The 996,102-nt window shown below is 45.0% G+C and overlaps 8 protein-coding genes, 1 long non-coding RNA gene, 1 other non-coding gene and 2 pseudogenes across 45 annotated transcripts; 4 read left to right on the top strand and 8 right to left on the bottom strand.

The window, feature by feature from the left end:
- Positions 1 to 66,637: 66,637 nt before the first annotated feature.
- On the bottom strand, positions 66,638 to 70,657 carry LOC118620497. The gene is made up of 4 exons (XR_004957413.1): positions 70,561 to 70,657; positions 70,045 to 70,179; positions 67,689 to 67,859; positions 66,638 to 66,724 (listed from the first exon to the last, which is right to left on the bottom strand). It is a non-coding gene; the product is annotated as an uncharacterized LOC118620497 (long non-coding RNA).
- Positions 70,658 to 77,615: 6,958 nt separating this feature from the next.
- LSM5 (LSM5 homolog, U6 small nuclear RNA and mRNA degradation associated) lies at positions 77,616 to 82,610 on the bottom strand. Its single transcript, XM_036247620.1, has 5 exons — positions 82,534 to 82,610; positions 79,957 to 80,052; positions 79,626 to 79,653; positions 78,808 to 78,880; positions 77,616 to 78,460 (listed from the first exon to the last, which is right to left on the bottom strand). The coding sequence occupies exons 1-5, from the start codon at positions 82,577 to 82,579 to the stop codon at positions 78,428 to 78,430; spliced, it is 276 nt and encodes a 91-aa protein (XP_036103513.1). The 5' UTR covers positions 82,580 to 82,610; the 3' UTR covers positions 77,616 to 78,427.
- Positions 82,611 to 90,504: 7,894 nt separating this feature from the next.
- Positions 90,505 to 130,229, top strand: AVL9 (AVL9 cell migration associated). Of its 12 annotated transcripts, none has more exons than XM_036246710.1 (17): positions 90,655 to 90,749; positions 96,958 to 97,078; positions 98,092 to 98,177; positions 100,269 to 100,340; positions 103,015 to 103,104; positions 103,771 to 103,837; positions 105,725 to 105,765; positions 106,534 to 106,572; positions 108,184 to 108,253; positions 108,563 to 109,098; positions 118,816 to 118,950; positions 120,386 to 120,459; positions 121,414 to 121,457; positions 122,590 to 122,707; positions 125,107 to 125,160; positions 125,651 to 125,739; positions 128,561 to 130,229. In XM_036246710.1, the coding sequence occupies exons 1-17, from the start codon at positions 90,657 to 90,659 to the stop codon at positions 128,674 to 128,676; spliced, it is 1,845 nt and encodes a 614-aa protein (XP_036102603.1). In that variant the 5' UTR covers positions 90,655 to 90,656; the 3' UTR covers positions 128,677 to 130,229. The 12 variants fall into 12 exon arrangements, 9 of the variants coding, with proteins under 9 accessions (XP_036102599.1, XP_036102603.1, XP_036102602.1 ...); XM_036246709.1 differs by having other exon boundaries at positions 121,414 to 121,472; XM_036246708.1 differs by lacking the exons at positions 90,655 to 90,749; positions 121,414 to 121,457 and adding exons at positions 91,492 to 91,733; positions 92,581 to 92,664 and having other exon boundaries at positions 120,386 to 120,605; positions 128,561 to 130,228.
- Positions 130,230 to 146,565: 16,336 nt separating this feature from the next.
- KBTBD2 (kelch repeat and BTB domain containing 2) lies at positions 146,566 to 155,180 on the bottom strand. Its single transcript, XM_036247254.1, has 3 exons — positions 154,636 to 155,180; positions 152,393 to 152,558; positions 146,566 to 149,263 (listed from the first exon to the last, which is right to left on the bottom strand). Exons 1-3 carry the CDS (start codon positions 154,803 to 154,805, stop codon positions 147,728 to 147,730), a joined length of 1,872 nt encoding a protein of 623 aa, XP_036103147.1. The 5' UTR covers positions 154,806 to 155,180; the 3' UTR covers positions 146,566 to 147,727.
- Positions 155,181 to 196,564: 41,384 nt separating this feature from the next.
- Positions 196,565 to 211,549, bottom strand: LOC118620261 (retinitis pigmentosa 9 protein). The gene is made up of 6 exons (XM_036247367.1): positions 211,398 to 211,549; positions 206,630 to 206,660; positions 204,467 to 204,596; positions 199,063 to 199,154; positions 198,198 to 198,259; positions 196,565 to 197,118 (listed from the first exon to the last, which is right to left on the bottom strand). Exons 1-6 carry the CDS (start codon positions 211,547 to 211,549, stop codon positions 196,920 to 196,922), a joined length of 666 nt encoding a protein of 221 aa, XP_036103260.1. The 3' UTR covers positions 196,565 to 196,919.
- On the bottom strand, positions 197,023 to 364,780 carry RP9 (RP9 pre-mRNA splicing factor). 11 transcript variants are annotated; one of them, XR_004957388.1, is made up of 8 exons: positions 364,627 to 364,780; positions 357,831 to 357,861; positions 356,600 to 356,729; positions 352,551 to 352,642; positions 350,601 to 350,662; positions 348,744 to 349,306; positions 198,198 to 198,259; positions 197,090 to 197,118 (listed from the first exon to the last, which is right to left on the bottom strand). XR_004957388.1 is itself a non-coding variant. In XM_036247363.1 (8 exons), the coding sequence occupies exons 1-6, from the start codon at positions 364,776 to 364,778 to the stop codon at positions 349,108 to 349,110; spliced, it is 666 nt and encodes a 221-aa protein (XP_036103256.1). In that variant the 5' UTR covers positions 364,779 to 364,780; the 3' UTR covers positions 204,552 to 204,596; positions 206,630 to 206,660; positions 349,093 to 349,107. The 11 variants fall into 11 exon arrangements, 3 of the variants coding, with proteins under 3 accessions (XP_036103259.1, XP_036103257.1, XP_036103256.1); XM_036247363.1 differs by lacking the exons at positions 197,090 to 197,118; positions 198,198 to 198,259 and adding exons at positions 204,552 to 204,596; positions 206,630 to 206,660 and having other exon boundaries at positions 349,093 to 349,306; XR_004957391.1 differs by lacking the exon at positions 198,198 to 198,259 and having other exon boundaries at positions 197,023 to 197,118; positions 348,988 to 349,306.
- FKBP9 (FKBP prolyl isomerase 9) lies at positions 215,718 to 251,741 on the top strand. Its single transcript, XM_036247357.1, has 10 exons — positions 215,718 to 216,080; positions 225,303 to 225,448; positions 226,224 to 226,413; positions 227,057 to 227,202; positions 230,586 to 230,775; positions 237,229 to 237,374; positions 241,852 to 242,038; positions 245,929 to 246,074; positions 248,960 to 249,123; positions 251,051 to 251,741. Exons 1-10 carry the CDS (start codon positions 215,848 to 215,850, stop codon positions 251,225 to 251,227), a joined length of 1,725 nt encoding a protein of 574 aa, XP_036103250.1. The 5' UTR covers positions 215,718 to 215,847; the 3' UTR covers positions 251,228 to 251,741.
- Positions 255,204 to 279,008, bottom strand: NT5C3A (5'-nucleotidase, cytosolic IIIA). Of its 5 annotated transcripts, none has more exons than XM_036247359.1 (12): positions 278,878 to 279,008; positions 278,090 to 278,180; positions 274,393 to 274,447; positions 272,707 to 272,799; positions 267,940 to 268,038; positions 266,443 to 266,512; positions 263,948 to 263,994; positions 261,153 to 261,238; positions 258,857 to 258,946; positions 257,870 to 258,032; positions 256,361 to 256,561; positions 255,204 to 255,813 (listed from the first exon to the last, which is right to left on the bottom strand). In XM_036247359.1, the coding sequence occupies exons 4-12, from the start codon at positions 272,707 to 272,709 to the stop codon at positions 255,706 to 255,708; spliced, it is 867 nt and encodes a 288-aa protein (XP_036103252.1). In that variant the 5' UTR covers positions 272,710 to 272,799; positions 274,393 to 274,447; positions 278,090 to 278,180; positions 278,878 to 279,008; the 3' UTR covers positions 255,204 to 255,705. The 5 variants fall into 5 exon arrangements, with proteins under 5 accessions (XP_036103252.1, XP_036103253.1, XP_036103251.1 ...); XM_036247360.1 differs by having other exon boundaries at positions 274,393 to 274,444; XM_036247358.1 differs by lacking the exon at positions 272,707 to 272,799.
- Positions 307,726 to 307,858, bottom strand: LOC118620577. Its single transcript, XR_004957481.1, has one exon. It is a non-coding gene; the product is annotated as a U8 small nucleolar RNA (small nucleolar RNA).
- LOC118620335 lies at positions 316,717 to 319,942 on the top strand (annotated as a pseudogene).
- LOC118620566 lies at positions 337,441 to 337,541 on the bottom strand (annotated as a pseudogene).
- Positions 364,781 to 367,570: 2,790 nt separating the features above from the next.
- On the top strand, positions 367,571 to 746,564 carry BBS9 (Bardet-Biedl syndrome 9). 11 transcript variants are annotated; one of them, XM_036246695.1, is made up of 23 exons: positions 367,571 to 368,025; positions 375,883 to 376,005; positions 378,448 to 378,598; positions 381,959 to 382,023; positions 393,853 to 393,966; positions 454,763 to 454,937; positions 469,339 to 469,423; positions 472,755 to 472,938; positions 473,582 to 473,711; positions 524,285 to 524,466; positions 528,853 to 528,929; positions 533,540 to 533,593; positions 537,972 to 538,074; positions 539,545 to 539,649; positions 542,522 to 542,536; positions 547,643 to 547,783; positions 551,738 to 551,833; positions 563,473 to 563,645; positions 568,643 to 568,795; positions 669,922 to 670,104; positions 686,166 to 686,388; positions 691,045 to 691,094; positions 692,505 to 692,741. In XM_036246695.1, the coding sequence occupies exons 2-23, from the start codon at positions 375,894 to 375,896 to the stop codon at positions 692,709 to 692,711; spliced, it is 2,778 nt and encodes a 925-aa protein (XP_036102588.1). In that variant the 5' UTR covers positions 367,571 to 368,025; positions 375,883 to 375,893; the 3' UTR covers positions 692,712 to 692,741. The 11 variants fall into 11 exon arrangements, with proteins under 11 accessions (XP_036102588.1, XP_036102589.1, XP_036102590.1 ...); XM_036246696.1 differs by lacking the exons at positions 691,045 to 691,094; positions 692,505 to 692,741 and adding exons at positions 745,801 to 745,911; positions 746,115 to 746,564 and having other exon boundaries at positions 367,572 to 368,025; XM_036246697.1 differs by lacking the exons at positions 691,045 to 691,094; positions 692,505 to 692,741 and adding an exon at positions 690,536 to 690,627 and having other exon boundaries at positions 367,573 to 368,025.
- The last annotated feature ends 249,538 nt before the right edge of the window (positions 746,565 to 996,102 follow it).

Raw genomic sequence — 996,102 nt, 5'->3', positions numbered from 1 at the left:
AGGTGCGCACACGTGCGTGCTCTGGGGGCCGGTGGGTGGGAGCGATTCCCCGGCTCCTCCACCCGCGTCCCCGGGGCCGCGGAGACCTGCGCTGCAGGCGCGTCTGCGCTCTCTCCCGGCGGCGCCTGCCCCTCTCTGGAGGCTGGTGGGGTTTGGGGACCCAAGGGAATGGCTCCGGTTTGCGTCGTGCTTCTAGATGTTTTCTCTGGCAGGCAGGAGAGCTCCCAAAAAGCACATCAACAGAGTTTGGAAAAGCAAACATCGAAGCCGGGCAGATGCTGCCAAAGTTTACTCCAAACAAGGAAGTCAGGAAAGTCCCCACGCCCACTTCCTCCCAGCAGCTGTCCCCAGAACCAGCCCGGAGCCCGGAGGAGATCCTGCTCACAGCCCCGGCTGGCCGGGGATAATCATCCAAGCCCAGTAGCCGGCATCGGCGGCCAAGCGCGTCTGTGCGCACAGGCTCCCCGCTGCGCGGTTCACGCCCCACTTCCAGCCCGTGTCAAACGCCCGCCCCAGCTCTTTCCCACTTGGGTTCGCCAGATATGAGACTCCTGGAACTGTGGAGGTGGGCGAGATTTTACCAACCCCCTAGCTAACAAAAGAGGAAACTGAGGCGAGAGAGGTTTGACTAAGGTCCCACCGCTAGAAAATGGCTGCGTTTGGACGCAGGTGTCTCATTTTATGACACCAATCATTGATTCTTCCAGGACCTTAAATGACTGTGTTAGGCGAGGTTTATGCAGGGGAAATCATCCCCTCCGACCTACGAGCAGTTACTACACATTTACAGTTGCACTGTGGCGCCGTGTTGGGGGCTGGGGGCTTGTGAAGAACCAGAGCCCAGCCAATCCCTTGGTGGAGCCCACAGTGTCACTGCAGTGCTAGCCGTGCGCAGGCTACTGCGGGACAATTAACTGAACCTCATATGTTGTGATGGAATTTGGCACAATTAACAAACACTTGTCAATATTAAGAGAGACAATTAGGTTTCTTCCTAACCGGTTCCAATTGAGTTTAATGAGCAGTGGGTCCAGAATCCAATAAAATTAGAAACCCTCTCCCAAAGACGGCACATGTGCACACATGTGCAGTATTATACATAAAATTTCAGGGGACCCATAAAACCCTGAAGCCCACTGCAACTCAGGTTAATGAATGTTTCTGGAATGGAATCTTCTTCAAATGACCATATATTTTTAGAGAAATAAGTATTGTTTAACGTCAGATGTCGTTGGAACTTTAGCTATAAATTCTCTCAGGGAAGATCTAGAACCACACTTATAGTGACAGTTTGCTTAGGTCAATGGCAAGATTAATTGACCCAAAGGCAGCCATGGCGCCTCTCAGCTTGGGAGTCAGGGGGTGCTCACTCCCCGAGGTGCTCCTTGAGACTGGAGATGGTTACAGCGAGGAAGCATGAATGGGGCTCTATGGACAGACAGACCTGAAATCTGACTCGCCACTTATCAGCTGGGTGACTTGAGCAAGGTGGCAGACATCCCTGAATCTTGCTTTCCTCGTGGCTCAGTGAGGATGGAGAGGAAATGTGAGGCACAGGCTGGCACTGGGCCTTTGGCTATTACAACCATCGGGTCACTCCCAACTTTGTTAGGTGAACACTGCGGGAAATTCTTCTCCATGACGATAATATAATTTAGTTATTGTTATCACCATTGATTTTATGAGAAAATTTCATATATAATATATTACATATCATATTACATATTTCAAGATAGTAGCCACCAAGACTTTCTTACAGTTCCCATTTCCCTGTATTTCTTCCGCTTCCCCAAACCTTCAACAGAAGCACGTGCCTCCGTGCAATGAGGCGCCCGAAAGCCCTGAGTTATAGTCCTTCTATAGTAAATCATCATGAAAGAAATACCCTAATGCAATGGAAATTCTGCCTTGAGTGAGTGAAACTAAAACTTGATATTTAATTGCTCTTAGCAGAAAAGCTTTTTGAAATATAATCTATAAAAATAATAATAACAATGTGATCCTTTCTCTGTCCCGTAAGGACTGGTAAAAATAACTTGCCTGAACAATTAGAACTGTTTTTAAACTGCTTCTCCCCCCAGAATCATCCTCTCTCTCCTGGTTTTCAAGATTGCACACCTACATAACCACTCAATGCATTGCTTCAAGTGCAAAGTCTTAAAGCAGCCTTCTCAGTGTGGGGCTCTTAAACCAAACCAAGTGAAGCTGAATGCTAGCGTTACGTAAGCTGAGAAAGAACGAGTTCAAGACTAAGGTCTGAAGTGGTGCTCGTGAAATAAGGAAAGCAAACCAAGACAGCCACCCTGGCCAGTTTGCTCAGCGGTTAGAGCATCAGCCCGCGGTCCAGAGCGGGTGGCAGCCAGTCAGTGTGTCTCTCTCACATCAATGTTTCTCTCTCTCTCTCTCTCTCTCTCTCTCTCTCTCTTCCCTCCTCTCTCCCTCCCGCTCTATCTGAAGATGAATGCAAAGGTGTCCTCGGGTGAGAATTAAAAAAATAAAAAATAAACCAAGACAGCCAGGCAGATGTGTGGACCCTGTGTTCATGTCGTCAGAACAGGGGTCAGCACACAAAAAGGGAATATGGTCTGTGGTACTAGGTCATCTAATGGAATATGGGAGGAGCTGACTTTCAGATACTGGGTGGAACGGTTGCGTCTTTGAGCTAAGAATGGGTTTCACGTTTTTAAGGGTTTGAAAAAATTCAAAAGAAGAACATGTCATGTGACATGTTGAAACTACAAAATTCAAGTGTCAGTGTCCACAAGGAAAGCTTTGTTGGAACATAGCTGTGCTCATTTATTTCCATATTGTCTGTGGCTGCTTTGAAACCAAAGAGCAGAGTTGGGTAGCTGGGCTGAGATGGGACGGCCTGCAAAGCCAAAATACTCACCACCTGACCCCGTACAGAAAATGTTTGCTGACTCCCAGATGATAGTAAATGTCTTACACCTGTCTGGACCTGGATAATGTCTGGTTTTATTAAATTTCCTTTAAAAGTAAGTTTGGAAAGGAATTTATCTTTTTTTAACTACTGGAATGGATTCTAACAAGTAAGGCACACTAACAAATGTTTGTTGGAGGAAGGAAAGAAACAATATATATAGTAATAGTTTCACCCAGTCATCACCCGGGATTAATTACATGGAGATTACTTTCTCCCAAAATGTAATATATGACCCTGGCTTCATCCCAAAAAATTAGAGTAGGAACTGAGCTCAGTGAAGTTTCTGAGCTGCAAGCTTGCTCCTTTGGCAATAATTGGTAGGATCCAGAGAGGGCTAACTGAGTATCTTTGCTGGAAATAGGAATTGTGACAGGTGATGGGAAAGTTCTAGTACATTCCACACTCGGTTCCACCCAGTATCTGAAAGTCAGGTCCTCCCATATTTCATTAGATGACCTAGTACCATAGACCATATTCCCTTTTTGTGTGTGACCCAGCATAAGGGAGTTTCTGTTGCTTGCAATCAAGAGTCTTAACTCATCCACCAAACATATGCCCTTCAAGGAGGGACATCGAGGGGGAAGAAATCAACAGAGAAAGAATAACTAAACTAGCATTATTAATGAGTACCAACCATGCGTTAGGCATTGTGCGGATGAAGAGACAGTTCCTGTCTTGGGGTCTATGGCAGAAGAGGAATCCCCAGAACAATCTGAGGAACTAGGGGTCCGAAAGAGAGAGAGTCTTGGAAAGCCTGTGTCTGCGGCTGCAATTCCTCGTCAGCTATCGCTAACGCTCTTCTCTGTTTCATTTTGCTTCTACCTTGTTGCTTTCTTTGTTTTTCATATTTATTAGGCCGAGGGGTGGCAGAAACCATCTACAAAAACAGGGAGAGTGAAAAGCCAGGTGCCCAGGCAGCTGAGGGTCCGAGAAGGCTGCCGGAAAGATGCCGGAGGTCCTGCTGGAGAACACAGAACTCTATTGCACAACGAGGCCAGTTTTCTTGGTGATGGGGATGGCCTCCTATCTATTCTTCCGCTTGTTGTTTCTAACTTTGCATGTTATTAGTGCATCTGTGAATGTGACTGTTTTTCAGCATCTACCTTCAGGGTCTCAAAAATATATTAACCAGACCAAATCCTTCCCCATATTATTAAGTAGCAAATTAGAGTCCATTACATTTCTTTTTTTTTTTTTTTTTTCACTCTCTCTAAAATAAAATCAATGAAAAAATATTCTTGGGTGAGGATTAACAACAACAACAAAAAAAAACGGAGAGAGAGAAAGAGCCTGGAGAAGATGGGAAATGGGTGAAAGTGTCCGGTAAGCATCCTGAGAGGACCCGGGAGCCAGAGAATCTGCAGGGACTACACATACTGCAGGGGAGGATTGAATGCCAACCAGTCTGAGAGAGGCCGTATGAGCTTGAGATCCCCGGGCACAGTGACAGTCTGTGGTGAGATCTCTCTGGGCTCAGAGAGCATTTCTCACCACTGGTCTAATCGTGCCTCTTGACCCAAGCCACCTCCACACACTTGATGATTAAAATAGTCTTGAGCAGCAGAAAAAGACAAATACCACATGATCTCACTTATATACGGAATATAATGAACATAACAGTCTGAGGAATACAGTAGACCCAGACACATGGAAGTAGGGCACAGACTGACATCCCTCAGAAGAGGGGATGGGGGGTGGGGGGGTGGGAAGAGATAAACCACAGAACTTAAATGCATGTATGCATGACCAATGGACATGGACAACTAAGCCGGGGACAGGGTGGGGGGGGGTGCCAATGGGGTAAAAAGGTAAAATATCTGTAACAAAAAAATAAATAAAAATTCATTTAAAAAAATAAATAAATAAATAAAATAAAATAGTCTTGAGCTCGGCCAGTGTGGCTCAGTTGACTGAGCATCGTCCCATGGACTGAGAGGTCCCAGTTCCATTCCTGGTCAGGGCACATGCCAGGGTTGCGGGCTCAATCCCCAGTAGGGGGCGTGCTGGAGGCAGCTGATTGATGTTTCTCATGTTGATGTTTCTCACTTTCTCTCCCTTCCTCTCCCTAAAAAATCTGTAATTCACACGTGCGCCTTCCTTGCAGAGAGGCCCTCCCTGGCTGGTCAGGAAGGGAATCGGCCTGGCCAGCACCTTTCTCCCCTCCACCTCCCTGCAGCCACTGGCTCTTCTCCCTGGGAGGCCACTGCCAAAGCCCCCTGAGCCCGAGTCAGAGCCCCGGGGGCAATACAGGTGCTTCCAGATGTGTTAACTCAGGCAAGTTGTATCATTGCTGAGTCTCACTTTCTTCTGTAAAATGGGCATAATCTGGCTCCCTCGCAGGGCCTTATAAATACACACGCTACAAGTGAAATTCCTTCACAGAGATCTTTGAAGGTAGGGGCTATGTTTCATTCTCTTGCTTGGCACCTTGCATGATGCCTGACGTGAAAACCAGCAGTAGAAGTTGATGAACGAGCGAATGAGCGGATGACCGAAGGAGAATGCGCAGCAGTCCCAGGCCAGGAAGACCTCCAACGGTACCAGGAGCTTCTCACAGAAGAAACGTCAAACTGAGCTCTTCCTCAGCGTAGCCTTCCGGCCTCCCACTTTAGACTGATACTTTTGGCAATTTTAATACAATGGCACAGAATTTGGTAAGCTTTCCCAAAATCATAGCAGGCATGTAAGCTCAGTTTAAACCTGACCTCTGTTCCACTTGCCCAACCGTCTGAGGTGAACCCGTTTACCAGCGATCGCTGCCAGTGTGCCCGGCCAGCCACAGTGGCCATTAACCCCACACTGCTCCAGCTCTGCACAAAGCCAGCCTCAGAGACATGAAGTGCCACCATCTCCCAAGAGCGCAGAAGCTCAGGAAACCAGGGCAGGGGGCTGCGGCTCCAGAACTCTGGGATGTTCCCCTGACCAGACACCCGGAGCACAGAGCACAACACTCAGAGGCACTGTGACAACGCCGCCGGCTGACCTTCCACACCCCTGCAGGAGAAACGGTCCTGTATTTGAGCCACAATTTCCCGGGCTGCAGCCATCTCGATCTTTATTTCCTGTGCCATAACATCACTCAGGACCTCTGGGTCGCCCCAGTGTGCCTCACACTAGTACCCGCAGCTCAGTCAGGGGGAGACACAGATACCTTGATGCTGTTTACAACAGTGGTTCCCAACACCTGCCCGCTGCGACCAGCTCCGGGAGCCGTCAATCACACAGATATCACACTCAGCCAAACAGATTCCAATCGCTGGTCTTGGGTGGGGGCTGGGGTGGGGGCGGTCTAAGCATTGGTACTTTTTAAAGCTCTCCTGATGATCCTAGTGAGAAACCAGGGATGAGAGCAACTACAATAACTTAGCAACATGTATCACAAACACTCCTGGTCTATTGCCTGTTTCCATCACGATGTGTCTGTCTGGCTCCTGACTCCGGGCCAGGTCTTCTGCTGCAAACCCACCATGTGCAATGTATTGGGTCTCCCTGCTTCACTCCTGACTTGCAGGCTTTGCTTAGACGTGCCCATCAACCCTCCTCACTTCAAACTCCCCTGAGAGGCTTCTGGCATTCTGTGCTTCCTGGGGACCAAAACAAAAAACAAAAACACTAATATTTATTAAACAACTTATCAGTTTGCATAGCTGACCTCTGTAACAAGCATCCTCAGCCTCAGTGGCCTACCACCACAGTAAAGGGTTATTTCCTGCTCATTACAAAGCCCAAGATAAACTGGGGGCTGGGTTTTGTTCTGTGGAGTTATTTAGGGACCCAGGCTCCTTCCATCAAGTTTCTCCACCATCCTCCAGGTTCCCAGTGTCCTCCAGTGGACACTCTGCATCTGCCTGGGACATGAAGGAAGAGAAAAATGTGGAGGACCATGAAGAAGGATTTCAGGAACCAGGCCTGGAAGAAACCCGTAGCCCTTCTCCCCCATTCCACCAGGCAGGAGTGAGCCGTAGAGCCCCACCAAACCGCAAGAGGGGGTCTGGGAAGTGAAATTAGGAAACAAACGAGAGTTTGGTAAACACAGGTCCTTTGAAACCCTATCCTCTCCACTGTTTTGACCAAATCTGACCTCCAGGTCACCCGGTGTGGACACGGTTTACACCAGTGCAGCAAGAGCCCAGGGGAAACACCTGCCCCAGCTCGGAGCTGTGATCCCTCCACCGTAAGTCCAAGCACAGGCGAAGCGCCCACGCCCACCACCGGGATATCAATTCAAGCTTTGCCCCAGAAAGAACCTTTTTCATGTGGTCTGATGTCGGTATGATCACTTACAGAAGATTTAAGGGAATAAACAATTCTAATATTATATAATAGCTCCAGCTTTAGAAAGCAAACCAAAAGAATTCATTTAGTAGTTGAAAATTGCATCTTGGGACAAATGATTTTGTTTCTTTCTGTAACTAGAAGACAAACTTACAGAAACACAAAAATCCCAGTGTGTTAAGAGGCAAGGGGAAGAGCAGAGAAACGGGGTGAATGGTCTTTTCTAGGCCAGCAAAACTTGCCACATCGGAGATGCTTGCCGAGGACCTGGGAACAGGGGACCAGCGTAAATACAGAGCATCCAGGTTACACTCTGCACGGCAACAGGTCCCAGGCGGATGGTCCATTACAGGTGGGGTCAGCTCACACCTGCACCTGGACATGGGAAAGGGAGGTTAGGGGTCTAACATGGGTCTGGACACCAGGCGCCAGGCACTCTGCTAAGCATTTTACACAGGAGTCTATCTCGTTTCAGCCTCCAGTAAATAACAAAGAATATGATTATGGAGTTAGAGTCGTACTGTGGATCCGAAATCCCTGGAGAAGGTAACTGCTCTCAGAGGCAACCTTGACAACAGAGTGATCAGGAGCGCCGGCACCAGAGGGCAGACAGGCAGCCCCAAAGGGGCTTTCTGACACCAGAGTGGATCCGACTATTTGGCGAAATGACTTGTAATAGAGAGATTCTCCTCCATCTGTTGTCCACAGCCAATCGGTTTATCAAGGACTTCCTTCCGGCTTAATGAAACACCTCAAAGACAGCAGACATGTCCTCCTCATCGCAAACATGCACCCACACAGATGCACACAGCTGGCTATACACACACATGCACACACGCACACACACACACCACCTTTGTGTCCTGGATGTGGCCTCCGCTGCTGATGATAGTGAGAAGACGCTGGTGTTTTGGAGAAAATGTCACAGAACAACACAGGTAGTGAGAGACAAGAGAAACTATGTTTCAGAGAAAAGCAAACAACAACGCAGGATACGATGCGGTCGTCATTATGTAAAAACGTACTTCAGAGAGACGGGAAAGAGCACACAGAATGGTCACTGCCATCAAGAGGTGACGCGGGTTCAGGGAGCCAGCGAGGTTAGGCTTGTCCTGACTCCCACGGACACAGACTGGCTGCACCCGGTGGCCTCCCACCCAAGGACCTTGGGGGAATTTAGTTTCTTCTTTCACATGGTCTCCAAATTTTCTACTATGACTATCATTTTTTTAAAAGAGAAATATTTTAAAAGTCAGTTGTCTATACAGAAACGAGTATTGAAATTATATTCTGTATCTTTCATGTTTAAAACATTTTATAATTTAATCCCTGGCTGGTTTGGCTCAGCGGTTAGAGTGTCAGCCTGCGGTCCAGAGAGACCCGGGTTTGGTTCCCGATAAGGGCACGTACCTTGGTTATAGTTTATCCCCGGCCCTGGTTGGGTCGTGCGGTGGCAGCCACTCGATGTGTGTTTCACATCGATGTTTCTCTCTCTCTTCCTCTCTTTCCCTTCCACCCTATCTGAACAAAAAATGGAAAAATGTCCTCAGGTGAGAATAAAAAAAAAATTTATAATTTAAAATATACATGAAAATGATTACCGTGAGCCAGATCAAGGACTCATCCCTAGACGGCAAGCTTCGTGAGGGCTACGGGGTTCTAGTACCCACACCAGAACCATGCCAGGCACGCATGGGCAATGGTTGAATGAATACGTGAATAGCCTGGTTCTGGCAGGAGCTTTAAGAAGAAACATGGAGCCCTGGCCGGTTTGGCTCAGCAGTTGGAGCATCAGCCCGCAGTCCAGAGAGACCCGGGTTCGGTTCCTGCTAAGGGCACGTACCTCGGTTGCAGTTTGTTCCCAGCCCCGGTTGGGATCATGTGGGTGGCAGCCACTTGATGTGTCTCTCTCACATCAATGTTTCTCTCTCTCTCTTCCTCCCTCTCTCCCTCCCGCTCTATCTGAAGATACAAGCAAAAATGTCCTCAGGTGAGGATTAAAAGAAGAAGAAGAAACATGGAAACTAACCCGTCAGCCTTCTGAGTCAGGGATGAGCCTTAACCATGTTCCAGGAGACAGGGTCACATGGTCTGTCTCTACCGCTGACTGAGGAAAGAAGAATACATATCCATCACCTAAAAACTCCTGGCTCCTCTTTTCAGAAGGGATTTGATCCCCCATCAAACCAGGACAGAGCGACAGGCCTGCTCCCACATCACCAGCCCTGTGGCCCCATCGGTCAGCTCGTGATGAAACACGAGGCATGGTCGCCACCCTAGTTGAGCAGGTGCCCACAAGCAGGTAACAGACCCGTGTGGCTGGGGTTCTCAGTGCCCGTGGTGAGCTCTGAAGATCTCCATGGTGAGAAAAGTTCATCCTGAATCGACAGGGTGACTGACGTCTCAGAACCACAAGCAAATTTTCCCAGATGTTGATCACGCTGCTGCCAAAACAACTCTCCCTGAGAACCAGACAGTCTGTATTATCATGACAAAGAAAGCACTTCGACTTGGCAGCAGGTGGGAGGACCATGATCTCATGCTGAAATGCTTTTGTCAGGTATTTGCGTGTGTTTTTCTTTGTTCATTGTGATAAATTCTTGCACATATATTTGGCAACTGAGTTTTTAACAAAATGCCTCTGAAACCAACAAAGCGCATTTGGGAGAACGAAGGCGATTTGGTTTCCTCTTTTCCCGTGAGTGGCCTCTTGTCTGATTCATTCTCCCCCGACTTTGAAGTTATCCTTCAGACGGCGGAGCGTCCATCTGTCCGTCTCCACTGACCCTCGGTCTGCCCTCAGCAAACACCTGTGGGATTTATCTAGGACTTCTTGACTCTGAACGTGACAATAGAGGCAAATCACAAGGAGAACTGAACTGCTGCTGTGTGGAAATAATAGTGGAAAAGGGTAAAAATGAGGCTTTGATTCACTGATTACATCGAAAGAAGTAAGAGAAAAACGGGCGGGTCCTCTGGGGAGTTTTCTTCATTGTTACGCACCTGTGCAGCTGCCCACTGTGGCCCCGCCCGCCAGACTCTCCCACCCGCAGCATCGCCTTCAGCCCTCACAACAAAGCCCCGTTCCCACGTGGAGAAACCGACGCTGGCTACAGCCGGTGGGGGGAGACCCAAAGGGGGGCCTCTGACTCCTCGCCAGGCTGCCTCTCCTCACCTTCTGAAAGGTGTCATTTCTGGCCCTCACTCTTACTGTCCCAACCTCTTCCTTTTTGGATAAAGTTCACAGAAATCAATACGCAAAGGGGAGACGGGTGCTTGTTAGATCCCACAAGCTAGGCCCTACTTCTGTCCCATCCTGCACCTGGAATACAGAACTGTGCCCCTGACATTTACTGCCCTTGACCTGCCCTTGAGGTTGCAATCCCAGAAGAGGGAGCCCCGAGGCCCTCCCCCTCCCGCCCCCTCGCAGGGACCTTGTGGGCATGGCTCCCATCCACAGCACTGACCACCTTTGGGCTTCTTGCCGCACAGGAGACGAGAAAACCCGAGTGTCACGAAGGTGACTCACACTGAAGTCAGCAGCCCCTTTGAGGACCAGAGAACTGCTTCCCTGATACTCAGATGAACCCTCGAAACCTCTCAACAGAGACTCCCCTAGGAGGATGGGAAGAGATCCAGCTGCCTCGCAGGAGTAGGAGGGAAGAGAGGGAGGAGAAAACGCCAACACTACCCGGAGATCCAGCGTCCAAGTCCACAGTCAGCCGCTGAGGCCAGGTTCTGGGTCCCTGTCCCTGCCTGCAGGCTGCTCACAGTGAATAGATAATCATCTTGCCCTGGCCGGTTTGGCTCAGCAGTTAGAGCATCAGCCTGTGGACCAAGAGTGGCGGGTTCGATTCTGGTCAAGGGCACGAACCTCAGTTTCATTTTGGTTCCCAGCCCTGGTTCAGGTGGTGTGGGAGGCAACCAACTGTTATGTCTCTCTCACATCAGTGTTTCTCTCTCTCTCTCTCTCTCTCTCTCTCTCTCTCTCTTCCCTTCCCACTCTACCTGAAGATAAATGGGAAAGTAACCTTGGATGAGGATTTAAAAAACAATAATAATAATAATCTAACATAGTGCAAACAGACAGCGGGGGATGGGGCAGATGCCGGGGTGGGGGGGGCAGCATGGGGGCCATCAGTCCAGCCCACGGTTTCCTTTTCCGCAGCAGATAACATTCACGCTAGTCTCGGTCTAAGATGGGAGGGGTAAAAGGGCAGCGGCAGAAGGGGCAGGTGTGTTCACTTACACTGCTCGTGCCACCTTCATGCTGACCACCCTCGCACCATCCCCATCGCGGGCACAGGCATGTTCTCTGCAGCCAAAGCCCGGCGTGGCCCCTGTGGGCTGCAGGACCTCGGGCTCGGCCTCGGTCCCCTCGTAAGGCTGTGTGAGGACTGAATGACTCGCACGTACCGTGCTCAGAGCAGGGTCCCGCGTGTAGTAACCCCTCAATAAACACCAGCTGCCGCTATGAGTGTCCTTGTCACTGGTTCACACCTCGTGCATTTCAGTGCCCTTTGACAGGGCGACCTGTGCAGGGCGGGAAGTCACAGGCAAAGGTTCGGGGTCAGAGAGGGGGACGCATGGACCAGAACTAGGCAGTACGGTCTGGCACCAGAACTTCTGACGGTCCGTGTTACTCCCAACGCTTCACGGCACTCTAAACACTTGTTTTAAAACCGTGAACTCCGCGAAGAAAGTTCCTCGGAAGCCCTAGTAGTGCCTGTGCTCCTGTCACATACACAAGGAGGGAAATGACACAGGGAGGCAGTGTGTCCCGGCCGAGGACACCTCGGGCTAACGGGGATACTTAGAATCCGGACAGAATCTCCTCCTGAGTGGGATAAAAACCCGCCACACTCCAAAGTCTCACAGGGTCCCTCTGCCCCACAGTCCCAAACTGCCACAGCCCACAGCGCCAGGAAACCCCTTCAGAACACAGCCTCTTCCTCCCCCTCAGGGCCCTGGGGCCCAGTCCAGCCAGCTGTGCGTACCGCCTGCACCAGTAGGGGGCGCCGGTGTGCTGGGAGGGTTCCAAGGGCCTTCTTCAGCCTCCCGGCGGTCTCTTCTCACCAGGACCCACCCCCTATCTGGCAGCCGTGACCAGGATGAAGGGCAGTGGGAGCATTGGCAGGAGTGAAGGCAAGAAATCATGAAATGATTAGCCACGAGGGCGGTAAGACGGACCACATCTGCCAGGATATTTTCCCGCAGAGACGGCGAGGACAGCGTGGGGTCCTGCTGCCAGGCCTCCAGGTGGCCCGGATCCCTGCACCAAGTGCTGGCTGCGGCTACTTTGGAACTGGGCACACTTAGGAAACTCCCAAAAGACAAGGCCGGTCCAGGGCAAAGGGCTCGGGACCGAGGCTCAGAAGAGCTAGATTCAGATCCCAGTTCCACTAGGGCTGGCAAACGCGTCAGCACTGGGCCGTGGTGTCTCCATCATTTCCGAGGAACTCACAGTGCTGCCTGTGTGCGTCCTTCAGCTCTGCGGGCAGAGGACACAAGAGTGTTCGGAGGACGTCCAGCCAAGTCGGCTGCACACAGAAGGGCTTACCTTGCTCTCCTGCACCCTCGAGCTTCTCCACGGCTTCCTCGGGGATGTCCAGCCCCTCTGCAGCCTCCGTCCTCCTGGCTCCTGCCTCTGTCCGCAGAGAAGAGAAACATGGCCTCAGTGTCCAGACATCTGAACACCACCAGGGGAAGCGCGTCCTCAGTGGCCCCCTGGGGTGTCCGTTGTAGCTGACAGGTTGCTGTCTTGACTTTTGACGTGGGCTGGTCCTGCCCTCCCATGCCCAGCTCCTTCCTGGCCGGCCTTCTGCCCTCCCCGTGGCCCTTAAATACTGGTGTTCCCCAGGGTTCGGTTACAAGTCTCTTTTCTTGCTCAATGGTATCCGTCCCTGTGGGTGCTGTTGACTTCTATCCCTCCAGCCAGCACATGAAGGGACCGAGCCATCGAGCAATTGATGAGCCATCATTGAAAGTGGAAGGAGCCGCCTCCAGACCCCTGGAATAATCCCAGGGCAAGTATTCCTGGCCCAGAGGAGGCAGGAACGGAAAGGTGGGCCAAACTCTGCTACAGAAGGCCATCTGCCACAACTCTGTGAGCAGTCATGATGATTCCCATTTTCAAGTGGAAAATAAACTCAGAGAGGTTAAGTAAAAGCTCCTAAGTGACAGTCAGGATTTGAGCATGGGTCCTCAACAGGTGCAGGGCACGTTTGTCCTCCCCACAGCCACCCCTCTGGCTATGAAGGATGTGTTTTGTTTTGTTTTCGTTGATTTTTAGAGAGAGAGAAAGGAAAAAGAGGGAGAGAAACATCAATGTGAGAGAGAAACATTGATCCGTTGCCTCCTGTATGAGCCCTGACCAGGATCAAATCCACAAACTTCTGATGCATGAGATGACGCTCCAACCAAGTCACCCAGCCAGGGCAAGAAATGGAATTTTGATAGTAGGTCTGCTACTAACTTGAAATGAAATCAGCTTGCTGCTAATTATTTCTCCCATTCCGTTTCTCTAGGTACCAAATGGCCTAACTTTTGGAGAGCAGGGTTCTTTCTCTGAGAGCCTGCTGAAGCAACCATTAACCTTCCCCACCCATCCACACCCTCCCCCCTTCACATCCTGTTTCAGATCCCATCTGTTGTCAAACGCCCCAGCTCCAGCCCCCAAGGATCGGCATCTTCTCTATCTCTGTGTGCACTTTTGCTCATGTAATGAGCACTTCGTATACATATTAAATGTGCAAAATATGCACCACGTGACATGTGCCAAACAATGTGATGGCAATTGAAGACAAAATAAGTACTAACAGTGGCTGAACTCACTGAGTGCTTCCTAAGGGCAGATGCTGTTCTAGGTGCTTTGTGCATAGTAAATGATTTCACCCTTGCCCTCCAGGAGAAATGTCCTATTTCCCCAAGTCTACAGAGGAAGTAAACTGGGTTCCTTTGTAACTTGCTCAGGGTGACTCAGATCATAAGTGATGGAACCAGAATTCAGACCCAGGCAGCCTGGCCCTGGCATCCTGGCAACGAATCACTACCCTGCAGCTGCCTCTCCCGGCTCACCCTCAAAGAGCTCATCATTGAATAAAAGACAGGCCCAGGACCAGAAGATGATGGAAGTGTGACAGAGTTGAGCACACTGAAGGAGGGTGACCAACACGGACTGAGAGCGTTTAGTGGGACTTTGTCAGGAAGATAGAGAATGAGGAGATATTCCAGGCATTTTGGGCAGTTTAGTAATTGCCACCAAACTCCAAATTTCTCCTGGCTCTGCCATTCTATAAACCAATGAGTAGCCTTGTGTCATACTCTAAACATTACTTCGCCTGAGCTTGCAGACCTGTTGTGCTGGTAAACCAGTTGTCCAGGGCAGAAATAGCCAAGGGGGAAGAGCTTTGATTTGTATTTGCAGATTTCCTTGGCCGATTTCTGTGGTGTAAATACTCCCACCCCACAAAGTCCGGTATCAGCCAGACATCACTTAGGGAGACTATAAAAGAGCAACCAGTGAGAAATCTAGAGAATGCTGTGTCCTAAAAACCAAGTGGAGAAGGAAAGAGTGGCCAGCCAAGTCCAACGCCTACGACAGGTCAAATAAAGAGAAGGACTAATGGAGTTAGCAACATTCAGGTCATTGGTTACCTTCACTAGAGCAGTTTCGGGGAAGACAGAGGCTAAACCTTTGTTCAGGTGGGTTTTAAAGAAAATGGGGGAGAGCCCTGGCCAGTTTGGCTCAGTGATTGGAGCGTCAGCCTGCGGTCCCGAGAGACCCGGGTTCGGTTATCGCTAAGGGCACGTACCTCAGTTGCAGTTTGTCCCCAGCCCTGGTTGGGTCGTGCAGGTGGCAACTACTCGATGTGTCCCTTTCACATCTCTCTCTCTCTCTGTGTGTGTCTCTCTCTCTCTCTCTCTCTCTCTCTCTCTCTCTCTCCCTCCCACTCTATCTGAACAAAATATCAAAAAATGTCCTCGAGTGGGGGTAAAAAAAAAAAAAAAATGGGGGAGAGAAATTAGAGACAGGGTGTAGAAAGTTGTTTGGAGGTGTTTTGCTGCCCACAGATACAGAGTGATGGGGTGGTAGCTAGTGGGTATGAGGCATCAAGAGGTTTTTTTTTAAGGTGGCAGGAATAACAGCATGTTTACATGCTGATGGGGATGATACAATCTCAAGGGGGAATGAATGACGCAGAGAGTGGAAAGGGAGAATCACTGGAGAGATGTGCCTGATGATAGGGACTGGGAACTAGTACTAAATTACATGTCCCACAAATGGCACCATAATCCTCCTAACAACGTGGGCAGAACTGAGTGTCATGCTTCTCCCCTAATTACCTAACCACACACACACACACACACACACCCCTAATCCACCAGTAATCTTCATTGGACCTACTGCCAAAATCTAACCACTTCTGACTGCCTCCACTACTTTCATCCTGACCCGAGTCAAATTTATTTTGCTATGGGCTACACAGTTGTCTTCACATTCCTTTTTGGTTTTTTTATCCTCACCCAAGGACATTTTTCGATATTTTGTTCAGATAGAGCAGGAGGGAGAGAGAGAGAGAGAAAGAAACATCAACGTGAAAGGGACACATCGAGTGGTTGCCACCCGCACGACCCAACCAGGGCCGGGGACAAACGGCAACCGAGGTACGTGCCCTTAGCGGGGACCGAACCCGGGTCTCTCTGGACCACAGGCCGACGCTCTAACTGCTGAGCCAGACCGGCCAGGGCCACATTTCTTTTTTAAGGGAAACTTTTGACTGAAATATAACACGCTTATCGAAAAGTCCCAAAAAAATAAGTACACAACTTGGTCAGCGTCCACAAAGTGAACACACGGTATCAAGGGGAACCACGGCCTAGATCAAGGAACAGGACCTTCTCAGCATCCCCAGAAGCCTCTCCCATGCTCCTTCCCAGGCACTCATCACCATCCCGAGGTCTGGACTGCTATCAACACTGATTAGTCTGTTCTTAAATGTGTTTAAATGGAATCATACAGGGTAGCTTTTTTTCTTTCTTGTTTGTTTCGCTCAAAATTATATTCGCGAGATCTATCCATGATGTTTGTATGTAGAGCTAGTTCATGCTTTCTCTTTGCTGCATTGTATTCCTTTGGACGAATATGCCATGGTTCATAAAGGTCTGGATGGTGTCAGGAACAGTCTGTTACGGGTATTTCCCGTCACGTCTCTTGCTACACATTTCTGTCCAGCGCATCCTCGCGAGTGGGGTTGCTGGCTCCTCCCTGATGTCTGCACACACCAGCTTCAGCGGATACTGCCAAGCGGCTTTCCAGAACGGTCATCCCCTCTCACTGTCTCGTCACAGCAGAGAAGAGTCCCCTTGCTCGCATCCCTGCCAACACTTGATATTATGCTAGTGTTTCACGTTAGCCATTCCAGTGTTATGTGGCGCTGTCTCGTTGTGGTTCTAGTTAAAGAGCCTTTTAATGAGTCTCCCTGCTTCCACATCTGCTTCCCTCCAATCCTCTCTCCAAATTAAAACCAGAAAAATGTTTTTCAGACACAAATAAGAACATCCATTCCCTTTCTTATGACCCCCCAGCGGCTCCCACTGCACTCGGAATGAACCCAAATCATAGCCACAGCCTCCCAGTCCCTGCGTGACCTGGCTTCTACCCATCTGTACAACCTCATCTCCCACCAAGCACACTCCCTGCCTTTCCCTGTGCCCGGGCACACCAGCCCCCCTTCTCTCCTTTGAGCAAGCCCAGCCTCCTCCCACTGCCTGCAACACAACCCGGCACCACATCCCCCACCCCAACTTCTTGCATGCCTCACCGCTATTAATCCTTCAGGTCCCAACATACAAATCTCATCCTCAGGTCAAAACTCTTACCTGACCTCCTATCAAGAGTTCACTTTCTCTGCATCACCCACCCGTTTACATACATCTTACTTCTTCACTTACTGGTTCACATCCTACCTTCTCCACTAGCTTATGACACCCTTGAAGGCAGGGACATAATTCTCTTGGTCCCTTTGGCATAGCCAGTACTTGGCACATCACAGGGGCTCAACAAATTTTTATCAGCTGATTGATTTGATAAATAGTATCCCTGTCTGGGGATATCTAAGCTAAACAACCTTTCTTACTGTGGAAAATAAAATAAAATGTTTTGAGCTGTTCAGAGGAAAAGCATCATGGATTGATCACGTTTACTGAGCAGCTGCTACAAAGGGGCTAAGCCCCAGCTACTCCGTGTCAGAACCCACATCAGTGCTTCCTCTCAATGGCCCCCGAGCTTTGCATCTAGTCTTGATGACCTTGAGGTGCCCTGGGCCTCCTGCTCCTTGCTTTTGACCAGTTACATGGTCTCATCTTTACTGCAGAGGTGCAGCAGCATGTAAATAAGTTCTCACGGTGTTTAAATTCAGAAAGTTGGCCTGGAAGGTCTGATAATAATGCTAGTAAAGTATCACTTACAAAATGTGGACATTGATAAGGGGGAAACAACGGCCACCCCTAACTCTGCTGCCCAGGAGAAACCGGGGGGTCCCCTCCGAGTCTTTGCTCGGTCTCTTTCCTCCGTTGTCAGTGCTGTTCACAGGCACAGGAGCAGACGTGTCTGCACCTGCAGAGCAGGGCGTCTGGGGAGTCTAACTACTCAGGGCTAGCTGGCAGCTATGGGCTGGGAATGAACTGGAGAGAGAGCAGTTAACGCTTCAGAGTTGGGACCTGTTTCTAGCTCACTTGCTCAAATCACCTTCCACGCTTGGCCTCTGTGTCCCATCAGGGCTGCCAAGGGGCCTGGCATTACCGACCGCAATTGGGCAAATACAGTCCTGGAATCCAGAGTAAATCTAGCATCTCCCAGAACAACCAGATAAATTCAGAAGCCACGTTTGGCCGCTCTTCTCAGAAGACGGGGGACTGGAAAGGCAACCGTCCCGTTCAGGGAGCCACAGCGCTGGACACCTTCCATAACTCGCTTCATCTTCCAGGGGCCCGCAGGTAAGTAGTACTGCCATGTGCATAGCAGGACGTTAAGGCTCAGTGAGGTGACCTGTTCAGTGTCCCACGTGGTAAGTGGCTGGATTGAGATCTCTCGGCTCCAAGGCCTGGTCCAGCTACACTGGTCGATCTCACCCTGGCCGCGAGGTGGGGACGCGCGAGGAAGAGCAGAGGAACGGAGGAGGACCCTTCCTGCGCTGGATGTAGAATGGCTCGTGAACCCACAGTGCTGCGCGCGGACTACCTAAAGGGGCTAGGGGCACATCACACTAATTGGGATCAGCACAGGGTTCGATTACTACTTAACAGACTAGCTGCCCCCTGGGACACGGCCTCCATACCGCCAGAATTGCAAAGCGCAGTCTCCTCTCTTCCCGGGGATGCGCTTGGGGTGTCAGGCTGCCGGCCACCATCTCTGAAGCGTGTGTGTTAAATGATCCACATTTGGGGAAGGAGCTGGGTGACCCAGAGATGGGCGAGGCCGGCTCCGGAGCTCCAGGCTGAGATTCGTTCCACCGTGGACCTCAGTTCCAGACGCAGAGGTCAGAGGCAGGGCGTGGGAACAGGATCGAGCCCACGAGCTTATCTTGTCCCCAGAACAGAAGTGCTCAGAGTTCCCGAGGAGTGCGGTGGGGGAGGGAAGTGAAAGCCAAAGAGCTGGGAACTAACTGCACCTGCTACGCAAGGGGCCTTTTCCAACTCAAACAACTACGGACTCGGTGCCTTGGGAAGCCGGCCCGGTTTTCAGTCCTGCCGAGGCCCTGCCTTCCTCGGTCTACACGCTTTGCCTCCTCTCTGAACACTGAAGTTCTGTGTGTTGCTTTCCTTTCAAACACAGGATAAGTGGCCGTAGGGGTAGCGAGAGCTCCGTCCCTTGAAATAGCTGGAAAAGGCTGGATGACCACGTGAAGGGGGCCTCGGGGACTGGATCCCGTGGGCAGGAGGCATTAATCCAACCACTCGTTCAGATTCTACCACCATCTATTGAGCTGCCCTGGTGCACCAGGTCAATCTGCTCCCTTGTGCAGCTGGCAGGTCAGTGGGGAAGACACACAGAAAGTGCACAGAGGCAGAAAGAAACAGCAATGACCACTGTGATGAGAGCTGCAAAGGAAAGAACGGGGACCATGAGGGCTAATGACCCGGAGGATGAAGAACTTTGGGGGCGTTTGGAAGCCTTCTCATTGGCCTGGGGAAGAGCCGATGGGCCTGGAGCCAGGGGCTGGTGGCACAGGTGGACAAAGTGACCCGCCTAGATGCATATTTTGGACAAAGGATCGACAGGACTTGGTGGGACTGAGATGTGAGAGCTTGGAGGAGAGGTGAAGAAAAAGCACACAACTCCCCAGTTTGGGACAAAAGCATCTGAAATTGTGGATTAGAAGACTGTTTAGCTCCCCAGACTATGGGCTTCAACACCCAGATCAACAGGCCAGTCTCCCCTTTGGTGAAGCACAGAGCCCCTGGGGACATAAAGCCACGGCTACCCCATCCTTCCCATGTCCGTGGAAGGAGAAGAAAGCGAGGTTTAACTCGGGCACCCCAACCTCCCATTCTGTTGTGTCTCCCTCTGTACCACACCTTTCAGAATCCCAGGACTCTCCTGCCTTCACCACAACATTATCTGAGACATCCATCTATAGACAGGACCCCCACAATCAAGAAGGAAAACATTGCCCTGGCCGGTTTGGCTCAGCGATTGGAGCGTCAGCCTGCAGTCCAGAGAGACCCGGGTTCGGTTCCCGCTAAGGGCATGTACCTCGGTTGCAGTTTGTCCCCGGCCCTGGTTGGTCGTGCGGGTGGCAGCCACTCGATGTGTCCCTTTCACGTCGATGTTTCTCTCTCTCTCTCTTCCTCTCTCTCCCTCCCGCTCTATCTGAACAAAAAATGGAAAAATGTCCTCGGGTGAGGATAAAAAAAAAAAAGGAAAACATAGACAACCCAGTAGGAAATGGGCAAAAGATCTGAACAGGCACTGCACAGAATAGGATATCCAAATTGCCAGTGAACATGAAAAGTCGTTAGAGAAACACAAAATAAAGCCATCACAGCTACCACGGCACCCCACCAAGTGGCTCAAGTGCAAAAGATTAACAATACCAAGTGTTGGCAAAGATTCAGAGCAACTAAATCTCTCAAATCATACAACCACTCTGAAGACACGTGTTTGGCAATCAGCTACTAAAGCTGAACATATACACAGCCAACGGCCCGAGAACCCACTCGCAGACATTCACCCCGTGGAAATATGTACGTATTTGTGCCAGGAGATATGTCTCAGAATCACTACTCATAATAGTCAAAAGGGGGAACGTAAATGTCTGTCCCCAGAGGACGGATACAGTGCCGGTGGCACAGTCACACGAAGGAATGCTGTACGCAAACGAGAGTGAAGACATAAAGGCACGTGCAAGAACGTGGGGACGCTCACAAACATAATGTTAAAAAAATGAAACCAAAAGCAAAATAGTATATTTTCTGAATCAATTTCTTTAACCCTCACCTGAGGATATTTTTTTCATTTATCTGCAAATAAAGTGGAAGGGGGGAGAGAGAAACATCCATGGGAGAGAGATACATCGACTGGTTGCCTCCTGCACGACCCCGACCAGGGCCAGGGACTGAACCGCAACCGAGGTCCGTGCCCTTGACCAGAATCCAACCTGCGACTCTTTGGTCCACGGGCCGACGCTCTACTGCTGAGCCAAACCGGCCAGGGAATTTTCTGAATCAATTTATATGAAGTTCAAAAGTAGGCAAAATGAATCTGTCCTGATGAAAGTCGGGACAGTGGAAACTTGGGGAGGGGGTGGTGTTGCTCAGACTGGCTCTGAGGGTGTGTCTCTCATGCTGGTATGGTCTTTTCCTTAATCTGGGCGTGAGCTGCACAGGTGAGTCCTCTCCCTGAAAATCCATCAACCTGTACCTAGTGTGGTGTCTACACTTAAACATATTTGTTATATGTCAACAAAAATGTTACTCTGAAAACATCCAGGAAGAGTTCTTGCCTACGGCGGCCAGGGACAATACAGCTGCAATAAATAACCAAAATCATAGGCAAGGCAAACCAAGGTCATGCAGGTCATAACCAATCCGCACCGAGCATCAAGAGTGAGGATTTTAAAAATACTAAATAGTAAAATCATTGTATTTTCAAATATTCATTTTCTGCCAACTTTTGTTTTGACCACAGATCTGGCTCTTATTTGGAGGTTTACAAAGGCATCCCTTTTGCTGTAGTCTTCGTACCTGTACACATGAACACACCCATCTACCCACAAGGATGTGTACTGTACACAATATAAGTGTGTGCCTGGGAAACAATGAGAACGATTCCCGTAACCACCCACAGAGCCCGCCTGACTGTGTTATCATCACGCCTGGTCTCAGTGTACATGCTCCCGGCCACCTGATGCTCATTTAAAAAGTGCAGAAACTCTGAGGAATTTGTCTTCACAAACTTGTGCAGTAAATGACAAAGCACGTGCCCTGTGTGCCCCTGGACAAGCAATTTGGCCTCTCTCACTCAGTTTCTGCTCATATAACAGGAAGAGTATTTCCTAACCCTGAAATTGTGGGGCTAGAGTGAGAGTTAAATTGTATCATTTACAGGAAAGTTCCTGTCACACACTAAGCTCTAAGCCCTTGACGAATGCTGAGCAGTTGTAGTAATACACAGCGGACGTTTTATCTTGCAATTCTCCCCATTTATTAAACTATGTTTTTATTGATTTTAGAGAAAGGAAGGGAGAGAGAGAGAGAAACATCGATGAGAGAGAATCATCAATCAACCGCCTCTTGCATGCCCCCTACTGGGGATCGAGCCCGAAACCCAGGCAAGTGCCCCGATGGTGCGCGGGACGATGCTCCACCCACTGAGACACACCGGCTGGGCAGATTCTCCCCATTTTAAAGCAAACACATTAACATTCTCTATTTCCTTCATAATTTAAGGACAAAAGGTCAGTTCTTTGGAACTTGCTTCATAGACTGGACAGTTTCCAAAGGTGTTTAAAAATATGCCAGGCCCTGTCTTTTCAGAAAGAAAAGCAGACAGAGATAAGGAGGTCAACAATGCATTGGAACCTTACGTTTGAATCATGGAACAGACACCTTTTCAGGTACATACACGAAAGTGAAAATAAAATGAACCACAAATTAATGATTCAATGAAAAGAAGGTCCAAAAAATTCATCATAACAACTTTTATTTTATTGCATTTAATATTTTAATCAAATTTTTTCCAATAAAACTAGACTCTTTCCAGTGACAATACATAATTGCTAAGAAGGAATAATGTCAATTGCTATTGTCTAAAGAAAGATCCTTACTATTTCAGTAACTAAATTATGTTCTTTAAAATGTTTTTCCCTTGTCCTGGCCGGTTTGGCTCAGCGGTTAGAGCCCTGGCCTGTGGTCCTGAGAGACCCGGGTTCGGTTCCCGCTAAGGGCACATACCTCAGTTACAGTTTGTCCCCGGCCCCAGTTGGAGTCGCGTGGGTGGCAGCCACTCAATGTGTCTCTCTCAAATTGATGTTTCTCTCTCTCTCTCTCTTCCTCTCTCTCCCTCCCACTCTATCTGAACAAAAAAATGTCCTCTAGTGAGGATAAAAATAAAAATAATAATAATAATAAAAATTTTAAAAAATGTTTTTCCCAAAATATATTTTTAACACAATTCCATTAACATTTTGTTCACATTTCTTATTAGAAAATGAGCTTAGGTATTAATTAAGTAATATGGAACATTTATATTATAGACAGTAAAAGGTAACTATAAAAGTTGTATTTTCAAAGAATATTTGATTTGGGGAAATGTCCAAGGAATATTTCAAAATGGCAAAAACAGAGGCTATGAAATAGTATAGATACAGAGCAATTATGCTTTTGTGATCTGTACATTTTTACACCATAAATATCTATTATTTTTATAATGAGATAAGAAAATATTCTCCTTTTAAAAAGTTATCTGTAATTGACTTTTTTTTTAATGTTTTTACATCTTGGCAGAAATCAATGGGTGATTTATAAAATCTTCCCTTTGTCTTGGCCGGTTGCTCGGTGGTTAGAGCATCGGCCAACAGACCAACAAGTCGCGGGTTCGATTCTGGTCAAGGACATATACCTTAGTTGCGGCTTGTCCTCGGCCCTGATTGGGATCGTGCAGGAGGCAACCAGTCGATGTGTCCCTCTCATGTCAATGTTTCTCTCTCTTGCTTTCTTTCTCTGTCTCCATCCCACTCTATCTGAACAAAAATGGAAAAATATCCTCAGGTGAGAATTTAAAAAAAAAAAAGAACTGTAAAATCTTCCCTCCCCCCTCACTCTGTCTCCCTTACAACCTCTTCACTGTGGCCATCCATGGGCCACACTGATGAGCTTTACCACGTACTCCAAAGACGAAGACATCTGTCTGCCAGTGGTCACAGGGCTGCACTCGAGATTTTAGGTGGGGAGCAGCACTTTCTCAAGCAGAGTACACAACGTGCATGTCCGAATTTCTTAAAAGGACCACACGGTGAACAGTGACCTCAGGTGGCAGCCTGGCCTCTACCTGGGTGTGTGACCTGGATGAGTCACCTCTCAGAGCCTCTGCCCCTCACCTGGGCCCTCCCGGGGCAGCCTGTCCACCCCGAAGGCCCGAGAGCCCCGAGAGGCTGCGAGGGGGCCATGGGTCTCAGGAAGGCCGGTGGTGTTTGGTCAGGAGTCTGCGATCCTCCGCCAGGGCTACCGTAGCAAAGAACCACCGACTGCGCCGCTCCAAGGCCTGGCATGTGTTTTCTCCCTGTTCCGGACGCTGGAGTCCTAGGTCAAGGGGTCAGCAGTGTGGTTTCTTCCAAGGCCTCTCCTTGACCTGTAGGCGGCCCTCTCCGCCCTGTGTCCTCACGGGGTCTTCCTTCTGGAGTTGTCTGTGTCTGAATCTCTTCTCCTTATGAGTCAGACCTGTTGGGTTGGGGCCCATCTATACGACCTCATTTTACCAGGATCGCCTCTCTAAAGGCCTTACCTCCAAACACAGCCACACTGGGAGGTACAAGGGGTTAGGACCCAACATATAAATTCTGGGGGCCGGTGCACAACCCAGCCCCGAACAAGTTCCTATCAACGAAATGAACACCGTGGGCGGAAGGAGCGGGTCAGGTAGAAACAGGAGCGTCCAGTTAAAGATACTGTGTGGATCTACCTGCAAATTTCCCAAAGGATAAGTTCCGTTTTCCTCACACCCCTGTGCAGCGGGCTCTGGCGTGGGAGACCTTCCGCAGATCAGCCCACCAGGAGCCGGTTCAGCTCTCCCTGCGCTGCCGGCTCCCGGCTCCGTGTTAGCCGCACCCCTCGATCCATGAAAGAGAGAGTATTTATACACATAGTTTAATATCTTACTGCATTTTGCCCTTATTATGTCAAAAATGTGTAGAAAATAGCAAACTGAGAGGTGGGAATGTGTGATTAGAAACATAAGTCTTAAAACCTTACTACAATTGACACAAAAATGGGAATTATTCTGAGGGCTTGAATCAGAGACTCTCCCAGCGGGGAGCTCACTGAACGGCAGCTGCTGTGCGTACATTAGTGAAGAAAAAGAAAAAGGCCAGGTTTCAAAACCAGATGAAAGATTGGGCCTGAAAGACGAGATGCAACTTGGAACCCGAAAATGTGTTTCAGCTCTGGGAGAGCAGTTTCCCTTGCAACATCCAAATACCTTACACAGCCGGCTTACACTGGGCATCTGCACACCTCTTCAAGCACTGCCAGTAGGACACTTTCCACAGGAGAGAGAAGTCTCTGCAGGAAGCAGGGGACTGCCTGGGACAGCTCTTTGCTCACAGTGCTCCGCTCAATTCTTTTAAACAACTGCAGTGAGCACGGTGTGACCAGCCCCGGCCACAGGCTAAAGCCCACTTTTGCACAGTTCCTGAGTCCGATTATACCCCTCCCTCCCCGTCCCCAGACATCCATATGCCATAAATTTGGCTTTCATGGTTCTTAAGTAGATCTCTCTCTTTTCCCCCTTATTTTGCTCTCTCTCACCCCGAAAGGATTAGCTACGATTATAATGCAGGAATGTTCCACCAGAGTCTTTGCACGTTATTTATTTTGAGTTTACTTATTTGTAGGCCAAACTTAGAGTTCAAGTAATTCGATTAAACTCTGAACTCTGCATCACTAGCAAAACGCTAGATTGTCCAAGAGATGCATTGGTGCGGGCATGTCTCATCACGTAAGGGCTGTTAGAAAATGTTAGCTCCCGGGTGTTGTCGGTCGCTAGTCAGCTGCTCAAAGCTGCCACCAGATGGCGCCAACGAGAGGCTTCTGACAAAGCTGTGCCGAGGTGAACATGGGGAAAGGCAGAAACGGTCAGTTCCCACCAGAAGTGCTTCTGGAACTACCCCAACCTGCCTGAAGCAGGGATTTTTTGTTGACACGCAAAGGTTGAATTTCAGCAATGGAGGACCCCCCGGCTTGGAGAACTTTCTGATTTAAATGACTGATAATATTTCTTTGAGTTTGAAGACACGTACCCCACACCTTTTGCTAAGGATCATATTGCCACTTGACTTGTAGAGCTCGTGACAAGTCTCTTTCTTCCTCAGATGTCTGAGTTGGGTTCACCAACCGCCAATGGTGGGCTCAGCTGACTGCCTAAGGAGAGTTAGTTAGTGTGCTCAGTCTGCACCTCCCTTCCCCCAGGGCACGGGAGATGCTCTAAATACCGCCCACATCACCCCATATTACTCAGGGACACGCAAAAGTGTCATTGTGTGTGCACCTTATTCGTATGTAGTATTTGCATAGTTGATGAGTCGCTTTTAAAGTCTGTCTTCGGCCCTGGCCGGTCTGGCTCAGCGGTTAGAGCTTTGGTCCGCGGACCAGAGAGGCCCGGGTTCGGCTCCTGCTAAAGGCACGTACCTCGGTTGCAGTTTGTCTCCGCCCCAGATGGGGTCATGGGTGGCGACCACTCGATGTGAGAGAGACACATGGATCTTTCTCTCTCTCTCTTCTTCCCTCTCTCCTCCCTCCGGTTCCATCTGAAGATAAATACTGTCCTCGAATGAGGATATAATAAATAAATAACCCTGTCTTCATGCAGTCCTTCATGAATAGCCTGCTTTGTTATAAAGTGACTCTTGCAATTTCCCAGTCTCTGTTTCTAATTAATCCATTTCAAAACTGTTTCGAAGAAAATAGATACATTTTTTTCGTATTTAGATTTTATTCATTTGACGTAGGCCAGCCTTTTCACCCTTCTTGGTAGCTCTATAATAACATTTTAGTTTGTTACCATTTCTTATTCACACAGTTAGCATCTGCCATTTTTTTAAAGTTAATTATTATTTGACTACACACTGAATTCCTTGTATTGATCAAAAAGTCATCTGAGAAAAATGTAACTACTACACACCTGAATGGAATCGATATTTAGATGTTACGGTTGCACAAAAGTTGTTCTCATTGACTATATATTAAAGTTCAAGTCTCAGTGGTTTATGAGGCTGAGCCTTCTAGCCCTGTTTCCTCTCTGCTTTCTGATTCACTCTTCGCTCATCCGACCCTGACCTCCGCGCCAGCCCTTGGACACCCCCCCTCTCCGCCCCCCGCTCCCCGCTCCCCGCACCTCGTCCCCTGCAGGCTTCTGCACTGGCTGGGACTCTTCCCTTGTTGGTCTTTCTCCAGATATCTCTTCCCCACCTCAAACACTGCCCACTAGGTGAGTTCTCCCCTGATCACCTATTATGGTATGAAATAGACCCAGCATCCCTGATCCCCCGCTCCCTGCTGGGTTTCCCCATAACACTGCTCACTTCTATCACACTGTATCCTTTTCCTTACTGTTTACATGTCTGTCTCCCCTCCTGGAGTGGAAGCTCCACGGGACCAGGATTTCTGTCTGCTTTGTCCTATTTAGGTGCCTGGGGCCTAGAACTGCGCCTGGCACATAACAAGTGTTCAGTAAATATTTTTAACTAGCATAAAGGTATTAATAACATAAAAATGTCCTGAGTCATCTCTTCGTCGTTTATTGTGAGGATTGCGTCTATCATCCCATTTGCAGTTGTTGCTAAAACTGAGGTTGGTGCTAGTCACGAACCTTGCATGGCACTTAGACTCCGAAGCGAAGAACAACTGAAGCACCAGCCTCGATTCACTCCCCTTCTAGCGTGATCCTGAGGTCGGATTTTCCAGAAAAAACCCTCATCCAGGCCCCGAGGACCCTCCATTCCTGCAATGTCCACGGGATGTTTTCCTTTCCACATGCAGAGTGGAGACGGGAGGCTACGGCTCTTCCCCACCACCCCTGAGCCTCCCTGGGTCTCTCCCCAGACACACGCACTGCGTGTCTGCACTAGGGGAGGGCAGGGGCGTCTTCCTTTCCCCTGTCTGTGTCTATAATACAGTCTGTCCCTCGATGCCCCAAATCAAGTTAGACAGTGGTGATTGTCACCCTGGCTCCCAATTTCTTCCCCGAGGAGAGTAATAAAAAGAATCTGATGATACCCAAAATAGGAACCATTAAAAACTGATAAATTAGCCCTGGCTGGTTTTGCTCAGTGGTTAGAGTGCCGGCCCGCAGACCAATGACTCACAGGTTTGATTCCAGCCAAAAGCATGTTCCTGGGTTGTGGTTCGTCCCCAGCCCTGGTCAGGGTCATGCGGGAGGCAGCCAGTCAATGTGTCTCTGTCACATGGATGTTTCTCTCTCTCTCTCTCTCTCTCTATCTCTCTCTCTCTCTCTCCCCCCCCCCCTCCCTCCCACTCTATCTGAAAATACATGGAAAAATATCCTTGGGTGGGGATTCAAACAAATAAAAATAAAAATTGATAAATTAGACTTTGTTAAAATGAAAAATGTTTGCTCTTTAAAAGACACGACTCAGAAACCGGAAAGACAAGTGACAGTGCAGGAGAAGATATTTGCAGATCACGTTAACTGAAATGACTTGTATCCAGAACATATTTTTAAGTCTTACAACTTAATAATGAGACAAACAGTTTATAAACAAGTGGGCCAGAGATTTAAATAGATACTTCACCAAAGAAAAAGATATGGATAACAATAAACACATGAAAAGATGCTGAGTATTACAGGTCATTGAGAAAATGCAGATCAAGCCCAGCCGGTGTGGCTCTGTGGATTGAACATCATCCCATGGACTGAGAGGTCCTGGTTCAAATCCCAGTCAGGGCACAGGCCCAGGTTTCAGGCTCGATCCCCAATAGGGGGCGTGCAGGAGGCAGCCAATCGATGTTTTTCACATCAATGTTTCTATCTCTCTCTCCCTTCTTATCTCTCTAAAAAGTCAATAAAAACATTTTAAAAAGAAAGACAGAAAATGCCGATCAAAACCATAGTGAGATGCCACCACACCCCCCGCAAAAAGGCTATAATCAAAAAGGGAGATAATGCCCTGGTCAGTTTGGCTCAGAGCGTTGGCCTGCGGACAGGAGAGTCCCGGGTTCGGTTCCCGCTAAGGGCATGTACCTTGGTTGAAGTTTGTCCCCGGCCCCAGTTGGGGTTGTGTGGGTGGCAGCCACTCGATGTGTCTCTCTCACATTGATGTTTCTCTCTCTCTTCCCCCCTCTCTCCTTCCCGCTCTCTCTGAAGATAAATGGGGAAAAAAAATGTCCTCGGGTGAGAATTAACAAACAGAAAAAGGCAGATAGCAAGTGTTGGTGAGGATGTGACGAACCCTTGGACTCTGCTAGTGGAAATGTAAAATGGCACAGCCACTTTGGAAAGCAGTTTGCCAGTTTCGTCACACGCAGGTGAGCTCGCCCATTCTGGCCACCCCTGTATTAAAGACCAGTAAGTGACCAAAAGCTCTCAGTTGCAGCTTAAACTTAAGACACATGACTCGAAAGCCTCTCCTGCACAGCTATGAATAAGACAGCTTCTTGAGGAAGCTCTTCTGGCAGAGAACCACCAGGGGGCGACATGCTATAAAAGAAAAGATCCATGAACTGTTTCCTGGAAGGGAATCACTTCAAATCATTCTCAAATGTCAAGCATTCTTCCCAAGTCCCTCCACAGAGGGAGCCCTCAAGGTGACCTGTGGCCTCCCAGGAGTTCTCTAGATATGGCAGAAAGTTCACAGACGGGACCAAATGTTATACGATTCAATTCACTTCATCTCTATTGAGCCCCACAGCACTGCAGGCCCTGGGCTGTGGATTGGGGACAGGGAGCCGGACAGGGCATATCTTGGCTCTTAAAAAACTCGGGCCACTAGGGCAGACCATGACACAGGACACTGTTTGTCATCCCTCTCCCACTACACCTGAAATGCCATGAGTGCCGGAAATTTGTCTGGTTTTTTTGGCCTTTCTATCTTCTATGCCTGTAACAGTGCCTAGCACATAGTAAGTGTTCAGTTAACATGCATTGGATGGATGGATGGATGGATGGATGGATGGATGGATGGATGGATGGATGAATCTAGCTCCAAAGCTTGCACTCAACCACTGTGTTATACTACCTCTCTATGAATGGCTGTTCTATTAAAATGTAAAATGTATAAATGTAAGGAACTGTTATTAAATGTTTTATTTTGGGCCCAAATTATTGTGTTCCATTCTGCTCCATTCAGCTCCCCTTCCTCACTGTCCCCAGCATAACTGTCATTCCCTTTGCAGCCTTAGCTCGTGCAGTCCCTTCGACCTGGAATACCTTCCTTCCTCCACAGCACCCAAAAAATCCCATCCATCCCTCACAGTCAACTCAAACCCCCACCTGCTCCAGGAAGTCGCCTCCAAGCCTCCAGCCCACACACATCCCTCTCTCCCTCAAATTCCCCTGGAAATGCTGCAAAACTTCCTGCAATGCCCAGGAGGGCCCCCACAATGAGGAACCCAGCCCAGAACATCAGTAGTGCCCAGGCTGAGGAACTGCTCCAAGACCTTCTCAGGAAAGTCCTGGTGTGGGGGTCATGCAACCTGGCTTCCAGCCCTGCTCTGCTGTGAACCCCTTCGTGGCCTGGGCCAGTGACACAGCTTCCCTGGGTCTCTTCACACCAGTCAGATTAGGACCATGATAATACAGAACCGTGTAAACCTGTCTTTTCATGTAAAGACTGCGTCCTTGAAGATTTGACATAATTTACACCTTGAACAATTCAACACCGATCCTCACGAGTTGTGGCAGGTGGTTCTGTCTACCTGCTGAACCTGTGCAGCCATGTGACCTGCGTAAACACCGCTGGAAATCCCACCTGCCAGCCAGCTCTGAAATCGAGTGAGTCCTGGTGGATTGTTACACTTGGACGAATCGTATTAATTGCATGCCTAAAGTAAGATTTCATTCTTATTTTGTATCATGCTTTTTCAAATCCTCACAAAATGCAGTGCCTCTGCCGGTGCCCTCCCCGCCCGCTGGGCTGTTGGGCGGTCAGGCGAGCTCTTCAGCCACAGAGCTGCACGCCCAGAAGCAGTGGTTTCTGCCCCTGATGGAGCCACCATGCTAGGGACTCCTCTGTCCTCTCCCCCCCGACCTCGGGGCGTCTCTTTTCCGTGGAGCCTCCTCCGCAGCAGCTGATCTAACAGACTAAGTCAGCATTTGCTCGAGCTTCCTAGGCCCGTGTCTCTTGGTATAAACGTGAAAATGTAATGACTTCCCGGTTCCAAAGACCCTGTAAGCCAGTCGCCTCCGGTGGCACCTCCTCGTGGACCCCGGTAGGAAACCTGTGTCTCTGATGCAGCCATCTCTCCCCTACCTGTCCACTCTCCAGCCAGTCTAGACAATGAAGCAGAAAGGATCAGACAATGACCCTAGGACATTCCGCGTAGCTCAGCAAAGTGGAGGCTGCCCAGAGGTGGTCCGACCAGTCACGAGCGTGCAAGGCAGGGCTCGGGAAAGGGGTTGGGAGCCTGATGACCCTCCTCCCCCAGCCCCGGCCCTCCCACCAAAAGCACTGACACCTCCATTTTCCCGAAGCACTTTGTTCGTACCATCATTATAACCACAGGGCATCGCAATACAGCCCGCGACGTCGCCTTAAATACAAGTGCACTTTCTATTAGCTATTTTAAAAGAGTCTAGGGGCCCCATCACCGCCTCTTTGGTACCCCAGTTGGGAAGGACTGTTTTGGTGGGCCTCTTTGTCATTGCTTCGTCGTTGGGAAGTACTTCATCCTTGCCCTCCCATCCGCAAATGTTTCGAGTCACCAATAATAATAGCAAAGATGTATGAGACCCTACTATGGCCAAGCCCTGTTCTAAGTACTTTGCCGGTATTATTTCATTTAATCTTCACAAATAACATAGGTTACTATTATTATCCTCATTTTAGAGACGGGGAAATTGAGGCACAGGAGGGTTAGGTAACTTGCCCAGACTCACTAGTAAGTGGCGAAGCTGGGATTCAAACCCAGGCAGTCTAGTTTCCAAATGCGTGCTCCCTGCCACGGGACCGACTGCCTCACCAGCCAACACCAAAGAGCCACAGAGGAAGGTGAGCTGAAACCGCAAGTGTGTTCCCTCTTTCATTTTGTCTCAATGGCCCGTAGACTGGGGTTGTGATTTCTGGGGCAAAAGAATCTGCAGAGAGACAACCCCTCCCCCCAGGCTCTGGGAACAGATCATGTTTCTGGGAGAGGCAGCAGCAGTTAAAGCCGCCGCTGCTAACCCCATGAGTTTGGGCGAGCAAGGGGTTTGCATGAAGACTGAAAGACTCTTTTTTGTGCCAGTTATTTCAGGGGCATCGTGTCCTGACACTGAGCCGGGAGTCTTGCCACGGAGTGCATTCCTCTTTCCAGACGATGCCCTCACACCCCTCTGCCACCTCCCTGGCTCAGGCAGATGCACGGAGAAGACCCTCTAAGTCTTTATTGAGCGCTGCCATATGCCAAGCACGGACTGGAGTGTTTTACTTTTTTCATATTTTTTCTTTATTGATTTGAGAGAGAGAGAGATAGAAACATCGATTGGCCGCCTCCTGCATGCCCCCCACTGGGGATCAGGCCCACAGCCTGGGCACGTGCCCTGACTGGGAATCGAACCAGCACCCTGTTGGTGCAGGGTTGACGCTCAACCACTGAGCCACACCTGCCGGGCTGATTAGAGTGTTTTAAGTAAACGAACTCCTTTAACCCTCCAAAGAGCCTTAAGGAAGGTGATGTCTAATCACTCCCAGGTCACATTAGTTGAGAGGTGCTGCATTTTGCCCCAAACCACTGAGCTGCTAGATGGCAAAGCCAGGGTTTGAAGCCAGGCAGTCTGACCCCAGCACGTCTCTCCAGCGACCACAGGTGGGCATCTAACCTGGAGGAACTGAGGATGCTCCATCCTGGCTGACTCACCGCCCAGCCCCTGGGCCTGGCTCTGACCTGGGCCTGGCTCTGCTCCGACGGCTCCGCCCTGCTGAGTGCTGGGCAGCTGGGCCTCGAATCGATAGCTGCGTCTCCACTTCACTCGTTGGTAAGAGTCCTGAGTCTCTGTCTTGGCTCACCTGCCCAGCATCCTGACCACACGGGGTCCTCAGAGCCCTGCCAGAGACATGGAGGCTAAGAGGCCTCGGATGCTGACCATGTCCCTGTCTGGACAGAGCCTGTCCCAGGAGCACCCTGCCCGTGGCGGTCGGCTGGGTCACTGCCTCCGAACCTGGCCGGGGCGCAGCCTGTCCGCAGCCCCTAACGGAGCCTCACCAGTGCCTAGTCTCGGGCCACGTGTCCTTCCCAGGTCACGCGCGGTGTTCCGGGAGCTGTGCACAACGCTTCTCGCACACTGTCTCGTAGAATCCCGTGAGGCAGGTATTATCAAGCCCACCTGACGAATTTAAAGCTTTAGAAACTTGGCAAAGGTCAAGGTAGGAACATGAACCCAGTCTGACTCCAGTGCGCTCCCCGCCCCCTCCCTCTCCTTCTCCTCCCTGTCACCAGGGGGACCTTCCTAGTCGGTGGGCACATCCCTTGGCTCCTCCTGCATCTCCAAGAAACAGGGGGTAGAAAATTCTGCGGGAGTGTTACAGTCAGAGAGAGAATCATGAGGCAAGGCCTCCACCAGCGGACGTCTCTGTTCAAAATGAACAGACAGCTGCACGGGGGCATCTCAGGACTCTCCACATGTACATTTAATAATAGCCAACAAGGTATTATCTTTGACACTAATTGCAGGAATTTGAACAGATGATCATAGCTCAAGTCGTGAACTTCTCCTCTGCTTACTAAAAGTCACAAGGGACGTGCCTGTGACGGGGCCTGAGTCATGACTCCCACTGCTAGCGACACCCCAAGACCCGCAACGGTGTCTCCTGAATACCTGCGGCACACGAGGTGGCAAAGTCCAGGGGACACAGCTCTGAGCTGACTACTCAGGGGTCCAGGTCGGAGCCCCAGGTCTGCCCCTTATTTGCTGTGAGACCTTGGATAAGTCGCTCTGCGTCTCTGAGCCTTGGTGAAAAGAGAGAATAGAACCAACGGGCATCTAACAAGGTCTCCTCTAGATTTGACATTCCATGGAGAGGCAGAGGCTTCAGGTCCCACAGACCAGGAGTTGAAGGCAACCATCTCTAACAGAAGGAAGTGTCTCTTGGGAGTCCGTGGTCCATGGAAGGACCAGGAAGGACTGTTCTGTTAGAGATGGTTGTCCTTTTGAATGTGAAATGCCTAAAATACCAAAATAATAATCAGAGCAATGATGGATGCTGCATGCATGCATGCATGCATGCATGCATGCATAGATGTCAGAAATAACTAGCCAGCCTGACCTTTACTCAGGTCCAGGCTGGACATGTCCCCAGCTGTGGAGTCACACACTCTGAAGTGCCAGCCCCAGCTCCTACCATCAGTGTAACTGTTGGCAAGTTGCTTAACATCTCTGAATCTCCATTTCTGCATCTTTGAAACGAGATCATGGTTCCACTGCCATCCTTCCCCCGTCTCCAGAACACTAACAATAGACCTGCTGGAGCACATTCCAATTCAAGAGAGTGAAGCTCTACCTGTCACACAGCCATCGGAGAAGCGGGTCCACTCACAAGACTGCTCAAAAGCCAAAATGAGCCCCTTGAGGCACCAGATACATCCTTCACACCCCATCCTCCCCATCAGCAGCTGGAGTTTCTCAGCCGCTCAACAGATTTGTGCTGAGTGCCACTGTGTGCCCAGGGAAGTGCCAGGCTGGGTCTAAGGATTCACAAGCGAATGCAGAAATGTGGTTTTCCCCCACGAGCAGACAGCTGCTGTATAAATATTATTGGAGAAAGTTACCAAAAAAGAAGAATTAATTAGCAAGATAAGAAACATCCAGAGAACCACGAGAGCGCATAGAAGGGAAACCAAAATCAGCCAAGGAAGGTCCCAGGGCTTCCTTGAAGCAGCAATGTTTCGAGAAAGAATATTCCAGGCAGAGGGAAGGAAGGACACAGAGCTCAGCCTGTCACAGGACCCAGAGCAGCTCAGGGGCTGGTACTCAGAGGTCACAAGCGGGAGACAAGAGACAAACGGGCGGAGACGAGATCTTAAAGGTCACTATGGGGTCATTCAAGGAGGGTTGACGGTCCTGTGGGCAGTTGGATGCCTTTACAGGCTTTTAAGAGGTAGAGGCACCATTAGATATTTATCTTAGAGCTTTGTTTCTCAATTCTGAATGTACTTAGGTATTACCTGAGGGTTTTGTTAAATGCAGACTCTCATTGAGTAGGTCTGGGGTGGGGCCCAGGATTCTGCATTTTTAATGAGCAGCCTCTGAAGTACTCCCAGTGTGACAGGGCAGGGAGCAGGGGCTCCGTGGCACACGCCACCTGGAGCCTGGCCACTGCCTCCCGAGGTCCCACGAGCAAGCGTGATGGGGATGCAGTAGGGAGGAGAGTGCTCCCGCACAGGAGCTGCCTGGAAGCTCAGCCTAGGACTTCGTTTCCTTGTGTTTTTTTTATCCTCACCCAAGGACATTTTTTGCATTTAACTTCAGATAGAGAGGTAGGGAGAGAGGGAGGAAGAGAGAGAGAGAAACATCGACGTGAGAGAGACACATTGAGTGGTTGCCACCCACACGACCCCAACTGGGGCCAGAGACAAACTGCAACCAAGGTACGTGCCCTTAGCGGGAACCGAACCCAGGACTCTCTGGACCGCAGGCCGACGCTCTAACCGCTGAGCCAAACCAGCCAGGGCAGAACTTTGTTCCTAAGTCAATCTCTTTATAGAGAGTTTAAGATGAGAAAATGAGAGAAGGTTCTGAAGCGTGTCTGGCACAATTCTGACAAAGAGTAGAGAGAGGGAGTTAGGAGATAGTCCATGCAGCCCTGTGCCCACGGGCACCAGCAGCGACCTGGCAGGACTTAAGTCCCAGACGGCCAGATAAGCCCAGACAGGGGCAGGCATGGGAAACAAGCAACACAAGGAACATTTGACAGGAGAGCCAAGAGTACTCGATGGGGAAAGAGAAGTCTTTTCAACAGTGGTGTTGGGAAAACTGGATAGCCACAAACAGAAAAGTGAAACTGGACCTCTGTCCTGCACCACTCACAAAAATTAACTGAAGACCTGATACCATGAAATTCCTAGAAGAAAATATCAGGGAAGAAGTTCCTTGACACCAGCCTTGGCAATTATTTTTTTCAATAGAACAGTTAGCTCTGGCCAGTTTTGCTCAGTGGTTAGAGGGTTAGCCCATGGACCAAAGAGTTGAGGGTTTGATTCTGGTCAAGGGCATGTACCTCAGTTGTGGTTTGGTCCTGGACCTGGTCGGGATCATGCGGAGGCAGCCAATCAATGTGTCTCTCTCACATCGATTTCTCTCTCTCTCTCTCTCTCTCTCTCTCTCTCTCTCTCTCTCTCTCTCCCCCCACCCCCACTCTATCTGAAGATAAATGGAAAAATATCCTAGGGTGAGGATATTTTTTAAAAAATAAATAAGACAGTTAAATCACAGCAACCAAAACAAAAATCAACAAGTGAGATTACATCAAACTAAAAACCTCTACACAGCAAAAGGAACAATCAACAAAATGGAAAGGCAACTTACATAATGGAAGAGAAGTTGTGTAAACCATATATCAGATACGGGGTTAGTAGCAAAAACAGATGTACTCATACAACTCAATAGCAACATCAACAACAACAGTACGTTTTTTTAAAAATGAGCAAATGAACTAAATAGACATTTTCCAAAGAAAACATCCAAATAGCCAACAGGTACATGAAAAGAAGCGCAAGATTACTAATCCTCAGGGAATAGAAATCAAAGCCACAGTGAGATATCACCTCACCTGTTATCAGCTGTCATCAAGAAGACATGAGTTAAGTGTGGAAAAAAAGAAACCCTTATGCACTATTGGTGGAAATGCAAATTGGTTCAACCACTATGGAAAACAGTGTGGAGGTTCCTCAAAAAAATTAAAAATACAGTCACCATAAACGCCAGCCCTCCCACTGTTAGTTATAGAGCCAAAGGAAATGAGAAAAGGACATCAAGGTGTTTACCAGGGACTTCCGGTCAGGATGGCGGGTAGGTAAACCCCGTCTCACCTCCTCCCACAACCACATCAAAGTTACACCTAAACTACAGAACAACCATCCTTCAGAACCGCCTGACATCGAGCTGAATGGAAGTCCTACAACTACGGAATTAAAGCAGCGGCCACATCCAGACTGGGAGGAGGGCGGAGGGGACGGGCTGGTCCCACACCCACGTGTGGCGGATAAAAATCAGGGGGACACCTCGGCTGGGAAGATCCTCCCTGAGGACTGAGGGGTCCCCGTCCCACACCAGGCGCCCTGCTCAGGGTTCCAGTGCCAGGAAGAGAATCCCCATCACTTCTGGCTGGAAAACCAGCGGGAACTGAGGCTCAGGGAGGCTGAGGCGGCTGGAGCCCCAGGCAGCTCCTTAAAGGGCCCGCGCACGGACTTATCGGACTCTCTCCCTCTGAGCTTGGAGGGGAGGCAGCTCGAGGGGCGCCAGAGACACCAGGAAGAACTGAGCTGTTTGGGACTGGAGCGAGGGCTGGAGAGGGGGCTTTCTCCGGGACAGATGTGCTACCAGAGGCCTTTGTTCCTTTGGTGAGCCCTTCCCGGGGGCAGCAGACAGTTGCCATATCTGGGACTCCAGCAACCTGGCTCACACTGGTTGCCCCGCCCTGGTGACTCCCTGAGGCCCCGCCCCACCCAACTTTCAGGCCCACCCAAGCTGTTGCCACTTGCTTAACCATAGGATTGGCCTGTCTTGGATCCTGCTTCAGGTTTTTCCTAAATTCTTTCAAACGAGCAGCATCTGGTCTCAGCTAGCCCCATACCTCTCGTTAAGTAATACACAGAAACAAACACAGGGAGGCAGCCAAAATGAGGAGACAAAGAAACAGGTCCCAAATAAAAGAACAGAACAAAACTCCAGGAAAAGAACTAAGTGAAATAGAGATAAGCAACCTAACACTGCTTATAAGGATGCTCGGTGAACTTAGTGAGAACCTCAGCGAACTTAGTGAGGGCCTCAAGAGCATAAAAAAGGACCAGTCAGAAATGATGGATACACAGTCAGAAATGAAGGAGGCATTAACTGAAATAAAGAATAATTTACACAGATTTAATACTAGAGTACGTAAATCCAAGAAGCAAACCATCAATTTGGAATATAAGGAAGCAAAAACCGCCCAATCAGAACAGCAAAAAGAAAAAAGAATCCAAAAAAATGAGGATAGTGTAAGGAGCCTCTGGGACAACTTCAAGCGTGCCAACATTCGCATCTTGGGGGTGCCAGAAGGAGAAGAGCGAGAACAAGAAATTGAAAACCTGTTTGAAACAATAATGGCAGAAAACTTCCCTAACTTGGTGAAGGAAACAGACATACAAGTCCAGGAAGCACAGAGAGTCCCAAACAAGATGAACTCCAAGAGGCCCACACCAAGACACATCATCATCAAAATGCAAAAGTTTCAAGACAAAGAAAGAATCTTAAAAGCAGCAAGAGAAAGGCAGCTAGTTACCTACAAGGGAGTTCCCATAAGGCCGTCAGCTGATTTCTCAAAAGAAACTTTGCAGGCCAGAAGGTAGTGGCAAGAAATATTCAGAGTGATGAAAACCAAGAACCTACAACCAAGATGACTCTATCCTGCAAAGCTGTCATTTAGAATCGATGGCCATATAAAGACTTTCCCAGACAAGAAAAAGTTAAAGGAGTTCATCACCACCAAACCATTATTATATGAAATGATGAAGGGTCTTTTTGAAGAAAAAGATAAAATATATGAACAAACAAAATGGCAATGAATACATATCTGTCAACAATGGAATCTACAAACAAAATGAACAGGCAGAACAGAAACATTCTCATAGATATAGAGAACATTTTGTTGGTTGCCAGATAGGAGGGGGGTTGGGGGAATGGGTGAAAAAGGTGAAGGGATTAAGAAGTACAAATTCATTGCTAGACTGACAAACCTCAAAGGGAAAGGGGTTGGGGGTGGGAAGAAATAAAACAAAGAACTTATATGCATAACCAATGGACACAGACAATAGTGTGGGAAAAGGCGGGAGGGGGGTGGGAGTGGGGAGGAGGGGGTCAATGGGGGAAAAAGGAGGAACATCTGTAATACATTCTACATTCAACAATAAAGATTAAAAGAAATAAAAAAAAATAAAAAAAAACATCACCTTATACCACTTGAATTTATTTATTAATTTATTTGTTTGTTCATTTATTTTTATCCTCACCCGAGGACATTTTTACTTTTCTTTTTTTCTTTTTTGTTGTTCAGACAGAGTGGGAGGGAGGGAGAGAGAGAGAGAGAGAGAGAAACATCAACGTAAGAGAGACACATCAAGTGGCTGCCACCCGCACAAACCAACTAGGGCCGGGGACAAACTGCAACTGAGGTACGTGGCCTTAGCGGGAACCAAACCCGGGTCTCTCTGAACAGTAGGTTGACGCTCCAACCACTGAGCCAAACCGGCCAGGGCTATACCACTTGAACTTAGAGGCCTCTTCATATTTCATGTCACGTTTTTTGCCTGAATTTCTACAAATAACTCAAATCACATATTTGGTCTTATTGTTACGAGGTCATGAACACTCACCCGTTTCATATCATCCCTTAACTACGTTTATGAGACATTTTCCCAGTGCCACGCACCGTTCAGCACTGATGGGCGATGTAGACCTGTCGTGCTGTACTTAAGAGCGATGAACAAAAGCACAGGTGACTGATGAGTCGGAAATGGCGCTGGATAGAGCTGTCACTGCACAAGGCTGTGGGAAGAGGAACTGCAGAGAAGTCGGTACGAATAAAGCTTCGGAGTGATCTGACCCTCGTGGGGACCCTGCAGTTTGGGGATTAAAGTGCATGGGAAACTCTGCCAAGTCTCTCGGGTAAATGTTCCTTCCAACAGTGAGGGCTCATCTAGAAAGCAAGTCCCAGCGGGAACTGAGGGAGAGCAAAGGGCCGCGGGCACAGCCGGGGCCTGCAGCTGTGCGAACGTGTGCTCAGCGCCAGCGCGCAGGCTCCGGAGATGCCCAGCCTCGGGGAGGCAGAGGGGGGCTGCCCAGGCTCCGCGCCGAGCACATGAGCTCTGCTAGCCTTTCTGGGAGAACCTGCGGCATTTCAGCAGACTGAGGGAGAACAGAGGCTACACCTTGACCGGGGCCTGGGTTCAAATTCTGCTTTTCTCAACTAGCTGTCATGAGACTGAGCACATATTTTTAAGCACGAATAGTATCTCCCATTTAATAGGGATCACAGGGGTGTGGGCAGTCTGCTAAGCACTTTGATACGCACTAGCTATTTGTTGTTATGTCTGTCGTGCCATGAAGGTGGCAGTGTCCACACTTAGTAACTCAGGGAAACCAAAAGCAAAAGCCATGTCTATCTGAGTCCAAATTCCTGACTCCTGACCGCCACACTCGGCCCCTCACTCCCCCTCTGGAGCCTCTGCTGTACCTGTGAGATGGACAGACACAGGACAGGTGGGATGGGAGCGCAGCAAGTGTGTCGGCAGTTGTTGGTGAGCCCCAGGTGTGTCTCCGAAAAGGTACCAAAGGTGAGTCATCAGGATAAGAGTACAAAGAAAGTGAATCGCCTGACCGGTGTGGCTCAGTGGTCGTTCATCGACCCATGCACCGAGAAGTTGCCAGTTTGATTCCTGGTCAGGGCTTATGCCCAGGTATGAGCCCAATCCCCAGTGAAGGGCATGCAGGAGGCGGCCAGTCGATGTTCTCGCTCATCGATGTTTCTCTCTCCCCCTTCCTCTCTCTCTAAAATCAATAAATAAAAACATTTTTAAAAAATAAAGACAGTGAATCGTGTTGGGCCCTGTCTGACAAAAGAAGGTGCTAAGAGAAGAGGGTGGCAGCCCTGGCCGGTTTGGCTCAGCGGTTAGAGCGTCGGCCTGCGGTCCGGAGAGACCCGGGTTCGGTTCCCGCTAAGGGCACGTACTTTGGTTGCAGTTTGTCCCCGGCCCTGGTTGGTCGTGCGGGTGGCAGCCACTCGATGTGTCCCTTCACGTCGATGTTTCTCTCTCTCTCTCTCTCCCTCCCACTCTATCTGTACAAAAAATGGAAAAATACCCTCGGGTGAGGATAAAAAAAAAAAAAAAAAAAAAGAGGAGAAGAGGGTGGCAGGGAGCCCCGAGGAGGGCGAGAATGCGTGGGTACGTGCCCTGCCCTGCCCTGCCCTGCCCTGCCACTGTGCCTCGGCAGTGTCAGGCCTGTGGGGAAGCCACACCTGAACGGAGGTGGGGGCCTGGGGGCATCACCGCTGCCTGCCTCCCAGCTTAACCTCACTTACCTCTACTCTGACCCTACAGTCATCAGGCAAATTTCTGAAAGCATTTCCGTTCTCTCTGGAGGAAGGAACTCACTGGTCATTAATGTTCTATAGCAGGGCAGCTAAATTAATAATTGACATTTTTAAAACTCCAAGATGTAGGAGAAAGATCACAGGCCTGAAGACCTGGATCCGTGCTCCCCGGACAGCTCCTGACCTCATCCACTCCCGCTCTCTCCAGCGCAGACCCCTTCCCACAGCTTCCAGCCCCCCTGTGCCCTTCCCTGAGTTCTGCCCCCGCCGCACCGACATTTCAACCCACCCTCATGAAATTACCCGTGTGCGGCCCCAGCAGTGAGAGCCGCCGGTGTACTCCAAGGCTTGAAGACACTCAGGAGGAAGGAGCCGTGTCATAAATGTAAACTAGCACTGGAGTCCCTTGTCACTCTGATCCTGAAAGGCGACCTGGGGTCCAGCAACGCCAAGGGTTCGGCCGTCACACGCTCGTCCCTGACTCTGTAGAGACGCTGGTTCGATTTGCCTTCTCGGTTTGCCGTTGATTCATTTGCAATCAAGGTGAAAGCACTCCGGGATTCGATCTGATTCCGTTCCCTAAACACCTCTCACGCCCGACACCTCCGCAGGCAGCGCCCTCGGCCACGTGTTATGCTGCCGGATTCGGCAGTGCCTGCGGTGACTTCCTACTGAGTGTCGGTCACTGTTCTTACTGACAGGGCTGCAAAGGATGGCAGCTGCCCTTTCGCCGATTTCTTCTCTTATTTTAATTTTAAGAGTAGCAAAGTTAAGGAAAGACAAACTTTCATTGATAATTCCAAACTTACCCGGCCACCGCCCCCAACACAAAGCCGGTCACTGTTGCATCAAATCCCCCCTGTGTGTGCACCCATATTAGCCCCAGGACTGAGCAGGCACCTGGGCTGGGGAATGAAGGCTGTGTCTGAATCCTGGCTGCCCCAGTGGGGAGGTGGGCCTGAGACCCTGGACAATTCTCTGTGCCTCCCTTTTCTCGTGAGTGAAATGGGAAATACAATGGTGGTCTCGACTGCATGGGGTTGTCATGAGGGCTAGAGGAGGTAGTTGTGCATGTAAAGCATTTCAAACATGCCTGTCATGCCCTGGCCAGTGTGGCTCAGTTGGCTGGAGCGTTGTCCCCTGCACCAAAGGGTCATAGGTTCGATTCCCAGTCAGGCGCATACAGAGACAATCAATCTCTCTCTCCCTCTCTCTCTCTCATTGATGTTTCTCTCTGTCTCCTTCTCCCTTCTTTTCTCTCTCTAAAATCAATGGAAACATATTGTCAGGTGAGGATTTTTTTCTAAAAAGTGTTTGCCACATAACAAGCATTAAATAAGCTGTTCATTGTGGCATCCACACTAGTGTTGACCTTCGTTTGCAGTAGCTGATGTTTGTTCACTGGCACTGATGATGCTACATATTCTTTGTGTTCCATATGCAAAGGGCAGGGGTGCTCCTTGAGCTGTTTGGCTCAGAAGGGAAGCAGAGGCACACACCCTCCAGTGAGGACCCTGCACAGGGTGAGGTGGCGTGGGTGGGCTAGGGAAGGGAGAGACCAGGACTGGGGACCCCTCTTTTCCAGTTCTACTTGCCCCCATGTCTCTTTCTGTTACATCTCCCTCCAGATCACCCATGTTAACAACTGATGTATATGCTGTACTTGGTTTGTGTCCATCCAATCAGATGCAAGCTTACAGAGAGAGGGGTGAATGTGAGCACGTGTGTGAGTATTTATTCTCTTAAAAATGGGATCATAGCCTGGCTCAGTGGTTGAGCATCGACCCTTACACCAGGAGGTTGCTGGTCGGATTCCTGGTCAGGGCACATGCCCAGGTTGCAGGCCGATGATCCCCAGTGGGGGGCATGCAGGAGGCAGCCAACTGATGTTCTCTCTCATCGATGTTTCTCTCTCTCTCTCTCTCTCTCTCTCTCTCTCCCTTCCTCTCTCTATAACATCAATGAAGAAAAATATTTTAATGGGATCATAAATAATACATTTCTATGCATCTTACTTTTCTCGTTTAAAATGCCTCAGCTGAAGGGGGCTTGTTTCCCTGGAAGTTTGCAGGTGCAATTCTGGGTGGAGTGGTTGTTTCAGCAAGACTATCCGTGGGAGCCCGTGGGAGCCCGTGGGAGCCTGTGGGAGCCCGTGGGAGCCCGTGGGGCCAGGGCTGAGGCTCTTTCTCTCCAGCAACTGTCCACCTTCCCTTTGCTTGGAGCCCAGGGCACTACCAACCCAGGTCCACTTCATGTTGTGCATTCTTGTATATTACACGAAAGTATATATTTATATACTGCACATATTGAACATCTGCAGAGATAAAGGCCTAAAAGAGACTTTTTATCTCTCCACCCAAACCCAGGATAAAATAGATAAATAACATGTTATCTTTTTCTTATTGTTGGTAGGCAAAACCTCTTTTTGTTCATTCATTCACAAGGGTCCTGGTTTCATGCAGGGGGTTTTGTTCCAGTTCCCAAGAGGTCCCTTTAATTTCCTGCAAGTTCAGCTCTGCATTTAGAAAATGTGTGCTGCCCGGCTGATGTGGCTCAGTGGTTGAGCATCGACCCATGCACCAGGAGGTCACCGGTTTGATTCCTGGTCAGGGCACATGCCCAGGTTGTGGGCCCAATTCCTGGTGGGGGGCATGCAGGAGGCAGCCAATCGATGTTTTCTCTCATTGATGTTTCTATCTCTCTCTCCCTCTCCCTTCCTCTCTCTCTGAAATCAATAAAGAAAAAAAGTTTTTTTTAAGATGTGTGCTGTGCTTTATCAACTTCTCTAGGAATCTGTAAGCAGAGTTTCTCAGGATACCTACTCTGCTGCAAAGATCGGATGAAAGTCAGAAGCCTATTTGTCTTTATTTATTTTTAGCGAGAGAGAGGAAGGAAGAGGGAGAGAGAGACAGAAACATTGATAAGAAAGGACATTGATTGGTCACCTCCTGCACGCCCCCCACCGGGGATTTGGCCCACAACCTGGGCATGTGCCCTGACCGGGAATCGAACTGGTGACTTCTTGGTGCATGGGTCGATGCTCAACCACTGAGCCACACCGGCCGGGCCCGGAAGCTATTTGTAGAGCTGTGTATCCATTAGACACACACCCGTCCCCTGTGCACTAGATCAGTGTCAACACACTGCATAGCTCCGTCTACTTTTCAAAGTGTCCATTATATTCTTTGGTAAACTCATGACCTCCATGAGGTAGACAGTACATGTATCATTATCTTTAGTTTATCAAAAAGGACGAGATGCCCAGAGAAGCTAAGTGCCTTACCCCACAGAGGCCAAAATGCACATTGGAGGCAAGCCCAGGAGTAGCACCCTGGCCTCCCACCCTGGCCTCCCCGGCACCAGGCCCCTTTCATAGTAATACACTGATTTAGTCCCTGGTTTCCCCTGTGCCTTCTTCCACCACACTTCCTCAGCTACCAGCAGCCAGGAGCAGGCACTGGGATTGAAAAAACAAAGAAAAGAGCCCTGGCCGGTTTGGCTCAGCGGTTACAGCATCAGCCCGCGCACCAGAGAGTCCCAGGTTCAGTTCCCGCTAAGGGCACATACCTTGGTTGCAGTTTGTCCCCAGCCCCCAGTTGAGGTTGTGTGGGTGGCAGCCAGTCAATGTCTCTCTCACATCAATGTTTCTCTCTCTCTCTCTCTCCATCTCTCCCTCCCGCTCTATCTCAAGATAAATGCAAAACTGTTCTCGGGTGAGGATAAAAACAATAAAAACAAAGACAAGACAGTTCTTCCCAGGGGGTTCTAGGTTAGCAGGGGGAATAAGTAAAATCCTCAAATACAGTACACTCGGGTACAAACCGTAGAGAGAACCGTAGGAGGAGAAAACCACTGATGGCCTCTCTGTCTAGTACCTGCGGGAGAAAAGGGGCTCATCAGAGTTGGTTGCCGACGTCCTGTCATTAGCAAGACGTATTGATGTTTACAATACAGCCCATCCATAATGCAAAAAGTGGAGTCCAGAAAACCCCGTCGCAGGAGACGCTGAAGTGGCATTCCCGCGAGGGGCTGACGAGCCGTATTTTCCAGCAGGGTTTCCAGCTGCTGCATGACATGTGTGCACGTGGGGCTGCGGGGCTCCTGGGAGCTGCTCGGTGGCTGACACGGGGAGACACCTGCACGTGGGGGGTGCAGCCTGGGTGGGAAGAAGGGAAAAGCCAGGGTTGCGCAGGGCTCAGACTCTGCGCCTGGCCAGCGAGTGTAGCGGGCTGTGGCCTCCTCCCTGGAAGGCAGACCAGATGAAAGTCAGGAATGCTTTCCATCCAACCGAGGATGCCCCGCAATGTCTCCGAGGAGTCACTGCCTCGCCCACCACACTCCACAAGTGACTGGAGTTGAAACTCTAGCTGGGCAGAAGGAGGGAGAACATATTCGTTGTGTTATATCCGAATTTCATCATCCAAGGGCACCCTTATGCTGGATGTTATGGGAAGTGATGAGCTCCAGCAAATTAACTGGAGGAGGGAAAGAGGACCGGAAACGCCCCCACAGTAAATGAGAAGCCTTCTGGGTGGGGAAGGTGGCACCAGACAGGGGCCAGGAAAGGACAGAGCAACAGGAGGCCGGCCAGAGGCGACAAAGAAAAACCAGCGGGGCTCACCTGGGTGCGTAAGCTGTTTGCTGTGCTGAGCCCAACGTTACCTGTCTCCTCCGTCCCTAAAACTTCCATAAATGGCCCGGCCAGTGTGGCTTGGTGGACTGAGTGTCGCCCTGTTTGGATTCCCAGTGAGGACACATGCCCGGGTTGGTATCCATCCCCAGTAGGGGGCGTGCAGGAGGCAGCCAATGGATGTTTCTCTCTCCCCCTCGCTTTCTAAAAAACCAATAACGTTTTTTTTTAAAGCCCTTAAATGGCTACAGACACGATCTTGAGTCAGTGGTACTTCGGGGAGTGAGGGAACAGAGCGGCTGCAGTGGGGTGATGTGCAGACGCCAGGAGGGGAGACATGGACAATACCGCAGAACATGAGCGTGGGAGATTGGGGAGCCCCGGCAGTGTGCTCAGCCCTCTGATTGCCAGGGGAGCTCCAGCCTGTCCTGCTTCAACATGAAACAACATTCTAAGAGACTCCTCAACCCCAAATAGATACACTTTAAAAGCTGAACGAAATAGATGATTTTCTAGAAAAATATATTTGGCCTAAATATTCCTCCGAAGAAATAAAAAATCTAACTAGCCAGTTTCTGGGGGAGAAAGAGAACATTGCCCTCCCCCCCCCCCCCGAAAAAGGCCCAAGGCCCAAGGTTTCCTGGCAGAAGTATACAGACTTTGAAAGAGCAGGGAATTTCAATGGTATTTAAACTTGTCTATAATATAGAAAGAACAACTTCTAAATTATTTTTGTAAAGAGAAGTGCTGCATTGAAGCCAAAACCTGATAAATATTTCACACACAGTGAAAACTAAAGACAAATCTCAATGTCAATGTACAAATCCTAAATAAAATATTAACCAACCGAAGGCAACAGCCTGTGAAACCAGTATGTCACATCCTAGTAAAGCTCATTCCGGCAAAGCAGAGGTGGTTCAACATTAGGAAAACTATTGGCTATTCTTATTGATGTAAGGAGAAAAGCCACACTGATTCCTTACAGGTTGAAAGGGCATTTGACAAACAACCCCTATTCTTGATTTTTTTTTTTTTTTGCATCTAAATAAAATCAGAATCTTTAAATAATTCCATGTGTTGGCTGGCGGAGTGGCACAGAAGGGTTGCCGGTTCGATTCCCAGTCAGAGCACATGTCTCGGTTACAAGTTTGACCCTATCGATGTTTCTCTCTCACACTGATGTTTCTCCCTCTCTCTCTCTCTCTCTTTCTCCCTTTCTCTCTCTATGTATGTCCTCTAGTGAAGATTAAAAAAATAATAATAATAATATAAATAATCCATTTATATGTATGTATATATATTTATATATGTACACAGACATATAACCTTAACATGATATGTTTCTTAATATGTATTCTCTTCCACATATATGTATATGTATGTGTATAATATATTTTATATATATATGGGTATAAACACACACACACTTAAAGACAGCATTCTAGTAAAGTCAGAAACAAGAAGACTCACTCTCACTATTATAATTTAACCTGGTCCTAGAGGTAATATAAAAGTGATTATGACTGTAACTAGACAATAGAAATAAATGAGAAGCATAAATACTGGAAGTAATAAAACGATTACTATGATATGGTTATATATCTGGAAACCCCAAGAGAATTGACCGATAAACTACTACAAAATTCAGGAAGATACAGAAGTACAAAATCCATATAAAGTGGTTTTTAAAAACAAACGGCTTTTTCTTACACCAACCAAACCAGTTGTATATATGAGAAGGAAAGATCCCATTAAAACAGCAACCATAAAAAATGCCAAAGAATAAACTTAAAGAAAAGGGTATAAGACCCAGAAAACTATAAGCACCACTGAAGCGTGCATGCGCACTCACGTAAAACACTTGAACAAATGTGAGATGTGCGTAGGAAGGACACTGGCATCATCAAGAGGCCAATTTTCTTCTGGGTTAATACATAAATCTACCTTCATCCAAACACATGTATCAACCAATTGGATATTATTTCTGTTTCATTTTTAACTAGACAAATTGATTCTAATAGTCACATGGAAAATTAAACAAGCAAGTACAGCCAGAAACTCTCCGAAGAGGGAAACAATGAGCTGGAACTGGTCTAACTGAAACCCAGTAATTAGAACAACGTGGTCCCGGCATGGAACATGCCGCTTCTTCTCCACTTGTCATACCCACTCACCATCTGCCTTTCTCTGCCCTGCCCTGTGTCCCGGGGGCTTCGGCTGACCTTGCCCTCTGGTTCCGCGGGTTCAGCCAATGGGAGGCCATGGGAGGAGATCAGAGAGTGAGAACAGAGAGCAGGGTGCTTCTCGCTGCTCCCTGATACTGTCCAGGCAGTGGCTCTGCTCTCTCAATACTACAGTCCCTCCTGCACCGCTGGGCCCTCACAGGACCCCGAGAGCAGTTCCTCTCCTTGCTCCTTCAGGCCTTAGGCATAACGGCTTGCTAGTCTCTGGAAGCTTCAACACCCCATGTCGGTTCCCCGAACTCTGACTACACCTCCTTTCAAGGCCCTTCATTGTAACCATTTGAGTGAAATTCTGTTTCCTACCAAGAGCTTGGCCTATATATAGACTAATGAAACAGAATAGACAATCCAGAAACAGATTTGAATGTATACAGGGAAGTTAGTGTATAAAAAGTTAGCATCTCGCCCTGGCCAGTTTGGCTCAGCGGTTAGAGCGTCGGCCTGCGGTCTGGAGAGACCCGGGTTCGGTTCCCGCTAAGGGCATGTACTTCGGTTGCAGTTTGTCCCCGGCCCTGGTTGGTCGTGCGGGTGGCAGCCACTCGATGTGTCCCTTCACGTCGATGTTTCTCTCTCTCTCTCCCTCCCACTCTATCTGTACAAAAAATGGAAAAATATCCTCGGGTGAGGATAAAAAAAAAAAAAAAAAAAAAAAAGTTAGCATCTCAAATCAAAGGAGTAATGGTGGACTTTTTTTTAAAAAAAAAATGTCTTTATTAACTTTTCAGAGAGAAAGGAAGGGAGAGAGAGAGAGAGATAGAAACATCAATGAGAGAGAAGCAACCATCAGCTGCCTCCCACATGCCCCCTACTGGGTATCGAGCCCACAACCCAGGCATGTGCCCTGACAGGGAATCAAACCAGCAACCTCTTGGTGTATGGGAGAACACTCAACCATTGAGCCACACCAGCCTGGCATGATGAACATTTTAATAAATACTGTTGAGACAAATGGATAGCCATCTAGAAAAATATAAAGTATATTTATATTTAAACTAAGATAACTCCAAATCAAATGAAACAAAAACAAAATAAAACCATAAAAAGATTAGAGGTGGACAAACTATAGCATAGTCATACAATGGAATATCACTTACTAGAAAGACATGTGTCACAGGCATACCCTAGAGATGCTGCAGTTTCAGTTCCAAATCTCCCAGATAAAGTCAGTATCACAACAAAATGAGTCAGAAATGATTTTAGTTTCCCAGTGCATAAAAAAGTTATATTTACACCATATTGTCTGTAGTCTATGAAGTGTGTAATAGCATTACATCTAAAAAAAAAAAATGTACGTACCTTCATTAAAGATTGTTTATTGCTTTAAAAAAAATGCTACCATCATCTGAGCCTTTAGCAAGTTGTAATCTTTTTGCTGGTGAAGGTCATGCCCTAGTAACATCCCAGACCGCTGATCTCAGACCACCGTAACATGTTCATCATGGAAACGCTTGAAATATTGCCAAGATTGAATGTGACACAGAGACACGAAGTGAGCAAATGTTGTTAGAAAAATAGTGCAGACTTGCTTAAAGCAGGGTTGCCACAAACCTTCAATTTTTGTAAAACAAACAAACAAACAAAAAACAATATCTGGGAAGCACAATAAGGCAGAGTGCGATGAAATGCGGTTTGCCTGTGCTGATACACATCAACAGAGGTGAATCGCAAAAGCATGTAGACTAACAGGAGTTCACTCAGCAGAATGTGTGCTGTCTGATTTATTCCACTCACAGGAAATCGTGGAAAGTAAACTAATCCAGAGAGGAGAAACATCAGAACAGTGCATTTGTAAGTGGGAATGGGGTGGAGATTGACTGGAGCATGAGGGAATCTTCTGGGGTGATGGTAGATTCAGGATCTGGATAGAGGTTTGGGTCACACAGGCTTCTCAAAACAGTAAACGTACCCCAATGATTTTTTACATTTTGTTGTATATAGGTTTTACCACAAAACAAAAAGATCGTTAGCAAATATCAAACTCTAGCTAGTGGTATGCACGTGAATTATTTAGGAGAGAGTGTACTAATAATTGCAGATGTAATTTAATTTTAAAGGCACCAAAGGTAAGATAAATAAAGGAAAAATAGAGGGATGGATAGATAAATAGATATATAATACTGCAAGTATAAAAATATGAATGGTAATATCTAGGTGCTGGATGCTATAAAATTCTTTCAACTTTGCTATATACTTTAAATGTTTAATTATAAAATGTTTTCTTAAAATACTAAAAGAAAAAATTCTGAGCCATGCTACAACACAAATGAACCTTGAAGGTTTTATGCTAAGTGACATGAGCCAGTCACAAAAGAACAAATACCATATGATTCTACTTACATGTGGTACCTGAAGTCTTCAAATACACAAACACTGAAGTTATGAAGTCTTCCCTCTCTAGCAGGTTAGAACTCAGACTTCACAAGAAGGGGAGGAGAGAGGACTCTGAATGTAGAGGTAGAATAGTGGATGCCCCGTGACAGGGGGTCAACGATGGAGAATTGGGCAAGATGAGAAAAGCTCTGTGGATGGCCCTGGCCGGGTAGTTCAGTTGGGCAGAGCGTCGTCCCAATACACCAAGGTTGTGAGTTTGATCCCTGGTCAGGGCACATACAGGAGGCAGCCAATGGTGCCAAAACAAGTGGGACACTAAATCTATGTCTCTCTCTCTTTCTCTCCCTTCTCTCTCTAAAAAATCAATCAATAAATAAAAATGTTAAAGTTCTGTAGATGGCCCACCCAGTGTGGCTCGGTGGTTGAGCGTCGACCCATAAACCAAGAGGTTGCTGGCTCAATTCCCGGTGAGGGCACGTGGCCAGGTTTCGGACTGGATCCCCGTTGGGGGGCGTGTAGGAGGCAGCTTAAGAAGTGGTGTGGAGCCCTGGCCGGTTTGGCTCAGCGGTTAGAGCGTCGGCCTGCAGTCCGGAGAGACCCGGGTTCGATTCCCGCTAAGGGCACATAACTCAGTTGCAGTTTGTCCCCGACCCTGGTTGGTCGTGTGGGTGGCAGCCACTCGATGTGTCCCTTTCACATCGATGTTTCTCTCTCTCTCTCTCTGTTCCTCTCTCTCCCTCCCACTCTACCTGAACAAAAAAAAAAAAAAGGAAAAATGTCCTCGGGTGAGGATAAAAAAATTAAAAAAAAGAAGTGGTGTGGAGTGCAGGCAGAGGTCTGGACCCCTACTCACTGGACACCCTTACCCCCTCTCCCTTCCCCTACCAGATGGAGCAGGATTTCCAGGACTGATGACAACAAAGCAAAAGGCTGGAGGCTGGAGACGGGCCAGGGCACAGAGCACAAGCCTCCTTTCCTTCTCCCTGGGGAGCCCACAGTTCGCACGGCTTGGAAAAAGTCACAGAATGGAAAAGCAAAAACTCTCGCCGGACATCCCTGGTGGGAATCCCTGAAGGGCAGTTTTCCCCTGCGCTGGGCAGGCGCTGGTTCTTAGGGAGGAACATGATGGGACCTGGGGTGAGCTGTGCTGGGAGTGGCCGGGACAGACTGAGGGGCAACTGATCACCTGTGTGAGTCTACAGAGCCCAGAGAACGGCAGCCAGAGCTAGCCTTACCCACCCCATGCCTCGCTCTCCCAGCGGACACTCTGCCCGGCGCAGGAGGATGGCAGTAGAGGCTCTGGACCTATAATAAACTACAAGCACCACTGGGAGCAAAGCCCTGAAGCCTGACGTTCATTAGGGCCTTTGTGGTGCCTGCCCTGAGTTGAGACCGCCTTTGGAAACAAAGACTCCAGTGACTGCCAGGAAAGGGAATCAAAGGAAGTCTTCTCAGCCTTCAGAGGCCACTGGGACCCAGCTTGCCTCCCTGGGGGCAAGGCAGTAGGGTGGGGGGTTAGTTCCTGGAGGTGATGCCAAATCCACGGGGTCCAGCACTCGCCTGTCACATGTCCACTCTCATCAGTATTGCCTGCCACTCATCTAAGCTTTTGGAAGGCTGCTTGTGTCTGTTTACATCAACTCGGAACAGGGAGCTGCTGTGGGTGCTGGAGAGTAAGACCCTGACGGCATCGCCACTTTGCCCATCCACTCTCTGGTCTTTAAAATAATGAGAGTTTTATTCACATTAATCAGTCCTTTTTTTTTTTTTTTTTTAATCCTCACCCAAGGACATTTTTGCATTTATCTTTAGATAGAGGGGGAAGGAGAGAGGGAGGAAGAGAGAGAGAGAAACATTCACATGAGAGAGACACATCCACCAGTTGCCACCCACATGACCCCAACCGGGGCCGGGTACAAACTGCAACTGAGGTACATGCCCTTAGCGGGAACCAAACCTGGGACTGTCTAGTCTGCGGGCCGACACTCTAACCGCTAAGCCAAACCGGCCAGGGCTAATCAGTCCTTTTTAAAAGAATATGTTTTTATTGATTTTAGAGAGAGAGGAGGGGAGAGGGAGAGAGAGATAGAAACATCACTGAGAGAGAAACATCCATCGGCAGCCTCCTACACGCCCCCTACTGGGGATCAAGCCCAAAACCCAGGCATGTACCTTTGACCAGGAATCGAACCAGCTACCTCTTGGTGCACAGGATGACACTCAACCAACTGAGCCACACAAGCCAGGGCTAATCAGTCCTTTTTAATTCAGCCAAAAGTTTTCAAAGAATTTAATCCCAAATGAAAAGCATCACTGGTAAAGAATCACAATTACCCTGACAGTTTAGAAATTGTCAAAAGAGTGGTCTTCAAGGGCTGGGCAGGTGAAGCAGAGAGAAGGGTCAATGGACACTGCCTTCAATCCAGAGCCTCTCTCCTCCACAGCCTCCAGCAAAATCCCGAGTCAGGAACTCAACAACGGCTAACACAACACATCTAAGAACAGTGTCCCTTCCAGCTAGTTTCCATGCAGTGACGAGTGGTTTCCAAAGTGTGAGCCATCCCTTGACCAGCAGCAGCACCTGGGAACTTCTTAGGAATGCAGAATTTCAGGTTGCTTGCCACGCTGACCAATCAGAAACTCTGGGGGTGGGGCTCAGGTTTCTGTTTGGCAAGATTCCAGGTGAGTTTGGAAGTAACAGAATCACCTGGGAAATGTGGTTAAAATCCTAAGACCCCTGGCCCCATTCCATATCCACAAGCCTAGGAATTTGCTCTCCAAGGAATTACAAAAAACACCAAAATTTGAAAACCACTGATCCTAATATTTGAGAGGACTGCATGAGAGGCAAATAGTGGTGAAGTGATTAACAACCCGCCAAGGTGGTATAAAATTTACTTTAAATTGAAAACATGTAATCAACAGCAACAACAAGAAATGTCATCTAAACGTAAGCAAAGCCTCCCCAAAATACATCTGCTATGGACACTCCCCTCTAGGGAGTTTCCAGACTGGGAAAAATTAACCCTTAAGCCTGGGAAATGCATAATTTCAGCCAATGGAAGCATCAAATAGTGGGATAGGACCTACTTCCTCATTGAAGCCCTACAGCGCCCCTCGTTTTTTTGTTAAGCTGGTCTATAAACTTAACCTCTGGCTATTCAACAAATTACTCATTATTACTAAGTACTCCCTCAGGTGAGCGCTTAAATAAGTCTTGTCTTTTCTCCTATTAAATTGTCTATTATTAGTTCATTTGCAGATCTAACCATGACTCTAAGTAGGTAAAGGAAAAGGTTCTCTCTCAACAATGGTAACCTTATCAGAAGTCACAAAAGACTTCAATGGAAACCAAGAAGCAGACAATGAAATTCAGCAAGACAATGTTCCAAGACCACCACTGGACAAATACTGATGGCACTTTGAAACTAGCTCGATGCAGGACACAACTTTTCCAAATGTTAATATGGCAAAACAATAACAAAACAAAAAAATGAAAGGGATAACAACTGAAAATTAAAAGAACCCCAATAATTTTAATGCACAGATTATTAATCAAAAATCACTTCAATCAATAATGTCAAAATCTCTCCCCCTCCAAAGGAATTTCTAAGAAATTTTGGGAGCCTCCAACAAGCTACTGCAGATTATTACACAACGGACAGATGGCTGTAGAAGGTGTTCTGTTTTACTTAGTTATCTGTTTATTCTGAGATACCTTTTTATTGAAATGGATCAACCTGTTCCTTCCTTTCTGCCAGTGAGCAGGGCCCCAAAGCTCTGGAAAGAAACAAATATACAAAACACCCATATTTAATGTGTGCCAGGTCCCCACTCAGGTGTTGACACCATATCTCATTTAATCTTCACAACAATATGATGAGAGAGCGGTAGGGAGCCATCGCCATCCTTAATAAAACAAACCTCAGAGGCTCAAACATTTAAATTTAAATGAGGAGAGACAGCTGGCCTCGCTGGCCTGACTCTGACCCTGAGTTTTACTTTCTCCTCCAAGGTCTCTGGCTTTAATTACCAGCAAGGTGATAGTTTCTTAATACTCTGACACCTCCTTTTCGGGACTAATGCACTTTCCTTTGGTCCCCCTAATCAGAGATGGGACAAGAACAGAAGAAATTAATTCTTGTTCAATCAAAATGTTAAAGTTAATAGTATTTCCGCCGTGGCCAGTTTGGTTCAATGATTAGAACATCGGCCCAAGGACTGAAGGGTCTCGGGTTCAATTCCCAGTCAAGGGCACGTACCTGGGTTGCAGGTTCAATACCTGGCCCAGGGTCCGGGTTGTGTGGGAGGCAACCAATCGATCTCTCTCTCTCACATCTATGTCTCTGTCTCTCTCTTTCTCTCTCTCTCCCCCTCCCTCCCTTCCTTCCACTCTATCTAAAAATCAATGAAAAAATATCCTCAGGTGAGAATTAACAACAAAAGTATTTCCAAGGTGTAGCCATCAAATCCAGAACAGAAATTAATTCAGTACAAATTCCTAGAGATCTGTTTTCAGGCATTATAAATTGCAGAATCCAAATCTTCCATCTACATTACCAAAAGTTGAAAAAAATATATGATAATAGTTTTCCAGTGATACATATATTTATAATTTAACTGATCTCTCTCTCTCTCACACATGCATGCACACACACACAATAATACTGAAGAGTTTCACAAATAATGTCCATGTTTCATCCATTGTAACTTGATAGACCATGATAAGATTATATAAAAATCTAAATTTACATACTACACATTAGAAAATATTAAACCTCCAGAGAGTACTTTAATAATGCCTTACAGCCCTGGCCAGTTTGGCGCAGCATTGGAGCATCCACCTGCGCACCAGAGAGTACCAGGTTTGGTTCCTACTAAGGGCACGTACCTCAGTTGCGGTTTGTCCCCAGCCTCGGTTGGGGTCATGTGGGTGGCAACGAGTTGATGTGTCTCTCTCACATCAATGTTTCTCTCTCTCACTTCATCCCTCTCTCCCTCCCACTCTATCTGAAGATAAATGCAAAAATGTCCTCAGGTGAGGAATATATATATATATATATATATATATATATATATATATATTCCATTAATACCAAAAAGACATGACCTATGAATGGAAAAAGACTAACTTATTTTATAATGACAAATCCCCCAATGCAAGGAAAATTTGCATGTATCTTTTAATTTTTAATTTTTGTTTTAAAAGATTGTTTGAATAAAATAAGAGCAAATAAAAGCTAATGGATAAACACTATATATATAATATATATACTATATACATATATAGACTTTTTTTTATCCTCATCCGAGGACATTTTTGCATTCATCTTCAGATAGAGCAGGAAGGAGACAGGGAAGACGAGAGAGAGAGAAACATCGATGTGAGAGAGACACATCGACTGGTCACCACCCACACAATCCCAACCAGGGCCGGGGACAAACCACAACTGACGTACATGCCCTTAGCGGGAACCAAACCCATGCTCTCTGGTTCATAGTCTGACACTCTTAACTGCAGAGCCAAACCAGCCAGGGCCACACAATATTTTTTAAAGAAAATTCTCAAGGGAATAAGGATGTATGCATTCTTATCTCTTATGAGTCAAAGTGTAAGTCAATCCCCATGTCTACTAACCTCATATTTTTCTCTTTAGAGGAACCGATTTTGCCCACTAAAGCTACTGAATCCTTCTTGAAAACTTAATAATAGACAACAGAAGTAAGTATCACAACCTTGCTTGGAATGAAGTAGAGATTCATGTATCAGACCACCTCACTGGAAACAATGTCAAGGACAGTGGGCTATGTTGGACCCACAACTGTCCTATGCCAGTGAATCTTCTGACTTGTCTCTGCTTTAAATACCAGTGTGCTGGGCACTGAATGAGGAGGGCAGGAGGTTGGGTTCCAAGCCAGCTGAGAAATCCCTATCACGTATTCCAATCTTGGATTTGCTGTGTACTGCACACTTGTCCTGCTTCATAAGTTATATATTACATATATTACTATATGTAATAACTAAGGGTATTTCCCCCACTTACACAAAACAGGACCTGCCCTACAAAATGGAGCCTTTTAATACATCAAATTAAATTTTGAAAAGTTTCACTAACCCCTTCAGTTTCAGCTGAAGAGGTTCAGAGACCTGACTCAGGCATAATCTTGAATATTTGCATAGCACTTTATAGTTTCAAAGTACTTCTACATACACTGCGTGTGGTTAGACTTTCCATCTACATAGTGAGATACTATCATCCCTGTGTCGAAGAAGAGAAAAGTGAAGTGCTAGGAGAGTATCCTGCCCAAGATCACAATGAAAACAGCAGATGGAGTCTCAGATCCACTTCTGACTCCAAAGCTTGTGTTTCCACGTCTCCCTTGTAACCTATCCTAAAAACGTCTTCCCCAGCCACACGCCCACAAGTGCCCTCAGAAAAGACTATTTCCAATACCGGCTTCCTTCTTCACACGTGGCACTAAATCTTGGACAAGCAGGAATCTCCAGCCCCTTTCCCAGTTCCCCTGGGAGGAGACAGGACAGTGTGCCTGAGACCACAAGGAGGACTCCCCCCCTGGTGCCGGCGCCAGAAGAAAGCTGGGGAAAGGGATCCTTAAGGTGCCTTGCCGGCTACTGTTTAAACCGCTGTGAAAGATGGTCCTTCTGAAATAGCCCGTTATTGAACCAGAAATTAGTTTTAATTCGTAAAAGAAGTTTTGGGCAAGAGACCAAGAAATGCAAAATCCTCTTGGTAGACAGAGCCTTCATTTCCCCCCCTCTAAGGTAGAAAGCGTCCCCCAACCCTCGACTCCAGGTCCCCAGACAGCAGCTCCCCGCGATCCTTACGCTTGGAGAGCGGACTTACCCGCGGCGCGGCGGCTTCCGGGAAAGTCGGGCTGGGACATGCTCTCCGCGCGCTTCAGCACCGGGGACAGCTCCGGGCTCGCCAACTTCGCGCGCGCTCCTGGGCTTCCCGCCGCGGGCTGAGCCTCCCAGGCTGCGGGCGGGGCGGGCGTCTCTCTCCGCCCGGGTCCAAGCCTCCGGGTCCTGGGGAGCGCGAATGGATCTCTGCGAGCAGTGGGAACAGCCGGCGGCGCCTCGGGCTGCGGTGGCGACGAGCCCAACTGCACCACGGCGTTGCGGGACCGCGCCAGTGCGGAGGAGACGGAGCCCATCTCTGCGGGCTGGGCTGGCCCCAAGTGAGCCGCCACCACTCCCCGTGGGACCCACACCCCTTGCCTGCCAAAGGCTTACTCTCCGCAGCCCCCGAGCCTCTGCCCCGCCTCTGCCTCCGCGGGCTGCAGCCCCTTCTCGGCGAAGGAGGAAAAGTAGGAGGCTGCAGGCAGGGCTGCGCGCCCACCCCGGCGAACGAAGGATAACCCGGGCGGTTTCCACGCCTGTCTGACAGTCCGGGGTGGGGTGGGGACTCTCGGAGGGATTCGTGTGCACAGATAGTCCGGAGACTTTACTGGGGGAGGAGGGGGAGAGAGAAAGGGACGTGGCATTAAGTGAGGGATACTTTTTTCTCTACTTTCTGCACTTGATTCACCTGGGGCCCAAGCCCCGCACGTTCTTCCTGTTCCTCCCAACAGAGCTGGGCCGCCTCTGTCCCCCAGGAGAATGGAGAGTTCGGCACGCGGAGAGGAGGAGCCTACATGTGTTTTCCTCTCTATGACTTTCTTTAGAGCCAATATCACTACTCTTCCAGGCTGTGCGTTCCGGGGGAGTCCTGCTCACTACTGTCCCTGGGAAAGGCTTGGTAATCTCCCTCCCTAGAGAGCCTCCTACCCCTTGTGGGCACCACGATTGTCCATCGCTTCTGTGCGGTGTTGAGGCCAGAGGGCAGCGGAGGTGCCAGAGGAGCCAGCGAGTCTGGTTCTCTGCAGGAAAGCAGGGAGTCAGGCGCCAGTCGGTCCCGGGAGCTCTAATGACAGGAAGCCGCAGCAGCCAGGGACCCAATTCACAGGCCTGCCCTTCGCTGCATCCCTTCTCTGACTGCAATGGAAAGGTGGTCATGCCTAACACAGGGCCAGAAGCAAGAGCGCAGCCTGGACTTAGGTTCCTCCTACAGTCCCATTACCCAGACATGTCTTGCCCAAAATCATACGGCCGATTAGTTAGTGGTGGGGCCGAGTCTTGTGCCTAGGACTCCTCTTTCTTGATCCAATGTCCTATCCACACTGCTCCACATTCCAAAGGTTTTCAGGCACTGAATTATGAAGCAGGACAAGTGTGCAGTTCACAGCAAATCCAAGATTGGAATACGTGATAGGGATTTCTCAGCTGGCCTGGAACCCAGCCTCCTGCCCTCCTCATTCAGTGCCCAGCACACTGATATTTAAAGCAGAGACAAGTCAGAAGATTCACTGGCATAGGACAGTTGTGGGTCCAACATAGCCCACTGTCCTTGACATTGTTTCCTGTGAGGTGGGCAGAAGCTGAAATCCTAGGCCCTGAGCTAACATTACACGAAGGTCCCACCACCATTTAGGAGAATACACCCTATAATTCCCACACCATGCAAGGACCATGGGGGGGGGGGGTCCTCATGCAACCATCTTTTCAGGGTAGGCAAAAGGAATAAACGGGGTCTGTATGGCTATATTAATTTTTTAAATTGTCCTGGCCGCTAGAGTATCGGCCCACAGACAAAAGAGTCTCGGGTTCAATTTCAGTCAAGGGCATGTACTTTGGTGGTAGTTCATCCCCGGCCCTGGTCGGGGTCGTGTGGGAGGCAACCAGTCGATGTGTCTCTCTGGCATCGATGTTTCTCTTTTTTTTTCCTTATTGATTTTAAAAAGAGAATAAAGGAGAGGGAGAGATGGAACATCAGTGACAGAGAACATTGACTGGCCCCTCCTGCATGCCCCCCACTGGAGATCAGGCCCACAACCTGGGCATGTGCCCTGGCTGGGAACCGAACCGGTGACCTCTTGGTGCAGGGTCAATGCTCAACCACTGAGCCACACCGGCTGGGCACATCGATGTTTGTTTCTCTCTCTCTCTCTCTCCCTCCCTCCCTCCCATTCTATCTGATGATGAATAGAAAAAAATATCCTCTGGTGAGGATAAATAATAATGATAATAATAATAATAATTTTCATCATTTTTTATTCTTTCCATGCTCACCTGATAGACATGTAAGTAAAAAAAAAAAAAAGAAAAAATCACTTTGGGCAAATGACCTTTTAGAAAGGGAGCTCCCTCCGCAGACATTTCCTATTCTTGCACCTTGACTTGATTTTCCCGCAAACCTGACATGGGCTTCATTAGCAATAATACAAAGGTGGGCACGAAAGGAGATGAGATATCCTGGACCTACCCTAAGTGACATCGTCTACGTGGCTGTACCTACTGGGAAAACACAAAAACATACTTCTTACTGGTAAAGAGTTGCTACCCTAAGCCCCTAGAGTCCCTGCGACACACAGGCTAACCCTGGCCTGTCCCCAGAACACACATGCACACCCTCCTCCAGGAGGGAGGCTCAGCTCACCTGAGTCTGGTTGTTGACACTGCTGCTGATAATCAGCCTCTCCCCGTTCTCTTGCCAGTGGGAAGAGATGAGCCTGGGAAACTGCAGCAGTCTTCCCTGTCTCTTTTTCTCCTTGTATTTTTTAAGTGGGGTTGTGTATGGTCAGCTAGAGCTCGCGTAGAGGAAGCAGTCAGACTTGCCAGCTGGGGGTGATCTCAGCATCTTGCCTTTCCTCTTCCAGGCCTCTGACCTTATCCTTCAAGGGCAAGAGAGCTCCCTCCAAATTTCCACCAGTGGATGCTCAGCAGAGTGTGTGCTGAGGGCCACTGGAAAGATGTGACTCACCCATCAACATCCTGTGAAGATGTCACCAATTAGTGACTTTGGATCCTGAAGGTTTACCATTGACAGTGTTGAGTTTTTCTGAGCGCTATGCTACTGGAAAACAGTGAAGGTGGAGAAAGTCCCACCCTTTCATGTTCAAGAAAACAGCTTGCAAAAAAAACAAACAAAACAAAAACCCTTCCCAAAAGACTTAGAGAAGGCTTAAGGATGCCCCTGTGCTGACCTATAACCCATGACCTAGACGCTGACCCTCCAAATTCCCATGCTTTGCCTCATAGATAATTAACTGAACTATTTCATCCCCACTGATCAATTGGGCAAAATGCTTGTCAACTAAACTTTGGTTAAGCCTCTCTCCTTCCTTCAGGCCTCTGAACTCAGCCCACTCTCAGCCTGAGCCATCAGACAGCCCCTGAGAACAGGCTGGCCTGGGGTAAAATATTCTCTGACTACTATCCTGTCATGCTACCTTTCGCCTCACGTCCCCACATCCAGTGCCTTCTAGGCCTGTTTCCTCCTCTGTGAAAGAAACCCACTTTCACCTGACTCTTCACACACGTGCATTCTCCTCGGTCACGGGCACGCCACCTTTGCAACAGTACCTTCGAATCAAGTCATTCCTTGCTGGGTCTGGATTTGTTTTATTCGGCACTGTCTTTAAGAGTCTCCTTTGTAGATGCCCTGGCCGGTTTTGCTCAGTGGTTAGAGCGTCAGCCCACGGACCAGAGAGTCCCAGGTTTGGTTCCCGCTAGAAGTACGTACCTCAGTTGCAGTTTGTCCCCAGCCGGGTTGGAGTCGTGTGGGTGGCAACCAGTCGATGTTCTCTCTCACGTCAATGTTTCTCTCTCTCTCTTCCTCCTTCCTTCCCACTCTACCTGAAGATAAATGCAAAAAAAAAAAGTCCTTGGGTGAGGATAAAAATAAAAGTTTCCTTGTAGAATACCAGTATCCCTGACAAGGCACCTAAGCCACGGTTAGCTAATGCTTTCTATGTAAATTAATTTGTCCCCGTTTGAGCAAAAGGAAAGGGGGCAGGCAAGAGTAGCTTGAGAGCTCACTGGGCACTAGACACAGCCCTAGATATTATGTATACTTTATCTCATGTAATCCTTGTAACAATCTTATGCTATAAATATTATCCTCATTTTACAGATGCGAACATGGAGGCTCAGAGGCGTGAAATGATTTCCTTAAGGCCCCATAGAAGCCAGACTGGAACCTTGGTCATTAACTTGGAATCAGGTTCTGTACAGACAATCGCCCCCACAGGAACCTTGAAGATCCCAGAGTCCAGCGCCCTCTGTGGTCAGGTTGGAGAAACTAGAACCAACCAGCATGTTAGTGGCTGCAGAGCCGAGAGTAGGGTCGGAACCTCACGACCCGGGTCTCCACGTCCTTCCAGCACAATCACAGTGAGTTTCCACCAGCTTCACAGCTATCTCATCGCCGGCCTATTCCACTGCCTCTGCTGAAGAGGTCTTAATCATTCCCAAGGAAGTTCAGAGGGCTCTGGAGAGGGTCCTGAACCCACGTAATCAAATGACTTCAAGACAAGTCACAGCACACAGGAGCAGAGAAACAACTCAGCTGGGCTTCTTTAACATTCAATGCTTATCAACAGCTTTTTATGGTCAACCAAACACAGAATTAGACATAGCCCCTGCTGGACGCCTGAGCTGTACCCTAGGCATTGGTAAATAAAAGGAAGAAATGCATGTAACTCAGCCTTGAAAGGTCAAGGATGACCTGCTCCAGGGAAATCTCAGAGCCAGAGAGGGTTGGGGTATAGAGCCCTGGCATCATGACGTCATTGCTAAGCCTCTGGGTACAGTACAGGAATAAATTATTGTTCTTAAAAACAATGACACTCGGAATGTTTTCCCGCTAAATGTTCCATTGTTTCATTTGTTTTTGCAGTATCCTGGTAAATTAGAAAGGTTAACGGTATAGCCACCCTCCTTCTATATGCGAGCAACACAAAGGCTTAAAAGCGAAAATGTGTTGCCCAAACCGGTGGTGAGTAGGGAGAGAGACAAATCCAATTCAAGCTCTCAGGTCTTCTGCCTCCAACCAATGTTCTGTCTACTGTCAAAATCAAAGAGAAAACTGAAGTTGGATCTTTGGGCCATCTATCTATTCCAATTTTCCACCCAATGAAAGACTTCCTTCTATAGGGCGCTGACAATTAAAAAAGTAAAATTAAACCTACAGCCCCTAATTAATGTCTGAGTAATGGAGAGTTCATTACTTTTTATAATATGTTCTTTTCCTAATTAAAGAGATACACATTTTAGGATAAAATTTGGAAACTACATAAAAGCATAAAGAATATAATTTAAATCACTCAATCCCACCACACTGACATATCTTTTATTTCCCCCTTGCTGTTAAAATACAAATACAAATATGTTGAGTTTTAACATTTTAAAGGGCCTTGAGATATTTATCTTCTTTCAAAAGGCTCATGGGTTCCCACAGGTTAGAAACACTCCCCGCCACAATGACCCGTCACCTCACACCCGTTAGGATGGCTGCCATAAAAACAAAAACAGAAAATAACAAGTATTAGAGAGAATGTGAAGAAACTGGTCCCTTGTACACCCTTGGAAGGAATGTATCATGTAAAATGGTGCAGCTGCTATGGAAACAGTATGGCAGTTCCTCAAAAACTTAAACAGAGAATTACCATATTGCTCAGCAACACTTCTGGGTGTGCACCCAAAATGTTCACAGCAGCATTATTCATAGTAGCCCAAAGGTAGAAGCAACTCAAATGTCCATCAACGGGTGACTAGATAAAGAAAGTATGGTCTGTCCACACAGTGGAATACTATTCAGCCTTAAAAAGGAAATGCTGACACATGCTACAACAGGAAGAACCTTGGGACACCGTGCTCAGTGAACAGGTCAGTGAGAAAAACACAAACACGGTGTAACTTCACTCACAGAAGCACCTAGAACAGTCGCCTCCCAGAAACAGGAAGAACAGTCGTTGCCGGGAGCTGAAGGGACGGAGAGTGGGGAGCTGTTCACGGGTACAGACTTCCAGTTTTGAAAAGTGAAAAGTTCTGGAGATTGGATGCATGTGTGAATATATTAAACACCGCTGGATTGTACTCTTACAAGTGATTAAGATAGTACATTTTATGCCCAGTGTATCTTACCACAATTTTTTAACCCAGTTACTGAGAAGAAAGAAACAAAGACTTGGCAGAGCAACACCAAATCAACCTGCGTCTTCTCCTGGGAGATAAAATTGTAAATATATGAAGACAGCCCTTGTGTTCCCGTCTGCCTTTTCAAGCTTCATCAGCTTTTCTCCATAGACAGGCTGTTCAGACCCTTTGGTCTCCCTTGTGCTCTTCTTAACACTCTCGTTGTTGTTTTTATTGTTAATGTTTTTCTTAAAACTGAATTCCCAGACCAGAGACCATGACCCAGATGGTCTAAGGGCATAGAATACTTTGGGACTGTTCTTCCTATAATCCGGCTGACCCGGGACTCCCAGCTCTGTGTCCTGAGAATATCATCAACTGGAACCCAGGCCCCTTTTGTGGAAGATGCTTCCCCCACTTGGTACATGGACCTTGGAACCTAAATGCAGAATTTTTAATATTCCTAGCCTACTTAATTTCATGTTTTGCCTCAGCTGTATTAAATTAAATGAAACTGAGTCACTTCCAAGAATCAAAAAATAAATAAATAAAACACTGGCTTTCATGGTCTAAATGAAAAAAAGACCAAATCTGAAAGACACATGAGTCCCCCTTCCCAGTTTCTTCAACTCTTCACATGATAAATTTTAACATCTGAACTTTTGTTAGATCAAGACTGAGAAAAAGCACAACAGATGTGGCCAATCCGTGCCATTCGGCGGGCCTGCCCGATTGGCAGTGGTGCCTGCAGCCTGTGATTGGCAGCGATCAGGCAGCGCAGGGAAGGAGCAGTGATCGATTCACGATGTCTGTCACAGCAGAGGCGAGGAGACGGCACGTGTGCCTTGGAGAGCCAGCCGGGCGCCACGGGTTTCGCCGTGGCTCAGTTCTGCCAAAGTCCTGTGATTGAAATCCAAAGGCTATTAGCAGGAGTCTTCCGATTGTTCTTAATTGCCCTGACCCCGTAGTAGGAATTAAAGCCAGAAAAGGAAACCTAATGTCTGTAATTCTCTGACTTGAAGGACATCTGCATGTGCCAAGCTGACTGTTCTGCTTCGTCCCGCCCACCCAGTTCTGAGCCAGAATCTAAATCAGAAACGGGAGGCACTATGCTAAAGGCAACCAAAGGATAGAGAAGGCATTATAAAGTTATTTTTAATTATGCATACTATTATATGAAACATATATATGTGAAAATATTATTTTAATTTTATATGAAATGTGTGTATGTGAGTGTGTTGTATGAATGAATCCCTACCAAGATAGAAGGACAGAGACCTTACACTATAGGCCATATAAAGACATAAAATCATAGCACAAATACATAGGAAAAGCAATAATTAATCTCATTATCTCTGTATTCCCAGCTGTCAGCTGTCAAATTCAAAGAAATTCAGTGTGTTTTTATGTTATAAGGCAAACAATGACCCAGAGTCAAATCTGCCTGTTGCCTGTTTCAATATGGCCTGTGGACTAAGAATGTTTTTTTATAGTTTTTAAATGGTTGGGGGGAAAGTAAAAAAGATTCGCCCTGGCTGGTTTGGCTTAGCGGTTAGAGCGTCGGCCTGCGGTCCTGAGAGACCCGGGTTCGGTTCCCCCTAAGGGCACGTACCTCGGTTGCAGTTTGTCCCCGGCCCTGGTCGGTCATGCGGGTGGCAGCCACACGATGTGTTCCTTTCACATCGATGTTTCTCTCTCTCTCTGTTCCTCTCTCTCCCTCCCACTCTATCTGAACAAAAAATGGAAAAATGTCCTAGGGTGAGGATAAAAAAAAAAAAAAGATTCTTTTATGGCATGTGAAAGTATATGGTATCCAAATTTCAGGGTCCAGAAATAAAGTTTTCTTAGAACAAAACAATGCCCATCCATCATTATCTACAGTCACTTCTGCACTGCAAGGCGGACATGAGTCATTTTGACAGACTGTATGGCCCACAGAGCCACAGATATTCACTATCTGCCATTCACAAGAAAAGCATACAGAGAAGTTCTAAGGGACAGTGACCATGACACAACAGCCTCCAGGTGGGGCACCTGATTTAGCAAATAAAAATACAGGAGCCCTGCCCTGGACAGTTTGGCTCAGCGGTTACAGCACTGGCCTGCAGACCGAAGGGTCGCAGGTTCTATTCCCAGTCAAGGGCACATACCTGGGATGCACATTCAATCCCCAGCTCAGGTGAGGGTTGGGGTCATGCGGGAGGCAACCAGTCAAAATTGATGTTTCTTTTTCTCTCTCTCTCTCCTCCCCACCCCCCATCCACTCTGTCTAAAAAAAGTCAAAGGAAAAATATCCTCAGGTGAGGATTAACAAAATAATAAAAATAAAATAAAAAATAAAAATACAGAAGCCCAGGTGAATTTAAATTTCAGATAAACAACAAATACTTTTTTAGTATATGTATGCCCCAAACATCACCTAAGACAAACTTACACTGAAAAAGTATTTGTTTACTGAAATTCAAATTTAACTGGGCTTCCTGCCTCTCCTCTGGCAACCCTACATCCCAGGGCACAGAGCGGGTGAAGGAGGGTGGGGGTGGGTCAGGAGGGGCAAAAGGAGACAATCCAGCACAGCGCCTGTTCCTCTTGTTAATATCCCAGTCGCCCTTTTCCTTTTCTCTTTATAGGTTCTGATCCTTTGAAGCCAGCTTTTATTTCTCTTAGTGCTAACTAATGAAACCTACAGTCATGACCCTGAAAAACAAATGCCCTCCCACCAACTGGTGAAAGAAATCTCCACAAGATCTGCCCCCTACCCCACCTCCACCCCGCCCCAGCTGCAGAAAAGCAACGAGGCGTCTGTGCCACAAAATTGTCTTTGCAAATGATTTTTCTAACAAAGGATTTTCTGAAACAGCCAGACTGTGAAAGTAAGCTTTTACCTTAGTCTATTATTCTACTTGTCTTCTTTCTTAATAATGTATTGCCCTGGTAATGATATTTAAATTGATATCTTTGTTTGCTGGAAGGTATAAATATTTGTAAAAAAAATGTTATGCACAGAAAGAGATTTACTTTAAGGATATGGCTCACACCATTGTGGGGGCTGGGAAGTCTGAAAGCTGCAGGGTTGGTCACACGCTGGAGACCCAGAGGAGAGATGATGTTGCAGTCTTGGGTCCGTAGGCAATCTGGGGGCACAGTTCCTTCTTCCTTTGGAGACCTGTCTCTTCTCCTGTGGCCTTCAACTGATTAGAGGAGGCCCACCCACATTAGGAGGTGATCTGCCTCACGCGAGGTCTACTTATGCTGATCCGTTCTAGGTCTTCCTGAGGTTTCTAGTCAATTCTCCTTCCTACATTTTCTAACTCTATGTATTTGTCAGGTTCAAGTAGGCTATGCTTCAGTAACAAAGACCATTTTTATGGTTTAACCCAACCAATATTTATTTCTTGCTCATGTAAAGATGAATACAGATCAGGCAACTTTGCTGTCCTCCATGGGGTGACTCAAGGATCCAGGAGGTTTATACCTTAGGCCCATTCTGTTTCATCCTGTGGCCTGCAGTCATCACCAGTGCTGAGTGGTGGTGGAAGTCCTCTTCTGGACAGAGGCCCCTACTCCTGCCACATGCAGCGCAGCAGCCTGGCCCAGCCTGTACATTTTCTTTAAACCAGAAAAAGATTAACGGCACTTTCCTTTTCTCCCACAAGCACAAGCTAAAATAAAACCTATGAGTCTAGCTAGATTTTTTTTATTTATTTAAACAAAGAGTTTGAAGGTCTATATTAAGATTAGAATTAATAATAGTATCTACCTCGTTGTGAAAAGTAAATGGGCTAGTGCCTGGGAGGTAGTTAAAAATTACACATAATAAACTCACTTATCAGAGACTGGCTATCAAAATCTGAAACTAAGATGTCTGCACTGTGCACCCTGGCCGGTTTGGCTCAGTGATTCGTGTCGGCCCGCGGACCAAAGAGTCTTGGGTTCGATTCTGACCAAGGGCATGTACCTTGGTTGCAGCTCATCCCTGGCCCTGATCAGGGTCATGTGGGAGGCAACCAATCAATGTCTCTCTCTCACATCAATGTCTCTCTCTCTCTCTCTCTCTCTCTCTCTCTCTCTATATATATATATATATATATATATGAAGATAAATGGAAAAATATCCTCGGATGAGGATTAAAAAAAAAAAGATTTTTGCACTGTGCATTAGAACAGAAACTCAGAAAGTGGGACAAACAAAACTAGGAGGGTCATTACACATGTCTGGGGGAGGGGGGAGCCCAGTGACCAGCCCTGGGAGAGAACAGCCAGGCAAAGGACCCTATTACCCTGGGCCTGTTTAAGAGGCTCCATCAAGGGCCTGAGTAGGGCCCGGCAAGAAGGCAAAAAACGGTGACTGGGAGGCTATGAAAAGGTGACTTACCTGAGGACAAGCAGGCAGAGCTCCTCAGTGTGCCTAAAGCAATGTATCAATTCCAAGTTATGTTATAATCTAAAACTAATTTTTAACGCATCTCTATTTTTGCATCTGCTAGCTCATATTAATGTATCCTCTTTGGGGCATTTTAAGGAATGCTAAACAAATTTATCTAGTGCTACTTCACACTTAATGTTTACTTACAAACAGTAATAATCCGAGCTGGTCTTCCCAAAGCGCCTCCTGTGTGCTGGGGTGTTCAGTGTAGCAGAGCGGGCTTCGGGTGACGGACAGCCTCCACTCAAAGCCCAGCTCCACAATCTGCTAGCTGTGTGATGTTGGGGATTATCTCCCCTCTCTACCCTTCAGGTTCTTCTGTGAAATGGGGGAGATAATAAGAAGCTTGCCATTGAAACTTCTACATAAAATGCTGGCCCATAGTAACAGTAATACGTTAACGTACCTCGTCTCATGTCCTCACTACAAAACAGTGAGGTCAGTACAGCATTAATCCCATTTACAGACAAGAAAACAGGTTCTGGGAGCTGAAGCTACCTGTCCAAGTTCATACAAATTCAAATCTAGGTCTTTCTGACTCAGCCCCACTTATGTTCTTAATCACCGTGTTATGGCAAACTCCCACCATTTATCAAATCTGCAGCATTTTGAAAATGACAGAATTATTTTGGATCTGTGTGCATTTATTCTACTTTTTAACTTTTGAAGAACTTTTTGCCACTTTGTTTAAAGGACCACTCATTCAGAATGGAGCTAGGGCCTGAAAACCCAGGACGAGTCAGCGGTGCCAGGTGAGGAGGAGGGGGCTCTGTCTCAGCCACCAGGGAGCCCAGTGGCAACCGAACTTGAACAAGAGGTCAGGGCAGGAGAAGCAACTTCCTCTGGCCTCCATTATAACAATCAAATATGGGTGTAATTCTCCAGCGGTGTGAAAAGTGCAACCTGGTAACTTGTCCTCTAGGCGACGGCCACAGCCAGGCCGTGACCTGGAGCTTCCGGTGCGGGTGAGGAGTGATGATGCTGGCTGAAATGGCACACACTGAGGCTTCTGTTTGGACATCCTGTCTGAGAGGTTTCAGAAGGGAAGTTCCCACTACCTAGGTGGTTTGAAATTCTCCTTCGTAAGAATTGGCGTTTCAGGAGTGGTTTCTAAATAAGGGCCTGGGAGGTGATCCCTCTCGGCTTTGCTCTGCTCTGATTTACGTTACTGAAGAGCAAGACCCAAAGGGATCCTAGCACAGAATCTAGAAACCAGGTCCCCTGAGAATGAGCCACTGCCCTCACCTTACTAATTAGACCCCAGGAAGACTCTACCGTGGAGACAGCTCCCTCCTATCACGGAGGAGGCAGAGCAACAAATTACTGAAGCAGCTTTCCCGGGCCTCCCCCCAAACCCACCACTCCCACCCCCAGAGGAAGAATCAACCACTTGGAACAGATGAGTGGAGGTTGTAGGTTTGCTTTCGGTCCTAAAGAGGGAAAAACAACTTCACTGTCTCTCCTCCAGACAGCATCCTAATCTGTCTCCACTTAGCCACACAGCTCAGAACAAGAGCTTTTGAAATTAATGGTGCTTTCTGAAGAGCAATTGCTTCTGCTCTAATCATATGCTATTTCTTGCTACCTGCAGGGCTCAGCATTCAGACTGCCTAAGGGAATCAGCAAATGCCTGGAAGGCACTGCTCGCAAGCCTCCAGGTAGCTTAATAAATGATGAGTCATCTAAGCCAGGTAGTCACCTCTCATCCTTTATAACACTTGACTATGCTTAAGAGGCAAATCAGAATGTGGGGCTGGGAAAGGTAGGGCCTCAGATTTTTTTTAAAACTTCCCAGCTGGTTTTTTTTTGTTTTGTTTTTTTTAATTGAAGTGAAATTTACATAACATACAATTGACCATTTTAAAGTGTATACTTCAGCCCTGGCCGGGTAGCTCAGTTGCTTAGAGCATCATCCCAATACACCAAGGTTGTGAGTTCGAGGAAAGATGGGACCCAATATGTACTGAGTACCTACCACAGGCCACATTCTGCACAAAAACTATCTCAGGGTAACGCTCAAAACAGCCCTACAATGTACGTGATACCCTTGCAATTCTACGTAAGTATGTATCATATACATATGGAAACAGACCTGGAGAGGGAGGCAGCTTGCTCCATCTTGAATAGCGAGGAAGTGACACCGTCGGACTCAGACCAGGCGAGGCCAAACCCTCACGCCCTTTCCTCCTAACACAAGGAGAGTGGCCAGTGCCTCCCCACCTCTCAGAAGTAACATTTCCCTTAAACCCGATTTTTAAAAATTCCTGGGAACTTCAGAAAGTACCAGTCCTCCCAGAGTGTAGGGGGAAATCAACCTGATTGTCTGCGAGAGTACCTTTTACTAATTCTGCAACAGCCCTGAAGCCTGCCTACACGGACCACCCCTCAATACACACCCACTTAGCACGAACCCCTCTGCAGGGGGCTCGCTCTTCTTGCTGCTTGGAGTTTGTATGAGGGATTGATGTGGGACAAGCCACAGGGCAGAAACGTACACACGTACCTCCTCCAAGGGACACTTTCCAGGGCCGGGGACTACAGGAACCGAGAGCCTGTTGGGTGGAAAGATGTTGCCTACAGGAGGAGCAAGTTGCAGAGTCCAGGTGACTGAGTGGCAGTGTTCCAGCCTGGGAGAGTGCTGCACAGGATTGGATAATTTTAGCAAGTTCACCAGCAGATGACTTCCCCAGTGAGTCTCCGGGGAAGACTCCTCCCTCCCTCTCCAGGGCAACAGGAGCTGGGATTATTCTTTCATCTCCTGGAAGATACCAGATCCCACATAAAATCCTTTGCCCTGCCAAGCTCTCACCAACGATCATCTTGGTTTCCTGTTACACCACTGGGCAATTCCCTTGGTTCTAGGCATTTGAACCATAGATGGGTGTCTACACTACTCCAGGCTCCGTGAAAAGTATTGAGGAAACTAACATGAGCAAAGAACGTCAAGTGATGGGCCCCGCGTTTTCTGAGTGTTAAGTGGGACAACGGGTATGCAGATGCTGCTCTGTCTGGCACATACAGGTGTCCAGTCAGTTTCGCTTCCTCTTCTTTCTTTTGATGTTCTTCCAAACGCTTTTGTGGGAATTGTCTGGTTGATTTCTCAGAGCCTCCTCGCATCCAATTTGCAATGGGACACAATAAATGCACATAGCCGAGTACAGGAATCTGAATAGGAAGAGGCGGGCTTTGTTAGCCTCATCTGTACTGGAGGGGGTTGCAGCCGGTTCGGCCACAGAGCAGCACCGTGGTGAAGGGCACTGTGGGTTGGAATGCTGACTCTGCCACATCCCAGCCCACATGCTGGGCATTCTTCACTGGGAAAACACATCTCTAGGATACCCATGAGGAAGTGCAGGTGATCAGAGGAGAGTTATTTTATCCAGGGTAACCCAACCATCACTGCTCATCATGAATGCAAAGTAGCACAGCCAAGGGCTCTGAACCAGGTCCCAGTGATCTGAGCACTGGTTCCTGCTCGGTTCCCGAGTCCCTCAGTGAGGGCCCCTCTCTGGACCCAGGTATCCTCATCTACAAAGAGCAGGACGGGGCCTACGGGTGCTGTAAGCTCCTTCCCAACTCGGCACACCCTGGGCCCTGTGATGAGGCCACAGATCTCAGGGCACGCCTGGGCTTGCTCAAGCACCTGTCACTAGGTCAGCAGGAGGCCAGGCTTCCTGGGACGAGGTCCTTCCTCACCTCTCGGGAGCTCATCATTCATTTTCCTAAACAAATGTCAGGTAGAATAGAAGAACTAATTGTCCATGCAGACTCTTTTGTGATTCCCATTCCTTAGGCATCTGCAAACTGCACTGTGGTGATGTGAGCACCCGATCAAGAGGTAGGAGGGAACCTGGGCCACCTGCCCCCGTGGGCCTGTGGTTTCTCCCCCAGCCTTCTCTCCCCCTCTTGCTGGCACAGGCTGCCTCTAGCCTGACTCGACTTTCTCCACTAATTAAATGTCACACTTCCAGCTGCAGTAACCAAGAGAGATGCTCTCCAGGTGATTCAGTGGAGGGAAAAATAAGGTCCCTCCCTTTTCTTACTATCCTCATGAGACACTGACCTTGAAGCTGGCTAAAACCAATGACAAATAACAAGGTTGCTATAAGGAAGTGTTAATGGGGCCCATCTCCCAAGGGCAGCAATTATGGGACAAAAGACAACTTCCTACTTTATTGTCATCACTTAATTCAACAGATGGCATTTGAGCCCCCGTGCCCTGCATGTGCTTTGCAATAGAAGATTCAAAGATGACTAGGGGCGCAAACCTTGGGGGGAAAGTTATGGATTCAGTGACAGGTAGCTTGAGTCATTGGACTGGAATTGCTATCAGAAAAAAACAAAAATAAGCTGATTTGGAGGCTCTTTAAATAATAGTATTACCATTTATTTACTGAGTACTTACTATGACAGAAACTATACATTATCTTTGTTGATTTTTACAATCCTGGAGGTGGTTATTTTCCCCAATTTACAAATGAGAGAATTAAGGCCAGAGACATTAAGTAGCCACCTGCACTCACAGCTAATGAATGACTGATTGGGATTAGAGTCCATGTAAGTCTGACTCGAGAGCCCATGTTTTCATCCACATTACACTTAGACAACTTTTCACAACAGAAGGCACCTCGTATGGAAGAAATGAAAGATTCCTTTTCCAAAAAGCAGTGTAAAATAGTATAGAGTCAACAACCCCTTACCTGCCCTTGTGGTGTGACCCAATAGTTAGTATAACAAAGTGGAAGACCAGAAACTTGAGTTTGAATGCAGGATTGTTGGTTCAAAATAAAACCTTGGAGCTTGCCAGATGCAATCTGAAACTGGCCCCCATGTATGGAGGGCAAGGAGAGGCTGAATAGAGGCAGAGCCCTCGACGTTAGCAAGCGGCAGGTGGGATAAGCCAGAGAACTAACTTACAAAGCTTGTCTTGGGCGACCTCAAAACAAGTAGATCCACACCCACCCGCCTGAATCGTAAACGTTTACAGGGCGGCCTCCATGCAGGTGGTCTCAGCCTCCTAGAAACAGTCCCTGCTGTGTTCCTACATGGGCAGAACTACATTTCAAGGATGGGGGCGGGGGAGAAGCCTCCGATTGCTCCGGTCCAGCTCTCTGGTCAACCAACAGTCACTATCCTCTTGAACTCCAACAAAGTTCTGAGGAAAACTAAAAAGCCTTGGCTTCAGCAACTAGCTGCCTGTTCCACAGAGCCCTCTGGAAACCAGCTGATGTCATACATTACTTTTCTTACTAAATTCATGAAATGTCTATCCTAAGCGAAACAAGCCAAGCAGAGAAAGACAAATATCACATGATCTCACTTATTTGTGGAAAATAATGAACATTACAGTCTGAGGAACAGGGTAGACCCAGAGACGTGGAAGTAGGGTACAGACTGACAACCCTCAGAAGAGGGGGTGGAGAGAGATAAACCACAGAACTTATATGTATGTACGCATAACCCATGGACATGGACAACAAAGCTGGAGACGGGAAGGGATGGGAAGGAGGGTGTCAATGGAGAAAAAAGGAGAAACATCTGTAACAAACATATATTAATTAAAGAATAAAGTGTTTAATAACCAAAGATTCAGCCAGGCTCAACCTTGGATAACGTAGACTGTTTCCCAGTCCTCCTCTGCTCCATCCTCATGCCTGCTGACCTCACACTCTTCATGACTGGAGTAATCAAAGCGTGACTTGGGGATCGGGCTGGGCTGAGATCATGTGTTAGCTACACCACTTAGAAGTGTCAACGAGTGGGACCCTGCTGAAGCCTGGAGGCTCTGCCTCATCCTCCCGCTACAGCCAGAGCCCCACCTCACCACAGCACTGAGGGTCAGTCAACCATGCCAGCCAGACTCTTAAGACATTCAGGTAACCACCTAATCACCATTAATCCTTGCTTTCCACATTTCACTGATTCAGTATTTAGGGTTTTTTCCTTAGTATGTATAAATTTTATCTTTACAAAGAAAAAACTCAATCTTGAGCCTGACCCAGAACAATAAAATTCCTAATCAGAATCTTTATGACCTTAGTCAGAGAGATGAAACCTTTATCCATTTACTTTTTAATGGGCATCAGGGTTTTCTTTTCTTTTCTTTTTTATCCTCACCTGAGGACATTTTTCCATCTTTTGTTCAGGTAGAGTGGGAGGGAGAGAGAGGAACAGAGAGAGAGAGAGAGAGAAACATCGACGTGAAAGGGACACATCGAGTGGCTGCCACCTGCACAACCGACCAGGGCCGGGGACAAACTGCAACCGAGGTACATGCCCTTAGCGGGAACCGAACCGGGGTCTCTCAGGACCGCAGGCCGACGCTCTAACGGCTGAGCCAAACCGGCCAGGGCGGCATCAGGGTTTTCAATGCTTATACTCTGCCTCACCACACATGTTCATAGTTGAACAATGCTTTATTTTTAATTTATCTTTTATCCTCACCTGAGGACTTTCTATTTTTATTCAGATAGAGTGAGAGGGAGAGAAAGGAAGAGAGAGAAACATCGATGTGAAAGGGACACATCGAGTGGCTGCCACCCGCACGACCCAACCAGGGCCGGGAACAAACTGCAACAGAGGTACATGCCCTTAGCGGGAACCGAACCCGGGTCTCTCTGGACCGCAGGCCGACGCTCTAACCGCTGAGCCAAACCGGCCAGGGCGCTTCGCTGTCCTTTATACATTCATTTATATTTAACAGTTCTATTGTTATCCCATTAATAACAATTCTACATCTATAAAATCAGTGTGAGAATATGATCTTTGTTTATTCCTAACATCTCTCTGTAGAAACAGTTTCAATAGAGGGAATAGACTAATAGAGTTCCACATCGGACCTCAGAGTTTCATCATCCATGACTCGTTTGCACCCAGTCTTCGCCAATCGTCCATATCTGGGTCTCTTTCTGTTCATTTCTACATTTGTGTCGATTAAATCATTAATTCATTGATTATAATTTAAAATACGTGGTTCACAAAAACTCTACAAGATCCTTGAATATCCCTAAGGTCACTTTATAAAAAGAAAATTTTTTTAAAGATATTCAGACGATGGTGATGCTGGTTGTGTTAGTGGCGGCTCAGAATCTATCATTTCTGCTCCAACAGTGTAACAGAATTTGTTTCCCTTGAAACCAGGACTTTGCATGGCATGAACTGCTTGAGGATTGTTCAAGACAGTATAATACAAAATCCGAAACCCATGACCGACTACCATGTATAAGCACTGAGAAGTGGGGGAAGAGTAGGGAACCTTTTAGGACTTCCTGGAGGAAGTGACACTCGAGGAGAAGTAAATCAAATAAAGAAGTTTAAAGGCAAGGGTATTCCGACAGGAGTCAAAAGTCCAAAGAGAGGAAACAGTCAGCATTACATACTCTGTGTTACTAAGGCAAGACCTGGATGTGGTTGACAAGGTCAACGTTTCCCTCATGGCCTCCCGTTAGGGAACTTGGGCTTTTGTTGGACAGAGGTAAGTTACTGAAAGGTTTGAAAGCCGAAGTGTCACATGACTGTATTCTGTATTTTAGATAAGTCACTCAAATGTTCAAATGGCACAGAGGACAGAGGTGTGGGGGTAACAGGAGGCAATCAGGAAAAGAAAAGGGTTGTATATCAGTATAGCAGAGACTTGGGAGGACCAGTAATCAGCACCTCTCTTCCACAATTGAGTTCTGAACCAAACGAGAACAAAAGGCAGTGGTAAACAAACAGGGGTCAAAATATCATTTTTATTACTGACAGACGCTAGATGATGTAGCTTGTATCTGTGGGCTGCAGTTAACTTTTTAGTATGGAACTCCCAAATTATTCAGATGTACCCACAAAACCACAGGCATGCTGGACTACCCCAGACTCCATGTCTTCATGCAGACCCCTATAAGTTACAGCAAAAAGCAGGAGCATAATGTATGTTCCCTGAGGGCAACTCAACCCCAAGAGGAAAAAGGAGTTGAGCAAGCATGCCGTTTCCCTCTTCCCACACTGTCCAGGATAAATCACCCTGGTCTCCTGGCAGAGGGAGCAGGGGTTAGAGAAGCCAGGTGCATTATCACACCACTCAGTCCCACTCCGCGAGGACAAACACCCGGAGTGGAAAAGAAGCACTCCCCCCTTTCATTCCCATTCTTTCTCTTCACCCACTGGTCTTAACCGTTAAAACCGTGGCTAACCAGAGCTCTGTCTATCATGAAGCCACCACCCTCAAGTACCACCCAATCTGAGGGGAGCAGGAAAGAGAGGAAGCTACTGGCATCTAGTGGGCAGAAGCCAAACCTGCAGTGCACAGGACAGCCCACAGGACAGCCCACTCGACTGAGTATCCAGACAAGTGTCAACAGCGCCAAGGGTAAGAAATCCTTATTCAGAATAGTACCTACTTTAACGAATTTCAATATAAAAGCATAAGCAGATGGGAGAATCATACCCTCATCTTTATTACTGTTAAAGACTAGATTAAGAGACACAGTTTATCTGTAGGCAAGTGAACTTCCTATTACTGAACCCCAGAAGTCACATCGGCCACCTGGCCACAGAAGAGACAACCACAGGCCTTCCTAAGTGAGCTCAGGCTCCTCTGACACTCACATGTTGTCCTGCAGACACCAAAATCCTAGGAGGAAAAAAGTAAGAGCTGAGCAGGACCACAGCGTAGGAGAGAGTAACAGGGTGGTAAGAGGATGGTATTACGTCATTTAAACTCCCTCCGAAAGGAAAGAAACAGGAGAACAGCATCAGCAGTTCTCTCATGGTCTCCCTGTTGATTCCCCAACAAGCGTCTGAAGCAGTGGCGCCTGAGAACCAGCTGTTCAACTTTTGGGAAGTTTGCAAGCCAGCCGTTAAACCCTGGGCAGCTTGAAATCAGCCGTTAAACCCTGGGCAGCTTGAAATCAGCCACTGCAGGAGTATTTACACCATGAAAATAAAAATAAAAAAATGCCAAAGCCCTGCCCAGTTTGGCTCAGCAGTTAGAGTGTTGGTCCGCGGACCAAGGGGACCTGGGTTTGATTCCAGTCAAGGGCATGTACCTCGGTTGCAGTTCGTCCCCAGCCCCAGGTTGGGGTTGTGTGGGTGGCAACCAGTCGATGTTTCAGGTTTCAGCCCTGGCCGGTTTGGCTCTGCGGTTGGAGCACTGGCCTGCGGACCAGAGTCCCGGGTTCGGTTCCCGCTAGGGGCACATACCGGGGGGGGGGGGGGGGTTCTCTCTCTCTCTCCTGCTCTCCCCCACTCTGTCCGAAGATAAATGTAAAAAACAATAATAATAATAATAAAATTCCACAAATCAGTGCTTCGCTTTTAGAAAATAAAGTTGGGTCCCTTTCCCATGTGGAAACACTAAAACTGAACATGGTTTCAAGACTTAAATGAAACAAGGAAAATATCAAGTTAAAAAAAAAAAAAAATAGCCCTGGCCGGTTTGGCTCAGCGGTTAGAGCATCGGCCTGCGCTCCGGAGAGACCCGGGTTCGGTTCCCGCTAAGGGCATGTACCTCGGTTGCAGTTGGTCCCCGGCCCTGGTTGGTCGTGCGGGTGGCAGCCACTCGATGTGTCCCTTTCACGTCGATGTTTCTCTCTCTCTCTCTCTCTCCCTCCCACTCTATCTGTGCAAAAAATGGAAAAATGTCCTCGGTTGAGGATAAAATAAATAAATAAATAACTGCACAAAAGAAGTTTTTCTAATCTATGTGTACCGTAGACAAAAACCATAAAGGACAAGACCAACATATGACTACATAAAATATTTTTTTATTTATGTCAAGAAAATGTACCCCTAACAGGCAAATTGTAAACTGGGGGGTTTGCCTGCAAAATACATAACTAAGAGTAACCTGTTAAGAACTCTTGCAAATTAGTAAGAAACAACACAAGCATCTCAATGGCAAAAGTCTCATAGAATTCACAAAATACAAAATTAATAAAGAAAATTTTAAACATACCAGGTTTTGCCTATCACAATGATAGAGAGGAGAAAGAACATAGCCAATGGTGGTTAAGTATGTAAAATATGAAAAAATGCTGATGTTTTATTGGCAACATGACAATGTATACCTTTTGATCTTACACAGTTCTGACCTTCTTCTAAGAAAAACAAAAGTGTATAAAGATTTAGTTAGATTAACATGGCCAATAATAATAGGCTAAATAAATTATGGTAAATCCATTTAATGAAATACTGTGCACACCTTAATGTTGCTGAAATACCTGACGGGAAAAGATGTTCACCACTTAAACTTTTAAAAAGTCTTAAATGGAGGCTACAAACAGCATAATCAGGGTGAAATAGTGTTTGTAAATATAAAACGTGTACTGAGAAGGTCTAAGAGGCTAGACAGCAAAGAACGACGAATATTTTCCTTTTTATTTGTCTGCACTTCTGTAATGTGCACAGATTACCTGTGTATTTTTGCTTGTTTGTTTTTAACAAAAGTTAATGGGAATTGAGTTCAGTAGAAAAATCCTAATTTCAAAGTATCACAGTTTGAATCAAATTGAATCATTTCAGGTTAAATGAACCTGCTCAAAACCAATGTTCGTCACCTTGTTTGGAACCATTTCTGAGACTCAAGTGGTCATATAAATAAGGAAGCAAACACATAAAATGACAAGAGCAATTGACAAGATGACTACAAGCTTTGTTCCAATGGCTACTGCAGTGTAATAAAGACAATTAAACAAAAACACCTTTATTTTAGTCTTTGATGTTCTTTTTCCCCCCAAGATAAACATGATTAACTTAAAAATGGCATTTACAATGCCTCTTCAAAGCATTCCCCTTTAACGGGAAACTTGGCTTCACAGAATCCAGACATTGAAAGGTTTAAAAAAAATTATAGTTGTCATCAGAAGACAAACCAGAATCTGGCGTGGGAAATCAAGGGAGTCCATTCACACTTCAGGCCCCTCTCCTCCAGGAACCAGCTGCAAAGGAGGACAGAGTTCAATACCACCACCACCACCACACCATCTACACACCTCCGGAGGGCTCCTCCTCCGCCAAAGCCACTTGTGTCTCTGCCCCTCCCTCACATTCCCATTTTCTCCATGGCAGCATCACAATTAATATTCAGTAAAATAAAAGATTAAAAAGCACAAGCAAATTCATCTGCAGGCTAAATGTCATCTTCAACAGCTCAGCTTTAGAATCCTGACCACCAGAGATCCCTTTCCCATTTAAAGTACTATGGGCGAGTCAAGCAAGTTAGTTCTGTAATCTCTTCCCCACAAAAATGGTCTAACATCGAAATAAAACAGTTTTACTGTCTTACCATTGTTATATTATTTCCATTTAGCAAAATCTGGTCTAATTTAGTAATCCTTCTTCCTTCTGGTGTGATTTCACTAAATGAATAGATTTTAAAAAACAGAGTCAAGATAAACAGAGATAGTCAAAGCCAACATTTTGATGCCTAAAATGGTAATAATTCTATATAAATGAACATGAGGTCAGACAATTGTATCAACAGTTTTCAGAGACAAAGGTTATCCACTGGGTGATGTACATTCTTCCCGAAAGGCAACAGAGTGGACAGATTGGCCTAAGACCCACATCCACTGGGGCTGATCTTCATAAAAGAAGCTGAAACTTGCCAAGGAGCTCAAATATGAAATAAAATGTTTACTATCCTCACTCTTTTTATTATTATTTACTACTAATTCCTATCTATTAAACCAATCTGAAATCGATTCAATTCCAAAAGTAGAGATACTGGTTTCGATCTTTATAATTTATATGAGCTATCATTTACATTTTATTTTATACATAAATTTGAGCAATTAATTTACTTAAGAGCACTAAATGCTCTTATTATCAATTCCTTGATTTGCCCTGAGCCCTGTTTTTATTATCTTTTTCCTTAAAGCTTTGTCTCCACTAATTTCCTAACAATCTAGTAGCATTGCATTAAGGTAATAACCCTCAGATCCAAATTTACTAGCATAGTGTCAGCAGATAAAATTTCTATCTTTAAGGTAATTCCAACAGGCAATGTTTTCTCATACATCATTTTACTCAGTACTAAAATTGCCTTAAATTTACAAGACCCCCTCCCCACTGCCCAATTCTTTAATTTTTAACACTACTCACAACTCAGTGACATCTTCCAGTACCATATCTGAAATTTGGTGTTAAGAAAAGAAATATATAAGGTTGAATTTACTCTGGTTTTCTGTCTTACTTCAGTTTCGATTGTAACATTTAACACAATGGCTCAAATTCAGAAAGTTTGTGATTGGTAAAAACTTTATCTTCTCTCAGTTACACATCCACTTAAAATACTATCACAGCTTCCCTGAGAATGCTGATTTTTATTATAGTTACCAGTAAGTAGACTGTCTATAGCTCTTATGTTCTTAAATGTTGAAGAAGGAAAAAAAAAAAAACCCCATACCACCACCATCATATTTTAAAAGGATACTGACAAAGTCATCAAATCCTAGAAGTGTGCCAACAATTTCCTTATCACTCTTCATCACGATGTGAATTCTTGATCCTATACACTTGTCCACAAGCTCTATGTATTTTTTAAGGAAGAGGGAAAGGATTATTCACCAAGTCATTACTTCAACAATATTTGCGGCCTGAGAGGGACTATACACTGTCATCCTGCCTGCACCAACGGCTGTCAAGGTCAACGGCATCCCAATCTGGCTGCACTATTCCTGGCTGAAGGCAGAAAAAGCAGAATAGACGGTCCAGGCCTCTCCAGATCCCTTAAAAATAAGACTCTTGCATTTATCAGGACTCTGATCTTTCTGATTATGACTGTACAGGGGAATCTTTAGAGATCTAGGCCCCAGTGGAACTGGGAACTTAAAAATAGGATATTGGGGGAGGACTTAAGAAATGTCACCATAAAGAGGACAGAAAAACCTGTTTTCAGTCTTGACCTACGTGACCTCATGAGAGGCACCATAGGCACAGATGGTATTACTGAAGATTGATGTCATATAGAAGGACCCCTACCCTGGGGTTGTGGGACACCTATGGGGAAATGGGGACTACATGGGATAGGAATCTATATATGACCAGGGAGCAGTACAGTCACCACAAGTTACTTAAAAGCAAATGAATACTTTTGTCCATCTTAGGGTTGTAAAACCACATTTACTACTACTAAGAGCTGTCTAAGAAGCAGGGACCAGGCCAAGTTAACTTTGGGGGATATTCAGGGGCAAGGGACTTGCACACTCCCACCTAAGTATAAACTCCAGCAATACAAAACAGACAAGGTTTAGATCTCCTCGTCCTCAAGCAGGGAGGACTCTGTGTAGCACTAGGTGAAACCTGCTGTTTCTATGCCAATAATTCAGGAATAATACAGGGACAGAGTTAGTATCCTTAGTGAGAAAAAAAAGGTCAATGATTTGACTTGTACATAAAACCAGTGGGGATGTAATAACTCCATTCTGACCCTCAGTTACTGCACGTACACACCCTGGCAGTTTCTTTTTTGTAAACATAAGGGGCTTGAGAAATCCAAAGAAAACTATAAAGATAAGGGGTTAATGAAGGCCTTGGGAAACTCAGAGAAACCATGAGAAAAAAAGAGAATAATGGTTGCCCTACCCTCTAACAGCTGCTCTCATCCCCCTTCTATCAGTTCCCCTTCCCTTAAGGGTACCAAAAGCAGCACCAAGAATGTAGTTTTCTCTGTAGTTTGTGTCTATGTAAGGGGGCAACAAAGAACGCTCAGGGTTGTCGATTTGGGGAGAGCCCCCCTTCAGCGTAATAAAGTAATAAAGTGCTCCTTTACAATTCGGCTGTGCATCTCTGGTTATCTCGCTGACACGTTATAACACTAGAAGTGTGCCAACAATGTCCTTATCACTCTTCATCACGATGTGAATCCTTGATCCTATACACCTGTCCACAAGCTCTGTATTTTTTAAGGGAGAGGGAAATGATTACTCAACAAGTCATTACTTCAACAAATATTTGCGTGTCTACTGGCACGTACTACTTGCACATGGTGAAAGATAAACCAGGAAAAGTATTCATTTTCAAAACTTTAAGTTTTCAACTACGTATCTCTGTTCAATCACTACATTAACAGAAAAGCTTTCCCTGGTTTCCACTCACCTCTTCGTAGCAATTTATCCTGGTTGTGGTTTTATATCAGATTGTTTAACCCCCCTCTAGCACTCAGCTCCATGACAGCTGAAACAGGGTGTTTTCTCTGACCACTGTGTCCCCAGTGGACAGTGCCTGGCATATGCCGAGTATTCCAAAAGAGTTTGTCATTTAATAAAGTAACAACACATCTTTGTTAAAGTTTGTCTGAAGGGAAGAACTTCGGTTACAGCCACAGCCGCTCACTCAATCACTCTCTGCTACAAAATATTAGGGAGAGAGGCCTAACTGTCCTCACCAGAGATTGATTCCTCCCTCGCCCCCAAAAGTCTATCCTCTGTACTCGATTCGCAGCCTGAACATCTCTTGGGCCGGCCTGGCCCTGTTTGGTACCGTTATTTGTCCAGTGTCCTATCTCCCCACTGGTGTGTGTGCTAATTAAAGGCGGCAATGGCCGTGGTGGGCGCCACGGGGTGGGCGCTGATGCTCCATAACTGATTGTTGAATGAATGAATGAATGAATGAATGAATGAATGAATGAATGAATGACTAATAGGACTAAGTCCCAGTTTCCTCTTTTAAGGCTCATCCCGGAGCCCGGTGCTTCTCTCAACAGACGGCCGGATGCGTGCCGGGGTCTAATCCGCGCAGCTTCGACGCCAGGCTGGGGAGGGGCGCTGCTACGAAGAGGCTGGCGACGCACTCACTAAGTGTGGGGAGTCGCGAGTCCTGCCTGAGGGACCCCACCGCGCTGAAGAGACAAGGGCGGCCTGGGACCGCGGAGACTCGGAGGCTGGACACAAGCCGCGGAAGGGACAGCCGTTGGTCCGATCCATTTTCCTAACACTCCGACCCGCAGCCCCCTGGCCCCCAATCCTAAGCTTCCGCTCCGCGCCCCCGTTTCCCGCAGGGCAACCATTACCTAGAGGTAGCAGCTGCGACGGATTAGTGGTAGCGTTAGCCGCCATGGCGACGCCGGAAGTGCTCTGCGTCCATCGACGTCCGGACGGCGAGTTTGAAAGAGCGCGCTTCCGCTCCCATAACCCCACCCCCACGCAGCCCGGGCAGACGCGACCAATCTAAGGCCGAGCGTGCGATCGGGCCATCCACGTGGATCCCGCCTGGTCCTTTCTTTCGCCGGCAGTGAGATCCTGGGAAGTATTTCTGTTCAGGACCATTTTGTAGTCTCGACAGGGACTCACTCGCCCTTCGAAGTTTCCGAGAGACATTAAAAATATCCTACCTTGTGAATACATTCATGGAAGACTAATTAAGGAAACCCACAATCCGCATTTTTGGGAGGGGATTTGAATGTTTTCTTTTTCTACTGTATTTAGTTCATTGTTCTTAACCTTGTTATATCGAGGAACCTAATTTTTAGACTTTTTGTATTCACTCTTTCTGAAACGCATTGTCTAACGGGCAACCACCAGATGGCACTCTATGTTAATGTCATTGCTCTTCGGAAACCTTGATGCTTTTGCACTTGTGTTTTGAATGGAAAGCCAACAAATTATCTGCCTTAGTCTATTTTGCATTTGTATCCTAGGAACTTAAAGTTAGAGTCTAAACAAGAGAGGCCGAAAGAACATTATTCATTTATACAACACATGGTTGGAAGTCATCCATCTTCTATTCATTGAATACTATGTATTAGTTGCACACTGTCTGGCATTTTGCTGAGTATAAAACAGTGTACAGAACAGAACTATAACGTCTTCTGCCCTTGTAGGAGATTAAGGATGTATGGGGGAGAGAGACAACTAACAGACACATGTACAAGGCATGTGAAATGTAACATAAAGCAAAGAAAAAAACCTCTCTTAATAAAATAAAAATAAAAATTAAAAAAAAAAAAAACCTCTCTTAGCTTCAATATTTCTAGATAAGTAGCTATGACAAGGCTTGAGTTCAATGCCCTGTAGGATTCAACCTCCTTAGAAATCCCAAGCCAATCCTGGCTTTGTTGCATTTTATAAATATTAAGCACTTACTGTGTGCCAGGAAAGATAACAAATACACTTACTCCTAATCTTTATGACTTAACCTTTGAGACAGAAGTTAGGATGAAGTTCCTCATACTCAGAGAAGCTAAATAATTTTCCTACTGACCACACAGTCTGGGAGGCTTCAGAGGAATCGACAAGAGTCTAGTCATGGAGGATGAATAAGCAGATAAGCAGAAAAGGGCAGGAGCAGCATTCCAAGTAGAGAGAATACTGTGTGCATTGGGCATGTGCCCACCTCCAAACATCTCTTGCTGCACTTTAAATCTTACATACTTCCTCTAAGTTTGGCATTAAACCCTTTCCTTCCCAAATGTTGCCCTTAATAGCTCCAGTCCTGAGTGATTTTTATTTTTTTGCACTTAAGATGCTCTGCCCCCAAGGTCTGAGGAATCCTGTTCATACTTCAAGGCCCTACTCAGATGTGACTCTCTGGGAAGCTTCTCTGACTTGCAGACTTGATGGGCTGTCTCATTATCTATCCTGCAACAATATAATAGCTCTCAGAAAGCTCTGAATGTATTCTCTTATAATTATCCAAGAGGTTATCACCCCCCCCCCCAAATGTGAGTTCCTCAAAGTCAAGAATTTGAGGAAGCAGTATGGTGATTTTTTTTTTTTTTTTTAAAGTCTTGACATATTTATTTATTTACTTTTTTTTTTTTTTTTTAATCATCCTCACCCGAGGACATCTTTCCATTCTTTGTTCGGGTAGAGTGGGAGGGAGAGAGGGGAACAGAGAGAGAGAGAAACATCGACGTGAAAGGGACACATCGAGTGGCTGCCACCCGCACGACCAACCAGGGCCGGGGACAAACTGCAACCGAGGTACATGCCCTTAGCGGGAACCGAACCCGGGTCTCTCCAGACCGCAGGCCGACGCTCCAACCGCTGAGCCAAACCAGCCAGGGCAGCAGTATGGTGATTAAATCCACTGATTCTCAAGTCCAATTACTTTGGTTCAAATCTTGTCTCCACCACAATTCCTTCTAATTACTTTACCTTGGGCCATTATTCCTTTGTAAGTCTCAATTTACCTATTAGAAAAAATGAGGATAATAGTATCTACTTATAGAATTGTTTGAAGGTTAAATGAGATAATCCATCAAAAATGGTTAACAGAGGACTGGCACATTAGTGATTATTTATTAAATGTGAGCTATTATTGCTTATTTATCTTCATTTCCTAATACTTAACATGATGCTTGGCTTAGAGTGGGTGCTATAAAAACTAGCATTACGCCCTGGCCGGTTTGGCTCAGCGGTTAGAGCGTCGGCCTGTGGTCCTGAGAGACCCGGGTTCGGTTCCCGCTAAGGGCGCGTACTTCGGTTGCAGTTTGTCCCCGGCCCTGGTTGGTCGTGCGGGTGGCAGCCACTCGATGTGTCCCTTCACGTCGATGTTTCTCTCTCTCTCTCTGTTCCTCTCTCTCCCTCCCGCTCTACCTGAACAAAAAAAAAATGGAAAAATGTCCTCGGGTGAGGATAAAAAAAAAAAAAACTAGCATTACTAACTTGTTTCACATTCATCTTCTTTTTTACAGCTAGACATAAGCCACTTTATAGCAGCAATTTCTTTTATTTTTATGCACTGTACTTACTACACGCAGTTCCAGGTGTACTTTATGGTCTAATGAATGTTTTTTAAATTGCTTCTCATGCCTTGCTGGTGTGGCTCAGTGGTTGAGTGTTGACCCATGCACCAAGAGGTCGCTGGTTCAATCTCTGGTCAGGACACATACCCAGGTTGTGGGCCTGGTCCCCAGTGGGGGTGTGCAGGAGGCAGCCAGTTGATGTTTTTGTTCATCAAAGTTTCTTTTTCTCCTTTCCTCTCTCTCTAAAATCAACACAGAAAAAATATTTTTTTTAAAAGATAAATGTCAAATTTGTTTGTGAAGCCATTTTCTTTTCTATCTCTATTCTTGTTTTATTTTCACCATACCATAATGAGAGCAGAGACCAAATTCAACTCAGTGTCACTACTTGATAAAATTCTGAAAAATATGATTTACAAAAGTCAATATTTTGTTTTCGATTACAGTAATAAAATGAACATTAGCAATTTTTGATACTATAGATAAAGAATAAAGAAAACCTCTTTAGCCCTAGCCGGTTTGGCTCAGTGGTTAGAGCGTCGGCCTGCGGTCCCGAGAGACCCGGGTTCGGTTCCTGCTAAGGGCATGTACCTCAGTTGCAGTTTGTCCCCAACCCTGGTTGGGTTGTGCGGGTGGCAACTACTCGATGTGTCCCTTTCACATCGATGTCTCTCTCTCTCTCTCTCTCCCCCACTCTATCTGAACAAAATATTGAAAAAAAATGTCCTCGGGTGAGGATAAAAAAAAAGAAAACCTCTTTATACAGTAATTCTTGCTTATCTGTGGTTTTGTTTTCCATGGTTTCAGTTATGCTCGGTCAACTATGGTCTGAAAATATTAAATGGAAAATTCCAGAAATAACAACTCATAACTTTTTTTTATTATTATTTTTTCCCCTTTATTGATTTTAGAGAGAGAGGAAGTGAGAGGAAGAGATAGAAACATCGATGAGAGAGGACACCTCCTGCATGCCCCCCACCGGGGATTGGGCCCACAACCTGGGCATGTGTCCTGACTGGGAATCGAACCAGCGACTTCTTGGTGTATGGGTCAATGCTCAACCAGTGAGCCACACCGGCTGGACACAACTCATAACTTTTAAATGGCACACCATGCCCTGGCCAGTTTGGCTCAGCGGTTAGAGCGTCGGCCTGCGGTCCGGAGAGACCCGGGTTCGGTTCCCGCTAAGGGCACGTACTTCGGTTGCAGTTTGTCCCTGGCCCTGGTTGGTCTTGCGGGTGGCAGCCACTCGATGTGTCCCTTCACATCAATGTTTCTCTCTCTCTCTCCCTTCCACTCTATCTGTACAAAAACGGAAAAATATCCTCGGGTGAGGATAAAAAAATAAATGGCACACCATTCTGAGTAGTGATGAAATCTCCCATCACCCCTTTCATCCACTGTGAAAGTGATTCATCCCTTTGCCCAGCGTCTCCAGGCTGTATGTACACGCTCCCTGCCCGTCAGTCACTTAGTAGTCGTTTTGCTGATCAGATTGACCGTTGTGGTATCTCAGCGCTCATATCACCCTTATTTGACCTAATAACAGTCCCAGGGCGCAAGAGTAGGAAAGCTGGCAATTCTGATTTGCCAAAGAGAGGCCAGAAACTTGCTTCCTTTTTTTAAAAAACATTTTTTCTTTCTTGATTTTAGAGAGGAAGGGATGTAAAGGACAAACACATGACCTTGCCCCTGGTGTTTAAGGGAATGGCAAGAACTATCTGCTAACAGATAACCACTGCATTGTGTAGATAACCATTGCTTTGTGTACACCGAAACTGATTGTTCCCTCAGGCACAACAGCTAACTGCAAATATCTGCTTCTGTACGTGCTTGCTTGCTCGCATACCCTTAATCCAAATTCCTTAACAGGGGCTAAAACAACTATATAAGCAACCCTCCCCCTGAGTTCGGGGCTGCTCTCTCCTCTGAGTAGGATGGGACAGTCGCCGCGGCTAATAAAGCTCTCTTAATTTGAACCCAGTTCAGAGTCTGAGTCTGGTCTGTCTCGTTGGTCTAAAACAGGGAGAGGGAGAGAGAGAGATAGAAACACGGATGAGAAAGAACATCAACTGGCCACCTCCTGCACATCCCCCACCAGGGATCAGGCCCACAATCTGGGCTTGTGCCCCGACCCAGGCATGTGCCCTGAACCGGCGACCCCTGGTGCATGGGTCCACTCTCAACCACTGAGCCACACCGGCCAGCTGGGTGGAAAGTGCTTCCTTTAAGTGAAAAGGTGAAAGATCTCAACTTAATAAGGCAGGAAAAGAACACAGTACGCTTATGCCCTGCAGGTAAAGTGGGACTACTGTAATCGGAAATAGGAGACAGAGTTTGTTTACACTGTAGAGTTCATGAAGGTCACAGGGTGTGGCTTTATTTTACTGTATTGTTTCCTGAGGCAAGATAGAGAAGAAACAACAGGCCAATTCCAGATGGAGAGTTCATTTTAATGAACCTGAAAACACGTCCTAGCTCTGTGGCTCCAGGATTTTTCTCCCTTTGGCTCTTACAGAGCAGTCATAAAATAGAATTTATATCCATCATAAAATATATGTAACTAGAAGAGGCTCTTCAATGTATTGTGTGCTCAGAAAAGCATTTCTAACTTTTTCCCTGGAGATAAATATCATAAAAATACAAACAAGTTTCTTTTCATAACAATGTTCAGAAAGTATTCCTTTATCTCAAATTATTTCCAATCTTGATACCCTCCTTCCAACACTTTTTATAATAAAGGATACATTTCTGTGTTTTTTTTCCTCAATACATATTTGTCCTTATAGATGTCTTGTTAATGAATTTATTATATTAATACAACTCATAAAAATTAATGTAAAAGTTGTTATTCTAAATATCTGTATATTTAGAGATGGAAAAAACTCTGGAAATTCCCTTTCTCTCCCAATTTTCCCCATAATGTAGCTTCTTTGCTTATAGAATATTTTAAATGATATACTTTTTAAACATTTAAGCAATAAAATAGTTATGAGCAAATTATTTAATCATAATTAGAAGCTCTAGGATGCAAAGTGACACAGATTTTTATAAAGTCATTATTGGGTCTCCTGCACAATGAATTAAACAGTTGAGGTTCACTGTACATATGGAGTTCTAAAATAACCTACCCTTACATCTTTTTTTGTTTTATTTTTTATTAATCCTCACCCAAGGTTTTTTTTCCATTGATTTTTTTTCACAGAGTGTAAGGGAGGAAGGGGGAGAAACATCGATTTGAGAGAGACACATCGATTGGTTGCCTTCTCAGCACTTGCTCCGACCAGGGCTGGAGACCAAACCTGCAACCTAGATACATGCCCTCGACTGGGAATCAAACCCAAGACCCTTCGGTTCATGAGTCTACTTTCTAACCACTGGGCCACACCAAGCCAGAGCTTCAACTTTTTTAAAAGATGCTCAATCAGACCTTAATTTTAGCTATTCCAATTGTGGAAAATGTCAAATCAGATGGAAGAAAACAGTAACATATTCTGCATACAGGGAATAATATAGTTTTGCACAGTTCTGAGCCAGCACTAAGAATTTTGTAATACCGAAAAGAAATGATAGCAACAGCTTGAAATTTTTCTACAGAATTTTTATTAGCATCAAAACAGGTCTACTGAATCATAGAAATTAAACTTGGTCATTGGAAGCCTCCTGTTTTTCTCAGCTACACTTAAGACTAGAATGCAGGTGCTTAAATGTCAAGGCCACGGGTGGAAAATACCAGCTGCTACAGTTGTTTAAACTAAGGGAGGTGCAACTATAATGATAAAGTTCACAGCCAGTCACTGTAGTGATCTCAAGTTCTATCTGAAGCACACACCTATCTTTAGTTTACTCCCACACTGTCCTGGATAAGACTTGTTAAATCTGTTAGTATTCCCATATTCGCTTTAAATTGACATAGGATGACATTAAATGCTTTTAAAAAAATAGAAGTAGTACAACAGCAAGGACCTGGTGACAACAGATCCCATATATTTTATGCTGACCAGAATGCTGAACCCAGAAACAAGAAAGAATGAAAATAATAGCTTTTAATAGAAGGACTAGAATAATCATATTATAGGTTTCCCTGTAAACTTCCTTTATTGTCAAGGATATTCTGCTTCAGGGTGTAGTTGCTTCCAAATTCCCATAGGCAATATTTAAATAGGAAGAAAAATAAAAACATAGAATGCCGCGAGAAGCACTGGGCAAGCATTTAAATATTGAATACACGGAAGCAGAGCCACCAATATGCCTCCTTGTCACCCGTGATTTAAGAGTAAAGGGCGTAACTATGGAAAACATTATGGTGTTACCTCAAAAAATTAAAAATTGAACTGCCATTTGACCCAGTGATTCCACTTTTAGAAATATACCCTAAGAAGCCTGAAGCACCAATCAGAAAGAATATATGTACCCCATGTTCATAGCAGCACTATTTACAATAGCTAAGATCTGGAAACAGCCCAAGTGTCCATCAGTAGATGAATGGATAAAAAAGCTATGGTACATATACACAATGGAGTACTATGCAGCGGTAAGAAAGAAAGATCTCTTATCCTTTGAGACGACATGGAGGGACCTGGAAAGTATTATCCTAAGCGAAACAAGCCAAGCAGAGAAAGACAAATACCACATGATCTCATTTGTGGAATATAATGAACATATCTAAGGAACAGGGTAGACCCAGAGATGTGGAAGTGGGGTACAGACAGACAGCCCTCCGAAGGGGGGGGCGGGAAGAGATAAACACAGAATACGCATATACGCATAAGATGGACACGGACAACAAAGCCGGGGGCGGTGGGGTGGGGAGGAGGGTGTCAATGGGGAAAAAAAGGAGAAACATCTGTAACAAAAATGAAATTAAAACAAAAAAAGAAAGAAAAGAGTAAAGGGCGAAGAGACCCTAAGCCAGAGAGTGCAGAGAAAGGAAGGGAAGGGACTGCGCACTCGGAATGAACAGAAAAGATGTTTAAAAGGACGTAAGGCTGAGGACAGAGCAGGGGCGGCGGCGAATTTGAGGAGGACGACACGGAGCAGGGAGAGGACGCCAGTGGACAGAGGGCGGGGCCAGGTGTGCGGGAGTCCCCGCCCGGCCGCCGCGCGCACTCCGACCCCTCCCGGCGCCCGTCCCTTCGGGCCCCGCCCCGCCCCGCCCTAGGGCCCCGCCCCGCCCTCAGGCCCCGCCCCGGCCGGCCGGCGGCGGCCGCGTCAGGTGACAGCCCGGAAGCAGCCGAGGCGGGTGATCGCAGCGCGGCGGCGGCCCGGGGGCGGGGCGGAGCTGCAGGAGCCTCGGCCTCCTCCAGGCCCCCTGCGCGGCCCTCATGCGGCGCCCCGGCTGACACCTGGAGTCCGCCGGTCGCCGTCCTCCTGGGGACCGCCGAGTCACCTGGCCCGCCGCCGTTGGCGGTTGAAGTCGTGGTCGTGCGGGCCCGCGGCGGCTGCCCATGGAGAAGGCCGGGCGGGGCTGCGATGGCGCCCCGCGGGGGCCCGTGCTGCACATCGTGGTGGTCGGCTTTCATCACAAGAAGGGCTGCCAGGTGAGCAAGGGGCCGCCCCGCCCCCGCCGTCCTCTCGCCGGCGACGCCCACCCCCCGCCGCTCGGTGCTCCCTGCAGCGCCCTCGGTCCTTCGCCTCTGCGCTCGTCCCCTCCCGCCCGCGCCTCCCGCGCGCCCCACCTGCCCTGAACATTGCGTTTCGCAGCGGAGGAGCTGCGTGTTGGTGTGTTGGGGTCCGCAGGAGTTCAGGTTCCCAGGGGGGTGGGAGGAAGGAGTCGCAGCCCCTCCCCGCTCTCTTCCCCCGTCCTTCTCCGTCTCCCCTGCCTTCTGGCCGCCCCCCTGTGATGGGAGCCTTCGGACAGATTCAGCACTTGGACTGCGTTTTAAAGGTAGCGAGCTCGGTGGGCTGCCACACCTGTGCCTCGTGTTGGTTGAAGCACTAGCGGAGAGGTGGCACATCCACTTCCTTTGTTTATCTTGGAAGCCCCAGAACGGGTCGCCTTAGGGTGGTGAAGTGACTCCGCCCCCCCTTCCCATTGGGCCTTGGTTTTGCTATTTGATCTAGTCCTGATCTTGCCTTTCAGTGAGAGATTGACCTCTCCAGTTCAATTGCAATAAAACAAAGTGTATTTACCTTGCAAAGAAATGTGCAAATACAAAGTCATTTGTAAGCTTTTTTCACTTAATGGTGAAGGGAACAATGGCACATTTGCAGCCAATGTATTGAAGGCAAGGAAACAGAATAGAAACCGGGTTATTTAATGAGCACAAACACTGGAAGGCAGTGATGTCACAATGTGTGGTGAACAGGAAATTGAAATGTTTAAAATATTAAAAATACTGATTGCTACCACTAGGTAATGTAGCATTTCCTTTCTTGTATTTCACAGGAATGTAACATTTTAGAAGACTTCTATTGGCAAAATTTAAGTTCGATAGAGGATAACAGAAAAGTGATGAAGGAAATGAGAAGATGGTTGTGTTTGTGTTTTAAAGACTGCTTGCTTGCTGTTCCGTGTCCCTCAGGTAGAAATGGCATTGAAAGATACCAAGGAGGAAGTGGCATTATTCAGTGTGGTATTTAAAAAATTCCAAGCAGCCGTAGATTATAAGGTTTTTAATTGTGCCCTATATTTAGAGGTAAGAGAATAGATATTTGAGTTTGCATCATGGCATGCAAACAAAGTGTTCATCATCATTCGATTTTTAATACTTTAAAACTTCACATCTGTCATCTTAATTGTCACTTTATAATTTCCTTTGGAGATGGATGAAGTAACTGAAGCTTGAGGAAGTAAAATGATCTGCTGAGGTCACACTTCAGAACCACCCAGGAGTCAGACAGAATCGCACTGGCACGGCATGTGTTCATTCTGCAGAGCCAGGTGGCATTTGGGAGTCTTTTAGGGTCAAATAAGAGTAGGGGTCTCACTTCTGAACCAAACTAATTTGAAGACAAAAAAGAAGGAACTATCGGGAGACAGAATAAGATCTTTTAATTTTTGCTATCATCTAAAGTCAAGATTAATTGTTATGTTTTATATCTTTTATTGGCAAAAGTAATGTAATTTTTATTTCCAGAGAGGAAAATTTATTTTATTTTAGAAAACAAAATGTAATGCTGCTTGCTGCTTAGAGAGTAAAGAAAACTCAGCAACAGATTGTAAGATGAAAGAGCCACTTGGGGCTGAAGTAGCACCCTGGCATTTCTCTGAATTTGTCTGGGTTTTGGTTTCAGCACTGAGGTTCGTAACTTTTGTAAAATGAACACTATGCTGGGAGTTGGGAGACCTGGATGACGTCCTGGCCTCATAGCCCCCAGACCTCCAGCAAGTCCAAATTGCTTAATTTCTTGGTATCTTATTTCTTCTAGGAATTTTAGAGCTGTTGTGGATCCCCAGAGATCATCTACTCCATCTCTCTAAATTTACAGATGAGTAAACTGAAACCCAGAAAGGTTAAGTGACTTAAGCATACTTACAACTAATTTGGTGCTATCAGGAAAAAAAAAAAAAAAACAGTAGTTAAAGCAGTAAAACCAGATTTTATTCAGAAAAGCTATTGCAGGAGGGAAGAGACCTCAGTATAGAACTGGGCTCAATTCTGAATACAACAAGAAAAAGTGGAAATTTATAGCCAAGGAGAAGAGTTGGGGTCAGTGAAAGGAAATTTACTATATCAGGGGTAAAAGGGGGTTTCTGGCTAAATTAAACAGGATTCTTGCTAAAACTGGACAGTGCAGAGTCAAAATCAGTATATCAGGTGTTTCAGAGGGTGGAATACATCCCTCTGGATATATTAATCAACTACCTTATTCTCCATTTTTAAGACTTTCCTTCCAGGTGCGAAGGACTGAGAGTGCATGGCTCATTGAATTTGACTCTGACTTCAAATCATTTTCAGTTGCGGGAGGGTGCTCTGTTCCACTGGCCTTCCCAGTATTCCAGATGCTGCGGGTTGTGTTGATCACCAGTTCTTTCCATGCTCTGAGATTATTCATAGCGAAAATTCCCATACTTGATTGTCATTTGTCATTTTTAGATCCAAGGGAACTGAAGTGAAACTTTTGCCTTAAAGGAATGCCTTACAGCAGTCTGCAGGGTCAAGCATGATAGCTTTGCGCAGGGCAATGTAGAATGTACTAAATGTTCAAAGAGCCCAGTCGGTGTGGCTCAGTGGATTGAGCATCGTCCCGTGGACTGAGAGATTCTGGTTCGATTCCCAGTCGGCACATGCCATTGTTTCAGGTTAGAACCCCAGTAGTAGGGGGCATGCAGGAAGCAGCCCATCAGTGTTTCTTTCTCACATCGATGTTTCTATTTCTCTCTCTCTTCCTCTCTGAAAAATCAATAAAAACATTTAAATGTTCATGGACACCTCTGTTACAAAGCTGCTCTATAAGGACTGCATGATAAAGAAGTCAGGTCGATTCCCAGGGACCACAAGATTAAAGTCGCCTGCTAATGCAGCTTTGTTGAAGATGTTCCATCATCTTGTTTCCTACTTTTTTTTTCACCTTTGAGGCCTTCAGATGTATCTTAATGAAAAATTCCTTCATTTGAATTGAAACGAACATCTAATCACTTTACCACTTGGTCATTTTTTCACATATATTGGGGTAATTTGTGGGAATGAATTCTTGTGTAGATAACATGTTAATTTCTAGTGGTGATAATTCCAGTTGATGGATATACTTGACATTTAGAACTTTTTTTTTTTCAGTGAGTGAAAGTACTACCATGACATCTAAAATAGTTTTAAGGTATTAATCCATTTCAACTCTTTTCCTAAAATTAAAAAAATGCAGCATTTAACAAAGGATCCTTCTTTCTTAAAAACCCACCTGCATTAGATTTTTTGACACGAGATAATTTATGAACACCTCCTTTGTAGTAGTTTGCTTGTTATAGATTGTGTATTCCAGAGTTTTGTTTGTTCCTTATTTGCTCTGTGGCACTAAATATATAAACCGTATGTGTCAGATTAGTGGGGGTTGGCAAAATAATATAAGCAAACATATCAATTAAACTTCTTGGTTCTTTCATAGATTGGAAATTTTTTTAACATTTTTTTTTTCTTTATTGATTTTAGAGAGAGAGGAAGGGAAAGGGAGAGAGAGATAGAAACATCATTGAGAGAGAACATCGATTGGCCCCTCCTGCATGCCCATCACTGGGGATTTGGTCCACAACCTGGGCATGTGCCCTGACTGGGAATTGAATCAGCGACCTTTTGGTGTATGGGTCGATGCTCAACCACTGAGCCACACCAGCTGGACTTGGAATTTTTTTTAAACACACAAATTAATAGGAACTAGTTATTCTCCAAAATTATTCCAAAAAGTTGGAATTATTACTTGATTTTTGACCACTGTTCTGATTTTGTTCTGTTTGTGGTTTTGTATATATAGCTGGAAATATTAATTCTTGAATAAACTGGTTTTACTAGACTGTACTTTTTTAAAATAGAACTATGGAAGAACTAGAGCTCATGTTTATACTATTTCCAACGACAAGTAAAGCAAGTAGAATGAGGGAGGGGACAGTATATTTTCTATTGTTCTGAGTGGTCCCATCCTGGGAACATCTCCTTGGGTAGCAGGATGTTGTGTTGCAAATTCAGGGGTGGGTTGAGGAGATTGGGAGTGGGAGTTGGTTTATGTTAGAGTGATAGTGACAAGCCCTGAGCCATTCAGGTTTTGGTGACAGATGGCTGGCTGATGCATGGAGTTTTGGCACCTGCTGTTGATAGACTCCTGTGGTGACAATGATGAAACATTGAGGAGATATTGTTTGTGATTCTTGTTGGAATAAGTAGGACTTTGGAACAGAAAGAACAAACTTTGGAGAGCTAGAGGTTAGGGAAGAATAATGTCTAGATTTTTTTTTAGCTGCTCAGAGAAACTTGTGAAACAAGATTGCATTTCCTGGCCCTCCACAGCAATTTTATTTCTTGAACTTGACTATTTTGGTGGAGGTATTTTCCTGATGTTCTCCATGCTTTTCATGTGCCGAAATGGTGAGCATGCCTGGCTTCGCAGGGCTGCGATACCAAGTCTTCACCTAGTTAAATGCGAATGCATGATGGGTAACCCTCTCGTAGTATTATGATCCTTTGTGGAGCTCAGATTTAGTTAGATGAGGGAGAACTGCAGAAGGGCCCTGGTCTACTAGGGATGGGCACTACAGAGGGGGATGAAGACATAAAGAGAGAGGAGTCTTTACCTACTGAATAATTTTGAGAAAGACTGGTCTAATATATTTTGGTTAAGATACCATCAGGTTAAAAACTTGATTTCTTCCTAGGAAATTTGTTATTATAATTGGTATTTTCAAACAATTTTTAAGTCACATTCTAGCAGTTTTAAAAAATAACATTTCTTATGATCAAAAGTAATATGTATTCACTGTAGTAGAAAAGTGAGAAAATACAGAGAAGAAAAAGAAAACTAGCACTTAAAATCCTAGAGAAATCTGCTCTTAACAACTTGATGAATATCCTTCCAGTTTTTTGTTTTCATTTTGAGAGTACATTTATTAAAGCTGGGGACAGTGAAACAAGAATGGCTTAGGGTAGAAGAAGCAACAGGAGAAAGACTAGGCGGGGCTGCTTTGGCTCCTGGAGACTTTATGGGCAAGAAGTGAGCCGAGTGGGGCTGCCATCACTCACTGGAGAGTCAGAGAAAAGGGGCCTTGAGGACAGGTTCAGGGGTTAGTCTGGGACGAGCTGCTGCTGCCCATTGCTCCCCTAGTTGCAAGTCTCGTGGGGTCCCTTAGAGTTTAGGAGCTGTATGCCTGTGGGGAAGGAGAGGGGGAAGGGAAAGGTGCTGGCATGCTCCCTGGAGGGGCAGCTCACTCCAGTTATTTTTTATGAATATACATAGCTTTTTCCAAAAACATATACTGTGATCATATTATATAAGTGTATATTATGTAATCATAATAACATACTGCCTTTTATGTAATAATATACCATTAATATCTTTCCATATTAATAAGTATTGAATTATAACATTTTGAAAAAATCAACTAAAATTTTTTTTGCCTTCCTCTCCAAAAGTCTCATTGAAATAACAAAAAGAATTAGGAGCTCAGAGAAAATGCTAATAAACCTGAGAATGCCAGAAATTGGGGGCATACACTAAAAACTTTGTTCTTTCTACAAGACACAGTGTTGGACAGACTTCTTTGAACTTTCATTGATCAATAATGAAAAATAATAATAGCCTGAAATGTTGCTTAATGCCCCCTTATGCCCCGCCAACCTCCCATCAAAACCATAAACCTGAAGCTCTTAACTATTGAGAACAAAGGAACCAACTGATGGGAAGCAAACCTAGATCTTGGCTCCCTTCTCAGGCTCCTTTGTTGGACCTCCTCCACGCAGTTCAATAGGGCGCTGGATTTCCTTAGGGCTCCAGGGCTCCCTGGTGTCAATTACTGGCTAGTTGATGACAGCTCCCAAATGTATGTCTCTATAATGTCTATATCACTACCCTCTAATGCACATTAAAATTTAGCAACCTGTTAAATCAGAAAGGAGGAAAAGCTTACAAATCTTTCTTCCTTTTACTCCTTTTTTCTTTGTCCCCTCCTATCCCATAGGATTCCTGGGAATGTCAAATGACATCAACAAGCGTGGTTTACCCTTACCACTGTCTTTCAGAGTTTAAAAGCATTTTTGCCTTTCAAGATAAAATTCTCCCTTTACTCAGCAACCTTTTGGCTGACAACCTTCCTTTCCATTTTAGGTGGAGTTCTCTTACCCGCCCCTGATTCCAGGAGATGGACACGACAGTCCCACTATACCTGAAGAATGGAAATATTTGCCCTTCCTTGCCTTACCAGATGGCGCACACAACTACCAGGAAGGTATGTAAACAGAGAGTGGATCAAATAATGAGTGTCATTTTTTAATTTGACAAGTCATCTTAGATTCTAAATACTTTGCAAGTGGAAGGCCTTTGGTTCATTGTGACTATAAAATATGTAAATGCTTGTGTGGAGATGAGTGGTCATGCAGTAGAGGATCTCCAGGAGAGCACCAGACTTATGTCGGTGACGACTGGTGAATCTTAGCCACTCTTGCCAGCATCCAGGCCAAAGTAAGTGATAGGCCACATTAGGATGGTCACCGCCAGTAGCACTTCCTGCATTTATACTTCCGACTCCTCTCAGAGGCAAACTAAAGGCTTTGACTGACAATGAAGGACTACATTTTATCATGGAATTAGAGGCTCTACCAAAATACTAGGTTGAACTTGTATTCAAGTTGGATTACCTAAATATACAGAGAAGTTGAAAGAACAGTGTTGCAAATATTCCACCAATGTTCATTGTATTTGGGTTTGTGCACAGTTTTGCCCGTACTATTTGAAAGTCGGTGTAAATATCATGACACTTTAGCTCTGATTACTTCAGCACGCCTCTCCTAACAATAAGGTCATTTCCATAACTTTCAGTATCATTATCATAGCTAAGATTTGTCAGTAATTCCATAATACCACCTAATACCCAGTCTATGTTCAAATTTCCCCATTCGTCTAAGAATTGCTTGGATCTGTTCAAGATTCATGTATTGCCTTTGGTTTTTCTATTCTCTATTTTGTTTTCATCTAGAATAACCATAGGTAAATTGTTTTCTGAGATAAATTATCATAGTCTTGATTTAACCTGTTAAGATTCAGTCTTCTGTGCTCTTGCGATGAGTGTGTACCATGAGCGGGATTCTCACAACCAGTGGTTGTGATGCTAGAAATAAGTGTGGCATGGGTTCCTTGTTGTAGTCTTGTTTGTAATGGCTACATTATAATAACTTCAAGTGGCATCGTTTACTCATATGGGCAATTCACTTTAGTATTGACCTTTTTCTGTGTATCTCTTAGATACTGTGTTTTTTCACTTACCACCCAGAAATGGAGGTGGAGCCACTGTGTATGGAATCTCTTGCTATCGACAAATTGAAGCCAAGGTACGATAGTTAAGATGAGCAACAAAAAAGCACTTGAAAATTCTTCCTTAAGTATTGCCACTTAAAATGTAAAATTTGGAGAAATACATAGTCTTTTTTTTTAATATGGTGCCTGTCATATTGTTTTAAATTTTTATAAACAGTTTGTAGCTATTTGCCCAATAGTAACAATTTATTCACATACATGATTTTATAAGTTGGTATTGGTGATTATAATTATATTTGCGCCATGAATATTTTGCACATTGTTTTCAGGTAGTGATACCCAACTTAGTCATTTGTCTTCAAAAGATCGTATTTATATGTCATGGTGTCCTTGAATTTTCTATTTCTAGTGTTTGGTATATAAGTTAGAAACATGGAGTGGTAATAGGTGTCTTTTTGTTTTTTTGTTGTTGTTGTTTTGTTTTTGTTTTTAATTCTCACCCCGGGATATTTTTTTTCATTTATCTTCAGATAGAGAGGGAGGGAGGGAGGGAGGAAGGGAGGGAGGGAGGGAGACGAAGATAGAGAAACATTGATGTGAGAGAGAGACACAGCGACTGGTTGCCTCCTGCACGACCCTGACCAGGGCCAGAGACCAAAACACAACTGAGGTACGTGCCCTTGACCAGAATTGAACCCGCAACTTTGGTCTACGGGCTGATGCTCTAACCACTGAGCAAAACCAGCTAGGGCTGTCTTTTTGTTTTTTTAAAGCAGCATTTTAGAAGTAATGGAAAGTACTTACAGTAGGTGCAAACCACTTGCAAGCTATCTTAATTACCTACAACTAAGACTTTGATCATTCTTAATCTACCTGCCAGCTTAATGCCCGACTTACAGTACTAGCTCTAATTAATAAATTCAAATAAGCCACGGTGGGTGGCTTCCCCTTTTATGGTTTGCTTCTGAGCATCACTGGTTTGGGTTTTTTGTTGTTTTTGCTTTGTTTGGGTTGTTCTTGTTTTTTGCGGTGAGGGTACTCTGTATGGTAGCTTTGTGCATTTGATTTGTTCATATGCTGTTACCCTTACATGCTTTTATATGACATGGATAGAGCTGTCCTTTCTTGGCAATCAGGTTTTTTTACTGCCTCTTATCCCCTACAGGCACTCAAGCACTAGGAAAATGAATTCTGCAAAGCTGTTGGCATGCACAGCAGTTCTCATGCTCTGCATGACCTTTAAATGGTATTTCATACCGCCTGTCTCCCTCACCCCCAGGTCTGACCCACCCCAGAGTATACTGGAGTTGCCCTTTCTCCAAGTTTTTCTAGCCTCATCTGATAACATGACATATAAACCAGATATCAGAGGGACCCAGAGCCTAGGAGAAGGACTTGAACTCCTTCTGAACAAGGTAGAGAGGTAGAAAACAGATGCAAGAAAGGCTCTACTTGACTTAATTTAACAACTGGTCAGTCATCAGTCAGTTGAAGTCACTGAGACCTCTTGATCCTCAGGACAGATCCAAGGAGATGTCAGGCAGAACACTGGAAAGGGAAGTGTATTCTTACCTCCCTCAGCCTCATCTGAGATTGATCTAATCAAGGCTTATTTTCCACTAGCAGAGAACGGTGCAAATCTCACATGGTCATCCTCGGAATCCTGGAGGCAGGTGCTAAGGCTCGGGGCTGGGCTATAATACTAGTCTGCCAGAATAGACCCCAGGTAGCCTAGAACGACCACCTAACAACACTACTGACGGTTCTCCATCTCTGGAGGAACAAGCTATTCTGTCTGCTCTTAAACCGTCTCCTCTCACCAAAACAATGGGCCCTGAAAGGGCGGCTCATTTTACAAGCAGAACCAGGGATGGTTGCTGTGCATCGAGTGTGGCAGCTTACACAAAGTATTCTGATCAGACTGCAAGTGCCTTGGGAATAAGATTGTCTTTCACGTTCTGTTCCCAGATTCCAGCACACAGTGCCCTGGCCAACTGATACTTACTCATTCAATTAATATTTTCTGAGAGTCTCAGTAAATACTTTTAGAATTTAATTAACCAAATGCAGGAAATGTTTTTCATCTAATTGCCATTTTTATGTTGAAAGATAATGAATCTTAAGTATTTCTGAGAAACATTTCTAATAGTGACTGTTTGTAATAGGCACTGAAAGTCCGGCACGCCGACGTCACCAGAGAGACTGTGCAGAAAAGCGTCTGTGTTCTAAGCAAGCTGGTAAGAGACCCGAGCACTCCCTGTTAACGTGTTTGTTCAACGCTAATGACAGATTTTTACTTGAGGATCAGGCATTATTAGAATAAGGAGAGATTTAGGAAAACAGTAATATATTAAAATTCGATGTTTATGCTCCCGCAGCTCCCCTCTCCCTGCCTTTCTGCAGTTGCACACTTATTTGCTCTCCACCCAAAACAAGATCGGAGAAGGAGCTCTAAGAGATACATAGCTTGTGGGGAAGGAGGGTGACACTTGACCAAAGTGAGGTAGTTGGTACATTTCATTTTTCCATTTTGGTTTTATTCTCAAGACTTTGGATAAATAATATTTTACTAAAATTCGAAATACTATAATTATATTCAGACTATTGGTGACTGTGAGGAAGTGCATGACTCTTACGATGGAGGCGTTATAGCCTTACCTGCTCTTTAAAAACGGCAAATGTTAGAGGAAGGGAAGCAACATGATCAGTTGCACTATAGCAGTACTTTTATTTTAATTATTTTTTGTATGTTTTTATTGATTTTTTTTTAGAGAGGTAGAAACCTTGATGTGAGAGAGATACATCGATTGGCTGCCTCCTGCACGCCCCCCACTGGCTATTGATCCTGCAACCCCAGTATGTGCCCTGACTGGGAATCAAACTGGGACCTCTCAGTCCATGGGACAGTGTTCAATCCACAGAGCCACATAGGCCGGCCTATAGCAATACTTTAAACTCTTTCTTCTGTGTACAAGTTGATCACATGCAAGTATATCATCATTTTAACCTTATTTTTTAAGGAATATATAACATTTCTTATTTTTCATAGCTCTCTTTGTTAAATCATTTGTGATGTTCCACTTTTATTACTAATAACACCTTTACCAATAATGCCGAATACCTAATCCTACATATGTAGTATATAGTACCCAAATCCCCTTTGTGAGGGAAAATCCGGATCTCTGTCATGTTAATTACCTTACATCTATATGATTACTGAATACAAATGTTTCTGCAGTTAACCTAAACCAGAAGTTGAGAATATTTTATTAGACTAGTCACCAAATGTGTGTAGTTTTTTAAATTATTCTGCAATAGTCCAATTTCTTATATCCACAGACAATTGAAATGTAGTTTGCTTGATACAAGTTGAGTTTCGCAAGAGAGAATTTGTTTCGGCTTTTATTACTAAGTTTAAAAACAAAACAAAGAAAATCTTTGAATAATAATAATTTAATACCCTGGGCCTTAATAATGAGATTTTGAGGATCAGGGTATTTCTTCCAAGACAGTAATTTTAAGTATAGGGCAAGAATAGTCTCCTAGAAAAGGAATGGTTATAAAAGATCCCAATATCAGCAAATTGGTAGATGGCTAATCTGATCCGTATACAGTTTCTGGAAGGGCAGCCTGACAAATTTACATCAGTGAATTACTTTTTTATATTGGGCCAGATGAGCATAGAAGTAGTAGGTATTAAAGTAAATGCAACATTTGAAAAGCTTATATCTCAAAGAACAATTATAATGACAGTAAATGGCATTTATCAAGTGCCTACATGTCAGGTATTAATTGTATACCACTTTTGTAGGCACTTTTTAGATATAGTTGTTATTTCAATCCTCATAACAACTGTGAGATATAAGTATTTACTGTTCTCATTTTACAAATAAAGATATACTTCAGAGAAAACCATGTCTCTCTAGACATATAACTCCTAAGTGGTAAGATTGGGGTGAAAATCCAGCCTTATCTGTCTCTAAACAGGCCTAGGGGTTGGGGAAGCTAGCTCACACAAAGGGGGTTGGTGGTTCATAGTGCGTTGTAGTCTATATACTAAAATCTACTGATTTTATGCTCAGATGGTAATAGTGATATAGTAACAAAGTACTGGGGGGGTATTCCAGTATTACCTGTCTTAACTAGAATATACACACAGCATTGGCCTGTGCATCCTGAAAATGACATAGAAATCAGAAAACATCCAGAAAAGAACACTAAAAGTAAAAGAATAGAGATGGTAAAAAAAAAAAAGGAGGGAGGGCGTCTTAAATAGGAAAATTACAAACGAAAGAATAACTTTGTTCAAGTATATAAAAGAATGTTATGATAGAGGACACAGACAAGTTGTAAGCCTCCATAGAGGACAGAAAAGGTAAATAAACTTAAATTTAATTGTGAATATTCAGCTAGTTTTAAGAACTGGCTGCTATAAGGATGCTTAAATGTCTCTGCAAGCCAGAGAACGGTGAGCAGAATTGGACTGTGGTTGGCATTATGATGATAATAGCCAGCATGTCAGTGCTTTCTGGGTGCCCGATACTGACTGAGCGTTTTCCCCCGGCGGTTTAATTCTGAAACAACTCCGTGAGATGTTGTCTTTCATGTGCCCGTGTCTGCGTGAGCAAGCAGGTGTGCAGAGAGGACGTGCCCGGTCATGCAGCTGGGTATTGGGGGCTGCCCAGGCGGTTGGTGCCCGTGCTCGCCCACTGCACTCCGAGGGGTGGGCACTTCTCACTGCAGCCGAGGGGCTGGCACAGCACCTACCACTCTCAGCTGTGAATCGCAGGGTGCTGACGTGGAGAGTTACTGACTTTTTTCTTTGTATTCTCTTCAAGTGAAAAGGCTGTGGGGTGTTTGTTTTTTTACTATTATCAAACTGATGGCAATTTTCTTTGTTTTTTCCTTAAGCCTCTCTATGGCTTACTTCAAGCAAAACTTCAGCTCATTACGCATGCATATTTTGAAGAGAAGGATTTTTCCCAAATTTCCATTCTAAAGGTAACTTGATACCCCTCGATAGACAGATTTATGAATCAAGTAAATCTTGTCAGTAATATTGTGAAAGATAATCACTTATTACCTCAAGAAAGACATTCTTCTTTGAAAGTCACATTGAAGGGGCAGGGATCTGCCGAAAATGTACAGTTCATACTTATGACATTGAACCAAACTGTCTTTTATTAGGAAATAATGCAAATGACTATAACTAACATAAATGTTTCTGTTACTAAAGGGTAATTTTGCTATGGAATTGTTTCTTCTCATCTGCTTATGTCATTGATTCACTTCTGGTTCCTGACCCCACAGGAAAACTGCATGACTTTCACTGAAAGGGATAACATGCTTTCCCAAGGCTGCCGTGGGGGTAGAACATGGGTCCCTCCTGGATTCCACCGAGAGTAGGGCAGTTCGGTATTTAGCAAGGAGGAGAGGGAATTTATCCAGGAGTCCGCCACGCGAATGACTCGAGCTCTAAAACGCAGAGGAAGAGACAGGAGTGCTGGGAACTGGGAGGTTTTCCCAGAGACCTTAGCTGTTTCTACATTTGGAGCCTGACAAAACAAACTGCCTCAGTTAAAGAACCAACTTTTCCCTGATCCTCATATTTCTAATTCAGTGTCCAAAGTGATACTGAAATGTCTATATTGAACCTGTATTTTATAGGAACTCTACGAACATATGAATAGCTCCTTGGGAGGAACATCATTGGAAGGATCCCAAGTACATCTTGGTAAGTAGCTTTTTTACAAGTCGGAAGAAATGCCCTTACTTCTTTCCGTTTGGCACATCGAGTTAGTTGATCAGAATCACGTTTCTGTATGGGATTTCACTTCTTCCAGTTTGATGCTGCTGCTTCCTTAAATATCTTCCTAGCCAGTATCTATATTGACAAAGGTTATAACATACTTTTTTTTTACTTTATTGTCGACACTATTACAGATGTCCCCATTTCCCCCACTTTGCGCATCTCCGCCCAGCACCCACCTACCCCTCCCTCTGTCCATCACCACTCTGTGGTCTGTGTCCATGGGTGTGCATATATGTTCTTTAGCTAATCCCTTCCCCTTCTCACACCAGTCTCCCTCCCACTCTTCCCCTCCGACAGCTCTCAGTCTGGTCCATGCATCCATGCCTCTGTTTATATTTTTTTTGTTAGTTTATTTTGTTCATTTGTATAACGTATTAGTACCAATATCCGTAAGTATTCTAGTATAAGGGACATGTCTGCTTTTCAGAATAGTAATGGAAGTTTTTTTCTTCTCCTTACATTTATGGTCAGTTCCCTGGTGTTAACAGAGAGGGAGGACAAAAGAGAGATCTGCTTAGCGCTTTTCTACTTGAAGAGTTTTCAAGTTGGGAGTTTTGTTTAATTTACACTATTTGACCACCCAGAATATTCATTGGTGTCCAAAGTATTCAGTAGGTACTCAGTATTTTCATGATTAAAACAAAAGTTTTTTTTGTGTGTTTTTTTTTTTAATTTTTTTTTTCTTTGTTGATTTTAGAGAGAGAGGAAAGGAGAGGGAGAGAGAGACAGAAACATCAATGAGATTGAACATCGATGGGCCGCCTCCTGCATGCCCCCCACTGGGGATGTGCCCTGAGCACAACCTGAGCATGTGCCCTGACCAGGAATCGAACTGGCAACCTCTCGGTGCATGGGTCAACACTCAGCCACTGAGCCACATCAGCCAGGCAAAACAAAAGTTTTAATCACACAGTGATTTATACCCAATTCCTGTTTCAGCATGAAGTAGCCAAAGAGGTAGTCCACTTTTGCAATACTGTGTGTTACAAAAGCTTGTTACAAAACTCCTATTCTGAGAACATGTTTTTCTCTAAATTATTTTCTCTTGTCTTCTGGCAAATGATCAGAGAAGACTCTGATTCAGAAATAATAGCCTATGGAGGATAGTGACCAAACACGCTGTTTAAATGATTGACTGCCACCATAGTACATACTTCATCACTTCTAAGTTTGTGTCAAGCCCTGGTCAGTTTTGCTCTGTGGTTAGAGCATCAGCCTGTGGTCCAGAGAGACCTGGGTTCAGTTCCTGCTAAGGGCACGTACCTTGGTTGCAGTTTGTCCCCGGCCCTGGTTGGTCGTGCAGGTAGCAGCCACTAGATGTGTCCCTTCATGTCGATGTCTGTCTCTCTCTCTCCCTCCCGCTCTATCTGAACAAAAAATGGAAGAGTGTCCTCGGGTAAGGATAAAAAAATTAAATAAAGTTAAAAAGTCAGTTTGTCAGTGGCACTTGCCACATTTCAAGGGCTCAATGACCACCAGATTGGACAACCGAGATTTGGGATATGTCCATCACAGAAAGTTCTACATTTTCCTTAATGCATGCTGTGTTTAACTATTAATGATTTAATGATGATTTAATAAATTCTGAGTACATGTATATGCAATCAAATACTACATAATATTTTAATATTTACGTATTCCTACTTTTTTAATCTTTATTGTTGAAGTATTACAGATGTCCCCTCTTTTTCCCCCACTGCCCCCCCACACACTCTTTTTGTTTACCTGCCTTTTCTTTGAGGGCAAAAATAGTTTTTGACAAAAACAGTAGGTTGTTGTTACAGATTAGCTTTTTTGTTATCATTGTAGGTCTGTCTCCTCGAGACCTTGTACTTCATTTTCGACACAAGGTATGTATAATATTATATTTAACTTCTGGTGCACTAAACTTGTGTTCATCTAACTGGGCAAATTCCATGTGCTGCATGGTCACACGCAGTTGTGGCATAACCATGTTTTAGTTCTTCTAAGTCATCTCTCATAATGGCGCAGAGCTGAAAGTACTGGTAATACTTGTATGAGAGAAATTTCTAAACACATACAAATACCGTCTTTATTTTAATGCAGGATAGAATACTGTTTTCTATTGTCTTTTAAATTTCAGGTATCATGAAATTAGAGTGGGAATATGTGTTTTAACTTTGCAAAATATTTTATATGTTTCCTTAAGAATGAAACATTTTCCAGTAAAATATTTATTCTTATTTCCTCTGATTTTCAGTACTAAAGCTTGTGTTGAATAGGACTTGAAAACATTGCTCATTCATTTAACAAGAATTTACGGAGTATCTGCAACGTGAATGCTCTGGGACATATTCAGAAATAAATAACTAGTTCCTGCCCTTCAATGAGCTTGCAGTATTTCAAGCAAAAATTACACAGCTCCTTCCAAAAAGCACAATTTGTTAGAGATTTAAGTGGTTCTCTCATATTTTAGAGGACACAGATAATACTTAATTTCTTAGTATAAGTTCATAATTTCCAAAGTAATTTTTAAAACACTGTACCTTTTTAATATTATTGATTAAATGGTATATGATATGTTTGAGGAGGGGAAAAGGCAAATAAATAATAGGCTTACGTTTCTTATTTTAATGTAGTATTTCTTTTTTGTTCAGGTCTTAATTCTGTTTAAATTAATTCTTCTTGAAAAAAAGGTGAGATTTGAGGGGATGGAATATTTAACATTTATTGACATTTCTTAAATACTATATAAAATTAAAACTAATGACAAAGTGTAAATTAACTATTTTGTGTGTCACATTGTGGTGAGCTGAAGTGCATACCCTTGTGCATTATCCTAGAAGTATAACTCATGCCGTCTTTTCTGGGGGCTGTTTGCCCATGTTCAGTTCTGTTTCAGTTCTTTGGGGTATATGTCCAGAAGGGGTATTGCTGGATCATATGATAGTTTCTTTTTTTGTTGTTTTGTTTTGTTTTTTTGTTTTGTTAATCCTCACCCAAGGATATTTTTCCATTGATTTTTTTTTTTCTTTTTAGATAAACTGAAGGGAGGGAGGGAGAGAGAGACAGAGAGGAGACTAGTTGTCTCCTGCATGACCCCGACCTGGGCTGGGGATCGAACCTGCAACCCAGGTACATGCCCTTGACCAGGAATTGAACTAGAGACCCTTTGGTATACAAACCAACGCTCTAACCACCAAGCCAAACCAGCCAGTGCGGTGGTTCGGTTTTATTTTTGAAAAACTACTATACTGGTTTCCATAACAGCTACACCATTTTACATTCTTATCAACAGAGCACAAGGGTTCTGATTTCTCCACATCTTCATCAATATTTGTTATTTTCTGTTTTTTTATACTAACCATGCATGATACTGCTTTATATATGTTCATTCCCACCCCCCGAATCAAAATAATTTTAAAGTAATTTGTAGACATCATGGTATCCCTGAATACGAATACTTGAGGATATATTTCTTCAGAATAAGGGCATATGCCTACATAACCAAAATACCATTTTCACATTCAAGAAACTTAACAAGAATACAGTAAATGACACCTGATATCAAAGTCCATTTTTAAATTTCCCTATGTCATAATAATGTCTTATAATTTTTAAAATATGGGGACGAAGGTGGTGGTGTGTCCACATCAAGAGGCCTATAACTACTGTTATTGGTGATGTGAAGTGTTTTTGTTTGTTTTTTTTTATCCTCTCCCGAGGACATTTTTCCATTTTTTGTTCAGGTAGAGTGGGAGGGAGAGAGAGGAACAGAGAGAGAGAGAGAGAAACATCGACGTGAAAGGGACACATCGAGCGGCTGCCACCCGCATGACCAACCAGGGCCGGGACAAACTGCAACCGAGGTACGCGCCCTTGGCGGGAACCGAACTCGGGTCTCTCGGGACCGCAGGCCGATACTCTAACCGCTGAGCCAAACCGGCCAGGGCGATAATGTGAAGTTTAATTGTTTGATTAAGATGGTGGTTGCCAGAGTTATTCATATTGAGGTACTTGGTTTTCCCTTGTAATTAACAGGTTATCTGTGGGGTGACACATTCGCATCTGTGTGACTATCCACTTGCCCAGCAACCCATCATAATAGTTTTAGCATCCACTGGTAATTTTTACCTGAATTATGATGGATACTTGGTGATTTTCTAATTCTTTCATTAATTCTATGCTTATCTGTTATTCTTCTGTAAAGAAGAGTTTTTCCCTCTTCCCCTCTTTTTCTTGTTTTTTTTTTTAAGTATCATTGTGGACTCGGATTTTCTAATTTGATTTTCATTGACTCCATTCAGGTCCTCTTCTATGTTTCCCCCGTGAGTAAGTTGGTGGGTGCCCTGATGACCGTGTTATCCCTTTTTCCAGGTAAGAGGGTAGCAGTATCTACTCTTTCTTTTTTTTAACTTATGCTGGGAATTTCCATGATAAAAGTGTTCAAGGATAAACTTATTAGGGTTAACATTTCTATTTTAATATGACATTTTTGTTTTGGTGATAGGTTTTTTGTTTTTCATTTTGTCTTTGAGCTTTTCATTATGTTTCATGGGAATGTATGCAAGCATAGCTTATTAACACTTTAATAGGAGAGTTCTGCTATTTAGAACAGAATATACAACTCCTGTTTTCTTCCACTTCATTATAAACCAAGCTGTCGTCTACTATCTTTTGTTTTAGGCATGATCGAACATGGTCTCAGTGACTGTTCTCAGTACAGACCCCGAAAAAGTATGTCTGAAGAGGCTGGGCTTCAGGAAAATAACCCTCCTGCAGATAATTTTGTTTCTGTGTCTGCTCCTAACATTTCACATACCAACTTGGAAACTGTCAAGAAAATCATGGCAGGAAACCATGGAGGAGATGCTGCCATCAAGACTGAAGAACCTTTGTTCCCAGCAGAAGACAGCAGCAAAAGACAGGAACTCGGTGACACCAACCCCTATTTGAAACCTCCTTCTCGTCCATCTCCAGAGTCTTCAGAAAGTGACTGGGAGACCTTGGATCCTGGTGTCTTAGAGGACCCCACCTCGAAAGAAAGGGAGCAGGTGGGGTCAGAACAGACAAACTCTTTTCCAAAGGAGTCAGTGCCCTCGGACAGTCCTCCAATTACTGTGCAACCTCAAGCTAACGTGGGCCAGGTGGTCCTGATCCCAGGGCTCATTTCCGGTCTGGAAGAGGACCAGTATGGCATGCCCCTGGCCATCTTCACAAAGGTAAAATGTATTGTCCTTAAAGAATCTGACAGCTGTTAGTGTTGCACACATTTTCAGATCTGCAAATTTTCCTTGAAAAGTGAAATACATACCAAATGTGTAGTGTAAGACTATAGGGAATTAATTCAGGTGGTTTTGATTAGAAAGAATTTGGAAACTTACATGGAGTCAGCCGTCACTGAATTGGGTCTGCTTTTAATCATTCAGGTTTATCTTCGCAAAAAAGATGAAATTCTGAACAGTCTTGATTACACTTAATATATATCAAATATTACAATTCCAAAAGCTATAATTTTATAAGGAAAAACTGCATAGATGGCTAACATAAACATTAGTATACCTCATAGATATAATACGGTATTTTGGTTATTTGCCCGTAAAACTATTTTTTAATTTTTTTTTATGAAAAACCATTCAAAATGTATTTGTAATTTTTAAAACTTATTTTTTTATTTTTTTTTATTTTTTTTATTCTCACCCGAGGACATTTTTTGTTCAGGTAGAGTGGGAGGGAGAGAGAAGAAGTGAGAGAAACATCGATGTGAAAGGGACACATCGAGTGGCTGCCACCCGCACAACCGACCAGGGCCGGGGACAAACTGCAACCGAGGTACGCGCCCTTAGCGGGCACCGAACCTGGGTCTCTCGGGACCGCAGGCTGATGCTCTAACTGCTGAGCCAAACCGGCCAGGGCTAAAATTTATTTTTATAATTTTTAAATAACTAGCCCTGGCCGGTTTGGCTCAGCGTTTAGAGCATCAGCCTGTGGACCAGATAGTCCCAGGTTCGGTGCCCGCTAAGGGCACGTACCTCGGTTGCAGTTTGTCCCCAGCCCTGGTTGGGATCGTGTGGGAGGCAGCCAGTTGATGTGTCTCTCTCACGTCAATGTTTCTCTCTCTCTCCTCTTCTCTCCCTCCTGCTCCATCTGAAGATAAATGCAAAAATGTCCTCGGGTGAAGATAAAAAAAATAAACACAACATAGTACGTCCGATTCGATCTTTGATTCAAGATCTAATGTTCCAGGATATCATTTCTTAACGTCAATAATACATTAAGATCCTGGAATCTCCATTTGGATTTTTTTGTTGTTTGTTTTGTTTTGTTTTGTACAGAAAGAACTATTTTATTGCCATTCTTGAATTATTTTTCAAACTGGAGCAGAAAAAAAGTAATTCATTTAATTTCTTAGCCAACAAGTATTTATTGCCTTCCTTTGCATCAGGCACCCTCCTAGGTTCTAAATCCTTTCATCCATGATCTTGTCGTCTACCACGAAAGGACAGATACATCTTTTCAGTAACTAGAGGGAGGAAGGACGGATACTGTAGACTTGGACTTGTATTTCTTCCTCTATCATACTCTACCATAAATCTTTCCTGTGTTTATCCAGCCTTACAAATAGGTACTTGTCCCGAGTCAGTATTGCCGAATAGTTAACAGAGAATGCCGTCTTTGTTCATTCTGTGGCCTGGTGGAGGACCCTGAAATTATCTTGATTGGTTTCATAATTAAACTGATGCAGTTTCTTACAAGTAGGATTTAGGAACCTGGGGGGAAAACTCCGCGCTCTCAGTGACTGGGAATAGTCAGCAGCCACGGATGTGGGTTTTCTGAGCGCACGTGTGGGAGTCCCGACTGCCTGTCCTCTGCGGAGCCCTTGCTCCACCTGCCCAGCTCTCACTGTAGTCACCGTGGGGATATCAAGAGGGAGATTAACAGGGGAGGGACTTTGTTTCTGTCTGTGAGGTTGCTGGGTGGAACAGAGCATCGTAAACATGCATTGTGTGCACTCAGTGAACCGCGGTTCCGGAATGTTCTATTTGTATGCATTGTACCACTTGCCTCCATCATTATGGTGAAGAAAACTGTCTTCATTTTGGTTTTATGTTTTATTATGTACTGATTAAAATCTAATTTGCTCTGGAGTCACATTTTTAAATACAAATGCTGATTCTTTAATGGTAAGTTTGGAATAGTTTGGAAAATGAAATACTCTTTTTTTGTTTTATTTTTTCTTTTTTCTTTATTTTTTCTTTATTGATTTTAGATAGAGAGGAAGATGGAAACATCGATGAGAGAGAACATCAATTGGCCATGTCCTGTATACCTGCCTGGGGACCAGGCTCACAACCTGGGCATGTGCTCTGACCAGGAATTGAACCGGCAGCCTCTTGGTGCATGGGTTGACGCTCAACCACTGAGCCACACCGGCTGGGCTATTTTTTGTTTTTTATTAATCCTCATCTGAGGATACTTTTCCACTGATTTTTAGAGAGCGAGAGAGAGACATTGATTGGTTGCCTCCCACATGATCCCAACCAGGGCTGGAGATCGAACCTGCAACCCAGGTACATGCCCTTGACCTCGGGAATCAAACCTGCAACCCTTCTGTCCTCAGGTACCACTAAACAAAACAGGCCAGGGCTGAAATGTTCTTAAAAATGACTTGTCTTGCCCTGGCCGGTTTGGCTCAGCGGTTAGAGCGTCGGCCTGTGGTCCAGAGAGACCTGGGTTTGGTTCCCGCTAAGGACACGTACCTCAGTTGCAATTTGTCCCCGCCCTGGTTGGTCGTGCGGGTGGGAGCCACTCGATGTGTCCCTTTCACATCGATATTTCTCTCTCTCTCTCTCTCCCTCCCACTCTGTCTGAACAAAAAATGTCCTCGGGTGAGGATAAAAAAAAAAGTGACTTGTTTTCAGGCTCTTTTTCTCTTGAAGATCTTATAATCTTGTACCAAACAATTAGGTTAGTGAAACATCTTGAAAAGTAATTTCAAAAATAGCCGGAGAGCAGCTTGGCCGCCTGGGGAGTATCGCTGAAGTAGGATGGTGAGCTTTGAAAAGAAGAAGCTGACTGGCCTCCTGGCTCAGCACATGAGTATAGGGAAAGAAATTTCTACATAATGAAACAGTTTTGTCCGTCCCTGCGGCTCCCTGGCACTTGAGATCGCCTGAGGATGATGCCTTTGGCGGGTCTTAGAGATTGGGCTTACTGTATAAATGCAGAGAGCCGGTTCTGAAATGTGCTCGAGCCGTCCCCGACAGCTGCTTTAGGAAGTGTGAGGAAGATGTGGGTGCCGAGGGAGAGGAGGTGGCCTGGAGGCAGCTTTCAGGGTTTCTACAGTGGCTGTGACAATTTCCATTCCCACAGCCCTGTGTCAGAGTTCCCCGGGCTCCCCATTCTCACCAGCACCTGGCACTGCCCGTGTTTCGCCAATCTGATGGGCTCGTTAGCTCCTAGTCTGTGTTTTTTTCAGTGGTCACGCTGAAGTAGCGTCTTCTCCTATTCTGGCTACACTGGACTTCCCTCTGTATAGTATTTGTTCAAAGCCCTGGACTGTCTCCCTGATCACTGGACTGTCATCACTGATTTGTGGCACATCATGTATTCTAGGCACCTTCTCTGTTTATCAGTTGTTTATTTTATGGTTAGTGCTTTCGGGTCTTATTTAAGAAATAGTCCCCTACCTCAAGATCATAAAAACAATCTCCTAAATTATCTTTATAGTTTTGACTTTCATGCTTTGGCTTTTACCTACCTGGAATTAATTTTTCTGTATGGCCGAGAAAGGGAGTCTGTTTCTGGACTTTCTGTTGTCCCACTGGTGTGTTTGTCTACCCTGGGGCGGTCCCACACTGTTCACTACCGTGTGTGTCATTTCAGGTGGAGAAAAGGCTTCCCCTCTTGTTCTTCAACAGTTTCTTAGCTCTACAGTCAGAGAAAGACAAACACCATATGATTTCACTTCCATGTGGAATCTCATGAACAAAACAAACCAACAAACAAAATAGAAACAGATTCATAGATACAAAGAACAGACTGACAACTGTCAGAGGGGAGGGGGTTGGGGGCTGAGTGAAAAGATGAAAGGATTGAGCAAAAAGAAACCTCACAGACACAAACAATGGTATGGTGATGACCAGAGGAGAGGGGAGTGGAGGGCTGGTAGAAGAGGAAAGTGGGGGTAAATGGTGACGGAAGAAGACTCGACTTGGGGTGGTGAACACACAAAATCAATATACAGATGGTATATTATAGAATTGTATACCTGAAACCTATATAAGTTTAACCAATGTCACTCCAATAAAGTCAATAAAAATTTTTACATAGTTAGCTGGCGTGGCTTACTGATCGAGCGTCGACCCATGCACCAACAGGTCGCCTGTTCGATTCCTGGTCAGGGCACATGCCCAGGTTGTGGGCCCGATTCCCCCCCCCCCCCCGCCCCCGCCTTTTTCCACTCTTGTCTGTGTCCATTGGTTATGCATATAAGTTCTTTGGTTTATTTCCTCCCACCTCCCAACCCCCTTCTCTTTGAGGTTTGTCATTCTAGCAACCAATTTGTTCTTCTTAATCCCTTCAACTTTTTCGCACATTCCCCCCAACCCCCCTCCCATCTGGCAACCAACAAAATATTCTCTGTATCTATGAGATTGTTTCTGTTCTGCCTGTTCATTTTCTTTGTAGATTCAATTGTCGATAGATATGTATTCATTGCCATTTTGTTTGTTCATATATTTTATCTTTTTCTTCAAAAAGACCCTTCAACATTTCATATAGTAACGGTTTAGTGGTGAACTCCTTTAGCTTTTTCTTGTCTGGGAAAGTCTTTATATGTCCATCGATTCTAAATGACAGCTTTGCAGGATAGAGTAATCTTGGTTGTAGGGTCTTGCTTTTCATCACTCTATTTCTTGCCATTCCCTTCTGGCCTGCAGTTTCTTTTGAGAAATCAGCTGACAGTCTTATGGGAACTCCCTTGTAGGTAATTAACTGCTTTTCTCTTGCTGCTTTTAAGATTCTCTCTTTGTCTTGAACCTTTTGCATTTTGATGATGATGTGTCTCGGTGTGGACCTCTTGGGGTTCATCTTGTTTGGGACTCTCTGTGCTTCCTGGACTTGTATGTCTTTTTCCTTCACCAAGTTAGGGAAGTTTTCTGCCATTATTGTTTCAAAGAGGTTTTCGATTTCTTGTTCCCTCTCTTCTCCTTCTGGCACCCCCAAGATGCGAATGTTGGCACGCTTGAAGTTGTCCCAGAGGCTCCTTACACTATCCTCTTTTTTTTTTTTGGACTCTTTTCTCTTTTTGCTGTTCTGATGGGTGTTTTTTGCTTCCTTATATTCCAAATCGATGGTTTGCTTCTTGGCTTTACCTTCTCTACTATTGAATCTGTGTAAATTATTCTTTATTTCAGTTAGTGCCTCCTTCAATTCTGACTGTGTATCCATGATTTCTGACTGGTCCTTTTTTATGCTCTTGAGGCCCTCACTAAGTTCGCTGAGGTTCTCACTAAGTTCATTGAGCATCCTTATAAGCAGTATTTTGAACTCAGCATCTGTTAGGTTGCTTATCTCCATTTCACTTAGTTCTTTTCTTGGGGTTTTGTTCTGTTCTTTCATTTGGGACCTGTTTCTTTGTCTCCTCATTTTGGCTGCCTCCCTGTGTTTGTTTCTGTGTATTACTTAACGAGAGGTATGGGGCTAGCTGAGACCAGATGCTGCTTTTTTGAAAGAATTTAGAAAAAACCTGAAGCAGGATCCAAGACAGGCCAATCCTATAGGTAAAGCAAGTGGCAACAGCTTGGGTGGGCCTGAAAGTTGGGCGGGGCGGGGCCTCAGGGAGTCACCAGGGCGGGGCTCCCAGTGTGAGCCAGGTTGCTGGAGTCCCGGATATGGCTTCTGTCTGCCGCCCCAGGGAAGGGCTCACCAAGGGAACAAAGGCCTCTGACAGCACGTCTGTCCCGGAGAAAGCCCCCTCTCCAGCCCTCGCTCCAGTGCCAAACAGCTCAGTTCTTCCCTGTATGTCTCTGGTGCCCCTCGAGCTGCCGCCCCTCTAGCTGCCTCCCCTCCAAGCTCAGAGGGAGAGAGTCCGATAAGTCCGTGTGCGGGCCCTTTAAGGAGCTGCCTGGGGCTCCAGCCGCCTCAGCCTCCCTGAGCCTCAGTTCCCGCTGGTTTTCCAGTCAGAAGTGATGGGGATTCTCTTCCTGGCACTGGAACCTTGAGCGGGGCACCTGGTGTGGGACAGGGACCCCTCAGTCCTCAGGGAGGACCTTCCCAGCCGCCGGAGCCTCCTGATTTTTATCCGCCACACGTGGGTGTGGGACCAGCCCGTCCCCTCCACCCCTCCTACCAGTCTGGATGTGGCCGCTGCTTTAATTCCGTAGTTGTAGGACTTCCGTTCAGCTCGATGTCAGGCGGTTCTGAAGGATGGTTGTTCTGTAGTTTAGTTGTAACTTTGATGTGGTTGTGGGAGGACAGATACCACGTTTACCTCCCCGCCATCCTGACCGGAAGTCATCAAAAATTTTTAATAAAATTATACTAACAAAAAGTGTTTCTTAGCTCTTAGCATTTGATTAAATTGATCAGTTTTTGGATCAACTTGAGTTCTCACACAGGTTGAGATTTTGATAGGGATTGCCTTTAAACTCTAGATAAATTTTGGGGAGAACGGGCATCCCTGTAATACAGAGGCTTTTGATTCAAGAGCTCACTTATCATCGTCCCTGACCAGAGACGAGATGAGAAATGGCTTTGGCCCTAATGAGATTGTAGCCCTTTCTAAGTCACAGGGGGAAGGAGGGCACATGCGTCTTTGCAGACCAGCCCTCGGCAGTCCTCCCCGGTTTGCCAAGCTGGAGTGTGTGTGTCTGGTGAGGGGTGGAGGAAGAGGTTGTTCATCTGTGTTTTTAATTATGGTAAAAAAAACACAGACTTCTTTGTCTTTACTGTTTTTAGTTTACAGTTCACTGGTGTTAAGTTATGGTCACATTGTTGTGCTACAGATCTCCAGAACTTTTTCATCTTGCAAAACTGAAAGTCTATACCCATTAAACACCAACTCCCATTCTCTCCTCACCCCCGCCTCTGGCAACCCCCTTCTTTCTGTCTCTGTAAATTTGACTTCTTTAACCTTATATAAGTGGGATCATAGAAAATTTATCTTTTCGTGACTCCTTTATTTCCTTCCTTTTTAAGGCTGAATCATATTCCATTGAATGTGTATATCACATTTTATCCATTTATCCTGTGATGGACATTTGGACACTCTGTGCTTTGGCTATTGTGAATATTGCTGCTATAAACATGGGTGTGCAAATATCTTTTCAACTTTCTTTTTATCATTATATATTGCAGCTCCAAGCCTGGAAGTTAAAGAACCCTAGAAAATGGAGAACTGGGTGGGATGGGCTTGGCCAAAGAGGCTGCATTATGTGAAAGGACCCGTGTTCTTACTGCCACTGTGTGAGAGATTTTGGCTCATTTGATCATCATTAAAAAAATAAGTAATGCTGGCAAAAATGTGAAGCTATTTTGAACTAGTATTTTAAATAATTTTATAAATATATAATATTTTGCCCTGGCCAGTTTGGCTCAGCGGTTAGAGCGTCGGCCTGCGGTCCAGAGAGACCCGGGTTCGGTTCCCGCTAAGGGCACGTACTTCGGTTGCAGTTTGTCCCCGGCCCTGGTTGGTCGTGCGGGTGGCAGCCACTCGATGTGTCCCTTCACGTCGATGTTTCTCACTCTCTCTCCCTTCCTCTCTCTCCCTTCCACTCTATCTGTACAAAAAATGGAAAAAATATCCTCGGGTGAGGATAAAAAATATATATATATATATATATATATATATATATAAAATATTTTTACATGGTTCAATATGCAAATAGTTCCAAACATCTGTAATAAGTCTCCCTGTCATTCCGTCATCCCCTTGCTCCTCTGCCCTCTCCAGTGGCAGCCAACATTATCAGTGTGTTCTCTTTCTTTCTAGGGGTGTTTTAGGCATAAATAAATGCATAGATATTTTTCCTTTCGTTCTTACAGAATTGAAGCAGACTAGACCTATTTTTATGCACCTTATTCTTTTTCACAAAATATCCATTGGAAATGAACTCCATCGCTACTTATTGTTGCAGGTGTCTCATGATAGATGACATGTGAAATGATTGGTTAGGATTCCAGGCTTCTGTTGTAATAAACAATGATGCAATAAATAACTTTTTACAAATCTCACACATGAGCAGGTGTATCAGTAGGATAAATTACAAGAAGTAGAATGCTAAATCAAAGAGTATGAATATGTATTTTGTTGTTGTTGCTGTTGGTTCTTTTTTCCCTTGTTTATTTTGACTATGTGTTTTTATGGAATGTATTTTTTCATAGTCTTAAAAAGGTTTGAACTGTTGATTTTTTAAAAACATTCCTCTGAGTTTTCATGAGTTTATAGACTTAGCCAAGACTCCATTGTTGACAATAGACTTTTATTCTCTTACAGTAGAAATTATGAATGTAATACTAAGAGCAATTCTTTTATTACTGTTTTACAATATAAATCTTTTGTAATAATTGACAGTTCTGAGAGTGCCTTTATCAAGGATTCTCAGTTCTAGTGGGGTAGTGACTATTCTGTTTGAAAGCGCATTCAATATTTTAATATTTATGTTTAGAAACAGGTAGTTGCGGGGAGAGGGGAAGCTGTTGTTTTAAAATACGTGTCACATGGAGTAAAGCATGAACCCAGAGCCCTGAACCAGCTCTTGACTGCTTCTGAATGAGGAGCAAGAGTCCTTCCAGCCTTTAGCCACAAGAGGGTGTGGGTGAGAAGCACGTGCCGAGTATCCCTAATACATAGACATGGGCTTCTTTCTGCAGCTATTAGCATTGTATTGAGCAGAAGAAGACACTGTCAAGACTCAGAATGAAACCAAGTTACTAGACCTATATTCCAACTTTTGGAAGCCTTCTCTCCTGTACTAGGCATTTCAGCAACCACCTGTTAGATAGGAGGGGCATCCGAGCTGCCATGAGGAACATGAAGTAGCAAAAGGGACAGCTCCTGCCCTCAGTCTCATCTTGTGACATTAACAAGTCAGCATCCAGGTGACAGTCGTTCTGTGTTTTTGGAACAGTGCTGAGAACACCGTCACAGAACTCGAGCATGAAAACAAGTGCAGGGTTTCGGCAAGCCTGCCCTCCTGGCTTCAGACAGCTCGCCGCCTGCCGAAATCTATCTTGAGTTAGAATTTTTCGGCAAAAATTCCTTGTCCTGCAGCGCACCATTCCAGTGTTAACACCGTCATTCCCAGGAAATACACGTACTCGCCCGCTGTGGTTTGGCAGTTCAGCTCGAATTTTCAGGGCAGTGGTATTTTCAGATACGATGGAAATTAATTAAATGTTCAAGTACTGCCAAGTGTCATTTTTGCTTTAAGCATTTATGAGCGAATATCTTGAAATATTTTTGCATAATTTTTAGCAAGAGGACAAGAAAACATGCTAATGAGTGCCGGGTGTTTCTCATAATAATACACTGGAGGTTGTGTGCAGATGCGGGTGTTGTAAAATTTTACTGGAAGAACTAACAGCTTTCTACTAAACAGCATCCTCTTCAATGGGCTTAATATTTCAGTTCCTAAATGAAAAAGTCCAGCTTGTTAGTTACCGTGAGGGCTTTTAAGTTGAAGCGAGAACAAAGCGAGACGGGGCTGTCCTTCCTGTTAGACTTCCTTGCCGAGGTTGACCATCCATGGAGAAGCCCCGCCCCGAGGGCCCCGGGAATGTTGTGGCAGTGAGTCCACAACCAGCGGGTTCCGGGTGGCGTGCAGGTGGGAAAAAATCGGGAGTTTCTCTCCCTGCGATGAGCTCTCCGGGCTTGAAGGGAGAGGCGATTACTCCACTCCTTTTCTAACGTTCTGTGTCACTCTTGTGATTCTCAGGGATATCTGTGTTTGCCGTACATGGCGTTGCAACAGCATCACCTGCTCTCTGATGTCACCGTTCGGGGATTTGTCGCTGGAGCTACCAACATCCTTTTTCGACAACAGAAACACCTCAGTGATGCCATTGTGGAAGTAGGTTTATGTGTGAGTGCCTGTTCTTGACGCTGCTGGTCCCTGTTTCCCTGTCTGGAATGCAGTTAGGGGGCTCAGTAATAGCACGAATAATTGTGGGAGCTGCTCCCTGCGCCGGGCACTCTAAGCGCCTTAGGTATACTAATTGATCTAATTCGCAAGACAGCCTGTGCAAGAGGCACCATTACTCTCCCTGGTTGATACCTGGGGGGCAAAGGGACAGAGAGATCAAACAGCAAGGATAGAGGGTAAGCCAGGACCCCAACCCGGGCAGACTGGTCCTACTACATACAGTCTCACAATTAAAATGGGCTTATTGTGTAAATGACAAGTATTTCTAGCTTGTTTAATATGCTTCTGATCTTTAGAGCAAGGAGCTAGAGATAAATATTTGACATCTTTTTAGTATATAAGAAATTTAAAGCCCTGGCCAGTTTGGCTCAGTGGTTAGAGCGTCGACCTGCGGTCCTGAGAGACCCGGGTTCGGTTCCCGCTAAGGGCGCGTACCTCGGTTGCAGTTTGTTCCCAGCCCTGGTCGTTCATGCGGGTGGCAGCCACTCGATGCGTTCCTTTCACATCGATGTTTCTCTCTCTCTCTCTCTGTTCCTCTCTCTCCCTCCCACTCTACCTGAACAAAAAAAAAAAAGGGAAATTGTCCTCGGGTGAGGATAAAAAAAAAAAAGAAAGAAATTTAAATCATTTGTTCAACTTTATAATTGAAGTAATTTGAAAGGGGGCAGGGGAGGAGTTCAGCTACCCTAAGGTTGTTAGAAAGTATGGAAACATGCTTCCTGGGAAATGTTTATAATACGTAAATGAAAAATCTGGGGTTCAAAGCTTTAGGTAGTATGATCCCTATTTTGAGGAGGAAAAATATATACAGACCTTCCAAGGCAGAAGGATACAGATGGGAGGACCACAGAGTCTCTGCAACAGTACTGGTTACATTGTAGTTCTGAAGTCCGGTGGCAGATACATAGGTATTTGTTTTATAATGCTTGCAAGCTATCTCCTAAGTTACATATGCTTCTTTGCATTTCAAATATCACGTAATAAAAATATTACAGCATATCTGTGCACTCAATGGACAAAAATTTAGGAACTCTCCTTAATTGTATTCATTTCTGGCTGTGTGTTAAAGGTGATACTATATATATTTCTATATTTTCCAAAATATGTGCAATAAACATGAGTTACTTTTATAATTCAAAATTAAATACTTATACGTATATTTTCTGAAAATAGAAAACAAGTGTTTTTTAAATAAAGAAAAACCCTTGAGTGGAAACACTGTCTCTTTCTTAGACTCACCTTTTGAGAATGCCGTTATTCACATTTTTACTTCCAGCTCCAACTTCCCAGTAGGTACTCGTTAAAGTGTGGCATGGATACCTGCTGAATGGCCAGATGCTGACTTGTCCCTGGTACCCTCTAGGTAGAAGAAGCTCTGGTCCAGATCCATGATCCAGAACTCAGGAAGCTGCTCAGCCCCACCACTGCAGACCTCAGGTTCGCAGACTACCTGGTGAAGCACGTGACTGAGAACCGGGACGATGTCTTCCTGGATGGCACGGGCTGGGAGGGGGGTGACGAATGGATCCGAGCCCAGTTTGCAGTCTACATCCATGCACTGCTGGCCGCCACGCTGCAGTTAGGTAAGGTGCATGCAGCCACTTCGTTGTGTAATCATTGTAACATTTTCATTACGGAAAAATGGTTAAAGTGGAGCAGGTAAGCACTGTATAAAAACTATCTCATTCCCCATAGAAAAAGTGTAAAAGACAAAGTGAAGCTCTTTAATGAGCTCTTGTACCAGGGACACCTGCCACCTGGACATTCGGCAGATAGTTGATAGATTTGGTGCCGTGGTTGTTCAAAGAGTGTTGAGCTTTTGTGTTTTCTCCCTCCCCCACCCCAATGATTTCTACCACTGCTTGGGGTTTTTTTTGTGATGCACACGTAACCTAAAGTTTACCATCTTCACCATTTCTAAGTGATAGTTCCACAGGGGCACAGGGTATATTCACACTGTTGTGTCAGCAGGTTTTTTAAATCGACTCACCCCTACCACCTGCCAGGTTAGTTCTTCACGAGTGTATGGAGCTTACACCCAGGCTCGGCGTGTACTTCATTGGTACAGGAAGGCTACAGAGCAAATTCTTTGTCAGTGGGATGTTTTTACATGTCTGCCTCTTCTACAGATGTAACAGCTGAAACACCAAAATCCAGTCCTGTCCCCCAGAATCAAGCAGTCATCTCGTTAGAAAACCCCAGTTCCCACCAGTCACGTAGCTTCAGGAGTGATTCGTTTACCTTCAAAAAAGGGTTTGCCCAGGTAGCTGTAAGAACTGAGTGATAGTAGTTTTTTTTGTTGTTGTTTTTTTGGTAGGGGAGCACATTTAGTGTGTGCAGGGACCTGTTTTGAGCATCTCACATCTGCTAACCCGCGTCATCCTCACACAGTCCTGGAGGTAGATACCTCGCCACCTCCTTTCACAGAAGGAAAAGTAAGACACAGAAAGGTGATTTAACAGCGTGCTCATCCCCTGAGCTGGTGTTTAAGCCCACAGAGTCCGGCTCAGTTCTGTGCTGCTGCAGGAGATTCAGCTCGAGGCCCTGTTTGGGGAATATGTTCTTTTTTTTTTTTTTTTTTTTTTTTATCCTCACCCGAGGATATTTTTCCATTTTTTGTACAGATAGAGGGGGAGGGAGAGAGAGAGAGAGAGTGAGAAACATCGACGTGAAGGGACACATCGAGTGGCTGCCACCCGCACGACCAACCAGGGCCGGGGACAAACTGCAACCGAAGTACGTGCCCTTAGCGGGAACCGAACCCGGGTCTCTCCGGACCGCAGGCCGACGCTCTAACCACTGAGCCAAACTGGCCAGGGCGGGGAATATGTTCTTAAAAGAACTTCCCTGTGCAGCACGTGGAACCATGTGTGTCCTTCTGTTCCTTCCCCAGCAACAAACGGCCCCTTTCACCTTCAGAGCCAGGGACTTGCGATTGGATAGGAAGCAGCAGCTGCTGGGGTCAGTTCTCCAGCCCCCTCTGTTCTTCCAAGTGGAAGAAACACCTCATCGAAACTTCCCCATGATACTGATACAGCCGGAAAGTGCATAGAAACTCTAGAGTGAGTTTCAGCAAATAGTGAGACTCCAAGAAGAGAAAATAGTGGCTAAAAGAACCAATTCCTATATTCATTGTAATGTTTTTCTTAGGAAAAATGACATCTGTGAAAAGATGAAAGATGCCTTACTTGCCTACTCCCTATGTAAGCATCAGAACATTGTCTCGCTGCCCAGCCTGTCGTTTGGTCTCATAAACAATACTGTGCCTCCTAACGGTGAGGAGCACGTGGCCGGGTCTTGGAGTGTAAGGAGCCTTGAACAGTCTCTGGGTGCACGCTTTTCTTTTCCAGTTGGGAAAATGAAGTTCTCAGTGATTAAATGACTTGCCAAAGGCCACGTAGCTTCTTAACGGGACATTTGTAGCGAGGTCCAACATCTGGCAGACCACCTCCCCCCAGAAAGCAGAGGGGCGGAAGGGTTGAAACGATTCTTACCCTTCTTGGTTGTTCATCCTCACACCCTTGACTGGCTACAGTCCAGCTCAACTTTCAAATATTTACTTGACAGATAATGAGAAGATCCTCTCGGACTATGGGACAACCTTTGTCACAGCGTGGAAGAACACTCACAACTACAGGGTCTGGAACAGCAACAAGCGCCCGGCGCTCGCGGAGATAAATCCGAAGTAAGCACATGCCCCGAAGACCCAGGGACAGGGTAAAAATGGTTCTTCCCTCCTGTGCCCAATACAACGAAAGTCCTCTCCTAACTTGGATGATATTGTGCATACCTTCAAGAATCTCCTAAAGTAGATGATAAAAGGCCCCCAAATACGTAGAGGCAGCTGAAAACTGTTCCCCATTCACACTTCTTACACAAAAAACACAAAGCATCTTTAGAAGCCTGAACATGTCTCCCAGCCCTCGGGGGGATTCAGACAGGAAGTGCTGGCCACGCGGGCTCAGGGCGGCTGGGCCTTCTCCCCTCCCCCTGGGCCTGCCCTGTAGCAGATGGTCAGACAAGGTGGCAGTGACCACGGGTTCGACTGAGAGGGTAATTTTATAGCACAAAAAACTAACATTGACATTTGAACTTCTAGATGTGCGGCCAAACCTAGCTTCCACACCAGATTCTAAAACCCAACAAAATGGGATTCCATCTAAGCCCCACTCCTGACTGCTGACTGGACAGACGGGCATAGACATTCGAACGTGCTGTGGAGGCGCCGGGGGAAGAGCCGGCTGTGTGAAGGGGGCGGCGCAGTCAGGAGATGAGCTCACACAGTGTGTGCAGCTGGGCCTTACTGTTTCTCAATTAAAAGTCCAAAACGAGGGGGGGTTATGATACAAGCACACACAGAATGTGTTCACTTGCATTTTAAACTTGCACTTCTTGGTGGGAATCGGACAGAGACCGACTTTTGTACTGGCTCCCGTGTAGTTTGGAAGCTGGACGGGGGTGTGGTGATGCCACTGAAGAGGACAGTCCCTCCCACAGAGAACCCAGGTGCTCACGTCATAGACCTTGGGAGCATCTACAAGAGTGAGGTGGTGGGGCGGGGCTGTGGAGAGCATGTCTGTTATCCTCTATATCATCTAACAACAGAAATGAGGTTCAGCACCGGTTTGGGTGAATTCAGTCATCCTGCCGGCCTATAGCAGAAACCTATATTGCCATTTGAATGTGGTGAAAACAGAATTAAAGGGCAAAAACATGTTAATAGCATTAAATGAGAGGGCTAAGAGTTCAAAGTCTTCTCCCTCACTAACCACAAGGTCTGTATTCTAAAGAGTGAGGAAGAGAAACAGATGTGAGTCTGTCTGCCGATGGCATTTCTGTGGCAGTGTTGGGGGGAGGGTGGGTCCGCACGATCAACCATGGTGCAGCGTGGGGGACCATCCCATCTCTTCCCCGTGGCCCCCGTAACCTGCTCGATCTTTATCCAGCCACCTCTGCTGCGGTGCCTTTAACTTCAACCAGCCCTACAGATTTTGTCTCAAGTCCATGAGAGGCTTAGCTGGAATCAGTTTTTAAAGATTATAAATTATTACTTTCTAAAATCTAAATAAGCTGAGGCTCTTTAGACTGAGAGAGCCCTGAAAAGGCCCCTGAAATATACATGTAGGGAATTTATGCAGATGAGACAGCAAGTTTCCGTATTTGCCCCAAATTTAAAACAAGAAATGATAGCTTTCATTGTTATCAGGGTGTATACTTTAGAAATACTCCACACTAATCATAAGATCTGAGTTCTGCAGAAGCCTTTCTTCAGTTCCAGATCAGAGGAGGCAGCCCTCCGACCTCCCTTAATAAGCATCCTTAAACATGGCTTTTCCAGGAAAACCCAGAATAATGAAGTAAGCTGTCCGTTCTTTCAGCCTGTGATCCAGGAACCCAGAGACAAAGAGAAGTTATGCATATGCTTCATATACACAATAAAAAAAATTGCCATCTGAAAAGCCGTAACTGGCATTTGGATGTTTTCCTAATTTGCTATAGATTTGTCCAGGGTCTTTGTTAGACATTGGCAGAGAGACCCCTGAGAGTAAGATGAGAATTGGGATATTTATTGACTCCTTTCAAAGTGCAACTGTGTTTGAGTTGCCTGATTTTGCATATATATAATTTTTGCCTTTTGTTTATTTTTAAGATCTGCATTTTGAGTTGCTTTTCTAACAGAAAGTGCAGATTATACGGATCTGCCTACAGATCTTTAAAGTGTCTATAGGAAGTCAGAATCAGGTACAGCCATGGCCATGGCCTAGGTCACGGGCTCTAACCTTGAGTGTCCTAGGAGCTTTTTTAAAAAAGCTGATGCTTGAGCCCCACCCCAAGCATCAACATTAACTCAAACCCCACACACACACATACCCTAAGAAAAACACCTATTTCACAGGGGAGGTAACAAGCTCAGAAAGGCTCCCCTAACTGCAAGTGGGGAGCTGGGAGCAAAGCCCAGTGGACCGTATTTTCAGGAGCCCCCCAGCCTGCGAGCCCCCCCTCGGAGTTCACTGATGCTCCCGTGGTAACTGCTTTGCGGCCTCGCTGGTGACACGCAGTCTAAGCTCCAGCTCTGTTTTGCAGCCACCCTTTTCAAGGCCAGTACTCGGTGTCGGACATGAAGCTGCGATTCTCCCAGTGAGTATTTCGAGAAAATACTAGGGAAATGCTTGCGTCTGAATTCATGCCATGTGTTCCGCTGCTAATTGGGGATTGTTGTACTGCACTTGGTAGACTTGAGCTTCAGAGAGCAACCAAACATGTGCATGGCAGCCTCGAGCTCAGCCGTGGGCAGGTTTCAAAGCGCAAACACTGCCGTTTCCTGAAGAGTGGTGTGAACTAATAGCAGGATTTGCCATTTTTATTCTGGTGAAGTGACTTCAGCAAATCATGACTGTAGGGAGAGTGTATCCTTATGTCTGTACCTCTTGGTTCATCTGCATGTTCTTTTAGTATTTGAAAATTCACATGCTTAAAAGGTTAGTACATGAACTGATACATAACAAACAATGAATAATTTAGCTTCTTTTCTCAATAGTTCTCTTTTGGGGGATGGTTATAGAGTGGAGTGTGTGTGTGAGAGAGAAATTTTTTCAAATTGTATTTAACACTTCTTTCCTTTACTCAGTTCTGTTCAAAACAGTGAACGTGGCAAAAAAATTGGAAACGTCATGGTCACAACCAGCCGGAATGTTGTCCAAACAGGAAAAGCTGTTGGTAAGGCACACCTTTAGCCAAGAACACATTGGACTCGTAACACATCTCCTCTGTATTCTTAGTATGCCACTGATAAAAATGTAAAGTTGTAGAGGTCTGTGTACAGCATAATAATACAAATAAGTCCTATAGTTGAATATAGGGGTTTGTTTGTTGTTATTATTGTTTTAAATGTTGTCTTATTTGCTTTTTTTAAAATGTGGCAACAAATAATATCACGGTTGAGCAAACTTTGCCACATCTCATGGGGAGTGACAGATCTTCTGATGAGTTCACTGTTCTGCCAGGTTTCACACTTCACTGGGGTTCCCCCATTTCCTGATCAGGCCGTAGTTCTTCATAAATAGTAGAGAGGGGACATCACTGTAATCTTACGGAAATTAAAAGGACAATAGGGAATATTATGAATAACTTTATGCCAGGTTTTTTTGTTGTTTTTTAATCCTCACCTGAGGATATTTTTCTATTTATCTTCAGATAGAGCAGGAGGGAGAGAGAGGGAGAGAGAGAGAGGGAGAGAGAGAGAAGCATCAGTGTGAGAGGAACACGCCGATTGGCTGCCTCTTGCCCAACCCGCCCAGGGCTGAGGACCAAACTGCAGCCGAGGTCCGTGCCCTTGACTGGAATTGAACCCACAGCTTTGGTCTGAGGGCCAACGCTCTAACCTCTGAGCCAAACTGGCCAGGGCTTTGTGCCAGTTTTTTGACAACTTAGAAGAAATACACAAATTCTTTGGAAGACTCAATTGCCAAAATGGACTCAATAAGAAACAGAAAATCTGAATAGCCCTATTATCCATTAAATAAATTGAATTAAATATTAAAAACCTTGCCCCAAGGCTTTTAATGTAATCCAAGCCCAGATGGCTTTACCTATGAATTTTATCCGGTGTTTATACAAGTCTTCCGCAAAGTGGTAGATGAGGTCATACTCCCTGGCTCATCCAGTGAGGCCGCTGTGCCCTGCCACCGAAGCCAGACACGCGGTACGCTCACTGTACACGCTTCTGCTCCTGTAGCTTTTTTTTTTAATGTTTTCATTTGTATTTTAGAGAGAGAGGGAGAAACATCGATGAGCAAGAACATCGATTGGCCCCCCGCTGCCTGCCCCCCACTGGGGGTCGGGCCCACAACCTGGGCATGTGCCCTGACCAGGAATCGAACCAGCGATCTCTTGGTGCCTGGGTTGCTGCTCAGCCACTGAGCCACACCGGCCGGGCTCCTGAAGCTTTTTTTACTTAAACTTTTTGAAGATTGTTTCATGTCCATTCTAAGAAATTTCTTGTTCCTTTTCTATATTTTTACCTTTTTATTTTTATATAATTTCAAACTTACAAAAGAGTACACCTGTATACAAGGAACTCCTAACTATCTCAGATTCACCAGTTATTTACGTTTGCTTTCTCACATCAGTATGTATAAAAATAGGGCCCATCTCCTTGCTTAGCTCCTGAGACAGGGTGACTCACCCTTACTGAGTTAATTCAGGTCCAGCCAGTGTGGCTCAGTGGCTGAGCGTCGACCCATGCACCAAGAGGTCGCCGGTTTGATTCCCACTCAGGGCACATGCCCAGGTTGTGGGCCCGATACCCAGTGCGGGGCATACAGGAGGCAGCCAGTCGATGTTCTCTCTCATCGATGTTTTTCTCTCTCCTTCTGACTTCCTCTCTCTGTGTAAAATCAATAAGGGGAAAAAAAGATAAACATAATTCAGTAGCCCCAGATGACCCCTGTGCGGGGGTCCTCGCAGCTCCGACCTCTGGACACCTACAGATAGGCAGGTCTGGGGAGCTCCCTGGAGACTCAGAAGACAGGAGCGTGGAGCCTCTCACCTGGGTCACTGGTACCAGGGAGTGGAATTTGATACGTTAGCATTTTCTTCCATACAACATTATGTCTGACTTATTTTTAATTCTTATTCTTTTTTTATCCTCACTCGAGGACATTTTTCCATTTTTTGTTCAGATAGAGCGGGAGGGAGAGAGAGGAAGAGAGAGAGAGGGAAACATCGATGTGAAAGGGACACATCGAGTGGCTGCCACCCGCACGACCAACCAGGGCCGGGGACAAACTGCAACCGAGGTACGTGCCCTTAGCGGGAACCGAACCTGGGTCTCTCCAGACCGCAGGCGGACGCTCTAACCGCTGAGCCAAACCGGCCAGGGCAATTCTTATTCTTTAATAGAAAAATTCTACTTATGATAGGTATATGATTCAGTTGTCACTTAACTTTCCATGGTGCTGCAGCTGCTGGTACATTCTCAGCGCGGTTCCCTTCGGCATACCCCTCCGAGAACACTGAGTGGGAGCAGGTTCGCTCAGCACCAACCTTTGAGGTGACGCTACACCAAACAGACCTGAGCAGATGAGCTCTGTGCGTCCTCATTTAATGCAACACCGTCTTCGATGACAAGCAGATTGCCCTAAAGCAGCCCCACCGCTGCTATGTGGTTATCAGTTATCAGCTTGGACTTGGAGTACAGAGAGCATGCCAGACTTTTTCAGCTCCCCAAGTGGGTCTGATACACAGCCAGGGCTGGGAGCCCCTGGCCAAGCACGGTGGGTATTAAGGAGAGAGTCTGCTGAGTACCTGCAGAATGCTTGGAGCTGCTAGGCTCTTACACCCAGAAACTGTCCCGTTTCCTACTAGACATTCCCATGGAAAGGGATTGAAACTGGAGATTTAAATGGCATTTCTGTAACTATAAACATATTGCTATGTTACTGTAAATTAACATTTATTCATTAGCGTTGGGCTTTTGCTGTCTCTTACGGAAAGTGAAGGCATTTTTCCTTTTGTTTTTTCCCTCCTCTCCTCCCAGGCCAGTCCGTTGGAGGAGCTCTTTCCAGCGCAAAGACGGCTATGTCTTCATGGCTGTCCACCTTCACCAGCTCCCCGGCCCAGAGTCTCACCGAGCCGCCCAGCGGGAAGCCCTGAGCAGGGGTCAAGAGGCTGCTGTCGCTTTCTTAGGCTGACGTGTCTCCTGTCTGCCTGCTGCTCCCAGACTGTTCCTCCTCATTGGCCACAGGTCCACAGCAGGGACCGACACGTCGAACTGTTTACATGGACGGTCACCCTCTGTCTAAATGAATGTCACAGGACGCTGGAAAGATGAAATCACAACCGTAGCAGGGATGGCTTTCCAGGTCGGGGTTTAAGTTGACTACTTTTATTCAGTCTGAGCCTGATTAAAACAGTGTCCCTTTTAATGATTTTCAAGTTCTGACAGTGTACACTTGTTTACTTTAGGAAAGTTTTGACTTAATGTATATTTTGCTCCCTTTTGCTGTTTAACTAGCTGGACAGTCACTATAATGTATAGTGCTAAAGTTGTTATACCTGTATTTCAGTTTCTCTAAAGTTGGGCCTGAAATGTGCTTATAAAGTTAAGGGGCTGTCCAATCCAGCCCTCTGTTATTATTTTGCTGAGTTACACGATGATTTTTGTTGCTTGGTTTTCTACCTACAAACTGTCGATTCACTTCCTCCGGAAATGTGGGAGTTCTGAGGATGCAGTGTTTTGTTTCCTGTTTAGTTTGTTCCTTCCCAACCCTAAGCACTTGCTGAGGCCTCGAGCAGTGTCGAGTGCTGTCCCTCTCGTTGTCCAGGTAGGGTGCAGAGGACCAGCGGGCTGCCGGCTGCCGGCGCCGGAGCGTTTGGACTGGAACTCGCCTTTAGGGCAGGACTTTGGAAGACCTCGGTGTCGGTTCCGTCCACTCTAGTCGTGTTGCAATCTTTTACAAGCATTGTAAACCCAGCGTGTGTGCCTTGTATTTCTCTTCCATTGGGAGTTTACAGACCTACAGGTTTCCTCTTAGTCTTACTCTCTGTCAGCTTTTCAAGGCGCTTGGCTTTCCCATTTCCCTGATGGAAAATCTTGTCATCAGTCCTGTCTGAAAGTATTTTTAAAAGGAACGCAAGATGATCTGTAAATATTAAATAGAAATCTCCTCTTAGCTCACATTTAGGAAAGCAAGGAGCAAGGACAAGAAAACTACAGCCATGACATCAGTCATGTTTCCTAAAGAGCATCTGGTTTCATTTTAGACACGTGCACAGGTGTGCTGTCTGTGCAGATTTTCCACACCTGCACTCGTGTGTCTGCCATGCTCAGCTGTCATTTGCTTTCCATGGGGACCTGGGATGGGTGTTCTCAGGGAGTGTTTACAGGGGCAGACTGTGCTTTCGGAGAATACGTGGCATAAGCTACCTATGATGTGAAGAGTATTGGGAGGTAAGGGACCTAGTTGAGGAAGACACTTGGTTATATTTGACTTATCCCTTAGGAAATGTTTATGTACATAAATCCTTCTAGGGCATGTGAAATGGTCATAGAACGTAATCTAAACATCCCTAAATTTTCCACTTGTGTTTCAACACAAGCCCCGGAAATCTAAAAGCATAATTCCATTTGACTCGGGGTGGTGAACACACAATACAATATACAGGTGATGGATTATAGAACTGTATATCTGAAACCTAGATAATTTTATTAACCAATGTCACCCCAATAAATTCAATAAAAATTTTAAAAATAAAAGTAAATCAGTAAATAAAGTGTTTTATTATTAAAATAAATAATCCAGTGATGATCAATTAAAGGGCTTATTGTGAAAACTCCATTAATTCCACTTCTGCTGGGAAAGTTGACCTTCTCAGGAACTATTACTTGAAGAGAAGTAAAACCAAACAAATCCTTAAAAGGTACTTGAATCAGAGTTGCACTGAGACTGTGAAGAATCCCTCCTCACGTCTTGTCTCATGAGGCCCCCTCACTGGTCGGAGTGACTGTATTAGCGCGATCGTCCGCTCCCGGCAGGCAGGAGCTCGGGTCCCAGCCGCTGGCTCACCCTCTGGCTCGCAGGGCTGGTGTGATGGGGTCCGCTCCCACCTGTCGCCCGTCCAAAGCAGCCGGTCTGCCTTTGCAGTCGCACGGAAGTGAAGCTAGTTCCTGAGAGCTGACTGCTTTAGCATAACATGTCCCCCTGATGAGTGTAACAATATCCCCCTGAAACGAACTCTCTTTTCATGTTTCTAGTTGAGAGTTCAAAGTAGTCATTTAACTGGCTGGCAGCAGAAAAAGAACATTTCAGAAGATAGAACTTTTGTCACAGAAATGATCAAAAGACCATAGCTCTCTTCCTGCAGGTTCTGGGAGGCGTGGGGTGTTCGGGGAGCAGAGGCTGTGTCGCCAGGCCGGGGGCAGCCGGCACAGCTCAGGCAGGAAGCCTGGCCGCTCGTCCCGTGAGCCTTCGGGCTCGGGTTCCAGGCTCCAGCTGAGGGGCCTCCCTCAGTAGCCTCCCGTCAGTGCCGGGTCGTCTTTGGGCATGTCACTGGTCAAGGGGTGTGTTGCGGTTGGCCATGCTCGCTCTAGTCGTGTGTCTAAGGACCGAGTATCTGTAGGTAGGCCTGGGGGAGCCAGGGTCAGCCAGGCCCTTTCACGGTGCGCCAAGCGCACAGGCTGCGTCTGTGGCTTGCTGGTGACCTCCGTTTGTCTAGGTGACTTAAAAGTCTTGTTTGGGAAAAGTCCCTGGCATACTTTAATTCCTGCTAGGCACTGTAATGCCAGTGACGTAGGTCAGGGAAAAACCAGTTGAAGCTGTGTCTTGGTCTGGGGACTAGAAAAGTTGCATGTCAGAGTAAGGCCGAGTCACTTTACATTTGCATGTGGTTCGTATAACCATTGTGAATAGTCTGTCCCCAAATCCATTAGTCATCTGTTAGCCCCCGAGCCTTAAACAGTCCGGTCTTCTCTTTGCTTTAAGAAACATGGCAGCAATATCCTTGGGCCGCAAACCAGACCTTACGACCTGGTTTCCGTGGCCTCCTCTGGCTTTCCGAGCTCTAGATTAAGCCTTGAGTTGATTTTAGAATAATTTCGTTTGGAAAGGCAAGGAGAAAGCAAAATAGGAAGAGAAGGGAGAAGTGAGAAGCCGCGGAAAGGCCGAGGAGCAAGGTACTTGAAAATCTGGAGGTATTTCGAGAGCAGTATTTACTGTGCTAATGGTCATAAGAATTCTTTTACAAAGAAGTTAACACCTTCATCTGGTAGTGACAAGTTTTAAAGGAAGCCGTGGCATTGTCTTCCTGGCAGGCAGGTTTGGCGTTGATTTGGTGTTCTGTGGACGTTGCAGCCAGCGGTTCTTTTCCCTCCGGGCCTGGTGATGAGTCGGGAACCTTCAGCTCTAAGAGGCCATTGGTCGGATCCGGAACCTCGTGGACTTGTACCTGCGGTTTAGGAAAGTAGCCTGTTCGGACGCTAGCTGCTAAATGTTGCCTGTTATTTTGTCAGGGATTTGGTTGGGGCTCTTGAAAATGGCATCAACATGTGCCCACTCTAGTTCAGTTCTTCTGCCAGCAGTTGATGGGCATGCGTGGCCTTTCCCCCAGATCCGCCGTCCGACAAGACAGATCGCAGCCCTGGTTTCCGGAAATGACCTTCATTCCATGGGGTGCCATGTGCCACCAGGAGTTTTTCATTCCAAGTCTTTGAACTTCACAACACTGAAACTGTCTTTTCATAATTCCCAACATTCCATAAATAGTTGTCAAGGACAAAGAAAAAGAATGTGGATCTTGATTCTTTCCATGTAAATAATTTTGTACACCTGACTTCCTGCTTTCATATGAAGGAAAGAAACGAGCTCCCTTGTGTAACTCCAGAATTACAAGACTGTGCACGTATAAGGGGTTGACTCTATTTTGTAAAACTAATGCATTTGTATTTCTGTGCTGTTCTAAAGTTTACCTTTTTACTTATATTAAAGATATAGAAACTATATATTTAAATCATGTAAATGGGACACAATTTAGGGTTTTTTCCAATCTTTTCATCAGCTTCTCACTCACACACGCAGTATGCTGCTCAAATTTTGTGTGTGTGTGTGTGTGTGCAATATAAACATTTGAACATTTCAGTCAGGTACTGAGCTGGAAAAGGTAATTGAAGTTTTTAGAAAGCTTCTGTGCTTAGGAAATACATTGTTTTCTTGAAACATTAATAATTTATAGCTGGAAAAGTAGGATCAAGTCTTAGTGGTTTCAGAGCACTTGGTCATTGGTTCCTAAATATAGGAAGCATTTGATGAGCAGGTTGGTGAAGGCATTCAGAGGTACAAAGATGGTGTAAGGAGGAGATTCCAGGCTTTTCCACGAAACCCTGTCTGGGGACGTTTAGCTGAGAACCTTAGAAAGTTTTCTAAGGGAGTTTAGCTGCGGCACGTGTTTGATCTAAAAGGTAGTCTCTCTTCACTCCAGTAAGTTTTATCATTTGTACCAGTTCTTTGTTCCTGTCGTCATTTGTTTAAATAGAATGTTAAAATTATAAAGCGCGTCTAATCATACTGAATTGTGAAACTCCTACTGTATCTTTATTTTAAAGAAAAATGAGAATAAAATTATCCTGTTTGTCCTGCAAGGTCGTCCTCGACCCGTCTTTCGAGAGCGTGCCCTTCGTGTTGTCAGGGGTGTCTGGCCTGCTGCCCTGTCCGACAGTAGCACCAGCCTCCTAGGCAAGTAGAAGGCAGACCGACCACGTTTCCACATCGCTCCTGCTGGTGCCTCTGGGATTCAGCTGCGGTCCCTGCAGGGACAGCTCCCTCCTTTCTGTGCAATGCGGAGTGCAGGGGGCTGCTTGTGCGATCCCACCTGGAAACACGCTCCCTGGCAGAAGCCCCGGGGGTGGGACCCCGTGGAGCAGCCCTAGGCTCCTGAGCCTTGCAGCCCGACACGGCCTTGGCAGCCAGCACGCTCCGTGTACTGTGCTCTTCTGCAGAACAGGAGCTCGGGAGCTGCTTCCCAGAAGCAGACAGACCTCCGTCCCCTGGGGAGTGTGCTTCCTTGAGTCCAGGGTGAAGTTCTCCGACATGGACAGTTAACGGCCGGGAGCCGAGGTGATGAAGGGGCAGAAGAGCTCGACCCTGTGGGCACCCCCTTTCCAGAGGACTGATATTTATTAGTCACTCACTTACCTCTGCTTACTCGGTAACTTGTGTCAGTGCCCCCCGTCTCTGTCTGTCGTGTCCGTCGTTCCCAGTGTACTGTGCCTGACCTTCACTGGTCTCCCTGCTTGCCACCCATCCTCCCCGCTACACCCACATTCATCTCCCTGAAACACGAGGCTATTTTTAATTGTAGCTTCACAGTAGCCCTCAGAGTCCACAGTCGTCTGCAGGACACGACCCAGATTCCTAAATCAGGCACTCGGGTTTGCCAAAAAGCAGCCATGTCTGGTCAGTGTCTGCGGGTGCTTGGCCTCTGCAAGGCCCCGGCCACCTGAAACCTGTGTGGTGACTCTGCCTTCCCAGAACCTCTGGTTCTTGGACAAGCATTTTAAAAAATATATTTATTGATTTTTAGAGAGACAAACACTGAGTGGCTGCCTCCAGCATGCCCGCTACCAGGGATCAAGCCCACAACCCAGACATGTGCTCTGGCCCGGAATTGAACCGGCGAACTTTCCGTGCACGGGAGGACGCCCAGCCGACCGAGCCACACCAGCCAGGGCCAGACAAGCATTGTTGAGAACCCGTAACAGACACTAATCACGACCCAGCTCCAGCCTCTCAGGAAGGGCTCCCCCAGGGCTGCTTTGAGTCCTTCCTAAAGCACTTGCGCTAGGCATAGACTGAGCGAAGCATACGTAGGTGCTGCCCAGTCGGGGAGATCTGCACTTAATTAAAAAAATGGGGGTGGGCAACTTAGGGGTGAAAAACACATACAGAAAAGAGCAAGAAACGAGCATTGAAGATAATGCCAAGTACCCATTCCTGCAACCACGACCCAGGTAAGATGGCATGTTGCCAGCACCTCAGGTTCCTGTGTCTCTCCCGGGTCCTAACTCTTCCTGCTCCAGAAGTATCTGGACTCTGACTTTTGAAATAATCATTTATTTATAATTTTACTTCTCCCGCTTATGTTTGTAGTCTAAACAGCACAGTTGATTTTATCTCTGTTTTTGACTTTGTATAAATGGAATCACGCCCAGCCGGTGCGGCTCAGTGGTTGAGCATCGATTCGTGCACCAAGAGGTCACTGATTCGATTCCCGGTCAGGACACATGCCCGGGTTGTGGGCCAAATCCCCAGTGAGGGGCATGCAGGAAGAGGCCAATTGATGTTCTCTCTCATTGATGTTTCTATCTTTCCTCCTCTCTTCCTCAAAAAAAAATAAAGAAAAAAAAATTTAAAAATAAAGAAATAAATAAATGGAATCATACCATTTGTATGGTCTTCTCTGGTTCATTTTGGTTTCTAGGCGACCCTTTTCTTCCATTGTGCGTGCTGCATCGTTTATCCAGTCTGCTGTCGGTGGCCGTGCTGGAGGGCGTATCCCAGGCACCTGTGTACGTTTCTCTGGGGTATACACCTGGGAATATGTACATCTCAGACCTTTCAGTTAACGGCAACTTGTTTTTCGAAGTGGTGCTACCATCGTACCCTCCCACCAGCATGGCATCAGGATGGCATCGCTCCACATGCCTCCAACACTGTGGTATCACCAGGGAAGTAAGTGTGACAATCTCGTGAGTGTGAAGTGGTATCTCTTTGGGGCTTTTAATTTGTATTTCCCTGAGTATTATTAAAGTTGAGTACTTTTTTGTTTATTTATTAACCATTTAGATTTCCACTTTTGTGAAATGCCTGTTCAAGTCTTTTACCCATTTTTCTATTGGGCTGTTTCTTGGTTGTTTCCATGTTTATTGTATGTGTATCTATGTGTGTGTATACACACACATACATACACATATGCTATATATACATATACTATACATATACATATATATATATATAAATATATATATACACACACAAACACTTTTTCTTGGATATGATTTCTTTGTCAATTATGTGTGTTGCAAATATCTCATTCAGTGACATCTTCATTCTTTTTTTTTTATCCTCACCCGAAGACATTTTTTCATTTTTTGTTCAGAAAGAATGGTAGGGAGAGAGAGAAAGAGAAACATCGACATGAAAGGGACACATTGAGTGGCTGCCACCCGCACAACTCAGCCAGGGCCGGGGACAAACTGCGACCGAGATACATGCCCTCAGCGGGAACCGAACCCGGGTCTCTCTGGACCGCAAGCCGACGCTCTAACCACGGAACAAAACGGCCAGGGTGACATCTTCATTCTTTTTTTTGTTTTGTTTTGTTTTTTTTGTTTTAAATCTTTATTGTTGAATGTAGAATGTATTACAGATGTTCCACATTTTTCCCCCATTGACCCCCTCCTCCCCACTCCCGCCCTCCTCCCGCCTTTTCCCACAAAATTGTCTGTGTCCATTGGTTATGCATATAAGTTCTTTGGTTTATTTCTTCCCACCCACCCCCCCAACCCCTTTCCCTTTGAGGTTTGTCAGTCTAGCAATGAATTTGTACTTCTTAATCTCTTCACCTTTTTCACCCATTCCCTCAACCCCCCTCCCAACTGGCAACCAACAAAATGTTCTCTGTATCTATGAGAATGTTTCTGTTCTACCTGTTCATTTTGTTTGTAGATTCCATTGTTCATATATTTTACCTTTTTCTTCAAAAAGACCCTTCAACATTTCGTATAATAACGGTTTGGTGGTGATGAACTCCTTTAACTTTTTCTTGTCTGGGAAAGTCTTTATATGGCCATCAATTCTAAATGACAGCTTTGCAGGATAGAGTAATCTTGGTTGTAGGTTCTTGCTTTTCATCACTTTGAATATTTCTTGCCACTCCCTTCTGGCCTGCAAAGTTTCTTTTGAGAAATCAGCTGACAGCCCTATGGGAACTCCCTTGTAGGTAACTAGCTGCCTTTCTCTTGCTGCTTTTAAGATTCTCTCTTTGTCTTGAATCTTTTGCATTTTGATGATGATGTGTCTTGGTGTGGGCCTCTTGGGGTTCATCTTGTTTGGGACTCTCTGTGCTTCCTGGACTTGTATGTCTCTTTCCTTCACCAAGTTAGGGAAGTTTTCTGCCATTATTGTTTCAAAGAGGTTTTCGATTTCTTGTTCTCGCTCTTCTTCCGGCACCCCCAAGATGCGAATGTTGGCATGCTTGAAGTTGTCCCAGAGGCTCCTTACACTATCCTTATTTTTTTTGGATTCTTTTTTCTTTTTGCTGTTCTGATTGGGCATTTTTGCTTCCTTATATTTCAACTCGATGGTTTGCTTCTTGGATTTACGTACTCTACTATTGAATCTTTGTAAATTATTCTTTATTTCAGTTAAAGCCTCCTTCGTTTCTAACTGTGCATCCATCATTTCTGACTGGTCCTTTTTTATGCTCTTGAGGCCCTCACTAAGCTCACTGAGGTTCTCACTAAGTTCATTGAGCTTCCTTATAAGCAGTATTTTGAACTCAGCATCTGTTAGGTTACTTATCTCCATTTCGCTTAGTTCTTTTCTTGGGGTTTTGTTCTGTTCTTTCATTTGGGACCTGTTTCTTTGTCTCCTCATTTTGGCTGCCTCCCTGTGTTTGTTTCAGTGTATTACTTAACGAGAGGTATGGGGCTAGCTGAGACCAGATGCTGCTCATTTGAAAGAATTTAGGAAAAACCTGAAGCAGGATCCAAGACAGGCCAATCCTATGGTTAAGCAAGTGGCAACAGCTTGGGTGGGCCTGAAAGTTGGGTGGGGTGGGGCGGGGCCTCAGGGAATCAGTAGGGCGGGGCTACCAGTGGGAGCCAGGTTGCTGGAGTCCCAGATATAGCTTCTGTCTGCCGCCCCAGGGAAGGGCTCACCAAAGTAACAAAGACCTTCGACAGCTCATTTGTCCCGGAGAAAGCCCCCTCTCCAGCCCTCGCTCCAGTGCCAAACAGCTCAGTTCTTCCCTGTATGTCTCTGGTGCCCCTCGAGCTGCCTCCCCTCCAAGCTCAGAGGGAGAGAGTCCGATAAGTCCGTGCGCGGGCCCTTTAAGGAGCTGCCTGGGGCTCCAGCCGCCTCAGCCTCCCTGAGCCTCAGTTCCCGCTGGTTTTCCAGCCAGAAGTGATGGGGATTGTCTTCCTGGCACTGGAACCCTGAGCGGGGCACCTGGTGTGGGACAGGGACCCCTCAGTCCTCAGGGAGGACCTTCCCAGCCGAGGTGTCCTCCTGATTTTATCCGCCACACGTGGGTGTGGGACCAGCCCGTCCCCTCCGCCCTCCTACCAGTCTGGATGTGGCTGCTGCTTTAATTCCGTAGTTGTAGGACTTCCATTCAGCTCGATTTCAGGCGGTTTTGGGGTGTTATTTTTATTTTTTGGTATGTGCCCCTAGCGGGAACTGAACCTGGGACTCTCTGGTCCGCAGGCCGACACTCCAACCACTGAGCCAAACCGGCCAGGGCCAGGCGGTTTTGAATGATGGTTATTCTGTAGTTTAGTTGTAACTTGGATGTGGTTGTGGGAGGACGGATACCGCTTACCTACCCGCCTTCTTGACCGGAAGTCCGACATCTTCATTCTTGATGGTGTTTTTTGATGAGTAAAGTTCTTAATGTAGTCAAATTTACCTTTCCTCTCATAGTTAGGAGAAATATCTCTGTGGCTTAATTAAGAAAACCTTTTCGCCCTGGCCGGTTTGGCTCAGCGGTTAGAGCATCAGCCTGTGGTCCAGAGAGACCCGGGTTCGGTTCCCGCTAAGGGCACGTACCTCGGTTGCAGTTTGTTCCCGGCCCTGGCTGGGTTGTGCGGGTGGCAGCCACTCGATGTGTCCCTTTCACATTGATGTTTCTCTCTCTCTCTTCCTCTCTCTCCCTCCCACTCTATCTGAACAAGGTCATGAGGATATTCTCTAATCTAGAAGTTTCTCAGTTTGCCTTTCACATTTAGGACTTGACCTGCCTGGAATTTCTTTTTTAGGATGGTGTGGTATAGGGGTCCAATTCCAGCCCCCTGCCCTGAAATACAACTGGGAAATTTGAGCACTTCCTACAAAGACATTTTAATACCAAAATGTGGGAAGAGCATAGGATCAGGGTAAAGGAGAATCCTCTTAACCACATCGATGTGAAAGGGACACATTGAGCGGCTGCCACCCGCATGACCCAACCAGGGCCGGGGACAAACTGCAACTGAGGTACATGCCCTTAGTGGGAACCGAACCCAGGTCTCTCTGGACCGCAGGCCGACGCTCTAACCGCTGAGCCAAACTGGCCAGGGCTGTGGTCAACTTCTTTTAGACAAGGACAAGTAGATGTCTCTTTTCCTGGAGCCTACGTTGAGATCAGAGTCTAAGCGGTAGTTTTAGGGGTGAAGTGGGGTGTGGAAGCGTCTGTGAGAGAGGAAGGCCTTCAGGACCTAGGAGAGCAGCACAGGCCAACTTGGAATCAGTGCGTGTTCTCCGGTGGGGCGGAACCTAAATGGCAAGGAGGCAAGGGCTAGAGAAGAGGCTGGAAAAGAAGGCCAGGTTAGGACGGGGAACCCCTGTCAGCCTGGCCAGGAGGTGTGGACTTGACCCAACAGGCCAGAGAAGCCCTCGGAGGGCTTCCCCGCCGGGAGGTGGCCGCTGGGTGCTGCGTTTCAGGAAGTGCGTTCTGGGTTGGGCCCACTGCACTCGCGTGGCCCCACGTTGTCATTCAGTGATGTCTCTCTGAACCCGACCACGCTCCCACTGCCCTTCCTCCAGGGCCCAGTCTCAGCTCTCCACGACTTTGAATCACTCTTACCGGAAACGAAACCCAGCGCACAGTCAAACCCAACTACCTCGAGAACGTTTTCCTTGGGTTTAACCAGAGGTTCGATTAGCGGGGCTGGTCCATGACAAGCAGCTACAGTGTGACTGTGGACGATGCTGGGTAGCCCAGAGGACACTTTGCCATCTAACTTGCTCTTCCTGGCAAAGTAGAGACCCAAGAGAGCATGCCAGCAGGGCTGTGTGGGTGTCTAAATGGGTCAAACTCACTTTTCTTCATGTCTTTCACAAGCAGGAAGGCAGTGGTCTGTATATTCAAGACGTCCACCGGCCGCTGACAGCCGGGTTTTCATTTATATTTCATCTAATCCATGGGTTTTTCTTCCTGATAAACTTTACCAGAGGAACTATGTGTGGTTAGCTCTGGGGACTGACGAGGTCCAAGTAGGCCAGTGGAGAAGTTGAAAAGCAGCCTCTCCAGCTGCCCCTCCTGGCTGTGCCCTAGAAAACAGTCACCAGGCAGCACTTCCTAGAAACCGCGGAGACAGGAGGGAAACCGTCCCGTCCTGGCCGCAGTGGTCCTGAATGGCCTCTTTGTGCAAGACCATCCAGCGGACACCGAAGCCTCTGGGCTCCACGGCCGTGCACTCACTCCCCGCACGCCTCCGAGTGGAAACCCCCAGGGAGGACGGGAGTATGTCCTTGTGTCCCTACATGACGGTCATCTAAAAGCACCAGGCCAGGGGGACAGGAATGTTTAGATCGTACATGTTTTACAAACTTTAAAGGTTTATTTTTAGTGACAGATCGTCATTTTGAGACTCGAGGTTTGAAAGATTTTTATTTTGAATGCCATTAATTCCACTCCTTTGAGCATCTGGGATTAATGAATCCTTAGAAGTTTTCGGGGGGGGGGGGGCTTGTTGGAAATGAAGATTAGTCACTACTCCTCTGGTTGGAAAATATGTTTATTGTTTCTGTCTAAGTGATCGGGTTAAGGCTGTATTTCCTAAGTTTCTAGTACAATTCCTAGGGAACACAGAATGGGTTCCCCACATGGACAATGTTATTGGTGTGAGCTGTGTCTCAGTTCATAAAAGCCTGCACATCGGAGGGCCAGGGTACGCATGAGATGCAGGGAAAAGGTGCTAGAGAATGGAAGATCTGTACAACAGACCAAAAGATGTGTCACCTGACAACCTGACAGCTACACCGGCCCCTCAGCTGCCCTGCCGCGGGAGGAAGTCAGCGTTCACGGTCCCAAAACCACTTACTGGGGATGAGCCGCTCGCTGCGCCAGAAGAGACCTGCTCAAAGTGTGATGTAAAGAGAGTGATGAGTCCCGGCCGGTGTGGCTCAGTGTTGAGCGTCGACCCTGCACCAAGAGGTCATCAGTTCAATTCCCGGTCAGGGCACATGCCCAGGTTGTGGGCCCGATCCCCAGTGGGGGACATGCAGGAGGTGGCCAGTCGATGTTCTCTCTCATCAATGTTTCTATCTCTGTCTCCCTCTCCCTTCCTCTCTCTCTAAAATCAATAAAGAAAAAAAATTTGAAAAAAAAGAAAGTGATGAGTGTTGTGAGAGGTCCTGGAGTCCTTTGAGCCGGAACAATCAGAAAGGCTTCCTGGAGGAGGTGGCATTTGCACTGCTCCTGGAGTGAAGATGGTAAGGGTTTGAAAAGGTGGAGGAGAGCAGATTTCAGTCCACCCTAGGGTGGGGGCATGGCCTGTGAGGCAGGAGAGGAGTGGGTCAGAGTGAGTGCAGCTCTAGCAACATAAGGAGTGATGACAGCAGGGAACGAAGGAAGGAAGTAGTGTCTGGGGACACTGACGCCCGAAGGAACCTGGGAAGTGTAGACCAGAGATTACTCTTGGTCAGAGTACCAGGATTAAAGGAAGGAGAGTGAGGAAGGCGAAAGCCCCTGAGGCAAACACAGGAAAGAAAAGTACCTCGCCTGGCCCGTGTGCTCAGTGGACTGAGCGTTGTCCCATGGGCTGAGAGGTTGGGTTCAATTCCCACTCAGGGCACATGCCCAGGTTGCAGGCTCGATCCCCAGTGGGTGGCATTTGGGAGGCAGCTGGTTGATGTTTCCTTCTCACAATGATGTTTCTCTCTCTCTCCCTTTCTCTCTAAAAAAAACCAATAAAAACATATTTTTTTAAAAAGAAAAGAAGTGGTAACCTAGAAAAGGTTATGTGTGTGTGGAAGACTTGGTCAGACAAGATGACTCCTTTCCAGGGTCAGGAGCACAAAATACCTCCACCAGTTCAGCTGGGAAGTTTTGGAAAGTGCCGTGAACTCTGTATCAACTTCACAAACCATTTGAAAAAAACATCAATCTGTTTTCTTTGGGGACCAAAAGATGTTTTACCCACTTTCAAGTTGACAGATTTCAAGGTCAAGGAGTATGGATTAAGTCAACGATTTCACTTGATTTAGGTGGTAACACAGGTGTACACATACTTAAAATCAAGTTGCACATGTAAGATGTATTTTAAAAATTGGATCTTAAAAAAAGAAAACCCAACCACTTCAAAACGTAATTTATTTCTGGAGTTAGGTAGACACGGCCAAGGGAAGGAATATGCTTTATGTTTTTCAGGCACATTTTTCAAGAAAATGGCAAACCCGGAAGACTGGTGTCTCTGGTGAGTGACAACTACACAAAGGCTCCTGCATTCTCATTTTGCTAGACTTCGGCAATCTGAAAGGCCCTTTGCCTTTGCCCGGGGCTTTATAACTTACAATGTAGGCCCCCATACACTGGAGGTAGGCACCCCTGGATTTGAAACCCAGAACCCACACTCAGTCTTGTCCCCCAACATCTCGGACCCTTGGGTTTTCCTTGGGTGCGGTGGGCTATGATGAACATGTTGTAGATCCATGTGTTCATTGGCCACCCTCCCCCACAGAAGGTGAAGAGGGGTATTTGTTTGATTTATTCACTGCCCTGGCGTCAGGGACGAGAACGGTGCCCGGCACATGGCAACCACACATACTGGACGAATGAGCAGATGATTCTGATTTGTAACTGGGGGAGAAGGGAGAAGTTTCATGTAACTGGAAGACAAAGGGTCACAATCCACAGGCAGAACAAAGGAGAATAAAGAAAATGGTTTGAGTCCAGGGGGTCTAGGAGAGGGGACCAGGAATGAAGGACAAAATTGGATATAAAAAGGAAGTGGGAACTTACCCACACTCAGACTGGCATTGTATCTGACGATGCTTAGCTCTGAATACACACTTGCTATTACTATTGTTTTTAATTATTTATATTACCGAGATTCAAACAAATTTTTATCAAATGTGTATAAAGGATAACAATACAATGAACACTCAGCACAGCCTTGGGATGGGGTTTTCACTCCTCCAGGTTGGGAACAAGGACAGGGAGGGACGAGATGCGCAGAGAGCGCACATCCGACTCCTCCAGTCCACTTGGGCTTCAGTCCCCTCACCACCTGTTTCCCTCGTCTACTAGGTTTCTCTGTACAGAGAACCCCAAAAGGTGAAGGCAGAATACAGCCCTTCAATTGCTGTGTGACCTTGAGCAGGTAAAATAAAAGCCTCTCGGAGCCTATGTTCTGAATTAGATAAGGGCAGGCGAAGTAGAGGTTCTGAAATGCCCTCATTAGATGGGAAACTGCTCAAACCAAATCCTGTCCCAGATGAACGAGGGCAGCTTCTCTCGGGAGAGGAATGCCCCAGCCCTTGACTACTGGTTGGTTCCCTCCTTGTGTAGGTCCCTGTGACTTCCTGTGCTTGTCAAGCTCCCAACACTCCCACGGATCCTTCTTGAACGTCTGAATGTTGGGCTAACACTCGTTCCAGAGCTTCGAGATGCGCAGCTCAGCAGCAGTCAGTGAGGCAGGAGTGAACATTGGCACGGCCCTTACCTTAGTCAGGAGAGCACGGGACGCACTTCAGTGGACTTTACCCCGTCCTGGGCCCGGCCCGCATTCCATTCCTCAGAATTAGTATCAAGAACAGAATCTAAGAGGAGGAACAATGCTCCAGGCATGGAGTTCTTTGCCGTGGCATTTTTTATTATACTACAGACTGAAAAACTGGGACCGACCCCAGACAAGGGCTGTTATGAAACTCCTGTGTGACACTAGTGTGACGCTCTCTGCAGTGTCAGGCAGTTACGTAACAATCCCCGTGAAAACTGGGGCAAGGTGGAGGAGAGGAAAACAGAACACAAATCCTGCAAAGGGAGGGCAGGAGTCCAGCTCGCCTCCCTCGGCATTTCTTCTTCCTCCTTCCTGTCTTTTAGTTTCTCCCATGTTGCTATGGGAACATGAAAAAATGAGTTGATTAATGAAGTCAATGACACTATGGTGATTTCCTTCTGCTTCTGCTGCTGTGCTGGGGAGGGGACAGAATCAAAGCACAGATACAGAAGACACTGCACGTGAGGAATGCCGCTGGCCTGGAGCTGGGCCAGTGCCCGCCCCTCCCCATAGGCCCTGGATGTACCTGCACCACCACCCGCCCTTACACTTCTGGGATATGACGGGGAGGCTGGCACACGGCAGGCGCTTGATGACTCTTGTGACACGAACAAAACCTCCTTCCCAACACGTCTCCATGCCTGTGGCTTTCTAAGGAGCACAGTGGGACTGACGTACTGAAACGTCAAAGACAGCAGTGCTTTCAGCTATTTGTTTTACAAAGTGTGGGGGGAGACTGTAAAGGGATATTTAGTACCACAAAAAGTAGGCCAAGGGTAAGAAAAACTCTCCATACCCAAGAGAGTTCAGCTGACCAAACTGAGTCCGATCCAGAACAAAGAGTTCTCGTGTGGCAATCTGGGGCTCGGAAAGTGCTGCCCAAGGGTAGGAAGGGCCCCAGTGCCGCCCGCATCATCATGTGACCCCTTAGGAGGGAAGAAGCGCCAGGTGCGGGAAAAGCAAACGACAAAGTCGCAGTTCTCGGGACTCCAAGAAGAGGACTTTGTTACTGAAGAGAAACCAGGCTCGTGTGCCCTTTCCCACGAACTTGACCAACCTGTCTTCCCTGTGCTCACCCAGCATCCAAGGCCTGAAACAAGGTCTCTATGACCAAACCTCCAACAGAAGTAACTTTCAGAGAGTCATATAAAGGGCACTGCACTAGGAAGGAATTCATTCGAAATGAAACTGAAGCTTAGCTGTTACGAACTGGTCCAGACCATTCACACTCACCTAAGATTCAGGTTGTCAGTTATAAAACAGTTAAGGCAAAGGAATTGAGGGTATTGCTAAGAGGGGCAGAAGTGTTGTTAACATATCTGAGATGGATGGAGAGGTAAGGGTGGGGGTACAGTGACTAATTAAACTCCTAATGAGAAGGAAGAATTTATGTTGGGTATGACTTTTTATCACCAACTATGCTACAGTGTAGGGGGATTCAGCCCTATATAAGATAGTCCCTACTCTCAAAAACATCAATTACTGTAGAAAAGTATTCAATAATAGTAAGTTATTGGTACAGTGAACCTATCGGGGTACAATGAACCTATCGGGGTACAAGGCACTGGGGATATGAGAAAGGACTCTTTTCAGCACAGGGCGGTTATCAGGAAAGCATTCATTTAAAAATTACCTTACATGGTGGATAGATGTTGATTGGAAACAATAAAGGGGGGAAATAAATAAAAATCACCTTAAACAAATCTGGGGCTAGTACAGAGACAGCCACAGGCAGGTTTGGGATGGAAAGACCATCCTGAATAGAGCAAGCAGTGGAGGCAAAAGCAGGAAAGTATAGCAAAAGCCCAATTCAAGTTAAGGTTTGTGGGTAAACAATGTAACGCAAGGCTGTACAGGTTACAAGACAGCCTGAAACGTGCTGAAGAATTCTGATTTCACTCTCCACCAGTGGCTATCTGAAAGCCAGGAAGAGAGTGTTCACCAGAAACCAACACTATCAGACTTTGGTTTGGAACTTCTAGCCTCCAGAACTTCCTGGAGGTGGGAAGTCCAAGATCAAGATGCTGGCAGGTCTGGTTCCTGGCGAGATGACGCATTCAGAGAAAGGACACCGTGTGAACATGCAGATAGCCGTCTAGAAGCCAAGGGAGGAGAAGCCTGCAACAGCCCCTTCTCTCACAACCCTCCGAAGAAACCAATCCTGCCAGCAACTTGATTTCGGATTTCTAGCCTCTAGAGCTGCTTGTAATAAACTTTCTTAAATAAAAGAACACTGATGACATTTGATTATGGAATTATGCTGTTATGATTCAAGGATTCTTCCATCAAATGATTTTTCCAGAGTCATTCCCCACGTTTAATTCTCTCCAGTTTCCCTTTACAGCTCTTACGGCAAAGTTCCCATTTTTCTACCAATTTCCCTGCTTCCTTTTACGCTATCTACCAGAAAATGTGCAAATCCATTAGGATCAGAGGTACATCTCTTACCTTCATTCTTTTATCACTAGATTATGGTGCTAGTCTAGACCAAAACCACCTCAATTTCTGGTAAGCTAAGATAAAGTTCTGCAGAATAATTTGCCTCAAATAGAAAAATTGTGTTTACTTATTAAATGGGTCTTTCAACATTAAAATCACGTTTACAGATTGACATCTGAAAAAAAAATTGCTTCATACTATCATGGACTGAAATTTCTTGAATGTTTTTTAAAAAGAAAAAAAGGATTTGGACTTCAGTAGGCAGAAGGCATCAGTTAAAGTCAAGTCTGGACACACAATCCAGGATGTGCTCTAAGAAGACTAATAACCTAGAATGAAACCCTTATCACGCACCCTCGTTCCACTACACTTCACAGATGTCGTGTGTCCACAAACTGACAGTAAGACCTCCACCAGCAAGATTACAACTTGCTTTTAGCAGTGGTTTGGAACTGAGCCCGCAGTACCTCTGAGGCACCTCTGTATTTAAAGCCTAACCCAATGGCTCTCAATGGGACTGCAAAAAAGTTATCACCTGTAGTTGCTCTCAAAGATACAGTTGCTAGGTCCACCCAACAGACTGTAGTTCATTTTGTTTGGGATGAGGTCCAGGCACTATCCCCAGCTTTTAAAAGCACCTCAGATGATTTTAATAGGCAACCAGGGCTGAAAGGCATGTTGCTTTTTATCTGTAGTTCATGTTGATACATTAAGGCTCAAATCTATCGACCTACCTACCTATCCTCAAAATCCTGAAGAAATCACATGTAACAAGCTAAACTGACCCAGTAAAATTAAAACTAAAAGCACACCATTAAACCATTCATACCACAAAAGAAAAACAAGTATTGAATATATACAATTTATTTAATAAATTAATGTCATTCAAAATACAGTGCCAGAACAGTATGCAGTTGAACATGCTAGTAATGTGTGTCGTGAAGCACCTGTGCTCATGTTAGATGGGCGGCGCCCGCTACTGCTAGTGGTTCCTGGGTGAGTGCCAGAGGGCACTCGTTACCTGCTCATCTGCACAGCTGGTGCAGAGAATTCCTGAACAGTTCACCTTTCTAATCCTACCCCACGCACACAACAGGTTAAAAAAAACACACCCTGACGGCTAACAGGTATCTACACACAATCACTCTACAGTAATGCTTGTTATTAAATTAAGATGTAATGACCTGGTTGACCCACTCTAAATCTTTAAGATGGAGAAATACAACAGCAGCAGGTAGTTATATGCATGAGCCAATGTTAATGTAATACAGAAAGTGGAGGCATTTCCTGACGAAAGCTCCACCCAGACCCGCACAATGAGGGACTAGCAATCTTTATTGCAAGCCCAGCAACTTAAGTCCACACCTGGTAAATGACCAGCTGATTGGAAGACCTGTATTCTAGAGACAAGTATAAGTTAGTGAAAAGAGAATACATGCACCTAATAGTATAATTAGACTGATCCTGCAGTCACAGCTCTCCCTGTGCAATACCACAAAATGGAAGATCTCCCTCAACTAGAGTACAGGATTTAGACATTTCTATTCCAACAGGGGTGTTAGTGTTAAGTGCAGCTGAACGAATTACACTGAAAAACTGTATTCCAGGACTTCAGAACAGAAGCACAGGAATGCAATACATATACTAAAATAACCTCAGCACAATTTGTGATATACCACACTAGGAACAGGAAACGAGTTTAATAAGTGAACTTTTTGAACTGTACATACACAGGGCTAACAATGTTAGATAATCCAGATTCTATGCTCTCATGATACACATAAAAGTTTCTCAATTATTGGATAATCTATTTCATATTATGGAAGCATATTTTTCTGCAAGACTCACTGATATATATTATACTGATGCAAATATTAAGTAGGGCATAAAAATAAAATTTATCAAAGATAGATTTTTATGTACTCATATTTAGTCCTTTCATAGCCTCTCTTGTTTAGCAAAAAAAATGACAAAGCACATAAATCAGGCGGGCAGCTCCTGAATCCCCAACTATACAGGTGGTAGTGCAACCATTTCTCCATCCAGGTCAAATTCCTCTGTCCCGTCCGGTGAAAAAAGATAGGTTGGTGGTTTCCATGGAGATTCCTCAAGGCAGGATGGATAAAGTTTCCCCACAGTGCATCGAAAGTCTCTCCCTAAGTCCCATAGTACACGTTCAGATATATGCTGCCGCAGAGACCATCGGTCGAGTTCCAGATCATACTGGTAAGTGACATATTTAGCTCTTTCGTTTAAGTGAGTTTCTCGCATAAACACACACAGAGAATTGGAGATCACAACAGCTCGAACACAGGGGTCTGAGTACCTCTTGGCAGGGATGTTGGCGGCCATTTTCCACTCATTTTTATTCACATCATAAATTTCAACGGTTACTGAAGACCCATCTATAGTGCCGGAGGGGAGTCTTATGCCAGAATTGGTAGCAATATGTAACCCTCCAATATAGAAAATTTTATCACCAAAAGCTGCAGCTGAAGCGAAAGACCTGCTAGTCTGTCTCATGGCCATTTCTACCCATGAATCAGATCTTGGAAAGTAACAGTACATGAGGTTCAGCGTCATCACATAAATACAGTCATGAACCACAACTGCTGCACTCCACTGCCAAGCACAAGGCAAAGGGCTCACCATTGTCCACTCATCCTTCTCAGTGTCGTATCTTTCTACGGTCCTCCGATTAAGTTCTCCACCTACACTATCTCCTCCAATTGCATAGATATAGCCTTCACAGCAAACCAAGGATGGCTTTACGCGGACAAAAAGCATTGGCGTCTTTGGAAACCATGTATTTTGCTGTGCATCAAACCAATAAAAGCAATTCACAGTTCTGAAGGCAGTCTGAAGTTTGCTTGTCTTACTGTGATTTGTTTTTGTGTTTTTCAAAGGAATTTGACCACCTGCTATATAGATGTCATTATCAGGAGTTACAACTGTCCCAACTTTATGCAAATCAGCTGGTGGGCTGCATAGCTTGTAAACTTTTTCTGCTTGGGGACTGTAACAGACAGAAGAGTAAAGACTACAAGAATTTTCTGAAGATGCTTCAATAAAAATCATCATCTCCTCTTTAGTCATCCCAAGTCTTGGTTTGAAAAACTTGGGCATGGATTTATATAGACCTTGAACCACTACAGACTTATCATTGGGTGGCAGACCTTGAAACCAAGCTCTCTGTGTTACTTCTGAAAGTGCATCAATTCTGATTTGGCTAAGAACTGAAGACAAATACTGGGATCGTGATTCTGTGTTGTACTCTAGCCACAGCATGGCAGCTTCTCGAACTGTCTCCTCCTTTTCTACGTTTAAATTGTCACTACTGAGAATGTCTATCAGTAGGTCATGTGACAGCTGCATGAACGCTTCCTGGTGACACACAGCAGTGAACTTGTGCTCCACCATTCTTTTAGCACTTTGTTTCAATTCCTCACAACTGAACAGATCAGCAAAGCTCAACAATCGCACACAATTCTCTGCATTAATTTTTTTAATTAAATATTCTCGACAACGTTGAAGCACATCTTCTACCTAAAATGGGGGGAAAAACAGTTGATAAAGGCAAAATAGACATTTTATTTTTGTGTAGACACTAGTATATTAATCAGATCCCTATATTGTAGTTTTTATTTTTGATACATATTTTGGGCTAAGAGATATTTTCTGTAATAATAAAGTTAGGAGACCATACATATAGCTTTTCATCTTTTCTACCTGTCCAGTGGCCTACTTAACTGCCCTATTTAAGAGCCAGTAGTATGACAGTAAACAGGCTCTTAAAAAACTAAAGGGAAAAGTAAGGAAATTCATGTGTAAGTTATACACTTTTCTAGGCTTTTAAAAATATATAATTGAGAGAACCAAATAAAAACAATGTACATAAATCATAGTACAAAAAATGATTACTGTCGAGTATCTGGAATCTGACTTTATCAATATGGACAAGATAGTCAAATAAAACCACAAAATCATGCACAATGACTAATAGTTATATATGCCTTTCTTATCTAGAGAGCTAAGATAACCAATCAAAGGAATAATACATTTCTGTGTAGTTGTAAATTATCTACATTTAGATGACCTATCTTAGCCACTCTAAGTTTTCTAGTTATGTTTCTTCTTAAGAAGGAAAAGTAGTATCAGATGAATGGGAAGTGCTACCTACTATACATACTCAACATTACAATGGTTAAAGAAAAAAATCTCAGCCCTGGCCGGTTTGGCTCAGCGGTTAGAGCGTCGGCCTGCGGTCTGGAGAGACCCGGGTTCGGTTCCCGCTAAGGGCATGTACCTTGGTTGCAGTTTGTCCCCGGCCCTGGTTGGTCGTGCGGGTGGCAGCCACTCGATGTGTCCCTTCACGTCGATGTTTCTCACTCTCTCTCCCTTCCTCTCTCTCCCTCCCATTCTATCTGTACCAAAAATGGAAAAAATATCCTCGGGTGAGGATTAAAAAAAAAAAAAAAAGAAAAAAAATCTCAGTGGTTAACTAGAAGCAATTTATGGAGAGAAGTATGGTTAGTTACTTGGATTAAAAACTTGGGTTGGCCAATCAGTAATCAGACAAGTAGCTATTTCTCTAAGCCTCAACTGTATAAAATGGGGAAATCTTCAGAAATGATTATTGTGAGAATTAGCACAACATAGTACCTCGCATGTAAGAACATTACCATTTTATGTGATCAATAGTGAAAGTCATAAAACGACCTATCCGGGCTTGCCAGGGTAACCCAGTCCAAGAGGCAGAGTCCTATTTTGCATTTGGGCAAGCATAAGCACATGGGTTTCATTAACATGATTGGGAAAAAATGCTAAGAACAGTGTCACTATTTACAGTAACACAGTGCTCTGATTTCAAATTTCTTAAAATTCCTCAACTTATAAGCAATTCTAAAAAACACCTGCTTTTACTCCTGGCTTTTAAAAAGTTAGTGAAAACTTGAAAGTTGTAGAAAGATAGCACTTCCTTGTTTCACGTTTGGATTTAGGATGTCAATGCCTTTGACTTTAAAGTACCAAGAAGCTACCCAACATGGCCTCAGTTTCCAGTTATAGGTACAATAGGTACCTATACTACACGTAGGAGTATTTTAGTTTAGTTTAAATATTTCTTAATAGCTCAATGTTGGTCATACGGCTATTGATCTATTAAATTTGATAATTTCCATAAGAATCTTAAAATTTTATGTGTAAAGTAATACCATCGAAAATCAGTACATCGGGGAAAAAAAATTAGTACATCGGCCCAGCCGGTGTGGCTCAGTGGCATCAAGAGGTTAGCTTCAATTCCCGGTCAAGGCACATGCCCAGGTTGTGAGCCAAGTCCCCAGTGGGTGGCATGCAGGAGGCAGATAATCGATGTTATCTCTCATTGATGTCTCGATGTCTCTCTCTCTCTCTCCCCCTAAAGTCAGTAAAGAAAAAAAAATTTTTTTTAAATTAATATATCGCCCTGATACCCTACGGTTGTGGGTTTAATCCCTGGTCAGGGCACATACAAGAAGTAACCAATGAATGAATGCATAAATAAGTGGAACAAGAAATCGGTGTTTCTCTCAGAGTCTCTCTCTGTCTTTAAAATAAATAAAAAATTTAAAATATATAAAATAAATAAAATTTAAAATATATATAATAAATAAAAATAAATGAATAAATAGATAAATAAGTATATCTAGCCCTGGCCATGTGGTTTGGTTGGTTGAGCGTGGTCCCATGCACCAAATGGTCACCAGTTTGATTCCTGATCAAGGCACATGCCCGGGTTTTGGGCTGGATCCTCAGTAGGGGCCCTGTAGGAAGCAGCAGATAGATGTTTCTCTCTCTCTCTCCCCCTCTCCCTTCCTCTCTTTCTAAAATCAGTAAAAACACATTTTAAAAAATTAGTACATCTAAGCTTTAGGGAAAAAAACTGAAGCACTTAAAAATAATAAATACTGTTAAAAATTACTTTTACTTGAAATCTAAACTCTCAAGTACATTAGGCAGAAGTATATTTTTCACTTATCTTTTTAATTAAGTTCCCACCATAAAACTAAAGTTTACTCGATGATCAAATACTATTGTTTTTCCCTTACACATTTTTTTTTTTTTAATCCTCACCTGAGGATATTTTTCCATTTTTTGTACAGATAGAGTGGGAGGGAGAGAGAGGAAGGGAGAGAGAGAGAGAAACATCGACGTGAAGGGACACATCGAGTGGCTGCCACCCGCACGACCAACCAGGGCCGGGGACAAACTGCAACCGAAGTACGTGCCCTTAGCGGGAACCGAACCCAGGTCTCTCCGGACCGCAGGTGGACGCTCTAACCGCTGAGCCAAACTGGCCAGGGCTCCCTTACACATTTTTAAAAGGGAAAAAACTTTTACCTTCTAAAATCTTCAACAAGAAAATTACATAGATATATTACCGATGAAACAATGTTTCTTAAAAAAACAAACCACAAAGCCCTAGCCAGATAGCTCAGTTGGTTAGTGCATTGTCCCCATACCCCAACGCTGCAGGTTTGATCCCTGATCAGGGCACATACAAGCAGCAACCAATGACTGCATGAATAAGTGCAACAACAAACTCGATGTTTTGCTCTCTCTAAAAGCAATCAACAAAAACATTTTTAAAAAGGAAAAAGAAACTACTTAATGTATATAACAGAAAAAACTGCTTACCTGCAGGAAGCAAGCTGTTTCATAAAGCTGTTCCACAGTGCTATCATTTATTGCCAAGTTACCCGTGTATGCGTAAGTTATTATTATCTGTAAGGTGGCTGCATCCACATTCCTCAGGTGTACATGTGTCTGTTTGCTTTCACTTAGTCCACTCATGAACATGGCTCTGCAGCAGAGAGAAAAAACAAACCTTTGGGTTTAGTGTAAAACAAATGTAGACCTAAAAAGACAAGCTACACAACATGGGATGTTTATTTAAGGCATTTGCTGATGGACAACTTATTGGGAAATCATTTGAGGGAGATCACAGAAAAGTATAATCCAGTGTCAAAGATATACCAAATGCCCGGCAGGTGTGGCTCAGTGGTTGAGCATTGACCCATGCACCAGGAGGTCGCCAGTTCAATTCCCAGTCAGGGCACATGCCCAGGTTGTGGGTCCAATCCCCAGTGGGGGACACGCAGGAGGCAGCCGATCGATGTTCTCTCTCATCGGTGCTTCTCTCTCTCTCCCTCTCCCTTTCTCTCTCTCTAAAATCAATAAAGAAAATATATTAAAAAAAAAAAAAAAAGATACACCAAAATATTCCACTATGTCATTCTGAGTGACAAGATCAAGTTATTTACAGACAAATCTGGTTTTATTGCATTTCACCTTACGGGACTTTGCAGATACTGTGTCTTTTACAAATTGAAGGTAAGACCTTCCACTAGCAGAAAGATTACAATTTGCTGAAGGCTCAGATAACAGTGAGCATTTTTTAGCAAGAGTCTTTTTAAATTAAGGTATGTACATTGTTTTCTTTAGACGTAATGCTACCCCACACTACTAGACTACAGAATAAACATAACTTTTATATGCACTGGGAAACCAAAAAATCATATGACTTGCTTCATTGTGATATTTGTTTTATTGTAGTAGTCTGGAACTAAATCCACAATATCTCCAAGGTCTGCCACAGAATACTATTGGGCAATAAAAAGGAACTAAGTATTAATATGTATTATAACACCAATGGGGACAATGTGGCTCCGTTGGCTGAGCATCATCCCACACACCAGGAGGGTAGTTGGTTCAGTTCCAGGTCAGGACACTGCTATCCTCAGTGGGGTGGGTGCAGGAAGCAGCCCACTGATGTTTCTCTCTCATATTGGTGTTTTCTCCCCACCCCGCCTTCTCTCTAAAAGCAATAAAAACAGCCCTGGCCGGTTTGGCTCAGCGGTTGGAGCGTCGGCCTGCGGTACAGAGAGACCCGGGTTCGGTTCCCGCTAAGGGCATGTACCTCGGTTGCAGTTTGTCCCCGGCCCTGGTTGGTCGTGCGGGTGGCAGCCACTCGATGTGTCCCTTCACATCGATGTTTCTCTCTCTCTCTCTTCCTCTCTCTCCCTCCCGCTCTATCTGAACAAAAAATGGAAAAATGTCCTCGGGTGAGGACTAAAAAAATAAATAAATAAATAAATAAATAAATAAATAAATAAATAAAAGCAATAAAAACATATCCTCGGGTGAAGATTAAGAAAAATAGAAAAGTAATCCACTTTAAAAAGATTTAAAGTTACAAAAGATCATAAAAATGGAAAGTGAAGCTTTACTTATTTGTAATTAGCAAGCATATATCTAAATCAACTTCTAAATTCTGAGTCATAGAGAACACCAACAATGTTATTAATTATTAAATATTTAAATCTGGCAAAGAGTCTGGTAAAGCTAAAGGATATCACAAATAACAATAATCAAGAGTGAGAAAAAGAAATGCATTTTCGCAAAGAAAACTGAAAGTCCTTAACATGTCTAAATAGCACCAATTATCCTCTAAGTTATTGTTAAGCCTACTGTACTCTTTAATTTATAAACGATGACCAATGTTTTCTAAATTTATTTTAAAATCTCAAGAAATGAAAATTACCCCATATTTTAAAATACTGTATTATCTCTAAGTACAAAGACTTTTTTGTGTGTGTGAAAAAATAACATTCTGAATCTTTTTGCCTCCCCATCATTAAAATTTTTCCTTAATTTCAACAATTTTTTTGTAGTCAGACCTTTGTAACAAACTTCTTTCACTGTCCTTACACAGGTGAGGAAGTGATCTGGAAAGCTCTACATCCTCTGAACAGGAAATGCAGACAAAACATTAAGACACCATTTTTTAAAAAATTTAATAATGCTTAAAAGAATTCCTATTAAAATAAGTTACCATTCTGCTTTTGAAATGACAAACTAATCAAGATTATAGTACTTACCTAAAATAAGAGCTACATGTTGCAAGAACCATCTTATGACAAGGGAACTCAGTGCCCTCAACAATTAACACTATGTCAGTAAACAACTGCTGTTCATAAAACAGTTTTAACTGTTCCAACAAGGACACAGCATATTCAGTATTGATCTGCCTCTCGTCTTGAGTGGACATGACTATATTCCATTAATGTCTCCCAGAGCAGATTAGAAAAGTCAGTCTTGCTGATGGAAGGTCAAGTGAATGTCTCAGAAATAAAGAAAGGAGAAACTCTGCTTGCTGTTATCTGCAGCATTCAGAACCAAGACTGACACATTCACTAATGAATAGTATCTTGTTATAGACTTAAAATCACTCCTAGGTCATCCTGTGCTTATTAGGTTCTTCAGAGTTTTTCAACACAGTCTGCAGACATCTTGCTCAAATTTGCAATTGTTGTACAGCTTATAAGTGAAAGACAGTAACACACGAGGTAGATTTCGTGGCAACATCCTATATTCTGTGGATCTTCTGGAGTAACACTAAAAGGAAAAAAAGTTCAGTTAGCCAGGCCAGCACATTTAAGAATAAAATTTTTAAATGGTAGACTTAAATATAAATTATATTCATCTGAAGTTTAATTTCAGACATTACCATAAAAATAAAACATGAGAAAAGGAACATTTTTTAAAAGTCTATTACATTTAAAATATAAATTGAAGAAAATTAACATTTGTGTTTTAAATTAATTTTGAGCTCTATACAAAATATAAACATTCTAGAAAACAAGAAACACATAATAAGTATACATTTTTAAAGTTACTTAAAAATAAAGAATTTGAGCCCTAGCCAGTTTGGCTCAGCGGTTAGAGCATCTGCTTGCGGACCAGAGAGTCCCAGGTTCAGTTCCCACTAGGGGCACGCACATACCAAAAAAAAAAAAGAATTTGAATCACATAGCCAGATCCCCTAGTTATTTGTTTAGTGGCAATAAATGACCATAACTTAAAAGAAGAAAAGACCTTTTTTTCTTAAAGAGAATCTCATTTGAGGGGTATATTTTAAATGCATTGAACAAAAGCTTTATATTTAATTTACATTATTAAATTATTTGATAAACAGACTCAATTTATTTGCAAAATATAAACTATGTATTTTTTAATCTGCAGTTCAATTCTACAAGGGAAGTATATGTAATCTTAATCTTCATACACTGTTTCTTTCCTATAAATCTTATTTATTTATTTATTTATCTTAATCCTCACCCGAGGACATTTTTGCATTTATCTTCAGACAGAGCAGGAGGGAGAGAGGGGGAAAGAGAGAGAGAAACATCGATGTGATAGAGACACATCGAGCGGTTGCCACCCACACGACCCCAACCGGGCTGGGGACAAACTGCAACCGAGGTACGTGCCCTTAGCGGGAACCGAAGCTGGGCCTCTCTGGTCTGCGGGCCGATGCTCTAACCGCTAAGCAAAACCGGCCAGGGCCTATAAGTCTTTTTTAAAATTAATTTTATTCCTTCCTTTAAATCTTTACACGAGCATACAATTTAACTGTGTAGGGGGGAACAAAAACACAAAACAAGGCAAAACAGATATGCTTTCTTATATGGAAGACTCCATATTATACAAATACTAATGTCCTACAAATTAATGTGTAAATTTAATACAAACCTAATCTAAACCCTATGTGTGGAGGATTCACCCATCTGGAAGAATGCACAAAAGTTGCCAAGATATTCTGGGGACAATGAGGGCAGGTCTGTCCTCATGACTTACTTCACGTTATGAAGTGTGGTTTATTTCAGCAACGCTGGAATCACTGGCTATCCTCTCAAGGAAACAAAACCTAACTTAGTCATACCACATACCAGTCAACAAAAGAAATTCTAGCTGAATTAAAGTTTAACTTTATTTCTAAATCAGCATTTACAACATATGACAAAGAAATTACAAATAAGGAAAAGAAGAGGAAAAGTCCACCCAGAAAGCTAGTAATAGTTTTAAAAAACTACCTCTTTTCTAATTAGATGACTCTTAGTTTCCATAATCAGAGAATCAAGTGGTTGACACAAAACCTGTAAATATGAGTATCACTGGATCCACTAACACTCACAAAATCATCCATATGTCAAAGACATCACACTGCACTTCCTGCTCAACTATATACTATTACACAAACGGCTAACTTGATATATAAACTGTCAAATTTCCAGCCAAGTTAACTGTGGAAGTAACTAAAACAGGTACGAAGGCAGAGTGTGCCCTTTGGACAGTTAAGGTAATGACTTGGCTCTTCAAGATCTGAAAGTTACACTATAAATCTAAGTCCTACTAATTCCTACAACCTCTAACTAATAATACCTAAAATCACTAGCTATTTTCACATATTAATAATGCAGCAGCCCTGGTCGGTTTGGCTCCGTGGTTAGAGCGTAGGTCTGCGATCTGGAGAGACCCAGGTTCGGTTCCCGCTAAGGGCACGTACCTCAGTTGTAGTTTGTCCCTGGCCCTGGTTGGGTCATGTGGGTGGCAACCACTTGATGTGTCCCTTTGACGTCGATGTTTCTCTGTCTCTCTCCCTCCCTCCCACTCTATCTGAACAAAATATCAAAAAATGTCCTCCAGTGAGGATAAAAAAAAAAAAAATGCAGCAGCCCCCAGGCCGGTTTGGCTCAGCGGTTGGAATGTTGCCCTGCAGTCCAGAGTCCCGGGTTTGGTTCCCGCTAGGGGCACGTACCAAAAAAAAAAAAAAAAGATTTAATAATTCAGCAGAGCCTAGTATTAGTGAGGATGTGGGAAAACAAGCATTCTTATACAGGACTGTTAAGTCGATACCTACAAGGCCTTATCCAGAACTCTTGGAGCTAGATATATTCTGGAATTTAGACATTTTCAAATTTTACATAGGTAATGTGATACATATATCGTGTTAGAAGGCTCTCTCAGAGTCTAGGGAAGCACCCCATAATCGAACATATTACTATCCATATTGCAGGAAACAGAAACAGTGAAAAGTAATACTATACACAGCTTCATGTTACTTCAGGTCAGGTTTTGCAGGCAAAGTTTTACTAAAAACTTGATTTTTAGAGCTTTTCGTATTTCAGAATTGCAAGTGAAGTATTAAATAGATATAGTATTTGGCATTGTAAACAGTTAATAACTTCAATCTATCAATTCTACCTCCAGACATTTATCTTACAGAAATGCATGCATTAATGAACCAAACGTCCTAACCCCAACTGCAGGGCCCAAAATCATCCCCATCCACATTTAAACCAGGTGACAGGAACTGGTGACTAGAGTCACGATGGATTTGGATAGCACTGCTAGCCCCCAGAATTCCTTGCAGGCTAGCTGTACAGGATTACTCTGGTAATTTCTTTAACCTCCTGCTAAGACCTGATTTTTTTTGCAGTGACTTTTTTGGGCCCCACTTAATTTTTTATGTCTGGATTTTACTGGATTTGATTATTTAAATCATATGTGAAACTTATTAGAACTGAAGCCTGCTTTTAGAATATCACAGTTAGCCAACTTTATGTAATCCTCATTTTCACTGATTTATACACCCCAATTTCCCACCCTTCTTCTGTAATTTAGGGTAAATTTCTTCCTGGTAAGATAACTTTTATTCAGGATACTTTAATATTAAAATAGGCAGACTTCAAAATGCATTAACTAAAAATGTAAAAAGTTGCAAAGTTTGGGGGGAAAGAGGTTGGTGGAGGTGGAAGAGGGTATATATAGGGGGTAAGTAGTGATGAATAAAAAATAATAATAATAATAAAAATAGTTGCAAAATTTAAGATGACCAACCAACAGCATTCAAATGCCTGTAATAGGAACATTTTCTATAACAAGATTCCTTCTCTCCTAAAAACAAAACTTGAAATAAATATCCTAAATGCTCTGAAACATTTCAGTTTGTACTATGTTACTTAACTACCATCTGACATATTTTACAAATTTTCCTTTTAATATACTGTCATATTCTGTATTATATCTAAAATTAGCTTCAGAATAAGTGATACATCCTATTTGTAGAAGTTAGCATCCCCATACTGAATAATTTTCAGGTATCAAGGAAACTGTTTACTTAATTTTCTATTATAAATGAATATCTACTGAAGTCTAACAACCAATATTTATTGAGTATTTACTAAGCGTTGGTCATTGTACTCTAAGTACTCAGGCTGAGTTGCCAACCACTATAGTGCCAAAACATTAAGTGCATTTACTCTTCGTATAGACTACAGACAAAAACATGACTATCACTTAAAAACAGGGTGCTTTAAAACCAAACTAGACAAACTCAATAACCACAATTGAGCAAATGAGTGAAGCAAATTGGGTATAAGAAATAGTTTTCTTGAAATCTAGCTGTCTTGATCTTTCATTTCCAAACTTTTGATAATAGAGACTTCAATAATTTTTTCCTTCCTCTAGTGTGAAACAGTGTTAGTGGTTACTGAAGTCCTATGGAATTTATGAACATGTGCAATGATTATCTAATGTATGTATGTATGTGTGTATGTATTTTTCTTTATTGATTTTACAGAGAGAGGGAGAGGGAGGGAGATAGAAACATCAATGAGAGAGAACATCGACCAGCCGCCTTCTGCATGCCCCCCACTGGGGACTGGGCCCAGAACCCGGGCATGTGCCTGACTGGGAATAGAACCGGTGACCTCTTGGTGCATGCATGGGGTCAATGCTCAACCGCTGAACCACACGGGCACCACACCGGCCCCGCATGATTATCTAATTTAAAAACAAAACAAAACAAAAACCCACAAACTTTCAAAAAGTACACTACTCTCTCTCCTCATCACAAAGGCAAATATTTTAGGCTTTGTAAGCCATAAAGTATCTGTCCCAAATACTTAACCCTGTTGTTGTAGCCTGCAAGCAACAAGACAGTATGTAAACAAATGGACATGATTGTTTCAATAAAACTTTATTTACAAAACAGGCTGTAGGGCACATGTATCAATCTCCACATCGGCCTGTTTCTTGATCAAATATCAAAAATCAGCAAGCCCACCCTGGCCAGTCTGGCTCAGCAGTAGAGCATCAGCCCTCGGACCGATGAGTCATGGGTTCAATTCTGGCCAAGGGCACATACCTCAGTTGCGGTTTGTCCCCAGCCCTGGTCTGGTTGTGCTTCTCTCTCTCTCTCTCTGGCTCAGGGGTCAGAGCGTCAGCCTGTGGACCCAAGGGTCACAGGTTCAATTGCCTGTCCCGTCATGGTCATGCAGGAGGTAGCCAATCATGTCTCTCTCACATTTCATGTTTATCTCTATCTCTCCTTCTCTCCCTCCCTTCCACTCTATCTGAAAATCAATGGAAAAATATCCTTGGGTGAGGATTAACAACAACAACAAAAAACCAGCAAGAACCAGTTACCTGACCTCTATTTTGTCCATTGCTCAGGTTTATTATTCCTGTTGTCTAAACTGTCCCTCACCCCAAAATGGTGTGACATATGCTTATATTAAAATGAATTCGTCTTTATATTTGATTTTCATTTTCAACACTGCCAAAGTGCTTAAAGTAACAAAAATTAGAAAAAATAAAATTAGGGAGGGGGAGGGTAATTAGTGGGGGAAAAGAAGAAACATCTGTAACAAAAATAAATAATTAAAAGAAAAAAATTATTTAAAAGCAATGAAAATTGAATTAAATATAATTCTTTATCTAATCTGTATATATTCCACTTTTTCTTTTTTAATTTTTTTTTTTCTTAGAGAAAGAGAAAGGGAGAGGGGGAGAGAGAGATAGAAATATCGATGAGAGAACACTGGCCACCTCCTGCATGCCCCCCACTGGGGACTGGGCCCAAAACCTGGGCATGTGCCCTGACTGGGAATTGAACCAGCTGACCTCTTGGTGCAGGGGTCGACGCTCAACCACTGAACCACACCCGTGGGCACCGCTTTTCTTTTCTCACGGAAATATTTTAACATCTCACACCTAATCACACAACTGCTTTCCCCACCTATTGCAGGCTCAGTAGAATGTGAAATACTTTATCTAGTATGAGTACGCTTTTTTTTTTTTTTATCCTCACCCGAGGACATTTTTCCATTTTTTGTACAGATAGAGTGGGAGGGAGAGAGAGGAAGGGAGAGAGAGAAACATCGACGTGAAGGGACACATCGAGTGGCTGCCACCCGCACGACCAACCAGGGCCGGGGACAAACTGCAACCGAAGTACGTGCCCATAGCGGGAACCGAACCCGGGTCTCTCCGGACCGCAGGCCGACGCTCTAACAGCTGAGCCAAACCGGCCAGGGCTAGTATGAGCACTCTTTATTAAAAGTTTTAAAAAAGAGATATTCCTCACAAAGATAATCTGTTGAAAAAACCCAGAATAAGAAAAAAACTATTATAGTTAGAAACTCTTAAATTACTTTTCATTTTTATCAACTACAATATCTATATACATCTGAAAAAGAGAAGATGGCCCTGGCCGGTTTGGCTCAGCGGTTGGAGCGTCGGCCTGCGGTACAGAGAGACCCGGGTTCGGTTCCCGCTAAGGGCGCGTACCTTGGTTGCAGTTTGTCCCCAGCCCTGGTTGGTCGTGCGGGTGGCAACCACTCGATGTGTCTCTTCACATCGATGTTTCTCTCTCTCTCTCTTCCTCTCTCTCCCTCCCGCTCTGTCTGAACAAAAAATGCAGAAATGTCCTCGGGTGAGGGAAAAAAAAAAAAAAAAATGAAAAAGAGAAGATGTATACAAGACAATACATATATAAAGACATTTAGTGGATACATGGATTCATTAGATGAACCAAGGGGCAAAGATTGGGAAATCACTGTTACATGCTACAATTCCTGGTACCAGGTACTTCAAGATTAATAGGCAAGTCCTATTTTAGAGCAGGTTATTACAACATATTGCATAGTAAAAAATGCCAACTAGAATAAGAAATAGGAGTCATACAAACATGATATAATGAAATTCAGAATCTAATAAAGCTCAATGTACTTTGACATAAAAGTTGGGTTCTAATATATTTTGTGTAGAATACCCAAGCCTCCAAGGTTCTAATGAGTAAATTCCACCATACAAAATAATTTCAAGACATTCTGTTATTAAATGATGATTAAGATTAAATCAGTCAGCAATCCATACTAATATATATATAATTCCACTTAAACATCTGAAACACATCTTATGAAAAATTATTGTAACTGGTTCTCTTTCCTTAAATAATCAACGAGCCTGATCAGCAGGTAACTGATCTGTATATGTTAAAAGATGAGAAGGGTGCAAACAAGGATTGCACAGCAATTACACAGCAGGGATCAAATAGTGTTGGAGAGGAATGGCAATGGGCTACAGGTCATCATCTGTATGAAGCATCTTCAAGTTGTGTATTACTAACCTAGGCGGTGCTGCATCTTCCAATGTCAATATAGAAGACTGAAAACTTCTGTTGGAAAGGATCCAAGGCTTTCTGAATGTTAAATATTGCCAAAAAATTAAGAGCATAAACTGTGGAGCCAAATTACTTGGACTGAAAGCCCAATTGGCAACTTACTAGTTGTGTGACCTTTTTTAAGTTATTTACTTTCTGTGCTGTAAAATGGGGGATAAAAATAAACTCTTCTCAAAGGATTAAGGATTAAATTAGTTTTATAAAGAGGTTGGAAGAGTGCCTGACACATAGCACTACTATATAGATATGTGCAGTTCATTTGTATTGATGCATCACTGGTGAAACTTTTTGTAGCACTTTCCCAACTCCTGAATCTCCACACCATACCAGGTTTAGGGGGGTCCCAATTACAAGGTCTCAGCACTTAAAACACAAGTTCTCTTTTCATCCTGGATGAATGGTATTTTAGATAAGAGAAGTTTGTTCAAAGTTTCCAGGGAGTATTTGGATGGTGCAAATCATGAAACAAACTAATTCAACAAAGACTAATCCTGAAAAGGCTGATGCCAGCACAGAGGAATTAAATGGGGGCCAGGAAGGCACCCATTATAAAACAAGCCTTTCTTCACTTCAATGAGGAGACAGGCCTCTCCTTAGGGAGAACAAAAGATGGGTACCAAAAATAGTTTGCTTTCAAGTTATGAAAACAACCCCGACAGTTGAGAATGTTCGGAAGACTTGGTCTTTAGACTGTCAACCACTATACAGAGTTTTTTGGAGCTGTGACAAACACCAATTAAAAACAAACACCTTGCCTTCTGAAGAATTTATCAAGTTTGATCAATTTCAGTATAGTGGCCCCTACTCTGATAAAATTCAGAGCTCAGCTCTATTGCCCTGTGTCCCTCCTTCCCAACCACACTGAAAAGACCACACAGCTCCATCAAGTAAACTATGCTCAGTACCCTAATTCAAGTCACAAGTTTAATAAGCTACCTCACTTAAAAAAAATTAAAGAACAAAGGAGATGCCATCTATGACAGAATCATTATGAATGTAGTATGTCCTTTTTTATTTTGGATATCACTTTTTTTTCCTCTCACCTCTGCACAGTGACTTAAGAAAACTTTAGCTAAAATTCACAACAGCGAAATTGATCCTAACTTTTCCACTGGGATTTCATTTTCCACCAAGTCAATGATTTTTTTTCAGTCACATAAGCAGAAGAAAATACTTCCCAGATAGTCAAACATACTCATGAGGTCATTAAGGGCATAGACACTTAACAACGATTATAACTACTGTTTCTCAGTTTAAAAAATAAAATAAAAGGTAAACTGAGGAATACTCAGAACGTTCTGCCTACCAAGGAAGCTACTACAAGCCACCACTTGTCAGAGGTATGGGAGTGGAGCAGAGAAAGAGAAAATATTTTAAAGCACCTCTTATCAAATGATTATATCTTCTCCAAATCTCCTACAATAGTCCCTTCTTCCCATACTGACTAATCCAGGCACTGCAAATTCCTGGCAAGGGAACCGGGAGTAACCTTCTGCACTTAAAAAATTACTTGAAATCAACCTGTCATTTCTAATATTGAGTTATTCAAATATTAGTTGCCCTATTCAAACCCCACAGAACTGAAAACGATAAGACTGAGATATAATGAAGGACTTTGACATTTTCATTTATGGCAGCAGGGTCGATCCTTTTTCCCAGTCTTAGAAATGTGGGCAAGATGAAAACAACTCTTTTCTATGTGTGAAATAAAGCTGCATTCCTGCTTCCAGGAACTGACTGACCATCCACCTTAAACACATTCGATGTTCAATGCCTGGATCCTGTGAAATACCTCATTATTTCCATTAACCAGGAAGAAAGAAAATCGAGGAGTGTAAACCTAAGTAACTAGGTCACCTCTCTATTCCCACCCTCTCTTTACAGGCCCTGTACATAACTCAAGTTCAGAGCAAAAAGGGGAGAAGAGTTACAGCTTGTGAAACGCCTACAAAGCAGCCCCGCGTGGGAAAGCGTGGACCAGAAAGCACGTTCAACAGCACTGCCACCGCCCGGAGAGTTTACTGACAGCCACGACCTCTTGAGGATTTCAGGGCACAACGGGCCGGAAGGGTCTTCAATAAACCAGACCAACAAAAGATCAAAGTGAAGGAATTAAGTTTAACACCAGTCAGCGGCCAGATGGAAAGAATAACAAAACTCCACATCAGCAAGACTGGAAAACAACGGACTGGTTTTACTTTTCAATTCATTTTAGGTCCTTCTGAAAAAAAGAAAAGCCCTTCTGAAAAAAAAAAAAAAGTTAGGGGAAGAAGTCCTCACCAAAGGTTAACTGAAGTCAAGTCCCTCACAACGGCGAGAGACCTGTAGTCCACACTGCTCGAACTCAGGCAAAAACAATCACAACTCAGGGACAGGGGGAGAAAGAAAAAAAGAAAAAAGAAAAACCCACGCTGCTAATTAGAAGAAAATGTCATCTGGCCGGACGACGCGTTGTTTCCGGAGGCCGGAGCGCTCCGAGCCAGACGTACACGTGCCCGCAGGAGCGCACGTGACCGCCCGTCCTTCCCGCGGGTCCGCGGCCGAGCGACCTCGAGGACAGTTATCCCACACGCGCACCCTCGGAGTTAGTTTCACATTCTGGATTCTCTCCCTGTTCTCACTTGCCGATCCCAGACCTGCGGCCGGAGGGGGTGCACTCCTCTCCCGCCCCGGGGGCTCCCCGAGACCTGGGAGGGCTACACGCACAACTCCCAACCACCGCTCATCCAACTGAAGGGCAGCCTCGGGCCACGGGCTCTCAGTTCCCGGGACAGGGCGGTGGTCGAGCTCAGGGGAGTCACCGATTTCTGCCTAAAGTAAACAGGTACACGCTTTTCCGTTTCAAAGGGCAGCTTCTCGGCTTTCTTTTTAGAAAATCACTAGCAGCCCACAAGGGGACCGCAGTTGTCTGGACATCTTTCAGCTACTCCTTCGGATGCACCGAGAGAGAGAAACTGCAAGAAGGGCTGGCGCTCCCCCGGCCCACCACGGCGCGAACACGCGCGAGTCGTGAGGGAAACGGCTGTGTTTTGGCAAAGGCGGGCGCGGGCCGGGGCGCCGCCGGGAGACCCGGGCCGAAGGCCGGGCCGGAAACGCCCCCCGCCGGCGCTGGGCTGCCGAGGGGCCGCGGAGGGCGGCGGGCGGCGCCGGCCCCCTCGCCCCTCCCCCGCCCGCGGCGGAAACGTCTGGGGTTTGAAAGATGCCGCCGCCGTCCCCCGCCCGCCACAAAGGGCCGAGCCCCATCCCCAGCAGCCCTCCTCCCCCAGTCCCTCCAGAGGTCGCGCGGGCTCCCGCTACCCGTCCCCTCTCCCCTGGCGCCGGCGACGCCTGCTCACCCGTGTCCGCCTGCTCACCCGCGTCCCTCGGTCCCGACGGCGGGATCCGCTGTGGCGGGCGGCCCCGAAGACACTGGGCCCCAAAGGCGCGATGGCGGGGGCGTGGCCCTCCCGCTGCGGCCCAGGCCGGGGTCTCGCCTGCGCCTCCCGCCGAGGAAGGCTGGGGCCGCCGCCACCTCTTCCTTCCGGTTTCCTCACGCGCCCTCCCTTGGTCGGCCGTCCTGCGCGGAAATCAGCGTCCTCTGCGGGCGCCTCCGCACGCTCCTCGCGCCGAACACCGCCAGGCTCCTCCCCCGAGAGCCGCACCGCGTGCCCGCGCGGCTCCGCTCCCGCCCCGCCCCTGCGGCGCGCGGCCCCGAGGCGGGCCCCTCACGCCGCCGCCTGGGAACCGGGCAGCGGGCCGGGGGCCGGGACCCGCCCTCGCCAGCTTCCCTTTTCCCTCCTCGCGCGCGCGCCTAGCGGACCCCGCGGCAACTTCGCAGCTTCCCGGGTTCTCGAGCCCCCCGCCCCCGCCCTCAGCCCAGCGCCCCCTCCCCTTTCCTCCGCTGGAGCCTACCGGAAAGCCAAAACAATCGGATCCGCGCAGGCGCCGAAAAGGAAGCGGAAATAGCAGGAAGGGCGGGGGTGGCGCGAGGTGACGGGGAAGCGCTATTGAAGGGGTTTCCCGGGGAAGGTCAGCGGAGGGCGCGTGCGCAGCGGAGGGTTGGCCGCCCCCGCACTCCCGCCCCCAGACGCGCGGGGCTGGGTTCGCCCGTGGATTCCGGCGGCAGGCGCTTTAGGCTTAACCCTGGTTGAGAGAGAGGCCCCGGAGCTTTACTGCCAGGACATCCGGGAAGCAGCGCGCCAAAGTTTCTGCCGCGGGCCGTGTTCTCCCGCTCGAAATACAGGGATCTGCTGGGTGGTCCCTGCTGGGGAATGGGACTGCGGACCAGACAACACCAGGCCCGGGGAGTCGGGAGACGTTGGGCGGCTGGCCCCGTGGGCTTTGTCTCTTCAGCCCCTTCTCTCCAAAGCACGCCCTCCACTTTCCAGAGCGTGTTCGTGTGTCCCGATTTCATCCCGAAGGGCTTCGTGTCCTTGTCGCTCAAGGCCAAGGCACAACTCAGCAGCACTGAAAGGGCCTGCGGTTCTGGCCAGGGAACCGTCGGGGTGCGGAGGGGCGTCTCTCTGCACGTGAAGCTTTCAGTTTTGTGCCGCAATGCGGGCTGCTACCTGCTCACCCCCACCCCTTAGTCCTGAGGGAGCACCTTCAGCTTCACAAAGCCCAGTCTTAGTAGCAGCCGAAGACTGTGGTCCACGCTGGGTTGGTGAACTTGGCACAGTTTACTGTCGCATTGGATGAATGTTACTTATGGATCTGAAATTGTCAGAAATGCCCACACGGCCGTCACCCACTTTAGTAACTTCACTCCTGGCACAAGCCCTATTTGCAAAATGTACACGACAAATTATATGCTAAAAGCATATATGTATGTTACTGAAGAGTCTCTTCCAGTGACTAGATCAACTGAATGCACACCAAGAAATGTGTTTTCAGGACTACTACTGATAAAGGGTTTTCTGGTAGGATTCAGAACCGATATTCATTACCAAATCTTTATTGGGTGCCCAATGTGCTATCCCTTTGCTTATTCTGAATAAACGTTAAAATGTTTGGATATTAAACAACAAAGAAGTCATGCAAAATAGTCAGTCATTTAACAAAGGTTTGAGAACCTGCTCTATGCCAGACTGCACCCTGGAGATGCAAAGTCTAAAGAGGAAGGAGGAAACAAACAATACCTATGGTAAGAGTATGCTTCATCCTGCAGATCAGAAGAACCATTTAAGGGTTTGGTTTTTTGTTTTTTGGGTTTTTTTTTTTTTTTTGCATTTATCTTCAGATGGGGAAGAGAGAGAGAAACATGGATGTGAGACAGACACATTGACTGGTCGCCACCCACAAACTGCAACTGAGGTACATGCCCTTAGTGGGAACTGAACCCGGGACTCTCTGGTCCCTGGGCCGTCACTCTAACCACCGAGCAAAACTGGCCAAGGCGCATTTAAGATTTTTAAGGAGGAGAATATCTTGATAAGACTTAAGAAATTCTGAAGCATGATGAATTTCCGACTGGAAGCTCGGATGCTAGTTAGGTGGCTGTTAAAATAGTCCAGACAGGAGATGGAGAGTCTAAACTCATTCAGTGGCAGTGAAGATTATGAAGGATGGATATGAAACTAGAAGATGAGGGAGAATAGAGTGATTAGGTAGTAAAAGCAATAATTATATAAAGAGAAGCTAACTGTGAGGGTGAAAGCGAGGACTAAAAGGCTATCATTTTGATAGCTGTACAGTTAGAAATGCACTTGGCTGCAAGTTTAAAAAAAAAAAAAAAGATTTTGTTGCAGTGGCTTGAACAGATAAGGGTCTGATTGGTCATCTAACCAGTCTGCAGGTTGGCAGTTACCCTTTTTAATTCAATAGATTAACAACAGCAGAGCCAGGATTTTTGTGATTCTCTTGACATTTCCCTCATGGTTGCAGCATTTTAGCCTTCACACTAGAAGATGGAGAAAGGAATGGCTTCAGCCACCTATGTTTATGGTTTTTTTTTAAGGAAAGTAAAAGTGTTTTTAACATCAATTTTAAGTAGTTCTAGATAATCTAATGCAAACTGCTTTAGAGAACAGAAAAAGATGGCAAGTTACCTAATTGATAATATGAGGCTAACTGGTTATATGAAACTAAGACAAGACAATATGGGTATTGAAAATTACAAAACAGCCCTGGTCAGTTTGGCTCAGCAGTTAGAGCCTACGGTCCAGAGAGTCCCGGGTTTGGTTCCTGCTAAGGACATGTACCTCGGTTGCAATTTTTCCCCGGCCCTGGCTGGTCGTGCGGGTGGCAGCCACTTGATGTATCCTTTTCACGTTGATGTTTTTTTCTCTCTCTCTCTCTCTATTCTTCTCTCTACGCCCCACTCTATCTGAACAAAAAAATGTCCTCGGGTGAGGATAAAAAAAAAATAAAAATAAAAAAGAAAATTATAAAACAACTCCATTTATAATCTTAGATTCCAAAAATTTAAATGAAATACCAGCAAATGGAATCCTGCAATATATATTAAAGTATAATCAAAACCGAGTTCAGTGTATCCCAAGGATATAAGAATTGTTTAATGAGAGAAAAATCTACTAAGGGGATCTGCTCTATTATAAGGTGAAGACGGAAAAAATATAATTACTTCAATAGATTCAGGAAAACCATATGCTAAAATGCAATATTCATTCAAAAATTGTAAACTTCAAAAAAGAGACTCTAGTAACTTGATAAAAGATATCTGGAGCCCAGCCAGTGTAACTTAGTGGTTGAGCATCAACCCATGCACCAAGAGGTCACCGGATTGATTCCCAGACATGGTACATGCCCAGGTTGTAGGCCAAATCCCCAGTGCGGGGCATGCAGGAGGCAGCCAATCAATATTCTCTCTCGTTGATGTTTCTGTCTCTCCCTCTCCTTTCCTCTCTCTCTAAAATCAATAAAGAAGAAAAAAAAGCCCTGGTTGGTTTGGCTCAGTGGTTAGAGCGTCGGCCTGCGGTCCAGAGAGTCCTGGGTTCGGTTCCCGCTAAGGGCACGTACCTCGGTTGCAGTTTGTCCCCGGCCATGGTTGGTTGTGCGGGTGGCAGCCACTCGATGTGTCCCTTTCACGTCGATGTTTCTCTCTCTCTCTCTCTGTTCCTCTCTCTCCCTCCCATTCTACCTGAACAAAAAATGGAAAAATGTCCTCGAATGAGGATAAAAAAAAAAGAAGAAAAAAAAGGTATTGGGAAAATAACCTACAATAATTCTTCATGATGAATCATTGGAATTAAGTATAATACAATGGTATCTGCTATCATTTTTTTACATTAAGTATTGTGTTGTTGGTCTTAGAAGCTTAAGAGAAATGAGAAGATAGTCATTGAAAAAGAAACAAAATTGTCACTATTTGTAGATGACTTGAGTGTCCACATTAAAAAAAAATCTAGTCAAATCTAACAAAAATGTAAACTATTGAGAGTTTAGCAAGGTTGCTGGAACAAAAAAAGTCAATATATAAATGTCAATAGTATTTCTGTACACCACCAACACAGAAACGGTTATTTAAATAAATCATTTTCAAGCATGAGAAATAATATAACTCTAGCCCTGGCTTGTCTGGCTTGGCGGCTAGAGCATTGGCTCACAGACCGAAGGGTCACAGGTACAATTCCCAGTCAAGGGCATGTACCAGGGTTTCAGGTTCGATCTCCATCCCCTGCTTGGGGTTGTGCAGGTGGCAACCAATCCATGTGTCTCATCAATGTTTCTCTCTTTCCTCTCTCTCTCTCTCTCTCTCCCCCGTTCAACTCTATCTAAAAAAAAACACACACACAAAAAAAAACACAAAAAAAAACAAGAGAGAAAGAAAAAAAAACTATAAAAGACCAGGGATTCCCAAATGGTGGCAGAGTGAATGGAAGCTACACAGGCCATCTCCCTGGACCGAACTGGAATTACAGTTAAAATAAAGACAAATTATGAGGAAAAAGCAACAGAAAAGCAGCTTGCAAGGACCATATAACCAGGGACACTGAACTGATCCTGGTAGGATTGTGAAGGTGCAAGAGGGGGGCAGGAAGCCCACAGATAGCAGTGGCCTTAGCTGTGAGCATTGCCCTTGGGTTAAACTCCCAAGTGGCACCACAGCACAGAGCCGGGACAGAACCTAAAATAACCACAGCCACTCACCTTGGGCTCCGACAGAGGGAGGGCACCTGGACAGGAACTGTGTGTGGGACACTCGGGATTTGCAGAACACTCAGAGCTTTTGCTGAGTTGCAGACACACAGGACGTTGGCCATCTTACCCCTTCCCAGAGCTCTGGGGAGAGGCAGTGGCCCCTTCCTAGGAGATTCAGCCCCACCAAGGTGGGTCATTGAAATGCAAATTGAGGCCCATTAACAACCAACATCTGCCCCACCCTGGGGAAATACCCTTACCCTGAACACCTGAGGGAGATTTTCATTCAACTGAGGACCCAAGGCTCTTCAAATAACCTCTACTAATAGCCTCCAGACAAAAAACTAGAGGATAACTGAACCATTCCTGGGCTTGCAACTCTGCCCAGGAAAGTAAGACTTGACAGTGGCATTTAACGTGGGCCTCCCTTGCTCACTCAAACCCAGTAGAGGAAGCCACAAACAGCAGAACATCAACACCCACAGGGAAAATTTGTCAGGCTCCAAAACCAACTGATATAGCTAAAATGGTAAAACAAAGAAACAAAACCTAAATGAAAGAACAAGAGACCTCTACTGAAGATGAGATAAATGAAATGCAGTTAAGCAAGTTAACAGAGCTAGAATTCAGAGCCATGATCTTGAAGAAGCTCAACAGCATGAGTAAGGACATCAACACCATGAGTAAAGACATAGAAATGTTGAAAAGTAACCAACGGGAAATTAAAAACCACCAAGAAGAAATGAAGAAAGACATCAGAAATAAAGAACACATTGGAAGGTCTAAACAGCAGAGTAGAGGAAGCTGAGGACCGAATCAGTGAATTAGAAGACAGGGTAGAAAAAATCAACCAATCAGAAAAACAAAAGGAAAAAACAATTAAAAAACAGGAAGACAGCTTAAGAGAACTGTGGGACAACTGGAAACGTAATAATATTCGCATCATAGGAGTCCCCGAAGAAGAAGAAAATGAGCAAGGGTTAGAGAATATATTTGAAGAAATAATGACAGAAAACTTCCCTAATTTGGTGAAGGAAGAAGGCATTCAAGTTCAAGAAGCACAGAGAGCCCCAAATAAGAAGAACTCAAACAAGCCCACACCAAGACACATAGTAATTAAAACCCAAAATTTAAAGACAAAGACAGAATCCTAAAGGCAGCAAGAGATAAGCAACAGGTTACCTACAAAGGAACCCCCATAAGGCTCTCAGCTGACTTCTCAACAGAAACACTACAGGCCAGGAGGGAATGGCATGAAGTAATCAAGGTCATGAAAAACAAGGATCTGAATCCAAGACTACTCTACCCAGCAAGGCTATCATTCAAAATAGAAGGTCAAATAAAGAGCTTCCCAGACAAAAAAAGGCTAAGGGAATACATTAGCACCAAACTAGCACTGCAAGAAATGTTAAAAGGATTGCTATAATTAGCAGGAGAAATGGGAAGAAAAACATAACCACACTAAACAAAAATGGCAATAAATAAGTACATATCAATAATCACCTTAAATGTAAATGGACTGAATGCTCCGATAAAAAGACACAGAGTAGCTGATTGGATAAGAAAGCATGACTCATGTATATGTTGTTTACAAGAGACCCACTTCACAACAAAAGATTCATATAGGTTGAAAGTGAAGGGATGGAAAAAAATCTTCCAAGCAAACGGAAAGGAAAAAGAAGCTGGGGTAGCAATACTCATATCTGATCAAATAGATTTCAAAATGAAGGTCACAACTAGAGACAAAGAAGGCCACTACATAATATTGAAAGGATCTATCCAATAGGAAGATATAACCTTGGTAAACATATATGCACCCAATATAGGAACACCAAAATATATTAAAAATCTTCTGGAGGACTTCAAAGGAGAAATTGACAGCAATACAACCATAGCAGGGGACTTCAACACCCCGCTGACATCCCTGGATAGATCCTCTAGACAGAAAATTACCAAGAAAACAGACACTCTAAATGAAGCACTAAACCAAATGGATTTCATAGATATCTACAGTGAATTACACCCTAAAACTAGAGAATTCACATTCTCCTCAAGTGCACATTGGACAGTCTCAAAGATAGACCACACGTTAGGACATAAACTAAGTCTCTACAAATTCAAGAAGATTGAAATTGTATCAAGCATCTTCTCAAATTATAATGGCATAAAACTAGACATCAATTGCAACAACAACATGCAAAGACACTGGAACACACCCTCACCAGTTTTGCTCAGTGGTTAGAGTGTCAACCCACAAACCAGAGAGTCTCAGGTTCAGTTCCCGCTAAGGGCACACACATACCTTGGTTGCGGTTTGTCTCCGGTCCAGATTGGGGTCATGTGAGTGGCAACCACTCAATCAGTCTCTCTCACGTCGATGTTTTTCTCCTTCTCTCTCTTCCACCTTCTCTCCCTCCCGCTCTATCTGAAGATAAATGCAAAAATGTCCTCGTGTGAGGATTTAAAAAAAAAAAAGACATTGGAAAACATGGAGGCTAAATAGCATGTTATTAAACAATGAATGGGTTATCGAGGACATCAAGGAAGAAACTAAAAGTTTTCTGGAAACCAATGAAAATGAACACACAACAGCACAAAATCTTTGGGATGCAGCGAAAGCACTCTGAGAGGGAAGTTCATAGCACTACAGGCCTAACTCAAGAAACAAGAATAATTTCTAATACACTATCTCACCTCACAACTTAAAGAACTAGAAAACAAACAAAAAGAAAACCCCAGAGCAAGTAGAAGGAAGGAAATAGTAAAGACCACAGCAGAAATAAATGACATAGAGACCAAAAAAACAATTCAAAGGATCAATGAAACACCAAGCTGGTTTTTTGAAAAGATAAACAAGATTGATGAACCCTTAGCTAGACACACCAAGAAACAAAGAGAGAAAACCCAAATGCACAAAATCAGAAATGAAACAAGAGAAGTAACAACTGACACCCCAGAGATACAAAGGATCGTTAACAACTACAATGAACAATTATATGGCAACAAATTCAACAATCTAAGCGAATAGGACAAATTTCTAGAAACACAGTCTCCCAAAACTGGACCAGGAAGAGATAGAAAACTTGAAGAGATCAATAACAACTAAGGAAATTGAAGAGATAATCAAGACTCCCAGCAAACAAAAGCCCAGGCCTGGATGGCTTTAAATGGGAGTTTTACCGAACATTCAAAAAAGAATTAACACCCATTCTCCTCAAAATATTTCAAAAAATTCAAGAAGAAGGAAGCCTTCCAAACTCCTTTTATGAGGCCAGCATAATTCTAATTCCAAAACCAGAAAAAGACACTACAAAGAAAGAAAACTACAGGCTAATATCCCTGATGAACATAGACACCAAAATCCTAAACAAAAGACTAGCAAATCAGATCCAGCAATACATCAAAAAAATTATTCACCATGACCAAGTGGGATTCATCCCAGGGATGCAAGGCTGGTACAATATTCGCAAATCAATAAATGTGATGCACCACATAAACAAAATGAAGAATAAAAACCACATGATCATATCAATAGATGCTGATAAAGAATTCCGACAAAATCCAGCATCCATTTCTAATAAAAAGCTCAGCAATGTGGGAATAGAGGAATCATATCTTGACATAATAAAGGCCATATATGAAAGACCTACAGCCGACATCATATTCAATGGTCAAAAACTAAAAGCATTTCCCTTAAGAACAGGAACAAGCCCTGGCCGGTTTGGCTCAGCAGTTGGAGTGTTGGCCTGCGGTCTAGGGAGTCCCAGATTGGGTTCCCGATAAGGGCATGTACTTTGGTTGCAGTTTGTCCCCGGCCCTGGTTGGGTCGTGCGGGTGGCAGCCACTCGATGTGTCCCTTTTACGTAGATGTTTCTCTCTCTCTCGCTACCTCTCTCTCTCTCTCTCCTGCTCTGTCTGAATAAAAATGGAAAGGTGTCCTTGGGTGAGGATAAAAAAAAAATTAAAAAAAAAAAAAGAACAGGAACAAGACAGGGATGCCCACTTTTGCCACCCTTATTTAACATAGTAATGGAACTCTTAGCCACAGCAATCAGACATGAAGAAAAAATAAAAGGGATCCAAATTGGAAAGGAGGAAGTGAAACTCATTATTTGCAGATGACATATTATACATAGAAAACCCTAAAGACTCCATCAAAAATCTACTAGACTTAACAAATGAATTTGGCAAAGTAACAGGATACAAAATTCATGTCAAGAAACCGACGGCATTCTTATACAGCAATGATGACATAGAAAGAGAAACTAAAAATCCCATTTGCCATGGCAAAAAAAATTAAGATACCTAGGAATAAACTTAACCAAAGAAGTAAAGGACCTATTTTCAGAAAACTACAGGACATTGAAATAAGAAATAGAGGAAGATATAAAAAAGTGGAAGCACATACCTTGTTCATGGATTGGAAGAATTAACATCATTAAAATGTCCATATTACCCAAAGCAATCTATAGATTCAATGCAATCCCCATCAAAATACCAATGATGTATTTCACAGAACTAGAACAAATACTTCAAAAGTTCATATGGAACTAAAAAAGACCCTGAATAGCCACAGCAATCTTGAAAAAGAAGGACAAAGTAGGTGGGATCACAATACCGGATATCAAGTTATACTACAAAGCTATTGTAATCAAAACAGTTTGGTACTGGCACAAGAACAGGCATATAGACCAGTGGAACAGAACAGAGAACCCAGAAATTGACCCAAGACATTATGCTCAATTAATATTTGACAAAGGAGGCAATAGCATACAGTGGAGTAAAAACAGCCTCTTTAATAAATGGTGCAGGGAAAATTGGACAGCTACATGCAAAAAATTGAAACTAGACCATCAACTTACACCATACACAAGAATAAACTCAAAATGAATAAAAGACTTAAATGTGACTCATGAATCCATAAAAAACTTAGAAGAAAATGTAGGCAACAAAATTTTGGACATCATACGCAGCAGAATTTTCACTGATACATCACCTAAGGCAACAGAAACAAAGGGAAAAATTAACACATGAGACTACATCAAAATAAAAAGCTTCTGCATAGCAAAAGATACAATCATCAAAATGGAAAGGCAACCCACTGTATGGGAAAGCATAATTGCTAATGATACATCAGATAAGGGGTTAATTTCCAAAATATATAGAGTACTCATACAACTCAACAAAAGGAAGACAAAGAACCCAATTAAAAAATGGGCAGAGGAACTAAATAGACACCTCTCCAAACAGGACATACAAAGGGCCAAGAGACATATGAAGAAATGCTCAACATCACTAATCACCAGAGAGATGCAAATTAAAACCACTATGAGGTATCATCTCACACCTGGCAGAATGGCCGCCATCAACAAATCATCAAACAATAAGTGTTGGTGAGGGTGTGGAGAAAAGGGGACTCTAGTACACTGCTGGTGGGAATGCAGACTGGTGTAGCCACTATGGAAAACACTATGGTGTTACCTCAAAAAATTAAAAATTGAATTGCTATTTGATCCAGTGATTCCACTTCTAGGAATATACCCTAAGAAACCTGAAACACCAATCAGAAAGAATATATGTACCCCCATGTTTGTAGCAGCACTATTTACAATAGCTAAGGTCTGGAAACAGCCCAAGTGTCCATCAGTAGATGAATGTATAAAAAAGCAGTGGTACATATACACAATGGAGTACTATGCAGCTGTAAGAAAGAAAGATCTCTTATCCTTTGAGACAACATGGAGGGATCTGGAAAGTATTATCCTAAGTGAAACAAGCCAAGCAGAGAAAGACAAATATCACATGATATCACTTATTTGTAGAATATAATGAACATAACATTCTGAGGAATAGGGTAGACCCAGATACGTGGAAGTAGGGTACAGACTGACAACCCTCAGAAGAGGGATGGTGGGAGGAGGGAAGAGATAAACCACAGAACTTATACGCATGTATGCATAATCGATGGACACGGACAACAAAGCTGGGTATGGGGTTGGGGGGATGGGGAGGAGGGTGTGAATGGGGAAAAAAAGGAGAAACATCTGTAACAAAAATAAATTAACAAAAAATATTTTTAAAGGTTTGAAAAGATAAGAAAAACTATAAAATACCTTTATAATAATTATAAATTATATGTTAGAACCTTGTCTTTAAGATTTATCTATGGAGACAGATGTGATTCTAGTTCATTCAATTCCATATTATATCCCTATAATATGGGATATTATAGTAATATCCCATAATCTATACTGTAATTTATTTATCCATTCTCTTGTTTCATGAACATTTACGTGGTTTTCAGTTTTTTAATATTATGAGCAATGCTGCTGCAATAAACGTTTTAAATAAATGTCTCCTTGTATATATATGCAAATTTTATTCTAGGATATTTCTAGAAGTAGAATTGCTAGTTCATGGAGTATGACGCATTTTCAACTTTTTAAAGATACTGCCAGCTTGCTCTCTAAAGTGATTTTACCAATTTACACTCTCACCAGCAGTATATGCATGTTCTTGTCACTCCATATTCTCCTTAACCCTTGATGTTGTCAGACGTGTTGCATTCCCCCGCCCCAAACTGGTAGTTACAAATGACATCTCATTGCAAATCCCAGCAAATATAAGCTCCTTAGGAGTTATAATTGCTTCCCTACTGTTTCCTTAGGGCTAGAGTTGTGCTGGTCCCATTGTTGGGACTCAAATATTTATGGAGACAATGAGTGAATGAAGGATCACTAGTGAGGCTGAGCATCCATGATGTGTTTATTACTGACCAGTATAAATGGTAAAGATGAGGCTCAAGGTGTGAAAACATAGACTGTCTTTACACTTGAGTTTAAAATGTCAATGTGAAATCACGGTGTCAACTGAGGGGAAAGTCAAAATCACTCCATTTTAATGAGAGACATGGACTGTCAAATTTTCGAAATGAGGGTGACACTGACCACCCAAGCACTAGAAAATGCACTGTGCCTGGGAATCCAAAGATCTCAGCCAATCCGCTTCCAACTAGTAGGATTGCAACTTCAATCTATATGGGCAGATTACTTAACCTCCTTGAATCTCACTTGTCTTCATCTTAAAATAGAGATGATGATGATTATACCCATTTGGAATCCTGAGCAGAGAACAGTTTACCAGCTGACCTTAACACCAAAATAGCAGCCACCATCTCACCTCAGATACCCCACCGCATACAATGCCACAGTTTCACAAAAACCTCTTACATAGGAGTCAATTGGAATCTACAGACCAGGTCGTACCACTCTTTGATCCTTGACATCTTCCAGCTCTGCCTCCAGCCCAAACCCGTCAGCTGGCATTTCTGGGACATTCGCACTCCACTCCTGCTCCCTGGTGATCTACCTGCCAACCCTCTCAACTATCCCACCTGGAAGCCCTGTTTAGCTACACATGAGCCACCACATCCCTCGACCTAGTCACTGAATAGTCCCTGAAATGTGATCCCTCCCAAGGACTCGCCCAAGGAGCGAAGTTTTATGAGGACAGAATATTATAAAATTTAAGGGACTCTCTTTAAGAAAGCATTATAAAGTTATGAATATGAACATCTTGTAATGTTTCTGTCTCTCACTTTGCTAGACACTCTACCACATTCATTGAAGACCTGGGATCCTGTAAATGACTATAGTATGAAGGAGGGGTGACTCATCCAAAACCTCAGCTTTCCGATCTTTTCCTTCCTCAGCACCAATGACCTTCACTCCCTAGCGCTTCAGCGAACCATTACCATGTTATAATTTGCAACTGTTCCAACTCAAATCATACACTTCAAATTTCCATTCTCTGACCACAACCCCTCCCTCTAGCTCTTTGACTGTCATGTAGAAGACCTCCATTACTTTTCTCCATTTGACCAGCTCCTGTCTGTCATTATTTACTTTCTCTTTCTGGCAAGAAGCTAGGTCACTAAGCAGGGTGCAAGATTCAAGGAGGCACTTGCTTAAACTGGCTTAAAATTATTTTTTATTGAAAAAGTAACAGATTCATGTGGTTAAGAATTAAAGTAGTATAGCCCTGGCCATTTTTGCTTAGCGGTTAGAGCATCGGCCTGCGGACTGAAGAGTCGCGGGTTCAATTTGGGTCCGGGCACGTACCTTGGTTATGGTTTAGTCCCCAGCCCTGACCGGGGTTGTGCGGGAGGCAACCAATTGATGTGTCTCTCTCATGTCAATGTTTCTCTCTCTCTCCCCACCTCCCACTCTATCTAAAGATAAATGGGAAAATATCCTTGGGTGAGGATTAAAAAATTAAAATTAAAATAGTATACAAGCATGGCATGAAGTCTTGCCTTCACAATCCCTTTTCACAGCCCATTCCCCTGAGGCAGAAACGGATGCCAGTTATGTGGGTATTTGTCCAGATATATTCTATGCATATTCAATGACCGCTATCTCTCTTTAGTAGGCTCTATATTTTAGAGCAGTTTAAGGTCCATAGCAAAATATTGCTTTGATAGAAGTTCGCTTTCCCATATACTTTCAGCTATGCATAGCCTCCCCCATTGTCAACATCCCTCACCAGAGTGGTACATTTGTTACAATCAGTGAACCTACAGTGACAATAATCACACGTTATCAGCCAAGGCCATAGTTAACATTAGGGTTCACTCTTTGTGTTGTACCGTCTATGGTTTTGGATAAATGCATCATAGCAAGTATCCACCATTATTGTATTCTTTTTTTTTTTTAATTTTTAATTTTAGAGAAGAGAAAGAGAGAGAGAGAGAGAAATATCAGTGTGAGAGAGAAACATCAATTGGTTGCCTCCCACACACTACCTGACCAGGGATTGAACCGATAATCTGGGTATGTGCCCTGACCAGGAATCAAAACCCCCACCTTTCAGTATATGGGATGACATTCCAACCAACTGAGACACACCTGCTAGGGCCACTGTTATTGTCTTCTCCTTTTTAAAAAATTTTTTATCCTCACCCGAGGATATTTTTTCATTTTTTTGTTCAGATAGGGTGGAAGGGAAAGAGAGGAAGAGAGAGAAAGAAACATCGATGTGAAAGGGTGAAGAGATTATCTTAGGTTGCAGGGCACCAGGAGAAGTGTGACCTGAAAGGTTTTACAAAGGGAGAGGGGACAGTTTATAGGAGCTGTGGGAACATGGGTGTTGGGAGGAGAGGAAGATGGGAAGCTGAGAGCACCCAGCACTGTCTTTTTTTTTTATCCTCACCTGAGGACATTTTTTCATTTTTTTGTTCAGATAGTATGGAAGGGAAAGAGAGGAAGAGAGAGAGAGAAACATCGACGTGAAAGGGACACATCGAGTAGCTGCCACCCGCACGACCCAACCAGGGCCGGGGACAAACTGCAACCGAGGTACGTGCCCTTAGTGGGAACCGAACCCGGGTCTCTCGGGACTGCAGGCCCACGCTCTACCCGCTGAGCCAAACCGGCTGGGGCCATTATTGTCTTCTATTGATTGGTTTCACTGCCCTAAAACCCTCTGCTCTGTCTAGTCATGTCTCCATCCTTATGAACCCCCGGCAACCACTAATCTTTTTATTGTCTCCATAGCTTTGCCTGTTTCAGAAGGTTCTATCATTGGAATTGTATAGTATGTAGCTTTTTCAGATCAGCTTCTTTCATGTATTAAAGTTCCCTCATGTCTTTTCATAACGTTATAACTCATTTGTTTTTACTGCTGAATAATATTCCATTGTCCGAATGTATTACACTTATATATCCACTCACTGAAGGCTGTCATAGTGACTTCTGGATTTTGACAAGCGTATGTTTTAAGTTTTGTAAGAAACTACAAAACTGTTGTCCAAAGCAGCTGTACCATTTTACATTCCCACCAGCAATGACTAGGAGTTCTCATTGATCCACATCCTCACCAGCTTTTGATGTTGGTGTTCAGGATTTTGGCCGTTCTAGTACATGTGTAGTGATAGCTCATTGCTTCAGTTTGCATTTCCCTGACGATAAATGATGTGGGGCATCTTTTCACGTGTATTTGCTATCCATATGTCCTCTTTTATTTTTTTATCCTCACCTGAGGGCATTTTTCCATTTTTTGTTCAGATAGAGTGGGGGGGAGAGAGAGAGAGAAACATCAACGTGAAAGGGACACATCGAGTGGCTGCCTCCCACAGGACCCAACCAGGGCCAGGAACAAACTGCAACCAAGGTACGTGCCCTTAGCAGGAACCAAACCCTGGTCTCTCTGTACCGCAGGTCAACGCTCTAACCACTGAGCCAAACTGACCAGGGCTCCATATATCCTCTTTGATGAGGTATCTGTTAATGTCTTTGACCTCTTTTTTTTTAACTTATGGATGATTATTTTATTTATTTGTTTGTTAATCCTCACTAGAGGATATTTTTCCATTGATTTTTTATATAGAGTGGAAAGAAGGGAGGAGGGAAGGGAGAGAAAGAGAAACATTGATGTGAGAGACACATTGATTGGTTGCCTCCCAAGTGACCCTGACCAGGGAGGGGGATTGAGCCTGAAGTGCAGGTGTGTGCCTTTGACCGAGAATTGAACCCAGGACCCTTTGGTCCATGGGCCGACACTATAACCATTGAGCCAAACCAGCCATGGCTGACCTCTTTTTTTTATCTATACCCAAGGACATTTCTGCATTTATCTTCAGATAGAGCAGGAGGGAGAGAGGGAAGAAGAGAGAGAAACATCAATGTGAGAGACACATCGACTGGTTACCACCCACAACTGCAACTGAGGTACGTGCCCTTAGCGTAAACCAAACCCAGGTCTCTCTGGTCTGCGGGTCGACGCTCTAACCACTAAGCCAAACCAGCCAGGGCTGACCTCTTTTTTTATCTATACCCAAGGACATTTCTGCATTTATCTTCAGATAGAGCAGGAGGGAGAGAGGGAAGAAGAGAGAGAAACATCAATGTAAGAGACACATCGACTGGTTACCACCCACAACTGCAACCGAGGTACGTGCCCTTAGCGTAAACCAAACCCAGGTCTCTCTGGTCTGCGGGTCGACGCTCTAACCACTAAGCCAAACCAGCCAGGGCCTGACCTCTTTTTTTTTTTTTTTATCCTAACCCGAGGACATTTTTTTCATTTTTTGTTCAGATAGAGTGGGAGGGAGAGAGAGAGAAACATCAATGTGAAAGGGACACGTTGAGTGGTTGCCACCCACACGACCCAGCCAGGGCCGGGGACAAACTGCAGCCGAGGTACATGCCCTTAGCAGGAACCGAACCCAGGTCTCTTGGGACCACAGGCCGACACTCTAACCACTGAGCCAAACTGGCCAGGGCCTGACCTCTTTTTAAATCGGGTTGTCTCTTACTGTTTCAAGAGTTCTTTGTATATTTTGGATAATAGTCCTTCATTGGATATGTCTTTTGCAAATATTTTCTCCCAGTCTGGCTAGTCTTTTCATTCTCTTGACAGTGTCTTTTGCAGTTTTTAATTTTACTGAGGTCCAGCTTATCAGTTCCAACGTGGATTGTGCCATTGGTGTTGCATCTATAAAGTCATCACCACGGGTTGGCTTTTGCTCAAGTAGTTACTTCATCATGGCAGACATTAAAGTCATCACCATACCGAAGGTCATCTAGGTTTTGTCTTGTGTTATCTATCTTTGCTCCACTGTACTACTGCCTTTAATAGTTTGTCAAAGGTCAGTTGACCGTATTGATATGGGTTTGTTTGTGGGTTCTCTGTTTTGTTCCATTGCTCTATTTATAATTGCTTAAATGTTTGTTAGAGTGCACTAGTGAGCCCTCTGGGTCCAATGCCTTCTATGTGGGGAGGTTATTAGTTACTGATGCAATTTCTTCGATATAGCCTACTCAAATTGCCCATTTCTACTTATGTGAGTTTTGGCAAATTTTGCCTTTCAAGAAATTGCCCCCCCCCCCAAAAAAAAGAAATTGGCCCATTCTATCTAGGTTATTAAATTTGTAGGAATAGAGTTTATGGTATTCCTGTATCTTTTTTTTTTATTTTTATTTATTTATTTTTTATCCTCACCCGAGGATATTTTTCCATTTTTTTTTTTTTGTACAGATAGAGTGGGAGGGAGAGAGAGGAAGGGAGAGAGAGAGAGAGAGAAACATCGACGTGAAGGGACACATCGAGTGGCTGCCACCCGCACGACCAACCAGGGCCGGGGACAAACTGCAACCGAAGTACGTGCCCTTAGCGGGAACCGAACCCGGGTCTCTCCGGACCGCAGGCCAACGCTCTAACCACTGAGCCAAACTGGCCAGGGCTCCTGTATCTTTTTTAATGTCTGTGGGATCAGTGGTGATGTGCCCTCTTTCATTTCTGATATTAGTAATTTGTGTCTTCTTTTCTTACTTAGCCTGGCTGGAGGTTTCTCAACCTTCTAAATCTTTTCAATGAACCTGCTTCTGGTATTGGTTTCTCTACTGAGTTCCTGTTTTCAGTTCCATTGATTCTGCTCTCATTTTTCTTTCTTTTCTTTTTTTGGATTTAGTTTACTCTTCATTTTTCTAGTTTCTTAAGTTAGAAGCTAGATGGTTATTTTTAGATCATTTCTAATACATGTATTCAGGCTGTACATTTCCCTCTAAGTACTGCTTTTTATGCCATCAAACATCAGATTTTGACAAGTTGTATTTTCATTTAGCTGAAAATATTTTTCAATTTCTCCTCATTCACTCATGTGTTATTTAGTACTGTGTCTAATCTCTACGTTTGGGATTTCCCAGCTATCTTTTTGTTCTCTACGTTAATTCAGTTGTGGTCTAAGAGCAGACATTATATAATTATACTGTTTAATTTTTAAAAGTGTGTTTTATGGTCCACAATGTGGTCTTGTCTTGGTGAATGTTTCAAGTGAGCATGAGAAGGTGTGTTCTTCTGTTGGATGAGGTAGTTCGTAGATACCAGTTATAGTCAATTGGTTGATGTTGCTCTTGAGTTCAATTGTCCTCATTTAATTTATTTTTTTACCTCCTGCCTCTGTCCACTTGGATATAGGATGCTAGTTCTCCAACTAGTGAGTTCTTCTGCTTCTCCCTGCAGTTTCATCACTTTTAGTCTCACGTAGTTTCACCCTCTGTTAAGAGCATACACATGAGGGATTGTTATGTTTCAATGAACAACTGACTTTTAGTTAATTGCCCCTCTTATTCCCTGATGACTTTTCTTGCTCTGAAGTCTGCTCTGTCTAAATTAAATACAACCTGGCTGGTGTGGCTCAGTGGTTGAGCATCGACCCATGCATCAAGAGGTCACCAGTTCAATTGCTGGTCAGGGCACATGCCCAGGTTGTGGGCCCGATCCCCAGTGAGGGGCATGCAGGAGGCAGCCAATCAATGTTCTCTCTCATCAATGTTTCTCTCTCTCTTTCCCTTCCTCTCTCTCTAAAATCAATAAAGAAAACAAAAATTTTTTAATGAAATTTATCTTCTCCCACTTTCTTTTGATTACAGTTAGCATGGTATGTCTTTCTACATATACTTACATTTAAATCACTGTCCATATATATGAAGTGAGTTTTTTGTAGACAAAGTTTTTGCCTTTTAGGATGCCTTGTAGTGCTTTCTTGATTGCCAGGCATTGTGTGCTGGGTAAAAGGAACTGCTCTGACTAGGCCGTTAGTAATGTGGTAAGTGATTGGAAGTGGGGAAGGGATCATAGTTTCATGGTTATCAAAGGACTCTGGTTAGGTCTGTCTTTTAGTAAAATTATGTCTTTGGACTATGCTTTAGCCTTCTCCCTCCTGTTGAGATGGGAAAGGGGGCTGGTGTGGGCCAAAGATAGTATTTCCCTTCCCCCGGGTCAGTTTGGTTCTGAACTAGCTTCTCCTGAGGACCCATCTCGTTAGAAGAGTAGACGACATCTGGTGTACGCAACAGCGTTCTCTTCTGCTTTCCCTGTGGGAAGCACAGGGGATTTGTCTCCTAGTTGTGACGTGAGAAACTGGTTGAGCTACTGCAGGTAAAACTCAAAAAAGAATGAGGGTCCCCCTGAAGTTTTTAACTCTCAGACTTGTTGAACCTGAGCATGCAATTTGTCAATAACAGTTCAGGATTCCCTCCCCCACCACTAGTTCCCATGGAGTTTTTGTGTCTTGGGTTTGTGCTCCTATAAGTTGTGATTGTATTCACATCTCTCCAATTAGGGGGAGCAGTTTGCCTTGTAACCTCACTCCTGTGATAGATCTAAGAAGGTTCTTCATTTTTAAAATCAGTTTTTTACTTTGTTAACACTGACTTTCTTTCTTTTTTAGAGAAAGAGAGAAACATTGATGTGAGAAAGAGCATCAATCAGTTGCCTCCTGCACACCCCCTACTGGGGATCGAACTGGCAACTCAGGCATGTGCCCTGACTGGGATTTGAACCAGCAATCTTTCAATGCACAGGACAGTGCACAGCCAACTGAGCCACACTGACCAGGGCAAGACTGACTTTCAAGCTTCTTTGAAATATCCAGAATCAGGAATTCTACCAACTTTTAAATATTGGACAAGCAATACACAGGGCTATACAGTTGAAAATAGGGCTGAATTTATGTTCTTATAAATGGGCTAGTTTAAAATAAATATTAAATTCTCTTTGTCTCAGTTTCCTCTTTTGTGTTTTTGTTTTGTTTTCAGAGCAAGAGGAAGGGAGAGAGAGATCGAAACATGGATGTGAGAGAGAAACATCGACCAGCTGCCTCCTGCACACGCCCCACTGGGGATTGAGTCCGCAACCTGGGCACGTGCCCTGACCGGGAATCGAGCCGGGACCTCTCAGTCCATGGGATGATGTTCAGACCACTGAGCCACACTGGCTGGGCTCAGTTTCCTCTTTTGTATAGGAAGGTGACTTAGGCTTCTTTCCATCGGCTAACATCTCCCCATTCCCTCCACCACCCAGACCCTGGCAACCACCATTCAGTTCCTTTTCCATGAGTTCATCTTTTCTAGATTTTACATAGAAGTGAGATTTTACAGCAGTTGTCTTTCTCTGTCCAAATGATTTCTCTTAGCAAATGCCCTCAAGGAGCATTTGAGATCTTGCTTCCCAGAAATGTTATCTGTTTGGCTCAAATAAACTCATTTAAAAAATGCCCCCAAATGTACCTTGGTTGCAAGTTTGATCCCCGGCCCTGGTAGGGGTCATGCAGGAGGCCACCAGTCAATGTGTCTCTCTCACATCGATGTTTCTCTCTCCCTCCTGCTCTATAAATAAATAAATAAATAAATAAATAAATAAATAAATAAATATTTTAAAAGTCTCCTTGGTTTCATCTTTTTTTTTTTCCTTCCTTTATTGGTTTGAGAGAGAGAGGGAGAGAGAGAAACATTGATGAGAGAGAACATCGACTGGCCACCTCCTGCATGCCCCCCACTGGGGATTTGGCCCACAACCTGGGCCTGTGTCCTGACCGGGAGTTGAACTGGTGACCTCTTTGTGCATGGGTCAAAGCTCAACCACTGAGCCACACCAGCCAAGCTCATTTTTTTTTTTTTTTTTTAATGAGGCAGGTTTTGGTAGCAGTTGGAAGGGAGTAGGAAAGTCTGTCCCAGAAAAGGGAGAAGTGGGCGTTGTGGGGGAACCCACATATGGGTAGAGCCTATGCTGTTAGTGGAGCGTAATGAGATGAGATGACACAGTGAGACACCACATAATGAGGGACTTCGTGCCATCCTAAGGAATTTGGTCATTTTTTTGGTCATTGTGACCCCTTTCCTGGCAGGTCAAATACTGTAACTGGAGCAAGTGGATCAGAAAGATTACTCTGGCAGCAGTATGGATTACAGACTGGGGGATGGGTCGAGAAAAGTACTAGTTATTCAGGTAGAAACTTGGAGAGGACTTGAAGTCCTTTGTATTGGTAACAGAATAGAGAAGGCATTAAAAAGAGTAGACTGATAGCTTTGGCCAATTAGTGAGGGAGAAAAAAATAACACCTGTGTTTGCTCTGGGTGACTGGATAGTGGTGCCGTGGTGGTCTCTAGTGGCAGGGACATGCCGTTACAGTATTTTGTTGTAGTTTCTTCTACAGTACAAGGTGTATGGTCAGACTTTTATTGGGGAAGTTATCTGTCTCTGTAGTTACACAAACACCATTCTGTTGGAGTTTAATTCCTTAAACTTTGAAAGACAGTGTTAAACCTCCAGGTGAGATTTTGCCCCTTTCTTTCAATAAAGAAAAACAAACCACAATGCTTGTACGACTATATTACGCCAGGTACAAGAGGCACTTTGGTACATTCCTCAACCATAAAATTGAGCTCATAAGACCAGCCTCACAATATAGACTAAATCACCTCATGAACACTGATTTGAATATAACTTGCTTCCTTTATATACTTAGAGGTTTTGTCTTTTTTTTTTTTTTTTTTTTGTGGTATATGCCCCTAGTGGGAACTGAACCCGGGACTCTCTGGTCCGCAGACCAATGCTCCAACCACTGAGCCAAACCGGCTACGGCTAGAGGTTTTGTCTTAACTTCAGTTGTCAGTTATATAAATCTGTCTTGCAAAATCAAATGCCTTTGCCGAGAATGTATTTGTGTGAGAAAAATGTGTCTGGTGTCAATCCACACCATTGCAGTGATCACCCCTGAAATGAGGGAAGGGGTGTATGTGTGAATAGTGCTGAATAAGTAGGGTTAGAAAGGCTTTACAATCCAAAGAACGTTTGTTCTCCTTCACTTTGTAAGGCCTGACATGAATTCTTCTGAAGCCAGGACAGTCCTGACTTATATTCAGTGTGTGCTTGGTCTCTCTCCTTTTATTTTTTTTCTTAGTCTTACACATTTTCTTCCCTTCCCTAAATGACCACATCACTGATAACACCACTAACAGGTTTGTGTTATTTGCATATACTTCTGCCATGCATCCTGTCTTATCATCTGCACAGGCCTTTAGATAAGGTGAAAGGGATGGTGGAGTTGAGGACAGAAGAAATAGATGCAGGATTCTCCGTAAACAGGACTTCCCCTCAGGATAGAGACTAAGCCTTGCTCATTTTTATAGATGGAGAGACCAGGCAACATCATAGGCCCCTGATAATAACAGACAGATGTGCCCAGGGGTGGGTTCTGTTACCATATATTCTTCCAACCAGTGTGCACTCCTAGAAACAAAGGAAGATTAAGCAAACAAAAGTTCTTTATATCAGAACCTGGGACCTAGATGGTCAATTTATAGAACCAATCTTCTTCCCATAAATTGTACAGGCTAAGTCTGGCAAGGTGCCAACATGTTTATATGTGGTTTATATTGAAGTCTCTCCCAATGTTGTTTGAAAGAACAGGCCAGGTGTGGGAGAGCACGGGGGTGCCTTGTGGGAGACGGGGTGATAATATGGACAGTATGGGGATGCATACAGACTGGTCCACCAATGTTGCCTCTAAGTTACCCTGTGGTGAAAATGTCCTATTTTTTTTAACTCTCTATAGTACCCAAATACCTCTCAAGATGGTGTAAGTAGATGGTACAAAGTAACAGCAATGCATTTTTTTCAGATAAGCTGCAAAAAGGCAAACAAAAGTACTGTTTTCAAGGTTGGTCTGAATGAGGTCTATGACTTTTCCTAATCCCTACTTCAAGATTTGGTTTAGATACTCCAGGAAAACACCTTTGACCCATATCCTGACCCAGGGCTGGACTATGGGACTCTCCTATGTGTTCCAGTATCACTTGTATTTTCACTTTCATCGCCCATTTCAGGACATAACACATGAGACTGTCACATTCACCCTCCTCGAGGAGACCATCTATTCCTCGGAGCAGCATCCACTGCAGGTGTCCATGGAACGGGATACAGCCTGACACACAGGCGCCCAAGTGCTTGTGAACGGATGGCTTGGTGTCAGTTTAGGTGAACAGAGTCTGCCCTGTGGCCACTGTTCCCACAATTCCTTAGCCCAGCAGAACACATGGGAGGTGGAAAGGCTGAGAACGGAATGCACTGGCTGGAGTAACTGAATAGGGAAGACTTGAGTCCAGATGACCCAACTTCCTTGCTTTTATGGGAACCAGGAAGGCATTCCACTGCCCTACCTCCCACCAGAAATTCCAGCAATCTGATTCATTCCCCTATAAATTTCCACGAGAAAATACAAGGGATAGGCTTGTCGTTAGTATGTTACCATGACTGAGTCGAATCTGATTGCCTTTCTGACACGTGTGAAAAAGGAGTTTGAAGTGTGGGTGAACTAATTGAAGGCACTGGAAGGTGCCCCTACCAGGCGGGGAAATGTTAATGCCAGTATGTGGAAGAGGAAGCACAAAAAGAGGAGAGTGGTACCAATGAGCAGTTCCCCGATTTGTAATCCTTCCCAGAGCCTCCCCTTCATCCTAGAGGCTAGATGAAAACTCAAGCATCTGTTTGGAAAATGGAGTCCAAAATGTAAGGTAATTCCTGACACCTACCTAGTTTGAGAATCACTGATCTTCTTCTTCCATATTGTAAGAGAATGTGTTTAACATAAATGGCATACCAGCAGGATAGAGAAAATTCCTGGAAAGAGAATTTTCTGCTCCATGCTGAGCTAGGATGCCCAGGGTAAGTGTTGGCTGAATTAACTGGCCTTGGGGTTTTCAGAAGTAACAAGCCCCGGCCATTCCAATCTGGGCCAATTGTGTCACTGAGATAAACTTTCTAAGGCCAAGTCTAGGAGCAGTTACTGAAGAGTTGGGGAAGGAGCCAACCTGGCCTGCATTGGTCATTCTTTTAAAAACACGGGAATCTAACCCGCAGGGAAGGAAGGGGCAGGACGAGGGAATGGTGACTTCCTGGGACCCTGAGAGATGAAAGCAGCCACAGACCCTGGCAGTGAGGGATACACTTGCCCCGGAGCAAGATCTGGCTCCACTTTTGCTCATTGATGAAAAACACTCTCCCCCAGCTGCAGACACCACCCCAACCTGCTGAGCTGTCCTGGCTGTGCACAAAGCCGGAAGTTTCCAGGTGGGCTGTGCTTAGCCAACAGGACAGTGAATTTTGGGATGTGGGTGGTTAACCCAGTACATTAATCTCTACATCCTTATAATTTTTCTAAATCAATTATTCTGAACATTAATAATTATGGGACAATGGCAATAAGATCTAAGCAAGTTAAACACATGATTTTTCATTGTTATTATAGGATATACAACTCACCCCCTAAAACACTCAACTGCTTCTACCATGGTTTTATAAACACAGGCTTTTGAGGATTCCCAAATGGTGGCAGAGTGAATAATCCTCAAAAGCCTGTGTTTATGAAGCTACACAGACCATTTCCCAGGATCAAACTGGAATTAAAACTAAAATAGACAAATCGTCGGGAAAAAGCAACAAAAAAGCAGCTTGCGAGGACCATATAACCAGGGACCCTGACTTGATCCTGGTAGGATTGCAGAGGCGAGAGAGGGGGGCTGGCAGCCCATGGTCGGCAGCTCAGCAGAGGCCTTAGCACTGAGCGGCGCCCTCGGGTTACACGCCCAAGCGGTTCCACAGTCTAGAGCCGGGACAGAGGCTAAAATAGCCACCGCCACTCACCTGGGCTCCGGCAGATGGAGGGCACCTGGACTGGAATTGTGTGGGACACTCGGATTTGGAGGGTGCTCAGAGCTTTTGCTGACTTGCAGCCACACAGGACTGTGGTCATCTTACTCCTTCCCAGGGCTCTGGGGAGAGGCAGCGGCCCCTCCCTCAGAGATCCAGCCCCACCAAGGTGGGCCATTGAAATGCAAATTGAGGCCCATTAACAACCAGCATCAGCCCCACCCTGGGAAAATCCCCTTACCCTGAACACCTGAGGGAGTTTTTCATTCAACTGAGGACCCAAGGCTTTCAAGTAACCTCTACTAATAGCCTCCTGGCAAAAAACTAGAAGATAACTGAACCATTCCTGGGCTTGCAACTCTGCCCAGGAAAGTAAGACTTGACAGTGGTGTTTAACATGCATCCTCCTTCACTCATCCAAACACAGGAGAGGGAGCCACAAATAGCAGAACACCTACACACACAGGGAAAATTTGTCAGGCTCCAAAGCCCACTGTGATAGCCAAAATGGTGAAACAAAGAAACAAATCCCAAATAAAAAAACAAGAGACCTATACTGAAGATGAGATAAATGAAATACAGTTAAGCAAGTTAACAGAGGTAGAATTCAGAACCATGATCTTGAGGAAGCTCAACAGCATGAGTAAGGACATCAACACCATGAGTAAAGACATAGAAATGTTGAAAAGTAACCAACGGGAAATTAAAAACCACCAAGAAGAAATGAAGAAAGACATCAGAAATAAAGAACACATTGGAAGGTCTAAACAGCAGAGTAGAGGAAGCTGAGGACCGAATCAGTGAATTAGAAGACAGGGTAGAAAAAATCAACCAATCAGAAAAACAAAAGGAAAAAACAATTAAAAAACAGGAAGACAGCTTAAGAGAACTGTGGGACAACTGGAAACGTAATAATATTCGCATCATAGGAGTCCCCGAAGAAGAAAATAAGCAAGGGTTAGAGAATATATTTGAAGAAATAGTGACAGAAAACTTCCCTAATTTGGTGAAGGAAGAAGGCATTCAAGTTCAAGAAGCACAGAGAGCCCCAAGTAAGAAGAACCCAAACAAGCCCACACCAAGACACATAGTAATTAAAACCCAAAATTTAAAGACAAAGAGAGAGTCCTAAAGGCAGCAAGAGATAAGCAACAGGTTACCTACAAAGGAACCCCCCATAAGGCTCTCAGCTGACTTCTCAACAGAAACACTACAGGGCAGGAGGGAATGGCATGAAGTAATCAAGGTCATGAAAAACAAGGATCTGAATCCAAGACTACTCTACCCAGCAAGGCTATCATTCAAAATAGAAGGTCAAATAAAGAGCTTCCCAGACCAAAAAAAGGCTAAGGGAATACATTAGCACCAAACCAGCACTGCAAGAAATGTTAAAAGGGGTGCTGCAATTAGCAGGAGAAATGGGAAGAAAAACATAACCACACTAAACAAAAATGGCAATAAATAAGTACATATCAATAATCACCTTAAATGAAAATGGACTGAATGCTCCGATAAAAAGACACAGAGTAGCTGATTGGATAAGAAAGCATGACTCATGTATATGTTGTTTACAAGAGACCCACTTCACAACAAAAGATTCATATAGGTTGAAAGTGAAGGGATGGAAAAAAATCTTCCAAGCAAATGGAAAGGAAAAAAAGTTGGGGTGGCAATATTCATATCTGATAAAATAGATATCAAAATGAAGGTCACAACTAGAGACAAAGAAAGCCACTACATAATATTAAAAGGATCTATCCAACAGGAAGATATAACCTTGGTAAACATATATGTACCCAATATAGGAGCACCAAAATATATTAAAAATCTTCTGGATGACTTCAAAGGAGAAATTGACAGTAATTCAATCATAGCAGGGGATTTCAACACCCCGCTGACATCACTGGATAGATCCTCTAGACAAAAAATTAGCAAGGAAACAGACTCTAAATGCAGCACTAGACCAAATGGATTTAATACATATCTACAGAGAATTATACCCCAAAACTAGAGAATTCACATTCTTCTTAAGTGCACATGGGATATCCTCAAAGATAGACCACATGTTAGGACACAAACTAAGTCTCTACAAGTTCAAGAAGACTGAAATCCTATCAAGCATCTTCTCAGATTATAATGGCATGAAACTAGATATCAATTGCAACAAGAACATGCAAAGACATTTGAACACATGGAGACTAAATAGCATGTTATTAAACAATGAATGGGTTACCGAGGAGATCAAGAAAGAAATTAAAAACTTCCTGGAAACCAATGAAAATGAACACACAACAGCACAAAATCTATGGGATGCAGCGAAAGCACCCTGAGAGGGACGTTCATAGCACTACCGGCCTAACTCAAGAAACAAAAAAATTTTCTAATAGACTATCTTACCTCACAACTTAAAGAACTAGAAAGCAAACAAAAAGAAAACCCCAGAGCAAGTAGAAGGAAGGAAATAGTAAAGATCAGAGTAGAAATAAATGACATAGAGACCAAGAAACAATTCAAAGGATCAATGAAACAAAGAGCTGGTTTTTCGAAAAGATAAACAAGATTGATGGACCCTTAGCTAGACTCACCAAGAAACAAAGAGAGAGAACCCAAATACACAAAATCAGAAATGAAAGAGAAGTAACAACTGACACCACAGAAATACCAAGGATCGTTAACAACTACTATGAACAATTATATGGCAACGAATTCGACAATCTAAGCGAAATGGACAAATTTCTAGAAACACAGTCTCCCAAAACTGGACCAGGAAGAGATAGAAAACTTGAACTAACCAATAACAATTAAGGAAATTGAAGAGGTAATCAAGACTCTCCCAGCAAACAAAAGCCCAGGCCAAATGGGAGTTTACTGAACATTCAAAAAAGAACTAACACCCATTCTCCTCAAAATATTTCAAAAAATTCAAGAAGAAGGAAGCCTTCCAAACTCATTTTATGAGGCCAACATAATTCTAATTCCAAAATCAGAAAAGGTCACTACAAAGAAAGAAAACTACAGGCCAATATCCCTGATAAACATAGACACCAAAATCATGAACAAAATACTAGCAGATCAGATCTAGCAATACATCAAAAAAATTATTCACCATGACCAAGTGGGATTCAGCCCAGGGATGCAAGGCTGGTACAATATTCGCAAATCAATAAATGTGATGCACCACATAAACAAAATGAAAAATAAAAACCATATGATAGATGCTGATAAAGAATTCCGACAAAATCCAGCATCCATTTCTAATAAAGAGCTTAGCAATGTGGGAATAGAGGGATCATATCTCGACATAATAAAGGCCATATATGAAAGACCTACAGCCGACATCATACTCAATGAGCAAAAACTAAAAGCATTTCCCTTAAGATCAGGAACAAGCCCTGGCCGGTTTGGCTCAGCGGTTGGAGTGTTGGCCTGCAGCCCAGAGAGTCCCGGGTTTGGTTCCAACTAAGGGCATGTACTTTGGTTGCAGTTTGTCCCTGGTCCTGGTTAGGTCGTGTGGGTGGCAGCCCTCAATGTGTCCCTTTCATGTTGATGTTTCTCTCTCTCTCTCTAGTTCTCTCTCCCTCCTGCTCTGTCTGAATAAAAAATAGAAAAATGTCCTAGCGTAAGGATGAAAAAAAACAATTAAAAAAAAAAAAGAACAGGAACAAGACAGGGATGCCCACTTTTGCCACACTTATTTAACATAGTAATGGAAGTCTTAGCCACAGCAATCAGACATGAAGAAAAAATAAAAGTGATCCAAATTGGAAAGGAGGAAGTGAAACTCATTATTTGCAGATGACATATTATACATAGAAAACTCTAGACTCCATCAAATATCTACTAGACTTAACAAATGAATTTGGCAAAGTAACAGGATACAAAATTAATGTCAAGAAACCGATGGCATTCTTATACACCAATGATGAACTCACAGAAAGAGAAACTAGCCCTGGCTGGTTTGGCTCAGCGGTTAGAGCGTCGGCCTGCGGTCCGAAGAGACCCGGGTTCAGTTCCCGCTAAGGGCGCGTACCTCGGTTGCAGTTTGTCCCTGGCCCTGGTTGGTCGTGCGGGTGGCAGCCACTCAACGTGTCCCTTTCATGTCGATGTTTCTCTCTCTCTCTCCCTCCCACTCTATCTGAACAGAAAAAAAAAGTGAAAAAATGTCCTCGGGTGAGGAAAAAAAAGAAGAGAGAGAGAAAAGCTGAAAAATTAATCCTATTTATCATCATGGCAAAATATTAAAATACCTAGGAATAAACATAACCAAAGAAATAAAGGACCTATTTTCAGAAAACTACAGGATATTAAAAAAGAAATAGAGGAAGATATAAAAAAGTGGAAGCACATACCTTGTTCACGGATTGGAAGAATTAACATCATTAAAATGTCCATATTACCCAAAGCAATCTATAGATTCAATGCAATCTCCATCAAAATATCAATGATGTATTTCACAAAACTAGAACAAATACTTCAAAAGTTCATATGGAACCAAAAAAGACCCCAAATAGCCACAGCAATTTTGAAAAAGAAGGACAAAGTAGGTGGAATCACAATACCGGATATTAGGTTATACTACAAAGCTACTGTAATCAAAACAGCCTGGTACTGGCACAAGAAGCGGCATATAGACCAGTGGAACAGAACAGAGAACCCAGAAATGGACCCAAGATATTATACTCAATTAATATTTGACAAAGAAGGCAAGAGCATACAATGGAGTAAAGACAGTCTCTTTAATAAATGGTGTTGGTGCTCTGGCCAGTTTGGCTTAGTGGTTGGAGCGTCGGCCTGTGGTCCGAAGAGACTTGGGCTCGGTTCCCGCTAAGGCGTGTACCTCGGTTGCTGTTTGTCCGTGGCCCTGGTTGGGTCGTGCAGGTGGCAACCACTCGATGTGTCCCTTTCACATCGATGTTTCTCTCTCTCTCTTTCCCTTCCACTCTATCTGAACAAAAAATGGAAAAATGTCCTCGGGTGAGGATTAAATAAATAAATAAATAAATAAATGGTGTTGGGAAAATTGGACAGCTACATGCAAAAAATTGAAACTAGACCATCAACTTACACCATACACAAGAATAAACTCAAAATGGATAAAAGACTTAAATGTGAGCCATGAATCCATAAAAATCCTAGAAGAAAATGTAGGCAACAAAATTTCGGACATCATACACAGCAGAATTTTCACTGATCCATCATCTAAGGCAACAGAAACAAAGGAAAAAATGAACACATGGTACTATATTAAACTAAAAAGTTCCTCACAGCAAAAGAAACAACCATCAAAATGGAAAGGCAACCCACTGTATGGGAAAGCATCATTGCCAATTATACATCAGATAAGGGGTAATTTCTAAAATACATAGAGTGCTCATACAACTCAACCAAAGGAAGACAAAGAACCCAATTAAAAAATGGGCAGAGGAGCTGAATGGACACCTCTCCAAACAGGACACACAAATGGCCAAGAGACATATGAAGAAATGCTCAACATCGCTAATCATTAGACAGATGCAAATTAAAACCACTATGAGGTATCACCTCACACCTGGCAGAATGGCCGCCATCAACAAATCATCAAACAATAAGTGTTGGCAAGGGTGTGGAGAAAACGGGACTCTAGTACACTGCTGGTGGGAATGCAGACTGGTGCAGCCACTATGGAAAACACTATGGTGTTACCTCAAAAAATTAAAAATTGAATTGCTATTTGATCCAGTGATCCTACTTCTAGGAATATACCCTAAGAAGCCTGAATCACCAATCAGAAAGAATATATGTACCCCCATTTTTATAGCAGCACTATTTACAATAGCTAAGATCTGGAAACAGCCGAAGTGTCCATCAGTAGATGAATGGATAAAAAAGCTGTGGTACATATACACAATGGAGTACTATGCAGCTGTAAGAAAGAAAGATCTCTTATCCTTTGAGACGACATGGAAGGACCTAGAAAGTATTATCCTAAGCGAAACAAGCCAAGCAGAGAAAGACAAATATCACATGATCTCACTTATTTGTATAATATAATGAATATAACAGTCTGAGGATTAGGGTAGATCCAGAGATGTGGAAGTAGGGTACAGACTGACAACCCTCAGAAGAGGGTTGGTGGAGGGAGGGAATAGATAAACCACAGAACTTATACACATGTACGCATAACCGATGGACACAGACAACAAAGCCGGGTATGGGGTTGGGGGGATTGGGAGGAGGGTGTCAATGGGGAAAAAAAGCAGAAACATCTGTAACAAAACAAACCAAACAGGCTTTTCATGAGCAGCAAGGTCCAACATACTTTACATTGTTGATTTAAAAAATGAAAATCAGCCCTGGCCGGTCTGGCTCAGCGGTTAGAGTGTCGGCCTGCGGTCCAGAGAGACCCGGGTTCGGTTCCCGCTAAGGGCGCGTATCTCGGTTGCAGTTTGTTACCGGCCCTGGTTGGTCGTGCGGGTGGCAGCCACTCGATGTGTCCCTTTCATGTCGATGTTTCTCTCTCTCTCTTCCTCTCTCTCCCTCCCACTCTGTCTGAACAAAAAATGGAAAAATGTCCTCGGGTGAGGATTAAAAAAAAAGAAAATCGTGCCAACAAATGTGGATAGCATGCTAGCATTTATGTTGAAAGAAGGAAGGAAGGAAGGAAGGGAGGGAGGGAGGGAGGGAGGGAGGGAGGAAGAGGAAGAAAACCCACATTTGCTTATGATGCATGAAATATTTCTGGATGGCTTCACAAAACTCTGGCAACATTGTTAGCCATTGGCGAAGGGAAGTGAATAGTCCGGGGAGAGGGTGGTTTTTCATAATAAAACCTTAGGTACCTTTTACATTTTGAATACATGAATGTACTATTCAGAAATAAAAATAAAGAGATTTGAAAAATAAATAATGAGCTTTTATTATCTTCAACAACAGAGAAGTCAACCTGAAGTCTGGGAATGAAGCAGCCTCGCTGTGGAGGTGACAGCACCTGGAGGAGTGTCCTCAGAGCTCCCTTAGTCCGGCCACCCCGGCATTTCTAGGGCATCACAACCCCAGTGAGCAGTAGCAGCAGGACACCGGGAAGAGCTTTCCTGCTGGACGTCGGCCACTGTCCAGAGCTGGCACCTGGGAAGACACACCCCTCTCTGGTGGTCACACCGTCACTGGAAGGCAGGTGAGAAGTCACACCTGTGACAGCAGATCTCCTCCTTGCTGTGGCCTCTCAGGTCCTCTCCAATCCCACAGTCCTCTGCTCGTTGGCCACAGTGTTTGAGTTGAGACGGGAACACTGACCAAGCCGAGCTCCTGTCAGTCCGAGTCCGAGCTCTCGTTTGATTTGGAAGACTTATGCTTTCGTTTCTTCTTCTTTTTCTTCTCTTTCTTCTTTTTCTTATGCTTTTCTTTCTTCTTCCTTTTCTTGTGTCTCTCCTTACATTCTGAGGCACTGGAGCTGCTCCCGTCGTCGTCGGAGGTGGAATCCTCCAGTAACTGCTTTAACTGTTGTATCCTGAACAGATAAGATCGGGCACAGAGCCACACGCCATCACTTAGCTTTAAAACATTGTTTTAGATAGACGCTTAGTAGTGAGGGTAAAAAGAGTCACACACGATCACCTCAGTCAGCATAGCACTTATTTTTCCTTTTGCATGTGGCCCCCATGCCTGTCCACATCCACGCCTACTATGCAGGATTGTACCCAGTGTACAACCATTGTGTATCCTTTTCATTGTCCTAAATACTTCTGTATGTTTTATTTTATCTTTTTTTTAATATTGAGAGAACATTTATTAAAGCGGGGGACAGTGAAACAGGGAAGGGCCCAGGATAGCAGCACCGGGAGAGTCCGGGTGGGCTGCTTCGGCTCTAGGAGCCCGACAGGGAAGAAGTGAGCCCGGGTGGGGCTGCTCCAGCTCACTGCAGAGTCGGAGGAAAGGGGCCTTGGAGACAGGCTAGGGGTCAGCCCAGGACGAGCTGCTGCTGCCCACTGTTCCCCTGGCTGCAAGTCTCGTGAGGTCCCTTAGAGTTTAGGAGAAATAAAATTCACTCAGAAAGGAGATTCGAGTGGGCATACCCCAAGGAGGGGGTGTGCCTGCATGTTCTGTAGTCCCTACTATTATAACTTGTAATAGATCCACATTGAGTAATCTATCTCCTCAACAATTATAACCCAAGACCACTAATTTGAAAAAATAAAAACCTGTTGTTTCACTCTGTCTCTATTCATGTCTAAGAATAATTTTTAACAATAGCTCAGATCCCTAACACATTGGAGAAGATAAACTAAATCATATGAAAGAGAACCAATCATACAGTAGAACCAGACACCACGGCGTGGGCTGCCGACATCAACCAGGGCGGTGTGAGCTGGCCAGGCCACACCCACTGCTCTCGGTGAACCCGGGGGGAACAGGGGGACCTGCTCAGTCCCGCACACCGGCCTTTTCAGTGATCACTCACTCCTGTCCTCCAAGTATTGCACAACTGAGGCACCATATTTATTAAAGTGCTTCTCTAGTGATGGAGTGGTTTCCAACTTAACATAACTTAAAACTAAGGGGGCATTATTATCATCAGGACAACCTCACCTTATATCCTTTTCATGTCTTTTATTCTCTCGTATGATGTCATACATGGGATCTTCATGTGCCTGGAGGGTTAGAGAAGGTTAACACTGGGTTAGACTCCATGGACCATTAGTGAAGTAAATACCACCTCTCTCTGTTACTAAAACTGGTTTCCAGTTTGGTTTTTGTTTAACATGTTCTAATTCTTCCTAAGGGTCAACATCACTGCAAACTCACTGAGGCTGTGAGAGGATTTTCCAATTAGAAAATAATATAAGATTGAAAAGTATATACACAGGATATAATTTAAATATCCTTTATAAGGAAATAAACCCTGGCAGAATCATAAAATACTATTCAAAGTAGAAATATTAAGGTAATTCTCCTTGTTCCATATGGATAGGTGAGATAATATTTAATAAAATAAAATAAAACCTGGCCAGTGTGGCTCAGCTGGTTAGAGCATTGTCCTGTGCACCAAAGGGTCATGGGGTCCATTCCTAGTCAGAGCACATACTCAGGTTTAGGGTTTGAGGATAGGAGGCAACAGATCCATGTTTCTCCCCCCTCCCCCACTCTTTCTCTCTCTCAGAACCAAACATTAAAAAAGAGAGAGAATTGAATAAATTACAATATCTGCTTCAGAAAAAGCAGCATTATTCTCAATGTATATGCAAGTACCACTTTAATAAGAAGTTAGCTTTTTGTTAATGCATTAATCTGTCATACAAATGTAATTCAACGGAGATGTAGTTAACACGAGAACTTTGGCCGAAATTTCTGGGGCTGTACTTTATGAGAATCTCCAGGGCACCCATCACTGCCTGTTTCACTGATGGTCACTATCTCTAATAAATGGAAATTCACATGGTGGGGTTCTACTTACTACTCTGAACTGCTCTAACTTTTGGTTGCCTTTGATAAAAAAAGGGCATTCTTTGTCGCCTGTTCGGTGACCATACCGTTTACAGCGCCAACCTAAAAATAAAGAAAAAAGGAAATATTTTTGTAAGATAACAATTTCACTTAATGAAGATAATCAGTAGATCGCATTAAGGTTTTTCTTCATTAAACTCCAATTCTAAAAGCAAATACAATCAGTGAATGAACGATTAAGATCCTAGAAAATTGACAACAAGTGAGATTGTTAGAAATGCAGCTTGGCTGGTGTGGCTCAGTGGACCGAAAGTCCTCCCATGGACTGAGAGGTCCCAGTTCGATTCTGGGTCAGGACACATGCCCAGGTTACAGGCTCGATCCCCAGAAGGGAGCATGCAGGAGGCAGCTGATCGATCACATTGACGTTTCTCTCTCCCCCTTCCTCTCTGTCTAAAAAAAATCAATAAAAACATACTTTAAAAAGTAATAAATGCACCCTGGCTGGTTTGGCTCAGCGGTTGGAGCGTCGACCTGCGGTCCAGAGAGACTGGGGTACGGTTCCCGCTAAGGGCATGTACCTCGGTTGCAGTTTGTCCCCGGCCCTGGTTGGTCGTGCGGGTGGCAGCCACTCGATGTGTCCCTTTCATGTCGATGTTTCTCTCTCTCTCTCTCCCCCACTCCCACTCTATCTGAACAAAAAACGAAAAAATATCTCCTCGGGTGAGGATTAAAAAATAAATAAATAAATGCATACTAGTAGGCTTCCTCCATAAATACTGGCACACACTTGCATTTCAGAAGATTTATTGGTGATTTGTATACATATTAAAGTTTAAAAACTACTGTTCTAGATAACATTACAACCAATAAAATGAATGAAAGTATGTATAGTATACATGTTTTTTATCATGTCTGAGCTGAGGTCAAGTTCTGTGGGGCCTGGGAGGCAGGGGGCTCTATAGGAAAAAAAATACCTTGCCTTGGCAAATGTTACACAATCACATGACCATTTCAGCACTGAAGCACAACTGAGGTGCCCTGAAGCGTAAACTTCATTTACACTTGGTAAAACTGGCTCTGGTCCCGACCCAAACAATCTCATTTTCCAAGTCAGTGCAAATGACTATAAAATGATAAGTAAAATGCAACTAACCACCTCATCAAACAGAGTCATGATTTTCAAACTTGAAAAAAAAAGGCTGTAGCAGTAGCTCAGTTGGTTAGAGCTTTGTCCTGATACACCAAGGTTGTGGGTTTGATCCCCGGTCAGGACACATACAAGAATCAACCAACAAATAAGTGGAAGAAGCAGACCTCGGAGGTCTTGTGGGTTCGGTTCCAGACCTTCACAATGAAGTGGGTACTGATAAAGCAAGCCGTAATCTTTTTGCTGGTGGAGGGTCTTGCCTTCAATATGTAACACAACATTTGTGATGCATAATAAAGCAAGTGCCAATAAAACAAGGTATGTCCGTACACACAAAATTTACCATCACCACCATCCATCTCCACGACTCTTCCTAACTGGCACTCTGTAGTCTCATCAAACAATAATTCCCCGTTGCCCACCCCACCCCAGTGAATAGGCAGCAATCACTATTCTATTTTCTATCTCTATGACTGTGATTACCCGAAATACCTCACATAAGTGAAATCATACAGTATTTGTCTTTTTTGTGAATGACACTCAGCATACTATCCTCAGGGTTCATCCATGTGATAGCATATCAGAATTTTCTTCCTTTTTAAGGCTACATAATATTTCATGGCATGTCTATTCTATATTTTGTTTATCCATTCATCCATTGATGGACACAGGCTGCTTCTACGTTTTGGCTACTGTGAATAAGGTTGCTATGAACATGGCGTCCAAATAGCTCCATAAGACCCTACTTTCAATTGCTTTGGTATCTACCCAGAAGCAGAGTTGCTGGATCACATGGTCATTTTATTTTTAATTTTTTGAAGAACCACAATACTTTTTCCTTTAGCAGCTGCACCAGTTTACATTCCCGCCAACAGTGCACAAAGGTTCCAATTCTTCCACATCCTTGCCATCATTTATTTATTTTTATTTTTTAATCCACTGATTTTTAGAGAGAGAGAGAGAAACACTGATGTGAGAGAGACACATCAATTGGTTGCCTCCTGTAAAACCCCAGCCAGGTCTGGGGATCGAACTGCAACCCAGGTACAAGCCCTTGACCAGAATCGAACCTGAAACCTTTTTGGTCCTCAGGCCAACACTCTAACTGCTGAGCCAAACCGGCCAGGGCTATTTATTTTCTTATACTAGCCATCCTAATGGGTATGAGGAAGTATCTCATTGTGGATTTGATTTGCATTTCCCTAATAATTAGTAATGTTGAGCATGTTTCCACAGGCTTATTGGTCATTTGTATACATATCTTCTTTGGAAAAATGTCTATTCAAGTCCTATGCCAAATTTTAATTGGGTTGTTTCCTTGTTGAGTTAGGAGTTCCCTCTGCATTCTGGATATAGTTCTTTATCTGATATATGATTTGGAAATATTTTCTCCCGTTCTGTTGGTTGCCTTTTTATGCTATTGATAATATCTTTTATTCACAAAATTTTTAATTTTTCAGAAGTCATATTTGTCTATTTTTACTTTTGGTTCCTGTGCCTTTGGTGTTTTATCCAAGAAGTCATTGCCAAATCCAGGTTTGTATAGATTTGCTCTAGGTTTTCTTCTATGAGTTTTATAGTTTTAGGTCTTAAATACATTTAAGTCTTGGATCCATTTAGAGTTAGTTTTTGTATATATTAGATAAGGTCCAACTTCATTCTTTTGCATATGGATATCCAGTTTTCCCTGCACTGCTTGTCAGTAAGTCTGTCCTGTTCCCACTGTATGGTCTTGGCACTCTTGTGAAAAATCATTTGACCATACCAGTAGGGCGATGTTTCTGTGCTCTCCAGTCTGTCCCATTGGTCTATATGTCTGTTTTATACCAGCACCTCATTGTTTTGATTACTGTAAATTTGTAGTAAATTCTGAGTCCTCCAGCTTTGTTCTTTTTCCCAAGATTCTTTGGGCTATTTGGGGTCCCTTGAGATTCCATATGAATTTTAGGATGGGGTTTTCCATTTCTGCAAAAAATGACATTGGGATTTTCATAGTAATTATGAAATCTGGAGATCACTTTGGGTAGTACTGACATCTTAGCAATATTAAGTCTTCCAATCCATGAACATGTGTGTGTTGCCATTTATTTACGTTGTTTTTAATTAGTTTCAGCAATGCTTTGTAGTTTTCACTGTGTAAGTTTCTCATCTCCGTGATTAATTCCTAAGTATTTTTTATGTTCTTGTAAATGAAATCGTTTTTATAGGTTCCTTTTCAGATTGCTCACTGTCAGTGTATAGAAATGCAACTGACTGTTGTGCGTTGACTTTGTATCCTGCTACTGTACCAAATTCACTTATCAGTTCCAAAAAAAATTTTTTTTGTAGCATCATTAGGTTTTTCTACGTATAAAATCATATCAGGAACACTCATTTTTAACCTAGCATTCTATACCCTGGCAAATGAAAACATCTGTAAAGTAAAGATGTTTCCAGTAAATTAAGGTCTTGAAAGATGTATCTCCTACAAACCCGTGCGGAAGGAAGCTGCGGGAGGATCTGCCGCCGTCGCGAGAGACTACAACAACAAGGGGGACTCGGCACGCAGGAAACAGGACGAGGCTGAGGGAAGCTGCAGGACGACACCTCTGAGTCTGCTCGGGCTCCACAGTCATTTTCTCACAGTGCTGGAGGTGGGCGTCCACGGGCTGAGTGTCAGCTCTACTGCTTTCCTCCTGGCTGGCGGACAGCTGTGTCCTCACAGTGGAGACAGGGAGCATGCTCTCTGGTTTTGCTTTTTTTTTTTTATCCTCACCGAGGACATTTTTTCCATTTTTTGTTCAGATAGAGCGGGAGGGAGAGAGAGGAAGAGAGAGAGAGAAACATCGATGTGAAGGGACACATCGAGTGGCTGCCACCCGCACGACCAACCAGGGCCGGGGACAAACTGCAACCGAGGTACGTGCCCTTAGCGGGAACCGAACCAGGGTCTCTCTGTACCGCAGGCCGACGCTCCAACCACTGAGCCAAACCGGCCAGGTCAGTTTTGCTTCTTTTAAAAGAAACTAATCACATCAGGAGAGCCACCCTTATTACTTCAACTAATCTGAATTATTTCTCAAACACCCCGTCTCCAAGTACCATCCCACTGAGAGTCAGGGGGCACATAAACATTCAATGTGTAGCACACGGTGAAGGGAGAGCCCAGGACGATCCGCATGGTAGCAACCATTTTCAGAAAGATGAAGCTGACACAATACTCCAAGCATTTGAAGGTCTTAGGATTCAAGCTTGGGAACAATTTCAGGTAGAAACAGAAATCAGTAAATGGAAATAAAACAACAGTAATAACAGTAGCAAATGAACAAACACACACACCATAAACAAAACAAAAAAACAAGGTAACTATTAATTCTGAGGGAGCTGAGAGTATTAATCAGAACGCATGGAAGGAAAGTAATCAGTTTACTATATGACTCAGCTCTGAATATAATAATAAGAAAACAAATACCAAAGACTTATCAAACCAAAATTATAATAAAACGATTCTCGGGCAGATGAGATATAATATGATAAGGGCGCATGTGTAGTGAGAGCTAAATTCTCACCTCCTTTTGTACAATGTCAACAGATAATGCCTAAACCTAAAAATCAATACAATACAAGCATAATCTTTAGGGAGAAGATGATGAATGCCAAAATAACCAACAAAAGGGCTTCAGGTGGGAATGGAGGAAAAGAGGCTGGAGGGCAGTTATTTTAATTATATACATGAAGACTCTTTGTACAAACAAATGTTTTTAAAAGACTGCGGTACCCTGTCCTCAAATGCCACCTTGTGCTGCCCTGAGCGGGGAGATGGGGGGCGGGGCATGCAGAGTTCTACAGGACCCAGACCACCCCTGTGGCCTGCAGCTCCTCTCGGCTACATGGACAAAACCTCCCACCGCTGATGGAGGGTGACTGACCCAGGCGAGACCAAAGGGACCTGCCTCCAACGCATCCCGCCCTCCAGGGCATTTCCATCATGGGAGGTCCTTTCTGTTGCAGGAATATCACCAAGACTGTACTCCCCAGGCGGCCACTGTCCTGTGGAAAGGCCACTGCACTCGGAGGCAGAAGCCCTGGAGTCACACCTCTGCTCCACCTCGAACCCGGGACCACGTCCTGACACTGCAAGCTGGTTTCCGCATCTACGCAGCACAGATCGGGCCGCGCCCCCAGCCTCCCTGTGCCGGGACGAGCCCAGTGCGGGAGAGGAGCCCGCCCGCCTGTGACCCTGTGTGACCGGACGTGGTCAGGCGCCTGACGCACTTGCACTCACACTGCATCACTTTGACCTCCTTCCCCAGGGGCATCCAGAGTCCTTTCGTTGGCGCGTGGGCCAGGAACTCCCTGGCATGTTCGTTGCCTGGTACATCTGGTATACAGTCTTCCGGCTTAGTCTCATCTTCCTAGAAAGGGGAACAGCGTGTAAACACTGCGGCAGGAAAGCACTGTGTTCTCTCCACCTGCCTCAGAACTCGGCCGCCTGGCTCTCTGGGGGGGCCCAAGGCCTCATGAGTTCCCCTCTGCAGAACCGGAGGGATAAGTGAGCCCTGACGGAAACATGGAAATAAATGGACCAGCACAACTGGATCGCAACACGAAGTGGCTGTTTCTGGAGAAAAGTTACTAGTGAAGCAGCACAGAAATCTGTCCTTCACACAGGAATGATCTGAGCTTTAAATTACAATGTGTACTAGATTCTAAGATTATAAAAAAAGGGGGGGGGTTTACTCCTCAATTTCTTTGTGGAATGAGGCAAGGAATAAGAATTAAACAAGGCACCCCCAATACGCCAAAGTTGCAGGTTGGATCTCCGGTCAGAGCACATACAAGAATCAACCGATGAATGCATAAATAAGTAGAGCAACAAATCAATCTCTCTCTCTTTCAAATCAATAAATGAAAGTTAAAAAAAAAAATTAAACAAGGCTATCTGGAATTTTTTTTTTTTTTTTATCCTCACCCGAGGACATTTTTCCATTTTTTGTACAGAGTGGGAGGGAGAGAGAGGAACAGAGAGAGAGAGAGAAACATCGATGTGAAAGGGACACATCGAGTGGCTGCCACCCGCACGACCAACCAGGGCCGGGGACAAACTGCAACCGAGGTACATGCCCTTAGCGGAAACCGAACCCGGGTCTCTCCGGACCGCAGGCGGACGCTCTAACCGCTGAGCCAAACCGGCCAGGGTGGCTATCTGGAATTTAAAAAATGGTATGTTGCAATAAAATAGCTTATTATGCCTCGAAGGCCATGTTTTCTAGTTACACACATGCTATATCTCTGATATGCAGTTACTGAGTAACTACAGTTATAATTAGGGACCCTTCCCCCACAGTTTCCACAAATATTAAATTTACATAACCTTGTTCTAAAATTGAAAGTTTAAATCTTTCAATGGAAAAGACTGTCCCTGGCTAGTGTGGCTCAGTTGCTCGAGCATCATCCTGGGCACCAAAAGGTCGCTGGTTCAATTCCCAGTCAGGGCACATGCCCAGGTTGTAGGCTTGATCCCCGGGGGAGGGCGTGCAGGAGGCAGCCAATTGATGTTTCTCTCTCACAGAGATGTTTCCACCTCTCTCTCTAAAAAAAAAACTCAATAAAAACTTTTTTGGGGGGGGGTGGTACATGCCCCTAGCGGGAACCGAACCTGGGACTCTCTGGTCCGCAGGCCAACGCTCCAACTGCTGAGCCAAACTGGCCAGGGCAATAAAAACATATTTTAAAAAAATAAATGGAAAAGGATGCTTTGACCTTTAAGCACGCCTAAGTCTCACTCCCCCAGAGAAAGAGACACTGGCCGGGGGCTGGAGGGGCTCCTGCACCAGGGAACACAGGCTGGATGGTCTCCAGGTCTCCCCAGAGATCCCTGTTCTCTGAGCTGATGACATCCAAGGAACCAGCACCAGAGACGGAGTCAGCACCGGGCAGCAAAGAGCTTTCGGGGAGCGAGAGAAGGGAGAGAGGGCTGAGGAGCACGCGTGGGCCCGCCTCGGTTTCCCAGGGGACAGACACCGGCTGCTGACATTTCTGCAAAGGCACAGGCTGTGCCAAGGCCCGAAGTGTCTGACTGGCACCCGCGGGAAGAAGAGGGTGATCACCAAAGGAGGTTCGACACCTCATGCAGCCCGGCTGGTGTGGCCCAGTGGTTGAGCATCGACCCTGCACCAAGAGGTCTCTGGTTTGATTCCCGGTCAAGGCACATGCCCAGGTTGTGGCCCCGATCCCCAGTGGGAGGCATGCAGGAGGTGGCCCATCGATGTTCTCTCTCATTGATGTTTCTGTTTCTCTCTCCCTCTCCCTTTCTCTCTCTGAAATCAACAAAGAAAAACAAAAAACAAACCAAAAAATACCCTCATGCAGCTGTTTTCCACAAGTTACCGAGCACTGACTCAGAAGTGTCTAAGAGAACAATGGAAAGGGCAAACTTCACACTGACCTTGATGAGCCCAGGAGGAGGTTTTTCATAACTAGAAAAGGAAAGAAAACCAACAACCCATCATCAACAATGTCAACAACAACATAACATTTTAATGAGCAAAAAGCAATTGTCGGCTAAAATAGAAAGGACATTTTTTATAAAAACCTAAAAGTACGTTATATCTAAAATAGTTAATACAGCAAGCCCATCACTCAAGGGATCACATACAAATACTGCGTCCTGCTGAGATGTAGAACTTAAATCCAATGAAACTGTAACTCCCTTGGTGTCTTAGAACAAGAATTTTATTTTATTTTTGGAAGAAGGGAAAGCAAGAGACGACAGGGAAAATGTGAAGTAAGAAGACCCGTGAGTTAATTATGGTTCCAAACCGTGGTTATAGTCAGGTTGTTTTCCTAGCATGACTTCACTACTCAGTGTTGAAGAGCCGCAGAGGCTCAGGGTGGGGTAGGGCTGAGTGAGTGCTCTAAGCGGCTGGGGTCGGGGAAGCAGAGGGGATGGCCTGGAGGGGAAGGAGTGAAGGTGCTGGGTCCCAGAGGCTCCCCCTCCCTTTCCACAGGACACAAGCCACATCTCTGTTCCCAAGGCATCTGAACTTTCCGGAACTCTGCGGGAGTAGCGTGAACGACTTCTGGGTTCCAAATCTAGAGAATCTGTTCTGAACGCTTGTGTTCATTTTAAATTATTTAGTCACTATTGGCTATTAAACACACAGTGTGGGTGTTTGGCTTAATTGTGAATACGTAAAGGGCAAAAGGTACACACACACACATATATGAATGAAAGAATACAGGAAACCAAACATCTCAGGCCCATTCAGTGCAATTTCACTGAGGACACCTTCAATGCAATTTTACTGAGGACACCTGGGCACTGCGGCTGGGTTCAAGTTGTATCTTGACTCCAGAAACATGGAAATATGGGAGCAACTATGCGGTGAGAGCAGGGATAATTTTCCAGGTTTTCTATCATGAAATGTGTTAATTTTATCACTAGCAAAACATTAATAAATGTTAAAAGAGTGAATCAGATATTGATATGGGACAAGGTCCATGAAAGTTTTTTTTTTTTAAAAAGGAGAAAGTAGAGAGCAAAACAAAACAGTGTATTTTGTTTGCTTTTATTGGTGTATATGGGAAAGAAGACTACATGGTCGTTTACACACACTGTACATACATAGTAGACAGAGAGCCTATCTCTGGAAGGATCCTAAGAAACTGGTTACATGCTTGCCTCTAGGGAGGGGAACTAAGGATCATAAATGGGGGAGACCTTTACTTTTCATTCTATTCACATTTATATGCACATGAACTTCCTTGCAGAAGGAGCAAGTCAACAATGTTTGCGCCAAGCACGGTGCTAGGTACCAGAAGGGTGTACCAAAGATATAAACATAGGGAATATAGTCAGTAACGTTGTAGTAACTAGATATAAGGTCAGATGGGTGCTAGACTTATCGGGGATCACCTTGTAAGGCATACAAATGTTTACTCACTGTGCTGTACACCTGAAATTAACATCATATGTCAACTATAATTAAAAAATAAAAGAAAACGTCCAGCTGGTGTGGCTCAGTGGTTAAGCATCAACCCATGTACCAAGAGTCTCTGGTTCAATTCCTGGTCAGGGCACAAGCCCAGGTTGTGGGCCTGATCCCCAGTGGACGGCATGTGGGAGGCGGCCAATTGATGTTCTCTCTCATCCATGTTTCTATCTCTCCCTCCTCCCTTCCTTTCTCTCTAAAATCAATGAAGGAGAAAAAAAAAATTTTAAGAAAAGAAAACAGAGTGAGAGATGTCAGAAATGTAGGTGCATGGTGTGGGTCTAGATTTATATAAATACAATAAAAAAAAACACAATAAGAAATTCCTAGTTATATCCCCCCACCCCCCAAAATGCCACATAAAATAAAAGCTGCTCTCATGCCCGGCTGGCTGGCTGGCGAGCATCGCCCAAGGACTGAGAGGTCCCAGTTAGATTCCCGGTCAGGGCACATGCGGGGCTGCAGGCTCAATCACCAGTAGGGGGCGAGCGGGAGGCAGCCGACTGATGTTTCTTTTGCGCATCCATGTTCTCTCTCCCTTCCGCTCTCTAAAAAAACCAACAACCAAAAATGCTATTCTCAGAAGTGACAATGTAACTTTTTATAACTGTCCCAATAAAAGGAGATGTTGTTTTCTGGGAGTAAAAGACCCCCAATTCCCCCAAGAGTATTTTACAGTCCTAAATCAATGTGAATGGGAAGCAGGGCAGAGTGGAAACCCCATGGGTTTTGGAGATTAAAAACTCTTCGTTGAGCCCGGCTGTTGTTGCTCTGTGGTTGACTATGCACCTAGAGGTCACTGGTTCGATTCCTGGTCAGGGCACATGCCCAGGTTGTGGGCCTGACCCCCAGTGGGGGGCATGCAGGAGGCAGCCGGTAGATGTTCACTCTCATGGATGTTTCTCTCTCTCTCTCCCTCTCCCTTCCCCTCTCTCTAAAAAAAAAAACAAAAAAACCTTGGTTGAATTCTGACATTCTCACTGCTGTGCACTTCAGGCAAGTTATTTAACCCCTGAGGCTCAATCTCCTCGGGCGTAAATATTTCACAGCATTAAAAAGTTTTCCACAGCACACATGGGAAAGGCACTCCACAATGCTGGCTTCGGCCCCGTCTACTGAAGACAAGTTGATGTTCTCAGCAGCCTCATGAGGCAGCTCAAGACTGGACCACTAGGATCACAAAAATCAAACCCTGCATCCAAAGGAGGTGGGAGAAACAGCTCGTTGGGTGGTAAAGGACAAATGCCAGAGTGTTTCTAAGCAGACAGAGGAGGATCTGCCCCATGAGTGTTATACAGTGAACGACTGGGCCTGAACAGACTTAGCTTCCTAGCTGTGGTACAGTGCTTTTCCAAATCAAATGCTTACAATATTCTCTAACACAAAGTGGTGGCATGATTTACTCAGCAATCACACTGACTCAGCTTTGGAAATCTGCATAAATTGGGAAAATGTTTCACCTACAACCATTCATTAGAAACATGAATGGGACGCCTTATGCACAGAGACCAAAGGGAGTCTGGTAGTAGTTATAAACCCAACAATCCATCCTTTGAGCCACAGGAATTATACAAACAACAACATATGGCCAATCACATTAAAATCCAAATTCCTGAAAACTATGTAACTGTTGTTGCCAAGATGAAAAGAAGTGTGATGGAACCACACATTTGAAATCTATGATTAGCAATGGCATTGCCTGAAAAGTCCTTTTCACAAATTTAAAGGAAGGTAGTTGATGGTTTTTCCTAGGGCTAAACAATTCATTAATTTAACATTTAAAAAAAGGTAATTCTCAAAGGTTAAAGTAATATTTGACTAGTAAATAGAACAGATTTGGAAATGGGAGTATGGTAGCGTTCGGTTGGCTTCTGCCCTCTGACACTCAACAAGTCTACATGTATCTTTGCAGTTAATTCTTAATAATAAAAAAAGTTGGTGGAGGCTCATTATTTTGTACCATCTGTGAAGCCAAATGTTAATTCATTCAGACTGTAATCACTGGCTCTGTGTAGTAAGAAGACTAAATTTGTGGAAGAAGGGAGAAATATTATCTTCTTACAGGGCAAGAAATCTTTAATTTGGCAGACGCAGCACAGAGAGCCCCTCGAGGGCCAGGACTGTGGATGCCAGCAATGCAAGGCCCCTGTCCGCAGCCACTGCCCTACCCAGGTGACATTCAGCTCAAGGGCCACACTGAAGAGAGCAGGCCAGGCTCCAACAAGGAACCGCATTTTGTGTCAAAGCTCCCAAGGGGTTAATTAGGAGGCATTTTAACCTTTGAACACCTTTCCTTACATGATTATCTTAGCACCTGAAACAGAAACGATTTCTTAAATAGCTCAGTGAACACCAGCCTTTTAAAATTAAGTTTGCCTTCTAAAGCTAATTACAGAATGGTAGAAGGACAGAAAAGTGGAAGGTCATTAATCCAACATCCCACCTGAGGTTGTAATCTCCTCTACAACCTACCCTCCTCCCAGTGGTTACCTGGACTCTCCTGGAGCCCTCTGGAGCTGGGGGAAGCACAGTGCCTCCTAAATCAGGCCAAACTCACCTGCAAGAATTTATGTCTCTGGTCCTAATTCTTTCCGTTGAGCTGGAATCAGCCTCTTTGTAGCTTCCACCCTTAATCCTGGTAGAAGTCCTCAGGACTAGAGAGCAAGTCTTCACTCCCTGCTACCTGACAGCCACCTTCCCAATAGTTAGGGACAAGTCCCTCACCCCAGGGTTTATTCTCTTTCCGCACTAACCTTACAGGACTACGTTTTCTCTTCCCTTCGTAACAGAAGATGAAAAGATTGTATCCGGTTCACAGTGGGCCCTGGACCTGAACACCCTGAAAGGACAGGGACCAGAGCGCACTTCTCGTGCATTTAGTCCCCAAATCCAGAGTGAGCGCCGGACAGAGCCCTCAGCCGAACTCCCGGCGCGGCACGTGGGCAGCCGCAGCTCAGCGCGGGGCAGCGCCCCCCACGCCCCGTCCCCGCGAGCGCCCCGCACCCTGGGGGCGGGGCCTGCGCTCCTTCCTGGCCCAGGCGGCCCCGGGGCGCCGCGCACTGACCTCCCTCCCGCCGAGGGGCGGCTGCAAGGCGAGTGCGCGCCGCCCGGGATCGGTACCGGCCGCCGGGCCGCCTGCCCCCTCGCGGGTCGCCGAGGACCCCGCCTGACGCGCCCACGCGGCGCCCATTCCTCGCAGGAGCCCGGGCGGCGGGGACTCACAAGGACTCCAGGTGCTTGAGCTGCTGCAGCTGCTGCGCGTCGTGTCGCCGCCGCTTCTGCTCCCGGCGCCGCTGCAGCTCCTGCTCGGGCGGCTCCCGCGCCCGCCTCGCGCCCCCGGCCCCCGGGTCGCCGCGCCCCGGCCGGGACGACATCGCGGCCCGCGGGGCTCAGGCGGCGGCGAAGACGACACTTCTCCGCGCCGCGCCCGCCCGGTCCCGCAGCGCCCCCTCCCGCCGCCGCCCGCAGCCCGCCGGCTGAGCCCGGTGCCCCTGCCGAGGCCGCGATCCCCGCCTCCCCGCGGCGCGGCCTACTGTCCTGGCTCCGAGCGCCGCAGCCCGGCCGCTGGGTGCGGGAGATCGGAGCGCGCCCCCTGGCGACGGCCGAGGGCTGCGACAGCCGGCGGTTGGGTGACCTTTCCTGCTGCCCCGGGACCTCTAGAGCGTGCGATCCATCCCTGGTTAAAACAGTTTTTATTAAATGTAAACAAGCTTCGAGAGCAGAAAATGAAGAGCTAATACACACTGAGTGCCCTTATGTGCTGGTCATTGAGCTAAGCCCTTAATAAGAACTGAGTTAATCTCTAAAAACATAAATTCTCTTACTACCTTTATGTATTAAAGCTAATTTTGTAGATAGGAGGAGCCCAGAGAGTTAAGTGACATGCTCAAGGATGCAAAACTAGTAAATCGTGGAGCCAGAATGCAGAAGTGTTAGATGCTTAACTAGATTGTATTTTAAAAGTGTTACCTGATGTGTGAAGTTGTAATAATTATTTTAGCTTTAACATGATGGAATAAACCACAAAGAAAGTAAAAATAATAGCATAGGAGATATTTCCCTCCAATGTGGCATTCAATATAATTGATACTTTAAATATCTGGGGAGCTCTTTCGTATTTATTACAGGAAATCCAAATAAACACACAAAAGACTATGAACAGACATACAAGGATTTTTCACGAATGTGTCCCAGGATTTGGAAATCAGGTTTTCCTTTGAGAGAAAAGAATCGGTGTATGAACCAATCCAGTTGTTGATGCAAGTTCCCGGGGCCAATAAGTGGCCCATAAATACCTTGCAAGACATTCCCATCTAGTCAAGAAGAAGACAATCTCAAGAGGATGTTTGAGAAGCAAAGAAAATGCAACTTAGAAGGAAGAGGGTCTACAGAATCTAGAAAGGGAGAACCAAGGAAAAGTAGTCAGGCAGTGTTTGCTCAGTATTGTCCACTAAAAACACAAACTCTGAACATACATGAGTGTTCTGGGGTGGCTGCAGAAAAATATGCACCATTTGGAATAAGGTGCAAAATTGACCAAACTTGGTACCATCTTAAAGGAAACAGTATTCAGGACTAGTCAAGCCCCTGTGCTGTTTCCATTGCCACCCAGCTGGGAGAGTACCATGTCAGATCCTAATATGAGGAGAAGGGTGTTTAGTGAGATCTGAGTATTGGGGACAGTGGAAAGGTATGTCTCCTACTATAAATCAGCAACTTGACATTGTGATTTAAAATTTAATATCTTATGACTTTGGTTGTTGTGGCAAATTGTGTTATACAGGTTGGCTGCAATAATCCCTCCCATCTCACTTGTTTTTGGCAAATGACCTTGACACTCCTCCCATGGAGAGGTGAGGTGCAGGCCCCTTCCCTTGACTGTAGACCAACCCTTGTGATATGCTTGTAACCAGTAGATAGTGGGGAAGGGATGCCTTATCATTTTTGAGATTAGGTCAGAAAGGGTCATTTGGATTCTACTTGGTCTTTCGAAATATTCCCTCCTGAGGCCTTCAGAGATGTAAACTATTCAACTGCCCTGAGGCCACCGAGTTGTGAGGAGGCCCAAGCTAACTCACGGAGAAAGAGGTCACATGAAGAGCCCCTGAAAAACACGCAACAATAAAAAGGATCACTTAAAAAAAAAAAGAAAGAAAGAGGCCCTGATACTCAATAAAGAGAGGGATATCAGGGCACATCCCACTGCCTAAACACCTCCCACCCTGGTCAGATACTCCATGGTGCATACCAGAGATAAATTTAAGTTGCTCACTTCAACCAAGCTGGACTGGAACAGTTTCTCCCCTCCTGGGAAGACTTTATTGCTGGTCAAGATATGCCCCTAGAGGAAAAGATACAGAGAAAAGATACCAAACATTCTTCAACCACAGCTAGTAACCCTATAGCAAGCAAGCAAACTTTAGGATATATTCTTGAAGAAACCAATTGAGTTGTTCTTCTCACACTTGCTATTGTGAGTCTTGACTGATTCAAATATTTGCTTAACTCGACGATTTGATCTCTCAGCAAGAAGACCCAGGGATTGATAGTTCCATTTTAGCAAGTATTAGTCAAGACTTTTCTGAAAACAACAGACCAAAATCCAAATCAAACTGTTTTAAGAGAGAGAAAAAAGGAATTTATTGTCTCACATATGTGATATGTTATAGGGTAGTACTTCAGGAATGGCTGGATCTAGGTGCTGAAATTTTACAGTCAGCAATTTCTCTTTCTCTCAGCTTCATTTTCCTTTGTACACTTTCATCCTCATGTAGTTCTCCCATTGTCGGGGCAAAGGTGGCCAACAGCTTAGCAGCCCCAGCTGGAAGATAACCTTTCTCAGTTCCAATAGGAGTTCCATGTGTTACACTCATTGGCTTAGCAAGGGTCGTGTAGCTGTCATGGAAACAATCACTATGGTCAGGGAGAAGGAGTACTCTGGCCAAGCCTGTGTCACATGCCCACCCTAATTCCCAGGGGTGGGATCAGCTTTACCCAAGCCATGTAGACTAACTGTTGATAGGATGATGTATATTAATAGGTTTTGTATTTCGGTTAAATAAGCTCTAATAGGAACAATGAACGTTTCTTTAATGCTGCATGAAGTCTCTCATTAGATCCTGGGAATAAGATCTATGATAATCTTATAATTATCATGTTTTATCTTTATCTTACAGAGGATACTGCTAATAACTTGCCTAAGGGCACTTAGGTAGTCCACACATTAATATGTGTTATTCCTTTAATAAATTGTTGAATTCAATTTGCTCATTTTACTTAGTATTTTTGCATTTGTATTTATACATTAGATTGGTGCCCAGTTTCTCTCTTTCAGTATCTTTGCCACATTTTGGTATCAGGATTCTTTGCTTCTGTGGGCCCTAAAAAAAGAAGATACTTACTGAGTAGGGCTCCTACTAGCTAACTGAGCTCAAATTTAAAAACCAGGGCCTAACAGCTGTTTCTACTCGGGAGCTTCTCAGCAAACTGAATTTCAGGGAGAAGCCTGAGTGGAACTGCTTGCCTGCACTGTGTTCCTGCCACCTGAGCCAGGTCTGGGGCAGAGCAAAGGGGAGCAGGGCAGAGTGGAGAGGACTGGAGCAGAGTGTCTAGCTGCAGAGGGGCCTCGCCAAGGGCTGCTGGCCCCACGGAGGGTGTCTCTCAGCCCTGCTGTTTCATAATTGAACTATATAACACTATTAAGCTGTTCCCACAGCCACACTGTATCACAATTGAACTGTTTGCACTGAATGAAGTCTCCTTTTTCACTGCACTTCACATAGGGAATTCCTATTGGCGTTGAATTGGCGCTAACAATCACTGGTTGGCATTTCCAAAATGAATTGAGAACCCTTTAGTGATTTGCTTTCATTAGTGCTGTTTTAATAAGTAAAGACAACCGATCTTAAGCTAAATGCATTTAACTACTCCCATGAATTTCTTGCCCCATCTGAGTCCCTATTGTGAAGTCCTACCTGGCTTAGTCACGTGTTTGAGACTGTGCTCTCGGGGAACACTCATAGTTAGCAACTTAAAAACTTTGGTTTGTGCTAACTGTGGAGTCTGGCAACACATGCCTCTCCCTTCTCTAGCCCTGAAGAAGGGTTTGTCTTCTTCAATGGAGACTCCATCCTGGTAACTATTTTTGTTTTGTTTTGTTTTGTTTTAATCTAAGTTTCTCTCCCTCTCCAAAGCAGCAAGGGGTAATTGGATCCCCCGCCACGTAGGAGCCTCTCGTGATTCTAAATCCGGAGTCTCCAGGGACAGGAGATCAGCGGGTCTGCTTGGGCAGTAAACGCTTTTCTCTCCCAACTTTGGGCCAAAGCCCAGTCCCGAAGAGTGCACAGTTTCTCCCTCGGGGACGGGTCCCCTCGGTTGCTGCTAGCCCTCTTCCCAGGGTGGGCCCGAGGGCTCGGAGGGCCGCCCGGTGGCGGCGCAGGGCGCAGCGGACCCGCCCCGCGCGCGGCCCCAGCTCCTCCCCTCGCTCGGATGTGGCCGGGGGCGGGGGACGAGGACGAGGGGGTGGTGGCTACGGCCTGGGGAGGGGTGGTGGCTGCGGCCTGGGGAGGGCCGGCGTCTATTCCACGTTTGCAAACGCGGCTGTTCCTAGGCCCGACCGGTGCGCTGCCCGAGCTCCACGCGCCCTCGCCGGCTCCTCTCTTCGTCGCCCTCGATGGCGTTCAGGGCCAGAGGCTGGCGGCCCCCGCCGCCGCCGCTGCTCCTGCTGCTGCTCTGGGTGACCGGGCAGGCGGCGCCCGTGGCCGGCCTGGGCCTGGGCTCCGACAGCGAGCTGCAGATGGAGCGGCGCTTCGTGCCTGACGAGTGCCCGCGCACCGTGCGCAGCGGCGACTTCGTGCGCTACCACTACGTGGGGACATTCCCCGACGGCCAGAAGTTCGACTCCAGGTACCGCGCCCGAGCTCTCCCGCTTCCCTCTCTCCGGACAGGCCTTTCCCTCCCGACGGACCTCCCCCGGCCCCGCCCCGCCGAGCCGCGCTCCTCCCTCTCCCGCCTCCAACCCCGGAGCTCCCGGACCCTAAACCCTCCGCCCGGGGCGAGCCTCCCGGCTTCGTGCTGCCCCGTCCTGTCACCCAGGACTGGACCTCGGAGAAGACTGCGCAGCGGAGCTGGAGCAATCCACGCCCCCTCCCGCCCCGTGCTCACGGGAAATCCTTGTGAAACCGTCACCCGCGGGTCGACCCCGGGATCGACGTGGCTGTGCGCCTGCCGCCCCCTTCACGGTCCCTTCCCGCAGGCCCCTTACCAGGCAGACGGTGCTGCTGGTGCTCAAGCTGATGATAGCGGCCGCTAACGTTTATGGAAAGATTACAGCGTGCCAGGGTAGTTCTAAGTGCTTTCCGTAGAGTGAACCCATTGAATCTTACAACAGTTCTCAGGTTGGTGCTGTTATTACCCTCCTTGGGCAAGCGAAGTCACTTGAGACCATTAAGGCTAAGAAATTGTTTAAGTGGAGTCAGATTGAAACCTGGACAACCCAAGCCCAGAGTCCATGCAGGTTAACTACCATGGCCCTCCGTTCGGCCTTACAAAAACCTCCCTTGAGCGGGCGGTAGGAGGTGGTCCAGATTCCCTCCACCTAGCCCTGGGGCCGGCACCCTGCCCACCACTCCTTCCCTTCACTCTCCCCACTTCACTCCAGTTTAGCTGTAGTGTTAACAGGCCTCTTTGGCTCCAGCGCCAAGCCCTCCCCCCCAAGGCTTTGTTACCAACCCAGGTCTGTTCTGGCACATGTAGGTGAATCACCAGACTAGCAAAGAGAACTGTTGAGCATCCGCTCTGGGCCCTAGGCTGGGCTGTGGGCTGGGCGAGGCTCCTTACTGAAGTTATTTTTTTAAAAAGACTCTCACCTCCTCTTTCCTTTTTTGAAATTACAGACAATGAGGGAATCTACAAAAGCTGTTTAGCAGACTGTGAGACACCTAGCACATGTCTCATTCTTACTGTTAGAAGTGCTCATTCTTACTATTGTTTCAATAGCTTCTTTTTCTTTGAGATATAATTCACATCATACAGTTTACCCATTTATAATGAACAATCCAGTGGTTTTTAGTACATTCACAGAGTTGTGCAACCATCACAACCATTTAATTGTAGAACGTTTTCATCACTCCAGAAGGGAAAAGCTAGACCCATAGCAGTCACTCCCTCCCCCACCAGCCCGAGGTGAAAACCGCTAATTTACTCCTCGTCTCTTAAAGGAATCTTACAATTTGTGGTGCTTTGTTTCTGGCTTCTTTCACTTAATGGTTTCAAGGTTTATCCATGCTGTGGCATATATCAGCACTTCATTCATTTTTATGGCTCTATACTATTTCATTGCATATCCATTTTGTTTATCCATTTATCAGTAGATGGGTATTTTGGCTATTATGATAATGATGTGTGAACATTCATGTGCAAGGTTTTGTGTGGATATATGTTTTCACTTCTTTTGGATATATGCCTAGGAGTGCGGTTGCTGGGTCTTATGGTAACTATATTTAACTTTTGGGGGAACTGCCAAACTGTTTTCCAGCGTGGCTGCACCATTTTACATTCCCACCAGCAATGCAAGGGGGTTCTCGTTGCTCCACATTCTCCGGGCCCTTGTAATTGTCTTTATAATTATAGCCGTCCGAGGTGGGTGTGAAATGGTGTCTCGTTGTGGTTTGAAGTTATATTTCCCTAATGGCTAAAGATGCTGAGCATCTTCTCACGTGTTTATTGACCATCTGTGTGTCTTCTTTCATTTGCTTCTTTAGTTAGAAACAGGGAAGAACTTGCTGCTTGTGCTGATGGTATTTGATAGTTCCCACTAGAACAAGTTGTCTGATCCTTTCTACCCTGTAGGCATGGCGGCCACTTTGGGATGGTGGGGACAGTGTGGGACAGTGGAAAGAGCACAGCGGAGCTGCCATCCATTCAGCAAACTTGTATGCTGTGTCTGCCCCTGAAGGGACTGTCCCCTCCCTGCCCCTCCCACTAACAGTTCAGCAATTACATAGTGTGACAACTGCAGAAGGAACTGCACACACTTCTGTTTCTCACATAGAGTTCATGTATAGTTTTTACCACGTGCCTTTACGTACATTAATTCATTTAACCTACATGACAGGGAGGTAGGTGTCTCATTATGAATGAAGAAACTGAGGCCCAGAAGTTCAAGTAATTTCCCCAAGGCAGCCAGCTATTAAGTGATAGAGTGGGGCTTTGAACAAAGGCGTTTTAGGTCCAGAGTCTCTGGTCTACCTTATATATGATGGAATAAAAGCAAGGAGATGGGGAAGCACACAGAAGGCTTAACTGTACGTTGGGTTGGGGTGGTGGTGGCAAGGATGGAGTCCTGGGATGGCAGGGTAAGACCTGAGGAGGGTTACAATTTACAGGGAGATGCTGAGGGGTCAGGGTGTGGGGAGAAGAGGGCGTGGCCGGTAGAGGGAAGAGCATAGCTGAGGCCTGGAGGAGGGAGCATTGTGTTGGGGGCCATCGAAGCTGTTCGTGGTGGCCTGGGCTTGGAGTGGGAGTCTGGGAGTGACGGCCGGGAGAGGCGAGAGGAGGCCAGAAGGAAGGCTGGCCAGCTTTAGAGGGACGCTGCCTACCTGAGTATGGCGTTTGGGCTTCGTCGAAGGACAGTGGGAACCCACTGAAGGGTTTTAATCAGGGGAGTGAGGGGTCAGGTGTGATTTTTTCAAAGGTCCCATGGCTGCAGTGTGGACAGTGGAGTGGAAGGGGCAGGGCACACAGTAGGTGGCCTACTAATGAGAGTTTTGTCTAGGACCCGAATTCCTTTGGGAATTTCTGAATATCAGGGCATGACTTTGCTAGTCCTGCTCAAAGCTCTTGAGGGAAGAGAACTCTCAGGTGATTTGGGCTTTGGCTGCTGATGCGGAGATTTCGCCCAGAAGAAAACGATGACTGTCTCCCTGTCCGGAGTCATAAACCACAAAGGGCCTTTCTTTCCACAGGGTTTTCTTCTTGCATCTCTGCCTGGTGCTTGGGAGCAGTTGGTGTCATTTGAGCTTATGGGCATTTGCAGTTGCCAGGAGGCCCAGCCCTTCAGCCCTTGGCCACTGGCTTGGACCTGGTTTGGTTTTATTCGGAGCTGCCGTGGGCTTGTTAATATGCTCCTGTGGCTGCTGCTGCATGACCCAAGGACACGACACAAGCCTCCGCCTGCAGGTGTCCGTGGGGCTCCTGCTCTCACGCTCCAGGTCTTGGGAGCACCTCGTCGGCCAGCCCTGATTCAGCTTTAAGGATTTTTGTAGCATTTCTAGCACACCCCCCTAGAGGGGGACGATCTCTTTTTTTTGCTCTGATTTCCTTCTGGGATTGAAGTTTAACAGTTTCTGTTATCTCTAGCAGGCAAAATAAGCATCTGGTCGTTTCATTCACAGCCTCCAGGCCTGTCTGCAGGTCCTTAGCGTCCAGACATTCAGTAAATATTATTGTGTGCCTGCTACTTGCCCTGTTGGGTGGGATGCTCTAACACATGGTGTTCAAACCGTGCATGCACCAGAATCACCTGGAGAGCTACACAGTCCTGCTTCAGTCGGTCTGGGTAAGACCGGAGAGTTTGCATCCCTAACAAGTTCCCGGGTGATGCTGATGCTGCTGGTCTGAGGACCACACTTTGAGACCCACTGCTCTAAAAGAATCATAGACTCGTTGACAGAGGTCAACTGTATTTTATATATTCATTCAACAGCTATTTATTGAATACCTACTGTTCTAGGTGCTGCAATATAGCAGAAAATAAAACAGACGAAAATTCCTGCTCTTCAGTGAAACTACTATGTGTGCTACTACAATGTCATGCATGTGTCCGAACCCATAGAGTGTAATGTAAACACTAATGTAAACGGTGGACCGTGAGTGGTAATGCTGTGTCATTGTGGGTCAGTGTAACAAATGGACTGCTGTGGTGTGTTGATAATGGAGCAAGCTATGTATGTGGAGGAACAGGGGTATGTATAAGGGAGATCTCTGTACCTTCTGCTCAATTTTGCCATGAACCTAAAACTTCTTTGAAAAATAAGGTCTGTCTAAAATAAAATCCCTGCTCTCCGGTTGGGGAAGGGGAGGACACAGAAACCTATTAGTTGGCTTTAGCAGAAAGGGAGGGAATTTATTGGAAGGATCTGATTCCTCCTGAGAGTCATGAACTGAGGTGACTCTGCACCCCCCGAGGGTTGTATAGGGGCTTGCTTCTCTCCCTCCCTGAAAGGAGAGCTCCTACAGGCTTTCACGCTCGTACACAGCCTCTTGGGTCTAGCAACGCTAACTGGAATCTGTCTCAATGCTGCACTCCCCGGACAGAGTCTAATTGATTCGTCTGGGTCAGGTGACCACCCTGGTGGGTGTTAGGTGAAGGGGGGTTAAGGCTCATGCTTCTGTAGGACTGGCTCTCAGAGAAGAGCCAAAAGCCAGTGGGCAGGGCAGCACCCGGATGGTGTTGGGTGGGCTGGAGGGGTTAAGTGGTGGCAGGGTAAATTTTAAGCGTTCTCACTACAACAAAGAGAGAACATGACGATTATGTGAAATGATGGATATGTTGTTAATTAGCTTGATTGTGGCGATAATCTCACACACACTATACATATGTATGTATGTATGCATGTATATATGTATAGATACATATATATCAAAACATCAATTGTACACCTTAGATACATACAATTTTTATTTGTCAATTATACTTCAATACAGATGGGGGATAATGCATTCAGTGTTTATTTGTCCAAAGTGAGTTTAAAACTGGCATTTAGAGCGAGCTGACTTTTCCTCTCAGCGCCCTCCGGACTTCAGTTCCAGCCTCAGGGCAGTTTTTGCTCCCCTGTGTAATGGCCATTTTTTTGTTCTTTCTGGATCTGACAGCAGAATAACCTCAGCAACAAGCAGTATACTTGTATGTCAGTTTTTGCATAAAGTTTAAAAACTTTAGTTTAAAAAGTAATACAGATGGTAATTAAAAACTGGCTAAATAATTCCATAAAGCTTAAAATTATAGTCACCAAGCTGCTAGGCGTGGGGATGGGGCTTGGGATGGGGCTTGGGGTGGGGTGTGGCTGTTTTGAATGCAGACTTTGAAGCTCCAGACTTCCTCGGCCCTGCCGCCGCTCTGGGAGGCACAGGGCACCCACCCTAGCCACATCCCCTTCGCACACATCCAGGTTCTGCTTCTGCCCTTCTAGGTCAGTTTCTGCTCCTCCACTCCCCTTCCAGCCTCCCAAATGTTGTTGCCATTTCTTGACAGCAACAGCCTCCTTTCTGGTTTTCTAAGTCCTTGTTTAAAAAGAGGAGCTTAGGAGCTTGGGGAAGGAATGCGCTTTGGGGGCTGAGAGAGGGAGTGTGTTCAATTTGCTTTATGTTCTTCTTAAGGCTCATCCTCATTGCAGGTTGAAACTTACCCTAGACATAGAGCCACAGTATTTATGCTTGAAGAATACAACCAGGGATAGTCATTCATCCTAAGAACATGCTTCAAGGTGGTGCATGCTTGTGTGTAGCCAGTTCATACGATGGTTTTGCATGATGTCTTCAGTCTTGGTGGGTTTGGGGCTCAAAGTCGTGAAGAGCATCAGTGGAGGGTACCTCAGCCACCTCCCATCACCCACCCCCCCCACCCCCCCGGGCAGAGGAAGGGGCAGGGGAAGGTAGAAGTGTCAGGGGCAGCAATGGAAGGGCCTGCAGCAGAGAATGAGTGGGGGAGAAAAATAAGCGGGTGGAGAGGAAAGAGGAGTGTTGGAGGTGCTGGGTGATTTCCACCTGTCTTTTTGGTCCATTTTCCCTGTTCTAGTGATACAAGGGGATTATATCAGTGACCCGCTTGTCATCCGACTTCTGGTTGGGTTCAGCCAATGGGGCATCTGCAGAACAGACTTAGGGTGGTGAATAAAGTGGAGATGTTTATTCCCCAGGCTCCCTGTCTGTGAAGTCACGGTGGGCGGTGTCCCTAAACCAAAGGTCCTAGTTTAGCTTCTGTCAGGTACCCTGAGCTACCCTCTCTGTCCCTGAATCCTTCAGGCCCAGCCATGACAAACAGCACACTCTACTGGTCCCCAGAGATGCTGCACGTCCTGGTCTTTTCTCTGCACCCTGCACACACACACTTTTGCACACAGCCCCTTTCACTAAGCTTTCCTGGAACTTCCTAGTTTGGATGTATCATCTGTTTCCTGCAGGATCCGGCCTGGGATGTCTGCAAAAGGTGTCAGTCAGATACCGGAACAGTTGGATAACTGCTCATTCCTGAGCTTCATTTTCACGACCAGTGCTGGGTTTGACGTTGCAGAGGGATGTCTACCAGCACAAGTTGTACTGATCAGCGCAGATTTGCTCAGAACAACTTCATTTTTCCAGATGGTCAGAGTCTTCAGCAGTAGATAAGATTAGTCTTGCATTATTAATCTCTCATGGATGTAAATGACATTTTCTTTTAGAAGGGTGTTTTTGTTTTTAGCACTTTGTTTAGGGAGTAATCAGATGAAGTTAATAATGTGAGGCGGTAACAGTTTTTATAGTTGTCCAGGGAGGCTCTGTGCCTGGAGGGTGGGAGTTTGCTTCGGCTCCTGACGTGATAAACACTCTCTACATAGTAGTTATTAGAAATTCTCAGTAAATTTGGGAACTATATTCAGATGCTGTGGATGAAAAACAGTGATGAGTAGTTTTCAGCCTGTGCATTGTTGCCGTTTGTGCGTATTCTGTGCCTGGGGAGTCTTTGAAGCCTTGAGTTCTGGTCCATTATTAACATAAACCCTCCCAATTTGATGGTGGCTCATGGCATGGCCACCCGGCCACGTGGAATTCAAGAGCTGGCATTAGAAGGGGTGGGCGTTGGTCCTCCAGGGATTGAGGGTGGAGGTGTAAAGCCCTCTAGGGCACAAAGCTGACCATGTTCTTTTGTCCTCTGGCTTGTTGGCCTGAACTTGGAATCTTGTTTTCTGTTCAGTGACCTTGGAGAAAGGAAGGCTATTAAAATGGGCCATAAAACTGGGAGGACAAAGGGAAGGGCGGGCTGGGCCTGAGGAAGCTGCGCTGGCTTGTGGTGAGGGGTACTGTGCTGTTTTCCTGAGCTTTTTAAAGCGAAAATGAAGAAACGGTGGAAGTAATTTACCAGATGAAGGGCAGTGCATCGTACTGAGATAAATTCCAACAGTTCTTAACATTTTAATACACAAATATTGCATGATCATTTTGAAAATTAAGAGAGAATTAAAGAGAAAACGAATCACCCCTAATCTCCCACCCATAGATTATCATTGATAATAGTTTCATGTATTGCTTTGTGGATTTTTTCATGTGCATCTATATATGTAAATTCAAAATGGAATTATTTTATACCATGGCTTTGTAGCCTGCATTTTTCTCTTAATGAGTGTATCCTGCCAATGAATAGAATTTTTTTTTTTTTTTTTTTATCCTCACCCGAGGACATTTTTCCATTTTTTGTTCAGGTAGAGTGGGAGGGAGAGAGAGGAACAGAGAGAGAGAGAAACATCGACGTGAAAGGAACACATCGAGTGGCTGCCACCCGCACGACCGACCAGGGCCGGGGACAAACTGCAACTGAGGTACGTGCCCTTAGCGGGAACCGAACCCGGGTCTCTCTGGACCGCCGGCCGACGCTCTAACCGCTGAGCCAGACTGGCCAGGGCTAGAATTTTTTTTTAATTTTCAAATTTTTAATTGAGATATAATTGACATATAACGTATTAGTTTTGGGTGTACAACATAATGATTTGATATTCAGATGTATTGCAAAAATGATCATCACAATAAAATAGTTAATATCTGTCACCACACCTAGTCACAAAAATGTTTTTCCTGTAATGGGAATTTCTGTTTTTTTAGAGAGAGGAAGTGAGAGAGAGAGATAGAAACATCAATCGGTTGCTTCCTGCACGCCACCTACTGGGGACTGAGCCGCAACCCAGGCATGTGTCCTGACTGGGAATTGAACTGGGACCTCTCAGTCCATGGGAGGATGCTCCATCCACTGAGCCACATCAGCTGGGCTTGTGATGGGAATTTTTCCTTTTTCTTTTTTTTTCTTTATTAATTTTAGAGGGAGAGGGAGAGAGAGATGGAAACATCGATGAGAGAGAACATTGATTGGCCACCTCCTGCGCGCCCCCCACCGGGGATTTGGCCCACAACCTGGGCATGTGTTCTGACCAGGAACCGAACCGGCAGGCGACCTCTTGGTGCATGGGTCGACGCTCAACCACGGAGCCAAACTGGCCGGGGCTGTGATGGGAATTTTTAAGATCTACTCTCTTAGCAACTTACAAATATGAAATGTAATATACAAAATAATTGTAGACCACATGCTGTATATTACATTCCCATAACAGAAGTCTGTTATTTTTATTTTTTATTGTTGAAAGTATTACAGATGTCCCCCTTTTTTCCCCTTTGACCCCCCACCTCCCTACTCCCACCTACCTCCTGCTTTCCCCAAACTATTGTCTGTCCATTGGTTGTGCATATATGCATATAAGTTCTTTGGTTTACCTCTCCCTAACCCTTCTACCCCCTTCTCTCTGAGGTTTGTCAGTCTGTTCCCTACTTCCATGTCTCTGAATCTATTTTGATCGACAGCTTATTTTGTTTATGATATTCCATAAATAAGTAAGATCACATGGTACTTGTTTTTCTCTGACTGGCTTATTTCGCTCAGCAGTATACTCTCCAGGTCCCTCCAGGTCCACTCAGAGGGTAGGAGTTTAGGCGCCCTCCACGACCCACCATGCTGCCTCTAGTTACCATGTCGACTCAAAAGACTAGAAACCTATTTGAACTCGGGTATTAGTACCTAGGATGTTGCTTTTAGGTACCAATCCCACGGAAATGGAGTAAACTGTGATTTTAGTGGAGTAGTTGGTAGCTATTTTGATTATTTTGGGGGGTGAATTATGCTGATGCGCTCTAACTCGATTTGCTGGCAATATTCACAGTATTAAAAATCCCAGCCCTACCAGAACTGTTGGTGCGGCACTAATGCCTCCTCAGACTTTTTGCTTTGCAGACCTCACTCTGTCCGTGGGGACATTTCCGCAGGTTGGCTTCGCTAAGGGAAACCTTATTCATGCTTTTCTTTCTCTCGCCCTACCTTTTGGGTCTTAGCTACGACAGAGACTCCACTTTCAACGTGTTCGTGGGGAAAGGACAGCTGATTGCAGGGATGGACCAGGCTCTGGTCGGCATGTGCGTGAACGAGCGGCGTTTTGTGAAGATCCCCCCAAAGCTCGCTTACGGGAGCGAAGGCGTCTGTGAGTGTCTCTTCGTGTTTGTCAACACATCTGCAGAAACAGCCAGAACGCCGGCAGGCTGTTTGGTCAGGCCGACCGGAGAATCCTTGCAAGCTGTAGGCTGGGGAGGTTAAGAAGCAGTGAGCACACACACGCGTGCACACGCACACATGCACATACACACACATGCACAGACACACATGTACACACACGCACACACAGACACAGCTAACATGTCTATCTTAGGTTTATTTCTTCTAGATGTGAAAGAAGGTATTGTTAACACAGGTGCAGTGAATGTTACCTGCGTCGAGAGGGAAATGTTGGTTTTTCTCTTTGCTTTCTCTTTCACTTGGAGGAAAGGGGAGGTGTGGCTCATGTGGGAACTGGTTGCCTGGTCCCCTCGAGCACCCTGCAGCAGCCTGGGTGTTCATCGGTCCCCTCGAGCACCCTGCGGCAGCCTGGGTGTTCATCGGTCCCCTCGAGCACCCTGCGGCAGCCTGGGTGTTCATCGGTCCCCTCGAGCACCCTGCAGAAGCCTGGGTGTTCATCGGTCCCCTCGAGCACCCTGCAGCAGCCTGGGTGTTCATCGGTCCCCTCGAGCACCCTGCAGCAGCCTGGGTGTTCATCGGTCCCCTCGAGCACCCTGCAGAAGCCTGGGTGTTCATCGGTCCCCTCGAGCACCCTGCAGCAGCCTGGGTGTTCATCGGTCCCCTCGAGCACCCTGCAGCAGCCTGGGTGTTCATTGGGACTGACAGGCAGCAGCTTGTCAGTGTAAACTCTGTTTTATTTCTAGCTGGTGTGATCCCCCCCAACTCAGTCCTTCACTTTGACGTGCTTCTGATGGACATCTGGAACTCTGAAGACCAGATTCAGGTTCACACTTACTTCAAGCCCCCGAGTTGCCCTCGGGCCATCCAGGTGTCTGATTTCGTTAGGTACCACTACAACGGGACGTTCTTGGATGGGACGCTGTTTGATTCGAGGTAAGTCCCACAGTCATGCTCGTATCAGTGAAATGCCCGAGTTCCTCTGCCTCACCTGCTTTTTATGCCCATGGAAAAACCAGAACACGGGCCCTTCAGCTTTCACCAGCATCAACTTCTTCACATAAGGCTTTTGGGTAATATTTCCCGTTCCATAGTGCCAGAGTGAAAATCGTAAAACATCTTAGAAAAGCCTAAGAATGATGTTGATCAAGATTAACAGTGTTTTCAGATCTCATTAAGTGAAGGGCCCTATGACCACATAGTTCATGCTTTTGTTTGGTTCATTGTTATAGCTTTTCCATGGAAGGTGGAAGGGAGGGCTGAGTGTGTGTGAAGCTTGGAGAAGTGTGAGTGTAAGGTGCTAAGTGCGGAAGTGAACCCTTCCTCTCATTCCAGTGTATGTTTCGTTAGACAGAAGAACAAGCTTATTTCTGTGCATCGCTGTGGCCTAATTACATGCTTTTCATACATTCTAGGCCGCGTGCTCTGTGGTTGGGAGCCAAGACGCTCATGTGCTTGTCCCCAGGGATGGGCATGGGGTCATTGTTCAGCGAGATGTGTGTAACAGACACCCTGTGGAGGGATGAGTTAGAAATGTCCCAATGGTATGGAACTTCTTCCCTTTCTCCTTGGTTTTCAGTCACAATCGCATGAAGACATATGACACCTATGTGGGAATTGGCTGGCTGATTCCAGGAATGGATAAAGGGCTGCTGGGGATGTGTGTGGGGGAGAAACGCATCATCACCATCCCTCCTTTCCTGGCCTACGGAGAAGACGGAGACGGTGAGTCCTTCCCACTCTCAGCCACTCTCCTCCGATCCTATTTCTGTTGCAGTGATTAGTGCAACTTGCTACGTGGAAACCCTTTGGCCTAGACTTGCGCCGCGCAGCATGGTAGCCATTAGCTGCCGATGGCTGTTTCCATTGCTGAGGGCCACTGTGCTGGACGGTGCAGGCACAGCGTTTCCATCTCTGCAGAGCGCTGGGTGGGACAGTGCTGCCTGGCTCGTCTGCTGTCTGACGACTGAGCGGCGGAAATCTCCACTTACTTACGGTCACTGGCATTCATATGTAAGCCGCCTGCCACCTCCTCCTAAGCTACAGCCTTGGACGCCAACCTCTCCGGCCTGTGTTTTTCCCATCTGTGAAGTGAGATTTGAACTAGACAGTCTAAAGATTGTAGGCATCAAAGTAGAAATTTAGCACTGAATACCAGAATTGCCATTTCCCTGCCCCCCCGGATTTGTACCTCCGTGATGGGTTTTACCTGTGGCATTAGCTCCAGGGGGACAAAGGCAAAGCACACTGTTAAGGGAAAAAAACATTAATTTTAATTCATTGAATTGTTATACTTGTTTTATGGTGAGGGGAAAACAGAATATAGGCATAAATAGAATTTCTCAGTTGCTCATATTTTGAATTTCAGGCACATTTATTGATACCGATAGTCTGATACAACAGAGAGACACCTGGGCGTTTGAGCAAGCAGATTTTATATATATATATATATAAATATAAATGAAAATGTGGTGCTGTTTAAGGAGTTTATGGACAATGCTACCCAACTTATAGTCAACCCCCTAATGTAATGTTTTCCAAGATACAGAGCTGGAGGGGAACCCAAGGTAATGAGGCTCAGACTTCTCCTCTGTCCTCCTGCCCTTTTATATATTATACATGCTGGGGACCTGCAGAGAGTTCCTTTAAGAAGCTGGGTGGGAGCCTGGCTGGTGTGGCTCACTGGGTGAGCATCGACCCTTGCACCAAGAGGTCGCCAGTTTGATTCCTGGTTAGGGCACATGCCCAGGTTATAGGCCCAATCCCCAGTGGGGGCATGCAGGAGGCGGCCAATCGATGTTTCTGGCTCTCTCTCCCTCTCCATTCCTCTTTCTAAAATCAATAAAGGAAAAAAAAAGAAAGAAAGAAAGAAAGAAAGAAAGAAAGAAAGAAAGAAAGAAAGAAAGAAAGAAAGAAAGAAAGAAAGAAATTGGATGCTAAAAGAAACATTTAGGAACAATTTCCACAAATGTGTCTTAATTCTCCCTTCCTGAGATACGTTGTTATTTTTATTGATGCTCTAATTGTCTGGTCCTTAACCAGTTGGACAGTCATTCACCTTGTCTACCAAAGTCTTTTGACATCATCCACATGCGCCTGACATACATAATAAAACCAGATGCCTAGCCTAATGTGAGGACCATTATTTATTTTAAATAATTAATAATATGAATATTTAAAATAAATAGTTTAGCCTGGCTGGTGTGGCTCAGTGGTTGAGCACTGACCTATGCACCAAGAGGTCACCAGTTCAATTCCTGGTCAGGGCACATGCCCAGGTTGTGGGCCTGATCCCCAGTGGGGAGTATGCAGGAGGCAGCCAGTCAATATTCTTTCTCATCGATGTTTCTCTCTCTCTCTCCCTCTCCCTTCCTCTCTCTCTAAAATCAATAAAGAAAAAATATTTAAAATAGCTTATTTAAAACAGTAACTTTTTATTTATTTTTATTTTTTATTATTATTTTTTTTAATCCTTACCCGAGGACATTTTTCCATTTTTTGTTCAGGTAGAGTGGGAGGGAGAGAGAGGAACAGAGAGAGAGAGAGAAACATCGATGCGAAAGGAACACATCGAGTGGCTGCCACCCGCACGACCCAACCAGAGCCGGGTACAAACTGCAACCGAGGTACGCGCCCTTAGCGGGAACCGAACTGGGTCTCTCAGGACCGCAGGCCGAGGCTCTAACCGCTGAGCCAAACCGGCCAGGGCTAAAACAGTAACTTTTTAAATGCTTTATACTTAATACTAAGCTCAGCTATCTAGGTATCACTTTGAATAGGTGAATTGTATGGTATGGGAATTATATCTCAAAAAGTTGTTAAAAAAACACACACACGCAGTCAATTAGTACATGATAATACTAGAAAAATTTAAACCCTGGGGTGACTTTTAAGGTTGTTTTTTTTTCTCTTAAATTAAAAGATACAGAAAAGTACAAAAGATGAATATTCTGCTACACACCCTCCCACAAGCATGTGCGCGCGCGCGCACACACACACACACACACACACACACACACACAGTCACATTTCAGGACGAACCACACCTTGCATTCCAGAGGCTGACTCAGCAGCCTGGTTTCAGCAGATTTCCTTAGAGGTCAGTGGTTTGTTGACTTCCTTTTCTCCAGAAGTACTGGATTTAGAGTTATTTGTTGGTTGATGCTGATCTTTGCAGGAAGAGCTAGTGCCCAATAATCTCACCATGTGGATTATTATGTTGCTGACGATTCAGTGAATCCTCACTATGAGGAACATCCAAGAGAGGCGGAAGTGAGGTAGAAATGATTTGAGGAGCCCTGGCCTGTTTGGCTCAGTGGTTTAGTGTTGGTCTCTGGATTGAAGGGTTGAGGTTCAATTCCTGGTCAAGGGCACATACTTAGGTGGCAGGTTTGATTTCCAGCTCCAGTTGGGGTCCTGTGGGAAGCAACCAATGGATGTGTCTTTCTCACACTGATGTTTCTCCCTCTCCCTCTCTCCCTTCCCTCTCCCTCTCCCTCTCCCTCTCCCTCTCCCTCTCCCTCTCCCTCTCCCTCTCCCTCTCCCTCTCTCCCTCTCCCTCTCCCTCTCCCCCTCCCTCCCTCCCTCCCTCCCTCCCTCCCTCCCTCCCTCCCTCCCTCTCTTCCTCCCCTTCTTCCTTCTCTTTACTGTATCTAAACATTAATGGAAAAATATCCTTGGGTGAGGCTTAACAACAATGACTAAATAAATAAATAAATAATGTGGTTTGCATTTCTACACAAGCAAACCCACAGAGGTATGCGTTGAGGTTTGCACGTGGGTGCACCCACTTAGAGCCTTGATTTGCCAGCACGAGCATAGAAAATATGGTCACAGTGGCTGCTCGTGTCAATAGTATCACTTTGCTCCTTTTTCTGTCAATAGTATCACTTTGCTCCTTTTTCTGAGGGAGTCAGGCTTCAAATTATCCCTGCCAGCCTATGATGAGACACCAGGGGGAACCACCCAAGACAAGGAAGAACGTTTGTTTGCTCGGCTTGAGAACTTCAAGGAATGAGTTACACTAACACAGAGGGTATCGCGTTGCAGTTGAAGTGCTTCCTACATCTTGTGTCCTGATTTCACCACCTTCCTCCGTTGCACTCCAGGGAAGGACATTCCTGGGCAGGCTTCCCTGGTATTTGATGTTGCATTGCTGGACCTTCACAACCCCAAGGATGGCATTTCTGTTGAGAATAAGCTGGTCCCTGAAAACTGTGAGCGACGAAGCCAGAGCGGGGACTTTCTCAGGTATCATTACAATGGCACGCTTCTGGACGGCACCTTCTTTGACTCCAGGTGAGGACCAGGCTCCGAATGCTCACTCGGAGTTAGTATTTTCATCTCCAGCCAGGTTGCTGTTTGCTGATACTGGATTCCTTCAGAGGCTGTTAGAACGGTCCCCTGGGCCTGTGGGAACGTGACTCGGCAGGAAAACAGGAAAGGCTCCCCCTAGACACCCACCGTCCCCCTCTCCTGTGCTCAGGCATCCCAGTAGAAACTCAACTAGGGGCCACAAGGGCGGTCCAGGCGGTAGCATGGGAAGGGAACAGACTTGGTGCCCGGAGACCTTGTCCCAGGCCCTGTGCATGGTGCCCTAACTGTGTGACTTTGGACAGCTTTTGGGCTCGCTAAGCTTCAGGGTTTTGTTGTTTTGTTTTATTTTTGTTGTTGTTGTTTTTTTACCTGTCATTAGCTCCTTTCTCAAAGAAATGGTTAAAGACATAAGGGAGGTGAAAGTGCTTTCCTAAATTTAAAGGCTGTTTTACACGGGGGTCTGGTTGGATGCATTCAGCTTCCTTCCTACTGTCCCAAAGTTTAATTACCAAGCCTCTGTTATTCAAAGTGTTTTGTTTATAAGGTGCAGCCTACAGGTGTGCGGGTGGCTGGGGCATGCCTGGTACTTGATGTGTCTTGCTCCTGCAAGTGGCAAGTGCTGTTTAAAAACCACACCTGCAGAGCAAACAGGCTGTGACAGCAGCCTGCTCATGTCTCCAAGGCAGTGGACGTGGAGTTTATTGTCATCCAGAAACATGACCAAAGAATTGCTATGTAGTATTATTTTATTTGACTAATTCTTCCTTCTCCTAGGATCTCTTCTTCTCAATTTTTAATTTGATTTTTTTTTTTTTTGGAAAAAGTGATAGTCACGGTTCAAAATTAAAGCCAAGTACGCCTTAAGAAATGTTGTACCGCCTGGCCCTGCCTACCTCACATCCCCCTCTACAAGCTTACCGCTTTTCTTAAGTCCCTTTTTATTCTTTTAGTGTGTGGATTATTATTTTTTCTAATGCAGATACAAATGTTATCTTATTTTCTCCCCTTTATAGTGTATAGCATATAGAATATGGTATAAAGTATTGTTAGCGGCGAAACGGCACCAGAAAGTTACCGGCAATTGGACCTCGGTTCAGCAACCTCGGTACTTGAGTTCTGGCTAGGAAAGAATTCAGAGCCAAGACTCAAATACAAGCACAAATTTGTTTAGAAAGTCACAGAGGTAGAAGACGTGAGCCACGGAAGAAGTGAGCCAGTTGGGCTGCGTGAGCTCAGGAAACGAGTTACAGAGTCAAAAGAAGGGCTCTTGGAACTTAGGAGAAAGAAGCAAAGGTATGAGCCTGGAGGAAGGAGCGGGGAAGGCGCAGGCTCCCCCAGAGAGAGCGCCCTGGGAAAGGGGGGGGGGATGGGCCTGCTCAGGGGAGAGAAGGAGCAAGTGCCCCGGGTCTTCTATCCTGAGGGCTTTTCTCTGCCCTTTAAAGGTGGGATCTTAGGGGAGGTCCCAGGGGAGGATCTCAATAGAATATTCATCAGTTTTGATGAGTGTGTCCTTTCAGGGTCTGGTCTCTACTGACTGGTTGGCACTAGGGAAGGGGGTCATTGGTCATTGCGTCTGGACCTGACGTCAGCCATGGCGTCACTTTTTCTAGTTTTGCTGCTTTTCTGGGCCTGGAGCTGAAACACAACTGAGGCCTAGATGTTATCTCTGGTTTGACCAAAACTCTGACTCTGTGGTCAACAGACTGGAGGCTTTGTTCCTAAGATTATCTGATGCAGGTCAGAACCTCAGTGTCCTGAGGGCTAATGCTTAAGGGAGTGGTTGAGCAAGAACTTGTATGGGAGTGTTAGGAGGCTGTTCTCCAGCTCCCTTGTTCTCTTCCAAGGCCATGCCAGGGGAGGGTCTGAACTGCATGACCAGCCATGTGAAAGGTCAGGGTGTCTAAATCGCATGTAGGGGGTTTAAACCTAGGGGAGCTAGCAGTACGCCAAGGGAGGAAAGGTCACCCTGTGGGGGAGGTCCTACCTTATAATTGTCCATTGCTAGGCACCCAGGGCCCTGGGTGACCTTCCATGCCTGGCCTATGGTCCTTACTCTGCTCATGCCTGTCTAACGGCCCACCACAGCATGTCTACCGTACATTCTGCTCCTTGCTTTTTTTCACCGTGGGATTTTTCCATATTAATATATAGAGAGAAATCATTTTATTTATTTACTTATTTTCTTTATTGATTTTTAGAGAGAGAGGAAGGGAGAGGGAGAGATAGAAACATCTATTGGCTGCCTCCTGCATGCCCCCCACTGGCGATTTGGCCCATAACCTGGGCATGTGCCCTGACTGGGAATCGAACCAGTGACCTCTTGGTGCATGGGTTGACACTCAACCACTGAGCCACACCGGCCGGGCAAATCATTATTTTTTATGTCTGCCTAATGTTTCACTGATGAATGTACCATATTTATTTAACCATTCCTCTGTTGATGAACATTTGAGTTGTTTTTATTCTTAATTCTATTACAAAAAAAATCTCCAATGTGTGTGTGTATATATTATTACTTATCACATAAGAACTTGGTTCTGTCCTTTATCCTGGGAATTATATTTCATTTGAAAGACCATTTTTTCTTGTGGATGCCAGATTTCTTTCCATATTAATGGAATCAGTTTTCTTAGGTTTCAAACAGGTTGTCATTTGAGCACATGAGGATCTAGCCTATCCTAACCACTAAATAATATTTCATTGTATCCATTTGTCTTATTTGGGTAATCAGCCCCTATTGTTTTCTACATTTTGACATGTTAGGTAGGGCCCAGTAATTTTTAGTGGCTCAGTCTTGAAGTATATGATAAATTGTTTCCTTGGGATACATTTCGAGAAGAATCTCTGGATTTCAGGTTATGTGTATTTTTAGAGCATTTGGTAAACACTGCCAGGCTGTCCTCAAGGATGGTTTCATCGCTGCCTGAGAATGTCCCATTCCCTGTGAACGTAGTAACACTGGGTGTCCTTTTCAACTCATCTTTGCCCATTTGTAGAAGAAAAAGGGAATCTTATAGCTTTGACCTGAATTTCTTTGATTGCTATTGCTATTAAGGTTGAAATTCTTTCCAATGTTTATTGACTATTCTGGTATCTTCTTTTGTGATTTACCTGTTTATTTCTTTTGCCTGGTTTTATATTGAGGGTATTGCTGTTTGTCTTTTTCTAATTGATTCAAAGACTCTGCACATTAAAGATATTACTGTACCCCTTTTATGGTTGTATATTGTTGAAAACATATTGTCTGCTTATTTGCATTTTAATTTTGGTTATTGTGATTTTTGACTTATTTAAATGTAAACTTTTTTGTTGTTAAAAAATTCCACTTCTCCTTTATGGCTTTCTTTATTCTTATATACATTCTTACATATTCTGTCTTCAGTGACTTGCTAAAAAGTCTGTCTCCCCCCTTAGAGTATATAAATATTTGCCTGCATTTTTCTCATGCTTTGTTAATGGTTTTATTTTTTTTATCCTGTAAAATATTCTTTATTAGAATTTTTTTTTTCATCCTCACCTGAGGACATTTTTCATTTTTTGGTTAAGATAGAGTGGCAAGGAGAGAGAGGATGAGAGAGAGAAACATTGATGTGAAAGGGACACATCAAGTGGCTGCCTCCCGCAGGGCCCAACCAGGGCCAGGGACAAACTGCAACCGAGTTATGTGCCCTTAGCGGGAACCGAACCCGGGTCTCTCTGGACCGCAGGCCGATGCTCTAACCGCTGAGCCAAACTGGCCAGGGCTATTAGAATTTTTATTTTCCAAAGTTTATGTTCTTATTATAGAAGTTTAACAATGCAAAGCTATATAAAAAAATGCAATGATTTTCCATCAACCTCTCTAGTCTCACTACTCAGGGTAAATATTAATAACCTTCCACAGTCTCTCTCCATGCTTATAAATGCTTTCATGTTTAAATCTTCAATCCATCTGGAATTTGTTGTGGTATTCAGTGTGACTGTAAGGATCTAAGTAGTTTTTTCCAGATGGTTACCTAGTGTTTCCAACACCATTTATTGAATAACTCTGTTTTTTTCCCTCACTCATCAAAAATCTGACTTTTATTATGTACCAAATTCTTTAATATATTTTTGGGTCTTTGTCTAGAATTTTTATCCTTTTCCACTGGTCTAACTCTTCCTGGGCCAGTGTCATACCTTAAACTATTGTAGCTTTTCAATTTGTATGAGAGTGTATTCTTTTTCTTTTCTTTTCTTTTTTTAAATCTTCACCCAAAGATATTTTTCGATATTTTGTTCAGATAGAGTGGGAGGGGGAAAGAGAGAGAGAAACATCGACGTGAAAGGGACACATTGAGTGGCTGCCACCCACACGACCCAACCAGGGTCGGGGACAAACTGCAACCGAGGTACGTGCCCTTAGCGGGAACCGAACCAGGGTCTCTCTGGACCACAGGCCAACGCTCTACCGCTGAGCCAAATCGGCCAGGGCCCAAATAGCATTCTTGATTATTTCTTTTTCCAAATGAAATTTAGGATCTGTTTCCTCCCCCATACACACCACTCCAATTTTGATTGGAATTGTTATAAAATTCATACATTAGTTTTGGGGAGCATTGGTAACAATTCTCAGCTTTCTCATTGGGGGACATGATGGTTTTCCATTTATTTCAGTCTTATTTTAAAGTTATTTAAAATTCTCTATACTTCAAGCCCACCCTGCTCCTCTTCTCTCTTCTGCAGCTCTTTCCTGCTCCTAGGCCTCGGCCTCCCTGTTACCCACAAGCCAGTCCTTGTATCCTCAGGGTCACCTTCTCCCCAAACCCATGGCACCTTTGCTGATTATTCCAACTGGTGGTTTTTCTCGGCTCTGAGGCACCTGCCACCGGCTCCCACACCTGGTGTCTATAAGTGATCCTATCTCACTGGTACCCTCCTCTTTCCTGAATGGCTATCAGCTGCTCTTTGCTGATGATCACTAAACACCTGCTGGAGAGGCCATCCCCTGGGGCAGTTGAGAGGGTGGAGAGCTGAGCCTGGTCCTGGCCAGTTTGGCTCAGCGGTTAGAGCGTCGGCCTGCGGTCTGGAGAGACCCGGGTTCAGTTCCCGCTAAGGGCACGTACTCCGGTTGCAGGGGCCATGGGATGGTCTCCCTCCTGCAGGGGCCATGGGATGGTCTCCCTCCTGCAGGGGCCATGGGATGGTCTCCCTCCTGCAGGGGCCATGGGATGGTCTCCCTCCTGCAGGGGCCATGGGATGGTCTCCCTCCTGCAGGGGCCATGGGATGGTCTCCCTCCTGCAGGGGCCATGGGATGGTCTCCCTCCTGCAGGGACCATGGGATGGTCTGCCTCCTGCAGGGGCCATGGGATGGTCTGCCTCCTGCAGGGGCCATGGGATGGTCTGCCTCCTGCAGGGGCCATGGGATAGTCTCCCTCCTGCAGGGGCCATGGGATAGTCTCCCTCCTGCAGGGGCCATGGGATAGTCTCCCTCCTGCAGGGGCCATGGGATGGTCTGCCTCCTGCAGAGGCCATGGGATGGTCTGCCTCCTGGGGAGGAGAAGCCTCTGCCACCATTTCTTCACGCCCCTTGGCTTTGCGGTCTGTGAGGGTGTTGAGAAGGAAGACCCCGCCCCACCTTCTCTGAGGTCGTGGGGAGTGTGTGTGATGAAGGACTGACCGGGCCCGCTGGCTCTTTCGGGACAGGCTTCATGCCTCATCTGCCCCAGGTGCCGGAGGGGCGTGGATACGGATCGCGATGGTTCAGAGTTGGGTAGTAGACGTGGCAGATGAAGTTTTCTCACTGTATTCTGGAATCATCAGGCTTTGGGGAACTGCTGCTGCTTCTCACCGAAGTCATGATACTTGACCTCAGTTGGCAGTTCCCCGCGCCTGGCTCTCTCCGCCGGCCGGGCGGGAGCTGGGGCGCCTGCCATTGGCACCGGGGAAGCTCCGTCCTCGCCAGAGGTAGTGTGGGCGCAGCAGGGAGAGTTCACCAGGCGCCGGCGGAGGCTGCAGAATTCGGTTGCTCCCAGAGCACATGCCGCTTTGCTGGCGACCTGGGCATTCGCGTCCACCTGTGCAGACATTCTCATCAGAGGCTGGAGACCTTGTCCTCCACACACTCTTAGTTTCTGATAAGGGCTCCCTTGGCTTTTTATTATTAGCTTGACATGGTTGCCAAGCGTGCAGTCCAGTTTACATTAGCTACATTGCTGGGGACGCCCCTCGTCACTGCGTCCTATTCAGAGGCTGGCCAGAGGGCTGGAGGGCTTGTTTCTGGGGTGCCCCGTCCACCGCCGCCTCGCCGCTGGGTGTGGACACAGGAGCCTTTTCCTGGCTGTATCCTCCGACTGTCAGGCTCACTGTGTCCTGGGGGCTGGCGGCCTCTGTGTCCTGCTGCTCGCTGTGCTGACGAATGTCACAGCTGCTGTGGTGTCCCTTGTGAGGAACCTCTGTCTTTCCTTCTTTTCCAGCTACTCGCGGAACCGCACCTTTGACACGTACATTGGGCAGGGCTACGTGATCGCCGGGATGGACGAAGGCTTGCTGGGTGTTTGCATCGGAGAGAAGCGGAGGATCGTGGTCCCCCCTCACCTGGGGTACGGGGAGGAGGGGAGAGGTGAGCGCGGCTGCCTTCTGCAGGTCCCACCAAGCGCACTGACGCTGGCAGGCTGGTCCTGGAGCAAGGCGTCCACACCGAAGTCCAGCTTACGGCTTGACAGCTCAGAGGTGCTCTGTTGTTCCCTGTCCGCTTTCCTCGGCCTTCTGGAACTTTACACCTGCACCAAAGTTGAAAGGCTGTGCAGCGAAGCCTTTCTTCCCCCACTGTAACATCCTGCTGTCTTCTCTCTCTCCTCTATAAATTATGTTTTTGTTGTTGACCCATTTGAAAGTAAGTTGCAAAACCCCCTTTTTTCTTTTTTTTTTTTATCCTCACCCGAGGATATTTTTCCATTTTTTTTGTACAGATAGAGTGGGAGGGAGAGAGAGGAAGGGAGAGAGAGACAGAAACATCGATGTGAAGGGACACATCAAGTGGCTGCCACCCGCACGACCAACCAGGGCCGGGGACAAACTGCAACTGAAGTACATGCCCTTAGCGGGAACTGAACCCGGGTCTCTCCAGACCGCAGGCTGACGCTCTAACCGCTGAGCCAAACCGGCCAGGGCCCCCTTTTTGCTTTTTAACAGCTTTTTTTTTTTTTGGTATAATTTAATGTATATGCTGTAACATCCACCTGTTTTAAGGATACAGCTCAATGCCTTTTAGTAAATGTAGTGAATTGTGCGGCTATCACTCCACTCCAGGTTTAGAACAGTTAAAAAAATTTTTTTTCCTTTATTGATTTTTTTTTTTTTTTTTTAGAGAGAGAGGAAGGGAAAGGGAGAGAGAAATAGAAACATCAACGAGAGAGTACGTTGATCGGCTGCCTCCTGCATGCCCCCTGCATGCCCCCACTGGGGATTGGGCCCACGAGCTGGGTATGTGCCCTGACCGGGAATTGAACCGGCGACCTTTTGGTGCACTGAGCCACACTGGCCAGGCAGGGATAGAATAGTTTTGTCACTCCATCCACAAACTCCCTTTTAAAAATGATACAAATAATACATGTTTATTTTAGAAACAGAAAATACAGATGAACAAAATAAAAATCTCCCCTAATCCCACAGCCTAGGAATAAACATTGTGATGTGGTAAGCAAAAGAGTGTCCCTGGGCCCTGGCTTAGCAGGTAGAGCATCAGCCCTCAGATGAAGGGTCTTGAGTTCAATTCCTGGTCAAGGGCATGTAACTGGGTGGCACATTTGATCCCTAGCCCTGTTTGGGGTTGTGCAGGAGGCAACCAATAGATGCGTCTCTCTCACATCAATGTTTCTCTCCCTTCCTTCTTCCCTTTCACTCTCTCTAAAAATCAATGGAAAAATACCTTTGGTTGAGGATTAACAAACAAACAAACAAACAAACAAAAAAATAGAAAAAGAGCAACCCTATGTCCGCTCCACAGAAACTGTGAACCTTTCATGGCAAAAGGGACTTTGCGAATATGATGAAGGTAAAAATCCTGAAATGGGGAGATTATCCCAGGTCATCCAGGCAGCCATGATGTATTTACAAGTCTTTGCAGCCCTGGCCGGTATGGCTCAGCGGTTAGAGCGTCGGCCTGCGGTCCAGAGAGACCCGGGTTCGGTTCCCGCTAGGGGTATATACCAAAAAAAAAAAATTAAATTAAAAAAAGGAGTCTTTGTAAAAGAGAAACAGGAGGTCAGAGTAGAAAACACCAAGCTGCTGACTTAGCAGATGGAAGAAGGGGCCACAAGTCAAGGGACGAGGGTGACCTTGAGAAGCTGGAAAAGGCGAGGACATCACATCACCAAGTCAGTAGTGATTTGTCATAGCAGCAGTAGGAGACTAATACAGCCAGGAAGTAAACACTCTTTTACATGTTTCTTTTATTGAATTTATTGGGGTGACGTTGGTTAATAAGATTATGTAGTTTTCAGATGTACATTTAAAAAAAATTTTTTTCCTTTATTGATTTTTAGAAAGAGAGGAAGGGACAGGGAGAGACAGAAACATCGATGAGAGAGAACATCGATTGGCCACCTGCTGCATGCCCCTCACTAGGGACTGGGCCCACAACCTGGGCATGCGCCCTGACCAAGAATCAAACCAGCAGCCTCTTGGTGCATGGGTCGATGCTCAACCACTGAGCCACACCGTCCGGGCTCAGATGTACAGTTCTATAATACATCGTCTGTATAGTGTACTGTGTGCTCACCACCCCAAATTACTCTTCTGTACTTTTGACTATATGTGAATCTATGTAGATAACAGGAAACACATCCACCTTTGCAAGTACTAACAAAAATGGGATCATCTACAAAGATAACTTTGTCATTTCTCTCTCCACCTAATTTGTTTTGAAAAGTCTCCATGCCAACATTATTTTTAATGAGTGCATAGTATTTCAAGCCATATTTTCTTTCTTTCTTTTTTTTTTTTTATCCTCACCCGAGGATATTTTTCCATTTTTTGTACAGATAGAGTGGGAGGGAGAGAGAGGAAGAGAGAGAGAGAGAGAAACATCGACGTGAAGGGACACATCGAGTGGCTGCCACCCGCACGACCAACCAGGGCCGGGGACAAACTGCAACCGAAGTACGTGCCCTTAGCGGGAACCAAACCCGGGTCTCTCCGGACTGCAGGCCAACGCTCTAACCGCTGAGCCAAACTGGCCAGGGCCATATTTTCTTTCTTAATTATGTTCTTTCTCATATACCTTTTTTTTTTTTTTTGCTAGCTTGCTTAGAAATAGTTGATGCAGTATTTATTTTGCTTTTGTTTTCTTTTTGCTGATGGGATCCTGGCTGGCCTGGCAGGCTGTACACATTCATTCTGTTAATCCTTTCTGACTACTGCCAGTATGGCATGTGGATGCTGGGAATTTTCCCAGCAGGGTATGTCCAGAGTTATCTAAGAAACACCAGGTTGATTGTACCGTGGAGAAGCGCATTCTTTTTCTCCCTGATTTAAATTTCTGATTTATGAAGCCACCACAGATCACAGCTTAAGACATGTTGAACAGGCCTTGCTTCATGTCCCGTTTGTGTCTGGTGCCTTGACGCTTGGTTGTTTTGTATCATGTAAACTTCTACTTCTAGCCAAATACACACAGAAATAGAAAACTGCTTTCTGAGTATTTATGTTTGTATAATTATGCCCTCAGGACTAATCCTTCCTTTCTCTCCAAATAATATATTGATGGGAAACATTTGCTTAAATTATTTTTCTCCTTTTGGCTTGCTGTCAACTATGAGACAGAACTCTGCAGAGAATTATCTGAGGTTCTGGGAAGCATCAGAAGGCTCCTAATTGTTCTGGGCTTGAGGCTGCTTCATCCTGAGTCATGTATTGCTGTGGAGGAGGGGCACCCTGATGTGTAACACCCAGGTGCTTTTGTTCAGGGGTCCCCTCTGTCCTGTTTTGATTGGCACCTAATGCGAATCCCTGAGAGACCAGCCTCAGAAGGGTGTCAAGACATAGAGGACATTTGTGGTTTCCTCACCACCGTCCACAGGGCCAGGCACATCGTACACGGTCAGTAAATGTCTGTGGAGCGGACGCACCGCTGGGCTGTCCGTGGGGTTCGCAGGCTCATCCCTGGCGTTGCATTTTTTTTTTTTTATCCTCACCCGAGGACATTTTTCCATTTTTTGTACAGAGTGGGAGGGAGAGAGAGGAAGACAGAGAGAGGGAAACATCGATGTGAAAGGGACACATCGGGTGACTGCCACCCGCACGACCAACCAGGGCCGGGGACAAACTGCAACCGAGGCACATGCCCTTATCAGGAACCGAACCCAGGTCTCTCCGGACCGCAGGCGGATGCTCTAACCGCTGAGCCAAACTGGCCAGGGCCCTGGCGTTGCATTTTATCACAGCTGGTTTCCCCTCCGGGTTGCTGCACAGATTGGATGAGAGAATGTATATGAAAAGCACTTCTGTAAATGAAAACATGATTCAGAGGTAATGCTCTCAGAAGTGGAGATAATGGAAGAGAAAGCTGTCTTTACGATTTTGTGCAGAAAAAACAAGTGGGAGGTGTCGTGAAGGTACTTGGGGACATCGGGCTGCAGGCTGCTCCTCATGCGCTTCTGTTGAATTGCTTCGTCTTGCGCAGTGACTGTCACTACAGCCGATTTCCTCGTCTCACCTCGTCCTTCTGGGAGGAGCGGGCGAGCCTTAGTGTGGCTGAGCCTTACTCTCATCTGTGCTGAACTCAGCTGGAAATCCTTCAGGCTCACCGATCCCATGGGGCAGGGGCTCATCATCTTGAATTGTAGTACAAAGTGTGCCCCTAACTGGCTGCGTGACCCTGGGCAGGCCTGTGCCTCAGTTTCCCCATCTATGGAGTGAGGGTTGGGTTACTTCTAATGGCCTTTCTAGCTTCATTCTTTCATTCTTCCGGCATTCCCTAGGATTTCGTGCCGAGTCCGGTGTTCCTCGCTGGACACCTGTGAGGACCTGTGTGGTGGTGGGGCGGCCCATGACCTGCTGCTGCGGGTTCCCTCACCGATTTCCCGTCTGTCCTCTAGGGAATATCCCCGGCTCGGCCGTGCTGGTGTTTGACATCCACGTGATCGACTTCCACAACCCTTCAGACTCCATCAGCATCACGTCCCACTACAAGCCCCCCGACTGCTCGGTGCTGAGTAAGAAGGGGGATTACCTCAAGTATCACTACAACGCCTCGCTTCTGGACGGGACCCTGCTGGATTCCACGTAAGGGCCCCCGGAAGTGTGGGAGCGGGCTGAGCTGGGGGGACTCGCCTTTTCGTTCCTCAGGTACTGGTGAGAACTGTTGTCTCCCGGGTTCCCACCTGCGTAGCTCAAGCCCACGTCACTGCTCAGATGCACCCTTCTAAGAGCTCCCCATGAGGGGGCTCCCCTGCTCCCGTTATATTGTCTTTCTGAAAAATAGATCTTGTCCTATAACTGCTGTCTTTAAAAAGTAACCTACAGATGAAATCCAAACTGTGGAGTTTGCACACCAGGCTGTCTCTCTCCACTTTGGCTTCAGGTGACAGTGTGGCTGGGGGGAGCCAGGCCTGGAGAGAGAGCCCTCAGGACAGACTGGCCACCCCCTTCTCTCTGCTGCTATGAGGTCCTGTGTCCGAATGCAGTTAGCATATGCGAGCACATCCACAATGTGTTGATTATAAAAGAAGCATCACTGGATGTATTTCTAAGAAAGTAGAAATGCTTTTGCCCCGGCCGGCATGGCTCAGTTGACTGGGCACTGTCCCAGGCACCGAAGGGTCGCCGGTTTGATTCCCGGTCGGGGCACCTGCCCGGGTTGTGGGCTCGATCTCCGGTAGGGGGGTCTGTGGGAGATAGCCAATCGATGTTGTGTTCTCACATCAATGCTTCTCTCTTTCTAAAAATCAATAAAAATATTTTTTTAAAAAAAGAAAGTAAAAATGCTTCCCCAAAAGAATAACATGCTGCCCGTTGTAACGTGTATCTCAATGACAGAGATGTTAAAACGTGAACAAATGCGCATTACAGAGTCCATGAAACAGGTACTAGCTTCTGGGGTGCAGACTGACGTGGGCCCAGCTCAAAACAAACCTGCACTAGTGTTAGGAGCCGCGGAGGGCAGCGGGAGGAAGCGCGGCTTGTGGTTGTTTGGGGGTGAGTTTATGCATGTCAGCGGGGTCCCTGAGGTTAGAACAGCCTGCAAGGTCAGTGGCTGCTGCCATTCCTCTTGCTAATGTTCACTTCTTTGTCTGGTGCCCCTACGGCCACGGACAGGGGACGTATGGGTGGGAAATGGGCAAAGGAATTCCATCTCAGTGGGCTCGGTGTGTGCTTCTCACGTGGGGTGGGGAGAATCAGCCTCCCGGCCTTCTGATGTGCGTTTGGTGGGTTCACAACCTTCTTACAGGGCGTCTGGAGCCGCATGACCTCCTTCCTCTTATCAGAGACCCCACTGTGAACCCCGAGGGCTCTTGGTGTTATGTTCACATCCACGCAGAAGGGCAGCCTCCCTGCTGGCCTGTCCTGGGCGTTGGCTTCAGAAGAAGGAGATCATGGGGAGTGTGGGAGGTGCCCGCACACCTGAGTGTGGGAAAGGAGCCCGGTCTGGAAGGGGGGGCCTGGCCCCGCCCAGCCCTGGGAAGGCTGCAGAGAGGGTGCAGGGGCTTGTGGGTGGAGAGCCGGCAGGACAGGGGCAGGAAGCCTCGCTGAAGCCGGAATGCACGGGGGGAACGAGGGGACTGTCTGGGAGAGACTGGTGGAAAATGAAGAGGGAGCGGAAAGGATGACCCGAGGGAAAAGAATGAGTGGCATTTTCAGACGTGACACATGAAAACAACTTGTTTGCTTGGAGGGTTTTTCTCATGTGCGTTGAAACTGGCCTCAGAGAGGAATGAGGATTCGTTATTTGATAACCGAGTTCTTGAATATTCTATAAGACTCTGAAACCCAGTTGTCCCATGGGAGGTCCCTGATGGTCCCCGGAGAGACGCAGTATGAAGGCGCCTCTGTGCTGCTGACAAAGGAGGGATTGTGTGGGGGGCGGGGCGGGGGACGCCCCTCCCGCAGGCTCGGCCAGGCAGCCTGTGCCAATTGGCTGTCTCTCCGTTGCGTCCCAGGTAGAACAGATGCAAACCCTCCTTTGGCTTCCTGGCCCCCGAGAACCAGCCGGGCCCTGGGATCCAGGTTCAGGAGGGAAAGAGCCAGCAGCCCGGTGCTCAGGGGAGGCTGGGAGCCTGAAAAGGGGACGTGACCCAGAGGGACTGACCCTTCCATGTTGTCATCACCTGGTGAGGGGCACTCGGGGGCCTCTAAGATACCGGGAGGTATCTCCTGAGCACTGAAGAACATGCCCACGCTCTGCTTTAGGAGGCGGTGGAAATGCCATAGGTTTGGAAATCCTTTTTTTTTTTTCAGTAGTGATTGAGGTGAGAGAGCCAACTTTTATTTATCTGGATTACCCAGGGACCATGGACATCAAAGATCATTAAAACCATGGCCCAGCCCCAGCTCAGTCGGTTGAGCATCGTCCCTTGCACCGAGTTCACCAGTTCAATTCCCAGCGAAGGCACATGCCTGGGTTGTGGGTTTGACCTGCAGGAGGCAGCCGATCGATGCTTCTCTCTCACATCGACGTTTCTCTCTCTCTTTCCCTTCCTCTTCCTAAAAATCAATTAAAATATTTTTTAAAATTAAAAACCTGGCCCAAATTAAACTCTCAGTTATTTTTCTGGAGTCAAAGACAGTCACAGACCCAAGCACTTGACACCCTCAAGGCCATCTGTTTACTGAGTGCTTTGTCCTTCCTCTCCGCTGTGCCAGGCATAATACACTGTTTCCTATTCAGAACATCCCTGTGCAACAGCTGTAATTATCTCTACCTTGTAGATGAGGAAACTGAGATCACATTTTCCAGGGTCAAATTAACTGGCTGAACCAGGATTCAAACTCAGGCCTTGCCTTGAATCTACGACCCAGGGTTTTTTGTCTTTTGTGGTACGTGCCCCTAGCAGGAACCGAACCCAGGATTCTCTGGTCCGCAGGCTGACGCTCAGCTGCTGAGCCAAACCGGCCAGGGACCCAGGGTTTTAACTACATTACCTTTTTAAAATTCCCATGAAAATGTCTGACTAGAACATTGACTGAAACGTTTAAAAAAAGGCAAGAGCTGTGGAAAGAACTCTTCCTCCCTGAACCACTGGAGAGTAGGCTGCCACCCGAATGTACCTCACCTCTGAGTACTTGAGGGTGCTTTTCCTAAAACCAGAGACCTTCTCCTGCTTAACCCTACATATATTAAAATCAGGAAGTTAACATTGACAATTACCACCTTTTAATTTTCAGACCCCACGTAAGTTTTGCTAAATGTTCCCACAAGGTGTTTGGTAGCCGAAGGACCCCATTTCAATATGTTCTAACACCAAACAGTTCCTCACTTTTCCTCTTTTTCTAATAAATTTTCTTTATTGATTGTAGAGAGAGAGGGGAAGGGTCCCGGGCCTGTTTGGCTCAGCGGTTAGAGCCTCGGCTGGCAGACCAGAGAGTCCCGGGTTCGGTTCCCGCTAAGGGCATGTTACCTCGGTTGCAGTTTGTCCCCGGCCCTGGTTGGGGTCGTGTGGGTGGCAACCAGTCGATGTGTCTCTCTCACGTCAATGTTTCTCTCTCTCTTCCCCCCTCTCTACCTCCCGCTCTATCTGAAGGATAAAAAATTTAAAAAAAGAGAGAGAGAAAAGGAGAAAGGGAGAGAGAGAGAAACAGAAACTTGATGAGAGAGAACATTGATTGGCTGCCTCCTGCATGCCCCGCATTGGGGATTGGGGCCCACAACCTGGGCATGTGTCCTGACAGGGAATTGAACCGGCGACGTCTTGGTGCATGGGTGACGTTCAACCACTGAGCCACAGCAACCAGGGTTGATTTTCATCTTGACACTTTTCAAGATTATAGGTTTTTTGTGTTTGTTTTTGTGGCAAAGTGCCCCTCAATGCGGGTTTGTCTGTTTCCTTGTGACCAGACGGTTCTGTGTCTTTGGCGGTGAGGTGATGTGCTGGAGAAGTGGTACGTTCTTTCCATGAGAACACTCAAGGACCAATGGGTTGATGACCTAACCAGGGACCCTTCTGTTTCGTTTCCAGGTGGAATTTAGGCAAAACGTATAATATTGTTCTGGGCTCTGGCCAGGTCGTGCTGGGAATGGATATGGGTCTCCGAGAGATGTGCGTTGGCGAGAAGCGGACAGTGATCATTCCGCCCCACCTGGGCTATGGGGAGGCTGGCGTGGGTAAGTGGCACTATTAAAGCATGGGGCACATTCCGGGGCCAAATTCTGTGCTTTCTGGGGTACACATAGAACCACAATATGCTTCTTCCATTTTGTTTCTTTGGGGGGGTTGCATTTTTTATATTTTTCAATGACAGTTTACATTCAGTGTTATTTTGTATTGGTTTCAGGTGTACAGCATAGTGGTTAGACAACCGCATACTTTACAAAGTTCCCCTCGATATTTCCAGAACCCACCTGGCACCATACAGAGTTATCACAATACAGGAGTGGGCAAAAGTAGGCTTACAGTTGTTTGTATGGAAAATAATACAGATGTTAATAAATAATAATAATACAAAAATAAACTCTGTTCCACATACTCACACCTGTGTAAGCCTACCTTTGCCCACCCCTGTATTACTGACTATTCCCCAAGCTGTACTTGCCATCCTCATGACTGTTCTGTAACTACCCATCTGTACTCTCAGTCCCTCCCCCTTTTTCATCCTGTCCCCCAACCCTGTTTCTTCTGTTTTGAACCCAAAGAGTCTGTTGGGCTTTTTTTTTTTTCTTCAGTATTTAGCATTTTTGTTTAAGGACCCCTGGGAAGTCAGTGTTGATGCCTGCTAATGCCCCATGCCCTCTTGAGAAAGCGGGCCCTGGACAGTTTTGCTCAGTGGTTAGAGCGTTGGCCCGCGGACCAAAGAGACCCGGGTTCAGTTCCCGCTGAGGGCACGTACCTCGGTTGCAGCTTGTCCCCAGCCCCAGTTGGGTCGTGCGGGTGGCAGCCACTCGATGTGTCCCTTTCACGTCGATGTTTCTCTCTCTTCCTCCCTCTCTCCCTCCTGCTATATCTGAAGATGAATGCAAAAATGTCCTCAGGGGAGGATAAAAATAAATAAGTAAAATTAACCCACGGACCAGAGAAAACGGGAGTTTCATGAAATGCATGTTGGACCCCCACACCCACGGGTGGGAAATGTCCCTGAAGAGCTTTTCAGAGAGTTTCTCGTGGGCAAGGCAAGGGCTCCTTCCGGAGCTGTTTGCTGGGGTCAGGGGACGCCACAGACCTCTGCGGTCACTTCCCCGGAGCTGTCCGAGGCGGTTCCTTCTGTAAGAGATGAACTTCGGGTTCTCGCAGTGCTGGCTGGTCCTGGCCCGCCCCGCTGCTGTGGCTCATGGGCTCGGTGGGCTCGGCCAGACTGAGTCCGCGGGGCCTCGGGAGCCCTTCTGCTCCAGCGTGTGACTACACCTGCTCTTCGGAGGCAGGGAGGTGGACAGTGCCAGCTCGTTCCAGTGACGGCCACTTCTTTGGATGGCCTTCTCTTTTGGACAGTTTTTAAGTAATTGTAAAAACACTCCCTGCTACTCCTCCCTGATCTAAAAGAAATACAAAAATAGGTTGTGTGCCCCATAAATACCATGCTCCTGTGATTATATATTAGATAATTATAACATAATCTATAATAATAATATTTTAAATAATAAGTGTTACATTTGTGTGTGTGTGTGTGTGTGTGTACTTATATAACTTCCTTTGGGCCCATATCATATACACCATTCTTGAATTTGTTTATAGTCGTATCTTGGATCATGATCATGATTTTAAGGCATACTTTATCGTTCTTACAATTCTGCTGTCAGATTTATTCAAAAGTTCTCCCACTGTAGTCTCTGCTGGAGGCTTTCAGACTTTTTCCACCAAGACACACGGTAAGGAGTACATTTTGTCTCCTAATCTGTGTTACCAGTAAATATACTATTTATATATACGTATATACATGTACATTTAGTTTTATATATAAAATTGAAAGTCAAGTTTCATAAAATGACACTTATCCTTTCTGCATGCAAGGTACCCTGGTCAGTTTTATTCTGTTCTTTCATTTAAAACAACAGTGTAGCCCTGGCCGGTTTGGCTCAGCGGTTAGAGCGTCGGCCTGCGGTCCGGAGAGACCCGGGTTCGGTTCCTGCTAAGGGCACGTATCTCGGTTGCAGTTTGTCCCCGGCCCTGGTCGGTCGTGCGGGTGGCAGCCACTCGATGTGTTCCTTTCACGTCGATGTTTCTCTCTCTCTCTCTGTTCCTCTCTCTCCCTCCCACTCTACCTGAACAAAAAATGGAAAAATGTCCTCGGGTGAGGATAAAAAATAAATAAAATAAAATAAAATATAAAACAACAGTGCAGCCCTGGCCGGTCTGGCTCAGTGGTTAGAGCATCGGCCTGCGGTCCAGAGAGACCCAGGTTCGGTTCCCGCTAAGGGCACGTACCTCGGTTGCAGTTTGTTCCCGGCCCTGGTTGGGTTTTGCGAGTGGCAGCCAATCGATGTGTCCCTTTCATGTCGATGTTTCTCTCTCTCTCTGTTCCTCTCTCTCCCTCCCACTCTATCTGAACAAAACATGGAAAAATGTCCTCAGGTGAGGATTATAAATAAATAAATAAATAAATAAATAAATAAATAAATAAATAAATAAAACAGTTCATGCCCGGACAGTTTGGCTCAGTGGATTGAGCGTTGTCTCATGAACTGAGAGGTCCCAGTTCAATTCCCAGTCAGGGCACATGCCTGGGTTTCGGGCCTTATCCCCAGTAGGGGGCGTGCAGGAGGCAGTGATCGATGTTTCTCTTTCACATCAGTATTTCTATCTCTCCCTTTGTCTCTCTCTAAAAAAATCAATAAAAACATATTTAAAAAATAAATAAAAGAACAGTGCTGGTCACCATCCTCTGAACTGAGCTGGAGACTCACTAACAGTCACTACCTACCGTTTGGAAAAGCTGGCGCCGATGCTGAACTTTCTTGCTTTTGGTGAGGTGGCTGGAGCCCCGGTGCGGCGGGGGGCCCAGGGAGCCTGTCTGCTGCCCTACAGCACTAACCCTGCCCCCTCCCTGTCCGTGTGGCAGATGGAGAAGTGCCCGGCAGTGCCGTGTTGGTGTTTGACATCGAGCTGCTGGAGCTGGTGGCCGGCCTGCCCGAGGGGTACATGTTCATATGGAATGACGAGGTGTCACCCAACCTCTTTGAAGAAATCGACAAGGATGGCGATGGAGAAGTCCTCCTGGAAGAGGTAACTGACCTTTGCAGACAGGTGGGACCCAAGGCGCTCAGGAAGCCTTACTGGGTCCGGGGACCCATTCTGCTGGCAGAGCCGTCCGGGGGGGGACACTTGTGCTTACGTCTGGTGCTGGTGAGAACCTGCACACTCACGCACCGGGCACTTTCACACGTGCTCTCTAAGTTGATGCTCTTTGAAGAAACTGAGGCCTGAGAGGTACAGGCACTGATTCCAGGCCTCACTGATGTGGATCATTTCCAGTTCCTGGGTGCTCGCAGCGCACCTGCTGAGGGCTAAGTGTTTTCACACCTGTTGTCTTGCTTGGCCCTCATGGCAGCCATGTCACCGTCTCTGTGTTTCAGAAGCAGCAGCTGTGCACAGAGAAGGTAAATGACTTGCCCAAGGTCACACAGCACCCCAGTGGTTTGAGCCAGGTTCCACACCCCTGTGTGAGCATGTAGATCCTGTGATGTTTCTCCTGTACCAGACGCCCCTTGGTGGCGCTGGGCGGTCGAGTCCTCTGTCCTGTCACCTCCCTGCTGAAGTCCAGCTCCCACCTACTCCGGGCCCGCTTACCCAGGGACGCCGCTCCAGCCTGCTTCCCTTTCTCTCCGCCACCAGCGTTCCCCGGCCGCTGGCTTGCTCTCGTCAGCACTGAGCCTGGTCTTGCCGAGGGGACCAGTGCCTTTGATATCGCTGAGTCCAGGGGTCGGCCCTCACTCTCTTCCTTCAACACAGCTGCCTTCTTTGCATGACACCTTCTTTCCCCAGCTTCCAGAACCCCACACGTGCTTGGGTTTCTTCCACCTCACTGGTAGCTCCTCAGGCGTCTTCTGATCTAAAGCACGAGTCGGACCACGGCCCGCTCCAACTCAGATCCCTGCAGAAGCCCTCCTGCTTCCAGAGTCCTCCCAGAGGCCCTAAGGCCTTGCTGGGACCTTCACCACCTGCTCACTGTGGCCTCCTCTGCCCTCCTCCCCCCTGCTGGTCTGTGGACAAACCCGGCGGGGTTCACCCGGGCCTTGCACCAGCCCTTCTCTGCCCGGAAGACTCTTGCCCTCCCTCACCCCTCCAAGCCTCTGCGCAGGTCTGCCTTTATCCCCGGCCCTCGCCCGACCCCCGAATTGATCCTGCAGGCCCCTTGCCCACTTGTCCTTTCCATCTTCCTGACTTGGCTCTACCTTTTAGTTTTTCTAGAGCATTTCACTTTCTCACTTAATGTGCAACTTATTTTTCTGTGTTCGTTTCTTTTTTTTTTTTTTTTTTTCTATTTTTTTTTTTTTTTATAAAAACCCGAGGACATTTTTCCATTTTTTGTTCAGGTAGAGTGGGAGGGAGAGAGAGGAAGAGAGAGAGAGGGAAACATCGACGTGAAGGGACACATCGAGTGGCTGCCACCCGCACGACCAACCAGGGCCGGGGACAAACTGCAACCGAGGTACGTGCCCTTAGCGGGAACCGAACCCGGGTCTCTCCGGACCGCAGGCCGACGCTCTAACCGCTGAGCCAAACCGGCCAGGGCCTGTGTTCGTTTCTAATTGTGTGCCTTTCCTATCAGAAAGATGCTAGAATTCCGAGGGCAGGAGGTTTCGTGTGTGTACCGATGAGGCTGTGGGACGGTGCTCGGCACACCGTGGCTGGGACGTTTTTCTGGTGCGAAGGCAGGAATGCCGGCAGCGATGTTCTCAGGCCGGGCGTCGGGGCAGCCTTCGGGGAAGAACTGAGGGTCGGCTGAGGGAGAACGGGAGCTCCAGCAGCTGCCGTGGGTTGCAGGAGTCGTCCAGTCAGGGGATTTTAACCTGCATCTGGGGGAAACCCCGGCTGTGCAGCTCGTGGGATTCGGTCCTTTCGCGAGCTCAGACTCAAAGCCCATTCTGTTCGGGCCTGGGCTCTGCGCTCTCACTGCCGTGACTCAGGGTCTGTCCTGTCCCCCCTCCAGTTCTCAGAGTACATTCATGCCCAGGTGGCCTCTGGCAAAGGGAAGCTCGCTCCCGGTTTCGACGCTGAGATGATTGTGAAGAACATGTTCACCAACCAGGACCGCAACGGGGACGGCAAGGTCACGGCCGAGGAATTCAAACTCAAAGACCAGGAGGCCAAACACGACGAACTCTGAACCCGACACAAGCCACCTGTGTGACGCCAAGCCCGTCGTGGCAGATGGCGCCGTCAGGGCACGAGGGCCTCCCAGAAGGTGAACTGTCAGCAAGCGGAAGTGGGTCACACATCCAGGCTGGGTCGATACACATGGTGAGAATTTTAGGCTGAATGCCAGTGATATTAGACAAAATCGGCGCGAGGTGCCTTAGCATGGGCTGTGTAGGATATTGGAAAGGCCACACTGTCAACCATTGCTCTGTGGCCTTCTGGGTAGTTTTGTTATTAAAGGAAAATAGTGTCATACAGAAGTTATAACTATCCTGGAGGGAGAAGAAGAAGAATCAAGGATTAAGACTTCTTTTTTTTTTTACCTGGCTGATGTTTCATAAGCCTTGTGCAGATAAACCAAAGGGCCTACCCCAGCAGGGTTCCCAGAAAGCCCCAGAAAACTCAGTGGCCTGTACAGTCCCTTCTGGTGAGGCCCAGCCTCCACCTTCCCCTACACACACACACACACACACACACACACACACACATGCACACACGCGCGCACACACATGCACACGCATGTGCTTTTTTAGTTAGTCACGCCCCATACTGTTGTGGTCCTGTGATTGGCTGGGTAGCTTGGAGGTTAAAAAAAAAATCTGGACCAAACAAAAGGCATCGAGGACCACGGGTAGAGACCGTGATGCTGCGTTTGTCACGTGAGAGTACCTGCTTCACCCCATCACTCTCCCGTAGCACGGAAGCCTTTGAGCAGACAGATACGTCCAGAGCCGGCGGCTGAGCCGAGCTCAGAGCCTCTCACTGTGGCCGAGGTGGGCGTGTGGTTCCAGCAGATGAGCACAGACAAGGTGACCTATTTCTGCTGCTCGTCTGTGTCCTGTGCCCTGAAGCCCAGGGAAACAAGGACGCCACCTGCCCGCCGGTCCGTGTTAAGCAGTAACCACCTTGCTGCCTTATGTCCTCCACCGGTGGTGGCGCTTACCCTGAAGTAATCCACGATTTTCCTTCTGAAACTGCTTTACTAATTTAAACGATTTTGTACTGATGTAGCTCTGAGGTAGTCCATGAAAATGCCGTGCACTCGTCCAGTTGAATGTTGGAAAACCAATCTTTTCGTATATAAAATGTTGAATTCTATCACCAGGCTTTGTGGCGTCTTATTTGACGGCTGGGTCCCGTGGGGATATACCGTGCAGTCAGGGACCTCGCTGTGCTGAATGGGGAACATAGCAGGTATAGGGTCGGGGTTCTGGTGGGAAACACCCTTCTAGACACTTTTGCAGGGAAGATAGTGGAAGGACTGTTTACAGAGGTGTGGGCAGGACTCAGGGACCCAGTAACAATGTCAAGTACCCAGGACAGCTGGTGGCCGACAACAGCAGAAGGCTGATCCTCCCTGGGCCTGAAGGGTTGAGGGGAACCCAGGCAGGGCTGTCTGTTGGGAGTCTTGCAGGGCCTGAGCCATCCTGGGAACTGTGGCTGGGACTGAAGCAGGCAGGCATGTCTGACCTGCCGCTGGCTTCCAGTAGTTGAACCCAGTTCGAACCAGAGGAGCTCAGGGGCTGGTGTGGCCTGGGTGGGAGCAAATGGAGAATAATTGGCACGTGGGAGAAAATACATGTATGTTTTAATTTTTTTTAATGTGTTTTTATTTATTTGAGAGAGAGAGAGAGTGAGAGAAACATTGATTGGCTGCCTCCAGCACACCCCTTACTGGGGATTGAGCCCACAAGCTGGGCATGTGTCCTGACTGGGAATCAACTGGTGATCTTTCTGTGCACGGGATCATGTTCAGCCCACCGACCACACTGGCCAGGGCACAAGTATGTTTTCAAAAAGCAAATGTTATTGTTTACTTTTTGCAGAAGCAACCTCAGGGACTCCGTGTGCTTTTGGGAGGCAGAGGAGATGTGCACGGCCTTCCTGGCTACTGCCGCCATGGTTACTAATGTCCCTTAGCTCTCTTCTCGCTGGTTCAGTCAGTTCTCATTCGGCAGGGTTCCTTATGTGCCCTAGACAGGGTAGTAACAGTGCCCAACGGCACTGCCCTTGGATGCATCCGGCCTCAAGTATCTTCCTGGAGATAAAAGTCTTGTGCTGATTCTCTGTTGCATTTTCAGTTGGTCCTGCCTGAATTTCTTCACCAGTGGAGACAGGTTGTCTGAATGAAGTTGTTTCTCTGGGGCAAATGAAGGACTGCAGACCTTTTTTTTTTTAAATCCTCACCGGATGATATTCTTCCATTTATCTTCAGATGGAGGGAGGGATAGAGAAAGAGAGAGAGAGAGAGAGAGAAACATGGACGCAAGAGGGACACATCAACAAGCTGCCTCCCGCATAACCCCGACCAGGACCGGGGACAAACCGCAACCGAGGTATGTGCCCCTGACCAGAATCAGGCCTGCAACTCATTGGTCTGCGGGCCAACACTCTAACCACTGAGCCAAACTGCCAGGGCCTGCAGGCCTTTTAAAACTCTGCCCGCCTGACTAATAAGTTGGAACACTGGTCTTTTCTGGGCTTCAGACTCAGAACCCAAATATTGGTTCTTCTGGGGTCTCCAGCCTGTCGGTTTTATTTTTTCTTCTTCAGATTTATTGAGGTATAATTAACCGAAACAAATGGTAAGATTATTTAAAGTATACAAATTAGCGCAGGCCACTTATGTTTGCAGAGTAGCCTCGTGGTTTCAAGCACGAGGTCCTGAGCACATGCAGACGTCACGTTCTCCGAGGTACTCTCATCGCCCACTAGGTGTGGATGGTTTGACATATATCGTGAAAGGATTCCCTGTCGAGTTCAACATATCCATCAGCTCACATACTTACCTTTTTCATTTTGGGGGTGAGAACATTTAAGTTCTCTTAGCAAATTTCAACTATACAGTACAGGTATTAACTGTAGTCACCTTGTTTGTTAGATATCAGATGCTCAGCAGACTTACCTATCACTGGACGTTGGTCACCTTTTACCAACCTCTCTAGTTCCCCCAACCTCCGGTAACCATTTTTTTTTACTGTTTTTTATGACTCCAACTTTTCTTATTCCACTCATAAGTGATACCATGCGTTTGTTTATCTAAAGCTTTGCTTTGTTGTCGAGTGCTGCCTGGCACGTCCATCTTCTCGTTGCTAAGGAGGGCGTTACGTTTGTGATCTACCACGGGCTTTGATCTCTGGAAGGGCAGGCTGCTTCGCTGGCCTCGCTTTGTGATGCTGCTGCAACCCTGGCTTCTATTTGCATTATGATTATGGGTTACACTCTGCCAGCAAGGCTGTGAGTACTAATTAAGGGCCAAACTGAGGGTGGAGGTGCCACACAGTATTTTTCTTCACCACATTTTGCACTCCATTTCTGTGTTGCCTCTTGAGGCAGCTTGGACCCCCTGATGGAACAGCGTCCAGTCCCTGCATTTGGACCCCCTAACTGATGACATGCAGGGTTTGAACTTTGGGTCTGAAAGATGAATTAAGTCATTGATGCTAATGGAGGATTAGAGCATCACAGAGAACATGGCATCTGAGTATGCGTGTGACCTGTGTGTTTGAAACACCACAAGGCACCCTGGCTGGGTAGTCAAGTGGTTAGAGCGTCATCCTGCTACACCAAGGTTGTGGGTTCAGTCTCTGGTCAGGGCACATACAAGAAGCAACCAATAGATGCATAAATAAGTGGAACAACAAATTGATGTTTCTCTCCCTTCTTCTCTCAAAATAAACAAACCACAAGGCTACTTTGCAAGCGTAAGCTGTCTGCACTATTTTGTTAAAACCTAGTGAGTTTGATCTTTGATTACTTAGGACTTTACACAGCTTTTCAAAATTACTACTTAAGAGAGAAAAATATTTTTTGTTTTGGCAGGGGAGTTGGTCTGACTACAAGGTTATCACATACATAAAAGATAAACCTGGCAGGTGCTTAATACATATTTCTTGAATGAATGAATGAATGAATAATAAATAGTCTTGCAGTAGAATTCAAAAGGCTTTTCATTTCATGTTTATTATCAGTGCATCAACACAGAACATTTTATAATGATTAGTGACATGTGGATACCAAGTTTTTTCAAACACCAAGTGCTAGTGTGTTCTGGTAAATTTCAACACCCCCCCCCCCAGCAAACAATGAACACAATTTCAAGAGAGGGTGATACCATCAGCATAATTCACTCAAATTACAAAAATGTCAATACTTCTAATCACACACATGTAAAAAGACTCCTCAAAAACTTCACAATATCAAACTATAAAATTCACTCTGGAAATGTAGGCAGTCATTTTTCAAATTTTCACTTGCAGATTTTTTTTTTTAATGTTAAAAAATACGGTGAGGAGTGTGCTGAGAGAGGCGGAGAAAAAGGGGTTCCTGGTCGAGGGATTGGACAAGGCTGGGCAAGGACAAGTTATAAATAAGTCTCGCAGCTGGACACACGCGGAGGGTCTCGCGTCCACGCAGGCGCAGGGAGGACGTCCCCCGGAAGAGGGCTCATTTGTAGAGGATCTTCTGCAGGATGGAGTTGGCCACCTCCAAGGACTCCTCCTTCACCAGGACAATATCGTAAGAGTCCATGTACTTGTCTAGAAGCTCATCCACCTGATCATCAACAACAAAACCGCAAAGATTATCACGCAGAACAGAAAGCACGTCGTTCCGGTGCGAGCCCCACTCCTACGCTAGGTCTGTGGGCAAAGAAGGGACCTGAGTAACACAGTAAACTCACTTCCATCAAGTGTTTGAAATGAAGCAATGCTCTTAAGTGTTTGAATTCTTAAGGCTCATGGACAGAAATATTCCCACTTGGGGGCTTTTCTCCAAAATGGATTCTCTAGTCCAGTGGCTCCCAAATGGAGACGCGGAGCCAAGGAACATTGGGCTGGATTTTATTCTCATGGCCGGAGCGCGCCTGGCATGGAGTGGGGAGAGGCCAGCGAGGCCTGTTATACCGCACACCCCCCCTTCTCCACACCGACAGCAGGAGCCTGAGCTGCCAGCCCGTCGTTCCTTGGCAAAGGAAAGGGGTGAAGAGCAACCCAGACGGCTCCAAAGTGACTCCTTTCTCAGGAACCTCGGGCAGCAAGTGCCTGTCAAGTTACACCTTGCGGTTTTCTCAAAAGGGCGTTAGATGAATTTGTGGACTTACTCTATCATTCAGATATCCAATTTTCAGAATGTGTTCAACATTGGCTATTCCATCCGCCATTCTTAAGTCTCCTTGGGAGTCTCCCAGCAGGATGATGTTGCTGTTGTCTTTCAGTTGATTGAAATACTCTGTGTTTTTCAAGGCCCCGTCATGTTTGTTAAACACATGAATTAGATCTCCTTTAAATCCTTTGAGCACCCCCTATTCAAAATATATAAATCCTTTGAAATAACAGGTTTTACAGATTTTATGTGTTGTAGTTTCACGTTCATGATAGGTAAGAAGGACTCGCAGATGTACAGGCCTTTCCAGAGATACTTTAAATGTTAAACTCAAGTTGAAAGTCCAATTTGTACTTTTCATTTAGTTCCTAACCAAAAGGTACCATTTTATGTATCTTATAATGCACTGTATTGATCAGAAGAACTTGTTCAAATTACATTAGTGCTAATTCACTTCCTTGTTTCCACCCATGGATGTTAATTCTGTAGAGTTCTTGCATTAAGTAACATTAAGAAAAGTTATACTAGCCTGGCCGGTGTGGCTTAGTGGATTGAGCGACGACCCATGGATCGAGAGGTCCTGCTTCAATTCCCGGTCAGGGCACAGCCTGGGTTGTGGGCTCAATCTCCAGTAGGGGGCGTGCAAGAGGCAGCTGATGTTTCCCTCTCACGTCAATGTTTTCTTCTTTCTCTCCCTTCCTCTCTCTCTAAAGAATCAATGAAAAAACATTTTTTTTTAAAAAAGAAAAGAAGCCCTGGCCAGTTTGGCTCAGCGGTTAGAGCGTCGGCCTGCGGTCCAGGTAGACTCGGGTTCGGTTCCCACTAGGGGCGCATACCTCGGTTGCATTTTGTCCCTGGCCCTGGTTGGTCGTGCAGGTGGCAGCCACTCGATGTGTCCCTTTCACATCGATGTCTCTCTCTCTCTCTCTCTCTCTCTCTGAACAAAAAAAAAAAAAAAAAAAAGGGAAAAAAATGTCCTCAGGTGAGGATAAAAATAAATAAATAAAAAAGAAAAGTTCTGCTAATTTTAACATTGGTCTATAGCTCAGGGAACAAAAGTTTAAAAATTATTATTTTAAATATGGAGTCTTTGCCAATTTTTTTAAAATATGTTTTTCTTGATTTTAGAGAAAAAAGGGAGAGGGAGGGGGAGAGGGAGAGGGAGAGAGGGAAGGAGGGAGAGAGAGAGAGAAACATAAATGAGAGAGAAATATCAATCGGCTGCCTCCTGCACACGCCCTACTGGGGATCAAGCCTGAAATCCTGGCATGTGCCCTGACAGGGAACTGAACTGGAGACCTCTTTGTGCATGGGATGATGCTCAACTAACCGAGCCACACAGGCTGGGATATGGCTCTAACACTGGGCGAGTTGGGACTCCCATAGTAGGCCCATCAACTTCGCCTAATTTACTAAGTACACATGAAATAATCACTAACAAATGCATTGACATTAGAACATTTTCAGATTTTAAAAGTAGTTATAAAAAATGACTTGGTATGCTTACATTGTCATCAAAATCCATGAAGTTGGACACTACTTTGATATTTGAATAATAAACACCAGCTTGGCGGATGATTTCCTCCAGCACATCTCCGATTCCAGCCGAAAATATGAACACAGGGATATCGTGTTCTTGGAGCTTACCAAAGAAATGCTCATACCCTTCCCTGTGAGATGAAGGCACAAGCGGATTGGCAAAGCGAGGACCTCTCTTTTTTCACCTAGATGTTTAAAAAGCTACATGTTTCTACCTAATTCATTGGCTCACTTAGTTCTCATTTCAAAATACTGACCAAGGGAACAGTTACTGATGTCAGACACTAGCAGTTTTTCAAACAACAGTTAACTTTTTACCTTCCTTTTAATTAGTTGTACTAGTAAAAATAAGATGATTTTATATCTTTGAAAAATACTTTGCTAAAAAAATTTCAAAATGGTCTTGGTTTCGTAACTTTGTAAGTTAGTCTTGAATTTTTTAATTTGGAGAAAGGAAATGTAAATTAGCACTTCAAGCTCATAGGCTTTCATTCCCTACACCAGGGGTGGGGACTGTATAAGACCCACGAAATCAATATCAGCTGACATCACACGTCTCACCAAATTAGCCTGACCAAATAGAGCAGGCTAATTTTTAAGTTGATAATTTTGTATGGCCTGAGAACGATGTTATAAATATCCAAATGGCCTTTAGCAGAAAAAAAGTTCCCCATGCCTACACCAGGATCTAAAGTGTCATTCTCAGTTCCTGATCTCACCACTTTTATTATGTGACATGTTCTGGATCTATTTTTATATAGGATATTCTTTGTTTCTTTTCTTTTAAAAATTTTTTCATAAGAGTTTATTTAAGCCAAAGTGATAATATTGCCAAAAAACAAGATCTCAAATGCTCTCTATATGGGATGTTCTTATAAATTATTTCAATAAAAACACACACTTGAATACGACAGGTAACAACAGTTCCAGTCTAGACAAATAACAAGAAACTTACTTGAGCATAACGTCAGATTCTTCCACAATTTCTTTAAGTTTAGCTTTCGGTAAAGCCTGTTCAATGAGCAAGCGATGCGATTGAGTGTACCTGGAGTTTATGACCAAAGAAAAAGGCTATCAATTAAAGCTATTATCTTTATTACAGAGCATTCTTCAGTATGAGAAAATACAGTATTTCATTCATGATATTTTAGATTTATTGATTGATTTAATCGTCACTTAAGGATATTTTTCCATTAATTTTTAGATAGAGTAGGGGGAACAGAGGAAGGAGAGAGACATCAATTGGCTGCCTCCTGCACAACCCTGACCAGGGCCAGGTATGTATATGGCCCTTGACCGGGAATCAAACCCTGGGCTCACCAGTCCAAGGGCTGATGCTCTAACGACTGAGCCAAACCGACCAGGGCTGGATTTAAGTTTCAGATCTTTAAGTTCATTACAATGAATGTATACCACATGTCTCAGATGCAGTCCATACTGCATTTCCCAGTTCTCCCAAACTGTAGCTGATATTCGATGTCTTCTTAAGACTAAAAGGTACTAGGTGTACACCTTTCCTCGGCCAACGAATAAGGGATCCAACCTTGGGAGGCATAATCGTGTCTTTGATTCCAAGAGCGAAGCTCTTGTTCACCTGTTTGTAGTCTGACTTTTCATGAAATGCCTAAACACTGAAGATACTGCCTAGTGAGCAAGAGAGAGGATCCTTGCTATGCAAAGTTTTATATGGGGCGGACAGTTGTTCGCATGGAAAAATATATAATACAAGAAAAAACAATAATACAGAAATAAACTCTGTTTTGTATGCTCACAACTGTAAACCTAACTTTGCCCACCCCTGTATGCCAGTGCGTTACAATGGCATAAAAACATCTGTAATCCCACCATCTCAGTGCAACAGGTCTTTAGGACCTCTCCTCCCGACCCCTGAAGGCCCCTATACTATTCCTCAGTGAAACTCCCTCCCTGGGGGCTCCCATCCTGTCACTGAGCGCATTCTCCAGGGAACCTTATACTGTTGCGAGAAAATTCTAATTGCTAGACAGTCCTTTCGTGGTGCCAAGTCAGTGTTGTAGAGCCTTCCAGTCGGGTTCCAATTCTGCACGTTGAGTAAGTCCAACCTCTTTCAACACTTCGTACTGTAAGCACAGATTACGTGTGCAAAGTACTCCGGTGATGGGATAATGAATATAAATAACATCCTTTCTGCTCTCTTAAGATTCTAAGACCAGAGCCCTGGCCGGTTTGGCTCAGCAGTTAGAGCGTCGGCCTGCGGTCCAGAGAGACCCGGGTTCGGTTCCCGCTTAGGGCACGTACCTGGGTTGCAGTTTGTCCCCAGCCCTGGTTTGGTCGTGCGGGTGGCAGCCACTCGATGTGTCCCTTCACATCAGTCTCTCTCTCTCTCTCTCTCACTCCCTCCCTCCTTCCTTCTCTTCCTCTCTCTTCTTCTCACTCTATCTGAGCAAAATGTGGAAAAATGTCCTCGGGTGAGGATTAAAAATAAATAAATAAATAAATAAATAAAAATAAAAGATTCTAAAACCACCCAATGCTGCTCTCAAATCAAAACTCTCTATTCCTGCCCCCACCTGTGTGGCTCAGTTGATTGAGCAACATCCAGTGCACGGAGGTTGCTGGTTTGATTCCTAGTGAGAGCACATGCCCAGGTGTGGACTTGTTTTCTCTCAAATCAATAAAAACAGTAAAAAAAAAAAAATGTGTTTGCTATTTTAAAAAAATTCTCTATTCCTCAAAATATTCCTCTACCGGAGTGGCTCCAGCCCTGGGGCATCGTAGCGGGCCCCTCTGACACCGAGTCTGTCCGCATTTCTCTCCACGGCCTCCTCCCAGGGTGCAAGACAGTGCCGGCGGCGCACCCCGGTGCACGCGACCCCCGGCAGACGGCCAGTCCCTGGGACTGTCCCCGCGGGAGCCAGCTCAGCTCAGAGCCCATCTAAGTCCTAACATGTTTTCTCTACATACTAAGCCACGTCTTGTCCACATGCCTTAAAGAAAAAAAATTTCTTGTTCTGAGTTTAAAGCTTAAATGCAGAATTTAAAATTTATTCCTATTGATCTTCATCATCAAACAAACAAATTCTACACTATAAGAGTGATTAGAGAGTTAGAGTTTGTTTTATAATATTTAATCACCGCTCTAACTCATTGGACAATTTATTAATCTATTTACACATGATACAGGGGGAAAATACACCATTAGTTAGAACTGTTACATAATTGTATTTAATTGTATTATATTTTAACTCGCCCATTGCCCAATACACACTTACCATTCTACCATATGAGGGAACTTCTCTTGTATTGTAAGAACAGGATCAATTTCAATAGCATAGTATTTTTCCTTTAATTTCAGTAACTAGAAATAAACAAATACCTTAATCATGAAGAATGCAGAGTTGTCATTAAGCTGCTTAGTTTTATAGAAAGCAAAATATAAACAAGTGTTTACCATAAACTGCTTTAAATGGTAAAGATTAGATCATGAATATCTAATACATATAGCAAATGAAAAGATTGTTGTTGATTTTAGTTTACATGTAACTAAATATAGGTATATTTAGTTAAAAGCTTCCTTATTTTTTTTTCTTTTTACTTTTTTTAAATCTTAATTGTTGAATGTATTACAGATGTTCCTCATTTTTACCCCATTGACCCCCTCCACCCCACTCCTGTCTCCCTCCTGCCTTTTCCTACTGTTGTCTGTGTCCATAAGTTATGCATAAGTTCTTTGGTTTATTTCTTCCCACCCCTGACCCCCCATCTATTTGAGGTTTGTCAGTCTAGCAACCAATTTGTACTTCTTAATCCTTTCACCTTTTTCACCCATTTTCCCAACCCCCCTCCCATCTGGCAACCAACAAAATGTTCTCTGTATCTATGAGAATGTTTCTGTTCTACCTGTTCATTTTGTTTGTAGATTCCATTGTCGATAGATATGCATTCATTGCCATTTTGTTTGTTCATATATTTTATCTTTTTCTTCAAAAAGACCCTTCATCATTTCATATAATAACAATTTGGTGGTGATGAGCTCCTTTAACTTTTTCTTGTCTGGGAAAGTCTTTATATGGCCATCAATTCTAAATGACAGCTTTGCAGGATAGAGTAATCTTGGTTGTAGGTTCTTGCTTTTCATCACTCTGAATATTTCTTGCCACTCCCTTCTGGCCCCCAAAGTTTCTTTTGAGAAATCAGCTGACAGTCTTATGGGTAATCCCTTGTAGGTAACTAACTGCTTTTCTCTTGCTGCTTTTAAGATTCTCTTCTGTCTTGAACCTTTTACATTTTGATGATGATGTGTCTTGGTGTGGGCCTCTTGGGGTTCATCTTGTTTGGGACTCTCTGTGCTTCCTGGACTTGTATGTCTCTTTCCTTCACCAAGTTAGGGAATTTTTCTGCCATTATTGTTTCAAATAGGTTTTCGATTTCTTGTTCTCTCTCTTCTCCTTCTGGCACCCCCAAGATGCAAATGTTGGCACGCTTGAAGTTGTCCCAGAGGCTCCTTACACTATCCTCATTTTTTTGGATTCTTTTTACTTTTTGCTGTTCTGATTGGGTGTTTTTTGCTTCCTTATAGTCCAAATTGATGGTTTGCTTCTTGGCTTTACCTTCTCTACTACTGAATCTGTGTAAATTATTCTTTATTTCAGTTAGTGTCACCTTCATTTCTGACTGGTCCTTTTTTATGCTCTTGAGGCCCTCCCTAAGTTCGCTGATGTTCTCACTAAGTTCACTGAGCATCCTTATAAGCAGTATTTTGAACTCAGCATCTGTTAGGTTGCTTATCTCCATTTCGCTTAGTTCTTTTCTTGGGGTTTTGTTCTGTTCTTTCATTTGGGACCTGTTTCTTTGTCTCCTCATTTTGGCTGCCTCCCTGTGTTTGTTTCTGTGTATTACTTAACGAGAGGTATGGGGCTAGCTGAGACCAGATGCTGCTCGTTTGAAAAAATTTAGGAAAAACCTGAAGCAGGATCCAAGACAGGCTAATCCTATGGTTAAGCAAGTGGCAACAGCTTGGGTGGGCCTGAAAGTTGGGCGGGGCGGGGCCTCAGGGAGTCACCAGGGCGGGGCTACCAGTGTGAGTCAGGTTGCTGGAGTCCCAGATATGGCTTCTGTCTGCCGCCCCAGGGAAGGGCTCACCAAAGGAACAAAGGCCTCTGACAGCACCTCTGTCCCGGAGAAAGCCCCTTCTCCAGCCCTCGCTCCAGTGCCAAACAGCTCAGTTCTTCCCTGTGTGTCTCTGGCGCCCCTCGAGCTGCCTCCCCTCCAAGCTCAGAGGGAGAGAGTCCGATAAGTCCGGGCGCGGGCCCTTTAAGGAGCTGCCTGGGGCTCCAGCCGCCTCAGCCTCCCTGAGCCTCAGTTCCCGCTGGTTTTCCAGCCAGAAGTGATGGGGATTCTCTTCCTGGCACTGGAACCCTGAGCAGGGTGCCTGGTGTGGGACGAGGACCCCTCAGTCCTCAGGGAGGACCTTCCCAGCCGAGGTGTCCTCCTGATTTTATCCGCCACACGTGGGTGTGGCTTCTTCAATTCGTAGTTGTAGGACTTCCATTCAGCTTGATTTCAGGTGGTTTTGAATGATAGTTTGGTTGTAACTTTGATGTGGTTGTGGGAGGAGCGAGACCGCTTTTACCTATGCTGCCATCTTGACTTTCTTATTTTTTTAAAAGTACTTTCAAGCCTGGACAGTGTGGCTCAGTGTTTGAGTGTCGACCCATGCACCAAGAGGCCACCGGTTCAATTCCCAGTTGGGGCACAGCCCAGGTTGTGGGCCCGATCCCCAGTGGGGGGAATGCAGGAGGCCAGTCGATGTTCTTTCTCATCGATGTTTCTATCTCTCCCTCCCCTCCTCTCTCTCTAAAATGAATAAAGAAAAATTATTTTTTAAAAAATATGTTGAGTGCAATAATCCATAGAATAAACCTAAGTTACTGAGTGTTTACTATGTGCCAGGGATGGCTATAAGCACTTTGCATTCATTCTTGTTTGTATGAATGAACCTGAAGAAATTCTCAGGCAAAAAGGATAATGAAGTTTTCAGTAACTGGATTACTGTTAGTGCTTTTACCTTTTTTCGACATTCATCTGAAACCAGCTTACAGTTATCAATGACATCTAAAAAGAAAAAGCAAACAGGCATGAAAAGAAATACTCTCATTGATGAATAACTTAATACTTTTCTTTTAAATTTAAATGCCAAGTCAACTAGCATGGTTATGACAACCGCTGGTGTAGTGCTATAATCCATGTGGCACTGCTAGAGAATCTAATGGTTGGAAAATCCATGATTTAGTGATTGCTCATATACACCACTCGGCTAGATCATTCAAAGTCTTCAAACACTGTGAACTGTATATTGACCGGTCCCTTTAACAGCATTCTTTTTAATTAAATAGAAGTAGGGAATACATCTCTGAAACAGACTTTTTTCTTAATAAAATGTTAAATGGAAAATCTGGAAAATCGAGATTGTAAAGAAAATAGAAGTTATAGTTTTTTGTGTGTTTTTTTGCATTTATCTTCAGATAGAACAGGAGGGAGACAGGGAGGAAGAGAGAGAGAGAAACATCGACGTGAGAGAGACACATCAACTGGTTGCCACCCACACGACTCCAACCAGGGCCAGGGACAAACTGCAACCGAGGTACATGCCCTTAGCGGGAACTGAACCCGGGACTCTTGGGTCCTTGGGCTGATGTGTTAACCACTGAGTAAACTGGCCAGGGCAGAAGTTACAGTTTTTACCATTTAATAATAAATTACTAAAATTTTAGTGCATATCCTTTCAGTCTTAAAGTTTTATGCATTATCAATTCAGTAAGAGATTAAACCAGATCCACACTTTTTTTTTTTATCCTCACCCAAGGACATTTTTTCCATCTTTTGTTCAGATAGAGTGGGAGGGAGAGAGAGGAAGAGAGAGAGAGAAAGAGAGAAACATCGACGTGAAAGGGACACATTGAGCGGCTGCCACCCGCACGACCCAACCAGGGCCGGGGACAAACTGCAATGGAGGTATATGCCCCTAGCGGGAACCGAACCCAGGTCTCTCTGGACCACAGGCCAACGCTCCAACCACTGAGCAAAACTGGCCAGGGCCAGATCCATACTTTTGAATTCTTCTTTTTCACTTCACGGTGTAGTCTTTTTCATATGATTAAAAGCTCTCCACAAACATCATTCCTGATAGCTGGGTAGTCTCTGTTATGTGGGCATGATATCATTGATACTATTTCTACAGTGTTAAAATTTTTAGGTTGTTTCCAAGCTTTTGCAATTACAAATAATTTTAGGTTGAACTTACGTTTCCATGATTTCTGTGAATACAATCTTTTGTCCTTAATTCCTTACTTTCAGGATTACTTGATTGGGAATTACTGGGCCAAAGGGTATGATTTTTAGAGGTTTTTATGTAACTGATCAAGGTGATATCTCAATCGCACATGGGCCAACAGTAAGCGAGGGGGCCTACATCACTGCTTCTTTGTCAGGTTGAAGGGTATTATTTTATTTATTTATTTTTTTTATCCTCACCCGAGGACACTTTTTCATTCTTTGTTCAGATAGAGCAGGAGGGAGAGAGAGAGAGAGAGAAACATCGATGTGAAAGGGACACATCGAGTGGCTGCCACCCGCACGACCAACCAGGGCCGCGGACAAACTGCAACCGAGGTACATGCCCTTAGCGGGAACCGAACCCGGGTCTCTCCGGACCGCAGGCCGATGCTTTAACCGCTGAGCCAAACCGGCCAGGGCGAAGGGTATTATTTTAAAAACTCACTGCCAAGTTTGGAAAACAAAACAGGCGTCTTATCTTAGCAAAACATTTTAACCTGATAGTCATTTAAGAGCTTATTCTTTAAATTTACATTTAAATAACACAAAAATTTAGTAGCATTCCTAGAAAATGTTACTCATTGATAAATGCTGTTTCTGTAGGTTAATCCAAAATTTTAAATCTATTTAAATATTGCTTGAATAATGATCAGACCACATTTGGAGAAAAATTTCAGAAGTCTTTATTCCCCTTGCAACGAAAAACATTGAGAAAATAGCCATTTATCTAACACGGCGGGGGGGATCCTCAAAATATAATGAGAAAAAGTAGGTCTACAGCCATACTACCCTGCATGTGCCCAATCTTGTCTGATTTTAGGAAAAAGGTAGGTCCCCTCACTTTTTTTTTTTTTTTTTTTTTATCCTCACCCGAGGACATTTTTCATTTATATTCAGATAGAGTGGGAGGGAGAGAGGGAGGAGAGAGAGAGAGACAAGAGACATCAATGTGAGAGAGACACATCGACTGGCTGCCACCCACACGACCCCAACCCGGGACAGGGACAAACTGCAACCGAGGTACATGCCCTTAGTGTGAACCGAACTCGGGACTCTGGTCCACGGGCCAACGCTTAAACTGCTGAGCCCAACCGGCCAGGGCGGTCCCCTCACTTTTAATCTCCAAAAAGACGAAAGGAACCCCAGTCTTATAGTTCATATGATAAGCGGAAAAGGATCTTAAAATAATGATTGCTTTCATGAATTTGTCATGAGCACCACACTTACTATGACATGTTGGACATCTTTTCCCTCTGTAGGAAAATCTACTCAGTGTCATATCAAAGTCTGTTATTACCTGTAAGAAAAGGGGAAAAGGCACTATGAAAACACAACCGTAGGCCAGACACGTACCTCAAGCTTCCTAGAGGCACAGGGCTTGCCCGGTACCTGGCTCCTAAACTCTCCTACGCTGAGTTTTGTAGTGCAGTTCATATAAAAAGTCCTGAGAATTCCCTGAACTACATGGTAATGCCTTACATTGTTACCACATAAAATTGGATTAATCAGTATAGGAATCTGCAATTGCAGGTAATGTGGTTACAGTTGTTCATTGAGATAAAACACTGCACAATTTCAACCTCCTTGGTCAATGTACAAAAATGCTGTGAAAGCAATTAAACTATACGAAGCTCTTAGTTATTGACACTGTGCCATTCTAGAGGTAACCTGTTGATATAGATAAATAAACTATACCAGTCAATGAATGATACTGGTAACAGTTTGCCAGCTCTTGCAATTTAGGAGATTGGGTTAAATACTTTTTCAAAATGTTTAAAGAAATAAATGATTTACTTTGACTGGATATCCAGATTATTGATATAGTTTGCATTTAAAACAGCCCTTTAAAAAAAAATCAGTTATCCCTAATAGTGACATGTTAATTTGAACTATGATTTATTTAATTAAAAAATGGAAGAGTGTGCCCTGGCCAGTTTGGCTCAGCGGTTAGAGCGTCAGCCTGCGGTCCAGAGAGACCCGGGTTCGGTTCCCGCTAAGGGCACGTACTTCGGTTGCAGTTTGTCCCCGGCCCTGGTTGGTCGTGCGGGTGGCAGCCACTCGATGTGTCCCTTCACATCGATGTTTCTCGCTCTCTCTCCCTCCCTCTCTCTCCCTCCCACTCTATCTGTACAAAAAATGGAAAAATATCCTCGGGTGAGGATAAAAAAAAAAAAAAATGGAAGAGTGACTTGAAACCATACATATTTAATATTATTCTTTTTTCTTTATCCTCACCCGAGGACATTTTTGCATTTATCTTCAGACAGAGCGGGAGGGGGGAGGGTGAAGAGAGCGACTGGCTGCCCCCACACGGCCCCATCCAGGCCGGGGACAAACTGACCAATGTACGTGCTCTTAGCAGGAACCGAACCCAGGACTCTCTGGTCCGCAGGCTGACACTCTAAATGTTGAGCCAAACCGGCAAGGGCAATATTATTCTTAAAATAGTTTAGTACTTATGCACAGTATTAGTTAACTTAATACTTAATATTAAAGTAAAGCTAAATTTATTTCACAGCTATTAATTGTTTTCCCCAACAGGGTGTTCTAGGTATTTTTGACCAACTCGAGGTATATCTTGCAGATTTTACATTCTGAAAGGACAGGAAAACTTATTTATCTAAACTTTCTTTGCTCAGATTTCAGCAAAACATGAGATGAATGTGTCTACTTGAACATTCAAAATAACGGTTTAGCAATACAGGCTTCTTGACAATTATTCACCTGAAGTTTCATAGCTCCTCCTTTGATAAGACCACAGATAATTTCTTCTACTCTTTTAGGGTTCTTGATACGAACGGAACTCTTCTGGAATTCTGGCATCTAAAAATAAAAGGAAATTAACTGAATATTTTAAATTCTTCTTTTCTCAGGTTCCTTTGATAGCAAACAGAGGCTTATATTGTTTAAAAGTTTTTAAATTTTGAGGCATTGTATAAAAACAAGCAAGCTACTGTATCACTTTACCATTTATACACATAACTTTTAAAAGCATATCAGTAGTTTCCATTTAGAAGATTATTAAGACAAAACTACATTTGTAATAAATATATTACCAGAACGAATCGTTTTTCTAATTATAAACGTCATGCATGCTTATTACTGAAATTACAGAAAAAAAGAAATTACCTAGAATTCTGTTACCCCAAGAAAAACAATCATTTCATTTTTCATTATTTTCATTTCTCTTATTATAAACATGCATGTATATGAACATAGTTTATCTCATTCTCATAATATACTTTTGCATCTGGCTTTCTGAAATTAATACTATTACATATACAGTTATAAGAAAATGAACAGAATTCATTAACCAAAATGGAATGCAAGAAATTGAATGGAGAATATTTGAACCTTGTGATAAAGAATTTTCTTGGAAGAATTTTTCTGCTTAAGATTTAGTTTGTATTCATATTTACATTTTCAAAAATTTCTAGCCAGCAAGGAAACAAATGTGATTATTCCTCACAAATTTATCTCTGTACAGATCATTCAAATATATTTAATATATTTAATTTGAAAAGTTGCTTCAAGATGTTTGCTCCTTTATTGTACCATCTCCCAAATAACTTAACCATCTCCCCCCAAATTTTTAGCATACATTTTACAACAGATTTATTTCAAGTGAGGACAACTACTACAAAGTATAAGACCAGCGGGGCTTAGGCTGCTACAAGGATGATGCCATGCAGCCTCCAGTGGTTCTCAACAATTTAATGTTTTTCCCCTGCCCTACCGCACCCAGAATGAACAGCTCAGAGAAAATTCAGCACAAGCACAGTGCTCTTACGGCACGTGTACACGTAGACCGAGAGGAGGAGATTATGGCCCACTTCACAGTCAGCTGCACTGCATGAAAAGACAATAACAGAACCTCAACTCAAGGTTCTATGTTGGTTTGAACCCGACAATCTTTATTCATTTCCTATGCAGTCATTCTGGGTATGTTCTCACCAATATTAACATATTCACCTGTGTAATAGACACAGTTATGAAATATTCCCTAGACCTTATACCTTTGCTACAAGAGAACCTGACCAGGTAAGTCTATCAGATCCCATGCTCTCTACATAACGGACAAAATTAGAAAAATCAGAAAAGGGCTAACCTGTTTTCCAGACTGGAAGATGGGTACAGAAGTGTATAAGAAAGAGAAATGCTAACATTAAAAGTTTCTCCATGAATGAAAGACCTGGAACCATAATACATTTAAAAAAAAAAATCCTCACCTGAGGATATTTTTCTATTTATATCCAGACAGAGTGGGAGGGAGGGGGAGAGAGAGAAACATTGACATGAGAGGGACTCATCGATGTGAGAGGGATGGGGACTGAACCGCAACCGAGGTACGTGCCCTTGACCAGAACCGAACCCACAACTCTTTGGTTTGCCGGCAGCCGATGCTCCAACCACTGAGCTGGCCAGTAATACACTTTTACTTATTTATTTATCCTCACCCGAGGAGATTTTTCCATTTTTTGTTCAGATAGAATGGGAGGGAGAGAAGGAAAAAGAGAGAGAGAGAGAGAGAGAGAGGCAGGCAAACGAGGTACCTACCTGCCCTTAGTGGGAACCGAACCCGGGTCTCTCTGGACCGCAGGCCGACGCTCTAACTGCTGAGCCAAACAGGCCAGGGCCACAATACACTTTTAAAGAGCAGTATTTAAGTAGGATAAGATAACTTGCAAGGCAACTAACCTTCATACAGTGATCCTTTTTATTTTTTATTTATTTATTTTTTTGGTACATGCCCTCAGGGGGAACCGATCCCGGGACTCTCTGGTCCAAAGGCCAATGCTCCAACCACTGAGCCAAACCGGCCAGGGCATACAGTGATCCTTTTAATTTAACTGGACTTGAAAGGGTTTCCATGATTAAAGAAGTTTATCTAAATATTTATAGTAATTTTTCAATAGATTAGACAAGCAAATAGGCACTTGTTTCTAGATTCCCTTTCTCATTCATTAATCCATTCATTTGCTTAACAAAGACTGACCATGTGCGCCCTCTGTGTCAGACATTCTTACTGGAGGCTAGGATATGATGATGAGGACCACTTAACACAGGTCTCCTGTTGAGTTTTAGGAACCACTGCTGTTTTGGAATATTGATTCTGTAGCACCCTTACAAACACCTCAGCTAGTAAGTTCATCTCCTAGCAGCTGCATCCTGCTCTAACCTCTGCCTTAAGTGACAGATACAGTCATCAGCATACGCTTGATTCAATAACTAACTCATCATTGAAAGCGACAGGTATATATTCACCAAGGAAAGGAAACATTTTGTTTCAGCGTATCTGTACTGAGGAGGACATCCTGCCTCAGCAAGCCGCATCTTCCATTGCAGATAATGGATAGGAGAACAGCACCAGGACTACTTCCAAGTAGGCTGGTTTCTGCTCAGCTAACAACTTCTAGATGGGCTATTCCAAATAACTGGGGTCCGAAAGGGAATCAGGGGCTAGGGGCATTGGTGTCCCTGCTTCTGCACAACGTACCACCATTCACTTTCAGATACAAAGTAGTGGATACCCAGATACCACTGGGCTGAAATAACAGTGATGAAAACAGATGAAAACGCAGCTACTTTCTCCAGAGAACACAAGGGGGTGGAGGACACAGGTGTAAGAAACATAAGAACCATAATTATATCTGCCTTGGTTTATATGGTAACACTACCTCCCCAACCCCCTACAGTACACATACAGTATGACTAAATACTCCTCAGATACCGGGCATCTTACTCAAATATTTTAGAACAGGCCTAAGAAATATAACTTACATATGAAATATGCCGAGGATTACCAGAATATCAGGACATGAAGAAGCACACGCAAGAGCATGCATCTCATCCTGCTGTTCGTTCCTCCTCAAATCCCTTCTCCCACATTCTTCTTGGACAAAACATACCTGCTTGGTGGCACACAGTCGCGATGCTTTGCATTTGAAGGAAAAGTTACTGTGAATTGTCCAAAGACTTTTCAGTTTGATTATGATACAATTTCATGGAAAACAAACAAGAGGCTAAACACGCCCTCCTTTGTGAACGAAAGGAAACGGGTTCATCTGTAAGGCCACAAGGCCACAGGCTGGGGAAGGAGCGGGGCTTTCCTGACAAGACTCAGGATATGCTGATTGACTGGGCCCTGATCTGAATCAACCCTAAAGATGACTAAAAAGAATCCAACACACGTTTATTCTGGCTGATCTTTAAAATACTGTATTTGGCCCTGGCTGGTGTGGCTCAGCGGTTAGAACGTTGGCCTTCCGACCACAGGGTTGCAGGTTCGATCCTCTGCCCCAGTTGGGGTGCGTGTGGGAGGCAACCAGTCAATGTCTCGCTGTCTCTCCCCCCTCCCTCTCCCCCTCCCTCCCACTCTCTCTAAAAAGCAATGGAAAAAATATCTTGGGTGAGGATTAACAACAAAAAAAGACAAATAAAATATTGTATGTGTACAGATAAACAAACTCCTATTAGTCTACTTCCATATTAAAAAAGCAGTGATTTCTAAAGAAGGTGATTTCCAAGATACACAAGTTTACTGAAAACTCTATCTCAATATTAGATAATTTGATATTATTTTACAGATACATTCATTGAGATATCAATGAGTAGCTGCATGGTATAGTCACAAAATTGTCCTAGTGATGTTTACCTGTATTTTTCTTAAAATAGCCTACATAAAAATGAGTTTAAATTACTTGAGAATTTCTGTCAAAAGCTCTCAGAGGATGTATTTTTTTCTTTGTTTTCTAATGTTAACATTTGGTATAAGCAAAAGACTTCATGACTGCATTGGTACAAAGGAGTGGGCACTACAGTTTCTATGTAAGTACGTAAAAAGTATAGATTCAAAGGCACCTGTTCAGACTGGTACACTGACTCACATACACAGAGGGTTCTATGATGTGCTGGGAGAGTATGCATTACTGCATGTTAGTGATAATCTCCCCCTGCTTCCCGCATGTTTGTCCTGTCTCCATATTAAGGTCATGTAGATCATATTCTTTCATTTGTTCATTCTCCATATAGTCATTAAGTATAAGGCACTCTGTTAAGCAGGTCTGAGCGATACAGAAGTTTTACTAAGATATACTTCTCACTCAACATACATCTTCCATATAAGATGGATTATAATAACTACTGCCTTGCCAAGACATCCAGATAAAATACAGTGGAACAGAGACACTGAGGTGGTTTACTCCAGGCAGGATTTGGGTATGCCGAGACTGGTGAGGAATCCAAGTACGTGGTTAATGGGGAGAAAGAGAAATAGCTGTTTGTCTAAAACCCAGGTGTGCATGGAAAGGAGTGTGTGTGTGTGTGTGAAAAGTCTAGAAGGAGAGACCTGGAACCAAGCCATGGAGAGTTAGGCTAACATCCTAAGGAGCTTTCCACCTACAAGATGTATCAACGTTTTTAGAAAATCAAACCCAAGGCAAAAAGTGTGTAAATTAATGCAGTGATAATAAAAAATATGTATGTATATACCATCTTTGGCTTCTTTTCTTTCTATAGCCTTTCGTGGGCTGACTACATGGTTCCTTGCTTCGAAAAGAGTCACGTGTTAGAGGGTTCCAGGACCTGAGTAATACAAAAGTATGTGGTAGGGCATTCCTACATCACTTGTATTCATTTTGATTAAAAACAAACACATAAAATGACTCAAGCAAGAAAATACATTTATAGTGACTTGATTCTACATGATCAGAGACACAAGCTCAATACCAATGCATCAAATAGTAATGCAACGGAGGCAAAGTTCACATCCGTGTATCAGGCTGAACCATAGGAAATTGCCAACACTGGACTATGTTTGACATATAAAAACGGCAGTTGCAGATGTTTCATCGTAACAGCAATAAGGACGCGGACAATAACCAGTTCTTGAGTCAGCTTCCCCTCCCATCATACACTGGGTGGAACGTTAGACTGAACCAGAGGTTTAGTAACTGCACGCAAAGTCATCTGCATGCTAAGTCATGTTCTGGTTTACAGGCTCAAACCAGAAAAAGAAAGCTAGAAAGTTGTAACCAGGATAAAAACAATAGGGAAGGGGAAGAACAGGGGGAAAGAACAGAAAGAGGAAATAAGAGAGATCATGGGGAGAATGGTGGATTTTAGGATTTCATCATTGCGCATATGGAGAATGGATATAATTTTTTCCACGTGTACAAATAAAGATGACACTTACATAGTTCCAACACTCACTAACATAATACAGGAGATTGACAGTTAAGAGTGCTTACAATGTGCTAGTAGGCACTTCACATACTGTTTCATTAAGTACAAATAAGAATATTTCAGTTATAAAACAAGGTCAGAGGACCTAATATATAACATGGTGACTATAGTTTATAACTATAAACTATTATATAGTTGAAATTTATATTTGTGTATAATTGAAATGTGCTGAAAGAGTAGAACATAATGCTCTCCCTCTCTCTCCCTCTCTCATACACACACACACACACACACACACACAAGTGAACATGTGAAAAGTAGTGGTGTGTTAGGTAGACAGAGGAACCCTTTCCCAGTGCATACATGTACCAAATCCTGCAGTGTACACTTCGAATATCTCCCAGTTTTATTTGTCAATTATACCTCAATAAAGATGGGGGAAGAATGTGAATAAGAACATGAAGTCGGTGGCTTCGTCCCTGTTTCTTAAAGCTGAGGTTGTTGCCCTCACATAAGCGCATGACAGCTATCAAGGACTGGGGTAAGACCTGAAGCCAGTTCTGACTCCAAGAACAGTATTTTTCCTACCTCATCCCAATGTCTATAATACAATGAACTCTACTGCTGTCCAAGGAGTTTTTCTTTCATGTAAATGCTTGGAATTTTTAATTCAGAGGCTTATGATAAAATATCTCATGCTGTATGATTTACGTGTGTTGTTGAGCAAAGAGAATTTAACACAAAAAGGAATGGGGTAGCCATCTTACATGCTGAGAAACACTCTAATGCACACTGTATTTCAAGCAAGAAAATGTCAAAGGTAAGTTGAAATTCAATGTGACGTATATTTGAGGTTCTCCTGTGTGTCAAACACTGTGAAGAAAGATCTGTGTAAAGTCATAGTCCCATAACGAATGATCTGGTTAGAGGCAGAGGTAAAGGTGGTGAAGAGTCACCATTAATAAATGGAACTGGAGATATTTAAATACCCACCATTTTCACATGTACAGCAGAATCTTGATTACTCGTATCTTGGTTATCCAATCTTCTGGATTTTCCCAGGTGATGTCACAGTAAAAGAGAGAGAAAAAAGGTACACGTGACACACATACATTTTAGGCTCTTCCTGTATGTTAATGACATACTAAGGTGGTACTTTTGGATTGATTTAAATACCAAGTTACTAAAGTCATCCTTTTCCATCCTTAAGAAAAAAGTAAAGCCCTGTACTCAGTAAAGCCCTAGCCAGTGTGGCTCAGTTGGTTGAACATTGACCCAGGCACCGAAAGGTCACCGGTTCAATTCCCAGTCAGAATACATGTTAGGGTTGTGGGTTTGGTCCCTAGCTGGTGTTTGTATAGGAGGCAACTGACTGATGTTTCTCTCTCTCACCCCACTCCTCGCTCTAAAACCAATAAAAACATTTTTTTTTTTTTTAAATAAAAAGAAGCTCAGTAAGGATTTTAGTCTATATCTCAAAGTTTGGGGTTAAAAGTTTTATAAGGAGCCCTGGTTGATTTGGCTCAGTGATCAGAGCACTGGTCCGTGGACCGGAGAGTCCCGGGTTCGGTTCCTGCTAAGAGCATGTACCTCGCTTGCAGGTTGTCCCTGGCCCCGGTTGGGGTCGTGTGGATGGCAACCACTAGATGTGTCTCTCTCTCTCTTCCTCCCTCTCTCCCTCCTGCTCTATCTGAAGATAAATGCAAAAATGTCCTGAGGTGAGGATAAAAAAAAAAGTTTTATATGGAGAATTTGCAGCTCTTCTATAAAAACTTCTGTAGTGTTAATAAGATCTGAACAGAGTTAAACCGAAGCAGATATTTGCAAAAAAGTGCTTAATTACAAGAACATTCGATTAACATTTCCTCTACATGTAAGGATGAAGCTTGTGGGAAAATTATACATCACAATTACTACACCAGTGCTGGAATATAGAAAAAGAATATAAGAGGAAACATAATATATAGTCACACTTATTCTTTAATTTTCTCATATTAAAATCTTTAGTTTTATGAAATGGTGTGACTGCGTCCTGAGTTGTTTGAATCTAACATCGTATCTAGCACAAAGCAGATATGTGATAGTGGTTGTTAAATGAATGATCATTGTAGGGATTTGGGTGAAATTTATATATAACTAGTTTTTAAAATGAAATAAGCAATTTAAAAAAAAATCTTAATTTTATTTTCTTTTTTGCAGTATAAATCTGAAGAAAAAGTAGTTATTTTCTTGATGGCACTCAATGACTTTAGTTTATTTTAGATAGTAAAATGTTATAATAAAAGTGCTATTTTAAATGGGCAATTTAGTTGAAAGATAAAAATATCAGATTTTTTTCTTAAGTTCTAGTAATAGAAGTTGGACAATAGTCTGTGTTCTTACAATTAAAATGTGTTGTAGGAGATAAATAAAAAGTCCTTATATTCTGAAATCCATTCCCCCACCTTCCATTTTAAGTGCATAAAACTGGAAAATGTCTTATAAAAAAGTATTCTCCATCTCAGAAAGGCTATTAGTAAGTTGATGATCTTTAATTGATGGTATTTTAGTTTAGAGATAGACAAACAGAACCATCCATGTGAGAAACAGTGATCGGCTGCCTCCTGCACGCCCCCTACTGGGGATCGAGATCACAACTCGGGCATGTGCCCTGACCGGGGATCAAACCGGGACCTCTCAGTCCATGGGAGGATGCTCAATCCACTGAGCCACACCGCTGGGCTATTTATTTATAAAACCAAAGCACAGACTACTAAGTGCTTATGGTTTTTCTTTGATGTTTAATATCTGAAAAGGAGCCTGGATTTCTAGAAGGAGCTACTTAAATAAAACCGTTTTATTCGCTTGAAAAAGAGGAAGGAGAATGTGGAAAAGTACAATGGAGTTGACAAAAACACCACATACTCTGTGAAGCAATGGAAAAGCCCAATGCAAACAGAATTCAAGCAGTGAAGGATACATTTTAGTATCTGGGAATCTAAGCTCCTTTTATTACACATGTCCAAGCACCCAATTTCTCTCACCCCCAACCCCCAAGTGTGGCTCTTTCTGGAATGTTCATGCTTAGTTAAAAAAGAAAATAAAAAGCAGTGTTAGTAGGTGAAAGAGTAATCAGCTTTCTCGTGGTCTCTTCAAATTTTATTTTGAAAAACAAAACCAACCCCTCCCACACACACACACACAAACAGAGTAATCAGAAATGTGCAACTGCTAAATTTCCAACTTTAGTAAATTATTCTGGATAATTAGGGCATTCCCTTTATAATTTGGATACTGTGCCAATTCCAACTGCAGATCTTTCATTCTTCCCAATCCTCACCAGCAATCTGACCCAAATTTATCCTTGCTCAAAAATAATCTCACATACAGTGATACTGGGGTCCTAGGACAAGAATCAGCCCATGGTCACTATCAGTATAAAAGTGTAAAGACGGAGGCATAAATGTCAGCGTTCTGGCACAATTCTGAGAAGACAGAAAATGAGGGCAGGGTATTTTTAAACCAATAGGCTTGTAAACCTATACTTGGTATATAAAGTTCTGGCTTCCTTTGCCAACAGTCATCTGTCGCAAATGCTTCAGGAGCAAGAGTTGCTGGAAAAACACATCAAGTGTAGGAGACACGTTCAAAAATAGAAAATACCAGGCTTGAACTATGAACTCTCTTCAAAGGAAGTTTTAAGTCTCTGGAATCTTGAAATGTGGACGGGCTGATGTGGAAGGTGGAGAAGAATTGCTCTGGCTGCTTTCTGGGGGAGCTCGGACCTGTACTGTAACAGTGTTCATTACGAGGAATATGTAGGGCAAGGCTAAGGACTGAAGCAGAGGTACCGGGAACTGCACTGCATAGCACAAGCTTGGCAACTGAAGTCTCAGCTACCCTGGTCTTTCATTCTGAGATGATTAACTTGACCTTGAAAATATATTGATGAATCAATGACTGAAAAGCTCTATGTCAACATGAAAAATAGTTATTTGCCTTTATATAAATATCTGAATGAAAGTTGAATACTACTAAAGGCCCATGAGCTTCTGTCTTATGCAAAAATGAAAAAGATTAAGTTCTTTTGTATAATTAGCTTGAAAAGTTATGATCCTGCTTTAATTTTGATACATGAAGAATGATTTAAACTACACACCAATAAGGTGATGAAATCTTCAATGGCAAACTGTATTCTAGTTACACAGGAAAGCATGCATCACTACAGTGAATCCAAAATCGAACTGTAAGTTTATTATTTCCATAGCATTAGAAATCAGCTTCTTGAGGCATTTAAATAATTCTCCCTAATTAAAATTTCAAAGCAGCAGTAAAAAAAAAAAACAACAAACAACAAAAAAAAAAACCCTAAGGAGATACATAAACTGGAAAGTGAAACTTTCTCATTACAGATATAAAACAAACATGAAACTGAAGAACAAAAGCTGGGAGAAGAGAAGGTAGAAGGAAAGAGGAAAAATACTTTCCAAAGGCTAGTTTTTTAAAAATTGGCAATGTATACCAATTTTCTTAAACAGTAAAACTTTGCTTCCTGGTCAGAATTTAACGGACACTAATTAAAATACATAATTTCAGAGCTTAGAATTCATTCACACATCCTCCCCACCTGCACTACCCTAATATCTAATAGCATTTTTTCAAGATGAGAGAAACCAAGGCAAACAGAAATTAAGTAGTTTAGACTGATTACCCTTAAGGCACTCTGAGTTCTTCTGTCCTTGAATTTGTCCTAGAACAACAGCACAGGTGGTAAGCAATATCCAGAGATGCTTGGATATAGGCTGCCAATAAAAACCAAGTAAACGGCTTTAAGAAATTGTCTGCTATATTATTAACTTTTCCTGATTAAAAACAAACTATAAAAAAAATAAGGTAAATTCAGTTATTTATATCTGATTTAGTCATAATGCTCTCCCTTTTATGGTAATATATATGTTTGAATCGTAATTTACAATATACAGTTTGTTATAAACCTTAGAGATTCATCAATTCGTGAAATACCAGTATAATCTATCCCATGCTATCCTGGATAAGGCTCAGCAGCACAAAATAAAACTTAATTATCTTTATTACTAGCCATAATAAATAGGTCCTAATTCTAGAGACACAAAGCATGTGGCTATCAGCAAAACTGAGTTACATGGCAACTGAATGAACAACAAAATCAGATCTTATACTTTTTTCCCCCTCAGAAAGAAGTTTCTGAGGGTACTTGGCTTTTTCTTAACATCTATATGTCAAAAAAGAAGCTCTTAAAATTAGATCCTATAAATTTCTGAGACCTCGAGACACTACAATGTTTTACATATTCAGACCTTTGCAAATTACAATTTTGCATTACACTGGGTCATTCTATTTTCAGTTTCTTAACTTATGTTTTTAAATGCCTACAATTTCAATCAGATACTAAACCAAATAAGAAACAGATCAAGTTCGACAAGAGAAGCTCATTTGCCCACATGAACTGTACACACTTACCCTGAAGGTAACCGGACCAGATACACCAGCGAAAGAAAATTCTTCCTGTCTGAGAAGTCCTAATATAGCACAAGGTGCAACAGAGGGGCGGTTCCAGCAGCCTCAGCTAAGCCCTCTGCAAAAAACGGGCCTGTGACTCATTACTACACAGTGCCTTATTATGCTCTGGGTGACAGGCTGGCTAGCTCATCAGTCTTCAGAACACCCTCGATCGAAATAATGTGTCAGTTCAGAGAAGGCAAATCTCTACTATCAGAGCACCAGCAACTTGCTGTGCATAGAAAAAAGGAACTTCGATATTAACACAAATACTTCCTTCCTCATGGTGGTTTTATTTTTAGCCGTCAATGTACTTGTGGTATGTGAGTTCTGTGTGAATATTATATTTCAATGCAAAGTAAAAAAAGATGTGGTGGTGGTAGGCAGGGTTAGGGCAGGGGCAATGGGCATTGCTCAGTGAATCCAGAGTTTGCACTGGGAAGGTGGAAGGTCTTCCAGAGATGGATGGTGCTGGTGTTTGCACAACTAGTGAGAATGGTAAATGTTTATGTATATTTTACAATTTTTAAAAGATTAGCTCTAATTTAAGACATGTGGGGAAAAAAAGACATGGCGCAGGTAGTCTTTACTGCAGGGTGGTGGGATTTAAAGGGATTTTAAAGGTTTTTCTTGACATTTTCCTATGTAGTGTGAAAATTTTACCACCACCATGCATGGAATTTGCTAAAAAAAAAAAAAAAAAAAAAAAAAGCCCTGGCCGGTTTGGCTCAGCGGTTAGAGCGTCGGCCTGCGGTCCGGAGAGACCCGGGTTCGGTTCCCACTCAGGGCGCGTACCTCGGTTGCAGTTTGTCCCCGGCCCTGGTCGGCTGTGCGGGTGGCAGCCACTCGATGTGTTCCTTTCGCATCGATGTTTCTCTCTCTGTTCTTTTCTCCCTCCCACTCTACCTGAACAAAAAATGGAAAAATGTCCTCGGGTGAGGATTAAAAAACAAAAAAATCTCAACACAAATAGTGGGAACTAATTTTTATGATTAAAAAAATTGAAAAAAGTTCCTTTCCTGCTGGAAATAAAAGCAATCAAACTCTTGTGAAGAAAAAAAAAATTAGCTTTTATTTATTTATTTTTTCAGTAATATTTTAACTGTTCGAACTGGTCTTGCTTTCGGCCTGCGCAGTGGGATCGCCGTGTGCTTACACCATGTGTCAAGGCCTGATAAGCACCTTTATCAGTAGCAACAGGGCTGAGGGACACTTCTGTAAATAAATTCTCGTATCAGTCTTCTCTCTTCCATGCGCGAGAGAAATCAAACCCACGCAACATTTCAGTAATAAAACTCTGTGAAATAGCATTGTTAAAAACACCCTCCCCAACAAAAACCCCCAATTTTTTTAATTGCTTTATAAAAAGGCCACTAACAAATTATCCAAACTTGGTCTCTACCAAATGTTAAAAATTTGGCACTGCTATCTTATGTTAGTAAGAAGACGAGATTCACAACAAAATACTCCTCTAAGAAGAAATCTTTTATACCTTAGCAATGGGGGTTCAAGAGCAACGAGGTGATTCATTTTGGAAATCCTTCTGTATTAATGGGCGAATATGATGATTTAACTCTCCTCATGTATTAACATAGTTAGCAAGGATGAGAATTTTAGAGATATTACTTTGAAAGGTGACTTCAGATAAATCATTCTCAACAACGAAAAAGAACCCGGGAGTGAGAGTTGTACACCCTTTTTGGAGGGCTAGTAAGAAATACGATGAAAAGATTTAGAAGTATGCATTCCCCCTGGACAAACCAACGTTGTGTCCTAAGGAAATACCGCAGGGTACACAGATACTTAGTTGCAAAGATGTATATTGTAGAGTTGTTTTATATTACTGGGAAACTGGAAACAATCTAAATGACCAATATTGAAATGTTCATTAATACAGGAGATGCGAGTAGACTGCAGTTCTACACATAAAATATAAAATTATACAGTTCTTAAAAATAACTATAATGAAGAGCTAAAAGGTACTGTACATTTATGATGTGTCCGATACTTCTTAAGCACCTGATATTCCTCATCTCATGTAAGGCTCATAAGCCTAGAAGGTCTGTGCTATTATTATCCTCATCTTACAGGTGAATAACTTAAGGCTTGTAGCTGGCTGGTCGCAGACATGAATTCAAACTCAGGTCACTCTGGCTTCAGAGCCTGTGCTTGAAAACCCCTGGACAGAAGGCAGGAGGGAAGTGGGAGCGGGGAGGGAGGGTCAATGGGGGAAAAGGGGAGACATCTGTAATAATTCCCACAATAAAAAATAATTAATTAATTAAAAATAAATAAATAAACCACTCGAAAGTACTGCTCTGTGACAGCAATAGTTATAGATGTACTGATATGTACCTGATCTACTAATTAAAAAATGTTATGAGTATCTATAGCAAGAGTCCAATTTGGGGGATCAATCTTTATATTAGATTAGGAAGTCTAAAATAGAACACATAAAACAATACAGATGATGGGATTATTTTCTGAGCTTTATAAAATAAATGAGTTCCTTGGGGGGGAAAAGCCTTTTTAAAAATGTTACAGTAGTAGCATCAATCATGTCCATAATTTAAAGAGAAAGTTAAAATAAAAACTTCAGAATCATATGGATAGATTAAACAATGTTTCTAAAATGGAGACAGAAGCAAGAAAGTCAGCCAGTTTGCTCTGAAACAAAACAATGCTTTATAGCATGAAAAGAGAGATGGCCACTGATCAAGGGGGCTGTTCTGGTCTCTGCGGCAGGAGATGGCTTTGGCTTTGGCTTTGCTGGTGCTCCGCCCGCCAGTCAAAGGAGAGCCTGAGCAGAGGAAATAGGAGCTGCCTCCAGCCTATAGGGGGTAGTGGGGGGTGTGATGGTGTGTCTGGTGGACTGTCCTTCCAGGGGGAACTAATTCTTCTAGCACTTTCTTACCCTGTGTGTCACAGTCCCAGAAGCATGTAACAGCCCTTTATATGTATATTAATTTATTTTAATGAGTATAGCCTTAACAGAAAGATAATGACCCCCCTCTCCCACACCACCTTTTGACAGATAAGGAATCTAAGATTTGGAGAGGTAAAGTTTTACAAGAGCTGTACCCCTTTTTCCTACTATAGCATGCTGTTTCCAGGCACAATATGCACATAACAATTACACGAGAGGCTAGAGAGAACTATACATGAGAATGTTTTGAAACTGTGCCACTTTTGAAACTGTGCACAGAAAAGGATCCAAGCAAAACACTAACTAAAAGAAAGTGAATTTTGCTTCAAACAGCTGTTGGGGACTTCACTGATTTATTTATTTATTTTTTTTAATTTTTTTTTTTTTTATCCTCACCCGAGGACACTTTTTCATTCTTTGTTCAGATAGAGCAGGAGGGAGAGAGAGAGAGAAACATCGATGTGAAAGGGACACATCGAGTGGCTGCCACCCGCACGACCAACCAGGGCCGGGGACAAACTGCAACCGAGGTACATGCCCTTAGCGGGAACCGAACCCGGGTCTCTCCGGACCGCAGGCCGATGCTCTAACCGCTGAGCCAAACCGGCCAGGGCTGATTTATTTTTTGAGAGGGGCTATAAAAGATCTAGAAGTAAGAAGTCATTAAAGGCTATTAGCACAATGGACTTTCATCTCTGGACAATGACTGGGCCCTGTTGCCTTGGAGTTTCTTTACTCATTGTCATGAAAACAGAAACCACTCATACACCACTCCCAATGCAAACTCGACACCTGACCTCGGTGCCCAAGAGCAGAGGGCTTCTCATCCAGGTCTCTAAGTGTTGGAAGGTCTTCTCCCCTAGTAATACCAAAGCTGTCTGTTTTCATCAGTGGAGAAAAGGACATCCATCTGTACTTCTCAGTAACTAGTTGCAACTTTTTAGACACTGTCAACTATTCAGTCAACTTCAAAACAATATTCACTTCATATTTTGCCATCAAACAGTTTAACTTTTTTTTTTTATCCTCACCCGAGGACATTTTTCCATTTTTTGTACAGATAGAGTGGGAGGGAGAGAGAGGAAGGGAGAGAAAGAGAGAGAGAGAAACATCGATGTGAAGGGACACATCGAGTGGCTGCCACCCGCACGACCAACCAGGGCCGGGGACAAACTGCAACCGAAGTACGTGCCCTTAGCGGGAACTGAACCCGGGTCTCTCTGTACCGCAGGCCGACGCTCCAACCGCTGAGCCAAACCGGCCAGGGCAAAAAAGTTTCTTAACTTTTAGAAAATACATGAAAACAAAAAAGCCCATAGAGAATCAAACCTATCAATTTAAACCTTAATTACTTATTAATTGCTTGATTCATTTTGCCTTTAATCTTGGTAAAGGGAAGTAAAAGGAATAAAGGTATTACATTAATTAATAGTTGCGTGTTAAAGAAATCACTTCATAATTCCCCATAAAACCTGCATTATTTCTCAATAATCCTATCTAAGATTTAACCACCAACTCAGCTTACCATAATCCGATCATCATTAGATCATTCAATATATTTTTAAACTTTACTATGAACTTGACTGACACCCTAGAAAATTATTCCAAACAAAACAATAAAGCCATATAAGGAAGACAATTCAGTAGGAGGCGAGATGCAATACTCTGTATATTGACTCTTGCAAAACTTGATCCTGCTAATTGCTGCATGATGTAAACAGAAAGATTTTTTTAAATATGCAAAACAGTCTAGGTATTTCACTTCTCTTCAAACTCTTCTGAGCCCGGCCGGTGTGGCTGAGAGGACTGAGCATCATCCCACGGACTGAGAGGTCTGGGTTCCATTCCAGGTCAGGGCACACGGCTGGGTTTCGGGCTCCATCCCCAGTAAGGGGCGTGCAGGAGGCAGCCAATCCATGTTCTCGCTCATTGATGTTTCTATCTCTCTCCCCTTCTCCCTTTCTCTCTGACTAAAAAAATCAATGAAAAATAGATTTTAAAAATCAATATAAATATATTTTAAAAAATCAATATAAATGTATTTTAAAAAATCAATGAAAACATATTTAAAAAACAAAACAAAAAAAAACCTTCTGAGAATAGTCAACTAGCTTCACCATTGTGACTGCTCCAAACAAAATAAAAACAAACTGCTACAGATGTTTATTTGAATGTGGTTTAAAATGTAAGGAGCAAAATCAAAGATAAAACAATAAATTATAACATTTTGGGAAAATGAACAGCAAGTAGAGATTTTCTCAGAAGTTTTTCTCACTCCAAAAACATATTCTGTTTAGGTGACTGTCGGTGAAGATGATTGCCGCAGTTATGAATTTACACACGTGTGCAAACTGAGGAAAACCTATGGTTCTAATCTCAATGCATTTCTTAAAAATTCTACACAAAGACATTAGGCTGAGTAACCTAATTTTCAGAAACTCAAAGTTCTTTTTTTTCCAAGTAAACTTCTTGAATGTAGTTTATATAAGTTTTACTTCCTTACAGGTCAAGTTCAAGGAAACTGGATATAAAACAGTACAATAAATGAAGGGAGTCTTTCTTAGCTCTCCTTTTCAAAAGCACTATGTTCTAATATTTCAAGATGCTTAGTACTGAAATTGTTTCCATTTTTATCTTAATCTCTGTGCCTGAAATGGAACAAGATGAAAAACTTTGTTTTAATTTTGGACTCTTTCCACATCACACAGTTGGTAGTCTGTCTGTTGAAAAGAAATAGCATTGTTTAGGACTGCTATTTTGGTATGGGCTATATTAAAAATGGCAAAAGGTTATTCTATTTAGGATTTTATTTTACTATTGGTATGTTATATCCAACAAATTTAAGACTACAAAGACTCAACTTACTACACCCTTTTTGCTGTGCCAGATAAACTCATTTTAAAAAATAGTAAGGTAAGGAAATAATGAAGAAAATTATAGCAAAGAATTATTAGAAATTATATGGAAGAGCTATGGGTGATAAACTGAGTTACAAAAGTATATAAGGTTTTGAAAATGCTCATAGGTTTGAAACAATCCTAAAGCATATACTTTATTTATTTATTTATTTAATCCTCACCTGAGGACATTTTTGCATTTATCTTCAGACAGAGGCGGGAGGGAGAGAGGAAGAGCGAAAGAAACATTGATGTCAGAGAGACACATCCACTAGCTACCACCCACATGACCCCAACCGGGGCTGGGGACAAACTAAAACCAAGGTACGTGCCCTTAGCGGGAACTGAACCCGGATCTCTCTGGACCGCAGGCCAGCGCTCCAGCCACTGAGCCAAACCGCCAGGGCTAAAGCACATACTTTTGTTTGTTTGTATTGTTTTTATCATCCTCACCCGAGGACATTTTTCCATCTTTTGTTCAGGTAGAGTGGGAGGGAGAGAGGAACAGAGAGAGAGAGAAACATCGATGTGAAAGGGACACATCGAGTGGCTGCCACCCGCACAACCCAACCAGGGCTGGGAACAAACTGCAACCGAGGTACGTGCCCTTAGCGGGAACTGAACCCGAGTCTCTACGGACCACAGGCCGACGCTCTAACCGCTGAGCCAAACCAGCCAGGGCTAAAGCACATACTTTTAAATATCAAATAAATTCTAAGAATCAACAGTCATCACAGAGAAATGATAGGATCACAGGTAACTGCATTTTCTTTTTCACATTCTTTAATATTTTCTTTTTCCATCCTCACCGGAGGACATTTTTCCATTTTTTGTTCAGATAGAGTGGGAGGGAGAGAGAGGAAGAGACAGAGAGAGAAACATCGACGTGAAAGGGACACATCAAGTGGCTGCCACCCGCACGACCAACCAGGGCCGAGGACAAACTGCGACCGAGGTACGTGCCCTTAGCGGGAACCGAACCCGGGTCTCTCTGGCCCGCAGGCCGACGCTCTAACGGCTGAGCCAAACCGGCCAGGGCTCATTCTTTGGTATTTTCTAAATTTTCTGTAATGAATATATTTTACCCAGAGGAAAATAAAGTTTCTTTTTTAAATTAAAGTTACATGTGCCGCCGTGGCCAGTGTGGTTCAGCTGGCTGAGCATTGTTCTGTGCACCTAAGTTTCGTGGTTTTATTTCTGGTCAGGGCACACACCTAGGTTGTGAGTTCGATCCTCGGTTGGGGCGAGTATGGGAGGCAACTGATTGATGTCTCTCCCCCTCTCCCTTCCTCTCTCTCTCAAATCAATTTTTAAAAAAGTTACATGTTCTAAAAGATAAGGTGACAGTCTATAATGCTACTACATCTTTGGAAGAAATAAATATGGCATATTTGTTAAGTCATGCTTATGAAGGTAAAATAAAAATTACCTACTGTGGCAAAATTATACCAGCCTGTTTTTTTCTATAGTAGTTTTCCTCATTCTATGGCTGGGAGGGTAAATGAATGAGTAAGATACACAAACTATTCAAACAACGTGCTCTATTCTCCTCCCATCCTGGCTATAGAATTACGTCCTACTGTGTAAACAAGGAGTCAAATGTAAATTATGGTCTGTTAAACACTGTGAAGGTGCCACGTGAAAGTTGTTTTTTTTTTTAATCCTCATCTGAGGACATATTTTTCCATTTTTTGTTCAGATAGAGTGGGAAGGAGAGAGAGGAAGAGAGAGAGAGAAACACCGACGTGAAAGGGACACACCCAGTGGTTGCCACACACGACCCAACCAGGGCTGGGGACAAACTGCAACACAGGTACGTGCCCTTGAGCGGGAACCGAACCCGGGTCTCTCTGGACCACGGGCCGACATTCTAACCGCTGAGCCAAACCGGCCAGGGCATGTGAAGGTTTGAAAAGGAGGGTCACATTCAGATTGCTCAAAGCTGGCAGTAAAAAAAAAAGTGGAAAAATACATTTAACATACTCTCATGGATAAAATAATTTTATAAAGAGCTTTTGCCAATCAAAAAAAAAAAAGAAGTCATATGATTCAGAAAAGAAGAAAATAAATGGTGAATTATTTTTTAAAGTTCAACTTCTAAAGTAATAGAAATACTTGAAAATAACTATCACTTGGAAAGATGAGAAGAAATGATACTTCCACAGGAAAACAGGGAGCTAGGTGCCGAAGCCCGGCTGGGGAACTGTGAACCGGTGCGCCTTCCAGCCGGTGGCCCAGCAGCACCTCCAGACCTTGGATCTGCGCATGCCCCCGACCCCGCACTTCCATGCAAGCAAACGGCCTTGGACATGCACAGGGTCTGGTCACCGACCCACTGTCTATCATAATGCAAAACAGGAACATCTACGAGTTCAGTAACGAAGAACCTGCTAAATAAATGATATCTGTATGTAGTATAATAACCTAAAGTAATAAAATAATTATTGAAATAGTATAAATTTATTAGTAAGAAATAAATTGATAAGTGAATAATCTTGTTGAAAACAATGTTAGAGTATGATCTCCTTTTGGGGAAAATTATATTTAATATTTATATGCACAGGGGACAAAAAGGAGTACACATTAAAATATGGAGGGTTTTTAGGTGGTGAAGTTACAGATTGCCTCTTTTTCCTTATCTAGATTTATTTATTTTTATATCAGAAACATAAAGAGAAGCAAGGGGGAGATGGAGCTTAAAATACATAAATAATTAAAATGGATAAATTCCTTACAAAAAGCTGGATCTTAACTCAGGTACTCAGGAGTCCTTAATTATTACAACTTCCCTACAGCTGAGTCACTGGATTGGAAATCCGTGTGTGTGGACCCCATAAGTTAATGTTGGGAAATCTACAGTGAACCACGTGATCGGTTTTTGCTGCAAGTGTATTAGAAGGGATTCAAAAGTGAGTCAAACACATATAGAAGCTTCAGCCTTTACCGCGCTCCATTTTTTTCCACATAATTGTAGTCAAATTTCAGTAACTGGAAACAATATAATAATACCTGCCAAGGTGCAAGAGTGCTACCCGGGTCAGTTTATCCGTCTGCAATGAGGACAGCGGCATGCGGGTGTCGGCCCTGCTTCCCAGGCTCGATGGTCAGGTTAAAAACTGTTGTTCAGCCCTGGCCGGTTTGGCTCAGCGGTTAGAGCGTCGGCCTGCGGTCCAGAGAGACCCGGGTTCGGTTTCCGCTAAGGGCATGTACCTCGGTTGCAGTTTGTCCCCGGCCCTGGTTGGGTCATGTGGGTGGCAGCCACTTGATGTGTCCCTTTCACGTCGATGTTTCTCTTTCTCTCTCTCTCTCTCTCTCTCTCTCTGTCTCTCTCTCTCCCTCCCTCCCTCCCTCCTGCTCTATCTGAACAAAAAAATGGAAAAATGTCCTCAGGTGAGGATTAAAAAAAACTGTTGTTCAAAATTTAGCATAATAATTGACATCTCCCTATGCCCAATCTTTAAATTTAAGAAAGATTGTGCTATCACTAGACCTTCTGCATTTATTTCCCAACCGGAGGGCTCAAAGACAATACTGTTTACAGATCATTTTCAATTTAACCTGTGGTAGAAGAGCCATGTCTGAAAGAAAGTTGGGAAAAGAACAGCTTTGTTTATTGACAGAAAGGAGAAGAGAATTAGTATTTATTGAATAACTACTATGTAGTAAACACTGTTTGGCATTCAATATCATCTCCGTTTTAATCTTAATAAGAATCCAGGTACATATTAAGATAGTACACTGTTGGAATTGTCCCAAAGTGTAATTATTTACACCACCATATGCAATAAAAATATAACACAAAGACAGAACATATTCTTGATTTTTAAAAAATGTTTTTATTGATTTTTTTTTTAGAGAGAGAGGAAGAAACATCAATTGAGAAAGCTATATCGACCGGCTGCCTCCTGCACGCCCCCTCCTGGGGATCAAGACTGAAACCTGGGCATGTGCCCTGACTGGGAATTGAACAATGCTCAATCCACTGAGCCACACTGACTGGGCAGAACATACTCTTAATATACACCCTGAAGGAATCAAGGGGCCAGGAGAGTTTTGGGGTGAACCCTCTCCAATCTGGAGACTTGGAAGTAGAGGCTTAGAAAAGTGAAGTAACTTGTCTGAGGCTAAACCATTATTGGAATGTGGCAGCACCGAGATATGAACCAAACACACACTAAACTCTCGAACATGATGTACTACACAACCCTAGTCCCTCACAAGATGGCCTAGTGTTCAAATCACAGACTATGTAACTTGTTATAAGAAAGAAAACACTGTGTATCTTTACTGGATAAGCCACAATACTTAAATATCGAGAATAACAGAACAAGGATTATGAAACACTAGAGAGGTCTTCCGATCCTACCAAAACTAGGAATGAATGTGATAAAATCATATACATAGTACACAGTTATGCACAAAAGACAAAATAGAATAAAGTATTCGTTCAGCTTAGAAAGATGAAATTTTTAAAGATCGGCAACACAAAAACACTTTGGTAAAGTAACACTCATCCCAACTGGAAAGCATGCTTTACCCAAGCTTCAGAGAGCTAGGAGATAATGCTAGCTCTGCTGCCTTCTGGCCAGTTCCTCGGCAACTTAGTAGAAAATGCCAATACCTACCAGCCGGGCTGTGTTTTAAGGGTTAAATGCGGTAAACATGTGTTCCTGGCCGAAATTTTTAGTTCTTTTTCCTGGTTACTGGGTAATAGGGCATGGCCAAATTAACCCAAATGGAATCCATTTCTAATTGTTTTCTAGTCCTAGCCCCAGTGTGGTCCTATTCTTAAGATAACTCAGTGGGTTTCCATTTTATAACTTTTCCTTATTCTATAACGCTTAGGTTCTCAATCTTTTCCTGTCTCCCTCTATCCGAATCAATCCAGGGTCTCATTCCCTTAGCACTCTAATGGGTTGACAAAGACATCTGGATAAAATGACAAATTGTTCATGGGGAAACACTGTATAAGAATATGATGAGCCCTGGCCGGTATGACTCAGTGGTGAGAGTGTTGCTGTGGACCGAAGAGTCGCGGGCTTGATTCTGGCCAAGGGCACGTACCTTAGTTGTGGTTTGTCCCCGGCCCCAGTTGGGATTGTGTGGGTGGCAACCAATTGATGTGACTCTCTCACATCGATGTTTCTCTCTCTCTCCTTCCAGCTCTATCTGAAGATTAATGTAAAAATACCCTAGGGTGAGTATTAAAACAAAAAAGTAATATGATGATTTTTTTAGTGACAATACTCTGAACTTAAACCCTGAATGGGACAGTTGGTGTGAGACAAACGAGAGGGCTGTGCCACGCATGACAAGTCCTCAGAGCAGATAAAATGGGGGCAGGAAGGACGGGAACCCGCAACATGTGACTATATCTACTTCCACCTACTTATCATCAGGAACTTGCCAAACAACTTAAGCAATCCTCCAATTAATTACTAAACAATCTTGTCATCTACTAGGACCTTGAAAATGAGGAAGACAATTACATCTATGATAGCAAAAGACTGTCATACTTGTGTTAAGCATTTTAACTTCCATGGCTGAAAGTCTTTTTAAAAGACAGGGTTTGCCCTGGCCGGTTTGGCTCAGTGGTTAGAGCGTTGGCCTGCGGTCCAGAGAGACCCGGGTTCGGTTCCTGCTAAGGGCACGTACCTCGGTTGCAGTTTGTCCCTGGCCCTGGTTGGGTTGTGCGGGTAGCAGCCACTCGATGTGTCCCTTTCATGTTGATGTTTCTCTCTCGCTCTCTCTCTCTCTTCCTCTCTCTCCCTCCCACTCTATCTGAACAAAAAAATGGAAAAATGTCCTCAGGTGAGGATTAAAAAAAAAAAAAAGACAGGGTTTTTCAGGCCATAGCTATCAAGAAAAAGAAGACAGGTCCTGGGGCATGGTGTCTACATCACCAGCGGCATGACTACATGGGAAATGCAAGAATATCCGCCACCCTGGAGCTGGCAAGAGTCTTTACACAACACATAGGTTGTTCTGAAATAATTTACATGAGCTGTAGACCAAAGGCGGGGGAGAAGGTGAAGCACAGGCGGGCTAGTTCTGGGGCAGGCGCACACACTCGTAAGGAAGAAGTGCTGCTCCTCTGGGCTAGCTGTGGGCAGCGGACTGGAAAACTGGAGAAGCAGAGGCTCCTGGGCTTTGATAGCACCTAGCTCTTTTCTCTTTTAGACAATCATGAAATAGCCACCTGAAAATTCATCCGAAATTCCGATTTACACTCAGGAGTGTGGGCAGTCTTTTGTTGGTTTTGCCCTGTAGTTGTTAACTGATAATCCTTTTTTGTCTCTTCCTTCCACCCTCTGGCCTGCTGTCATTTAATTTAGGACATCTTAGGGCTGTCTTCATGTCAGATGGTTTAAATTGTAACGATGTGTTTAAGCAACACCAAGAGAGTAAACAAAAGTGCACAAGCAAGAAAGGTAACTTCTAAATGTAGACCTGTGCACAGCAAAGAGAGAAGTCTGCCACCTGCTGGCAAAACACAGAATTGTAGAGATTTCCCTGATGGCCATTTCAAGGGGCGAAAACCTACCGTGGTAAGGTTCATGATGTTAGATTTCAGATTAATTATTATATCGAAGATATACATTGCAACCTCTAATTTAAAAGAGAATATGGGTTAAAATAGGATTCAAGATTATTGACATCTGTAATACTGCCAACAATGAAGAAAAAATCATTTATACGCTTCCTAATTCAATAACTACATATTATGATGCCTGAATCATTTTATTTATTTTATATTTATTTATTTTTTTAATCCTCACCCGGGAACATTTTTCCATTTTTTGTTCAGATACAGTGGGAGGGAGAAATAAAGAGAGAAACATTGACACGAAAGGGACACATCGAGTGGCCGCCACCCGTACGACCAACCAGGGCCGGCGACAAACTGCAACAGAGGCACACGCCCTTAGCGGGAACCGAACCCGGGTCTCTCTGGACCGCAGGTCGATGCTCTAACCGCTGAGCCAAACCGGTCAGGGGGCCTGAATCATTTTAAAAGCAAACAAAAGAGGGCTATATGGAAATGACTCAACATATCAGTGGAGAAGCGCCGACTTAAATCTGCATTTAGACTGTACTCACTTCACCATACTTTTCGTCCTCCCTGACCCCAAACCGGCCAGGGCCAAAGCACAAGTTTTTAACTTTGATGCAGTCCAGTGTCTCTCTTTTCTTTTGTTGCCTGTGCATTTGGTTCCACAGTCACGAAATCACTGCCAACTCGAGAGTCATGAAGCTTCCCCTGTATTTTCTTCCAAGAGTTTTACAGCTTTAGCTCTTATGTTTCGGCCTGCGATCCATTTTGAGAAAATTTTTGTATACAGTGTAAAGGGTCCAACCTCTTCTTTGGTTGATACCCTTCTTAGGTCCATACCCTTCTCTCCTATCTGAGCTGTAGACGGTATAATGCTAATACACGCAGGCGAGTTACTCATTTTCCCCCAGGTATCTCCCATGTATATGTAGACAAACAAAGGGGGTGGGGGTTCTACGGGAAGTCACCTCACAGTGATGTGACCATAAATTCATAATCGGGCAGGTACAGTGGGTAGTCATGACTCAGACCTAACCCTCCTACTAGAAGGTTTGTCTTTGCCTTAAGCAAGCCCTGTCCCTTGTTCTCGTGTATCCAGGTTAACACATCTTTGCAATAAGCTTGAGCAACCTCAAGAAAGCACATGATCTTGTTAACGCTCCTGTGATCTCATCCTCAACTGGCCTTTCCCCACACACGTGTAATCTTGCTCCCTCCTTAATTCAGTTTTGGCTCAAATAAACTCACAAATTCTTTACATGTTTGGGTGTAGTATCCTTCCTATAATATCCTTCTTTTTTTAAATCCTCACCTGACAATATGTTTATTGATTTTAGAGAGAGAGGAAGGAGGATATGTTTATTGATTTTAGAGAGAGAGGAAGGGAGAGAGAAACATTGATGTGAGAGTGAAACATCGACTGGGTATGCACCCCAACCAGGGACTAAACCTGCAGCCTAGGTATGTACCCTGACTGGGAATCGTACCTGCCACCAAGGGCTAAAATCCTTCCACTTTGTACAATCCCTCAGATGGCCCTTCTATTCGCTAAAGTCATGAATCACTTACTAAAGCCAATCAGATCTTCAAATTTACTCAGGTAAATTTTTTTAAAAATAGTTTTTCTCTTGTTAGTCTGTCTTTTGTTATAGTATTCCCAGGGGAGAATTTAGAAAGGTAGAGAAAGTTATTTTTCCTCACTTCCTGATTCTAGAAATGCCATTTTCAGTGTACTTCAGTTACTGGATTAATCATACTAAAATGCATCCCAGGCTGCCATCACTTACTTAAAAAGCAGAGTATCTTTAAGAATTAATTACACTTTATACTGATAATAAAGATGTTTCTGTAATGTGGTCCCAACACACTTTAAAAAATGTTTTCAATGAACTATTTTTAAGAAATATATAAAATATATGCTCATATTTCAAACTGTATGAAACATTAAGGCCAAAAAGTTAGTCTCTCTTCTTCACGCTCATCCTCCCAAGTTGCACCATCACCAGTAACAACTATAAAGAACATCTTGTGTGGTTTCCCCCAAATTTCCAAGGACACAACAAGCATATACTAGTGTATCTCTTTTGGGACCACAATTCTTCAATTTGCTTACTATCTTTTGAACTTTTAAAAACGTTAATTTATGCAGATTTACTCTTTGGTTTTAACAGCTGCACAATACCTTACTGTACAACAGCTGATGCATACCACCTGCAACCGAGGAAACGAAATACCCATTTTCTACACCCTCATCTGCTTTCTCTCTTTACACAGTAATTGTGTGGCAGACCCAATTTGGACTATTTGTGAGCAATTAATTTGTGCTTTGTAAATTTGTAATTTTGCTGGAGGGAAGGATTTGAGTCAGCTTTGGATCCAGTAAATCTGGGGTGGAGCTGGAGAATCCCACAAGATGCTGATGCTGGCTCGGAACACTGAGATCCATTGGTGTGCTTCATTACTAGCACAGGGGCATTTATACTTCAATAGAAGCTTTGCCCATCTTCGTCCTGGTTTACAAAGTCAGCACTTAGGAAACTAAAAAATCACCCTACTGGCGGGGCGGGGTGTGTGTGTGTGTGTGTGTGTGTGTGTGTGTGTGTGAGAGATTCTGCTCTTCCCCTCCAATCAGTGGCTATTTTTGGTAATGCAAATTAAATCAAAGGATCTAAGGCTATTCAGGCTTTTAGCCAAAAAAGAGAATTTTTGATAAATTAAAAATACTAATGTCCAGTTCAAGCATGGCTCCACCTGTTATGTAAGTGAATTCACAACAAACAGTAAGCAATTCTTAAAACTGTAGGAAAAGTATATAAATGGAACCCTTTACAATGGAGCTGGAGCCCAGCCGGTGTGGCTCAGTGGACTGAGCGTCATCCCATGGAATGTGAGGTCCTGGTTCAATTCCCAGTCATGGCACATGCCCGGGGTTGCAGGCTTGATCCCCAGTAGGGGGCGTGCAGGAGACAGCCAATAAGATGTTTCTCTTTCACATTGATGTTTCTCTCTCTCTAAAAAATCAATAAAAACATATTTAAAAAATAAATAAATAAAATGGAGCTGAAGTTGCCATCCCAGAGGGACTGCCCTGCAAGTCTTACTTCTCAAACCTTTGGAACGTTCAAACAGGCAAAATAAGCTTTGGGAGGGGCCTCAAGCAACATTATGCCCCAAAGCAATGTGAGCAAAGATAACAAGAAAGCAGATACTACGACTTACCTGATGGCTATGGAACTGAAAATTAAAAACATTATACGTAGAATTGGTGTCACTATGTTAGCTTATCTACACAAACAGAAATGTCTTTCTTCTATTGATGTCATTGAACCCCTTCCCTTTCTCATAACTACCTCTTGCCTTTGTCTCCTAACCCAGCGCGACTAGGGCTTCTGCCTGGAACACTGCTTTACGAATGAGCAATTCTTCTACATCTCAAATAAATTCTCCTGGCCTCTTTTTTTTGCCTTTTATTTTCAGGTTAACACACCTAAAACTGTTTCAGCTAACCTAAAAATAGCTTACCAGAAAAGAAACCAAACTTTTCATGTGGTTAACTTACTGTATGAGAACAATAAACAGGAAACATGACAACTGACTTCAAAGGATCAAGTCATATACTTGGTGTAAATATTTTCATACTTGCAGACCTGGAGATTCACGATGATCTTGGATCTATTCTTTGCCAGTGTTAAGACAGTGTTAATGTGTTTCCCTTATTTTACAAAACATTTTATTCCAACTGAATCAATCATGATTGTTACCCTTCAAATGCCACCACCTCCATCAAACATTACCCGATGTCGTCTTCTGTTCATCTGAAATCCACGCAGCCTTTTACTGATATTAACATTCACTCATTCTAAAGTACTGTTAGAACTCCACCTGCTAAGCTAGTTGTGACACCTTACTTGGGAGACCAGCCTCTATGTCTCATTAGCATGAATGAAAGCAGTGAGTGGCCATGTCTCAAGAACGATTTAAAATCTAGATAATTTGGGTGTGAATGGACAAATCTTTACTCTTGAGGTGGCTAGAATAGCAAAGCCATTTGGAGTTTGTGTTCTTCACTGCTGTAGTACCAACTCCTAGGACCAGCTGGAATGCCTTGTTTTTCTACCAGCAAACTGACCACCAGTAATATTAGAGTATATACATGTGTTTTCCGTTGATCAAATATTAAGCCAGCCCAGCCGGTGTGGTTCAGTGGTTGAGCATCAACCCATGTACCAAGAGGTCACTAGTTCGATTCCCGGTCAGGGCACATGCCCAGGTTGTGGGCCCAATCCCCAGTGGGGGACATGTAGGAGGCAGCCAGTCGATGTTCTCTCTCATCGATGTTTCTACCCCCCTCTCCTTCTCCATTCTTTTCTCCCTTCCTAAAATCAATAAAGAAAAATAAAATAAAATATAAAAAAATTATTAAGCCCATATTTACTGAATGGTAACTGGTACGGAAAAAGAACAGGCATAAGGCATAGTGCGGCAGACTGCTAACTACCTAATTACTCTCTCCTGCTTTCTTACTGACGGAATCTGTTTTGTCAGAGGGTAGCAATCTACTCAACAACAAACCTCAGCTTCCCTTACAAGTGCGGTGGTCATGTGACACTGTTGTCTCCAATGACATGGAAGGAGAAAGTTCTGCTTTACTTGAAATAGGTTTCCTCCTTCTTTCTGCTGCCTACAAAGTAGGTATGTTGGTTAGGGCTGCACAGCCATCTCATGACCATAAGAAAAGCTAAGAAAATGTCAGAGACTTCTGCCCTGATACCCTTGCACCCTTAACACCAACAACTGCCTGTTTTTTGGACTTCTTGTTTAACTACAAAAATAAAATATGTATTGCTTGTTCAAGCCACTGTTTTTTTTTGGGGGTCTCTTTCTCTTAGTCAAGTGAAATTAACAAAACAGAAAGACCAAGAGCTATGTAGAACTATGTGCCCATTCGGACTCTTAAAGAACACATACGCCCGGCCAGTGTGGCTCAGTGGTTGAGCGTCGACCCATGCACCAAGAGGTCGCTGGTTCGATTCCTGGTCAGGGTGCATGCCCAGGTTGGGGCCAAATCCCCCATGAAGGGGCATGCAGGAGGCACCAATCGATGTTCTCTATCTCTCCCTCCCTCCCTCTCTCTCTAAAATCAATAAAGGAAATTTTTTAATAAATTTAAAAAACAACACATACAATAGTAAACGATATAAGACAGTATATAAATTACTAAATTTTGAGGAATCATCAGGAAATGCCATAGGAGTTCAGGGAATATGCTTTGTAAAACAAATCAAGAATTCAGCACAGGTCCTAAAAGGTCATAAATCTGAGTACTGGTCTGAATTACATGAAAGTTGAGCTACAGAGATAGTTTAAAAGCCCAAGTGACAGAGAGAGTATCACTCCACTAAAGCAGTTGTTCAAGTCTTGGTCCCCAGCCCCCTTCCTTTCTAAGTATAGACTCAATATTTCCCACTTACTTTAAATAGAAAAAAGGAGGAAGTCGATAGACGTGTACCACCAGGAAGGAAACACTTATACTAAAGTTTCAAAAACAGCACCAGCTATTTAAGGAATAACACTCCTTCACAAGGAAGCCATAAATAGCTGAGATGTGTTTAAATTAGAAATGACCATTTTAACTGGTTGGGGAGCTTCTAGAGACAGTTCCGTCTCCCCTCTCCTGCTGTCCAAATACTCCCCACTATCCTTGTTGCTCTTTAACACTACACATTTGGACTTCGGTCAAGGTGGCGGGGAGGTAAATGCAGTATCGCGTCCTCCCACACCACATCCAAGTTACAACTAAACTACAGAACAACCATCCTTCAGAACCGCCTGACATCATCCTGAATGGAAGTCCTACAACGACGGAATTAAAGCAGCTGCATTGAGACTGGTAGGAGGGGCAGCAGCGAGACAAGCTGGGCCCACACCCACGTGTGGCGGATAAAATCAGGAGGACACCTCGGCTGGGAAGGTCCTCCCTGAGGACTGAGGGGTCCCTGTCCCACACCAGGTGTCCCGCTCAGGGTTCCAGTGCCAGGAAGAGAATCCCCATCACTTCTGGCTGGAAAACCAGCGGGAACTGAGCTCAGGGAGGCTGAGGCGGCTGGAGCCCCAGGCAGCTCCTTAAAGGGCCCGCGCACGGACTTATCGGACTCTCTCCCTCTGAGCTCGGAGGGGAGGCAGCTCGAGGGGCGCCAGAGACACACAGGGAAGAACTGAGCTGTTTGGCACTGGAGCGAGGGCTGGAGAGGGGGCTTTCTCCGGGACAAACTTGCTGTCAGAGGCCTTTGTTCCTTTGGTGAGCCCTTCCCTGGGGCGCAGACAGCCGCCATATCTGGGACTCCAGCAACCTGACTCCCGCCCTGGTGACTCCCTGAGGCCCCGCCCCACCCAACTTTCAGGCCCACCCAAGCTGTTGCCACTTGCTTAACCATAGGATTGGCCTGTCTTGGATCCTGCTTCAGGTTTTTCCTAAATTTTTTCAAAGGAGCAGCATCTGGTCTCAGCTAGCCCCATACCTCTCGTTAAGTAATACACAGAAACAAACACAGGGAGGCAGCCAAAATGAGGAGACAAAGAAACAGGTCCCAAATGAAAGAACAGAACAAAACCCCAAGAAAAGAATGAAGCAAAATGGAGATAAGCAACCTAACAGATGCTGAGTTCAAAATACTACTTATAAGGATGCTCAATGAACTCAGTGAGGGCCTCAAGAGCATAAAAAAGGACCAGTCAGAAATGATCGATGCACAGTTAAAAACGAAGGAGGCTTTAACTGAAATAAAGAATAATTTACACAGATTCAGTAGTAGAGTAGGTAAATCCAAGAAGCAAACCATCGATTTGAAATATAAGGAAGAAAAAAACACCCATCAGAACAGCAAAAAGTAAAAAAGAATCCAAAAAAAATGAGGATAGTGTAAGGAGCCTCTGGGACAACTTCAAGCGTGCCAACATTCGCATCTTGGGGGTGCCAGAAGGAGAAGAGCGAGAACAAGTAATCGAAAACTTGTTTGAAACAATAATGGCAGAAAACTTTCCTAACTTGGTGAAGGAAACTGACATACTAGTCCAGGAAGCACAGAGAGTCGCAAACAAGATGAACCCCAAGAGGCCCACACCAAGACACATCATCATCAAAATGCAAAAGGTTCAAGACAAAGAGAGAATCTTAAAAGCAGCAAGAGAAAGGCAGCTAGTTACCTACAAGGGAGTTCCCATAAGGCTGTCAGCTGATTTCTCAAAAGAAACATTGGGCGCCAGAAGGGAGTGGCAAGAAATATTCAGAGTGATGAAAAGCAAGAACCTACAACCAAGATGACTCTATCCTGCAAAGCTGTCATTTAGAATCGATGGCCATATAAAGACTTTCCCAGACAAGAAAAAGTTAAAGGAGCTCATCACCACCAAACTGTTATTATATGAAATGATGAAGGGTCTTTTTGAAGAAAAAGATAAAATATATGAACAAACAAAATGGCAATGAATACATATCTATCGACAATGGAATCTACAAACAAAATGAACAGGTAGAACAGAATTATTCTCATAAATACAGAGAACATTTTGGTGGTTGCCAGATGGGAGGGGTGTTGGGGGAATGGGTGAAAAGGTGAAGAGATTAAGAAGTACAAATTCTTCTCTCTCTCTCTCTCTGTTCCTCTCTCTCCCTCCCACTCTACCTGAACAAAAAATGGAAAAATGTCCTCGGGTGAGGATAAAAAAAAAAAAAAAAAAAAAAGAAGTACAAATTCATTGCTAGACTGACAAACCTCAAAGGGAAAGGGGTTGTGGGGGTGGGAAGAAATAAACCAAAGAACTTATATGCATAACCAATGGACACAGACAATAGTGTGGGAAAAGGCAGGAGGGGGGCGGGAGTGGGGAGGAGGGGTCAGTGGGGGAAAAATGTGGAACATCTGTAATACATTCTCATTGAACAATAAAGATTAAAAAAAAAAAAAGACTACATATTTGTTCTGGTTAGGGGCTTGCATTTTATTTCATTTGATAGGTACCTGTTGAAAGGGTTAGTAACATTTCAAAGGGTAAAGGTAAAAGTTTGCAAAAGCGGAAACTGTGGAAAATGTGTAGCTTGCATGACCTTTGCTCAGCCTTCTGTTGAGTGAGGATTATCGGGTTATCTGCAAGACAATGAATCACCCAGCAGATGCAGAACGAGATACCAGACCAGTCCAACTGCAAAGTGGACAATGGGCCTGGTAGAGGATGTCAGCAGGCACTGCTGGAAGCTAAAAGTAGAGTATATAACCTACACCCCAACTGTTATTTGGGGCTGACCCCTTCTCAGCTCAGCCCAGCTGTACCCAGGCGCATGCAATAAACCCATTTTGCTCTACACTGGCCTTGTGTTGTGGATGTGATCTGCCACAGGCTCAGACCTTTTACTTCTACTTTGGGAGAATTTAATAAAGGATATGAGAATTTAATAAAGGAATAAACCATTTCATCTTTTAAAAAGAGATTAATTTCCTATTACAGAAAAATAAGTAATTTTCTGGTAAAAATGGAATTAGAATATATTCTAGTAAAGCAGGAGAAATTAGTGTGGGTGTTCAGAACAAGTCACCCCAAGATGTGTGTCTGTATATGCAGACTGGGCAACTTTAGCCAGAGGGTTCAAGGGAAACTTCTGCCCTTCCTTTTTTTAAATCCTCACCAGAGGATATTTTCCCATATTTTGTTCAGATAGAGTGGGAGGGAGAGAAAGAGAAACATCGACGTGAAAGGGACACATCGAGTGGTTGCCACCTGCATGGCCCAACCAGGGCCGGGGGACAAACTGCAACCAAGGTACATGCCTTTAGTGGGAACCGAACCCAGGTCTCTCTGGACCGCTGGCCACCACTCTAACCACTGAGCCAAACCGGCCAGGGCTCTGGCCTTCCTTGACTACCAAGGTGAACTCGAGTTGGGGACCCCGCCCATTAGAAGAGATTATCAGAGATAACCTCTTTGACCTATCTACAGGGCAGGGCATACTTGTATTTACTTAACATCTGCTCGTATCATCCTGCAATGAAGTCCCCTGTGAGGAAGCACCTCACCTTGCCCCTGGCTCAGAACGCCTCATCCACCCATTTCCATTAATCTCTGAACCTCTCTGCGCAAGGGGGCTCTGACTGTCTCATATATTGGAGATCCCATACATAGATACGTATTAACTTTGGTTATTTTCTCTTGCAATCTTCTCATCTCTATTTGATTAGACCAGCCAGAGAACCTTGAGGGTAAAGAAAAGTGTCTCCTTCCCACATTAGAAAAGCAGTTGGTATGTAAAATTAGAAAAAAAGGAGCAATTTATTATTATTTTTTAAATGCTAGTAGCTGTTATTTTTTTAAATGTTTTTATTTATTTATTTATTTTAGAGAGAGAGGAAGGGAAAGAGATAGATAAAAACATTGACCAGATGTCTCCTGCACACCAGCCACTGGGGATCAAGCCCATAATCCAGGCATGTGCCTTGACCAGGAATGGAACCGGGACCTGTCAGTCCATAGGCCAATGCTCAACCCACTGAGCCATGTTGGCCAGGTGGAAAAAGGAGCAATTTAACAGGAGAAATTAGGCCAACTGGATACAAATACAGAATGAAGTAGGTAGAGGCATATATGTGAGGCTGAAAACAGAAAGATATAATGTAAATAAAAATATGCAGGAATAAGCAGCTGTAAGTCAATGTGCATACCCTTGTTCCGAGACGGGGAATTCCCTTTCTCCTGCCAGGAAGCATCTGTGCACCTGTGTTCTCTGTCCCCTGCCTTCCCGTCTCCTCTGCGACTTGGCTTCATTGATTCCCTCTTCTCTCTTACATCTTTTTATTTTTCACTTTTTATTGATTGATTTTAAAGAGAAAGGAAAGGAGAGAAACAATGATTTGTTGTTCCACTTATTTATGCATTTATTGGTCGATTCTTGTTTGCCCTAATCAGGGATCAAACCTGCAACCTTGGTGTATCGGGATGATGCTCTAACCAACTGAGCTACCTAGCCAGGGCCCTCTCTTACTTCTTTAATCACTTGCCTTTCACTGCCCTTCTGCCATGTGCCAACCATTCAAAAACAAAACAAACACACGCCCCTAGCCCAAGTATTCCTTATAATTAACAATCACTTTGTGGTTTTCTTCATTGTCTCTCCAGTTGCTGCGCAAGCCCACGCCACCATAGCCTTTCAGTCCAATGTGACCTCTTCAGTCTGATACTGCGGGTCCTGCCCCTATTTTTGGCAACACTTCCTGTTATTCCACCTCTGACGGCTGTTTTTCTACTGAACACCCTTTACATGGCACAATGCTCAAGCTTTCTCTTTTCTTCTAGCTCTAACGTTATGGATAAAAAACCATCTCCATTTCCACGCTCAGTTTCTAGATGTCCTAAGCTGACTGTTCTATTTCTGTAATATGAAGCAAAACGTGGATATGCCAAATCTCAGCTTTTTTGGCCACTTCTGAAACAAACGGTAGGGGAAGCTCTTCCCAAAACATCACTGTCATCTCAGGTACCATGAGAGGAATACCACAGGCCAATTGAAAATAAATATTCCATTCACTCATAGCAAAAGTCAGTAGGGAAAACTAGTCTAAAATGACGCCAGAAGCATTATCCTAAAAGTATTATGTGCTTTTGTGATGTGTTCTTAAAAATAAATTTGTGTGAATGGTGGGTAATTTAAGCATTTTTGACCTTTTCTTTGGGGAAAAAAGAATACCCCTTTGCTTAATTCTGGTTTTCTCTGATTATCACCCCTTTCCCTTTTACAAAGAGTTCTCAAAAGGAGTGGTGTAAAAAAAAAAAAAAGGAGTGGTGTACCTTGACCACCCTACTACTTACTACTCAGTCACTATGTTCCTCTTGCCACTGTGTGATTATTCTTTTTCTTAAATTATTTACTTCCCCTTTGGCTTTGGTAAAGCTACCCAATATCTTGAAACTCCTAAAACCATGGTGCTCCTTTTAATTTTTTTCTCCAACTACTTATCTGAGCATTTTCTGCAAAACTCAGTCCACGGGCTTTAGCTCTTTTCTCCTTCTCAGAACACATCCTGGACTGTTTCAGTTTTAACTCCTATGTAAGCGACTCCCCAAACACTCTCTATTTCTCCTAGCATAGCCCTGGCCTCACAAGGCCTGATGGACATTTCCACTCCTATGTCATGCTGTCACCTTAAAATCAACATGTCTGGAAACACGGTCCTTGTACCTGAAACCTGCCCTCCTGCCTCATCTGTTTGTCCACTGCATCCTGTTACTCAAGACTCGAGGAAGAGACATTTTGGAATCATCTTTGATCCTCATTCTGTCGTCTCCACATCCAGTCAAGTAGAATTTATATAATGCTACTTTCATTGAGCAACCCATTATCTAGAAGAAAAATTTAAAGCATAGTATCAAAAGCTCTCTGAAACTGACTCTAACTTGCTTTCAGACCCTGTCCCCTACTACCCCTTAACTCTTACCAAGCACTGTTCAGGCCGGATCGGTCCACTCACTGTTCCCTTCGTTATCTGCTCTGGCTGTAGGCTTCACCAAGGTGGACGCTCTCTCGTATCCTTTCTTTCTTGGAATTCCATTGAACCTCTGGCGCAGCTCAAGTCCTACTACTTCTTCCAACTTTCCTTTCTCGGACCACCCCAACCCCAGCACCCACCAGGACAGGGATTTTTTTTTTTTAATCATCACCCAAGGATATTCTTCCATTTATCTTCAGACAGAGTGGGGGAGAGAGAGAGGGAAACATTGATGTGAGAGGGATACATCAACTAGTTGCCTCCCACAGGACCCCAACCAGGGCCGGGGATGAACTGCAACTGAGGTACTGCCCTTTGGCTGGAATTGAACCTGTGACTCATTGTTCCGTGGGCCATGATCTACTGCTGAGCCAAACCTGCCAGGGTGGATTTTTGAGTTTTCTTAACTGATACACTCAAATGGCTAGAACAGTGGCTGGACACATATTTCAACAGAGCTTGTGTTACATACATTCTCACATTTACATATGCCTTATCTCCTTCAAACTCAAGGGCTTAAAATTCCTCCTAGTGTTTAAGTTTTTTCTGGTTGTTACTGTGAGCAGAACTCTTTTTCTACTGCATTTTACAATTCACTTCTGCTGGCATATCAGACTTTTGGGCGTCAATCTTGTTTCTGGTCACCTTAATGAATTATTATTTCTAACAGGGTTCACTAGGATTTTCAAAGTAGACAATTACTTTGTCTTTAACTGGGGAGTTTAGTCTCTTCCTTTCAAATATGTATACTTTAAAAAAAATGTGTTTTTATTGATTTTAAGAAAGGGACAGGGAGAGGGAGAAACAATGATTGGCTGCCTCCTTCCTGTATGCCCTGTACCTGGGATCAAGCCTAAACCGTGGGCATGTGCCCAGACTGGGAATTGAACCCGCAACCTTCCGGTTAGGAGGACGCCCAACCAACTGAACCACACTGGCCAGGGCTTTTTGAGTATTTTATGAGAGTTTACTTGAGCCAAGCTGATGACACACTGGGAAGAAAGATCCTAAATGTTCAGCTACTTTTTTCTTTTTGATTAATGTATTGGCTAGATTAATCTTTCATTTACTTACTTACTTACTTACTTACTTACTTACTTATTTATTTATTTATTTATTTATTTATTTATTTATTTCTATCCTCACCCGAGGACTGTTTTTTGCATTTATCCTCAGAGTGGGAGGGAAGGGGGGAGAGAAAGAGAAACATCGATTTGAGAGACACATCGACTGGTTGCTTCCCACATGACCCCAACCGGGCTGGGGACAAACTGCGACCGAGGTACGTGCCCTTAGCGGGAACTGAACCCAGGCCTCCCTGGTCCGCGGGCCAACGCTCTAACCGCTGAGCCAAACCGGCCAGGGCTATTTATTTTTTACATCTCAGAAGACATAAGCAAGGTGTTACTCCTATATTCCTATACAGCAGCAGTCCTTACACAAAGCTGCACATGAGAATCTGACATGCGCATTTTAAAATAAAGTCAAGTGCCTGGCCCGTGTGGCTCATGGATCGAGTATCAGTCCCAAGGACTGAGAGGTCCCAGTTCGGTTCCCAATTGGGGCACATGCCCAGTAGGGGCTGTGCAGGAGGCAGCCAGTCAATGTTTCTCCCTCACATTGGTGTTTCTAGCTCTCTCTCTAGAAAATCAATGAAAGCATATTTTAAAAAATAAAATAAACTCAAGTGATGTCACACCCCTTTTTGAAATTCAGTGACATGGAGGGTTTTCAGAAAATGAAATACTTGATAGTTTTCGTTTTCTTTGAGGTGGAACTCGGTTTCTTCTATTACGGATAAGACATCTCACTTTCTGAAGGTTGAGTGATTACAAAAAGGAGAGCTGCTTTGCTACGCATGCCATGACAAAACGCCAGACGGGGTGGCTTCGGCAACTGAAATTAATTTTGTCACAGTTCTGGAAGCTGGAAGTCCAAGATTAGATGTTGGCGGGGTTGGTTTCCTCCGAGGCCTCTCTCCTTGGCTTGCAGCTGGCCACCCTCTTGCTGCCTCCTCCCACAGTTCACCCCTTTGTGCACAAATGCCCTGCTGTTTCTTCCTCCTCTTATATGGACAAAGGAATACTGGATTAGGTTCCCCCAACAACCTCATTTTAAGCTCATCATCTCTTTAAAAACCTTATCTCCAAATGGGATTACAATATGATGGGGGGTGGGGGGGTTAGGACTTCAACATTTGAATTTTGGGGGATACAATTCAGCCCCTAAGAAAGGATGACACCTAGCCTTGGCCAGTTTTGCTCAGTGGTTAGAGCGTCCGCCTTTGAACCATAGAGTCTTGGATTCAATTCCTGGTCAAGGACGCGTACCTCGGCTGCAGGTTCGATCCCTGTACCTAGTCAGGATCGTGCGGGAGGCAAGCAATCGATGTGTCTCTCTCTCGTGGATGTTTCTCTCTCTCTCTCTGCCCCTCTATCTGAAAAAAATCAATGGAAAAATATCCTCAGGTGAGGTGAGGATTAAAAAAAAAAAGATGATGTCTAAGAAAACTTTCATAGAACATTAGACTATAAGAGCATAGACTATAAGAGCATGTTAAATTCTGAATCTTCCTGTTTAGGGTTTAATTCAGGAACCAATTTGATAGGTGTCATACTTAAGGTGAGGGGAGGAAGCCCCCCCGCACACTTTTAGCAAGGAAACAGAGAGAACTAGTTTTACAACTCCAGGGCCTCACTCACTTAAACAATAAAAAAGAGTGAAAAAAGTGAAGGAAGCCCTGGCGGGTGTGGTTCTGTCGTAATGGGCCCATGTTCCTAGAGTTTGTCAGAGCTAGAGGTGAGTGAATGTTCTCTACAGACTGGTCGGGGCCACACAAGAGAGAACCAGCCAGGAACCTATTTATGTTCAGCCCCAAAGAGCCACCCGAGAGGAGGGACTTCCACAGCAAAAGCAGATCACTTAAAACATATCCTCCAGTGAGGATTAAAAAAAAAAGGGCAAATATCTTGCAGTCCCAGAGAACACAAACCTACCCAGTCAAAGGAGAACTTTCCTTTCTTTCCTTCCTAAATGCTGCCCCATTCCTCCTACCCTCCGATGCAAACATCTGAAGCAAAGGCTGGAGGGAACTGATTATGACCTTCTCTCCTATCCTAGATTAAGGGCCACCATTAACTAGGGCGGAAAGAAGCAGTAAGCCATAGCTTGGGGGTGATGGAAAAGTCTGTATTAGTCAGGATAGATCACGGTGTAGTAACACAAAAATCTCAGTTCCTTAACAACAAAAAAGTTTATTTTTCATTCGCACAAAGTCCAGCATGGGTCCAGATGCCTCCCGGGCAGCTGTCCTCCATGTAATGACATGATATTCCAGGCTGCTTTGACACTGTGTCATCTCCATCTCAACGTGATGCTTCGGGGTTGGCCCAGCAGGAGGAGAGAATATGGATAATGGGGCACCTGTGTGTCACCACTGGCCCAGAGTGACCATTTTATCTCCGGACAGTTTATTGGCCCGAGTGGTGAAAGCTTGCCCAACCGCAAGAAGGAGAGACCAACTGAGAATACTGTGAGCACTAGTAATGTCCACCTAGAAGTCTCACCTGAAAATTCATAAATAGTAAAATCATGAATAATAGATAAGACTGAACACATTTATTGGCAGAAATGAGACTGACTTCTTGTGATATGAAAATACTGTCATTTACCTGAGAGTGATAAAAAAAAGTCATGGGCCTATCAGTTTTCACCAGGAGGCAGAAACACTGAACAAATTTTAAAAGGACCACTAGAGAGAAAATCAAGTTGTATTTAATTTACATCCCTTGCATCATGTCTATTCAACATGGGAATCACAAAGAAGAGCTCTTAGAGGTCATCTAATTTAACTCTAGTTTTTGATAATAAAACCTTTTATCTCTCTTCTTTATAGATTATAATTCCATTTCCCTCAGAGAATATGTGAGGCTGGAAATGTTTGTTCTCATCAGCTAGCTCTTTCTGTTTACTGGATAGTCTATCAAAGGAAGCCATTTTTTCCCTTGAATGTGATTTAGTTTGCGATCCCTCATATTTTAGCTTTTAAACTCTTACAGAGAAAGGTCTGTATCCAACTTACTTTAACAGCAAACAGAATGAGATATCTGGATGGGCCTTAAAAGTGTTTTTTTCTTTTGGTGCCCCATTCCTGAAGTACTGTAGGTCAACGTGCGGCGTGGCCAGAGCAAGCTCCTATTCCACCTCCCTGCTCCAAAAATCCACTTAATATGTTGTCCTTGGATAGATGTTAAAACGACAAGAACAGCCCTGCCTGGTAGCTCAGTAAGTTAGAGCATCATCCCCATACACCAATGTTGCAGGTTTGATCCCCCGTCAGAGCACATACAAGCGTTAGCCAATGAATGCATAAATAAGTGGAACAACAAATAGATGTTTCTCACTCTCTCTGACAAATATAACATATATATATTTTTAAAAACAACGAGCCGGCTGGTGTGGCTCAGTGGTTGAGTGTCGACTCATGCACCAAGAGGTCACTGGTTTGATTTCCGGTCAGGGCACATGCCCAGGTTGTGGGCCAGGTCCCCAGTAGGGGGCATGCAGGAGGTAGCCAGTCCATGTTCTCTCTCATCTATGTTTCTATCTCTCTCTCCTTCTCCCTTTCTCTCTCTCTAAAAGAAATAAATAAAAAATAAAAAACAACAACAATAAGAACAGACATCTATGCTTGATTTTAGCCAAAAGGCCAAGAGGTGATAGATGAGCCTTAAATTTAAAAGTCAGTTTTAGAGTTTTCTTTTAACACTTTGAATTTAAAAAAAAAAAACAAAAAACCTCAGCTTTCTAAAACAGCTTGAAAAGCAAATGGAATTTTAAATAACAGGAAAAGCTAGTTGGTAAATTTGCTATTGCTACATTAAAGACATTACATTTTTAAAAATCTGATAAGAGCAATCAGGGTGTTGTAAATCCTGATAATGCAGATTCAATCACTAATCATGTGACCCCCAATCATCATGTTCCAATCTGCCCTCCAGAATGAGGAGCAGGCAAGGCTTATCCTGCCTGAAGATGAGATTACATTTTCTGTCCTATATGACACTAAATTTTCCATATTAGTATCTGGAATAAATACAATGGAACACCAAATTTTAAGTTATTTTACTGAGAGATCAAAGTAGATTTAGGTAGCCAAATGCAAAATTTAACAAAATCCACACTTTTGTATAACCTATCTAACAAGAATAATAACTAAACAGAGTGGTGGAAAGTGAGATTCTTGAAGCTGTAGGAAAATGCAGCTCTCTGAAGAGTGTAGGACAGGAAAGATGTCATTCATTCATCACAAAAATGACTGTTAAAAACCCTTGCAAGAATTCTACCACCAGAATTCAGAAATAGAGTTCTTACAAACAGCATGTGTGTATGAACACACCACACCCACACAAAGTAAATGTTTTATTTAAAATAAATGTTTTTACTTTGAAATAATTTCCTCTTAAAAGTGACTGCTTCTTGCCCTGGCCGGTTTGGCTCAGCGGTTAGAGCGTCGGCCTGCAGTCCAGAGAGACCCAGGTTTGGTTCCCGCCAAGGGCACGTACCTTGGTTGCAGTTTATACCTGGCCCTGGTTGGTCGTGAAGGTAGCAACCGCTCGATGTGTCCCTTTCACGTCGATGTTTCTCTCTTTTTCTCTCTCTCTCTCTCCCTCCCTCCCACTCTATCTGAACAAAATATGAAAAAATGTCCTTGGGTGAGGATAAAAACAAAAAAGTGACTGCTTCTTATCCAGAAAATAGGAGTTATCTGTGCTGTCCTGATGACTAATTACTTCTTTTTTTTTTTAAATCTTCACCTGAGAATATTTTTCATTTATCTTCAGATAGAGTGGGAGGAAGGGAGGAATGAAGAGAGAAACATCAACATGAGAGAGACTGGTTGCCTCCCACACCAGGGCCAGAAACAAACAGCAACCCAGGTACATGCCCTTGGCCAGAATTGAACCCAAGACTCTTTGGTCCGTGGGCCAATGCTCTAACCACTGACCAAAACCAGTCAGGGCTTGACTTTTTTCCTTTTAATAGCTACTAGCAGTCTGCCCATATATTACTATTTGAATATAACAGTATGTATACATATGTATATGTAAAGATGGACTGATTTCTATAGTACAAATAAGTAAAGCTGGTCTGCCTAATGGGCCTTCATTATTTTTCAAAAAGATGGCAAACTGTTCATAATGATATCACTGTGGAATTTTGCAAGAGCATTCACATTTAGCTCTTTTGGTTTAGAGGAGAAGCAATGTAAGGAACAAACCAAACCCACAGTATCAATAAACAGAGGATGGCGTGGCATTCAGTTCTTTCCATAAGTGTATTATACATTTTTTTAACAAAATTAATTTTTGCATATAAAGATATTCCTGAATACATTTTTGGGTTTTGGACCAAAGGAAGCCACCAAAGTTCTCTAAACAGGACAGCACTGTAAACAAAATGAAATGTCTGAACTAAAAACTTGTTGCTGTGGGTATACAAGTAGAGAAAAGAAGTAATAACACAAGAATAGTTTAATTCCAGCAATAAACAAAACCTAGAAATATTATTGGCATATTAGACATGTGGGAGTTAACTTACTTAACATTTTATTTTATTTTTTCTTTATTGACTTTAGAGAGAGAGAAAGGGAGAGGGAGAGACAGATGGAAACATGGATGAGAGAGAACACTGACCGGCCACCTCTTCCACGCCCCCGACTGGGGATCCGGCCCACAACCTGGGCATGTGCCCTGACCAGGTATCGAACCAGCAACCTATTGGTGCATGGGTCGATGCTCAACCACTGAGCCACACTGGCCTGGCAGGGCACTTTTTCTACTGTTAGTAATGAAAAATATTTCTGCCCTGGCCGTTTTGGCTCCGCAGTTAGCGCATGGGCTTGCGGACTGGTTAGGTTCCCAGTAGTAAGGGCACGTCCCTAGGTTGCAGTTTGCTCCCGGCCGGTTGGGGTCGTGTGGGTGGCAACCACTTGATGTATCTCTCACATTGATGTTTCTCTCTTCCTCCCGCTTTATCTGAAGATAAATGTAAAAATGTCCCCAAGTGAGGATAAAAAAAAAAAAAAGAAAAAATTTTCTGGATTCAACCTGGGCCCAATAACCACCAAATAGTTTCTTTGCTCCATCAGAACATATCACAGAAGCTGAAACAGTCTTAGTACATGAACCTAAAATGATAGTACTTAGTCGAGTCTAGACTGCCCACTGATTTGTCATAAACATTTGAGCCCAGATGCTTCATGTGTGTAGCATATGATCGGGAGTATACCTGGGGTATACACTCCAGTAAATACATCAGAACGCAACGCGCTAGAAACCTGTCTTGATGAATGAACTCTAATTAAAGAAAGAAAAGTCCTGGCCAGTTTGGCTCAGCGGTTGGAGCGTTGGCCTGTGGACCAGAGAGTCCTGGGTTCGGTTCCCGCTAGGGGCATGTACCAAAAATAAAAAAATAAAAAAAAAAAGAAAGAAAAAAAAACTCCGACTTTGGAGCAAACACGGCTTATAATATACCTCAAATAAGATACCTGAGACACTGTATGACAATAAAATTGTAAATAGATACCTAAAATGTTATGCACGAGGTTTGGAGAAAAAAATGAACACCAAGATACTTTCTGGTGGTTTAAGACCAGAGGAAATAATATTCAAGTACAAAATAAACAATCCGGAGCTCTAACAGGATAGTGGCCGCTGAGCGGTCACCCCTAGTCACGATCTAAGGAACAAGCCCGCTGTTAGAGGCGGCGGGGCTGCCAGGGTCTGCAGGGTGTGCGGGAAGGAGGGAGAAACCTGTCCAGACGTCGGTTTCTCTCTGCGAGGGGTCGCCTCTTTCCTTATCACCTGCTCACTTTCCTTATCACCTCCTTCTGCTTGCAAAGGAGACACAACAAAGCCCGGAGCGCCGTCGTGAGGGTCCAAACGGGAGCCCCGGGCGCCCCGAGCATCCCAGCGGCTGAGCGCCCGCGGGTCCTCACGCCCTCCGCGTCCGCGCACCGCGCACTCACCATCTCGATGATCTTGGTCTTGCGCCCCGTCTTCCTCTTCAAGGTGAATATGTACTGGGCCAGCACCACCCCCGCCACCAGGGCGCACACGCTGGCGCTCGCCACCGCTCCCATCCGCGCCACGGCCGCCCGGTCCATGGACAGAGCCCCGTGCGCCTCCCCGGCGGAAGAGAGCAGATCGCTGGGTCGCTGGGGGCTAAGCAGCCAAGCCCGCGAAGAGGCCCGGACGCGAGCCCCGCCCCCGCGGGAAGCCCCACCCACGAGCGCCGAGGGGCGGGGCCGGGGAAAAGGCGGGAGGGCGCGGTCTGCGTCGGAGGCTGAGGCAGCAGGTGGGCCTACCACAGAGCCTGGATCCCGGAGCTGTCCAAGCCCTTTGAAGGGAACTGTATTCATACCTACCACACCTGTCTGCCTCTGCTAATGAGGACCGGGCAGTGGTTCATTCCAGCCCCGCCCAATAGAAATCCCATTTCAACCAGGGCCGTTCGGAAAGAAATCCTCCAAGGTCATCCCCCTTGGTTCTGGACTACAACCCCCAGAATGCCGCGCGGCGCCGCCTCCCAACTTGCGCAGTAGCAGGAAGAGGGAGCGACGAGCCGCGGCGCAGGAAGGGCAGGCGCGGAGTCAAAAGGCGGCCGCGGGTATGGGGAAAGTACTTTCCAACCACGTGTTTGGTAAGGGTTCGTTACATTTATCGTACAGCAGGAGTACAAATCAAAGTGAAAAGATGATGAATCTCATCACCAAATTTCGTTTCTGTTTCTCTGGTAACTCAAACGTACCCCGGTAATACTTTTTTTTAGCTCACTCATGTTTATGCAACAGTTTCCATCATTTTTTATAATTAAAATAAAGGGGGGGGGGAATACTATGTAAAGAACTCCAGTAACTCAACGAAAGCAAATAACCCAATTAAAAAATGGGCAATAGACTTAGCTAGAGAAATGGCCAACAAGCTTATGAAAACATGCTCAACCTCGTAAATCGTCAGGAAATGCAAATCAAAACCCCAAAGAAATGTCATTTCACACAGTTGAGATGACTGTTATAAAAACACGGCAGCCCGGCCGTGGGGCTCAGTGGCTGTGCCTGGACCCATGCACCAAGAGGTCGCTGGTTGATTCCGGGTCAGAGCACATGCCCAGGTTGTGGGCCCCATCTCAGTGGGGGGCATGCAAGTGGTCAGTCGATGTTCTCTCTCATCCATGTGTCCATCTCTATCTCCCTTTCCCTTCCTCTCTCTCTAAAAAATCAATAAAGAAAAAACAACAACAAAAAACAGCAACAAAACCCAGGAAACAAGAAGCATTGGTGAGGAAACCTCCGTCACTCTCCGTAAAAATGTGAATTGGTGCAGCTACTGTGGAAACCAGTGTGGATGTACCTCAAAAAATTAAAACTGGAACTACCATAGGACACAGCAATTCCTCCTCTGGGTATCTATCCAAAAGAATCCAACCAATACTCAAATATCAGCATTCCTGTGTTCACTGCAGCACTATTCATAGTAGCAAAGATGTGGAAACAACCTGAATGTCCATCTCCATCCACAGATGAGTGGATAAAGAAAATGTGGCATATACTTCAAATGGAATACTATACAGCCTTTAAAAAGAAGGAAAATCTGCACGTTTGACAATTAGGATGAACCTTGAGAACATGATGCTGCATGAAATAAGCCAGTCACAAAAAGACAAGTACAGCCTGGCTGGTATGGCTCAGTGGATTGAGTGTCATCCCATGGACTGAGAGAAGTCCTGGTTGGATTCCCCGACAGGGCACATGTCAAGGTTTCGAAGAGATCCCCGGTAGGGGGCATGTAAAAGGCAGCTGATCGATTTTTCTCTCTCTCTCTCCCTCCTTCTCTCTCTAAATATCAGTAAACACACACACACACATATATATATATATATATATAAAGGACAAGTACATCCCTCATTCTACTGATATGAGGTAATCTAACTATTGAAAACAGAAAGTAGAATGGTGGTTGAGGGGCTGCGGGAAGAGGAAAAAGGGAAGTTGTTGAACTCAGTAATGAGTTTTGTTTTGCAAGATGAAAAAGTTCTAGAGGTCTGCTCAGAAAGTTTGTGCATATAACACTATAGTTAGGTTGGGCCCTGGCTGGTTTGGCTCAGCGGTTAGAGTGTTGGCCTGCGGTCCAGAGAGACGCCGGTTTGCTTTTCGCTAACGGCACGTACCTTGGTTGTAGTTTGTCCCTGGCCCTGGTTGGGTTGTGTGCAGTCACTCGATATGTCCCTTTCACGTTGATGTTTTTCTCTCTCTCCTTCTCACTCTATCTGAACAAAAAAAAGGAAAAATGTCCTCGGGTGAGGATTAAAAAAAAAAAAAATGGTTAAGTTGGTAAATTTTGTGTTATGTGTTTTATACCACAATTTTTTAGAAGTGCTATGACAACAAAGCAAAGATGGCTGACGTGAGTAGGTGTCCCTTTTGCTGTGGCTGTCTTGTTTCTGCCATACCCCAATGACCCCCTTTTCCATCTTTCCTCTTTGTGAGCAGCAGAACTCGTTCTCACCTGTCTGGTCCCTTCCAGGGAATTGATACAGTGTTCCCTTTTTATTTTGGGGAGTGACAAAGAAGGGATGCAGGGTTTCTTGGATGACCCCTCTAACTCTGTGCTACCTGGTAAGGCTCTCTCTTTGCCTGGGATATGGAATAAGTTGGAGCAGGAGAACGTGGGAAATTTGTGCAAAGAGTGTTCTTAGAAAGGTGGGGCAGGCACACCCAACCATCTATCTGGAAAGGAAACAAGTCTGGCATTAACCATCAGGTTCACGAATGGCCTTCCTGTGTTTGTTTTGTGGGCAAGATTGCTCAAAGCCCTCCAATGGCCCCAATACACTCATAATAAAAGTTGAAATCCTGACAGTGAGCTGCAAGACTACTAATTCTATCCCTGGTTAAGCTCTCTTCCATGCGTTACTACCCTCCTCTTTATTCTGTTTGTTCCAGTCACCATGGTCCCCTTGATATTTTGTTAATGTGTCAGGTATAATACCACATCAGAGTTTGTATTGCTGTTTCCTCCGCTCAGAAAGTTCTTTTCTTGGGTATTCCTATATTCTTCTTTTAAAAACATTTTTTTTCTTTATTGATTTTTAGAGAGAGGGAGAGGGAGAGGGAGAAAGAGAGAGAGAAACATTGATGAGAGAGGACATTGATTGGCCTCCTCCTGCATGCCACCCACTGGGGATCGGGCCCACAACCTGGGTATGACCAGGAATCGAACCATCTACCTCTTGGTGCATGGGTCAATGCTCAGCCACTGAGCCACACCGGCCGGACTTCTTTTTCTTTTTTTACTCCTCACTGGAGGATATTTTTCTATTTATTTTCAGATAGAGTGGGAAGGAGGGAGAGAGAGAGAGAAACATCAATATGAGAGGTACACATTGACTGGCTCCGCCTCCTGCAGGTCCCCGACCAGGGCTGGGAAGAACCACAACCGAGGTACATGCCCTTGACCAGAATTGAACCTGTCACTCATTGGTCCGTAGGCCAGTGCTTTAGTTGCTGAACCAAACTGGCCAGGGCTCCTTTATTCTTCTTAATCTTCTTCAAATATGTACTCAAAAGTTGCCTTCTCAGTGGGCCTTTCCCTGACCACCCTGTATTCAATTCTTCCAGCTCTGACAGTTCTGATCCCCTTCACTCTTTTTTTTTTTTTTTTTTTTTTATCATCCTCACCCAAGGACATTTTTCCATTTTTTGTTCAGGTATAGTGGGAGGGAAAGAGAGGAACAGAGAGAGAGAGAAACATCAACGTGAGAGAGACACATTGAGTGGCTGCCACCCGCACGACCCAACCAGGGCCGGGGACAGACTGCAACCGAGGTACGTGTCCTTAGCGGGAACCGAACCCGGGTCTCTCTGGACCACAGGCTGACGCTCTAACCGCTGAGCCAAACCGGCCAGGGCTGATCCCCTTCACTCTTACACAGCACTTACCACTAACAGACTACATACTATATTCATTTGTTATTTTTATTTTGTCTCTCTCCCTGCTAGAATAACCTCCTTAATGGCAGAGGCTATTGTTTTCTGATATATTTTCAGCTTTTAGAACTGTGCTTAGAAAAAGAAGGAAATTCTGTCAATATAACCACATGGACAAACCTGAGGGACATTATGCTAAGTGAAACAAGCCAGTCACAGAAGGGCAAATGCTGCATGATTTCATTTATAGGAGGTGTCTAAAATAGTCAAACTCAATGAAGCAGAGAGTAGAATGGTGGCTGCCAGGGCCTGGGAAGAGAGGAATGGGGAGTTACTGTGCAATGGGTATAAACTTCCAGTTATGTAAGATAAGCAAGTTCTAGAGATCCGCTGTGCAACATTGTGACTACAGTTATTTTATTTTATTTTTGTTGAGTTTAGAGACAGAAAGGGGGGAGGGAGAAACATCGATGTGAGAAACATTAATGGGTTGCCTTCTGTACATTATCTAATCAGGGACTGAACCCGCAACCTAGGTATGTGACCTGACCAGGAATCGAACCCGCCACTCTTTGGTGTATGGGACGATAATCCAAGCAACTGAGTCACACCAGCCAGGACCTGAGTACAACTAGAAATACTATATTGTATACTTTAACATTTTGTTCAGCGAGTAGATTTCATGTTAAGTATCCTAACACACACATTTTTAAATGTGGTAGTGTGTATAGTTCTAGTATTCAATAAATTTCCAAGTAAGTATGCATCAGTTGCTTTGTATCTTAAACCCTCATGATCAAGATTCTAAATTTTAAAAGTTGCCACACATAGGAGGGGCAAAGGCGTTAATGGGCTGGTCCCACATTCGTGTGTGGCAGATAAAAATCAGGAGGGACACTCCGGCTGTGCAGTTCCTTCCTGAGGAGCAAGGGGTCCTCAGGCACCTACATCAGGTACCCCATCTCAGGGTTCCACTGCCAGGAAGAGAAGTCCTCATAACTTCTGGCTGAAAAAACCAGCTGGAACTAAGGCTGCTGGAGCCCCAGGCAGTTCCTCTCAAAGGTCCCAAGCAGGGACTTACTCAAACTCAGTCCCTCTGAGATCCAGCACAGAGGGGTGGCAGCTTGAAAGGCACCAGAGACATACGGGGAAGAACTGAGTTATTTGGCACGGAGGCAAGAGCTGGAGAGGCAGCGCTCTACCGGGACAGATGTGTTGGAAGCCATTGTTCCTTTGGTGAGCCCTTCCCCAGGTCTGCAGATGGGCACCATATTTGGGACTCCAGAAACCTGGGTCACACTGTTTGCCCCACCCTGGTGGTTCCCTGAGGCCCTGCCCCACCCAACTTTTGGGCCCACCCAAGCTGTTTCCAGTGGCTTTACCATCGGATTGGCCTGTTTTGGCTCCTGCTTCAGATTTTCCTAAATTCTCTCAAACAAGCAGCATCTGGCTATAGTGAGCCCTATACCTCTTGCTAAGTGGCCCCAGGCCTGGCACTACAAGCATCCAGCCTTGGTCCACAGCTTGGCTTTCCTGGGCACCTCCAAGCACAGCACAAGAAGCAGCCATTAGCTGATTGCTCTGTAGGTTATGCCTAGTGGCCTCGGGTAGAACACAGGCAGTGGCTGACCTTGCCTCAGTGCACAGCTTCAGAACACTGTGAAGCACCACCACCCAACCACCTCCACAAGTGACACACTAAAGGAATGGACTCAGGGGGTACCAGAGCCCTGCTGAAGTAAGTCTTGCTCTCTGTGGTGGGCCCCTGCACAGCTGATCTTCCAAGGTAGTCAAGAGGTTGGTGGTCAGTGGGCACAGCCAGTCCTTGCAGCTTATCAGACTGAGTAAACTCTCCCATTGATGTGCTAAATGACTCAATTACAACAGAAGGGTATAAAGTCCACATGAGGTGTGCACTTCGAGGGCCCAGCTGGGGTGACCAGGGAGGCTGTGCCCCTGGACCCTACAAGACACCTACTACAATAGGCCACCCTAGAAAGCCTAGGAGACATAGCAACTCTACCTAATACATAGAAACAAACACAGGGAGGCAGCCAAAATGAGGAGACAAAGAAACATGAAAGAGCAGAACAAAGCTCCAGGAAAAGAACTAAAGAAAGTGGAGATAAGCAATCTAACAGTTGCAGAGTTCAAAACAATGCCTATAAGGATGCTCAATGAACTTAGAATTTCAAGGAACTTAGTGAGGACCTCAAGAGCATAAATAAAGGACCAGTCAGCCCTGGTCGGTTTGGCTCAGCGGTTAGAGCGTCGGCCTGTGGTCCTGAGAGACCCAGGTTTGCTTCCCGCTAAGGGCACGTACCTCGGTTGCAGTTTGTCCCCGGCCCTAGTAGGGCGTGCGGGTGGCAGCCACTCGATGTGTTCCTTTCACATCGATGTTTCTCTCTCACTCTGTTCCTCTCTCTCCCTCCCACTCTATCTGAACAAAAAATGGAAAAATGTCCTCAGGTGAGGATAAAAAAATAAATAAATAAAGGACCAGTCAGAAATGAAGGCTGCACTAACTGAAATGAATAATTTATAGGGAATCAAAAGTAGTGTAGGTGAAACTAAGAAGTAAACCATCGATTTGGAATATAAGGAAGCAAAAACTACCCAATCAGAACAGCAAAAAGAAAAAAGAATAAAAAAAACTGAGGATAGCCCAACTGATGTGGCTCAGTGATTGAGTGTTGACCCACGCACCAGGAGGTCACTGGTTCGATTCCTGGTCAGGTCACATGCCCAGTTTGTGGGCTCAATCCCCAGTAGGGGGTGTGCAGGAGGTAGCCAATCGATTATCGCTCTCATCAATGTTTCTATCTCTCTCTCCCTTCCTCTTTCTCAATAAAGAAAAAATGGTTTTTAAAAAGTGAGGATAGTATAGGGAGCCTGTGGGACAACTTCAAGCATACCAACATTCGCATCATGGGAGTGCCAGGAGAAGAGAGAGAGCAAGAAATTGAAAACCTATTTGAAACAATAATGACAAAAAACTTCCCTTCCTTGGTGAAGAAAATAGATATACAAATCCAGGAAGCACAGAGAGTTCCAAACAAAATGAACCCAAAGAGGTCCACACCAAATCACATCATCATCAAAATGCAAAAAGTTAAAGACAAAGAGAGAATCTTAAAAGCAGTTAGTTACTTACAAGGGAGCTCCCATAAGACTGTCAGCTGATTTCTCAGCAGATACTTTGCAGGCCAGGAGGGAGTGGCAAAAAGTATTTAAAGTGATGAAAAGCAAGGACCTGCAACCAAGATTACTCTATCCTGAAAAGTTATTATTTAGAATCAATGGCCATATAAAGAGTTTCCCAGACAGGAAAAAACTAAAGGAGTTCATCACCACCAAACCAGTAATATATGAAATGTTGATGGGTCTTCTTGAAGAAGAAGAAGAGGATAAAAAAATATGAACAATAAAATGGCAATAAATACATATCTATCAACAATTGAATCTACAAACAAAATGAACAAGCAGAACAGAAACAGACTCATAGATACAGGGAACTTTTTGTTACTTGCCAGATGGGAGGGGGTCAGGGGGATGGGTGAAAAAGATGAAGGGATTAAGAAGTACAAATTAATTGTTAGACTGATGAACCTCAAAGGGAAGGGGGAGGTGGGGTGGGAAGAGAGAACCCAAAGAACTTATATGCATAACCAATAAACACAGACAATAGTGTGGGAAAGGCAGGAGGGGGCTGGGAGTGGGGAGTAGGGAATCAAGGGGAAAAAAAGGAAGGACATTTATAAATCATTCAACAATAAAGATAAGTGTAAAGAGATAAATAAATAAATAAATAAATAAATAAATAAATAAATGTTGCCACACATACACACAAAGAATTGTGCTTGGTACATAGTGGGTGCTCAATAAATATTTATCCAATGATCACTTCCGGTCAAGATGGGGGCATAGGTAAACACGATATCTCATCCTCCCACAACCACATTAAAGTTACAACTAAACTACAGAACAACCAACATTCAAACCGCCTGAAATCAAGCTGAATGGAAGTCCTACAACTACGAAATTAAAGAAGCATCTGCATCAAGACTGGAATCACTTTGAACCCTTCTAATCCTAGTGGAAATGCTTTTCTTAAAATAAACCCAGATCATATTGGGTTTTATCGTGTAAATTATGAAGTGCCAACTTGGCACCTGATAGTTGCCCTACTTTCCTCCAACCACAAGGACTTTTCTTCTGCTGACCGTGCAAGTCTTATCGATGATGCTTTTGCCTTGGCAAGAGCTTAACTTCTAGATTATAAGGTGGCTCTGAACTTGACCAAGTATCTCAAAGTGGAAAAGGACTTTTTACCATGGCAGTGAGTCATTTCAGCTGTAACCTGTATCATTAGCATGTTTGAAGATGATAAAGAGCTATATCCTGTGATTGAGGAGTATTTCCGAGATCAAGTGAAGCCAGTTGCAGATGATCTGGCGTGGGAAAATACTGGAGACCACCTCACAAAGTTGCTCCGCGCCTCTGTGTTAGGGTTTGCGTGCAAGATGGGCGACAGAGAGGCCCTGGGCAATGCCTCGCAGTTATTTCAGCAGTGGCTCACGGGGCTGTCCAGATTCCTGTAAATCTCAGGCTTCTGGTATATCGGTATGGAATACAGGACTCTGGCAATGAGACCGATGGAACTACACTCTTATAAATATCAGACCACTCCATTAGCTTAAGAAAAAGGGAAGCTCCTGTATGCATTAACATCCATAAAGAATATTACTCTTTTGTCAAGGTATTTGGATTTGCTCAAGGACTCAAACCTTATTGAAAGTCTGGATGTGTTTACAGTCATCTGATATATCTCATATAAGAGCTATGGGAAGAACATGGCCTGGAATTGGATACAGCTCAACTGGGAATATGTAGTCAACAGATTCATGCTCAATGACAGATACCTCAGCCGGGTTTTCACTATAGCAGAGCTGTTCAACACTGAACTCCAACTGGCAGATGGAGAGTTTTTTCAAAAAATATCTGGAAGATGGAGCAGGAGAAAAACTTAGGGAGTAAGTGCTAGAAATGGTGAAAAACAATATTGAATGGCTAAAACAAAATAGGAAGAGTATAAGAGAATGGTTTTTGGAATTACCTAGGAACGGTTAATGTGTTCAAATATCATTTGAATTTTGTGAATCTGATGTTTCTACTATTAATCATTTGTTGACCTAATTTATTTATTTATTTAAATCTTTATTGTTGAATGTAAAATGTATTACAGATGTTCAACAGTTTTCCCCCATTGACCCCCTCCTCCCCACTCCTGCCCTCCTCCTGCCTTTTCCCACACTATTGTCTGTGTCCATTGGTTATGCATATAAGTTCTTTGGTTTACCCCCCCCCCCAATCCCTTTCCCTTTGAGGTTTGTCAGTCTAGCAATGAATTTGTATTTCTTAATCTCTTCACCTTTTTCACCTCTCATCTGGCAACCAACAAAATATTCTCTGTATCTATGAGAATGTTTCTGTTCTACCTGTCCATTTTGTTTGTAGATTCCATTGTCGATAGATATGTATTCACTGCCATTTCTTTTTGTTCATATATTTTATCTTTTTCTTCAAAAAGACCATTCAACATTTCATACAATAATGGTTTGGTGGTGATGAACTCCTTTAACTTTTTCTTGTCTGAGAAAGTCTTTATATGGCCATCGATTCTAAATGACAGCTTTGCAGGATAGAGTAATCTTGGTTGTAGGTTCTTGCTTTTCATCACTCTGAATATTTCTTGCCACTCCCTTCTGGCCTGCAAAGTTTCTTTTGAGAAATCAACTGACAGCGTTATGGGAACTCCCTTGTAGGTAACTAGCTGCCTTTCTCTTGCTGCTTTTAAGATTCTCTCTGTGTCTTGAACCTTTTGCATTTTGATGATGATGTGTCTCGGTGTGGGCCTCTTGGGGTTCATCTTGTTTGAGACTCGCTGTGCTTCCTGGACTTGTATGTCTCTTTCCTTCACCAAGTTAGGAAAGTTTTCTGCCATTATTGTTTCAAACAGGTTTTCGATTACTTGTTCTCGCTCTTCTCCTTCTGGCACCCCCAAGATGAGAATGTTGGCACGCTTGAAGTTGTCCCAGAGGCTCCTTACACTATCCTCATTTTTTTGGATTCTTTTTTCTTTTTGCTGTTCTGATTGGGTGTTTTTTGCTTCCTTATATTCCAAATCGATGGTTTGCTTCTTGGCTTTACCTACTCTACTACTGAATCTGTGTAAATTATTCTTTATTTCAGTTAATGCCTCCTTCAATTCTGACTGTGCATCCACAATTTCTGACTGGTCCTTTTTTATGCTCTTGAGGCCCTCACTGAGTTCATTGAGCATCCTTATAAGCAGTATTTTGAACTCAGCATCTGTTAGGTTGCTTATCTCCATTTCGCTTAGTTCTTTTCTTGGGGTTTTGTTCTGTTCTTTCATTTGGGACCTGTTTCTTTGTGTCCTCATTTTGGCTGCCTCCCTGTGTTTGTTTCTGTGTATTACTTAATGAGAGGTATGGGGCTAGCTGAGACCAGATGCTGTTTGTTTGAAAGAATTTAGGAACACCTGAAGCAGGATCCAAGACAGGCCAATCCTATCGTAAAGCAAGTGGCAACAGCTTGGGTGGGCCTGAAGGTTGGGTGGGGCGGGGCCTCAGGGAGTCACCAGGGCGGGGCTACCAGTGGGAGCCAGGTTGCTGGAGTCCCAGATATGGCTTCTGTCTGCTGCCCCAGGGAAGGGCTCTCCAAAGGAACAAAGGCCTCTGACAGCACGTTTGTCCCGGAGAAAGCCCCCTCTCCAGCCCTCGCTCCAGTTCTGAGCCAAACAGCTCAGTTCTTCTCTGTATGTCTCTGGCGCCCGTGGAGCTGCCTCCCCTCCAAGCTTAGAGGGAGAGAGTCCAATAAGTCCGTGCGCGGGCCCTTTAAGGAGCTGCCTGGGGCTCCAGCCGCCTCAGCCTCCCTGAGCCTCAGTTCCCGCTGGTTTTCCAGCCAGAAGTGATGGGGATTCTCTTCCTGGCACTGGAACCCTGAGCGGGGCGCCTGGTGTGGGACAGGGACCCCTCAGTCCTCAGGGAGGACCTTCCCAGCCGAGGTGTCCTCCTGATTTTTATCTGCCACACGTGGGTGTGGGCCCAGCCCATTCCCTCCGCCCCTCCTACCAGTCTCGATGAGGCTGCTGCTTTAATTCCGTAGTTGTAGGACTTCCATTCAGCACGATGTCAGGTGGTTTTGAATAATGGTTGTTCTGTAGTTTAGTTGTAACTTTGATGTGGTTGTGGGAGGACGTGACACCGCGTTTACTTATGCCCCCTTCTTGACCGGAAGTCGACCTAATTTATTTTTATCTTTATTTTTTTTATCCTCACTCGAGGACATTTTTCTGTTTTTTGTTCAGATAGTGTGGGAGGAAGAGAGAGGAAGAGAGAGAGAGAGAAACATCGACATGAAAGGGACACATCGAGAGGTTGCCACCAGCACGACCAACCAGTGCTGGGGACAAACTGCAACCAAGGTACATGCCCTTAGCGGGAACCAAACCCGGGTCTCTCTGGACCACAGGCTGACGTTCTAACCACTAAGGCAAACAGGCCGGGACTGTTGACATAATTTACAAGCACTGTGGAGGGAACCTTATACACAGATACTGCTATTGCTAAGTATTATGTTTTATGTTTTGCAAAGCTTTAAATTGTCTGTCTTTGTTTATGAAGGAAGATACTAATAGAGTAGTTAATGTACTCAGGGATTTCTTCTAAGTGTACTTCATAGGAGATTCTTTACAAACTGAAGAGAATTTAATAGCCATTTTTAATGTCTTTAAATATCATTCTTTGTATCTTAAATCTGTGAAAATAGAAGAATTTTGTTTTAGCTTTACATTTTTAGTACAAAAGAAACACCACTAATCTTTTTTCTTGATTGATTTTTAAAGTTTGAATACCAGCACTTGAGGGACTAATATTACCATCTTAATCTTTATTTTATGATTCAGAATTATACAGATCTAATACATTTTATTTACGTATGTCTTATTCCTTTAAATCCTACCAAAGTAACGGGGCTTAAATTGTACTCAAGGATTGCATGATTTAGCCAAAGAATTGGCTGACTGTTTCCTTTGCTCTTATAAATCAAGAGAACTCTCCTTTCCTTTTTAAAATAAATCTGAATGATTACCTTGAAAAAAAATTTATCCAATGAATAAAGAGGGATTAGGTCTGTATGGATGGGGAAAGGTAGGGATTATGCTCTCACTCATCTTTCTTCTGAATACAGATTACCACTGTTGTCTTTTATTGGTTTAGAGAATTAGTTTCTTGTACCTGAATGAAATTCAAAGTAATTCAGTAGTACACCAAAACAGGAATTTGGTAACCTGATGGCATGTGGACACAAATATAAGTAGGACCAATAGGCAGGTTGACATATATTGCTCATTTCTGCCTTGTCTAATTTACTTTGTCTAATGTGTTTATGATTTATAATCTATGTCTATCTACCCTTGCTAATGTCGTGAAATACATTTGGTCTGGGAGCCTGTTTGCTGCAAGATTCTTGAACGTTGGTTGGAATGAATTTGGTAATTTTGTTCTAGTTTCAAGCTTAAAGAGCCCAGGTGGTTTGAGGCAGGTCCAGGGGAAACATGAGAATATCTACATTGATTCTGGGTCATCAGAGGATTCAGAGTGACTTAGGTGATATTTCAGGCTGGGAAGTGAGGGAATATTTAGATCTGGGCTGCAACAGAGTGATATATCTATGTTTGGTGGTCCAATAATATGGCTTATTACAATATTTCTATGCATCTGGAGTACATAAAGGAGAATATATGGCATTTATTAAGTACTGTTACTTCCCTGTTATATTTTTTAAATCAACCAAAAAACAAAAGAAAGTTAAATTTTAAAGTCAACAGAAGCATAATAAAAGGGTTTGTTTTATTTATATATATATATTTTTTTAATCCTCGCCAGAGGACATTTTTCGATATTTTGTTCAGATAGAGTAGGAGGGAGAGAGAGAGATAGAAACATCGATGTGAAAGGAACATATCGAGTTGTTGCCACGCGCACAACCCAACCAGGGCTGGGGACCAACCTCAACCAAAGTACGCGCCCTTAGCGGGAACTGAACCCCGGTCTCTCTGGACTGCAGGCCGATGCTCTAACCACTGAACCAAACCAGCCAGGGCCGGTTTGTTATATTTGTTTAAGGCTTGCCGCTAGCCCAGCCACTGTGGCTCAGTGGTTGAGCATCGACCCATGCACCAAGAGGTCGCCAGTTTGATTCCTGGTCAGGGTACATGCCCAGGTTGTGGGCCAAATTCCCAGTGTGGGGCTCACCAGAGGTGGCTAATTGATGTTCTCTCTCATCAATGTTTCCATCTCTGTCTCCCTCTCCCTTCTTCTTTCTAGAAACAGTAAAGAAAAAACAAAACAAAACTTGCTGCCAGAGTTGAAGTTTAATCATATGCTGATTTGTATGGTTATATAATGCAATTACCAATAAGGAGCAATGCAAATATTTTCCAGAAACTCTTCCACATGTTAATAGTCATTATAAATTTATTTATCTGATATGTATTTTTCTTCCATTCTACCAAATATATTTTAATCTAATTTTATTCTTCCTAGAATAAAAAGAGGACATTGGTTGGAAGTATCTCTTTTTTCTTCCTCCCTTTCTTCCTTCTCTTCTTTCCTTCCTTCTCTCCTTTTTATATTTTCTTTCGTTTCCAGTGTTTTTTAAAATTTTCACCTTGAAATAATTTTAGACTCCCACAGATGTTGCAAAAATATTACAGAGAATTTCCTTGTACCTTTCATACAGTTTATGCCAGTGATACCATCTTACAGCTGTATCTTATAACTATGGCACAGTTTATCAAAACAAGCTGACATTGGTACAATATAGAAACCCAACTACGCATCTTACTTGAGTAATTTCAGAAATTTTCACAAGCACTGTTATTGTTGTTGGTATATAATTCTAAGAAGTTTTGTGCTTTACTTTTTTTTCTTTTATTGATTTTTAGAGAGAGAAGAAGGGAGAAGGGGAGAGAGAGAGATAGAAACATCGATGAGAAAGACATAGCGATTGGTTGCCTCCCGCACTACCTCACCAAAGTACCTGCCCTTGGCCGGGACTCTGTTCCAGGGCAGCTGCCCTAACCGCTGAGCCAAACAAGCTAGAGCAGAAGGTCTGTGCTTTATAAACACCCTCATCTCGAACCTAATCCCCTGAAAACCACTGATCTGTTCAGCATAATGCCCTTGGCAGCCATGTCAATTGGATCAAGACCCATTTATAGTTTCCTGTGGCTAGTTGCATCAGTCTGACTTACCAGCCAGACAGGCAGTCTGCCACATAGCTGTCTCAGTCTCTGTCTCTCGGTTAGCAAACAGCACAATTCTGTTGACATTTTATACTTCAGAAGGTACAGAGGAATTTATCTACATCGAGCCCATCTCTACATTGCTACAGTTCCTCCAGTATCTATTCCTTTCATTGACCCAGGTGGCCTCTTCAAGCAACCACACAAAAATATCCACTTGTTAGCTCCAATCACTTTCAGAACCTGGAAACTGGTTTCTTGGTTTTGCCCTCCCCCAGTGCACTATTTTCTTGGTGACCAGAGGTTTTAGAGGTACTTCCTGTTGTCCCAGCATAATTATTCCCTTTGGTCCAGCATCAAGGTTCAGTCCAGCTCTCTTTTAATTTAATTTCAGCTATTATAGGTGACAATAACCAAAAGGATTGTATCTTTTACTTTTTTTCTTATTGGTATGCATTTCCTTAAGCATCAAATGAACCAACTCTCAACTCATCTCTAAGTTACAATGGTAACTGTTAGTTCAGCAGGACTAACTAAGGTGCTCCATACTAAAGTTGCTGCTCCATACTAAGGTGACCATGCAGTCAAGCAGGAATAAAACATTCTTTATTAACACCCCTCCCCTCTTCATCCATGTTTTCCCAAACCATAGGTTAACCAGAGCTAGGGAAGTTCTAGCAAATCCCATATGTTTTCTAATACCAAATATGTCTTTTCTAAACAACAGCTGATTCTCAGGCAACAACCAGGTGTCCAACAATTCAATTCAATTCTTGCACCAGTACTTCAGATACCAGCCTCAAATGGGGTGCCCAGGCAACCAATTTGGGGGTTCCCATGGCCTGTTCAGGTTTATAAATTCCCTAGAACAGCTCACAGAACTCAGGAAAGCGCTTTACTCATATTTACCAGTTTATTATAACGGCCACTGCCAAGTGGAAGAGATAAGGCAAGGGTTTGGGGAGTGGCACAGAGCTTCAATGTCTCCTCTCATTGCATCTCCTTCCCATCACATCAATGTACATACAAATAACCTATTTTTATTCATCTCATTCCTCTTGACTATTACAGTGGAATCTGCTGGAGAAAGCATTCAAAGCATTCACCAACCTGAAGCTCTCCAAACGTCCTTGTTCAAGTTTTTTTCTTTCTTTTTTTTTTTGGTATGTGCCCCTAGCGGGAACCGAACCCAGGACTCTGGTCCGCAGGCCAACGCTCCAACCACTGAGCCACACTGGCCAGGGCCTTGTTCAAGTTTTAATTGAACTCAGTTTTCAGCACCTTTCCTTTCTGGGAGGTGGAGGGAAAGACTGAAAACTCAAACTCTCTTATCTTGTTTGGTCTTTCTGGTGAGTACCCTCCACCCTGTCCTTTTCTAGGGACTTCACCCAGTGTCTTCATTAACATAACCTGAAGTATTATAAAAAGGGCTTGTTATGAAAACAAAAGAGGCTTCTCTATTATTCAGGAAATTCCAAGTGTTTTAGGAGCTCTTCCTCTTATTCTCATCTTCTTTTAAGGCCATCAATTATACTGAATTAGGGCCCACCCTTATGACCTCATTTGACCTTAATTACCTCTCTCCAAATACAGTCACATTCTGAGGTCCTGGGGGCTTGACTTCAACAGATGACTTCTGAGGGCATACAATTCAGCCTTAACACCCTCTTTGCATCTTTGTATTTTAAAATTGATCTTTAAAATTTTTAGTTCTCTATCATTACTATTTAAAATTTGTATTTGAGCCCTGGCCAGTTTGGCTCAGCGGTTGAGCCTTGGCCTGAGGACCAGAGAGTCCCGGGTTCGGTTCCCGCTAGGGGCACATACCACACACACACACACACACACACACACACACACACACACACAAAATCCCTAAAATTTGTATTTGCTTTTATTTACTTACGGGCATAATCTTTTTTTTTTTTTTTTTTTTTTTTTTAGTTCTTTGGTCTCTAAAAAAGGAAACATTATGAGAACTCTATTGCTCAATGTATATACAGATAGTAAATTTTTCTCCCCTATTTCTCTTGCCTATAATGAAGAAATAGGGAGAAAGGGAAAAAAGAAAATCATATATAGAAAAAAGAGTAAGAGATATTAAACTGCACTAAACACTAAATACATTATTTCGAAGGAAAAATTGGGCCTTGACTCTCACCAAGAAAGGTTGAAAGGCCTTCTATTCAGAGGAAGTACGTCAGGTTTCTCATGATTGTGCATCCTGCCCCCCCAGACCTAATGATTGCTAAACCTTATGATTCCTCAACTGCTGGGCAACATAAAGTAGTTATAGTTCAAAAATACTGTCAGAGACAACAATTGCAAGCCTACGACAGCTCTATGTACTCAGCTGGGTTGGAAACTATACTTATTGTTTAAATAACATATTGCCCAAACATACATGTCTAATAGCGCTTCCCAATAGGTATACCACCAGTAGAGGTTAACAGTATGATGGAATGTTCCTTCCCCCTCCAAGATGTGTACATATCTCATCATTTGTGCATGTCCTAACAGCCGAAGTCTTCTGTCGAGTTAGCAATATCTAGTAGATAGAATGGAGATGGAGATTTAGGAGTGAGCAGTGTGCTGGCTGCATCTGAAGCCCTAAGGATGGGTGAAAATGTAAAGGTGATACGTATCAGAAAGAAGAAACCTTAGGACTATAACCCGGAGAATGCAAACATTAAAGAGAGAAATTTGATAAGAGAAGCCATTAAAATGGACTTTAATGCCCTGGCTGGTCTGGCTCAGCGGTAGAGTGTTGGCCCGAAGATCGATGAGTTTTGGGTTCAATTCCAGCCAAGGGAACACACCTCAAGGGCCTGGGTCGGGGTTGTACAGGAGGCAACCAGTCGATGTGTCCCTCTCACATAGATGTTTCTCTCTCTCTCTTTCTCTCCCCCTCTCTCCTTCCCATCCTATCTGAAGATAAATAGAAAAATATCCTCAGATGAGATTAAAAAAAAAAAAAAAAAAGACTTTAAGAAGAGCAAGCAAAGAGGCAGGAGAACCATTTGGGCAAAGTTCCCATGCCAGTTAGCAGCAAGTGGTCCTCTAGTGTCTTTGGTGAGGGTGGATGAGTGGGCACAATGGTGTCCAAATCTAGATTTGCATTTCATATGCGAAGAAGTAGGAGGTGGAGAAGACTAAGTGTTTATGGCCCTTTATAAAGAAACTTATGTGAAGGAATGGGAAGATGTTGACTGGGGACAAGATAAAGGAAATGGAAGGGGGGAAACACTGCTTCTTTCATTCCCCGAAGCAGTACAGCAGGCATTGTTAGTTACCCACCTAATTAATATCTGCTCTCCCCTCTTCCTTGGTGATAGTGTCCCAGTCTGTTCAGAGTGGCGACGTTCCCAGCTAAGCTCCCCCACATCCTTTCAGCTATGGGGAACGAGTGAGGTGTAATCCCAAGTTGCATGGGTTTTCTAGTATAACTCCTTCAGAACACGACTGAGGACAGAACAAAGTTGCTGTGTGCCCTTGTGCTTTTTCTTTTACCCATTTCCTTCTCTTCTCCCTGCTTAATGCTTGGAACAGGCATCTTAGATCATCAGGCGAGTTGAAGATGAAAGCCAGTGTTAAGGATGTTGGAGTAGAAAGACACAAAGGTTGGGCCCTTTGTGATACCAAAATGCCACCAGATCAACCCTCAGGCAGTCTACCTGAGGAGTTCTTTATCTGAAAGAATACCTTTATTCTGTTTCACCCACTGCAATTTATGGTCAAACATAGTTTCCACCCATTAATGACATCAATACATTCCAAACTTGTAATGTTCCCTGCAAGTACTAATTCTGCCCCTCTTGACTGAAAAACAAACAGAAAAGGGCATCAGATGCTAATGCATTTAAATTCCGGCCTTCAAGGCTCACTTTTTCTCTGTATCAAAGTCAAAGACTTTCTTCTGTCCAAGGAAAAGCATTGCAAACCTACTCTCCTTTTTTCCTCCTCAGGACATCCAATGAGCCCTGGCCGGTTTGGCTCAGCAGTTAGAGCGTCCACCTGCGGTCCAGAGAGACTGGGGTTTGGTTCCCGCTAAGGGCATGTACCTTGGTTACAGTTTATCCCTGGCCCTGGTTGGGGTTGTGTGGGTGGTGACCACTCGATGTGTCTCTCTCACATTGATGTTTCTCTCTCTTCCTCCCTCTCTCCCTCGGGTCTGTAGGAAGATAAATACAAAAAAAAAAAAAAAAAAAAAAGAACATCCAACAAACATCCATTCTCTCTACATGGTCTGTAACATCTCCCTGTTTCCCCATTCAGGAAATTAAAAATGCCTAAAAACAAACAAACACCAAAACCAAAAAGTCCACAATCCTTATAACCCCAAGACTCCTGTTAACTATTATTCTATCTATGTCTTTCCTGTCTCACGTGCAAATGAATAGTCCATCTGTCACCCAAAAATGACATGCTGTGCTTTTCTGTCCCACCACTTTTCTCAACCAGTGCGTCCTAATTGCCAAAGTCTCTTCTCCCCCACTTTTAGTCCTCGCAGCAGTAAGCATACGTGGGCACCCCTCCTGCGTGTCTGTCTCCCCTCAGGCCTGTACTCTCTCGGGGTTGGCCTCCTCCCTCCTGCGTGTCTGTCTCCCCTCAGGCCTGTACTCTCTCGGGGTTGGCCTCCTCCCTCCTGCGTGTCTGTCTCCCCTCAGGCCTGTACTCTCTCGGGGTTGGCCTCCTCCTTCCTCTCTCTTGCTCCTCGGTCAGTTCCTTTTGCTGAAGTGTCAGTGGCTTTAGGCCCAGGGAGGGAAGGAGCCCAGGAGCCCAGAGAAGCAGCAATAAACTGTCCTAACTAAACATTTATTTTTTATCCTCACCAGAGGATATTTTTCCATTTTTTTTGTACAGATAGAGTGGGAGGGAGAGAGAGAGAGAAACATCGACGTGAAGGGACACATCGAGTAGCTGCCACCCGCACGACCGACCAGGGCCGGGGACAAACCGCAACCGAGGTACATGCCCTTAGTGGGAACCGAACCCGGGTCTCTCCGGACCGCAGGCCGACGCTCTAACCGCTGAACCAAACCGGCCAGGGCCTAACTAAACATTTAAATAGAGGGAACAGTGAGGGGAACAAGAACTGTCCAGTTCTGGGAAAGAGGCAACACCAGGGCGTCTACACGCGAGAGGGAGGTCTAAAAGGAAGGATTACGGTTTCACCCCGCGGGGATGATGCAGAACACTGCTCTGTTCCTGCACAGGTACGCCCAGGTGCGGCTCCCCCCACCCCCGGCCTGGGGGGAGGGGTGGCAGCGCCTGCGCGCGACGCACAGCACGTGCCCGCCCTGTGGCTATATAAGGCGGGCGCCAGCGCACAGCCACCGAGCCCTCCGCCTTGGAGACCATAGCCGAGTGCCGGCCGGAAGGAGCTCGGCGTCGGGGACTTCGAAGCAGAGCAGGTCGGTGTGCCCAGGGCAGAGCAGAGGCCCTGCGGACGGAGTGGGGTGAGCGGGAAAACACTGGCTTGCAGGGGAGCTTTTGGGGTGTGGGTGGCGTCAGGTGAGCCGTGGGTAAAAAGCCGCTGCGCCCAGGTGGTGGACCCCTGGACCGAAGAAGGGCCCGGCGTGCAGTGGGTGCTGGCTGGGCACGTTGGAAGGGCCGAGGACAAGAACGGTGCAGGCCGGGCCGAAGCCGGCGCCCTGGAGGGCAGCCCCTGGGGTTCCGCTCCCGCACCTCCCAGGCTTCAAAGCCTTCCAGGGTGCTGCACAGGGAGCCTAGGCTTGAGTGTCACAACCTGGGGCCCGGACTTTGGGCAGCACTCCTAAGTGCAACGCAGCCCTCTGTGTCCCTGACGCCAGGGGAGTGGGAAGAAGTGGTAAGGAACCTGCCCCAGTCTCGGAGTTATGAAGGGTCTAGAATGACTCCTCTCCTTTCACCGCGCTTACCGGGCAGCGAGGGATGGTCTGCTCCTAAACGTGAACATGTTTCTAGCCTAGAAGATGAACTCTTCCAGAGCAAACACCCGGTCTGAAGAAAACAACCCCACACTGTATGGCATGGCCCTGAATTCTGTCTATAATCCATCCTCTGTTTATTGCACAGGTAAGGACTCTGCATAGAGGCCCAATGGGATTAGGGACCCTCCCTGCATGTAAACCGATGACTGAAGGTTTTCTGGTACTTTTCTCCAATGCCTGAAGGGTTTTTGAAATGGTTCTTCTCTCTTACCCCCCTTTCTTCACCCAGTCCTGACACACATCTGATTGTGGCAGCTCAGAGGGGCAGTGTTATGAAGTTCACATTAAGCGGAGACATTTGGCCCTGGCCGGTTTGGCTCAGTGGCAGGGAATCGGCTGGTGGACAAATGAGTCGCGGTTCGATTGGGCCCAAGGGCAGGTACCTCAGTTGCGGTTGTCCCCAGCCCTGGTCAGGGTTATGCAGGAGGCAACCAGTTGGTGTGTCTCTCTCACATGATGTTTCTGTCTCTCTCTATCTCCCTCTCCCTCCCACAGTATCTGAAGGTAAATAGAAAGATATCCTTGGGTGAGGATTTAAAAAATAGGGAGAAATTTGAATCTAGCTATATGCCAGGGACTCTGCTGAATACTAGGAATGATTCTCATTCCAACTCTCAACAAACTTATGAGCTAAGCATTATTGCTGTCCTTGTTTCACAAATAAGGGAACTGAGGCTCGGACAGTCAGTGACTTGCCCAGGGTCACACAGTAATCCAACCAAAAGCTTATGTTCTGAGACCAGTCTGGTTGGACGGGTTACCTCCGAGCTCCTAATCCCCATTATTGTTTCAATTTTTACAGCCTACAGACTGTAAAACTCTTACCTTGAAGGCAAAATTACTCTGGGGGAAGAACCACAAGCAAGTGGTTTAAAGGGAAAGGGGTTTTCCCTGACAGGTGTGGCTGCTTGGTTGGCCCAGTCCTGTGCACTGAAGCGTTGAGGGTTTGATTCCCAATCAGGGCACATACCTAGATTTCGGGTGTGATCCCCAGTTGGGGTGCGTCCCGGAGGCAAATGAATATTTCCCTTTCACATTGACGGTCTCTCCCTCTTCATTCCTCTCTTTAAAAATATCAATGAAAGGGAAGAGGTTTCAGCAGGGCAGGAAGCAGGCTGCCGGAAGCAGAGCTGTGGAGGGAGCTAGACTGGGTGGGTCTGAAAGCTGAGTACAAGGAGTGGTTGGTTCTATCTCCAGGAGCAAAGAGTGTTCAAGTCTCAGGGGACTTACCCCTTCTGTAGATATGTAGCCTGTTGTGTACACTAAACTTTCTTCCAAGTAGAAATCAGTTACTGCTCTGGCTGGTATGGCTCAGCGGTTGGACCAGAGAGTCCCCGGTTTGGTTCCCGCTAGGGGCATGTACCGAAAAAAAAAAGGAAAGAAAACAGTTACTACTCCCAGCTGGGCAGTAGGAGCAGTTGATGGCAGCAATTTTCAAAGTTGCAGTCCATGCAAGAAGGAATTCTATCAGTATGTGGCCCAAGGACATCAACTGTATCTCTGGCGTGACTCCTACCTGGCAGACTTTGAAGCCAATTCCTTAAAGAAATTTTTCTGTCTATGTAACTGTCCCCTTGGCTCTTTCTGGAGCACACTAACTAATTGGGATGTTGAAATGCTATTTTGAAATTGTGCAGAGGAACAAACCATGTAAGGAAAACTGTTTGTTATTACCTATGCTGCTTTGTTAAAGACCAGTTGACGGTATTGATGTGGTCTATTTGTGAGTTCTCTGTTCCATTGATCTAGTTTTAATTTTTTTCCTTAAATGTGAGTCTGTTAGATCTGATGCTTTTTATTTTATTTTATTTTTTTTTATTTTTTTTTATTTTTTTTTTAAATCCTCACCCGAGGACATTTTTCCATTTTTTGTACAGATAGAGTGGGAGGGAGAGAGAGGAACAGAGAGAGGGAAACATCGATGTGAAAGGGACACATCGAGTGGCTGCCACCCGCACGACCGACCAGGGCCGGGGACAAACTGCAACCGAGGTACATGCCCTTAGCGGGAACCGAACCCGGGTCTCTCCGGACCACAGGCCGACGCTCTAACCGCTGAGCCAAACCGGCCAGGGCGATGCTTTTTATTTTAGAAGGTTATTTGGTATTTATTCAAATTCTTGAATAAATATAGACCTACTCAGATAATCCTTTCTAGTTGGGTGTTGGCAAATAATGTCTTTAAAGGAATTGTTCCAGCCCTGACCAGTTTGGCTCAGGGGTTGAGCGTTGGCCTGAGGACAGAGTCCCGGGTTCGGTTCCCCCTAGGGGCACGTACCACAAAAAATAAATAAATGAAAATAAAGGAATTGTTCTATTTTTATCTAGGTTATGAAATTTGTGTGAATAGTATTTAAAGTGAAGATAAATGTCCAGGGGATTAGCAGCTATGTACTCTCATTTTTGATATTAGTAATTAGTAGTTCGTCTTATAAATTAGCTTGGCTAGAGGCTCATCAATTCTGCTCTTTTTAGTATACCAGCTTTTGCTATTGATTCCCCTATTGAGTTCCTGTTTTCAGTTTCATTTATTCTGCTGTAATTTTTATTTCTTTGGATTTAATTTACTCTTTATTTTTCTAGAGTCCTAAGTTAGGAGCTAGATCATTTAAATTTATTAAAAATTAAAAATTTTTTTTTTAGAGAGAGGAAGGGAGAGATAGAAACATCGATATGAGAGACAAACATCAATCGGCTGCCTCCTGCACGTCCCCCACTGGGGATCAAGCCCGAAACCTGGGCATGTGACCTGATCTGGAATTGAACCAGGACCTCTCAATCCATGGAAGGATGCTTAATCCACCGAGCCACACCGGCCAGGCTGTTATTTTTTTTTTTTTTTTTTTTTTTTTTAATCCTCACCCGAGGACACTTTACCATTTTTTGTACAGATAGAGTGGGAGGGAGAGGGAGAGAGAGAGAGAGAAACATCGACGTGAAGGGACACATCGAGTGGCTGCCACCCGCACGACCAACCAGGGCCGGGGACAAACTGCAACCGAGGTACATGCCCTTAGCGGGAACCGAACCCGGGTCTCTCCGGACCGCAGGCTGATGCTCTAACCACTGAGCCAAACCGGCCAGGGCCAGGCTGTTATTTTTTAAATCCTCACCCCAGGATATGTTTATTGATTTGAAAGAGAGAGAGAAAAAACATAGATGTGAGAAACGTTAATGGGTTGCTTTCCATATGTGCCCGACCAGGGGTCGAACCCACAACGTAGGTATGTGCACTGACCAGCTGACCCGCATCAAACCCACAATTGTTTTGGTGTACTGGATGACGCTCCAGTCAGCTGAGCCACCCGGCCAGGGCATAGAAGCTAGACAATTTTTAGATCTTTTCTAATGTATGCATTCAATGGTATAAATATCCCTGTTTTTATGCAAAGAAATTTTGACAAGTTCTATTTTCATTTTGTTCAAAATATTTAATTTCTCTTGAGATTTCTTCATTCACTAATGTGTTTAATCTAAAATATTTTGGGATTTTCCAGCTATCTTATTCTACATTAATTCAGTTGTGGTCTAAGAACAGACCTTGTCATAGGCTTTTTTGCAAAAGTGTATTTTATGGCCCACAATGTGGTCTATGTTGAATGTTCTATGTGAGAAGCTGTATTCTTTTTTTCTTCTTCTTTTTTTTTAAATCCTCACCCGAGGACATTTTTCCATTTTTTGTTCAGATAGAATGGGAGGGAGAGAAAAAGAGAGAAACATTGACATGAAAGGGACACATTGAGTGGTTGCCACCCGCACGACCCAACCAGGGCTGGGGACAAACTGCAACCAAGGTACGTGCCCTTAGCGGGAATCAAACCCGGGTCTCTCTGGAATGCAGGCCAATGCTCTAACTGCTGGGCCAAATCGGCCAGGGCATAAGCTGTATTCTTTTGGATGAAATCTCTTCCTACTTGGAGTTTTGGAATTTTATCATTTTTTGCCTCATGTAGTTTCACCCTCTGTTAAGGGCATACATACCCAGGAGGGATTGTGTCTCAATGAACAATTGACTTTTAGGTAATTGCCCCTTTTATTCATTCTTGCTTTGAAGTCTGCTCTGTCTAAAATGAAATACAACTTCTCCCACTTTCTTGTGATTTCTGTTAGCATGGTACATCCTTCGCCATCTACTTACATTATTTATTTATTTATTTTTTTTATCCTCACCCGAGGATATTTTTCCATTTTTTGTACAGATAGAATGGGAGGGAGAGAAAGGAAGGGAGAGAGAGTGAGAAACATCGACGTGAAGGGACACATCAAGTGGCTGCCACCCGCATGACCAACCAGGGCCGGGGACAAACTGCAACCGAAGTACGTGCCCTTAGCGGGAACCGAACCCGGGTCTCTCCGGACCGCAGGCCGACACTCTAACCGCTGAGCCAAACTGGCCAGGGCTACTTACATTATTTAAAGTGAGTTTTTTTGTAGACAAAGTTTTTGCCTTTTAGGATGCCTTGTAGTGCTTTCATGCTTGCCAGGCATCATGTGCTGGGTAAAAGGAACTGTTCTGACCAGGCCGTTAGTAATGTGGTAAGTGATTGGAAGTGGGGAAGGGATCATAGTTTCATGGTTATCAAAGGACTGTGATTAAGTCTGCCTTTTAGGGAGGTTATGTCTTTGGACTATGAACTATACTTGCCTTCCCTTCCCACTGAAATGGGAAAGGTGGCTAGTGTAGGCTGGAGATAAGTATTTCCCTTCCCCAGGTCAGTTTGGCTCTGAACTAGCTTCTGAAGGACCTGTCTAGAATACATCTGGTGTGTGTGAGAGTGGTTCATTTCCCCTCCTTGTGGGATCACTGGGGACTTTTCTCCTAGATGAACCTTGAGAAACTGGTGGAGTTACTGCAGGTGAAACTAAAAAAAGAGTGCCCCCTACCCCGAAGATTTAAATTCAGACTTAAGTCTGCGGTTTAGATTTCCCTCCCACAATACAACTTTCCATGTATTTTTTAATATGTTGCATTTATGCTTCTGTAAGTTGTGATTATATTCACATATCTTTAATATTACCTGTAGCCCTATAACTTCACTTCTGTGATATTCTTGATTTTTCAGTTCAGATTTTTATTTTGCTAGGACTGACTTTCAAGTTTATCAAGAAGTCTACCACAAAAGCAGTGCTATACGTCTGAAATGAACACTGAAATTTATGTTCCTATAAATTCTTTTTTCCTTTATTGATTTGAGAGAGAGGAAGTGAGAGGTAGAGAGATAGAAGCATTGATGAGAGAGAACATCGATTGGCCGCTCCTTCATGCCCCATCACTGGGAATCAGGCCCAAAATCTGGTCATGTGCCCTGACCAGGAATCGAACCTGCGACCTCTTGGTTCATGGGTTGATACTCAACCACTGAGCCACACTGGCCGGGCAACTTAGTCAGTCTTTTTTTCTACCCTGGCAACCACCATTCTATTCTTTTTTCTATGAGTTAATCTTTTCTAGATTTTACATTTCAGCAAGATTATATAGCAGTTGTCTTTCTCTATCCAAATGATTTCTCTTAGCAAAATGCCCCCAAGGTCCATCTGTTGTCACAAACACTCTCTCTCTCTCTCTTTTTTTAAAGAACTAGGTTTTGGTAGCAATTTGAAGGGAGTTGGGAAAATGTCCCAGAAACGGGAAGAGAAGTTGGTGTCATGGAAGAACCAACTATGGCTAGACCCTGTGGTGTTAGTGAGGAGTAATGATGATAGTGAGAAACCCGATAATGAGGGACTTGATGCCATCCTAAGGAATTTGGTCATTGTTCCCCATTTCCTGACAGGCAGTGATAAGACATTCAAACTGTAATGGGAGTGAGTGGGTCAAGGTGGCTCAGAAGATGACTCTGGCAGCGGTATGGATACAGACCTGGGGGATGGGTCAAAAAGTTACTGCTTATTCATGTAAAAGCTTGGAGAGGACTTCGTATTGGTAACAGAAGAGGGAAGGCTTTCTTCTCCTTTTCAGTGAAGAAAAAAGCCAAATGCTCATAGAAATAAACATTATGCCAAGTATGGGAGGCACTTTGGTGCATTCCTCAACTGTGAAATTGAGTTCACATGACCAGCCTCACAATGTTAAGTCACCTCATGAACACTGATTCGAACATTACTGTGGCTTCCTTTATATACTAGAAGTTTTATCTTTACTTCATTTGTCAGTTACATACATCTGCCTTGCCTTTCCCGAGAATGTGCTTATGAGAAACGTTTGCCTAGTGTTTCTGACACAGTCGCCCTGAAGAGTGGACATGGGGGAAGGTGTGTGTTTGTGTGAATGGAGAGTGCTGGAATAAGTAGGTCCAGAAAGGTTTTTCTTGTTTGTTTTCTTTTAAAAAAAGAAAATTCGCGTCACGAATCTGCGCGTCCTCATTGCGCAGGGGCCGTGCTAATCTCCGTAGCGCCCCGATTTTAGCGTATGTGCTGAAGCGAGCACAGGTCTAGAAAGGGTGTGAGCTTCACTCTGTAAAGCCTGACATGCGTTATTCTGCAGCCAGGACAGATCTGAATTATGCTTAGTGTGCCCTTGGTCTCTCTCTTTTTTTTCTTAGTCTGTTTGTTTGTTTATTTATTTATTATTTTTTAATTTAATTTTTGTTACAGATGTTTCTTCTTTTTTACCCCATTGGCATCCTCCTCCCCATCCCCCCCGCCCCGTCCCCGGCTTTGTTGTCCACGTCCATCGATTATGCGTACATGCATATAAGTTCTGTGGTTTATCTCTTCCCTCCCCCACCCCCTCTTCTGAGTCTTAGTCTCTTTAGAACATCATTACGAGTGACATTCATACTGTGCTGGAAGCAGTGTGGCCTGGGAGCCTGCCAGTCAGAACAGATACCCACTGTGGTGCTGAAGAAGGGTGTGAGGGCCCCAGTTTCAGTCATTGCTCCTTCATTTGCTGAATCCTGGGATGTCCAGGGAGGAACTGGGGGGCCATTAATGACTGATCGGCAACTGTATGTAGCCACACAGGTGCACACTGGCTGTATGTTGTGACTGGCTGTAGGAGACAAAATAACTGTTCTGTTTCCTTTCTAGGATTCAGAAATGGAAAGCAGCTTTCTCCGTGTTCAGTGGTGCCCAGTGAGTGTCCGGGCCACCCCGTACCCCAGTCCCCTTTGCCCACTATACCTAACCGAAGATTTGATTTCCCTATGAGTTGTTACCGGAAACATCTCTGGCAGTACCATGGCTATGAGGAAGAAAGAAATACCCAAGGCACTCCGACTGAACTCCAGCCCAGCAGGATTTCACAGAGTTCCTGCGGAAGGAGAGGTGTGCTCAGTGACCCTCGTGAGGGTGAAGACCCCGCCCCGGACAAAATGTGTGATAAGGAAGTGGGAGGGAGGGGCAGCTGCTCCCAGGGGAGTGTTCCCTCCACTGCCCAGTTGGCCCAGTCTAACAAGGTTAATGAAGTCACCCAGTGTGATGTGAGCTCGGAGGATGCAGACCTGGAGGTTTCCCCTGAGACATCCCCAGAAGGGGGAAAGGGAACAGGGGAGGAGTCAGTGCTGGGCAGGGACCTGAATGGACAGAAGGTGGGAAAGAGGGGCCGTTATAACAAGATTGATAAAGCCATCCAGTGTGATATGAGCTTGGAGGATGCAGACCTGGAGAATTCCTTTGAGTCATCACCAGAAGGGGGAAAGGGAACAGGGGAAGAGTCAGTGCTGGGCAGGGACCTGGATGGAGAGGAGGTGGGAGAGAGGGACAGCTACAACAGGATTGAAGCCACCCATTGTGATGTGAGCTTGGAGGGTGCAGACCTAGAGAGATCCCCTGAGTCATCACCAGAAGGGGGAAAGGGAACAGGGGAAGAGTCAGTGCTGGGCAGGGACCTGGATGGAGAGGAGGTGGGAGAGAGGGACAGCTACAACAGGATTGAAGCCACCCAGTGTGATGTGAGCTTGGAGGGTGCAGACCTAGAGAGATCCCCTGAGTCATCACCAGAAGGGGGAAAGGGAACAGGGGAAGAGTCAGTGCTGGGCAGGGACCTGGATGGAGAGGAGGTGGGAGAGAGGGACAGCTACAACAGGATCGAAGCCACCCAGTGTGATGTGAGCTTGGAGGGTGCAGACCTAGAGAGATCCCCTGAGTCATCACCAGAAGGGGGAAAGGGAACAGGGGAAGAGTCAGTGCTGGGCAGGGACCTGGATGGAGAGAAGGTGGGAGAGAGGGACAGCTACAACAGGATCGAAGCCACCCAGTGTGATGTGAGCTTGGAGGATGCAGACCTAGAGAGATCCCCTGAGTCATCACCAGAAGGGGGAAAGGGAACAGGGGAAGAGTCAGTGCTGGGCAGGGACCTGGATGGAGAGGAGGTGGGAGAGAGGGACAGCTACAACAGGATCGAAGCCACCCAGTGTGATGTGAGCTTGGAGGGTGCAGACCTAGAGAGATCCCCTGAGTCATCACCAGAAGGGGGAAAGGGAACAGGGGAAGAGTCAGTGCTGGGCAGGGACCTGGATGGAGAGGAGGTGGGAGAGAGGGACAGCTACAACAGGATCGAAGCCACCCAGTGTGATGTGAGCTTGGAGGGTGCAGACCTAGAGAGATCCCCTGAGTCATCACCAGAAGGGGGAAAGGGAACAGGGGAAGAGTCAGTGCTGGGCAGGGACCTGGATGGAGAGGAGGTGGGAGAGAGGGACAGCTACAACAGGATCGAAGCCACCCAGTGTGATGTGAGCTTGGAGGATGCAGACCTAGAGATTTCCCCTGAGCAAATGGGATATTTGAACAGAGATGCTTCCTGGGACATTGTACTTCTCAATGACTGTGAGTTGGAAGACGAAGCCAGTGGGGTAGAATGGGTCTCTGAAGAAGTTAGAGGTCCGAGTTCTCAAGAAGCTAGTGGTCCCAGTTTTATAGAAAGGTTTTATCACGAGGCATGTAGGGCAACTAGGTTGTTGGCGAGCTCTTTCTATCCCCAACTTGTTTGGCCCAGCAGCAATAAGACTGACGACAATAAGTATGCTGCTGATGAAAACATCCCTCCAGTTAGCATGTTGGCAAGAAAGCAGGACAGTGAAATCAATTGTAGCAAGTTTGAAACAGAAGGCATGACTGCCCAGGAGGGATTGGAGCCTATGACATCGTCTCTGGAATCATTGGAATGGAATGTAAGTGACTAATGAATGGGCTCAACCTCTTTGGTTGTCTCGTGGTTTCACTTTGGGTCCTGGACACAAAGGCAGTGGGATCAAAGAGGATCCCAAGTTAGAGTTGATGAAGCCATAGTAGATGACGGCTGGGGGGTGATGGTCAAAAAGAGCTGGGTTGAATAGTCAGAACGGAGAGAGGGCCATAGATTTAACATGGCTTTTGGGCACGTGAAACTTGGCAGCATTCTAAATGGGTAGCAGGCATACCTCTAGACCCTAGGTTACATACAAATAGATGGGAGCCAAAGCTTGCTTTCCTGTCCTGTGGAATGTTGTTTTTGTGCTGGTTTTCCACATTTAATTCCTGATGCTGCTAATGATGGTAAACTGTGGTTTATGGGATTTTACAAGTATTCCTTTTTTTTGCTTCACTCTTAGTAGTGTCCCAGTTTAGAGCTTTGTACTGGAAGGTTAGTATTTTCCTTAAGGACAGGTTTTCCTTTACACTGAATCTTGGCAATGAGTATCCCTGCCATGCCTCCAGCATCTGGTCCTGGGGTGTCAGGGTTCAGTTGTTTGACAGCCATTTAAAGGCTATTCTTTCCCTGCAGTGATCATAAAGGAAAGATTGATAACTAAGCACAGACAAAATGTCAAAAGCTTTAGCTTTGCCCTAAAGGTAGAAGCAAAAAGTGAGTAATGATTCTCTGTATTTCACTTTCTTAGGAAACACATTACTGAGTTCCAGCTACAAAGAAGACCTCATGTTGCGTCATCATGATGGGCTAGAACATGTCATGTCTTGATTTGAACCTGTAAAACTTAAAAAAAAGAAGTTAAGCCTTTGGGATGAATTATAAGTTGTAAAAGTAAACTGAATTGCATGTGTGTGATTATTAAGCATTTTCTTTCCCTCCCCAAAGCCACATCACTGATAGCACCACCTACAGATTTAGGTCATTCATGAGTGCTTCTGTCTTATAATTTCCAGGGACCCTTAGATAAGGTGGGAAGGATGTAGAGTTGACAGAATAGATTCTCTGAACAGAGTCTTCCCTGGGGATAGACTGTCTTGCTCATTTCAGTAAATGGAGAGCAGGCACACAGCAGGTTCTGGATAATAGCACTGTCCAAGGGTGGGTTCTAGTACCATATGGATTCCTCCCAGTGTATGCTCCTAGAAAGGAAGCTTTAGGTAAATGATCTTTATATATATACCACATTGATGGTCATTTGGTCAATTTATAGGTCCAACCTTCCAATAAGTGTCTTGATTAGATGCCAAAGTGGTTTGTTTACCTGCAGATGTGTGGGGTGTGTGGATGCGATTACCCATTGTTGCGTACACTAACATTCCACAGGTTAAGGGCTCAGTCCCACAAGACTGCCCACCCCCCTTCAGATGTCCCTCACAAGCCCCGGTTATCACCTGTGTGTCTGGCAGACTGGCTGTAAATTGATGTTCCAGTTTTATTTTGGTTTTGCTTTTGCTGAAGCAGCTTATAGTACTCAAATGGTTTATTAGACAAGGATACGATTCTGGCTTAGCCAGGTGGAACAGGTCCTCCCGGCAGGTGCGGGGAAGGGTGCAGAGCTTCCCTGGCCGCTCCAGGCACACAGCTCTTCCAGCTCCTGCACACATCGCCAGACCGGAAGCTCTCTAATGGATGCGAACCGACAAAGGCATCACTGATTAAGTTCAACCTCCAGTTCCTCGGCTAAATGTGCAGTTCAACTGAAAGTTCCAACCTTCCATTCGTGGTTGGTTCCCCTGGCAACCAGCTCCCATCCTTGGGTGCTTTCCCAAAGTGGCCCTCATTAACAAACCCAGCTGTGGTGGAAAGGGGCTTGTCATGCATAAGATCTGTTTCACCTCATGGCCCTCACGTGATTTCAGGTAGTAAGGATGAGAGACCAAATGCAATGAAAGGTGTTCCCATTGCTTTTATTGCTCATGAAATTCCCAAGGTTTTTGAGAAATGGACTAAGTCTAAATATGAGAAGCATATTTAGGCCATCTGACCAAATATTTTTTGTAAATCACATCACGGAAGGACAAAGGAAACAACCGAATTGTGCTAGAAGAATGGTTAAATGAATCAGCACACACAAACCAGAGTTTTTTGGCCATTTAAAGCTTGTAGTAAGCAAAAAGATTGCCAAAGTACAGAAAGTGAAAGGAAGTTGTAGGGCAATATTCCTCCCTAAAAAATCAATAAAGTTTTTCTTCTTCCTCTTCATCTTCCTCTCCTCCTCCTCCTTCTTCCTCTCTCTCTCCCTCTAAAAAGCAAAAAAAAAAAAAAAAATCAATAAAGAAATTAGAACAACAACAACAAAAAATCAACATGCCCAGCCAGTGTGGCTCTGGATTGAGCATTGTCCCATGGACTGAGAGGTCCCAGTTTGATTACTGGTCGGGGCGCATGCCCGGGTTTTAGGCCTGGCTTGTTTCTTTTAAATATTTGTATTGATTTTTAGAGAGGAAAGTAGAGGGAGAGAGAGAAACATCCATAGGCTGCCTCCTGCTCGCCCCCTACTGGGGATAGAGCCTGTAACCTGGGCATGTGCCCTGACCTGGAATTGAACCAGCGACCTTTAGGTGCACAGGATGACGCCTAACCAACTGAGCCACATTGGCCAGGGCTCATTGGTTGATTCTTGTTTGTGCTCTGATTGGGGATCAACCTATAATCTTGGTGCATCGGGATAATGCTCTGTCCTATTGAGCTACCCGACCAGGGTGAAACCTATATAATTTTATTAATCACTATCACCTCAATAAATTCAACAAAATAAAAAAGGACCACAGGTCAAGTATGATGACAGGCTTAAGTGATGGAATCTGGAATCTAGGTCAGAAACAGAACACAGAGAAAACCAGCTGAGTGTAGGGACAGTAGTTAACTTACAGGGGCTGCAGGGCTGTCTAGGTTCCAGTTAGAGCAAAAAGCAGAGGAAGACTTCAGTTAGAGGTTCAAGATTAGAGCAGTGGCTCTCCAAGTGTAGTCCCCAGACCAACAGCTTTACCATCCTTTGGGGACTTGTTAGAAAGGAAAGTTCCTAGATCCACCCCAGACCTACTGAGTCAGGACTTCTGGGAGGACAAAAATTTGTGTTTTAATGAGCACTCTAGTTGATTTTGGTGCCCCAAGGGTTTGAGAGTCAATGATGCAGACTTTTTCATATTTTTAAGAATACTTTGACTTCTGGTCAAGACGGCGGGTAGGTAAGCAGTATCCGTCCTCCCACAACCACATCAAAGTTACAACTAAACTACAGAACAACCATCATTCAAAACCACCTGAAATCAAGCTGAATGGAAGTCCTACAACTACGGAATTAAAGCAGCAGCCACATCCAGACTGGTAGGGACAGAGGCTGACGAGCTGGGCCCACACCCACGTGTGGCGGATAAAATCAGGAGGACACCTCGGCTGGGAAGGTCCTCCCTGAGGACAGAGGGGTCCCCGTCCCACACCAGGAGCCCCGCTCAGGGTTCCAGTGCCAGGAAGAGAATCCCCATCACTTCTGGCTGGAAAACCAGCGGGAACTGAGGCTCAGGGAGGCTGAGGCGGGTGGAGCCCCAGGCAGCTCCTTAAAGGGCCTGCGCATGGACTTATCGGACTCTCTCCCTCTGAGCTTGGAGGGGAGGCAGCTCGAGGGGCGCCAGAGACACACAGGGAAGAACTGAGCTGTTTGGCACTGGAGCGAGGGCTGGAGAGGGGGCTTTCTCCAGGACAAACGTGCTGTCAGAGGCCTTTGTTCCTTTGGTGAGCCCTTCCCTGGGGCAGCAGACAGCCACCATATCTGGGACTCCAGCAACCTGGCTCACACTGGGAGCCCCGCCCTGGTGACTCCCTGAGGCCCCGCCCCACCCAACCTTCAGGCCCACCCAAGCTGTTGCCACTTGCTTAACCATAGGATTGGCCTGTCTTGGATCCTGCTTCAGGTGTTCCTAAATTTTTTCAAAAGAGCAGCATCTGGTCTCAGCTAGCCCCAAAGCTCTCGTTAAGTAATACATAGAAACAAAAAAGAAACAGGTCCCAAATGAAAGAAAAGAACAAATCTCCAGGAAAAGAACTAAGCGAAATGGAGATAAGCAACCTAACAGATACTGAGTTCAAAATACTGCTTATAAGGATGCTCAATGAACTTACGGCCTCAAGAGCATAAAAAAGGACCAGTCAGAAATGAAGGAAGCACAGTCGGAAATGAAGAAGGCACTAACTGAAATAAAGAATAATTTACACAGATTCAGTAGTAGAGTAGGTAAAGCCAAGAAGCAAACCAGCGATTTGGAATATAAGGAAGCAAAAAACACCCAATCAGAACAGCAAAAAGAAAAAAGAATCCAAAAAAATGAGGATAGTGTAAGGAGCCTCTGGGACAACTTCAAGCGTGCCAACATTCGCATCTTGGGGGTGCCAGAAGGAGAAGAGAGAGAACAAGAAATCGAAAACCCATGTGAAACAATAATGGCAGAAAACTTCCCTAACCTGGTGAAGGAAACAGACATACTAGTCCAGGAAGCACAGAGAGTCACAAACAAGATGAACCCCAAGAGGCCCACACCAAGACACATCATCATCAAAATGCAAAAGGTTCAAGACAGAGAGAGAATCTTAAAAGCAGCAAGAGAAAGGCAGCTAGTTACCTACAAGGGAGTTCCCATAAGGCTGTCAGCTGATTTCTCAACAGAAACTTGCAGGCCAGAAGGGAGTGGCAAGAAATATTTAGAGTGATGAAAAGCAAGAACCTACAACCAAGATTACTCTATTCTGCAAAGCTGTCATTTGGAATCGATGGCCATATAAAGACTTTCCTAGACAAGAAAAAGTTAAAGGAGTTCATCACCACCAAACCATTATTGTATGAAATGTTGAAGGGTCTTTTTAAAGAAAAAGATAAAATATATGAACAAAAAAATGGCAATGAATACATATCTATTGACAATTGAATCTACAAACAAAATGAACAGGCATAACAGAAACAATCCCATAGATACAGAGAACATTTTGTTGGTTGCCTGATGGGAGGGGGTTTGGGGGGAATGGGTGAAAAATGTGAAGGGATTAAGAACAAATTGGTTGCTAGACTGACACACCTCAAAGAGAAGGGAGTTGGGGGGTGGGAGGAAATAAACTTATATGCATAACCAATGAACACAGACAACAGTGTGGGAAAAGGCAGAAGGGGGATGGGAGTGGGGAGGAGGGGGTCAATGGGGGGAAAATGAAGAACATCTGTAATACATTCAACAATAAAGATAAAAATAAAAAGTGGAAAAATATCCTCAGCTGAGGATTTAAAAAAACAGTATATGCATAGAAAGTATGTGGAGAAATATAACCTATATTGTTCATATAAGTATGGAGGTAAAAATATGGAGGAATTTTACTCTCTTCAAAGATTGTGGGGGATGCCCTGGCCGGTTTGGTTCAGCGGTTAGAGCGTCGGCCTGCGGTCCTGAGAGACCCGGGTTCGGTTTCCGCTAAGGGCGCGTACCTCGGTTGCGGTTTGTCCCCGGTCCTGGTTGGTTGTGCGGGTGGCAGCCACTCGATGTGTTCCTTTCACATCGATGTTTCTCTGTCTCTCTCTGTTCTTCTCTCTCCCTCCCACTCTACCTGAACAAAAGATGTAAAAATGTCCTCGGGTGAGGATAAAAAAAAAAAAAGATTGTGGGGGATATACTTTCTACAATATATATTTCTGTAATGTTTAAATTTTTAAAACAATGAATATGTATCATCTTTGTAAACAGAAGAAAACAAGAAATGTAAAAGTTAGATAAAACTGAAAAAATTCTTGTCTCCTAAAAATACCTTTATCAAAAAAGAGATCAAAGAGAAATAATATTTAGCAATCTTTTTTTTTTTTTATCCTCACCCGAGGATATTTTTTTCATTTTTTGTACAGATAGAGTGGGAGGGAGAGAGAGAGAGAAACATCAATGTGAAGGGACACATCGAGTGGCTGCCACCCGCACGACAAACTGCAACCGAAGTACGTGCCCTTAGCGGGAACCGAACCCGGGTCTCTCCGGACCGCAGGCCGACGCTCTAACCGCTGAGCCAAACTGGCCAGGGCATATTTAGCAATCTTAAAAAAAAAAAAAAAAAAAGAATACTTTGATCATGAATGGCATTCCAGGACAGAAGAGGCTGGAACAGGGTAGGAAACACTGGGACACACAGGGGTGGACAAATGGCCCACGAGCTGCATGCTGAGCTAGATTGTCAAGGATAAGTGTAAATCGTGCCTGAATTAAGTGACCTCAGGTTTCCTAGAATTGCAGTCTTATTTGAAGGCCAAGACCAGGAGCATTTATTGATTAGCAACTGGGATGAGTACATTCTGTGCTTGGATTGGCTGCTCTTTAAAGGGGGGGAGGTCTAACACCTGGGGAAAGACATCAGAAATGGGAGTAGAGAGTTCCTGATACCCTGATAACAGCAACAGATGCTGCTGGACAGGGAGGGACACTTGACCTGTGAGCAAAATTGAGCTCCACTGTAGCTCAGCAAAGACAAGATGGACTTGCCCATAGCTGCAGGCACTACCCTGACAGCTGAGCTGCTTCTGTGGGGCCCGGGTGGGCTGTGGTTAACCAGGAAGAGGAAGGACATGAGGGGTGTATTTTGGGGTGTGTGTAGCTGACTCTACAGTAATTCCCTTTTATTCTTTCTTTATAAAAAACTTAAAATATTTAAATTGGTTTTAGAGAGAGAGCAGGGGAGGGGGGGGGGAGAGAGAGAGAGAGGAACATGGATGAGAGAGAAACATGTCTCCTGCATGTCCCTACTGTGGACGAGGCCCACAGCCCAGGCATGTGCCCTGACGGGGAACTGAACTGGCAACCTCATGGTTCATGGGAAGACACTCAACCAACGAGGCACACCGGCCAGGGCAGTTCCCTTATATTCTTAACAATTTTCTGAGTCAATTACACTGGGAAAGTGTTGGGGTTTGGGCAGTAAGATCCAATCAAGTTAAAAATGATGTAGCCAGGCCAGATTTTTCATTGTGATAGGAGCCCCTTCTTCTCAAACAACAAATCATCTCAGGTGATTATAAACACACAACTTTTGGTGCAGCAATACCAAATGTACTTGACACTAAAATAATTAGTTTCATACTGTTAAGTTAAAACAACAACATGCAGGTGAATGTCTATAACATTTGTGTAAAAAATAACCCTATATTTGCTTATGATATATAAAATATATTTGGAAGACTTCACAAGAAACTGATAAAATTGGTAGTCATTGGGCAACGGAATTGGGAAGCCGGGGGAGAGAGGAAGAAGAAAGAGTTTTCATAAATAAACCTTATATACCTTTTAAATTTGGAACACATGTAAGTGTTATTCAGAAATTTAAAAAATACATTTGAAAAATACATTAACGGCCCGGCTGGTATGACTCAGTGGACTGAGTGTTGTCCCATGGACCGAGAGGTCCCGGTTCGATTCTCCGTCAGGGCACGTGCCTGGGTTACGAGTCTGATCACCAGAGGAGATGTGAAGGAGGTAGCCAATCAATGTTTCTCTCTCACAGCAATGTCTCTCTCTCTCTCTCCCTTCCTCTCTCTTTTTTCCCAAATCAGAGCTGTTTATTAGACGGCTGGCGTCTGATTCCAAATACCCCTGTGACAGCATCTTCGGAATAAGCCTCCTCTCTCTTTTTAAAAAATTATTTTAAAATTAATTTTTAGAGAGAGAGAAAGAGAGGAGGAGAGGGAGAGAGAGATAGAAACATCGATGAGCAGTGGCTGGTTTGGCTCAGCGGTTAGAGCGTCGGCCTGCGGTCCTGAGAGACCCGGGTTCGGTTCCCGCTAAGGGCATGTACCTCGGTTGCAGTTTGTCCCCGGCCCGGTCGGTTGGGCGGGTGGCAGCCACTCGATGTGTTCCTTTCACATTGATGTTTCTCTCTCTCTCTCTCTGTTCCTCTCTCTCCCTCCTACTCTATCTGAACAACAACAACAAAAAGAAACATCGATGAGAGAGAACATCAGTTGGTTGCCTCCTGCAGGCCCACACACTGGGGATTTGGTCCACAACCTGGGCATGTGCCCTGGCCAGAAATCGAACCAGTGACCTCTTGGTGCATGGGTCGACGCTCAACCACTGAGCTGCACTGGCCAGGGCATCTCTTACTCTCTCTCTAAAAAATTAATAAAGACATTAGCCCTGGCCGGTTTGGCTCAGCGGTTAGAGCGTCGGCCTGCGGTACAGAGAGACCCGGGTTCGGTTCCCGCTAAGGGCACGTACCTCGGTTGCAGTTTGTCCCCGGCCCTGGTTGGTCGTGTGGGTGGCAGCCACTCGATGTGTCCCTTCACATCGATGTTTCTCTCTCTCTCTCTCTCTCTTCCTCTCTCTCCCTCCCGCTCTATCTGAACAAAAAATGGAAAAATGTCCTCGGGTGAGGATAAAAAAAAAAAAAAAAAAAAAATAAAAAATAAAAAATTAATAAAGACATTAAAAGAGAAAGAAAAATAAATAATGAGCTTTTATTATCTTCAACAACAGAGAAGTCAACCTGAAGTCTGGGATGAAGCAGCCTCGCTGTGTAGGTGGCAGCACCTGGAGGAGTGTCCTCGGAGCTCCCTTAGTCCGGCCACCCCGGCATTGCTAGGGCATCGCAACCCCAGTGAGCAGCAGCAGCAGGACACCGGGAAGAGCTCTCCTGCTGGACGTCGGCCGCTGTCCAGAGCTGGCACCTGGGAAGACACACCCCTCTCTGGTGGTCACACCGTCACTGGAAGGCAGGTGAGAAGTCACACCTGTGACAGCAGATCTCCTCCTTGCTGTGGCCTCTCAGGTCCTCTCCGATCCCACAGTCCTCTGCTCGTTGTCCACAGTGTTTGAGTTGAGATGGGAACACTGACCAAGCCGAGCTCCTGTCAGTCCGAGTCCGAGCTCTCGTTTGATTTGGAAGACTTATGCTTTCGTTTCTTCTTCTTTTTCTTCTCTTTCTTCTTTTTCTTATGCTTTTCTTTCTTCTTCCTTTTCTTGTGTCTCTCCTTACATTCTGAGGCACTGGAGCTGCTCCCGTCGTCGTCGGAGGTGGAATCCTCCAGTAGCTGCTTTAACTGTTGTATCCTGAACAGATAAGATCGGGCACAGAGCCACACACCATCACTTAGCTTTAAAACATTGTTTTAGATAGAAGCTTAGTAGTGAGGGTAAAAAAGTCAAATAACCACCTCATTAAGCATAGTACCTATTTTTATTTTTTCATGTTTTTTCCCATTCTTGTACACACCCATGCCTACTTTACAGGATTGAAACCAGTGTACAATCATTCTGCATTGTCCTAGATATATCCGAATGTGACTGGCTGGTGTGGCTCAGTGGATTGAGCATCGTCCTATGCACTGAGAGGTCCTGGTTCGATTCCTGGTCAGGGCACATGCCCAGGCTGTAGGCTTAATCCCTAATGGGGAGGGGGGTGCAGGAGGCAGCCGATTGATGTTTCCCTTTCACGTTGAGGTTGCTATGTCCCTCTCCCTCTCTCTCTAAAAAATCAATTAAAAAAATATATCCGAATGTGTCTACAGTTCCTATTATTATAACTTCTAACAGATACTTATTTTCCTAAGTCATCCCCTCACTGCTCAAGTTCATACTAGGTAATCTACCTCTTCAACAATATAACTCAAGACCACCAATTTGAAAAAAGAAGATTGTGGGATTGAGCCCACAACCTGGGCATGCGCCCTGACTGGGAATCGAACCCGGACCTCTCAGTCCATAGGATGATGCTCAATCCACTGAGCCACACTAGCCAGGGCTCTAAGAATAATTTTTAACAATAGCCCAGATCCCTAAAGACATTGGAGAAGATAAACTAAATCATATAAAAGAGAATCAATCATACAGTAGAACCAGACACCACTGCGTGGGCTGCCAACATCAACCAGGGTGGTGTGAGCAGGCTGGGCCACACCCACTGCTCTCGGTGAACCCGGGGGAGGGGGGGGGAGGGGGGGCGCGCACGGGGGGGACAGGGGGACCTGCTCAGTCCCGCACACTGGCCTTTTCTGAAGCACCATATTTATTAAAGTGCTTCTCGAGTGATGGAATGGTTGTTTCCAACTTAATATAACTTAGTTTTTTTAATCCTCACCCACTTCCATTCCCTGCTCAGGTAGAGTGGGAGGGACAGAGAGGAACAGAGAGAGAAAGAGAAACATCGACGTGAAAGGGACACATCGAGTGGCCCGCACGACCAACCAGGGCCGGGGACAAACTGCAACTGAGGTACGTGCCTTTAGCGGGAACCGACCCTGGGTCCCTCTGGCCCGCAGGCCGATGCTCTAACCGCTGGGCCGAACCGGCCAGGGCTGTAAGTTAGAACTTTAAGAGGGCATTATTATCATCAGGACAACCTCACCTTATATCCTTTTCATGTCTTTTATTCTCTCGTATGATGTCATACATGGGATCTTCATGTGCCTGGAGGGTCAGAGAAGGTTAAGGTTTGGTTAAGCTTAATAGATTGTTAGTTAAATTAAAATTAAATCCCTGTTTCACTGAAATGAGTTTTTTTCTCCTCCCTTGTTTGGTGTAATTTTATATTCTATATGTTCTAATCCTTCCTGAGGGTCACCATTACTTAAAATGTAACAGAGGCTATTAGAAAGATTTTTAAATTATACAAGATTATAATTTCAGTATCCTCTATAAAAAAATAAACCATGCAGAATCATTAATAAACACGAATATTCAAGTTAGAAATACTGAGGTACTTCTCTTTGTTCTATGTGGATAGATGACAAAGATATTAAGCAAAACAAGTGATTTGGAAAATGATATGTAAGAATGATTCACTTACAGGTACAAAAAAACATGTGCCAAAAAGTTTGGAAGTATACTCATCCAGCTGCTTATGTTAATTCCCCTTTGGGGACAGGCAAGATTGGACTTGAAAAATCATTTTGGAATACCTCACTGTTTTCATTTTGTTAAAGGAAGGCAAACATATTCCTATAATATTTGGATAATTTAAAATCACTTAAAGTACTTAAAAATATGAATACACATAGAGTGAATTTTATGGCATGTGAATTATCTTTGAAAAGATATTTTTGTAAAATTTTTACATATTAAATAAGGAGATAAAGTTAAAAATATCTATTATCTTTCCACCTGGGTATCTAACATATTAATGTGGTTCCTCCAATCACTATCCAGTTTACAAAAATTTACAATCATATTGTATATAACTCTCTAATCTCTTTTTCATTTATGTTTTCATGAGCATCTTCCCATGACATGATACCTCTGTCTAAAACGTAATTCTTTAAAGCTGTATGGTTTCTAGCTTATAGTGAGTTATGTTGGTATGTTGGCCATTGAAGATGTTGCCTATTTTCCTTTAGTCTCTATTTTTTTTTTAAAGGGAGAGGGACACATGGACTGGTTGCCTCCCGCACGACTCTGACCAGGGACTCATCAGGCCAATGCTCTAACGCTGCGCCAAACCGGCCAGGTCTTAGTCTCTATTTTTTAACCATATAAATAATTCTGAAAGTTATCCTTCTACATTCATAAAAAATTGTGTATGTTGATGTTTTGTTATATCCTTAGGATCATTTCTTAGAATTTAGGTTTCTGAGTTTCAAAAATATTGAATATGTTTAAGTTTTTGAGATTTATCACCAAAAATCGACATTTGAGCTATCAATGATTTATGCAGAATATCTTCTTCAAATTATTAAAATGAAAGCACAATATTTTCAATGTCTTAAGATCCCTGGAGAATGTGGACCTCAGTGTGATATATGCTGGTAATCCCAATATCCCCGATAAGAGCGTAGCGGAACTGACCGAAACCGTTAGTGGACAGTGGACTAGCGGTCACTGCAGGTGATTAACAGCCTGGGAGGTGACTGTTAAAAGAAAGTGAGGAAATGATACACCTCGTTTACTCTCATGTAATGAGGTTGTGTCACTTACGCACATTTCTAGTTTATAACAGAAAGATATCTAATCTCTAGTCAAGAACTGGGAAACGAGATTCCTAATTTTTGTCATGAAACAAGATTTTAAAAATATAATAAGTAAAAAGTGGATAACAATGTCTGCTTCAGAAAAAACAACCAGTGTTCCCAAAGTATAAGCAAAGAACACTTTAAATAAGAAGTTGGTTTTTTGTTAATGTAGCTAATCTGTCACACAAACTCGATTTAACAGAGATGTATGTAGTTAACACGAGACACTTTGGCCAAAAGGTCTCTGGAAATATATTTTATGAGAACCTCCAGTTCACCCATTCCTGCCTGATTCATGGATATTCACCATCTTAGGTAAACAAAAATTGACACTCTGGGGTTTTACTTACTACTCTGAACTGCTCTAACTTTTGGTTGCCTTTGATAAAGAAAGGGCATTCTTTGTCGCCCGTTCGGTGACCATACCGTTTACAGCGCCAACCTAAAAACAAAGAAAAAGGGGATATATTTCTGTAAGATAACGTATTTTTACTTAATCAAGATAAAGCATCAGTAGGTCATATTAAAGTTATTCTTCATTAGATTCCAATTTTAAAAGCAAAAGTAATCAGTGGAAGAGAGAAGTGAGATCCCAGAAAATAGAGGGAAACTAACTGCATCCTTAAGAGTCCTTCAATCTTGGAGGTTTAGAAACGAACCAGATACTTACTAAGCAATCCTATGCAGAAAGCAAAGTGTGCTTTTCTTTTCTTAAACTGTGTTATGGGTTGAACTGTGTCATCCATCTCACTCCCTCCTCTCCCGTTATGTTGCACTGTCCTTACCCCTGCTACTTCAGAATGTGACCTGATGGAGAGGCAGGGTCTTTAGAGAGGCCCTCAGAAGGAACCGCTGCTGACACCTAGATTTCAGAATTTCAGCCTCCAGAACCATCACACAATAATTTCTCTTGTTCAAGTCACCCATTTGTGGTACCTGGGTACAGCAGCCCTAGCAAACGGCAGAGGCATCGATTCTAACCAAGGAGCCAGGAAGGGATTGTAGCTAAGATCAGTCGGTTTTGCTCCATGCTGGCTGCTACTGAAAATATTTCTGAGTTGGTAGTAGGAAACCATTAGGAACACTGAAGTTCAGGGACTCCTGATCGCTGCTGACCTGCCTCAGACCTAACCTCCCCACTATTTTTTAAAAAAAGATTTTTTTAAATTGATTTTTAGAGGGGGAGGAAGGGAGTGGGAGAGAAACATTGTTATGATAGTGAAACATCAATCATCTGCCTCCTGCACGCCCCCTACTGGGGATCGAGCCCACAACCTGGGCATGTGCCGACCGGGAATCAAACCAGTGACCTTTCGGTGCATGGGATGGGATGATGCTTAACAAACTGAGCCACCATGGCCAGGGCTTATCTGCCCACTGTTTTGATTTTTTTTTTTTTTTTTTATCCTCACCCGAGGACATTTTTCCATTTTCTGTTCAGACAGAGCGGGAGGGAGAGAGAGGAAGAGAGAGAGAGAGAAACATCGATGTGAAGGGACACATCGAGTGGCTGCCACCCGCACGACCAACCAGGGCCGGGGACAAACTGCAACCGAGGTACGTGCCCTTAGCGGGAACCGAACCCGGGTCTCTCTGGACCGCAGGCCGACGCTCCAACCGCTGAGCCAAACCGGCCAGGGCTGATTTTTAACCTTAAGAAGAAAAAAAGCGCAACAGACTTATGGGTAAAGATGAAAGATTAAAACAATCATTTATTTTCATCCCCTTCTTGACAGCCCATAAAAACAACAGAGAGAATACTTTAAAAAAGGCATGAACCTCCCTGGCCCGTTTGGCTCAGCGGTTAGAGTGTCGGCCTGCAGTCCAGAGAGATCCGGGTTCGGTTCCTGCTAAGGGCACATATCTCAGTTGCAGTTTGTCCCTGGCCCTGGTTGGTCGTGCGGGTGGCAGCCACTCGATATGTACCTTTCATGTCGTTTACCTCTTTCTCTCTCTCTCTTTCTTCCTCTCTCTCCTTCCCACTCTATCTGAACAAAAAATGGAAAAATGTCCTTGGGTGAGGATTAAAAAAAAAAATTGGCATGAACCACAAGGACAGGGAAAATAGGAAAGGAGACAACAGTAAAAAAAATATTGGAAGTCATAATGTAGGTAAGAGTGTGCAAAATGGATAGCAGACCCCAGAAAACTGAATTCTAAGCCGGCAGAAGAGAGAACTGAGCACCAACTCAAGTTCACCTGGTGGAGCCCCAGCAGCTCGGGAACAGCAGCGTGCTCCTCGCAGCGGAGGCGAAGGGGTGGCTGGAACAGGGGCATTGGCTGGAAGACCACACGCCTCTCTCCCCAGCCCTGAACAGGAGGTTCATTCTCTGGAGGAGGTGAAAGGAGGGTCCCTGTCCCACTGGAAGACCAGGTGCCACACTGAACACAGGAAAGGATGCGGATGACTGAAGATTGGATGATGACACCTCCCAGCCTTGTTCCCCAGTCAGTTCCCAGAATGCAAGAACCTTCGCCTTTGGCGGGAAGCAACTCTTCTGTGAAACACTAATCAACCTATGGGGAAAGACTTGGACATACTGATCTCAGCGTTTACTGTTTACAACAACAAAGTAAATATTCTGGTATCTGTTAAGCAGGCCAGACACATCATCCTACAGTGAGATCCAGTTACCAATCTCTACTCAAAAGTGAACTCGGCTTTTTTATTTATTTATTTTCTTTATTGATCTTAGACAGACAGGAAGGGAGAGGGAGAGAGAGATAGAAACACTGATGAGAGAGAACATCAACTGGCCACCTCCTGCATGCCCCCTGCTGGGGACTTGGCCTACAACCTGGGCATGTGCCCTGACCAGGAATCGAACTGGCTACCACTTGGTGCGTGGGTCGAGGCTCAACCACTGAGCTACACCGGCTGGGCAGTTTATTCTTATATTATTAATTTGTATTACAATAGTAAACCTGTATAATCATGTTATTTAGATATGTGGAGCTAAACTTAAAAAAAAAAACCTTAAAAGGTTTAGTTGGTTACCTTTATGGTGAGAGGCATGGGGAAATGGAGCGGGAAAAAGCTATTTTAATTATGTGCATGAAGAGTCTTTGTCCAAAAAAAGGTCTTGAAAAGGCTGCAGTACCCTTTCTTCAAAAGCCATCTTTTTAAAAAAATCCTCACCGAGGATATTTTTTCATATACCTTCAGATATAGCAAGAGAGAGAGAGAGAGAGAGAGAAATATTGATTTGACAGAGACACATCGATTGGCTGCCTCCTGCATGATCCCGACCAGGGCCGGGGATGAACTGCAATCGAGGTACGTGCCCTTGACTGGAGTCAAACCCGCGACTGATCTGTGTGCCGACGCTCTAACCGCTGAACCAAACCAGTCAGGGCAACTTTTTTTTTTATCCTCACCTGAGGACATTTCTCCATTTTTTGTTCAGATAGAGTGGGACGGAGAGAGAGGAAAAGAGAGAGAGAGAGAGAAACATCGACGTGAAAGGGACACATTGAGTGGCTGCCACCTGCATGACCAACCAGGGCCAGGGACAGACTGCAACCAAGGTACATGCCCTTAGCGGGAACTGAACCCGGGTCTCTCTGGACCGCAGGCCGACACTCTAACTGCTGAGCCAAACCAGCCAGGGCCAGGGCAACATTTTTTTTTGTGTGACTCCAAACCGAAGGATATTTTTCCATTGATTTTTTTTTTCCCAGATAGAGAAGAAAGGGAGGGTGATACAGAGAAAGAAATATGGATGTGAAAGAGACACATCAATTGGTTGCCTCACACATGACCCTAACTAGGGCCCGGGATTGAACTTGCAACCCAAGTTCGTGCCCTTGACTGGAAATTGAACCTGTGACCCTTCAGTCTGCAGGCCAACGCTCTAACCACCGAGCAAAACCAGTCAGGACTCAAATGCCGTCTTGTGCTAAATGAAGGTGCTGCTGCCCTGGCGGGGGGCTACGCAGAGTTCTACAGGACCCAGACCACCCTCTGTGGCCTGCAGCTCCTCTCGGCTACATGGACAAAACCTCCCACCGCTGATGGAGGGTGACTGACCCAGGCAAGACCAAAGGGACCTGCCTCCAACGCATCCCGTCCTCCAGGGCATTTCCACCATGGGAGGTCCTTTCTGTTGCAGGAATATCACCAAGACTGTACTCCCCAGGCGGCCACTGTCCTGTGGAAAGGCCACTGCACTCGGAGGCAGAAGCCCTGGAGTCACACCTCTGCTCCACCTCGAACCCGGGACCACGTCCTGACGTGTGCAAGCTGGTTTCCGCATCTACGCAGCACAGATCGGGCCGCGCCCCCAGCCTCCCTGTGCCGGGGACGAGCCCAGTGCGGGAGAGGAGCCCGCCTGTGACCCTGTGTGACCGGATGGTGTGTGACCGGACGTGGTCAGGCGCCTGACGCACTTGCACTCACACTGCATCACTTTGACCTCCTTCCCCAGGGGCATCCAGAGTCCTCTCGTTGGCGCGTGGGCCAGAAACTCCCTGGCATGTTCGTTGCCTGGTACATCTGGTATACAGTCTTCCGGCTTAGTCTCATCTTCCTAGAAAGGGGAACAGCGTGTAAACACCGCGGCAGGAAAGCACCGCGTTCTCTCCACCTGCCTCAGAACTCGGCCGCCTGGCTCTCGGGGGGGGGGGGGGGGGGGCAAGGCCTCATGAGTTCCCCTCTGCAGAACCGGAGGGATAAGTGAGACCAGACGGAAACATGGAAATAAACGGACCAGCACAACTGGATCGCAAAAACAAAGTAGCTGTCTTTAGAGAAATGTTTCTAGTGTTGTTCACAAAGAAATGATTTGTGAGCTCCAGTTTCTGATTCTTTTTTTTTTTATCCTCACCCGAGGACATTTTTCCATTTTTTGTTCAGATAGAGCGGGAGGGAGAGAGAGGAAGAGAGAGAGAGAGAAACATCGACGTGAAAGGGACACATCGAGTGGCTGCCACGCGCACGACCAACCAGGGCCGGGGACAAACTGCAACCGAGGTACATGCCCTTGGCGGGAACCGAACCCGGGTCTCTCTGGACCGCAGGCCGACACTCCAACTGCTGAGCCAAACCGGCCAGGGCCAGTTTCTGATTCTAAGATTACAACAGTTTTCTGGTAACTTAAAAGCTGTGTGGAAGGAGGCTAAGTATAGGGTTAAATAAGTAACATTTTCTGGAATAATAACAATGCCACGTTAAGTTAAAATGGATTAGTATACCTTGAAGGCCACGTGCTGTATTTATGAAATATATTTTCACCACCAAATAACTGCATTACACAATTAAGATTCTTTTTGTTAATCCTTTTGATTTTTTTTTCAATTTTCCATGAATATTTATAATAAAAAGTTTTTAAAATGTCTTTTTTAAATGGAAAGTGAGCGGCCTTTAACCACTGCTCTACGTCTCCCTCCCCCCGAGACTCTGACACTGGCCGGGGTGCAGAGAAGGGAGCGAGGGCTGAGGAGCACGCGTGGGCCCGCCTCGGTTTCCCGGGGGACAGACACAGGCTGCTGACATTTCTGCCTGGCACCCGCGGGAAGAAGAGGGTGATCACCAAGGAGGTTCAACACGGCGTGAGCTGTTCCCACAAGTTGCCGAGTGTGAGCACAGATGTGTCTAGGAGAACAGCCGAGAGGACGCACTGCACACTGACCTTGATGAGCCCAGGAGGAGGTTTTTCATAACTAGAAAGGGAAAAAACACAAAAACCCATCATCAACCGTGTCGACAATAATATATCACATTTTAGTGAGCAAAAAGCAACTGTAGGCTAAAATAAAAAGGATATATATATTTTTTTATCCTCACCCAAGGACATTTTTGCATTTATCTTCAGATAGAGTAGGAGGGAGAGAGGAAGAGAGAGAGAGAGAAATATCCACGTGAGAGACACACTGAGTGGTTGCCACCCACACGACCCCAACTGGGGCCGGGTGCAAATTGCAACTGAGGTACGTGCCCTTAGCGGGAACCCAACCTGGGAATCTCTGGTCCGTGGGCTGACTCTCTAACTGCTGAGCCAAACTGGCCAGGGCTTAAAAGGATATTTTTAATAAAAACCTAAAACTATGTTGTATCTAAACAGTTAATCAAATCTGCCCAACACTCAAGAGATCACATACAAATAAACCAATGCTCTACTGGGTCCTGCTGAGATGTAGAACTTAAATGCACTAAAACTGTAACTCCCTTGGTGCTTAGCACAATGATTTTATTTTATTTTTGGAAGAAGGGAAAGCAAGAGACGACAGGGAAAATGTGAGGTTAGAAGACCCGTGAGTTAATTATGGTTCCAAACCGTCGTTATCATTGTCAGGTTGTTTACCTAGCATGACTTCCACTTAGGTTGAATAGGGTAGCTCCCAAAACCTTTGTAACTGCCAGGCCGGTGTGGCTCAGTGGATTAAGCGTCATCCCAGAGACTGAGAGGTCCCGATTGGATTTCTAGTCAGGGAACATGCCCGGCGTTTCAGGCTTGATCCCCAGGAGAGGGCGTGCAGGAGGCAGCTGATCAATGTTTCTCTCTCACATTGATGTTTCTCTCTCTCTCCCTTCCTCTCTCTCTAAAAAACCCAACAAAAACATAAAAAACAACAAAAACCCTTGTAACTTAATGATTTAGTGTTTTCTTCATTCTGAGCATTTTCTTATGTACCATCTTTAAAGACCATTCAAAACAGAGGAGCCCTGGCTAGGTAGCTCAGTTGGTTAGAGCATCATTCAGATACACCACGGTTACAGGTTCAATCACCGGCTAAGGAACATTCAATAATCAACCAGTGAATGCCTAAATAAGTGGAACAACAAATATGTGTGTGTGTGTGTCTGTCTGTCTATCTATCTATCTATCTACCTACCTACCTACCTACCTACCTACCTTTCCCTTCCCCTGTCTCTTTAAAATCAATTTTAAAAAGAAACGGAGTATGGGGTGTGTGGTTAGCAAAACTGAGTAAGGGAAAAGTGAAATGCTTCTGTCCTCTAAGATATGAAAGGAAACCACTTTTTTTTTTTTTGTTGTTGTTCAGATAGAGTGGGGGGGGGGGGCAGAAACATCGACGTGAAAGGGACACATCGAGTGGTTGCCACCCGCACAACCCAACCAGGGCCGGGGACAAACTGCAACCGAGGTACGTGCCCTTGGCGGGAACGGAACCTGGGTCTCTCTGGACTGCAGGCCGACACTCTAACCTCTGAGCCAAACCAGCCAGGGCGGGAAACCACTTTTGACGATGGGATACTGTGACTTATAAGAAATATATATGTGGTCTTCATCCACTGCTTCTGGCACATAGTACATTTCTTTTTTGTTTAATGTTTCATTTATTGATTTTTAGAGAGAGGAAGGGAGAGACGGAGGGAAGGAGAGAGAGAGAGATTTGTTCCACTTATTTATGCAATTCATTGGTTGATTATTGTATGTTCCCTGAATGGGGATCAAATCTGCAACCTTGGCATATCAGGACAATACTCTAACCAACTGAGCTATGTGGCCAGGGCCTATAATTTATTATATAAGAGCCATAACACTGAGTTTTGGTCCCAATTCCTGAAAGGGACCCATAGCTATATAGGTGAAAAAAGTCTCAAGGTAACTGAGTTTATATTAATGAGGTGACTTTTGGGAAGCCCCTGAGGATGTGGGCTGTTTGCCAGGACAACCTACCAGGTGATTAGAGGGTTGGGCCTTTAGTCCCACCTCTAGGGAGGCTGAATTAGTCACCAATGCCAAAGATTAATCAATCATGCCTATGTAATGAAGCCTCTATAAAATTCCAAAGGATGGGGTTCAGAGATCTTCAGGGTTGGTGAACATGTGGAGGTGTGGCACCCCCGAGAACGCATGGAAGGAAGCTCCATGCCCCTCGCCCAGACCTCGCCCTGACCTCGCCCTAGCTATCTTTTCCATCTGGCCATCTCTGAGTTATATCCTTTTATAATGAACCAGTAATCTAGTGAGTGAAATGTTTTCTTGAGTTCTTTTGGCCATTTTAGCAAAGTAACCAAATGGAGGAGGGGGTTGTGGGAACCTCCCAGTTATAGCTGGTTAGTCAGAAACACAGGTGACAACCTGGATTTGGGATTGGCACCTAAAGTGTGTGTAACTGGGGCAGTCTTGTGAGGCCGATCCCTTCATTTATGGGTTGTGACATTATCTCCAGGTAGACATATGGCAGGGTAAAAAGCTAAGAAAGTCCCTGGGCAAGTGGAATGGAGAAATTGAGATAAGGAAATTAAACAAGGCCAAACAGTTCAGGCAGCTTGCAGGCAGCCTTTGAATCACAAGCCCCTATCTTCCCCAGCCAAGGACACTTAAGAGCAAACGATTTATACCTGTCTTCCCTAACCAGAGAACACATAACTTAAATCACCCTGGCCTTGGATAATAGAGAACAAAGACCCAATTAATGCAATGTGTGCTAGCAAAACCCAAGGACAGATAAAGTCTGGGGGACAAACAACAAAACCCCAAATTCATTTGGATGGTATCACTTGGGGTATATTTGCAGGAAAAATAACTAAGATAACTGCTAGGGCAGGAAAGAAAGGAAGGAGGAAAAAAGGGGAGTTTATCTCACCCACTAAACAAAGAAGTCAGCTGTCTTAGGACTTGCCAAACAAGATCACCAGATATATGTACAAATGTTCTGAGATAACCCACAACAATGTAGAAGGGTACTTTGAAACCTACTCTGCCATCCAAGATATCCAGCAGGGGAGCTTTGAAACCTATGGGGGGGTCGAGGGGGGGGGGTGCTGGCTGATTTGGCTCAGCTGTTGGAGTGTTGGCCTGTGGACTGGAGAGTCTCGGGTTTGATTCCTGCTGGGGGCACGTACCTCAGTTGCAGTTTGTCCCCAGCCCCTGTTGGGGTCGTGTGGGTGGCAACCACTTGATATGTCTCTCTCACATCGATGTTTCTCTCTCTCTCTCCCTCCCGCTCTATTAAAAAAAAAAAAAAAAAAGAAACCTATAGGGAGGAAAAGTATAAAATCCTTGAACCCCTTCACCAGGCAGGGCGCTCAGACTAGCTGAGCTGCCCATTTGTGCTTTATGGCAAGTGTATTCTTAATAAATTCACTTGCTTTGCTTCAACACTGCTCTCACTCATCTGAATCCTTCTCCCAAGCTGACAAGAGCTGAGGAGGGGCAGCCCTCCACTTCCGACTCAGGGGGTGTCTGGTAACAGACAGTGTCAGAATTAAGATATATTTGTAAGACAGCTACTGGGTGTCCCCTGAGAATAGGACAACTGCTTGGTGATGTTGGAAAATCCCACACAGCCGGAGTACAGAAGAGTGTTGTAAGTGTAGTTTGAGTGTAGAGAAGGAACACAGGAGTGTTTTTTCCTTTACAGTGGGTGATGGATGAGAAATGCCATGAAAAACTACGGCAAGAAAAACTTCCCTTTGGCCCTGGCTGGTTTGGCTCGGCGGTTAGAGCATTGGCCTGCTGTCCAAGGAAACCCGGGTTTGGTTCCCACTAAGGGCACATACCTTGGTTGCGGTTTGTCTCTGGCCCTGGTTGGGTCATGCGGGATGCAGCCACTCGATGTGTCCCTTTAGCATCGATGTTTCTCTCTCTCTTCCTCTCTCTCCCTCCCACTCTATCTGAACAAAAAATGGAAAGGTGTCCTCGGGTGAGGATAAAAAAAAACAACAAAAAATTCCCTTTGGCTTCCTCTAGATAGACCTTCCCAAATAAGGATTGTGATGGAGGCTTCGCTGAGCTTGTTCTCACCATCAATGATCTAGAGCTTTTCTGATGGGACAGAGGAGGAATTATTCCCTAAAGATTAGGTAATAAACAACTGGGTATACGCAGAACTAGCTTTTTTTAAAAATCAGCACCTGAGGATATTTTTTCAAATATCTTCAGATGGGGTGGGGGGGGAGGGGGGCATTGATGTGAGAGAGACACATTGATTGGCTGCCTCCCACAGGACCCTGACCAGGGCTGAGGACGAATCATAACCAAAGTACGCGCCCTTGGCTGGAATCGAACCCGCCAGTCTTGGGTCCTCCAGCTAATGCTCTGACTGCTAAGCCAAACCTGCCAGGGCAGAACTAGCTTCTTATGTATGCTATTTCTAATACTTTTTCCAGGGGAAAGCTGTGGCATGTCTTAGGCCCAGACTTTCCTTCACAACAACAGTTTGCACAAGTTGGGAAGGTGACACAGTTCACCAGCAGCCACTCATCAGAAACAATGCCGTGCTATATGCAAGGGAGTTTGGAAGGGAAGTGGTCAAGTCTGTGTAAATATCCGGTAACCCAATGATAAAGTCTAAGGAAAACTTGAAGCAAACGGAATAAGTGGGGCGGGTCTATGGGAGGAGCCAGGGTTTATGGAAACTCTGGCACTCTTCCAAATTACAAAGACACTATGGGTGAGAACCGACAGAGAGAACTATGTTTATAATAAAGCTCTGCGGTTCTAACTTCCCTTTCCCTTAATTCCATCTTCTCGTATGTAAAGACCCCTGCTCCTGGCACGCAGGCCAGAGTGCGCACGTGGATGCCATGTAAATCCTTTTTGGTGACGAAACACCTAGCTGATATTTTTAGTCGACAACAAAAGTACTTTCTTTTTGCCATAGGAGCTGTACAAATAACATATGGCCAAACAAGCTAAGATCCAAACTCCTTATGTAAGTATGTATGTAAATGTTTTTTCCTAGATGGAAAAGCAACGTGATGGAACTGCATTATTTTGAAATCTATTATTATTAGCAATGGCCTTCCCTAAAAAGTGCATTTTTCAACTGTTTTTTTCTTTTTTCTTTTAATCCTCACCCGAGGATATTTTCCCAGTTTTGTTCAGATAGAGTGGGAGGCAGAGAGAGGAAGGGAGACAGAGAGAGAAACACTGATGTGAGAGGGACACATCCAGTGGTTGCCATTGCAACTGAGGTACTATTGTTGACCTGGAATTGAACCTGCGACTCATTGGTCCACGGCCGATGCTGTTACCACTGAACCACATTTTCCAACTGTTTCCACAAATTTAAAGGCACGTGGTTCATGTTTTTTTCCTAGGGCTGAACAATTTCTTAGTTTATGTAGCACATTAAAAAAATATATTTCTCAAATATTAAGGGAATATTTAACTATTAAAAATAACAGATTTGGCCTGGCTCAGTTGGTTGCAGTGTTATCCCGTACATCAAAAGGTCGAAGATTTGATTCCCAGTCAGGGCACATTCCTAAGTTTCAAGTTCGATCCCCCACTGGGGTGTGTACCAGAGGCAACCAGGAGGTAACTGATCAATGTTTCTCTCATTTAATGATACAAATCATTAAATGTATCCTCAGGTGAGGATACAAGAAATGAATTGGAAATGGGAATAGGAGTGTATTTACTATGTAGTTGGCTTCTGCGATATCACAGATGAAATGTCTGTATTATTTTGTACTTAATCCTCAGAAAATAAAGAAAGGTTGTTGGAGGCCCATTACTTTGTACCATCTGTGATACCTTACGACTTGATCATTCAGATTGGAATAAGTTGCTGTGAGCTGTATGAAGACTAAATTTGGATGAGAAGGAAAAATTATCTTTCCAAGTGGGCATGGGGAAGAAATCTTTATTTTGCCAAGTACTTAAAAATACACTTTGGATTTTTGAATGCTGGGGTGGGATTTCTTTGGGAAGAGTCCTCAAGTAAGTATACTCCAGTCCAACTGTTTCTGCAGCTGGCCCCTATGGGGCTGGAAGGCAGGGATGAAGCTGCCACATATACACGGCCCCCTCCCCCCATTCTGTTATCCTGGCAGCCCAGGAACACTGGGGTGACAGAACCGGAGCATGGGATGGGGCACAGGGTGGAGGGATCGTCCTCTTTGTAGCGTCCACCCTTAATCCTGGTAAAAGTCCTCAGGACTAGAGAGCAAGTCTTCACTCCCTGCTACCTGACACCACCTTCCCGGTAGTTAGGGACAAGTCCCTCACCAGGGTTTATTCTCTTTCCGCACCAACCTTACAGGACTACGTTTTCTCTTCCCTTCGTAACAGAAGATGAAAAGATTGTATCCGGTCCATAGTGGGCCCTGTGACCTGAACACCCTGAAAGGGCAGGGACCAAAGCGCACTTCTCGTGCATTTAGTCCCCAAATCCAGAGTGAGCGCGGGACAGAGCTCTCAGCCGAACTCCCAGCGCGGCACGTGGGCAGCCGCAGCTCAGCGCCCCCCACGCCCCCACCCCGGGAGCGCCCCACACCCTGGGGGCGGGGCCTGCGCTCCTTCCTGGCCCAGGCGGCCCCAGGGCGCCGCGCACTGACCTCCCTCCCGCCGAGGGGCGGCTGCAGGGGCGGCTGCAAGGCGAGTGCGCGCCGCCCGGGATCGGTACCGGCAGCCGGGCCGCCTGCACCCTCGCGGGTCTCCGAGGACCCCGCCTGACGCGCCCACGCGGCGCCCATTCCTCGCAGGAGCCCGGGTGGCGGGGACTCACAAGGACTCCAGGTGCTTGAGCTGCTGCAGCTGCTGCGCGTCGTGTCGCCGCCGCTTCTGCTCCCGGTGCCGCTGCAGCTCCTGCTCGGGCGGCTCCCGCGCCCGCCTCGCGCCCCCGGCCCCCGGGTCGCCGCGCCCCGGCCGGGACGACATCGCGGCCCGCGGGGCTCAGGCGGCGGCGAAGACGACACTTCCTCCGCGCCGCGCCCGCCCGGTCCCGCAGCGCCCCCTCCCGCCGCCGCCCGCAGCCTCGCTCCGGGCGCGGCCCTGAGTCCTTGCTGGAGCACCCGGCCGGGACGCCTGGCCGCTGGGTGCGGGTTTCGGAGCGCGCCCCCTGGCGGCGGCCTAGTGCTGAGGGTGCCGCCGGTACCACCGGGGAGCCCTTCCCTGCCGCCCGAGGACCTCGAGTGCTGGCGCCTCCCCTCGCCGCGTCAGGGACCCTGTGCAGGTCGTCTTTGTATCTCCGAGGGGCTAGACAGACACGAGCTGCTCGTACAAGTTACAGGATTCATCCAGTTTTGAAGAAAGGAAGTTTCTTCATAGGAATTCTCTAGAGCAGGGGGTTCCTGGTTGAAACAAAGTCAGTGTTTATTATACTTAGACAAGGTTTGGGTACTGGACATGAAAAGCTAATATACATGGAGTGCTTTTTATGTGCGCGTCATGGAGTTAAGCCCTTAATAAGAGTTGTTTTAATTTTTAAAAACTTAAGTACTGTTACTGCCCTTACGTATCATTCTAATTTTATTTAAAAAATTTGTATTGAATTATTGGGGTAACGAGTTCATTATTCCTATTTTACAATTAAGGAGAAGCAGATCCACTTAATAATAGTGACTATAAATATTTTTGTGAAAATTCCGTCCAGTATTTTTCCATATTTTTTTCTTACAAGAATTATATCAAATAGTATGTTTTTAAAGACTTTTTCTTGTCGATATTTTGAACTTTATTCAAGTCGAAATATTTCAATAACTTGAATTTTAACTGGGGAATAGTTTTTATAATTTGCCTAAACTTTTATTATTGGCAGTTCAAATAATTTACATTTTCATATTTTATATTCAATGTTGTGATGGTTTAATAATATGAAAGTATTAAAAATTAATGCTTTTCATTAAATTCTTTTATCTTTAAGAAAAGTAATACTTGCCCACCTGGTGTGGCTCCGTGGATTGAGCGTGGTCCCATGGACTGAGAGGTCTCAGTTAGATTCCTGGTTGGGGCACATGCATGGGTTTCTGGCTTGATCCCCAGTGTGTGTGTGTGTGTGTGGGGGGGGCGTGCAGGAGGCAGCAGATCATGTTTTCTGTCTCTCTCTAAATTATAATAATAATTATAAAAACATATTAAATAAAGAAAAGTAATACTTTAGAATCACATTTTCTAGCGGTAATGTGAATTGGTAGTGAAAAACAGGTATTTTAAAGTGTAAGCTAAAATCCAGTGAAAAAAACAAAAACAAAAGTTTGAAGGTATATACCTACAATGACTTTGAAAGCAAAGATGTGTGGACCCTGAGAAAGAAGACACTTACTAAGAAAGAGCTCCTGGTGGCTAACTGGATTCAAAAACAAAAACGAAAACAACAGCAAAAAAAACCAGAAACAAGAACAGAGCCTAGCAGCTGTTTCTAATAGGGGCCGATCTCTCAGGCCAGCCAACTTCAGACAGAAGCCTGCAATGAATCTGCCTTCATCACTGAGCTGACTGCCTACACTGTGCTCCTGCCATCTGAACCAGCCTTTATAAAGGAGTTCTTGGAATCCTAGTTCAACCCATAGGGCTGAGACACTCCCTGCTTAATCAGAGCTCTGCAGCTATATCCCTGACCATTCAGAGCTCTATTTTAACCAATCAGAACAGTTCTTTTTGGACCAAACTGTCAGAATTTGGAGTCCTCAGTTGCGTCAGGATGGGCAAACCAAGGAGAAGCGGGACTTCTATGTAAATCAGCTCCTCTCTGGATTGGAGACGCACTTTTCCCCTTTCCCCAGAAGGCTGTATTTCCTGTGCTGAAGCTGAAGCCATCTCTGGAGCATCTCCCAGGGCTGGCTGCCTCTGTGCTGCAGCTGTGCGACTTCATAGTTGAGTTGTAACACCATCGCGCTGTTCTACAGCTGTGCTGTATCACAATTGCCTGCTTGCCCTGAATAAAGTTTCCTGCTTCACCACACCCCTATTGGGGATTCTGTTGGTGTTGAATTGACAATCGACAATCAGTTGAAAGATGGAAAAAAGTTTGAAAAATTCGCGTTATCGTTGTGTTCAATTATAAAGTTCAACATTTTCATACTTATATACCAGGAAATCCAGTCCAACGTATATACTAAAGAGAATATTTAGCACATGTAGTCAGCAGCCACGTACATATAACTTTATAGCGGCACCAGTTCCAGTAGGGAAAAACAAGCACCCATTGCCCCAGTCTCCATGATCTTGGTTTTCCTCCCTGGGGTCTTCCAGCACCACCCCTACGCCCATCCGGGCCACTTTGCCCAGTCTATGCACCCAGCCACGTGGGCTACGGCTGGAAAAGATGTGGCCACCCCAAAGCCCAGAACCCCATCCCCGCAGAAAGCCCCACCCACGAGCGTCGCGGGGCGCGGTCAGAGAAGGAGCGGGAAGGCGGGAGGGCGTGGCCTGAGTCCCTAGTGGTGGCTAGTGGCGGGTCTTCCTCCCAGCACCGTTCCAGGAACTGTCCAAAGACTGAAAAAGAAATTTAATTAATGATCTTTCTCTGCCAATGAGCAACGGGCAGTGGTTCATTTCAGCCCCGCCCACTAGAAATCTGATTCCAAGCACCGCCTACTCAGAAAAAGACCCTTATTCCCGTCCTCCTTAGCCACCCTGGACTACAACCCCCAGAAGGCACCGGGGCTTAACCTTCTGACTTGCGCAGTAGCGTTCGTTGTAAAGTGCTATGACAACAGGGCGAAGAAGGCTTGGAGTTAGGCACGAGTGGGGAGGTGTCCCTTCAGCCGCTGCTGTCCTTTTTCTGCTACATCTCCCTCACTGCCTTCTTCATCATTTCCTCCTCTTCGTGAGCAGCAGGACCTGCCGTTCTTGCCTGCCTGGTCTCTTCCAAGGGATTGATGCCGTGTCCCCTGCTTGTCTTCGGGGGTGACAGAGAAGGGATGCAGAGAGGCTCCTTGGGGTGATTCCTCCAACTCTGTGGAGCTGGTGGTGCCACCTGGTGAGGCTCTCTCCTTGCCCGGGACGTGGAAGAAGTTGGAGCAGGAGAACGAGAGGGAGTAGTGCGGTAAGGGTTGCTTTTCTCTGCACCCTCCGCTCTTGCTCTCGTCGTTCGAGCCCTGGGACCCGGCAGGCATTCTTAAAGGGAAATCTGCGGAAAGAGTTCGAAGCGAGGTAGGGCAGGACCCACCTGATTCGGCATCAGGTAAGAAGGGATGTCTGGTATGAAACATCGGATGCATGAATACCCTTCCTGATTTTTATTTTGTGGGCAAGATTGACCCTTGGATGCCATGTAATGGTTTGCGGGGATATAGGGTGATAGGTTTCTCAAGAAGGATGTTTGCGTTGAAAACAGAACAAAACACAAGTACCACCACAGTATGTGTGAGATCCTGTGAACATTTTTCGAGAAAGGGTGGTAAGAATTTTTAGATTCCGTTCAGGAATGTCACGTGGTACACGAGCATCCTCCTCCTGTGACACTTCAACAGGTCTTGTGAGCACATGGGCAAAGCAGTTCTCAGCCTATGAGTGAAGTGGGATGCATGTACTAATACCCCCTAATTCCTTCTTGCAATAGGATTATTGCTTCGCCTTCTCTCTTTACTTTGCAGACCACAGCAGTTTCAGTGAACTGACCTGACTAGCAGCTCCCTTCCCCAATCAAGTCCTGCAGCTGACTCAGATTTTCTGGAGAAATTCAGTGGGGGATTTTTTTTTCCTATCTCACTTTTACCTAAAAAAATAAAACCATATCACACACATGCACAATGTGGAACTATGGGTCTTAACTAAAGTCTGCCAGCTTTCAGAGAGGGAGAGATTTTCTTTTCTTTTTTTTAAAATCCTCATTCGAGGACATTTTTCCCATTTTTTGGTCAGATAGAGTGGGAGGGAGAGAGAGAGAAACATCGACGTGAAAGGGACACATCGAGTGGCTGCCTCCCGCACGACCCACCCAGGGCCGGGGACAAACTGCAACCGAGGTACGTGCCCTTAGCGGGAACTGAACCTGGGTCTATCTGGACTGCAGGCTGACGCTCTAACCGCTGAGCCAAACCGGCAAGAGTGAGGGAGAGATTTTCTCAATAGAAATATGTAGAGAATAATTGGTGGTAGGTGTGTGTGTGTGTGTGTGTGTGTATGTGTGTGAATAGACTGAACCATTTTTTAGAAGAATTAAAAAACTTTTAAAGATTTGCAAATAATTTATAAGGAATTAATGAGAATTTAAGGGATTTTTCATGTCATGTAATGTCCTTAAATTATAATTACACTTATGTTCATGGTATAACTTACTTTATTTTATTTTTGTTAATCCTCACTGGAGGATACTTTTCCATTGATTTTTAGAGAGAGTGGGAGGGAGGGAAGAAGAGAGAGAGAGAAAAAGAAATGAAAAAGATAAACATCGATGCAAGAGAGATACATTGATTTTTTTGCCTCCCTCATAGCCCTCACCAGGGCCAGGGATCAAACCTGCAACCCAGGTACATGCCCTTGACCGTGAATCGAACCCAAAACTCTTCGGTTTGTGAGCCGATGCTCTAACTACTGAGCAAAACTGGCCAGGGATATGGTACAACTTATTGATAGAAACATTCACTGAAGGGGAAAAAATCAATTTCAATAGTATATAGTAATTTAAAAAGTTTCACACTTTTTTTTTCTTTATTGATTTTAGAGCGAGAGCGAGTGAGAGGGAGAGAGAGAGAGAAACATCAATGAGAGAGAACATCGATTTGCCACCTCCTGCATGCTCCCCACTGGGGATTTGGCCCACAACCTGGGCATGTGTCCTGACGGGGAATGGAACTGGCTACCTCTTGGTGCATGGGTCGATGCTCAACCACTGAGCCACACCGGCGGGGCATGGAATACTTTTTGTTTTTGTAATGGAAAAGTGAGGTTTCATGATTGAAAAATGCCGTTAATATTTTTCTTTCTTTAAAAAAATATTTTTTCTTTATTGATTTTAGAGAGAGATAGAAACATTGATGAGAGAGAATATTGATTGGCTGTCCCCTGCATGCCCCCTACTGGTGACTGGGCCCACAACCTGGGCATGTGCTCTGACCAGGAATCAAACTAGCGACCTCTTGGTGCATGGGTTGATGCTCAACTAGTGAGCCACATTGGCCGGGTAATATTTTTCTTTATCTTCCTTCTTCCTAATCTATAAGTAACTGACTTCCTCTACCCACTGCTTACCTTACTACCCTGAAGTCAAGGCCTGTATCTTTCTGAGCTTGGAAAATGAATTAGCATTTTATTTATGGCTAGTTTTTCTTTTTCTCAATGTGGTGGGTTGTTCTTCTAGGAGGGAGGGTAGAATTTATTTTGCTGACCATCTCAATTTAATGTGCTAACCTATTTTCTTCTGTTACAATGGGAAATATGGCCCAAATACCCTTAATAAAAAAAAGTAAAACTTGCCCTTGCTGGTTTGGCTCAGCAGTTAGAGCATCAGCCTGCGGACCAGAGAGTCCTGGGTTTGGTTCCCACTAAGTCAAGTACCTTGATTGCAGTTTGTTCCTGGCCCTGGTTGGGTTCGTGTGGGTGGCAACAGGTCGATGTGTCTCTCCCACATTGATGTTTCTCTCTCTCTTTTTCTCCCTCCTTGCCTCCTGCTCTATCTGAAGATAAATGCAAAAATGTCCTTGGGTGAGGATTAAAAAAAAAAAAGTGAAACTTGCTCTGGCTGGTTTGGCTCAGTGGTTTGAGCATCGACCTGCAGACCAAGGAGTCATGGATTTGATTCCAGTCAAGGGCATGTATCTTGGTTGCAGTTTGGTCCCCAGCCCTGGTTGGGTCGTGCGGGAGGCAACTAGTCATATGTCTCTCTCACATCCATGTTTCTCTCTCTCTCCTTCTCTCTCTATCCCTCCCTCCCTCTGTGTCTGAAAAAAAAAAAAAAAGGAAATCTATCCTTGGGTGTTGATTAAAAAAATGGTGAAACTTAATTTTATTATTTTTTTTATGGGAACATTAAAAATATGTTTTTATTGATTTTAGAGAGAGAGAGAGAAAAGGAAGGAGAGGTAGAGAGAGAAACATCGATGTGAGAGAAAAACATTCATGAGCTGCCTCCTGCATGCCCCCTACTGGGCATTGAGCCTGCAACTAGAACATGTGCCATGACTGAGAATCGAACGGGCTACCTCTTGGTGCATGGGATGACACCCAACCAACTGAGCTACATTGGCCAAGGAGGCCATTATGGGAAATTTTAAACATAAACAAAAGCCTAAAGAAAGGTAAAACAACCTCTTGTGTATCCAACACTATTCTTTTAAAAATAACAGCCTTATTGAAATGTAATTCATACACCATACAATTCACCCATTTAATATGTACAATTCAGTGGGTTTTTTGTTTTTTTTTGGTATGGTCTCAGATATGTGCAATTGCAATTTTTGAATATTTTCATCACTCAAAAGGAAAGCTTCACTCTTCACCTCCTGTGCTCTCATCCGCATCAGACCTAAGCAACCATTAATTTACTTTCTGTCTCTATAGATTTGCCTAGTCGGTACACTTTGTATAAATGGAATCATAAAATATGTGGTCTTTGGTGACTGGCTTCTTTCTCTTAGTGCAATGTTTTCAAGGTCCATCCACGCTGTGGCGTGTGGCAGCACTTCATTCAAACAGGGTACCTAGCAACCTGAGTTGTTCAGACTGCCATCAAACCCATCTTTGAGGCCAAAGTGGAAAGGATCTCCCCTTTAACATCCATTGCCTTGCAGCTAAGTTGTCATTTTAAAATTCACCAATTTTTGGAAAGGAAATGAATGATATGCCAACTTAGCACAGATGAGCGTTGTGATTTCTCAATCTTTTGGGAGTGGGCTGTGCGCCTTCCTTTGCTTCTGTTTCTGAAATCAGGGGGAGGCAGTTCGGAAACAAGTACTAGATACTGACCATCAGCCCCAGTTGTTGCTTTTCCTGTTGTTCACTAACTTTTTAAAGATGTAAGTCCTTATCTAATAAATTATTGTTGCCCTGGTCGGGTTGCTCCGTTGGTTGGAGCGTTGTTCCAATATGCCAAGGGGGTGGGTTTGATCCCCAGTCTGGAGGGCACATACAAGAAGCAACCAATGAATACATGAATAAGTGGAAGAACAAATCAGTGTTTCTCTCTCTCTCTCCTCAATTAAAAAAACATTATTGCCCACAGTGGTACACTGTACCATCTGGAACATGGGGGAACCAATATGCAGGATTTGGATGTAATGTAATTTACACAGATTTGCTATGCATTACCTGTGCTTTGCCCTGGGATGAAAGTCAATTGGTTTGAAGTAAGGTAGCTGTGGTCTTGTGAGGACGAGCATTTGTTGGACCTAGGTTTCAGTTAGCACTGTTCCCACCTTCTTTTTTAATCCTCACCTGAGGATATTTTTCTATTTATCTTCAGATAGAGTGGGAGGGAGGGAGAGAGAGGAAGGTGCATGGGTCGATGCTCAACCACTGAGCCACACTGGCGGGGCTTATTCTTTATGATGTATCAACAGCATTCCATAATGCTGGTCACTCCCTTTTTCTAGATATACTTTTTCTCATTTCCCTCCAGATAGCAATCCTGGTTTTCCTTTGATCTCATTGGGTGCCCCTGTTTAGTTTCCTGGCTGACTCCTCTCTTCTCCCTTACCTCTGACCTAGAGCCCAGTCCTTCCAGCTGGGAAGCTTGTGCTTGGTTTCCTCCAGATGACGCCCCTCTCCCCACCCCGTGCACCTTTTCCCTTTCCTGATTATGCTTTGTATCCTTTCTCTGAGATAAATCATAGCCCCAATGCTGACTATATGCTGAGTGCTGTGAGTCCGCCTAGTGAATCACTGAGGGGTGTTGAATTTGAGTAATATCCTGTTCTGGGCTGCAAGAGAATGATGTATCTTCATCCCGGTAGTCCAATAAGTATGGCATTTTATGAATCTCCGATGTATCTGGAGTACATGCTGAGAATATATGGCAGTTATTAAATACTGTTACTTCCTTCTCAAATAAAAACTTCAATGAAAGTGTAATAAAAGTGTTCATTACATTTTTTGAATACTTGTTGCCAGATTTGAGGTTTAGTTATCCAGCAACCTGTGTGGTTAGATGGCTCCATTAGTAATAATGAGCGGTGCACATGTTTTTCAGAAGCCCTCGCATGTATATTAAAACTCATCAAGTTTTCTGCTTTGTATTTTTTTCACTTTTATCATGGCCTGGGATGGAGTTTTTCTTCTTTTTTCTAATCCTCACCCGAGGACATTTTCCCGATATTTTGTTCAGATAGAGTGGGAGGGAGAGAGAGAGAGAAACATCGACGTGAAAGGGACACATCGAGTGGTTGCCACCCACACGACCCAACCAGGGCCGGGGACAAACTGCAACCGAGGTACGTGCCCTTAGCGGGAACTGAACCCGGGTCTCTCTGGACCGCAGGCTGATGCTCTAACCACTGAGCAAAACCAGCCAGGGCCCTTTATTCTTTTTTAAAGTAGTTTGTTTCTTTAAACTTGTCATTTTGAAATAATTTTATACTCACATAGAAGTTGCAATAATAGTGGCTTCCCAATGATAACAATGATCAAAACCATTAAATTTGTATTCGTACAATAGTATACAGATCTTACTTCAATTTCACCAGGTTTTACATCCCATACATTTTTATTTTCGGCATATAGTTCTGAGAAATTAAAATTATCCCCTGAAACCATCACCAATGTCAGATTACAGAGCTTTTCATCATCTCAAAGAAATTTCCTTGCTCTAGCCTGTGAAAGCCACACCCTCTCCTGGCCCTGCAACCAGTAATCTATCTGTTCCCCATCAGTTCAGTTTTATCATTTTGAAAATGTTATAGAAATGGATTGTTTAAACCCTGTCTGGTTTGGCTCAGCGGTTAGAGCATTGGTGTGAGGGCTGAAGGGTTTCGGGTTCAGTTCCTGGTCAAGGGCACCTACCTGGGTTGCAGGTTCCATACCTGGGTCTTGGGGCAGGCAACCAATTGATGTGTCTCTTTCTCACATCAGTGTTTCTCTCACTCTCTCCCTTTCACTCTATTTAAAATCAATGGAAAAATATCCTTGGGTGAGGATTAACAACAGCTAAAAAGAAACGGAGTTGTTCAGTAGGTGACCTTTTGGGATTGGGTGTGTTATTTCACTCAGCCCTTTAGAGCCATCCAAGTTGTTATTTTGTTTTTAAAAATTGCTGAGTTTTATTCCGTGGTATGAATGTGTCACAGTTTTTTTTCTTTTTTTAAATCCTCACCCGAGGACATTTTTCCACTTTTTGTTCAGGTAGAGTGGGAGGGAGAGAGAGGAAGAGAGAGAGAGAAACATCGACATGAAAGGGACATATCGAGTGGCTGCCACCTGCACGACCAACCAGGGCCGGGGAGAAACTGCAACCAAGGTACATGCCCTTAGCGGGAACCAAACCCAGGTCTCTCTGGACCTCAGGCCGATGCTCTAACTGCTGAGCCAAACCGGCCAGGGCTTGTTTTGTTTTTTTAGCTATTTACACATTGAAAGACTTTTTGTTTTTTTTTCTTCATTTTAGGTTTAAGAAATCATGAAAAGTGTAAAAACCATACCAAAGGCTAACATTTATTGAGCGCTTACTATGTGCTAAGTATTGTGTTAATGTACTAATATATTCCCTTTTTTAACTAAAAGTTTTAATTAATTTTTTTATCCTCACCTGAGGACTTTTTTCCATTTTTGTTCAGATAGAGTGGGAGGGAGATAGAGGAAGAGAGACAGAGAGAGAAACATGGACATGAAAGGGACACATAGAGGGGCTGCCTCTGCATGACCCCAACCAGGGCCTGGGACGAATCGCAACCAGTACGTGCCCTTGGCTGGAACCGAACCCGCAACTCGTTGGTCCACAGGCCAGCACTCTAACTGCTGAGCCCAACCGGCCAGGGCTAAAAGTTTTTATTTTTAATCGTGGTGAAATACAGATAAATTTTACCATCTTAACCATTTTTAAGCATACAGTCCAGTAGTGTTGAGTACATTAACAGTTGTGTACAACGCATGTCCAAGATTCTTCATCCTGCAAAACTGAAACTGTACTAATCCCCGTTTCCTCCTCCTCCCAGCCCTGGCAGCCACCATTCTTCTCCCTGTGAGCCTGACTACCCTCGGCCTGTTTCACTTAGCATGATGTCCAGGAGGCTCATCCACGCTAGCGTGTTTTAGAGTTTCCTTACTTTTTAAGGCCGATAGTATTCCATTGTACGTCTCTGCCACATTTTGTTTATCTAACTCATTCGTCCATGGCCACTTGGGTTGCTTCTGCCTTTTGGCTATTGTGAAAGTCCAGTGGGCTTTCACAAACACCACCTCAGTAACTCAGGGGTAGGTATGGCTGGTATATCCTTGTTCTACATGAGGAATCAAAGCCCAGAGAGGGGTGTGGGTTGCTCGAGGTCACCACAGGTAGGTGATGGTATAAATGCATCTATAACCTAGTTTTCCTGCTGCTTTTTTGGTGTGGATTTCCCTTTTTTCATCGGGCCTTTGTACAGTTATACTGGGGGAGGGGAGGGAGTGCCCTTTGAGTACTGTAATATACCAGTTCCGGTGTTAGTCATTTGCGGCATCGATCTCATTGGCTCTTCTCAGCAACTCATTGTGGCAGGAGGTGCTGCAGCCTTCCCAGTGGCCACACTGAAGAGACATTAGGTCTTGTGCTAAGGAATTATGTGCTAACTAGTGATGCTAGAATTTCAACCTTGATCTTCCAAAGAATATTTTTTTGTTACTTTGTGCAGTTGTCTACGAAATCTCACAGAAGAGAGAAGTGGTCCAACATAAATGTGTAATTTTTCAGCCTGACTTTCCAAGGTCCTTGCAAAATATCTGATTAATGCTTCCTCCCATTTGGATTTGTGGTTCCACATAGGTCCACCAAATACAAAAAAATAAATAAAGTTAATACAGGAATGTTTTTCTCAATGTTGTCCAAGTTTAATTTGTTTGCCTTAACAGGTAATTAATTCATAATTCATGGTGTGAAATGGATTTTTACTATAAATACATGTTTTCTTTTTAGAGTGAACGAAAATGTCTTTATTTAAAGCCCGTGATTGGTGGTCTACTGTTCTGGGAGAAAAAGAAGAATTTGATCAAGGCTGTTTGTGTTTGGCTGATGTTGATAATACTGGAAATGGAGAAGGTAAGTAGCTTATGACTCTGTATCTCGGAGTAAAGCATTATAGAGACGACATAAAAACAACTTCCTTTTAAAATATGTACTTGATAGAACCTCAGTGACCTGTCATAATTATGCCCTCATTTTGAAGTTATTCTTTTTTTTTTTTTTTTATTATCCTCACCTGAGGACACCTTTCCATTTTTTATTCAGATAAAGTGGAAGGGAGAGAGAGGAAGAGAGAGAGAGTGAAACATCGACGTGAAAGAGACACATCGAGTGGCTGCCACCCGCATGACCCAACCAGGGCTGGGGACAAACTGCAGCCGAGGCACGCGTCCTTAGCGGGAACCGAACCTGGGTCTCTCTGGACCGCAGGCTGATGCTCTAACTGCTGAGCCATACCAGCCAGGGCTGAAGTTATTCTTATAAGTGATCTTTAGGTAGCAGGATGATAAATACAATTCGTCTGTTTAGCAGTTTGTGTCTTTCTGGTTTCGTTGATTCTGTCATGCTCTTTGCTGGAACTCAGAAAAAAATGATAAAATATCGTTTAATTTGTTTTCATTTGTTGCAAAATTAGAACTAGTAAAATACTTTGAATTTTGAAAAAGTTTCTTTTTTAGAAATTATTTGAAAGAAAAATTACGTTCTTTTTATTTATTAATTTATCCGCAAGATTTTATTGTCACATAATAAAACAAAATATGAAGCTTAGAACTGGATCACTTGGCCCTTTCTCTTCTTTTTAATTGTTATTTTTTATTGTTTTAGAGAGAGAGAGGGAGGAAGGATGGGGGGAGAGAGAAACCAATTTGTTATTCCACTTACTTCTGCATTCACTGGTATATGCCCTGACCAGTGATCAAACCATAACCTTAGTGTATCAGGATGATGCTCTAACCAATTGAGCTACCAGGTAGCCATGGCCCTTTCTCGTATCTCCTCCCAGTTCGACATGCTGCACTCTCTTAATAGCCAGCATTCTCTTAGACCTGCAGTTGGACTCTTCAAGCCTCAGCACAATCTTTGTAGTTTTAGCCGTTTTGTGGAAAATCGGCTTAGTCTGCCCACCATAGCCACCCAGCTTCCTGTCATAATGTGCCGTCCCTGCAAATATAGAGCATCCTTGCTGTTCTTGTACTGTGTTCCTTTGTGGGGCTGATGCTTGCCACACTTCTTATAGAAAGTCCAGCAGGTTTGCCCTGGCCAGTGTGGCTCAGTAGGTTATTGTCCTGTTCACTGGAAGGTTGCTGGTTGGATTCCTGGTCAGGGCACACGCCCAGGTTGCAGGCTCAATCCCCAGTAGGAGGTGCGCAGGAGGCAGCCCATTGATGTTTTGCTCTCACATCCTTGTTTTTCTCTTTCTCTCTCCCTCTCCCTTACTCTCTCTCTCAAAATCAATAAAAAACAAAAAGGAAGTTCCAGTGGGTTTAAGGAATGTTTACTATGTTTGCAAGAGTGCTCTCTGCACAGGAAGCAAATTACATTCTTTTCAAATTGAATCTGAAAGCCATTCATACAAGAATGGAGAAATTATGTAAGCTCTATTAGTTTGTAGAAAACAACTGTTAAATCATTGTTTTCATTTTCATATTATCATACTAGAAACAACATTCTATTTTATTCTTATATTAGGTACTCCTGTTTGCATCTTCATATTTTTATTTATTTATTTATTTATTTTTATCCTCACCCGAGGACATTTTTCCATTTTTTGTTCAGGTAGAGTGGGAGGGAGAGAGAGGAACAGAGAGAGAGAAACATCGATGCGAAAGGAACACATCGAGTGGCTGCCACCCGCACGACCAACCAGGGCCGGGGACAAACTGCAACCGAGGTACGTGCCCTTAGCGGGAACCGAACCCTGGTCTCTCCAGACCCCAGGCCGACGCTCTAACCGCTGAGCCAAACCGGCCAGGGCTGCATCTTCATATTTTTAAGGTGGTCTTTAAAACATTTTAGTTCTCTATCATTATTTGAAATTTGTATTTGCTTTTTAATGATTTATAGAGATGAGTTTTTTTTTTTTTTAATCTGGATAGTCATTGACCTCTTAAAAATAATGCTTATTGCCCTGGCTGGTTTGGCGCAGAGGTTAGTTAGAGTGTCGGCCCGCAGACCAGAGAGCCCTTGGTTTGGTTTCTGCTAAGGGCATGTACCTTGGTTGCAGTTTGTCCCTGGCCTCGGTTGGGGTCGTGTGGGTGGTAACCAGTCGATGTGTCTCTCTCACATCAATGTTTCTCTCTCTCTCTTCCTCCCACTCTCCCTCCTGCTCTATCTGAGGATGGGTACAAAAATGTCCTCGGATGAGGATAAAAAACAACAACAAAAAAAACCCCACGAAAAACACCTCATGATTCCCCTGCTATTTGGCAACTTAAAAGAGTCATTACCATTACAAAGTTTATTTCCAAAGAAATTTTGTCACTATTTCTTCCTGATTTTCTTTAAATCTCTCTACAGATAAAATAATTGTGGGTAGCTTTATGGGATACCTACGAATCTTTAGCCCCCATCCTGTAAAAACAGGAGATGGAGCTCAAGCTGAAGATTTGCTTCTAGAAGTTCATCTACGAGATCCAATACTGCAAGTAGAAGTAGGAAAGTTTGTTTCGTAAGTACGGCCCACAGATTCTGGCATTTTATTTTACTTGGAGTGTATCGTTCTCTTCAATCTCTTACCGTGTCACATTTGTGGATTCGATATATTTTCTGCATATTGTCACCTAGGTATTCCTTGTGTACTGATTTTTTTTTTTTTTTTAACATGGAAGCCTATACATTTAAGATAAAATCATTTAGGACATTTTTAAAAAGTAGTAACAGATCTAAGATGCCTGATGGATCAGAAACTTAACGGAAAAGAGATAAACTTTTGCAAATAACCAGATATAGAAATAGAAAGTATTCACTTACTTAAACACTAAATGTTCAGGTTGTGTAAATGTCTCTTTAAATAATTAGATAAAGTAGCAGTTATGCCAATATAACTTTGAAGCTTTAAAATGAATTACTTGTTTGGGGTAGAGAGGTCCTTAGTTTCTTTCTTTTTTTTTTTTTTTATCCTCACCCGAGGACATTTTTCGATATTTCGTTCAGATAGAGTGGGAGGGAGAGAGAGAGAGAGAAACATCGACGTGAAAGCGACACATCGAGTGGTTGCCACCCACACGACCCAACCAAGGCCGGGGACAAACTGCAACCGAGGTACGTGCCCTTAGCGGGAACTGAACCCGGGTCTCTCCGGACCGCAGGCCGATGCTCTAACCGCTGAGCCAAACCGGCCAGGGCGAGAGGTCCTTAGTTTCTTAAAAGAAGCCAGATCAACCAATGAAGTTAAGTCTTCCCTTACAGGAGCTTTGTTTCAACGTACTTTATACTTTTAAACCTAATTTATTTTAGAAAACTGTTTATTAGTTTACATTTTGTTTACTATGTCTGCTTTTTATTTACTGATGATATTGCTGATTTTATCTTATTTTCATACATGAATTTTCTTAAAATAAGCCTGTATTTCTTTTTCTTAAATTAAATTTATCGAGGGACATTGGTTAATAATTATATAGGTTTCAAGTGTACCTTTCTGTGATACATCATCTGTACATGGTGTTGTGTACAGAACACCACCCGAAGTCCTGTCTCCGTCTCTTACCATATATCTGACCCCTTATTCTTTTTATTCTTTTCTTTTCCCCTTTTCTTTTGGTAACCACCATACTATTGTCCGTGCCTATGAACTTACTTGTTTTGCTTGTTTGTTTATTGCTTTCTGTTTTATATCCCACATAGGAGTGAAATCATATGGTTCTTGTCCTTTTCCATTTGACTTACATTGCTTAGCATGATACTCTCAGGATCCACCCATGTTGTCACAAACGGCAGTACTCAGCCTTAAGCCTGTGTTTATCACTTAGGAAAGTATCCATTGTGAGAAGTTACGTAGGCAGCGGTGGTCTCGTTCTCCCCTGCCTCTTCTTTTGGACCCCTCTTTTGGCTTCTTGAGTCCCAGAGTGCCCTGAGCTCTGGATTTTGGCTCCCCTCATCTTATCTGCTCATCATAACTTATTGGCCCCAGCTTCCATTTATTCAGGGCCCCGAGTCCTGCTGGAGAAACCTGAACAACCGCTCCTGCCCCGTACCCCTCTCCTGATGGGCAGCTGCTTCGTGGATGGCTAGGCCAGGGCTTTTGTGCACGGTGACAGGGTGCATCAGGGAGATGTGACTGCTGTGGTCGGTGACTTCTCCATCTACAGGCTGGTGCGATCAGGTGCCATTGTGTGCTTAGCACATACTATATACACAGTGAGGGGCGAAAAGGATGCTGACCTTTTTGTCTTTTTAAAAAGTGAAATGTGCCCTGGCCAGTTTGGCTCAGCGGTTGAGCATCTGCCTGTGGGCCAGAGAGTCCCGGGTTTGGTTCCTGCTAGGGGCAGGTACCACCAAAAAAAAAAAAAGTGAAATGCTATGACAGTCATTTTATCCAGCAGTCCTAAGTGTGGACTTCATCTATGTGATCACTTGTTGGAAGGGAGGAGGTTAACATTAGTGAGTGGATACTGTACTAGTATTAATGAACTAGTACCATCTCATCACTCTTGTCTCTGAGATGTGATCTGCATTCAGAGATAAGGAAACTAGCTGGAGCTCAGAGCTGGAGGTCACCCAGGGGGTTCAGACCCAGGCCTGCCGGACTCCACTCTCTACTATCTTTTCCTGTGCACAATGGAAAACTTGTTTTGAGTGTTCAGGGCACATATAAAAATGTCTGAAGGCAATATCAAATAATGATGGTTGTGTGGATTTGCATCCTCTCGTAGTAGAGCAAGTGGTGGGTATTTATGTATTCATTGTAACAATGTTTTGCAAGTTTCAGGAAATATAATTCTTATTTTCTAAGTGAGAGACTAACCCTCTGAAAGACTGAATGATCACACAAATATCAAGGTACTGAGTCAGGGTCTGAACCAGGTCCTAAGATGTCAACTCTCATCCCTGCAGTTTAGAACAGTGTAGAACGCAGTTCCGACCTTGGAGGCCTGCTGGCAGGTGTGTCTGAGATGGAAGGGACTTGCCAACATTTGAGAACAGGAAAAGGTCTTGCTTCCCAGCATATGAAGTCAGTTGGCTCAAATAAACTCATATGTATATACACCCACACACACCCCACATGCACACACATATATATGGAGCAGGAGATTTTGCATACATTCTGGCTTTTCTTGGGGAAAAAAAGTGTGGAGATCTGGCCACAAGCCCAGAACTGAGTAGCAATGGCCTTTAGTCCATCCCCCCCCACCACCCCATGTCCAGTGACTACAACCATTTACACCTTTACTCATTTATACCCACTGGCTTGACCCTTGCAGACTTTGAATTTCGGATTTCTAGACTCTGCCTTCCTTGTCCCTCAAAACCACTTGACAGGCTGGGCAGTGAGTGGTAGCAGTGGCTAAGCTGAAATATTTTCAGTACCTTTCATAATGTTTCAGAGCTAGACGTGATGAGCGTCATTTAAAATCATTACTATTGTTTAATCATGGTTAGCACTCTATGGTGCTTTTAGTTTACAAGGTGCTGTCACATGATTTTATTTCATTCAATGGAAACCTCTTATTTTCCAGAAGGGAGAACAGGCCCAGAGAGATTAAGGGACTTGCCCAAGGTCACAGGTGAATTGGCTGGAGAGCCAGGACGTGTGGGTCTCTGTGCTGTGGGACAGCACTCAGAAGAGCCTTCCACAGGACTTTCTGGGAGGGAGGGTCCCTCGGCCGCTCCGTAAGGCCCAGCCCTGGGCTCCCAGGACTGTCAAACCGGCTGTTTGTTGTTACCTTTATTTTTCAGCTTAGAATGTTATCTGGTGACTTAGTTTACCATGGCAGACTGTGGTTATAATCACTTTTAAAATTTATTCTACAGCCTTTTGGTTGCATCGGAAACTAATATTTAAACTTTTAAAACTTTCCCCATTTTTCAGAGGTACTGAAACGCTTCATCTGGCTGTGCTGCATTCCAGAAAACTCTGTGTCTACTCTGTCTCAGGTAAGAACTTTTTTCCTAATGAAGAATCTGTATTAAAAACTAGGCTTTTTAATATTATGAAAGAATAGATATTCTCTAATGTTGACTTGGTAGAGAACACAAAACATTCATTTGAAGGTTTTCTTCTTTTTTCTTCTTTTTTAATCTTTATTGTTGAATGTATTACAGATGTTCCTCATTTTCCCCCCATTGACCCCCTCCTCCCCGCTCATGCCCCCCTCCTGCCTTTCCCCACACTGTTGTCTGTGTCCATTGGTTATGCATATAAGTTCTTTATTTATTTCTTCCCAACCCCCAACCCCCTTCTCTTTGAGGTTTGTCATTCTAGCAACCAATTTGTACTTCTTAATCCCTTCACTGTTTAACCCATTCCCTCAACTCCCCTCCCATCTGGCAACCAACAAAATGTTCTCTGTATCTATGAGACTGTTTCTGTTCTGCCTGTTCATTTTGTTTGTGGATTCCATTGTCGATAGATATGTATTCATTGCCATTTTGTTTGTTCATATATTTTATCTTTTTCTTCAAAAAGACCCTTCAACATTTCATATAATAACGGTTTGGTGGTGATGAACTCCTTTAACTTTTTCTTGTCTGGGAAAATCTTTTTATGGCCATCGATTCTAAATGACAACTTTGCAGGATAGAGTAATCTTGGTTGTAGGTTCTTGCTTTTCATCACTCTAAATATTTCTTGCCTCTCCCTTCTGGCCTGCAAAGTTTCTTTTGACAAATAAGCTGACAGTCTTATGGGAACTCCCTTGTAGGTAACTAACTGCTTTTCTCTTGCTGCTTTTAATATTCTTTGTCTTGAACCTTTTGTATTTTGATGATAATGTGTCTTGATGTGGGCCTCTTGGGGTTCATCTTGTTTGCGACTCTCTGTGCTTCGTGGACTAGTATGTCTGTTTCCTTCACCAAGTTAGGGAAGTTTTCTGCCATTCTTGTTTCAAATGGGTTTTTGAGTTCTTGTTCTCTCTCTTCTCCTTCTGGCACCCCCAAGATGCAAATGTTGGCACGCTTGAAGTTGTCCCAGAGGTTCCTTACACTGTCCTCACTTTTTTGGATTCTTCTTTGTTTTTGCTATTCTGATTGGGTGTTTTTTGCTTCCTTTTATTCCAAATCGCTGGTTTGCTTCTTGGCTTTACCTACTCTACTACTGAATCTGTGTAAATTATTCTTTATTTCAGTTAGTGCCTCCTTCATTTCTGACTGTGCATCCTTCATTTCTGACTGGTTCTTTTTTATGCTCTTGAGGCCCTCACTAAATTCGCTGAGGTTCTCACTAAGTTCATTGAGCATCCTTATAAGCAGTATTATGAACTCAGCATCTGTGAGGTTGCTTATCTCCATTTCGCATAGTTCTTTTCCTGGGGTGTTGTTCTGTTCTTTCATTTGGGACCTGTTTCTTTGTCTCCTCATTTTGGCTGCCTCCCTGTGTTTGTTTCTATGTATTACTTAACAAGAGATATGGCGCTAGCTGAGACCAGATGCTGCTTGTTTGAAAGAATTTAAGAAAACCTGAAGCAGGATCCAAAACAGGTCAATCCTATGGTAAAGCAACTGGCAACAGCTTGGGTGGGCCTGAAAGTTGGGTGGGGCAGGGCGGGGCCTCAGGGAGTCACGAGGGCGGGGCTACCAGTGAGAGCCAGGTTGCTGGAGCCCCAGATATGGCAGCTGTGTGCCACCCCAGGGAAGGGCTCACCAAAGGACCAAAGGCCTCTGACAGCACATTTGTCCCAGGGAAAGCCCCCTCTCCAGCCCTCGCTCCAGTGCCAAACAGCTCAGTTCTTCCCTGTATGTCTCTGGCGCCCCTCGAGCTGCCTCCCCTCCGAGCTCAGAGGGAGAGAGTCCGATAAGTCCGTGCGCGGGCCCTTTAAGGAGCTGCCTGGGGCTCCAGCCGCCTCAGCCTCCCTGAGCTCAGTTCCCGCTGGTTTTCCAGCCAGAAGTGATGGGGATTCTCTTCCTGGCACTGGAACCCTGAGCGGGGCACCTGGTGTGGGACGGGGATCCCTCAGTCCTCAGGGAGGACCTTCCCAGCCGAGGTGTCCTCCTGATTTTTGTTTTTTATCCTCACCAGAGAACATTTTTCCATTTTCTGTTCAGGTAGAGTGGGAGGGAGAGAGAGAGAGAGAGAAACATCGACGTGAAAGAGACACATCGAGTGGCTGCCACCCTCACGACCCAACCAGGGCTGGGGACAAACTGCAGCCGAGGTACGTGCCCTTAGCGGGAACCGAACTGGGTCTCTCTGGACCGCAGGCTGATGCTCTAACCGCTTAGCCAAACCGGCCAGGGCTGGCCAGGTTTTCTTAACCTAATAAGCATTTCCCCCTTGTTCATTTATTCTTTCGGGTACTTAGGCTGTTATATTTTCTTGGTCTGCTATTTCCATGCTTACTGAAATTTCTAGTAGAGGGCTCCTTGTAACTCCTTCCTCTCAGGAATTGTGTCCAGGATTGCCTGTGACTAATAGAGACCAGTTCTGGGTACTTAGGACACTTGAGTCTTAAGAAATATGCAATAACAGTAACAAAATTCATTAGATGCTGAATCATAGTGGTTTTTTCTGTCTCTTTCTGAGTCATAGTGGTTTACAGTACATTTTCTTTGGTGAACCTCAAGTGTTTTTTCTTTACAGTTCCAATTTCTTGGCCTTTGGTTGTCTTCGCCGAACCAGACCTCAGGGCACATATTTGAGACTTAATCAGATTTCAATCCTGACACTGTTCTATGGGTACAAGTAGGTTAGTTAACAGTGGTTTCGTTTAAGCGTTTTGGGCCTTACTAAAAATATAAAAAGTAACCCCAAAATCGTTTCACTTATGAAATAACTTTTAGTTCAAGTTGAAAGAGTTAGTTTTATGGTTATCAATACTAGGAAGTTTTTTTTGGGTGCAGTAAAGCGAAGAGTCTGTGGGCCTCTTCCTTATTCAAATGATACTCACCTTTGGAGTCTGCTGTAAATGTTCGCTTTCAGGATTTGGATTTCTCACATTCATTCTCTTTATTTTATTTTATTTTATTTTTTCCATCACCATTTGTCTCCTCTATGCCCTCTTCTACCTCCACCCCCTCTTCTCCCCCAGCTGCAGTCACCCGCGGTTGTCCATGTCCCTGAAGTCTCTCTCTCACGCTCATTCTGTTGGTTTGGGCTTTCTTTGTATTTTGCTTTCAATTTGAATGCCGATTTGTTTTTGCTGTCACTGAGCTGGATGGTCCTAGGCAGTCTCTTTCTGGGGTGCAGTCTGTTGGATTCCTGAGGCAGGCTTCAGTGATTGGCATAGGGCATGTGGTTGGTATATTTGTTGAATGAATGAATGAACTAATTTCTGGGTATGCTGAGGTGATTGGTAGTGGCTCATTCTTATTTTCTTTTTTAAAAACTCATCTTTATTGTTGAATGTATTATAGATGGTCCCCCTCTTTTTTCCCCATTGACCCCCTCCTCCCCAATCCTGCCCCCCTCCTGCCTTCCCCGCACTATTGTTGGTGTCCATTGGTTATGCATCTATGCATAGAAGTTCTTTGGTTTATCTCATCCCACCTTCTCTTCCCCCTTTCCTTTGAGGTTCACCAGTCTAAAAACCAATTTGTGCTTCTTAATTCCTTCATCTTTTTCACCCATCCCTCCAGCCCCCATCCATCTGGCAAGCAATCAAAAGTTCTCTGTATCTATGAGTCTGTTTCTGTTCTGCTTGCTCATTTTGTTTGTAGATTCAATTGTTGATAGGTATGTATTTACTGCCATTTTATTGTTCATGTTTTTGTTCTCCTTCTCCTTCAAGAAGACCCTTCAACATTTCATATAATACTGGTTTGGTGGTGATGAACTCCTTTAGCTTTTTCTTGTCTGGGAAACACTTGATATGTCCATTGATTCTAAATGATAGCTTTGCAGGATAGAGTAATCTTGGTTGTAGGTCATTGCTTTTCACCACCTTGAATATCTTTTGCCACTCCTTTCTGGCCTGCAAAGTTTCTTTTGAGAAATCAGCTGACAGTCTTATGGGAGCTCCTTTGTAGGCAATGGACTGCTTTTCTCTTGCTGCTTTTAAGATTCTCTCTGTGTATGTATGTATGTATGTATGTATTTATTTATTTATCCTCACCTGAGGACATTTTTTCATTTTTTGTTCAGATAGAGCGGGTGGGAGAGAGAGGAAGAAAGAGAGAGAAACATCGACGTGAAAGGTAAACATCAAGTGGCTGCCACCCGCACGACCCATCCAGGGCTGGGGACAAACTGCAACCGAGGTACTTGCCCTTAGCGGGAACCGAACCCGGGTCTCTCTGTACGACAGGCCGACGCTCTAACCGCTGAGCCAAACCGGCCAGGGCTCTCTCTTTGTATTTAACCTTTGGCATTTTGATGATGATGTGTCTTGGTGTGGACCTCTTTGGGTTCAACTTGTTTGGGACTCTCTGTGCTTCCTGGACTTGTATGTCTCTTTCCTTCACCAAGTTAGGGAAGTTTTCTGTCATTATTTTTTCAAATAGGTTTTTGATTTCTTGTTCTCTCTCTTCTCCTTCTGGCACCCCTATGATGCAAATGTTGGTATGCTTGAATTTGTCCCAGAGGCTCCTCACACTATCCTCATTTTTTTTGGATTCTTTTTTCTTTTTACTGTTTTGATTGGGTTGTTTTTGCTTAATTATATTCCAAATCGCTGGTTTGCTTCTTGGCTTTACCTACTCTACTATTGATTCCCTGTAAATTATTCTTTATTTCAGTTAGCGCATCCTTCATTTCTGACTGGTCCTTTTTGATGTTGTTGATGTTCTCACTAAGTTCCTTGGAGGTCTCCTTAAGTTCCTGAAAGGTCTCACTAAGTCCCTTGAATGTCTCACCAAGTTTCTTGAGCAACCTTATGACTTGTGTTTCGAACTCTGCATCTGAGTGACTGTTTATCTCCATTTTGTTTAGTTCTTTTCCTGGAGTTTTGTTCTTTTCTTTCATTTAGGACATGTTTCTTTGTCTCCTCATTTTGGCTGCTTCTCTGTGATTGTTTCTGTGTATTAGGTAGAGTTGCTGTGTCTCCTAGGCTTCGTAGGGTGGCCTATTGTTGTAGGTGACCTGTAGGATCTAGTGGCACAGCCTCCCTGTTCACGCCAGCTGGGCCCTCAAGGCGCACCTCTAGTGTGGACTGTACACCCTTCTGTTGTAATTGAGTCTTGATTGCTGTTGGCATATCAATGGGAGGGATTTACTCAGGCTGATCAGTTGCAAAGACTGGCTGTGCCCACTGTCCACCGACCTCTGACTCCCTTGGATGATCAGCTGTGCAGGGGCCTACCACACATAGCAAGACTTACTTCATCAGGGCTCTGGTACCCACTGAGTCCACTCACTGGGTGTGTCACTTGTGGAGGTGGTTGGGTGGTGGTGTTTCGATGTGGTCTGAAGCTGTCCACTGGGTGTGCTGGCTCTGGGGCAAGGTCAGCCACTGCTGGTGTTCTATGTAGGGTGAGCTGGCATAAGCTACAAAGTGATTTGCAGATGGCTGTTTCTTGTGGTGGTCTTGGAGGTGTCCAGGAAAAGCCAAGTTGTGAACCAAAGCTGGCTACTTCTAGTGCCAGGCCTGGGGCCACTTAACAAGAGGTATGGGGCTTGCTGAGAACAGATGCTGCTTGTTTGAAAGAATTTAAGAAAACCTGAAGCAGGATCCAAGATAGGCCAATCCTATGGTAAAGCCTTTGGAAACAGCTTGGGTGGGCTTACAAGTCAGGTGGGGCAGAGCCTCAGGGAATCACCAGGGTGGGGCTACCAGTGTGAGCCAGGTTGCTGGAGTCCCACATATGGCGGCTGCCTGCCTTCCCAGGGAAGGGCTCACCAAAGGAACATCAGCCTCCGCCAGCACCTCTGTCCAGGAGAAAGCTGTCACTCCAGCCTTTGTCCCAAGGCCAAACAGCTCAGTTCTTTCCTGTATGTCTCTGGCACCCCTCAACCTGCCTCCCCTCTGAGCTCAGAGGGAGAGAGTCCGATAAGTCCGTGCGCGGGCCCTTTAAGGAGCTGCCTGGGGCTCCAGCCGCCTCAGCCTCCCTGAGCCTCAGTTCCCGCTGGTTTTCCAGCCAGAAGTGATGGGGATTCTCTTCCTGGCACTGGAACCCTGAGCGGGGCGCCTGGTGTGGGATGGGGACCCCTCAGTCCTCAGGGAGGACCTTCCCAGCCGAGGTGTCCCCCTGATTTTTATCTGCCACACATGGGTGTGGGACCAGCCCGTCCGTTCGCCCTCTTGGATGTGGCTGCTGCTTTAATTCCGTAGTTGTAGGACTTCCGTTCAGCTCGATGTCAGGAGGTTCTGAAGGATGGTTGTTCTGTAGTTTAGTTATAACTTTGATGTGGTTGTGGGAGGATGGATACCGTGTTTACCAACGCCGCCAGCTTGCCGAAAGTTATTTTCTTTTTAAATATATTTTTTTCTTTATGGATTTTAGAGAGAGAGGAAAAGAGAGAGACATAGAAACATTGATGAGAGAGAACATTGATTGGCCGCCTCCTGCATGCCCCCTACTGGGGATGGGCCCACAACCTGGGCATGTGTCCTGACTGGGAATCAAACTGGTGACCTCCTGGTGCATGGGTCGATGCTCAACCACTGAGCCGCACTGGCGGGGCTCTTGGTATTATTCTTTTTCTCCCTTCTTTTCTTTCTCTGTTACCATGATCATTTCCTTTTCCACTCTCTTTACAACAGAGGCCCTATGCAGTACCTCTCACTGTCCTGTGAAACCTTCCCGTTGTTGCCCCTCCTAGTAGGGGCAAATGTTCAGTGTTCCAGAGTAGGTGGAGAAGGCATGCCATAGGCTACTTTATTGCACGAATCTATCTCATTGCTCTTCGTTTTCCATCGGAAGGCTGTTAACTTCGAGTGCTATTTTATTAACTGGGTTACGCAGGCCATGGAAGAGGAAGTCTTGCTCCCGTCACTGCTGAATCCTTCTTCGGGAATTGGTCCCTTCTGGGGGTTCCATGGGGGCTCTAGAGGGCAGGAGAGGGAAGCATGCTAGACACTAGAAAAGAGGTTAGACTCTCGGCCTTCCCTGGTCCTGTTTGAATGATGGCCCAGAAAGACAGAATAGAGTTGCCCTTGGGCACTGAGCATAGACCAGAGGTACAATGTATGTTTATCAAAAACGCTTACTGAGCCCGACTGGTGTGGCTCAGTGGTTGAGCGTTGACCCATGCACCAAGGGGTCGCTGGTTCGATTCCCAGTCACGGCACATGCCCAGGTTGTGAGCCCATCCCCAGTAGGGGACACGTAGGAGGTGGCCAATCGATGATCTTTCTCATCGCAGTTTCTCTCTCTCTCTCCCTCTCCTTTCCTCTCACTCTAAAGTCAATAAAGAAAAAAATTGTAAAAACAAACAAACAAACAAAAGCCTACTGAAAGAAAGCGGCATGTTTACTCCCAGCTTGTTTATGGGACGTGGGTGTTGAAAATGAGAGTAGTTGGTCACGGGAATGTGATTTTTCTCGCGCTTTTACTCCTTGTATTGGTTTACAAGCCCTGTGTTCCCTGGGGATGAGGCGTTGTCCAGCCTGTGCTCCCTTCTGGCCCACCTCCCTTCCCTCTTGGGCTCTTGTTTCTGCAGACTCTCCCAATATCCGTAGGCTGACAATCGGTCTGTTTTTCCTGGCTCGGCTTAAATTGAGAAGCAGGGGACTTCATGTTTTTGTTCTCTCGGAAATGTTTCTTGAGGTTCCTGACTGAACTTTCCCCTGGCTTTCACTGTAACAGGGGAAGCGTAAACATTTTCTAGTTGAAGTAAAAACGCTAGTGTCAGCAGGTGACAGTGTTGTTGAAATTGACATCTTTACCCCCAACCGTCTCCTCCCCAATTATTTCTTGTCTTCTTTTGTATGCTGTGTGTGGCTAGGAAAAGATTTGAGGCAAACTAGAGGAGACACCACCTGGACACACCAAACACCCCTTAATAGTTAGAGGCTACTGTGCTGACTTCTTTTTGGTGGGTGCTGCGTCCTCAGACGCATGCTTAGTGCAGTCAGCAGGCCCTTGCTGACCTGAAGTCCGCCCACCTTATCAGACTTGGCAGAGAGCAAGCAGCCCTGGCATCTCCGATTCCTTCCTGATGGGTCTCAGTCCTGAGTAAGTGGTTGCAGATGTGTGAGCTTAAGCCATACTGATTAAGTTCACTCTCTCTTTTTTTAATGGAATTTATCGGGGTTACATTGGTTAGAAAATTATATAGGTTTTGTGTACAATTCTTTAAAAGATTGTTTTTATCTTTTTGTTAATCCTCACCAGAGGATATTTTTTCCATTGATTTTTAGAGAGAGTGGAATGGAGGGGGTGAGGGGGGTAGAGAGAGGGAGAGAGAGACACATCTGTTGGTTGTGGCCTGCACGTGCCCTGACCAGGCTGATGGAACCTGCAACCCAGGCACGTGCCCTTGACCAAGACTTGAACCCTCGGTCCTCTGGTGCTCAGGCCGATGCACTAACCACTCAGGCCAGGGCTGATTACCTTCTCTTAAATGGTCTTTTCTGAAAACCGTGCTTCTCAGCAAGCATTGGCTAAGCATTTGGCATTTTTATGGAAGTTTAATGTTTGCCATGAGAGGGCAGAAACATGGTTCCTTACTTTTGACAGATTTATGTAATCTAATTAGGTTATTTAACACAGCAAGCCTTTTAATTTACTCTGTGAAGGCTTTTATTTCATTTAACATCATTAGATTTCTCTGCAGTTGTCTAAAATGGCACCAAAAACTGTTGTCAAAGTGACCTTTGATTTTTCATAGAACATTTTTTTTGTTTAAATAAGATATTGTTTAAATAAGGCCAACAGCACAAAGGTTCTAGTATGCATTTATTTTCTTTAAAAAAAGTTTATTGATTTTTAGAGAAAGAGGAAGGGAGAGAGAAAGAGAGAGAGAGAGAGAGAGAGAGAGAGAGATTGACGTGAAAGGGACACATCGAGTGGTTGCCACCCACACAACCCAACCAGGGCCGGGGACAAACCGCAACCGAGGTACATGCCCTTAGCGGGAACCGAACCTGGGTCTCTCCGGACCGCAGGCCGACGCTCTAACCGCTGAGCCAAACTGGCCAGGGCCAGGGCCACTTACTTTCTAAGTGATGAAACTTCATAGTGACTTTAACTATGGGTCAATTATAATCGTAGGTATATACTGACTATATTCAGTCTGTGTATCCACAGGCAAAACCTGTGTGATTTTAATCTTATATCATTGATGCTTCTCTAGGAAAAAAATTTACATTTTCAGACACTACCTTTATTTTAAAGTAGTATCTGTGGATATTGCCTATTGTTTCATAGTTACACTACCAAGTTTATTTTTTTTAAAATATGTTTTTATTGGTTTTTTAGAGAGAGAGAGAGGAGGGGATAGGGAGATAGAAACATCAGTTTGAGAGAGCAACATCGATTGGCTGCCTCCTGCACGCCCCCCACTGAGGATGGAGCCTGCAACCTGGGCATGTGCCCTGATCGGGAATCGAACCGGACCTCTCAGTCTGCGGGAGGATCAATCTACTGAGCCACACCGGCTGTGCTACATTGCTAAGTTTTAAAGTGTTATCACCTGAAATGTAAAAAATGACCAGTGTGTGTGGAGCTTGTTCAGAACACAAGCCCCCGTGTTAGTTCATGCCAAGTTTGCTTAAATATTGACTGCTCGGCCTGTGCCCTCCGGCCTCTCGGCTGGCAGGCAAGTGTAAGTGCATCCCTTCCTCAGGCGCCTTGATCTGGTTTCGGGGAAGGAGATTTGCGATTTCTGTAGGGACAAACCAAATGTGTCTTGGAACTTCTTTTCCTGGAACTCTTCTAGGTTAATGCTGTACGTTATTTGGGTAGTGGCTTTCCTTTTCTTCTTTTGCCCACGTGGCCAGTATGGTTGTAATTACCCCTCAGTTTCCCTGGACCTTACTGGCTTTACTACCATTTGGCCCCAGACAGATTTCATCTCCTATCACGGTTGGCTGGCAAATTTGAGTCTTTTTCTTTTTCTATTCTATTGGCACGCGAGGTCTGTTATTACCATTTTTAGAGACATAGATCTGAATAGAGTGATTCTCCCCCCAGAAATCGTCCCCTGTTAGTTTTTCTCTTTCAGCACTGCCCCTTCCAACCGAGGAGGAGAAGACCAGAAAGGTGGGGGTGCAAGTGGCATGTTTTTGCTGCTGCTCTTTTGGGAAATTGCCACTGGCTCACCAAGGCCCCTGAAAGTTGTTCAGAGAGGGACAACCAGGTGGCAGGATGTATGGTGCTGGATCTGGACACCTGGTCGGAACACTGTCCTTTAGCAGCTGTGTGATTTGGCGGGAAATTTCTTAACATTTTTTTAACGTATGGTGCCCCAATTCTAACGTGGAAAGAGAAATATTTCTATTCTTGCAACCTCAGGCTACATTGGTGAATCCTCCTGGACAAAAAAACAAATAAATGCTCATGTATACATTTATATCAGTCTGTGTGTATGTGTATAACATACATACACTGTCCTTAGATTGTTTTAGTGATCTAACACGGTACAGTTTGGGAACTATTTTTTTTGCTTTATAATATTAAAACATTTTTTTAACGTTTGCATTTTTGAATGAATGACAAAGATTCTTCTTTTTTTTTTTATCCTCAGCTGAGGACATTTTTTTGTTTTTTGTTCAGATAGGGTGGGAGGGAGAGAGAGAGAGAGAGAAACATCAACATGAAATGGACACACTGAGTGGCTGCCACCCGCAGAACCCAACCAGGGCCGGGGACAAACTGCAACCGAGGCACATGCCCCTAGCGGGAACCGAACCCAGGTCTGGACCACAGGCCGACACCCTAACTGCTGAGCCAAACCGGCCAGGGCCAAAGGTTCTTCTTTATGGAAAAAGCCATATTCTTAATCCCTTTTCTTTTGAACACCTCTTTTAACCGTAATGTTCTTGCCTGATCATTGGGATATAGCTTCAACTGTAAGTACTCTAGAAAGCCTAAAGCAGAAAGTAAAATACGCTTAAAGAATCTTCTTTTTTAATTAAAAAACATTTATTGACTATTAGAGAGAGAGAGAAAAAAAAACATCGATTTGTTGTTCCGTTTATTCATGCATTTGTTGGTTGATTCTTGTATGTGCCCTGGCCAGGGATCGAATACCTTGGCATAATGGAATGAAGCTCTAACCAATTGAGCTATCTGGCCAGGACTAAATAATATTTTCTTATTTGGAAAGAACTAGGAAGTGATTATAGCACATATGATTCGTTAAATGCAGAGAAAGTATTTTTCTTTGTTTTTAAGGAGATTCTTCCTGGCAGACTTCAAATAAGACATCCTTGTCCTATTTATTTGCTGAGGGAAGCCTTAGAAGACCTCTCCATCACATTAGGATGTAACGCACGAGGACTTGAGTATTTTGAGACTTGGGACAGAAAACGGAATTGCTGGAACGTGTGGGGGATTTTTTTCTTAGACACTTTGAGTCATGTCTTTGTAATTGTTTCTAAGTGCAAGGAACTTAATCTCATTTATTTCAGAACTGAAATGGGAGGGTTTTGTTGTTATTCAAATAACTACACTGTACTCAGACATAATGAAAATAGGTGATAAAATGTCACTCAGGGTAGCATTTCATCTGAGGGCGTGGGCTGGCTGAGGCTAACTTGTTGAAGTGTGCTGGTGTTCTGGCCATCCGCATGCTGATTGTCGACAATACACGACGTTTTACTGCCCTGTCCTGTTAAGTTTTACTGAAATTGAATTACTTAGAATCCATGTAGAGGATGAGAAGAAATTACTATTTTTTTAAAATGTAAATAATACAAAACAATAAAAGGATTTTTTCCTGTCCTTTAGGAACCTTGGGTAATGTGGAACACGGGAACCAATATCAGATCAAGTTGATGTATGAACATAATCTTCAGAGAACAGCCTGCAATATGACTTATGGATCATTTGGTGGCGTAAAAGGTAATTTGCATTTATTCCTGAATGTGTTATTGCAAGTACCAGATTTAGAACGCAGCAGGTCCTCCAATAATGTCATTTGTTCACTATTGCTTCATTGTGACGTTGATGAGACATTGTAGATACTTAACTCTTGTTTATATCAGTTAGCCTCTGGTAAAACTGGTTCCGTTAAGTCGTTTAGCTCAAAGTTGAAGAACCTGTGATGCTAAGTGAGGACATACTTTGCCATATAAAAATAGACAATTATTTGGTATGAATCTGAGTTAAACATGTTTTACCAAAAGATTTATATTCAAATACCCAAGCAAAATAATAAGAAAGGAAAACTTTAAGCATTAATGTGTTTGATTTTCATGTAGCCAGAGTATTTTTATGGTCTACAGAGACGTTTCTATAACTGTCTTTTCTTCAAGTTTTATCTTTTATACGTGAGCTGAGTGTAATTGAGGTTTTTCATGCTGGAGCTGTGTGCCTGCCTCTCAGCGGGAAGAAAGGGGTTGATCTTACTGGTGGGGGTCCGTGTTCTGCCTGCTATGGTCTGGCTGAAGCTGCGGACCTCTGTCCACCCACCCGTCTCCAGGGCCATCTACACAAGGGAACCTGGACCGGGCAGGGTGGGGCCAGTAGAGACTGAAGGCAGAACTGCTCCTGCCGGTCAGGCCGTGCCCTGGCCTGGAATAACGCCTGGAGGAAGGCTGCCTTTTCTGAATGTCACAAAGCATCACCTTGACCAAGTAGTGGCTCGGTGAGGCTGAGGTCCTCTCACCGTGGGTACATTTTGCTAATTAGCACACGGGCCACCTGCAGTGCGCACACCCCAGTCCCAGAGCTTCCAGGGTGACCAGGGTTTGGTGCTTGCTTGTGTACTGTTGGCGTGGAGGGATTTTATGTAGAAGCTACCCCCTTTCCCTCCTCCGTGCTAGAGAAGCTGCTGGTGCTCAGCTGAGGACAGAAGCTCATGTTTTAGGAGTTGTTTAGCCATTGTATCAAAAAGGAGCTGACCCAGTGGCTGAGCATCGACCTGTGCACCAAGAGATCGCCGGTTTGACGGTCAGGACACATGCCCAGGTTGTGGACCTGATCCCCAATGGGATGCAGGAGGTGGCCAGTGGATGTTCTCTCTCATCGATGTTTCTGTTTCTCTCTCCCTCTCATTTCCTCTCTCTCTCAAATCAATAAAGAAAAAAAAACATAGGAGCTGACCTACATTAGGTTTTTTCTTTGGTGATAGGGAAAAATGACTTTATTTTGGAAGTATCTGAAAGGGTCAGTAATGTTTTAAAGGGTCAAGGCAAAAGTTTGCAAAAGGCAGAAACTGTGGAAATTGTGTTGCTTGCATGACCTTTGCTCAGCCTTCTGTTGAGCACGGATAAGGATTATCTGGATTATCCGCAAGGCAATGGATAACCCAGCAGATGCCAGACAAGATACCAGAACAGCCCTACTGCAAAGTGGACAGTGGGCCAGATAAAGTACATCAGCAGGAACTGCCGGAAGCTAAAATTAGGGTATATAACCGACACCCCAACCCTGATTCGCTGCTGAACCGTTCTCAGCTGAGCCCGCCTGCACCCAGGTGTACGCAATAAAGCCATTTTGCTCTACCTTGGTCTTGCGTTGTGGATGTGATCTCTGCCGGCTCAGACCTTTTAGTATCTTTTATTCATGTGAACTCAGTTTTTTTCCTACATAAAGGTACAGGCAAGGAATATGTGAATCAGAGCACACCAGTCAGCAGTCAGGGGTATTTTGGGTGTGATGTGCAAATAAACATCTTGCGTAGTAAACATGATAGGATACAAAACACCAGCTGGATTGCCTAATAGCTTAACTTGAATAACAGGAATGTTTGAATTATTTGAGGAATGTGGGAGATGTCCAGGGGCAGGTGAAGAGAGGAGAGAAAGAGCTAAAATTTGATAAGGTAACTTATGTCACTGAAGTATCCCCTCCCAGCCTCAGCTGTTCGGACAAAGTACTACTGGACTTTTAATTTTATTATCAGATAAAGTTAATAAACAAAATGAAGTTTTAAGTTAATTAAATGAAAATAAATTCTGTTGCTTAAAACATGTCCGACATGATTGGGAGGCCTAGGTCTCTCTTGTTTAATTAACTTTTCAATTCTTTTTTTCCTACTAAATCCCTAAAGGCAAATTGCTAGATTTTATGTATCTGGAGTCCAAAAAATTATGATATGAGACAAAAAAAGCTTTGGCTAAATGAAAGTAAGGCTTTATTTTTTTTTGTAGCATCAGGAAGACAATTCTTTAGATCTAGTGTTAAGTGTTATCTTTCATAGATTGCACTGTATTTTTAATTTTATTATCAGATCAAGTTAATAAAATAAAGTTTTACATTAATTAAATAAAAATAAATTCTTTGATTTTTGTGTGACACTTCTGCTGGATTTAATAATTGACTTCCAAAGTAATAGAGCTGCTACCAGTTTTGTAAAGAACAGATAACTTTGTATTTATATGATACCTCATTTTGTTCTTAAATTATGCTTTACATTTCAAAAGTTCCCTCTGAAAAAACAAGAGGATTATGATATGTTTTACTTTCCTGTGGTTGAGCAGAATATTTTAATTTGAAACAGAGAAATAGCTGAGTAGCAGAAGGACTTTTTCCATTTCATGAGTTTGAAACACTTATTGAAATATCTACAAGAAAACATGACTAAATAGTGGGGTGGTAAATTAGTAACAATTAGTCATAGTAGGGAGTTGCTGCTGATGGAATGGGGAGTTACTGCTGATGGGTTTCTTTTTGGGATGCTGAAAATGTTCCCTAGTTAGATTGTGGTGATGGTTGCATAGCCTGTCAATACACTAAAACTGAGTTATGTACTTTATTTATTTATTCAAAAAACTTTTTTTTCCTTCTTGATTTTAGAGAGAGACAAAGAGAGAGGGAGAGAGAGATAAAAACATCGATGAGAGAGAACATCGATTGGCTGCCTCCTGCATGTCCCCCCACTTGGGATTTGGCCCACAACCTGGGCATGTACCTTGACTGGGAATTGAACTAGTGACCTCTTGGTGCATGGGTCGATGCTCAACCACTGAGCCACACCGGCCATATACTTTATTTTTTAATTTTTTTTAAAGGGTAAAGTTATGTACTTTAAAAGGGTGTATGTAAATTATATCTCAGTAAAATCCCCAAATTAGCCATTTCATAAAAACTAATGCTAGAGAGGTGATGATAGTCTTTATATGCTACGTTGCTCATGACCATGTGAAATGATACAACAGTCTTATAAAGCAGTTTGGCTATTAAGAACCATGAACATGTTCTTGGATGCTGAAATGTGACTTCTGGGAAATTATGTTAGCAAATGATTCGAAATATGGAAAAGTCATATCAAGTTGCCATACATTAATTTATTTATTCCCTCTTTCTGTCCTCCTTCCCTTCCTTTTGTATATACATATATGTATTTGTTTGTAATATAGAAAAGCTAGACATGATCAAAACGAGTAATAGTGGAGAATGACTGCTTTGGCGCATGGATTCAGTGGGTTATTATGAAGCTCTTAAGTGTTGTTTGCCGTGGCCGGTTTGGCTCAGTGGTTAGAGCGTTGGCACGAGGATCAAAGAATCTAGGGTTCAGTTCCGGTCGAGGTTGAGGTTTGTCCCTGACCCTGATTGATTCGTGCAGGAGGCAGCCAGTCGATGTGTCTCTCTCAGATCGGATTTCTCTCTCTTTCTCTTTCCCTCCTTCCCACTCTATCTGAAGATAAATGGAAAAAAATATCCTCGGGTGAGGATTAAAAAAAAAAAGATTAAGTGGTGTTTGCTGGAATGAACACCTTTGAACCTAATCTTTGTCTGCATTTCTGATTATTTCCCTAGGACAGACAGTAGGAGTGGAGTTATTGAGTCAGAAGGTTATAAATATTTTTTTCTCAATTTGAAAGCTCCCCACCTCCAAATACCATGTGACTAAATTATAAAAAGTACAGAATTTAGGAAGAAGAAAACAAGTCACCCCAAGATACGCATTGCCGAAAGAAAGCCCATTTCTGAGCCTGTCTCTAGTGTTGGTCTCATGTGTACCTGTCTGGGTCTGAGCAGATCATTCTTTTAATTTGAAAACTTCCCTACACTTGATTTGAGTTTAAAAATGGTCACTACAGCCCTGGCCGGTTTGGTTCAGCAGTTAGAGCGTTGGCTGCGGTCCCGAGAGACCCGGGTTCGGTTCCCGCTAAGGGCACGTACCTCGGTTGCAGTTTGTCCCCGGCCCTGGTTGGTCGTCCAGGTGGCAGCCACTCGATGTGTCCCTTCACATCGATGTTTCTCTCTCTCTCTCTGTTCCTCTCTCTCCCTCCCACTCTACCTGAACAAAAAATGGAAAAATGTCCTCGGGTGAGGATAAAAAATAAAAAATAAAAATGGACACTACAAATCTTGGTCTTTTACCTTCCTTGGTATTTATGATGCCTTTTTATGGAATAATTAAGTTGGGTAACTATGTCAGTAGTTGTCAGGAAAGGAATTAAGCAAAAAGAAAACCTGGTTCTATTTTAAACAAATGTAGTTTGTTTTTATTTTTATTTTTTAGGTTTTTGTTGATTTTAGAGAGAGAGGAAGGAAGAGAGAGAGAGAGAAACACTGATGTGAGAATGGAACATTGATTGGCTGCCTCCTGCACGCCCCCTGCTGGGGATTGAGCCTGTAACCCAAGCATGCTCTGACCGGGAATCTAACCAGTGACTTCTTGGTGCATGAGACGATGCTCAGCCAACTGAGCCACACTGGGCAGGGCACAAATGTAGTTAGTTTTTAAAATACTGGGAGCAGGGTCGTTTTTTGGTATGTGCATCAGAATAAACCACCACTAGATGGCAGTCCTCTACAATCTTGGGCTTCATTGGTACAGCTTTTGAGTATAAGTAAGGTAAAAAAATAAAAAATGGAGGAATTTTGATCCCAACTAATACTTTGCCTTTACTAAAAATAAATGCATCTTATTCAAGCTGCAAAAATGTAAGAGTGGTTTTTAAAAAATTGTAATAGGTAATGTCTCTGAATATAATGTGAAAGTACCTTCCAGCTGTGATTTTCAAACTTTAATTTGCATTCGAATCATAATGGGATCTTGATAAAAATGCAGGTTCTGATTTTGGAAGTTCGGAATTGCATCTGGGAGTCTGAATTTCTGACAGCCTCCCAGGGGATTCCAAGTCACAGTGATCTAGAGGCAAGCTGCTGCCCTGCACCCACCCGCTGATTCTGGCGGCAGCCTGTTCTCAGTGCTGTACAAGTTGAGACACTTACTCAAGGTATCTGTAGTAAATGGGAGCGGAGTGGTTCCAATCCAGCCTCCGCTTCCAGAAGTGCTGTTCATCATACTAAACTGCTTCCCATCTGGGCTGTGAGTACATCTGGGTTCTTCCTAATTCAGGAAAAATCTTTCCTATTAGAAAGGGGGATGCCTTGGTTTGACCACAGTTAGTGCCTAATTTTGCTTCTTCATAGACTATGGAAAACCTGTTGGGTGACTTCTGGGTCAGATGTTTTCTGTATCAATTTCAGTTTTTGGATTGGGGCTTTGGTTTATAAGACAGTACCCTCCTCCAACAATCAGAGAGGATATGGGAGAATAATATAGGATTTGAAACTAGCAAAATAGTAAAGACTGGGTTTATATTTATTTTTATTTTATTTTTTTCTTTATTGTTAAAAGTATTACAGATGTCCAATTACTGGATTTTTAAACATTTTTTTGTTTGTTTGTTTGCTTGTCTGTTAAAAAAAATCTTTTGAAAGCACCTTTTATATATTTGCAATAATTCAAAGGCACATTTATTTGATGTGGTGAGTTTTGGTGTTATGTGTGCCCTGTGCAATGTTTATTAGTGAGAAAGAAGTGATGAGGAGTCCTGGCCGAGGACTCAGTTGGTTAGAGCATTGTCCCGCTACACCAAGGCTGTGGGTTTGATCTCTGGTCAGTGCACGTACAAGAGTGAACCAGTGGGTGCATAAGTGAGCGAAGCCACCAAACAGTCTCTCTCTCTCTCTCTCTCTCTCCGTAAAATCAATCAATCAAAAACAATAAAAAAGAAGTGATAAATAAATAGGAAATCTAGCTTTATGAACTAGTTGAAGAATATTTGCCTAATATCTTTCATTGTTCAGACTACTACCTACCATTCCAGAATTTAAATTACATTTTTCCATATTATACTTTTGAGAGGGAAATAACTGCAATGTTCAATATTAATGGCTGTATTGGGTTTTTTTTTTTTTAGTACAGGGGGTGGAGGGTGATGTCTTGAAGTTAAAAAATGTTTGTAGTTTTTTTGATTGAAACCTAAGCTACCTTTTTTTAAAGGAACATGTGACTGGGTTTTTATAAAAATGTTAGTTTAGCTTTGCTTCTTATGCTACAGACAGATTGATGCATGTAAAATTCAATGGGTGGCATAAGCATGGACGATCAAATTACTGTTTGGAAATACACGGAATCAATTTTGAAAAGGTGGATTGGAATTGATTTTAAAATATGTTAGTAAAATTGATGGTTTATTTAGCTTGGTAATTTGAACCCTACTTGTTTTTGCAAAAAGGAACAAATGATATTTCTGCCCAATCTTTCTGTGATTGTGTTTCCCTGTGTCACTGCAACTTCCAGTGGCTGTGGACATGGCACTTTACCAAGTTAAGATAAGCTTGTCATTTTAAAACAGTATTTGGAAAAGGAGGGTATTGTTATTGACTGACAGAAAGCCAGTGGTGGAGTGAAGAAAGAATGTTATGGTTTTAAGGCAGCGTTTCTCAACCTGTGGGTCACGACCCCTTTGGGGGTCAAACGACCCTTTCACAGGGGTCGCCTAAGACATAACAGTAGCAAAATCACAGTTATGAAGTAGCAACAAAAATAATTTGATAGTTGGGGGTCACCACAACATGAGGAACTGTATTAAAGGGTTGCGGCATTAGGAAGGTTGAGAACCACAACTTCTTATACTTAGCTCAGTAGAATAAGATGCTTTATGTAGTCTGTGTAATGTATCTTGCTACCATCAAGATATCTAAGCTAGAATTTCCTTTGCTCATGATCTGACTCCGAGACCCTATAGTTAGATATATCCTTGGTTATACAAAGTTTGCCCTGTAGGACTGTGACGGGTTGATACACCTTATAACGTATAGGAATCTTTCAAGTGTGCAACAGAGACACTGAGATGAAATTGTTGATTTGTTGATGTGTGGGAATTTTCAGGGACTGAAGCAAGTCTGGTGTTAGTCCTTCCTTGCATCATCTCCCCCTCTATGTCTGTCTATCCATCCATCCATGCATCCATCCATCCATCCATCCATCCAGTGCACATTTACTGAGTCTTCTGAGTGCCCAGGCACTGTACTAGTTTCTTGGAGTAAAAAGATGAATAAAAGACACTTTATGTTCTCAAGAAGCTTATAGCTGGCCGGGGGCGGGGTGTGTGTGTGTGCAATAAAGAGTAAGAACTAACTATAATATAACAAAGTAAGTCATAATGGAGATGGATAGTATGAAGTTAGGCTAGAACCCTGAGGATAGAGCGGCTTCCTCAGGCTGTGTGTGTGTGTGTGAGAGGAGGGGAGAGGGAGAGGGTGGGGGCGTGCTGTTGCCGTTTTCATTCCAGCTCTTCATTTTTTATCCACTTTCATCTGGAGGTCACGATCCTAGTTTTCTGTGAATGAGCAGTTTTATGGCCGTCAGTAGAAAGCGTTCAGTGCCCAGAGGGTGAGCCGTTCGCATTGCTTCTGGGATACTTTGTTCCTCTCGGGAAGTTTATTTTTCAGACTTTGGAGCACTTTTAAAATTCACTTTGCTTTAAAAACCTTGGTATTTTCAGGCTACTGAATTGATTTTTTACGGATAGCTTAAAGCCCTAGTAAGGCAAAACTGTCTCCTTAACTCCTAGCTGGTCTCGAATGGAGAAAGATACGGTACTCTACAGATAGAGCACAGGGGCTGTTGAGCATGACACATTTACGGGTAGAGCTAGGAAGGGGAACTAACACAAGAGATACTCATTAGGAGAGAAAATGGAGAAACCGGATAAGGGGAGGGAAGAGAGTTTCTAGAGCTAGAAAAGGAGTCAGGAGTATCAGAGGTCAAGCAGCCAGAGTACTGAAAGGAAAACATTGGATTTTGCCATCGGGAGGTCCTTGGTGATCATGAGAAGAATAGTTTTAACAGAAGGACAGGAGTTTCAGTCCAGTTGCCCAAAATGAGGAATCTATAGAGAAGAAATGGTCAGCCCTCCTCTCCCCCCTGAGGTAACAGTGGGGAGAAGGTCTGCAGTGGAAGGTGAGTGCACAGTTAACAGTGGTGAGTTGGAGGATTTTGGAGGTGATCAAGGAAAGCTGTTTTGTGAAGATGTTTGGCCCTGAAGGGTGAGAGAAAGATAAGGCCATAGCTGGAGGGGCCAGGTTTTTTTTTTTAATCCTCACCTGAGGATGTTTTTCTATTTATCATCAGATAGCGTGGGAGGGAGGGAGGGAGGGAGGGAGGGAGGAGAGAGAGAGAGAGAGAGAGAGAGAGAGAGAGAGAGAGATCTATGTGAGAGAGACACATCAACTGGCTGCCTCCTGCATGACCCGACCAGGGCCAGGGATGAACTGCAACCAAGGTACGTGCCCTTGACCAGAATTGAACCGAAAACTCTTTGGTCCATGGGCCAACACTCTAACCGCTGAGCAAAACCGGCCAGGGCAGGTCACATGTTTTATAAGGAGGATGAAGACACAAGGTGACATCTTGATCTGATGAGCAAAATGCCTTCCATAGTATTTTGTTGAAAAGATGAATACATTTTTATTTGAAAAATCATGCTGTTCGCATTATGAAGGCGGATTTTGGTCCTTAAGATTTTATTTCTTATCACATAATTTGTGCTTTATGGTCATGTTGAATTGCTTTCTTTTCATAATGAATTTGTGGTTTATGGAATAACGCTTTTAAGTACTTCATTAGAGATTATTACCGTCATATGGTTCTTTCTTCGATATTTACCCATCTCTAACATTTTTTGCTTTGCTTTAATTTAGTTTTATTTATTTATTTAATCCATCTATCTTTCTATATTGTCTATCTGTCTACTATAATTTTGCTATCGTAAGAACACAACTTGAGATCTCTCTTAATGGATCTTAAATAGAATACACTGTTGTAATCTGTAGGCAGCTCAAATTTTTATTTTTATTTTAAAAAAATATTTTTTTCTCTCACCTGAGGACACTTTTTCCATTTTTCTGTTCAGATAACGTGGGAGGGAGAGAGAGAAACATCGACATGAAAGGGACACATTGAGTGGCTGCCTCCTGCACAACCCCAATCAGGGCCGGGGATGAATCACAACCAAGGTACGTGCCCTTGACTGGATCGAACCGAACCGGCCAGGCGGCAGCTCAAATTTTTAAAATTAGTTTTCTTCATCATACATTTTTGTTTTACATGAGGATATTTATATTTTGAGCTTAACTATAACAGCCAACTCAAGTCTTAGAGGACTATTGCCTCAAACCCTGAACCTCCCAGATTCTGCGAAGGCCACAGTTTTGCTCTTCCACTGGGTGTGTTTCTGGTCTCATTCTGACCTCACCTTTGCTAAACTGAGGCGTCTTTTGAGGACACTTGACAGTCGGCTTGAGCAAGAGTACGAAGTTTGCTGGTTATCATCATTTGGGCCTCCGTGCGATCAGATCTGGTTTCTCTTGTCGTCTCTTGCTTCCTTTTCCTTGGACAGGCTACTTCCTCCTGGCCACAGGATGGCTGCAGCATCTCTAAGTCTTACTTCTCAGGTTCTCATCCATGTGAAAAAGTGCCTGCCTCCCTCCTAGGAGGCTCAGCAAAGTCTTTTTCCCACTCGTTGGCTCTGGCTGACCATCTCTCAACCAATCACTCTCCACCGGAGCAAGTGTGGACCCGAAATCCATGTGCAGAGGTGGTCAGCCCTCCTCTGACCACCAGGATAAGGGCGGGGAGGGGCGGATCCTCAGTGGAACATCAGTGAATGATCACAGTGGTGAGTTGGAGGGTTTTGGAGCTGATCAAGGAAAAGACGTGCCGGGGGGCTGGCAGTAGCTCACACTCAGCTTTATTTGGGTGCTGCTTTGACAGGAGTGCACGTGTGGGAAGACCCTCACAGCAGGACACCTTCCAGAGGCAGCGCCACCCCACCCAGAAGGGGAAGAGGGCAAGGAACCCCCGGGGAGGGGAGCCCGAGTGCGGCTGTGTCTGGGTGATGGATGGGCTCGGATGCAGGACGCGGTCTCGGTCCAGGAGCTGAGAAGGGCAGCGGTGACTCAGAGTCCCACGGCCCCAGCACTTGTCTTCTGCGTGCCTAGCAGGTACGGGGTGCAGCTTTGCAGCGTAGACAGACACGCCGAACGGCTAGCGGTACGCTGATTGGGGCTCTATTAAAGCAATGGGAGGTCTAAAAATTTGAGTTCGGCATCTGTGGGCTTTGAGTTAAGGGTCAGGTGGCTGTGAAGAAGTAGAGGGGCCTCCTTTAGCCCAGTTGTCTGGCAGTAGCAGAGAGCCGAGTAGGTGCTGGGCGGTCCACGTGCCAGTGCTCATCTGGCTCTGGTTCCGTCGTCTCTCCTGGAAGCTCCCTGGCGCTGCGGTAGGGCGGGCGGCCGGCGGATGGCGCGGTGTGCGCATGTGCGCTCTGGAGCGAGCGGGGGAGGGGCTGTGTTCTGCTCTGGGCTGCAGCAGCCTCGTCTGCCTACATTGTGGGGTAGCTGTGGGAGGGAAACACTGCTCCAAAGGTGTTTTTGTATTTATACATTTGTGATTCAACGTAACTGAATGCTTTGCAAGGCCATTTGTCATGTTTTAAGTCCTGGTGTGCCTAGATATGGCAGGCATGTCCCCAAATTCTTTAAAAAATTTTTTTTCTTTTTCTTTATTGATTTCAGAGAGAGAGGAAGGGAGAGAGAGAGAGATAGAAACATCGATGAGAGAGAACATCGATTGGCTGCCTCCTGCATGTCCCCCACTGGGGATCAGGCCCACAACCTGAGCATGTGCTCTGACCAGAAATAGAACTGGTGACCTCTTGGTGCAAGGGTTGACGCCCAACCACTGAGCCACACTGGCTGGGTCCCCAAATATTTTATAGATAGATTAAAACCCACAATAAGTCCCGGCTGTGTGGCTCAGTTGGTTGGAGCATTGTCTTGTGCACCATAAGGTGGCAGGTTTGATTTCCAGTCAGGATACATATCCATTCAATCCCGGTCAGGGCACATGCTAGAGGCAACTGATCAACTGATTGATGTTTCTCTCTCACATCGATGTTTCTCTCTCTCTCCCTTCCTTCTCTCTCTAAGACAAATAAAAAAACTTGCGGGCCGGCCAGTGTGGCTCAGTGGTTGAGCATCGACCCTTGCACTAAGAGGTCGCTGTTTCGATTCCTGGTCAGGGCACATGCCCAGGTTGTGGGCCAGATCCCCAGTGGGGGACATGCAGGAGGCAGTCAATCGATGTTCTCTCTCATTGTTGTTTCTGTCTCTCTCTCCCTCTCCCTTCCTCTCTCTCTGAAATCAATGAGGAAAGAAAAAATGAAAAAACAAAAAACAATTTGCAGTAATTTGGCCATGAATTTTACTTCATCTTCTCTTTCCATTCAATACTCACAAAAACAAAATGTGTATTCTTCGGTTAAAAAAGTAATCATGTTCACAAAGGAATATTTTAAACATATGGACCCACTGAAAAGAGAAAAACAAATGACTTAGGGTCCTCTCCCAAACACAACTACTGATAGCACATCAGGGAACAATAGACTGAAACCCACAATGTTCTGAGCTCACCCAGGGTAGTTTTACATCGCTGCAATTCAGCTATCTTACCATCAGAGGGGCACAATTACTGAAAATGAATATTTATCATGTAAGGTCTCTTGCTGTATTATATGGGATGTAAGCAAGTTATGGAAATAAACATGTTAAATAGATATATTCTTAGAGAAGTTTCTATTTCATATGACTATATCTTGAAGTCAGTTGAATAATTTATTAAATATTTATCCTCATTGTGTTTCAATTGTAAACACATGGATTTACTAGCAAACAGAAAAAAAAGACACATTACTTAGGTTATCCACAAACAGCAGAAATAGCATGTTATGTGATATTCCTAAATATTTGGTGATAGATATATTTTACCTGTCAATTCTTACATTCCAAATCAAACTTGCCTTTTCTTTAAAATGGCAAAAATAATTTGTATGGCGATTTAAAAACTATGCACATTTTGTATTTCAGGAAAGCTCTCTTGAGCTACATATACTGTGTGTCCAAATCACATCTAAGGATTTCTGGTAACAGTGTCTGCAGGTGGGTGGAAAGTACTTCATGCCAGCACTCTGGGACCAGTGGGGGGGTACCTGTGCCAGTACTCCGGGACCGGCGGGGGTACTGTGTCAGTACTCCGGGACCGGCGGGGGTACCTGTGTCGGTACTCCGGGACGGGCGGGGGTACTGTGCCGGTACTCCGGGACGGGCGGGGGTACCTGTGCCGGTACTCCGGGACGGGCGGGGGTGCCCTGTGCCGGTACTCCGGGACCGGCGGGGGTGCCCTGTGCCGGTACTCCGGGACCGGTGGGGAGTGTGTGCTTGGGTACCTCTGACAGCCAGCGCCTTCTGCTGTTCTGTGACTTTGCCTTGTCAGGTTCCTCTTTCAGCCTATACACTTGGAACAGGGCTTGTGACTGACTTGTTTCGTGAAATTTGAGATTTACTGGCATGAAGCGGTCTCTGAGAATTTTTCTGGGTCTGTTCTGTTGTGCCCTGTCCATGTTCTGCGGGTCACCCACAGATCACTTGGGATGGGGTACATGGTACCACAACCGTGTCAGCAAAGTGTCCCTCCGCTCTGTCTCCTCTTTCTGTGTCTCGTGAAAGCTCATTTTCTGTGCACTCTTCCAGTTCTTTTCTTCTCTTTTGATTTTTTTTCCAGTCAAACAGAGCTTCAGAAAAGTAGAATTTTCATCAAGGAAAGTTCAATGTAAGAGTGTAGACATAATCTGGGCCTGGTGTGGATTATAAAGGTCTGACCGCCCACTGGCCTCACATCTGTGAGGGAGGTGGAGGGAATACTATATACAAAAGGTTCAGTGTGTTTGGAATATAATTGTCAGCAACGGAGATGAACAGGTTTTACTAATAATATATATGGCGTAGTATTTTTTAAATTATAAAATGACTTCTGTAAGCTTGTATGGGATTATATTGTCACATAAATAAAAATTCATGAATTTTTTGGGAATAAAAAGCCCACGAACGAAAACAGTGAACTAAAGAAGTGTGCCTTTGGCCTCATCGTGAGGAGGCGACCCTAGATAGCAGATCCTTAGCCTTCCAATGACTTGGGATTGTTCAAGCCGAAGCCGGCTTCTTGTCCGCCAAGGAAATGAGTTGGTGGCCGCGGGCAGCTGCTGACAGGGTGTGCTTCCCCAGCCGCGTGGACGCTCGCCACTCCCAGCGAACGGTGATGCTCATCTGGGAGAACGAGCAGCCAGAACACAGCCCTGCTCTGTCTATTTTGTTTCAACAAAAGAGAAACTTTTTTGAGGCCCAGGGTCACAGGGTTCAGGTAGAAGGCTTCCCTGTGTGCTGAGGAGGTGGTGGAGAGGCCCTATTTATTTAATTATTATTAAAATTTTTTAAAATTTCTTTACTGATTTGAGAGAGAGAGAGAGAGAGAGAGAAACATTGATGAGCAAGAACATTGATTAGTCGCCTCCTGCATGCCCCCACCAGGGATCAGGCCCACAACCTGGGCATGTGCCCTGACCGGGAATCAAACCAGTGACCTCTTGTGCACTGAGCCACACCGACTGAGCTGTTAGTGGCAAATCCTGATGCTGCTGGTCAGGCAGGAGGCCCTCCCTGTCCTGGGTTTTAGCGCTGACTTCCTCAGTGGTGTCACTGGTGAGGGTCTTAGCAGTCAGGTCTTCACAAAGATCTGCATGTCCGCGTCTGCTGGGGAGTCTGCTCCGCGCCTTGTTGAGAAACAGTGCAGCCTGGCTCGTTTGCATGGGGATGTCAGCGCTAATGAAAGAGGACGCCATTGCCTTCTAGGGCATCAGCAGGTGAGGTTCGCCAGCCCTGTCAACCAGTGAACCGAGCGGCCCCGTTTGTGAGTGGATGCGGTTGCAAAGCCGGAGAGGGCGGTTGGAGCTGGGCTCCCGCTGCGCGCTGGCTCCTGCCCCTTGCCTGAGCCTTAGCGGAGGTGTTTTATGGTGCTGGAGCACTTCCCTCATTTGTTTTTAAGATCATTTATGGAAGATCAAGTCGGAAGATCAAGGGGATAATAGGATTGATTTTCATCCTGTGCTGGTTTTTCTCGTATATATGGTATTCATTTACAAACTCTCTGGTCCAAGACCCATAAAACTGTGTTACTTTCAAATAGTGTCTTCCTGTATGTTATGTTGTATAAAACCTGTAGTTCCTGGGGGAAGGTTATAAAGAGGGTTCCCTGTCGTCTGCAAATTCGTTTTTTACGTGATCATGTAACGTTGTTACTTTTCCTAAAAGGTGAGTTCTGATGACTTCTATACATACGTTATAGGAATTTTGTGGCTAAATACTTCATTGCCTACAATGGCTGTTTGAAGTTTCTTGGTGTTTTTGAGAAAAATAGTAGTTTCTTTCCTGGTGGCTGAATGCCAATACTGGAAAAGTGTTACGGGAACGTCTGTGGTCAGGACTGCTTTGATGGGAGGGTGGGCGAACCTGAGAGGAGTCGGCAGCCATTTCCGGTCTCTGTACATCATGGCCCTCTTCGCAAGAGTGGAGTAACTGAGCTATTAAATCTCTTACTCAACTGAGAAGGAAAATGACTACCATGAAACTACTTTATTCAAATGACACGGCGCTATAATAAAGGTCTCCAACAGTTTCAAAATTCATCTATGCAGCACATTGCCATGGGAAATGAACAGTCTCCCCCCCCCCCAGTTTCTCTTGAATTTTGATTTAATAACCTTTCTCCATTCTACATGGAAACTCTTGCTTGTGGATTTAAATTCTAAAACACAAGGGAGAGATATATGCTAATGCTTCATCTGAAGACAAGTGTTTGTATTGACCACACCACTGAGCCACACCAGCCGGGCTCCTTATATAATTCTTTATGTGGACAGTACAAACATAAAAGTGTCATACAAATGCAGGATGACTTTAAAATTATACAGCTAGAAGTATTTCCAATTCTTTTCGCTATTATACCATTTAAGACACTCAAGATTATCAAGACTAGAGTTCTAATTTGCATCTTCAGTATTTCCTATAGTACATAATTTAAGTCACTTCTGGCTAATTTAGAATATCAGAAATGATTAAGCTGGACATATCAGAACAAGTCTCCCCATATTACATTAATACTTACCTGTATTTCTGCCTAAGTTAAAAATAAGCAGTGTTTTAAACCTGAATTTCCTTGCATTGAAATTTGTGAATAAGAACATTTCAAAGCAGTATTTCTTGATCTTTGCTCAAGTAAGACAGTGCTATTTAATATGGAAACAATAACCGAGAAGTATTGCTAAATCTAATTTGGAAAGTTACATTCATGATTTTAGGGGACTGTGAACATAACATGTGTGAGTGGAAAATTAAGATTTCATATGGCTTTTTGAAGCTGGTTGATTAAGTCCTAAGTTCATTGTCCTAAAGATGAAATTTGTACAAGGCTTTGGAAGGCAGGAGATGTATGTTAAAAGTGCATGTTTCCAAGGTCGTACAAACTGGTTTTAACAATCTATCATCTTTCATTTACCAAAGGAAATATGTAAAAAGGAAAAGGAAAATGTTCAGGGGGAACAAAACATTGAGATGATGAAAAGCTACAAGGAGAGAAAAAAGACTTTAGAAAGACTACTAAAAAGAAACTAGCCTTTTTCCTCAACAACCTGTCTGAATTCATTTTGCTTTCATTATATATCTAGCCTGGAGGCAAAGTATGTTGAGTATTACAACAAAGAGGGTGTTATAAGGAGGACTTTTTTTTTTTTTCAATAATAAAGTATAACATATGTGTAAACTATGCAACTTTGTAACAGGAAACTTTATAATAAGGGAGGACTGTGCTTAGCTTTTCCACAATTTTGGAAGAATGAGTTTTATTAGGTGTTAGACAAAGAAATTATCAACTGACTTTTATGTTGTAAGGTTGAAAGATTTGTTATGACCATTTCTAGACTTTAGCAGTGGTTTTAATGTGGGTCCTGATATATTAGGAACAGTACCTAGCACTGTTAATATGTCTACTGTTGCTAGTCCTCTTAAGGAATATGATGTTTAACTTTTGCCTTTCAATGAAAGATTATTCAAAAATCCTGTTATTCTGTGGTTTTCTCAGCAGTATTAGGCTGTTCTTGAATTGATCAACACATAATATAATTTGGGAACCCAATCAATGGTCCTTTTCTTTTTGAAAGATGGTGACAAATTCTTTTGAAACTTGGGAAATTGGTTCCATCATTCATCCTTCACTCTTTCTTTGCTTCTGCTGCCCAACTTCCTGAAAACCATATTGTTTTGATGGCAATATGTAGAATAGATTATCTGTTGGGAATTCAGTATGTATTAATTATATTGGAATAAATGTAAATTGGACAAATGATATAGGTTAGTGGGCGCTGGGCTTAATTGGTTATTTGGTTAATGAGGATGCTAAAATTAGGGATGTCTAATATACCTGAACCATATTTCTTGTAAATTTTCTCCAGTTTTGAGATTAACTGGCAATAGCTATGTTTGTCTGGCTTTTAAAGGCTAATGAATTATGGTAGAGGTTTAGGATTTATACAGTGCTTATTATAGAATAGTTGCACTCTTCATATATGAAGTGAGCTAGAAGGATAGAAGTCAGTCTTCTACCTTTTGACTTTTCAATGATCATTTTTTTGAAATCATTATACCTATTTACTCTCTTCCCTCTTCCACTTAAAAATGATTACATAACATGCACATTTATGCACTATTTAATTTTTTTTTTTTTGCTAATTCTCACCTGAGGATATTTTTTCCATTGATTTTTAGAGAAAGTGGAAGGAAGGGGGTGGGGAGAGAAACATTGATGTGAGAGAGACACATGGATTGGTTGCCTGCTGTGCACGCTCCCACCGGGGCTGGGGTTTGAACCTGCAAGCCAGGTACATGCCCTTGATTGGGAACTGATCCCTCAGGGACAGGCCAATGCTCTAACCATGGAGAAACACTGGCCAGGGCTATGCACTCTTTTAAATGCAAGGTGAGGGAATTTGATGATACCCTTTCATATGGTTCAATCCACTTCAGGGCTGTTGGGAAATCAGGGATGAAGTACCAGGCTTAGGAGAGAGAAGGTAGAAGTATGTTAGCCAGATATATTATTGCATCTTTTAAAAATAGACCATTAGCAAAAATAAAATAAAATAAAATAAAAGTAACTATTAGCTTTAAACTTTGCAAGATCACAGAAGCTTTCAAAAAACATAACTATGTGTAGTTAATTTGATAAAAACAAAAAGTCAGATGGTAGAGACAAGCTGATGGAGACCTCAGTGCCCCCAGTCCCCTCCTCTCCGACACGATTCACGCCTGCCTTTATTTCTTCTGATGATTAACTCCTTATTTTCTAAATAATATGAGTGTGCTGTTATTTTGGAATTCATCATATAGTGTTTAGATTTTGTCTGTTGCTCTACCACCGTGATAAGGGTTTCGATTAACCACACACCTTTCTTCTGACCCTTTTTCCTGTTATGCCACTGTCCTCATTTCTGCTGCCGCTCACTTCCACACTGAAAAACAAGGTTCCTAAACTTCTGGTTCTTGTTCCATTAGCTTTCACCCCCTTGACTGTATGCTTTGTAAAATGAGCACATTAATCATCTTATCTTCACCATCGTTTTCTTCTACCTGAAGTCTCTTAACTTCTGTCAGCTCCACCTTTGTTCTGCTTTGTCAGGGTTAATAACATTTGCTTACTGGGCTGTAATAACAACCGAGTCTTCGGTGACTCCTCTACGGATGTGTCAAAGCCTAGGCGTACGTCAGCTGACTTGTGTAAACATCGCGCACTGCGGTGAACCAGCATGCCGTCACACTCTTTACGAGCAGTGTCCTGTGCCACTAAAGGAAAATGCTCCCGTGGAATCTTTAAAAACATACATTTCTTTACAGAGCCTTACAGTTCCTCAAGGTTTCCTAGGCTTCCTGTCATACTGTTTTTTTTCAGAGTTCAGCTTTTTACTGAACGTGTGACATCATCAGACTCCTCAGATTCCCTGTCTTTGCTTCTACTTTCCTGTCCTCAGCTGGGCAGCAGTTGAGATGGAAGAGATGCACCGGGCCAGGTATGGGGAGAGGGTGCGGAGACTCCTTGCCTCTCTGGGTGCACCACCCTCCCAGCGCCTCCATGTGTTTACCAACCCAGGAGTTCTCTGAACCTCATTCTTTTGGGTTTTTATGGGCAGGGACAGGACCTGCTGCTGGTGCAGTGCCAGCTGCCGGGGCAGGTGCACGGCCCCTACAGAGCTGATGCGTCTCCCGAGGTTCACATTGGCCAGAGCCTTTGCAGACAAGCCTGGCCAGAAAGGTGCTACATTCACACCAGCCACGTGAATGAAGGTGTTGCTCTCATCCTCCGTCACCATCACCGCTTCGTCGTTCAGGATGAGGGCCGAGTAGATGCAGGCGACCTCTGAGTCTGGGGCCTTGAGCCAGATGAAGTGAGGGCCTCACCCCAACTCGGCCTTAGCTTCCTCTGAAGGACCGAGCACCTGCCCGCCAGCTGGGGAAGAGTTGGTCCTACTACTGAATCTGTCACTTCCCTCTAGTTCCTGGGGACCTTCCTGTCTTCCTGGAGGGATGGGATCTTTCCCACCTAATTTTTTACTTTTTGAATGATCTCATTTTTTCGGAAATAATTTTTGTTTTGTTCTTTGGTTTTTCTTGGGCGTTTCCTATTCCAGGCTTTCCTCGAATGTCTGGTTGTCAGTTTTTATCTGAGGATGAATCAATAGAAAGACTAAGTACTGTGAAAGCGGGTTGGGCCTTTGACCAGCTGGCCTGGCTTTAAAGCGAGTGGATGGGGAGGGAGCTTACATGGAGGGTCTCCAAACGTCAGGACAGGAAGGGAGGGCTGTGCTCACAGAACTAGCGTCTGTACTAGTAACTGGGTTCTTCCCAGACAGGCCAGCATTTAAGAGAGAAGAATCCCCCCTTTTTCTTTTTTGTTTTGGGCACGAAGGGCAGTAAATACCTGGCTATTGAATGTATGATGAGTGAGAAGAGGGAAGGGGAGCGGATGGTTGGCTCTCTGTCTTTGCTGGCTCTCCATCTGTCTACGTATTTGTCCATCTGTTTACCTAATCTTTCCTTTAAAACATTTTTATTGAGATATGTCACCTATACAATTTACCTATTAAAAGCAGACAGCTCAGTGGTTTTTGGTACACTCACAGAGCATGGCAGCCATCACCACAATGATTTTAGAACATTTGCACCACTCCAAAATAAACCTGTTACCCATTAAAATGGTTTGGAGAATCAATTTCCAGTGGGTGGAGGGGGTGGTACCCACATAGCACCAAGCGATTCTAACTGACCAGCTGGTTCCCACGACCTCCTCCTCGGCTCAAAGAACTTGAAAGAGTAGCTCTCAGGGCTTAGAAACCAGTTTGCTCACCAGGTTACTGGTTTACTAGGAAAGGATATAACTTAGGAACAGCCAGATGGAAGAGACGCACAGGGCCAGGTATGGGGCGAGGGTGCGGAGACCCCATGCCTCTCTGGGTACACCACCCTCCAGCACCTCCATGTGTTTACCAACCCAGGAGTTCTCCGAACCTCATTCTTTTGGACTTTTATGGAGGCTTCATTCCATAAGCGTGAGCGATGAATTTTTTTGACCATTGGTGATCCATTCAATCTCCAGCCCCTCCTCTCTCCCCAGAGGTCAGAAGGTGCGACTGAAAGTTCCAGCCCTCCGATCACATGGTTGGTTCACCACATCTTTAGGTGACCTTCAAGAGCCACCTCATTAACATAACAAAAACACATTCAGTAGTCTCAGCACTTAATAAATTCCAAGGGTTTTAGGAGCTGTAAGTCAGGAATTGTGGATAAAGACCAAATATATATGAGAAGGGATGTGAGGGCCATCTGGCCATGACATCTGTCACCCATTGAGTGCCAGTCTTGATCTGGCTGATCGGGATGGCTGGGCGGTGCCCCTCCTCCCTCCTGAAGCTGCGCGCGGGGTCAGAGAGGAGGACCTGCCCCCAGAGGAGAGACCCGGTCTTTGGGCAAGGCCAGGGGTATATGAGTAGCTGTGCTCCTTTGCCAGAACCTCCAACAAACTCTCACATATATAGGAGAAGTATATTTTGGTTATTTGAATGACCACATATATATTTTTATAAATCATAATATTACACCCGTTAGTAGCTCCTCGGTCCCTAGGCCATTACTGAACCACTTCTGTCTCTGTAGATTTGCACATTCTGGACATTTCATATAAATGCAATCCTACAATTTGAGATCTTTCGTGATGGCTTCTTTCACTTATCATGACGACTTCAAGGTTTATCCTGTGGCATGTACCAGCACTTTATGCTTTTTATTGCAGGATAGTGTTCGATTGTATGGAGAGACCACATTATATTTGTCCAATCATCAGTTGATGGATATTTAGATTTTCTACTTTATGGCTATTGTGAATAATGTTATGACCACTCATACACAAGTTCTTGTGTGGACATAAGTTTTCATTTCTCTTGGGTATATACCGAGGAGTGGAATTGCTGGGTCTTACGGTAACTCTGTGTTTAACCTTTTGAGGAATTGCCAAACTGTTTTCCAAATCGCTGCACTGATTTTAATTCCTCCCAGCAATGCACAAGTGTTCCACCCCAGGAGGAAGTTCTCCACAGCCTTGTCAGCACTGTCATTGTCCATCTTTTGGTTTATAGCAACCCTAGTGGGTGTGTGGTGGTATCTCACTGTGGTGGTTCATGGCATTGAACCTCTTTTCATTTGCTTTTGGCTACTCATTTATATTTAACAGGAAAGCAATAAAGGCTGACTTTAGGCTGTGTGTCCCTGGGGCCAGGGCCCAGGGCTTGTCAACTGGTAGGCTTCACTTTAGGACACTTAGGGAACTACCTGGCTGTTTTATTGGGGACACATATATTTGCAGCTGTAGGTCATTTCACTTGAGGTGTGTTTTTTTCTCTTCAGAGGTTTCTTTTTCTTTTTTTTTTATCCTCACCTGAGGACATTTTTCCATATTTTGTTCAGATGTAGTGGGAGGAAGAGAGAGAGAGAGAGAGAGAGAGAGAAACATTGACGTGAAAGGGACACATCCAGTGGTTGCCACCCGCATGACCCAACCAGGGCTGGGGACAAACTGCAACCGAGGTATGTGCCCTTAGCGGGAACCAAACCTGGGTCTCTCTGGACCACAGGCCGACGCTCTAACCGCTGAGCCAAACCGGCCAGGGCCAGAGATTTCTTTAATTCCTGCCTGGGGAGCATGAGCCTGGTCCCATGCATTCTGGACCTGGGTGGGGAAGGGATCGGAGGATTGACTATCCAGGATGTGGACTTCTTCACTCACGTCTTCTCAGGAGCTCGCCCTATTCCTGTGCTACTCCACACCTGCTGGCCCCTCGTCTGCAGTCCCTTGTTAAGTTCAGCTTCTCCACGATTATTCTTTCTGTTTCCTTTGGAGGTCTGGGATCTGTTACTTACACAGACTTCAGTAACTCCTCTGTCTTCAGATCACACATCTCCCCCTTTCTGTGGTACCTGGTGCTTTTACTTCCTGAGCCTTTCCAGAATTTTATAGGTGAATAAGTATATTCCTCCTTAGGCAGTTAGATCTGACCTTGCTCTGCTCTTCTGTATTGTTTCTCTGATCCCTTTCCATCTATTTATTATTATTATTGTTATTATTATTATTGTTATCTTTGTGTGTGTGTGTGTGTGGAGAGGGGACATAAAAATGTCTAATTCACTATCTTAAAATACAAAGTCATATTTGTTCTTTTGACATAGCGCTTCTATAAAATGTCGGGGAGAAACTTGTTCTCAGAGTCCTAGTCAGGTAAAAGGAAATGTGAATGCTCTCTCCACAGACTCTTAACTCGGCCCTGAGCGAATTAGTAATAAAGGGGTCAGAATGGTTGCCAGGTCATGATTACAGAAGCTTGGCTGTAAGTCATGGGCCAAAAGCTTGGTTGTTGGCCCCCAGAGTTGAGTGAGTTATTTCACCTCTGGGACCCAGTGAATGTTCAGACAGTTGAGTAATCCCACCTTCAGGCACATGGTTGGCAGCAGGGCAAATAATATCTGAGTACTTGGCATGATAATTAATGGGGGGGTGGAAGGGGAGTGTAAACGTTTGATAGGACTCTGTCTCTCAGTTTCCTACGGTTTCATTTTCACTGCAGGCAATGGGATTAGTTTTGCTCAGAAAACGGAGCACTTTTGGTGGAGACTAGGGTTACTATCATTGTCATGTGGTTTCTGGAGGGAGAGGAGATGACTACTGTGTGGCCACGATCTACTGTCAGAGCCTTTAACCCCGTTTTTAAAAAGAGAGTCTAACAATCCCAGGTTCCAGTTTTTTATTTCCTGTTAGGAAGCCTGGTTCTGTCTTATGACCACAGCACATAGTCACTGAACCTGGTTCTCCCACCGTCACCCAACACTTCCGGCATCTGAAAGAGTCAGGGTCTGAGATGATGTCTGTGAAGCACTTAGCCCTGTGCTTGGGGCCACTTACCCATCGTCAGATTCTAGTGCAGAAAGTAAGAGTTGCTCCTGATGACTCTAACCAGCCAAGACCTGGCCAGGACGTTGAGTGGCTCAGGTTGGATCATGTGCTCATTCTCGCGCACACACTGAGGTCAGAGGGCGCTAAGCTCTTATGGGGAAGGTCTCGGTTAAGTTCTCAGCTCTTTGGTAGGTGGTGTGGGTTGGGAAGGTAGTTAGTCCTATTTGGAGCACGTAGAATTTTGGAACAGATGCTGTCTGACAAAAACCATATGTTTGCTATACAGAGAAAAGACAGACATCTAGAACAGTGGCCGTCAAACGTTAATGTCCCCAGAATCACCTGGAAGGCCATTGAAACAGATTGCTGGGACCCACTCTGATTTCCTGACTCAGTGGGTCGGGGGTGGGGCCCAGAGTTTGCATTTCTAACAGATTCCCAGGTGATGCTGATACTGCTGGTCTGGGGAACCACACTTTGAGAACTGCTGTTTTTTAACAATAAGCCCAGTTGACATTTGTGACCATACATACAGAACTTTTTTTTCTTGTGATGAGACTTTTTAAGATCTACTCTCTTAGCAACTTTCAGATATGCAGCACAGTATTATTAACTCTGGTCACCATGTTATACATTATATCCCCAGGACTTATTTATTTTAGAACTGGAAGTTTGTACCTCTGACCCCTTCACCCATTTTGCCCACCCCACCCTGCCTCTGGCAACTGCCGATCCGTTCTCTAAGAGCTTTTTGGTTTAGATCTGTTGTTGGTATTTTTATCTCATTTGCTTTATTGTTTTTCTTTCTGATGTGCTCACTCTCCTCATGTATACACAATTTTTTTCTGAACTACTTGAGAGTATGGACATTACATGTATCATGGCCTTTTATCCCTGAACACTTTAGTGTATATTTCCTAAACTAGGAGTATTCTTACATAGCCACAGTACGGTTATTAATTTTATCATATCTCATTAATATAATACTTTATTCTAATATCCAGGTTCTGATTTTCCCAGTTGATCTAGTAACGTAATGATGTGCTGATAGCACCCCCACCATCACAGCGTGTAGTCCAGGGGCCGGCCCTTCATTCAGCCGCATGTATTGTGAGCCTCCTTTGAGCTGGAAAATGTCCATAACCTTTGTCTTTTATGACATAGACCTTTTCAAAGAATATAGTTTCCCCCACCATTTAGAAAAACAAAACAGTCCCCGTTTTGTTTGTCAATTGTTTTCTTGTGATTACATGGAGATTATACATCCTTGGTCACTATACTGCCAAGAATGGGTGATACTGTATTCTTCTCCCAATATCATGTAGAGTCTTCATTGATGATTGATTTTTTTTTTTTCCCTGCTGGTCAAGATGTTATCTGGTGTGTCTGCTTATAATTAGTTTTCCCTTTTGCTATTAGTAAGTAGTACAACGATCCTGCTTTTCATCAGAATTTCTCCTAAATTTACCATTCATTGATGATTCTTGCCTGATGAAAATTTTTACTGAGATGACTGCAAAATGACTTTACTAGCTCAGCACTTCCTTCCCATGTGCCAGTTGGCCCTCGGTGTTCTGCTGTAGTCATTAGATACCCCTTGTCTCTCATTTATTTGTCTATTTATTAGTGTGGACTCATGCGTTTCTGCTTTCCCTAATAGCTTATAATTCAATACTGAACTTAATAATTCTCGTGCTTAAATTGTCCCAGATGTGGCCAGTGGAAGCCTCTAGAAGCTGGCTCCAGTGTCCTTGTGGTATGCCTGCCTCTTATTTTTGAGCACTTCTTTATTTTCTAGCATAGCAAGATGTTCCAGGATCATCCTCTACCTTTGCTGCTCCAGCCACAGAATTAAGCTATTTCCGCGAGGAACCCGGTTCCTTTTAGTAGGAAATAGTGTTGGAGACTAAGATCTGAGTGCTAGGTGTGCTCGTTACGTGGTGTCTTCGCTCGTAGGCCGTTTCAGAGGGCAGAGCTAGGCAATATGTGCATACACACACACACATATACAAATACACACAAACACATCTGCACATACGTGCATATGTGTACGTAAACACACTTTTACATGTACATAGACATTATTTAGGTATCACAAGTTCACACCAGCATGTATCTTCGATTTCAATCTATCCCTACGTGATCTGTTTTTCCTGCAATATATTTTATTAAAAATTTTTTTTCTTTCATTTTTTATTATTTTTGTTACAGATGTTTCTCTTTTTATGTGATCTTTCTTGCCTTCCCCATTCCATGTTTATGTATCCCTTCTTCCAAAGTGGATCCCTGATTCCCAACAACCTTAACACGTGTTTACTTGCTCATTCCTATAATACACCTAAAGTAGTTCTAGCATTTCTTTCACCTATATCACGACAGTGAACAAACCTCCATCTCTGTCCTTCTTTCTAGCGAACTTGCCCCGGGATGAAGTGCGTCCCTCAGGCTGCAGCTCTCAACCCTGCACATTGTTCAGGCTCCTTCCCTCTATCGAGAGCCATGAGCACCTTGGTCCCAACCTGTGCTGACTCTTTTTGCATTTATTGTTTTGCTTTTTCTTTTGATCTTGCCTGTGCTTTCCCTAAGATCTCTGTGTTTTGTTTTGTTTTTAAAATATGTTTTATTGATTCTTTTTTTAGAGAGAGAGGAAGGGAGATAGAAACATCGATGTGAGAGATAAACATCCATTGGCTGCCTCTTGCCCTCCCCCTACTGCACAACCCTGCATGTGCCCCGAACTGGGACCTCTCAGTTCGTGGGACGATGCTCAATCCACTGAGCCACACTGGCCGGGCTCCCTCTGTTCTTTTCCCTAGAATCCTATCAACCATACAGGTTTTGAGTGTACACTCAACAAAACATCAGCCTTCTTTTCCTTGCCTTCTGTAACCTCAGGTTTACTCCTGATCACCTTGAACTTGTGCTGGCCTGATTTAGGATAGATCTGTGGCTATTCCATGGTATTTCCTGAACCCTTTTGACTTGGGATGTCTCATTCCCAAACTCTCTCCTTCCTGTGGACCTTGTTAGGGCTTGGTTTAAGGCTTTGCTAGGTGGGTCTAGAGCAGGCCTTTCTTAGGGTGTTTAAAAGGTGTTAATGAAGCCTCTTTGTATTATCTGGGCTAGATCTTTAATGTCCCCTGCACTGCTCAACCTCTGGTACCTGTTTCATTTTGACCCCTGTAGCAGTCATCCTGTGAAAACTACTGCACAGTCTCTACGTATGTGCTCAGGCTCAATCAGGGAGTCTCAGGGCACTGTCTCCCAGCTTTCTGCTTCTCCCCACAAGACCCCCTTCTCTCTGGTGCCCTGCCCCACAGATTTCCGCTTCCTCAGCTGCCCCCAGTTCTGATTTCTGTCTCCTGAGCTTATTGGGGCCACTGTGCTGTGCTTGAACTCCAGCTTGCTGGGCTGCAGTTGGAAATGGTCTCTCGACAGAGAGCTCATCAGTGATGGGACTCAGCGCAGAGTCTCTCTGCTTGGCTTAGGCTTGTGCTGCCTGTTGACAGTGCCTGTTGCCGGTGGCCTGATCTGTTTTGTCCAGATTATAGTGGCTGATAGTGGGAGGGCTAGTTATTCTGTTTTAGCCTCAAATCTAAATCCCCCAGGAGAATCCAGACTTCTGAATACTTGGAAAAGAAGGTTGTTCAGTCCAGCCGGTGTGGCTCAGTGGTTGAGCTTTGACCCATGTACCAAGAGGTTGACCCATGTACTGGTTCGATTCCCAGTCAGGGCACATGTCCAGGTTGTGGGCTGAATCCCCAGTAGGGGGCGTACAGGAGACAGTCAATTGATGTTCTCATTGATGTTTCTCTCTCTCCCTCTCCCTTCTTCTGTCTCTAAAATTAATAAAGAAAAAAAAAAAAAAGAAAGAAAAGAAGGTTGTTCATGATTTCCTGAGAGAGAATAGAAGAGCTATAAGATCTGCCTTAGATTCACCCAGGAGCAGGGAAGAATGATTCTACAGAGCAGCTTCAAAGGGACAATGAGGAGAAAGAATGAAATTGTTTTGTGCTTGTACTGTGTCGAGTTCAGGAAGGAAGGGAACTTTACCTTTTCATTTGTTATTCTTCTGACTATTTAGTTTTATTAGTTGTATAATGGTAAAAATAAACCAAGTTTATCAAGAAGAAGAAATGTCTGACAATAGCCACCCAGAATCTCAAATGTCATATGATAGGCTTCCGTGATTTCAAAGGTGGTTTTAAGCTATCCCACTGATAAGCACAAATATCATGTTTCTAAGTATTACATAGCTTTGACAATGACAAAAGATAATAATTGATTTTTTATTTTTGCTATCCTGAATAATTAGACTTCTAGTAATCTTACTCAGATAATTTCTTTCCAAGAAGTAACCTACTTGTTAATGAAAATGGAAACCTATGCTGTACTAACCAAGAATACATGAATAAGAATGTTAGACTTCATAGGCTTATAGATGTCTTTCATCATTGAATTTTTTTTTTTTTTTTATCCTCACCCGAGGACATTTTTCCATTTTTTGTTCAGGTAGAGTGGGAGAGAGAGAGAGAGGAACAGAGAGAGAGAAACATCGATGTGAAGGGACACATCGAGTGGTTGCCACCCACACAACCGACCAGGGCCGGGGACAAACTGCAACCGAGGTACGTGCCCTTAGCGGGAACTGAACCCGGGTCTCTCAGGACCGCAGGCCGACGCTCTAACCGCTTAGCCAAACCGGCCAGGGCATTTCATCATTGAATTTTAACTTGAATGTGACTAGTAGCTATTGTTGAGTACTGTTTCAGATACTGTGCCAGGTGCTTTGCATTTCAGATGACATATATCTTAAGAAAAAAGTACCTATAAGAAGTAGGTGGTACTTTACCTCAATTTTTCTTTCTTTTTTTTTCCATATTGAATGTATTGGGCTGATATTGGTTCACAAAACCATACAGGTTTTGAGTGTACACTCAACAAAACATCATCTGCGCACGGCATCGTGCACCCATTACTCCAAGCAAAGTGTCTTCCCATTCCCATCTGCCCCCTTTGCCCACCTCCTTTACCCCCACCTCCTTTCCCTCTGCCTATGACTACACTGTTGTCTGTGTTTGTGTTATATATATATGTTTAATTTTATTTTTCAGTTATAGTCCAATTTTTTTATATGAGGAAATTCAGAGAGCTTAAGTAATCTATTCCACATTGCCAAGTTAGTAAATGGCAGAGCTGAGATATGAACTTGAGTTGACTCCAAAGTCTTGCTCTGGGCCCCTGAGTGGTGCTGGGAAGGGAATGGTAATTCTTCCATTGCAGGTAGGAAAAAGTGATACGGGGAATTCAGGTGCTGTGTACCTGCATTGGGTTAGGGGGTCAGGGTAGGTTTCCCAGAAGGTGACCTCAAAACTGGCACTTGAAGAAAAGGTGAAAGGAGGTAGGGAAGAGGACAAGGGTGAACGGGGAGGGGGAGATGGGGTGCTGTAGCTGAAAGGGTACACATCGTCAGTTATAAGAAGAATAGATTCTTCTAATGCGCAGCATGATGACTAACAGTATATTACATACTTGAAAGTTGCTGAGAATAGATATTAAGCGCACGCGCTCTCTCTCTCTTTCACACACACACACACACACACATACACACAAATAGTTAACTATGTGAAATGATAGATGTGTTAGTTATCTTGATCTTGGTAATCATTTCATAATATATATGTATATAAAATCATCACATTGTATGCTTAAAAAATATACTATTATATATATCAGATATTCCTCAATAAAGTTCTAAAAAAAGAAACAAAAGGAGAAGAATAGCAGTGCTAATGTCATGAGCCAAGACAGCCTGTTTCTTAGGGAAGGAATGATTTTTCAAAAGCTTGACTTCAGTTGGTTTGTCTAAAGCAGAGCTTCTCAGTGTACATCCAGCGGCCTGGTGATTATACAGTGTGGAAATCGGTGTTCCTCTTTGCCAAGTAAGTCTGGAAAATGCTGGGTTTACCAGTTATACAGCACTCCTTAGAGCCGTTAGTCTGCTCCGATGTGCAGCTGTGCCTCGGAGGGCTGCAGGATGTACGATTTTCCACCTCTTGGTGGACACGGAACTCTTACTTTTCACTGAGCTTTTAATGAGACCAGTGTTCCAAAGTGGAAATTTGGGAGAAAGCTGGTAAAAAAAATTTGATCTTCCCTGTATATCAGGCCAATATGTCAATAGAATATTATATGTAATAATTGAAATTTTTATGTGGAATGATTTAAAGCTCCTGCGTTCATAGTAACTCCTTAATTATGATGGAGTTACAGTCGTGTCCAAAAATTCAGTCCTTCATTCCTGTTTTGGCACATGGGTGTGTTCCCACAGCCATGCTACTAATGGTGATCAGGTTCCAGCAGAGTCCATTTCATCTGTGATGGACATGGCGTCTACTACCATTCGATGTGTGTATAACCAGTGTTGATGACATGGTTTCTGAAAGGACGTGTATCCTGAATTGTTCCTGGGAATTCCTGGAGCACAAGCATAAAACACCAGAGAGCCAAGTTTCTGTTGGGAGGGGAGATGATGTATTGTTTCCCGGGTTCTCTTAAATAGCTAATTGGAAGCATTTATATAAATAAAGTTCTCTTCACAAATATGCTATAAGATTAATACTTCTTTCAGTCATGCTTTCCTGCCTCTGTGGAATGGAGAACAAATATTAATTCCCTCCAAGAAGACCTGGGTTTCTGGTCTCAGGATTAATTATGTATTTGCGCACTCTACTTAAATAAGGGCATGCTTATATTTATTTTATTTTGTGCTATTTATAGTGCTTTTATTTGGAAGGAAAATAAAGAACAAATTTTAACATTTATTCAGACCACAGATAGTCTCTAGCTCTTAAGATATCAGGAAACAAATAAAAACATTATTAAATGGGTACATTACCACTATTCCATATAGGATAAATTTAAGATGAAAATAATATCAGAATTGCAAAATAAAATATGTATTCTTTGATCATTTTGATAAATCACTTTCCTCTCCAAGTAATTATGCATGTATTTAGAAAGATAATTTTTTGGAGACGTTGCATTAATGGTAGATTGTCTAACACACAGCTTTTAAAATTATATATTTACTAATTGCCCCTCCTCCCCATTTTCCCATTCCTTGGCTTCCCTAGCTTTTTCTTTTCTCTGATATGTTTTCTTCTAAAATTTTATCGACTGATATGTGTACAGATGCTAAGGGATGCCAAATGGTAAGGATGCTTTGTACGAGGAAATAAAGCTGCTTTGAGAGTCTGGGGTCCCCGTTCAAGTAGTACCAACAAAGCTACCCCTGCAGGTTTGACCCCGTCACTGACTAATTAACGGAACCTGTCCAACCTCTGCACCCATTTTTTCCATTTGGGGATTAAGTAAAGCACTGTGGTTGTTTCCATAGAAACATATTCTTTTGGCCAGAAAACAGCTCAGAATGCATTTGTACTGACTGGATCCATATTCTCATATTCCTATGTGAACGGAGGTACCTCTTCTCATATAAGAGGCCTAAAGCACCCCAATTTGCCTCCTGCTCCCACTTCTATTTGATAAGAGGAATGAACTTTGTGTATTTTTATCACACTTGTTGGAGTCAACATGGTGAAGCAATAGAGACAGTAGAAGCTTGATGAGAAGAGACGCTCTAGAACCATTATTTAATTAGATTAAATATATGTAAATATCAATTATGAGATTCTTTCTCTCTGATTTGCATCCTGTCCCTTTTTGTTGAATTTTCTTTCTAGAAAAAGTCCTAGTTTAGGAAAGTAACGTAAAAGGGAAGATCTGAGTGCTGATTCCTACATTAGACAGAGAAAGGGTGGTGATCGCCATCTGTAACTCATTGTTATTAGTTCCCTCCTTCTGGCCCATTTGAGGATCAAAGGCGTTGTTTAATGTCACTGAACTCTGATCCCTTGCAAGGCAGCGTGTACGTCTGTGTTCTTGTTAAATACACATCGTCATAATGCGCACGCTGTTCTTTTGGTTAGTATAATGACATCTACACTTCTGCTTTTAATAAGAATAAGAATAACCCCTTTCTGCGTACTGCCATTAAAAATAGAATGGTTCTTCCATTAGTAGTGGAAGTTCTTGACTGATGAATGACACACTTTTTTGGTTCCCAAACCTAGGCCTCAGTCCTATCCTTGCAAAAAACTAAGCTTCCCTTTATGTTTTCTGTTTACCAAGGCAAGAGTGTCCCTCTATACAAAGACAATTAATTATTTTTCATACAAGCATGGGTTCTATATTCCATTCAAGGTAACAAACCACTGGAGTAAAAAATAATTGCCTTTTAATAATGAATACAATTCCTGATCTTTTGGAAAAAAAGAAGTCTAAGGGGAGTCTAAAGCCCACCAGGTAATAACCCTATTGCAAATCAGTTTCAGTGTCTGCAAGAAGTTTCCTGTGCTTGGCTTCTTCCCATGGTCGTAGTTTGCAGGAGAACTTGCACCGTATTGATGCAGTGGATGCCGGTGTTTGCCCAGCTTATTGGTATTGTACGAAGGCAACGGTCTCTTGGATGGATCAAACTGCCTTTTGTTTTCTTAATTATTTTGTAAAATTGGGATTGCCTTTCTCAAATAGTTAACCAACTAAAAATTCAACCTTTGAAAAACAATGAATATATTTGGTGGCATTTGACATTTCATTTTTAATAACTGAAAAATTTTCACATTGATATATTTATGGTAGTTTTTCCTAAAAAAGGCTGTATGTTAATCATCATTTGTTATGTAATAGAAAAGAGAACACAAAATTATTTGCAGTTCCTAATTTTTTAACACTAAAGGTGCTTTCTTTTACATTTAGCATTTCTGTTTACATGAGTCATTATTATATCTGTACAGTGTTTTGGGCTTAAAGGAACTTTGAAAACAGAGGAAATGATTAAAATGAAAAAAATGTTAGCTCTCCAAACACTACCTGCTAGTCACTTAAATTTTATATTGACTTCATACAATGCTTATAATGAAAATATATTCTTTTTTTCTCTTTATTGATTTTTGAGAGAGAGAGGAAGTGAGAGGGAGAGAGAGAGAGAAACATCGATGAGAGAGAACATCGATTGGCCGCCTCCCCTGCACGCCCCCCCACTGGGGATTTGAACCACAACCTGGGCATGTGTCCTGACCTGGAAATGAACCGGCGACCTCTTGGTGCATGGGTCGATGCTCAACCACCGAGCCACACTGGCCAGACTGAAAGTATATTCTAATTATGTTTTAATACAGAATAACATTTATAATTCGCAGACTGCACATGTACTCCAACCTCATGGATGTAGATAACACCAGTGCTCAGACAGCAGTAGCTGGTCTGATGTTTAGAAGACACCCTTGCTAGCTTAAAGGCATTCCTCGTAAGGCATGGACTGCAACCATGCTGAGTGTGCTAAGTGATTCCATCTGACCTACAGAGAATCTCTATGGGTTCTATTTTCACTTTGCACATATGTCACTGACAAAGCCAACTGGCTGGAGAAAGCCTTCTGAAATGGACATTTCTGGCTGAGCTTTTGGAAGACTGCATTTTAAAAATGTGAAACATAAAAAAGCTCACTATTCACTGGTTGCACATTAAAAGCAAATGGCCAAAAGGAAACAAGATGAACTATAAAAAGCTCATAGGATGAAAACATTAAATTATGTGTACAATTTTAATTTATTCTATTTGTAGTACGTTTAAAATAATTGTACTTAATATAATAAACCAACCTCCCTAAAAAAGCAAAAGATGTAGAATGAACCTCAGATGTTACAGAGGATACATTGGTATAGCTTAATAAAGAAAAGATTTTGACATTGTGCCTTCTATAAATGTTTAATCACAACTGTATATAGATTTCATACTTACTAGTGAAGACTTGGAAAACGATGTGAATCAATGAACTTTTGTACTTGAAGGAAATGCAATCTGGGCTGGAAAAAAACTTTTCAATTCCAGGCAAAAATTTCTGAGTTTGAGAACTTGTTTTGCCATTGACTGACTTTGTGGTATAAAACACATCCTCTTTTAGCCTTGGGTTTCCCTCAAAATATGGTTGTATATTTTTCTTATCCTGTCATTGTTAGTAATGAGCTGTTATTTAGAAGTGGCTTAAGCTCTTAGTAAGAAAGCCATTTTTGCAAATGCAGGGTATTATTTTTATAGTGTGCAGTCACTGACCCGGTGAAGCCAGAGCTTATGAACCACACGTGGCGCAGAGAGCCTGTTGAGTGAGTTTTCAGAAGTAGCTACACAAGCCTTTTTAGTTGGTTAGGATTTACCTTAGGCTTCTTTTGTGAAGCTCTTCTCTGGATACTGCTAGAGTTATAATATAAATAAATACTAGTGCCCCAGCCCTAAGAAAGGAAAGAAACCTATATAAAGATTCACGAGTTACCCACTGACTGGTGCCAAGTTCTCCGCTGGTGATTGACAGACCACATGTATTCGCCTATATCAGCTGAAGGCCGCACAGCAGCATTTATTAAGTACATTCTATATACCAGGTGTTTTGTTGAGAGTCGTATAACCGCAGTTTGTTTCACAGAAGAGCAAACTAAGGCTTACGGAATTGTCTAAGGGCGTAGAGCTGATAGGTAGCAGAGTGCACATTCCACACCTATACTGCTTCACGTTTGGGGGCCACATATCTTTGAACAAGAAGAGTTTTTAAGTTAGGTATCATGACGAAAAAAACATTTCTATGTTGAGCGGTGATCAGAGCGGATGTGACCGATACTTTCTGATTGACCCTCTGTTGCCGAATGTGAGAAGCTCGCTGGGGGTGGGACGGTGGGGCTATTCCCAATTGATCTCCACTTGGGATTTGCTTTGATGCTTGCCAGAGCCCTGTGGTAGTTAGACTGAGTCATCACCATTGTGGTGATCCCTATTACATATAAAACTACTTTGTACACAACTGTATCCATAAACATAAGGGCTCAGTTGAAGCAGTTTGAGCACCATCATGTTTATGAAATGTGAAGATAATTGTTTCTCAGGCCGGCACCCTGTGATTTTATTGGCCAAGAAATGAATTCTAGTGATACCTTCTTTTGGACATGTGTTATTTGCCTATTAAGTTATCCAACGCACGTGTCCACCAGTTTACATCCAATCTTATACTGACTAATACTAAGCAAATGCCGACACCCTTCTTAATTCTGAAATTAGCGTGGAAGAACAATAATAAGAGGAAACACACCAAGCCCACCTTTTAAATGCAAGTTATAAAACTTCACTTGGCTAAGGATAAGGGGAAAGAAACGATGTTACATGGTTTTGGTTTAGATGATTTACAGCTATAGAATTAAAGCCGTGTACCCTTTCTACAGTGTAAGGGCAGAACCTACAGCCTCTCAGGTTTGGCGAGCTTTCTGCACACGCAGTTTCTCCTGGCCTGATGGCAGTTACCTGGCCTGACCTGGTGGCTCATCAACAGCAGCCAGCGCCTACTCGGAGCCCAGCTCTGCTGTGACACTTTCTCCACGAAGCCCTCCTGGACTGGCCTGCTGCATTGGTTGTGTCTGCTGACTTATTTCTACAGAATTTGTTTATACTTTGCCTTTATTATTTTATGTATTAATAATAATTAATTTGTTTTAATATTTCTTGACCCCAGTATTTCTTTCTTGAGATCAAGGACTATATTTTGGTCATGTTTTTAGTCTTCAGTACATGGCCCAATTCCAGACATACAGCGCGTAATTAATGTCTGGAATGAATGACTTATGCTAATTATATTTTGATTTAAAAAATATGTATAAGATTGAAATCGAGTACAGTGAACTCCACGCAAGCAGTATTTATTTTAAAACAGCTCAGTTTGGAATTGAAATGTCTTCTTTTGGTCATTTAATTTTAACAAGAAGAAAAAAATTGGGGAAACTGCTTTCTACTGTGGGAGGTTATGTCCTTGATTAAATACTTCCCTTGCATGTATGTATGTATGTATGTATTTATTTATTTATCGTGACAGTATTACAGATGTTCTCCGTGGCCCCCCCCCCCCCATGTTGGCCCCACTTTCCCCAGCCCCTGCCCCACCACAGGCCTTCACCGCACTCTTGTCTGTGCCCACGGCTACGCATATGTGTATATAAGTTCTTTGGTTATTATCTTACCATGTCTCCCACCCACCTCCCCTCTGAGATCTGTCAGTCTGTTCCAAACGTCTATGCCTCTGGACCTGTTTTGTTCATTGGTTTATTTTGTTCATTAGATTCTACATATACGTGAGATAATGTGATATTTGTCTTTCTCTGACTGGCTTATTTAGCTTCCCTTGCTTTTAAATTACCTACTTTGTTGCTAGACAGAAATTGTAGATCCTTGTAATTTTGGAATAAATCTAGAGTGTTTCAGGCAATTTCTGTAACTGAAGATAAAGATTTTTGTACTGTTCATATGCTAGAAGGAATTTTTAATTGCTTTAAAATATGTTCATAGGTTCAAATCAGATTCTTCCTCTCCCTTTTCTCTCTCCTTCTCCTCTTCTCTCCTCTGCAACTTATTTGTTGAGTAGATTGAATCATTTGCCCTATTCCCACAGTCTGGTTTGCTCATTGCATCCCCATGGTGTCCTGTGGATGTCTTCTTCTGTCCTTCAAATTTGTAAATTTGTAGTGAGATATAGAAGTTCATCAGATCCTGGTTTGATTTTTTGGCAGGACGACTTCATAGCTGTCATTGCACACTTGGCAGGACGACTTCATAGCTGTCATTGCACACTTCTGTGGGGGGCATGTGATGCCTGGTGGTTCCTTCTTCTGTTTTGTTCGTGGTCGTTGATAATAACTGCCTAGATCATTGTTTGATTAGAGATTCAAATGGTTGTATTTTGATTTTATCATTCCTTTATCACGTATAACCTAAAATATATTAAAAGAACAAGTCTCTAATAAATTATCAACTAATTGGTTACCCAGAGGTACATTTCATATAGGCAAGGCAGGGTAAGTACTTGGTTCTCCCTTTGTTTTGTTCTTTTTTAAATATGATTTTATTGATTTTAGAGAAAGAGGAAGGGAGAGAGAAACAGAATCATCGATGTGAGAGAGAAACATCTATCAGCCGCCTCCTGCACGCCCTCTCCTGGGGATTGAGCCTGCAACCCAGGCAGGTGCCCTGACTGGGAATCGAACCAGTGACCTCTTGGTGTATGGGACAATGCTCAACCAACTGAGCCACACCGGTTGGGCTCCCTTTGTTTTCAAAATACAGAGTTGGTTCCCTAGAATCATCCAAAGATGACAGATTAGTTGTTATTTTTGTCATTTGTACATTATTATGAATTCATGGATTTAAATATTTGATGTATTTCAATTTTTAAAAGTTACTGTTTTTATTAATGCTAAAAATGATCCCATCTTTGGCCAACAGAGGTTTTTCAAGTTGGCCCTTGAGCCCCTTTGACACAGTTCCAGTAGTCTTTGTCACTTTCTTGCTTTCTATTATGGGATGGCCTAGCCTCACCTTGTATATGTCCTCTTCTACAACAAGAATCAGTCATTTTTTAAAGGAGCCTGTTTCTCTTTTTGATGGGAAAGACATTTACAATCTGGGTGTAGTGGTTCTCATCGCTTCTGGTTGGTTATTGCTTCTGAACCTTTTTGGTGGATAGAGGTAGGAAATATGTATAAATAATTTTAAAAAATAAAATATACTATGGGTTTAATTCATATTCAGCACTGCAGTACTATCTTCATTGATCTTACCTATGGACACACATGTCGCTCTAGACCACTTTGGGAAATGCTGTTCTTGTCCTTGCTTTGCAGACCTTTTTCTTTCCCCAAATGCTCAGCAATACAGAGGACTTAAGAGCCATACAAAATACAGTAAGTCCTCACTTAACACTGTCGATGGGTTCTGGGACTTTAAGTGAAATGATGTTTCACAAAACCAGTTTTACTGTAGGCTAAATGATATAAACAAGAATTAAGTTCCTATGTCATCTCATCAATGTTATAATGAAAGGACGTTGAATGAAATGATGTTATTTAAGGACCTGCTGTATATTTGCATTCTCAAGAGTGAACGAAGACTCACAAAGATAAAAAATTCAATATTGAATTATCATATGATTCAACAATTCCACTTCTGGGTATATACTCAAAAGAAGTAAAAACAGGGACTGGATCAGATATCTGCACACCCATGTTCACAGCTGCATTATTCATAGTAGCCAAAACGTGGAAGGAACGGAAGTATCCAGTGACAGTTGAATGGATAAACAAAATGTGCTGTATAGGTGCAATGGAATATTTTTCATTCATAAAAGAGAATGAAGTGTTGATATATGCCACTACATGGATGCATCTTGGAGACATAATGCTAAGTGAAATAAGCCAGTTATTTCAATAAGCCAGTTATTTTGTATTTCATACAAAAGGACAAATATTGTATGATTTTTTTTTTTTATATGAAGTTTCTAGAGTAGTGAGATTCAGAGACAGAAAGTAGAATGGTGAGTGCCAGGGGCTGGAGGGAGGAGGGAATTAGGAATTAGTGTTTGATGGGTATAGAATTCCAGTTGGGAAAGATGAAAAAGTTCTGCAGGTAGATGGTGGTGATAATTGTGCCACAGCGTGGAGGTACCTAATGCCACAGAAGCACATTTAGAAATGGTTAAAATGGAGATTTTTATTTTATGTATATTTTTTACCACAATTAAAATGAGTGGATGAAATACATTTCAAAAAGCTATGGTAAGAGTGATGATACAGTATGTAGTTTAAGTCCTTAAAGCCTCCAATCTTTATTTAGTTGAAGCAATTAAAAATAAAATACTAATTTGAAATAAAAGTTTTCACAGCTGGATTCAATGATCTTTCTCCAAATTCAGAAACCATTCACATCCCTTATTCCAGAAGGTATCCACACTAAAGGAAGGGGGCGAACTTCCTGCACTGTGTAACTTTAGGTCTCTTGATAAGAAGTTGTACTTGGGTCAGGGTGTGCAGGGGGAGGTGAGGCGAGACGATGAAAATTGAAAATGAAACAAGAGTTAAGCTTTAATTTTTAAATTATTTTGTAAATATGTTTTTATTGATTTTTTAGAGAGAGGAAGGGAGAGGAGAGAGAAACGATGTGAGAGAGAAACATCTATCGGCTGCTTTCTGCACGCCCCCTACTGGGGATTGAACCCGAAACCCTGGCATGTGCCCTGGCTGGAATCTAACTGGGACCTCTCAGTCTATGGGATGATGCTCAGCCACATCAGCCTGGCTTAACTATTTTACTTTTATTTATTTATTTTTTAATATATTTATTTCTTTATTGATTTTAGAGAGAGAGGAAAGGAGAGGGAAAGTGAGATAGAAACATTGATGAGAGCCCTGGCCAGTTTGGCTCAGCGGTTAGAGCGTCGGCCTGCGGGCCGGAGAGACCCAGGTTCGGTTCCCGCTAAGGGCACGTACCTCGGTTGCAGTTTGTCCCCGGCCCTGGTTGGTCGTGCGGGTGGCAACCACTCGATGTGTCCCTTTCACATCGATGTTTCCCTCTCTCTCTCTTCCTCTCTCTCCCTCCCACTCTATCTGTACAAAAAATGGAAAAATGTCCTCGGGTGAGGATAAAAAAAAAAAAAAAAAAGAAACATTGATGAGAGAGAACATGGATTGGCTGCCTCCTGTATGCCCCCCACTGGGGATCAGGCCCACAACCTGGGCATGTGTCCTGACCGGGAATCGAACCGGCGACCTTTTGGTGCATGGATCAGTGCTCAACCGTTGAGCCACACTGGCCCAGCTTAAAACTATTTTAAAGTTTAGCTATTGTGTAGTTTAGCTTGAAAGATTTGAATTAGCGTGTCCTTCAAAAGAAACAGATAGGAATGACTTTTAAAATTAGAATTAATGATCATTATCGTTAGGATTTTGATTTGTAATTTAATCATAGGAGGTTTATTTTTTCTGCATCGGGTCTTTTATGCCCGGCACTATTGACATTTGGGCTGGATAACTTTTTATGGTGGACGCTGTCCTGTCCTGTGCCTTGTAGGATGTTTAGCAGCATTTCTGGTTTCCACTCAACTGATGCCAGTTACACCCCCTTCCTCACCCAGTGTGACCACCACCGGGGACACAACTGCCCCCACTGATCTGTATATAGGGTTAATATTAACAAAATTAAGCAGTGCATTTTAGGTATAACTTATACCCTTCTTTTCTTCTCCTATCATAACTGTTAGGTCTGAATTAGAATTTAATATATGTCCCTTTTGAACAAATCATGAGAAGTCATAAATTCATAGATTAGCCCTTGGGTACTACATTTTTTATTAAAATCTGACTTTTAGTGAGAAAGGAAGGAAGAGGGAGAGAGGAACATCGGTGTGAGAGTGGAACATTGATGGGCTGCCTCCCACACGACCTCCACCAGGGATCAAGCCCACAACCCGGGCCTGTGCCCTGACCAGGAATCGAACCAGCAACTCTTTCATGCTTAGGATGACGCTTAACCAATGAGCCACACCAGCCAGGGCGATATTACACATTTTTTTTTTTTTTTGAGGGAGTGACCAATATCAAGTTTTCTGATTTCTATTTCATACTCAAATGTTTCAATTATCGCTTTATAATAACTTCTTTTTAAATTATCAAAGCCATATATAATTTGTAGAAAATTTGGAAAAATACAGAAAATTATTAAGAAGAAAATTTAAATCACTTTTAATCCTAAAATTTAGACATGAAAATACACGTATTTGTAAATCAAGTATTAATAAAAAGTTGTGGGATTTTGGTGAGCACTTGGAGACACTCTAGAATCCTCCCTTTCTGAGTTAGAAACAGCAAATAGTGACTATAAACACTTCTTATGTAAAAAAAATAAAGGTGGTAGAGCTTATCAGTATTCTCACTTAACTTGGTTCTGACTGAACTGTATAAATAATTGTGATAGCATGTACAAGAACATCTGTGAGATTAAAAGTCTTGTTGATGAATGAATTATCCGTTTGAAAGATTAACATTAATTTTCTCGTGTGTGTAAAGTACCATCTTATATAATACATTAAACCTTGCAACTGTTTCTATATAATATATAGCCTAGGTGTATATGTGTGTACATATATTTATATATATTTGTATCTGTTTCTAATTTTATAAACAATAAAATCTAGGTTTGAACAGAAGCCATAGTCTTTGCGATACAATTGGAAACACATGTGTTTCCATGTAGGCAAACCTAAGGAAAGCGGTAACTCTCAAACAGTTCGTGTGTTTAGAAAATGCTTTCAGGACTGTACATGTTAAACCCATAATTCTATTATAATTATTGAATTTTGTAATGAGAAGCATTTGTTCATTGACTTAAGCTTTTAACAGAATTGAACAATGAGAAATTTCCCAGAACAATCCATGCCACGTCTACTGGGGAAGGAGGGGGGACTGAGAAATGAGACTTTGTCCTGAACACTGAAATAACTGTCCAGGTTAAATCCGAGTCTTGGCATTGACAGTTCAGGTAGCTATTGATGATGCCGAAATGTTCACTTATTTTTGTTTTTATTATTTTCTCTTAGAATGTACCATAGCAGTTGTGACTGATTTCAAGTAGTTGATAAAATGTTACCAGGTCATAAATACATTTTTAGAAATTATAAATAATGTGTTCAGAATCTTATTTATCTTACCTAGGAGAGGGGGAGTTTTCATCATTACCATTTTGTTGTCTCTTTCTGGAGTCATTAGAGACTTATTGACTAATGGTTTATTTCATGGCATATTAAAGGATATGGGCTTTCTTTTTATAAATATTTTTCTTTATTGATTTTAGAGAGAGAGGAGGGAGAGGGAGAGAGATAGAAACATTGATGAGAGAGTATATCAGTTGGTCGCCTCCTGCATGTCCCCCACTGGGGATCGGGCCCACAACCTGGGCATGTGTCCTGACTGGGAATTGAACTGGCGGCCTCTTGGTGCATGGTTGACGCTCAACCACTGAGCCACACCGGCCAGGCAAGGATGTGGACTTTCTGTAAGGAAGAACAACATTGCGTTTCATACATTAATTTATGTTTTTACTGGACCAACCGTATTTTTAAAAAAATGAAAGCTACTGGGTTATATAACTGGCATCTCAGAATGTGAAGTCAGTGAAGACCTATTAACATTTCTTTGATGCAGAGTATATTTGAGTTAAGAAGGAAAAAATGGGATAGCCACAGATGTTATTTCTTTGTCTTGTGTTAGTGGTACCTTTTAATAAAGACGTTTAACTTGGAAATTTCTATTGTCCTTCCAAAGGCTAAGAAAAACAAACATTTCTTGGGACTGCAGGGCATGGTTCTGTGTCTTATACTCTGCCAGGTGCCCTCACATGCTCCCTTTTGATTCTTAAAAAACCCGGGAAGTAGGTGTCATTTCCATTCTACAGGGGAGGAAAACAGCAGGCAGAATTCTGTACAGTTATGTATATTTGTGTATATATAGGTATATATGTGTGTATACACACACAGAGATACATATATACACATACATGCATGTATATTAAAAATTTGAAAATTTCAGGGTTTAAATATCATAACAGCAATCTCAAAGGAACAGAGGAAAAACAAGTTCTTGGAAAATACTTTTTTTTTTTAAACATTGATTGTATCATTAGAAGAATTTGTATACGATACTAAAAGTAGTGGTTTTAAAATGTACTCTCATTTTTTTTCTCCTTGGAATTGTCATTGCTGATATATTCTGATTTTGAATTTGACATGTGACAAGTATATTTCAATATTTTATTAGAGGAGTGCCATCAGGTAAGGGGTTTTGATGAACAGAAGAACAGTGTTTTACTTTTCGGGGACTGAGAATTTTGCGTTTGGTAGCATGAATCCTTTAAGTCCTCACTGACCTTTCCACCCGAGAATACGTATTGTTTCCGATTCCCCTGCCCTCTTTCTTTCTTTAAGTAGGACAGGATTCAGCTCTGAGGTCTTTTGAAAATCCACTTGGGGTAGGTCGTTGAAGGACTTGACTTTCTCTTCAGCAGGAGGTTCTTAGCACATTTACTTGTAATTAAAACCAGAACTAAATGTTCACTAGGGAATTTATTATTACTTTTAAGCAATGAGAATTTGGAACTTGGGAGTGGAGTTTTCTCTTATAAATCTTATAGTGCATTTGGGCCCCAGGATCTAGAAAACCTGCGGGCTGCCTATTGTGCGTTAAAAAGGGTCAAAGTCATCGTTTCACATAGTCGAGGGGCGTTCTCTTTCAACACAAGGCTTGTTGTATGGTTTTCATAAAGGTGCGTACAAGCAGCAGCTTCCGCTGGAACGATGTTAAATTAAGATCTCGACTTTACTGGCAACATTTTTGTCCTTGATAAAACTGATTGGACTTGTAAAGTCACACACGACTGACGGTGGAAATGTTTGTGCACTGGATGTATGCAAGGTAACTGAGGTTATGTGTACACACACAGGAGGTGACGTGGAAAGCGGAGGTGCTTACCTGGATAATTCAGACTCAGTGAGCTTTGCTTGGCTGTTCTCTCTCTCTCGTATCTACACACACACACACGTACGGGGTGGGCAAAAGTAGGTTTGCACAATGCAAATAAGTAATACAATAATAAATAATAATACCAGAATAAACTCTTTTATGTACTCACAATGTAAAGCTACTTTTTCCCACCCCAGTATATATGACATTTAAAATTTATTATATTTTTCACTTACTTTGTGTGGCTAGAAACTATATGAACAATGATTTATTCATGAACTTGAGATAGCTCTTTTTTTGTGTGTAATTAAATGGCTTTAAGGAGTATTTTTTCCTTATAACACTACTACTCTGTTGTTTGTTTATAAATTAGAGCATACATTTAAGTGAATAAAAACAATTATATAAGTGGGTTATTGTTTAGTTTTATAACTAATTGTGATTATTAATTCACTTTTATATATTAATTTTTACATGCATACATAGTTTAAACAAAATGGGTTGTACTGTTCATTATTGGCTTTTTTGCCTTATAAATTGTGACTATCTTTTCATGTCAATAAATATAGATCTACTTTATTTTGAATGGTATAGCATTTGTGGTTTGTGCATGCATCTGTCATAATTAATTTCTGTTGATATATCTAATGCTTTTAATATTTTTCTTTACTTCATACCCCATGGCAGAGTCAATCATTGGTAGAATCTGAGCTTTAGAAGTGGTGGGAAGTTTAATGGATTCCTCCCCTCTTCCCCCCCAAAAAAGTTTTTTTTCCTTTCTAAATTTAAATCATATGTTCATTGTAAAATACTTTGGATGAGGTTTATATGAGAAGGGAAATAAAATACTCTCTACTCTTGCCACTGAGAACTAACTAGTCATTATGACAATTTTAGAGTATTTTGTCTTTTTACTCTGAGTTTTTATGCTGTAAAACTGAATGCATATCGTATTTACTCTTTTAAGGTCTTTTTCTCACTTGACAGTATCATGAGAATTTACCAAATCAATAAATATTCTACTGCAATATAATTCTAAATGGCTGTAGAGAATTCTATGATAGCCCCTGTTGGTAGAATTGCTTCTAATAGTTTGCTCTTAAAAATTCTGTGGCCAGCCCTGGCCGGTTTGGCTCAGTGGGTAGAGTGTCGGTTCGTGGACCAAAGAGTCTCAGGTTCGATTCTGGTCAGGTGCATATACCTCGGTTGCGGTTTGGTCCCCGGCCATAGTTGGGGTCGTTTGGGAGGCAACCAGTCGATGCGTTTCTCTCACATTGATGTTTCTCTCTCTCTCCCCCCCTCCCACTCTATCTGAAGATAAATGGAAAAAAGTATCCTCAGGTGAGGATTAAAAAAAAAAAACTTCCATGGTCATTCTACAATTTGTATGGAACCACAAAAGATCTTACAGAGATAAAACAATCTTGAGAAAGAAGAACAAAGCTAGAGGCATCACACTTTGTGATTTCAAACTATATCTATAGTAATCAAAACAACGTGGTATTGGCATAAAAATAGACACATGGATCAATGGAACAGGATAGAGAACCCAGAAATTAATTTATGACCAAGGAGCCAAGACTATATAATGGGGAAAGGATAGCCTTTTCAAAAAATGGTATTGGAAAAAATGGATGGTCACATTCAAAAGAGTGACATTTGGATCCTTATGTTACACCATACACAAAAATCAACTCCAAAGTCATTAGAGACTTGAATGTAAGACCTGAAACCATAAAACTCTTAGAAGAAAATGAGGGGGAGTAGGAGGGGGAGGGATAAGTTCCTTGACATTGGCCTTGGCAATACTTTTTTTTTGATTTGACACCAAAAGCAAAGGCAACAAAACCAAAAACGAATGTGGTACACCATACTGTAAAAGTTTAAGATGTACAGCCCAAAGGATCTGACTTGCATATATTGTGAAATGATAACCACAATAACTTTGGTTAACATCCATCATCTCATATAGATACTGAATAAAAAAGATAAAAGGAAAAAATATTTTTTCTAATGATGAAACTCTTAGGATATATACTCTTCTAACTACTTTCAAATATTGTACCTCATTAAAACTGGAAAGGAAAAAAGTATCATTTAACACTCTAAAAATCAAAAGGGGAATAGAAATATTAGAAATTTTATATTAAAAGCAAAGTTGCCTGATGATCAAAAGTGAGCATAATAAGAGTAGCAAGGAGTAACTAGTATACATTTCTTTTTCTTTTTTTTGCTTAATCTTCACCCGAGGATTTTTTTCCATTGATTGTTAGAGAGAGTGAAGGGAGTGGGGGAGAGAGGAACAGAGAGAGAGAAAGAGAACAGGGGAGAGAGACAGAGATGTGAGAGAGACATATTGATTGGTTACCTCCTGCACATGCCCTGATTAGGGGCCAGGGATTGAGCCTGCAAACCAAGTACATGCCCTTGACTGGGAATCCAACCTGAGATGCTTCAGTGACAAGCCAAAACTCTAACTGCTGAGCCACACCAACCAGGGCTACATTTTTCTTATTGAGCAAAGGATGACCATCCAGATTTATTATTTCTGTTAGATTTTTGTTTAACTTTTTGGATAGAAAAGGGGACCTTTTTTGGTATCATTACAATATTATAGCAAAAATGTATTCATGCCCTGGCCGGTTTGGCTCAGCGGTTGGAGCATTGGCCTGCGGTCTGGAGAGACCCGGGTTCGGTTCCCGCTAGGGGCACGTATCTCGGTTGTAGTTTGTCCCCAGCCCTGGTTGGGTCGTGTGGGTGGCAACCACTCGGTGTGTCCCTTTCACATCGATGTTTCTCTCTCTCTCTCTCCCTCCTACTCTATCTGAACAAAATGTCAAAAAAATGTCCTCGGGTGAGGATATAAAAAAAAAAAATGTATTCATGAGATTACTTATGAATTAAAAAAGTAAATAATCACTGCTCAAAAAAAGGAAAAAACCAAGTGGGACTGCATTCAAACTTAAAAGCTTCTGGCCCGGCCAGTGTGGCTCAGTGGATTGAGCATTGTCCCATGGACTGAGAGGTCCCAGTTCAATTCCTGGTCAGGGCACATGCCCTGGTTGGGGGTTCGATCCCTAGTAGGGGACATGCAGGAGGCAGTCAATTGATGTTTTGCTCTCACATCAATGTTTCTATCTCTCTCTCTTTCTTCCTCTCTCTCTAAAAAAAAAAAAAAATCAATAAAAACATTAAAAAAAAAGCTTCTGTGCAGCAAAGGAAATCATCAACAAAATGAAAAAGCACCCTATGGAATGGGAGAAAATATTTGCACATCACATATCTGATAAGGGTTTAATATTCAAAGTTTATTAAGAACCCATATAATTCAATGGAAAAAACCCTAAACAATCAGATTAAAAAGTGGGCAGAGGAACTGAATAGACTTTTCTCAAAAGAAGACGTACAAATGGCAAACAGGTATATGAAAATATGCTCAAGATCACTAATCATCAGGGAAATGCAAATCAAAATCACAACTGAGATACTACTTCACACCTGTTAGAATGACTATTATCAAAAAGATAAGAGATAACAAGTGTAGTTGAGGATGTGGAGAAAGGGGAACCCCGCTGTTGGTGGGCATGTAAATTAGTGCAGCCACCAGGGAAAACAGGATGGAGGGTCCTCAAAAAAAAAATAGAGCTACCATGTGATCCAACAATTTCACTTCTGGGCACCTATCCAAAGGATATGAAAACCAGTTTGGAGAGATAGCTGCATTCCTATGTTCATTGCGGAATTATTCACAATAGCCAAGATGTGGAACAGTCTGTGTGTCCATCAGCGGATGAATGGATAAAGAAGATGTGGTAGATACATGCTATGGAATATTATTCAGCCACACGAAAGGCGATTCTGCTATTTGCAGCAACGTGGCTGAACCTCGAGGGCATTTTGGTCACTGAAAAAAGCCGGACAGAGAAAGACAAATACTGCAATGATATTACTTATGTGGAATAAAAAAGAAGTCAAACCCATAGCAACAGAAAGTAGATAATCATAACAATAGGTATAAAGCCACAGTGCTATGAAGGGGAAAAAAAAGGCATATTAATGAGGGTATATTTTAGGGATATATTGCTTAATTTGGCCTTCCTAAGGAAGTCAGGATCTGAAATTTGAGTTAGAGTCAGTGTGTTAGGAACCTAATTGCTTTGGTTGCGATTGTGAATAGAATCTTTGTTTTATTACATTAAAATTATTTTGGGGAGGGGTGGGAGGAAAGGTGGTATATATACAGTGCTATTTGGACAGTTGTTTTTCCTGCTACACAAAAAGATAACGTTCTGCTTCCATTGGTGTGTAGAATTCATCTTTTGGTCTAGCTCTTACTCTATTGCTAGTTCATGTTTTTCTCTCTATTCTTTGGTGTTCTGCAGTTTCTCTGTTGGGTATCTAATGGTTTAAAACCGAAGCTTAGAATTGGAACCTTTCAACAATTCTGGAAAATATTCAGCCATTATTTCTTTGAATATTGCCTCTTCCATATTTTCCAAATAAAAGTCCAGTTAGATCTATGTTAGACCATCTTACCCTGTTGTTTATGTCTCTTACCTTCATTTGTATTTTCTCTCTCTCTGTTTCTTATGAATGCATTCTAGATTATTCCTTAAGTGTAGTTTCGTTTCCTAAGTCACTGCTTTTTACAAAGCACTTTCTATTGAAACAACTCTTGGAGTTTTGTTAACTTGGTTAAGTCTTGGTTTATTTTTAATTTCTCGAAATTTATTTGGTTCTTTGAAAAATCTGCTTGGTCATTGATAAAACCTCTTGATCATGTTTTTAACACCAGTTTTTATTTCATTAAACATAAAATGTGGTATTTTTGTATTCTCTGTTGCTAATTTCAGTATATGAAGTCTTTGCAGTTCCGATTCTGCTCTGTATTATTTTTGCCATTTCTTATTCCTGTTGCCTTTAATTCCTTGTATATTGTGATTTTGCCCGAGGTCATATTCCTTGGAACTTTATCCTTGGGGGCGGTTGATGCGCTCCTTCAAAGATTTGCATTTTCTTTTGTCAGGTGCTTTATGGGGTTTCCAACCCAGAATCTCTTTACAGTAAATTCACAGATCGAGTCTTCTTGGGCAAGCCAATAGGGTGAATTTGGTCTGAAAAACCACGTTAAGATCAGCCTGGGGTTTATGAATTCTTAGGAGAGATTTTTTCCCCCTTCATCTCGTTCCAAGTTTTGAGATGTGCATTTTAATTTGCTTTCTCTTGGGCTTGAAGGGGAATGCTGTTTCTAAGTTCTCCTTACATTGAGGGTAAAGCTCGTTTTGGTCTTAGCTTTAGACGGGGAGGAAGAAAATAATGTACAGGATCAATCAGATTCCCCACACAGAGTGGGCCCCAAGGTTTTCCTCCTTTATCATAGGTCATTTGAGACGTGAAAACTGAGGCTGGTTACCTGGTTTAGGGAAATGCCCCGCAGGCTGTTTACCTTAGCAGGTTCCCACTTTCTCTTAGTATTTGGTTTCTGAACTTTATTTCTTCTTCTTTTTTGGCAAAATATTGATGTACTTAACAATTCTGCTTTTAACCAACATTTTGCTTAATCATTTTAGTGGGAGGATCAGGGTTTTATTTGCCATTCTCCTCATCTCCTTATTTTATAATTTGTTTAATTTTATTCGTCTTTGTCAGCAGTGCTTTTGGAAAGAAGGTAAGAATAAATAAATAAATTTCAACAAAGAATTCAGCAAGCAGCGCTATCAAGTTTTGTCTGCCCAAGTGAAACATTTAACATTTTATATTTATTATTTATTTTTTGTTAAGATAGAGTGAGTGAGAGGGAGAGAGAGGAAAAGAGAGAGAGAAACATTGACATGAAAGGGACACATCGAGTGGCTGCCACCAACCAGGGCTGGGGACAAACTGCAACCGAGGTACATGCCCTTAGCAGGAATTGAACCCCGGGTCTCTCTGGACTGCAGACCGGTGCTCTAACCACTGAGCCAAACCGGCCAGGGCTAACATTTTATATTTAAATCTGATGTTATCTACAAACATACAAAATGCAGTTGTATGGTCAGCCATGTTGCATTTGAAAAGAGAACAGGATTTAGAGGTATGTCATTGGGGACCTACTCTACACACGCTTTTCAGTTGGAGAACGGACTGGAGATGAGGGCCGAGTTCTGGTCTTGCTACCTAACCGATCGTGTGTCCTTGTGAAACCATCAACCTTTCGCTGAGCTGAGCTTTCTCCACATTTGCATGAGAACAGTAGTTCCTGACCTTTCCAAGTTACAGAAGGATTGCTAGTTGGCTGTGCTAATAAGGCGTGGGCCCGTGCTTGCAAACTGGTTAATTTCGAAGTCTGTAATTTGCTCCTCTTAATCTCAGGAGACGTCTCTGAGCGGTCATCAATGCGTTCATCGATCGCTACCTTTGTTCCACGTAATCTCTTGAAACCTACGTCAATTTTTTAGCCTTCTTTAATTTCCTCTTCCTATGACCTTGTAGCTCAGTTAACCTTTAGAGCACAGAGCAGAAACCAAGAAATTTGAAATCTGCTTTAGGAAGATGCATTGAATTACACTAGGAGTGTTACCATGTTCTATGTGTCTTTCACATTAGTATCAGGTGGAGCTATATTCCAGTGTTTTAGGGCATGAAGTAAAACTTAGTCTTTGATAGAGAATGGCAAGAGCACAGGTAATATCCAGTCAGTATTGTGAAAACATTTTAAATGTCAGTTGCCTTTTGATGGGATTAGAGGCTTTTTCTACTGGCCAGCAGGGGGAGCCTTTGCTTTACTTTTGGTTTCAGAAGTCTGGTGAATTGGTAAAGGGCCCGAATGTTTATTATGGAACATGCTCGTTCCTCACCTAGGCCTGAAAAGGTTTTGGAACCAGTTTTTCCTTTGTTCCTATAAAGAAAAAAATGTCTTGTCTAAGTTCTTTATAACAGTGGTTCTTAAGTGCTGATTGGGGAGTTCTTTAAAAGTAGCTGATGTTGGGATGAAATCATGGTTCTCAAATGCCGTCCCTGTTTAAGTTTTGAATGTTCTTAAGGGAATAAAAATAAAATTAGCTAATGTACTGAATTTTTCCTGAAGCTAAATTTTGTTCAATTAAAGGGTTGTACTTAGTGCTAACATTTTCTACTTTCTACTTGTGTGTGTTATATATTGTCTTTGTAGAAAATGTTGGTGATAATAGTCTGTTTTTTAAAAAAAATTCCTTCCCTGACCATGTGGCTTGGTTGGTTGGGACGACGCCCCATACACAAGAAGGTTGCAGATTCAGTTCCTGGTCAGGGCGTATACCCAGGTTGTGGGTTTGATCCCAGTTGGGGAGAGTGCAGGAGGCAGCCGACCGATGTCTGTCTGTCTGTCTGTCTGTCTCTCTTCCTCTCTGTCTAAAATCAATAAAAACATATCCTTGGATGAGGATTAAAATAAATTCCTGATTGGGCAGTTCACAAGGCTGACAATCCTTTGATACTCCCCAAGAATTTCTGAAATTTTATACGTCAGTGACATCCAAGAGCCTGGGAATCTCTACTTTAGCAAATACTTGAGCAAATAAAGACTAATTTCTGAACTGAACCATTTCTAACTTCCTGGTCACTTTTTGTTCTAACTTTCCCCTGAGATGTCTCCTACCCTTTTATACCTGAGGAGTGAAATTTAATGACTAAATTTTCTGCTACCCAAGATATAGATAAGTGTAGGCACTAGGGATTGTTTATCTTAAAAGTGCTAAATTTGAGATTAGGATTGGCATACAGTTCTGTCATGTTTCAGGTACTAAACTTCATAGTTTGCATGTATTACTTTCTTTAATCTTCACAGCAACCCAGTGGGGTACAGAAGTTGTGATAAGGTTTATTTTGCCTTTGAAGAAACAGACTGCATGATATTAAACAAAGTAGCCAAAGTCACACATCTAGGGTGTGTCAGAGCCAGGTTTTAAAAGCTTATCATCTTGTCTCTCTGATTCAAAATCATTGCTCTTTCCATTATATATTATTAATACTTAAAAAATAAAATAAAATTGTCACCTGAGGATATATTGAGAGAGAGAGAGAGAGAGAGAGAGAGACATCAAAATGAGAAAGAAACATCGATTGGTTGCCCCTTGTATTCACCCTGACCAGTGAGCGAACCCACAACCTTTTGGTGTACTAGACAAGCTCCAACCAGCTGAGCCACCTGACTACATATTAATACTTTAATCGACATTTACTCCGTTTGTTCTTTTATGATATACCATCTTCTCTGGGAATAGGGAGCAGTCAGAGAGTATCCTATGCAGTACCCTTTTTGGGGTACTTTTCCTGCTGGTAATAAATAATCCCTTGTTTCATATCATCCAGAGAACAATTATTGTAGCCAGGGCTCTAATAATTACTAAAGCTTTAAAGTTTATTCTGTGTGTGTTTTTGAAGGTGGAGTTTTATGTAATACTGATGGGTCTAAAAATCAGTTACTCCTTTGGTATCCTCTTCTGGCTTCCATAGTTTATTCTTTTAAAAAAACATAATTTTCCTTTATTGATTGTAAAGAGAGAAATAGAGACATCTATGAGAGAGAACATAGATTGACTGGCTCTTGCATGCTCCCCATTGGGGATTGGACCCACAACCTGGGCATGTGCCCTGACTGGGAATAGAACTGGCGACCTCTTGGTGCATGGGTTGATGCCCAACCACGGAGCCACACTGGCTGGGCCATAGTTTATTCTTTATGGCTCAGTGGTTTCCCCTCATTTATATATTTTCCTTTTGGGATCCTCCTGCATCTCACCTTGATTTCCTGTCTTTCCATTAGGCTTTATCTTTCTTAATAGCAGAGTTATCCTGAATCTTTCCTCTCTCTTCTTAATATTTCTTAGTGTAGCTAACGTTGGACATACGATGAGTACCTTGTCTTTTGCCATAGTACCAAAATAATGTAGACTTCCAGTTTCTTAATTGTCACAGATTAAACAAATTACTTTAGGGCCTTTACTGTACCATTTGTACTTTGATGCTATTCATTCATTCAAGAAATATTTTTTGAGCTCCTGGGGACAGTTGCAGGTATGGCAACGTGGTGAATAAAGTGTACTGCCAGACCTCAAGGGGTTTCCATGTCAATCTGGTGATATTGTCAAACACCTCGGCCCCCTTCCTGACTGTTGGCGTCTTAGTACTACAGTTTAACATGATTTTTTACTTTTATGGGGGTTCAGTTGACTTGAACAGATATTTTTGGATCACCAACCTACAAGGGACTGTAGGAAAGAAAGTAGATTTATCTTCAAAGAATTTATGCTTGAATTATGGGCGTGGGGGAGGGGAGAGAGATGCCACATGTCGCTGTAGCATGAGGAAAAATGTCAGAAAGAAGGGGTGTGATGCGGGATGTACTAAGAAAGAACAGGAGAGGGTTGTGTGTGTCTAAAGGGGACGGGAGAAGGGTTCAGAGCGGCGGGATTGGATCCTGGGGACTGAGGATGAGCGGAAGGACTTGTGAGGCTGAGACGGGGCAATGGCACCTGAGGTGAATTGAACTAGACTAACACGCTCAAAGGCCTTCAGGGTGTATGTCACTAGGAGTGCGAGGTGGTGGGGACTAGCTGAGGGGAGGGGTCCAAGTCAACTCTGCGTTTCCCACCAGCTCTAGCCGCCGAGCCAAACCGGCCAGGGCCCTTGGAGGTTTTGAGCGTGTTCATAACACGACTGCATCCATATAGTGATGTTTACTTTGTTCTGTTTGTTTTTATGACTTTTATGAAAGGTATGGGATTTTAACCGCTTCTTTGAGAAGAATCCAAGGACTTTTAATAGACACAACAATGGTTAAACAGCACATTGACCTTTGTGATAAGTATCAGGTTGAGGAAGCTTGAAATCACCTTTGTCATTTTCCTTGACTTCTGATTTGCCTTTTAAAATTATATGAGTTGGATAAAGTTGAACCTCATCTGAGGTTTTTCTGACTTTAGTTATTTTTTCACAACCTAAGTAAATTGGTTATAGTGAGTCCAGTGTTTTTTCTTGTTCTTTCTTTTGATAAACTGATGATTTTAGGATTAAGAGAATTAACAGAAAATAAAAAGCAAATATTTAGCTTTTGGAGTTCTTGCTTTATGGGACTGCTAATATTGCAAATAAGGAATATTTGTGTACCATGAAAAGGTATTTAAACATTTCTCTGTTTTTTAATATTTCTGGGGTGGGGTTTGTCTTGGTTTCTTATCTCAATGGGTTATTATGTGGAAAAACATAGCTCACTTTGAAACTAGTTATTTAAAAACAAAATTATACACCGGCATTATATTCACCCTTTCAGACTTTTTCTTTTGGATGCGATGGAAGAAAGGAAGGCTAATGAGTAAGGGCTCTTCTGTATGACATGTGTCTTGTCTTCCTATGTCACTCAGGGACATCCTGCAAAGATCATCACTAGGAGAGAGGCTGGGGAAGAACATGGGTGTGTGTGTGGGGGGCGGGTGCGGGGCAGAGACAGCTCATTCCTGGGAGGGCTCTCTGGCTCACTCACTACACGGAGAGACACTTCTTTAGAGAATCCGGGAGTTATCACATCGGGGAAAAGGTTGTTTTGAGGAAAGTGAACTTAAAGTGGGCAGAAAATCATCTCGAATAGCCAGCTGTTTACACAGACCTACGTTTTGAGAGATTTTTAAAAATAGTTCTCACCGTCTTAAAAACCTGTTGCTTTGCAAAAAGGGTGAATTTCTGATTGTGTCTGTGCTTCTTCTCACATGAAATTTTATCTTTTTTACTTGGAAGGATGTTTCCCCCTCCATTTTAGGTTTTTCATGTAATTTGGTCTGTAGGGAATAGGCAGTCCAGGGAGATCTTTTACTTCTCATTTACTGAGTGCTTACCGGCCGGCAGGCAGCATGCCGTGCTTTCGGCGCATTTTATCCGGCAGGATCGCGCAGTTTATCCAGCAGGATTGTGCATTTTATCCCGGCAGGATTGTGCATTTTATCCTGGCAGGATCGTGCATTTTATCCAAGCAGGATCGTGCATTTTATCCTGGCAGGATCGTGCATTTTATCCTGGCAGGATCGTGCATTTTATCCAGCAGGATCGTGCATTTTATCCAAGCAGGATCGTGCATTTTATCCTGGCAGGATCGTGCATTTTATCCAGCAGGATCGTGCATTTTATCCAAGCAGGATCGTGCATTTTATCCCGGCAGGATCGTGCATTTTATCCCGGCAGGATCGTGCATTTTATCCTGGCAGGATCGTGCATTTTATCCTGGCAGGATCGTGCAACCTCCTCGGACCACTGCTTTACCGTTGAGGAAGCTGTTGGTTGCTCAGGACCAGTGTAAGAATGTGGCAGATCTGGCCTCAAATTGCGGCTTTGCCGTCAGCGCAGAGGAGCACAATCCTCTTCATGAGGCGTGTCTCGCTTACCTACCCCACCCTCATAGTTCGCTGACCTCACTCCTTTCTCGATGCAGCTCCCCTGTAACCCATGCCTCTGTGCATAGTATGCCCTCTGCTTCTGCTTCTCTGAATATCCGGCCAACTCTTTCTCAATCTGCAAGACCCAAGTGTTTTATCTATGTGCTTGATTCTTCCAGACACTGTTAACCATGCTCCCTAGCCTGTTAAATTATTTGGATATGCCTCTGTTCTTACATTGTTGCAGCATTGAATTGATGAACGCTCATGGCCATGAAAATTTCTGAGGGTAGCGACTGTGTCTCTTCCAGCCCATACTAGGCGTTCAGTGAACGTTGGTGGAATTTGCTGAATGAACGTGAGATCCCAAGAAAGTTATCAAGCCTTTCATGATATTCACATCTGTCTGACAAAGTAACTTATTCACTGTTTTGTGGGTGCAAGTGATAATATAACGTTCAGGGCCTTCTCTTTTTAACTGAACCTTGCATGCATATTGAATCCATCACATATAATGCTAATTTAATGAATGGCTGTAATTTCTTTATAATATGTTATTAACCTTGTTCACAGTTTAGGGGGAAAACTGTGATAAATAGCTTGGTGGGATACACACTAGAGGTCTTTGTAGGGCTATTAAAGTTCCTATGAAAATGAGACACATTAAAATGTCAAAAGGCAAGTTCATAGGAAGAGTTAGTAGGTAGACCCAATTTTTATTTTCTTGAGTTTTAAAGTAATTAGTTTCATGAAGTTATTTATTGGGGTAACACTTGAATAATAGTTGAAAATTTGTGTAATTTTTCCCTGGTAGTATTTTAAAATAATAGCTATTTAGCTCAACACATGTATTCTATTTATTGATTTACTCTGTTTGCTTTGGGCTTTAAATTTTATTTATTTATTTATTTATTTATTTATTTATTACTAAGGTTTTAGACTGAGAGTCTACTTGAATACTACATTATTATCAGGCACGGGTTATTCAAATAAAATAGAATATGAGGAAGAGAATCATAAAGAAGCTAGCTATTTCTTATTCAGTTAATTACCAATTATTAATTATTATTATTATTATTATTTTTATCCTCGCCCGAGGACATTTTTCCATTTTTTTTTTGTTCAGATAGAGCGGGGGAGAGAGAGAGAGAGAGAGAGAGAGAAACATCGACGTGAAGGGACACATCGAGTGGCTGCCACCCGCACGACCAACCAGGGCCGGGGACAAACTGCAACCGAATTATGTGCCCTTAGCGGGAACCGAACCCGGGTCTCTCCGGACCGCAGGCCGACGCTCTAACCACTGAGCCAAACTGGCCAGGGCCCAATTATTAATTATTAAGCATAATACAATTGCATCATGAATCTCAAAACAATGGTGGTTGTTTCATTTGCATGATGAATGAGTGAAAAAGTGCAAAAATGATACTTAATGACAAATTCCCAATCCTGCAAGCTCAAGAAATCCATCTACCATTTGTTTTTAAGTGTGTGTTGAAATTCTGCTCTGAACATTTTTATGTCCTTGCTCATAGCAAACACGTTGTGTCATTTTTGAGTTAGATTTGCAATAAAGATTAATGAGTTAGTGTTTCAGTTTTTATGTAACAACAACAACAGAAATGTTTCCGAGCCTGTGTAAAACCAGCGGAAGTACCACAGACTTTTGGACTCTTCTGTTCCTATGTATCAGTCTCTTGATGCTTCCTGTCTGCCTTTTTGACTACCTATACAGCTGTTTTTCATGTGTTTTTCAGACTTGGAGGAAGACCAAGTATTTTTGACAGCTGCACACTGAACTGCAATATATGCTTGGCCACAGGTCACGTTTGCATTTCTTCACTTGTATTTGTGCTCATTGTGTAAAAGAAATACGAGCGCAGAGGGATTCAGAAAACATGCGGTGTGCTGAGTAATGGTGATCTTCTCTTATGTGTGCCTGCCGCTCCACCTACTCTGCCGCATCGATTCCACAGGAGGAAGAAGACAGCAGACAAATGGAGGAAATGGTATTCAGGACCAAACCTCCATGGGGCCCTCGTTACTATAATCATGAATGATGGAAGATGCTCTGGATCATGCATGGGAGAAAGGACTGGGCAGGCTCACAGGCACACTGCTCTCTACCATGTTAGTGAAGAGACTCCGGTTCAGTGGAGAAAACTGTTACTCTAGCAGCCAGTTCAATATGTGATTGATTTCCAGTTCATGCATATGCATCAGGATAAAGCTTTGACTGCATGATATTTTAACACCAGGAAATGAGACACTGTTTAATAAATATTCATTTCATGAGGCTACCATAATGGAACTTTCCTGCCTTCACCCCCCGGTCCCACAGGCATCAACAATTTTCTTTGCCTTTGAAAATGAAAAATACCGATTTCCAAAATCCTTTCAAACCTGTTTTGGTAGATTTTTCTCCAATTGTTCCTAGAACTTACAAATCAAATGGTTATTTTTTTCTCTCGTCATGGTCTTAACCAATTGGATAAACATCCAGATTTAAAATTCTGATGAAATCTTCCTAATTATTTCAACGTTAAAAGATATTTTTTGTCTGTATAGTTTACACATACATTTTGAAGAAGCATCATTAAGATATTGTCATCTTTTTGATCAGTTGCTTTTACTTTTCAGGCCCTGTTGGTAAAACTTGATCCATTCACTGGATCAAGTCTAACTGCCTCCGCATGTTTTTCTATGTTCCTTTTCTCTCCCAGAAAATTCCTCTACTTTTACCTTTGACTCCTATTCATTCCACCTACCCTTCTCAGTCTCAGTACGTCCTACCTTTATCAGGAAACCTTTCCCACGAAGTTCACTGTCATTAAGCTCTTTGATTTTCTGTAGTACTTAGTCTGTTTCACCTCATTTAGATTGTCTGTTAATTTGTGTTATTTTAAAAAATGGATTTTGTGTGGTATAACAGAGCCTCCTGGAGACCATGCATGGCATAATGGAGCCAGATGGTGTCCGATTTGAGTATAGCATCGTCATTTTCTAACTTTTTGGCATTCGGCAAATTATTTAAACTTTGTGGGTTTCAGTCTTCTTAAGTGTAGAATGGTACAATTGTCCACCTGCTGGAGTTATTAGGAGATCATAGCTAATAGGCTAGATAAATGTTTATTTTAGCTCAAAGGCAGGAATATAACAGGTGCTCAGTAAATGGCATTAGCAGTGACTATTGCTGTTGGTCTGTGTTTCTTACAGCTCCCAAGGTAATCTTGGAGCTGAGCACGTGGGAAGGTAGCACTGGGTGTGGTTCACGGCTGGGTCACTGAAATAGCTCCTGAAATCCCATCACTTTTATGGAGGCTTTTCATGGCTTCTCTGGACTGTTCTTTCTGTCCCCATTATCTGTGAGGGGAGCCTCTGGTATGTGTTCTGAAGTGGCTTCCAAAACAGTGATTTGAAAGATTTATTTATTTATTTTTGAGTAATGTTTTGGCTTGATCCCTGCATTTTTCTAAACGTCAGCAGCCAGGATCGTAATAAATAAAGCACTTACTTCCAATGCAGTGTGTGAAACCCACAGAACCAACTCTCAGCCCATCGAGCTGAGATGAATAAATTATTTTACCTAGCTTCAGCTCAACACACATTTATCAGTGTATCTCCTGGGTGCCGGGCATTTCGTCATTGTAGGATTTACCGAGATGAACAAAATCGGCTCCAGCCTGTGAACGAGAGATGTGAAAACTGATCATTTCAATTGATAATTAGTTGTAAGGTGGAGGTCTGGAAGGGGTCACAGATGGAGGGTGGTTGAGGGGAAAGAGAAGGCTTCTAGGAAGACATGATCCTCAGCCTGTGATGTCTCTCGGAGGACAAAAGGGATGATCCACTTGACGCAGGGACAGAGACCCAACTCAAAGAAGCTTCAATGTCTATGGGGATTTGTTGCCTGCAAAGTTCACAGGTAGGATCGACTCCAAGTGGGCCTGACACACTGGTCAAACCAGGTCTTCCGTGGCCTGTTTCAACTGTGCCCGTGTAAAAGTCAAGTGGCCTCCGTGATTCCATACCTGACCCTCCTCACACGCTTTTCCCCGAGGGGGAAGAGGAGGTTTTCCTCTATTCAGCTCAGTCTAAGGATTTAGTTTCTCCATTGGCTATAAATTATACCAGTCCCTGAGCCAATCACTGGCTAGATAAACTTATTGGTTTCCATAAGTCAGGACCTACCCTCAAGCTGAGAATAAAGTGAGTCTCAGTCAAACCTCATGGTTACAGCTGAGTGAAGAGGGGGATGGGTGACCAGGAGGCAGCCAGCAAATGTTTCCTAGACGAGCGGAAGAAAAATGAAAGTGTCCTTCAGGGAAAGGTAATGACATAAGCAACAGCAGGGAAGCGTGCCCCGTCACAGTGCGTGTGGGAGACAGCGAGCAGTTCAACACTAATTCAACATGTCATATGAGACTTAGACAATAATTATAGAATAATAAGGATGGTTTATGTAGCACCTGTTGGATCTAGTTTAGTACCTTATTTCATTCGATTCTCACAACTAAGGTAGGTATGCCCTCTTGTCGGTAAAGAAATTTGAGCCCAAGCTCACAGCTAATAATTGGTGGAGCTGAACTCCAACCCACATGGACGGTATATTAAGTACTCTCCTCTGTATTGCCAGAGTTTCAGAAACAAGACCTCATATACCATGCTAAGGAGCCAAGTTTTCTCTGGGGCTCCAGTGTTCTACTTGAGCATGCATCCAATAGCCTCTAGGGCTTGTTAAAAACTGCAGTTGCTGGGTCCTAACACCAGATGTTCTGGCTCAGTAGATCTGGAGTGGGACTCTAGAATCTTCATTTCTTCGAAGTTTCTAAAGGAAGCTGATAGCTGGTGGTCTGGGAGCCCCACTTCGAGGACCACTTGTTTGAGGTCTTTGGGAGACTGAAGATTTGTGATTGAATGATATTCGACATATTGAAATGCTGCTTGGAAATACACATGGTCTCACCTCACATCCTTTAATAATGCAGATATCAAGAGTATATTTGGTTTCAGTAATATCCGTCTTCAAAGGTCAAGGTCATTGCATAAGTGTTTCATTGATTGAATTTCTTTCGTGTCTCTGATTCTTGACTTATTAAAACTGGATTTATCACTCTCCTTCTAGATCTTGCTCAGCTCGTTAATGCTCAGTTCCCCCTGGAGTGTTAAGAAAGAACATTTGTATACAAAAGACATATATTTAAACACTTTATTTTATTGGGCTACATTTTTAGTATGAAAAAATTTAAATATCAGGAAAAGTAACATGGACACTCATTTCCACCATCTAGTCAACAGTTGTGAATGTATGTACATGTGTAGACACATATTTTTTTGATGAGCCATTTTAAGATAAGTTACAGATCTGGTGCCACTTCACCATAAATATCACAGTGCGCACCGCCCAGGAGGAGCGTTCTCTTAGGTAATCACAGTCCCCTGAGCACGCTTGTGGAAGTTAACGGTTCTTAGTGTTATCCAACACGTAGTCATATTCCAGTTCCTGTATCTGCTGGTTTTTTTTGTTTTTTCTTTGGTACCAGGATTCAATCAGGTGAAACTAAATCCTAAAATTTAGCATTGCTAGATGGACCTTTAGGCTCAGATAAATTCTGCTATTTAAATAACAGGTTTGATTGCTTTAATAAAGACCCAACTGAATGATGGCTTAAGTAAGGAAGATGTTTATTTCTGTCCTATTTAACCACCTGGACATCAAGTGGTCCAGGGCTGGTGGGTGAGCTCTGTTGTACGCAGTACGTGGCTCCCGTTGCTAAGGCCTAGATAGCTGCTCCAGCCCTGCCACAGTGCTGGGGAGAGGGGACAGGGGTGCACGCTCGGTCCTTTTAAGGGCATGTTTAGAGGTTGTACATGTCACCTTTGCTCCCATCTATCGGTGAGAACATAATCATGTGATGTGCCTGTATTAGAGGCCTGGAAGAGAAGCTTTTGTTCTGGATGGCCACGGGTCTAGTGATAATTCAGGCATCGAAAGAAAGGGTGACAGCTGGGGCAGCAGGTAGCATCTCTGCCACAAGCTCTGCTTTTTAAGGACTGAGCTATTCAAAACAATATTAATCACTGCAAGTACATTGAGTGATATAGGTCTAGTAATTGCTCCTGCGCTGAGCCCAGAATGTTCCTTTCAAAAAATTATTTTGCAGATGTTCTGTCTTCTTTTTTGCTCAGGTGTAGCTGTCATTGTTGACAGCTGTCTGTCTTCACACTTTTCTAATTTGCTGTTTTCTCTGAGCTGGGGAAGCAGGTAACAATAATCGTCGTCATAAAGCTGTGGCGTATTGTGCGTTCTGTCCAGGTGGAGACTTGTACATCTTATCTCTGACTCTGGAACTCTTGTACAGAAACAGTTGTTTTACAAATGGGGAGGCTGAAGCCCCTGGGATATCAGTAACCTGATTCTGAGAACTACATTGTTAGAACCATAATATATATTAGTGAAAAATACTAATCAATGATTACCCTGAACTATAGACTGGTTTTGAAGTGTCTTCTACTACCGGTCTACGAGTATTTACTATGAAGTCCACTGTTTTTAAGATATATTGAGATGAAAATGGTGGTATTTTCTGTGATACTATAGTATCCCTAACCCAAGAAAGATCTAGTTGTGATAACTTTCCATGTTCTGCTAGTGTGATTATATAGGGAAGAAATGTCAGAGAACAATCAAGCTACTCATTAAAGGAATAATAAAAGGCCAGTCCCCTAATTAATTTGTCATCTCCAATCCATACTTACCATCTATGGTAAGTCCTGTAATAACAATTCCATATTACCTTGGGTGTCGATGCTGATATAGTACACTTAAAGTATGAAGAAAATTGGCCTTATGCAGATCAGTTGTTCTATTTCTGATTTTGGGGAAAATGATATCTTGCAAAGAGTCATGACTGTTCTTAGGGATTATCTTCAGCTAAAGATTTTAGCACACAGTTAATGAAAATAAATGTATTTAAAATTATAGGCATCTGAATCCTTTAAAAATTAGGAAACGTGTGTATATATGCTGATATATGATGATCCGATAGCTTCATCAGTTTGTAATTTAAAGTTTGAATTGCTCATTTTGCCCCCTGGGGTAAACAATGAACTATGACATATTTGTGGCGGGTAGTGATGATTATAACCATTATATTTAAGAATAGGACACCCAATTTTCTCTCATTCTTCTTTAGGTCGAGATTTAATTTGTATCCAGTCCATGGATGGGATGCTGATGGTGTTTGAGCAGGAAAGCTACGCTTTTGGGAGGTTCCTCCCGGGCTCTCTTCTGCCCGGCCCTCTCGCCTACAGTGCGCGGACCGACTCCTTCATCACAGTCTCCTCCTGCCGACAAGTGGAAAGTTACAAGTACGTTTGGACGTCCAGTCTTTGAAATCACGGCTTTTGCTGTGTATGTTGCTGAGTCATTCTTTTCTACAAAGAGCTTGAATATCACAAATGAAGAAGAGCCTTTTCTTTTTTTTTATAAAACGTAATTGTGGTGAGTTAGAGCAGCGATTTTCAACCTGTTTGCCGGGGCACACTTGGTGAGCCCCATGAATTTTTAAAACAGGAGAACCGACCTCTTTCCCCTTAGATTGCCAAATAAAAAAATGACAACAGTCAACACAACAGTAGCCATCCGATGTGAATGAATCAAAATTATACCTATTTTTTTTTGTCAGATCAGCAAAAAATATATTTTTTGGTGTGCTGCAGAATTCTAGTGATTATTTTATATGTGCTAGGGACGAAAAGGCTGAGACTCACTGACCTAGGGGTGCTGTTTGCATGTGGTAGAATATTTGGGGGGCAGTCGAGTGCAGAGGCCGAGAGGAGGGCTGTGCAGCGAGGCAGACCTGGACTGGAATCATGGCTTTGCTGCTCACAGCTGTTTCATCGTCATTGTCCTTGTCCTGGCTGTAAAGGCATAATAGTGGTTATTTGAAAGAGAAAGAACTCATGCACACCCATGACACTTTGGTGACTGTGTGGGGGAGGGGGGAGGCTGAAGAGGGTATATGGGGGATAAATGGGGGGAAAAATAATGCCCTGTTTGGTTTGGCTCAACGGTTAAAGTGTCAACCCTTGGACCAAAGGGTCAAGGGTTCGATTTCTGGTCAAGGGCATGTGCCTGGGTTGCAGGTTGGATCCCTGCCCCAGTTGGGGTTCTGTGGGAGGCAACCAATCGATGTATTTCCTTCCACTCTATCTGAAAATCAATGGAAAAATATCCTCAGGTGAGTATTAACAACAACAACAAAATAAAATAAAGGGGAAAAAACCCATACAATAAAAACAATGGCTATTTGACAAGTTTTTTTTCAAGGATTAAATGTATGTCAAGTTGCCATAGCAAATGTTCAATAACTGTTGGGACTGTTCCCTGAATTATAAATAATAAAACACAGTGTCAGTGAAAAAGACCTGATACAATGATGCATATATGGAATTATTTTGTGACAAACAAAGAACGTGTATGCACATAGGAAGAATACTGGCAAGAAATAGAAGTGTTGTTATGAGTGTTTATGAAAGAACAATTCATAAGTGAAGTATGAAAATGACCCTGTGAGAGTAGTTTATACTTTTTGTAGAAATCCTTATTGATTTTGTTGACTTTGGTTTAGAGAGACCTTTTTGTCCTCTACCAGCTACATTTCGATAAAAATTAAGGCTTTGAGTTTCGGAGGGTGTGTTTTTTGTCGGAAGGGAGAATGTTGAAAAGAAAATCCATTCTAGGAAAAGGAATGGACTTGGAGACTTACAGTAACTTCAGTCACTTTTTTGTTGTTATCTTACTGATGGCATCAGTTAGAACTTCAAGTGTCTAAGCAACACTTCATTGTAGTTTTTCGGTATTATTTTTGGCTGCCCGTTTTCCCCAAGGCCGGAAGAAAATATAAATTAATCAGACAACAAGCTGTAAATTCTTGCCTCCAAGTTTCAATACCGTGTATGTAGCAAGGTAATGCAGAACTCTGAGAAAAGGCAAATGTTTGTGACTAAGCAGAAGTGAGCTGAAGGAGGCAGTCTGTCATTATGTCACATTCCTCCTGTAACTCCTGTGGCTCTCGTCCAAAGGAGATGGACGAACTGTGGCATTGCTACTGGTAATAAATAAAATATAGTTATCTTGAGAGGTTGAGAAAAGTATCTGTATAATACATTCAAGCCTGTCAAAACTTAAGCAATATTGAGATCTGCTTTTCAGCTTTCCGCCCAGGCCTGTGTCTCAACTCTTGCCAAGCAGTGATGCTGGCAGTACTACCCAGGGGTCACAGCACGGGGATTTGAACGCTCCATGACTTACTCGTTGAAATATGTGCATAGGAATCGATTTGGTAATAACTCCAGGAGTCATTGGACGAGGGAGCAATGTGTAGGTTTCCTTAATGTGTAAATTTAATCCCAGAAGCTCACACTGTTTTAACTGTGGTGATTCAACATACCAATCTATTAAATTCATCTCCATCTAGGACTGAAAAATACACACTTTTTATGTGGGTCTTTTATAATGGTAAACATGCATGGGATAGGTGATTATTGTGAAATGATGATGATCAAGAGGGCTTATAACATTAAATAGCATGTTGTATTTATATGTGCTTTCAAGTTTAATAGATAAAATTAAATGATAATCACAGGTGCAATTTAGGATGGGAAAAGCATGAAAACTGCAGATTCTTTTGAGACTTCACTAAATATACTTATAACCAGTTAATAGAATGTAATCAGTTAGTATAAAAAGCTTTAAAGACAGAATTCATTTTTTTTCTGAGTTTAATCTTCAAACTTTAATGAAAATGGAAAAAAGTTAAATTAGATCTGACAAAGAAAAATAAAAATGATCAAGGTTTAGAAGAGATAAGAAAACATGGTAGATATTTAAGAAACAGTTTCACTTATAAAAATTAACTAAGAATCCAGCCGGTGTGGCTCAGTGGTTGAGCATTGACCCATGCACCAAGAGGTTGCTGGTTCAATTCCTGGTCAGGACACATGCCCAGGTTGTGGGCCTGATCTCCAGTAGGGGGCATGCAGGAGGTGGCCAATTGATGTTCTCTCTCATCAATGTTTCTATCTCTCTCTCCCTCTCACTTCCTCTCTCTCTAAAATCAATAAAGGAAAAAAAATTAAAAAAAAAACAACTAAGAATTTTGACAAAATGTTTCTAACAAGAAAGTTTGTAGGAAAATCGTTTTAAATCATAGGGGAAAACAATTAAAAACAACCCAAGGAGTCAAAATAGGAGATCAGATAGTTAAACATTTATATATCATTTTTATTTTTGATACTGATGTTTAATTACTTGACAACAAGTAATTAGTCTGTGGGTCTCAGACTTCAGTGTGCATAGAATCACCTGGGAAGCTTGTTATAAAATGCACATTTTCAGATTCCCAATCCCTAATACTCTAGATTTTGATTTAGTAATTTTGGGAACAGTCCCAGAAATTGTCATTGCAAATACACACTCCAGGTAGGATTCTAATTCAGAGACACATGTTGAGTGTTGCTTTTCTTTGGAAGTGAGAGAATTGTTTGCCTTTTTTGGAGAAGGTAGCTTAGATACCATTATTCTCTTGGCCATATTTATTAAGACCTTGAATCATTTTTAATTCTCTTTTTCTTGTCAAAATTATTTAGTTAGTAAATTCTGATCTTTCTCCTTTTTTCTCTCTCTCTCATTCGTCCCTTGCTTCTGTTCCCACTGGCGTTGAGGCCTCGGTCTTTTCGCTTGGATTTTTGGTCTTCTTACCTCTAGATTTTAGGGTCCTTCTTATAACCATCTTTTTAAAACACAATTTTAAAATTCTTTAAGCCAGAATTTTTGTTTCCCATTAAAAACTCCAAAATTTTATTTTAAAAAAGGGGAATTTATTGGGGTAATATTGGTTAATAAAACTATATAGGTTTCAGGGGTGCAATTCTATAATACATCATCTGAATATTATATTGTGTGTTCATCACCTCCAGTCCAAACTTTCTTATATTGACTTTTAGTGCCCTTTATAACCCAGTCCCATTTTACCGCTTTTATGTTGACTTTCAGATTTGGAAGGGACGTTTAAAGTTAACTGGTTCAACTAGCCTCCTTTTTTCACCTCCTAGATACATTTTTGCCGGGAACACCGATTTTTGCACAATATCATATATTGCCTTCTTGTATTGTGCTGAGATGTTCCAGAGGATGTCTTGCATTTTCAGGTTCCTGAGAGCAGAATCTGTCTTAAATATCTGGTCACTGATGGAATAATTTGGTTTACTGGTTCAATCATTCATTCAGAAAACATTTTTCAAGAGGCTTCTATTTGCCTCAGACTGTGCAAAGTACAGGAAATGCAAAGTCAAATAAGACCTGTCTCTTGTCCTCAAGCAGTATGTAAGCAAGTGTGGGAGGTAGCAAATCAATTGACTGTTTCAGTTCATTGTGGTACAGGGTATAGGAGAACTGGGCACAGCTACTGAGGAGGCCTACAGGTGAGACCTTTAAAAAAAAGTGTTGAATGTAGGGAGAGGCTCCCTGAAGAAGTATATGTATTTGTCATACGTTTTATTTTTCTCTCCTCTATGCTCTACACTTCCCTGCGCTCCTACAGTGGCCCCTAGTCCACTGTAAGGAGATAATAAACTTTGTCTCCTCTCTTACTCAGGTTGTACTCTATCTGAAATATTCTTCCTTCCTTCTGTGCACATGAAATCACATCTGGAAGCCTCCCTGCTCCCCTCTATTTTTTCTGTGACTTGGCTTTAAGTAACATCTCCTTCTTCTCAATTTAGAGTAGGTTTTCACAAGGACTGTTCATGCTTTCATTGCTATTACGTATTTGCTTGTTTATCTTCTTGACTGGGCTAGGTGATCTTTGATGGCAGGGATTTTGTATCCTCTGAAGTGCCCAGCACTGTACCTTGTTGAAAGGACGTGTTTAAGAAGAACTTGAAGGAGGAGTGAATGTTTGTAAAGAATGTTTCTATTTTGTTACCGGCTTCTTTTGATGAAAATGATTCTCTCTGGCACAATCAAGAATGTTTAGCTGCAGCTGAAAAGGAACAATGTACGGCTCTGTATCCTCGAGCTTTCCATTTCTAGCCGAGTTCTCCGAGTTAAATATCAAGGTTCCAAAATCTCTTGTTATCCTTTGAGGTGCCAACAATGTTTCATTGGAAAATAAATGATTTTGGAGGGTTTACTTTTGTGCTCTGTGACACCTCCATCCATATTTTAGTTACTTGCTGCTGTTTTTACGATGTGATACAGAAGAGCACTAAATTATGTGGTTGAGTTTGTCATTGGTGCTCCACAGGACCCATTAAGCATTTGTGGCTTTTTGGGCCAAAAAGCACCACTGTTCACCTGAACGTGCTGTATTTGTGATTATTGCCTCTCTGTTCTGAGAAACATGTATGATACTCTTTCATGGAATCTTATTACATTGAGCCAGCTTATTCTTCAGCAGTCTCAACAAGGGAATCTTATTCTTTAGCTTATATCACTGAATACTTGAATGGTAAGAAAAAATTCAAGTGTTTTCTTTATTTCAGAATTTCCAAGTCTGCTTGGAATTCTTTGGTTTTGGAAATAAATTTCCATGTACATTATTGGTCACAGTTAAGAAGATTTAAGGAAGAACCATAAAATAGATGCTATCATAAGTTTGTCATCATCTAAATTTACTGTCAGCTACATTTAGTAATAAAATACTCTTCTAAGTCATCTTCCAGGAAGAGAAATGATCTGGATTTGGAAATCAGGAGTCAATTTTGGCCGTGTCTCTGCCTGTGTTTTGATGTTAATGAGGCCACTTTAGGGGCTCACTTATTCCTCAAATGAAATAATAACTCTTTGTAGTTATATGGGAAACTTCAAATGGCTCAGAAGCTTTGGATTTTTGCAATAACCTCATTAATATCTATTATCATCCTCTGGTAGGTTGGTGTCTGCAGGAAACTAAGCACCTATATAACCGATTGTCTAAGGTTAGATCCATAGCAGGACCAGCTCTGAACTCCTGGTCTAGTCACCAGTGCTCACTGTTTCTGTTACCATGAACTGGGGAGTGTAATGCAATCCTATTTGGAGGTTGGAATGTGAGGTCTAATTATTTGGCACTTTTGGAGACGTAGGCGGTTTGAAAGTTAGTCTCAGCTGGTATGGAGACATTTGCTGCAGCTGCTGATGGGCTTTTTTTAGCATGGTTTTACAAGGTTGAGATCTTCACCCTCCTACCTATTTTGTCTCATTTCCCATGACTCAGTCTTCCCTGCCATGCATCTCTCCTAAACTCCTGTCGAGGCCTTTCATGTCTCTCTTACCGCTGCATGCCTTTGCATGTGCTGTTTGCTTTGCCATAGGCTTTCACCTCTTTCCTGGCATGATGAGTTCTTTAAAATGTGGCTTTCTCCTCCCGAAACTATACCAAGAACATATCTATTCTTCCACTTCAGTTTCTGGTTCTGCCACCGTGTTCCCCTGGTATACCTTCTGTTAGTACAGGGCGTTCTAAGCTGTACTCATTTGTTTGTATATGAATATTCACTACTTTGGGAGGTCCCAATGGATAATAGACTATGAGTTGTTTTTCCCATTGTCAATGCTTGTATTAGACCCCTGCTATATGTTTATTGAATGAGTGAAATTCATACACATTAAGTTTTCATATGAACTATAAGACTGATCTCTATGAATGCCTCACCATAATTTTATTTATTTTTTATTTTATTGTTGATAGTATTATAGATGTCCCCCAATTGTCCCCCTTACCCCCCTCCTTCCACTCCCCCCCCCAGGCCTTCACCACACTATTATCTGTGCCCATTGGTTATGAATATATGTATATGAGTTCTTTGGTTAACCTATTCCCATCCACCCCTACCCTGAGATACATCAGTCTGTTCCATGCTCAAATCTATCTTAATTTATAGTCATTCTGCCTCCAACTGGAATTGGAGGCTTGTTACAAATGAAATATTTCTGATTTAGTAGGATGGTTTAAGAGCTGGTATATGATATTGGAATACCAGTGTACATCTCATGCTTATGTAGATATCACACATGGCCTTCATTCAGGTCCTAGATGTTCATACAATCAGACATCTTTCTCTTAGACAACATGAAGTGTCTGAATATATATTTTCCTCTTAGCTATGGAAGAACAATGCAAGGAGTTTTGATTCAATAGGAAGGAAAAGAATATATGAGTCTGACATTTCTTCATTTAGAGTAGGATTACTACTCTAATATACTATTAGTTAATAGGAAACCAGAAAATTTAAACTTTCTTGGCTAAATTAATCATTACTAGATTGAATAATATTGACAATCCATTTTAAAGACTGATTTGAGAGGAGATTCCAAAATAGCGGCAGAGGGAACGGAAGCTGCACAGACCGTCTCCCAGAACCAAACTGGAATTACAACTAAAACACAGACAAATTGACAGGAAAACGCAACGGAAAAGCAGCTTGCGAGGACCATATAACCAGGGACACTGACTAGATCCCGGTAGGCTTGCGAAGGTGCGAGATGGGGGCTGGGAGCCCACGGTCGGCAGCTCGGCAGCGGCCTTAGCTGGGAGCAGCGCCCTCGGGTCACACTCCCAGGCGGCTCCACAGCGCAGCCGGGACAGAGGCTGAAACAGCCACAGCCACTCACCTTGGGCTCCGGCAGAGGGAGGGCAGACTGGACTGGAACTGTGTGGGGACGCTCGGGATTTGGAGGGCGCTCAGAGCTTTTGCTGAGTTGCGGCCACACAGGATGGTGGCCATATTGCTCCTTCCCAGGGCTCTGAGGACAGGTAGCAGCCCCTCTCTCGGTGATCCAACCCCACCCTGTGCCCACTGAAATGGAAATTGAGGTTCACGAACAACCAGCATCTGACCCACCCTCAGGAAATCTCCTTACGCTGAGCACCTGAGGGAGTTTTTCAATCAACTGACAACCCAAAACTCTTAAAGTAACCTGGACTGCTAGCCTCTAGGCAAAAAGCTAGAGGATAATAGTACCATTCCTGGGCGAGCAACTCTAACCAGGAAAGTAAGACTTGAGAGTGGTGTTTAACGTGGATCCTCCCTCGCTCATCTAAACCCAGGAGAGGGAGCCACAAACAGCAGAACACCAATATCCACAGGGAAAACTTGACAGGCTCCAAAGCCTACTGTGATAGCCAAAATGGTGAAACACAGAAACTAAAGCCAAATGAAAGAACAAGAGACCTCCACCAAATATGATATCAATGTGGAGCAGTTAGGCAAGTTAACAGAGCTAGAATTCAGAGCCATGATCTTGAGGAAGCTCAACAGCATGAGTAAGAACATAGAGATGCTGAAAATAAACCAATTGTAAATTAAAAACCACTAAGAAGAGATCAAGAGCGACATATCAAAAATAAAGAACACATTGGAAGATCTAACGAGCAGAGTAGAGGAAACTGAAGACCGGATCAGTGAATTAGAAGACAGGGTAGAAAAAATCAACCAATCAGAAAACCAAAAAGAAAACACAATTAAAAAACAGGAAGACAGCTTAAGAGAACTGTGGGACAACTGGAAACGTAATAATATTCGCATCATAGGAGTCCCTGAAAAAGAAGAAAATGAGCAAGCTTAGAGAATATATTCAAAGAAATAAGAAATAGTGAGAGAAAACTTCCCTAATTTGGTGAAGGAAGAAGGCATTCAAGTTCAAGAAGCACAGAGAGCCCGAAGTAAGAAGAACCCAAACAGGCTCACACCAAGACACAGAGTAATCAAAATGCCAAAAATTAAAGACAAAGAGAGAATCCTAAAAGCAGCAAGAGATTAGCAACAGGTAACCTACAAAGGAACCCCCATAAGGCTCTCAGCTGACTTTTCACAAGAAACACTACAGGCCAGAAGGGAATGGCATGAAGTAATCAAGGTCATGAAAAACAAGGATCTGAATCTAAGACTATTCTACCCAGCAAGACTGTCATTGAAAATAGAAGGTCAAATAAAGAGCTTCCCAGACAAAAAAAAGGCTAAGAGAATACATTTGCACCAAACCAGCACTATAAGAAATGTTAAAAGAACTGCTGTAATTAGTAGAAGAAATAGGAAGAAAAATATAACCAAACTAAACAAAAATGGCAATAAATAAGTACATATCAATAATCACCTTAAATGTAAATGGATTGAATGCTCTGATAAAAAGACACAGAGTAGCTGATTGGATAAGAAAGCATGACTCATTTATATGTTGTTTACAAGAGACCCACCTCACAACAAAAGACTCACATAGGTTGAAAGTGAAGGGATGGAAAAAAATCTTCCAAGCAAACAAAGGAAAAAGAAGCTGGGGTAGCAATACTCATATCTGATAAAATAGATTTCAAAATGAAGGCCACAACTAGAGACAAAGAAGGCCACTACATAATATTGAAAGGATCTATCCAACAGGAAGATATAACCTTGATAAACATATATGCACCCAATACAGGAGCACCAACATATATTAAAAATTTTCTGGAGGACTTCAAAGAAGATTTTGACAGTAATACAATCATAGCAGGGAACTTCAACACCCTGTTGACACCACTGGATAGATCCTCTAGACAAAAAATCGGCAAGGAAACAGAGACTCTAAATGAAGCACTAGACCAAATGGATTTAATAGATATCTACAGAGAATTACACCCCCAAACTACAGAATTCACATTCTTCTCAAGTGCACATGGGACATTCTCAAAGATAGACCACATGATAGGACACAAACTAAATATAAGTTCAAGAAGATTGAAATCATATCAAGCATCTTCTCAGATCACAATGGCATGAAACTAGAAATCAATTGCAACAAAAACATGCAAAGACATTTGAACACATGGAGGCTAAATAGCATGTTATTACACAATGAATGGGTTACCGAGGAGATCAAGGAAGAAATTAAAAACTTCCTGGAAACCAATGAAAATGAACACACAACAACATAAAATCTATAGGATGCAGCAAAAGCAGTTCTGAGAGGGAAGTTCATAGCACTACAGGCCTACCTCAAGAAACAAGAAAAATTTCTAATCGACTGTCTAACCTCACAACTTAAAGAATTAGAAAGCAAACAAAAAGAAAACCCCAGAGCAAGTACAAGGAAGGAAATAGTAAAGATCAGAGCAGAAATAAATGACATAGAGACCAAGAAAACAATTCAAAGGATCAATGAAACAAAGAGTTGGTTTTTTGATAAGATAAACAAGATTGATGGACCCTTAGCTAGACTCACCAACAAAGAGAGAGAACCCAAATGCACAAAATCAGAAATGAAAGAGGAGAAGTAACAACTGACACCACAGAAATACAAAAAGATCGTTAACAGCTACTATGAACAAATATATGGCAACAAATTCAACAATCTAAGCAAAATGGACAAATTTCTAGAAACACAGTCTCCCAAAACTGGACCGGGAAGAGATAGAAAACTTGAAGAGACCAATAACAACTAAGGAAATTGAAGAGGTAATCAAGACTCTCCCAGCAAACAAAAGCCCAGGCCCAGATGGCTTCATGGGGGAATTTTACTGAACATTCAAAAAAGAACTAACACCCGTTCTCCTCAAACTATTTCAAAAAATTCAAGAAGAAGGAAGACTTCCAAACTCCTTTTATGAGGCCAGCATAATTCTAATTCCAAAACCAGAAAAGGACACTACAAAGAAAGAAAACTACAGGCCAATATCCCTGATGAACACAGATGCCAAAATCCTGAACAAAATAATAGCAAATCGGATCCAGCAATACATAAAAAAAATTATTCACCATGACCAAGTGAGATTCATCCCAGGGATGCAAGACTGGTACAATATTTGCAAATCAAGAAGTGTGATACACCACATAAACAAAATGAAGAATAAAAACCACATGATCTTATCAATAGACACTGAAAAAGCATTTGACAAAATTCAGCATCTATTTCTGATAAAAACGCTCAGCAATGTGGCAATAGAGGGCTCATATCTCGACAGAATAAAGGCCATATATGAAAGATCTACAGCCAACATCATACTCAATGGGCAGAAAGTAAAAACATTTCCCTGAAGAACAGGAATAAGACAGGGATGTCCACGTTTGCCACTCTTATTTAACATTGTACTGGAAGTCTTAGCCACAGCAATCAGACAGGAAGAAAAAATAAAAAGGATTCAAATTGGAAAGGAGGAAGTGAAACTGTCATTAAAAGCAGATGACATGATATTATACATAGAAAACCCTAAAGACTTCATCAAAAATTTACTAGACTTAATAAATGAATTTGGCAAAGTAGCAGGATACAAAATTAACGCCAAGAAATCGACGGCATTCTTATACACCAATGATGAACTCACAGAAAGAAACTGAAAAAACAATCCCATTTACCATCATGGCAAAAAAATTAAGATACCTAGGAATAAACTTAACCAAAGGAATAAAGGACCTATGTACAGAAAACGACAGGATATTGAAAAAAGAAATAGAGGAAGATATAAAAAAGTGGAAGCACATACCTTGTTCATGGATTGGAAGAATTAACATCATTAAAATGTTCATATTATCCAAAGCAATCTATGGATTCAATGCAATCCCCATCAAAATACCAACAACATATTTCACAAAACTAGAACAAATACTTCAAAAGTTCATATGGAACCAAAAAGACCCCAAATAGCCACCGCAATTTTGAAAAAGAAGGACAAAGTAGGTGGGATCACAATACCAGATATCAGGTATAGTGCAGTGACTGTAATCAAAACAGCCTGGTACTGGCACAAGAACAAGCATATAGACTAGTGGAACAGAATAGAGAACCCAGAAATGGTCCCAAGGCAATATGCTCAATTAATATTTGACAAAGGTGGCAAGAGCATACAGTGGAATAAATACAGCCTCTTTAATAAATGTTGTTGGGAAAATTGGACAGCTACATGAAAAATATGAAACTAGACCATCAACTTACACCATACACAAAAATAAACTCAAAATGGATAAAAGACTTAAATGTGACCCGTGAATCCATAAAAATTCTACAAGAAAATGTAGGCAACCAAATTTCGGACATCATGCACAGCAGAATTTTCACTGATACATCACCTAAGGCAACAGAAACAAAGGAGAAAATGAACACACGGGACTACATCAAACTAAAAAGCTTCTGCACAGCAAAAGATACAACCATCAAAATGGAAAGGCAACCCACTCAATGGGAGAACATCATTTTCAATGATACATCAGATAAGGGGGAATTTCCAAAATATATAGAGTACTCATACAGCTCAACAAAAGAAAGACAAAGAACCCAATTAAAAAATGGGCAGAGGAGCTGAATAGACACCTCTCCAAACAGGACATACAAATGACCAAGAGACATATGAAGAAATGCTCAACATCACTAATCATTAGAGAGATGCAAATTGAAACAACAATGAGGTATCACATCACACCTGTCAGAATGGCCGCCATCAACAAATCATCAAACAACAAGTGCTGGCGAGGGTGTGGAGAAAAGGGGACTCTAGTGCACTGCTGGTGGGAATGCAGACTGGTGCAGCCACTATGGAAAATAATATGGTGTTTCCTCAAAAAATTAAAAATTGAACTTCCATTTGACCCAGTGATCCCGCTTCTAGGAATATACCCTAAGTAGCCTGAAACCCCAATCAGAAAGAATATATGTACCCCCATTTTCTTTTCTTTTTTTTTAAATCCTCACCCGAGGACATTTTTCCATTTTTTGTTCAGATAGAGTGGGAGGGAGAGAGAGGTAGAGAAAGAGAGAGAAACATCGATGTGAAGGGACACATCGGAGTGGCTGCCACCCGCACGACCAACCAAGGCCGGGGACAAACTGCATCCGAGGTACGTGCCCTTAGCGGAAACTGAACCCGGGTCTCTCTGTACCACAGGCCGACGTTCCAACCACTGAGCCAAACCGGCCAGGGCTGTACCCCCATTTTCATAGCAGCACTATTTACAGTAGCTAAGATCTGGAAACAGCCCAAGTGTCCATCAGTAAACGAATGGATTAAAAAGCAGTGGTACATATACACAATGGAGTACTATGCAGCTGTAAGAAAGAAAGATCTCTTATCCTTTGAGATGACATGGAGGGATCTGGAAAGTATTATCCTAACTATAACAAGCCAAGCAGAAAAAGACAAATACCACATGATCTCACTTACATATGGAATATAATGAATATAACAGTCTGAGGAATAGGGTTGACCCAGAAACATGGAAGTAGGGTACAGACTGACAACCCTCAGAAGAGGGTGTGGTGGGGGGTGGGAATAGATCAACCACAGAACTTATATGTATGTATGCGTAGCCAACGGACATGGACAACAAAGCCGGGGATGGGGCGAGGGTATGGGGAGGAGGGTGTCAATGGGGTAAAAAAGGAGAAACATCTATAACAAAAACAAAATAAAAAAATAAAGAAATAAAAAAATAAAGACTGATTTGAGCTAAATGTTACTATTGATTTTTTTTTTTTTTTTTTTTTATCCTCACCCGAGGACATTTTTCCATTTTTTGTTCAGGTAGAGTGGGAGGGAGAGAGAGGAACAGAGAGAGAGAGAGAGAAACATCGATGTGAAGGGACACATCGAGTGGCTGCCACCCGCACGACTGACCAGAGCCGGGGACAAACTGCAACCGAGGTACATGCCCTTAGCGGGAACCGAACCCGGGTCTCTCAGGACCGCAGGCTGGCGCTCTAACTGCTGAGCCAAACCGGCCAGGGCTAAATGTTACTATTGAAATAAAAGGTGTAAAATACTTATATAAAGTAATAATGTTCATTATTAAGAACTTATTACAGCCCTGGCCAGTTTGGCTCAGCGGTTAGAGCATCAGCCTGCGGTCCTGAGAGACCCGGGTTCGGTTCCCGCTAAGGGCACGTACCTCGGTTGCAGTTTGTCCCTGGCCCTGGTTGGGTTGTGCGGGTGGCAGCCACTCGGTGTGTTCCTTTCACATCGATGTTTCTCTATCTCTATCTGTTCCTCTCTCTCCCTCCCACTCTACCTGAACAAAAAATGGAAAAATGTCCTCCGGTGAGGATTAAAAAAAAAAAGAACTTATTACATACCAGATAAACTACTAGATTATTGATCTCTGTCTTTATATAAAACTTTATATGTCTGTTACTCTATCAATGAATGTTTGAGTACCTAATGTATACCAGATACTGTACTAGACACTTTATTATTTTAAGTTCCTTTAACAATGCTTGACTTGGAGATTATTATTCCCATTTTCTACATGGGGGAGATAAGATGCAGAGTGTTTAATTTGCCAAAACTTACCTGACTAGTAAGTGATTTAGCTGGGGCTTAGACTCAGTTCTCCTGGGTTCCATAGATTATGTGTCAATAATTTCTGCTACATCTGGCTGTTTTGCATTATTTACATTTTTTTCCTATTTGGTGTTTTGGTGCTAGATCTTTCTTGAATATTATTATTAGTCACATACAATTTTAATGGAATTGCTTTGATAGGTGGCAGAGCTATTTTCCCAATATTGAATTTTGGGACATATGGTTATCATTTCTTGATCATGACATTTTATATAGTCTTATGTCACAGTATCATTCAGTAAGAATTTAATCCTAAATTTTACAGTTTTTAAGACCAAAGGAAAAGTGGTTCATAAGGTTTTAGGTTATGAACTTTATTTCTTTTCTCGATCAGCTTTATTGAGATTATGTGCTTTTTAAAGTTTAAAATAATTTCTACTTTTGAACTCTGAAGTCGCTTACAATTATTTTATTTGTGTAAACAGGTACCAAGTACTTGCTTTCGCAACAGATGCGGATAAAAGACAGGAGTCCGAACAGCAAAAACTTGGTTCTGGAAAAAGACTCGTCGTAAGGCCATTGTTTTAATGTATCAAAGTTTTAGCAATGTTACATTTATTTTATTATTGATTTATTATTTTTTCTTATTTTTCAGTTATAGTTGATATTCAATATTATTTTATATTAGTTCCAGCTGCACAACATAGTGGTTAGACATTTATATAGTTTACAAAGTGATCCCTCGATGAGTCTAGTACCCACCTGGAACCATACATAGTTATTACAGTGCTATTGACTATATTTCCTGTGCTATACCTGGCATCCTGTGACTATTTTGTAACTACCAATTTGTACTTCTTAATCTCTTCACCATTTCCACTCGGTCCCTCACCCCCCTCCCGTCTGGCAACCATTAGTATCTATGAGTCTGTTTGTTTGTTTACTTTATTCTTTAGATCCCACATAGACGTGAAATCATATAATATTTGTCTTTCTCTGTCTGACTTATTTCACTTAGCACAATACCTCTCCTCTCCTCCGGGGACTGATTACACATACATTAGTCTTCTGAAAGTGTCACAGCTCCCAGATTTTATTTTAATTTTATAAAAGTTCTTTTTTCTCTCTATTTCATTTTAGGTAATTTCTACTGCTATGTTTTCAAGGTCACTAATATGTTATTTACTATTTCTCATATTCATTCCCATCTGCTATGGTTTTCATCTCTCCACGTTCAGGTTGGGTGTTTTTTAAATATCTTCTATGTCTCCACTAATCTTTTTGAAGACATAGAATATAGTTATAATAATTGTTTTAATGTCCTTGTTTTCTAATTGTAACATCTGTATCAGTTTTGAGTCAATTTTATTTTATTTATTTATCTCCACATTGTGGGTCTCATTTTCCTGTTTCTTTACATGCTGGTATTTTTTTTTTTTTTTTTTTTTAGGTGCCAGATATAGTCAATTTTACTTTGTTGGGTGCTAGATATTTTTGTATTCCTGTAACTATTCTTGAGCTTCGGCCTGGGAAACTTAGTTCACTTACTTGGAAGAGCTTTGATCTTTTTGAGTCTTGCTTTTAAGTCTTGTCAGGTGAGACCAGAGTAGTGCTCCTTTTGGGGTTGCTTATTCCCCACTCCTTAGGCAGGGTCCTTCTGAGTGCCTTCCCCAGCTCCTGTCGAGTTATCAGGTGTTCCAATCTGCCTGTGGGTAGGCAGTATTCTAGGTCCAGTAATCCTTTCTGGTGATTATTCCCTGGCCTTGGGTAGTTTTCTTACAGGATGTGCTGATAAGTACTCAACTGAATATTCGAGAGCAGTCTCTCCTCTTTGGCATGCTGTCTTATGGATTCTAGCTGTCTTGGTTTCTCTGAACTCTCAGCATTGATCTCCTCAGCCCAGGGAGTCTGCTGGGCTTTGTCTGGGTTCTCCCTCCCTGTGCCAAGTCCTGAAAACTCTCGCACACCTGGAGCAACCATATCACTCCCTGATTTGTTTTCTTTCATTAAGGATTGCTGTCCCTGGTCTAATATCCAGTGCTTTGCAAACTCTTGTTTCATGTGTTTTGTCCATTTTGTGGTTGTTTTAGGTGGGATTCTTTTTTCCTATTGCTCCATCTTGGCTGGAAATAGAAGAATTTTTAAATTATTGTTCATAGTAAATCTCTGTGTTTTTTGAGACTTATTAATTTAGAATGTAGTGAATTTTCCTAAGAGAGTAGCACTTGGTATGTAGTGAATTGAAAGTATTTAATGGCTGGGTCTCAGCCTGCAACCTCAGAGACCTGATTCGCCCGTCCATTCTGAACGAGACGTCCTTCCTCAGAGTCAGGAACGCATCACCCTGAATTACAGACATGATATGTAATGCTAGAATGCCAGCCTATTAAAGTGTACTGAGAAATGTAGCTGCCGTGTGACTGGCATTCATGTCTTATGTCCAGTGGGATATTTTTCATATAGGTAAGCTACACTTGACCCAAAGGTTAATCAAATGATTTCTTGGTGGTCAATCTTTTCTAAATCAGGTTATTTGTTTTCTAGCTGTCAAGCTGTCTGAGTTCCTTATGTATTTTTGGAAAGTAACCCCTTATTGGATACATGGTTTGTAAATATTTTCTCCCGTTCCATAGATTATCCCTTCACTCTGATTGTTTCCTTTGTGTGCAGGAGCTTTTTAGTTTGATGCAATTTCATTTTTTCACCTGTGCTTTTGGAGTCATATCCAGAAGTCATCACCCAGACCAAGGTCAGGAAGCTTTCTCCTATGTTTTCTTTGAATAGTTTTACAGTTTTAGTTCTCATATTTAAGACTTCAATCCTTTTTGAGTTGATTTTTATATATGGTGTGAGATAGGGGTTCAGTTTATCCCTCTGCATATGGATACCAAGTTTTTCCAAAACAATTTATTGAAGAGACAGTCCTTTTCCTACAGTGCATTCTTGATACCTTTGTGGAAGATCAATTGACTGTAAATGCCTGGATTTATTTCTGGGCTTTATTCTGTTCCACTGGTAGGTGTTAGGTTTTCATACCAGTACATACTGGGCTGCTTTGGCTAGCATAGCTTTGTAGTATATTTTGAAGTCAAGTAGTGTGATGCCTTTAGCTTTGTTCCTTTTGCTCAAGATTGCTTTGGCTATTTGGAGTCTTTTCCAGGTCTATCTGAATTTTAGCATTTTTTTCTATATCTTTGAAAAATGTCATTTGATAGGGATTTGAATCTGTAGATCACTTTGGGTAGTATGGGCATTTTAATAATAATTTGTCTAATTTGTGAACACAGCCTGTCTTTCCATTTACTTGTGTTCTTCAGTTTCTTTCATCAGTGTTTTATATTTTTCAATGCACATATCTTTTACCTCTTTGTTTAAATTTATATGAGAATTTTTGAACCACTGAGTAGCTAATACCATCGGCAAAAGATGGAGCAAAACGACTACTGTCTATGAAATATCAGAAATTTGGTCATAGCAAAAACTAGTGAATGAAGATTAGCCTATCTTTAGGTCTATTTTGTTATGAAATTTCTTTTTGTTTTTGTTTTCTTGGTTAATCCTCGCCCAAGGATATTCTTCCCTTTTTTTTTTTTTTGAGAGGGAGTGGAAGGCAGGGAGGTGGGGAGAGAGAGGGAAAAAAACAAAGAAAGAGAAATGTAAGAGAGACACATCAATTGGGTGCCTCCCTCACGACCCCAGTGGGGGCCAGGGATTGAACCTACAACCCAGGTACATGCCCTTGACTGAAATGGAACCCAAGACCCTTTGGTCCACGGGCTGATGCTCTTAACTGCTGTGCCAAAGTATCCAGGACAAGACATTTCTTAATGGTATTGATATGAAAGTAACTGAAATGTTCTGCTTTTAGTAAACTAAACTGATCTTAGGTTTTTCTTTACAGGTGGATTGGACTCTAAATATTGGAGAGCAAGCCCTTGATATATGTATTATATCTTTCAATCAGTCAGCATCTTCTGTTTTTGTTCTTGGTGAACGAAACTTTTTTTGCCTGAAGGATAATGGGCAGATTCAATTCATGAAGAAACTTGATTGTAGCCCAAGTTGTTTTCTTCCATACTGCTCAGGTGTGTAGAAAGATTTCCTTTTATCTTTTCCATATGTCAAGGCTATGTTATATACATCAGGAAAAGCCAAACTCACACACATATATTTTAAACATCTAGGAAAATAGTTATATACTGAATATGTAATGGAAATTTTAACTTTGAAAGTTTGAATAGAAGCTTGATATGAAGCACACATTTGGGTTTGTCCGTCATTTTACTTTGTACGAAATGACTTGTAGAATTGGCCGCAGGCATACATCGCTGCTTTCCAAAATGAGGCTGTTCAGGGTGCTTCCAAGAGCACATCAGGCTCTTGTGTAAGCAGAATGGCACAGAGTAATGCCTAACAGAATGACTTTTTTTTTGTAGTGAATGCCCAGTAAATCATTAGCTTAAATGTGTTAAATATTAATGAAATTCATGCTTTCTAGATGAAATGCAAAAATGTTGGCCACTATCTGGTTATAGTTTCCAACTCTATGGTTTTTTTCTTTTAGATATTGGTAAGCTTGAAAAATCACATTTTATTACCTAAAACTCTTTGCACATTACCATCAAGATATTATAATTAGTTGGTATCATACATCCCCTAAAAGGGATATAATATACTGTTGCAAAGGGCAATTTTCTGATTATCCTTTTTTCTATTTTCAAACTACAGTTTCTGAAGGAACAGTAAATACTTTGATTGGAAACCACAACAGCATGTTGCATATTTACCAGGACGTGACGCTGAAGTGGGCCTCTCAGCTGCCCTGCGTGCCCGTGGCGGTGCGAGTGGGCTCTCTGCAGTAAGTCGCTCGCGTCAGCCATGTCTCCACTCAGAGTCCTGGTCAGGGAACCCTCAAAAGTGTTACGAAATAATGGAAGTGGTTTTACTAAAAAGTGAATTTTACTAAAAAAGTGGCATTGTAGTGTTCAACAATGGAAATAATTTTATTTGTTTTTTATTTTTGGCAGTTTATTTATTTATTTTATTTTTTTATTAATTTATCTTTGTAACAGATGTTTCTCCTTTTTCCCCCATTGACACCCTCCTCCCCTCCCCCACCCCTCCCCCACAGCATTGTCCGTGTCCATTGGTTATGCGTACATGCATATAAGTTCTTCGGTTTATCGCTTCTCTCCCCTGGCCCCCCACCCTCTGAGCTTTGTCAGTCAGAACCCTGCTTCTATATCTCTGCCCCTATTTTGCTCATCAGCTTATTTTGTTCATTATATTCTATAAATAACTGAGATCATGTGGTATTTGTCTTTCTCTGATTGGCTTATTTCACTTAGCATAATACTCTCCAGGTCTCTCCATGTTGTCTCAAAGGATAAGAGATCTTTCTTCCTTACAGCTGCATAGTACTTCATTGTGTATATATACCACAGCTTTTTTATCCACTCATCTATTGATGGATACTTGGGCTGTTTCCAGATCTTAACGATTGTAAATGGACATGGTGCTGCTTAGTGTTGCTATGAACATGGGGGTGCATATAGTCTTTCCGATTGGTGTTTCAGGTTTCTTAACATATATCCCTAGAAGTGGGAACACTGGGTCAAATGGCAGTTCAATTTTTAATTTTTTGAGGTAACACCATAGTGTTTTCCATAGTGGCTGCACCAGTCTGCATTCCCACCAGCAGTGTACTAGAGTCCCCTTTTCTCCACACCCTCACCAACACTTGTTTGATGATTTGTTGATGGCGGCCATTCTGACAGGTGTGAGGTGATACCTCAGAGTCATTTTAATTTGCATCTCTCTGTTGATTATTGACATTGAGCATTTTTTCATATGTCTCTTGGCCAACAATGGAAATAATTTTAAATATAACTTTTATTGGAAAAGAAGTATATAAAAATTCTTAATTAGAACCATTAATCATTTTTATTTGGTATTTCTAGTGAGATATCCTTTGTAAATGAAAGCGTTCAAGAAAATGTTTTGCCTGAGATTATTATTATTATTATTTTTAAAATCCTCACCCAAGGATATATTTTTCATTGATTTTAGAGACAGGAAGGGGGAGAGAGAGAGAGAGAGAGAGAGAGAGAGAGAGAGAGAGAGAGAAACATTGACATGAGAGAGAAAGGTCAACTGGTTGCTTCCCATATGTACCCCAACTGGGGATGGAACCCTGATACCTGGGTATGTGCTCTGACTGGAATCGAACCTGCAAACTTTCATTTTATGGGACAATGCTCCAACCAACTGAGCCACACCAGCTAGGGCTATATTTTATTTATTTATTTATTTATTTATTATTGATTTTAGAGAGAGAGAGAGGGAGGGGCAGAGAGAGAGAGATTGATGTGAGAGAGAAACATCGATCAGTTACCTCCTGTACTTGACCTGACTGGGGTTTGAACCCACAACTTAACTAAGTGCCCTGACTGGGAATTGAACTAGAAACCTTTTGGTGTGCAGGATGACACTCCAACCAACTGAGCCACCCTGCCGGAGGTAGATTATTATTTTTTAAATAAAAAAGGATTTTTTAAAAGCATTTGGTGGGTTTCATTTAGGGGTGACTTACTGTTGGACTGAGAATAATATACTTCAAAACTTGTTTCAGACCTTATGTCCAATGGTGCAGAATTGGTAATGATTATGTGTTTAAGACAGTTTAGATTTTAAATAGGGCCACTTTGCATTTAAAATGAAAGATAAAATTTGTATCTTTTTTTTTTATCCTCACCTGAGGACACTTTTCTATTTTTTGTTCAGGTAGAGTGGGAGGGGGAGAGAGGAAGAGAGAGAGAAACATCGATGTGAAAGGGACACATCGAGTGGCTGCCACCCGCACAACCAACCAGGGCCGGGGACAAACTGCAACCGATGTACATGCCCCCAGCGGGAACCGAACCCGGGTCTCTCGGGACCGCAGTCCGACGCTCTAACCGCTGAGCCAAACCGGCCAGGGCTAAAATTTGTATCTTAATATTAAATTCACAAAATGTATAAAAAATGAGAGAAAGGAGATATCAAAATTGTAATTTTTTTAGATTCTCAGTATAAAAGGCAACATGTCAGATTATGTTTAGGAATTGAAAATCTTGGTAAATGTATAGAAACACACTTTCTATAGTGTCATAGGTTCCCAGATCTATTCAGTTCTGCTTATTATATCATTTTATTGAACTTTAAAAAACCATATGTAGAATTCTTCAATGACATCCATAGTCATTGAAGAATTTCAATGGAGACTGATCAGTATGACTAGTCTCCAAATGAAGAGGTTGAATGTTACGCACCACATCAAGACCCTTTGGCCAACAATAGTGGTCCCATAAGATTATGATGGAGCTGAAAAAATTGTATAGCCTGTTGACTTCGCAGCTCTCGTGATATTTAGTACAACACACTACTTACATGTTTGTGGTGATGCTGCAATAAACAAAGCTACTGACCTGTCAGTCGTATAAGAATATAGTTGACACCATTATGTACAGTACCGAATACTTTGACAATGATCATAAATGAGTATGTTACTGGGTTATGTATTCTTTTTTTTTTCTATCCTCACCCGAGGACATTTTTTCATTTTTTGTTCAAATAGAGTGGGAGGGAGGGAGGGAGAGAGAGAGAGAGAGAGAGAAAGAGAGAGAAACATCGACATGTAAGGGACACATCGAGTGGTTGCCACCTGCACTACCCAACCAGGGCCGGGGACAAACTGCAACCAAGGTACGTGCCCTTAGTGGGAACTGAACCCCGGGCCTCTCTGGACCCCAGGCCGACGCTCTAACTGCTGAGCCAAACTGGCCAGAGCTGGGTTATGTATTCTTTATATTACACTTTTTACTGTTATTTTAGAGTACTCTTTCTACTTACAAAAGACAGTGAGATGTTTAGCAGACTTCAGCAAGCTCCTTAGAAAATTTGAAAACATGGACCCCAACACCAAAAGGTTTTCATTAATAGAGAGGGATGCTTGTGGTGTGTTATCTGCTTTCAAGCAAATCTGTGATGAAAGCAGGAAGCAAACCACCGCGGATGTATTTATGAAAAGAATGACACCTTCTCAAGAAGGACCTCAGGCAGGTCCTTCAGGAGGTTCCAGAAGAGGCGTTGTTACCGCAGGAGCTGCCGGCTCCCGTTGTCACCCCTAAAGCCCTTCAGTGGGACGAGAGTGGAAGTGGAAGACAATGATGCTAATGATCCGACCCTGTGGAGGCTTAGGCTAATGCGTGTGTTTGTGTCTTAGATTTCAACAAAACAGTTTAAAAAGTTAAAAAATAATTAGAAAAAGGCTTATGGAATAAGGATATAAATAAAAAGTATTTTTTACAGCCATATAGAGTATTTGTGTTTTAAGTGTTATTACAAAAGAGTTGAAAATGAAAAAAATTGAAAACTTTATAAAGCAAAAAAGTTACAGTAAGCTAAGGTAAATTTATTATTAAAGGAAGAAAACGATTTTAAAGTACATTTAGCGTGGCCCAAGTGTACAGTGTTACAAAGTCCGCAGCGGTGCACAGTGAAGTCCTGGGCCTTCTCACACACTCACCTCTCACCCCTGACTCCCCCAGAGCCCCTGCCAGGCCTGCAGCTCCATTCACGTAGGTGCTCTTTACAGGTATACCAGTTCTCTTTCATGCTGGGCCTTCTCACACACTCACCTCTCACCCCTGACTCCCCCAGAGCCCCTGCCAGGCCTGCAGCTCCATTCACGTAGGTGCTCTTTACAGGTATACCAGTTCTCTTTCATACCGTACTTTTACTCTACACCTTCGACGCTTAGATACACAAATACTTACCATTGTGTACAACTGCCTACAGTATTCTGTATTCTGCACAGTAACATGCTGTACAGGTGTGTGGCCTCTGAGCGGTAGGCAGACCGTATCACCTAGGCGAGCAGTAGGCTGCACCATCAAGATCCGTGTAAGCGATCTCTATGATGTTCCCACAACGACAGCATTTCCTAATGACTCAGAGTGTATCCCCGTCATTGAGCAGCACAGGACTGTATTATTGTTGAAGCTCAATTAAGGGCATTCATCTTTGCATTAAACTTGAATATTGGAAAAATAGAAACTTTTGAAAACATTGAATATTTTAAAAGAAGTTGCTTTTTCATGTTTTAGAATTGCTATGCAGTTGACACAAATAGTGGTTACGTTGTATTTGAAGAAAAATTTAAAATTCTGAGGTTGGCATCTGCAGTGCCCATGAAATGGTCTTTTAAGTTCAACCAAATGCTCAGACTTACCAGACATTTTACATCGGATTTACTTAGAAGGATTTAGAACAGGAAAACCTCTTGCCAGCAGGGCAGCGTCCGTATTTCTCTCCCGGGAGAGTAAGTCTCGCGGCAGTGCACACGTCCACACGAGGGTTGTTCTCTTGGGCCCCAGCGACAGCTCGGGTGCCAGAAGACGACCCACAATGGCGGGCATGGCGCACAGTCTCCGTGCCCCGTGGGAGCCAACATCTTTAAGTACTAAAAAGTCATTGTGGTTTTTGCATGTTTGTGGAGCATGGGAAAGTGATATACAGAAAAGGACTTTATTGAGACCATTTAGTTGAAATACCTATTTTACACACATATTATTTATAGGGAACGTGTCTATGTCAAGAGTCACGGTACTCAGGAGCTCAAAGATATGGCTTCTCAGCAGATATTCATGGTTAATTTATAGTTTCTGGTCCAGATGCAACATATAAGTCAAGGGTCCAATAGTAACTGACATTATTATGAGTAAAAAACCAAATTTCCATACAGTGTGTGTCAAGAAGCTTATATTAAAAAATAGCCTGTAGCCCTGGCTGGTTAGAGTATCGGCCCAAGGACCAAAGGGTCATGGGTTCGATTTCTGGTCAAGGGAACCTGGATTACAGGTTTGATCCCTGACCCCAGTTGGGGTGGTGCAGAGGCAACTGATTGATGTGTCTCTCTCACATCGACGTGTTTCTCCCTGTCTCTCCCTCCCTCCCTTTCTTCCACTCTATCTTAAAAAAAAAAAAAAAAAAAAAGAATCAATGGAAAAGTATCCTCAGGTGAGGATTAACCAATAAAGAAATAAAATAAATAAAAAATAAAAAATAGACTGTCACATCTAAACTTAGGTACTCCAGAGTCAAGCTTCTATTTCTCATAGCTTTTTTGGTGTTTTAATATTAAACAATTAAGTGTAAATATTGTCATTAATGATTCCCATAGTTAATATACAGCAATAACTCAATGGAAGATTTTTCTTATTTTTATATACTTTAACATAAAAGCATAGAGTTAGAGTATTTGAAAGGATTTCACTGTAATTTTTTGAAAAATTTTAAACGTGATTACTACTGACTTAGCTATAGCATATTTCTATTTAGAAGTTATTATTTGAAATTAGAAACACTGAAATAACTTCGCTCCTGCTTTTGATTATCTTTAGGGTTAAACTTTTTTTTGGTAGACGCTTCTTTGGCTGAATGTGTTTATTTGTAAAGGAAATTGCTGCTATTTTAATATGTTTCTTTTTAGTGAATAAGAAATATTGGATTTGGATCAAGTAGATGCAATTATACTTAATAACAGCGTTTTGCTCCGAAACTAAGATGCTTTGTTTCCTCCCACCCCCACCTCCTTGGCTCGTCCTCCCCACCTTGTTTATTACAAACCGACTCCAAACTCGTCTACGCTTCCTCCTCTTTTCAGGGTAAACAGCATTCTTGATTAGATAGAGCTCTTTTCGTTTAATTATTTTAATTTTTGTGGGTTAGACTATGGGAATGTGAAATAAGCATACAATTTACAGAGTCAGAAGAGCCCCAAAGGGATCATGTTCTTTAAACTCTGGGTTCTTATTGTTTCCCACTGATGTGGAAGCCGGGCCAGGTATCTTATCCCTGCTGTGGTCAGCTTCCCAAATGGCAAATAGAGACCATCATTTATCGGTGAGTTCTTCCCTCGAGGGATATGAATACAATTAAAAGTGGACGTGTGTTTGGGTGAACGTTCAGAGTGATGGCTCCCTTTCCAAACTCTTGCCGGTGGCCACAGCCACAGCCGCTGCTCTAAAATCTTGTCGCAGCTCACTTTATAGCATGAACGATTTGTTCAAGTACTCAGTGTTTTTCTTCTGAGGCTGTATCCACAACAGCCACGTATGTCCGTGTTTGCCATTCATTTTTTAGCCTTCACTGAAACAGTATTCTTGACCAGAATGGTTTCCCCATTTCTTCTCTGGATTTTCAAATTTCTTCCATCTGCGAGTCCTAACTCAAGTCAGATAAATAAGCCTTCCCCATCTACCCTGGTCTCCTCTGAATTTCTGTAATATTTATACTAAGTTGGTGACTGCTGTTTGATTTGCCGAACTTCCCCCCTCGGTCATACGCTTCTTGAATGTAGGGACCTTGTCTGCCTTTGCACATTACTGAATCATCAGCGGAAAGCTGAACACACGGTGCGTGCTCGTCGGTTTGGAAATGCGTAGAAGTCACTGTGGTTTGTGGGTGTCAGGCTGCGGGGTGGCTGGAAAGACCTTACAGGAGCTTTACATTGAAGAACTTTTTTTATATACGAAAAATTGAGACTTATAGACCAAAGGATATTATTTCTGAGTTTTTAAATTTCAAAGTGACTTTTTTCTTTTTTGGGTTAACTTTTGCTGTTGTCATCGTGTGTGTGTGTGTGTGTGTGTGTGTGTGTGTGCTTTGTAGAAGTGGGTTCTGTTCTGTGATTGGCCAGTTACTTTATAGAATTTGTTACTCTGTATGGATGTAGATAGATACTGTTGGAGGGGCAAAGAGAAGTAGTAGAAGAGAGAAAGGTTCAGATGGGTAGGAATAAAATATGTGCTTCCATCATGGGTCAGATTCAAGTAGTAAAAAGTGTCTGCCAAGTTTTATGGTTTATGTAGAACCTGGGTTCTGACCAGATGGGGGCAGGGTTAGATTTCGGGGAGAAGAATGAAACATCTTCCCACCTTTGCTCAGGTGGTCTCCATGAAGTGGAGCTGGGTGTGTTATGAGCTGAAGCTGTGCTTTTGGCTTCATCTACCTGATAGTTGGAATTTGTTTTAGGTTCTAGATTTATGAATTATGGTTTTTCCCCCCTCTTCTCACCCATTTCTCCCCATTTCCACTGATTTTTGTGCCTCTGTCTCTTTTTAGTCTGACATGGCTGTTTTAGTTAGCCACCGGTGAGGCGGCATTGGGCGCTGCTGCCACATTGAACTGAGCACTTCAGAAGAGCCTGTGGATCGTATTATTCAAGTGCAGAGAAGAATCTGGTCGAGAATGGAATAGCACTGAATCTAGGGACTCTTTTGGAGAAATTGGCTTTTTTCCAGTGATAACTACCTTTTAATTTCTAAAGATAATTCCTGTTCAAGCTAGAGATTGAGCAGTATGGTGCTTTATTTTGGAAAAAAAATTAAAAATAAAGTGTTAATCTTTTTAGAAGATATGGTCACTGAATGGTGGCTGAGCTCTTGATTTTACACAGAAAATATTAGTCCTTAGTAATCGGATATTCCACTGTCCTGCCTGCTTAGTTAATATTTGGTCTTATTTTGTACAGTGTTCATTACAGCTGAATTATAGTTTAATGGAAGAATTTGCATACCTTCATGGAATTTGACATAGTGGGTTTTGACATTAGTATGATTATTTTCCTAACTTCCCTTTCTCTCCATTATAATGTCCTACTTACAGTCTTTTGGTGATTTTTAGAAAATTTATTTTTGGTTATTAATGATGTGTTTGGCATTGTAAGTAAATTAAGTTGAACTTAGCTCATTTTGATGTGTTAAAGCTTACAGAGTTTCAGTGTTTTCACCATTATTTTTCCCAGCTCTCTCCCCCACTTTTTTGTTTGTTTGTTTGATTTCCTTTTTCTTTTTCATTCCATTTGGGAAATAAAAAAATTGTTGTTTTTTTTTTTTCTGCATGAATAGTTATAAATCCATTTTAAAGAAACCCACATGAGTTAAGTGGCACAAGACTATAATTGGGACTTTAACCAGCAATGTTAAATAGGGTGTGAGAACCTCTATCAGAAAAGGGGGACTCCGGACATAAGAGATTATAACTCGATATAAGGAGTTGTGGGGGAGGGCTAACAGAATTGATCACATTTGGTATGTATATTTTTTCTTGTTTTATTGTTCACTCAGTGACCATGATTTGGACACATTGTTTCTGTCAATTCTATTGGCACAGTTTGGAGGTAAAATGAGTGTATTATTTCTGATGTCATTACTTGCACGCACATATTTCCGTTGTGCAAGGTCAAGGTCTTTAATGAAGCAATCTCTAGATTTCATATTGATTGAATTTTCTATTGATTGAGCAAGAATTGTGCTTCTAATGTCCTTAGAGCCACGTGGCTAAGCCAGCCTGTCATGCGGTAAACTACTTTTATAAACTTCCTCATTGCCACTTCGGTAGTTTTATTCACATGAAAAAGACTTGCGGTAATCTTATAAATAAACTAGGAAACCATATCTTTCTTGTTATTTGTCAGTTGGAGTTATAACCCTCAGAGAAACTCTCCTTATGAAAGTTAGAAAAATCTTCTACTTGGTCTCATGTTTTCATTGTCATGTTATTTTTTATGTAATAATGTAAAACACAGCATCCTCCATTCTCATGAAAAATTTATTAGTAATTACAGTTCCAGATTGTTTGACTTTGAACCATTTCATAGTAAATCTGTTTAATTTTCCTGCCAGAGGTTTTAGAAATACTGTATAGCCAAGGATAAGGAGTTGCATTTAGAATGCTAGTTGGGTTTATACTTTTCTGTTTTATAAATTAAATGTTTTAATGGTAGAATTCTTATTACCGTGTATTTCCACTGCAAAATTTCTCTAGACATATTGTCACTGAGACTGTGAACTTCTTAAAAAATGGATTTCAGTCTAAATGGAAAAGTGTTCTGGTGTTTTGGACTTGAATCTCTAGCCATTAACAGGTATGGGAGTTAATTTGATAATGGATACAGGGTGGGGATGCGGATGGAGGAGTCAATTGTTTAAGAGAATTGTGGCCAGCAGGAAAGTGTGGCTTTTTACTAGTAATGGTGGGTTTTACCTTTTATTTTATTTTATTTTTATTTTTATTTATTTTTTGTTAATCCTCACCTGGATATTTTCCCACTGATTTTTAGATAGAGTGGGAGGAAGGGAGAAAGAGAGAAACATTGATGTGAGAGAGACACATTGATTGTCTCCCACATGGTCCCAACTAGGGCCCGGGATCGAACCTGCAACCCAGGTATGTGCCCTTAACCAGGAATCGAACCCAAGACCCTTCGGTCCTTACTTTTAGTAGTAAGGACATACATACCTCCTTGACTTGTTGGGTTCTAGAGATCATTTGTACCAGGTTGGTGACTTGCTTTCATCTTTCTTGGAAATACACGCCATTGTACATCTTTTCTCCTCATTTTAGCTACTCTGGTTTCAAAGATAGAATGAGTTTTTATTTTTTTAATATCTCTGTGTTCTAGAGGAAAACACTTTCATTTTCTAAGTTGCTTACTGGAGAATATAAACATGAAACAAAGTGATTTTTTGGGGCAACATTAGGTTTATATGCTGCTAAGAACTTTGGAACTTCAGGTGGACTTAGTTCCTTTACTATACTCACCAGTAATGGCCTATATTTCAGAGAGCAAATCTGGGTTATTGCCGAAATAAAAAAGTGTTTGTAAATGTGTAAATCCTACTGTACAGGCTAAAGTTGAATGGGTTAAAATTAAAATCAATTGTTGCCCGAAAAGAAATGCCAGAACTACAGCAGCATTACTGCCCGCTGGGCACTGGCATCTGGCATCACTGCATCTATGTTCTAATAAGAACTACATCAGTAGCTCATTCAAAACTTTCAGTGTTCAAGTATCAGGCTTCATAGAAACTGTTACTGACTCCCTACATCTTTTTAAAAATAAATATATGTTAATAATATGTTTCTGTTGATTTTTTTAGAGTGAGAGAAACGGGGAGAGAGAGAGAAACATTGATTGGCTGCCTCTTATATGTTCACCACTGGGGATCGAGCCTGCAACCCCGGGCATGTTCCCTGATTGGGGATTGAACTAGGCCCTCTCAGTCTATGGGATGACGCTCAATCCACTGAGCCACACTGGCCGGGCAACTCTCTACATCTTCTTTTTTTAAAATCCTCTATTGAGGATTATTTTTTTCCATTTATCTTCAGATAGTGTGGGAGGGAGAAAGAGGAGGAGGGAGGGAGGGGGGGGAGAGAGAGACAGAGAGAGAGAGACAGAGACAGAGAGAGAGAGTCAGAGAGAGACAGAGACATTGATGTGAGAGAGACACATTGAATGGTTGCCTCCCACATGACCCTGACCAGGGCGGGGGACCGAACTGCAACTGAGGTATGTACCCTTGACCAGAATTGAACCCTCCACTCTTTGGTTCATGGGCTGATGTGCTAACTGCTGAGCAAACCGGCCAGGGCTACATCTATAAAAAACAGATCTGGGAGAATGATGGTACCTTTCTTCATTTTAAGAGAAGATAACATTAATTAAAATTACTAAACATGGGGTTGAAAATATAATATAGTCAATGACCAAATATAATATAGTCAATGTCATGATTTAAGTCCTCTTTATAACTTGAACTTGAAACTTGGAAATAAATCCAATCTCACCTGGTAAAATAGGGCTTTAATGCTCAATTATCCGACCTCTGTGATCTGTAGAATCGGCCTGTGAACGGATAGGGGGGTTCACAGGTATTCGGAAAAGGAGATCTGTATTCACTGGGTTCTGTGCCTCTAGATCAGGAAAATCTGACATGTGTTCACTGAACTACAGTTTATTATTTAAGATAAATGTAAAACAAAAACAGAGTTATTACCTGCTTTTTTTGATGTGCTAGAAAAAAAAAAAAGATGAATACCCATATACTTTGTTTTGAGTGAATAATATTTGAAAACCACAGAAGAAAACTGTACTAATTCAATGTTAGAATGTTTTTGTTTTAATTAAATAGCAGATGACAGAATGCCATTATTAAACATTAATTCACTCACATAGAACCTATATTCTAATGAGAACTTCTGTTAAATGGAATTGTACACCTGAAACCTATATGATTTTGTTAACCAGTGTTACCCTAATAAATTTTAAAAAAAGAAGTTATGTTTAAATTTTGATCAACTGTGGCTACATAAAGACTTTGATTAGTATAGAAAGAAAAATTTATTCTTTTTTTCTTGGAGTTCACAAAACAATCATCTTTAGTTTTCAAATGTTTTTAGATTGAGAATATTTTAATATCTGTAGATAGCATGCACTACTTACTATGAAAATGTTTTAGAACATGCACTAACAGTAATGTGTTCTTCCATTGTAACACTGTTCCAAGAATCCAAATAATGATTATAATAGCTAATATTCATTTCACTTGCTATGCACCAGGCAGTATTCTAAGTGCTTTGCACATATTAATTTATTTAATTCTTCAAGAACATTTACTATGATTATTATTACCATCCCAATTTCATAAATAATGAGACGGAGTCACAGAAAGATCAAGTAACATACCTGAGCTCATAATCAAACATGTGAACAACTAATTGTAGTGTAAGTGGGTTAGTGTTATATTACAGAAATGTGGAAAGCGACAGGCCCTTTAGTGTTTAGCTCCTCGTGGAGCTAGAAGTAGACATCCCAACTCTGTTCCTGCAGGAAACCTCTCACACCTTTTCTTCATTGGAAACAATTGCTTCCCTTTCAGACTAGTGTTACTTTATGGTCAATCTAATGAGAAGTATATTGTTGGTGGTTATAATGGTAAACAGCTGAAAAATCAAAATACAGAAGCCTAAAACAAAAATGGTTACCTTTGGAGTGTGGGACTGAGGGGGAGGGAGAGTCTGGGCATGTTCTTTAAATATCTTTGAGAGAGTTTCAGGTATTCTCAACATCAACTCCAATCTTGGGAAAAATAATGGTGGTGCTAAGGCTCTTTCTTTTAACTATAAAATAGTTTAGATATGTATTAGATTTAAATAATTTTTTTTGGAATGAATAAAAATGAAATATAAATTACTGAGTATTATAATTAAGAGGAACAGTGTTATAGAGAATTATTTATTCTTTTTTAAATGAAAAATTGTGTTTTGTAAATTAGAAATTACAATAGTCACAATGCAATAAAAAATAATACCTTTTGCTTTTTGGATGCAGCATTTCAGAGTGTTATCCTTTATCTGTTATTTGTACGTATTTCCAACAGCAAATTTCTCTCTTCTTATTCCCTCTTGTTACCTTCATAAATCTTTTTTTTTAAAGATACAGTGGAAGGGAGGGAAGGAGAGAGAGAGAGAGAGAGAGAAACACTGATGTGGGAGAGACACATCAATTGTTTACCTTCCATAGGACCCTGACCAGGGCCGGCGATCCAACTTGTAACCCAGGTACGTGCCCTTGAACCCATGACCCTTTGGTCTGAGGGCTGATGCTCTAACCACTGAGCAACCAATCAGAGTGTTACCTTCATATTTTAAATGACTATTAATTAGTTCATATTAATTGAGCAGTCAAAAAATTTTCTTGGGAGGAAAATGATTCTGATTTGGACCATATAGCAATTTCCCTTTGGGAATGGATTTTGCAATAAGTTAGAACATTTAGGAATATAAAAAGTGTACATCCCCCCTTTAAAAACTTTGTTAATTATGGAGCAAGAAACTATGCACCTGTCAAGTGCTGTAGCTGCAAGAACCACACTGGGCTTTCCAGTGCCTCAGCCCATCCCGTGTGGGGCAGCAGGTGCACCTGTCAAGTGCTGTAGCTGCAAAAACCACACTGGGCTTTCCAGTGCCTCAGCCCATCCCGTGTGGGGCAGCAGGTGCACCTGTCAAGTGCTGTAGCTGCAAAAACCACACTGGGCTTTCCAGTGCCTCAGCCCATCCCGTGTGGGGCAGCAGGTGCACCTGTCAAGTGCTATAGCTCCAAGAACCACACTGGGCTTTCCAGTGCCTCAGCCCATCCCGTGTGGGGCAGCAGGTGCACCTGTCAAGTGCTGTAGCTGCAAAAACCACACTGGGCTTTCCAGTGCCTCAGCCCATCCCGTGTGGGGCAGCAGGTGCACCTGTCAAGTGCTGTAGCTGCAAAAACCACACTGGGCTTTCCAGTGCCTCAGTCCATCACGTGTGGGGCAGCAGGTACACCTGTCAAGTGCTATAGCTCCAAGAACCACACTGGGCTTTCCAGTGCCTCAGCCCATCTCGTGTGGGACAGCAGGGGCCAGTGTGTGCGTGAGCCGCACAGGGACAGTCTGCCTGGAAACGATGCCCAGGGTGTTTCAAGTTTAGCGGAAATACACGAAAAATCAAAACACAGCCCTGTTGGGAGGAAAGGAATTCAAGTCATCGCACGCTCTTTCGGTCTCCGCGGGCTCCCAGGTGGCAGCGATTGCTAGGGTCCGCCCCCCCCCCCCCGCCCCCGTCTCTGTGGCTGCACCGTCCAGCGGCAGCCCGTGAACATGCAGATTCCTGCTTCTCAGCTGGCTGCATGGGGAGAGGGTCGCGGGAGCCCCAGAAGCGACGTGTTCCAAGAGCGGGGCAGCTTTCCCTTCATTCGAGTTGGTATAGGACGGTTTTCATGAGTGTATCATTGAAGTGAATTACGTTTTAAGTCAGAAAGTAGTACACAGGGTCCGCTAAACCTATGCATTTGTTTATTCCTTCTTTTCCCCCCACAGGCTGTAGTATTTTTTGCCAGAAGTAGAAATGTGTTTTACTGTTTTCTACACAAAAATTACTTCAAAGAAAATAGTTATAGTAAGTGATTTGTACTAATTTCAGTTCAGCAAATATACCTTTTTTTTTTTTTTTTTGTTACAGATATTTTACCTTTTATCCCATTGGCATCCCCCCCCCCCCGTCCCCGCCTTAATTGTCCATGTCCATTGGTCATGCATACATGCATATAAGTTCTGTGGTTTATCTCTTCCCACCCCCGCACCCCCCATCCCCTCTTCTGAGGGATGTCAGTCTGTGCCCTACTTCCATGTGTCTGGGTCTACTGTATTCCTCAGACTGTTATGTTCATTATATTCCGTATATAAGTGAGATCATGTGGTATTTGTCTTTTTCTGCTTGGCTTCTTTCACTTAGGATAATACTTTCCAGGTCCCTCCATGTCGACTCAAAGGATAAGAGATCTTTCTTTCTTACCGCTGCATAGTACTCCATTGTGTATATGTACCACAGCTTTTTTATCCATTCCTCTACTGGTGGACACTTGGGCTGTTTCCAGATCTTAGCTATTGTAAATAGTGCTGCTATGAACATGGGGGTACATATATTCTTCCTGATTGGTGTTTCAGGTTTCTTAGGGTATATTCCCAGCAGTGGGATCAGTGGGTCAAATGGAAGTTCAATTTTTAATTTTTTGAGGTAGCACCATATTGTTTTCCATAGCGGATGGACCAGTCTGCATTCCCACCAGCAGTGTACTAGAGTCCCCTTTTCTCCACACCCTCGCCAACACTTGTTGTTTGATGATTTGTTGATGGCGGCCATTCTGACAGGTGTGAGGTGATACCTCATTGTTGTTTTAATTTGCATCTCTCTGATGATTAGTGATGTTGAGCATTTCTTCATATGTCTCTTGGCCATTTGTATGTCCTGTTTGGAGAGGTGTCTATTCAGCTCCTCTGCCCATTTTTTAATTGGGTTCTTTGTCTTCCTTTTGTGGAGTTGTATGAGCACTCTATATATATTGGAAATTAAGCCCTTATCTGATACATCATTGGCAATGATGTTCTCCCATACAGTGGGTTGCCTTTCCATTTTGATGATTGTTTCTTTTGCTGTGCAGAAGCTTTTTAGTTTGATGTAGTCCCATGTGTTCATTTTCTCCTTTATTTCTGTTGCCTTAGGTGATGTATCAGTGAAAATTCTGCTCCGTATGATGTCCGAAATTTTGTTGCCTACATTTTCTTCTAGAATTTTTATGGATTCACGGGTCACATTTAAGTCTTTTATCCATTTTGAGTTTATTTTTGTGTATGGTGTAAGTTGATGGTCTAGTTTCATTTTTTTGCATGTAGCTGTCCAATTTTCCCAACACCATTTATTAAAGAGGCTGTCTTTACTCCACTGTATGCTCTTGCCACCTTTGTCAAATATTAATTGAGCGTATTGCCTTGGGTCCATTTCTGGGTTTTCAGTTCTGTTCCACTGGTCTATATGCCTGTTCTTGGGCCAGTACCAGGCTGTTTTGGTTACAGTCGCTTTGTAGTATAACCTGATATCTGGTATTGTGATCCCACCTATTTTGTCCTTCTTTTTCAAGATTGCTGTGGCTATTCGGGGTCTTTTTTGGTTCCATATGAACTTTTGAAGTATTTGTTCTAGTTCTATGAAATATGTCGTTGGTATTTTGATGGGGATTGCATTGAATCTCTAGATTGCTTTGGGTAGTATGGACATTTTAATGATGTTAATTCTTCCAATCCATGAACAGGGTATGTGCTTCCACTTTTTTATATCTTCCTCTATTTCTTTTTTCAATGACCTGTAGTTTTCTGCAAATAGGTCCTTTACTTCTTTGGTTAAGTTTATTCCTAGGTATCGTAATTTTTTTGGAGCGATGGTAAATGGGATTGTTTTTTCAGTTTCTCTTTCTGTGAGTTCATCATTGATGTACAAGAATGCCATCGATTTCTTGACGTTAATTTTGTATCCTGCTACTTTGCCAAATTCACTTATTAAGTCTAATAGATTTTTGATGGAGTCTTTAGGGTTTTCTATGTACAATATCATGTCATCTGCAAATAATGACAGTTTCACTTCCTCCTTTCCAATTTGGATCCCTTTTATTTTTTCTTCATGTCTGATTGCTGTGGCTAAGACTTCCAGTACAATGTTAAATAAGAGTGGCGAAAGTGGACATCCCTGTCTTGTTCCTGTTCTTAATGGAAATGTTTTTAGTTTCTGTCCATTGAGTATGATATTGGCTGTAGGTCTTTCATATATGGCCTTTATTATGTCGAGATATGATCCCTCTATTCCTACATTGCTGAGCGTTTTTATCAGAAATGGATGCTGGATTTTGTCGAATGCTTTTTCCGCATCTATTGATATGATCATGTGGTTTTTATTCTTCATTTTACTTATGTGGTGTATCACGTTTATTGATTTGCGAATATTGTACCAGCCTTGCATCCCTGGAATGAATCCCACTTGGTCATGGTGAATAATTTTTTTGATGTATTTCTGGATCCGATTTGCTAATATTTTGTTCAGGATTTTGGCGTCTATGTTCATCAGGGATATTGGCCTGTAGTTTTCTTTCTTCGTAGTGTCTTTTTCTGGTTTTGGAATTAGAATTATGCTGGCCTCATAGAACGTGTTTGGAAGGCTTCCTTCTTCTTGAATTTTTTGAAATAGTTTGAGGAGAATGGGTGTTAGTTCTTTTTTGAATGTTCGGTAAAACTCCCCCGTGAAACCATCTGGGCCTGGGCTTTTGTTTGCTGGGAGAGTCTTGATTACCTCTTCAATTTCCTTAGTTGTTATTGGTCTGTTCAAGTTTTCTATCTCTTCCGGGAATAGTTTTGGGAGACTGTGTGTTTCTAGAAATTTGTCCATTTTGCTGAGATTGTTGAATTTGTTGCCATATAGTTGTTCATAGTAGTTGTTAACGATCTTTTGTATTTCCGTGGTGTTGGTTGTTACTTCTCCTCTTTCGTTTCTGATTTTGTGTATTTGGGTTCTCTCTCTTTGTTTCTTGGTGAGTCTAGCTAAGGGTCCATCAATCTTGTTTATCTTTTCGAAAAACCAGCTCTTTGTTTCATTGATCCTTTGAATTGTTTTTTTGGTCTCTATGTCATTTATTTCTGCTCTGATCTTTACTATTTCCTTCCTTCTACTTGCTCTGGGGTTTTCTTTTTGTTTGCTTTCTAATTCTTTAAGTTGTGAGGTTAGACAGTCAATTAGAAATTTTTCTTGTTTTTTGAGGTAGGCCTGTAGTGCTATGAACTTCCCTCTCAGAACTGCTTTCACTGCATCCCATAGATTTTGTGTTGTTGTGTGTTCATTTTCATTAGTTTCCAGGAAGTTTTTAATTTCTTCCTTGATCTCCTCGGTGACCCATTCATTGTTTAATAACATGCTATTTAGCCTCCATGTGTTGAAATGTCTTTGCATGTTCTTGTTGCAATTGATTTCTAGTTTCATGCCATTGTGATCTGAGAAGATGCTTGATATGATTTCAATCTTCTTGAACTTGTAGAGATTTAGTTTGTGTCCTATCATGTGGTCTATCTTTGAGAATGTCCCATGTGCACTTGAGAAGAATGTGTATTCTGTAGTTTTGGGGTGTATTTCTCTGTAGATATCTATTAAATCCATTTGGTCTAGTGCTTCATTTAGAGTCTCTGTTTCCTTGCTAATTTTTTGCCTAGAGGATCTATCCAGTGCTGTCAACGGGGTGTTGAATTCCCCTGCTATGATTGTATTGTTGTCGATTTCTCCTTGGAAGTCCTCCAGAAGATTTTTAATATATTTTGGTGCTCCTATATTGGGTGCATATATGTTTATCAAGGTTATATCTTCCTGTTGGATAGATCCTTTCAATATTATGTAGTGGCCATCTTTGTCTCTAGTTATGGTCTTCATTTTGAAATCTATTTTATCAGATATGAGAATTGCTACCCCAGCTTTTTTTTGCTTTCCATTTGCTTGGAAAATTTTTTTCCATCCCTTCACTTTCAACCTATGTGAGTCTTTTGTTGAGAGGTGGGTCTCTTGTAAACAACATATAGATGAGTCATCTTTCTTATCCAATCAGCTACTCTGTGTCTCTTTATGGGAGCATTCAATCCATTTACGTTTAAGGTGATTATTGATATGTACTTATTTATTGCCATTTTTGTTTAGTGTGGTTCTATTTTTCTTTGCATTTCTACTGGTAATTACAGCAGTCCTTTTAACATTTCTTGCAGTGCTGGTTTGGTGCTAATGTATTCCCTTAGCTTTTTTTTGTCTGGGAAGCTCTTTATTTGATCTTCTATTTTGAATGATAGCCTTGCTGGGTAGAGTAGTCTTGGATTCAGATTCTTGTTTTTCATGACTTTGATTACTTCATGCTATTCTCTTCTGGCCTGTAGTGTTTCTTGTGAGAAGTCAGCTGAGAGCCTTATGGGGCTCCCTTTGTAGGTAACCTGTTGCTTATCTCTTGCTGCTTTTAGGATTCTCTCTTTGTCTTTAATTTGTGGCATTTTAATTACTATGTGTCTTGGTGTGGGCCTGTTTGGGTTCTTCTTACTTGGGACTCACTGTGCTTCTTGAACTTGGATGCCTTCTTCCTTCACCAAATTAGGGGTTTTCTCTTACTATTTTTTTGAATATATTCTCTATCCCTTGCTCATTTTCTTCTTCTTCAGGGACTCCTATGATGCGAATATTATTACGTTTCCAGTTGTCCCATAGTTCTCTTAAGCTGTCTTCCTGTTTTTTAATAGTTTTTTCCTTTTGTTTTTCTGATTGGTTGATTTTTTCTACCCTGTCTTCTAATTCACTGATCCGGTCCTCAGCTTCCCGTACTCTGCTTTTTAAACCTTCCAATGTGTTTTTCATTTCGGATATGTCATTTTTTATCTCTTCTTGTTGGTTTTTAATTTCCATTTGGCTTATTTTCAGTGTCTCTATGTCCTTACTCATGCTGTTGAGCTTCCTCAAGATCATGGCTCTGAATTCTAGCTCTGTTAACATGCCTAATTGCTCCACATTGATCTCATCTTTGGTGGAGGTGTCTTGCTCTTTCATTTGGCTTCTGTTTCTGTGTTTCACCATTTTGGCTATCACTGTGGGCTTTGGAGCCTGTCAAGTTCTCCCTGTGGGTGTTGGTGTTCTGCTGTTTGTGGCTCCCTCTCCTGTGTTTAGATGAGTGAGGGGGGACCCACGTTGAACACCACTGTCAAGTCTTACTTTCCTGGTTAAAGTTGCCAGCCCAGGAAACGTACTGTTATCCTCTAGTTTTTTGCCTGGAGGCTAGCAGTCTAGGTTAATTGATGAGTTTAGGGTTGTCAGTTGATTGAAAAACTCCCTCTGGTGCTCAGCCAAGGGGCTTTCAGGAGGGTGGGGCAGATGCTGGTCGTTAGTGAGCCTCAATTAGCACTTCAATGGCCCACAGGGTGGGGTTGGATCTCCGAGGGAGGGGCTGCTGCCTCTCTCTGAGCCCTGGGAAGGAGCAATGTGGCCACCGTCCTGAGTGTTTGCACTCAGCCAAAGCTCTGAGCGCCCTCCAAACCCCGAGTGTCCCGACACAGTTCCAGTCCAGTCTGCCCTCCCTCCGCCGGAGCCCAAGGTGAGTGGCTGTGGCTGTTTCAGCCTCTGTCCCGGCTGCGCTGTGGAGCCGCCTGGGAGTGTGACCCGAGGGCGCCGCTCACAGCTGAGGCCGCTGCCGAGCTGCCGACCGTGGGCGCCCAGCCCGGTCTCGCGCCTTCGCAAGCCTACCGGGATGGAGTCAGTGTCCCTTGTTGTATGGTCCTCGCAAGCTGCTTTTCTGTTGGTTTTTCCCGTCGATTTGTCTGTGTTATAGTTGTAATTCCAGTTTGGTTCTGGGAGACGGTCTGTGTAGCTCCGCTCACTCCGCCGCCATTTTTCGGTTCCATCAAATATACCATTTTTTTGTAGTTTAAAAATAATTTAAAGTAGGGTGCTAAGCAAAATAAATTTTTCTTTAAATAACATGAAATATTATAAAGTACTTTTTATTTATTTCGCCCGCCTAAAGGCAGATCTCCTAAATTTTAGTTGCCGCTCTCTCATCAAACAGAACTTGTGTTTTCTACCATAGAATTTAGACAGTGAATTTTTTTTTGTTAGCACTTTATTTTTTGCTTATTTATTTTTTAATTATTTAATTAATTTATTTTTGTTGCAGATGTTTCTCCTGTTTTCCCTACTGACACCCTCCTCCCATTCCTGCCCCTCCCCCAGCATTGTTGTCTATATCTATTAGTTATGCCTATATGCATAAGTTCTTTGGTTTATCTCTTCCCTTCCCCCCACCCCCTCCTCTGAAGTTTGTCAGTCTGAACCCTACTTCTATTAGACAGTGAATTCTTTACTCCTATTTAATAAAGTCACAATCCTTACGGTAATTTTGGATTGATTGTTCATCTTAACTCTCTTTTTCTTTTCTATTCCATAATTAGTTAGTGTCTAAAAACTGGTCTTTTAAAAAAAATGGCAATATATTTATTGTTGAAAGTATGACAGATGTCCGCTTTTCTTCCCGATTGAACCCCTCCTTCCCTCTCCCACCCCCTCCTATCTTTCCAGCCTAGTGCCCATGTTGATTGATTGTACATATATGCATATAAGTTCTTTGGTTTATTTCTTTCCTCCCCTCTCAACCCCCTTCCTCTGAGGTTTGTCAGTCTGTTCCCTACTTCCGTGGTTTTGGATCTCTTTTGGTCAACAGCTTATTTTGTTCGGTATGTTCCACAAATCAGTGAGATCATGTACTTGTCTTTCTCTGACAGGCTTATTTCTCTCAGCATACTAGTCTCTAGGTCCCTCCATGTTGTCTCAAAGAATAAGAGATCTCTCTTTCTTACAGCTGCATAGTATTCCATTGTGTAAATGTACCACAGCTTTTTCACCCACTCATCTACTGATGGACACTTGCCAGAATGGTGGCCATCAACAAATCCTCAAACAACAAGTGCTGGCGACGGTGTGGAGAAAAGGGGACTCTAGTACGCTGTTGGTAGGAATGCAGACTGGTGCAGTCACTATGGAAAACAATATGGTGTTACCTCAAAAAATTAAAAATTGAACTGCTATTTGACCCAGTGATCCCACTTCTAGGAATATAGCCTAAGAAGCCTGAAACACCAATCAGAAAGAATATATGCACCCCTATGTTCATAGCAGCACTATTTACAATAGCTAAGATCTGAAAACTGGTCTTTTAAGAAAAGTTGAATAAAATTTTGTTAAAATCAGAAAAATTCTTGTCCAAGTTACTTTCGCCTATTTCTAAGAGCTACAATTTAAAAATACTTTGGAAAAATTAAGCAATAATTATTATGTGTTGCTCTTAGGGAGGTGGTTGTCATCTTTTTTGTATTATTTCCCCCCAATACATATATTTCTTCTAGCTTAAATATATTTAATGAAAATTTATATTTATTTTGAAAAAGTCTTTCAAGATTATGTCACATTTGAGTTCAGGAAATCCAGTTACAAACAGAAGTAGTACTTTACAGATATGAAACATGAATTAACACAATACTTTGAATTTTGGCAAACCTCATTTTTAAGCCGTTTGAGCCATCCAGGTGATATTCAGATGCAGTGAAATTTACTAGCCCCTTGAAGCCCAGTGAGATCTACAGTGTTTGGTTTCTTAGAGACAAACTCAACTGAAGAGCAGTGTTAGGTGAGGTTCATTCAGAATGCCATGTAGCATATGAACAAGACATTGTCTTCCAGTGTGAATCCTAATAGGTCTTAGCTCCCCAATCTAGGCCCTTTCTGTGGCCAGGTTTGAAGTCCTATGAGGTGTAGTCCTTAGGGCCACTCTAGTTTCAAGTTTGGGGAGACTACCTTCTCCAGCTGAGGGAAATGGTATTTCTCAGAGAGTAGACTGGTGGTTGCCAGGGGAGATGGAGAGATGCTGGTCAAAGGGCACAAGACTTCAGTTATAAGATGATAAATAGGCTCTGGGAATCTAATGTACAGCATGATGACTGTAGTAAGTAATACTGAATTTTGTACTGAATTTGCTAAGGCAGTAGACCTTAGCGTTCTCACCACAAAAGAAAACCCATGACAACTATGTGAAGTGATGGATGTGTTAATCAATCTGATTGTGATAATCATTTCCCACAGTATAAGTATGTGCAGTCACATCACCTATCCCTCAATAAAGCTGGGGGGAAAAAGACCAGGCATTTCTAATTTTCACATAGGGACCACCCTTATTCAGCTCTTTTATGCTTGGCAGTGAGTTGGTATTCAGTGAACGGTGGTCGCATGACAGACTAAAGGGATTAGTGAAGGAAGGTCTGCAGTCGGGTGACTGTTAGGAGGGTCACACTGCCTCAGAGCCCAAGTGCTTTGCCCATGGAAAATTAAAAGGGCATTATTTAGTTTGACCACAATGCATTTGTTACAGGCGTAGGTTAAAACTGTGGCCTAAAACAAGGTTTTCAGTTCTGTGGGAATTTAATTTGGGCTCCTAATCCTGTCTTCTCTTCTGTGGATGATGGAAATTTGTTTGTGGAACATTTATTTGTTTGTTTAGGTCAAACATTTTACTTACCTTTTTTTATTCTCTCAGACATAGATGAATACCTCATGGAGAGTCTTCGATCCATCTTCCATAAAGGACATGATCGCAATTTGAATTTCTAGTATGCATAATTATGTACTATGCTAATGAGCATGCCTGTACTGAGTTACTTTAGATTGTAGAAAAGAACATTTAAACGAATTATATTTTTATTGGCACTGACATTATGTCAGTGGTCACGAGTTCCAGTATTTTATGTACACAAGTCTCATACCCCTTTATAGAAAGCTTATTTGATTATCTTGTAATGGAATTTGTCAAAATTTCTTTCACTTCTGTAATTGGCATGAAGATATTTTATAGTCTTATCAAACTTATATCCATATATGTTAGCACTGGCCACTTGAAATGTATAATTATAAGAAAGCTTAATAGGAGGGGTTGGAGCAAAACAAACTGATGATCAGAAGTACACAATACTCGAATGCTCTTTGGGAAAAACACCAGACCTTTTTTTTTTTTTTTTTATCCTCACCCTAGAACATTTTTCCATTTTTTGTTCAGATAGAGTGGGAGGGAGAGAGAGGAAGAGAGAGAGAGAGAGAGAGAAACATCGATGTGAAAGGGACACATCGAGTGGCTGCCACCCGCATGACCAACCAGGGCCGGGGACAAACTGCAACCGAGGCACGTGCCCCTAGTGGGAACCGAACCCGGGTCTCTCAGGACCGCAGGCCGATGCTCTAACTGCTGAGCCAAACCAGCCAGGGCACACCAGACTTTTTAATGATGAAGTGGACAAGCAGAGGATCACAGGCAAAAGAAAAAGGATCTGTAACTGGTCGTAAGAGAGGAGCTGAGACAATACACGTCAGAGCACAGAGATTTCTACCTAGTCACTGAGCAGTTTCATATCTTGTAATGGAAACTTCTGTTGTTTTTGTTAAAACACTGTCACATAATATCATTTAGGAAACAGTGTAAGTAAAGAAAATTTACAGTAAAATTAATTAAATTTTTAATTAGGTAGGATTTAGTGCAGTGCATTGTCTGTCATTTCTTTCCATATTGTCTGTGGATTCTTCCCTTTTCTGTACATCTAAATAATATTGTGTCTTGTTTAATCAGTAGATAACCTATATCTGTAGACAACTGGGTCATAGTGATTCATATATTTTTAAAAATTCTACAACTGTTATTGAGTAATATATTTTAGTGTCCTACAATATCTTTTATTCTCCGTTACATACCTCTTTATTACCTCTGCTTCTGGGAGATTTACCTTTTTTTTTTTCTATATAAAGAGATTTGAACAAAAGGTTACACATGGCTTTAATGTAACTGATAGAAATACTTTTGTGCTACTGATTTCTCAATGGAGCACGGTACCTTGCCCTAATGTGGGTGTGTCTTAAAGACATTGTCTCTCTCTCGCTCAGAGTGGCCTAGAACTTCTGAACCGAAAGCACGGAGACAGAACTGGGGATCTTAGTGTAACGTGTGTTTTCTTAGAAGCCACTACAGCTATGTAATTGGTTCTGTGTTAGATGATGCTGTAACAGTAAGACTACTTCTGAATATCTTTCCATTTGGAGATGTTTACTTGCTCTCATCAGTAGCAACCCTGTCCCCTCCCCCACAAAACCCTTCCATTTATACGTGTGTGTATGTATGTATGTATTTCCATAATGATCTCTCCTCCCCTTCGCAGTGGGGGATGCGGGTGGCTTTGTGGAGGGGACAGGGCAGCAGGCCTTGGCGGGGCTCCCGGTGATGGGCGGCAGTGAGCACAGGGCCTCTTTCTGGGGACGCAGCGGAGCCCGAGCTGGATGTGGCAGCTTCAATGTGATACCTTAGAGTTATGTTCTTACTCAATAAATCACATTGGAGAGCTTTTCTGTAATCACATTCATGCTTGTATTTTAAAAAGCCTAAACATGATAAACATTAAAAATGTATTTATATTCATGAAGCCAAATTTGATTTTCTAGGTAATGACCAATTTCATCTAGAGATTCAAATGGCTGCTTTTAGTGTTCATCGATGTAAACTGACAAAATCGAAAAGCAAGCTGTGCTGTGATGCTCTGTGCTTCACTGCGAGTGTTTCCTTCATGATTAATTTGCCTAATGCTTTTTCAAATAGTCTCTTCTTTCCTAAGCAGAACTTGCTTTAGTTGGAAATAACTTAATAAAATGTTTACTGTTAGAATGAGACCAATATAATCTTTTAGGAGCTTCTTCTTTTTTAAAAAAATGTTTTTATTGATGTTTCAGAGAGAAAGGAAGGGAGAGACAGATAGAAACGTCTATGTGAGACAGATACATGGATTGGCTGCCTCCTGCATGCCCCCTATTGAACCTGCAGCCTGGGCATGCGCCCTGACCAGGAATTGAACAGGGACCTCCTAGGCCACGGGACAACGCTCAACCAACTGAGCCACACTGTGGGGAGGAGCTTTTACTTTAGTTAGTACTAGCTGAGTGGGCATGTTGAATTTGAAATAAAGTTGTAGATTAAAAGTTATACAGAGGCATTATGTAACCTCACAGATTTCTACCTTTAAAACACACAGTGCTGGAATTTGTACTTAAATGATATTGGATCTAAAGTTGGCTCACTGGGCAAGAAAATCAGAGGGATTTAGTTCTCACTAATTTACAATATTAGAGAAAAAGATGAATTGCCACTGAGGTTTAAGAGTAAAATTCTGAACCGAAATGGAGAGTTTCCTGACACTTTTCTCGTATCATTCTCTTAATGTTATTCATACACAGTTTTTGACATTTAATTTTATATTTGGAATGGGAAATTGCCAAAAGCATTTAAAAATGGAACCTCAAAGATCAACAATATAGTTAAAATTTTAATTATTTGAAAAAGCAATAAAATGGACAAAATGAAGAAATGTATTTTTAAAGAAATTAAATTTTATGAAAGCTAAATTTTAAACTTTAGTTTCGCTTTTACTTCTTAATTACAGTTAAAACTTTTCCCTCATCTCTTTGAATTTCTAGTTTTCTACCCCTAACCTCTAAGTTTTTAAAAAATACAGTCTATTATTATTTTAGTTGATGGAATTAAAGAAAACATAGTCCCAGATAATATTGGAACAGAGCAACTTTTTATTTCAGAAAACACTGACATCATTTACAACATGACTATAGCAGGCAGAGAGATCAAGAAAAACTTACTCAAACACACCCTGCAATGTGATTTAATCACTACAGCAATAATCGTTTAGATTGTTGACACCACAGCCCAGAAAATATTAGAATTGAATTTGTTTTTGTTCATTGCCACTCTTGATAGTAGTTTTCTGAACATATCTGTGGAAAATATTATACACCACTTATAAAATACTACATCATTATCATTTAATTTATGAATAGATATTTGATCATGGTTTGATACATTTTTTTATTGATATTATAAACAAACTTGACACCTACTTAATTTAAAGTAATTATTTAATATTCAGAAATTGCATTATTTGGCATGCTTTCATTTTGGATTTGTCATTTGGGAATTCTTTTAAGCCAGGGCATGGTCACCGGCTTGCTGAGATGGTGGTACTCCAACTGAGCAAGATGGGACTCCCGCTTACGTTAGACTCCACCCAAAATGGGCAGTTCTCTTGGCTTGCCAGGGCAAACATTTGCAGAGTTCATTACTTTCTCCCATCATCTTGAGAGATTCTACCCCATTTTTCTCCTCCAGTGAGTAACCTTTGACTTCCCAGACCTGCGTTCCTTTCCAGCAGGGGTGAATAAACACTCTTGGTATGTGAAGAGTAAGGTCCAAGGCCCCTGAAGGTGCCCTGGAGCAAATTTGTTCAGAATTAATCTGGCATCTCCAGTTGTGGTTTGTTTAGGATAGGAAACCAGATAGAATTCAATAGTTTATCTGGAATCTTAGGATTCAGTACTTCTGTTACAAACAACAGGAAAAAAAAAAAAAAAAAAAAGACCAATTCAATTGCCAGTAACATTTACTCTTCAAAGGAAAGTTTTTGTCTTTCTGTGTCTGGTTATCTTCAAGAGTTGCAGAGTGAAAAAATAAAATATCAGTGGAAATATATTTCTGCCTCTGATATAGAGAAGACCATTAAAAGAGTCGTCGTTGACATGAAAGGGAAAACATTCTGAGTTTTTGGGTTGTAAGCTGTAGAAAACAAGCCAGAGTAGAAAAGCATGTAGAAATGAAAAAAACTTATGACTCCAGGAGATGACCTGTTGTGAATTATTTCAGAATCCACTGGATTTCTTGGATGGTTGATTTTTCTCTAGAGTTTGCTCCTATGAGCGTGCCTCACTCTGCTTTATTTTCAAGTGAAAAATCACTAACAAATACACTGTTCTGAATACATGAAACAGTTGCTATAATGAACATATTATAAAGTATGTATGTAAAGAACAAAATAAGTTTATGACTAAAGAATAAGTTTATGACAAAGAAGCATCTCTTGAAGAAATTGTAACTATTGATTGGTCTTTTGTAGTAGGTGACTTGGCTTACAGGTTTCAGAATCTAAAAACAGTAGATACATTTTGCCAATTAGAGTTAGGTGCTTCTGGTATCAGATACAATAATCTGGAAACAGTAGGGAAGTCAAAAAGCAGAGTCGCAAGAAGGAAAAGATTCTTTCTTAGGCACACACACACTTTCTACCTTTTTGTAAAATAAATGGACAGTAAAAGCTATGTTTCACAGTACTACCAAGGCAACAGACTCTTGGAGTTTAGTTGATTATAGTCTATGTAGGATCACAAGCGCTAATAACAGGGATTTGATAATGTATTTGATGAGTTCTGAGTTGGGTTGGTAAAATAGTACATTCAAAATCATGAAAGGATGCCTTTCTTTAAATATTGAACATAAGGCAAAATCAACTTTGTTAGACACGAATAACATCGCGTTACTGGAAACCTCTTGAAAAATTGGGTGCCTTATAAATAGTTATCAAAGAATTTTATCAATGTTCTGCAGTTTCATTGGCTAGAAATTTTATTATAGCCTCTCTCTTTTAGGAGACACACACCCAGTTCTCTTATTTATTTGTGAATCTAGACGTTGAATTGTTATTTTGATAATATATAGAAGAGAGAAGAGAATTGGAGCTTTAGAAGAATCTTAGTTCAGTAATACCATGGTCCAGGAAATAGAAATATTACATATATATATATGTATATATATATATGCTCATAGGCTTTATTTTTTCCAGCTTTATTGAGATATAATTGATATATAGCATTATATAAGTTTAAGGAGTACAATGTGATGATTTGATATACAAATATATGGAAAAATGATTAAATTTCTTATACATAAAAAAACTTTAGATTAAAAAAACATTTCCCTGTGGTATAAATATTACTATTTTTAAAAACAATGAAACTAAAAGCAGATTAGGTTGTTCGTTGTTTTTGTGTGACATCTGAAATAGTGGGGCAGGGGGTTGTAGCTATGAGCATTTGTGCTCCAGGAATATTTTAAAAAACCACGTGTTTCCTCCTGGGCTATCATGATGGTTGAAGCAGACGACCGGGTACACACTTACTAGCAGGTTAGTGTTAGCACTTAGAAGGGTGCCTGCCGATAGCACAGTGTATGTTTAGCCGACGTTATTATTAAATTTGCTGCATTGACCAGTTTGCTTACTTTGACAGTTATTTTACTTAGAGAGACTATAACTGTCATTACTGAACTAAATTCCTTGCAAAATACACTTGTGTCTGAATTATATCTCTCTTAGAGGATTGAGCCCAAGATAGGAAAGCCAGGCAAAAGTATTTCCTGGTAAATATTCTATAATTCTTAGGCAGCAGCATCCTTTAATGCCCATGTGTACAGAATTTTGTTTTAATTTCCTCTGTTTGCTCTTTTGCATCCCGTTTAAACAGTTTGAGTCAGAAGGATTAGGAAATTGTGTTTCATAGAGGAATTTGATTCAGGAGGGCCCGAGTTATGGTCTCTGAGATCAAGGATCTGAACTGCAGTCGACGTGGAAGCCACGTTGAACTGGTACCTCGACATAGCACAAAGGAACAAGTCATACTTCTGTTTTTCTACCTATTGAACTGGTACCATAACCAACCTGGAAAAAAAACATGTTGGTTTGTGGTTGAAAGAGCAGTCAGCAGTCTTTTATTGTTGTTGATACTGTTTTCCACTTAGAGAGAATTTGGAAGATGGTTATCTGTTTAGTGCTGCCAAATGTATTGTTGCTATGCAGCCCCTGCAGGCAGCAGCTGAAGTTGTTTTCCAGAGGACAGGAGAGCGATCTAACTATCTCAGCTTGGCTTCAGCTTTGCTGGCCGAGGTTGGTCTTTTACTCACAGTTGCATGCGTACTAACCAACATTTGCAGTCAGAAAATTAAAATGGAAGGACGCATGCTGTATTTTGATGGTCTTTATCTTCTCTTTCATCGTTCTTGGTTTTAGTTCTTAAATTACTGCTATTATTTTGGGGTATTTTCTATCACAAGTGTACATTCAATTTCTCTCTAATGTGTGCATTTTCTTTTTGCTCAGGGCAGTTATCAGTTTTGTAAGTATATGAAGTACTGAAATGGTTTGCTTTGATTTGACCCAATCAGCATGTACTTTAGCTCTGAGCCAGCTGTAATAAGATTGAGCTAATTTATGCCACTATTTTTTTCCAGTAACATTGAACGGGGGCAGAACCACTCACTGCGCTAATGTTCTCTTCTAAAAGGTACAGATGCTTATTTGTATAGACAGAAAAATTATGCATACTAGTTGCATTTTAATCTTATGGTAGGCAATGTAGAGTATTGTAAACGGCATAGTTTGCCTCTTTGACATGTTTCCTAGTATGAAACATGATGTATTAAATATTAATAACAAAGTTGGAGTGGGATGGATGTATTTACCTCAGGATTTCAGCAGCAATCAATAATAATGACAACAATAATCATTTAACATTTATTAAGCCCTTATTTTGTACCAGGCACTGGGTTGAGCTCTTTACATTAAATGATTGACACCACACAACTATTTTTGAAGCAGGTACTGTTATTATTATTATTATTATTATTATTATTACTTTACAGAGAAGATAGAGAGGCTGAGAGATATTAGCATGCTCTTTCAAGGTCACAGCTGTGGAGTCGGGATCCAAGTCCAGGTGTTCCTGACTTTAGAGTCTGAGCTGTTAGTGTCTGTTCTGTGTTTGCGACCTTTCGTTTTACAAACAGGCGTGATTGTATAGATCACTTGAGAAAGTTGTGGGCAAGGGTAAGAGATGATAACAAGGGATGGTGACGCTAGCAGCAGTGGGCCTATTGTCTTTCCTGCGTATGAAGGCACCAGAAAAGGGACTGGTTCCTGGACCCTGAAGAGTAGAGCTGTAGCTATTGGAGAGGACTGTTGCCTTAGTCTGAGGGACACAACCAACCTCGGTGACCTAGCAGGGAAAGTGCTGAGGAAATAAATACCCTGACCCCAGTTTCCTCCCTTCCTCCAGTGATCCTCACTGGCCAACCTCAGCTGGAAGCCAGAGGAAAGGGATCCTTTGCTGCAGTGGTCAGCTTCTTCTGGCACAGAGCAAATTGGAAACAGATGGAAAGTTTGCAGGGCAAACAGAAAATATCCAGTTCACAGATGCACTGCTGTGAAAATAGTTTCTCAAAGTCAAGGCATCAGTGAAGCCAGGATTTCCTACTTCGGTCTCTAATCATGTAACCTTCTCTCTCTCTTTTTTAAAATTTTACTTTCTGTTTTGTCTTCTTAATTATAGATTCCAGAAAAAAGAATGGGTTTGTAGAGGATGTAGACTAAGATTCTTTTCTTGCAATTGCTAGGGTTACCTTTAGGATTTCAACCAAATGAACTTTGGATATGCCTCCTTGTTTATTTTCCTTCTTTAAGATATGGATAGCAACATCAATGCTATCCCTATTCTAGATAGATGCAATAAAGAGTTCATGAAGTAGTAATGAACTTTGGACATTTAATAACATATAAATATATCTACATTTTTACCTTTCCTTCCTAAATCTTTAAGTTTCTATCTGAGATTATTTTACCTCTGCCTAAAAAATACCCTTTTCTATTTTTTTGTATGGGTCTGCTGGTAAGTAAATCTTTTGATTTTTTATTTGCTTGAAAGGATTTCATTATGTTCAATTTTGAAGGATATTTTTGCTAGGTATAGAATTTTAGATTAGCAAGTTATTTTATTTCAGCACTTTGAAAATAGAAGTCTAATGGTCATCTGGCTTCTATAGTTACTGTTGAGAAGTTATCTATGTTACTAATTATCACTTCCTTGAAGGCTGTTTTTAGGATTTTTCTCATTGATTTTCAGCATTTTACGATGATAGGCTTAAAGTTATGAATTTATTTACAACTTGCTTCTTTAAAAAATTTTAAAAAATGTTTTTATTGATTTTTTTAGAGAGAGAGAAAGGGAGAGAGAGATGGAAACGTCAATGTGAGAGAGAAACATCAATTGGCTGCCTTCTGCATGCCCCCTACTGGGGACTGAGCCCTCAACCCAGGCATGTGGCCTGATGGAATTGAACCAGGACCTCTCAGTCCATGGGATGAAGCTTAATCCACTCAGCCACACTGCCAGGCCAACTTGCTTCTTTCTAAACCACTTTTTTCAAGAGGACTTCAAATGTTGGGGTGTTAATTTTATTTATTTATTTATTTATTTATTTATTTATTTATTTATTTATTTATTTATGCAAATCCTCCCCTGAGGATATTTTTCCATTGATTTATAGATTGTGTAGACAGGAGGGAGAGAGAGAGAGAAACATCAATGTGAGAAAGTCACATTGATTGGTTGCCTCCTGCACCACTGCAACTAGGGCTGGGGGTTGAACCTGCAACCCAGGAACCTGCAACCCTTGATGGGGAATCAAACCTAAGACCCTCCTGTCTGCAGGCCAAGTTCTAACCACTGAGCCAAACTGGCCAGGGCTTAAGTTTATTTTTAAATAAGAAAATTGATAAAAAAACAACAAACAAAAACCCAGTCTGTAGTGAGGGTTGATGTAGGTAAGTTAACAGGTTCCACGTTTAGGTGCTTTTCCATAGTCCTTCTTAACATTGCTTCTCCTCCTCGATGTATTGAGGGAGAGCTGACAAATAAAATAGTATATACTTGAGGTATACAATGTAGTGTTGATAGACATGTGATTACCACACTCAAGCTGATTAACATTATCCATCACCTCACATAGTTATCATTTGTGTGTGTATGTGTTAATATTGCTTCTTAACAGAAGAATTATGGTATTACAGGAAGTCAGAAAAGGTCAAAGAGAATCTAACAAGGTTCCCTCTTTTTCTTATCTAATGCCAGAAAAGTAGAAGAGAAGGAAAGGGTAGACTTCTACCCCACCTTTATCTAGACTACTAGAAAAGAAGATAGAAATGAGAGGCATCTCTCTTGGGGATCTTATTGCTTAATACAGTGTAGTATAGACTTGTTGGCATTGTCACTAGTATTTATCATTTCCTGATGAGATAATTCACTTTGACGGGACAAATACTTTTTAATGAAAAGCATTATATTAATTCAGAAGTATTTTACAAAGTGAAGGATCTTGAAAATGATAGAAGATTGTTTATTTTATTATTATTATTTTTTTGTACATGCCCCTAGTGGGAAACGAACCCGGGACTCTCTGGTCCGCAGGCCGACACTCCATCCGCTGAGCCAAACTGGCCAGGGCGAAGATTGTTTATTTTAAATGACAAATTATTTTTTCTAATAAATGTCAATTTATAGTGAAGACCACATGCTACTGAAGCATTTTTTTCTTCCATGTACCAAATTTATTTTCTATTAGCATCAGTGAAGTCTCCCATACTCAGTCCTGTTACTCAGGGCAAGAAAATGTAGAAAAAGGAAAACAAGGGATTTTATGATTTAAAATGTTAGAGTGTCTTTACAATCACTAAACTGTATGGGAGTAAGAATGATGAAATGCTTTTCTTTTGATTGTAATCTGAAGTATTTGTGTGCTAAATCCTGTAAGCCAGATATTTGAGTTACTGGATTGACATTGTATGATGGAAAGTATCTGAAGCATTTTGTTTTCTTGAAAGGTTATGTTATGAGAAATTTGTTTTGTAAGAGTAGATGTGCAGAAAACATATGCCATTGTTATTACCTAGGATCCAATAAAAGATAACTTTTGCAAATTAATTCCACATGTGTGTAGGAGTTGCTTTCACAGTTAGGTTTTTAATTTTTATTATTATTATTTTTCTCATAGTTCGGTTTTTTAGATGCCAGGGTAATTTGTTTCATATTTTAAGCATTGAAATTCACTTTCAAACTCAGTATTCCTGGGACTCTAGAATGATATATGATAGAAATAGCACAAAATAAAATATTTCAGCAAGTAATTGAAATAGCAAATTCTATGGGCCATCTATTGAATAAAATGATATTTGCAGGGACAGTGTATGAGTGTAGTATCTGTGAGGAGTCTTCCCAAAAAGCTACTAAATTCAGGAGTTATGTCCTTAAATGACATAATTAAAAAGAGCAAGAACACAAAACAACTTGATTGAATTACAAGCAATTCATTGGTTACCACAACATAGTATACTTTTCAGCTTGTAACATATATTTGCTTTTAAAATATCACTTAGCTGTGTATGTGCAGTCGCAAAATTAAGACTCCCCGCTTCTTCTTATGGTCTGTGTTTATTGGATTTTAAGTGATGGCAAATTTCTGAAATCATTTGAACCCTAAGGGAATTTACAGTCTGTAGTAATAGTAGTAGCAGAAGTTCTCAGTAACTATAAAGAAGGCCAATCTCATTTCCCACTTAAAAGGGCATGTGCCTTGTGTGGTCTATTGCTATTGATGACTTATCAGAGACCGTCTAGAATTAAAAAAAATTTTTTCTTACTAGTACTGAAATGTGTTTTAAAAAGTGACTGTCCAAGTTAGGAGTATACTCTTTCCTCACTATTGCCTTTTTGGGTATAACTGTTACTAGCGATTCCTCGGTTTGTAGGTAATTTTATAACTTAAAGATGTTACTAACTTGGGCTAAGTTCCAATAGATTTAGATGATTTGTTTACTGTTAAATGTGATTGCAAATAAGTAAGTTTTGTAGGCCTATAAAGGAGATAGATTTGCACGGTAATGAAACCATTTGAAGCTATTTAATTTATGTTGTATTTTGTCACTTTATTGTCCAAATAGTATCACTTTTTTTTTATCCTCATCCGAGGACTTTTTCCCCCATTTTTGTTCCAATAGAGTGGGAAGGAGAGAGAGAGAAACATCAACGTGAAAGGGACACATCAAGTGGTTGCCTCCCACATGACCCCAACCAGGGCCGGGGACGAATCGCAACTGAGGTGTGGGCCCTTGGCCGGAATCGAACCCATGACTCATTGATGAGTGGGCTGACACTCTAATCACTGAGCCAAACCAGCCAGGGCCAAATATTATCACTTTATATTCTACCAAAATGAAGTTCAAAAAACCTATTGATAGATACCATTAGCAGATCTGCAAAGTGGCTCCAATCGTTGAATGAAGAAAAAGTTAAAAGCCAGGTGGTAATAAAGTAACACGTGTTCACTGGTGTAAATGTGTGGTGAGAGGTGGGAATTGAAGACATGCAAATGAATGCATTTCCTCTTCTGACAGGTCAAGGTAGATAGGCAGGGTGTTGTTGTTGGTTGATCCTAGCAGCTCAGGCAGCTAGGTAAATATATGGCACACGAAACCCACATTGACCACGAAGGCCACAAGGACCATGTTCAGCTCTTCTAAGAATCATGGAATCAAATTAAGAAGGACTGGAGTGGGAGGGCACAACTCATCACAGAACCTTCTGCCCTCCTTAGAGAAGAAAGGCCCGAATCAAGGCCTTTTCTGCTTAGAAAGAATTGTGAAAACAAACTTAGAGGTTGATTTGTCAAAATTAGCCAAAACTTTCAGGCAGGAGAAAAGTAGGTGAGAAAATAGACATCAGTGAGTTTCTGAAATTTTTTGTTTGAACTGGTTTGTGCTAAATTATCACTTCTAAGGTGTCTAATCATAAGACTTGGTTATTCACTAAAGGTTTGAAGTTTGGTAGCTTGAGTTTATAGAGCTACAGGAAAACACCATCCATCACAATTCTGAATTTTGGAATTTTCCTTTCCTCCTGAACTTTGTACCACACTGATTCTCTATCTCAAGTGTCCCTAAATTACTGTGGCAGTTTTCAAGAGACGAATAGATCTCTCCTAGGTATATTTACAAAAAGAAATCACTACTTTATGAGAGATGTTTTAAAAACAGACTTTATATTTATTGTCCTCAATCCTGACATAGTTTCTATGGGGGAAATTAGAAGATTCCAATTCTGACCTATGGCCTTTTGGGAGACACCAACCGTATACATACAAGGGAAAAAAATAAAATGTTTTTGAAGCAACATGAAGGCAAAGCATTACATCAGTTGGTATAGACTGTAAGCTTACGTACCAGCTGATATTTGGAACAGTGGATAGTATATGAGCTTTGGAATCAGAGAGAGCTTGGTCCATTTACTAGCTGTGAAAACTCGGGCTAACCTCATTACTTCTCTGAGCCCACATTTCCTCCTCTGTAAATGTAGGTGACAATAATGAGGGCTTAGACTCGTGATCCTTCGTTTTGGCAACATTAGAATCACTGGAGTAGGGAGTCTTTAAATAGCTCTCATATCTAAACCCCAGAAGGACTAGGGGTGGGTGGTTTTTTAGTAGATTTCCCAGGAGATTCTCATGTACTGCTGGGATTGAGAATCACTAGTCTAGGTTAAGGTAGTGGAGAATGAACCCAAGAATTTTGAAGACTTACAATCATAATACAGTTGAGCCAGGAGGGCATTGGATCATCTGGTTTACTGCTTCATTTTGCAGATGAGGAAACTGAGAAATAAGTAAGTAATTTGATTTGAGGCATAAAGCTGAGAGAGAATTATGGTTGTTCTTGGGGACTTGGTTATCAGGGTAGTTGTAGTGATATCAAAAGAGATGGGAAGCTAGGAAAGAATACAGGTTTATGAGAAAGATAAGTCTGGTCTTCAGCGTGTTGAATTGAAGGTGACTGAAGGACAAATACATATGTGAAAGACTCACACACATGAGAATTAGTGTAATTCAAGTGGAAAGACTCAGGAGCGATCTGGCCATGTGCTATTTGCGGTTACAGGCTAGGAGTGGGGTTGGCCATTGTCAGCACAGATGTAATAGCTAATAAATGTTGACTGTTCCTAGAGTTAACAGAAAAGGGGAAGAAGAGCGGTGTGAGGAGTTTTTAGGGATTCTCAACACTAGGAGGTGGGAAGAACACTCTTGAAGACAACCAACTAGTAGTTAGAGAAGTAAAACGAGTCCGGTGGCCTCAGAGCCCAAGGAGTGGAGCGTGTCACTACAAAGATCTGTGTGTCTGAAGACCTGTGTGTCCATGTGGCTGGAGGGTATCGCCTGAGTGTCGAGGAGATGCTTCGAATGCAAACTTGCTCTCTTGTTCACCTCCTCATCCTCCCCACAGAATCCTGCCCTCCTTCTGTTGCATGTCTAATCTTGATAGATGCTTTTATATCCAGCCCTCCGAGGCTAAAACTTAGGAATCTCCTTTGACTCCTTTCTCTCACTCTGTTCCCACATTTACTTGATCATCATGTATTGTCATTCACTTTATCTCTGCCTTGTTTCTTCTGTTCATTGACATTATACTATTTCCGCTAATTCCAAAGCCTATTATATAGATTTAAAAAATTTAAACCGTAATTTTTTGAAATAATGTTAATGCAAAACCATGGTCATTATGTATGTAAGAGTTCACTTTCTGGGCAAGAGAATCTGTGCACATACATCCAAGTAGGATAAACCACATAATCTGTCATCCGAACTGGGCGACTTCAGAGAGTGAAAGGGGGTGTTGTTAATAATTCCACCAGGACAACAGGCATAGACAGGGATCGTCCTGTGCAAACCGGGTGGTATGATCGCCTAGCTCAGTGTTTCCCCACCGGGAGCAATTTTACCCCCCAGGGGACGTTTGGCAATGCCTGCAGGTATTTTTGGTTGTCATAACTGGACGAGGCAGAGTTTGTACTGGTATTGGGTGGGTATAGGGCAGAGATGCTGCTAAACATCTACAGTGCACAGTGTAGCCCCACAACGAAGGGGTTAGCCCCCACAACCAAGAGTTATCTGGCTTCATTAATTCAGCGTGCGTTTTCTTACCCTCCCTCTCCATGCCAGGTACCATGCTAGGCTCTGGAGATACATTTATGAGCAAAGCAGTCATAGTCATTGAATTCATGGAACCCGTAGTGGGGGAGACCAAGATTAAATACATAATTGCACAAATAAAGATATTATTTCAACGGTGGAAAATCCCATGAAGAAGCGTACCTGCCACACTGGGAGCATGTAACAGGGCCTTACCTAGAATGTGGGCTAGGGGAACATTTTCTGATAAGTGAGTGGGAATCTGAGGGATGAGAGGGCAGAGATCCTTTTCAAAGGGAGGGGAGGAGGAGCCTACCAGCGAGGAAGTGGAGTGAGTGTGACAGATCCGAAGGGAAGAGGGCCAGTGTGGAAGAGGACGAGGTGCAGTGGGGAGGGAGGGAGCACTGGGGGGAGGGCGGTGATCAGAAGAGACCGGTGAAGTGAGCAGTGGTCTGATCATAGCTTTGTTTAAAGGATCTGGGTTTTAAATGGGGAACCTCTGAAGGTATCTAATCCAGGGAATGATGTGATCAGAATTGCATTTTAAAGAAGATCCATTTCTAAAATACGGTCTCATTGTGTTAGTGACTTACTTAAAAGAGAGTGCTGGTCCGTTGTGTCCCACGTAGGGTCTGGCCCAGTCTGGCTTACCTGCGTTTGCCATCTGTCCCCTCTCTGTCCCCTCGGTCCTGCAGCCTCCGCACAGCCCGCCTTGCTTACCGTACAGCGCCTCAGAAAGCTGCCTGGATCTTTCTCCAAAATATCTAGATGTTCGCATTTTAGTGGCTTAAACATAGTGCCCCCCGTGACATTCTATTCAATACGATGTTCATCTAAATAGTAAGAAATTTACTTTCCCCCATGGGTCATATTAAAAGATATTTTCACTTAGAAAGGAGAGTAATGTGGCCCAGAAACATTTGCATTTTTTTTTTCTGATTTAACTCTTATGCAAAAAGGCCCCCGCCCCGTGGTAGCCTTACTGCATTTGTGAGGGCTCATGATTCTGCACACCGACCTCTGCCCGCACTGTTTCTCCACCCGAAATACCTTCTCTGTTCATCTCGTTTTGTTGAAATTCGACTTGTTTCCCAAGCCCTCCACAAGGGCTCTCTTGGTTCCACAAGGGGAACGTTTCACAGTGTCCTTTCCCCGTCACTGCCGAACCTGCTCATCCGGTGTATTACTCAGCACAGTGTCCTGTGCTATCTGGAACGGAACACAGGCCCGACTTCCTTGGTGCCTGGAACCGAGCCACAGCTCTGTAACCGTTTATGACATGGAGGGTAGTGTTACTTTAGAATATGATTTCGGCACTGTATCATGCAGCTGCTCAGGGGGTGCCTATTGAATGAGTGGACGGGAGGGGCATGCACAGTTCTCTACATACCACATAGAAATTGTGGAGGATCAAAAAATTTATTGTTTCTCCTACACTGGGATCTTTCCGTGGTTTCCCATTGCTTATGGGGTAAGGTCCACGCTTCTTTGAAAGACATTCGAGATCTTTTTATACCTCTGATTTTTATCACCAGCCACTTTTCCATCTGAATCCTCTTGGGGAGAAACAGACTTTCTGGCTGATACGATCACGTGCATATTACTACTTGTGCTCGTGCTGTTCCAATGATCTGGATCACCTCCCTGGCCTCCACACCTGTGCAGACCATGCCTTTCTTTCTAGGTCCAATTCGAGTCTTACTTTACCTGCTAACCTTTTCTCCGTAGCCCCTGTCCCCTTTGAACATATCATATAGGTCTTTGTTTTGTTCACTGTTTTCTTCTCCTTACTAGAATGTGAGCTCCCGAGGACAGAAGTTTTGTGTGCTTTCTTCAGTGGTATTGTCACTCTGCGACTATGCTAGGCACGTCTTTGATACTCAGTAGAGATTTGTGGATTGAGTGGTTCTGGCCTCAGTAACATTTTTCCTGAATGTCCTGCGCTCTGAGATGTGTGTGTGTGTCTGTCTGTCTGTGTCCTTCATGGAGAACACTTTGCTGGCATGCCCTGTTCTTTTATTCACTCCCTAACGTGTTATCTTCTGTAGGAAGCATCCTCCAACCGGTTTTGATGTTCTTTCACTTCATTTCTTTGGGCTCCCTTGCTATGTCCACAGTCTACCAGAGCATGCCTCATAGATTCTTTTTTTTGGTTAATCCTCACCTGAGGATATTTTTCCATTGATTTTTTAGGTAGAGTAGAAGGGTGGGGATGAGGAGAGAGAGGGAAACATCAATGTGAGAGAGACGCATTAATTGGTTGCTTCCTGCACAACCCCATTGGGGATCAAACCTGCAACCCAGACACATGCCCTTGACTGGGAATTGAACCCGTGTCCCTTTGGTCCTCGGGAGGACACTCTAACTGCTGAGCCAAAACCGGCCAGGGTGACTCATATACTCTTCTTAAAATAAATATTTTCTTTATTGATTTTAAAGAGAGAGGAAGGGAGAGGCGGAGAGAGAGAAGCATTGATGAGAAAGAACATCAACTGGACGCCTCTGCACGCCCCCCACTGGGGATTTGGCCCACAACCCAGGCGTCTGACCTGACTGGGAATCGAACCAGCAACCTCTTGGTGCATGGGTCGATGCTCAGCCACTGCATTTTCCTCAGTTCTTTGAGGAAAAGGACCAGTATAATCTGCCTATTTATCTTTAACATCCAGGATGGTGCCCACACACAGTAGATAATAAACAAGTATTTTTTTTTTCAATAATGAAAGAAGTTAGAGTCGGAGCCTTATAAACATATTTTGCTTCCCAAGTACAAAAAAGAGGCACTTCTAGCAGTTACATTTTTTTTTTTTCTGGTTAGCAATTTACTTATTTAGTCTGTGAGCATAATTAGTCAGATTTAGTTGTCTTGTGTTGACTTTCTAGTAGGTCTAATAAGAAGAGTTAGTTTGGAAAGAACAGGCTAATGCCTGAGTTCTTGACGCTTAGAAATTTCTTTACTACAAAGGGTAGTTTGTTCAGTCTCCCTGCTACACCCTCTGTGATTTCTGCAATTTGCTGTGACAGCGTCTTTTTTTTCAGGGTTCCTGCTGCTTTGGTTCCTTTGGAAGCCGGCCTTGGCTACCCCATTTTACCTGTCCTTTTCTTGGGCGCCTTAAACTCCATGTCTCTCCCATCAAATAAACCGGCTCCTGGTTATTGAGGCTAATTGTGGATAGCAATAATAACCGAAAACCATTTACGCCAACCTCAAATTGCAACTTAAAAATTATTTAAAATTTTTGGTTCTTGGGAAGTCAACATGGGAAGGTGTGCAAAATAATTCTGTGAAACAGGAAACCTAGATTCACTGCTTGATTCTTCCTGGTGCCAGGTTTTTGTATTTATTACGAGCTCTATATGTCAAAATATATTGATCTGAAGCTTTGCCTGAGAGATGCTCATGCAGGAAATGACCAATAGGGCCTAATTATTTTAAAAAATTACAAATGTAACTCCTCAACACATATGTGCTAAAAATACGCAGGTGGTTTGCTTAATGCCCGACTTAATTCCGGTAAGGGCTTAATGCATTTGAAAATTATGGCACACAACCATGTCTTCTTTCATACGTCAGGGAAGGGGTCCAACATCTCGTTTTATTTATGGAAAGATTCATTGCCTGGAACTCCTACTTTAGAAGACTTTCTTCTTCTTCTTGGGAGAGAATATATTTGCACACTAGCATTCTTGGCATGTTTACATTCAAGGCGCAGTGCCGGGGGAGGGGGACCACCTGCAGACCCAGTCTTCCTGCAGCTTTTGTCATTGCCTCATTATTTGGTGATCGGGAGGGTGAAGGGAGGGGTATTAGATAACTGTGATAACATGGCTGTCTTTCACATTGCTCTCAAAGGTTCCATTTGAAGTAGTAGGGGCAATTTTAGACGTCTTCGTCATTGACCTGTGAGTCTGTGATTATCGATTAAGGAATGTTGTGGTGTATTTGTGTTTGCTCATAAATAGGTGTCATAGAGAAAGATGAATTTAGAATGAATTCTTTTGGAAAATTTTATGTAGATGAAGTCATTGTGTCTGGCATCCAGGGATACAAAGTCGATGTTATGTAATTGCTGCCCTGAGGGGTTCACAGCCTGGTCAAAGATGACAAACATGCAAAACATGTAAAATGCTATAACCTGTGGTAGGTGCTATTATAGGAGTGTTATTTAGTGGGTGTACATGAGGTGGTCTGTTGTATTTGCAGGTAATAAGATTGGCTGTGGAAGAGACCGTTTTAAAAAGAGGTGTGGATATTTGGAAGGTTGATTGTGTTATTTAGCTTTGCTGTGTAACAAACCATCTCAAAACTTCGTAGCTTGAAACAGCAAATATTTATTTAGGTCATGATTCTGGGAGTTGTCAGTTTTGGACTGAGCTTAGCTGGATGGTTCTTCTGCTCTGCTGTGTATTTGTTTCCTGGGCCTGTTGTAACAAACTACAACAAGCTTGATATTTTAAAACAACAGAAAGATATTCTTTCACGGTTCTGCAGGACAGAAGTCCAAAATCAAGGTGTGATCAGGTGTGGTTTCCTCTGGAGATTTGGAGGGAGAATCTGGTCCATGCCTCTCTCCCTGCTTTTGTTCGCTTCTGACCACTGTTGGTGTTCCTGGGCTTGTGGTCCCATCACCCCCGTCTCTCTGCCTGTGCCTGGCCGTCTCCTTCATGTCGCTCTGTGACTTATCTGTTTTTCTGTCTCTTGGACACACATAATTGTATTTACAGCTCACCTAATTCTAGATGATCTCATCATTCTCTTAGCCAAAGTAAGGCACAAATCTAGTCCAGATTCAAGGGGTACAGATTAGACCTCGCCCCTTGAATGAGAGAAGTTGTAAAGCCACATTGCAAGAGCTGTAGATACATGGAGGGAGAAGTTTGGGCCATTTTTGCAGTCCACCACACCGATGAAGAGAGATGGGCAGGGTGGAGGAGAAGGTTGAAAAGGGTGGGAGCGGGGGAGAACTCTGATTGCATCAATATTGAGCTAAAATGTGGACAGTCCCCAGGCCTTGTCAGGATAGATTTTATATGTCATCTCTGTTGGTGGTGTGCTGCTGGTATCATTTATATATACAGGGTGGGCAAAAGTAGCTACACAGTTGTTTGTATGAAAAAATTACACTCATTACTAAATAATAATACAAGAATAAATTTTGTGTTTTGTGTATTCACAACTATAAACCTACTTTTTGCCCCACCCTGTATTTGTGTATGTAAGTAATGCATTTTATTTGCTGTTTTTAACCTTTCCAAACTTCTACATTATGGCAAAGTTCAAATATATACAAAATAAGTGGGTAGTGTAAAGAACTCCCCGGTTGGGCCCAGCTTCAACAATTACAGTGTTCTGGAGGGCTTCCTTTTTCTGTCTCTCCACCTGCCCTACTTTACATTCATTTTTAAGGTAAAGTTCACATACACCGGAAGGCACAAACCTTAATGGTACACTTTCGACAAATGGCTATACCTGTGTATACCATAGCTCTCAAGTTATAGAGTATTTCCATCACCAGAATTTCCCTTGTGTCCCGTCCCAGGGAATACTTCCCTTCTCCCCTGCCTCCAGGGAGCCATGGTTCACATTTTTCATAATAGATTTATGTTGCCTATTCTGGCCCTTTATATAAATGGAATCACGCAGTATGTACTTGGTGTCCATCTTATTTTGTTCAACATATTTGTAAACATTCATTTTTGTTGTTTCATATAATAGTGCCTGACAACTTTTTATTGCCAGGCAGCGCCCCATGCAAAGAATACACCGCCATTTGCTCCTCCTTTCTCCTCTGTAAGCCTTTCTTTTTTTGGCATCTGTTTTCATTTATCTTAGATAAATAGCTAGGGGTAAAATTGCTGGGTCGAAGGGTTGCTATATGTTTACTCCCATGAGAGACGTCAAACCTTTAATGAAGTAGTTGACCCATTTTAGACCCCACCAGGGGTGTACGAGAGTCTCATTGCTCTGCACCCTCTCCAGCGTTTAGTGCTGTCCATCTTTTAAATTTAGACTTCTAATTTGTACGTGGTGGTAGCTAATTGTGATTTTAATTCACATTTCCCTGATGGCTAATGATGTTGAAGTTTTTAAAAAAGATTTTTTTATTGATATTTAGAGAGAGAGGGAGAGAGAGAGAAACATCACTGTGAGAGGGAAACATCGGTTGGCTGCCTCCTCTATGCCTCTCCCTGGGGATGGAGCCAGAAACGTGGGCATGTGCCCTGGACAGGAATCTAACAGGTGACCCTTCAGGGCACGGGATGACGCCCAAGCAACTGAGCCACACCAGCCTGAGCAGCATTTTTTTTTTTTTTGCTTGCCAGTTATTTTTTATACTTTACTCTGTGAAATGTCTATTCAAGTCTTTTGCTCAGTTAAACATTTTTTGGGGTCATTTCTTACAGTAGTTTTTTTTTTTATATATTAAGAGACATAAGTTCTTTTTCAGAAATTTGTTTTGTGAATATTTTCTCCCAGCTTTTGGCTTGCCTATTCAGTATTTTCTTAATAGTGTCTTCTGATGACGTTTTGAAGTATGAAGAAGTCTAATTGATCTTTTTGTTGGTGTTTGCTTTCCACATCCCAAGACATCTATCCCAGGGCATGAGGATGTCGTCTTGAGTCTCCCGCCCAAAGCTTCATAGGTCTAGGTGTTATGTTTAGGCCAATGATCCCTCTCAAATCAGCTTCTCTCACGTCGAAGTTAAAAAAATAAAACATTCAGGTATTGGAAAAAATTGAGCATGAACCAACTTCAAAGTTCTATCAACATCCTTTCCTTGAGTACGAGTCATGTATGTGTTAATGAGATTTCAGAAACAGTCACTGAAGAACAGACTGTATTCCAGGGTCCAGCTTAGGCTTTTATACCCACCATTAAAATTTCCCCAACCCTCTGGCTAGAGATGACGTTCCTACCTCTGAATACTAAAGTACTTTATACTTGTCTTGTAGTACTTATGTCTTCTACCCCGTGTTATACTTGGCAAGGTGCATGTCTTATTCTTCTATGGGACTGCAATCTCATTGAGATAATTTCCTATTTTATTTATCTGCATATGCGCCAAAGCACTTCAGATGGCATCCTGTGTGCCACAGGTGTTTGAAAATATCTGATGAATGGATGGACGAGTGAAGGAATAATTAGGGAATGAAATGCGGTGGAGAAATGAGAGGTGAACAGTAAATAAAAGAGCCTAGAACACAACTGTGCACCCACCTTTTGTTTCCTGCTTTGGTGTCAGTTCGTTCCAGGCGCCAAAGGACTGAAAGCTGGTTTAACTGTAAGAATGATGATCATTTGAGGCTTTTCCAACACGAGAATTATTTCTCTTTTGTTTAAGACATACCTGACCTCATGAGAACTCACCGTAAAGCCTCATCCCTGTTACATTCTGTAGATAGTCATTAATCTACTTTATACTGCAGAAAATTTTAACAATTGATAACTCTCATCAATAGAGATCTTATTTTTTTCTAAATGTACAAAGTCGGATCCTGCTGACAATAGCAACTTCCAAATGGCTGTCAGGTCCGCCTTTTCTACTGAATTCCAAACACTGCGTCAGCTAATTCCATCTCCACAGGAGGAAAGAACCATAGTCATTTGGTATTTAACTTTGTAGATTAAAGGCAGAAATTCACATGACATTTGATGTAGAATTGGTCTCTTCTTTTCCTTTTCTCTCTTCTTTTCCATAGTTGATTCTTGACTACTTAGGCATTATGCTTAGAAAAATAATGAAAAACAATAACAAAAAACCTTCGGTAGGTAGTTTATTTCAAATACAATGTAGTTAAATGTAACAATAGGTCGTATTTGTTGCATTCATAGTCTACTCTAAAAATCCTTTGCGTGAGGAGTCAGTGCTGCCCTTGGAGTGATGTGATGACCAGAGCGCCTGCAGCTTTGCTTATAACCCCTGGTAACCACATCTGGTCCTTCCTCCTCTCTGGCTTTCAGACTTCTCTTTGTACAGTGGAGGCAGTACTTTTCCTCGTAAGGTTATTGGGGGTTCAATGAGATTATGTGGCTATAGCTTCTAAATAGGTTTTGTTCTATCCCCTTCTCTCCATCCCTGTATCTTCACCTGGGCCACCGACTTTCCTCACCTGGGTTAATAATATTAACCCCCTTTCCCCCACCTCCGAGTCATCTTTCCACACTGCAGTCAGAAGGGATCTTTGTCAAAGATGAATCTAATCATGTCATTTCTCACCCCTATACTTAACAACCTTCTGTGATTTCCTGTTGCTCGAGGATAGAATTCACTCTTTGTAATAGTCTACACGAGTCTGTAAGATCTAATCCTGTATAAGTTCTTGGCCTCATCTTGATCCATCTTCCTCTGACTTTCTTTGTTCCGGCGCCCTGGGCGCCTTTATTTCACTGCATGTTTAGTATACCTTCTTGTCCTGGAAATTTGCAAAGGCTGCAGGAGAGGCAGGTTTGAGCTGGACAGGAGGAGCCCAAATCAGGACTCGGCTGTGGCCACGTTCAGCCGTAGCTGTCTGTTGGCCTTCCCGGTGGAGAGATTGCTTGGACGCGGCTGGGCTTGGGAGGGAGGTCTGTCTGGGGGTATAAACATGGGAGCCAGCCCAGAAGAGGAATCAACTCATGAGACTGAACGAGTTCACTGAGGCCAGAGTCCTCTTCCTTCTGTTTGTTTATTTTTCATCTGAGGATCTTCTAGGTCAGGATCCAGCTTCGGCGTCCGCTGGCCCGTGAGCCTGCTCTGTTCTCGCACGCACAGTCCCTGCACTCCCACCCTCTGTGCTCACGCGCCCGCCGTGTTCTAGTGCAATTGCCATTTAAAAAAATAAGTTTTTCTTGACAACTAGGCTTGTTTCAAGACCATATTGTATTTGCCACTGTAGCTTCTGTTCTATTGTTGAGTGATGTGAAGTGACTCGGAGCATTTTCAAGCGACCAAGGCCAGCCTCTTGGGGCCGAGGGAGGGCTGCCTGCTTTGCGTCCGGAAAGTGCCATTAAGTCGTGTGCTCCTTACGAGGCAGAGTACACATTGGGCGCAATAAATCGTGTTTATGTTTTCAAGATTTTTTTGAATGTGGGTATATGATAACAAAAACCAGAATTACAGTCTACAACTTAAAATAATTGTATTTTTGCATAAAATGAGACTGACCAAGTGATCATTTGATGGAGTGCATTTCTTTTCATTGGTTTTTAAAACTGTTGCTCATTTGTTTTACTGCATTAGCAAATAAGAGAAACTGTTCATTTTTTATCTCTTGTGAGCAGTATTTCTAATACTTTCAGGTGGTATAGTTTATAGACTGGCCTTATCAGAAAAAGAGAACTAGATAAAATTTCTAATTCCACAGATTAACCTCTAAACTGATGGTTAAAATTCAGTGTCTGGGGATGGAAAATGGAACTTTTTTTTTTCTTACGAAAGGAAAATAGTTTTCTTTTAACTCTTATTTTGTAATTATAAGACATGATAAAAATCGCTCACAATCTCACTAACTAGAGATAGTCACCATTTTATTAGCATTTAGATAGTTTTTTTATGGTCTGTGTTTTATATACATGTATTTTCTAAAATTAGGATAAAATGTATATGCAGTACTATATTTTGCTTTTCCACTTAATATTTTTTTTTTTGCTATTTTTCCTGATAGCAGATATTTTGTAAGACACGATTTTTTTTGGTTTTGTTTTTGTTAATCCTCATCAGAGGATATTTTTTCCATTGATTTTTAGAAAGAGTGGGATGGAAGGGGGGGATAGAGAAAGAGAGAGAAAGAAACATCAATGTGAGAGATACATTGATTTGTTGCCTGCCGCATATGCCCTGACTGGGGCTGGGAATCGAACCCATTGCCTTATGCTGTAACCACTGAGAACACCAGCCAGGACTGTAAGTCATGATTTTTAACAGCTTCTAAACATTCTATTATCACTGTATCATGATTAAAAAAATATTTCCCCTTTGTCTCATCATTTGGTTATTTTTAAATTTTCTTAATTGTGAAACAGACTATTGTATAAAGGGCAATGAGCATTTTTAAGGCTTTTGATAAAGATTTCTAATATGTTCTCTAAAAGACAAATACCACATGATCTCACTTATTTGTGGAATATAATGAACAAGGTAGGCTGATGAACGAAATAGACCCAGAGACATAGAAGGGAGTAAGGTTCAGACTGACAAACCAGAGTAGGGGGGCCGGGGGGATGGATGAGATGAACCAAAGCACTTATATGCATGTGTGCATAACCAATGGACACAGACAACAATGCTGGGAGGTGGGCGGAGGAGGGTGTCTAGGGGGGAAAAAAGAGAAACATCTGTAACAAAAGTAAATTAATAAAAATTGGAAAAAACAAAACAAAATGTTCTCTAAAAAGATTTTTAACAAATTTGCATTCCCATTTAAAATGTGTGAGTGCCTACTCCATGTACCTTCTCTAACAGCAGGACTAATTTTTAAATACATTTTTTTCGCTAGTTTGAAGTATTAATCAAATATAGCATTTAAAAATATATTATTGATTTTGGAATTTAAAAAAATCTATTTATTGATTTATTTTTATATGTGAATTGTACATTTCTTTTTGACCTTTTAATTTTCGGATATAATCTTATTTTCTTTGATTGGTAAGAGTTCTTTACATATTAGCTAAAACACATAAAACTGGTTTTATAGGTCAAAAACAGTTGAATATTTTCAACTTCATATGGTTTAACTTGAATTATATATTTTATGTTGGCTGCCAATGTTTTCCCAGATTGTCTTTTTTTTTTAATTTATTTTTTTACCATGTTGTTTTTTTAAAACATATAACAAGTTTAAAACTTTTTTTGTGGTTTGATTTAGAGACCTTTTTCTTTGTAGTTTCCCCTATAGCTTTCTTGCAGCAAAAGTTCTTTCCATCCCAAGGGCAGATAAATATTTTTGCAGTTTCATATTTTTAAATTGAACTTTTAAAATCCATCTGGAATTTTGTTTGAATGTATTATTAGGGCAGGGATCTGTTTACTGAGTGATGAAACAATTACTTTCAGATTCCTGAGCAAACTCTATTGTTTAATGTCATGCTCCATTGCTAAAAATCACAGAATTATTATGTGTCCTATGCGTATAACATCTTTGGCCTCGATTCCTCATAAAATGCTAGTGCCTTGGGTTAGCCCGTGTGCTTCAAGGATCAGTAATAATCCAGAGACCTTGATTTTGGCAGTGTTCACTCTGCTTTAAGGATGTAAGTAGTACGGTGCACATACTGATGGCTTCCCCCAGCATGAAATTCTGTCACTCACAGAATCTGTCACGTTAACTCACGTGGACAGTGTTGTTAAATAAAATGTTCTTTAAGCAGAAAGACTTTAGAAAGTCTTGATGCTACTTCTCTTTTCTTCTTTATACTTAAATTGACTTAAATATATATTATTTAAATATATATTATACACAATATATAAATTTGTCCTTTGCATAAGATACCAAGAGATGACATTACTTATTATTAAGTAGTCATATAGGCCCGAGTCAAAGTGCCTGTTGCATCTCAGGTGTTTTAGACAGAAATTCCACTGATTTATTCTAGAGTTTTTAGAGCTTGCTTAGTGTTACTGTGGAATAAACATGCAATGTTAAATGAATTCATCTATAGTCTAAATTGTTGTTATTTGATTGAAATCATATGCAGTGGCTCTGATGTCATTGATAAGAAAAAATAAATTGCTTAAGTTTTGTGATTTGCTTTTATGATGCTCTGGTGACGTTTGGGGAGTCTTTCAGTGAGGGAGACCCTGGCGTCACCCTTTCCGTTTGGACATCTCTAGCACCAGTGAAGATGCTTTTTTTTTTTTTTTGAGGGTTTGAAGAAACACACATATGTATTATTATTCAAACTCTTTGTATCTGAACTTAGAGACTTAATAGGCTCAGATAGATGTTCGGATAACTCCCGTCTAAATGTTCTGTATGTGATCTCAAACAGGAGGGCAAAAGTGACTCAATACTAAGCGAGCCAATTCAGAGAGCAAATACATTGCATCAGGAGGGATCTTGTATTAGGCCATGCTAGGTTTCCTGTATTATGGACCCCTCAAAGGGTGACGGTGAAATAGAAAAAAACCTTCTGGATTCAAAGGACTGATGGTCCCCATGTTCTCTGAGAAGTCAGCCAAGGGCTTGCCCTTCACTGTCCTAGAGTTTCCCGAGGATTCATCAGCTTCCTAGACCTCAGTGGGGCTTTGTGGAATGGAGAACAAGCTACCGTGACAACACAGAGGGCAGAGGGTGTGCCCCCTTGAAATGGGCTTGTCAGAGCGGGAAGTTAGGAGTCCCATGACCACTAGGTGGCTTCAGTTGCCCACAAACAAAGGGTCAAGCCCAGAGGTACTGTGGTGTCGCTTTTCACACTTTAAGAAAATAATTTCATTTTGGGAGTATTTATTTCCTGAGATAGATTGACAGAACTGATTACTAAAACTTAAAGACCTTTGAGGGTCATCTAGTTTTACCTTCCCATTTTGTAGATGAAGAACATTTGGGGAGACTTCTCTACGTTGACTCAGCTATATAGTGGCAGAGTTAGAGTCAGAACCCGAGTCCCTAATCCAGCACCTAGTCTAGTTGAATCAGTGATGCAGTCTGAAGTGGCCCCACACGGTTATGTGGCACCGACTGTGCTGAAACCCTGAAGAAGTGGGCAGAGGAAGGCTGTGTTGAAGGCAGGTGGCAAAGTGGATGCTGGGCCCACCTTGTGGGAAGCATGGAGCAAGGCAGTAGCTACTGTCAATCAAGCTGAGTTGACCACGGGCCATGACCCAAAGTTGGGAAGTTTTAAGAATTCTTATTTAGTCCGAATAAGGCCTAGAGCCTTCTACACCGGATTCTTTTCTTCAGGTGAATAGCAACATTTTTTTTCAGATTCTTTTTCCCTTAATTTTTATTTATTTATGATCTTCGATGAACATTTAACCTTTAGCACAGGGTTGGTAACCCTTTAAAAAATCAGTGGTCACTAGAAAACGTAACAAAGATCAAATGAGCACAAATTCATCATATACCAGCTCAAAGCGACTTATAACAATGTTGCATTTTTTTTTTTCTCCTGTGCAAATTTTGGAGGAAGCAGATGGTGTTCATTTCAAGTACTTTTATAGCAGGTTCAGAAAAACTTCCCACTTCTGTTTTTAAAAATGGTAGGCTAAAATTTTAATGTGTATTATGGCTAGTTTCTAGGGTAGAACAGAGCTACGGGAGTCCCGGAGCAGGAAGAGTGAGGGATGGGGAGGAGAGAGCTCACTGGGATGAGCAGTGATGGAGAAGGAGCAAGAAGTGGGGAAGTGGGGTCCTTCCATCTAAGAGGAGGGAAGGAGTGTGTGTGAGGGAAGTCCTGGTGGACTGGGGAAGGAGGGCAGACGTGAGTCCCAAGGGCAGAGAGAGAGAGGAAATGGAGAAGAGCAAGGCTTCCCAGGGCTCACTCCATCGACCTCTCCGCCCTTCCCCTGGAGTGTCCTGTCTTGGCTCCTGGTTTGCAGCCAGCCCAGCTCACGGCCCTCTGTGGCTCCCCCAGTGTTCACGTGCTTAGTGTGGATCTGCCAGGTGGGAGCGCAGCGAGGATGAGAAGACACAGTACTTGAGAAGCCCTTGAGGCAGGATTTGCTGTTTAGTTAGGGGCTCCACATGGCAGGTATGTCATAATTGTTAGTGCTTTTTTTTCCTCTCCTGTAATGAAGCCGAACATTGGGAATATTTCTGTAAATCATGCTTGGAACATTCGAAGTGAATCTTTGATGTAAAACTTTAGACATAGATATAGTTTATTGTCATTTTCTTAATGGTATATCAAAACTCAATTGAATAAAAATGTAGTTGGTCGAGTCGAAAACCACCAAAAAATGTAATTATGTCTAATTTTCTCTTCTCTTCTTTATTGTAGTGATTTAAAGGGAGTGATAGTCACTCTGAGCGATGATGGTCACTTGCAGTGTTCATACCTGGGGACAGACCCTTCTTTGTTCCAAGCCCCGAAAGTTGAATCCAGAGAACTAAATTATGATGCACTGGATACGGAGTTGAAAGAACTTCAGAAAATCATCAAAGATGTGAACAAATCACAAGGTAGCTCATCTGAAGCTTTTTATTATTTGATTTTACTCTTCATTGTAGAATTGTATGATTTTGTATATGGATAATGCTCTGTACATGTTAGTTCACTTTCTCCCCCAGCCGCAGTTAAAGGCACCTTTGTAAAAACTCCGGGTTGCTTTGCAGCACGCCAAGTCTTTGTTCTTCATTTGTTTCATGTAGCTTCTGAAAAGTACATCCTATTTCAGATAATGCTTTTGCTAGTGTCCCTTTTCTAGGGACAGTTGCTACCTGTTTTTTTTCTTTAAACTCGAGAAAGGAAGAAGTACTTCTTTGGGTAGTGGTTTCAGGCCTTGAGAAGAACATTCAAGTTTGGAGTGGTCATTTATTAACTTCTAATTTCCCTGAAAAAAAATGTTAGTCGCTTCTTTTAAAAGAAACCAAAGCAGTACATGAGTTACTGCTTTGTTACTAAAAATGTTGTCATTTGCAGCTTAGTAATATAATTTATGTTTGTAGTTAATTAGCCTTCCAAATGGAGTGTAGCCTGTGGTATGCTGATTTCTAATGACTCAGAGGCTGATGATATTTTCAGTTCCTGAGTTTTGAATAGCTCAATATTATCTTACTTTGGGATTCACAGGGGTATAATTTTATTGTAAATTAAAGGGAGAAACAGAACACCAGTCCTGCAGTTTGAGTTGGACATGTGAAAAGCATCACTTTGAGTCCCCTTCTCGGGGTCAGGTAAAAGTATTTTTTTAATGAGAAAAAATATGGACCATTTTCACATAAAAGAAATGTTAAAACAAGTAGGAATAATAAAAGAAGCAGAGCATCAAAAGCCAACCAAAACAACAGAGCCGAGCTTAATCCTGGCCCAATCACTCGATGAGATTTATGTGTTTTTGAGTCTATATTACCAGGGCAGATTCAGAGGAATTTCGATAATATATTTTAAAAATATGAATATTAAAATGAAATTATTATTCTCTGGCTTTGCACTTTCTCTTAGAAAGTTTTTAGAGCAAACTAGTGAAACTTAGGTCTCTTAAGTACCTCTCTTGTTAGTTAACCTATTTGTTGTCAGACCATCACCCCCAGCCCCTGACCCCCCCCCCCCCGTCAAATAGAGAATGGTTAAAATTGGATGTATCAAATTGCAATATACAATTTCTTCCCAATTTTTTATACGAGTGTTTTGGGATTAATGGAATTATAAGTCTCATTTTGTCATTTAAAAATGTAATTGGGGAAGAGCGGTGTATATATGAAACATAGAATCGTGAGAGTTTGTTAAATAAATTTAATGTGGCTTTGTACTCCAAATTTTGTGTCTTGAGATTTTGCTCTTTCTATAAACAAAGTGCTAAATGATATTTTGATTAACACTTAATTGTGTTAAACATTTCTCAGAAAAATCCCTTACAGCTAAAAGTTATGTTTTGGTGACCATGGTGATGCCCTTGGGCGAGAAGGGTTAGGTTGTTTTACTTGTCATGACCTTGATCCTTCTGTGTAATTTGAAGTAACTGCTAATTAAGTTAGGGATGTGCCCACGGACTTGGGTGCAAAGTTCATTATTTACATAACCTCAAGTTTTATTTGATATTTGAAATTCTCTGCGCTTTCTCTGCTGCATTTGGTTTTATTCCTGAAGAAGAAGCAAAAAGACATTTTTTAAAAAGAGAGACACTTAACATACTTTATTTCTAGATATGGAAAACATTTTTTAGTTTTCTGGACTCTTATAAAACTGTGGTGTATGTCTTTATTGAAATACCTGTAATTATGTAAAAGTACCAGATCATTTCGCTATAGAAGATTATGAGAAGTTAAAACTCTGAACTTTCTGATGACCTCATTATTCATTTAAATGCCACTTATTTTAGTATAGTGACTTTAACTTACAAAAAATTTCACAGTCTTGTGAGTTTTGGTCAGTACTTAAAGCTTTTTTATTTATTTTTCTTAAATTTCCTCAAAGCAAGAACTGCAGCAAAATTTAAAGCCAATTTAAAGAGTGCATTTTGTTGTACACATGGTGTATATTATCCACCATAATAAAAGGGTTTTTGAACCTGATTTTATGAGTGTAAGTTATATGAGGAATGTATGTTGCAAGCATGAAATTATAGCAATAATTTCTGTATGGCTCACGGATTTTGAAGCTTTCTGTCCTCAGCGCATTAGTGTGCATCCTGCCAAGCATTTCTGTTACCCGTAGTCAACAACATCTGTCGCTAGGCACTTTCAAAGATGGCATTTCCTTATGATTTGGACAGTTGGTCATGTTCTCTACTTGGGTGACTCTAAAGGAATGGGTACGATATTGAGAAGGACTCCCACCGCTGTGCCTTCAGGATGGGAAGGGAGCGGTAAGACAGGGTGTATGAATGAAAGTCTGCATCCGTGTGAACTATGTCCAGGATCCCTACGCTGCCACCACCACTGGGTACGAGGAACATGTATACTTGGCGACCTCATTGGAAGAGGTGGTGTTTGGGGTTATGTTGGCTGCGTGTAACAGAATACCCACGTTCAGGGCTTACACCAGGCAGAGGCTTCTTTCTCTCCCGTGGAAAGGAAACGCAGCGATGGGCAGGCCGGGTTGGTTAGCAGTTGCACTGCGGTCAGGGGCTCCGACTGCCTTCCTGCCGGGGGCATCTGCTGGTCCAGGATGGCTTCTGGAACCGCTGCCCTCACAGCTGCAGCTGAGTCAGCCCCTGCAGGACCGTTCCTGGAAGCCACACCCGGAGCAGCGTCCACTCACATCTCCCTGGCCACCCCGGGCTGCAGGAGAGGCTGGAGTTCAGTGTTGTAGCCCAGGACTTGGTTGCTAAGAATACAATTGGGCTTCTTTTAGTAAAGAAGAACTGAAGAATGGCTGTCGGGTGGGTACGAGCGGCCATCTCGACTCTCACTAAGTTGTGGACATGCCTGTTCCAAGCAGGGCCGCGTTGGTGGGAACACCTGCTGGCCATGGTGGGCGGGGCTTCTCTTTGCAGGACAACTGATCGCTGGTGTGGCCTCGTCCGACGCTTTCCTTCTTTCCAGTCCCCATCCTCAGCATGAGGGGTGTTCCTCTCAGGTCAAGGGAGGTTTCGGCAGTCCCAGGCATTCCGTGCAAGCATGATTGGCAGGGAAGAAGAGAGAGACAGGATTTCTCCCAAGTCTCCCCTTTAATGAAGGAGGAATCGCTTTCCTAGCGGTGTGTACCAGCAACCCCTCCATGCCCAGCCTTTCTTACATCTGCCAGGGTTAAGTCCCATGCTCACGCCTAAAACAACAGATGGTCTGGGAATGAGCTCACCATGATTGGACTGGATTGATCTAATGACTTTGAGATGAAAGTGAACGTCTCAGCAGAATTACGGCTCTGCCACAATGGAGGTGGATGTTAGCAGTCCACAGCAGTCTGATATATGTATGCGTGCGTGCACACACACACACACACACACACACACACATTGCATAAGTATTGTTTCTTGCTTATTTAGTAGCTCTGTCACTTGTTCCTAATAATCTTATGCATGATGAACATTTTTTAAATTGTGAAATTTTAAGTTTTGAAAATAGCATGAACCTAGTGAAAAGAATTCAAACAGTACGAAAAGGGTAAAAACCCCAGGTCCTATTCTACTAGCTTGTTTAAAGGTAATCTTTATCAAGACTGTTTCTGTATTCTTTCAGAAAAATGTCATGTTTATGTAATTGTTTGTATGCAAATATATGTTAGATACATTGTGCCACATCTTGGTTTTTATTAACAGGCATATCTTGGAGTTTTTTTTCTCATCAATATATACAGACGAACAGCACTCTTATTTATAGCTTTGGGCGTTAGACCGTTGCACAGCATGGATATATCATAATTTAGTTAACCGTTTCCCTACTAATAGACACACAGAGATTTAGGTAGTTTGGGTTTTAATAAGTACCAGCAGCAGAGGATTTCCTTGGGCATGTCTGTGAGTTGGCTGTAACTATCAAAATGTAAAATGTACCTATCCTGTGACCTAACAGTTTGGCTCCCAAGCGGTAGAATTACTTGCCTTCAAAAGTAATCACCTTCAAACCAACTCACCTTCAAAAGGATTGTACTAGTTCAGGCTTCCACCAACAATGAAGGAGAAGGCATTGAAATTCCCCAACTGCTGTCAGTGGGTCACATCTTAGCTAATATCTTTGGAGAAAGAGACAGTTGTTCTTTAAAATATTGTAGAGGGGGAAGAATTAGCATCAAGCTTTGAATTCTAGAATGCATTAGTTTCTTCAACTTGTATGTTTATGGGTTTTTTTTTTGATATATGGTATAGATAACCCTTAAAAAATGAAACAGCAGGTTTTACTGCTGTTATTTAATTACTTTATAATTAAATATCTTTTTTCTTTCTCCCCCCCCCCCCCCCATTATAGGTGTTTGGTCCCTGACTGAGAGAGAAGATGATTTGAAAATCTCTGTTGTTGTTTCTCTTAACTTGGATTCCGTGTCTGTAGGTATATTTGCAGACTTTGAAAGGGTTTGTGATCGTGATGACTTGGGGTCAAATGTATTGCTTTAAATGATGGGCCTTCAAAGAGAAACTTTAAGGAGGATAACAACTTAACAATCTTTGTTACTTTCTAGAAATAAACACTCTAGCCTCTTGGTATAGTAAGGAGTTCCTTAGGCAGATATCTGTCTAAAAAAATGGGAAAGGGGCACTGGCCATTTTGGCTTAGTGGTTAAAGCCTCAGCCCGCAGACCAATGAGTTGCGGGTTCGATTTCTGTCAGGGCACGTACCTTGGTTGTGATTCGTATGGGAGGTAGCCACTTGATGTGTCCTTTTCACATTGATGTTTCTCTCTCTCTATCTCTTCCCCTCTCTCCCCCACAATCTATCTGAGCAAAAGTGGAAAAACGTCCTTGGGTGAGGATAACAGTTTGGCTCGGCAGTTAGAGTGTTGGCCTGCGGTCCAGAGAGACCCGGGTTCGGTTCCCACTAAGGGCACGTACCTCGGTTGCAGTTTGCCAGGCCCCGGTTGGGGTTGTGTGGGTGGCAACCAGTTGATGTATCTCTCTCACATCGATGTTTCTCTCTCTCTCTTCCCCCTCTCTCCCTCCCACTCTATCTGAAGATAAATGCAAGAATGTCCTCGGGTGAGGATTTAAAAAAAAAAAAAAGGGAAAGGGGAACAATAGGGGTTCTGGCCATTATTCTGAATATACCTTTTTAAAAAAAGTTTAACTTTTTCAGTACCAGAATATTGAGATAATTTTAATCCAGGTGAATAATGCTGTGCCTATAAGATGTTTGTTGAAGGTTCAATGAGATCGTATTTATGAAAGGCCTAGCTCAGAGTTGACAATTTATGATCTTTAATACATTATGGTGGTCATGATGGATGAGGATGTAGATTAAGAGTAAACAGTTGGGCCAAACAGTTGGGCCAGGAATTATACCCCCCCCCCCCCATTTCTATCAGTGTGACCCAGGGCATGGTATTTAATTTTCTTAGTCTCAACTTTCTCATCTATAAAATGAGAAAAATAATAGACTCTCCTTTGTTGAATTGTTATAATTAACCAGCATCATCATCATAAAATTACATTTTAGTTCTTTTTTTTTTTTTTAATATATATATTTTTTATCCTCACTCAAGGACATTCTTGCATTTGTCTTTAGATAGAGTGGGAGGGAGAGGGGGAGGAGGAGAGGGAGAGAAACATTGACGTGAGAGAGACACATCGAGTGGTTGCCACCCACACAACCCCAACCGGGGCCGGGGACAAACTGCAACAGAGGTATGTGCCCTTAGCGGGAACCAAACCCGGGCCTCTCTGGTCTGCAGGCCAATGCTCTAACCACTGAGTAAAACCAGCCAGGGAATTTCTTTTTAAATCCTCACCCAAGCATATTTTTCCATTTATTTTCAGGCAGAGTGGGAGGGAGAGAGGGAGAAAGAGAGAGAGAGAGAGAAACATCGATGTGAGAGAGACACATTGACTGGTTGCCTCCCCCATGACCCCGACCAGGGCCGAGGATTGAACCACAACTGAGGTACATGCCCTTGACTGGAATCAAACCCGTGACTCTTTAGTCCACAGGGCCGATGCTCTAATCGCTGAGACAAACCGGCCAGGGTCACATTTTAGTTCTTCCAACATTATCATCACCACCACCACCACCATCCACGTTTCACTACTTGTGTCATTCAGTGCCATATTGTAGGGCCTGTCACATATGGGTGCTCAACATATATTTGCTTTACGAATGAACGAATAAAGCTGAGGAACAAGGATGAAAGGGGGACTATCCTTGGTTATATTACCCATCTCCTTGCTTAGTCTTCCGTAAGCACTGGTTAGATTAGATTGGTTATATCTTAATGTCTGCTGTTCGGGCAGAATCTTTAAGTGTATCTGTGTCCATACCCAAAGCTGATCAGGGTCGACAACTGATCAAATTCACTGGTTCCACTGTATTTGGAGTTGACGTCATACAATTCTGCCTAGGAAGTGACTTTAATATCCAGGTATCAGAGCATAATATAGTCAGTGATTGTCATAAATTTTCCAAGATTCCTTTTAGTATAAACAGCTGACCCGAGTTGTGATAAAAATCACATTAACATTGCCATAGTATAGTAAGTTGGGTACACTTAAAAAAATAGGACTCTATATGAAAGAAACATTCACCCAGCTGGGTCACATAGTAGAGGCACTGTTTTAAACATTGGCCATTCAGCACACACCATTTCTCACTCTACCTGAAGGGTGTAGTCTGAGTGGAACATTTCTGCTTAGTTAGCTGACAAATGTACACACATTTTCTTGCCTTGGGAATGATTCTTATTTTCCTTTGGGTAACTTATATAAATTTTTTTTAAGGTTCTCTTAAACATAGACTATTTGGAATGAGGAATTCCCTTCTGTTCTTTAGCAACTTTTGATCTTTGCAGGAAAAGGCCTTATGTGATGGCGCTATATTGTCACGTATATTTCCCAGGCCACCTGGAGTTCTGTTTCCTTTTAAGTAGGTGTCTCTTTCCAGCTTCATTTTCCTGGTCTCACTATTTTTTTCTTCTTAAGAGATTCTTGAGAGTATCGTATTCATTCCATTGGAAAACATTAGCCCAACGATTTATGTGGCTCTGGTGCTATGGTGTCTTTGTATAGCCATTTCTTTCGGGCTATAATTTTATTTCCCAAAGGATTACTGTCCTTCAAGCGCCTAGGTGTTTGGACAGTGGATTGAAAAGAGCAGGAAATAGGAGATGTTTGTTTCTTTTCTAGATCTTTGGACAGCTAAATGTAAAACATTTCCTGGATTTTAAGTAATACTAGAGCAAAAAGCCTGGCGTAATGTTTTATTTTGAATAATTAATATGAAAGCACACATCTAAAAACATAATTTATATCGGAAAGGGGTATTTTATAGAGGAGGCAAGCATTGCTATCCTAGCTGCTGTTTTTTTTTTTTTTTAAAGAATAGTTTATTGATTTTTAGAGAGCCAGGAAGGGAAAAGAGAGAAACATCAACGTGAGAATGTCACATCAATTGGCTGCCTCCTGCACACCCCCTGCTGGAGATCCTGGGCATGTGCCCTGACCCGGAATCCAACCAGCAGTCCTTTGGTGCACAGGATGATGTCCAGCCAACTGAGCACCACCAGCCAGGGCCAGGGCGCTACCCCATCTTCTTCTTCTTCTTCTTCTTCTTTTTGTTAATCCTCACTCGAGTATGTTTTTTCATTGAATTTTAGATAAGAGTGTAAGGGCGAGAGGGAAGGAGGGGGGAGAGAGAGAAAGAAAGAAACATCATTGTGAGAGAGACACATCAATTGGTTGCCTCCCGCATGACCCTGACTGGGGCCAGGGATCAAACCTGCAACCCAGGTACGTGTGCTTGACCAGGAATAGAACTTGAGACCCTTTAGTCTGTAGGCTGATGCTCTAACTACTGACCAGGGCTTATCTTCTTGATTGAGAAATGGGATTCAAGTTTATATATGGTTTCATATGGAATTATAAATATAATATGAATCTCCCAACTCTTAACTTATGCTGATGCCCATTATATCATTGCTTAGATGTGACTTAATTTTTCTTAGTAAAAGCTTTTCAAACAGGTTAAGTTTAAGTCTGGTGGATCTATTCATTGGTTGCATAGAGATTTAAGAATTCATATGGATATGTTATCCCTTTGTTTTATTCTGTCACAGAGTGAGAATTTTTTTCTCTCAATTAGAAAGTTATAAATTATAAGGGAATGTTTGCTCTATTATCTTATACTCTGAATTCTTTGAGAGGTAGAACCAGGTAACCTGGGCTGATGCCCAGAGAGGGAACCGGTTTATGATACGAGCTATTGAAAAAAAATCACACTCCTACTTTTATTTTCTAGGTGAAAGGCCACTCAATCTTCATATTATTAGTTGCATGTATTATATACATATTTATATTATTATTTAAAATTTATTTTTCTTTATTGATATTAGAGAGAGAGGGGAAGGGAGAGGGAGAGAGAGCTAGAAACATCGATGAGAGGGAACATTGATTGGCTGCCTCCTGCATGCCCCCCACTGGGGATCTGGCCCACAACCTGGGCATGTGCCCCAACCAGGAATTGAACCGGCGACCTCTTGGTGTATGGGTCGATGCTCAACCACTGAGCCACACCAGCCAGGCCATATTCATATTATTAATCTGAATATAACATACCTTTGGCAAGTTAAAAATAAAAGGGCCTAAAAGAATGGCACAATGTTTATCTGAGAAATACAAGGAGGCCTTCTTCTATATAATATAAAGAACACGTTAATAGAATTAATTCTTTTCAACATTTAAGTAAATTTGGCAATAGAGCTTGATAATAAAATCTGTGACCTGTGTTGGGGAGGAGGGTGGGTGTTTGGACATTAGCTCACGTGTTCATTCTAGAATCCAGATGAACACGTCCGGAACGTCCCGTTGACTTTGCGCCTGTTATTGGAGTGATAACTCCTTTGCAGTTAGTTCCCGACTTGGGTGGTGCGGAGTGTGTATTGCGCCCGTGTGTTCACTCATCGACGTGTAACACTGAAACCCTTGTTTCCTTCCTTCCTTCTGTGTGTCTACAGCAAGCTCCTGATGTTGCCGCGGGAACGGACCTTGTGCCTTCAGCCACAGTGAAGGTATTGTGCTGGGTTCTAGACTGCCATGTGCACACTTCAGCGCGCGACTCTTGTCACCCTATAAATAGCCTGTGGAAATGTCAAGCAGACACTTGGAATTTGTACCATTTCCTCCAGCCTTGGGTGGTGAATTGATAGCCTTCATTGTTTTCTACAAGTAGAAAACTGATAACTACGTTCTTAGCAATCGGTATATAAAATAATTTGTTGTATGATCCAGGGTCTTTTTTATAGAAAGAAAATGAACATTTTATTTTAGTACTTTTTGTTAATCCTCACCTGAGGATGTTATTTCCATTGATTTTTAGAGAGAGTACAAGGGAGGGAGTAAGGGAGGGAGAGACAGAGACAGAGACATCAATGTGAGAGAGACACATTGATTGGTTGCCCCAACTGGGGCCAGGGATCAAACCTGCAACCTAGGTGTGTGCTCTTGCTCGGGAATTGAATCTGTGACCCTTTGGTGCACGGGCCAATGCTCTACGTACTGAACCACACTGACCAGGGCAAAAATGAACATTTTAAATATGCTAAAGGGATTGTGTCATCACCACAAACCAACCAGTGTCATATAGACCATCTAGTTGATTGAAGCATCATGCATATATATTAGGGAATTATGTAAATGCTAATAATATCTTTCTCCCATATATGACTATATGTGTGTTTGAAAAGAATTCCCAGTCATCTATCTGCCATAATATTAGCTTTAAAGGGGTGTATTTATAGCAAGAAAATATTAAATGAAGAAGCCACAAAGTAGAGTAGTGACAAATTGATAGTCCTGAAAAAATAGAATATGAAGGATGTGGTTTTGGTTAACATTTTTAGTCCCGTCACTGCAGAATTTTAGACCAGGACTCAAATGTAGAACCCTCTTAAGGCATTTAGATGAAAGTGTGGTAATCAGTCAGCACATTATTAAGCTGACAATATTTATCACTGCCCAGAGCCTGGAGCCAGGGAAACTTGTGGATCTTGGCGATTTGCTCAGTCAAAACTTGGACAGGGCTTTATATTTTCTTAGATTATGGGTTGCTGTCCTTGGAGAAGCTTGACAGGGTACCAGGCTCTACCAATTGTGTTCGCTTACACTGGACCCAGCGGGTGGCCCTAGTGTGGGGATCTGTGGTAGAAGTTGAAGGGAGCCCAATCTTTTAACAGTTTCCTAAGCTAATTTTTTTGGATTCTTGCCACTGGAAACAAGGGTGGTCTTTCCCTAGTCTCCCTCCCCTATTCAATCAAAGGCTCTATCTCATTAATACTTCTGAGTCTGGAAAAGCATTAGTGGCAAGAAATCAAACACTTAGGGAAAAAAAAAAAAAACCCTGCAGAGTTCCAGGAATGATCTATGGACTTTTGTGTGGGGAAACCCTTTTTATATCTATCTACTGATATTGTTCAGACACATACACATAATAACTCAGGCGCACACTATAAATTGCAAAAAAGGCTTGTACCTAAACCAGATAACATTGCTCATGTTAATTTCCCCCCAACTGCTGCTACTTATTGCTATAAGGAAACACACTTTTCTTTCCAATGCAGTTCGTAGGCTACCACGTGTAATAGCCACCTTAAATGATGGCAGTGACACTCCTGGAACATTCTCCTTCATCAGTGCAATTTACTCTGTTTGAGGACAGCCACCTCGCTCTCAGCTCTCTCCCTCATTGTCACTGTGAGAGCACGAGAGAGAAGGCTCCACACAAGGGTTGTACACCATCGGCTGGGCTCACAGCAGACACAATGACTTCCTGATTCTGTCTGACAGTTTCTCTGCACATTTCTGCTATAAATCTCCCCTTATAGCCTTTTATAACAACAGCAGCCAAGATATATAACCATGCAAGTTTCCATCATAATAAATCCAGTTAATTGAGAAAATGTTTCCATCCGTTCCGAGTGAAGGAAGATGTGGCTACCTTGAGTAGGTGTGTGTGATGCGAGCGTGGTTGTTCATACCTGGCCTTTGGAGTCATCGCTGTATACCCAGGACAAAAAGTTGGTATTATGTTTCCTAGGGATCCTATTTCATTTTGTTAGTAGCAGAAAATAGCATGGAAAATTCTTGTATTAATGTTTTATATTTTCCCCTTAATATTCTATAATTATTTTTCTCTTAAAATATGAGGCTTATGATCTGGCCAAGCCTTTAACTTTTTTTTTTTATTTCTGGCTCAAACACAGCTCTTCTTTGTTGCTGGAGTTATTTTCATCACACATCTCCTCGAGTCACTTTTGAAAGTGCCTAGCCCATTGTTGGGGTTTACTAAATCCAAGTATGAGGGCTATCAGGAGTGTACATCTAAACCAAATGCAAATACTTCTGTGACAATGTAAAGTTGTGTGACCTTTGTCTGAGTGCACGTTGGGCCAGGAAGAGTACAATGACTGCTCTCTTACAAACGGCTCGTTGCTGCTTTAAGAATCTCTCATCTTCACTCTTAAAACCAAGATCTCAGCTCTCTTGCACATTTGATCTTGGACATTTACTTCGCTTCTCTGAAGCTCTGTTTTTAAACTGTAAAATGGGGCTACTTTTTCATTTGCAGAGTTTTGAGACTAAACCCCGGTTGATTAAGAGCATAGGCTCCGGGTTTTGGCAGACAGAAGTGAAATTGTGGTTCCCGCACTTACAAGCCGAATGGCCCTGGGCAAGTTATTTAGCCTCTCAGCCACAGTTTTCTTTCGTATAAAATGGTACATAGTAATAGAAGCTGTTTCACCATGTTGTAAATAGTAAATGGGATAATGCACATAAATAATTTATCAGCATGGTTCTATGAATATAGAAAGCTGCTAATGGTTATCATTCATATGATTAATTTAATTTAAAGATATATGTATAGGCTAGCATTGTATTAATATTACAGACAAATATTTAAATTGTGTTTTATGTATTCAGTGGACTAGCTATTTGAAAGAATGTTGTCTGTGGTGATATATAGTTTCTTCTTATAACTACCATGAGGGTTTTACTGAAAAGGTGTTCTGTGTGTAACGGTCAGACATCATTAAGGAAGCTTTGCTTGTGGGGTGCAGCTTGCCCTCGTGTGTTCCCAGGGCTTATGAAGTAACAATTCATGATTGTTAATATGCTGTGTTTATTGTAGTTATTTGCATCAATAGTTGTCTTTTAAAAATTTTACTTTGCAACTCAAAATTTTATGTTTAGCCTATTTTTAAGTTGTACAGAATACCCATGTTATTTAAAATTAATGCAAGACCTTTACTGAATCTAACTACATGTATATAATGTTTGTGGGCCAATTGTATATTGGTGCAAATGGTTTCTCTGTTATACGTATGTATGTGTGTAATTAAAGAATAGATGATACATGCCTTCTACTTAAGAGAAAATTCAAAACTATTTTCCTCATAAATGCCCTCGCTTTATGTCAGTGGATAAGGAAACGTGTGTGTCTCACCCACTAGCGTCTGGTAACGAGACCGAACTGTTCTGTGGACAGGTACCAGGTAGAGTGCTCCTCAACTCTGGTCACACGCAGGTACCAGCGGAAGAGCGATGAAAAAGTGACCGATACCCTGGCCTACTGTGATAAGTCTGGCATGCCCAGGGGAAGCCAGATCATTGAGCTTTCTCTTTGACAGTGTGACAGTGAGGCCCCTTCGCACGGGCCCCGTGAGGATCATCGGGCCTGGTGGTTTCTGCTGCCGCTCCTCCGAGGGCTGTGAGCAAAGTCCTGTCTTCCCTACCCACCCCAGCCCGCTCCCCGGGGCACCTCCCCCTCCAGAGTTCTTAGCCGCTGGCTCTAATCAGAGCAGGGCGGTGTTCTAAGCACCAGTTTGGAAATGCAACAGAGAATATTGCCATTCTTTGATATTTTCTAGAATTAGTTATGTCAGATTATTTTTGTTTTAAGCCATAGAAGAAAATAGTACTTTGATATGTATCTAAGCTAGTAAATATCCACCTCGTAAGGAAATCCTTATAGAATAATTAACTTGTGTAAAATGTAATATACGGATACTGGAAAAGATAAATAATTCATGGTACCACATCCGTATGTGAAAAGAAGAATGAAGACGTATATTTCATGGTGTAATTATTTATCAGCCATTGAGGGCAGATTTTTTTTCTTTGCTTTTGATAAAACATTTAAAAAGTATGTTTTTTTTTTTTTGAGACAGAGAGGAAGAGAGAGATAGGAACATCAATGAGAGAGAAACATCAATCAGCTGCCTCCTGCACGCCCCCTACTGGGGATCGAGCCCGAAACCTGGGCATGTGCCCTGACCGGGAAATCGAACCGGGACATTGAACCATGACCTCTCAGTCCATGGGATGACACTCAATCCACTGAACCATATTGGCTGGGCACAATTTTCAATTAATAACAATTTGTTTCCTTAGGTCACACTGCAGAACCGAGTGGTGTTGCAAAAGGCCAAGTTATCAGTCTATGTGCAGCGGCCTCTGGTACTGTCACGTGACCAGTTCACTTTTGAATTTATGGGTAAGTGTTTTGTTTTGGCTTAAAGTCTATCATAGTGCGATGATTTTTTTCTAATTAATTTTTTTTTTATTAGTGTGTTCGTTTCATGGATATATTTCTTGTCTGAATCCTGAGACTGGTCTCTTCTTGAAATTAACGCTTGTGTTGTTTTGCTTAGGGTGTTTTCCCTGGAAGCATCAAGCATGGACATTCAATGAATGGTTGTTGAGTCTGAAGTAATTACAGATTTCCAAGCGCTTTCCTTAACTAGATGGACCTGTAATTGTACTTAAACACTATAATTTGGAAGGCTTTCTTTATTGGTGTTTCTCTAGTGAGCTATTTATTGAATCAGTAATGTTTGAAGAAAGAATATTGACTTTGGAGTCTGGCCTGAATTTGAATCCTGGCCCCGACTCTCACGCTATGTGTAACCTTGGGCAAACCACCTTAGTAATTACTTGGAGCCTCCATTTTTTTAATCTGCAGAAAGAGGATAATGATGTCTTTCTTATGGGGGCTGTTTTTAGGATTTAATTAAAAAATGAATCTATGTAAGATACTTGCAGTACTACCTAAAATAGTAGACAGGTCATAAATGGCAACTTTTACTTTTGCATAGAATCTCTTACGCCCTATCACTTACATCTAAGTTGTCATTTTTTCCTGTTAAAGTGAGTTCTGAATGATCTTTCTTTGTTTACCACCACTGTTCATCTGGGGAGCCTATGTCTTATTCACGAAGTCGAGCACATCTCTCTAATTTTGCCTTTGTGTAACCAGCCCTTACCTGAGTACCTGGCAGATGGAAGGAACTCAATAAATACTCATTGAATGAGTGAAGGAATGCTTGGAGGTGATGTCCAGCCACTGGTTTCTCACTTGATTTTCTGATTTTTCATAGTACTTCCAATTTATCTCTTTAGAGCACATTCTGAACAATTTATTCTCCCAGTTACAACCCTTTTACGTCTCTGTGTGCAGGCTGGAGGTCAAATATACAAATGTAGAAGGCTATGCACAACCTGCTGAGTCTCTGCAGTTGTAGTTACATGTATGTCCAGCCCCTTCCTTCGATTTTCCCCTGCCGTCTGTGTTCTAACCCTGATGAAGTGCTGTTCCCCATCCCCAAATTCTCTTGCCCTTTTGTGTACCCTTTTCTCTGCTCCTGCTGCCTGTTCACCTGAGTAAAGCGAAGCAGTGGTGTGGAGTGTTTGGCACCCTGTTCTGAAGTCAGTTCCCAGTGTGTGAGCTATATGACCTTGGGTTAGCCTCTTAATCTCTCTGTAGCCAATTTCCTCCTGCCAAAAAAAAAGGGAATGGGGACAGTCATACAACCTACCTTATAAGATTGTTGTGAGGATTAAGTGAATTAACCCATGTGAAATGCTTAGGACAGTAGCTGGCATGCAGTACATGCCTAATTTGAACTGTTGTTAATAATCATAATCCACATTTATGTAACTTGTATCACTTGCACATTGCTTCTAGCACCAGAAATGACTAGAACAGCAGCCTTTTCCGTTTATCTGAAAGGAAGTTACGCACCACCCGAATTGGAGGGCAGTGCTGTTGTTTCTTACTCCAGACCCACAGGTAAAAATACGGTTGTTCAGGAGTTTACCAGATTAATCACTCCTTTGTACTTGTTGTAGTTATGAGTTAAATGTTTAAGTGTTAAGAGGGTAAAACACATTGTAAAATATTATTAAATGAAAAAAGTTCTTTTCTCATGCTAAGTCAAATTGGATGTCCAAATTACTTTAATGTACTATGAATAATTAGTGGTAAGTCTATTTAGCAGTTTCTACACATGGTGTTTGATTCTATCTTTTCATATAATAGTAAAATTATATATTTTTATTCTCTCGAAAAGAATGGTATCCAGTCATACTTTCATTTGTTGGAACTAAAGAGAAAAGCCTAGTCTGAATGAATGAAGAAGACTGGTATGGATTACTCTAACATTAGGACAGTGTTCAGAATTTTAGGTATTGTTGTAGTGACTAATACCCTTTAGTAGCTTACATGTTATAGTGTTTAAGAAAAGATCTAGTAAAATTTGATCATTTTTTTTAAACCTCTTTTTAGATTTAAAGATTATCTTTAATAAAGTGATGGTTGCCAAGCAAGGGCCGGGGGAGGCACGTAACATGGGAAGATGCTGGTCAAAGGAAGATGCTTCCAGTTCCAGGACGAACAAGTTCTGGGCTCTAATGTGCAGTGTGGTGACCATAGTGAACAATACTGTATTCTGCACTTGAAAGTTGCTAAGAGAGTAGATCTCAAATGTTATCGCCACAAAAACATAGTAATTATGCGAGGAGCTGGAGATGTTAACTAACCTTATAGTGGCGATCATTTTGCAATATATACATGCATTAAATCATCTTGTATAACTTAAACTTACACGAATGTCAATAATATTTCAATAAAGCTGGAAAAAGGGGGAAATAGGTTATTTTCAGCCCAGTTGAGATTCAATTTATTTTTTAAATTTATTTTGTTTTTTAGAGAGAGAGGAAGGGAGAGGGAGAGAGAGAGAGAAACGTTGATGAGAGGGAACATCAGTTGGCCACCTCCTGCATGCCCTATACTGGGGATTGGGCCCACAACCTGGGCGTGTGCCCTGGTCAGGAATCGAACCAGCAACCTCTTGGTGCATAGGTCAATGCTCAATGATTCAACTATAATAAGTTTTAACTTAATTGGGTCAATTTCATATTTTTCTCCCATATAGTGAATTTTTCATGGTAACAGTTTGACAGTTGATTGGTAGAGTAAGAATTTGTCATTGATTTTAAAAATGGTTATATAGCCCTGGCCAGTTTGGCTCAGCGGTTAGAGCGTCGGCCTGCGGTCCAGAGAGACCCAGGTTCAGTTCCCGCTAAGGGCACGTACCTCGGTTGCAGTTTGTCCCGGCCCTGGTTGGTTGTGCGGGTGGCAGATGTGTCCCTTTCACGTCGATGTTTCTCTTTCTCTCTCTGTTCCTCTCTCTCCCTCCCACTCTATCTGAACAAAAAAAATGGAAAAATGTCCTCAGGTGAGGAATAAAAAAAAAAAAAAAATGGTTATATATAGTATAACTGGTAAGGTATTTCAGCAATGTTGCATTTGTTTTTGTTTTTTTAAAACATTTTTATATGGTTTTCTTAGTTTTTTCCTCTATTGATGCTCACTTTGCTTATTTTAGTAGTGTTTTTAATAATAGTAGTTTTTCTTTTGTCTAAGTGAATTTTCAGGCTTATGCATTGACAATTTTATGCTCTGAGATGATTTTATAACTTTAGTACGTTTTCAAAATCTATTTCTACTACTTCGTAAGTTATTTTGCTTTAAAATTGTTGAAAAATTTATTTTTAGACAAAAGTGACCACTTTAACCATTTACTTATATTTTCAAAATTTGGGGCTGCGTAAATATTTTGTGTTTAAATGCTTTGAGAAAGCTGGCTTCAGAAAGAACCACCAAACTTGAAGGGATCAAGAATGATGGAGTTTTTAGTGGGGTATTTCTGAAAAGGACATTGAAATTTTCAATGTTATTTTGAGTCATGAACTAAAAAAGTAAGAAATATTTGGCTAAAATCTCTAGATAATTTATCGTTAATTGAGCATCTCAATAATCATAGGCATTGTTAAACTTTTTGCCCTTGTTACACTTTGAATATGTAGTTGCAGAGGCTGTTGATGCCTTAATTCATTGGTTTTCAAGGCACAGTAGTGACACTGTCTGAAATAAATATAAAATAGAGAAATAGGTTACATAGCAAATGGACAAACTGCTGAAATGAACATTATAAAATTGTGAAATAAGTCTGTGAACTTATTGTTGCACATACCATGTTTAGCTATTGTGCTTTTCTATAATCAGAATTTAAAAGATTATAAATTATTGCTAAACCAAATAATAAGGCATTAATTGGTTGAGAGTTTATTAGAAATTGAAGTAAAAAGAGGCTACAAAAGTTAAAGAATACCGAGACAAGCCCCCTGACCCACCCAAAGACATTACTCCATAGTAGTCTCTACTGACTGAAATTATAATATAAACATGACTACCTGGCAACATGAATATTACTATGTATTTGGCCTTTCCTGCAACTTATTTTCCAACAAGTAATTGAATACTCTTGATGCCATTTACATATGGAGTTTGGTTTTCCGATTGGCTAGATCATATCTCTTTGCCTCTTTTGGCCACATGTACATTGGCAGACACACTCGCACAGACCTCTGAGGATGCAAGTGCAGATGTATTGTTAGATTTTATTTGTTCATGTTTTATTCTTCAGTCGTGGGTTGAATTAACTCATTGCTATCAGAGAGCCATTCGAATCATTGTTGAGAATCTTGAAATGTTTATAGTTTTAAGCAGATATGTATTACATTTATGTTGTAATTTCACCATAGATAATTTGTTGCATTCTTTCTTCCCTAATGCTTTCTACATTGCCTCTGATGGATAGATCGAAATCCTGAAGGTAAGTAAGAAGATAATTTAGAACAAAATTCAAAATTGTCTTATTTAGAATTTATGGGGGAATGTCATCAAAGGTCTGACCCTTTGAACTCGCCCGGGTCAGTGTCGTTAACCCATTTTATATTCCCCGAAACCTTTGTTTGTGACTCTACTGTAATATTTGTCATAATATGAATTTCATTAAATTTGTTCCTTAGGTCCCCTGGTAGATTTTGAGCTCTCTGAGAGCAGGGTTTGAGCACTCATCTCTGACTTATACAATATTAGGGTAAATGACAGGCTCTACAAAAGAATCTTCTACATTGATTATTTTTCCTTCTAGATACAGACTTTATTTGGTGGTTTATCTCAGTATTAGCTATTTTAAGATAAATATTAGATAACAATGTTAATTAATTAGTAATAAATATATAAAATACTTAAAAAATTATGGCAATGCTTATACAGTTTTGGTAATGCCAACAACTTGAGTTGCATAGTATTTGGAAGGTGAAAATGTACTTACATGAGAAATATTTCAATAGAAGTATGTAATTAGCTTAAAGTAAACTTGTCAAATTAGAATTTGGGTTATTAAAAATCTATTATTAATAATGAATATATTTTACTTTGCAAGATTGCATATAGCTGATAAGATTTGCAACAACTTTTGTAAAGTACCATATTATTTAAATGATTTGGTTTAGGTTTAAAAAAATCAGTTAAGGTTATTTTTTGAACGCGACTTATTCCCTCTTACTGTAGATTTAGTCCCAATCATTAGGGGGTGGGGGGGGGAAGTCACAATATATGGAAATTTTAGTAAATTCAGTACAAAGCTAAAGCTGGTTTGAATAATCTCATGATAGATTTTAACATTATCATTAAACTTTAGGGACTAGAATTGAAATACTCAGCTTCAGCTAGCAGGCAAGAAAATAAAATGTTGCCACTTAGCTCTCACTTTATACAAGGCTTCAGATGTCAAAGACGGGTCCATTTCGTTGGCCTGACCTGCTCAGGCTGCAATGCGGATACGTCTTGCTTTTCCACTCGGAAAGACAGAAGCAAACGAGGTTTTATGTTGTCCCCTAAGAGTTAGTCTCCATTATTTCTGCATTAAAGTTACATGACATGGGCCGTGTAACGCAGGACTGCAGATGGAGCACAGTACGTAGCCAGACATAACAGGAAGGGATCCAGGAAGCTCTGGCTACCAGACGTTGCTACTGCTTTGGGGTTCATCGCTTTCAATATGAAATGACTCTAGCAGGCCCCTGGAAAGAGGTCTACAGGCATGATGTAGATGTGTAATACACATACATAGTTATTCTACTCTAATACATATGCTCTTCTCTCTCTTTTTAAAGCCCAATTGGCTTCCCTCTTGACAGTGATACCGGGCTCTGGGTGTGCCAGTTGTAATTAGAATTCTCTTCCTGGAAAAATTGTCCTGTCAGGACTGGGTTTGATGTGAATTTTCTCTCTAAGTGTTAAATAATTTTGTGATTAATTACACCACAGTAGTTGCGACTATTCATTTCCTCTAGTAGGCTGGAAAGGGAAGTGTTCGAAGGAGAGGTGATTATATTTGGTAACAACTGCAGCACAAAGTCAGTCTGATGAATGAGTAGGCCAATGTTTGAATATTATACATGACCAAATTTTTTTTTTCTCTGAGCATAGCATTGCATTGAATAAGCCTGTTTGCCAACTACACAGAGAAAAGATCGCTGATGGTAGGCAAAGTTAGGACCAATTAGGCTCCTTCAACTGAGTTGAAAGCTAGCTGGAAAGACTTTAAATACATGTAATTCTTTCCTTTCTTATTACAGGTACACACGTGCACACACTCACACACATCTCCAAGAGTCTCTGGCCTCAGGTTCTCAGAGGCAGTCACAGCCTGAAGAGTAATTGGTAGTCACATTTACATTTCAGGATTCTCAAGAAAAGCTCAATCTCAATAGAAGTGTGTTTTTGATAAACCAAGGACTAAATACTACAGATTGTATTTTGAAATGCTTGGGTTTTAATTTGATGGGCAAGCATATAAAATACTGGCATTGTGATTATACTTTTTAAAGATACAATTTCTTTAAACCGGTTTCTGAAGGATTTCACCCCCCTTGCCCCCCATGGTAAAGCTTCTCAAGCTGCCCTCATTTAAAAAATAACCATAATCACTTTATTAAGTATGAGTGTCATCATTTTTCAAAATAATGTTTTCCACATGTCCTGTGAAACCGGTTTTCAGTTCCTGGAGAGAAAGAAGTTCGGGGCCGGGGGGGCGGGGCTCTACAAATCTTCGCAATCGCAGACCGTGGCCCGAGTGTGTGACGTTGTCGTGAACTGACCTCACTGGGCTGTGAACTGAGGTACAATGTATTTCCCTGGGATTTATTAGTGCTTATAATCCATTTGTTTCTGTTTCTGAAAACATATATCTAGTCCACCAGCTCTGGGTTCTTGGAGATTCAGTTACAATATTCAAATATAGGCTCACTAACATAGGCTAGTGTTATTGATCATGATTAAATCTTTTTTTTTTTTTTTTTTACCACAGATTCAATCAGTATCTGGTCTGTGAAACAGAGGCACAGTTTTAGCAGTATAGTTTTAGAAGAACATTTACAGCCAAATTTTGTTTGAACAATTAGCTCATATGTTGGTTCACAGTAGACAGAAGATAGTTATTTTGTGCCTATACAGAATTATGAGAAGATGAAGCATTCCTCCTGCAATTCTGTTCATTAAAAATGAAGGAAATGAAAATAGGTTTCAATTTCCTTGTTCTTTTCCAGTCTGCATCCATTAATTGAGGCTATAATTTATATATTGTAGAGGAAACGTATTAGTAGGTATATTTCCATAATGTGGGGAATACATGGAATATCTGAAATTGGAAAAAAATAGTGCTTGGTAATATTTTTTGTGGTGCTATTCATAGTTGTGGTTTGAACAGTAGCTTAGGTCATGCTACCGTAACATTTTGAGGGAAAACATTTTACCATCGTAAAGTACAAATGAACATGCCTTTAAAATCTCACAGAATGTCAGGGAAGAATACCCTGGGACCTTTCTCAAGAGCCACCAAGTTATACTTTGCATCTAGGATTCCAGGAGAAGTGAATTTAACATCTGTTGGTTATGAGCAAAAAATGAGCTATGTAAACTTTGATGGGTAATAGATTACGTCGAAGAGCATGACAAATATGCTGCACATGCTCTGTAAAAGTATTTAATTGCCCTCATCTATCAGCGTGTTTCCACTCTGAGCAGCCCTCCCTGTCCTGGTGAGTAAGTAGTACCGAGAAGCGTAGTCCCGGTGTGGGTGTGGAGTACGCAGCTCAGTTCCAATTGGCTTCAACAAAATGTGTTGCTAATTCTAGGGATCCTGCTTCAGGATCGTGTCCCCAAACTTGATCTGCTCTTTTTTTTTTTTTTTTTTTATCCTCACCCGAGGATATTTTTCCATTTTTTGTACAGATAGAGTGGGAGGGAGAGAGAGGAAGAAGAGAGAGAGAAACATCGACGTGAAGGGACACATCGAGTCGCTGCCACCCGCACGACCATCCAGGGCCGGGGACAAACTGCAACCGAAGTACGTGCCCTTAGCGGGAACCGAACCCGGGTCTCTCCAGACCGCAGGCCGACGCTCTAACCGCTGAGCCAAACTGGCCAGGGCTTGAACTGCTCTTAAGGTGCTATTTTCAAGCTGCTCACTGAGTCCTGCAGAGAAATAAAGGAATTAACGTGTGGGTCCACCGAGCAGAGTGCAGCAGGGTACTGAGAGAGGTTTCTGTATGTTATTATCTTTTATCTTACCCAAGCAAAAATAGAATCCTAGAATTCAAGGAGCGAAAACTAAAGTTGTAGAATTGCTATTTTAGGTTTACAAGTAGAAAGCCCAATTTGCTTTGGTTTCGGGTTTGTTCTCTGTACACATGTAGAAAGGAATTGGTCTTTAAAAACTTTAAATTCTGACATAAAACTCATCATTGTTATTTGTTTCTCCGTTACCTGTTTCAGTCTGCCCGTATACACAATGAAAAAATTTGACAATTGAGTGATTGTGGAAATCTTTCAAAATGTCACTTAACAATGACATGTAAATTTAAATGGATTTAGAAAAATTTAATTCATATGAAAGTAATAATCTTATTATTGTTTAAAATGTCATGAACTTTAGTAGTTCAGAGCAAATTCTGCTTTCATGCTCATGATTTATTCCAAATTGTTTTTGGTAATTTGAATTTTCAGTAAGTAAAAAAATGCTAAAGATTAAAAAATTGGAGGGAGTAGAGAAATTATTAAATATGGTCATATAAAGCCTTTCTGATATAAATTTTATATTCATTGCTCATTTTAGGTGATAGTCTTAAATTAGGGCTAGAACTTTGAAGGTCTTAGTTTAAAGATAGTTCAGTAATTGACTATAACTACATTATAGTGTTGAAGTGTGATGATTTTTAAAATATGGTATTAAAAATAAATAAAATAAGGTATTACTATTAAAGGCAGACCTCATCCCTGTGTTCCTTTAAATTTTTTTTTCTTTATTGATTTTAGAGACAGAGGAAGGGAGAGGGAGAGAGAGAGAGAAACATCGATGAGAGAGAACATCGACTGGCTGCCTCCTGCATGCCCCCCACTGGGGATCTGGCCCACAACCTGGGCATGTGCCCTCACTAGGAATCGAACCAGTGACCTCTTGGTGCATGGGTTGATGCTCAACCACTGAGACACACTGGCTGGGCTTGCCTGTGTTCCTTTTAAAGATTCTATTTTTGCCTTGCACTTCAAAAAATTCTGCAATACTTTTTATTTTTTAAACTACAGTTGACATTCAATATTATGTTAGTTTCAGATGTACAGATGGTGGTTAGACTTTCACATACCTTATGAGTGATCCCCTGATATTGCCTTGTACTTCTGACAACGATGTACAGACGTGGATCATGACAGTAGTGTGCTGTCTCAGTCACGTTACACGATGGGCAGGCAGCAAACTTTTACACTAAGATACATTGCTACTCAGACTATTTGAAGTACAGATTATTATTATTTTTTTTTTTGGTTAAATTATTTGTCAAATCTGTGACTCTGCAGTTCTCTTTTATTTCAGGCATTCCTCGAGTTATCCAGTGTAAATTTAGACTTCCCCTGAAATTAATCTGCCTACCAGGTCAGCCTTCAAAAGTTGCAAGCCACAAACTAACTATCGATACCAACAAACCTCCAGTCAGCCTTCTCAGTCTCTTCCCAGGTAGGACTTTTGAAGTAACACGCCTGTAATATCAGAAATGTTAAGAATTCCGAATAGAATCCTTCACCAGCAGGTAATGATGGGGTAATTATCAGATAATTGTTAAGTCAGAATATAAAAATGCCTCCAGGATTTTTTCCTTGCCTGTTCAAAGGCGAATAGCTTATATCAACAAGGTAATAAGGTGTACCTTTTAAGTTTGATTAAAATTAGTATAATCGTTATTTTGCTTCAGTATTCAGAAATGAAAACATCAAATGTTTCTTTTTCGACTGTGGAATTCTTTGGCTTGGAATGTAAATATTTATTAATCATTTTCATTGTCGGTTTCTGGATCTGTACCTTTTTAAAGTACAGACTTATGCCCCTGAAAAGTGATCGCCTAAGTAGGTGCCCTTGGTGGTTCCGCTGTCTGCGGCAGCTGGCGGGGCGAGTCCGCCTCTGGCTCTGATCCTTTACAAGGGGCTTCGTATATAAAGCTTCAGTACACGGTGAACATTGGGGGTAATCTGTGAAGGTGTGACTTTCTCCAGGTGTCAGTCAGCCTTTCTGAGGAGCTTAGAAAAAAGAGAGGCGTTGATTGGATAAAACATCTGTAGTAACCAAGGTTTCTAATATGTCCCATCTATTCACTTTCTTGGTGATGGGGTGGAATTAAAAAAACAAATCTGGGAATTAAAGCAACCCTTTTAGATCCCGCATTAAGTTGTCACTGTTGGCTATGTGATGCGCCCTCACCCTTGCATTAGTGGGTAGGATTTAGAAACAGAGTATTTCCCACAAGGTTTAGCGATTTATGGTAAGTCAACTTTTGAGTTATTAACTACTTAAAGTGCTTAACATTTATTTTTCATTATTTTGAAGTGTTTAAAAAGCTTTATTTATGTATAACTCTATGAAGGAATGCTTTTTGTTACAATTGATCTATTCTTTAGTTTGAATTGAGTTTGTATATGTGTGTTCATTGTTAGCAAATAGTTTTATACCTTTCTGTCTTTCCCTTCCCTTTTCTTCCTTCTTAGTTGATTTTCTTACAGCAAATTTGGATTATAAAAAAGGCAGAAAGAGTCACTACCTTTATAACATCTTATACAAATGTATTAATTCCTGGAGTCTCCTATACTATCCTGGAAATTTAGTAGGAAATTATATGTTGCACACTGAATTTATTGGTGCCTTTGAAAAATGTTTAAGACCCTGGCTTCTGAGTGGGTGATATTTACTATAGGTAGATGAAACCCCAGAGATTGAGTAAAAATGCACACTGTTGATCAGGCAGGTAATCTCTGTAAGCTCGGGACAGCTGAGATAGCTCATCTACTTTTCTCCTGGTTTGGGGCTCAATTGTTTTGACATCTGAGGTATCTGAGGCTCATCAGCATAGGTTTGCTTTTTTGTCACTTTAGAAATGGGATGCAATGACAGGAATTTAGAAATGTCCCTCAAGAGCAAATGGATGTGATATAGCCTGTTCTTTTTTAGATTCCATGGATTTGTATTTATACTGAACATACTAGAAGCATGTAACTGTTTAAAATAAGCACTCTGGGCATTTGTCCGTTCTCACTCTTGGTCTATGAGACTTTATATGTTGGTGTCGAAGTTGCTATGGAAAGTCTGCTTTTTAACTGAACTGAAGAAAGTTAATGAACTTCACAGAGAAGAAATAAATCTACTTTTAACCTACATCTCTTCCTATTTGTTTTCTTTAATCCTTTCTTGTGAACAAAAATAGATATATTTAAAATAGCTTTGCATTTTCTTATTACAAAAGTAATGTGACATTTAGAAATGGATAACTAAAAGGAAATGAGAAAAAAAATGTTTGGTCCAACTTTACTTGACATCCACCCATAAAAGTCTAACATATCCCAAGAGGGAAAAGTACTTGTGAAGAGAGAGAAGGGAAAACGCACCCCGAGTGCTGATTTCAGACCGTGGTCACTGCGAGCTCAACCACGGCCTCCGGGAAAGAACACGCATGTCCCTGCCCTGGACCTCGAGGGGACATTTAGAAGTCTGCCATTGCGTCCTAGAGCTCAGTAATGCTCTGTTTTTTCCATCTTTTTTTTCTCTTTGTCTTTATTTTGGGTGGTTTCCATTGCTATGCGTTCAAGTCTTTTTCTTCTGCAGCGTGTGATCTGCTTGTGATCCGAGTGCACCGTTCACTGTGCTGTCTCCTCTCGAAGTCTGATACAAGCCTTTTTTCTTCTTCTTAAAAGTACCTTCCATGTTGCCCGGCCGATGTGGCTCAGTGGTTGAGCATTGACCCGTGCACCAAGAGGTCGCCAGTTTGATTCCCGGTCGGGGCACATGCCCAGGTTGTGGGCCTGATCCCCAGTGGGGGGCATGCAGGAGGCGGCCAATCGATGTTCTTTCTCATCGATGTTTCTATCTCTCTCTCCCTCTCCTTTCCTCTCTCTCTGAAAAAAAAGAAGAAAAAAAAGAAAATTCTTTCCATGTCTCTAATAGGACTTCTTTGAACACACAAACAACATAATAACTGTTTAAAATTCCCTTGTGTACTGATTCCATCATCTGTGGCATTTCTGAGTTCATTCTGGTTGATTTGCTCCTTGTTATGACTGTAGTGTCTTCCTTCCTTGCATGCCCTGTAATTTTTTTATTATTTATTTATTTATTTTTTATCCTCACCCGAGGACATTTTTCCATTTTTTGTTCAGGTAGAGTGGGAGGGAGAGAGAGGAACAGAGAGAGAGAGAAACATCGATGTGAAAGGGACACATCGAGTGGCGGCCACCCGCACGACCAACCAGGGCCGGGGACAAACTGCAACCGAGGTACATGCCCTTAGCGGGAACCGAACCCGGGTCTCTCAGGACCGCAGGCCAATGCTCTAACCGCTGAGCCAAACCGGCCAGGGCCATGCCCTGTAATTTTTGATTGAAGAACAGAACTTTGGAATTTTATCTAGTTGTATATTGAGTGTTTTCGTTTGCTTCTAAATCTTCTTGAGCTTTTTCCCTGAGACGTGGTTAAGCCACTTGAAAACTTTGATCCTTTCAGATGTTGCTTTTGAGCTTTGTCAGGCAGGATGGGAGTAACAGTTTGTTCGAGGACAAACTGCACCTTCGACTGAGGGCAAACTGCCGTGTACCCTTCACGATGCCTAGTGAATTAGGCTGCTTTGTGTTCTGGCTTGTGTCCTGGCAGTGGGAACAGGGTTGTTCCTGGCTCCAGCCGGAGTCACGGATTCCGTGTTCCCTGTAATGTTTTTCGGTGTTCCCCCAGCCTCACATAGCTTCCTTACAGGCCTGTGCTGATTGGTCTTCAGGTGGGCACTCAAGGGGCACTCCGCAGGTCTGTGCCCTGTGAACTTCGGCTATCCTGGCCTTTCCAGACTTCCGGCTCTGCTCCCCTTCTTGAGGAGCATGCTGGGTCAGTGGTAGTCTCTTTGTTTACTGATTGATTGTTTTTTTTAGAGAGAGAGGAAGGGAGAGAGAGAGAAAAAAAACTTTGATGTGAGAGAATCATTGATTGGCTGACTCCTGCATGCCCCTTACTGGGGATGAAGCCTGCAACCCAGACATATGCCCAGACTGGGAATCGAACCGGGACCTCTCATTCCATGGGACGATGCTCCATCCATTGAGCCACAGCAGCCGGGCAGTGGTAGTCTCTTTAGATTGGCTCTGACATCCTTTTCACACAACTCTGCTGGTAACGGGTAGTTTCCCTCTTTGTTCTGGGTTCATCGTGTGCATTTCCTGCCTTAGCCCTAGAAGGAACCTGGAGGAGAAAGGAAATCAGATGATTTCAGAGTGTTCTTGTGAGGCAGAACTTTCAGCTGTTGTGAAATCAGTTGATATAATTCATACATGGGCTTTACACGTGGCTAGTAACGTAGAACCTACTTGTCACCAGTGATGCGTCCTACTTCAAACATTACGTGTTCTGCCATATAGTGATTTTTTTCCTTTTTTTTTTTTGTAGGCTTTGCCAGTCAGTCAGAAGAGGATCAGGTGAATGTGATGGGCTTCCACTTCTTAGGAGGCTCCCAGGTCACTCTTCTTGCTTCCAAAACCTCTCGTAAGTCCACATGGGGTTACGGCTTTAGAAATTTTCCAAGTACACTCCATCGTCATCAAGGGTTTCGGCAAAGGGTTTGCTCAGCTAAGTATCGAAAACGAAAAGCCATGATATTAAGAATATAGGACATACAAGTTATAAAGCTAGGATCCTATTTTATTAGAGATATTTATCTTTGTTTGGGGATGAGGAGAGTTTGAGGGAGGAATTCAAAGAATTGGAAAATATTTTTGAGATAGGTTTTAGGGACTACTAGAAATTGGAATTAAATTTTTTTGTGTGTATATATTTTTATATCCTTCTTTTTTTATTATAATCTTTACCCGAGGATATGTTTTTTATTTTTATTTTTTTAGAGAGAGAGAAAAAAACATTGATGTGAGAGAGAAACATCTATTGATTGCCTCCGTGTGTGCCCCGACCCGGGATCAGACCTGAAAACTTTTGGTGTACCAGATGAGACTCCAACCAACTGAGCCGCCTGGCCAGGGTGGCACCATTTACTTTTGATTACCTTTAATCTTCACTTGGACATTGGAACCATTTTGGTACACGGCTCGTTGTTAAACTGTTCTCTTTTGTTAAACTGAAAAATTGGTGCCGTCTTGTCCTTGGGAAACCGTACACAACTGATAGACTTCAGTGATGATGCCTTACGATGAGCCTGCAATCCAGATCATTAAAAAAAGGCAAGATGTTATTCTTTGTGAAAATTGGGAACATGTATGTCCTAATCAGTGTATCTATTATTTTTTGGATAAAGTAACTTTTCGAGCACTGCTGTGGAGCACGATCACTTTACCAGTATGTAAATATCATCAGATAGTCAGGTGTATAGCCGATTTGGTCACGTACATCTGAACAGATGACAGTGCCATAGTACAGGCAGCCGGGTTAGACAATGGGATAGGACAGGGCCTTTTAAATAAGGAACCAAATGAGCTGTGTCGACAGACCTGAAGAGTAGCCACGACAATTCCCTGATTGTTGTGCTGACTCAGTGACACACAGACTTCTACCCAGGAAATGCCAGGGTGCTGGAGGGGGATGGGTACGGAGAGGCACCCTTTTCTGGCGTTGAGGCGGTTGTTGCTGCTCCCTGCGGCTCTCAGCGTGGGTGCTCATCCCTGAGAAAGGAATGAGGGAATTGCACTCAGTGCGTGTCAGGCATTTTCGTTTTTGTGATGCAGAGTCCCGGATCCAGATTTTCTTCTGAATATCACAAAGGCAACTTAACTTCTTCAGTAATGTCTCTATAGCTCATCTTTATCATTGTGATTATTGTACCTATGCAGTTGTAGTTTATAAATTGCAGATTTCATAGAGCTTTAAAAATAATGACAGAGCTCAGTCTATTAGATATCGTGCTTTCTGAGCTCGAATCGGTGCAGCCGAGCTGCAGCATGAGTAAGGTATGTTCAGAGTGCCGAGTGTTGCAAGTTTTCAGTTTGTAGTGTTTTCAGAAAGAACAGGACAACTAAACTCAGTAATTTCGAAGTGAGATGTAGCTGGAAGGAGTGTGGGTTTCGTTTTGTGTTTAAATGAGCAATATTAGAATATGTTTGCATATGAATTGAAATGATCGAGTTAAGTGAGAGGCTGATGGTCAGGAAAGAGAAAGGAATCGAAGCAATGAAGTCTTTGAGAAGGAGAGAGAGGGTAGGATGCAGAGCCTGGGGGCAGGCGTGGGGATGTCCAGGGGGATTGAAGGATAGCTTTTGTAACTTACTGTAAAGGAGGGACTGGATGGAGGTCAAGGGAGACATTGTAGATTTGTTGATGGAAACATAAGGGAGCTCGGATGATGTCTAAGTTTGAAAAAAATAAAAATAAAAGGCATGACATTGGTGTCTTGGAGAATAAGAAACTCATGAATAAGGCAATGTTGAGTTCCCATTTGATGTTTGAGATCCTGAATTTTGAAGTGAAACCAGTCATCCTTAGATGATTTTCCCTGGCAGTGATCTATCAGTATCAAGGCTGGGACTTTGAAAGAATTACAGAAAAAATATTTTTATGAGAATATATATAATAATCGACTACCAAATCTAAGGTGACATGGGAGAAATAAAGATTAGAGAAGACTGATACATGGTGGAACATGAATGGATTCAATGGATCACAAGTGCCAATAAGGTTTCAGAAGTGAAGTAGGAATTACAGAGCACATGAACTAGAAAGCACAAAGTAGTGGTCAGAGAAGAATGATGTTGAAGTCAAGATTCAGAGGAACTGAGGATCGAGATGAGGACAAGCTCTTCAGGGCAGGAGGGGTCTGGGGGAGTGGCTTGTGCAGATGGAGAGAACAACGGAGACGAGGGTTTGTAGGAAATGAGATGTCCTAGTTGTGGGTACTGAAGAGTCTGATGTTTGCGGGATGATTGAGAAAAAGAAACACATCCGGACACATTATTGCGAAATCTTGGAGCGCTAAGGATCAGGAGTGTATCCTCAAAGATTAAAAAGGAAAAAGCAAGCTACTCAAGGAACATGAATCAAGAAGCTATTTAACTTTTATCAAAATCAGTGGAATAATTTTCTTAGCAGTATTATCAAGGCACAATGGGCAAATTATACAAATCCAGCTTGGAAGAAGCCTTTTGAAAAGTAAATTTAGAGAAATCGTCCACAGTTTCTACTAATATCGAAGAGGTTGTATATTTAGAATATTGTACTAATATCTACTGAAATTGTTTATATCATTTTCTGAAACTTTTTGGTTCAAAAAGCCTTCATCCGCCTTTCCATCTCACATTAAAAAATTTCCAAATAGCATAAATTATACTGATGCTTTGTTTATGACATGAATACAAACATTATTTATATTGATGAACTTCAGATGTTCTGACATGACTAGACACTGACGTGATGCATTTTTGTGCCCTGCGCAGTTACAGCCATTACTTTCTCCATTTGTAGCAGAGTGGAATGGCAATTGACCGGGCTCCAGGCATCCAAATTTATTTCATTTGGAAGCTGAAGAGCTTATTTCTACTGAGCTGCTATTACAAGATGCAAAGGAAAAGAGATAAAAAAAAAATAAATTGAATGTTCATTTTGGCAGCTATTTTAATTACTAGTATTGTAAGGGTGTATTTTAAAATACAACTTTCTTCTTTCATGTTATATTATAAATAGATTTTTATTTCTCCTTTCCATGAAATGTATACTCTGGAAAGTCTCCAGGGCAATGTTAACCATTTTGAAACAAGTACTGAGAAAACGCTTAATAATCAAATCATGCCTTATAAATCTTTGAATCATTCATTCTCTTCTTTATTCTTAAAAACTTACCTTTTTTTTTGACTCATTCATTCTTGTTGACTTTCTTGATTGTCTGAAAAACAATCAACTTAAAAATAATTATGTTTATATTTCTGAATCCCAAGTTAAGTATATATTTTTTATTGCAAAAATTTTAGTTTTATTCCCCCCTTGCATGTATTGATGAAAATAAGAAAATAATAGAAGCCAAAAACGTTACAGAAAATATTACATCTCTGTAAATATTTATTATTTTTACAATTCTATTATTTGGTGACACTCATGCATTATACTTGGTCATAGTAGTGTACTGTCTTAGTCCATTTGGGCTGCTGTAACAAATGCCTTAGACCGGGTGGCTTTTGTACAATAGAAATTTGCTTCTCAAAGTTCCTGAGGCTGGGAAGTCCGTGGCCACGGCTCTGGTGCAGCTGGTGTCTGCCGAGGGCCGGCTTCAGGTTCGTAGATGTCTGTCTTTTTGTTGTGTCCTCATAGCAAAGGGGCAAGGGACTTCTCGGGTTTTTTTTTTTTTTATCCTCACTCGAGGACATTTTTCCATTTTTTTGTACAGATAGAGCGGGAGGGAGAGAGAGAGAGAGAGAAACATCGACGTGAAAGAGACACATCAAGTGGCTGCCACCCGCACAACCAACCAGGGCCGGGGACAAACTGCAACCGAGGTACGTGCCCTTAGCGGGAACCGAACCCGGGTCTCTCTGGACCGCAGGCCGATGCTCTAACCGCTAAGCCAAACCGGCCAGGGCTCGGGGTCTTTTATAAGGGCACTAATCTCATTCATGAGGGCTTCACCCTCATGACCTGATCACCTCCCAAAGGCCCCACCTCTAAATACCATCACATTGGGCACAAGGGTTTAATATATGACTTTTGGGGGAATATAAACATTCAGTCTATTTCAAGTAGCTGTAGTATATCTAGAAATTTATGTATATTTGAATTTTTCCATAGATGTGAGAGAGAAACATTGATTGGTTGCCTCCTGCACATGCCCAGACTGGGGATCGAACTCACAACCTAGGTATGTGCTCTGTCCCAGAATCGAACTCTCAACCTTTTGGTGTACAGGACAACATGCCAACCAACTGGGCTACCCACTCAGGACTCGACCAATACGTTTCAACATCTAGTTGTGATTGATCTAAATTGTATCATTCAAAGATAAACTACATTTTTATAGGTATTATTTTATAGGTTTTTTTTTTTTCCATACAGCATTATATTTGATCTCCATGCCAAGCTTGTAAGGTATGTTTTACTTTCCCTTTTGTGTGAATGAAGACATTGAAGATTGGATAATTTATTTGTATTGAAGTTACAGATTTAAAAATTTACTAGATTTTGCCCTGGCCGGTTTGGCTCAGAGGTTAGAGCGTCGGCCTGCGGTCCTGAGAGACACGGGTTCAGTTCCCGCTAAGGGCATGTACCTCAGTTGCAGTTTGTCCCCGGCCCTTGTCGGTTGTGCGGGTGGCAGCCACTCGATGTGTTCCTTTCGCATCGATGTTTCTCTCTCTCTCTCTCTGTTCCTCTCTCTCCCTCCCACTCTACCTGAACAAAAAAATGGAAAAATGTCCTCGGGTGAGGATAAAAAAAAAAAATTTACTAGATTTTAAGCTGTGCTCAGAGGATGAGACCTGAGAAATGGGATTTCTGTTTCCTAACATGATGCTCTTAATCACTTCCTCTACCACCATCTATCACCTGGACCGTGGTTATACTGTCCTGACTGTACGCCTGTTCTCGCCCCTTTCCAATTCGTTTTCTACTTGGCATCTCTTGGGATCAAAACCAAAGAAACAAACATTGCTGTGGCTATTCGGGGTCTTTTGTGGTTAGATATACATTTTTGCTGTATTTGTTCTAGTTCTGCGAAAGACAGCATTGGTATCTTGAGAGCAATTGCATTGAAGCTATAGATTGCTTTGGGTAATATAGACATTTTAATTTAATTCTTCCTGTCCAAAACATGGACATGCTTCCACTTATTTGTATTTTCTTCCATTTCTTTCTTTGGTGTCTTACAATTTACAAATTGTTCTTTTACCTCCTCAGTTATATTTATTCCTATGTATTTAATTAATTGATTATTTGTTATAATTGTAAATGGGATTGTTTTCTCTCAGTTACCTTTTCTGATAGTTCATTATTGGTGTATAAATGCAATTGATTTCTGGATATTTATTCTGTATCCTGCTACTTTACTGAATTCATTGATTAGTTCAATGTAGTTTTTGGGTAGAATCTTTAGGGTTCTCTATATACAGTATCATGTCATCTGCACTTTTCTCTGTTACTGTATCTTTAGAGTCTGTGTTTGTCCACCATGGGGAATTGAGATGGGTCTCCCAGAGAGTTCACAGGCCTCTGTTTGGGAAATTCAAATCTTGATAAAGGAGAGGGAATGTTTAGATGTGCCCACATTTTGTTTTGTCAGACTGGGGACTTTGTTGCTGTCCAGGAGCGGGAGGACACTGAGCGGCCGGCAGCAGAGACCTGGCCCTTCACCTTTCTGGGAAGAGCTGCGGGCACCCCGCCTTTCCTGGCTAGCCCACACACCCCCGGCCCTCCTTATAGGACGTCCATGCCCAGTGTAAGCTGAGATGGGGACTAACCCAGCACTTCTGAGGAGCCTTAGGATAGATGCTAGTTGGATTTACCTTTTGCCATCAACAACCCAGCCCTGGCCAGCTGTGCTTGGGGGAACTGTTGGTATTCTGCTGAGAAACCTGTCCATGTTTTCCTCAGTGGTAAATTCTGATAAATTTTCTTTTTTCTTTATAAATTTTTTATTTATTTTTTTGTTACAGATATTTTAACTTTTTTACCCCATTGGCACCCTCCTCCCCACCCCACCCCTGCCCTGTCCCCGGCTTAGTTGTCCATGTCCATTAGTCATGCACACATGCATATAAGTTCTGTGGTTTATCTCTTCCCACCCCCCCACCCCCCCGCCCCCTCTTCTGAGGGATGTCAGTCTGTGCCCTACTTCCATGTTTCTGGGTCTACTGTATTCCTCAGACTGTTATGTTCATTATATTCCGTATATAAGTGAGATCATGTGGTATTTGTCTTTTTCTGCTTGGCTTATTTCACTTAGGCTAATACTTTCCAGGTCCCTCCATGTCGTCTCAAAGGATAAAAGATCTTTCTTTCTTACCGCTGCATATACTCCATTGTGTATATGTACCACAGCTTTTTTATCCATTCATCTACTGATGGACACTTGGGCTGTTTCCAGATCTTAGCTATTATAAATAGTGCTGCTATGAACATGGGGGTGCATATATCCTTCTTGATTGGTGTTTCAGGCTTCTTAGGGTATATTCCTAGAAGTGGGATCACTGGGTCAAATGGAAGTTCAATTTTTAATTTTTTGAGGTAACACCATATTGTTTTTCATAGTGGCTGCACCAGTCTGCATTCCCACCAGCAGTGTACTAGAGTCCCCTTTTCTCCACACCCTCGCCAACACTTGTTGTTTGATGATTTGTTGATGGCGGCCATTCTGACAGGTGTGAGGTGATACCTCATTGTTGTTTTAATTTGCATCTCTCTGATGATTAGTGATGTTGAGCATTTCTTCATATGTCTCTTGGCCATTTGTATGTCCTGTTTGGAGAGGTGTCTATTTAGCTCCTCTGTCCATTTTTTAATTGGGTTAATTCTGATAAATTTTCAAACTAACTTTTGGTCACAGATTTTCCTGGATATGGCTGGATATGCTTTGTTTCCAGACTTTTTTGCAGGACTTACATGGGTAATTTAATAGAAACTGGTGTGATTTTGTTAGAGTGCAATATAAAAACTGCTGACTCAGCTTTAGCCATACCAGCCTCCTCAGTGTTCCTGTGAGCATATTCCTGCCTCAGGGCCTTTGCACTCACAATTTCCTTGGCGTGGTATGTTCTTCCCTCAGGTATCCCCATGGCTTGCCCCATCTTCATTTAGGTACCTCGAAATGTATGCTTTTTGTCCTGGGCCAGATGATATGGTTCTTTCAAATGTGTCATAATAATCCAAGTTGTTTATGTGCATTTAAAAAAGATATATAAATTGTGTCACATGTGTATTAAAAATTATAGTTGAATTAAATGTCCTTTGAAATATTAGCACTGTAATATTTATGTAAAAATTTATGGCTCTTCCTAAAATGACAGCTAATTCTATGTTAAGGAAAACATTTTATTAGAGCCACTTTTTTTCATATCTGTTATTTGAAAGTTACCGTGTTAGGTTCTGTGCAGGTCTAATGATATTTATGATGGAATCCCTGCCCTTTAGTTTACAGTGTCCTTGGAGAACTATGGTGACAGTGATGGTAACAGGTAACATTTGAGCACCTGCTTATGTGTGTCAGGCACCGTTTTAATTGTTTTATTGAAAGCTACATATGCATGAAAGCAAATGAGCACGTGGAGACAGTGTGCCTTTCACTTTGAGAAGCTCGGACTCTGGGTGTTGGAAAGGATCTTGTTCAGGGTTATGAACGCCGGAAGGATCTCACTAATGCTCTTGCCAGGCATTCCCACGGGACCTCCACGGAGGTGTGCAAGAAGGGCAGGGCTCTGAGCGCCCGGAGGAGCTGACGGTGAGACAACCGTGCGCAGCTGTTCGAGGTGCGGGAGCTGGGGGACAGCACGGGGGGCCAGCTGATGGCCAGGCTGTCTGAGGAAGCCTACCAGATGGTGCGAGAAGCCCACATGAAACAGGTGCTGTTGGAAAAGCCTTTCAAGGGAGCGTGTTGCAGGATCGACGTTTCACGTGGGGGTGAAGGCCTTGAAGACGCTGGTCATCACTTCTACACCAGCCACCAGCCACCACCCATGAGCAGCACCTGCAGCTGCTGCACCACGAAACCTGGGCCCTGCCAGGGCCGAGAGCATCAGTAGCTCCCTCTGCCCAGCCCGGTGCCCCACTGTGGGACATGTTCTTACCCCAGACAGGGACAAAGAACAGGAGCTGGACGTGACCCTTTGTGCAGACCCCCAAGCCTGAAGGGACTCGCTGACCCTGGAGAAGCCCCGCTCCTTGCCGGGAAGGGTGCGCCATGAGCATGTGGGCTCCGGCCGGGCCGTCGCATGCGGCGTCGCTGGCGCAGGCACAGGCCTCTGGAGGACAGCGCGCTCACCGGCCAGCTGACGCTTTGCAGGTGCCACCTTCAGTGGGGCAGCCGCAGTCAGGTGTGGCAGCGCCCACATAGGTGCCCACACCTGCCACGGCCACATCCGGCTCCGTCCCCCGATAGGTCTCACTGTCCTCTCAGGCCTGGTCACAGCAGTGTGCCCTTCGTCTCCGACACCTGCTGCGCCCTCAAGCCCAGGCGCAGCGAAGGCGAAGCCGGTGTTTCGGGAGCTCGCAAAGCTGAAGAAGGGAAAGTAGCTGGTCCAGCTTCCCTCCCTAGGAGTCCAGGGCAGGGCCGGCCTGCAGGGCGCTCTGGGCTGGAACCACACCTGCCCGGGGGGGACAGAGGCAAGACACACGAGGTCCTAGAGCCCGAGCCAGAGTCAGACGTGTTCCCGGGAGGGGCAGGGCTGGGGCCTGGAGGCCGCACTGAGCGGGCAGCACATTCTGTCCCAGGGCAGATGGAGGGACACACTGTCTGTCCTCAGGAGAGGACCTGTCTTTCTTCCCCTTTGAGCCCTACAACTTCCAAAGAGACTGAAGAAATCACGAACGCCAAGGAGCTCGGAGCCTTAAACTGTCGCAGTGGAGTGAGGGCGCTTCTTGCCTCCAAGGCAGCCCGCTGGGCCCAGCTGCGGCTCCTGGGCAGTCTGGCGGCCGCTGCCCCTGCCCCTGCCCCTCCAGAGCCTGCCCCTACCCCTGCCCCTCCAGCGCCTGCCCCTACCCCTGCCCCTCCAGCCCCTGCCCCTCCAGCACCTGCGGATCCAGCTCTTTGGCTGTGGGACAGGCCTTCGTGCACTGAAAATAGTAACCGTCTTCTCGGGGTGGGTCCTGGCACTTTTGCAGCAAAGCTAACCTTAATGGGGTGCCCCCAAACGAGGGAGGGCAGCAGCCGTGTCACTCTTCCTGCCTCACTGTCTTTCCAGGTGTGCCTGAGCTCCTCGCAGGCAGAGGCTCTTGTTCCCTTAGGGTGTTATCTCCAGCATCTCGCACTGGGCTGTGTTAAAGAGTGAAGAGTGAATGCATACTCACCTGGGTTTGGAATGTTGGCTTCCAGCCCTGGCCGGTTTGGCTCAGTGGTTGGAGTGTCGGCCTGCAGACTAAAGTGTCACGGGTTCGATTCCGGTCAAGGGCATGTACCTGGGTTGCGTTTCACTCCCTGGTCCTGGTCGGATCATGCGGGAAGCAACCAATCCATGTGTCTCTCTCACATCAATGTTTTTCTCTCTCTCTCCCACTCACACTGTATCTGAAGATAAATGGAAAAATGCCCTTTGTTGAGGATTAAAAAAACACATGTTGGTTCCCAAGCTCAGCTGGTATAGGACCCTGGGTCTCGTGGGTTCTGGTGCTGGGCTTTGCTGTCATCTCTCTCCGTCCTCCATGCCTGCTCCCACCTTACCACAACCCTGCTCTCTCTGTCCCCTCTCAGCAGTACCCCTCAGTGACGCAGAGATAGGTAAGAGCCGTTCGTCTGACCTTGGTCCTAATGTCTTTGATGGGGAGAAATGAGGGGACATCTGATGAGCACCTGGGCAGAAGCCAGCGTGGAGCATGAGATGGGGGAGGGGGCTGGGGGGGAGGCTAGAGCAGAGAGGACCAGGGCTTGGCCTGACGCCGCGGCCGGCTCGCCCAGTATGTTTGACTCCTGGTGTAACGGACAAAGGGGACGATCGGGAGTAAGAGCAGACGTGTTCTTGAATGTTGGCTGAGCATGACAAATGGAAGACCTGATCACCCATTTGAAGATGTAAGATTCTCATAGAACCTGTCAAGTTTCCAGGGGAATATGAGTCAATATTTCACATGTCCGCGTGTCATGCTCTTTAAGCAAGAACACTGAGTTCATCTTTGTGCTCCCAGAATTTCTTTCTTTATGAAATTGCATATAATAGATGCTCAACAAATGGTGAATTAAATGGAACAGGAGACTTAGACCTAGATCTCAAAAAGCATACAATCCCTTTGAGGGAACTGAATATACTCACCTGGAAACTTCAGTAAGAATACATGGCTGTGTGTGGTCAAGTGTGTAATGAGCTCTCAACATACGACGTCTCTATGTAAATTCAGAGACCTGTAGTGTTGTGAGGAGATTGAGATTAATGGCTCGTTGTCGGATTAATAGCTGGAGTTCCAATCCCTGTTCTATTCCTGACTGGCTAGATGTGCTAGCAGGTTACCGAAACTCTTCTGGGGCTGGATCTATTCTTCTGTAAACGGCACAACACTATCCCCCAGGGCTCTGGGGATCGAACAGAGAGGACAGGCAACGTGCTGCATCTTGTCTTTATGCTGCCACAGGTGAGAAACGTTTCCTGGGGTCGACGAGGCTGAAGCCAGGTCCCGAAGCACAGGTAGGATTCAGGCAGGTGGAGAAGACGGGAACAGTGTGAAGGTCTTTGGCTCCTAGCCAATGAGCTTATGACCCACCCGTGATGAATTCTAGCTCTGACATTCAATTCGCTTGGTCACCTTTGGCAAGTCTCTGAACTTCTCTGTGCCTCGTTTTCCCTGTTCTAAAAAAGAGGTTGTTACAATCACAGAGCTTGGTCCTCGTTGGTGCTCAATAATAACAGTTTCTCTTATCACAGTTGTAGCTACTGCCTCTGCTGTCCTCGTCCTCATTGTTGTCGTCGTCACCGTCGGGGCGGGAGATGGACAGGAATTTGCTCTCTCGGAGCTGAGGACTGTAGGGAAACAAGATTTATATTTAGGGAAGGTCATGCTTGCGAAATCTCTTCAAATAAAAGAACTACTAGAAAAATGGAAAACATTGATAATGATTACAGGGATTTAAGCTGGTTATGGTGTCCAGGACATGGGATTATTCTACAGAGCAAATTGTAGAAAGAAATTAATGAAACCAGATTGTATTTTTACATGGCTGTTTTCTTACTTTCTTTTTTAAAGGGCCCAAATTTGGGTGTTTTTATTTTATTGCTCTAAAACCTGTTATAAGATATATACATAGTATAAAAAAAGGACCATACTCGACAGCTTGCCACTGTGACCACATACCTTTGGCATTAAATTTGAAAATGTTAAGTTGCTGATGCAGGGAACCTCAGTAACACACTAGAAGTATTTTTATTAAGCCAGTAGACATTATTTTTATATTCCATAAAAGAAATCTTGTTGTCCTTTGCGTTTTGGTATTCATATCAGCGTTAGTGATCATTTGCGTATTTTCAGCTACTAATAAGCATTTTTCCTAATTATTTTCTCTCTCTTAGAACGATACCGCATTCAGAGCGAACAATTTGAAGATCTTTGGCTCATAACAAACGAGCTTATTATCCGCCTTCAAGAACATTTCGAAAAGCAGGGAATCAAAGATTTTGCATGCTCCTTTTCTGGACCCTTGCCCCTTCAAGAGTATTTCGAGTTGATCGATCAGCACTTTGAGGTGCGTACGATGAGAACCCACATCATTTACAGTGAGAGAGAGAGAAAGAGCTGCCGCAGCAGCAGGAGCAGAGGGACCCGCTCTCAGGCTTCACGTTGCTCCTCTTGTGCGGACGGAGGATTCTGCGACTCCGTGCCCGCCCTCTTGACCAGTTTGTGGTCAGTGCAACATTCAGAGGGACTGCCGGGAGCTAAGCACGTGGTCTGGCCTCAGAGCAGAGCTGGTTGAATTCTGCCACATGGGGACTTAACCCTTGACCCCAGTCACGCAGTGTTGAAGCTGTCGGAGCTTATCGGCAGCCCTTCGGCTAACTCATTCTAGCAAGCCATAAACGAGTGCTTATAAAATGAAGGGATTTCTCCTTTTCTCTTTTAACAAGCACACCAGAACTTCTGCGTCTGAGTGAGGTCAGCCACGTGAGGTGTTCTCCAGTAGCCGGCAGCACGGGTGCTCCGTAAATGCTAAATGTCCAAATGTCTGAATAAGTGAGATCTGACGACGACTTTGTTACCTGACTATTTTTTACATTTCTTCTTTGGAAGTATCTGCAGAGCCTGTTTAAATTCTCTTGACTGTCTTGATGGGGTCAAATCTTCATCCTTTGAAGATTGATTTGATATTTGGGAATAGTCTAGCGTAATGTTTTGTGAATGAATTGGACAATGGCAATCATTGTTTTAAAAGTCACATGTGTTTAAAAAATTCACCAGGCTCTACTTACTTATTTGCCTATAAATAGACTTTGGAGGCAATTACAAAGGGGAGTTTCAGAAAACCTTTGAACACCATTCAAGGGAGCATTGGTTCTTAGAGTGACTACTTTTTAAGGACTCAGTAGTTTTTTTTGCATTTCTGTTTATAAACCATAATGTGTGTGTGTGTGTGTGAGAGAGAGAGAGAGAGAGAGAGAGAGAGAGAGGGAGGGAGGGAGGATATGTTATGTAACTAGCCAGTCACGTGAATATTCTACCTGATTTCAGTCCCTTTCAACATTCTAAAGGCATTGATGTTGTACTGTATTTAAAGCCTTCTTTAAATACAGTGTGAACAAAGAGGGAGAAATTCAGTGCATACAATTTAATTAAAATAACATATCATTATCAAATAAAGTTGAACTTATTTGAGTTTCTCTTATATATGCTTATATATTATATATAATGCTTATACGTTATAAGACAGTATGCTTTTGACCAAATTGTGGCACCCAAATTGACAGTTTGGGGAATACATTTAGGAATTTAAGGATTGATAACCTTTGCCATTCTCTAGGATATATTGGAAGAAAATCTTCCTTCACTGGGCAAAACTGGGGTCTACTGGTTTAAGGAAGAGTCCACAGAAAGACTATACTAGGTGTTACCGGACCACCTCTGCGCTGGGGGCTGCCCTGTCCTGGCATGGTCTGGGACCTTTCACGTGTCAGGCGACCTTCAGATCCTTTAATTGCCCAGGAACAATTTCAAGGACAAATCAGAGTGAGAATAAAAGTTTTATTCAGGAAGAGAAAAAGAGATAGCCCAGAGCATGGACACTGTGGTGAAATAAGCAGAAAGTATGAGTCTGGGTGGACACGTGTCTGCTTGAGAGTGAGCTGCACACCTTGGAAGTCTGAAGCAAGTCAAGAAAGTTGGATTCCCAATAGAAAGACAGAAGTCTGAAAAGAAAGTATGTCTATAGAGAGCCAGAGCATAACAGGGAGGAGCGTGAGGGTCCATTTGGACACCAGACCTGGACTCATCAGGCCCTGTCACCCAGGAGTCACCTGGGGATGGTCATGTGGGCAGGATACCCCATGTCCAGAGGGCAGACGTACCTGTGGTCTTAGTGCTGATGAGGTGCTTCTAACAAAGGATTCACTTTGCAGCTCACAGGAGACTTACCCCACACCAACGATGAGAAGTGACAGCCAAGATGACTTAGAGTGAGAGTAAAGAAGAGAAAATAACTGTAGGTCCCGTCTGGGTCACCACAAAGTATGTCATAGGAAAGGACCAGAGCCAAGGTGTGTCTGCCCCGGCATGGTCTGGAATGTGTAAACCATTTGCTCCTAAGTGTCCTTGGTCAGGGAAGATGATACTGTAATTTATTAGCTGGCTGTAAATTGCTTGGCCTTTATTTACCTGTCTGCCTCATTCCATTTGGCAAGGATTAATTTTCCTAGCTTCTTACTAACCTGTCTCACTAATTACATTTTTAAAATATTTAAAATAGAAAATATCAGATTTTACTTGGCTATAAGTTTAACATATAGTTTCCCCCTGTACTTGCTGGGTAGTAAATCCCTGGACTGTCTACCTTAGGGGCGTTTCCTTCCTGGGGAGGGAGTAAGGGGATATGGCAACCTATAGGCACCCATTTGTTATACCAATTAAAAAGCACATGGTTATGCTTCTTTTACTGGCCCCGCTCTCTGTGTTTTTAAAGGTAAGATTTTAAATTTTGAATTAAGATGGCTTTTGGAATCCAAGTGTCTCTTAGTGTAAGGCAGGTATATATGTCTGTTTATTTATTGCTGTTATTACTAGCACCTAGCACAGTGGTTGGCCCTGGATCAATAAGTATTTGTTAAATGTTGCAATTCTGGTACATGAAACCATTTCGATCACTGATGTTGGATTACACATTCAGTGGAATGCTAACCTGGCTGATATCTCAGTGTAGAGCATCTTTTGCATTTTTTGGTGTTTCATGAATACAGGAAATATTAAAGAGAAAGTAATGCAATTAAAAGAGTGAATTATTGATATAGTCATTAATGAAATATATATATATTAATCCTCACCTGAGGATATTTTTCTATTTTATCTTCAGATAGATTGGGAAGGAGGAGGGAGAGAGCGTGAGAAACATCGAAATGGGAGGGACACATCAACTGCTTGCCTCCTGCACAACTCTGGCCAGGGCTGGGGATGAACAGCAACCAAGGTATGTGCCCTTGACTGGAATCAAACCTGTGACTCTTTGGTCCGAGGGCTGACGCTCTACTGCGGAGCCAACCTGGCCAGGGTTCGTTAATGAAATATTATTTATTTATTTTTATTAATTTTTTTCTTTATTGATTTTAGAGAGAGAAAGGGAGAGGGAGAGAAAGAGATAGAAACATTGATGAGAGAGAACATCAATTGGTTGCCTCCTGCATGCCCCCCACTGGGGATCTGGCCCACAACCTGGGCATGTGCCCTGACTGGGAATCGAATCGGTGACCTCTTGGTACATGGGTCGACACTCAACACTGAGCCACACAAGCCAGGCAATGAAATATTATTTTTTAAAAATGTATTTATTTAAAAAATTTATCACAACTTTTGGTAAAGAAAGCTTTTTCCCCCTTCAAGAGAATATTCTTGTATGTATTTGGTTCCTTATTGCTTCTAAAATTGCTATTAAAAGATGTTAATAAAATTCCAAGATTTTTAAGTCACATTGTGGAGAATGCATATAATGAAAAGGAAGTTGGGTTCGATATCAGAAATGTAAACTATACTGTGTTTGATTTCTGAACATTTTGAATATATATATAATCCTCACTCAAGGACATACAGAGAAAGAGAGAGAGGAACATTGATGTGAGAGAGAAACATTGATTGGTTGCCTTCTGTATGTTTCCTGACCTGGGATCAAACCTGAAACCTAGGTATGTACCCTGACCTGGAATCGAACCAGCAGTCTCTTGGTGCACAGGATGAGGCTCAACCAACTGAGCCACTCCGCTGGGCCACTTTGAATACATTTATTTCAGAACTAGTTTATGACTTTTATAAAGTTGAATATGGGGCAACTTTTGGTCTCTAGTTTCTTGTGTATCTTTCTAGAACTATGCCATGTAGTCACAACTGTGTTAACGTACATATTTGTTTTTTTAAAAATACAGGAATGGTAGCACATTGTACATACTATTGTGTTTTGTTTGTTTTTTGCTTTGTTTCATTCAGTGCATCTTTGGATAGCTTTCCCTATCAGTACCCAGTAGTTCTGTGAAGTAGTCTTCCTTATTTATTTAACCTGTTCCCCTATTGATGAGTATTTTTAAAAAAAGTTTTTTTCTTTATTGATTTTTAGAGAGAGAGAGAAACATCAATGAGAGAGAACATCGATTGGCTGCCTCCTGCATGTCCCCCACTGGGGATTGGGCTCACAACCTGGGCATGTGCCCTGACTGGAAATCTAACCGTCTACCTCTTGGTGCCTGGGTCGATGCTCAACCTCTGAGCCACACCGGCCGGGCGAGTATTTTGATTCTTAATAACATCTTACTATAACAACAAAGTATTCTATAATGGATATTCTTGTGTGTACATTAGTTTTTGCAAGCATACCCATAATATAAATTCCTTGAAGTGGGATTGGTAGGTCGAACAGAGGCTGTATGTCTGAGAGCTTATTTGTATTAACTTTTCTGTAAATTTTGTCCATTTTTCTATTAGGTTGTTACACTTTTTCTTAATGATTTGTATCGGGTTGTGGTCCTTTTCTCATTAATTTGTAGGTGCTTTTTAGATATTAGGGACTGAATTTTTATTGATCTATTCTACTGTATCATCTATGTATTCATGTACCAAATACCACTGTTTTAATTCCTTTAACGCTATGATACATTTAAATTTCTTCATTTCTCTTTCAAACTTTTATTGGCATTTTCTGTAGCTTTACTTTATTTTTATTTTTATTTTATTTTATTTTATTTTTTAATCCTCACCCGAGGATATTTTTCCATTTTTTGTACAGATAGAGTGGGAAGGAGAGAGGGGAAGGGGGAGAGAGAGAGAAACATCAATGTGAAGGGACACATCGAGTGGCTGCCACCCGCACGACCAACCAGGGCCGGGGACAAACTGCAACCGAAGTACGTGCCCTTAGCGGGAACCGAACCCGGGTCTCTCCGGACCGCAGGCCGACGCTCTAACCGCTGAGCCAAACTGGCCAGGGCTGTAGCTTTACTTTAAATATGTTTTGTTTTGTGCACATTTAACCTGAATTTAAGACATTCTTCATTGTAGCTGCGGGTAAACGGCGAGAAGTTGGAAGAACTCTTATCTGAAAGAGCAGTGCAGTTTCGGGCCATCCAGCGCCGGTTGCTAACAAGGTTCAAAGATCAGACGCCGGCCCCGCTCCAACACCTGGACACCTTGCTGGATGGAACGCACAAGTGGGCAAGTATAACACCCGCGATGCCCTCCCCACAGTCTGTTGATTTTGAAAGGATGAAGCAGATTCTTTTTTCAGTTAGCTTCCCTAGGGGGAAGAAAGGTAGCTTACTACATAAACCTCAACAACTGTATCGACAAACCATTGGCTTCTTGAAATCCTCATGGTGATTTGAAAAATCAGCATTTTGCGCCACAGTCTACAGCAGCAGTAGGCGACTCGGGAAGGAACGCTGGGCTTGGAGTCCAAAGTCCCCAGTCTGTCACTCATTAGCTGGGTGGCTTTCTGCAACTCCCCTACCCTCTCAGAACTGAGTTCCTTTCTGTAAAATGGGGTGAACTCTCCCGTGCTGTTGCAGAGATTCTGTCCCACAGTGCGGGAGGAAATGCTGGGTGAGTTGCTCTGCAGGTGCAGACAGCTGGCTGTCCTGGGCGGGAGCCGTCCTGTGCCCTCTGCTAGGCACAGTGGGTGTTCTGGACCACACTTCTGTTCTCTCCCCGGCACACTCCGTTTTGGTTCGGTTTTCATCATTTTCTTTTTCCCCTCCTCCTCCTTCGTATCTGTCTGTTGCCTTGCCTGTCCCCTTCTCAGGCTCCTCCCACCCTGTGTCTTCCACACGGGGCCGCAGACACCCCAGTTTCGTCTTTCACGGGGCAGGACCTTTTTGGGGACACAATGGCAGAAGGGTGTTGAAAGGGAGATGATGGGGATGCTTGATCTAATGCTTTCCATATTATCTAGATCGCAAGATTTCCTTTGTCTTTATACATTTCAAGTGCTGGCGTTTTATTTATTTATTTTTGCTTAGCCTCAGGGTTGGGTTTTTCTGTACTGTTACAGGAAAGATGATCAAAACCATGGGTTTTTACTCGAATCTACATTTTAAGTCTCCATTCTTTTTAGATTAAGAAATAGAGAATACCAAGTTTTCAAAAGAAAACTATAAATACTATAAGAACTTTGACTTAGTTTTAATGTAATTTACTACTCAATTTTATCATATTTGCATTAAATTATAGTGAGATGGTATTCTCTATTTTAATTCTTTTTCATAAATTTTTAATGACATAGTCCATGAACATAATTTCCCAGTGAAAATTGTAAGATTATACACAATGCTAAATTCTCCAGCTTGGTTTTTTATCATCTCAGAAATGTAATCAATGTTATATGTTTTTGTGTCTTTCTAGACCTTTTTTTTTTCATCCAGAAGTGAAATATTGTTTTGTAAGGCTAAAAAACTGTCCATAAGTAGTGTCACGCCGTACGTATTGGTCTACCTCTTTTCTTCCTTCCTTCTCCCGGGGCGTGAGCGGGGCTCGTCCCACAGTCCCGTGCAGATGCTTCTCTGTCCGTGGTGGCTGCGAGGTGTTCTATACTGGCCACTCGGTCGCGTGGACCAGCCACCGTTTGTTAGAGGATAAATATTAGCGTAGTTTTCACATGAGGTCCGACGCTGAGATAAATCCCCTGTAGACAACTCTGTTGGGACCAAAGAAGCATGTGACATACCCCGCTTTCCCAGACCTTCTGTTCCGCGTGCGTTTGTCTTTTCTTCCCACTTTGCCCGGAGCGTGGGCATGCCCTGCTTGGCGGGTGAGCCCGACCACGAAAGAATGAGCCTCGCTGGAGCCTGACTCTCCGGGGCACGACTCCAGTGCACGACTGTCATTAGGTCTTGAAAGTGTTTTCCCAGGGTACCCGTTTGCACTGGGGTCTGCCTGGGTGGCGTCCTTGTTGTCTCGTGTGCAGGAGCTCCCCATTCTTCTCTGAGGCCTTCTGTGGGCGCAGGGCCGCATCCCTTCCGCCAGGAGCAGCGAGGTGGGTCCTGGGAGCCGTGTGGTGCGGTTGCCTCCTGTCCCGTTTATCAGTGTCGTCTGGAAGGAACTGCCCGGCCACCATTCAATACGCGGTGAGAACTGGCTTACGTGACACTGGAGGCAGCAGCCAGTATCCTGAAGCTGGTGTGGAAGCTCTCTGAAGGCAGGGCCTCTTTTCTTTTTCTGTCTTATCCACCATCATATTCTTAGCACAATACATTTCTTGCCTCCTGACAGGTACTTAATAAATATTTGTTCTGTGCTCGAATGCTTTATTGCCACTAAGTAAGACAATTCCTTGAAGCTGTGTGTCCGTGGCAGGGTAGCACTACCAAGACCGGAGCAGCAGAGAGTTCTTCCGATTCAGGATGGTTTACTCCAAAATCCTGAAAAGCCAGTAAAACAGGAAAACTCTCTCCTCTTTCCTAAATAACAACCTAAACTGTCAGCTAGGAAGGTTTTATAGCTGCGAACTCTTGACGGACAATAATCTTTCCTGTTGTGACTTGGTGAGTATGTGTGTGCCAGAGTCAATATGACCTAGTCACCTGCTGAAATACATCTCTGCACAGAGGGCGTCGTTGAGGTCAAACCGCTTCATATTTTAAGTGAGATGGGGATTAATTGGGCTTTTTCATTATTAATAGTTACCCAGAAGCATGAAAAGCTTGATTCTCCTCATTTCTTATTTATGTAATAGTTGAGTTCTTCCTCTCGGAAGGTATCTTTCAACAGCTAGGATAGGATAGAAATGTAGACCTGGAGGAGGTTTAGGGGTCTGATTGGTGATGATGGTCCAGGAACTGCAGCGGATTCCAATGAAGTCCTAAGACACACCGGAGTGAAGCCCGGGGCCCTTCACACGCGAGGCCCTGCTGAGTGACTGACGTGCGGTAGTTGGACCGCTGTGCTCCTTTGCAGCAGACTGAGCGAAGGTGCTCTCCCAGGTGCTGAGGTCAGCTGGGCTCCCTACCTCTTCACTCGATGACCGTAGCCACTGTTACTATTTCAGCACCCAGAGGTCAGCTTACCAGACACGAGTTGGCAAGGCCAGTGCGGCCTCTGTGTATTCTGCCTCCTTGGTGTTTCGGAGCAGCTCAGGGGACCACTAGCTTATACAGTGAGCCTGGGAAGTAACCGCTAATCTTCCAGTGACCTGGAATTCAGGTGCCTTTGATTCCCATGCATCAAGAGCCCATTAGAGAAAGCCATGCTTCTGAGGTTGCAGTGGGACATCCAATATTGTTTCTTTAAGTACATACTAATAAATACTCTAAGGTTTGAAGTAGCTCATCTGATGTGTCCTTGCTTGTATTTCAGGCGTAGTCTGTGACCTTGGGCAACTAACTTACTTAGACAGATGGACAGGAAACCAAACCTTCCCACCTGTAGCATGGTTTCTCCTCCCTGGAGTTGTTGTGAGGATTGAACTATGTAAACACAAAAATTGCTTAGACTGTGCTTGGTACACAGTAAGCTCTCAACAATATTAACTACAATTCTGAGGACTGTTCTTCATGTTGATCTGACTGAGAAGTTAGGTCATTGCATTGATCAGACAGACGAGGTCATCATAGTCCATCATCTTTCTGAACCTCTGCTCTCCGGCAACCCCACAAATCTAGACCTCAGCCGAGAACCGAGAAGATCCTGGACCTGGCTGGGTGGCTCAGTTGTTTGGATTGTCGTCCTGTACACCAAAAAGTTGTGGGTTCGATCCCTGGTCAGGGCTTGTATGGGAGGCAATGTTCGATGTTTTTCTCTTACATGAATGTTTATCTGTCTCTTCCTCTCTCTCTAAAAATCAGTAAAAACATATTTTTGGGGGATGATTGAAAAAAAAAAAGAAAAAGAAAAAGATCCTGTATCCTCAGGGGCATCCCAGCCCCTCTAACACACCTGCCTGCCTTGGCAATGTTTGGTTTCAGAGAGGATCCCAAAAGGGAAGGGACATCAGGTCCTGAGGTCAAGTGGCCATCTTCCCCGGATCCACGATTCTTTCATCAGGACGTGTTCCTACAAGGAGAGGTGCTCAATCAGAGATATTTCTCGCTCTTTCTCTCTCTCTCTCTCTCTCTCTACACACACACACACACACACACACACACGCACACACACGTTGCTTTGAAGAAATGTACCAAATTAAAGTTTCATCAGACGTATAAGAAAATGTCTGTTTTCTAGGTATTATTGTTTTGATCTTCACTATTTTTAACTGAAACATAATTTGATTATTATTTTACTCTTCTTTCTTGGTTTGCCCGTGAGATTGAGCATTTTAAAAATGTTCACCGGCCATTGTCTGTTTCTGCGTGTGACTTACATAGGTATGCCCTTTTTATCAGGTGGTTCAGCTCTTTCTTGCTGTTTTGTGAATATTAGGAGTGGCAGTCTTTTATCATACTTGTGTCACTCATAAAAAAATACTTTGTATATATGAGGACCATAATCTCTCTTCATATATTAAAAAACTTTTACCGATTTGTCATTTGCCTTTATTTTTATTTAAAATGCTTTTTGACATGTAAAATTGAAAAAGCATTTATGTAGTAAAATCTATTTATCTTTCTTTTTTAGGTTTCTCTGTCCAGGGAAGCCTTCCCCAGGCCAAGAGTACACAGACATAGACCTGTGATTTACTTTAACATTTTACGGCTATCAGTCTTTAAACACTTTTAAATCCGTGTGGAATGTATTATGCAGTTTAGTGGGAATCTAATCTCCTCGCCAAGAACGGTGAGCTGGATGGATGTCTCAGCCCCTGCTCGTGCCGTAATCCATTGTTCTCCTACTGAACAAAAATACTACTTATCATTTAACACTCTCACTGTACAGCAAACCACCCCAAACCTTAGTGGCTTAAAACAACAACAGTTCGATATTGTTCATGAGCCTCTGGCATCACTGGGCAGTTCTGTAAACCTGGGCCTCGCATGACTGATTTTGACCTGCTCACTCAGGTATCTCTGGTCAGCCGGCAGCTCAGCTGGGGACCAGATGGCCCAGGATGTACTCACTCACTATCTGGCAATTGGCTGGTGACTGGGGGGATGATTGTGCTACATGTCTCTCCTGGCCCACACACTGGCCTGGGCTCGTTGACATGGTGACTGCAGGTCCCAAAGCACAGTGTTCCCCACGCCTGTGCCTGTGCCGTGTCTCTTAATTCCCCATTGGTCTGGGGCAGCCTGGGTCAAAGGCTGGGGAGTGGAGAGTCCTGGGCATGTCTACTCTGCTGCCCTTAGTTTGCGAAAATTCATTGTGCTCCTAAATTAGCCAAATGTTTCAAAAGGTACGTTTTTCAACCTTCCCTAACCCGTGAACATAGGTTTTCTGCTCTTTTGACTTTCAAACCTCAACTTGTGTTGTCATTAACATCGTATTCAGTTATAGTCAGTCATGGTCTATGGACTCTAATTAATTAGATCTGTCCAGAGATGTTTAACGAACAGCGCGTCAGCTTCTTTCAGGCCGGGAGGCTGCCTGGATGCTTGCTCCTGTGCTCACTCCGTCAGGCCTTTCGGAGAGGGCTCTGTGATGCAGCCTCCTCTGTGTCCTCACCTCGCCCTGTCCAGGCCGGCCTCCTGGGCAGGCGCCCTGGGCCGGCGCGGAGCCCGGTGGTGGACTCGTGCTCTGCAGTGACCATCGTGAAATTCTTAATACTTTTCCGGTAAGAGGCCCCGTACTTCCATTTAGCTCTGGACACCGCAAACGACGGGGCGGTCCTGGCTCTGTCCGGACACCAGCTTCCGCTGCGTAGAACAAGAACACTGAGAGCCCGAGGCAGAGCGGAGTTCCAAGACAGAAAGGCCGAACTACCACTGCCCCCCCCGTACGTTCCCCACGTGAAGAAAAGGGGTCAGTGAGCTCCACTGGACAGCTGCGGCCTTCCTTCTGCGAAAGGCATCTTGGCTCAAGGACGGGGAGCTGACACGGGCTACCTGGCTCAGGAACACCACCCTGCAATCCGTTGTCTCTGGGCATGTTGTGGGTCGCAGCCTCTTTTTAGACTTCCAACAGGAGGGTCACGGCATCAAGATCCACCATCAATAGTTAGCAGTTTTGGTGCACAAGGGGGTCAGCCAACCACTTTTCTCCTGCTCTGAACTGCAAGTCATTTCTGACACCCTGTAATTTTGGTTCGATAGGGATCCGAAACCCACATCGCCACCTTACCGTTTCGGTCTGGCCGGCATGCCTGTCTTCGTGGTCTCAGCCTGCTGCCTCATGACCCGCTGGGGGCGTCTGCCGAGGCTGAGCTGGAGCCGAGTCCTCTCCCTCTGGGAAAAGCTGCTTGTGATTCGTTCATGGGCAGTGAATGAAGATTTTCCGCTGCTCGCCGCAGTTTCAGTAATTTATTCTAGAATTTTTGGGGGGAAAAGGCTTCCTTTTCGAAGGAACTTGAACCTTCTAGCTTTAGAGGCATAACGTTAGAAGAAAGTAAGCATGTCAAGAATTTCTTTCTTTCAGCAGCGAGAAACCGAAATTCCTCGTTTGTATAATTGGAACACTGCCTTGTCAACCATATGAATATGTTTTTGGAGGATCCCAGAAAGGAGGTCAGGGAAGAGAAGAGAAATTTGTATTTATCGAGCATCTGTGGAGTCAGAGGTCTGTGTTATTGTTGCTTTATTTAATGCTCACAATCATTTTGCGAGGGTGGCGTCATTGCTCCCATTGGATGGATGAAGAACTTGAGACTCCGCCGAGTTGAGTAACTTGCTCACTGGTGCAGTTCCAGTGTCCATGCTGTACTAACTCATGTGGCATTTTTTCTTTTTTTAATCCTCACCCGAGGATATTTTCCCATTGATTTTCAGATAGAGTGGGAGAGAGGGAGAGAGAGAGAGAAACATTGATGTGAGAGAGAGATCGATTGGCTGACTCCTGCATGACCCTGACCAGGGCTGGGGACGAACCGCAACCGAGGTACATGCCCTTGATCAGAATGGAACCCTTGACTCTTTGGTCCGCGGGCCGATGCTCTAACCGCTGAGCCAAACCAGCCAGGGCAGCATTTTTATTTTAATCACTTCCAGGTGGAACATAGACATCCCAGGTTTTCTTCAGCAAAACTACAGTCAGGCTAAAGAAAAGGAGGGTTTGTTCAAACTCTTTGTACATATGCGTGGCATGTATCTGCGATCGCCTAATACTCATGCGTACACCCCTGTCAGAAAGGTAACTATCTGCAGCGATCCCCAAAGTCCATGTTACATCTAAAGCTTGAGTATGGGGAAGAGGCGACTTTGTGGCTTTGTTGACTCACCCTGAAGTCTAGGTTTCTTTGCCATCAAATGCTAATGCTTATTGCATTTGGCAGAAATGCTTTGGAAAATAAGTTCTCTTCGTGTTATAAAATGTTCACGTACGTTTGTTAGTCAGAGCAGGACTGATTGGCTGAATCGAAACAGGGGAAATTTAGACTTACCCTCCGGTTTGGCTTGTGTTTTGATGCTTTTGTGTGTACCGAGATTTTTTTCTGTCTCCATTTGAACACTAACCCTCTGTTGTAGCAAAGGAAAAATGTTTACTAATCTGGAAGTTTAATTGTGTCAGATGACATATGTGTGATGTAATGACTGATAGTCATTAATGTTCTAGAAAGCCACTTGGCTGATTTTTCTCTTGTGTGAAACAGAGGCTGTATTAGACCTAATTTTAAACAGAGATCCTGTGCCTTGGATTTGCTATTTGTTACTTTTTCTGTACTTAAAACTTCCTTCCACTCTGTTTATTTGCATGGAATTGATATATAAAAATCATTTTAAGTCACGCAGAAGTCTGAGAGCTTTTTGGTCTGTGACTTTGTAAATGAGCATGATTTTGGCTGATAACACAAAGGAGTGTGTGATGAAGCCATTCAGAGCCTACTTCCCTCTTTGCCATGGCAAGGGGGAGCCATCTGCTAACAGACTGGGAAGGAAGTCCCAGGGATGTCAAGATACTGCATTTGTTGTTCTTATACCCACTTAAGAGCTAAAGAGAAGTCTTTCTCTGAAGGAGAGGATAAACAGGGCAGAAAGAGGGGCACAGAAGTTCCCCACCACATGTCTGGGGATGAGTGGGGGAGGTAAGTCCAAATAAAATGGGATGGCAAATCAGAGGGTAGTTAAAAAAAAAAGAAGTTTGTATGTTTTTACCCTGTAGTTCTACTCTTGGAAAATAGTTCACGAAGGAAAAAAAGTACCTTCATCAGGTTGTTTATTTACAGTGTTAATCACCTTTGCAAGAAATTAGAAACCTGCTTTTTATAGTTAGAAAATGATTGAGCTATTGTAGTACTACCATTGGATATAGTATCATTTCATGTCATCATTTAAAACACTGGAATAATATAAAACACTTCTAGTAATTAAAGAAAGCAGATTAATTCATAGTAAGTAACAAATAATGAAATAGATGTATCTATAATAGATAAGTGTGCAAAGATTTGGAAGAAATATAAAAATGAAAATGGTGCACATTTGTTTTAGATTACTTTATTTTCTTAATCTCCTTTAATATTATGATCATAATTTGATAAGCATGAAAATAATTTTTCACAATACAGGAACGTATTTCATGCTATTGAACTATACACTTGAAAATAGTTAAGATGACAAATTTTATAGTCTTCGTGTTTTACTACAATTAAAGATAATAATAACTTTTTGAACAATGGGATGTTGTCCCAAACTCTTGGTCTTCATTGGTGTTTTCTGAGGGAATTATTTTCTCTGTCTCTATATACCTTACAAGGTCTCTAGTCTCCGAATGTTTAGAACTTTGGATTATCATTCCAGATAGGAGTTAGTTTCTTTGAAAGCGAGCAATTAGATAACTGAATTTTGTGCTTGAATTCATATAGGAATAAGGGTGGGTGTTGCCTTGTTGACCTCTTGCCAAATGAGAGAAGTATACACAGCTCTTTCAAAATTAGGTAAGACTTTCTTTATCCAGGTCCGAGTGTGACCTAGAATGGAATCTCCACAGTGTGTCTGTTACACGCGTCACTGATGTGCTCAGTGTGTGTGGCTCTACGTCTACCCCACAAAAGGGAACATGGAGCCACAGTGTGACCCATATGTATACTTTTTTAGTTCAAAAAATTTATTTATTGATTGATTTTATTGATTTATTATTTATTTATTTATTTTAGAGAGAGGAAGGGAGAGATAGAAAAATTGTTAAGAGAGAACATCGATTGTTTGCCTCCTGCATGCCCCCCACTGGGGATTTGGCCCACAACCTGGGTATGTAGCCTGACTGGGAATTGAACCAGCGACCTCTTGGTGCATGGGTTCATGCTCAGCCACTGAGCTACACTGGTTGGGCTAATTTTTAGATTTCTAGTAGCCACATTAAAAAAGTAAGATGAAACAAGTGAGATGAATGTGATCATTTCAACATGTAATCCAATAAGAATTATTAACGAGATATTTTATGTTTTTTCATAGTCTTCAAAACATGGCTAATTTAACATGGTTCATTTTATACTTGCAACACATTCCCATTGCTAAATACCCACATGTGGCTAGTGGTTACCTTAGTGGACATCACAGTTCTAGCTAGACAGTTATCGGTTCATAATTTCATGTTGTTTCTTGTAATGTCTCTTTTCTTGATTTTCTCTTTCCTTTGGTTCTTTGAATTCTTGTTTATGATAAGACTCATTGACCCGATGATTTTCACTCACTGGATGTGAATAGCAAGCAATGGGAAACACTCTTCTGTGGTCAGGGGACCGCCACAGACGGAACTTTCCCACATGAACCGTGTTTCAGGTGCCGGAAGCGGGCCTTCCCTTCCACCTCCTCTTCCCTCCAGCACGGTGCCTTTGCCTTTCTCTCCTACGCTCCCTTTTCGGCCTCTGTAACTTGTTTCCTGAGCCTACACAGTCCAGCTGGCTCACTTCTACTACCTCTGTAACTTTCTAAATAAACTTTCTCTCATAATTTGAAAGAAAAAAAAAAGCATCACATTTGCATCAACAGACTTGGGTCCCAGCTCCTCCTGGCTCCTTGACTTTGGGTGTGTCACCAGCCTCGCTGCGCCTCGCCCCTTCCGTCTGTCCCTGGACCCCTTGGAGCCGGTCTGAGGGGCACCCAGCCTTGTGCTCCCCGTCCGGTCAAGTTCTCCAGAAATATGTCTTGTATCTACATGAGAGTTCAGGCAGGGGACTTAGACGCTCACAGTTCCGGCAGTTCTCAATTTCAGGAACAGATGGAGCCTTCGGGGTCATCTAGTGTCAGCCCAGACTGGGGTGTGGCTGTTGGCCAGTCACTGTTGTTTGGTGGACTCGAATGATCGTGATCTAAGTTACAGGGCTTTGTGAGGCTGAGTTCATTTTCAAACAGAGTATGGAAGTGCAGAGTATTATTATAGCATTGGAGTTATGCTTCCCTGCATTGAAGTATGTAATGCTAATTGACATTAATGGGTGTTGTACATAAATCAAAGGGAGAACAGACCTATTAGTGTATAAAAAACATTCTACTTTTAATATCTATCTGGTATGCTTTACTTCCCTGGGGCATTTTTTTTTTTTTAAATAATAAATTGAATGCATAGTTCTTTATCTGCATGTTTTTCAATCAGTATTTAAGTTTTCTGCTTGCTAGTGTTAGTTTGAACAACTCCCTAGATTGTAAATTCAATGTTAGGATTTCGCTTTGGTGACTTTATCAGATTCAGAAATTCAATCACCTGTCTCATATAAAGTATTCTAAGACAGAGTAATCAGGGAGTATGACCTTCTGCTAAAATGTCACTCTATTTGTTGTTCGATCTTTTTTTTTTTTTTTAATTAGTCTTTTGAGATACACTCAGAAGCAAGATGTTTCTAATATTACAATAAAGCTATTTATGGGCCCATTATAAGGAAATGCAAATCTTATCTTTCTGTGTCAGTGATGAGAGAAAAATATATGTGTCCTCCAATTATCTGTAATTGTATGAGGTTTTCTTTCATTTGTGTTATCTATCTTCCTGTTTAATCCCCTCCAACACACTTATTCCTTTTGTATTAGTTTTCTGTAAATGGAGTTCTGAATGGTTTGAATTGTGAATTAACAATGATCACCATCCTCCCTTCCCTCCTCCTTCCTCTTTCTCTTTAAATACAGGGAAACAGAGCCAGTTTCCTAGAAAGACCCGGAAAGATGAAAAGAAAACAGTCTTTGTAAGAGTACGGGTGAGCAGCGGAGCAGTTTCACCAGCCCTGAGACGCGTGTCTCTGGGTGCTGATGGTCAGAGGGCTGAGTGCCCTGAGGGGGGCTCGAAAGAACCAAATGTAACCAAGGATGCATTGGGGTGATCTAGTCTTAAGAAGATAGTTTCATGAGACCCAGTATATATCCAGGGAGAAGGTCATAGTAGGTGAAAGCAGTCTATTTAATTGAAAGAAATGAACTTTGAACACTGGATTTTAAATAGATTTAGATACATTGTCACTCTCCCCAGGAATCGTTCATAGAATGTTGTGTGGTCAAGCCCCTGATGGATCACCCTCTCTTTTAAAGTTTCCTTTTACACGATTTTCAAATCTCTCATAGCAGAATATTAGATTTCAGGGAAATCCAACCTCCCCTCCCACCCAGACACAGATTCTCTGCCCGCTTCTAGGACTGGCTTCTGGCCAGGACGTAATATTCTTGTTCAGTTGACTCACCAGTTAGAAAGAGGGCTCAGAGGTCACATATGCTTGGCGATGTTTTTCCCATGGAAGTAATAGATTTCCACTGGGTCATCTCCCTCCTCTGTCTTTTATCCCACCTTTGTGAGTCAAGGAGGAAGTGCGTAAGACGAGCAGCCCTTGCGAAATTGAGGCCATGAACTCGAGGAAGTCCACAGATCCTGGTCCTTATGATCTAGTATGTCAACCGCGTGTCTGACACATCAGATAAGACAAATCTTCTTAGTGTAATTATCTGTACATTTTATTTGTTTCCGTCCCTGCCCATTCGGAGACCTTCAGGAGATCCCTAATGTCTGTCCTGCTAAGCTGAGACTTCTCCCTGCGGCGTTCGAACACGTCTGCAGACTGGAGCTCGCCTCCTTCTAACCCTGACTCCGCACTTCTGCAAAGCTCCATGCTGGCCAAGCTTTGCTGGTGCAAATTTGCGTACTGCACACTTCACCCGTTGTGAGGGTACCATGTAATGGTGTTTGGTGAGCTTGCAGAGTTGTGCCACCATCTGCACAATCTACGCAGAACATGACCGTTTTCCAGCGGCCCTTGTGCCCATTTACATGGAACACCCCCTCCCACCAAGGAACCACTGGTCTACTTTCTGTCCCTGTAAGCTGGCCTCTTCTGATATTTTGAATAAATAGAATCATACCATAAGTAGTGTTTGGATCTGGGTCCTTCTACCTAACGTAATGCCTTTGAGGTGCATCCCTGTTGGAGCCGGGGTCAAGTGTATTCCTTCTTGTTGCCGAGTGGAGTTCCGTGGTGGGAACGCACCCCATTCATTTTGTCAGTTGATAGACATTTGGATTGTTTCCAGTTTTGACCAATACATGAATAATGCTGTTATGAACATTCATGTAATGTCTTTCTGTGGACACACGTTTTGTTTTCTCTTGGCGGATACTTAGGAGTGGAATTGCAGGGTCATGTGGTAAATTTATGTTTAACTTCTTAGGGTGCTAACAAATACCCTAAGTGTTTCTCAGCGTGTTATCATTTCATATTCCCTCCAGCAGCGTGTGAGGGTTCCAGTTTCTCACATCGTCACCATCACTTGTTATTGTCTGTTTTTTAATCGCAGCCATTCTAGTGTACATCTCATTCTGATTTTAATGCATTTTCCCTAATGACTAATGATGTTGAGCATCTTCTTATTTGCTTACTAGACTATTCTCTTTTGATCCAAATTATCCTGTGCGTTTCTCTTATTATGGCTTTGCTTATGCTAATCTCACTACCTGAACCTCATCTCCCCCACCCCCCACCATCTTCCTTCTTGGAAGCTTCCTACAAAGTCATCTTCTCTTGAAGCCTCTCCTTATTGTGTCTTGCTCCTCCCAGTCATCTGCCTTCTCTCCCTGCTGTAGAGCTCAGGAGCACAGTGGTTAAGCCTCCACCGTGACGTTTACTTCTATTCTGCCTGACATTCTAGTTACTTGAGGTCATGCTTCGCTTTTCCCGGTGACTCATCAGCTCTTGGGCCACTGGCGACTGGGACTGTTCCTTTGCTCACCCATCAGTACACAGAACAGTGGCACACGGGGGGAGGTGCTCCATGACGTTGGCCAGGTAGATCTACAGAGAGGGGTGTGTGTTAGAGAGAGAGGCTTCGTGAGCGGATGGCAGGCAGCTAAGCTCAGAGCGCCCACTCCGCCCTGCGTTCGCTGCGGCAGAAAGCATCCTGTCACTCGTCAGGGCCACTCTGCAGTGTATCCTCACGGCCCTGCTTCCTCTAGGGCATGGGCTCTGGTACTCACCGTTCTCAGTGGTTTCTCCCCTGGGCCCATGTCTCTCGTTCTGTGCATTTCTTTCCTCTGGGAAACCAACCTCATCCGAACACTGTCTCTGTTCCTGTTGCCACTTGAAAACATGTCTCCAAATTCATTTGCCTAAAATTCCAGCTTCCCCTTGCTCAGACACCTCTCCTATTTCTTTTAGTTGGCATCCTCAGTGGCTGCTGCCCGTCCCGCTCACTCCTTGGAGACGAGGGGAATCCATTGGTCAGGAAGGCTGACACCCATAGGCTCGTCTCTTGTGTCTCACCAAGCCCCTCCTGTCCTTCTGTCTCACAGGATGGGGTCCCTTCTCCAATATTACTTCTTCACTCAGCCCCTTTCACCTTCCACTCAGTAATTAGCCATTTTTTCTGGCTCTTATATTTTTTTTATCTCTTCCCTTCTCTGTTCCTTTTCTACAGCCCATTGCCGTCTCTCAGCCTGCTGGGATCAGTGCAACACAATGAAACTACAAGCACACGCTGCTTGGAGTGAGGGGGAGCTTTGCAAGGGCGCAAATGCTCCAGGTCTCTGGACACAGTCCCATTTATTTGCAGATTGGTACCCCCAGGTCACAAGTGGATTTAAGTAAATTATTTCCTTGAGATGGCATTACTGCAAACATACACCCTAGCTTTGTCTCTTCCTTTTGATGGGAAGAGACCTTGAAGCCAAAAGATAATAAACCCTTATTCACATGCAAATGAAGCACCCAACACACATGGGCGGGCCAGGTTCTCCCCCAATCCCCCGAGCTAGGATTCTGAGAATGTATTAACACAAGGTTGAGAGTGCTTAATACAAGGTTAAAAAACGTCCATCTTCCAACCCTCCGACCCCACAAACCCTCCGACCCCACAAACCCTCCGACCCCACAGCCCATAAACATGCAGGTGTGTGTCCCCACTTAGATCTGCCTCCTGTCACTTTCTTTGTGTCTCTCCTTTAGCTGCAACCCATCCTTTTGTTTCTCCTTTCACACACCTGTCTCATGAGAACTGTCCACCTGGATTTTTTCTACCCTCTCATATCCCATTTGATTACCCCACCCACCTTTTTATTTACTTTGTTAAAAGAACTGCGTAAGATTAACCCTATTAACACAATTTTAAGGATACTGTTGAGTTTTGTTCACTGTGTGCACACTGTTATCCAGCAGATCTCTAGAACCTTTTCCTTTGGCATGACTGAGACTCTGTACCCATTGCCTAGCGACTGCCCGGGCACCCCACCCCCACCAGCCCACTCCTGGCAAGATAAGGGGACCATGTAGACAAATAATCTAGCTCAGAGTATTCTGAGTTGCTTTTGGCCTTCAGGCAAGCTAACGGCACCGTGTAATGATGAAGCTGGTTCTTGTTTGTAATTTTTGGGTTTGGTGATGGGATTCAGGGAGTGCCTTTGATATTCATTTCATTTCTGTAGTTTGAAAAACATCACATATTTGAACAAAGACTTGTGTTGGCACATTTTTAACTTAGAAAAGAAGACACAGTTATGGAGGAGGTTAAATTTGGATAGTGCACCCATAGAAGCGGATCACAGAAGAATTTGAAATTTTCCTTTTTTTTTGGCCTTATGTACTTCTGGTATAATGCAGGCCCTATGTATACATAAGGGAATAATTAAATACAGAAATGCAGCCTACTTGTTGGCCAGAAAGGATGCCTGGAACATGTGGATAAGCTTGGACATTTGTCTAATGTTAATTGGAATATTGGTTTTCAGTTGAAGATGCCAAATCTTCAGAAAAGTAATTGGATTTAGCTTCCTATTTAGCAAACTACTTCAAATCCCCGAAGTATCCCACATCCGAAACTAATTTTTCTTGATTGTATCAAGTTTAGTCATGAACAGAACAAGGGTTGACATAGTTTTTTAATATTTAAAATATTTCTTGACAAGGTTTCAACACTGTTGCCCGTCCACACACTTTATTGTTAGGTTCTCGAACAACAGATGAAATCTTAGGTCTGTGGAACAAGATTTACAGCTTTGCAAAACTGTCTCCTTGAAATAAATCAATTTACTCTTTTTTTCCCTATACATTTAAATTTAAACTCAGATTTTGATCAGATTTCAAGAAACAACACAAAAATGGTGTATTTCTTATTGCTTTTTATATAAACCTACATGTGTGCTTAATTTAACTCCTTTAGATTTAGCCTGGGAAATGTGTCTCGTCCTGGTTCTTGAGTCTTGAAAGCATTATTCAACCTCCGAATGTTTAATGTGATGTGTCAAAATATATGGAAATAATTTTAGAAAGTTATTAGAAAGGATAGGGTGTTTGATCATTGAAATTCAGGGATTAAGAGATTCAGGTGAAGGGATTGTTCTATCAAATATTTCTTGAGCAACTACTATGTACAGGTTTTGCGACTGGAAGAGGTCCATGTGGTGTTTATGATATGGTTGAGCGCCTAAACAGTGCACCTTTCTTATATTGATGATAATTATGAAGGTAGATGAATATCACCTCTTAGTTTATTCTTTTGCCATTGAGGACGATCACTGAAATATTCAAAAAGATAAAATGGTGCTTCTTAAGTGAAGTATGAGTAGATAACATCCTACATAATTTTTAAATGTATTATCAGAAGAACATCATTTTCACTGATGGTAACAGGGCCTAGTAAGAGCTATACAGCTCAACAATAGATTATTCTCGTGTATTTTTTGTACCAGGACCCATCTTGTGGGAAAGAAATTATAGCCATGCTTCTGTGTGTCGTTTTTCTTCCAGGACACCAAACTTCTATAGAAGATATGTACATTTTTAGTTAAAGTGGATTTTCAATCTCTGTTTAGTCTGTCTCCAGGGTAGAATTCACTGCCAGACCTAACCTTGTTCACTACTGTGCCCAGCACAGAGCCAGTGTGGCACACAGTAGGTGCTCAGCACGTGTTTGTTCAGCTCGATGGTCCAGCTCACGGGTAGTCGGCATTTTTGTAGGGAGCTTCTGAAGGCATGCCTTCTGTCTCTGCGGACAGGATACTATTATGCTAACGACACAGGCAATTTACAACCTGTGTTTAGACCTACGTTTATCGTTCCCACTTCTGGAGGGGGGCGGTCACTGCAGGGACCTCGGGCAGTGCCGCTCCTCCTCCTGGGCCACACTGCGCTGCAGTGGCGTTGTTTTGGGACTGTTTTGTCACTGGAATTTTTATGATCCCTTTGTGCTTAAAAAGCAATTAGCCTGGAACAGGAACAGGCTTTATCATCTTTCTAGTGTTAAGTTGCAAATGCTTGAAAGGTTTATATTGCGTATCATTTGAGATAAATGATTTTTCACATTCCAGTTGGGTTTATAGTCCTTTTTGTAAACGCGTCTTTCTTGAAACTGATCGCAGGTTCAGATGAGGTTCTTCGTCTTTCTGAATCTTCATTTCTAGTTTGATAGCACTCTCCTTGAGCTTGGCTGTCATTCCGAAAATAAAATTTATTTTCTATAAAACTCAAAGCTGGTGACTGCAATATCTGTTATAGTTTAATAGGGGATGTTAGGTAATAGTTGGATACCCAGGACCTAGAAGAGCAGTCAATTCATTTTTTACTATGAATTGGTTTTTCTGAACTCCTCGTAGCCAACACTCGGGGAGGAGTTAAGTGATAGTTCCTTTAGCCTCCGCTCAAGAACTGGTGCAGGTACAGTGTGTTTCAATAGCAGCCTTTCGAGAACCAGGTATTCCTAGCACAAGGTGCCTGAGGAAGCTTATACGCTCGCTTCCACTCTGTTACTATGGCTTCCAGCTTTGTCAATGTGGAGACGCTGCTGAGACCATGATTCACTCAACCAGCCCCTTACGATGACTCAGGTTGAGTTACATTTTTGTTTTGAACATTTCTTGAAAGATAGACTTCAATAGTACTAATTACCAGCTCAAAGAAGAGGAACATTTTGAAAGCTTTAATCTAAATGACCAGACTATTGCTAACTTTACAAGTTGCTAGTGCCACCTCGGGCATAGAAAATGCAAGGGTGATTGTGTCATTGCTCCCTGACAGTGTCTTCACTGGTAAGTGCACCCCCATCACTGTTTGCAGAGCACCTAACAGGGCATCGCCCCCAAAATGTATCCACGTAGTCCTGTCTTAGAAGGCCACCCAGTCCAACCGGTGAGAGCAAAGATCTGCAGATGAACAAACACAGAATACTGGCGTGAATATTCCACTGAAGGCAGGGGCCAGGCCACTGCCCCGACTTACGGTGAGTGAAACACCAACCTGAACAGAGACCCAGCTTCCCGGAGTGGCCTGCAGTCTTGTCTTATCTGGAGGTTTAGGTCAGTTAGCGATTCTCCGACTGTCTCAGGCCTGCAGACGTCTCCGTTTCTAGGAGAGACCGAGAGAAAGGGGAAGCGACCACAGAGACAAAGAGCAACATCTGCCTTTTGATTGGATTATATAGTGAAATGCATTTAAATGATACCCACATGGAAAATGTTTACAAAAGTCTCTTTCAAACCAATCATAAATGCTTTCATTTTATGTACCTTTTAAAATAATTAAGAATTATATTAAATACTATTATGATGGAAAATTTGCCATAAAAAAACGCAAAACACAAAAATTTAAAACACCATTATTCCTAGTGATTATTTCTCTTCCTCTCTGAGTGCATTATTTCAAACATTGGGATTATATAAAAGATGTGTTTGTAGTCCTATTGTTCCTCTTAATTTCATCTCAGAAATATTTTCCATGTCATTACAAATACTACTATAACCGTATTTAATATTACATAGTGTGGCTATGTCAAAATCAGCTTAACCCATTTTCCACTATTGAATAAGTTGGTTGCTTTGATGTCCTGATTTCTGTAAATAATGCTGCAGTGAACATCTTTGGAGGAAAAACTTGGTACGTTCGCGACCACCTCCTCAGGGTGCATTTGCACGAGTGGAATTGCTGGGCCAAGGCTCCCGTGTCTTTGTAGGGGCTCCTGTTCCTGTTTCCCTGCAGAAAGGTTGCATCAGGCCGCTTCTCAGTGTCTCTGCCAACACTGGGCACCGCCACTAAAACACACAAAGTCTTCGCCAGGTTTATAGATGAAAATGGTATCTTCCAGCTTCAGCGTGAGTTGGTGGTGTGGCCTGGGTCCTGACCTCTGTCAACTTTTGGGGTGGGTTATTTCCTCTCAGCTCTAATGTGGGATGTGCCGATTAAAGTACAGGACCCCCTCCCAATTCCCAGTTTCAGGGTGGTTTGATCTAGTTCGTGTCTGGGCTGTGTGCATCAGCTCCTGCACGTGCTCTCTGAACTCAAGGAGTACGGGCGGACTGCAGCTCTCGGCTGTATTACTGAGAGGGGGCTTCCTGCCTTTGGCTCTGACCCTCAGCACTTCATGATGGAACATTTTACAAAGCACGAGTGGAATTGCTGGGCCAAGGCTCCCGTGTCTTTGTAGGGGCTCCTGTTCCTGTTTCCCTGCAGAAAGGTTGTATCAGGCCGCTTCTCAGTGTCTCTGCCAACACTGGGCACCGCCACTAAAACACACAAAGTCACTTTTACTTTTACTTTAGATTGTGACTCCAAGTCCATTTCCTTCCCGAGTTTGCCTCGGACTTTGTCTCCTTTCCTTTCGCCCCACGACGCCCACCCCACAGTCACTGGCTTCAGTGGAACCCGGGGCTCAGGGAGCCGTGTGGGCCATCAGGGTAAGGGTGGGAGGTCGGCCTTCAACCAGAGTGCCTCAGTTTTATTCTTTGTTAGGTATTGGGCTTCATTTAAGATTTTAATTTTTTGAAAGTGTGAAAACCATTGCCCTAGTGATTACAGTTAGAAGGGGCCTTAGGCTGTCTGCTTAGCCTCCTGCTTGTTGCAACCCTGATCACAGCCTTCATCTCGCTGACACCCTCGAAAGGAAGTTGCTTGTCCCCCTTTCGCACCCCCCCGCCCCCGGGCTTCAGGAACAAAGCATCTTCATCTTTGACCAGACATCGGAATTAGCTAACACGGTGCTTTATGAAAACATTTATTAGTTGCCACAATTAAAAACCAGGAGACGACATTTAAAATTTTGACTGTAGGTTTCTCTTGACAAAAATCAGAAGTCCAGCCACCCTGGACCTGCACTGTCTGTCTCAGTCCCCTGAGCGTGGGTCCTGTCTTCCGCGTACGTGCAGCTGCTGCCGCTGTGTCCCGTGCTGCTTTGCCCATCTCACACGGCTGACAGGCGAGGGAAGTTGTTCTCTACCCACAGTCATAAACATCAGAAAAGTGAATGCGAGCTGAGATGTACACTGTAAGGTCCAGAGCACTGTACTGAGCCTGTTAAAAGCTATTACCTGGACACTAGTCTTTCATTCATTCAACAAGTAGTAGTCGAGCGTCTACGATGTGCCACATCACCGAGCTAGTCACCAGGGCGTCAGCAGTTCACAAGACAGTCCTGGTCCCCACTACCCCGCAGTTTCAACGCCAGTGGGGTTTTCCGTGTTATCCCCCATTCATAGCTTGTAAGCACCCGGCAGGTGGAAATGACCCCCCCAAGCCACATGGAGGAGGAGGAGGAGGTAGCTAGTTGTCTCCTTGTAGTGAGCAGTAAATGACCCCGCACCCCATTGGCCCTTTCCTCTCACGTGGATGGAAGAGGGTAGGGCATCTGTTTCCCTGATGCTCCTAGGTTTCCTTCTAGGAAATCTGTCATTCGTCTGTTCTTGCTCAATATTAATTAGGGACTCTGGCCAGGGGAGAGGGGAGGGATACAAAATGTGTGAGAAATAGCTGCTCTCCTCAAGTAGCTTCAGGTCTGGCCGGGGAGGTGTATGCACCCCAACAGCTGCCACAGACATTCGTCTTAGCAGTTTCAGTAGTTGTTAGATCTTGGGTGTAGTCCACAAAGCTGTTTTAAACTTTTATTGTAAATAGTGTACTAACCCCTCATAAGTCAATTATTTTCTACTAGTTTTCCATTTCCAACGTATACTGGTTCAGTTCCATTTTGGCATATAGTGGGCTAAAAGAGTCTTTTGAGGACTGGTTTGTGAAATAATCACAATTTATAGTATTGTCTCGCTGGGAAATTCCTTCTAGGGGTTTAAATGCCCTACTAATAAACACTTTGGGAATGTCGTAATTAATTCGAGTTGGACACTTCCCATTTTTAGAACTTCATCCTTCTAGGTTTAAGGCATTGCTGTCACCGAGCGCAGCCTCCCGTGAGCGCGGAAGCTCGGTCTCCTAAGCCTGAGATGGCGCCACCTGCAGGCCGTCTCCTGCGCCCTGCTCCATCGGGCCAGCCGCCTGGCGCTGAGCCGAGAGGGCTGCGCACGTTTGTTCAGGCTCGAAGGCAACGTTCCCCGTAACCATTTAGCAGAGGCTTCCAAGGGCAAGGGGATGAAGAGTGTTTTAGGATACGCCTCACTCTAAGGAGGGAGATTTTCTGACTAAGCAGACTGAGTTTCCACTGTCACCCTTTGGAAGTCTTAGCACATTCTCTGTCTGATGGCCGTTCACTCAGCCTCGTTCTTTAGGGATTTCAGCAAAGGATGAGAGCACAGGAACGGAGCACACCGCGAGGCAGGCACAGTGTTTCTCCTGACCTGCGCTCACCTTTCGAGTGTGGGCACCCTCCTCCTCGGCAGGGGGAAGGTGTGAGGACAGGGACCGTGTCTGTCTGGTTCAGTCTGTCTGGCACATGGCCTGGCCTATGGTAGGTACCTCAAAGTTCACCAGTGAATGAATCAGTCTGGCCCCTGAGCTCTTTGGAGGGAATTTAAGATTAGTTCTTAGTATTCTTACAAGTTCCACGGTGTTGGATCCTCTAGATGCCTAAGCAGGGTTTTGACTACAGATGACGTAGCAGGAGGATGATGGATACATTTCACCCCTGTGATGAGGACAAGACCGGAGCATGTCATTGACCCTCTCCCTCAGGAGACAGAGGGCGTAGCCTGAGTGGCGAGGTGACTTCTTGCAAGGCAGCTCCGAAGCTTGGGCTAGTCCTCCGTCCCTCTTTTGTCAGGCTTCAGAGCTGGGTCATGGGGGCCTTTGCACAGCAGAGGCCATTTCCGCTCAGTCAGTCGGATGAAAACAAAGGCTGGCCCCATGCCCTGTGGTTATTGCTTTACAAGCAAGAGGCACGGGTTGAATGTAGGCTCCCCAGGTTCTGGACCATGGCGGCTGTGCCCCGCGGAGAGAGCGGGTTTAAAAGGCATCTTGTACCCACCTTTCTGGTTGACTTTGTAGGGCAGAAGGTAACGCGGCAGGAGGAGCTTTTCCCAGCCCAGGAAAAGGTCGAGAAGGGATTCTGGGAACATGCTCACAAAACTCCTGAAAGGGTTTTGATCTTTCTTTCTCCCTCTTTTAAAAAGAAACAATAAACCAAACACGCCAATCAGACGGCAGCACGAGAGTCTTTCATGTCACGAAGTGTCCGTTTACTGCAGCGTTTAGTAGGCTAGTAATGCCTTTAGCTTAAAGCAGTTAACAAGCAGACTTTGCAGTGTTACTTTTATTTTCTGCACCCCACACCCCCCCAGCACTTAGCCAAATCCCATTATGCAATTGGGTATTATTAAATGTTAAAAAGTTAATTTGTTCTGCATTCCATTAAAATTGCACTTTTTTTTTTCATGTGCATTGGGCCTTACATCTTGTTTAAAACCTATAATTTAAGCTCACACTGTAGTAAAGTCTTAGGTAACCTTTTGCCCCTTGCTACCTTAATTATTCTTCATCATACACATTATTCCGGGAGGGTTGTGGCAACGGGTTAACTATTTGTTAGTGAATGAAGATATCTGTACTTTAAAATGCAAAAATGTGGATGTGGAGTTTTAATTAAAATTGTACATCCACAATGAAGTAAAATGGATCTTTTATGGAAGAAAATAAGTCTTAAACATGTTGCTTGCTGTTTGAATAACTATGCTTTGGTTAAGACCAAACAATTGATTAAACAATTGATTAAAGTGGGGAGCTTATTTCCATTTAAAATATTAAAACATTTGCTTTTTATATGTAATAATGTTCCAATTATGTGCATTGTCACGTTGCATAAAGATGCTTAGAGATAATAATATAGGAATAAAATGTGAGAACACATTCCAGTGGTTGGTGTGGCAAAAACACCTCCCATGATTTGATTTCAGATATGTTAGATCAATTTTTAAATTTACTTTTGCTTTTAGGCAAACTTGTGAATAAATAATAAATAATGTTAGGGAATCAAAATGTTTGAGACCATCCCAAATATTCTCATAACACTTGGTTCTTTATTTGGCTTACGGTGATCTGATAACCAGTATCTGCCATAAACATGACCGGGTTCAGAGAGCACATTACTGACAATTGCAGCTCAGGGAGTGTGACGTGAAGCCCTTAGGGTCACTCCGGGTCTTTTTAGCCTAGAGAATTTGTATCCTTATATCTCATCACAGTAAATACATACATACATACATACATACATACAGGGGGTGGGTGGCAGAGAAAGAAATGAGAAGGTCTTGAGAAAAATGGATTTTAGGAGCTGAAGGGAGACTCAGAAATTTGGTTTGGTGACCTCGATTTACAGAAGAATAAAGAGAAGCCACAACGATCCGGTGACCTGCCTGAAGTCCCCCAACTGCAGGCGGCTGCGATGGGGCGAGCACTGGCGTCTCTGAGGCCGTTTGGTGGACTTGAGAGACTTTAGGGTCAGTGCCTATTTCACTGCTAACCATGGGCAGTGACTGAAGCCTTCTGAGCATCAGTTTCCTCTTCTGTGAAATGGGGATCATTTTCCATTTGGGGCATTGAGTGATTTCACAAGCTAATGGATTTGAAGGGCTGGTTCAGGGCCTGGCCCTTCTAAGTGCTGAGTCAGTGTGGACTTCTTTCCCTCTGCAAAGTCAGCGTTGTTGTTTTCGCCAAGACATGGTTGTATTATAGCAGGTCATTTGTGCAAAACGAGAACGGGGCCATTTTGGGCTTGAGCTCTGCATCTGCTGCTGGCCCAGCGCCAGGCACATGGGGGCAGTAGTGTGCAGCTCGACTTCTGGCAGCGACAGACAGAAGGTTCTGGCAGGGATCCACGCCGAGGCCCTGCCACCCTTTTGTTCCGTGGCCTGTGGCCTCTCCTTTGATAGTGCAGCAGAGAAATCCGCAGCGAGGGAGATGATGCTGAGGAGGCCGCGGTTGCTCCTGGCCAGAGAAATCCTCGGCGGAAACTTTCCCCGTGCACCTCTTCAGGAGATTTATGCAGAGGATGAAGTCAAGAGACAGGGTCATTCCAGACTTTTCTTTCCAGGCACAGAGGCCAAAACACAATTTTAGCAGGTATTAGTAAAAATTGAGAGGTATTTTGTGTATGCTGGGATTCTGGCCAAGGTCTGTGTTTGCAGCTCCCAGGACAGGGCCAAGGTGAAAGAGTTTCCTCGCTGCCCTCGGAAGACTGTTGAAACAAGCGGCCACGATGCTTTTCCAGCGCAGCTGCGAGGCCTCGGCCTCTCTGGACACTGCGCTCTGCAGTCTGGGGCCAACACAAATGGACTTTTCACCGAAAGCTTCGTGCTAATGTTGACGGCAGGTGTGTTCTGGGGAAGAGGTAACACTAAAAAAGCAGAGGGACTGGTGGTTAGACAAGGCAGGTGTAAGCCCTGTGACTATTTTCCGACCCACCGGAAAACGGCTTTAATTTGGTAAGGGTTTTTATTTTCATTAAAAAAAAAAAAATGTAACAAATGGTTCTACAAAATGGAGGGCCAGTGAGGTACATCTGGGGAGTTGACAAGATTAAAGATAACTCTCTGAATTTGCTTAGAAGAGACGAGAGAAAGATCTGTCTGTGAGGAGATGTAAAACAAACATTTGAAAATCGGATCTCCGACCTACCATCCACCGTGGCCCGTGCAGCTGTTTGTTAGCACGTGAGCGCAGCGATCCCTGGTGTGTGTGTGGGAGCTGGGTCCCTTTATCAGATCAGAACAGGCTCCTTCTCCGTAGGAACGTGTGAACCTCCATGAGCACATTGCAACCAGATGTAGCAAAGACCTTAGCCTTCCTTATCGGTCATTCTGTGCAGAACACCGGAGAAGGTTCCAGCAGAGTGCAGCAGAAGCCAGATGTTGCAAAATGTACTCTTGTCTCTCCGTAGTCCGTCTGGAATGTGGAGACACAGAGGCATTTCGGATTCGGAAAAGGATGAACACAAGCAGCCGGGGTTCCGGAGCAGTGCTCCCGAGCCCCGGGGGAGGACTCCCGCGAGAAACTGTCTGCTTCACCCAGCCACCCTGAGCGCCCCTGAAGGAGGTGCTGGGAGCCCAGAATAACACTGAAATGTGAGCATGGCAGAGTTTTGCTTTCTTTTCTTTGAAACAGAACTTCCAAAAGAGCCATAAGTACTACATATCAGACAGAATTCTTTGTCAGAAAGCACAGGTAAACAAAGAGAAGGAAATAAAAACAAAAATTACCCCAATCCCCACCACCCAGAAAGAAATCACATTTTAAATTTAGTATCTAGCCTTCCAGACTTGTGAATGTGTTGTATTGTGTGCAGATATAAATAAAAATATAGAAATATTTTTAAATGGGGTCATAAGGTATCTACCCTTTGGAAAGTTCTTTTTTTCTGTGTAAAAATAAATCATTGACATGTTCCATGTCAATATATGGAGTTCTAGCTACCACAGCTAGAGTAAATGCTGTTGCTCTAGCTGCTATCGTTCCAGTAACATTTGTATGGTATGTTTCTGCCCATCAGAAAAGCCCGTGGCCATGCTGCCTCACACTAATGTGTAAGTAACTCGTTTTGCTTTGTGAATAAATATTATTCCGGTGCAGACCACTGTATATTTGATGTGTCCCACGAGGAATAAATATTTACTGTTGCAGATCAGCTGATTTTTCTTTCTGTGGGTGATTTACTTTAAGAAGCTTCTCTTTCTAACCCGTAGCCCACTTTTTGAGAGAGTGATATTTTTTACGAGAATGTGATCACAGAGTGCTAACAACTTTAATTTGGTTATTTTAAAAGTATTGGTTAAGTAGGAAAATAGACACCCAACTTTTCTTGCTTTCTGTCTACCAAAATTTGATTTCTCTGATTGTCCTACTTGAAGTTCTACTTTAAAATAATAATAATTCCCTGTTCTTGCAATATGATAATTGAAGAAAAGAATACAAGGTTATAGTTGACTTTCTATGAAGAGAAAAGCTGATTACCAGAGGAAAGAGCTATCAAGTTTTTAAAAATGTAATTAATAAATGCTTACTATTCAGTATGTATATGAGCACCCCTATTTGAATTATGTCTGGCATATGCCTATTCCTAAAGGAAGTCTGACTGGGAAGGAACTCGGGGTGAGCAAGTCAGGGGCCCTCCCATCAGAAGCGAGTGCCACATGCCCGAAAGGCCAGGGCAGGCGTCCTGCTGAGGGCCTGGGACCCAGACCTTGTAGATTCAGGAGCAAGGAGACTGGAAAGTAGGAAACTATGGCCAGGATAGAGATGCTGCGGCAGCTGCCTGCCGAGGGGCCGAGGGCGCGGCAGGCCTGGCTGTGGGGTAGTCTGGCTGCGGAAGCAGTGGTGTGGACCGTGTTCCATAGCTGAGACCGCTGCCCGGGGACAGGCGCAGCCCTGGCCAGCAGGGGCACAGTGGGGGAGGCATGCAGGGTCAGGGACCACGGTGGGCACACCCTGCTTCTGGTAGTTAGCAGGAGCTAAGGGGGTCTTTTATATGGTGTGCAAAGAATATACACACATAAAACACAAGAAAAGCATAAAAATATCTTGCATCGTTTTAGCAACACAGTTCAAAGTCAGTAAACTTCAAAAATTGTAGATGCCCCAGGAAATAAATTAGAGGGCTGGAGATAGTCACTTTACAAGAATGAGTACATCAGAACATTTAGAAACCAAATTTAGTTTCTGGTCTTACTTCAAAGATGAAACTTGAAGTATTCTTTCAAGACTTAATGCAAACCTCCCTTAAAAAAAAACTTGTAATTGGGGTAAGCAGCCATCAGGGGGCAGCTAGGACTTGGTTAAAAATACATGCGGAACAGTATTTTCTTTGGTGAACATTGAAAGGACCACTTTCATTCCTTTCTGAAATGAAGCAAGTAAAATAAAAAGGAAGTTCAGTAAAATTTACAAAACCGAATTAGTTTCTCGACTTGGTTTAAAAGATACATTCTTTAATTTTTCAGCTACTAGGCGGCATTTTTTTTTTTTTTCCCCTTTTTTTGCTTCAGCCTCCAGCAGCACAGCCTTTGTCTGACTTGACTTCACCGGAGGATGACTTGTGTTGTTCTTACCACCTTGTAGCTAGAAACACACACGCATTCATCATGCACATGCATTCTTTTTATTTTAAAATTAGATTTATTTCTTTATTTATATTCTGTGCTCGGAGAACACGTGGTTACAGGAGGGTGATACAGGGGGAGCAGAAGGAAATGCGTTGCCTTATCATTTCAGCGGAATCGCGAGAAGACTGCTCTGTGTTCTCGTAGAAGAGAGAACCGCCCAACACACAGCTTCTTACGCCAGCGAGCCGCTGCCTGACAGTGCAAGCCACAGACCACCTGGGCCCCTGGGTTGGCTCTGGAGGGGAGCATTTAAGAATACAGATTCCTGAGCCGCACCCCAGGCTCACTGACCCGCACCCCAGGCTCACTGACCCGCAAGGGAGAAGGGATTTTTTTTTTTTAAAGGTTCCCTGGTGATTCTGATGCCAAGTCCAGGAAAATGCCTGGCAACTTTCTCTCTCTTGTAACTCGTGAGAACTGTGCTAGTGAGACAAGTCCTCAGGACTCACTTAAAAAAATTTTGTATTATTGGAAACAGGTATTTAAAAATATCTACAAATAGTGCTCGCAATCAGGTTTTAACACACTTTTGTAGAATATTTTAGTAGGCAGACCACATTTGAAGGAACTGTATTGTTTGGGGGTTTCTTCTTCACGCTGATGGCTCTGTAAGATTTGTTTTTTTAAGTTTTGGAATGGAAATGCCCTTTCTTCCTTAGTTGCTTGTCAAGAAAAATCTAGAATGCCAGAGTAATGGAAGTTTTTTTCCCCTCTAAATAACTTGACTTAGGGATTTGATCACTTTAAGAGTAACATGTAAAAGTATATATTCACTATGTTATGGTAAAAAAAAAAAAAAAAAAGTCATTTATGATTTATTTGGATTAAAATGGTTTTTTAAAAATTCTCACCCAAGGATATTTTTCCATATATCTTCAGATAGAGGGGGTGGGGAGAGGGGGAGAGAGAGAGAGAGAGAGAGAGAGAGAGAGAGAGAGAGAAAGAAACATTGATGTGATAGAGCCACATCAACTGGTTGCCTCCTACATGACCCGACCAGGGCTGGGGATAAACCGCAACCGAGGTACGTGCTCTTGGCTAGAACCGAACCCGTGACTCTTTGGTCCTCGGGCTGATGCTCTAACTGCTGAACCAAACTGGCCAGACTGGTATAAAATTAATATTTTATAAGTGTTCATTAATCTCCCTAAATTATGAAATGTGTGGTGGGTTGGCATTTAGAATTTCATTCTAGTTACAGACAAGATACTGAGCACTGAGGGCAAAGCATGCATCTGAGGACATCTGACCTCTGTAAGCGCACAGAAGCACACTCGATGGTTTTGCTTTCTGTCCCTTCGTTACCCACCATTCAGGTATAACTGGAGACGTTGCCCTCCCTCCCCTACCCCGTGCCTCAACTTAGAGACTGGTTACTGATCAGCTGTTAAGCCTTTCTTCCCAGACAGGTGGAATCCAGTGGCTTATCACTAATTACCTCAAATCACGCTGATGATACGAACGGGCACACTTCCGAGAAGAGTGTGGCCGAGTGGGGGTGTGTTGTGGAAGTGGATGCCGGCTTGCCTGCCAGGTCTCTCCTCCTCAGAAGTCCTGGGTCGGGGAAAATACTTCATGGGAGGGACTGGAAGAAGTAGCAAATGAAGAAACCTCTGCTGGGTCCTACTCAGGCTAACCTGTTGCCTTGGCTTTGAAATACTGAGCAGGTCTCATATTTTATTTTGATGTTGAGCTTCAGATCATGAAACCAATGTTTCTGGCCGCTGGCTCGTGAGTTGCAGCTTGCCCTCACAGTGGCAATCCTGTTAAGGGAGAAAGAAAAAAATAAATAAAGAAGCACAAGCGCAGTGACTCTGAATTAGTTCTTCTGAACAAACGGGGAACTAATTTTTTACATTAAAAGAAAATCAAAAAGGAGGACTGGTTTTGAGTAACATTTATCAAATTTGGATGAAAATAAACCAAGGGGTTCACAAGGTCCAGTTTTGTGGAGTAAAATATTGGCACGAGGAGAATGGAAACAGTGCATGTAGGAAAATGTACGGTAGTAGCATTAGAGAAGGAAAAATTACTAGTCATGACCTGATGTTACTGCGGCCACACCAGCCTACTTCTAATAGGAATTCAGCGTGTTCCGACAAAGAGGGTTCTGTGAACGCACCGTGGTAAAAGCTCCGCTCGTAACGGCGGAGAGCGGAGCAGTCACTGGGTGCCAGGCAGCGCTGAGCACTTTCCCTGCATTAGCTCCGTTATTTTTAAGGGTTAGTTGCACGGAGGGACTTTGCAATTTTTTTTTTTTTTGCTTTCAATAATTTAATACTCTAAAAAAGCATTTCTCTATGTAAACACTTCCCCGCGGATTCGGGATCGGAGGGAACAAATGGGAAAATATTAGCTAACCTTGTACAAGAGAGAATGATGATATTGGGCACACGGTATTCACCCTCCCCAGACTTCCCAAACTGGGATCCAAGGAGTATTCTTCTGGGAGATTTTAATAGGTGTTTTGTGAAACGGGTTTTAAAACACTGCATTCAGTATCCTCCTGTTGGAGACCCATTAAGCCACATTGGGTTATTAAAGGCACTGAGAAGTTCTCTAAAGAAACTGAAAAAACAAACAAGCTGTGTTTAATATTTCTCTAATTTTTCTAAGTACAGAGCGCTGCTCTGTGTGTGTGTGTGTGTGTGTGTGTGTGCGCGCGCGCGCATGCGTGTGCACAGAGGGGGCACATTCCTGGAGCGCCTAGCTGGGGTTGGAGACAGTTCTGCACCGTAGCTCATGTTTCTGCACATCTGTGAGCAGGGGCACTGCCCGCCTTTGGTCCGAACCAGTTTTTCAAGGATATTTGTACAGGGAATAGCCTTGGGTGACAGCGATAGTAGCTCCCCCCAGGGCAGAGGGTAGGTTGTTGTCTAGTACAAGAAAGATAATCATCCTTGCTTACCGACCACTAAAAAACATTTAGATTCCCCAAGCTCTGGGTTCTTCTGGAACCCAGTCCACTGCGCGTGTAGTTGTAGGTGTCACTTGGCCCATTTCACCTCACCTGTGGGAACTCGGGCCTGGGAAGTGGTAGCATGCTGCCCGCCTGATGACTGCTCTCGGCTGTGAGTGATGAAACCCTTTGCCTCTGGCCCGGGAGTCTTGACTTGCGCAAGCATCCAGGAAACTATGGCAGATTAATTTGTAGTTTGCAATAGGGTAAAATCTTAGACCCTTTACAATCCTTGAGAAATGCTACTTTATATCCTTGCAGATCAATGGGCATCCCTTCAGGTTAGATCTATTTGCCTCTGGCTGAGTAGACGCGGGTGGGGGGAGGAGCGGCTGGGGAAGCCACGAAGAATGGAACACAAAAACCAAACTCTCAGAGGTTTAAAAACGGCTCTGAAGTCAAGCATCTTGGAAACATTCAGGAATATTGAATCTCCTTGCGATTTTGCTCCTATAAGCTAATTAGCCTCAGTTGCTATTACTTTCCTTTTAGGTTTTATTTTTAGATATCAGTGATATTTTGCTACTATTCTTTTCTGTGCTTCATTTTTCCAAGTGTAGAATTTCTATTTATATAATGAAACACAAAATGGTGGTGGTCGTTAGTACTGCAGCTGTTACAAATTTGGGGAGAGGAAGGACATGCCCATTTATTGAGCACGTGTTGTATACCTGACACTGTGCTAGGCATATTTCGTGGGTTTTCTAATATAACTTTCCCTATCGCTCAGGACTTTGGTATTATTATTAAAAAATTTTTTTTTCTTCATTGATTTCAAAGAGAGAGGAAGGGAGAGGGAGAGAGAGATAGAAACATCAATGAGAGAATATCGATTGGCCACCTCCTGCATGCCCCCTACTGGGGATGGGCCCACAACCTGGGTATGTGCCCTGACCAGAAATCGAACTGGCGACCTCTTGGTGCATGGGTCAACGCTCAGCCACTGAGCCACACTGGCCGGACAGGACTTTGGTATTATTATATTCAGCTTATATGTGAAGAAACTTGGGCTTTGTGTGGTAGTTGTTAAAATATTCACGTTATATATGATATATTATAATGTTCATATTAGAGTGCTTACTAAACACCAGCTACTATGCTAAGTATAGGATATTTTATTATTTAATCCTCATAATGACCCTGAAGTAGTGACTATTATCATCCTATTTTATGCACGAGGAAGCTGAGGATGAGGCAGGAAGTGGTTTCCCAGGTCACATAGTTAGCAGAGCTATGATTGGAATGTAGGGATGTATGTATGACTTCAATATCAGGTCTCTTCTCCGTATTACCCCCCCCCCCAAATAAGCCAACCACCAACAAAACAACTTGAGAAGTTTTGTGAGGTTAATGGTACTGTTTGGTATGAGCTGAGAGTGACTAAGAGGGGAGAGAGGCAATATTAACAGTTGCAGCAGGTAGAACCCCAGACTGCTTCACGGAGGAGCAGGTGTGCAGACATCTCCCAGGTGTGCAGACATCTCCCAGGCACGAGGAAGACACACACATAAATGCTAGAATAGGTTTCAGTCGCATTTGCATTACTGATTTTTACCAGTTGTGGTTCTAGGGCATTATCTCCTACTGAGTCCACATGAATTATTGTGCTTTAAACGTGTTTTATTGCTGAGGTAGACCCACCCTTATTGACAGTTCCAATATAGATAAAATGGATCAGTACACGTCCTTTCCTCACACCTCATCCTTTTCTCACACCTCAGTGTTTTATGGTTTTCCAGAACTTTGTGCAGCCCAAAGTAGGAATAGTTCAGACATTTTTTTTTTTTTTTAAAGCAAAACAGGAGAGAATTACTTTCATCTCTCTTCCTCCACCCCTTCAAACTGGGGAACATGATTGACTTGGCTTTATAGGGTCCACATTCCTCATGTAAATGAAACCCAGCTGAGGATGGAAAATTGCAACACTATCTTGTCTTCCAGTGTCAACTGACAAAGGATAAAATACTTTTAAACTTTGCTTTCCCTGATACCATTTTCGGCGGGAGTTAAGACAAAAGGAGAAAAATATTTAAGGTACAGATCTGTTAATAACTATGGTAGTTTTCTTGTTGTGGTTGATACATAGTTGTTTAATTAGCCTCTATAGGGTATTATTGTGGTTTTCAATGGATTTTTCTCTATTGCACAACTGGCTAGATTTTTGGATATCATGGTTAGACTAGCTTTGTAAGTACATTTTGTGCATTTGTCTACACTGAAATATTTTTAAAGAGTATATTCTCTGAAATGATCCCACCATCAAATAATGCTTCTCTTAGAGATTAACAATACATTTTAGCATGATAAAGACAAGGAGAAATGCTGGAAATAACTTGTTCATCTGTGCATTTCTCAAATGGAGACACTAAATTTCCGCCTCATTTCTCCTCCTCCCCCTCCCCCTCTTCCTCCTCCTCCTTTCCTTTGCAGAGCATCTATTAGCCTTCGATGGAAGCAGAAGTACACTCTGGAAAACATCAGCATACGTGTAGTTCTCCATTAAAACGAATGCCACCCTTATTTGTTGTTATATTTCCTTTTCTTCCTTAATTTGTGTTGCCCTCACTTACCCACTTTTTTTTTTGAAAAGACTAGTTTGTCTTGGGACTTAAAAAAATTCAACCGGAATTATTATTTGTTAATTAAATATTCTCTAATTTATTACATTCGGACTCTGTTAACCTCCTTTTTCTTGCCTACTGTGGTTTGCTTTGTTCCTTTTTCAAACTTTTTACTTGAATCTTTGTATAATTTATTTTTATTCTTCCAGAACACTGAAAGCACATAAGGCTATGAATTTGTCTTTGATTACAGCTTTGCCAACACACACATTTAAGTGTCATGATGATGCAGGTGAAAACAGCATAGGCTTAGGAGGCAGCGAGAACTTTATGAGGATCCTGCCACTTATTTTATGACTTTGAGCTCCAGTTTTTGCTGTTGTAAAATGGGACTAGTAATACTTTTCAGGCTTAAAAAAAGGAAGTTAAATTTTGTCTGCAGAGTTCATGCATATTAGTAGCTGGAAGGTAAATTGTTGGCCAATAAGTGCCTATCTTTATTATTTTTATGATTTTGTGAATACTCTATCACTTTAATTATGATTTTCCTTTGACACAGTAGTTGTACAGTAGATGTTTAGGGGAGCGATTTTACTTGCCAAGTAGCAACATTTAAAATATATAGTTTTATTAATTTTTAGTTGTTTATAAGTTGATCAGAACATGTGGTCTTTAAAATTTCACGTAGCTTAAACTGACATAGGCAAGGGACTGATTTAGATTTTGGTGGAAGTCCTTTTTGAATGTCCAGCTCCCTTTAACCTGGCTTTCCTGTTCAAAGTCCGAGCGGCATGTTCAGTAGAAATCACTCCTGAAGTGTGGCGGGTAGTTGATGGACATCCCTCCTTGGCACTGCTTTGTAACTGGGCCTCCCTTTGTTGCTCTCGAGAGGATCGGCAGTGAGATGGAGGAAAAGCAGGTCAAGGACCGCTTGCTAGCTCCTGTGTCAACTAGAGAACCTTTAAATGCACTTGTTCTTGTTCTGATCACCAAAGGAAAAAAATGTATGATGTTCCCAAGAAACTCATTCCAGTTTGTGCAACACTTGTGTCAGGAACTTTTTTTTCTTAAATTCTTCCCCCAAATTTTTATTTTGTGATGTATTTTGTATCTTCTGTTTCTTTTATGATAAACCTAAAGGGTTCCATGGAAAAGTAGTTAATATCAAGTTCAAGGGGTTCTTTTTGCCCATTAGGCTAAAGTATTAAACTGTGGAGACAGCTTTGCTTCTTTTCTCTCTTGTTTTACACAAAAAGATGTAGCAGAAAAATGGCCTTAGAAAATCAAAGTTGTATATTTTATTATTCACAATGGAAGATGATTTGAAATAAAAATTACATCATGTTTATTAGGCCTATGGGAGAGTTATTATGAGCATCCTTTATAATAAACATGTTTTTCATTTTTTCCAAGGTGTTTCCCCCCATTGTGTCCTATGTGGACCATTTTGCCCTAAGAGTCTCCCCCTGTAGGATTTTAGAGTTCAGGAATCATTTCCCAGCTTGCATCCTCTCTCCTTCCTCCCTCTCGAGGCACTGATCTCTTCTGTAATTCAGACCCTCAGTTGGAAGGAACTGACATGTGTTCAGTAAGAGGGCTGGTGTGTTCCTGGAGGCTGTTCCGTCAATCACCTAGCCATTAGCCAGAGACGGAAAGCTGTGAATCATTTCCTCCAGGGTACAGCTCGAAGACCCTTGGCTTAGGAATACGGATAATTGTGTGCCACAATGAACTCTTTTATATCTGTTTTATTTCTGTTCCTTGTTTCAGCATACGACATATGCTTTTATACTAATTGTAGGGATGGGCAGTTACAACTGCGCATCCTAGCATCACAGCAAGTGTTTTGTTGTGTATGCTTCGTTATGTGAAAATAAATGTATGTTAATCAATAATTTACCTTCCATGACAGTCGTCTGTAGAATGTCTTGCTCTGACACATCACTGGTAGAACACCACGTGGCAGTGAGACAGCAACAGTTGCTATTGATTTTTACCTTCTTTTGGGAGAGTTGCAATGATTCTCCCGTATCCTGATCCAGCGGGGAGAGTAGATGGATTGCTGTGCTGTACTTGAATCTGAAATTTCTTCCTTTGTTTTTACTCTGAGTATTTATTTTCCATCAGCTTGTAACATTGCAACATTGATTGGTTCAAGTAATGTATTATTCATACCATTCTGGTTTCATTCCATTAGTGCCATCAGCATTAGTATTCAGCCCAAAGAGATACAGTTATGTCAAGAGCTGTCTGGACCAGCTTGCCCTGCTTTACAATTGTTTCACATTCGTAGAAGAGACTTCTTTTGTATAGTAGATCTTTTTATTTTGTTGCTGCCAATTGGAACGATATAAGAAGCAATATGAGGCTGATGTAAATGCAACTTCTTAAATAGATTTTTACTTTACAAATAATCATTGTATCAAATTTGGAAAATTTGGAACATGGGAGGAAAATCAAATCCATAATTTTACCCCCCTACTCAAAAGTTGATCCAATGCCTTGCCTTCTAGTCTTTAAAAAATAAACAAAGTGCCCTGGCCGGTTTTGCTCAATGGTTAGAGTGTCGGTCCGCAGACCAGAGAGTCCCATGTTTGGTTCCTGCTAAGGGCACGTACCTCTGTTGTGGTTCATCCCCAGCCCCAGTTGTGGTCATGCGGGTGGCAGCCACTCAATGTATCTCTCTCACATTGATGTTTCTCTCTCTTTCTCATTCCCATTCCATCTGAAGATAAAATGCAAAAATATCCTTGGGTAAGGATAAAATAAAATAAAATAAAATAAAATAAAATAAAATAAAATAAACAAAGTAAAGTTTAGTTCATGTTGTAGATAGTTTTGAATACTGATTTTTCTTTATCATTATATGTAATAATATTTTGGAAAACATGATTGTCATGTATTTATAATAATTATTCATACTGTATCACTTTCAAACATTTTAAATTTTCAAACATTTATATATTTTTCATGATTTTATTTTTTATCAATAGTAACATTCTTAAAATATGGTTTTAAGAATTCTTAAAATTGATTAAGAAATTAAAATTTATTTAAACATCAATGAGAAAGAAACATCGATTGGCTGTCTCCTGCACGCCCCCTACTGGGGATCAAGCCCACAACCTGGTCACGTGTCCTGACTGGGAATTGAACTGGCGACCTCGTGGTGCAGGGACTATGAGCCACACCAGCTGGGAACATATATTTTTATTCATATATCTTTGATCATGTCTCTGATTATTTCCTTAGGATAGATTTCTAGAAGTGAAATCACTAAGACAAAGATTGCAAACGTTTAAAAACCTCTTTGATACATAGTGCCAAACAACTTTCTAAAGACACTGAATCACTATCTCCTGTTTGGTAAAAAAATTACAATCTTCCTTTTTAAACTTATTTTGCTGAAATCATTTTTGATATCTGTATCTGTCTGTTCAGTAACATATTCATTAAAATAGACAGCTTAGGACATTATTAAATTGCTAAAATAACTAGAGCAACTCAATGAATAGCTTCCTGGTGCTAACAACTGCCTGGCGCTTTGGTGGACCATCTTCTCTTAGTACTATCGGTTGTGTACTGCTGGGCCCTGGACCTGCACGCGTGAACAGGACTGTGGCGTGGTTCCGAGCGCTCGGAAGCTGCGTTGATCTGCTGCAGGATGACTGGCAGCTGCAGTCTAGTGCTTCATACATGATAACACATTTTATTGTTTATCTGTGTTTTTATCCAGTTCAGAGAACCATTTAGTGACCTAGTTGTTTTATTGACAAATGTGTCAAACATCAGTAGAAAACCCAGGTAATCTAATATAAACAGGTTTCATTTGAAATGACATAGCTGTTCATTTACTCATTGGATCTTCTCTTAAACTAGTCTTTTTAAAAATGGAATTTATTCAGGTTACATTGGTTAATAAAATTACATAGATTTCAGGTGTATAATTCTACATTACATCATCTTCATATTGTATTGTGTGTTCACCCCCCAAAGTCCAATCTTATTCCATCACCATTTAAACCCCCTATATACTCATTGGATCTTAAGTAATGGAGTCTAAAATGTACAGTGATGGTCATGACATAATATTATATGAATTTAAAGTAATATTGTGGCTGTGACCTCATAAAATATGCAGAAAATACCAAGTTCAAAGGAAATGTTTTAATTAGAGTGTTGTGGCTCTGTTACTTCCTTTTAGCCTCTATCACGAGACACTCTGAGGAATATTAGGAAATCTTACATCCTCTATAAAGATGATGTGACATGAATACTGATGTCTAGTCCTCTGTTCGTGCTGGTGGAACACTGTTTTACTGCATTATAAAGTAACCCTAAAACGTGGGCATAATATAAACGCTGCATTTTGAACAGGTCTCTTTAGGTCCTGCTTTGCTAGGCTTGTTGATGGTGTTAGGAAGGAAGCACTGGAATTTCCAGGACACTCGGAATCATTTGAAAATTCTGTCTGTAACATTTAGTAGCTGTGTGCCTTTTGTCAAGTTCTTGATACTTTCTAAGCCTGTGTTTTCCCATCTGTTAAGGAGGGATGACGTTACCGCAAAGATTTAAAGGGATAATGAGTGAAACGCCCCACTTGTAGAAGATCCTCCATAAAAGTTTGTCCCTTTCTTGCCCTTGTATGTAAAACATGTGGAAGGTTAGGGCTAGACCAAGGACTGTGTTGGAAGGAACCAAACCATTAAGCATGCATCATGCATGCTTCAAAGGCATTTGTCCCTCCTCTGCAATAGAGATGCATCAATACAGGGAATTAAATGCCAAGCTTAGTGTGTTGACAACATCCTGTGTTTGCAGCTGTTGGAGCCAGTTTGCCCAATCTGCAGGAATCATAATCATAAATATGTTATTCACAAAATAGCAGTGCATGTTCTTGATGGAGTCATATTTTCCATAAAAGTCATTAAATTGGTTCCAAGAGGATTTAATGTGTTCTTTGGTTATACTGAATTTTTGTTCCCTTCTGTTTCTGATGTGTGAAAACATTAAGTGCTCAGGATTATCAGTGTGGTTTGGCCATTCGTCTCGTGGAAGCCAGGGTCCTGTGAAGAGCTATCAGGGCGTTCTTTAGGGTCAGAGGTGGCACCCGGTGTTCGCCTGGGAGAGGTGGCTTTAGTCCTCCTGTGGCCTTCAGCAGCCTTCATCCACTCCCCAAAGGGAGAGAGACATGTTTTCAGGCTTTCATGGAAGTACAGCTTCAGGATGAGTGAGCTCCCTGACTTCTAAGTAGCTTGCTACTCTGAAGCCAGAGGACTGCAGTGTGGGGCTACCTGGTATACCAGCCCGGATTTTTTTGGTTTGCCGTCACCTACTATCTTTCTGCTGCTAACTCTTTCCTGAGTCCTAGACATGTGGGAACCCTGTAATGAAAAGCACGTGGCCACTGCTGTCACTGGATGTGAACTGGGTCACGTTTTTGCATGTATGGAATAGTGTACTTGAAGAAAGATGCCCATTGGTTACTTTGTTACTGTTGATGGGCAATCAGTGTATCAACTTTGAACCAGGTAACATCTAACTTCCGATTGTCATTGTTCAGCCAGTTACTTTCTTAAGGGTTATACAATCAACACTTATAATAGATTATATAATATATAATCTCAAACTCTCATACTAGAAATAATGAATAAAAACATTTGTTTTTTAAAGTCTAAGCCAAAGGCAGTAGATTTGCTAAAATTATTTAAGATGTATTCATTTAAGACTCTGACCCACAATTAACTCCCAATTTGCCATCACAGCTTTTCAGATCCATTTTGACTCTAATGTGTGCGACACTGTGTCACAGTCATTTGATTACACATCTGATTGGTCAACAAAGCTGTGAGCTGTTTAAAGGGATGGAGCCTGTCTTCTTCAGTAACATCCCCAAGTGTTAGTAAGTGTCCCCATTGTTAAGTGGCAGATAAAGTTTTTCAAAATGATCTTGAAATGACTTACGCAATGAATACTAGATAAAACACTAAAGCACCAAAGCACGAGTGGTCTGAGATCATTTTTGTGTAACTTGACTTGTCACTGTGACATGATTTATTTAACATGAATTTGGCAGTGATATTTGAACATAAGTGAGGAAGCTTTAATTAGGTGATTCAAAATATCAGGAATTAGGTCAAGGACAAAGAAACAGCCTATAGGCTTGAAGTGTCAGTTGGACCAGCCTCCTGGAATTCATATCTGTCCATAATGATCATGTCTCCATTTTAGGTCCACCTCAAACACACAGTCCTTGTCCAGAAGAATAATCAGAAACCCCCTGAGGCAACGTCATTTCTGTCGAGGCAAATCGAGTGAGGCTTCACGGACCCTTGCCTTGGCATCACCGTCTTTACTGTGTGAGCGAGGCCTGTGTGTTTGAGAGGCTGAGCGCTGACCTCAGCTCCCACACTAACTCCTCTTCCAAACAGGCTGAGCGTGTTCATTGAACAAAGCTAGTGCGGTATCAGGTTAACGCCAGGGTATTTCTAGTGGATATACCTGCATGGTTGTCAAACTATGTGTTTTAATTGCTGGATTTTCTGAGAAACATCAGAGTGGTACCGATAAGACTCACTCCCAATGTCTTTGGGAAAATACTTAGGAATTTCACATGAACTCTTTAGCTAGAAACACTGATTGAAACCGAGGATTACTACCCACAAGGAGGGAGAGCTTCTTACGTAGATGTCTAGCCACTATGCTGGACGCCTGAACCTAATAGAATAATACTCAGTGTCAACTGTAGTTGAAAATTAACACAAAGATAAAAAGAGACGCAAGGGCTTCTTAGATAACAGCATTCATGTATTTTCAGCCTGTCTTGAGGAAGAGCTTTTATACCTTACTAGTATATTCAGAATTGTTGCTGAGTACGCTCTTAGGTTCTGAAATACAGAGATGAAAAAGTCTTTGGCTCTCCCCACCGCACATGTGTGTTACATTGTAATACCTTGTGACAAGGGCTACAGCAAAACCTCAGTGTTGTTTTGTTTTTTAAAGTACCATAGAACTGAACCTATTGGCTATCCACATATAAAAATTCCAGTTAGATCCTCACTTCACACCACAAACAAAAATAAATTCTAAGTGAATTAAATACCTAACTGTGAAAAGTATAGCTTTTAACAAGAGAAGAAACATATCTTGTTAACCTCAGGGTTGGGAAGGACGTCTTTAAAGAAGCTATAAAAAGCACAACTAATCCTTAAAAGGTTGATACATTTGACTACATTAAAATATAAAACTTTTGTACAACAAGGGAAACTATAAACAAAAATGTAGGCAAAATGTTTTTGGTTCACTCTTCCACCAAAAGAGTATGTAAAGAACCATGTGTAAATAAGAAAAAGAAACCCGGGAGAAAAACGGGCAATGGGCATAGGCAGAAAATTCCAAAAGAGGAAGTGGAAGTAGCCAAAAACATATAAAAAGGTGCTTAGCCTTGGTAGTCATGAGGGCAATGTAAACGAAAACCACAGTGAAATTCTGTTTGACGCATATCAAACTGAAAAAAATGGAAAGATCTGGTAGGATGGAGTGTTGGCAAGTATATGGAGCCATGAGAACTTCCCATACGCGCTAGTAAGGGGAAATTATTGGGAGAGCAGTTAAAATGAATTGGCTGGGGCTACATATGTCAGCATTTAAAATAATCTCCAACACAATATTGAGACCTTAGTTCATAACACTGGTAGGTGCTCCAGGGTTTGGAGCACTCTCCTGGTGCTTTGGTAGGCAGACAACCAAGAGCAAAAAGAGCTGTCAAGCTTTGAGCTGAGGTACCAACAGCCAAAATACCTGTACTGCTGAGCAAACTTTATGGGCCATCCAGGTGTTAAGTCTGGGGCCAGCTCAGGGCTGAGGGACAAGCTGGGCTTGACCCTGGTCTCCCCTGGGCCAGCTGGCGGGGAGGGCAGCTTCCCCTTCTCTTACTGCCCCTCAAGGGCTCTGCCCTTCCTATTTCTGTCCCACCCCTTCCGAATGCATTTGTGTTTTGCAAGAACTTTCTCTGCTCTGGGTGGGGTGTTCTGGTTTTTGAGTGATGCCCGTGTGAGCGCTCACTGTGCTCTGCTTATCTCAAATGGTTTGTCTGAGTTTCAAAGAATGCCGTTTTACAGGGTTGTTTTCTGGGGGAAATGTTATTATCTTTCTTGTGCCTTCCATGACTTAACGGATTTCCGCAGACCGAAGCGTTCCTGTCTCCTCACGGCTGTGTCCACACCCACGTCCCCTCTTTCTTGTTGCTTCTTAGAGGAGCACTTTCTTCTCTAGTCTTACCTTTTTTAAAAAAAATGTTTTTTATTGATTTTTTTTTTTTTTTTAGAGAGAGAAAGGGAGAGGGAGAGACAGGGAAAGAAACATCGATGTGAGAAGCATCAATTGGCCGCCTCCTGTGTGCACCCGACTAGGGACCAAACCTACATCTGGGCTTGTGCCCTGACCGAGAATCGAACCAGTGACCATTTATTTGGTGCACGAGACGACGCCCAACCAGCTGAAGCCCCGGCCAGGGCTAGTCGTGTCTGGTACCTAGAGTGGAGCACAGGAACTGGCTGCGACACGGGCAGAGCGCGTGAGCTCAACCTTGGTGATTAGGTTTTGCTTGGGGTGCTCGTCTGGAACAGCTCGTGGTCCACCAGGGGCAACGTCGACATCAAATCAGAACGTGTGTTCTGGTGAAATCATAGAAAACGGTGTGGACTGTAGGACTGGTGGTTTTCTAGCTATGTAATCTTGGAAAAGACTTCTAGTATCTCTAAACCATACTTCCATTCGCTGAAGGGTGGAAACAATAAAACTTACAGAGTGGTGTAGTTTATTTCAAAGCGCATTGTACATTATATAGGACCATGCAAATGGGAGATACTAGTGTCATCAGTATGTTTCTTAAGGATAACTGACATTCTGGCCTTTGCTGGCCTCATTAGTACATGATGCCAGCGTGCTCGTGGCTTGACATAGAGTAGCTTTCCTCCCTCTTTTCCTAGTGACCTTTGTTTTAGAAAGAAAGGGTAGATTATGTATGTATAGATCAGTTGCTGGTGGGGCATCCCTTTTAACACCTAATCCAGAAGAGTGGCCTTTGTGCTAGTACATCTTTTGTTCAAATAGGCTACATGTTAGATCAGTAGATCAACTAGCAGACTTCACCCTACAGGAGCCAGCGATGCAGATGAAATTTGAACAATAGAAATATGTGAGTAGCGTTTGAGGCCCCATGGAATGGTATACACCAATACGACAGTGATAGAACTTATCATTTGATAAATGTATGTGATCCACAGGAATAGAAATCAGGAGAATGGATGTTTTTGAGGAGGAAGGAGCACTAACAGGAAGAGGAAACGAGGGGACTTTCTAGTGCTAGGTTGATGGAAATGTTCTACAGCTAGAGCAGGGTGTTGCTTATACTGATGTGTATGTTTGCAGAAGCTGATTGAACCAAATGCTTAACATTTGTGTATTTTGCATGTAATTACGCTTCAAAATAAAAACAGAAAAATGTTTAAATGGAAAAATGAGTAGGTATGAAAGCAATAATCAAGTGGACACATAGCACAGTATAAGTAGAACACCCAGCGCTGACGGAAGACAGAGTGAAGGTCATCAAACAGGCCGGGTGGGTTAATCCAGGAGCGCCTCCTCCGTGGGTTCTCAGCTGGGCTTTGAGGAAGGGAACTGTGATCGCCAAGCAAAGGGAGCGCGCTTCCCAGTCCTGGAGCCTCTGTGCACAAGGGCACATGGGCAGGTGCAAACCAGGCAGGGCTGCAGACTGATTGTCAACGGATTTACGATGGAGTAATAGTACTTCATGGTGCCTTAAACGAGAATCCCAATGACAGCTTCTAGAAGCACAATTCAGAAATCAATGGCATTTTGGATGATTACTATGTAATACATGTGTATGTCTTTAGACTGTTCTTATTGTGATCCCAAGTATTCTTGTTAGTAAAGCTTCAACACCCACTTTTGGGCATTTATGTCCCTACTATTTCTATTGTACCAGGTTAGTATGCACGTGGTGACCGTCCCTTTTCATCGGAGCTGATGTGTGCTTTGACGAGTTTTGTTTGGACTCGCTACCTTTTTGATTTGTTTTGTTTCCAAAGAATCCACTATGAGGACTTCACTCTGTCTTTTGTGGAGCTCAGAAAATGTAAGACGTGTCCAAGGTGTTCCTATTCTAGGCTCTCTCAACTCAACCCGTAAAAACTGCCCCCATCAGTTGGAGGAATGTTTAAACCACCCCTGACATGTACTTGTGAGAAGTTTCCACATTCAGTCTGTTTGGCAGGGGAATCTGTGAAGTCTCGGTCTAAAAGCTTCTGATACTAATTATTGTATTATGTTCGTTAAGAACAGGAAAGAGATTAAGGTAACCACAGTCTGTGTCATCCAAGCTGTAATATGACGCACAGACAGAGAGCGGGGTGGTGTGGGAGCTATATGTAGAATATAAGTATGAACTTTTTAAAATGAAATGTTCTCAGGGAAGTACCAGTGGCATGTATTTGAATTACTTTGGAAACATTTTACCAAATTATTGCATTTGTTGTGGAATTAGAGGCAGTGACAACTGATAATTTTAGAAAGTTCTTTTATTTTTATTATTTTTTTATCCTCACCGAAGACAGTTTTTTTTTTTTTTTTGCATTTATCTTCAGATAGAGTGGGAGGGAGAGAGGGAGGAAGAGAGAAAAAGAGAGAGAATCTTCGATGTGAGAGAGACACATCAACTGGCTGCCACCCACACAACCCCAACCGGGGCCGGGCACAAACTGCAATTGAGGTACGTGCCCTTAGTGGGAACAGAACCCAGGACTCTCTGGTCTGCGGACCGACGCTCTAACCATTGAACCAAACTGGCTAGGGCTAGGAAGTTTTTAAAATCATAAGCTATGTTACAATTGATTGAAATGGAAGCAAGTCCATTTTTTTAAACTTAAAAAATAATATATTTTCTTTATTGATTTTTTTAATATATACATATTTTTAATCCTCACCCAAGGACTTTTTATTATTATTATTATTATTTTTGCATTTATCTTCAGATAGAATGGGAGGGAGAGGGGGAGGAAGAGAGAGAGAGAAACACTGATGTGAGAAAGACACATCGAGTGGTTGCCACCCACACAACCCCGATCAGGGCTGGGGACAAATTGCAGCCGAGGTACATGACCGTGAGTTGATGCTCTAACTGCTGAACCAAACCGGCCAGGGCTTTCTTTATTGATTTCTAGAGAGAGAGGAAGGGAGAGGGAGAGAGATAGAAACATCAATGAGAGAGAACATCAATTGGCCGCCTCCTGCATGCCCCCCACTGGGGATCAGGCCCACAACCTGGGCATGTGTCCTGACCGGGAATTGAACTGGTGACCTCTTGGTGCATGGGTCGACACTCAACCACTGAGCCACACCGACTGGGTGCAAGTCCATTTTCATCTAAAAAACTATTGCCTTCTTTTGGTTGGAAAGGAAAAGGTAATTCGTGCCTCAAAAATTAACAGCAATGATGAAATCTCCACTGTCAATGCACCGAACTTGAGGGTTATTGTCCCTAAAAGAAGGCACACATTAGAGATGACACGATCACTGCTGTGTGCCTCATCAGCTCGACGTGTGGCAGGTTTCTGTCATTACCCAGGTCTGGGCGAGTCGGGGACTGCTGTCACCCTTGCTCCGTTTTCACACTATGTAGGTAGAGGCAGAAATAACAAAAATATTCCTGAGAAATAGCTTTGAAAACTATGGAAATCTATTGGAAACACAAAGCATTTTTGTTGTCTTACCTGTCAGGGGTGAAAAGTTAATGGAATTCACTTTTTAAAAAACTTCATTACTGTCGCCCCTAAAATATGGGTAAATAGGTAGGTCATCCACTCATTTTTGTGAACAGTTGTGACTGCTTTGTAGTACAACTGGCAGTGTGATCAAGAATTTCTGACTTGGAGATGGGTTTTTGATAAAAATGGACTTAAGAGCTGTATGCTTGATAACCGAAACTTTCCGTCTGTAACTGTTCGCCTGAGTTGGTTTGATGAAAAGAGGGAGATGGGAAAGGTCCTCATGTCTGCGGGTTCATGGGAAGAAGACTTGGTCCCGGCATCTTCTGAGGCTTGGATAGTGGAGGACTAGTTTTGTCCCTGGGATTCTCTCTCTTTTTGTTCATTTTTGTTGGATTTATTAGGGTGACGTGCGAATAAAATTACATTGTTTTCAGGTGTACAGTTCCATAACACATCACCAGTATATTGTATTGTTTTCAGCCCCCAAAGTCACGTTTTCGTCCATCACCGTTTATCTCCCTCTACCCTCTTCAGTTCTCGTAAACCCAGGTCTCCTGGCTTCCATTCCCCTCATCCCCACTCTGGAAACTCGCTTATTATCCTTCCCTGGACTCCATGCTTTAAATATTGTTTGTCTACAGGAATATTACATCGTTTTTTACATAGCTTCATCAATGCCACACAGCGCTACATATAAAGGTTTCTGATTGCTGTGAAGTAGTTTGTACTGCTACAAAGAGACTTGACGTTCACTCGCTTTGGAAGGCATATTATACATAAACACGCATGTTCCATCCTTCAAACAAGTATTGAAATAACTTGAGTCTCCATTTGACCTTGAAGGAGTCCACATCGGAGGCAATTTCTTATAGTCCTGTTAGCAAGCATGGATCTATGACCGAGCCACTGTGGGTCCCTGTGTCATCTGACTTCTTCTATGGATGTGGATTAGAACTTTTTCAGAGTGACTTTACTTGAGATATGTTTTGGGCAATAAAGTGAATGCCTGAGAAAAGTAGTCATCAGCAGAGGCTCATGAGTTACCAAAATAAAGAGTTCAAACTGTGCTCACCACAAGTAGAAGCAGTTACAAAATCAGAGAAGGTGTTAGAATTGATGAGCTGTTTGAATTGGTCCTCTGACCTCTGAAATGACCTTTCCCATTACCTCCTCAGGTTTGAAAGATAATTACTCTCCTCTTCTTTCCCCCCTGAGGCAACTCTGGCCAGAATTGCAGCTTCTTCCTTTGAAGGGTGAGACCGTGGTGCAGGGAATGGGTCAGGATATGACCTTGCACATCTGCATTTCACTAGGACCACTGGGCAGGGATGGCCACCACTGTTGCTGTTTGATGGGGGGTTGGGGAGGTGCCTCCCCAAATCCAAACCAAGTCTGCTGCACCTTGATAGCTCCTAATAACAGGAAGATCATTCTAGTCTATTCTAAAACTGTTTTTTTTTAATTGTCAGTTTTGGAGAACAATAAGTCTATTATTCAAGGAGATAAAAATAAAATTAGTTATTTGAAAGAAGTCTAATATGATATAGTTATTTGATAAGGTACAGATTATTTAAGTTTCCATTTTTCAACATGTTCAGCTACTGTCTTATCTTCATAGCACGTTTGGAGCTGCAGTAATGACGTTTAATCGGGTCATATAAATTTGTTGCACACTGCTAAGGACTTTAATTGGAAATATAATAAATCCTGTAAGTAAGGACCAGTCATTGTAGAAAGCTGATTTGTAAGAGCCAAATGTTCACATTATACTAAAGTGAGATGTAAACACTCCTTTGTAACTTGCATGTCATTATAACACACAGATGTCTTGGCTCCAAGAACACATGTATTTAATGAGTGCCGGCTTGGCCTGATGCCAGGGGCGAGGCTTAGTGATCCTTAATAAGAGCACAGAACATCGCCGGATGGGAGGTCAAGCCAGCTGCTTTGTGCTACAGGGTTGTAGGCCATGGTCTGGGGTCTGTCACAGGTGGGCTACGGCTACCCAGTGCAGTTGTGTGGCAAAGCCTTGTCAGGACATGGAGACCTTAAGACAGAAGTAGGAAATCTTGCCGAAGAGTCTTTCTCAGGGCAAGTAGCGGCTAGTTGAGTTATTTCAACAACTGTTGCATTCCCCAGAATATTTAGTGACCTGGGGAAGCGGAGAGTGTACAGTATACCTTTTCCTGTGTCTAAAAAGATTGTGTGTGGGGGAGGGAAGTGAGCGGAAGGAGAGAGAGGAAGAAGAAGGCTACGTGCTGGGTCAGGTCCCTAGGTCAGATTAGGAATTTTGATGAATCTGGTCTCTATTGGAAATGAATCCACGGAGGACCTCTGTCCCGTGGGAGGAAGGACGGGCCTGGGCTTTAAGGCTGGAAAGCATTGGCTGGCGGTCGCTGGATGCTGATGCCAGTGGTCACTGAGCTGTGCTGCTGTTACTGTTCGAGCTGTGACTGTTCCAGTTAGCGCTCTGGGTGCAGAATTCCATCAGTTCTGAGTGGTCTTCCCATAATCCCCCACGCCCACCATGAGCCCTGTTATTTTCAGTAGGTACTTTGAGAATGGGAAGTTTTATAAAAACACATGAACTGCATTCATGGAAATGCTGGAATTCCATGGTAAAGTGCCTACTTAGTAAATTACCTGCATGTCGATGGATAAAGGTAGCTTTTGTAGTAAGATCTCTGTGACCCGACTGAGATGGTGAGGCATAAAAAGCTGACATTGCTGTCATATCATTGGCATATTCTCTGTTTACCAAATGGCTCATAATTTTGTTGAAACTCTTTTAACTCATCTAAATGGTATTAATATATTTTTGAAGCAGGTAATGTACAATTGTATCTTCATTTTTTTTCCAAATAATATATTAAGACCTAAATGAATGTTTTTTGACAAGCGTGGGACTTCTAGCACGTGGTGGCCCGAGGGGCAGACGATGCCAGCAAACCCTTTGTCATGGAGACAAAGTCACAATACTGTACTAAGAAGAGGCTCTGAAAATGCTGTCGCCGTGAGCACAGGGAACAGCTTACACGAGCCAGAAGGCCCTATGTGTGACGTAAGTGCAATCCTGAGTCTACAGAATTGGTTAATATCTTGATATTAAATGTTAAATTAATATTTAGGTATTAATAGATAACAGACATTCATAGTAAAGTTAAATACTAAAGCTCTTTTCTTGAAAGAGCTGTGGGGATTTCCTTCCAGTGTGCGGTGTCAAAATTCCCTCCCTGTGTCAGGCGTCGTAACTGTCACCACCTCAAACCAGGCGAGTGTTAGGTATCCATTGGATACCTGCTCAGCACCATGAGCATATTTGATCATATCAGCCAGGTTTTCTTGGAAACAGTGTTTGGCCAAGAAAAGGAGGAAAATGATTGAATGAGAGAGCAGCTTGCTTTTTGCCTTGTTCATTGGCTGGTGCATTTCTCCTATTCCATAAAAAAGACGATGCCGCATTTTCAGGGTCAGCCGCTTCCTCTCGTGCTGTTGGGGTGAGTGGCGAGCAATACGAGCAAGAAGACTTGGGTGTGCAGCACACCAGCCCGGCAATCTGGCGGGCGGCACACCAGTTCCCAGATCTGGTGCGCGGCATACCCGGGCCCTTCCAGCTGGCACCTGGACAAGGCTGACCATGTGGAGAGCAGATTGAGTCGGAGCTGACTGGGAGGCTCACTCCATCCTATGTTAGGCCAAAGGTGGCAAGCCCTGCTACCAAGTGAGGGGTACTTACTAGTTTAGGGAGGAAGGAAAAAAAAACAAAAAACCAAACATGGGCAGTAAAGAAACAGATGAATTTATAAGATAAGCAAAAGGAGCGTGTCACATTATCAAAGTCCCAGGTCAAACCTCAGAAGCACCCATCCAAAGACCACGCAAGTATTTTTAGTATTGTGTTTCTTACACATTATCATGGAGGAAGAAACAGAAAAACAAAGATTGCTCAAGATGTGTAAGAAGAGACAAAGCAGGATGTTCCACTCTGTTCCCCGTTGGCAGTCCTCTCCCGTCACTTCTAGGCCAGATGGCCACCGACCGATACTGTGACGAGAGGCCTGAGCGCCACAGTTCATTATTACAGCAGCGATCAGAGGGGACATCTCACAAACAAACAGACTTCCGAGGAGGGCAGACCTGTCAGAACTGGTATTTCACAGGACAAGCCTGGTGACAGTGAGCAGTTCTGGTATCGTGTAAGTCACAGCACAATAACAAACCAGATCTACATTTTCAGTAGTCACGACTTGAATGGACTTTGAGTATTGCCCTGAAATAATTTGAAATGATTTAATATAGGAAATTTAGATTTAATTTGGATGCTTGTTAGAGGGTTGGTCAACTAATTGTTTTCAAAAAGACTTTTCCCATAAATATGTTTCTTAATTTGCTACTAGTTAGATTTACTGTTCTTTTTATTACAGAAGTTTACCACTGATCTGTTCAATATTTCTCTGATGCCTGTGGGATGACCAAGCTGGTGATCTTAGATGGCTGCTTTGGGTCATGTGTCCGCTAGAGAACTTACGTGATTTTCTTTTCTTTTTTTATCCTCACTCGAGGACATTTTTGCATTTATCTTCAGATAGAGCGGGAGAAAGAGAGGGAGGAAGAGGGAGAGAGAAACATCGATGTGAGAGAGACACATCGACTGGTTGTCACCCACACGACCCCAACCAGGGCTGGGGATGAACTGCCACTGAGGTACGTGCCCGTAGCAGGAACCGAACCCGGGACTTTCTGGTCCACGGGCCAATGCTCTAACCGCTGAGCCAGACTGGCCAGAGCAGAACTTGTGTGATTTTTACCCCGATGCTAACTGTGGATAGCTTTTGCTCTAGGTATAATAAGTACATTATTTTGGAGAGTTTCCAAACAAAATTTAAAGAGTCCGAGCTGATTTTCAGCAAGGAAAGGCGGCTGTGTGTTGCTCAGAGACTTAGAATGCCGACCTGGCCTCTGGCATCCCTCTCCTTGCTGGTAGAACTCCCATTTGATTGGGGCTCTGGGGCAGGGGTGGGTGGGCCAGGTTTGGGGTACCTAGTTAAAAACCTCCATTTTCTGGGCTCTCTCTCAGCTCGGAGTGGACGTGGCCACAGCTGTGGCCAGCGAGATGGATGGACGTGGCAGGCCTTGCGCCTCCTTTGATGCTCCATCTCTCTGACTCCTGGCTGCCAGATCTCTGGCTTCCACCGGCCCCGGAGCTGCCGTGCTGCCCGCCATCTGGGAGAACGAGGCCTAGCTCTGCCGGCGTGTGCGCCGCTGCCAGACTTTCCCTTGGCCCCCAGATGCCCGTCTCAGCTCTGCTCAGACCTCCAGCCCTTTCCCCGGCTCAGGCCTCCCTCCTCTGTCTGTACCCTGGCTGGCGTCCTGCACACATTCTCTTCGGCTGGGGCTCGTTCATCACTGAGATGTGGTCCGCGTGTGCCCCCTGTCCCTGGGCAGCTGTCCTCTGCAGGGCCCTCGCGGGGTCTCTCATTGGCTCTTACGAAGGCATTGTGGGTAAGCGGTTCAGAACAGTGGCTCTGGAATCAGACAGACCTGAACCTAAATATGGGGAGTTAGTTGCCTGATCTCCCTGTTCCTGCTTCCTGAGCTGCACACCAGCACCCGTCTCATTACTCTGTTGTACGAACCGAGTGAGGTAATACTTCCAAGGCAGTTGCCTGAAGTCTGGCCGTAGCACTCAGGAAAGTTGACATGATTCTGTACGATGATGACGGTAAATAAAAGTAAAAACGGACAGAGTTACTTCCTCTGAAGAGTAGGACTTGAAGACAGCGTGGGCACACAGGGCAGGCTGGCGCCGGACCTGCCAGTCTCAGAGCTCCACGGGCAGGACCCACACTGGTCTCGTCCACTGCTGTCTCCCTGGCATCTGGCGCAGGGCCTGGCCCAGCATGAAGAGGAAAACAGCTAACATTTAGCGAACACTTAACGTAGATCAGTCTATCCGACGTGCTGTATGTATACGAACTCGTTTCCTTCCACAGAGCAAGGAGGTTGAGATTATTGTTACCCCCATTTGGGAGATTGATGCGAATCCAGAGCATTTCAGAATCAGCCCACGATCCCGTCTCCACGGGCCAGCAGAACACCAGCGGGCTGGTCCGTGTTCCACTGCCTGTCAGTGAACATTCGCTGGAGGCGTGAAGCGGGGAGGAGGGAGAAAAAGACCAAGTCCTGCATCTTGACTCCTCGTGTCCGAGGTTGATCGTGGTCGTCGGCACCGTGCTACTGGGTTTTGCCACTACTTTAGCGAGAGGCGTCAGCCCTGAGCGATGGCTCCGGGAACTGTAACGCACTGTTTATTCCCTGGGGTTTCTGTAAGGTCAGCAGTGAGGGGGGTGGACACCAAGTTCCATGGCCAACAGATCACTAGCAAAATAGCGCCTCGGGCAGTTTCCAATCTGCGGGCAGGTTGGTTTTCTAAAACGGTCATTTCTGTTTGAAACTCAGCATGCTTCCCCAGTAAATACCTAAGTTCCCCCGGAGCCCGGGAGAGGCCTCAGGGGCTGGGTGGGGAGACACGAATGGCCTCCAGTTGGACTGTTTTTGAGAAATTCCCTATTTTGGAAAAATTCCTACAGTTTAAATAAAAAGACTTTATATCACTGGAGGGTACAGAACGTGTCTGTGTTAGGGCGCAGGGACATTTTTCAGGACTTCCACGCATGTAACCTGGACATGAAACGTCGTAACGAAGGACGCAGACCCACGCAGACCCACGCAGACCCACCCGGCTATGCCCGGTGTGTCTGCTTCCCACCACGGGAGCTGAGCACACTTCTTGTCCTGCTTGGCCCGTAACAGAAGTGCCTCTTTCTTGCACACTAGTGAATGGAACTGAGTTTATTTCCAAGTTTCTCCTTCCACAAAGACACTGCTTTTCTGAAATTTAGCTCTTCTTTTCCATCACCAAGATCCACAGTCTTCTGAACGATCAAAATAATGTTCACAGAGTGCTCACAGCTTACCCATAGGGGAGCCCCGCGCATCCTCATGTTGAGCCCTGCCCATGACTGCCGTCCAGCCTGGGAGAAGTGACCCAGCTCACTGGCGCCTCGGGGATCGCATTTCTCTCGTGGGGGTAGCATCTTCCTTGTAAGATTGCTTGAGTGTTAAATGAGATAATGGACACAAACTCCGAATATGATTTATGGAACATAGTAAGTGCTCAGTAAATGACATTGATGGAATATTATTAAAATAATGTGTTCTTAATACTTCATGTGTTTCACAAACCAGTAGAATAAATGTGATAATTTATGAAGTAAGAGGCTCTTCTAGAAAGACACCCCCGCACGAGTGGGAGCCACCCCTTGTGTGCTGGAAGGAGGAAGACAGAAGCTGTAAAAATGGGTATGAGAACAACTGTGCAATAGTTACAGCCATGTAGAGGGTCAGAAGAACTTCCCACCTCTTCGTAATTTCTCCCAGCTGAATAACTGATAGGGTAATTGATGTTCATAATAGTGACTGCTCTGAGTCATCAGGAAAAGATTAAATTACATGAAGTGCAGTCCATTTAAGATGGCAGTGTGGGGTTGGAGCACAATTGAGAAGGATTTTCCTTCAAAATAATGCCTGTTATACTAATGGGTCTATAAATCCCACCTCCACCCAGTTTACTTGAAAACGGGCCTTCAAAACTCAGGGCTCAGCGTTCCGTTCATCTGGTATAAGGGCAGTTCGGATGAGCTGTGGGCCCCCACGCCAGGGACGGGCCCGAGACCCAGGCTTCTCCTGTACTTGCAGACAGTGCCCACGGTCTCTCGGTCACCAGGTGGTGGAGTCACGCGGGGAGAGGTGGGCAGGGAGCTCGCTCACGCCAGCTGTGAGTGTCCTCAAGTTCCCAGTGCATGGGCTGCCGGCTCCGACGCTCACGCACCTGGAGACCTCGGGCAGTGGCTTCGTCTTCCGAACATCACTTCCTCCTGCGTCAGCCGGGAGTGGTGCTGGCTCCCCGGAGCTGGGGTGGACCGGGGAGGCCACCAGCGCACAGCAGGGCCTCCTCTGCAGCTCTCGGGGAGCCTGTGCGTTTCTTAGGGGACAGGTCGAGGGTCTGACTGCCCTCCCCAAGCCTTGGGTCAAGTTGGCCCCCTACAGTCTGCTGACCGGATACTTTGTTCACACTGCAAAGAGGGTCAGAGAGAAAATACCCAGAAGGATCATTTTGGCACATGACCCCTTCTGTTTTCTTGTCTCCTTCAAAGCATGGCCCTCATGTCCCACCTCTGCTCGGGCGTCCGACAAAGTTGGTCTTGTTTTTCCTAGACGTTGTTTCAGCAGAAGGATCCCCGCAGTGATCATGGACAGGTTCCCGTGTGGTCAGAGGCTGTAGCAAACTGTCCGTGGTGGGCACACCCCCACGTGCTGGGCACCTGGGACGGTGGCTTCTTCAGGGAAAGGCGGTGAAGGAACTGGGGCTCCAGCCTCCAGAAGGCCAGAGTCGCAGGGAAGTGTGGGAAAACCCAGATACAGAGACAGACTGACCGAGGGGGGGGGGGTGTTGGGGGCGCTCGGTGGAAAAGGTGAAGGGACTAAGCGAAAAACCAACCAGCCAACCAACCTCAGAGAGAGACAACCATGTGGTGATTATCAGAGGGAGAGTGGGGTGGGGGAGGTAGGGGAGGGGACAGCAGGGATAATGGTGATGGAAGGAGACTTGACTTGGGGTGGTGAACACACAATACAATATATTGATGATGTGTTATAGAGTCGTACATCTGAAACCTATACAATTTTATTAACCAATGCCACCCCAATAAATTCAATAATAAAAAATCAACAAGGGGGAAGTCAGAGATTTGAAGGTCCAAAATGATTTAACGAGTGCTTGCTGGTTTGAAGATGAGAGGGGGGGGCAAGGAAAGCCAGGGTGGTAGGAGCTGAAAGAGGACCCCAAATAACAGCCCGCAAAGCGAGGGGGGCCTCAGTCCTACAGCTGCAGGAAACGGACTTCCACTAGCGGTAAGAAAGAGCTTAGAAGCAGGTTTTCTCTTTGGAGCCTCTGGGTGGGAACTCAGTCTGGTTGGACTCTGCTTTCAGCCCTGTGACGCCCTCGCCAAGGACCCAGCGGTGCCAGACTTCATACTGACACCGAGATGAGCTCATCCATGAAGGCTGTCGTAGCTGCTGAGTGCGTGGTCCTTTATAATACAAAGTGCTAGCCTTTAAGAAAAACTGTGAAGATTTACAGCCAGAGAGACTGTTCGGAATCTCCGCCTCATGTGACCCTGAATTGGAATTACCGAAACTTCTTCATCTTTAGTTACCTTCATTACAACACGAGGCTAGTTATTGTAACTCCCCTCGGAGTTATTATAAAATTAGAGAACATGTGTATAAAGAGCTGTGAGAGCAGCTTAGAAACAAACTGTAGCTAAAATGACATGATACGGCCCGACCGGTGTGGCTCAGTGGACTGAGCATCGTCCCATGGCCTGAGGGGTCCCGGTTCAATTCCTGGTCAGGGCACATGCCCAGGTTGTGGGCTCGATCCCCAGTAGGAGGCATGCAGGAGGCAGTTGATAGATGTTTCTCTCTCACATTGGATGTCTCTATCTCTCCCTCTTTCTCTAAAAAAAATCAATAAAAACATATTTATTTATTTATTTTATAATCCATAAGTTTTATATTATTTTTATTTAATTAATTTATTTTTGATACAGATGTTTCTCCTTTTTTCCCCACTTATATCCCCCACCCTCTCCCTTTCCGCCCTGTCCCCAGCTTTGTTGTCCATGTCCATTGTTCATGCATACATGCATATAAATTCTGTGGTTTATCTCCCCCCACACCCTCTTCTGGGGATTGTCAGTCTGTACCCCACTTCCACGTCTCTGGGACTACCCTGTTCCTCAGACTGTTATATTCATTATATTCCACAAATAAGTGAGATCATGTGATATTTGTCTTTTTCTGCTTGGCTTGTTTCGCTTAGAATAATATTCTCCAGGCCCCTCCGTGTCATCTCAAAGGATAAGAGATCTTTCTTTCTTACAGCTGCATAGTACTCCATTGTGTATATGTACCACTGCTTTTTTATCCATTTGTCTACTGATGGACATTTGGGCTGTTTCCAGATCTTAGCTATTGTAAATAGTGCTGCTATGAACATGGGGGTACATATATTCTTTCTGATTGGTGTTTCAGGCTTCTTAGGGTATATTCCTAGAAGTGGGATCACTGGGTCAAATGGCAGTTCAATTTTTAATTTTAATAAAAACATATTTAAAAAAATAAAATAAAATGACATGATACGAAGTTACTTACCAGGTACGCGGTGGTAGCTGTCCCAGTTATACCTAGTATCGTCACTGCTGTGAGGACCCCAGAAGCTCCCAGAGGAGATGTCCACGGGGATGAAGTGTTCAGTAAAGATATGTGTATAGGTTCATGGCATTCAGGAGAAAGCGCAAGTCGTATCTGAGAATAAGGAAATAGATGATTAATCCCACCCGGTAAAATGCCAAAGGACGCAGCATCTTGCATCTCGAATGAGAGACTTAGGTCTGAGTGTCGAGTCACATCATCGCGTTCTTACAGCGAGGACCCTGCCAACATGTCCAGGCACCAGGGCCGCCAACTTCTTGAGCATTTCTGAGGATTTAAATCTGTGTTTGCTGTGCTGTTGATCTGGGATTCTGTGGGTCATCACCTTGACCGAAGTTTTATTTAGAAGTCGCCTTCAGGAATGTAACTACAGTTTGTTTGAACTTTTTCTCTAAATTTCATGCATGAAGCATAAGAGTTCTATGTCCAAGTGAAATGTATGGTGGGATGAGCAAAATAAATTCAACATACTTTGTGTCTCTAAAAAAACAACTCTGGGCTGGCCTCTTCGGTGTTCTGTTTTTACAGAGCTGTTAGTGACAAGTAGTCGCTTATTTGGCTCAACATATTCTGTTACAATGTTAAGAAAGAGGAAATCATTTATTTAATTAGTACTATTGAGTAAGTCAATCTATCTGCCTTTTATATACTTAATACCAAGCAATTTCAGAAATATTTGGAGTATGTGGAGAGAATGAAATTGCCGTTTGGAAGAACAATCAAGGCAGCAGCGTGAGGTCAAACACAGGCACAGCCCATCAGTGGGGGGTGGGGGGCGTGTTCATGTAACTAATGTTAGTGCTCTTTGGTAAACAATTTTGTTCATCAAAGAGATAACAAAGATTTTGAGTTACAGTACACAAAGGGGAGGCGGCCAAGTATCTTGGAACGGATTTAGAGACAGTTACGTTTTTAAAAATTTAAGCTCTAAGTTGAAATACTTGAAATGATTAGGTCACTTCAAATTTCCAGGAGGCGTGGGATTTGAACGTAGGTACTGAGATGAATTCTGTGTTAAAGGAGAAAGTGTGCACTTAGCGAAGAAGACATCACTTTCACGGCGGCAGCTGCGCTGCTGTGATCCCGAACGCAGGAGGGATACACGGCAGAAAGGACAGGGTGCCGCCCTCAGGACCCTTCTCTTCCACGTGTGCCGGGCTGGTTCCGGCCTGCCTGGTACAGAGTCGTTTGTAGGCTGTGTTGGAAGGCTCCTACTTTGTTTGGGCTGGGTTTAATGATGCTAGACCTCAGAGTTACAAAAGCAAAACTTGAGTCAGAACCAGGACTTCCCTGGTTTTCTCTCTCTCGCTCCTGAAGTATTTGTTTTCCGTACCTTAGATAAGGGTGGATGCGTGTTTCTTCCAGGCAAAACAGAAAGTTGAGGATTGCCTTCATTGAGGAACTTAGGATCACACTAAACAATGTCCCTGCATTTCCCACCGTGTCAGATGGAACTTTGATTAAAACGTGGCAAGAAGTAACATCATCCCCAAAGTTCAGGTTTTTAAATAGAACTAAGAGGACATAAAGGGAAGGATTACCAGTTATCCTTAAAACTAATTTGATGATGACGTGGTTTTTCTTCGTGAGATGTTGTAGAACAAACGAGTCATACTGTTAATTAGTGGGATGACCGGCGAGCGCACGGGCCGAGACTGGGTCTCCATGGTGCGTGGTGGAGAATGTCTCCAGCCCCTCAAAGGGGGCCGTGGGTGCACTCCAGAGCGATTTGAAAGCTGGCCTTTTGAGAGATAGATTAGGATTTATCCCTATGCCTTCTCTGGCTTCTGTGGCCTCTTCAGACATTGTTTACACAGGGGGTCATCTTTCTGGAAAATCCATGGGACACACTGATTAATGAACCACAGAAGCAATTAGCTTTGTAATACTGAGAGTTATTGGCAAGAGGCCACGTATTTTCCTAAGGTCCAAGAGGAATGTCAAGAATGAAATAAATTAGCTCATGTTTGCTCAGAGGAGTTTTTACTCAACAAAACTGGTTTCTTATTGGTATACTTTGAGAACTGGAGTGGGACGGATTTCGGGGCCTGTCTTCTGATTGCCCTGAGGGCAAGATTTTAAGACTTTCTTTGGCCAAAGACTAAGAATTCATGAATCTCAGCTAACATTATTGTTTTAACAAGCTCCTTCCACTACAGTTAATTGCTGAGAAATGTCACTGTACTCATTTCCATTCATTGAGATCAGAGGCCTTTAGAAACTTATTTGTTGCTGGACTAAGATACACTTTTTGTAATTAAATGTTTCGCAGAATAGACACAAAGCATGCATCGGCGGATGGCCTCCTGTCTTTTCCTTAGCCAGTGATTATTTTGAACTCAAGATTAATTTGTCCGGAAACTTAAAAGATTTATATGTGGAAAAACTTTCCTGAAATTGTGCCTGAAAATTTAAAGACCCCAATATCTCTATTTAGAGTTTTAAAATACAATTTAACGTTTATTTGACAACTTGTAGCCAATGTTCTTAAAGTGTCCCTTCCATAAATTACCCTGTCGTTCGCCAAACACTTGCCATTTATAGATCAATAAAAGTCCAAAGAGGTTAAGTGACTTGTCAAAATAACACAGCAAGCGGCAGAGTCAGAAGATTTGAGGCTTTTAATTTCGAGTCGTTTGCTCTAAGACAATTCACTAATTCTCTTCTGAGTTCAGCACAAGACCGTTGAAATGGGGATTCCAGGTGCACTTTGTAAAAGGGACAGTTGTCTGGCTGGGATGAATATGCGCTCTTTTTTTGAGTAATACTTGTTATAGAAAATGTCTGGTTTTGGTTAAACTGTTTATGTCACTCTTTATCTGAGAAGGAATGTAAAACTCAGCGAAAGAAAAGGTGAATGGAACACATCTGTGAAGTTGATTTTCTGAATGAGAGAAAAAAAGTGCAAGCTAAAACCAGCTTCTTTTACCTTGAAAAACAGCTCTGTAATACTTTCAACAATAAAGATAAATTAAAAAAAAAACAAACAAAAAGAAAACACAGCTCTCTGAACATTATGTCCATGTGCCTGTTGATTCATTTGATCCGTAAGTTATTCCCTTGAGAACATCTACTATCAATGTATAATCAAACTTGCCCTTAACATTTTAGCTCATTTTGAGAATTTGTAGAGTTGCCATGGCCGGTGGCTCAGTTGGTTGGAGCATGGTTCGGTGCCCCAAGGTTGCAGGCCTGATCCCCAGTCAGGGCACATGCAAGAATCAACCAATGAATGCATGAATAAGTGGAACAAACTGATGTTTCTCTCTCTCTAAAAATCAATTAATAAATAATTTTTCCAAAATTTATAGAATTTGCTTATCATTTTGAAGAGGTGTTTATACAAATGATTCTGTATTCCTTTCTCTGTGAAAATCCCTGCTTTGCTTTTAGGCTAAAATAAGTAACAAGAAGCTAAGGAGTGTAGCTAATTGTCCAGAACACAGAAGCCAATTCTGACCGAAGCCAAGAGGGTGACACTGAATTTGGCACAGGGTGTAAAGAAACCGGCCTCTGCTAATGACATGTTCTTGTCCACAGACAGGTGTTTGCCCGAGGGGGTATCCGTGCTCTTCTTAGCAGATGTCACGGAAGAGGGATCCGCTGGCACGGGTCGCCTCGCAGCGTCGCAGCCCCGTGGTCTGGGCACTTTGTTCAGGCACCTCCTTGTTTGGTGTTTCTGCCTTTTCCTGGAAGGCTGTTGTCCCTGTCCTTAATGAAACTGCCCGCAGCCCGGTGTCTGTGAAAGACAGCCTTTGTGAAGAAAGCCAAGTGCCAGCGCCCTCTCTCTTCTGCTGCGAGGCCCCAAGGCAGAGTGGGCGAAGCCAGGCGCTCAGGCTGCCCTGTCACTGAAAAGCTTCATTGCGGATCGCCGGAGGGAAGGAGGGAGAGAAAAGGGTCAGGAAAATAACCGGGACCCTCCCCCCAGGTCCCTTCCCGCCACTGAGTTGGCTCTTTACAGCAGCCGGAATCTGGCCGTGCTGTTCTCTCAGTTTATTTGCTCTAAGTATCGACTTTTATTTAGTTCATCACTGTGGAAGTTTCTTAGAGCAGTGGTTCTCAATGGGGGAAGGGATTTTGACTCCCACCCCCAGACATTTGGCAGTGTCTGGGGACACTTTTGATCGTCACCACTGGGGAGAAGGAAGATGCTGTTGGCATTTGTGGGTGGAGGCCAGGGGTCCAGCTAAACCTCCTGCAGTGAGCAGGACAACCCCCACTCAAGCATCCCCAGGTGTCAGTAGTCCTGACCTTGAGAAACTCTGTTCTAGATGAAGAAATTAAAAGGCTGCCCAGCTGGTGTGCCTCAGTGGTTGAGCATCAACCCATGCACCAAGAGGTCACCGATATGATTTCTGGTCAGGGTACATGCCCAGGTTGTGGGCCCAATCCTCAGTGGGGGGCATGCAGGAGGCGGCCAGTCAATGTTCTCTCACATCAGTGTTTCCCTCTCTCTCCCTCTCCCTTCCTCTCTCTATAAAGAAATAAGAAATTAAAAGGCTTCAAAAGAGCTGGCCAGTCTCTGCAAACACATGGTCCGTTTGTGCGAGCAGATACACAGAACATTCTGCTCCAGAAAGGGAAGACGTGGAGGCACTGGTTTGTTTTTGTTTTGTTTTGAGCACTTCAAGTTTCTGAGGCTATAAGATGCTCCAGGCTCTCCCTGTACATCTCCTGCCCCACCCTAGAATCCGCTGTGTCTCCAAGGAGCCCTGGTGCTTCTCTGAGAGCAGTACTGCAAAGCAAGATCTGGGTGCTGGTGTGCTAGTTGGCACTCAGTTTCTTAAAGTCCAAAATCTAACCTTCGTTTGCTCATTAGGTCAGTTTTAAAACCTCGGTGTTTGCCAATATATACCTGAGTGGGACTGGAAAAATTTTTCTAGTAATTGGAGCTTATGTGGAACATTCAGATTAGTCAAGTAATATTAAAATTCGAAATGCCATTTCTATAAATAAATGAAATTTCTAATAATGTGATTCGTAAAATACATTTCTTCTTTTATAACATGCCGATGGCATCTGGGACTTCTTTCCCTTGAAGTCACCTTCTGTTATTGAACACTTACCACCTGCAGTTTTATTTTGTTTCATTTCCCAGTTCCTACTGCTGGGAGCTACTTCCTCTTGCCCTGCCTACATCCAGGTAAATTGTTGGGACATGTAAAACTCTGCATAACGGTGAAACCTTGGTGTAAGAGTTCTGTTGTGACTACGTTAAATTTATTTGATAGTCTGTGGTCTTTGATTAGTCAATGTTCACATCTCTATACATTTAAGGTTTAATTTTTTAAAAAGATTCTCACCAGAGGATATTTTTCTATTTATCTTCAGATAGAGTGTGAGGGAAAGCGAGAGGAACATCAATGTGAGAGGGACACATTGACAGGTTGCCTTCTGCATGACCTCGACCAGGGCTGGGGATGAACCGCAACCGAGGTACGTGCCCTTGGCCAGAACTGAACCCGAGACTCACTGGTCCGTGGGCCAACACTCTAACCCCTGAGCCAAACCAGCTAGGGCTAAATTTAAGCTTTAAAATTTCCTAAGATTATGTCTGAAATTTCCTGGCTTAGCCTTAAATGCTTTGATTATTTTAAAAACTGCCTTCTACCCTGTCTAGTTTGGCTCAGCAATTAGCACAATGCCCTGAGGACCAGAGGGTCCTGAGTTCGATTTCTGGTCAAGGGCACGTACCTGGTTGCAGGTTCGATCCCAGGCCCCAGTTGGGATCTAGCAAGAGGCAACCAATCGATGTGTCTCTCTAACATCAATGTGCCCCCACTCCCAAATCTATCTGAAAAATCATTGGAAAAATATCCTTGGGTGAGGATTAACAAAAATAAATAAGTAAATAAAAAACTGCCTTCTATACCCATGATATATCTATGTTACTTGTCAGTGTTTTTCCTTTGAATGGCATCAGTGACTTAAAATATTTCAGATACAAGTTAAAATTATTTTTGTTTTAAAACAAAATAGTGCAATGATTTTTTTCTCATTACTTAAATGGTTATATGCATTGAGAGAATTCCTTGAGATTTATTTAGATGTCAGTTTTATAATTTATCACACTTAAGTGTACATATAAAGAAAAAATATAAACAAGATAAATTGTTCAAGATATTCGTAAAACTATTTTGTATTCAGGGTCTGTTTGGGATCAATTTTAAACTTAACGTTGTCAATGTGTGTTATTTTTCCAAATAATATGTCTTCGGTGCCATCAGTAGTTTTGGTGACATATCATTATTTAAAAATAATTTATTGCCCTGAGTGGGTAGCTCAGTTGGTTAGAGCGTCATTCTGGTACTCCAAGGTTGTGGGTTTGATCTCTGGCCAGGGCACATACAAGAATCAACTAATGAATGCATAAACAAGTGGAACAACAAATGGGCTCTCTCTTTCTCTCTCTCAAAATCAATTAAAATAAATTTGAAAAAAAAGAAAAATAATGTATTGAGGTGAAATTCACATAACATAAAATTAATCATTTTGAAGTGCACAATTCATTGGCATTTCATATATCACAGTATTGTTTAACCACCACCTCTGTCTAGTTTCAAAAAATTTCTATCACTCCAAAGTAAAGCTTCTTACCTGTTAAGCCATTTCTCTCATTGACCTTCCCAGGCAAGCACCAATCTAAATTCTATCTCTGGATTTATCTATTCTGGGTAGTTCACAGCGACATAGTCATACAATATGTGCCATTCTGTGTCTCCCTTCTTTCACTTAGCGATTGTTTCAGAGGTTCATCCACATTGTAGCATGTATCAGTACTTCATTCCTTTTTATGGTTGAGTAATGTTTCATTGTGTGGCTACATAGATTTTTTTCTCTGTTTATTTGCTGATGGACATTTGTGTTGTTTCCACCTTCTTGGCTATTGTGTCTAGTGCTGATAGGAACATGTATATATGTGTTCTTGTTTGAATATCTGTGTACGGTTCTTTTGGGCATACTCCTAGGAGTGAAATTTGGGGTCATAAGGTAATTCTATGTTTAACTTTTTGAGGAATGGTCCAAATAGTTTTCCACAGCAATGGAATGGTTTTAAAAAATTATTCTTTACTATGCAGCTGTAAGAAAGAAAGGTTTCTTATTCTTTGAGACGATATGGAAGGACCTGGAGAGTATTATGCTAAGCGAAACAAGCCAAGCAGAGAAAGACAAATATCACATGATCTCACTTATTTGTGGAATATAATGAATTAAACAGACTGATGAACAAAATTGACCCAGAGTCATAGAGGTAGGGTACAGACTGACAAGCCTCAGAGGAGGGGGGTGTTGAGGGGTAAGAGATAAATCACAGAACTTATATGCATGTGTGCATAACCAATGGACATAGACAACAAAGCTGGGGATGGGGCAGGGGGAGGATAGAGAGGAGGGTGTCGATGGAGGAAGAAGAAGAAGCATCTGTAACAAAAACAAATTAATAAAAAAAAATTATTCTTAACTGTATGCCTGTTATCTAAATCAAAATATTCAATTTGGAAGCATATGCCTTCAGTGATTTTTGTTATTAAAAATATCCTTTAAAGAAATCCTCGGATAATTCCCATGTTCCTCTCAGGAGAGTTTGTAAGACTCTCAGAAAAATATTCAAGGCTCATAATTTCTAGTCTTCTGCTCTAAAATAATTAGCTACTTCTTTCCTGAGCTCAGTATAAGCCAATGTAATGTTCAGATGCAGAATCTGCTTTCCATATGATTTGATAAAACAAAAGAAAAACCATTAAAAGAAAAATAAAAAAAATACAAGTGTTTAATAATCTTTTATATATTTAAGGAGATAATCAATATTTTATTTCCTTTGAATAGGAAAAATAGAGATCAGCATTTTAAGATGTACCCATGAAACATAATGCTAATTTCTTATCCTTCTTTGCCATGTTGCTGGAGTTTTCAAGATTTGCCTAAAAAGATATTCTTTTGCACTGGACTCCTGTCCATTATATGCTTGTCCATATAGCATATGTTGTTACCAAGTGGATTTGGAAATAATGTATACATTCTATGGTATTTGTTGACAACTAATAGTTTGTACTTTGTAAGAAATTCATTGATATGAGTTTTTTTATTTCCAATGATACAGAAAGGGATCCTATGTTAGTTTTCTTGTATCCTTAAATGAATCAACACAGTATTGGTCTATAACAGCTGCTTGATAAATACTTTTTCCAATAAATTAATGGTAAATTTTTCAGACAGGAGATTTTATGAATGCAGGAAGCATGTCCCATGGTTCATGGGAATATCGCCAGCACCTAACACTGTCTTTTCTACATAATAACTATGTATTGACTAAATGAACAAATGGACTGTAATATATAACAAGTATTTTCTTTTTTTAAAAAATTACGTTGAGATACGTTCCTTCTATACCTACTTTGCTGAGAGTTTTTATCATAAATGTATGGATAATATTGTCAAAAGCCTTTTCTGAATGTATTGAAATAATCACGTGACTTTGATCCTTCATTTTATTGAACCATCCTTGCATCCCTGGATAAATCCCACTTGATCACGATGTATGATCCTTATAATGTATTGTTGAATTCAGTTGGCTAATATTTAGCTGAGAGCTTTTGCATCTGTGTTCATCAGGGCTATTGGCCTGTAATTTTCTTTTATTGTGGTGTCTTTGTCTGGATTTTTCATCAGGTGATGTTGGTCTTGTACAGTGACTTGGAAGTTCCTTCCTCTTCAATTTTTGAAATAATTTGAAAAGTGTTGGTATTAACTTTCACTGGAAGGGTTAGTAGAACTCATCTAGGAAGCCATCCGGTCTTGGACTTTGGTGTTATTGAGAGTTTTCTAATTACTGATTCAATCTCATTACTTGTGATCAGCCTCTTCAGATGTTCTATTTCTTCATGATTAAGTCTTAAAATGTTGTGTTTCTAGTAGCTTATCCATTTCTTTTGGTTTTCCAGTTCGTTGGTGTCTAGTTGTTCACAGTAGTCTCATCATCCTTTGTATTTCTGTGGTGTTGTGACTCGAAAGGGACCAAGCCTGGAGCAGGTCTGCCTCTGGCTGGCCAGTTGTGTGTGGGTTCTTCATCTTGTGAAGGAAAGATTCCACAAGATGAGTCCAGGTGATTTTGAGAATATAGTTTTTAAAGCTGGGGACAGTGAAATGAAGGAAGGGCTTAGGGTAGAAGAAGTGACGGGAGAGAGCTTTGGTGGCTTCGGCTCCCTAGAAACACCATAGGAAAGAGGTGAGCTACACTGGGCTGTGTGAGTTCACTGAGACATCAGAGTCACAGTGACAGAAGGGAGCCACAGCGGGGCTACTGCCACCTCACTGAGAAGTCTGGGATAGAAGAAGCAACGGCAGACAGCCCCGTGCTGTGCTTGGTCTCTAACAATGTTACAGGAAAAAAGTGAGCTGCAGACGGGCTGCTTCAGCTCACTGGAAATCAGAGAGAAGGGGTCCGCCCGGGAGGAGCGCTGCTGCCCATTGCTCCCCTGGTTGCAAGTCTCCTGGGGACCCTAGGAGTTTAGGAGGGAAGGGTCACTATGCATGCCCGAGAGGGAAGAAGGGCATGGGCACACCCCAGAGAGAGCCCGCCACAGAAATGTTTTCTAAAGGGCAGTTTTCTGAAGCAGATTCTTTCTATATCAAAGGTCATTTCATTTTATTTCTCTCTATATATATATTTTTTCAAATTTATCTTTATTGTTGAAAGTATTGCAGGTGTCTCTCCCCCTTTTCCCCCATTGATCCCCCCCTTCCTATTGTCTGTGTCCATTGGTTATGCATATATGCATATACATTCTTTGGTTTATCTCTTCCTGCCCCCTCTCCCCTCTTCCCTCTGAGGTTCGTCAGTCTATTCCCTGCGTCCATGTCTCTGGATCTATTTTGTTCTATGTTATTTCTCTATATGGTGTCTTTATGATATTCAAACATGAAGTTATGTAGTTTTTTCCTTGGGGGAGGTACACTAAGTTAACCGTTAAATAATAAAAGTCAATTTTAATGTAAAACCTTAACTCGAGTTCCATTACACAAGAACATTTCACTGGGATGATACTTGGTTACTTGTTTGCCTTTCCCATTGTTAAATGCTTCCATTCTATTAAATATATAAAATATTCCAAATTCTCATCCATAATCCTGGCTGTCTTTTATAGCCCAGATGTGTTTTGCATTTACATTTGAAGTCAATCAAAGCTTTTCTTGCAATCATTTCCTTGGTTAAGGAAATATGTAAATTTTTTTGGCACGAAATATAGTGTCATTGTAGGAAGTGAAGTCATTTGGTTCCCCTTGGGACTTGGCACTGAAAGATGGCACATAGTACATTTAACTCCTAAGTTGCCACAGTTATTAGATACAGCAGTGTCCGCCTATGGATGGCTACCTACCAGGAAACACTGGGCTGGAATAAAGATCATTGCACTATATTGACTTAGAAACTGCAGCAGTTCAGCGTGAACCACGGAGGCATAAAGACTTGCTCACGTTGTTTCTGGCAGTGACCAAATGTGATGATGAGCTCTACGTGCCTTGAACTGAACTTCAGAAGAAATCCGTGCATAGACACATACTTATGGAAAAACACTTAAAGATCCTGAGTGGGTCCTTTAAATCCTGCTGCACACAAATGAAGATATTACTTGGAACAGGCAGAGTGAGGTTCCCCGGGAAGGTGGAAGGCGTGTCTGGGAGGGCGGCTGCTCTTACACGGTGGACTTGTTCTGGGTTTGCTTCAGGAAACGCTTGTGAAGCCCACGTTCCACTTAAACAAAGCTTTAAAAATTTTTTTTTATTAAGAAACATTTAAAGACAGTCTGAGTGAATAGATCGAGTACAAAATCATTTTGCATGTCAAACCGTTTTAGGATTTGGGACTAGAGGGATGAGCCAGGAGAAAATGGTGACGGAGGGTATGTACCTGTGGGTGACAAGCGAACAGGAGGCCTGGGGAGCCGGAGGCTCTGGATAAGGTGTAATGGGTTTGTAGTCTCCTGTACTCGGATTTCTCAAAGGGGCGGTGTGTCCAGGCCTCCCTTGTGTTTGGTTGTCTCTGGCCGGAGGGTTGAGGCTAGGAACAGCAGATCGATTGCTTGACAAAACTAAACCAAACTGGTTGCTTAGAGTCATGTAGACCGAAACACAGATGACCAGAGGTTTAGATTGTCCCTTTGTGACCAACTGTGCGGGCATTGTGCATTCAAAAGTGAACCAGCAAAGGGAGTTTCTACATCAACTTTCTGACCTGGATATACCTGTGTCGTGCTCAGGAGATACAGGTCCAGGCAAGGACCTGGTGAAAGAAGAAAATAGTCGTTTGGAGCAGTGAGCGAAATGGGTTCGAAAGTGTTTCCTTGTTGCAATGATCCCTTTAGGTTCTAAAAATTCTGCGATTCTAGATCGCGAGTTTCCACAGAATCTCCGGGAGCCATGATGTGCTCTCACCATTGCCTTTAATCTTTCATTTTTGTTTGCAATAAAGTTAATCATATTCCTCTATCCTGGAACAAGCTTCAGCTAGTGAAATGGGGCTATTGCAACCAGATGTAAACTAAGTTAAAACCATGGTTTTTAACTATTTTAGGCTTTAAAGCTATTCTTTTAGCCAAAGTGGAAGAGCCTAATTTATGGAAGGCGGCACATCAAATATTGTACAACTGTGAAGATGCCCAGTTCCCTTGTGGAGAGAGTAAATTTAAAATTCAGAACTTGATCTCCCTATTGATCCTGCCCACTCTGAAATTCTGAGTTGACACTGATATTTTATATGGGTACATGAAAACTTATTTTCAAATATGCAATATTTTTCTAGATGTATCTATTGCTTGTAGCTTCCTGAGGTTGACAAATCTTATAATATCCTTAAGTAGTTTTAGATGTGCTAATGTTTAAATATGCTTCATGCTTTTAAACCACAATTCTCATTTTGTTAAATTAACATTATACTCCATCTGTAATAGATCCAAGTTTGTGTAATGTCTGTTGGAACTCATTCTGTAACTTCGGCTACCTGCTTTGGCTAATAGAATTGCTTAAAAGCCTAAAACACTTGAAAACACAACTTTAACTTTGTTTAACTAGAGGTAGACATCATTATCAGAGAAAGGAGGTCAAGATAAACCAAAATGAGCCTCATGAAAATGAGGGAGCTCTCTTTAAGAGCCTGGGGGATATAAACAGGTAAGAGGTGTAGGTCAGAAGATGTGAGATTATTTCCTGCTTTTCCCCTTACTCCCTGACTCAGTTTCCTCCTCTGTAAAATGGGAACAACAGTATGTTTCCTTCCTAGTAGATAAAATGAGAATAATAAATATGTAATGGATATGGAAACAGGGAAACTTCTTTATAATCAAGGAATCGTGTTCTTGCACTTTCGTTTTCCCTTAGAACTTTTAAAGCGATCCAACTGCCCCACCGGTGTGGCTCAGTGGATGAAGCATAGACTGAAAGGTCCCGGTTCGATGCCCAGTCAGGGCACATGCCCGGGTATGGGCTCTGTCCCCAGTAGGGGGCGTGCAGGAGGCAGCCAATGGATGTTTCTATCTCTCCCTTTCTCTCTCTCTAAAAAATCAATGAAAACATATTTTAAAAAAAAGAGCAATCCAACTGAAAATATAACATCTGTTGGATACTTTTTTCCGCCCTGGAATACAGGAGAAAAAAATATGAAACATTTTCAGATTGTTCTGATAGGAAACATTTTCAGATTGTTCTAATAGGTTATAAACACAGAGTGCTCGTGAGTTCGTTCTCAGTTTCCATACCATATATTTAATTAATGTGTAGGTTATGAGGCACATGCACCGGTTCTTCTTTCATTTTATTTGATTCTTATAATGAGCCTGTTGCCTGGCTATTGTCAGGTGAGTAAACTGAGGCTTAGAAACTGATTCTTTCTGACTGTTGCTTTCTCACCAACCCCATGTGCCACCGATGGTGCGAGTCAGCCCAGCAGACTCGGGTTTGTTAATTCCCTGGTGTAGGGAGGCGGAGCCGTCCTCAGGGGCCCGCGCTCCTGGGTGATTCTGTTGTCCCGGGGCCGCTGCACGCGGAGGTGGCGCGCTGGTCATCGCCTGGGGTTCTGCCTCAGAGACGACACTTTTGGTGCCAGAAAGGCTAAGTCTCGTATGGGAAAGTACGCACGGCCCTGCTTCCGTCAGCTTTGTCCCAGGAACGCTTCCGCGAGGCATTTTCATTTTAAGATCCTTATGAAAAGCATCCCTCATGTGGTTCTCACGGGGGGAGGGCACGTGGAAGGGTCCCTGGCAGAGGAAGGACAGCAGGGGAACCTGAATGCCCTGGGGAAAGGACTTCAGTTAATTTTTGTTCCTTCTTTGGCTGTCTCTTACATTGCAAAGATAAAATGGACACTCCATCAGTATTAGTTGCTCTCAGGACACCCTTATGGCATCTGAAATGACTGCGTTTGAATTATGTCTCCCTCTGGGGCTGTCTGGGTGCGAACCTGGCCCTCACCAGCTTTGTGTCCTTGGGCACCTTACTGTCTGTATCTCAGTTTTCTCATGGATGAAGTGGGTTAATAATAACCTCACATTTTAAGGTTGTGGTGAGGCTTGAGTGGCTATAGATAGGGCACGCAGAACAGTGCGTGTGTGCACTGAATGCGCCGTCGATGTCAGCTGCTGTTATGATTATTATAATACTATTATTCTGTTCCGGCTTTGTCGCTCACGGTTCCCTGGAGCAGCAACTTTCAAGAATAACCTTTCTAGCAATGACAATAGTGACTTCATTTCTTCCTATATTTGATGAACTATAAAATAAATCAAGATGATATAAATCGAGGAGGGTCATTTAATTGGAAGTAATCTTAGCCTTGAAAGACACTAACTGATTACTAAGTAGAAGAGAAAGAATCATGGCATCACATTTGAGATCCTTAAAAATTAAAAGTATACTAAAAAGAAAGATGACTGGCATTGAAGGGGAAAGTAATTTTATTATCAGGAAGAAATGGGTAATACCAGTAAGAAGCCCAGCGGGCACAGACTTGACCCCGGGAATGTGTCATGGGCATGGGCCCGGCAGGTGCTCTGCTTCAGTGTGGAAAGCCAGGTGGGGCATGTTGGCAGAGGCCAAGGGCGAGTCTACCTCTGGTGCGGCTCCCCCCATCAGGAACCGCCCTCCCTCCCAGCTCCTCCCCCCAGCTCCTCCCCCTTCCTTGTTATGACAGCGGAACTGACATTATGCAAACCAGCGAATGAGGACAGTTCAAGGGCTGGTGGGTTCAGAGAACGTGGGTTACCCTTAGTAGAGGCTGCGGTTGGAGATGGTCTGACGACATTTGTGACGACATCTGCTGCGCCCTTAGAGATGGGGGTGAGGAAAGGGCTTGATTCCGACAAGATGGTTTTCCAGGGAGCATTCCGTGCAGGGTGTCTGGGTTGTCTGCTTGCTCAGTTACTTCTATCAGCAAAACACCTCCTTTCATTCCAGTTTGTTTACTAACCCAGCACGACATGCTGTCTTCTGTGTTTCTGTCACCTTCCAGGGCTATTTAAAAATGCTTAGTGAGCCCGGCCCGGTGTCACATTTCCTTCGTGTCTTCTCTGGGGCGGGACAAGGTCGGTAACCTCAGTTCTTTGAGCTTTCCTGTTCCTGGGTCACAGAGCCGTCTGCCCGTCCACCTGCCTGTGTCTGTGCTTGTCCCCAGCCGAGGGGTCTTTCCTCCATGCCGCCCTCGCTCCGTGATGCAGCCGTGCTGTGGGCCGACTCCACCCACCTCCACGGCCGTAATTGTCTTGTAACTGCCAGCACTCTTGATGTAATGTGTTAATCTCTGTCCTAACTTAGGGTTTACAATAGGATATTCCTATTATAAATGACAGGATATTGTTGGAATTGTGGTTTAGAAGCCAAATTCTTCATACAGAATTCATTATCTTCCCTCTTTTTTTTTTTTCCTTTTCTTTCTCCCTTTCACTTTTAGGCATGTCCCTCTCTTCTGCCTTCATTCTGGTTAAAATAGTGATCACTTATTATACTGGCCAAAGACATGTTGCTGGTTTCTTTGTGAAGCATCACAGGTAACCTGGATCCGTTAACGGCCTTTGCACCCAGTGACATCCGTGCTGTGGATCTGTGACGTGACCCTGAGCCGCCTTGAGGTCTCTGACTTCTGTTGACACAGCTGTGACGTCACGACGCTGCAGCTCTGTCTTCTGTTCTGAGCTGCTGTTGTGATACTTCAGTTTTGTCGATCGCACTGAAAAGTATGTCCTACGTTGGGACTCACCTAAATCTATTCCTCTCCTGAGCTCAGGCCCCGCTGCTGAGAAACTTGCTCTGTTTTCCAGCATTTTAGCAACGAGGGATAATTCAATCAATGGCATAAAATCCAGGAGATGCTGAATTGAATCTGTTCACGATATTAAGCTGGACTTCAGTTTTGGGTTTTTAAAACACAAACACAGATTGCACAAAGCATTCTAGCATCCGTAGGATATAGGAAGTAAATTGGACACCAGAATCAGCAGTGAATAAATAGGTATTTCTTGTCCTGAAATATAGTAAACGATGCGGAGCTTTGAATGTGCGGAGACTCTAGCCGATTCTGAGAAGTCAGGGTCCTCAGGTGCCACCGTGGGGCAGAGAAAATGTGGCCGCTTCTACTGATGGGCTCAGGAAGCCGTGATGGGGGTAAGCGAACCAGTCCTGAGGCTGAAATCCAGATAAGTAGTTACCTCGCTGAGCTGGCCAAACCCTGGCTGAAGATGACACGGTCACCTTGAAAAAGATTTTGTCCCTGACTTTGCTGGTAATTGATCAAACCTGAGACAGAATGCTCTGAGGTCTAAATGTTCATTTCTAGGGAAAAAATGGAATTACAGGATGATACACGTGTTCTTTCTCCCTGATACTGTGTCAAACAGTGGGAGGAGGGAGATGAAAAGAGGGAGATGAGCTTGATCAGCTAACGAAGGCAGCACAAAGGAGACTTGTAGCGTGAACGGGGGCGGCGTGGACACGGTGAGTCACTCCAGTTGTTTCCCGCCCAGATGTTTCTCGGTGCTCTGTGAAAACTAGGCTAATGGACCCGTTACTCTGAAGGCTGACCTCTTAAGCAGTGATAAACGCTTGAATTGTCCATCTCTGATCTGAATTCAGCCCTCTCCGAAGGTTCACCGACAACCACTTCTCACAGTAGAATAGATGGACTGTGCCCTGGTAAGCGGTGTTGGGCTGGTCACCCCCGTTCCAGTGATTCATGGGTGGAATCCGAGGCAAAAGAGAGGGACTGGTGAGAACATGTTCGTGTTTTCAAAACAATCTTTTTTTTTTTTTTTTTTAATCCTCACCCGATGATATTTTTCTATTTATCTTCAGATAGAGTGGGGGGAGGGGACAGAGTGACCGAATGGAACCTGCGACTGGTCCACGGGCCGCTGTTCTAACCGCAGAGCCATATCGGCCAGGGCGTTCCAAACCATCTGAGCGCAGGTCTCGGTTCCCAGCCAGGGCAGGAAAGCAGAGTGTGAGCTAAGTTTGTGGCGCCCCCCAAAGGCAGTCTATCCACACTGCCTTCATGTACACAGACCTGTGAAGTGGCCAGTAGAACGTGTGCCGACACCCTGCACATTCCGGATGATACAGTCTTGGGCTTTATAAAGTCTGATTTTCCAATCAACTTCTATTTTATTTGGCTAAATATCTTTGATAAGTACTTTCTCACAAAGTCCTATCTCTTTACAGACGGAAAGGATAGCGTTACCAAATTAAAAGGACACTACTAGAGAAATTGATAAGGGAGGAAAGATGTTTCCTCAACTAAGCTGCCAAATGAAATGGTTGAGAAAATTGGGGAAATATCTAGAGGGTTAAATGAGCTACAGGAACGTGAAGTCTTTCTGAAACCCCTGCTTTTGCAAAACGAAGCAAAGTCAAAAGAGCGCCCTGGCCAGTTTGGCTCAGCAGTTGGAGTGTCGGCCTGTGGACCAGAGAGTCCCAGGTTCCGTTCCCGCGAGGGGCATGTACCAAAAATAAATAAATACATTAAAAAAAACAGAAAACTTTTTTGGACCAGGCACCTTACCCCACGCCTTTCCCAGCTGTTAAAAGAGAATAAAAAAAAGAAAAGCTGTTTGACCCCGTGTGGTTCCAGAAAGTGTGTAACCCTGGTCTGTAACCCAGAGCGCCCTGGGGTGGCTTCGTTGCTTCCACTCTTCCTCGGGGCGTCCTCGAACAAACCAGCTGGCTGTGCGGCCTTGATTTTCTTACAATAATATCTTCTTTTTTTCAAGAGCTGGGAGCATAGTTAAGGAGCCTTTATTTGATCCCCATAACTAGCAGATGTTGGTGTGGTAGACTGCATTAGTTCCGAGAAAACTTCTGTTGAACTTGGAGCTAGAAAGTAAGCTCCTCCAGGGCAGAGGCCGGGTCTCCCGTATTTTTGGAACTGCTCCTGCCCCAGCACGATGCCCGGGGTACGGCTGCTCCTCAGGAAATCCTCCCTCCACTGAAACTGAACGGGGGCATTGCTCTGCTCTTTCTTAACAGAATGGGGTCACAGGAACTCCCCCCCCTGAATCTCACATTTATTTTAGTATTCGCTTTCTCGATTTTTGTAAACAGTGAATACCAGTACCCTTTTTCTCAGATAGATGATTGGATACAGGTCATTCAGCTATTGTTTTTGCAGTGAAAAATCAGGACCTAGGGATTTTTTTTTTTTTTTTTAAATCATGTCCAGACCTTCTAAAAGCGAGTCCTTTTCTATTGCTATTCAGGCTCTCTCCCCGATCTAATATAAATTCCGCCTCGCCCCCTTTGCTTTTGCACCTCTGCTGCTCATTGCTCTCCCGGAGATCGTCTCCAGGTTCCCATGAAGACGTCATGCTCTTCCCTGCTGATACGTATGACGGCAGCACTCACTGATGAATGATCTCCTTGCAAAGTGGTGTGGGACTTCCCTTGCAGCAAGCAGAAAATAGCGAGGAGTGTGTACTCACCCTGGGCTGAGAGAAGGTTCCACCCCTGCAGAATTTAAATCTGCTGTGGAAGAGGAATCACACAAGCTCAGAAGGCAACACCTGAAGCACCCAAGAGGACTCTTGGACCAGCTGGGTTCTGTGGAGAGCTGGCCAGTGAAATGGACACAGCAGGGAACCAGCCAGGGAGGGGCCTGGGGTCGGGATGACGAGTTTTGAGAAGGCTTTTGAAAAAGAGGAGATGAACGGGGCAGCTGAGAAATAGCTGGTGACGATTCTTAGAAGATTTCATGACGTCGTGCCACCTACTGGCTCAGTTGTCATCCTGTGTCCTACTCATTAGCCACATTGCGCTGTGACGTCCTCACACATGGAACCGCCTACGATTTTCTGCTGGTATCACTAAAAACTATGTTTTTCTTTAGCATTAATCCAGGCCACTTTTTATTGACTAATTACTTAATTGACTTATCCAAGTAGTTTCTCCTGTTTTGTCCTCTTTTCACTTGATTTGTCGAGGGACAGCGCTTGTGGGACAAGGGGTGAAAGACGGGAGGGACCCTCTTTCGTTCACTCTAAAGTCATCACCTCGCTGCTTGTGCAGAAGTTGGTGGAGAAGAAGTTTTCAAAGAGTGGGCCAGAATGGATGTTGGAATTGATTCCGGATTTATCAGCAGTATTTCTTTCTCTTTCTTTTTCTTGCCTTTTCTCAGTATAAAGGGTGGCTGGGTATAGACTCAGAGAATGTTCGATGTGAACTGCTGGAGGGTGGGGCCTGCGACTTGGATCCCCCGTCACACCCCTAGCCCAGAACAGACGCTCATTAACTGCTGTGGAATTACTGTCCGACTAGAGCTATAGGGGAGCTCAGGGATGCGGAATCCCGCGGCCGGGAGATTTGAGTGCGCTCATTAGTAGCAGAGGCCGGACTGGCCCGTCTCCTGGCCTTCCGTCCTGTGCCCTCCAGCGCCACGACGCCAGAGGCCATGGCAGTGCTCACCGCCTCGGCCCGGCAGCCAAGCCGGAGACTGCGCCCAGGGACAGGAAATCGGAGGCAGCTGGGGTGAGAGGGGTTTCTTGCCAAATTTGCAAATGTTGGTTGTCAGCAACCCAGAACTCCAGGACCGTTTTTAGAAAATTTCCAGTTAAAGTGGAATTTTCAAAAACCATGAATCGCCACCCGGTCCGTGAAGCTGATTTACCGGGCAGCCAGGGTTCTGCACAGGCGGGCGGTGGTGATTCAGGCCAAGGACTTCCGTCCGGCCGGCTCGCCTCCGACCACAGGGCCTAAAATCGCCCACTCCCAAGGGAGGCTCGACCGATTGCTTAGGAGAAAACCCACTTCCCCTCGAAGGCCTTTGGCTCCCAGCAGCTCCCAGAGACGCGCTGGGCGTCGGCGGCTCGGACCGGGCACTGGCGAGCACGCGGGCGTCGGAACGGCCGCTCCATGGGAAGTGATGACTTGTGCAGGCAGGTGAGGGTTCCATCTCTTCGGAGGCGGCGAGCATCTCTAAAACCCTGCAAAGACCCCAGGTGAGTTCACGTTGTGAGAAAAGAAATAGATGAGGAGCAGATGAGAATCTTGGATGAAGGCCTAGACCTGATCACAGAGGATTTCATTTACTTTTTGATATTTAGAGTGGATAATAGCAAAGCAAAACTCATGAGGAGGCTACTTTTCCAGGAAACAACAACAACAAGAAGTAACACAGGTTTCTTAGGCAGTGCTTTCGAAAATCTCTCAGAGAAGCTTCCGGGTCTGATTCTGTTAAACAGGCTAAATGGCATAAGTAAGCTCGGAGCTGGGTGACCTGGCAGATCTAACAGGATGGAGGCATGATGTTCAATAACACGGGGTTGGCTTGTGTTTGTGGACAGACCCTCCCTAGCCAGCCTGGGAGTAGTTAACAGTTTGAGAAGTTCTTGAGCAGAGAGGGTAACTGCAGGATACATTGACAAGCAGAGTTTATAGTTGAAGTTAGAGCCATAGTTAACTGTGTGACCTATTTGGGTCCAATGGCTTCTTCTTATCCAAGTCCTAACGCACAGTAGCATAAGTCCCCTTCTCTCACCGCGCCCACTTCTCTCTTCTGGTGAACATACAAACTTGATTGCTGTGGATCTCGCCACATGGTAAATGCTGTCGACAGAGTCCGTGACCACACCACGCAGCAGATTTCTTCTCCACGTGGCCAAACACGTAACGAAAGAATTCATCCCATATGTCTTCTTCGTGGTGCCTTGTTTAGGTGTTCGTCTCGTTCCTGGTTCTACGGGGTTCGGGGCTCTTCTCTAACCCCAGGCTCTGATTTGGCATCTGGGCCCTGCATGACCCTGCTGAGCTCAGCTCTGGGGTGGACTCTTCTTTATACTTGGGAAGACTTAGTCATTCATGAACTTGGACGATTCTTGTCAGTCTTGATAGATGATGCCTTCCCCTAGAAGGTGTATGCTGAGAAATTAATAGGTAATCTCCAAGTGCAGTGACCTTTTTAGAGGGAATAGTGTTTTGTCAATCAAAAATGTTGCCTGTAGGCGGTGTTTTAAATAATTACAATAAAGTAATCTGTGACACAAGATTTACAGTGTCCTGGATGCAACATTCTAAAATACTAGTTCTCCAAATAGTTGCTTCTGAAATCTTTGTGTTTGTGTGCTGTTAGTTTCCAATTTTTTTCTCACTCATGACTTTGACTCTGATTAGAATATCTATTCATCCTCTGTGTTTCTATAAAATTCTGCAAACTCCTGTTCTATGATTCCTTGTCTAATAAAGTTGCTCCAGGCAGGGGTCATGTCTTACTTGTTTTTGTGTCTCGAAACTGCCACAATGCCAGGTGCCTTTATAGTATGTAAACATGTGCAGGACTAGTCTATATTGTGTGGAAAATGAGTTTCTTTACACTTTGCAGATTTTAAATATTCATTTGGGTTTGGTGAATTACACATTTGAATTGATTAAAATCCAAGTTGTGGTCTCTTCAGTTGCTGTTGATTTCTTGGAGAAAATGATTTAAAGTAGACCGAGCGTGTGTTGTGTGCTCCCTGTGGTAAACCTTTGATTATATTTCTGCAAATGTGGCCTGTTAGTTTAAACTGCTCTGGTTGCAGTGGAAAAGCAAATAGTTACTCTTCACTATTGTTGGGGGAAAAATTTAATTTGTTTCAAACCAGAATTGTTTTTACTTTAAAATTCGCATGGATTATAGACCCAAACATACATACACTGAAATATAGACTTAAAGTAATTAAAAATTCCTGTGGTTATTTGAGTTCAGCCTTTTTTTTTTTTTTTGGTGGTGGTGGTGGTTGGGGGGGGTGCTTTGTATGCAGTCTTTTTGCCTCTCATTCTTCTTTTTGCTCTTATTATTTATGTAATACAGCCCCACTGTGGAAAAAGTCAACATATAAAATCAGGTTCTTTCCATCTCTCACTTCCCGTCTTTGGAGTGTTGGTCCAGCCCCTAGCGTGGCTTTCCTCTTGGCTGCAAGATGGCTGCTGCCGTTCTAGCCATCACATCCCGACGATACGACGCCCCCTTAGAAATAAAGAATGCTTTCCCAAGGCTCCACCTTCATGTCCAGCAATGTCCTCTCCAATCCTATCGGTTCTGACGATCTGATGCCTTTCTGGGCAGTCCATTCCTAAACCAGTAACTGCAAAGAATAATAAAATTACTGTGACCAGTTTCAGAAGTTGGTGAACTTTTGTGTAAAGGGCTGGATAGTAAATATTTCACGCCTTGCAGTCCATCTGGTCTCTGTCACAACCGTTCAACTCTGCTGCCGTAGCAACGAAAGACAAAGTGTAAATGGTGGCTGTGTTTCAACAAAACTTAATTTACAGAAACAGGTGGCAGGCCCATGGGCCAGAGAGGGCCAGCTCCTGGGGCCGCAGACCACTGGCTCTGAAACAATAGTTGCATGTGTCAGAGTCACTGAGGAGCCTGTTAGGACGCAAGGTTCCACACCCAGGTTGTCTGAGTCAGCAGATTTGGGGTAGAGCCAGGGACTGCCTGTCTAACAAGTTCCTACTTGATATTGGGTTCAAGATCAAGTAGATGCTGGTTCAAGAACATCACTTCCAGAACCAGTGGCTTAGCCCTTGGCTTCCAGGTACTCTTTATCCTGTGTGGGCCCTGTCCTGTGCATTATAGGATGTTTAGCAGCATCCCCGGCCTGTACTAACTGGATCTCAGAACCAACCTCTGTGTCCCTCCTCTAGCCTGATGACCAGAGATGTCTGAAACACTGGTGATCATAATGGTCCCACTAGGTCCCAAGGGGACTGTTGGGAGGGTGAAGTGAGTAATACACCAGAAACACTGAGAAGTGCTTGGTCTATAATGCGCACCCGATGAGTTGTAGCCTTCATCATCACTATTGTTAAACTGTCCCACCCAGGACTGACTGAATCAGCCTATCGCTGTGGAGAGCTATAGGCCCTAAAAATAAGTTTCTACGTGGAGTAGCATGAAAATGTGTGTCAAAAGGCAAAGTCCGTTTGAATGTATGCTTCCTGAAATACCTCCTCAGTCTTATTAATTTGTTTACCGTGATCTGACTACTTTAAAGCATGCATAGCTGAACACACCTACCCACACCTTCCTGTCTCATAATAGAGGTTATTACTTTTGAAAAAGCTTTCATGAACGCCTGGTCTTTAATTTTAAGAAGAGTAAGAAAGTGTCTCCTGATTCCATGGGTTGAATTGGCCAATGGCAGGCCCAGCCTGCCCTCTGTTATCCCCAGTGTCCCGGAGCCTGGAAGCACATGACTCAGCAAGCACAGCTTTAGCTTGTTCAGCCCAGATATGGTGCTGACTGTGGGCATTGTCATCCTGGCGTGTAAGCAGTGGGCTTCCAGAGAAGCATTAGCTAATTCATGCAAATCTGCGTGCTGACCATGGACTGTGCTAACGCAGGGCCAGCGCAGCAGATGTCAGGAGTGGAGAGGGAGTAGCAAGAGAAACTTTCACAGGATGCTTTGTGTTGTTTTGTTTATTTTGTTTACAGGAAGAAGAGCGAAGTCTTCTGAGAGATGGGGAAAAAAACAAGCCAGGACTTGTTAATGATTCAAATGGTTGTTAAAAAACAAAAGGTCTTACCCTGGCTGGTTTGGCTCAGCAGTTAGAACGTCGGTCCGTGGGCCAATGAGTCACGGGTTCAATTCTGGTCAAGGGCACGTACCTTGGTTGTGGTTCATCCCCGGCCCTGGTCGGGGTTACGCGGGACGCAACCAGTCGATGTGTCCCTCTCACGTTGATGTTTCTCTCTCTTTCTCTCTCTCCCACTCTATCTGAAGTTAAGTAAAAAAATATTCCTGGGTGAGGATTAAAAACAACAACAACAAAACAAAAGGTCTTCTGTTTAACATTTTAACTGTTCTGTGCGTCATGCTGCTATTTGTTCCTTCATTAGTCCTAAATTTCTTATAAGAGATCCAGAAAGTTGGAAACACTGAGTGTGCGATGTGGAAATGCGTTTTGTCACTTCTATCCTATTAAGTTCCTAAAAATAGTTTAGGTTCCTGCTCGATTTCTCCAGGAGTTGCCACAGAGTAAAAGCGAAGTAACAACAAAGGAAGAAAAGGAACATTTACTTCATTCATTTAAAATTGCACTCATCATTTATGAATTTTAACGTTAATTACTGATGTGTAAATTGAAAGACAGATGATTGCTGTGATTGATCTTGTTCATTTCTGGGATGAGGATCATTCTAGGAGTGGGAGCTGGGTGATGACATGGGGTGACATAGGACCCAACCTGCCAGCTCAAATGCTTACAGTTTTATCATTAAAGTTATAAATGTTAGGTTTATTCTATGGATTATGCACTCAACATATCTTTAAAAAACTATTTTTTTCTTTATTGATTTTTAGAGAGAGAGTAATGGAGAGGGAGAGAGAGAGAGAAACATCAGTAAGAGAGAACATTGATTGGCCGCCTCCTGCATGCTCCCCACTGGGGATTGGGCCCACAACCTGGGCGTGTGTCCCCACTGGGAATCCAACCTGCGACCTCTTGGGGCATGGGTCGATGCTCAACCACTGAGCCACACCGGCCAGGCTATTGGTTTTATTTTAACACTTGTCTTGGAAAAGCCCTTGTAACATGGTTACTTGGGAGATGTATCACAGAAAACCGCTGTGAATCCATTTGCCCATAGTAGGTCAAGTGGACCGGGCTGGTCCTCAACCAGTTAGCTAGCTGTGCCATCTGTCAAGGTGAAGACTGTAACTTTGATACATCGGGGGAACTGGGCCGGCAGACCTGGTGGGGGGGGGGTGCGGGGGGTGCAGGAGGGATGCTCAAAGGGAGCTTTGTGAGGGCTGGCCCATTCTCAGGGAAAGAAATCCCGTCTCCTGCCTCAAGGCAGTCGGTAGGTTTTCTTGAATGTGCTAGAAATTCCAAGTCTGTGAAATAATAATGGATGCGGGCCATTAGCCACCACGGACGTGATGAAAGGGGATGTTAACATTGTGCCTGTGAACCTTTCCTGAGGTCAGAGACTCCAACGGGCTCCGAAAGCGTGGGGTGCTTTCCTCCAGAAACATACATAAAACGCCCCAAATGTTACTTTCAGTTTCAGGAGATCGATTGACCCTTGAAGCCCATTCTTGGGTCCAGGTTACGAACCTCTAGGCTAAAGGCGAAGCTAGGGTTTTTAGGACCATACCAGTTTTTATCACCGTGTCACTCATCCGGGAAGCAGCGGGGGCCCCCGCGGTGTTCTCGTTGGGGGTCGGCGCGGTCACAGCAACCCTCACCCTTCCGGTGGAATGCCCACGGAGGGCTCTCCCCAGAATATCATAGCTGATGCAGGGCGCAGCAGAGTTCAAACTACTGAGCTGAAAAAGTACGCATTTCAACTCTTCCTCAAGGGAAATACAAAAACACACATTAAATGTAATTTTATTTCTCGACGAAAGGTGTTTCCACTGGAAGCTTTGACTTAGTTACAATAATCAGGAAGATTGGTTAGTAACTTAATTTTCTTCACTGAGAGATGATTCTGTTTTTGTTTTTTTTCCATTCTGCAGAAATCATAACATGATTCATTAGGGCTAGATCATTTGTTTTTATGACTGTCGACCTTCATTTAGACGATCCTGACATGTGCAGAGCAGTCAATACAGACTCTTCTTCCAAACAGGCAGGTGAAGCAGGAAGCGCAAGTACAGAAAAGGATATTTTAGAATTAAATTATGGGGTGTGAGATGTATTCTAGAATGTTACATAATATACACAAAGCATCGAAGACACGCTCCCATTCATGCAAACCTATACGCATATCTCTCTCTCTGTAGCTAGTGTCAGAATTGTCTGAAAAGATGTTTCCTAAGATAGTAATCCTGGCTCTCTCCAGGCAGTGTAATGGGAGTGGTCACTTCTCCCTTTTCATCATCGCAGATGTCTGTTTCGGTGACCGGTGGTGATTGGAGGGGGACTGTGACTGCTGGGGCAGAGAGGAAGCAGTAGCTAGGGGAGAGATGTTGAAGACAGAATTCAGAGTGCTTGGGTTCTCCACGTCATGGAGGGGTAAAGGAGGAATTGTGAGTTAAATATGATGTCGAGGTTTTGAGCCCACTGGCGTCGTTAATAGCAAATTCAGGAGGGATGTGCACCCTGCAGGTCGGGACACTTTTAATTAGAAAATTGGCTCCTTAGTGTCGACATCTTGAACTCACCGCGAACCAGATCAGGGAAAGCAGAGATTGGAGCAAGCAGACGCTGGTACTCAATTGTGATTTTTCTCTATCACAGAATTCAGCATTCTTGAAAAAAACAAATGTCTCCTCAGTGCTCATATATTCTCGAAGAGATTGGACAGTAGGGTCTGTTCTCATGTCAGAGATGGAGAAGGTGAGAGTTAGGAAACGGAGAACGTCCAGGGGTGGACAGGTGCTCACGTGGTGGCGGGGGGGGGGGTCTCCCTGCTTGTTCACTGTCGTGTTGCTCTGCACCGAGGCTCCCGTGTCTCTCTGTGCTGCTCTGCCGTTGTGACCCTCTCTTCTTTGTCAGTCCGGATAGAAGGCTCTGTAGCAGGAGCTGTGGTGGTCTATTTTTAAAGTTTAACTAATAACATAGATGAGATGCCATGCAGGAGGGCTCAAAATAGAAGATCCAGTTGTATAATTGAGACAAAAAGGGATATCCTGGAAATAATATTATGTTTTGTAGTACGTTTTAGAGCTTCTAATTATACTGGTCTTTTCCCTCCCCTAATTACTAATTTTAGAAAATGTTTCTTTCAATTTAGGAGTTAGTCAGCCTGAAATTTGTCTGCTGAAATGATGTTAGAAACCACATTGTTTCCACTGCAGTTGAAATGACATGGTTTTAAAGCTGTGTCTTCCCAGGTTCTCCGGACTCTGGTAGGAGGGCCGGGCTGTAAGCATCGCTGCGTGTGTGGGGGGCCCTCCTGCTGTTCGGGTCGTGCACACGTCACCGTTTCTGTTTCCGGGCTGTTCTGGAATGGAAATGGGGTTTATGTATTTCCTTGAGATAAAAGTGTGTTATTTATCCCCGTTTTAAGGGTGAATTAGTAAACCAGATTCTGTCTCCATTTCGTCTCGTTCTTTTTCTGGAGATTTGTCCTGTTCTTTCCTTTGGGACCTGTTTCTTTGTCTCCCCATTCTGGCTGCCTCCCTGTATTTGTTCTGTGTATCAGGTAGAGCTGCTGTGTCTCCCGGTCTTGGCGGAGTGGGTAGGAGGTGTCCTGTGGGGCCCTGGTCGCCGGTGCCGCGTGCCCCGGGGGGTCCCTAGTGTGGGATGTGTGTGCCTGCCTGCTGTAGTTGCGTCTGTGGATGGGGCTGACCTTCGGACTGACTGGCTCTGAGACTGGCCATGACTGCAGTGGGCTGAGCCCACGGGCGGGACTCACTTCAGCAGGGCTCTGGCCCCTGCCCACTCTGCCCTGAGGGTGTGTCATCTGTGGAGCTGGTTGGGCGGTGCCCTTGTGCGGTCTGCAGCCGGCCACCGAGTGTGTTGGTTCTGGGGCCACCTGCTCGGAGCTTCAGAGTGATCTGTGGTTGGGAGCTGCCTGTGCTGGGCTTGGAGGTGCCTGGGAAAGTCTAGGTTGTCAAGCGAGGTTGGCCACCATGAATGAGGGTTGGGGGCCACTTAGCAAGAGGCTCAGGGCACACTGAGGCCAGGAACTGCTTGCTTGCGGGTGTGGACCTTTGAGAGAGTTTAGGAAAGTCCACAATGCGAGTCCAAAAGCCTGCTGTGTGGGAAAGCCGCTGGAAGAGGTTTGGGCCTAGAGCTCCAGGTGGGTGGCGCAGGGCCCCAGGGAGTCACCGGGTGGGGCAGACAGCATCAGCCGCGCCGAGGGAGAGCTCAGCTGTGGATTGCTCTGCGCCTGCCCCTGAGCGAGGGAAGGATTCGGCGCAGGAACAGGTGCACCCATCCATCCCGTGAGCATTGCCTGACCCCTGCCCTGCAGCCCTCGCCCTGAGGCCGGTCACTTCAGTTCCTCCCCGCGTGTCCCGGGCACTTTTCAAGAGCGCTGGAGCTCAGAGTGAGCGAGTTTGTGAGCGGGTGGGCCTGTGGTGGGCCCTCCGAGGGGCTGCCTGGGCTCTAGCGGCACCCCCTCACTCAGCCACAGTCCCAGCTGGTTTTCCTGGCACGAAGGGCGCCCTGCTCCTCAGGGGGGACCTCTGCATCAGAGATGTCCCTCCTGATTCTTCAGCACCCCACGTGGGTGTGGGACCAGCCCGATCCACATCTCGGCCCCTCCTACCCGTCTCTATGTGGCTGCTTCTTGCTGTCCTCAGTTGTAGGAGTTCTGTTCAGCCCGTCTTCAGGTGGCCTCCAGGTCGATTGTCCTGTAATCTAGTGTCATTTCGATGTGGTCCTGGGAGGGGGCGAGGACAGTGTGCCCCGACTCTGCCAGTTTGATGTGAAGTGTCACTAAGTTCCGGATAGAGCTCCAGAAAAGGGGCAGTTTTACATTTTGATGTCATAGCTTGAGTCAGTCATAAATTCTGAATGAAGAATAAACATCTTTTTTTTTTTTTTATCCTCACCCGAGGATATTTTTCCATTTTTTGTACAGACAGAGTGGGAGGGAGAGAGAGGAAGGGAGAGAGAGAGAGAAACATCGACGTGAAGGAACACATCGAGTGGCTGCCACCCGCACGACCAACCAGGGCCGGGGACAAACTGCAACCAAATTACGTGCCCTTAGCGGGAACCGAACCCGGGTCTCTCCGGACCGCAGGCCGACGCTTTAACCGCTGAGCCAAACTGGCCAGGGCAAGAATAAACATCTTTATTGTCTTCTGGGAAATAGCTTAAACATAGACTGAAGTGTTTGGTAATTGGTAGCCTGTCTTAGAATCATTTAGCCCTTGACCTTGAGCATAAAATCCCTACCACGTATAGAGAGTGATACCCTCTCTGCTGACCTGGCCAAAGTGGGAAGCCTGGGACCCTTCTTGGGCTCTGGAATCACTGATCTCACATTTTTCTATTTGATTCATTGTGTCCTTCCATTATTGAATTTTCCAGAACTATCGATAACTCTTGCTCTTTTTTCTCACGGCTCTCAGTCGTGGTTCATGGAAACCTGGTGTCATTGGCCTATGAAAGCGCAGAGTCGTACCCTTCTCCTTCACTGGCAATGTACCCCTTGCTCGGATGGACCTCAGTCTTCCCGGACAGAACGAACGTAGGTTCTCCAATCTCCAGTGAGTCTTTCCTTACAACTGCAGTCTTCATTTATTAAGTTCGCCAAGATCATTGATCTTGAGAGCTTGTTTGGAGGTTCTAGCAGGGGAGCGCAGCTACTCGTATACCCTTGACCGAAGACCGGTCCTCTCCTCTGGGGGGAAGGTCGTCCTCTTCGACCGAGCGCGCAGCTTCGGGAGGGACGAACATGGATCGGTTGAGGGAGGAGGGGGACACCCGCCTAGCCAGCCAGATCAGCCGAATCAACCCTGGCGATCAATGGGGTGACAGATGTCGCAGCCAGATCGCCCTCACATCCCGCCAAGATCATTGAGAAGACACTTCCACGTTTACCACTGAATTCAGTACCATGTGATATTTTCCTTGGTTTGAGAGATGCTAGTTTGATTTCAACTTAACAGACTTTTTTTTTTTAATCCTCACCCGAGGACACTTTTCCATATTTTGTTTAGATAGAGTGGGAGGGAGAGAGAGAGAAACATTGACGTGAAAGGGACACATGGAGTGGCTGCCAACCGCGTGACCCAACCAGGGCCGGGGACAAACTGCAACCGAGGTACATGCCCTTAGCGGGAACCGAACCCGGGTGTCTCTGGACCGTAGACCGGCGCTCTAACCGCTGAGCCAAACTGGCCAGGGCTCAACTTAACAGACTTTTACTGCGTGTCATCTTCGACCTTTCAGAGACGAGAACCTTTGAGAACACACGTCCGGCACGTAGTGAATGGTCCACAAGTCGTTGGCATTAGTGTTCGGGTTATATGGAGAAGCAGTTCTGAAATGAGACTTTCTGGGCTGAGAGTGAGCACTGGCTGATATTAATCAAGCTGAATCCAGACACTTTTCATTGCGCTCGACCTGGCAGGAGCCACTTCAATCAAATTCAGCAAGAAATTACACTTATTAATCAGTAGAGTCAACTTTGCGGTGCCCAAGAAAATCTAGGAATGTAGGTGAAATCAAAGCAGATTTCTCAACAAGTCTGGATAGAAATATTAAAAAAATATTCCTATCCTACTAGACATGGCCACAGCTTTGACTTCTCTCTCATCAGAGAGAGGATGGGATCACGGTCGTCTAAAAGATTCTGTTTTAAAGAAGCGGGAGGTACTTTTCCCTTGTTTTAGTTGGCTTTGTTTTTTGTTTGCTGTTTTAATTTTTGCTGTTGTTTGGTTATTCAATAGCAAACTGGCTTTCCTAATACTGAGGTCTGAGAGGGACTTTTCTCCTGGGTCTGTATGAGGTGGACACTTGTAACAGGAGTGGGAAGCTATGGTTAAATAGTCGGTCCATTAAAATCCAAAATTATGTAGTTGATCAGGTGTGAACCGGAAGAAGGCAACGGGTTCACTTTATCCAGATCGTTCATTATCCGATCGACGCGGCAGGGGTGACGGGCGCTGGAAAAGGCTGAGTTCCAGTGCCGATCGAATCCGGTGCCCGATGACTCATGAGAGGCTGGGTGTAATTCTCATGACCACACAATGGTGGGCTGGAGGCTGATTTCCTAAGCTTGGAAATGAATCTTTTTTATGCTCCTTCAGAGGGGTGGTGGCCTGTGTGTTTGGGGCCGACAGCCAACGTGGTCTCTGTCCTTTCTAAAACTCAGGGACGTCATTTAGCCTGACTGTTCAAGACTCCCTGCCAGTGTTCAGTCTGGGCAGAGTTTTCCCCTCCACCTAAATCGTCGAGGCGGAGCCATTTTTCAGCTTAGCCTCAGGAGAGATCTTGGAATCAAGGTGCTGTTGCAGCACCTTAAATTCACCATAGGTAGGGGGGTGGGAGTGGTCTCCCCGTGCATGTGTGGGTCGGGGGCCCAGAGGGAGCCCCAGAAGGGAGGTGCGGGTGAGAGGGTCAGGCCAGCAGGCAGCCAGTCCCTTCCTCGGGGGGCTCCTGGACAAGGTGGTAGAGACGTGAACTTGGTTGACATCGATTCCCTTTGTAGTGCACGTAGGGAGTTGCTGAACGTAAAAAGGATGCTGTTCAAAATCATTCTGCAAAGCGAATAAGCTCCTCCAATATTGTATCATTTCATGTCCTTCCTTACTCGGGGATCCCTGCCTGTTTTTGGATGTGTGGTTTTAAGGCACAGGTTTGTGTCAGAAGGAGGAGGTTTGGGGAACAAATTCAAGATCCTGCTCTACCTGATTAGAAGCCAGCTTCCTGGTACTGTCATTTTGACAGAGGCTCAAGAAAAATCTCATTTCTTTCCTGTAACTTCTCACTCGGCAACACGCCCGTGGCCTGCTCAGAGGCAGTCCTCCTAGCTTGTCAGTGAAAGGGGATCCTCAGGGGAAACCCTTTTGTTTTGTTTTCCAATTCTCTCCCGTTGCTTAATACCCGAGCTAACACCCACAGTTGCTCCCACCAGCCAAGAGAACATGCTTCAGGTCCAGTAACGTCTTGTGTTGAGAGCAAGTTGAGTTAGTGGCTTGTTGGGTAGAGTCCTTCTTAGCTCATGTCTTTGTCATGTGCATGTCCAAACCCAGTGACTATGTTTTATTTTAGAAATTGAAATGCAGCACCAGTGTTACAGAAAGCAAAGTTCTTTCTATAAAAATTTCTAACATGAAAAATCCTTTGATTCTCACCTTGTGACTATTGCATGTCCCTGCTCCTGTGTGATTTGGCAAATCTTTACTCTTTTTTTTTTTTTATCCTTACCCACGGACATTTTTCCTTTTTTTTTTTTCCAGATAGAGTGGGAGGGAGAGAGAGGGAGAGAAAGAGAGAGGAACATCGACATGAAAGGGACGCATCAAGTGGCTGCCACCCACACGACCCAACCAGGGCCGGGGACAAACTGTAACCGAGATACGCGCCCCTATCAGGAACTGAACTCGGGTCTCTCTGGACTGCAGGCCGACGCTCTAACCGCTGAGCCAAACCGGCCAGGGCCAAATCTTTACTCTTAAATGCTGTTTCTTGTGTAAGGACATAGCCAAGGATTCACCGTAATTTGTTGGTATCTCATTTCTTAAACAGTAATTTGTTTCAGATGCCCCCCCAACCCCGCCGAAAAGCTACTGATGTTATAGTCTTTCCTTGTGAATTAATTGAATAGTAGGCCTCAGTTTGGAAAATTAAGAATATTTGGAGATGTTAAATTTCTCATTCTTTTTTGTTAATCCTCACCTGAGGATATTTTTCCATTGGTTTTTAGATAGACTGGGAGGGAGGGAGAGAGAAAAACATCAGTGTGAGAGAGTCACATCGATTGGTTGCTTCCCGTATGATTCTGACCAGGGCTGGGGATCAAACCTGCAACCCAGGCACATGCCCTTGACTGGGCATCAAACTCGAGACCCTTCAGTCTGCAGGCCAACACTCCAACCACTGAGCCAAACCAGCCAGGGCCCTTACTGTTTTGTTTTAGCATCATGGCAGCTCACAGTTTACTAAAAACTATTACATACATTCTTTTTATTGGCCCAACAGTAACTCTCTGAGGAAAGCTAGTATTGCTTCGCTTCTTTTCACACAGATAAACAAGGGTCGCCTAGGAAGGTAGAAGGACTTGCCCGGCTGGGATCCAGACCCTTACACCAAAGGCCTGTGTTCCCTCCGCCACGCCAAGCACCTTTCAGGCAGGTTTTGCCAGGAGAAGTGGCCTGGGCCATCCTCCATCGTGTTCACCCCATGCCTACATTCCAGTCCCTCTCATCCCAGTTCCTCTGGGCCTCTGCCCTTTGTGACCTGTATTGCTGTCAACCATCCCGGAGCACCTTTGCCCGACCTGAGAAAGGGTCAGGGAAGAGGCTCAGGGCGCCCCTTTCTCTCCCCCCTGTCGCCCCTTTTGACTCGAGGGAACCATCTCCACTTATGTCCGGCGCCATAGCCCAGTGGGCACAGGAAGGCATGTCAGAGGTGTGATGGGCTGTAACTGTACATGAAATCAGCTGTATGGCATGTAAAACTCCGACAGTGAAGAAATGACCAAGATTCTAAGAAAATCGAAAATCGAAATGAAGCCAGACTATGATCCCATTTTAGGGAGAGACTTACATCATCATCAGCTTCGAGATCTCCTCCTCTAGCCAAGTACACCTGCGCCCCCACATCAGTGTTTTCGTACACAGCGCCTGTTCCCCGTCCTTCTGAGCCACCCTTTCTTGAACATGCTCCCGATTCCCTTCCTCCTTCCGTGCTATACCGTGTAGTCAGGACTGGCGTGTTTGAAATCCTTCGGGCCAGAGGAACAAAAGCCCAGGCCCAGAGTCCTGGGTTTCAGACCTGTTGAAACCTGTTATGTGACCTTGGAATTTTGCATTTCCCCCTCATAAAATGGGGACATAGGTACTCACCCCACATGATCCGAAAGGTCGTTGTGAATAGTTAAGGAAACAGTGGAGGTCAATCCTTAAAGCCCTGATTCTATTACTAACCTCCTGTGTGATTTTAGGCAACTCACTGAACCTCTCTGGGCCTGAGCATCTATATATATAAATAAACTAAAGGGCTTAGAGAAGATGATTTTGAAGGTCTTTTCAAATTCAACTAATTGAATTCAGATGAATGAATGAATATCTAGTGTTGCGAGCTGTAGAAAGGTCACAGTCCTTGTTTTGAAAGAACATGTGATCTAGGGAATAGAGACAAATGTAGATAAATCACCGCTGTGTGATGTGATGAGTGTCCTATGATCTTGTCTTGCAGTTCTGATTCTGTGATTGCTACAGTCTTTTCCTCTCTTTAATTTTAGAGTTTATTTCTCTCCAGAGGAAAAGAATTTGTCAGACCTCTAGATAAGTAGTTTTCACAATAGGGCATGGAGTTTGCTTGACTTGTGTAGAACATTACGACTGATGGAGAGTATATGTGAGTGGTGGGTGTATCTGAGATACCATGTAACATTCAGGAGAGACTTCTTCAGGTCAGAGTAACCACCTGAAATTCCCATAGTGACAAATTATTGAAAAACCCTTGGTCTAGAAGGTTTTGGAAAACTTTGTTGGTGGATATTCCTAATTAAGATTTGTCTTCTTGAAAGAATCAAAATGTGAATGGATGGAAAGTCAACTGATAGAAGATTGGTCTAGAGATTTGCACCCCCCGCCACCCCCCCCCCCCGCTTTTTTTTTTTTTTTTCTCTTTTTTTCATGACTCTGATGCTAACTCTTTGCTGCTGAAATGGACTCCTTTTCCTCAGGATGTGAAAGGAAAATTTGGATATTTAATACCTTATCAAAATAGTGTTGATGCCTAAGACCTTCCTATTGCTCCTGTTTCCATCCAGGCGATAGCTGTTACTAACCCAGAGAAACAGTCTAACTATCTGAAGTATCAGTGACAGTCAGGTTCCTGCCAGAATGGATTTCTGACATCCTGGAAGTTTTATGGTGAGCAGTTCCCCAAAAACGTATATAAACTTTCAGAACACTGTGTTTTCATCATCAAATCATAATTTTTCTGAAGATCACTAAAACCTACTTTTCTAAGGTGTTATTAGGAGAATTAAAGTGATGGCTGTGGATACAACTCTGAAGAGCTGAAACAAAGAACCATTTCCTGAGGGTTCACAAGCTACGTTGTAATCTTTCCCATCACTCACCCAGGCTGCCGGTGCCAAGATGGTATTCTATCCCCAGATTTAACACTTCTTCTCTGGAGGGTGGTGTGATATCTGTGATTTTATCCAAATTCAGCTCGTTGTCACATTTTTGGATACCAATACCAAGAATTTAAAGAAAACGTGGCCATGTGGATCAGTGACTGGTGTGATGATAATCCCTTTGTTGTTCTCTGAAAATGGGCTCAGGTTGCTGGGACGCGGACCCCGCTGGAGGGCTCCGAGTTCGACTGTGATGCCCGTTTAATTCAGTAAACTAGCAAGTGAGTTATTTTTAAAACTGGCTTGTAAGGCATCCCTCTCTCATCAGATACTATCTTCCTCAGAGCGTCTGTTTCAGCTGCTCAGAAGGAAGAAAAGCTGTGTGCTGGGATTCGAGCCAGGCAGGTAACAGAGACGTCGATGGAAGACAAAAGAGAGATGCTCCGGAGTCGGGAGTGCTTACCTGGACCGAAGGCGTCCAAACACTCAAACGTGGATCCGTGTAACCGGAGGCTAAACAAAGGGCCTGCGGACCCTTCATTCCGAAGAAATTAGGTTGGTGGCGAGGGCTTGTTTATAGATTTTTTTCGTATTAACTCAACCTAATAAGCAGTAGGCTAGATGGGCTGATGCGCGTGTGTGTCTAAGAATACCTGTGTCATGCTGGGAAGTGCGTGGGCTTTGGAGGTTTTAGACAGACCTGGGTTGAATCTAGACACTGCTGTGTGGTTTTGAACAAGTTGCTTAACTTTTCTGAGCCTTATTTTCTTCATCAGTCAAAACTGATAATTAGCTAGAAGGACTGTTGAACGCTGTAGGCCTAATAGACATGGAGTTCTCAGGACCGTGCCGGGAACAGAGTGGACACGCATCAGCAGCAGCTGTTGTTTTTAACTTGTTTGTTTTCCTTCCTAGACTGTTAGTTCTTTGCAGGCAGCTCTTCAATCATGTATATCACCCTCACTTAGCACTGACTTGACACTGAACACTACCTTTGCCAGTCTGGTCATACATAATCTTAAATTCTTTTCAGCAAGTAACGAGAGCCATCAAAAAGCTTAAGATGGATGAGACTGAGCCCTTTCCCACAATGTCTCCCCCTGGTTATAATGAAAGTGAGTCTCATGCTAAACGTTGCCACACACGAAGCCATTTGTTAAAGAAACATTCACTAGCGTGGAACAGTCTGTGCACCCTGTGCTGTAGGCCGAGTGGAGGCCCAACTCTATGGCCTTCGGTGCTAGACCACCACCTTTCTGCAAGGCCCACGTGCGGCTGACTGGACAGTCCTCCAGTGCAGGATCCATGTACCCTCCGCACAGCCTTCAGAGAGCTAGAAATCTGCCCTGAAGGCGGATACAGTATCATTTAGGCCTAAGCCTTCAGCGTCTTCCTGGAGTCTTATACCCTGTTTATGCAAAGAGTATGAATGCAACAATATCCAGGCAATGCACACGTCTTTTTAAAAAATTTATCTTTATTGTTGAAAGTATTACAGATGTCCCCCTTTCCTTCCCCACGGAGATTCACGTATCGTGAATGCCATGAACGTTGCCCATCTATTTCTAACACCCACGATGCTGATAATCTAACCTCTGACCTCACCAATCAAAACCCACTTCTGACATTCATTATGGTAACTAGAACGTCGCCGGGGGTTGCTGGAGACACCAGCGGCCCGAGTGCTTGTGGGCTGGTGAGATTTGTGTCTGATTAGAGGGTAGTGTTTGGGCACAGACTCAGGCTTGGAGCAGTGATTTTCAACCAGAGTACATTTCTGCTCCCGCGGAGACATTTGGCCATGTCTGGAGACATTTTGGGTTGTCACAACTGTGGCTTGGGTGCTACTGAAAACTAGGATGTCGAGTCCAGGGGTGCTGCTAAACTCCCACGAGTGCTCATGATACCACCCCCATCCTCGCAGCAGAGAATTATCTGGCCCCAAATGTCATTAGCAAGGAGACTGAGAAATTCTTCTCTTGAGGGTAGCTGAAAATGACTCACATGCTCACAACATATGACCTTGGCTATGATGATGGATTTTAAAATATGTTAAATTATAGACTTCATAACACTCGCCACATAAACTTAATGGTAAAGGCTCGAATGAATTTAGTTATTCATTGCAATGTAGTATATGTGGAAGGTGTGAATTTAAACCCTAGTTATTTACTACCTATGGTAGAGCCAGTAAATAACTAGCCTGTAAAGACTTTTCCATATGGAAGGCTGCGGTCCTGTTCACCTGGCGTGTGGGGATGGCCATCCATGGCCGATGCAGTGCCTGCAAATCGCTGTTTTAGTGGACACTCTTGTGCTACTGAGTGGTTGGGCTTTTTCATTTACTTCAGTGTAACAAACAGACAGATGCCTGAGACCGTGGAAGGAGGACAGCAAACAACAGTCCCTGGCCCGGAGGAGTTGACAACACAGTAGAAAGCAAGGTCACTTCAATGTTAATGTCCCAATAGCCTCCGACTGTAGAAATACTCCCGGTTTTCCCTAGTGTCACTCCATATGAAACCTGGAGCTCCCTTCATTGCTTTTTGTATTATTCCCACGTGGGCTGAGCCACATAGATTTGTAGATGTCTTGCCAAAGTACTACCTGATAGCAATGGTATAATCCCTCTGCCTTTTTGGGGCGCTCAGCAGCATGCCTTCGCTGGTCACACGCACTAACAGGTCTTGGCCTTCGCTGCCTTGGCTAAAGAAATGCCCCCAGAACGCCCACCAGCTGCCCATCCTGCCATCGTTTCCCTTCACTGGAGATGGCCCCGAAGGCCACGTGGGTGGCTGCATAATTACGGACATGTCTTCATGTAGGAATGTGGCCTGAAACAGTCTCAACTTAGAACTATTCAGATCAGCCCTCACGAATGTTGTTTTTGGACAGTGACAGCCGCGGCGTTCCCGAGGGTTTGTGGAATGAGCCGTGACATTGCCAACCACAGGTTTCGGCGTTAACGGCGATCTGTTCGGTGGGTAGCCGTGGCCTGGAGAACCTCCATTCTTCTTTTTACAGCTCGGCTCTATTAATTATTATTTTTAAATTGGGGTTTCACTTGGCCATAGGTAGATGATTTTATGGAAAGGGGTAAAAGTTTGGTCAGCGGGGGTGAGGGGGTGTAAAAAGAGTAATCAGGTTTGAGATCAGTTGTATTTTTAATATTATATTAGCCAAGCAGTGGAGTTAGTTTCCTTTCAGCTGATTAGGTTACATGTCTATTTGGTGAATAAACTTTGCAGAAATAGCGAAATTTGTCTCTGCGTCACTTGTAAATGATTTATTGTCTTTCTCGTTTCACATTTTTATGTATCGGTGGTATATATTTTAAAAGTTCCAGCCAAAGTCTATATTCCAGTACTGCCTACCTTTTATATTCTTCTGGGCAGAACATAAAAAAAAAAAAAAAAAAAAAAAGAAGGTCCCACAGTATATAGTATAAAGAAATTTCTCAGGAATAATTTGTTTTTCTAAATCCAGTTTTATATGAATTCTCAAGGCATTCGGCAAGTGTAGATTGGTGTCAAGGAAAATTACAATCTTAGACCAGAGAAGCCATTACAACTTCTAAGGCTCATAACTATCATACCTTGTGTCCCAAAGCATCAGGTGATTTAGCCAATTGCCAGGTCTCTTTTTATGAAGACAAATAACTTGTGTGACTGACTTTTTTATTTTTATACTGAATGGGTACACTTTTTCTGTTGTTTTAATAGCTACCCAAAATGCTAGGATGGTTAAAAATGTAGTCTAATCCTGGGTTTGGTTTCGGAATTTCAGCTAAATGCAGGTTTTCGGGGCATCTTAGGTTGTTACTCCATGTGAGGTGCAGGCGAACACAATCCAGTCCTCTATCCTGTTTATACAAATAACATAGTAGCAAAAGTAGTTAAGAATTAGATTCTTGTTATGCCTTTGAAGTAAAAACTCAGGATTCTCTTTTATCTGGCTAAGGGTCCAGGACACAGATAATGAAACACTTCTTACATGCTCATCTGGCTTTGAAATACCTCCGTGCCCTTTCTCCTTTAATTTTAGACCGTATTTCATCTCTCTTGGTAAAAGAACAATTCTTTTGGATAAAAGTTGGATCTTTTCAGCCAGCGTCAAAGCTTGGACCTGGTCAACTTTTTTCTTCTTCCTTAATTGCAAGACCTTTGCTTCGCTGGGCTCTGCAGCAAATGCCTCCCCAGGTAACACCGTCGGACGGGAAGGGTGCCTGCTTGCAAATCTCCTAGACGGAAAGGAGAATGTGAAGAGTACACTCACTTCAGCGGTCGTTAGAGCTGTCTGTCGTGTGGTGCCAGGCGGCTGTGGCTCAAGGTGAAGTGGAGCAATATTTTCAAAAGTAAATGACAGATATATTGAGGTAGGTCCGTTGTTTCCATGTGACATCACTTGGGTTGCATTCAAATTGGGAGCCTGTCAGTGCCTGATGGAGTGTGTCTGGGATTTAAGAGACAGTTTAGTGTGTCTCCTAATTGTGCCGGAGTTTGAGGTGGACTCGCCTTGAGGTTCATCAGTTCAGCCAGCGGTTCGGGCACGTCCACCGCGTACGGAGAGCTGAGGGCCGGCAGGACTCGGCGGTGGCTGTTCTCACACTGGACTTTTCTGGGCCGAGTATGAGTTTAATTTTCTTTCTTCATTCTCATCGAGGACTTCATAAACATTTTCTCCCAATCACCAAGTTTTCTAGCATTTTCAATAAGGTGCAGGAGAAAAATGAACCACCTCTAGCTCCCTGATGAACAAGCCTCAGAGGATTTCTAGAGAACAAAGCCAAGGTGTGGGTCTGTGTCGTGTGTGTTTTAATAGAATTTCTGAAGGAGTAAGGAAGGGAACCCAACACACAACTTACACAGCTCTTCGGCATATATTTGGTACAGAGGCTCACGGCAGTCCTGCATCGAAGCGTGATTACCCTTGGCTACAAAATGAGCACTGTCCCATTGGGTGGCTGTGCGGAAGGCAGTTGTCACATCCCCTTAACAGGCGGTAGTTGGTAGTGGGCCTCACGTCCCAGGAGACGGGTCCTCCCTTTTCCATGTCATTGTTCCTCTAACAGAAAAAGTAGAATTTATCATCTGTTACCAAACTGAAATGAGCCCTCAACTACAGGCAGTATTAGGAATTCGTAACCAGGAGCCAGACATACAGAAATGAGTAGAAGGGGTATTAACACGCTTTTACCGAGTACTGTCTCACAGGTGACAACAGGAAGTCGGAGGGCGGTGCAGGGACTACCTGCACGGCCTGCAAGTGGTGTCTCCGATATTCATGCTTAGAGCTAACTGACTTCCAACTCTCATGATCATTCTATCACCCGAAATGTGGTTGGCCCCTTTGCAATGTGGTATTAGTCTGTTCACACTGTCACTTAAGTAGAGTGCCTTTATTTGTGTTTATTACCGACCTTACGTGAAGTATACTTTCACAGTATTTTTACTTCTCATTCTTTTTAACAGCTTTATTGAGATATAATTTACAGAGATACAATTTACCGACTCAAAGAGTACAACTTAATGATTTTTAAGATATTCACAGTGATGTGCGGCTATCACTACCACCTAATTTTAAAATGATCTATCCCCTTAAAAGTAGCTCCACACTTGTTCGTAGTCATTCTGCTCCCACTTGTCCACCACCCAGCTCCAGCCCTAAGCAACTGCCAGCTACTTACTGTGCTGGTGGTTTGCTTGTTCTGGGCATTTCATATAATGGAATACTACAATGTACAGTCTTTTGAGATGGGCTTCTTTATCTTAGCATAGTTTTCTAAGGTCGATCCATGTGATAGCTTGTAGCATGTGTAAGTACTTCATTTGTGTTCATGGCTGAATAATATTCCAGTCTATGCCGCATCTGATGGATCTGTTCATCAGCTGCTGGACACTTGAGTCGTTTCTACTTTGGGGCTATATAAATAATGCTATTCTCAACATTCACGAGCACGTTTTTGAGCAGACATATATTTTCATTTCTTTTGGGCATAAACCTTGAATTATTGGGTCCTGTGGTTACTGAGTGTTTAACTTTGTGAGGACCTGCCAGACTGTTTTCCAAAGCAACTGTACTGTACTGCAGTCCTACCAGCAACGTGGGGATTTCGGATTTCTCCCTGCTCCTGCCGACACTCGGTATTGTTCATCTTTTTACTGCTCTCATTTAACTTCATGTAAGTCTATGAATTAGCCCAGCTGGGGTTGCTCAGTGGTGAGCGTCGAGCCATGCACCAAGAGGTCGCCAGTTTGATTCCCAGTCAGGGCACATGCCCAGGTTGTGGGCCCGATCCCCAGTGGGGGACATGCAGGAGACGGCCAATCAGTGTCCTCTCTCATCGATGTTTCTATCTGTCTCTCCCTCTCCCTTCCTCTCTCTAAAATCAATAAAGTTTTTTTTTTTAATCTATGAATTAGTCAAAGAAAAATATCCTTACTGTTATTTTATAGTTAGAATCTCCAAATCAGCAGGCATTAAATACAAAACCAAGTATGTGTCCGAACAGAGGGGAAGGCGTGTCACGGGAAGTTAATGGCAAGTTGTCCGAGAGTGATGGAAAGGTGTTTCACTGTGACACTTACCGCTACGTTGGATGTCAGGGATCATGTTTCCCACCCCTACATTTTAAAGGTGCTAAAGCGAGAGCCCAGAAGGGGAAGGACATTGAACCCCGACAAGAAGCTACTCGGTGAAGAAGCCAGAAGCAGAGCTTTGTGTCCTGGACCTGCCAGACACCCCTGTTCCCGCTCAGCCTAGTTCTACCCCCGGGGATTGATACGTGATCCATGTCATAGGAACTCCATTTTCTTAACTCGCTCACCCATGCCGCCCTTTTATAAATAAACCCGTCTCACTTCACGTGGGGGGCGGGAAGGTCAGCCTCCCGTGGGGAGGTTTCTGGTCGGAGTTTTCCACGGAGCGCCTGCGATGGAGCTTCCGTGTAGGCAGAAAATGAATGCCGGCGACCTCACTTGGTGACATCCCTTGGGTCAGATTGTGTGGGTATGAATCCTGGCTCTGCTGCTTACAAACTGCTGGCCCCTTTCTGCTACAGTTTCCTTATTTTAAAAACAGGGACAAGAGTGGTGTCTGCCTCATGCAGTGGTGTTGAGAATGAAGAGAGAGAACCCCTGTAAAGAGGTGAGCACAGCCCGGGCCCTAGAAGCTCTCAGTCAATGTTGACAAATTACTCTTAGAGAACATCCTCTCGCTCAGACCACTGTCGGCTTTGTAACCTGAGATTCCCAGAAAATACGTGAGTCACCCCCTTAATAAAAGCAGTCTCACTGAAGGAGCAGGTGGGCCGGTAGGAAAAGAGCTGTTTTCTAAAGTCGTCGAGATTTTGAGCTGTCTTGACAAATTCCCTTTGTCAAGAGAGAGAGGATTTACTATGGTAACTTCCCGTCCTTTACAGATTGCGAACCGATTTCCTTTATATTATAACCTCAGACGGGAAACCAGCCTGGAGTTCCCCGCTCGTGTTCCCTCGTGCTAAAAGCTCCAGCGATGGGAAAGTTAATGAGAGCTCACGTGCCTGTGATGGATGCAATGTATTGCTGGTCGTTTCCCTTAATATCTTCGTTTGATTATCAAGATAGAAACCCAGTGGATTATCTTAGGGCCAGCTGGATACATCGCAGAAGATAGGGCACCCAGCGGGGGACCAGAAGACAGGACGGGATCCTTGCCCTTCCCCCCAGTTCCTAACCATGGGCTCTGTGTTCATGGGAGCTATGAGCTTATCCGGGCTTGTTGCTCATCAGAAAGGGGGCCACGGGGGCCAACAGTTTCTATCCCATTGGGTCACCATGAGGACCAAATGCTAGTCTGGGTATAACAGCACCAGCACAGTGCCTGGCCCACGGCCGGGGCTCAGGAAATGACACCCAGATAGCCGTGCAGTGGGGGTGCCATGTGCCACACAGGAGATTTCGGGGCAGACTTGATGGTGAGTTGAGGTGAAGAAATTGGACATGTCCATGTTCACATAGCATGATTCATGTCTACTCTGCTGCTGCTGCTGTCCTGTAACCAATTCCAGAGCCTATCTTGGCAGCTGGAAGTATTTGGGATTAATTTCACACTCACTTTATGAGTTGAGCCTTTTCCTGCAAAGCAGCTCCCTGGGCCGCTGCCTCATGACTTTGGCATCAGCTGATATGGCAGAGGGACAGAGATGTCCTCTGGGGTCTCCATTTTATTTGGAAACCTTCGATCTGAAAAAGCAAAACAAAGGCCATCAACACACTGCACTTGAAATCGTTAGCGTTCATTGTTTCCTGAGGCCTTCATCCCGCGCTGTTTGCCGTGAACCCCAGGGAGCACACGGCTTGCACGGCGGCGATGAGCCCTGCAAGGACCCTCTCCCTCGCCCGGAGGCCTGCAGCTGCTTGGCCTCCTTTTCTCCGCCCCAGGTGAGCTGCAGGACCTTCTAGGCCTCGGGCACATCTGAATCTTGATAGCTCCAGTTTTTCCAACTCTTTTCGTTGTGTTAATTCTGCTAAATTCATTTGGCCGTCTCGGAGGACAAAGTAAACTTGGCCGTTACGTGTAAAACCAAATGGAGAGCATGGAGATCTGTTTAGTGTTTCGTGCTGGCCAGTAGGGCAGGAAGATTTTCCTTGGGGGTAATTTACATGAGGAATTGTTTATCCCTTTTCCTTCCAGTTTCTGGGACCATTTGGGGATAGTAGACTCTTTCCACAATGGCACAGAAATGCATCCAAGGAACGACTGAGCCTTGGAGACATGGTGCTTCTCTTGGACGGATGTGTCTTGGGCGCTGCTCAGGAAGGATCCTGTGGCTTGGGCTGCGGTCTCTCTGAGAAGTCGTTCTACCACAGCTGTGTTGAGTAGGTTGGGTGGATCCATGCACTGACATGCTGTCACACTTAGTAAGGACTTTCCTGGGATAGCGAGGGACGTGCATAAAAGCCTCTCTCGGGTACCAGCAGATGCCCCAGATGTTTCCTGTGATACAATAGCTGTGTCACCTCCACCAGGTAATGCCCTCACTCAGAATATGCTGTGGCTCCCCAGTACCTACAGCATTGGATGCACATTCTTCATCCTGACACGTGTTTCTTCGGCAGTAGTTGCCCGTGTTACCTTGTTTGTCTCATCAGATGCTCTTCCCACACTGGAATCATTGTTCTCTGGACAGGCAGCCTCTGCTTTTTTGCTTGAATGCATTCGGCCGAGTTGTCTCCTTCACTGTTACAGTGTCTGTTCTTGAGGACACATTTCAGGTACCTCTTCTCAGGGGTGTGCTGCTACATATTTAACAACCGGTTCCCTGGGGAGGACGGGTAGTGGGCAGGCTGGCTGGCTTTGAAGCATTTGTTGACCTCTGCGTTATAAATACTTCCACCACGACCGATCTCAAGCCACCCACATGAGGTCACAGAACTGCAGACTTGGGAAGAAATGGGCAATAGCCTTTTCTGTTCCCCACCTGCAGGGACAACAGGCATACATCATCTCAAGGGCCCAGATACTAGTAAAATAATTAGGAAGTAATTTTGACTATTACCTTTGTTTTAATGCAATTTATTTAATTTTAAATTTATATAGTTTAATTTTTTTTGTGACGGCCAAGTTTAACACATGGCTCACAAAATTTCCGAAAATGGCACAATCGCTGCTTTCTCCTGAGCCGGTTGGAGCTGGCTGCTTCTCCCCCCCTTCCCTTTCAAGGCCTCCACACTCAGGAGCGAGGCCCTTCCCTGGACCTGGAAGGGACTTCGGGGCTCATGCAGGCTTTGGGGGCAGAGACTCCAGAGTCTGAACCCCGGCCCCTTGTTTACCGGGCGACGGTCAAGCTGGGTACCTAAGTTGCAGTTCCCAGAGCAAAACGAAAATGCAGAGCCCTTGTGAACAGGCAGGAAGCAAGGGCTGCTAAAACAGCTCCCGAAATACAAAGCTTCCTCCTTTCTTTTTTTTTTTTTTTTTTATCCTCACCCGAGGACATTTTTCCATATTTTGTTCAGATAGAGCGGGAGGGAGAGAGAGGAAGAGAGAGAGAGAGAAACATTGATGTGAAGGGACACATCGAGTGGCTGCCACCCGCACGACCAACCAGGGCCGGGGACAAACTGCAACCGAGGTACATGCCCTTAGTGGGAACCGAACCCGGGTCTCTCTGGACCACAGGCCGACGCTCTAACCGCTGAGCCAAACCAGCCAGGGCAAAGCTTCCTCCTTTCTTCAGTGGCCTCCCTTTCGTGCCTTCTGGTGGTATCTTTCCTTTTCTAGTGAATGTCATTCCGAGTAAGGAAACATTAAAATTTTAGATAGTTAGTGCGAATTTGATCATTAATCACTATGTTATGCGATGCCAGTTTTAAATGCCCATCTATGAGCGTGTAACTCTAGGGGTTGATGGGCCTGTCTCCTCCGCTCATGCGTGTGATCCATTATCCCACTGACGTCACTTACAAGACACAGATTCAAAAATAAAATTATTGAGAATGTCAAACTGAGACAGCAGGGCACTGAACCTGGCATGGAGCCCTTCTGAGCAGGGGCACTGTTTGCATGCCCTGCGTACAGTCCCGGTGAATCCCTTCCATCTGCTGAGCCTCAAAGACATTGTCTGTAAAGTGGAGGTCCTGCCAGCTAAGCCACAGCGGGGTGTGGTGACGGAAGGCCCGGATGCCTGCCTGGCACAGAGCAGAATGCTTGGCGTGCAGTCTACGCTCAGTTCATTGGACGGATTGTTGTTAATAACCCTAATGTGAGTGGCATTCTTCCTGGAGTCTATAGGGTCTTTCCTACATGGCCAGCATTTGCCTCCTTGACCTACTTTCCTTCCTCTGTTATAAACTCTTTGAAGGTGGAGATGAGATCTGTCACCATTGAATTCCCTCTAGTGCTCCCTGAAAATTTTTGCACATACCTGGCCCTCAAAAGGTAGATATGACCTTCATCTTTGTATGATTTGGACTTACTGACAATACGCATCTGTGCCATCATATCATGACCTCTGCGGTGAGGCTTAATTGGTAACATTCACAGGAAGGAAAAAATATGAATTTAGACCTCAACAGGCGTTAGTTGTAATCATGGTGAGGGTGGGGAAGCGGATGGCGCCAGGTGTTTTGGTTTAAGGAAAGTGGCCTCTGTCTGTCCCTTCGAGGGGACTGCTCGAAGTACTGGGGAAGGGATGCGTTCCAAGCCTCACTTGAGTAAAACAGGCCCCAGGGATATTAACTGGCCCATAATAATTTGTCCCTTTGGTAACTTGTTTCACACCTACTTTTTGTTCTGCACAATTAGGACATTATTACAGGAATGTCTCTTTCCACTCAGTGGTTGTGTATGTATGGTTTCTTTCCAACAAATTGTAAGATCCTCGTGGGCTGTAGGATTCTCGCACTTCTTGTGCACACGGTGGCAAGCAGGTCAGGGCTAGGCCCCTAGGAAGCGACGCGCGTGGTCGTGCTGCCCATCGGTCCGAACTCCCTGGGCTCCCTGGGGAGCGCACCTGAACGCCTGCCAACCCCGAGCCCCGGGGCAAAGCAGCCCCGTCTGCCTGGCTTGGTCAGGCCAGGACCTGCCGTTGCTTTGTCTTTCTCTGACCCACATCTCTGTTCCAGTGTCCCCAGGCACCCCGAGGACTGTCCCCCTGCAGCGCCTCTCCCTCCATGGAATTTGGGAGACCACACAGCTGTAGAGTCTACTTGTGTGAATGATGATTTTTTAACCAGCCCTTTGGGCCAATGTCAATAGCCCATGAAATCTCACCAAATGGATCATCTGCGCGAGACTCTTGAAACTCCGCTGAGCTCCAGGCCTCAGGCTGGGGGGCCTGGCAGGAAGGAGCTCGGGGCGCTCCGCCTTTTGCTCTTTCCATTTTGGGGGCTGTCAGACGCCTTGAGCCTTGGGGCCAGTCAGTTCATTACTTTTAATGAGCACAAAATTCACCAAGACATTAAAATAACAAAACACCAAAGGGCAGTCTTGGATGTTCCATCCAATTGTTGCTTTAGTTCTTTTTTCCACAGGATTATTCAAGAGGATGAAAAAAAAAGGCTAATTCTACTCACTCTTGCCAGTTTTGTCCTAAGTAGATTGGACATTATGAAGCTAACACACCCCGAATGTTCTTTTCTCCTTTCGGGTCCCTGTGGGACGGTGCCTGACGTCCGTGTTCCAAACGACGCACCACTCGACTGGCTAAGTGTTTGAACATCGTCTTCCGTTTGGATATAATAAAGAAATATCGATATTCCACCCATGAAACAGATGAAGAATAATAATCAGAGGAAGATAGTCATTTTCTGAAAAGGGTGTAATGAAGTTATTATTTTAAATTATAAGGCAAATGCAGTGATTTTGATAAGATTTTAAAAAATAGATCCATCTCCGTGGCTAGTGTTAAAGACCGGAATAACCATACCAGAGGTTACTTTTATTATCATATATTGCAGAAGGTCAATCTGTGGGGACACGGATGCCGAACAAGGTCCCCATTAAGCTGATTTCATGGATATTTTTATCTCCCAGCCATATGGATTTGGAATTACTTTGGGCTTTTTTTTTTTTTAAAGAAGGAAGTGAACAGATGAATGATAACTCTTTTATTACTCAACATAGCTTGTGTTTGGGGAGACAGAGCTCATCAGGTTGTTTGAAAGAAAAACAGGAGTGTGACAAATGTAAGTGGTGGAGGGCCCGGGAATTGTGAAATTACCCCTGACCGAAGTTGGTCATTCCTGCAGGTGATCGCTCTAGCAGACGCCGTGGAGGAGAACCAGGACAGCCTGCTGCAGTCATGCGCCAGGCTCCGAAGCGCCTCCCATCTGCTGATCCTGCTGATCGGCCTGTGGCAGAAGCTCAGTGCTGACCAGGTGGCCATCCTGGAGGCGGCGTTTCTGCCTCTGCAGCACGACACTCAGGAGCTGGTAAGGACCCACAAGTCTGCCGTGGTGACAGCCATCGTTACTGAGAAGAGGGTGGCTTGAGGGAGGTCGCACACATGGCTGTCATGTTTTTTAAGGTATCAAATGATGGCTTGGTGAGTTTTTTTTTAACCTCAAGCAGTTTTCCTTTTCTTGAAATCATTATAAAAATGTCAAATAAAAGCCTTTTTTTTTTAGAGCTATTTTAAAAAGGGGTGTATAGTCTATTTTTATGTGGAATCCAGTCTAGTCTTACGTGTTCTCCGAGCACGGAGAAGCCAGGGAAGCAGTTTTCCGACGGCCTGGGGAGGCCAGCAGCCCTTCAGATCGGCGCTCCTTCCCCTTCGGCCAGAGGGAACAGGCCAGCACGTCACTGGCGCCCAGGGCCAGCGACACGGAGCGCCTGCCGGAGGGCAGGATCCGCGCGCTTCGTGCCCGCGTCTGCTGCCGCACAGTTTCCAAGCCCTTTCGCACTCGGCCCTGTGGATAGGCAACGTGGAGAGAAAAGGGGAGAACAAGGGTTTCTGCTTGGAGTTTTTGGTAGAGGATCATTCAAATAACAACATCTCAGATCCCTTGAACTGTAGAGGTATCGACGACCATCGTGGGGGGACCTTTTGCATGCTTTTATTACAAAGAAATAATATACTTCTTGGAAATGAGAGACCCTTGAACTTAGTTTTTGTATTGGAGGAAACTATTTCAAGGAAAAAGTCATTTCAAATCTATTTTTAAACCCAGGTATGAGAACATAGTGCTAAAAATAATTGTACTAAAAATAACATTTTCGAGTACTGACTAGGTACCAGGTGTTATTTTAAATGCTTCAGAAGGGTCATCTGATTTACGTTTACACGTGGCCCTCTAAGGCAGTCAAGGTACTATTTTCATCCTCACTTTACGTGGGGATAGAGGCCTTGAGAGTCCGCTAGTGCAGTCGAGCCAGGTTTGGACCAGTTCTGTCTGCTTCCAAAGTCCATATTTTTAGCCAGTACCCTGTGTTTTACCAAGCAAAGTCATGAATAATTTTGAGAATAAGAAGCTTTATCAGTCGAATCTGATTTTCTACAATTGTGTCAAAAGATTGTCATATTTTAAAAAATCAAGCTATGTTTTATATCCTAAACAGAATACTAATAAATAATATGGAAAAATATTAAGAGTAGATACAATTTTTTAGATAGATACAGTTCAGCTAAAATTGACCTTTGAGAAGGTGAAAATGTAGACATTGTAATAATAGAAAATGAAGAACACAGTGGTTAGAATTACCTTTTTTTTTTTTTATCCTCACCCGAGAGGGCATTTTTTGTTCAGATAGAGTGGAAGGGGGAGAGAGAGAGAAACATCGATGTGAAAGGGACACATTGAGTGGCTGCCACCCACATGACCCAACCAGGGCCGGGGACAAACTGCAACCAAGGCACGCACCCTTAGCGGGAACCGAACCTGGGTCTCTCTGGACCGCAGGCTGATGGTCTAACTGTTGAGCCAAACCAGCCAGGGCAGAATTATCTTAATAAGAATGATAACCATCACTTATGAGCTCAGATTTAGTAGTCAAAAAGGCTTGGGTGGGCTCAGTACCTGTTTCCACCACCCAATGACAAAGTCCCTCTGGTCAAGTTTCTTAACTGATCTAAATCTCTGCTTCTGTAGCTATAAGATAGAAACAATAACAGGATCTACCCAGGAAGTTGTAATACAATTTAATGAGATAATCGAATAGAGTGCTTACTCATTGTTGGAAGTGGTTCATCCAGTTCACATATATTATTTATAGTTCTCACTAAAGTCATGAAGGTAGGTATTATTACCTTTGCATGTTCGTGTGTCTCCTCAACCTCACTTGAGGGTGGGAATTCTGTATCTCTCGCTGTTATGTTTCCAGTGCCTGGCAGTGTCTCACCATAGAGCAGTCGGTATTTGTCAGGTGGATGGGTGGAGAAGAGGGAGGAGGCTGGCGAGGTGGTTGGCGGGACAGGCGGTGCCCAGTGCAAAATGGAAAGGCCGGTCCTTGTTCCAAAAACCTAGGAAAAGGGTGATGTGCTATCAAAACAGGTTCTGAAACACCAGGCTTTTTACCTTCCAGTCTCTCTCTCTCATCATGGTGTTTTTATTTGCTCTTTTATGTTGTTCTAAATATAGAAAAATTAGAAAGTTAAATTGTTAGCATGGATTTTACCAGTAATCTTTATAATGGGCATTGCCGGTTTTAATGCAAATAGAAGAGCATTAAGCTCCTGTGTGTAAGGAAGGACCGGAAGCCCAGGGGCTCTGCGATGCTCTTCTCCTTCCCAGGGCAGCGGTTGGGTAACTCAGGGAGGTTACAGAGGCATAACGGGCTTCCTTCGTCCTTCCTGCTTCTTTGAATCGATTGCCTTCTCCCTTCATTCGAATCAAGTTCTGGTTCAAATGAAAAGCTTCCCAGGGCTGTCAGTGCCCCTGCTCACTCAGTCCGGATGTAACACGCCTTCCTCGTGCCTGGGTCTCCATTCATCATGGGACCACGCATGTAACACACCTTCCTCGTGTTTGAGTCTCCATTCATCACGGGACCACAGATGTAACACGCCTTCCTCGTGCCTGGGTCTCCATTCATCACGGGACCACGGATGTAACACGCCTTCCTCGTGCCTGGGTCTCCATTCCTCACGGGACCACGGATGTAACACGCCTTCCTCGTGCCTGGGTCTCCATTCATCATGGGACCACGGATGTAACACGCCTTCCTCGTGCCTGGGTCTCCATTCCTCACGGGACCACGGATGTAACACGCCTTCCTCGTGCCTGGGTCTCCATTCCTCACGGGACCACGGATGTAACACGCCTTCCTCGTGCCTGGGTCTCCATTCCTCACGGGACCACGGATGTAACACGCCTTCCTCGTCCCTGGGTCTCCATTCATCATGGGACCACGCATGTAACACGCCTTCCTCGTGCCTGGGTCTCCATTCCTCACGGGACCACGGATGTAACACGCCTTCCTCGTGCCTGGGTCTCCATTCATCATGGGACCACGCATGTAACACGCCTTCCTCGTGCCTGGGTCTCCATTCCTCACGGGACCACGGATGTAACACGCCTTCCTCGTGCCTGGGTCTCCATTCATCATGGGACCACACATGTAACACGCCTTCCTCGTGCCTGGGTCTCCATTCCTCACGGGACCACGGATGTAACACGCCTTCCTCGTGCCTGGGTCTCCATTCATCACGGGACCACGGAATTCCGAGCTCACGGGGCCGAATGTGAAAGGGCAGAGGGGAGGAGGATGCACCCGTGTCACGCGCGTCTTTGCTTCTCACACACGCACCATTGTCCCATCAGACTTCATTTACAAAACCCAAATTCAAAGATGAAATGATTCAGAATTTCAAGACGGTGCCGGCCAGCGTTCAGTGAAGCAATGGATGCTGGCCGAGCCGGAGCCCCGTGAGGCTCCTCCAGCTCCCCTGCTCTTGAAGCGGGGTTAGACCCAAAGGAAGAGTTCCCCAGAAATCAACATTTCCTTTGGGTCACACGTAGGAATTGCACCCCAAGACACACTGCGGGATTTCTGACTCTGGAGGTTTTTAAACAGCCTCGTTTTGCTGGGCGTATATGAGTAGATTCATCCCTGGAGGCAGGTGAATGACTCAGCACCCTCTCAAAGCGCCGTCTGCCTCTGTTCTCTGCTCTCCTACCTCCCAGACTCCTGGGGCGAATTCATTCAACTCTCCTCCAAATTTGCCGAGATTAGAAGGTGTGTATACTCATCGTGTCTATTGAAATCATTAATGAGACAGGACATTTGATAAAAACATAACTTGGAGAAGAATGAATCAAAAAAGACATTTTAATGCTGCTTGTTACGCTCTTCATCTTTAGTTAGGTGTGGTATTCACGTTGGACTTATGCTGTTGAGACAGCTTATACGTCTTGAGAAGAAAGGAATCCCTTTTCATTCTCGAAGACGTCCGCGTGTAGCACGCGGTTCCCACCAGCTGGCTCACAACCCCCCGCATTATGCCTTCAGACCCCACAAATAAATGCGATGTGATGGGTATCCCACCGGGACGCGGGAGTGAAAAATGCGAGCCTGAAATAACTTGGGAGGAGGGTGAGGCAGGGAAGAAAGGAGTCTCTGACCAGAATGTTGAAAATATATCCCATATTGAAGTTATTATGGTACCACAAAAATCTGAATGTAATCTAGACGCTTTGGTTGAGGGCGGATGGCAGGGTGCGGGTGTGGGGGGGCCGCCTCAGGCATGTGGACATCATTTCCAGCAGAGACTCTCCGTTCAAGGTCACATGTCCCCAGAACTATGGAGGGGTAGAAGGAAGTGCACAGATGTTTTGTTTACGTTTTAAATGTCACCACGTCATGGTTTGTTGTGTTTCATTTAGCTGGCACGCGACACAAGGCAGGCTAACTGCCGTAGTCAGTGCTGGGTATTTTCCTCTTCGTGGCGTTAACTTCACAGATCAGAACTATTTAGAACTTATCAGTGCTAATGAAAGTAATCTTCTTCACACTGTATTATCAGTATTTAAAAAAAATACCGTCTCATTTGGAACAGATGCATCATTGTTTCCTTCGACTTGTCTCTTTAGTAATGCGTCTCCATTCTTGCCACTTAATGTAATATTTTGGGGGCAAATAAATGTTGGTATTACAGACTATTGTACGTGATTTTTTTTAAGGTGCTAAAAGTTATATATGCCGGGTGTGTTTTTGGGGGGGGGACATTCTCTTTCACTTTAAGAAAAAGCATTAAAAGTTTTATTTGGCATCTTCAAAAAGAGCTCTTAACCTCATTTGTATAGTGGACTCGACAATACTGCATTGTCCTTCCGGTCTTCCTGTGATGAAGCAGTTCTGCCCACAATAATGTTCTGTTAGAGTTCCCGATAGGGTGACTCGAAAACGAATTCTTTCTTACCTTTCAGGTTGGGAACTGGGGATATTTCAGAGTATCTGACTTCTCCGTGCAGAATTAAAGCCTGTGTCTCCCGACACTCTGTCCACAGAAGTTCTGCAGAAGACACCGTCTCTGCTTAGATCAGTGAGGGCAATGTGGCTGCTTTGAGCCTGAGACAGTATTTGACTGTGATATTATGCGCACCCCCTCTCATGATGCCCCACAGAAGCCAGGAGCTGTTCAGCTATGCACACCCTGGCTCGGCCTAGCAGGACAAACCTTTTATCCAGTCTTTTATTCATTCGGTGGATATTTATTCAGTACCTGCTATGTTCCAGGCAGAGTTCCAGGCACTTAGCACGCCTCAGGAAGCAAAACACACCCCGTCCTTTGTGGACTGACTTCGACGTAGCAAGCAAGCAAATCCCAGTCCTATTCAACCGTAAACACACTCGCTGTCTAATATGGTAGCCGCCTGCCACATGTGGCTCTTTGAATTGAAATATAAATAAATTGAAGAGAAATAAAACGACAGTCTCAGTTCCTCCCTCTCACTCGTTACATTTGAATTCTGCACCAGCCCCACGTGGCTGCTCCATAGACAGTGCCGGTACGGAAGGTTTTCATCGTTGCAGAAAATCCTGTTGCACAGTGTTGTTACCCCTCCTTAAGAGAGGAAGCGTTCTGTCAGTTGGATGAACAACTCCGGTACATTGTAACAAATGAATGAAGTGGGGTAGGAACCGGCATCCGGTTACAGCAGGGTGTTCGCAGTAGCAGCCCTTACTTCTGGGCATCTGGGATCAGCCTGGTCATATGCACAGTAACCAGACGTTCTCCCAGGAGCAGGAACTTCTACAGGGTGGTGTATGCATCTGCACAGAAGACAGGCCAGGAGCTGGCAGGGGTGCTGCTACCCCCTTCGTGTGGCCTTGCTGAGCCTTGGAATCATCACGGGTTCCTTCCTGTCGAGCCGGCACATGGCCTCATGCTCCTGAGGACAGCCTTGGAGGAGGTGCTGTCACTCGGAGCTGGTATGTAGGCGACTCCTCTTTGCCCTCCCTGATCCCTGTGCAGATCTGTTTCTCATTTTCCTAGTAAGCAGCTTAGATGACTAAGATTCTTTGCCATGACGTCCAGGGGATGGGGAGAGAGCAAGGAGCGTTGGTATTTGCAAATGGGCCATCTCGGACTTTTGATCCAAATGTCGTTTATGTCTCACGTGTCTCCGGGATTCTCTCATGACGGGAGCAACCACTACGTAACTGGTTTGGAAACCTGAGAGTTGAAAAGAATATTAGTACATGGCATAGCATCTTGCCTTTGTCTTTTCTTTCAAAATGCACGTGATATTTTCAGTAGATATTATGTACTACTTAATGAAGAAAAGCTATACTGTGTTCTTAAGGGTTTAATAGTTACCTCTGCTAGTATTGACCTTTAAAACCCCCTGGGAAATTTAAGATGGCGATTTGAACCTTCAGCCTTACTTTTTGATTGATTATTCCTTTTGCGAACTGATAGGCAAAGAGCAACTTATTTTTAACATGTTCAGCGTGGTTCATGTGACAAAACAGATGTTTATAGTAGGAAATCCTATTGTGTGCAGGACTTGTCAAGGCTCACTTACAAGGTTTAGAGACATGTACGTCACCGGGTGGGTTTGATGTAAGGGCCATTGTGCCTCCTGTCTGGGTTGAGTGATGATGGAGATAGCTAATCATTACTGTTATTAATGACCTCTTCTTACAAGGCAAACAAAGGGAGGAAGTCTGGTGTCAGTGCGGAGCCTGCCTGTTTTGAGTGTGAAAGTATCATCGCAATTATGACTGTCTGTGGGAACGCAGAGCAGAAAGTAGATGTTGTGGTAATTCCCATGCCCGTCGCCAGCAAGATAAACATGGAAGAAGGAATTTCATGTTCATAACGGCCACGCTCTCTGTGCTGCTGCTGGTTAGGTGCGACTCCCTCGCTTGCCTGGGGTTTATAGAACGCACCTCGGAGACGTCCTGATGACTTGCTTGCTGTTTGAACGTGGGAATCGTTGACATACATCAGAACCGGAGCCGAGGAGAAGACAGTGTACACGTCGTGACTGTAACTTTTCTAAACGCTGCTCGTGTATGTCAAAGGTGGACACGTTTAAAAACAAAGAGCCTGAACCGATCAGCGAACCATTGATCACTGAAGCCTCGCTCTCCTGTGCCCCAGCTTCGGTGGGATTTACATACAAACACCTAAGGGAGTAAAAGCCGTTGGGCCACAGGGAGAACGGCAGTGACACTCATGGCCTCCTACACTCACCAACTTCATTCCTGGCTGCAAGTGTATTTATAAAAATACCTTACGCAACCTGGTTGCGAAGAGCCGATGTTGACACGCCGGGGGCTGTGATGTTTCAGGCGTGCGCCGTGGGTGCTGCGACCGCTCCTCTGAAAGCAGGGGTCTGTGTCTGCACAGCACGCACAGCGGCGCCTCACGGCTGCGTCGCCGTGTCCATTTGGAACGGCTTCTGTGGGACCCCCTGGCTGGCATCCTTGGTATTCTGCCCGGCTTTCTGTGGTGGCATTTGAATTAGCCTTTCTGCCCACGTCTCCTACTTGGCCTGCCCTGCACATCTGTCCTAGGCTCCGCCCGCTGTCCCCGGCCACACCTGTGCTTGTACCTTTCTCTGCCTCTCTGACCCTGGTCAGCTTGGACCCCAGTGCCAGGCAGTCAGGACTGTGAGTCCCTTGGCTCCACTGCATCTTCTTCCTGAAACTCCTTTTCTGTGACTCCCCAGCTTCCCCGCTCCATCCTGGGAAAGCTGACTTTCCACGGACACTGGCTTCTCTCTGTCCAGCCGGGTCTAATAATGCCTCTTTTCTTCCCCTGAACAGTGTCCTCTGTTTACCCCGCTATCCACCCTCTGCAACAGGCAGATCGGTTTTCCCTCCCTCCCTATTTATTCTGGCTTCCACTCTCTTGTGAATTTCACTCCGGGTGTGACATCACGGAGCTCTCATTATAGGATCTAAAACTGTCCAGGTGTTGTCTTGTGTTCTAATAAGCAGGAGGAAAGATTCTTCTATCTCCCCACAGAACTGAAGCTTAGATTAAGCATATAGTCAGATGTAAGTGTCTGAGGATTGTTTGAGATCCCATTTATTTTCATAGCATTTCAGACAAATAGATTCTCCTTCAACAATGTGTAGTTTTTTAAAATCATTTTTTTTTAAATGGAAGCATCCTACTTTTATTTTGCACTCCCCCCCCTTTGCAAGTAACCTCAACTATTTTTGGGTTTTATAAGAACAAAACCTGATCTTTCCTGCAGATGATAAAAGGTACATACAGATTGACAGCCAAGTCACCACACACATGTATCTGTACGTAGACTCATTTCTGCCCTGTGGTTCAGATCAGTAAAGACAAACATTTTCGGTCTTACCAGTGAAAACAACTATTAGGTATGCTGCACCTATATCAATGTAGCCGGATTTGTAACCGTGCTGACAGAGAGGCAGTGCTCCAGACACACCGGCCTCTTTCTGATACAGTCTTTCCAGACAGCCTCTGGGAAAACGTGGATGGTAAAGCTAACCCAGCTCGCGGCTCTGGTGAGCGCGGGTGATGCACTCGAAGTGGTCAAACCCACGGGGAGCGTTGTGTTTCCGTTTGTGACCGTGAAATGCTGACCGCGATCTACATGCTTAGACCTTGGAAAATGCCGACGGAGGTGTCCTGGTGGAAAAGAATATTATGCCAGGCTGGGGTTCAAATTTGAGCAAAATTTGGGTCCTTAGCGAGCTCTGGGTCCTCAGGTGGATTGCAGAACTCCCTAAGCACGGGTTCTGCTTCGAGAGAAGCGACAAAGGCCATTTAGAGTTGATTTCAGCTCGAGTTCACTCTGTAGCCCTACCGGGCCAGCAAACAAGTGAGAAGCCAAGGGAGAACATGAGGTTAAGAGAGTGAACTCAGCTCTCCAGCCCGTCTCGTGCAGGCACGCCCGGAGTTCGCTGGACCCACGCGTGCAGAGTGAGCCCCGCCGGGCCTCAGGGCCAGCTGCCGCCGCCTCCCACGCACGCCGGCGGAGCAGGGCCGCCTGGGCGCCCCAGGAGCTGTTGCACGTGGGACTCCTTTTCGCGTTTCAGGCGTACCTTTTCCTGTACTTTTTACTGCACAGTCTGGCCTGCGTTGAGTAGCTGTGGCTTACTACAAATGACTGACTGAAACAACATCACCTGGAGTGAGAAATACATATGACAAGGTTTTTCTTCTTCAATAAGATATTTTCAAATCCTATTTCTTACCCGAAGTAACTGAAACTTTACATTGCTTGTTTGGTCTCGATGAACTAGACCACATACTGAGCCTCCCTCGGGCGTCCGCCGTCCCATCAGATTCGGGGTTTGGATGCTTGGTTATCTTTGTCATCCAGGACAGCAAACTGCTGTGCTACTGCCGCATTCAGACGGTGTGCAGGGGTTCTGAGGACACCCTCCCTATCTTGAGGTCCGTGTGAGGACTGGGAGTACACGTGGCGCTGGGCTATGAGTCATCCCAGAAATCCTAGCTGCTGCTGCATCGCTGCTCATTTCAACAATGGGCTGTCATTGGCTGTAAGAGACAGCATTATTTTATGGGCCATGTAGAAAAAACCCACTGCCAATTAAACTGTGACATAGGTTTTTGTTTTTGTTTTTTTTTAATCAGAGTTTGTAATAATTATTGAAAGTGCTCTTTTAGACTTATTCAGACATACATTTTATATTACTCTCGTGCCTGAATGAGAGGAAATATATAAGCCACGTCCACTGGTGAAGGAGTTCCGGACATCTCTTCACGCTCAGTGTTCGACTCTCCTGCCCTTGGACCCCAGGGCACGCCAGCCGTGTCGTGGGCACAGCGCGGTCCTGGCGCCCAGAAGGGCGTGGCCGCTGCGGCAGCGCGGTCCCTGCTGCCTTCGGGATTTCTTTCGGAGCCTCTGACACCCATTCTGAAGGGTTTCCTCGCTGGCGAGCCGACAGCTTCATCGCCCCCCTGAGCTGAGTCATCTGCTGCTGGGGGCTAAGCAGCTTCTGTTTGGACTTTGGAAGCTCGGGGCCAGTCGATGTGAACTGCTGTACCAACAGGCCTGCGCGATACCCTCATTAATCACCCGCATCCCTCCCAGGGCTTTGGCCGGTTTCCTACTCAGTGTATTGCTTGGCACTGGGCAGGGATCTGTGCGCTGGTGTTCAGTGACGGAGCAGACACATGGCTTCTAGCTGTCGCTTCTCGTCATGCAGCCTGGGAGCAGCCAGCTTTTGCTTTGCGAGAAAGGACGGAATCGTTGTCATTCTTTCGTCATGAATATTTGCTTTACCATTTCACTTAAATCCGTGGTTTCTTGTATCGTTAGACATTTTTTCCTGAGGCTGGTCATTTTTTGTTCTTTGAGGTCATTGAGAACACAGCATTATCAGTAGAGTTGGTATCGTGAGTCTATTCACACGGTTCCTCTCTTGTCTTAGCTTCGGTCTAGGTTTCTCTAGGCTTCTTCTGATATGTGGGTCCTCGGGGGGTCTGTGATCCCCGTGTGTGTTATGATTCCATAATAGGAGTGGCTTCTCCAAGTATTCTCAATAATGAGCCCCTGAAATGAGCATCTGTGATTCAGATTCATCAGAGTGATGATTTCAGGGGACATGGCATCCCAAGGCCATGGCTAGATGTCAATCTCAACAGTCTCTGCAGGTGCTAAAGCTTTGGTGGACTCTTTCTGACCCTTTGACCTACCAAACCGGCATAGATCGTGCCTTTTTACCACGCAGTTAAATCTCATTTAACCATGTGCAGACTGTTCACTGGGATAAAGAAACTGGTTTGAATTTTGGTTCCATGAGTATGTTCATCATGACCGTACATTTTCTGGGGGAAGAAAGACCTCATGATATTTCCTAAGGCCCTGTTTAGTAATAGGAGCCGAAGGTGATCCGTGACAGCAGACTGAACGACACGCGTATGAACCGGAAAGGGGCTCCGTGGTATCGTGGTCAGGAGCATGTGGTTTCGAGCCCAGAGTCCTGGACTGCCTTCCTGCTCCTGATAACTGTCATGGATGGGGAAGTATGTTACGTCTAGAGCCTTCGTTAGAAGTTAGAATACCTCGCTCAAAGGGTAACGGTGAGAATTAGCCACGATCATACTTGTAAAGTCTTGGGCATATTTTCTCACACGAGGGCCTAAGTGGTTTTTACTCTTGTTGCCGTGGTCACTGTTATTTCTGCTGCTATTATTATTCATGGGAACCAGCTTAGAGAGAAGCTTTTAGAGAGAATCTCACAAGTAAGAATAACTGCATGAAGTTAGGTACCTACTGTTGCTAAAATGTCTCTCTCTGCAAGCACCTGGCAAGGGAAGGGAAATTACTTTTCTGTTTTCTTTTTTGTTTTTTTTTTTATCCTCACCCGAGGACATTTTTCCATTTTTTGTTCAGGTAGAGTGAGAGGGAGAGGGAGGAACACAGAGAGAGAGAGAAACATCGATGTGAAAGGGACACATCGAGTGGCTGCCACCCGCACGACCAACCAGGGCTGGGGACAAACCGCAACCGAGGTACGTGCCCTTAGCGGGAACCAAACCCGGGTCTCTCAGGACCGCAGGCCGACGCTCTAACCGCTGAGCAAAACCGGCCAGGGCTGTTTTTTTTTGATTTTTTTTTAACGGATGAGGAAGCTGAGCTCGAGATAGCTGAAATGTTTTTTTCGAGAGAGATGAGGTTGTGAGGAAAGTGTCTCAACGCAGCCTAGGTTTCTGCCTTCTGGTCCAGCTCGCTCTGCACGCCCTGGGCTGCCCCTTAGTGGAAATGTGTACGCACGCGAAGTCCTGAGCTGGGGTGGTGAGAAGTGAGGCACCCCTGCTGGGGGTCAGGCCAGAGAGGGAATGATCTCAAACTCAGCACTCACTCTTCTGGGCCTCCCCTGTCCCGGCAGCCTGGACCTGGTGATGACTATCTTGCTAGCTTTCCTATACCTTCAAAGAAATGATTTTTATAAATTTTCCTAGTTATTCTCAGTGGGATCCTTGGTCCAAATTACCCAGGTTCCCATCCCCGGCAGCAGCTTTCCTTTGGCATCATCATCATCGATGTGACTTTCCGGTCTTCGTTTTTCTGTACGTCGCTACTGGACGTGCCCATGACCGAAGCAAACTTGAATGCTTAGCCAAGGTGCCTGGCTCTGTGGGACATCGCTAATATTTTATTTTATTTTAATACTGAAGGTGGCTCTTCAAGACCAGGGTTCATGATCATTCAGGTCATCCACTTTGGGTTCCTCTATGGGAAGCATTGAGGTCAGGATGAGAGCCCAGGTCAAATGCAAAGCATAAGCTTAGAAAGAGGGGCCCCGAGTACCTTGGTCTGAGGCAACCTTGTGCTTTCTGCTCGTATTGCAGCTACACTCTTGTCTGTCTGAGTTTTGAAGTGGTTAAAATAGCTTGCGTACCTTTCAGATACTTCTCACCCTGGAGATTCTGGACTTCCACATAGTTTTGTTTTGCATTTCATCAGGTAATTATGCTACATGTTTGATCAGTGAATGATCACATTGCATTTTTATTTAATGAAAACTTTATTTCAAAGGCTTTTTTTTTTTTTTTTGTCTCGTAAACATTCCTTCTCGTTATCATATTTGAGTTTATGTAGCAATTTAGGCTCTCCAAATAATAACTCTGTATTTTAGCAGCAATCTTTCTGAAGCATCGGCATCATGCCTCGTTATATTAAAGAAATATCCATGCCAAATACCTAAACATGACATGGTTATTCACTTGATCTGCACGTTGGCAGCAGGAAAGGAAATTCTGTAGTACTTCTGTATTAGCTAAATGCCACATCTATTTAAATGATCTAATGTGCTACTGTAACCTACGTTTGAAAACAGAAGTTGTTTGGGGTGGGGAACATCTGGCCCGCGGGCCATATAAGGCCCATGAAATCAATACCAGCTGACATCACACACCTCACCAAATTAGCCTGACCAAATATGGCAGGCCTATTTTTAAGTTGGTAATTTTGTATAGCCCACGAATGATGTTATAAATATCCAAATGGCCCTTGGCAGAAAAAAGGTGCCCCACCCCTGGCAGATGAATAGTCTATAAAATAGTAGCAACTGTTTTAATGCTGAAACAACCACAGAACACACAAATGCCAAATTATATACAAAGGATCTTTCCTTTTTATAGTTCAGAGGGCTTCATCGATGGCTCCAAAATCAACTTGAAAATTGTTGCCCTGTAGGGAACATGTTGCCCTGGCTGCTGTGGCTCAGTTGGTTGGATGTCATCCCATTGACCAAAAGGTTGCTGGTTCAATTCCTGGTCAGGGCACATGCCCATGTTTCGGGCTCGATTCCCAGTAGGGGGCGTGCCTGATTGATGTTCTGCTCTCACATTGATGTTTCTCTTTCTCTCTCCCTCTCCCTTCCTCTCTCTCTCAAAACAAACAACAATATATATATATATCTATATATATATATATATATATATGTATATATATATATATCTCTCTATCTATCTCAAGAGAATATGTTTTCTTCAATGACATCTGGGTTACTATTTTGTCTTCATTTACCTCTTCCTATTGTTACTGAAATGCAAATTCAATTTTAGGTATTTGTCTAGTTTAGATTTTGATGGTTGTATAGAGATATCTTTGTAGTAACTAGTGGTTTATTATTCTCTAATAGTTTGGGGTAGGAAGCAGTTTTCATAGTCTTTGACCTCTCTTGAAAGGACTTTCAAGATTAATCTAAAATTATTAATCTGTTTCTTAATTTGCCCAGTGGCATCTGTAATGGGTCAAAAGAGTAAAACAGTCCTGATTTTGGCACACAGTTGGATGTTCTTGAGTGGGTGTATTTAGTCTGCACTTGAGTCTAAGGAACTAACTGCATGAGCCCGGAGGGAAGATGTGTGGTGAGTGTGGAAAGGTCTGGGGTTTCGGTCATCTGCTCATTCACCATGAATCATGAGCGTGCGGTGCAGTTGCCCGGCGAGCAGAGGCGACCAGAGGCCAGGCTGGCGGGGAGAACTCCCAGCGAATGGCAGGGACAGCTGTCCCCTACGCTGCAGTTCCATCCCCAGCCGGGTATCTTGGGGTCAGTCTGGGGTTCTCTAGGTAGCTGTATAAATTTTTAAGTGTTTAAAATTGGCATTTATTCAAAGGCAAGTGGTTAGGATAGAGAGAAAAGTTGAAACCATGTTTATACAAGGAAGAGCTGGAGGAACTGGGGATGTTTATCCTGGAAGAGAGGGTACCGAATTGCTGTCTTCACAGATCTACAGGGCTGTCATGTAGAAGACAGGGTAGATTTATTCTGCATGGCTCTGGAGGACAGACCAAGGGCCAGAGGGGCAGATATTGGCTTAGTATAGGAAGAGCTTTTTGCTGGTTGCACATGTCCCTGAAAGTAATTAACTACCTCCCAAGGTACTAATTTTGGATGGTAAAGACAGCCACGCCTAGGCAGATGGCTGCTATTGTAGAAGGGATCCTGGTAAAATCCCACAAGACTGGACGAACCATCTGCAAAGTCCTCCCTGTTTCAGGCCCTGGTTCTGTATCTCACCATCTCTGTGCAGCACACACGTGTCCTGAGCGCCCTCTGTTTCCAAAGCGCAGTGTGGGGACGCGGGAACTGAGGCGCTGTCAGGGTCAAGCAGCCGGGAGGAGTGCAGTGCTGGGACTGGGCGTTGAGGGCTCAGAGCCCAGAGAGGGCCCGTGGACGCCATCTCTGGGAGGCAGTGCCTGAGCTGAGCCGTCGGTGGGCGTCGGCCAGGTAAAGAGCCGAGATGGGGCATTGCCCTGGGAGAGCCGAGCAGGCGCAGAGGCCGGGGTGCGAGTGTGGGCACAGGCGGATAGGAAGAGAATAAGACTGAGCAGGAGCTGGAGCAGAACGTGCTTTATGGGCTAAACTGAGCATTTGGATTTAGGAGTTGACGTGCCGGAGTAACCTACTTGGATTTGCCTATTTGAAGGCGGCTCAGCTGATGAGGTTGAGGATGGAGCAGAGCTAACAGTGAAGTCTCCCAGGGCTCCTTCTTTATGAGTCTCAGGTTCTCACCTCTTGCAGAAGAGGCCGGGACTAGTGTGCATTGTCCTATGAGAATAAATTCACCCACTGTCTTCCTTTATCATGTATGATCATCAGGCCCAGAGTACTCTGGGTCTTACCAGTGTCTGGGTACCAATGGAGTCACACGGGCAGTGATACCCAGATGCACTCATGCTTCCCTGTTATGCAGCTTGGGATCTCCAGATCCCCATAAAATCTCCCCCAGTTGTTCCTGGGACACCCGGTGAAGCCCTGCGGGAGCTCATGAGCTGGCCCCTCCTGCTCCTGTGTCGTTACCTGAGGACGACGCCTCCTGGGACCTCCTTGTGCAGGTGCTGCTGGAGCCGGCGCCCTCCCTGACGTGCTGAGGTCCCTGCCAGCATCCACGTTCCCGGAATGGTGGCTGTCACCATGCTGAGGTGTCCTGTCCTTCTCCAGATCTGCACGCAGCACAGCCTCACTGTTCCCAGCGGAAGCAGCGTCCGCGGACACGTCCTTTCTTTGTGCGACTTTTGTCACCCAGGCAGTGCAGTGGGACCGGGTGGGCTTGTGTCTCACAATAGCCGCCTTGAAATAAGCTCCTCTGGACTGATCCTCCAGGCTGCAGGACCAAGAGCTGAGAGAGACACCAGGGTTCTCTCTTCGCTCCAGTTTCCCCCGGGATACCCAGAGGTCCTCCCTGTCCTGACTAGTTCTGACCCTTCAGTAGAAAGACAGGCAACGTGGACTGATCCCAGTAGCTTCACCCTCCACATCATCAAACGTGCCTACACCTGAGAGGATGATTATTGTCATTGCTCATGCCTGTCACAGGGCTAAAGTGTCTCAGGTAGCACCTCAGTTAATCACCCCAGCCCTTGGAGCACCGGCTGTTAGTATTCTCATTTGTGGAGGATGAGGCTCAGAGGAATTTAGTAACTTGCTCAAGGTCAAACAGCTTGCAGTGCTCGAATGCAAAACCAGACTGGTCTGGAATATTCCAGACACCAGTACTCTTATCACTTGGTTAACACAGAGTGCCTACTTTTCTCATTGATCGTTTTCGAGAGTATTCAGAATTGGCTTTTGCCTCCAGGGCTGGGAAGAGACGGTGGACGCTGCTGTTTCCCATCTCCTGAAGACCTGCCTGTCCAAGTGTTCCAAGGAGCAGGCTCTGAGCCTCAGCAGCCAGCTGACCAAGCCCAACGACACGAGCCGACTGAAGAAACACATCACTTTGCTTTGCGACCGGCTGGCCAAAGGTGGCCGTCTCTGCCTGAGTGCCGACGCCGCAGCCCCGCAGACCATGGTCATGCCAGGTGAGCTCCGCCCGCGCCCCCGAGCCCACCGCGCTTGCCCCGACTTAGAGAAGTGAGTCTGCGGTTGAATTTGGGGATCCGTGTTTCATACTGAAGTGATGATAGCCAAGAAAATTGCTTTCCCGTAACCACTTGGATAAATATTGTTGGAGTATTTACTTGATAGACGTTTCTAGAATGGTATGTCTTTTTTCTTCCCCCTGCTTTTAAATATAGGATCCATTTTGCTTTGCTTCTAACCAATACAAAGTGGATTAGAGAGTAAAACTAAATGTGATCTTGCGATACCCTATTTCTTCTACGAAAATAGCATAATGCAAGCGGCTAATGTTACTCAGATGAGTCCCATCCCTCTGCTCTTTGCTTGGATTGTGGTCATCAGAATCGGGGGGAGGAGACAAAGAAAAAGCCCGGGGGTCAGGAGGTGCGGCACCTATGGCCAGGGCGAGATGGGCTCGGCCTACAAGACCATGGGCATCCGGGTCCACCCTGCCCTCCCACAGCCAGAGGGTCCCGTAGCGGCAGCAGCCCCACCTCTCTCCCCTCTGCCAGGTGGCTTCCTCTTCGGCAGCAGGAAGGAGCAGGAAGTAAACGACTACTCAATGCAGCAGCTGTACCATCTTCCCGGAAGCAAGGGCCAGAGTATGGGAGGTGGAGCGGTTCTCTCTCCTCCCTTCTCCCAGGCCCGTGTGCCCCGCCCCCACCCGCGCAGAGGCTCTTCCTGTGGCGGCCTCCCCCCCCCCAGCATTTCTAGAAGTGAGACGGAATGCAAGCAGAACCTCAGCGGGCAAATGTGGAGACAGCCTAGCATGATCTGATACTGCGGACGTGGGGGAAGACAGGGTTCGGGTCCGGCTGCGATGCCCGACTACGTAGAGCAAACCTGGATGCCCGGGGGCGATAGCTGACTTTCCAGAACCTTAGTTTCTCCCTTTTGAAAGTGGAGGGTTGTCAAACACCTAGTACAATGTTTGGGACAGAGACGCACACAGAATTCAAGCTCTAATTATTACCATTGTTATAGATATATGTGTAACGCAGCCTCTGAATTAGCTGCTTCGGGGTCATGGGTGCTGTATTCTGTGGTTTTTAATAGTTTTTGCCTTGATCGTCCACAGATAGACCTTAACTTCTATTCCAGAAGAGCGTTTCTAATGTGGCCTTTCAGGATGGAAATGCCTTCCTACATGGAAATGGTTGGAACGGTTTGCCTTAATGTAGGTCCTCTTTCATCTCGCCCTTGTTCACACTGGTCCATCGTTCTCTGCCTATTCCTCTTCTGTGCACTGTTGCAGGATTATTTTCGAGAAATAAATACGTAGGCTGAATGAGAGAGTAATGAGAAACGTTGACCGCGATCGGCCCTCGGTGTATGGCTCTCCCTCCTTCCCTGCTAACCGGGGAAACAGAGGAGGCTGAGGGAGGAGAAATAGATGAAGAGAAAACGTACAAAGTGGGAGGGGGCCCCTGCTTGGCTGGTGCGGCTGCCTCTCTTTCCCGAGTTCCCGCCCGGCTTTGGGAACAGTCTTCGGAGCCCGAGGCCTTGCTGTGAGCACAGACCCGGGTGCCCAGAGCGCGTCCGTGCTCCCTCAGCCCCATATTGACTATGGAACTTCAGTCATTCGTTAAATAACTCGATTGGGAAGCAACTTGAGGGCCGTGTCTGTACAAGCCCTCAGTGCAAAATTTTAACTATGGAAGGAAGGGGCAGAGGAGAGGAGGAACGGAAGGAAGAGAAATGAAGAAACGAAGGGAGATAGAAAATGCATCTGCTCCCACACCAGGAGTCTGTAAACCAGGTCTGTGCCTTTCCTGCTGGTGCAGCCAAGTCCAGGGGAGGGTGCGGCTGCGTGCCCTGCGCTCTCTGTCCTGCTCACCTGGCTCCTTCACCTGCCCGACCCACCGTTGGACTCTGGTCGAGCGACTCCCACTCGCCCTGATCTAGTCGCCACAGTGAGTTTTCAGCTGCTCAGTCAGCGCTCATCCTCATTGACACGCTCCATTGCTACCTATTGCACCCTCCCAGCCCCGAGCTCAGATTTTGCACACACTTATTTCTGCACTTTGCACATTTTTGAGGTAGAAGAAACATGCAGAACTTTCGCCGTTTTACAAATGAAAGACGGGGTTAGGAGAAGCTAAATATCCTGCCCAGAGTCCCGTGGTTACCGGAAGCGTTCTGTCTAGGGTCCGAATCTCCTGGCCCCGGGGCTCCCCTCTCGGTCACACAGATCAGGATGGAGCGAGTGCGTTTCTCACGGAGCTCCCTCCTGTGTGAGCTCTTCCGATCCAGCCTCTCCCCCTGAGAAGGGTCTAGCAGTGCGGGAGGACGGGGGCAGGAGCATTTTCACGCAGTCTCTGTTCTGTGCTATAAGGAATATATTAGATAGATCTTGTTTTGTGCTTAATTTTTATCATCCCTGCGGGTCACATGGTGCCATTATCCCAGAGTTAATAAAATATACTGTGAATGATTTCTGCTTTGAGCCAGTAGTTCTGCAGCTTCCCATGTTAGTTTAGCCACGGTGGCTTCAGAACACGTGCAGGTGAAACCACTGTATGTGTGGTCTCTAAGACACGTCGTTATTAGAAATGTGTTAGAAAGGAGTGGGTCACTGGGCACGTAAGCATACAAGTGTATTTTGCAGACATGATCCTTTTTGAACTCACTTAGCAGCCGAGGTAGCGGGGGCCCGGGAAGCTGGAGTGACTTGGTGGTTGGTAGGGAAGGCCGGGAGTGTGTGGTTTTCCTGTTCCCTCCAACTGCAGATGGGTAGGCATCTCTGATAAAACCCCGAGGTGTTTTCTAGCCGCATGCCTGAGCCCAGCCCGGGGACGTGCCTTCTTTGTTCTGGGATGAGGCGTCCGTCCTGAGTTTGCACATCGTTCGCACTCGGGATAGCCCGTGGACCTCGGCCTCACGTGCTCTGGCGGGCCGCTAGCATCCTTCAGGTTCTCTCTCCAGAGTGGCCTGACCTGCCCTGCACGAATTCTCTTTATGCAGGACCATCAGACTTGCATGTCTCCTCTCTGAAGCTCTGGTATTACACCTCTCTGCTCGGGAAAATGGCGCTGTCACTAAGTGTCCCTTTCTGATCTCAGCTGTGTGCATGCTACCCTGGGGCCACAGGGCAGTGCTTTTAAAAATCTGAATGTGGCCTGGCCAGGGTGGGGCAGTGGTCACCATAAGGTCGCCGGTTCGAGTCCTGGTCAGGACACGTGCCCAGGTTGTGGGCCTGATCCCCAGTGGGGGCATGCAGGAGGCGGTCAGTTGATATTCCCTCTCATTGACGTTTCTCTCTCTCTCTCCCTCTCCCTTCCTCTCTCTCTCAAAGCTTTAAAAAAATCTGAGTCTGAGAGCCTGCAGTGGCCCCGCTGCCGTTCTCATACACCTGTCACCCGCTTGGCCCCACGGTGCCTGGGCCTGGGATTTGTGTCAGGTGGCTGGAGACTTCCTGTTGTGACCTCAGTGTCTAGGACAGCATTTTAGCGGCCCTAGTGGATTACAGCCAGACTTGACTCTCTCGAGCACACGGGCGCGAATGAACGCATACATGGGTGGGCCTAGCGCATGGTGTTTGGAGACTGAACATGTCACCCTCGTGAACACTGGAGTTTTGCTGGCTCCGTGTGGGTTTTAGAAGCTTATGCAGTCTGGGTGACGCTTTGCCCACCACACGCTAGCATGGACCAGTGCTGGCCCGTCAGGCGGATGCTTGGAGAGCAGATGGTGTGGGCCCCACGGCGGGCAGGCAGTGCGAGGGGGCGAGGAGGCTTCAGGACCATCCAGGTTCCCCAGGGGTCTCCAGCGAGTGTGTCCTGATGTGAGCCAGGATGCAGAGTCGTAAGGAGCCGCAGCTTCAACTGTGTTTCCTTGGCACAGCCGGGTTCCTGGGCGAGGGGAGCAAAGAAGGTTTGATAAGTACGTGAGCCTTTTCTTGGATGTGGCTTAGAAAACTCACGTTGCCCTGGGCGGGTGGCTTGGTTGGTTGGAGCATCAGTCTATGAACCAAAGAACAGTTGCAGATTCGATTCCTGGTCGGGGCACATACCTAGGTTGCAGGTGTGATCCCGCCGGGGCATGTGGGGATGCAAGCGATCAATGTATCTATTTCACATTGATCTCTGTCTCTCGCTCTCTAATCAGCAGCCATATCCTCGAGTGAGGATAAAATAAACAAAAAAACTTACTTTGAGATGTGGTGTGGACCACCCAAGAATTAGTATTTTGTGCATCTTTACCACATGAAGTGCGTCGGAGAACAAGAGTATACATCTGAATAAGGTACCTATTCTATCCTTTGGGGAGATACGTTTAAAACTCCCAGTTTTTAATATTTTAAACGAGTCAATGACCTTTTTGCCTTAAGGGTTGGATGTCATTTCAAGGCTACTTCCAATTGACCCGTTGCAACAGAATTTAAATTTAGCGCTTTGAGGTCTCACGTAAGGTGCTGTATAAGACACTTGGGATTGTCACTGTAATTTAGCTTTTGGTTTTATACTTTCTTTGAATTTTTTGCAAGTTTGAAATCTTCCATTAAGAAAAGTTAGACAAATTCAATATAGGAAAAGCCATAGGAAAAATTACTAAGTGGCTTTTGAATTGATTTCTCGCCCAGGGAATATAATCCTTTGTCCATTTTTTAAAAATAGAAGTCTCAACGTGGGAAAATACTGCTATGAAGTGGACTTTGGTGTCAGAGGTACGTGGGTTCCAGAGCTAGCCCGGCCTTTGCCTATCACAGGACACAGGACAGGTTTCTTTGTCTGCTGCTCAGATTCCTCGGCTGTCCAGAGGGATGATCATGGCGCTCTGCCAAAGAGTTGTTGGCCAGATTAAGTATAGTAGGACTTGGGAGATGCTTTACGGGTGCCTGGCACACAGCAAATTCTCACTAACTATGAGCTTCTATTAATAATAATTATAAAAACTAATGTGAAATCTCAAAGGTACCTGTGAGAACTGGACAAAGGTATTCTAGAGTTAGAAGAGTAAAAATATAGGCTCAAACAGGACATTTTCAAAAAGCAGAATGTCAGAGTACTTGTTACAAAGTAACAGTGAATGGCAATGCTGCAATTATTTAAAAAAAGAAAAAGAAAGAAAGAAAGAAAGAAAGAAAGAAAGCAAGCTTGATGCACCAAACAGAAAGTTCAGACTTGATTGAAGCTGGGAAGATTTGAGGCTAATTGGTGACAGAAAAAGACTGTTTGAAATTGGGGCCAACATTTCACTGTTTCCATTGGTAAAACAAAAGATTTGTTTGAAAAGTAAATAAAGCTACAATGAACAGTAAGTTTATTTTATCATATATTTGCCGAAATTTGTGTTATGCCTAAAATTATGTGCTTATTCTTAGAGACAGCCAGAGAGGATTACATGGGTTTCGGTTCCTGCTATTTCTGGCCTGAGGACACATGTTCACTTCTGAGCTTAGAGGCACCTTTGCAAAGAGTGTCCTTTTTGGGAAAAGCATTTTGAGGCACCAACTATTTTCCTAGGTGTCTTTCTTTCTTTCATTTATTTATATATTTTTTCCCTTTATTGAATTTAGAGAGAGAGAGAGAGACATAGATGAGTGAGAACATCGATTGGCCGCCTCCTGCATGCCCCCCACTGGGGATTGAGCCCACAACCTGGGCATGTGCCCTGACCGGGAATCAAACCAGCGACTTCTTGGTGCAGGGGTGGACGCTCAACCACTGAGCCACACCAGCCAGACTAGGTGTCCATTTTATCCTCATTGTTGACGGGGCTGACTGACACATACTGGTCGCCGTCCCGTATGTGACAGGAACAGTTCTCTGGTGACGCAGTAACTGTGTGAAATCTGGCATCATCTGCAAGATTTGCCGTTTCCCCCTGCAGCCAATTTATGTGTATTTGCAACAATTCAAATAGTCGGCGAGAGATGAACTGACACAACATATTGATAGTGGGGGATTCGTCTAGTGTTACTTAGGAAAGATGTTTGAGTGGAGACTAATCATAGAAGTGGTCAGTTGGTCTCTGAGTGAACATCTTTGTGCTATGTGTTTGCTCTTCTGTGGCTGCAGCTGAGATGATTAAAACTCTGTAATTTGGACAATCCACCCCTCCCCTAATTATCTAGGTGAAAATTCAGAATGTGCTGGTGGCTTTTCAAAGCAGTGGAAAGAGGACAAACTGGACCCGGGAACTGGCCAACCACTTGGAGAAAAACGAACAAACAGATTCCCTAGCCTATACCGTGTGCCGCAGTACATTTCAGATGAAGAAGAGAGTTAAATATAAAACAATGAAATCACAAAAACACGAAGGAGTAGAGGAGGCAGGATAGGTCATTCCAAGTCATTGAGCCAGAAGCACATACAAGGTGTGTGTTCGTGGTAACGATCCTGGTGTCAGAGTTTCAGAAGGTGGCATCTGAGTGTCTTCCTCCTCTGCCTCTTCCATATATGGTGCATCTGTCCTGCAAATTACGTTTGTAACTCACTAGAAGGGACCGTGATAGAAAGGGCCAATAAGAAAACAACTATAATTGTATCAGAAATGATGGTAAGGAAAAAACAAGGACCAGTGTTATAAATCAGGAAAACTAATGGCTTGTTATTCCCCACAGGAAATAAGTTATTCAGGGGCAATGACCTTGTGTCTGTGGGGCTTGTTTGCATTTCGGCTCTGATGAATGAATATCGAAGCCTTTCACAGGACTCTCTGCATAAGTGTGTGCGGCTAGTTTCTGGCTTCTGCGCCTTCCCACGTCCGTGCCTCCTCTCTGAAAGTAGGCCAGATCGTGCAAGTTATTGATCTGGGAGTGATTTTTGTCGTCTTTTCACGAGTGACTTCATAATCGCTAAATCGGGTGCACACTCTGCCTACAACCCACTTGGCCGCTCTGCCGAGTTTCATGATGACACCGTTTCCTTCTTAGAACCTTCTCGCTCCGTGGCTTCCCTTTCACCACTGGAAACCGTTCCTGTCCCCTCAGACCTGTCTTTTCCAGTCCGCTTTGTGGCTTCTTGTTCCTTCTTCTGTCGCTTGACTATTGGAGTTCTGACTTCATGCTTTCCTGGACAGTCTCTTCCGACTACCACCTGCGTTCCACGCACCTCCCAGCTCAGCCTCGCTTGCAGGGCCCAGGTCCCTCAGTCCCCCACAGGCCTCTCCAGTTCCATTTGCCCGAGTGAGACTCATCGCCTCCTGTGTGTCTGGTCTCAGTGGCTGATGTTACCCCGTGTCCAGGCCAGGGGCCTCAGAGACAACCTTGACTCTGTGTTTCCTTTACTCACCACGTTCAGTTAGTCACTAGCACCGGATGGCAGCACCTCCCAAATAGATCTTTCTCACCATCCACACTGCTGTTACATCGCTTACTGCCTTATTTCCTGTTCAGACCGTTAAAATGCCTCACCCGTAAGTAGGCTCCTTGTATTAAGATTCCACTTTATTTTTAGTGAAAAATAACAAGTGAACTACGAGTGTTCATAGCAGAATTAAAGCCAAAACGTGGGGAAAATCCCAATATTCGTCAACTCCTGCATGGATAATTAAATGTGATATACCCATACAGTGGAATATTCTTTAGCGATCCACAACACGGATGAACCTTGACAACATTGTGCTAAGTGAAAGAAACCCATCCAGAAGACCACGTATTGTATGACTCTGTTCATGTAAAATATCCACAATAGGCTAATTCATGGGGACAGAGTGTGTTAGGGTTTACCGAGGGCTGGGGGTGAGCTGGGGAGGGGTGGGGAAATGGATTTTGATCGCTAATGGGTATGGGGTTTCCTTTGGGTGAGAAAAATGCTCTAAGATCAAGTTGTAGTGATGTTTACACAACTCTGTGAATACACTGAAAACCATTGAATAGATATATTTAAAAGTGCAAATTACATGATATGTGACTAATATTGCAATAAAGTTGTTAAAATAACTCATATTTTTAGTATACAGATAAAACATATTCTTTATAGAAATATAGAAAATTCAGATGAGAAGGAAGAAAATTAAAAATCACTAATAATCTAACCACCCTGACATAGATACAAACTCTACTATATATACCTTTATATATGTGTATATCCATATATAGTCTATGATTGTGTGTGTACACATCCTTCCAAACATTTTTCTTTGATGTACGCACTTTTGTTTTATTAAATTGAATTGTTCTGTACGTACTACTTTATAACTCAATTTAAAAACTTTAAGTATAGCATTATTGCATTGTTAAATATTATATATCATTTTAGTGGCTGTATACTTTACCAGTCCCCCTTTGTCAAATATACAAACTATAACTGATTTTAATATGATAAGTAATTACTTAGTGAATATTCTTATAGCTAAATCTGTATATATCTGCAATGCATTTATGGTCTTCCATGAGTATGAGTTTCTTTAAAAAAACAGGGACCTGGGCATGTTACTTCCCTGCTGGAAAGCTCGCTCCGTTACCTCCCACATTCAGTGAAAAGTCCTAGGCCTGAAACACGATGATGCTCTTTACTCAACCAAGCGACATTGTCCTTCTAGCTGTTAGGTCCTGCCTCTCTTCCTTAAGATCCTTCACTGATACGGAATTACTCAGTATTTTCCAAATGTACACGCTTTGCAAATACACGTTTTGCAAACTTCCGTGTGTTTAAATTGTTTCCTTGGCTTCGAGACTCCGTCTTCTGCTGGTGGTAAAAGCATCACTCATTTCTGGAGACCCGGTTCAAGTGCCGCTCCGCAGAGCATTCCTCCCGACCCTACCCGTCCCCTCTCCCTGTGCCCGCGGTCTCTGGGCAGAGGGCTGGTGTACTACTTGCCCTAGGGTACTATCGTTTACTATTTCTGTTTGCTCCTTTACCCCGGCACGAGTCTGCTGGGGCGGCCATAGCACAATACCACAGGCCGGGGGCCTGAACAGCACACATTGATTTTCTCACACTTCTGAAGACTGGAACTTCAAGAGTGAGGTGCTGGCAGGTCCGTTCTCCTGAGACCTTTCTGCCTGGCTGCCAATGGCCACCGTCTTTGTCTCCCCTGTGCCTGAACACTCCTGGTGTCTCTTCCTCCCCTTCTGAGGACACCAGTCCTTTTGGATCAGGGTCCCCGCTTGTGACCTTAACCACCTGTGGAAGGGCCCCTCTCCAAATACGGTCACATTGGGGACTCGGGCTTCAACCTGTGAGTTTATGGGAGGACACAATTCAATTCCTACCACCCCAGATGGGAAGTAAGAGCATGGTGTGCCCCATATGTATTGTTTTCTTTTCTTTTCGTACGTGCCCCTAGTGAGAACCGAAGCCAGGACTCTCTGGTCCACCAGCCGACGCTCCAACCGCTCAGCCAAACCTGCCAGGGCTATTGTTTTCTTCTTTGTGGCCTCACGCCCCACGCATGTCTGCCATAGGAATAGGTGATGACCACCATGTATTTGAAAACTTCTTATTTTGCACTAATATGGCTATAATAATTATAATATGGACTCACAAGAAGATGCAGAAATACTACATAGAACCCCATGTGCCCTTCATCCAGCTTTCCCCAAAGGTGGCATTTTTATAGAACTATAATCCAGCATACAAAATAGGAAATCCACATTTGTCTGCCTTATATTTTTAGAATGAATCAGTGGAACTTTTAACCAAGAGGCCAAGTCTTGCAGTAGGTCCAAGTTTTGGAGTTTCAGAAAGGGTAGTGGCAGAGATTATGGAGTTAGGGAGTGACGGCCTGTACGTGCAGTGGTTCTGGGTCAGGCCAGGATTCAGGTGGCTAGATCAGTAAGCCCCGTTCCCCTAGGGGCTTGGAAACTGCGTGGACGAGATGGAGTGGATGGGGAGGCAATGGGAGCTGTTACAGGTTCTTACACTATGGCTTATAGAAAGCAGTGTTTTAGAAATGCGAATCTCACGGAGGTATACAGGACAGGGAAGTATGAAAACGAGGGAAGGACGCAGACATCCCATCAAGCTCTTTGGTTGCCATTGATGGAAATGATGAAGTTGGTCAAGTGAATTTTGTATGTTATGAATAATGTGCTTCATTTAGAATACAACGAGCTTGAGACGAGGAAGCTGCATCCAAGAAGAGGCTGGTGTCCACAGCTCGATCTGAGGAATTTTAGCTTAAGGGAGTTTGGAGCTTGGAAAGTAGATTTAGTGTCTCAGGCTAGAGGCTATTATTTTGCATTTGGATGAAATGTCTGAGGGGATGAAGGCATAGGGAGGGGAAATTGGATTTGGGACTTAGGTGCAGAGCCAGGACTCGGGGACAAGAAGTGGACTCTGGGAGGAGTGAATTTCAAGGAGTTCCCAGAAGAGGTGGTGTCAGTACTATCAAGGACAGTAGAAGGTCGAGGAAAGACCCTTCAGTAACGGGAAGGAAGCTGATGGAATAAGAGTAAGCTATTGTCAGGGTTTCTATTTCTTTTTTTCTTTAAAAAGTTAGGTAGAGATGTTTGAAGGTCAGGGGGTGGTGGCAATGTTACAGTCCAACATTCATGTTAAGTGGGAGGCTTTGAGGAGACAGGAATAATCTAGAATGTAGGTAAACTGAATAGATTGAGTATTCGAGAAGAGAAAAGGTTAGAATCTGGATATAAGGTGGGAATACATGGAGATTTTAAAAGGAGAAGTTCAGTGCAGTCCACCCACATGCGTGTTGCAGAAGCAGGTTTATGATGATCTGTGAGAGACAGGAAGGGGGGATGGGGAGGGGGACTTCTAGCTGGTCTGCAGGAGCCACTGTGGGAAGGACAAGCCCAGCCATTTAGCAATCGGGCAGCTCCCTATTTCTTTTGGAGCCAGAGTTTCCTAGCTTGAAATACTGAGATAACACCTCCTTGTTTCGAAACAATGCACTGTTTCAAAAACCAACCTATCTTGGCCCTGGCCAGTTTGGCTCAGCGGTTAGAGCGTCGGCCTGTGGTCCGGAGAGACCCAGGTTCGGTTCCCGCTAAGGGCACGTACTTCGGTTGCAGTTTGTCCCCGGCCCTGGTTGGTCGTGCGGGTGGCAGCCTCTCGATGTGTCCCTTCACATCGATGTTTCTCACTCTCTCTTCCTTCCTCTCTCTCCCTCCCACTCTATCTGTACAAAAAAAAAAAAAAAAAAAAAAAAAAAAAAAAAAAACCAACCTATCTTGTATAAGAAAGCATTCAGTTATTAGCAGGATGCTTGTTCTTATCCATTGTACTAGGGAGTTCACAATGGGCTGCCTGGAAGGTTAGTGGAGGACTCTTTGAATCCAGGATTAGACTTGTATTTGACAGGAGAGGCAATTAGGAGCAACTGGAGGGGAAGGTCTACCATCAAAGACCTAATAGAATAACATTCTCCCTGTGTGTACTTAGCAAATACTTGTTGATAGACAAGCTGGCTGGTAACTAATTACAATGTGATGACCAAAGCCCCATTTCTTGGAAGTAGAGTTGTTAATGCAGGAAGAGAATTCCAGGGGAGTTGGAGGAATTTCCTTTCCTGCAGATGTTTAAACTAATGCGGGTAACTCAACAGTCTAAAGATAATTTGGGAAAAACCCTGCCTGAATGCAGGGGCATACATTAAATAACTTTTAGAGGACATCATGATTTCTGTTTCTTTAGCCGTGTCATGTAGACAAATCTGTAAAATGCTCATTTTTTTTTACCCTCCCCCAGCTGTAAATTGAGCTGTCTTTTCTTTGGATTATTCTCATGTGAAATATTACAGTGGAAAGCCTTACCCTGTAATTTTCTGTACCCCTAAAAATGGCTAAGTTAGCCAAAAGAAGGGTATCTCAGTACTCCGGAGCATCCCGCAACGAGATACTATCTCTGAGGCTTTGCATTATATCAAAAATCACTTTTCTCACATACTATTGACGTTTGGGCTGTTTGATCTTCAAATGTGAGGATAAAATAAGTGGTGCTGGTCTGAAGGGATTTCTACAGTCACCATAAACTTGTAATCTTTTTGTTTTTTTCCCCTGGTCTTCTTCCCCTGGACTTTTCCCCCCTCAACCTCTGCTCCTCCGCGGCTGTGTGCAGCGCGGTGCCGCTCCGCCCCCGCGCCCTCCGCCCCCGCGCCCTCCGCCCCCGCGCCCCCGCGCCCTCCGCCCCCGCGCCCTCCGCCCCCGCGGACCGCTTTCTCCCTGGGCTCCAGGCTCAGCTCCGGTCCTCTCTCCGGCCCCGCCAGGCTCAGACAGTAACCTCCAGCATACAAGTCAAGTCTCATTTATTTATCTTCTGTATTCCTAGAGATTTTAGGGTGCTTGGATAAGTGATTTTAAGTGCTTGAAAGCAGTTCACCGATTTTAATTCTGGCCCGTGCACTTGGCGTCAACACAACGACCCTGTCCGTTTGGTACCCTGCGGCCCCGCCACCCCAAGAGGACGTGCTTCCCCTTTGACCACAGGCTGAATGAAGCCGGTCCGTGCTCCAGCCTGTTCTGTTTTGTTTTCTTTTTTCTAAATGCTTTAATTGAATTTATTGGGGTGACATTTGTTAATAAAATTATACAGGTTTCAGATATACAGTTCTATAACACATTATCTGCATATTGTATTGTGTGTTCACCACCCTGAGTCAAGTCTCCTTCCATCACCATTTACCCCCTTCACCTTCTCCTACCTCCCCACGTGGTGGTCACATGCTGCCAAACTTTACAAAAATCTTTTTATACCAAAGTTTTTTTTTAGAACAACACCATTTCAGTGTGTTTACTCAAATGAACTGGAATAGTCAACCCCTTCTGATTTATCTGTCATACGGGTATTTCTTAATTAAAAATGAAAATGAAAAACTAGTCTCTGGATTCTGGTGGCTCTCAGAGCACAAAAATATGCGATTTAGTTGTATTCCTCTGTACAGTATGTCTCAACTCTGTATGTTTTTTTTTTTTAATGTAGCTTTTTTTTAAAATGTTTAATTTCTTACTTAAAAGCAAATATTTGGGTTAGCTAGAATTTTGTGTTTCTCTCAAGACTGCTGCTTTCTGAGCCACACTCCAGTGTCATTTGGAAAATGTTACCCAGAAATAAAGTGATGTCACTCTCTGGCTTTCAGACGCCGTGATTTATGCTAATACCGATAGGATGGTTTTTATTTAGCTCAGGTGTTTGCATGTCGGTGGCTTTAAGATATTTTTGGCATTTGTTAAAAATAGGCTTGGAGATGACTGCAGCCTGAGACAAGAAGCAAGTACACCAGGCCAGTGACTCCGGGCAGGGTGCCCGTCCCACTCACTGGCAGCCTAGGTCGAAGCAGATGTAATAGCAGATATTAAGGGCTCAGGTGTGGACATCGGGTGGGTTTCAGCGGGAAAATAACGTGTGATGCAGCACACCGTGTCCATGGACCTTCAGACAGGCTCTGTAACTGAACTCACTTCTGCAAGTCAGTTACCTGATGTGACATATTTATTTTTTTAAGAGGTTAAAAAAAACCCCCAAAATCTTTCCTTAAAAAATTAGACGAAACATCAGACTGTGATCATTTTCTAAAGTTAACATGTTAACTCTTGGAAAATCATTTGTAATTTTCAACACTTCATACGTTATTTCTGTCGGGAAAGGCATCGTACACCAAGCCAAGATCGAGACCCCCCAGGGAAGTTTGTTGAGCGTTAACTAAGTTCCAGGCACCGTTCTAGGTACTAGGGGCAGAGTGGAAACCAGATGAACACAACCCTCCGCTCGTGGAGCTGATGTTCGGGGGGCTGTCCCGGGAGCACGTTTCGGAGAGTGAAGGCACAGTGCAGAGAGAGAAGTCAGGGTCAGGGGAAGAATGCCGACTAGAAGCCATCTGTGACTGCATTTTGTGACGACTAAAACCTCTTCTTTTAAAAAATTTATTTAGTGAAATGGTAGGATACTATATTTTATCATGCGAGACAAATTCCTTGTATGAGTAGGTAAAAGAATTCTGTTTCGTTATATAACATAGTTTATTACTATTAATATTATTTCGGCATTCTAGTTTTCAAAGTTTTCTGATGCAAGAATATGTTTCAGTTTTCATTGAAAAAGCCAAAGTACTTTTTGAGAAGTTTTCTTTTTTTTATCCTCACCCGAGGATATTTTTCCATTTTTTGTACAGATAGAGTGGGAGGGAGAGAGAGGAAGGGAGAGAGAGAGAGAAACATCGACGTGAAGGGACACATCGAGTGGCTGCCACCCGCCCGACCAACCAGGGCCGGGGACAAACTGCAACCGAAGTACGTGCCCTTAGCGGGAACCGAACCCGGGTCTCTCCGGACTGCAGGCCGACGCTCTAACCGCTGAGCCAAACTGGCCAGGGCGAGAAGTTTTCTTAATACATAAATTTGCTGAGTGATCGTTAAAACATTTATACCATAAAACAGTTTTCATATTATTTTCGGTGTATCTTTATTTTGAGTGTATTCTTATTTTTGTGTTACATCACCAGTCCTTATTGGATGTCTACTCTCTGTTGACTGGACCCCACTCTCTGTCTTACTAGACTATGACCTCTCTGAGGACAGAGACCTTTCATTCATTTCCACATCCCTAGATCTAATATAATTGGAACACGAAGATGTTCAACACAGCGTTGTGAAATTGAATAAATGCAAACATTATATCTTTTCTGTTTCATATCATTCAGTCCTCTACTTCTCCTCTCCCCACCTTCCAACGCCCCCACTCCACCTTTATCTGCCCCTCCGCTGGCCCCTTTGCGCCATCTTGTGCCCCCCTATGGATTTCTACCCTAGATCCCCTATCTGTTCCCAGCCCCGAGTAAACCTTTGGCTTTTCTTCGATCTACTCATAGAGTTGACCCAACTGCTGCTGTTTCCTTTCATGCTGTGTGACCTCACCTGGTCCGTCCTCTGCTAATCAGAGTTTTATTTTCTTGTTTTTGACGGATCCCCTAGCTCATTCCCAGCAGTTAACTCTTAAGATTGTGCTCAAGCTCCAAGCTCTTCTCCCCTCCAAGTCGTGCAGAAGACATTGCTCCTGCTGAACCACCAAGGTCCAAACTGCCCAAAGCAAACTCTACTCTCCACTGGTTTATTTAAATTTTTATTTTTATTCATATTTTTTTCTGTCTGTTCTTTCTCAGAAGAAACATACTTGCTCTTAGAATCAAACTTGTTATCTTGACCTACAGGACTCTGCTTCTTCTCCCTCTCCATTCATTTCTTGGCCAGCAATTCCTTAATTCCCCTTTGCTTTTGCCACAGAGGTCTCCTCAAGCCTTTTGCATATGATTCCCTTTGCTTTGGATACTGTGCTCTGTCCACCCCCCGTCCTCCCCCTGCCTCCAGTGCACATGCTCACCAGCTCCTTTATATCCATCCTCAGGCCTCAAGCTATAGGTCGCTTTCCTGTAAGAGGTCTTCTGTGGTCCTTATTATCCTTGCTCATTGCCTCTTTGACTTTTCTTCATAGCGTGAAGCAGAGTTTAATCATTACAGCTTCACTGTGGGTTTATTTACTGCTTCTCCCACTATACTGTGAGTTTCATGAGGAATGGGACCATGCCTGTTATCCGCTGTCACATCCTCAGCTCAGTGCCTGCCATGTCATGGGTCCCAGAGACAGGTGACGGATGAACTGCATCTTCTCCTGTTTCCCGGTCTCCCCAGGGGCCTTGTAGCCTTGTGTTCATCTCCATCGAACCATCTACCTTTTCTTCGTGTTGTCACCTTCCCATTCTTCACCTTTGCTCAGTTCTCCTTTGTTTCATTATGTTAAACTGTCTTGTTTCTCTTCCCCTCCACCTATGAATGATACTGATTGTGCTGTGGTCACTGAAATACAAATTTGGGATGAAGCTGAATAGCAGCATCTACAAACAATTCATCTTTTGGCCCAAGAAACAATACGAGGAGCTTAATGAACACATGTCAACTTTTTTAAAAGGGTAAAGGAGTTTTAGTCATGAACTAGGACTGTTTTTGTTCATTTAACAGTTTTTTATTTTATTTATTTATTTTTGTCTACATTTGTACAATGAATTTGAAGATTAATTTTAAATTTCAAATGAAATAGCTTTTTAAATTTTTTTGCAAGTTTTATTTATTTTTGTTACAGATGTTTCTCCTTTTCCCCTCATTGACACCATCCTCCCGATCCTGCCCCCACCCCAGCATTGTAGTCTGTGTCCATTGGCTACGCACACAGGCATACAAGTTCTGTGGTTTATCTCCTCCCTCCCCCCGCCTCCGTTCCTTTCTTCTGAGGTTTGTCACTCTGTACCCTACTTCTATGTCTCTGGGTCTATTTTATTTTATTTTATTTTTATCCTCACCTGAGGACATTTTTCCATTTTTTGTTCAGGTAGAGTGGGAGGGAGAGAGAGAGAGAACATCGACGTGAAAGGGACACATCGAGTGGCTGCCACCCGCACGACCAACCAGGGCTGGGGACAAACCGCAACCGAGGTACGTGCCCTTAGTGGGAACCGAACCCGGGTCTCTCTGGACCGCAGGCCGACGCTCTAACCGCTGAGCCAAACCGGCCAGGGCTCTCTGGGTCTATTTTAACAGATACTCTTTAAAAATAGCACTGTATCCAGGCACTGTACTGGGCATTAGGGTATGCTGATTAAGAAGAGACAGCAGCCCTGCCCTCATGGGGCTTACATTCTGGAGGGAGATGGGCAATAACAGGTGTGCAGCTGAGCAGCAGGACTTCAGGTTGGTGAGGTGCAGTGACACCCGCGAGGGCTGGCGGACTAGGGGCGGAGGTACAGTAGGCGAGGCGACTGCAGAAGGCGTCTGGGAGGAGAAGGGTGAGGAAGTGGGAAGGCATTCAAGCCGAAGGGATAGCATGCAAGGCCAGGATTTGCTGAGGGAGGAGAATGTCCGTATTTTCACAACTAATAAAAAGGGCGGGAAATATGGGAGGGGATGGGTGTGCTAATGAATTCGACGGAGGGACTCCTTTCATGATACAGTCATGTATCACAGCATCACGTTGTACATTTTCAATATCTAACCATTTTATTTCTCAGTTGTACCTTGATGAAGCTGGGGGTGGGGATTTAAAGGCCTGGAGGGGATACAGGGTTTGGTGTATTAAAAAGGTACACGGCCTCCCTGGCTTGATCTTCACGAGGGGAGAGGCGGGGAGAGCGAGTCGTATATCGGATTCCGTACAGTCCGTGGTGAGGAAGGCAGGTGCTGTCCTAGGAGGAGTGGGCCGCCATGGAATGGTTTGAAACAGGGAAATCATATCATCTGGTGTAAGTTTTAAAGGGTTACTGTGGCTCCTGTGCGTGGGATGACCTGGAAAAATGGCTGGAAGGGGGACAGGGGGACAGGTAGAGAGGCTCTTGTAGAAGTTTAGGCGAGAGGCCACATGACTGGGGCTGTGGCGTTGGGGACAGGATTAGGGAGACGTAAGGCAGGATTGGGGCTGGAATCGTAGACCTTGGGGTGGATGCACGTTAGGGGCGAGGTGAGGGAGGAGGCAGAGGACGCCTGGACTGTTGGATTCGTAACGAGGGGCAATGGGGCGATCGGGAGCAGCAGTGTGTGCACGTGAGGGGGGAGGGCAGAGGACGCCTGGACTGTTGGATTCGTAACGAGGTGCAATGGGGTGATCGGGAGCAGCAGTGTGTGCACGTGAGGGGGGAGGCAGAGGACCCCTGGACTGTTGGATTCGTAACGAGGGGCAATGGGGCGATCGGGAGCAGCAGTGTGTGCACGTGAGGGGGGAGGCAGAGGACCCCTGGACTGTTGGATCTATAACGAGGTGCAATGGGGTGATCGGGAGCAGCAGTGTGTGCACGTGAGGGGGGAGGGCAGAGGACCCCTGGACTGTTGGATTCGTAACGAGGGGCAATGGGGCGATCGGGAGCAGCAGTGTGTGCATGTGAGGGGGGAGGGCAGAGGACGCCTGGACTGTTGGATCTGTAACGAGGTGCAATGGGGTGATCGGGAGCAGCAGTGTGTGCACGTGAGGGGGGAGGCAGAGGACCCCTGGACTGTTGGATTCGTAACGAGGGGCAATGGGGCGATCGGGAGCAGCAGTGTGTGCACGTGAGGGGGGAGGCAGAGGACCCCTGGACTGTTGGATCTATAACGAGGGGCAATGGGGCGATCGGGAGCAGCAGTGTGTGCACGTGAGGGGGGAGGCAGAGGACCCCTGGACTGTTGGATCTATAACGAGGGGCAATGGGGCGATCGGGAGCAGCAGTGTGTGCACGTGAGGGGGGAGGGCAGAGCGAAAGGCCCAGTCTGGCCCCGTTTCACCGGGAGGCTGAGGGGGTGCACAGCTGTAGATGCCAAGTGGTCCAGGGCTCAGGGAGGCACCAGGGCTGGAGGCCCCGAGAAGCTGGGTGGGCTCACGGCTGTGGAGAGAGGGGAGGGAAGGGGGATCCGTCTCGGCCTTCCAGCATCTGGAGGTCAGGAAGAAGGGCAAGAACCAACCCTGGAAGTTGCGGAGAAGTAGCCAAGGAAGGAGTGGAGGAAAACTGTCCGAGAGTGGTCACCTGGCTGCCAGGAGAGGGGGGTTCCCGGGTCAGCAGGGCCCCGTGCCGCCGAGGCAGAGCTATGAGGACCGGGGGGTGGGGGTGGGGGGGCTGGCTTTCCTCTGCCCAGGTTCTTGCACGTTTTGTATCGTGTCTTCTTGTCTATACTTAATACTCATCATTGATGGAAACAAAGCTTTATGTGCTTTTTCACCTTTTTCTCCAGTCTATAGAAATAGCAAATTTAAGTGCTGCATCAGAAAAACCATTCTTTTCTCCCCGTCTTGTTGTTCCTTCAGAGGGACACGTGTCAGCCCATTCCTCGTTAGAACGATGCCAAGCTTCTTGTCCTGGGCCGGGCCTTGTCGCTGCTCCTTCTCCCATCCCTCTTAATCCCGAACCAGCTCCGTGTGCATCGGCCTCTTTACGTATTCCTTCTCATGCCCCCGGCACCGTGGCAGGCCACGGAAAAGCGAGGGTGAGAAAGACGGGTGTGGAGCCTACATCTCAGTTAATGAAGTAATCATGCAGAGATTCAGGTACAACGTGGGGCAAATACTCTGAAGGCGAGAGATGCTAGAGGCCCCGAAGTGGGAAGCAGCCGTGGAGATCCAGGGGAGCAGACGGAAATGCAAACTTCGCAGGAGATAAAATCACCAGGACTTGGTGATGGACGGGCGGTCCTGGGTGAGTGGGAGAGGGTACCGCGAGGGCTCCGGCATGCTCACTCCAGCCGGCGATGTGCGTTCATCCAGAAGGCATCTTTGGCAGAGAACAAGGCTTGGGGGAGACAGATCATGAGTCAGCTCTGTCCATGTGGTATTGAGCGCTTATCTCATGTCTGCTTTGCCTGCGGAAGCCTTCCCTGCATGGTCTCCCCTTTGCTAATTATTCTGACTCATATAGATTAAATATTAGCAATTTCATAGGCTCCCGCCTAATCCTCACTTCCCGTCAGTACTTCCCATCGGCACTCCGTGTCACCCCGTCTGGTTCCCTGGGTGCTGTGTGCGTCCCAAGCCAGAAACCTAAATCCATGCGGACACAAAATCTGTGGTTGCTGTTTTTGTTTCTACAACTGATAACACTTGGCCGAGCATGATGTTATGTCATAGTACACATTTGGATTCCTGATGTCACTGGGTGATTTTCTTGGGGCACAGCCTAATTTCTTATGAGTTACTTAATAACCTACAAAGATTCAGTAGATGACAGGTGTCTCCCAGGGCAACGGGAAGAAGTGGGCTTATTGGCACAGAGTGTTAACATGCTCTGACATGCTACTGTAACCTGTTCCCTAGCTGGAGCTACTTTCCAATTAAGTTCGCGCGACCCGTGCTACCTACCTTGTTGTATAGTATTTAACCGAACTTCAGGTCAAACACAGGATGATGAACCCTCAAGAGTTTCCCAGACTTAGACTTCGCTTTTTGTGAGTTTTTTTTTTTTTTCTTCTTTAACACATTAGAAAATATCATCTAAATTTGTGTCTGTAATAGAATTTGATAGCCCTCTTCGTGCTCCAAATTGGCCTCGGAGAGTTCAGCATTGGAAAGTTGGGGTTTTATTTTCCCAGCTGTTTAAATGGAATATATCTGAAGACGGAGGCACTGTCCTGTAGGTTTATAGCCTGAATCAATCTGTTTTGAAGGTGTGCTGGGCCGCGGCCAGGTGGCGCAGTGGGATGGCAGATGAGCTGCTCACATTTGAAGAACTGGCACCGACTTCGACCTGGGATGCCAGGAAAGTGCCTTCAGAGGTGTCAGTGTGCTGGAGTCCTCCGTAGGCATCCGAGAACATCGCAGAACCCTTGTAAGGTCTAGCATAATGTGTCCTCTGTGAATTACATCGCCACGTTAGCCACCCGAGGTACAAGAGGGCAATTTGAGTGACTTCAGTAGGCACTCCAAAATCTGGTTCATTAAGTACTGAGAAGTACAAGCCTGTCTAAAAGAAGGGCAGCCTCAACGGAAGGGTTGTATGTGGGGCTGGGAGTTAAAACTTAAGCTTTCCTATTCTCTAGTCTTTATCTGGCTCATCAGTTATTTAGCAAATATTTACTTAAGCTGCTCTTTCTGAATTTCTATCGTTTTAGGCATGGATTTTACAGCAATACTAGTTACCCTCCCTCTCCCTGGCTCCAGGTCTCCTGCAAACGCCAGGAATAGTATTCCAAAGTAATGTTGTGAAAACTTAGTAGTACTCAATAAAAATAAAAACAAAAAACCAAAAGCAAAAAAAACCCCCCCCAAAAAACCAAAAAAAAAAAACCCATGATAACCCTGCCTTGCATACTTGTAAAATCACCTCTCAGTAAGCCCAAGGTGCCTAATTGGACCACTTATCTGAAGATCTTTTACTTTTTTTTCACTTGCATTTGCCAAGAATGTCTGGTAATTATGCACTCGGTCTCCGTTGGAGCAGCTTTTTTAGTTGCTTAAAGGGCCACCATCTTGAATTCACATTCACTATCTGAATCTAAGGTTTGCTTATGGTAGCAACACTGTGTGCTAGCCAGAAACATCACTTCATTCGGGAAGTAAAAATGCTCAGAGGTACCAGTCAGCCTTTGATATTTATGGTGAAAATTTATTTCAATAGCTCACAGACTTGCCTTCTATGAACTTGACCTAGTTAGTTCCTTTCCTTTTGCATTTAGCATCAGTCCTTGGCACAAAGTGACCTAGTTAACGATTTATTCAGAGGAGACTATAACCAGGAGGGTAGTGATGGTGGGTGACCCTGGGCAGAGTGTGTCCTCATCCCTGCCCAAGAGGTGGGTTCAGTCTGACACCGAGCTGCGCTTGGACTTGTGTTTCTGAGGACCCCACGCAGACCGCACCGTCCGCGGGGGCATCCTCCGTGGAGTGCTGGACCATGAAGGACGGGCAGATGACTTTTCACCAACCTCTCCGAACCTCGGTTTCTTTTTCTTTATCTCTAACCGTTAGGCTGTCAAGATCCTTCTCTCAGCGAGAGTCTGTGATGCGACCTTGTCCCTGTCACCAATCCAGGTTCTGGGTTCTGGCCTATGGTTCTGCTGACTGCTTCGGGAGAGCCCTTTGATGGCTCACGAAGTCAGCTCATAGAAAGATGCGAGAAGAATTGGGGACACACTGTGCTGGTTGAACTGAAGACACAATTTCAAGTTAAATATACTTTAATCATTATCTCTTAGAATAAAAAAATTTGTTTATTTTATAAAACTTTTTCTTTTTTTTTTTGGTGCGTGTCCCTAGTGGGAACCGAACCCAGGACTCTCTGGCCCGCAGGCCCACGCTCCAACCGGCCAGGGCTATTTTATAAATCTATACTAAGTACCTACCATGTGTCTGTTGCCGTGCTGGAGTCTGGGTATACAGTGGCGACTAACGAAGACGACACTCTGCCTTAACAAAGCATCGGTCCTGGTGGGGAAGGAGGGAAATGCACGCACACCTGACGATGGTCACAGACTGTGGTCAGTCATGTGAAGGCCGGGGGCAGATGGCGTGGTACAGAGACGGGCAGGGGGAGGGGAGCTTGGGGAAGCCTTCCTGAAGGGGGGGCATCTGAGAGCCCGGAAGCAGGGGAGCAGCTCCATGCGGAGGCACTTGGTGGGCTTGGCAGTGAGGGCAGGCGAGCAGCCGTCACCCCAAGGAGAGAACAGGAAATGCAGAGGAGGCCGGGGAAGACCAAGGTCACCGGGGGGAATGACCGCAGACGGGTCGGTCCAGTGGGCAGGGCCTGGATCGTAGAGGAGGCCTTGTTTCGAAGTTCAGGTTTTAATAGAAATGACAGTTCTTGAAACAGGACATGTTTTACGAAGCGGCCATCTCGGCCAGATGGAAGGTGGCGGTCCCACCCTCGAGTCGCCCGCCTGCCTCCGTGACCGGGTGACGGGCAGACAGCGGCGGCTGAGAAAGTGCTTCCTTTTGTCAAGGGCCCGAGCCGCCCAGTTTCGGGCATGTGTCCCTTGAAAGCAGACGAGTGGAAAGGTTCAAAAGGCTGCAGCAATAACATTTGAGAAAATGAATAATTTAAAGCTAATGAAGTCATGAATTATGAATTGTAAAAAATGAATCCTCACTTGTGATTAGAGATTCATCATTTTCATTTTACAGCAAAACAGGGTTGGCTGGCTCGCATTCCCCACTCACTTCATCTAAGTACAATTAGGCCCAACACATTAGTGCCTTGATGTGTTGACTTACGACTGGCTTCTTGTGTCGAAACCATTAAATTTTAATGTATGCAGCTTAAGCATAAGTGGTCACGGGTGATTCATAACCCTGCTCCCTGCTCCCTGCTCTCGGTGAGGATGATTGTCAGGGAGAGAACCGTCCCCAATGGCCACACTTATCTTCACGGTTGTTTTCCTGAACATTTCAGTGTCCGCAGACCAGGGATAAACGTGGCCGATCGCTGTGAGACCGCAGGACATTCAATGACGATCAAGTAGAACTCTGGAACTCTTGACATTTTCTTCTTTAATTCCGGTGCCAGGAGGGCACACGTGATGTGAGGTGCTCTTTAAGAGCAGAGTTGGCCAACCCTGGTTTTTCTCTTTGCAAAGGATATGCCAAGAGTTGCCCAGTGTTATGACCTCATCGTTTAGCTGTCGGCGTGGAGGCAGGATGAGCCAGCAGGCTTGCCTGACCGGAGCTTCAGACAGAAGCTTAACCCAATAAAAACAGGATTGTGGCTTGGACGTGCGAGATGCACCAGCCTGGTAATTACTCGAATGCTCACCTGAGCCAAACGCCATGCAGCTACTGAGACTTCCCGCCAGCGGCGTTCACTTATCTTGTGCAACCCACAGAGACACGTGGTCTGGTTGCGTCCCCCAGAGCTTGAAGTTCTGATTGCCCTCTGGATAGACTGCCAGTTCTCTGCCGTGGCCACGGGCCCCTCCGTGATCTGGGTTCTGTGTCCCCAGCCCCCTTACCTCACTTGCCACGGCGCCTTCCGCTTCTGCCACTCCGAGCTGTGTGCAGAGCAGAGGGAGCATGCTCTGCCTTGACCGCACCTGTCCCTGTCCCCGGCCTGTGGCTCCGCGCCCAGGATTCCCATCCTGCCTTCTGCCGAGTGACGCCTGGGGTCCTTCGCCACTCGGATGTTGTCTGAGGTCTGCCCTGCCTCTCCCACTCCTTGTATTCCTCTCTGCCTGAGTCATGGCTCCCCGCCCCCACGGGCCCCTCGCACCCTGCATGGGATTGCACTGTGTCACAGCCATCAGTCCCTCTACTCAGCCCGCCGTGGGCTCCTGGAGGACAGAGGCTGGTAGGCGCCCCGGCTGTTCACGGGGGGTCGGCGCACGGTAGAGGCTCGGTGCCGCGTGGACTGAAGGATGTGTGTCTCTTTCCTGGCTCTGAGATGGTGCGGAATAGTGGAGCGTCTCCAAACCAGTCCAGGTGTCCTACTGGATTAACCAAACTCACTTCAGTCTCCTCACCACATTGCAATCTGACTGCGGCCTTTTCCAAATGAAGACGTTTCTGCAATCCCTTGACTTACTTAATGAAGGAGCATGGTCCAAACTTGTTGTAACTATAAAATCCTCACGAGACTCGTTCATTAGCTATTATGAGATTAGGCACACCTGGGTGTAGGCTTTGGTTCAGGTGCTCCGAGGAGCGCTTTTATCCAAGGTCAGAGAGGAAGAGGGAGCTGCTTTCTTTTCTCCCGCCCGCTCACGGCGGCTTCGATGGGTGCTCCATTGATCAGCCCATCTCATCGGACAAGGCAGTCCGGTTTTAGGGCTGGGACATAAGTCTCAGAGTCTCCATCCCAACACTCTGGGCCCTTCTGTAGCTGAAACCAGCCCAGAGGGACAGATGTGTACGCTTCAGCCTCTCCAGGGACGAGCTTCCAGAACACGCTCGGCGCTGTGTTCCATGATCTCACCGGCCTCCTCACCAGCGAGGGTTCTCCCTGACGTCTAGCTTGAATCTCTGCTGTTGCAATGTAAGCTCATTGCCTTTTGTCCTGCTTCAGTGGAAATAAAACACAAAGAACTCGCCAGCACCCACCCACCCACCTGTTTGTCACTGAAGAAGTCCGACCTCTTCCAGGCACCTTTTTTTGGCTAATCTTCACCCGAGGATATTTTCCCACCAATTTTCAGGCAGAATGGAAGGGGGAGAGGGAGAGACAGAGAGAGAAACTCAATCTGAGAGAGACTGATTGCCTCCCGAATGACCCCGACGGGAATCAAACCTGCAACCCAGGTGCGTGCCCTTGATCTGGAATTGAACCCTGGACCTACAACCCTTTGGTCCACCGGTCGATGCTCTGACTGCTGAGCCAACCCGGCCAGGGCCCTCCAGGCACCTCTCACTTTCTAGGGCTCCATGGACCCCGTTTCGCCTTTTTCTCCTTGTGCCGTTTCTTTGGAGACTCTTCCTTTCGAGACCTGCATTGTCCTTATTGCAGCGAGCATCAGGGCCCATGCACTTCAGTTCCGTCATTCCATCCTGCACCTCATCTTCTCCACCTACCAGTCTGCACACCGCAGCAAGCCACGTAACAGCCTGAGAAAGGACAGACGGACGGACGCCACTGCAAAGTGCGGCAGGTGTGGGCTTCCCCCCCCAGGTGATCTGCTACCCTGTCCAGTGCTTCCCCGCCCCCTTTTCCATGCTGAAGGGTGAGACGTGTTTCCTGTCTTTTTTCTTGCTTCTTCATGTCAAGGTTCACACGAGCACAACGACGTGTCTGAGTCTTAGGTCCACGCACTGCTCTTCCGAGATAGCTCAGGGGACAGACGGAGGAGATGGGACTGCGTCCTCTTCCCCAGTCCTGGAGGCGGAGCCGCTGAGTGTGCAGAAGCTACCACTTCCCAGCTCATGGAACACTGATCTTTCTGGGAACCTGACATAAGAACTTGGGAATAATATGCAAAGGAAGATTAGCTGGAAAATAAAAATATGGCTTGTGTCCACCACCTAAAAATAGAAACTTCTCCCTAGAACATTAGAAAGGAGATGGAGATAGGTGTGAAGGAAGATGAAGTTGAATTAAACAGTGTGACAGAGAAGCAGAGCAGGACACAAGCACTGATGTGATCAAGTGTGAAGAAGGAAAAAAAAAACCAAAACGCTTTACTGTGTGATCCCCAAGCAGGAAAATATCACAGTAACGATTTCTTAGTGAAATTAAGAAATAAACAAGCGTACACTTCTAGGATGAGAACAGTGACTCAAATTGATAATATCAGTATGACACGATGTGTAGCCTAATCTGCATTAATTCAATGACTCCTCATAGCCTTGTTACCTGTAACTGCCCCTACTTTTTGAAGGATCGACGTTATCAGTTTGACCCCTTACCAATTCTATGTGGTCTGATCCTTCAGGGACAGCCCTTGACGGTCGAATTGCCATTGACATTAGTGTGACTTCAAATCCAAAGTAGGAATATAAGTAGTAGTATGTTTTCTTCTGCTAGTTGAAGATTAGCTGAACGAGACTGGAATTATTATAGGGCACACCCTTGATTGAATTCTTTTGACTTGGAGGGAGATGGTTTTCTGTCCTGTCTGCCGATTGAAACTGGTCAAAAGGTATCTTTTCAGGGCAAGAAAAGAAAGGAAGAGTCAACTTCCTTTCGAGTAGCTATTGTTAATTTTGAATAGTCTTAGGTAACAGACATGTGTTTTAAAAAGAAATCTCTCCTTAAGAAATCCTCCAGAAGTCATTACTAATAATGTTTGTTGTCTCCCTATGGGATGGCACCGCCTGAATTCTACATTCAACTTGAAACATCCAACCTTTAATAAAAACTCAAAAAGTTTAATGTCTTGGAAACTTAGTGATAGGAGCCATAGGAAAGAGAAAGGAGACATTCTTAATATTTTTTACACAACCAAAAATGTCCATTTGGTGACATATTGTTGGTGCAATGGAGAGCATGAGTAAGGTGTAATTACCGTTACACAGTGCATTTGTATTTATATCACCAAGGCCTTGGCGATTGTGTTGGGCCCGAGGAGTGTAAATCAGGAATACTGTCAGAACAGTACTCCAGGCGTGTTGAGTCATCTCTGGTGTCTACATGGCAGGTTCGGGTAAATCAAATAAATAATTTGCAGGAATATAGTCTATGTAGGAACTCACCTAGGGTTAGGCTCCCAGGTTGTGAGACATCTGTACATTTCACTTCGACTTTAAGCCAAGGTCAAGCACTGGAACCTGAGATCTAAAACTGGGTTTATTCTTAGAATTAGCAACAATTGTTTCATTTGAATTTATTGTCACCCTTTGGCCATCATCCTGACAAAGTGTTTTTAAAAAGGATTTACAGTCCCTGCAAACCCAGGAGGTAATGTCTACATGGAAAAATAATCATTCTACTCTGAGCCACTTCTGATGTCATTCTGCTCTGAAATCAAGACATTGATCAGAAAATTGAATTTTGATAACTTATTTATTTTTTTTTTTTATCCTCACCCGAGGATATTTTTCCATTTTTTGTACAGATAGAGTGGGAGGGAGAGAGAGGAAGGGAGAGAGAGAGAGAAACATCGACGTGAAGGGACACATCGAGTGGCTGCCACCCGCAAGACCAACCAGGGCCGGGGACAAACTGCAACCGAAGTACGTGCCCGTAGCGGGAACCGAACCCGGGTCTCTCCAGACCGCAGGCCGACGCTCTAACCGCTGAGCCAAACTGGCCAGGGCTTGATAACTTATTTTTTATGGCCCATTTTACAGCTACCCTCTGTCTTAGAAGGGAGACAGTGTGGTGCTTTTGCCGCCAAACAAATGGCGTGTGTATTTTTGGCCTGTTCTCCGGCACTTTAAGAGCAAGTTTTTATTTTAGCCTAGTGTAACATTGATTCTTCTGTGAATGACTCGATGCTCCGCGGACCGCTGCTCGCGCAGGCGGGGCTCGCTGCAGCGCGCACTGTAAATGATGGAGGGGAAGGGATGTCTGGGTGGGGGAGGCGCGGTGTCCATGCCAGCCTGCCCGCGGCGCGAGGCCAGTCGGGGTGCGGAGCGGGAGCCCCTTGAGCCGCGCGTCCGTGGGCCCCACTGCGGGATCGCAGGGTCTGGGGAACGACCTCACGGAAAACGTCAGCGCTCAGTGTGTGGCTGCCAATAAGACCGCATACTTACTGGAACTTTGATGCTTTATTCATTTTAGCTTTGAAAGATTAAAGAAGAAATTGTGCCTGGAATGCATCCATTTAAAAAATAACATTTCATGATGTTACTGTGTCTTGCTTTAAAGATAAAGATTCTCTGATTTGAAGCGGCTCCTTCTCTCTTTTTTAATTGGCAAAGGAGAGCGAGCGAGATCTCTTTTATTTGATTTGCATTTTGGTTCCAGTATAATCTATTCTTTTTTTCCCCCCCTCTTTTTTTCTTTTTCAATTACAGTTGACATTCATTTTATATTAGTTTCAGGTGTATAGCATAGTGGTTAGACATTTATATAATTTATGAAGTGATCCCCCCTGTCAGTTAAGTTTAATACCCACCTGGCACCGTACATAGTTATTACAATGTTACTAAGTTCCCATGCTGTACGTTACATCCCCATGACTGTTTTGTAACTACCAATTTGTACTTCTTACTTTCTCCACCTTTTTCACCCAGTTCCCCAGCCCCCTCCCATCTGGCAACCATTAGTTTGTTTCGGTATCTATGAGTCTGTTTCTGTTTTGTTTGTTCAGTTATAGTGTTTAGATCCCAAATATAAGTGAAATCATATGGTATTGTTCTCTGACTGATGTAACTAAATATAATACCCTCTAAGTCCATCCATGCTGTTGCAAATGGTAAGATTTCATTCATTTTTATGGTCCAGTAGTATTCCATTATCTATATGTACCATATCGTCTTCACCCAATCATCAGCTTAGGTTGCTTCCATATCTTGGCTATTGTAAACAATGCTGCAATGAACACAGGAGTGCATACATCTTTTGGAATTAGTATTTTGGATTTCTTTGGATAAATACCCAGAAGTGGAATTGCTGGGTCATAGAGAGTTCTATTTTTAATGTTTTGAGGAACCTCCATACTGTTTTCCATAGTGGTTGCGCCAATTTACAGTCCCACCAGGACTGTACATTGCACCAGGGTTTCCTTTTTTTTACATCCTCACCAACACGTCTTGCTTGTTGACAATAGCCATTCTGACAGGTGTGAGGTGATATGTCATTGTGGTTTTAATTTGCATTTCCCTGATGATTAGTGAGGTTTGAGCATTTTTTCACATGTCTACGGGCCTTCTGTATGTCCTCTTTGGAGAAGTATCTATTCAGGTCCTCTGCCCATGTTTTATTGCATTGTTCATTTTCTTGGTGTTAAGTGTATGAGTTCTTTATAAATTTTGGATATTAACCCCTTATCGGATGTTACCATTGGCAAATATCTCCTTTCAATCGGTAGTTGCCTTTTTGTTTTGTTGATGGTTTCCTCTGCTGTACAAAAACTTTTTTGTTTGATATAGTCCCCTTTGTTTATTTTTTCTTTTGTGTCCTTTGCCCAAGGAGATGTATCAGAAAAAATATTACTGAGATAAAATTCAGCGTCGACTATGTTTTCTACTAGTTTTGTGGCTTTGGGTGTTACATTTAAGCTCTGGGTTTCTTCTTTCATTGCTCACTCTACACCGTTCTAGTAGCATATTTGTAACTTTTACCTACATGATTAGTTAGGGTTACGTGCTGTGGTTTTGGGGCAGGGCAGATGGAGGCAGGGACAGGTATTTGCATTCTAGTCCACCACTTACTTGACACGTGACTTTGAGCAAGTAACTGAATCCATCTGAGCCCCGTCTCCTTGGCTGATACGACAGTAGCGTTGTGTGGACTGAGACACGCGTGGAAGACCTTGCCCACGGGAAACACTCACCGCGTGATGACTTTTGTATTTTATTTTGTTATGACTGAAAACGACTCATTCCTTTTGCGTCAGATGTTCTCGAACTGCCATGGAAGATTACGTAAAGAAATTCTTGGCCGTTACTTTAAAACCCTGATCAGTTTCTTCTGGAAAGGAGGTGAAAATGTAATGTGTGCTAATTATATGAGCAGAATAACAATCTCGCAAATATTTCTGTGTTGCCTTACCAGGCATTTGAGATTGAAAGCAGATCCAGCCCGTTTCTCCACAATCAGAACTCACTGCGGGGAGATAAGCTCTCTTTTTGAGGAAAAGAATGATTTGTGCTAATTCTTTGGAACTAACACTTAAGACTCTGGCTTGGAGAGCTGCAGAGTAGGTCTAACAACACCAACAGGGCCCAGCCGGTGTGGCTCAGTGGTTGAGTGTCGACCCATCTACCAAGAGGTCACCGGTTCAATTCCCAGTCAGGGCACATGCCCAAGTCACATGGCCAGATCCCCAGTGGGGGGCATGCAGGAGGCAGCCAATCGATGTTCTCTCTCATTGATGTTTCTATCTCTCTCTCCCTCTCTTTCTAAAAATCAATAAGGAAAAAAATTTTTAAAAAGTAACACCAGCAGGACATATTCGTTCAGTGTGGGTGAGGCTGCATGGGGAAGTGGAAATAGCTTAAGGTTGGTTTTGGGTGGACCTAGTTAAATCCAGATTCTACCTAGTAATTGTCTACCATTTGCTCCCGTGTCGTTTCCAAAATGCTAATTCACAAGGATATGGAAATACCAAGAAAGATCAAGTCCCTTAACCTAGTATCTGACTCACTGCAGATGCGAGTAAATGCTTTCGTCTTCTGGGCTTCGTGGCATGTTGGAGGTGCTTCTGTGGCCAACTGCCCCCTTCTCACCGACTCAGCCTGCTTCCGAGGCTGTCCGAGTTGGACCTTCCTTTCTGGCCCATTATTATGTGCACCTGCTCGGTACCGGGAAGCCTGGTCCTGTCCTGCAACTTGCCTGGTAGAGTTTCAGGAAAATAGAACTTAAGAGAAATAAGGGAGTACCTACTCACCAGCTACAGCATTTGTGGGTTGGCAGAAAATACATTGGTGCCAACTAACAACTTCTTCCTTGCTATTCATCGCAGTCAACAAAATGATGTCATTCTGTAGTTTCTTTTCTTCTGTTCTTTCTCTTAATTGCCTGTCGTCGTCGTCGTCGTCGTCGTCTTCTTCTTCTTCTTCTTCTTCTTCTTCTTCTTCTTCTTCTTCTTCATACTGCATGAAGATAACAGGGATCATTTTTTTTTCTTAATTAATTTTTGTTACAGATGTTTCTCCTTTTCCCACCACTGATTCCCCCCTTCCCCTCCCTCCTTGCCCTGTCCCCAGTTTGTTGTCCATGTCCACTGTTCATGCATACATGCATATAAGTTCTGTGGTTTATCTCTCCCCCACCATCCCCTCTTCTGGGGATTGTCAGTCTGTACCCCACCTCCATGTCTCTGGGACTACCCCATTCCTCAGACTGTTATGTTCATTATATTCCACAAATAAGTGAGATCATATGATACTTGTCCTTCTCTGTTTGGCTTGCCTTACTCAGGATCTCAGGATGATACTCTCCAGGTCCCTCCATGTTGTCTCAAAGGACAAGAGATCATTCTTTCTTTTCTTTTTTTTTAATCCTCACCCGAGGACATTTTTCCATTTTTTGTTCAGATAGAACAGGAGGGAGAGAGAGGAAGAGAAAGAGGAAGAGAGAGAGAGAGAAACATCGACGTGAAGGGACACATTGAGTGGTTGCCACCCGCACGACCAACCAGGGCTGGGGACAAACTGCAACCGAGGTATGTGCCCTTAGTGGGAACCAAACCCGGGTCTCTCTGGACCGCAGGCCGGCGCTCCAACCGCTGAGCCAAACCGGCCAGGGCGAGATCTTTCTTTCTTACAGCTGCATAGTACTCCATTGTGTATATGTACCACAGCTTTTTTATCCATTCTTCTACTGATGGACACTTGGGCTGTCTCCAGATCTTAGCTATTGTAAATAGTGCTGCTAGGAATATGGGGGTACAAATATTCTTTCTGACTGGTGTTTCAGGCTTCTTAGGGTATATTCCTAGAAGTGGGATCACTGAGTCAAATGGAAGTTCAATTTTTAATTTTTTGAGGAAACACCACATTGTTTTCCATAGCGGCTGCTCCAGTCTGCATCCACAGGGATCGTTTTAAATTCTGTGTTTGGTTTGGAGCTTCCAGGTTGTAGGAATTGTCTTGCAGTGAAGGAGAAAGACATGCGTGCCATCATTTCGCGTTAACAGCCTGTCTTCAGGGCTGCCTGGGAGACTTGCATAGCAGCCGGCCCCCAAGCGGGGTTGAAAGTGGAGCCCAGATCAATACAAAACATTAAGGCTCTCAGCTCCCAGACGAGGTGTGTCTGTTGTAGGGATGACTCTATAATACAGCTAGAAAAACAGCGGAAGACTGCTAGGCAGCAGCGGTGGAGTATCTGCTTATACAGGTACCGGGCAGGCAGTGGATGGACCGCGTCCCAGGAGCTGATGTGGACCACGTATTCATTGCTGGGAAAAGCACAGGGAGCGTGGTCTGCAGAAAACACCCGGACCAGTTTGCTCTCCCAGTGTGTCTCCTTTAGACATAGATCCTGTGGTTCCTGCCTTTTGGGGGACAGACTCCATCATGCTTCACACATTCATATACATATATGTGTGTGTTTCTATACACACACACATGCACATAGCAACACGTGACATTGATATATACCAATGAGCAGGTTTGGTTCTCATTATTGTTTTAATTTTATTATTATTATTTTTTATCTTTATTGTTGTAAGTGTTACAGTCGTTCCCCCTTTTTCCCCTTGATTCTCATTATTGCTAAGATGTCGGCATAATGTTAGGTGGGTGATCAAACAATGCTACAGATAAGGAGTCATGGTTTTTGAAAAAGATGTCTGTGCTTTTGTGAATTTTGAAAAATCTCACGTTGCGATATATATATACACACACACACATATGTGTATGTGTTTGTCTCCATACGATATATCTGTAAGATACACACGTGTGCGTTTTGATTCTGATGGAGAGTTGTTTCCTGGAGGAGAGGACATTTTGAGAGCGATACCAGCCTCGAAGTTCCCGTGTAGTAAAGACAACCACACACTCATAGTAAGGACCCGAGCCCAAGGTGTCAGAGGACTTGATTGTGTCACAGTGCTGTCTGTGACTCGAAAGGTGGAGGGAAAAGATTCCAAGTTCTTCAAATTTAAACACTTGTTAGTTCTTTTTATAGCTCTGGTTATTATCGACGTGCTATTCTTTTCTCTTTTTTTTCCCTTTTCTTTCTTTTTTGACAAGGTGAATTAGTGAGTCATTACTGTATGTATACAGTACATTTTTTTTTTTTGCCAAAAAGTTATAAAATACATGTGTTATTAATATAAAGACAAAGCTTTCAAATGAAATATTCTAAATTGGCTTAAAATTTCATTGAAGAAGAATGTACATTTGACAAATTAGAGACACATTTTTTTCCAAAGAAAACCAGAAGAACAAATAGGACGTCCTGTATGTGAAGAGCATGAAAGCTGCAATTCGGGGACATGAGAAAAGTCACCAGCGGAGGGACTTCGTCCCCCAGCTGGTGGGCTCGGTCCGCGGGAGCTGCAGTGGGAAGGGGAGACCTGCGGAAGGAGGAGGAGCCGGGATGGTGCTCGGGTTCTGTCCCCTCGGAACCCGAGCTTGTGTTCTGTCGGCGCAGATTTAATGACACGTGCGCTACCTAAGGGGTCCCGACCTCAGATCCGTCAGCTGCCCGTTGAATCTGTGGCACGCCTACCTGGGACCCTACCTTTACGCTTTTCCTTTCCATCTGATGGGGCCCTGCTCTTCAGCCGACCTGAAATATATAAACTCCTTCCTTCTCCAGCGGCTTTCAAACTCAGCGGAGTCTCTCCCTCCCTCTGTTCCGAGCATGGACGTTTAAGATGACGTGCGTTTCCCCGGAGGCCAGGGCTCCGATGGCCATTCCGTTTCTTTCTCCTTCTTCCAGAGTCAAACTTGTCTGAAAGCCTCGAGCAGCGTGTGGCGGTGCCGGCTGCGACCCCCTCCTTGAAATGCCCCCCACTCCATGATGCCCCCCCTGGTTTTCTCATCGCACTGGTGCTCCTCCTCAGCCTCCTCGGTGGGCCTCTCTCCCGCGGCGGAAAAGTTGATCTTCTTTCAGGGTCTGTCCTTGGCTCCTTCTCACTTAATGGCTGATATTAATTCTGCCGTTAGTTACTGTTGGTGTGCTGATGACTTCCAGATTTTTATCCACCCCGCGCATCTCCCCCAAGCCTAGGTCCCCCATCCAACCACTTACTGGCCTTCCCCCTTAAGTGTGACACAGGAACCTTGAGCTCAGCATTTTCAGAAACTGAAGGCATCTTCCACCTCCCGCCCTCCGCAAGCCTGCCTCTCTCGGTGTCCTGCGTCCCTGGACCGCACTTTCTGCCGCCGGGGGTCAGCGACGTGCGCCCTGGTCTTGACCGGTCTCTCTCCCCCACGTGCTCCAGGCGCCGGTGGCTCCCTTGCCTGTTACAGCAGCCTGTTCCCTTTCCTCGTGCTTCTTCAGTACATTTCTACATTTCAGGACATGTAAAGAGAACCCCCGTGGCTAAAACCTTACCCCCGGCTCCCACGGTCTCTAGGGTAAAGTCTGAATTCCTCGCCGTGGTCAGGGCCCTCGCTAAGCCCTGGTCTCATCAGCGCCTTCCTTCCGGCTGTGCCTCCCACTGCCCGCGTGTCTCGCTTCGTGCACGACCGTCCTGCCTTTTCTCCTTCTCTCCCTGGGACGTGGCGCCCCCTCCGGAGCACCTCGCTCCTGCCTTGGCAGACGTGCCTGGCCAGTTCCTCACCTTCACCTGTCAGCCTGCTGATGTCTCCTCCGGGAGCTGATGTCTCCTCCGGGAGCTGATGTCTCCTCCGGGAGCTGGTGTCTCCTCCAGGACGTGGTGTCTCCTCCAGGACCTGGTATCTCCTCCAGGAGCTGAGGTCTCCTCCAGGAGCTGGGGTCTCCTCCAGGACCTGGTGTCTCCTCCAGGAGCTGGTGTCTCCTCCAGGACCTGGTGTCTCCTCCAGGACCTGGTATCTCCTCCAGGAGCTGAGGTCTCCTCCAGGAGCTGGTGTCTCCTCCGGGAGCTGATGTCTCCTCCAGGAGCTGATGTCTCCTCCAGGAGCTCGTGTCTCCTCCAGGAGCTGAGGTCTCCTCCAGGAGCTCGTGCTCGTCCCTCGCCAAGCACAGCGCGTTTCTCCTCGCGCCCCAACCCTATCACAGCGCTTGCCCAGTGTGTTCGAACTGCCCTCCCCTCCAGGCGCTCCCCTCTAGGCTGGAGGTCCCTTAGAGTTCAAGGTGCTGGGACTTGTTGCTAGTTCCTGGAACGTGGTGTGTGGTGGAGCCGAGCACGTGCGGGGGTTGCTGTGGCCCCTACTGCGCCCGTGCTGACTGCGCCATGTCTTCCTGCGCGGCATCTCCGCTTGGTTTCAGAATCTCTCCCCGACCTTCCGACGAGAGCTTACCTTTAAACGATGTTGAACAGTAGATGCTGTCAAGTGAAAAAGCAAAATGCTGTGTAGAATAGTGTCATGGTACTCTTCCCTTCAGGTAAGAAGAAAGAATGTAAGAAAATATGTGTGCATCTGCTCATCTGTGAGAAAGAAAGACAGGAGGGGGAAACCAGAGAGTAAAGAGATTGGTTGCCCACAGGGAGCGCAGACAGAGCTGGAAAGGAGGGGGGATGGGGACAGGAAGGCAGGGGTGAGGAGGGGCCATTCTCCCTGGAGAACCCCTTTGTACACTGCTCTGCTTCCCAAACCACAGTAATCTTTTACATTCCCTGCAGCCTGAAACAGATACATGAGACCAGGATGCGGGGGACTCAACATGTACACACAGTGTAACAGGGGAGCCGAACTCCATTGTGAATTAGTAACATACCCACATCGAAGTGACTGGGAGAGAAAAGCACCAATCTGAGCGGTCTTGGAAAGCAGTGCTTTGATTGGATATTGTGAGGCTAAGGGCAAAAGGAACGGTCACAGATACCGTCCTCAAGTTCATGAACCTGTTTCTCATGGAGGTAAGGGTTGTCAGTTCTGATACTGCTTGGTGCATGTTCTAGGACTAAAGGCAGAGGTTAGAGTGATGGAAGGGGGGACCCTGTCATATCGGACTGAAATCACAGGTAACACAGACTCATGGTTTTTAATATATATCTGTGTGTACAGATATGTAGATGCAAAAATAAAATGGATGTGTGCATGGGCTGTGGTCAGTACACATGACGTTCTCTGGCTCTGTCTGCTGAGAGGACCGAGAATCAAGGACAGACTAGCAGGGCTGAGCATTCCTAGTGCCTGGATTTTGGTGTCTAAATACCATCTCTATTAAAAGGAATAAGGCTAATTACATAGGCGATACATGCTTATCTTTTGTTGTTGTTGTTGTTGTTCAGATAGAGTGGGAAGGAGAGAGAGAGAGAGAAACATCAACGTGAAAGGGACACATCGAGTGGTTGCCTCCCGCACGACCCAACCAGGGCTGGAGACAAACTGCAACCGAGGTACATGCCCTTAACGGGAACCGAACCTGGGACTCTCTGGACCGCAGGCCGACACTCTATAACTGCTGAGCAAAACCTGCCAGGGCGATACATGCTTATCTTAAAACATCTTTATATTCTGTTCTTTTTTTTTTTTTTTTTTACTTTCTCTATCATAAGTATTGTCCTGTGTGTGGAAAAGCATTTCTCAAGATTAAAAGCACATCCAAATGCAAGAGGTTTTTGCATTAAAGGGAAATAGTAATAGCCCCTCGTCTATAGGACAAAAAATATAAAATTTGGAACTTGCACAACAGCAGGGAGAGGGACCGGGGCTCCTTGGAGACGTGGTGGACCCGGGCAGAGGCTGGGAGGCCCAGAAGAGCCTGGAATACTCTCCAGTTCCGGAAAGACTGCTCGCCCTTCCGAGGACACAGAGAACCCCGAGGAGCACTCGGCAGCTGGAACAATTTTAACAACAAAATAAATGATGATGCTATTGGATTATAACCCATAGAATAAATATCCACGAACCCATATCGACATACATGAATCATTGAATAACTAACCAGGGGACACAGGACAGCTCTTCCTTATAGAAAAATTCCATTTAATAAATATAGAGGGACTGAGGGAAATACACAGTCACCATTAGGCCATCACCATGGTGATAACCATGCAGGTGGGATCCACTGGTGGATGCTCCTGTCGGTGGGAGAAAGCTGGAGGAGAAGCAGGATATTGCATAGTCTCCAGGCACGCTCCCAACACGCTCATCAATTAGAAAGGGAAACGTGTTACTTTACAGCAGAGAAAACCTGTATTCGCCACCTTAACCAAACAAGCGCAGTTAACATCAGTTGTAATGAGACATGTCCATGTCGTGTGCCACTGATATGAGTCACGAGGAAGCATACAACATTACTTCTGTGGTATTCTCGACAAAAACACAAATCCTCGCTATAGTCATGAGGAAACACCAGATAAACCCTAACTGAAAAGCATTCGAGAAAATAACTCACCAGTACACTTCCAAAGTGTCAGGGTCACGCGAGACCGAGCAGCTCTTACCTGTTAGAGGAGACCGAAGGGTACAACAACTAACTGCCATGTGGACTCTCAGACTAGCTCCTGGGACAGAGGAGGGACATTCGTGGAAAAACGGGCGAAGTTTGAATGACGCCTGCAGGTGAACTGGCTAATAGTGTTACACCCATGTTCGTTTCCTGGTCTTGATCGTCGCTCTCCGGTTCTATAAGCCGTCATACAGGTGGCTCCTTCTGTTACGTGACCTCACCTGACTTGAACAGGGCAGGGATAGGAGGATTAACCACTATGAACTCCAGGCCCTCAAGCTGAGAAATATTTGTCTTTTTAAAAAATGAAATGATTAAAAAATTAGATATTCCGACCTGTCCCAAGGAGAGGAGGACAGAGAGGAGCTGATTCTGTGTGATCTCTGTGGCTCCGTGTCCCCTGCAGCGTCCCAGCAGGTGAATGAATGGTGCTGTCACGGAGTCCATGGCAGGCGACGCTCCGCAGTGTGTGACAGCGTTAGAGGAAGGTCCCTTTCCGAAGTAGGCCGAGAGCTGCATTCGGACGTATGGTCACCCTGTGACTCCACTGATTTGTGATAACTTTGTGTTATTCCAGTGATTTAAGTTATCACGTTTGATTTTCACATCAGCCCTAAAATAAGGAGGGAAGATGTTCCCACCCCTGCACAGAGGAAACAGGCTTAGAGATTTTAATCAATTGGCCCAAGGTCACAGAATAGTCTGGGGCGAGTTGGCCTGGGCGAGTAAGCTGGCCCCTAGCTCTGATGCCCACTGTGCCCCACCGTGCAGGACACCAGCTCCACCCCAGAAAGAACGGGACTTGTTCGGCTGTGGCCTGGGGTGGAGCAAGACGGCGTCGGGACTGCTTCTCTTTCTCAGGCAGCCACCTGCTGTGCTGGCCCTTTAAGACCACTTTTCCATCTCTCTGCATGTTTCTCCTAAAAATGTGAAGCCTAGTTTTGGCAAGACCCAGAGGACAAAGCAGAAATCACATAGGAAGCAGTGTGTGTTGCCACGTACCTCGCACACTGTCTCGTACCACAGCCTGCAACGGAACAGTACCAGGACTGCAGGTAGGGATTTCCGTCCTTACGTCCCAGTGCCTTTTGGGAAGCATTCCTCACATCCATGTTCTGAGGTTCACGAGCTGTTAAAATCTATCCCCTATCAGCATATAAGCTTTCATATTTCCTCCATCTGGGACGGAGGGAAATGGTGTAGTCTCCATCTGGACTCAGAACATACTTAGCAAAGAAAAAGCATATGCAAGAACTAGTACGCAGCATTGGCTTCGAGCCCGAAGAGAGTCTGCATTAGGGGGACCAGGACATGAAACCCTCCGTGTTCAAAGGGGAGAATGCGGCCCGGCTCAGGCCTCTTGCAGGCCGTTTTCCTGTTGGTCCACAGGGCTGTCTCTCCACGTTCAGGGGGCTACAGAGCTCGCTCTTCTGGGCCCCGAGTCCTGACAGCTTGAAAATCTTAATGTTGGGTATTCCGATTTGCAACCCTAATAAAAGTGGGACATTTTGGAGGGGCCGTCCTTCTCCATGTTTTGTTTGGAATTCAGCCTCTCCTTCAGGGGCCTCCGAAAGCTCGCACTTCATCCTCTGGAACACTTCATTATGAGCTGGAAGGGGGCCAGGACGCAGGACCTATTCTGTCTGGGACGGAGCAGGACAGAGCGCTTGTTTGTCCTGTTCCCAAGATTGCCGGGCCTTAGGGTCAGCAAGCCGTTCACCGCCTCACATCGGTCTTATTTATGTGTGCCATGGCAGGGAAATGTATTTTCTCAATTGTTAAGAGTTTGAATATACTTACGATCACTCTTTGGAAGGTTCGACCCCAGCCCTGAGGTTTGTTTTCCATCCGTCTGAGCCTTGAAAATAAAAGCGTTCAGTAGTGGCTGGGATACTGCCTGTCATTGGAACGGTCAGATGGAGGGACATTAAATTATGAGTTGCCCTGGACAACAACCAGACTTCAGAAGCCATTTCAATAGAGTGTTAGCGAGCTGCCCCTTAGATGGGGGTAGAAAAAACAAACAGTAAATGCAAGGTCAGCGAGGGTTTTCAAGACAGATGAGAGGATTACCCAAGTCCCTCAACCTCTACACCCAAGTCTAAGGCAAATGTTTGCTGAAAATCTTAAAAACCAAGCAGTTTATGTTCAACTGGATGAATTTCATTCATTGGGGAGACAGCAACAACCCAACAAGTGAGTCGGTGTATTTGTTGGATAGTGGCACCTTCTCGATGAAGTGCATTCTTCTGTGTGTTGGTGCTCACAGCTGGATCATCAATACAGCAACACGTTTTATTCAACTGGCATCTGTTTTTAACTAATTTCTTCATGATAAAAGTAACAGTTGCCAACATTTATTGCTCATTTTTGTATCTGTTTGTGTGCCTGACATTCTTATGTAGATCATCTCTTTTAATCTCTTCAGAAGTCCATCAGCTCGGTCCTGTTACTCCCCCACTTTACGGATGAGTAAACAGAGGCCCCCACGGTCCTGCCTGAGACCGGACAGCTGTGGAGCTGGAACTGAGGCCCCAGGAGCCCACCCACACTGTGTGCTCTCACCAGCACAGCGGGTGGTTTTCTGTGACTGAGCTCAGTTCTCCGGGTCCTGCCGGCCACTGGTGACAGTCCAGTGGGTGATCCCTGAGAGCAGACAGCCCATCGTGTGGCGTTGCCTTGCAGACAGTGGAAGGAACCGACGGCCTCTTCATGTGTGTTTAGCCTCCACCTGCTGTCCCTGCAGCACCTGAGAAGCAAGCCCACGGAAGTCAGGTGGAAATGCAGTTGGGCAGATTGCTTATTTGTATGCAAAATGATTGCTATTCATTGTGTTCCCAGATGAGTCTGTTTTTCTTTAAGGGAGCGATACCCATATGCTGCTCATAAGAGACCAGAGACTACATCAAAGAATCCTGCAGCAGACGGAACCAGAGTGTCCTGGGAGGTTGTTAAAGGGTAATTTTACCAAGCGGAACATTTTTACAGATAAAACTGGCAGATGGGAGTTATTCATTTGTCTCTTCTAGAAATAGCTGAAGGGGGGGGGGGGTCTAACCGAAATCATTCCAGTTCAAACATTTATAGGGAGACAGATTCCCCCAGGATGCTAAGATGATTTGGGACTTTTTAAGTTTTATAAGATGAGTGTTTCCATGAAAATCACTGCGACCCGCGGGTCAGTAACTTGGAGGGTTAGAGGCTTCACCCTTCTGCGCTGAGCCGTGTCGCTCAGAACTGAACCTCTGGGGAAGGGAGGGTTGTTTTCAGTGCTGGGGAGTGGCCATGGGTGGCTTCGTGCACTGGGCATCGGCACGGCCTGCAGGGAAATGTTGGGCCGCCATTCACGGAGAGCTGTGTGTGTGAGGACCACTTCCTCCGCTCGAAAATGGCCATTTCGGGCCAAGATATTCCGTACTCATTTTGGAGGAAAGACTGTACAGCACATTAGTTACAAAAATCAGTAGTTCTCTGGTAGATTTAGATGATCGTAGATAAGTTCTCGCTGGCAAAGTGGAAGTTCCCTGTATGTCCTGAGTCTTTAATTTATTTCTATAAACGTCATGGCCCTGGTACATTAAGCCCGTTTTTTATACATAAAAAACCACTTTACTCAGCCTTGCCATCTGTAGAAACAGGTTTTTTTTTATGGTCTGTCTAGTTGTATCTCTGCTTGACAAACAGATATCAAATAAAGAACCAATTGTCACAACTTCTCAGAGGCTTTGGCGAGATCTGTGTCCCCACAGGCCTCCGTGGTAACCAGTAGGCCCAGCTGATAAATGGCTGGTTTTGTTTTCATGTAGGTTAGAGGTATCACCTGACGGGAGGGTGTGTCTTGCTTTTGGGGGTGGGGGAGAGCCTTACAGGTTCCAGAATGATGACAGTCACTGACATTTATATGCTATTCTAACCTTTCCAAATCATCGATATGATCTCATTTTATCCTTAGAGTGCTTTAAAAAAAATAAAAGTCATACTATACATAGGATATACTGTTTAAGTTTGAATTCACACACACACACACACACACACACACACACACACACAGAGCTTGATTTCCAGAAATATTCACTAATAATTTCTTAATAGATTAATGTGCTCGTATTTTGCTTTTTGTGTTTTCTCTTGTTTGTTGTCTGTGCACAGTGCCCTTCCCCTTGTTTTACACACACGCAGACGTCAGTGAGCCTCCCGAGAGCCTGCAGCACATTGTGACTGTTGGTTCTTGTTCTTTTTCCTAAGATTGATGTAAAATTGTGACTTCTGTTTCGTTGGTTCTTCTACCCAACCCCAACCTCTCATTCCCTCGCCGAATATTGACCCAAAGTCTTTGAGTCAAGCACAGCCAGGATCAGGGGTCAAAGAAGGCCTCTCGGTCGGCATGCAGGCCAAGGTGGAGGGAAGGGCACCCCGTCCCCAAGGCCAGAGGTGCGGGCTGGCGGGAGGGGTTCCGGGGGCCGCGTGGACCAGCGAGGGCGGCAGTGGGGAGGCCGGGCAGAGTGAAGGCCAGACCAGGTCCGCGTGGGGACTCCAGCCTGCGCCCGAGGAGCCCAGCGGAGCCCGGAGGCTCTCACGTGGAAGAGTGTGATATGGGCCCCGTCCTCTTTGTATTCATGCCTGTTTTCTATAAAAATGAATAGGCTTTTTTAATGACTCTGGTATTCCAAGGTCAAGCTTACACGGTCAGCGTTTCTGGGCACCTGTGTCCCTTTAGGTTCTAGTTACAGTCACCTGACAAGCTGCTCGTTTCCGTTTCATTCCGGCCAGTAGACCTTTCGTGTGGGACACCTTGAGCCTCAGGAGCCGGTCTGGGACATTATACAGTTACATGGGCTTAAAGAGAACGTGGAGATTTGGTGATCAAGGATGCTTTGGAAAGGAAACTTAGTAAATCTTGCGTTGCCTTGTTGGACAGTTCCTGGTACGACCGCGTGGTGCTGTCCGTCTTGCTGGTGGGGGCTCCACACCTCACCTGCTCCTGCCTATGCTGATGGCGCCCACCTTTGGGCCAAGGCCCCGGACCAGGACTTAGTGACACGTCTGTGGCCTGCCCCTCCCACCCTCCTTAGTTGTATATTTTTACACAGTCTTAGATATACCCTTTTGTATCTTTATGCTGGTATCTACAGGTTGGCCCTCATGCAGGTGAATAGAGAAATCAATTCTTCCTCAGAGTGGCCTCCCCAGCTTTGTAGAACTCAGAGGGGACCTTGAGACCCACCAGCATGGAAACATCCATTTTGCCTGCTTAAGTGACATGTCTTACATGAAGGTGTTTAACACAGTGTCTGACAAGTGGTGGATGCTCAGTTTGGACTTCTTTTCCTCTTCCCTACGCCCTGTTTTTATTTTTTCTTTAATTTTGATCTTTTAGTTGATACTGTGGTATTAGTCCACATCTGGTAGGTAGGTAGGTAGGTAGGTGGATGGATAGGTAGATAGGTAGGTAGGTAGGTGGATGGATAGGTAGGTAGGTAGATGGATAGGTAGGTAGGTAGGTAGGTGGATGGATAGGTAGGTAGGAAGGTAGGTAGGTAGGTGGATGGATGGATAGGTAGATAGATAGGTAGGTAGGTAGGTAGGTAGATAGATAGATAATTTTCCCATCCATCCATCTATCCACCCACTGTCCATCCATCTATCTATCCTTGGTCCTTGACTCTCTCTCTATAGTAGAGTTCTTTCCTTCGATCTTTGATACTCAGTTTCTTTAATTTGCTTATGCATATATTTTGTGTTTATTTATTTGGTGGGTGAAACATGCACTGAACACTGTTGTTGTTCCAGTGATCGTGCTCAGTCACGGGACATGCAAACCAGAGTGCGAGAAGATCCACAGTCTGGTACAGGAGACGCACAGGTGCAGATGTGCACCCACGTGCGCAGAGCCCCCAGGGGCGCAGGCTCGCGTGGGGGTGGGGAGCCAGGGCCTGCCTCTGGTCTTAGGGCAGGAGGAGGGTTTATGGAAGAGGTGACCTGGAGAGGCCGGCTACTAAGAACATGACTTAGCCATAGTTTCGCTTGGGTTTGTATTCTATCTCTTGCACTAACTTTCTGTGTGACCTTGGATAAGTGATTTAACCCCTGTACACCTCCTTTTTCTCCTCCGTAAAGTGGAAATAAACTGGTAGGATTGTTACCAGTATTAAATGTTATCATATGTAACTTAGAATAACACTTGCCTCTTATAAGTTCTTAATAAATTTTAGCCATCGTTGTCATTATTATTTCTATACTTAGTAGCATAATTATTATTTTTTAAACTATTTTTTTCATCTTCATTGATATCAAAAGTGGAAACAGGAATTTTAATTTCAAATCTGTGGTTACTATTAAAGTTGCCTTTAAAAACTATATTTTAGTGATTTGTTGGTAGTTTTGTTTTGAAATTTTGTAATAATTTGCATTATTCTTATTATTTACTAGCCTTTTATATTTTTCCTTCTGTGAATTACTTATTCACGCTTTTCCATGTTTCTATCAGAGTATCGCCGTTTATTATTGATTTGAAGAGCACTATGTTTCTAAAGGAAATTAGCTCATTGTCTTCAGTACATGTTACAATTATTTTTTTCTGAGGTTCTGGTTTTGTTTTAAATTTTGAGTGAGGTAATTTGTTTGTTTGGATGCTTTTTTAACATGACTTCCTCTAGGTAGTCAAATCTATTCATCTATTCCTCTATCAATTTCAAATATATTTTTTATCTTCTTATAGTTTTATATTTAGCTATTTAGACATCTAAAATTTATTTGATATATCTAACTTCAGTTATTTTCAAATATTGTACTCAAAATTCCAGCACAATTTGTTGAATAATACATAATTTCTCAATAATTTGAAATACACTTATAAAATGTACTAAACATTTTTATATGAATGGGACTCTCTCTAGTATTTCTGTGCTAGTCCATTTTCTCTCCATCTGTTTGGACATCGTGGCCATGCTATTGTAACAGTGTAACAGCCTTTAAAATTGGCAAAACAAATCCCCCTTCATTCTATTATTCATTCTTTCTTCATTCTGCTCAACCATTTATTCTTTGTTATGAAGCTTAGTGTCATACTTTCCAGTGAAAAATTCTTTAGAGGTTTGCAGTGGAATTGCTTTAAGGTATGAAGTCAGTTTGTGGACAATTGATATCTTTTTCTATTGAATTGTTACTATATTTTTGTCCATCTATTAACGTCTTTTATGTCTTTCTACAAACATTTAGCTTTCTACCTATAGGCCTTGACATTTCTTATTTAGTTTTTTTTCTAGTTATTTTTATTATTTGTTTTTTAATTTAGTTGGTATCCCTTTTTTATTTTTTTTTTAAAAAGATGATTGATTTTTAAAAAATTAAATTTATTGGGGTGACATTGGTAAGTAGGATCATATAGGTTTCAAGTGTACCTTTCCATGATACATGCATTGTATGCTCCCCAGCCAAAGCCAAATCATCTTGCAGGTCACATTGTCCTTTTGAATATAATAATTCTTCCATTATATTTTAATTGGATATTGTTAATGTAGCAAGAAATGATCATTTTTTTATATTTATATTATATATATATTTTTAATATTTCACCTATTTGAATAGATTTTTATTTCATATTCTTAATTTTTTAGGTATGCAATCATGTCATCTGGAAGTCATGGTAATTTAATCTTTTTCTAGTGTGTACATTTCTTTCATTTTTCTTACTACATTGCCTTTATTTTCTAGAACAATGTTAAATAATTGTAGCGATGGATGGCCTACATCCTCATCTTCAGCCCGATGAATGCTTTTATCAGCTTTACTCAGACATTTTATGTTGCCGACTAATTCAGACAGTCATTCCTAGTTCACTGGGTTTGGTTTTGTTTGTTTTGAATCGGAGTCCATGCTGACTGTTATCCTCTGCTGAGATTCAAGAATTACGTTAATTGAATCATTTTGCATTCCTGGAATAATTTTTCTTTATTTTACTTTTTAAATATTATCGTACGGAACTGGATTTGTTAATGTCCTAATGTGGTTGCTCTGTGGACACGCGTGAGACTGCCTCAAGCAGTTTCTCCCGGGTTTTCTCCGCCCAGTTCCGCCGACTCTGGGAGGCAGACTCCATGTAAGTGTGAATGTCCCCCCACTGTCTGCCATCGTGAGGGTACTCAGTTTCCTTCCTGGATCATCCCTTCATTTTTCTTTACTTTTGTTGTAATTAAGATTGGTCACATATGAAGTACCGACATTTCCCAACTTCTAGAAGACTGATTTTGTCTCTTCCTCCGTGTCGTTGGAAAAGACATTGGCTTCCGCTTCTTTCTAGTTGTGAATCCTGTCTTTTCTACGAGCTGCTTCCCCTTCTTAGTCGTTCTATTCTGTAGAAGCTCCCTGACCCCCAAATTCTCTCTGCCGGTCTGCGCATCTTTCTAGACAGTCTAAGATCCTCCTCACTGCCTACTTCTGTGCTGATTTCCTTTGTGCCGAGATGAAACCTCTGTCATTCCCCCAAACCCTTGCACTTGTCATCCGAGCAAGAGTTGGGGGTGAAGCATGTATGCATGACCAATGGACATGGACAACTAAGCCGGGGACAGGGTGGAGGGGGGGTGTCAATGGGGTAAAAAGGTAAAATATCTGTAACAAAAAAATGAATAAAAATTCATATTAAAGAGTTGGGGGTGTGTACATTGAGGATGTGAGGTCTACACCTTGATCGTATTTTTGCCAATCTAAAACTGTTTACACAGTAACGCACAGTCCCATTGCTGTGTGTCTTTCTGCCAGGGAGGAGCAAGATAATAGAATGGTTTAAGATTTGGGGTTTGGAGACAGCATAGAACACATTCCCATACTCACTATGTGTGTCACTTTGAGCAAGTCACTTTAATGCTTGAGAGCCTCATGTCATCACCTTTAAACTGAGACACTGTAGCAACTACCACTTTAGGTGGCTATGAAATGAGCAGACTTGCATAGAGAGTAGCACTGTGGCTCGCACATAGGGAGCACTCAGAAGTGGTACTAATGTAATTATTATTCAACTATCATAAGTAAGCTCCCGATCTTGCTCCTTCATGCACCACAGTCTTTCTCTTCACGTTCTGCTCCAGAAGTGGCACCCAGTTCCCCCTCAAAACCCACAGCCTGGATTTCTCATCGAGTGCACCGCACTGGGCATGCCCACCGTGACCCTGTACCTCTCTGGGCCCCTCCATCCCTGCCTCGGTCCTTCTCTCTCCACAGTGCCCTGGCACAGGAAACCCGGGTTCTTCTCCAAACGGGGTCTTTGGCTCATTGTTGACCTTGGGTCAGTCAGTCTTCTTACTTATTATAATAACTACCAATTGCTGAACGCGACTTTGTCTCTGCTACTTTGTATAATATCCATTTACTCCTCACAACCATTTGTTAGGAAGACAGTATTTCCATTCTGCAAATGAGGGCATAGAAACTCACAAGGACTTTCCCAGGAGGGGGTGGGTGGTGCTCCTGGGGGTGGGGTGCAGATCGCACCGACCGGACCTCTCCAAGTTGTGAGGCCCCAGGTCCAGTGGGACTGTCTCATCGGCTGTGGAACATGATGCAAAAGAATGGCTCCCTCAGCCCAGCCGTTCCTCTTCTCTCCCCGCCACCTGGTGTTCCTGAGGCTTCTGACCTCGGGTGGCTCTGGGCTGCTTGTCCTCATCACGTTTGCTCTGGTCCCTTCTCTCCCTGTGTCATTCTTACAGAGGGGGGGCTTTGCTCTAGCCCCCTGCCCCCCACCCCGCCAGAGAGATCTCCTCTCCCTGATGTTTTCTTGTCTTACCAACTATTTCAACCTACATTTTTTTTTGGTGATTGACACCATTTTAAAATTGTTTTCATAACTGAACTGTACACAGACACCTTCACGTACCCCCCGTTTGTAAGGACGCGGTTTGCACAGGGCAGCTGAGGAGGGAAGAAGAGAGGAGACTGTGGGGGGTGAGCCGTGTCCCACCCTCAGAGGCCGTGGAGCACGGGCCTGTCCACGCGGTTCTCCCCGGGAGGGGAGTCGCGGTGCCAGAGTCTGGGCGCAGCCTGGCCTTTTAGTGCCAGAAAGGAGTCTAAGATGGACATGGAGGTCGATGTGAATCATTCGAAGTGGGTTGAACTTGGAGGATAGCGCACCTTCTCTGGAATTAGAGATTTATGCTGGCAAAGCGTTAGGGAGGGATCTGAAATGTGTACATTACCGGAGTGTAAAACACATTGTCCAGTGCCGACCTAAGTTTCCCCTGGGCTTGCTTTTCGAAACACGTTTCGAGCTGAAGCGGCCTGGGGAAAAGAAGCGGTTCCAGGCCCCGGCCCGATGCCCCAGGGAAATGGCCGGGTCCCTTTGCACTGGTTCGGGGACGTTTCCCGAGCAGACCGATGGCTTCGCGCCCTCTGCGCCCTGCGGCCGCAAAGGACTTTGCCCGAGAACTAGCATTACAAGAGCTCTGTTACTTCTTCCTAACTTCAGCTCCTACAAAAATTACTCCTGGGATCCGATTTCTTCTCTGGGCTGGGCATTTCGTTGTTGTACCTGTTCGGCCTCACAGGTGCTCCGAGGAAGATTCATTTCTTAGAGACGCGTGTCAGCGAGAGCAGGAGCTTCCTGAGAGCAAGCAGGCGGGCTGGGCTGGGCTGGGCTGGGCTGGGGGAGAGGGCCTGGGCTGCGTTCTGCTGCAGCCCTTCCCAAATCCCAGCAGAAATGCAGATAGTGTTGTGTGGAGAATAGAAAGGATTTTGGTTCCCGTCGCCTCCTCCTGATCTCTTAGCCTGGATTCATTCATTCAAGTCAACAAGTAATTGTTGTGCGCGGTGCCACCATTCTAGGGCCTGGGATGTAGCCACAGACAAAAGAGACTGAGACGCCTGCCCGTTTGGAGCTCGTGTCCTAGCAGGGCACACCAGCAGGAAGAGCGCGATAAGTATTCCTGAGGCTTCTGACCTAGGGGTGCACTGGGCTGCTTATCCTGAACCACACAGTGTGTTAGAAAATAATCAGCGTTAGTGTTAAATGGTGATTAATGCTGTGGAAAAAGAAAAGGGCTGTCGCCCTGACCAGTTTGGCTCTGTGGTTAGAGCATTGGCCCACGGACTGGAGGGTTATGCGTTTGATTCCTGGTTGAGGGCATGTAGCTGGGTGGCAGGATCAATACCTGGCCCCAGTTGGGGTAGTTTGGGAGGCAGCCAATCGATGGGTCTCTCTGACATCAATGTTTCTCTCTCTCTCTCCTTCCCTTCTACTCTCTCTAAAAATCTATGGAGAAATATCCTGGGGTGAGGATTAAAAAGAGAAAATAAAAAGAAAAGGACTGTTGGAAAGGGAGAGTTACAAGGTTATAATTTTAAAGTGGGTTGTTAAGAAGGCCACCTCTGAACAGACTTGAAGGTGAGGGACCTGCCTGTGAAGAGATCAGAGGCTAAGCGTCCCAGGTAAAGAGAATGGTCCTGGTGTTCCAGGGACAGCAGGAGGCCAGTGAGGCAGAGTGGGGCGCGGAGGTCCCAGGGATCAGCACTCAGCTTTCCTCCGGTGCAATGGGAGGACCACGTGGAGCAGAGGAGTGATGTGCTCTCTCATTCCCAAAGGCTCCCTGGTGCTGTGTTGAGGAAAGTCTATAGGGACGTCAGAGGCGGAAGTGGGAAGGCAGTTTGAAGGAAACGCAGGTGAGTAATGTAGCAATGGTTTAGCTGAGAGATGATGGTAGCTCGTGCCAAAGTGGTAGTCGTGGTGACCGTGGTGAGCAGTGGTCTGATTCTGGTTATGTTTTAAATGTGGAGACTGTAGACCTTCCCTAACACAGTGGCCTTGATGTGTGAGAGGAAGGAGGAGGGAGTCTAGAACAGTCCCGGGAGTTTTGGCTCAAACCCCCGGAAGGATGGAGTTGAGATGAGGAAGACTGCAGGGCGGCACAGGTTGGCGGGGAGACCAGGAGTGCATCTGGGGACATGTTCAGTTTGGGGTGCTGTTGGACATCCGAGTGGAGACACTGAGTAAGTATGTAGTTGGATATATGAATCTGAAGGTCAGGAGAGAAAGCTGGGCTAGAGTTGTAAAATTAGGAGCTGTCAGCATGGAAATGTTATTGAAGTGCTGCAGCTAGATCAGGTCACCAAGGGGATGCACTCAGGACAGGGGTGAGGATCAGGACCGAGTGTTGGTATTCTCACGTGTAGGTGATTTGGGAGAACACGAGGAACCAGCAGAGGATGCTGGGAAGGAGCAGGCAGAGGGGTAAGAGGAACTCAGTGGGCAGACGTAGTATCCCAGAAGTCAGGTGAAGAGTGAATTTCAAAGAGGGTGGAATGATCAGAGGCTGCTAATGGGTCAAGTGCGTCGAGGGCTGAGGATGGCCAGTACCTGAAGCAATGTGGAGGCCATCAGGGACCTTGACAGGACTGACTTTCCTGGGGTGGTGGAGGCGGGGGCTAGACTGGGAGGACGAAGAGAGAAAGGAAAAGAATAGGGTCGAAAACGGCAAATACAGACAGCTCTTGGGAGACATTTCGCAGCCACGAGGACATGAAGGAAGATGCAGGGACGTGGGGTCAGGAGACAGTGAATGATTCCTGATTCGATGTTCATCGCTGCCCTTTGTTGTTTATATAGACCATGATCTCTGTTCTTTCTTTACCAAGCTGTTATCTCCTATGGGGCAGTTTTTTGCCAGTGAAGGTTCGACTGGAATAATTAACTAACTAACACGTAGTTCATTTTCCTGGAGGTCCGAGGGCTGTAGCTGCTGCTACACAACGTTCGACTCTGCTCTTCAGCTCAGGTGAGGGAATTTTAGCATAAGTAATGCAAAAGATGGTGATAATAATAGTAACACTTATCATTCTGACACTTACATTTCACTTACTATGAAAGAGGCACTCTTTGAAATGCTTTACATAAATTAACTCATTCAATCTTTCTAATTGCCCTGTGAGCCAGGTGCAATTATGATTCGCATTTTACAAATGAGAAAATTGAGGCAGAGAAATATTAAGTGATTAGTTTAAAAAGAACGACTGATAAGGTAGCTCCAGAGTCCATGCCCTTGAAGCCCCTGGAGAATATTCAGGGCTGGGTGTTCACTCGAGAGATTCCATTCCACATCCTATAAACATGTGCAGAGTGGGCGAGTTAGGTCCTCGAGAAAGGAGACAGCAGACGGCACTGATGGGCGTTTCCCCGGGTTCACTAGCCTGCACTCGAGTGGCTTTTCACCAGCTCAAGCCTGCAGTGATGTGGTCGAGCCTTCAAAGGCACCCCGTTCTAAGACTGCGCTGCCTCGAGTCTTATGAATCACTTTTCAAATCAACAAGTATCTATTAAGCATCTACTCTTTGTATAAGAGGGAAAAACTGCTTCCCTTCATGTGTTTATTTTGCTACGGGAAGCTTATTTGTTTATCATGCAGGCTGTAGAACCATCTGGAAACTGCAACAGAAAGGACTGTATGTGTGACCATAATGCTTTATTATTTTTAAGGGATCCTTAAAATTTATATATCATTAGAGATGAGGTATGAACTAAATGACTCTTTGTTAAGCATTAATTCTCTGAGCACTGGTGAGCGGTTGCCACTGAATCCTTCTCTAATAATCCCTTCCTTTTCCAGAAGGACTTGCCAACACCCATAAAGTATTCACTGGGAGAATTAAAGTCATATAAAAATAATTGGCGTTTGCTCCCTTCAAGGCATACGTTTACATGCTCCACTTTATCCCCCGCTCCGCGGCTGCCTCCTGTGTTTAGTAAGTAGGTCAGCAGACTTCCTCTTGTAAGGTTCATCCGCCGGCCATTGCAGTTTCCCACGAGAAAGCGAGCCGACCACTGCTTTACTCTTCATCCCGATGCTCCCTCCATTTATCACCTCGTCCTGTGGGTCTGCGCGGCTCAGTAGCGCTGGCGCTGCTGGTACTCGGGAAACAAGGAATGTGTTGATGTCGCCCGGATCATCATCCCCGTCATGCGAACCCTTTGTAAATCCCTCCTGGGATCCCAGAAGAGTGGTTATCTGTGACAGCAGACGCAACGATTTCATCAGAAAACGAGTGTGTGCGTGCTTTTCAAGTGAATTATCTGAATCCCCCATTGACAGTTCTGGTTTCAGCCGGGGGGCCAGCTGGAAACATTCCACCTGGTCTGCTCACCCCGTCGTCGGCTTCCACCTGAGCAGTTTTTTAGGGCGTCAGACGTACCTTTATGCTGTCCTCCTGGCTGGCAGTTTCACGCGTCATTGGCTGCAGCCGTGATGACTGACGCATGTCAGGGGTCGGTCCTGAAGATAATAGCTAACATGTATTGGAGGCTTACTCTGTGCCAGGCTCTGTGATAACCATATTGCTGACACTAACCAATTGCATCTTCATCTCTCATGAAGTACACGCCACCGATTCTGCGTTTTGGAGAAAAGGAAACTCCAAAACGGGGATGCCAACTTCTGCGACTTGGCTTAAGACACAGGGACACTTGCTGGGCCACACCCCCTTCCAGGATGCCCCACGATCAGCGTGCTGGCTTATCATCTTGTGTGCATGGCCCTTTTCTGACAACGATGGCGTTATGTGCTATTCTAGAAACACTTCCTTAGATAACCTAATGGTTGCTTTTCAAATGAGTCCTGGGTATTCATTTAGCTTCCTCATCTCATGCGAGAGACGATGTTGACACGGGAACTCTCTAGACTGTTGTGTTCTCTCTTTTCCCTCCACCTGGCTACAACCAGGGTCCCTCGGCTGAGCCCCCAGGTTCATAACCACCTCCTGGACACTGTCACTACAGAAAACAGCACAGCTTGGTGAAGATCATGGCTTTTAATTGGATTGTGGAAAGAAACTCAAGGATCCCTGGGGGGTTAGTAGCCACTTTCTGCGGAGGGAGGCCGGCGAACGGGCGCTCTCGCTGTGCGGTGTCCGGCGAAGCGGAGTTATGCTCTTCCCGTTTCTTTCTTTCTTTCTTTTTTTTTTTAAAGAAATTATTATTGCAGAACCATTGGCTTCCTTTCTTTCCCAACTGTAGCTATAATGTTCTATTTGTACGTGTGTACTTTTGAAAGAGAGTCGGTCTCTGAAGAGGGACTTAGGAGAGGAAAGTATTTGAAATGGAAACGTCCTGAAATTGTCTGTTTCCAGTTGTACGTTGGATTTCCTCGGGATCGAGAAACAAGATGGAAAGTGAAAACCACACCCGCTTCTCTTTGAACGGGAAAGCACGGTACTTGTCAGGACAGAACAGATCCGGTTCAGAAGCAACAGATCTTTGAGTTTTGCTCCAGACACGAATCACCTGGGAAGGAAAAGCAGAGGTGGACTTTCTCTGCTTCCCCGCTGGCCACGGTGGCTGCTAACACTACTGTGCCTCCGCTCGGAGGGCTTGCTGGCGTGGTCACCTGTGGGCACGTGGCAGTGGGGGGCTCGAACAGAACAGTGAGTAGTGGTGGTGTTTTTCTAAGTTCTACGTTTCTGTTCGTACTGGGCGTGCGTCCTTCCGAGGACTCCAGGTTAAGAACTGAATGTGTTAGGAAAACAGATGGAATGAAAAGAGGATAGTTCTCATTTCCTGCAGCAGACCCCGCTCCATGATCCCGAGCATTAATTTTATGGTACCTTCTCTTCATATCAAAAGAAGTTGGCTGACCCCAGCTTCTTCCCCCTGAGTTCTGTCGTCATGTCAGTGACTAACCTGCCGTGGGGCCCGACAACAGCTCACCCACATGTGACCGGGGTCCTCATGCACTGACACTGTGGAGGGACCACGCTGACCAACAACTAATTAGGGAATTCACGTTATGAAGCCCTGTTTACAGACTGACATCTGGAGACATTCTTACCCCGGACCCATTCCAACCCGCTGGATTTATGGACTGTGCTTGCTTTTCTGTAAATAGGACTCTTTTCCTGCTGGGTACATTGTGTTTACGTAATTATCAGTGGCCGAAAACAGCTATGTTCATGTATTTTTTAATTCTCTGAGCCAAGTGGAGCTACATGCAAAGTGGCACTTGGACACCTATCATTATTCAAGCTGCAGAAACATCTTCATGGCAGGAGCACCCTGCTCTCTCAAATCCAGACTCTCCGACTGGAGCCCTGACACCCCAAGGGACCTAGTATTCAGCCTTTATGGGGAGTTTAAAACTTGTTGAGACACATGCTAGACCTCTTAAAATATATTACACTCCCTTTTATTCACACGCTTGGCCTCTGCTGTGAGGTGTGAAAGGGGAATATTTTCAAACACAGGCAGTGCACGGTCTTGAACACGTTTTGCGTCCTCGCGGTGTGTGGGGGGATCAAAGGTTGTCGTTAGGCAGCGGAACTGAACTCCCGAACCTTGCTCGGGCACCCCGGGGACACCGTCGCAGGGACCTCGGCCGGCCCCCTGCGCGAGCAGCCTTCTCTCGTGGCACCTGCAGACGCAGGAAGAAAGAAGAGCCGTCGACTGGATTTCAGAAGAACGGAGGAACACGTGCATCGTATGTTAGAACAGGACCCCCGAGACGACAGAAAGCGTGTTCTGCTTTGCCAGCTGGGCGGTTGCGCCAGGTTAGGCGGGTGCCGGACAGGCAGCGGGGGGAGGGGGGAGGGGAGTGGGAGGAGAAGGGGGTGGGCGTGCGCCCTCCAGTTCCTTGCATCCACTGCGCCTGATCGGCCAGGCCGGGCCCAGAACGCCAAGGAGGTGTCAGATTCTCCAGGGCTGTTTCCTTGGGCGAGGCCTGTGCCTGTTGTCTTTTCTAACAGTCTTGTATATGTGTGCTTTTCTAGAAAGCTTCTGCCCAGTAAGCACCTCTGTGGACCCAGCTTCACAGAAATGTTGCTTCTCCAGAATGGTCCTTAAGGTCAGAACAGACACACACACACATCATTCATTAAAAAAATTCTGATAAGCATGGCCATCCGAGTTAGGGCGTGCTCTCAGGAAATGCCAAGTCCAAGTATGGGGCAGACGGGGCCTTGGATCTGAAGTCCGGTTTGGAAGAAGAGGTCAGCGGAGGATCGACAGGGGGACGTGCACCCCACGTTTCCTCCGGAGCTTTGTGCTCTCTGTCTTTACTGGGGCCCTTGTGCAAGTCCCCGCCTGTGTTTCAGCCACAATTCTCCCTAGCTACACCTCCTAATCTGCGTTAGGAGCTATTAACATATTAAAACATGTTAGCAACTTTCAAACTGCTAACATATTTGTATACTTTAATACTTTATCATCGACACCTTCGGTACGTCACCCCAAATATTTTACATAGAAGTGTATATGCAGAAAATAGACTGTGTTGATGACTCAGCATTTCCCTCCCCCTTCTCTCTCCCTCACCTTTCCCTTCCTGCCATTCTCAATTTTGCCAGATGCTTAGCCTTTTAGAGTTTATATCTCCTTGATCTAGAAAATAATATATATTTTTAAAAACTAAAAAGATGAACAGAGAAGGGGAGAATTATCAGAAAAACTCTCATGCACACTTATAGAGGGGGTGAGAAAGAGAGGGAGAGGGAGAGAGAGAGAAATACAACTTTTTCAAATGGCCCAGACAGTGTGGCTCAGTGGTTGAGCATTGACCTGTGCACCAAGAGGTTGCTGGTTCGATTCCCGGTCAGGGCACATGCCCATTGTGGGCCCGATCCCCAGTAGGGGGCGTGCAGGAGGCAGCCAGTTGATGTTCTCTCTCATCGATGTTTCTCTCTCTCTCCCTCTCCCTTCCCCTCTCTCTAAAATCAATAAGAAAAATATATTAAAAAACTTTCCAAATGACTGTATTTACAGGGACTTTTTAACCATTCATGGTCTCTCAGGGAAGCTCTTTCAGACGGGGAAATTCTCGTTTCAAAGCGCCCATTCCCCACACTTCACATGAATTAGGAACCTTTGAAATGAAATCCGAATGCTAACCTCAGAAACACCTGATCCATCCAGTAAATCTTGATTGAAAGGGAAATGTCCCTGGTGCACGTGCTGAGGTCTCTGCTGTTTCTGATTCTTAGTGGCAGTGCAGGCCCATGAACCGAAGACTCTGGAAGGCAAGTCACAGCGAGGTCTGTGGCCATTCCTGGTTCTCCAAGTGTTTCCTCGTTTCATTTCTCTGAAACAAATAATGAAACAAGAAGAACAGACGTTCTCCTCCCTGAAGGGATGGAACATTCGCACCCGGGCACCCAGTTAATTGCCGAGGTCACCTCTGTGGCAAGAAAATAAATCAGCAAAGTTCTAAAATATACCCAAAGAATAGCTTGCCAACCCTCCTTATTTTCTGTATCATTGAAAGGAAGTACTAGTTAGTACGAGCAAATCCACTGAGATTTTTCTGGAAAAAGAGGTGTGTTCTCGAGAAACCCGTAATGGTTTGGGAAGCAGAAAACCAGCAACTAGCTCTAGGATATCAGGGGTATCAGCTACCGTCTCTGAGCCTCTGTTTTGATATCTGCTAAATTAAGGTGGTTAAACTAAAAGCCAGAGTTCTTTGATTCCATGGAAATGGTGCAGAAAGGGCATCTATGCCAAGAAAATGAGCACCAGGCTGAGATGATCAAATGTCCCATGTGCTAAGCACTGCACCAGGTGTCCGTGCGCTGAGCACCGCGCCAGGTGTCCGTGCGCTGAGCACCGCGCCAGGTGTCCGTGCGCTGAGCACTGCGCTAGGTGTTCCTGGTCTCAGTCCTCATGAGAGGCCGCAGTAAGACCCTCCGTTTACAGACAGGCCCCCTGGCAGCCCGCCCTGGGTCCGACAGCTGGACCCGCTGCTGGGTCCAAGTGCAGTCTCGCTGCTGGCCGCCTTCCCCCCAGGGGCTCTCCGGTCACGGCCACTCGGCTTTTCCTTCTGGTAGGGGAGAAAGGGGACAGCCCTAACACAGTGGAGGGCCTAAGAATGAAAGGAAACCTTTACAATTTCCCCCAGTCTACTCATGAGACAAAACGTCAGACACATTTCAGTAGAAGGGCATCCTGCGACACACCTGCCCGGTACTCGAAACTGGCAAGACCTCAGCAACGAGGGGGTCTGAGAAACTCACACCAAGACGAGCCGGAGGAGACATGGCAACTGATGTCACATGGTGTCCCCAATGGGGTCTTGGGACAGAAAGGGATTAGGTGAAAATGAAGGAAATCTGAGTAGATCATGGTCTTTGGTGCATAATGATGCATAACAGTAGACCTCACTAGTGTACCTCTCCAATGCAAGACGCTGACAATAGGGAACCCCGTGCAGAGGTGTGTGGGAATTCTCTGTACCGTCGGCTCAATGTTTCTGTGCATTGAAAACTGTTCTCCATATAAAATCTATTTAAAAATCTTGCCACCGCCCAAGCAAAAAGAGCATTTGTAATAGTAGGGTAAACAGTTTGCTTTTAAACAAATACTACCCTTCCTCCTCCCCTCCTCCCTTCCTCTTCCCCTCCTCCCCTCCTCCCCTTTCTTCTCCTCCCCTTTCTCCTCCCATCCTCCCCTCCCCCCTCCCCCCTGCTCCCATCCCCCCCATTATTTTCCTGAGATAATCTGGCAGTGTCAATGCCTCCAGGAACCTTTAGAATCGGGATATTGTGTGAGCAGTAGCTTTCCGTGAGCCTTGGGTTAGGCCAGGGGCCTATCTGCTGGTCAACCTGCTGGTTTAGTAACCGAAGCGTCGTTGGAGCACAGCCAGTACTGATCCACGTTGACTTGTCTGTGGCTGCCCTTGCACTGGAACGGCGAAATGAGTTCCACCAGAGACCCGGCGGCCAGCAGAGCCTAAAAATATCCCGTCTCTGGTTTAGGAGTTTTGAGTTACCGTGTAGCTGGTGCGGCAGGTGAGCGGGACCACCGGGTGCGCCTGGAGTGGACCAGGTAGCAGGAGAGCCTTCGGGTGGGGAGGCATGAGTCGAGGGGAGCAGTGGGCCTCAGGGGGCCACGCTTCCGGTTTTCAGGCACTTCCTTTTTTTGCTGCAGGGCTGTCTGTGTGTGAACCCACCCCCTCCGACTCCCACCTTTGGGGACTTCGTCTTGACCTACTTGACAGATTAATGTCAATGCCTTTACCATTGTAGAACGGGGCCGGTGGGCCCTTCCCGGCAGGGTTTGAGGATTGAGTTAATGCATTGAGAATTCACAGCCGAGCGCCCAGCACACAGTAGGTCCACGTGCTGTGGTTTCCAGACCAGGGAGCGCCAGCTGGTTCGTATGCCACACACGTGATGTGGGGGGGATGTCACCCAGCTGTGGTGTTCCGCACTCTCCCCCCTGTTGGCTGGTGGCACTGCTGCCCATGCCCGAAGGTTCCCTGTGTGAAGGCAGACCTGTGAGTCCGACGTCCCTGGTCTCGCCCCGCCTCCTCCCTTTCTCCGCCTCGGGCGCGGAGCTGTGCGTCCTCTGCTCTGAGTCGGGAAGGAGAAGCCAAGCCCTCCCACGGCCTTTTTTCTGGGGACCACGCTTGTGCTCTGCAGGGAGCACATTCTTCCGGTTCCTCTCTGCTGTTAGTCTTACAGACGGACCTTCCCCCACCCCCTGCTTCTCCTTCATCAGTTGGATGAGGGTCCGGGAGAAGAAGGGTGCTGTTTGGGGGCTCACCCCGGGGTCCCGGTGTTGCAGTACTCTCAGCGGTTCCCCTGGCAGCCATGCTCAGGGGACCCAGGTGACGACACCTGCCAAAGCCCACGATCTCTGGCTGATGCGGCACCCAGGAGCCGTGTGGTCAGTGGTCAGATAGCAGGGCCCTTCGGGACCGTCAGGCTCGAGGGTGAGTTCCTGCCGGCTCCGCAGGCTGCGTGACCTTGGCCAGTGACCAGAGCTTGTGGGACTTGGCTTTCTTCTCCATAAACTGAGGGTAACGATACCTATTTCGTGGTGTGGCTCGGAGGAGCTAAGTGAGATAACATGGGCAGAATTCCTAGCACTTCGAAAGTACTTAATAATGATGGTTCTTGACCATGACCGACATGACAGGCTTAGGAAAGAGATGAAAAGTGAGCCTGGTAAAACCTGTATGGTTTTGTGAACCAATGTCACCCAGTACATTCAATTAAGAACAAAGAAGCCTGGTTCTGCTGGAGGGGCCGGTATAGCCAGGCTTGTTTCATTGCATTGGTGGATAATTCTCTCTCTTTAGAAACAATTTTTTTTTCTTTATTGATTTGAGAGAGAGAGGAAGGCAGAGAGAGAGATAGAAACATCGATGAGAGAGAACATCAAATGACTGCCTCCTGCATGTCCCCCACTGGGCATCAGGCCCACAACCTGGGCATGTGCCCTGACCGGGAATCGAACCTGCGACCTCTTGGTGCAGGGTCAACGCTCAACCACTGAGCCACACCGGCTGGGCTCGCTCTCTTTTTTTTTAATCCTCATCCGAGGACATTTTTCTATTTATCTTCAGATAGAGTGGGAGGGGGAGAGAGACAGAGACTGACATCGATGGGAGAGAGGCATGTCGACTGGTTTCCTCCCGCACGACCCGACCAGGGCCGGGGACCGAACCACGACCCAAGTACGTGCCCTTGACCGGAACTGAACCCAAGACACTTTGATCCTCGGGCCGATGCTCTCACTGTTGAGCCAAACCGGCCAGGGCAGCTGATGGATCATTCTAACATTTGGTGTTTGGGGGCCTGGAGGCGACCTCTGATTCCTATTTCATGAGCGTGGACATGCGCCCTCGGTGTCCTCGGCATCGGCGTTGCTCCCAGATGCCACGGGGCGAGTGGGAAGGTGCGTTTCGCTTCGCCCGGCATCTTGTACCTCCCTCTCCCTCAGCGCTGCGGGTCCCGTCTTTCTTCACAAACCCCCCACCCGTGAAGCCCACCTGAGTGTGGAGGCTTTGGGCTCGGTGTGAGGAAGCTTGGGGGGAAAATCACACTTCGTGTTCAAGAAGAATGGCTTCGGAGAGAAGTCTGCACAGTGTGCAGCATGTGAGTCTGTATCCGGGAAGTGATGGCAAGTGGCAGGTGTAGTCAGGGGATCCTGACGTGAGTTTCCCGTGCGAGATTTGGGTGGATAACATCAGGTGACTTGTACCCAATAAGCCAGCTCGTCCTCAGGTCCCCTTGGAATTGACTGGGAACTGACAGCTTCCACAGTGCCGTCTGCAGCTTTGCCGTACGAGGTGTTTGTATCTGTGCTGCAAAGTGTTGGGATTCAGGGGTAGAATCAGATTCCAGAAACACCCCTCCGTGCTCAGGGAAGGGTTATGTCCCTCCCGATCAGTGTGCTTTGTTTTCTATCATCTCTGATGGTCTGGTATTGAAGGGAATTCCTGCTAAAGTGCCATAATCTCACGGCTATTACAGATGCTGTCGGTTTTGTTTTTCCTGACTTGAGAAAGGATAAGATCGGAGGCAACACCAGCACCGCTATTGCTGAGTGCGCGGTCGTCGGTATAATGTCTTTGGGGCCAATAACGCATTCCCACCGAAGAGAGACGCAGAAGATTATTCTTTTGGGTCTGCTTCTGAAGACCGTTGTCACATCATTTGTTATCTTTATTATTGGTACTTTATTGAAAGCTGTGGCTACCATGTGAACAGGCAGATTTTCCAGCACATGGCTTAACATACCGTCTGTGTTTTTCAACTAGGTGGCTGCACTCCGATCCCAGAGTCAGACCTAGAGGAGAGATCAGTCGAACAAGACTCCCTCGACCTGTTTACCAGCCACAAGCACCTCGTTGCAGAGACACCCACGCCTGGTAAGTGAAGGGGTGGCCTTCACAGATGCCACGTCAGGGACAGCGACGCTGGCCCGTCTGGTGAGGCCACAGGCCATTCGCAAAGCTGCTCGTTTCCCGCCTTCCTCCTCCTTCCCCTCGGCTTCCGTGCGGCTCAACGTGACCATCTGTGTATTCCTTCCAGCATTCAGACGTTTTCCTCTCTCTCGCTCTCTTTCTTCTAGAAGTGTCGCCTCTCCAAGGAGTCTCGGAGTAGTTCACGTAGAGTGGTCCTGTTGAGGGGAAGATGTCCTTCCCCAGCCTGATCCTGTGTGGCCCGCAAGCACACATGTAGGGCTGGCCCAGGTGCGTCATCTGGCTCACCTGTCCGGAGATGACACCGTGGGGTTGGGGACCGGGACTTTTTATTTTGCGAGGACTTAGAATACCATGGACAAGTCAGTGGAAACTTGTTGGACCAGGAACAGGTGTTCCTGCCCGTCGGTCACCTGCGTGCCTGCAGCCAGCACGACACAGTGAGGTGACATCTTTCTGGGACAGACTTTGTAATGCAGAGACCCAGCTCCAAAAGTCTTTGATACCTGTCATTTTCCACAGAATTCGTATCTAGTCCATGTATCAAGTTGAATAAAACATCTCATTGTCAAACAATATCTTGGATTCGTTTTATAATCAGAAGCTTGTATAGGTGATGTCTCTACATAATTTCTTCAAAGGAAAGACATCTGAGAGGAGTCAAAAACTCCGCTACTCCACGGTAAGACTCAGATGGGACAGCTTTGTAGGTAAAAGGAGCCTGAGAACTTGCGTGTGATTTACTCTCTGGGGCTGAAAGTAGGTGTGTGTTCTGATACTTTCGAGGAAGCGAGTACCTTCACATCCTCTTCGTCATCCCAACGGGTGATTCCTTTTAAACATCCAGGTTAGAAAGGGATTCACGCTTAATTACAATTAACATGTAAGCTTTCTATATGCAACAGGTCAAAGAGATTCTGCCAACTCCAAGTTAAAAGTACAGTTGCAAGACTGATTTATTTAGACAAAAGTATGTCTGTTCCGGATTTGGAAGGCCTCTCGGTCGGGATGAGGGGGAAGCGGATTATGGCTTTTCTTTTGTGAAATGTCAAAAACTGCAGAGGATGTATTGTTTATTATTTCTAGCCTTCTTTTTTTAAGATATGCAGCAGAAAAATGTAATATTTTAAATTGTCAAATGTGGGAGTGGACAACTTGTAGACTTTGGGCCAGAACCAGGCATGAGGTTCATATCACCCAGCCCGTGGGGAGCCATAGAAGGTGTTTTGTTTTGTTTTTCTCTTTACTGATTTTAGAGAGAGGGGAAGGGAGAGGGAGAGAGAGAGAGAAACATCGATGAGAGAGAACATCGATTGGCCGCCTCCTGCATGCCCCCACTGGGGATTGGGCCCACAACCCGGGCATGTGCCCTGACCAGGAATCAAACCTGCGACCTCTTGGTGCCTGGGGGTCAACACTCAACCACTGAGCCACACCGGCCGGGCATAGAAGGTGAGTTATGTTAGTATTAGCCAGCCCGTGGGGACCCGTAAAAGGCGTCACGGCTGTCTATATACCTGTAGTTGCAGAAACACAACACTTTCGATCATCTTTGTTTCATTGAAGAAAGGGTGCAAGAGAAGTAAATTGCTTCTTAAACATGTGTTTCTGTGACATGTCTTTATTTTGATGCTGGGTTCCCAGGATGTTTCTGTATTGTGCACACACATCTGTTCCCCTTTCCTTCTGTCTTTTTGAGTCGTGTCCTGTTTGTACGTGTTCTTCCGACTGCCTTTCACTCAGTTTCTCCTCCTCTTGTGTTTCCGTGGCCACCGCGCCGGCTGGTCTTTCTCTCCCTGCACCGCCACCCCCGTTCCTTCCCTCCACCTTCTGAGGCCTCTCCTTTGTTCCCGTGGTGTAAACCGGACACTGCCGTTGGATTTGTAAAGGGTACTTCAATGTGCACGCGGGCAGGGTTTCCTCCTCTATCGGATCCCTCCTCCACGGTTTCCCGCTCATCGCTGCGTCCGCTCGCTGTCTTCTGTGAGGGGTGACGGCCAGCGTCGCTCAGAAGCTTCCTCTGTCTGCGTGCGCAGTTTAAGGTGACTTCTGTTGCCGTGATTACCTGTTTACCGAGAGTTTTGACATTAAGAAGTATACTTATAAAATGTTCTCCTGGAAATCATTATTAGTATCTTAAGCCTACTAGCACAATTACTTGACCAAGTCATTTTACTTTTTATTTAAATCATTTTAATACAGAACTCTCTCTCTCTATATATATATATCATGCACATATTTAAAAATATATCTAATATATTACCATTTGCATTTTACTAGCTTCCCAAAGGAAAAAAGTTACTAACTCACCTTTTTAAGATTATCACATTTAAAATATAAGTTCTAAAATGATAAAATAATTTGATCCTTGACTTAAAAGTACCTTTTGAGAAAGGAATTCCCCAATTTAAGTTGCATATCTGTCTTTTAACCCTGATTTTAGCCTCATGATTTAAAAGCCCACATAAAATGTTTCCGCTAACAGAGAAATAATGGGGCCAAGAATTACTTTGGAGCAAAATAACACTGTGGAGTGGTGTTTTGACAATCAAGAGCCAAGTAACTGTTAATTGTTCTCATTATTTTGGCAGTAGTATTCCAGTCTTTAGTAACAATTGTTTGTTATCTCTGTTGTATGTGAGTGTGTGTGTGTGAGTGTGTGTGTGTGTGTGTACATAACAGGGTAACTCGGGTGCGAGAGGTAAGGTGACCCAGGTTTCTGATTAGCCAGATAGTCTCATTATTACCTACTATATCAGAACAGGTACTAATAAAATAGCAAACACCAGATTCTTACTGCCTGCTGGGTGCTTAGATGCTAGACTTCATTCACTCCTCATGACATCACTGGGCTGTAGGTTGTTAGTTGTATTTTACTAATGAGCGCTCTGAGGTTAGTAGAGGCTGAATAATGTATCCAGTACCCCACAGTTAGTGTGCAGCAGAACTGGGATTTCAGTCCAGAAATCCAGCTACACACCCAGAGCTACGACTGTCGGTAGGGCTACAATAAAATACTCTTCACAACCAAACGCTTTTAGCCCAAGGTGGCCACGTTTCTTCGATTTCTAATGTGACTGCACGTTTTAAAAATATACCTATTTGCCATTTCTATTTCTCCTTTGGTGAATTATCCATTCATGTTCTTCTTTTTGTTTTGGGGGGATTTGGTGGTCATTATCTCCTTATTGATTTATAATAGCATTTTGAAATGATATTAATCTTTGGTTGATAGTGTATGCCATGGACATTGTTCTCAAATTTTCACTTGTCATTTAATTTTGTGTCTGAGTTGTTTTAATAGACTATTTCAAAAGTTTTAAGTAGCCAAATCGATGAACTCTTTTCTTGGCTGTTTCTGTCTTTGGTGCATGGCCTGGTCTATTGAATGCCCTCTCCCACTTCTTCTCGGTGCCAGTCTGAGGTCGTGCCCAGGGAGTCGTGTTCTGTGCTGAATAAGCGTCAGTCACGTCCTCCGCGTGTCCTCCTGCTGCCAAACCCCCAGCGCTTTACGGGAAATGCCTCCTAAGTTTGACTCAGCTCCTTCACCCTGGAGACAATCACCAAGTAACAGACACTCCAGAACCCTTTCAAAATCCTGCTTCTCCGTTGCCTGGCCGCCTGTGGGCTCTCCTTGGGGATGACTGGCTTTCCCAGAAGGCCCCTTCGCACTCGTATCAATATCCTTGCCCACCCCCACACCAGCCCACCCAGACATGGCCAGGCATGTTCCCCTTGCCTGGGAACACCTTAGGCTCCGGTTGGGGTGCTGTGCCCACCCGAATCTATGACCAGGAGCAAGAGGCGAGTCAGCGGTGGAGTCTCTGTCCCAAGTCCCCAGTTCCCTGTGCCTTTTGGTTTCCTAGCCTCTCAAGGGCCTGGCTTACTCTTTCCACAGGTCAAGTATGGAGTCCCCTCAGCTTGAGGACCACCAGACTGTATTATGAATGGCTTCGCTATCATTTCATTAATGAGACCTGCCTCTGTGCTGTCGTGGTTGTTTAGAGAGAGGGAGATAGAAACATCGATGAGAGGGAACATCAGTTGTTCTCTGCGTGCCCCCCACTGGGGACCGGGCCCACAACCTGGGCAGGTGCCTTAACCGGAATCGAACCAGCAACTTCTTGGTGCATGGGTCGATGCTCAACCACTGAGCCACACCAGCTGGGCTTGTTGTTTTAAAAATACCTGTGTCTGGTTAGATGGTGTTCTGTGTCATAAAGTACACGATTCCTTATTACATACAAATGGAAAGATGAGTGAAAGAATCCAAATAGAATATATGTGATGAGTATGAAAGCCCTTTGAAAAGCATCACGTACAGACTGACAAACCTCGGAGGGAAAGGGAATGGGGGCAGGAAGAGATAAGCATATATGCACAACCAGTGGACACAGACTGCAGTGTGGGGCAAGCAGGAGGGAGGTGGGCGTGGGGAGGAGGGGGACATCTGTAATACTTTCCACAAGAAAGATTTTAGAAAGCATTATGTCAGCACAGCATCGCCGGTGGCCAGCTGCCTCAGCAGCACTGTCCGCCCTGCGTGCCAGCCGGTGGTCCACGGCCTCTTGTTCCGGGAGGAAGACGTGCCCACGGTAGTCCTGGGCTGGTGGGGTGGGCTGATGGGAGAGGGAGCCAGACTGCTGGTCCCCAGCCTTGCGTGGACATGAGGATGTACTGTTGTCTTCCGTCTGCTTGCAGAGCTGTCTTCAGAGCATCTTTGATGATGTGTATTGCTCTCGCAGTGAGCGAACAGGTCCCATCTTTGTGTGTGTCAGGACATCAGTGATGTGGACAGCAGGTAGTCATGGGCTCCTGTTTCTTGCCTCTGGGTCTCTTACCGTCCTGAGTGTTAGAGAATAATCTACTTGGACATCCTAGTAATTCTGAAAGATGCGTAGTATTATGTACTCTCAAAATAGCAGGATCAGTATAACTTATAGCGCTAATATGAGCATAAAATTGTATTGAAAATTATAGTTTTCTCTTTCTGTCCTTAACCCCCTCTGATGTGAAAGCGGTTGTGTCCACGAACCGCGGAAACAGCAGCAGCGTCTGACCGCGCCGGCAGGGCCATCTCGGCCGGATCGGGGCGGCTTCTCGGAGCCTGTCTGTGGGTGCCCTGTTGAAACAGCGGGTGGCGTTTTCGGTTTTAGCCCCCGAACTGGGGGAGTGATGCGGAGATCACCCGTGTGGAGGGTACTGTTGATTCGGACTTTTGAAGGTATAACTTACGATACCACCCGACTGTGGGGCCTGATGGGGTAAGATGCCTGTTAGGTCAGCATCGCTGGGCCTGCCCTCTGGCCCGGGGGGTGGGGGGGGGTCTCCTTCTGGTTGCTGAGGGCGGTGTGGGAGGGGCAAACCTCCTAATTCTCAGGTTTTCTGTAATTTCATTTTAACTATGTTCAACCCAATCAGGGTTCAGTCTGAGTAAATGGTCTCTTCGTCTGGACACCAAGAGCTGAGTTGGATGCCCTCTGGGATCAAGAGGGGACACTGTGGGTCATGCCTTTTAGTTTCATTTTCCGGCTCCTTACTGCGTTCTCCTCTTTTTTGTCTTTTTATTCTGCTCCAACTTTTTTTTTTTTATGAATTTTTATTTATTTTTTTGTTACAGATATTTTACCTTTTTACCCCATTGGCACCCCCCACCCCACCCCCCCCTCTACCCTGTCCCCGGCTTAGTTGTCCATGTCCATTGGTCATGCGTACATGCATATAAGTTCTGTGGTTTATCTCTTCCCACCCCCCCACCCCCCCACCCCCCATCCCCTCTTCTGAGGGTTGTCAGTCTGTGCCCTACTTCCATGTGTCTGGGTCTACTGTATTCCTCAGACTGCTGTGTTCATTATATTCCGTATATAAGTGAGATCATGTGGTATTTGTCTTTTTCTGCTTGGCTTCTTTCACTTAGGATAATACTTTCCAGGTCCCTCCATGTCGTCTCAAAGGATAAGAGATCTTTCTTTCTTACCGCTGCATAGTACTCCATTGTGTATATGTACCACAGCTTTTTTATCCATTCGTCTACTGGTGGACACTTGGGCTGTTTCCAGATCTTAGCTATTGTAAATAGTGCTGCTATGAACATGGGGGTACATACATTCTTCCTGATTGGTGTTTCAGGCTTCTTAGGGTATATTCCCAGCAGTGGGATCACTGGGTCAAATGGAAGTTCAATTTTTAATTTTTTGAGGTAGCACTATATTGTTTTCCATAGCGGCTGCACCAGTCTGCATTCCTACCAGCAGTGTACTAGAGTCCCCTTTTCTCCACACCCTCGCCAGCACTTGTTGTTTGATGATTTGTTGATGGCGGCCATTCTGACAGGTGTGAGGTGATACCTCATTGTTGTTTGCTCCAACTTTTTTTTTGGGGTATGTGCTCCTAGCGGAAACCGAACCCGGGACTCTCTGGTCCGCAGGCCGACGTTCCAACCGCTGAGCCAAACTGGCCAGGGCTATTCTGCTCCAACTTTTTATGTATTCTCTCCTGTTGCATTGACAGGTCCTGGTGGGCCCCTAAATCGTGTCCGTACAGGGGGCGGATGAATGAGTGCCGGCCTCTGAGATGGCCCTAATCTCTGCTGCTGGCGGTGGGGGTTCTGCTCGGGGAGGCTCGAACTCTGTGCCCCTCAGCCACCCGGCGCTCGCCCGCCTATTTCAGACGGAGCTTTCTTTCCCGGTTGGCTAGATTGGCAAACTCCGTGGACACCCCTATTCTTGGACCCTTTCCACTCGTTAGTAAATATTTGATGTATCAACAGACCAGTTGACCTCCTAGAAGAAGTCAACGAATCAGAGAGAAATGGGGAAATCAGTAACTTACAGTATCGGCGGTGGTTTTGCCTTCCTAATTGACTTTGCAGATTGTGCCAAGAAGAGACTGGTAAGACTTGCCTGATGTACTGACTTCAGGCTGGCTTCCACGAGAGGCGTCCCTGGCCACTTCGCGCTTCGACGTCCGTGGCTCCACTCTCGTGGTCTGTCCCCATGTGACACGTCGGGACACCACAGGGAGGTGGTGTGCTCTAGTGTGGGCATCACACCATCTGGGTTCCGACCCAGCTCAACAGCTTCCTAGCCGTGTGGCTTCGACACATCAGTTAAATTACTCTGAACTACAGCTTCCTCCTATGAAGATGGGGATGACGATGTCTATCTCCTCGTGCCGATGCAGAATGAAATGAAGTCATTATCTGTAAAGTGGTTGGTCCACCACCACATAATGTTGCCTATTACGTACTTCACGACCTTCCGTGGGTGCTTAGGTGATACTGGTTTGAACATGGGACCCAGGTTTTGTCATTATCTGAAGCTTACACAATCTTGAAGTACTGCTAAGAAAAAGAGTAAAAAATATAATGCAACACTAAGTGCAAAGTGTCTATTTAGAATAAAAAATAACAATGTACAAAATTGTTAAAAGTTGACAGTTGCCGTAAGTATCTGCCGTAAATTCATAAAAATAACTCCATACAGCCTTTTAATATTTCTACATTTTTTCTTTTGGCTGCACGTTCTCTCTTCTTCTCTTCGGTTATCAACAGTTTTATCATTTCATTTTATATAGAGCAAATGGAAAGATAATTCAATTTCTCTTGGGCACTGTTGACCAAATGTTGTTCTTTTTTTTTTTTTTTTTTATTTTATTTTTTTTTATTTTTCCACATCTTTATTGTTGGATGTAAAATGCATTACAGATGTTCCACATTTTTCCCCCATTGACCCCCTCCTCCCCCCTCCCACCCCCCTCCCACCTTTCCCCAAACTATTGTCCGTGTCCATTGGTTATGCATATAAGTTCTTTGGTTTATTTCTTCCCACCCCCCCAACCCCTTTCCCTTTGAGGTTTGTCAGTCTAGCAATGAATTTGTGCTTCTTAATCCCTTCACCTTTTTCATCCATTCCCCCAACCCCTTTCCCAACTGGCAACCAACAAAATGTTCTCTGTATCTATGAGAATGTTCCTGTTCTTCCTGTTCATTTTGTTTGTAGATTCCATTGTTGATAGATATGTATTCATTGCCATTTTGTTTGTTCATACATTTTATCTTTTTCTTTAAAAAGACCCTTCATCATTTCATATAACAACGGTTTGGTAGTGATGAACTCCTTTAACTTTTTCTTGTCTGGGAAAGTTTTTATATGTCCATCGATTCTAAATGACAGCTTTGCAGGATAGAGTAATTTTGGTTGTAGGTTCTTGGTTTTCATCACTCTGAATATTTCTTGCCACTCCCTTCTGGCCTGCAAAGTTTCTTTTGAGAAATCAGCTGACAGCCTAATGGGAACTCCCTTGTAGGTAACTAGCTGCCTTTCTCTTGCTGCTTTTAGGATTCTCTCTTTGTCTTGAACCTTTTGCATTTTGATGATGATGTGTCTTGGTGTGGGCCTCTTGGGGTTCATCTTGTTTGGGACTCTCTGTGCTTCCTGGACTTGTATGTCTGTTTCCTTCACCAAGTTAGGAAAGTTTTCTGCCATTATTGTTTCAAACAGGTTTTCGATTTCTTGTTCTCTCTCTTCTCCTTCCGGCACCCCCAAGATGCGAATGTTGGCACGCTTGAAGTTGTCCCAGAGGCTCCTTACACTATCCTCATTTTTTTGGATTCTTTTTTCTTTTTGCTGTTCTGGTTGGGCGTTTTTTGCTTCCTTATATTCCAAATCGATGGTTTGCTCCTTGGATTTACGTACTCTATTATTGAAGCTATGTAAATTATTCTTTATTTCAGTTAAAGCCTCCTTCGTTTCTAACTGTGTAGTGATCATTTCTGACTGGTACTTTTTTATGCTCTTGAGGCCCTCACTGAGTTCATTGAGCATCCTTATAAGCAGTATTTTGAACTCAGCATCTGTTAGGTTGCTTATCTCCATTTCGCTTAGTTCTTTTCTTGGGGTTTTGTTCTGTTCTTTCATTTGGGACCTGTTTCTTTGTCTCCTCATTTTGGCTGCCTCCCTGTGTTTGTTTCTGTGTATTACTTAATGAGAGGTATGGGGCTCGCTGAGACCCGATGCTGCTCGTTTGAAAGAATTTAGGAAAAACCTGAAGCAGGATCCAAGACAGGCCAATCCTATGGTTAAGCAAGTAGCAACAGCTTGGGTGGGCTTGAAAGTTGGGTGGGGCGGGGCCTCAGGGAGTCAGCAGGGCGGGGCTACCAGTGTGAGCCAGGTTGCTGGAGTCCCAGATATGGCGACTGTCTGCCGCCCCAGGGAAGGGCTCACCAAAGGAACAAAGGCCTCTTACAGCACGTTTGTCCCTGAAAAAGCCCCCTCTCCAGCCCTCGCTCCAGTGCCAAACAGCTCAGTTCTTCCCTGTATTTCTCTGGTGCCCCTCGAGCTGCCTCCCCTCCGAGCTTAGAGGGAGAGAGTCCGATAAGTCCGAGCGCGGGCCCTTTAAGGAGCTGCCTGGGGCTCCAGCCAGGTCAGCTTCCCTGAGCCTCAGTTTCTGCTGGTTTTTCCAGCCAGAAGTGATGGGGACTCTCTTCCTGGCACTGGAACACTGAGCTGGGCACCTAGTGTGGGACGGGGACCCCTCAGTCCTCAGGAAGGACCTTCCCAGCCACGGGAGCCTCCTGATTTTTATCCGCCACACTTGGGTGTGGGACCAGCCCGTTGCGCCGCCGCGCCGCTGCCGCCACCCCTCGCGCCGCCACCCCTCCTACCGGTCTGGATGTAGCTGCTTTTTTTTAAAATTCCATAGTTGTAGGACTTCCATTCAGCTTGATTTCAGGCGGTTTGGGATGATGGTTGTTCTGTAGTTTTGTTGTAACTTGGATGTGATTGTGGGAGAACGCGATACTGTGTTTCCCTACGCCGCCATCTTGACCGGAAGTCCCAAATGTTGTTCTTAAAATTGCCAGTAATTAGCACAAGTTTCTTTCTGCTTTCTTTTAGTAATGTGTAAGTTTGAAGGATCGTTATCATACTTAGAAAAACCTTCATCAAGCTTCTTTTATATCTGCACTCTAAGATTTCAGGGCATTTCAAGTTTTATAGTGATACATTTTATTTTTTAATATTTTTTTCTTTATTGATTTTAGAGAGAGAGGAAGGGAGAGGGAGAGAGAGATAAAAACATTGATAAAAGAGAACATCGATTAGCCACCTCCTGCATGCCCCCAACAGGGGATTGGGCCCCAAACCTGGGCATGTGCCCTGACCAGGAATTGAACTGGTGACCTCTTGGTGTATGGGTGCACACTCAACCACTGAGCCACACTAGCCGGGCAATAAATTTGAAATAGCCATTGAATTAACATCTTTCATTAGCCAGTTTGTCATCAATGTCCTCATTGATGTTATCTTCATTCATCACCACCAGTATTTTATGTCAAATCAGCAAGATATTTAAATATTTTTCCAATGTGTTTATATGATTTACTCTTCTTTATTAGCTAGACTAGTAACTAATCCAAGATTGTAGTTATTACTTCCATTTGAAATCTATCATCTCACCTTGCCGAATGAGTCTTGGTATGATTTGAAAATGTTTTTGTTATGATTTTCTGATTGGTTTCAGAATACTTTTTATCGACCTTACAAAGGAGTTAGATGACAAAGAACGCTACTGCATGATGGGTTTAGAATTGCGCCTTCTGAGTTAGCAGATGCTCCCGAAAGGCCGGGGCTTGTGCTTTGACTGGGTGTCTGTGGCCCTGGAAGCTTCTGCTTGTGCTGTCGGGTGTCCAGTGCGCACACCCCTCAGGTGCAGACCCCCACACTGGGCTCACCTGTGCAGCCGCCCCTACTCTGCACCCCACTCGTGACCCCGGGTGAGGGGAGCAGTGGGCGGGGGTGGAATTCCTGGAACCCATTCCTCTTGCCGAACAGCTGGTGATGATCTAGCCATATTCATAAGAGTTGACTGCAAGCCATTTAAATATAACCTATTAACCCCCAAAAAGTGTCTCCCAACGAATCCTCTCGTGGCCAGAGCCCCAGTGCGCAACTGGTCTAGTGCTGGAAGAGGGGGAGACAAGTGGAAGAGACAGCGGTCTTCCGTAGTCATGGTTACAGCGTCTTTTTCAAATTTTACAAAAACACGGCCATGTACCTGAGCAGGGAAGGTGCCGGGGGTGAAGCCTCATTACATTACAAATTCACCTTCATTGAGCATGAGAAAGAGTCAGAATAGAAACTGCCTTAAATAATTTATTTGTTGGTTGAAAAATGTTTTCCATCAAAAACTCCAAGGAAAGTATGAGACGAGAGCATGTGTGTGGGGATGGGGAGGGCAGATTTTGCAGGGAGGGATTAAGAATTCCTTTGCAGGCATCCTAGGTCTCTTTAGGTGTGCCTTTGGGAACCTTGGCCTAGCTTTGGGCTCAGCTCTAAGTATGCTTTCACTTTTCATTTTTGCTATTTGATTATTTTTCCCTTAGAGAAATCAGTAAGCCTGGGGCCGGCGGAGCAGCGGATGTCTAGTACACGGCCTTGATTCTGAAGAGAGGGTTCACCTTGTACATTCAGGACAGTGCCACTGGCCCTTAGCTCTCAGCGACCACGCCAGGGGTAGTCACCAAAGGGAGGGAGTCAGTCTTCCGTCCCACTGGCTGAAGGATCTGTTTCAGATTTAAAAAGCACAACGCAACCCAGCCGGTGTGGCTCAGTGGTTGAACATCGACCCATGTACCAAGAGGTCATTGGTTCGATTCCTGGTCAGGGCACATGCCCAGGTTGTGGGCTTGATTCCCAGTGCGGGGCATGCAGGAGGCGGCCAATTGATGTTCTCTCTCATCGATGTTTCCATCTCTTTCTCCCTTCCTCTTTCTCTAAAAATCAATAAAGAAAAAAAATTTTAAAAGCACAAAGCAGGCTGCCAAATTTATCAGGGCTGTGGCCACAGCCCCTTCCTGGGCTGCAGGGTCATCAGATTGGTGAGAACAGAGAGGTTCAAAGTGCTATTAATTTAGCTAAATTCCGTTTAACTGGCCACAGTAATCAGTGCTGGTCCCATCTGCTACCAATGTCAGAGAGAAAAGCTCATGGTGTCACCTGTAAACTCTCATGTCTGTATGTCAGGCATCTTGTAAGAATATTAAGATCATCTGAATATGGGCACGGTTGGAACCGAATCATTGTATGTGTACCAAAAACCTAGACACTTGCTTTTCTCCCTTAGGCCAGAGTACTAATGAAGGCCAGACTTCAGTCACTTGCCATTTAGTGAAGTGTAAGTCTGTAACATTCTTTGGATCCTTTAATGTTATCTTCCTGCATTTTAGGTTACTGTTGTCTATTTGAGGACAAAAATGAGGAAAACTTTTTAGGTCTCTAGTCATAAGTAAAGAAAAGGAAGCCTCTATTTTATTAGGCCTTTGGGATAAAATTAAGTAGTTACTTATTCCTTAGGGAAAAGGATGGTGCGCAATCCTCATCATTCACACTCAGCAGCTCACAAAAATGAAAAGGAAAAAAAAAAATCAAAGCAATTAACAAGTAATTCTGAAAGAAAACATTAAAAACTCCCCAGACTTTAATTATACACAGGATGGAGAGAGGACAAGAGTTGGGATTTATTTTCAGCTTTTCCCAAAATGTCAATAAGAAATCGTAAAACATGTGCGCGTGCGCGCACACACACACACTCACAGACACACACACACACGTGCTAGTGCTTTATATTCTCTACTTCCGAAACCAGTGCCATCTGGATCAGGTCCTCCCTTTCTGTCCCAATAACAGTGATGTACTTTCCCCCAGGCTGGATGCCAGTGTGACCGGCTCTTCCACTGCCTGGTTGCATTTGTCCTTACTCGAGCCCCTCCCAGCATTTGCAAGTGTGTAATTGATCCCTGCAGCGGCATCGGCTTGTGTCGTCTCTCTCTCATCTTTGGTTGTGCAGTCTGTGGTGCGGGGCACACTGGGCATACACGTGCAAGAACAAAAATGAATCTAGACTCAGGCCGCACACTTCACAAAAGTGAACTCAAAGTGGTTCAAAGATCTAAATGTAAAACACAAAACGATAAAGCTCCCAAAAGATAACATAGGAGAAAATCTAGGTAACCTTGAATATGGTGGTGACTTCTTAGATACAAAGCCACAGTTATGATCCGTGAAGAAATAACTGATAGCTGGACGTTATTAAAATTAAAAATGTCTGCTCCATGAAAGACCCAGTCAAGAAAATGAGAAGACAGAACCCAGACTTGCCTTTACAGATAAAGAACTTATCCAAAACATGGAAACTCTTAAAACTCAACAATAAGAAAAGAGACCTGGTTTTTAAAATGGGCAAAAAACCTGAACAGACACTTGACCAAAGAAGATAAATAACTGGCAAATGAGCATGTGAAAGTGTCTCAACAATGTCTGTCATTAGGCAATTGCAAATTAAAATGAGAGACTGTGATGCGCCTACGAGAATGGCTCAAATTTATAAAACTGACAACAACAAATGCTGACAAGGATGTGGAGCAACAGGAAGGCTCATTCATGGCTGGCGAGAACACAGAGTGAGAGCCACTGTGGAAGACAATTTGGTGGTTTCTTACAAAGCTAAACACACTCTCACCGTACAATTCAGCAGTCATGCTCTTTGGTATTTACCTGAATCATTGAAAACTTATGTCCACAAAATCTGCATATGAATGTTTATAGCAGCTTTATTCACAATTGCCAAGGCATGGGAGTAACCAAGATGGTTTCAGTAGGTTAATGGGTAAATATACTGTGGTACAGCTCCATGGAGGACATCTTTTCAGGACTAAAAAGAAACGAGCTATCAAAGCTTGAAGAGACTGTGGGGATCCTGAGTGGCAAAGGTTGAGGATGTCTGTGGTGGTGGCAAAGGCTGCTAGTATCCTCCTGATGTCTTTTTCTCCATGGGGGGAATTCAGTGGTCCAGGGGCCCCCTCTGGGCACCAAGCTGTGCAGGTAAAATGCCTCCTACAATTTGTTGTGCTGTTATCCTCCGTTGTGTTCATTGGGGTTGTTGCAGCAGCTGCTGCTTCTTCTTCTTCTTCTTCTTCTTCTTCTTCTTCTTCTTCTTCTTCTTCTTTTGCATTTATCTTTAGATAGAGTGCGAGGGAGAAAAGGAGGAAGTAAGAGAAAGAAACATCGATATGAGAAAGACACATCAAGTGGTTGCCACCCACACGACCCTAACTGGGGCCAGGGACAAACTGCAACTGAGGTACATGCCCTTAGCGGGAATCGAACCTGGGGCTCTCTAGTCCGTAGGCCTACGCTCTAACCACTGAGCCAAACTGACCAGGGCCGTTGCAGCTTCTTAAAAGCTCTCTCAGAGTTGTTTTAATTTGTAAGTAGTTGTGAAAATGCTGTTTCTAGGGGGGATGAAATGTGGGACCTCCTAGTCTAATATCACTCTTGAAAAACCACTCCTATTCAATTTGTTTTTCCAGACGGTACCAGTCAGTAGTAGAGAAAGAAAAGCTATAAAATGTATGTGGATCAAAAGGAAGATACAAAGTTGACATTATTTGCAGATAGTATAATTGTCTAGATAAAAACTCCCCATCCAAATTACAGGTAAAATACACATAAACTATTTTAATTGTTGAGAATTAACAAGTTTGCTTGGCACCAAACCAATATATGCAAAAGTGAATTTTATGTCTCTGCAGTAGCAACTGGAAGAAAATGAAATTTTAACACTAAAGATAGCCCTTAAAATAGTGATAAAAATATAAAGTGCTGAGGGGGGAAATCTCACTAAAGATATGTAAACCTTTTGTGTAGAAATTCATAAAATCTAACTTAGTAGAGAAAGAGAACATGTTCTTGAATGAGAAAATGCAAAATAAATAAGATGATAGATTTTAGTGCTATTTCAAAAAAAAAACAAAAACAAAACAAAACCCCAACAGAGCTTTTCATGGTCCTTGATAATTTGATTCTAAAATTTACATGGAAGAGTAAGGACCCCAAAATAGTCACTCCTGGAGAACTTGCTCCACCAAATGTCAAGTCTAGTTGCAAAGCTGTAAGGCAGTATGGAGTTAATGCAGGATTATACTCATAGGTCAATGGAACATAACGTGTCCAGGAACAGAAATGTCCAGCTACGACAGAGATAATATTGCATAACAGTGGGTAAAGAATGGACTTTTCAATAGTGCTATTGAAGCAATTGTAAAACCATATCGAGGAAAAATGAAATTGAAGTATTTCTCTTACTTCAACATACCAAAAAATCCATTTAAATTGGATTGAATATTTAAGTGCAAAAGGAAACATGTAAGAGAATGTCTTTCTGACCCCAGTGTACTGAAGGATTCTGAGTTTCTGAATTTAAAAACTCCCAGTCTCAGAGGAAACTATTGTTAAATTGGACTGACTTAAAATGAAGAATTTATAGTCATCAAAAGATACCATAAAGAAAGTGAAAATCATCTCAGAAAGTGGGAGAAAATATTTCCAAAGCATATAAACAGTGAGGGATTTGTATCTAGAATGTATAAGGACCTTTCTACAAATCAACAAGAGCCATCTTAATAATAATATAAGCAAAAATATGAATGGATGTCTCACAGAAAGTTAAAAAATATGCTAAAAATGAAACTTTAAAAGCATAATCTCAATAGTAATCAAGGAAATGCAATAAAAACCACATATGACTTTGCTTCTACCAGTAGGAAAAAAATGAGTAAAAAATAACAGTTATTGGAAAGGATATGGAACAGCAAACCCTTGTATTTGTGGAGGAAAAAGTATTATTTGACTCAGCAATCTTGGTCGAGAGTTTGGCATTTCTTAGCAAAGTTGCACATGCACCTGACCTATAACCAGGAATTACATTCCTAGATGTGTACCCTAGAGAAGCTCTTGTCCTCATGCCCAAAGGGAAATTTATAAGAATGCTCACAGAAGCATTATTCATAAGCCCCCAAACCTCCAAACTATCCTAATATTCATTGACTGTAGAGTTGACCAATTTTAATATATTCTTATGATGAATTACTATACAACAGTAAAAGTTCATTGAAGCTTACAGGATTAACATGGATGAATCTCAAAAACATACACTTTTTGAGCAACAGAAGCAAATAATAGAATGCCTGCATTATGATTCTGTTGATACAAGTTCAAAATCAGGTAACACATAACAACATATTGTTTGCGGATACATACCTATGCGACAAGATGTAAGGCAGAGATTAACAAAGTTCTGGAATTGAGATCTCCTTTGGGAAGTGGAGGAGGGAGAAAATACCACTGGGGGGGGGCATTAGAAGACATGTTTTTATTTCTTGAGCTGGTTAGAGGGCAAATATTTGTTCATCTTATTATTTTAATATATATATATATATTTATGGGTTTTATATATTCTTTTGTTTGTATTTTATAAAAAGTTGAAAACAAATACCATCATGTCCCTCAAAATTCTGATAAATTTGAGCCTTTGTGAGACGAGCTCCAATTTGCACATCCTGGTATGGCCTTGCCAATAGATGTTTTGGTTAAACTTTACTTTCCTGGTTTAAGGAAACAATGGGTATTTTTGTTCTTCAAATGTAAAAGTATATATAATACTATATTGAATATGCCATTTCTAGTTATGTATCTATCCTCTGTTTAGATTTTGATTTATTCTCCATCCACCAACTACTGCTCCCCCACCTCTACCCTCAACCCTTGAGAATTACCATACAGTAGCCACATGAGAAGCCAAGGATTGCTAGTGGGCAGAAAGTTTTGCAAAAATTAACTTTCTGATCTAACCATCGCATCTGTATCTCCTTATCCTGTAAACATTCTGTTTGGCAGTACTGTTGAGATCTATTTCTCCTCTTCTATTTTCTAATTAAGTTGCAGTGTGATTTCTCTCCATTTACAACGAGCTTGGCATGAAAATAATTTGCTTTACCAGGTTGTGTTTCTTACATTCCAGATGTTAGTATAGAACTTAACCCTTGATCAGCCTTAAAAGTAACAACGGCACGTTACTACTTACGATATCTACTGTATGAGTAGCAGGATATAGTCGGTAAAGAATGATTATAGATAGAATGACCATGTAATTGATTATCCAAACAGTTTTGGGAATTAAAGAAGGCACTATTAATAATTATTCTGGGACAACAGGCACAAACTGGAGTAGTTCCTGGCAAACTGGGATGTATGATCATCCTGATGATAGAGGAATCTAGCTCAATGAGTACCCAGATGAAGACACATCTGGTCTGATACAGGTCCCTTCTCAACAATTAAAGCATTGTAAACAGAAACCATCTGGTTTTAAAAACGCACCCTGCCATAACTGTAGTCCTTAACCAGTACTCTTAGCAGATGTGTTTGCTAGGCTTCACTGACACCAACAAATGGGTGCCTGCTCATTGAGAAGGGATTTTCTTAGCAATCTATGCAAAGTAGTAAGTGCCCAGCTAGCCTATGAGGGAAGATTATTTTGTATATTTTTTTATTTTTTAAAAGTGTGATTGTCACCTGAAATAGCACAAAAGATAGGAACTTGGGTTCTGTTCTATATGGGCTCAAACTTTAGACAAATTGTTTAGATTAAACAAGAAGAATAAAAATTATTTCTGGAGTGAGATGGGAATTATTTATATAGGTTTATAAATAGTAAAATAATGAGAATGAGTCTTTATTGAGTTCCTACTATGTGCCAGGCACTGAGTTCTATTTGTATTATAGCAGTTTATCTCCTTAACAGCCATATTTATAAATTATTATTTCTATGTTGTCCATATGAGAAAACTGTTAAGGAATTTTCCTAAGATTACATAAGTGACAAAATTAAGGGTACAAATTTAGGTGTGTCTGATTCAAAATCTTGTCTTCTATCTATTATGCCTACTTACTCTCTGTTTTTTTTTCTTTTAAGTATATTGGCAGCTGCCAATACAGGGGTCATTTGTAAAGTGGTTCTTTAATTCTACTACCCAACTACTGTTAGGTTTATTAAGTTGATTTTAGGAGGCATTTTCCCATGATTTGGGATTATTTTTATATCTCTCTCCAGTGGAGCCTAACCAATCAAATGAGGAGTGAAAAGGAATAAAAATGAAATGGAACTTCTAGAGAAAAATATAATATATGATAGAAAATATACTAGGTAAGCGTAGCAACATATTAGACACTGTAAAAGAAAAGATTAATGAACTTGAAGACACAGCAGTAGATATTATCTAAACCAAAGCTCAAAGAGGAAAAAAAAAATTGAAAATAAAATAAATGGAGCCTCATGACCTACGTGACATGACAAGCACTTAAAAATATATATAGATAATTTGAGCCCCCGAAGTAAGTTAGTGTTTGAAGGGTGTTAAGGGAGAACATATTTGAAAAAATAATAGGTGCAAAATTTCCAAATTTTATGGACACTATAGGCTTACAAATCCAAGAAGCTCAATGAACACCGAGCAAAATATAAAAGAAATCATACCAGGGTGTGTCATAATCAGTTTGTTGAAAACAGTGATAAAGATAAAATATTTAAAATAATTAGTGAAAAAGACACATTTCATACCAAGAAACAGAGAAAGAGAACTGATTACTTCTCACTAGAAACAACGAAAGCAAGAAGACAATGGAACATCATTTTTAATGTGCTAAAAGGAAACTGTCAACTGAGAATTTCATATCCAGTGAAAATATCCCTGCAAAACAATGAGAAGATAAAGCCATTTTCAGACCAACAAACCTGGAGAATTTATAGTTCACTGTCAGCAGATTAGCATTATAATAAATATTCTTAAATTTCTTTAAACTAAGGGAAAATGTTTTCATATGGAAACTCAGATCTACACAAAGAAATGGAAGAGTGTCAGTGTGGGTAAACATATAAGAAACTTTTTTCTCATTTTTTTTATATAAAAGGAAAGTGGAAGTTTGTACCTAAAATAATAACATATTTAGTTCCAAGGACAGAGGAGAATTGAAAATATATGGTTGTAAACTTCTTACATTATACATAAAGTGACAATATTTGAAGGTAGGCTGTGATGTGTTTAAGATAGTAAACCCAAGAGCAAGCATTAAAAAAGCCAAATAGATATGGAAGGCAACATAGGACATAAAATAGAGTATTAAGAAATACTCAACTAATCCAAAAGACAGGGAAAAAAACATTAAAGAATCAAATAAAATATAGGAAAAATAGAAAAATAACAAGATGGTAGGTTTACACTCAACCATATTCAGTGTGATATTTTTTTTCAGGCTGAAAAATAAGAAAGACCTAACAAAATGCTATCTATAATATAAAAAATTTTAATATGAAGACACATTTAGGTTAAAAGTAAAAGAAGGAAAATGATATAGTATGCAAGCATTAATCATATAAGCTGGAAAGGCTATATTAATGTCAGACAAAATAGACTTGAAAACAAAGAAAGATGGCTATTTAATTATAATAATAGAACAATACATTAAGAAGACATAACTTTTTGTCCAGCCAGTGTGGCTCAGTGGTTGAGTGTCAACCCATGCACCAAGAGGTCACTGGTTCGATTCTCGGTCAGGGCACATGCCCAGGTTGTGGGCCTGATCCCCAGTGAGGGGCATGCAGGAGGTGGCCAATCGATGTTTCTATCTCTCTCTTCCTCCCACTTCCTCTCTCTCTCAAATCAATAAAGGAAAACAAAATTAAAAAAAAAAAACTTTCTCAAATGTATATGAATCTAGTAGTGGAACTCCAAACCTGACAGAACTATAAGAAAAATAAGAAAAATCTACAATTAAAATGTAGAGATTTCAACAATTCACTTTCAATAACTGACCAAAGAACAAACAGACAGAAACTTAATTAGAATATAGAAGACATGAACAACCTCATTAACCTAATTAACATCTATAGAAAACCACATCTAACAATTACAGAATACACAGTATTATTAAGTGCCTATGGAATACTCACCTAGGCAGACCATATACTCGGCCATAAAACAAGTCTCAGTAAATTTAAAAGTGTTGAACTCATTCAGAATATGTTTTCTGATGCCCACAGAATTAAATGGAAATCAATATAAAAAGATGATTCAAAAATTCTATATATTTAGATATTAAACAGCATACTTCTAACTAACGCATGGGTGAAGAAATCACAAGAGAACTTGGAAAATATTTTGAATTGACTGATAAAGAATATCTGACATATTGAAATTTGTGGGGTGAATCTAATGTGGTGTTTCGAGGGAAAATTATAGCTCTAAATGTTTATATTGGACAAAAAGAAATGTCTGAAATCAGTGATCTGAGCTTCTGTTTAAGTAACTAGAAAAATAAGAATGAATGAAAGCAAAGGAAGAAGATAATGAGTAGAAATCAGTGAAATATAGTAACAGAAAACAATAAAGAAACAAATAAATCCAAAACTCTTCTTTCTGAAAGGTCATTATTATGGATGAATGACTGATCAAGAAAAAAGGGGGAAGACACATTGTCAACATCAGGAATGAAAGAGGACATGACTACAGATCCTACAGTCTCTCAGAGGATAATGAGGGGATATGATAAACAACCTATGCCAATAAATGTACAACTTAAATGTATAAATTCTTTGAAAATTACAAATGAAAACAACTGACACAAGGAAAAGTAGAAAATTTGAGTAACTCAATAGCTTTTTAAAAATTGAACTCATAATTTGAAACCTTCTCAAATGGTGAATTCACTGGTAAGTTCTATCAAACATCTAATGAAGAAACAATATCAATCCTATACAAACTCTTTAAGGAAACAGAGGTGGAGGGATTCATTGCCAACTTGCTTTTTTTGATGTCACCATTATCCTGATACCAAACTGGACAGAAAAATTATTTTAAAAAAACAGACAAACAAAAACAGAAATAAAACACTAGAGGCCAATGTCCCCCATGAATATAGATGCAAAACCTTGACTAAGATATCACCAAATAGAAACCAGCAATATATAAAAAGGAGACTACACATAAGTAGTGGGGTTATGCAAAATGTAAAATTGGTTTAACATTTTTAAGTCAAAGTATTTCAGAATTATTAACAGAATATCAGAGAAAAACAGTATGATTATCTCAATAGATACGTGAGTAGCATTTGATAAAGTTCAATACCTATTATTGGTAAAAAAAAAAAAAAAAATCTCAGCAAACAACAGAAAGGAACCTTCACGACATGATAAAAGGCATCTATGAAAAGCCTACAACTAACATTCTATTTTATGGTGAAAGAGAAGTCTATTCTTTAAAGACCGGGATCAGGTGAGATGTGTCTGCTCTCACCATTTCTGTTTGACGTTATACTGGAGATCCTGTCCAGCACAGCAAGGCCCCAGGGCTGGGGGTGGGGGTCCAAGAAATTGGAAAGGAATAAATAAAACTTTTCACTCATAGACAATATAATCTTCCATTGTAAATAAAAATAAAAAGCTACTAAGTGGATTTAACAGAGTTACAGGATACAAGATAAATGTGAAGAATCGGGAACAGTTCTGTACTCTGGCAAGCAACAATTGGAGAATGAAATGAAAAGAAAGTACTCTTCCCTGCTCTCAGAGCAGTAGGGGGGTGCCCAGAGTGCGCCAGCCTGCAGGGGGAGCTCTCCACCCCGCCAGGCGTGCAGGTGGGGCTGGGGTCGAGGAAGGAGGCTTGATGGACTCAGGTTGAACTGAGTGATTGCTTTCAGCCAAGCCCTGCATGCAACCTGCCGACCAGAGTCTGTGCCCAGCGAACAGAATAAACACTGGCCTCTAGGACTTAGTGTATTAAAGGGTCAAAGACGCGAACAAGGAGAATGTGCATTTTGTGTGACTTAGGGAATTTGTTTCCAAAGCTGAAGAATGTCACTTCCATAATTCCTCTGCGCATAGCTCTCATTTAGGAAATGATTCCAGAATTGATCGTTGTTTTCTTTGTTATTTTTTCCTGGCTCTGTCGCTTGCTTGCTGTGAGACCTGACAGTGGATTACTCTTTCTGACCCTCAAGTCTGGGCATCTGCAAAGCAACAACTTCCTCAGTCAGTTGTGCTGAGGGGCAAACGAATATATAGCAAGCTCTCCATACGATGCCGGCCACACACGAGGAACTCAAGCAATACCATTTTGTTTCTTTCCTTTTCACGTATTTGAAAACATTGTCTTTAAACTTTATCAGAAACTATGTACTTAAGCCTCCCAGGTGACATAGCATGGTGACATGTCCTTATTTAATGTTGAAATGACGTTTCTGTGAAACCATGTAACCAACTGCATCTCCCTTCAATAAATACGATCTTTCTTCCATTATCTGCAAGTTACACTTCAACAATTGCACTTGCTACTGTGGTTACCTCTGAGTCCCTCTAAAACCCCTCTGCATTTTATTGCTGTGTAAATATTTAGAAGACTTTAAAAGGCTAATTTCAGATTTGGGCCTTCTCTGTCGGACAGTTTATATTTCCAGACCTTTTATACAGTTCGTGTTCTCTTTTGTGAAACCTAGCACAGTTCTTGCATTAATACTATTTACATTTTTTTGCAATGTGCCACAGGTTTATAAAACTTTCCATTTAAATTTTTGATGTGATTAGTTGCTTTTAATTACATCTGAAAAACCCCTTGCCAAATAACGATTAAAACCCACGGAAACGGTACGGTGGAAACGTAAGCAAAGCAAAACAGACCTATGTGAAAACCACCTTAAGCGGGGTAACAGAAAGTAAATCCATTTGATTGGTTCATATGTGGAGGATTTAATTCAAATGGAAATAGAACCAAAGATACATAAGGTGAGAAAGGTAGATAAGGGAACTTTGAAGTGTGTGATTTCAAATGCTGTGAGTGTGTGTGTGTGTGTTTAAATCACAGCATAGTGGATTCTTCTGGGGAAATTTTCAGAGTGAAAAATAAAACTCAAATATACTTATGGTTCACAGCAAACTGCATTTGCTGCCTGTGGAGCAAACTCAGTCGGATTGGCTGAAGCACTGTTAGAAATCAGACTGCTCTCTCGTCCTCTGGGCCCCGATGCATCAGCACTTAGGGTCTCCGGTGTGTGCCCCGTTTCCAGGAAGCTACTTCCTCCTCTTTTTCAGCGGATCCCACGGTTTTCAGTATCAAATTCAAATCCGCATCTCCAGTGGCCCAGGTGTTTCATGACTGTCCCTGGCTTCTCTCCAGCGTCCCCTACCCACCGCTCACAGCCTTTCCTCTGCCCCGAGGTGCTCGGGCGTACGGCTCCTTGCCTGCTGCATTCATTCACTCATTCATTCATTCATCCATCCATCCGTCCATCCATCCATCCATCCATCCATCCAGCCAGCCAGCCATCCATCCATCCAGTTATTCAGCCGTTCATCCCACAGACAGGACGGGCCCTCGCTTGGCGGTAGGGATCCATGGGAGCCAGGAAGAAACCCTGTCCCCGCTCGTGGGCTTACATTCAGGTGGAGGCAGTAGGCTTCGGTTGAAGAATCTCACAGGACCCTGTAAAATGACTGATGGGTGACGCAGGGTGAAACGCGGGTGATAGAACTGCTACGTGTGGGGACGTGAGCTGTGGGAAAGCTGGGACTGCTCCCGAGGAAGTCACTGTGACGCAGGGGCAGTTGCCTGGGGAAGACGGCACCAGGCGGGAGCAGCGTGTGGCCGTTGCCGAGGGCTAGAAGCAGGAGGGAAGGTGGGCGTGACGGGTCCACAGCGAGGGAGGGGAGAAGTGACACCAGTTGTTGGAGGGGGACAGACAGAGCCCCGGGCTCACAGGTCCCCGAAGGACCACGGGCTGTCCTGCCAGGCCTCGTTCCAGAGGCTCTGTCCTCCCACCCTCATGTCCTGAGGCTCGGCTCGAGTGTCCATTCTCAGGGACACCCCCCCCTCAGAAGGACGACGTGTCCTCCCTCTGCAACTGTGACCCGCTGATCGTGACCCCTCGCCTCCTTCACGGGCCCCCACACAAGTAGGCCCGATGGAGGCCGCGGGGGCACGGCCGGCGGGCACGCGGCACTGAGCCTGAGGGGGAGGCTGGTTCGTGCATTTGCGTGTAGACAGGCGACAGGGCCCTGGAGTCCAGGAGCCCCTCAGAAAGACCCCTCCCTTTGAACTCAAACCAGAGCCCGGCCTGATGGAATTTCAGATGGTAACGCTGGCGACGAGCTGGAAGCACGTGACGTGCGGGGAACTCAGCCAGGAGGGGCCGTGCCACGGTCCATCCCGACTCGGGTCAGCTCCCCCTGGGTGCCCGTGGTGGGTGCTCCGGGACCCAGGAGGGGGCTGCTCCCTCCTGGGGAGGATCCAGTGAGCAGCCGGAGGGGCAGGATGGGGACCGCGGGGGGTCACGGCTGCTAATTGGGGCAGAGATAGAACAAATTGCCCCTCATCACAGAAACGTATTGTGTTTCATGTTGAGGGAAAGGAGAGATTTGCCTACAAATTAGGCTGCAAACTGTAGAGAATAAATTGTTTGCTGGCCAGACGGGGAGCCGGGATGCTAACGAGATGTGACATGAGGGGAAGGGGTGGGCGCGCAAACAAGAAAGGGGGTTTTCCGCAGCGTTTCCTTGGCTGTCCTGGGGACGGGGGGAGTCCCTCCTGTCGGTGTCCCTCACCTGCGTGACCCTTAACCCCTCTGCCGGGCAGTTGCACCAGGGGCAGCAGCAGCCACGAGAATGTCCCTGGGAGTGTCCCTGTGCACCGTGCTGCCGGTTGCCTGGAGACGAGAGAGGACGCTGCTTCCCATTCATTTCAGACTCGGCATGGGAACGGCAAGGTTGTGCGGACTTTCTTTTTTGTTTGTACATGAGCAAGGAACTCGTGTTCCGAGCCCAGAGGCTGGTGCCGCCCTGCCCGCACCCTGCATCCTCTGCATCCTGCCCAGAGTCACCATTCCCACCCCTGGGTGCTCCTGTGGCCTGTCATGTGTCCTGGCTTCTGAGCCACTCTGTCTTCTCCTCCGTCCACGTCTGCCTGTCCCTGAGTTCTCCTGTCTCCGAACGACCCCTTTGGGCTGAAGCACTGGGCTCCAGAACTGCCCCTGCCGGTGCCAGGCTCCGGCCAGGACACTTCCTCTCCCCCTCTCCCCCGCCTCCCGTCAGTCCGGACACTCTAAGGAGCAGGGCTATTAAGTGTCTTGTGTGTTGGCTTTAACACATACAGCTCATAAAAAGGCCACCCTGCCCTGGCCGGTTTGGCTCAGCGGTTAGAGCGTCAGCCTGCAGTCCAGAGAGACCCGGGTTCGGTGCCCGCTAAGGGCACGTACCTCGGTTGCAGTTTGTCCCCAGCCCTGGTTGGTCGTGCGGGTGGCAGCCACTTGATGTGTTCTTCATGTCGATGTTTCTCTCTCTCTCTGTTCCTCTCTCTCCCTCCCACTCTACCTGAACAAAAAATGGAAAATGTCCTTGGGTGAGGATAAAAAAAAAAAAGGCCACGCTTCGACACCCATGTTTTCTTTACTTGAAAGCCAAGTGCAGGGGAGATGCAGGAGGTGTAATAAAAGCACTGCACTGACTCGTGGTTTCTTTGGGGGTGGATTTGAACGAGTGGGATGACCTGAGGCTGCCGGGGCACCGTTTTCGTTTTCATTAAGGGAGGATTTCTTTGGTTTGGGACAAGGGATCACGGAAGCCTTTCAGCCGGGCGAGCGGTGGGCAGTCCAAGCCCATCTCAAGCATTTGTGGGACCCGGTCGGGTGGCTCGGAGTCGAGTTCACCAAGCCAAACAAGGCCTGTGACGGAGGACACTCCGCGCGAGGGAAGCCACCTGCCGAGGACTGAGCCCGCCTGCCCCTCGCGGAAGCCCGGCCCTCGCCGGAGGCCTCTCTCCACCCCCACTTCTGATTGGATTGAACTGGTTTTTTTCCATCAGGCAAAGTGCAAATGTAGTCACTGATTTCACTAGAAAGCACTTTTACATAGTTCTCTTATGTTTTGTGAAAGACATAAAAACACGTTTACAAAAATCACTTGATTGCCTTTTCTTCTGAGAAAACTGCCAGATGTATTTTAGGAAAAATCATTATTACTCAGCCGACAGATTTTCCGAACCGTTTGAACAATTGTTTGCATGGTGCAGTTGGAGAAGTGACCTTCTTTCTGCAGGTTCGAAGAATACTGGGAGAGGGATCAGAGAGGAGCTCTCTACCAGGTATAAACTGAAACCTGTTTGCTGGGTTACTGTTCTGGGTTTTCCTAGCACCGTCCCCAGGTCTGGGCCTAGCTTCCTCCGGAAGGAGTCAGGGAATTCCGTGCACCTCCTCCGCGTGGGCCCGGCCAGTTTAACTCCTTCTCTGAGGAGCGGTGATCTCTCCCTCCAGTCACGACCGTGTTCATGTGATGACCGTGTTCATGTGATGACCGTGCAGAGTGTGGTTTCCAGGTCAGGAAGGGGCAGACCTCTTGCCCGTTGGCTGCCTGTTCTCCGTGTGAACCACGCCCTGGCCCTCGGGCATCAGAGCCGGGTCCCTGGCCAGCTGTCTGCCCCTCTGCTCCCCCCTCAGGGCCCTTCCTCCTCGTGCTCCGTCCAGGCCCAGTCCAGTCCTCAGGACTGCTCGGGGGTCTGCACAGCTTCCTCTGGTCCCCCGGCGCCCACCCTGCACCTCACAAGCTGCACAGACACGGTCCTCCCCGGGCCCACGTAGGTCCACGAACGAGGGCCCATGCTTCCGCTCCCCAAGCCCCTGGCTGCCCGGCCGGCCAGGAGGGGGTGCACGCAGGGCCTCCAGGCTTTTGTCTTGTCACATGTGCGGGGGTAGAAGGTGGGGAGCTTGGAGGGGAAGACCTTGCAGGTCACACGCTCAGCCTCTCTGAGCCCCTTCCTCACCTGGGAAGCAGAGCTGGTGATACCCACCCCAGGGTTGTGAGCACTGCCCCGAATCGGAGGTATGAAACACTTATAAAACACTTTGCGTGCCGCCTGACCTGTGGGTATCGCGAGAGAGAAATTCTAGACTTTCCCACTGTCAGGAGCCCCGCTGTCACCCCACTGTGCTGCGGATTCCGTGCGTGTTTGTAGGACGTGCTCAAAGGAATCCCACAGGCGCCGGCAGACCCGGTGGGCACCGCTGTAAGGGCACACGGCCCGCGGGCGTGCAGGGCGGGCTGCAGATACCAGCTCCGAATCCAGACCTGTGGGGGAGGCGGGGGATCTGGCTCCAGGGTTTGGGTCAATGACGACATCAGGACCCGATGTGCAGCGCGGTCCTGGGTGTTGGGTTGGTGACGCACAGGGGACACCGCGGACTCGGTGGTCATGCCACGAACAGAGGTGCAGGTGTGCTCTCAGCTGCTCTCCTCCGCGGGTGGGTTTGTGAGGGGTGTCGTCTTGGTTTGTGGTACCTGTGGCTGTCACATGCCCACCTTTACTCCCACTCCATTCCTCTCTGGTCACAGACCTGGCTGCAGACCCAGGGGCGCAGAGGACCCAGACCCGGACTCCCGGAGTACCCCAGCCCCTTGGCCCGTGTCTCCCACTGATGGTTGATGTATGGCCCCAAAAGTCAAGCTAGGCCAATTGGAGCCCTGCCCTGGGATGGCCGAGCCTGGGATGAGCTAGGGGAGAAGGTCCTTCTGCTTTGGTTTGTGAAGGTAGAAACTGGGCCTTGGCCTGCTGTGTGGAGGAGGCCTGGATGCCAAAGAGGAGCCCAGGGCCAAGCCAGCCCGGAACCCAGCTGGCCAGAGGCCTGCTAGGGTCAGGCCGGGTTCTAGGCCCCAAGGCCCCGGAACTCACCTGCTCCGTGCGCTGTGGCTCTTCCTGTCTGTGAGCAGCCTCAGTTTCCTCCCAGTGACCCCCCTTGTTTTGCTTTAATCAGTTTGCATTGCATTTCTGTTGCTTCTCTCGGGGAAAATCCTGGGTGTTTGACTGATTGCAAGGTCTTCCTCCACGAGGAAGATGCTTGGATTTCTTCAAGTCACTATTAAGGATCCCAATACAGGGCAGTCTAAAAGGTATTTTCCTTTTAACACTACCCGCTTTAACAAATGACATTGAGGAAATGTGTAGAGAATTAAATTCATTGTCAGATTATTGTTCTGTACAGACTATTTTGGTCTACATTGCTCAAAGCATAGGTAGTGGACAGCTCTAATAAAGAGGCTTTTTCGGAAAGAGCAAAGACAATGTCACTTAATTTTAGATCATTCCAGACTGATTGGAGTCAGCATGCAGATGACTGGAAATCTGCCAGGTTACTGGGTCCCCACTTCAGGTTAGGGTCACTGAGGGCATCCAAAGGGGCTGCAGGGTTATGAAACAACACAAAACTCAACATGCTGTCTCTGCCTCCCAGCTGCAGTTACTGGGCTGGTGGCGGGGAGGGGCGGGGAGGGCGGGGCTGGGGGGGGAGCCCTTGGGAGGAGCCAGGTGGAGGGCAGCAGCAGGGGGGGCGGGGCCCTTGGCCAGGGGCGGAGACAAAGTGCTTACCCAGGGCCGGGTTTGCATGTACTCCGCTGACTGGGATGGGCAGAAAAATAGGTTCCATCTTGCGTGACAGTTCTTGACAGAACATGAAGGTGCGTGGAGGCTTGTATCCAGAGAGAGTCTGAGGCCCAGTGGGTTGGCCACGAGTGTCCATTAGTGACGTCCGCCTTGGGTACAGGAGTGGGTTCTGGTGATTCCACTCGGGTCCCGTATTTGTCATCCCCACGCAGAATCTCGGCAGCAGAGGGAGTAAAACATCCCACCTGCGCCCAGCAGAGCCTGGTGAACGAGTGCCCACGGGTTACACGGAGTTGGGCGGCGAGAAGTCCCCAGCAGCCTGCGTGCAACTCTGACCGGAGCCCCGGGGAGCCGCCGGCAGGGGCAGGGCCGTGGGCCGCAGTGCACCGGGGTTGACCAGTACTGAGTGTGGGCAACGGTCCCCTGGAAGATAGACGGACAAAACAACGATCCCCAGTGTGGGCTGGTGGGGAGAACTGCAGAAGGAGGGGAAGGGAACAACATTGCCGAAACTAGAAAAGGGATTGACTTCAGATTCTGGAAGAACGTTTTAGAAAGATGATCAAGTTACAGCAATAGAAACAAAACATGTCCTCGGAAATAAAACAACGCTCAGAGGAGAGGTCAGGTTGAGATGACGAGAGGACAGAGTACATGGAATCCTCTTATTTGTCTTCTACAGGGTTATTTTGTTCGCTGGTTCCTGAATGGTTAGTGCTTTTGTTTGCAGTATTTCGTATTTTCTGGCCCATGTAGTTAAGATGATAATCCTTTTCTCCAGTGCCGGTTTGGCTGCGTCCTCTGACTTTTGCGTTGCCACCTTGAAAACCGTCAGCTTTCCGTTTGCATGTTCGCAGGGATCCACGTTGTTTAAAAGAAAATATTAAAATATTGCATCTGAAAGGGATTTTTTTTTCCTGTCTTTTGACTATTACTTTCTAGTTGTATTACACTGTGATCAGAGAATAAACGCTGTGATTTTTGCATTCTAGAATTTATGGAGTTTTTTTTTTCCCCTCGAGGAAATATTCTGTACATTTTTACTTATGACTGCCCTGTACGATCTGTTGATTAGCTAGAGTTTTCCACTGACACTGGATTTGTTAATGTCTCCTTATTCTTCTAGAATTTTTGCTTTGCACTGTATTACTAGTTAGGTGCTACCAGAGGGATTCATGAGTTTTCTCCCTTCTATTCACCTCCCTTTGTCCTGTCTAATATTTCCATTTGGAGTTACATTTTTGGAATACTAATATTGTCACATCTAGTTCTTTTTGGAAAGCATTTATCTGGTATATTCTTGTCCATCTCTTTATTTTTAACCCTTCTGAATGATTCTGTTGAAAATGCGTCTCTTTTAAACATCAACATAGATTAAAATAAAACTTTTGCAAAGTCTCCTGTTTCTTTCAACTGGAGGAAATTTGAAATGTTTTTCTATCAGGGAAAATGTCAAGTATGCACAGAAGAGGAGCACAATGAATGTCACTCTCCTTCCAAAACAGTCAGTTCCCACCAATTTGGATGATTCCGAAAGGCGGTTTTTTAACACTTGGAAGAACTAACCTCAGGGATTTTTATGACAGATGGGAATGACTCAGGAGAAGAAAAAAAAAATAATGCTGATAGTAAAAATGGTTTTTATATTATGCCTCTACTTAGGCATAATTTCCTGAGAAATGCCTGAAGTATGAGTCTTGCCAATGGGTATTCTGTAGGTTTTTCCTTACGATTGCCCTAATGACCTGTTGATTAGACCAGTTTCGCACTTTGACATTGGATTTGTTAATGTCTCCTTATTTCCCTAATAATTTTTACTTTATACATTATATTACTGTCTAGGTACTACTATAAAGATTCATGAAAAGGTTTTTACTTTTTGTCAATTTGTCTTGTCTAATATTTTCACTCAAGTTATATTTTTAAATTTACCAATGAGTTTTTCTAATTTTTTTTTATTGCTTTTCCTCAGGTCCCATATTTTTTTCTTGTCTTAGATTAGTTTCTTATTTTTTCTAGAAGATATCCTCTAATAATTCTTACAGAAAGAGTTCTTGATGAATTTTCAGTGAATAACCTTTCCCCAACAATAGAATTCTACTTGAAAATATGTTTTTTCTCAGTATTTTGGAGTTACTGCTTTTTGTCTTTTTGTATCCTGGTTACTTTTTTCTTCCATGACAGGTAAAGGGATTTTCTCTTTTGTTTTGGAGTGTCCAATATTTTAATTATAAGTGAAGTTGTTTGCAACATAGTAAATAAAAACAGAGAGATGTGTTCAGGTGGCTGGAGCTTGGAAATTCAGAGCCCTACATATCTGATTTTAAATGTTGGCTTGAAGACACACATCAGCCACCTGAACAGAAGTTAATTGACAGTTCACGTGACTCGTGTCTATCAACTTCCCCCTCACTGAGCGTGGGCGCCCCCAGATCAGGCCTCCGTGTGGAGTATTTGTCGTCAGAGTCTGCTCCAGCGGGGACAGCCGGGTCCCGAGGTGTTCCAAGCAAACATTTTCCTTCTACCTTGTTCTTTTCCTGCTTGTATGTATGTGTTTTTCAAGCTCTGTCCTTCACCCTGGAAAGGAAAAAGAAAGGCCCCTTCTCTCTGAACGATCCCCTAAAGCGATGATTCCGTGGGAGCAGCGCTGACGGTGGCTGTTTGCTGGGAGAGGCGGAGAGAGGCAAGTCCCGTGCCATTAGCATCCCCGCCAGAGCCCCTCTTCCCGGGAACTCTGGCTTCAGAGGGGCTCCCTTGTTTCCCCGGGTCCCTTCAGATTTGGAGGAACTTACTGCCCCCTCCGTCTTGCTTTTCTTGAAGAATTTGTCGTCTTTTCCACCGGCTGAAGCTAAAAGCCATCTGAGAACAATGGAAGGGTTCAAGTTATCGATGCAGTTTCTGGTACTGAGAATGTGAACAGTTAAAAGAGAAACACAGGCTGGATCTGTCTTTCATGAGACAGACAGTTCCAACGTCGTCCCTGGTAGAATACCGAAGGGGGCCAGCTGACAGCCCTGTCGCAGGCCTCAAGCCGAGCCCGACGGCTGTGGTATGCTGTCCACTCCCTGCTCGGCGCTGCCCAGGCCAGGGCTATCCTGCTATTTTCCTAGCACTTCAAATGGTTTCACATCTGCAAGTAATTAGTTGCAAAATAATCTATCCTGGGACTGTGGGCCAGAGAAGGGCTGGGCAGTAAGAGTTCCAACTGTGGTATAACAATGTGTGAATCGTGTTCCTCCTGCCTTCGTCTATACACGCAGCTGTAAACAGAGCTGTAAATAGATTTCGTGGATATAGCTGGTCCTGCGAAGTCGCGAGCATAGCCCTTTGGGAAGCTCATCGTCCACGAGAACAGCCCCAAAGCAATCCTTACATTCATAGACCATCTCACAGCTTACAAAGCGCCCTCCCAATAATATCTTAATTCTTTTTCACAACGTCCCTGAGAGGTAGGATAGGGTAAGATTTCGGCCTGAGACATGAGAAACCTGTGCTTATGAAGCTACTAGTCAGTAAGTGACGTGATGCGTTTCGTTGGTGTTTCACAAACATTTCGTCAGCAGTTTATTACTGTAGTAACACACGGGGTGGGGGGCAGTAACCGCATGGAGTGATCGATTATTACAGGGAGAATACATCCGTGTCCCGGTTCCCAGGTCAAGAGGCAGAACCATGTCTGCACCTTCTCCTCTTTTCCAGCCACCCACCCCCGAGGGTACAACTACCGTTCCGACTCCTGAAGAGGTGACACGTGTATTTAAATTAATTTTGTGCAGATTGTGAACCGGGACCTTGCAGTGCTCAGATGCATTAGACATGTGTACGTGATACACTCAGGGGCACAGCTTTACACGAGGAAACGCAGTCCACGCGAGGAAATGGTGGCGGAATGACGGTGAGCCCACCCGAAGGGGGTGCCTCGGGGTCGCTCGCTCGCCCTGATGGCGCAGGTGAAGGTTTGAGGTGGTAAGGTGCTTCTCCATTGCTGTTCAGAACTGGCAAACACTCAGCTTGCATAGAGAGAGAAACAGACCTTTCTTCAGCACTCGGTGGACTAGGGATCCATTTCTTCTAGGACGTGTGTCATTTCGGGCGACAGGTGCTCATGGGGATGTCTGGGTCGATCTTCCCCAGAGGCAAGGAACGGACAAGGAGGTTTTTCAAGAGGGTTTCCTTCCGCTTTCAGTGTTAGGCTGAGCATTTCTATCAGTTTCCGTCGAGGGGATCAGAACTGTGTTCTTTTAAGGGAAATGAGGTTTGGCTGGAGTGGGGATCCAGTGTCTCATTTGCCTCCCTCCCTGGAGGTAAGAGTGTCCCCAGGGATGAAGTCTTTGCTCACTGCCTCTCCTTCAGAAGGGCAAAGCCAGAGACTGCCGGTCATCCTTCCAGCTGGTACCCTTCACTGGATGAAATCTGAAAGCTTCCCCTCCCATGTCCTCACCACTATTTTTCTCCACTGTCTGGAGAAGGAGAAGCCAACGGGCAACCAGTGACTCGTTTGCAGTGGTCTGGGGCTCAGGCACAGGGGGGAGCAGAGGCGGAGACCACTCCCAGCTCCAGCTGCCTCGCGGGGAATCCTGGCCGTCAGTCAGCAGGGCTGCGCTGCGCTGCTGGGGCCTCCATCGGACGGACCTGCGTTCTCTCCGGAGTCTGCGTGTCCCTCTGCTTCACCCAGACCCTGAGCTCAGAGCCCAGGAATGTTTACAGGAACAGAGGCTGCCAAGGTTTTAAATTGCATCCATTAAGAAACGAATTATCCTCTTAATCGTTCTTTGTTTCGTTCCTCAAAAGATTAAAATGCTTTTTAATTTAATTAAGTTTTGAAAAAAATAGGTAAGTTTATAATTTTATGAAAATGCGCTCAGAGAAGTGAGAACACCCCGGGAACTCGGGGAGACAGGATGACCTGTTTGGGGCTGGCTCATCTCTCATTCCTGGCTCTCTGCTGTCTACAAGCTCTCGGGCCCCTTCCCCCGAGAATCAGGGAAGTCGGAGTGTAGGGTGGAATCTTAAAAAAGGAAGCTAGCATTTCTTTTCTTCAAAATATTGACACTCTAGACAGACACACCTGCTTGGAGAGAAATAGTACTTTTATCCACCTTCTCACCTAAGTTCTCCTACAGACGAGTGAAAGTGTGGACCGCAGAGAAAATCCGCAGCCCGGCATTACACGGTCGGTTCTGAAATGGGTGGACGTAGGGTAAGGACGTATTTATTACAGATAAATACGGTAAACGATTTCGCCGAGTTTGGGAGGAAGACCAGCAGTCCTGGAATCGGTGCTGAGCTGCTGCCTGTCCGGATTCCCGGGAGGGCAGCTCTCGGCTCCTCGGAAACAAGACGCAGAGCTGGTGGGAAAACAAATCACTTGGGTGAAGCCGTCTGAATGATTTGTCAGTAAGCCGCTGTTCAATCACAAGTATTTAGAATGCAAATCTGTCTTGTTGTCACAAGGTGCTGTGGGTTGAATGTTTGTGTCCCCCTGAAATCATAGGTTGGAATCCCCTTGAGGGGTCAATGCTAATAGGAGGTAGAGCCCTTGGGAGGTGACTAGGTCACGCGGCCAAAGCCCTCATGAATGGTGTTAGTGCCTGAGAACGCTCCCTGTCCCTTCCATTGTGTGAGGCCACAGCTAGAAGGTGTCACCTAGAAACCAGGGGTCTTGCCAGACACCGAACTGGCCGGCCTCGATCTTTGACATCCTGCCTTCAGAACCATGAGAAATAAACTTCCGTGGTTTTCATGCCACCTGCGTAGGTATTGCCCTGCGGCACCCGGGGGGCTGATAGACAAAGTCCGCAGAACACGTTGTGAGTTCCCGCATCGGAAGTGCCTGGGTCGACACCTTCCTGAGTGATAAAGAAGTAGTACCTGGGCACCTTGTTATACCCTACATTATACACACTCACTGTTTCCCTGAAGAAGAAAAGGAAGACTTAAACTTTAAAATTTGATTTATAAGCATTTGAATGATTAAAGTTAATCATTTAATTGAAAGTTTGAAAAACAAAAAGGAAATAAAGTAACTAAAAGGACTAACTCTACTCAGCTGGATGACTATAACCTTAAAAAAGAACACAACACTTTTTATTGACATACCAATTAAGACCCTAATGTCAATTTGACACATTTCCAAGGATGCTAATTTGGAATTGGATCACGTGGTTGAGAAGGTGTCTGTCAGATCCCTTCATCATGAAGACGTTCTTCCCTTCATAATTAATTTATACACTGTGGGTGATATTTTGAGACCATGTGAATGTCCTGTTCCCCTCGAAATTTTAACTTAATGAGTTTAGCATCCACTGATGATCTTTGCCTGAGTTATTACATTAACGGTTGTAACATGGTGATATTTAAAATTCTATTATTCCTTCTATATTGATTAGCTGGCGTTCTTCTGTAAAGAACTTCTTTATCTCCCACTTCAAAATTTCACCATGGACTCTTTGATTCTTTTTACTCAGTGTTTTATCATTATCACTATTATTAATTTTGATGCCCCCAAGTTTGGCCAGTGACAGTCCCTTCAAATGAGCCCCTGAGTCCTTCTGAGGTCCCAGCAGTTTTTGAGCCCTTCCTTCCTTCCTTCCTTCCTCCTTCCTTCCCTCCCTCCCTCCTCCCTCCCTCCTTCCTTCCTTCCTTCCTTCCTTCCTTTTCCTCACCCGAGGACATTTTTACATTTATCTTCAGATAGAGAGGGAGGGAGAGAGGGGGGAAGAGAGAGGGAAACATCGATGTGAGAGAGACACATCAAGTGCTTGCCGCCCACATGACCCCACCCGGGCAGGGACAAACTGCATCCGAGGTAGCGCCCTTAGCAGGAACCGAACCCAGGACTCTGGTCCGCAGGCCGGCACTGTAACTGCAGAGCCAAACCAGCCAGGGCTTGAGCCCTTCTTCCTTTCCTGCACGAGGTGTCTTCCCACTTATTCTAAAATAATTTTGCATATGCTAAGAGTGTTTTAGAAGTTTTTCTCATATAGCTTTTGCACATTTCTTTTGAAGTTTATTCCAAAGTATAGTATTTTTTGTTGTTGCTATTGTACGTGAAGTTTTTTTTCGGTCTCTTATGTCTTGTAACTGTATATCTTCATTCAGGGGGGAAACAGTTCTCTTCCTCAAACAGGATAGAGAAAACTGAATAACCACGTGCAGAAAAAATGAAGTAGGACCTCTATCTTACACTCGCCTCAAAAAACAAACCAAGAAACAACAACTTAAACATATGATCTAAAGCCTCAGTACTCCTGGAAGAAAACACAGGAAGAAGCTCCTTAACATTGGTCTTGGAAATGTTTTTTTTGGCTATGTCACCAAAAGCACAAACGACAAAAGAAAAATTCAGTAAGTGGGACTGCATCAAGCCTAAAAGCTTCTGCACAGCAAAAGGAACAGTCAACAAGATGAAAGGGCAATGTACAGCATGGGAGAAAATTCTCACAAATCATGCATCAGATGAAGAATTAATATCCAAAATGTATTAATGATTTATACAACTCAATTACAAAACTCCCTCAAAACAAAACAAGATGAAAAACAAACAATCTAATTCAAAATGGGCAGAGAAACCATTAACTAGACATTTTTCCAAAGGAGACACCAGCTGGCCAGCAGGTACGTGAATAGGTCCTCAACATCACTAATCATCAGGGTAATGAAAATCAAACCCATGATGAGCTGTCACTTTACACCTGTCAGAAAGGCGGTCATCAAGAAGACAAGAAGAAGTATTGACAAGGATGTTGAGAAAAGGGAACCCCTGTGCTCTGTTGGTAGGATTGTAAACTGGTTCAGCCACTATGGAGAAGAGTATGGAGCCTCGGGATGGGGAGGAGGGTGTCTGTGGGGAACAAGGAGAAACATCTGTAACAAAAATAAATTAATAAAAATTGAGGAGAAAAAAAAACACATTACAAAGAGAACTACCATATGTACCAGCAGTCCCACTTCTGCATACTAAAGGGACATATGCACTCATATTTATTGTAGCTTTATTCAAAATACCAAGCTATGGAGAGTCTAAGTGTCCATCAACAGATGAATGGATAAAGAAGATGTGATACTAGATAGACAGACAGACAGATAGTATTCAGCCAGGAGAAAAAAAAAAAGGAAATTCTGCCATTTGTAACAACATGGATGGACCTTGAGAACATTATTCTAAGTAAGATAAGTCAGACAAAGACAACCAAATACTGTGTAATATCACTTATATAAGAACCCTAAGAAAACTAATTGTAAAACAAAGTAAAATGGTGGTTATCAGGTCAGAGTTGGGGGGAAATGAGAGATGTTTACAGTACAAACTTGCAACCAATAGATAAATAAGTCCTGAAGAACTAATACAGAATACAGTGATTATAGACAACAAAACTGTATTATAAACATTAAACTTTCTAAGAGACTAGATCTTTATTGTTCCCAGCACTAGAAAAAAAAATAATTATGTGACATGATACAGGTGCTAGCTAATGCTACAATGGCAATTATACAGCAATATAACTGTATTGAGTTAAAATGTTGTACATGTTAAACTTATACAATGTTGCATGTCAAATATATTTCAATAAAAAATAAAAGAGTGTTTTAAATTTCCAGATAGAAAAATTTTCAATTTTTATAACAAACTTATTAATTTTTACTATATTGTAATGAGAGAATGTGTTTTTGTCAATTTCCTTTTGTGGAATGTATTGAGGCCTCTGTGAACTAACATATGATCAATTTTTGTCACTGTTCCACGTATATTCTGCTATCAAGGTGGAGAGATCAGGAAATACACATTAAATCTGCATTATTGTTTTATTTATGTCTTTTATACCCTTATGTCTTATCCACTTGACCTTGATTTATTCCTTGCTTCCTCAAACCTCTTGAAGTTGCTGATCCACTCTGGACTTGTTTTTTATTGTTTCTGTGGAGAAATCTGATGCCAAATTGATTTTCTTTTCTTTGTAAGTGGCTTGATCATTTTGTTTGGAGGCCCAAAGGATTTCCCCCTCTTTTCTTTAAACATCTAATACTAGTCTTAGTAGGTTATGTCTTGAAGTTGACCATGCTAAACCAGTCTTTCTAGAAACATAATGGACCCTTTCATTATGTAAGTGATGTAAATGTATGTTGTTTTTATCTCTGGAAATTTTTCTTGACTTATAGTTTTAAGTATTGGTTCTGTTCCATTGTTTTGTTTTTAATTTTTCAGTGATTCCAATTTTTATATATTAGATCTTTTAAATTATAATCTACCTCAATCACTTTCTCTCTGATTCTTATGTTATTTTTTATTTTGTTTTTATTCTTTTGTTGGTTTTTATGCCTTTCTTGAATATCTTTTATTATATTTGTTTTCTTTTGGGCATATTGTGATTTAGTCATACTTTATAAGATGATTTTGTCTTTTTAAAAAATTTCTTTACTGATTTTTATCCATTTATGTTTTGAGTTATAAAATTTCTGATTCAGGCTTCTTGTTTTGTTTTGTTTCGGTTTGTTTTGTTTTTCCATCTCTAATTGCTTGTTTAAGGATATTTCATTCAGCCCTGGCTGGTTTGGCTCAGCAGTTGGAATGTTGGCCTGCGGTCCAGAGAGACCCGGGTTCGGTTCCCGCTTAGGGCGCATACCTCGGTTGCGGTTTGTCCCAGCCCTGGTTGGTCATGCGGGTGGCGGCCACTTGATTTGTCCCTTTCACGTCGATGTTTCTCTCTCTCTCTTTCTCTTCCTCTCACTCCCTCCCACTCTACCTGAACAAAAAATGGAAAAATGTCCTCGAGTGAGGATTAAAAAAAGGATATTTGATTCAGATTGGGGTATTGACATTTTCTCTGCTTCATTATTATTGGCTAAAAGCTTCATTGGCTAAAAGGTTTTGACATTTATGTTCTATTTTCTTCTTATAGAAACTTGGTATGGGTATTGTGATATTTACTCTTCATTTTGAGTTTTTTTTTCTTGGACTAGCAATAAATGTCACAGGTAGACTGAAGTGAGGGGGTGAAGGTTTAGGTTATAACTGAGATTTCTTAATTCAAGAGCTTCTTCTTATGTTTGTTTATGAAGTATGATTTTTTAAAAATTCCCCCCTTTGGGGGGTTGGTGGTGATATATCTTTTGATTTCATGATTTTCTTGTTTTTGATGTGCTCTTAATTTTCAGTTCTTTCTTTATTACTAAATCTCTGAAGGCTGCTCTTTCCCAATCATCCCTTCTCCAGAACTGGTACTTTCCCAAGACTCCCACCTCTGTTTTTGCAGACTTTTAAACTCCTTCCTTTTGATTTGTTGGTAACCAGTACTTTAATCTACGTCTCATGCCTGTGTTTAGTATTTTTCCATTTGGGGGAAACATTCTCTTACCAAGGGTTATTGTATCTGTTTCCCACATCTAGGCCCCAGTTTTTCTCCTTTTCTGGATCGGCTCTTCTGAACTGGGTCACTTATTTACCTACTTGGACATGTTTTAATGTTTGTAGTATTCTCTGTCTGGTGTGGTGCCACAGCCGTGGATTCAGGTGGTTATAGTCGCTCATCTTGATCTGTACGGTTTTCTGGAATATTTATAGGGATATTCAGAATATAGAATATTTATTTATTTATTTGTTATTTTCTTTTCCATCTTTTGTCTGTACATAGTTTTACATAGCTGTCATCACAGGTCTAGTCAATTTTGCTTCTTTTTAACAATATTATTTTAATTTTCCCCATTTCTTTCATAATCCTATAGATGCTATTATTATTTGTGAATAGGCCTATAATGTTATGCCAAGTGGATATGTCACGGTCTATTTTATTACTTTTCTATTGTTGGATATTTACATTGGAAAGGACGGTTACAAGTGTGTCTGGCATCAATAAATTCCGCTCAGGCCATTTTGAGGGATGAGCCCTTGGCCCAGTGAGCATGTAATAAATCTTCGTGGAATCAGGGATTCAAACGAAAACGAAAACTGGACAGAACTGCCCAAATGGGGAGAAAACTGAAGTGTGCTTTAAAATGGTCTGTTAAAATACGTAAGTCTCACGTTCTATAGGAATTTCATTAACTTCTTATACCAGAGTCAAATGCTCTGGGAATGTCAGATCGAATCAACTGGATGATTAAGCTCGGGTTTTGGTGGAGTCAAATGCAACCACTGTGTCTTAGCGTGAAGGTCATGAAAAAGTGCTTCAGTCTGAGGGGAACCTTTATTCAAGCTGACTCCCGGGGGTAAGTCACCGTATGACCTCGTCATGTTGTCCCCTCTCCTTCGTGTGGGTGGTGGTGAGTGAGCCAGGGCAGTGAGTGGGGCTTGCACCTCTGGATGTGGTCAGTCTCCATAAATCATTTCTTCCATTGTCTGAATACACTTGGGCATCCACAGTAGTTTATTTCCAAAGTCTATAAAGAAGCGGAGGCCAAGGGTGTAATCTTGGAGCTATTTAAATAGAGTGGTTCCAGTCAAGACAAGCAGCTGTTCCCAATTATTAGTCCATATATTCTAGGTGCCAGGGAAAGCCCACAAGGGTGTCACTAAATTGAGGTTTAAAGTGACCCCTGGTCAGATGAAAATCTCCTGGCTGTGGTATTTTCCCCACAGACTGGTCTCCTATTGAACAAGTTTGCGGCACTCCTGTTATGAATGAATCATTGCTCCTGCCTACAGGGGGAATCTGCATTGTTCCACAGGCTTCCGAGGACCGCGGACTCACCTTCAGGGACTCTTTTGTAGATGCTGTTAGACCGAAAGCACAAGTCAAACCTGCCCAAAGAGCTAACTTGGATGAGGAGTGACTGCAAGATCCTAGACTCCCGGGAGTTGTGTTAAAGCCTGGTTCCCAGGGGTGCGTGGTTCCTAATTCCCAGGGGTGCCTGGTTCCTGGCACACATCTAGATGGTCCCAGAAGGAACGTGGGACTTGTGATGTATGTGTAATTAGGGCAACGGGTCTTTCTCTCTTTGGAGTTTATCGCAAGTGATAGGAGTGACTTCTGCCAGAGCTGTCCCTAGAAAACACGAGCCCCCACAGAGTGACAAGACACTTTCCAGGGCAGAATCCTGCCTCGGATGCCCTGGTATCCCTTCCAGTGAAAGCCATGAAGGGGTGTGAAAGAGCAGAAGCTCGGAACTGTATGGCCTGGGTTTGCCCCGGCTCATCACTTACTGCACAGTGTGACCTGGAGCAAGTTCGCTAATTAACCTTTGTTCTCAAATCTTCATTTATGTATCTGTAAAATGGGGATAATCAACTCCCAACTTAATAGGACTACTGTGAGAATTTAATGATTATCCATTATGAGAGCTTACTGATGGTGATGGATGGAGAACACACGAAACAGGGGACAGATGGTGTGCTGTGGGACTGTGCACCTCAAACCTGTATAAATTTGCTAACCAGTGTCACCCCGATCAATTTAATAAAAAGGAAAAAGAGAGAGTACTTGCCAAATGGCCAGTTTCATCCTCCTCTTCATTGTCATTGACTATTGTCATCCCTCTCAAGGGTCTCTCTCACACACACACACACACACACTGCTTTCATTTATCTGGCCCCCTTTATCGTATGGAACATGGGTTATTTAAGTTGGTCAAGGCCAACTATTTTCCTTTTTCTCCTGCACATGTGTGGAGATTGCAGAGGGATGTCTGAGCAGCTAATTCACAATTCACGAAGCTCAAGGTGTCCTTTGTTAGGCTGAGGGAAACATCTCCTGGGGTCACTGGCAGACCCACAGCGTCACCCCACACAGGTCCCCCAAGCGACCTCAGGCCAGCGAAAATTCCTCGGGGTGCATTTTCCCTGGTGATTTTAAGGACTGAAGCTTGTGGGAAGCACATTTGGTGAGTGTCAGTGTGAAACATAAAAGCCATGTGTATAATTGCATACGGCTCTGAGAGATACAGCAATAGAACATTTACTTCACAAATAGGAAAAAGGCCCTTTTAATTAGTTGTCCGGGTTAGTGATTTTCTATCTCAAAGAGCCTATGAAAGCTGTTTGAGCCGCAGCACAGAGAGTTTATTTAGTTGTACCGTTTTACTGCAGTGAGGTGCCAAGTTGGCTGCAGAGAAATCTTGCAGTGTGGTGCCTAGGAGTCTCAGTCCCAAATTGAATGCCTCTGCTGCTCTCTGTCCTCCCGTATCAAGAGCAAGAAAGCAACCTCGGGAGCAGCGGGCCTTTTATTTCACACAAATGAATTCTTAGTAGTTGATGTTTATGATTCTTTTTACATACAGTTTTTATGGCTTATTTTATGTCGACAAGGTTGCTAGATTATATGTCCCTGAGTTCAATATTTCCCCTTTATTCTCTCAGCCCTAACTGTGTTTGATATGCTGCATTTCATATGCTATCTTTTATTATGCAGAAACCCTTTGATCTCCGAGGAGGAAAGGCGCCATATAAATGCAGAAATCCATTATAATCATCCAGAGTGGCTTTGTGGGTGAAGTCCAGCCTCGTCCGCTGCTGGGTGGGAGCGCGCATTAGGCTGCAGAATGCTAACGCCGGAGATTATTCAGATCAGGGGGCTGCTTCTGGACATTTATTTTTTAAGTGTGCTTTTTAGCGAAGTCAACATCCATCCATGAAAGTGAACACATCAGAAGGGCTCGGCTTGATGGATTTCATCACGGTGATGCACCTAGGTAACCGGCACCCAGATCATGAAATGGAACATTACAGTAGCCCTCATGCCCCTTCTCATTCCCTGCACCCCAGTGAAGTCACCGCTCTTCTTTGTCACCAGCGGTGCGTTTCAGTTGGTTCTGACCTTCACACAGACCCAGTCACAAAGAATGGGCTCTGCAGAGTCCGGCGTCTCGTTCTCAGCACGGGGTCAGCAAGGTCCGTCCCGGCAGCGCTGATTCCGCTCGTTCTACTGCGCAGCTTCTACCGCCCGGCTCGTAGGTACGAGCGCAGTGCCCGCCACCCGTTCTGCCCGTGAAGGGCGTTTGAACTGTTCCCGTTTCGGCTGTACACGTGCAGGGCTACTAAACATCCTTGCCATGCCTTTCGATGAGCCGATGTATGTGTATATATAGGATGCACACGGAGGAGGGGAATTTCTGGGTCGTGACACTTGGCTTTGGTGGGCATTGCCAAACAGTTTTCCCACGTGGCTGCACCGTTGTCGCTGCCCCAAGTCCTGCGTGGGTAAGCGCTCGGCCGCCTGTCCCCGTGACATGGCCAGTTTTTACAACTGTCGCCGTTTGTTGGGTGTCAAGTTGCATCTCTCACTGTGGTTTTAACTTGCACTTTCCTGATAACTAATCGTGTTGGACACTCTTACATATGTTGATTTCCTTTCGTGAGGTGCCTGTTCAAGTCTTTTGTCTATTTTATCAAGTTCCCTTTTTATGGGCCTATGGCAGTCCTGGTTGGGAGTCCTTTGTCAGATATGACACATGCACTGCACACATCTTGATCTGTGACTTTCTTACTAGTGTCTTTTGAGAACATCCATTCTAATTTTTATGTATTTCAAGGTACACACCTTTTCTTAAAGTAAAAAATAGTTGAATGCTTTCTGTGACCTGGAAGAAATCTTTTCCTATGCTAAATCATGAAGCTGGTCTTCTGTTTTGTTTGTTTTTTTCCCCAGAGAGTAATTGTTTGATGTTTTATATTTAGTTCTACAAACCATTTGGAACTGATATTTTGTTTGTGGTTTAAGGTGGAGGTCAAGACACAACTTTTTTTTTTTTTCTCTTCTATACAGATTGGCAGTTTCTCCATCGTTTTTGGAAAAGATCATACTTTCTCCATTAAAATTCACGTTTGAGACAAGTTCAAGGTTGAAATTCATAGCAGGGAAATCAGTCTCTCCTCATGCATAGGGTTTCAGACTGTTGTGCATAGGACACGCCATGGAATGTGCTAGAAATGGAGATTCCTAGTCACCCTGGAGATTCTGCTTCCCTGCAGGTGACTCCGAGCCAGGGGTGGGGGGTGGTCTGGCCCACATGCTGAAGACTGGTGTTGCAGACAGACCACCCCACACTAACCACACCATGTCTCTCTGCCTCATTTATCCCTGGACAGGCCTTTGTACCTTTTAGAGATTTCTGTGGTCAAGAAGGCCAGTTAGCAAGTCAGTTTGGGGAAAACTTATTTATCTTACCAACTCTAACGTTTTATTTGATTAATATTTTCTCCCTTCATTAGTTATTCATCAGTATGTATGAGTTAGTGACCACTGATTTGAATTTCACAGGTGCATTCCACTGTCTCCCTCGCAACCCATTCTGATACCCAGCAGAGCTCAGTGCAAAGCAAATCCATGCGGACAACTTGTTCATCTCCTAATGCAGCTTAATCCAGTTGTCTTGTCCTTCTTTTAGGATCCCTCACATTCAATGAGCCTTTATTGAACACCTACTAGCTGCCAAGCCTTGTCTTAGAATCTCTTCTTGATCCTCAAGGCTGTCACAGTTCGTAGTGGGGTTGGGGACCCTGACCAACTTCTCAACAGATAAGTGCAATGAAAAGTGATATACACCAATTAGGGGATGTATAAGGTCACCCCTCTCTGTGGGAGGTCAGAGAAGCCTTTGGCTGCGGTATTTGAGCTGGGTCTTGAAGCGTTTGTAGGAGTTTGCTGGGGGATCAGTGCAGGAGGAATTTCAGCAGAGGAGATGGACATGAAACAATGTGGCACAGCTGAGGACCTACATGTAATCCCATGTGTACCCCCTTCAGTAGCTTGAAAGCCCATGTCAGTTGGAGGCAGGAGCACTGTATCATTGACTTTCCAACAAAAGCCAACGCCAACGGCCAGCCAAAATTTCAATGTAAACCAGTGAAATTTTGGAGGTGGCATGTGAGGCACAGTTACCTGTGGTCCTGGGGCTCAGACTCCATTTCCCCGCAGAGGACAGACATGGAGACCAACAGGAAGGGGAGACCTTGACGGTGAGGGTGTTTGTCACTCGATAGCTCAGTGCTTGCGGCAGGTTTCCGTGGCCTGCCAGGTGACACCGCCGGTGCTGAAGGGGGCTGCCATCCACCCTCACACTCCTTTGCTGAGGGGCTGGGGGTGGAGGGACAGAGGGGCTGTGATGACGGCCACTGTTCCCAGTGAGGTCATGAGGACCTCAGTGCTAGATGATGGGGAAGGATATGGCTGCTTTCGTATCAGGGGTCATAAAAAGGGGGCAAACCCAGCTAATTCAGTGTAAAAATAATTCAGAGTCATAAATACCCCAAACTGAAAGCGAACTCCAGAAAGGCTAGTTTCGAAATTGGAGGTAATTAATTCCTTATGCAATGTGCTGAAATTCAACCCAGACATGCCTTTTTTTGTTTCTTTCAGACAGTTTACAGTCCGGTGGAAAGTAAAACCACGCAATCCCTTGGTGTGGTACTTTTTACTGTGTGTCTCCTTTTATTATTTTGCTTATTTTGATCATTTTTTTTTTACATGAACATGCATATAATGAATTCAGTTCCTCTTGTCCGTGAGATTTATTTCACCCAAGGATCTCTCTTCCCTCCACTAGCAGAAAGTTGAATGGTTAGTACATGTATCGGTAAAAGAAAATAAATCTTCAGGCTAGAATATTGAAGGGAAATACTGATATTAATGGGAAATTTTGATTAAAAAAAAAACAAGAAATAAAGCTGCTGCTTAGAGAAATCAGACTTAAGTTTAAAGTCAGCAAGATAAGATTCAAATTCCATATCCAGTGAGTTGTAAGCCTATAACTTGACCTCTATAGTCCAGTCGAAAACATTTTAATTATTATTATTATTTATCCTTACCCGACGACATTTTTGCACTTTATCTTGAAATATAGAGTAGGAGGGAGAGAAGGAGGAAGAAAGAGAAACATCGATGTAAGGGAGATACATCGAGTGGTTGCCACCCACATGACCCCAACCGGGGCCGGGGACAAACTGCAACCGAGGTACGTGCCCTTGGCGGGAACCGAACCCTGGCTTCTCCAGTCCGAGGACTGACACTCTAACCGCTGAGCCAAACCGGCCAGGGCCAAAAACCTTTTAAATCCTTGCATGTATTGTTCCCATTCCCAGCTCCTTGCTCCCCACTCCCTGGGCCTGCATACCCTCTTAGCCCTTTCTTCTTGTCCGTGGGGTTGTCTGCTGCAACTCAGGTACACAAGGGAAAATATAGTTTCTTTTTCTGGAACTTTCTTGTCCTTTGTAGGACCCTCCACCCTTCTAGGTCAGAAGAAAACAACTAAAAACACAATCCACTTTAAACCTCAGGCCCAGTCGATCGTTTCAAGAGTGTCTCTAGAGAAACCTGTCTTTGAGGGTGATTGCTCTAACTTCCTCTTTAATGATTTCTATCCTGAGTCCCCTGCTGTGTGTGGAGTGGACGCTGCATTTGTTCTCATGGGCTGGTCCCTCAGTCTCCATCAAGGTGGTCCCCGGGTCTCCATCAAGGTGGTCCCTGGGTCTCCATCAAGGTGGTCCCTTGGTCTCCATCAAGGTGGTCCCCGGGTCTCCATCAAGGTGGTCCCTGGGTCTCCATCAAGGTGGTCCCCGGGTCTCCATCAAGGTGGTCCCCGGGTCTCCATCAAGGTGGTCCCTGGGTCTCCATCAAGGTGGTCCCTGGGTTTACATAAAGATGGTCCCCGGGTCTCTATCTAGGTGGGCCCTGGATCTCCATCAAGGTGGTCCCCGGGTCTCCATCAAGGTGGTCCCTGGTATACACAAAGGACTGTGGTCCCTGCCAGGCCCCACCTATGCTGGCATCACTAGGCTACCTTGCCCCTGTGCTGGCCTTGGCCAATGCTGGATGGCCTCTCTCTGCTGACAAGAGCTCCCCTTGGTCCTGCCCCACTCCCTGACTCAGGTGATCTGCTTTCGCTGAGCCAGGAGGTCCCGGGGACAGGCCTGCTGGCTTCCAGCAGTGTCTGCTCCACTTGGTTCTCAGCATCCTCTGGAGTGGACACCAGCCCCTCACCTGACTGTGTGATCTGCCCGCTTCGCTCTGCTCCGCTGCCCCTTCTCCACGTAGGACCCTGCGTTGCGTTTTGTCCCCGACTCAACAGGGAGAAAGGAAGAGCCCTGTCTGCTCTCGGCGAGCCCCACAGCTACCCGACAATGCCTCCTGCCCGTTCTCACGTGGGTCGTGCCTAAAGTGAAGTGACTTCCCCCCGGAATCCCAGAGCCTGTCGTTGCTACGTGTTCGGAGACAGCAGGGCGATCACGGTGGTCAGTGAAGTGCGGCGGAGGCAGCGCTGAGTGTTCCCGAGGGCGCATGTTTCGGTCCTTTCAAAGCTGTTCATGTCTCTCCTCCAGCCAATGGCCCCTCGCTCTGACTCCTCAGGGCCTGTGTGCTCACTGAGAAGCTTCTGGACTGAGCTGTGTCGTGAATGCCTTCTGGTGAACGGTCCGTGGTGACTGCTCATAGGTGCCCATGGCCATTGTTTGCTCCCCTGTAAAGCTCATCACTGACACTCCTGCAGGTGGAGGGGTCTTCTGATCCCAGGGCCCTGGCTCTAGGGTCACTGTGACCCTCTCAAGCTCCAAGGCTCTCTATTGACCACCCCCAGACTGAACTGCTGGGATTTATTTCCTCATGGGGTACTGACACTCATATTCTAAGGGTTGCAAAAAAGAAAAAAGAAAAAGTCCCCCAGTTTGAAAGTCAAGCCAAGGAGCCCTGGCCGGTGTGGCTCAGTTGGCTGAGCGTCATCCCATGAACCGAGAGGTTGCTGGTTTGATTCCTCGTCAGGACTCATCCCCGGGTTTTGGGCTGGATCCCCAGTGTGGGGTGTGCAAGAGGCAACTGATCGATGTTTCTCTCTCTCATCAATATTTTACTACTCCCTCTCTCCCTCACCCTTTCTCTCTTTCTAAAAAATCAAAGAAAAGAAAAGAAAAAAAGAAAAGAAAAGGAAAGTCAAGCCAAGGAGATGGTATCTAGACGGTTTGAGCAGAAAGTTCCAAAGGCTTTTAAAGAGGAAATGGATGTTCTCTTCCAGGTTGTTCGGGGAAGTGGGCGAGACAGCCTGGCGATGCGGGGGTGCCAGCTAATAAACTCATCCGCAAACATTTATCAGGCGCCGTGTGTGCTGCTACTGTTGTGAGTTCTCAGGAGGAGCTGTCTTCAGGAGAAGGATCTCCGCAGGCCGGCAGATGACGGAGGGAGGCTGCCGCTGTAGGAAGGGCAGACGCAGCCACGTTTGCTCGTCCACACAGTGAACCTCGGCCACTGCCAAGGTGCCATCGTGTGGCATGGGTGGCAAGAGATATGTCACCATGTATGGATGAGCAAAATGTTCGTTTTTACAGAGATTTCCTTTATAAGTTTCCTTCTCTGGCTTTTTTATTTTTCTAGAGTACATGCTCATTTTCTCCATTAGTTTCTTTCAGGCCTGAGGCTGTGGATGGTTTATTTTCATTTTGAAGTGCAACCCTAGATAGAAAGACCAATATTGAAACTGGAAATGGACCTAGGAGAATCCTTTGGAATCATCTGTGCACTTGTGACTTGTGTCGGTTCCTAGTAAGGGAGATGAAGTGCGATTTATCCTCATCGCTGGGATTCCGGACCAGCCTGGGCTGTTCAAAGCCAGGTTCAAAATGAATGAAGTCCTCTCGTAACAACGGTGTCTTGCTGACTCTGTTTATTTCAGGAGTATTTCATTTTTAAGAATGATATTCTTTCTTGACTTTATAGCAGGTTAAGTGGCTTTAAATATGAACATTTTTATTATATTTCAAAGTTATAGTAAGCTGAGTTTTTAAACTTCCCCTTTTTATATGCTTAAGCTTTTTAGAACCACGGTGAGGAAAGAAAATATAAACATTTGTCTTCAATTTTCCTCTTGCATATATCATTAGTATACATTCCTGCCTCAATTCCATTTTGATTAGAAGCTCATATACAGAGATAAATGCTCATAGTAGCACTTTCTGCAGAAGACAACGAAACCAGGATGGTGGAGAGCACAGGTAAAGTGGTAGGACTCTCACCGAGCAGGGAGGTAGGTGGTCCGAGCTGCTTCACTGCTGGTCCACTGATGAAAAGGAGCTGCTATTCGTGAAATAGTAGACCTTTTGTATTCATTTCATCTTTATTATTGCAATTATCTAAATGTACATAGTAAATGACAATGATTCATGGGCTTGGTGTGGGCAGGAGTTCAAAGTCCTCATCGGCCAAAGACCTGGGAACTGAAATGGAACAGCATCCCACCCCACCCCAGACACATTTACTCTGTAATAAACTCACTTCACCCCGCAACTTCATAGCTTTTATGGGAGGAATTAGAAGACTCGGTTAACATCTTTATCTTCCTCCCTTGGTGCTCACTTTAAAGCATGGCAGGCTTAGGGACTGGCTAGCTGGAACAGGTTTTTTTTTTTTTTCTTTATTGATTTCAGAGAGAGAGGAAAGGAGAGGGAGAGAGAAACATCGGTGAGAGAACATCGATCAGCTGCCTCCTGCATGCCCCCCGCTAGGGATCGAGCCCACAACCTGGGCATGTGCCCTGACTTGGAATTGAAGCGGCGACCTCTTGGTGCAGGGGTCGACACTCAACCACTGAGCCACACCGGCTGGACTGGAACAGGGTTTGGTGCTAAGGAGGCACTGCTGTGGAAGGCACGTAGTTTCAATGGACAGCATCACTCACGATCACTCTAAGGGCTAAGGAGCGGGATGGGTTTAGTTCAAGATGGAATGATAAGGGGAGGCTCTATGGAGGACTTGAGTTGCGATTGTAGGGCCCTGAGTCCCCAACCAGCTCTGCTGCAGTGACTTGCGCGTCATCCCCTCTCCAGGGCTAGGAGATGGGTGTGGTTAGCTGGTTAGTTTGCTTCCGGCTCAGGAAGGCTGTGTTAGCTGCAGGTTCCATGAAAGGGGGGTGCAGCCAACTCAGCCTCAGATTTAATTCCTCTCCAAGTTCACCTGACCCCAGGGAACTTCACAGGGGTCCTGTGTGTCGTTAGTTTGCCTGGCACTAGGAGCCACAGTTGTGTGTGGGTTGATTGTGGGACAGTCAGGTACTGGCCCCTCTGCTAACTTCGACTTCCTGTCAATTTGGGCCTATTCTGTTCAGAAGAGGGACCCTAGGACCTTGAGTCCATGGGCCCGAGTCCAGAGCACGCAAGTCACTGTAAACAGCGCCAAGCAACCGAACTGCCAGTGGACACCGGGTCACCCGCCGCGGGGACCGCGTGAAGGTAGAGCAGCAGCGTCCAACTGCCTGTCTTCTGTCGGGTTTGAAATCCTGCTGGAAGAGTTTTCTTAAACAAGAAGCATTAATATGCCTTTACTAACCAGATTGTTTAGGTTTTACATTTTCTAATTACCTATTTAAAAAAAATTTTGTTGCTTTCAGGGTGTTTTTCCATTTTATTATTTTTTTTACAGAGTTTTGCCTTAAACTATTTTGACTGTGTCTTATATTTCTTGAGGTTTGAAGAACCCTATAAATGATCTCGTCTGGACACCCACCCGGTACCGCTCCTGCATACAGCGGACAGTGAGGTCCTCACCCTGTTTGAAAACCTCCGATGAGGGCAGTAGCCTCACTGAGGGGCAGGAGCACCGCTTTTTAAAACATGACTTTATACTTTAGAGTAGTTTAGGATCACAGCAAATTGAAAGGACGGTCCAGAGAGCCCCATATACCCTGTCCCCCTAATGCATAGTCTCCCCCTTTGTTAACATCTCCCACTAGAGTGGTACATTTATTACAATTGATGAATCTACAATGACGCATCATAATCGCCCCAAATCTATACTTTAGATGAGGGTTCACTTTTGGTGTTGTGCATTCTATGGGTTTGGACAAATACCTAATGACATGTATCCACCATTGTAGGATCATCCAGAGTATTTCCACTGCCCCAAATGCTCTGTGCATCCCAGTTCTTTCCTCCCCACTGTCCCTCTGCCTCCATCCCTGACAACTGTTGACCTTTCCACTGTCGATTTTACCTTTTCCAGAAAACCGTGTAGTTGGAATCATACCACTGTATGTAACCTTTCAGATCGGCTTCCTTCACTTAGTAATATGTACTTAAGTTCCCTCCTTGTCTTTTCATGGCTTGATAGAGCATTACTTTTTAGTGCTGAATAATATTCCGTTGTTTGGATATACCACAGTGTGTTTACCCACTCACCCACTGAAGGACATCTTGTTCACTTCCAGATTCAGGGAATTATAAATAAAGCTGCTATAAACATCCACGTGAAGGAAGCTGGGAGAACTGAGATTTGAATTTTGGCAGTTTCATTCCAGACTTTTTATTATTATTATTTCTTCTATTATTTTAAATCACAAAGCAATAAACCATAAGTCTGAAATCTTGCTAAAAGCTTTTGGCATCTTGAGCTTGTTTTTCTCAATAAAGTTATGAGCTATTCTTTGCCAAAACAGACACTGGGGTTTGTTGTGAAAGTTGTTAAAATATAATTGAAGCCTATTGCTATTTTGAGTCACTTGGAATTTTTTTGCATTTTTTTCCTCCAGTGGTCTGGTTTCAAATTTAATTAACTTGGAAAACTAGGTTGCCATCACCTATATGATCTTGAAAAATACATTTGAAAGAAGTAATATCCTCCATATCCTATACAAATAGACCGCAAAATGGGGCTGGTAATTTGATAATTTAATAGGAAAATCATTCTATTTTAAGTGACAGTTAATTTACTCTGGTTGAGCATTGGTAAGTAGACAGGAAGGAACAAAAAGGACCAGAGGGGGGAAGTTACACCGTGAACTTCAGCTGATGCCAGAGACGGAGATTAAACAGCAAGCTTGTAGTCCTCGTCATTTCAGACTACCTCCTTTCAAACACAGACGAGAAGTGACCGTATAAATAACAGTCTATAAAAGGCAAAAGCAAGGGAATGTAGGAATGTTGTATATTGATTCAGGTCTCACAGATACAAAACCAGTCACTGGTGGAGAAAGGGCTTTGGAATAATCTTTAGAATTCTTTTCAATATATGTTTTTATAAAGTTGGCCGTGGAGAGCTTTTTCCTGTGGAATATGGTGTTAGAGGTGTACATTTTCAAAAGAGAAGGAAGGAAATGGTCCCACTATGTAATAAAAATCAGTGTTGAGATTGAAGCAACTTCTATAAATCACACATGTTAGGAGATATATAATATACTTTCCTGGCTAATAGTCCTGACAGTCAGATATGTAGAAATTCAGGCATGAAAACTGAAAATATCTTACCATCAATTATATACTCTGGAAACTAAATATTTGGATTGCCTGATCTTTGATAGGAGAAAGAATTTTTGCTAAATTTAGTCTTTCAGATAAGTAACTAGCCCCTGGTGGGATTTCCAGATTTTAGCTGCCTTTTGATTGTCATAGGATTTATCTCGTGCCTTGTGCTATTGAGATGTGTCTGCATTAGTCATTGGAATCCATCCTTGCTTCCTTTAAAAGAATTGACTTGCCTAGCCGGTGCGGCTCAGTGGTTGAGCATCGACCCATGGACCAAGAGGTCACCAGTTCGATTCCCGGTCAGGGCACATGCCCCGACTGCAGGCTCAATCCCTGGTGGGAGACGTGCAGGAGTCAGCCAATCAATGTTGATGTTTCTCTCTCATCAATGTTTCTCTCTCTCTTCCTCTCTCTCTCAAAATCAATAAAAACATATTAAAAAATAACAAATAGAAGAATCAACTTATTTCTGTAATCTGAAGAATGGGTCTCTCCTCGTAAGCAGGGTCACTGCCCAAAGAAAAGGGTTTCTCCTATTTACTCAAATCCTTCCCTCCGTCACCTCTAGGACAGGGAAGAGTAGTCGCATCTCATTCATTCTGCAGTTATTGGTTGTGCCAGCACTGGGACTTTCTAGAAAATGTAACAGGCCTCTCCTAGATGGCCCACAAGGCTAAGAATCCTCCTCCTCAGACAACCAAAGCAAACATGATCAGTGTAAAGGGCTCCTCAGACAACCAAAGCAAACATGATCAGTGTAAAGGGCGTAATAGTACAAACAGTGACATATCTCTAGTTAGTCCCTGTTCTGTGCAGTGTGCTGATAAACTAAATATATTTATTTTGCCCTAGTCACACTATAACTTCCCTCACGTATCTCTTATGTTGAAAAACAGGAGACAATTTAATGGAGCTGGTTAGTTCACAGCTGGTTGGATAGAGGCTCAGTCATGTCAGCTGCAGACTCTCGTTTCCGTGCCCACTCCAGGGAGCATGAAGGATGGTGGCTCTCTTTTCCGGTGCCAGACTCTCGAATACTTGTGGGCAGACTCTGAAGGCCAGGAGTAAAGGCCAGCAGAGATTTCTTCCGGGACGTAAACTTCTGGGCACTTCTAAATTAAATCTCAGCATCCTTAATATGTTTTGGCGAGAGGTATATGATCCAACCAATCGGATTAATTGTAAAAGGGACAATAACAGGACCAACTGTATTCATGCGTGTGGAAATGACCCAAGGAGACACACACCCAAGACCTGGCCAGGCTGTGTGCTCAGGGGCAGGCCCAGGGTGGTGACACCTGACGCTTAGGCAATTGGAGAGGTCCCATAAGAAACAATACAAAATTATGAATTAAAACTACATTAGAATGAGGAAAATCTCAAATTAAAAGAAAGATTAAAAGCCAACAAATTCTCACGAACACCATGCCACCCAGAATAATCACATAACGAGTTAGCTGCCGGACTCTGACTCGAATGTTTGTTCCCCTAGAGCGTTCTTCTGCGCAGTCTTCGCTGTCCCCTCACGTGGCATTCTGTGTTGTCCTCTCTGCGGAGAGAGCAGGAAGAGACTTGTCTTTCCCCTAGGTCAGTGGTTCTGGAGGTGGCAGGCAGGTGGGGTGCATCCCTCCTTAGGTAATGTCTGCCATGTCTGGACACATTTTGGAATCTGGACATAGAGGCCAGGGATGCTGGTGACCGACCTTCAGCGCACAGAACAGCTCCACCAGCAGGAAGTGCCCAGCCCCCACGGGCAGGAAGTGCCCAGCCCCACGGGCAGGAAGTGCCCAGCCCCCACGGGCAGGAAGTGCCCACCCCCACCGGCAGGAAGTGCCCAGCCCCACCAGCAGGAAGTGCCCAGCCCCCACGGGCAGGAAGTGCCCAGCCCCACCGGCAGGAAGTACCCAGCCCCACGGGCAGGAAGTGCCCACCCCCACCGGCAGGAAGTGCCCACCCCCACGGGCAGGAAGTGCCCAGCCCCCATGGGCAGGAAGTGCCCAGCCCTCACCGGCAGGAAGTGCCCACCCCACGGGCAGGATGTGCCCACCCCCTCCGGCAGGAAGTGCCCAGCTCCACGGGCAGGAAGTGCCCAGCCCCACGGGCAGGAAGAGCCCAGCCCTCACCGGCAGGAAGTGCCCACCCCACGGGCAGGATGTGCCCACCCCCTCCGGCAGGAAGTGCCCAGCCCCACGGGCAGGAAGTGCCCAGCCCCACGGGCAGGAAGAGCCCAGCCCTCACCGGCAGGAAGTGCCCACCCCACGGGCAGGATGTGCCCACCCCCTCCGGCAGGAAGTGCCCAGCCCCACGGGCAGGATGTGCCCACCCCCTCCGGCAGGAAGTGCCCAGCCCCACGGGCAGGAAGTGCCCAGCCCCACCGGCAGGAAGTGCCCAGCCCCACGGGCAGGAAGTGCCCACCCCACCGGCAGGAAGTGCCTACCCCCACGGGCAGGAAGTGCCCAGCCCCCATGGGCAGGAAGTGCCCAGCCCCCACGGGCAGGAAGTGCCCACCCCCACCGGCCGGAAGTGCCCAGCCCCAAATGCCATCAGCGCGAGGCCAGAAAAGCCTGGCTGGCCGGATCCCTCAGAGCCACAGTCATGGCACCGGTCAGGAGCAGCGGTGTGACAGACGGGCTCAGCGTGCATGCGGCTGCAGTCCTCGGCGGCTGTGGCTCAGACCTTCGATCTCTGCAGACTCGGAAACGACCGGGCAGACACATCCCTCGCCGTGGACGGCCGGGAGTGAGGGCCCGGGCTTCGGCGCCTTGGCTGTGCGGTGCGTCCTCCTCTTGGGGGCCTTGTGCCGGGTCCTCTCCTCCCGCCGCTGTGGCCCCCACGTGGAGTCGGTTCCACGGCGGAGATGGGGAGCCTGCAAGCACTGGGTGGGAGAGTCGGCCCCCTTTCCAGCCGAGCCACTGTCTGCTGCGAGGGCCCCGGGCTCGCCCTCAGCCTCCCCTGCCCCCTGCGCTCCGCCCGCCCCTCGCTGGTTCCCGCAGGCCCGCTGGGCGGGGTGGCTGGCAGATGGCAGCACCTTCTCTGGGCCCCTTCACCAGGTGTTTCCTCGGAGGTCTTGTCTTTCCTGTGTCTGAACCCATAGCAGCTCTTTAAAATAATGCCTTTCAGCCCTGGCCAGTTGGCTCAGTGGCAAGAGCCTCCCGGGCAGACCAGGGAGTCCCGGTGCCCTGACCGCCAAGGGCGGTGCCTGGGTTGGGTTTGTTCCTGGCCGGTTGGGGTCGTGCGGGTGGCAGCCAGTCCATGTGTCTCTCTCACATCGATGGTTCTCTCTGTCTCCCCTGCCCCTCCCTCAGCTCTGTCTGAAGATAAATGCAAAATCCTTGGGTGAGGATTAAAAAAAAAAGTTGAAAGTAATGCCTTTCACCTTCTGATGGTAAAAGCAACCTAGTGCATGGAAGAAAATTTAGAGAAGTACAGAAAAGATAAAGAAATTAAAGATTTGGGCCTGGCTGGTGTGGCTCAGTGGTTAAGCATGGACTCATGCACCAAGAGGTCGCAGTTCAATTCCCAGTAAAGACACAGGACACATGCCCAGGTTGTGGATCCCCAGTGGGGAACATGCAGGAGGTGACCAATTGATGTTCTCTCATTGATGTTTCCATCTCTCTCTTCCTCTCTAAAAATCAATAAAGAAAAAAAATTAAAGATTTGGAAAACTACCATGACTGATCACTCTGGTGTGCTTTCTTCTAAGCATTTCCTGTGTGTGTGTGTGTCATTGCTCTATTATATAGTTTTCAGTCCTTATTCTCTTTTTTTAAATTTGTATTTCTCATAATACTTTTTCTCTTTAAGTAGTTTGTGAAAGGTTTTTTTCATGACCGTATGCTGTTCTATCCGCTGTTATCATTTACAGAAGTATTTTTCTTGTGGGGCATTGTATCTAAACCCACCGCCCAGTATTCCCTGTTCTATAAATAATGCTGCAACCAAAGTTCCTGTGCATACATCTTGGACTGTATCTTGGTTCTTTCTTTAAAATTGATTCCCAAATTTGGAATAACTGGGTGAAAAAAAAAAAGAACATTTAAGGATCTTTAATCCAAATGATCAAATTTGCAGGCCAGGTACAATTTAAATTTTATTCCTAATGTCACCTTGATGGTGAAGAGGAAGAAGCTAAACTGTCAACATCCTAGTTTGATGAGAAAATCAGATCTCGTTGAAATAGTTTTTATTATATACAATGTATTAAACTGCTCTGCCAACAACTCATACTGTTGGACCTGAAGGTGACTTTAGGTACTGTGTCATTCTCTGTGGACCTGAACTGAGGCCTACAGAGGTGACGTTCCTCACCTGAGGATGGCAGTGAATTGGGTGAAGATCAGATGAGAACCAGCAATGCCAATGTCAGCCCTAAAAATATAAAAGACCATCATTTCACTGGGTTTTCTCCTTGAGTAATTTGAACCTAGTGCCAGGCAAGGCAAGAGCTAGGGTGGTCATTTGACCAGTGAGAGAACCAAGGCCCTCAGAGCTGAGAGCCGTGTGCATAGCCCTGGAGCATTGGGGTTGAGCCGTGTGAATAGCCCTGGAGCATTGGGGTTGAGCCGTGGGCATAGCTCTGGAGCATTGGAGTTGAGCCTTGTGCATAGCTCTGGAGCATTGGAGTTGAGCCGTGTGCATAGCCCTGGAGCATTGGGGTGAGCTGTGGGCATAGCCCTGGAGCATTGGAGTTGAGCCGTGTGCATAGCCCTGGAGCATTGGAGTTGAGCCGTGTGCATAGCCCTGGAGCATTGGGGTTGAGCCGTGTGCATAGCCCTGGAGCATTGGGGTTGAGCCGTGTGCATAGCCCTGGAGCATTGGGGTTGAGCCGTGGGCATAGCCCTGGAGCATTGGGGTTGAGCCGTGTGCATAGCCCTGGAGCATTGGGGTTGAGCTGTGTGCACAGCTCTGGAGCATTGGGGTTGAGCCGTGTGCATAGCTCTGGAGCATTGGGGTTGAACCGTGTGCATAGCCCTGGAGCATTGGGGTTGAGCTGGAACAGTGCTCCCCACCCTGGGAGAACACAGATGCCTGGACTCTGTCTCAGACCAACCGATCAGAATGTGGGGGCTAGAGACCACGCACCGTGTATTGTTAAAGCTCCGCAGATGAGTCCAGTGTGTGGCCACGGCCGAGAACGCTGCGCTGCATCTAGGGGAGCACGAGCCTCCCGCTCCCCTGCCACCTCTGCGCTCCAGGTTGCCTGGCCCGGAGCCTGGTGTTCGGAAGGGTTCTGAGGCCACGAGCTGGGACTGCGGAGCGACACCACGGGTGTCCCGGCTGCCCTGGCTCTCTCTGCCATAGTGCCCTCCACTTGGATTTTCCAAAAGGCATATTCTCGTTAAAGGTGTAGAAAGATAAGGACACAAATTAGTGTTAGGATAGAAATGGTAAGTCATCAAAGATCTAGATTGCTGGGGCATTGTAAGATTTCCAACATATTTTCCTAGTAATGTCCCCCTCTGTGTAAGGAAACATGGATTATTAACAGCCAGGTGTTCCACTTTGTGCTGGGCTTGAACTTGATTTAGAAACCTTCCAAGGTGTGTTCTGCACAGAATGGGAAAGTGAAGGCAGAAAGGTCTGTGTGGCTCTTTGGCGTTGGGATTCGTTTGCTAGGGCTGCCATAGCAACGTACCACAGGCCGGTACAGGGGCTTCGACAACTGAAATGCATCGTCTCAGTGCTCTGGAGGCCAGAAGGCTGAGGCCAAGGTGCTGGGTCCAGAGACCGGGTTCGTTTCTCCAGAGGCCTGTCTCCTTGGCCTGCAGACGGCTGCTCCGCTGCGTCCTCATGTGGTCTGTCCTCTGTGCACGCATCCTCGGTGTCTCTGTGTGTGTCCAAATGTCGTCGTCGTCTTCTTCTTCTTCTTCTCCTTCTTCTTCTTCTTCTTCTTCTTCTTCTTCTTCTTCTTCTTCTTCTTCTTCTTCTTCTTCTTCTTCTTCTTCTTCCTCCTCCTCCTCTTCTTCTTCTTCTTCTTCTTCTTCTTTCCTCTCCCGAGGATATTTTTCCATTTATCATCAGACAGAATGGGAGGGAGGGAGAAAAAGGGAGAGAGAGAAACATGGACGTGAGAGAGACACATTGATTGGTTGCCTCCGGCACGACCCAACCAGGGCCGGGGATGAACTGAAACCAAGGTACATGACCTTGATCGGAATCGAACACACATTGGTCCGTGAGCTGAGCTCTAACCGCTGAGCAAAGCTGGCCAGGGTCAAATGTCTTCTTCATATAAGGACACCAGTTAGTTTGTATTAGTGCTCAGCTCTCAGCCTCATTTTAACTTAGTCATCTCTCTAAAGGCTATATCTCCAATGATAGTCTCATTCAGAAGTCCTGGAGGATTAGAATTCAACATATGAATTTTGGGGACACACAAGTTAGTCTATGACAGGGCTGATCCTTGTAAAGGCTTTGGGCTGGTACAGTCTGAACCCGGGCAATTTTGCCTCCCAGGGCTCTCTGGCAGTCTGAAGAATGAGAGTTTGCTAACGCCATCCCCTGGGTAGAGACCAGGAATGCTGTAAATATGGTATGATGCACAGAACAGCCCTCCAACGACAAAGAATTATCTGGTCCCAAATGTCAATGGTGCGAGGCTGAGAAACCCTGAGATACAGAGACCTCAATTTGGATTCCTGTGATGATCCTAATAGATGTGTGACCTTGTAACACCTTCCATCTTAATGAATGTCCTCCCCTGCAAAATCACAGCGGGTTAACTGAGATAATCTACCTCGGCTCTGAGCACATGGCCTGACTCCTGGGAGGCTCCCAACAACCTTTAAGTGCTTTAGAGGTTTCACACCCACAGATGCCTCACTGGAGAGCTCAAGTAGGAATTAGAATTGGGATGCATCCAGCATGAGGTAAGAGGAAGGGCCATGCCAGGCACAGGTAGGTAATTGGGCCACAGAAGGCAAAGGCCAGGACTTGCAGAAATATATTGAATTCCATATTTTCTTTGGATGTTTTCCAGTTTCAAATATGTCTACATCGTAGGGCGAAATCTGGCTTGAATTAGGGACAGCCCTCTGACTGAATGCGAAGGTCCCATCATGCATTTCCAGTATCTGTTTCGCCTGCATCTTCTTCCTTGAAATCATTTGTCAGGCACATCAGATTTCCTGCTCGGGGTCGGGTCCAAACGGCCCTGGAGGAGGAGGGAGAGGCAGAGGAGCAGAAGCATTTCTGTGGAGGGGAGGACTGTTAGACACATACCAAGATCCCCAGAGTTTTCTGCTAATTAGCAAGTTATTAGAGTGCATTTCTACATTGGGACCTACACTGTACTTTACGGAGAGGGTTGCCTGGGCGCTGAAGTAGAAGTTCTGTGCTTTTCCATTGGCTTCCCCTAACCTGCTACACAAGGTGTGGTCCCGGGGCCAGAAGCCTCCGCTTGTCTGCTTCAGGGGAGCTTGTTAGAAATCTGCGCGGGACCCAGGAGGCAGAACCTACATGGGAATGAGCGTCCTTCCTCGGGTGAGCCCTGCGAAGCTCCTCTCTCGTCTGTTCTGGATCCCTGTCCCTTTTATTGGACTCTGGCCTTTCCCTTCTCCTGTGGCTCCGTGGATCTCTCGCACTTGGGTCCGTCACTGTGAGCCACCGCAGCCCTGGGGGCCTCCGCGGGGTATACCTACTCAGTCAAGCATCCTCTGTCCTCCACCCCAGGGTTTAGCGTGAACTTCTCTGTTGGAGAAGCGCACGCACTTCCCCGGGGAGTGGCGGGAGAAGCTGCCTTGCAACAGCCCTGTGGGGGGACGGGGTGCTCAGTAGTTTGACTCCAAGTTGATGTGAGTTTGTAGCTGCCGTCAGTCCAGTGTTGACTGTGTAGCAACCCCGTGTCTAGGAGTTTGCTGAGTCCTCACAAAATTCTGTGTGGCAGTTGTTTTCACCTTCCTTTGGCAGGTTAATGGGGGCTCAGAAAGGGCCCTTTACCCCTTTACCAGGGAAAAGGAAGGCTTCAGCGGCTTCAGGGCCCATCTGGGTAATTTCTGGGTGAGTTCCAGGTGCAATATTTAAATACTTTCAAGTCAGTCTTCCTGATAGCAGGTTGTGTCTCTTTGTTTTACCAACCTGTGCGATCGGAGCTTCTTATTCGGAAAGCTTGGGGTGGGCTGTGGCAAAAACAACCCTCTGAACACACATGTGTCCTAAGAATAGCCTGATTCTTTTCTGCTTTCCCCATTGCATCTGACCTGGGAAGAAAAAGAAGACCTTCTTGATGATGGTTTAATATCTTCTCATTTTGCTCCCGTGGCTTATTACCCACCGAACATCATGTTTTTTGGGGAATGTCGAGAAGGAAGTATTGCAATTTTCTTTAATGCCTCCTGATCAAGAACTAAGCATTATAATTGGGGTCTTTATCAGAAATAAGTGAATTCTGAAGCAAGTAACATCCTCTTTTTCTGAAAATAATCAGGGAATAAGAAACAAAAAAGAGAGACTGTGGAAAATATGGTCTATTGTGTCAGATAGTTTCTAAAACAAACTGCTCCCCAAAAGTAAGGGTGGATTTTCCCATCATTCATCGCTCTCACCTGCATCAAACCCGTGAGCAGTTTCACCTGAGCTGTCCCAGCTCGTGTGACTTACCCGAACTGCTGTCTTTGTTTCTTTTTGGCATAACGGTCATTCATTCTTTGATTCCTGAACTGATTCTGTCACTCATTCAACAACGTCTAGTGGGCACCCGTTGCACAGAGCTGGATGAATCGTGGACCTGCGTTACTGGAGCCACACTTCCCGGGACCACAGACATGTGAGCGCGTCCGCTGTCATAACATGGGGGTTAGGGGACCCGGGCTCTCGAACACGAAGCTGGTTCTCCACCCAGTCTGGGACTTCCGAGAAGGCTTCCCAAGAACAGAGTGCAGCTGACACCGGGGGAAGGAAGAAGAAGAATCCGTTAAGTTTGGGTGAAAGAAGTGAACAAATAGAAGGAGATTTCAGGGAGAAGGCAGGAAGCACATGCAAAGACACAGAGGCAGGAGAGTGGTGAGTTCACAGAGCAAGAAAGGAAAGCAAAGCTATTCCTGTGTGTTTGTGGGGCGCACAGGGCGCTGCCAGGGAATGCCGCTAACCGAATGCCTTTTGGTGCCATGAAAGACAGGAAAGGCATGCAGCCCGAAGTCTCCCACGGAATCTCCAGCTATGTCTTCACATGTGCTTAATACCGCACTGAGAAGCATCCACTGCTCTCTGTTCCCCAGGAAGCGCCCATCCTCAAACATGTCCACATTCCGTCCTCTCGCAACACGCAGGAGGGCTGAAGCTGTACTTTGTCTTGTACTTATGATCCATGACAATTACATTACTGAGAATAACAGTCTTCAGAGCAAGAGCCACAGATTTATCACCCGCCTCCAAATCAACGCCCAGTCGCTTAAATAAATATCCACTCTGCTAAATTACTTCCTCTGTCAGCGTCCGAACAGGAGTGTGCCCGGGAGCTTTTGTTTGACGTGAGAAGTGAAGCCCCACGCACAGGGAGGGGCGAGCTGAACAATAAATTTCTCAAATAGTTAAAATATCAATGCTGTGAAGTAAGCAGAGTATTTCTGAATGTCTGAGCCAAAGTATTTGGCTCCAGGGTGTGAACGAGGGTCCTTGTTTCCCGGAGGTAGAAATCAGAAAGAGAGAACAGTTAAAAAGTACAAAACCCGTCTTAACACCCGTCTGTTTGCAGAGCCGGGGCTGTGTGACTGTTGTGAATGCCGGCCAGGTGGCTGGTTAAACACTCCTAATCTCGGATGTTAAGGCTTCGACTGTCTTCTCTCACAATGGGGGCAGCGGCCGCCCCTCTCAGACTTGGCACAGGGTGCTGTTGATAAGGAAAACCAAGGAGGCTGGAAGGTCTTATGAGTGGCCCCTTTCCCTCCATCTGCTGGGATGGTCTGCCATTTAATAATAGGCAACATTATGCGGTGGCGGACCAGCCACTTTACAGATAATGAGTTCATTTCATTCTGCATCGACACAGGGAGATAGACATCGTCATGCCCATTTTCATAGGAGGAAGCTGTAGTTCAGAGTAATTTAACTGATGTGTCAAAGCCACATGGCTAGGAAGCTCTGTTGAGCTGGGTTGGAACCCAGATGGTCTGATGCCCCAACTAGAGTACACCACCTCCCTGTGGTGTCCCAACATGTCGCTTAGGGGCCGTGTCCCAACCCCTTCTATTTCCACATCAGGCTTCTTAGACCACACTCTTTTCCACCAAAACAAGAGTTAGCTACACAGAGAGAGAGAGAGAAGAAAAACACCACCACCTAAGATTATGCCTAAGATGCTGTGACAACAGAGAGCACCCATGAACCTTTCATTGTAGACAAAGAGATCTTGAGCAAGTCACTTAACCTCTCTGGTCCTACATCTACAAGCTGAAGGAAGGAGGTCAGATGGTTTCTATGGCTCGTCCAGGCTTCATATCTATAAATCAGATTTACTCCACACATGAGAGATGGGGGTGGAGGGTATGGGGGCTGACTTCCCAAGGAGTGCCTGATTTAGTTTTGGGGTTTATATTACAGGGATGTGTTAGTTGGGGCTTTTTAGGCTGTAATTATTGAAACCCAATCTGAACTAAGTCGCTTATGTCCAAACTGGGGTATTTTATTGATTTCATGATTGGGCTACATCATGAACTTTGAAGACTGGAAGGCAGCTGGGCATCAGAAAGGGGTTCTGCATCCGGGACAGTGAGAACCCCTAAATCCCTGCGCTCTGGGCCTCTCCTCTCTCCCTCTCCTGGGTACTTGCCTCTTCCTTGCAGAATAGTCTTCCCTGTTTAGCTGTCCCAGTGGCAGAAAAAGACTCTCTTAGATCTGATCCAAATTTTGTGGAGACTCATTTTCCTGGCTTGAGTCCCATTGGACCAATAGCAGCCAGAGAATGGGGTAAAGTAGTAGGGACAGCAGCTCCCACTGACCGCTGAGGGTAGAGAAGAGTCATCATTTGATATGAGCGAGGTCGAATCATTCTGAAGAATGAGGACCATGGCTCCCATTCATCCAAGGTGGTGCTAAGACAAAGAGAAGGTGAAAGACTTAGACATACACATCGAGCAAGTGACTGAGTGGATTGGGTGTAGAACACCGATGTTAGGTTCTAGTTCTCTCTGGCTACTTGAATGCATTTCATTCGATCTCTTTAGGGAATCTACTAACTTATTTGAGTGGACTCTGTAACTACTTTGAGGGGCTATTCTAAGTACTAGAAGAAGGAATCCACAATACGTGCATCTCTTCTCCCCCAAATCTATCTCTTTTCCAATGCAATTCAGCTGGTCCAAAGTAAAATTAGCTTGAAATTGTCCCCTTCCATAGGAAGCTTTCATTCAAACCCTAATTTTATAAGCTGGTTGGAAAAGATCTTATCAAACCATTTTGGAGGTGAGCAATAAATAGACCCCACATTTCTTATAAACCTTGGCCCTCACACCTCTCAGCCCAGACACGAGAGCTGCAGGGCATCACTGTGGCTTTCTTCAAGGACCTCATGTCCCTACCAGTAGGATGTGATCTTGATTGAGGGACCCAGGCACTTGGAACTATGGAAGCATTTCCTTTGTGTGAAACTTACTCAAACATGCTCTGTCACGGTTGATGGAGTTGTTTATGGGCTACTTCCTTTCAACCCCAACCGGCAGGCCCATGGCTGCATTTCACAAGCTATTAAAAACACGAGTGCTCTCTTTTCTTGTGTGTGTGGCATCTAACCATTTATTTTGAATATTACATATTTGGAAAAGCATTCAAAATAGAAAATGACGGCTTTGGGGGATTCTGACTATGCCCTGAGTAAACTAGATCTATAATCTGAAACATATTCACATTATGCAGGAATGATGACCATGGTCTGTTGCCACGGTTTTTTCAGTACTTGAAAGCCTCATTTTTCTGTTTTTAGGGAATTATGTTTTGATTTCTGTTTTCCATAGACAGTAGCAGACACTCACCTCCCTTAATCATTCATGACCTTCCCTCACTGTTTTTATTTTGGCTCCAAAGAGTTTCTCCATCTCCAAAAATACCCTGCAGAGAATTCAACATTTTTCTCAGTATCTCCTAAGCCAATGCATTTTTTTTTTTTTTCTGTTAAATTGCATCCTCACAGTTTATGAAACACTTTTAGGAACACTTTATCATTTGATCCTCTCGTAAACCCTGTGAGATGGTTATTGTTCTCATCTCCATTGTACGGATGGGGAGACGGAACTTCAGAGTGTTCCACAAGGTCACACAAGGTAGCACTTGGCACTCAGGTCCCTGTGTCTACAGAGCCTCATCTTTCAGTCATTCACCCGCTTGCTTGAGGAGGTGTCAGCGAGCTGTGGCCGCCCCTGACGCACCACTCTCCACTGCACCGCGGACTGTTCAAGCTGCCCCGAGGGCTGTTCATGTGTCGCTCTCGGTGTGTGGCTTTTTTCCAGTGAAGGCTAAAATCAAGCCGATGGCTGCCGAGCCAGGAGGGAGGGGCATTGTTAGCCCTGACACTGGTTTTGCGAGGAACAATGATACATGGTTTTCTGGAAGACCAAAATAGATGCTGCGGGCGATAAGGCAAAATAGATGCTGCGGGCAAACATTTGCATAATTATAATTCATCATTTGGGGAAAGAAAAAAACACACCAACCAAGAGTTCTTTGGACCTGGAATATCATGCACAGTACCTTCTTCTTGTCAAAGTTAACTGTTTTTGAGTAATGTTTCAGAGCTAAATCTGATTGATTTTACAAAAGGGACCAGCACGTAAGTGTGTACTTTTAATACCTACAAGGGACTCTATTCTCTAAAATTACAGTCAAGCCCAGGGAATAAGATACCCTCAAGGTTAGGAGGGTTGGCAGACTAATCCAGTTAATGCCCTTGCATTCTAAGTTGGGGTCCCCCAGAGTAACAGCCGGCAGAGGGCAGGATTACGGGCAGGAGGGGACAGCGTCTCCTGCCCACTCTGGCCAGCTAGAAACAGCAGTGCAAGGATGCCCATCAGTTTAAAATATTCACAAGACAAGGAAGTGAACACTGGTCTCGAGCTCACTACATCCCCTTGACAGGTGCTGTCATTTGTCATCACACTTCTGTGGCTTCAATGCCAAACCTGCTGTCTTGTGATTCGCCACAGCTATTCCTGTGTCCTGGCTTTTCCATCTGCCCTTTTTCCCTGTTGTTGGGGAAAGTGTCCCTTTTGAGTGTTTTGTGCTCATCCTGAGACTGACTCCCACACATGCCCGCAGAGGAAGCAGGAAGCTCCTTTCTCTTCAAGCCTGTTCTTGGCACAGACTCCGATGGATGGTGCCCCGCGATGGAAGGTGCCCCGCGATGGAGGGTGCCCCGCGATGGAAGGTGCCCCGCGATGGAGGGTGCCCCGCGATGGAGGGTGCCCCATGATGGAGGGTGCCCCGCGATGGAGGGTGCCCCATGATGGAGCGTGCCCCGTGATGGAGGGTGCCCCGCGATGGAGCGTGCCCCGTGATGAAGGGTGCCCGCGATGGAGGGTGCCCGTGATGGAGGGTGCCCCGCGATGGAGGGTGCCCGCGATGGAGGGTGCCCCGCGATGGAGGGTGCCCCACGATGGAGGGTGCCCCGCGATGGAGGGTGCCCCATGATGGAGGGTGCCCACGATGGAGGGTACCCCATGATGGAGGGTACCCCATGATGGAGCGTGCCCCATGATGGAGGGTGCCCCGCGATGGAGGGTGCCCCATGATGGAGGGTGCCCCGCGATGGAGGGTGCCCCATGATGGAGGGTGCCCCGCGATGGAGGGTGCCCCATGATGGAGCATGCCCCGTGATGGAGGGTGCCCCGTGATGGAGCGTGCCCCATGATGGAGGGTGCCCCATGATGGAGGGTGCCCCGCGATGGAGGGTGCCCCATGATGGAGGGTGCCCCACGATGGAGGGTGCCCCATGATGGAGGGTGCCCCATGATGGAGGGTGCCCCGCGATGGAGGGTGCCCCATGATGGAGGGTGCCCTGCGATGGAGGGTGCCCCATGATGGAGCGTGCCCCGTGATGGAGGGTGCCCCGTGATGGAGCGTGCCCCATGATGGAGGGTGCCCCATGATGGAGGGTGCCCCGCGATGGAGGGTGCCCCATGATGGAGGGTGCCCCACGATGGAGGGTGCCCCACGATGGAGGGTGCCCGCGATGGAGGGTGCCCGTGATGGAGGGTGCCCCGTGATGGAGGGTGCCCCGCGATGGAGCGTGCCCCATGATGGAGGGTGCCCCACGATGGAGGGTGCCCGTGATGGAGGGTGCCCCGCGATGGAGGGTGCCCGCGATGGAGGGTGCCCCGCGATGGAGGGTGCCCCGCGATGGAGGGTGCCCGTGATGGAGGGTGCCCCGTGATGGAGGGTGCCCCGCGATGGAGCGTGCCCCATGATGGAGGGTGCCCCATGATGGAGGGTGCCCGCGATGGAGGGTGCCCGTGATGGAGGGTGCCCCGCGATGGAGGGTGCCCGCGATGGAGGGTGCCCCGCGATGGAGGGTGCCCCGCGATGGACCGTGCCCCGCGATGGAGGGTGCCCCGCGATGGAGGGTGTCCCGCGATGGAGGGTGCCCCGCGCTGGAGCGTGTCCCGCGCCTGCCTGCCTCAGATGCACGCAGCAGGAGAGGGACCCTCAGGCCACTCCTCAGCTCCAGCCGCTACCCCCGGCCCGACACCTGCATCGCTGAGATGGGGCAGGGGCAGAAGCTGCTGGCATCAGGCAGAGCAGCGACGAGAATCTCTTCTACGCTCCAAGTGTTACCTTCTGTGGGGCGGACAGGAGCGGTGATTTGCGGGAACCGACGGTTTGCTTAACATTTGAAAGGCTGACCCAAGCTAATGCAGTGGGCAGTCAATGTTCTGGAGACGGAGTTCCAGGCCAGGGAGTGGGCCCGGGTCCTAGACTTCCTGCGTCTCACGGGCCATCTCCAGAGACCGATGCGTCGGTGGGACTGCTGGGTCTGCAGAGGTGAGTGCCCGTATCTTCATCTGTCACTGTTAACACGAGTTCCCCCGGCGAGATCTGTTCAGAGGCCGTGACAAGGTGTTGAAGGATCGCTCCCTCCCGGGTGGGCAGTGCGGCCGCAGGGTGGGACTGGGGCTCCGAGCAGCAGACCCAGCCTCCAAGTTGACTCAGACACTATCTGCGGGAAAGTGATCGAATTACTTAATTTTGCTGAGCCACAATTTTCCCATCTCATCTGTGAAATGGGTAGAATAATGTCCTTGTCACGAGATTGTTGTGTTAAAAAATAGAAATGATTTGACTAAATAACAGTGAATTTTCAAGTGAGGTTTGTTTACTAGCATTATAAACAATTTTATATTTTTAAAGGGAAATATTTCATATTTTAACACTAATATTTAATGTTAATTATATATAGTATGTTATATTACACAATATTATGTTATATATTATATAATATTAACATATGTTAATATATTAATATCATAATTCAATAGGTAATAAATTAGTATATAATGTAATAAATATTCTATAATAGTAATTAATAATACATTTTATAATGTTAATATTTAATATTTTTAAAGAAAAAGAAAACAAAATCTAAAGAAATTAGGCCAAGAATCTAACTTTTGGTTAGGAGTATTTCTTCGTTTGTTTGTAAAATATGTTTTTATTGATTTTTTTAGAGTGAGAGGAAGGGAGAGAGAGAAACATGGATGTGAAACATCGGATCGGCCGCCTCCTGCACGCCCCCTACTGGGGATCGAGCCCGAAACCTGGGCATGTGCCCTGACGGGGAATGGACCTGGGGCCTCTCGGTCCCGGGAGGACGCTCCATCCAGCGCCACACCGGCGGCCTGTTTAACAGCATTTCTGTATTTCTGTTCTCACTGGCCTGGGTGGGTTTCGCTGCTTCCGCCCAGGCCTCTCCTCCTGGCAGGCTCGTCCTGCTGCGCTGGGAATGCCTCGCGTTCTGCAGTCACAGCCTCAGGCAGCTGGGCCGTGAGGAAGACGAACTGTCTCTGATGAGAATGCATTGCCTGTTTTTAAACATTTTATTTCTGATTTGGTAAGTCAAGGAGTCTCAGACTCTCAGGGCTGACACTCTAACTGCTGAGCCAAACCAGCCAGGCCTGGGTTAGCAACTTAAAAAATTTTTTTTTCTTTATTAATTTTAGAGATAGAGGAAGAGAGAGGGAGAGAGAAACATCAGTGAGAGAGAACATTGATTGGCTACTTCTTGCACGCCCCCACTGGGGAATGGGCCTACCACATGGGCATGTGCCCTGACCGGGAATCGAACCAGGACCTCTCAGTCCATGGGTCGATGCTCAACCACTGAGCCACACCAGCTGGGCTGGTTTAGCAACTTCTAATGTACTGCCTTTAATGCTTTCTTGGTTTGTTTTTGGAATTGGTTCTATTTCTAACTTATTTTCAGTCATTTATGAAAATGAACAAAGTTAGAAATGAAAGATAAAATAAAGCTAACAGAACACTATCGTCAAAATTAATAAAAATAAAAGATCAATGAAAATAATGCCCATTTTTGTCTCTTTAGCCAGCATTTTCACAAACTTTATTGTAAAATATATTTTTGCACAATTGTTTGCTAGATATTATTGAGAAGGGCAGTGATATGTTATTTTGACAGTGGCATGTGGGATAGAAAGCTGAGGAATATTTGTCTAGACTATTTCTCGTTATTCGAGCATGGCAGTAGGCATGGCTAGACCTCTTCTCAAGGTCATTACTGTACATCAGGTGGCACAGGTTCGGTTATCACAGTTACCAAAAGGGGGAAGGCGGCACGACCGCCTAAAATGCGTCTAAATGTTTTCAAAAGCCAAGTACCTAGAAAGTGCAAAAATAGCTACAGAAAATTAATTGAAATAAAAACTTCTAATTGGAAACCAGGAAATCAGTTTAGGATATATAGACATCAATATGTGAATTACAGATGAGAAACAAGAATTTCTGAAGCCTTTTTACTTTCAATCAATTCATTTAGAACTGGACATCAAAAATGAAAACTCACAAAAAATATTGCTATAGTGGGCAGAATCAGCTAACAGTAAATAAAAAATTTGAAAACCAACGATCTGGAAAATGGACAAAAATGTCAACTCATGTATAATGCTGGGTTGCTCTCCAAATGAAAAAATCTGTGAAATGTGTAAAAACTCATAAAGAATACCAAAACTGCTTAATAATACACCCAGATGACTAATATGTATCAACAAAAAAAATTATGTCTGGAAATATTTATTTTTACCTACTTAATCATTTGGCCAATTTGTTATTTCAACTGATTTGTTTTAAAACAATTCATATGTAGTCATAATTTCCTACCTTGTAACATGGTGAATGAGAACAAAAATAGATGTTTGTAAAGGGACTGAATCAAAACAGACAGTTAATAAAGTGTAATTCTTCATATTTTTTGAGGCTCCAAAAACTTGATAGCAGGCCAACAAAGCATAACCAAAAAGTGTAACAAATTGAAATAAACTTTAAGATTTGAGGATTGTTGGAGTGTAGTTTCTACAAATTATCTGATATTCAGCATGTCTGATGATTGCACACTTAATGAAACTGTTCTCTTTGGCAAAAAGAGAAATACATATGTAGTTGATTCAATTCTACAACTCATTGATTTATTTTTCGATTTATGCCATGAATATTTGTAAGCCTTGTTAAAGGAGGTATATAACCAGCTTCTGGCTGTCTCCTGAATTCTCTCTGGTCATCCTGCTATTGGCTTGCAGTGGTCAGCACTTGTACCATGAACCACAGCACCTGGTATAATATGCAATAATATCACAATTTTGGGTTATATTCCTCTTTGTGGTTTATACACACATGCATATATTAGGTGAGCCAAGTTATAGCTCATGATTCTTTTTCCTGTTTTTTAAAAATAACTTTTTGCTTTTTCTATGGTTAATAATGATCTCATTTCCCGCTCCAGAGAGAGTTGTCTGTGGGCAGGTCGCCCAGGATTCATCCTGGGAATTCCCTTTCTCTGGCCTGTTGTATCATCGGTTTTCCGAATCCCATTTCTTCCTCTCTTTTAGGTTTACTTCCTCATTTTGATGAAATGTGTCCTCTGATAGAAGCTTGAGAAAAAAAATCCTTGGGTAAGTTTGAGACTTTGTATGTCTTAAGCTGTTTTTATTTTATTCTTGCACTTGATTTATAGTTTGCTAAGATATGATTCTCAAAATTTTTTTTCACTTGGCATTTTCAGGCCTAATATTGTCTCTACTAGTGTTATGAGAAGTCTGATGTCATTCTCTTCTCCCGTCCTTTGTGTATAACTTTTTTTTTTTCTTTGCTGGAAGCTTTTAAGGCCTTCTCTTTGCTGTTGGTGTTCCAGTAAAAATGCTTTGGTGGAGGCCTTAAACATTTTTTTTTTATCATGCTGGGCACTTGGTGGCCCTTCCAATGTAGAGTTTGGGAAATTTTTCTTATATATTTTTTCTTTGATACTTTTTTTTTCCTTTATTTAGAGAAAGAGGAAGGAAAAGGGAGAGAGAGGTAGAAACATCGACGAGAAAGAACATCGATTGGCTACCTCCTGCGTGCCCCCAACTGGGGATTTGGCCCACAGCCTGGGCATGTGCCCTGACTGGGAATCAAACTGGCGACTTCTTGGTGCATGGGTCAACGCTCAACCACTGAGCCACACCGGCCAGGCTGATACTTTTCTTTTTGCCACTATTTTTCTAGTCTGTTTTTGGGAAACTTGGACTTCCTGAATAAATTCTCTATCTGATATTTTCTCTCCTATTATACATCCTTTCTTTCTTCCTTTTTGTTCTACTTTTGGGGAAATTTGTTTAACTTGACATTTTAACTTTTTTCTGACTAAAAATATTGAGTTACTCTACTTTTTTTTATCCTCACCCGAGGACATTTTTCCATATTTTTTTCAGATAGAGTGGGAGGGAGGGAGAGAGAGAAACATCAACATGAAAGGGACACATCGAGTGGCTGCCACCCGCACGACCCAACCAGGGCGGGGGACAAACTGCAACCGAGGTACGTGCCCTTAGCGGGAACCGAACCCGGGTCTCTCTGGACCGCAGGCCGACGCTCCAACCGCTGAGCCAAACCGGCCAGGGCTCCTGCCTGTGACTTTTAAGGTTGGGTGCTAGTGTTCAGAGGGGAGTGGGAAAGGGAGCTGGGGGTATCATTGTTGACTGCTCAGACTTTCAGCCAATCATTCTTTCAGTCTGGTTCTTCTATCCGGGTCCTCGTTTCAGGAACCTCTCTTGTTCGTTTCGCCAGAGACCATACCACCTGTCTCTGGTGGGGAAGGGTTTCATTAGGTCAGGATTTGTAATGGACTCTGACATACACTTCAAATAACCCCCCGTTTTTAGGGGTCCTCCACCCGCCTGCGGCCTTGGTGTTTCCAATTCCTGAGCATCTGGAGTTTCAGAGACTCAGCTTGCTTCTCATAGATAGCGCCACCTAGAGGCACTCACGCTAACCTCATCACCCTGTTGGGGCGTCCTCTCTGTATATATTACAGTATACCGTTACAGATGTCTCCTAATACTGTTGAAGATAGACATTGTGTTTCTGTTTTTTCACTGTACTTTTTGTTTGGGGATGGTTTTTGAAAGGATAGGGAGACAGAAGTGTCTTTTCTATAACATCTTAAAATGCACAACTCTGGCGTTAACTTTGACATCTGAGTGTGCCGGGAATGGAACATTGCTCTCTGTGATTGTACAGTGAATGCCTGGACACTAAAGACACCAAGCACGCCCTCTTTCTTATTTTTACAACAATTGGGTATGGTTTTCATGGAATTTTGAACTTGTGCTGACCACTGACCCTACGGTCAGTTGCCTTAGACCATCAACATCAAGTTAGCCAGTGATACCAAGTGTTTCAAGGAGGACAGTTGGTGATGGGGCAGAGCCTCCTGGCCAATGGACCCTTCACTGCATGGGTCTCTCTCTTTAAGATCAGTGCCCCGTCCTGCTTGTGATACTGTTCAAGAGTTAGTGGTCTTCATCTTTGCTTTTGATCTTTTAATCTGGGACAAAGGAAAAATAATTGGCTTCCTAATTATTTCAGGGTGTGAGTCATGATGGTCCCTTATGAACTATGGGAACTTGGACGAGTTAAATGATTTTGCAAATTCAGTCTCTTCTCTCATACGCTAAGGAACCTAATGCCAGTTATTGATGATAAATGAAGTAAGAAGTTAATTCATTTGTTTATTTAACAAACATGTCTTCAACTCCCTTTAAGTGCCAGGCATTATGCTTGGTGATGTAGAGATGAATGAGCCCCAAATCCCCGGTAGAGGCTTAGCCGGCAGTGATTACTTAGCCAGCTGGAGTGATTACTGGGTATAAAGCGGTGAGAGCTGGGATTGAGGGGTGCATTACGTAAGTACAGATGAGGAAACTAACCCAGCCCCGAGGTGTGGGAGCATGTCAGGGATTGCTCTGGAGAGGGTGACAACTGAAATGTGAGTGGCAGATCTTAGAAGAAGGGAAAGAGCTACCCAGGTGAAAAGGAATTAAACGAATATTCCATGTCAAAGAGACAGTGTCAGCAAAATTACAGAGGTGAGAATCCACATGGTTTGTACAAGAAAGTGAAAACAATTCATTGTTAATGAATTGCCTAACAGAGACTCTGACACCAGAAATATTAGTCACTTCCCTCCCTTCTACCCCTAACTGTAGTCTTATTAAAAAGATGCAAGGGTTCTGCAATTCTTGGGGTCAAGCCATAGATATCTGTCATGAGTCAGGCATAGCCCGTGCAGGATGTGTGTGTGTACACTTGCACGTGGGTGTGTGTTATGTGTGTGTAGGTGAGCTTATGCTTTGTCAACTAGGGCTGGTTTCACATAGCTTTTGTTAGGAAGCCAATTTCTTCCTCTTAGCAGTTCAGTTTGACCTCTGCCATTAGTATATTAGATTAGAGTATAATCTAATATGCATGCACATATTATACACACAAAATATACACTAAAAGGATCTATTAGGTTACTCTCTGCTGTACTTCTCTATGAACTCTCTGTACAGTTCTCTATGAAAACAGCTGCCACACTGTATGAAAATCCTTGTGTCCAGACTGGTACCACAAAGGGGACTTAGCTTAGCCCTGAGCTAGATTTACATGCTCCTGAATTCCCCAAAACGGTGTCCCGGCCAAGGGCTGGGATGGAATTGAGACATCATCTCCCATTTGAGGCACAGGAGGATTTTAGCTCAATGTTAAAACTCTGCCCTTGAGATGCACGTGGATTTTTCTAATTAGATCATTCACAAAAGGACATGGAAGTTCTCTTCTAGTAGTTTGGAATTTAATATTTACCAGGCCTTAGATTTTTGTCTAAAGTTATTAGATTCAGCAACATAATAAATAAATGTAACCCAATCAATCGATGGCCCTCCAGTATACTAGAGGTGACGACCAGTCTCAATGTGGCTTCTTTTCTATGTCCCGAGTTAGAGGCATTCTCTTCAGCCAGTCTGCAGTGGTCCTCAGTGATGGTTGTCCCGGAATTGAGGTGTAATTCTGATGCGGTTGTGGGAGGAGGAGAGCACAGTGTTTACCTACTCCACCATCCGGACTGCGATCCGCCTGTAAGTTCTCAATTTTCTCTCTCAGACTGAGAGACGATTTGCCATGGACATCACACAAGTCTCTCTTAGTGTTTGTGGCTTTGCTTATGTTTTCCACAGAGAGCACAGGGTGTCTCCGTCATCGCTGAGCTTAGCTTGCTTCAGGAAGTGGCGAACATTTCTCTCGTGAGGTCTATCTGTAAAACGATGATCTGAAAAATCCCGGGGCTACGTGGGCTCCATCCCGGTTGTTCTCCTGGGATTCTGGTGCCCATGCCGCCTTCCCGATCCTGGAGCACAGGCTACGGGCATTCTTGCTTCATGTCATCCTTTTGTGAAAAAATATGTTTTTATTGACTTTTTAGAGGGAGAGAGAGAGATGGAAAGATCGATGTGAGAGAGAAACATCCATCAGCTGCCTCCCGCATGTTCCCCACTGGGGATGGAGCCCGCAATCCGGGCTTGTGCCCAACTGGGAATCGAACTGGGACCTCTCAGTTCATGGGACGATGCTCAATCCACTGAGCCTCACTGGCCAGGCTAATTTAATCCTTTTAAGGAAGAATTCAACTGTGGAAACCTCACAATCATATCTTGTGAATAAAGTATGGGATACCATTTTAATTTGCACATGGGATGTCACTGTGAAATGAGAATCAGTGTCTTGGATGCCTTGCAAAAAATGGTTCTGATGGTAGATGTTAAAAGTTCCAGAAAAAAATTTAAGCATTAACTGAATCACTTTTTAGTTTATCCATTTGCTCGTTCATTCATCAGATATCTGTCCAGGGCCCATTAGTATCATTATTATTATATCATATTAGTACTGGGGACGAAAGTGAGAGTGAGACCCAGCCTGCTCTTTGCCGCGTACTCAGCCCACTGGGTGGTGGGAATGGGGCGGGCATGGGAGAAATGCATGACACACAGAATGATAAATGCTGCGGTATTAGCTATTTTCTCATGTCATGTATATATCATATATTATTCAGCAGTGACCAATCCCTGGGTTGTTAGGGAAGCTTGAACAGAGAAAATAAGGGTCCCCTCCCTTGCTGACTTCCTTAAGAAACAGGACTGTGTTGGGAACATTTAAGTTCTGTCTTTCTTTTAAAAGACAGTATCATTACTATGTAGATATATTTACAGTGATATGACTGTAATATAGTTGAATTTCATATACTTATAAATTTCCATGTATCTGTAGAAGGAAAGATTTCTGGATAAATTAGAAAAGAAAGTCAGCTGCCCCATTTCTTGTAGAAGTAGTAAACTCTATGGTTATTTTTCTAAGATAACTATGAACATGAAAATTCATATTGTTCAAATAAGAATTGGAATTGTTCCTACTTTTCCTACCTGTACCCATTAATGATTTCAATCAGAGGTCAAGCATAAAGTTATCAAAATGATGTTGTGATCCTTGAAGCCTTTTTTTTCCCTGGTAGTAAACAATTTATCAGGTGAAATGAATGGGAAGAAACAACAATAGAAATGACCAAAGAACAAATTTTACTTCATATTTAAAAAAAACAAAACTATTTTATTACTTTGGGGTAAAATGGAGAAGCAACACCCATTTGCCTTGTGAAAAGAATTAAGAACAATTCTAAATTCTTTAGTTACTTTTGTTGATGTTGTTTTTATCATTGTTTCTTTCTACACAACTTTCTTTTTAAAAAATTTGTTTTCCTTTATTGATTTTAGAGAGAGGAAGGGAGAGGGAGAGAGAGATAGAAACCTTGATGAAAGAGAACATCAATTGGTCGCCTCCTGCACGCCCCTCACTGGGGATCAGGCCCACAACCTGGGCACGTGCCCTGACCAGGAATTGAACCAACGATCTCTTGGTACATGGGTCATCGCTCAACCACTGAGCCACACTGACCGGACTTTCTACACAACTTTCTTGTGTAGGAATAAATGCCATCTCAACTCAAGGTAAATGTAACAAAATTTATAATGTATTCGTTGATCATAACATTTTAGAGGCGAGGTACTACCTTCTGGGCAACACCAGAATTGGATGCCGCTAGTTCTAGGACCAGGAGGTCTTAACAAAGACACATGAGATCTAGGTCCTTCCTTAAAGAATGGGAGTCTAACTAGAGTCTCCAAGATTCAACCTGGAACAATTCATGTCAAAAGCTGTGGTATACCTGTGGCTCTCTCCCGTGAAAATCTCGGAACACTGAGAAGTCTTTCCAGGGCGACTTGAGTGTGAGCTGTTCACTTATTAACCACTACGTGCAGAGCTCACACTCGCCGGGCACTGGGTTGGCACTGAGCACGTTGTCACACGGCACGGTCTTTGCCCTCGTGGAGCAAATGCGTGGGCAGGAGGAATAACCGCGTCGGGCATGGCTTATGCTTTGTCGATGAGGCAGCGGGCATTCGAGTTCAGTTTAAAGAATCTTCAGGTTTAGAAAAGCAGGTGGCACCAGAGACCGGAAACTCAAAGTAAGCCCGGTCACTGTGATGACGGGTTTGAACCGGGAGCTCCCCCGGCACGGGACAGCTCGTTTCCGTGCGGGAAAGGAGGGTGACCCAGCCCTGAGGCCGTCTCCTGAGCGGTTAGTGAATTTCAGGGCCAGCACCCGGCCTAAGGAACGTTGACAGTGATGCGTTTTCGCGTGTTTTCCTGACCACTGTATGTTTCGGTCGATGTTCACACATGCATCGCATAGGGGAACATGTGCTGGACAAAAACATCAGCTGAGAGAGTTTGATGTTAAAAGTGGCAGACCTGAGGCCTGGAATCTGGTGAGAGGTGTAGGCCGTGAAGGACTCACCAAGCTGGTCTTTAACATGCGGGAGAAAAACCTGCTCAGGTGTGTTCTTCGGTCTGGCCTGGAGGCCCGTCCTCCCACAAGCCCACGGCGTGTACCAACCTGCCATTCTTCTCAGGCCTCGAACCACCTGTGTCCTACGAAGATGCATCACCTCGCATGTGTGTGGTCAGGAGGCCAGCAGCTTCTGCCAGCTCAGTCCTGTGACTGACACGCACGGATGGTCAGTCCAGGGGCTGCTGCGTGTGTGCCCACAGCCGTGAGCCTGGGCGAGGTCTTCGGGAGGTGGGGGTCGCTGAGGCTGGTCTTCAGCGTGTTCCTCCTTTTGCTCCCGTTTAACCCCTTCCTTCCAGCATCCGTCAGGAAGACAAACTCGCACTCAGCCAGCAGCGAGGTGCTCCGGTCACACTCTGGCCACACACTTTGGACTTAGCTCCTCACTGATGAGAGGTTTATAAATATCAAGAGACCAAAGAAGCCCGGCCGCTCCCCACGGCGGCTGAGCTGGGCTCTGCTTGCAGCTAATCCAGACCAAGGCCCTCCGAAGGTTGTTAGCTTGTGTTTCTCACACCCAGCCTGCCTCAGAAGTTTCAGGTAGGAAAGGAGACAGGAGTGTGGGCGTAAAGGCCAGGCGAGCCGGAAGGTTTGGTAGCTGGTACGAGGGCCATGCCCGGGCAATGATGAAAGCAATTGTTGCAATTCCCGCTCTGGTTTTATTTTCCTTTAAAGGGAGGCTCTGAAATGTGAATCCTTTCTTAGCCCCCCAGGTTGCATACTCTGCCTTGTCCAGAACCTTCTCTCGTGGTCAGAGATTAATCTCAGGGGGAAGGGCGACCCTGAGGTGCCTTCTCCTTGGAGTTTGTGTGTCTTTGCTGCATGTTCGGCCTCAGACATAATGACCTGCTCTAATGTAATAAACGTATGGAATTACTTCTTCCAAACACGAAGGAGGGGTCAGAGTTCACGTTGCCTTTATGAAGATTACGAAACTTCCTCATGTGATAAAAACGTTCCTGAGAGATTCTTGATTTATTATTTTCTGAGTGCAAAGCCTTGAGCACAGTGTTTTAATTCTTGTTAAATACCTATGTATAGATCTAACTATTCTTCATTTATAGTTTATATCCATAGTCTACATGACATACTGTGCTGGTCCCCGCTCCCTGACTTTAAAGTTGGGGAACTTAATTTGTACATACACTGGCAGTTGTTTTTAGATTTTATTTCACCCCAAACATCCGAATAGAAGTGCACATTTAAAAACACATATAAAAATGCCATATAAAAGTATCTCCCCAAATTCATTTTATTAGAATAGCATATGAATCTCAACGACATGTATAGAAATAAAAACTTGCAATCACAGCTGATTTTTTTTTTTTTTTGCAGTAGAATGGAATTCTTTGCTGTATAAAATAACTTTCCACGGAGTTGACTTAAGTAACATTCCTACCGGTTTGTTTAGCGGAGGATTATGAATATGAAAAATTCCTAAGCACTTTGAGGTACATTTAACTTCTTAAGAACATTTCTAAAGAGTGAAATAAGGCATCTATGCATGTGTATTTCCTTCAACGAGAGTCTCCGGGTACTTTCCACGCTGCGTGCTGGCCTGGAGGCTGAGCATGGGTGGGGGGAGACCCTTGCGTTGAGTCGGGGTGGGGGGGCGAGTAAGATGCACTTACCACCCTGCACGACCAGGCTGTGGCGAGCTATGCGGAGGGCTGGGAATACAGAGAGGAGAGTCCAAATCAGACTAGAGGAGAAAGGGGCTTCTCAAAAGAGCTGCCCTTAGTCTGGAAGGATGCGACGGAGTTCGCCAGCTGAGGAAGAAGAAAGGGTTTTGGTTCAGAGAACAGCACGTAGGAGCCCGGCACATCCCGCCGGGCAGCACCTCGCCGTGCGGTCAAGGTGGCGAGCCTGCGCGCGAGGGGAGAGGTCACTCTGCTTTTATGCTTACTCACCGGTTACTATTTTTCCATCTCCTTGGCTGCTTCCTCTTTTTCTCCCTTACTTCTTTTTTTAAAAACAATATTTTTTATTTTATTTTTCAATTACAGTTGACACACAATATCGTATTAGTTTTAGGTGTACTGTATAGTAATTAGATATTTATACACCTCACAAAGCAATCACCCCGCTAAGTCTAGTACCCGCTTGACACCATGCCTACTTATTACAATGTTATTGACTATATCTCCCTTTGTGCTTTTATTTTTTTTAAATCCTCACCCAAGGATGTGTTTATTGATTTGAGAGAGAGAGAGAGAGAGAGATAGAGAGAGAGAGAGAGAGAGAGAGAGAGAGAAACATCGACGTGAGAAACATTGATCGATTTCCTCCCGTACATGCCTGGACCAGGGATCGAACCTGGAACCTTTCAGTGTTTGGGACGATGCTCCAACCCGCTGAGCCACCCTGCCAGGGCGCCCTTCCTTCATTTCTGAGAGCTCAGTCTTTGGTCCTTTCTGTCGACACCTTCAGTGATTTCATTCATTCTCACGCTCCTAGCGTATCTCCGTGCCAACAGCTCCTGATGCACATCTCCTCGCCTAACCGCGCCCCCAGTCTAAATGCTTGCGCACCAAACTGTCTTTCGACATTGCTGCTTGGGCGCCTCGCAGACCTGTTAGACTCAAAATGTCCCAAACTGAACTGTTAATCTTCCCCACGAGCCGGCACCACCCACAGCCCTCCACCCATCAGGTGCCTCCTCACCTCCATGGGGGGCAGCATCGTTCCTCCTGTTGCTCAAGCCAAAGTACTGTGGGTTATTTTTCTTTCTTTCTTTTTCTTTTTTTAATTGATTTTTTGGAGAGAGAGGAAGGGAGAGAGAGATAGAAACACCCATGTGAGAGAGAAATATCCATCGGCTGCCTCCTGCACGCCCCCTACTGGGGATCGAGCCTGCAACCCAGGCATGTGCCCTGACCGGGAATCGAACCCGGACCTCTCAGTCCATGGGACACTGCTCAACCCACTGAGCCACACTGGCCGGGCATGGGTTATTTTTCTTTTAATTGAGGTACAATTTACAGAAAATAAAATTAGTCATTTTAACCACTGTAAAGCGTTCTATCCGGCGGCTTTCGTACATTCAGCAATGTGACAGCATCACCACGAGCGAATTCCAGAGTATTTTCACCCCCTAGAACGTGACTCCTTCCCCATTCGCCAGCGTCCCCATCGCCTCCGCCCCCGCTCTCGGTAGCTGCGGATCTGGCTCTTTCGGACACTTCATAGAAGTGGGATTATGTAATGTGTGGTCCGTTCTGTGTGGCTTCTTTCACTTACGCATAATGTTTTCAAGGTCCATCCATATTGCAGATTGAGAGTATTTATGATTTCTCTCTTTCTCTCATACTTCACGTTCACTCCATCCAGGAATTCTGTTGGCTCAGTCTTCCAATATCTCCCTCCCCTGCGGGCCCTGGTGTGCGAAGCTGCTGTCTCCTGCCTCACTGCCATCGTGTCCACCTGTCCCCTGCCCTATACCCGCCCCCCTCCCGCAGGGCCCCACCCAGCAGTTGGAGGGATTCCTCAAACCCATCAGCCAGCGGCATATTCTTTTTTTTCTTTATTGATGTTAGAGAGAGAAGAGGGGAGAAGGAGAGAGAGATAGAAACATCAGTGAGAGAGAACATCGACTGGCCGCCTCCTGCATGCCCCCCACTGGGGGTCGGGCCCACAACCTGGACATGTGCCCTGACCAGGAATCGAGCCGGCACCTCTTGCTGCATGGGTCGATGCTCCACCACTGAGCCACACCGGCCAGGCTTGGTGGCATATTCTTGATCAGTTGTGGTCTTAGTAGTAGCAACAAACAGACGAACAACAAATAAACAAAATGATTCAATAACAATACACACCTGATATTCAACTGTGATTACAAACTATCTTATTCTGGGAAGTATTCAAGGAAACGGTAACAAGTTCATTGAATCAGCGACTTTTATTTCCTTTGAAACATTAATGCAGATAGCATGCCCCTGTGTCACAAACTACACAGAGGACAGGAAAAGAATAAATCTCCACACTTCCGTGTTAACGAAGAGTCTATCACTTCACAGCTGTAATTTCTCATCTATAAATCCTCTGTTACTGAGAACATATTTTCAGATAGGTGACTGTCAATAAGCCAAAGAAATTAGTACTTGGGTCCAATGTTCCGCTGTTCAAAGTCCTTCAGTTACTGGTTTCAGCCTTCTGGGCAGCACAGCGGCAGGGGGTGGGTGGTTAGAATCGGTGGACCCAGGAGTGAATCACGGGTAAGATTTCTCCAGCTTCGGGTCCTGCAATGTCTATTTTCATTTTTCTCTGCTTTCCTAACTATCCTGCTGTTTTCTAGAAGAAATACACCAGCAACAGGGGACACCAGCAACATTAAATAGAATTTTTTGGTAACATTTTTTTTAAAAAATGGGAAAGCACATTAAACGTGAACCAGCTTGATGTGGCTCGAGCTAGACATCAGTTATAAACATGTCTACCAAGTAACATAAAACTCCAATTTCCAGCAATATGGCCAACATAGAACACTTAGAAATGTTAGATAAAATAAAGTTTTCAACAACAAAACCAAAGAATAACTCCTCCCAAAACCCAAACCCCAACTCAGCGCATGCCAGTCCTCTGCTGAGACCCGGTGGTGGCCCCCCAATTCGCTCAGACGAAAAGCCAAAATCCCCACCGTGTCTCACGCAGCCGGTGGGATCTTTGCAACTTCCCCAAGAGTTGCTTGCAGTAGCCTCCTCCACCCAGAGCGGTCTGCTCTCCTGCATTCTCGCTGAGCCACAAAGCAAATCCACCTCAAATCCTCCTCCCAAATCCCTCTTTTCCTACTGGTACTCATTCTTCCCTTTGCTGAGAATGTAGCCCACTCACTTCTTCAGACCCTTGCTCATGGCTCATCTCCTCACTGAGCCTTTCATTGACCCCACCCCTCATTTCAAATGGCTACAGAACCTCTCACTCCAGCACCCCATCTCCCTGACCTTGCTCCTGTTTTTCTAGAACAAGTATGGCCCTATTCTTTCTCTCTTCACTCATTCCTCCCATGTGTGGCTCTCCCATGAGAATGTGATCTCTACAAGGCTGGAGATCCGTGTCTGCTCTGTTCATCAGTCTATCCTAAGTGGCTAGAATAGGGTTTGGTAAATAATGGTTGCTTGACAAATAGTCTTCGATTTAAATGAGTTAATAACAACAATGATAATAAATAATATTTTTAGGGCTAACTACCATTTGTTGGACTTCTAATGGGCCCACTATAGGCTATACTGAATTTACTTACACTTTATCTTCTATAATCCTCACTAATGACTCTGTGGGATGGAAGATACTTTTTCCCAATTCCAGCTCATAGCTCATAGAAGCTGACATTGCTAGACTTGGAATGTGTACTCTTTCTATCAACTTTGAACTGCTGGAGAGGGAGGCAGGACGGGGTCACCGAGGGCATTAGGATTTCCTGAACTCTCTCCTTAATTACACGGCGGGAGTGAAAATGTTCCAGTGGGGGCGTGATAGAATAACCATGCTTTACGTGGAGTGTGGCAGTCTGAGTGACGGCACCCCAAAGATCACCCCCTCGGAATCCCCAGAACCTTACTCAGGGGTGGGGAAACTTTTTTTTGCCCAGGGCCATTTGGATATTTATAACATCACTTGTGGCTCGTCCAAAATCACCAACTTAGAAATTAGCCTGCTCTGTTTGGTCAAACATTCAATGAACTCCCCCCTAATGCGAACTGCTTTTCTTTGCTGAGGTGTGTGATGTGAGCTGGTGTCGATCCCCAGGGCCTTGGGCCAGATGTTCCCCACCCCTGCCTTACGTGGTAAAAGGGATTTTGAGGGTGTAGTGAAGTTAAGGATTCTGAGATGGGGAGATGGTCCTGCACGATCCAGGTGGGCTGAGGGTGAACACGAGAGAAGCAGGGAGTCAGCCTCGGGGAGGAGGTCAGGGTGGAGTGACGAGCTTTGAGACGGATGGAGGGCGGGGTCCCGAGCCAGGAAATGTGAGCAGCCTCTGGTCTGGAAAAGGCAAGGAAATGAATTCTCCTCTAGAACTTCCAGAAGGAACGGAGCCCTGCTGACCCCCGTGAAACTGACTTTGAACTCTGACCTCCAAAACCGTAAGATAATGAATTGAGTTATTCTAAACCGTTACGTTTGTGTTAATTTGTTATGGCAGCAATAGGACACTTATACATGGAATTTCCTCCTTAGTTCTTGAAATTAATAGAAAATTGGTAAAGACCAGGTTTGCCTTAAAACCAATGATTAAAGGGCCTATGATTTCCAACCACAGATATATATCTTCAGTCTCTCTTAGTGCATATGTATTGAGTCTTCTATGTGTGAAGATACAAAGATGAATAAGACATAGTTTCTGTCCTCTCAAGGGTCCAGAATAGTTTTAGATGCTTTTGTCTTGCTTACTGGGGTGGAAGCATTAGTACCCATTAATGAATTCATCCTAGGAATTGGTTATTTTAAACTGTGTTGAATGAGAAGGTACTAAGTTTACATTGGCCCATTTTCTGAAGATAGCATTTTCCCTTGTGATTCTCACCCCCTTCCAAGGTCGACCCACACCAAGCCCCCAGCTGAGCGTGTAGCACCTGGGTCCTCACACCATCTTCCCTCAGCATCCTCTGACCACCGCCCGAGCCCGGAGGCCCAGAAGAGCTGACAACGCCACTTCCCGACACTCAACACAATTTCATTAGACACGATGCGTTTTCAGCCGCTCACACGAGCTTCGAAAGGTTAGGACAGATTTAAAAAACAAAACAAAAACCCACCAATGAAGAACTTTTTTGGCAGAAATTTAAAGCTGAGAATTGGAAGGGATAAACCTAAGAATATAGTCAACGCAACTGGCTTCAGATGTAATGTTTCAAAGGACGTGGGAGTGGCCGGGATGTGGTCTCTGGGTCCCTTGTCTAAGGTGAGAAAGAATGTAAGGGTGTCTTCGGTATGACAGGTTACAGAAGAGAGAATGAAACAGAGTGTGTGGAGGTGGCTGTGATGTAACAGTGACGCACCCTTCACCAGGGCTTCAGGGAACGGCCGAGAGGGCCAAGCACAGTGATGGCCGGGTGCCCAGGGCGCCCAGGAGCGGTGTAGCCGACCGACCAGGGAGGAAGGAGAGCACGAGGCTCCGGGAAGGGCTTGGTGCACGGGTCAAGGACAAGTGAAGGCCAGGACTGCAGTGTGCCGAAAACTAGGGGGAGGTCTCAGTAGTCCACGGGCAAGGGACACCACGGAACGACTTTGAGGTTTTGATCCATTCCATTGCATACAGCGTAAAGCCATCATAACTTCATCCCGTGTGCCGGCTACTTGGAAGCGTAAGGGAAGCTCTTCCCGACCTGCATCCATCTCTGCATTTAAACTTGTAACGAGACCTGAGTCATTTTTCTTGTGGCCCACGGAGGAGGCGTGTTTGCTCCTGCGTTCTCGGCCCTATAGAGTTCCCCTCAAACTATTTCCTTCAGGAAGAGGAAGTAGGAGACTCGCTCATCTCCCCCAGGGAGGGAGCCTGGCTCGTGCAGAATGGATTGCAGATCTCCCAACCATGTTAGCTAAGGGAGGGGTGGCCCGTTCTCTATCTTTTTGACACTATTTCTCAACACTGTCCTTCATGGAGCACATCTGTCTGTACTAGTGCCTTGAATAACAAAACCCGTCTTTTCTGCCCTGGCTGGTTTGGCTCAGAGGTTAGAGCGTTGGCCTGCTGTCCCGAGAGACCCTGGTTCGGTTCCCACTAAGGGCATGTGCCTTGGTTGCAGTTTGTCCCCGGCCCTGGTTGGGTTGTGCAGGTGGCAGCCACTTGACGTGTCCCGTTCATGCTGATGTTTCTCTCTCTCTCCTCTCTCCCTCCCACTCTATCTGAACAAAAACGTGGAAAAATGTCCTTGGGTGAAGATAAAAACCAACCAACCGACCTGTCTTTCCTTCTCCCAAGGTGAAGGCCAGAGAGCAGAGCCCCAGAACAAGACACACGTAGACCCAAGTAGATGTAAGGACAAGGGAATCTTCGTATTTTCCCGAAGTGCTTGGAGTCGCTTTGTGAACATGCCATTGAACGAGAGCTTCACTTTTCCTGTCTTTGCAGCCTGAAGCATGTTGTCACACTGAAGCTAACCTGGACTCGTTGGCCAGAGCCATTGTCCTGGGATCCTGGAACACCGCGCCGAGACTTGTTCCCACGGAGGGCCTGGCTTTGAATGCAGAGGCGGTGCGAGAAGGCAGCTCCTTCAGGCCTGCCAGACGGGGGGCCCCATGCTGAGCTCGCTCGGAGAGGAACCCTTGGCATCATTATCGTTGATACGGAGTTAAGTCTGCTCGTTGCCTCCCCACTCAACCCCAACGTGCGAGAGGGTCTAGTTTCACCAAAGCAGAGTTAGAGAAAACAGAGTTGCGTTAGTAGAATAACAATCCCTTTCGACTTAGGTCATCTTGAAGATTCAATTTCAAGAGTGTCGTAGCGTAAACACATCTCTAGGGTTTCCCAATGCCAGCTGATATCGTCCTTGAGGGAGCACCCAAATGTGCCCAAATAAAGCAGGAGTAAATGCCACAGAGAAATTCTCATAAAGATAAAATATTACAAAAAGATACATATTTTACTATCGGCTTTGGCCAGAGATTTAGGAAAGATAGCTCCAGATAAAGGGAGGCAAAGATTAAACCATACTACTTTCGATTCAAAGAGGCTCCAAGTTATTTAAAATAACCTTTCCGTGTTTGCAAGGGAGCCACTGTGTTCTGCAGCCGATGGCCCCTGGACTCGCCTCAGCGGGCACCAGCAGACAGCCAGCTCCGGGCCCTGGCCGAGTGGCCGTCCGTGTAGCTCCAGGTCCTTTCTGCCTGTCCCCAGAACCTGGGGGACGGCCAGCCCTCTCTTCGAGGGACAGTCAGGTGTTCACAGGCTCCTGAATGAAGATGTCCTGTGCTGACCAGGTTTTAATTCGGCACACACTTACTGGTCTCCTCTCATCGGGAAACGTTCGCTGCACCTTCCCTGCACTGTGGCTGCAGAGAGCGACATGTCTCTCCAGGAGGACGTCGGTCTCTCGAGGGAGGCGCATGCCCGAGGGACCGCGGGGCGTCGGGGAAGCCAGGAGTTCATCCCGGTGGTGGGGAGCAGAGGGAGGTTCCTGAGAAAAGGACCCGGAGAGCCACACTGAGGAGACTCTGACACTCCGAGTTGGAAATGGGTTCCCTAGAGGAAGCCCAACCTGAGTCCCCAGGGGGCAACATCTGTCCGCCTTGCTGCACGGAGGGTGTGGCTCCACGTGTCCGAGGGTGATGTTACTGGCTTCCGTCCCCACCCCGCTCCTTCCCCTTCAGGCTCGGTGTTGGAGACGCACTGAGACACGTGGGACATCTCCGCTGTCACGTGCTTCGGCTCCACTATCAGAGTGTTTGCTGGGGGGACCCCTCGCGAGGAGCCTCTGGAAGCCACGCCACCTGTGTCTGCACAGGGCTCTTAGGAAGGGTCCGATGGCCACGACACTCTGGCTGATGCTCAGCTCCCCCTTCCAGTGACCACAGACAGCCTTTCTCACGCAAACTTTCAGAGCCATAACCTACTGTCTGGGTTGAATCGCATCTCCCCTTCCTCCTGGGTTGAATGTGACTGTTTGGGAGCGGGGTCGTCGCAGAGGTAATTAGTTACAATGAGTTCCTCCGGGAGGAGGGTGGGTGTCTCATCCCGTGTGACTGCTCTCCTTATAAACAGGTGGCATTTGGACACACCCCCTCAGCGAGGGGAGTGATGTGAAGAGGCACAGGGAGGAGACGGCCACCTGCAAGCCGAGGACAGAGGTCAGGAACCATCCTTCACTCAGCCCTCGGGGGGCTCCGACCCTGCCGACACCTCCAGACCGTGAGCCAGCCCATCTCGGTTGTTAGAGCTGCCCGGTCTGGGGCACTTTGCTCTGGCAGCCCTAGTACACCGATATACCCACCAAACTGGCATCGCAGCCTCAGGGGAGGGGACAGGTCTCCTGGGGTGTGGCCTCGTCGTCACGGCTCCCCGTGGCCTCTGCGTTGCCAGGGGAATCTCAGTCTTTTGCCCAAAAGATGCCAAGCGTGGATTGTAAATTCAGTATGGCCCAGCCTGGGGACCTTTGTCTTTTAAAAAATGATATTGGAGACGAGTAAGAACTCACAGATGAGCTTTCTTTTCCTTTGCGGAATGTTGGACAAGGAAGAAAAAAAGAAACAGCCCCTCGGGCACTTTCATACTGCTTACTTTTAACTAGCAGGGGAAAGAATTCACAAGTTATTTGATGGGATATTTTTAAGGAGAGAAGGTATTTTTGTGGATTTTTCTCTTGACATGATCAAAAAAAACAAAACCAAAACCAAAAAAACAAAACAAAACAAAAAACCCTAACCCAATAAACCTTTTGCTTTATTTTCTTGAAGGTTAGTAGTACCCCATGAGAGCCTACGCTCTATCTCAACTCCCTGGCTTAGTGCTCAGTGTTTCTCGGAATTTCAAACCTTACTGAGAAGTTTTCCACACTCAGTGTTACGGGGTGCCCCAGAAGCCCGCAGCTTACTCTCCCTGATTTGTGAAGACATGGGTATTTGTCCGAGGAGCAGGTTGTAATATGAGTCCACGTTTTATTTTATGATGTGATAAGCTCTTAGTATTAATAAAGTCCATGCCTCGACAATTTGAATTTTGAATGTGACCAAGGAGGAAGCAAGTTGAAGAGCAATGTGGTGTCTAGAAAGAGTGTTGAAGCTAGAATCAGAAACTCGGATTTCGAATGCAGCCTCCAATACTTCCTCCTTCGGGGCGGTAAGCTGATCACATGACCTCACCGAACATGTTCAAGGCTATGAGCTAGCACCACCCTCCCTCTGTTCATTTTGAGAACGAAAGTGAGATCATGTACGTCAGGTGAGCAGGTGCAATGCCCATACATACGCACATCCTAAAACATTAGCTGTTGGGAATTCATCCCATTGAAAACACTGTTGGTGTAATAAATGGATATTATTTGGGTAACAAATGGATATTCATAAATGAAAACGCCAGTGGTTCTGTTTTTTAAAGAGTGTGTTTCTTGCCTGGCTGGTATGGCTCAGTGGTTGAGCGTCGACCCATGCGCCAAGAGGTCGTTGGTTCAATTCCCAGTCAGGGCACGTGCCCAGGTTGTGGGCCTGATCCCCAGTGGGGGGCATGCAGGAGGTGGCCAATCAGTGTTCTCTCTCACCCATGTTTCTCTCTCTCTCTCCTTCCACTCTCTCTAAAATCAATAAAGCAAAAAATAAAAAAAATAGAAGAAGAGCAGGTTTCTTCTCAAATTGAAAAGCTTTTAAAGATGAAGTAAATACCTAACTTGTGAGCTAGTTTCCAAGGCACCTATTTCTAGGGTGTCATTTACTATTAACTGGGGGTTTCTTGTGGACCAGAACGTGTTTCTTATCTATTGTCTCATTTGATTTTTATAAAAAACCTAAGGAGGGAGGCACGACCGTCACTCCCACGAGGGGAGAGGCTTCGAGAATCGCGTTCTGTGCTGGGTGTCCCGCTGGGAAGGGGAAGATCTAGCTAGAAACAGGGTACGAACCTCTGTGCTGGGCTGTCTCCTGTGGTAGAAAACAACCCCAAGCAACATACAGTGATAATCTTCTCACTAACCAGGGGGTATCTTATGGCCGAAGGTATTTTACCGAGAGAGATAACTAGCGAAAGGAATCCGACTTCTTATTGCTGCCGCAGCCAGAGCGATGACTTCTCAGATCACGGCTGTCTTTAATCTCTTCTTGAAAGAAAAACCTTAAGCGAGGACAAATGAAAGTGAACAGTGCCCAGCCCTGGGAGAGAGATGGTTTCCCACATCTGAGATGACTCACATCTTAACCTTTTTGCTCTGATTTCCCTCTTTGTATGCATCCTGTGATTTACTCTCCGGGCGACGGCTCTGCAGCCAGTTCCGGCCGACGCGTGTGGACACCATCGGTCTCAGGGGAGACGTGCACTCCGCTCTTAAGTGGTCACTCACCCCGCTTCCCGGATTTCTCTCCCCCGAGAGCACATCGTCTGCCCGAGGTGGGTGGACAAGCAGATCCGTCTCACGCGAGACCGTGGCAGGTTGGTTTCGTGAAGCTTTGCTGTGTTGGTCGCAGCCGCTTGCTCCTGGGTTTCAGAGACCCCTGTGGCCTCCTCCCGGGACGAGGGACATGCTGCTTTGTGATGAGGTGAACGTGTGGCTGATCAGCGCCCAGTAATTAGAGGCTTGCTGCTTTGATTTCATCTTATCAATCTGTTCCATCTTGCCTCAGACACATTTTTCCCGTTAAGATGATCCCCACACACCCCAGCGCGGAGAAGAACGAATTCCAATAAAACCCAATAAATCTGACAGCCGAACATGGAGTTCAAACTCCACGCAGCCCTCAAGGACTGTCGCACTGAAGGCTCCTGGGGTTTCTTTTTATGACTTTCTCCTCTCCCTCTAATGCTTGGTCTCTTGCTTCCATAAATTGTGCGGGCTGGCTTTTCATTAACTCAGAAAGCTGGAATAATTCTTTGTAAAGAATTCTTTAGTCACACATGATTCTGAAGTTCGCCAAGATCAAAGCCCGCCGGCGCGGTGGCGCGCCCGGTACCGTGTCTTGCACGTAAATGGCAATGGCTTGACGCCGTTGCAGCTGGAGTCTCTAGCTTCATGTCCCTTCTCAGATAATGGGACCCTCTGATGCCGTGCCCAGCACAAGGGGCTGCTCTGTGCCCAATGTCATCTCCCCCGGGAGCCCGGACAGATGCTGTCTGTACGAGCCATTGGAGTCGTACTGACACCCCTGCAATACTTTCTGCCATTCAGTGAAGCTTGGGAGTCATTCTTGGCCCTGGGGGGTCTGGGCCAGTGGGGTGGGGGAGGCGGGGGGCGGGCAGGGAAATGCCTCATTGTCCAGGCCTCCTCCATCTCTGATTTTCCTGTTAGGAGGGTGGGATGCACTAAACAGCCCCGGAGGTGAGATGAAAGTAAACCAAGAGCAGCCAGGACAGACACTCCTCCTTCCTGGAGATGCTGTCGTCCTGTCCTTGCGTTTGTCGTTTACAATGTACGGCACGGGGAGAAATGATGCGTGAGACTCGGCAGAAGAGCTCGCCAGTGGGGCTGTAACCACAGCAGCGCTGGGAGAAGAGAGGGCTTTCGAGGGGCTGGCCACTTTCACCGTCCCCTGCCCAGGCAGAGCTCAGAGCCGTTAGGAGACGGGCCACACACACACACACACACACACACACACACACACACACGGAGCGAGGGCAGAGAAACCCAAGGAGGGCAAATTCTTCATGACGCAGAGAGGGAGAAGGGGTCTTGGCCGACTCCTGCGTGCAGGTGGGCTGCTGTGCGGGTTCCCAGAAGGGTGTGCGGGTGGCCTGTAGTGGCTGTGATGTGAGTGAGCACTTCCGGGCCAGGAGGAGGCTGAGAGCTGGAGGACCGAGAGGAAATGATGGCGAGGTCCCGGGTGCACCTGGCACAGGAGAGGGCACCCTGAAGGAGGACAGGGGGGCTCAGAGGGGAATGTTTGCACCCACACCTGGCCCAGGACCATGTGCTGCCACGCGGTGGGCTCTGCTTCTGCTTGGTAGTCCTGGTCATTTCTTGGGGCCTTCTGCAGTCCAGGTAGCACGGCCTTCCCATTATACCACGAAATTCAGACCCTACAAGAAGTCAGGTCCCGGCTCCTCCCTTCCCTGGGCTTGCTTGACCCGGGGGCAGTGGCCCTAACCTCTTCTGCCTTCGCTTCCCCATTTCCATTGCGGGGTCACAGTAACAAAACCCCAGTTTATTTCACCAGGACAGTCATGAACACATCACGTGGGCTGCACTCCGAGCTTGTGCAAGAATGCTGTTTCCCAGCACGGTGGAAACATCCAGGGGGAAGTCAGAGAACAAACAGGTTTTCTGCCACTCCCGATGATAGCTCATACATCAGAGAAGTTGCAAGTCAGCCTCCCCTCCTCCCTCCATCAGGCGCACAATATATTTTCAGAGATGGAAGCATCTGGTTAAATATTAAAGAGGAGAGTCATCCTTCTGAGGCCTCGCATCACCAGCACTTAGGTAGCAGAGAAGTGGGAGGACCGTGGGCTTTGACAGCCCTGCATTTATGATGCTCTATAAATAACACCTGACAGCAACTCCACGGCGCGCTCTGCCAGTCGCGCCTCTCTGTGCAGTTTCTTTAGTGGTTTGCATGCTCACACACACAGGATTGCCTATCATAATAGCTATTGTCTTCTCCCTTCCCCCCTTCTTTCAACAGATGTGTCCATTTTTAGTTAATGCAAAGGAAATGGCAGCTTTTAAAGGTAGCCTCTTGCAGTGGGAAGGAGCTGCATTAACTGTAAAAACCTTTCAGTTGCAGTTTTTATATGCAGGCTCCCCTCCCCAGACATTACTTGCCCAGGTCTACATTTCCCGTGAAGCTCACTGGTGTCAGGAGGGAGGGCTGGGGGCCGTCTGCAGAGGAGGCCCTCAGAGCAGAACAGCAGCTAAGGCTCAGAAACTTTAGCTCTAGGTCCCGGGGCCAGGGAGTAGCAGCAGGTAAAACCTCGGACAAAGTTATATTTGTGTGTTCAAAACGCTTTTATGGAAAAGTGTGTTGTGCCAACCTGGGCTCTACATGCTAATGGTATTGGTCTAGGCCATTGGCCAAAGAAAAACAGATTCAGATGTCTGAAGTGGAAGGGCACTTGCCATACTAACTTACCTTTCCAGATTGTCTCACGGGGCCATGACAGCCACAGGGCTGTTCTGGGGGAGAAGCTTCAGCCATAAAATGACCTCACGGGGGACCCACAAAAGAGAGAAACTGTATGTTCGCCGTGTGGGAAAACCTCCCGGTAGATTTTCCAACGGGAGTCACTCTGAGGAAATCCACACAGGGGCAGTCTCGGGTGCTGGGAATGTGGGAAAAGCTTACCAAGCGAAGGAGAATACCAGCTCAGGGGGAGGGGAGAAGGCCTCAGGACATGGTCAGGTGGGGAAGATTCTGGAAGGCAATCACGCTGAACCCGCCTGGTGTCCGAGGCCTCACACCTCGGCCAGTGGGTGCATCCTATAGGCTTAGAGATGTCACCGGGACGACAAACCTCCTGCCTTTCACCTTACCTCGATGCACAAGTTTCGAGTGTGCACAGAACAGGTTGAGCATTCTAACGCACTCTGGAAATGTGTGAATGCAGGAAGACCAGACATTAGCTCAAGTGGCAGACTTGTCGGCTCCATCGTGGCTCAAACCTTGTTACTCCAGGGAAGGAAGCCTCCTACAGGGACCACCCCCCCGCTGGGGTCCATACTTTGGACTTCCGGAGATTTCGGGGACAGGAAGTCTTTCCGCTCCGTCCTCCTCCCCATTTCTGAGAAAACCCTTCCTTGACTTCAAAAGGCTGCTCCCAGCAAAGGTGAGCAGAGGGCCCCTTTCCGTTGTGACTGCGCGTGGCTCTTCACTGCGAAACCTTGCAGGGTGTCCACACTCCTCTACGTGGCACCGAGAAGCACCGGCAAGATGGGGTTGCTCCCCAGCACCCAGAACGGCTGTGTGCACTGCTGCGCATCGGCGGGTCCGATCGCTCTCAGGACCGATGGTGCTGCACTTTCTCTGCTGAGCCGTCCATGTCAACGAGGAAGATAAACTCCCTCGGAACAGCCTACCGACACCTGAGTGTGAGTTTTTGTGAGCATTTTCTGAGTCCTACCGGCAGATGACATCTTCCCCCAATCAGTCAAAGTTTCTTCTCCCCATAGATCACAATGGTTCCCAAACTTGGCTCTATTGGGATCACCTGGAGAGGTGTGACCTGCATGGATAGACTCTCAGCTTCCTGAGGTTCTGATGGCATGGGTCTGAGGTGCAGGTTGGGAAAGGGGATTTTACAAAGCACCCCAAGTGATTCTAATGTGCAGCCAGAAATGAGCGCCTCAGGGAGACTCACTTCATTTCCCCGTGGCTACTTCCCCAAAACAGGCCGTACCTGATCTAGCTGCTGGGAGTGTCTTCTCCGTTCCTGCCTGTCTCATGCCCGCTCCTACGCCCAGCATGTGGGTCTCCACATGTTTGCCGAGTGAACTCGACTGAAACAGGGTCTTCTAACTCTCAGAATGGTTTAGTACCTCTACAGGGCTGCAGTTTTCAGAAACACACCGTGGGCAGTTGTATTAGGTTTCTAGAGCTGCCATAACAAATCACCACCGATTTAGCAGCTGAAAGTTTATTTAGTTCAAATTCGAATGTGTTGCGATCAGCCCTCGTATTGTCTGACAGGCCTGCAGGTAGTGGTTCTACGGACGCCTGAGCAGGTCTCAGCAGGTAACGTCGCGGTGTGGCAGGGCTCCTTCCAGACTCATGCGGGTTGTTGGCAGGGTCAGTTCCAAGTGGCTGTAGGACTGAGGTTGTCATTTCCTGCCTGGCTGTGAGCCATGAACGTTCTTAGCTCTAGAGGCCACCCACATTCCTCCGCTCGTGGCTCCGTTCCTCTCTCTTTAAAGCCAGCAGTGGAGGGTTGAGACCTTCTCATAGTTCATGTCCTTCTGACCTCCCCGCCCCTTCTGGCCCCCTGTCCTCCCCCACTGTATCTCTGACTCACTTTCCCACCTCCCCCCTCTGCTTTTCGGGGCACCTGCGGTTACATCAGGCTCACCTGGATAATCCACTTTTATCCCAATTTTAAGTAAGGTTAGCTGATTAGCAACCTAATTCTCTCTGTAAAATGCCCAGGCTAGTGTTGGATTAAACTCAGCCCAAGGCTGAGAATCTTGGAGGGCATCGTCGAATTCTGCCTACCACACTGGCGATTATTAGAGAGAACAGGGACGCCTTTTGTGGGCCGTAAATCTCTAGAGGTCAGGGCAAGGGTCAAGCAGGAGACGAATGTTTTGAAATGATTATTATTTCAGTAGTTAACCATAGACGTCTACAGATGGCGGCCCCTGCGGCTGCAGGAGCCGGTTCATCCCAGGCGCCGCCGTTCACAAAGACCCCCGGGATCTCGGAGGTGCCTCAGGGCCTGCTGAGAAACGGGGAGGATTTGAGTAGCAAAAGTTAAACAGGCAGGGATCTTCCCTCCTCCTCGGCCCTCAAACTGGAGCAGCTCGGATTTGATGCATTTGGGGTTTGGGACTACAAATGACTTCTAAAGAAATGTCTCCAAGAAAATGTCTTCAGGGTACCTTGCGAGGTAGGTGGTGCAGCTGTTAATTTCTGGGGAGGAAACAGGTTCCCTGCTGTTCCCCAGCATCCCCAGCATCCATTTAGCCCATGATGCTTCATTCTGCTCGGAAAATGTGAGTTGTTGCTGCCTTGAAGAGGCCCGTAGAGCCCACTACAAGCCATGCAATGAAAATCAACTTTTTTTTTTTTTTTGCTCTAGGGAAATCTCATTGTGACTTTCAAATATTATGCTCCAGCTTGATTTTTTTTTTTTTTTTTTTAAAGACATCAGACATGGTATTTAGCATCATGGACTTTTCCTACAAATCATACTATGCAACCATGAAGGATATTTAAAATGATGTGCTAAGCGCTGAACCCAATTGCCAAAGAATTTCTCACACCGATAGATTATTGACTCTGTGTGTGTGTGTGTGTGTGTGTGTGTGACGGGCAAGGGGAGGGGAGAGGCTTCATTGAAATAAGTCCAACTCCCAAACAGGAATCTATTTTGAAGAGGATGAGGCTTATTTGGATCCATATACTCTTCTAGTGCAGTTTTTAGAAAAACAAAGTCACCTAATTTTACCATATTTAGGTTTTGATAGATTTAATAAAGGCCTTTGAAATGACTGGAAAAAGGGCAAAGAGGAAATGGAAAATACTCCGAGTCCATGGCACGTTATCAACCAAAATATTAAAGCTACGCGTTGCTAAGCTTTCAGACTTTTCTCTTGCTTTTGGAAAGGGATGGATTTTCCTCCTGGCTGCGGAATTTTCACAGTATTACCAGGGCTGGCTAGCATCGCCGGGCGACTCTGATGTCCATACAAAAAGCATTAGCAACAAGAAGTCGGCAGAGCAGTTGGTTTGCAGGGAATTTCCTAGAGAGAAAATCATGCTCTTCATCTCTTCTTCCTTTGAAGTGTCCCTCGCAGGGGGCCTCCAAGTGGGGGGCTCTGGGAAGGAGGGGTCGCTGGGGCCAGGGAGGGGAGTCAGGCCAGCGAAATGGATCTGGGAAGGGCAGCCTGGCTGCGGCTCCCCACCCGCCGACCCCCTCGGCTCACAAACAGACGCGTGCACATTAGCGGTCAGCTCAGCTGCCGTCCTCACGAGCATTTGCTGGGGTTCTATCGATCGCCAGGAGCAGGAGACGCGTCCGCGGGGATGGGGCGTGGGGAGGCCCGGGGCGCGGGGCTTCCGCTCTCACACATCATCAAGCCATTTTGAAATGGTTTGAATTAATGACACTTATTCAGACAGGCAAAGTAGGTAAATGGAAATATTAGACAAGGCTTTTCACCTACTTTGCTCGACATTTCCCGTTACCTTGAGTGCTGGAAACTGTCCACGGTCTTGCTCAGCCCGGAGGGAGCTGGCAGCTGCAGGCGCTCACTCCCGCACCGCCGGCCTGTGACGTGCGTTTGCTCAGGTAGGAGGGTGACTGAAGGCGGGCCCCTCTGTCCGGCGCACGGGCCTGGCACGGAGAACGTCCTCCAGCATCAGGACCACCCCTCACGGGGGTGCCGTTCATCTCGTAGGGTTTTATAATGATTCTGGCAATTTTCTGGCAGTTGGCAGTAAAGTATCTCGAGCAAGGGCCCCTTTGACAAATTCACACAAAGTGGCCTTTTAGGCTGGCGGCAGGGCTGCCAAGCATCACCTAGCAAACAAAGCAAGGGCTTTGAAGTCGGAGCCCAGCTCCAGTCCTTGCTTGGCCATTTCCTGCCTGTGCGACGTTGGGCAAGCCACTTAAACACTCTGAGCCTTAGCTCCATCATCCATAATCACGGATTTTATGGGAGGCTCGAAGGAGTTGAGTTGGGAAAATGCATCACTGTAAGAACCGCGTGAGCTCATGGTAGGTGCCCGCAATCACCAGGGCTTTGCCTTCTATCCCGCCCCCTCTCTTACCAGGGAATCTGGAACCGTGGGTCATGTGACCTGCAGGGATGCTGAAGCCTAAACTTGACCTGGAAGGGCCTGGGTCTGCCGGCCTGCCAAGCCACCCCATAGCTGGGCCCAGGATCGTTCCCAGGGGAACAGGCAGCTTCCTTCCCGATGGGAGGTCTAAGTTATCCCATAGCACCTGAGGGGCGTGGGCACCCAGTCTAAGTGGGCCAGGAGCTGAGTGTGGCAATGAAATCCAAACGTGGTGGGGGGGACGTATTTTGGAATAAGGGTGACAGTCCCATGTTCAATGGGGATGTAGGGGGTGATGGGGAGGCAAAGCCTGCAGATGAGGGTGTAGCTCTTGCAGTATCTGCTCCTAAGACCTGCTCTGGGTTTCTGTTTGGCCCCCTCTTGCCTTCTTATGTACACGGAGAAGCAGGATACAGCATGATCGGGAGTCAGACTACAAGGATCTCAGTCCAGACTTTGGGTGCTTACTGGCTGTGTGACCTTGGGTAAATTACTCAACCATTCTGTGCGTCAGTTTCCACATCTCTTAAATAGGGGTAGTAATAAAATACCCACTTCACTGGGTGGTTGGAATGATTACATGAGAAGGGTTTAGGTTAGTCGGTATTCAACACATAACATCTTTTATTTGCTTCTTATCTATGGAGTCATGTCACCTTATATTTTTAACTTATGTGATTTTAAAATGAATTTTTATGTGCAGATTGATGTTTTGATGATATCAGTAGATTATTGATTTGGTCCTGGCACCATTGTTGGGACAGTGGAGGAATCAGCCTGCAAAGCCTGGGGTCTCCGCTCCACGTCATGGACCCTTCGGACTTTCCTGGGGTTCAGCTGTAAAACCCCTTCCACAGCTCGAAGGGTTTGTGTCCTGAAAATATGATTTGCAGTCTCCTTCCCAAAGGGGTTTGCCTCTCAGGGGACGCCCAGGTTCCCCTCCAGGTCACACGCTTTCGGCCTGCGCGTCCCGAGGGGAACAGTAGAGGTTAGACGAGGGTTCCGTGCGCGTTCTGAGTGTTGGTGAAGGTTGGCAAATGCAAACATTTAGCCAAATATGCGGTTTTCTTCATTCGTGTGTATCTAGATGTTAGAAATGCTAACGTGAGCTGAACCGTTAACCTGCTTAATCCGAGGCAGATGGGCCGGCCGGCGAATGCTTCGCGCGAACGGCTTGCTGGCCCTCGGAGCCTCCTCCCGCAGCGACTCCATCCTGCTGACCACTCGCGGTTCCCCCGAAACCGGCTGCTGCCAGACCCACTTCCGGTGACATATGTGTCCGTCCCCCTGAAATACAACCCAGTCGATGTTTCTTCAGCCCGCACAGCCCCGTTTGTAAGTCACTGGACCGGGCGGGGTGCCGGAGAAGCCCGGACTCAGCGCCGCGTCCCGAGAGCCGGCCCCGCAGGCCAGACCCTCGCAGAGCAAACGGTTCCCCAAACACTGGTTTCCTGCCGCGGACTCCTTGCTCCCAAATGCTTCGTTGCTCAACCCTGCTTTCCTTGCCACTCTCCTGTTGACCGGAGGCTCTGCCTCACTCTAGGTCAGCAGAACCTGCGCTCGGAGGGAGGGGAGTTACCCTCCGAGGGCTGCCCTCCGGCGCCCCGGCCCAGCGCGGGGCACTGCCCCTGCCCACGGCCGGGCAAGAGGCGAGGAAGGGCGCACCTCTCTGGGGCAAGCGAGACCGAACACAGGGTACGTTGTGTTAACATCATGATCATTTGGGTAAAGAAAGTACGTGTCATTTTTCAAAGTGCCACGCAGAACACAGAATTATAAAAAGTCAGAGAAGACCGTGTGTACCGCTGCGGATGGGGGTGGGGGGCACTTCTGACTCCAGGACTTTTCTAGAAACGCAGCATGAATTTGAAGTGAAGGGCAGGTTGTCATATAACACTGAGAAAAATTGGGGGTAATCGCTCCTGGGTAACGCGCTGATAGAGGGGTCTGAAGTAAACCGGGGGAAGGCGGCTTTAATTCGTGTCACACCTTAGAGCGGTGGCGGCAGGAGGGCCGGGCACCGATGGCTTTCCTGCTGGGAGACCGACAGGTGCAGCCCTGGGGGACCAGAGGGCTGGGGCCGCCGGAGGCGTGGAGTCTGGAAGAGAGAACCAGCTGTGAGGAATGTTCTGGCCACGCTCAGCAAGGCCACTCTCAGCATGCGGTGGCTCCTGTCCTCCTCTGTGTGACAGCGGCCCGATCTGGCCAGAGCTGTGGCACTGGCTGGAAGCAGAGAGGGTGTCAGAAGCCGCATTAGGCTGTCGGTCCGGAAACGTAGCTTGTGTTTCTGCAGGTGGAATGTCTGGGTCCGAGCATTTCCTGTTTGGAGAGTCATTTCCCCCTTCGACGCCGAGTGACATTTTACTTCCACCTGGATATATGAGACGACCTGCTCCCCCAGGCCACCGCCGAAGCGCAGAGAATCACACGTTTGTGCCAGTACGTGTTTCAACAATGATATTTCTCTTGAGCGAGGGAACATCTGTTCATATGTTCACGAGCCATATGTAAGGTTTTTCCTGAACAGTATGATCATGTTCTTTGGTACATTTTTTATGGACTTGTTGGTCTTTTTCCTATGTAGTATTTATAAAAGTAAAAAAAAAAATAAAAAAATCTCATACATATGTAAGGATATTAACCCTTGGTGTATTATATAAGTTGAAAATATTTTCCCAATTTGTTGTCAGACTTTTGAATTATAGTATTTTTTGCTGTGCAAGTTTTTTGTTTTTGTGTTTTTGGTACATGCCACTAGTGGGAACCGAACCTGGGACTCTCTGATCTGCAGGCTGATGCTCCAACCACTGAGCCCAACTGGGCAGGGCTCTGTGCAAGTTTTTATGAAGCAGAATTTATCAATTCTTTTTTATGGCATCTGGACATAAAGGCATAGTTAGAAAAGCTTTCATTTTTTACTCTCAAGTTAAATAAAATAAATTTTCTTTTTATTATTATTTTTTTTGCAAAAATGTGAAATGAAAAAGAAAAATAGTAGAATCATAAAAGACTGTTTTGTTCAACAACATGCAAATAATTTTGATACTTGGATGAAGTGAATAATTTTCCAGGAAAATATAATTTTCTAAGACTGACCCCAGAAGAGAAAAAAAATCCAAACCATTTGATATGCACCAAAGATAGAGAGAAAGTTGTACAAGAGTAACCCCCAACAAAAGCACCATGTTCAGATGGTTTCACAGGGCAATTCTACCACATCTTTAAATAAAAGATAATTTCACAGCATAGAAAAGTATAGAGCATAGAAAAAGAAAGAAAAATTCCAATTTTGTTTAGCAAAATGCATTATATTGATACCAAAAGCCTAAATGGATTGCAGAAAAAGTTAAAGAGTAATCTTCCTTATAAATATTTATCCTAAAATCTTAAAGTAAATATTAGGAAACATGATTCCACAGCACATTAAAACACTGTAAGTGGATATTCTAGGAATGCAAGGTTGGTTCAATACTAAGACATCTACAGATCAATTTATTATATTAATGAGGAAAATCATTTATAAAAATATTTTTATAGATGCAGAAAAATCCATTTGACATAATCCCATGTTTATTCTTTTTTTGTTTTTGTTTTTTTAATCCTCATCCGAGGACATTTTTCCATTTTTTGTACAGACAGAGTGGGAGGGAGACAGAGGAAGAGAGAGAGAGGGAAACATCGATGTGAAAGGGACACATCGAGTGGCTGCCACCCGCACGACCAACCAGGGCCGGGGACAAACTACAACCGAGGTACGCGCCCTTAGCGGGAACCGAACCCGGGTCTCTCCGGACCGAAGGCCGACGCTCTAACCGCTGAGCCAAACCGGCCAGGGCCCATGTTTATTCTTGATAAAACACTCAATAAAGTCCTAACAATCTGATACTTTATTGACATATATCTCAAGCCCCAAAGCCAGGATAATTACTGCTAAGAGAATCCCCACCAAAGTCAGGCATATTATATAGAAACCACTATTATTTATCATTATACTGGAGTATAAACTGATAGAATCAGACAAGAGGAAAAAATTATAGCTACAAAAATTAAAAAGGAGGGAATACAGCCATCTTTATTTGCTTCTGATGCTATTATACATCTGTAGAACCCAAGAGCATCACCTGAAAAACAGTTAAAAATAAGAAAATTTAGTAATATATCAGGGTACAAAGTTAATAGAGAGAAACGAATAACTTTCATATAATAAAATAATCAGAAAGTGTAATGGAAAATATTTCATGCTTAATATTAACAAAAGAGTAAATAAACTTTGTAAGGATAGCAAAAACTATATGAAGAGAACTTTAACATGACTTCTGAAGAGCATACACACCCACCACAACAGTTGCACGCGAACACATGGAAGACATACCGATTCTTGGACAGGAAGATAACACCATAAAATTCTCAGTTTTCATTAATTATACATTTAACATGATCATGACAAAAAAAATAGCTCACAGGGCTTTCAAAAATTAGTTGAGAAAATTCTAAATCAAGAAGAGTGGGAAAATGTTAGAAAGAATAGAGCAATGGGGGAGGTAGTCCTACCGGATATTGTAGCCACTCAGTGCTAGCAACAGTGTAACACTGTTACATGAATAAGTAGACAGATGAATGGAACAGATTGAAAAGTCCGAAAACAGGCCTCAATATATGGAGATTTAACATGTGAAAAATCAATGGACGAAGCCTGTACTACTCAATAAATGATATTGGAATAAATCACAAAATCAAAGCCAAGGGGAAGGAGGTAAGTTTATAGCTATAGCCATGTACTAGGATAAATTTCAAATGGATCAAATTTGAAATCTAACTAATTAGTGTATAACTGTTTTTTTTTTTTCCTTAATGATAAGGGTATTATGAACATAGTGCCATGTCAGTAAATATACTTCTGCCATTTTATTTCTAACAGTTGCATAGTACTCCACTTGATAAGATACCATAATTTGTTTAACTAAACTGAGGTTTATGGATATTCTAGACTGTTTCCAATGTTTGAGTTCTATAAGCAAAGCATTGACATGGTCATTTGACAGTATGGTGGGGATTATTTACCAGAACGGCAAAACAAAGTGATCAAAATTGAAGGTCAATTACTGTCTTTGCTTCCTACAGCTGCCCCAAATTACGACAGATCTGGTGGCTTAAAACAACAGGAATTGATTCTTTCACAGCTCCGGAGGCCAGAGACCAAGGTGTCAGCAGAGCTGCACCCTCTGGAGGCTCTTGCTTTCTCCTTCCTGCTGCTGGAGGCTTCGGGCATTCCTTGGCTGTGGCTGCACCATTGTCATCTTGCCTCTGTAGCCGCGTGGCCTGATCATCTGTGGTTAAATCTTCCTCCATCCCTCTTATAGAGGAACCATTAAATCATATTTGGGGACCATCTTGACCATCTAGGCTAATCACCCCCTGAAGAAATTCTTAGCAGTGTTCATTTCTCTGGGAGTCTAAGCTCTGGTTACATTACTGGGCTCCTTCTTATGCCTTCATCCTTCTCCATCCTCCCAGTGCCGTTGGCCCAGGTCCTGCTCATCTAGAGCCGGGCTGCTGAGGGCCCCTTGGTTTTGCTCCCAGGCCATCTGCGCATGTTCGAGGGTGATCTTCATAACGTCTCGTTTCTCTCCTCCCTAAGAGGATTTCCAGATGCGTACTTATTTCATAATCGCCACCTTGCAAAATGCTCCATCCTCATCCAGGTTCTAGCTGAACAACTGTCTTATCTGTGGTGACAGCAACACGGGACTTTCTTGACACTGATACTTCAGGTCTTGGCCATTTTCACAGAAAGGAAACGAAAAAGTTTTTGCAAATCCTGTGTCTCTCCCCACCCCACCTCTCTCCCAGAAGTCCCAAGCCCCTGGCTTTGTTTTTCAGGACAGGAGGCCCTTGTCCACTCATCATTTATGCTCTTTTCTGGCCTCAGCGAAGGGCTGACCCCTAGGCCTGAGCGCTTGGCAATCCTGCTGCTATGCTGCGGGTGCTGGGATCTGCCAGTCTGACTTCCTGCTCGCTCCTTAGCCCATTCTGGCAGCCTTGGGGTTATCAGCAGGGAAGTTTGTGTAACAGGTCGACGACCTAGTCCCCAGCTCGGGGACAGATTCTGAGAACAACAAGCAGGAAATTCAGTGGCAAACCATCCCCGGACACGGGAGAAGTGCAGTGTCTCTGCCTTTCTTCGCAAACCCCTCCAGCATCCACGTAACGTCCTTGATCTCTCCCCTCTGGACTCCGTGTCTCCCGTGTAAAGAAGATGGGACTCGTAGGGAGTCATATTCTGGCTCTTCCATGGGCAGAGATCTGGTTTTGTCCGAATTACATAATGTAGCTCGGCCTGTTTCCCAGTCAGTGAAATGGGCCAATGAAGTCTTATCCCAGGTTGCTGTGAGGACTCATCAGTGGATGTCAGACCCCCAGTATGGTTCCTGGCACACAGGAGCTGTCTCAATATAAATTCCCCTTTTCACGCATGCTCATATTGAGCTCTGCCGCGCCTTATGTGCATTTTCTCATTTAACCCAACCTGAAGAAAAATATCATAGAAAACAATCGAAGCCCCATTTGTATTCCTTCCTAATCTCAACCCCCTCCCTCAAACACAAGGGTGAAGTTGTTGAGGGTCTTCTCTGGTCCTTCTTTAAGCCTTTGCTCCATTTCTGTGGACAAGATGTAGTGAACAAAACAGTGTTTTTGTTTTTTCCTGTGTTTTTAAAATTTACACAAATGGCATTATTCTCTCCCTTTCCTTTTCCAACCTGACCTTTGGAATCAACCGTGTATTTTAGAGATTTGTCTGGGTAGCTCTAGGCCATTCCTCTTGATTGGTGTAATAGCTTATTGAATGAAAACGCTGCTGATTATCATACATTCTACTGTTTATGGGCAATTAGTTTGTTTTCAAATTTACAAGTAATTCTGCGATGACTATTTTTGTCATGTCTCCTTGTTCCCAAATTATGACTTTTTAAGACAAATCTCTAACAGATGAGCTGCTTGGCACATTTGAAAGAATTTGGTATCTACTGTTAAATGCCACTTCATGTCTACCACCAGCACTGTGGCTTCACCAGCAGGGTATGAGATGCCCATTTCTGCATGGCATCACCAACAATGTATATCCTGATTCACTGCAATTTTGCCAACCTAACAAAGACAAAACAAAAGAAAAAGCCATCATCTCATAGTTTTAATTTTCATGTCTCTGATGAGTAGCGAGACGGAATCTTTGCCACATACTTACTGGCCCTTTGTTGCTTTAGTTTTGTGAATTGCTTATTTTTGTCTGGCCTCATCTCTTCATCTTCCAAATATTTTGCAAATAGGCTGCCCAATTTACCATTAAGCTTTTGGCTTTGTGGTGATTTATACTGCATAAGGTTTTTAACTTTCGATACAGCCAAGTGGTCAAATCTATCAACATTTTCAATCAAATCCTTTAAGTTTTTTTAGTTGTGTTCAATTAAATTCTATAATTGTATCTGTTATGCAGTGACCTCAAGGGTTACAGATAATAGTCAGTTATGGTTTCAGGGGGAGTTTATAATTTAGTTGTGAGACAAGACACTCAAATAAAACTGCAGTCAATAATGCAAACTGTCGGTGACGAGCGTCCAATACTTGGCACGAACACGAGGTGATTTCACTTTGTTGCCAGGAAGCCGAGAGCAAAGCGCACAAGTGAATGTCGAATCACAGGGACTCGTGGAAATGCAGAAATTAGGGCTGGAATCGTCCTGAGACCCAGCTAACCCAATCCCTGCCTTTAAACTAATGATACGTATCTCTCTAAGTTGACTGCATTCTCACCAAGATGTCCTGTCAACAAAGTGCCCACGACCAGGCCCTCTCCTGGCTCTTTCTCCGGTGGCCCCCCTCTGAGATCGACTGTCACACGAGCCTCCCCAGCCCCCCCAGACACCACCAATGCCAGCGCCAGAGCCCTGCCTGCCAGCAGTAGGGGCCCTCAGCTCTGACTGCGGCCCCAGCTCTGGGCCCTATGAACCACAGAGGAACAGTTCTGAGTAGGTCAGCATAACGCATTGGAAAGTGATGGACATGTGTTAATCATTTTCTCCTTTTCATTCCTGTATAGTATTTCCTGAATGCACGCACCATGGTTTGTATTACTATTCACCTACTGAAGGACACTGGGTTGCTCCCCGGTTTGGGAGGCAACTGGTTGAACAAGTTAAATGCACACAGTTATTTTGGAAATGAGCTCTCAGTCTTTGTTAATAGAAAACTGTACACATTTCCAGGGAAGTTCTTTCCTGCTCGCACACTTCAGGGTATTCTTAAAGGAGTGTTTGGGCAAATGACCATTCCCAGGCTACCCTTCTGATATCTATCACTGATTTTCAGACTTCCATTTGGGAAGACCAAGACTGTCGTCTGCCTGTAGAGATCGCTTTTCTGAGAATTCTAAGCAGTTCAAACATGTCTGCGATGCACATTCTCTCGTTGGGGCCAGTGTACACTTCACCTTGTTCCATTGTCCCCCAGCCACTTATGACTCTGCCATCATGGCCTTTACCGACTTGTTCCCTTGTTTGTTGACTGCCCCGTCCATGAAGCTGGGCTTTGCTTCGCTCGCTGTCCTCCAGGGTACAGCTTGGGGCCATGCCTAGAGCAGATGGGTAATATTTTCGAGTGAATGCATAAATAAATAATGTCTTTAATGCATCACAGAGACATTTTGAAAAATCCAAGGCTGGATTTAAGTAAATATATGTAAAGCCCACCAAACAGACAAAGTGAAGGAAAACCATCCTGGCACTGGGATTTAGGAAGGCCTGAGTCGGAATCTCAGCTCTGCCCCTGGCTGGCCCTGAGTCTGCAGACACATGATTGAACTTCTCTGGGAAGTCTTCTCATTTGCAACACTATCCATCGTCTTCACAGAATTATTGTGAAGCTCAAGTAAAGTAATCCGCGTGAATGCACTTTGTAAAACACTAAAGTGCTGTATAAATCTAAGGGATTCTCCTCATTCTCATGGTTACTGTCTCCTCCTTCTTTCTCCTTTTCTCCCTCCCCTCCCCCTCCTCCATCATTCTCATCACCACCACCATCCTGACCATATGTACCCTGGAAAGGATGCAAACATTCAGGCAACTTCAAATTTGAAATCATGGCGTTCTTGTGACATTCCATCCAGTAGAGGGCAACAGATCCTACCAGCTAAGTCCCAAGTCTTTCTTTAAAGACCAAGTTCAAGTACAATCATGGCAACTTACAATCATTTATATTTATTTATTGTTAAAGAAAACACACCTGTCCACCCTACTGATCCTTTCACTCAGCAATCTCCAAATACTCTTGTTTGGTACATTGCCCTGTAGCCCAAGCTTCTTTTGAAAATATCTGTCTGCCATATAAATTATCTTTATTTTATTTTTTTTAAAAAAGGATTTGCACTCTTCCTTCCTTCCTGGTTGGCTGGGTAAAATGCACAGCAAACTGTGGCTCTGGAATGATGACACAGACATGCTTCTCTTTGACTATTTACATCCTGGGCACTGGTGTTTTGAAATAGGGTAACTGCTCTGCTCAATCAGGATAGCTGAGAGCTCTCCCACTTAATTACCTTAAAAGGGAATTCTCCCACCTATATGTTCTGTGTGCGGAACTCTCTCTCTATAGATCTCATACTAGGATTGGCGAAAGGATACTCCATGAGAAACTGATGTCCTGAGCATCTGGGAGGGTCTGGGAATTCCCTCCTGTGGTGCAACTGCTGTAAGGGCAGACAAGCGGGGAGTCCCTGAGGGGCTTTACTGTAGACAGTGAGTGCAGCTGGGTCTTTGACATCCTGCTTTAACCTGCTGCCAGGAATCCTCACTAGGGTAAGCCAGTGAGGAGAGAGAGAGAGAGAGAGAGAGGGAGAGAGAGAGAGGGAGAGAGAGAGAAGGTAGCCCAGCCCAGCCCAGGTCTTTCACAGCGAGAACCAGTTGGGGATAACCAAACATGGCAATGCTTGCTTGCCCTGGAGAGGATCGTGCTTGTCTCATTACTGGGTGCAGAGAGGTGGTGGGGTAATCCCGGGGTACCTCTTCTCTTTTGTAGGACTCTGTTGAACTCTGTTAACCTTTGCATCATACCGGCACTTTTTTATTAAGAAAGCCACCAAAATATTTAAACAAGATGACTTGTACATCTTAGTGTCATTCATTCATTCGTTCGTTCGTTCATTCGTTCATTCATCCACCATCTAAGGTCAATGGAAAGCCTACTCTATGCTAGGAATTGGAGAGTCCAGATGAAATAAGACCAGGATCCTTCCTTTGAGTAGTTCTCAGTCTCTGGGAGAGACCAAGGTGAACCATTAATGACCCCACAGAGGGGTAAGTACCAAACTTGGGGTGCAGGGCTGTGAGAACACAGTGGGGACAGCGGTCACCCCTGTCTGCAGGAGGCTCTTCAGGAGGTGGCCCTGGAGCTGTGTCTATGTGCATGGGACACATTTCAGGAGGTGAGCTTTTCATCTCGTTTCACCCCCTAGACAAACCTCGGCCCATGTCTACAGGAGAGCTGGATGAGAAGGACGCAGCCGCCTTGTCTGTCATCACTGCCCCCAAGCCTCCCAGCCCGCCCGGTCGAAGTTGTGATTAGACTGGACAGTCGTGAGTTGGTGGAAGTACTGGCACACGTCCCGAGCGCTGAGGATGGGGAGCCCGATCTTGAGCGAAGGGTGCCCTTGAGAACATACAAGCCTCTTCCATCTTCTCTGTTACTTGGCCAAGGAGAGAAATGAACAGAACTAGTTTGACTTTCTTTCACGGGGACTACACTAACTTTTCTCCAAACCCAGGCATGCCGGTCAGTATTCTTCCATGATGGCTTTGGGGACACTGAACAAAAGGACTGACTTAGGGAGAGGACGCTGTGAGCTTCAGATGGAGGACAAGGCCCTGCCCGAGGAGCTGACTCCCGGGAAGCCTTATGTGACCGCGGTAACTCTCTCCCTTCTTCGGACCATACGACCCTACATACGAATTCTGCCAAGCATTGCCCTCTCGGTGCTGGATCTCCAAGATGCCTCTAAGATATGCTCGAGGGCAGACGCTTGGCCTGCTGGGAGCTCTGAGCCCCGTCTTTGGAGTGGTGGGCATTGAGAGGCTGCTCCCTGGCAGAGTGAGCAAATAGACCTCACACGCTGGCAGAGCGCCCGAGGCCGCATACCCTCCGGGCTGCGGCGGAGCCCGAGGCAGAGCCCAGCCCTGGGCCAGCACAGCCCACACTCCCGGGCTGGGAACAGTTCAGACCGGAGCTGGCGTGGCTCTGGAGCTGGCCGTGGCGAGCTGGGCCACTGAACCATTTGCTTGTTCTGTCGACAGCCCCACAGCCCTGGAGCCCGTCCCCTGTGGGTGAAGTCTAAATTTAGCCCAGAGCAGCCGCCTTCCCGTTTTGCTGGAGAGGAGCTCTCTTCACTGGACGGGCCTCTGCTCTGATTAGCTGGGAGGACGCATCTGGGAACTTACAAACTTTATTGTCCTTGGATGACAAAAGGGTTTCCTTGCCTACTGGTTTTCCACCTTTTTAGCCTGGGGCGTGATCATCTCCGCTAATGACGGTGCTGGCCAGGGCAAGCCATGCCACTGTGGACTGGGTCCCAAGGGCTGCTTCCAGCTGCCACCGGGAACCTCGCATTGTCCCCACTTCACCTGGTGAGGCCACGCCCTGTGCATGCAGACCCAACAGAGCAGAGGCTGGGTCTGGTGCATGATCCTGGCGCAGGTGAGGCCCCTTGGACCAGATCCCAGGACTGCAAGGGGCATGAACCATCACAGCGCTTCCCTCAAGGCTCCAGGGTCCAGGGTCTCGGATGCCGCCTGGGCCCGCACTAGCGTGAACACAAGACTCCCAAATTGGGAAGACATCAGCCCTAAGGGGCTCTCTGGGCAAACAAAGGCTTTTAGGACCTCTCCTGGCCCAGGGCAAGTGCCTTCGGTGATTCCCACCCTAGAACTGCTCGGCCATTCGAGTCTCATGGGAATTGTTTGGGGAGCCAACAAGTGAGCATTCCTTTAAAAGTCAACTCCTAGCCCAGCCGGCGTGGCTCAGTGGTTGAGCACTGACTCATGCACCAAGAGGTCGCTGGTTCTATTCCCGGTCAGGGCACATGCCCAGGTTGTGGGCCTGATCCCCAGTGAGGGGCATGCAGGAGGCGGCCAATCGATGTTCTCTCATTGATGTTTCTCTCTCTCCCTTCCTCCCTCCCTAAAATCAATAAAGAAATAAACTAAACTAAACTAAACTAAACTAAACTAAACTAAACTAAACTAAACTAAAAGTCAACTCCTCGTTCATGGCCACAACCCTCTTGATAAGTGTTTCCTCGGTGTCTATGATATCAGCTCTGGTTAACGCATCTAATGGAAAGGCCCTGAAGCATGGGGCCGAGAGAAGTGGACTTGGATTCAGGAAGGTGGGCTGCTGGGTGGTCTGGTTTTACTGCTCATTAGCTGTATGACACGGGGCAGCTGCCTTCTGCAAACGTTTGTTCCTCATCTGGAAAATGGCAAGAATAAGACTGAACTCCTGGCTCTGCCGTGAGCCACGGGTGAGGAGCTGTTACCTGATTTCAAGAGCTGATTGCCTTTTCCATGGCCCGGGCTGCTAGCAGTGTCGGCTTGGATTAGACTGGGTCCCATACATCTCCCTCCCTGCAGCCCACGGAAACCTCTTTTCTCTCAGAGAGCCCCCTAAAGGACAGTGGGGGCTTCCTAGATCATCGCAACTACTCAGAAGAGGAAAACGTAATGATTTCCACGCTTGGCTCCTCATCCGAGTGTGCCATATTTCCTGACCCGTACCTCGAGTTGGGTCGTTTCTCCAAGCTCTTCTGCACAGCGTTGTACGTGAAAACTGGAGTGAGCTTCTCCATCAACGATCGTCGATCGAATAGAAAGACATTAGGCTGGGCCTAAAAGAAATTGGGCTCTGGGTGAGGAGGGATTGGAAAGACACCCTCCTGCTGTGATTTTCCAGGATGCCCTGGACAGCCCCCAGGCATTGTCAGTATGGAAAGAGCTCAGGAACATTTTACAAGCTAGTAAAACATTGTTAGACGGGTGATAGATTCTTTGGAATTTATCTGCGTGGCTGACGTCACCTTCTCGGCGCAGGGAGCCAAGCTGTCTCCATGTCTGTGGCCCTTTCTGGAACGGTTTCCCTGTAGTTAATCCCAAGGGATGCTTTCGGCCACTTCCCTGTCAGAAACTGTTGGTTTGGAGCAAGAAATGGCCCTTCCCAGCCTCTGCAGTTGTCCAGAAAGCTCCTCCTTCCATCTGAAACGGGAAGGAAATTGATGGCGGCGTGGGGCTGGGGGGCTGGGGGGCTGGGGCCCTCCCCTGCCCGCGCATGACTGGGCTGTCCAAGCCTCATCGTTCAGATCTGTGCCTCTACAGGTGGTAATGACTGGAGCCCTCCCCAGCTAGCCACCCTCCTCAGGGGCTCAGCACCGTTTCCTGCCCCCAGCTCGGAGGCCGGTCGAGTGCGCGGCGCTGTTAGTCTGCGTGCCCTGCTTTGTCACGGTTGACAACGCCACGTCATCTTCCCTAAGCTTTCCTGGTTACACAGTGTGTTCATTTTGATTTGGACACTTGAGGGTGTGACAATAGTCCAGGGAAGGGAGAGGGCACAGGGATGGGGACAGATGAAGGTTGATCGGGCACCCACGGTGAGGCAGGCACAGCACTTCAGCCTGGGACTGTCCATACTCTCATGTAGCCCTGACAACTCCCTAGGACAGAGCAGGTCTCCTGTCGCGGGTCTGGGACGTGGGGTCTGGAGGCTGAAGATGAAATGAAGGTTGTGTGGCTCCTTCTTGATTGTCCTGGGAGTCGGCTTCTCAGCAGAGGTGGTGTCATCTGTGCTGGGAGGATGAGGAAGATGATCCTGAAGCCACAGTAATGGGTGCGGCTGAGACCCTGTGTGATGGACCCAGTCCCGTCAGGAGGCCAACACGAGGGAACGGAATGGCACTGCGGGATCTTCTGGGCAAGGCGCTCTCTTTGCCCCGACAGATGTGGGGACTAGCAAGCCTTGCCGTTCTTGGCCCGAGGGCAGGGTGACCCCCAGAGAGCAGCTTCTCTCCAGAGGCTCTCCAGCTCCCAGGGCTGGGGCAGCAGTGTTCTGCGCCTGCACGCTGCCTGGGGAGACAGGCATGGCTCTCCAGCTGGCGGGACCCTGGGGGGACTCGTCTGAGCGTCAGCACGCCCTCCTGCCTGCTGTGCCTCGCTGTGGCCACAGTGGCCACGAGCATGCACGGCCGGTCCCCAGCCCCCAGAGACACCTTCTGGGGGCCGTGAGCTCCACCGGCACGGCCCCTGCCCTCCCCGGGCGCCTTCTCTGCCAGCAGCTCCATCCCCCATGGCTGAGGGTGTGGACAACGAGTCCTTTCTCTAGAGCCCCTGACGGAGTGGACACGGGGATCTGCAGGCCTCCTCAGTCAGAGACAGCAAAGACTGATCCCTGGAGACAGGCGTCCCCCGGCTGGGAGGTGACCCTGGGGAGTGGCTGCCAGAGGCTGTCCTCAGAACGTCTGCCACGTTCTGCCCCAGTGCTGACCTCACCTCGGGTGGCAGCCACTCCCCTGCCACTGGCTCCTGCAGCCGGAGGGGGACAGATGACGCCATGGCACTTTGGGGTGTGCTGGAGTTTTGACAGATTCCAAGGAACATCAAAGTGCAGAACAACAGCCAATACATCACTGTCTGTCACCAGGGCCCCCGCCCCTGATTATCACATTAAAGCAGCAATGGGCACGTTTCAGCTGAAGCTCAACAGACACCTACTGGAACTCGCAATTCCTCCTTCCAGTTAAACAAATATGGCAATGGTTACATTAAAAAAAGCTGTGCTCTCTAGGCTGCATGCAGCAGCTGAGTCCTCCACGGCACACACACACACACACACACACACACACACACGCTCGTGCACACACATGCACACACACAAGGACACACACATGCACGGCACATGTGCACAGTACACACAGCACATGCATGCACACACAAGGACACACATATGCGCAGCACACACAAGCACAACATACACAGCATACATGTACAGTGCCCACACTCACAGCAGACATGCACACACACAAGGACACACATGCACAGAGTGCACATGCACATGTGCACACACATGCACACACGTGCACACACATGCACACATGCACATCCACCCACTGTCTTTCTGCAGAACGCCAGCGCGTGGGGACTAGGGAGCACAGTAGAATGGAAGGCAGAGTTGGATTCTAATTTGAGCTCTGCCACTTACTAGCTTGAGGTCTTTAGCGATCGGTCCACCCCCGCAACCCTACTTCCAGCTTTGCCAGTTCAGTTGGTAGAGCAGTTCCGCTTCCGTGCTCCTGGGAACCACGGCCAGTGTTTGCTAGTCACCACGATGTGTGTTTGTCTCCTGATGTGATTATTGTGTGTGACTTTTGGGCCAGAGAACAAACTTTCTTCTCCAGTAAAGGTTTGCCGAGAAGTCTTGTGCGTGAAGGCGAGGTGGGCCGCTCGTGCCTTGAGTTTCAGGTTATGAAGGAAATACTTGCTGGGCTGGTATTTCCGTGGGCAAATTCTCACTGGGGGTGGGAGCGGAAGGTAACTTCAGAATGAGCCTCGCTGATCTTTAGAACTGTTTTCCCCAAACTCTGGAGCATCCAAAGAAAGCAGAGGCATCGGCCAGAATGTCCCGGAAAGAACAGCAGGCATGTGAACTGGACGCCACACGATCAGGCGTAAGAAATGTCACACTTTTTTTATTACTTTAAATTAAATTTGATATGCTATTGTAGCCGGCCGGCCAGGGTGGTGGGAAATCGAGTCTCAGAGCTTCCTGGAACACCCCTTTCTCCCATTCCTGTGCAAGCCCACCCGGGCACTCAGGCAGGGCCGTGGGTCTTTGGTCCCGGGGGGGGACTGCTCATGGTTACTGTGACTGCAACTTCTCCCTGAGGCCCTGCCACCTCCCCAAGGGGCTTTCAGGGAGGTGACACCTCTGTACCTGAGATGCCAGGTCTCTATCCCCTTCCAGCCCTGGAGGGGCCTAGAATTCTTCTCAGGCTTCCTGCTCCGATAAGGCTGTCTCCCCATCATTCGGCGACAATAACCGGTCATCGCCTTTCAGAGGGACTTGAGACAGGCCAGGATGGCCTCTGCTTCGTGGGGGCGGGGACGCGGGTCATCTAGAATTCTGCTACTGAGCTGAACGTGAGGGCATTGGAGAATTTGTTTAGGGACTTAGTGGGGGAAATGCAGACAAGAGGTTGAAAGAATCACATGTGAAACTGGTTAAGATTCCGGTCCCCCTAAAACACCTGGCCCTCCCCTCCTCCCATTTCTTCTCTCACAAAGTAACCAGGCTGAGGAAGCGAGCGGAGCCCCGGAACCAGCAGCGGTCACTGCCTGCCACCTACATGGCACTGACCTCCCTGCCAATGTGGAAGGTGTGCTCGAGGGACCCGCGCTGGCCACTCTGCGGTCGGTGGGGCAGCCGCCGACCCCATTCTACAGCTCAGGAAACTGAGGTGCAGTTTCCAAAGACTTGCCCGCAGCTGATGGCAGGGTAGGAGGAAGCACCCAAGTCTCTCGACCTTTTCTTCGGACTCCCCGGTTCTTCTCACCGTGTTTAGATTAGGCTCTGGCTACATCCATCAGTGACTTGCTGATAGATTTCATCTAACTCGTGTTCCTAGGCTATTCTTCGCTCCTCTCAGGAAGAAAAGCTAAAAGTCGAACGCATTTCTTATAAGAGAATAAATGCCCCGGACTTTGGTTCATAGCTGCTGGGTCCCCAAAGGCGAGGCTAGGGCCAGAGTAAGACCATCTGCCAGTTCCACGTGTATTCACTTAGTGACCGGAATGACTTTATAAAACTATTAATTCAAGTCTCAAAGAAGAATGGCAGGAAATGTATTTCTGACTATTTAGAAGTGACTCATTCTGGGACTATTTGGAAAATATATATTATTTTTTATCAGTAAGTAGAATTGTCTATAGTCAATGTTATCTCGTCACACCCAGGGATTCTAAGATCCGATTACCCATTTCCCTAAAAACAACCCACAGCAAAGCTGGGGCGACAGACTCCACCGCGGTCTCTGCAGGGTTCGCCCTCCCCGCCCCCCAGCGCCAACTGCACTGATAACGCCACACCCTCCCCCTTGAAACGACAGGGGGGCGATAAGAACATTTGCATTCCAGTCTCAGTAATTTCCACAGCCCTGAGATATTGGGATCAGAAGAGGTTCCATAACCAGAAAATCTTGGCTGGGTTTCACCCTTTGGGAGCAAAAGGGAAATTAAGGAGTTGCCTCAGATTTAGCCTTTCTCAGGGGCTGTGTCAGGATAGTGGCTTTGGAATATTTAAATCCAAACCAAGGATGGCTAAGAGCTCCTCCTCTTCCGTCATTTCCCAGTTAACTATCAGACTGTACGAGATGTATTTTTGTATCTTTATTGTTGAAACTCTTACAGATGTTCCCCCTTCATCTCCTCATTGTCCCCCTCCTCCCCACTCCCAACCCCCTCCTGCTTTCCCCAAACTATTTTCTGTGTTCATTGGTTGTGCGTATAAGTTTTCTTTGGTTTACAGAAATGTATTTTTATAGAAAGTCCAGTTTTCATTAGCAGCTCTTTGGTCTTGCCAACTTGAAGCAGGAGAATTCAACTGTACCGTCAGCCAGGTTCTGCCAGACGCAGGTATTCACCGCACGGGGCGCTCTGCTCCCAGAGCCGAGCACAGCCAAGGGCTGCTGCCTCCAACGTGACCATCACGGAGTTGGGGAGCTGGGGCCAGCCCAGCCAGCTTTCTGCATGTGCTCCATTCGGAGGGAGGTGGTCCAGAGCCTTCTCTCCCCACAGTCCCCGGGTTTGACACTTCCTGAGAAAGCCGGGCTGGTTCCCTTGCGTGCCACACATCCGGAATGCGGCTCTTCCTGTTGGGAGGACAATGGTCCTTATGGGAAAACAGGACTTTCAAGGGTGCAGGGGATACGGCAGAACCAGAGCCCCGGGCTTGGTGAGCTAGGCGCCCCTGGGGCACGGTCATGTCTGCCTGGGGACAGCAGGGCTGGGGAGGAGGAGGATGGAAGGAGGGGATGCAGGTCAGAAAGCTGGGCTGGGGGAGGCAGCCCCGAGTCCCCCACACCGGCTTAGGAATCTGGGACACACCCTATTGATCTTTGCCACTCAAAGTGTGGCCCAAGGACCATCAACATCCGTGGTACCAGAGAGCTTGCTAGAACTGCAGAATCCCAGGGCCCAGCCAGACCCGCCGAATCACAACCTGCATGTCACAGGAACCCAGGACATGTTCATCTTCATTCAAGCACTGCTCCGGGTCGGAGGAGCCGGCAATGTGATGGCAGAAGTGTTTGGAGAGGAGCCCGCCGGGGTGGTGAGAGGAGCCCGTGGCCCCCCTCCAGGTGTGAGCAGGCGAGCCAGCGAGCTAGGTCCCACCCCCTCAGGTGTCGGGAATCTTGTTGGTGATCAGCCCAACATCAGGAAATGTGTGTTTGGGAGGTGGGTGTCCCTGGGACCTGGGGTTCTGGGGTCAGGTTCCCCTGCTGTGGCTGGGGAGGTGGGCGAACAGAGGGCGGCTCCTGGGAAGGCATTTCGGAAGTCCCCTGCGGCGGCAGCAAATTGCTGGGGTCTGCCCTGCCGCCCCGGGGGGGGCTTCTTTCTGGCTCAGAGCAGCCAGCTCCTGAAACCGGAGACTCCAGGCCCGTGGACTGCGCTTCACTCCAGGTAGGAGGCAGACTGCCCAGGGGCCCCCACCTCTCTGTCCAGCCATGGCAGCCCAGATCAGGGGGCCAGGCGGAGGTTCTGAGCCTCTTGCCCGGGGAGGGGTGGTTAAGAGCGAGGTGGCAGTGGTCAGGGTCTGGGCGGGTCAGGGCTGCGGCTGCAGGAAGGAGAAAGCTGGCGACATGAGAGAACTTTCCGCTGGAGGCTCTGGCTCCCAATTTTGAAAGCCAAGGGGGCGAACTTAGTTGTCGGTTCTTGCCTCTGTCAGTGGCTGCTGTGTGATTCTGGCCAGTTCATGTACCTCTCTGAGTCTTGGTCTTCTCTCTTCTTGAAGGCCCTGAGACCCCGAGCATGTCTGGTACATGGATGGCTAAGCAATGCTCATCTTCCTACCCTGCCCTTCCCAGGGTGGCCACCTCTCTATTGCTGGCAAATAAACTTCAGAATGAAACTGTTCCTGTGTGGTCATTCGGATCAACCAGAGGGAAGACCAGTCTTAAACACATGACTTCTGTTTGTTTGTTTTAAATTTTTTTCCTATTTTGATTTTAGAGAGAGAGGAAGGGAGGGGGAGAGAGAGAGAAACATTGATGAGAGAGAACATCGATTGGCTGCCTCCTGCACGCCCCCCCCGCACTGGGGATCGGGCCCACAACCTGACTGGGAACCGAACCGGTGACGTCTTGGTGCATGGGTTGACGCTCAACCACTGAGCCACACCGGCCGGACAACACATGACTTTTGAATCCGAAGGCTACAGTTTAGAATAAATGTGCATTTGCTGAAACCAAACTGTCATTAGGGGACCTGCTTCCTGAACAGACCAGCATGTTATTAACAGATTCATTATCTGACAGCAAGTGGGTTCTCTTAGGACACAAATAGGTCCCAAAAGCAGCTTGTTCCAGTGTCCACGGTGAGGTGTCACCCACCACATTCTGTTTCTTGCTCCTGCCCACGTGAATCCAGACTTGGTGAGTTCAAAAGCTAACCTCCGACGCGTCCTACTGATTCAAAACACAGCCTCCGAAAACGGCTTCCACACTGAAGGTGTGCTCTGTTCTCCGTTCTCCGGAGACGCAGAGGTTATCAATGTGCTGGAAACCTCCCATGAAGCTTCCCTCCAACACAGACCTTGGGAACACAGAAGCCTCCTTGAATGGTCAGACTTACCTTTTCCCAGGACCATAAAAATATATATTTTTGTTTCCTACTCCAAACATAGCATAACTCACTCCCCATTTTTCCTGGGAGATTGTGGTAATGCCGGGAGGCCTGGGGGGTCTCCGGGATAAAGCAGCTTGTAAAACAACTGGGGGGGATTCCAGATCCGACTTCATCAACATTTCTCAAGATCCGCAGACCAATAAAATGGCCTTCTTGCCACAGTTCCGCCGGCTGATTTATTTCTCACACCGCTGAAGCTGTCACTGCTGAGACCAGCCCATTTGTCAGGTCGAGAGAATTACAGTTCACAGGACCCTCACTAGTGCTATCTCAGTTTATAAATTGCACGAATAACAATTTATTGCTCTGTACCCCGCAGAGTCTTATATTAATAAATTGCGTCTCATCTGCAAAAGCGAGTGGATATGGCTCCCTTGGCCGCAGGCTTACGGTCCTCGAGCTGCGGCCTGTCTGCATGCGGCCAAGACGCAGACGTAGCTGTTCCATCGAACTGAGCCCCCGCTCAGGCTCCCTCTGCCTCAGTCTGATTTTCCCTTTCCTCTCCGTGACTGTTTGCGGGCCCCCGTTCCTTGTTTTTACCTCCACGGGGATGCTACGCAAAGGACAGCAGACACCCTCTGTGTGTGTGTGTGTTGTGCCGGGGAGGATGGGATTACAGGAAGAACTTAATTCCTTCCGAAATGCATTGCTTTTACTTTACAGTTCTCATCAACCTGTGGGTACAGACAACCGCGTTAACAGTGCACAGGTTTCTCCCTCCAGCTCTCTCCTCACCGGGTACAAGAACCTCGCTCGAACTCTCTGGAAGTCCCGGTGGCTTTCACGTGCTCGCGGAGGCTCGTGCAGCGAGGGGCGTCCATCGGTCGGCTCCACAGACATCTTCACTGCGTCCCTCCCCGGCTCCGGCCCCGTCTGCTCAGCAGGGCAGGGGGCTCCTTCGGCACCTGCAAAGTCTACCGGGCACCTGAGGCCACCCAGCCCCGTGGCTTCTCACTGAACACTTGCTGGTGACGCCTGACTCCCAAGGCACGCATGGTGCCCACTCTCTTCGTCTGCCATGGACACTTCAGTCCCTCTTGCGGGCCAACTGTGTTCTCCCCAAATCCATATGTTGACGTCCTAGCCCCCGGTACCTCCGAATGTGACTGCCTTCGGAGACAGAGCCCTTATGAAAGAGTTGAGGGAAAATCAGGGCATTGTGCTCTCTTCACACTGGACTCCTTGTTTCTAGAAGGTATTGTGACTTGCAGCTAGAGCAGCGGGCTGGGCCCCGGGGGAACTGGAGTCACAGGGGTCCTACTCGCTGGGAGGGGAGCCACGGGAAGATGGGTTGCCACTTGGCTAAGAGAGGAGGGAAGAAGTACCTTGGCTGCTCCCTCCCTCCCACAGATGCCTCCCATTGGCTGAGCCCCAAAACCTCGGGGGCGGGAACACAGCCCGAAGGGAGCAGCCCCTGCCGCAGAGAGTGAGCAGGAAACAGGGGACGGGGGCCGACCTTGGGTGCAGAGTCTCAGAACTGGTCGCCCTGGCAGGCCTCTGCATTGGTTTCCTGGGGCCGCTGCACCCAGTGACCACGTACTGGGAGGTTACAACACCAGGGACGTAAGTTCGCTCTCACGGTCTGGAGCCCAGACGGTCTATAAAGTGTCGGAGGGTCCAGGAGAGAGCCTTCACCTGCCTCTCTGGCTTCCCGTGGACTCAGTGTTCCTTGGCATGGCCACAGCCCTCCAATCGCCGCCTCCGTCTCCACAGGCCCTCTCTGTGTGTCGTCCTCTGCGGGGTGGGACACTCCTCATTGGATTTAGGACCCACCCAGACTCTCAGAGATGAGCTCCCCTGGAGATCTTAATTCATTTACATCTTTTCCAAAGGAGGCCACATCCGCCGGTCCCAGAGGCTAGGCTGTGGGTATATTTGGGGGGTGGTCATCATTCAACCCTCTACAGTCTCAGGCTATTCCTCAAACCTTCTTCATCTAGAAAATCCCTCCCGTCTGCACCCGGCCTCACTTTACGGGGGGCGTCACCTGAACTACACTGTCAGACACACCCACCCTCCGCCCTCGTGGGCCCGCAGTCCTTCGTTTCTGGGCGCGTGCTAATTGCCCTGAGTCTGTGCCCCAGACGGAGCCCCCCCAAGGACACGCAGGGCCCTGTCCTGCTCCGAGGGCCGCTTCTCGGCTTCGCTCTCCTCTCCTATGAGGAACAGGGTCTTTCCGCCTGGGCCCCACGTCTCTCTTCCTGTTTTGGGTCAACAAGCTTTCCTGATCCACGTGTGACTCGCCCTCCGTCCGACACACACTGCTGAGCCCCTCATATGTCTGGAATTTGCCCCCACACTCTGTCTGAACCCTCTTTCCTGGACCCCAACCACACAGGCTTCCCAGCACAATCCTTCTTTAGGAAGAACTGCCAAGCCCTGGCCGGTGTGGTTCAGTGGTTAGAGCCTCAGCCGGTGGACCAGAGAGTCGCGGGTTGGATTCCAGTCAAGGGCTCGGGTGTCCGTTGCGGTTTGATCCCTGGCCCTGGTCTGGAGGCAGCCACTTGACGTGTCTCACATCAGTGTTTCTCTCTCTCTCTCTCTCTCCTTCCCACTCTGTCCGAAGATAAATGGAGAAATGTCGCCAGGATTTAAAAAATAAAAAAGAAAGAATTCTTATTAGAACAAATAGAGCCAGGACTAGAGGTGGGGAAAGCTTTTGTCATCAGAGCGCTTTTGATAGAAGAATTTGGTCTGGGATTTGGGATAAAGGAGAGTCTGGTCCTTAAAAACTCCTTCGAGACCAATAAGCAGGTGCTTCTCAGCCGCGAGCAGGAATTGCGTTTCGTTCTGTGATGTCCTTTCAGGGCCTCGGTGGGAAGGACCCTGACGACCCGAAACACTGGGAAATGGGGAGGCTGGTTCCTTTAATTGGTTATGAGCAAAATCCCTTTTAGTTTTGAAGTCTTGCTGCTGTTTTGCCTGAACGACACGTTTCCCGTGTTTCGTGGGCGCGGGGCCGCGCGTGGGGGCCGGAAGCTGCAGGTTGGCAGTGAGCCGAGTCATCTGGGCACGACTGAATAAATCCCTGCTATCGACCCATTTTCTGGGGATTTTACTTTCTTTTCTCCAAAAGTAGAGGGCAGAAAATAGTCACTTAAGAGAAGGTTTCTTTGGCTGATTTCAGATTGATTTTCGCTTCCCTTCTGAAGCGCTGAGGATATTGTCTTAGCAGTGATCACCTGCACCCGTGTAAAGGGTAACCCTATTATAGAGAGAAGCTGGGGCCCCTTTCGGAGGTGTCCTCCTGTTCGAACACTCGCGGGTGAGTAAACGGGGTACACCTGAGCTGGCCCAGGTGGCTAGCGGGGCGTGAAGGAGAAGCGCACGGAGGCGACCCTCAGAGACCTGCGCTTTGTTCCCACTTCGCATCACACCAGTGCTGTGGCTTCACCGAGTAAACTGATCGTGTCTGTTTTCTCGTCTGGAAACGAGAGAAATGCTCATCTCTCCCTGCCTTACAGGACAGGTCTGTGGGTGCAATCGGATGGGTTGAAAGTGCCTGATCCATTAAACACTGCACCGACACCCCCTGGTACCCCCTTGACACCAGACCCTGCAAAGAAGCATGAGGTGTTTTTGTAACTTCTATTGTTACGTGGCATTGTTGCCGTTTTATTTACTGGCGCGGATTCTGCTTCATGGCCTTGACGTTTGTGCCTTGGGGTTCATCACAGACAGGCCATGTCGGGCCATGTCCCAAGCCTTGATTGTCCTCTCTTTTTCTTTGGACAGGTAGCCATGCACCCCTGGCCATGCACCCCTGGCCATGCACCTCCAGCCATGCATCCCCCATGTACCTCCAGCCATGCACCCCCCCATGCACCCCTGGCCATGCACCTCCAGCCATGCACCCCCCCATGCACCTCCAGCCATGCACACCCCCATGCACCCCTGGCCATGCATCCCTAGCCTGCCCCACCCCGGTACACAGACATCTGTTACGTTCCAGGGAGAAGCTAGACTCTGCTCTTTTCCCCAACATAAAACCTGATGTCTCTCTTGTGTCAAAAAAAAGAGGAGTAGACGCCAGAGAGACACTATATATAGTTTTTCTTTGACTGCTGGAAAAGATAAGTGGCTGAAAAGAGACGGGAATTGTTTGCCTATAAATTGAGTGCCTCGGGTTTATCGCCGAGCACTGTAGATTATGTTGAGCGGAGTAATCAGAGGAAGAGCGGGAGGCTACAATAACACTGCGATAGGACAACCCCGAGCCCACAATCAGAGCCTCCTTGACGCATGCACCCCGGGTGGAAAGTGCTTATGTTACAAAACAGCGCGAGGTCCTGGCCCCGAGATACTTCTGTGTCTCCCGGGGAGTGAGGCAGCCGTTGCCAGTGACATTGGTATGCTCCTTGGCTGGGTCCGATGTCACCGGAGAGGCCTGGATGGGATGGTGGGGATGGCAGGGGCTTCCTCCCACGGGGCACGGTGATGCCCCAGAGCCGGAACGGGGCTGCTGAGATGGGCAGTAAATGCCTGGCGCAGAATAATATTTGGGCAGGGTGTTCCCTGAACCATGGGACACTTGGCGTTTTCTAGGTCCCCCTCCTCTTGCAACCCGGGAAGGGCAGGTGATAAATAATTTCTTCAGTCCTAGTGGCGCCCGGTGTCTGTGTGGTGTCCCCAGGTTGGCCCCTATTGGAGGCCACGCTGAGGGTCATTGGAGGCTGGGGGGACTCATGACAACTTCCGTGGACCCCGGAGCCTTTCTGCTTGGCTGGTGCTGTTTCTGTGGTGCCGGGGGCTGAAAGGTGAGGTTCTGCTTTCAAAGAGTCCTGTGCTGTGGCAGAGACGCAGCAAAGTGGCCCGGAGCAGCCCTCCCGGATGGGCCAGCCTCCAGCAGCGAGGAGACTTCGCTCCCTCGTCTTGGCAGTGGGTTTGCTTTCCTGACAAACCACCCTCATGACCACATGGATCTGGCCCAGATTAAGTGTCTCTTGATCATGGAATTTACTCACGCTGTTCCTCACTGTGACCGTGGTGGGCTCCCAGAAGGGCAGGCTCGGTCCCCGGTAGAATGGATCCTCCGCATCCCCCCCGAGCCTGCGGGGTGGATGAGCCCGCACTGGAAGACAGGACGAGTGGCCAGAAGACAGGCCCAGGGCGGGCGCCTCTTCCAGGTCGAACGGGAAACGGACTGCTCACGACTGCCTGGCGCGCCTGCTGCCTTTGCAGTGAAGCCTCACCTGTCGGGTGAGGGGCAGAAGGTCCCAGCCTCCCTTTCCAAACTCAGCTCTTGAGTTCTCTGCTCGTGCGCCCCGCCTCTGCAGTGCCAACATACTTGACATTTCCCCAGCAGTCGATATGTCTGTGCCCCGGACTGTGCTCCTGCTAACCCCCTGGGTTCAAATGCCTATCTTGCTGGTGAGCTTATACTCACCCTTCAAAACCTAACCGAAATGTGCCCCATTCTAACTTTGGGGGGCAGGCATCCTCCTGACCAGCTCTCTGACATCGGCTGAGATGTTTCCTTGCTGCGCGCCTCGGGGCAGTTTGTCTGTCCCTCTGGGGTGGGGCTCACCTCCAGGCACGGCAGCTATTTGCTCGGGTCTGACTTTCCCACGAAACGCTGGACTCGCCAAGGCTGAGACCTGGCTGACTCGTGTTTCTATGCCCGATAACCAGCACACGCTAGACCCTCAATTTCTTCTGAATTAAAATAATGTACCTGCAATAAATGTGACCAAACCAAGGGCTGATTCCTTCTGTCCAAACAGGTATAAGGGTCAAACGAGATCATTCACAGAAAAAAGTATGACCATTTTCTATTGGCTACCTTATGGCCCATGATGAATGGAAGTGAGGAATACAAGGAGGGTGGGCTGGAGATTTGTGAAGTAGAAGCGGGGGAGAGAAGACTGAAGACCATTGTGAGGTGTTTCTCAACTCCTTTTTCATCCCCCAAAGAAGTGACAGTATAATTGCTCGGCTGTGTTGCTGATGAGTAGAGTGGCATCGGGTTGACAATCAAGACACCCAGAGTCAAATCCTCACTCTGCCGGAAACCATGAATCATCTTGGTTTCGGGTCCCCACCTGGGAAGTGGAAAACAGCCCAATCCGTGCGGCTCAGCAAACAGCTGTGCAGGTAGAAGCAGGTCATCAACAGAAGAGTGTTGGGCACACCTGCCAGGTGCCAGGTGTTTTGCTGGGACCCTTCCATGGTTATTCCTGAGGCTCACCCTCTGCCTCACTAGTCTCCTCACTTTGCAGGCAAGGACTCTGGGGCTCCAGGGTCACCCACAGCGAGGTGTTGCCTATGCCACAGGCCCAGGTCTAAGTGCACAGCCCTCATAGCTATGCTCTACCCATTGGTCACTATTCATATTTTGGTGACAAGTGTGCTCATACTCTGTTGTTTTAAGGCCTCATGAAAAGAGTCCATACTCCTGCAAAACTTGAGGTACTTAAAAGCCACATCATTACCGAATATTCTGCATCTAATTGTACAAACAGAATCTTCCCAGTGTTCTAGGAAGCTTTGTCTAGTTTGTGCTCCTCAGTACTGCTAGGTGATCTTTCGCCAACATAATCTGATCATGACCATCCCTTTCTAAAAACCTTTGGTAGCCGTGTATTACCTGTAAGATAAAACCAAGAAGAAATTTCTAAGAAGAATTGCAAGGCCCCTTACAATCCAGATCTTGCAAGTGTCTCCTGCGGCCTTCACATTCCTCTCCCCGGCACCCCTCCCCCACAATGCCACCAACAGATGGAAGCAAGATGAAAGTAATAGTGCTCCCCCAAACCCCAAGTCTGCACGGCGTTGCCTCGGTGAGCTGTGCGTGTCTTCTATCAGAATGAGGTTCCCCATCTTATTTCCTTCTCAGCCTGGTAAACTATTTATCCCTAGACCCCTTACACGGGCATCATTTCCTCTGCAAAGATTCACCCGCACTCCAAATCTGGAAGAAAGTTAATTATTCCCTCTTTGTGGTGGGCACAGCGTGACGCCCAATCATATGGAGGCATCTCTTCTTTCTTATTTTCCATGTTAGTTTTCCATTGCTCATAACACATTGCCCCCAAACCACTGAGAACAGCAGTCATCACTTATGATCTCACGCTCTCTCTGAGCATTCGGTGTTCAGGAGCGGGGAGCCTGAGGGTCTTCCACGAGGGGCAGTCGGGTCAGAGCTGGGCAGCAGCTACCTGAAGGTTGGACGAGCTGCTTCCGATACGGCTCGCTCACAGGGCTGGCGTTTCAGTACTGGTGGTTGGCAGGAGGCCTCGTAGAGCCGATGGAGTGTCCCCATGATTTGGTGGCTGGCTTGTCCCAAATCTTTCCTTCTTACTGATCTCAAATTTTGTTCAGGGCAGTGATGTGGCCACTTTAAAAACGTAATTCCCAGGCTCAGGAGTATCCAAGGTGGCCCTATGGCCCCAATTCTAGCCAAAGAGGTGGAAGAGGAAGTCTCCCGGGTGGGGCGCTTATTTTCCTGCTTACAAGGGGGCATTCTCACTTGGCATGTGCCCTTCCGTCTTTGCCATTTTTTCTGCCCCAAACTCATACTTGATGTTGGGATGTTTGAGACATCAGCTCGCAGGTGTGGAGATGACAGTCACAAATAAGGAACGAGAGCTTCTGTGCCTGCCCTGGCTGCCCAACTCTGCTCTTCTTGTTATTGAGAAAAGTGACCCCTATTCGGTTACATCTCTGTTGTCAGATTTGTGTTCCATGCACCTGGACGCAATCCTAACCAATGCGCTCCTGTCGTCTTCTGATCACGTGAAATCTCTTTAGCTACACACATCACACTGAATTCTCACCACTCATTTACACGGGCGTCTCTACTCCTCAGTGAGCTTCCTGAGGGCAAACATTGGGTCCTACTTAGCCTTGTCCAGTACATTTTTATCCAACTGCAGAGTTTATATTTAAACCTTTAATGAATTCTTTGAGCTTTGAGCAGAGAATAAGCTCAACCATTCTATTGGTGATCAGCAAATCTGGTCTCATCCTGACTTTTCTTTCCCACCAGTGCCAAGACCTGGGTCAGGGAAGAGAGACATCAAAGGCAAAGGGGGCGGTGGGGAAGGGAAGACCTGTTTGATGTGAAAGAAGGGGGAGAGGTCTGTGCTAGGTTGACTACAAAGAAGCGCTTCTGTGAAGATGGCTGCTGGCTCCCCAGGTCATTATTTTTGCCATTCACCTTGCATGGGTCAGAGGACTTGAAGACAGATTCCTGCAGCCAGAGAGTCTAAGCTCATCACGAACATGACTCCAACCTGTCACTGGGTGCCCTCCCCCCTCCTTTTAAAGCCTCTGCCTCAAAGGATAAGGAGGGAAGAGTCAAAGTTGATTCCAGGGTGACGAGGTGACTAGGAGGATGGCTTGTCATTAAGAGAAATCAGTGGTCAGGGGCTGGGGGTGGAGCACGCAGGAGGCTTGCTTCTGGTGTCTGAGTGAATATGCTCACGGATTTCACCGGGAGACATGTCTGCATGGAAATGGTCCCTGAAAACTGAGGATGGAAATGATCCCCTAAGAGGGAGACTAGAGCAAGAACAGGAACAGCTCAGGATCGGAACTTTGGGGAATCTCTCCACTTGAGTGAAAGACAGAGAAACAGACGAGATAGGGCAGCGAGACTTTGCGGATGCTTCTGGAATGGCGAACGCAAGTCACGACACATTTTTCAAAACCCACAGAATGTATGAGACAAAGAGTTGATTCTGAAGTGAACTTGGAGTGTAGTTAATAATATCGTATCAACATTAACTCATCAATGATAACAAAGAAACCACACCAATGCAAAATGTTAATAACAGTGGAAACTGGGGCAGGAGGAGGTATATGAGAATTCTCTATATGCTCAATTTTGTTGTTGTTTTTTTTTTTGTAAACCTAAACCTTCCCTAAACAAAATAATTTATTAATTAAAAAAATGTATCACGAAAACAGAGGAAGGAAGGTGGGTAAGAAGAGAACGGGAGGAGTTCGGGGTCTCAGACGCCAGGGTAGAAGGAAGGGCAGCGTGGGTTCACGGGCTGACACTAACTTGGGGGCACAGTGGCCTATGTCAGCCCTGAACTGTGGGTGACCACACCTGTAGTCACTGCATTGGGGATGCAGTGTCCTCATCTGTGTGATGAGTATACAAATTATCAGTGTTTTCTCAAAACTTGGTAAATATATGACTGATGATTTTGGTGTCGCTGGCACATGACCTTCGATGACCTCAAATCACACGGCAAGAACGTCATCTGCTTTCCAGCTCAGTTTCGGCTCTATCTTGGTCAGCAGAGAGTCTTGGTGTGGTGCTCGGATGGCTTTAACACTTTTCTAGCAAGTAATTGCTGGTCTCATTTTTTAAAAATTGTGGTAAAATATATAGAACACAAAAGTCACCATTTTAGCCATTCTGAAGTGTAAAATCCAGTGGCGTCGAGTACATGCACACTGCTGTGCAACCACCATCTCCAGGCCTTGTTCATCAGTCCGGACTGAGACTCTGTCCCCATCAAACACTGACTCCCCTCCCCCTCCCAGCCCTGGAAGCCACCCTTCTCGTCTTTATGAATCCGACGACTAGAGGTATCTCATACAGGTAAAATCATGCAGTATTTGTCCTTTTCCCTGAGCACAAGTCTCTAAGATTCATCCATGTTACAGCACGTGTCTGAATCGCATTCCTTACTAAGTCTGAGTAATAGTCGGCTCCCCTACAAGTGGGCCTCTGGCTTGTCCCCACCTTTCGGGTACTGTGAACGTCGGACATGTGCCCGCAGGTATCTCTCTGACCCCTCCTTCCGGGTCTCCTGTGTGTCCCCAGTAGCGGTCTTTCCGGGTCGAGACAATTCCTTGCCGACCATCCGAGGAACACACACTGCTCCCCGTGTGGTGGCCTCGCTCCGTGCTCCCGGCAGCAGGGCCCGAGTTCGCATTTCCCCACGCGCACACCAGCACCGGTTTTCTGGATGTGTTTTTGTTTTTACAACAGCTCTTCTGATGGACGACCTGAGTTTTACACAAAGCACGAGCGGGCTTTGAGCTCTAAGCTGGCAGGCGACCGTGTGTAGCTGGGATCGAGGAGGGAATGCGGGAGCATGCTCCCGAGGGGGGCCCACCCACGCTCTTCGCCCTCCTGTCGGCTGAGAAAGAAACCCGCGGGCCTCCGGGTGGGAGTGGGGCCCGGGCTCTGCCGAAATCCTCGGGGGAACCGGTGTGGACCGTGGTTGACACCAGGGTCTGGGACGAGGTCCCAGGAAAGGCCTGGCCTTTGAGGAGGAGAAGGGGTTGATATTGAACCCTTGTGAGTGAGCCAGGCCTCTGTGACCCCGGGAAGGCGGAGGGGAACCTCAGGAGCGATGAGCCTTCTTATTCTCTGGGTGGGGAAGGGGGGCAGGCGGAGAGCTGACTCTGTGGGCCCCGGCGGCACCTTCCACCACAGGCCCACGGGCCGCAGTTACTCTGACTTCAAAATTCAATAACGTTGTTTTGTTTTCACTGAATTTCTTCATTGGTTCCTTTTATTTTGCATAAATTATACAGCTTCGCCACTTATGAGAATTATACTCGTTTTTCTTTCAAAATAAACCTAAGTTATAATATTTGAGCCATTTTAAGAAAAACCCCTTATATAAAAATACAGAGGCAAATAGATATGGCAGAAAGTGGGAAGATGGTCCAATAATCCAGAGTGAATTTGGGGGTGTCTGGGACATTGCAGGGTCATGAGAACGCATGTGAAAGCCTCGTTAGCTGGAAAGCAGCCCTTGGGGGTGACATGATCTTCGTGATGGACCTGCCGCGTTGTCAGTGGAGTGGTGTGGGTGGGAGGCTGGCCGTGGAGGGTTAGAGAGTACGTGGCAGGTACAGAAAGGGGAACGGATAGAGGAAGTAGGTGGAACAGATTTGGGGGTGAGGGAAAACCTGACACTTCTTGTTGTTGTTAAAGGATACGGTGCTCCGAGGGTTCTCACCGATGGAGGAGCTGGACGGGACTCTCACCTGACGACCCTCGTGGGGTGGAATACCTGTGCCGGAGCGCCATCCTGGCGAAGGTAGGACCCGTGGGATTTGGGGTGAGAACAGGCGGTACAATTCCCGCAGAGGCGAGGGCTGGCTGGCGGGGGGAGGCGTGGGGTTGGGTGGTCTTGCTGCTCTCCGGGAAGCAGGAGGCGAGGGGGGAGACCTGTGGTTCACTCCTGATGGGAGGGACACTGCTGGGAAGGGAAAGCCCGGAACAGCATTCGTCAGACTCCACGTGCAGAATGCTGGGCCCTCCTCTGGAATGTCTAATGAGGGGCCCGGGAATTGCATTTTTAAAAGTGCTAAAGAGTTCGTGATTCTGGAAAACAAACACTAGGAGCTACACTGAGGACAGAAAAAGAGTGAACAAAAGAGACTCTTGGCAGCTTGGTTAAGGTTCGAGATCGTAAGTGCAGCATTGTATGTATTTCATCCCAGCTGGTCTATTCGCCAGGCATGTTCTGGCTCCAGTGTGTGTGGACTGCAGGGAACACCAAGAGGAGTGATGCTCTCGTGTGCGTCCGGGGGCTGGGCACCAGCTCCAGGCTCCGGGCGCCCTCGGCAGGGGTCTGGGATGTGACAAAGGGGGCTGCGCTCTGAGAGTGACTTCCTGGGGTTGGGGTTGGGGAGGCAAGGGGCAGTGTCAGCCTCCCCATTTAGTTTCCGCTGTGTCTGGGCTCAGCACACGTATCCAGTCTGCTCAGTGGAGGGGGGTGAGTTCAGTGCCCTCCGACACCACTGCCATCAGGCCTGACAGCTAGATAACGGAGCCAAGGGGTCAGCGCCAGGAGTAGACACACAGGGCTCCAGTCCTAGGGAAGAAGCCGGCCAGGATCCTGGGTGCTGGGTGACTTCTGTTACGTCGGCTGGTGCCTGTCGCTCCACTGATGCGCTGTGGATGTCGAGGTTAGTAGTGGGCACATTGGCATACGGGCCTGTGGCCCGCCTTACTCCTTTCTTGGGGATGAGACTGGGACCTTCTGGTCGGGAGCAGGCAGAGACTTCGGGTATTGGTGCTGGCGATGTTCCAAATGAGGTGAAAACCTACAATGCATGGCCCTGGCGGGAGCGCTTCAGTTGGTTGAGCATTGTCCTGTGCACCGAAAGGTTGCTGGTTCGATTCCTGGTCAGGGCACATGCAGGTTCGATCCCCAGTCTGGTGCATGTGGGAGGCAATCCATCAATGCTTCTTTCTCACATTGATGCTACTCTGTCCCTTTCTCCCTTCCTCTCTCTCTAAAATCAATTTTTAAAAAAAGTTACAAAGTTACAAAATACAGGAAAGCCCAAGTATAGAGTGCTACTACATCTTTGGAAGAAATGAACGTGGGGACCAAAGCGCACCTGTAGTGTCTCGCAGGCGGTCCCTGTGCGGCTCCCTGCGCCTGCGCTCTGCGTTCTCCTCGGGACTGGAATCGGGCTGGGCAGGGGTCGCGGATGGGCTCGGAGTGGGCGTGGCGCCCGAACACCGTAGTGTTACCACCTGCAGTGGCGGGGAGTCAGAGCAGGTTCAGACATCTCCGCTTCAGAACTTCATGCAAAGCTCAACTGTCTGCCGTGCCCCTCGGCAGTGGGCTGTAATGTGCTCACGGGGAACCCCCTCGGGACAACGTGAAGAACAAGTGTCTGCCTTGCTGATTTGGTTCCCTCCTTTCTATTGTTCTCCCTCATTCTTTCTTTTCTTGCTACACGTGGGGTGCCCTTTGCCACCGCCCCCTTTAGCTGTACCAGGTCAAGCATCCAGCTGCCGCAGCCGTTAGGAGATCACCTGTCTCTGCTGGCGCAGGGACGCCTCTTCTGGGGCCTTCCCGGCAAGAGGCTGGAATGGTTCCAAGCTGCAGCTCGGAAGTGGGAGGGGCCTCTGCTTTCACTGGGAGAAGGGTTGGATGGGGCACTATGAGGCAGATGATGGCACATCCACTCTGGACTGGCTCCTCTTCTGGGGGGTAAGGAGTCATCCGAAGGTGAGTTTTGGGAGAAACTCTAGACCACAGCAGAGTTCCAGGGGAGCAGAATTTCTTCACCTAAAGGTACTCGGAAGTACAAATCTCACAGCTGAAAGGAGAGTTTTTGTTCTGTTCTGATCTTTACTCTTTCAGGCTGAGACAAATCCGTTTGCAGAGTCACGATGCACACTTTCATATTAAAGGCTCTGAGAAGTCCTGCACCAAGGAAACCTGTTTCTTTTCATTCTGCACTCCCTAATATTATAAAGCCATCAAACCTCTCTTTTCCACATTTTATTGTGTACTTCCTGAAAAACTAGTGCTCTACAATAGTATTCTTTAGGAAGCACTGTTTTAAGAATTTGATAATTCCAAAACTTCCCTGCCTTTAAAAGAAAATTCTGTGTTCCCCTGGTGATTAGTTATAAGAAGTTTTGAAAAAGATAGAAAGGCCTATTTTTTCTTTCTTTAGAAACAGCAATAAAATAAAAATAAATAAAAAAATAGATGGATTAATTAGCATATGCTACCTGCTATAACAAATGACTCCCTAAATATCAGTGACCTTGAGCCACAGAGGTTGGTTTCTCCACTGTGCTGCAGTCTAAGGCAGTTAGTGGGGAGCTCTGTCCATGCAGTCATTCAGGGATCCCCATTCCTCCCGTTCTGTGGCTCTACCATCTCCAGAATGGGACTTGGAGGTCCCCTGGTGATCCAAGTATAGATGAGGGAAGAGAGAAAGAAAGGAGAAGGCATGACAGCCGATTCTGCTCACATGCTGTGTGAGATGCAGTCCTGTGCCCTTCCTGGGTGCCCGTGTGCTTGGAAAGGCTGCTTAGCTGCGTGTCTAGAAACATGAAACATTCATGGTGAACATCCCATTGACCTCTGCCACTGTGAGAGAGAGAACAAATACCGAGTGTAGGTGTCTGAATCCTTTTCTGACGCTCGTCTTGGTGGGACAGCAGAGGAAAAGACTGAGGAGATGGAGAAGTTGGTTGATGCTACTGAGCAGAAATCAGGGAGGCAGGCAGAGTTTGTGGAGCAAAGAGAAAGGGATGCCCAGGAGGTAGCCTAGGAAACGAGGAGCCAAAGAATCCGTGATCTCCTTGAATAGAAGATGCCCCTCCAGGTTCTGAGATGGGATTGAATGTCGTTGAAGGAGCGTGGGAATCAGGAAGGAGGGCATAGGTGAGCACAATTTCTGGGAAGGATATAAGTACTAGCTATCTGTATATTATCTACACACGAGGGAATTGTTCTCATTTTGTCCATAGTGTATCTAAAGAATACACTTTTTTTTTTAAGGAGAAACAAAAGCATTTCTTTTGAAGTAGGCACAAGCCTAGGAAGAGTTTTATTTTACTTTTATGAGCCTTACTTTTGTAAGGTATTTTTTCCCACTAGCCCGGGGCCTGTCCACCTGTGTGCCACCAGTGGGTTCCAGGTGGTCCAGGATCCTGGTCTTCTCAGACCTTGGGGAATGGGACAGGTGGGGATGAGACCTCTCAGCAGTGTCCTCTGCCTCTGAGCATCTTTTCCACTTGCCTCAGTGAATCACACTGACATCATCATATTCAGTGTTCGGCATGATGGGAACAATTCTGGGACGTGCCACATTGGCTCAATGTCAGTGCAAAGCACTGGGTGGCACCAACCAGGAGTCACAGTCAACCCATGGGTTACCACATTTTATTTACTTACACCCTGCATTGCATACATGACCCAAACCCTTCACAATGTTCTCACAGTCGATACAAACTCATGCCCTGTGGGACTTGTCTTCGTAGTGTTGGTTGGTGGCCGTTCAGGGTAATGCCCCGCAGTTCAGGCTGGGAAAGCCAGTTTGGGTGGGAGGGGGGCAGAGCTAGTAATGCATCTGTATGAGAAGATGGTCAACAACCCCGGGCATCCACGCTGCCATGATGATAACTTCCCAGCCACCCCACTGGCAAAGGTTATGCAGAATAACTCAGAGGAGTCATAATGCCTCATACCAGTGAGTAGAAACTGGTGCTTTTTATATTACTAAACATATAGTACTTTCTTGCAAGGCAGTTAGACAACATAACACATCAAGACATGGATAGTCAGGAGGAAGACTCTTTCTAGAAAATTCACTGAAAGAGATAATCCTGGCTGTGACCAAAAATGCACCCATTGAGATGTCCACTGCCGTGTTGTTCTAGCATCTAAAAATGGCAAAATAGAGGATTAAAACAAACATGGTAGTTCACCCATAAAATGGGATAAACATTGAGAAACATATTGAAGAAAAAAATTAAAAAATAAATTATGTTGGATGATTCTTTCTGACATGGAAATATATTTGTAATTAAGTCAATGAGATAAGCACGTTACCTGTTAGCATGTACACCATAATCTTATCTTCTTAAAAGAAAGACACATGTGTGCGTGCGTACACACACACACATACACACACACACAGTCACTCACACCAAAATATAAATAGTGATTTTCTTCTTAGGGGGATATTTTGAATTATACTTTTTTTGAGTATACATTTTCTCTCTTTCTTTTTCCTTATCTTTATTTTCTAAATTTTCTACACTAAGAAATGAGACTCCCTTTTTTAAAGCAAGGATGGGAGTTTCCGGTGATGGTAGAGAGAAGAGGGGCATATTCTCTAGGCGTCGCTGTCCCCTCTGGGTGAGAGATGTAGACACACCCCCAAGAAGTAGCTCTCACATGATTTTTCAGTGCCGTCTCCTCTACAGGGATCTGTGGTAGAATTTAAATTTAGGGTCACCTATCTGCCTACCTACGGGATGGCTTCCCAGGAACTAACCCTTACCACATCCTCTTGGTCCCTGACAACGTCATCGCTTCTCCATCCAACTTCAGCTGCTCACCCCATGCTCACACCTTGATCCTTGTCTCTTCTAGGACCTTCTCCCACCATGGTTGGATCTCTTGACAAGCAGCCCCACCCTTAGGTGGGGTCCAAAAGTCACCTTCTTAGCATAACGAAAGACACACTTATCACTCTCATCACTTAGGAAATTCCAGTGGTTTTGAGAGCTCTGTGCCAGAAACCTCTGTGGACAGAGGCCAAATGCCTATTTCTTATTCTAAATCCCTGGTGTTTGGATTTAAGAACCCAGGTGTCCCAGCATGCTCTTCACAGCTCAGAGCCCACACGGCACAGTTCTGGCTCTTTGGTGTACCTTTGGGGCCCAGCAGGAGTGTGCACACAGCCTACCTGGCTACCCCTCATGCCTCCTTGCTCTACACTGTGCAGTCCCTTTGCTTAGCAGGGCCTTCCGCCCCGCTGTTGCCTGGCTAGGCTTTCTCTCTCTTAAAAACCAGCTCTAGAGTTATTTCCCCTGAGAAGCCTTTTCTGACTCTCATCAGATGCCCTCCCACCCCCAGTTTGGTTTGGTTTTCAGCCGCACTGCAGAATACTCATTGATTTGCTTGCCTACCTTCCTCGTGAGACCAAAGATTGGGACCAATGACTACTAATGAAAGCACTAATAATAATAAAGCGCTAACCATCCATTGTCCTATCAGACCCTCAGCCACCCTGCAAGGTAGTCCCTGACAGCCACATTTTACAGATTAGGAAACAAACACATAGTCATTTATTTCTTTGACAAATCTTCATTGACTTCCTACTAGGTGCTAGGCTTAGAAGGCTCAAATAACTCGCCCAAGGTCACCCACTTAGAACATTGTAAAACCATTTATTGAACTCAGCACCATCAAACTGCAAGGCTGTGCTCTCTCTATGGTTTACGTTCTCCTCGGCGCATGGTAGGTGTTCAGCAAATGTTAAAGAAACAAATGAATGGGCAGAAGCTCCTCATGTAATATGCAAATGAGAATGCAAGCCTTGACGATCTCAACCTTCCTCTGATTGGCCTCCTCTGCAACTGGCTATGACATCACTATTTGGAGGTGCTTCTGCTTCTATCATTTGATCTTCCCCACATCCTTCAAAATAACCTGCTGCTGAGTGCAAGGAGCCTGTTAGCAGGAGGCCAGTGAAAAGTCACAGGTGGCAACAGAGCGCCCCGGTTCTGTGAGAAGGCCCACAGGACACACACTGCACTTTTCAAGTCTTCGAGATTTCTAGGATTCATTTTTATGGTTCGGGAGTGGAATGTACGGTTTAAGCAAACACAATTAGATTCCAATTACCCGTGGCCAAGCAGCTAGCTACTTGCTATCTTTCTGCGGGGGGAAATGTAGGGCTTTTGAGGACCAAAGCATATCTAAAAGAACAAACAAAAACAAACACAAAAACAGGGTCCGAAGCAATTTTATCTTCTTCCTTTTTGCAAATGTTCATTTCAAACACTCCAAATTCCTGGGGAGGTTGCTGTTCTATTGGTTTATTTTCTGATTTGTCTGTGCTGTAAAGCATGAAATCTCATTGAAAAGACAGCTCTTTCTTGAGAAGGGTGCCCAGGCTTAGCATGCTCGGGGTCTCGACGGAGAAACCAAACGCAGCCTTTTGCCTCTGTGGGGGCATTTCTGTATTTCTCGCTGGTGTTTTTCCTGTTAAAGATTCTTCAGCGTCAGAGTGCAGGCAATTTATTGTGACTCACAGTGCGTTGATTTATATGGAGATTGTTTAAAATGTAGTGTATCCCTTGGTATATCATCTATGTGCTAGAGTGTCGTCTCCATATGGTGGGTGCAGGCCACGTGAATAAAGGACCAGATGGAAATCATCGTTCAAATTATTCCTTTCTCATCACCTAAATGCAAACAGCAAAATGGGAAGCCATTTTCCACAGCCTCCAAAATAATAATAACAATAATAATAAGAATGGTATTAAAACTCCTGATGGATCCCTTCAGATGGTCTGGTATTATAATGACCGTAACTGCTATAATGAGGCTCTTTTACAGATGGCAGCCGAGGCAGATCAAACCCTTCATTAGTCCTTCTCAAAACTGTCATCTACTTTCTCCTCTTTATGGTCCCAAACACAAAAGGCCCTTTGTGCCTTTAGAAACTTAGCTGCAATTTCCACTAAAAAGAGAAGCACATTAGCTGCTATTATGCATGAGCCATATCATCAGCATAAAAATGAATTTGTACTATTTTGCCACATGTGATGTATTATTGCCGGACTGTGTAAACAATACTGGGTCTGAAATTGAGCCTTGGGGACTCCCTTTACAACTGACAAATTGAGAAACAAGGCCATCAACTCTCACACATTGCATCCGGTGAGTAAATAACTCAGCCAAGATCCATTTCCAGTCCGGTCGGAGATAATCTCTGTCCCGCAATCATAAATCATAGTCAAGGGCGTCGGATGCCCCAGGCAGGTCTCTGAACCTGTAAACACTGCTATGCTACACAGTTTTGATCTCTCACCAAAGCTTACGCCGGATCGTTGCTGGGTTTCATCTCAGCATCAGCAGCGGGCATGATTACATTCACAGCCTCTCCCTGCCCATCAGGAACAGTGGGGCTGCTCTTTGGAAGCAGGAGGAGCCTCCCTCTTTGTTCATTCTTCGGTTTTCCCCTCCACACTTGCAGATTCAGCAGGAGCTCCTGCCTGGCTGGGGCTCAGGTCACGGAGACCCGGGACACACTGTTTATTCCAGAGGAAGGAAGCAGGGACAGCTTGGTCAAGTGGAACTGCTGAGGCAGATGGTTCTCTGTCACAGGACCTGGAACAAAGGTTTGGGCCAGAAATGGCCCGAGGAATGGCGAATCTGCTTCCTTCGTCCTCCTCATTGTTTTTCTTCCCTTTGCTTAATGTTGTATGTGCGTGGTTTCGTGGTTTCACCTTCTGGTTCATGCCCAGCTTGGGCACAACCGGATTGTTATCACTTGTTGGTTGTATAGGGTCAAGGCTGACACATGAAATGATGTTTGGCATTTCTCAGTCTGTATTTGGTTCTTGGACGCACCCTAAGATTCAGAGTAGAGTGCATGCATTTCCCTCTCGTCCGGACTCATCTCCTGAATCCAGTGCAGAGCTGAAGAGGCAGAGCTGGGGAGGCTGGCGAGGTCCCGGGAGAGAGTCGGTTCTAGGTAGAGGCAGAGCTGGGGAGGCTGGCGAGGTCCCGGGAGAGAGTCGGTTCTAGGTAGAGGCAGAGCTGGGGAGGCTGGGGAGGTCCCGGGAGAGAGTCAGATCTAGGTAGAGGCAGAGCTGGGGAGGCTGGCGAGGTCCCGGGAGAGAGTCGGTTCTAGGTAGAGGCAGAGCTGGGGAGGCTGGGGAGGTCCCGGGAGAGAGTCAGATCTAGGTAGAGGCAGAGCTGGGGAGGCTGGGGAGGTCCCGGGAGAGAGTCAGATCTAGGTAGAGGCAGAGCTGGGGAGGCTGGGGAGGTCCCGGGAGAGAGTCAGTTCTAGGTAGAGGCAGAGCTGGGGAGGCTGGGGAGGTCCCGGGAGAGAGTCAGATCTAGGTAGAGGCAGAGCTGGGGAGGCTGGGGAGGTCCCGGGAGAGAGTCAGATCTAGGTAGAGGCAGAGCTGGGGAGGCTGGCGAGGTCCCGGGAGAGAGTCAGATCTAGGTAGAGGCAGAGCTGGGGAGGCTGGCGAGGTCCCGGGAGAGAGTCAGATCTAGGTAGAGGCAGAGCTGGGGAGGCTGGCGAGGTCCCGGGAGAGAGTCGGTTCTAGGTAGAGGCAGAGCTGGGGAGGCTGGCGAGGTCCCGGGAGAGAGTCAGTTCTAGGTAGAGGCAGAGCTGGGGAGGCTGGCGAGGTCCCGGGAGAGAGTCAGATCTAGGTAGAGGCAGAGCTGGGGAGGCTGGCGAGGTCCCGGGAGAGAGTCAGATCTAGGTAGAGGCAGAGCTGGGGAGGCTGGCGAGGTCCCGGGAGAGAGTCGGTTCTAGGTAGAGGCAGAGCTGGGGAGGCTGGCGAGGTCCCGGGAGAGAGTCAGATCTAGGTAGAGGCAGAGCTGGGGAGGCTGGCGAGGTCCCGGGAGAGAGTCAGATCTAGGTAGAGGCAGAGCTGGGGAGGCTGGCGAGGTCCCGGGAGAGAGTCAGATCTAGGTAGAGGCAGAGCTGGGGAGGCTGGCGAGGTCCCGGGAGAGAGTCGGTTCTAGGTAGAGGCAGAGCTGGGGAGGCTGGCGAGGTCCCGGGAGAGAGTCAGATCTAGGTAGAGGCAGAGCTGGGGAGGCTGGGGAGGTCCCGGGAGAGAGTCAGATCTAGGTAGAGGCAGAGCTGGGGAGGCTGGGGAGGTCCCGGGAGAGAGTCAGTTCTAGGTAGAGGCAGAGCTCCATGTACGGTTAATACGGATGGGAGCAGGGACAGTGTTTGCTAAACATCAAATTCTAGGCACAGCGCGGCCAGGCTTCTGACTGTTCTCCCACGCAGTCCTCCCAGTAATCCTGCGGGTGGATGGCATCGTCCTTCAGGGAGAAGAAAACCGAGACTCAGAGAGGCAACGGAACTTACCTGAGCCCACATAGCGACAGGTCCACGTGACGGCGGGCTCCTGCTCCTTCCTCTATGCCTTACTCCCTCCCAAGAGCGATCATCTAACCTTTATGTGACCTCTTTGTCCTCAGGCTGCATAAGCAAACCAGACTGATGCCAGATTCGGTCAGTTAGTAGTAATGCCTGGACCGCTTCGCTGAGAAAGATTCTTCTTGGGAAATGTTCTGTGGTTGATTAACGATGTCTGGCACCCACAGCCTGAACACGGGCTGGCCTTGCCCTCAGGTTGCTGGGCAGGGGCACGGTCCATCTTTGGGCAGAACTGTGCCTGTGTGGACTTGGTGTTGAGGGACAGCGTAGAGCCACAAGCAGCCTGATGCTTATAAATTGGTCGCAATGAATTGTTCACGTCCTGCTGGGGAGAAATGTCTATGAAGAGAACGCCTCCCAGCCTCCACTCTGGAAAGGCTCAAGGTGAGTCAGCATTTCAGGGCCTGATGTTCTTGGAAACAGAACACATCTGAGGGTACCTGGGAAAGACCTAGGGGACCACGCCCTGAAAGCATCCTATTTAGAGAACAATGATTGTCCACGTCCTAGTTGAGTTGAAGGAGTAGTAAGTGGATGAAGCCTAAATAAATGATCACAACAAAAACTCTTATCAGAGCTCCTGCTCAGAATATGGCAACAGCATTACCAGATGAGCTGTGCTTCTCTAGCTAAACAGCAAGGACATTTGGTGTTTTAAATAGTATGGCTGGATAGTCTTATTAAAGGCTAAACACACAGATTCTGCTGGGCTTGGGAAGTGATGGAAATTGTCCACCAATACTTATTATTGCGTTTGAACTCTTCTGGGAGGGGGTACCTTGGAACCTAGTTTGAGAATCAAATCATTAATTCCTGTGTACTGGTAGAAATTTTGTAAATACAGGATGGTGACGCTGCCTCCCTAAAAGAAATACCTACTGATTTTCTTGGCCAAATTTCATAAAAAATTTAAGCTCCTTGCCCAAGATTAAATTCTCCATTTCAGATGCTTACTTGCACATAAATAAGATCTTTTTTGTGTGTGACAGTTTCCAAAACTCAAAATTTATTCTGAGTCGGGTCCATAATTCTGGAATCCATCTGAGATTCTCAGGCCCAAAGATGAATAACATCTTTAATTGTAGGGTCTTGGGATTCACCAGGAAAACTAGCCCACATTTAGTATAAATCGAATCACCAAAGGTCTTTATGGTTAGTTGCTAAGAGTCAAAGTCACTAGAACTCAGGACATTAGGGATCACTCACAATTTAAACAATGGGACCACACTTCCTCCCAAATACAATTTTCAAGACCTTCATGTAAAAATACACAGGTTTTCCAGCTGCAAGATTTCAGCTTCGGTTTCATTTGCATGAATCTGGAACCCAGCCGTCCAGGAGTGTCCGAGACAGGGAAAGATGGTAAAACCAAATGCTGCTAAAACCTAGGAGACAAGTTTAGGTCCAGCACAAACTGCACATTAACCAGATTAGGGATTAGTACAGGTCACACCCTTAATTCCTCCATATCATTGCTCACTGCCTGGTGAGCCCTGTAACTCAATGGCACAAACGTATTAGAACTAAAAATTTATGCCCGGCTGGTGTGGCTCAGTGGTTAAGTGTCGACCCCTACACCAAGCAGTTGCTATTTGATTCCCGGTCAGGGCACCTGCCCAGATTGTGGGCCCGATCCCCAGTGGGGGGCATGCAGGAGGCAGCCAGTTGATGTTCTCTCTCATCAGTGTTTCTATCTCTCTCTCCTTTTCTCTTCCTCTCTCTAAAATCAATAAAGAAAAAAAAACCACATAAAAAAACCTAAAAATTTATAAATCAGTTTAAAGTATGCTCATTATTTGGTTTCTTCCATTGACAGGGAAGACTTTTCATTGGACTAAGCTTAAAAGACGTTGAAAGTTTTATGCAAAAGGCATTTCTAGCCAGTCTTGGTGATATGATCCAATCCTAAAAGTCACCTGACCACCTCCACCCCACTCCACCCCAGAATAAACATTTCCTAATGATGTACCCCAGACAGGTCTAGGTGGACCCACACCCGAGTAGATAGAAGAGGTGATTTTTATTTATTTTTCCTGAAAAGAAAGGAGCTCGAAGAGACTTCATCAAGAAAATTAGAGGAGGTCTTTAACGTGTATCATTTGCTGTTTCATCAGGACAATGAGATTATCTAGTAAGAGTCTTTCAATAAGACTTCAGTGGGATGGTTGCAGGCAGCATGGAGGAGAGCCCAGGGCGAGATTTTTCAAACAGGTTCATTGTATTCTCAGTGTAGAATTTTGAGAATTCAGGAGAACAAACTGTGACTGTCTGAAGAACCACCCAGACAGTCCAGAGGTTGTCAATGGCTTGGCCAATGCAGACCTAGAATAAATGGACAGATTTCAGAGGTAGTAAATTTATGACCAACTGGGATTCAGAAAATGCAGAGTGAGTGAATCAGTGAGACTTGGTACCCTTCAAAACAGAGGGGCGGCCCTCGCCTCCCCAGATGGCGTGGGTGCGCCCGAGACGCAGCCTGGTGCCTGCCAGCTGCCATTCGGCCTAGTCCAGGCTGGGAGCCCCGGCCCGATGCACGCACAGGACCAGGAAACTGCAGCTCTGTGACTTTCTTTCCCTGGGGCTGTGTCTGGCGCGGATATAAAGATGTTTTGAGGAGACTATAAATCCAGTCCATGACCCTGGCTCCGATCCAGTTCCTCTCACCTCCCTAAATCAGGTCTCAGAGTAACTTGAGCTCAGAGGCAGATAATTCTTCTGACTGTGGAAAATATTAGATGATGAAATAGATGACAGAGATTGGCTGTAAAATCTCTCTAAGAATTAGGAAGAGAGTGATTTAGGCCAGTTTTCTGTCTGCCTCATAGGGTGTAGATATAACTAGCCCTATAAGCCCCAGTTTTTGTTTTTTTGTTATAAAATGGGGACTGTGGCAGAATCTACATCCCAACTGGTGGTTGTGAGGATGGAATGAGAAGCGTAGGCAATGCACCAAGGCACACCGTTGTTAGTGGTCCCTAATGGTATCATGGAGAGAGGTTTTCCCTTCCTATCCCTCAGGTGAGAAAGTCCAGCTGCTTGGTATTGATTTGAAGACTTCTCTTATTCTCTCTTTGTCTACACACACACACACACACACACACACACACACACACACACACGTGCGCGAGTGCATGCCTAGGGATATTAAGGAAAGTGTTTCTTTAAAGATAATTTTGCTTAATCTGTTAGGGCTCGGTGAAAGCTACAGACTCTCTGCCTGAGCAGCCCCTCGGTTCAGAAGGATCTTCAAAGGACTGAAGGATGGAGAGCGAAATGCTGAGCCAGTGTCTCCTTGCACTGAAGTGTATCATTTTTGTGATCCTCGTTAAGAGACAATGTTCTCAGTTTTATCAGGCATGCTTGTCCTAGCCACATGTGACGACATTCCGGAGACATGGCTCCTGATACAGTGATGTTGTGATAACTTTCAGGCATGGTGCTCAGTGCTGCACACACATGAGCTCATGTAACTTTGTGCTAAGGCCCTAACAAGTGGCTACTATCTGTCTCCTCGTTTTAAGGATACAAAAAATCGAGGTTCAGAGAGCACACATAATTTGGCCAAGCTCACAGAACCCATATGTGCAGACCTAGGATTTGAACTCAGGTTTGTGCAAATCAGACCCCAAGCTCTTAACCACTACTTTTTCTTCACTACCTCTCCTGCCATGCTGATGTGAACGGGGTAATAGCACTGGGATATTGACTTGGGTCTGAGCTTCAGAATGGGACTTGGGGAAATGGACTGTCTCATCCCATCTGCAAAAGAGTTGCCTATTACTGTCCTTTTCCAAGAGAGAGGTGTTCTGTCTTACCAAGCTCAGCAGGGTGAAGACCCAGCCTTCTCTTTGACCTTTGCTTGCTCCCTTGTATTTCATGACTCTGGCTGTCCCTTACCTTGTGGCTAAGAGAGGTCGTCCAAAGTTCATGCCAGCCATCCCTCTGCCTCTTTGTAGTCACGTCAAAAGCACAGAGTGATCAGATTTTCAACAGAATTGCAAATGTGTTGAACATTTTGGATATGACAACTTTTCGATCTTACACCATCCCTGTGAAGTAGATGTTCTGATCACCATTCTGCAGATGAGAAAACCAAAGCTCAGACAGGTTACTAGTCATGTCTGAGGTCAATTATCTAGTTGGTAGATGGACATGCATGTTAGGTCTAACTGATTATGATGATCTTGCTTTATACTTACGCTGCACCCCGACCCTCTAGAGCAGTGATATGGCCCTGCAGGGGACATTTGGCAATGTCTGAAAACGTTTTTGGTTATCACAGCCAGGGACAGCTCTATGGAACTAGTGAGCAGAGGCCAGGGATGCTGCTAACCATCCTACAGTGCACAAGATAGCCCCTCACGACAGAGAATTATCTGACGCAGATGTTAACAGTGCCACGTTGAGAAATCCTGCCCTGAAGGAATATGGGGGGAGCTGTGTGGTGTAGGGAACCCAAAAATGGATGTATAGATGTTAAGCCATCTACACGGAGTGCATGGCACCCCATCTCTGCAGGGGAGGTCTGATGACCTCCATGCCACACGCAGGGCAGCAGAGGCTCAGAAACGTTGAGAGACCTGCCCGAGTTCACACAGTCAGCAATCAGGGCAGGTGGACTTCACACAGAGGCCTCCTCATCAACCCAGAAGTTTCCTGCTATGTCATAACTGAACTGCCCTGGATTCTTGCTTTGCTCTCTGAATGTAGACATGGAGCCTACCTAACTGCTGTCGAGCTGGGTCAGCGGCTCCCAGACTGCAACAGGCATCAGAGTCACGGGAGGGCTTGTGGAAACACAGCTTGTTGGCCCAACACCAGCGGCTGATTCCGTCGGGCCCGGGCAGCACCTGAAAGTCTGTATTTCTAACGAGACGCCGCTGCGCCGGCCTGGGGGCCGCACTCCCAGAACCGCTGCGTTAGGTCCGAAGTATGTTTTCCTTTCTTCTGTCCTCTGTCTCCTCCTCGCCTCTCCCTCCCCAGCTGTCTGGGAACACGGGAGGGCTGGATGGAGAGCCCAGCTCCCACGGACCAGCCGAGGAGGGCGGACTGGGACATATCAGCGGCCCACGTGAGAATCACAGCCTCGTGGGAACTCACTGCAGAGCTCAGCCGATTACACGAGGTACGGTCCCGGCGTTCCTTCCAGTCTCCCGGGGCTGAATGCAATCATTTCCGGCGACCTAGGCGGGTGAGCTGGTTCAGGGTCAGGTCTACTCTGGGCTGGAGGACACGGGCTGATCTGTCATCGGAAGCCCTGCAACCTCGCCCTGGGGGACGACAGCTGTCCTCTGGGCGAAAAGGCAAGAGGGTGAAGGTGCAGATGGAGTTCTGTCCCCGTCCCTCTCCGTCAGCTGCTCCTTTCTCGGGGTGGCTGTTTCAGGCAGCAGTAGGTGGTCTGCTTCAGGGCTGGGAGGCCAGGCTTCCCGCAGCCCTCGGGGCCCCCTCCAATTTATTACCTCTGAGTGCCTGGAACCTCTGATGTGCCGGAGGTCCAGGAATGTGTGATGGATGTACAGTCAAGACACGTGCTGTGCTCCAACTAGCAGTAAGTAGGCCAAGGAGGGGGGACAGGAACAAGTATTTATTGAGCCTGATTATGTGCCAGGCAATGTGCTTGGTGCTTGGCAATCATCTCATTTAGTCCTCAGAACAGCTTTGCAAATTAGGCACTTTTCTTAGCATGAAGGAACGGGCCTCGAGAAGGCAACTGGCTTACCCAAGCCCATAAACTGTGCAAATGAGGGAGCCAGGATTTGAACCCAGAGTGATCTGACTCCGACCGCTGTTATCTTTCCACTTAATGAGAGAGAGAGAGAGAGAGAGAGAGAGAGAGAGAGAGAGAGAGAAAGTGAGAGAGAGAACTTGAAAGCTTGAGGTTCATGCCCTGGCCAGTTTGGCTCAGCAGTTAGTGTCGGCCTGCGGTCCAGAGAGACCCAGGTTTGGTTCCCGCTAAGGGCACGTACCTCGGTTGCAATTTGTCCCCGGCCCCAGTTGGGTTGTGCGTGCGGGAGGCAGCCACTGGATGTGTCCCTTTCATGTCGATGTTTCTCTCTCTCTGTCTCTTCCTTTCCCTCCCTCCCACTCTATCTGAATAAAAAATGGAAAAATGTCCTGGGGTGAGGATAAAAAAAAAAGAAAGAAAGAGGAGGTGGGGTGCCTTATGCCTAGTGATGTACTTCTTTGGCTTGCTGCAGAGGGTTATAGACTGAGGGGAAACCAAGCATTAGTATATGCTGTGAGCGGTGTGCTTCCATCACTGGGTAAGTGACCTCAGGAACGACTATTCCCCTCAGAAGTTTGTAGGAGGCACAGTAAATTGCAAAACACTAAGGGAGTTTCAGAAGAGGCATCTAATACAAGATAGCAGGAGGTCGAGACTTGGTCAGGGTAGAAATTCAATTTGTTTCGCTCTAAACCAAAGCTTACCACCTCATCTTGGACATAGACAGAACTCCACTGTTTTGTTGTTTCTCCTCCTCCTCCTCCCCTTATTCTTCTCCTTATTCTTCATCCTCCTCCTTCTCCTCTCCTCCTCCTTCTCCTTTTTCTTCTTCTTCTTCCAGGAAAAAGAAATTAACTTGCTCCCTAGAGTTTTTCTGACTTGTGAGAATAAAATCAAAATACATCTCTGCAGTCCATCCTAGCCCAGAGAAAGAGGAACGAAACACGAGCCCAAGGGATCCGCCAGCCTGCTCTCTGGGCTCCAGGGCCTGGGTCTTGGTTGCAAGCCGAGAGGCCCTGGAATCGGCATGGCTGTGTTTTAGCATCTGGGGCAAACGGTGCCATCCACGGGGTGGGAAGAACGAACATTAAACCACTGTTGTGGATAATTGGCCTTGAGCCTCTTAATCCCATAATTTGCTTAGCGGTGTCTGCGACAGGCCTGCCCCCCGGCGCTGGCCATTTGAAAGCAGACCCAATTCGCAAGTAATAATCCCTGACATTACTTAATGCCTTTTACAGTCCTGGAGAGCATTTTCTGTCACTTTATCTCATATAATCCCCAGAACAACTCTGGGAAGGAGCCATTTTTATCTTTAACTTCTAGACAAGGACACCAAGCCTTGAAAAGATCACACAGTCAGTAAGGGGCAAAGTTCCAACTCTAATTCAAATCTTTCCATCCTATCGAGGACTTGATCACTCTATTTCTTGCTGCCTCTTTGTAAGGTGAGTTTGACTTTGTCCTTTCAACTTAGTGATTATATTTTGTTTAAAATTGCTTTTCCCTGATATGAGATATCAGGGGTATGAGATATCAGGGATATAATATGAGATAAGCACATATTCTGATTGAAAATATAGAAAAATCAATGAAGAAACTCTTTCACCTTAATTAGGTCAATTGCTGTCAACCTTCTCCGTATGTTTTTCGATGCCTATTGAATCAGCACCTCCTCCTTTTCATCGAGCTTAAATTGCATACAAGTTTTTCAGTTTTCTCTCCCTGGGAGCCCCCAGCACCATTTTCAGGGCCTTAAAGTTGCTCTAAAGAGGTCTGCTGAGTGGATAGAGGCATAGAAGGGGAAAAGCTTGTGATCATAAGTATATGTGGGACACAAAAGATTTAGAAGCATTGTCCCTTCCCTTGAAATGCTTGCCATCTAAATATGACAAGACCAAACATTTGTGTATGTTGCAATTGTTTTGGAACTAACAAAAACACAAGGAAGCACCTAAATAGTAATGTGGTGTGAGTGTCCTGTGTTAGTGCTGAGAGTAGGTTTGAACAGCACACGCCACGTCCAGTCTAGGGGAGAGTCCCTGGGGACACAAGCTTTAGTTAATCCTTGAGAGAATCAATGCTTGTGCTTCACAGAGAAGTACAGGGCTCTCTAGCCTTTTCCAAAATGATGGAACACATAGGAGCAACTGTGAACATCGGAAGTCACCTACAAGGTGGGGCAAAAGTAGATTTATAGTTGTGAGTATGGGAAACACAGAGTTTATCTTGTATCATTATTTATTAATTATTGTATTATTTTTCATGCAAGCCACTTTTGCCCCACCCTGTATATTTTAACAGTTTTCCACTGGTGTTTGGGTCCCTCACATGAGAGCATAATCCATCTAGTGGGCCTCGCCAACCTGTTTCTTAAGCCTTTCATAGAAAATGTGAATGTGGCCCTGGCTGGTTAGGCTCAGCGGTTAGAGCGTCGGCCTGCGGTACAGAGAGACCCGGGTTCGGTTCCCGCTAAGGGCACGTACCTTGGTTGCAGTTTGTCCCCGGCCCTGGTTGGTCGTGCGGGTGGCAGCCACTCAATGTGTCCCTTCACATCGATGTTTCTCTCTCTCTCTCTTCCTCTCTCTCCCTCCCGCTCCGTCTGAACAAAAAAAAATGGAAAAATGTCCTCGGGTGAGGATAAAAAAAAAAGAAAGAAAGAAAATGTGAATGTGGCCCGTGTTCCTGAAGAATGCTCCTTTCTCGGCACTGGGGGGAAATGCAAAAGGAATCGAAAAGGATGGCTCTCCCATCGAAGCTTTGGGAGAAGGAAGTGGCACAAGCTGAATACTGTCCAGGTTAAATATCCGAGTGCTAGGAAGAAGTCCGCTTTGTTGCTTTTACAAGAATGATTTACAGGTCTCCTCAGCTCTTACAGTCCTGCTGTGACATTTCGGGAACATGTTTTTCCATTGATAAGTAATACTGCAGAGTGATAGATGAGGGAACAATAGCATGCGTTTGGCCAAATAGTTATTCTTAACGTTTGTTTAACAGATAAAGAAGTCAGGTGGTATTTTCCCCCAGGGCAGTACTTGTACAAAGCTGCGACTCTAACAGCCCCAAGATTTGGCATAGGAAATGAGAAATTCCCAGGGAAACTCTAAGTTGGCAGTTGGAAGGGGCCATCCAATGCCCATTGAGTCCTTAAATACCTTTTCCCATGGTCTTTGTAATTCAGAGAAGTGCACGGACTTTGAAGTCAGATCTGTGTTCAAAGCCAGCTCTCCCATTCTCTAGATGTGGGCCCTTGGAGATGTTTGTTACGTAACCTTCATCAGCCTTACCTTCAGATGGTGTGAATAACAGCTACATCACAGGGTTGCTGGGTGCAGGAAAATAGCTACGTATGTAGAATGGCTGATGTGAAACGTGATGCTTAGCGAACACAATGCACTAATTTAGTCAACAAACCTTTGACACTGTGCTAGAAGCTGGGAATATAAGAATGATGAAGACAGATAGTCTCTGGCCTCATAAAGCTAACATCTTAGTAGCAAAAACAGACCCAAAATAAAAGTAAAAAGATATATATATCATCACTACAAATTTAGCTAAATGTTATAAAGATGCCACGAGCTGAGACGGAGACTGTGTGGAGTAAACGGGGAACCGCTTCCCACGGGGTAGGAGAGAGGATGCCTTTCTGAGCAGGTGGCTTGAAGCAGAGAGCTAAACACGAGAACGAGCCAGCCGGGACCAGAGCGGGGTAAAGCGTGCAAGGCAGGGAAGAGCTTCAAGTTCAGGAGCTGAACGAGAGCCGTGGTTCTGGTCTGGCAAGCAGGGAGGTGAGGCAGGAGAGGTCAACAAGGACGGATCATTCCTGACATGGTGGGGAATTTGGATGCCTCCCAAGGTGCAATGTCATCATTAGTTTTATTCCCTTCTCATTGTAATCTCAACCATTACTTGGCACCAAGAGCCTGCCAGCTGTCATCCAATTTTGCAGGAATTCCTAGGAGGATGAACTCCAAGAATTAGGGAGTCAGTGCAGGGGTAGCGAGAAAACGTGTCCTTTTGTAACGCTGAGCTTCTGGGACCCCCAGGAGGGCTACTGGGGCAGCGCCTGTTTCACTGACTGATCACGGGCTCAGGCTGCAATGGGCTTAGGGCTCCTCCAGGTCCGCCCCCGGGTCATAGACCAGAGGTCTGCACAGGGCATGGTTTTCAGGGAATGGGTAGAAAGAGGCTGAAGTGCTAATTTATTGATAGTCCTTCTGTTTTCCAGACGGCGTTCTGGGTACTTTCCTGTGTAACTTCAATAATCCTCGCAGGGACCTGTAAGGTAGTCATTTCTGCCAGGTTCCCTCCCATAGGAGAAAACAGTCAATTGGGTAAGAAAATGAGCCATTGGTGCAACTACGTTGGAAAAGAATTTGGTTTTATTCTGTTAAATTGAACTTCCACATATCCTTCCAACCTCAAATTTCCATGTCTTAGTATATTCCCCGAGAACATTTCTACACGTGAGCACCAAGAGACACAGATAAGAATGTTCAAGGAAGTATTGTTCTTAGTAGCAAAGACCTGGAAATAATCCAAATGCCCATCATCAGGGAAATAGATGAATAATTCATGGTCTAATCACAGAGTGGAATATTACACAGCAGTAAAGAGGAGGGGCCTCCGGCCATCCACAACAATATGGATTTCACCTACTATAAGGTTAAATAAAAAAGTCCCAAATGACTTAGACTATTGTACTCTTTATAAAGTTCAAAAACAAGCAAAACTAAACAATATGTGATCAGAATTTTGAAAGCAAAGGAATGATAACCATAAAACACAGCCTACCGGTTACCTCTGTGTGAGGAGGCAGTAGGAAGGATAATAGACATGGATAAATACAGGTAAATATACTTCAACTTCTCAGGAGAGTCATGCATTCGTGATCATTCACGGCACTGTAACTGAATGAGAGAATGCAACGAAGTTCTCCTGCTTAGACCACGGTGACAGTGTGTTGGAGCTAAGACGATGACGAGCACAGTTCTACAATGGAAGTCCATTAGGAGGAAAGAGTTACTGTATGCTCTTCCCATTATGTTGGGATGCTTGAGGATTAAAGCCAAACATTTGACAATTTATTAGCAGAGCTTTGAGCTGCTCACTTGGTAGTTTCGGGATGTATCTACCACCACCACTACCTGTAAACACACAATAGTATTTTGGGTTTATGTTGTTTATTATATGGCTGTGTGGTTCAAACTTTTCTGATCATGCACTTAATTTTCTAAAATAAACTGGGGGGGGGCATCCAATCCTACTGTCTGTGAATTTATTGATAAGCTATGTACATCTACTATTATTAATATGTCTATGTGTTCTTTCTTGTTTTAAGGTAACATACAATATAAATACAAGTATAAATAATTAATTTCTTGCCACACTCCATGGATTAGCCTGGGCACCCCACTTTGGGGAGACCTGCAGATCACTAAACCATATGATACAAATACCTTTGTATCTCAAAGTCTCTCCTGTGGCTGCCGTGTATTTCCTTTGTACTATATCTGAGCAGCAGGAGGAACAGGCAGTGATGTTCCGTGGCTCCAAGGGGGAGTGGGGATCCCCGAGAATTCCTGACTCTCACCACGTGACCAAGAGAGGGACAGAATGGCCGGGCCCCTGTCCCAGGAGCTTCCAGTCTAACACCAATCGTGTTACGTGATTCTTTTTCTTTTCGTGTTTAATATACCATGTTTTTATTTTTTGGTTAGTTACATGTTTGTTTTCAATTATAGTTGACATTGAATATTCTCCGAGATTCAGGTGTACAGCATAGCGGTTGGACATTTCTGTGATTTGCAAAGGATGCTGCGATAGGCCAGTGTTAGGTGATTCTTCGTCACACCAGCCTGGCTTCAAACTCCAGCTCCAGTGCTTGGCTGCCCTGTGCACTTGGGTGGGCTCCTCAGTCGCTCTGGACCTCAGTTTTCTCATCTGTAAAATAGAGAGAATTATATCTGCCTTACCTGGTGGTTGCAAGAAATAAAAATAAAATCTGATAGGTTTAAACTTAATAGAGAGGACAAGACCGTCAGTAAATGTTAGTTTTCTTTTCCTTCTTATTCTTGCTTCCCTCTTTTATTATATTGACACGTGATTTAGTGGGTTTTTTTGGAAGGTGAGGAGGAAGCTGGAATTGTAAACAGCATATAAAATATAGTTTTATGTATTTGATTTTAAGTGCAGAAAGTCCTACGAACAGTATTAATCTTGTCCCAAACTCTGTCTCATATTTAGAAAGGCTTTTGGCCCCGAGCTGGGCAGCGCTATCACAGTGAAAGCAAAACAGGCCAAGCTCCTCGGAAGCAGTGTGGTCCACACAGATCGTACGTCTCTTCTACTTTAAAAAAAATTTTTTTCTTCATTAATTTTAGAGAGAAAGGAAGGGAGAAGATTTTAGAGAGATAGAAACATCGATGAGAGTGAACATTGATCGGCTGCCTCCTGCATGCCCCCCACTGGGGATCAGACCCACAACCTGGGCATGTGCCCTGCCCGGGAATTGAACCGGCGACCTCTTGGTGCAGGGTCGATGCTCAACCACTGAGCCACACCGGCTGGGCTTTTCTTCTTTTTTGGTATCACACATGATACCACATTGAAATCTTTCGTAAGTGTTCCTATTATGTAGCTAAGCTCTAGCTCTTTACGTTGTAATATGACACCTTTTCTTCCTCATCTCTACCTGAAGGAGTGGGAAGAGGGCTTTTTGTATCTCGACAACTATACCTGGCTGCGGAAGACCGGCTAGCCTGGCACCAGAGAGTCAGACAGTTCATACATGACCTTGCCTGGGAATAAATGCCTGTGCACGCAAGATCTCATAGCACATCTTTCCACAGCTGACCCACTGATGCCTCCACATGTTTCCAATTTACGTGGGATTTTCTCTCAGGAGAGTCCATTCTCCCTTAGACAACACACATGTACAAACACGACACTTGATTTAAATGAAACAGACACCTTAAGAATCTTAACAAGTAGAGTTGACCTTTGAACATATTTCTACAAAACGGTACCGTCTCCCCACGTGTAGCCAGGGGGCCTCGGACAGATCAGTGCCTGGCCCCCGCTTCCTGAACTCCCGTCAGCCCAGAGTGGACCCGGGGAGCCGAGTCCACGCGACCCGTGGGCGAGGCTGACCTGGCCCGGGTCAGGCGGGGCTGTTTCCCGCTGAGCAGACCCTTCTCTCCCGGGGAACCAGCACCGGCTGCTCCTCTCATCGGAGAAGAGCAAGACCTTGGAGTGGACACCGTAGAACGTTGCCTTTCCGTGTAAACAACATGTGTATACAGTGACATACACGGACATACTTAGACACATGTAGCTGTCCATGTTGCTCAAGGGTCCAAGCTTCTTGCAAGGTCACAGGCAGATTTTAAGGAGGGAGAACATAGCACAACATATACCAGGTCTCCTGAGGGCAGTTCCCTTTCTGCTGACGACACACTGATGTCTGACAAAGGCTTGGGTCCTCTCACCTTCATTTCTCATGGTTTGCGCCCAGGGCGAAAGTCCCTTGTGTGGAACAGGCAGCTCAGTGGGGACAGAAGCTGATGAGTGGTGGGGTGCCAGGGGCAGTGGGGTGTGGAGTGACTGCTTCATGGGTCAGGGTGTCCTTTGGGGGTCATGAGAATGTTCTGGAATTAGATAGTGGTGATGGTGGTAAAACATCATGAATTTAAAAGCCCCCAAATGGTGAACTTTAAAATGGTGAATTTTATGTTAAGTGAATTTTAACTCCATTGGAAAAAGAGAGAGAGGGAAGAGGGGGGAAGAGAGAGAGAGAGGGAGAGAGAGAGAACTCACAGAACACGTGTGCTCAGCCGTGGGGCACAGGTCCGCTCTCCCACGCGCCGAGCAGAGTGCTGGCTGCGCCCGGCGTTGCTGCGAGGTGCCGGCCCGGGGCCAGGACCAGCGGGGAGCATGGTCTCACTGCAGCGCTGGAGGGAGGCAGGTGAAGCATCTGGGGTTCAGGGCTGGTGGGGATGCTCCGATGCCGTGGGCACGCCCCTGGATCATGTTCTGGAAACTCAAAGCAGGAAGTGCTCCTGAATGCGTGGGTCCCGTATCCCAAAGCACAGCTCCTGCTTATATTTATTTATTTATTTGTTCATCCCCGCCCTAGATATTTTTCCATTGATTAAAAAGATTTTTTTTTCTTTATTGATTTTAGAGAGAAAGAAGGAAGAGGGAGAGAGAGATAGAAACATCGATGAGAGAGGATGTCGATTGGCTGCCTCCTGCGTGCCCCCCACTGGGGATCCGGCCCACAACTTGGGCATGTGTCCTGACAAGGAATTGAACCAGCGACCTCAGTGCATGGGTCGATGCTCAACCACTGAGCCACACCAGCTGGGCATGGAATACTTTTTGCTTTTGTAACGGAAAAGTGAGCTTTTATGATTGAAAAATACCCTGTTAATATTTTTCTTTCTTTAAAATATTAAAGAAATCAACCACTGAGACACAACAGCCGGGCTTTCCATTGATTTTTAGAGTGAGTGGGAGGGAGGGAGGAAGAGAGAGAGAAACGTCGATGTGAGAGAGACAAGTTGCTTCCCACATGACCCCAACCAGGGCTCATGCAGGGGATCCAGCCTGCAACCCAGGTACGTGCGCTTGACTGGAATCCAACCCACAGCACTTTGGACCACAGGCCGACGCTCTAACCACTGAGACCACTGGCCAGGGCACAGCCTCTGCTTTTATTTGCCCAGAATGTGCCCATTCTGCAGCCATGTGGCATGTATCAGGCAAGGCCGCCCTGGGGTCGCGGGGGGTCGTCTGTGCCAGTGGGGAAGAGTGGGTCCCAGCTCCCCTGGGCTCTGTGGCCAGAACTCTCCCCGCATTGTGGACATGTGTGCGTTTCTCCCTGACATGGGAGCCCAGCGTCATCTCTGTGGTCCGTTCAAGAGGAAACCAGTTGATTTCTAAGGGAGATCAAGTTATAGTTTTTATTCGGGAAACTAGGAAGTTGGGGCCGAGTAGATCTTTTTAAAAATCAGCTTCCTTACAAAACACTGCTGTCAGGCTGACTCTGGAAGCATTGCGGAGAAGATTTGGTATTCTGCCCACACAGCCGGGCTGACATGGCCTCCTTGACACACTCCTTTGCCTTGAAGAGCACCCGTAACCGAGCTGCGTCTCTGTGTCGGAAACTCTGAATCACCCCGGTTTGCACGAGCTCCTTGATGGAAATATGAAATTAATTTCGTACTAAATAAAACTTGAAAATGGTTTCAATTACGGGTGTGTGTGTGTAAAATGAAGACAGTAATTCCACTGTATTATATTCTTGTTTTATTATTCTGAAAAATTATTTTAAGTCATCACTTCTAGAGGCCGAGACATGAGGCGGTGAACACTGGAGGTGGTGGTACTTAGTGCCAACGTCACGCTTGCCACCTTACAGAGAGAGTCCGTGAAGGCTTCGGAGTGCGGAGAAAGGGACACATATTTATGGCGCATCCACTGTACGCCAGGATCGGGGCTAGGAAGTTTCACGTATGTTCTCTCATTTAATACTCAGGACATGACTGCTCGAGACAAATGTCATCTCCATTTGTTCCTGAGGGAAGAGGAGGGCTCAAAGAGCTCACATGCGATGACAAAGGACAGCTCGTCACGGGCAGAATGGGAATTCCAGCCCAGGTGTTCCTCTCCGATGCCAAAGCCCAAGCTCTTTGCAACCGATCCCCGAGGAAACCGACAGCACCCTGTGCCCCAGCACATGGAGAAGCCCTTCCCCAGACCTCCCCGTCATCCGCCTGGGCTCACTCACCAGCACCTTCAATCTGGCCGAGTTCCTAATCTTAGTCATCACCCCCTTCCCACCCTGAGCCGCACCTTCCTGAGAGAGTCCCACGATACGGCGGGAACCGTGATCTGGGTACAAAACTGAATAAGACACAGTTCCACTTTCTGGGAAAGGTGACACTTGTAACCTTTGACCTCAGTGTCTTCAACTGAAAATGGCGACGATGCTACTTGACCTTCAGGGCTACCGCATGGGTTCAGTGGTGTCAGGAGTCTGGCACTGAGCCTGGTTTAAGAAAGGACATCAACGCAGGTTCGTTCTCCTTGTCCCAAGGAGATGCAGATGACAGACTTTCTTAGAAATGTTAAGAAGCAAGATGGAGTTGGAGGGCAGGGAGGAGCTGGGTTTTCCGTCCACCAGATGCTATCAACATCCTGGTGTGCTCACATCAGGGTGAACACACATACACACACACAAACCACCACCACCACTACCACCACCACCAACAACAACCTTTTGAGACTAAAATCTGAAGGCAAGGTAGCTTCTAACCATTGGAGTAATTCAAAGACAGCCTCGCAGTGGAATTTCACACCAGCCGACGAGGCCCGAGGGAAATGACTTCTGGGGTTCACTTTGTGATGCCGGGGGGGGGGTGGTCGCTACCAAAGGGCGGGTCCAAATCAGAGCAGGAAACAGGCAGCATATTCTTTGCTTCAACGTTCAACTCCGCAGTGGGTCCGAGGGAGCCCCCTGTAGGGCCCAGCCCCTCCATGGAATGGAGGTTTCTGCTGAGAGGCAGGAGGAAGACGCGTCACGGCGAGCACGGACGGTCCTTTGTAGGCCCGGCAAGGGCATGAGGCCCCCGGGACGGAAGGAAGGGAGTCAGTGCCATGTGTGAGGTGGAGGGGAAGCTCCGCTCGGGGCTCAGAGGGCTCGGCGGGCCCATCAGGGCCATAGCGGGGCGTGGGCACCGGGCAGCACCTCCTCTGACTTCTCTCAGTATTTCGGAGCATCTTTCTCATGGTGCCCGTAGGCAATAGAAGGGAGAGCACAGGAGAAGTAAGGTCTGAAAGGGAGTTTCCAGAGCCCGTTGGGCACCGGGCTAAGTACTTTGTGACCTTCTTGCCTTTGGCCCCCGGGGCTACCCTAGAAATACCGGCCGTTATTCTCCCCGTTTTGCTGGTCAGAAAGCGAAGTTTCTGGTGGATACGGGCTTTTTGTCTTCTTAGGGTGTCTGCCTGGGAATGCTATAGTGTGTGGAGTAGAGCTGGCGGGAAAGGGGTCGGGAAACTTCCCTCTGGAGACCGTGTGCAGACACCAGAGAAAGGCGACGAGACCCGCGTGCATGAAGGACGAACTCGGCGTTGCAGGTGCGGGGACACGTCCTGTTCGCGCCTTGGCACCCGCTCCGGGGACACGCCTCGGAATCCGGCCCCTCGACCGGGATTGCTGCCTGCGTCACGCACCACGGCCATGGCCTGTCCAGCATGATCATGGCTTCGCAACGTGGAAAATGCCGGTGCTAGAGCCGTGACCTCCGTCTGCGTCGCTTTGGCAGATCACCAAGCTTTTCGGACTCCTTGAAGACAAACCCACACAAAATGCGAGGGGTCCAGCATGAGCAGGGTGGCTTGGAAATGGAGAGTTTTAACTAGACTCAGCCCGAGCCCCAGCGTCCTGAATTCAGGTGGTCTTTGGTTTTAAAGACTCTAGGCTTCCTGGCAAAGTGGTTTTCAAATTGTGTGCCTTGGAACCCCGGGGTTCCGTGGAGGATCTCCCAGGGGGATCTCCGGAGGGGAGAGGCTATGGTTAATCTGGAGGGGCTCTTGGCTGTCTCCCCCTCATACACCTCTTCCCTCCCCTTCCCCCGCCTTCGCTTTAATCAGAACAGCTCTGCTTTTATTGGTTTTAAGTATTGGCCTTCCCCATTTGGTTTCGTTTAGAAAAGCTGCATTGCAACCAGCAACCGTTTTTAAATCAGGGCTTTTGGAACGGTAGCTCTCGGGATCGCACACAAAAAGCCCTCCTCGGGAGAGACTTACCTGCAGGTTAATGGCCTGGAGAATTTCACCTGAGGGGGTACAGGCCAGAAATCAGGGAAGCACGTTTCACTTTCCAAAATCATGTCAGCCCTGGGGACTGCAAAAGAGCAAAGCATTGTGCAAACAGAACATATCAGAAAGAGAACAAAGTGTGGCAACACCACCAGTGAGATCAGACTCCCCTTCGCCCACAGACTCGCTGATTGGAGCTTTCTGATGAGGCAGACAGACTCGTGGAAGCCAGCCAGGAAATTCTGGACATCAGATTGCTTTTGCTAAGCCAGCCCAGTGGTGCAGTAAAGAGCTAAGGAGTCCCCGGAGAGGGGTGGGAAAGGATCGGTCTCTGTTTCTCTACCCCTGATGCGGGCCTTTTTCGATTAGGAAGTGGAGTGTGAAGGAAGTTATCGGGGGTGAAATCAACTCAGCAAGAAACCTTTTTAGACCAAAGCCCAAGGAAAACCAATAAAACCCGTTGGGCTGCTTCATGCTTATCATATGTTGTGCATGTCGGTCAGCTCGCTTTATAGCAAAGACAAACGCCCCCAAAGAAAATACTGTGCTCTACAAAAGGATAGCCAAGTCCCCAAAGGATGGCCTGGTTCCTTCCAGGGGAACTGGCTATATGAAACTCTAGAACAAGCAAATTTCCGATACACCATTCTAAAGTAACGATAGAAGTGAAATGTTGCCTATTATATAGATTGAGGAATATATTCAAGTGGGAGAAACAAAGACATGCCCCTCACCCCCAAGCAGAGCCTTAAACAAATGACTGGTTCTCTTCTTAGATACTGAGTTGTCTGCAGGCACACGGCTGCTGAGCTGGACTGTGGCTCAGGGGTGGCGGCATCCAGGGTCTTGGCGATCTCTTGGTCTCTTCACTGCAGACGGTGGCTCCGGCCTTCTCCTCGGGCACCCTCTTCATGTTCTTGGCAGGATGAAGGGGGCAGACAAAGGACGAATCAGCAGGAGACAGGCGAGTCTGAGCTCCTCCATCTCCCTCTGTTCCCGTCCCCACATTGTAAGGAGCTGTTGTGGAAACGTCATCCAACGTCAGCTACACGTTGAGCTAGAACCGTGTCACGCGCCATCCCACCGGCAGAGAGGGCTGGGAAATCCAGTCTTTGCGCTGAGCATATTGTTGTCTCCACAACACTGGGGCTCATGTCTAAGGAAGAAAGGGTGGAGGTGTAGCATCTGACAAGGAGCATGGCCCACCAGACCTATCAGAACCTCCCTCCTCTCTTGTTGGGACACGGCCCTAAACCTCCTGGGCTGCTCTCCTCTTTCGTGGGAACTTTGTTCTCACTACAATTTTTTTTCTTCTTTTTTTTCCATTTTGCAATGGGCTCTGCTTTTCTTCCTGACCTCAGGTTCCTCACTGAAACATCACAACATGTGCGTCAGGTAGTAGGCTCGTCTCTTCTGACGGATGATGGTTTACATGTGGATGGAGCTGAGTCACGTGCTGGGTGGGGAACGCTGGATTCAGTCCTTTGCCGACGAAGCAGCTCATGACAGGCTCGGGGGAGCTGCCTGGTGACTGCAGGGCTTCCTTTGAGGTTTCGCTGTCATGAGGTCGCAGGTGCTCCAGGGCCAAGTTCACACAGTTGGTCCCAGTGTGGTCATCATTCCCCGGACGCCGCTGAGAGATGATGAGGCAGATGTTTCAGACTGACTGTGTCTTCCCCAAACTCCAACTGTACTTTGTCCCTTCCTAAGGAGTTAGGTGACCTCAAATCCTACTTTGCCAAAAAGATATGAGATCATGGGGTCTAGATAAATCTTCCCTCTTTCCCCTTAAGCTTCTAGCCTTTCTCCCCCCCCCCCCTTCCCCAGTAGGCTGGCTGCATCCTCCACTGAAGTCCCATCTGCTCTCTTGTCGAAGGGTCCTCCCCACCCAGTGACCCCCCGCCCCCCTCTGAGTTCCATTACCCATTCTCTCCTCTTCACATTTAGGAGTGATAAGTGCTCAGGAAAAAAAGGGGAGGGAGGTGGAATCTGAAGGTTATAACAACTGTGTGCTCTGGATGGGAACATTACTGGTGATTTTTTTTAAAGGACTCGGTTTGCTTATGTTGGTATATACTTTCTAATTTTTTGACAGCAGCATATTTTCAACCAGAAAATATCTTCTATGTAGAGAAATGTCTACATACTTAGAAAAACCAGTAGATAAGAGCCAAAGAGAGAAGTCAAGAGAAGTGAAGTCAAACCTTGTCTTTTCTTAGTTCAGCAAATGTCACTCACTTGGTTCCTCACCCATCAGACCCGTAAGGGGGCCACCATGATGCCTGCTCTCCATCTCCTAGGGCTGTCGTGGGGCTCAGCTCAATCAGTGTACGTTGGAGCAATTCTTCAATCATCCGTAGTAAAGATAAGCTTTTAAGGAATAAATTAAAGTCCGTGGTTATTTAGATTCTCTTAGTTCTTTACCTGTGCCTCCGGAATGCCGCAGCACACCTCCGTACCCCTTTGGGCTATGACCTCTCTTTTCAGACTTGCCTTGTTTCTGATGACCTTGACGGTTTCGAGCAGTATTGGTCACAGTATTTTGTAGAATGTCTCATTATTGGAATTTGTCTGATGGTTTTCTCAAGATAAGACGGAGGTTATGGGCTATTGGGCATAGACCACAGAGGTAAAGTACCATCGCCATTCTGATCCTCTCGTATCATGGGTACCAACCAGCAACACGCTTGATGACTATTGAATCTGACTCGATCACCTGGCTGGGGCAGTCTCTTACTTCCACGCCATTGTCCACGTGGTCCTACTGCACACAGCAGGACACGGCTCATCGCACATGCCACTCATCCTGCCAGTGAGACCACGTGAGGCCACTGGTCCCATGCGTGGACGTGGCGGCCACGTGTGACTGTCAGAAAGTTTCTGATGCTCACTCTCCTGCTTTTCTCACCACAGACCAGTGCAGGGAGCGGCAGCCCAGCCTGGTCCGTGGCCACACTTTGAGTAGCAGTGTGCTAACCCCATACAGGAGGTTTCAGTAAATCGTTTGACATCAAACTGATTCAGAAGCAAATGGTAAAACTGAGTTGGAATCTTGAAGTCATCGTGGCGAGAATGGGAAGGGGCCTTGGGAAGAAAGCTTTTCCATCCCCTGATCCCACAGATGTGGAGTATGAGTCCAGGGGTACGAGAGCGTGGCGCCCCACCGGAACCTGGTGTCCTGTCAATGCTAAGCCAGGTCTCCAGTCCCCAGCCAGGGCTCCTCCCATCATCTGACTGACCAGTCATTTCCGGTTCCCCCCAGGGAAGAGCAGGGAGGAACCAGAGGTGGGGGTGGGGCTGCCATCTACAGCACAGTTACATCCCCCCTGACTCTCTGACCTCCTGCTGCCCTTCAAACGTAAATGAGCAGCTGAGAAAACCAGGAAGCTTGAGGAGAGGCAGAGGTGCTAACTTGGACATAACTGGTATTCTGATAATTGGAGGTAATTTACGCTTCTAAGATAAATAAGGGGTCTCCCCTTGGCACCTTCCCATCTGCCTTGTCCCAGTGCAGGTCAGACAGAAAGAAACCTGGGGCTGAGGATGGAAAACAGATTAGTGGGTGACAGCGTCCACCTCCTCACTCCCTGTTCGCTTCTCCTTCCCTTCAAAGAGATGCAACAAAGATGTGGGTGAAGGGCCAGGGGAACAGGAAATCAGGGAGGTGTGGGTGAAGGGCCAGGGGAACAGGAAATCAGGGAGAGGTGGGTGAAGGGCCAGGGGAACAGGAAATCAGGGAGATGTGGGTGAAGGGCCAGGGGAACAGGAAATCAGGGAGATGTGAAAGAAGGGTCAGGGGAACAGGAAATCAGGGAGGTGTGGGTGAAGGGCCAGGGGAACAGGAAATCAGGGAGAGGTGGGTGAAGGGCCAGGGGAACAGGAAATCAGGGAGAGGTGGGTGAAGGGCTAGGGGAACAGGAAATCAGGGAGAGGTGGGTGAAGGGCTAGGGGAACAGGAAATCAGGGAGAGGTGGGTGAAGGGCCAGGGGAACAGGAAATCAGGGAGATGTGGGTGAAGGGCCAGGGGAACAGGAAATCAGGGAGATGTGAGAGAAGGGTCAGGGGAACAGGAAATCAGGGAGAGGTGGGTGAAGGGCTAGGGGAACAGGAAATCAGGGAGAGGTGGGTGAAGGGCCAGGGGAACAGGAAATCAGGGAGATGTGGGTGAAGGGCCAGGGGAACAGGAAATCAGGGAGGTGTGGGTGAAGGGCCAGGGGAACAGGAAATCGGGGAGAGGTGGGTGAAGGGCCAGGGGAACAGGAAATCATGGAGGTGTGGATGAAGGGCTAGGGGAACAGGAAATCAGGGAGAGGTGGGTGAAGGGCCACGGGAACAGGAAATCAGGGAGAGGTGGGTGAAGGGCCAGGGGAACAGGAAATCAGGGAGAGGTGGGTGAAGGGCCAGGGGAACAGGAAATCAGGGAGATGTGGGTGAAGGGCCAGGGGAACAGGAAATCAGGGAGGTGTGGGTGAAGGGCCAGGGGAACAGGAAATCAGGGAGAGGTGGGTGAAGGGCCAGGGGAACAGGAAATCAGGGAGAGGTGGGTGAAGGGCTAGGGGAACAGGAAATCAGGGACATCGCGAGGGTTACTCATTTGACTCCTTTTTCTGTGGAAATGTACTTAGGATCAAATTAGACATGACATTCAGTAGACTCCCAGTGGGAAAATGTTTTTCATACCTGAAGGGGCTCTGGGAAAATGCACCAGCCTGGTGGGCAGGCTCGCCCGACCAGTGTTTGGTGCGAAGGCTTGGTCCCAGGTGGTCCAGTGTCATCCACCATCCAGGCCCGAAGTGCAGCGGACAAACGGGTTCTGGGGCCACCGGCTTCTTAGCCATCCCAGGTGTGCTTTTCTCAATTATGAAGGTTTCACATTGAGAAGGGGACGGTGGTGTAAGAAATGGGTGTTTTCTAATGAGGGTCATTCCCGCGTGAAAACTTTTTGTGACTGTCCATGACCGACGTAATGAGGTCCTCACTCCCCACTGCGGGCACAGCCCCCACACCTCGGGCCCACCTGCCTCTGCAGCCTCCCCTTCCTCTCAGCTCCCCAGGCCCTTCAGGTCACCTCACCCTTTGCACGTTCTCCTTGATCCCAGAGAATCCTCCCTGCTCCTCAGCCGTTGAAATTCCACTGGATCTTGAAGGTGCGGCTCACATTCTCCCGGTGAAAAGCCAATGACAGGCTCCCCAGGCTCAAGGAAGAGCCGCCTCTCTGTCCCCTGTGCCCACTGAACGTGTCTACCACCCAGCGCACTTCACGTGTGTTCACCGTTCATTTATATGCAGCGTCTACGAAGTGCTTCTGTGTGTCAGGCAGTGTTAAGGGCTTCACCTAATTTTCTCACTTAATCCCACCAGGACCTGACAAGTGGCAACCAGGATTGTTCTCCTTCCAGACAGGAAGTAGAGCCTCGGAGACGCCAGGCGATTTGCTCAGGGCGCTCAGTCTCTACGGGAGGGATTTAGATGCGGGACTTGCTAGCTCTTGAACCCTCTCCCTTTGCCTGGCGAGACTGCCTTCCAGGCCCCAGTCAACTGCATTTGTTACCCACAGACCCCTGCCCCCGCTGCAGCCGCCTGGGGAGCAGGCTCCGTCACACCGCTCTCTGGGTTCCCCTTGGGCGCAGCCCACGGAGGGCCCTGCGCTTGGCCAACAGAAGCGAGCGTCCTCCAAGACCTTGCTGCGGCGACGCCCTGGCCACAAAGGTTACTGTGATGCCCCGTGAGGAAGGAGCAGCTCAGTGGCCGGGAAAGTCCGCGGCTGAGTCTTCGTGGCTGGCATGTGATTTCCGTGATGCTCAGGGCTTTCACGACTGAAAACAGGAGGCTTTCAGTGTCCGTGAAACCTTTTTCTCGAAGACCGAACTCCCTGACCTCAGCTCTGTCCAGCTCAGATCCGCTGCAAAACTTGGCATTCTTCACCTCGCCCTCACCCCGGCCTGGCAGGGGTCTGTTCCGGGTCGAAATCACGACCCGCAGTTGGCAGCTCGGGCAGCTCCAGGGGGGCTTCGGAAGCCCCGGGGCGCTGCGGTTTGCTCCCTCTTGCCCAGGGACAAATCCCGCTATCAGACTTTTAAACTAGCTCAGAGAACGGAAAGGCATGCCTGTCAGAGAAATGAAAACAAACAACACACACAGACTGTGTGTGTACACTTATCTCATGAGCTTTTATTGCATCTACACAGAGTTCCTTGGCACGACCTTGAAAGGAGACGAAGGAGAGGTCACAAGGCAAGGCTTCATGGTGCCCTGCGGCCGAGAGGACAGTGACCTTCAGGCCATGCGTGTGCCTTCTGTGCCCCGGAGGAGTGTTTCTCAGCCAGCCCCGTGCATTGCTCTCTCCTCCTGGTGCTGCCAAGCTTTCCCCCGAGTCCCCCTGGGATTGAAGTATGGTGCCACGACATTCACGATTTCGTTGGTAGGACTGGCCTCTTGGCGATGCTGATTCTTTCCACATAGGAGAACCGTGTCCTTCTGCGTAGTCACGTTCCTCAGATTTCAGGTGTGTCTCCATGTAGAACGTATGTGCTTTTTAAACTGTATTTCTCAAGGTTTTGTATTATTGTGACCATCGCTGGGATTTAATGTTAAGTTTTAGCTGTTTTAACTATTTTCGAAAAAGGAATGTCCTGTCCGGCCGGTGTGGCTCAGCAGTTGAGCGTCGACCCCTGCACCAAGAGGTCGCCGTTAAGTTCCCGGTCAGGGCACACGCCCAGGTCGTGGGCCCGATCCCCAGTGGGGGGCATGCAGGAAGCGGCCAATCGATGTTCTCTCTCATCAATATTTCCATCTCTCTCTCCCTCTCCCTTCCTCTCTCTCTAAAATCAATAAAGAAAAAAAGAATTTGTAATAAATAAATGAAAAAAGGAATGTCCTGACATGAGGCAAGTGGCGAGGCTCCTGTTGCAGTGTCGTCTGCATCGGTCTGTGGGCACTTGTGGGCAGCAGGGGCCTGGCCCATGGCAGGAATTCGGGATCATGAGAGAAATGGGTGGAGAGAGGAGTCCGTACTCAGCCAAGTCAAGGTTGGTCTGTATCAGTTCCTTCCCCAAACTCAGGGGTTCAACAACCCTTTACCGTGGCTCGCCCGTCTGCAGGTTGGTCTGGGGTTTCCCGCTTCGGGCTCTGACCACTGGGGTTGTGCTGAGCTTCTCCGTTATCTCTCCAGTTCTGCTCAAGGTGGTCCAAGTGGGCAGGTGGAGACAGGAGCCTCCAGTTCTGGACAGGGAACCGGTATGCTCACGGCTGTCCCCACACCACTGGCCCCTGGCCAAGGCAAGTCCCATGCGACCTCCAAGTCAGGGCGGTGTGCTGGCCTACTGAGCTGGGCTCGCCTCTCAGAAAGCCCTTCCTTGCGCGGTTCTGGGGTGGGGTGGCCACGAGGGAAACATGCCCACGATCTGGAAGGTGGATGTGAAGCCACAGCCTTGTCTACGACGGTGGCAGGTCACTGTGGAGGACCTGCTGACCTTGCTGGTGGGAGCAGCAGCCAGCCCGTAGCTCTTTGGCTCCTTCCAGATCTAGTTCCTCCGCTTCTCCTACCTGTGGACTGGGTTTGAGGGTAATTCCCTGGATGGAGCAATGCGTCAGCAGTTCTGTAGATCTAAACGAAAGTTGGGGGCTTGGAACAGTGAGACACCGTGTGGGAGCTCACTCATCCTTTGGGCTAGTGGGCCTGGTCCCCTCCACATCACCTGCAGCTGACCCCAGCTTAGACCAGACTCAGCACAGCCTCCTGGCGTGGACTGTCTAACCCACGTCCGAGGTCGGGCAAGAGCTGATCCCTATGATGCAGCCGCTACTTCCCGCGTGAGACTGCTTCTCGGCTTAAACTGTTAACTGATGCAGGCAAGAAGTGCACTCGGCCCGTGACGAAGCCAGGGCGAGGAAGGGGGAAGAACCGGGGACAGTGATTCATTCTCCTGTGGTCCTGGTACAGTCTTCGGAGCGCTGGGAGCAGGCATCCGAACCCCTTCTGAATAATTCTGTGAGGGTGAAGCCAAAGGGCATTCCAGCGAACTCTCAGAACACAGTGGCCTCAGAAACAGCATCCCCCGTAGGGCTTACCCGCGGGTGTAACTCCCTGCACAGTCCATTTCAGATGAGCCGAGAACTTCCAGGCAGCGACCTCTCAAGAGAAATGACCAATACTTCATTATAAAGGGATTTTTACAAAGCAGGCTTCCTTTTCAATCAAAGCTGAAGGTCTAATTACATTCTAACAAAGGCTCCTCCGACGAAATTATGTATAATAATTAAATTGCTAAGGTCTCAAGCCTGACCCACTCCCTTGGAGGAATATTCCGTAGGGTAATAACGTAGAATAATTAAACAACGGGGTCTCTTCAGAGTTCTTTTTCGCCAGATTTGATCTTTAGTATAAATAATTTCTCCATTCCGGATCCCCCATTTCTCACTGGCCCAAGCTGGGGGCTTACGTACCACTTTCAGTTGTGAATTGGTTAAGAAGCCTTTTTTGTGCCTTTATTTTTTCTTAAAACAATTCTGGCTTGCCTGGCCCGGGACGGTGGCTTTGGGGCTTTGGGGGAGATAAGACGCGTCGGTGTTTCCCCGACAGCTGAGCTGGAGGGACCCGCTCCCACACACGTCACCTGACTCGCCTCATGCCGTTTTGATCACTCCTTCTGACAGCTCTGATCTAGTTTCTCTTTCAAAAAATACGATATCACTTTCAAGGTTTAGAGTTCTTAGGATTTAGAATCTTTGATTAAAAGGTGAAATTCGATCTGGAATCGGGGGTGGGGCACGCAAGCGCGGCTAGCGGGCTTCCCTTCCATGGCAGGCTCCGTGACCAGTATTTATTGTGGTAATGCTGTGTTATTGCAAACCTCTGATGAATAATATTTTGGGGAGCTGCTGCACCACAAGGCACACATTATAGCAGTCGGGTGAGGAGGAGGGCGGGGAGGGACATCGAGGACCTGAGAGGCACCATTATCTCATGGTTGTGCATGCCTGCGGAGCGTGTGATTACTTTTGTTTTTTACAACTTGGGATATTTTCACTGTAGGTGAAGCATCAGACACATTTTCATTCAAAGGAAGAGAAACAAAACGAAGGCTATGCCTGCTGTGTGTTCGGAATAGCACCCCGGTGGCCGCGGCCCTCTGGCTGGGGGCACATTTATAACGGAGCGTCTCGCGGGCGCCAGGACACTCAGCCTCGTCGTCTGAGTCGTGGTCTCCTGATATCCACCGCACAGAGGGCATCATTATTTGAAAATAGCAACTTGTCAGTGTAAACAAAAGGGTGGCTGCCTGCCGTAGGTATTGATTTGGTTAAAAATTCAGTAAAGCCCAGCGTTTGGTGTCCTAGAAAGCAAGTGACCATGCGGCTGGCATTGAGTTCATTGCCAGAGGTTTCAAGGCCTTAAGGACAGGGCTGAAGGGTAAAAATAAGGTACTATTGTGGGAAGACAGTGCATTAGCACTGCTCGGTACTTAATGGGGGCCAAGTGATTTACCTACGGTATCTCTTTTAATCCTCACGACCACCTACGAGGTAGATATTACTGTCCATTTCTGCAGAGGGAAGGAGATTGGTTCCGAGACTTGCTGGACACGGCGGAGCAGGCATCTCACCTGGGTTTGCCCGGCTCTGCAGCTTAAATGCTCCGATTGTACTGGCGTTTCCCGAAGTGGACCTAGAATGGGAATACCACGGATGACTTATGGAAAAGGGAGACGAAGAGGGAGGGGCCGTGGTCAAATGCATTTTGGGAATGTTAGATCAAAGATGTTTACTCATTTAAAATTTGTGTTTAGCTTTTTTTTTTTTTTTTTTAAATATAACGAACATAAAAAGCTGATGAACAAAACAGATCCAGAGACATAGAAGAGTAGGGTTCAGACTGACAAACCTCAGAGGAGAGGGACAGGGGTGGGAGAATGAGATAAAGCAAAGAACTTACATGCATGTAAGTAAGCATAGCCAGTGGAAAACAGTGCTAGCTGTGGAGCGGGATGCGGAGGAGGGTGTCTGCGGGGCGGGATCTATAACAAAAATAAATTAATAAAAAAAGAAAGAAAATGATCTTTATTGTTGACAGTATCACAGATGTCTCTCCTTTTTTCTCCCATTGACCCCCTCCACCCTCCACCCAGGCCTTCATTGCACTGCTGTCTGTGCCCACGGGAATGCACATATGCATATACGTTCTTTGGTGAATCTGTTCCTGCCCTGCCCTCCCCCCTTCCCTCTGAGACTCGTCAGTCTGTTCCATGCTTCCATGTCTCTGGATCTCTTTTGTTTGTCAGTTTATTTTGTACCTTAGATTCCACATATAAGTGAGATCATGTGATACTTGTCTTTCTCTGACTGGCTTATTTTGCTTAGCATAATACTTTCCAGGTCCCTCCATGTCGTCTCAAAGGATAGGAGATCTTTCTTTCTTACAGCTGCATAGTACTCCATTGTGTATATGTACCGCAGTTTTTTTATCCATTCGTCTACTGATGGGCACTTGGGCTGTTTCCAGATCTTCGCTATTGTAAATAGTGCTGCTATGAACATGGGGGTGCATATATTCTTTCTGATTGGTGTTTCAGGCTTCTTAGGATATATTTCTAGAAGTGGGATCGTTGGGTCAGATGGCAGTTCCATGTTTAACTTTTTGAGGAAACTCCATACTGTTTTCCACAGCAGCTGCACCACCTGCTTTCCTACCAGCGGTGTCCGAGGGTTCCTTTTTCTCCACATCCTCGCCAGCACTTGTCATTTGTTGATTTGTTGATGGCGGCCGTTCTGGCAGATGTGAGGCAATCCCTCCATTGCTATGTCCCTTGTGGTTTGCTGTGTGCCTGATGGTGTGAGTTCAGCAGGACCCCTGCTCATTTGAGTCTGTATCAAATGGCCACTGGGCCACCGAGGGAGCCCCCAGATACCCCAGAGGCTCTGAGGACCAAATCCCAGGGCCATGAGAACCTTCAATAATTCCCTCCCTGTATGGGACCATGGAGGCCCTATATTACTTTTCTTTTTTTTTTAAATCCTCACCTGAGGACATTTTTCCACTTTTTTGTTCAGATAGAGTGGGAGGGAGGGAGAGAGAGAAACATTGACATGAAGGGAGACGTCGAGTGGCTGCCACCTGCACAACCCAACCAGGTCTGGGGACAAACTGCAACCGAGGTACGTGCCCTTAGCGGGAACCAGGAATTGAACTCAGGTCTCGTGGGACTACAGACCGACGCTTAACTGCTGAGCCAAACCGACCAGGGCTACTTTTCTTTTACTGTGTAATAAATTGTCCCCCGAACCTAGCAGCTTCAAATAATGAACATGTATCATGTCACAGTTTCCGTAGGGCAGGCATGGCTCAGCAGGGTGCCTGTGCCTCAAGGCCCTTCACCAGGTGGCAATCACAGTGTCGGCAGGGCCTGCGGTCTCATCTGAAGCTGAGTGAAAACTCCCGCTCTCTTAGGTGGTTGGCCGAATTCAGTTCCTCGAAGCCTCATGGACAGAGAGCCTCGGCTCTTTGCTCCCCGTGAACCTGAGGCCTTCCTCAATTCCTTGCCATGGGGGCCTCTCAGTAGGACAGCTCATGAGAAGGCAGCTGACTTCCATCAACACAAGCAAATGAGAGAAGGGTATGCAATGCCGAAGCCACACCCCTTTTTAATGACACGGATGCTGTCCTCGATCTAACTCTAGTTAGGCTCCTCTGACCTCCGAAGGCCCCAACCTTACTGGGCTGCTGATTCTAGTCTTAGCAAGAATCCTGCTGAGTCAGGTTAGCCGGATCCCCTTACCCTTCAGGTTTCCCTTGTCATTTCCCTCCACTGACCCCACTCCTGGCCATAAATCCCCACCAAGCTTCTTGTAACCAGAATCGAGCCCAGTGTATACTGAAGTCTCTGCTGCATTAGTTCCTAAATGAAGTTTGCCTTCACCGCTCCAACGTCTGTTCAGCTCTAGTTTTTCTTGACAGGAACCTCATCTGGGAAGTAGCATGCCATCACTCTGGCCACATCCTGTCGGTTAGAAGCTAGACACTAGGTCCAGTCCACACTCACGGGGTTGAGAGTGCGCATGGCTGGGATACCAGCAGGCCGGGATGGGTGGGGTCCACCTCCCATCCATTGCTGTGCCTCCAGGGGTCCCTTTCAACCTGGTCCTCGTTGGGTTGATGGTCCGGGCTTTGGTCTCAGTGATATTCCTCCGAGGTTCTCATGGGATCTTTGGCTCCTGCATCTAGTGAGTGCCTGGCCGGAGGCTCCCGCCGGGGCGCTGTCCTCTGTGCACCCCTGGGAGTGAGATCGAAGAGGAGCCAGCCGAGGTGTGGCGCCCCGAACAGTCACACGGGGGTCTCCGGAGTTTGGAAGACTGTGGGCTCATGATCATTCCAGGCGTCCTTGAGGACAAAATCCCGGTGGAAATCAGTAACGACTGTGGCAGCTACTCCTCACTGCGTGAGGGTCCCGTCCTCCCGAACTCGCAGCTGGCGTGTCCTGGGAGACTTTCCAGGCTGGACCACGGCGGCCTCTGACCTTAGGAACATTCCTCAATGGACCTTTCACGCCCGGAGAACTCGGAGTGAACTGCTGTTTCCACAACATGTAAGCAATCCTCTCTAACGAACTCGAACATTTCCCTTGTGGGCCTGCTAAATTGTGGAAAATAAATATGAAAGCGCTTTTAAGACGCCTCCCCATGCAGGGGTGAGCACAATTGCCCTTCTGTTTACCTTGGAGTAATAGGATCATTATCTAGGGGCCCCATTTGGAGGAACCCTTGAAAACATATTAACCTGTTGACTTTGTTAATAGTAATTTAGGAAAACCTCTCAGGCTCCAAGCCCAGCTTTTTAAAGCCAAGTGTAAAGTGGTCTTGCCGTGTCTTCGATGTGGACTTTCATTAAAGATCCGCGTAAACATAGCTGAACGGTGACTGCGCTGAGTTGTGGTGCCAGCCAATTATGTAAATTGGTTTTTGCTGGCCAACAGTGCTTTTGATCTGCGGTCCATAAAAGGTGGAGTCTTTGGGTGTTGGCTGACCTGGACCTGACAAAGGGGAGGACCTACCTTTGTTTCCGATGGTCCGGTAACAGACTGCAGTGCCAAGTGCGGGAGTCATTGGTTTTCTATCTCGACTGTCACAGTCTTGTTTCCCAGAACCACCGCAACTGCCGAAAGGAGGTTTGTGTGCCTCCTCCCGCTGGCCACTGCCGGCCTCCATCTGCCCGATTAAAGCCACCGAGGCCACGACCCGCCTGCGCTCTCCTGGTTTCACTCAGGGACCCACGCTCCCCGCCTTTGGAAGGCATGATGGATTGGTTCGAAACAAAACCATCCCCTTCCCAAACTGAAAGGTTCCTTTTTACGTTTGGGAACAACCTGAAACCACTGGAGAAAATCACGTGCCAATTATGTATAAACTCCTTACCACAAGGTATAAAGGAAGCCGTAATTCGGGGGGCTTACACGTGATTGAATGCATCTGTTTCCATTTTGTAACTAGAGAAGAGGGGGAATCCACCCTGGTGGACAGCTGACATAATGCAGCTTCTCTTCCCCGGGCAGAAGAAGGGGTGGCCCTGTCGCTTCACCTCCTCAGAGCCGGGCTTCTTGGGTGTAAAGAAACATGGAACTCCTTCGCTTGGAGAGAGGTTGTCGGCCTTGTCCGTGCATCGCCAGGTTCTCCCAGAACCACAGACCTAGAAGACCAGGGACTGTGCTTTGTCCGTCATCCGGCTGAGAACAAGAACTTTCACTGGGGAAATACCCCCGCCCCTGCCCCAGCCAGGATGATATGTACACTGATGGGTCTGAGTTTGCCACCAGCTGACGGTCAGATGTCACCCTCAACATCCCTGAGTGTGTAGTCAGGTGAAAAAGGAGACCCACTGTAAACACTGTCTTTCCTGCCCTGCTTGGCCGCCTGGCTTGATGGGACACCGAAACCCCAAACTGCCTCGCAAAAACGTGCCCGCAGGGAATTGTGCGGTGGAAGTAGGGAGGACTCAGGAAGAGGAGGATCCAGGCCCCTTCGCCATCCTCCCCATCGCCGTTAAGGAAAGACAGGCTGTGAAGCCATTACTATCACTTTCCATTACTATCACTTTCCAGGTGTGTGGCTGGTAGTCTCTGACGCTTGGCTGCTCTGGCTTGAACGTCAGACCAATTTAGATGTAATCCCAGCTTTCCCACTTAGCTGGCGTTATGACTTGTGGCCCCTCCCTGAGCCTCAGTCTCCTCATCTGTAAAATGGGGATATGCGTTTACTTCAGCGGGCTGTTATGATTTCAGCGATGCTTGAGAGTCATGTAACATTGTATAACCGAATAGCGGGCCCTTTTCTCTGCATTTGGGGACCCTCATTTCTTGAGAAACCAGCTCTCATATCTGTTATTTCAAATTCCCTGGACCAAGAAGATTCTTTACCATAGATTCTCATCTGCAGCCACGCTCAGAAGCTGCAGATAAGCCCTTTCTAGATCTTTCTGCACTCTCCCCAGGCCACGCGGGTCACTTGCCTCTATTTTGGTGACTGTGATAACTGACCATCTGGATTGCTACCCACCTGAACCATTTTCTTTCGTTAGCTTTTAAACTATGAAACTGTTCTTCTTCCAAAGGAAATGAGTTGCTGTTGGATTGTTACTGTTGCTTCCATGTCAATCCAGGGACTAGAGGTGTGGGGCTTGCGTCCATGCACCGCACAGACCCTTCGCCTCTTGTCTGTTCTCCATTCAATTCTGCACACATCTCGCGGTGGCCACGTGGTTTGCACGGATGATCTAACTGAATCTTCCTGGCGGCCTCATTTTTATTTCTGATCTACGGCGAAGGGGAGGGGAGTACTGTGCTATTAAGTCCCTTCCCTGAGATTCCCCAACGAATCAGAATCAGGTGGGTGGGAGTAGAACCCAGGCAGCCTGACCCCACCTGAGCATTAAGAACTGTGCCTTCACCTCTTGGGTGTTCCTTCGCCCCATTAGGAGAGATGGCACAAACGAGGGCCCAGATCAGACAGATCCAGAGACTTCCTTGTAAACAGTGAGGGTGGAACACAGACTGGAATGGGGGGGCTCAGGGCCCCGGGGACTTGCCAACATGAGTCCTCCGGGTGAGCTCCCCCTTCTCTCCGTCATGAGGTCTTGACTGCACTCAACCCTCAGAAAGAATCAACTTCCAGTTTCTCCAAGATGCATTTGCACTTCCTTTTAAATGGAAAAAGGGGAGCACAGCATCGCTCCCCAAGGGCAAGTCACTCTGGTCACCCGAAGGTCCACTCGGGCACCGAGTGCCCGCCTCGCAGCAGTGTAAACTGTTCGTCATTACCCAGCTCCTAATTGTGTTTTAGTTCGTGATTTATGTCACGACCACACATCTGGCAGGTTTTTCCTGTGACTTGTTCCAGGCAACAGAACCTCTCAGGCTGTCTCTGGGCTCGAGACAGAATGGCTCTATTTTGCTTTTAGGATTCGCCCCCTTCCAGGCATCAGACCGTTCCGGGCTTTCGGGGTCACCTGAATGTAACTTTCCTCTCGAGACAGCGTCTTGGCCTCGTGGGAAACACATTCACCTCCTCCGAGGTCACGAGCAGAGGTGGCCCGCCCTCCACGAAACAGGCCTAGACTCTTTGGAGGATCGATCCCGTCAACACTGCCCGGGTACTTTGTCTCTGTGGGATGGCTGGCGCAGGGGTCCTGACTCGCGCGGTAGTGATTTGTCACTTTCCAGGGAGGATGGTCTTATCCGGGGCTGACTCTTTCAGCCGAGGAGACCGACCGGGGAGTTCCGATAGGATTTGCTCTTGAAAGGCTAGAAGTCACAAACCCCAGCACGCTGGCTCCCTCCCCGACAGCTGACCTAATCTTACCCTGATATAAGCAATTTTAATTCATCGAGATTCTGCCTAATGATGCTGGCGATTTACATTGTTGTCATTCTTGAGCATTATTATGTTTTCAAAGAAAGGGATCAGGCCTGTGGAGACATTTTCCTCTAAATGCTTCCTTTGAAGGACGCTGCTCACCATGGAGGGCAGACACAAAACAAAGGAGGGAGTTCTGTGAGGCAGCCAGGGTCTCTCCTAAGACTCCGGGAAGAATAGTGTCTATTGTCCTCACGGTGTTGAGGTGTCTGTCACCCAGATCTCTTGCACTGAATCCTCAGATCAATCCTTGCATCAGTGGGACTCTTTCCAGTTCCCCTGTGCTCAGGGTTGGCTTCATCTAGTTTATTCTCCAAATCAGGGTCCCCTTGATTCCAAGGAAGGGGGGTTCCCACCACCCCCGAGATGGAGCAGGCCCTCTGCAGAACACTCAGGTCCAGAGAGCATACTGTGGAGGATAACTTGAACCTAGTGGTTATTCGAAGACTTGGAGGAAAATCAGAGGGAGGAACAGGAGGAAAGGGACCCCCGCTGTAGCTGAGAGCAGACCTCAAAACTCAGACACCCGCTGAAGGAGGACGCAGAGTGGTCGGTCAGATGGTTCAGCACCACAAGTGCGGGTAAGAGCCTGTTTGGGTTCTTCCTTCAACACCGATTGTAAGTCCCTGTCCACCGGGCACTGCTAGGGGCTGGGGGTAAAGCCCCCGTCACCTGTCACTTGAACTATTCTGATCTTCTTGTATTCATCCTGTCCCCACCCTCAGCCATCTGTTATCCACAGAACAGCCAGAGTGCTGCCTGGCAATGGATGTCCAGATGCTGTCACCCCTGTCCCCAAACCCTCCGAAACCCTCCACACCTCTCAGGATACAGTGGTCTACAAGGCAGCACAAAAATCTCTCCCCTGACACCCCACTCCTACCAGCACCTGGAATTCTCATTTAGCCCGAGACCCAGCTCAATGCCATCTCGTGGAGAGGCCCTTGGACCTCTGTGCACCCGTAGCCCTTTGCTTGTGTCTCAGTTTTAGCACTGACTCCAACGTCACCTACTTTTTCTTGTATCCTCTCCCTCCCCCACTGGTCTCTGAGGCTCTTGCAAGAGGAACTGGATTCTTCTTGTTTGGGGATCACCCCGGGGCCAATGCGCAGGCAGGCGATACTGAATGAAGGAACGAACGAGGGAGCCCGGGAGCGAGCCTCGTCTCTGTGGGCATGCACGTGGCGCTGGCCACCATGCTGTGGAGAAGCAGCAGGTGGGCCCAGCTCATCTTCCTGGCCCAAGACATACCGGGGGCCGGCTGCACCCCATCCCCGGCTCCCGGAGAAATGAGGCCTGACCAGAAGAGCCTTCCCGGCTTCTGCAGTCCCAGGCCCAACCCGGCGAGGACAGGCGGGATGAGAGAAACACCGGTGGGTTCTGGCCTGTGCCCTACCTGCCCCACTCAGGGACCCCTCTCCCCACCGCCTTGCTGAGTGGTGCCTTGTAGCCCCGCCCACTCTTCCCCTCCCCCCACGCACTGGTGGCACCTCCCACGGGCCAGGCTTTCCTCGGGGGTTCCCGGCACCAGCAAGGTTTGGAAAATTACAGGGGGAGGCCATTCGGCCGTTTGTTCGCGGCACACGGGCCAGGCGGGTGGTCCAGTTCCTCCGGCAGAGCTTCCTGAACGACTCACACTAATCCGGGAGCTCGCAGCCTCGGGAGGCATGAGGCCAGTTCCTCAGTGGTCCCGGCGAGGGCCTGTCCCCGTGCAGGGCAGCAGCCTGCAGGGCTGCGGTGGGTCCCCTCGGGCAGAGAGGACGCAGAGGCCTGAGGAGGCACAGAGCGGTGACCACGCCCATCAGCACAGGACAGAGCGGTCCGTGGGCCGTCGCCCCCGTCCGACTTCCATCCGCTCCTGCGACTCTCCTAAGCAGGGGATACTGTTGCCACCTCCCTGTGACAGATGCTGGGGAAAGAGACCAGGGGCCTTCAGTAACTTGCCCATGGTCACACAGCTGCGGTATACCAGGCTAAAATCTAAACTACTGCATGGCACCTATAGATCAGCTCATTTAAAATATATATATATATATATATATTTGTATTGTTTTGAGAGAAGGTGGGGAGAGAGAGAGAGAGAGAGATTTGTCATTCACTTATTTATGTATTTATGGGTTGATTCTTATACGTGCCCTGACCAGGAATCAAACCCACAACCTGGAAGTATCAGGACGATGCTCTAACCAATGAGCTACCCGGCCAGAGCTGTAGATCAGCTGTTATTAACTGGGGCTTACTTCCTGCTACCATGGGTAGAGTGGCTTCGGCCAGGCCATGTGTGTCTTCTTCCTGTGACTTCGTGCTGGGTGTTAGCGAGAGCTCGGGGTTTGAACGATGCCTTGGGCCATTGCCAGCAGGACCCCACAGCAGGTCATCTCCTCTTTCAGCTGGTGTCCTCAGCGGACAAAGTGGACGCAAGATAACTCTCTTGCCTATTCGAGTGGTTACATTTAATCTCGTATTAAATACACTATTCAGACAAAAGTGCTATTTGACTGTCAGATTTAGTTATGAAATTATTTATACTTAAAATAAAAAGAGAGCATGAGACCCAGGCTGTCCAATAGATCTTTCTGCAATGACAGAAATACTCTTTGTCTTGCTGTCCAATAGGGTAGTCACTGGCCGCAGAGGGCTAGTAAAGCCCTTGAACTGTGACTAGTGAGACTGAGGAGCGACATTTTTCACTGATTGAACGGATTTAAACTTAAACAGTAACGTGTGGCTAGTTGCTACCACAGTGGGAGCACAGGAGAGGGTTTCAGCTGGAAAGGACCTTGGAGACCATTTGGTCCAATCCCTTTGTTTCACCGATGAGGAGACCGAGGGTCTTAGTGGGGCAGAGACTTGCTGAAGGTCATACAGTAAGTTAGCAGAGAGCAGGCTCAGAACCAGGTCCTTGAATACCCTGATAATCAGCCTTTTAAAAATTCGGAAGATCCCTGATTTAGACCAGGAGATTAGAAAAGAGGATTGATCATTATCAACCTAAGATCCATAGGAAATTAGCTGTTAGGCAGGTACCAGGAAGAGTCTGGTTTTGAGGGTTCCCTGCGCGAGAGGGTGTGAAGACGAGGGCACCCGCGCCGATTCGCACGCGACCCTCCCGCCGGGAGCCTGACGCGGTGCTGCCCGGCCTCGCTGGGTTCTTCTCATTTAGAGTCAACAGCCAGGAAGCTCTTGGCACTTGCCGCACACCCGCGGTGACGGAGACCCCTCTCGCTAGGTCCCTGTCTCCGAGGACCCGGGCTGGGCGTGCCAGGGGACTGTGACGGTCTCTCTGTGGAAAGAAAGCGAAGGCTTGTGGTGGTGCAACCTCGGTGCCAAATCACCATGTATAATTGGGCCTGATTTTTTCCATATGTAGCAACAAAAACAGCCTTGCTTTCGTGGGAGATGAAAGCGACCTTTTCTTCGGTCTTATTTCCTTTTTGTGTGTGCTTCCCAGGTCTCCACTGGGCTTCTCATTCTCTCTGTAAAACAAACCTGAAAGAGAGAAAAACTCAGAAATTAGTAATTCATCATTAAATGACGACAAAACATCACAGAGACCACCTTTACGTTTTTCATAGCAGAGAGGTGGGCTGTTTTGCTTTTTTTTTCCGTTTTTTTTTTTTTTTTTTAAACCAAAGTAAAATAAACTTGTCAGGTTTTGGTGAAATCATACTTTTAGGACAGTGAAAAAAAATTACTTTAGAGCCATAGCCTAATCTATATGGGTGAACTCTTTTTTCAAAAGATAATCATTCCTTCAACACTGCTTTGTTACTCATTCGTTTGGACTGCCATTGTAAAGTGGCAGAGACTGGGAGGCCCGAGGAACAGAGATTTATACCCTCATGGTTCTGGAAGCTGGAAGTTCAAGGTTAAGTGCATACAACATTGGTCTCTCCGGAAGCCCCTCCCCCTGGCTGGCAGGTGGCTGCCGGCGCGGTGCCCTCCCATGGTCTTTGCTCTGTGTGCATCCCTGGTGTCTCTTCCTCTCCTTAGAAAGGACACCAGTCCCACTGGATTAGGGATGTGCCCTGTGACCTCATTTAACCTTAATCACCACTTTAAAAGTCCTATCTCCAAAGGCAGTCACACTGGGGCCTCAGCATATGAACTTTGAGGGGACGCAGTTCAGCCCTTAACACCTTACGGGCTCTGTGCTGGGCTCTGGAGGTACAGACAAAGTAACAGAAAACCCCGGGCTCTGGAGAGCCGCAGGTCTTACAGGCGTGAGAAAGGTCGATGTGGTGTGTGATTCCTGTGCACCAGGGCATCGAGGGAGAGACTCTGTTTGTTTGAGGGAATGGAAGAGGGAGGACCCAGAGGAGTCCTCAAAGACAAGGGTGCTGGGAGAACTGAGTTTTTCATTTTATTTTATTTATTAGCTTTAGAGAGGAAAGGAGAGGGAGAGAGAGAGAAGCATCAATGAGAGAGAACATCGACTGGCTGCCTCCTGCATGCCCCCCACTGGGGATTTGGTCCACAACCTGGGCATGTGTCCTGACCGGGAATCGAACCAGTGACCTCCTGGTGCATGGGTTGACGCTCAACTGCTGAGCCACACCGACCAGGCGAGAACTGAGGTTTAAAGGAAAGTATGACCTGGCAGGATGGCAGGAATAAGGATAAAAGGGAAACCTCCTTGTCATATAGACGGAAGAAGCCAAGCCTCTCTCCTGGGTGCTGAACATTTCTAAAAATACTCTCCCCAACTTCAAAGGCCTACACTTCTATAATGGGAGATGATGTCTTTCATTAAGCCATTGTTTCCTAAAGATAAAAATAAAGATAAAAATACAAAATTGGTTGGGATGATCTTGGTCACAAACATCGCCATGCTACAAGCTGCCTGGACACAGGCCACGAGTGAGTGGCCAGCAGCAGGTCGGGGTGGGGTGGGTTCGGGGCAGTTGGCTCACTAACTGAACGGCGGCCTCAAGGACTCAGGATTGTTCTCTCTCCACGTCCTTTCTTACCGCTGGCCTCAGCCCAGGGCTGGGTCTTCTGGTTATCACGGCTGCCGGTGGCAATCAGGCACATGAGCTTCCTCACTCAAACCCAGAGGGAGAGAAAGAGAAAACCCACCCCCCGATCACTGGGGTGCTGGACTTGGCTTGTATGGGACCATGAGATCCAACTGTCCAATTCTCACGAATTTTGTAAGCTGGAATAAATTGTATTCAAAACAGAGATAATAAATACTCAAAGCTCATCAATCTGTGATTGTTTTCCTATGATCTCTGTCCCTGACCTATGTCCACGGTGTCTGTGCGAGGGCGGCACTGTATGAGGATGTACTTCCTCTCCAACGCCACAGTGACGGCTTAAAATCAGCCACGATGGGAGAATTTAAGCACAGAAATGGGCAAATGCTATAAATCAGGTTGTGATTTATAATTTCTTGATTGTCTAGACTTAAGTGAGTAATGGAGAAATGTAAATAATGCAGATTAAACTTTAAAAAGTGTTGTTCTAAACTCATTACATTGTGAGTAGTACAAAAACTTGAGGACATATTTTTTCAGCATTATCTAGTCAGCAAAGAAGTTATTCCCATCATCGACAAAGGAGTGAAGTTCTGACCACATGTCCTGGTTGTTTTACTCCTTCACGTAAACAAAGCGACCAACACTCATGTCTGTATTACGCTCCTCTATCTGTCCATGGCGACCATAGGTTGCCTAGAGAAGCGAAAATGGCAGAGGCCAATGAAAGTTCTGTGAAAATCAATGGACTGTGTGGAATTCACAATAAAGAACATTGCATGTTTTATTTTACTTGTATATTGGGTTCTACACATGCACTCGATCAGTAAAAATTTATAATAAGTGTATGAATATCTATACATATGTTTTTCCCTGGACAGCCCATTGTTAAACTTTTATTAACACCACTCCCCCGATTCTTTAGTTTGATTGGACCGATCTAGCTTACAACCCACCCACCCTTTGCGGCTGGGAATGGCTGGTTTCCTGAACTACACAGATTTGTTAGGGAAAAGGAAGTGGGGGATGGATTTGGGATAGGCAACCCAAATACCTACAACTGTAACGGTCACAGCAAAAACATTGATACAATATCAGTCATTATATGTTAGTGTGAATTTATGTGTGACGCCTTTTCCAATAGAACAGAGGGCTCAGAGCACATTGGATAGAACTGTTGACAGTTTGCACTGGATGGTTTTTTTGTTGTGGGGAGCTGTCCTGCACATTACAGCATGTTTAGCAGCATCCCGACCTCTGCCCATTAGTTTCCAGTAGCACCGCACCTCCAGTGTGACAACCGACAGTGTCTCCTGATCTTGCCAAAGAGAGAAGCGTTGGTTTAGACCCAGGATGTGTGGTTCCAAACCTGAAAGCTTTTAGTTTCTATTCCACACCCCAAAACGAAAAGCTGTCTGCAGTTGAATGTTAACTTGGTGGTTCGAAGGCAACACCAGAGTAGGAGGCACATTCCTGAGGGCGGGAAGCCTACGTCCCATACAGGTGAGTCAGGGGGCACACCTCTGGGCTTAAGAGACAAGGAAGTTCCCCTTGGGGAGGCCGCAGCTTCCAGATGTTAACCTCTCCTCGCTCTGCAGATGTTACCATGAGTTTTCCCACCTTTGGAACTCAAAGGGTATGAAACTCTTGGCTTGAAGATTTATATATGATAATCTTTTTTTTTTAATTTTTATTTTTTATTAATTAATTTATTTTTGTTACAGATGTTTCTCCTTTTCCCCCCCGCAAACACCCTCCTCCCTACCCCACCCCCGCCCCAGCATTGTTATCTATGATATGAAGATCTTAAAAAGGCTTTGTTTCTTTAGAAAACGTAAAGCTCTTTAGGCCTAAAGCATGTTATTCAGCTTGGGCCTGGGTTCCAGAAACATCACCCTTTCAGACCATAGCAGGGATGTATGTCCCAAAGGAAGCAAACAAAGGCATCTGAGCAATTTGTAAACTGTCCAAAGTCTGGGAAATGTCCTCATGCCAGAGTCTGTTGCCATTTGTGTAAAATAAGCTGACCCGAAGCTGTCTTCTCTGCTTGCAGAAAAGCCCTGTTAGACCAGCTTCCCCTTCCAGCTGGTCCGCATCTTTCCTCAATCGCTAAAGATCTCAAAGGATTAGTTGTCATTTGCTATCACAATCTGTTCTCCTTCTGTTCATTCCTTGGATGCTGTCCCCAAATACCAGTGATGCTCTGATGTGTTCCGTCAGCTCCTCCAAAACATCCTCGTTCTGTTTGACCCTTAGGACGGCTTGGGACTCTGCTAGCCATCCTCCTCCCTGTGTCCTCCGCCTTCCCGTTCGTTCCATAAGGCCGTGGCGTTTCTCCTGCCTTCCTGCTGAACTCCTCACTGGTTCTCTTCTCTCTCTGCCTGTTCCTGTCCTCTCCTCTCCGGGCCCTCTCTTTCTCATCACCTCTGAGCACCAGGCATATGGATCCCCAGCGTGCCTCTCCTGTCATGGTCTCTCTGCTTGGCTCCAGAGATGGGGACACTTACCTTCACAGGGCTGTGCCTCCCAAGCCTCAGATGCAACACATCTAACCTGCACCTCCTCTCTCTTCCTAACCGGTCTTCTCATTTCTATCTCGGTTCATGAAACCACTTTCCTTTTGTTTCCCAGGCTAGAGACCCCAAAGACATCTTGACTGAAACCTCCCCTGTGACTCATCCCCACGGTGCCATCTGTCTCTGATTCCCGTGGATGTCACACCACATTGCCCAGGCACGCCTGCCACCCTTTCCACGCCCCGATCGAGTTCAGACCGTAGCCCGGCGAGCTTTTCTTTGAAAAGACCAGATGGGGAAAAAGAAAATGTATTAGGCTTTGCAAGTCATACTATGTTTGTTGCAACTACTCAACTCTGACCTTATAGCAGGAAAGCAGACATAGAGAATATGTGAGTGAGTAGGCATGACTGTTTCAATGAAACTCTATTTACAAAAGCAGACTGCTGGTCTCATTTAGCCTGTGGGACACGGTTTGCCAGTGTTCCTTGTTTAGAAGATTATTATCTCTCACCTGGATTATCTCATCCCTCCAGGAGCTGGCCTCCCTGCTCCAATCTTACTTTTCTCTAACCAATTATTTTTATCTTGCTGGCCAAAGTAAACATTTGTTGATAAATACATCTTCCCTTGATTAGACGCATCAGACATTGCGATTTTAGATAACGTAACTCTCTTTGAACACGGCACATGCCCAAGCTCTGTAATTCTCCCTTAACTGTGTTCTCCAGCCTGGACTGTCTTTCTTGTCTGCAAATCCTTATACTGTCTCCTCCATGCACCGTCCTCCATACCTGCATTCCCAGCTCAGAGCTCTTCCTTCTCCATTGCCCTTTTAAATAGTGTTATACCTCTCTCACAGTGTCGTGTCATAATGAGTTGGCCTCACAGTGAGCCTATTTCTACCCATGTTCGCCCACCTCCCGTAATCAAAATCTCCCTAGGGGGAAGAAAATGTCTTTTAAAAAGTCTTTTTTATTTTCCAATATATTACTCTTTATGTAGAGGAGTTTCTCTGCCTATGTACTCTTCCATTTCAGATACAAACCGTACATGTGTCCAGTGTCTAGGTGTTAAAAAGGTACAGTCTAGAGCGAACGGGTTCATTCCACCCACCACCATGAACTGCATTCGGGAGGGTCACTCAGTCACAACCGCCTCGTCCACCGTCCACAGCAGTTTACTGAGTCTGTGCTTAGTCCACAGGCTTGTTTTTTCTTTAGATGAAAGAAAGCATCAAATTATCTTGCAAAAATGGATAGAGTGTTGAAAAGGTCTAGGAAGACGAGGCTATGGTAGAAATAAAATAAAAAATTCATTAAAAACGAGAATGGCGGGAAAATGGAGACTGTTGCATGCACGGGTCGAATCATTTGCTCATTAACTTGAATTGATTTATTTTTTAAAATAAGATAAACTTTATTAATGTTCATGTTTTCTGCAGTTCTTTTTTTTTAATTTTTACTGAATTTATTGGGGTGACGCTAGTTAACCAAATCATACAAGTTTCAGGTGCACAATTCCACAACACATCATCTGGACACTGTATTGTGTGTTCGCCAGCCGAGTCAACAGCCAGACAATCTGTGAAGAGTACAATGTCTATGGGATCCCAATGGAATTAACCATAGCAGGAGGAGGGGGAGGTAGCCAATAAAGAAATGCAAACATATTTTGAGGGTTTACCTAGAGCCAGCACTGTTCAACATGGTCATTAGTAACAACATGTGGCTGTTTAAGTTTAAATAATTGGCATTAGCTAGAAACTGAAACTGGATTCCTAGCTTGCCACATCTCAGGTCCTCACTGGCCACTTGTTGCTAGTGGCCGCCATGTTGGACAGAGCAGGTTTAGGACTTTCCCGTCAACACAGGAAGTTCTGTTGGCTACTGCTAGTCTAGGGCCAGCAAAGCCAGGTGCCTCTTAGCTGCAAGTGAAGTCAAAAAAGGGTGGGGCTCTGTTGGGGAAGGTAAAGGTCGAAGATGGGGAACATGCTGGTGATGGAAGTTGGGTCAAGAATAACAGAGGGTGGCAGAGAGGTGAGGCCCCCGGAGCATCAAGCATTGTTAATGTTATGGGCATTTTTTTTTAAATGTCGTTTTAAATGCGTATTTTGGGAAGGAATACTCTACAGCAATATTTGTCACACTGTGGGTCAGAATCAATTAGTGGGCCATGAATCACTGAGAAGGGTGTAAACAGACCGTTTTAAAAATGAACTAGAACAGATTGGGAAATATCAGGCTGCTTCGGATGCTGCAAGGGCCAATATTGTTTTGTGCAACTCTTGTCTCCGTGATATGTGTTTGAATTCTTAATGTGAGTCAGGCCCCAAAAGTTTGAAAGCCACTGCTTTTCAGAACATAGATTCATAAGAAAGGGACAAGTATGTTTAGTTTTTTAAATGCAAAAGGGCAGAGTCACACTTCTTGGTGTGGGCTGCCTGCAGAGAATACAAGCTTGAAACGCCCTCGGTCACGTGGGCTTAGGGAGAAAAACCGTACTTCGAATCCAACCTGTTCTTGACTCTCACTTCCTGGAAATGTGTGAATTGTTACCAATCCCTGGCTGGTCTGCATCCCAGAAGAAATGCGTTTCCTGCCATGAGGGCTCCTTGGCCACCAGAAACAGCTTGTGCTCGCCTGCCAGATGCGGACGGACCCCATGAGTCAGGATTAGCTACTTAGACAGTGGGTGTGAACCCCGCAAGCATGTGGGAAGCCAGGCCATGAGCTTCGGGATGTGTTCCCCGGCCGCTCAGCCCAACAGACAAGTCTTCCTCCTACTTGGCAAAAACAAAAGCTCTATTAAATTTTGAAAGAAGAGAACAATGCTTGTCTTATTCACATATTAATATGATTTATTTAAAAACCTTGATCCCATTGCCTCAGAACGTCTTATAATGCTCTGTTTATCTCTTGGAAGTCTGACAGTGACGTGTCCGATTTCTCCCTCTGGCCCTTCTAACTGATCTTTTTTGGAGCTTGTGGGGGCCTACTCATTACCCTATACATTACATAGCAACATGGAAACCTTGATTGCTGACTCGGGCCAATTTAATTAAAAATTAAATGAAAAAAAAAAAACACAAAAAACCCCTCCGTTTAATGAAAATTCCTATGGATGGCCACCCAAATTCGCAGCAACCCTGAAAACTTGATTAGTCAACTTTGAAAAATAGCATTGATTACTTATAATTGTCATTAAAAGTTCAGTTTCAAAATTCTTTCCTCAGGTTAAACATCAAATCAGTTCTGACTGAAATATATCCATCTGCTTGTTCTAAATGATCAACATTTCCATAGGCAAGAACTTTTTGCTTCGACGGGGTAGATAGTAACTGAAATTTTGGAAGTAATTTTCTCAAGGCATTTGGATGGATGAGATGCCCCTGAGCTTTTATTATGCACATATATATTTAAAATGTGGTGACTAACAAAGTTTACCTCTGACCGTTTCTCTGTGTTTTAATGTATCCCTTCGGTTTTCTCCACGAGGCACTATCAGTATTAACAGGGCTCGGCTGCCAATTACATGCATTTACTTGCAGATTATATTGGCCCCCAAATCATATCACCTAACGAATTAGACTCCAGGGCCCTTCAGTCCAGGGATATCTCCATCTGCATCCTCACGGGCACCTCGAATTCAACACGTGCAAATCTGAGCTCATCATCTTCCAGCTCTAAGTCCTGTCTTGGTGGACAGTGTGAGCATTCACCTCATTTCTCAAACCAGCAGCCTGGTCTTGAAGGTTTCTCTATCACCAGCTCCTTTTAGTGAAAGACACTGATGTTCTTCCCCAGAAACATCTCCTAAATCTCAGAGATGGGCAGTCCCTGAGGCCCAGCTCCCCAGCCCTCACCTGGGTTACAGCCACAGCTCCCCAACTAGCCGCCTCCTCCTTCCCACGTGTCTCCAGGCCTCCTGTGTTATCTTCCTAAAGACAGCAGACATGCTCCTGACACTCCTGAGGACAGTCCCGGTTATCTCCTGTTGTCTAAGGGTGAAACCAAGCTCCCAAGAAAGGCAAACGTCCTTCACAATTCGGCCCTTGCCCTTGGCCATGGCTCCTCTTTACCTGCCCACCCCCAGTTGGTGCTACAGTCATGCAGAATTTCTCTCCACTGCCTTAGATCGAAAGGTGTTGTGCCATTCCCTCCGTAGGAAATGCTCTTTCTCCTACAATGCTCACATCCTTGCCCCAAAGAAAACACCTTCTCATCTTTCAATAATTCTCTTACAATAAATTCAACCCCCCCCCATGGGAAACTTGTAATTACTCCATGAAGTCTTAGTTGATTACCCCCTCTTCTTCCCCTTTCTCAATGAGAGCATTTTTTATATTGTCCCACAATTATCTGCTAACATGCGTGTGGTATTCATCCGGGCTGTTCTTCAAATGGTTTTTGGATCTTTTCCAACTTAGTTTTAAGGTAGAATTGTCCTTTCTGGTTTCCTTGTGGTTGGGTAGGACCAACGATTACTTCTGAACAATGAATTGAGAGTGAAAGAGATGAGTGTCATTTCTGGAATGGAACATTTAATTTCTGGTCAGGACTCTTCAGATACGTTTTTTTTCGTCTAGTATGATGACTGACCATGGTAAAGATGGTAATGGCTCCATCAACCTAGGTTCCTGTTGACCTACAGTACACATGGAACATGAGCAAGAATCTTTGCTAATTTATGCCAATGAGATGTCAGGATTTTTTTTTTGTTTTGTTACTGCAGCATAACCTAGCTGATCCTTCCTGATACATTGTGTATCATCCCCATGGGACAATGAACTTCTCAACAGGCCTCAGTGTATTATTTTGCATGTGCATGGTAGGTGTTCAATGAAACATTTGTTGAATGAAGGTATACATAAGTAAGGTATTTGAATCCCAGAGAGATAAATATAAAACCATTAATGAAACTACAGTGTTTCCTTACCTGTTAAAATAATAATGGCCACTTGAGAAATGGGCTTCAATCCAGTTGGTAACTGTTCTCTTTGGTAACAATTTTCAGAGCAGTTTGTGTTCTGGCTCTGGAGCTTGTGCCACAGTGAGGGGGTGTTTGTTAAAGAAATGACGTGGGAATAACACGTTTCATTTGTAAACCTCAGTATGTTTGCACAATCGGTCCTAACGGGCCGTCTGCGCTCTGCAGAAGACAGCACTCGGCAGGGTGCACGTAGCCTTGATTAGGGTGCTCCTGGATGGCTCAAAGGCGTGGAGACCCCGAAACTGGCTTCAGGTGTCTGCTGAGTTGTCCCCACAGGAGTTCAGGGACTCGCTGTTTGGAAGCAACTAGCTCCTGAGACATTTTTTTCAGCGATGGAAAATGACAAGGAGCTGCCCTTGAGCCAGCTGTGTGTCTGCCTTTGCGAGTGACCAAAACTCTGTGTCAAAGCCTCACACACAAGCTAGTCACTCGCATTGTAAGCTGCTTTCTCTGGCCTCTTGGCAGGGGCTCAACCGAGGACGTTGTGACTAATGGCAGGAGAAGGAACCCCGGGAGGCGTAGCGGGCCGGCGCGGGCTCCAAGGGCTCTTTGTAGGAGCCAGAGAGACGTAAACTATGGCTCAGTGAACTAAGATAAGATAGGAGCGAGCAGAGGGAGACTCTTTGGAAGGGGGCAAGCGCAGACACCAGGGACTCCTGGCTGTCATTCCTGTCACAGTTATTGTTTTATTGCGGTGGCGCATGTAAGCTTGTGCTGCCTCAAACCCGAAATCCAGGCAAGGGGTTACAGAGCCTTTGCCAGCCGGGAACCTTCTCGACGTGACCCCTGCCGGTAGACCAAGCAGCGAGGGAGGCAGGGCACCGACTAGAAAAGGATTCCACCTTGAATCAGACCCATGTGGCTGGAGGTCAAGTCCCAGAGCTACCACGTACTAGCTATGTGACCTTCTCCTCCTTGGCCCCGATGTCTGCATCTGTAAAATGTGCTGATTACAGCAGAACGCTATGGAGAGTCAGTGAGACAGCGCAGTGCAAGTGTTACTATTCCTAGTGAGCCCACGCTGAAAGCCCCGGTAGGTGTTCGTGGACGCCGGTTCCGACACGTGCATTAGGAAGCCTCTGGCGTGCAGATCAAGGTCTGCTCCTTAAAATGAACCAGGTTGCAGACGGAGATGGTGGGGCCTACGGGCCCAGAGCTGGGGTGTTGGAACTGAAAGAGCACTGTTGTGGCAACTTGTGCTGCTGGGTCCCCGCAAGGGAAGGGGCTTAGGAGGCAGTGTGGGGTCCCGCTGCCTGTGCGGCGGAGGCAGCAGCCCGCGTCACGGCCTCCTGCTGCTGGCACTGGCCGGTGATGGAACAAAGGCCACAGTCTTCGCCTTCGCAGAGCGGCCCAGGAGGTGCAGCATTTCCGAGCCTGTGTCTGAGCCTTGTCAGCTGGTCCGGCTGAAGTTTATTCTGTGTCCACTTCCCTGACGGGCCGCCCATGGCATGCACACGTTCCTCTGCTCGGGGACAGCAAGACAGCAGGACTCCCCGCCGCCGGACCTTGTCTGGCCATCTCGGGGTAACCGGGACAGCGTGTGGGAGCAGCCACGCCACGGGCAGTCTGCTCGGGAGGGAGGCGTCTGCTTTCTGACAGCTTTTTCCTGGTGGGAACTGCACGAGGCTGGCCTGGGAGGTGGCCCACACCTGGGCTCGTTTGTTGGGCTGGGGGAGGCGGTCTCCCAGGACGGCCCCACTCACAAACCTCTTCACCTGCGCTGTCTTTAAAGGAGGTTGAATGAGCCCTGGCCGGTTTGGCTCAGGGATGAGAGTGTCCGCCCGTGGACCAAACAGTCGCAGGTTCCATTTTGGCCAAGGGCACGCACCTCGGTTGCAGTTCGTCCCTGGCCATGGTTGGGGTCATGCAGGAGGCAGCCAGTCGATGTGTTTCTCTCACATTGGTGTTTTTCTCTCCCCCCAGCCCCCCACTCTACCTGAAGAGATTTGAAAAAATATCCTCGGTTGAGGATTTAAAAAAATAATAATAAATAAATAAATAAATAAAGGCTGTTGAATGAACAAAAGAGCTGGGATAAAGTCAAGACCTCCTGCGCCCCTCCCAGGATCCTGGAGCTACCTGCGACCAAGGTCAACCACTGTCGCTACAGCAGAGGTGGGGCTACCTGCTGTCCCTAGAACAGGCCCCCGCCTCAGGCTCCACGCTCCAGCACCTGCTAGGCACTCTGCCCTCTGCATGGGGCCGTCGACATGGGGTTGCTCCTAGGTTTGGGGAATTGTCTTTGACAAGACAGCAAAGGGTGGAGACGGGCCTTCTCACCTTAGTTCCTCCTCCTCCAGAGATGGTCTGCCCTCTACATGAAAGGTCCCAGGTTTCTGCCGAACCAAGTCATCCTGAAGGTTGGTTAGAGGGAAAACCACATTCTTGAGTTTTGGTTCTTCCCCATGAAGCCAGAAGTCAGGTTAGTGAGATAAGACCATCTGAAAAGGCCAAGTATTATGTGATTCCAACTAGGACATTCTGGAAACGGCTAAACTATGGAGACAGTGGAAAGCTCGGTGGTTGCCAGAGGTTGGTGGGGAGGGATAAACAGAGCACAGAGAATTTTAGGCACTGACATTATTCTGCAGGATGCTAGAATGGATATGTGTTGTCACACATTTGTCAAATCCACAGAATACACACCAAGAATGAACCCTAATGTGAACCCTGGACTTTGGGTGACAATGATGTGCCGATGTAGGTTCATCAGTTGAACAAATGCACCCCTCTGGTGGGGGATGTTTATAACGAGGGGGGTTGTTGGGGGGGACGGGGTAGGGGGTACTTGGAACTCTATACTCTCTGCTCAATTTCGGTATGAATGTAAAACTGCTCTGAACATTTTTTTCTCATTCAAATTGGCTTTCTCCTGAGAATTGCCTTAGAGATTAGATTTTTGGTGGGAAGTAAGTGGCTGCCCTATGCCCCTTGATACGAATTCCCTCCTGCCATGCCCATGGTGCTATAGCTCATTCTCCTTGAGTCGACCTTGCCTGACGCTGGGTTTGCAAATGGTTTGCTGCCTGTGGTTAAGGCGGACATCACAGTGAATCTTTTCATCAGTCTGGTAGATACAGTTAGTATGGGGCAGAAATGCCAGGACAGAACACTCCTACCACCCGAGCGTTTTCTACCTGGAGACGTACAGTAGGTAGGTGGGGCCTGTGGATGCGCCGGTGGTGATGATGTCCCTGATTCTGTCACATATCTTTTGAGTCCTCTCTCTCAGTCAAGATAATGTCCATTATAAAGAGCTTTGTTGGGGCCTTGGAGAATGAAATCCCTCCACCTCAATTTCTCTGGAATGAGGCCGGCTATAAATACATCCCTATGTGAACAGCAAGTCAGTAAGCAACACACATCTCGTGTTGCTCCTTTTATTGGGTTCACCTCATTGCAGGATAGAAAAGCTGTGTCGCTGTAAGTTTACTCAAGGCCTGAGGGTACTGTGTGCGTGGGGTGCCCGGAATTTGCATGTGAATCTCTAAGACTTGCCCCTCTGTTCTTACACCTCTTTCCACATGCAAGATCTCTCCCCTGAGCACCAGGATGGTGGGAAATGGGCAGGGCTGTGCAGGAGAGGGGGTGCCTCTGCCCCTCTCATCTAGTATAACCAGACCCCTCAGTTCCTGGAGCATCCATACCAGGGATGAAAGTGTGCGGGCTCAGGAAGGAAAGACGGTGTTGACACCACCACGGTGTCGTTTGGGGTCTCACGAGCACTGCGGATGTTCTCCTGGGGGATTTTCCCTGGGCTGGCTGAGCAAACCCAGGAGGAGCATTCTCGCCTCTGCATGGCTAGTCGATGGGCATCCCAGCGCCCTTGGGAATGTCCCTGAGAATGTGGGTGCTCAGTTAGAGAAGTATCAATGAGTCAGGTGTAAAAAAATATTTTTAAAAATAATCTTCTTTGCATTCACTGACTTCTCCAATAAATGTGGGATTTTTATGAGCCTAAATGCTTCCCTAACACTTTGGAGCTTTAGAACCATTACAAATACCCTCTCCCCCAAATGCCTGATGACTAGTTGGCTTGGCGTCACTGGGTTGTAAGGGAACTGGGTTTCCCGGAGGGATTTACCCAGGCTCCATTCTGAATACACTGAGAAAATGGGACCCATACGAAATGGAAGCAGCCCCTTTTTCCACAGGAAATCAGGTCTTCTGAAATCCGAGCGTCTTCGTTTGTGTTGGCTTTGAGTTTTGGGTGAAGGTTCAGCTAGACTCTTGTTTTCCTTAAAATGCTCCTCTCCGTAGATACACTAGCTAATGAAGCTGAATCCTGCGATCAAGTTGGCAGATGATTTGCTGAAGCCACTAAGATTTTGGCATGAATAAGGCTTGAGCAACAATTTAGGATTGATTTCCTTGGTCCCAAAAGGTGAACTAAGTTTTCAGGACCCTTGTTTAGGGAATTTGCATCCCAATGGCCATCTACCGTCTGGGTATTGGACAAAAAAAGAATTTGGATTTTCTTTTTAGGTCTCTCTTTAGTCCACTTCTAAACCCACATAAAAGCAGTTTGGGACTGGTCGGAGCCCCACAGAAAGAAATAGGAGACTGAGATTTTTGGATAAAAGTTTTTCCTTTTTATGGAGATAATTTGCAATAATACTGACTTTCAGCATAGACTCCATAGCCTTTATCTTGATCAGAAAACATTTTGAATAGGGTGGTGGGTGGGAGGGAGCTCGCTGCCTGCACAGGGACCCTGAATAAGAAATTCATTGGCAGAAAAGCTGTGGTTACTGAAAATGGCAGGGGGAAGGGTGGGGAGGAGGGGAGTTAAGTGGGGCTTGGGTTCCTTCCTCCTCAGGGGAGCTATTTTTTGCTTTACATGCAAAGAATTGCTTTGTACAGCCAAGTTGGTCTCAATCTTGTTTACATAAAAGAAATCGAACATTTATTTTGTGCTGGGTTATTTTTTTCTTCCTTTGCCAGTCAGAGGGTCCTAGGCAAATCAATAAACAAAGACCTTGCTCTGTTTTCACTTTGTGGCTGGGGATTTGGAGTGGGTAACCCTTCCGTGGCTGGATGGCCATTTCTGTGGGACTGGGGCTCTCTGCCTCGGTTGGAAAGGTTGTCAGTGGCCTTTTGGTCTCGTGCTAGGAACCTGGGGCTCCAGACGTCAGTGGGAGACCCTTGGGTTTTTGGATTCTGCGGCAGATGGCGGAAATAGGATAGAGAAGAAGGCTGCCGCTGGCCTCTGCAGGAATCAGCTGAAGGCTCCATGTGCATGATTTGGTTACTTTTGTCTTCGCCCAATCAACCGCCAGCCTTTTGGGGTGGGGGTGGGGTGGGCAGTGAATCAACCCAAACACCTTTAAAAACTACATCTCTGAAATTCGACTCTGCAAATATGAAATTCCATAGAGGGCCTTCATGCTGGGAGGCAAAGTATATTATTTTTATTTATTTTTTTCCTAAATTTACCTGTCATGAACTTGAACTGATCCTTTGTTCTCTTGTTTTGGGACAGCATGAAAAATAAGGGGGAAAATATATTTATTGTGAAAGTGTTCTTTTAACCAGTGTTTAGCGGGCTAGTGTTCCCCCTTTTCAACTTCACACAGTGGTGTTTATAGTGGCTCATCGTCTATAGATCCCAACGCTTTAACTGCTGTGAGCTTTGGTTGGAGCAGCATGATTGAGACAGGGGAGAATAAGGGCTTTGGGCTCAGACCTTGGCTTGGATACTTATTTCATCTCTCACTGGTAGGTTGACCTTCGGTAAGTAATATAGCCCTCCTGAGCCCCAGATGTCCCCTCTACAAAATGGAAACATTGAGATTTATTTGAGATACTACCTAGAGAGAGTTTAGCATAGTATAGCATACTGTAGGCTTCCAATAAATGGCACTCCTTATTGGTTTCATTCTTCAGACTGAAGTTGTGGTGCGAGGGTCCCTGAGGCAGGATCTGTGTCACTGACTGGTGGCGGGCTCTGCACTCTGCCTAGCGGCTCCAAGGCAATCTTCGGTGGCATATGACATGTCAGCCATATACATTACATTTCCTTGTGAGTGTGTGCGTATAAATATATCTAATATGCCCCACAAAAAGCCTGCACAAAATAAAAATAAAATCAATTAAATTGAATTAAGCAGTCCTTGCTTTTGGCGATCTATACAGTCATTCCCCCCACCTCTTATCCACGGTCTCATGTTCCACAGTTTTAGTTACCCGTGGTCCAAAAATATTAAATGGAAATTTCCAGACATAAACCATGATAAGTTTTCAGTTGTGTGCCATTCTGAGTAGGGTGATGAAATTGTGTGACGTCCTGCTCTGCTTCACCCAGGACGTGACTTGGCCCTTTGTCCAGCGCAACCACAGTGGACGGGCTACCTGCCCCTCGTCACCTGGTTGCCATATTGGTGATCAGGGCGAGCGGGAGAGACAGAAGACTTCTACACATTTTTGTTACAGTATACTGTTATAATTGTTCTGTTTTACTATTACTTATTTTTGTTAATCTCTTAATGTGCTTAATTTATAAATTAAACTTTATCATGGGTATATATATGTCTAGGAAAAAACATAGCATTTATAGGGTTTGGTACTACCCACAGTTTGGTGCATTTATGGGGGTCTAGGAACATGCCCCTTGCGAATAAAGGGGGACTGTACTTATTGTTACCCAAATTGGACATAGCTCATTACATTGAGTATATACATGTTTGAGCAAGTGTAAAATAGCAGAAGAATTATTGAATTAGTAAGAGACCTATGAGTCTAAATTCAACCACTGTATATATTTGAGTAAATTATCTAAATACCTCACCAGCTGGAAAAGTATGTGAAGTACTAACTAAAACAAATATCTAGTATTTAATGAAGACTTATTAGTCCATACAGTGTTCTAAACTTTCCACACATACCAAACTCATTGTACAATGACCTACATGCAGTCTCAGGGGATAGGTACTATTCTTAGCCCCATTTTACAGATGGAACTACTGAAGCTCAAAGGGATTAAGGACCTTGCCCAATGTCACACCGATGGAAAGTGACAGAGGTAGCATTCAAACAGAGAGAGTCTGACTCCAGAGTTCATTATTCTGGCCCCTCCATTATTCTCTCTCTCGTAGTGATGGAAAATCTGTGGGCAACACAGCTGAGGTGAATCCTGGCCGCATCCTTCAGCTCCATGATCCGTGTGAGATTTCCACCTAGAAACGTCTCTGCGTTTAGCTCAGATCACGGGCTTACAACAACGTGAATGTGAATCAATGACATTTTTAAAATACTATGTGAAAGGACCAAGTTAGTGTAGTCTTATCTCATGAAAAGATTAGTATTTGGAAGTCATTGCCAAGGGTGAAAATCATGTAGCGTCAAAATTACCCTTGAAAATCCCTTCAATTGCTCATCATGCTCTGTGTGCAGACAGCCTGTTACAATGACATAAACCACCAGGCGAGGGGTCTGCAGACTCCAGTGAGCACACCTCACATCCAATGACTAGCTTTTCCCTCCCCCTGGAAAAGCCGTTTAAATTGGTATTTTTCTTTCTTGCTCACTGTATAGATTTAACATCATGTCCTTAAATGCAAGTCATATGGCCCAACTGGACTGTGCAAATTTTAGCTGAATTAGAGCTACTCCTTGCTGGAGGGAACCTCCCAAGGTTTCCCAACATCAGAATTGTTCCAAGGATCAAGGTTTTAAAAAGGTGATTTAAAACCTTTTGTAAGAGTTCTCCTCCAAACTCACCTACACTTTCCCTGCAGTTGTAACTGGAATGCAAATCGATTTGGTTTTGTAACTTTTAATGTTTATCTGAAAGGATAAATGCACACAACTAATAAAAATATATTTGAAGATAACGTATTGGAGGGGACGCTTTCGCCAACAGATATTCAATTGTAACATAAAGTTGCATTCAAATAAACAGGCAGAGCCTGTCATAAATAGATAAAACAATGAAATAGAATAGATAACCCCAAATGCAAATATATGTCTATTTTTAGCATGTGAAAAAAACTAACAGCATTTAAAAATAATGTGACATGACAGATTATCCAATAAGTGATGATAAAGTAATTTGCACTTAAAAATTTAGTTAATTCTTTACCCCCTATCATACACTAACACAAATCCCAGGAAGATAAAAAAGAATAAAAAAGATAAAGCATACCATAAAAATACCAGAAGCAAACTTAGTTAACTATTCATATAATCTTGGTATGTGGGAGGTCTTTTCAGGCATAACCCCGAGGCAGAAATCATAAAAACATTTAGATTTGTAACCACATAAATGTGAAATTATGCATAAAAAGTTATCATAAACAAAACGAAAAGCAAATGGCAAAACTGAGAAAAATATTTGTAACATATAAGACAAACAGGAGATTAATATCTTTAGTATGTAAAGAATCATTACAAGTCTATGAGAAAAAATAAACACTGGAATAGAAACAAAGGGGCAAAGGCTATAAAAAAGGCAATTTACAGAGAAGAAGTAGAAATAGTCAATACAAATACGAAAACATTCCATCTTGCTTGTGATCTAAAAAAAGGCAAACTTCTCCTCTTTACTTTATAAATGTCTGTATTCCTTAACAGTTAACAAAGAAAGAAAGAAATTCAAGTGAAATGTAAAAAGTAAGCTCTGTGCCGTGGAATTTGCATAGCCCCGCTGAGACCTTCCTGTCTTCCTAACCCTTGAGAATGATCTTACAGGAGTAAGTTCATCGGTAAGTCATCTGCCAGGAAATACATTGTGAAGAGAGGACAAAACAAAACAAAAAACAGCCAATAGATCAGAATGTGTAATAAAATCCCCTTTTGGCCAAAATAATGCAGAAATATAAAAATGTGTAGAAGAAAATCTAGATGCGTATGAAATAGAGTGTTGAAGGGAGCGTCTCTAGGTATCAGAAATATGCATAATGTTTTCTTTTCTTATTTTTGCTTCTAATTTTTCAACCACAAGCTTTCATTGCTCTTTTAAAAAACAGTTCTAAGTGCCCTGGCCAGTTTGGCTCAGCGGTTAGAGCGTCGGCCTGCGGTCCGGAGAGACCCGGGTTCGGTTCCCGCTAAGGGCACGTACCTCGGTTGCAGTTTGTTTCCAGCCCTGGTTGGTCGTGCGGGTGGCAGCCACTCGATGTGTCCCTTTCACGTCGATGTTTCTCTCTCTCTCCCTCTCTCTCCCTCCCACTCTCTCTGAACAACAACAAAAAGATGGAAAATGTCCTCGGGTGAGGATAAAAATAATAATAATAATAAAATAAAAGAAAAAAAGAAAAGAAAAAAATAAAAATTTCTAAGTATAATGCACATCCATAAAAGGATACACCGCCGTCCCTCGCCACTTCACGCTTCAACTTTCATGGCTTCACTTTATCGTGGTTTTTTCAAATATATTTATTAAAAAGTTGATCGAGCCCTGGCCAGTTTGGCTCAGCAGTTGGAGCATCGGCCTGTGGACCAGAGAGTCCCGGGTTCGTACCAAAAAAAAAAAAAGGTTGATCAAGACAGTGAATGATACAGCTTGTGCTCGGTTATCTGAGTCAATTATACACCCTGTATTACAATCACAATGAAAATTACTGTATGTATGGACTGTAGGCCTATGAATTCGAGCACCCCAGGAATCCTTCAACACCAGGTGTGACCGCTAGAGTCTGGAACGGATTCACTGCAATGAACGAGGGACGACTGTAACTGCAAGTACCAGCGGGATTGTTATCTCTAGAGGAGCACACCTGTTGTATTAGGTTCCTACTCGCATCCTCTGCGACCTGGATGGGCCGGGAACCTTGCCAGTCACGAGTGCAGGCTCCTCGAGCTCAGCCCCTCCTCCGTGCCTGCTTCCCTCTCCAGTTCTGCCGGAAGCAGCAAGGGGCACCCCGCTGCCTCTTCAACACTTTGCCTGGAGACACCGAAGCGAAATATGCAGGTTCGCGGCTTGTACCTTCTGCCTTGCACCCAGCGCTAGCACGTGATTCCGCTGAAAATTTTCACACTTTGCAGCAGGAATTGCTTTCTTCCAATCTCCAAAAACGCCTTCCTCATAAGTGCCTGTATTGTTCCCGGTTCTTCCAGGGTTCTGTTCATGATGTTCTCTAAGAAGATGGAAGATTTCTTCTCCAAACCCTCGCTTCTTTCTGAGTTCTCACCAGAATCACCTTTAAAGTCTGTATTTCTACCAGCCATCTTTTTTTTATGTTTTAATTTTTTTTTCTTTACTGATTTCAGAGAGAGAGGAAGGGAGAGAGAGATAGAAACATCGATGAGAGAGAACATCGATTGGTCGCCTCCTGCATGCCCCCCCCCCCCCCCCGCTGGGGACCAGGCCCACAACCTGGGCATGTGCCCTGACCAGGAATTGAACCAGTGACCTCCTGGTGCATGGGTCGACGCTCAACCACTGAACTACACCAGCAGGGCTTCACCAACCATCTTTTTTTTTTTATCCTCACCCGAGAACACTTTTCCATATTTTGTTCAGATAGAATGGAAGGGAGAGAGAGAGAGAAACATCGACGTGAAAGGGACACATCGAGTGGCTGCCACCCGAACGACCCAACCAGGGCCGGGGACAAACTGCAACCGAGGTACATGCCCTTAGTGGGAATCGAACCCGGGTCTCTCTGGACCGCAGGCCGACGCTCTAACCGCTGAGCCAAACCTGCCAGGGCCCAACCATCTCTTCAAGGCACCTTTGACTTTTCCTATCATGTGCCTCAAAATTCTTCTAGCTTTTGCTTATTACCCAATTCCAAAGCCACCTCCACAGTCTTAGGTAGTGGTTAAATTAGCACCCCACTTCCCAGTACTGAAATACGCATCAGTTTCTTAGAGCGGCCGTAACCAATGACCCCAAACACGGTGGAGAAAAGCGACAGAAAGTCACCCTTTCACAGAACTGGAGGCCAGAAGTCCAAATCTAGGTCGGCAGGGCCACATCCCTCCAAAGGCCCTGGAAGAGAACCTTTCCTCATTTCTTCCGGCTGCGGCGGCTCCAGGTGTTCCTTGGCTGTGGCTGCATCCCTCCAGTCTCTGCCTCCATAGTCACCGGGCCTTCTCTCTGTGTCTCTGTGTCTTCTCTTTTTCTGTCTCTTCCGAGGTCATCCATCCTTAGGTTTAGGGCCCACTCTAGTCCAGGATGATCTCCTCTCAAGATCCTTACCTTCATTATATCTGCAAAGACCTTATTCCAAATAAGGTTACATTCTGAGGTTCTGGGTGGAAGTATCTTCTGGGAGATGAGCAATATAGCTGCCACTCAGGTCGAGAAATAGAATGTCCTCATGCCCCTCGTGATCTCTCCCCTCCCTCCCCGCCACAGGGTGTCCTTATCCCTCCTAAGAGAAAAGGGATGTTATTAAACTTTAAATAAATAGACCCGTATGCTATGTAGTCTTTTACATCTGGCTTCTTTTATTCCACATTGTATGTATGAAACTCACCCATATTGTTCCACGTAGCGGTGGTTTGTTCATTTTCATTGATGCGTAGTATATCTCATCATGTATTACATACTTTAGTCACCCATTTTACTATTGGTGGACATTTTGGTTGTTTCCAATTTGGAGTTACTATGAATAATGCTGTTTTGAAAATTCTCGCACATGTTGTTTGGTGCACACATGTAAGCATTTTTGTGAGGTATATCCTTAGGAGTAAAACTGTTGGGTCAGAGGGTGTATGTTCAGATTAGAGAGTTATTGCCAAACGGATTTCTAAGCTGGCTGTATACACTTGCATTCTATCGGGACGTGTTTGAAAATTCCAGCTGCTTCCCATTCTCACCTTCACTTGGTAGTGTCAGTGTTTTCCATTTTAGCCAATCTGCTCGGTGTATGCCAGTATCTCACTGGGGTTTTCACTTGCATTTTGCTGATGACTAAGGAGAGTGAGCAGTGTTTCATATGTTTATGTGTTAATTTAATATATAAATATAAGAGTGAAGACAGTATTAAGAAATTGCTTTCTTGTCGTAAATATTTCTGTTGAACCAACTGAGGGTGCTTGCCTTCAGAGGATTTTTTCTAGTTGGGAAAATGTCACCTAAGTGTTGCATACGATGTAAATTTAAGGAAAAAAAAAGAACATAACTATTTGTGGCAAACTTCTGAAATAGTCTTAAAGTTTTCAAAGGTCCACCCGTTCTCCCCCACCCCAGCCCCTCCTCCTACAAGAAGTGGCCGTCAGTGTCACGGAAGCCTACGGGAGGCAGAGTCACCTGCTTAGGCTCTGTTTGGGGTACTGCTCATGTCCCCAGGCTCCTGGCGGTCAGCAGCTGCCACCTTTTCTGCACTGGGCTGAAATGAACTATGTCAGTGACAAAGAATTTGCCTCGTTCAAGAGGAGGTGTGGCCATGGATGGTCCGTATCAGGGAAAGACAGTAAGAATGTTAGGTGACAGCTTTGGAACCAGTCGTGATAACTGCTAACATTCACTGAATGTTCACTTGGTTTTGGAAGTGGCTCGAAGCATTTCACATCAGATCTAGGTGTCCTCATGGTAGCCCAACGAAGGCGCTGATGGGGAATGAGAAGGTCACTCCCGATGTTTCCTTCTCTTACGGTTATAAATTATACAACCTTCCCCTTTGCCATCTGATTCTGCAGCATTTGCATAGGCAGAGTGTAAGCTCCCAGCCCACTGATGTTGGCTTTTGCCAAGAGATTGCTTTGGCCAATGGGATGTTAGCACTTTACAGGAGCAATTTCAGTGGGTTGGGGGCATCTGACTTGGCTTCTGTCATCAGCAAGCTCCCTTGTCTGTAGCTCCTTAGCCTGGGTACCAGGTGGGCCTTCGGGTGGAGGAGACCTGTGAGGGCAAAAATAAACGCGTGTTCTGTAAGCCTCTGAAAGTTTGAGAATGTTTGTTAGTATTCAACTGGAGCTGACGAATAGAGCAATTCTTTTTTTATACCCATCTCCTCAGTGAGTGAATTTAGGCGAAGAGAACATACGCAATGCCCCCAAACCCCACACCTAATGAGAGAAGGAGCCAGAATTGGAGCCAGGACTGTCTGCTCTCTGAGCCCCTGCTCTGAACCACACCGTATCTCCTTTCAAATTTGCAACAGGCTGGGGCACTGGGCCAAAAGCAATAGGGTGGGATTTAATTGGAATGACTACATGGCCCAACATATCAGTTAAAACAACAACAACACAAATAGCAGTAAGTGGGGGACCAGGGGGGAATGAACACGCCTTCCTTGACGACAGGCTGGGGTGTAGCTCCTGGACACGGAGGTCAGCGAGAAGGAAAAGTGGTTCAGGACGAGGTCATGTTAGTGGAAGAGAAATGTCTGGGAGAAGGACAGTGACGATGCTTCCTACTCTGGGTGGCCGAAGGACACCTGGCCATCACATTTAGGTCTAGAAATCACCTTTGACCAGGAACATTGACAAGCTAAACTGTCCAGATGAGAGTGAACAAGATGCTGAGAAAACTCCTAGCAGCTGTCAAGGGAAGGAACTTACCTGTTTAACCTGAACAAGAGAAGACTCCAGACCGAGGTGACTGCTGTCTTAAGTCATCTACAGGCCTAAAGGGGGCCACCTGGAAGCCAAGTTACCATGACCCCTCACCTGGATTGCTACCATCACCTTCAACACTCCACTGAGGTGCAGCCAGAGCCAGCCATAAGGAATCTTCATAACACAAACATTGTGACTTTGGGTGACTTTCATGGCCCCACCCCCTCCTCTCTTCACCCAATATGCCCAATGCACATTCAGGTACAGAGACACAAACACACACACATGCACACAAACACATGCACACACACACACACACCCCCTATGTAATGCTGTCTTTTACATACAATTTCTCCAGAACACAGAGCCCAAGGCAAAACTCAAGTGCTAATGCTTTGTTGGGGGTCTGGGACAAAAGACAGGTGAAGAGAAGTAAGGTATGGGAAAGGGGACGGAAATCTGAGGGGACGGTGTGACTGTGACGTTGCTGCAGCTCCACAGAGACCCTGGTGGTGGCATCACCGGACAAGCCCTGTGGAACCACTGGACTCCGACACCCCATAGGAGGAAGGAAACGTGGGTGAGCACATTTGTGGGTTACTTCTGATCTCCTAGGACTAATTTCCTGTGGAAGTCAAACCCAAGTCCCTAGGACGTGGAGTTTCATCTGGCTCTAGGAGTGGTAGGAAGAGGCAGAGACTCTACGGGCCAACCAACAGGGCTGGGCCCGAGTGCCCAGCGTCATGCTGGAACCTGAACGCAGTGGAGGGGAGGAGGTGCGGCTAGACAGTGGGTGATGCCACAGGGGAGGTGGCAGCTCCCATGGCTGTGTCACCCAAGGGTCTCCATGAGTAAGCAGCCAGAGGTCTGGGATGGTTGAGGCAAGAATCTGAGTAGGTGCCTATATTTGATTCAACACACACACACATGTACACTCACACTCATACATGCACGTGCACACATATGCACGCTCTCACACACGCACACACATGCACGCTCTCACACATGCACGTGCACATACACATGCACGCTCTCACATGCACACTCACACATGTGTGCGCACACACACTCATACACGTACACTCACACATGCACGTGTACACACATGTGCACACTCACACAAACACGCGCACACACTCACACACACACTCCTGGTATTGTCCCCACCACGTTGAGAATAAGCACAGAAGCCTCTGCGTGGCACGCTGGCTCCGGCCGCTTGCTGGAGGCCGGAGTCCCAGTGGCTCTACTTTGGTTCCACTAGTCCTCCTGCCACGAGCTTGTCCTTCCTGGAATGTCCTTGGCCCTGCGCCCTTTCCCTGCCCCCTTCCCTGGGGCCCAGGCGGTGCCATGTCAGAGAACTACCCTTTCTTGCTCTTTCTTTCAGAGTGCTTAGCCACAGCTGCACTGGAAACCCCACAAGGGCAGGGACGTGGCCCTGGTTTCCAGGTCCCCATCGCACCCCCTTTGCCCAGGGCCTGACCTCACGGCGCGCTCACTCGGTATACAAACAGTTCCCATATCCCAGGGAAATCACACAGGTTCTGTGTGGCCAACCAAGACCAGCTGATACATTATAGCGATTCCAAGGCGGGTGTGGGCTGCCTCCGATGGGTTTCATTTCTCTGTTAGTGCAAATTTTTGAGGATTGATTCATAGATTAGGTAAGTGCTGGCCCAGAAGACCTCTAATAGGACTGAGACTGTGCACTGTGACTACTCCGCACACCCCAGCCATGCCCCGGCGTGAGGCTCAGCGACAGGCGCGCTGCCTGAGACTGTGCACTGTGACTACTCCGCACACCCCAGCCATGCCCCGGCGTGAGGCTCAGTGACAGGCGCGCTGCCTGAGACTGTGCACTGCGACTACTCCGCACACCCCAGCCATGCCCTGGCGTGAGGCTCAGCGACAGGCGCGCTGCCTGAGACTGTGCACTGCGACTACTCCGCACACCCCAGCCATGCCCCGGCGTGAGGCCCAGCGACAGGCGCGCTGCCTGAGACTGTGCACTGCGACTACTCCGCACACCCCAGCCATGCCCCGGCGTGAGGCCCAGCGACAGGCGCGCTGCCTGAGACTGTGCACTGCGACTACTCCGCACACCCCAGCCATGCCCCGGCGTGAGGCCCAGCGACAGGCGCGCTGCCTGAGACTGTGCACTGCGACTACTCCGCACACCCCAGCCATGCCCCGGCGTGAGGCTCAGTGACAGGCGCGCTGCCTGAGACTGTGCACTGTGACTACTCCGCACACCCCAGCCATGCCCCGGCGTGAGGCCCAGCGACAGGTGCGCTGCCTGAGACTGTGCACTGCGACTACTCCGCACACCCCAGCCATGCCCCGGCGGAGGCCCAGCGACAGGCGCGCTGCCTGAGACTGTGCACTGCGACTACTCCGCACACCCCAGCCATGCCCCGGCGTGAGGCCCAGCGACAGGCGCGCTGCCTGAGACTGTGCACTGCGACTACTCCGCACACCCCAGCCATGCCCCGGCGTGAGGCTCAGTGATAGGCGCGCTGCCTGAGACTGTGCACTGTGACTACTCCGCACACCCCAGCCATGCCCCGGCGTGAGGCTCAGCGACAGGCGCGCTGCCCTTCTGTGCTCGGGCACTATCCCTTGACTTTTTTTTTTTTCCAAAAAATTTAACAGGAACTCATTTGAGCCACACGGACAATATATACCAGGGAGCAAGATCTGAAATGCTCCCAGTTCTGCGTTTCTTTTATGCATTGAAACGAAGGCCGGTCAGTGAAGGAGGGAGGGCGTCCCTGTGCCCCGGGAGCATTTGGGAAGCATGCGATGCGTCCAGCTGGGGATGCGGGAGTCGTGACCCTGTGGGCTCCTTGCTTGGCTCCCTGCTTCTGGTGGCTGGAATCTGTGTTCCGAAGCAGGGGGTGGGATGTGTAACCAGTTCTGTTTATTCTGCCCCTTCCAGCACTTGGATTTGGAGAGGGGGGGCGGACGATTCAGAATGTCGAATTCGGTCAGGGTAGGATGCTGAGGGGAGACAAAGGAATTGAGCAGGACGAGAGTGGGACAGACCAAGGCTGCGTGTCCTTAGCACAGAACCTGAGGGGTAGTCACTGCGCGCAGGCTGATCTCAGGTCTCCCACAGGTGCGCCCCCAGAGAGGGGTATGCGGGGCTCCGCCGGGTCGGCTCCGACCAGCTCGGCCTGTGCGAAACACAAGAATCCCCGACAGCCGGCCCTGCGGCAGTGTATCTCTTTAAGAGTTTATTATTTGTGCAGAGTTCTAATGTTCCTTGCCTATGGTTTGCCCTGGTGAGTGCTTGTTAATTCAGTTTCATTGTTGCCTAGGGAAAAAGAACCCCAGTGACCCACTATAACAGCCGCTTTAACGTGGGGCCTGTGCTTCAGGCCTGTGTAGGATCTAACAAATGAGCAAAAGTGGCCAAAGTTGTATTAGACAACGCTGCCAGAGGGTTATGATAAAATCTCCCGTCCCTGCCAGGGACAGTGTGAACCCTGTCAGTCTGAGGATTAACTATTCTGTCGTAACAGCTAAGATCTTTTTTTCCCCCCACAAACCTCTCGGTACAGGCCAGACGCTGTGCTGGGTGGCGGGAGTCGGGGTAGGGGACAGGCTCCCGGGCATGATTTCAGTTCCTCTTCAGTAACACTCGGAGGTGGATATTCTTCTTACTTTACCAATGAGAAGACGAAGACTCCGGTTGTTTAACGACACACTCAAGGTCATGCTGATGACACATACTGGGGCTGAGATTCCGCTCCAAACCCATCCCCTGCTCTGCACCAGGCAGCCCCTAAGATAATGTAGGAAAGTGAAGCCGGTGGCCACAGGCGGCCTATCTGTCACCCACTGGCCCATGGGCGAGGCTGCTCCCACTTCACTTGAGGCTGGGTGGATAGTGTGGATGCGGGACGGGAGCCATGAGACTGCAGCGTCCCCACCCCACACGGAAGGCACAGCCTATGGAAGTGTGGACAATGTTGAAATACGTTGGAAGGCTCTGAACCAATCATTGCATGTTTGTTCAGCTGCCTCTTGTCTGAAATCCCCATTCCCATGTGGAACCGAAGTTTTCCTTGGTCTGGCAGACTCCAGCCCATGCTTTAAATCCCCCCCAGTATTACCTACTTCTCCGGGTGGTTGTAAGGAAAACTTGGAAATGATAAGGAAATGTGCAAATGATCAGATTCTCGTGTCACCTCATTGCATCACATCACGCACGAAGGTCTGGGAAGCGCAGGGAGAGAGCGTGCGGACAACGGAACCGCGTGCAGTGTTCGCTGCTGCGCAACGCACTCGGCTGAATGTCCTGCTGGTCAAAGTGAAGAGAAACAAGATCAGGTCTATGACACTCATTTTCATGAAAGAGAAACTATGGAAAATACAGCTTCTCAGGAATGCAGAGGTTTCCCTGGCACTTAGATCTGAAACAGATTTCCCTCGAAGGTCGAGGATGGCATTAGGTCACATAATGACCACTTTCCTCCTCACTCCCTCCCCCCAGCAATTCAGTGGAATTGACGGTGTCTTAGGTGTGATATAAAGGAAAAATACCAAAGCACAGCCCACAATTTTTAAATTTTTTTTGCTGAAGCACTAAAACAGTGTGCTCCATTGGTATGTATTTCTGGAGCTCCAACAAAACCAGGGTTAAAATCTGAAATTAAAAAAAAAAAATAGATAACATGCATATCTTTTCATCTCTCTTCTATAAATGACATTTTTGTCAATAGCGCGTCCATCCAAAGTGGCGGTCTGAGGATACTAGTGGCCTCAGAATTTCTTCGTGGGGTTGGGGGCTTCACTGGACAGTCTGGCTGGGAGTAGGGAGGCTGGGTCGAAGGACCAACTCTTTCCAGATGGCCCAGAACTTTCTGGGTTTGGGGACTGAAAATCCCACATCCCCAGATGTGCCGCAGACCCGGACAAACTGGGACAGTTGGTCCCCTCCTGCTGGGCTGGGAGTTTCAAAGTCACGTTTAAATAGCAATGCGCTATCTGGTTTGGATTGTGTGTTTTCTCAGAGGTGGCTTTGAGGGATCCTGCTGCGTTCCCTGAATGTTGCGCGGGTTATTCTCAGTACTCAGGGGACTAAGGCTGGCCCCGGGTCCCTCTTGGCACCTCCCTGCCCGGAGTGGTCCTCAGAAGTTTGGAACACATCCAGTGTGTTTAGTAAGAAACTCAACACATGGTGTTTTCCGTCACATTGCAAATGGAACAGTGTGACGGAAAGCACACTTTGGGGACATACACACTTTGAATTTAACGCTGTGACACAATGTCCCCCAAACCTTCTGTCCCTCCCCTAAGCTGCATTTGCACTGAGCGCCTCTCTGCTGTTCTGTTGTATAAGGAGAAAGTGAAAGATCTCAATGGCGCGTGTGCGACGGACTGAGAACTCCCCAAAGCTTAACCTTCGTGTCTGTCATTGTGTCGAGGCACAAAGGACTGTGGCCGAGGCTAAAGCTCCACTGTGTCCTTCAGGGGCATGCGGAAACCCAACCCGGTTGTCAGGGCCGGCTCGGAAGATCTTGACAGGCTATTTCTTTCCATGGGATGGGCTGCCTCCTCCTCTGCTCCGTGGATCTCGCGGAGTCCAGGACCAGCTGCTCTGGCTTTGCAGCATTGGACACTGTCCCTAACCATTTCATGTTCCAGGAATTCTCTGTGTTCAGGAAGAGGATGCTTAGAACATATTTGTTGAGTGGCTGCAAAGTTCTGGAGACAATGCCAGGTGTTTTTTACATAAGTCGTCTCCTTCAGTCTTGGCACTATGCTGTGATGGTGGGCATGATGGCACCCTCTTTCCAGGGGGGGCTAGGGAGGTGCAGGCGCGGCTTCTGCAGTCATTGGGCTGTCGGTGAGAGGGGTCCTCCTTTCAAGGTCTCCCTGCGACTCTTCTCGATGGTATCAGCCTTGGCTCTGATGAGGACGGGCGCCTTGACCCAATGCATGGCCTCCCCGAAGGCCAGCTGGATGGGAATGAAGGCTTTCGGGAAGGCAGACCACAGCAGAGCTGGTGTTTCAGACGACAGTCTTTAGAGAAAGATGAGCTGAGCTTGGCGCCACACCAAGCTGGACGTCCCCGGCCAGAGCAGAGAGAGGATTGTGCAGCTCTTCAATCCCTCGGGGCTGCCAAACAGGGAGCTCCGCTTCTCACCTGGCAAGCCACCTCCACGAGCTGCAGGGACTCGCCAGGGGCCTCCCCTCCCACGCTTCCCTTCGTCTCACCATGTCCCTTCTTGGTTATTCTCCAGGCACAACTTGGGGACCCAGGCCTGGGCGAATGATGGGATTACTTTGGCTGCAACAGCCATAAAAGTGGACTTTGAGTTTTGGTTTCCAGGCACCCAGGTGTTTTAAAAGCTAACGCTTTGCCCAGCTGGTGTGGTTCAGTTGGTTGAGCATTGTGCCATGCACCAAGTCACCAGTTCGATTCCCAGTCAGGGCACATGCCTCAGCTTCGGGCTTGATCCCCGATAGGGGGCATGCAGGAGGCAGCCAATCGATGTTTCTCTCTCACCTCGATGTTTCCATCTCTCTCTCCCTCTCCCTTACTCTGTCTACAATCAATAAAGAAAAAAAAATTAATTTAAATATGTTTTTATTGATTTTATAGAGAGAGGAAGGGAGAGGGAGAGAGAGATGGAAACATTGATGAGAGAGAACATCAGTTGGCTGCCTCCTGCATGCCCCCACTGGGGATTTGGCCCACAACCTGGGCGTGTGCCCTGACTGGGAATCAAACTGGTGACCTCTTGATGCATGGGGTCAACGCTCAACCACTGAGCCACACCAGCCGGGCAATAAAAACATACTAAAAAAAAAAAAAAGCCAAGGCATTCATTCTCCTGTTGGATTTCGGCTGTACTGGAACATCTCTGGACAAGAATGAGTTAAGCGAGCCCGCTGTTTTGGAGACCGGGTCTCCTGAAATGTTCTTTCTGGCCTCCGAGGCCTATCGCTTTGAGTTGGAACAGAAATGTCTCTGCATCTGCCTGGGGAGAGCTCAGCTGGTGTCATCGCGTCCCCCTGATCCGTCAGCACTCACTGACAAACAAGGAAACTGGATCCATGTTGGACACGAACTTGACTCAGTTGTGCACTCTGTCTCGGTAATCCCTCTGGTATCGACAAATAGAACTTGTGGTGTGGGCGGCAGGGACAGCTCCCGCAGACGGCGTGCATTAGTGTCCTTGGCCCCGGCAGCCTGGGCACTTGAGAGGGGATTAAGCAATTAGTACTGTGTATATTACAACCATCTTCTTATTCCTCATGACTTCTCAGTTTTGCTCACTTCACAAAGCTATAAAAGGGGGCTCTGAGTAAAAACAGATGCACTGATACATTTTTGGGGTCTGCTGGGCAGCATATGTGTCAGACGTTGGGGCGATGTTGAGACATTATCACGTGTCTCCATGAACACAGAAATGATCTTGACTTGGTGACAAATACTGGTGTACAGAGAGCTTTGTGGTGCATTATCCATTTAGAAAATAAAGATACGCTTGCCTCTCTCCTTATATGTGACGGCTGGTGTGCAGGTTACACAATCACTCGTTCCCTGGAAACTTAGTAAAAGGTGGATTGATCTTGGGAGAGTTTGCTCCTGATACGGATTTAATATAATAGTTAAATACAGCTTTTTTTTCCCATTTATTTCTAAGTTGACCAAATTCTCTGGACTATTCTTCCACAAGAAGTAGCCCAAAGGAATATCATTCATATCTCTTGGTATCACTTGTGTGAGTGACAAGATTTTATACGTTTCTAGGGTGGACAAGTCTAATACAGTCATTGCAAATTAGGACCTTTGTCCTTTGTTGGAGAGTGTGATTTTTAGGTTTGTAAAATGTTGACCTCTTATAGTCTTTATTTCCATTTTTCTTAATGTATTCATTCATTCAACAAACTTCTTATTGAGCATCTACTCTATGGAAGTGGCAGAAATATAGGAGGAGCTAAATGTATGTCTCTTTCACTCCCCAAAAGTCCACATTGCAGCTGGGAAAGTATATTGAGACCACATCGACCATGGAGCTGTCAGGAGGTAGTTTATACTAAGCACCAAATAAGCGATGGCCACAGTCAGTGGACTGGATTTCTGCAGGGAGGTGTCCGTGATGGTGGAGGAAGTAGGTGAAACTTCGTAGAGGAGGGGACGTTCCGGTGGCCCTTGGAGAAGGAAGGGGGGGCAGGAAGGAAGGGGTGGCTCTTGTCGGGATAGGGGAGGCAATTAGACATTCAGATTCGGGGCTCTCCTTAAAGTGGGAAAGAAGGTAAGGGCAGATTACACCAGCCCTTGATTGTCACATCTCGGGAGTTCGGATTTTGTTCCGTAGAATAGAGAGCCTCTACAGATGTTTGCAAAGAGAGGTGAACGAGATGGCAGTTTGGAAAGACTCCGGGTAGGCGTTCACAGCTCGACTGGCAGGTAGGGTGAGATAGGTGGCCTGGAGGAGACCACTGCGGAGATCCAGGGGTGCAGCCAGGGGCGTTTGGACTGTGGTTACCACCCACAGAGAGAAGGAGGCTTTCCAGAGCGGGAGGTGACTCTGCTGAGTTGTTAGTGGGGGGAGTCAGAGCCAACACCGCGGAGCCCTTCCCAGGTGCTTGCCAACCCGCTAAGCACTGTACACGTAGTTAGTCCTCACAGAAACTGTGACTAGTAACCAGCATTAGCCCCTTTCTCAGATGAGGAAACTGAGGCTGAACGGGTCAAACAACTTGATCAATGTCACGCTGTGGAAAGTGGAAGAGCCAGGGTTGGCCCCATGCTGAGAATCCCTAACCACTGTGCCTTACTGCCTGGCTGTGCAGGGGACTCCCGGGGTGAGGGAGAAGGGGAAGAGCCTTTTACAAAATACTAGAAGTGTAACATTTCAAAAGACTTTTAAAAAACGCTTATTTCCTCAACCTGGATAAAAAAAGAGACAAAGCGTAGTTCCTGCAAAATGTCCTGCCTTAAAATAGACGCAGCGCTCAGAAAGGCGGTGCATGATGTCCGGGTCCCTGCTCTGTGTCTGCGTGTTCTCAGTCACCGGTGCCAACCAACTGCAGTCAGCCTCTGAGCACATGTGGGACTGTCACAGGGACGCACACGAACTGAACCATCATTCAAGCCTGAAGTGAAAAATGGCTGCAGTTTCAACTTCTCAAAAATTATCTGTTTATTTCCCTTTCTCTGCCGATAACTCCTGGTGGCAACGCTGAAATCTTATAAATACGGCACAGTTGACTTACAAAATGAGCTTAGTGTTCTCAGGGCGGTACGAATCGAACAACACAGAATTTGGCACAATTTGGTGGGCCTGAGCTTAAGACAAATACGAGCCTGAGAGAGCATAGAGGCGGTATTGTTTCCCTGCGAGTTCACGTCGTGGACAGGGCTTGAGCCGATCAGAAGCCCCTGCGCGGCCCTCCGCCCGTCCAGGCGGCCAGCCCTGTGCTTTCATAAGCTCCATTCACGGAGCAGCGTTTCTCCTGCACATAGGGAGGCTGTTGTTTGAACTTGCCATCTGCGCTCTGGGCAGAACAGTGGAGGCCATCTCCCCTGGCCCCTGGCCCCTCTGGTGTCACAGAGCTGGGGGGCGGGGCGTGCCAGGTTGGGTGGGCGGGGTCGCACGCTCTGGGTTGCAGAGTCAGAACTGGGGTGCTGGGGAGAGCGCCACGTGGAGCTGATGAACGGGGGCGTCGCTCTCCTTCCGGAGCGCTCACGTTCACATTTACAAGCAGAAGGAAGGAGGTTCATGTACAATTGCTTGAATTCTTGAGAAAAAGGAAGAGAAGGAAAACTTAGGATTTGTCAAGCGTCCATGTGCCAGGCTTGGGTAGCCACCGACCCAGTCCCGGCTTTGTCCTATTGCTTTAGCATAGTGATTGTCAACAGGTGTGGGGCAAGAATTCTGAAAACACGCAGCACCTGACTCTGTAGTCAGGGCTACTGACCTCTTTTTCCTTCGATTGTCAAATTAAAAAATGACAACAGCCAACACAACAATAGCTCTCCAGTGTGAATGAATCAAAATTATACCTATTTTTTTTTTAGGTCAGATCAGCAAAAACTATATTTTTTGGTGTGCCACAGAATTTTAGTAATTAGGTTGCACGGAGATAGAAAAGATTGGCAAATCGCTGGTCTAACATAATCTATAGTAGACTCCTTTCCACTTTCAGAAGTGTGCTGTTTTAGACTGTGAATTACTTGTATAATCTATGTATAATCTGAACAAGGGTTGGTTATGGAAAACCCCACTATTTCCATTGTTCACATCAGGAAACTGTGTCTCGGAGGGGTTCACTCGTTCAACACACAAACTCAGCACAACAGGAATTCGACGACATAGACAATTTCTGCTTCATCTTTGTACCTCCCAGAGTGTTGATCTATGCCAACACAATGGTGCTCGCCCAGGAACGGGACAATTAACTTATTTCAAAGCTCCGTGAGGGGTACATCTTTTTTCCAGGGGTTTCCAGTAGTGGGAAGACGCATCTGGCAGGACTCCACATGTTCTCTCTCACCTTGTCACCTTGTCCTCGTGACCAGGGCTACAATGTAGGGAAGTGGAGAATTGAGGATCACAGGTGAGGGTGTGATATGGGCTCTTGAACTACAGGAAAGGTAACAGATCTGTACAGGAATTAGACCCAACACTGCTCCTGCCTACGAAGAGGTCAGTTGCTGAGCCACTCCATGGACCAGAGTCGGGAAAGACAGTATTTATAACATCATGTTTCTATACCATTTGGGGTCAATAAGTAATAAAGTGCTTTTATGCAGCAGGTGTTTGATAGGTCTTAGCCAATCACAGAAGACCGAGAGATGCTTTCAGGCCTTTTGGGTAAACTTCCACTGCAGACAGACACACACACACACACACACACACACACACACACACACAGAATAAAGAACTATATAAAAGAGGTCTGGAAACCTCGATTCCTCCTCCACCTCTCAGTGACTAGCCATGTGACCTTGACCAAGTCAGTAGGCCTCTCTGAGGTTCTGTTTTCTTATCTGGAAGGAGAAGAAAAATAAGAAGAAGGAGGAAAAGAAGGAAGAGGAGGGGGAGGGAGAGGAAGAGGAGGAGGGACAAGGAGGAGGAGAAAGAGGGGAAAGGGACATTAGCTTTTTAGGAGTCCCTGCCTACTACTAGTTTTTGTAAATAAAGTTTTGCTAGAACACAGCCACACCGATTTGTTGACATTTATCCATGCTGGTTTTCCAGCTACAACAGCAGAGTGGAATGGTTACAATAGAGACTTTATAACCCGCCATGCCAAAAATATTTACTGTGTGGTCCTTATAACAAAAAGCTTGTTGATTCCTGGATTAAATGATCTCTAAGGATACTGTCACTTTTTGAAAGGCTTTAATTCCAAGAAAGAAGAGAAAGAGAAGGAGAAAGGGGCCCTGGCCAGTTTGGTTCAGTGGTTGAGTGTCGGCCTGCAGACCAAAGAGTCCTGGGTTTGGTTCCTGCTAGGGGCACGTACCACCAAAAAAAGAAAAAGAAGAAGAAGGAGAAAGGGAAGAAGGTGAAGTTAGAGTTATAAATCTGAATCAAAAAACCAGAAAGCAACTTGCAAACAATCCACAGACCAATTTTCCTAACAGTGACATTTTGCAGTGCCCCCTGCTGGCTGGGAGGACCTTTTGAATGAAATATAGGGTCAAGGACCACAAGAAAGGTAACACATCTGTACAGTAATCAGACCCTCAGAATCATTTTCAGTATGGGGGTCACTGAGGTGATTAGGGAAGTTTCTGCTTGTTCCTGATGCCTTTGAATTCATAAAGCTCATGTTTTAAGTAGGGAAACTAGTTGCATTTGGGTCCCCAAACTAGAGTGTAAAGCTTCTTTAGAGAGAAGTAAAAACCAAGAGAGGACAGGGAAAGCATGCTTGTAAAAAAGTTAATCGTGGTGAAGAAAGCCAAAGCTAATAAACAGTGCTAGATGGGCTCTCATGGCCTCAGACAGTAGGTGAGCATAGTTATTGTTGCAATTGCATTAAATCACGCTAATCCCAATGTCAAAAGCCATTTGAATGACGAAGTGAAGTGGCCCGCAATGGCGACCGGAGGCCTCCGTTTCTGCCTCAGCTGGGCAGGGCTGCTGTCAGCCCTCTCGAGCGAGCTCTGCATCCTGTAGGGGCCCAACTCTGCCTTCAGTGGAGACTTGCAGAACTGGCAGATTTCAGTTTGGTTTGGAGTTTTGTTGTGTGTTTCTTGGCAGGAGGGGATCCTCCTCCATCCATGGAGCCCCCGGATTAATGGCTAAAGTAACACCTACTGGCGGGACCAACCCAGGCTCGGGGCAGCCTTCCTGGTGTTGACGCATGACTCCTCCTGACTCACAGCCTCATTCCGTTCTGTTGGCTGTTGGACGCTACTGCCCTAAAGTCTAAACTGCCTGTTTCATGATCTGAAAAACACACTACAGAGGACACATGCTTCCCTCCCCAGGGTGGGGCACGTCTTCATGGGGAAACCTTGGGGGGACAAGAAGAAGTTGTTTTGCGTTATAGTGAATCCCAACCCAAGAAATAAAATCACCTTTAATCCCCCAAATCTTGACTCGTGGCTTTCTTTCTTAAGTTTTCTTGAATGTCTGCTCCTAATCTTGGGGGATGGTGGAGATAAAGCTGTAAGAACCTGAACGGAGCCCTGGGTTTTCCCTTTTGGCGCGGCAAATTGAGGTAGAAGTCGTCACAGCCCTGGTGTGTTGGCTTCTCCTCTGTGATAAATCCTTTTGGGAACAAGGTGGGATATAAAAATATATGGTTATATGTTTATTTACTTATATATATATATTTGCCCTTTCTTTGAACCCAACTTGTGCCAAAATGTGCTACTTCTTTTCTACATGGTAGAAGGGTGGAGATATTTATTTCTCCAATCTGTCTCTCTTGGGACTCTAAAGAAAATCAAAATGTTTCCTGTAAAGTTTTAAAATGGGTTCATTTAACTGGGAGCATGGTAATTACACTCTCTACGTAGAAAACATTTATTTATATCATGGGTAGACATTGAGTAATGGGCATTTTCTTCATTTCTGAAGGACATAATACACAAACCGAAGGAAGGGTGAAGCATCTGTGAACTGCCTGGCGCCCCCCCACCCCCCAGTCATGCTAAAAAACACGAACGATAGGCGTGAGAATGAACCGAATTTCAGGAAAGCTACTCAATCAGCTGCCACTGTGTGAAAGGGCATTCAAAAAGGAATCACTGGGCACACTATTCACCGTGTGTGTGTACACAAAGTGCACACATATTTGTGCAGTGGGGGGAATCTGACTGAGCGAACCAGTGCATTGAGTGCAGATGCAAAAAGAGAGGATTCAGGGGTTCGAGGTGTTGGGCAGGAAAGGATTCGCTGTGTGCCAGGGGTCTGTGGGGGCCTGTGCATGCTGGCCTGTAAGAGCCATAGCCATTGCTTCTGGGATTCCAGGTGGGAAAACTGACCTGGTTCCCATCTGCCACACTTAGAGAAAAGTCGGGCATTCGAATCATATAAGGGAAATAGAATGGCCTCGCATGATGGATCTTTGAGAAGAAGGCAATGAATCCCACCCGAAGGCCGAGCCCTCCCCATCCTCTCCTGACTCTCTTGACCAGGAGAAGCGGGCACTGGGAAGGCTCTGGGTTTCCACATGAAAGTTTACCTGATAAGCCACCCATTGGCCTGTAGTCTGCGGGGAAATTGTTATTTCTGCAGCACTTTAATTCAATGGAAATTTCCCTTTTATAGGTCAACTGAAAGCCAGAATCTCAAAGATGTCAGAACCACCCACTAAAGTTAATTATTTTCCAAGTGACACAGAACTCAAAGCAGGAGATTTGTTTCCATGTTACCTTCTCACCCTCCATGAGTGGCAGCTGCATTACAGACGAGGGGAATTCCCACAGAGTCACCGTTCTAGGACAATCTAGCCGGAGTGGTGACCTCGTCATTGGAATTCATTTCAAAATTGACACTCCAGGGGAACTTTCCACATGTCCCACCTCCCAGACACAGGGCACACTTCTAAAACTCTCAAAGACATTATTTATAACCGTGTCTGACAAATGGTGGCATTGCACCAAAATGTGTGGCCGTGGATTTTCCTCTTGCTGGCTGGATTTGCAATTCTGAGCCTCCCAGGCACATGGCAAAGTCTTGCTTCTTACGTGAACCAAGACATTTCATCAAGCCGATACTGCTGAGGAGCTGAGAACTGAGGGCCTGTGTGGATGCTCAGTACATGTTTCTTCAATCAAATATTTTTGCTTTTAAGTAGAAGTTGAAGAGTTTATGAGGAGATGCTGTTTTAAAGAGGAGCAAAGTGACTTACAGATGGTCTACTCTTTAGTTGGCTCTTGAATCGTAAGCAGTTTATTATTAAGTCGACCTTTTTCAGAAGGATACTACCCAATATTGGTGAAAGGTTGGGCAATAGGCATACTCCTGCATTTGCAATACGAGTGTAAACTGTTATGAGTTTTTGGATAAAATTACGTGTACACTGTCATTCAGCAAAGCCTCTTTATAAAGTTTATCCTAAGGACATAAGCAGTAATACACATAAAGATGTATAGGCAAGGATTTTCATCACTTTTGTCTGAGAATGAAAATTTTGGAAATAATAAATTTCCCAAATAGAAGAGGATGGTTAAATAGATGATGACATCTGTATACTGCATACATAATTATTTTTAAAGACTTCTCAGAGATGTAGAAAGAAATATTTTCTTCATATTATACTAAGCGAAAAAAAGGCAGGGGAGAAAATACATTAATTAAATAATTTTGGTAAATAAGAAAACTATTAGAAGGCATCACTGATGCCTTTGGTTTATGTTGGACTGGGGAAATTATGGAAATGATCTTTATTCTTCCACAGTCACCATATGAAACTGACCGTACAAAATGACCATCCTTGTAGGTCGGAAACAACAGCCTCTGGGCACAGTCACGATTCAATCGACCGAGGATCACGCAGCCAGAACCCAGGTGGAAGCTGACAGGGCCTCGATCTGCGAGGACTTGAATTCCAAGGAAAAATGGCAAAGATACTTGAATCCTCAGCAGATGGTTGAGGATCTCTCTCTCTTTCTCTTTTTTTAAAAATTAATTTGAGAGAGAGAAACATCAGTTCGTTGTTATACCCATTCACGCCATCATTGGTTCTTTCTTACCTGTGCCTTGACCGGGGATCGAACCTGCAACCTTGGCATATTGGAACGGTGCTCTAATCAACTGAGCTACCTGGCCAGGGCAGCAGAGGATCTCTAGAGCAGATAAACCTGGAGAGTGACTACATCACGGGTGCGCAGAACGGTCGGTCCATTCTTGGAGGCGGGGACTAGACAAGGATGAGGGCTTAGACTGCCGACATCAGCGCCAAAGCAGCTTCTTTTACAATATCTTACTTCCCTAAACTGGTTGCTACCCCAATAAATTGTGAAAAACAATCACCCTGTGAAACTCCAGCTCAAGTCATTTGCAATGTGACCTTACAAAGGGAACACGCGTGCCAAGGCTCTTGGTTATCTTTGGCTGTGGAACAAATTGCCCATAATGACACTCACAGTGTCACCATTTCTGTGAGTCAGGGATCCAGGCCCAGCCTAGCGGGGTCCCCCAGCTCCGGATCTCTCACAAGGCTGCTACTGAGGTTCCAGTTGTGCCCACGTTCAACTGGGCAGGATCCACTTCCAAGCTCACTCACGTGGCCATTGGCAGGGTTGTTTCTCTCAGGTTGTCGGACTGAGGGCCTTGATGGCTTTTGGGCGAAGGCCAACCCTAGTCCCGGTCATGTGGGTTTCCCCTTAGAGCAGCTCCCACCATGGCGACTGAATCCCATCAGGGCAGCAAGGGAGCAAACCACAGAGGGCGAGCAGCCGCGGTCTGTGCCAGGGAGTCGGGGCTGCACTGGCCGACGGTGGCCAGCAGGCTGCATCCGGGTCTTGTATATCCTCCTCTTCCCGCCCCCCAGCTGCTTCTCAGGTTATGACCTGGCCGTCGAAGAGGTTATCGGCCTCCTTTCTGTACTCATGCAGGGCTAAGGAAGGGAGACCCCTAAAATCAAATAGGGGGGCCTGGAAAACAAAACCTAAGTTACGTAGGACTTCTCGCATCCTGCAGGAGGAATCCGGTGTTCCGCTGAGCACGGAGGCGGATTTGGCCTTGGCCATCTGGGAGGCTCCTCGCCATGTGTCACGATTTGGCGACACGATTTTAAAGCGAAGCGATTCCTTCAGAAGGTTGCAGAGCCACCTTGATCACCCTTTTGGAAATCACAGGGTTGAGAGTCGATTCGGGTGGCCTGTGAATCATCTACTATCTAGCCCCCCCCCCCTTTTTATAACTCAACACCTTAAATCTTGGATGTTCCGGTGCCACCTGAGTTGCCCTTCGGATGTGGGAAATGTGTCAAATGCTTTCAGCCAGTCGAGGGCCTGCTCTGTTTTCCTGCCCACCACCTCTGAACAGATCACGCTTACAGGCCCCGTTGGGCTCTTTGCCACGTGGGCCTGTGGCCCTGAGATCTGATTTGTTGGTGACATTAGATGGTCTAGACGTAGGTGTCCGTCTAGTTTGCTCCCAAGGTCACGCTGGACAAAAGCAGCCAATAGGAATGAGCCCAGCACACCCTCTTTCTGAAACCCAGCGATGTCGCCTGAGCGGTGAGGCCGCAGGGAGGCCCTGAACCACGTCTGTGGTTCTTCTCCACCCAGCACCCCCCTGCTCGCTGCCGGCACCCACCGTCTCCTTCTGTCCGCAGCAGCCTTCCTCGCCCTCTAGAGCTCTCTGCTGGTGGGCTCCCATCGACCTTGAAGGCCTAGACCTTGTTTATATTCGAACTTGTTTTTACACATTCTCACTCAGGTTATGAGTGATTTGCTCACGCCTGCTGCCGTGTTACATCCTATGTCCAGGAAAAGGCGTATCAACGCAGGAACCATTTCTGTTGGGATGGGCTCAGCCAGAAGCCCAGTCACTGACTCCAGCCAGCCCTGTCCTGTGTCCCAGTATCTGTGTGGTCTCTGATGATTAAGGACCATAAAAGTGTGGCCAGTCTGGGAAGGGAAGCTCGGGGCTTCTCCGGGACCCAGGGTGCACGGGTGTGAGGATAGCTCCGTGGGCGCCAAAGGAAGGCCGTGGCTTTCTTACAGGACTGGCGCTTAGCGACTGTGTCACTGCTGGTGTTTAAGTGAGGCCTTGAGCCCTATGTCGGGGCCTTGGGCAGCAACCAAGCTCAGCAGTTAGAGCACTGACCCACTGACTGAAGAGTCTCGGGTTTGATTCCTGGTCAAGGGCACATACGTGGGTTGCAGGCTCCATCCTTGGACCCGGTCGGGGTTGTGCGGGAGGCAACCAATTGATGTGTCTCTCACATCAATGTTTCTCTCTCTCCCCCTTCTTACCTTCCACTCTACCTAAAAATCAATGGAAAAGTATCCTTGGGTGAGGATTAACAAAAAACAAACAAAATTTGCTTGGGTAGAATGATAGTACATACCAAGGGTTTGTTTTATCATACATTTTCTATAAAACTCTACTTCAATTAATGTGATGTTACTCTCTCCCTCACACACACCCATACAGCAGACGTATGTGCATGTGTATGCGCTTATGGGTATGCACGTGTGTATGTATGTGTGTGTGTGCTTGCATGTGTGTGCATGTGCATGTGAGAGAGAGAGGTGAGGGAGACACTTGCTCTGGGCACCAAATTTAAGGAGACACCAATACAGTCATCAAGATACAGAATATTTTAATGCAATGTATTAAAAAATCAAAATCATAGCAAAAAACCCCCAGGAGACACAGAATACAAGAACTTTACATAGAGAACATGTCCATTTTACTGACTCTCCCTTGGCCGCGGGTTCTGCGACAGCTCGGCACAGCGTGGCTCTGTGACTGAGCCTGTCTTCACTTAATGTTTGGATCTTGTTGATTATTAATTCTTAGGATGTTTAAAATGTTGCATTAAAATGATAAAGACAAACATGGTCGATCATGTTTTGTGCCTGTCCTGGCCTTGTGCACACAGGTGTCAGACACACACACACACACACACGCTTTCTACAGTTGGCAGGGAACGGCGCCTTGTGGGCCCAAGCCTCACACTATCCATTACTCTGTTGTCTCTCACGCTCCGAGGGTGCTGCTCCCACAGCGCTCGTCTCGCGAGAGCTCCTCTACCAGGGACTATTCTGCAGATTGTTTTCTTTATCTTGACGTCGTGTTTTCGACCTGGGTTCTGACTCCCAGGAAGGGATCTCTGTTGATGTGAACGTTTCCCCAGCCCTTCTGGCTGAAACTCACTGTGTGGACACCTGCACAGTCGGGGTGCCCCTGGGGCCTCGAGCTGAACCGGTCCTCACCCACTCATGACCCACTGCCCCAAGCCTTCAGCACAACTAAAGCCATGCACACAGTTACCCAAATTAGAGACCTGACACCCAGCCTTCCTGCTCCCCTCTCCCTGGTAAGCTCTTCCTCATCAGTGTTGCAGAATCTCTTGATTTCCACCGTCTCTCCTGTTCCCAGTGCCTCATCAGGCTCCAGTCTGCTCTCCCTCGATGGCCTGCGTCTCTGCGCTCCCTGCTCCAGGCCACCCTACTCAACATGCCAGAGGGGCTCCTTTAAAAGCCAGGTTGGAAGAGGTCCCTGTGCCGGTCAACCCTCCCATTGCCTTGATTGTGAGAGGGATGGAGCTGCTTGTGTTTCTCGTGTGTCTGTGAAAGCCTGGCTCTAAATTAGAGCGGAGAGTCCACAGAAGGCTTGTCTGCCCTCCATGTGCTGTAGGTCCAGCCCCACCGCACTCCCGGTCCTACTCAGAGTGGTGAGGATCCTGACCCACTCTGCGCTCTGGGTTCTGGTGAGCAGCTTCCCATGGAGCACTCCAGTGACTGGCATTGTGTTTACCTTCACTCTTTCCTGATGCTGGTCCGTTTCCACCTGAACCTGCTCGGCCCGATGCAATTAGGGTTAGCTTAGGTTTGAGACAGGAGGGAGACCTAGCAGGAAGACAGCAGTAAGGTGGGTATTAAGGATGCTTTGTCCACAGGAGTTTGTCAGGGCCAGGACTAGAGCGGAACTTTTTCCAGACCACCATAAAGGACACTTTCCAATAATTAAATGGAACCGAGAACAGACCTGGGGATAGGTGGAAGTTGAAGTCTAGATCTTCAGAACAGGAAGCAGAAGAGTTGTTGACCAAAGGGGGTTGCACATATGTGTAACAATCAGAGTATGGAGCCAGAAATTCAGAAAGCAAGGTAAGGAATGCAAGTTCCAGGATATCAAAGGGGCGTTGGGGGATTGGCCAGGCTGGGAAGGCCACACGTTTTTGTCTACTGCCTGGGGCAGATGTAGTCTAGCTGTGTCCAGTGTCTGGGAATAGAGTGTCTCAGTTATGACCCAAGACCATCAAAGTCCACTGGTTCGGGTCAGAGGAGGGATAGCAGTTGGCCTGGGCTGCTAACCGACCCCCTCTACCTGTGGACCACCAGTTTCCTGAGGCTGTCTCCCCGCACCATTCCCAGACCCACTGTTGATCAAATATTGTTACCTACTAAAATGGCACCAGAAGCAGCTCTTGGAAAGAAAGGATTTGAATGACCTGGCATATTGTGTTTAGCTCTTTGTGTAAATCCATAAAATTGGACGAAAGGTAAATTTGAAGTTATAATAATACTGTGTTTTTTTTTAAACGTATTTTGTTAGTCTCTACATTTGCATAGACCAAGAACCAAATGTCATCTTCCCAAACATAACCATACATCATACTCATTTCTACATGTTTGGATTAGTCTTAAAAGATGGGAAAGAAGGCAATGTTGATTCTAAGGACCACAGTTAAGCGTCAGAATTGTTTCTCTTCTTTCCAGCATCTTTACCACTCTGTTAATGAATGATAAATGAACCACTGGCATCAGACAAAACAAGGGTGTCACAGTTAGACAAAGTGGACGGCGTACGGCGTGGCTGGTGACCTAAACTCCATCCTTCCTGTGGGGCCTGGAGCCCTGGTCCCACTGCATCAGGAGATGCGTAGACCATTTATGCGGGCACATCCAGCTGTCTTCCCCTAGAGGGAATGTATGGGCTTGGTTTTTCCTGTGTAGTTGGGAAGCCTCTTCAGGGCTTGCTGGGAATTATTTGGTGACGGGGTGGGGTGGGGGTGCGGGTGGGGGTGGGACCCTGCATGAGATAAGGGAAATAGCAAGACACAGAGCCAGACACCCATATTTTGGAGGAGGAGAGGCTGTCGTCTGGCTCATGATTACATTCCAGGATCCAACACAGCACTTGGCACACAGTAGGAGTTTAGCAAATATTTGTTGAATGAATGGGCAGAAACACTTCACCAGCCTTGAACCTAGGCATATTTAATCATGGAAAACACAGTCTAATCACAAATGGAATATGGACATTATCACTTGCCCTGCCTTTGTTATAGATTGTTGTCAGAAAATGCTTTTTAACCACGCACAAATGTGAGTTATTACAAGTTAGCCTTCCTCCATAAAAGCAGTGCACCAGCTTATGAAGGTCATAAACATACAACAGATGTCAGAGGGGAAACATTGTCCAAGAACAGGACAATAAAACCTTGATTAACCAGAATGCTCAGAGAATGAGGTGTTCTAGTTAACTGAATCACTGTTTCAATGAGAGATAAACAGAAAAACCTTTGTTTCAACCCACAGTGAATCTATAATTCCTTTGCCCTAGGAAGGGCAAACAAAGTATTCCATTAATGATCGAGGATACTGCTGCATGTTTCGGTCCTTGCTCTGAACGCCACTTCTTCTTCGGCTATAAAAGCCACTGACCACAGGACACGGCTGAGACGTGGTTCTGTCACCCCATGGGAAGGCTTGGGCATGATGCAGGAAAGTTATTAGATGTACAAAATGTCGAGGAAGGTGGAGCTAGGCAGGGCAGAATATTTTCGTTATAAATTACCCCTTTTGCAATATCAGGGCACACCATACTCGAAGTCCAAAGAATACCATTGCTGTGTGTGTGGTTTTTTTAAAATTAATTAATTAATTAATTTCTTTATTTTGGTTGGGGAACATTTATTGGGTGCCTACCACATACAAGGCATTGACCTGGGTTCATGACCTTGTAGTAGAGACAAATCAATGCAGTGCATTACGTTTGGCAATATGATAGAGCTGATCACAGAATGCCAGGTGAGCACAGAGGTGAGGTGTTTTCAGCTGGGCTTCTGTCAGAGAAGAGGAAATAAACCTGGCAGGTATGGTCTATGCTTCAAAAGCTGAATAATATTCGGATGGCCGAGAACAGCATGGCTCTGAATGATTGGCTGGATTCCTGGGTACGGGTCTACCAAGTTGCGTGCTTGTTGCTCTGGGATTGGAGAAGGGCTCAGGCCCCAGAGGTAGCAGAGTTGTGGGCAGGGAAGCAAGGCACACACAGCAGTCTCTAAATCCGGCTGGGGGCATGGTGACCAGATTTGGCGGGCATGTGGGCCCTGGGCACATTAGATACCATGACCCCTTAAATCTGCTTAACATTGTGTTCATTCAATCATTTATTTGGTCATTTAAATCTTTGGACTTCTATTGTCTCATCCGTGATTTGGAGACCATAATATAATAAGCACATACTGTGTCTGGCAATCAGAAGATAACCAATGGTATCTGGATACCCAATTTTTTTCATTGTTATCTTCAATGATTTTTCTTTTTCTTTTCTTGCAGATCTCTTTCCTCCCATACTCTAAGCAAGATTTCTTATTGGTTTCTGGCGAGTCTCTTCCCTTTTGAAACATCACTGAATCGTACATTTCATCTTTCTCATGTTTTACAAAGTAGACAAGAACAAGAAGGAGATGAGATACTAATTTTGACATATACCTATGACATGCTTTTGTTAATAAGAATATAATACTTGCCCAGCTGGTGTGGTTCAGTGGTTGAGCATGTACCCATGCACCAGGAGGTCACTGATTCGATTCCCAGTCAGGGCACGTGCCCAGATTGTGGGCCCAATCCCCAGTGGGGGGGGGGGTGTGCAGGAGGTGGCCAATTGATGTTCTCTCTCATCGATGTTTCTATCTCTCTCTCCCTCTCCCTTCCTCTCTCTCTAAAATCAATAAAGGAAAAAAAGCTAAAAAAAGAAAAAATAATAATACTTAACTTGATTTAAAAAAATCACCTGAGAGGCCCTGGCCAGGTAGCTCAATTGGTTAGAGTGTTGTCCAGATACACAAAGGTTATGAGTTTGATCTCTGGTCAGGCCATGTACAAGAAGCAACCAATGAATGCGTGAATAAGTAGAACAACAAATTGATGTTTCTTTCTCTCTCAAATCAATAAAAAAAAAAAAAATGAAAGAAAGAAATCACCTTACAAAGGATATAAATGCCTGAATCTAGCATGTTCTTAATAAGCTTTCTTTATCAGGAGAGTATTTTGAAAGAGATTCCCCAAGTTGATAAATATACACACACACACATATATATAATGAAGTTGACATTATGCCAATTTGAGAGTGAAGAGGGACACGTCTAGGCTCATAGGCAATTCTAGGGTGCATGTCTTATTTCTTGACTTCTACTATCCAACCACCCCAACTTTCCTACTGACATTCCAATCTTCTGAATTTTAGGGGAATGCCCTTCTGTGTGTAGGTTGACAGGAGAGCAATTCCAAGACTATGCCTCACATTATGGCACCTAAGAGTCCAGATTCTTCCTTTTTACTGTTCATTGTCATGTTCAAGGGCCAAGTGTGTGAGACCTACAGACCAAGCATGCAGTCTTAGGGACACCCACATGACCTAAGCTCAACCAATCAGAAACTATTTCTGGGCCTTTAAATATTCAATAAATAACACAATAGAGAAGAAAATATTTTATTTTATTATATCATTTTTTAAAATATGTTTTTATTGATTTTTTTTAGAGAGAGAGCTAGAAACATCAATATGAGAAAGATACATCAATCGGCTGCCTCCTGCATGCCCCCTACTGGGGATCAAGCCCACAACCTGGGCATGTGCCCTGACCGGGAATTGAACCAGGACCTCTCAGTCCATGGGACGATGCTCAGTCCACTGAGCCACACCCACTGGGCTGAAGAAAATATTTTAAATTCAGCGGTGCCAGCAGAGGAGCCAGGTATTTAATGGTTCTGGACACAGGACTCTCACCACCTGGTCCTTGATGCTGTCCTGGTTACTCTCATTGCCCAAACAGTCCTTCAGCATCCCTTTGATCTTAAGAGTTCTCCTGATTTCCTTTAGAAAAAGTCTCATTTCTGCTTAAGTTAGTTGGACTGATATGACATCACTGTTTAGGTATTACAGTGGAGATAGGAGAAAATCAGGTGAAGAGATTCATCTTTCATTCTTTCAGATCTCTCTTATAACAAGAATTCTTAAATCCTCCCTGGTTGCATCAACTAGTGGTTTGGTGGAAGAAGGTGAAGGGGTTGATCCAGTTTCAGGATGTGAGTCAGTGGGAATGTTGGTCAGAGAGACCTCTGGGACCCGCAGCCTCCTATATTTGATCTCTTTTTTGAAATTCTCCACCTCTCAAGAGATAAAGGTTTCAGGCAATTAGCCTGAATCTTTGCATTGGCTTTATTGACTTTCTAATTATTTCATTTTCCTTTTGCTGAGTAAGTTCTAAATAATCTTATTGAAGAAAATACATAAAAATAAGTGTAAAGTAGAAGATATTAAAGTCTATGAAATGACCACTGCTTGTGTGATACAAGCCAGCCCCCAGATGGAGGTTGTTATGAACATGCATTTATGTCGTATGAATCAGTCAGTTGCAGAAGAGAGAGTAGGAGGAAGTCTGGGCAGAGGGGAAAACATCAGTCAACATTTGCTCTTTTAATGGTACTTGGCTGCCTCCAATTCCAAGCCCTGTCACCCTAGGAGTTTGGAGTTTCTGAGAATAAAATATAGCAAAGTGTGACTGAGATGGTGATGGATGGGTCCTAATTACAGTTCTTTGGAGGTCTTTTTGGATGCAGAGGAAAAAATAATGATAATCAAGGTGAATGAATGAATTATCATTCAACATATATAAATTCAACAGAAAATTAGTGAAGTCCTACTCTGAGCCAGACACGGCCAAGCCCAGAAGATTTGGAGATGAAAGATGGCCAGTTCCTGTCCTCAACGAGCTCAGAACCTCCTGTCACTAGCAAGTGTGGGTGAGGTCAGTTCATTCTACATAACACCTCAGACCCGAGGTTTGCAGGGCTTAGGTCTGTATAAAAGTAGGAATAGCTGTCCCTCTCTAGACCTGGCTTGCTCTTCAACTCTAACCACACTTGTTTGCTCATCAACCATTGATCCCATGGGTTAGTGATTGAATTTGCGAATAAAAAAATTGGTCAGTGCACCAATTTTAAATTGAAGTTCTAACCCCCAAAGTGACTGTTTGGAAATAGGACCTATAAGAAAGCAATTTCAGTTCAATGAAGGTGGGGCCCTGGTCTGATAGGATTAGTGTCTTTAAAAGAAGAGATACCAGAGCTTGCTCTCTCCTTGCCACGGCTCGGACACGGTGACAAGGTGGCCATCTACAAGACAAAGATAGGAAGACAGCTCTCACCAGAGCCCAGATCAGCTGGCACCTTGACCTTGGACTTCCAGCTGTTGCTTAAGCCACCCAGTTGTAGCACTTTATGACAGCCGCCTGCAATCAGTAATTATCATCTGAATTGACCTTTCTTTCTTTCTTTTTGTAGGTTATCATTTATTTTTTCTTTCTTTCTTTTTTAATTAATTAATTTATTTTTGTTACCAATGTTTCTCCTTTTCTCCCCACTGATTCACCCCTCCCCAACCCTCCCCACCTTGTCCCCAGCTTTGTTGTCCATGTCCATTGTTCATGCATCCATGCATGTAAGTTCTGAGGTTTATCTCTCCCCTCACCCCCTCTTCTGGGGATTGTCAGTCTGTACCCCGCTTCCACGTCTCTGGGACTACCCCATTCCTCAGACTGTTATGTTCATTATATTCCACAAATAAGTGAGGTCGTATGATACTTGTCTTTCTCTGTTGGGCTTGTTTCGCTTAGGATAATACTTTTCAGGTCCCTCCATGTCATCTCAAAGGATAAGAGATCCTTTGAGCTGCATAGTACTCCATTGTGTATATGTACCAGCACTTTTTAATTCATTCATCTACTGATGGACATTTGGGCTGTGTCCAGATCTTAGCTATTGTAAATAGTGCTGCTACGAACATGGGGGTACTATATTCTTTCTGATTAGTGTTTCAGGCTTCTTAGGGTATATTCCTAGAAGTGGGATCACTGGGTCAAATGGCAGTTCAATTTTAAGTTTTTTGAGGTAACACCATACTGTTTTCCATAGCGGCTGCACCAGTCTGCATTCCCACCAGCAGTATACAAAATTGGAGGGGGTCACATTACCAGATTTCAGGTTATATTACAAAGCCACTATAATCAAAACAGCCTGGTACTGGCACAAGAACAGGCAGATAGATCAATGGAACAGAATAGAGAACCCAGAAATGGACCCAAGGCAATATGCTCAATTAATACTTGACAAAGGTGGCAAGAGCATACAGTGGAATAAAGACAACTTCTTTAATAAATGGTGCTGGGAAAATTGGACAGCTACATGCAAAAAAATGAAACTAGACCATCAACTTGCACCATACACAAGAATAAACTCAAAATGGATAAAAGACTTAAATGCAATTCATGAATCCATAAAAATCCTAGAATGAAATGTAGGCAACAAAATTTCGGACATCATATGCAGCAGAATTTTCACTGATACCTCACCTAAGCAACAGAAACAAAGGAGAAAATGAACACATGAGACTACATCAAACTCAAAAGGTTCTGCACAGCAAAAGAAACAACCACCAAAATGGAAAGGCAACCCACTCTATGGGAGAACATCATTGCCAATGATACATCAGATAAGGGGTTAATTTGCAATATATATAGAGTGCTCGTGCAACTCAACAAAAGGAAGACAAAGAACCCAATTAAAAAATGGGCAAAGGAACTAAATAGACACCTCTCCAAACAGGACATACAAATGGCTAAGAGACATATGAAGAAATGCTCAACACCACTAATCATTATAGAGATGCAAATTAAAACAACAATGAGGTATCACCTCACACCTGTCAGAATGGCCGCCATCAACAAATCATCAAACAACAAGTGTTGGCGAGGGTGTGGAGAAAAGGGGACCTTTATTTCTTAAGCATAAAATGTCTGCCTAGAGGAAGTGATTGATGGCTTCCCGGGCATCACATTGTCCCTTAGAAGAGAAGGCTACTCACATTATTTGTATTTTTACCTATTTCCTAGGCACTGTGGAAATCATTTCATATGCACTAGGTGGGAAGCTGTGGGTCAGAGGGGTTATGTAACTTGCCCAAGGTCACAGAGCTGGCAAGTTGAAGGCCCGGATGGGGAATGCCAGGTGGGCTGGGCTCAGGAGCAAGGCTGCATCTGGCTGTTTGCTGTGCCCTCTGCCCATCGGAGCCTGCGTGAGTTCCCACATTCCTCGTCTAATATTCCACTTCTGCTGTAGAGGTTAAACACACTTCATAAACTGGCAAAAGTTCATTTTTTTTAATCCTCACCTTAGAACGTGTTTACTGACTTTTTAGAGAGAAGAAGGGAGAGAGGAAGAGAGAGGAGAGAAAGAAACATGGATGTGAGAGAGAAACATTGATCTGTTGCCTCCTGTACACACCACAACCAGGGATCAAACCCGCAACCTAGGTGTGTGCCCTGACTGGGAATAGAACCCACAGCCTTTTGGTGTATGGGACAACACTCCAACCAACTGAACCACCTGGTGCCAAGGCTCATTTTTTGAGATGCACCAAGACCTGTTCATATGATCCCAATTTTGCCAGGGTAAGGAAGGAACAAAAGGAATATGTTGTCCTAACAGAGCCTGCAAGAGTAACATCAAACAAGGATAGTGGCTTTTCTCCGACTAGCAGGATAATGAGTGATGTTCTGTTTTTATACTTTTTTGGACACTTTTATTTTACACGCTCGGGTTTTGAGATCAGAAGAAAGCATCTCTAATAATGCAATACAAGACACGCTGCACGGTTCCTGTGACATTGGCGCTCACAGACAGGGTCTCCGATGGCTCCTGGGCTGCAGGCCTGGGCACCAGGTCGAGGCTCCGCAGAACCACAGAAAGAAGCGAATGGCAGGCACTGACCCTGAACACTCCCATTACGGGGGGTTGGGGGCGGAGGAGATGCTGACACTGGGTCAGCTCCAAACCTAACCGGGAAAACATGAAAATGGTTACCATCTGGAGACTTCTGGTGCCGGGAGGCGAGGCGGGGAGGTGGTCTGCGGCCAGGGCGCCTATGGCTGGGACTCCGGTGCCCCAGCCTTTCAACCACACCTCTCTGTGAACTTCAGATGACCCAGCGACTCACACGGGGTGGCCACTATCAAAGCGACATTTCCAAATAATGGGGTGTTCCATGGGAGCTGGACCATATCTCTGAAGATTTGTCTTTATCAAACAGGAAAGAAAGGAAAAGCCAATTTCCTCTCTGTGTTCCCGAGAGTGTGTGGCTGAGATGGGTGGTATGATCCATGGTTATCTTGGCTGTCACCCGTTCTTGTTCCCCTCTTACATCTTCTCAAGTGCCATTTTTGGCAAAGGAGTACGGGAGAAATATTATATTTTGAGGAAAAGAAAACAGAAGGGTTTTCACCCCCAACTCGTTCCCTCAGTTTCATAATAAAAGTTGTGAGTGGTGGAGAGCTAGGATTTTTTTGGAGGGAAATCATGGTGAATGGGAGCTTCTTATAAGTGCTAGAATATTCTGGAGGGAATCCTGCTAATGAGAGAGTAAAAGGGCTATTGTGTTTTCTCCAGGGGGGTTTTGGAAGCAAGCGGAGACCTGAACACAGCACTGCTTCTAGAAGGATTTTCAGGGTTACCAAAGCAAGGGTAACTATTTGTTGGTGTTGGAGGAGTGTTGTGAAGGAATAAAGTATTTTGTAAGAACCTGATTCTACACGAATTTGTCTCCCTTTGCCATTAGTGGAGATCCTATTCTACTTATCCATGTTCTCCTTCAACTACTATTATTGAGCAGCTGGTATGTGAACAGCTCTATATATGTACAAATATATACATTGAGGGTATATATGTACAAATATTTTCTGCATATATTCACTGTAGATAAACTATACGTATCTAACAGTATGCTGAGTGGCAGTTACTCCTAAGACAGGCCCTTGTCCTAACCCCTGCTAATGTGCAATTTTGAATAATTCATTCTTCAAGCTCCAGTGTCCTTACTCTAAAGTGGAGATAATGGCTGTACCTACCTCAAAGGACTAAATGAGATAACTTCTGTAAAGCACCCAACACGTCGTCTGGTGCAAAGCAAGTGCTCCATAGATGTGGGTTCCTCTGGTGCCCTTCCTGTCCCAGTTTAAATGAGCCCTCCTTAGGCCAGGCTTGCAGACCTGAAATCAGGTCCCTCGTCGTTCTCACGACTCCCTGTTCTTTGCTCATTGCACTTCATTTCAACACGTGCTCGGTGTCCGTCCTCTGGTGACCCGGTGTGCTCCATGAGATGGGGCGCCTTTGTCTCCCATGTGCACTGAGACGTCTGCACATGTGTCCCAGGCGCTCTGACTCCGGGGCTTGGGTCTTCACCATTCTGCCCCCGCTGCTCTTCAGTCTGTAGGACGGCCAGGACCGGGACTGAGCCTGGCTTTGCAGGCAGAGGTCCCGGGCAGGACGCTCAGTGCACGGGGATATGGCCAAGAACTACTTCTTACATGAAGGACTTCAACAAAGTTCATTCCCTTCTGACAGGGGAGAACTTGCAGCAACAGCATTGATCACTGTCACGAGTGGTCTTGGTCTGGTTCCTGCAGAGCAGATACTCAGACAAGGGTTCCAGTGGAGGAAGGAGAGGGGGAGTGAGACAGGGAAGGGAAGGAAGCCAAGATAAGGGTTCATGACCCAGCAAGTTCCACCGTGGGTGACTGAGGTGTCGTCCTGCTGTGGATGTCAGGGAGCCAGCCCGGAGCACACCCCTGGGTAGAACGAACTCCCCAGAGAGGTCAGGGCGCCAGGGTTTTTAGACGGCAACACCCATGGGTCCATTGTGGAGGGCTCTGCACGGGTGGCATGAAGTCCCTGGCACTTTTGGCCCAGCAGCAGCAGCAGCAGCAAAGTCCTCTGAGCAGGTGCATCTCCCTGGGAGGCTGTCATCTGGGCCAGGGTCACTAAGGCAAGTGGGGCACAGGGCCATGGGGACAGTCCCAAGAACACCTGCCGGGCGACTGCACGGATTCCTTTTCTGAGGTTACTGGCTCGAAGGCTGCCTGTGGAGACAAGCTAGGCAATGTTTCCAGAAATCCCAAGCCCCTGAATTAGCCATAGTGTCCCTCGGGCGTCCTGAGTGTCCCAGCCCAAACCAGAATAGAGTCCAAAGCCCTGCACCAATGAGAGACCAAGTCAGTTCCTTTGCTTCCCTCCTCCTCCTCGTCCGCAGGATCAAACTGGGTTTCCTGCGACTCGAACAGCACCTCTGTTTCAGGTGCAGTGTTACAGAGAAACAGGCGCCGTGTCGTGGGGGGTCTTGAGCTAGAAACACACGGATGAGGAGAGAACACCTGTGCATGGACGTCACCTCGGGCACTCCCAAGTCCTGGGATACAAACATGGCGTTGGACAAGGAGAACATACTGTTTCCTTCACTCTCTTTCTGTGGAGGGAGTGTGTGGTGACTGTGGGGCGGGGGGACAACATCTCTCTGTGTGTCTCAAGACAGTGGGAGGACCCCCTTTCGGGCGGGTGTGACATTTGGAAGCCTTTACCTTCATAAGACTGAGCGCGAGAGGGTCCTCCGTGCGGACGCTGTGGCCACGTCCTTGCGAAGGAGGCCGGGCACGTGATGGGGCTGGGGGTGGAGGGAAATGGGCCCCTTTGCCCCCTCCCATTGGTGGAAACGGAGCCCCAATGAAGTGGGGAAGGAGGGAGGGATATCTTCCTTACCCGTCCGAGACTCCTCAACATCTGGAGAAGGAGGATCATTTCAGTGGCCTCAGAGGAGCTCAGAGGTTGACAGGACCTCAGAGTGTTGTCTGGTGACGGCATCCACTCGAGACAAACAGCCTTCGCCGGGGCATGGGTGTGGCGGGGGGCACAGGTGAGCATTGTGGGGAAACAGGATTATGGGAGCCCTCTGGAAGAATTGGGGAACAAAAACACCTGGTGAGACAAGACAGTGTCCAGTTCTGTCAAGTCTAAGTAAATGTACAGTGTTTGAAGATAGTCATGACGTGTATCCACAGAAAATTTGAGGTATAGGAAGGTCAACAGACCAGGAGATGGTTGGCATGGAAAAGACAGGTTGTTACAGATCCCAAGAAGAGAGGTGTGGCACATGGGGGCCGCAGGGAGGAGCCCCCGGGGCCGTCAGAAGGCAGAGGAAGAAAACAGAACTGTGGACAAGAGGCTTTACTGGGGTTTCTGCAGGAAGCAACGCGCGTGGCGGGTAAGCAGGTTTAAGGTCAGGGGCACGGGAGCTCCCCCTAGCTGCCCGGTATCTGCCCTGGGGTGATGAGGCAGATGGACAGTGGCCTGCAGTGTGAGAGCCCACGCAAGAAGGTGGTTGGGTAGGGGCTCTGGACCGGGTGGCGTGTGTTTGAAAACTGTGCTCATGGGCAAATGGTTCATATCTAGGAATTAGCTGGTCGTGGGACAAGCAGGCTCCCCAGGCTCAGCGAGACCCAGATGTCAAAGCGTCAGAATTCAGAAAATAGCCCCACCGGTGTGGCTCAGTGGTTGAGAGTTGACCCCTGCACCAAGAGGTCGCTGGTTCAATTCCCGGTCAGGGCACATGCCCAGGTTGTGGGCCCGATCCCCAGTGGGGGGCATGCAGGAGGTGGGTAAATGATGTTCTCTCTCATCGATGTTTCCATCTCTCCCTACTTCTTCCTTTCTCTTTCTCTAAAATCAATATAGAAAAAAATTCTTTTAAGAATTCAGAAAATAAAAAACATGGTTAGTACAATAAGCCAGCTGGGAGGTGGTAAGCACCGTTTCTTCTGTTTCTTTTCAAGCCTTTTATAAAAGGTTTAAATACTTTCCACTTTAAGCCATGTCCCCTGGTGGCCACACAGACCAACCCTAGTGCATCTGCTCACAAAGGGAAGTGGTTTTGTTTGTCCCAGGCCTCATCTGGAAAGGAATTTGAAATCTTTCTCTCTGGAAGGCCTCATATGCATAAGTACAAAACCTTATTCATTGATACTACATTTCAATGGAAACTTTTAATCATGTTTTTTAAGGGCCGCTGTTTTGAAGCAACCCGGTAGAACCAAAGCCTTCATTATTCGAGAGATATTTTTATGTGCAGTCTGTTGATACCACACTTTGAAAGCGAATTAATGATGAGCTCGGGTAAGTTGGGTATTCAAAAAGATGTCAAGAGGAGTTCCCTGCTGGATATGGTATACAGTGTGGTATTAATGGGGTTCCTGTCTCGACCCCACATGTTGACACTCAGAACTCCAGTCTCTCTCTCTCTCTGCCTTGCCAAGAAGAAAGCAGTTAGAAAATTACATGCAACGCTGTATTTCATTCTGTGGTGTTATTGTTACTTCTATTTGCATATTAATTTTCTAGAGTCAGACAGCAGTGTAAATGCTTACACACCACCAGGGAGTATGCGAAGTGGGTGGTTTACCGTAGCACATGGATGCCTGTATTTGACCGAAAGTAAAGCAATGAATACAACACGTTTCTAAATAGGGAAGGTTTAAACCTCGGTGGACTGGTTCCTGGGCTCATTAGCATAGTTCGGTCAGTGAATCACAGAGAGCTCGTGGGGACAGCAGAGTTTGGAAGATGGAGCACATGCTTTGAAAGCCAGTGTTGGCTCTGAGAGCTGAGGGTATCCGGGGGAGAGGGGTGTGCAGTGTCCAGAACATGTAGCCAACAGCTCACTCGGGCCCAAGTCGGCCGCTCACATTGGAGACGTTCCCTGGGGTCCTCTGGTGCAAAGCCACCGTCTTCGCCTCTTGGCCCTCGGACTCGGCTCATCCTGCCCGAGCGTGGCCTCTGTTGGGGAGCTGCCCCCAGAAAGGCTCCGCTCGGTAGACGGTGACTCACGGGGACAGCCAGAGTGGACTCTGGGATGACTGTGTGCCGCCACCCCTGGACTCGCCACCAGCACCCACTAATAGTCACTGGTGTTTCTCTAAGAGCAGAGTCAACCCGGACAAGATGTGGCAAGAGGAAGAATGTCCGCCACTTGCAGAAGGAAACATTGTCTCTCTCACTTGTTTGATGGCAGATGTGGCGGGAGGAGGAGAAGGGAGCAGGGAGAAGGGCCCCTCCACTCTGCCCAGGCCCATTCTGCCCGAACGACCCAAGTGCCCACAGGCCCAGAAGGACGGCCGTAACCACCTGGTGTCATTCTTTATGTAAAAAAAAATGGGCAGGAGAAAACACAGGATTGCAAAATTTCAATTCTTCATTATGAGAATTAGAAACCATTCCATCTCCCTCTCCATCGTTCCACAATAACAGGTCATTGTTACACCGAGATACACGAGTACATTGCCCGGAGTGTCCGTCTGCCCTCAGTGCGGGGACGCTGGCGTGGCTATCAGCTAGGCAGGAAGAGCTGGCTCGTGCTCCCTGAGTGCTTCCCACTCCCAGGCGCTCTTCTGAGCGCGAACAGGGATTGTCTCATTTTTTCCTTTTTAGAGTTCGTGGATAGCTCCATGTGGTCTCCTGCAGTGACTGTAAATATATCATTTCTGTCACTTCGGATCCACTGCTAGGGTCTCACTGTGCCCAGGGCATAGACAGGGATCCTGAGGTCAACCAGGCTTCAGCTGGAAGGGATGCTTCATCGACTGACATTGTCTGCATGGAAGGGTGTGTGTGTGTGTGTGTGTGTGTGTGTGTGTGTGTAGGGATGTTTTCACTGGTCAGTTAAGGGTTATCATTTATTATTTACTAAATGCCAGGCCCTGCACTAAACATTTTATATAAGTCATCTTATTTATCCCTGGCAACCAAACTCTTAGAACTGTGATAATATTACCATTCCAATTTATGAATGAATTCACCCAGATTCAGAGATTAAGTAACCTCCCAAGTTTATAGGACAAAAGGCCTTGAACTCAGGACCACAAGCATATAGTTTAACTCCTTGTTACTCAGCCTGTGGACCAGAAACATCAGCATTGCCTGGTAGCTTGTTAGAAAAGCAGGGTCTCAGGCCCTGCCCTTCATCTGCTGCATTTTATCAGGATCCCAGGTAATTTGTAGTTAAAGTGTAAGAATTGCTACTCGAAATTCTTGACAACCATGACTTTGCATATTTTCTCATGCCGTTTCTTGCAAAATAGGAAGTGTTGACTCACAAGTTTTACCACACCATTTCAATTAGGGATTTTTTTTAAAAAATATATTTTGATTCCACAAGGTTGACCCAAAGGGCTCTGTTACTAGGTTGCTGGGAAAATTTTTGGCTTCACAGGAAAAATCAACACGAAATAAAACTGATGATGGCTAAAGCTACAAATGATAAAACTTCTTATAAATGAAAACCTGCCCAAAGGGTCATCATGATGGTCATGTTGGACCCTGCAAGAACTGGCTCAGGAAAAAAAGATTTAGACTTGGTAGAAATGATCAACATGAAATAAAACTGTCAACAGCTAAAATTGCACATGGAAAGATACAGATTTAAAAAACTGATAGAAGAAACAAATTTTCTTTTAAAAAGTGAAATCTGTAAAATTAGACCCAGAAACACTGATCTTGTTAGAAATAGTAGCCATCAAAAGAAAGCTCATGAAGGCAGGAATAATTACTCTAAGATTATTTTTGGATGACAATAAAGTATTATTAATGTAACATTAATAGTAAGTTCCTCAAACACAAGAATCAGTATCTGTCTTAATTATTATGTGTTCCCCGCATCTAGGACAGTGCCCAGCATATCATAGTATTTCAGTTTAAAAATGTTGCACAAAATCTTAAAATTTACAATCTGATAAAAAAAAAATCAGTAGAACAACAACAACAACAAAATGGAAAAAAGTCTTGAAAAAGGTTTACGCATGTGGAATAGAATTTGATCAGAGAAGTTAACTGAGCGGTGTTTGATCCAGAGAATGCTTTTCATCTGAGAAAGATTTCATGAGAAGATGACTCAGCAGTGTTGGCAAAATTTGGAAATGAAATTCATAAACATGAGTCAAAATGTGCTAAGAGGGTGGGGTCTACCCTGCCCACCTGGTCCAGTGGTGGGGTCGAAGGGACCCAGCGGAGCAGCTGCACGGAAACCATCCGCATTCTTCCCTTCCGGCTGCACGCTGGACGGGTCCCTCAATGCCTGGCTGAAACCTCGCATCTGCATCCGGCCCCTTCGGCTCCAGAGCAGGACACTGCGCCCCAGTGCTCCCGCTCCTCATTGTTCTAGACAAGGATCTAGATTTAGGACATCACATCTGGAGACTGAATGGTAAACAAAAGAGACCACCATTCTTGCTCACATGCACCCCGCTTCCTGGCAGGACACCAGTGTTCGGGCTGCTTGCAGACTGTCTGTATTGCTGCTGCTGACTTGTAAGGCAAGGCTGGGTGATAAGATCCTCCTGCATAATCACTGGGTTCTAGGCACAGAGGACAAACGCAGAACATCTTTCTGGATAAAACGGATTTGCTGGCTAATGGTTGCTTTCAAAGAATGGTTGGACATGTGTCCCTGCAAAAGAGGTCAGCCATGGCCTTCTGGAAGGTCAGCAGGAAAATATTTGAGGAAGGTAAGACCTTTATCAACCCAGAGACGTGATTTTATTGCACAACTGAGCATGACAGCACGAGATGATTTGCGTCCAGGAGGCTAGGCAAGCCTTCGAGGAATTTCAAGGGTAGACCAGTTCTGCACAGAAACCTCACCAATTATCATCTGTTCTTGTCCACTCAGCGGAGCTCAGATCTAACTTCTGCACTGTTGCGGTGCCTGTCCTAGCCTATCTCTAGCTGCTGAACAAAATCTGGGCACTGGATTATCTTCTTCTTCAACTTTTTGGTACCATCTCTTGATCTTTTACTTTCTTCTGTCCCTCAGGTTGGGCTTTTATTCCCCACTCCTGATTGTTCCTATTTCTTTTCCGTTCTCCCTCTTTGCACCTCCCGTAGGGGTCATGCCACACGCATGTGCTCTGCTGCTGGCTCCAGGCGGTCTGTCTTCTCTCCTTGTTCCCGTCGGGTCCTTTGACTTCAGGTCCTTGGCCCCGAGCAGGCAGACTCTTATTCCCTCGCTGCCTCTGTTTTCACAGCTACGAAGTCCCACCGTGTTTGTGAAGCAGTTCTCGGACTTCGTGTGCGTGTTTGTACCTTTCTTCTAATCTTGTTTCTCTTTGTTTTTCATTTGCTTTTTTGATTTCTTTACTTGCCCGTTTTTTGGTTGTTGTTTACATTTTGAATAATCCATAGGCTTTCCACGATAATCGAATCTCCTGGGTAGGAATGTGAGCTAGACCAGCACCGTCAGCAGCCTGGTCAGTCCTAGGGAGTCAACCGTTCATTCATCAACCATTCGTTCACGGAGCGCTGTTTCTGTGTGAGGCCTGAGGGTAGGGAGACAGGCTGAGAGGTACAGGAAGGCAGACAGATAATTCCCATGGAATGCGGCAAGTACTTGGCTGGGTCAGGGAAGAATGCTGTGGAGGGATCCTAGCCCAGCCCGGAGGCCAGGAACATGTCCGCTCCTGAAGGTAACTGTCCCCAGCAGAGCAACGCAAGTGTGACGTCTCAGCTGGAAACTGAATTCTGAAAAATTTTATCTTCTGCTCTCACCTTGAAAGCTTCTCAATACTTAAAGACTTCCCTGATGACATCAGTGGTATTATTAACATAGGGCGTCCCAAAAAGATGTATATACAAATTTGAATCATTATAAAGCCAGTATTCTTAAAAGACATTTCATTTTCAAATTGTAATACAATCTACAGACACCCTGTATACATTTCTGGGGACACCCTACATGTAGAATTTTTAACAAATACTATATAATGAAATGTCAACATTTGGATGATCTGCGTAAGTCGGTGTAATGTTTTCCAGTGCATTACGTTAAAAAGCCATGCAAGGTTGACAATACAAGCAGAATGCAAGGTTGACAATACACCCAGAATGCAAGGTTGACGACACATGCAGAATGCAAGGTTGACGACACACGCAGAATGCAAGGTTGACGATACATGCAGAATGCAAGGTTGACGATACACGCAGAATGCAAGGTTGACGACACACGCAGAATGCAAGGTTGACGATACATGCAGAATGCAAGGTTGACGATACACGCAGAATGCAAGGTTGACGATACACGCAGAATGCAAGGTTGACGATACACGCAGAATGCAAGGTTGACGATACACGCAGAATGCAAGATAAGCACTTAATGTAACAGTATGAAATGAGCATCTACAGGGAAGATATCAAATTCTACACTCGAATAACCTTTGAGTAACTAACACTTGTTGAGTTTTGGTGTACTATCCAATAAAAATATCTAAAATTATCTGGCAATATTATAAAACACTCCTTGCTTTTCCAATGACACAACTGTGTGAGGCTGTATTTTCCTTCGATATTTCAACCAAAACATGTTGCGAATACAGGAGCAGAGAGAATCCAGCCATCTTCATTGAGCCAGACATTAAAGAACTCTGTAAATGTGTGAAACAATGGCACTTTTCTCTCATTGTTAGGTTTCAGAAAATATAGTTATTTCTCATAAAAATATATGATTTATGTTAGCACGTAATTATTACCGTTTTAGAATGAAGTAATTAATTTTTTTTTTCCGTTGCTAATATGGTTAATATTGCTAGTTATAATCTATACAAACAAAAACTCTTGGGCATCCTCAATAATTTTTAAGAATGTAAAGAGGTCCTGGGACCAAAAAATTTGAGAACCACTGGTCTAGACCATCCTTTTTTTACCTTCCAGGAAGCCACACTAGTGGCTTGAGGCTTCGGGGTGCAATGCGCTGATAGTGGCTAGAAGACCCTCCCTGTGCTGAGCCTCTCCCTAAACCTGGAGAAAAGTGCTTTCAATTTTTGCTAATAAGAATCTTTTTAGTAAGTCCCAGTGATCATCTACTTCCCCTTCTCCCCTTGAGAATATGCTCCTACCTGCAGTGGAGGTCGACTTTGAGTTGCCGTGGGCTCACTGTCCAATCCCAGTCGACTATTGTTTACTGTCTCTGGAATATCCTATGATTCCCTTGCTTAGCTACTTCTTCTTCCCTAGTCTGCTTCTCAAAGTCCCCCCACTTTCTCCTGGGAGTTCCTTGTTAATGCATCATTTGAACTCACATCTTTGGCACAGAGTCTGCTTCTGGGGGAATCTAACCGAAGGCATTTACCCACCTACAGGGCAGCAGTTGGGATTTGAGCCCGGGGCTGCCTGAGTCCTGTGCTTTTCATTAGCATGCTTGCCTACCTGTGGTGTGAGCTTATCGGCAAGTTGGCCCGTCCAGGTGTTAGTTCAATAGAACCACATTTCTTATTTTGCTACACATAGGAGTGTTTCCTTATACCTTGAAGATACGTGTTCTTCACCCTCTTGAAAAATATCCTTCAAAGAAGAAAAAATAATATTCAGCTAGGCTGCCATGCTTATTTTAAACAAGTCAACTGAAAATAAGAGCTTATAGGTCCACACCAGCATCCCCTCTCCCACCAAGGTAAAAATAAAGGAGATAGCCACGAACTCTTCTTTCCTCCCACCTGTGATGACAGTTCATAAGTAGATAGAGAAATAGTAGGTTGGCAATAACATACCATGGGATCCTTCAATAGGATCAGCAGCAGCAGGTGCAATGTCATAAGCTGTCACCACCTCAAGAGCAAAGAAGCAAGAGCCTGGTGTGTGTGTGGCAGTCACTGTGCTAAGTTAAGCTGTGCCTTCTGCGTTGCATGCATGAGCTGTTACTCCCCAGTGCCCCCTTCTCCCCTTGATTGGGTTCCCCTAAACCAGCGGTTCTCAACCTGTGGGTTGCAACCCCTTTGGGGGTCGAATGACCCTTTCACAGGGGTCGCCTAAGACCATCGGAAAACACATATTTCTGATGGTGATTCATAACGGTAGCAAAATTGCAGTTATGAAATAGCAAAAAAATAATTTTATGGTTGGGGGGTCACCACAACATGAGGACCTCTATTAAAGGGTCGCGGCATTAGGAAGGTTGAGAACCACTGCCTAAACTCGTCAGGTGACTATAACTCCCCCTCCATTGCCTTGACAGAAATTTCTTCTCATCTTGACTATTGGTTGCCCTGATGTATTGTGCCATCTTTGAGTTAGTCTGGTATTAAAATTTGTGGGAGGTATAGGGACATGTATCCTCAAAGCAGCCTTTGCCTCAAAAACATTTCTGTGAAAAAGTCCCTTTTCCATTACTGCAGAACTGTTTATTTTTTCAATTAACAAAGGATAAGGTAGCCCACTGAGGAATTTTGGCTTAGAGTTCCAGAATTTAAATATGTATGCTAAGTGGGAGTCTAGAAAGACCTCAGATTAATCCAGTTCTTGCAACATCTGGGGCTGAGGTTGGCGTGGGGGCGGCTAATTTAAGTGCTGACTTTGGAAGGAGCCATTCTGTCCAAGTTTGGAGCCATGGACTCAGGTCACAGCTGCAGACTTGGAGTATTTCACTAAGCTACACTCCACTGCAAAGTGGACAGTGCACCCTTGACATGCCTTGGTGTCTATTTCACGTCTCTATTTTACCTCACCTCTCTGCCCAGCAAATGGCACCTTGTATCTAAATTGCTGCTTCACATATAGACTTCAAGAGACACTCTTTAAAAAAAATTTTTGTTTTCTTTATTGATTTTTAGAGCAAGAGGAAGGGAGAGGGAAAGATAGAAACATCAGTGAGAGAGACCATTGATTGGTGGCCTCCCGCATGCCCCTCACTGGGGATCGGGTCCACAACCTGGGCATGTGCCCTGATCAGAAATCTAACCTGCGACCTCTTGGTGCATGGGTTGATGCTCAACCACTGAGCCACACCAGCTGGGCTTTTTTTTACTTAAGGAAGAATGAGCCCCAATGTGAGCCCTGGGGGTGAGGGGCGGGTTAGGCTCAGGGAATTCTCCATCATCCCTTAGTTAGATCGAATGTCATGCGTCCCTCCCTTCTCTCTGCTAGCAGGTGCATTGAGTGTCAAAGCAAGCATACGTGAACAAATTCAGTCCCTCCTGTGTGTCTGCTCTGGGAAGTTTTCTACGGCAGGAATTGGCACAAGGAAAGATGGGTAAACGCAACAGGAACTAGAAAGATTTCTAATGAAGGCAGAGTAAGAGGCTACCCTCTGACACTTCCCTATTTGCTTCCTTCTGTCCTCTGTCCTCTGTTCTCCAGGCTGAAACTGCAGATGCTGGGAACTCCCCGGGGGAGGGGGCGCTGACCAATGACCAACTGATCCTGGGAGAGTCTAGACTTGGCCATGGCCTTCAGCAGGGAGCCCCGATCAGATTTTTTTAAATTGACCCTGAAATTCATGGAACTGGGAAATATTTGCATCATTTCGTCATTTGTTGATTTGGATGTGCAAAGTCTTTCAGAGGAGTGACTTATTCTCATTGTAGCATAATATAGTTTACAGGGTGGGGCACAGTAGGTGTATAGTTGTTCGTATGGGAAATAATACAGTAACAATCTTTCTCGTACTCACAACAGTAACCCTACTTTTGCCTCCCTCTGTACCATGGGTGGGAGTCCTTCAGCCCCAGGTTTTTCTCCTCTCCCTCCGTCCATCCATTTCCATTTACTTCGTGGAACCTTCTCCTGAACAAGATGTGCGTTCTGGTCTCAAACCCTCTGAATGCACCGTAGTCTTCCTCGGGCCCATGGCACCTCTCCCCTGGGCATTGTGGGGTCCTGTTTACATTGGAAGTGGAAGAAACAGAGGATGGGAGTCTCCTGGCTCGACATCCAGTCGAGGGTTTGCACTCCCGTAAAGTACCAACAGCCTTTACAAAGTGGATTCCATCTCAGCTCAGGGGCGACGCTGACACGTGGAGACCGGGCGACATGAAACGTGGGAACCTTGGGGTGCACCCCACCGCCCTCCACTGCCCAGCAAGTGTCCTGCGTACTTCTCCCCTCTGACCTTGTCACTTCCCCTCTCCTGCCGCCCTCGAACCCATCAACTCTGCTGTTCGGGAAAGTTGGGGGTTCAGTTAATGTCGATGAATTGGCTCAAGGTGTTAACTTCCCTCGACTTTTGTCTTATCTCTAATGGGGGTGGGGGAGGAGCTGTCTTTCTCAGAGCATTGAGGGGAGCCCAGAAGAGTATGGGGACTCAGAAAGGAAACTTCTTCAGGAAATCTCCACCAACAGAAACACCCTCTGAAAATGCCTAAGCCAACAGAACGGGGTTTAGGACATCTGCTTTTGGCCCACACCATTAACCACCGTGTCCTTGGAGGCTGGTTTTCCTCCTAATATGGTGAAATATGCCAAAAACAAGTAAATTCTCCTGTGGGATTTAAAGGATTTAACTGAATCACATGGAAAGTTACCAGATCTTCCGAATGATTTATGTGCTGGAGGCATGGTTCTATTTGGATGAACTTCTTGCTGGATCACGGGGAAAGGAAACTAAAACGTTCAATATATACTCACCAACCGGTTCCAAGGGCCTTGCCTTGAGAAAAGACATAGCTTGTTTTAAAAGTTTAGAAATAGACAAAAAAAAGGGGGGGGGGATCGCATCTTTGCATGAAGAGTTACCCCATTGCCTTTTCCCCCCATTGGTGCTGTAAATAAAGTCACTTTTCTCATCAGTGCATCAATTAATTGCTCATAAATAAGAAAAAGGTGTGTAAGTGTGGTCTTACTCTAAGTGTTAACACATTGGATGGAAGTGCAAAGTCCTTCGGATTTATCCCGAACAACTTAACACACACGAGATACATTTTAGAAACTGGAAGCCACATGGGGATGCTGAGTTCCAGACACATGCCCTTGTTCTCGCAACGATCAATGGCATCTCTTCAAAGCTGAAGGTCCACTTAAAGCATCACTTTTGCCCTGGCCGGTTTGGCTCAATGAAGAGCGTAGGCCCTTGGACCAAAGGACTGTGGGCTCGATCCCAGTAAAGGGCACGTACCTGGGTTGCAGGTTTGATCCCTGGCCCCAGTTGTGTGGGAGGCAACCAATCAATCTGTCTCTCTCTCATCGCCGTTTCTCTCTCTCTTTCTCTCCCTCCTTCTCTTTCTTTCATTCTATCTAAAAATCAATAGAAAAGTATCCTCGGGTAAGGATAGGAAAAAAAAAAAGACATCACTTCCATTGTCAGCCGTGTTTTCAAAGGGAACAGCAGAAACGAATTCCACTGGGCTCCACTGCAGGACAGTGGCCCTAGGAAAGTCCACAGAAAGTACAAAGACCTCAAAATATGCAGACCCCAGATCTGAATAGTATTTTTCACCTACAACAAGATCTAGAGAATCAGGGGGAAAAATATACACCCGAGGTCTCGCTTTTCAAAGGCATCTTCAATGGGAAAGAGAAAAATTGTCCAAAAAATCTTTAAGAATCATAAAGAAAAGAATGATCTGCTTTTAAAGAGAGCAGAGCGGGGGGATCCAGATGGGATCCAGGTCACCATGGTCACGTTCCGCGCGTCACCGTGTCAGACGCAGCTGGGAACGGGCCGAATCACCCGGGATTTTCCCTGTCCGCGCTCTGCCTAATAAGTGTCTGTCAGCAGTGCCCCTCACAACTCGAGAAAACCAGCAGGGGTCCAAGCAGGGAATTGGGTGCCTTAGAGCAAATGACTCATCTTGGTTTAGAAATGTGGTTCTTAAAATATTTGGTTTAAAGAGCATTGTGAGAAACCGATCCGCCTCAGGGAAAGGGGAGCGCACCCCACATGCACAGTGCCTTTGCACGTAGTCAGGTTCCAGAAACGCCAGGTCTGGGACATGGTGATGGGAGAATTTCCGTGAGGTTACGCAAAGAACACCCATGATGAGTGGAAGAAAGAAACAGAGTTCTGGCCTTGGGCACTGATGTAATTCCATTTACTGGTGACCAATTAATCCAGCCCACAGAGTGACCTTAGTGGTTTATCAAAAGGAACAGTGGGGGCCCGGCCGGTGTAGTTCAGTGGATTGAGTGTCGTCCCATGGACTGAGAGGTTCAATTTCCGATCAGGGCACAGGCCCAGGTTGATCGATGTTTCGCACATCAATGTTTCTTTTTCTCTCTGCCTTCCTCTCTCTGTAAAAAAAAAAAAAAAAATCAATAAAAACATATTTAAAAAAAAAGAAACAATGGGAAATAGCAGTGCTCAGAGTTTCAGGACTGGAAATAGTATCGAATGGGTTCCACAAGAACCCAAATAAACACAATATAATATACACCAAATTCCAGTTCTAAATGCCATTTGAGCCAGAGAGGCAAAGGAGGAAATACTGATTATTTGGTGAAAAATGATGGAGGGTTGGGGTGTGGAGGAAAACAGGAAAGGAAGGCTAGATGTTTAATTTACAACATCAGTGTTTCTGAAGCCAAGAATATATTGCTGACCCAGGCATGATAAAATGTGCAGGGATTTCCAGCAATCCACAGTCAGCTGACCTGTTTAAGGAGAAAAACAACAATTTTCAAATAATAACATTAGGTTGTAAACAGCTGGGGTTCTGGTTATGTACACCTCGACATGGAGAGCTGCCTACAGGTCTCACCGTTTCTCACCGGGAGAAGTTTCAAGCCCAGGGGCTGCCTTGACTTTATGAGGTTATCAGAAGAAAATGCTGTATTTTCATGTGATAGACTGACATCGATTTTATTCAATAGCTGATCAGATACTTGTTAAGATGCTATCACTTCTATAAGAAACAAAGAAACATCTTCGTCTTATCACTGGTTCTGTGGCAGGCTTGTTTTCCTTTCTAAAGCTTTTCATTTGAGCCATTCCACACGTTTGCTGGTGGAATAAAGTGGTTTTACCAATAGCACCGAGTGAGCTGCACACTGCCTTAGTCATCTGACACGCTGTCGGTTTGGCTGCCTAACAACACCGTGTACAAGTTCGCACTCTGCCCGCTTTTGATTGGACCTTGCAATGACCAAATGGCAGAAAAATGACTTTTATAAGGACAGCTAACACTTTGCAAGATGGAAATCATTTAATTTTTTGGAGCTGTGCTCCATCCAAAAGACTTCTCTGTGGTTTGTGTACCCCAAGAATGATTTTCCATCCAAGTCATATTTGAATAGAGCAATGGATGACAGACAACCTGTCCATGTATCCAAGACACATTGTATCTGTGCGTTGTCTCCTTCCTGCCTCCTTACAAGGCAGCTGGTAGGGGTTCGTTTGAAAGCTCGTCTGCACAGTGGGTTTTACTGCATTAACTGAGTCACATAACAAAAGTCGTCAATTTTATGTCAGGTTTTAAAAATTACATCTCCAATAAGTTTTCATTTTTGTTAAATGATAGGTTTATAGTTTTTAATACCAAGGCAAGGGTAGATTATATTCAGCAGAAGTAATGCTGCTGTTGGGTTGTTTGTTTTCCTCCTTTACACAAGATAGACAAAAATAGTTTTGCTCTTTTCTTAGAAAGAATGACCTTAATATCAACTATCTTTCCCCAGATACAATTTTGGCAACCTCGATAAATACATGGTAACTCTGCGTTGGACCTCGTTATTGACATAAATCTCTGATAATCCTAAGAATTCCCCTCTTCCAAAGTTTGGGTCATTTATTCCTGCACTTGAACCTACCATGCCTTTCCTCCAGACAAGCATAGGTCCTGGCGGAGGCCTCTGAAAAGCTAAACAAAAAGGTCAGCCATCAAAGAAAATGATTTGTAATAAAAATCTAGTAAGAACATGGTTTGGTGTTGGGGAAAGGAGGTGGCAGTGCTCAGCTATATTGGTCCATGATTGACTTGAAAATATTTCAACATGAACTTCAAGGGGATGCGTTCTGGTATTAATTTCTTCTTGTACCCTACGTTAGGCTAGTTACGAATTGAAGCTCCGTAGCCAGGGTTGGTTGGTTAACATTTGAAAAACCCTCATCGCGGGTCTCCAGGAAGTGAACACAAGGTGTGGTGAGCAGCCTCGTAGAATTTCACCCTTGAACAATCCCCTCCCCTAAGGTGGGCTGGACCTAGCAACTTGCTTTAATAGATTGAATACAGCGAGAGGCATGAGATGTCACGGCCGAGATTGGCTTATAAAAAGCTTGTGATTTCCATTTTGCCAACATTCTCTCTTGCCTTCTAGGCTTGTTGGCTGTCATGAAACCACAGCCATGATGAAGAGTTAGACATAGCAAGCAACAGAGCGTGGCCTCCAGACAGAGAGAAATTGAGACCCTCAGTCCAAAAACCCACAAAGCACTGAATCCCACCCACCTCCATCAGAGTGAGCTAGAAGCCGTTCCTTCCCAGCTGAGCCATGAGGTGACAATGGATCATGCAGCAGACATCTTTGCCCACTTGCAGACCAATTCCTCGCTCCTGAAGAGCCCTAGTCAGTGGAGTCATCCACATGGTCTCCAGCTCCAGACAGGTGTCCTGAGCTGTGTAAACCAAGGAGCCCATGGCCCTTCCCTGGCACCTGCATTTGTTTAGAAGAGAGCACAAGATTGAGTTGGCCCAGTCCTACAAACTGGAATGGTTTGCATCTCCTGTTGGGAGAGAGCATTTTTTCTTTCTTTTTCCTGTTGGGTGCGAACCAGGAAGTATATGGACGCTTCCTGCCCTAGGCAGCCCTCCTGTAACCAAGAGGCAAAACAGCCTTGGGACAGGGCCTCTGATGAGAGTTAGAACAGAAGGAACACACTGTGAGTTTAGGGCCTGGCCTGTTGTCAGGGTTGAGTGCATGTGATCTGAGCAGCAGCCTGGGTTCTGCAGCGTTAGAGAGAAACACTCCTTTGAACCAGCACAAAACACTCTGGAGAGTTGGCCGGTGAGGACTGGAAGGGCTACTCTTCTTCCCGTATATTGTGTCAGGAAAGTGCAGTTTTAGCATGTGACCAGCCTTGACTGATGGTTCTTCTTAAAACCCAAGCTCAAGGACAGTCGGGGTGTTGGCCTCTGAATTCACTGCTTGTGTTTATAATTCATCTCTGACAGAAATCTCGTCCTTTTTCTCCAAATTGTTGAAATTGCAATTTTCAAGAGTCTGGTGAGGACGCCTTTTCCCATCAGAGACAGCATTTCTACCGTGATTGCTGCCCATCGCGTTATAAAATAATGATGGTGGAAGTCTTGCTTCTGGTAACAGAGTCCCCTTTATCTGCTATCACCACTACTAAGTAACACTTCCAATTCAAGCCCCGCTGCAGGGACGTGATAACAGAGCTGGAGATTTGTGCTGCTGGCTGACGCTTAGCATGTTAGATTTAAACTTCCAAGCATTCTTCTGAATACAGGTTTGCCAAAATGCAGACATGCACGCACACACAGACACACAGACAGGTTTTTTTTTTAGAAAACCCAAACCAAAAACCACATGAAGGAGGAAGAAGCCCACTCTGTGACAAGGCAGGAAGTCTTGCTTTCTTCCAGCATCTAAAAGCACCAGCCTCATTTTAAGATGTGGGATGAGACGAGGAGTTCGTCCAGACTAATGCCCCCCCCCCTTTTTTTAATGTGGAGACTAACTGGGAAAGATGTAACGTTTGGGAAAATAGCTAACATGGCATGCGTTTGAGTCACACCGGACTGATCCTTGCGTGACTTTCATGATCATCTGCTTCCTCCCCCAATGACACCTTCTCGGGCACTTCCGCTGAGGCAGGTTTGAGAGCTCGTTAGCAGCACCCAGAAAAATCTCCACAGTCGAAAGTAGCTTGGGTTCTGAACTAGAATCGGGTCTCCCTACAATCGTGCAGGGCCTGAGAAAAAGTCCAAGTCCCAGTCAGGGTTAAATGTAAAATCCTGTCCGTTGGCACAATTCATTAAAAGACAATTTGCCTGTAATAGCTACTTAATGTGTCTGCAGTATATTTTCACCATAGACAAAATCAATAGAGGCGATCGATAAAAAGAATTATCACAAATTTCCTGACAGCTCCGTGGTGGCAGCAGCTGGGAAGCCACTGACGCTGGGCAGCACTAGGGGTGGGAGATTGTCTCCCAGCCGATGGAAGGCGGTCTGGACAGCTCATCCACAGTGACAGCCCGGTGGCTCCCAGGACAGCTGCCCACAGTTCTCTCTCAAGTTCAGCCACTAGACCATCATCACCTCGCTCTCCTCCTACTTCTCCCCCTGGATCCCAACCCTTCCCTGGGTGGAGACAGGATGAGGTGAGGCCCCGAGTCTGGCCTGTCTTGATTTTCATTCTTGTTAACCGCAACCAGGAAACTCATCAGGACAAGGATGAGGCGTCGCTCAGCGGAGCTGCCGCAGAAGGACATCGCTTTCATTCCCGAGTCCCCGTATTGCTTGTTTATTGGTATTGACCTATTTTTTATGCACAGAAGATCCGAGCCCTCGCCCACTCGTGACGACACGAATGGTACAGTGGAAATGGAGGAGAGGTCCAAGTGACTGACCAGGACGCGTGGGACCGGTCAGTGGCTACAGCTGATTGCGCAAAAGGATATAAACCAGAACAAGTCAGCCCTGGCCAGTTTTGCTCAGTGGTTAGAGCGTCGGCCTGCGGTCCAGAGAGACCCGGGTTTGGTTCCCGCTAAGGGCATGTACCTCGGTTGCAGTTTGTCCCCGGCCCTGGTTGGTCGTGCGGGTGGCAGCCACTCGATGTGTCCCTTTCACGTCGATGTTTCTCTCTCTCTCTCTCTTTTTCTCTCTCCCTCCCACTCTATCTGTACAAAAAATGGAAAAATATCCTCGGGTGAGGATAAAAAAACCAGAACAAGTCAGAGAACGAAGGTCCTGGTCCTGGTTCCTCGCCATGCTGGCTTCCTCCCTGCTCACGGGCCACGCTTGTCCAGGTGGTGGAGATGGCCAGGCCTCGGGGAAAGCAACCTTTTCAAAAGTCCCACAGAGAGCGTCAGCTTCCATTTGCCTGGGACCCTTCCCCCCAAACCCTTTGCAGAGGGAGGTGGCCATGTTCAGGCCAATGACTGTAAGGGGACGTTTCTCAATGTGCCAGAAACTCCTGTGGGGACACCAGCGGCCACCACCCTTTTCTTTCTTCTTCGGTGAGGAGGAGAGGCCAGCAAAGTGCGGAGCTGCAAACCACACCCCCAAGACGACTGCAAACTCCTGGTCACGGGAGGGGATCAACACTTCCCCACGGGGCCGATGACAGCCCTCTGATGCAGACAGATGCTGCTGCTATCTTACCACAAGGGCAGGCTGCCGAGGCTTGGGTCGGAAGCTCCTGTGTCTGACCCCAGGGCCAGGACGCTGACTCCCCCTCAGGGTGACTCTCCGGCTTCACTTGCGTCCTCGTCAAAGATGCAGGTTCTTCTACTCCACTCCCGAAGCTTCTAGTCCCTACTCTGAGGTGAGGTGGCCAACGTCTCCACTGTAAGCAAGCAGGACAGGCATGTCCCAGGGGCAGGCTTCCTGAACCCTTGACCGAGTCTCACTGCACTGTGGTCCTACCCCTCGGGCAGGCTCACTTGTTTCTGCAGCCTGTTCTCCCTCTCACCATTGGGCTGACCTCATGACAGTAGCCATATCCCCACTCCTACCCCTTGCCCCAGCACAAGGTAAATTCAGACACAGGTCGACCTTAGCATGAGAACATCAAGTCCCAGTTCTGTGGGATCGGAGGCTGAAAAGTAAGACCAACCAGGGAGGAGCGGGGGAGACAGTCTTTTCTCCCCTCCTCTTAAGCAGTATTTTCTCATGTGTTAAACTGGACAGCCTGGGTGGTTACCAATGGAAACAACCAACTCTAAGCCTTACTAACTCCACTAACCAGCCAGCTCATTACTTGGATGGCAACTCCTTGAACAATAGTGAAGTAAAATCGTCACGAGTCATTGTTTTGGGGGAACATAGAAAGAGGTGGGGAATGTAATACACACATTCATTTTAAAAAATTAAATTACAGTTCACATTCAATATTATTTTGTATTAGTTTTGGGTGTACAGCATGGTGGTCAGACAGTCATATACTTTACAAAGTGTTCCCCCCGATATTTCTAGTCCCCACCTGGCACCATCCATAGCTATCCACACACATATTTTTATGTCAAAGAAACCTTCTTGCTCAGCAAAGATCTGTCCTGGCTTTGCCTGAGAGACACAGGGCTCAAACTTTATATTGTTGAAAGCTGTGAAACCAAAGTTTTGAATTTTTCTCAAGAATTTTATTTTGAATAATAAAAAAAATCACCAAGCCCATGTGTCCCATAAAAATAAATGAACGTTTTCGCTCTTGAACCAATAAAGCAGATGAAAAAGTTGGAAGCCGCACGGTGTTCTCTGGGTAGCTCATCCAGGCCGAGCAGGACTCGGAGAACCAATCATTGTGTGCTTTGCAGGTGGGGAAACTGAGGGAGCAGCAGGGCCCTGTCCCCGGGTGTGGCCGTCGGAGGACGGCCTGCCAGCGGTCCGGCGTGGGGGCGGGCGGCTCTCTTGCGGGTTGGAAACAAGCCCAGATTCTGGAGTCTGGCAAGTGCAACTACATTTCCGGCGGAGTCTCTCACACTCGAAGACCTGGGGCTCCTCAGAGGGTCACGTTGCGTCATGCCCGTGCACACGCTGCCTCTTCCCGGCGCAGCCCATGGCACCCACTCAGCCCACAGCACCCACGCAGCCCACGGCACCCACGCAGTCCACGGCACCCACCCGCTGTTCGCGCCTCCGGGAGCTGCGGGCCCCCTGGTGGGACTGCACCGTGGGCCCGGCCGCAGCACGTAAACACCAGATGACACGTGTGTTCTCATGTGTCTGGCCATCCCACCGCCTCCCACCGAGACGTGCACGGAACACGGGAAGGCCGAGTCCTGTTTAATTCATCTTTATGGTCCAGGATCGGTCACATAGCCAGGCACAGAATAGACACTTGTTAAATGCTTGCTGAAGAAAAACGATGACGCTGCCTGGCTGGTGTGGCTCCTGGTTGGTGTGGCCCATGCACCAGGAGGTCACTGGTTTGATTCCCGGTCAGGGCACTTGCCTGGGTTGCAGGCTCCATCCCCAGGAGGGAGCGTGCAGGAGGCCGCCGATTGATGGTATGGTTCATATTTCTATCCCCATATTTCTATCTTTCTCCCTCGCCCTCTAAAAAGCAATAAAAATACGTTAAAAAAATAAGAAAGAAAAACGATGACCTTTTCAATCCCCCAGAAGAAGCTAGAAGAGGAAGCGGAGACGGCCGTCCGATTTTCTGGCCAGTCTTTTCCCAGGGGCTGTGTCTCCTCTCCTGGTCTAAGGAATATAAACTCGGATTCCCTTCATTGATAAATAACTTCTCCTTGCATTTAAGAAAGGGGGGCTGACAGTTACTTGGGGGGATGGTTTCTGCGGGGCTGCCAGGGAACGTGTTTGTGGTTGTGACAGGCGTTTGGGCAAAGACACTACAGGGGGAGCTGGGATAACTTTGGAATTTGGGGGAAGACTTTCTTAAGGCTTTTCTTCCCTGGGGAGGAAATCATACCCCAGCAGATGCTGTCACTCTAAGCTCAGTTAGTCCTAAGTGAGAAAACCCTGGACTTGGACAGCACTGTCCCCTTGCTCCGTCAGTAGCTTGGACCTGAAGTGAGGCTCCAACATAAGAGGACTTTTCCCTCCAGCCTGCAGGAGTCAGCCTCCCCACCAGGGGGTCGCCGTAAGGCTGGTTAACTGGTCACCCAGGCCTCCAGGCCCGGTGTCCCACTGTGAAGCCGGTGTCCCCAGCCTCGCTGAGGCTGTCAGACTGACTTTCTTCTCCAGGATCCTGGAGATCTGCTGTCACTAAGCAACGTCTCCTCACAGGAGGGGCAGCGACCTGACTTTTCAGAGTGGAGCCTGGGGAGGAGGGAATGGGTGCTGATGGGAGAGGCCCAGGAGCTGCGGTTGGAGAGAGGTTCTGAAACGTGGAGTGAGCTTGGTCACTGCAGAGAGGCTCCGTAATTCCAAAGAAGAAACGATGGGGGCGAAATGCGACAGGGAAGGGAATTCATCTCCATAAGAATCTGGTCCACTGGTGCTGATTTGTAGCCACAATTTTACTGAGTAAACCCAAGACCCTCAAGACCTGAATTACCACCCACAACAGACGTATGATAACGCTGAAGCTAAGGGGGACAGAGGGACTGCCCAAGGCCACACCACAAGTAGACCTGGGGGTCAGGATGTGAATGTGGTCCGGCTGGGTCCAGACCATGGACAAAGTATAAAGAGCAGGAGTCATTAAAAAATAAGAGTTGTGCCCTGGCCGGTTTGGCTCAGCGGTCAGAGCGTCCGCCTATGGTCCAGAGAGACCCGGGTTCGGTTCCCGCTAAGGGCATGTACCTCGGTTGCATTTGTCCCTCGGCCCTGGTTGGTCGTGCGGGTGGCAGCCACTCGATGTGTCCCTTTCGCATCGATGTTTCTCTCTCTCTCTTCCTCTCTCTCCCTCCCACTTTATCCGTACAAAAAATGGAAAAATGTCCTCGGGTGAGGATAAAAAAAATAAATAAAATAAAAAAATAAGAGTTGTGCTGTCCAGTTTAAAATCAGATCAGCTGACATTTCTTGAGTGGCTTTTCTCTGCCAGGTAGCACTCCTTTGAATCCTTATAAATTTCCATTTGTAGATGAGGAGACAGGCTTAGAGAGGTCCTGCCGCTTGTCCAGCATCAGAGGACTGAGAGTTAGTGGAGTCGGGGTTCAAACCCAAGTCACCTGGAAGTTAGTCATTGTGGTACGGCAGGCAGGGATATTCTTGTTCAGAAAGGAGCAAGAAGAGATAAGAATGGACTTATGAACTACGATGGGCCGTCAGGACAAGGACATCCTCCCACAGCCGCCCCGTGGCAAAGTCCAACTGGTTCAGAGGGTAAGCAGGGGGGGCGATGGTGGAGGAAAAGGAAACACCCCTGTAGGTCACACCACCCCACTCTCCTCCTAGAACTTGGGGTAAGTGCAGGCTCCCCAAATGCCAGGGTATTTTACGTTTCTGGGAGTAGGGGGTGGAGCTACTCCCCCTCCCTTTGAGTCCAGGTGGGCTTGTGACTTGCTTATAACCAATACAATGTAGCGAAACTGACTGCATGGTTTTCAAGGCGGGGTCGAAAAGGCAACGTCACTGTCACCGCTTTGGCTGGGACGCTGTCCTTTGGAGCCCTGAGCGTCCATGCAAGAAATCTGACTCCCATGATGAAGCCCAGGGCCTGCGTTCTGGCCAACAGCGCCCACCAAGTGTGGTCCCAACCGACAGTCATCACCAACCACCAGATGAGTGACTAAAAACTTTTCCAGATGGTTCCACCCCCTGCTTCCCCTCCACTCTCTGTATCTCCCAGTCCAGGCCCCAGACATCACGGAGCCAAGACCAGCTCTGCCCCCTGTGCCGCCAGAATTTCCACCACGTGGAATCCACAGCACAACCAAGTCGGTTTTATGTCCCCAGCTTTGGGGGTGGGTGGTCAGGCAGCAATCGGAACCAGAACATCATCTCACTTCATTTACTTTTAGGAGCAGCCCGGGGCCCCTTCCTTGCCACCCCCTGCCCACTCTAGCTTTTCAGTGAACTGTGGACGGAAGCGGCGGCCGTTCTCCGAAGGCTACATGGGCTGATGTTCACTTTTCGACGGGCAGAGAGGAGCCAGCTTCTTCCCAGGGGCCTGCCCTGACCGGCTCCCAGGCTTTTCCATCCTTCACCTCTGGCTGACAGCTTCTCACCCCTCCCCTGAGCATCCCATTTGGGCGGAGATGCCTTTCAGTCCATTCAGCCCCCAGGGCGAAAGCTCCCCAGCAACTCCAGATTCCTTGATGCGGTCCGGCCCCCATTTATGGAGACCCTGGGAGGCAGGCCTGAGGCTTTTTGTGAAAGGGCTGGTGTGACACCACCTGAGTGGGTATCTGTCTGGCCCAGGTTCTACCCTACTGGTGACATTCCACGGTTGTTAAAATTCTTCAAAGAACTTGATGAACTCATTCCTCTTCAATTAGTGCCGGGTAGGAGAGCTCTTCCCAGCACAAGGTTCACTGTGGTGCTGCAGGCTAACTCCCTATGAGCAACCCTTCAGCCAGGGACCAGAAATACTGTTCACAGTCCAAATAAGCCTTTTCATGTTCTTTTCTCTCCTTCTCCCGGAGTGGACTCAAGCGTAGCAGCCGGCCAGCATGATGAGTGCAGGTAGGGTCTGGTCCTACCAAAGCCTCTGCTTACTCGTTAATGCTCTTAGCAGGTCACACAAACCCCGCATCCCACTTTCGCATCGGCGAGGTGGAAATAAGGGTTCCTACCCAGGGTGACGGTGGAGATGACCTTAGATGACGTCGGAAGCCAAGTCCGCCAGAAGTTAGGCTCGTTGGAGAATGTGGTGGCCTGAGATCTCGTTTATTTGTTGTTGCCGTTGTTGTTATTTGCGGTTGTTCTTCACCCAGTCTTACCAGCTCTCCTTCCAGGTTAACGCAAAATCTAGCCACTGCTCCTCGCCTGCACTGCCCATCACCTGGTCCAAGCTATGACCGCCACCACTTGCGGGGGGGCAATAGCACCTGTGAACTGCTTCCATCCCAGGTGCCTCTTGCTCGTCCTCGCAGTGGCCAGAACAACCCTGTTTGATCGTGTCCTGCCAGTCCTAGGCCCCCAGAGCTTCAGTCGCTCCCTCTGACGCAGAGGACCGTGTTACAGCCGTCTACGCGAGACTGACTCCTATTACCTCTGTGGCCTCATCCTGTCCCCCTCTTCCTTCCTCTCTCTCCCGTCCCTCAAACAGCACGACCTGCCCGACAGCCTGTGCACTTCCTGTTAGTCAGCCAGAGACTGTGTGGCTTGGGCCTTGGCCTCTTTCAAAACTTGGCTCCAAAGCCAATTTCTCATTGAATTCTTCTTCCTCGACGTCCCCACTGCCTCTTACAACAGTCACCTTCCCGCCCGTCATTGACTTGCGTGTTTGTATTTACTGTCCGTTTCTCCCAGCTGAAACAGAAGCCTGCTGGAGGCAGAGATGGTTCTCCCTCGTGTGTTGCCATCTCCCATGCCCCAAACGGTGCCTGGCACGTGGTGGACCCTCAAAGATGAGGTTGACCTGACCAGTGACCACAGAAACAACTCGGTTGGCTGCTGGCTAATATTTTATATGAATGATGATGACTGCGTGATCGTACTCCAACATCAACCGTTTTGTTTAAAAACATCACCACTGTGCTGCTCTTTTTGAGACTATGCTAATGATTGAAGTCTGGAGTAAAACCATGTGGAGTCAAAGATGCAGGAATAGTAACACCTAGGTCTTCTGAATGCTGACTCACAAGGCCTCCCAAAACCAAGCGTGGTTTCTCGTCCAGACTAGCTATGTAATTTGCAGGGGCTGGTGCGAAATGGGAATGCGGAGGGGCCCTTTTTTCAAAAGCATTAAGCACTTCAAGGCCACGACAGCAGAACCTTAAAGCAAGTGTGGGGCCCGGCTGCACCCAGGGCCCTTGCGCCCACACAAGTTGATGCTGGCCCTGCTCGTGTTCTGAAGCTGGAGGTACACCTGCATCCAATGCAAGCAAACCTTAGGAGGGTCGTTACCCAGTGATGCTAGCACACTAACATCTCTACATTTCCACGTGGCTGGAGAAGGCGAGCGTGCCCATTCTGCCTGACAGCCACTGGCATTCTGGCTTCAAAATGATCCCCTTGCCCTGGCCGGTTTTGCTCAGTGGTTAGAGCGTCAGCCCACAGACCAGAGAGACCGGGGTTCGGTTCCCGCTAAGGGCACTTAGTTTGGTTGCAGTTTGTCCCTGGCCCCGGTTGGGATTGTGTGGGTGGCGGCCAGTCGATGTGTCTCTCTCACATCAATTTTTCTCAAAAAAAAAAAAAAAATCCCCTTTTGTTTTGTACAGCAGTCCCCTCTGGTCCTCAGTTTCCCTTTCTGTGGTTTCAGTTACCTATGGTCCACCGAGGTGTGAAAATATTAAATGGAGCCTGGCGGGTGTGGCTCAGTGGACTGAGCATCATCCCGTGGACTGAGAGGTCCTGGTTCAATTTCCAGTCAGGGCACATGCTCAGGTTGTGGGCTCGATCCCCAGTCAGGGGCAAGCAGGAGGCGGCCAATCTATGTTTCTCTCCCACATCGATGATTCTATCTCTCTCTCTAAAAAATCAATACAAACATATTTTTAAAATATATTAAATGGAAAATTCCAGAAAATTGCATGCCGCCAGTCTGAGCCGAGTGATGAAACCTCCTGATATCTAGCTCTGCCCTGTCCCTCCCCACCTGTGACTCATCGCTGTGCCCCGCGGCTGCTCAGTGTGCATGGTCCCCACCCATCAGTCACTTAGCAGCCGTCTCGGTTTTCAGATCAACTGTTCTGGTATCGCTGTGCTTGGGTTCACCTAACTCTAATTTTACTTAATAGCACCTTACCCGCCTCCCTTCAACTCCTCATGTAGGCACTTGATCATCCCTCATCACGAGAAGAGTGACTGTTGTACAAGATAGTTGGAGAAAGAGGGAAAGAGAGAGAGACTGTATTCATATAACTTGTATTGCAGTATGTAGTTATAGTTGTTCTGTTTTGTTAGTTATTGATCCCTCACCGTGTCTAATTTATAAATTAAACTTGATCATAGGTATGTATGCACAGGAACAAAGTCGATATAGGGTTTGGTACTGTATTCGGTTTGAGGCACCCCCTGGGGGTCTTGGAACCCGTCCCCATGGATAAGGGGGAGGACTACTGTCCTGCATTCTGTGACAACCTCGGTTTTAGAGCAGGAAGCTAAAAAGATACCCAGGTTATTGCCCCTGCCCCTTGCCGAGGCTATGAGTCTTACCCTGAAGGCAGTGCTAAGCGCTGAGGCTGACGATATGGACCCACCTGAGAGGGGCCCAAAGAGAGAGTGAGGATGGCCGGGAGGGGCCTGGGAGGGGCAGGGCCCGAGGCTCTGGAAGCGGCTGGTAACATTAGCTAATGAGAGCCTTTCTGGTCTGGGGTTATTTTCGATATTAACTAGACTTTAAACAATTTCTTGCCCTTAGAGGTTTTGGAGTCAGGAATTATGCAAAAACAAAAGCTGCTGCCCCTTCGTTCCAATTTTCCTGAAAAACCAAGAGAAGCCTTCTCATTTCACTTTTTATTACGGGTCCACCTTGACTTCTTAAATTCTCAAAATGACCTGTTTTTTGGCCATGGATGTGGTTTGAGGGAGGAAGGCTCTTTCTAGGCCCTCCCACGAATATTTTGTAAAACCAAATGACAAACATCACAGTCGAGTTGAAGAAAAATGTAACAGGAATGCATTATTTAAATATTAAAGTTATCTCTGTTTTTTTTTTTAAAGAAACTTCCAA

Source organism: Molossus molossus, unplaced genomic scaffold (assembly GCF_014108415.1).
Source record: "Molossus molossus isolate mMolMol1 unplaced genomic scaffold, mMolMol1.p scaffold_m16_p_7, whole genome shotgun sequence".
Taxonomy (NCBI): Eukaryota; Metazoa; Chordata; class Mammalia; order Chiroptera; family Molossidae; genus Molossus; species Molossus molossus.
This window is presented reverse-complemented; position numbering and strand designations above follow the sequence as displayed.

Bases quoted from the DNA above. Each gene is read 5' to 3' on its own strand.
- AVL9 (XM_036246706.1), top strand. From the start codon at position 90,657: ATGGAGAAGGCCGGGCGGGGCTGCGATGGCGCCCCGCGGGGGCCCGTG. The intron at 98,178-100,268 runs GTACGATAGTTA...TGTTTGTAATAG, and splicing joins ATCGACAAATTGAAGCCAAG to GCACTGAAAGTCCGGCACGC. The intron at 118,951-120,385 runs GTAGGTTTATGT...GGTACCCTCTAG, and splicing joins TCAGTGATGCCATTGTGGAA to GTAGAAGAAGCTCTGGTCCA.
- LSM5 (XM_036247620.1), bottom strand. From the start codon at position 82,579: ATGGCGGCTAACGCTACCACTAATCCGTCGCAGCTGCTACCTCTAG. The intron at 78,881-79,625 runs GTGAGTAGTGTT...CTATTCATTTAG, and splicing joins CTGGAAGATGTCACTGAGTT to TGAAATCACACCAGAAGGAA. The intron at 78,461-78,807 runs GTAAGACAGTAA...CCTCCTTTGCAG, and splicing joins ATGGAAATAATATAACAATG to CTGGTTCCTGGAGGAGAGGG.
- BBS9 (XM_036246695.1), top strand. From the start codon at position 375,894: ATGTCTTTATTTAAAGCCCGTGATTGGTGGTCTACTGTTCTGGGAGAA. The intron at 393,967-454,762 runs GTAATTTGCATT...ATTCTTCTTTAG, and splicing joins ATCATTTGGTGGCGTAAAAG to GTCGAGATTTAATTTGTATC. The intron at 551,834-563,472 runs GTAAGTCCACAT...TCTCTCTCTTAG, and splicing joins TCTTGCTTCCAAAACCTCTC to AACGATACCGCATTCAGAGC.
- FKBP9 (XM_036247357.1), top strand. From the start codon at position 215,848: ATGGCGTTCAGGGCCAGAGGCTGGCGGCCCCCGCCGCCGCCGCTGCTC. The intron at 225,449-226,223 runs GTGAGTGTCTCT...TTTTATTTCTAG, and splicing joins TTACGGGAGCGAAGGCGTCT to CTGGTGTGATCCCCCCCAAC. The intron at 237,375-241,851 runs GTGAGCGCGGCT...TCTGTCCTCTAG, and splicing joins GTACGGGGAGGAGGGGAGAG to GGAATATCCCCGGCTCGGCC.
- RP9 (XM_036247366.1), bottom strand. From the start codon at position 364,778: ATGTCGTCCCGGCCGGGGCGCGGCGACCCGGGGGCCGGGGGCGCGAGG. The intron at 352,643-356,599 runs GTGAGTGCAAGT...CTTTGTTTTTAG, and splicing joins GGAGGTCAAAGTGATGCAGT to GTTGGCGCTGTAAACGGTAT. The intron at 349,307-350,600 runs GTGAGGTTGTCC...TTATCTGTTCAG, and splicing joins AGACATGAAAAGGATATAAG to GATACAACAGTTAAAGCAGC.
- NT5C3A (XM_036247359.1), bottom strand. The intron at 266,513-267,939 runs GTGAATAATTGT...CTTTTCTTACAG, and splicing joins GAGGAGCTATGAAACTTCAG to GTAATAACAGACTTTGATAT. The intron at 258,033-258,856 runs GTAAGTTTCTTG...TTCATCTCACAG, and splicing joins GAATCTGACGTTATGCTCAA to GGAAGGGTATGAGCATTTCT.
- LOC118620261 (XM_036247367.1), bottom strand. From the start codon at position 211,549: ATGTCGTCCCGGCCGGGGCGCGGCGACCCGGGGGCCGGGGGCGCGAGG. The intron at 199,155-204,466 runs GTGAGTGCAAGT...CTTTATTTTTAG, and splicing joins GGAGGTCAAAGTGATGCAGT to GTTGGCGCTGTAAACGGTAT. The intron at 198,260-199,062 runs GTAAGTAGAACC...CTAACCCTCCAG, and splicing joins AGTTAGAGCAGTTCAGAGTA to GCACATGAAGATCCCATGTA.
- KBTBD2 (XM_036247254.1), bottom strand. From the start codon at position 154,805: ATGTCCACTCAAGACGAGAGGCAGATCAATACTGAATATGCTGTGTCC. The intron at 152,559-154,635 runs GTAAGTACTATA...TCTCTGCTGCAG, and splicing joins ACATGTAGCTCTTATTTTAG to AGCCATGTTCATGAGTGGAC. The intron at 149,264-152,392 runs GTAAGCAGTTTT...CCCCCATTTTAG, and splicing joins AAACAGCTTGCTTCCTGCAG to GTAGAAGATGTGCTTCAACG.